The sequence below is a fragment of the Cadophora gregata genome (genome assembly GCF_030347475.1).
Source record: "Cadophora gregata isolate MNR1 chromosome Unknown scaffold_6, whole genome shotgun sequence".
NCBI lineage: Eukaryota > Fungi > Ascomycota > Leotiomycetes > Helotiales > Ploettnerulaceae > Cadophora > Cadophora gregata.
Genome location: NW_026695929.1, coordinates 12,427 through 1,044,316, shown reverse-complemented (window position 1 = coordinate 1,044,316; position 1,031,890 = coordinate 12,427). Strand labels below are relative to the sequence as shown.

Here is a 1,031,890-nt window from a genome sequence, read left to right as displayed (position 1 = left end):
TCCTTCGTCAACTGATCCTCAAAGACTCTCATCTGCCCTTTCAGATACGGAATCCCGTCACTAGGGAAGGTTGTCAGTCCAGGAGCTAAGCGACCTTCCCACCGGATCAAGAAGAGAGAATTCGCGTGCGCCATCGATGTGTCGCTGTCTTTAATGTTGCGAGAAACTCCACCCCAGAGGTCGATGAACCCAAATTTTGTCATGTCAGTGCGGTTGAATGCTATTGTTGTGGAGTTGTACAGGGCAAATGCACTTTCATATGTGAAAGGTTGATCAGTCCTCAAAACGAGTGCTTGAAGATAGAAGTTCCGTGGGGGGAACGTATCGATTTTGGAGGATATGGATGGCGTAGCGATGTTCTCCATAGCCCAGAAATCAGCCACTGCAGTTGTCAGAGTAGTTCCTGTGGGGAGCTTTGCCATCAATGGTGCAATGGCTGCTTGGAAAGTCGCAGGATCGCCGTAGAAGAACCCTGAGCCAGAATATGGAGGTGCAGTTAACTGCCACCGGAGAGACAACTCGTCCGGACATCCACCACCGAGAGCATACTCTTGAATCGCGAGCAGAGCCTTGACGCCAGTATCGATATCGACGTTCCCAACACTGACAGTGAAATTCGTCACTTGATCATAGACCGGCTTCCATGTCCTAGTCGTCAACGAAAGCAAAACACCATACGACGACCCCGCACCCTGAACCACCCAAAACAAATCAGGATTCTTCGTGCGCGAAGCAGTCACGATCGTCCCGTTAACGAGCATGTATTCCACACTCTCCAGATTATCCATCGGCGTCCCTAGGAACCGTGACGTAGGCCCAAAACCACCGCCAATTGACGATCCCGCCAGCCCAACTCGATTCGCTCTCACGTGCGGGAAATGCACGCCATACGTCTCCCACGCCCATGTCGCGACATCACCAACTATACTTCCGCCTCCATACGTCAACAGCCCAGTCGATGCGTCGAATGTCATGTTCTGGAAAGCATCCATGTACATGACCAGCGCTCCATCGTTGCCCCCAACGCCGTAGGAGCCGTAGCTGTGGCCACCGTTGCGGCAAGCTACTTTTGTTGAAGTCACCGATGCGCAGGAGAGGGCTGCTGCGATCTGGGAGTAGCTGGTGGGACGGATGACGGCTGATGGGGTGGGTGTGATGCGGAGTTGCCACGGGGAGATGTCGCTTGCCCAGGTGGCGTTGGAGGAGATGCTGTAGGGGATTGAGACAGAGTTGAGGCAGGTTACGAGGGGGGTGGGGGTGTTGCTTGGGGGTGGGGGAGAGGTAGAAGTTTCTTGGGCGTGGATTAATGTTCCCAGGAATAGGAGGCACGAGAGGAGGATGGTTGTTAAGCGAGCCATGGTGAAGGAGTGTCCTGGGAGGTGTTGAAGAACGATTGAAATGAGCGAGTGCTCCGAAAGGAAAGGGAAAAGCAAGCAGAAACCTGCGATTGTTAAATACCATGTTTCTAATTTTATGCACTTCACAGTCAACCTCCACAATTGAAGGGATACTGTAGGTAAAGTTTGTGAAATACACCATGGGTGAATTTACCCAGCTTGGCAGAAGCATCTTAGATGTGTAAAACTTGTTTCCAGAAGTATAACTTATGAAGTTATGGCTAACAATGGCAATAGAAGTGAATGTGGTATGTAAGTGGAGCGCATAACATCCTGAAATTTCAAGATAAGAGGAATTTAGATGAAAGGTGTTGATTTTAGGTTTGTCGGGATTCCTTGGCAGTGGCTTGGTGTCTGTTTCCTCCCGTACTACCAACTCACCACTTGAGCACTTCTCTGCGACGCATGAAGCGACACCTGTTCTGATAATTACATATGTTATATCTGAATCTTTAGTCGAGAAATATTTAGACGAGTTCGTCTGATGTTCAACATGTAGCCCACACAACCAATTTCGACCAATGCACTCAAGATTCAACTGCCGTGTTAGAGCTGTCTCCACAATGAACTCTATTTTGTTTCTCAACTTTAACATCATTCCATTTCCGGATCTACGGAAACTGTATTTGATCATTAGGTAATTTGTGTTCACTCTTGCTTAGGTTTTCTAGGCTTGCAGAACTCATCCGAAATGGAGGGGTATGATGCGGGGAGAAATCACTCAAAACATTTTGAACACATCATGGAATTGGGAACAAGTAGGAGAGTGCAGTGTGCCCGCCATGTAAAACAATGCAGTCTATAGACGCTAAGTCACATTGAAGCTGAATGAACGCAGACATGTCTATCGTTTATTCTCCACATTTCCAAGCGCACACTCGAGCCCAACTGCCTCGTGACATTCTTCACACATTCCTAAATTCCCTTCGCTCTCTAGGCTGTTAAAGTCGTACTCATCCTCCGTATATTCTATCCCACCACTATAATTTCCTGCAGAGTATTCATTCGGTGCTAGAATTTCATGCCCTGGACATTCTCTAAGAATATCGTCAATTGAATCGTTGTTGATATGGAAATAAGAATAAGCGAGTTCTGAGCCAGCCACGGACTTAAGCGAGTGCCCTACAGTGGTTTTCATGTAGATAATGACTGCATTCTGTCTGTATATTCAAGGGCAAGGGAAGCGCACGTGGTGGATTTGACGATATGCATAACATCCTGAAATTTCAAGAACGAATTATTTATATGAAATTGTCTACTTTAGATTCTTCGGTTTCGCTTGGTAGAGTCCACGCGAAAGTACTCTCCCGTGGATTTTCGCATACGTTCCAGTCAGTGATGCCAAGTCTCGCAGGCTGAGGTCCTGCAGCGCCTCTAGTCCTCACTCGTTTCTGCCCCCCATCTTGGCTCTAATATCGCCCTCGACACAGCTTGACGAATCACATAGCGAGCGAGTATGGACGAAGATCGGGCAGGTTTCGACAATGTTGCCTGGGACAAGAGCGATGAGGCCTGGGAAGAGTCGCAGAAATTCTTTCGGCGCGTCTCTACACTTCACAAGCTAGAATCCTTCGTGACGCGGATTTTCGGACAACCCGCAACCTGGGTAAGCCAGCCCAATGAGGATCGGGGGATACAACAATCTGTACAGGATACGAATCGAGGGAATTCAAGACGATGTTATTATTCGACTGCCTCAGCCTACCCTAGCCCAATTCCCGTGTGAAAAGACACTCGGGGAGGCAGCAATAGCGACCTTCGTTACACAGAATACTCAGGTCCCAGTTCCTCGAGTTCTCTTCCACGGAGTGTCCACAGCAGATTCTGAAGTTGGGCCTTTCATTATTATCCAACATATTGAAAATTGCGGGTCTATGTCGCATGCGCTGGCGATGCCTAACGAGCAGGACCCCAGCGAGGCTCACATGCTGAATCCCGACATATCTGAGAATGTGCTTGAGGACTTTTACAACAAAGTGGCGGTCCACCTATTACAGCTATTCAAACCCAGTTTCCCCCGCATCGGCTCTCTGGCCCAAATTAGTGAGAATGAGTTCTCAGTAAGGGGACGGCCGATAACTCAGAACATGAACAGCATGCTCCAGCTTGCGAATATTCCACGGGCCACCCTTCCTTCCAAGGACAGAACGTACAGGACCGCTGATGAATGGTATGTTGCATTGGCAGAGATGCACATAGCACAACTTGTTTTTCAACATAACGATCTTGTTACAACGGCCGACGACTGTCGGAACAAATTCGTGGCACGCCAGCTCTTTCTTAAACTGGCCAAACAGGGTCGGCTATCGACTTTCGGGTTCGAGGAGGACGATTGGTCTGCCCAATCTAAGAGCCAAGCCTTGGCGCTTTCCCCAGCTCCTAGCGGGTCAAATTCCTTTAGGATTTGGTGTGATGATCTCCGAGCAAGTAACATTCTCTTAAACGAGGCCAATGATATAGTTGCCGTTATCGATTGGGAATTTGCATATATTGCTCCCACTCAATTCTCTTTGGACCCACCCTGGTGGCTGCTACTAAATGTGCCTGAGATGTGGCACAGCAACATTGATGATTGGACTCACATCTACGACATCCGTCTGAAAACTTGGCTGCGAGCAATGGAGAAAGCCGAAGAGAGCATCAAGACAGAGACGCAAGAGTTTAAGATATCTAGATATATGCGGGAGAATTGGGAGACAGGTCGATTTTGGCTCAATTATGCTGCGAGGAAGAGCTGGGCTTTCGATACTATTTACTGGAGGTACCTAGATAATAGATTCTTCGGTGAAAGAGAAGGAGATATCCCGAAGCAGGGCCTTTGGAAGACGAGAGTTCACCTATTGAGTAAGAGGGAAAGAAGTGCAATGGAGTTCTTCGTGGAGAGAAAGATGGAAGAGTCTAAAAATCGGATCTTGGTTGATTGGGACGACGAACAAGTCAGGGTCCGCTTGGGCGAAGTGTTGTTCGATGATGATGATTAGGAACGGTCCGAGGGCTTTAGAAGTTCTATTAAGTAATTGCAAGGAAATCATCGCAGACACCAGCAGATTGTAAAATGAGCGTTGGAGCAAGCGCTCGTTACCAGACATGTGATCGTCGTCCGACCCGACCTTGCTAATGGTACATTGCATTGAAAAGGCGAGACCCTCTTCAACAACATTCATGAGAGTGCAGTGTACTATCCATGTAACGTGTGGAATTACTTAGTTATACCAAACAAGCTCTGATTGTTAGCAAACGTATCTGTCTATTAATGATCTGCTAGAATCTTCAGACACACACGAAAGATTTTACTAGCTTGTCGTGATATTATTCACAGAGTCCGCTGTCACGCTAACGCGTTCTCTAAGCCTTCGAACTAGCACTCCTGTACTCATTCCCGCTAACACCATTTTCTGTAGCGTATTAACTCAACACCGGAATTTCACGATCATGATTGTCTGCAAATATTTCGTTGATTGTGGATGCCGAAAACGACAGTAAGCGAGTTCTGAGTATTTCGGTACTTTCTGTTGCGTCCAATCACTCAAAATTTGAGTTGAACTTATATCATGAGTAGAGACGGATTGGATTAATTCTTCTCGCAATAGCAGAATATGCTATAGCCAGTGCGAGACCTCATTCCATCATACCGACCCTGGGTGAGAGATTCGGCCTGGAAAGTCCTTGCAGTTGGCAGTGCCATCCTTCGACTGGTCTTGGTTAAGTCTTTTAGCGATGTTTACTCCGAAGATCACTAAATTAGCGAGCCTGGGACACCCACCTTTCTGCTTCCACAGGAAGTCCTAGTCATGCATTGGGCTTGCACTCAATAATTCAGATTGTGTTGAGCGGTAGCTTACCTGGTAAGATCTCGGTTTTTGGGCGGCATCAACTGGACAGACCTGGTACAAAAATGATAAATTGATTCAGCAAGTCAGGTTACAGGACGCTTTGGCCCAGGTCGGTGAAGTGGTAACATAAATCCCGGATAACCTTATAACCGCCGAATATCACATGGCCCCAAAAGGTAGTTGGGATAGCAGGACAAATAATAATTGAAACCACAGTAGGTATCAAAGAAAGCCTTTAGGTGATTTTGTTGTACGAAGATGTTGCTTGGCGATGAGTGCTCCAGTCTGATATGAAGAAATTGCCAAGCATCTGAGAGTCTCAAAAGGTGCCTTGAAATAATGACCCTTGATCATGCGGTACATGGTATGGGGAGCATTCTTATATTCAGAAGAATCAGATCTTCAAGTCATTCATCAATCAAGAGCAGATTCTCAGGCTCTCAAACTGACATGCCAAGTCAATACTACTCACAGTCTGAGGCCTGTGGTGTCTTGGGCACATGAACTACTGGAAGAATGGATATATCGTACGAATTCGAAACAAAACAAAATGATTTCTGATCATTAACGAGCAAATATCGACAGACAGATGCAATAAAAGATCTGAGCCTAACGGATTACTGATCTGATGTAGTTCAGTGGATTGGTAAGTGATTAATAATCTCTTCGCGTAGTCCACTCCATGAGACCAGAACTTCGCTTCCAGTGCAACTGCTATTATGTATTCATACTCCCCAAAATGTAGGACATGTAGACTTACTTAAATACGAAGCCTCCATGCTCTAAATCTTAGACTTGTCCTTAAGCCTATGAACCTCTATCTCATTGCAGCAATCATCATTAGCTCTTGTTTCCTCTTACATCCACACACTACGATGTCGCAAAAAGCTCTAATTGTTCGCGAGTTGGGCGCACCTTTAATTCTAGGTGATCGTCTGATCCCTCGACCAGGCCCAAATCAATTATTGGTCAAAGTTCTAGTAGCTGGACGTAAGTTTACGACTATTCAAATGGAATTACATGATTAACAGGTTTTCTCAATTAGTAAACCCCCACGATCAGAGAACTCGCGACGCAGGTCTTTTTGTTACAACTTATCCATATGTACTCGCCAGTGACCTAGTTGGGGAAGTTATTGCAATTGGTGAAGGAGAGCATTCAACTAGATTCATCGTGGGCGATCATGTCTTCGGACATACATTCGTCAATGAAGGTGATGCCAGTGACTTTGGTGCTCTTCAGCAATACGCTCTTGCGGACGCGCGATTTGTTGCCAAAGTTTCAGATACCGGTTTGACGGATGATGAAGCATCAACGATACCAGTCATCGTATTGGCTGGATTCATTGCTCTTTTTTCCAAGTCCGGTCTCAATCTTCCTCCGCCATTCTCCCCAGACGCAAGTTCTTTCGACTTCCCATCCGCTACGATTCTAGTCATTGGTGGTGGCTCCAACACTGGGAAGGCCACAATTGAAATTGCAAAATTGGCAGGATTTGGACGAATTATTGCAGTTGCAGGGAGTCAAAATAAGGACCAGCTTGAAGCTCGAGGAGCAACACACGTGATAGACCGACATGCCACCAATGCTTTGGAACAGGTCCGCGCCATCGTAGGGGATGACTTAGTATACGCAGTTGACACAGTGAATACTGGTCATAATCAACACTTCGGAATTGCTGCACTCTCAAATTCGAAAAGAGGGACACTTATCACCCTTCGTCGACCTGAAGGTGACTTCGGACCTGATCGTATTGGCATAAAGACGGCAGGGTACGAGCGTAGACTCGTGCTGGGAGTCTCACCAGGACATCCGGAAGTGACGATTGGATTCTGGAAGGAGCTCCCTGCCTGGCTTAAAGGTGGGAAGATTCGCCCGAGCAACTACACGGTTGTGCAAGGTCTAGATCCGGTTGCGGTGAACAAAGCTCTCGATGACTACTTGGTGCGGAATGTAGTCAAGACTAATACCCATCCATGGGAGGAAGTGTGCCAGCAGTAGTCCATGACCTCGTGTATTTCCATTACTTATTAAAACATTGAGCAATCAACCAAGTCGCGCTTTATCCCGATTTGTCGACGCTCCGGCTGTGAGAAACCTCTTTTCATTTCATACATACTAATATTACCACATTTTCGCTTCCCTCAAGATGCGTTGATCCAGCCCCAGGGGCAACCCAAATCTCTCTTGAAACGCCCCAGCGCCATAAATGCACCATTTCTTTTCCAGTTCCCCTGCATACTATGCCAACTCCCTAGACTTCAGAATAGCCTCGTTCAATTTGTGATTTCCAATCGATACAACTCTGCTCCCAATAATCGTGCCCAAATAATCCTCAATCAGCTGGTCCTCCGCCGCATTACCATTGGTGCCATTCGTAGCCGGTGTTGGCGATGCCGTGTTATCAACCAGACTCAATACGCCTTTCATGATAGCAGCGATCAACATGATGACCCTGTCATCTGTAGCACCAAATTCATTCTGTGCTTTGACCAGGACGTATTCGTAGGCTTTGAGGTTAGGGAGCACTAGTGCTGAGATGGCGGTTGGGCCACCGATCGTGGTGATGCCGTTGATAGCTCCGTAATGCATATCCAATGTCCGTGAAGGATCAAGGAAGTTCTTGAGGAAGGTTCGGGCAAGACGTGCTTGAAGCTCTGCGCTCGAATTGGAGAACTTGCCGCTGATGTGTCCAATGAGTGACACAGCTAGATCGCGCAGTTGGTACTGTTCTTTCAGAGTGACAGGGCCATCGCCGCCAAGGTTGCGACCGATGATGCAGGTGATGATTGGGGGGACTAGGGCTGCGACGTATGGGTCGACGAACAGTGATTTGTTCTCGATCATGGCTTGGGTAAGTTCCATCATCTGTTGGAGAACGAAGAGATTGCCTGTCGAGTGGGTGACCTTCTCGGCGACAAATTGTACGAAGTATGGTACGAGTTGATGCAAGCCAGGATCTGATCGAACGCTTTCTAATGCAGATTTCCGTAATATGACAACTTCTTGCTCGGGACTATCGTCGAGAAGTGCCGTCTTGATCTTGTCGAAGAAGAGGATCAATTCTCTTGAAACAACGTGCTTGACCGCAGGCTTGAAAGCGGAATTATCGTTCCCAGCCACGGCTCCCAGCGCGGGGTTCGCGCCAGGTCCTTTCGGTACCAACTCATTGGCTCGAGCTTCTGCTGTCGTAGGATTCTGTGGTATTGAAGGTTGAACACCTTCGACTGCTAACCAATGTGCTGGATCTCGTCAATTATTGTCTTTTCCCAGCGTGAATGAACATACCAGTAAAAGAGACATCCCTTGGGACTTTTGGCAACGGCGCATTGATCAACTTCTCAAAGTCTACCTCCTCATCCTCGATATAGAAAAGCGGTTGTCCAGGTCCAAGGGAAGCCTCTCCAAACCTCAGCGGTCTTGTAGATTCGTAACCGTAAAGCGGCTCCACGTCCAGCACTTTCAGCGCCTGCGAGATATCTTGTGTACCTAGGACCGTCCTCTTCCCCGCATGCATAAATCGCATAGCCTCCACGATGACCTGCCCGACTCTGTATTCGACTTCTTGTGAGAGAGTTCGGACGGCATCTTCGTTAAGTGATGATATGCCGACCGATTCTGCGACGTCGCGGACGTTGTCTGGATTCCAGACAAGCTTTTGTTCGGTCATTTTCCGCGTGTGGTGAAGTCAAGTGTATGGGTCGAAAATAGATATCAAGACTACCTCGTTGTCTGGATTGAAAGATCCTCTTTGCTAAGATGATAATTTCCGAAGCTCAAATCATCGAGGGGCGTCCTTTGAGGGTCGGGTTCGAGGCAAGTGAATTCGGTCGCATTCAACTGCGCAGCTGTCGCAAAGCTCCTTTCTCTAAAGCTCGCGTTCCTCGGCGTTTTATTCACCCTCACAATCCTTTGCTGGGCTGGCGATTATCTCCTCAATGTCGTTGTTGATTTGGAAGCCAATTCGTCGCCGTGCTTGAAGATACAGGTCCGAATAAAGTTCACAAGGCTGAAAGCCCTGGCCACTTTAGCGCGAACGCGTCCCCCTCGCCACGATATGCTTCCCCAGTTTAGATCATCCGTGACTTACTTCACTAAATATTCGGTACTAAATATTTTGCACGGAGTAACGTGTATACCTATTATTTCAAGATGGTCACAAACTCCGAAGATCCTTACCCATGGCAAGAAGTGGCAAAGCCTGTGACCAGAGGAGCTTTCATCCTGATTGAGGGGTTGGATCGAGCTGGCAAGACGACACAAGTGAAGCGGTTATGTGACAAGCTTTATGCCGAAGGTCACAATGTTAAGACTATTAGATTTCCAGGTATGTCACATACTTTTCTCCTTCATAGTTCTTTCATTGCCCCTCACATTTTCTCTTCTCAATTGCGGAATTTTAAACTGAGCTGCTCCAGACCGAACATCTCCAATTGGCAGAATGATAGACGGCTATTTACAAAGCTCCATCGAAATGGACGACCACGCAATCCACCTTCTATTCTCAGCAAATCGCTGGGAGAAAGCGTGAGTTCCTCCTCATACTCTCACTTACCATACTAAACCCCTCAGAAAATGGATCGAATCCACCCTGCTCTCAGGCTACACCATAATATGTGACCGGTACTACTACTCAGGCATGGTCTACAGCGCCGCCAAGAACAATCCTTCTCTCTCTCTCTCATGGGCCCAGACATGCGATGTAGGACTTCCCAAGCCCGATTTAGTTGTGTTTCTAGATCTGGAGACTGAAGAGGCGGAGAAGAGGGGTGGGTACGGAGAGGAGAAGTATGAGAAGAGGGAAATGCAGTTGAGGGTTAGAGAATTGTTCAAGAGTCTGTTGGATGCTGATGGAGATGAGAGGGAGATGAGGGTTGTGGATGCGGGAGTGACGGTGGATGTTGTTGGAGAGAGAGTTTGGGGCGAGGTGGAGAAAGTGGTGAAGTCAGTCAGTGAGGGGGGATTTGAGAAAGATGTTGGGAAGGTCAGAGCTTGGCCGAGTCAACCTTGATTGATTTTGAATTGTACTTATGATTGACGAACGAGTTTGAAAAGGCTGTGGGGAAAGAGAATATACCCAATGGGATTGCTATGATTGTGTGGCGTTAAGACCAGATAAAACGCCGAACCAGAGCTGGTGTTGAAGACCTTGATCGCTCAACCTTATATATCCAACGCCTTGAAATGCAAGAAAGTAACCATCAAATATAGATCATCGTCTATTGAGACCCACCAGACTGAAAAACTCATTTCTGGTCTTCTCCCTCTTTTCTATGCATCCCAACACACAACTCGTGATGGTCGTTGCGGATGTCTTTTCCACACCGCGCATCACCATACACAAATGGCTTGATTCCATCACTACTGCAACGCCTTGTGGTTTCAACACTTCCATGACTGCATGTGCCACATCTTTAGTGAGTCGTTCTTGGATTTGAAGGCGGCGGGAGAACATGTCTGCTATGCGCGGTAACTTCGAGATTCCAATAACATCTCTATCGGGAATATATCCAATATGCATCTACATGAAGTTAGCATCCTATATCACACATCTTCCATCTCTAAACATACCTTCCCGGTGAAGGGTACCATATGATGTTCGCAGAGACTGAATACCTCAATATCCTTTACGATAACCAACTCATTGTGCCCTTCGTGAAAAATCGCATCATTCACGACATCCTTCACATTCTCCTGATATCCTTTTGTGAAAAACAACATGGCTTTAGCATATCGCTCCGGTGTACCCAATAATCCCTCACGGTCGGGATCTTCGCCAACGCATTCGAGGATTGTACGGACGGCGCCAGCCAACTTTTGGAGTCTGGCTTCGGCTTGCTCAGGAGTTTCTTCCTTCCTCTCTCTGGTTCCCACACCTGGCAAATGTCAATAAAAAGTCGCAGGCCGAAGAGAGGCGGAGACGGTAGATACATACTGGGTCTACTCAAGCCATCGAAATCAATTACCGGACTTGGTGATCTCGTCCCAGCAGTCTCCTTCTGCGTCCTCGCAGGACTGGCCTCATCGCGAGGATCCCTTGCAGGCTTGCTAACACTATGTCTCCTTTTCGAATGCGATCCATTGATCTTCGCACTTTTTTCTGATTTGTGCTTCCTCATCCTCTTTTTACTACTCCCCTCTTCCGCACCACTGCCGCTCCTCAGTGTTGATCCATTGGGAATCTCTTGATCGGAGGAATTCAAGCCCGTCATCTTTACTGCATTTTCTGAATCCGAATCGTTACTTTTCGAGGGCGGATTCGCGAATTGTACCATTTCGGCGGGGGAGAAGTGGGGTGTGAGTCGGCGCTTTTTCGATTTGCTTCAGAAAATGTTTCTTTCCCCGGACTTTAGGTTTTGTCAGGCTATCCGCGGCGTATGGATACGCTAGGGACACGGAGACTTCGGCTCGTGGCCCGATTTGTTGTCATTTGATATTTATTCATGACCGTGACTGTGCCGGCTGTACCTATTCTTTGTTTGTGATCCGCAAATTGTTTGGTAGGTTATCAATCAATGGACAATACCCAGAACTAGCATACTCTTGGTACGACACTACTTCGAAACCCGCCTTGGAGAAGCCATGCATTATCAGAATACTTATTTATGGCTCGACTATCGTCCCACAAGTCAATTCAGCAGAACAGTATCGTTATCTGAGCCTTCGAAGGATCCCAAATTGGCTGACAGTTTCCTGAAAGATTTATATGAATGCTCTAAAATCGGCACTCAACAGACAGTTGCCATCTGGGACACCTCCAAACAACACGACTAGGAAGAGCTTTTGTAGATAGGCCGAAATGGAAGATAAGTCGGAAAGGGAGCTTGACATGTCTGGCACATGCAGAATGAGCAGAAAGTCTTGCTTCAAGTTGAGGTTCAACGTTCAGAGGCTGCACAAAACATGAGCAAAATATGTGGTTATTAAAAGCAGTAGAGCAGTTGTGAAATGGCAGATGGCTTAAATTCTACTTCATATCTTATGACAATGAGATTGCTATTACAGTAGTCTTTGAGTGTGACGTTGTTGTCGCGAGTCGAGGACTTGTAGTGAAGTATGGGGCATTAAGGTTCCAGTGCAGTAACTCAACGCTAAATACAGTACTGGTACAGTAATCCCTGCATTCGCGACTTCAGCCTCGCCTCGTTGAAACAACGTCCAAAAATCAACTCCAGCAAACTCAACATCGCCTTCCTTGTCAAGAGAGCCAGAAGCTTTGGGATCCAGACTATTATACTGCCAGTACGACTGTATTCCGTATTGGATACTCGACGTACAATTAGATCTTGTCGGCTGCCTGTTGTCTGATTCACCTGTAACATGGCTTCACCACCATACAACCACAGCTACCCCTCCGCTATTTCACCTCCATACCCTCCCAACGCGCAACTCCCAGCTCCTTTAAAGCGCAGACAATCGGACATGCCATCCGCCGCGCCTGCCATAAAACGCCGCAAAGCTTCCATGCTCTCTACCACATCCGCAACTTCCTCAGCACATCCCCTTCGTCAAACCTCCTTCCCACCCGAGAACAACGGCCGCACACCTACCTTCTCGCGCTCACCCAGCATGGATACCATGTCACTCGTCTCTGGCTCCGGCGCAAAGAAGAAGAAGCCTCGCAAATCGAAGGGCAAAGATGCGGACAACTCTTCGGTGGCGGGCACACGCGCAAAGTCGGTGGTGTCGAACGGGGGAAGAAGCAAGCGCCGCGCAAGTAGGGATCAGACTGCGGAGGAAGAAGATGACGACGATGGCGGTGATAATATCACGATGGATATGGCTGCGGCATCGCATGAAGACAAGGCGAAAGAGGATAAGAGGAGACATATTCTGACACAGTCATTCACGCCAGAGCAATTCGCGAGGTATGAAGCTTGGAGAAGTAGTAAGCTTCCAGATGCCGTGGTTAGGAGAGTAAGTTATCTCGGCATACATTCGTCGAGACGAGAGTTACTGACTGGTATAGATCGTCAACCAAACACTTTCTCAATCCGTACCACCTGGTGTCATTCTAGCAGTCAAATCGGCGACCAAAATATTCGCTGGTAATCTTATCGAGGGCGCGAGAAAAGTTCAGACTCAATGGATCGAGGCCACTGGAGACAGACAGATCGATCTCCCTAGCCCGCCGGCGGAGGATGATGTGCCGCCGGAAAAGGAGAAGAGGAGAGGTCCTTTACTTCCAGATCATCTACGAGAGGCTTTCCGGAGGCATATGATGGAGGCTGATGGAGGTCTGGTTGGACAGTTGGGACTGTGGCAACAGCAGCAGCATAGCGGGGTGGAGCGATTTGGGGTTAAGGTCCAGGGCAAGCGACTGCTGAAGTAAGACGGCACTGGAGGCATCATAATCTAGGGTGTTTGTGCGGCTACTCTCAGCGGACCAAACACTGTTGCTAATTCTATGCTATGCAATGGAACGGGCAAAGAGCCTTACTGTAAGTAAGGCTTACTACAAGTAAGGGATTGCCCAAAATGCTGAGCAAAACAGTCCAAATCTCCTGCATCTTTCGCAAGTTCGATAACTTCAGCTTTTTGGACAAGTATTTTCAAAATCCATAAGCAGTCAAACCTTTCTACCATGTGTTATAATCATTCGCTCATGTTCTTGATTTTCGCGGCAGATAAGTTCAATATCGTGAGCTCTTTGGTATGTTCCAAATTAAAAATGACAGGATCTGAATGTTCATAAGAGAATGTCTCCAATCAAATGTGTGCCATTCATATGGATGGAGAGTCATTGCGATGGCGAGGAGTTCCTACCATGGCTCTGTCAAGTGCATTCGTCTCACGTTTTCAATGCCAACTTTTGGAATTTGCCACCTCAGACTACAGTAGATCTGCGCCATGAGTGATGAAGCATTGACTGCTTTGAACAAAGATTTTTGAGAATATCCAGAAGCTTAGTTGCTGGACGATGCTGAGGATAAAGCACTATTGATCATTCTTGAGTGTCCCGTATGAATCATAACGTTCCAATTGTTAATTTGGATTATTTCATGGTGGCTAGGAGAGAAAAGAAGGTGCGAGTGAACTTTTAAACTCAGCAATTCCCAATTGCGGAAGTGTCGCGGGAAGTAGGCAGCTCCGACATTCATACAACTCAGGCGGTGCCGTAATGAATATGCCGCCACAAAGTACCATCTTACACGCTTATCCATGCTATTCAGAGTGACTGTCATGCTTTCTTCCGGAACTTTGGTGCTATGATGAAGAGTGCTGCTAAAAAATCGTTGGTGGAGCGGCTGGATCATACCAAGTGCACCAAGCTTAGATATGATTCCGGTGTGGAAGGATACGGTTCTAGATGCTGCATCGTATGAACCATGATAGTTCCTGCATGGGAAGAGACAAGCTCCAGCCGAACTCGCTTCTCAATGCAACCCATTGGTCCCGAGCGGGTGGTTGCAGGCTCGCACCTCGTTCCCTCAGAGGACTTCTCGACCCAGCATTACGAATTCCCGCTGCAAGGAAGGGTGCCTTTTTATTATCATCGATAGCATTACGGTACCCCAAGATCATTCGCAGTGTGACAGAGCGAAATAATGAGCCTGAAATTAACATGTATGGGCCTCACAGACATCAGCCAAGCGCTCTGAGAACCGAATCCTTGAAATGGGGGGCGCCTCGCTTAAGTGACTCGCTAAATTTAGGTTTCATTGTTGATTGGTGACATTCCATTATTACCCAGAAAGCATAAAAACAACTATCCTATCAATTATACTCATCTTCATTACTCACAGTAGGTTGTAAAACAGCCATGTATTCCCAAGTAGAATTAGAATGGCATTGTGAATAGCCGATAGATACAGACGAAATCTCCGTAGGACTCTTTCTCACCCACCAACTCAACAGAGATAGAAATAGAGATAGAGATGATAGAGATGCAGGGTCATGACAGAAGAAGCGGTTAAGCTGGTTAGCGTCAAGGCTCGAATTTCTCCTTCATTCAGTCCTTGCATTCTTTGTCTTAAAGCATAATTGTTGCTGTTATTTGAAATGCACTCGAAGTCAGAAACCCAAAGATCCCACATCATCATTCCCAAAAAGACGTAATGAACGACAGCTACTCTCCGATTTTGCCTTTTCAAAATCATAGCATCCGCTTATTGTTTATCTGTGTGTAGCACTCATTCTCTTTGTCCCCGTCAGGGTCGGAGGAAGGTCCTGCGACGGTCGTACAAACCCCTTTGTATGAAGCGCTTTGTTGATCGATTGGGACTGGTACCCCATCTGCTGTTTCCCAACCTGCATGTATGAACTCAGAGTCGAGCCTTGAAAAATGGAGATTGGGACGTGTCAGGAAAGATTAGAACAGACTTCCGATAAGTCCACATAGCCTGAGCATTGCCATCAAGGATCCAGGGTACCATGGAGCAGGCATCAACGGTAACGGCCGGGCCTGTACAGCTTGGTTATTTGGTAACTGGGATACACCCCGGACCGCAAGGCACCACAGGGTCCCGGACATATGTTCTTTTGGTGACCTTTCCACAACTTTGGATGAACTTCGGGAATACGACCCACCGGCCGTAGAATACCTGAGATGCTTCTGCTGTACGTTGGAGACCCTTGACCTTCGTGATAGTAGTAGACCCTAGATCAAATCAGTTTATGCCTTTTTAAGGACTCAGCGACTCACACTGATACGACACTCCTGCGCCAAAAACTTCTTTGAGAATACCCTCTACCCCCACAGATATCCCATTGCTGACTGAGGCCTCGTTGGCGGTGTTGAGATCATTCGCGAGGCCAGGTGGCTGGCCGTCACCCCACTCTCCGTCCGCAGGCTGCTCGATTCCTAAAAACCCTGTCCTGCTCTGTTCGCAGAACACTTGACAGTCGTTGTCTGTTGTAACTGTTCCACATGAACCATCAGGATTTAGCTTGTTCTTCCACTCACAATTGGTTTTCGGCACTCCATTAAAGGACTGGAAGCGGCATGGATCAGTGTTTCCATTCCCTTGTCGATTGCCAGATTTTTACCTGCGAAGATTCCGAAAGCGGCAAAAGTGAGATTGTTGACAATATGGACGCCGTTGAAAGAACCGCCTCCACCACAATCTTTCATCAACTGCTCAATGCCACGCTTGACCTCATCCTTGTAGACCGTTCTGTTCCGGTGGCCTCCGTTGCAGAGGCTGACAATTGTGGTGTTCACATGCTTGTAGACACAATCGTTCGTAGTCATATTCAGTCCGTTGTCAAAGGTGGCGTTCTTCCACAAGACTTCAGCTGCGGCTAGCCCATCTTTCTCAGTATAACTAACAGCTCAACACATTAGCGGAGCTCCCACATGTGTCCCAGGGATTAATCAGGGTGATTGTGTTCCACTTACCCCCGATCTGGATAGCAAGCAGATTACCGATCTTTAGTAGGCTCGCTGAAGAAAGTGGCGGATGCGGCTCCTATTGTCGACATGAGAAGGAAGAGTGACTTCATCTTTGCGAAACTGAACGACAAAGCTTGAGGATCGATACTTGTGATGCCGAAGAGTTTAGGGTGATGCACTCAATAGAAAAGAGAGTGCAGTTGTTGATGTAGAAATGTAGCAGTACATGCCAAAGTGGGAGCAGAGAGTTTATATATGGCTCCTTGGCCTTTCATTTGTTTCTCGCGAGATGGGTCCACGAAAAAGAACATGGCAGGAACTGCCGAGAACTTTGTTTGTGCAAGTATTTGAAAGCACTGCATTTATGAAATGTTGGTCTCTATAGTTCCGTGGATACCACTTTTTCCTTATCAGCCAAACGTAAGAAGGTTCGTAGAAATGGTGTCCTCACTCCAACCCACCCAGAGAAGTCTGCATTGATTCTGCAGCAGAAAAAAATGAAATTCCATGAGAGGTCCTGCCGGGAAAGACTAGGTCAGTAACTGGGTATGTATGCACATCATTAGAAGACAATATAAATGGGTTGAAGCTTGTGATCTAGAACTAGCTGCCAAGTGAAAGTTTCGTTGCCTAAGTTGAAAAGAGTCAGAAGACTCTTCCATGCACCCAATACACAAGTCACCAACGATTGGCAGTACTGCTATCTTTTGTAAAATCAATTAACAGTGTTGGAGAATCAATTGTTGCATGAAGGAAGAAGTACAAAGCCAGAACAGTTCAGAACATGTCAACTTTGATCTGAACAAACTCGCGATACTTAATGAAACATAAATAGAACCAACAATTCAATTCCGAACTTTAGGCATGACTTTTCCGCAGTATTTCAATACATGACCTGCACGTACACCCCTTACTGAATTGGAACTTCGAGAGTATTGGGTTTTGGAGAGGTAAAGACTCATGTCATGGTTTCCATTCTGGTGTGGAAAGCCGATCATCTCCATCTCTAGATATCCAAAAAAAAAATTAAAATTGCATGGATGGAATTCATCGGATCCACAATTTGAATATGTCAAATGGAAGGACTGATCCCAAGCTAGAATGAGAGAGATCACAACACCAAAGTAAACAAACAGGAGCCGCCAAGTCCATGTTTCAGGCACAACCTCAACTTCCCTGTCAACAACTGTATTGATTCGCAGCGCCTATTGATAGCTAAGCGACCACACGTTCTTCGCCGGAGCAGATTATCCGAATGTATATCGACTGGCCGTGTCGTTTACGCACAGCGGCGAGAGCGGTCGGCCCCCTTCCGCGGCGGTACTTGTGGGTATTTGACCGAGAGGCTGAGTTCAGGCTCACCTTGAGCACCGTGGAATCGTGGATGTCGCGAATCAAGTCAGAAGCCAGCCGAGTACAACGCTTTCAGATGAGCTGCACTCTTGACCATTTTCAGAAGTTCTCATAGCAAACAGGAAATCTTTCGACGGAACGAGCCATCATTGCAGTATCAACCGCGTTGGCGATTGCAGTAAATGCAATAGTTCTGCGTTGCGCAGCTGGAAAGGCATTGAGCCTAATGGTGATGCGCCATTTTCTAAAACGCATCCCATGTCATCGAATTCACGACAAGGCCATTGAAAATCTAGACGAAGGGCCGAAGCTCTGCTTGAAGACTTACGAAGAATGCAACAAATCTCTCGTCAAAAGCGGGTGTTGAAAACCAACAAAATGCAAATTAAAGGCGACATCAGGCTGCAAGGACTTGAAATTTACGCTCTCCGTGCCAACGACAAGAAAGAATACAGAAGACGGCTTGTGCGGAGACAAGCATATATGATAGTATTTGGTTTCCAAATCAAAGAAGTCTTCTCCGCCTTCCGAAACTTGCTCTCAGAAACATTCAAAACGAACAAAAATACTTGGGAAAATACTGTCCACCACATTCTTGCAGACTCGAGATGTCAGTCGACTTCAGTTTGGGCTCAGACGTCTTCACGCCAAACTTCACTTTACGCCGTGAGGTAATTCTTCTTCTAGTGTGCTTGTCAACGAAATCCTCTAACCAAGTCAGATTCGAAGATTCTGGCAGCTTTCACCAACTGCATGCGGTCGTCCAGCTGCGGACTACAGTATCTCAATATTCTGTCGCACTCTGAGCGAACCGGTCGGCAACAGTACCTGGAAACCATACATCGTTGACGCAGGTACTGACTTCATGTCGTTTGACCATTGTTGCCCGCGAGATAATGGCAACAAACCAGTGGATCATGCAGAGAGATTGCTTAACGCACCATTGCTACACCTCCGACCTGACGATAGCAGGCAACTTCAGCAAGTGCATCAATGAGACAGCGAAGGTGGCAGTCGAAGCGGCATCCAAGGCAGGAAAGCTCAACGATACAAGCAGCCCGGGCCAGTATTGGGGGAGGTGCGAATACATTGACTACAAGAAATTGAAAGAAGGGCTTCGAAATGGGGCATCACAGAAGCATGTAGGGACGACGAAGGCGTTGATGAGTGCTGTAGGCGTCGGGCTCCTGATGATTGGAAGTGGTATTATCTAAAGCTGGGGAGTCCATGATAAAGTCTAGAAATGTGATCTCGAGAATGGTGCAAGACTGGCGGATTTAATAACTTGGCGTGTCTTAATGAGAATTGTCTGAAAGAATCCGAATGCATGATGTACGAAGGTTGAAACGATGTGGTATTGGATCGAGCTTGAACAATTTGTATCCCAGTGCCTGTATCTCCAATTTCAGAATTGCATCTGTGTACCTTCAAAAGGAGGGCTTCACACACAACATAGAATTACATTTGGAGCAGCACTAAACCAGGCTACTTCTTGACATTGAAACCAGAAAGAATCAAGACAACGTTTAATTGTATTTCCGTTCGATCACTATCAAGCACGTGATGCCTCCTTCCAAAGAAATTCGTTAATCCTGGGCATCTGTCTCACCCTTGAACGCCAAATCATCTCCAAGGACTGCAGGCCTAGCTTCGTACCCAACAGCCAGCAAACCCGACCTCAACCCTCGTCGACAGCGTGAAATTGCCACTTGACGCATCCATCAGATACTGCGCGCAATGATCCGTATGCCCCGGCCCAGTAATCAGCGAATCCATAGCCACACGATCCTCAAACATCACCCAAAACTGCTTCTTCCACATCATGGCGCAATGATTGATGTGATCCCTCGCTGAAGTCCAATAATGGTCACGGTCGCCCATTTCGTCAATAGTTTTGATTGGCAGCCTCAAATCCTCATCATAAAATGCAGTCCAGCTGTTATCGTCTTGATACTCCTCGATCATCTCTTGATCCCAACATTGCGAAGGTACCCAATGGTTGAGTAGGATGTCGTATCTGCAGCCCAAAGCTTTTGCTTCTGCAGTAGAGTTACCGCATTTGATAAGTTTAGAATTGGAGGTTATATTGTGCCGATGGGCCGGAGATGAGCCATAGGTATTGCTTGTGTCTGTTGATGTCGATGGCGGGGATGTGAGATAGATGACTGCAACCCAAAGCGCTGAGGTGAAGAAGAATACCAAGCAGCATGAGAGAAGTCGACTGTAGCGCCCTTGTGGATGATGCCGTTGACTTGACTCAGACTCATTATCATCTATCGTAGCATCGTCTGAATATTTCAGGAAGGGTTGTTCTTCCTTCACCATCATGGGGGAAGACATCTTGAACACTTTTATGAGGAATCAATGTTGTGTGGGGATTGAGTAGAGGTTCGGAGCAGAATTCATAAACACAAGGAAGATGAGGGGTAGAATATGAGGCGCGTATTCTAATTGTGGTACGGACCGGTTCTGGTGACCATCCGTGAGGCTGTTTGAATGCCAATGAAATCCTCCACCACTTCTCACCGACCATTCGGGTAGCACAAAAAGGTCATGGAGACACGCACTACTTATGAACACTGGCAAGAGTTAGTGGGTTCATTTCTGAGGCCGTCGTGAGCCGTGCGATGGCTCGGCGCTTCTTTTCGGGCAAGGCTGATGCCAAAATTCCGAGGCCCCCTTGATTGTTTGTAGAAGAAGGGACGAATGAGAAGAATAGGTTCTTCAGCTGATCAGTCACGGCTGTGATTTGTTTCGCCGACATGGGGATAATGTCCGTGCTCTTACTGCGTCAAAACATTGACGGTTTTGACTAAGAAGCTTTGATTGTTTCAACCAAGAAACAAATGCTGCGCAACTGTCAAATTCCGTGATTTTGTCTTGGCGAACCCTATTATTTCTGAAGCAACTTCTGAGTCCCTGAGTTTGCTAACATTGGCAGCAAGAGAATGAAGAATCAAGCTCATGAGATAGCAAGACGAGGACTTGCGACGAACGAAATGAACAGGATGAAATCGAGGGTTGATAAAGAGAGCTTTCCAGCAGACCCCCTACAGACAAATCAGTGTGTGCCGTCGCATAAATCCACCTCCTTGCAAAACCACCCGCATAAATCCAGTAGTAACAAGAAGCAATGGCGATACCATTTGAAAACTGGTGGCAGTGCATAGTATTACTCTCGTCAAGCGAGATATATCTCAATCGCATAAAATATTATGCTACTCTATGCGCGAAATGCTCCAGGCAGCCAAGAAGAGGTAAATGGATGCAAAGCGTCCATCAAGCCCGTGTATCACGTGGTAACTCTCTCTGCGAACCCCTTCTGCTCCAGTTCATCGGCCGGCTCGGATGAGATGAGGTCGATGATCACTTCATCATCAACTCGCAGATTGCCCCATGCAGGCTTGTTTTTCTTCGCCTCGAAAGGACCTTCGCTCTTGTAGTGGTAGCCTCTGACTCTTGGTCCCTGTCCACTTTTTTCCGGGAGCTCGGGCTCATAATACTTTTCAAATGAATCACAGTCTGCCTCGAATGTTCCATTCCCTATGCTCTCCCTAATTGCTGAGAAGAACTCAGAGAGTATGTGGTGATTGTGGACTTGCAGCAGGACCCAGCCGAGCATTTCCTTGGCTGAAAGTAGATGCTGGAGAAATGCTCGATGATGATTAGTGCATGTATAGCAAGTACATGAAGTTGCAAGCGGGATAACAGAAGTTGCATGCGAAGCAGGCCACATGTCTATTCCAAGAGGTACTATTCTACCGTCGTTGGGGGCAGTCTCGTCTGGCAATGGGCGTGGGAATCGAAAACTCAACGCAATGCCAGCATCGGTTGCGAAGCCGACGAATGGTATTGTAAAAATATCCATTCCCAGAGATATTTGTCTGATAATCTGACGTGGAGAAGTGGGCTCATCAAGTGAGAGGCGTGGAAGTCGAGACACAGCGGAGGTGGCTGGAATTTCCGGAAGAACGTTGGAATCGTAAAAGGCCAATCCGGAAACCTCATCTGCTAGATCATCTGCTACAAAGTTGAGATACTCTGCTTGTTCCAAAAACTCAATGGGAAGAATGGGTGCAAATACTGCTTGGTCCTCTGTCTTCTCCTTGAGAAGCTGAGAGAGCCACTCCTGAGTTCGGTCACCCATCTTCGCGATCCTCTTCGTGCCTGGCTGAGTTCCGTGAGGAACATCAGCAAAAGCAACTGCAATATCTGGACGAAGGGTATTGATGTATGAGATGTATGCCTTATTCGAGACAACTTGAAATCCAGTAGATGTGAATGTTGAAATTGCAGAATTGCTATTACCATTTGGAGACGACACTGCAGGTGTCCGACGAGGTGCAAGGAGAGTGAATAGTTCCGATGGAAGACAAGTGAAAGCGTTGAGCGGAGAAGATCCTGGAGCATTCATTACAGGTGGTCTACCGGTTGTTGCTTTTTCTATGACTTGATAAATGTTAGGATGCCTCCATCACACGTGACCAATTTGGTGGTGACTTACAATCTTCCAATGCCATATGAACACCACTGAATTGTGTATGGGCAGAGATAACATCTGACGTGATATGCGGAACGACCCCTTTAGAACCTACAGCAAAAAAATCAGGTGTATGAACATCTCGTTTCTGAGGTAAGGAGAGTCGTCCGAGTCTCGGGCCAACCACGCTAAGATCAACGTCGCTCACGATCTCGAAGAGGAACTTGATGCTTTTCTCCGAGTTATCATTGAGTAAAGCCATCGTGGTGCTTGGGTTTTGAGAAGATTGGCTATGAAAGAGAGGGAGCCGCTGGATGTTCTGCAGGCCAGCGCCCTCAGAAGCGATCGTGGGAGTCCAAAAATTCCAGACTGATGGAAGCGAATAGCATGAACATTCCGTCAAGCCGGGGCAGTTCTGAATGCTAAGTCATGCAGCTGAGGACGTGTGTATAAATTTATCAAAATTTTGAGAGTTCGAGATCCGAATGAGGGAAAGACTGATTGGATCTGGGCGCTTTGCTATATCAAGTCTAGCTCTGTAGATAGGCTTATCGATGATCCGTTGGTGCCGCTGACAGCCTTGGCATCAGCCTTGAGATGAAACCCGGATCCTCTGTATCGTACATCGTTCACTTGAACATTCTGTGTCCATACTCTCATTATCATTGATGGCTACCTGGGCCATACCGCACCAGGTCTACTGATTTGTGTCGTCACGTTCGTTGTACCAGCACAAAGAGGAAGAGGCGCAAGTAGAGGTTCCTCCCTCGGGATCCTCGGATATACCCAGTTCGAGACAGGTCTTAAAAGTCCACGATGCGCCTCAATTCCGATGAGGAGAGAGGAGGGTATAGGCTGGTAGCAGATGAGCATCCAGACGATCCAATTGACGAGTCAACCCAAACCAATGTCTTGCATATGGACGATCTCTCCGATGACAGCTCTCCGCCTACCCCGCGATTCTTGCAAGACCAGGCATCATACCGATACCTGAAATGGGTGCCGACTCCTGTAAGACGTTTGAGCAAGTCAATAACAAAATGGGCCAAAGGACCGGATCCGCCGCATATACATACCATTGAACCAATATTACCAATTGTACAAGAATTTCCGATTCGATTGCTAGACCACTATGTACCGAAGAGAAGACATAGAATAGCCCTTCTGATCGCTTTCTACTTTATCTGGATCCTCACATTCGCGGTTGTCATGAAGCAGAGTACCATTGCTACAGAGATTGAAGGCTGGGGAGCTCCAGGAAATATAGGTTGCGGAAACACGTACTGGGTGCCAGGAAATAGGTGCGGATTGAATGGCAATGACTGCCGACCTTTCAACGGAAGCGGCTTTGCATTTAGATGTCCTGCAAACTGTGCTAATGTGATGGTGTTGAATCCCCGGGCGGTTGGTGCTCAGGAGATCAACTACCGACCCATGGTCATAGGAGGACCCTCGAAGGATGACGCGACACCAATATACCGAAGCGACTCTTTCATCTGCGGCTCAGCTATCCATGCTGGGATCATTGATAATGCAAAAGGCGGCTGTGGGGTTGTATCTTTGGTCGGCAAGCACCGCGATTATCAGAGTTCAAAGAAGCATGGCATTACAAGCATTGGATTCGATTCAGAGTTCCCGTCCTCCTTCACTTTCCACTCCGGGACGACATGCGAAGCTAAAGATCCCCGATGGCCATTACTTTTTGTGTCTTTAACGTTTACTATCTTGCTGTCATTATTTACCACATCGCCTGGCCTGTTCTTCTTCAGCATATTCACCGGAGTATTTTTCCACGTTGGTCTAGCATCGGATCCGCCTGGACATGCCACAGTCACCGACCTAATTTCAAATCTGCTTGGGAAATATTTACCGGCCGCCTTTTGTGCCTTTGTCATCTACCAATATATGGGTGTCCGAAGAGCACTCTCTGGACTCACCGCGCAGATAGAGAAGACGATTCTTTGGCTTGGAGGCTGCTGGTTTGGAGCCCTTTCCAACTACACATTGGATTGGATCCCTATACAACGTCTTAATGCCCACGATCTTAATCAACAGCCCGGCGCGAAACTGGCCCTCGCTCTTATCGTCTCATTAATTGTTCTAATAGTGATCAAGCAAGTATTCTTCTTTCGTAGAGAAGGACGTCTCATTCGCTACCTTGGTCTCTATGGAACTTTCATAGGTGCGATACTGCTCTCACTACTCCTGCCAGGTCTAAGTCTGCGCATTCATCATTACATTCTTGGCTTATTGCTTCTACCCGGGACAAGCATGCAGACACGACCTGCCCTCCTCTATCAGGGCCTTCTTGTGGGCCTTTTTATCAATGGTATCGCTCGCTGGGGTTTCGACTCTGTGCTCCAGACACCAGCGGCTCTTCAAGGCGACGCTCAGCACAACTCTAAGCTTCCGGTTATTCCAGCACCTAACATCACACTTGGAGTTTCGATATCCACGATATCGTTCTCTTGGCTTGCGCCGCCTGAGCCTTTCGACGGGATATCCGTGTTGGTGAACGACGTGGAGCGCTTCAGAGGCTACACGGATGAAGGGTTCTCAAGCGACAAGAACTTTGTCTGGGGTCGACCAGGTTTGAAAACTGGAGACAGTGACAGGAACGATTACTTTCGTTTTGGGTACATGCAGGGCTCGAGCAGTTGGGATTATACGAAGGCAGGTACTTGGAATAAGGATGGGGAGTGGGTGCCAATGAAAAAGGGCCCAAGTAAAATTAAAAGTCGTGAACTGAACGGAGAGGTCCTCGGGGTAAACTGATAGGGACACTTCCAATTCATGACGAGAATAAGGTGGAAATGGAGATCACTTCTTGGTTGTGTATATAGATGATTGGATACCCAGATGCGAGGATGTGTAATGAGACTCTCTTCAAAGATCGCTTAAAACAGGCTGTCTGTCGGACCGTGAACAAAACAAAGTCTTGCAAAGCCTCCTAATTTCGGTATACATAGACCTGATAACTCATAGACCCTTTTCCAATACTGAGAAGTTACGAACGTAGTCAAGACACCGAGACTGTTATATGCCCTCCTCGAAATGCTCATGAAGAGGTATTAATTATGCGCACACATCAGTAATGTTGAGCATGGAATGGCGAGACTATCGTGCCACATATCTAATTCATTTGGCTTCCCGTCTTCCACAGAATCATATCAGATCTCAAGCTCTCGATATCTTTTAGAGAAGTTATGGAGTAGAGAACGCTTTTGTAGGTTCGAACTACAATACGAGTCGACTCGAACTCCATGCTATGCGAGACGGAATCATGGATCCGTTCAACCTGTTTATGGAAGCTGACATGGCCCATCTATTTCAAGCTCGACCTCTGAGCTTCGGATTTCTCCATGACGATTTAAGATTTTTGACTAGCATTCGTTTACGAGGTTAAGCTCATGATAAGCCCTAAGTTATCCGCATGCCGCATTTGGCAAGGATCCTGCATGCGTAGGCACGCCGGCGTTATCAACCATCAAATCAAATGATAACTTTTCTCGCGACGCAGTTGCACCAGCGTGCCCGAGCTGTATCGACTAGGATACAGGTGGCCTGGAAGATAAGGCGAGATCACTGGCAATGTTGAGGTGCAGTGGTGTATTGTCCTACAGAAGCGGGGGATGTTGGGGGTACATCTCATAAATTGACGTGATACCCTCATTGCTTTAACACTGGACAATCTATAAAATCCTTCTTGTATTCAAAGTTCTGTTTCTTCTCGGCCGGTAGTTTCTATTTGTTATCAACTCATAATGCCTTCTCAAACAGATCGTGTCGTCAACGAACGTAGTCTCCATGTTACCTCTATCTTTCAGAGGACAGGAGAACACGCTGTCCTCGACCATGTGGCAGATAGCGATGAAAAGGTCTTGACGGCACTTGGGTATAAGCAGGAATTCAAACGGGATTTCTCTATTTGGTCCTCGTTCTCCGTGTCTTTTTCGATCCTGGGGCTTTTGCCATCGGTTGCATCAACATTGGGATACAACCTTGCCTATAGCGGTCCAGCAGGCGCAGTATGGGGATGGGTTGTGGCAGCCGTTCTGATTCAATTTGTCGCCTTGGCTATGGCAGAACTTTGCTCTTCTATGCCAACTGCAGGAGGACTGTATTATGCAAGTGCTGTCCTTGCTCCTGAAGGGTGGGGACCTCTGCTCTCTTGGGTTAGTTACCTCCTTTCTCACCATACATGTGAAGTTGTTGTTAACAGTCACTCAGATCACAGGCTGGTCCAACTTCGTTGGACTATGCACAGGACCATGTTCTGTCAATTTCGCGCTCTCAGCGATGATTCTGACAGCAGTCCAAATCGGCAACCCAAACTACATTATGGAAACCTTCCACGTATATCTGCTCATGGTAGGCTCATGGTCTTCGAAGGTTTTCTTACAATGAACTCTACCAAATTTATTGGCCAGCTCAACAAAATCGGAACGATCGTCAACCTCGTGGTCCTCGTCATTTTCATCGTTTGGATGCCTGCGGGCTCGATCAACAGACCGAAGACTAACCCCAATAATATTGTCTGGACGTCTGATGGCATTGTCAATGGCACAGAGTGGCCGACTGGATTTGCGTTCTTGATGGGCTTCCTTTCTGTGATCTGGACGATGTCTGGATATGATGCGCCATTCCACCTCTCAGAAGAATGCTCGAACGCGAACATAGCCAGCCCACGTGCAATTGTCATGACTGCTCAAATGGGCCTCTACTTTGGTTGGGCTATCATTCTCGTTATTGCATACACGGTGAAGGATGTACAGGATGTAGTTGCTGGACAATATGGCCAGCCAATGGGAAGTCTATGTCTACAGGTTCTAGGACCAAAGGCTGGCTTAGCGATGTTCTCTCTGAACATCTTCGCCCAGTTCTTTGTTGGACAAGGGTGAGACTCTCTCTCAAGTTTAGTATCACCTGCTGAAAGAATGTAGTATCACGGTCGCCTCATCAAGAGTCGTGTACGCATATTCCCGCGACGGCGCTCTTCCAGGATCTCGCTGGCTCAAGAAGGTCAACAGCCACACCAAAACACCAGTCAATGCTGTTTGGTTCGTTATTGCGATTGGATGCGTACTTGGGACACTCATGTTTGCAAGTCCTGTAGCGATTGGTGCCGTATTCTCCATTGGCGCAATCGCTCAATACACTACATTTATTATTCCCATTGGCTTGAAGCTCTTTGTTGTGGGAGACAAGTTCCGGCCAGGTTAGCGAGAATAAATCCATCGATCTCAATGTGATGATTGAAGATGCTAATTTCATGCACAGGTCCTTGGCATTTAGGTCGTTATTCGAAGCCTATCGGTGCCGTCGCCTGCTGCTGGGTTGCACTTATCATTCCAGTTCTGTGTTTCCCTTCGGTTCGCGGCCATGATCTCACGAAATTGACAATGAATTACACCTGCTTGATTTATGGTGGAACAATGTCTTTAGCGCTGCTCTGGTATGCGATCGATGCCAGGAAATGGTTCAAGGGTCCAAAGATTAATGTCGAGCACATGATGAATGTGAATACGCCGGAGGATCGGAGTGATAGTGTGGAGCAGATTCCAGAAAAGAATGGTGAAAAGATATGAGGGAGCCGATTTGGTCAGGCTGGCATGGTCAGTAGAGTACAGAATGGACCAGCGGTCACATGAGACACAATTTTTCGAGACCGAGACCAAGACCTACCCTGAGCCCATTACATCCTGAGATTGAGAGCAGGAGGCACAAGACTCTTTCAGGCGTTCGATATTGACAAAGCACTCCTGCGATAGAAGAAGCTATCTATGCGAAAGAAATATACATCAAAAGAGTACAATGCAAGGCCAGGAGACATTGGAGTGGTAGAAGCTTGCAAAAATAGCATCTCTCATTGAATCCTCTGTAGCAAGATATAATATAATTTCTCAATGCCTCATATCGAATCTGTAAGCTTCAGGGTGTTGAAGATCATGTGAGAAGTAGAACTATTCCAGCATTTGAATGGCGCTGACGGCTCTACCATTAGTTGAGTGTCTACGAAAGACCTCCATTACGTCTCACATGCCTGTTGTCTTTGCATCTGAGACGGGGAATTCCGAGGAGCTAGATTAGAATTGATGTAGATTCAATTTCCCCCTTGTTGTATCTTTATACTCTTGACACTTCACGATTCATCAAAATTGATAAGTCTGCTGGCTACCGAGAACATGTCATTATCTTCAAATCATGTTTATTGATAGGACTCTTATTGTTTCCTACCACAGTTGTTTCTCATAGCTTGACATCACAAGATTCTATAAAGTTGGTGACAAAAGTGGGCCTGCCAATTTGAATGTCTAATGTTGCTCTCCCAGATCCCGTGAGGAAAGCTCGAATCGATTGACTACGATAAAGATTTCGCCATTCGTTTCTTCGGCATCGGAGAGCTTGGGCTGGCTGCTGGCATTTTAGATTTGACTTGTGATACTTTGAAGCTCTCTTTCGTTCAATGACTACGTCATGACTGTATCCTCCATATAATTCTGTACATCGCTCATATGCTAAGATTTTGTTTGTTTGTTGCTGTTCGTCGCTTAGACCATTCCTTAAGCGAGAGTCGCACCTGAGTTCGAATGATCTCCTAACAAGTTTAATTCGTTGTCCGAACTGATCTGTACTTACTCGTAGCTGGTCACCCCCAAATTACTGGTTTAAATGCCAGTGTGTGTTTCTGTGTATATTCGCGACTCAGGGTGAGTCAAATCGCTGCGTTCCCCAGTGTCAGCTCGGCCACGCGTATTAGTCGGGCATCGGCGCTCGTGAAAGTCGGTTCCTTATGATCAGGGGTACAGCCACCTACGACACTAGCATTGTTTCTTTGAGAAGATCTTTACATTTCTTACAGTATGGATGATCAAATGATTGGCTTAAGGGATTCACAGCCGCAAATTCAAAGGATCATGTCATTAAAGAGGGAGCGCCAAGATAAGCAGAGCTGGGGCAACTGCAGCAGTGCCTTACGAGGCGATTACGAGCAAACCAACAACCGAAAGCTTCACGAGACGACTCCTAGACCTGAGTCTACTGAGACACAGACAGAATTTTTCCGAGGTGATGTATTAAATGGGGTGCTGTCCGCTCCTAAATTCTCTCTGTCATGCAATTCCGTCTGCTGCTTTTCTTCATACCCATTTCCAATGTGGTTTTCGCACCTCGAATATCAACGAATAATCGCTCAAACCTTACCATCATTTCAGCTTTTGATAAATAGATCACTTGAACATACTCGGATTGTGACTCTCTTTGAGACTCTGACTCTACGCCATGTCACCTACCTTCTTTCCTAATGGAACTTGGACTGGTGCATACCCGAACGGGACAGCCATCAACCCCGATGACTGTACACTGGACTTATGTCCTCTCTCCGAGGCCCACTTCACCTATGTTCCAGTAAGTCTTCCCTATTGATTCAAGGCTTTATCTCATGGAAACCTATAGACGCTCTATGGGAACGCCGCGCTTGCTGGAATTTTCGGAATATACGCAGGTTTTCATCTTGTTATTGGTATTCGCTTTAAAACCTGGGGTTATATGACTGTGAGAAATTCTCTTTTGAGTATTTTACGTTACTGATCATCTAGGGTATGGTGGGTGGTCTATTGCTTGAAGTTTTGGGATACGCCAACCGGATCAGGATGCATTACAATCCCTTCCCAAAAATGCCCTTCGTTCTGTAAGTGCTATACACTGAGTCCACCTCAGAATTTTGTCCTAAGCATAAACTAATGAACTTGAATCACATAGGCAACTCGTTGGTCTGACCATCGGCCCCGCTTTCCTCAGTGCAGCCATATACCTTTGTCTTGGCCGAATCATTGTTGTGTACGGTCAACACATCTCCAGGCTCAAGCCTCGATCATACACAACAATATTCATGTCCTGTGACCTTGTCAGCCTCATTTTGCAGTCTGCGGGTGGAGCGATGGCAAGTATTGCGGACACACAGAAGGATACAGATACGGGAGTGAATGTGATGATTGCAGGCCTCATTGCACAAGTCCTGAGTTTGACTGTTTTTGCACTACTCTGTGCAGACTTTGCTGTCAAATCAAGGATGATGTGGAACGATCGAGACCCTCGATACTTCGACCTACGTCAGACTAGGTTTTGGAAAGCGTTCTTAGCAGGTTCGTAGCCGCTGTTCCTATCGCAGACTTGGAATGATGCTGACATTGTTTGATCATAGGGCTCTGCGTTGCCACTGTCGCAATTTATATAAGATCAGTCTTTCGAGTTGCTGAACTCTGGGGAGGTTTTGACAGCTCTCTTGCCAATAACGAGCCTATGTTCATGGCACTGGAAGGAGGAATGCTTCTCGTTGCAACAACATGCCAGACCATTTTCCATCCACACTTCGCCTTTCGGGGTCATTGGCATAACGCTAATTTTGCCATGGGAAAAAGTAAAGCTGGAATATATTCGAGGCCCATCGAAGATGACATTGAGTTGATGAGCGGGAGAGATTGAGCTTTGGCTGATGTTTCTTTGAGGGTGTAGAAGTTGTTGCTTTGTGATGTGGACTCGTCTGAGAGTTTTTGATAAACGGGGATCTGAATTTCTTCGGATGAGTCTTCTCTCGCTCATTTTGCTTGCAATCAGCCAGCCATGACCGGCATAATCAGTAAAAGTAATCTTGTAACCTTCTTTTGCTTGGAATCACCAAATAATCAGACGCTCGATTGATAATGCTCTCTGACGCTACGCTACTGTTCTTGAAGTTGCTTTGAGCTTGCCCAGTCCTCCTTTAAAGTATAATTCCAAGATCTGAATGACCAGCATAAGACCTAAACAGGCTGCCTCAGTTACCCTTGTTCATCGCTGTAGACCATTTCGACAAACGTGTTGAGCTTCAAGGGAGAAGTTACCCTTTAGCCTGATTGCAACGTATCTTTGATAGCGTCTTTGAGCCAACGCCCCTTTTCCCTCATTCTTATTGATAGTTTTTTCTTCGGTCCAAGTTTCCTTCGTGTGGTAGCTTCGACATAAGTGACTTTCTTGAATGTCCATGTCGAAGGGTCCCGGAAACGTATAGCCCAAGGAACTCCGTCCGGATCAATGCCCTCTAATAGATGAGAGATTTAAGAATTTTACAATCGTAGTGGCACTTGTCAGTGGACTTACCGCGTTGCAATCTCCCTCTATGTTCAATCCATTGTGTTCTAATGATCTGGATCCTCCTTTCCGTTGAATCGGCGATAAGTTGCCATGTCAAATCCTTCGATTTGCTAACGTTGCATTCTTTCATCAGATAATCGAGATCTTTTCTTTTTCGAATAGCATCTTTTGGACTTTTCGTTGGCTCCACGAACCTCACGCCAGGATCGCGACAAATTATGCCTCGCCCCAAAACAAAGATCAGTTCCTCCACCCCAAAATAATTCAATCTTCTTATCTGCCCCCAGACAGAAATGTCATTTTCGAAGTTTTCGAAAGTCAACGATCTCCGATTGTACTGAAAGGCCATCCTAGGCAGCTTTGGTCTCGACCGTCGCGATCTCTTTACTTGTTCCACGAGAGTTTGGAGAGGATCAACACGGCGACCGAGACTCAGACTCATCAAGAATACAACATTATCTGTTTGTCTTATGACTTCGCGGCGCCCGTGTCCTGTACTTAGTTGTGCTTCACGCTCTAGTGTTTCCTGCCGAGACTCAGAGGAGACGTGACTGAATAAATAGGCAATGGTTGTTTGCACAAAAGTCCAGTACGGGTCCCTTAAGAACCGCCCAAGATTGCGGACAACAAGGTAACCTAATATGCGTGGTGATGACGCCAAATTCCAGACCAATAGACGTAGTTCTGGAGGAAATCTCTGGAATTGACGGAACACGCGGCTCCCTTGTTCATCCAATGACGTGCTTTCGGTCGCAGTAGCTGCGTCTTCTGCTGCTGGAGAAGTAGGCGGTACAGATTTCTTTCCGATTGGAAATCGTTCTAGTACTCGATTAGAAACAAATGTGTTGAAACGCTTCCATAATGTGCGTTTTTTGTCTTGTCCAGTCTGTGGACCAGACAGAATGTCTTCCTCCAGCTGCGCCGCATTTGATTCTTGAGCCATGGTCGAAAACTGATTGATTTGAATGTTTGGACTTGGCGTCTCAGGTCTTTGTAAGTGATCTCGTTTCAGGGAAGGATGGGCGTAGGTCTGGGGCTTGGTTCTTCTATCTTTGTTCCTGGGTAGGAGAGTGTAGTGATAGCGACACTGCAAGGTTTCGGAACCAACTGCTAGGTAGCCAACGAATTAACGAATCGTTGGTTGTATTGGGAGTTGGAGTTGGCATCCGTGCTGTTAGGATGCGGGAAGATGTTCGTGAGATGAGTAGCTGGGAGACGGCAGGGACCACAATCGAATGATGGTAAGGAGTATATTTCTATTGCAGGTGTTTCCCCATCCGATCCGAGTCGCCTTCTATGGTTGCGAGAACTCTTAATCGTGGCCTGTGTTGATTAGGTGTGAATGCGCTGGGGGCTGTGCCTTGTCACTTGGGCAATCTTGAGAAGCGAGTGTGTAAAGAAGCTGGGTGGTTGTAGTGAAGATGAAGAAATGAATATCTGAACCATGTATATATGGCTGGTGAGAAAGTGACACCTGCAATTAGACTATGTCGATGGGTTAAAAGCGAAGTTTCCCAAGAGGACTGGGATATTATTGGTGGATGTTTGGGAAGGACCAGCCCACTAGTGTGCTTTCCTTGATAGACCCTGGACAGACACTTGCTAAGCTGTGTCTCTCATAGATTAACGCAACCATCAAAGCGCATGATATTTATTGTTACACTTCCAAATTGCATTAGAGTAGTTCGGAATTGGATTTGACACTGAAAAGTAGTAGTAAAATTTCCCAAAGCCTACTCGTCGTAGGTTACTTCTGGGAGAAATGAAAGGTCTTCGAAAGGAATTTCCAGTCATATGCATGTAGCCACCTACAGCCTGGGTAGCTACTTATAGTTGAAGATCTTTCAATTAAATGCTAGTTTTCAACTATTGTATTACTCAAGCAGTGAAAGTAGAACATTTCAAGTTTGACTTGAACGAACCAAGAATGAGTGAGGTCTCAATACCACACTATTAACAATCTAAACGAAGAAGCAAAGTCAACAACAGCACACGACAACTTTACTACGAATATCGTGATGTAGGGTCATTTCAGATATATGTGCCTATACATCCATTCGTTGTAAATAGTCCTTATTTCGGGCCTGAATCTCAATCGTATGTACAATAGGTAGTGGAGATCTAGATTCCCAAACCCCAAAAATTCCCCAATACTCGCTGATGATATGAAATGATCAATCCCCGCCCAGTCTTGCCTAAAATGGCGTATACGATGCCCAACTTAATACTCTTACACTATGCGTCTATATGATAATTGCTCCTCTGTCCAGACTGCCCTAACCAAGTCCAAATATACGTGGCAACTCCCATCCACCAGTCCCCCATGCACCATCCATCCACTCATTCCTTAGGCCCGAGCAGTTACCTCTCGATAGATGATCTTGGTCACCAACCACTTTGGATCAGCCTCATACAGCTCCTTTGCATAATCCACTCGCAGAAGATCATACTTCTCCATATCCTCCCAGGTCACCTTCTCCTCCGCCTTCATCTTCAATTCATCCTTGATTTTCCTCAAAATATCCATCTCTAAGACCACTTCTGCATCCTTGACTGGAGTAGTATGGCCAATATTCACCTCCTTCACACGACATCCAGTTTCATCACCAACCACGAAAATCACCTCTTTTGTACCAAAGATCTTCAACGTGTCGAGATTCTTCAAGATCTTCCAAGCCCATACCAATGAAACAGGGTCGCCATTTGGTATGCATCGCGATCCTTGGCATATTCGCAGGGGGGTAGCAGTTGTCAATCAGCTCCGACAACATCTGCCAAAGTCCAAACTCACAATTATAGTCCTTCTCCAACAACAGGACGGTGTCTACAGCAGGAGATGCGAGAATACTCGGCCTCACAATCCAGTCCATATACGTGACCAGAGGACGCTCCAGCCTTTTTGCTTTTTCCCGCGCTTCCTTGTTGACGAATCGGATCAGGGGAGGCCGCTTCGTGGACTGGTAATACTCCCAACCTGTCAAATCCAGTCTGTTCTCTTCCAAACTGTTGATGACTCCGACAACTTCTGGTTGCCACAAAAGCGAAATCCCATACCATCAGACGCAACTCCGCGGGGAGCTTAGGGAAGTGCGTGAGCTTTTCGACAGGGTGGATGCGCTCGACTGACTTTGTGCCATCAAAAGAACGGAGGACTGCCTGCACCCTAGAAGTTCACATACAATCGGACTGATGACTTCGATGTCAACATCAGTATTCGGCGATTCCACGTAAGATGGAATAAAGAAACCCGAATTTGATGAAGATGATGACGATGATCTGGGGGTCTCAGCCATGTCGACTGCCGGGGAGGAAGAAGAAGCATTGAGGGCCGACAGTGAGCGTACGATGTAGTTGAGCTTCCAGAAGAGAGTGCTCGACGGGGCGAAATGGATCAGAAGGGTCGAGGGCTGAGAGAAAGGCACGCAGATCGAATTAGCAGCTGCTTATTACGACAAATGAGGATATGTAGGAGGATGATTCAAGCTCGACGCAGCAGCGGCTGCTATCAATGCGGCCGGTGATGGAGAAGAGTTTGAGCTCAAGGAAGTTGAAGGAAGTAGACGTTGCTCAATGAAAGAAGGTAAAGAATCTTTTCTAGATTCTTGAAGTCAGTGTTATGATTATGTTTGTATTTGATGTTCAAAAATGTATTCTTTGAAGTCATAGACTAGTTTACAAACGAAATGCTAGGCGTCAAGTTGAGCTGACTCGACTCGCCGATGACGTGAATGATTCACAGAATCGACCTTGAATTTGCCCAAATAAGACAAAAGGCCAGTCTTTCAGGCGGTGTTGCTGGTCTTCCAGGTAGCAGACAGCATGAAATTCAAATTTACGGTTCAAGATAAGGCACCACGCGACTTCAAAACACCACACCATGAAGTGTTTGCAAGCAAACAAACAACTCAGCGGAAAATGAAAAGACGCGTAACATGCAGAACACGAGGTGCATATATCGGTTGACTTACAACACCTTATCTATAATACTTTGTTATTAGTTCCATCTTGCAAATATGCACAGTTAGCGAAAAAAAAAAAAAAAAAAAAAAAAAAAAAACGCCAACAAAGAACGGACGCTATATTTTGTTATTCTTGGTTGGCCCCCCTTTTTCATCGCCAGACTACTTACCTTAAGCGAGAAGCACACAAACAAACATGGATCGCCTGGGCACAATGACCGTGACACCGACACCGACACCGGAAGATCGGTTAAGCGATAACAACAATCAGGAAAAACCGACAAAGAAAATTGTTCACCAAGAGAGAGTTTACAAAGAAGGGGGGGTTTACGCAGTGAACTGAGATGACTGAACTTTGCTATCAGGATTGGTGATTGTAAGTTGGCTACTGACTTGGATATGTTAAAGGATCAGTCGCTTACGCTTTGAAGTTTGGAAGAAGGGAGAGTGAGGTGCAGAGCGATATTCGATTATTTGTAAAACTCAAGGTGCGTGGATTTTCAAAGCCATGCCATGTGACTGGTATCAACCCCATTCGCCCCTTATCAGCACTATCTCTGATGAAGCAAATCCAATCTGATATAAAATCTTCCGATCCGTACTCTGTTACCATCTCCATAACACATACAAGTGAGCTCCTCATGGCTTCCACCTGAATCCAGGATGTCTCCAATCCAAATCCTGGATCTGCTTCACCGTCAACCCCTCCAGTGCACTATCGGTATCCTTCTTCGCCCTCCTCTTATTATCGGCATACATCCAAAACAGCAGAGCAATCGAGCAAAGCAAAATGGTACTCGAAGTCGCAAGATTCAATCCATTTCCAATATGGTAATTCGGTCCATCAAACGGCAAGAAACTCCATGTTGAGATCAGCCCTCCAATATTTCCAAACATGACGTTCGTAGCGATGGCCGACGAGCGCGCCGTGTCGGAGACGACATTAGCAGCAACTTGGGCGTTGCAGAGCGCGCCGAAGGAGTATGCTCCAGAGGCGATGATGAATGTAGCACCGTAGCGGGTTTGCCCATCTTTCGTGGCGAGGAACATGATGTAGCCGATCATCATCAATGGCGCGGAGATGATGAAGAATATATTACGCTTATCGAAGCGCCACGAGAGGAAGGGGAAGAGCACCGTGAAGAATGCACCGACAATGTAAGGTGGTACAGTGTGCAGTTGCAGGGAGACAAGGCTGTTCTTTGGGTAAATAGTCTTGACAATCGTGGGAGCGAAGAAAGCAAGACCCTGGACGGTAATGTTATCGAGGAGGAAAATGAAGGATGTGGCCAGAGTGACAGGCGAGAAGATACCACGGAGCATCTTAGGCTTGTCCATCTTATCAAGAACCTCGGTGGTTCCAACACGCTCAGATTTAACGCGAGCAATAGCCAGATCCTTTTCCTCCTGCGTGAGCCAGTTGGCGCTAGCTGGACGATCGGTCAAGGTGAAGAAGGAAATCAAGGAGAGGCCGCAGGTGATTATGCCTTCGATGGCAAAGATCATGCGCCATGAGTGCAGGCTTCCGAAACTATCCATCCTGAGGATGCCTGAGGCAAGTAACCCTCCGAATGCACCAGCGATCGGAGCCATAACTATGTACAGAGAGAGGCGGAAAGCCAGTTCGCTGCGTCTGTACCATCTGGAGAGATAGTACGCAATTCCGGGCATCATGCCGGCCTCGAAAACACCGAGAAGGAAGCGAACAGCGCAGATTTGGTGGAAATTGTGGACGAAAGCGGTACAGATGGAGCAAATACCGAACAGTAGTGAGATTATCGGGATGAACCATCCAGGACCGATCCATTTGCAGGCCATGTTGGAGGGGATCTCAAAGATGATGTATGAGATATAGAAGACGGAAAGAACCGCATTGTAGTCGTATTTCACCAGACCGAGTTCCTTTTCAAGACCGGCAAGTTTGGCATTACCTGGAATTGTGAGCAATGAGGCTAGTGGTCAAGGCGGAGGGACACACCGATATTGGCTCTGTCGATGAAGCAAAAGAGGTAGAGCAGAGCAACTGTTGGAACGATGTACAAATCGATTTTCATGCGAAGCTTAGCTTCGGCTTGGGGATCGAATGTAATCAAAGAAACTCCATGTCTTTACTTGTTTAGCTGTGCCCGCGCATTCCGAGTCGGGAGGTTTACCTGTCTGTCGCAACATGTCCCCTCTCCGCGGCGGTGTGTGCACTCTCATCATGCATGACCTCCGACCTCCCATCAACAGGGCTATCGGATGGAGGTGTCTGATTGATACCTTTCTCGTAATCCTGATCGAACGCCATATTGCTGATGTGACTGTTGATATTCGACAGTCGCAAAGAATAGGAAGATTAAATGTCGCGCAAGTGACTCCTTTGCGATGAAAATAGTAGTAGTAGAGTGAGCTGCAGCCAAGGAAAGAGGCGAACGACCTTCTTCTTGTGGGTAGCGGTGCGGTGCTGTGCGGTGCTGTGCTGTGCAGCAGTTGCAGTTGAGATAAGCTTAGTCGAGGGTTGTGTGACGATAAGCTGGGCGGGCGTAGCGAACCACTGAATGAACAGTTACAGTCGCACAAGAGGAGTACACGACAGATACAGATGCAGATACAGATACAGATATCCGTACAGATACTTTCTCGCTGATCCTGAGAAGCTGACAAGAGGAGGCAGGGCAGGGCCAGTCTATATATCACTCCCCCTGCCCTGCGGTCCCGAAACTTGTTCCGTCATTTAGTAGCTCTAGCTCTCAATTATTGGGGGACCAGACCCATCCAGCTCCAGCTCCAGCTCCAGCTCTTTTCACCAAAGAAAGTCGCGGGGGGGGGGGGGGGGGGGGGGGGGGGGGGGTGGGGGGGGGCGGGGAAACGTGCAGTGAAAAAGTTACACAGGGATAGAAGTGGATTGTATGGAAATCCCCCATCCCATGTTCATCCAATCACCATCGCATGGAGGCAACAGACAAGTGGAAGCGAAGGACGGGCTCTTCTTGGCTACCACCCGCTCCCAGTCATGGCCCGAGGTATCCCTTCGAGTCTGACAGCTGCCATTGGGCGACGATCCACCAAGATGTAGTTGACTCCGACACCCCGTGCTAGACCACATTCTCGACTGGGGGCCAGGTTGGAACTTGGTGGGCAGGAGGGCAGGAGGGCTAAAGGAGTGGTGGTGTGGAGATTTCCGAGTCGATGATTGTTACTATCTGGGGTTCTGGGCTTGGCTGGTGGAAAGCGCGTCGCTTACCTGTGTCATGGACTTGTGGCTTGAGGATAATGCGGGGGATGGGGTACGGGACCGCAGGACGGCTCTTTGAGGCTTGCAGAGGGCATGTCGAGAGCTTTGTATTGGTGGACCTGGCTGGGTACGCAAGCCAGTGTCGGCTCTCGAGATGCTTAGCTGGCCGATGCTGGCATTCTAGGATGGCAGTAGTTTGCTTGTTGGAAAGACGCCCTCTTGAACTCTTGATTGTCCCGTCCCAGACTCTTGGGATCGATCAACTAGAGGATGGGCAGGGCAGGGCAGGGCAGGGCAGGGCAGGGCAGGGCAGGGCAGTGCTTTGTTTTGTTTTGTTGGGACGTGCTAAAGATTTGGTCAGGGGAGGAGATTTGGGGGTTCGTGATATCGGATGCTGCACTACTGAAGCCATCGGAAGAGGTACCACTGATCTCGGAAGTGGGCCAGGTCTGATAAATGTCTCATCACGAGCTGCTATCATTATTACTGCCGACAGGCGGAGAGGAACTTTGACAGCCTGACATGCTTCTGCGACAGAGCATTTGGCCTCGAAACTCAATTCTGTGATAAGCTCCAGCACTATGAACCCAAATACTTCTCGTGTGCAGAGCACTCATGACTTCAGAAGACTACTCACTAGATGCTGAGGGTTCATGCGTCTTCAACTAGGTAGGTTCACTAACTGGTATCACTTAGTTCAGTTGAGGCTCGAATAATGCACCGCCAGGCACGACACAGCTCTCCCACGTACTGTCTGGGCTTGCTTGGACCTCACGAGTCATGTATGCTAGACACTTAAAGCATAGGGCCGAAAGGACCAGAACGACCCACACCCCCGGCGAGAGAGAGAGCATAAAAACCAAATACTGGCGGAACGTTTCCGTCATTCGACTCTTGATACTCAGTAGAAAATCAAAGTACAAGGCTTAATACTCATCAGGATCCAGCATCCTCTCTTCAATCTCCTCGGTTCTCGGAGAAGAATTCAACCCAAAAAGTGTAGCAGAAATGGGACGTCTGCTCCGAGGTATTTCAACTACTCTCGTACTCTTCTTATAGCCAATTGTATGATATGGAGACCCAGTATTATGCGGACCTTGCATCCTATCACGCATGGCGCCCCAAGTGAGAAGAACCCAAGTCTTCCATTTGGTCATGGCCAATTCATTATCGAAATCCTCCGAGGGATCACGCACCCAGATATTGGTGCAGAGGTCGTCGACATTCCGGCATGCGGCGAGCAACTTGCCCTTCTCTCTCTTCTTTCCCTTCTCATCCAACATTCCCTCGTACCGCTCTCGTAATTCCAATTTACCGTGTCGAAGACGGGGAATAGCTTCAGCAAGATGCACGACCTGCCATCTGTAATGCTTCTTCGGCCCCTCTCCATCACCGCCTCCAAATGTAAAGTCCATATGCCATCTCGAAGGAACAGAAGATATTGGCTTGAGATAATCGCAGTACTGCCGTTGAATCGTTGTCACATTCTCGTTGTCTTTATCCATAAAGTTCATGAAAGGGTTTCCAACGGCAAAATGCATACCCGAACTGCTATGCCACATCGCTCCAAGAACAGGAGTATCGGAATGGTTCCCAAGATGCAGCGTGAATCTATGATCCGGATCCAATCTTGTGTATCCTCCTACATCGTGGTAATAATATACCGGCTCCTCCGGATTGCTTGTCTCGCAGAGGTAGTGGTGTGTCATAGCATAATCTGTCTGCGTTTTGGAGTAGACATATTGAGTGAAGTGCCTGCGACTCACTTCTCCCGGAGTTGTGTGCCTCACTTTACCCGGGACGAAAGGATGTAGTCCTTGATATTGAGTCTCTGACTTGCCTTTTGGAGGCTTTACACTTGGCGGAGGAGAATGTGCTACAGCAAACGTTCCGTTGGGCGTGACCACCGTGATATTATTGCAAAACTCGGGCTCGCTTGGAGGCGAAACTCCGCCACTCTCATCAGGCGCTATGCTGTCGATTGGGTCCAGAAACGGATTTGCCACTGGGCGCTCTTTGATGTCGCTACCGCCATCAGTTCTAGACCCTAACGATTGGCGATGGCGCCGAGAGCTGGTGTGACTGGATTCGGAGAACTGGACCTTTCGTCTAGCTGCTCGGTCGTTTCGTATGACTTCGAGATCCCAAGGTTTCGGTCCCGAATTCTTATGTACCTCTGATCCCAATGATTCGGGAATGACAATAGTTGGACGTTCTGAGAATGTACGCCTCTGCATTTGCTGACGTTGTTCATTCACTTGCTCCGTTCTGCTACTCGCCATTGTAAAACTTAGGATGAAATCAGTCTTGAAGAACTTTCCCCTGATAGGGAACAGTCCTACTCATCGATGTGATAAAAAAAATGTGGTGTAGAACATGCAGTGGTTCTGAAGTTAGGCTACGAGGTCGAAGGCGGAATTTGTAAAGAAAACAAGTCACCATTCCAAAATGATTATTCTGACCTACGAACGAGTTGGTCAGAGGGCAGGAACGGCTTTGTCCTGCAAATGTCGCCATGATCGGTCTTCTGAGGGAAGTTACGTTCGACAGATTGGAAATACTCGAAATAAGATACCTTACTCGGATTCTTTCGAAGTTTGGTACCATACGACAGAAAAATACTGCTTGATAATAACAAAAAACGTTCGCTCATTTAAAGTGGACCATCCAAGACCGGTGCTCAATACCCTTTGTTAATACATGTATCCAACCAGTTCTCATGGATTGTGCTCCCCGCTAAAATGCATATCAAAATACCCCTATATATACCCTGCTCTTTCTCAAATAATTACTGTACACCGTCGAATCATCGAACGCTGCAATCACTTCCTTAACATGTACGATAAGTCTGGCAATCCCTTCACAACTTTTTGCACCATTCGATCCTGCTCCAGCTCTTCGCGCGATTTATGGTCTCTTCGAGGAGAAGATGGGAGCGGAGTGTTGAACTTGACACTTTTTGGCCCTGTCGCCGTTGACATGAGTATTGGTACGAGTTTTGGTGCAGAAGCAGGCGTGGTCTCAAAGAATGAAAAGTCCGCTGATGCCCATGGATCTGAAGTCGACACAGCTGCAGGACTTTCGATGCTGTTCCTAGGAGGAGAAAAGAAATCCACATTAGAGACGATGGAGGGGTTCATTAAAGCAGGGGCTGAAGGTTGTGGAACTAGAATCTCATCAAAACTGTTTGTCGGCCGGTGATTTGTTGCTTGCGGGCCGTCGATCCTCCCACTCAAAATCCCTCCTTGCGGGAAATCACCAACGGTTTCTCCACGGCTTTGAGATTGCTTGTGGTGCAACCCTTTCAACGCTGGAAGGGAAGGCAGATTTGGGGTGGCTGGTGTTGACACCATTTCGCCCCAATCATCATCATCTATCACAGCATTTGACGTTGAAAGGGCCGGAGGCGATACATTCTTCTGAGTGTGTGGAGCTTCTGACTCAACGCTAGTAGCAGCCAGGATGTTGGTTACATGTGAAGCAGAGTTGAGATTTTGAGGGGGATATGTGAAGCTGGCGTTGGGAGATCTTGACTTCTGACGAGGGGAAGCCGTATTGATATGCGGTATCGAACCAGAAAGTACGCCCGAAGTCCTTGTTCCAGAGGATGTTGAAGTGGTACTTGGCGGCTGTGCAGCTCCAGAGGTCGAGTTCCATCCAAAAGTCGCGACTGATGCAACCGGAGTATTTTTCATGTCAAAATGCATCGGCATAGACGCAGCTTTGACCGAGCTCTTTCTGCGCGGTTTGCTAGAAGGAGACCTTGTTTTCGACGTCGAGCGCTCTCGAACCAACCCTTTCGGCCATTCTCGAGGGACCTCAGGAAGTGCCTCCACGGAATTGTTAGCATTTGTCATTTTCTTGCCATGCTTCACGAATACATCTGAAAGAGGGACTGCCGGTGATTTCGGATCATTCCATCCAAAGACAGTACTCCCTTTACTGCCACCCCCTAGAACCACACGGCCACTGATTCGATCTTCCTCAATCCATCGCGAAACGATCTTCAGAGTATCGTCTCGGATTGTAGATGGTTTCCAACCCACACGGACGTAATTTTCATCATTGCCGCCGTTGTGTTTTCGCATAGTCCCATATCTTGAGATTCTGTACCAAGTCTTCCTCTGCTCAGTAGATGAGAATGAGTCAAAGGGAATGGAGTCAGGTATGAAAATAGCCCCCGAAGTGGAATCTGGAGTATCACTAGGATATAGTCCATCCAACTGGGAGGGATCGATATTGAAAACAACGACCCCGTAGTCTTTCGTCAAGGCGTTTTCCAAAGATGGAGATCGTTGATGCCGGGACGTCTCCTTGACGGAGGTTTGGGTCAAAGACTGCTCCGAACGTCGACTTTCTTCTACCTCTGGTACATCATCGTCTGATTGACCTTCTTCAAAATCTCCAAAATCATCGTCCTCCTCGGAATCTTCCTGCATATTTGTACCCTGCGCACTTGTGGCCCGGACTATAATTGGCTCAAAATCCTCTTTCTTCGCGAGTGTATCAAAATGTTGCACCAGTTCTTGGACTTTGGTTGACACTTTCCGTGGAATTTGGGGACGATTGGGCTTTGGCTCTTCATCAAATGAAGTCCTTGGTGACTCCTGCGGGAGCTCATCGTGGTGACTACGCTCTGAAGGTGACGACGATGGCCTTGATACTGGATCACTTTCTTGACTCTCTGAGCCAGGGTTTCCCTCTGAAGTCTTCTCCTTAGAATCCTTGAGATCGTGATCTTTGGTTTCGCTGGCTTCGCCAGGGATATCTCCTCCAGTTGTGACACTTTCTACATTGTCAGACTCCAGGTCAGGCATTGTTTCGATTGAGGACTGTATCGTCGGTGTTTCTGGGCCGCCAGCCGACTCGTTTTCCAGTAGTGTAACATTGATTCTTGCTTCTTCGTCGTGGGCTTCTGGGGCCTCCTTAACTTCCACATTGTGCTCTTCTGGAATCTCTTGTGCCCACGGATCTAACGAAGGTTGTCGCATAAGCTCCGGACTTCTTGGAAATGGATCTGGAGCTAGACTCGGAGACTTATCACTGTCCGTAGGATGATGAAAATCCCATTCAGTAGATAGCGCATTGTAATGTCCAGTCTTCATATCCCCAGTACGTGCGGAATGGGGATCCCAGCTATCATCTGCTCCATCAAGTGCCAAGTTCTGCCCAGAGTCCCCCGGGAGAGTAGCCCAATCCCCAAATCCATCATTATCATTGTTGTCACCCCATGGGGAGGTTATCCTGTCATCGAGTCCCAACTTTGGCGCTCGGACGGGGGTTGTAGGTCGAGGAGTACCCTCCGTATCTGCCTTGGTCTTAACGGAATCCGATAATTGTGCTTCGTCTGCCCATGGTGAAGAGCCCCAGGGATCGTCCATAGCTATAGGCGCGAGCAGAAGCTCTCATATTGATGTGTAGTGCAGAGAAGAATAAATCGTCGCCATGGTCGCCGACGATGAACGCCAATGTGTTTGGGTATGATGTTCAGCCGTGCTACATAAGCTGCCAGGGGCTTCGGAACGGGGTTTTGTTTGACCGACCCCATTCTCTTTGGTTCCTGTATGGATTGATAATCGATAAGACAAGGAATAATAAAGTGCGACATCGCAATGCTTTTGCAATGAAACAAATACACGATAAACCCGACTGAAAGGCTTCAGAGTACTACCAAGATGTCTCTCAGCAAAGTTAAACACATTGTATTGGTGCGATTTTCTACCCTCATGGCTGAATTATACTAATTGTGAAGGTCCTATCTGGCAAAGGTGGCGTAGGAAAGTCCTCAATCACAACACAACTCGCTCTCTCCCTCTCGCTCGCAGGTCATTCTGTTGGCATCCTCGATATTGACCTTACTGGACCCTCAATTCCCCGTCTCTTCGGCATCGAGTCCGCCAAAGTTACACAAGCACCGGGAGGATGGATACCTGTTCCCGTTCACCCCGCCAACCCCGCAGCAGGTATAGGCTCACTCTCTTGTATGAGTTTGGGCTTCTTGCTTCGAGAGAGAGGAGACGCAGTAGTATGGCGAGGACCTAAGAAAACTGCCATGGTACGGCAATTCTTGTCAGACGTGCTCTGGGGAGAAATCGACTATCTTCTGATTGATACCCCTCCTGGAACATCAGACGAACACATCTCGCTGGCGGAAACACTGATGAAAAACGCACTTCCGGGGCAAGTTGCAGGGGCAGTAGTTGTAACAACACCCCAAGCTGTGGCGACGGCGGACGTCAAGAAGGAATTAAACTTCTGCACAAAAACCGGAATTAATGTCATCGGGGTTGTGGAGAACATGAGTGGATTTGTATGTCCGAATTGCTCAGAATGCACAAACGTCTTCAGCGCTGGAGGAGGGAAAGTTATGGCGCAAGAGTTCGGAGTCAGATTCCTGGCAAGCGTGCCTATCGATCCTCAATTTGTCATGTTGGTTGAGACTGGACGGACACCGTTGTATCCTGTGGGAACTGAGGTCAACGGCCAGAATATCGGCACCAGCAAGAAGGGACAAGACACATCATATGTTAAGGAGCCTGGAATATTAATTGAGAAGTATAAGATCTGCTCGTTATATTCGATTTTTGAGCAAGTCACAAAAGATGTGACAGCAGCTGTGGAACAGAGGGCAATGGAAAGAACTTCTGCTTGAGCTTAGATTTCTAGGGCCAGTTCTTGGTTTCGGGATCTTTGCCCTCTGAAAATGCCAACAGAATCGCCTTACCCTCCGCGCATGACGAGAACTTCGAAGAAGAAGCGGTACGCAGTTCTCCAGGTCTCAGCCAAGGACAGGCATAAGCGGACCACCTCCCAGGATGAACGATATCTGGCAAAGAACGGAGGAGAAGCAAATGCAGACCTGGTGTGTCTGCCAATGATATGGTGAGTGAAGAGACCCATATGGGTCTGCACCTCTAAGCTGGCGCAATCTACTCGAGATACGTTCCGCAACTTCCATAATCTCGAAGGATACCAACCAATATTGATGGCTCAAATACAAGTCCGCAAAAAGTTCTTTATTTTCATGTTCATGTGCTCCCTTTGCATTGGCTCTTGCGCAGACCATATTCTTGGAGGAGAAGAGTTCGTGGGTCTCATAAGGCTGCTAGTGCGAGCACTGTACCAGATATTTCCCTTCCTAATCTACACTACAGTCTTGCGATTTTGGCTTGAGTTTCTTTTCATTGCCGGCAAGTGGAGCCTGTTAGGGGTCCAGACCTTCCCTCAGGCAGACGCTACCACTATTTCAGTGCCCATTTGCATTCACCTTTTCAAACCAAACGTTTCTCGTCATCGATACTTATTTACAAGCTCTGTCTCTCCAGGATAAAATTCCAGGTCGAGTACCATAATACGGTGACCTTGGCATGTGAATTGAGTCCGAGGAGGTTCACCACAAACCTGCTAGCGTTTGCCAGCTCTTGACTTGGATCCTTATTTTCTCTCGGTAGCCCATGATTTAGAAGCTACGTTAGACTGGTGATCTAAGGCCTACGTCACTCTTATATGGGTCCAAGTATACAATGAGCGTGAAGCTTAACGTCACACATAGCTATATCTCCCCGTTCCCCTCTCATCATCTTGATCATTGTCTTTCTCATTTGCATTTGTCATTACGAGACGACCTCAAAAGTTCAGACCTGTCAACATGGCTAACATGCCATCAGAAGCTAACATGCCATCAGAACCCGAGAAATATGGCGTCGCTCGTACCGATACGGCTCCTGATTTCAAGCAGAATGTTATCGCAGTTCAACAAGAGAACTTATCCTTTTGGACACGGATGGGCTGCACACTCGAGTCTTTCAAGAAGCGCACGTCGGTGCCAGGTCAGAATGCCCTCAATCAGACCATGAAACCTCGCCATCTGCATATGATTGCTATTGGAGGTTCCATCGGTGCTGGATTCTTCGTCGGATCAGGCTCTGCCTTGTATCGGGGAGTACGTTGGTCTATCCCGAGTCCCTCGGGCTGAGCTGCAAGAGAGCCACCTGCACATCACGACTGACAGTCTATCAGGGCCCTGGAACTCTCCTTGTTGATTTCTTGATCATGGGTTTTATGATCTTCAATGTTGGTGAGTACTTGGCCGTAAATAGCATGACGCAATATCATCACTAACAGGCTCCACAGTTTACGCTCTTGGGGAACTTGCCGTCATGTACCCAGTATCAGGTGGTTTTTACACATACTCGACACGTTTCATCGACCCTTCGTGGGGCTTTGCTATGGGGTGGAATTATGTTTTCCAGTGGGCAATTGTACTTCCGTTGGAGCTTGTCGTTGCATCGGTCACGACCCAGTACTGGAATAAGGACATTGATCCAGCTGTCTGGATTGCAATCTTCCTCGCGGCAATTATCACAATCAACGTTTTCGGTGTTCTAGGTTATGCTGAGGAGGAGTTCTGGTCCAGTATCCTGAAATTGGGTGCTATTGTTGCGTTCATGATCATCGCCCTAGTTCTCGGCAAGTCAAGACCGAGTCACTGGATGGGCCCAAATGTCAACTAACATCTCAAATAGTACTCGGTGGCGGACCATCGGGATACAAGTACGATGGCTACTGGGGGGCCAGACTTTGGCATGACCCCGGAGCCTTCAAGAACGGTTTCAAAGGAGTCTGCTCTGTTTTTGTGACTGCAGCGTTTGCCTTTTCAGGCACAGAACTCGTCGGCTTAGCAGCAGCTGAGGCCAGAAATCCCGCTACTGCGCTTCCGGGAGCGATTAAACAGGTGTTCTGGCGCATCACATGCTTCTATGTCATTGGTTTGCTCTTCATCGGGCTGCTTGTGAGGTAATAATCCGTTCCATTTCAAAAAGTTCCGCGGCTGATGAACCCCAGCTGTACCGATGAAAGACTTCTCGGATCTGGGGCCGTCATCGATGTGAATGCAAGCCCATTTGTTATCGTCGGTGAAGACGGAGGTCTCCATGGCTATAACCACTTCATGAATGCGATTATTCTCATATCCGTCATCTCAATCGGCAATTCTGGTGTTTATGGAGGCTCCCGAACGCTCTGCGCACTTTCCGAACAAGGTTACGCACCGAAGTGCTTCTCCTACATTGATAAGTCTGGACGCCCTCTCTTTGCCACTATTCTTATCTTGGCTTGTGGGGCCCTAGGCTTTATCAATGCAGCAGCAAGCGGTCCGATTATCTTCGAATGGCTTCTTGCCCTATCCGGACTTGCTGCCCTGTTCACCTGGGGTTCTATCTGTGTAGCACACATCAGATTTAGAGCTGCGTGGAAGTATCATGGCCATACATTGGATGAGATCCCATTTAAAGCAGCTTTTGGTGTGTGGGGATCATGGTGCGGACTAATTCTCATCATTCTCGTGCTTGCAGCTCAAGTAAGTACCGCTCAGGCCATAGTTCAAGGATCATACTTATGTTAACTAGTTCTACACGGCGCTTTATCCGCTCGGCAACAATGGCCAACTAGGTTCTGCTGAGGACTGGTTCAAAGCCATGCTTGCTCTCCCAGTGGTTCTCGGCTTCTGGGCTGTCGGATACCTCTGGAAGCGAACTGGATGGTTGACATTGGACAAGATTGATGTTGACACAGGACGAAGGGAAGTCAATTGGGACGTGATCATTGAGACGAGACAAAGGGTTGCTGGGTATCCAGCTTGGAGACGAGTCTTGCACGCTCTATTTTAGAGTACGAGTATCTAGGGATGAGAATACAAGTGTTGGAGGGAGTAATTGGTCAGGAAGAAATACTGCTACTCCATCTGAAATCAATGATTGGATTACATGATATGATGTGTGTCGTAGGAACATGTTATACCGTACGTCTGGCATGAAGGGTACAGGGCTGATCATCGAATTTCAAGTATATCGCCATATAGGTCCATGAACAAAACACGGATTACTTCTCAAAAGAATATGCGCTTTTCAACAATTGAGAGTTAATGAAAAGTAAAAATCATATTTTTTTGAAGTTTGTGATTCACACCATTACGTTTCGACCCACCAGCCCAATGACCCTGGTCCTGCACTCCACTCAAGTCACTCATTTACAGTGCAAAGTTTTCTCTACAATAGTTACCCAAATAAGCCAAAGTGAGCACAATCTCATGACAGGTGGTGTGGTGGTACGTTCCTCCTCACCTCCGATTCATACAATCAAATCAATTAACAGTCCTTCCAGTAATGGTAGCACGTGACGTTGTGGTATTCCTCTCGAAGGAATTTCATGCTGACCCGTTTCAATCTGGGTTCGATTCCCAGCACCGCCAGATAACAACACGTAATGTGTGTCTGGATTGAAAGTTAAGATGGTTAAATTCCATCAAACTTGTCACTCCCTTTTTGCCGTTTTTGAAAGGTACTTTGCCCGAGAGTTAAAGAGTGGATTTGTGGGCGTTAGGTTTTCTCGCTTAAAATGAAGTGCATATTCGGGACTTCATTACAACTCAGTCTGTATGTGTAGCAAATCCATTTTCGATGCCATAGCTATCTGTGATGGATTGTGCTCTCTGCCTCTTGCTGTTTTTTGCGTCGCAACTACGTCGACATTGTAATAATCCAGATTTCCAGAAGCAATGACACTCTGCCTCTAGTATTAAAGCAACAGGCCACCACATAAAGCTAGCACAACCGAAACAAAGATAACATCAGTCAAACGAACTCGCACAGATGCCACAGCATTGGAACTAGAAGACGGCTATTAGAATTCGCGTCTGATGCACATGACGGGACAACTCACGAATTACCGCCGCCACCTGAGTTACTGTTACCACCTGTCCCTGTACTCGTCGCTGCCGACCCTCCGCTATCGCTACTCGTAGTTGGGGTTGGACTGCTTCCACTGTCGCTGCCTCCACTCCCAGCAGTTGAAGTCGGACTACTCCCACTACCACTACCTCCACTGTCAGAGGTTGAAGTCGCACTGCTCCCGCTACCACTGCCGCCACTCGAATCGCCTAGTCCGACAACGGTAATCGATGACCCAGTCGGACATCCAGTATAGTCAATAATGCAGCTGCAATCTTTATAAGGGTATGAGGTCGATGTGCCGTCGCACTGCATTGTGAGCCCGTTGTAAGTCATATCGAAACCATTGGGCTCCGCGTTCATGCAATGTATCTCGACGCCGGTAGGGACGCAGCCTTCCGCGCTACAGATCTCTTGCGAGCAGGTGTAGTAGCCTGGAACGACTTGACTCGCCGGGCCACCGCGGACAACGACGATGGACATTTTGAAGCAGGTTCTAAATCCACAAGCCGCCTGGGGATGATTGTGAAGGACAGGTTTGCAACTGTGACTCGGTTGATAGAAACAAAATGCTGGAATGTGGACGGACTGACTTACTATATATCTAGACCGCCGAGATCTGCTGGTTTTACTTTCTCTGGAGCGTATCAACATGACCAACATCCTGGATGGTGAAAGACGCCAGGTGCAGCCACCTGATTCTGATTAAATGATCCTATTCGCAGATATGCGACAGTCTGCGGTTCAGGAACGGATCAGGCATTTTTCCAATCCGAGACTTGATGAGTTTGGACAGTCGCATTGTTGTGGCTGGCCTAGAATCGTCAGAAGTGACATTAAGCGAGCCGGTTATGGAAAGGTCAACACTGGACACGGCTCAGCCTCAGAGGCTAGGGATTTATCAGCAAAATGACTGGATAATACTCCCAGCATTCCCCCAGATCTTACAGTTGTCAAAAGCTTATGTGCAGAAAGGGTTGGTTAGCTAAGCGTGAAGCTGTCGATAAAGTTCCAGCTGGCTAGGACCATCAAAGCTTAACGTCCAGCCTTCAAGGCTGATTTGTTCAAAATCAAGTCAAGCTTTCAATAAAAGCTTGATCGGCTTTGGCAGACACGAATTATTACAGCCACTCGGAGTTTAATGGTTTACATGAAGCATGATGTAGCGAGGAGTCGATGCAGAACCTCCTATCTACTCTCTGGTTGACTCGCCCAAAGAGGTAAACACCCGTGTGACTAAGGTGCAGCAATGAGGCGGCTTCAATAAAAAAAATAGCACATCTCTGCTCAACTGGTGTATTGTTCTCACAGCCGAAAGCTCAAGAAAAGCTGTTGCAAGCAGCAAGGCCTCAGGGACGATGCGAGGAATCAATGGGTTTGTTGTTTGGCTACATTTACAGCCTGACGTGCTGATCTTGTCCAATCCTTCTCGAAACCTGTTCTTCGCAAGAAGTGGTATCATTAATCATTATATCTGCGTTCCGAAGCATGTTACCCTAGCACATGGCATATTTAATACTCGAACATGGACTGTAGAACATCGTGTATGTCCCGCGTCTAGCTGAATTTAGCGAGCATCGAGAAGCGGAGCAGCTGAGCTGGGCTGAATTCCTCAATAGTCGAGACCCCAAGCCACAAAGCGTATTGAAACACGCCTTGTCGAATATACAGATCCACAATGCTTTTTGATGTGGGGGGCTACCAGATGGCTGGGATGGCGGTTGTTAGTGCAGGCTTTCAGATGGGTCAGGCGCTCTTTGATGGGGCGGTCTCAAGACGCCGTGGACTTGTTACTTATCTGTGGCCGCAGCCACAGTTCAAGGTCTCATCGTATTTTAAGGAATTCTACTTCATATCTCCATTGTTCACCTGAAAGCGAGAACTCAAGCAAGCTAAATATCAGCTGAAGTTTTCCAGTGTCATTGACCTGAGAGAATAATTGTCTGGCTGTCAAGATGACTGAATACAGCGAGAAGGAACAGGAGCAGCAGCAGACGACGACGGGGGTATGCGAAGACACAGAGACAGTCTTATATGGTCCTCCTCTACCACCATTTGACAAAGCCTCCTCAACTCGGCTACTTTGTACCGTTGGAGTAGTAGTCAGCTGGGTCCTGTCCATACTCTGTCTAGGAGTTGGCGGATACGCAATCGCCGTTAATGGGACCAGAGCTGGATCCACATTCCTCCTCAACGAATGGTCATCGGCTCAGAAAGTCATTATCCCTCTGCTCCTGAATATAGTCGTGTCATTTTGTACCGATTGTCTCGGTTATGTACACTCTGCGTCTCTCCGTTGGGCGATGTACCGAGAAGGTCGATTGGCTTTCAACTCCAATCTCCGCCTCTTGACAGGATCGAAGGCCGCCGGCCCCAATCGATGGTACTCGAACTTACTCGGCTCAGCAGGACTGGTGCTCTGCTATGCATCAACATCCCAGGTATTCATTGCCGTAACCAGCTGGTCTTTCTACGGCGATGAGACGCATTATCAATATTTCACATTTGTGAACGGCGTCGCGCTTACTTGCTTGGGTGCCGGTCTACTTGTTCAAACAATCATATCAACGGCCTGTTTGATCTCCCAGTCAAAGCACATCTTGACGTGGAGTTCCAACCCTCTGAATGCGACACTGGCATATTTGCACCACGACTTGCGTCGCCGTGATGGCCGTTCCCTGATGCCTGCTTCAGACCGCAACCTGCCTCCCACTCCAAGGACGCCGCAAGAGCACCAACCTTCTGTCGCGCGTACAGAGTCATCTGTCAAGAAAATTGAATACCTCGTTTGGTTCCTTGTGGTCCTCGCTGGGGCCTGGGCTTGCAGTATGGAAGACCTCTCATATATCTTTGGTGTTGTGCGGAACGCTGCTAACCAAAATATAGTCATTCTCGGCGTCTGCAAGCATGTCTAAAGCTCTGGTGACAGTATCTGCAACGCCAGCCTCTTCTCACCAAACGTCTTCTTCCCTCTCGGCAACTCTGCCGTCCAGATACAGCATTTCTACAGCCTCCTTCTGGTCACGGTGCTTCAAGCGATTGTCACTCTCGGCACGCATTGCGTGGAGCTACTCGCCAACCGATCTCGTGATGAATACATGTGGCGGCGTAGTATGGACTTCTCCGGTAATGGAGCCAAATTCAGGACAAGTTCATTCAAAAGTGCTGTGACTAGCTGGCAGAACATTGGTCTCTTCGCGCTTAAGCCTTTGATCCACTGGATGTTCAACTTGGGTCTCTTTCAGACAGAGAATAACAGCCTCCTGATGAATATGTCCTATCTTGCACTCTTTATTGTGACTGGCATCGCCATTGTTCAGGGTGGTTTTGCGAGCTATCTGGCACGCATGTCACCAAGAGGATGCATTCCTTCGGCTTGGGGTCATTTGCAAACGATGGCCGATCTGGTGGATGACTGGGGCACAGCGGATGGTTTGTTTTGGGGTGATAAAGGGACTAACGTTGATGGTTCTAGGATGGCAGGTACAAGTGATAGGAGGGACGGGGTCCAGCCTATCATGCAAGGTGATATGTACAGCTAGATAATTTAAGATGCTTCAAGCGTTGGGCTGGCGGGGTAAATGACATGACTGTTGTTATGAACGTGAGGTTTTTACGTCTCGTGTTGCATGTGAATGAAGTCTGTAGCCATAGAGTTCTAATATCATTAACATTATAATATCGATTGTTATTAAACCCTGATAATACGACCAAATCTTGCTTATACCACAATAAGACTCAACAAACTCTCCACCGCCTTTCCAACTAGGTGTCAAAATTATCGTATTTTTAAGTTCCTCTACTCGTGCTACACAAAACGAAAGTGAAAAGGTCAACAGACGAGGGAATGGGAAAGAAAGAGACTGTATTGAAGTCAATCGTTAAGACTGCTTGTCTGCTACTGCGTTCTTGAACTAAAAGCGCCAGCGATGATGATAAGCTGCTGTCCTCAATAAGCCGTGAGCTGACGTGAATCGACCTTGTGATATCACGGCACATGTGACCCAGCTTCTCACGAGTACGGAATCGAATGCAAAGATAAGGCAGGAAACAACTGATAGAGAAATGATAGTAAATGGAGCCAACACTGCTTCCTGGATTCTGATTTATTCTGACATGGCGCTGAAGGCTGGATGACAACGTCTACGGCATGCTGGGCCATGACCGCTGACCACTTGGTCAGTCGGCACGGCTAGGCCGGACGTGAAACTTCACAGCAACGTGAAGAGGTGAACAGTTACTCTCGACCATCCTGATCTCAGCCTCACTCATGTTTTCCATCCCCTGAAACATTTCTGAAAACAACGATGGCCTCCATATATCTTGTAGTATACCTACTGTAGTCGAGTCCACTGGCCATCAACCACAAATACGACGGCACCAGAAGGCTGGCGATTCGAGATTAATGCTCTGGATGCAATGCAGGATTTGCTACGCAATGCACCGCAAATAGCCCAACTGGTCGTGACTTCTTTGGCCTGGCGTGGCCGACTTGTAGGCCTGCTAAGCCATGGATGGCATCATGATCGTGTTAGTGGAGAGAATTTTGTACGCGACGGGGTCGCTTTGTGGCCGGCTGGACGTCACAGTCTATGCAGAAGAGGAAGGAGAAACGATGGCTTGAAGTTGGTTCGGTCTGAGAAGGGTGAGATGTGGCGATGGATGGCTGATTGCGGCGTCGTGGGCTTGATGAGGGCATGGGCTGCAATGGTGAGGGAGAGCTGTATAACCAACCTCACTTCTAAGGTTTGAGTGAAGTGTGGCGAGGACCAATTGATGGACAATACCGGCTTGGTGAGCGATAATAGTGTAATATGCCCGTGAAATGTGTGATCTGGCGGTGGTCGCAGGAACACGTCCGTTTGCTGAGTGATTGGGTGGCTCGGGTGGGTGACAGTGGCACTCGGTTGGAGCGACGGAGGGGGCTCGGTTAAGGAGAAGGAGGATTTGCCGTGCGAGGGATGAGCAGAGCAGCTGGATGAGGATTGGATTGACAAAGGAAAGGATTTTCCATATTAGAACGAACAGCAGATCTTGACTGTTCAGTCTCCCAACGAGGATATCCCTTCTCTCCTCACCAGCTGGTCATTCGCTTATCCCCACTCAGTAAATAACCCTTGCGACTCAAATTCAAAGGACCAAAACCCAATCTACATATCATGAAACGAAAGAATCAAAAATACCATAGCAAGAAACATTATAACCATCGGATTATGCAGAACACGCCCTCATACTTATGAAGCCCGTCTCAGCACGAAAATCACGAAAAAGCCCGTCAATCATGCATGGACAACGCGCCCCTTTTATACTTGCGTCTGGACGCGCCACGCTAAAGTCCACATCCACTCTCCTCCAATTCCACCTCTCTCTCCTGCATACAACCGCCCTTCGATCCTCCAACCATATCCGCTCGTCGCCTTCGCATGAATCAACTTGGCCTTTTTCTGCCCTAGTCCCGACGTATTGAGTTCGCCAAGCTTGATCTCCGAGAGACACAGGTGGGATCTTTGTTGGGCTGGGGCAACGCCGGTGGGGAATCGATTGGAGGGAATCGCGAAAGGGGCACGAGAAGACGCGGTTGTGTGCAGCTGCGCTAACGTGTGTCGGAACTGAAGTGCAGGCAGTGGCAGGACAAGGCAAGGGAGCCGTATTGGATTGCGAGAAACTGGGAACTGGCATGACAGACCTGAGCTGCGCTGAGCTGTGGGTAATATATGCCGCTTTGCCCCCGACTCTTGAAGTTTGCTGATTGTTTTGTCGTGGAAGAAAGGGATCGGATCAAAATCATAACAATAAACAATCACGTCGACGATTGTTTGGATTGAAGCTTTGGGACTTGGATCAACAGACATACGAAATAACGAATTGCACGACTTAACCCTTCAATCAAATCGACCAGTGGACTTATTGTTGGATCCGGGAATTGGAATTGATTACTCGACATCGTGGTGTTGTTCAGAGCCTCATTGTCGATTCTCCCTTCCAGCATTCCACGACCTCAATTGTCCAGACGACATCTACACAATGGCAACCCAAATGGCAAGCACTCGGCAGCCCTTTGCACCGCTCAACAGCTCGCGTCTCCAGAACCTCACCAGCCTCAAGAACCGACAGAATGGTATGCATCTTCCTCCAAATCAATTCAAATCAACCCCACTACACCCCTCTCCGATTCATTGCAGTCCATATGACATCCCACTTCCTACTCGATTAAATCTCAATCATGACAACCAATCTCACAACCTCTCTAGCCATCACCACCCTAACCTCACCTACCAAACGCAAAGCGACCACCTTCGATTTCGACGACTGCGCCGACAACTCTGAAAATATCGACCCCATCATCTTCCTCTCCCCTAAACGCTCCAAGCACCCAGATGGAAGCCACTCTAAAGATGCCCTCTGCAAGCCCACACCAACCAATTTCTTCCTCACGCGTGCACCTGGCTCTCCCAAGGACGTCTCGTCCATCAAACCCACCTCTACTGCAGCAAGCAGACCAATGCTGAGTGCTCGATCACCCGCAAAGCCTAGACTGGATACTACTCGCTCCACGCCATTGAGTGCACCTGCTGGACGCAGTCCCACCAGGAAGAGGATCGGGATCTTGAACAGACGCAAGACAGGAAGTCCATTTACTCGTGTCGATCCCCCACGATTCTCCACATCCTCCTCAAGCTCTACCTCTACCTCGGGATTCAGCATCGACGCTGCCCTCTCCGGCACCATCGCCTCCTACAACGCCCCAGCCCCCAAAGTCCAACCCCAAGCTCAAGCACTACCCATCCCAGCCCTGCACCAAGATGCCCCTAAAGACAGCTGGTTCTTCGAAATCCACGAAGACACCGAGGAGGAGCTAGCTACCAACCTTATGGAACACGGTGCTTGCACTCTGGATATCAGTTCCGACGAGGAGTCCGCGGCACGAGAACGTGATGCAAGAGGGAAGGAGAACGTCCCGCCTATGGACGACGTTAGTCAGACGCGGACGGCTCTTTCTGGCTCTTCATCGTCGGGTATGACTGGCGAACTTGATGCTGAGGCCGAGATGCGTGACATCAAAGCACGATTACATCGTGCATCGCGTCGTCAGAGACAGCAAGCTGACGAGAATGCCATTGAGGTTGATCGCTCGCCGCTGGGTGATCTTGTAGCGGAGGACTTTTATGGTGAGGGCGTGGTGGCTGGGGAAGTTGTTGTTGTTGCCGATGAGTGTGAACAAGAGCAAGAGCAAGAACGGTCACGCGAGCAAAGTGTGGGTGTTGTGGGTGTTGCTCAGACCTTTAACTTCACTGCTGAGGTTGTAGGGAAGGGAAAGGGTGTTGAGGTTGAGGTTGGTGTTGGTCTTTGTGTGGAGACGTCGGTATGTGAGGGCGTGGTGGGAGGAAAGGCGCGTCTGTTGGAGCCGATTGAGAAGGTCGAGGAAGGATGGAGTGTTTGGGAGAGTGGGAGTGCGAAGGGAGATGAGTGAAGTATATGAGCTTTGTGTCTTGCCCTCTCTAGTATATTGTTCACCTTGAGTCGCTTGTTGGTTTGGCTGGCTTAAGTCCTGGTACATACTGGTTTACTGTTGGAGTTCGGTCTGGTATGATCTGGTATGGTTGGGCTTGGGTAACAAATGCGCTCGTGTACATACATGCTATGGGGTTCTTGCTGGGTTAGTCGTGCGTGCGTGCGTGCTGTCTTCTGTCTGGTTATAGCTGGTAGCGTATGTGCCGTATGCTAGGGGTGTAATGAAGTGATGGTTAACGTCCTTGTTGGCTTGGCTTCCTCTCTTATCACTTGAGTGACTTGGTTCTTCTGAATTTGTCTTGCAAATACCTCGTCAATCTTTGGGCTGAGTGTAGCAAGTGTGTTTAGCTCAATTTTGTTCGTAGCAGGCAGATCGCTGGGTGAGGCTAATTTATTTGGTGGTCTGGTTTGGGGAGTGGATAGTTGGGCGAGTGAAAGTAGAAATGAAATGAATTGAAAGGAGTATTTGTGTATTTGTGGACGTGTGGACGTGTGGACGTGTGGACGTGTAAATGATTGCACTTGAAGAGTGCGAGACTTGAAGTGATGGAGAAGTGCTGAAGTTTTGAGGTGTGAAGGTGTTGAGCTGTTGAACTGTGGCATATTCGTATCGTCAGAGTGTTAAATTGTTAACATATGGCAGTAATTCAGCACGGAGTAGTGCTCCGGATTCCTTCGCAACGCCTCCCTCCCATTTTTGTGGATAGCTTTAAATTGCACAAAGACAGGCTATTGCCTGTTACTAGCCGTCTAGATCACCTTGTTTTCACTTGTTCTTCCAGTACACATCTTTTGGAAGTATGAGAGTCGATGAATTTCGCAAAGAGCTGCTCAAAGCACACGGCCTTCTCCTCCTTCTTCCTCCACCGCTTCAGTACAAACAAGGGAAATTGCCCGTAGGTCTTCTTGAAGAGCTGAGCCAGTTGAGATTTATTTAGTGTAGTACTAAAGCCTTCACCACACTCATTGTCCACTTCTTCAATGATTCTGCTAACAGCAGAGATCATGTAATCATTCGATTCTCTTTGCGCTAACGTGGAGATCCGAAACATCCAGGCCCGGACTGCTGCCCTGCTATCAGATCCGGGCTCGAAGAGTTTGATTGGAGTGACCTCCTTGACGGCCTGCTCTGTGACGTAATTGTCTAGGAGAGTATAAAATAGAACCAACGAGTTTGAATGCTTTTCTTAGTGCGTCTTCCAGAAGTGCTCGGTGAGGTGGGGAATGTAATAGACGGACGCTCTTGGCAACTCTGGTTCGGTGAGCTGTGAGGCCTAGTAAAATTCATTCTATGCTCTATTCAACTGTTTACTGTTAGATATTTTCATATATAGATATTTTCATATATTTATTTACTGATTGTCTGTACATACCTCGGAATCGTCCACAAGTGGGGTGATATGTAACGACTCAATCTTGTGTAATAAGACGTTAAATTGGTCCTCTGGAGAGATTGCTCCAACGAAATATTTCGCGAACGACTTTAACGATAGGTTGTTAGCCGCCATCTTGCCTACTCGGAAGTCTCTGTAAAGCCTGTCGGTATATGGCTAACCGCAGGTTCAGCCACACGTGGGCCTGGCGGGTGTGCCATCAGCCCGCAACTGACACTACGAGCTGTCGTACCGCGGGACTCTCCTGCTTTTATGATTTTCACGCCAAAAAATGAGTTCCCGGTCTTGGGTGCAAATAATACAGAAGGTCTTTTAAATGAGTTCAGCTGGATTTTATATCAACTGAAGATTCTTTTCTAAGATGGAAAAGCATCTCTAACAGATACTAATGAAGATAGGGACAACTTGTTACATGTTAGTAAGATTCCGAGTTCATAAATTATAACCTGGTCTTATATATAAAAAGCTTACATTCAAAGGAGCTCTTGATTATCTGCTCTATAGACATATAAGCTCTAAACAGATACAGGCGACGAATTGTCTACTTGATGCAATAAGAAATTTTGAGGTAGATCTACTGCAGCGTAGCAGATTAAATGGGTACGTAACATATTCACTTAAATGTTGTTCCTGGTTTTCTTAGATAAATTTCCTAGGCCTAAGTTACTAGGATACGCTAACACAATCTTTCCTTATGTATCTTGTAAACAAGTGGTGTCAGTGCAACTTGGTTCTAATAAGCGGAATTTGATATGTATAGAGCGAAAACAATTAGGGAATGTGAACAGTAAAGCTCATTGAGTAACAAATCTGTCAGCCAGGACATTGGTAGACATGGCGATCAGGTGTTTTAGCCATGCGTCTCTCATGGACATGCAGAATGTCTCATACGAATACCACGACATTATGGTGAAGCTCTTTGACTATGGCCTAGCAGTCGAAGACATAAGATCTGGCTCTGCAGCCTCTGCTGGATCACCCTTTTGTGCCACAAGCTTTATTCAAAGCACCATGAAGCGCCTGACACTTGAGCAAAAGCTCGGAAGTAAGTTATATAACAGTCCGCCGGAATTTGTATAGAAAGCACCTAGTTAACTTCTTGCTCAGCTCTTGAAGTTTCAGATACCATCCATGCCATTCTTTGTCAAGATGAGAATGCTTTTCAGAAAGCAATTGAGCGTTTTTCGGATCAAATAAACCAGCAAGACAACCAGGGAATGGTATCTTTACATTTGTCTGCTACATGGCCTGAAGGCATTTTGATCTTGTTGAATGGAGGGGCGGATTTGAATGTGTGGAGCTCTACTGGGTATAAACCTTTGCTATATACATGTATATCGCAGAACTTCTCGTCGAAGTCGATTTTGCTAGATCATGACAGTCTGTTGGGAGGTCCGTGGGAACCAAATCTTTGTTTGGAGGAGGTTTCTCGGGGAAGAATCGCGCCATAAGGGAGAAGTTTATCTTTCATCTGGTTAATAGGCGTAAGCGTTTGTTGGACTTTGCTCTTGAAAGGCTTCCCCAGCCTGAAGTGGAGATTCTGAGCACTCAATATTCTTGGAACGCTCTTGAACTGCTGAAGTGGCTGAAAGACAAAGGTGTTGATGTGTATCGTCATCATCCTAAGTGCGGTGGGACAGCAATGCACGCCCTAGGAGCAGAAATTGGGCCCGTGCTCTTCTTATGGAATCAGCACATTGTAAAAACACCCACGGAAGCCCAGGCTCGTATTGCGGGTTCTTTTCTTGAAGACAATGCCAAGGATAACTGTCTGTGTGCTTGCTCAAAAGGCGGATGCCGGACCATTACTTCGGCCATGAAAGGATGCCAAAATTGGTGGACCATTGATTCTCTTCGAGTTAGGAAACCAGCTACAAGAGACATCCGACTACCCACATATATGTCAACAGTCAATCATTCATTTGGTCGAAGCAAGCCTGGTCGAATGCCCTTGGATGACGTTTAAAATCATTCGTATCATGACTTTTGAATGGTTGGAGCTCACTCATACATGCCACATAGATCCCATAGATCCCATAGATCCCAAGTTCTGGGGGTCCTGGAAACTGTTTTGTCAGCAAGAAATCAAGGAGATCCATGACGAAGAGCGATACCTCATTGACCAGCTTGAAAATCTCGTTATTCAATTTGAAACGAAGTTCACCGAACTTGGGCTCCCACTCAGAGCTTTTCTGGAAGATCACTGGTTACCAGCTATGAAGGAAATCGTAGACGGAAGTGAGGAAAGGAACGCAGAAGAGGAGCAGAAGATGAGAGAGTTAGGTATTGTGGTTGACGAGCGGGACATAGCTCAGGAGATGGAAAGTGACGAGGAGGACTGGGGAAATGGAGAGTCTTACTCTGAAGAAGAAACGGATACAGAACAGTTTCATGATTGTGAGGATACTTTGGAAGAGGGCTGAAGTACCAGTTGGCTTCGCTACTTTGGAGTCGGTATTGGTGCGGGGTTGTTTTACTTTTCTATTGGACTTGAATTTGTGTTCATTGATGCCTTTCTTATTGCTAATTGATTGTCTTTATAAAATGCTCTGAGCTATGCATGTCGCGACGTGTTCGAATCGCTGAAATAAAGTCTGGGTTTGTTTACGATCCTGTCACGCGCTCTCGCTTATTTTTTGGTGGAAGAAGGGTCTCCCGACCAGCCTAAATGGAGACAAGGAACGCCATGTCCACGAAAATCAAAATAGATTACGGATGGGATTTTAGTATGTCAAATACTTTGGGTTTCTTTCGAGGCTGTACAACTACCATTCATAATCCTTTCTTCTAGCGTCATACGCGATCTGAAACGATCCAGAGCTATGCTACTATCTTCTTTGCGACACATGGAACTGCCATCAAACGAATAGAACGCCACATTCTTGACATGAGGGACGTAACTACACATTTGAAGGGATTTGGTCGGATACCTACGAGTGCTGAGGAAGGAAAGTCATCCATCGGATGGAATACCAAACTTTTGGTTATTCTAGCTGATCCCGTAGAAGAGAGACAAGCCTGTTGGCGGTGGAGCTTAAGTTTCTTTCGGCCGAGGTGGTGACGAAGACACTGAAGGTCTGCTTGGGCAATTTAGATTCTCGAGAGAATATTTGTGAAGGTTGGTCGACGCAACGAAAATACCGCTAGAACCAGAAGTTTGGCAATTTGGGAAGACATCATGTATCTCCCAACCGATATATCTACCGCTCTACTCCCAGTGGAACGGACTTGAAATAGCATGGCTAGCAAGATATCCACTGGAAATTTGAGTGCAGTACCCGCGGGCCAAGACGAGGCTACCACTCAAATGAAGCAGCAACGCCTGTAAAATCCGGGTCCATAATTGGAACAAGTTTGGTATAGAGTGTTTCCACATATTGTACAGTAATCTACAGTCCTCCCATGATATACAGCTACAATATTCCCAATGGCTTCAGAACCTTCTCTCTTGCTACACGAGCCGCAACATCTCCTCCTTTCTGTAAGGCTATCGCACCGATTATGGCATACAATGAGGTAGTAAGGACAACGTCAATACCGGAAGCATCCAATTTTTGCTCCTAAACATCATTAGCTCTAGCTTTATGATATGTAAAAAGAGTGCTTACATTTCTCGGTGTCCATCTCATTATCTCTCGCATCCCCATTTGAGTTGCCAATTGGCCCAGTCGGTCCTTTGTCAAGATTTCGCTGATTGGTGCATCTGTCAAGTTGGGCAATCCGTCCAGCGCAGGATGTGTGAAGTGTAGTCGGTCATCAGAAGGATCTGCAAGTGACTGGGTTTGATTCGCAGTTGGTGATTGTAGTAAGGCAATGTTGGTTTGTAGATTCAATATCCGTCGACCTAAGATGGTCAGCGAGAACCCTCCACATACCTAAAATAGACATACCAAAGAATGCCAGACGGTCATTGAAGCCTCTCCTTCCCTGATCGAAACTTTTATGTGTGATCGCCAGCCATTTTACCTCCTCCGTCAGCACCTTGTCCCCCCCTCGGCCCAGCAAGTTGATATAGAAGCGATCTAATCGCACTGGATCGCTGTTGCATTCCCACTTCTTCGGAGTACTCTCTATTCTCCATCGGTATGGAGCTTTCATCTTCTCCGGAGTATATGACCATCTCGGCCGTTGCTCCCCTTCCACCTCATAGTCTGCATTTCTCTTCGATCTCGATATCGAGAATTGTCTGATGGAGCTCGTTCGAGGTTTGGCACATTCACATATCGGCCGACTCTGCCGTATAAAGGACTGAAGCGATCGTTTCGTCGAATTTGATGCCATTGTCTCCTCCTATCTCATGATTCGTGATGTCGATGTCTTGAAGAGAGCTTCTCGTCTCGGAGTCGATGTTCATAAAATATTTGACACTAGTCCATTTACAGCCAGGTGGGCCATCGCGTCTCTCAGCGCGTCCCTTACAGCATCAACCTCAGCAGCTTTACTGGTGAACAGCAGCGCAATATTTTGGTATGTTATTTGAATATGGCCGCTCACGAGAAGATTATCAACGCACCAATCTCACCATCATTGCTTCATCAACTTGCTATTGCGCTTCCGAAAAACGCCAACTTCAAGATATACCACCTCTCTACCCCTCCAACCAGAACCTCCTCCATATACTCTGCGCCCCCAGGAACTCGACCTGATCGAACGTATTGTGAAAGCCACTTTCTCACAGTATCGATTGGTGTCTCGGAAGATAGGGAAGTGCTGGTTTATGCGGTCGAGATCCTCATCTACTCGACGGCATTCGATTCTACATTCTTTGTTTCAAAGGCAGACTCAACAGGATACCTGCATCTGCTAGGTCTGGCAAAAGGCACGCCATCTCCAATTCGAGATATCACTGCTATATTCCTGCGTCATCTGGTACTGCAACATCAAAGGGAGAATATTCGAAGCGTGGTTTCGTTATTTGCGCGAGCGCAGGATCAATACCTGTTCCCTGGGAGTATTGAATACAGTGGGAAGCATGTACTGGATGATAGAGGACTGGTAAGGTGGTGGTGTCGAGTTCTGGATCCTCTGATTGGAGAGACGCCTGAGTGGGATTCGGTCAAGGGATATTTGACGGTTCCTGGACTCGATTCTCATGAAACCACCTCCTACGTACCGAACCGAAATACTTCAAAATGGACCATTGGCCACCCACTTCAAGAAATATCAAGACATTCAGACGATGTGCCTCCGAGATGCTTCGTCCCGCATTACCCAGATGATCCAAAAGCAAGATATTTAGATGAATTGGACGAGGAGATTACAAAGAGCCAAGATACGAGTGGGCAGTGGAAGAGCGTCAAATCTGTCGAGCAATTCTGGGATATGATGGCATTTCGACAAGAATGTTCGGCTGGAAGACTTGTGGGATTTATATGGATTGTGTTTTCTCCCAAAGATCAGGCGTTGCCTACGGAATCAATACTGGGAGAAAGTCAAAATAGCCTCCTGACCGTTGATAGCCAGACAGAAGTCAACTCAAGTCCCCCTTCATCATTCCTAATAACGCCAGCCACGTCGTTCAATGCTTCGAGTCAGGTTCAACCATTGAGCTCACCTGTGAAGCCCGACGACTGTGAGCAAACCTCGCCCAAGACACGGACGCCAAAAAGGAAGAAGCTCACTGGGGCCATCATACCTCGACAGCCGCGAGTCAAAACACAAAACAAAAACTATCTGCTCGACCGGCCTGAAACATCGGCATACTATGTTTGGCGGCCGGAAGGCAGAGGTCAGATCATCGTCGATGAGGCCGACTACAAACGCGTGACAGAGCTGCTCCTCCGTCTCGACTTCGCCAATCTTGAGCTTGCAACATCTAGCTCTACTCGCTGGATCAACGAGGTTCGTTCCGGTGCATGGGGAAGTACGGGCGATGCATGGGGCCAAAGCGTGACTGGGACGAACGCTGTCGAGATTCGAGCTGCGGCTGGAGTTGCAGGAGTTACGACTTTGAATATGGGATTGTTGAGGAAGAAGAGGAAAGATGCTCCTGAGCCGCAGGCAGAATCGGCACCGAAGGTCAACGTGCTCGCGACTGGAATGGTGAGGAAGAAGGCTAAAGTTTAAATTTTACTCTCAATGGCGCATTTTGGTATATGGAGTTGAGGTTAGGATTTGGGATTGGCGTTGTATAATACTTGTATACCCAGGATAAAGGATATTGAAAAGCTTTTCTTTAGGATTTCGCTGGCTCGTTCAAGCACACTCCCCTCCCGCATCTTTCCTGTATAGCCTAGGGGCGCTGGTAAGTATCCAGTCCTTTCTCTCTGGTACACCTGCCGCTGTGCTTGACACTTACACGTAGTACAGTGCAAGCCACACATCTTGCTTGTGCCATATCACTCTGTAGTGTACATGTCTTGATAAGCGAAATCGTTGACGGACAACGTCCACTCGCTTACGCGCCATTATTTACAGTTGTATGTTTGGTAGCGGGAGGGAAAAGTGCACTATTGAAAGAGGAAAATTTACGTTCCAACGGTGACGGTATATATAATGGACATGAATTCGAAGCCCTAGATAGCAGAAGAACAAAAAAGACATTTGGGAAATGTCGAAAGGTAGAACTTCACTTGCTGCGCTGACGCCAAATTGTACATTCCTTCTCTACTAGCACAGCTTTCACAAGTACAGGCGGTCATATACACGTAAAAACAGAGTTGAGTAGGTATGAACCGAGAGCCAAAATCCCGTCCACCAAGTACGGGTATGTCCCAACTCCCCTGCGCCAAAGCAAAGCAATTGGTATCATCCATCCATCGCCATCCATAATCAAAACTCTCCACCATTCCCTCCACTCAACGCCCGTGACGTCCACATGCCAACCAATCCCCACATGCCGACTCTCCATCCTCTCCAAAGACCTGGTAAGCCTTGTCCTTTCTGCGGTTTGGCCTTCGTCTTAAGAACAACAGGCGGGTCGCGTACTCCTTCTTCTCGTGCAATCATCCACATGGTTCCGACAACGCCTCGATACTCTCCAATTGGAACGAGAGTCTGAAGGTCGCTGGTCCAGATTCCTTGGGCGCGTGCTATTTCTACGTCTTCTTTCAGCACTGCGACTTGACCCCTTCTGAGGACTGTCTCGAGTGGGAGTTTGATGAAGAGTTCGGCGGTTCGGGAGAAGAATTTGGCGAGTTGGTAGGTGTTGGGTGTTAATATTGGGTCGATACCGAGGTGTGATCTTAGGAGAAGAGGCGTTGAATGTGATATTGCTGGCGTTACAAGAGAATGTAGTAGAGTAGGTAGAAGGATAGATGCTGGACATAGGTATGATGGTAAAGCTCGCACTTGGGAAGTAAGTGATCTCTTCACTGTCGAGACAGGCGTTACGATGAGTCTACAATGTTAGCACAACTCTTGATAAGGTAGGCTTTGATTTACGCACTTCGTCCGAATAAGATCTAGCGGAGCCAGTAAAATTCCTGCTGATGCAGCAGCTGCAACGGCAACAGCCAAAGAAGCCCAAGGGTACGTCGATCCTATCAATCCAGCAGATATTTCAGGATCTGGAACATTTAACAGTGCCGATATCAGACCCCTTGACCATTTCTCCAACGTCTGAAGCAGGAATCCGTAGACAAATGTCGCATTCGAGGCTTTCCAAACTCCCCATGCCCCTTCCTTTGCCCATTCCTGAGATATCACTTCCAAAATGGCATCTGATCTTTTCAGCACAAGTTGGATCGAAGCTGGTGGCGTAGCTTTCTGAGGCGGAAGAAGTCCAGGACTGCCGTCGCGCCGCCTTCGACTTCTCGAAGGAGAATATGAATGTGCCGAGGGTGCAGAAGATGTAAAGTATGCAGGCTCGTCCGGATCCGAATCATCAGAAGGATACTACGACAATTAGCGGATGCTTTCAAAAATCCTGGTTCAAACCCTACATCGCTATATGCAGATTCCTTATGCCTCGGCGGTTTCAACTCCACCAATCCATCATCCACTCCTTGACTCCTAACTTGCAGTATAGTTTTCGCAACATCAAATGGCTGCGCCAGCAAAATGCTCGTATATCTGTAAAACCAATCGTCTATCTGCTGTTTGATCGATTCAACCGTCGAAGGCGATCCGTAATCCGCATAATCGATATCTGAGAGGATATCGCGTGCAGATGACGCGTAGGAAGCTGCACTGCCATTTCTTGGTCCTAAGCCATGCGTTCCGTTGGTCGTCGCCCTCGGCAAATCCTGCGGGATGCCGATTGAAGGAGGTTTGTAGTATGGCCTCAAAGGATTTGGCCCTTCTCGTGTTGTTGACATGTTGTTGGTTTGTTGTTACATATGGAAGCGAAAGAGAAAGGGGGTTGTAGGATTGTCTGGAAGTGAAGCGCAGACCAAGATTTCGTCAGTCAAAAGCAGTTCAATACCATGCAAGCTTTATGATGCAGCGACAGGGATGTGCATGTGGTTGTGGATGTGATGACAAGGCGTGGCAGCCCGGCCCGCCAATAACTTCCTCTGAGTAAATAATTTTTAGAACGGAGAGAATCAGCGTGCATGCATGTGCCACCCAACATTCGGACAAACAACCGTCTTGAAACATTTGAAAGAACAACAATTAGGGTCGAGATAGGGTTCCCATTGCTTGATTACTGATTTGTTCATTGGAGTCTCCGAATACACCATTGCCCTTCTACTCCAAAACCAAGAACCAACACTCCAAGCGGCGCATTCAAGTTACAGCGCTATCTCCGGCGAGCTCACAGCTTCAACACAACAGCAAACATGTCGCCAGCAAAAATGGCTGTTGGGGGGGTATCCAGTGTTGGAAGAAGATCATTGCAATGCTTGCGGACGCCGTTTGGAAAGCAGTCTACCTTCCAGGGCCGCGTATCACTTTCAACAACCGCAAGACCAATAGACGGAGTTCGGAGTCAAAGTCAGAGCCAGAGGAGTTATGGATTTGGGAGCTCTATGGGGAAGTCTCTTGGACGACGAGCATTCTCTGCCACCTCCGCAGCTTCACATGGGCATTGGGAACCACCACCTCCGGGCAAAGAGTAAGAGCCCTGGATGTGCTTGTCAGAAAGAAGATGTTGACACCAACAGGCTCTATGTCACGTTTGTTGACAAGGAGGGAGACGAGCATAAGATTGCAGTGAATGAAGGAGACAATCTGTTGACGATTGCTCAGGCGAATGACATTGAGATGGAAGGCAAGTTGCTTGTTGACAAACAGCGACCAACACTAACATCTGGCAGGGGCTTGTGAAGGATCATGTATATGCTCAACATGTCATGTTATCGTCAAGGACGAAGAAATGTTCGATAAGATCCCCGAGGCAGACGACGATGAAAACGATATGTTGGACTTGGCATTTGGTCTGACGGAGACATCGAGGCTGGGCTGTCAAATCATAATGAAGCCGGAGCTGAATGGCTTGGTCGTCAACCTTCCCGCAAAGACCAGAAATATGCAGGCTAGCGATTTCGCGAAGAGGGAGTAATGAGGTGGTAATAGAGTGTTGGGGGGATTTATGATGCATTTCAGAGGAGTCGGGGAGCACATTGGATCGATAGGGCGTCCTATCTAAGGGTGATGTGAATACCCATGTACATTATCGGCGCAAGATCCGTACATAATAAGGTTTAGAGGCATTTGGGGGATGCCAAAGATCGAACGCCTAATTCCCATCTCAACGCCAGGCAATGCACGCTTTTATAGCATTCAACAGCATCTCATGCCTCCTCGATAGCACCGGCTTTCAAGTTTCCACCACCTCCAGCAATGAGATCCAAGAAACCCTTCTTGCTCATCTCGTTAACCTTCTCTTCCCTTCTTCCATGCCCTACGAGACCCTTTGTCCTCGCTTCCCGAGCAGCTTCTTCGCCTTTGACTTGCGCGGCTCTGACTGCATTGAACAGCTTCACCACACCTCTTTGTGCAGTTTTCCGTAATCTCTTCTCTAATTCCATCGTCTCCTGTACGCTGGGCCCATCTGCTACTCCATTCGCTGCGTCAAATGCCGTACTAGCTCCCAACACATCCTTCACTCTTCCTTTATCCATAGCCTCCCTCTTCTCAACTCTCAATTTGTGTCTTGCCGCCTTCTCCAACGCCAAATCTGTAATCTCTTTGCTGGCTTGAATTGCATCCACACTCCTCGACAATACTGGATCGCTGCGCTTGCTCGTAGACAATTTAGAACCCAGAATCTTCGACATCGACGTTGCAAAAGCTTCAGGATCATTGCGTTTCCGTTTTCTTATCAAATTTGGGTTGTCGTTCTCCTCATCTTCCGAACCAGATTCAGAATCTGAATTTGACGCATCTGTAACCTCGTCCTCCTCATCGTCAGCAATTTCTGGCTCGTCGTCTAGGTCTGGCTCAGATTCTTCTGCCGTGATAAGATCTGTAGTATCGAGGCCCTCCTCGTCGGAATCTTGGAGATTGACAGCTGGGAAATCTTGTTCTTCGGTGGGCTCATCTTCTGACGAGGATTGATTGTCGTAATCGGTTTGCTTCTTGAACTTCTTCTTTGGCCGGGAGACTTTGCCCTTCATCCCTTCCTCCACCTTGCGCTTCTTTGAGATCTGTCCTGCCATATTGAATTTGTCGAGTTGAATTGGTGGTGTTCTCGGCGCAGTTCCAACATCTTATCGAAAGAAAAATAATTAAGGTTCGGATCAATGTTTTGCCGCGACCTTGGCAACTACCCCGCCACAAACCCACAACCCTCGAGCGCTGCAATAGACACATCCCCCAACCCCGGACGCCATCTCTCGCATACCAGCAACAAACATGGTTCTTCAAGATCTTGGGCGGCGTATCAATGCCGCCGTCAGTGACCTGACGAGGTCTAGTAACCTGGACGAGAAGGTCAGTACTGGCCACATTACCCAGTGACACAGCTAATTCCTCAGCAGGCATTTGATGGTATGATCAAAGAGATTTGCGCAGCTCTCCTCGAAGCAGATGTAAATGTGCGACTGGTTGGAAATCTGCGAAAGTCCATCAAGGCGTCTGTGAACTTCAAAGACCAAGCGCCGGGCGTAAATAAGAAGCGACTCATCCAGAAAGCGGTTTTCGACGAACTCGTCAAACTCGTCGATCCCCATGCCGAGCCATTCAAGCCTAAGAAGGGAAAGGCCAATGTTATTATGTTCGTTGGATTGCAGGGTGCAGGAAAGACGACGACTTGTACGAAGCTGGCCAGACATTACCAATCGAGGGGTTTCAAAGCATGCTTGGTCTGCGCAGATACCTTCCGTGCTGGAGCTTTCGATCAGTTGAAGCAGAACGCTACCAAAGCGAAGATCCCATACTATGGCTCTCTGACACAAACGGATCCTGCGGTAGTTGCTAGAGAAGGTGTGGAGAAGTTCAAGAAGGAGAAATTCGAAATCATTATCGTGGATACATCCGGAAGACATCGACAAGAAGACGCCCTTTTCCAAGAAATGGTGGATATTCAGACTGCCGTGAAGCCGGATCAGACTATCATGGTTCTAGATGCTAGTATTGGACAACAAGCCGAGGCGCAAAGTAAAGCTTTCAAGGAGACTGCAGATTTTGGTGCTATTATTATTACAAAGACTGATGGACATGCAAGTGGTGGCGGAGCTATCTCAGCTGTTGCGGCGACTCATACACCTATCGTTTTCATTGGAACCGGAGAACACATGTTGGATCTTGAAAGATTTGCACCACAACAGTTCGTTTCCAAGCTGCTGGGAATGGGAGATATGCAAGGTCTGGTGGAGCACGTGCAATCACTTAAGCTGGACCAGAAGGACACCATGAAGCACATCGCAGAGGGAGTCTTCACAGTCCGTGATCTTCGAGATCAACTCTCGAACATCATGAAAATGGGACCTCTCTCCAAAATGGCAGGCATGATTCCAGGTATGAGCGGCATGATGCAAGGAATGGACGACGAAGAAGGCTCCATGAAACTCAAGCGCATGATCTACATCTGTGACTCCATGACTGTCAAAGAACTCGACAGCGATGGCAAAATGTTTATTGAGCAGCCAACTCGCATGACGCGGATAGCATACGGAAGCGGCACCAGCGTCCGCGAAGTTGAGGATCTTCTCACACAACACAAAATGATGGCTGGTATGGCGAAGAAGATGGGTGGCAACATGAAGAACATCCAACGAGCACAAGGCGCCATGGGAGGCGGTAACAAGCAGCAGCAGATGGCAGCTATGCAGAAACGTCTTGCGAGCATGGGTGGTGCGGGAGGAGCTGCGGGTGGTATGCCGGATATGGGGTCATTGATGAAAATGTTCGGTGGTGGAGGTGGTGGTATGCCAGGTGGGATGGATATGCAGGCTATGATGAAACAAATGGGAGGTATGATGGGTGGAGGCGGTGCTGGCGGTGGGAGAGGAGGCCGGAGGTAGCGTTCCCAGGCATCTATTGTTCGATTTCGGGTAAATAGGTAAAGGAAATGCATCAAGCGCGGCGTTTGGGGGAAATGAATGTTTTGGCTTTGCATACTCGAGCTCAATTGACTTCATGACTGCATCATTGTGCTTCTCTGCTCCCCTAACGTATGATAACGAGTTTCACTATCGCCTAATACTAGCGAAGGAGGCCGTGCTTGTAAAAAAAGCATTCCTTAATATGCCACTATCATGTGCGTGATGTCAGCTTTGCGATCGAAGAGGTAGTCTAAGGGGGTTCACGGTCCGAATTCGATGGCCGAAGTATCTTTCGGATTACGCTTTGCCATTGATGGATGACAAGAGCACTGCCACTGTGGATAGCCATTCAAGACTCAGAGCTGCTGCTCTACAAGTCGGACCTGAACTAGAACCCAAATACAAGCAACCTGGGCTTTCCATTCACCGCCCTCGCTTCGTACGAGTTATGATTATTCCATTCCTTCACTTGTTTACCGATCACTCGTCGCGGCTGCTTTGCTTCTGCAGGCCGTCTCTAGCATGCGGCTTTTGCTCCCGTCCTGTTTCTCACTAACACTAAAGCGATACTTATCGGTTTTCCCCTACCAGTAAGTAAAAAGGGATTTTGATTGATGATGATTTCCCTCTGAGCGTGCCTTTGTATGACTTCGAAGATGTATTGATCCACTCAGCTTTGATGTCATGCAATGGTGGCTCTTTGGCTGTGGGGTTCTGTGATCGCTTTCCATTTAATTTTGTGTTTTCTGACTCTGAGGGCTTCATTATCTCCAGGAATGGCCGTGGTATAAGTTCTCTCGCTGTACAATATGAGATTGAAGGAATGGTAGGAATTGTGGGAGGTGGAGGTGAAGTATAAGGCATGATCAAAGCGCATGTCGTCACCAGACAGTACATGAGATTTTCTTTTCGAGAGATCACACCGACATATTACAGCTAGATCCTAAAGCATATATTTCCAATACAGTAGTACACATTTGGCTTTGCATGTTCAGTCATCGGACGTTACCTAAAGTAACCAAGCCTACCCATGCTCAGTCCGGCAATGAACTCTTTCGTGACTTCCACTGTGGCACCTACAGAACCCCCCGCCAACCTCAATTTCTAAACTTGATTCACTGCCCTTCTGAGCGTTTGATTCCAGTACCTTAACGCATATGTTCTTGCATATCCTCAAGTTCCAGAATCGTCCGCAATGTGGCCATTCTGGTATGGGTGATGTTGTGTTTGCACGTCACACCTGACGATCTGAAACACATGATTGATGAATAATGACGGGCTCTGGTTCCTTGTCTTCGTTTCGTCTAATCTCATTCTGGCCAGTGCATCTCTACTATACTTGCGCGTCTACACTCTTCTCATTCAACACGTCTCTCAACTGACGACTTTCGCCAAGATTTTCTTCCAGGACCACATCGCCTGCCTTGAAGTCTCCCTCTCCCTAGTGACGCCTGACATGTAGTCAACAAAAGGCTTCATCTTTGGCGGCCTCCCCAAAAACTTCACCAGCGCATCCATACTATTTTCTGAGCGGCCACTGAGCCACAGATCCCGCTCCAATTTAGCCTCTGCACCTTCGCCATTTTTTTGCAGAAACAAATCCCGATGTGCCTGTGTTTGGAACACATCACGATGCTCTAGAAAAGTCTTTCGGAATCGAAGACCCTGCGTGCGATTCAAAGGGTCTTTTACAAAGTGCGTCTGGAATATTTCTTCGGCGCAGATCTTCGAACTAGCATCAGTTAGAATGGCTTATCAAGTAGCATAGCAGAGCAGGTTCCTCATGCGGATGTACCCGGAGTGGGTCATATAACATGAGCGAATATAACTCACTATGGGTAGCAGTATAGCGATGTGTAGTAGTACTGGTAATGCCTGTAGTGCAAGTACTCGTTATTCTTTGGTGGGCCATAATTCGAGTCATCGGTTCCGCAAATTCCTGTCCATTCGCTCAATGCCTTTTGGCACTCGACTCCCAGATCTACGGCGTCGAGCATTTCTTCCGTGAAGCTGTGGAGTATGAAATCCAATTTTGTGAACCAAAGAGTTCTCAGAAAGGGCAAAATCTGATCATGTAAATACATATCGACACCTTTCTCCAGGAGGTCAAGAGGCGCCTGCTTCGGTGGCAAGGATCTCCCAGACGTACTCCAAGCATCAAGGTAGGCTTGTTGCTCATAAACATAGTGCGATGACAACTCGCGTTGAACAGCAGGTTCGGACACTAGTCTTTCCACTAAGTGGCTTGCTATCTCGACCGAGTCCCAAGCCATGCTATCAAGGCCTCCACGGGTGAATTCTTGAATGGCGTGGCCAAGCTCGTGAGCTAAAGTGATGACATTGTAACTTGAAACCAGGACCGGCGCATCTTTCCGGGCAGGGGGGAACACAGCACGAATGTAAATAGCAGGAGACCATTTTTGACTTCCAAGGTTCTTGACTTCACACTAGACCGCGTTAGCATGAGGTACTAACGATATTGCTGATGAGCATTGATACATACTTGGCCAAAAGTACCGCATTGTGCCCCTTGTGGCTTAGACTTTTTGTCCACAAGATCCAACAGCAAGACACCCAAAAGGGCTCCGTGACTACCAGTACTGGTGTCGTGAACTTTGAAAACGAGAAGGTCTTTCGAGTCGCTCTTGGGCCACTTCTTAGTCTGAATGTATCGCTTCTTGAAATTTCCGCTCTCATCTCCCGAAAGCCTGGAGAAGGATAACCCAAACACTTGGCCGCACATATCGAGCAACTTCCGAGTCGTCAACTCCATTGGAAAATATTCCCCGATCGACCTGTGAATTTTGTGGCTCCCAGGAAATTTGCTCTGCTCTGCTTTGAGCCCATAGTATTCGACATCTCCCCAGTTCAGTCCTACATCAGCCGCGCTTGGTCTGGAATGAGCTTTTGAGCGAGATCTCATATCCACAAGTTTCAATTCTCGTAAGTTCTCGATGAAAGATTCTATAGTGGGAGCTAACTGGGCTTGCAATTCACCCATAACGCTCATTGCGGACTGTACGTCCAGCAGCTTGCGGTGTCGGTACTTACCTGCAACGGCGTAGCCAGCAGCTTCGAGCTCGAGAAAGTTCTTGAATCCACTCAATCTTGCAATTTTGGCTCGCAATTTCAGAAGAGCTTTGAAGGACCCCTCGAGATGATTGCATGTGTTCTCATTCCATCTGATCAAACTTTTGCGAACCACAGGATCGTCGATTCCGGCGCACACATTTTTGGCAATCCCTAGCTCCCTCCTCAGACCTGCTTTCTCCTGCCAGCAACTTGTGCTTGAACTAGATAGTGTCGCAGTCAAGTTATTCCAGGCTACCATATCAAGATTCTTTTTCATTACCTAGAAAATGCTGTTCTCAGCCTCTACTGCCGCATAGTGACTGTCTGTGAGAAACTTGTGCTCAGCCAATGCCGCCTCGAGCTCAGAACCGGTGGTGGCGGATTTGCTTCTCCTCTAACCTTTTCGAGCCGTGCCAATCTGACATTTGTAGGAACGTAGTCCCGAGGCTTCGTTCTGGGTGGAATGACTTTGCTGACTTGTGTCGCCGGAGTTGAGGAAGCAGGTTTGGCTTTCTGCTTTTTCGGCGGTTTCCCGTGCGCAATGGCTGTTGAGCTGAAAAGGCTTTTATGGTTGAAAAATACTCGCACATAACAAAGAAGTCGACCCTGCGGTGGGCGAAGTTTGAGGTGTTGAGAGCTAACTCCATGAAAATACCTGTGCCTGACCGCCAATTGCATAGACCGTATCTTCAATGGACCTTTGCCATCCCAAGGCCGGGTCACACTGAGTGCACTGTGAAACATATCAGACACATAAATGTTCTACAGAGTCGGCAAGACGTACTCTTGCCAGACCCTAATGGGTCTGGATGTGGTGCTGGAAAGCATCTACGGGCGAAACTCATCACAATCGTTCGGATCCTAGAGGCAGTAATCGAATTGGCAAATACATCGAGATCACAGTAATTTGTGTTGAATAGACGAGTTACACTTCGCAATGCTCAGATATCAGGCCATTTTACTCCAGACGCGTCGTGGCAGAACTCAGGAGTTGATAAACAAATCACGTGATGGACACCACCAACCATGTCTGGGCGCGCTATTCCCTACTTCTGCATGCGGAATTTAGACCAACTCATAAATCAGAAAATGGGTCTATCAATGGGGCGAGTAGCTGAGAAAACGATGACCATTTCCGGAACATTTCTATGCCTCCAATCTAGAATTTTGAAGAGCCGTCTTAGATCTACACAATTTGTCAACAGCACTACCGGGCCGCTTCCCAATGTCTACAATTACGAGAAACGTTGATACAAAGTGTGGATCGTATGGTACGATTGTTATCCTCAAGCTTGTTTCGAAACTTTTCACTCAATTATAGGAGTAATTTCTCGTGAGTTATTTCTCGTGAGTAGCTTTGTTATCATTATTAAATGTCGCTTTTTGCGCGAGAGTGATGGTCAGCTCCTGTCGTCATCAGATTTCATTGGTCATAACTTTTCTCCCACGGGCACGCTTCGAACATGACTATTTATCAAATTTGTTCTGCCACATAAAATTCTACATTAGTTCCTGAATAGTCTGAAAACAGCACAGTCTGTCCAGTCTACTTCTTTACACCTCATTCTTCGACACCCAGTCATCGACCGTCACAGGTCTCATCTCATATAATGTCTTTTCCATATAACTGATCTGAGACTCCATCCATCTAGAGAGCTTTTCAACATTGACGGTCTCAACTTTGCACGCCCCTGCCTTCCCTTCACAATCCGTGTCTTTGATCTTGGACTGGTAGTCCTTCGTCATATCAGACGCTAGAGCTCTGAATCTCTCACTCAAAAGTTCAAGTCGGTAGGTCGTCCATTGGTAATTAAGCTCTGGAAGCAAAGACTTATTCCTCACATTCATGTTGGAGCTGCTATCCTGAAGAACTGGATCTCGTGGACGGAAAGAGGTTACGATCGTGATTCGTTCCGGCATGTTGCCCGCAGGGATGGCGATGTGTGAGACTGATCGACCTTGGAGCACAACAGCATGGCCCTAAAATGACTTAGGAATAGTACGGTACTAAATGCATGGGATTTACTCACGCATTCAGGTGATCGAACTTTGATCGTCGACCCATCGCCCTTCATGAGTTCCGTCTCTCCGTCTGTCATGAAATCTGTGTTGGACAGCATGACCACGCAAACGAAAGGATGCGAGTCTCTATGCCAAGGAACAATCGGTTTAGAAACTTCTTCTTCTCGAGTACTATTCTTAGTGAACGATTTCTTCTCTTCCTCTGTCGCGGCTGGTGGCCAAATCGGCGTATTTCGGACTGCGTCCATACCACCAGGTCCGAGTTGAACATTGGTATGACAGATCTCGTAATCCATCACCGGCACCAAATCGACACCTGCTATGTTGCTGATGATACCGAGGACCTCAGATGAGTTCCAGAACTGGTGGACAAATGGTGCATAGCGTGGCGCCATTCCACGGAGCTGGACGGAGCCAGGACGAGTTGCGAAAGTGCAGTTGTCTAGGACATCTTTCGAGAAAAGCTCTTTTCTGTGTTGCTTAATTGCTTCAGCCGACAGAAGTGGAAAAGGTACAGATGACGCAACAGGAGAGATCTCAGAGTCTGGGAGGTGGATGTCGGCTAGAGAGATTATTTTGGATGGTGGCTGGAAAGCAAGGTGTTTGGACGCAACGAATTCAGACGATATAGGATCCAAATGGACTGGAGGTAGCGACGCATTGAGAATCTTTCTAGGGTATCTCTGGGAAGGAAGATCCCTTTGAGAAACATCCTCTGGTGTTGAGGTCAAGACAGCCATGATGAATCGTTCTTCTTGTTGCTCGCTTCTGAGGTCTGTATGATGAATTAGCCTGATGAGTGACGCTCGAACAGCTGAAGAGGCGATTATAAACTTCCAGAAGACAAATATGCCTCACCTTGCGACCAACCTGGGGATGCCATATCCGCGTCTAGAATTACTCAGGTAGGGAGTGGTGCTTGTAGATCACTATTGACACATAAGCGAGCGGAGCAAGTGGGGCGAGGAAGCTCGCGGGTCGAATCTCCGAATTGAGTCAAATAAAAGCGCAGGCCTATCAGCAATGTCTTCAACATGTCCTGTTGATAGCCATGACTCCAAGACAAGCCACAGGTAGCAATACAACTTTGGAAGATGATGTTCATCTTTTCCACCCGATCGGTGCATCCCATGATGCTGGTACTAGCATATCGAGCTGGACTTCCACTGTTGGACAGCGAGAACTCCTCGGATTTATTTTCGTATGAAATATTGGGGAAAGAACTAGAATGTATCCTGTCGTATGTCTCCAGCGGCTCTTGTTCTTGTGAGAGGAAGCTTCTCCTGGACTGCTCCCGAGAAGTGATCCCATCAAATTCATTGATCGACCCCTTGATGAGGATGTGGTAAGAGAGTACGACAGGTGCTTAGTTGGCCCTCCATTGTCCTCACGGACTTGCCTCACCTGCTCGCTTCTTCAGGGGCTCGGCTACAGTAGCTTCTACCCCGCACTTTGGATTGTTGACAATCAAAGTTCATTGCCCCAGAACCCATCACGTAATAGACAATGTAGGTCATGAGGCTCAGAACATCACCAAACCTAATGTAATGTCAAAGTTCGAAATGCCACCCTGCTGCAGCATCCGACTTGTACTTACCCCAGTCTCGGCTCTATGGCACGAACCATACCAGCTATGTGCTGAATCAACACGGAGAGACAGATATGCTCGCGGCTCAAATTATATCGAATAGGAAATGGCGAGCACGAGATCGTTTTCTGTCTGGCACCGTCCACACTAAGCCAGTAGAGAGATATTTGAAGCGCAAACACCAAACTCGATTTGTGACATTCGAGCCGCGGCGACCCCACTCTTGCTCTTCGCCTCTCGACACCTCTCCCAAGTCGCATCCCCCAAGCCTTGCTTATCGCTGAAATTCTGGGCATCAAATTTCATCGCCACCATATGAAGGGTCGCCGTTCCACCCCTGACATGGTGATAGGTAGCAGCCCAGCTGCCAAGAGGATAATGCAAAGCTAAACGCGGGACCAGATGAGAGGAGATAATGGCGAGAGTTGTGAGTATCTTAGTTGATAGCTCATGATACTTTCGAAGCATTCGGCACCCTCGAGTATAAAGCCTCTCCCAGTTTTCCAATATAAACATTGTCTTGGTGGTCCATCTCAGTTCTCATCAAGACACCTTGCATACCAGCGCTCCTGATTCCACCTCTTCCGCAAAAATGGCTACCGAAGTAAATAATGCACTGGAAGTGACCCGTGTAGAGAAGCTTGATGCTTCTGACACACGTCCATCCCACGGAAATGACTGTGAAGGCGAGAAGAGCAGCATGCACTATCGAAATCGTGTGGGCACCGTGATTGACACGACAACTGTGCAACCTGGTGCTGATATGGCATACGAGTTAAAAGTTGCAATCCTTAACGAAGCGATCCTTGACTTGGGGATGGGGAAATACCAATGGTGGACCTTTGTTCTCACCGGCTTTGGTTGGTTCGTCGACAATGTAAGTAGTGGAACATCGCACAGGGACACTTCCAAGCTAATAAACCTAGTTCTGGATGCAAGCGATTACTCTCATCAGTCCATTGGTCCAGCGAGAGTTTGTTGTGGCAAGAATTGCTTTTTTGACTGTTGGCAAATATGCCGGTCTGGTGCTTGGTTCAACTTTATGGCCCGTCAGTGCCGACTTCATCGGTCGCAAGCCTGCCTTCAACATCACATTGATAATGTCGTCCATCTCTGGTATTGTAGGAGCGGGCATGCCAAATTTTGTCGCGATTACCACTATTTGTGCATTCATAGGTCTTGCTACAGGAGGCAACCAACCAGTAGATAGTGCCATCTTCTTGGAGTTCATCCCAGCATCTCATCAATATCTGTTGACAATGCAATCCGCATTTTGGTCAATTGGCCAGTCAGTGGCTGTGCTCGTTGGATGGTGAGTATGCACGCAGAACATTTCTCAAGCAATTACTAATTCCATTAGGCCGCTAGTCGTCAACTACTCTTGCCCCTCTTCCACACCCACTGGGCAGTGTTTCTACCTGGACAATATGGGATGGCGGTACTGTTTCTGGACTTTCGGAGCCATCACTCTCGTAATGAGCGTCCTCCGATTCTTATTTCCCATGTCCGAAACGCCAAAGTTTCTTCTTGGCAAGAAACAGGACAGGAAAGTTGTCGCAGTTGTTCAGAAAATCGCTAAATTCAACGGAACGTCAACATGGCTCACCATTGAGCACTTCGAGCGCATTGATGCCGAACTCGCAGCTGCTGGCCATGGTTTACCGCAGGAAAGTGCCGAACAGGCTATCCTTCGAAGAAAGTTGGAGATTTTCAGGTTCGAGAAATTAGCGGGGCTTTTCAGCACTCCAAAGATGGCATACTCTACCACGCTGATGATTCTTTTATGGTGTATGATCGGGATGGCGTATCCTCTTTACAACTCATTCATTCCAATATACCTTGAGAATCGGGGTGTCGCAGCAAGTACGACTTCACTCAATGAGACTTATCGCAATTATGCCATCCAGGCTGTCTGTGGTATTCCAGCGTCAATCATCGGTGGTCTCACGGTCGACATGAAGCACATCGGCAGAAAGGGAACTGGGACAGTTGCATGCATCTGCACTGGACTCTTTCTCTTCCTCTACACCCAAGCAAAGTCCTCAGCGGCTGTTCTCGGATTTTCATGTGCCGTTGCATTCTTTCAGAATCTCGTGTACGGACTTTTGTACTCGTACACTCCTGAGCTCTTCCCAGCTCCCATAAGAGGAACTGGAAACGGGCTGGTAGCATTGTTCAATCGCTTATCTGGTCTATGTGCACCTATCATCGCAGCATATATTGGAGTTGAGACGGATGCACCAATCTGGATTTCGGCTTCACTATTTGTTGTGGCTGGATTCTTATTCTTTTTGCTGCCGTATGAGATGAGAGGGCGTGCGGCATCTTGAAGCATGAGCGGAATTGACAGATATATCGAGCTTCAGTAATCTTGCCATGATACAAGAATAGAGTAGTAAATCAGTCAAGCTACCAATTACCGTGTCTGAGAGGAGGCCAAGCATCGAATACCTGCTTGTCACTTCAACAAGACAGTCCTCACATGCTTGATTTACAAAATTTAATGAACGAAATAAATTACTCTCTTTCCGATATAAATTCGCAAAAGGAGATTTTAACTCAAAGCCATTGCAGGGGATTCCTGAGGTGAAGTGAGCGCGTTACAGGATGGCCTTCGTCTCGGCTATTTCGGAAGCATCAATGTGCTAGCTGACAAAAAAACAAGACATTAAGACATTAAGGCTTATCACAAATGATGCTGTGCCGAGCAAACATCGAGACCTAACTTAGCTTCTATGCTTGTCCCGTCTTATTGCCACCCTGTGCTCGGTGAACACAACGTTCCTGGGATTACATAACTGAAAACGGCAAGCGCGTGGTAAGGGTGGGATTGAAAAGCGCGATAATTTATGATCTACTATCCTCACGATAACATCATTTTCCAAGGCATGCTCATGATGGATAAGCCTAAGCTTGTAAAACGTACACGGGATGGTTGCTGGACGTGTCGGCGGAGGTATGCTCAGCATTTTGCATCTTGTCTAGGTTTCCTGGAATCAACATTCGCTTATCTTGGCCCCCATCAACCTCACCTATTCATAAAGTTCCTGTTCTAATTACCCAGATAGGAAGAAAAAGTGTGATGCTAGACACCCGTCATGCCAGAATTGTGAAGCGAGAGGCCTCCAGTGTGAAGGGTATGCGACAAAGTTACTTTGGCCTGAGAGCGATACTCGAATTGGCATGAGCCGACGCGGTCCTCCGAAAGGTGCTCGCAATGCACCCTCTTCAGTATCCGAAGATTCATGTCAGAGGAAGCGCAAGAGCAATAGTTCAGTGTTGAGTACACGAAGCGACGTGTTCACTAGTCCAGCATTGTCAGCGACCTCAATTACATCACCACGTCCTACTTCAGATCGGCATGAGAAGTATGATACCAAGCTTTGTGATATGGAAGAAATCTATTCTGATCAAAAGTACCGAGATCGATCAAATGATACCTGGGCTCTAACACAAACACTTTCTCCTCACCCCATCAAGCTCACACACAACCAAACAATTCTTTTCGAACACTATGTCACGGACTTCTCCACCATCTATCCAACATATATTGGCGACTCAAACCCCTTCCTCTCCGTCTTCGCAAACCTAGCAGTGAGGAATGAAACAGTACTTTGTGCTCTTTTAGCTCTTTCTGGAACTCGCATCGGACGTGTAGGTGGATCTGAGATGAAGCAAGAGATTCTCAGGCTGAAAGGCTATGCGCTGAAAGGATGCCAGAGACTTCTTATGGGGCATCCAATAGGAGGAATCAGGCTTCTCGAGGGTATCAACAGCAACAATGTCACGACTAAATCCGAAGATGATCTGGTATTGGTTGTTACAATCATGCTGTTGATCCTCCACGATAAATTGTCAGGTGAGGCACATGATAGTCTGAGGCCACATCTGGAATTCCTGAACCGATTCTTCGATACAAAGATGCGACGCAACATCTGCTTGCCAATCGCTTCCGGGGACTCCAGCTTCGAGGGTCCAATCACGGGATTTTGTGAGTCTGAAGATGAAATTACAGAGACTTGGTCGAACGAGTATCGCTTCCTGCATTCCGAGTTTCTCTATAATGATCTTCTGGTTGCTATGGCGAGTGGTCGTCCAACCCTTTCCAAATACAATGTAGCACAGGATAAGCTTTTAGGATCAAGGAGAGGGAACGAGAGGAGTTCCAAATTCTATTTCCCGAACTTGATTTCTAGAATCGTCAACTTCGACGGCGAAGTAAGTATCGACGCATTTGACAAATGGGATGGCCGGCTGGACTGGATGCCAAGTTTCTGCTACAACAGATCTGGGTACAGTAGTGGCGGTGGATCATCATCACATTCAAACAAGCAGGACTCACAGATCATGTCCGAGATCTATCGCGCTGCTGGGAAGGTATTTTTCCTTCAACGCCTACGTATATCATGACAACTTGAGAATTCACCAACCTATCTCGAAGCTCAGAACGAGGCTCAAGTCCAATTCCTTGTTTCTGATGTCCTCAAAAACCTATCATCGCTTCCTCTTATCTCGAAATATGAAAATGCCATACTTTGGCCTATCGGCATTGCGGCTCCTGAAATCTGCAAGCAAGAAGATAGAGATTTTGTTCTTTCTCGGATACGGAAACTAGAAGCGCGCTTTGGGATGGAGGTCTTTCAGAAGTTCAGGATGGGTTTGGAGGAATCTTGGGGACCAGTTCGCGTTTCAGGTGATAAAGACCTAGCAGTGGGGAATGGTACTCGGGAAATGGGTGTCAACAGTCTAGTGGGAACACGTACACTCCTTCTGGGATGAAATATGAAAACTCGGTCGTTGATAGTCAGCATTCGTACCGTAGTGCTGTAATAATCAAATCATGTTTCAATACTAGCTCAACTGGTCCAAAAATCCTCTTCTCAGGGGCGTCGTAAAATCATCACAGTACTGTATCATGGAAGATAAACACTGACATCCAATCCCCCTTGATACGGAACCGTCAAATTTCTAAACCCACTCCCTTCCGCTCTCATGTAAGTCAACAAGTCTCCATACCGATCTTTGCCACTTACAGTATTATCAGCAATAACAACCGCGCCTCTTCTCAGCTTAGGCTGCACGATCTTCAACGTGGGAAGAGCAAGTGGAGCCCAGACTATTAAAACTGATCAGTATCTCGCAGAACTCAGATTCAAGGGATTGTGCAGGGCACCACAATATTAAATCTATACAAGAGAAATCAAACAAGAAAACTCACTATCAAGCAATAACAAATCCACCCCCTCCTCCAGTCCCTCACTTAGCGTCTCCAACAAATTACCCTCTCTCAACTCGATCCACTTCTCAACCTCCTTCCCCGCCTCAGCCCAATGCCTCCTCGCCACCTCCGCTTTACTCTTCTCTTTCTCCGTAGCTACAACTTTCCCCTGCTTCCCATCTCCATCCTTAACATTCTCCCCAACCCCCAACGCCAAATAGATCGTACTAACACCAAAACTCGTCCCCGCCTCAACAACATACCGTGCATCGATCATGCGGATGATCTGGTACACGAAATGGCATTTCTCTTCTTCGAGAGCAATGAATTTATCGCGCATGAGGGTGTCGAAAGTGGAGGTGCTGGTGTCTTTGTAAGTTGACGCGGGGAGGGTGCTTTCTTGTGTCAGGGATTGGGTGTGTAGGCGTGTGAGGAGAGTGGTGAGGTGTGGTGGGAGGTGAAGTGGGTTTGCTGGGGGTGGGGGAGAGGACATTATAGTGTGGTTATTAGTTGATGGGTTTTCCTGCATATGTTTAAGTCCGTCCGCGTTGGGGTAAGTTCTGGAGTTTGGGTGTGATTGGGAATTGTGGAGAAGCGAGGAACGCGGGGTGTTGACTGAGAATTTATATTCAACTGTTAAGCGAGCTACTCCGACTTCGGGATCAAGTTTAAATCCGTAGGTCAATATTGGAGCGGAATAAATGCAGACATTTAAGTTCTGAATCGTTCTTGTCAAAACATTTTACAGGACCCGATCCGATGATATCCGTGCTGATCTTCAGTCAGCCGGATGAATTGTCCTCCATTCTTGGATATCATCGGCGCACATCACTGGATCTGATGATGTTATTGCAATTATATATTCGATATGCATTGCCACGTATTGAAAGGTACAAGCATTTTGCCAGGCTTCCTCAGCAAATTGTGTTTACATGTAACTTCGATGCTCTTCAACACCGGGCAAGATGTTGTCACATGCACGGCTTGTGATACCACCTCCAGGTGAACAATAGCATCTACCTTTAGTGACCATGGTGCACCTTTCCGTCATCGTCACTCTCCCCACGAGCACCCGGGATCTTGAATCCTCCAGGAACGAGTCTCTGAAAAACTTGACCACCATCATACTTCCTACTCGCAGCACGCAGCTTCTGAACATTGGCATGACCATACGAAGAGATTGGGTCTTGGAACTCCGATGCATAGTTGAGGTAGATGCTTCAATATATCAGCTTGCTGTCCAAATGAGCCCTGGATAGCAGGATTGGTCGATGATGGTTGATGATGCGTGGGGACTGCAGATGTTGACTTACTAAGGGTGATAAACACCAAGACGCTTTGCAGCTTGACTGACATCCGCAAAGAACTTCTTAGCAGCATTGTTTATGGCGTTGTCGAACTTGGTATCATCCCAAGAAAGGTCGATGGCAAACCATACTATATTGCCATCCTTGGCACCGAGACCCAAGCTGTATACATTCAGCAATCATTCTCTCTCTTTCAGGCTTTCCGGCCCGGTTTCTGCAAAACAGAACTTACATATTCCCGCCCATCTTCTCACTCGCCGCCAAAATAGCCCGATGGAGTGGCTGAACAAGGAAAATCTGCTGGAACCCCTTCACCTGAGCGAACGGTTCGAACGCCGCCTCGAAAATCTGCTGTGCCTCCTTCATAATCTGAACATTGTTCTTGAACGTAACTTCACCTATAATCTGACGATGACCGTTGACCCAAGAGCCAGAGACTTCCGTGATGATATCTCCAAGGCTAGTCTTTCTGAAAGTCTTGCTGAGCTGGGGGATGGAGGTGAAATTTGAGAGGATGGGTGGGGAGATCGAGCCGGTTGAGCTGGTGAGGAAGTTGCTGATAAATTTGGCCTGGGTTAAGGGATTGTTGAAGTAGAGAAGCGATGCTGTTCAAACGTAAGCGTACAATGTCGCCGTGAGTAGCATTCTTAGAAGTGTTACCAGCGCCCGAAATATCGGTAGTCAAGCCATCTCGACCAGCAACTTCGCCGAAGTTGTACAGTGCTTCAAAGCCTTGGTCGATATAGCCTGGGTCACTGATAGCTATTCCTCCCCAAATTCCATTTGGAATAGAAATGGTCTTCATGGTGAAGCTAGACACCACACCAAGATTGTTGTGTCCCTGCCATCATCAATACCAACAAGCGAGATTCATAACTAGGAAGACCTACACCCTTCAACGCCAGCCATAGATCAGAATTTCGCACACTATCAGCCAGGACAACAGTCCCATTTCCAAGCACAACTTCATATTGCAACACATAATTACACGCAAACCCCGTCGTATGCGCAAAAATGGAAAGCCCACCACCAAGCAGAAACCCTCCAACACCAACAGAGTCGACTCTACCACCAGGGACAGTCAATCCCAGCGGATCCATTTTAGCATAAACTTCAGCCCATCTCGCACCAGGTCCAATCTTGGCAACCTTTTCAGTAAGAACGACACCGTTTTCAGTCCAGCTATCAAGGACCTCAATCTGGTTGAGCGAAGTCAAGTCAATGGTGACACCATCCTTTCCCTTACCATCATAGTTGGAAGCGCCAGGAAATGGCATATGTCCGCCTGAGCGGATGGCGAATTGGCAATGATTAGAAGAGAGGATACGGACGCCGAGAGCGAGTTCGGTGGTGCTGGATGGCGTGAAGCGACATGCTGGGGAGAGGTCGCTTTCGAAGGATGACCAGTAGGATAGACTGCCAGTGGTTTGGTTGATGTAGATTTGGGAGTCGGGAAATGAGACGTAGGACTTGAGAGGGCTGAGGACGGAACACTTATTTCGTTTTGAGTTAGTTGATTACGGGGTTGAAATTCGGGGTAAGTGAACGTACACAACGAGTAACTTTGTCTTCGAGGTCTTCGTCAGCCAAGATGAGAGTAACAAGGGATCCGAGGATCGATAGAAATATGAACACTTTCATCTCTGGTGTATCGGTACAATATATTACACTATGTAGTGAGAATTTTCTAGATGACAACAGGGGAATCAACAACTCGAAAGGATCATATAAGGGATGGTGTTGGAAAGGTATCAGAGAAGTTGGCTTCGTCCATTTGATCGTCATTCACACACTCTCCCCTCTGTACATCCATCGGCGAAGCACCGGAGCTCATCTCCATTTCTCAGCACGAGGACAAGGCGACTTATCTTTTTGAAGTCCCAAAGTGGCATCAAGTGGCCGAATCAGGACCTGAGCCGTACAGCAGCAGGTAAAAGTACAATCAGAGACGGCAGGAACATCCGAGGACATCACGGGTACTTGCATTCTGCTCGCAAAGTCCACCCAAACAGGAAACACCGATATTCCATATTGATCTTCCCCAATTACCAGGTTGAATAAAAATACTGAAATGCAGGCGGGTTGCAATGTGATATCGTCCAAAGGCACAGGTTGTCCAAGCGTCGAATACGGTCTACCCAATGGACAGCCCAGAAGTGAAAACCAACAAACCAACAATGCCGTCCTCTCGTGAGGATAGACAACAACATCCAGTCAAATAAAGCTCAGGTAACACAAACGAAAGTCAGCATGACTAGTGAGCCGCATCTGAGGAGTGTGGATTGAATTGAGAAAAGCTCAAGGCTCTGTTGTGGATGTTGATGATTTCGCCGTGCTCCCTTCTAAAACACACACTCGTGGCAGTATCAATGTCAAGACAAAGAAGAGTCAGACTTCAAGAGAACGTCCCCATCGCATTATTGAGCTCGATATTGAACTCTCCGTATATCCCAGAATAACTTAAGGCGCAATATTAATTCAGTGTTTCGCTAAACTCACTCGGATAACAACACAACATTATCTTGACTTCTTACTCAAGTCGTTCTTGTGCACTGGAAATGAACAAAGTCTGTTCAATAGCAAGCCATTCATATTCATATACATATATTATCAGCTATACACCATTCATTCTAGCGCCTCCCAAAACGGACCAGCAGAAGTCTAACCCTCCAAACAATTCTACAAGTCTGACCTCCCAGCCCAGAAAAACGCCAGCAGATATCGTGTGCCATATGTTCAAACAAGCAACTCCAAATAATTACAAGGTCGTACTAATTCATCACTGTACTTCCCAGTAAGATGATGCCCGATATTTTCTGTGGGTAAGGAATACAACTCTTCGATGTGTTGAAGAGGTGCCAAATGTTCTAGCAAAAATACACCGCCTGCGCCTCGCTTACTTGATTCTGATGTGTTCCATTATGCGTTCTTCACGCCAGTGTTGTTGGTTGTTGTAGTTGTTGCAGTCATTTCCTCAGGAGGTGGAGGATTGACGCCTTCTTGAAAGAAACTCCTCCTACCCTCTGGACGCCCTCTCTTCTCGGTTGTACCATCGAAGGGGATTGGATGCCCTGGGCTGATACTCCTGGTTGCACGGCTCCATCTACCCGCAGATGTAGTGCTCGCTCTCCGGGGTCTGTTGTACCTAGAGTCAGGGCGATAAGAGGCATTCCGGTGACTGTTGGGAATCGTTGGACCAGGATGGAGGAGTGTGCCAAGAATATTCGACGCAGAGCGTTCAATGCTACGACTATTTCTGGTCTTGGCCGCGCCGCTACTGATAGGTCCGCCCATGGTTCCCACTGACGACCGTCTTCGTGCACGTATAGCCGCGTCATCTGCTTCTTTCTTTTGGAGATGTTCGCTAGGGAGCAAGATAGCTCGATCAAGCTCGTAAGGAAGACCACGATGTCTGCCACGGATCTGCATAGCTATTATGACAAGTTTGGCAATGACGCCGAATTCTGCGGAAAATGAGGCGTTGATATTGGTGTAGCCCATACTGAGGCCGACAGTACCGTATGCACTGACAATCTCGAAGAGGACTGAAAACATAGTGAAGGCTGGATCTCCACTCTGGATTCGCTTGCCCTCGGAGATGGTGATGATGAAGAATCCCAAGAATATATACCACAAATCGAATGAAAGTTGACGACGCAAATGGGCACCAATGTATGAAGGCTCGTTTTCATCGTCGTTCTCTTCAGCCGCCGAGCCATATATTCCGAGCGATTTCTCTTCGTAAACGTTGGTACGACGTACAGAAATAGCGATAGGAAGAACGGAAATGTACATCATGATGAGGTAAGAAACCTGGATTGCGGGATGGAGTGCCGCGAGGTTGACCACGCCGAATCCTGCTGTACGGGTTGAAACGGCTTGGAACCAGCCGTCTAAGACACGAATGTTGGTCGGGAGATCGGTTACAGTAGAGTTACCAAGCTACTAAGATCAGCAGAGCCATCATCATGTGGAAGTATGACTTACATCGAGGATAATGAAGAACAGCAAGTCGAGACCGTTCAAGACCACCAAAATCCAGAACAACACCCATGTTGCCTTGGAAGGAAATAACAAAGTGAAACATCGACGCGGGTGATCGAGCAAGAACTTTAGCTCCTCCCAGATACCACTCGCTTTAGGAACGTATTTCGAAGTCACCCATATGATGATTCGAAGCATGATCGGAAACCCAGTATTGCCCACGATGATCAAGAATGACATCAGAATAAGCGGCCATTGAGCTCTCTGGAAGGATATCATACTGTCTGGTGTGAGAGTAAAGCCCAAATCCGTAAAAGCAGAGTTTGCTGTAAAAAGCCCCCACCACGCGCGGCCTTGGCCAGCATTTCTGACAACATCCCCGTAGGTTCTGTCATTGTAAATCCACGGGGTGAGGGATATGACGCCAAAGATAGAGAAGCCCACAAAATATGCAGTCAGAATCATAGCAAGAGACTTCAAAGACCTGTACTCGATCCCGCCTAATTCCTCTCGCTGCTCTTCTGTCAGGTCCACGAAGGCGGAATTACGTCCTACAGTGGGCTCCCAGCTCAAGTATGGCATGGTATCGTCCTTCTCTCTGGAGAGTGCTGATTTGATTGTCTGAAGAGTGGCTGTTCTCCGGGCATGGGGTACGTGATCGTCATCTCTCTTTCCGCCGAAAATTCGGGGTCTTCGTAGTCTAAGTACACTTAGAGTGTTCTTGGCTGCTTTTGCGTCTTCCGCAACGTGTTCATGTACAGGTGATCGAACAGGTTCAGCGATCGTAATGTTCCGCCTCACAGGCTGGATATCATGGTCATCATCGTTCAGTTGAGCAGTAGGTACTTGTTCATGGTGAGGGAAGTGCCCCGAGAATCCGGACTCTCCTCGGGACATGATCTGACTGAGAGGATCCTGCTCGTCCACTGTGACGGGAGCTACGCCTGCATCGGCATCTCGAGGACCGGGAATGCGAAGTACCTTTCCTTCGTCCTGATTCCGCTGACGCTCCAAAAAAGCGATATGGTCCTCATTACTTCGTTGAGCTGGCATCCGAATTGGTTGATCTGCCAGCCCATCACTGCGTTTTACCTGTTCCGCAAACTTGATCTGGTGAGGTCGGAGATGGTCTTCCACTGTATCCAGCTTTTCATCTTCTGCAGTTTCTGAACTCTGACCCTTACTCGTGCCCTGCGATGACTGTGATGATCGAGTCCGCTCTCCTGCCATTGCCTTGTCTTTTTCGAGTTGGTCCTCAAAATCCCCAGGCGAAGCGTCTTTATTCGTCATCCCATTTGGTCTCGTACTCTCATGCATTACCACGATACTCCTGCCATTGACTCCCCTCTCTTCTTCTCCAATATCTCGCTCGTTTGTCCTTGCCTTGGAAAAGGTCTTGGCTATGCTCCTCCGGTTCTTTGTCGACTCCCTCGCAATGTGCTGGAACCGTTTCTCGAACCAGTATAGCCGTAGGAATACCACGAAGCTATTGATCGTGATCGGATTCGTCATCATGGGCACTATATATACCACGATCTGTTGCCATGTATTTAATTTGTTCAAGTCCACGGTATTTAGACCACTCTGGGTCGCAGCGCCACTGCCAAAGAACAGCGCATCGATGTATCGGAGATCTGATCGGATATAAAGGCACAAGGAACTGAATATTGTCATCCCAAGAATCCAGAAATCTATAAAAAATAGTTAGACGGGGACATTGAAAGCGAACGCGACGAGAGCTGCTCACAATGGACAGTGATGAAGTTGAAATGGGGCGTCTTGGAGATGAAGGCCGGCTTCATAGACCGCACCTGCGCCCAAATGTCTAAAAGGATGGAATACATTGCAGCGGATACTGCAGGCAGACAACTTCAAGTGTTCTGCTGCCCTGCGTTTCCCCAGATAATGAGACACTCGGGCAAGGGTCGTTGTTAGGAACTGCGACACGAAATGCGTGAGCCGGGTTCAAAGGGACGCATCTTTGTTGGTGGGCATTGGGCGGATGTTGAAGAGTTCGGACGCGATCTGCAGAGGCCTGTGGGTGATATTGCGAGGATGCTTGGTGACAATTCAATGGTGGGATATCAGGTTTGGAATCAGCGCAAGTGGTGATGTTCTGGTGGGATGGTTGTGATGTGGACTGGCTTATTGTTTAGACCGGAGGGCTGAGCAGCAGAGCTGGGACTGGCCCGTCTAGGTCGTGGGCCTTGGCAGGATCTGGCGAAGCTTGTGATGATGGGCTATTGCTGGCCGCACTAGCTAGGTATACGGTGGTGCAGACAAAGAAATGGCGGGCATTCAGATGAAAGAGAGAAGGAGGGAGAAACAAATTGAGCTGGAGAAGAAAGTCCGAAGTCTCCCTTTTTCCATTCAGATAAAAACAAGCGGACGAGGACATGGAACGTGGTCCGTGGTGAAGATTGCCCTCGAGGATGTTTTGTTATCGAACCAGGATAATCCCTTGGCAGCCGGCAGTACATTACGGTAATCCCGGTCTAAAACATTCCAGTGCATTTGGCTGCATTTGCCCCACTTGTTTGACAGCGGCCGCATTTGCACGTGGTGTGATTTATGGTTGTGGGAAGGGATAGCATTGGAAGCGTGCAGGTGCGTTGCAGCTGTTCGTAGAGGAAATTGTCCTAACATTTGCACACAATTGGAAGTTATTGAAATCATTGTGATATGATATATGATATTCAGCCTGCATTTAGCACATCATGTCGGTCGGATGGCTCGCCATCACTAAGCCAGTCAGTGCCGGGAATAATAGGTATGATAGAGGTGCAACCAAAAACTCTACATACGAAGCAATTGCCACCTCTGCCCTGCGAGCACATGCATATCCAGCTTACTTGTCAAACCACAGACCGCCAAGTAAGCAGCAATTTACCCTATCTCGTTCAACGTTGCACCACATGGAACTGTACACCGCTGTATCTTCCAACAATTCCTCAGGCGAAAGACTTTCGGATTCTGACTCGTCTTTATGCCGCATTTTAGACTTCATGGAATTTTCATGGAAGCATCCATCAGCTGAGGCTGAGACGTAGGTAGATAGACTTTCCGGGTCTCCCAGAGAGAGGAGTTGAGACGAAACGAAACAGGCTCACGTGCTAATGACCAGCAGCCTGATATGATTGGTGGGAGCGGGATTTGTCCAGATCCATAATCGTGGCTTTGGGTTCGTCTGTAACCGGCACCTCGGAAGTGTCGTTCTATTCCCCATCCGAGATGGCCATGTCTCACTCCACTACCTATATCAAGGTGTCCACTCTAATATATTGCATATGCAGCCAAGTAGGACATCATCCCCAGCTTTTGAGCTCGCAACTACTGCTACTGTCAGGACTACGATCCTCAAAGGAATCAACTCGACAGCTTTCTCTTGCTCTGGAGACAAAGGGAAGAACGATAAGCACGTGATATAAGTGTGTGCACGTTCCTGAAGTAAGAGTAGGTACCTACCTTAAGAAGGTATCCTCCCTATGGAGCTCTCGTCGGAATTTTGGAATCTAGCCAAATGTGACGCTAGGTTTCTTGCTCGATACTATTGTATGGCGTATTTCACTCTAGCTACCATATACTTCAAAGCTGGTCAACGTTTATTAAGCCCCGGGCTCACATTCGGTCCCAGATGCTTCTTCCTAGTAGCTCACTACGTAATGACAAAGAACTTGACCTGAAGGAAAGGCTAGCTTTAGTCTTAGCAAGCAGACGGTCTAATATTCCCTCTACACAATGTCCCCGAATAAATTCTCAACTATCAAAGACCCAACATACAAGAACGGCGAAATGGCTACCATTTCATATCCCAATTCTGGAACCCCACCAGTCGACGACGCATCTTTGATGCGTCATAAAGCGGTAGATATATTATTTCGAATTACAGCCACCGAACTGCGCATCCTGATTCTCGAATTCTACTTCCCCATCTTCCTGAACACCCCGAACCTCAGCATCCGTTGCCCGCTCCTCACAATCCTTCAAGAACGCTCCCAGAAATCCGATCCGGAGCTAGCAGAGCAGTACAAAATACTCTACGATAACGCCTTGGCCATCTGGGAGAAAACAGAGATCGAGGATCTCACCTTCTATGTCCCAGATCAGAAGGCCTCAAACGAATTGAACAGCATGAGTCGTGTTGAGCGGCATACAATCAAGCATCTTGTCTTCAGTCCTATGGTACCACCTCAATCTTCAAAAATCACAGTCAGCAACAGTCTCGAGACAGTTTGTATCCGTTATGACGAAGAGACGGACGCTGCATTGCGCAAGTCGTATAGCGTAAAAGAGGTGACAAGCAGGTTAGGAGAGTCCAAAAGTAAAGTGACAACGATGATTGCAGCATGCATAGCGCATCTCGTACGGCCTTTTGAAAAGACGTTGAAGAAGCTCACGTTCGAATCTCAAGAATATCGGAGCCATGAGTATACTGTGATACTTGTCATCTCGTTTGATGAAGAGTAAGAAGATGGGTTATAACATGGAAGAGTTGAGGATTTCGGGTTGTGATCTTAAAAGGTCAAAATAATCGGCCAGAGCTCAAATTCTACTCTTGGACATTCACTGGAACTTTTCCATCATTCTCAGACGCTATAATTAATCCATTTACACGGTAAACAGTGCTGCACAGTCGTAGATCGAGCTCGAGATGGGGACTGGGCCCTTGAATAAGGATACGAAGTGATAATTGGGATAAGTGACTTTACTTGTTTCTATCCCCGTTCTGAGTCCTGTTATTTCTCTTATTTCATGATGAGACAGTAAACTTTGCACTGTAGCAATAGAACATACGTGGTCACTCCAACCAATCAAAATGACTATGACTCTATTTAACACTTGAACAGTGTTCTAACAAGGGAATGGTATGAGTTCAGTACAATCCTCATCTAATTTGATCTCATAAATTAGCGTGAAGAAACAGCCTAGCAGTCTAATTTCCAAGGGTGCTTGCCCTTGTTATATCGGCTTTGTTCCTTCCTGATTTTTTTTTTTTCATAAAAGAAGGTGTGAGTGTCCTCTAAATCTTAAACATCCATCGAAAGAATGGAGTGCAAAGAAATCCCGTCTAACAAAGAAACACATTCGAGTGACCGAGTCACGATGTCTGCCAAAAGCCAGGCTGAAGAGATCGCTTCATATGCTGAGCATCCCTTGGTCGAATGCGCCAAAGGAATGGGTATTTTGAACAACAAGAATTTCCCGACCGAGCTTCGTAACCAGGTCATCAGAGATGACTTCATAGAGCACATCACTTCATCGATCAACACCCCCCGCTCGCCTCTCCACCTGGCTTTGAAAGAACTGGTAGAAGCTGGATTGCCCCAGAAAGTGCATCATGAGATGTACGCGGAGATCCTGGCCCTGTGGGAGAAGAAAAATGAAACCACTTTCAGGGTCCTGGGCTCTGCTTCTCTTCAGATCTTGGACAATTACAGCAGACCGGACCGTCTTTCAATCCGACACCTAGTCTTCGATAGATGGCCACTGGATGAGCAATCAGAGTATGGATTTCCCCCTACGATGAGAGGCCAAAAGATCACAGTCAGCAATAGCCTAAGAAGCATCCACTACTGCATACCCTCGAGCGATCTAGTCTGCCATGAACTTTTTCGAAGCTATGACATTGGAGGACGATTCAGTACGCTCATTCCCGCTGCGATAAAAACGTTGGAGAAGGTCGTGATTGAGCTGCCTATTGCTTGTAAGTACGAATCCTGCCCCGATGACCTTCTGACACATATGCGGCTTCACCTGCAAAGAATCGGTTGGTATCTTGGAACGGCCCATAAGCTAGAACAAGCTCCTAGCGGAGCCTTGTTTCTTGTCTGGAGTGCCCCCTTCATCATGCCATTCAATTGAACACGGTTTCTTAAGCTCTGCTTCACGGTACAGTACTAATTAGCATTGAATGTACGAAGTCATAACATGTTGTCGTCCCACCCGCTTACCAGATGCTCGATCGTCAACTTTTGAACAACTACTCGTCACCTACCACATTAAACAAACATTGATTCTTCATTCCTTGCAACTGTCTTGCGAGAAAAAGTCATAATGCCAATGCAAGTCTGAATACGTCATAGTGTACCGTGTATTAGCTATTTAGGTTGGCTACAGACCCTATTCAGCTTCGATGTGATAGGCGAGGGTTAGTTGGAGTCTAAGGGATACTTACCCTCTTAACTGCCATTCGGACCACACTTTTTGACAGGGCGGAAAGTCAGCGCACTAGCCCTGTAGTACAGGTCATTACCAGAATCTTAGCGCCTCGCTTTAGCACTGTGCCCTGTAAAAGTGTGTTTCTAGCAGTCAAGGGGATACACTATCTTTTTTTCGGGCAGCAACATACCATTATCTTTCTTTTTTCTCGAATCGTAGCACAATTCATTCCATCTAATCTCTGAAAATCACAAAAATGGTCGAAACCACCAACAATCATGAGGTCGTAATGGCCAGCAACTCAACTCCCGATGCACCGACTCCAGAATGCCTCAAGGCAATCTCTATCCTCATCAAACTTCCCGCGGAGCTCCGAGCCCTAGTTTTGGACGCTGATATCACAGGACACATCAGCTCTTCTTACCAAACCGTCCGATCTCCCCTCTGCATCGTACTCGCACAACTATCGACATCCACAAACAAAAGCCATCAAATCCTGTCTCAGCAATGTGTCGCTGCTTGGGAGGAAAAAGAGCGCAAGACATTTCGCATCACCGACCAGTCATGTGCTTCTGCTTTGAATGAGAAGACCAGAAAAGACCGCCTCGCTATCAAGCACCTCGTATTTGATCTAGAAGATGCCCACGGCCTGGCCGCTCGTGACAGACAGGAAGAAGAGCATTGTAAATCCTTGGTATGCCTACGAGGACATAAAGTTACTCTGAGCAATCATCTCAAAACTATCTGTTTCCGAGCTACAGTGGCTTTTTTGAAGCTTGGTTTTTCAGTAACTGGTCATGATATTGTCCCATTTTCTGATCTGCAGTCCTGGCTACAGAATCTTGTGCCGGCTGCTGGACGGGCATTGGAGCAGGTGGTAATTGAAATACCTGCACTGGGTCATCGAAATAATGTTCTTGAGCCACAAATTCTGGTTCGAAGGACAAAGTGATTGTTGATTTTAGCTGCGTGGATGGATGGCTTGGAGTGAGCCATGAGAAGGTAACGAATCCCAATGGGGACTGTTTTTTTGTTTGGAAAGCACCTTTTTACCCATTTAATAAGTCCGGTGTTCAGAAGATGAACAGGACCAGAGAATACTTATATTCGCCCGCGCTGGGCTTTGTGGAGGTCTGCAATTCGGGAGCTTCTTCAAAAGGACAGGGCTCCTGGTCAAGAAGGCAACGCAAGAAATTTCGTATACAACAAAAAAAGATATAAGCTTGCAAGAAAATTACTTTCTGTCACACTTTTCGAGTGGAATCTCTGCATCTAATTGTTAAGTGTTATGTGTTACCCGAAAGTCTTACTAGTCAGCTAGCGGCTACGTTCTCCGTCAAGCACATCTGTTAGAACCACTCCTTACAATGATTACTCCCTATTTTGGCAATATAAGTATCAGCTGGCCAGTTTCTGCACCGTTAGGATAACCCCCGAAGTGTTAATCAATACCTTCAAAGCTTCAAAATCAGTTTGTCTCGCTTAGCCACTCGCCAAGACAAAAACAACTTTTCTTCGGCAAGTTCCAAGGACCAAAAGACTGAATTTTAAAAGGAGCACCTGCGAATCCTCCAAAAACTAAGGAAACTCAAAACTTACTTGCATTGAGAAGAATGTTTTGGGGGGAAAAAAGACAAAAGATATACCCGACTGAAGCTGAACCAACGAATCAGCATCAACAACCGCAGGTATCTCTCGAAGTTCGCAAAGTCTCGGATGACTGGACAGGACCTACTACGTCTTTCGCAACCTAATTAACCAATAACTGGACGAGCCGGCTATCCATGATGTCCTTGATTGCTGTTGAAGTATCGCTTATTTAGTCATTTGACACGATTTGAGATGGGTGAATATCTGGCTTAAATGTGCCCGAGTGAAGCCAGTCTATCACCTCTACAAAAGCAACTTATCGCTGCATTGTTCCAATTTACGTAATCTCCACTCTTGAAAACACCGTAATATCAACTCCCAAACATTGTCTTCTACAACCACATGACCCTAGTCCACCTACCCAACAATAACCCCATACGAGTACGCCTCCACCGTAAACGCCTCTTCCGCCGGCTCCCCACTCCCCGCCGCCAACGCACTCCCCGACATAACCGCCGTATCTCCATTCCCCTGCTTCTCCAACCTATTAACCTGCAACACCAACCCTTGATCCGTAGGCACCAGATTCGCCGATATCTCGGGCTTGGCGCACGGAACCATCTTGTTCTGGAGATCGGTGCCAGAGCAAGTTGTCGAGAAGGCGGGTCCGACGCCTGGAGTGGAGGGTCCGCTGATTGAGAAACTGTAGGTACAGCCTGCGGGGGAACAGCCGAGTGTGAAGGAGGTGACGGACCAGGGTGTGGGGGCGCCGGGTGTGACTGTTGTTTGGGGAGCTGGCGCTGCTAAGGTTGTGGTGCTGAAGAGGAGGAGGGAGAAGATAGAGGAAGCTGCGGTGGTGGTTGTGAGACGCATCTTTGGAGATCTTTATGCGGGTGATATATTGGTGATGTTGTTGTACTTGTGATTTCTTCGGTTTTGATGTTTGCTGGACTCTGAAACATGATTCTAAGCACAGGACAGCAGTAATTTATATCCTTTCCATCATCTCACCTGACAGTCTGGTGTCAATTCTTACTAAGTTATCTTCTAACATAGACCCATACCTAATCCTAATGACCCATACTCACTCTACGTCACATTCCTTCTAAAATAGAAACATTACAATCACACGTGTGACCAAATGTAACAACTCGTATCCAGCATTCCCCATCTCTCTACCGCCACCCAGCGCTGAATATCATCAAATTAGGCATCGCACCAATAAGTTTCCCTAAATGCATGGTCCTATTTTGTGTTACAGATCGAGTGGCTAACAGCAAGGTAAGCAGTAATGCTGATGACGAGGGAAAATACGAAGTGCTGTCGATCGCTACGTAAATACCTCGCTTATGAAGTAGGGGCCTGTCAGCGAGGCGAAGTAACATCAACAAGATTCGGTCTCGTGACTGTCAAAAGATCCCAAACTGGTGTGTATCTGGCGCAAGGTTGGAGATTGGCTGGAGGTAGGTAGGTATGCTTATGAGGTGAGACCAAATGGAAACGTGAACAAAATTTCGGTGGAGCCGGCGATGCGTAGAAACCTTATATTCACGACTGAAGGGCGGAATGCGAATTGAAATCCAGAGCACCTAGTAATTTAGCTTCACATGGGCATTCAATTAGTGAAGTGAGATCGCAACATTTGTCAATACTAGGAAAAAGGTAGATATTCCCACCACCAGTTTATTGACTTCCGGACAAGTCTAAGCGAGGGAAGCCAGCCGGCACGTAGAATAAACATAACCACTTTGAGGCCATCTATTGACCTATTACCCTTAAATCGTCCTTTCTTCGCAGCTACATATATAACTACTCTCCCGTCCTCTCACCCTATCCTCCTCTCCCTTTCCACAGATTTGGAGACATTTTCGGTCGTCGTTTCAAAGCTCACTTCCAATTTCCACACACAGCCAGTAGCCTGCGCAACATACATCTTTCTTTTATCGCCTCATTTACATTTTTTTGAATCTGAGACTGTATGATATATTTGAATAACTTATTGTTATTTTGTAACTCATCTCAACATGCTGTTGCCAACTGTAAGCTTGTGGATTTTTATCGTCGGATGATCAGCCGAATATATGTATGCAAGTGACAACAGGACGGTTTTGAGCAAAGCTTAAATACTTAACACCACAGTCAGTCACGCATCCGCCTATCAGCGTGATCTTGTCGATAGAAGTTGCCTACCACAGTCAGATCTTGGATATGGGTACAACTAAACATCACGTGATGACCCGCTCGAAGATGTCACTCCTTTCCCTCTCCGAAGGCTGAGTAAAAGCACAGTCCAGGTAGGGACATCTGAGTTGCTTAATCTTTCACGATGCCAATCTGGCACGATGGTTTACGGGTGGGATATAAGGACCTAGGTAACATGTGCTTGGACGACAATGATGTCATAACGAGAACAGGGAAGGTGAACGAGGAAACAACTGTTCTTTTCCAATTCATCATCTAGCTCATCTCCTTCCCTTATCCTTTCTTCTTCTTCTTCTTCTTCATTCTCATTTTCAAAATAAGAAGCTGTCAATTTGCCATTTCGTTCTTTTCAAAGAACTTTATTTGTTAGTTCATCTAAAGTTTGTAACAGTTTTCTATTCTTTATCTCCCCAGCGAGAATATAAGAAGCACGCGCACTTAAGCTGGGTTGTATATTCTTGTGCTGTACAGTACAAGCCGCGGTTTCACTTTCAACTTTCGGTGTTTAAGAGGGGATATTCTTCTTTCATTTCATTGGATATATGCTCAAGCGTGTATTACTCTACTTTCTTTCTGTTCTCAACACATCCACAAAATCAAATCCAGTAACGAGCAACTCAAACTCCATCCTGGTATCTCAAAATACAAAGCATCTCTCTTCTTAAATCCCTTCTCTCTTCCAATGCTCTTTCCTCTTATTTCATTTCACATTACCTACTCATCCCTCCTCATATCAACCGCAACAACCGTATCCGGACTCTCAACCTCAAGCTGCATTCCATCACCCTCCCTCTCCCTCTCACTCTCACCACCCCACGCACTGAAATCCACACTATCCCTCCCCCTTTCACTCTCCTCCCCATCAACCTCAATAATCGGCTCCTCAAAAACCACAATCTCCTCCAACGGCCTCACCCTAATCCTCGGATCCACCCTCTCCACCTCCCTCGCCAGCCCCCTGATCCCCTCAACCAGGACATCGACTCTCTCCCAGACAGCGATACCAGGTCGACCAGCTACGCGTTGGGAGAACAGGACGGTGTGGTGTGGCGCTGCCCATGCGGGACAGATATACGAGGGACCGTCGCAGCTGTCGGAGGAGAAGACTGTCATGGCGACATTACTCTTACTCTTTCTTTTCCTCCCTGCCTGTTTCCTCTCCGCATTTCGTTTTCCATCTACGGCCTCAGGATCATCATCTTCAGCATCACAATCCAACGATCCCTTCTCCCACCCTTCAACCTCCTCCAACGCCACAGCCCAAAACCTCGCGCCAGCTTCAGGTCCAGGCAGCCAGGCGAGCTGTGTCACGTCGATGATTTCCGTGTGCGTGAGCATATGATTGGGACTTCTCCTCCGCAGGGCACTCAGCACGAGACTGAGTAGTCCGACGGGAGAATCGCAGAGTGCGTAGGCGAAGGTATTTGGTTCTCTGAGGCCGAGGATCCCAATTGCTCTGTGGCCAGGACCAGATCTCTTTTGGCCTGTGCGGCGACCTGCCTGAAGAAGCGGACTCTCTTCATCTGCTACGGTTCTCGAATACCTCTGTCTCGATCCGAATTTCGAATCGGAATTCTCCCTCTGCTCTCTCAACCTCCCTTCCTCCGCCCTCAACGCCAGAAAATCAGCCTCCTCATACCCAAACATCTTCGCGTGGAAAAATTTCGCAACCGCAAACCTCATCCATGCCGCCGGCTGCTCCTTGAGTGTTGGTGCCTTGACGCACGGCTCAACAACATGCACGCCTAGACAACTCTCCCGGTACCTCTCTCCTAGTATCCTCAGAAGATGGTAATCGATCCCCGCGGGACTGTCGACTCCTGACCCCGTCGCGCTGGCTAGGTAGTAGCTGTATCCCAGCCGCTTCATCAGGGCGTCGCATAGCGCGGCGGTATTTTCGAGGGAGGAGGATGAGGTTTTGGAGGAGGAGAAAGAATCGCTGAAGCCGAGGCCCGGGAGGGAGGGGACGATGAGCGTGAATGGTTGGGTAGAGGTTGGTGAGGTGGGGGAGGTGAGGGGTGTGAAGAGGGGGGTGAGAGAGAGGTTTGTTAAAGGGAAGGTGGGGATGAGGAGGAGGGGAAGGGCATGCTTGTGGGGTGACTTGATGTGTAGGAAGTGGATTCGAAGGGGAGGTGAGGAAGGAGTCGTTGGTAGAGAGAGGGCGGTGCGGTATTGGGGGACAGTGTTGTTGAGGTGGGTTTCGCGCTGGCGCCAGGTGTAGTGCTCTAGCCTGTTGCATGGATTGTCAGTAAGTGTACTTCCCAACCATTCTCGCAGACACCTCAGTTCTAGGAAGTCTAAGTCGGCCAAAATTGGTGTTGAAGGCGGAGGCGCAAACAGGAGATACCTCCGTTGCCCAGCTCACAAAGAAAGAAGACGACTCACCAAAAATCAACCAACGGCTCAATCTCACACTTCGGCGTACCCTGCTCCCATTCCCTCTCTCGCGGCAGCAAAATCTCATGTGGCAACCTCGTCAATTCGAGTTTCTTCTTCGTGAGGTCAAGGTATTTGGATGACACCTGAATAAAACGTCAGCTCTAGCTCCAGGGCATCTGCGCGCCGGGGGAAATAGCCGCACTGATTAAGGAGGGAACAAGAGACTTACATGTATCTTGTACGGTTTAATCTCCTCGCTCTCAGCAGCGTGAAGACTGGCGATGCTGTTTTCCATGTTTTCGTCTTCGAAGGGCGGCTCGTCTCAGCCTTCTCTCAGCCAGCGGAGAAAAGTCAATCTTTAAATTCTCAGCCTTCTCCCTTTATAAGTATTGACTCAGGCCGCGCTCTTCAAAGAGTATATTACTACTCGCAACAGATCTAAAAGCTGAATAATTCATATAAAGACAAACAATCGCACAAATTCAAAAGAAGCGAAATTCAAGTTCAGGACATTGGGATGAAATAAAACTAGGTAGATCAGAATTTAATACAGCACAATCCCCCCCCCCGTCCATAACAGCTTCCTCCCTTTTTCAGATCTCAGCCATGTATGTGGCTTGACCCCCCTCCCAAGGTGTGGCGTAAGCTCGTCAGCTCCCTTTACCCGTCTCCCCATCCCTGCCACCACGCTGTCCCTGCATGACCCCATCTCCACGAAGGAAAAGATCACCGCCGATCTGGAAGACTGGAAGGCCTAGAATTGCACAGCCACGATGAAATGTGACTTGGCTCGCTTGGAGAGAGGAGTGGCTTGAACTTCTGGAAAGGTGGATGATGCGGATTGGGTGAGAGAGGGAATACCGAGAAGTGATGGACATGGTGGAAACTGGAAATGGGGGAGAGGTGTATGCAGGGCCGCGAGGCCTGAAGTTGAACGAGGAAAGATCTGCTGCCCAGACCGCTCGTTCTCTCCAGCAGCAGCCCTGCGAGAGAGGTGTGGCGCTGGGAAGTGCGACTGGACTGGCTACCTCACGAAGCTCACTTGGCTGGGTCTGCAAGCATAAGTAAGAATCGCTGTCACGCTGTGGAAAGTGCAGGAAAGAACCAGTCACAATTAAGAAATTCGGGAAAGAAAAATAATTCCTATGTATGCAGAAGAGGTAGAAGTCTTGATACTCAAGTCCAGTTCAGTCCAATACTGTAGCCTGACCAATCCTAACGCCTCGCTTGTATGTATCTTTCTGTACTCGTACTTCTCTACTGATCTCCTGGCGGATGACTATTGTGACTATTGCCATATTGGCCACCTTAGATCGCGCTCATCCACTCCTCTATCCGTCCAAAAATCATATGCATATTCACATGTCTACACAATAGCCCCTCTGATCAACCCGGGCCGTTCCCCATTTCCCGTGCCCGTTCTCGCCAGCAAAGGTCTGTCTGTCCTTCCCTCGCCACCGCCACCTGCCTGCGCGTCCTGTCCCTGTCCCCCACCAGCCACACCTCTCAAATTGATGCTGCCAATGCGACTCACAATGTTGCTTCCTACCGCATCGACTGCTCCGCGGGGAGAGCTCAGGGTGGGACCACTAGGGGCGACGGTCTCGACGCGGAAAAGCTTGATTGCTGTCCCATTCCAGACGCCGACGGTTCCCTTTTGAACTTGCATCTCGCTGGTGAAAACGAAGGACCAGAGGAGGGATTCGTACCAGCCGAGGGACAGCGGTGACCATTCGAAGTACTGGATGCGGATTAGCGAGGGATCCACGCCTGTGATCTTGGCTGTTTGGATTGTGCGGATGATAGAAGTTGAGGGAGTGTCGGTGGATGCGCGTTGCGTAGGAAGGAGTGGTGCAAGCTGGTCAATGATGGTGAGAATCGTGTGAAGTGGGAGCTCGGTAAGCCATGACTCGATCCAATCCGGAGTGGGCTCAAAGGCGCCATGGAGTGAGAAGGCTGCTGTGGAGTAACTATTCAGACTTGTAGTACTATTTGCACGCGAGAAAGTTGGCATGCCAGCTGTTAAGGTTAGCGACGTGTCAACTTTGGAGATTGGCGAACTTGCCTGGCATCTTTCCTCTCGCCTTCTCCGACATGCCTCGTAACTGAGTTGGAACAGCATCGTCTACACTCGATGAGACTGATGAAGCTCGCGATGGCTGCTCCGTAGGTGTTGATTCTGCTGGGGTAGGGCGATTATCATCGTCAGTATCTTCATCGTCATCGTCTCCAATAGCAAAAGTCCCATCCTCGGGTACATCACTGAGAGTCGGTGCATGCGATTGATTGGTTGTAGGACTTCGAAGACTTTCAACGGACCCTCTTCGGCTCTCTGCTAGATCATTCGGATCCGTCTGGCGTTCTTTCCGACGTCGATTTCGGCGTTCGATCTCTTCTTGACCACTTTCGAGCGTGAATGTTCGGAGTGCTAAATCAATTAGCTACCATGAGCAAATATACTCGTTTGTTGCTTACCTTCGAATCTCTTGTGGTTCCGTAGAACAGCGTAGACAAAGTTTGGATTTTCTAAGCCGATAATTAGCATTTACTCCACCGAATACCACACATGAGCTGCCAATTGGTAGCCATTCTTACGTCGCGACTGGAACCCTTTTGGCGTCATACTAATATCTAAAGAAAAGACAATTCAGTCCAAGCTCGTTACCAGGTAGTGAGTCTTGGAGGTCAATTGTCATGGATGCATTGAATGGGAATCTACGAGATGAGAATACTCACTGATAAACTGATGCTCGATAATGGCATTCATGCTTTCAAGCAATGACTGTAGTAAGTTGTGGTTGCCCTCGTTTGCTAGAAGGAAGCTCGGCGAAGACATGGAGGAGAAAAGTTGAAGAAGTTTTGAGGAAGTGGAAGCACTCAGATTTTCCAAGTATGCAGCGATGTTGTTGATGACGGCCAATAAAGCTGGGTAGATTGCTGTGAGCTTTCCTTGGCTCGTTGTGATTATGTTGTAGATTGACTGGATGGTTAGCAGCAGGCCCTACTTGAAATTGAATAGCCTTACATGAATGAGGAAATCTGCATAAGTTCCATTGAAGTTCTGCAGTCTGATGGTAGGTGGTAGTGTTTCTTGGGCCTCAAATTTCTTGTTAAGGTTTTTCCCAAAATTTGGCTCCACGCTCAAAGTCTGTAGCAAGAAAACACACATCCGAACTACGCCTTGCTTTGAAGCATCTAGCTTGTACTCGATAGCATAGAAAAGGATCAGGACGAGGAAATCATGTGAGCGACCGGTATCAATGATAAACGAGCGAAATCGTTTGTTGCACTGAGTAATCTCCCAGAATAGCATGATCATCTCGGAGGTGCATTTCGAGGACTGCTGGTTTCCAGGTATGTACGAAGTGCTTGCGTTGAGAGGTTGGTTGAGGATTCTAGTCATTCCATCGACGATGAATTGAAAGTCTTGAGGTCTATGTAGACGGCCAAGGAAATGTCGAAAGTAATCTAGGATAGGTCAGCGTTGCTATCTACGAAAGTCCCCAATCCAGAATACGTACTCTTCTTTGCGTGTGCCGGATCTGTCTCTGGAATAGGGTAGAGAAGGATTACCAAGAGAAACTACATGGATTAGCGACCTTCGCTTCTCAAGTGGCCAGGCAAACAAACTTGAAGTGCATAAGTGACCAAGATGGCTTTTGGATCCTTGAAGACTTGAACGTTGTATGGAACCCGCCAAGAAGCCGGATTGTACTTCAGGGTCTGGAAATGTTAGCCTCTGTATTCGACTCTGTGCATCACAACCTACAGTATTGAGCAAAGAGCAAAGAACCGACAAGACTACTTGCTTATCCGGGCAAGTGACAATATAGCTGATCGCTTTGACACCCTGAACCGGTAGCAGACTCGCAGACGTATACATACTCTGACTGGTCATAGTCAAAAGCAGTCTCAAGATCTCCGTCCTATTACTCTCGAACTCCTTACTCGTCCCAATTGACGTATTGCACCCAACACCACTCTGCCATATCGCATATGTGACTTTGTTCTTCGTATTCTGCGGTCTGGGAAGTGTAAAATCTGCGAAGAAGAGTAGGTCGACAAGCGTATCTATCAGCTCCTCAGCAAGCGGCTTCACTTCCTCGAATTCTTCGCCCGCTGCCTCGATTTTCGCAAGTTCTTCCTGCGATTCGTCGAATAGAACATCTCGAGCCAGTGACGCTTTTCTAGAATCCAGTCAGTCAGTATTCCTCCCATGCTTCCTGCTCAATGCCCGCGTACCGTGTCCGCTTCCTCCTCACCCCCCAGAAGAACTTATCTTCCCATGCCTGTAGTTGTTCCGCCTCATAGATATAGGGTAGGATCCGCGTAAGGATCCGTATGCAGTTCAGCGCATCTCGCTCTGGCGCAAGCTCGGGATCTGGAAATGAAGGGTGGTGTCGGAGTATGAACAGTCGGCTTGTGATGGCAAGAAACAGCGTCTCTAGATTCTCCAGGGCCGTATCGCGCGTCCGCCGTATATCGTTCGGTGAAAAGAGACTGAATATGTCTTCAGTGGACTCAGGGAGTTCCCAGAACTGGCGCGGAGGAGAAAGTCAGTATGGTAGACGGGGAGGCAAGGTTGACTGTCTGGCTGGATGGCTGGCTTACAGATGCCCAATATGGATCATCAGCGGGGATGACTTTATCCTCCGAAAGTCTGAAGATGCCCTTCTTGAATACGAGCTTCGAGTCAGAGGCCCCCATTCTGAATTGCGCGAATCATCCAGTGTGGTGTGTGTAATAAGAGAGGAAAGGGGAGTGGTGGTGGGTGTGAGGAGCTGGAGAGCTTCACGTTCTGGATGCTTGTCGGTTGATTGATTGTCTCGGATCTAATCACCACGTGAATTACAAATAAGTGAGAACTGAGGACAACTTGACCCATACTTTGTACTCAATCATTTCTCGAAAGCGAAAACTCACAAAATGGACATCAGTGACTGGTTTGTTCTCAAATATTCATTGGCGAGCTCATTATCTCGAATTACGCAGCTTGCCAAGCCTGGCATAGGGGTATTCTGCTCAATAATACAAAACTCGATATTCCCTCTCCCTCTACGAATACAACTTCGAGCTACCCGAATTCCTACGTCCCTTATCATAAAGCCACTTGTTGTTTAATCCGAGCCCACCAGTTTTCGAAGCAGGACTTGGCGAGCCTGGAGTCTCAGATCCAACCCTTGACAATGATTGACCAAGGGGACTTGGAGAACCATATGACGCCCGTCTTGATCCATTTATTCCACCGCCCATAGCCTTCTGTAACAAAGGGCTTGAATTCGGAGAGAATGGCAACCCTGTTGTACTAGCATTCGGACTTCCCTTCGCTGATAGTGGCGATCCCGAATAATTTCCTCTAGCACCCGGCGAGCCTCCCACAGGCGTAGTCCTTGCGTATCTCGGTGGTGTAACGTATTGTGAGCCAGGCGTGGGAGGCGCAGAACTCGGTGGGAGACCCAGAAGCTGTCGCTGAGCAGGCGTGAGAGCAATGTCCGTGATGTCGTCCGTTGTTCGTACAAGTGGCATGCAGGCCATGGTGATGTTAAATACAAACACAAGCTGAATAAAATAGTATACCCAGTTTGCTTGTGGAGAGAAGACCTTGCCCGAATCGAATAGTCCAGGAAGACTGGTGGCTATTAGTAGAGGATAATCCGGCGCACTGAGGTAATACTTACAAGTACCTCAGTCCTTGACCCAGCGAGAAGATTATTGCTAGCCCTCCAGCATTCCATGCGATCTTCTTGACATTGGCTGCAGTGAAGTTCGAGGCATTCTGGCGTCTCACGATCTCGTCCAACTTAGGGTGTCTCCATGTGCCAGTGGCAGGTGTCGAGCTTGAGGGTGTGGATTGCGCGACTGGCGTTGATGGGCGATTTGGTGTGGACATTGCTGATCGTGAGAATATTGGCGTATTAGTGGCAGATGTTGAGCTGTGGTATAGTCAGCTCTATCTTGGTTGTGCTCAAAGTCAACAAAGCTCGAAGAAAGGTATATTTACATCAGGATCTCCTTTCGTGCTGTGGGTTTCGTGTCTTGTTAGTAGCTGTAGGTTAGTAGAAGAATCGTAAAGGTAGAATCGTCCTATGAAAGCATTGTCGTGAGCCCGAACCGCAGCACGGAAGTGGTCGTGGTCGTGGTCGTGGTCGTATTGTCGTGGATGTTGGTGGTTGTTTTGTTTTGAAGCCTTCCGCATTCACACAGGGCTCGGGTCGGGTCCTGTACCTTAAAATCGTGGCACTTCCATCCCTGCCAGCTCTGATGAATGGTGCCGGGTACACCTCGGCCGATCCGCCCCGCCATCTTTACGTGTCAGCCTCGACCTACTGGGCCTCACTAACAGGAGAGTACGAGTATTGAAACGAAACGAAACAAAACAAAACAATTCGACGTCTTCGCAGCGTCAACAGGATACATCTTTCGACCTGATACCTATTGTCCTACCATCATGGGCTTCGATAATCTAATGATGAAGCTGGACGAGACCGTCACAAGTGTCCTTGGTGAATGGGACATCTACTCTACAGCCCTCTTCGCAGTCGTCTTATCGGCCTTCATTTACCAAGTATTTACAGCTCGCGACCCAGACGCCCATCCTATGCTACTTGCGCGGCAGGCACAGGCTTCTCCAGTTCGACAAGAAGGAGAATCTGCCGTCTTCAGATCCCACTCTTCCCCTCATGGCATTCCGTTGAATTCCGGGCTGAATGTCAAAGACCCGGGAGACTCGAAATGGGCAAGAGGCCGAGATGGAGACCTCAGAGACGTTTGGAGAAGGGCTGTTGCCGGAGGCCTAGACCGAGATGGAAAGGAGACTGGCGAAGTCGGAAAATTGCTAACAGTGCTGGGCTCTGAGCAGGTCGTTGAACATGATCTGTGTTTGTGACCCTCTCCTTGAATATGTTCCAGGTGCTGACTATCTTCAATAGCTGATATTACCCGACAAATCAACCTCATCGGACAGAATATCAAGCAAGCTGGTGGAAGGAATGTCGCTATTTACCTCCCTAACTCGATCGAGTTTCTTGCAACTCTGTTTGCATGCGCCTTCTATGACTTAAATGTCACACTTGTACCCTACAACCAACCCATCGAAAAGATCATCTCATTACTACATAAGGCTAAGTCTGATACCGTCGTAGCTGCGGTTGGCTCATTCCCATTCGATGTCATAACTAAGAGCTACCCTGCTCTCGAGCAACTCATCTGGGTGGTCGATGACGGAAGTAGGCACATGGATTGGAATGAAGTACCAAAAGGAACCGGAGGCGCCGTCAATGTATCAACTTGGTCGGAAATAATCCAGGACCAGGAGCCGAGTACAGGATCAGAATTACCAGCCATTGACAAGAGTTCCCAGCCCAAGAAGGTTTTGGCTTTCTGGCCATCAGGAGAACTAACGGAGTTTACTCATGCCAATATCATTGCCGGAATTGCAGGTCAACTAACTTCCGTTCCTACAACCCAACGTATCACTCATGCCGACCTTTTCCTTCCAGTTGACTCATTCGCAACGATATATCCTCTTATCTTGACACTCTCCGCGCTCTACTCGAATGCCTCCGTTGCGTTGAACTCGGTGGCTGGTGATAGCCCTGACTTGGTGCTAGCAACTCAAGGCGTCGCTCCAACCATCATTGTAGCATCAGCAGATACGCTCGCCAAGACACACGCCGAAACAGCAGGCAAGTTGAATACATCTTTGTACAACATCGTTCATTGGTTCCAAACCAGAGCGTTGGTCCAAGATGGTGTTATGCCACTTGCATCGATGTTTTCTCGCATGTACGATTCTCTTCGCCCAGCTATCGGAACTACTCCAGGCAAGCTACGGTTGATCTATGTCTCTGAACAGGCCGGTGTCAAATCTACTCCCTTGAGCTCCCAGATGTTATCAGATCTGCGGATCTACACTGGATCTCGCATAATATACGCTCTCACATCTGCAAAAGTCGCTGGAGCCGTGACACAAACCGGGATGTATGATTATCGCGTCGGAAGTGATCCTGAGATACAGTCGCATCTTGGTGCTCCAGTTACCAGTATAGAATTATTCTTTAGAGATACTAAGCAGCACAAGACGACAGATACAGCTTCTGCAGGAGATGTTAGTCGATCTTTTCGTGCCAAGAATCTAGCTAACGTTATACTAGGTATTCGCGCGTGGTCCAGCTGTGGTTGGTGGAGAAGCACCATTGGGCATCAGTGGAAAAATCAGAGAAGACTATACTTTGGCCTTGTTGTAGCGATCCGGCTCATGGAGATCATAAAATTTATGACCATCCAGCAACGTTTAATGTCCTCTGCTTCATTGGCTTCGATTTTTGGCTCTAAGGCTCCTTTTCCTATGTCAAGGCTCCTGCTTCCCTTTTGCTGATCCAATAGCCTGACTAACATGACTTGAATTTTTCATACTCAGTGCAAGTGTAGCTTATGTTCTCCAGAACTCTTCATGGGCGCGCGGCCCGGCAAGGTGTTTTGAGTGGGTGGGCTTGGTTTACATTGACAATGTCGGATGATCCACACAGGGAGGGTGCAGCAACATAAAGCGTGGGGCGTCCAACTTCAAAAAGAGCCTCATCTGGAGCATCTGAAGTTCATTCTTATTTCTCATTATGAAGCGAGCCGATTGTTCGCGAAACAGCCAGGTGCAACGGTAATCTTACGCTATGTTTCTGTGACATTACTTCTTCGCCTCTCGCAGTAAGAAGCTGCTCAAAGAATTTCCTTCGCCCTCGGGCTTGGGGTGGGCGTTTTTGAAGTTGCAGCATGTATTTGAGTCCGGCTGCTCTTCTTCTCTCAGTGGGTGGTGACAGCTGAGAGTGAAACTTTGCTCGAATCCACAGTCTGAATGAGGGTAAGGATGGAGCATATCCTCACCGGTTATATATTGCCGAGCCCAGCTTTATCTCACGCTTTCATAATGTTCGGGAGTCAGATCCAAGATGCGACGATGGGCTGTACATCACAGCTAGCTTGAGCGGTGATAAGGTGGAATCAGAGGGGAAGTCCAATGATCCACGATACACTGGGAAATCTGGGGTGGATGGACCCCATATATGGAGAGACTTGCAATGCTGCTGTCCAGTGTTACAAGGGAAACGACTACTTAACATTTTGGAAAGGTCATGACACACTTCGCCATGGAGATGGTACTTACATTATGGTGAGTTTCTGCATTCCGCTCTTGAGTATATTTACTAAAGCAGGTCCAGCTTGACTCGTCTTACAAACAAGTCTACAATTTCACAGCTAGAAACCATAGACTGAGTGACTTTCCACAAGTTTACTGTTACGGACGAAGGGATAGCCCTCATCACCCAATACCGTTATGAAAAAGGTGATTGGGGTGGCGATTTCGTACTACAAAGCTACATCTGGGACTCTGTTTTCCAAGAGAACAATATCGAAACACGCGATATGCTTTTCGAATGGCACGCTTATGATCACGACGACATCAACAAAGACGATTTCTCTTCTGGTTCCACCGGCCGAGACAGACACAGCGGCTACGATTTCTTGCAGACCGACAGCATTGACAAGGACGCGCAAGGCAACTATCTCCTCCCTTCTCGCTACTACCAAAGTCTTCTGTACAATTCCGGAAAGAATGGATTCATTCTATGGGAGCTAGGCGGACGTCGAAACTCCTTCAAAGATCTGTCGAACGGCAAAGCTATGAAATTCGGCTGGCAGCACGATGCTCATTGGGTAGCTGACATTCTGGTACAACCTTGTTCGACAATGGTGCATGCTATCGTCTCAAACTAACAGTTGTTCACTAGCGCGGTTTACATATAATGCTTGATCTAGAAGCTATGACAGCTACCTTGAAGCCGACATACGTCAATCCACGTAAGATTGTCAACGGCTCCCAAGGCTCAGTGCAAACTCTTTCAAGCGGCAATCCTTCTGGATATGGATACAACGCTGCCTGGACGGAGTTTAGTGCTGAAGGAGAGGTGCTCTGTGATGTTCATATTTGGAGTCAAAAGATCTTCAATACTGGCGCAGTGCGGACATATAAGGTGCTCAAGAGCCTTTGGGTAGGCAGGCCGATTACGCGAACGAAATCTGGGAGTGTGGACGGATGGGTTTGTCTGAGTTGGAATGGAGCTAGGAAGTCGTAGAGTGGATTGTGAAGGGGTTGGGCGATACGGAAGTTGACCTTGGCAGTGGCGAGGAAATGAAAGTTTGAAAGGAGGGATTCGAGACACGGCTCAAGAATAATTCTCGGAGGTGGAAAGCTGTGAGAACACTGACTGTTGATGCGAACCGAAAGGGTTTGGCACTTCCCAGGTACATTTACATATAAACAGAGAACCAGCACTATTAGCTTCGACATGTCAGCAGCTGCAGCATATCCAAATAGAACTGACAGAAATCCCAGAGGGAAAGCGTAGACACATTAAAGCTTCAAATAAACTCAACAGCTCATTCTGCCAATGCCAGTATTATCCACGAACGAGTGAATGACGCTTTCATGTCTACGACTTGTTGAATTCCTGGTATTTGCAGATAATATGACTCTTTTCGGTAGTGTATGGTTTGAGGGCTTTCATTTTGTACATAGTTGCTTTGCTCTAATTCTCCATCGATGTCAACTGCTGTGCAATATAACACGAGCATTGCCTCTCTCGTGATTTTGGATCATCAACTGGCAGCCTGAAGTAGTTGAAGTAAAGCTTCTCAAATGCCATGAAGTTATCGGCATCGAAGTACTTGTAGACTTGATGCAAGTCAATGTTTTTCCCCATTGAGTGTGGCAACCAAAAGGAGAATGGTTGCCCATTTCCCGTAGCCAACGGATTTACCAACCCAGCTTGTTCGTCCACCTTGATCATCCTAGTCTCCGGCCACACCTTTGGCAGTCTTTCAATATCCAATGGTCCTAATTCTCCCATGCAACTCATCCTGTCAAACAAAGTCCAAAGATCCCTTACAAGAGCTCCACGCACTATCAATGTCGAAAGCCAAATGATGGGGGGCAAATAGTTGAATGTGCAGTAAGTTATGAATGAGTACTCGTTTCTGTCGGATAGGAGCTCGAAGCAAGACAAAGCATCCGAAACCTCTCGAATTTCATCATCTTGTAAGGAGCTCAAATTCATTGGTTTTTCCAGTCCTTTCATGGTGACGAAGCAATGATCCTGCAAGAACATAAAAACTGAAAAGCAAGCACTTTGCATCTTCCCCCGAAACATAATGGCTTGCAAAATCTCAGTTTTGGTTGCTTTTTCACCCGACTTTGTCTGATCCAGCACACGCTGCACTCTTGCATGCAGCTCGGCGTCATCGTGACTTAGAAAAGATTCATCGACTTTTGAGATTTCGGTGGCGAAGAAATCGAGGACATCACCCCCGAAACCCCAGTCATCAACATTATTCCCATCTGCTGCTTGCACTACCTGCATGTCGGACTCCTGTCTCAAATATCTCGCCGCCCGCTTTGGATCTGGCGGGAAATCGAAATAGTCTAAATGAATGATCTTCTGTAATGCGATCTCTGCCTCTTCCTTTTTTGCGGCTGAACCGGCAAAAGATGGTGTTGACTTCGCGGCGAAAGGCTCTGGCTTGACTTTGACTCCTTCATGAAAGTTCTGTTGCAACTCCCCCATGCTGGGTCCGAGGCGGTCGAAATTTATCCTCCCGAGAGACTTGATGATGACATCCGTGAAATAAGAACTTCGGAATCTGCCGCTTGCAGATTGACCTTTGACCCATCCGACCAATCCATTTCCAGAACTTAATTCCCCAGGGCCAGCAGCTGCAGCGATGTATCTATTAAATTGATCTTTTGTCGAAATCTCTTTGCATAGTTTCCCACTTCCGCATGCTGAAACTACCATGTTAACCTGAACGCTGTCTTGGAAATATTTCAAGATCTTGATCATCTCATCGATTGAGATAAAGTTTTTTCCAAATTGCAAATTCCCATTTTGAGCGTTGCCGTGAGTAATGAGGATGACATTGACGACGTCGCCAGGTAAAGCATCCTTCGCAGTCTTACTCATCCATTCATGAAAGGTGATCTTGATTGATGACTCGTCAATGAAGGTATAGTCGTCTTGTCTGTGTAAAGCCTTGAATCGCGAATAGACGACTTTTTCTGAAGTTTCTCCCCGAATTTTGATGTCGCTGTGAACCCCAGCCATGCAGTATTCTGCCAGATTGACAGTGGACAAAAAGAACTGCTTGTCTTCGAACCCCATGATGTTCAAGTGATATTTTATGCCAGCAAAATCCCCGATCATAAAGTCATTTGATGATCGTGTATTGGTTGTTTTGATAGCGAGAGTCACAAGAAGAAATGCTCGAGGTATTCTAGCCTGTGAGTTCTGCGATAGCAGACTTGCTTTACTTGAATCACCTTGACCTAATGGAGGGTATACTTTCTTGCCATCATTTGCTTTCTTCTTCTGTAGCTTTCGTGGGCTTTGAGGCTTCGGTGGCATATTGCTCGCTTTCACCTCTTAATGAAGATCTCTGCTGCTTGTGTTGAGGAATATTCGCAATGATCGGTGGGCAAAGGTGATCTTTGTGTGCCACAGTCCAGTGTGTGAAGGTGAAGAGACACCTTTCAAGTCGAGAGCTGAGAATCTGAGACGTCGAAGATCTTGTATGCGGTCCGTCGATAGATGAAGGTGAGGTCTAGAAGCAGAGTCGAGATAAAAAGCACACTGAGAAAAGGCAGAAAGCTGCTTGTAAGAGTGAAAGATGAAGTCGCGGCGCAAAACCGAGATCTGCGTCTAGTGTGCAGAAGTAGAAGATTTGTAGTGGACGGAGATCGAAGCGGAGATTGAGTTTCCCAGAAGAAAATCGGAAGTTTGAATTTTCAAAGGCGCAAAGTGATTGTGCGAATTTATTCAATTATTAGGTCCGACTATGACAGCTCACCAGTTCAAGTATGAATTTTAGCCAAATTTAGCTAAATCGATAAGTGACGCGCCGTAGCGCAGTGCACACCACGTCATGTGACAAAGACATAATTTTGTTATTCACCCACGCTACGTAACCTTGTGCTGTGAAAGTATGAGAAATTCACTTCAATGAAAGGAACCCAGAAGAGGAGCAGAAGATAAGAGAGGTAGGTATTGTGGTTGACGAGGTGGACGGAGTTCAGGAGGTGGCCTGTTTCACAATAGATAAATCTAATTCATCTGGACTGCCATTTCAGACACCAATACGATATACTTAATTGTCAGTTAATATTTTTCCGGAATCCTCAACGCCACACATCAGCCACGACTCGATTCGCTGCTGCGGAATCTCCGCATCTCCTTGTCAAGCAAATATTGCTCGCCCGAATCATATTAATAGTCTGCCTGTCGGTGTCAAGGGCGTCATCTGAGACTTGTTCGTCAGAATGTCCCCTACAGCGAAAGAACGCTACATTCGCGAAGCTGAGCCGATTGATGAAGGGCTAAAGTGCTCACTTCGCCCCACTTTCTTACGACTTTTCCTTTCGACCACTGTAACTTGGATAGCGAAACTAACCAATAAAAAGTCAAGAAATAAGATATTGGTCCGGATGGCAGATTCCATCTCGGTACGTCCTCAGCCACGACTGCGCAAGTGTCAACATAATATCGAACCACATATTAACGCTTAGCAGTCTAAAAACTCGTTTGAAAGGCTCTGAAGCTCTTCCAGCTTGCTAAAGCCGTTTCTCAACCAATATATATCCAAGCACGCAATTTCATCCAAGGCCGGCCGAAGAAGTCCAAACATAGTGTGCGAAGCTACGAGCTGTTACGATTAAGTCGGCAGAGACAAAGGAGCTAGAATCGGGTAGCGAAGGAGATGAGGAAAAAAGAAGTGGTGACCTTCGACGTACGCTTTCGTTGGGGCGAACCGGGAGCAAACTATGAGGAAATGGGCGAATGAAACGCCAGAACCTGAAGATGAAAATGCGCAGAAGTGGGAAAGGAGAGACGTCTCTTTGGGAAAGACTCTTGTGCTTTGACTGTTTTAGATGAGGATTGATTCTGCAGTCTGGGGCTTTTCTGAGGTTCGATATCCTTGTACTTAATGGGAAGCGAGTGTATGATTTACTTGCTGGGGTCTAATACAGTGATCTTGACAGCAGACTCCGACTTCATGTCGCTTATCATTTTGTAATTAATGATGCCGTCTTAGAAAGTGACAGCATTTGAAAGGTTGTAAGAAATTATTAGCCATCCCTACTAACCGTTGGCCTTGGACCTATGTTACACACACTGTTGATGATTGCTGTCGTGCATAAACCATTCTTCTTCTGGATCATACAACTACTTACCTCTTCTTGTAATTATTTGCCCTGATGGTGCTTTTGTACCCATAGTCTCTCTTGGCGGGTAGCACGAACTCACTCCCCGAAAACTGTGTTCACAACAATCCATGCAGAAGCATTTTAAGGAATAGCTAGCATCTTCTGTGGATGAACTGATTTCACATATTTACTGGAGAGTTTTGCTGCTGTCCCAATACCATATTTTCGAATATGAAGAAAGTCCAACGAAATCGATATCTCATGGTGTGGACCTCGTTTTGTTGCATTCTGTCGATACATTCATGCATTGGGTAGATTGTCCACTTTTTGGAAGCAGGTTCGATGCCATGTGCCATGATTATCTATCAAATCCAACACACTTGTCGAGCTCGATCCTCACGAGGGAGGAGACGATGCATTTACTCTTCGGGCCACCAGTCAGGCTTCATCATGAAGACAATACCATAAGCGGGACGCTAGTACAGGACTTCTTTCCAGAGCAACCTAGACCTGCACAACCTTCCTTATTTCTTCCATCACCGCACGAACCCAAGTCAAACTCGAAAGCTTCACTTGGTCAGAACATCCCGTATCTTCGACGTGCCCATTACGGTAACGCAATATCCAGGAGAACATGACGATATTGTACCGCTAAACTCCCCATAACACAATGGACATGATTATGATTTAATAGGTGAAGCCACATGACGGTATGGCGGTGAAATACATGGGTTTCTTTTTGATCATTTGATGCTACCAGACTCCCTTTCATTTGGCTCATGGGCTGCGGTAGGTAGCATATGGCGGGCTAGTGGCTGGTTTGCGGACACTCTTTATGCATGCACATAAAGGTTCTTGGTGCTAGGGTGGTGATTTTGTACGACGCTCTGAGTCTGAAGCAGGTTCTTCGTACTTCTTAGTACGGCCCTAAAACATTTGCTATTCATAAGAAATGCAATACTGAATCATGAATCTCATTACTGAAGCAAATAACAATGAACATACGTAATTGATAACGCCAAACAATCCCACCACCTCAGCCTGCCGTTCCATGCCCCCATATATCATGTCATCATTACACTTCCAAACCAAGAATCATACACCCGACATATCCACATCACCATCACTCAATAGCTCATCCACAAGTGAATCTCTCGTACCACTCCTCCTCTTGGGCGTGGGATTCCCAATAATAGTTCCCTCATCATCATCGTCTTCCTCCTCAACCTTCCCCAAGTCCTCTTCTCCCTCTCCCTCAATCGTACTTAGCACACTCTTCTCGTCATCCACCACACTTGGCGCAACGCTACTCTTGCGACTGGTCATACTATTCACGCTACCCCTTAGATTCAACGTAAGGCTAGCGTGCTCGTCGTCTTTCTCTTTCAGCGTGTTTACGATCTTGCCAAGCGAAACGTGGATCTTGAAGAGTGCATTACGGCCCGTAGCATCGGCAATGAGCTTCTCGTCAATGGCGAGGGATACTTCGGCGTAGATTTCGCGGAGGAGGGAGGGTGTGGAGGCGGGTGAGATGTGAAGTTTGGCGAGGAGTGGGGCAAGGGTTTTCTTTTCTTCTCCTGGTGGAGGGGTCAGTAAGGGATGCATCAAATGGTCTTGCAGAGAGGAGCACGAAAGGAGCACTTACTGCTTATTCCAGAGTCAAGACGCTCGAGGAGGTCGCGAGCGAAGTCGAGATGCACATCGCCATTTACAAACTTCTTGGCACTTTCTTCGAGCGTCATTTGATTTCCTGGGATATAGCATTTCCGGGGGTCGGTCCAGTCAATGAGATGTGCGCCGATGGTGCTGAGACTGACCATCTCAGTCTCGGCCTCGCCCTCATCGTCGAGAGTTTCTTGGACTTCGAAGAGCTTGTGAAGAGCATCAAGAGCCACTTTCTGCATGCGAGATTGGTTCTCCTTTCGGCTAAAGCTGTAGACTGGAAGGAAATAGCTCAGTGTTTGGCGAACGCCTTGATTGTGAGCTGTGCTGGGATCAAAGTAGAGCACGACCAGTGTCTTGAGTAGATCCTCAATCGCTGGCGAAGCGTCTGAAATCACACGCCCGAGCATGAGTTTCGCCACGGCAACGGTAGCCGCAGCCTGGACTTCTGGTGCCTTGGTACCGGATTTCAGGGCCTTCAAATAAACTTTCAGGAGTGCAGGATTGTTGTCCAGAAGGTGGGCACCATGTTGGTTCAAGATGTCAGTAAGGATTTGCAAGGCAGTGATTTGGAGAGCTGCGTGGCCCTTGCTGAAGAAGTGCATGAACAGAGTCAAGTTTTCTTCTGCAAGAGATTTGTCAAGTAGTGAGCAGAGACCCAGACATAGGAGACCACGCTCTCGAACTGGAGCCTCGTGACTTCGAACTGCAGGTACAACCAAGTTATTCAGCATGGCAACCAAATCAACGTTCTGCTGCAGGTTTCCCTCGACGTTTTCAAGCATACACTGAACGATGTGTAGACATTTCATGTTCACCATGATCTCGCGGATCGCCTTTTCCTGGTCCTCCTCTTCGGTCCGCTGAGAGGCTTTTCCAGATTTAGTTGGAGTACCATCGCCGCTGATTTCTGATCTTGCGGAGTGGAAGCTTTCATCTGCATCCTCGGAAGCTGGCTCGTCCATAATAGTATCGTGCACATCGGCGACAGCCTCAAGAACGACACTGCAGAATTCCCGTTCTCCAGCAGCATCTCCAGCGCAAATACCCCGAAGAACCTCAACAGTGAGTTTGGTGACCTCCTCTGGAATATCTGGAATAGACAGGGTTTGTCGCAAAAGAGCGAACATCTTTCTGCGCCCAACCTCATCCGAATAGTCAAGCGTTCGCGCGATATGCAAAAGCTGTTCAACGATAAATTCTTGCTCCACAGTATCCTCTTCGTCCTCATCTTCACTTGGCTCTTGCTCTGCAACCCTCTTCAATGCTTCTACCAGAACAGTGATGTATCGCTGGAGATAGAAAGCAAGCTTGGTGACCTCTGGCATTTTCTCCTCAATCAGTGCTTCAAATTTGCCGTTACCTTCGTTCCTGCAGAAATCATTGAAGCTTCTTGCCATGAAGACGGCTTCAGCAGTCAAGGTATCCCAAAAATTGTCGTCGAATGTGACTTCGTCTCTGTAGTCTGGACGACCTTCCCAAAAGCCCTTCATTGCTTCCAATGCAACTCCGTTCTCCACACCAGAGTTCACAACATCGATGCGCTCAAGTAATTCCAGAAGGCCTTCGAAGTTTGGTGGCTTAGCTTCACCCGTCACAGTCTCAGCTCCCTCGGCTTCAGCTTCAGCCGTATAAGCACAATCCTCAATCCAGCGCTCCCGGAAAAGCTTTCCGGCTGCCTTTCGGACATTCTCATCTCGGTCTCTCAGGCCCCAGCGAAGCAGCTTTTCACGCATAGATAAAGACAAATGTCTGAAATCTCCGAGGGCGGGCAAAAGTCGGGAGTACAAAGCACGTCGAGTCGCTGAATCCTGATCACGGGCTCTTTCCAACAAGAATGGCAGGGTATTTGGAAGGATTGGTAGATTAACCAAGAGTGATCTTCGAACATCAGCACTGGGGTCATTCTGGAGCACATCCAGCAATCGTCCAAGTAATCCGGATCCAGAGTCATCATCGTCGCTGTCCGCAGCTTCGCCCTCAACCTCGTTTCCTGCAAGGCGGCCCAGTCCCAACACAGCTTGAACACGGACCATAGCCTCTTTATCATGTATCCGTTTAAGCAGTCCGTGACGTAGGAGTTGGAAGAGATCATCGTCAATAGCCTCAAGAGAATTAATGATATGGGAGATCAGCTGTGTCGACCTGTACCTGACGAACTTCTCCTTCGCTGTCAGAAGAGGCAGTACCGAGTTCATGAGGTGCGAAGTAAGTCGTGTACTCGGCGTGTCCATCATAACTCCTTCATCGTCATCGCTCTCCGGCAGAAGCTCATTGTCCTTCTCGTTCGCATGTCGCAAGAACAATCCTGTAAATCGAATCGCACGCTCGCCCACGCTCTCACTCTTCTTCACGGGCATAATGCGTAGAACGCACCGTGTAAACTCATCTGTGAATTGTTCTTCGTCGAAATCCTCTGCGCCGGTTTGGTTCTTCTTGCTGGTCGTAGGCTCGTAACAGCAGGCTCCCTGGATCTTTCGCAGATTGATGACTAGCTTTCTGTGGCTGGCTGTTGTCCGTTGCGCATCCCGGAAAATAGATCCTATCTGTGTCCTCAGCTCGTTTTCTGGGGATTCGTCTGGTATCTCAATGTTGGGCGTGGATATCCTCGACGCTGTTGAAGCGCGAGAATTCAATGTTTGGACTGAGGATTTGTGAGAGACAGCGGATGCTCTCGTGGACCGCGCGGTTGATACCCTGCTGGGCATTTTGAATACGAATTGTATGCTCAGCTGGTATAAGTAAGATGGTAGTCTATCGCATGTGGGGGTTTTGGTCGTGGTTGTTTATGAAGTCGCGGTTTGGAGGCACTTCCAAACAGAAAACGCGACGCACAATCAACAAGCGTCTTGTTGGCCCGCCAACTATCAGATAAGCCCTTCCAAACCACTATCTCACAAAACAATACTTGAGTACTGGGGTGTTAGAAGTTGCCAGTATGATACAATCGCCAAAAGAATGTCAAAATTTTCATATGTCAGCTATGAAGAGTATTTCCTATGGAAAATTGACGATGGTTTCTTTTGGAGTACTGCAGGATAGAACCAGCAAAATACCTCGAATGCAACGTTCAAGAAGCTCACGTTCAAAGCCTTCGATTCGTAAACTCCAATACTAATCTACATAATGTACAGATTGGTCATATATACCTCTGGCTTGGTATACAGTGTCATACTACGATGATTCAGAACTCAACAGCTTCTCATACAACAATACACTTGTCGGAAGAGCCCCGTTTCTATTAGGAGTCTCTGAAATCCGGTCTTTGGCTTGTGACAAAAGCGGCTCCAATTCCTCACCCAGTGTCTTCAATCCTATCGAAAGTTCGGATGTTGCGCCGAGTACTTCTTGGGCAATTCTTAAGCCATGAAGCGTTGGAATGTTTGTGCTTAACCAGTAGTTTGGTGCCCCGCGGTTGCTTTTATGGCGAACTTCAAAATGTCGCGGCGATGCTAGGAGGTCAGACGCATACTTCTCCACCTTTCCGTCCGCGTCTTTCCCATCCTGGTGACTGCTAGCCCTGACAGCAGCAAGCTCGAGTAGTATTCCGTGGACTTCGTGAAGATCTGGCAGAGGATCGCTGCCCGCTGCTGGTTGGTGCTTTGGCTCTGCCATCATATCCTTCACCATTTCCGCCCACTGCAGTGCTTTCTTCGTCTCCTCAGCATCCCAGTCACTCTGGTACGCCTTCTGTTGCATCCAGAAAAACACTTGCACCACGAAACTCGGGCTCTTCAATGTGAAGCCCGTCTCGTCGGCTCTTCTTAAGCATTCCAGGAGAACATCCTGTCGCCCAGCCTTCGCAATTTTGCGTAACAAACCCAGACGTTCGTCCTCACGAAGTTTGAATTTGACGGTCTTTAAGCCCTGCAAAAGATTCGGCAGATTGTTCCAGTCCCTTTTATCCTGCATCAAATACAATGCCTTGTTGAGGCTCTTGTACCTCGACGGTACGTCAGCCAGTGGGTCAAGAGGTTTGAGTGTAAACTCTTCGCCTGCTACAACAGCCGTCACTGGTTCCACTTCGAGTGCCTTCTTGTTCTTCCCCTTAAATATGAGGTCTCGTTGTTGCTGTGTGATATGGGCCGGGAGGAAGACTCGCTCGCGGAGTTGGGTAAACAGATCTTGCAATTCTGGAGAGGAGACCTCGGTGAAGGTAGGAATAGCACCTACAGAGAAGTTAGATGGAAACCTGCATATGCGTGTGTTTATTCGTACCATGCTTTTGTCGTACTGGGGAGCTCGAGAGTGTTCGCTGTTGTATTGAAACACCTTTCCCTGCTATTTTGATGGTGCAGCTGCTGCAGCGGAGCACCTTCGTGAGACTTTTGCCATTCATGATCGCAGAGAAAGCTCCGAGTGAGCTTCTCGCAGTTTGACTTATATGAATTGTTTCGTTGATGATCAGGGAATTGTAGCGTGAGATTGCATTGTACGGAGGTACTGCGCTCCCAATTGTTCAGCCTTTTGGGTGCAACAAAAAAAGTGGAAGCGTGAGGAGGCTTTGACGAATCAGAGCTCGGCAGGACAATTTCAAGCCAAACCACCAAGCTTCCATCACGAACATCAACCCCTTCACGTCGCAAACCATGGCGACTCTAACACCCACATTACGGCCACTGGGCTGCTGGAAGTCAATACTGCGGCATTCAAGACAGCAGAAAGTCGCTGCGAGATCATTGACGACATACCGCAAGCCGGCGCCGTCACTTTCAAAGCGACCTTCACCACCTGCAAGTCAGGCGCCTACAAGCCATGGTACATAGCACCCTACCATCCAATTGCTTCATATTTATGCAGTGCTAACTCTGCAAAAGTCAACAGGAAGCTCAAAATCGTTCCGCCGCCAGTATCGCTTGCAAACACATGCAAAGAACCCTTAAAGGCATTCACAGAAGACCAAATAGCCATCCTCGACCCAACTGGCGCTCGCAGTCACCTCTTCTCCCGGACGAACACCGAAGCCGCCAAAGTTGGGGATATCCTCCTCGTGCGACTAAAGACAGGTGATCCTTTCGCAGGCGTATGCATCAACATCCGCCGACGGGGCGTCGATTCAGCCATTCTTCTTCGAAATGAGCTGACGAGGGTTGGCGTGGAGATGTGGTATAAGATCTACAGTCCGAATGTAGAGGGTATTGAGGTGGTGCAGAGGAGAGAGAAGAGGGCGAGAAGAGCGAGATTGACATACATGCGGAAGCCCAAGCACGACATGGGCAGTGTACAGAATATTGTGCTGGCTTATCAACGATCGAGAGGCGCACGCAAGGGGTCAGGCTTGGATCAGCAGAAAAAGGGCGGTGCAAAGAAGAAGGGCAAGGGAAGGAAGTAGGTGTATTATATGTGTTACATATCCGGCGCTTGGGAAAGATGGAGGCAAGAGTTGTACATCACTGTTTCCACAATGTATGAGTCGCGTAAGAAGCTCTCTTAGGTGATTGAACGGCCTTCACATGTGTTCATGCCAGGGTGTATTTTCAAGATGATTTAATTAGTCTTCATCCTATGTAAGGTAGAGAGCCCAGCTGGTCAGTAAAGGACGGAAAGCACTTCGGTGAGTGTTAACTGCCGTCCAGTCAGTGTCTCCTCAAGCTTCAGACGAGGTGATATAATGAGGTCATCTGCCATTGAAGCAGGACTCTACTTATTATGCAAGTCTGGCGTCCATATCGACTTTGGGGTGCGGAGGGTGGCTTCCTGGATTTGATCAGCTTATCGGATCCATAGTCCAGAGACTCCAGCTCTTGAACTTTTTGATTATATACCTTGAATTGCCCATCGGACATCTGAGCAAAAACCTTGGATTGAGAGCAAAGGGTGGCACAATCGATTTCGAAGATCGTTTCCTAGCTGCAAATTGTTGATTCTGCATATTTACCGGACTCGAAGAGTCTGTTTCACCCAAGCCATAATCACCAATTCATAAAGAAGAATCTCACCCTTCGAATGAGTCCACCAAGTCTCCCATCTTGACCCTGAGTCTCAAGCTTCCTGAACTTATATGCAGCTGGTAGAAAGAAAGATTGCAAAGAATCGAAATTTGATCAAGTTGAGGTGCATTGTGCAGAGCCTCCAACCAAGTGCAGACGGGGACTTTCGCTTGCCCAGACCCCGTATTAACGGGCTGTCGCATACTGTGGCTGATCTTGATGTGACTGATCTTCTTCATGTCAAAGGTCCAATTTGTAAAACGTCCTGACGGTACGCTTGATGGGTACCATGCAGAGTCGTTAATAGAGCCGCTACCTAGAAACACAATGATGATCATAAGAAGCTGCTGTTCACCAAGCCTGACTTTGATTGCTTTTATTGTACATTCTAGTGACCGCCAAACATTACAAACGAACAACAGGTAGCAGCTGATTTCAGACAGGAGTGTGAGATAAGTTCAGAAATCTATTGACAAGGAGGTCTAAGGATTTGATATCCCAGAGGCAACGCCCAGGTGAGCACAAAAACAAACAATGCAACAACATAGGACAGTGGTCGGATCTAATTGCCAACAATGATGTGCACTCAAGGAAAGAGTAGGTTTAAACTTGAAGCTCTAGGGATAATCGTGCAGTGTAAAAAGAGAAAATGAGACCTAGAAATGGGGCAAACCTATTCACTCCAAATGATATGTATACCTTTGCCGTTTTCTTCCTTTCTGTGCAGTCATCATGACGGGGGGCCATTATCACGTCCGGGAAATCGAGCTGCAACAGCATTAGCGAAGCCATTTCATTGAGGCGCGACCACTTTGGTCGAAATGAGGCACCTACACTCATCCCAAAGCTCTCCCACGTAAGGAATGGTAAACACATCATTATTATTTGTCACAGTCACAAACCCTGTGTACATCGGCAGCAACAGATTGACCGAATAATTGCCCCAAGTGATGGGATCCGGAACAGGAGCAACGATATCCACAAACACCAGTTTGCTCTGTCCGCCTGGAATAGAGACCTCGGAAGCAGGGAATTTTGCAGACCCGTAGAACGGATACATATTATTGTATGTCTCGTCCTGCCACCATAGATGTTGCATCATGGCAGCAGGCGTGTGGGAGAACTTGTACGTCTTGCTGCGCAAGGAGAGGTTGGAAATGGTGAAGTTCAAGCGAACGGTATTGTTCCATGTCGTGTAATCCTTGGAAACTCCAGCACTGAGCTGACTCGGCGTGATGAGCGACTCGTAGGCTAGTGCGTGCTGAACATTGAGAAGACCGCCGCCTTGATGAACAGCGGAAGACTTGATGTTATTGTTGTAATACCACGGCAATGTCTTTCCAGTATTTTGCATCAGGGAGTAGATTTGGGAGACGGTCAACTGGGGCTTCTGAGATTTAATCAAGGCATAGGCACCTGCCATATAGGGTGTTGCCATCGACGTGCCGGACATGATGGTGTAGCCGTCATATGTCAGCGGCCAAGTGGCCAGAATATTTCCACCAGGAGCACAAAGTTGTGGCTTGAGGTTCAACTGGAGGGTGGGACCTATAGACGAGAAGTTACTCATAGTCCCAGGTGTTGAGGCAGTGACACTCTTTGCAGCATACTCGGTTGTGCTGAGTGAGATCTTGTAATGGAAAGGCTTTTTGCCGAAGCTGCTTAATAGTGTCTTCGAATCCTGGACCGTAAGACTGATTGGTTCCACTGGCCACTCCGCGGGCTCATCAATGTTGTATTCTTTTCCCCAGAAGGGATCTTGATCTTCTGTAGTATACTGAAGAAAGTACTTATATCCGAAGGTCGCTGCAGCTTTCGCTTTGTCGGCAGGGCTCTTCAGAAGGCCAGTCCAAATTAGTGAATGGCCCGATAGAATGTTTTGAGCAACTTACGAAGTCACCATACAGAGTCGCAAGAATAACTGTAGCTGGATCAATTCCAAGACGAGTAAGATTGGCTGCTGCCTGTTCGTAATCTTCGACATATTTACCAGTCTGCCGGGATGGGTCTGCACCGTAGTGCATAACCTGGACTATCAATCCATCTGGTGGGGACTGCTGAGGAAGGTGAGCTGAATAGCGCAGATGGCGGCCATTAGAATCCGTGAGTTGAAAGGTCAGCGGGAATTTCTCATTGTCGACTGACCCCACCGCAAAGATACTTGAGCTGATAGCTGGAGCTGACGGACTCATGAGACCCCAAGATGCGTGGTTACCAGTAGCGGCAAATATAGCAATTCCTTTTGCGAGCAGGTTCTCAGCAATGATAGAATATGGGTTGGTCACCTCATCAGGCCAGATGTGTCCGACAGAGATGCTGATGACATCAACGCCATCCGAGGCAGCTCTGAGAAGGGCTTTTATGATAATATCATCATCGGAGCGTCCCTCGCAACCGAAAATACGATACATTCCTTACCGTTAGTTAGCAATAGCCGGCGGAATAGTGGAAGACCTCACCAAGAGTAGCTTCAGGAGCTACGCCAACCAGTCCAAAGCCGGTCCCTGGTTGGTCCAACATTGCAACAATCCCTGGAGAGATTCAGTGGCTTATTATAGATGAGTGAAGTTGCATGTTACCTGCAACGTGTGATCCATGACCGCCTGTCACGCACGTTGCCAATGGATCCGGGCTCTCTGCAGGCGGAAATCCCAGATCTGGATTATAGTCATTACCGACAAAATCGTACCCTGAGCCAGCAATCAACATGAGATTCAATATTTCAACACCCAACTTGAACTAAAACATTGTACTGAGAGAAATTCATACCGAAAGCAATTTTGCATCCTTCGCCAAAGCACCCACCAAGTGAAGGATGTCGGTAATCAACACCAGTGTCGATGATTCCGACCTTGATCCCCTTCCCTTTGATACCCGCGGCGTGTGCCTTGTCGACACCAGTCATAATATGAGGTCGATTTACATCTAGCTCGCCAGTAACATAAGGAAGAGGTTTATCTGCTCCGACTTCTTTCACTGCCTTCTTGAAGTCACGTGGCAACGCTGCCGAAGGAGCCGGGATGGTCCTATAGTACAGATATTAGATTTAGCGTTCCCTTCCTAAGGACCTTCAGATGCATCATTGTGCGAATATGGTGCCTTCGAAGAGAAGATCTATGCTATAGGGAATGTACTCACCTGACTGGCCAAACGGCAGCAACATTGTTCAGATCCTTCAAAGCTTGGACGTCACCTCCGCGAAGATTGACAGACAGACCGACGAAGACGGATTCTTCAGAGAAAGTCTGGCGGACCTCATAGTCCAGACCTGCATCTTTTCTAGCCAATAAGTGAAACTCACTGTAAATATCGGCGGCTCGCTTCGTGAGCGAGCGTTCAGTTTTGAGTTGAACTATGTAGGCACCGTCCACCACTTTCGCTTGAGGCTTGCCGGCAGATTTTTTGGAATCTGCTGATAGAGGAGCTGCGGATTCAGACTTGCGGTGAATCGGCCCTGGGAGGAACGAAGATGGATTACCGAGAACATTCTGAGCAAGCAGAACTGCTGCGAGAAGGAAGACCTTCTTGTCAACCATGCTATATAGAGGGGAATAGTTGAGAAAGTATGAAGTCGACAGGAGCCACTTCCTTTATAATGATGGGACCATTTCTTGACTTTATACAGAATTGCGAACTCGCTGGGAACATGCCAGCACCAATTTCGAGACAGCTTTTCGCGGAGCTACCCGGCTCCAAACATCGAGCTTCCTGATATGATATTCTGCAGCCTACATATCAGCACGCGTTCGGTCATTGGCAGGGGTGTGGTGTGCATCCCGGTTCACGGGGCGCCGGACGTTACATTGAATGCTTCACTGAAGAAGACATTTTCTCAATCTTAAGATATCTCCTAGTTTCAAGTTCATCAATAATCGACTTGGTCAGACGCATGGGAGCATCGTCCAAGAGAAGGAGGTCGTAGTGTTTGCTGACGCTGTCAAGTAAGACCGTTGACTCGTTGTCAAACGAGGCTGTCTAAGTGTTGGGAGGCATATCATCGTATAAGTGCTTGGCCATACCTAGGTAGGGGGAGATGTGGTGTGTCCGTGCCGTAAGAATAAAATCTGAAAACACAAGCTCTTAGAACAACGAATTTGACCCATCCCACTTTCCTCTTCGCACTTTACAAGTGAGTACAAATTTACAGAACTTGTAGATAATAAACTCATTCAATTTCTACACTGGGAGACTTAGAACTGATTGGTTTTTGTCTATTACTCTGCAGTACAAAATCGCGGCCGGGAATCCGCTTGTGACGCTTGCCCTATCCCTTCGTCCGCTGAGACACTGCCCGCGCTAGCAGGGGAAGCTGAACAAGGCCTTCTTATTCGCCGGAAGATGAGGCTCAACTATCATTCAGTGATGTGACCAATTGAAACCCCTACTCCTTATTCCCTGCTAGCTTGGGCAGTGTCTCAGCGGACGAGGGGATAAGGCCGAAATTACGCTGAAATATCGGTCTCACATATCAAAGGTTTCAAGTGAAGGTAACCAAGCTTCTTTTAGAATCTAGAAGTCAGGTAAAAAGAAGGTAAAAGAGATAAAGGGGTAATATACAGAGTTTATGCTTTCCCAATTGGGAATAGCTAACCGAGCCATCCAAGCCAGCTGGGTGCCCCTGAATCGTCACAGCGCTCTAGAGACGACAACTCGAACTTGAGAATGCGAAGGAATGTCCCTCCTTACGGGAAGCTAAATGAATCACTTGTGCGCAACGCTTAAACCTTGATTCTGACCTAATAACTTCACCACTTTCTAGTGGCATAATACCGTGTTTTTGCAGCGCGGAACAGTTTCGAAGAAACAGTTTTCTCGGCCGTGCACGACTCAACAGATTAAAGCCGCAACTGAAAAAGGGAAAGTTACGTGGAGACGTACGAGGAAACTCTTGTACACGAGTTTAAAATTACGTCTCCACAAGCTGTAGCTGTTTGTTTACATCCGGATTACTGAATTCAGTTTAACTCACGCTTAGTTATTGAGAACAAGGACTGAAAACTGTACTAGTATTATAGTATACTAAATGATTAAAACACTTTTTAAATCCCTGTACTCAAGGTGAGACTCACTAGTCTACATACAACTTAGAGCCTCCACTCAGTAGAGCTTAATCAACCTGCTCTAAGGTAATATTAGGGAAAGTACGCTAGGGATTAAAATCTGTTTTTTCGAAACTGTTCCGCGCTGCAAAAGCACTGTAATAATACTCTTGAATAATAGAGATATTATTTAAAGTACAATTAGTTTTTTGATGCATTCAAAAACAATATTAGAGGCGGTTTCGTAGTAATATAAGAGGGTTGAAAATACGACTTTAAAGGTACCGCCACAAATGCCAAATCCAATATCTTCTTCTCCCTTCTCATCCTGGCAGTGCTGTGGCCAGTGGAGAGATTTTCTTAACTCATAAATCGCAAAAGGCTCAGCCTCATATGCTTCATCGTCCTCATATCGAAATCTGCGTCCAACAAACCTTTGTGAAGATGGTGTAGTCGAAATACTTACTCTTAACATATCGACACGTAAAGGCAATTTGGTAAGAGTTGCCTCCAAGCCGGTCACTTACATGTTCAGCATAGCGTGAGGTCACGGTATAATAATTCTGGCACTTCCATTATTGCAGCGAGTATGTATCGAAAGTGTACAGTGGATCTCATCTAAGGCAGCTAGCTACCTTCTCGGTATCGCACTGGCATTCTCACCTGCGGATCCAGCCCCCTCCAAAACCGCGCCTCCTTTCTCTTTGAACCAATCCAAGAACTGGAACATACTAGCTTTCGGATACCTCTCCAGCGAAGTCTGGTTATAGTACTGTAAGCCGAACTTCGTATGGCTTCCCTCAAACCATTCGAAGTTGTCGAAGATCGCCCAGCCGAAAGCCCCCGTGACGTTGACACCTAGTTTTGGTCAGCTATTGTTGCACTAGTAACTGAGTTTTGCGACGATAAAAAAAAAAGGGTCTGGCAGAGGGGAAGTACCGTCTTCTACGATTGATGCAAGAATGTTATCCAAGTATGATTGATAGTAATCGGCTCTTCGCAAGTCCCACAAGATGGTACTCAGACTGTTCTGATCTCCCTCAAATGGCTCCGCAAATCCGAATTCAGAGACCACGACATCTCCTACCGTAGGAAAGAGCTCTTTTGTGATGACGCCTAAGAATCTCCGAACCGCGATAGGAGTGCTGTACAACCAGCTTACGTCGTTATCTGCTGTAGGACCCAGAGGAAAGCCATCTGCTGCTAAGCTCGAACTGCCTGCGCATTCTGGGAAGTCAGGATGACTCGAGTTGGAAGCACAAGCTGCTGAGCCGCCTTCAATGCTGGTGGCTAAGTATCCAGTGTATGGGTCGATAGCAAAGAAGTCACAGGAGCCTTTGATCAATTCTAACTCCTCGGCAGTGAACTCGGGAAGCATATCACCAAGCGTCTCTTTCAACATGGCGGAGTAGTCGCCGTCTCGCCAGCAACCACCGAACCACCCAAGTACGAATTCATAGTTTCGCGCTCTGGCATCGACGTCTGCTGCTGAGGATGTGTCGTTGGCTTCGTAGTAATTTCCCGAATTCTTGAATGTGATGCGACCTTTGCCTTTGAACTCCCCGTGGTACCATTTTGCTACCTTGGCGTGAGCTAAAATCGTGTAGTGGCTGCATGCAATACGCGCTTCGAGACCACCTGTTATTCCGTGGTACGCGGGGTAGTTGCCTTTTTCGTTTCCTGCTGGATAGTAACTGTATTGCCAGTTGCAATATTGTGCTTCATTAGGTTGTTAGAAATATTTTTGAAGAAAGAATGAAAGGACACTTGCGTTCATTGAATGTATACCAGATTGGAACGTGCTCATCATATCGTGAGATGACGAATTTGGCATAGGACACAAAGTCATCAACAATCCTTGGGTCTGTCCAAGCTCCGTATGAATTGAAGAGTGCCAATGGGGTATCTTACAAAACAGTTAATAATTCGCAATGGAGTATGTAGTATGTAATTGCTTACCCCAGTGAAACAATGTCACGGCAGGTTTGATTCCAAGTTCTACCATACTCGCAATCACATCATCGTAGTGAGCGACTCCCTCCTTGTTCACCGGACCATTTCCGAATGGGAAGAATCTGGGCCTAGAGAACTCCATGTCAGACCAAATCAGCTCCACTCAAGAGTGCTTGTCCATTCTCACCACGAGAAAGATGGAGAAAAATATGGAATGCCTAGATTCGCAAGACGAGCAAAGTCCTGTTTGTAAAGCCAGTAATGGCTTGCAACAATATCGCCAGTGGAATTGTCTGCAACTGCACCATAATCTCGATGTGCTATCAAGTCCCATATTGATGGACCTTTTCCTTCATCTCTCGCTGCTCCTTCGATCTGATATGCACTTGAAGCGAGACCCCAAACGAAGTCTTTTGGCAGTTTATCAGCAATAAGAGACGGTGCGTATGAGGGAACCTAAGCTTGTCAGAAACCAAGTTAACGGTACAAATCGAAACTCTGACATACCATAGGGTGCATCACTCCTGGTCTAGGATACGCGGATGGTTCTGGGGTGGGGAAAACTGTGGTCGTGATAGGCCCCACTGCAATTTTTCCTACTTGATTCCATAGCAACGCCAATTCCTCATCGGTGTACTCATATGTTAAAGTCGACGTTGCGGCGGAGACATTGTAGACTTTGGTCGAGTAACCAGGTGGGACTGCGAATGTCAGAGACGGAGCACTTGAATTCTGTCCATTCCCAGCAATTGGATGCGAAACAAGAAGCAACAGTCCTGCCAGACTCAGATGCCTGAACATTTTCAACAAATTCTGATTATACAGAAAGTGCCTTGAAAAGTCCCGAAGGCCATTATAAACTTATGAGAAATACTTGAGCTTCAAAAGACTAGCTATGAATGATCTCATTTCTGCGTTCCCATGTTACTTTCATCCCCGCACTTGCCGGGTAAATGTGTAAGATGGGGTGATCTACCTATACCAAGTCCCAAAATGAAGCCATGGGTGCATGTAAACTTCTCCATAACTATGAGAGCATACGAAAACCATTGAAGATTTATGCTGGAGTGACCCACTGCTCTGGTACTTTTCCAGGCCAGCTTCTCGGAGAATCATCCTCCGCACTCGATTTGGTAACAAGCTCACTATATGGACAAGCCTCGCTCCCTCATTAAGGTCGTCATCATAGCGATACAAATCCTTGATAAACGGGGCACTAGGATACAATGTCTCATGGCGAGCTCCCCCTCAAATCAACCCCGCACTTCCCCCAGATCGGCATTCGAGTTTTTCCGAGAAAAAGGAGCAAGTACTGAAGTATATTGCAATTTTGGTAACCCGACCACCGGGCTGGAATGATTTAGGTCGTTCCAGGATAGGTGCTTGCTGTTTGTGAGTATTGCATAAACCTTATCCCGGGCTGAATATGAAGATGTGCTAGAAGCAGAAGTAATTCCTCCATTGTTGCATCGGAAAAGAACAAGCAGCTGCCGCTCGCTTAAGCAAATGTGGTAGCCACGTGACTACTGCCTTCCAAAATGATGGCTCAATTTAGCCATGGCAACATCTCTATGAACTGAGACTGGTGTTTTGACAACGGTGTTGTCATGTCTAGGTACATAGGTCTCTACCTTATACTATAGCAGAAAACGGGTGGCGGGATGCTTTCACACAATCACGTGGAAGCTTACATCGATTAAAAGAATCTCGTTTTCATCGCGGGGCAAGCCTCTTTCTCTTCTCGCATGTCATTTATATTAACTGCAGTTTACATTCCGAAGCAACCTGCAGGATCGCTTAGGTTCGCGGGATCCTCCAGAGCCTAGCCATCTCGCAAACTCCCCTCAAAGTGTGTGGTAGTACAAGTCTTTGAGAACCAGCATCCCCCACTTGCACCATACGACTTATTCCTGTGTGTTCTTTCCCGCATTATACCTGCTGCAAGCTCTCGATATTTGCTGTATCGTAAGATTTCCTCTGCAAACATTGATCTTCAATTTCCGATTCCTGTCAGACCGCGGTCGTCAATTTCCTATCAGAAGCTTGGTCGTGGCAGAGACTCGAAGCACCCTACTGCTTCTCAGTTGGATATGCTATGTCCTTTGTTCTTTGATGTGTTGGAGCAAAATTGCCACATGAAATGTGCCCCTCGATCCCAACATCCTTTGGCGGAGACTCTCTGACTATCTCTTAGACTTGCGAAGGAAGGATTTGAAGCTGTTTTAGAAAGGGACAAGGGAGTAACGTCATTCGATCTAGGTATGTTCAGAGCGACTGTGAGGAGAATTATACCTACCGCTGTAGAAGCAACTCGAATGTTATGTCTCCAGTCTCTGACTTTGGGATCGAGTGTAACACTGTACGTCTTCCACATGCAGCCAAGAACTCGCTGAGTTGGTTTGTCCTGTTTGCTCCAATCAGTGGTCATCAAGTGTTGGTCAATGTTGGTGCGATCTCAAGCACCGCCCACCTCATCCTGCAGCTCTGGCCCCTAAGCCTTGCCATCTCGAAGGTGGAGGACAATCACATCTCGTCTAAGATCTGCGATGAGATCGCAAATCCTGGTAATTTTCGCCCGCCTTGCAAATCCTTAGCTCACTTGCCCTTTGCATCTCAAATCCTTGTTGGAATATCGATGTGGTCTATTTTTGGCTCTATCGAAACCGTCATTTGATCTTTGTGTACAAAGTTGTGCTCCACTCCTTCACTCAGTCACTCTCTTTGTTGTCAAGTTCTCCCAGTTCGTTGTGCGAGCACGTCCCAATTTCTCCACTTCTTCTGGAAACCTTTTCGAAGCTTCATGCAATAGTCTAAACGGTCACTTGCAACTAAGACCCTGTTCGAGTGAACACATTGTTGAATACATTTTCCCCCTCAGCGTGGTCTCACTATGTCCCAAGATGAAAAAGGAATCTGTCCTGTGGGTGGAGATTGGTTAGTTTTGCGGCTCACCTTTCAATTCTGTCACTGATGCATCTTCCTAGGTATACATGCACAGCTCAATCACCAACCTTCTTTGGTTGTTGTATCAGTAATCCATGCCGTGGTGACAATAGAGGATGTCCCACTTCCAACTTGCGAGCTGCTGGAATAGGAAGTGGTACCAATCCGGATACCACAGAGAATGGAACCTATTTTCCTAACACGCAATGTGCGAAAGGGCTGTGGTGGACCTGCGATGTCCCTCAACGACCTACATTCCAAGGATGTTGTGAAGTCAATCCGTGTAATGGAGTCGGTTGCCCAGCAGGTTCTCTCCAGCCAGCAGCTTTCAAAACAATTCCTTCGGAGCTTTCACCTACTGCCACAAGTGCTTCCAGCTCATCAATTCTTTCTGCAACTCAGACATCCAATTCGACTCCATTGCCAAAGAACACCAGCTCTGGTGCTAATATTGGAGCAATCGCTGGAGGGGTTGGTGGAGGTCTTGCGATACTCCTCATAGGTTTGACGATCTTGTGGTTTTGTCGAAGACGGAGGCACAAGCAGTCTGTTGCAGGAGCTTACTTGGCGGGTGCTTCCGAACATTCTCCAATCAACGAATCTAAGTCACAAAAGCCTAGTATGTCACTGCCACCTGATCAAAGCATATTATGCTACATTTAGAGAACATCAATGTGTATCTTTATACTAAGTCGCTCAATTACAGATCGCTACTCTCTTCTAGGCATGCCGATCTCGAAGAAATACATTCCAGTTTCCCTGAGCTCGCCACCATTGAGCCCTGGCCCTCCGCCTTATCAGAGCCCCCAACAATCACCAAATCCCAATGTTCACGAGATCGACTCGACCCACCTCCATGAAGTTGCAGATGACGTTCCACCTACTGCCGCAGTTCAAGCACTCCGTAGGGGCCCAATGGCACATGAACTGGATACCCCGACCGCAAAACCCATTATGCAGAGCGTCAACGAAGTAGTTGGAGTGCCAAATCCCGCTCAAGAGAGCAGATGGGCAACAAGGCCGACTGGAATGGCGATTGTTGAGATTGGAGATGGAACTCCTCAAGGTAGAGCTGCCTCGCCTGTTAGTGCAATGCAAAGTCCCAACCTGAATCAACGTGAGAGCACAGTCAGCCATGACAGTCCTCGAAGTACCTTTGTCATTGGGATGGCGCGTCCGAACGAAAATGAGATTCACCAAGAAGGCCAGCAGGGTTTTGTGGGCTGGCAGAATCTGAAGCCATGATATGTTGGATTTCCTATTTTTTTTTCATTTAACAATCGTACTACAGAAGCCTTAACACATATGGCTAATTCACAAATGTCTGCCTTCTAATATATTCCCAATTGCCAAGATGGCCTGACTTGTTTCGTTGTTCATTGACACCGCTTCATCGCTGGATCTTCGTCACCCAGGGAACAAGAGCAGTCACGGATTGATCCTAAACTCATCAGCGTGCATCGCTAAAGGTCACAAGATTGAAAAGCTTACCATCAGCCAGTCAGGAAGTAGCGACGCCGCCCAGCCCATTGCAGAAGCTCCACCACCAAACCAAGCTTTTCCAGTAGCCCCCTTCTCTACCCCGTCGACAACCTTGTTGGCACACGCCTCAGCACTAATAGCATATTTCCCCAACCTCTCATCACCAAGATCCTGAACATTCTTCGCAATTGCCGCATAGTACGAATTATCCGGTATCACTATCCCTGGCATATTCTTGAACACATTACTGCAAACGGAGCCAGTAATAACAGTCAGCATCCGCACGCCGAGGAGAGCGAGTTCGAGGCGCCAGATCTCGCTCCCGTTGATAAGAGAGGCTTTAGAGGCGCTGTATATACCTATTCTCCAATGTCAAACATCAATTCTCACTTCAAAATACACCTTATTCAAGGGACGAGAATGAGAAGAAGGCTCATACTCTGAAAATACAACGGCAACACCCCTGCCACACTCGCAACGTTGACTACATACCCTTTGGCATCAACCAAGAGTGGCGAGAACGCTTGAATCATCGCCAATGGTGCCCAAAAGTTCAGATCTTGCTCTCTTCAATCGATGCATCAAGGCCTGGCATGACGTCGAATCTCCCGCTGTTGTTGACGAGTACATCGAGTCTACCACCTGTTTTCTTGGTTACAGCGTCAACGACTGAAGCAATTGAGGATTGGGAGAGAACATCGAGGGTCACAAGAGTGATTTTGTTGAGTGTCGAAAAGTGTGAAGGCGCTTTGGAAGTGTCGCGGAGTGTGGCGAAGACGTGGTAGTCGTGCTGGAGGAAGACGCCCACGAGAGCGGCGCCAAGGCCGTTGGCTGAACAGCCTGCGATGAGGACGTGTTTTTGATGAGAAGGCATTGTACCTGCCAGTTCCAAAGATTTAGACAGTAATGTATTTGTATGGATGCTTGAACGTTGTGAAGCACCGTACGCCAAGAGTCCTTTGGACGAGGCGAATTTCTTCGTATGGTGACTCGCGACTGCTCCGACAAGAAATAAATGAGAAGGATTATTAGAAATCCAATTCCTTATCAATTTCCTGGCTGAATAGCTGTGTTTATATATGCTTTTTGCTGTGTTCTTTCACGATATCTATCTGCATCCTGCCAATTCGCTTAGCAACAGCTGGGTTCTTTTGATTGGCTCTCCTGGATACGAGCATCAAAATACCTTGGAAGGAGTGAAATTAGCAAGCCATAACTAAGAGTTCTGGCGCATGCATACATCATATTCTGGCTTGTCGCCTGAGAGCTGGTGACACAAGACGCTTGGCCGAGATTCACTAGCAAAGGGGGCAAAAGAAGATATAGTCTGCGGCGCATGATCGCCTTCGTTGTTTTCGGCCCACGGTTCAGGAGGAGAATCTTGGGATTACGAGATAGCGAGTCGGAGTCGAAACACAAACACCAGGACTATTCTGCGTCTCATCTCATGGTACTAGTAATCTGAATAAGTAACACGGTTTTGCTGAAACGAATTTCAGAGTCGAAACTCGAATTCGCAACCATCACGGCCTTGAAAAAGCTACACCGTTGAGCGACGTTGGGACAATGCCGAACTCCGCAGCATCTTATTTACTCCGTTAAAATGTGTTCCAGGCTGGCCATGGGCTATCTTAGTCCCGTGTTGAATTGAGATGCTTATCAGCTTACATTTTGACTAGCCAACGCCAGGCAACCCCGCATGAGTCAGGAATGAAAGTGGGGTGAAGATGTCCGAAGGCGTGTTAGACTAGATTGAAATTTGATACTTCACTATCTTATCCCCAACTTCATTTCTTGTCTCTCATGTCATTTCCTTGATTTAAATCTCGCATAAGTATATAATTTTCTCGGAGTTCTGGAATAATGTCGGACTCTAAGACAACCGAACCAGTTGTTTCAATCCCCCCAATTGCAGTGGCACCATCTTCCATTTCGCCTAGCAAGCATGTTTCCCCAGACATTGAGCTTGTACCAGTCAATGCAGTCCTACCAATCCCATCAGAAGACGAGATTGATTCGTCAAGAAGCAAATTCCGCATAACAGCTATCATGACAGCTCTCTACGTCCGTCCCCAACCCACGCGATCCCTTTTCCCCTCATATCCCACACTCATACGTTACTCTCGCTCACACCCAATCTAGCTTTCTATGTTCATAACCGCTCTCGACCAAACCATAGTCGCAACAGCTGTTCCAACTATAACGCACGACCTGTCCAGCTCCTCAGGCTACGTCTGGATCGGTGGGGCATATCTGCTCTCCAGTGCTGCAGCCGGTCCCATATGGGCGAAAATCTCTGATATCTTTGGCCGGAAACTGGTAATCTTGATTGCGGATGGTTTATTCTTTGTGGCTAGTATTGGGTGTGCAGAGGCGAAGAGTATGAAGGGGTTGATTGTTAGTAGGACGTTTCAGGGGTGCGCGGCAGGTGGAATGATTCCCATGGTGATTATTACGATTAGTGATTTATTTAGCGTGAGGTTTGTTACCGCTTCTCTTCTGTATCCTTCCAGAGACTTCCCTTTTCATGTCATTTGAAAAGTCGCATACTTTGGAGAGGGAAGTTCGCTTAGCTTGGTCGGGCGTTGTTGACATGACCAAACAGGAGCCGAAGTCTATATATCGGCTTGATGGAGCTCGTCTGGATCGTCGCCGGCGGTATCGGACCAATCCTCGGCGGTGCTTTCACGGAGAAACTCACGTGGCGATGGGCTTTCTGGATCAATCTGCCTCTCTCCGGTGCCGCATTTATCATTCTATTCTTCTATCTCGACGTGCACAACCCTCGTACTCCACTCCTGGAGGGCTTCAAAGCAATAGACTGGTTCGGTAGTCTCTCGATCATCGGACTGGTCCTGATGTTACTTCTTGGCTTGGAATTTGGTGGATCCACTGTACCGTGGGATTCGCCCAAGGTAATTTGTCTGATTGTGTTTGGTGCTTTGATGAGTGGGGTATTCGTATATTGCGAGAGAAAATTGGCAAAGTATCCGTTGATGCCAATGAGTTTGTTTACGAATAAGTCGAACGTGGCGTGTTTGTTGCTGACGTTGTGGCATGGCATGGTACGAAACCTCTCCATCTCATTTATTTTTCTTCGAAGCTGTTTCCTTTTGTAGCGTGCTACCTTTAGCTCGTCAAGTTAACTCACTCAAATCACAGGTCTACATCGCAGCAGAATATTACCTGCCCTTGTATTTCCAATCTGTACACCTCTCCTCTCCCCTCGCCTCCGGAATCCTCGTGATGCCCATCACCGTAACCGAAGCCATCGCTGGCGTCCTAGTCGGCCTCATTATCCACCGCACCGGTACCTACCTCCCCCTCATCTACGCCGGCGTTCTGTTAATGACTCTGGGCAATGGTTTGTACATCCTCTACGCCGTCCACACACCCCTGGCCCAGATCATTGGTTTCCAGATCATCGCAGGTATCGGCGCTGGTCTGCTTTTCCAAGCTCCTTTGATAGCTTTGCAGGCTTGTTCTAAACAAGAGGATGTTGCGACAGCCACCGCGACGTTTGGATTTGTGCGGAGTCTCGCTACAGCTATTTCAGTCGTCATCGGCGGTGTGATCTTCCAGAGTTCAATGGATATCAAAGTTCCCAGTCTGAGCAAAGCACCGACCAATCTCCCTCTGAACATCACGGATATGCTATCAAACGGAGGAGCAGGTGCTAATGTGTATCTTGTGAAGGGGCTGCAAAACGAAGTGCAGCAGTTGGCGGTCAGAGGAGCATATGCGTGGAGCATGCGGAATATGTGGATCTTCTATACGGGGATCTCAGGGTTGGCGGTACTAGCGAGTGGGTTTATTAAGGGTCATTATTTGAGGAGTGATCATGTGGAGACGAAGACTGGGATCAAAAAAGAGGAGGGTTTGTGATGTTTTTCATTTCTTGTTCAGGCTGCCATGAGTGCCCTCGGACAGCCAGAAAGCCTTGCTGTGAAGAGTTTGGTTTCTTTTACAGTATTTTGGACAATCTCTTCAACAGATTGTATCCGAAGAGAATAAGACAGAATAGGTTCTCCAATGAGCTTTTGACTTGAAGGTCGTAAGACAAGACTTTCAGTCCACAACTCCCTGCGGCCTCCATGCCAGTGGAGACTGAGTACCACCTACTATCAAGTGATCTGAACTCGTACCGATCCTCATCCTGGACCACAAGCTCAGGACCAACACGACCCTTGGACGCATCAACATAGTAGACCTTCATATCAGGGAATTTCTTGAACTTCTCCTTGTCAACTTTCTTCCCCCAATATGGACCATTTCCTCCCTTCCCCAACTGGCTGTATGCGTATAAACGAATAGAAACGAGTAACAGACACGTTATTCGTTGATATGGTACCGTTTGAGAGACATGGGCGGTTCAAGAGAGAGCCAAGGTCAGGCGAGGAGTTCTCTTGCCTCGTAACCACGGGCGGGCTCCTTGTCTGGGCTGTTCATATAGTGGCTGGGGAAGGTGTGTTTGGGAAAGTGGAGCAAGATGATTTGTCCGAGGCCAGTCAAGGCTTGCAGTATGACATCGTACGGCTCGGAGTCGACGCTAATGATTTCATTGTAGATTTTGTGCGGTATCATAACTCGCTTGATCGAGGCAAGTGGGATAGGGCTTCTGCGCTCGAGATCTGCGAGATACCCAATGCCATTGGTGAGGTAGAAGACATCATCGTCGTAACTAATGTGCTGGCTTGCCATGGATGGTCTTGCTTCTTTCTTGAAATTGACCACCTCCGGAGCTTCAACATTTTCGGCGATATTGTTGATTTTGGCTGCGAATTTGACGGAAGCAAAGCACACCTCATATAAAACTTCCTTGAACTCCTTGCAGGTGATCATCAGATCGAGAGCAGGATGGGGGCGATACGTGATGGTCGGTGGGCCGTGTGCGTTTCTTATTCCGGGACTGTCCAGTCTGTTCTCAACAGTAATAATCCGATGTGGAAAGAGAGGGACTGCTCTCTTCCTAAATAGATATCTTGGATTACCATTTATTTTTGCTTCATAGAATCAAAGAGAGACACTGCCCAAAAGGCATCCACTCAGCTCTAGGTTCTCGCAACTCTGGTATCTTTGAAAACCCACCAAATCATTCTCCTCAACTCCAACGGCAACTTAGGAAACAACTTAAACTCCTTCTTATATTTCACCTCACCCGTCTTAGAGACCTCTCTACCCTTTTCTCCTCTGATACCACAACGAAGGCGAATCAGTTTAGCCAGATCGCTGCCGGCCAGGGAGAGGCTTCGCTTGTTCAGCTCGATGTCGACATTACTGGCCTTCTCGAATAAGAGCGCTAGCAGGGTCGGAGGCGCCATTGTGAGTGTAGTCTGCTATTCAAGGGATGCATAGTAGGTGGTGATCGGAATGAGTGGGGGAGTGTGATGGCGGGTTGTACCTGGCGTATGATCAAACGTATCGTAGATCCGAGTGAACATAGAAGCCTGTTTATTGTTTTCTGCTTTTCGGTCCAGGGAAGTAACGCGAGATGGCTCGGAGGAAAGTCGGATATGAGGCTACCAACCAGCTATGCTCTTTCACGTAGTGGTGCTCGAGAAGATTATGCGGGTGAATTGCAGTCTAAAGAGGTGAGGGCTGGTGGTGAATAGAGTAGATATCTCTTTTCTAAAAAACGAACATTGACATCAAGTGAGATGGTACACTGGAACAAAAATTGCACGAACTCTATCAATACATATGCAGGTGGCGAGAGAGATGAAATTGAAAAGAAGTACAATGTCCTTTCCAAGTCAAACAAGGATTCGATATGTGCATTATAGACTTTTGCTTACTTGGTGATACACTGTTGCCTGTGTTGCCAACGTTGAGGTGAGGAGCTCAAATTTCCCTCCGCTAACAAACCTCTTCACCCCATCCCCAAAACAAGGGTTCATGTCCATGAGTTTAGAATCATATCACACTCCAAACTCCCCAGGTATCTTGTACAAATCGCTCAATTCCAAAACCATCCCGATTTTCCATTTTGATTTACTTTCTCAATCTCGTTCCCCCCCTTTTCTAACACTTTCGGGGAGGTCTCAACCTCGTCCGGCCTACTTTCTGTAGTAGCTGGATCTTCACAGTGATGCGTAGTAGTTGACGTCTCTCGCCCACTGTTGAATTTCTTCCAGACTGTAACACAAGTTTCAACTGTCCCATCTTCATGTACAGTCTGTTCAGTTGTTGTACTCGAGGACACGACTCGGTCTGGAGACTCGGCAGTCCTGACATCCTGTGTAGTCCTGTCGGACTGTTGGGCGTCAGAGGAGCTGTGCTGAGGTTCGGAGAGCTCTCGGAATGCTTTCGTGACCTCGAAGATTTCTCTCATGAGCGATGGAGGCCGGGGAAAACCACCATCTTGCTCTCTTCTCCTCCCTGAGGGGTCGTCGTTCTCTAGCGATGCTAGGAAAGCTTCGCCGGCCTGAAACACTTCCTTGATAGCTTGCGGTGATGAAGCCCATTTCAGGAAATGGTCATACATTTCCTGCTCAGTCCTTGGACTCTTCGTCGCTTCGAGGTCTTGATCGGCGGCTCTCGTATCTCGTGCTAGACCAGTAACAGAGGGCTTACCCGACGAAGTTTCATCATCAGTGTCAACCCACTCTTTGTCCTTCTGTGATCCATATAGCATTATCGACAGCTGGTGATCCAGTGCTTCATGGTCATCGTCGCTGATGCACTTTTTCTCCTGAAGATAACCAAGGGCTTTAAGCTTCGAGATCCAGTGCAAGTTACCCTCGGGCGAAACTGCTGGTGTTGCAGGTAATGTAGCCGCTATAAACTGCCACGCGGAAAGCTTTTTTGGTGGTTGGCTCGTCGCGATCAAATCTTCGAATGCAGCCCTCCAGCGAAAGTATGAGCGGTGAAAATCGTTCTCAAGCTTGAGGGGCGAGTATGGTGAAAAGAGTAGGTATGGCAGAAGCGAATATTCCGAGCGCAGGGAACTGGAGCTGTTGAGGTCATTGTATACCAAGCAGTGGGTCATGGTCATGCAATCCCTGTCAAAGAAGGAGGATCTTTGATGAGGTAGGACTTTTAAAGGGTAGTATTGGACTAGAAAGCCATTCTCTCCCCAGGCTGGAGTTTTGTTGAGGTCGTTCCAGTCAGCTTCATCAAAATCTGGGATTTGAAGATGAGTGAAAAGAGACTTCCTGACGGCCGAGTATAGCGGTAGATCCTTTGTTGGCATTTCGGATTTGTTTTCCTGTTCTCCCAACGGCTGGTATCCCTCGCCAAGTGCATCTGTCCTGTCCATGGTTCTGGTAAATGGGTGCTCTTCGTCCGCTGTTTGGCGCTGCAGTTTCCTAGCTTCTGACTCCTTCAATTCCTTCTGCCGAGCCTGCAGCTCATCTCGCCTCCGCAGACCGTCGTCTATGCCAGCCCAGCGCGGATCGTCGGAGGGCCTTTTCGAGAAGGCAGACGGGAGGCCAATAATGCCTTGAAGGAGTGAGCTGATTTGGGTATCCGCAAATTGTCTGAACTTGATGAATGGATTGTCGGGGTTTGATTGCTTGTCGTCTGGATTCGTATCTTTATCTCGGTCTGCCGACGACGCCATGCTCGACGCGGCTTTCTGCAAAGGAGTTTGTGGTGTGGTGTTGATGTTGATGTTGATGTTAATGTTTGCAGTGTGTGTTCTGGTGAGGTCCGGATGTGGTCCTGGTGGTCCACCAGAGCTTGTGAGGGGTCGGGTCGGGCAGTCGGGGTGGTCCATAAGCGCTGCCGCCAAGGTGGTACACCTTCCCCGTTTCGGTCTAGCCGACCGCGCCAAATCCGGGGAAGCCAGCCAGCCAACAGGGGATCGGCCCATGCGGGATGAAGTGGCAGCAGAGCACCGGGCCAGTGAGGAGGCATCCAGGCAAAATTGATCCGCAGCTCTCCTCTCGCGGATGCAGACCAGACACAGCAACAGAACTTTTCATCAGGGCATCGACACGACCACGCACCGCATTCTTCCCCACTGTCTACGGCCCACGCACAGCAATTGCTTGAATATTGCAGAAATATGTCGGTGCATCCGCTCTGAGCTCCACACAATGGCCGCCGATGCCAATACCATCCCGAACGCTTCGACGCCCCGAGCGTTGCCAGCGTTTATCTCAAATCACCCCTCAATGCACGGCCAGCAACACAAGCCAAAAACTCCTCAATCGGCCCCAGATTCCCACCGTCGACATTCTTTACCTCTCCACTTCCTCCCACCTAGCCTCTGGAGTGCAAATACATCCACTGCCAGTCTCGTCGTCGAGTCCGAACAAGCTGCCCGTGGCGAACATATCCTTGACGAAGCAACTGTTGCCTTTCGAATCTCCGCATTGAGACAGCTGAATGGTGCGACACACTCCCGTCATCGATATGCCAAGTCAACTGGTGCACGAAATAGTACTTTTAGTCAGCCGGTAATTGTGAGGACATACTCTGGAGCTGCCAGGCCTCCCTCAAAACAACGAGATATCGTCACTGCGAAGAAAGAGAATGGATGGTCAGCTATGGCAGCCGGAAAAGCAGAATTGAAGATGCCGCCTGTTGAGGCTTTCACTTTCAAAGGAATCATGGAGGAGATCAAACACGGCGTAGCAGAAGATTTGGAAAGAATTGCCGAGATATGTGCAAGAAGTAAGTACAGTCTCAGTAACCAGTACGAGGTACATATGCCACCCCATGGTCGCGGGGAAGCTATTCTACAGAATGTTGGCCTTGGTGTTGGCCCCTATGCTGCTGGAGGCCCTACACTTCAGGCCATCGGCTCAGACGACGAGCAGACTCGGCCAGTTGGAAGAGGCTCTCGTGGTGGCCGAAGAACGAAATCCGTGGCATATGGAACGCTGGAAACAATCATGTCTTCCTCAAGGTCTTCAGATGAGGACAAGTCAAAGAAGAAGCCCGCAGCCGTAATAGCAGAGGAAGTTCGTGGAAGAGCGGCCCGGAAAGAACTCCAAGCGGCATCCAAGAAAGCATCTGAGGAAGCAATCGAAGTTGGGCCAGCTGCTGAACGCCCTTCAAAACATGTTCGGTCGAAATCAGCTTCCTTTGCATCGATGATTATTGACAATGCTCAAGTATCCAAGCATGACGCAGGTGCCCAGGTTCTCTCGCCGACGTCTTTGATCAGTGAGCCTGCTCGTCCCCAGACCTCAACGGCCACAGATCTGGAAACAATCACTGTCTTTGAGGCAGGTCAATACACTTCTCCAGCTTTAAGTTCTTTTACAGCACCGAAGTTGATTCGAAATGAGTCTATTGCTTCTACGCTAAGACCAGAACCAGACGGACGACCATCGATCCTGGGAAGCCTTGGTTCCTGGCTACCATGGACTAAGAATAGTGGATCGTTCAGCGATATATCTCAAGGACGAAACAGAAGTACATCGCATGCCGAAGGGAGCTTGAGAGATTTGTTGAAGTCAAAAGACTTTGACAGAAAAGGGAAAGCAATTGATCGCAATGGCTGATACTAAAGCCTGAGACGTGTGTCCACAAACATCTCCTTCCAAGCGTCAGCTGGAAGTTTCTATGCCTTTGATTGCTTTTGGATCGGGCTTTACTACAGAACTTTGGCATGGTCTGGAAGAGGCAATGTTTTGCCAACCGTGGCTTTCGCCTCGCTCCATGGTGGTGAGAACAAAGTCTATATGAATACCAGGACCCCGGTGCGACAATTCTGTTATCACAGCATCAGCAGGTCAATAGAATTATTACGATGGCTTCAATCACAGCAGAGTATGTCTACCAATAGTTTCATTTTCGTCGAATACTGACCACCTGACAGGATGTTCTCCACCGGGAAGTACTCAGATCTTCTGATCAAGTGCCAAGGCAGGGCCTTCAAAGTTCATCGTACTGTTGTCTGTCTTCAATCTAAGCCTCTGGCTGCTGCGATTGATGGCAAGTTCATGGTGAAGTTCTCGTTCTACCAAAGGGTATTTAATATGCTGACTGGCCTCCACAGGAAGCATTCTCAGGTGAAATTGACCTCGATGGCAACGAACCCGACATCGTCTATTGCATGCTCAAGTTCATGTACGAATCAAATCACTCTGATGGCCGCGATAGCGACACCACATCCTCAACCCAATCGCCTGCCAAGAAAGCAGAGGCAACTGGATCATCGCTCACATTTGCCGCCGATACATCCACAACCAAGTGCCTGCTGCTCACCAATACCAAAGTCTACATCATCGGCGACCAACTTCAGATTCCGGACCTGAAGACTCTGGCAAAGAAGAAGTACGAGGAAGTAATGTTAGCTGCGTGGGACAGTGTGTCGTTCGCTGCCAACCTCAAGTTACTCTACGAGGAGAGTATGGAGAACGACAGGTCGTTGAAAGATGTGGCTATCCATACTGCGGGGGATCATGCGAAGGAATTGTGCGACCGAGGAGAATTCGCTACTCTTTGCAGGGAAAATGGTGAGATCGCTTTTGATATTCTCAAGGCTTCCTTGACAGCGGACCCTCTAGTGAAGACGTGTCCCTTCCGCCACCAAAGCAACTATGTGCAGCACCACTGTCGTGGGCTTACTTACTGCCAGTCTTGTGGAAACTACTTCAATTAGGATCAGGCTGGGAATGAGCGATAGATAGCTTGACACGGTTGTCTGAATGAATACTTAATGTTCTCGTCACCGAGTTAAAAGATCATGTGTGGCTAGGACAAACAATTCGACATTTAATCTCGCTCCTTGGGTTATCATGGATTCAGTGCTCGAAAGTACTCTCACTACTAATGTCCCGCTCGCTCCCAACCTAATAACTCCCCAAAGTCATATTCTCTGCCTGCCTCTAGCAGACCTAATGATGACAGAGATCCATTCCAAATTCTCCCAGAATACTCCCGAGTTTCATTCCAGACAGGTACACAAGTAATTAAGAAACCCGCCCACTCCTTCTCAGCACATCACTGACCCTTACTCAAAGTCCTTACAAGTAGCCTCGCACAAATACCTCTTACTCATAGAGCTACCTAGCTGAATGAAATCGGTTCGACAGCCACACCACCAGTGCCTTTCTCGTCACAGACCAGATATCTTAGGTACCTTCACTAGACCACTGGCACACGTGCTGTGCCTCATTCACGCTATCGTTTCAACATCTGGCTAAGCGAGTGGCCATGAAAACCGCTAAAGCTGTAGCAATATTACTTTGGTAACCACTGATAAATTGGTCTTCTCAAACGAGTATTGGAATTGGAATCTTCAAATTATCACGAAGTATTCTATTTCTCATCTTATCCTATGCTATGACTTCAAATCGCCAGCAACAATAATTCATAGTCCCGAAGGGGCAAAGGAGATGCACGTAACGTTCTGCAGTCATCGACTTGAACTTCCCATTGTAGGATTCCCAGTCAGATCGCCAACGCTTAAATTAAGACCGCAAACGCCCCGGCAACAATAGCCAACGGTCCCAACACACCCGTCAGCCTCTCCGTCCTCGAAGCCATCGACACCAGCCCCGGACACGTAGCTCCAGCACACTCAGTACCAGCAGTTGGTGCTACAGTCTCCGCCGGAACGCCATCTGCAGTTTTTGTTACGATGATCTTGGTCGTGACGTCTGGAATGTTGGTTTTGGGTGCTGGTGGGGTGGATGAGAGGGTGGTGTTGAGGAGTGGGTATGTGGCTGAGGTTGGGTAGGACGGTGTTGGGAGGGAGCAAGGTGGGAAGGTGCAGGATAGGCAGTGTGTGAAGGTTGTGTTTGTGGGTGGTGATGATGAGAGGGATGTGGGGAGTGTGCTTGTGGAGTTTGTAGTCTGCGAGAGGTTAGTATTGAGCTAGGTGATTCATGGGCGGAACTGGGTCAGGCGTACTTGGGTTATGGAGGGGAATGGCCCTGCGGTACTGCTTTGTGCAGATGCAGTGTTTAGCAAAGCAAAGGCCAGTGTTGCGATACTTAGGATAGATTTAAATGACATGTTGTGTTTAAATGACCAGTTGTGTTTAGTGTTTTGAGGTAGGAAGCGTATGGATACCAAGCAGTTTATCGTGTTTGAGGTGATTTGCCATTGTCAATATTCTCAAGGGCAATTTACCATCTTTATCTCGCATGTAAAAAGGAGGCTGAAGCCAAAGATGCATCTAAGATCTTCACCGATACCACTCATCAAAGATGGTTGGCCAGCATGCCAAGGCCGGCAAGTTCAACCATCGCTGAAAATGTGCGATGAGACAAGGTCTCAGATGCACATTTCGAGGAATGCCATCCTTGACTGAGGCTTGCCTGGCGCCAACATTCTTTAGCTGATACGAGTATGACAAGCTATTTCGATCTTCTTTGGACATGCTTGAGGCATGCTTGAGACATGTTGTTTCATGGTCTTTATCGGCCCAACTTGTGGCTGGTAACCGGCGCTGATGGCGTTCGCTCAACAATGCGATAGAGCCATAGGGAGGCCAGAACATGTAAGTCAATATAACATCTTGAATATGAATTCGAAGAAGCTCATCGTTTATGTAGGAGTTAGAAAGACAACACGTATCCATGTCTGGAATATTTGATGTGATATAGGTCTAGTCCGCTCAATGGAGGATTGGCAGATTGGTCGGTCATAAGGATTTTCTTCTCAATGACACGATGATTCGTTTTGGGGACGCTCTTATACCAATTGATGTCTTTTGGACGGTTTGTTTCTATGTCTGTAGTGGGAAAGAATAATAGCATTTCTTGCCAGTTGCCGGTTCAGATAACGAGACTGTGGATAGAGACCGAGCCTCCCAATCTTGTTCATGATGCGGAATTTTAAGCGAAGAGGGGCTGTTGATTGGAATGTAAGCACCATCTTCTGATGGCTGATACCCTGACTTCCAATCAAACAACTGAAAACTACCAGGTTCAACTCGGAATTATTGTGTTAGGATATAGGTACCCGAGAGAAAGAATTTGTGGGACTTTGAGATGGTAGAAATAATTGCCGTCCTGAATCCTTGGTGTTGAGTTTGCCAAGATTACAGTGGCTGAGCAACGCGAGCCTCGGCTTTTCGAGATGCAGATGTAATGACACAAAGAGCGAAGGCAGTAGTCTCATCTTCCTGAAATCCTTGAGATTGTGTTGCTATATTTTCCAGGGCTACTTTCGAGTCGGGCGCAGGCTTCAGTAAGAAAAAGTCCTGACTGCAAGATTCCTGATAACCGCTCTCTAAAGTACAACGCAAGATCATCCTTTTTCGGCATACGCAATTGCAATTGATCCCCCACTATCGTTTGCTCCAGCTTGTTTTCTCTCATTCCGGGGAAACATCCTGAATGCATGATATTGCAATTGATGATCTCGGTGATAACGATCCTTCGGCTTGCAGATCAACAAGGGTGCACGAGGTGCGGTACGGATCGAGTCAATGTTCCGCTGCAAGGTCTGGGAATGTTTGAGTAGCCTAGTGCGGGGTAGAGCCAGCTTGTTCGGATGTTGGAGGCGGATTTGTTTTGCTGTCAGATCGCCCCGAAGGATAGTAATAGGAAGAAATTAATTGTTTATTATATTCATATATTTGAATCAAGGAACAGTACTTTCGCAATCTTCATCAAGCCTTTCGTTGTTCTTTCCATTGTTGACAAACAGTGGATTGACAGAAGCGAGAGCCTAATTCCAAAGCTCGCTTGGGCTGGGGTTAAAAGTAACTAGTTTCTTGGTCAGCATGCCATCAGAAAGTCAAATAAATGAATCCAACACTTATTCCCAATAATCCTACAAGACGCATGTCTTAAAGTTCAACAAACGTGATTGCCACGTTTCTGCAACATGCCACATTTACCGGAAAGCCGGTTCCCCGAATGCGATAGAATTCCCCCCTATTGCGTCCAGGCTGGATACTTTCAATAATTCCAGGTTTTCGAGAAAGCCAAGGAAAGTCTGAGCAATCTTCCAGTCGGTTGGAATATTGACGTATTTAGAGCTTCCAAAATCACGCCCTCCTCTGTTCTTTCCTTGGAAAGCCGTACCTGCAGCTGCTCAGGGTCTTTCGAGTAGCGATTGGCCGGCTCAAGTGAGATACCAGGTGCGCCGGCGCTGGACCTCAAATCAGGTAAGTCAGTATGCAATGCAGGCTGGGTATGGATAAAGCAGGAGTCATGTATACCCCAATTTTAGTGTGAAGTAACTTCACGTCCTGGAGCTGCCTATAAGTACTCGAACCTTCCCTGAGGTCTGCCACTTGCTTTTAAATCTCCTCCACCAAAATTCGTCGAATGTGCCTTCACTTCGGATCAATCTACGCGCTCATCCCTAGCTGAGCTGAATCGACATCATGGGGAAATTCATGTTTCTTCCTTTCTTGGCTCTGCTAGCCACCGCAACAGCAGATGTTGCAGCAAAGGCTATCTACGAGTGGGTCTATCATCGCATATTCTCTTTAAGCTTCCAAAAAGTACTAACTATATCTTCAAAGTTACATTGTGGTAGGCTCTGGGCCTGCTGGTGGACCTCTCGCTGCAGAATTGTAGGTTTGATGAAATACCATATCTTCCCTCAAAGTGTTGACTTGCTGCTGACTCGACCCTTGTCCAGGGCGAAAAAGGGTGCTTCGGTACTCCTCCTAGAAGCAGGCGATGATCAAGGCGAAAACCTACATGTCCAGGTTAGTTGCTCAACAGAGGCGAGGAAGCAGAATCTAGAATGCATACTGACACGCCAACACAGGTTGCACAATGGGGCTCATTGGCGAACAACGACCCGCTTCTGCGCTGGGACTTTTTCGTCAAGGTAAACATGAACATGCATTTTTCAAGGAATTAAGAGGCACAGTGCTTATAATCTGAATTAGTACCATACGGATGACAGCATTACCAACAAATATGAACATCTAGTCTGGAATACAACCGATGGACAATTCTATGTTGGAACCCAGCCACCTGCTGGTGCGAAGCGACTCGGAGTGTATTACCCTCGAGCCGGTACATTGGGAGGCTGCTCTACCCACAATGTACAATGTGCCGTTCTGCCTGCGGAAAGAGACTGGAATGAGATTGCAAATATTACGGGGGATAGTTCTTGGAGGTAAGCTATATTTCGACTTGCGATAGCAGACAACGAGCTAATAAACAAAGTGCCGACAAGATGCGCAAGTATTTCATCCAGCTCGAGAACGATCATACTGTACCCAAAGGCACTCCTGGTCATGGATTCAATGGCTTTCTCGATATCAGCTTGAACGACGGCGAATCGCTCAGAAACCAAACGGAAGCACAAGAAGTTCTGAAAGCCGCCGCGAAAGTTATGGGACAAGATCCAAACAAAGTCTTCGAGCTGTTGCAAACTGATATGAACAACGCAAGTCCAGATAGAGATCAGCAAGTTGGACTTCGTGGATTCCCATCCCACAGAAACCCCATGGGACGTCGTGTCTCAGCTCGCGATGCTGTCGTGCAGGTAATGAACGCCAAGAACAAAAATGGGAAGCCCAAGTATAACTTCACTGTGGGAATGGAGTCATTCGTTACAAAGATCCTGTTCGATACTTCCGCCAAAACATATGGAACTCCTCGAGCAATTGGCGTCGAGTACCTTGCTGGAAAGAGCATGTACCAGGCCGACCCGCGATACAATCCATCAGTCGCAGGAGTCAAGAAGCAAGTCTATGCAAAACGTGAAGTCATCGTTGCAGGTGGAACGTTCAACTCACCTCAGATTCTTAAGCTCAGCGGTATCGGCCCCAAGGCAGAGCTGAAGAAGTTCAACATTCCAGTTCTCGTGGACCTTCCCGGTGTGGGGAAGAATCTCCAGGACAACACCGAAATGGGCGTTGTTGCTGAAGCTTCAACAAATTTCACGAACAAGGCTTCTGCTTGCACCTACGGAGCACCTGGTGATCCGTGTCTCGAGGAGTGGTTTCAGGGAAAAGGACCATATGCTATTGGTCCGCTCGACGCACTCATGTTCAAGTCCAGCGTTGCGGCATTCAATGAGCGAGACATATTCTTCTTTGGACTCCCAGGAGCTGTATTCCAAGGTTACTGGCCTGACAAGACCGTCAATGTGGTTCCAGGGTTCAAGCCTAGCTCGTTCGATTGGTCTATGGTCAAGATCCACCCGAATGGTCGTCTAGGGACGGTTGAGCTCGTGTCCGGCAATCCCCGAGAGGTTCCGGATATCAACTTCCGATTTTTTGAAGAACCCGGGGCGGATAAGGATCTTCAAGCTTTGGCCGAGGGAATTGAGTTGGGCCGTAAGATCTTTGATTCCATGGGTGCACCTTTTAAGCCATGGACCGAGCAACTTCCCTGCAAGGGCAACCGCAATTGCAACGTCAAGGAAGAGATCAAGGCCCAAGCATGGTCTCATCATGCAACCAGTACATGTTCCATTGGAGCTGATAGTGATCCAATGGCAGTTTTGGACAGCTCATTCAGAGTGAGAGGAGTCAACGGACTAAGAGTTGTTGATGCATCTTCGTTCCCAAGAACGCCAGGAGCTTTCCCAGTTATACCAGTCTTCATGATCGGGCTCAAAGCTGCGGATGTGATATTTGCTAATCCTGCTGCGGCATGGCAGTAAAATTTGGTATAGATACACATATTGGAAACAGAGAATGTACAGGAAAAGTTACTAGCGCTCGCAAATACACTGATGAGTGAGATTGAAATTCAAATCCTTCATAGGTTCTTCTAAGTGACAATCCAGCAAAGATGAGACCCTTAGCACCTTCCCTTAACAGCTTCCTAGCAGGATGGTCGACAGATACCCAAATCACCAGTGAGACCGCATCGGAAACCAGTAGACGAGCTTTTGTCTCCTTTAATACCATTTTGTCAGAAGTGTACCCATTTTCGAGAAGTGACGTGAAGCTTACGATAACACCCCAGCTGGCGATGAGTGCCAGGATCGCACGCGCAACAGTCTGTTTGTAACCTGCATTCTCCTACACAATGTCTTGGCATAGTAGCTGCGCATACAAGTTGGCTATCTATAGCGAGGACAAGAAGTACCTCTGTTGCCTTTGGCTCCTAGAACGCTTGGGAGCATGAAAGCGAAGATAGCGGCGAGTTTGATGAGGGCGACCATTTTGGGCGATGATGAGGTTGATGGAAGAATTAGTTGATGGAAGTATTAGTTGATGGATATTTGATGAAGTAGAGAGCTGTTGTGATGATTGAATCTGACTTGAAGGGTATATGATGGTCAATTATATAGATTCCAGACTCTAGTGTTTGCCACACTCCCCCCCCCTAAACAAACGTTAAAGGCGTACTTTTGTGAATCAAAGGCCTAGTAAGACTATTGTTACCAGTTTAATTGCCTGGAGATACTCGAAGCACGATTCAGATTGTGGTCAATTGTAGAGGCAAGTGTGGCTGTAGAAGGTTCGAGATACACTTGAAGCCCTGCTCGAGGCTGAGAAACAGCTGATTGATTGGATCAACATCATACCTAGTTGATTATCCACAGGGGGTCCAAATTTCATGAGATTTAACGTTTGTTTTGTGGGGGGATGGAGTAGCTTTCGGAAAGCGGTCATTCCCGTGGTTCTGGAAGTCTTGTTTCTATCGGTCATTCCCGTGGTTCTGGAAGGAAGTCTTGTTCCTGGAACTTTCCGTAGAACTATCGTGTTCAGCTGAAGAACCTGTTTAGGACTCTTGATACAACGATGAAGCTTGCTAAATGAATCATTGCGCAATACGAGAGCTGAATAGAATAAACTTTCCGCTAAGCTTGTTGACTAGATTGTCGTAAAGCTTGGCTAAAACCCATCATCCCCCTTTTGTATCATCCCAACAAGTCTAATTGTCCGGATCGAAACTGATCGACTCTCAGCTCCCCTGGCTATCAATCGGACTCGGGAATATTGTTTCAGCGCAGAGAAAGAGTTTTCAGAGCCCGCTTGAGAAACCAGTATCACCAGAATGAAAGCACAAATAGGCAGTTTTTTGTAAACGAGTATGATTAGGCACACTATGCACTCACACCAGTCGCCAATCGCATAGAAACAATAATCCTTCTAGAACAAAGTCAAAACGCCATCTGACACCGGCCCATGCCATGCGGTACAATGTAAGTCAATCAGCACGAGCTCTCAAAGTTGCTACTTCGGCCGTCTAAGCGGATGAGCCTCCGTGTTCCTACCCAACATTAGCCAAAACTTTCTCTTCCTTCGCGTACCGATACGAGGGCGGATAGACTCACAGCACATATTCATCTAAGCTCACAACGCTATTCTCACTGAATAGCAAGTAGAAATACTTTAGCGTCTCCGCCAGCCAGAAGCTCTCCATCTCATCAACCTGCCCCGGCGCGCCTTTCAAGACATCGTTGATAGCTGAGTGAGCTAGTGGTGTCACGGTATGTGCTTGGATGGCTTTGAACATATTCCAACCTGATTCGCGCCAATGTGGATTATTAGTGATGCGGTGCATTATGAAAACTGATTCGATGGCTTCGGGTCTATGGATGTTAGCAAAATCGGGAGCACAGAGGCGAAAATGAACATTACCTCAGAAGATATCGCGCATCCCTCACATGCGAAAACCCAGGGGACAACTTCTCATGCTCGATTCTCTGCCTCGTCAACGCCTCCTCGGCATTCGGATCAATAGCCTTGAACCATTTCTGCGAGTCCCACGTGCAGCTGGTCCTGTTTGCGCAAGGCACGGCTGTGAATGTCTCGGGCATGATGCCCGTGACAGTGTTCTTATATCCCCAAACGCATCCATCTGCCAATTTACCGCCGTCAATGACATCTTCGGGACGGTCGAAGATTTTCCCCGCTATTGCCAGCATTCCTCCTGTGAAACACGTCAGATGTTGAAGCTCTGGGGTAAACCGAGGCGCGCCGCCGGCTGCGATGTCGACAGTTCCGGAAATGAGAATATCTTCGTCATTGACTGTCATGGGCCTGAAGAAAAGATATTTCTTGGCGACTGGAATAAACTTCTCGTACATGCTTTGGTAGGATTTCATCTGTCCGCCGAGAAGCATGTATTGCTTTGGCAGATACTCGTATGTGGAATCTGCCAAAGCACCCAGAGTGTACTGCTCCTCTCCTCCAACATATGGCGAGCCTAGAAGAACACTGTGGTTGTATCTCGCCGAATCAGCCATTGTTGGCCACATTCCTGGGAGCACAGTATGATCCTGCCATTTCTCGAGCTCGTTCATGATCTTCTGGATGCCGTCGAAATACTTGTCGTTCCCCGTGATTTGGGACAGTCGAGTAAATTCGAGGGAGAGAGTACCTAGTACTGCGAGTTCAATTGAACTACTGGCTGAATGGACTCGGATATTTGGGTCGGTTCTGAGAGAATTAGCGGAAAGTCTTGGGAAGGTTCAGAGTCTCCTTACGCAGACCAAATATAATGAGGCGTGGGCATGCGATTGGGTGTATCAAAAGCCGTATACAGCACTTCAGCAAGCTCCACCGCCTTCTCTATCAAAATAACATATTTTCCACCACTCAAATCATACGCTGAGAGAAGACCCCCCAGATGTCTAATCGTCGTCTCAAAAAGATTGATATTGCACCCCTCCTTATGCGTAAAGTCGACATTTCGTAATTCTTTCAATGCCAGTTCGAATTCATCTTTCAATCCCATAATCCACAACGTGTCCAGACTATCCACCATTGTGGCAGCCCATCCGCAGAATGGCGTCTTGTACCCTCCAGCAATTGGTTTCAATTCATCCTGTCCCCATGCTTGGTCCTTATAGCCCTTCCACGAGTGCAGAAACGCGTCACGAACTTCTTTCAGCCTACTCTCCCGCACCTGCTTTTCCTTCGCCGTCTCTGGCACCAGCTCATGCTGTATCTTTGGTATCTTCTTCGCTCGTCTTCGCGGTAGTGGTATTATTGAACTGGGAGGGAACTTCTCAGGGCGGATTGGGATTGACACATAGTTGAACTCGAATCTTTGTGGGCCTAGTCCGCTGTGTCGAAGGAGAAGGAGGAGGCAGAATACGAGACCGGTGAGAACTAGCCCACGGGTTACTTTTCTTGTTGGTAGGTGTGATGCTAGGGATCGAGAGGAGTCTTCATCTAGGGCATCAGTTTTCTCTTTGCGTTTGAGAGAGGGCATGGTAGGATTGAGCTGCTGCAGAGCTCAACATATTTCTTTGGGGGAAGTTTGAAGAGAAAGTGGAAGGAGAAAAGGAGACAAGGGAAAGAGAAAGAGAAAGAGAAGAAGCAGAGCAAGAAAAGAACACCTTCACATTCCAATAGAAGAGAGAGACACCATGCTAACTTAATATCTGAGTTCTCCGTGGCTTGATCGTCGCCAAGACGCCTGCAAACTGTTTCTTCGCAGCCGTGCCAAACAGGTCAATTGTTGCCCTGGCTCGCCTGGAACGTCGTTGGTCTCACTGCGGATCGGCGGGCGGCTGAAAGCCCCGAGCGCCAATAGAGCACCCATGGCGTTTAGCCAGTTGGAAGATATACTTTCCTTCCTCGGCAGATGGAAATGGGAGTCTCTGGCAGTGGTCGTCTGACAGGGAATATCATATATTTATTGATTAGACTGCGATATTTTGCTTGAGTCGGACGACAAGTTGCTGTGTTGTGTTTTGCTTGGGCGGCGCGGGGTGATGATCGCCATGGTCCTTCCCCTGACTGGAAGGACTAGCCCTGATTCTGGAACTGTTCCACTACCTGCCCGAGCTACCCGTACGGAGTCGATCTCAACTGAGTCAGGGGTTCGGTTGTTTTTCGACCTCACCTCTTTGTTTTCGACGGGCTCATGTCATCGTGGAGCATAGAATTCTACTTGCAACAAGGAAAGGCAAGCTCGGCAATATACTTTGAAGACCTCTTGTTAGAAATAATTCATTCGGTTCATACCTATTATTGGAATTTTTCAGGATGTCGACACGTGTCTCGACTGTTATCCTTTTCTTTCGCTCCAATCACAGCTAAGATTCGAACTCTGTTAAATCAATCATGACCCTTTCGTAGCACCAATTTGGTAAAGATAAAACTAAAAGCGAAAATGCACAGGGTAGTAAAGTTTTGTTCCCTCTTCTGTGGCAATTTACAGTACTGTAATGTAGCTTCCATCCTGCAGTCGCAGAGAACTCCGAAATGTTTCCTTTTTATTCATGTCCCGTCACATCAAGGTTCGATTAGACATTATGAACGAAACGTCCCAGCTTCCCATCAACGCCACAATCTACAAGGCAGGCCTTCAAGCACATCGAAATATTGACATCACTTCGGAAACCCCGCAGTCCGATCTTTCGGGTGACTGGCAGAAAATGGGCTGAATGAGGAGGATGAATCCGCAGATAAGTGTTAACCAATCACAGCGCCTCCTCCCTCGCCCATCCTTCACCTTTCGAACCTTCAAGGTTCTTACTCGGATGCGGCTTCGACTCATCCTTGAACACACTCGCAAAGGGATTCGGATCAGTGTTCTGATCCAAATTTCCCAACGTATGATTGACCTCTATATGCTTCGCCTCATCCGCGCGAATGTACATCAGCGGCTCCCTCATACCCCTCTTCCCTTCAGGCATATTCCAATACCCAATGGCAATCTCAGGTGCTTGGACACGGCCGCTATTCCACAAAGGGAGTTTACCGGCATCTAGATCACAGATAGCGCGTGTGTAAGTCCGGACGGCTTCTTCTTCGAGGTAGCCGACGAAACGGTGACAGGTCCGAGGTGAGAGGAGGTAGCAGATGAAGAAGCCGTTGAAGAAGACGCCCTGAGCACCGAGGATCATAGTGCGCATGAAAATGCCCGGCGTGTGTAGTTTGAGGAAAGTGAGGAGGTGCATGCGCTCGTTAAAGGATTCTTCGATGAGAGTTTCGATCCTGTCTGTCTCAGAGTCTGGAATCAGGGGAGTATTGGGAGACAGAGAACTTACCAACCATTATCTCGCTTCATCCTCCGCAAACTGTGTAAATGCCGTAACATGCCACCAACCATGCCCGGGACACCAGCCACGCTTTCGAGAAATATAAATCGAACAAGCCATTTTGATTCGGTCATCTCGAATCGTTTGGATGCTTGTCCTCCACCTGGAAGCTCTTCCGGATGTTTGTACCCGGTTGCGGTATCCATTCCCCAGCGTAGAAAACGAATAGCACTGAGTGCAACTCTGTCAGAGAAGGTGTGTTTCGCGATGGGAGATATTGATCTTCTCCACATCTTTCTCGGTGAAGAGGGGTGCTTCCAGGCGGTTTCTGTCCGCTGGATATGGGGCGCTGTTGATGGAGACACGGTAGGGAATATGTCTTTTTTTTCAATACGACTCGCTCTAGACCATGAGAAATCCCGAGCAGATACTCTCTGACCGTAAATTACTGAAGAACTACATTGTAGTCCTAATTGAGGACTGTACCTGTGGAAGGTGGTCGGCCGGATGAATATCGACTTCTTTGTCGAGCTGCTTCTTGCTATTGGTCTTGATAACATTGCATGGAAGTTCTCTAGAACTTTTCGAAAATGACAGAGGAGGCCACAAAGTGGAAGAAGTGGCGCTGTTTGGGAAAGATATAGTCCCTGGGCCAAGGGCACAGTAGTTAAATCTCGCGTTGCACCTTGCCATCTGGACAGTGATTAGTATTAAATAAACCCCTAACGAACGTCCAATGTCCAATAATCAAAGTCAACCTTATCATTGGAGGATCAGATGTTGACAACCGCGGTTTATACGAAAAGTGGTATGATATTTGAGGTGCAAGTAAGCATCGCGCATAGCCGCAGCCAGGAACAGCAGAGTTACCTCGGTGAAGCTGCCAGCAGCGGAGTACTAATACCACTCATGTCGGCACAACGCTAGGCGAGACGGTGAACATATGATAGTCTCTCTGTTGACTGGAGAAGATGGCCCTAGAGAGCATTGCACGGCATGCATGACTAATAAACGATATTTTGTAAGCAAAGTGGCTGAATGGTGGTGACATGAAGGATTGCGAGAATGAATATTGAATGTGATATGGCGCTGCTGATAGGATACCGAAAATTGATACTGCGGCGGCACAGGATCTGTTGATGCAGTGTAACTGGCCCGTTGAGGGTAATGATGCACGGCATTTCCAGCACCTTGAACCTACTCGTACCCACTGGGGAGAAGTACCTGGAGATGACAAGCAGGGGCTGAACCATTCTTGCAAGTTCTTGCGTGATTCAGTTACAAGTTAAGATCAGAAGGTCGCATAGTAGAGACTGCGAAATATGGAGAGCACAAAAGTATTGTGAGATATCAAAGGTGGAAGATATCTCAACACTGTATATTTGATGGAGCAAGATGATGTAGAAGTTGGGATACAAATACTCTCCGTACAAGCACAAATACCGCTGGTGCTGGGCGGGGCGAGGCGCTAAGCTTGCCGACGAACCGAGCTTCAGGGGCTCATCAAGCACTGCCGATCGCTGTAAGATGTCGACATCACCAACATCAACCACCTCGCCTCCTTGTACCTACAACAACAACACCGCAACCTCCAGTGCACAAGAAGAGTATGCGACAGCAATGATACCTCGAGCGGCCAACATCAGTCGATCTGGGAGACGTTCTTGGAGCAGCATCACCAGTTCCAGTATTCTGGCCATCTGGTCTTGACAACCTTTGTTCAACAATGATTAAGACCGCCAAAGAAATACGATTGCGAACCACACGATCCAGCTTTACAATGTACCCATCTCGCATTTTTTCTTACGTACAGGATGTCATCGTCCAGGTGCTAGTTGGGAAATCAATGGATGCATTTGAGGGAGGATATGAAGCTGGACCCCGATGACCTACACCGAGAGCGTTGTGGTTCTGTTGATCCCATCATCGTATATAATTCACTACACAAGGCATCGGCGCGGGAGGAGCTGGGATCATCATCCTTTCGTGTGGTTGATTCGAAGATGCTTCGGTGTCGTGCCAGATGTCTTGTGGGAATGGCTCTGGGTAACAGGAGATTGTGAATCATTGCCAGGTCGACCGTTCGTCTAACCGGATCAAAAACGCGAAGCCAGATTGCAGCCTCTGGTGAAAGCTGTACCTTATTCTTTCGATGGGTGCCGCTGCAACATGTGCCACTGAGATTCGATTTCGGATTCAGCAAATGAAATGGATCTGAGGACCCCGAATGATCCGCGCTTCCATATCGAACTTGCAGTCAAATCTGTCTTGAACGGTCCTTGCTGTAGGATGCGTCACTGCAGGTTTGTTCAAGCTCTAGGTTTCTCGGAACCATGACTTCAGCTGGGTGTGATCAGTCCACGAAACCGTCGTGAAGAGTGGCTGAGTCGACTTGTGTAGTCGCGAGCTGCAATGCTGTGAATTTTAGATCCAGAAGATGATCGACTCCCTCTCCAATGCGAAGGCGGACTGCTTGAGAGCGGATCTGCGACTTCATAGCACGGCGGACGGCTGGTGACGAGGTGGTGGCGAAGGGTGTCACTATTCCCAAAGCACGAGTCAACACATGGAAGAACTGTGCCCCAAAATCAGCCTCTTTGTGAGTGAGCATGAGTTTGAGCACTCACTTAGGAGCGCCGGGAACTTTGCCGAAGGCAATCCTGTGCTCATACTGTTTGGTTTTCATCATAGCCGCACATACGAGGTCATACTATCTCGCATTCCCCACGCGAGCATTGTGGAGTGTATGGGGCAGTTCGGCAGCTGCGATGATGCTATTCTCGCCAATCGAATACGATGTGAAGGATGGATATTAGGGAGGGTCATTAAGCGCTCAGATGGATCGTCTGTACCATCCAATTTCTCTCCCAGCAGTAGTCCAAGGAACCTGCGATAATAGGGTGCGAACCTGAGGTATTACCAGCCCATTGTTCGGCATCCAGGGTCCGTCTGAGTAATCACATCTCTTTCTTTAGCTTCGACGGCTCGTCTCCATCTCCCATGTTCATCATGGAGAATTCCCCCGATACCCCTTCTCGCTTATTGCTACGCAAGTTCCCGGCAGGGGCAGCCGTCGCCTTTTTTTTTTTGCGTCCAATGTTGGCTATCAAAATCTTGATTTCTACGCTCACAACACGCTCATGTGACAGGAAAACCTGGGAAGTAACTAGGTCTCCCGCAAAATGCACCTGGCAATCTCCACAGGCACAACCCTACTGGGGTAGCAAGCGTACCTAAGGGTGTGGAGGCAAGGCAGAGGGTCAGAATGATGTTAATCCGTGGAAGCCGCTACTGTGGAGTATGTGTATCCATTTTAGGTCTTGTCCGCGGAGGGCTCGCCGAAAGCCCTAAATGGATAATCTGCTGTCTGGTGGCAGTGGAGTTTCCCCTGGGCAAGGACCCTCTGAAAAGCTAGATCTCCCAATCTCGCATGGCAATCCAGTCTTGTGGTCTCCTGACGGTATGTCTTGCTCCGGAGACACTATTTCCCCGGCATTGTTGCGCCACTCACAGCCCCTGTTTGTGTTGTCGTTGATTTTACCCGGGTCTCAGGCGAACCTTATCCCCGCAATCAAGACCCTCGTGAGATGTTAGGGCGGTTCGGGCCTCGGCAGACTCGACCCTTTGAGAGCTTTGGTAGGAAGACCCCGCGATGATAACGTTAATATATTTCTGCGATTTACACTTTAAACAGTACTATACAGAAAGCTTTGTTCTCTGTCTAGAGGCTCGCGTAGTACCGGTACCAAGTTCTCCCTACTGTCTTGTTGTCTGTGCTTCTGTATCATGAAATTGCAGGTCCTTCTTACTCAAACGTTCATCAAATTTGTTTTTTTCGAGACTTGAGTAATTGAACAGCCGGTTAAAACTTTCTCCTGAAGTTGCCCAAGCATGGGAATCCGGTCTAAATGAGGCAAGGGGCCCGGAGAGAACTCAAAGTCCCTCGAATTGGTTTGCCCCTGGATACCCAAGCTAGCTCCGATATTTATATTAATTTTCGGTTCAACTGATCCGGTGGTCACCGTGACCGCATCGTGCGGTCTTGAGAGGCGTCCAGAATAGTGAATTCGATGTACCTCGCGAGCCCGTTCAAGTTGACCCTTGCATCGCATCAACGTTTCTCCACTCTCTTTGATACTATGGAATTTGAGAGACACCAGCTGAGCAGCTAGTCATGGCCAACTCCTTCACCCTCCAATCTCTCCACTCCGGTCCGCCTTTAGCGAAGAGTTTCGTCTCCCTGGCTTCTTCACTGTTGACTCCGAAGGGACCGTCGAGCCGCTGATCCATGATCGATTTGAGATGGCCTGTAGGTAGTTCGACTTCAGGAGATCCACGTGCGAAGAACCTTGCGCCACGATCACTCCAGCTATGAGCTTGGCTTCTTAGGAAACAAAAGGTTATATAAACCGGGATTTCTCTGATCTAGAATTTTCTCTTCACGCCTCTTCTCAAGATCATCATCAGTCCTCAAACATGTCTTCCAGAATCGCCCTCGCCTCGCTCTTGCTGTCTGTTGCTTCCGGTCAGGGAATCGGTACTTTGACTCCTGAAGTCCACCCTCCTCTCACATGGCAAACTTGCACAGCCTACGGCTCTTGCACAACCATTGCTGGCAAGGTCGTCCTCGATTCTAACTGGCGTTGGTTGCACTCATCCACTGGTACCAACTGCTATACTGGTAACACCTGGAACCCAACTTTCTGCCCCGACAACACGGCTTGCGCTAAAAACTGCCAACTTGATGGTGCTGACTACTCCGGAACTTATGGAGCTACCACCACTGGTAATGCCTTGAGACTCAACTTTGTCACTAACGGCGCCAATCGAAACGTCGGATCTCGCATGTTCCTCATGGCCGATGACTCCAACTACCAAATGCTCAGCCTCTTGAACAAAGAATTCACATTCGATGTAGATGTGTCTCATCTTCCTTGTGGCCTGAATGGTGCTCTTTACCTTGTCAGCATGGCCAAGGATGGTGGTGCCTCTCTGTACCCCAACAACAAGGCTGGTGCTAAATATGGTAAATTTCTGTACCACCCAAAGAGAGCGTTGATGGGGACTAACAGCTTCAGGTGTCGGATACTGCGATGCCCAGTGCCCACGTGATCTTAAGTTTATCAACGGAATGGTAATTTCCCAAAGTTTCTGCTGCGATTGGGCGACCATACTGACTGTAATCTAAGGCAAACGTCGAAGGCTGGGTCCCAGCTTCCAATAACGCCAACACTGGTTTCGGAACCCACGGTTCGTGCTGTGCCGAGATGGATATTTGGGAAGCCAACTCCATCTCTACGGCATACACTCCTCACTCTGCCGACCCTACCGGACAGACCATGTGCTCTGGAGACGCGTGTGGAGGCACTTACTCTGCCGACAGATATGCTGGTGTCACTGATCCCGACGGATGTGATTTCAACTCTTACCGCCAAGGCAACAAGGAGTTCTACGGCCCAGGCAAGACTGTCAACACCAACTCTGTTTTCACTGTCGTCACTCAATTCCTCACCAACACCGGCACCGATGCCGGAACCCTGAGCGAGATCAAGAGATTCTACGTCCAGAACGGTGTTGTCATCCCCAACTCTCAATCTACTATCGCTGGAAACCCAGGCAACTCTCTCACCGACTCCTTCTGCAAGGCTCAGAAGACTGCTTTCGGAGACCAAGATATCTACAACAAACATGGTGGATTTGCTTCCATGTCCAAGGCTCTCAAGGACGGCATGGTTCTCTCCCTCTCCCTCTGGGACGATTACGCCGCGAACATGCTCTGGCTCGACAGCACTTACCCAGTTGATGGCAACCCAGCCACACCAGGTATTGGCCGTGGAACGTGCCCAACCACCAGTGGTGTCCCAGCTGAGGTCGAAGCTGCCAGCCCTGACTCCTACGTCATCTACTCCAACATCAAGGTCGGAGCTATCAACTCCACCTTCAACGCGGGATCTGTCGTCAACCCACCAAGTGGAGGCTCCTCCAGCTCCACTAAAGCCGGCACTTCGTCCACCAAGGCCACTTCATCTACCACTCTCCGTACCTCGACCAAAACCTCCACTTCTGCTGCCGCTACTTCTTCCGCAGCTTCAGGTGGTGCTCAACGATGGGGACAATGCGGTGGCCAGCCTCCTTATGCCGGTCCATTCACCTGCCAATCCCCATGGGTCTGCACATACTCCTCCCCATACTACTCCCAGTGCTTGTAGGCATCTCGTCTACATCGCTGCCGTCATCACGCAAATACTTGCGCAGATGACGAAATGGAGTGGATTGAACACTTCCTCCAAGTTCCCGGTGTTCAGATAGAAGGTGGAACGGATAGAAATGAAAAGAGATGACATGGATAAGCATACGCATAAGAACAGCATGGAGAAAATCGATCGGATCGGAATGGAAATGGCGAGAAAAAGACGGATGATGTTACCGAACCGACTGATCTCCTTGCTTGAGACAAGACGCAAATACTGTCATTTCTGACCTCTTTGGAGGATGTGCATATGTGCGAGACAATCTTCCTTTTCTGTACATAGTCTTAGCTCATCTTGTTTATATGAAAATTTCATTCGTTACTGTTGAGAATTTGGCCGCTTGATACAATTTAACACCATGACTCTTGTGAGTGACAACCTCCTCAATAGCGGCCCTTTGGATTTGTCCGAAGTTTTACTTTCCGTCCGGATCCTTCAACAACAACAGCATTATCGTCAGCTTCCGTTGTACCATCGATTCCAAGAGATACTAGGTCCAAGTGTATTTTTCTATGCTGAGTTTCGTGCTTATCTCGTCCGGTACAGTATCTAACTGTATCTCATGATTATCAAAGTCATGTTCGTTGACTACCCTAATGCCTAGTGCTTGCCACGAAGAGTTCGCCATATTAGTCTTTCGCCTGGATATATGTTTGGATTTTTCGTCTATTCACTTGGAGGGGATCAGGCAAGTGGTTTGGTGTGTTCAGCGGTTGAGCCTCAGCCTTGTGGGAGTTCATGACGTGGCATACTCTTGGCTTATCACTGGCAGTGAATCGAGAGATTTACGTACTTTGATCGCTTACTATGGTAGAATGTATCTGAAGCTCTGTCAATAATTTTATCCATTACCAGGAATCTGTTTGCAAAAAGGGGAATCACATGATAAGTTCCGCATTGTTAACGGGTACAGGTATTTTGCCTCTAGAGCGTTTACCACGGGTCAGTCTCGACGAACCAATATCTCATGGTTTTGAGAGCTTTTATGACACAAAACAGTTAGGTGGGTTGCAAACCCGAGTGGATTTACCCAGATCGGTCATCACCTGTCAGGTCACGTTCATCGTCACATGGCCGCGTAAAATCTTCGGAACCTGGAAATGAGTAAGATGTCCAACATCTTTCTCTCCTACTTCTCCTCTAACCAGCAAGACTAAGACCACGCTCATTACCGCAGACTTCGCGTTTGCACAAACGCGAAGGCATGTGATGCAGACACTTATTCCAACAATTCGGGGCGCCGAGGAATGGATATTGATAACACGTTGGCGCTGGCGATTGGTAAGCTTGGGTTTTCTGGTTAAAGCTCCTTGAACGCAAGAAGGACCAAGTGGTCGAAGGACGTGACGCCCTAAAGAGACTATTCTGGGTGAGCTTTTCTTGGAGGACCACTCCTAACGAGGGAAGTTCGGAAGGACGAATTGGAAATTGAAGTTCGCCGTATGGAAGCCTGAAGACTCATTTCTTTAAATTATGGTATATATCGGCAATACCGTAGAAAAATGATGGTCAGTAATACTCACAGGGTTTACATATAGTATAAATGCTCATCATAACCTGTCGTTCATTTTCAACCTGGACATATTACAAGTTATTATTGACTAGAACCTGGTTAGTCAGTTTATTGGGAAGGTTTTATTACTGCTTACCGGCCGCTGCCACCAAGGTGATTAATCTGTTGGTGTCTTCACCAGGCTTTATGACGGTTGAGTCTTTCACTATCCTTCGCGATGGATTGTCATCAAGCGATCGATGGTTGTTGAGCGATAACTCTGTCTGGGCCAGATCTATTGATCAGATCATTAGATCACCAATCAGATCCACACATTTCAGTTCGAGGGGTGAGGAGATCCGGGAATCAGCTAGGCAGTAATGGTGCCCAAACCCCAACTCTCGTCATTTTCTAGCCAACTACAGCAGCGCCGTGGCATCTTACTTTTTGTTATCCTGATCTGTAACTCCGAATGTTATGCGTTGTCGAGCCGCCCTGGGATCACCCCACACAACTCACCCCAACTGCTGGGCGCCCCTTGAATAAGCGAGAAATTCTCCCCGCCATCCATGCAAGCATGAACATCGATCGCATGTTCATTCCCACATCAACAATGCGTCTCATAATGACGTCTTGTGTAGCTGGACTCGGGGGCGAGTTATATACCGCGCATTGGACGTGCCACGATTAGCTAATTTCCATCCGAAAGATTACGAGAACTAAGAAGCTCTAGACCATTTCTCAATTTCGTCTGTCGTGATCGAGCTTGGAAGCCCCTTTTAAGCTCTTAAGATCTGAGCATTAAGGGGTCAGAGCAGACTTGATAAGATGTGGAGGACTGACGGCAGTAAAGCTTATCCATTTCGTCACAAACATCCGAATCACTTCCCACCCTCACCACGAGGAACAGACACCCATCTTTCTACTTGCTTCGAAGACCATGAAGCCAATGAAGAGTTTCCAATTGTCTTCATGATGCCTGAATATCATCCTAGAGCTCATAATAATTCTTCTTCGTCGTCGAGTTTTGATATTGTACTCACAACACCAACGCCGACGGAACGGAAGCAGCGGGATACAATGCTCACCTCTATGCCTCGGCCGAACATGCCGTCCGTCACAGGCTATTTTGCTTCAAAGTACCTGGATGGGGAAGAAGATATATCGACGCCACCAATTCCAATGCGGAGAAGACCGAGTCTCAATCTAAGACCTTTGTCAATCCCACCTCGCGGTCCAATACCAACAAGTCGGAGTTCTCCACAGACAAAATATCACTCATCCTCATCTTCATCTTCATCCTCAACTCCAACAATAGCCACGCCTATCCGATCTCGACGTCGGCGAAAAGATGCGCCACCAACTCCTTCCTCTCAGGCTCCTGAGAAGATGACGGATCTTCTTACGGAAGTCCTGAATATCATGAACACAGTAATGGAACAACAGCATTCTGCTCAGGAAGAAGATGCGATACTTGGAGACCTGACAGAACTTGTTGTAATTATGCAGGAAGAAGCAGAAGCGTTGTTACATTTGGCGGATGTGGTGGAGGAGTATGTGGAGGAAGTGGATCTTGCCAAAGAAGCGGCGGAAATCGAAGACTGGGTCGAGGAGTTGGGTCTTGATGAGATGCCAGAGGTCAGTGATGGAAGTGGAAGTTCGACTGAAACTGAGCTGGATGTCGCACCCATCCTTGTCGATCCAGAAAAGCAGTCGCGGAATAAAAGCCACGCGAGGGACGACTCTTATGACTCAGCGCTCGGTTTGGAAGATGAGGGAACATTAGGGCATACGAGGAATCCGAGCGAGATCATTCACCAAGCGGCAGTTGTGCAGATAGCTCAGGTACGAAAAACGGAAAGCGAGGCGCGGAGAGGAAATCTGGTGGAGATTGGGAGGAGAGCAATGGAGAGATCAGAAGGCATGGCTTCAGCACCACAGACACCAAGAACACCCAAAACACCACAGATCTCGCGGACGCCCTTGTCTCCAAGAGCATTCTATGTGCCCTACCGCAAGCCTTCTATTGGATTGATTAAGGTGGATAAGGCTGAGTTGTGGAGTATGGGGAAGGGAACGTCCAAAGGCAAAGGCAAATCGAGGAAAGCCCCACCGCCGCCACTTTCGCCTTTCAGGGACTCGGGGCTGGTCATGAGTCCGAACAGTAGTTTGAGGAGTAGACCACTGGGGAGAAATGATAGGGGAATTGTGTTGAGTCCGAGATGGATATAATATATGTATTACTTATGATCAAAAAGGGACACCATGTATTAAAAGTTCTGTAGCAACAAAGAGAGACGAGGGTTGGCGACCTCAATCGCTAGTAAGTAGCCAAGTATTCCACTGAACGCTTATTCGGAATAAGGACATTTTTATTTACAACATTTTCAAGTTACATGACAAATCATGCTTCTTCGAGTGAGTTCAATTGACACAACGAGTCGTGCTGCTCCACAAGGAAGAACGCCGCACTACGTGTACCTACCATATTCGATAACGATCATGTGCAAAGCCTTGTCATGAAAGGATCGGACACAAGTGGTTATTTGACTACATTCTGTTTCATATCCTATACTATCAATAACATTGAGAAAGTCTAGTAGGTGGGTAGATAATAATCCCGGGGAAGTATTTCAAGAGGTCCATTCGGTGGAAAGTTGAACCGTCTTCAGCGCGCAACCGCCATAAAATTTGAGTGTCAGTCATTCAACAATGAAGAAATTGAACTTATTGGCGACTGGTGGCATTCCTGGGGAATTGACGAGAGGTCTGCTTGCCAGAAAGTGTGGTTCCTCGGCAGACGATATGGGCTCACCTTGTAACCGGAAAGCCGCCGCAAACGTCAAAGTGAAGAGCGAGAAAATCGGAACTTAAACACCGGTCTGACTGGTTGCCTTTGACTTTGACAGGTTCATGGCGATAAGAAAAGAGGTCTGGTGCGTTATTTGAGTTCAGTAGTAGGTGTCGCATCCCGTGGGAACATGTTCATGGCAAAATAGCTTAAGAAAATAGCGCGAAACAGTGGGGATTGGGCTCGCTTACTTTGTTGTTTCATTCGACTCGCTTACGAAACTGTCCAAGCCGTGCATCCCACTAAAGATGAATCTAAGAGGCTTGAGTGTTCCTACATTTGAGAGATGCTGGCTCGCTGGATGGTCCGATTTGGTGAGCGGGACATTTCTGAGTTGGAAAGTGCCCTACAAGATTTGTGCTCTTGGACTACATGGCTCATTCAAAGTTCACGATTAACACCGGGATCCTTCAGTGGTATTGCTCATACGCGATTTTTGGTCAACCTTTACCCATGAACTCTTTCACAAGAACTCACGGCCGTATTCTCGGACAATCTCCTTGCAGATATTCCGGAGAGCTCGGCACTGTCAAATAAAATCTCAGGCAATGACAGGAGTATCAAGCCAAGATAATCGTCCATGGACCCCCTTCTCTGGTCCAATGTTATTCAAAGGAGACTCTCTGTCTATGTCTTAGAATCATAACAGAAGGAGATGGAGCCGATCTGAAAAGTAGTAAGAGGGTAGAGTAAAAGACTTAAAAATGTTTACTCAGCAACCGTAACAGGAACTGTTGCTAGCTTTGTTAAAGGAGCTACTTAGAGGCTACCGGCGATTTAACCTTGGGACGGGGATTAATGTTTGAAGAATCTTAAAGAGACCAACCGAAGATTCCGACTTCGTCTGGTTAAGTTCAGCCTCAAACAATTTGACAATTTGAAACAAAGGTTGCCATTCAGACATGTCAAAGGAGAGGTCTAGAATGTGACATCATTGGGATGGTAGAAAAGCCACCAATCGCATGTTAGAACAGCCCCGCTAGCTTGCAACATTTCGTTCGCAGTGCCTGAGGCGAACCGGGTATTATCTAACATGAGAGTTTTCGAGAGCTATACAAGATTGAGAGTTCATCGGGCTAGCAATGAGGCAATTATCGTAAGTCTAGACATGACCGAGCCCTTTCACTTTGCTTGGATCGCTGTGCATCGACATGGTTAGATCCAATCATTGGATGCGTGAGATAACATTAGGCTTCTGTTCGTAAACCCGAGCATTTCGTACTCATGATCACAACATCAAGAAAATGGTTGATAATTCAGGCCGATAGAGTCAAAAAATTTGAAAACCAGAGCAACTTTGCCAAGTTTTTGGGCTTCAGAAACTCTGTCTACAATGTCTTGCTGATGACCCTGACTCCGGAGGACTTGGTCGGTGGGTATATATACAGATCGTTGAGCCTGGGTGTCTTTCTATTTTGTAAATGCAGCAAATTTCTCCCTTCCATCTTTCATTTTTGTCGCAGCCTCCCGAAATATTCAATTAAATAAACATACTTGAGTGTCAATTCATAAACATGCAACCTCAACTTCTCATCCTATATGTGGCAGTGGCCACCAATATCGCGGCATTTCCAGTACCTTACTCGAGTTCTGTATTAGATGATGACTGACAAGTATCCAGATTGGCTCTCACACCATCAGTTTTCCTGTTCTCTTGAACCGAGCACTTGCCAGCTACTCCCCACAGCTGAAATCTCGGATCATGGAAGTAGAGCAAAGAAGTAGCACCGACCCCGAGAAGCACGAGGCCGACGAGCAGAAGGACAGGGCATCGGCTGAAGAGAAAGAAAAGAAGGAGCAGGAAGCCAAGAAAAAGGCAGAGGCCGCCGAAAAGAAGGGAGATAGTGAGGAAGCGGCAGTCAGTAATTTGCTTTCCCAATTCCAGCTATTTGATAGAATTTCCTCTTTTCGAACGATTCACAAACAGAAATTCATGATGAGCGTATCAGAATGGTACTGATCATCGAACAGAAGCAGGAGCAGAAAGCGGAAGAGGAGGAAGGGAGAGAACAGACTGCCAAGAAGCATGCTGAGGCAGCTGAGAAGAAAGAGCAAGCTGCGAAGGCAAACGAGGAAAAAAAGGCAAATGAGGAGAAAAAGGCAAAAGAAAAGGAGAAGGAGGAGGAGGAGGAGGATTATTGAATACGAAAGAAAGCGGGACTTGATTGGGATGTGTACAGAGAGATAGATCGATTCATGGCTTTCACCGGGACTCGTCTTCCCTGGGAAGCAACGGATGCAAATATGTAGCAAAAGTTTGGCGGGGCAGATAGACTGATCAAGTTTCAAATATATCTCCGAACTGCAGCCATGAGCCAAGGCAGTGTTCGCTTGTTGGTAGTGAAAAAACGAGTGACCGTTCCATTCTCTCGGCCCGCCATCCTCTCTCTCCTCGAGCACTTGTTATGACCACCCCTACTGGCTGAGACTGATCTTATCAGACTGTTGAAGAAGGCCCGAGAACCCCATAATCTATCCTTAGACTCTCAACCATGACTCCGGCATTCTCAAATTGGAATACATCTGCAGCTGCCAGCGTTCCGAGCCATTTCGCATTAGTTTTGTTGGCGCAGTAGTCCGCCATGACATCCAAATACACCTTGAACGGAGCCCAACCATTTCCCTTGTTCTTGGCAGTGACCGGACCAAAGACGGCTGCGGCTCCGATGTCAGGGTCGTTGGTCGCACTTGTGTTGATCGCGTACTCGCAATTCCTCTTCAGGTCGAGGACGTATTCAAGCTGCGTGAGAACATCGGCGCGAGTACCGGATCGGCCAAGATGGCCACCAATGATATGCTTGAAGTCGTACTCCAGAATCTGATAATGCGAGCGAATGTATCCTGGAACATTTTTCGTCTGCCCTAGTAGTGCGAAGGGCGTCCAGCCCGGGTAGATGACATCCACCAGCATCAACACCTTCTGAACAGGAGCATAGATGAAGATGTTACCGATCAGGTGGTTCTCACCCTTGTAGGTAAGCTCCAGTGTTTGGTTTCCGACACAAAGAGTGTACGAGTTCTTGAAGGTGACTTTTGGGACTGGGCGATTTGGATCTGGCGTCAGGGTCAGGTATCGAGCAGTCTCATAATGTGAGATTGTGGTGACCTTATCACCAAACAGAGTGACTCCTCCGATATGGTCTGCATGAGCGTGGCTGTAGATCACATGTGTTATTGGAATTGAAGTCACATTTCCGATGGCCCAGAGAAGCATGTGGCCGATGGTAGGAGGGCAGTCAACAACGATGACCCCTTTGTTGGAGACAAGAAAGATAGCTTCTTGAGGATTAGCGTATATCATATATTGTTTGTGGAGCAGCGTACCTTGATAGTTGCCTTCGGTCACCATGTATGCGCCCTTCCCAAATGATTCTATGCCATATCCTCCTGGTCCAATGGGCAGACCTTTCGCCGAATCTGGAATTGGCGCAAATTGAGGAGCTCTATCAATGCCGCACCCCAGTAAGGTTGTAGCAAGATTCAAAAAAGACAGAATACCAAGTGACCAATTCATTTTGAGGTTGAGAGGAACTTTGCGAGGTCGCAAGAACAACTAGCCGTGAGTTGATTGCTCAAAGGTTGTGAGCTCCCGAGCTACTTTATATATCAATAGACGGTACACGGAATCCTCGGTTTTTTCCTACCATGACCTGTAGCCTACCATGACCTGTAGGTATTCCATGTCATGATGATTGAGCAAAAGCTGCATTCAATGCCTACTTGAAGTTGCACACGACCCACAAGTATCTGAAAGTAGAAAACGCTCTCTTGCTCATTACTGCAACTTTCAGCCCAAGCTCGGAGCTTCTGTCCACTCGATATCGGCACTTGCATATTTCGTGCAGCCCACTGTTGTTCTCGAGACATAATTCGTGGTGCTTGATTACCAATCCGCGAGCGTCAGGTTCAACGGCTGGTAGTTCCAAATCAGAATCTCGCTGTCAGATATATGTGTCAAGGGACCTGTGAGTATGAGTTGACTTCATATGGATAGAGAAGGAGACCTATGGTTGATTTTCTACTTCGGATGACGTTTGAAGGAGGGGAGCAAGGAGGACTTTAAGTTTCCGCCTTTCCGCCTTTCCGCCTTTCCGCCCAGAGATGGTAGTGTCAGCTCGTCACGTGGTAAACATTGGTTTCCTTCTCATTCTTTGAAATTTCCCTTTCCATTAAAACACATCGCAATTCTAGAGAAAATCCTAATACAGAACTCTGGCTACACGCTCAGGACCTCGAGAAAGTGGGGCTCAATGCTGTTTTTGCATCTTCATGACATCTTCAACTCGGTATCCGCAAGACATGGTGGACTGTCATTAACCAGTGATCAGACTATGCTGAAAATGGTTGCCCCATGCAAATGTATTAGCAGCTGAGTTGAACACTATAATGCCCAGTTTTAATCGCAGGACTCTGATAGTATCCAGAATGGAGCAAGGGTGACGCACACTACGTGAACAAGGTTGTGGAAAATCTATTGTACCTTTGAGCCAATGCCATCTAATAACTAAATATGGGCTACTGAGATTCTTGATATTCCAAGCACAGCGTCTCCATATCAGCAATGACACCGAAATAAGTCTCTCACAAGCGAGCCCTCGCTCTCGTCTCCTCTTCAAGAGCTTTCCGACTCTCCTCCATAACATCATAACTACACAGGTCAGCCTCAGCTGCACACACACAAACGATAAGATACGTTCGGAACTTACTCATACAAGAACTTCACATGCTCTTCTCCACTCCTAATACCCGTCTCCCATATCGGATGATTCCTTCCCCTTCTCTCCGCAAACTCCGCTTCCCGTCCAAACACAATCCCGCTCATGCTCATGACAGTGGCAGCCCTTTCCTTCCTCACCTTCTCATACAACCGCATTCTCTCATCCAAAGTTGAGAGCTTAAAGATGTCTTTGAAAAATACGGAAAGTGCGCCAACATCTTCGATCGTTTGAGAGCCACCTTGCCCGGTAGTGGGAAACATTGAGTGGGCGGCATCTCCTATGAGGAGGGCGCGATGACATATGAGATGCGGATGAGGTGTTGGGAAGTAAGAGAGTGTCAATTCGGAGATACTGCTGGCTTTCCTGTTCAGCGTTAGTTGAATTCTATGAGGATATGGAAGAATGGAAAGTTACTGTAGGGACGAGACAATGTTGGGATGATAATCTTTGAAGATGCTGAGCATCTTCGTTTTAGCCTTGTCAGGACCGAGTTCTGCCCTTTTAAGTCTCCCTCTTGATCTCGTAAAATTGAACGCAGCTTATTACCTGGAAATTTGTTGTCTTTATCAGGTACATATCCTCCCTCTAGATCCTGTAGCAGACCGCTGTTTATCCTGTCAGCTCGTATTCATCGACAAGAATCGATACCTTACTCTCTTCCCTCAAACCAGAACAGCGTTTTATTATCCTTTGTGAAAGTCGAAAAGGTATTCTTCGTCATCGACAGCATCTCCCGTCCTGGTTCGTCTAGCAAACGTTCAGTGGGGACAAGACAGCGGAATATTCTGTATCTGGCCTTGCGAAGTGTGTCCGCTTCTTCAAAAGCTGCTTTCACGACTGACTAGGAATTAATTTTTAGTAGAGTAGTTAGACGATGTAGGCGTCGAATTGGTACATACTCGCTCGCCGTCTGCTCCGACGATTAAATTGCACGAGTGAGACGATCCATCTGCTAGGTAGACTACGCCGAGTTCGACATCCTGTACTTTTATGTGAGAGTCACGGCCTAAGGATGGTAGAAGAGCTGAGGCTTACGACTGAAACTACTTCGCCCAGTAGCAGCGTTGCAGGTGCGCCTCCCGGGTTGTTCAGAGCCAAATGCTTCAGCTCCGTATGTATGTCAGGTCGATAGAAAGTCCTTGTTTGCGATCCCTCTACCTGAAATGTTTTTAATAACAAGTCTTTCTGTTTCATATTGGAGGAGCTCACATCATTGATTTTCGTCGTCAAGCTCGCTTTCTTCTCAAGTGTCGCGCCGTCGAAGGTCTCAATCTAGGAACTCGTCAGAATCTCATTGAAAGCTATACCTCGAGTATATGAACTCACGAACTCGCTGTCAACGCTCCGAGCCTTGCTGAAGTCAAAGTCTACCGTGATCAGGTTGGATCTACAGGTTCAGTTGGTCAGATGCGTACCGAAGGACTCGAGAACTCGTGTTGCATTCCACCCCATGATAATTATAAACCCCGCTTCTTGCTTGAGTTGAGATTTCTCGAAGACCTGAGATACAATCAGTGCTTCTGCCTCTTACTTGAGATATCTGAGAACTTTACAGTTACATTGTGACCAGCACGGCTCATGACAGTGGCGGCTGATAACCCTGCAATGCCAGCTCCAACCACAATAACGTTCAACTTAAGCGGTTCCATCTTGAACAAATAGCTCTTCGCAAAGAAACGATATGCAAGAAGCTATTACATAGAGCATGACCGAACAAAGCATTGAGGGAATTAGTTGAGTTAAGCATATTCTTGCTTGGCAATATTTCTTCTCAGCTCCGACCCGTTAAAGCACTCTGACTCAGCATACCCTGCCGAGACAAGGGCGCAGGTACGAAAGCTTAGATATACCAAAACACCAAAACAAATAACAGATGATTCATCGTTCGCCCTCCTGATCGAGATGCGAAGATCTGTGACTGATATTCCTGGTCACGGTTGTCGACCCGACCCCATCATTGCCCACGCGATGCAGATGTGCTGAGTAAGGTACAAGTGTGTTATGTAATATGGGGATTGAGGTGCTCAGATTAAGCTTGATTCCCGATCTGCTTACTCCACATTGTGCAGCTTAAGCTTGTTGTTTGGACGATAGGCGTTGTTTCCTGCCTCACGGTCGTCTGAGAATATGCGTAGTCAGCGAGGAGCCTCGACTAGGCCCCTGAAAGGTTATGTTCAGCAATGGGAAAGTCAGAAACAGGAACTGGCTTTACATTGAGATATGGGGACTAGGATTTTCTGCATGAATCTCACTTCAGGAACCAAGCAGAGGTAAGGAATCAGAACAAGACATAGGTATTGTACAGAGAGCGCAGAATCTGGGGGAAAAAGACAACGATATGCTATTGTAGCTGAGGTAGCTTGTTATAACTGTGGTAAATGTCCTAGGCCTTTTTGGTAGACCTCAACTTTGAGTTAGCCGTGTTCTGACGGCAAAGATCTTTTCATGAACAGTTTATCAAGGAAGGCGTTTGATCCCCAAATATGATTATTGCAATTTTGAAACCCTCTATGCTCAGTCTAAGATGGCTAACGTGAATAATGAGAATGGTCATTAACATGGCTTAGAGCTTGGCTTTCGATGCCGGAGCGGCCATCAGATGCTTATTGACTGGGGTGAGAGGTTCCTTGCCCTTAAGAACCGCATCGATATTCCTCATTGCGAGAGTTTCGAAACCAATATGCCTGATCATGTCAGTATAAGATCTTAGTTTGGAGGGAATAACGTACGTCTCTAGAGTTCCTCCAGCATTGTGAGATGTCAGGGTGACAAGCTTGGAAGCTTTGAGTCTCTCGTTGACTCTGGGCTCATTCTCATGCACATCCATCCCGACACCCACGAGACGTCCTTCGTCGACAGCATCGGCCACCGCCTCATCATCAACCAGCGACCCACGGGCAATATTGACAAGTCTAGACCCCATTTTGAAATGAGACAACCTTTCTTTCCCAATGAGTTTCTTCCCGTCGGGACTCGCAGGCGTTGCAATCACCACACAGTCACTGACGGCCAGCATGGCATTGAGGTCTGTAAAGAACTCTGCCTCAATCTCTGCCTCCTTTGCAGCATCTTTTCGAACAACATCATAGTACTTGATCTTCATGCCGAATGCGCGGTACGCTTTACGTGCAATCTCGTACCCGATATTACCGAGCCCGATAAGGCCAAGAACGTTGCCTCGAGGATTGTGAGAAAGAACTGCAGCATTCTCATGACAATTTTTGAACTCTTCGGGTGAGGCACGAGCGGCTGTCGTGCACCAAGTGAGATTCCGGAAAGTCGCTAGGATGAGAAAGGTGGCGAAGTCGGCAACAGATTCTGCTGATGCGGCGGCACTGGGCATGTTAGAGAGACATTTCGTATCTCCAAGCTGCTTACCTGTTACAGTAGAACATTCCTAATACAACTGTCAATATGATGATTTCAGTATAGGTGTCAGTTGCTTACCCCTTTCAGCCATAAGATCAACATCAGCCCAGTCGAAGCCCGCACCAGCTGAAGCAAATATCTTGCAAGATGATGGCACCAATGGCAATAGCTCTTTATCCCATCTTCCCATCTCGCCCCCTGTGTTCCAGAAAGGCCTAAAGATGGCAGAGAAATTACCCCATCGGTTTTCCTTCAGACCCTTCATGAACTCATCTCGCTGACGCTCCTCTGTTGAGGGTCGAACAACGACGAAATCTTTTGAAAAGGTATCGAAGAAATCTGTGTTCCACTTGACAGGATCTCCAATGTGAAGCACAATGGGCTTATTGCCAGTCTGCTGTGTTCGAGATGCCATGATGCAGTGTGGAGTGACTTCTGTACAAGAGCGGTGAGAAATGTTAATAATCAAAGCACGCAGTTGCGAGACTCTCGAGTCGCTGGGATGTTACCGAAATTTATATGGAAGGGCGAGAAGAACGTCGAAGAGAAGTTGGTGCAATAAATGGATTGCAGTATGCTTCTCACACGACATGTTAAGGCGTTTGACGGCTGAGAACGAGAGACGGTTGCCGTCACTTGGTTGGTCGCAATCTCGGAGATAGTTCGCGATAGTGAGATAGAACTGCAACTAAATACCTTTACAGTAATTCCATGGCGCTCAGGATGCGGGGATAATTGCCAACTTTGGAGATCGCTTGGTAGCGGCCGCCCCGCCGCCCCGCCGCTCCGCCTCCCCACATCCCCCGGGACCCTCTTGCCCTGACTCCTGAGTCCTGAGGAAGACTGGATCGATGCCGAGGCTGGGGATGTCATGAACTGACGATGAAGCACTCGTTGCCATTGCCATTGCCATTGCCATTGCCACAAGCAAAGCTTCGCTTCGCACTCAACGTCAGCAACTTGACAGCATTCAATCAAGACTTAAGCCTCAGTAACGATGTCTGCCGCCGAGGCAGTGAAGACAGGAGTTCCAACTCTCCATCACCTGAATGTTGGTCAGCCTTGCTGTTTGGGAACCCAGCTAACTGAATGCCTCCAGAACTCCCAATCGCAACGCATCCTCTGGCTTCTCGAAGAGCTCGCAATCGAATACAAGCTCGAGTACAAAGTAGTTCTGTACTCCCGTGGTGCCAAGGATAAGAGAGCTCCGAAAGAACTGGAGTCCATCCACCCACTCGGTCGATCACCAACACTCGTAACTGCGGACGGGCGAATTCTGATCGAGAGCTTGACAATAACAACCTACCTTCTGAAGACATACGATGCGCGTGGGAGATTTGCAGCAGATGATTGGATACGGGACGACACATTACGGTCTTTCGCTGGTGCGACTTTATTTCCTCTCGCGAGTTTGGAGATGCTGTTTGACATCGCGGAGAAGAACACACCATGGCCATTCAGCTTTATCATGAAACGTGTGAAGAAGGGCTTTGATAACTTCTTCTCGAATGCGGAATTCAAGAAGAATCTGGTATATTTGGAGGGCGAGCTGGGAGATGCCGAATGGTTTAATGGAAAAGAACTTGGCGGCGCGGATTTCGTAATGAGCTGGCCCATGGACGTCATTGTTATTAGGAAATATGCCAATCTGGAAAAGGACTATCCGAAGCTACATGCGTGGAGGAATAGGGTGCATGAAAGACCGGCTTGGAAGCAGGCATTGGAGAAGGGTAGCGGGTATGATATAGAGCAGCTGGGTTGAAGGACAAGTGGATGACAGCAGATTCTATGTCATGGGAATCCCACATTCCCAGCTGCAACAAAACGACGATTTACGAGACGATCCAATCTCGATACATGTCTCAGAATACCACAGAGATGGGAAACTCTCAGCAGGAGAAACAATCGTTCAGCTGGCAGCGGTACATACTGTTCAATGTGGATATATTTATGGATATGATACGAACCTGGCGGGTGAAAATGTTCTTCGATCTTCCATCGTCACCCAACTCAAATAGTACAACCTTCACAGCGCTTTATCTCTTCCCATTCTGTTCGCCATCACAACGATCCGTTTGCTTCCCATTTACGTCACAATTACATTGCCCATATCTACACAACCCTTAACATGAGTTCAAGATCATTCTCCACCCCTGACGGAGTCTGTATCGACCATCTTATGGCATTCATCTTCTATTCATAGAGGTGAGGTGGGGTGTTTCTTCCCCACCACTGCGCTGACAAACTCTTGGCACATTTGATAATCGCCTCGAATTCGAGAAGAGTAATCCTGAACAACTCTTGACCGAATTTAATTTTATCTTACTATATTTTCGAGTTATGAGTTCTCTTCATGGTCGCTGTTTGATACCCCTCATCGACATTTCACCATTCCTATCATCAACATCCCTTGGCGAATCAAGGGAACATGTCATCCAAGAAGTCCGTTCTGCTTGTCAACAATTCGGATTTTTCGAGTTGGTTGGACATGGAATCCCTGTGGCACTCCAAAGAAAAGTTCTTCTCTGTGCCGAACGACTTTTCGACCTCCCACTCGAACAGAAACAAGCCATGTCAATGAGCAACAGTCCCGGCCTGAGCAAACGTGGTTATGAAGCCATGGGCGGACAAGTGCTCGATAAGAAACCCGACTCAAAAGAAGGCTTCTATGTTGGTGTCGAGATTCCAACTGATGATCCGAGATGCGGTGACTTCAGTATGGGACCCAATTTCTGGCCAGACACATTAAGTGATGAGGATTTAAGGGAGCCAGTGATGCGGTATCATGCCGAAGGCGTGAGGGTCCACGAGACCTTGTTACGAATCATGGCTATGGCATTGCCGTATGGAGACGATGTCTTTGATGCTCTCATGACTGATCCGGTGGCCAATATCAAGTTGTTACATTATCCTCCTAATCCAATTTCATCTGCCGAGGATGCACCTATTGGAGGTCAGTACAATCGTCAAATTCTCTATTATTGAAGCTAAGTACGCCACAGCTGGCACACACTCAGATTTTGGAAGCATTACGATCCTCCTCCAACAACCAAATCATCACGGTCTCGAAGCTTTGCATCCCACCACCAAAACTTGGATCCGCATCCCCGCTCAGGAAGATGTGCTCATAGTAAACATCGGCGACTTGCTTCAAATATGGACGAAAGGCTTTTTCAAGAGTCCGTTACACAGAGCTATTAACGCCAGTCCCCATCATCGATACAGTGTCCCATTCTTCTATCATGGAAACCTGGGTACGAAGCTGAGCCCACTGGATGGCAGCGGAGATGGGACAGAAGAGACGGCTGGTGAGCATATTGCCGGAAAGCTCTTGAGAAGTTTTGGGGATCTCAAAGATTGAATTCCAATTCGGTTTCCATTGTCTCAAAGCTTGGTATCATATGTTTGCCTTCCACGTCACTTTTCTCTTATTACAGCTACAACGCATTTTACGACCTGTTGAGAAACGAACCCAACATCTTGTCTTAGCAACTAGGGTCATGACCCGGCCCTTCTACCAGTTGACCATGTTCCACACCAGTGAGGCGCTAGATCAACTACGTCCGCAGTCCTTCAGTTTCATCCAGTCTATCACTCAACTGCTCCATTGTAAATCAGACGCGATGTTCGTACATACCAACTGGCTGTCTCCCATCTCAAGATTGTCGACTATGGTGAATGTTTTGGAGAGACTGTGGGGTACGGAAGAGAAGTCTCGGGGGTCTTCATTCACGGGATATTGAGGCTAGTGCTTGGGGATCTCTTAATATTACCTTATGCAATGTAGAGACAAGATTTTATGATTGGGATATATGCTTCCAAGCCAGGATGATAGTAGGCTATATTTTAGAAGCTCGCAGATTGAGGGCTACGGGACCAACGAGAGCCATTCAATTGTGGCGAGTTGTGCTGTCAGTTGTATAGTTGAAGGTATCTTAGACTGGTGCAATTGGATTCGAGCGTTTTGAGAAACAACGTCCATATCATATGCCTTTCAATATAATGTCTAGGTAAGATAATGTGAATACGACGTCACGCCAAGCTGAGCTTGGTTGAGGACTAGCGCGAGTTGCAAGCGAGCATCATTACTTCCACGACACAACCTGACAGCTAACCACAAACTTACCTCTTTCAAAACGACCAACTGTACCTCACCGCCTCTATCCTCCCAGTATCATGCCTCCTACTTGTCGTTCCATTCCACCGATCTCGTGAGCTTGCGGCTGGCTCTGCAAGTCCGTTCTTGGAGCTTCCACAATTAATTGACCATGCCCTTTACGAGCACTGACGTGTAACAAGTCATTCGAGGGGGTGGGGACAGCTTATAGATCTCCTCGATAGCCTCTTTCGATACTTCCCACGTGGAATGTAACTGTCTATTCGGCACTTCCCTGGGACGAACACAGGGTTGCTGTATGTCACGTGGACCAACCACCACGATCGACGGATTGTCGAGTGAAAAGAGCCAGGGTGCCTCTTGGAGCCAGCTGTATGAATTCGATACATCACGGATATACTGTTCCTTGTCTCCAGTGGTAGAACTCCTTCCGCTGACCTGCCTCTCACTTTTCCCACTATTGACTTCTGAAAACATGCAGCTTCCGCGACTGTATTGGCTGCAGGCTTTATCAAGACGTCCCGCAAAAACCTCCTCAGTTTTGCTCTCGCGCAATCTCCAAACGCCACTTCCCTCTCCGAAGATGCCTCGTCCGAAAGCCAGCTCTGAGAGGGTACCACAACTCATTGTCTGTCCTGTCAAGATGTCTTCAGACACCTCTAGGCAAAACCGATCGAAAGTCGGGCGTGTTGCGAAGTCATGCCGAGGTTATCGTTTGCATATCTGGCCATCTGATCCAATCGTATGGCATAGACCTTCCTGCCGTATCTTGGTTTGATATCTGCCTAGGGTATGCTATCGCCGCCACCAGTAGACGCCAACTACCAGCAACTCGCCGACTCAAGTGAGAGTGACTATCTCAGGTACGGCAAGAGGTATACTGAATTGTTTCCGGATACTTCTTGTCAATGGAGAGGTTCTCCTCGACCTGTATCATGTTCAGTCGGTGCGCGTGCAGACTGAAGAGGATGCTGGCTGTTGAGTTTCCCTTGATCAGTGGGGACCAGTGTACTCGTCACAATTGAGGCTATGGGACTTATTACGCCCATCATCTGTCAAAAGGTAGCTAGAGGCTGGCTCCATGACCTTGAGGGAAGGAATTGATGTGGCCTGAACTGAAGGTGATCTTCGATCGATCGCTTGCAGTAATAAGCGCAGCATTGATAGTATCGTATTGGTCTGACATGGGAGTGCACCTCTCTTAAGCTCAATTTGATACCTGACCCAACTGGTGAGAAGCTGCAAGGCCCTTGAGCTATGTTTATGTCGGCCAACATGAAGATGTCCCAGCCAAGTGGACGAGGTGATGAGAAACCCTGTCGCTGACAGACGAAGTCCCAAACGATACTTCTGGCAGGTATCACCTGCAGATTATCCTCAAACAACCTGCTTAGATGATCAGAGCCTGAAGAAGCTTGGTAGCCCCGAAAGATGTGGTTGGGCTTTTCACGTTTGCCAGGGTGTCTCATCTATCATGCCCGGCTAATCAGCATCACACGCTCCTCGATGTGGAAGGAGCGACTGCACTAAATATTGTCATCGTATACTCTCCCTATCTTGTTGATTGTCGTTCATGTCATTAACATTTACATTTATTTCTAGCCCTGTTTTACTATTGTTCAATTCCTGTTGCGATTCTTCTTTCAATCCTCCATCAACAGCATACAGAGCAGTTTTCACATGGCAGAGACCATTCAGTCCTTGTCAAACCTGTTTTTCAGTGCCAGAGCTTCGATTCAGTCTCTGCAGGTTGCCTGCACAACGGTGCCGAAGATATGCTCGCAAGAGCTTCCTTGACACTTACACATTCTACTTAAGTCGTCCCTATACACTGTTCCCTAACGCATCTTGGTACACAAGTGCTTCAACGTGCTATTTATTGTTCATCTTACCTGATACTTTCGTTTTATGCGCTGCTAGTATTCCCCATTACCGAACCAAGATGGTATTTTAATACTTGCTAGCATTCAAACACTGTCAGTAGATGTACTGCTCATCCTAAACGAGCATGCAGTCTCCAATGCTGATCTTCTGGTAGTAGACATTGGGCTGCCTTTGATTTGGTGTTTATTAGCAAGAGTGACGGCGGTTTCCGCTGAGCACATGCCAGGCCGGACCCCATTTGACTAAACAACACCGCAACCAAAAGTCACGATGCCCTCCGACCAATAATACATGAGATTTTGCTTCCTCCGTCATCCAACCTCATTCAAGAATAGCTATGCTACATCTGACTTTGGTACCGCACTAACAAGTAGCGTCCTTCTCGCATACAAGAAGGCTGCTGGCCCCCCAGATTCTGCGAATCTCTCCTTCTCCTCTTCTCATCTTTTTATCATGTCTTCTTGCCTTGGTATGAAGCTCATCCGAGTTGCTCCTGGTTTAGCCACCCAGGCATCTCAATTTATTTCTTCAAACAGAGCTCTTCGCCCAGAGCCAATCCGGACTCGCTCGACGAGATCTCGGATACCTGTTCTCTCACAAAGGAACAAATCTTCATCGACTGTCGCCCTCCCAGCGACGTCGCCCACTCTTTCTCGGAAACCAATTTCGGTTCCAGCCTCTGCTTCTCGCAAGACAGAGGACTCAATCTTGAAACATGTTGAGCGTGTAAGTCTCTCTCTGATTCTGATCGCTCGAATCGACGCAATCCCAATTATTGAGGTCGCTGTCGCCGATTTGTTGTCATCGTCGCCCCGGTCGCAGAATTCTGGCTGATTGCGACCGTACAGCTTCGAAAGGTTCAGGCCGCCAAGTCCACCTACAAGACCTCAACATTCAAGACAGCGTCGAAGGTTGCCCAACCAAGACCTGTCTCTCGACCAGCTTCTCGTGTTCCTTCTTCCACTCATTCAACTGTGTCATCATCATCGTCGGTCGCCCGGACTGACTCTTCTATCGATGCACACATCCAAAGGGTAAGTTCTCTATTCTGTCTACTCCTACTACATCTTGCAACACAGCAGATCCTATAAGTACTGCATAGGATCGCAAATGGCTTGAACGAGATATTGCGATGAGTCTCTCCAGCTCACCGTCGCTCTTTCCTCATCCCTTAACCATCATGAACAATCACGTGTAGCAAAATGTCACATGATGAACCACGTGTGACAACAACCACTTATCAATTCAAGGCTAATTCAGTATCTCTAGATCACCAAAGCAAGAGAGAGTCGCCCAAACTCTTCTCGGTCATCACCTGCGACATCACGGAGAGTGACACCCACTCAGCCTCTTCTTATCACAAAGAAGATGGTTTCGGCGAACGTCGACCTCACCACGGTTGACTCCAAACTCGCTGAACTCTCTGTCGCACCTTCACCAGCCCAGGCCAGAAAGCCCTCGGTGCCTGGAAAGCCTTCTTGCCTGAAGAAAGCTACAGCTGGGAAGTCAACAAAGTCTGTTCACTTTGTTGAATATGGCGGATGGCTCAACCATTACATTCGGGTCTTTATCTCGGACTCAGCTCCGAATTCATTCATTCCTGACCCTCGAAGCCTTGATTACACATCGCTTCGGCCACCGCCAAAAACGGAGGATAGTTGTACCAATTACAAACTCCAGTCATCATCCTTAGAGATATGCTGGCCTCCGGAACATAGGGAACCCTCTTTCATCGGGTATCCTGGTGCACCCCCATCATCCTGCCTCGCTTGTCGAGACGCAGCATCCAAGGGAACACCACACACTCGTTCGCATGCCAACATGCAATCACTCTTTTGCAAGGACTGCATGGATACGCCAGCCCGGCGGCCATTCTTCACTCCAGCAATTGAAATCGGAGACGACGATGACGGGTGCTCCAACTGCCAAGGACCCCACCATCGCTCTCCAGAAACCTGCCAGATCTTCACTTCGGCCTACAAGTCGAATGTGAACTGGCTCTACAGTCATTACCCAGAACGATGGCCCGAACTTGACGCAATCCTGGAGTCTTAGCACTTCTGTCAAAACTTATTGCGATCTCATCATCGGCCAACCACACTCTTTCATCCACAATCATACATCTACATTCGCTATATATTGTCACTCCTTTGACAATGCCGCTCATTACCTCACATTCTCTCCTCGTGTCTCCTGACACCCACATTCACTTCATCGCCTACGTGACGGCATCCAATCATTCAGGCTTCCATTTTGTCCATCTGCAGCTCCTCAGGTAAGCATTTCTCGCACCTTCAATTCCCAAAAGAAATTCACAAGCTGATATATTGATAGGTGGGTGGCCTCCGGCGTGGGGTAGCTTATCAGAGGGCACCAGTCAGATGTTGACCTTCGACTTCTTCCCAGTTACGTCTGCAGCTCCTCAGGTAAGCTGTGTCCTTTCCTTGGAAGTCGGGAAGACCTTATACTGATGTTCATAGGTGGGTGGCCTCCGGCGTGGGGTAGCCTATCAGAGGGCCTTGGTCAGGCGTCGACATTCGACGGGACCTCACACCTTTCTACCACATTCATTTACACACCTCACACTCGCTCTCCCCTTTACACTCGCTCTCCCCTTACACTCGCTTTCACCTCACACTCGCTTTCCAAATCCGGGCAGTCATTCAGTCTTTACCAATACTTTCATGGTAACTTCCAACCTGACACTCTGTGTCACTTACATTCATTTTCTTGGGTTCGATGGCAAGATCCCACTTTGGCACTCCGTGTCAACCACATTCTTTACTCGTTTCTATGGTACCTCGTGTATCGTTCCACTCATTACACCTTCCACTCTTTCGGGAGTTGGTCCTTAGGCAAGACCTTCTTCATCAATCTCGATCATTACCTCAACAATCTTTTTCCAGCAGGGGCTTCTCTTGGTTTCCCGGCGTTCACACTGGTTCCACTCATTTTCATCCAAAAGTCTTATGGGCAAGACTTAGGATCCAACCTTGACTTTACGTCAACCACATTCGCTTTCGACGTTCTTTACCTTCAACTGTCTTTACCTTTCGACGGTCTTTACTTCACCGGTCTTTACCTCTCGACGTTCGTTCCCTCAACATTCTCTATCGTCGACATTTGTCAACTTCCATCTGGTCTTGGGCATGGCCAGTTCTATTCTCATCACCTGACTTTGCGGTCAATTTCGATCTCTACACCCACATTCCTTTCATCACTTGGCATCACAGTCATTTCTCTCACACACACCTCCCTTTCTTTTACTGGTCTGGGTGAGCAGACCACTCTTGTGTACCACATTCATTACCCTACTATCCTTACGGTATCACATACTGGATTTGCTTCGGCTTTCCGTTCTTTCCAATATCTCTCACGGCTTCTCGAAGCCTATTCATTCATTTATTTCTTGGCACAACCACTCTCTTTCGCAGTACTCCTTGGGAAAGGGTCTGCATCCTTCGATGTCCGACAACCACAATCACAATCATCAACCTCATGATCCAATTTCCGTCGGCTATCCGGGGGATTTGGCAAGTTTCCTAGGTCTTATACCTTGGGGGAATTGGAGGATTGGGGGGCTTAGGAGGGGAGGTCTTGTTTTGCTGGTGGACAGGTAAGGTGGATTACCGGCCGTTGGCCTAAGGGTATCCCCTTCATCTGCGACATTCACTGTAGCAGAGTCTCCCAAGTAAGCATGATGTTGTTTTTGTGGTTGTCTGCTAATTTTAGTGCTTTTGGAATGGATATATGCTGATAACAGGGCTTTTGACTTTTGTATGCTGGCTAACATTCTATAGAATGCCTACCTGAGAACTGCCTTCCCGTTGGCGGTGGGCGTGAGTAGCTGTGATTGACTTTTTCTCCAGTGAAACTAAAGTTCTCATTCCTAATTTTTCCCCGGTGGTGTCGTAAGAGATTGGTCACAGTTGGGCATCGAATTGAAGGGGTTAGGTGTCATTGCCGTCTTCCTTTGAGCCGCAACATGTACATAGTCCATCTCTAATTGATAACCGTTGATGCGATTTCTCAATTTTCATTCCTGCGTAAACATTGCAGATGCTGTCGCTACATTCTATCAACCGCCAACACGCCCCAGGACCAGGATCCCCAGAATCATAGCCATATTTGATCCCATGAAAATCGTAGTGTAACGTTGAATCGAGACAAGAGTCTTCTATAATGACAGCTGCGACATGGATAAACGCTTGTCTTCAACATGCCATGATATCGAAATCACATGGTTTGGGACACGTGACAGTGTATTCTGCCATTGCTTTCCAGGCAAGAGGAAGGACATTTCTCCGCAGTTTATAGTTCATATATCTTCCTGACTTGAGTATTCGATACTAGACCAAATGCACGCAATCGGTGCAAGCTCACAAAGACAACAAGAATGCCGAACAGTGCCTCGGGCTCAGTGCATGGCATCCGCGCAGTAGGACAAGGCTATCGAAATTCATCAGGAAGGCTATACATCCGAGGTCTCGGTGAAGCAATGCTATCACGGTGCAACTCTGCCTTGCTGGTAGCCTCGTTCCACAGCCATAAGACAGAGTCACAATGACTGTCACATGAAGGGCATGGATTACAAAACGGCCTCTCCGATTGCCTTTTTTTGCGTAAGGCAATAGATGTAATTAACGGGATAAAGATGTAAGAGCTGGGTGAAATAGCTGTTCACTTTGTTGGCCCTCGGTGAGTGAGGTCCAAAGTGATGGTTGTGTAACCCACCTTCTGAGCTGTGATCCTTGCGCACAACCCAGGCATCGAAACTGATGTGGTGGTCACTGGAGCCCCGAGATGCCCAATTGCAAGAGATAAAAAAGTAGAGAATAATCAGACCGCAGGAGAGCTGAAAAGCAAACGCATGTAAGATGAAAAATGAACCAACAAGGACTGTACGAAACAAATCCCGGAAAGTAAGAAGTCAAACTTTGCATCGGACTCTCACGTCAGCCTTTGATATGTGGAGAAGCTCTTCCCTTTCAAGACACCGGCGGACTGACATTTGATAGAAGGAAAGTTTAAGGGTCTCTAAAATTTCCACACAGTACTACATCCTCTCCAAGTGGATACCACTGGACATGCCTCAGTCTTGTACTAGTAATTGCTCTGCCCTCCTCAACCCTTCTAGGAGGCGAAACAACAACACCTCCTACTCCTAGCCATGTTGGTGCAATAGTAACAATAACTGAGTTGACGATTGAGGAGTTTCCAGGAACAAGGAGGTCGTTTATAACAGCCGCGCCGCCTTCAATCATAACACTCTGCAACCCTTCTACTTTTAAAGCTCGGAGAATATCTCTCCATTCTAGCTTCCCACTGCACAGTGGCAGTTTAATAAACTTACCGCCAGCTTTCTCCAAAGTCTCAGCTTGTCTAACAGGCGGGTTTGACAGCGTAGTAATAATATACGGCGCTCTCCCTTTACCCTCTCTTGCTAGCTGGAATATTTTGCTGGTTTCTGTAAAGTCCCAGCGCGCATGCGGATCGATGATAATAGGCTGCGGCTGTCCGACTAAACCCTCACTTCCATACCCACCGACGCCCTCTATACGACAGTTCAGTCCAGGATTATCTGCCACAGCTGTACCAACACCAACAAGTATTGCATCGTGTTGTGAACGAAGGTAATGGGTCATTGCCTTTGATTGAGGGCCGGAGAGTACAGTCTGGGCTCCTGGGGAGAGAGCGAGCTGGGAGTCAAGAGATGTTGCGAATGTGACTGTCGTGAAAGGGTATAGACAGTCGCCTGGCTGTGCTTGGTCGGCAGATGGGAGATATGATGCGAGGAATGTCCTGCTTGCTGCTGGGAAGTGCAAGACGTCCTGATGGACATCAGACATGGCAGCGTTGTCTGCGGATGGAGATTTGAGGTATAAGTATTGTATTGCGATGCGATGCGATGCTGTGTCGACTCTTGCGCGCCTTTATTATTTTCTGTTCCTAGGCTGACGAGAGGGATTCAGCGTCGTCGACCCTGGAGCCTGGGCGGTCGTGTCGTTCCTGGCGCCAGCTGAAAATGCCCCTCCATGCCCCTCCATGCCCTTCCATGCCCCCTCCATGCCCCTCCATGCCCTCCCGCACGCCTCCCTTCCGCTTCTCCTGCTACCTTACAGTAGCCCACGCACGCTTCACCGTCTCCGCCTCTGCCTCTCACAACACCATCCTCCATCGATTATCGTGCCACCGTGCCACCGTTGCATTGTACCCAGCATCCACCGTTCATCCGGGCTTGCATAAGTCGCATTCATCCACTCAGACTCGCAATGCAGCTTCACTGATCCGGGGCGCCCTTGACCATCCCCAGCCCCGTGATTGGGTGCTGGCGTATGCAGCCGCGGGCCAGCTACAGTACTGCGGGAGATCTATCCAGAACCGCTCAGCCTTAGCCTCAGCCCGCCTCGTTGCTTTTGGTGAAGGCCCTCCTGCTCACAGTTTCGCGCCTAGTGGCATGCATATAAGATCTGTGGCTCTCGCTCTCCCCTCTGTCTTCATACGTCTGTTTTGCTCTGATACTCCTTCCTCCTCCCACTTTGTCTTTGCCGTTGTCGGAAATCTGTTTACCTTGCTGTCCTGCGTCACATCCATACCTCACCACAGTGCTTCTCCATTGAGCTGTGCCTGCCTTGTTGATTGAGCGATTATTATTACGGCCTCATTGACTTCCTAGATCGGCTTCATTTACGAAGTCTGGGACTGCCGAAGTCGGTCGATCAGTACACGTGTGATCAATCTGCTGAATTCACCCCTCTACGAGCGTCCATAGACTTCTACCCTGTTACACTCTCTCCCCATCAACTTCATCTCCAAGAAGAAGATACCCCCAAAGGTAACGTCAGAGGCCATCAATCATCATGGCATCAAACAAAACCACCGTCGATACCTCAAGTACCGAGCATGGAACATGGCGAAAGGAGCTAGAAGCCAACCTTGAGACCGCCAGACAACTCATCAGCAAATCCTTCTCACCCCTCTCGGAAACTCCATACGTCCCATCCAATGACCCAGATAAGAAGACAATGACTTCCCTTCTGACCGATCTCAGCAAAATTGGCTTCAAGGATGTCGAGACCCTGCTCACATTGTTCAGCTCCGAGGTCAAGGGCCAGCAAGATGATGACAAGCTCATTCTCGAACATCTGGTGGCTCTTTTGGCAAAGTTGAATGACAACTCAAAGATTTCGACGCAACTTACCGGAAACTTCATCAGTGGTCTTTGGAATGCTCTTCCTCATCCTCCCATGACCAGTCTTGGCACCAAATACAAGTACCGAGCGGCCGATGGATCTCACAACAATATTCACAATCCTCAACTTGGAGCGGCAAATACACCATATGCCAGAAGTGCAAAACCCTCCATTCTCCAGAATATCGCCCTCCCTGATCCTGCAGCCATCTTTGACAGTTTGATGGTCCGCGGAGACACTTTCACACCCCACCCAAACAAGATCTCTAGCATGCTCTTCTACCTGGCCACCATCATCATTCACGACATTTTCCGAACTGTACGTTCGCAGTCTTCTATTTCTTCTTCTATATATAATTCTGATCTTCCCCCCAATACTAACACATCGAAGGATCATGATGATTTCAATAATTCCATGACCAGTTCGTATCTTGATCTTGCTCCACTGTATGGAAGCAATCAAGATGAGCAAAACACCGTCCGAACATTCAAGAATGGACTCCTCAAGCCTGACTGTTTCTCTGAGAAGAGACTTTTGGGGTTTCCTCCCGGAGTTGGTGTCATGGTGATTATGTTCAATAGGTTCCACAATTATGTCGTCACTCAGCTTGCTGCGTAAGTCTCCCAAATCACTTAATTTCATAGTCTTACGAATGAAAGTATCAATGAGAACGGCCGTTTCGCAAAACCGAAGGACGATGATCCAAAGAAGAAGTGGGATGATTATGACAACGATCTGTTCCAGACAGGTCGCCTCATTACTTGTGGTCTCTACGTCAACTGCATTCTCAAGGATTATGTCAGAACCATTCTGAGCTTGAATCGCACTGACACGAAATGGGATCTTGATCCGAGAACGGAGGAGGGTAAGACTTTGTTCAAGACGCCTACAGCCGAGGGATGTGGCAACCAGGTATCGGCAGAGTTCAATCTGAGTAAGTTTTGTGACCCCATGAGTTGAGATAGCTACTGACAATTCCTAGTTTACAGATGGCATTCGGCTGTCTCCGAAAAGGATGACAAATGGACTCAAGATATCTACACCAAGATGTTCCCCGGAAAGAAGCCAGAAGATGTCAGCCTTGGCCAACTGCTCGGTGCTCTTCGTGCCATGGAAGCAAACACCCCAAAGGATCCATTTGAACGACCATTCGCAGGTCTGAAGCGCCAAGCCGACGGCACGTTCAATGATGACGAGCTGGTCAAGATCCTGCAGTCTTCTGTAGAAGACGTTGCGGGATCCTTCGGTGCTAACCGTGTACCCAAGATTCTGAAGTCTGTGGAAATCCTCGGCATAATTCAAGCACGATCCTGGAATATTGCGTCCTTGAACGAGTTCAGAGAGTTCGCTGGACTCAAGAAGCATGCTACATTCGAGGACATCAACCCCGATCCTAAGGTAGCTGAAAAGTTGAAGAATCTTTACGATCATCCAGACTACGTTGAGCTGTATCCTGGTCTTGTTGCAGAGAAGGCCAAGCCGCCCATGAGCCCAGGCTCGGGTCTATGCGTTAACTTCACGACCTCGTACGCAATTCTATCGGATGCTGTAGGTTTGGTGAGAGGTGATCGATTCTACACAACTGATTACACGCCGCGAAATCTGACCAATTGGGGGTAACGTGTTCTCCCATTGACTCGTTATTGATATTCTAACCATGACAGATACAATGAAGTACAATTCGATCGTGCTGTTGATGATGGTTGTGTATTCTACAAGCTCATCCTCCGCGCTTTCCCTAAGCATTTCAAGGGAGACTCTATCTATGCGCACTACCCGCTCGTCATTCCAGAAGAAAACTTGGTTATCATGAAATCACTCAACCGAGCCGACAAATACAACTGGGAAAAACCATCCCGAGCTCCAGAGACAGTCGTTGTCAAGTCGTACACCGCGGCGAAAAATATTCTTGGTGATAAAGTAAACTGGAAGGTAACCGCCGGTGATGGTATACAATACATGACCAGCCAGCCGAAGAAGGCCAATGGGGCCGACTTTGCCTTGTCAGGCGACAGTCCTGTTAACGAGTCGTCCCGAAACCTCATCAAGAAAGGTCTTTATCCCAAAGATTGGCAATCGGAAGTCAAGAAGTTCTACGAGCAGACCACTACTGAACTTCTCGAGGAGTACAGCTTCAAAGTACCCGGCAAGAACGCGTACCAAGTTGATATCGTCCGTGATATTGCGAACCTCGTCAGTGCTAGATTTGCAGCATCAGTCTTCAGCTTGCCTATCAAAACTGAGGAGTCGCCAAGAGGCATCTACACGGAACAGGAGCTGTACCAAGTTCTGGCTTTGTGCTCAATCAACATTTCTCACAATAGTGATGTAACCAAGAGTTTCCAGATTAGAGAGGCAGCACATCTGCTTGCGCAACAGTTGGGCGACTTGGTACTGCTCAACGCGGAAGCCATCTCCGCTACCGGTTTCCTCGCTGACGTACTCGCGAAGCTCCATCAACATACTGCTCTGACCGATTATGGAACTCACATGATCCAACGATTGTTGGATAGCAAGATCTCCATCAAAGATGTGGTATGGTCACACATGTAAGCTTTATCCTGCTCCTACTCCGAATTATCATACTGACGTTCTCAGTCTCCCAACGGCAGCATCCATGACCGCAAACCAATCCCAAATCTTCTCTGAAGCACTTGACTACTACCTTGGTGAAGGCGCCGAATACATTCCCAAGATCTATAAACTCTCCAAAGCCAACACCAAAGAAGCTGACGACCTCATCACCCGCTACTTCCTCGAAGGTGCTCGCCTCCGCTCCACAGTTCGTCTCTCCCGAAACTTCAAGCCCGCCTATCCCGCAACCACAAAAGTCGACATCGCAGACGGCTCATCAACCATCAATATCCCTGCCAACGGTCGTGTCTTAGTAGATATCAAATTTGCCTCCCAAGACGCATCTGCCTTCCCCGATCCCACAGCTGTCCGTCTCGACCGCCCTCTCGAGTCATACTTGGCCTACGGATATGGGCCTCACCAATGCGTAGGCATGGATGCCAGTCTCACGGCTATGACTGCTATGTTCAAGATTGTGTTTGGCTTGAAAGGATTGGGACGTGTAGTTGGTAGTGCGCCGGGTGGTGCGTGGTATAGAGGTGCTGAGAGTCGGGGAGAGCTGAAGAGAGTTCCGGGTCCGTATGGAGCAACGTTGTACATGACGCCTGATCAGACGAGTTTCTTCCCGTTCCCGACGACGATGAAGGTCCAGTGGGATGCAGAGTAGATGGGTGTAAGTTGTACATTTGTGGATATTTGTGGTGGCTTTGACTTGCTTCTTTGAAGATTGGTATAAGTGGGGTGGAAGGAAAGGATGGATATGAAAGTTTATGGAGGTTTGAATTTTGACTTTGCGAAATTAGCCAGTCGGCTTGGAACGCAATTGCTGTTCGAAACTGTCTATCCCTCATCAACATCACTCACAATTATCACCTGTCAATCCTTCTTCTCAACCTCTCCAATCCCCTCACCGCTAAGTATCTCTTCTTCCAAGTCTAGTAAATCACCAACTCTGGCTATAGAATCCCCATTCTTTGACCCAGCTTACTAACCCACAACACAACCGTTTCTCCACCATCGCGTACCTGTCTCGCCTGTCCAAACAAACCTATCCCAATCAGGAAGGTGGGGTCAAACTCCCAGGGTCCAAAGTCTTGGACAGTCTTGTCGCCAAGCGATTTCTCACGTCGACCCCTCCCGATCTCCATATTTGCAGTACGGTTAAAGAAGGAGGCAAGACATTTCGCGATCTCTCTAAACTTTTCCGCCCACCCATGGCGAGAGTGATAAGAAGTCGGCAATGGATGGATAAGGTAGGTCGCTAGGCAAGAAGATGGAGTCGTGCATATGATGACGACCCTGTGGCGGGGAGGAGGTGTCAGTAGAGGTATTTAAGCTGCCTTCCAGGGCTTGCAGTTTTAATTTTCTGACCTACTCTTGTTCCTGCTTTCGCTGGTACTATTGTCATTATTCTATTCAGTTCAGATTGGAATTCAATTGATCTGTCAAGATGAAGGTCCTCAATTCTCTCCTTGTGAGCTTGTTTGCCGCTGGTGCTTGTGTAGATGCATCCAGTATCCAAGAGCGGACAGGGCCTAAGCCCGTGACGAGCAAGTTGTTGCAGAATTCTATCACGGAGAAAGCGTACGTACCATCTCTTTCAATCTATTGAGCCCGAGAGAGCAAGTCATCAGCTTAATTTCATACACCCCCGTAACCTCCGAGTCTCTCTGACTAAACACAACCAGCTTAATGAAGAATCTCATGAACCTCCAAAAGATTGCCTCACGAAACAACAACAACCGCGCCTTCGGCTACCCAGGGTTCGCCGAATCCGTGGAGTTCATCTCCAAGCAAGTTGCCAAACAATCCAAAACCAGCTCCTTCTACATCCAGGACTTCCCCGCCCTCTGGACAAACGTCACATCCATCTCTCTCTCCATCGACGGCGTCGACACTTTCGTCTTCGGCCTGCAATATTCACCCTCCACATCCCCTGAGGGCGTGACCCTCCCTCTAGTCCTCGGCCCAACTGGTGCCGCGGGGTGTACTGTTGATGGGTATGCGGGGTTCGACGTCGTGGGTAAGGCGGTGCTTCTGGAGAGGGGGACGTGTCCGACTGGTGGGACTTTGGCGGGAAGATTGAGACCAGCTGCGGCGGCGGGGGCGGCCGTGGTGATTATCTATAATAATGTAAATGCGCATGTCACTGGGGGTACACTGAGTGCACCTGATCCGGAGAAGTTCGTTCCTGGAGGCTTCATTGATAGGGTTGATGGGTTGGCGGTTGTGGAGAGGTTGAAGGCGGGGGAGAGTGTGGAGATTAAGTTTCAGCAGACGCAGGTTAGTTTATGTTTATCCCTTTCCGATTTTAGGGTTTTGGTGGATGTTGGAGTGGAAAGCTTGGAAAGTTTGGGAGAAGTGGGATGAGGGAGAAGTTCCAATTAAGGGGGATATTCGGATGACAGGCAGCTAACGGTTTCCACTCCAGTTGATCGAGACGAAGATCACGCAAAATATCATCGCTGAAACCAAGGGTGGAGATCCAAACAATGTTATCATGCTCGGTGCTCATCTCGACAGTGTCGTTGCTGGTCCTGGTATTAACGACGATGGTATGTTAAACTTCCCCTCCGACCCCAAGCGAGAACAACAGATAGCAACCGGTCAGAACTTAACTTAAACCCCAGGCTCCGGAACATCCCTCATCCTCGAACTCTTCACTGCCCTCAACAGCTTCCAACACAACCTCAAAGTCCGCTTTGCCTGGTGGGGCGCCGAAGAAAATGGTCTCCTCGGCTCCCGCTACTACACCTCGCACCTCTCCCCCGCGAACGCCTCCTCGCTCCTCACCTACTTGAACTTCGACATGGTCTCCAAGGGCTACTTCGGCGTCTTCGACGGCGATGGATCCTCGTTCAACCTCACTGGTCCAGCAGGTTCAGATGTGATCGAAAAGCTGTTTGTCGATGATCTGACAAGCAAAGGCTTGAATGTCACGCCGGCTGTGTTTAGTGGTGGCAGCGACTATCAGAGTTTCTTTGAGTTGGGATTCCCTGTTGGTGGATTGCACACTGGAACTGGGGAGGCGCAGGATCCGTGTTATCATCAGGCGTGTGATACGTATGCGAATCCGAACTCGACGGTTTTGACGGTTAATGCGAAGGTTGGTTCCCTCATGTTACCCTTAATCACTATCCCCTTTGTGCTCCTTTAGAAAATCTGACTGACTGACTGGAATCGATTAGACTGCTGCTCATGTCCTGAGCATCCTTGCCACGAACGGTGATAAGTTGATCCCTAAGCGAGTCTCGAAACGTACCCCTGCTCTGGGTGAGATGGAGTATCCGAGGAGTATTGCGTGGGGTGTTGAGGAGGGCCAGCATGGACACAGTATTACTTGTGGACAGGAGGACTAGAACTCGTCATCTGCTTGTTAACAAAAGTTTTGTGGTTGTATATAGGAAGAATTTGAGAGGTTGGAAGTTGGGTTGCAAAAAAGGAAAGGAAACCAAAGTAAGCTTGTGTGCACAGACTGGTTTTATTGATTCCGCCAGTGTCGCTTATTTGTTTAGCGATGTGTACGCCAAAGGTGAACGAGCAATGTGTCGTGAGATGTGCAGAAATTTTGCAAGTCTATTATACCTCAAGCAACGGAATCTGTAGATCTTTAACTCGAAAAGCTGGTCTAATGGCGAGAAAGAACCGCCATTTCTTTCCTCTAAGGTCCACTTCTCACCCGGCTCGATCACGTGAACTCTCTCGGCGCCTTGTTGGAGTTCAGCATGGGAATAATTCTATGAACAGAGTACTTTGTCGCAAGTCTAATTTGTTGGATCTATCTATTTCATTGATACAGACTTCAAACTGTCCCGTGGCTCTTCTCCGATAGTTTTCACGTGAGTGGCTTGCTTGATTAGCTAACAACTTGGAAGGTGGTGAGGCTGAGGGTGGATGGACAACAGCACTTGGTTCTTCTACATATTTCGTCCGTTTTTCAACGCATACGAATGAGGTCCACTGAAGAAGGTTCGTCAGATACACCGATGGCATGAATACCTGTGCGGGGCGGATTTCATTTCTTCGGCGTAGCCATTCCCTAACTGGGTCGACACAAGGCTGGAGCCGTCAGCGACCTCAATTGTAGTCAAAGATGTCCCTTTCCCACGACCGTCACGATTTCAAGCTGGAAACATCATTCGAGACGAATCCAAGATGTATCGTTCATACAGCCCACGAGTCAGATCCTGAGTTGGAGATCCGCAAAGTTGTGGTGCAAGAGCGATGGGTGCCGCGAAAACCAGAATCGGGATTTGGTCTATTCGGTCCAGTTCGTCTTGAGGAACAATTGGATCCGTCTCCAGACTGTGCCAGAGTGCAGAGAGCCGTGAAAGTTTTACACAAGCAACGGATGAAGAGACGGAATTTTGATTATAGGAAAGAACTGCTTGCTCTGGCCAAGTTCTCGCGGTCGAAGGTATGGCACTCCCACCTTACTGGAGCTGACGTCTGTGAAGGATGCTTACTTTATAGTTTGTTTTGTACTATGTTGAATTTCTGGGATGGTTCGAGGATGATAATCGTATTTATCTTGCCATGGAAAACTTGCACCTCGGAACATTGAAGACATTCATCAACGACGATTTGAAGGAATGTGATGCTCAAGTCATCTCTGTGCAATTGCTGGAAGGGCTCAAGATTATGCATGAAGAAGGCTTTACGCATCGAGACTTGAAACCGGAGGTATGCATCCGCCATTCACAATTCATTCGAGTGCATAGATTAGACGCTCGTCGACCCTCGCCAGCTAATGTCGGTCTTTGCCACAGAACATCTTTGTCGTCCAAAGTGCACAAAAGTGGTGGGTTAAAATTGGAGGCTTCGAATCAGTAAACGAACCTCGAACCACGATACCGCGCTGCTCACAGCAACAGGGACACCATCATATTGGGCACCGGAAGTTGTCCACTTCATCATCGAGGGACATGAGGATACTGACGAATATACTAATGCGGTGGATATATGGTCCGTCCGGTGTTTGATATATGAGATGCTGGCTTTGCAAGTCCCGTTTCCGAATTACCCTCGAGAGCTTACTGCGTTCTGTAGAGGGGAGCCGTTCCCTGAGGCTCCGTTGGCATTGAGGGCAAGTGTCGAAGCGATTGGGTTTTTGCAAGGTGTTCTCGTACCACGTCCAACGTTGCGACCTTCAGCCATGGATATATTGGCAATGAAGTGGCTTCAATTTCCTGTCTCTGACTGCAGCCAAATAGCGCCTCTGGAAGAACCCCGGGTATTGGACGGTTTGGACCTGGATAGATCAATCCCGTATCATGCAAAGGATTATCACGGAATTACATCAGTCATGCAACAGGAGACTGACGACACAGAAATTGCCGCCAAACCTTTTATGAAGAAGCCCGAGCATTCGGACGGCTTGTATGGGCTCAGGATCTTAACGATTGCGTACCTGCCTCCGAGGACAATGGCGACTCAAATAAAGAGCTGCCATTGTCATCTGCTATCTCGGAGTGTGAAGATGGACAGAGTGACTGGTCCATGGACTACCTCGACAGCGACTCCTACTCTTCCGAAGGCAGTCTTGATATATGGAATATAGAAGTATCCGTTCCCTTCAGAACGACGGATAGCCCAAATTCAGTATATACCAGCCGCGACCCAGTTGAGGACGATGGGAGCTATTTACCACACGTCTCTGCGCTTTTGGAACAACAGGAAAGCTCCAAAGTTATTATCCAAATTCGGCAGGGTCTAGCAAAATTACGCGAGCTCCACCATAGCCTGGCTGTGTTGAGAAAGTTTCGACCTATTGATTCTCCTCACATCCGTACCTTGGAAGCCCATTTGAAGGTGTTAGAACGACAGTTTCTGGAGAGTGTTTCAGAGACGTTCTCCGTCAATGCCTACCTTGATTTATCTGGTTCTCCAGGAGAGACAAATTTGCAGCTTATGAGCCGACTGATGGCCGAAGAAGATGCGGCTTGTGGGTTGAAGGGATCTGGCCTCGAAGTGTGAGATGGATTTGCTGACTCAGGACCCTCGTAAATGACTTGCCGGAACATGAAAGTTTCAGTGGTATGGTACACTCGATTCAGTGAGAGGTAAACTACGACGAAATGTCTCCGACGCGATTACTTAAGCGAGTCTAGTTTGTCTCCGATCTTTCGTCGGTCTCACCAGCCAATCACAGAATCAAATCCTTCAAATGGAAACAAGCGGTCCAATAGGAATCTTTTTTAACACTCACGTACAATATGAAGTCTTGGAAGGCTGATGAGAACTGAAAAGTCTCCAGAACAACGATATAAGCTGCGATGGGCTCCTGCAATTCGAACCAAAATCATCATTCCACAAACACATCAAAAAAGACCAAAGACCATACGAAGATTACACCTTTGAATAATTGCAGCACACTCACCACATGCTGAAAAATATCGCACGATCAATGTCAACAATGCTGCCCGAGACTTCCCGAGACTCACCTGTTGATGTACTCATCATTGGTGCTGGGCCGGCTGGCCTTTCTTGCTCTTCGTCCCTCGCAAGACTTCTACACACCTGCATCGTCTTCTCATCAGAGAATTTCCGCAATCAGAAATCCAAGCATATGCACGGCGTCCTGACTTGGGAACACCGTGATGCTGCTGAGTTTCGAGCTGCGGCTAGGAAAGACATCCTCGCGAATTACAGTACAACATCTTTCCAGGACAGCACAATCATGAGGCTGGAAAAATTAGCGAGAAACGATGGCACGAGCCTTTTCAAAGCTACCGATGAGACTGGAAAGGAATGGTGGGGAAGAAAAGTTGTTATTGCCACTGGTATCAAGGATATCATGCCGGAGATCGAAGGATACGAAGAGTGCTGGGGTACCGGAATGTAAGCTGACACTTGCCAACATGTTGTCTGACACTCGGCTAACTCTTGGAACAGCTTCCACTGCCTTTTCTGTCACGGGTATGAAGAGCGGGGATCAAAATCTGCGGGTGTGTTAGCCATTGATGACTGCGCACCTGCAGGTGCCGCGCTCCATATGGCGCGATATGCCAATCGTCTTGCCGAGAAAGTCACTATTTACACTAATGGCAACGAATCCGTGACCAAGGACATTGAGAAAGCCTTGTCTCAGTGCAAACCTGAGTCTAAGACTCGAAAGAATGTGACTGTCGATTCCAGGAGTATTTTGAAAATGGTGAAGGGTGCAAAAGGTGGCGAGGTTGAAGTTCACCTTGAAGGAGGAGAGAAGACACTTCAGGGATTCTTGGCTCACAAGCCAAAGGGAAAGGTAAACGGACCTTTCGTGGAACAATTGGGATTGGAGCTCACGCCGCAAGGCGACATCAAGACAAGCCTTCCGTTTAACGAGACAAGCGTTCATGGTGTGTTTGCTGGAGGAGATTCTGCGACGCCTCTGAAGGCCGTCACGGTAGCATTATCAGCGGGAGGGTTCCTAGCAGCAGGAGTCGCTGCGCAGTTGGAAGTAGAAGACTGATCTCAATGTTTTATTGTTTGAAGAGAATGAACTTGATTTTGTACAAATCTGGAGGTTACCAAAGTTGAGTAGTTCATCTGGTCCGTGACTCGGGCCGGGATCGATCGAAATGACGACGCCAATTCTTGTCCATCGGGTCATCGGGTCGGAGGGGCAGAATTCGCCAAGCGAGTCCCAACATCAACAACAATCCAGCAAATCTTCCATTTCGACAAGAATCTGCAAGCTTTCAATCCTCCTTCCGCCCTTAGCGGGTCCCATTTCAGGACCAATACTAATGTACGTAATCCGCCACAACCGATCCAGATTTCCGCCAAGTGGAGCGGAGCTCCGCCAATACCTTAAACCAACGCCAAGTGGCCAGGCATAGGACATAAAGGCTCAGCCTTTCGCCATCTTTGCGGCGAGTCTGAGAACTCCGCTATCGCCAACTTCGAACAAATTAACAATGATAGTAAATAGTGGTATAGGTTTATAAAGTTTTTATTTTAACAAAATACTTTGATTATTAATAAAAGTAATAATTAAATAATGCTAGAGGGAACCCCTTTGATTATGGTGTATTATGCTTTTACAAGATGAAATTTAATGAGTCTTTTTGGTTATATTATTAGCGTGATTACTACATGGATAATTTTAAATCTTAGTATAAATAATGATATAATTCTAGTTTTTAATTATTAAACATGTGCGTATAAAGACATCTTTTATTTAACCACCCAGATCTAACCTATACAAAATTTTATTGTTTGTTTTATTTAATTTTATTCGCTATTATTTTTAGATTAGCTTATAAAGTCTAATGTTTCTGGATGTATATATTATGTTGATTAATTCCGTATTAGTCTATATAATATATACAATAGGTATATGCGGTAAATGGTTTTACCTTTTGATCTTAGATCTTAAACCAGAGGTTCGATCCCTTCGTATTCCTATATTTTAGGGCATCGTTTGCTTTTTACGAAGCAAAACAAAAAACTATTATAACAAAAATTTTTATTTAAGATATTTAAATTAAATTCTATTAACATGGATATAATAGAAACTATATATGCTTCAAATTTTATATTATATTTTTAACAAGCAACTTAAACTTATAGATATTTTCTCTATAAAAAAAAAACATAAAAGGTGATACAAGCAGCAAAAATTATTGGAACAGGTTTAGCAACCACAGGCCTTATAGGTGCCGGTGTAGGTATTGGTGTAGTTTTCGGTGCATTAATATTAGGTGTTGCTAGAAATCCTTCTTTAAGAGGTCAATTGTTTTCTTACGCTATATTAGGTTTTGCATTTGCAGAAGCCACTGGTTTATTCGCTTTAATGATGGCTTTTTTATTATTATATGTTGCTTAAGTGCAATCATAATAATATTATATTATACAATTTATATGAATTCGTATATTATATTCATGTTATTAAATATAACATAAACTCTTATTAGCTTAATGGTAAAGCAGGATATTCCTAATATCTTGATCTAAGTTCAAGTCTTAGATAAGAATTTTATTATAAAGTTGCTTATTACAATTTTTATGAGGTAGCAAAACGAAACCTTATTAGTAATGGTCGAGTAATGTACATTCGAAAATAGTAAAATTAAGTTGTATTAGTAATGGTTGAGTAATGTAATTTCGAAAATAGTAAAAAATACATTATTAGACCATTACACTTAAAAAAAGATGAAAACAAAATTATATCTAATGGTACAAAATACAACGGCAACTTTTACATTAGCAAAATTTTGTGGAGCTATTTTAACTGTTACATTTATAGCGGCGATTAAATATTTAATTTCGGGTAGTTTTCATATAGAATATTGTGATTTTTTCAACAATATAGCTATAGGATTATTAGGTTGAACCTTTAACACAGGTATAATAGGTTTATTGTCGGAATATTTAGGTATAAAAGGTATTAATTTCAACTTAAAACAGTTTTTATTTGGCATGGATACTATGGATTTAGGTGAGAGATCTTCTGTCGAAGTTATTAAACCTAAGTTATACAATGCTATGGAAGTTGACTCAGATTCGGGTTCAGGTCTAAAGCCTGATAAAGGTAAAGGTGTAGATAGAGAATTACATCCCAATTACGATAGAAATAGGGGTGGAAGTTCTGGAATCTTTAGAAGTGATATAGGATCTATGGTATTTCCTATTTCTGTATACACACCTAATAAAACTATTGTTCCGCCTGGGTTTAACGTTCCTGGTGGTGAAGTACCGTGAGTTCGCTTGCTTGTCACACTCCAATGGCTGCAGCATTACATCTGCCAATTTATTCGCTAGGGAACGCCGCTGATGATGAACGTAAACATTACCTCTTCTCGAGAAATGGACATCGGGCCAAGAGATCTCAGCCGTGCATTCGTTCCGATTGTGGATTAATGCTCACCTTTTTAATGATACTTGGATGCTTATTGCGTGCGCCAGTGTGCCGAGCATTGTCATGTTTTGTTTGCGAACACTTCACATTTTCGCAACAATGTCTTTGATGAAAAATACAGCGACGAACGTCAAAAAAAAGTGTTTGAGAAACTAAAGTGCTTGGGAAGTTCTAAATCTTAGGTTCAGACCCCATAGCCAAGCTGGAGATATGTTAGCTCCCGATTCTAGCTCGCAAGCCTTTGACGTTGAGCTCAACAGCAGACTATCCTTGCGTCACAAGCCCTCCGCGTGAAAACACAAGACAAGTGTATCCATAATTTTTCCAACGCCAAGTTATAGATGGCGGGGACACAAGAGATGGAGACTGCGGGGGAGGATATTGCTTCTACTACATAAGATGACAGCATTCCCTCATCATGTCGAAAAGCCGCAAGACATTAACACGCCTTCTTCTGGGCTGCAACTCTCTCCAGAAAATAACACCAAGTACCCCAGACTTTGTAAGAAGCTAGTGAACCATCATGGCGGACGCCGCGCCTCACAGCTCCGACGATGAGAAGACCGTCCACAACGAAAATGAGTCAAGAGACACGAGAAGTGCCTCCCTCATCGCAAAGGAAGGACCTCTCGACGAACACGGCATGGTCGCCGTCAGCGCCAAACTGAAGAATCCTCTCTCTGGAATGACCAAGGACGAACTTCTTACGGATGTTGAGGCTTTCGCTAAAGAGAAAGACCTCGAGAACATCTTGCCCCTCCTGCAAAGAGGTGCACTAGTTGCGCAGAACTCGAGGAATTTCGAAAATGTTTCAGACCTCACTGAGAATGAGAAGGTATGGCTTAGGAAGGAGACTACCAATCGTTGGCAGCAGCCGAAGATGATGTTTTACATGACAAGTGAGTCACCTGATCACGTGCGGCGTCTATAGAACTTACTGACTTTCAACTTCTCAGTTCTCTGTGCTGGCTCTGCAATCGTGCAGGGCATGGATCAGACTGCAGTTAACGGTGCTCAGATCTTCTACTTCGAAGAGTTTGGCATTGGTACCGAGCAAGTATGGTTGAGAGGTCTTCTCAATGGCGCTCCTTACCTCTGCTCTGCTCTCATTGGTTGCTGGACTACAAAACCTCTCAACTACTACTTTGGACGTAGAGGTTGTATCTTTATCTCATGTGTCGTCTCTTTCATCACGGTATGTGTAAAATCTATCTACTGAGACGTAGATTTCTAATTCAAGTCAGGGAATCTGGATGGCAGCCGCCAACTCTTGGGTAAACCTCTTGATCGCTCGCTTCGCACTTGGTCTGGCCGTTGGAGCCAAATCTTCGACCACTCCAGTCTACGCAGCAGAATGTGCACCAACAGCCATCCGTGGTGCTCTGACTATGATGTGGCAAATGTGGACAGCTTTCGGTATTATGCTCGGCTTCGTCGTCTCTGTGGCTTTCGAGAAAGTCCGATACACCCCGGGGGTGTTCCCATATTGGAACTGGCGTCTCATGCTTGCCAGTACATCCATCCCGCCTTTCTTCGTCTGTATGCAGGTTTACTTTGTTCCTGAGTCACCGCGTTGGTACATGACCAAGAATAAGTACCGCAAAGCGTATGATGCACTTTGCAGATTCAGAAATTGCGAGATGATGGCGGCGCGAGATCTGTACTACATCCATAAGTCGTTGATGATTGAGGAGAAGCTACGTGAGGGAAAGAACCTCTGGAGAGAGTTTTTCTTGGTTCCGAGAAATCGTCGTGCGGCGCAGTCGTCTTTCTTCGTCATGTTCATGCAACAAGTGAGTCCTCCCTCCAGCCAGAAAAAAAGTGATCCAGACTAATTATGAGCCAGTTTTGCGGAGTCAATGTTATCGCCTACTACTCAACAGAAATCTTCATTTCTGCAAACTTCACACGTTCCAACGCTCTTCTTGTGTCGCTTGGAACGGGTATTGTCAATTGGCTCTGTAAGTTCCGCATCTGAGTTGCAGTGCTTCCAAACACACTCGCTTACAAATTCCAGTCGCCATCCCAGCCGTCAAAACAATCGACACATTCGGAAGACGAAATTTGCTTCTCACTACCTTCCCTCTGATGGGTATCTGCCTCCTCTTTACCGGATTCAGTTTCTTCATTCCTGAAGGCCAAGCTCGTCTCGGCTGCATCGCAACTGGTATCTATCTCTTCATGGCCGTCTACTCGCCCGGCGAAGGTCCCGTTCCTTTCACATACAGCGCAGAAGCGTTTCCATTGTATATAAGAGAGATCGGGATGGCCTTCGCCACGGCGACGTGTTGGGGATTCAACTTCATTCTTAGTTTGACCTGGCCGGCTCTTGTGAAGGCGTTTACTGAGCAGGGTGTAAGTTTTCCAATCTTTTACCTATGTCTTTATCCATGCATAAGTGACCGATTGCTGATAACTGCATAGGCTTTCGGATGGTACGCAGCATGGAACTTCTTTGGATGGACGTACGCATACTTCTGTCTCCAAGAGACGAAGGGTCTGTCGTTGGAGGAACTCGACACGATCTTCAGTGTCCGGGTTCGCGACCACGCGAGATATTACCGTACCATGCTGCCATGGTACTTCAAAAAGTGGATATTGAGGAAGGATGTTGAGCCCAGAGGTATACTCTATGAAATGGATTAGGAGGGGTACTATTGAATTTTGGAGCTTTAGAGATTAGCTTGGTAGCAGGATGATGTGTCGCAGAACAAAGGCGTTACGTCTGTCTTTTAGGTGTGGAGAGTGTATTTTTTGATGATACCCAGTGCTGGGCGTGGCACTGTCAGACCTTAGCTTCATGATTCTGGAAATTCAATGTCAAAAGTTTTCACTGTTAATTTCTCTCGTCAGATGTGTATGTTGACTAAGTCTGGTCTGTTGAGTGGAATATGCATAGCGTATTGTTGTAGTACGGCCTCAGAACCTTCTTCTGTAAATGCACTCGTAGCTTGGGTACTCTGGCCCTTGTATCTGTAGCCGAGGGACTAGAGACTGCGCTCCGGACCCGGCCCTGGGTGATTGTTGACACTTAGCCGAAGCGAGAACTACCCCGCGATTTTGGCCCCCAATCCAAGATGAAAAGTAGAAGGTCAGTCAAATCAGCTCACACTCTCCAATTCCTACAAGACATGAAATGTATAAGAATGGTTATAGAATATAGAACTCTGTGGGTCCCACTCCTTTGCCAGTCGCTGCTCGCTCATAACGCACTCGCCTCCTTAAAAGGTACAAGTATGGAGTGGGGCCACTTTCTCCACATCCATTTCCCAAAACACTAAAACATCAAAAAATAAATGGGTACATACAACAGTGGGGATTCGCTGGTGGTCACCCACCCAACTACTAGTCCACCGGTTTCAAGCTTGTGTATGGCAGAGCGGACGGGATGCCCAATACTCTTGAACCTATGGTCGTATGTGACTGTTAATCGTCTTTCTAGCTAGTTATACTCTATAAAAGTATGTTGGAAGATAGAGCTAGGGGTTGGTGGGGCTGGAGTGATATTGATGAGTTTGAAAGGAAAATCGGCGGTGTCATTAGAATACGTGGAGGGGATTTGTACCAAAAAGTCGTTAGGAGCTTGATCTCCCGATTCGGCAAGCTAAGTAGACCGTCCAATTCTTCCCTGTCTATAGTCGTATATGGCAGCTATGGCTTTATGTTATTGTATATACCAATTAAAAGTTTGAATCCTTATGTTCTCCACCTTCAATTAAACTCCATGATATAATGAACTAAACGTAAAGGGTCTGAGTAGCAACGAGTTCCCTTTCGGAGATCGTCTACTTCGACCAGGATGGAGCTAGAAGTTGTAGTCGTAAGCCCTGTCGACGGCCAGCAATAGACTTTGACATCTCCTCCAAATAGATAACAATTTGAAATACTACTGGTACCGATATCGTTGAGCTGTCTGCTCGTATTCGGACTGTTGAAAGATAATTCCGTATTGAGGTTGCTTGGGGTAAAATTGGTAGTTTAAGGTAGGGGCCTCATTATGGTCCAATTAGGAAATGTTGACCTTTTATCAACTTCAGCAAGTATTAACGATGAATTTATTATTCTTAGCAAATTAATTGTAGTCCACATCGTGACTACCAGATCTTCAAAACTGAGCGGAATAGAGAAAGAATATCAAGGCTCGGGAGATAATTATGCACTTTGGCAATTCCATCCCTATCAGTCCATGTTCGCTTAGTCTGCTGAGGCTGAATATCCATGGCTTGTTTTTCTTCGTGCCACAGGTCAGGTATGACAAGCAGAGATCTTCTTGATTACTGCTACACTTCACCCACCTTTCTCCTTCCTACAAGGTCTTAGAGGTACTATTTACAGCCGCGACACTCCTCTTCTTCGGAGCCTTTCTGCCTACGCAGCCAATCTCTAGCGAACACCCACCATGCTCACTTTGTACTGGCCCAAAACTGTTCCTGCGTCGTGATATGTGGCGAATCGCTACGCTTTTTAAACGACACGTGACAATAGTCGGTATACTTATACACGATGTTAGGCATATGTAGCCTGCGCTGAAGGCTGTGATCTTTTGGTCCAGCTGGCGTAGTTGGTGAAAGCCTAATCTCAGCTATCTTAACAGCACAATTTCCAATACATTCTTTCAGTCACATGGGCTTCGCTCTGAGTATCGTGTGCATCGTACTGACGCTCGCAGCGTACGACGATGGGCGGTGATATTCCACTGAATTCTCAATCTGTGGGGTGGCAGGTTCATATCTAGGGTCCTAGTGATTGGCTCTTGGATCTGGAACTGAGACCCCAACAGTTCTCACCGAGTACGAAGATCCTGATTCGACGCTTCAAGTTCCTAGCTTGCAAATCTCGCTTGCTGGGCTGTCTTGATCGAATGCATTGGAGTACGCCTGCGCTACGTCGATGAGGCGGCAGTAGTGCATTTCAACTCTTGCCAATACAGTACTCCACCATCTTCTTGTGTCAAAATCAATATTTCTCTCGAGGTCACCATACAAGGCCACTCACGACCAAATTGGACAACACATACCCGAGGCTTCAAACAGCTTACAATGGTGGATCCGGCCACTCTTGGATGGGGTCTTGCTGGGCTGGCAACAAGTGGCTTGACCGCAGCACAAGCAGCCTGCTACAATCGGAACGGGAGCAAAAGGAGACAGCAAGATGAAGAGATGCGGCGCCACCAACAAGGACAACAAAATCATTACATGGGTGAGGTTATTAGAGGTAATGCTCAGCGTGCGGAGTTTGAGAAGGAGGCAAGAGAAGCGCAGGGCCGCCGTGAAGCTTTTGAGAAGCAGGTAATGGAAGCACAACGACGCCGTGAGGCTTTTGAGAAGCAAGCAATAGACACACACAAACAAGCGATGGCTGCTTATTATCAAGGTCGAAGGGACGAAGAAATAGCTCATGGCAGAACGCGGGAAGGCCTGGGTTTTGTCATGCACCAGAATCATCAAATTCTCCAACAGCTGAACAATGCTGGACCCCGTCAGCGACCAGGGCCAATTCCCGTTAATAGACATCCTCATGGATCTAGAAGAGATCCGTTTCCTATCGGTGCTCCTCAACCTCCCAGAAGACTTCTTGGTGGCCCTGGTGGAAGAGACAGGTATTAGGCTTTGGATCCTGTTCTTCGGTGCGTGCAGTACTCCTATCATTTGATCGCTTCTCCTTACTCACCTGCGTTCCAAGTGGTCACAGTCCTAGGCAAACCCTTCGCTTCTAAAGATGGGACTCCATATAGTGTTGTTTGGCGATTTGATAGCGGCGGAGAAATCCAGTCTACTGAGGAGTTTGGGATTTTCTCGTCAAGGCAAGGGAGCAAATCGTTGAGTCAGTGCGAAATGGATTTTCAAGATTACGTCTCGATTGCAATAGTGTTCTGTCTCGGATGGAAATACACGATCGTTCTTTTTAAGACTTCACTTCATTTCTACCAGAGCGTCATCCCATGTTCAAACAGAAATCCTCAGACCCAAATGTTACTCTGCTCACTTCCAGCCTGGGAAAGTAGGGACTCCACGTGCCCGATAATCCGCCTAGCGCTCCACTTCAGCTCTGCAATCATATGCAGAACAACATTTGCGAGAGCTCTTCTTGTAATGCTCAGGCGTAAGTTTGTTAATCAGATACTCCTTAAGCGACACACCCTTTCCCTTGTACTTCCTTGCCGGGGCAGATATTGTTCCCCAAAAGTCTCCGGTTCCTGGAGCCAATATTTAGTACTGTCACTTTCACGTCGCCACCTCTGCCACTCTCTTGCTTTTTGTTGACGTTGCTCCTCGGCTTGCTCCTCCATTCGCAGTTACACCTCTTGCCGACGCTGGTTCTCGCGTCGCTGTACTTCACGTTCTTTTTTCTGCCCTTGCTTTTCTTCTCGATCTTGCTGCAGACGCTGCTCCTCTACTTGTTTTTCTACTCGTCGTGTTTCATCAACTTGACGGTGGAGTTCGACTTGCTCATTGTCATGTTGCTTTTTCAGCTGCTTGCGCAGTTCTTCCCGCTCTTGCTGCATTCGCTGTCGTTCTCTGTCTTCTTCACGTATTTCGTTTTCTGCAGCTTGTCGTTGCCTCTTCTGCTCTTCTCGCTGATCCCGCTGTGCCTTTACTTGGAGCTCGTCCATCTCCCTCCGATGACTATCTTTATTCAGCTGCAAGTGTCGCTACATTTACCTCCTCTGTTCATCTCTTTCCCGCTTAAGCTCAGCTGCATATTCCAGAATCTTGGTATCCTCGTCCAACTCAAAGCAGGGATAGATTGTGAAGTCTTCGTCATTTCATTTAATTGTGACACACTTGATGGACAATGATCCATCTATTTCCAGCAACTCTTTTACCCAATACTCTTGAACCTATCGTCGTATGTGATGGACAAGAGGTTTCTGTGGTTGCATGTTTAGCAGGTTGATGAGGAGGGAGAAGTTTGGAGGGAGCTGCGTTGAAGTGGAAGTCTGTCCTGTGGTACATTATTCAAGGGTGAGACATGGAAGAAGAGAGTCGATTGGACGACTCCATTTTGGATCTGGTTGGGAAAATGAAAGTTCAGAAACTTATGCCGTATGATTACTGAAGGAACGCTTACTAAAAAGATAGCCGATGTTGACATTCGAAAGATTCTGGTTGTCAGTTACTCGCATAAGCTCCAACCTCGATTCTGATACCGGGGGTCTCAAAAATAAGAGACGTGAGTAATACAAGGGCGACATAAAATAATAAAACCAGGATCAGGATTGTTTATTGTATATTTCCCGTCTGTAGCTGTCATAATATCCCGCTCCACCCTCCTAAGTCGGTTATCCTCGCACTTTCGGCAATTGATGTATGAACCGTGCATGTATCCCCTTTCTTCAATTGGACCGCCTCACAAATATTCAAACTGAATCGTAATAATCATATACTTACTCGCAAGCACCCAATCATGCAACAATTCCAAGACTCCAAGAATCACGAAAGTGGAAAGCGATCCCCATGTTCCGAGATCGCACGGGTTATCCGGTGCCATGTCGTGCAGCCCGATGCTTACCCGCCGGTTAGTGGCGGGAACAAAAGGTTATGCTTCCCCTCATATTGACCGATTGCAACCAGCAAGCACATTTCTAAAAGACCAGAACAATACAGCTACATCAATTGATAATCTATTCAAGAAAAACAGAAAACAAACAGCAACATGGCACCAGTCACTCTCCCAGAACCATTCGCCAGCATCCCGAAATCCGACTTCCTGTTCGGTCCTTCGCCAGTCCATCACTTGCCTAGAATATCAGAGGCTCTAGGTGGAAAAGTAGCTATTTGGGCCAAGAGAGAAGATTGCAACTCTGGAATTGCATTTGGTGGGAATAAGACCCGGAAATTGGAGTTAGTATCCCATTCTTGAAATCTATAGAGTTGAAACTGACAATGGCCAGATACCTCGTACCAGAAGCACTGGAGCAAGGATGCGATACTCTGATCAGTATCGGAGGCGTGCAAAGTAACCACACCAGACAAGTCGCCGGCGTAGCTGCAAAGTTGGGTCTCAAGGTATGCACATCTGTTGTCTGGGTTGTCATGTGACGAAATCCCACTTTCCAGCACAAATAGTATAATGTTAATTACAACATACTTACTCATTTAACAGGCCAAACTCGTTCAAGAGCACTGGGTCGACTGGACAGACCCGGGCTACGAGAAAGTCGGCAACATCCAGCTCTCCCGGCTCATGGGCGCCGCACCGCGGCTCGACCCCTCAGAATTCGGCATCGGCCACAAACAGACCCTCGCAAACCTCACCAAGGAAGTCATCGAGTCCGGCGGAAAGCCGTACTACATCCCTGCCGGAGCATCGGACCATCCACTCGGCGGCCTGGGCTTCGCGAGATGGGCCTTCGAGGTTGCGGAGCAGGAGAAGGAGTTGGGTGTTTTCTTCGATACGGTTATTGTTTGTGCTGTTACGGGGAGTACGTTTGCGGGGATGATTGCGGGGTTTAAACTTCTGGAGAAGAATGGGGGGAGGAAGAGGAGGGTGGTTGGGATTGATGCTTCTGCTAAGCCGAAGGAGACGCGGGATCAGGTGTTGAGGATTGCGAAGTTTACGGGTGTGAAGATTGGGTTGGCGGAGGGAGATATTACGGAGGGGGATGTGGAGTTGGATGAGAGGTATCATGATGGGTGTTATGGGATTCCGGGGGAGATGACGAAGAGTGCGATGAGGTTTGGGGCGGAGACGGAGGGGTTTATTACGGATCCTGTGTATGAGGGGAAGAGCTTGGCAGGGATGATGGATTTGGTGAAGAAGGGGGAGATTAAGGATGGGAGTACTGTGTTGTATGCTCATCTTGGTGGGCAGTTGGCGCTGAATGCTTACTCTGGCTTGTTTGAATAGTGGTATCAAAGTGGTACGTTGTTGGAAAGCCTGTTAATAAATGGAAATTTCAATCACGCAAAAATTGATACTTGACAGCTTCTGCTGTTCCACAAGGCGAAAGGTAAATGCCCATGTATTTATATCGATAGGATGAGCATCTGACGAGTGGAGTGGCGATCTACCTCAACCCCCGCGGTAGCAATTCGTCACTTCGTCGGCCCGAAGTTATCGGCGTCTGCGAAATGCAACAAACCCCATAAGCATAGATTCATAATTGGGAACCAAAAACTCGACTCTCACTACAAAAATGTCATTAAACATCAACTTCATGTAAGCTCGTCGAGTTTTACATTCGTAGTCCTAGATACTCAGTTTCTAGTATGACGTTGACGTCGTCTCCCACACAAAAACCATCACCTTCATCAAGTCCGCTTGGACTCCTTTCCAGTTTCAGATAGAGCAATAACCGAGCTGGGATATACCCTTTATTCAGTATCCACTGCGATGTACAACAAAACCATATGAGAGCACGGTTGTGGTGGTGGCTTGAGAGAGTGAATCAAATAAGCGGAAAGGGGAGCGTGGAGAGAACTCCTTTGTTTACGTGGCTTGCTATGTGCAATAAAGGTTTTTTGTGGTAAGCGAGAGATAGGGAGTAAGGCAGGGAGGGAGTACCTCGTTTGTTGGGGGTGGTGGTGATTGGGAGCTGTGATGGTGTTGAGGGAAGTTGTGTGGAGTTGGAGGGGTTGCATTTGGGAGGCTTGAATTACAGTTGATATTGATGTGATGTGAAGGTAGTAATTTGGCAATGCTAGATCGAGGGGTAGCTGACGGATGATATTTTATGTATGCTGAAGTTACCGATTTGAAGTCAGTCGAAGCAGGTACTGCAGAAGCATGCCGAAAGTGAGCTGAAATACCTATGTATGAGCTATTAAGAGAAAGGTACGTGAAGCACGTAAATTTCCCCGGCGAGTCGAGCAATGCACTTCTACAGGTCAGAGAAGTAACTTTGAGTTCAAGATTGACATAGCTAGTCGTATCAATGATTTCCAGATAGGAGACGCTAAAACTTGCCAGCAAGTGATTACAGCGAGATGTGTTCTGCTCAAGCCGATTATCCTTACACTGTGAAACGAAGAAGTCGTAAAGTGATTCATGCATGACCTCCGTTGGCCTCCTAATGGAAGTCTATATGTAAATTGAACATGAGGTAGGACGAAGTTTCGTTGATTTGGTGGTGGTGGTGGTGGTGGTGTTGTAGACATCAGTAAGCGAAGCCTGTGGCGCAAACCAAGCTGGGGACCTGGGACGCCAGAAGTCTAAGATTTTGGGATGTTTAGATGCGAGGATCAATGTCACTTACACCAGAAAGTGTCAACGGGGAAGTTTTGCTTATTGTAGCAAATCAAGTTGATTAGAAATTTCGAAAACTGTTGTTCTGCATTACCGATCGAGGTTTCCTGACAGCGCGAAAGGAAAGAAAGCCGAGGTGAGGAGCCAACGATGCGCTCGCTTTGCTATTGGTGGGCGGAGGCGGATCAAAATGGAATCAACAGGGGAGTTGCTGGACGTCAGGAACTGCAGGTACCCGATTACGTCCGGTCTTTAAGACGAGTCACTTTCAAGCCAAACGGGTATATGCATGCACATATATGTGTACATACGCTTGAAGTTTAAGTGGTGTATTTTGAGTGTGGTGCATTTTTCTTTGCTGCTAGATATCATGATAACTCGCTACAAAAACGTGATATGGTGTGTTGTGGTACAAGTAGAAGAAGTCTTCCTTCTGGAGCTTTCTTGGTAGGATGGGTGAGGATAGAGATGCGCTGACATAGATAGTTTTTAGTCGATGATATCCGCATCGTCCCAGTCGCTATCTTCGATTACGGTCTTGACTTTCTTGGTTTGCGTTGAGCTCGCTTGAATGGTAGAGGTAGGCTTGTTCCGGGTATGAGAGATAGTGCTTGTGATCGATCCTGTGTCAGAATCTGAGGATTCAGAGAGCGCATGCCATGTATCGCCGAGTTCTTTTCCTGCCTTGGCTTTGCCTTTGCCTTTGCCTTTTCTCGTTTTCAACTGGTGCAACTCGATTTCTTCGTCAACGTCGTCGTCGTCCAGGTCGTCATCTTCTTCCTCTGAATCCTCGACGATGGCCTGCGAAGACGTGCCCTTTCCCTTCCTAGACCTCCTGACTTTCAATAAATTCTCTACTTCTTTCTGTCCTCTCATCCTTAGACTTAGTTCCTTGACCACATCCACCCATCGCAATTCCTCGTTGCAGCTTGGGCATGTGCCTTTGATTGGCAGTAGAAAGTCGTCTTCGGTGTCTTTCAGGAAGTGCTTGCTCAGACATGTAATATGGGTGACAGATTGGCATCCAGGAGTGGGGCAGATAGTGTAAACACCCGCGTCGTGCTCGAGATGATCATGACAGATTGCGCATGAACCTTCTTGTTCGAAGTCGAATACATTCTTTGCCTTCTCAACGTGTGCTTTCGAAGTCTCGTATCCGACTTCTAGAGCTTCTATGCCATGGCTCAATTTTTGTCTTTTGGATCGTGGACTTCCTTTCTCTGCAGGAAATCGAGGTTCTTGATCGGGAGAAGTGGGTGGGAAGTCTTGGATGATATGTATGGTCGGTTGGATTGGTTCAGCGGCGGATTTGCACCATTTTGTCCAGGCTTTGTAGACGTCTGGGGAGAAGAAGTGGAGAGAGAGTGGCCAGCGGGCGAAGGAGGATACACGGAGGAGGAGTTGGAGGTTTGAAAGGAGGGAGGAGACGGTGTGACGGGGTCGTTTGGGCTGCCCGGACCTCTTCTTACCAACGGCGTGTTGTATTCGAGAGTCGGACGGGATGTGAGTTGTTATGTGGGGGTTTTGCCATGCCCATCTGGAGATGTTAGCTGACAATTTGGAGAATATAGAAACTCAGACGATATGATAAGTATTTGACGACTCCCCCAGGGGCACGAGGCCGCGGTAAGGGAGAAAAAACAACATAGTAGTCACGTGAGGATGATCACATGGTGTCAACAAGACCAGGAACTCACTCGAACTGCAGCGCGGCTATATGGCTTGGGAAGCCAGTCACAATACAAGTCATCTCCCAAGGTCTCATACTCGGTCTACTCGTTCTGGCAGCACCTCCTTTCGCGAGGCCATTATGTTGACGAAGTCTCCTCACTACAGTCGCGTCAATGATGAATCTCGCTCTTCCTCGGTCGCAAGTCCTTACCGGGATTTGGTGTCGAACCCACGTATACACTACTACCGCGAATGGTCGACCGGAGGAGATAGCAACAATAGAAAGCGGGTATAGGGCGGTCGATAGCCATTCTTATGGTTATGATCGTTGGTGGATCGGATTGTATTGGGCGTGACGTTGATTAAGTCGAGCAATGATGGAAGTTAGCGGCGCCGGGCAGATATCGGATGAAGCTAGCGAATGTCCAGCGAAATGTCCAGCAAGGACCCAGGACTTCGGTCGCAAACAATAATTTCGATACAAATATCGCCGCACACAGTACTCATTCAGAAAGCCAGTTCACATCAATATGAGCCGCAACTACCGGGCCATACAGTTCCAATGGAGCAGCTCAGTTGCTGTCAAGTGTTGTCGTCCTGGTCGACCTTCGATGACTTGCTGACTCGGGAGTTCCGATAGCCGTCTGTCTGCAAGATGCCCAGCTGGGTCGTCGGGTCATTGGATCATTGGGTCGGGTGCGATCTAAGGGGTGGGGCGTGGCTCTTTTCCAACCTCGAAGTTCCTGGTGGCCCGATGATTGGCTTAGGAGGTAAAGGGATGTCGCATTTTGACCATGTGAGGCGTGCACCCATCCCTGTCAATATAAATCGGAGCGCAAAAGCACAAATCCGGGAGCCAGGTGCATTGTGGCCCATCACAGCAAGATAGGGGAAAAAAAAAAGAAAGAATACTCACCTGCATGTACTGTACTGTATCATAATTGCTAGAAGATAATGAGGGACACGACTGAGGATATGCGCGAAGATAAAGGAAGGTGATGAAGAATTCCTCGCCCCCCATGTTCTGACAATTCGTTCGGTGCAGGGATTGGCGGCTTGGCTGAGGAGAGGAGAGGCACCGTTTCTGGGAGTCAGGCCAGGTCGAGGGCTCTGAGGGTCAGTCCCGCGAGTCCCGTCAGTTTTCTGTCGGCGCTGCCCCAGGCCAGACGAGCCAGGTTAGGATCGCTAAGTTACTTAGCCTTTGCCCCATACGCACTTTGGTGCCGAGCCCAAGTCGCAGCGCAGGGTACTGAAGTGCAGGGCAGGGCAGGGCAGGGCAGGGCAGGGCAGGGCAGGGCAGGGCAGGGCAGGGCAGGGCAGGGCAGGGCAGGGCAGGGCAGGTGCGGTACGGTGCAGCAGCCAGACCTACCGACCGACCGAGCTGTCTCTCTTTTGCCCATTGTTCTGTGAGGTGTGAGTTGTGTGCCAGACCCAAACCACACCCACTTCCACTTCCACTTCCACTTCCACTTCCACTTCCACTTCCACTTCCACTTCCACTTCCACTTCCACTTCCACTTCCACTTCCACTTCCACTTCCACTTCCACTTCCGCTTCTCCCTCCACCTGGGCACTCAGATATCGAAACCCCTTCAACATCCTCCCTCCTTCCGACGCATATCCCGACTATCAACACCACTCTTTCGGAATCATCCCTCCCCAACGTCGAATCGATCAACAAATAAATACCTCTGCGAGTTCTGTAGAATGCACTAAGCGGGTTTGATACTGCGCGTCTAGTCATCGTTGTGGGCAGAGGGAGAGGTAGGGCAGGTCCATTACGAGGGGAAAGTAGGACGGAGTCGCCAACATATCGCTCTGGCTCGACCATCACTCTCGAGATACGCCTCTTCGATGTCGATACCATAGATATTCGACCTGCGAAAACCCTCACGTAATCCGAAAACCACCCCATATACCGCCATCATGGTGCAGGTACCAACAGCCACCACGGCGTCCAGCTCGACCATGCGAGCCTCGCCGGCAAGTGGAACGAACAGCAGTACACCCTCTGGTCGAACCAAACCAGGACCAAATGGCAATGCGATCAATCCCGCCGCTGCTCCACTGCCTCTCAGTGCCATGAAGAGCTTGCCTCTTGACTTGTCCAGCGTAGAGAGGAGGGGACAACCAACTGCTAGCCGAGAGGCCACCAAGAAGATACGCCCGCATCAATTGCAAGAGGCTCCCACATACAGACCGACGGAGGAAGAATTCAAGGATCCTTTCGCTTATATGAAGAAGATTTCACCGGAGGCCAGTCAGTATGGGATTTGCAAGATCATTCCGCCAGATTCGTGGAAGCCAGACTTTGCGATCGACACAGAGGTACGGACACATGCCATACTTTGATACAACCCCGGGCGAAAGACGGTGTTTCTTGCCTATCAATGTCTTTATTGTGGAAGGGGTTTCAGGATGCCACAGTTTACTAATTGTTTACAGCGCTTTCATTTCCGCACCCGAAAGCAGGAGCTTAATTCTGTTGAAGGAAGTGAGTACATTTCAGAACAGCCACACCACCGAAGACACAATTAACAGGGAATAAGGCACTCGCGCAAATCTGACATATCTTGACCAACTCGCCAAATTCCACAAGCAATATGGAACCAACCTCAATCGATTTCCTAGTGTTGATAAGCGCCCCCTCGACTTGTACAAACTCAAGAAGGCCGTCGAGACCAGAGGTGGATTTGAAAAGGTATGCAAGCTGAAGAAATGGGCTGAAATTGGAAGAGATTTGGGCTACAGTGGCAAGATTATGTCTTCTTTGTCGACCTCTTTGAAGAACTCTTACCAGAGATGGCTTTTCCCTTATGAGGAGTATCTACGACTGGCAAAGCCTGGTGTTCATCAACAGTTGGAGTATGAATATGGGGGACCTCTCACTCCTTCTCCGGCAAATTCTCCTCTGAAGAAATCACATCAACATACACCTTCGAGCCTCAGAGCAGAGTCCCCAGCCATTCGCGCCTCAGATGCCCTCAATGCTTCGATGAAAGACGAATTTGAGAAGGGCTTGAAGAACATTCCAAGACTAGATTCTCCAGCCCCTGCACAGGCACAGCCCACACAGCAGCCTATGGCCTCGGGATTTACTCCAGTCAATTCTGGTGGTTTCACGCCTGTCAATTCTGCCCCTGCGACATTTACACCGGTCAACGTCCGGAGAGAACGTGAAGAAAGCAGCTTTACTCCGAATAGGCGCCCGTTCGACAGCCCTCTGTCCTCTGCCAAGGGTACGCCTGAGTACAGGCCATCTGCCCTGAGCTCAGCACCAGTTGTAAACGGATTTACGTCCAACCCAGTCTTGAAGAGACAAATGAGTGTCGACAGCCTAGACTCGCGAGGAAAGGGCAGCAGTCAGCCAGAAGACAGCGAAAATGGCGGACGACGAAGTAAGCGCCTGAAGAAAGGTACGTTAAACTCTCTTTGTTATCTGATATGATCTGATGTGATCTGGCTTCCCGGAACATTATTTCCTACGATGATGTGGTGTCAAGGATGTCACTCAATGCGCACCGCAATCTTCCTTCCCTGGGTTTCAATTGGCGATCGTCCATCCCTGCTAATGCCAACCTTGCAGATGCCGTACCAACTGTGGCTGGATCTCACATGACTTTGTTCCGCCCTACCCCGCCAAGAATTCCGGGCGAACATGGTTCATCCGCTCCGGGTGAGGTAAGCACATCTACTACTACTATTTATCCCCAAGATCTAAGCTTAGACCCTGTCCAGAAGTGTGAGCATTGTGGAAAGAATGATGATCTGGGAAATCTATTGATCTGCGAATCATGTGATCATGGTTATCACATGTACTGCCTTGATCCGCAGGTAACCCACAAGCCGGACTATGATTGGCACTGCCCCAGATGTCTTGTTGGCGACGGACAATTTGGCTTTGAGGAAGGTGGAATATACTCTCTCAAGGGATTCCAGGAGAAAGCTGCAGACTTCAAGGAGGGTTACTTTCACAGCAAGATGCCTTTTGACCCTGTTTTAAACTGTCCAAGACCGGTCACCGAGGACGACATTGAAAGAGAATTTTGGCGGCTTGTTGCTAGTCTGGAGGAGACGGTCGAAGTAGAGTACGGTGCCGACATTCATTCCACTACTCACGGAAGCGGATTTCCAACGATCGAGAAGAATCCCCAGGACCCATATTCAACGGACCCTTGGAATCTGAACATCCTGCCAATCCATGCCGACTCCCTGTTCCGCCACATCAAATCCGATATCTCTGGCATGACTGTTCCTTGGTTGTATGTTGGCATGATCTTCTCTACCTTCTGTTGGCACAACGAGGACCACTATGCGTACTCGGCAAACTATCAGCATTTCGGTTCCACGAAGACTTGGTATGGGATTCCTGGAGAGGATGCCGAGAAATTTGAGCAGGCCATGCGTGACGCTGTACCTGAGCTCTTCGAGACTCAACCTGACCTGCTCTTCCAGCTTGTTACACTCCTTACCCCTGAGCAACTGAACAAGGCTGGTGTTCGGGTCTACGCTCTCGATCAAAGAGCTGGTCAATTTGTTGTCACATTTCCCCAGGCCTATCATGCAGGTTTCAACCACGGTTTCAACTTCAATGAAGCTGTAAACTTTGCACCAAATGATTGGGAGCCCTCAGGCGATGCTGGTATCGAGCGATTGCAACAATTCAGACGTCAACCTTGTTTCTCTCACGACGAGCTTCTTTGGACTGCCGCAGAAGGTGCTGCTACTGGTGGTGTTACCATTTCTACTGCCAAATGGCTTTCTCCGGCACTGGAGCGAATGCGAGAGCGCGAAACTGCTCGTCGGAAGCAGTTTGTCGACAAGCACAAGGAGCATCATGAAGGTCCATGCGTCATCATGGACGAAATTGAAGGTGCTGGCCCCCGCTGTCAGATAGGCTTCACCATTGACGAAGAGGATGTTCCGGAAGAGGAATATCAATGTGTGTATTGCAAGGCATACGCATATATCACGAGATTCAAGTGCAATACAAGCGGCAAGGTCATGTGTGTTCTTCATGCTGGAAATTACGAATGCTGTGACCAACTAGAGGAGCTACGGTACGCTGGGAATAACCACACGCTTCACTACCGACGCACTGCGGAAGCCATCGATGCAATCTGCAAAAAGGTCGCTGACAAAGCTCAAGTACCTGAATTGTGGGAAGCCAAAGTCGAAAGGGCACTCGAAGAAAGTGCTCAGCCGTCTTTGAAAGTCATGCGCACCTTGGTCAATGAGGGCGAGAAGATTCCTTACGAGCTAGATCGCTTGCCAGGTCTCAAAGCGTTTGTAGAGCGCTGCAATGAATGGGTTGACGAGGCTACGAACTACATCGTGCGCAAGCAACAGAATCGACGAAAGAACGAAAAGGCCTGGCGCAAGGGTAGCAAAGCTGCTGAAATGGAGGAACGCGATCGCGAATTTCGAAAAGTTGACAACATCATGAAGCTCCTCGACCAAGCCGAAAAGATTGGTTTCGAATGCTCCGAGATCACGCAATTGACGGAACGCGCTGCTGCCATCAAGCAGTTCCGCCAAGATGCTCAAGAAGCAACCAAGAATGTCATTCTGCGGAAGACACAAGAGTTCGAAGAACTCTTGGAGCTTGGCCGCTCTTTCAATGTCGACATGCCTGAGGTTGAGGAGCTTGACAAGATTGTTCAGCAGATGAAATGGAATGACCGTGCTCGGGCCAATCGTGGCGTTCCTCTCAGTCTCAATGAGGTCCAAGAGATCATTGAGGAAGGCGAGAAGCTCGAGATTCCTGAATACAACGACTACTTGAATCATTACAAGGAGCAAAGATCTGCTGGTTTGGCATGGGAAACTAAGGCCAAAGAACTTGTCAATGCTGAGCTTGTCCACTATCCCCAGCTGGAAGCCCTTTCCGCTCAAGCCCAAGCCGCGGCGCTCCCAGTGTCTGCCGAGACTCTAGCTGCCGTTGATCAAATCCTGAACAAGCAACGCGAGGCTCATCGGCAGATTGTATCACTATACGAGCGAAGCCGCAATGAGGACTTCTCCAAGCGCCCCAAGTATTCGGAGGTTCGGGAGACCATGGAACACCTCGCCGAGCTGAATAGCAAGCCTAATGGTACATTGGATCTAGAAAAAGAACAAAAGCGCCACGAAGATTGGATGCGAAAGGGCAAGAAGCTGTTTGGCAAAGCAAACGCGCCATTGCACATTTTGAAGTCACATATGGAGTATGTCCTGGAACGAAATGTTGACTGCTTCGACATCAATTCAGACAAGCCACGCATGCCTGCCGAGCCAGCATCACGAGAGCCAAGTCCAGCGGATGCCAAGCTACACAGCTGGGAGGATCCAAGATTCCGTGAAGTTTTTTGTATATGCCGTCGAATTGAAGCTGGAATGATGATTGAGTGTGAATTATGTCACGAATGGTAACCCAACTCTACGCAAAATTCTCTGCTTCCTTGGCTAATCAATTTAGGTACCATGGTAAATGTTTGAAGATTGCTCGTGGAAAGGTCAAGGACGATGAGAAATACACCTGCCCTATTTGCGATTGGCGTGTTCGCATTCCTCGTGATGCTGCTCGACCAAAGCTTGAAGATTTACAAGCTTGGCAAGATGAGATTGCTGGCCTTCCCTTCCAGCCCGACGAGGAGGAGATTCTTTCCAAGATTATCGACAATGCCCAGGAGTTCCGCACTCATGTGGCACCGTTTTGCAATCCTGTCATGGCAACAGCTGATGAATGTGAAACACAGCGATTCTATCTCCGCAAGATTGAAGGTGCCGAAATTCTTCTGGCATTCGAGACCAATTTCTTCCGACAAGAGCTTCACAGATGGTCTCCTGTTGCTCCAGAGGCACCGCCGATCCTTGATGCTTCTAAGTCAACTCGAAAGCCACGCCCTACCAAGCTACAAAAGCTGATGGCTCAACATGGTGTCGATGATCCAGAAGCTCTCCCGCCAGCTTACAGAACTAAGGCGCATAATTTCAAGAACCGAAAGTCTAGCGAACCTTCATCTTCACGTCCTCCACCACTTCAACCCGCACCTGGTCGTTCAGACTCTGGTACACCGACGTCTCATTCCTTCCCTCCATCGGCAACGATGCACCCTCATGGCGGCCCAACTCTGTCTGGCCTGCCATCTGGCCACGATCATGCTCATCCAAGTCACTATGGAGGTTTTCCTGGTATGCAAGACTCTCACTTCAGCATGAGTCCGCAGAACAATGCATCTCCGGCATTTGCGCCTCATGCATTCTTACATGGCGGATTGCAAAGTCCTGGATTTTCCGGAGGCAGGCAGCCAGGCATCTTCAACGATTCAGCTTTCGGCAGACTAGATTCCGTCGCACTCGGAGCGTCTGGAAGCGACAGTCCACTACGCGATAACATTGTCGGAAGCAGTCAAGGCGTTTCCCGCATGTTCGATGAGCTCACCAACCAAGAGGATGGAGACGAAGGGCCCAAGGGAGAGAAGAGATCTCTGGACAAGGATATGTCTACCGCCAAGTGGGAGATGGATGAAGATATGGACATGTTCCTGGACGGGCCTTGAATATGCGAGCTCTGATGACATATACAGTGGAGTTCTGGCATGGCGTAAAATGGCGTTCTTCCTTGCATCACGCATGGAATGGAAATGTGTGGGATATCTGCTTCTGGCGTTGGTACGATCCCCACTGCTGGCGTTTAGAGGATTTGCTTCTTCTTTTTGCTTCTGCTGCGCGCGTTGTTTTCATTTCTCGCATTCTTTCATCCTCCTGGGAGCTAGACCAAGACTATGATCGACAACTGGAATTCGCCGGATGGTGGTTTTGGTCTGTTCTCCTGGCTGGACGTGTACGTGTACGCTTCTTACACTTGTTTGTACTATGATTTACTACCCGGCAAAAGAACATCTCACTACTTAGCATCACTGAGCTGCTTGCATTTTATGGACGGAAGGGATTGTCGGATGGAACTTTAGAGATGGGGGAGTACTGTTGCATGCTTGTTCATGTGTGCTGTGGATAAGCTGTTTCATGTTTGTTTGTTGATAGTTGTTCAGTGACGGATGGATTGCTTTGCTTGTTGGCTTGCTAGATCGGTTGTCTGGGCACAGTGTATGACAATAAGAGATGTTTTGTTGCTGGTTGTTTGTGCTGGACTTGCATCGAATGTGGTGGATTATAGTGGGGATGGGAACAGTCAACCAGTCAATCAATCAAGAGCTTCAAGTAATAAAATCATATGGCAAGAAAGATGCCAGCCAGTATCATAAGTGCTTTAGTGAATAGGACCCGTGCCATTTGCCTCTCGAAATGGTAGGTCCCAATAGCCCGTGTGAATTGGTGGATACATACCCGGGTAGTCATGCCCATCTCGTATAACGACACATGATCGAATAGGTACATAGGTAGCTACCTACCCCTTGAGACTACAAGTATCAAGAAACAAAGAGAGTAGCAGCGCTCTCACAGCTTCTGGATATTATATAAAAGATAAAGACATAGTTTATTGTCAAGGTCTTGGCGGGGAGCCTATGATGGGATGGATTACTTTCGTAGGAGTTGAGATATTAAGGCGTGGAAAGAATTGGTTGGTATATGTAGAAACTTCTGGGTATTTGTCAATCTGGTTGGTAGGAAGGTGAGAAAAAGGGAGAGGGGTGAGGTATGTAGTGGAATGAGAGGGAACCTTTTACGAGAGAGTTTCGGTGATTGGTAGAGAGTCCTTGCTTGAGTGGGAGTGTGAGTGAGAGTTGTAGCCGTCCTAGGGAAGGAGCACCATGCGATGCGTCTGCACTGTCTACACCCTAGTTTGTGGCTAGTGAGCGATTCATTTACCTATGAACGTGAAGTGGCTTTCATGTGGAGGCATTCGTTGCATCTATTTGAGAAGGGGAGGTGGATTTGGACTCGGACTGTGAAGAAAGCTAGCTATGTCAAGTCCCTAGCTAGCTGAGAGAGAACAAGATAATCAATCTTATAGGTTGATCAAATATCTTGTCACTGTTCAACGACAAGATGAAGTGTGTTGATTTAAATTGAGCGACACACGACAGAAACTAAGCTGTTTTGGAAATGTCACTTGGTGTAGTAGAGAAGGAGCAGAAGGACGACGCGAGGGGAGGGAGTGGATATTTTATATGTATATAGGGATCAGGAACGAGAAAGCTGTGCTTTGAGGTTTTTTTGATATCTTTGATAATAACTCGTGGAGAACGTATTAAATTTCAAGCGCTTCCAGTATTCTACATACGACACACTTGCAATCTTCTACAATCTGCGAAGAAGCACAATCTACTACACAACACCAAAGCGCTTTTAAACACTTCACAACTCTACATATTCAATTAGTCCCTTTGCAACAACAAACAAGAAAATGTCTCTCACCAACAAGACTATTGACGTCTTCTCCCACGCGGAAGATCAGCAGGTTCTAGTTCCACTCGAATGTGGATGTGGAAACAATGGTCTAGATGGTCTAGATGGCCTCGAATCCGGCACCCGAATGGCCCCGGAGGAGACAGATGAATCTGACTACTACAACCCAAAGGGCAACCCAGCAATAAAGTCCTGTCTCGATAAGGAAACCATTCTAGATTTGCACTCTTCATTGGTAGAGACGAAGGTGTGCCAGCTGTAAGTTTTTGCACTTGAGGGGAGATTGCCTTGCCAAGGTACTGACTTTCTCGGTGGGGATATAGGTAATGCGACTCGTGTGATCGCTGGTACAAGCACTGTATGTTCAGTAAGACGGAAAGAAAAGGCTGTCATGGGTATACCGTAAGTCCTCCTACTTCTCTCACTCTTCCCTCTTCCATATCCCTCTCCCTCCCCCTGCTTCAAAACATGGAGATCAGGTTTCCTGTCATCGACGAATCAACTAGCATAAACTCCCAAACAGGCCTGCCGTTGGTGTCAACTCGACAAGGGCATGTCCACTGAAATCGACCAATTCAGCATACACATCCATATCCATTTACTGCAATCGCGGGGGAAAGAAGGAGTGCGGTCGAGGATCTATGTCACTCGTTCGGCAGGAACCTGCTCCCAAGAAAGTAGTCAAAGAGACGGGTCTGAACGGTATCGCGGCTCCGGAGGTGGAGTTCAAGGTTGTAGAGAATAAGATGAGTCAGAAGGAGAGGAAGAAGGCGAATGCTGAGGAAAGAGCCAGAGCTGAGTATTGAGTATGATTAGTGTTGAGTTTTATGGATTTGGAGGCTTGGACTTTTGTGGAGTGAGAAATACATGATGAAACAGGTCATTTTGGTAATTTTGGAGATTTGGTGAACTCGGAGAGGACTTTGGTGATGCAGAACTAGAGTATCCTGGGTACTTTGAATACGTACAGGATGTGATATGAGAGTTTCCCGAGTATTTCTTCTATCTTTCGACCCGTCTAACTCGGTGCCTTGTGAGCCTGTACCAAGTACTCATGCTCTGCAACGAAGCGTAGCGAGGCAGCGAGGAGTGAACTTCTTCACTCGTCAACTTTGTAAGGCAGAAGCTAGTCTGTTTTAGTGCCTCTTAGCGAGGACAATCAATTTGGGTCAAAACACAGACTTCTGCCTACTATTCCGCGAGCTCAGACCCTATTGAATCATCTCAATATTGCTACCACACTTACTTGATCACCTCAATCTTTTTACGATTTCGTTCTTTATGCACAACAAAACCACGAACAAATTTTCACCCACCTTTGCTTCAGGAACAGACCATTGATGTGGGGTCACTTTTACACATATCGATTGCTTCTCATTTCTACAATCTCACACCCAGACTCGTCAAAATGACTTGGGCTTCAATCGTTGCTGCCCCGCCCCCTCCTTCTCCAACCAAGAAATCTAAGTTTGGAGTCAAGACGAACCCCGCCATTCCTCCACCTTTAATCCCTGAAATCGCCGATTCACTCCTTGAGGTTCAAGATCTTTCACTCGATGGCCCTATTGAGCCAGAAGGATTCGTCGACTCACATGTCTCAACCCACGCCGAAAATTCTAACCCTACTGAAAGTAGAGAGAAAACCAAGCCGGCTGACGTCGAAATCGCGATAGAGACTGGCGAGAGTTGCGATGAGAATGGCACAGTTGAGAAGACTGAGGAAGAGACCTTGAATGAATATCTCAACCCGAGAGGTGATAAGACGATACAGTGGTGCATTGATCATAAAGATGAGATCTTGGATTTACATTCATCGGTTGCTTGGACGAAGGTCTTTCAAAAGTGAGTCCCAAGCCTAAGTCCTCTAAGCTTGACTCAAATGCTCTTCTGTGGGGAATTTGGTATTGCTGACTTTGCCTCATCAGGGAATGTGATGGATGCGGTAGATTCTTCAAGCATTGCATGTTCAGCAACTCTGAACGTAGGGCTCGACTCGGCTACAGCGTAAGCAATCCCTCCCTCCCCAAACTCTAATTTCACATGCCCCACGGAAGCAAATCTCACTCATACATCTCAGAACTGTCGCTGGTGCAATATTGACAAAGAAGTCTGTAATGAAGCCGAGTCCTTCACCATCCACCATCATCTCCACTGCAACCGAGGCGGTAAAAAAGAATGCGGTACGCACTGGGGTTTGAACATAGTTCGGCCAAAGAAAAAGGTTGAGAGTATTATGCAAGGAAATGGGTTGAGGGATGTTGAGAGCCCGAACGTTGTGATGAGGGTTGATCGGGGGGTGAGTCAGAAGGAGAAGAAGCGGAGAGAGAAGCGGGCGAGGGAGATGAGTGGACTTTGAGCTGATCTGATTTATATCAATAATTTCTCCGGATGTTCTTGGGGAGGATGATGGCTTGTTTTTATGATGTGTGGAGAGTGGTCATGGCAGGCGCCGTGGGTTAACGGACCAGCATAAATGAGGTATGAGGCTGGAACTCGAAAATTTTGAAGGCACGCTCTCACAAGCTGCTATGCATGCATTAAAAACGATTAAATGATTTATAAACCATATTTCATACTCACACGGATATTTCAGAGCACGTTGACGTCTTAGAGCAATAATCTCAGATCCTTGCCAAGTCTCGCTTATCCCGATGTCAACATTTCTCACTTCCCTCTTTACTTGAACAGTTTTCCCATTCTTGATGATCTTCAATATAATCTATTGGCTTAGTAACTGCTAGAGGTTCGATCGCTGCCCTTTAGGGTACTGACAGGTAAGAAAGAGTATTGAGCTACTAATTCGGCTCTCGGTTAAGCTCGCGTCCTTTGTTGACCTCGCCAAGACGCTTTGCTGGAACAAAGGTATGCCTGGCAAGGCATTAGAGGATGGATCTTTCTCCCAGGAAGAAATCGAAATTTTAACCATTCTAAAGTCAGAGCATCATTCAGTACCAAAAATAAACCAATCAATTTAATTTTATCTCGAGACACCATGGACAGTGGACTGAGGTTCTGGTTCCTGTCGAGTGGAAAACCACCATTTCAAGCCCAGGATGCTCTGGGAGAAACGAAGTACGTCCAAAAAGCAGCTTTGAGACTTGGTGCTTTGGAAAATTATGATGGGAAGAAAGATGCACGGGATAGATACTGCGACGAGATCGCTCTGGCGGAACTGACAAGGAGAAATACGCTTGCGAACAGCAAATGATCATAGCTCGAGATTTGTGTGCCCATCATCGTGAATCTTGAGGATTTGGAGTTTACTATTCCAAGTACAGGTTCATAGCGGACTAAGCTGTCAACTGTTCAATTTCTGGACCGGACGTACCTTCCATTGAGTCATCCCACCAACCTGTCTTGGCGTCCCTGAGACTCTCCTCCAGTCAACCTAGGATAGCAACTGCGCCTGAGTCTCTCAAATACCAGATTATCTCACAGCTTTATCCGACTCCTGGTGCATCTACTAGAAATCGTCCTGATTATTGAACGGTATTTTGCTGATTTCTCTTTCAATGGGCCAAAAACCTGGGCCGTGGAGCGGGTGTTGGTGGGTGTCAGATGTTCGAGATCAAGGGCATCTGTAGAGGTGCAAAATCAAGCTGTCTAGATATATAGATCTTTTCGAGCTACTAGACATTTCTTGGGATCAGTTATATTTGACAGGCGTCTAAATAAATGGCATGGCTTCGGGAGCAGTTACCCGGAGACTCGCAACCACAGTGAATCTTAGTTGACCTTACAATTCCAACTTTGTGCTTCATGTAAAGCAGGCCCTTCCACATCCAGCAAGGATCGAGAAATTTGGTGCAAGAGAAGCACGAGATTATTGAGATAAGACTTTGCAGTTAGTGAAAAAGAGTATATATATATATCGCTCAGCAGGTGATATTACTTCGTTTCTTATTAAAGTACTGGCCATATTTTCTCTTCAAATAGCCTTTCCGTTTCATTTGAGTAGCTCTAAATGAGAAATAATTTTGTTTCACTTGGTCATTTCATCACAAAAGTGAATGTAAAGGGCACAGCGAAGCAAATATTGTGGGCAGGGTAGCAACATGACCTGTGGCTATTCTTTTCTCTGCCGTGTATTCACTCCTTTAATTGGAACATTATTCTACGTCTCGCCAGTATATAATCCTCAAGCAGACCCTCCTCGGCCAACTTTCAACCACGGTCGCTCCAAACCTCAACATCAACGCCCCAACTGGTACTTCGCAGAATCGTCCTCGACTCCTCCTCCAAAACAAGACTATCTTTATTCAAGCACACAATCCTTACCTATTCTGGCAAATGTCTTTTTACAACTCCATAAGATTGCTTTCACTTTGCTAGCGCTCCAAACATATTACCATTTCCAACTTTTTTAAACTGTTGGATACTTGAACTACTCATTCTTGCTCATCCAAACACTTTACCACTTTATCAATCTCATCCCGTCGAACCCATTTTTGAAAATTCGGTCTTGATAGATCTGTTCCCAACTTATTGGTCGAAGATTCACTTCCACCCTCGAGCGAGGTATACAAGCTCTTCATTTCTTCATGAATCAACATCCGAATTCAGTTTTCAACAAACAGCTTAACATGATTCGCCTGGAAATTAATTTCTTTCATTTTCATAGATCATCAAGCAGTCCCAATCAACTTTGAGCACAACACATCCGGTTTCCTGCATACATCGGACAAACTCACACCCCAATAAGCCATGGCCCAAACACCACAAACACCTGTCCACTTCACCCCTGACAGCGATAGGGATGACGATACTCCAATGATTTCTGAGGAAATAAAATCTCCAATCACCATCAAGCCTCCACGGAGGGGGAGCACGCGTTTGTCGAATAAACAGAAATTGCAGATTGCGTTTGCTTGCCTCTACGATGAGAAGAATCAAATTGACCTCCAATCTCCAAGTCAGGCTTGGTCCCCTGGACACATAGTCCACAGCATCTCTGATCTGACTATGGAGGATGTCAGCAGCGACGATATGAATACTTTCGATGTGAAAGCTAGTAGAAATGGAGGCCCAGAGGTAGAAGTTTCTGCCAACAGTGACACTGTCAAGGACACTGCAGAGTGTGATGTTCGGGCTGAATGGCTGGGTACGAGCCAATTCTACTTGGAGCCTCTATTGGAGCTACAAAGAACTGTAAGGCTCGTTTTCACCCCACAAGAAATTGTGACTAACTGCATAGGGTGGTCTGGACCAAGTCATCGCGTACCGAGACGCTGTTGCTCAGGGCACGACTTACTCTCCCTACGACCCAGTGCCACTTCTTCTTCTAAGCGGCGTACATGGAAAACTTGGATTCTCGGATATTGCCGTTGGAAATGCTCACCGTGCCATCCTCCTCATAGAGGCAGCCATGAGAATCACCGGCTCATCTCTTCCAACCTCTAGCAACAACATCGCAGGCACACAAGGATCTTCAGCCTTCCAAGAGCTCGACATCTTCACACGACGTATGATTTCTACAAAGTTCAATGGACTTGGACTCTACTCCATCCAAGACGAGCTGCAACAACTTCATCGCCAAGCTTATCATATGCTGCTCGCCGGTATGCTTGGAACTGGTGCCAATTGGGAAGGTCTGAGGATTGCCAAAACTGCTCAAAAGCTATACCCCGAAGACTTGGAGCTCAGACAACTTGAACACGAGTTGAAAGGAGCATTCAAAGACCGAAGGCAAGCGTACGTGGAAGTTCAGGATGAGGAAGAATTGAAGAAAGCAGACATGATCGAAGCTTCAAGAATGGGTAAGATCTACCAGAAGAAGTATCCTTGGATGGATCAAGACTTGTACAAACGGACACCAAAAGTTCTACGACAATCCAACAAAACGTTTGAGGGCATTAGCTCTGAAGTCAGACCGGTCAGTTTTGGAGACGCCAAGCCACGTGTCATCAAAGAAGGACAAGACGTTGGTCCTCTTGGAATCTTCGCCACTCAAGATATTGAAGCAGGCAAGTTGGTGATGTTGGATAAGACTGTCACAGGTGTATCCAGTGTGCCTTCTAGCAGACTCGAACATTGTGATGCCTGCCAAGGCAGTCTAAAGCCACCTTACGGACTCGTTCATGAAATGGAAAAGCCTTCATGCTGTGGCAAGGTTGTCTACTGCTCTCACGAATGCTATGAGAGCGCTGCCAAGGGATATCACAAGGTGCTCTGTGGTCATGACTTTGATTGGCTCTACGAAGTGATCAAAGTAGGCAAGACTTCAGGAGCTCCCACACATTGGAAGTCTGTCAACTTCCTCAGAATCGTCGCGGTGGTTCTCGCGGACATTCGTACATCCAAAGTCCACCCTCTTCAACATCCTCTAATCGCTCGAATGTCTGCCAATTATCCCCCCGAGGGCAAGATACTGAGCCAGTACGACGCAGGTCACCAATGGCTGTACTTCACGAATGTTGTTGCACCTACTCGGATACTACTTCAGCTAGGGGTTGACATATATACAGATCCTCACTGGAGTCAGGAAGTGATTCAAACGATCTTTTGGCGGATCGAGAATAATGCCAACATGGCTACGACGGAGCTTGCTGGCACAAAAGCGCACCTGGTTTGCATCAACCCTAACTATCTCTTCTTCAATCATTCATGCCAACCAAATGTCTCCTGGCACGGTGCTGTCCCAGATGGCAAGGTAGGTATTAGTTGGCTTGAGACTCCAGAGGGAGGATATCTGCAACCCGGATGCAGCGCAGTCTGGTGTTTCGCTGCTCGCAACATCAAGAAAGGAGAGCAGTTGACGATTTCTTATATCGGAAATCCACGAGGAGATAATACCGTTGAGGGAGGCAGAGAAGCCAAGCGTGCGTGGCTTAGTAAATGGTTCGACAATGGCTGTGGTTGTCCTCGGTGCGAGGAGGAGAACCGCATCGAGGCAGATAGAGCCAGCAAGAAAGAAGTTGCTCATGAAATTCCTAATATTGTCGAGACTCAGACCGAGATGGAGGGTATTGTGGAGAGTTGAAATGGCCAACGAGTTACAAAATTGGCTTTTGGTGATTGGAATGGAATGATTGCGGAGAGTTCGGGGGTTGGCATTGACTTGGATATAATACCATGCTATGGGATGAGATGACTTGATACGATTATGGGACTGCGATGACTTTCTTGGCCATAGACTGAAGGACAAGTGTGGTTGGATTTACCTGTCAGCAACCCCTGTTCGTTTTACATTGCGATGGATCTTTCGTTGGATATCTGATAGATTTTGAGCCTAGAATCTAAAGAGAATTGCGTTGTTGAAAACTTTAAGATCATTTATTGGACATTCAATCTAGACGAATGTCTTTTAGTGAGATCATAGCATTTAAGTCTCCAGAAAATCTTTGTTTACCTCACTCAGGGAAGCGAGTCTTGGCAGATACGGGTTGTGGACCCCGCATTTACCCCGCGATGGTGACCTCTCGAAACGCCACCACTGGGAAATGGGTAGATTTCCAATCGATATAACAAATTCTCGCCTCACAGATATTCTCAATATATGACAATACGTACAGTACGAGTTGAAGTCTGTGAATCTGGCACTTTGGCCCATATGAGCTGAGGGGTTCCTGCTTTAATGTTGGCTTCTACTACATTGCCATGCAACAGACTACCTGAGAAGTATCTATAATGTAACCAAATAGAATATCCCCCTTCACCAGAAAATTCCGTTCCACACCACTTCACCGTAACTTCCTCAAGAGGATCTCTCAACCCCGGTTTCCTTGATCAGTTTCTTCCTTCCCCACTCATCTCCATCCTCCTCTATCTCATACATATGCTTTTTGATACCTCTTGGCTCAAGCATCCCTTCTGGGTCCGCTATGGCGTCTGTAGATTGCTCTGTCTCGGAGTTTTCAGTCGCGTCTGAGATTTCAGGTGCAGCTTTCGCCTGGCAAGCCTCGAACAAATCCACCTTCTCCAGATCCAAATCGTCATCAAGAATGTACTTCATACATTCCGGGGCACCATAATCGACCCAGAATAGGACCTCTCCGTGCTCGTCAGTTGCTGTAGGAACTGCTGTATCGTTGACAGAATTGAAGTTCTGGATAGGTTCGTCTTGGCTGTTGGATTCTCGCTTATTGAGACCTTCCTGCACGGTCTCGGAGACTTTGTCTGGGAGATCCTCACCAGGGACTTTAAAACCGGATTTGATCGGATTCTGAATGGGTGCCACTACCGAAGCTGGAAAGTTGACTAGCTTCTTCTGTATCATGGTTCTCGCCGCCTTCTCGATTGCCTTGAGTTGCAGTTCGCAGAACTCGGAATCTTTATCTGACATACTGGGAGTGTTCTTGATCATCTGGCGAGCTTGTCCAATACTGAGACTGCCAAGTCTTTCAGTGAGTTTGTGAGATTTGGCGAGAAGTACAATCTTCTCCTGGAGTCCCTCAAGAATGTAGTGTGCGTGCAGATTGGCCAAGAGGGCATCTTGATCTGCTTGCTGCGTCTCATTCAACGGATCATTGATATTAGGGTCTTGAGCTCGAGTCTTGATCTCAGAGATGACGTGATTCTGGAGAGTAGAAAGCATCTCATCAAATGCTGGGGGATTGGTGACAAAATTAATCCTAAGGCGAGCGGCAATGACTTTGGAAAGATTATCGATTTCTTTATTCGCCCGGTCGACGGTAAGATGACCACTTTTGTTCAGGTAGTCAAGCTTGTCTTGGAGTTCGGAGATACTGTTCTTGATGTCGATCTTGACACCTTCATGATAGTTGTCTATCTCTGTCGGCTTCCACATGGCTGCGCGAGAAGACAGCATTTTTAATGAAGGCTTCTCGTCCAGTTTTAGATCAGTTATATTTGGAAAGCTTACTCTGCCTTGGTGGTCGCTTGATGGAAGACCATTTGGAGGAATCACAGGGCCGTGACCGCCCAGATTGATAGGGTGGTATTTAGGATACTCGGCGCTGTCTTTTGGAGCGTCGCCTGTCGAAGATGACGCCCCAAAGTCATATTCAGGTCTCAAAAATCCATTGAAAGTGACGACGACTGGAACTGGGCCAATTCCTACCACTGTTGCAGTGCGCTCCGTCTGATTACTTCTGGTGTTATTGGAATTGTGGATCATAGGTTGCTTGATTGGTACTGCTCTGGCACTGGAAAGCATGATCAGCATATATTGAGCTCAAAGGTTCATGTAATGACACTTACGTGTATGCCAGAATGGCCGCTGCGATGACCGGCGTGAGCTTCATTGTGATGGCTTAGAAGATTTATGAGTGAAACTTTGTGGGATAGCGAGAGTAGGTGGAGAAATGTGAAATGAATGGATTTGAAAGAACAAATTCGTAGCCCATACTAACCACGTATTAATCGGAACATATGAGAAAGCATTGCAATTTGGACTGTGTGGGAACACTATTTCGACCGCACGCCGCCGAAGCTAGACGTTTTGGCGGTTCGCAGACAGACTATCGCGCACAGAGAATCGAAACTATGACAAAATTTGGCTCGGAACCATTCTTGGACTGGGGAGCTAATGGCATGACAGTTCATGATGAAATAGGCACTAGTTAGTTCAAGGAGAGGACCAGCAATAATACAATTTACAGTCGGAAAGCAAAGATTTCCGGAACAAGTGATGCGCAAAGTAAGACTTTGATCCTTTGCTGCAATGACGCGGCTAAAGTGAAGAAAAAAGCGCTTCGAATTTATGTTGTGAGCACACTCAATCATGGGCACGGAGACAGATGGCTTCATGATTACATACTGGTACAGTTTCTCTTCCTCCCCATGCTACTCCGGCTAAAGCAGACCTTGCTTCTGCAAGTCGAGGTATACCTTTTCGGGCATGACGTTACCCTCCGCGTCCTCCATCTGAACCACACTTCCTTCGTCCTTCTTGCCCTTAGTCTTATCTCTTTGGATCTTGTCCCACAGCTTCACAGCATCCGCAATATCGGTAATCTCGCGGAACAGTGTGGTGTTGGTAATTCCCAAACACTTCAATCCGTAGATGTGCCGAGTCTCATTGAAATGCTTATCGAAAGCTCTCCGGCCCATGTAGACGTAATTCCCACAAATCTCACACTTGAATTCCACGCCCAGGCCGTGCAGCTTATACAGCCAGAAAGGAATTGGCTTTCCATCCCAAGCAAGCGGTAGCTTCAATGGGTTGTAGATCTTCTCGTCACTGTCTGACTCGCTGTCCGAGTCGCCTCCCTGTGGTGCTGCGGATGAGGTCTCCGCGAATAGAGCGTCCAACTCCATCTGTCGCTCTCTTTCAGTCATGCCTTGTCTTCGCTCAACGTTGACTCTGGTATCGCTTCGTTCCCCTGACATAGCTGCTGCTAACCGCTTGACTCGATATTCTCGCTCCGCAATTGCTCGTTCTTTCAGTCGCAATGTGCTCGTCCCTCGCTTTCCAGTCCCAGCCTCTCCAGTACCTCCTGACTCAGCCTGTCGTGTTGCCCTGGCTTCAGCTGCACGGATATGCTTCTTACCAGTCAAATGGGCCTTGTAGACATTGTCGTTTTTGAATTCTTTCTCGCAATCGGCGCAATATAACGCATCGCTACTGGGTCCGTTCACTGGTCCTTGTGGCTCTGGCTTCCAGGCTGGGATCTCATCATTGTTCCACGCCTTGTCGAAATCCTCGTCAAAACTTGTGAACAGACTCTCTAGGTTCTCAAGAGGCCGCGTTCGTCGCAAGAAGCTCTCAAGGTAACTAGCAAGTTCCCCAACGTAGTTGAAGTACTGATCGGTCATCTTGTCAGGACGCTTGACTGAGCATTGTGGGGGTGTGAAGGTGTCGAATGCCTCTAGGTATTGTAGGTATGTGAGACGTTTGATATTAGGTAGGTTGAGGAACATTTCGTGTATTGTGGTAAGGTCCAGGTATCTTCCAAATGCTTCTTCTCCAGTGAACATATTGTCGATTTCGTAGGTAGGGACCTCTCCTTCACTCGTCACCTTTTTCTTATAGGCCCTCTCCAGATTCTCGACAGGTTCATTTGGGTATCGTTGATGGAATGATTTGATATCCGAAAGCTGTTTATAGAATTCTTCTAATGGCTCTCCTGTAGATATCGATTGAATCTCTTTTGAGCGAGCACCCTCGGCATCTTTGTAGATTTCCAGTAACCGCTTCGATTGGTCCTGGATCCGGTCGAGAAAGCCTGCAATCTGATGATCTCGATTCAACCGCTCGCGGACCTTCTGTGTATTAGCGGTATCCAATTGCTCTCTGGAGCCCGGTTCTTACCAGTCGTGGTTCCTCGGCGACACGGTCACTGATGCCTTGCTCGAGTCTCTCGAGATCCTCATGGAGGAATCTCTGCTCCTCCAAAAGCATACTGGGCGGTGGTCGCTATCGTATAAAGTGGTAAAGAGCTCGAAACAAAGATGTGGGATCGGATTTCGATATCAATCTCAGGCGGCAAACTGGGGACATATGAGGCTCATTCAAGTTGACGTTTGGGTGAATCTTGGAGTTGAGAAATATTAGTTTGCGACAGCCAATCAGGACGCGGCTGCCAGTAAAATGGCGCTAGGGAATTTAAGCCTCGCCTGTAAATCTGAAGTCGCGCATCGTCTACTTCCCCAGATAAAGCCCTGCAAAACAACCACAACAAACTAATACAACCGCAATCATGGCAGACGGTATTGATCGCAAGGCGGATGAGAGGATGGAGTTCACCACGTCCGCGGACGTCAGCGTGGCACCGACTTTCACGGACAGCACGTTTCCCCTCTCAGAATCTTCAAATCTCCTCTAACTGATGGCACAGTGCATCTCAAGGAGAACCTTCTTCGAGGCATCTACGCATATGGATATGAATCTCCTTCGGCCGTTCAATCTCGTGCAATTGTCCAAATCTGTAAGGGTCGCGACACAATTGCTCAGGCGCAATCCGGTACTGGTAAAACTGCTACCTTCTCCATCAGTATGCTCCAGGTTATCGACACAGCCGTCCGCGAAACCCAAGCTCTCGTTCTCTCTCCTACCCGCGAACTTGCGACACAGATTCAATCCGTTGTGATGGCGCTAGGAGATTATATGAACGTTCAGTGCCATGCCTGTATTGGAGGCACCAACGTCGGAGAGGACATTCGCAAGCTCGATTACGGACAGCACATCGTTTCTGGAACCCCAGGTCGAGTTGCTGATATGATCCGCCGTCGAAATCTGCGAACCCGCCATATCAAGATGCTGGTTCTTGACGAGGCTGACGAACTGCTGAACCGCGGCTTCAGAGAGCAGATTTACGACGTCTACCGCTACCTCCCTCCTGCGACTCAGGTCGTAGTGGTTTCTGCCACTCTTCCATACGATGTTCTCGACATGACTACCAAGTTCATGACTGATCCAGTTCGTATTTTGGTTAAGCGTGATGAGTTGACATTGGAGGGTCTTAAGCAATACTTTATTGCTGTTGAGAAGGAGGAGTGGAAATTCGATACTCTCTGCGATCTCTACGATACCCTTACGATTACCCAGGCAGTCATCTTCTGCAATACCCGGAGAAAGGTCGATTGGTTGACAGATAAGATGCGTGAGGCCAACTTCACAGTTTCCTCGATGCACGGAGAGATGCCACAGAAGGAGAGAGATAGCATCATGCAGGACTTCCGTCAGGGCAATTCTAGAGTTCTCATTTCTACAGATGTGTGGGCTCGCGGTATCGACGTTCAGCAGGTATCATTGGTCATCAATTACGATCTGCCTAGCAATCGTGAGAACTACATCCACAGAATCGGTCGTAGCGGTAGATTTGGACGCAAGGGTGTTGCGATCAACTTCGTGACTAGTGAGGATGTCAGAATTTTGAGAGATATCGAATGTAAGTCTTCTTTCCAATCCCTTCCTGATCGATCCGCTAAAGAGAAACAGTGTATTATTCAACCCAAATCGACGAGATGCCCATGAATGTTGCGGATCTATTGACTTAGGTAGTTTCATGGAAGGAGTTTATTGGAGGCATGATTTGCGTCAGGACCGGGCACATGCATGGGCATGCCAGGCCAGATGGTTCCGTGGGAGGAAAGGGCAATGTCCACAAAAGTAATGAGTTCTCTGCATTCTTTCTCGGGGAGTTACTGACATTCGGGATATCAAGGTGCAAATGCAAATCTTCAAATTGAATGAAACAGACCTTGTGTTTTCTGAATACCTTTAGAAGGATCTGGAGCAGTTCTTTCGATTATGCTAGGCAACGTCAGAACCAATACCCCATGTTTTGTGCCTCTTTTATGAAGTCATCATTGGATACTGATATGACGCAACCCAAGCAGAGTTCTACCAGTCTCTCGTGACAGATACAACCACCAAGTGATCCAGTATATTCCTTAACCCCTGTACCAACCCAACAAGCCCATCTCCATCACCTTACGAATGCCCCCAATGTCCTTAATCCACGGCGAAAGAGGACTTGCCATAGATCATAGACCATCTCTGAAGGATCGACCATCGCCAGACTGACTTTTAAGTCTCTGGAGTTCGGGTATTCGGTCTCCGTAGAAGCTGGACGAAATTGTCCGGATGATGGTCGGCCAGAGTGACGTTAGGCTCCTAGATTCCGCTTGTAACTAGCGAGCTAGCGTTACATTGCTATTGTGAGCTATTTAGTCTTGAACGGGCTTAAATTATGTACGAGTTCTTGGACACTGACGTATTTTTGGGGTACATAACAAAAGCTATATCGGTCACGGCAAAGAACGCTCTCACAAATACAGAGATTTTATCGGTCACTATACTGCTATCATATTACGATCATCTGTCCCATGAGTTGCTCTCCCAAAGGTGTCCGCCATATCCAACCCTGCGGATGCTCTTCTTTTTTATCTTGGTTTTAATTTAGTTACATATTAATCGCACAAGTCCCGCATGTCGTTCAATCCAGCCCAAATCAATGTCCCAGATCCCCATCGCAGCCTTTCACTATCGTGGCTGGCAGTTGCCGGAGTTCCGGGCCCAGGTAAAGCCATATAGGTTTAGTTGTGAGAGTATTTGCTGTCGTGGCCATAAATGCAGTAGTCGTCAGTGCAATACCCATCGGTCTTCATCTTCTTGCAGTACCCCAACCTAGCAAGAAACCACAATGCATCATATTCTCTTGCTGATAGTGGGCGAGGGTAGCCTTCATGCTTGCGCTTGCATTGGGGAATATTGTGGTCCGATCTGAGGTAGTGCCAGGAGCAGATGTTCTTGTCCTTCATCTTGGCGATCAAGTCAGAGTCTACGCGAGGATCGATAATTAATTTGTTATCCTTAATACGATATCCTTCATCGTCCTTCTCCGGAATCAATCGTCCGGCATTGGCGACGAAATATTCGCCGGTAAAGTCGATTTGCTCGGGATTGAATGGGTATTCCTGTTTTGTGCCTTTCTTTTGCACTGGCGATTGGTTTCGGGTAACCTGTGCGGAGGATACAGCCTCAGTGGTAGTTGATAGCTTAGCTTTAGTTGTCCCTAAGATGGAGTTAGTACTTGCCATACCAGGGATTTTTAATGGAGAATGCGTTTCGAAGGAAATTTTGAAGTACTGAAAAGCGAAAGTGGGCTTTGCCAATACTTACACGTGAATGGCGCTGGAGCTTCGCTCGGAATCACCACAGGGGCAGTAGAAGTACGAGGTGGAGGTGCTTCGACTGTCTTAGTATTTGACTTGGCCCACTCGACAACGCGTTGAGATTCGCTCTGACTGAAAAGTGGCTTAAAAATGTCTGTCTCGCGGAATCCTAGATCTGCAATCAAAGGGTGAACAGAGCCCGGACCCGATGACACCAAAGTAATTCGTAGCTTTGATCCCGAAGCCCGTCCTGCATGAGGACTCAATACAGGGACATAACCTCCGTCGTGCGAGCATGCCAGGAAGATGTGCTCGCACTGTGGACTATCAATGTTGAATCTGAGGACTTCTGAAAATATATTTAGCATCCGTCTTGAACTGGCTTGAAAGCTTGGGATTGGCAAGAAGCAATTGAGAACGGCAAGGGACATAGTTTGATACCGTACCTCTAATCTTATTATCAGCCGCTTCCTTGCCGGATCCCACATCCACAAAATCAATAAATGGACTTCTCTGTGAGAAGCCGATCCAGAATTGGACTATCTCTTTAGGACTAGCGATATCTCGTAGGTGTGACGTCAATCCACCCAAGTTGGCATAAGCTTTGACCATGATGGGGATAGTCATGGCATCTTTAAATGATGGCCCGAGGGATACCAAATGCTCTCTGGCCTTCTCTATGAGCATATCTGCGGCGAGTTGGCCACCTTTGAGCCCCTGAGACAAGAGGTTATTGGTGAAATAGTATATATCGGCGTCTGCATCGATCAACACAGATACGAAGCGAGCCTTGTCCTATGTATGAATCAGTGCATGGTAAAATGTAAAATTGCTTAGGTAGTAAACTGAGGCAGGTCGGGTGCTTAGGACCTCCGAAGGAAATCGTGTACTAAACATACTACACTTAAAGGGAAGAAATTACCGCGATGCCGTACACCAGGAAGGATGGGAACATCAAAAAAAGTAACATGTGTACGTACCATGGTAGAGAGCTTGTAATCAATTTGATCCTCCAACTGCTGCGATTTAGCCTGGTAACGCCGACGACTATCTTTCTGATCCTGAAGATCAACTTTGAGTTCATGGATCTGGGCAAGGAAGTGAGCTTCCTGCTCAGGCATCTGAACAGTCGTCACATAGTCCAATTGCCTGGTAGCCTGCTCTAACTTTTCAATTGCTTCCTATATGACAGTATTAGAATTGTTGAGGGGTTGAGAAGAGGTTCCGGTCTGAGATGGTACGAACCTCAAATAGTCTATTTCTTTCCTCGTCCAGACTGCGAAATCGCTCGAAGCGGCTACGATAATTAAACATATCGTTGCCGTTAGGGCTTGTAGAGTTTCGAGGTACCAAAGACATCATGATAAAGCTTAGAGTTGCACAGTTTTAAACTTGTTGAGCACAGCGGTGCGAGTTTGACGATAGAAAGAAACGTTCGAGGCTGCTGGCTTTATGCTGCCTGCCGCGTCGTGGCGTGTTGCTTGGCGAATGCCAGGTTCCGTGGCCAGCTATTGGGCGCGAGAGCCTTTACGTAGAAGAAGAAAGAAGAGCGTCGCACCTAAAATCGTGTCAACAGCAAGTGTCCTCTGCATAGGTCAGGTGCCAGTAGACTTGATGATAAGGTAGCTAAATTGTCAAGGACTCCAGGCTTGTGGGGTGGGGTGGAGTGGAGTAGGTAGTTGGTTTAGTGTTGGACACGTGACAGAGCGCTGAAGTCTGTTGTCACGGCAAATCAATAGGGAGCGAAACGAGAAAAGGAGAAGGTTCTTTTAGGACACGACACAGTTTCTTAGATATCCAGAAATTATTTATCCTGAACCGAATAGAATTAATCCATGAGTCATACTGAAATTGGTACTGAGCTGACTGTCAAGTTCGGATTTCTGACAGTCGCCGATGCTACCAGTAGCCTGAATATCAATTAGAACGATCAAATTGGAAAATGTAATTGCCCCTTGAATTTCATTTGTGTTTCATTCTTCTCTGTACAAAACATTTGCTGTTGAGCTCCTAGACCTGCGCTTTCCACTTTCTTTTTATATTTGTTGTTGTTGGTGCTGGTGCTGGGATTCGCTTAAATCAGTGCTTGGCAATTTGGGCAACTACCTTTCTTCCCAGCTTCTTGTAAAAGTCATCTGGAAATCAAATGCAAAAATTTGATGTCGAATAAGTAGCATGTATGATTAAGTTATCATATATCCCAAGTGATATGAGCTCAGTTCAAAACTCAAGTAGTAGAAGAAACTTATATGCTGCCAAGTGTCGAAAATTTACCAGGAAGCAGTCGAGTCAGATGAAAGAAATTTGATAAGAAGCACAGAGGAAGCTTTCTTCAGTTCAACAGTTCCTTACGTCTGCTTATGTTTATTCTTAGATAGAATCCCATAGCGCACATTCATCCCTGACAAAACTTCTCAGGGAGATATGGGTATCAAGTCTCATAGTTTGGTAGGCCATCATCTCCAACATCGCCGAAAGTGATTGACATGAATTAAAACTTGCTGTGAGCCCCACTAAACAATCCTTCCATCATGGTTAGGAGTGGGGTGGACTAATCAGGATAAATCATATTAGCATGAAGTTTTGCTGTGTTGTGGTACCCGAGGTTTGAATTACCGAGCCTTTGCCCGAAGCCCATTAATAAAGCGATGAATAGCAGTAGATTGAGAGACACCATGAAAAATATCATCTGCCGGAATAGAGGTGGGGCTCATATTGAATGTTCTCGAGAAAATCTGGGAGCTCAACTATTAAGTGTACAAAAACATGTGGTCGAGACTGCCAATTGCTTCCCTTGCAACAAAAGTTTCTTCTCCGCGCTGACTGAAAACTACCTCAAAAATGCAGTGGAAGCTCACCATAGTAGCACTACTAGTGCAACATGTTTCTAGCCAGGCGATAGCACCTATGCTACGATTCAGCTGTTCGCAACTCGTCGTGGATCGGTTAGACCCCCTCGTAAATCCAGGCGTCGTCCCATCACCACACCTCCATCAAATCGTCGGCGGGAACTCCTTCCAGCCATCCATGGACCACGCAACTCACGATCTTGTCGCAGATTCCACTTGCACCAGCTGCACATTTTCGGAAGATTTCTCCAATTACTGGACTGCCGTTCTCTACTTTCGAGCTCGTAACGGAACGTTCAAGCGAGTACCTCAACTCGCTGAAGAGGGTCTGCGAGCAAATGGTGGTATTACGGTATATTATATACCGTCGACAAACAGCAACTTGACAGTCACTGCTTTCAGACCTGGGTTTCGGATGCTTGTTGGAGACGCCTCGCTGAAAACGCCAGGTACCGCGCACAAGGTGTGCCATCGCTGCATGCCACTTACAGGAGACAATAGCAATATCAATTGCGGAGCTCCAGATGCTCAGACACTTCCAGATAAGCCCTGCGTCGGAGGCATACGGTCAATCATCACCTTCCCTACTTGCTGGGATGGTAAGAATTTGGACAGTCCAGACCACGAGAGCCATGTCACGTACGGAATAGGATCAAAGGCGAACGATGTAGGTCCGACTGGAACTTGTCCGGACACTCATCCTGTGGTCTTACCGCAGTTGATGTATGAAGTATTGTGGGATGTAAGTCTGGTCTTCGAAGCTCATGTCTCTAGCATGGTTTCCGTTGCACCTGTACTAAACGGTCGTACTTGCAGACTCGATCGTTCACCAAGGACCTCTGGCCTGAAGATGGCTCCCAGCCGTTTGTGTGGAGCACTGGCGATAGGTGAGTTTCAATCCGCTCCTTATCTACACTAACAGTCGAGAGCCTTGGTGCTGACTCTCATCAGCAAGGGGTATTCACAGCACGGAGACTACGTCTTTGGCTGGAAAGATGATTCTCTTCAACGTGCAATGGACACCAGATGTACGGGTGATGTTTGCACAGTTCTGAAAAGTCAAACGTCGGATGACGCAATGAAATGCACCAAGACGCAGGTGGTGCATGATGAAATTGATGGATGTAAGTTGAGCAGTTCTTGAATGAGAACATTTGGAAACTCAACCATGCTAATTTCACAGGGTTGACTACACTTCCGGGCAATCGAATGATATCTTAAGATAGCTTCCTGCGCTGGCGATATGATAATGCTGTGAAGAGGAATGTATACATTTTAATGTATCCCTCTGAGCCTGTTCTCGTAAAGATCATGTTTTATGCCCGGGAGATATCATGGGTAGTTAGATGGGATGGCCAAATAGGGTAGAAGCTAGTCAATGTGTCCAGGAGAGGTGGAGGGAATCCATTGCAAGTCTCTCTTCCAGAATCAACCAGCAAAACTCGTGGCTCAAAACATACGAGAACTGTCAGATATTTAGCCCCTCCATGGCTAGGATGAATCTCTTGGAGAACCAAAGTGTAGTAGTTCTGCGGGGCTAACTTCATCGTCACTGGCGCATCACTTTCGCAGGACAAATATCGGGTGATGAATTGTTTCGTAGACTCACAAGACAGGCTTATGGCCTTTACGAGGCAGCTTCAAGACTAGTACCACAGAACAACTAAGTAGATAATGACGAGCACTACGTCTGTTCTTCTTGTCCATCAGTAGCAGGCACCCGAGTACCTGCTTCGCCCATCTGCTTAATGCTGCGCTCGATTTTGCTGTATGCCCATTGAAATGAGGGGTACAGGAAAGGTCCTATGAATAGATATTAGCAAATTCAGACTCGGCTACGTATTTTCAGAAAAACTGAAGGCCGCGGAGTAATCGATTCCCCTCAAACCAGAATGACAGGAAATTAGACTTACGCTGATCGAATCTGTTATCATCTACGCCCTTTATCACAGTTAATTGGCAAGTCTAAGATAAAGTATTTCAGATTTGTACATACGTAAGCTTCCATATGGTAAGCTGGGCTAGAGATGGGAAAATTTTCGTCAGCTTGCTTCATCGTTGGTGAGAGGGGGCAAAAATGAAGATTTGTTGATCTCAAGGACGTGTTTGAGCCGTAATCGGCTTTTAACCAAGCGCTGGTGAAAGCATTTAAGAACAACTCACGTAATGGTAGTCATTTTATGTCTGTTGATGGCGTAGTTCCAGCTGAAGAATCGAACTTTCTCGTAGATCTGTTGCGGTGACAGCTTGTTGCCCCAGAGATGTAGCAGCTTCTCCCACATGCCATAAGGGCCGAGTTTGCTACATTTTGTCATCAGCTATTAAATTTTGAAGAGGGAAGCGGTTACGCACTTGATCTTTCTCAGTCGACCGTACACGCTTAGGTCGTTGCTGTTTAGGATCTCGGAGTTAGTACAGCTATTCTAGGTTTAAAGAAGAAATATTTTCTGAAACTTAGATAGGATGTTTAGGGAAGGACAAATGGTGGCACTGTCCGCTATTATCCCGGAACAATTGGTAAAGGGAAGAAAGAACACAGAGAAGACTCACTATGTCATTCCCATGTCAGCCTCATCGGACTGAATATAGTCCTCCGTCAGTGGCTCTAATTCTGCAGTTGGTGGCGCATCCAGAAAACCTTGGAGCAGAGACAGTCCGAAATTCTCCTTCCGAGAAGCCCAACGAATGACTGGAAATAGTCAGCTTTTAGTATTCCCTTTCCACACCGCTCAGGGAACGCTTTTGGGATCCGGAGAAAGCTGGGCTCAGCAATGGACTTGGGCAGCTTACAGCTCTTGAGGTCTGTCTTCGATATACCACCGAGGGGGTTGATGCTGAGAGTGGTTAGAAAGGCCATAGACGGGTGGCTTGGAGGCTACGTACTCGGCTGACGAGCAGTCGTACTTGCTGTGAGATCCTGTCAGTATCTGAAACCCTGAGTTGGAAAGCATTTGTGTGATACATACGTTAAGTATCCTCTGAGACTTTCATCGACATTGGCGCTACCAAGCACCAAGAGAGATCCAGATGCTCCTGCACGGCGGCCTCTGCTCTGAGGGAGAAGTTGAGCTAGAGCGTACGCATTGACCATTCTGAGTCGCTTTATACCAGAGGAGTCAGCAGTTGCTACGTGGGAGTACTTTTGGGGCAGGCTAAGCTCTGTCTGTGAGGCATCCCAAGGAGGCAGTCGTGGGCCTCTCAATACTTACTGCTTGTATATTCTGTAGAACGAGGTTCTCGACCTTGGTCCCCCCTACGTACAGATGATTGACTCAGCAGGACTTCTTTAATAGTGTTTTGGTGGCATTGGCGTGCTCAAGACTAGGCTGAGGGGGAGAAAGCTCGCTTAGGAAAACATACCTGACGTCTTGAATTTCGGGTCAGTGCCAGTATTTTCAGCAAGGAGCTTGACCTGTGCTTCATAAACAGGGTCAAGATTGAAGGATATGTGATGAGCACCAATCTCGGCAGCAAGAGATTCCGCACGAGAGCGAGTCTCAGAAGATGACATTTTCTCCATGCCCATGTATGCAGTCTGAAAAATCAAGTCAGCAGGTCTGTGGCTACGCAAGGATAGACGCTGTCAGATAGATGCTTACACAAAATATGCGATTGGCGATTTCTTGAGTGGTTTTTGGAACCCAGTTGCTGTCCAGTTCTTCTCCGGCAATTCGACGCAGATCCGCGATAACCTGACGGTTTCCTGATCTGATTGACTGTAGTACCAACCGTGTCATGGAATGGACTATGACGGCAGTAGCACAGGAGTCGATGCCGCCACTTAAAGGCAGGAAGAAACCTGCTTGATTCGACCGGCGCAGATAGTCCCAGAGATAGCAAGCCGGGCCAAAGGCAATTTCCTGTTCTGGAAGGAGATATGTGACCGCACGGGGTGTCGTAGGGTGAAGCGAGAGGTCGATTTCATCTCCTTCTCTGGAGAGGTTGAAAGACACCTCCATTCTCTCATACTTCGGCTGGGACAGAGCTTGCATTGCACGACTTTTCTGATCACGGTATGCTCTGACGTCTTCCAAATCAATAGTTGCAGTGATGACTTCCACGTCGTCCAGGGAGAACTGGCTGCCTTGGGCAAGAACTTTCCCATTGAGGACGATGAGCGCGCAACCGTCGTAATACAAGCGGTCTCCATCGCATCCTTGTTGGTTTGCATACAAGTAGAGACCACCGCATTTCAAGGTGGCGGAGGCGATAAGATCTACTCTTGTGTGAAGCTTGCGCAATTCATGATGGCTTCCAGAGGAATTTGTGAATATTTCACAGCCATCTAAGCCCATACCAATGCTACGGTAACCGGGGAGTTAGCAGTTGCCATGTGGAGAGCTTCCAAGAAACGAAAAAGAAGATCATCCAAGAGTATCTTGAGATAGTAAAAGAAAAAGTCTGGGGCTCTCCCTAACACATACTGAGGAGAGTTTGGAGTGAATAGTTCTTCGCATGTTTCGCATCCAAACACGGTGTCCAGAGTAGAAATCAGAGCGTCACCGAATGTCACAGTCTTCTGCCCATTGATCTTAGAGATGAGACGAGGTAAGTGATGAGTCTCTGTGATTCTTGGGCCTCTCCACGGACTGAAGTACCGTCCTTCGTAATAATTACCATCATTGGCTAGCGACAGCTTAGGTCGAATGAGTAGCTAGTAACAATTAGCATCGAGATAAGACACTAGTCCATGGGGGCACACATACAATTTGCTTGTTGTAGATAATGACTCTACAATTATATCTAACAGACTAGGTGGGCCATGTGGTCAGAAAATCACAAAAGGGTGAAACGTGAGAAACAAACCTTATGCTTCACGGGCATGCCAACGTCGATGAGCAAGTCTTGGCATTCGGGTCGCTGCATGAGCTGGGAAAGGCACTCCCACGAATGTAGGATCGTATCATCCTCAAGGAAGTGATCTAAGTGATTATCAGCTCTGAGTATGCCCAAGGAACGGAAGGGGGAATGACTCACCTAAGCATCCATAGCCGGGGATCTCGAGTTCCGGGCCAACTTTATCATGTTATTAGCACTGTAAATTGCTCAACGCCGAGAGGGACTTCAGAGAATGAGAGTGGTTCAAAAAGCTTTTTGTTGACTTTGTACAGCTCCCGGGACTGGGATCTCTTCACTTCAGAGCCTCAGCGTAGAAAGAAGCGTACCTCTGAGACTGGCGCCAGCCCGCTTTGCCTGGACGATGCTCTCGATGATTCGCGCAAGATTGCCTTCAAAGTCTAGAGCCCATTGATTCAAACTACATGTAGCAACGGTAATGAGGTGGCCCATATTGATCGGTTGCGAATTAGTGGTGCAGGTGGGAATACTCGTACGGCCAGTGGTGCATGAGGTCTGGTAGGTCAGGATAGGAATGCAGTGATTGAGCGCCTGCATAAGTCGGCGGGGGCCGCGCCCTTAGAAATACACTAAGGTCAAACAGGCTTAGCCCCTTGGTTTGTCTGCTTAGGTAACATGTATCAAACCACCTCAAACCAGAACGTCACCTCACCTAACCGACATCAACATATCACCATCTCAACTGCTCATCATGAAAAGTCTATCTATCCCTTCTCAGTTACACACTTCGCTTGGCTATTGCATTGTAATATGCCAAGTTTGCGTTGCAGGTCCCAATTTCTTGCATGTTTCACTGCTTTGATTGACTTGGTATTCTTAAGATTCACATCAACACACATCTCTCATATTACTTTCTCTCAAGTTCCTAGTCTAAATCGGCGGTCCCCAGACCTTGAAAGGATGAGCCTCAGTATTAAACACCCATTCGTTCTTTCCATTATGTTCCACCTGCCAAACATTCTCCTGCGAACCCATATCAGCATCAAAAATGGACACAAGTAGAAGAAGAAAATTACTTACCGGAGCATGAATCAGATACGCATACTTCATCACCTCCGCAAACAAAAAGCTTTCCTGGAAATCACTATAGCCGCCTCCCTTGGGTTTATTCACATCGTTCAGCTCCGCAAACCCACTCCCAACCATACAGTTATCTCTGATAGCCACAAACGCATTCCACGTCCAATCACGATACTTCTGGTCGTCCGTGGCGCGGTAAGCGTAGTAGAAGCTCTCGATGACTTCCGGCCGGAGATTGTATTGTCCGTTGGTGATGAAGAAGCCTGCTTTCTCGTAGAAAGCCGTTTGGTTGGTTGGTGGTAGAGGGTTGTCGGTGTCGTTTGAGGAGGTTGATGTCTCGACCCAGCGGAAGACTTCGGGCCCGATGCCGGTCAAGGTGCTGGTGTAGGTGTCGTGGCAGCCATTAACGAGGGCGAGGCCGAAATCGATGTATTTCTGCTCTTTAAGGACGAGGCCCCCGAGAATGAAAGAGCCACCATCGAAGCATGCGACTGGCTTTTGTTAGTATGCGATGAGAAGTAGGAAATGAGTTAGAACTCACGATGTTGGGATACGAGTCTTTTCTTCTGGCCATTGTATGCGGCGAGAAATGTCAAATCGGGTCTCGTGGATGGCTTACTAGCAAGATGCGCTATTGAAGAGTCCGCTGCAAGCACCCAGCGATCTTTGTAATGTCCATACCTTGTTGAGTCGTAGACGTACATCTTCAGTAGATACTCATAGAAGCTGTCAGCTCCGCCTACCCAGCCTCCTCTTGCGTCCTGGAATAGACCAGTATTGATGTCTATAAAGGTACCGATGAGTCCCGGCCATGGTTCTGAGGATGCAGGTTTGGGAGCGAGGAGGTACGATTCTCCTTTCTCTGCTAGCTCGCCGTATGTTTTGTTGCCGCTTAGATCAGAGAGGTGGACCCATTCCAGCACCAGAGTTCCAATCGTGGCGATTCCGTTTGTGGTTGCTCCATCTGTTCCTTGTGGACTGAAAATGAGATTATTGCTAGGGATCCCAGTTGGTGTATCAAATGCAAATGCAAGGTTGTTGGCAAGGCGCTCTGCTTGCTTGAGAACCAGATCAGTGGCAGTATCGTTCGAGTTTAGGTTCGACAAGGGTCCTTTCAAGAAGTCGTAGCCTGTTTCGTCAGAAATCGCAGGCTTCAGCACATACCACTACTCACCAGATAGCATCCCTCCCAGGTAACGGATGGTCGTCTCAAAGAGCGAAACTTCATCAGTGGTCTTATCGAAGTTGATCGTAGGAATGAATTCCAGGATCGTATCTACGATCTCTGGTATCTGCATAACCAAAGCAGTGCTGAAAGCGTCTACTGCACTTGCACCCCACCCATTTCTTTGCAACTGTCAGCTAGATCTTCTCCTCGGAATTATCGGCAACGTACCTAGAGTTACTGAATCCGTTGGAGACCGGATGCAACTCATCGTTAGGAAATGCATATTTCTTGTACCCATCCCACGCAAACTTGAACGAAGCTTTGACAGCATCAGCTCTCTCGCGATTGAGGGTATGGTTGTCCGGCCGGCTCTGTCTTGCAAGGAGATCTCCAGTGGGAATGGCTTGGGTGGTTCCAGACAATAAAGCTACTGCTGGAAGGACAATCCGAGAGAAGAGCATGATGAGGATCGGTATCCGTCTCACGAGGGGAGGTGCGTTCCACGAACAGCGGGGTGGAATGGAATCATCACTTCTAGACTTGACGTGGGATTACGATTATATACCCACGAAGAAAGCCTACCCCTCATTAACGGTCACATTGTGCTTGATGTCAAGGTTCTATTTCAGTTGAACACCTGCTCCACACCGTCTTGTCCCAGTGCATATTTATCGTCAAGATAAACTTTCAGTCGGTCCGGGCGATCTTCTTATGTCCACCTCCCCAGGGCCCCAGCACATTAGCCAGCCATTCCCGAGCAGCCGACACCCCAGATTGGCTGCTTCCCCTGACGAGCCCTCTACAAAGTGATCACGGCAGCCACCCGCGTGCGGCTTTTAGTTGACGCCTTCCTCAATTGGAGGCCGTTGGAGGCGCTGTGATCGAATTCCAGTGCGGGGTGGGATGACGATGTTCCTGGTGGGCTGCCGATCAGCATTGTGATCATCGTCCGGCTTCCCCATATGTTCTAGAGTTTAGGAAGTCTGCATGGACGATGCATGTACACCACGCTTAACCACGCTTTAACTGGCCACTCATCTCAGTCATCCCCAAGTAACGTTGTAGGGTCTCAATGCATCTGCATCTTGCATGGACTTTTCGATAGTTCCAAATCTTGTGTTGTTGGTAACTGCTCCAAATGGCTCGGTTATTTGCAGGAGCGTCATGGAGAGGCAGAGAGCACAGAACTACAATGAAGGATTTTGATGACTGCTTAATTATTGAGTCGACGTCAGGGAAGATATCAACGCATCCGATTCCCACCCACTGCGTTCTGACGGCACAAGAAACCCATTATTTCCAAGAAGCCATTTCCTCCGCTGCATCTTGACCAATCGACCATCGCCAGAGCCTGGTAGACTCCAATGGTGTCCCCAAGATACCCAAGCATGCGAATACACCACTGATGCATGGACTCAGGGACATCCATTGCGCTGCCTGCGACGGAATGGACAGGAGGAGCAGAAACACGCTGGACATGGGCGGAATCTGTCTTCTGCCATTTTCCATGTCGTCGGTTCGTGTGAGTTGGCAGGAGATGCTCGCACAGATGTCGTGGGCCAGCTCAGAGATGATACGCAGAATTTCTTCTTGTTGCACCGTCTCGTCGGTAGCAAACATTGCGAGATTGGCTTGGTGTTCTAGCAGAACCTGGCTCAGCATGCAGTAATCGGTATACATTCTGGCCCGCCAGATATCCTCAAAGAGGTGGATGTGTCCTTCGTATATGAACTCCGATGTGTTGGCGGTCGGCACGGTTTTGTGTCTCCAACCCTCTGGTAACTGTGCATCCCATTCTCGAAGCTCTGTGTCGAACTCCACCGCCTCAAGGTATGTTGACATCGAGTCGACTAGGGATGCACTCTTGATTGTGGAGATGAAGTTCACGCAGCGTATCATAATGTCTGCGAGGACTGTGGAATGGGCGTCGATGGGATCCATGGACTTCTTACTGGATCTTGTCCAGTCATGAATACTCGATGGCACCTGTTCCCCTCTGCTCAGAGCCTTGAAACACTGTTCCAAGTCAGAAGTTGCGATATGCTTTGGTTTCAACCAACTTACTACTCATAACACAAAAATCATTTGTAATATCGTGGCGGGGAGACTTTGAGGCCGTTTCGACATAATCAACTTTAAAATTGCAGCTGCGCCATCGATATATACTCTTCAAAATCCTCCATTCGAAGTACCACGATCTAGAGAAGTCAGAGTGACTCTTAGAGTGATCAAGTATCTTACCTCGAAAGCAGCAAGGACCATCACCGACTTGAAAGTGGCATCCAAGTTAGACCTCGAAGTATCCTGTAACGCAAGAGTGATAATTTTTAAACTTGCAGCATATTGCTTCCGTGCAGCTATCGAATGTTCCGGATCGTTCGTCACGTTGGAAAGACCGGCAAACCCAACAGAAGATACAGCATTGTTGAATGAGGGATCAACACTCACTCAACAACGACCACTGCGGCGAAGGCTTGGTAAAATTCACCTCTCCAATCCGAAGCTTAGCACCAGACGATATGTAGTGCGTGAAGAAGAACCGAATTCCTTCATCTTGTAAGGGTGCCGACAAGGCTGGGGAAACGGAGCGATTCTGCGCTGATATCTTTTCATCCTCGTCGCAACTACGCTGCTGGTTCTAGACGAGGATCCCGACTCGTCGGTACTGTACTGTAACTTAGTGTCTTTCCTCGATTTACAGTAGTGCCCGTCCGTTTTGTAGGGTCGCTTAGGTAGCTGCCTGGGAGCACGAGCTTTCGTCAGCTCTTCCCCGGCTCGCCCGGCTTAGGCTGCGCAGCGTCGTCTACACCAAAGCTTTACAATGTCAACAGTTCTGCGATTCAACAGATACAGTCATTAGAGAGCCTCACTCTATGCACGAGTTCCAAGTCAGACGTCGCAATTACCTACTGCACAAATTTCCGTACCTTTGGGGTTTTCTTGGCATAAACTCAGTGGAACCCGCATGATGGCAAGCACCTGAAAGAGACTCATGTCGGACGGATTGCTCCCAGCTATCCTATCTGGTCTTTCCGCGGCTTGACCTCCTTTCCTCGTCGCTCTTTTCCTCCTTTCAAATTTTCAAAACAGCTGTATCAAGCAATCATGTTTCCTTCCTTATCGCCAAAAATAGGCATTTGTGATTCTGAAGAAGATCAATCATGTGCTGAGACAGAGCAGCAGATCGCCCAATCGAATAAGCTTTCAACATCACCATTTCCCAGTTCTTGGAACTCCCGTGCGTGCATGAAAGGATTCAAAACTGGGTCTGTTGAGAGCTCCCGGCTATTTGCAACCTGGTCGCGCATGTATGAAGATGGAAATCATGCTGATTATTGTTTGAAGTGTGGACTCTGGAGCCGAGTTTGTTTGAGCTTCTGTTTGGTCGAGGACCCCTTGTCCACTCCCGCATGGGGATCCTCCACCCAAAGCGAAGAGCCTCACCCACTTCCAAGGTGCATCACAGCAGATCATTACAATTCGCTGAAAATCCTCCGTTTCGAAGTACCGCCCAGCCTGGAACGTTTAGTGCTTCTCCATCCTGGATCGCTCTACCGGGTCAACCCCTTTCCCTCGATGGAGCCTCATCGGAGGCCAAGGGATGTCACTGACACGATCGCTCGATCAACTTCTTACCAAGCTCTCTCACAGACCCTGCTCTAGAATATTGTCCGATCATTCATGCTCTATTCTCCGCTGTTATTCGTCTGGTAGTTTGACAACAGATATCGGAGAAAGTATATTTCTTATTTCAGATGTAGATCAGACGAGTCTGGACTAGATTGGTTGATATCACGGATTCTCTTCGTTTCATCAGTCTTTGCACAGCGAGGCTTGGGCTTGCGTAATTGAGAAGATTATCTTGGCTATAAGACTCCAAGACTCTCCACAATGGGTATCTTCCTTCCCATCCCCTTAACCCTTCATTACTACTTGCAGGCCATTTGTATATTTCAAAGAGGTATGTTTCATTCTTCTCAAGACTTAAAATTACTGACTTCTTATAGCTGTGCTCACTATCCTTTACATTACATAACATATTCCACCTGCTGGACGCTGCCATTATCATTTCTATTTTCCAAACACAATCATGAAGAATTTCGGCTCCATTCTCACATTCATTGCCATTTCGGCTTCTATTGTTTCTGCTCGTGTTTTGCCTGAGAATAGCAATCAGATCGAGGCCAGGACATCGTACGACTATGGCAAGTAATTCATAGTTCTTGACAGACACCATCGCTGATATCCGGTAGTAAATGATATCATCGCTCGCTCGCCAGAGAAGAACAAGGCAAAGGGTCAGTATGAGTTCCCACTATTATAATGACATTCTAATAAGTTCTAGAAACCGCCACCGCCACTGAAGATGCTGCTCTCGCTGAGGGAGGAGCAGCAAAGAAGGGAAAGGGAGAAGGAGCAAATCTCGCTTCAAACGCCAAAAATGCTACGGCTCCCGCTACAGGGAAGAAAGGGAAGGGGGCAGAAGCCGCTGATCTAGATGCCGATGGCGCAGGTGCGGCGGTTGAACAGAAAGGGAAGGGAGCCAAAGGTGCCGGTGCCGGTGCCGGTGCCGGTGCCGGTGCCAAAGGGGCTGGTGCCATAAACAATGCTAAAAATGGTACCGAGGCGGCGACTAGAAAGAAAGGAAAGGGTGCTCAAGGTCCCGGTGCCCAAGGTCCCGGTGCCCAAGGTGCTGGTGCCAAAGGGGCCGGTGCCAAAGGGGCTGGTGCCATAAACAATGCTAAAAATGGTACCGAGGCGGCGACTGGAAAGAAAGGAAAGGTTAGTTTATCGTAATATATTCGGCTCCGACTTGAACTAACAATATTTATAGGCATCCGCAGCAGGCGGCCAGTCAGCCCAAAAGGCAGATCTCACGCAAGACGAGCAACTCGCCAGCATCGTCAAGGGTCTTACAGGAATAGACTTGTCTTCCATCGGTCTCAGAGATCTTCCTGTTCTTGAGACAAGAAAGAAGAAGAACGGGACTGCGACAGCTGGTGCTGGTACAGTAAGTTGCATTTCCGTCCAGGATTCTGCACCATCTTGGAAACATGTTGAGCGAGTCTCCATTTCTCATCCGCTATATGATCTTGAATCTTGCTGAGACCAAATTACAGGCACAAGCAAGTGGAAAAGCAGCCACGAAAGCAGATAAAAAAGCAGTAGGTTCCTCCGTCTATTCCATCTCAACTAGGCTAACAATCCGCAGGCAAAGGCAGCTGCCAAAGCCGCGAAGGTTCGTCGATTTACCAGTACAGCGAGAATCTATTCGATGAGACTAACTTGAATTGAATATAGGCGTCCGCCGCCGCTTCTGCTAACAATGAGGATGGTGCTGGTGCTGGAGCTGCTGATGTCGCCGTAAGTTTCACGACACTCCCTCATCAAATTCTCAAGACGAGCTATCCAGATCTACGCCATTCTCCAACATCCTACCTACCCTCAAACAATTCAGACAGCTCGAAGTACCTAAACTAATGCGATAAATAGGCCGGAGGCTCAACTGGAGCTAAAAACGCCACCGAGCCTGCTGCAGGTGGAAAAGCCGTAAGAAGTCCCCATCCCATCCTTTTCAGGACTCCGACTAACATCCACCTCAACAGAACAAAGCTGGAAAGGCTGGAAAAGCCGGCAAAGCCGCAGCACCCGTTGCAGTAGGAGTTGGTGCCGCTGACGCCGCGACCAATTGCACGTAAATTTTTATCCTTTCGACTCTTTTCTATGGTGATGGATTGGGCTTGATAGATAGATGGACTTGGTCGAAAGGCTGGACTGGAAAGGTGGTATACCCATGGGGATATTTACATATATAATGTATGCTCTCATGAATGTTTACATCAATCAGACTATTTGGGAGGCAATGATTGTATTGTGTTGTAGTTTCCATGCGTTTTGTGCTCCCTACCGGACGTATAAAGAGCAAGGAGCCCTACCACTTGAATATGGTGAGGTAACTTGACCTTTTCCTTGCCTATACCAACCTAATAGTGTGTCCGAGACAGGTGAAGTTTGTTCTCCAAAGCGATATGAGAGCAGTATTGACGTTTCGGTCATGTTTCGATCGGCAAGATGGGGGTTGTGATGGTGCTCTCGCTAAAGGTTCGTCAAGCATCACCATCACTTAGATTTTGTCTGCCTTAAGAGTCAGCATTTCATCATACAGTAAAGTACTTAAATTACTATTGTGACTTTCGACAGTAATAGGAATATCGCTAATATAATTGGTAGGTGACAATTGGTGAACGTAAGTAGCAGTGAAGTCGCTATTGACAGTCACGTGAGTATCAAATCAGATAGCGCCCAGATACCTGGGCAGGGTAATGTCTATCTTACGGCATGGTCACTTATCAACACGAGTTTTCCTTCTGGGTACTCAGACCTGGCACGGCTTCGAAAAAGAACCAGGAAGTCAACAAGGGGACAGCCGAAGCTTGCTTTCGGTAATAAGGTTACAAGGCACGCTTCTCATTGGTCAGAAATGCTATACATGGTATGTGATTGGCCCGTTCACCAACAAATTTACCCAGCACTTCTCGCTTCTCCCTTGCCAAACAACGGGTTGACGTGTATGCGCCACTGACTGACTCCATACCTCGCATCTCTTATGATACCAGTCTAATTTAGTCTATAGATACCGAAAGATCTTAGTCTTGGAGCTCCTTACAGTTATCTTTGGCTTAAAATATTGGTCCATTGTACGAGGCAGGGTTCCTGAAAGGGGGTGGTGAGGTGTCAGCAGTAAGTAAATTGCGCAACGCGACAGCGAGAGGCAATGAATGCTGAGGACTTCTTCTATATATAGATAGATATGCAATTCTTCTCTCAAAATTTCTAAATCTAGTCCTGCATTTCACTTTTGTATTCTTCGTGTTTTTGATTTTCGGCTGATTGTTTTAGACTATGGCTACATCATTTCTGCAGAGCCTCTCCACGGTATTCGGATTCCTGTCTATATTTGCCGTGTTCTATTTTGTTGCTTTAGGAATTTGGCGATTATACTTCAGTCCCATATCTCATTTCCCGGGACCAAAACTCGCTGCTTTGACATACTGGTGAGTCAGCCCTCTTCGAGGCCCCCTCCTTTTCTTACGTGAATTCCTTTCTAACCTGGACAGGTACGAGTTTTACTACGATCTCATCCAACGAGGACAGTTTGTCTACAAGATTAAGGAGCTTCATGATCAATATGGACCGATCATACGAATCAATCCACACGAATTACATGTCTCGGATCCGGATTTCTACCACACTATCTATGCAGGCGGTTCGCAAAAACGGGAACGAGATCCTTACCATACTGGTGTGTGCTTCGAACCCCTCCGCCTTGTTACAAGTTGTCTTCAGATCTGTTACGAAGGCTCAAAGCACTTTGCTAACCACTGTGCATTTCCAGCATTCATGACCCTCCCTGGTAGTGTTCTGACAAGCCCCGCACACGACCTCCATCGAAAACGAAGAGCGGCTTTGAACCCATTCTTCTCCCAGCAGAGCGCTCGAAGATTATTACCTCTCCTCCAAGAGAGAATTGATGTTCTTGTTGCGAAACTTGAGGAATTGAAGGATACTGGCAAGGTTGTCAATCTGCTACATGCATTTTCCGCATTTTCCAATGGTAAACCCCCTTCATCCAAATCTGATCTGCCAACCTGGCTGATTGATCAATATTTTAGACGTAATCTCGCAATACCTATTCGGCACCAGCGAACATCGCCTTGAAGCAGACGATTTCGACCCCTCCTATCATCACAAGATCCTTGGCTCAGCTGGTGCACTTGTTGTCATCAAACACTTCCCATTCATTCCGTTCATCGTAAACAACCTGCCCGAAATCGTCACCGATCATGTTGGAGCTCTAGCTGATCAGAAGAAGATGAAGAAGGTACGTTTGCCCAACCGTCCGGGTAAACCCGTTCTTCCAATCGTTGTGGGAAACTGACAACACGATGCGTCAGATTCTCTCAGGTTTAATTGAAAATGTTCGTGGCTACGGATCAAAACCTGACCCAACCACCTCCGCAACAATTTTCCACACCCTGCTAGAAAGCGATCTCCCACCAAGTGAGAAAACCACAACCCGCCTCACCGAAGAAGGAATCACCCTCGTTGGCGCAGGAAGCCACACCGTGGCTTGGACACTTACCGTTGGCTCATTCCACATCCTCTCCAACCCACAAATCTTGTCCACCCTGAGAGCGGAACTCTCAACAGTCAAGCGCGAAGGCGAAACCCTAAACTCGATCCTGACTCAATTAGAGAAACTCCCTTTCCTCACAGGCGTGGTCAAAGAATCCCTCCGCCTGTCCTACGGCGTCTCCCTCCGCCTCCCACGTATCGACCCCGAAAAACCAATGCACTTTCATGATTGGGTTATCCCAGCCGGTACAGCCGTCTCCATGTCCACCGTACTCATTCATCAAGATGAAAACATCTTCCCTGACTCGAAAGAGTTCAAGCCGGAGAGATGGCTAGGTGCTGATAAAGGGCTGGATAGGTATATGACAGCTTTTTCAGGGGGCAGTAGAGCGTGTTTAGGGATTACGCTGGCGTGGGCGGAGTTGTATTTGGGGTTTGCGGGAGTGTTTGGGAGGATTGGTGGGGTGGGGGACAAAGGGGACAGGGGCGTAATGAGATTAGTGGGGACTGATAAAGGGGATGTGGAGATGGTTGGAGATGGTTTCTTCCCGCTTGTGAAGGAAGGGAGTCAAGGTGTTAGAGTGTTGATTACGAGTTGAGTATGGGACTAGACACTGCAGTGTTTAGAGTCTCTTCTTTGGTATAATAAATCTGGGAGAGTGATGGTTGGACCTAGAGAGCAAACATAATGAGAATTTAAGCGAGCCCCTGAAAATGAGCTTTGGCGTTCAGTTTCGATTGTCAAGTCGAGCCGAGCATCTTCAACAGAGTGACCCCAGATGGGGATCATTTGGCAAATCTCCTTGTTTATTGTTTATCGTTCGTCTATCATGGCTCGCCGATTCTAAGAGCCTTTGATTTAATTAGACACAGCCACGTATCAAAATTCTGGCCATGGCCACTCCCATATTTGAGAAGCGAGGGAGAAACGCCAAAGACATCGCGTTCGTTGTGTTGGATATCTTCAACCACCTCCACCCAGCTGGAGCTCAGATGCTCAATTGTGACTGGGGGCGTCAAACTGAGCCGACATCGTTGCTGGGCAAACATGGCAGCAGCATCCCAGCCCTTGTCGATCAACTTCTCTAGGTGGTCTCCTTTCGCCAACGCCGAATGAAGTTGAGGGTCTCGAGAAGCAAATCTTGACAGGAAAGATGCAGTCATCTCCTTCACGATCTCATCCTTCCTTGAATGTGTGATCTCGCTAAGCATCTCTATTGTGGTGATGCTTCTCCATCTTTCCGAAGCCTCAGTCGGTTGAGGAAAGGTCCCGAGACCTATAATTCTGTTAGCTCTTGCAGAACATGATTTAAAATAAGTTCTTACCATGACTGAAAACTAAACACCAGACTTGGTATATCATAGTAGAGTCAGGGCCCAACAGAGCGAATGGCGTTTGAAAACATTCGATGTAAACCTGCCGCCAGAGAAAGCTCTCGAAAATGTACTTTAACGGGATGGTTGTGGTAGGGCATAAACTCATCATATAACCACTGAGAACAGTAGATATATCTTTGGACTTTGACAGACTACTTCTGAGCTGTCTAGAGAGCGATGAGACTTGACGTTGCAGCCTCGAAAATGCCTCTTTCAGATCTGAATCACTGCATGGCTGGAAGTCGTCCAATGCGCTCAACCTCTCTCTTTGAGTATTTCGCAATTGGGCCTTCAAAAGTTCGTTCTCGCCCCTAAGAATTTCCTCAGCTCGACTGTCGCTTTTTGCAGCCTGTACGCTCACTGATACTGGAGGTGACAATGATTTTGGCTTGCTTTGAGAATCTGAGCTGCTCCTCCCTGTGGAAGGTCGATATTTCTGTTTATGTGGAGCTCCCGAGCCTATGATGGTTGGAGAGACTGCTTTTTGTGAGCCTGACATCAAATTAGCCTCAGCTCATGCTGGTCTGCCTAGGACCTTCAATATCTTTGACCGGAGTTTTGCAGCAAATTTGGCATGTGGATGTCCATCGCCAGTATTGCAACCAGGTTAAGAACGGAGATCATTCTCATAATCTTGAAATGCTTTTCTCGGTGGTATCGGCGTGCTCTGATAAATTGGGTGCCTTTGGCCCTTGCCACTTGAAAGAGACGATGAACTTGCCTTGAAAAGTATGAGACACCGATGACTGACGATTCATATTGTCCGCTACATACACTCCCGGCCGATCATCTTCGCCGTATGTGTATTCGTCTGTCGTTCTGCTTGGAGCATACTTTGTATAATGATACGGATCGGCAGCGGAGGCAGCTTCTTCCTCTTCGTGATCCAAGTCCTCTTCTTGCTCCTCCGGGTCCTCATCTTCGTTCTCTTCATCAGGGAACATATTTTGACCACCACGAAACTGATCCCAATCTCCTCTCGAAGGTGTATTCATTTTGAAACTACGGATGTCGCGTTATCTTCAAATTTCAACTACATTTCTGCAGTACTCGAGCGAAAGGCATTCTATGTTGGGGACAATCACCGATCTCGTGTTGGGAGGTGAGGCAGTAAGAATGATGTGTGTGCCCGGCAAAGCCACCATGTTGGGATTGGCTCGTGTTATATGCAACCTCTGAGCTGCCACATCATCGGAGACCAGTCAAGCAGCTGCACGTACGCCAAAAGGTGTCACCGGATTATTCCACCTGAAGATTATGCAGCCGCTACCAATCAGCCATCAATATTTGCAAAGTTGGGCAGTATTGCAGATCTGAACGAGGCTGCAGGCAGCACAGTGGTGAAGACTGCAGGTTACACATTCTAGAGATCATTCGGAAGTCGGGACAGGGCAGAAACTTCAGCGTGAGATTTGCTCTAGGTTTTAGTCCAGCTATCCATGATCAACTTGTAGAGGTCGTCGTACCAGACCATCACTTTTTCCGACAATCAACTTCTCAAAAGTGAAGTGGCCTCTGGCGCTATTGACCAATGGCTGAGGAGTCAAGTGAGGTTCTTGTGATAGCTATTGACTATGGCACAACCTATACTGGTTCGTGAGCTCTTACTGCTGAGTGTGGAGACTCCGATGACTGAGAAAGATTGCACAATCTAGGTGTTGCATACGGCCACAGCAATGGGCTTCGTAAACGAACACGTCCAAACATTCAGTGCATCGATGACTGGCCCGGACAGCCAAGGAATACAAGCAACCAGAAAGTTCCCAGCGAAGTTGCCTACTCCAATGGATTTTTGGAGTGGGGAAACAAAATACAACCAAAAAGTCAGCGAATAGCCTGGACGAAGCTTCTTTTGGATGAAACCGAGAAGGAGAAGCGATCGGTGCTGATGCGGGACCTCGAGATGGAAAAAAGTACGGCTTCAAATGAAAACTCCCAAAGCGAGGCTGTCAAAGAACCGCTTGAAATTGTTTCGGATTTCCTGAGAGAAGTCAGGATGCACTTGGAGACTGCCCTCGAGATCCGATTTGGTAGTATGCTGCACGACCTTAGGAGAGAAGTAGTCATCACAGTTCCGGCCGTGTGGTCAGATAAAGCCAAAACTCAGACGTATAAAGCAGTCTGCAATGCTGGTTTCAATACTGAAAGTACGAAAATATCTATGATTACCGAACCGGAAGCAGCGGCTATATATGCAATGAGGGACTTGGAGGATGGCCCTTTTACTAACATCAAGGTATACAAAGTGCTTTTAAGATTATCACCAGGGGCTAACTATTATACGAAAGAGTGGTGATCATTTCGTGGTTTGTGATGCAGGTGGCGGTACTGTTGTAGGTATTAATAGATCAGGAACGACACTGGAAACCGACTGATTATGAATCCAGGACCTTATTACATATCGGGTCGATTCGGCACCACCTGCTTTTGTGATAAAAGAGGCTGTCGTGGGGACTGGTGAGTAGATTGCCCTCCCCGACGCTGCTGTCGTTAACTAGCGAGTAGGGGCGAAGTGTGGAGCTATATTCATTGATCGAGAATTCAGGTCGTGGCTGCGTAGAAAATTAGGCCAGGAAAAGTTCGGTATGATCAGGAAAGAGTGGCTCAGGCCCGGAAGCAGAATGATGAGGACATTCGAGGATGCGAAGATGTCATTCGAAGACGACAATATCATGGCTTATGTGCAGATGCCACCAGAAATTGGACGTGAGGATGACGCGTCTTTGGACATTGAAGACGGAGAGATGCGTCTAGATCCGTAAGTGGATACCAAGTTACCCTGTGTCTACCATGATCTAGCTAATATAGGTATTCAGGGAGGATATGCGGCAAATCTTCGATCCATGTGTCAATGAAGTGTTGACTCTGATCGACAGTCAAATTAATGCGGTTTCTACCCAAAATGCCGCCGTTAAGGTTTGTTACACAGGTTGTCCTGTATTCCCCGGAACTCGCAAGAATTAGAATTATTCTGACTTCTGAGTCGTTTCATAGTATATATTGGTTGTTGGAGGATTCGGAAAATCGATGTATTTGCTGAGGAGAATCAAGGAAAAGTACTTGAGCAAGAGAATCGAGGTTATTCGGCCAAGCAACCCGTAAGCCAATTACCTTGAATGTCCTCTACCAAACACTAAGAAAATGGAAGCTGGTCAGCAGTCGTACGAGGAGCAGTTATGGAAAAACTTGATCCATTGGGAAATTCTCTTGTCCAACTTCGGTTGTGTCGTCGGCATTATGGGGCAAGTTTACCACAACCTTTCGATGAATCGAAACATGCAACACTTCCCGATGAGGATATTTTCCGGATTGATAAGGCGGGAGATCGCTTTGTGAAAGGTACGTGCCCCCGAACTCTTTGAAAAAAAGCTCTACTTTAGAGACCCTTGGTATGCAGCTGTGGTTGACATTAACGCAGGATGCATGGCGTGGATACTATCGAAAGGCGACCATCTACAGAGCTCAAAACCGAAGACTGTTGAGTTCAAGATCCCTCAAATGCTCATTGATGGACCTAAAAGGTCACTTGAATTGAAGATATTTGCATGGAATGAGTGCGATCTACCGACCAGAGAGAATGAGGCGATGGAGCAGGTGTGTCTACTGAACCTTAATCTGACTGATATCCCGCCCAATGTGCTTCGAAGCACAGCTAGTTTGGATGAAAAATCCATCAACTTGATTTCATGTAAAATTGAGATCAAGATCGAAGGCTCAATGCTTGAATTTAGAGTACTAGTAGCTCAACGGGAATGTTGTAAAGTTCTGGCAAGGGATGCCTGACATACTTCAAGATGCTTTGAATGCTGAAGGTGGAAGCAGGCAGAGAAAAATGTAGGCTCAAGTAACGAGGAGCGTAGAGGAAGTAGGAGTTTTAATACCTGTTTGATCCGAAAAAGGTCTTGAATAGATATACTCATAGATGCAAGCCTGTTAATTGAAAGGCTGCAGGATGGCTGTCACCCATTGTTGATAACAACATGGACTAGTAGAGTCCAAATCATAGAATAAAGTACAATTATTGAGGTATCTCGAGTTGTGACAGTCTTCAGGATCTTCTTCCAGTGCCCCTGAAAGAACAGATTGAGGATGTAAGATGCCCCAACGTCAGACCGATGGGCGCCTTGGTGACTTGCGACTTCACGATACCATTGGCTCCATAGCCAGTACCAGAGCATGTACCGCCCCTGGCCATGTCATCCTGCATGAGTGCCCAACCGATATTCTGCGCGTTTGGTGTCTGGACAATATCCCTTTCGATCTTTTAGTCACTCAGCAGCATCTGACGGGTTTTCCAAACTTGATAATTTCTCCACTTGGCGGCCTGAACCAAGTCTGTTCATATTCATTTGGCCAACGTTACGATTATCAGAATCGTCGAATTGACCAAGTCCAGCCTTGCCAACCATGCGTCTCATCCACACCAGTACCCGTGAATTGCAAGAATTCTATAATGATATTCCAGAATACGCTATACTATCACACACCTGGGATGAAAAAGAACTATTGTTTGAGGATTTCAAAAGTTCAGCTGCAAAAGATCTCCTCCGACTCCCTGGCTTTGAGAAAGTGGATAATTGCTGCAAGCTAGCCGCAAGTCGAGATTTTCAATATGTCTGGATTGACACATGCTGCATCGACAAGAACAGCAGTTCAGAGCTGCAAGAGGCCATTAATTCCATGTATCGTTGGTACAAGAATGCCGAGGTGTGCTTTGCATTCTTGAGTGACGTTCCGAGCAACGGAGATCCAACCAAGAGCCCTACAGCCTTCAAGGCAAGCCTATGGTTCACCCGAGGGTGGACACTTCAAGAGCTCCTTGCCCCTCGAACCGTCGAGTTTTATGGCAAAAATGAGGAGGGCAGTGAGTGGGGCGAAATTGGTACAAAATCATCACTACGAACAACAATTGCACAGATCACAGGAATACCGCATGATGTGCTCAAAACAGGCGACTTCAAAGATATAAGCATCGCTACACGGATGTCCTGGGCTTCAAGGAGGCAGACGAAGAGGGTAGAAGACCAGGCATATTCTTTGATGGGTATTTTCAATGTGCATATGCCAATGGTCTATGGAGAAGGTAAACGAGCATTTGAGAGATTGCAAGAGGAAATCATGAAGGTATCGGATGACCAGTAAGTGTCCTTTGAGACCCAAGCCTTCCAATCATAGCAACAATTTAGCTCTATCAATTGTCGCAGACTTCTCATGCCTCTCTTGGAATCAATTTCTCATCCCTTTGTAGCAAATTTATTGATTGGATGTCCCACTGACTTGCGAGTTACGCCAGTTCACTGTTCGCCTGGAGATTATCGACGCGGTCTTTGAGACATTGGACAGGACAAGGACTTCTTGCAGACTCGCCAGCAGACTTCTTAAATTCTGGCCATTACAGATGCTCAAATAACAATGCGAGTAGCGCTGCGTACCAGATTACGAACTTGGGACTTCGAATCCAATTACCTCTGCTCCGGGTCTCCCCAAATCAGGCCACTGTAGAGTCCGGCGATGACGATAATGATGATGAAGATGTCGCAACAACACCTGGATTTCACGAATATTACGGTGTGTTGAACTGCTGCAGCAGTTCTAGGGACTTGGATCGACTTGGCATCATTTTGAGACTTACTGAGAATGAGGATAGTGAGGAGAGGGGTCTGAAGGGATCGAGGTGCCGCACAAGAGAAATTGTCTCTGTATCACCAGCCGAGGTTGCACTGGCAGAGACAAGGGTGATATACATCACGAGGAACCAAACAGAAACTCCTTCGGTGCAAGAGAGTCCCTACGTCGACTGTCACATTTCATTCGTCATCAATTCGAAAGGGACGGTAAAATTTGTGGATGCATGGCCAACTTTCGAAGCCGATGGTGCTGTAAAGGCTAAAGGACGGAGAAGAAAGGCAATCTTGGCTGCTATCTCTCTAAAGTATACCTTGGGGCTTAGCGAAGGAATATTCACTGTTGTTCTGGGTCTTTTCGACGGTGAGGCATGGTGTGACATTGTTGCGGATGAAAAAGAACGGAACGCTAAGGCGATATGGAAGAGTCACAGATACCTCAACCAGACCGATCGAAGTGGCTTTTATTCGGACGGAAAGAAAGTCCTATCAGTTGCCATTCGGAAAAGAGGGAAGCAAGGGTCAAACTCACCAGGGAAGGTGTTCACGCTGTCTATTGAAGATCATCCAGGCGATACTTAAGATCAGTCTTCGGGAAAGGATTGCTGTTCAATACAACCAAACGCCCAGGTATCGAGATGCATTTGGAAAGTGTAGACCTGATTTATAGTAATTTCGTGCCTCGCTGCTCTGCCACCGATCGATTTCGTGCCGCCGATTAGCGCTGTTTACTTCGCTTCATGCAAGCGAGGAACGCTAGTAGTAAGAGACTTCTGCCGTGTCGCAATGCTTTTCGCAAAAGGCTTGAACGCTTTGATGAGATAAATAAGCCCGAGGAAATTCCTACTCTTCACTGTCTGAGTTTGTCCAGCTAAGCAAGTGGTGGGAAGCCCGCCTTAGGCTCCTGTGCGCATGTAGACGAACTGCGGATCTGGGTGTCAGCGTTGAGACCTGGAGATTTGACAGTCACTAGAAGCATGGCAATGGCAATGCTTTGGTAACAAGAAAACAAAACAACAATCCTTGTCCACCCAGTTTACCCACATGCAAAGAATCTGGGTTGGAGGGAACACACTTTATACGCGATGGGCAGGCATGAGAAAGCAGTGATCTCACTTCCACTTTAAGCCCATCTGTGCAGTTTCCAACAGGCTCCCAATCATTAGACAATTGACCAAAGTATTAGCCTGATTTCATGTTGTTCCTGTCAAACAGACTCTATAGACGAAAGACTCTCTTACTAGCTACTTCACCTCACCGGACTTTCAAAAGGTAGGAAATTCTTGACAATTCATTATTATTGCTCAGAAGAAGCTCGGCTTAACTGGTCATCAGCGACCAACAACCTCCCTTCGATCTCAAATCTTCTCCACATTTTCTGTATCGGGCAAGAGCCAATAATCTATTCCCCTTCACACCAAACTTAAAAGCCACTCAGGCTCCTTCCTGAAAGGTTCGTTGATGAAGAAACCAGGCCAGTACCTCAGACCATGGGCAAGAGCTAAACAATTCTGTTTTCTACGAAACTATCATTTCTTCCCCCAAAATATCACTCATCACCCAGCCTGGCGCATCTCAAGGAAAATGAACTCATCTATCCTGACATAACATTCTCAAGAGGCGATCGCGCCCACGACTCACAGTAAGCCACAGCATCGACAATCAACAATCGACACCGAAACGAAATCGACAACAACATCAGCATCTATTACAAGAGCGCTCAAGAATGACAGCGCGACGCCTCCTCCCACCCCAGTGCGCAGCAGTCACTTCAAGCACTCTACTTACACATACGTGACGCGCCATAGCTCAAATCAATTCAACTCATCAAATCCCAGCCAATCTTCACATCCTCAATCAACGCGAAAACAGATCAGCATTCAAGCCGCCAAGTGGAGCTCAAGACCTCCTCTTCACCTTACATTTCGAGCTCGTTCAGGTCTTGCAACTTCTGTGATTCGTGGTCACGTGCTGTGATGCGCGTATTGCCACCACCCGCCGCTTGGTTCAAGGAGGCAAAAATGAATCGAGTACAGTACGCCATCATAAGATTAGTGCTCGGAAGAGCCGGCAAGAGAATGTTTACCAGTATCCCAAGTGGTGTCGACCTTCTTATGACCTTCTTCAGGCGTCTAGCAGATATCAAGATCAGCAGCGACACGTACAATAATAGTAAAGAGCCTCAGATACAAACAAGTAGGAACTGTCCCCAGATCGTCAGAAACACGCGTGCGAAATCAAAAAGCAGTGCAGACAACAAGAAGAAGAAAAGACGTGGAGATGTGTTCCATTTATTTCTCGGGTATCTCTTATCGAGTAGAGTCTCGTCTCCAAAACTCACACGCCCGCTATGCGCCAGTTGCCGACTCCTCTCGTTCTCACTCCCTTTCATGCTCATGCCCGCCTTGCATGATCATCCATCGCTCTTCGTATATATACATCGTACAAGCTCACCAATCAAAAATTGGTTCCAAACAAGTCAAAACTCGCTCCATAAACGCCTGGCCCACAAGCTAGCCTACCAAATGGATAGGTATGCTAAAAGAAAAGAAATCGCAAGTAAGATACGAGGAAATGGAGATATCTGCGTATCCATCTACTTTTGCCTTTCCGTCTTTACTTTTCTTTGAAGTTGAACTTTTGATCTTCCGTTTCCATCTCTTCATTTCCTCTCAACTTCTTCTCGTCTAGATCGTACAATTTTCAAAGCTCAACCGAACAAGCCCGCTGTCTCCTCAACGGGAAAGACACGAAAGGTGATGGCCGTGAAATGGTGAAAGACTGCGCAGAGGCGCAGGAATGAGTAGAGGTAAAATGCATGTACAGCGAATCGAAAACTCTCAGGACGTCTCGTCACTCGTCTCGTGTCGTCGCAAAATCAGAAGTCGTCAAACATGCCGTCCAATTCCTCCAATTCAACATTCTCAGGACTGCGCATATCCCACTCGGTTGAGGCCTCGGTCCAGACCTCGTGCGAGTCCTCGAAGGGGCGCTTCATCATGCTGAAAGACAATGCAGTCATTGTCGGCTTCATGGCAGGACTGCTCGTGAAGACCGAGGAATTCAAGACGTTCAAATTCCGAGCTTCGCCGAACAGGGAGTCGGCTTCCAGGCTTTTCGTCGGGTGGTCCGTCATTTCCGATGGAACTCCACTCATCTGTATGTCCGCGCTCAACTTTCGCTTCTGCATCCCTCTAGCCGTTTGTGTGAATTCCTTCTCATCTTTCTCTAAAGGTGGCGACGACGCACGGTGATTCCGCGGTGCTTCGGTTGGTCGGCCTGAGAAAGAGCCTGTAGGTGTTGGTGGCGTCGACATATCATCGTCTTCGAATTCAGGGGATGAGAGGTCCACTTCAGGGGATGGCGAGAGCTCTCTTCTTCGTTCTGCATCAGCTTCGTCGGATCTGGAAGCTGCGCTTGATATGGACGGCGAAATGATTGCTCTTGACGGGAAGTGTACGGTCGATGTGTCAGGAATAGGTTGATGGGGATATGTCGTCAGGTAAAAATAGGTTCTTCGGGGATGTACGGTTTCTAGTTCTTTTGCCACGGGGCAAGGCGCAAGTGCTGTCCATGGTCGCTTCAAGTATGAGGAAAGTCGGGAAGATATGATCGCAGAAGGGTTCGCAGATCTGCTACAGTTAGCTCTAGGTCTTGACTTCGAAAGGAGAGACATACTGTTCGACGATTTTGACGCTCTGCGAAAGTATCGCAGCAAGTTCCTTCACTAGATGAGGCCTATTACCAGTCTTCTGCAGCAGAACAATAACCCCTTCAACAATCTCGTCGTTGATTCCTTCCAAATCAATCTCTCTTGGCTTGACCTCATCCAAGTCGTCTGTCTCGGCTTCTGGCGACGGCGGTGGAGTATTTTCGTACTTCAACGGCGCTCGTTTGGGAGGAGGCGACATGGACGGCGACTCCTCATGCGACCTCTTTAATTTTTTTGAGGGAGGATTCTCAGAATTTGGGCCGGCAGAAGGCGGTGAGACGCGGGCGGCCGCTCTGGAAGCATGAGTTACTGGAAGATGTATGCCTAGAGAAGGCAACGAGAGCGACTTTCTTCGAGTATTGTATGGCATGTTTGTTTTCTGATCGGAAGTCATAGTGTATTATAAGTTGATGGTGTTGCGACAAGAGACTTGGGAATATCGTGTGTTGCTCGGGAGGATGCGTTTGTTTGCGACAAAGTAGAGGTTGGTAGGTAGGTAGGTAGGTAGGTAGGTAGGTAGGCAGGAGGTGGTGCAGTGGACGACGGTTTGTTTGTGTTCCTGCACGGTGATCGTTTGTAGCGTAAGGGAGCGACGGGGTAATTCCTGGAGGCTGCGTCTATTGGATCACAGGGGCTGCGTCGGAATGGATGCAGGCGGCGTGGTAGTGATACAGGGCTGGGGCAATTAATGTCCAGGATGCTGATGCACTGAAAAAGCGATGTGAGCGATATGATGTGATGTGATGTGAGTAGGTGAGTGAAGAGGAGGGAGAAGCCCGCAGATTTCTTTTCTTCTCCTGTAAGTGACTGAGTGATGGATGGTCGAATGGTCGAAGTTCGGGTGGTTGACTAGACCTGGGAGCAAACGGGGCGGGCGTTTGGAGGCGGTAAGGGATGCAAGGTTGATGCAAATGCAGCTGCAATGCACCACAACACCGCTATTTCAGGAGCTGGGTATGGGTATGGTTGCTATGATGTGGTATGGTAGGCTCGGTAGGGTGTGGTCTCGCAGGCAGACAGGAATGCCGTTCTCTGCGATTGTGATACAAGACGAATAGGCGGAGAGCAGCCGGTCGTGACGGCGATACGGGATCCTGTTTATCTGCTACAGGAAGGGAAGGATTGGATGGCTGGACGGGCAGAAAAGTCGTTGCCTGCACGACAGATATCTGGGGCAATATACTCGAAATCGAGGATGATGGCGATATTCCTGGTGGGCAGATGAAAGCGAGAAGTGCGTGAGTTGTGATGGTAGCAAGCAGTTCATCAGTTGCTGATGGAGGGATGAATGGGCAGTTCTATGTGAGGTCCGAGGGCGAGTTTCAAGGCGTTGAAGGTTGTATGGCGGCGAATGGGGGTGCGACCAGCGAGTCAAGAGCAAGGGGAAGGGATGACAAGTCGACGGGGGCGCAAAATAAATTATTTTAGCGGACAGCTTGCTGACCAGAGTCTCAAAAGGGAACCATTAGTTGGCTTTTAGCAGGCTCTAGGGGGGCCGGACAAGTGCCTGGCGGGCCTGAGAGCGCCATGGCAGAGAGTACTGCAGGGGTGAGGAACACTGGATTTGCTGGAACCGAAGGCATTCTGCCGTTAGGGCCCTGCAGTCAAGGTTCCTCAGTCTTATGGGGTGGAGCAACGTCTGTGAACTTCGGATCTTGAGGAAGAGGATGTCATGCCATGAAATCTTGCCCCATATTCTAATGGGGCGACGTGGGAAGCCGTCTGTGTTGTTCTGGTTAAAGATACGTTCCCTAGGCAATGAAATTGATAGACGACATGTTATATTTATCTGAGTCTCATGGACACACAGCATCACCTATCCATCTCTTGAGCGAACACAGATTTGAGAAAGTGTGTATCGCATCTAAGCAACCCAAGGATCAGAAAACGTCAGGTCCTAGCGACCAAGACTCATATATCTGATTGGCTAGGAGCTGAGGGATGGACGACTGCATGCGTAAGGGGGGTGGAAAGAAGCTATTTTGGAGGGAGGAAGCTGAGATGTGATGAAGTGACGCCAGAGAGTGGTCCGAAAAAGTATCAAGCCAGAAATGGGGAGAGAAACGAGTAATGAATAGTTGATTAAGAGCTCAAGCTCTTCTTCTCTTTCTCAAGATTAGAAGCCCAAAAATACGACAGCTGATTTCACGACAGGCGCTGAACTCAAAATGAGTGAGTGTAAAAGGCAACCAGCCACGAGTAATGTGTCCGGCTCCCCGACTGGTAAATTTTACCGAGCGAGAGTTCAAAGGAAACAAAACAAGCGAATTCTAGAAAGAGGCATCTTGCGATGGCATACGATAAAGTTCAAGGGGTCATATATTAAACTATGCATGTATGAGTATGTTCAAAGGCCAAAGAAGATATCTTCAACAGCTCATTTGTTGGTTGGTTCGATGTTGGCGACGCAGCTGCACGGGGCACGAGGAGGCACAACGGTACTTGGTACTTCCGTCATCTTTCGGGAAGGCTATCAAAAAAGGGATATCCAAATGCGCATCTCCAGAACCAAATCTCCACCCTGAAGTCATCGTCCTTCATGATCATCAGATCTTGCATCTTGCAGATAATTGTCATCTATTCAAAGCGACGGCGACAATACTCTCCTTCCTTTCGCCTTTCGGAGTTTAGTAAATTTAACTACTGAGGTCACTCATTTCCTCCCGCTCCCAAATCATGTCCTCGTGTTGCCTCTCCATTCCCAGCAAATGGATAACGTCAAGCTTCAACACCATCGCGTAGTTCACCCCCTTAGCCTCCTCTCTTAGTCTCTCTGAAAACAAAAAAGTCCACTTCTCCCGAAACTTGGCCTCCGGGCCCACATCCCTCGTCACATCGGGGAAACTATTCCCCATTAATGGCTAGTCTCATACTTCCCATGTGTTTTTCTGCTCCACCCAAGCTTTCAAGTCTGGGATACGCCTGCTTGACCCCTACAGCCCCCCTGCTCACCGAACAAATTTATTGCGTTCGGCCGACACGGTTTTTTCATATTTTTCCTTCACTTTTCAAAGCTTTGCCGTAAATGTCACAAGTGCCGTGCTATTACGGAAGAAGTAAATCGGATCCACTATCAATCTTCCCCGCTGCTAGATGTGATGAGTCGGCAGATCTTGGTGGTGATGGTGGGCGTGGTGTTGTTGTTGTTGGAGGCAACGACATTACGAGTTTGATGAAGGTTTGCTATCAACCTCGTCGTCTTGGTAGCGACACAGTCTCAAGCTTTACGAATCTTATTCGCAAACACAACACGTGTAAATCAAACGCAATGGATGGAAAACAATGCGATGCATACCAAAGAGAGATCCGTTATCTGCATCTCTTCTGCATCTGCTTACCTCGCCAAGCATCCTCCACACACCCAACAAGACGCAAACGGAATCCGGATCGTCAAAAAGTCAATTTGAGCTCAGACGGAATTTGGGTTGAGCCTCCTGACTCGTGCCCTGTCTGCGTTTCTATCTTCGTGTACAGAATGTTGCGCAGTAGTAGTAGAGTCTTTCAGTTCACACTTTCACTTGCGCAACACTTTCAGTTTTCAAAGCTGCAGCACACGAGACATGCAAACCTTTCCTTCCTCCCCTTCAAGTTTGATAAGAGAAAAGATAATGATGATATCCATTCTCGGCACGAGCACAGTACAACTACCTTTTCCATCCTCCCTCCCCTCCATCGCATCTTGCCTCCTGAACCAGAAAATCAAGCCGGTGGTTGTCACCCTAGAGTTGCGAACTTGTCCTGTCAGCCATCAGCCGAGCATAACGGCTACATAAGCTAGGGATCAGATGCGTCATGCATAAGTCTTGCAGCGACGACACCACCATCAAATATTTCAAGTACATCCTTATCTGAAAACGAACTGGAATGCAAAGCCATCTCAGACCAGACCAAATACAACGCAATAACGGATCAAAGTACCGTTCAAAAGATTGGGACTTTCTTTGCCCCGCTCATTACATTCCCCTAAAATATTTGTCTCACCGCTGGGCAGAATAGTCGCATACCCCGCATTGAAGCTCCGAACCAACCAGTCCAGGCCACAGCAGTAGCCGACAATTACCTTCAGCGAAGCCAGTATAAGAGTAAAGAGATAGTAAGCTTATATAAGAAATCTAGGCTTATTATTTAATACTTTAATAATAAGAGTAAATAAGAGATTTTAACTTAATCGCTAACGATCTAATAGATTAGTTAAAGACTTATTATATACTTAGCTGTAGCACTCAGCTATCCGGAATATATCCGGAATAACCTCGAATCGAAGCTAGTAATACAGGATATTACTTAAGCTTATACCTAGGCGGTAATAAAGCTTCTTCGTGAGATATTTACATAGCCACTAGAAGAGATTACTAACGAGTTTCCACCTAGAATAATATTCATAGTAGTACTTCTATTATATAGTATACCTAAGTCTAGAAACTACTAGTTTAATATATATTATAAGTATTATATAAGGAGCCTTTAAATAGAGATATTAACCTACGACCTGTGCCTTTTAATAAGTACTAAAGGAACTAATAAGTTCAGAATCGTAGGAATATAAATAGATAATACTCTTATTTTAGGAGATAAGATATTTCTAGTAAGGGAATAAGAAGCGATTAATTAAGCCGGATTTATAACTAAGCTGATATAAGTCCTAAACTAATCTAAATCGCTAATATTTAATAGGTGTATTATCCGTATAGAAGAGGGTAGCTTTTATATATCTTAGAAGAGTTAAGGTGTAAGGCTTAAGTAAGTTAATATTACTAAGGGAGATTATAAGAAGGCTTACGTAGAGTAACGAGCTCGCGGAGCCTACTTTACGACGATCTATTAGCTAGAAGCTATATTTAACCTATTAGTAGTAGTATAGTACTAGGACTTAATACTTAATAATATTAAGGCTCTAAATCTACGTCTTAAGTAGCAGATAAAGAACCTAGGGAGAAGTCTATAGTATATTCTTATAAACCTAAGTTCTATAAAGATCTACGCCTTTATTAATAGATCTTTTGCGAATAATAAAGACCTTAGCTCTTAGATTAGTTTCGTACTAGTAATCGGAACTAAATCGAAGGAGTTTCAGGGGTTCTCTCTTTCTAATAACCTGATATATATAAGTTCTATAAAGTATAAGAGAGTTACTTAAGCTATACTCGCTTCGGAATTATATGCTATAGTAGTAGGGATTAATATATTAATATCTCTAGTAACTACAGTTAATATAGTAACTAATAAGCTAGGCCTCCTAAGGCTTCCTACTATAGTTTATACTAATTCTCTGTCTCTTTACAAATATATTATTAAACTCGGTACTACAAAGGAGAAACGTTTAATAATTAATATTATAGTAATTCATTAATTATACGAGCGTAAGAAACTAACAGAGATACAATAGATCGATAGAGTAAGTAACCCTACTAACGCTATAACGAAGGCTAGTTTAAATAAAGCTCTTTAAGAGTTTATTAATACTAACTAGTTAACGGTAAAAGTAGAGAGATAGGTGGAGAGATTAGACAGGGTCGATTCGGACCTGTAGTAGAGGCGTTCTAACGCGTTTACTTATTTTTCTTATATTAATTTCCTTATAACTCTCTTTTATCACTTGTTTATTTCTTTATAATTAAGTAAGATATCGCAATAGGAACAACTTTTATTTTAAGATAATTACCCTTTAATTTAAAGTACTAATAGGCGGCCTTATAATAATACCCTAATAGGGACTAATTGCCGGTTTCGCTATAGAGAGTTACTCCTATGTAAAAGTATAAAGAAAATACTACTATAAAGAACTAACTACGAAACTAATCCGAAACAGGGCCGGAAACCCCCTATCTTTACACGCTATTCTCTCTAAGATTACTATTAGTAGTTTCTCCCTCCCCTTAAGGAGAAGGAAGTAAAGAGGTCGGGTTAGGTGCCGGAGTATTATTACTACCTTCCCCTACCTCAGGGGGCTAATTAATTATAGTAAAGCTAGAAGAGTAAGTACTTAAGCTACTTTTATTACTAGAACTAGAACTACTAGGACTACTAGCTAAATTCTCCTCTAAATCGCCTCTGGGATTCCTCTGAGTACTTATCCTTATACGACGCTTTAATAGACCCGGACTATCTAGTAGAGCCTTTTACTTCCTTAATATAGTTCCTAATTTCTGTAATACTATAAGTATCGCTTATAACGTAGGGTGTTAGATCACGCCTTATAGAGAGAGGTAAGGGGAGTTAATTAAGGAAGGGAAATACTTATAGTATTCTATTCTATAATTCTAGCTATCTTATTACGTATAGTATAGACCTCCGCTAATATAACCTCTGTAGCTAATAGTATATCTCTTAGTATATTAGCCTTAGTAATAGAGATAATATTCTAGAGGGCGGTGCTAGCTTTAAGAAGTTCAGTTATATCTCTACTAGTAAGAGTATTAGTAAAAGTATAATACTTAAGGGCTGTATATACTAGGATCTACTTCCGTTAGTTATAAAAGATTATTATCAGAGGAGTTATAGAAGGGCCTTAGATCAAGGGATACTTATAAGTTCGTATTTATCTTTATTCTTAGTGTAATACTAGTATTTCAAGCTTACGGAACTCTGGAATTCGTATAGTTTTAGATCACTCTTCTTCTAACGATTAATATATCTATAGTACTATATACAGAACGTAGCCGGGAGAGCACCGGGAGAGTAGGGAATTAGCACTAATTAGTATTAGTAAAGAGCTCTACTACTACGCTAGCTCTTAGGATAAGATATATTTACTCTTGAATTACTTGATTTATTTAATATCTTTTAAAGAAATCTCCTAGTTAGCGAGAATCTCTAAGGTAAATACTATCGATTCTGAACTTATAGTTATTATTATTATTATTATTTAATAGAGAAAAGAAAAGATTTTAAAGAGGAGGTTATTTTTATATAAATAGATATATACGATTCAGGCCTAATTCAGATATAATATAATATTATTTACTATTATCGCTTAGCTATTACTATTGTTTTCTACCTCTGTATTATTAACTACTACTAAACAGAATATTAACCCTCCGACTCCCTAGAACCTTATATTAACTTAATAATAATATTATTTAATTCTCTACAAGTTTATACGTGTTCTTTATACTCTAAGATATAGTTTAGTTATAGATTACGATTTATTTATATCCCTGTATAATAGGAGAGGTGCTTTCAGATAGTAACCGGAGACATTCTAGCTACTAATATATATAAGTCAGATATTTATTACTTTGTTATATCTTTAGTTCCTATTATTATATCTATATTCTCTTTTTATTTTCTTTATAGTTATTAGAAACTTTTTATTTCTAAAAGAAGTTTTACTGGTGTTAGTCCGTAGACCTTTACTATAGAGGTATAAGGGGAAATCAAGGGGTATAGGTAATCCCGGTTAGGGAATAGATCTCTTTTAGATACGAACCGAGGGTTATTTAGAAGGTAGTATATATTCTGACTTATAGATACTCTTTATAATATACACTTTTAAATACCTTTGAACTAAACTTTAGATTTTAACGTATATCAATATACACTTATTATTTGTTTACCGGTACAATACTAACATAAGCTTAAAAGCGTAATAAAATAATTAAAAATACAAAGTAGAAGTGATTATTACACATTAGAGATAAAAAACAAGTAAAAACAAGTATAAAATCAAAGTTAAAGCAAATGAAACAAAGTACTTTTTTGACACTAGCAGTCTTATAACTACAAATAGTACATATTCACTAGATATTCCTAGACCGCTTGTTCCTTATTAGGATTAGCCTTTCGCTAAGCCTTTTCTATCCGTATTATAATACAGGCGATTTCAACGAGTTTTCGGTTCTAGGCTCGTATATAGGTTATAATACGCTCTCTATCAGGTTTTAAGCCTTATAGCTTATAATTCGACTTATAAGCGTCTAGCGTTAAGAGCTTTTCATTAAATACCTGATAAAAGGGGTTCGCTATAGTATCTAGCTTAGCGAAGAATCAAGCTATAAGCTTAGCGAGATAAAGCAAATACACCAGTAATAAAGAAGCTAATTCGCTAGCTTCTAAAGCTTATTACGGCGTAAGCTCCAGAGCAGGGAATCTAGGCTCTAGTTCGTCGATATTAGTCGACTCGGAATCGTCGACTAGGGTTATAGCTATAATAGACTATTCTAGCCAATCCTTAGCTTCTGATTCGCTCATAAGACTATTACTTATAAAAGTAAAATCATCGTTTTATAATAGAGCATCAAAGGCGAGCTTTAATTAGCTAAGAGGTCTTCCGCCGTTGATTTTATAATAGTCGTATATAGCTTTAGCTAAGTTACTAAAGCCGTTTACGTTATACCACGTGTTATCAAGGGGATAGTCTCTCTACTCCACTTAATATTATATCATATCGTTATAATAACAATAAGCTAGTATACGAACTAGCTCGTATTCGTCTTCGTCGTATTCTACGTCATCTATAGCGTTAGTGATATTTGATTCGTCGTCAGCTCGCTTATACGCTTTCCGTAATTAAGAGGAGTTAATAATAAGGTAGATTTTTATCAAAGGAGGTAATTCTAACTCGTAAGTGTAGCCTACTTGCCGTATAACCTTATAAGGACCTCGCGCAATAAAGTCTAGCTTCTTTAAGGGCCGTATCAACTTAAGGTTTTCCGTATATAATTACACGTGATCTCCTATAGTAAAATCAATATCTTATCTCGAACGATTTATATACTCTCTTTAAGAGGCCTGCGCTTTACCTATATACACCTTCGCACGCTCTATTATATCATATATACGCTATAAGGTATTTATTACATCACTTCTTTAAGTACATTCGTATTACGTAACTATATTATTATCTTTAGTACGCTATGTATTAGCGTCGAACAGTAGTAGAGCTAAGCAAGGTTCATCGTTAGATCCGGATCTTAGAATTAACACGGGAATTACCGTGTTTTAGTATGGAATTAACGTCTAGGTGGAATCCGGTAACCTAATATCGCTCCCGTTATATAGCGTAGAGCTATTTTCCCCCACACTTCGGTTACCCTTTTACACGGTAGAGCTACCCTTTAGCTCCCGCACCGGCGTATAACTGGTCCCACTTAGCGTAGAATCTGGTCTAGATATTTGTTTACCTTAATATTCCTCGCTTAAGTATTAAGTAGTTAACCTTAACACTTAACGATTATTCAAGCTAGTGTTATTACTAGCGTCTGAATTTAAGGACTTTAATAGAGTTTTAGATCTAGTTATAGCAGCTATATTATTTTTTCCGATATTATTAGCGGCTTCACTAGATAATTACTCTCAATTAAAGGACGTCTTAAGCTTATAGCTATTAAGTACTTCAAAAGGACTTAGCTACCCTAAGCTAGCGTGTAATAATATTAACTACGCGTAGTCTAATAAGAGTAGTATTTCAGACTAGTTATCTTAATAGTAGTTTAAGAACGCTTATAGTCGCTGTTTTAAGTAGCGATTATAGTTCTCTATTTAACTATCAGTTTACGAGTAATACGCTATAGAAAGCTTTAATTTAGTTCCTAATAAGCGATATAGTTCTTACTAATATTTAAAAACGAATTAAGAGCCTCTATCACTTATAATTATATCAAGGGCGCCGTAGTATTAATAGATGTATTTTATAAATAACACAGCTATTTACTTAGTGTTTATTCGTCTATTACAAGTAATAGAAATCGATTACTTTATAAAACGGTCTATAACTACTATTACGTAGTCGTAGCTATATCGATCCTTTAGTAGCTCCGTAAAATCTATACTAATATCGCGCCAAGGCTTCTTAGGAATCAGTAAAGGTTATAATAACCCCGGCGTTTTACCCGTCGATTTCTTAGTCCTTTAATAATTGTAGTACCTATTAATATAGTTAGCGATATCGACTAGTATATTAGACTAATAATATCGAGCCTTTATAAGCTAATAGGTCTTATCTCTACCAGGGTAAGCTATAGAGATCTAATTATAAGCCTCCTTAATTAGCTAATATCATAAATTAGTAATATTAGGGACTAATAGTCTTCCTTTATATAATAACAGCTCGTTTTTAAGCGAGAAGTTACTATTAGGCTTTTCTTTTACTTCTATCCTTGGAGGCTTATAGGACTTTTCTTATCTATTAGCTCTTAAAAGCTTATCAACGAAGTAGGAGTTATCTATAATAGTACTTATAGGAGCTAGCTATAAATCCTCTTTTATAGCCTATTTAATTTAATCAGGTTATAATAACGATTTTAGACGATACTTTACTTTTATAGCGTCTTGATTTTTAGTATTATTTTCATCCCTTATAAGAATATCAGCTTTAGCGTTTTCAGAACCTCTATAATAGCTAATAATAAAGTAATAATCAGCTAGTACTTCGGCCTAACACGCTTATCTACCGGTTAAAGCTTTAGTTATTATAAAATACTCTAGCGCCTTATAATCAATATAGATCTTTATACGCTAGTAAGTACGCTTTAAGTCGGATCTCCAGTTTTTAAGCGATTTTATAATCACTAATAACTCTTTATTATATATCTCGTAATTATACTTAGTAAGGGCTATAGTCTTAAAGTAGAATACTACAGAGTAAAATTCACTATCTAGGTGTTTTTAAGATAATATCCCTGCTATTACGCCGTCGCTAGCGTTAGTTTCGATCATAGTCTCTAATTCAGGGTCGTAATAACGTAGTATAAGTGCCGTAATTAGGCTCTTTTTAAGCTTCTCGAACGTATCTTTATAGCTATTATCGAACTTAAACTATACCTCTTTTTTTATAAGATTAATAAGCGGCTTAGCAATTTTACTATAGTCCGCTATAAATCGTTAATAGAAGTTACAGAAGCCTAAAAAGCTTTATATTCCGCGTACCGAGCTAGGGTCTTTCTAATCTCTTATTATAGAGATTTTATCTTAATCGACTTCTATTTCTTCAGTTATAATTATAAAGCCTAAGTATTTAGTTCATATAACTAAAAACTCGCTCTTTTTAACGTCAATTTATAAGTCGGCGTCTTTTAGCCTTTTAACAACCTTTCGCATATAATCTTTATACTTGTTAATATTTTCAGAATATATAAAAATATTAATAAGGTAGGTAGTATAAAAATTATCTAAATAATCTAATAAGATATTATTTATATACCTTTGAAAAGTAGCAGGTCTATTTATAAGACTAAAAGGTAGCACTTTACACTTATACGCTCTATAACGCGTTCTAAATATAGTTAGCTCCTCGCTATTAAGGTCTATTCTAATTCGATAGAAAGCTTATCGAATATCTAGCTTTATAAATATCTTAGCTTTACTAATACAAGCTAGCGTCTCGTCAATTAAAGGAATCAGGTAGCGATCTTTTCATGTAATCTCGTTTAGCTTCCTAAAATCGATATAAAAGCGTAGGCTACCCCCTAGTTTTTTAACGAATAAGACCGGCGAAGCGAAGGGAGCGTTCAAAGGCTCTATAAAGCCTTTATATAAATTATCCTCTAAGTACTCCTTAGTTAAAACTAGCTCCTCCCGTGATATATTATACAAAGGACTGTATTTTAAGTTATAAGGTTTATCAAGAACTATCTTATAATCGTAGTCTCTATACAGAGGTAGCTTATTAGACTCTTGTTTACTAAAAGTGTCGTATAAGTCCTTTAAAAACTTAGGTACTTTCGCTATTATTTCACTTTAATCCTCAGGGGAAAGCTTAGCTATTAGCCGATCGATTTCATATAAGCTAGTTATAAATAGCTCAGTTCCCTGCCCTTTATCTCTATTTATTATTCAACTAAAAGCAGTAGCGCTAATAGCAAAAATATCTAGAGAAGAGCTAGTAGGATTTCTCGATTTTAGCAGGGTAAGTGAATTATAACATAGGGTAACTAGTTTATAAGAGCTAGAACTAGAAAATCCTAATAACTCTCTTTCCATAGTTTTAAGCTATTCGCGTAGCTCGCTTTTAAACAAATTTTTAGCTACTAATTTAGGGCGATTCGCTTTTCGCTTCCTTTTCTTACTTATAGCAATAAGTGCTAGCTTAAGCTCTTTAGCCTCTTAAGCCTCTAGACGTCGATTGACGTCATCTTAATAATTTTTATCAATTAGCTTCTTTTTAAGTTACTCTCATTCAATCGATATTTCCTTATAAAAAGGTCTAACGCTCTTAGAAAGCTCGCTATAACGGCATAACAAAGGTTTATTAGTAGCTATAATATAAAGTAGAAAAGATAGCGAGAGGAAGAGGTTCTTAAGGAGCCTTAAGAATAAATAGGGAGGATATAGCTACTAGTAAACTAAGCTAGTCCTAGGTTCGCTATATAACTCTAGCCTCGTAGCCTTACAACGTTAGCCTTACTTACATGACTCGCTTATTATAATTAGTTTATTATATTACTCTCTTCTCTAAGGAAGGCTTATCCCTAAGCTATGAAAAAATTTCCTATAATTTACCTTAGATATAATAGTATTATTTATAAGTCTATTATATATATTATTATCCTTTGCCTCCTAAGTAGTTAGCTATTCGGGGAGTAGCTTAAGCAGTTCTAGTTCTGTAGGGTAAGCTTGATGAAAATCCTAAAGTTTATATAGATAAGTTATAAAGTCTCTAGTAAAGTAGAATTTAGGGTTAGGATTAAGTCCCTTCTATTTAGCTTAGTATTATAGAGTCCTATCTTATTTAAAGCGAACCTTTAAGATATCCTAGACCTCTTATTCTTATTTAATATCAACTTAGATAAGTTCTTATTCTTATAGTATTTATCTAAGTAATAAGTTATTATTATACTACTGAAGCTTATTTATAGAGAATACAGGGTGGACCTTAATCGAGGCTAAGAGGTCTAATTAGAATAAGTAGCTTTCTTTTCTAAGGACTTTAAATAAGCTTACTTATTAATTATCTAGCTTTTTCTTTAGGTAGTATATCTTCTAGTTTCTTATTATTACTTATATAAAATCACCTACCTCCTAGTTAACTTCCTAGTGTAACTTATTTATATTATATTACTTCTTTTCCTGTTAGTTACAGAAGAACTCTTAGGCTTTTCTCTAGACTTATTTGTAATAATAGGTAAACGCCTATATATTAGCGATATTTAGCTTCTTAGTAACTATTTATTCGACCTCTAGCTAGAGCTTATCCTAATCCTAACTAGTTCTTAGCTTATACTTATATTTTAACTAGTATAGGGATATTCCTAGAGACTTATATAAGAGGGTTAGCTAAGTATAGTCTATTATTAGTAGGAGTTCAGACTAGTTATCTTAGTAATAGTTAATAAAAGGCTAGAGACGCTAGTCTAAGTATTAATTTATAATCTCTATCTAACTATCTATCTAAGCATAGTAGGTAATAAAGAGCTTGACCTTAATACTAAGGATATAATAGAACTTATTCTAGAAGAAGAAGATAAACTATAAGCCTCTATTTAATACTACTATTTCCGAGGGCTTATTAAACTTCTAGTAGTTAGAGATAAACAGTTATATTAAGTCGCGAGCTATATAAGTAGAGAAATAAGGGATTAATATTATTTCTTTAGAGAAATAGTCTATTTTCTTAGAAGGTATATTATAAATCGAGTTCCTTTGATTCTTCCTATTAAACTATTAGAGCTTCGTGTATTCGATTAATATAGATAAGCTCTATAACTAGGTTAGTTTCGTTATCTAGCTTAAACTCGACTAGGGCTAAGTAGTACACGTCTAGGAGCTTCTCTAGTTCCTTTAGAATATATAAGTCTAGCTAGCTTAGGTAGATCAGGGTCCAAGTATATAATTTATCCTTTATCTTAATTTATCTATTAATATCTTATTCCCTTCGTGATAATATATCTGCTATAGCGTTCTAGTTTCCCGGGCGATATATAATAGTAAAGTAGAAGTCTACTAGGATCTCTAACTAATAAGCTTATTATCCTATAAGCTTCTTAGTAGTTATAAAGTATTCTAATACTTTATAATCTAAGAACACCTGGAAACATTAGTGTCTTATTTATAACACTAGCTCTACTCTCTAGTAGGTAAGAGAACATATAATAGTATGTATTTCCTTATTATAAATATCGTAATTAAGTTTAGTAAGGTTTATTATCTTCGATAGGAATATAACTAGGTACTAACTATCACTATACTTCTATAATAGCACTCCTAAGATTACCTTATCTAAGGTATTAGTCTCGATCTATATTTCATATAATATATTATAATACTTAAAGTAGGTAGGGAATAGAATAGCTTCTTTTAAAGCTTAGAATATAACTAGCTAGGCAGGTATTATCTTAAATAGAACTAAGGCCTTAGTAAGTTCTACTAGTAGTTTAGTAACCTTACTATAATTAAGGATAAATTTCTAGTAGAAGTTATAGAACCCTAAGAACGACTAAGTACTTCGGACTATTATAAGGGGTTCCTAATTATTCATATATACTATCGCCTCTAGGTTAATTTTAATTCCTTTAGTAGTAATATAGAAGCTAAGGAACTTGATCTTCTTAATATAGAATTCGCTCTTTCAAATATTAGTAGGGAGCCTATACTATTATAAGCGTTATAAGACTTTCTTAATATATACCTTATATTCTAGGAGGTTATTTAAGTAGATAATAATATCGTCTAAGTACGTGGTATAGAAATTATCTAAGTAGTTAAAGAGTATATTATTTATATACTACTGGAATATAGCTAGGCTATTTATTAAACTAAATAGTATTACCTTACACTTATAGCTCCTATATTAAGTACGAAAGGTAATATATTCCTTAGATATAGGGTTTATTCGGATCCAGTGAAATACACTCTAGATATTAATCTTAGTGAAGATCTTAGCTTATCCTAACTAAGTAAATACCTTATTAATAAAAGGTAAGGGATACTTATCCTTTTAAGTAATCTTATTTAATCTTTAGTAATTAATATAAAATCGTAAGCTCTTATTAGGCTTCTTTATAAAGAGAGTCAGATAAGTAAATAAGGCGTAGCTTAAGATAATAAAGCCTTTATCTAGATTCTCCTTTAAGTATTTCTTTATTACTTAGAGCTCCGCTTCGCTCTACTAGTACAAGGGACTATACCTATAGTTAATATCCTTTTCTAGTTTAATCTTATAGTCTAAGCCTGGGATAAGGTCTAGCAGAGAGTTAGTAGTTATTTTTAAGAAGGCGCTAGTGAACTCTTTATACTAGCGAGAGAGCTTCTTATCTAGGATATTCTTATATAATTCCTTAGATTCAGAGGAACTCTATAACTTAGCTTTCTAAGCTACTTAGTCGATTACTTTATTAATTTCGTTTAGTATTACTATAAAGAATTCCGATCTAGGGAGCTATAGGATATAATAGAATATCATAGTATTAATCTCAGCGATATCTACTTTTAGAGGGGTCTTCCTTTTCTTAGTAAGATACTAATAAGGGGATATTATATTCTTCAGAACTATAGTAGGAAGTTTATATAAAGTAAAGTTATATAATTCTTTTTCTATTTATCTAATCGAGTCCTATACTTAGTTATTATAGGTTAAAGTAAGGGGCTTTTAGATAGTTCTCTAATTTTCCTAGTATTATTAGTCTTATTCCTTTTCTAACTAATAGTATTTCTTCTAATCCTCTCGCTTTATTATATAATATCTTTAAAAAGAAAGAGATAAGTATTAAGATTTAGTAGATAATATATTTATAAAAGCGGATTCTCCTACGTTCCTTACTATTTAGACTACTATTTAGTAAAGGGAAGGTCTTAGAGCGTTCTCTGTATCTATAGCTACTTAGCGTCGGAATATATTTTATTAGTTAGTTACTTATATCTACAATAGGTCTAATAGTCGTAAGGTATCCCGGGAGAGGGGAATTAAATAAGGGAGGACTATAAAGATATCCTTATTATATAGCTAGATAAGATAATAGTCCTTTACATTTAACTAAATATTAAAGTAAGCTATTTAAGTCTATCCTAAAATAATCTCGTAATTCCTAAGATCTAAGAGAATAAATAAGATCTCCTTCTAAATATATTAGTTAATTAGAACGTTTAGAAGGATCGCGTAAGAAGCGATATTATTAGCTTATCTATTATAGCTTTTCACTTATATAAAGTTAAGTAGAGAGGTAAGTTTTATACTGAATTTCCTTATAAGATCTTTAGTAAGATAAGTATTAATAAAAGTGAAACTACTTACTCTAGAGTTAGAAAGTATAGGTAATATAATTCTAATACTATTATAAAATAGTATATAAGAGATAATAAAACTTTTACTACTTATTAACTAACGTATATTAATCTCCTTAAGATTAAGTATCTACTTTAAGAAGGAGTTTTCTCTTAAGGTTCTGAGTTTTCTAAGTCTAAGGGAATTTCCTCTAAGTTATTAACTTTCTTATTAGAGAAGAGACTAGTACTAAAGTACTTCTCTAGTACCTTAACTTCTATAACTATTATTATATAAGGCTCCGAGTAATTCTTAGTAATATAGCCTGTTTTCTTGTAATTATAGCACGTAACTACTTTAAGAGAAGAAAGGATTACCTTTAAAGTAGCTACTACTAAAGTTAGAGTAGTAAGAATAGGAACACTATTAAAAGGCAGAAAGATAACTAGGCCTCTTTTTAGGAAAGTAGAAGTTAAGAGGCGAACTACTAGCGCAGGGGCTTAAGTAGTTACTATAATCTACTAATATTATTCCTAAGTTTAATATACTTCCTTATCTAAGAAATCTATTATAAAAATAAAGTCCTAGAAACTTCTATTAGAAGTAAACTTATAAACTACCTGATCCTTAAGAGCTAGGTATAAGGAGTTATAAAAGCGAGTAGTAAGGCTCTTAGTAAATAGAATATAAGTATCCTAAATAAGCTTTAAGAACTTCAGGTAGTACTTAGTAAATAACTTACTAGCTACTATTTAGAGCTTATTTAAAGCTATCTTAGCGTCTTATTACTTAAAGGTATTACTATAGATACTACTAAAGTAGCTAAGTATTTCCTTAGTATTTATAAAAGGGTCTATAGTACTAACTTCGAAGTAAGAGAGTAAGTAACTCTAGGTATCGCTCTTAATATAGTTATATACTATAGCTTATTAGGCCTTCTCACTTAGGTAGTAGTTAGTATTAATATCTAGCTTACTTATTATAAAAGCGGACTAAGTATACTATTCTAAGCTATTAAGAGTGCCGGAGAACTTTTTAATACGCAGTTTAAGTAAGAGTCTCTTATAGCGTCTTTAATAAGTAAGGGCAGGCTCTACTAGTACCTAAGAGGTATTATCTTAGTTATCTCCGGATAATTTACTATTATTAGAGTTATCGCTATCCCCTAGGTTAGAAGCTTACTATTAAGAGCTTAATAACTTAGACTTCTTAGACTTAGAAGTTAAGTTCTTAAGTATCTCTAATATCTTACGAAAGCTTTTATCTTACTTCTCTTAGTACTTAGCTAGTCTCTGAAGTTCCTTAGAGCTTTTTATAACTTTAACTATTAGTATAAGAATAGCACGTTCCTCTTAAGAGTAGTTCTATTAGTCCTAGGGATTATTCTCCTTAAGAGATATAGTATTACTATAAGAGGTTAAGAGAATAATATTATTCTTCTCTCTATTATTATATTTATAAAAGGTAATATATAAGAGAGAAGAGGTTAAAGGCGGATTTCTTTCCCTTAGTATTAATAAAGTAGTAAGTTTAATAGTAAAAGGAATACTATATTATATTCTATTACTTTTCTAGAAAAGATTAAGACTGCTTATAAGGAAGTATAAATATAAAAGTAAAAAGTAAGAGGTAGTACTTAAGTTATAAATACGACTTAGTTACACCTAGAAAGTACTTAAGGAAATAATAAGGTATAAGAGGTAAAGTAGAAAAGAGAGAGCTAAAGATACAACTTAACTACGCCTAAAAGGTACTTAAGGAATTTAGTAAAAGTAGATATTAAGACTTTTATAAGTAAGGTTAGTTTTTTCTAATATAATAATATAACAAAGGTTTATTAGTAGCTATAATATAAAGTAGAAAAGATAGTAAGAGGAAGAGGTTCTTAAAGAGCCTTAAGAATAAGTAGGGAGGATATAGCTACTAGCGAACTAAGCTAGTCCTAGGTTCACTATATAACTCTAGCCTCGCAGCCTTATAACGTCAGCCTTACCTACGTGACTCGCCTATCGTAATCAGTCTATTACACTCGCTAAGCTAAATCAAGGCTTTTCCTGCTACATCTAGTAATACTTTAAAGTAATCTAACTAAATACGACCTAGAATAAAGTTATAATTACCTAATTCTAGTAAAAAGAAAGGCATATTAACCATTCTACGCTTATCAATTATAAAAAAGAGAGAGAGATAAGACATAATCTGATTATTAGCGATTCCGTCGTAGCCTTTTATTATAATAAGCTATAATAACCGTTAAGGTATAACGCCAAAGAGATATTATAATTTCTTAGTAAAAGGCTTATTTAGGAAGGCGAAGCCATTAGCGCCTGTATCAATTAAAGAGAGTAATTAGATAGAATATCCGTTTTTACTAAGGCGACAAGGGTAGGTAAAGTGTAGACCGCCTATTAGCATCGATAGGTCTAAGTTAGTTAGATCTATTACACCGCTATATTCACCTAAAAGAGGGTCTTATTTTAAGTCTCTTCTTTTAAATCAGCTTCACTCTCTAATTAGCTAATTTCATCGATTTCCTCTTGATCTAGTTCTTTAAGATCACCTAATTTAGGCTCAGGGCATTAAGGTAATAAATACCCTACCTTACTACACCTATAACAGTATACTTCCTAATTAGGCTTTATAGCTGTAATAACTATAGTTTTTTCAGTAGTCTTTTTTACATAATTATTATTATAACGATTTTATATTCTTTACTCTCTACGAGCTGATCCAGAGGCTCTAGAGCCGCTAGTTGTAATAACAGACTCTTTTCTTCTTTAATTAGCTATTAGCCTTTCTTATTCGTGCGATTTTAGCGCAGCTTAATAAAACTCGTCGAATCTATTAATAAAGTTTACTACAGGTTTCATAGTAGCTCTAAGATTAGGATATAACTTTATATAGAAGTAGTCTTTTAAGCGATCCCTAGGCTTTCTAGCCTTATTAGTAAGGCGTAGGAATTTAGCTTTGAAATCGCTAAAATCGTCGGTAGACGATATACGTAAGCTATCGTATTCGGCTTTATACGTCGATATTTGCTTTATAACAAAGATCTTATATAAATCGGCTATTAGCTCTATATAGTGCGTATAAGGATCCCTGCTATACGTATCGTGCCTTATAAATAAGGCTTCTTATACTTTACCCTCTGTTATATTATATACGTAGGTTATACGAGCGAACTCGTTATCGAAGTAATCCTAATTTACTTTTAGCTTAGAAATAATCGATAATTCCTATCGCTCGAACGTAGAGTCTACACCGTCTATAAGCAGCTTCAGATCACGTATTTTTCCAGTTTTACGCCGCTCGTCGTTATATCTAGGAAACCTATTAAGGGCCCCTATAATAGTAGCTCCAATTATCTCTAATAAAAGAGGAATTTACAGGGGAAATTAGAGGTAGAGACGCTCTAGGAAGCTCTCTTTAAATTTGAGTTATAAAGCGAGTCGTAGCGTTCGCTTCTCTAATTAGTCGATTAGGCGACAGAGTTATAATACATATTATAGGCGTTTTTTCCTTATCTCTTTACCTACCCCTAGTATATTCTATAATATTTATTCTAAGCGTATTTTCACGAATATACCTTAAGGGGCTTTTATCTCTTACCTAATTAGAGTTAGAGTTAGAGCTTTTTAGCTCTTATAGTTCTCGCTATAATAAGCGATTCTCTTCAGCTTACTCTCGTATCATACTACATAGTTCAGCGATTTAGTCTACTAAACTCTCATTAGCTAAATCTCTCTGTTATAAGTAAGACTTAGGTCTAGCTATAGAAGCTTCTTCTACCTCTAATTAGTCTATATTACTAGCGCTAGGTATTTGCACTCTAGCAGAGGTACCTTAAACCGAGGAGAATAACTCAGCTTTGTCGTCGACTCTTAATTAGTTCGATTCGTCTTAATTTTCCGTAGAAGTCGTATTTCTACTCAGAGAGCTATTATTACGACTACCCCGAGTATCGTATTAAGAACTCATAGTTCATACTATCAATTAGCCGCTAAAATCGCGGAAATCGATTAACGTTTAACCGAGATATCGTCAAGTGATAATATAGGGTTTTTTTAAAAGGTAAGTCGATTATATAAACGACCCCTTCAGCGTATAAGCCTAATAAAAGCTCTTTTCACTATCACAACATAGAATAATAACCTTTACATTACGTACTAGCGTATCTCATCCTATTACAGAATAATAACCGTTATAATAAGTACTAAAATAACTCTTTTTAGCGTTTTATACGTATAAGTTAAATATATATTCAAACTCAAGGATTTAATTAGTTCTTTCAGGGAGCCGCGTGTATTAAAGAATAAAGGCTATAAAAACAGTCTTTTCTACTGCTGCTAGGAGCACGCTAGTGGGCTCGCTTAGCTCTCTAAAGTAGCTCTTATTCACCGTCGTAATGTAACAACGTTTCTAAGAGGGATATTAGCTCTCGTAATAGCTAATAGCGAATAAGACGCTAGTCCGAGTTAGAAGTGTTCTTAACAACTAGCACGACGCTTAATAGTCAGATTATATAGCTAAGTCCCGTGACTTAGTTAGATATTCAGGGTTAATATAAGAGTATTAAGTAATAACAATATTACAGACCCTTAGCGCTACAGTTCAGTTGGCACCCATATAATAATAAAACCATCAGTAGTACTATAAGGGCATTAGTACCAATAAGGGAGCGGTACTATCGATAGGGTAGTACCAGCCAGGGAATAATATAAGACAGCGAGTAGTACTACTGTACACTCACGCTTCGGTAGTAATAGTTACTTAGATCACAGTAGATAATAGGTCACGTAATAGATCCCTAGATCCCTAGATCCCTGGATCCCCTTATAGGAAAACAGATCCAAGGATCTAAGGATCTAGTATCCCAAGGGATCTAAGGCGAACGAAGGTTCTATATAAGACTAGCACATCTACTATTAGATAAGAGCTTTATACTTAACTTCAAATAGTATTCTAATACTTCGTAACTATCTTCCGTCTACGTAATACACCTACCTCTCAATCATCAGAGATTAACTATAGCCTTCTATATTTATAGCGAGTAAATACCGGACCGTTACACTTTAAGCACCTTCTCGTCAGAGGTACTAACTCACGAAGATAACATATCCTCCGTTAAAGGATCATCGAATAACCACTCAGCTCCCGCTAAGGTCTTCGACCTAAAGAGTATACCCAAGATCGCCGCCCCGGATCTCTACAGCGGAGACCGATCTAAGCTCAGAGTATACCTCACGCAAGTTAAGCTCTATACGAGCTTCAACAGTTACTAGTTCGCTACGGAGACTAATAAAGTCCTTTAAGCTTCGTCCTTCCTCCGGGGATCTGCCTTCAACTAGATCGAGACCTTCCTCTCAGACTATATTCAGAACCGGACCAAGGATAAGAGAGTCTCCACAGCAATAACCAAGGAATCCCAGAAGATCTTTATAACCTTCGAGGGTTTCAAGCATAGGATTAACCGCGTCTTCAGCGACATCGATCAGAACCGTACCGCCGAACAGAACATCCAGAACCTAAAGCAAGTCGGGTCAGCAACTACGTATACTACCGCCTTCCAGCAATTCGCGAATCAGACCAGCTAGAATAACAACGCCCTTCGGGCATAGTACTACAAAGGATTAAAAGACGGAGTGAAAGATAAGATAGCAAGATCGGACACGCCTACCGACTTACAAGAACTCATCGAAATAGCTATTAAGATTAATAACCGAAACTACGAGAGGGCACTCGAGAAGAAAGGCTAATACCGCTCCGGAACGCACATACACTAAGGAAGAGGGGGCAATAACAAGAAACCATCCTACCCTCGGGAAATGGAACTCGATACGATATTCCGGAAGCCAAGTTATTAAGGAAAGCCACGCAGCAGCGGGCTATCTAAGAAAGTCATAAGCGAGCGACGAGAAAAGAAGCTATACTTCGAGTATAGCCTTCCTAGTCATATAGCCAGCTCTTATCAACAAAAGAAGTCGTAGACAGATAAGAAACATACTAACGCAATAGGACATGGCTCTTATAATAAACTAACACAACAACTCGCCGCGACGTATTAATACATAACTACAGACGAGCTCGAGGAGAATCATATCTACACCTAGTTAGGCGATTCTAACAATAGTAAGCGAGATTCCGCGAGTATCGTGGATCAGCTCAAGTAAACCGTCGTCAGCACGCCTCCTGAGGACTATATATATCGAGATAACGACAGCTCTGGGCCAGACGACAACACAGAGCTAATGCCAAGTGACAGCGAGGAGGAGGCCCAGGAACCCGAGTAGACTCCAGAACCAGGGCCACCTCAACCTAAACTCTCAGGACCAAGAGTAGGTGAAACTTAGGAAGTTACCCAAAGAGAAGAGAGCCTATATCAGGTTAGCTGTAATACTCGCCACTAGACTAATATAGCCACCGGGGTTACTTATCAAGAACTAGGCCTTATCAGCTTAGGGGGTCCACCGTAGGGGGCAAGGTACGAAGTAGTCTACCGGGACTATAAGCGTATCGGATAGAGAATAGCCGGCAGCTAGGAAGGACTAACGACCTTTATACAGCACTTGCCACTCCAGAATACCGTCATTCTTAACACTAACGCGCTACCAGAGGTAGGCGAGGAATAGGAAATCATAGCTAAGAACTAATATAATAGGACATAGGTCCACGTCAATAATAACAGCCGGTACTATTACGAGATATACAACCCAGTAATATACACCGAACTCGGAATAGGGCTCATATACAAGGTCAGCCTAAGCTATAGCAATCGAAGGGTATAGGAAAGTATCCTCGACTATAGCGTACATTAGGAATATTTCTATATACAGCAACTTGCCGCTATTAGAGATAAATATCTCACGTTAGAGGTTAAAATCAAGGGAGTTAAGCTTCAGGCGATAGTAGACTCTAGGGCATAAGGGAACTTCATATCTCCTACTATTATACTCAAGCACTACCTATCAACCGAAGTAAAGAATAAGGGATACTACTTAGTACTAGCGGATAGCAAGGTTACCTCCGATAGACTAATCGAGGTCCAGACTGCTCCAGTCTATATAAGTATCGCCGGATACTCCGAAATAATCTAATTCAACGTCGTCAGGATTAGAAGGTACGATATCATCCTAGGGTTACTATAGATAGAAAAGCATAATCCTGTTATCGATTAGCAGATAGGAAAACTTAAGTTTAGTCGTTACTAAGACTACTATTATCTACCAGGAATAGAAGCAGTAAGCATTCGAGAAGTTAGCGCTACCTCCAAGGAAGAGCTTAGACACTAAGACAAGGGTCCACTAATAAAGAATATACTATCAGCATACAAGAAGTTTACAGCACTGTTCAAGAAGAAACGAGGCATCGAGGCCTTACCAAAACACTAGGACTACGATTATCAGATCGAGTTAGAACCAGGTACTAAACCGATATTCCAACTACTTAGGGAGTATTCAGCGACAGACTTAATAACAATCAAGCAATATATCAATAAAAACCTAGCGAAGGGATTTATCCGGGAGTCCAAATCTCCGTAGGGGAGTAACGTCTTATTCGCAGAAAAGAAAGACAGTAGACAACAAATATGTATCGACTACCGTCGATTGAACGACGCCACAAAGAAGGATCGTTATACACTACTATTAGCTAAGGAGCTACGGGATAGACTCGTTAGAGCCAAGATTTTCACTCAGCTTAACCTCCGAGGAGCGTATAACCTCATTAGGATAGCTAAAGGAGAAGAAGAAAAGACAGTATTTCGCACTCGTTTCAGTCACTACGAGTACACAGTTATACCCTTCAGCTTAACTAACGCACTAGCTATATTTCAGCGTCTAATCAACAATATTTTACGGCCTTACTTAAACGTAACGTATATATACTATTTAGACAATATACTAATCTACTCCAAATCAGAGGAGCAACATATAAAGGACATCATAGCCATTCTCCAGAGGCTGGAGGACGCCTACCTATTACTTAAACTAGAGAAGTACAACTTCCACGTGGACGAGGTTATCTTCCTAGGCTATATAGTTACTACCGCAGGATTAGCTATAGATCCCAAAAAGATTAAAGCAATCATTAAGTAGACAAGGCCCACGAATATCAAAGAAGTATAATTATTCCTCGGGTTTACTAACTTCTACAGGCGATTTATCAAGGACTACTCGAAAATCGCCGGGCTACTCACAGAGTTAACCTATAAGAACAAGGAATTCCACTAGTCCGATAGCGCACGAAGGGCGTTTAAGGCACTCAAAGCAGCTTTTATCGCGGAACCAGTACTCACTTCCTTCACCCCCGATAAAGAAATACACATAGAGACAGATTCTTCAGACTACACTATTAGAGCCGTGCTCAGCTAGCCGGGCGAGGACAAAAGATAGCAACTAGTCGCTTACTATTCGCGGAAACTATCACTAGCAGAACTTAACTATAACATATACAACAAAGAGTTACTAGCAATTATGGACATAGTACGCAAATAGAAGGTCTACCTCAAGGGCGCCGCCCACGAAGTACAGATCCTAACAGACTATAAGAATCTCATTTACTTTACAACTACTAAGGAACTGAACCGACGCCAGGTTCAATAGTATGAAATACTCTCTACTATAAAACTTCGAATTTCTTATATCAAGGGAACGGAAAACGCCAGGGCTAACGCCCTAAGCAGGAAACCGGAATATCTCGCAAACAAAACTCACGAATCCTATACCGTACTACAGAAGGATAGCGATTCGCTAATAGTTAATCACCGACAGCTAGCCTCAACAGGCCAAGTCGCTGAGAAAATCTGGAAGGGCTATACTAACGACCCGGTTATAGCCGAACAGAAGAAGTAGCTAGGCGAAGGATTCTCCTTCACCACAGGTAGCACGCTCCTATACTAAGGATAAATCTATATACCTACTAAGGACAGGATTAAATTCGTCACGCACTAGCATAGGCTACCCGCTCATAGACACTAGGGGGTAGCTAAGACGCTATCTAAGCTATCCAGGGAATACTACTTCCCAGGAATAAGGAAAGTAGTTAAAGACGTGGTAGCGTCGTGCGATATATACATCCGGAACAAGGCATCACACTATGCTCCGTATAAGCTTATAAAGTTACTAATAATACCACCTCGCCTATAGAAATTAATCGCTTTGGATTTCATGGTCGAGCTACTACCCTCGAAAGACCCAGTCACGGGAATCGTATACGACTCGATCTATGTGATAACAGATAGGTTTATAAAGTACATATATATAATACTAGTACTTAGAACATAGAACGCGCCCATAATAGCGCAGGTATTCCTTAGAATAATCTTCGTAAGCCACGGAATACCAGATAAGATTATCTTAGATAGAGATAAGCTCTTCACCTCGAAGTTCTGGAAAACTCTTATCGCGCTCTTAGGAATAAAGCAGAAAATATTAACCGCATTCTATCCTTAGACTGATGTACAGATAGAACGAATTAACTAGATAATAGAGACTTATCTTCAGTATTATATAAACTATAAGCAAGACGACTAGGTGCAACTACTCCCACTTGCCCAGTTTACATATAACAGCGCGAATCAAGAGACTATTAGAGTATCGCCGTTCTACGCGAATTATAAGCACAATCCTACGGTATACAACCCACTAATAGCCGGTCAGGGTACCGCGCAAGAAGCTATACTATAAGCAGGTGAGCTTAAATAGCTCCATAAAGAATTATTAGCTAATATTCTCTTTATCGCGCAGAGATCTACGATCTACTACAACAGAAAGCGTAGCATAGGACTAACGCTTAAGGAGGGGGATAAAGTCTACTTACTCAGAAAGAATATCACAACTAAAAGACTAAGTTATAAATTAGATTATAAAAAGCTAGGACTATTCAGGATTACCAAAGTCAAGGGACTAGTTAATTATTAACTAGCTCTACTAAAGACAATGAACATCTACCCGGTATTCCATATATCTCTCCTCGAACTAGCACCGCTAGGAGCACCGCCTGCTCCTGTTACTAAAATATAACCGATTAATCCGAACGCCGAATACAAAGTAGAGACTATTCTCAACTATTAGTATTTCTATAGTAAACTAAAATATTTAATCAAATAGAAAGAGTACCTATAATCAGAAAACACTTAGGAACTCAAATCTAACCTCCACTGCCCTAGGCTTCTACGGGAATTCTATCAAAGAAATCCAGGTTTACCTAGAAGAAAGGGGACCTAAGGTCAGGGACCGGGTCCTCGAAGAAGGACACTAAGTAGGTGTTAGGTTCGAAGGTAGGGAACTAAGAAGTAGGATTATCCTCGACAGGCTTAGAGGGAAGCGTCGGAGGACGAGCAGGAGTCGCGGTTTTTCCTATCTTAAACCAGCACATAGGTCGTTTAGGAGTAAACCTCTTAATATAACCCGAGGTATTGCAATCGCAACGCTTTAAGCGAACACACTCGGAGTATCGTTTCGAAATAGACAAATCTAAGAAGCAGGTACAGGAAAAGCTACGGTAGAAGGAACAAGGCTTTACGAGTTACGCGGCACGCTCAATACGGAGCACGAGCTAGATACTCTATCTTTTCTTTATCTAAGCGATACTCGATTTCTTTATAACACTAGATATAATAGATAAGGAAGATAGTCGTTAGTAACCATCGACGTTTCTCAAGGTCATACTTAAGCGTGGGGACCACACTAGGCTAAGAGGGGGATAGTGTTACAGACCCTTGGCGCTACGGTTCAATTAGCACCCATATGATAATAAAACCATCAGTAGTACTATAGGGGCATTAGTACTAATAAGGGAGCAGTACTATCGATAGGGTAGTACCAGCTAGGGAATGATATAGGACAGCGAGTAGTACTACTATACACTCACGCTTCAGTAGTAATAGTTACTTAGATTACAGTAGATAATAAGTCACGTGATAGATCCCTAGATCCCTGGATCCCTGGATCCCCTTATAGGAAAACGGATCCAAGGATCTAAGGATCTAGTATCCTAAGGGATCTAAGGCGAACAAAGGTTCTATATAAGACTGGCACGTCTGCTATTAGATAAGAGCTTCGTGCTTAACTTCAAATAGTATTCTGATACTTCGTAACTATCTTCTATCTACGTGATACACTTACCTCTCGATCATTAGAGATCAACTATAGCCTTCTGTATTTATAGCGAGTAAATACCGGACTGTTACAAATAAGTACTTATCTGCTTTTAGCTAGCCTCGCAATTCTAACTAATAGTAAAGCTAAGCGATTCCAGCTTTTAAATAACACTAGGCTAAGTATAGTCTTATAACTTCGTATAAGTTATTTATTATCATATAACTAAGTAAGTAGCGCTAGTAAAGTAGTAATAATAAGAGTCGAAAAACAAAAGCTCGCTTAAGGTAATAAGTATAAGTCGTTAGGATATTATTACGCCGTCACCGGCAATATAATTTAAGCTTAATATAATATAATAGCATAGTTTAGCGTTAGCTAGCACGTGAGCGAAATAACTATAGATCAGGTAATAACCTCTCTATTAGCGCGAATATTAAGCTGAGGAGCCCTCGATTCCGTAGAGGGCGCTCGAGCTTATATAGACAAATTCCCTAGGCTATTCCCGATTAGGCCTAATTACACTTAACGTAAAACTTGACGTAAACTCCTATAGTAGCGTAGAGCTATTTCCCTTTACGTATAACTAAATAGGTAACTATCGGTAAACCCCTTCAGAGTTAACCGAGCTCTACCGAGTCTTACCGAGCTTTGCCGAGCTCTAGACTCTTCCTAATCGGGTATAGTAAAGAAGTGGTTACTACTACCTTTACGAGATTATCCTTAGTGCTCTGCTGTAGAGGCTATATGTATATTTGATATTAAGGATAGACTACGATAGTTATAGCGCCAGAGAAAGAACCCTTATATGGGACGGGCTGTATTCTAGCTAGGGAGAGAACTATACCTTGATTCTACGGAAATTAAAGCTATTTGGTATTATATTCGTAATTAATATCGTACTAGATTATCTGCTAATTGATAGATAATTCAGGAGATCGTTTTTATAATACTGAGGGCATATGATCTACCTTAAAGTTGTTCTGAATTATATATTAGAAAGCTTATAAAAACAAAGCTTATAGGTGTGAAGAGTAGGAAAACAAAAACCCTGGATATGAAGAGGAAATATACTTAAAAGCTGAAGGAAATCGTCTCCTGGTTTCGTAGTTATTAAGAGTATATCATCTCTTATAGTATTACTATAGACCGTATATAGAACTTTGATAAGAGTGGTTTCTGTATTAGAATATCTAAAAGAGAGATAGTTTATGTTCTAGAAGACGCTGAAGATGTTTTTTACTAAGATTCGCCTGAAAATAGGAAGTAAGTGATGTTAGTTAAAAGTATCTATGCTAATAGGCGTGAGATTCCTCCTTATGTTATTATTAAAGGTCAGGAGTATATAGAGAAGTGGTTTAATTCTAACTAAAAGGGTAACAAGAGAATTAAAGTCTCTAATACTAGTTATACTAATAAAGAGATTGCTCTAGAATAGCTAGACTATTTTATCTAGCACGCTAAAATTTAGCTTAGGGGCTTAGAAACTCTTCTTTTAATAGACGGTTACATATCTTATGATTCTAACGACTTTAGAATCAAGTGCTTTAAATATAATATTACGCTATATACCTTTCTACCTTATATAACATATGTTATATAACCTCTTAATGTCGGGCTATTTTAACCCTATAAGCACTGGCACGTTAAAGCTATATAAAAGGCTATACGATTAGGTAAGATTATCTATTTAATTGAAGATTTCCTATTTAACTTACCTGAAATACGACTGTAAACCTTTACTCCGGTAAATATTAAAGCTAGCTTTGTTAATTCCGGGTTATAGCCTATAGACGAGGTGAAACTTAAAAATAAGATAAGGGTAAGGAACTGTCTATTTGTTATAGTGTGTTTTACTTATATTTTAATAGGTCTACAGTGTTCTATTGATTTCTAATAAGCTATAGATCGTAACTGAAGAGCTATGTGTTTTATTAGATGATAAAACCCCTTCTCTAGTTCAGGAGACTATGCTTCCTCTTACGCGGGGAGAGCTACTAAAGATACTAGAAACCTTCCGCGAGGCTATAAATATATTATATTACTAGTAAAAGAAGATATAACCTCTTGTGGATACTGTGTTAAGTAGTCCTTCTAAGGCTATTTATACCGATTCTTTTGATACTATAAGAGGGATTATATATACCAGCGTAGTCGCGGCTTACGAATATACGACTATATAAGCTGAAATCGCCAAACGTAATAAATAGAAGCTTGAATTTGTAGCTTATAGTAATAAGAGAATTAAGACTAGTAGTAGAGCTATAGATATAGCTTTAAGCTTTATATAAAAGAAGAAAAAGAGGTTTAAGGAAGAGGCAGATCGCTAGCGCGTGTAGTATTATTAGAATAAAGTTAAGAGTAATAAAATCAAGAAGTGTAATACTACTATTAGAATTACGGAACGAAAGCTTTAAAACCTATAATATTTAAGAGACTAGGAGGAGATTAAGCTAAATATCGTTAAGTTAAACGAAGAGAGAGATTCGTATATCATCTATTATAAGGAGTAGCTTACAACTAAAGGGGCTACTCCTATAGAGAAAGCTCTAGTTGACTTACAATTTGATAATGACCCCTTAGCGTTTATTTTGCCTCTTAATAGCGACGACGACGATAACAACGATATTTAAGCTTTAGTTGATAGAGATTTATATATTGCGTAGGAGTTAGCTTTATAGAGTGAGAGGGAGGCTCTATAAGTAGAGGTAGATTATACCGCAATTCCGCGGGAGGTATACTCGTCTCTAGACTACCGACCGCTGATTTATAATCCTGTATATTTCCGATGATCTTTAGTGTAAATATAGCCTTAATTAGCTATTAATTTGAGTAGATTTCTATCAAGTTACATTTTGGTGATACGGGATATCACGTGAAAACGACTTAACTATTTCCAAACGACTAACTATTTCCACCGACTACCAGAGGGGGGGTTAGTAGGTAGGTGGGGTCTCTGGGGGGGCTACGCCGACGATTACAGCTACTCTTTCGTAATGTTGCCTCACCTACCCTGGTACTTACTTTGTTAATGAATAATTTTGCCTGCTCACAAGCTCAAAAGTATAAACCCTCACGTGTCCACAGCCAGTACCGGGTACCGAAATTCCCGAAAGTGGATTAGCTGCACCCAGGTCGTCGGACAAGGCTGCATCTGGAATCCCCCGTAAATTACCTTCTATATTCGAATAATCACTCATTTTATGATTGGGTGCTGTATCACGATGTGGGGTGGTGGAGGTGTCCAGGTGGAGATGGAGAAATTTTCTTCCTTTCCATGATTTTCAGGGTCTTTTCGTCTTCAGGGGTCCGTATCCCATTCTTATCCACATCCCATTTATGAAGTGAAATGAAAATGGATCCCGTTGCCGAAACAACAGAAAAGGGATGAATCAACAAGAGTTAAGGTTCAATCCCGGGGTAGGAAAGGAACAGCTAACAGAATAAACAAAGTCCAGGGGTTTGTAGAATGGGGGTCGGTTCTCGCGTCAACGTGGCATCTCATACAGATCTTGGGGTCTCATCGTATCATATTCCGAAAAGAAGGTGTATGTCACAAAAAGAGAACTTGGGATGAGATCATGAAAAATATGGCAGGAAAGTGCTGTAATGGGATGATCGGATCGGCTGTATAATCAGGTGAGAAAGCCAATCATTGAGCGCGCTCGAAAGGAGAAGCCATACAGAGCCCTGCAAGGTACATCAATCAGCATATTGCTGCTGATAATACTTGATTTTCATCCCTGCAATTGTCCAATGGATGCTGGAAACGGTAACGTACCTCGCTCTCCTTATCGTACTTTCGCTTTTGATTCCCGCATGAGAATCAGCTCAGGTGTTGGGGTTCCTCAGAGTATTTGTTTCGTTTGTTTACTTTTGTCTTGCTCGCTGCTGTCATTCAGAGATGCGTTACACGTGTGACTATCTTTACTTTTCATATGGGTATACTTTGGGCCTTCTTGTACAGCCAGCAATCCTTCCAGCCTGACATTGAATTCACTTGCTTCATACTTTGTTGTTTAACTATCCAGCCGTAATTCAATCAGCGCCGGGTATCTCGTCTATCCATTTATTTGGTAGGTAGGCACCAAGCTGCAAACAGCGACGACGGCTATCCCAACCGCGTCACCACCTCATCTCTCTCGTCAATCTACGATTCTCCAGACTTCTCCTTATGATCACCAATAGCCTCTTCACTATTCAAGCTCTAAAGTATTCTCTCATCGATTATCTCACAGGCTTTTTACATCTGATGTCACCAGATTCCTTGCTCCGTTTCAACTAGTTCTTAGTACCGCTGATCAGTCCACGCTTCGTCCACTCCGGCCCATACATCTCGACGATCTTTTTTAACTTCCTCTTCGCTGTCAGCGACCGATTAGGCAAATTTAATTTTGACCGCTATTCGCAATGCAAGATAAATCCCTATTCTACATCATACCACGTGATGAATTCTCAAGTTTGTTGGTTCATGTCTCCCCTTTCTCTTTTCTTTTCTCCTGTTTAAATTGAATATGTACCATGTGTATTTTGCTGGAAAGAACGTTTGAAGTTGATTAATCGATGCTGTTTTGAAGATGTATCAGAGTTGTAAGGAACACAAGTCGTGTGCCCGACTTAGCTCTATCTAGGTACATTGGACTGTAAAGGCGTAAACAATCCACAAATATATCCAAATGCTCAGCTACTTAAACCAGAATGCAACCAAATCATCGAAATCCCTATCAGTCAGATCTTCCGCCTTACTTTTTACCGTCCTCTTCTTACCTGTCACAGCGACTCTCTCAACGACCTGTTCCTCGTACACTTGAAAGCACTTCCTCAGCTCTTTACCCGCGTCTTCAAACCTTCCAAGACCTTTCAGAGCCTGAGATCGCTTAAAGGAAACTCGTGCTCTCTCAGACAGGTAACTCTTGGACATGGAATATACTTTGAATGCGTGGTCCAGCAGAGCTACAGCGGTGTCATATTGACACACGCGAATGTTGTGCTCCGCGACTTTGACGAACACCGATGCAGTGAGATGGTGGTTGTTTCCCAGCGTGGCTTTGTAGTGAAGAAGGGCTTTATGGTGATAGCTGAGACTTTCTTCGGCGGACCCTTGATCGTACATTACATTGCCAAGGGCATGGTAAAATCTCCCTGAGCTATGTAGCCTCCTGTCAGCATCGAAAATGGCAAGAAATCTGACGAATATGTTGACTTACATGAACGATATCCGATCTTGAATGCCATATTTCTCCTCGCGGTCGCTTACGCCCTTCTCCAAGACGTCTGCGGCGTCGCTCAACCTGCCTTGTAGCCAATACGCGTACCCTAGATTAACCATCGGAAGCGATATTAAGACCGGCTCATACTCGTCAAGTTGTTGAAGTAGCTCGATGGACCGCTGAAAGTATACTTCCCCTTGAGCCCAGTCCTCTTTAAGCATGTATGCAAACCCGAGTTCATTACAAGCAAGGCCAAGCCGCATATCAGTGCGCGGAGTCTCTTTATTAAACTGTTTCTCCATCATGTCGTGGAAGATTTTGAGATTTCTCAGTCCTTCCATAGAGTCACTCGAACCACACGCAATGACCCCTCTATTGTGATAAAGTTCGGCGCTATGGTCAGAGAACTTAGCAGACGCCGATTAAAATGCCACAATAGACGGAGAATACGTACAGTGTATAGTCAAGCTCAGCATGTGTCACCCCGTGAGAGGGACCAACATCTGAAGGCACATCAAGTTGACACTTGAGAGACTCACAAATTGACTGGGCCATGTTGTTATACAGGTTAGTGTCAACCAACCTTCCACGCTCATGCAAATACCTCATATGTCAGCTTTACTTAGAGTGTGGGATTCTGATCTTACCAGCCAGTATCAGTAAGTAGTCTGGCAAAATGATAATCATCAGACGTCTCCGCTGAAGGGTGAATCGCTGGGAAGATATCTTTGAGCCTGGAGATATGTGGAAAGACTTCCTCGCAAATGGGCCAACGTGCAACACCATGGCGCCAAGTAAAGTCCTCAAAGGGCCATATTGACGCAACTAGTTTAACACAAGCAACGAAAGTTTGTCGAAATTCTGACTGTCCCATTTCTGCTCTCGCAACATCTTGTACCAGTCTATGAATGAAAAGCTTGCTTTCCTGTTTGTTCCCAGTCACCAGAGAACAAGCTAAAAGCTCCCTTTTAGCATGCTCGTATTCATTGGCTGTTGTAGGATATCCCGGAAGGTTGATCCCACTAATAGCATTGGTAAGCAAACGCTCTGGTATACTATCTGGATCAAGCATCGATAGCACATTCAGGAGTTTCCTGCCGTATTTGAGATTCTCGAATGCCCAGACCGAGGCTACGGTGTGCTCATGGCTCAGTGACAGGTTATCTTTAAATCTTAAGAGTTCACGTTGGCTTTCCCGCTCGTTGTAAGAGTCGAAGAATTGGGAGAAGCTGAGCTGTTTTGTGACAATGATACTAGCCATCTGTGTCAAAGCCAAAGGGAGTCCACCCAATCGGGAGCTGACATTGCTGACGCTTTTCCGGTCCACATTCGATAGTTCCCTGTTTGTTAACCTCAAAAGAAAAGCAACAGCCTCTTCCGCAGTAAATTGTTTCAGTGGTAACGACTTTGTCCAGGAGAACGGATTTCGGCTTGTGATGAGGACAGAGCCTGGCCCATCATATGGCCAGAAGTCGTTCAGGATGTCCGGGTCTTGTACGCCATCGTAAATTAGTAGCCAAGATATCTGTTGCTGAGAAATATCATAGCTATCACGGAGTGATGGCTTTACAAGCCACCGTTTGACAAGTTCTCGGGTATGTACGAGGTCGTTGGCATCAATCGAACCTTCTGGGATGAGGCCAAGAACACGAGCAATTTTTTGAAACCCCTGAGCCATCTCGTTGGCACTGTCTGCATTGACCCATAGAATAACATCAAAAGCATCTTGGTACTTCCGTGCAAACTGTATCGCAACTTGCGTCTTACCCATTCCTCCTGGCGCACATATTGCAAACGACAGGGGATACGTGATTGCTTTACCATCGGCAGGAATAGTGTTGGTTTCTGGTATCAGTTCTGTCGCAATTGCTTTGAGCGTGTTTTTACGCCCGAAAAAATTCTTGTTGAGTGGTGTTGGTGGCATCATGTAAACAGGAAGGACGAGATCTGAATGTGGTTCTGTGGTGGAGGAAGAATCGAGATAAAGTCTTCTGAGCAGCTTCTGTAAGATAGGATCCCTATCATGGCCGTAGTACTCTGCTTGGGGCATAAATCCCCATTCAGCTTGATAGCTTTCGTACGTAGCACATGGTTTCAAAATAATTCCACAATCAGCTGCCGCAGGATCGACAAATTGCCATGCGATGTCGTGGACAGCGTCGGATTCATCATTGTGAACAGCCAGTGTAATCAAATCGCCAGCCAAATGAGATTCAAGATCATCGTTGCTTTTATGACCTTCGTCGGCATGCTTCGATGCCTCTTTCTCGCTTGACTCTTCTTCAACATCCTCCTGCCAGGGCAGCGCTTTCATTGAGATGGCTTGCAAATGTCTTGCCAAGTGTTTACCAACATCCTCTGAGACAATTTTGCTTCGGTTTTGTTTCTGACTACTATGAGAACCGGTATTATTCAGTAAAGAGTCTATCTGTTCTTCAGTAGGTGCATAGCCACAAAGAGGACATTCAGAAAACAGGCTTGAGGCCGGACCTTGGCTACGCTTCTTGTACCATGGTAATTGACTTTCTTTGAAGCCATTGGCATGATCAAGTCGTATGTGATCTTCAAACCCGTCTTCGGTCTCGAAAATGATAACTTTATGGCCTGGTGCTCGACACGTCCACTGTCTTGTGTGGGTGTCTTGCATATGCGAGAGCCACGCAGCACGGTCCCAAAACAATCTGTGCGCATCACTGCAATCTTCAAAAACACACACATAAGGTTCGAGGTCGTTTAAAACGTGACGCCTAGCACAATATTTAGTGAGACTGGTGGGGTACAGATGAAATGTGACGAAGACCTACACCCAATTGGACCGCATGGCTTCCTTCATTGGAAGCATCATACAACAGTAAGGGCATTCAAACTCTTTGCTACCGGCAACCGCTTTTGGAGGATCAGAAATACCGATTGCTTCTTGTTGAACAATAGTACCGGAAAACTCTGTGGGTGCTCGTGATGTCGTCGGACGAAACACATCCTCCGTCCTGAACTTCCCATGAACCCTAGAAGCAGAAGTCTGCGAAGCCAGAGCTGGCTTGAGTAAGGACTTTTGCTTAAACTCCACTTTTTGAATAGAAGTATCGACAATAGTTCTTGCCACAGCTGTGGATTCCGTATCGAGATCAACGCAAGCTGGCCTTTCAGGTCGAGCTGGCGGGTTCAGAACAGCTTTGATACCCAATTTCTTTTGGTGATGTTGACGGAACATGAAACGCCTTCTGCGAAGAGTTATCGATCTCGCAAGTCGTTCTCGAAGGAAAACGGACGCCTCTTGAAAGGTGTGCGTGATCCAAGCGAGCGCGAATTCCTCAAACTGTCTACTGACATCGTTACCCTCCTCGTCTCTGATGAGAAAAGTTGCGGCTTTTGTGTTTTGATTGATGATTGATGGCTTTCGAATAGCTACGGAAAGTCTATACAGGCGATCAATCGTCTGCTCAACTCCATGCAGACGCTGTTCGAAAGGAGTTCGGTCTTGATCGACCGAAATTGAAATAGAATCATCTGTTACTGAAGCCTGATATGACGAGGTAAGGATGGAAGAAGCAGAAAGAATTTGCTGAGACCCAGTGTTTATCGTCTCCTGGCTTCTCGCCGAGGGGTTCAACAAACCGTCAGCGTCATCAGAGTCCCTGACGGTGTCCGTTGCTGTGATTCATGATCAACATTCATCTGTGCATTTTTGGTTCAAGTCCGATATATACCTCGACGAAGATAGTTCTTTAGACTTCCCAGGAGATCAAGCATCAATTTTTTGGCTTCCCAGCTATCCCTTAGTCTATAGTCCAGAGATGCATGGCCGTCTGCGAAAATCCCGATGTTTGCTGCCCAAATTGAGAAGCGGGCAAGTTGCTCTTCGCTAGTCAGATCGTCACCATTGTGATGAATTCCGACAGGGGGCTCGACCATTAGCAATGCATTGAAATCAGAGACACATTCACTAGCCCGCGCGTGAAGCTCTACAGATTCCATCTTACTTAGACGCTCTAGCTTCGGGGGCGAAGGGGAGCCAGAAGTGGTAGAGATTGAAGAAGTCAAGACACTGGAAGCAACAGTAATGTTGGAGCAGTCGGGGCTTAGAGCTGAGGGAGAGTATTTGGTAGCCTCATGCACTACATGGATGTAGTGTCCATGTAGTGCATGCATGCAGGAGGGTGTGATGATGTGGGTGTTGGCGAGTAGGATCATTGTGTTCATCTGCATCTCGATCCAATATCGCATAACTCTCCATACATTGTGAGCAAAGTAAGTCATGCAAGAATCAATAACCCTGGATAGGAAGCTCCATATCCAGTCAGCTTGGGTATGAACCTCAACCTGTGGTCGAGAAACCAATGTCAATGAGGCTCCCTGCCGGGCTCCCAGAACAGCTACCACGGCTGGGCGAAGCTTGTGTAACGACGGCTGCCTGAAATAAGCAGTTCCATTCCCCCATAGAATAATCTTGGCTCTGCTCTTCAGCACAGAAAATCGTGCTTTACTGAGCTTTTCTTGCGAATATGACCACTGGTCTCGAATTAGCCTTGGCTTTGGTGCCGCTCGTAATTACAGCAACTGAACATCACAAAAAAGCTTTTCGCAAAGCTAAGATGATCGCATCACCAAAAACTAGAGATGAAAATCTCCTCGACTTTCTCCTAGAACTTCACGATGAGGTAGCTTTGCTAGGACATACCTTGCGACGGCTGATTTCTGACCTGACAACGCTGACAGAAAAGCAAAGAGAGCTACTTTTGGTTCTCGATCGAGAACAATGGAAGCAGGATGACATCAACGTAGCTCTAAGGACAAGGCTAGGGAATGATGCAGAAAATGCGTTTACAAGTATTCTCGATCGCTTGCTGAAGGCTTTGGACGACGTCGTCAGCGAGAAGTCTCTACAGTTCATCAGCTCTGAAAAGGCAAGAGATGCTTTTCTAATCCTATGACACAAACGACCTTGATTTGTAATGCTGATATTTGTAGGCATCTTCTGTCGGACTTTTCAAGAAATTAGAAGGCTTCCGTGAGGAGATGAAGCACGGTACAACAGTACAAGACCTTCGGACCCGATTTCAGTTCACCACCAAAGAAGAGCGGCGCAACAAGAACCTGAAGAAAATCCGAAAATGTAACGAAAAGCTGGAACGTTTTGTTCACGGCCGCTCTTCCAGCGTCACTTCCGAAAGACATAAATCCATTATGAGCAGAAAGACACGACCGCCAACGAACAGGTCTCGTAGACTTTCCCAAGATGCACACAAGAAGATTTCTCGATGCTGGTCCTGTCCTTGCTCATCGCCCCATGAGGCGAAGCTGAGTCTCTTGAAGTGTTTGGCGCAAAACGAAGGTTCTGATTCTGCTATCAATCTCGACTTGTTAGTGTCTATGATGAGTGGGGAGCAACCAAAGGAAATCTGGCTGGAAAGTAGAATTCGGATTCTTTCTGGAAAGTGAGCGATTTTAGAAATTCGTGTACAAAGATTCATGCTGAGCAGCATCAAATAGGCACGAAAAGAATGGCCAGACCATCGTCAGATTCACAGATGATCCAGATCCTGCTCAATCAGTACCAGTCTTCAAGGATCCCCGGCGGTTCCTCGACACGGACTCGGTCTGCACTTTCATCAAAGAAGCGCACAAGAACAACAGCAGTTTGGAACTTGTGTTCGATGGCGAAAAGCTCTGGCAAGGGCGGCCAACTGGAAGTCGCGTGCATTACAAACCTGAGATTGGTATACCACTCGACACCCTTCTAGGTGATGCGCAGACTCGGTTGAAACTGAAAGAAAGTAGAGTCCTGGCAGTCGTTCTCGCTCATGCCATCCTACATTATTGCGAAAGTCCATGGGTTTCCAATAGCTGGAACAAGCAGCATGTGAGCTTCTTCGCTACCCTCAATGGACCTGATCTCATGAGACCTTACCTTGAGACGCAATTCGAGGCTAGAACTGCGCCTTCAGATGGCGTGGTGGACGATTTGTACAGTCATCCAAGTCCAGCACTACTGTCTCTTGGTATATTGTTGCTCGAACTCTACCTATCAAAGCCAATTGAGTCTTTGTGGGAGGCTGACGATACCGAGGATGGTATGGAAGGCGTCAACACGAACTGGATCACAGCCGAAAAGCAACTAGAGAAGATGGGTGACGATCTGTATGAAGGGTACAGAAATGCTATACAAGCATGTCTTAAAGTCGATTATGTCGATAGTGAGGACTTCAGTCTGGACAATGAGAGTTTCAGAAAACTCATCTATGAGCGGGTTGTTATTCCATTAGAAGATGAGCTGGATAATGGTTTCCATATTCGCCCAGAGCAGCTCGGAGTATTATGAACTTTATTATAGTTGATGTTTGCTCGGAGGATCAGGGTTCTATACGCACAGGCAAGGTATCGTGCTTCAAAGTACACAAAGATCAGTATTAGTCATGAGAATATAAGCATCTTTGAGCAGTTGCTAAGGTACCTGAGAATGTGCTTAAGCGAGCCGAGCCAAACATCCAATAGAAGGTAGAGTATGATTCTCGAGAGCCCGCTTTTGTCTTCATCTTATATAATGTTGGCTCGGTCCACATTCCGTGAGAATTCTTTGGATAGTCAATTTCTCGTCTACTCCGGCAGATTAAAATCGTCAGAATGCATGTGAAGATGCAGCTGCAAGGATTTCTGCGAGCCGGCGTCAGCCCCGACAGCCTCACTCTCCGGGTAATCTCAAGGCATTCAGTCACCTATTCGTACTCGGTCAAAAGCTCTAAAGAAGCGGGGTAGTGTCTCGATCAAAGGATGTACCAGTTTTAAAAGGAGTGAACGGCCAGAAGCCAACAGTACGACATCCACAACATTCTTCGCCGCCAGTCGTTATTTGCCTGCTGATCAGCTGGACAACGCGATAACCAAGGGTGCACACTTGGGAAGGGTTTTACCCTCCAGCGAGATATTGCCTAAACTCTCAGAATCTCACGCTTCAAGGCAGCCTTATTCCTTCAATCCCATCCTTCAGCGGCTCAGCCCACCAAATTGAGGCCCCAATCCCGTACAGATCACAAAGCGTACATTCTGCAGGCCAAACGACCGAAACCAATCCAGATGTAATTTAACATGCCCATAGCCCGATGATTGGACTCTGCTGACACATCTTTGTACTTCTAAGATGGACCCTCCAAGCGCGCCAGAAAAGATTCAGCCTTGGAAGGCTCAATGGCTCGCAAAACAATCCGCGAAGAAGTCTGAGAATAGCGAGAAAGACATGGCTCTCCGTGAAGGTACTAGTCATGGATTTTCGAAGGGACAAGAGGTCATTCTCGATGGATCGACGACTGGAATGGCGTCCCGACTACTGCACAAAAACAAAGCGGAAAGTCTGAAGGAGTCATGAAAGTTAGGATTGTGTGGGAATACTCTGAAAGACATCTTCGACCACTGGCGGATAGTCTGGTAAATCGATGTAGAACACAAATGCTCTACAGTTGATACTTTCACGTGGCAGCTCTTCTGGTGCCACCTTCGGGTTATGAAAGGCAGCATGAGGAGAAGCTTTCTCAATCAGCATTGTGTACATCAAAGGAAACTTCGGCCACCCAGGGTAAATATTATTGGACTGACCGGGCGCTTCTGAATGATCACTGTCTGCACTCTTGAATATCAAGACTTCAGTTGTCGTTTGATCTGGAAGATAAAACCATTTCTGGTCTACATTATGCATAATTTGCAAGTTCTCGGTCGCGAAATTCTCGTAGACGAGGTCCCCAGCCATGATGTCGTTGCGATAGTCAACAGATTGTGCGTCACAAACTGCCAGTGGCCAGTCATTCAATGGTCCTCGGAGAGGCCTCCAAATACTAAAAGAGTGTCAGAAATAGTCTCGTCGGCACTATCAATAATAGAATTTCACTTGAAAATGATGCCTACTTAATGATCTGCCAATGACCACTCAGTAACTCAACTGCACGCTCTCCATACATCACTTCTATGAGACGCTCTCCTTCTCGCACTGTGAAGTCTATTCATTGTTAAGGAAGTCATAAAAGGCAATATATATCACTGACCAACGTGTGCCAGTGCCGCGGGTTGTAGCGTTTCGATCTCTGTCCCAGTCGAGATTGGGAACTGGGAATGCCTTCTCCGAACCTGACGCGGTGAGTACTCTGAACAGATAAGGGAAGTAATCGCTAGACACATACGGCAAAGTCTATTACGTGAACATGTCTACCATCGAGTTCTTTTAGTAGAGCAGTCTGTATCTCTGGCAGGTACACATCCCTGATCATTTCGTCGTCGGCAAAATCCTCATATTGCATGGCAGAATGCAAATGCATGACCTGAAATCCCTTCTTCTCCAATAGGGGTGCCTCGCCCTTTCGTATATCTTTTATAGTTACTTTGAACTTGTCTCGTCTTATATTTGATTGTGGTAAATCTCCATCGGGACGATATCGAAGACTGTATGGTTTCTCGGTTTTATAAAGTTCGTCCCTCGCAAGAAAATACAGAGTCGTATGGATGGAAGTATCATCATCTTGAACGATCAACATCAGAGGGAGATAATATAGAGAGGTGTAAGTATATGCTTACCTTCATCTCCTTTGATGGACATCGTTGCCAGACTCATAATATGTTGCTGCTAACAGTTAATGAAGAGCTCGGCCACAAAAGCTTCACCTGGTTCGAAGCGGGCAGCAAAACTTAGGTAATCCGGGAAAATACCGTGGCTCCTGTCAATCTCGCATGATGACCTCAGAAACGGTAGGGAAACAGTGTTATCCAGTGAACCTCTCAGTACACGACATACAACGATTCCTCCGTCAGATTTCTGGATGATGCTCTTTGACGGCTATGTCCGCTCATTTGCCAGCACAGATGAAGCAATCCTACTTTCTCCCCTTGGTAATATTACTCTTTCATTTCTGAATTACGAAATGTCAGATACAATCTTCTCTATTGAAATTGTAAATACCTTGTTCTCTCGTTTGCGGGGCAAGTGCGGGGTAAATCGCTCCATGGTGGTTTGAAAGTCTTGCCTCCAACATTTTAGATTATTCTGCAACCCTGGAATTGTGTGTCAAGTGATCCTATCAAGCTGACAGGTTTCGCAATCTTTTATTATGGACGGTGACCGCTCTCAGAAAGCAAGACCAAGAGGACAATTTGATCAATTTTCATGTGCATTCCTTCAATTCCAGTTCGAATTTCGAAGCATACGAGTATCACAGAGTAAGGCAACAATCCAAACGGATCTATGTCATCTTGAAGTATTGCAAGAAACGTTCAGTAAACAGAAAGTTCAAGAATGAATAAAGCATCATACATATATCAGAGACTAGACTCGTATTATGCATAGGATTGGCATACTTCCTTCTCAAACATGGATGCCAGAAAAATCCAAGCCAAAATCATGGACCGCAGGATGAGCGTCACTACAAGAACACTGTTATGCCGCCTCACTCCAAGAACACGCTCGTATTTCAATTCTCCTTCTCTCATATCTAGGCATCGTCAGCCTGTACGGCCGACAGCTGTTCCATTGCGTGCTCGGCTTCCTGCCTGAAGATCCGAGATTGGCTTCCAGGATTTGAATTCGAGCTTATTGCGTTACTATTTTCCTCGTTCCATTTATCCCACAGTGTCGCTTCAAGCCGCTTCATGAATGTCGAGTTTTCAGCCAGAAGTTCCTTCTTATACGTCTTCTTGACTCGAAATTCATGAAGTTCGAGGAGTTGTGGAAGCAGCATGAGTTGACCCGTGACATGGTCAATGACGCCTGGTGTTTCTCCAGTTTCAGTGATGTTCTCAGGCACGTTTCCAACCGCGATTCCCAAAGCTCGCCGATTCAGGTACTCAAAGTCTGCTTTGGTGCGTTGCTCTACTGTTGTGAAATGGTCGCCGATGTAGAATTCGAAGAATGAATCAATCCGAGGTCCACTCTTGTCTTTTGAGTAGGAGTATCTGGTCTCTGGCTCGTATGATTTCAGGAAAATTCCACATGCGATGACGCCAGAGTCCTCAGGTCCATCTTTCTGCTAAGGTTCGGCCCAGAGTCTGAGGGACTCTTGGTCCTGATGAGCAGAAATCTTGCACATGAACTTCTTCTCTCCACTGGGGCTATGTATTGCTTCTTGGTTGTTGGACAGAAAACATAATGAGCAATCTCCTTCGAGAAGCTTGCGCCGTGGAAGTGGTGGCTTTCGTCAAACGCTGCAGGTGTGACTTGAAATGCTGTGCTCTCTTTGGGGTCAGTTGAAGTTGAGACTCTTTGGCAATTTGAAGATCTGCTGCGCGAAACTATGTTTCCATCCTCCCTTGGATCTATGTTATCGTTGTATGAAGTGGATCTGGATGTATTGGATTCTTGCATCTTTGAACTCGACGGTGAAGCCATTGCTGGACCATTGTCGGCGGTTTGGTCGTATATACCAGGTTTGACTGTGTTCTGATCTTCTCTAGAGGTGTTCGCTAGGGTAGGGTTTTGTGCTGCAAGAACAAATCCCTTTTTTACGAAGCTCACAAAGCTGAAGCCTCCATCTTTGCTACGACGTCCGATGCTGTCATTCCGGCTCATGATTTGTTGTAGCTCCGCCTTCACAATCTTTCGGAGATTTTTCCACCATGATGGCAGTCGTGGCTCTTTTATGGGGTATGGCTCGTGGGTAGGTGCTACATAGACAGGTCAGCAATCTCTGTGTCGCCATCAAGAAGTCGATTTTGGATCTCTTTGCCAAAAGCTCTCCAAATTTGGCACTCAGCCTCAAACACAACCCATCGTCTGTCCTTTCCGACAAGATCTTCGTCAAGTTCGATTGACACATCTACTTTGCAAGCGTTTCTGATACATTCGGGGATGGCATGATCGGCGATGTCAACCAATTCCTTGACCTCCTGCCATGTATACTCGAAGCCAACAGCTATAGCATAGCCTTCGAGCCGATGCCGCCTTAACTCGTCGTCAATCATCCTGTATGATGAGGGTGCGGGGATCTCTGATTTCATCTAAGGTGAAGATAAAGATGAAGAAGGCGGTTGGCGAGGAGAATTCAAGTCAAAATCAAAGGGAGAACGGTAGCTAAACATACGCGAGGGCGGTGACAACAATTGTGAGCTCTGATACTCAGTATCGACACTAAAACTCCATGGTACTGATCAAAAACCACCACGTTTAACTTATACTAGGCTCTTGACTCTTATTGAGATGAAAGGTCAATTCACGACCGCAAGTGCCTGCAAGATCACGATCCCACTCGCTGAAAAGCCGAACCTGTGATGTTTGACGACCCCGCATTCATAATTCCTACATGCCATTCATCATGCTACCTTGAAATGAGTCCGGCAGTTATCATCAAGTAGGTTATGCAGTATCCATCTTCACAACCCTCAAATCAGCTAGCCAAGCTAGCAGGGAATGCACAATGGACACAGGAGAGGATTAATGTCTCGCTTCACGCAAACATTCCAGTTTGACCGCAAATTTGCTGATCTGAACGACATATATTTCTAGGATCGCCAATGGTGAAATTTATGAGTGATCTACACTACTTTCTCCAGGTCAGCTGTTGTGTTGGATGGCTTCCGTTATCTACCCACAAGCCAGCATTGTCTTTGATACTACTGCTGTCGAGTACTACTTTTTACCAGTGATATCATGGTCAAGCAAGAAGTACAAAAGGTCATTCGTGTCTATATCGCTATTCAATTCCAGTCTGTTCATTTTGCACTTATGATTATGGGGAGAAAGCCAGGACCGTTAGGCTATCCTTTGTTCTGACACATACAGGAAACAGCTGTACTTTCACTTCTGAGCCCCGTTTTACTAACTACTTTTTCCCATCGTGAAATGTGTGACCTACTTAAGTAAGATAAGGGAAGCAATCGGCGTGTCTGCTTTCGGAGTCAACACTCCCACCATCGCTAAGCGAGCCGCTTTCTTCTCACACGGTCCAGAGGAGTTTCTGGAACAGGACTGCTCACTCACATAATATCGAGTTGAAAAATCATTCTAAGGTTTGAAACACCAAGTTCTGGGGATGAAAATTAGTTTCAGGTCTTCTCAATCTTACGCTGTCTATCATTTGCGTGTGGTCCTCTTGATGTCCTGCACAATCCTGTGTTTGTGGAACGTACCTCTAGCGCTCGTCACCAAGGTGCACATGGTCCAGCTGATATTGCCATTCGATAGCAATTTGATTGACACTTTTCTTCTGTGGAACAAACAAGATGCAAGTTTTTGGATGCTCCAATGGGAGCAACCGAATGATTTCAATGTACTTTGGGGCAAGTGCTCCCCTCATTATGCAACTTTGCTGTCATCAGGTAATTTTGACTGGCAATGAAAATATTGTCCAAGCGTTAATTCAAACAATGAGATTTCAATCATGGATCAAATAGCCAAGTATAGAAGGCTTCTTTCAAGATGCACTTGCTGATCTGTTGTCGGTATTCGCACCTAACTTATCCTTATCCCCGAACACCCTGTTTGGTGGGGCACCAGGGGGAGCACCCGGCTGACATCATCATCACTCTGCCCCGCTGGAGGGAGCTTTGAAATGAAACTTCAGCCCACCATCTACAATGTGTCCAAGCCTGCCCTTGATTATCAAGCATTGCAATTGGCCAGCATTCAGTCCACATTAAGTCCGATCTCTTGACTAGAGTACATGTTTCCTTGAGAAAAGTACAAATAGCCTCGTCTGCTCATGCGCCTGCTGTTCCGCTTCATCCTCATCTCCCTCACACTCTTCATGTTTAACTCTCCACTCCGAAGAATATATCAAACCTCCAAACATTTCATCCAGGTACCCGCCACTGCACTCCGCACCATGTCTTCCTCTTCAGAGAGACCAACAGGCCTGATTGGCAAATCGGGCATTGAACTCCTCACGTTCGGCACCCCCAATGGCCATAAAGCATCTATCATCCTCGAGGAATTGAAGGCGGCCTATGGAAAGGAGTACATCTACCAAAGCATCAATATTATGGAGAACATCCAAAAGGAGCCCTGGTTCACCAAAATTTCTCCCAATGGACGCATTCCAGCAATTGTCGATCACGATCGCAACGACTTCACTGTTTTTGAGGGTGCAGCCATCCTGTCATATCTTACAAGACATTATGACCCGGAGCATAAACTTAGCTTTACCGACCCAGATGATTTGAGCCGATGTGAGCAGTGGGTGGCTTGGCAGCACGGCGGCTTGGTAAAACTTCCATTTCATTGATTTTACTCTGATCCTATTCTGGTATCCATATCGTGACCTGTTCTCTTACTGACAGACTCAGGGCCCAATGCAAGGACAAGCCAACCACTTCTACCGGCTAGCCAAGGAGCGCATCCCATACCCCACTCAGCGCTACGTCGGGGAAAGCGAGCGTCTCTACGGCATCCTCGACATTCAGCTCGCTGACCGCGACTATCTCGTAGGTCCCGGCAGAGGCAAGTACTCCATTGCGGACATCGCCAGCTTTTCCTGGGTCAACGTCGCGTATTTCGCTGGTGTGGATCTCGCGAAGTTCCCCAATGTTGAGAGGTGGTGGAAGAGTATTGTCGCAAGACCCGCTGTAAAGAAAGGATTGGCAGTTCCTGGTGAGAGTAAGCTGGTGAATGAGGCGTATCAACGGAGGTTGAAGGAGGAGGACGGATTTAAGGAGGCGGAGGATAAGTTGAAGGATTTGGCTGATAAGGCTAAAGAGCAGTATGGTTATAAGTTTGCCTCTCCTTAGAGATGGCAGGAGAGGCGATGAATAGAGAATGTATTATCTAGGAGCCATGCTTGCTACAGGTTGGAAGATGAATTGTTCAAAAAACAATGAGTTTGCACGTTAATCGTCTCAAATCAAGTACTTGATCTCTCTAACCAGTACCACCCAACTTTTGCAGGCACCTTTTTTGTGCACCACTTAATCGACGTTTGGATCATTTCCATCTGTGCATGCATCGGTAAGTCATCAATGGCGCGGAGGCTTCCCTGGGATCAAAATCAAATAAATTTCACAGTACTTCTCGCACAGAACGGCATTTTGGAGCGTCTGAAAGTCAAGGTATTTGTATTTCTCGCTCATTGTCCATTCGGCTGGCAAACAGGCTACCAAATATACTCAAAGGTGACCGATCATCAAATCTCCAAACTCGCATATCAGGTAGCCTTCGCCCGCTCTCTCAGAAAGCATGTTTTCGATTTAACAGCTCGTGTCTCGATAGACGTTGACGTTGTACCCATCCGTATCCCATGCCTGTCCTCCGACGAGTCTCATAAGGCCGACTTCGTAGGTGCATCTCTTGAGAATATCTTGTGCGTATGAGGCCACTGCAAAAAGATGACAAATCAGTGATTTTCTTTTCCCCCTGATGAATGACGCCACTAATATAGTTGTTGAGTGGCCAGTGATGAAATGGACTTACTGTAAGCACACGAAAGACCCTTTCTCTGAGGCGTCTAAGAAACTCGTCAGTAATCCATACGATTTGAGCAATGCCTCAACTCCTCTAGCTAATGCAATCACAATATCTAGGGATTAAACTCACAACATTACAGAGAGTGATAGCTGATTTATAAGAGCAGCTGATTCTCGAGCAAGCATGGCCCTCAACCCAGCAAGGGTTAGTGACTCTCTGCAAGTGGGCGATGCCGTCTCGGATGTAGCGAGTTTCGACGGCTCTCCAGGCGGACTGGCCAGGGACAGGGAGGCATGCGAGGTCGGACTTGGTTTGCTAGAGGGTTGTTAGCAGCTTTGCCTTTGTGTGGTCTTTGGGGTTTTGGGGTCTGGGGTGTGGCGGGGGTTTGTTTACATCCTCGCGAGCGGCGATCATGCTTGTGATGTTCAAGCCGACGATCTCATTGTCCACCTCAAAGCTCTTAGTCTCGACTTGAGATGATTGGATATCGTCAGCTGGTGCGGCGAGTGTTGTATTGAGGGTGATGAGGAAAGTAAAGGCAAGGAGGAGGAGGTATTTGAAGGCGAGAGAGTGTGATTTGAGGAAGTACATGTTTGACGTTAGTTGTAGGTAGGTTTATGTGTGTCTTATGTGTGTTTCGAGGTATTTCTTGAAGGGGAGAGTCTGTAGCTGGGATATACGGAGGTGCCTAGTTATAGGTGTCGCGATGAATCTGAGTGCGAGGGGCTCCTATGTCGCTTCACCATACTGGAAGAGACGACTCGGTAGCTTTAGCCTACACAAACCGCGCTCGTAAAGATGACGCTCAATATCAATTGGTTCTTTTACTGTGGAGAATGAGACTGATTCGACTGATTCGGTTTCAGAGCAGAATGAATGCCCACCCAGCTCAGAGGACAAGGTGATGTGGGTTAAGATGCCGAAGAGTCTAAGTCCTCTATAGGTGAAGCAAACAACTCACGAAATGAAGAAGCAACGATTCACCAAGACTAAACAGTATATGTTGTAGCAAGTTCTTCAAAAGCAACGCATGTCTATTTTGAGGTCTCCGTTCAGTATTCACTATCCCAAGATACAGCGCTCCCAATCCCACCACTACGTACCCAAGTGATCAGATCAGCACTTGTCATTGAAGACATTGATATTGTAGCCCTCAGTGTCCCAGAATTGCCCTCCACATCTGTCTGGTTGCTTTCTCTCCCTAATGGTACATCTATCCTTGATCTCTTGAGCGTACGAAGCCACTGTAGAGTCGAACATTAGCATGGATCTTGTGAGTAGTCGGAAGCTGCCTTTATTCATTGGAATACAACCAGGAAATGGGATGGAAATAGAGATGGCCTACTGTAACCGCAGGATAGACCTTTAGTGACAGGTGTCTAAATTTCACAATCAGCTTTTGCCTTCCTCAACGCTGCCACACTTGAGTAGAAAGAGAAAGCTCACCACATTGCACAAACTAATAGCACTTCCCCACGAACAGCTGATTCTAGAGCACTTATGCCCATCAACCCAGCAAAGACCCTGGACACGCTTCAGATACGCGATGCCCTCAGAGATATACTTGTTCACAGCTGGTCTCCAAGTTGGTTGGCCATCAAATGGCCAGCAGTAGAAGTCGGATTTGGTTCGCTACATTATGACACCATCAGCTCAGTACTGGTAATGGGCACTTCTATCACTTGAAGCTGGTGTACTGCATACCTTGTCTAGCATATCAAGAGTTTCAACATCGGCTCCAGCTGCAGTGAGAATATCCTCAGCCTTGAAACCGGGGTTCTCAGCTGCGACTTTGGCCAGGATTTCTTCGATGGTACCGGTATGTTTCAGTGCGATATCGCCGATTGAGCCGGTCATGCGAAGAGGAGCGTATTCGAAGCCTTGGGGGAGTAGCTCTCCTTTGACGACGTTGAAGTCTTCGGCTGTGGCAGCGATTACGGAACTGCTTACGATGAAGAAGACGGCAAGCGTGAGGAGGATCAAGTGCTTGATTGTAGCTGTGAGGTTCATATTGGAGGTGGGTTGGGTGTCAAGATAGTGGGTGGTGCTTCTCGGAGGATGGATCTCGAAGCTTCACACTGTAGCTGGAGCTGTCGAGGATAAGGGGGATTGTTGAAAGAGATTATTGATACTTGTAGGCTAGAAGATTCTAAGGATGATTTTATGTCGAGTGTCGACGAGGCTGCGGTATTATCCTTAGGTGAATACGCAAGTCAAATTGTCGCGTGATTTTCGCGAGTGAACAGGACATTGCGAACATGATAGGCTGACCTTGCAACAGCGATCCCAAAGCAACAGAGGTAAGAACTCTAGTTGAGAATCTAGAGTTTTTTTGTCCACATTCTTTCCTCTCCTAGCCACCAGGTTATTGCATTGGTAAATATTCAACCAAGGAGGCTCATTCAACGACAGAGAAAACCTCCGTCGGTACTCCGTCATAGAGACATGAGGAGGCTGACAACGGCTTTGGCATTTTGATGGTTGACACAAATCTCGGACTTGAATGTGAAGTGAGAAGTTGGACTTTCTGGTCTTGTATTGTTTATCGATTGTGGATTTGTTGACAGCGGCCCAATACTGCCTCAGAGCGAGTCTCGCTAAGCGTAATCCCTGGTTCCCAGGCAGGCAACATCTCAGCGAGCGCTTCACGGGCCGCCGTCTGCCCTCAAAAGACCAAAAAGCCCTTGAGTAAAGAGCAGAGATGGGTGCAAGAAAGGAGAAGAATCAAAACAAGCCATTTTTGTTTTAGGTTGTAGCTGCCAAGTGTCTGTGTCCCTTGTGGCAACTGCCATTGTTGACCCGATGAGGGTGATGACGTCCAGATAGGGGGGACTATAATTCGATCTAATGAGCGATGTGCGAGGTGGTGGTTACTGATGATGAAGGAGCTTTGCATGGTAGTATTCAATACGTGGATACAATTCCTCTATCAGACCAGGTATTAAGGAGAATTTGGTGTTGACTGGAGCTTGGACTGGAGGATGAAAGGACATCCTAGCTGTTTAGTCAAGGAATGATCCACAGCTAGTGCAACAGGTGGAAACCTTGCAAGTCAAGAACTGCGAGTGACAAGCAGTTACTAAACATAAATCCAGTAGTGGAAGCACTTACAGTTTTGAGACGCCATTTGCCACCATATTCCCTTCTAGATGATTGGCCGCTTGATCGAACACCCATCATGACTCGCCGAGAGCACTGACTCTCGCATACCCCTTGGTGACACCTTACCGACTTACCTGAGGTCTGATGGAGGGGTAAATATTTCCGTCCGTGTAAAGCTGCACTGTTTTCTTTGCATGCACATATTTCCGGGCCAGACAGGGGAGTGTATTTTCTAATGTGGGATCAATTCCGGGCTAGACTACCATGAACCTCCATCTACCGCAAGCTTTTATACCATGCTGAAACACACAAGATTGCACCGGTAGAGGTAGGAAAGTCGAAAGGCCGAAAAAAAAGGGACACCGCGCGCGCAAAAATAAAGGGAAGAACGAGCCCTGCAATTTCCTCCGGGGCTAAATGTGATGCAAAAGCCAGGGAAACTCAGCAGCTTGATTCATCGTACAAAGACCACCCTTGCGCCTCTTATGGAAGTGGAAGAGAAGAGACCTGAATGATTCGTGATGGAGAGCACCATTGACCGAGAGATGGGAAGGTGTATGGACGTTTGTTCGATTGTATTTTTGGGAGCTCGTGAAGACAATCGAATGATGGAAGAGATGACGCCAAATTTACTGGTGTCCAGCCTTTCGGAGGGACTGCGCGAGCCACTCCAATCCTTCGTAAAGACCATCTCCGGAGGTAGCACAGGTGGATTGAATGTACTGCGGAAGTTAGGAATTGGTATGTCTCGAGCAAATATTAAACTTACCCAGGCACGTTGTCTCAAGCTGTGGAGGCCCAGCTTATCTGTGATCTCGGCAGCGTTCATGGCATTCTGTTGGTTGATTAGTCAGGTCTTTGTTGATCTGGATTTCTGTGACATACTGGCAAATCTTGCTTGTTAGCGAAGACCAAAAGAATGGCATCCCTCAGCTCGTCCTCGTTCAACATGCGTTGCAACTCCTCCCGAGCCTCAACAACACGATCACGATCGTTGGAATCAACAACGAAGATGATACCCTGGGTGTTCTGGAAGTAATGTCTCCACAGAGGTCGGATTTTGTCCTGTCCACCGACATCCCATACGGTGAATTGAATGTTCTTGTACTCGACAGTCTCGACGTTGAAACCTGGGTATGGTCAGCGGTAGGTCGCAGATGATGGCCTTGTATGTATCGTAGAGATAACGTACCAATCGTGGGAATAGTTGTGACGATTTCACCAAGTTTCAGCTTGTATAGAATTGTGGTCTTTCCGGCTGCATCCAAACCAACCATCAAGATTCTCATCTCCTTCTTTCCCCAGAGCTTATCGAACAACTTTGAGAATGTAAGACCCATGATTGCGGTTTGTGTGGAGAGTTAAGGGGTATGTATCTGGTTCGCTCTTGCGTAGACTCGATTCTGTTGGGGAAGAAGGACGTTAGCACTGGATTTGCGATAAAGGCAGTCCTGAGATAAGATATATATAGCGAGTCGAATAAAGGACAGATGCCACGCTACGATAGGTTGCGGCGGTGAATCGTAGGGCGAGAGATAGGCTGCCATGGATGGGTCTGGTAGAGAGCGGTATCTGTATCCTGACCACCCTGACCGTCGGCCGGGCACATGCGCAGGCAGCGCATTTGAAGATCCACCGGCATCGTAGGGAGGCGGCAAAAGAGGCAGAAAGGACAGAGAGGGCAGCTTACAGTTCCGTAAGGTCGACGATGACCAGGTGGAGATAGATGTGAGGGTATTAGCGAGTTGTTGATTGTCGGTAAGATGGGGTGGGAGCAGGACTGGGAGGTGAGGACACGCAAAGTGCGAAGGCGCTTTCTTGAGAATTATGCGCTAACCGCCTTGGGCCCGTCGATTTGGCGTCAACGCGAAATAAAGTTGACGGACACTCAAGGCTCTCCTGGATTGCATCTTGGGTCTGGATATTTGGCAGCTCGGGCTTCACTTCTGCAATCGCACTGCACGCCTCGAAATCACCAATAGACATCCGCTCGGTCCTATCAGTTCTAGAGATCATATCCCAACCACAACAGTACTCGAAGGTTGCATTCGTTTGCCCCTTTCTAAGTCTGCCAGTACCAGATAGCCGCACGGGAGTTACCACGTTTCCATAGCGCGATCTCCTAGATCTTTCACAACTCCACCACTCTTCTCTGTTCGGAACCCGACCACATTCATTATGCGATTCTCGACTTCTTCGATACTGTTGGCGGCGATCAGCCTGCTAGGGACCGCTGTCGCGCATAATATCCAGCTTGCGGCCCACGGCAGAGAATGTTTTCACGAAATGCTGCACAAGGACGATAAGATGACGGTCACATTCCAAGTTGGCGACAGAGAATTTGGAAGCGCAGGAAACTTGCATGTGGACTTCTGGGTATGGTGTTTCGTCCCTCTTTGGAAGCGCTTGCTAATTTTGGCAGATTCAAAATCCTACTGGAGGTTACGAAACACATCAACGATCTGTTTCCAATGGAGATCACTCATTTGATGCTAAGCATGATGGCAAGTATCTCTACTGCTTCAGTAATGAGCATTGGTCTGCATCAAGCAAAGACGTTTCTTTCAATGTCCACGGCATAGTCTACGTTCCAGAAGCAGAAGCCCCATCAGACCCATTGGAGGCTGAAGGTAAGCACATATCCTCCTCGTCATTGTGACCAATACTAAGAATGCCCAGTCCGCCAACTCTCCGAACTTCTTGCCCAAGTCAAGGACGAACAATCCTATATCGTCGTCCGCGAAAGAACACACAGAAACACCGCAGAAAGCACAAACTCAAGAGTCAAGTGGTGGAGCATGTTCCAGATGGGCGTCTTGGTCGGCGAAGGTATCTTCCAAGTCTGGTGGTTGAAACGCTTCTTCGAGGTAGGCAAGAACAGTTCCGAGCGCTATGGCGTGTTGAGTCGGTAACTGATGACTTTCAAAGGTCAAGCGAGTTGTATAGAAGGAAAGCGGTTGGGTTTCAAAACATTTTGGGCGGCGCAATCAGCATACCGGTGCAATGGAATGATTCAGCATGATGTACGACCAGTTGTGGTAAGCTGGGCACTTGACCTGTAATTTACCTCGACAAAAACAACATACCATTCTGAGAGGAAAATATGAGGCACGATTCAAACCGAGGTTGTGATGGACCATGCTGGACTTCTAAGTGAAGCAAGCAATCGAATGGGCGCCAGGTGACAATTCGCGGTATAGCTGTGCATGCTTCACGTTCTGTGGCTGCACACAATGTGCTTGCTCTAAGTGGAACTGTGACTATTCCCATGCAGATTCTTGGACCCCAGCGGATCCACAAAGACAGCTAGCGCTTGGCGCGAGAAAGTCAATATGGGAGTGACTACATGTGCCATAACTAGCAGTCTTATCAGTTTGCTCTTCTACTGTACATCCTCGAGTCAGGTGCCTTTGTTGTAGATCGCTTTGTCAGCAGTATAGGCGGTACCAAGTATATCTCGCACTTCTCGCACAGCTGTCTGTGGTCATTGCTTCATCCTTGCCAGAGGTCAGCCAGTTCTGAGAAGTCTGATATTTCTTGTCGAGTTACAAGGATCATGCTCTAAAGCCTTTTCTTTTCATCTTATCCTAAAGCCGTCCTCAAACAAAGAATAATTGACAAAGTCAAATGTAGAAAATAGGCATGTCGGACAGCCGTCTCCCGAAATTGCAACAGCAGCTGTGAGTAGCTCTCATATAGTAAGCAAGTCCCTGGCTTGCTCGCGTGCTCAAGTTGTGCTATCTTGTAGGTAATATTCCAGCAATACTTGGGTGCCTTACAAAATTCCCTTGCAAGCGTAGCCTCATGATCGGATGGCACCTTCTTCATCGCTGTGTTCAGGTCCAGGTCCAGGTCCAGGTCCACGGTATCGGAGCATATACTCTTTCTTGACTATGCGCTCCAAGGGTTCCTCAGGCTATTTAGCCTTCAAAGTAACCCTTGACCTGTCAACGGTTTTCACATCCCATCAACGTGCCAATCACCAAATGAAAAGCACCTCCCTCGGCTGCAGAAGCGTTGCGGTTCTAGCCTTCCAAAGAAACATGGTCGTAAGCCTTGCAAGCAATTGCAACCGAGATCATTGGGCAAACAAGCAGACAGGCCACCAGGCCAGTCAAGCCTTGCGAGGGATGCCGCCGCCGTCTTCAGCGTATTCGGGTCTGTATTGCGCCCGTCTATTGGTCCAGTCGGGTGAACAACGCTCAAAGATCTGCCCGGAAGAACGCCATTCCGTTTCGTACTCGTGAAGGCAAAAGGGAAAAAGGAGGGAAACAAGTGTTCACGCCCTGCCTTCCCTCTCCTTCTCGTTATGTTTCCATTTCTTCTTCATCCCATCACAGAGAACCGACTTACAAGCGTGCGACAATAAACATCGCACGCGTACGTACACAACGATATCTCCCTCTCCCCCGCATTTTCGCCAAAAGCTTCTGTCACTGCGCCGACGGGGGTTCAGAGGGTCCCCCAAGGGCTTGATCCGCCCACTGAGATCCAATCACAGCCCCGCGCTCCCCGACACTCCCGCCCAGATCATGGCAAGTTCCGACGCTGCACCGCCCAACACGTCTGGTACGACTGCGACCAACCCAGTCAACGAGAAGCATAAGCCAACGACATTTCATGAGGGCGGCCATGCTCCTTCGTCTGCGGTTCCTGAGAATGTACCGGTGTTAGGCGCGACTGGGTTTGTGGGTGAGCCGTCTGAGAAGGCGGAGGAGGCTGCGGCTTCGTCTAAACATCATCCGAGGGACCCACCGCTGGATCATGAAGATAAACATGAGCGTGATGCGGAGAAGAGATCTCTTCAAGATGAAAAGGGTGCACATGTTCTTGAGGATGGGAAGGAGATCCCGGTAGGTGGAGATGGACATGCAAGTACAAGCAATGAGAACACGGATGGTGAGGAGGAAGATGGGGTTGTGTATCCCGGGAAATATCAATTGGGATTGTTGACTTTGGGACTATGTTTAGCGACTTTTACAGTTGCATTGGGTAAGTCACTTCTCATTGATTCGAGCTATGATTTTTTCAATTATTTCATGTTTGGTCAATCAACGACACGCAGTTGAGACTACTGAGTTTGACAGCAACTTGACGACTCTAAAATTTGAAATTCCTTTGCGTGATAATATGATGGACTGACTGACTGTTCTAACTTTGAATAGACAACACCATCATCGCGACTGCAATTCCAAAGATCACATCAGTCTTTGACTCACTAAATGATGTCGGATGGTAAGTTTTCTATCCGTTATCTTCTCAACACCCTCAACATGATTCCCGAACAATCGGCACTCGCTCGTGATCAAAGAAGACATCATCCACATTTCTCCACCAAGATAGATTCTATTCAAGTATATACTAACAAAGCCAGGTATGGCTCATCCTATCTCCTCACAACCACCGCATTACAACCCTCGTTCGGTCGAGTCTACACCTACTTCAACGTAAAATACACCTACATAGCCGCTCTCGTCGTCTTCGAACTCGGCTCAGTCCTATGTGCCGCAGCAAAAGATTCCGTCATGCTCATCGTAGGTCGTGCCGTAGCGGGTGCTGGAGCAAGTGCTCTTTTTTCAGGAGGCATGACGATCGTCGGCTTTAGTGTTCCGTTGAAGAAGCGACCAATATTTATCGCGGCACTGTCGAGTATGTTTGGTATTTCCTCCGTTGTGGGACCGCTACTGGGAGGAGCTTTGACCGATAAAGTGTCTTGGAGGTGGTGTTTCTGGGTATGTTCTTCCCATCGTTTCGTGTGGGAACCTGCTAAACGTTTTAGATCAACCTGCCATTCGGTGCAGTCTCTATTGTAGCAGTCTGGTTCTTCTTCAAGCCACCAGTGCGCAAAGACTCCGGACTGACAGTCAAGCAAAAGATCTTGGAGATTGATCTCCTCGGTGCTCTATTCCTCATCTGTGCAATCGTCTGCTTGCTCCTGGCGCTGCAATGGGGAGGCACAACGTATCCATGGAAAAGCTCGAAGGTATGGGGTTGTCTTTTGGGTTTTGGACTGTTAATTATCATCTTCATTGTGCAGCAATTTCGGCGAGGAGACAGAGCTACCATTCCGCCAAGGATCTTCGGCCAGAGGACAGTGCTATTTGCGAGCCTGTACTCTTGTTTCTTGTCTATGGGACTCTATGTAAGTTCTGTAAGAAGGTTTCGCCACTACAGAAGCTGATGATTCTCAGGCACATATCTTCTACGTACCTTTTTACTTCCAAGCAGTGAAAGGCACCACTGCTGAAGAATCCGGCATCCGCACGATCCCTTACCTGGGATCAGTTATCTTTGCTTCCATCCTCGTCGGTGGCGCAATTACTATGCTAGGATGGTATAAGCCATTCATGATCGGCGGAGCTGCCATATTCACCGTCGGCGCTGGACTGATCTACACCTTCCAAGTCAATTCCTCGACAGGAGTTTGGGTTGGCTATCGTAAGTTCCAGCCAGTTCAATCACTCCAATACAGCAAAACTGACATGATCTAGAACTTCTCTCCGGTTTCGGTGCCGGTGCTGGTGTACAGAGTAAGTCTTCTGGTACCAATCTCTGTGACTCCTTGCTAACAACCCCCCCAGTCCCATTCATAGCCGTACAAGTCGTCCTCGACACTAAAGACATGCCGACCGGCAACGCCATCGCCATCTTCTTCAACTCCCTCGGCGGCGCCATCGCCATCTCGATCGCGCAAAACATCTTCTCCAACGGCCTGAGCGCCAACCTCCCCAAGTACGCGCCGGGCGTCGACCCAAAACTAGTCATCAAGGCCGGAGCGACGTACCTGAAGAACGTGGTGGCGCCGGATGATCTGCCCGGCGTGTTGCGCGCGTATATGATGGCCTTGCAGCAGGCTTATGTTATTCCTATTGCGGTGGGTGGCATTGCGGTTATTTGTGCGTGTTTTGTTGAGTGGAAGAATGTTAAGGGGAAGAAGATTGTGGCGGCTGCTGGGGCGTAGGAGGATGGGATGGATGGGTTGGAGGGGAGGAAAGGGGGGGTTCGTTTCGGCTGTATATCCTTGGGATGGATTTGGTATGTTGACTAGAAGGTAGAAATATATCGAGCTTCTTTCCTGTTACTTAGCTTATGAATAAAGTGTACGAGTGCCAATATATCGAGATTCCCTATGGTATAATATGCAGACGGCAGGGTCGAGAGGTGTTGTCGCTCGCCTGGATAATGTTCTCTTTCCTTTCCTCTGTTCGAGTGGAATGAATCAGCACGCTACTGGAGTGAATCTTGAAATTGTCGTATCGTATGAGGCAATGACTGCCAAGGTGTAAATTTAGCATGGGAAAGGAGAGACTACTATGCTTTTACTACCAGGTACGCTCACACTTCCACAAACGGATCTCTTTGAAAGCATATTCTTGGATATGGCGCTTGCCATTTCTTAGATCAGAGAAAGATCATAAACCCTTGATTAAGCGAGGACAGTAAACAGCACTTTTCGAGTCGCCTATTGTAAAGAATGGAACAGTAGCAATTGAGATTCAGACGTCCAAATAGTTTTTTGATTCATGATTCGCTAAATACATATCAATTACCATGCCACCGCCATCCCTCTCATCAGATCATCCACCAACCCAAACCGCAATATCCTATCCTACCCTAAATGAATTCATACGAGAGCACGCACGCCAGTGCTTTTAAATCTTCAACTAGGCCGCCGGTGCTTGCTTGCTAGCTTGGAAAACGAGAATGCCTTCCTTTCCAGATCAGATAAATCGCCCCAAAAAGCACAAGAGGTAACAAAAGCTGTATCTTCCAAGCCTGATAGCCCAAAACGCCGAATGCAAAGCCGAACAAAGCTGTACATTTTATCCCAATCCAAACGCCGACCAGACACCAGAGAAACCAAGACGGACAGAAAGTGTAACACTATAATATGCCAGCTTTTCATGTCCATAACCATACACAGCCACAGGATACTGAGTCGAGATCCCGTGTGCTTATCCCGGACTCTTGATCAAGGTAAGCGCGCTTCGATTCCATCTCGGAGGCGACGGAGGAATCCGTCTCGTTGAGGTAGATTATTACGGGCTGCCCGGTGCTGTTTGTTGCGACTGTTGCTGCTCCGTAGTCATCAATGATGTGCTGGACGCCTGTTTGAATGTTAGCTTGACTTGATTTATATTGGAAAGGCTTATGAAGGAGGTCATGCTAGAATGGGGCTTACAGTATGGCGGGATTTCTTGCGGGCCTGGGATTCGACGCTCCTCAATCTTTAGAACATTTGGGTACGCAGGAGGGAATCTGAATTGCTGGGTGGTGCCAGATCCAGACGAGCCGGACGACGGGGCGGCTGTTGCAGATGGTACTGAACCGTCATAGGAGCTGGTGAGAGAAGCTACAGCAGAGGCTGGAGATGTGGAGGCCAATCGACCTGCACTGCTGGTCAGGTTGACCTACAGAGATGTTAGTGGGTCGAAGAAAACAAAATACTGATAACCCCAAAAGGCAGAGCAATGTGCTCAGGTCTGATGCGCTTAGAGAGGACGGGAACTTACGTATATAAACGCCTCGAGTAAAGTACCATTCCAGAAGCAGAACCAAGGCCTGTCTCCAGGCTGTGCAACATTCTTTCGCATGAAGCCCCCTGAAGATTTACCGTCTTCTTTCGCTTCGTACCCCCGCTTACTGACTGCGCCAGGGGCAGTAAGAGCAATTTCTGGCAAGATAACAACCTTGTTGTAGGGCATCTCAAAGAACCAGGCAGGACCTTTCCCGGGCTCTTGGGAATCAGTTACTAGATTCAGGACTTGGTCCTGGTTTAGGATCGGGGGCTGTGTGCCAAAGGCGTAATAGTCACCGAATGTGTTGTTGCCAAGGCTCAAACTGACTTCGTTATTCGCGAGTTCACCGGCGCCAACCAATGGAGTCACCACGATAGTGTACGGTGTCAAGGGTATCGAGCAGCTCCATGCTGCACTCTGTTCTGTGTTGGATAAGCAACTGTTTTGAATAGCCGAAGGAGCTGAGATGGGTAACGCGAACGTTCCAGTGGGGAGATCTGGCAAGCCTGTGGGCGCGGCAGTAAGAGGTGTGGCATCAAAGGTAGTAGTCATAGTTGTTACGATAATACTTTGTCTATTGGGGTCAGTTCGTATCAAAATGGTGGTTTTAGACAACTCACGGGCTTTTGCCTGGAGGGCGTTTGTTGTTCGGATGCTTGGGCTTCAATACTGCGAGCACAGTTCCCAGAATGATTCCGAACATGATGAAAACCAGTACAACGAGGATCATTACCCACAAAGGAACGATACCACAGATCTTCTTCCGTGCTGTCCTTTGCCATTTCTTCAATTCCGGCTTCTCTGACATTTGAATAGCAGCCATGTTTACTTGATGTTCGCTAACCGCGGAGTTCAAGGTACGTGTAGACTGTCGGGAGGGAGAGTTGAGATCCTCCCGGGAAGCGAATTCCGGATTTCGCGTGGCAAGACCCATTCCTCCAGCGCCAGCGACCGGAATTGCTACAGTCGGCCGTGTTTTCCTGGCAAATGCTTCGTCCGGATATTTGGTATATGGAGGAAGCTGCTCGGTGTGTCCATCTGGTCCTATCATGTCGGCAATCTCTTCGCCCTCCGGACCTAGTCGACGTTGATAATTATTATTTAAACCAGGGAACCCGACTGGAACAGGCGCCAATGGACTAGGTTCATCCGCTGCTTCTGCTTCAGGTACTGTATTTTGAGGGTACATTCCGTACGGATGCGTCGGGCCACCAGGGCCGTTGTATGGCCTGTCTGGAACTGGTACCGTCGAAGTCGTTGCTATGCTAGCTGTCCTAGCCAAGCGTGACTCTTGCGGGTACATTTGATATGGGTGAGATGGACCAGAAGGTCCGCGATAGGGACTTTCTGGCCTGATATACGGCATGTCTGTGGACACACTTGATGATCTGGTCGGGGCTGGAGCGTTGAAATTCGTTGCAGCCGTTGAACTCCTCCTGACGCTGGCCCCCATTCCCCCATCGTGACGCAAAGCAAATGTATCCATTGCCTGGGGCTTTGTCGTACTCGAGGGTCGAGGCGGGGGTGTTCTCCGTCCGTTTGTGAGATGTTGTGAGGCATGAGACGACATTCGACTGTGACCTGTCATTGCACCGTGCGGACGGAAGCCATCCGATATTCCCATCGCCTGTAAATCATAATCGTCATCAATCTCGTTGTCATCGAATTGCATCGACGTCCTCTGTTGAGGCAGGATGGAAGAGCGTGTCGATATTCTCCTGTCGACTCCCGTCGACGACCGACGATCAGGACCAGCCATTTCCACTCTTCTCCCGCAATGCCGAGACTTTAGTTGCTCCTTTTGTTGTGACGCCCAATCCACCAGCTGAGGACCTGGGACTCGGAGGTCAAGTACTACTCATCAATGGCGTGGACTAGGTGCGGCCGAAGCGATGGAGTCGTGATGAGGGCGTGGATGGGTGGTGGTTGAGTGGTGGTCGTCGTGGCAGTGAGGAGGTCGTGGATGTTTGAAGTTGTTCACCAAGAATCAAAGAGGAGCGGAGCACCAGAGCCATTCAGGGCCAAAAGGGACGAGGCACGGCACTCCTGCCTTGGCTGCTTGGCGCTATTTGCCAGACTGAGACGCTCTCTGACTGGCTGCAGCGCAACCTAGTCGAGGGGGCGAGGGGGGTGGAGTCACTGGAGTGGCCTGCTGCAGAGTAGTGGAGCGTGTGGGTGGATATTTTGGGATGGGCACGGAGACGGCTGAGACAGTTGGCTGGAAGAGGACAAGTGAGAGCACCAAGAGAACCAAGAGAAGGTAGAACACGAACTGGAAATGCTGACTGTTGTCTTGTGCATCTGGTGCAGATAACTGACGACGACAACTCTACAACACACTCATACAACAGCTTGGAATCAGTCAGTATCATGGATTCTGCGATCTGGCTTTGGCTGCACTGCACTTGCAACCATTCTCCCATGCACTTTGACCTCCCCAACCACATCTCCAAAGGCCCCTGGTCCTTGTCCGGAAGCACATCTCTGCCCTGCTTTTGTCCACGTTAACGGCGGTTCTCTACAGTATCGCCCTCCACCTTACTGTATGTCCCCTTGCCTCACCAGCTCTCACATCACAGAGTCACAGGTACCTTAACTTGAATCAAGCCCACAGTGCCACACTACTGTAGGTGCAAGGCTTCCTATTCCAGCCTTTCCCGCGATGTGGAGGCAAGTCTGCCCACCACCAGACAAAATCAAACCTCAGAAACACAAAGATCGCCCCTCCCGCTGTTGCTCTGCTGCTCTGCTGCTTTACCTCGCATCATTTGTTTGGCCGAGCTTGCAGTCCGAGGCTCGTCCCGAACTGCCCCTTTTCAAGTTGGCAGAGGCTTCCAGTCGACATGAGAGCATTTTAACTTTTCCGCATCTCAGATTCGACTGTTTGAGGCTATTGATATCTTGGCATTTGCCGGCTTGTTCCATCTCTTCTGCCCTGTACCTGTACCCTCTGCACGTAACTCGCGGAGTACCTTTTCCCAAAGTGCTCGCCCACCAACTTTTGAGTATCCTTTTGACCATGTGGATGAGGTCGATTTAGCCTGACCACTCAGCTGTTTGCAACACTGCGAACGCATTTCGATGCCAAATTTTGTTGTGCGACGCATTTCTCCGAAGTCACAACTGGACAGCTACTATTAATCTACCTCTGGCCAGCCTCGTTACATCTCTGGTCGATCTCATTAAGCTTTCCACATTCCAGTCGTTCGATCAGAGTGGCCATGTGATTGAAAGTCTTTGGCACTTGCTGCTATTAATAATGGCTCTCTCGATATCACAAGGGAGTGACATGATTTTCAGACGACGGCGGCTGTTATCGTCGGATTGGTTGGAGATCTGGGTATTAGCCTCATTTGCTCAACTTTCAAAGACCGGACGGAATAATGCAAGAATTCCGGGAAAATCATCCGGAGGGAGAGAAAGGACGGACGATGTGTTGTTTGTGAAATCGTCCAATAGTGCATCTGCTTGAGGTTTGGCTGTCTCATCTGTATTGTGCTGATACTTCAGATGTGTCTTAGCCTGGGCACCGACCGATGCTTCGGTACCGAATTGGAAATACTGAGGCAGATGTCTTCAGTGCCGAAAGCTTAGCTTCGACATTTCCACATACCTTACAAATCAAGCTGATATCACATGACCATAACGTGAGTGAAAGTGATTCCTGTGGTTGACGAGACAGCTCAGAATTTTCGAAAGTCCTTGAACAAAACCAGCCCAAAAACAGTGAAGATTTGAAAGAAAAGTCAAGATTGACGCGTTTGCCATTTTTTGGATGGATGAGTTGCTGATACTTAAACTCAGCAGAAGGACCTGAATTGACATGGCCAGGCTAGGATTGAGCAATATCTTTTACTGCGTTGAAACCACAACACCCAAGACCAAGAGCCGCTTCTCATTATCTAGTTAGAGCTCCCGTTATCTTGAGTCTTGAAAGAGCCCTATAATTGTCGTGGTTGTGCTACCTTCCCAACTTTTAAAAATCATGAACACATAATTAATGAGAAGAGAATAAAGTACTTGGAGAAAAAGTAACGGCTCCGATCAAGGAAATATCTCGTAATGGAATGAGAATATGTCCACGTCAACCCATCGTAGCCAACCAAATCCATCAACGGACGTCCGCTACAGTGCATGCAATGGCGGGACGATTTATACTTCGGCACATGTCATGCTTGATCTAATCTAATCAGATCGCTCATGAAGCAGAATCTGACTGGATGCCATGCTTTAGCGGATGATATTTCTTTTGAAAAGCGGTTCCTGATGCATATCAACCAAGCGAAAATCACAGTCGATATTGTTGGTTGAATTTCAGTCCTGTATCGAAGCCCAAGGTAACGTTGAAAGTCTCGTATCATAGGCAGACGATATTGAGGACTCGTACGAAGATTGTGGCTTATCCATCAGTCTACCATTCCGCGAGGCACGCAATTCCCGATCAGGCATCTTTGCACTGGCTGACTTTCTGAATCCGGTCGATGCGACACGATGTTCCTGTTCCTGCGTCATGTTGCCATGAGACTATGGCATACTTCTGGTGTTGGTGCTCGGTGGCCCGACGTCGGCGGCAACTTGCAGAGCAAGTGGCGTGGCAGTGCATTGCATTGCATTGCAGACTCTTGAGTCTTTGCCTTTCTTCGCTATCACAAGAATCCGAAACTCTTGTCTGGACACTAGATAGACAGGCCACAGGTTCCATCTGTATGCATAGTCCCATAGGGGTCCTCTCTGCTGGTGTGTGGTGACTGGTTGTAACAGGTTGCTGTGATGCAGAGCTGCTGGCTGGTACGATAATACATGTGCTGTCCTGACTCCTGCCCCGTCCCGTCCAAATAAGGCAAGGCACGTTCATACAGTAGCGGGCAAGATTGCGTCCCTCCCCTGTCAACACCCCCATGGCAGATCCTGGAAAGTTCTTTGTTGCGGCGTAAACAGATAAAAGCCTCCGCTCCCCTTCTTTTCCCCTCTACTCGTCTCCTTTCCCACTCGCCGCGCCCTGTTATTGAAGAATTTGCCAGGTTCAAGATAAACTTTCTGGTACGTGAGTCTCTCCTTCTTCTGCCGACCGTTAGCTTTTGTTGGGGTTTGCGTTAGTGGCGGAAGCTACTGTAAACCCCCCAAAATTAATTATCTTTTGTTGACGCGATAAAACCCCCTTTCCTGCCACTTGCCACTCTCTCTGCAGAACCTCCGAACTGACACCCCTCACAGTCAAGATTGCTTTTTTGAAACATCCTCAATTTGGTACCATACGTCCCTGCAGATTTCCAATTTGCAAGCCCTAATCGTGCAAAGTACCCCGCTTCACCGCCTCACGATGTCGGCACGCCCCCAAAACATTGGCATTAAGGCCATTGAGATTTACTTCCCAAACCAGGTACGTTGGAACATCCTGAGCATTGGTCTTTGGGACTGTGAGAGTCCACGCGCGTTTGCTAATTGCGTCTTTTGAGTAGTGTGTTGCTCAAGTTGAGCTCGAGAAGTTCGATGGCGTTAGCACTGGGAAATACACAATTGGTCTCGGCCAGACCAATATGAGCTTCTGCGATGACAGAGAAGGTAGAAATGCATGCAGGTGCTCCTGCGGAAACAACCACTGATTTCTACAGACATCTACTCCTTCGCCCTGACCGCCGTTTCAAACCTCCTCAGCAAATACAAGATCGATACCAACTCTATTGGTCGCCTGGAAGTCGGTACCGAGACGCTCTTGGACAAGTCAAAGTCTGTCAAGTCAGTTCTGATGCAATTGTTCGGAGACAACACCAACATCGAGGGTGTAGACAACGTTAATGCATGCTACGGAGGAACCAACGCTGTATTCAACGCTGTCAACTGGGTCGAGTCTTCTGGCTGGGATGGACGAGATGCGATTGTGGTAGCAGGTGATATTGCGTTGTACGCAAAGGGTGCTGCACGCCCAACTGGAGGTGCTGGTGCCGTTGCCATGTTGATCGGACCTGATGCCCCTGTGGCTTTCGAGGCTGGCCTTCGCGGAAGTTATATGCAACACACCTACGACTTCTACAAGCCAGATTTGACCAGCGAATACCCAATTGTTGACGGTCACTTCTCCAACAGATGCTACACCGAGGCCGTGGATGCGTGTTACAAGGCATACAACAAGAGAGAACAGACTCTCAAGTCCATTCCCAATGGTGTCATAAACGGCACTAATGGCCACACCAACGGTGAGGCCACCGACTCCAAGACTCCTATCGATAGATTCGATTATATGACTTTCCACGCACCAAACTGCAAGCTTGTCGCCAAGTCCTACGCACGCCTGCTCTACAACGATTTCCTCACCAACCCCGCATCCTCCACCTTCGCTGAAGTCCCAGCCGAGCTCCGTGATTTGGACTATGAAAAGTCACTGGCTGACAAAGTGCTCGAGAAGACCTTCATGGGTTTGACGAAGAAGCGCTTCGCCGAACGAGTGTCACCTAGCATCCTCGCCCCAACAAACTGCGGAAACATGTACTCTGCCAGTGTATACAGCGGTCTCGTCAGTCTGCTGAGCACCGTCGACAGTGCAAGTCTGCAAGGCAAGAGAGTAGGAGTTTTCAGTTACGGAAGTGGTTTGGCGTCGAGTTTGTTCTCTCTCAAGATTGTCGGATCAACAGAGACAATCGCGAAGACATTAAACCTCAAAGAGAGACTAGACGCCAGAACAGTCGTTGCACCAGAAGTCTACGACTCGGTAAGCACTAACCGTCCCCATTCATCCAAATCATATGTCACTAACCATGTGCCATAGATGTGCGAACTCCGAAAGAAGGCCCATTTGCAAAAGAGCTACACACCCACCGGTAACCCAGACACCATTGCCTCCGGTGTCTACTACCTCGAGAAGGTCGACGATCTCTTCCGCCGCGAATACAAGATCAAGGCATAAGCGAAACCAAACCATCCAGCCATCCATCTTCTTTCTTGCTTGACGGCATAGACGGTGTTTAGGGTTAGGGGGGTGCTCCACTTCATTTGCTTGATCTGCATTCTAGAATTGCCCACCGAAATTTTATTCCTTCGATAGACCATTGGCGACGACCTAGTAACGCGCCATACATATGGGTTTTAATAGGTTCCGAACTGCTTCTTCATTGCTGGTTTTGTTTCGTCCGTCCGTCTGGGATGGCGTTCAGCAGTTAGATTAGCATGATTCGGACTGCATATAGCATGGGGAACAATAAAAGATTCTCATTTATGATCTGTTAATTGAACACTAGACTGCCTGGTTGGTGCTGATCATAACTTCAGGTGAATTTGTTGGTTGATGCTGATTAGCGAGATAGTGAGCTGAGGTACGACAGTGTTGACCTGGGACTTCGCGTAATATGTGTTACCATGCAATTACTAACTCTATATGCCAATATAGACCTCTAGATCTATTTATAATGCGAACATGCACCTAGCTTTCTTTTACTCTACAATTTCGCCATCGGATCCGGCATCTCCCCACTCATGAACTTCACCCTCTCCCTCATCCCCTTCCTCACCTCCTCCCCACTCCTCTCACTCAACCCCTTAACATCCACCACCTTCACCTCCAACGTCTTCGGCTTCACCACCCTCCCCTTCCCCTCCACACCATCCGGCCTGTCCACAACCCCACGAATAAACCCGGCCCAGCTCTCAAAAAACATCCTACTCGCCGGCAACGTCTCCAGCACCATCGCAAAACAATGCGGCATCGTCTCATACTCCTCATACACCACCTTGACACCCTGCCTCGCCGCAACCATAGCTACATACCTATCCTCGTCCGTAAGCAATTCCTGCCCCGTCTCAATGAACATCGGACATGACCCCGTCCAGTCTTTCGCCGCGAGGGGCGACACCAGCGGATGGCAGAGGATGGCGTCTTCCGCGTAGAGGTTCTTGCGGGGAGGATTCGCAGGCCAGATCGAGTCGGGAGGGTACCGCGTTGAGGCGTTGGTTTCTGCCAACGAGGGGAGGTAGTCGAATTTGCGGTTTGTGGAACACGAGGGAGAGGAGTGCGTTATGTCTGTCCAAGGGGAGCAGACGGCTACACCGGCGGCGAGGGGGATAGACTGCTCAGTGCCGTTCCAGGTTATGGTGAGGTTTTGGCGCTGGAGTTCGAGGAGCGTTTGGAGGAGGACGAGAGAGAGATTGCCGCCTGCGGAGTCGCCGGCGAAGACTATGTGGGACGGGGAGACGGGGGCGTGGAATGAGCCTAGGGGTGGGTAGAGGAGGGTGAGGTAGGAGACGAGGGCGTCGAGGAGGGCGGCGGGGAAGGGGTTTTGAGGAGCGAGACGGTAGCGGACTGAGAGACAGCGGCCTTTGGTGAGTTTTGCGAGTTTCTTTGTTGTTGGGCGGTGGGTTGCTGGATCCACTGGATTGAGGTTAGTATTGATTTCAAGCGAAATATACATTAGAGAACGTAAACAATGACTTGTACAGAAGCCGGGAAGATATACTTACTGAGATAATAAGCACCTCCATGAAAGTACAGTACCGTGGTAGGCGATTGCACCTCTTTCATCAACTCCTCATATTTCTGCTTTTCCGGAATTTTCAATTCTACATTCGCCTTTGTAGCACCAGCTCTATACCCAACCCACTCGGCCTCCACAGCCCTCAGCTCCGGCTCTGTATATCCTCCCTCGCCATCACCCTCCTCCCTCAGCCCCTGCATAGCTTTAAACAGCTTCTGTCTAACATCATCTTCCTGCGGCTTCGGCATCGTGATCCTGCTCACCCACATCCTACCCTTGACCTCTGGTCCCTTGAGAGACATGCGTTGTAGCTGAGAGAGAGGCCGTGGCGGCGAGTCGTTGATGAAGGAGCGGAGGACATTGATTATAAGTTCGGTGCGGAGATCCCAGTATTGGGAGTGTTCTGAGAAGCCTAATGTGTGCGAGATGGCGGTTTTGCCTATGAGGGGGACTTTGGGGAGGATGGCTTTGATCATGGGTAGTGGTGACGTATCCATGTTACCGTTCCGCTCTCAGCGAGAGGATTAATTGCAGGAAGTGCAGACGGAGATGACTGTCTAAATGCAATATATGCGAACTACGTGAAGCCAAGAGAGAAAACTTGTGTAGAGGAAGAGAAATAGAGAACGAGGAGATGTACCCACAATGTTGGAAGTTCCTAGCTTGGGCATCACCAGCACGGTTTCTCGAGATGCCGAGGCATGCTTCCTAGCCTCGTGGACTTATCGAAAGCTCGAAAATGGTCGCGTGGCCTATACTAAATATCATGTTTCAGATGCTGAAAAGAGTTGTTGGTTTTGCCTCGGGTTGGATGCGATATCCTGGGCTGGAGGTGAAAATGGCTGTTTGGAGACTGGTTCAGATGTTGTCCCCGGATTTGTGTTGCTTTGAGTTTCAAGCATCTTGCGAAGGGGGAACCTGGGAATTGTGGAACCTTGCAAGGCTGACTTAATGCACGGCCTCCACCACGTTTCTGGAAAATGGTACTTTTCTGGAACGAACGTTTGCTTGGGACAGATGACATGTATTTGTTTCACTGCGACTGGCTCGTTATTATGGCTATATTTGGCCCTGAGAAGTAATACATTGAATATATAATCATCGTAAATTCAGCCACCCTTTGACGCCATCACATGCATTTCGTCCCAGACCCGAGATTCCTTTATCCCTTTACGCAGATCCGCTAGCCTCCTGAGATCCACTACCGGTAATAGTTGTGTTGCCCGCGTTGAGACTCTTGTTTGCAGCAGCCATTTGCCAGGCGGGGATTGCTGCCTTTCCAGCTGGTGCACCGGTGTTGAAGGGACTGCTTCGACCTGTAACGGTACTTTGACCGGATGCAACAGATTCGCTGCCAGTTCCGTTGCTGACGGAAGCTGGCTTTGGTGTGACTGCTTCTGTTGTTGAAGATCCGCCGATAGATGATGTGGTTGTTGTTGGAACATTCGAAGATACACTCGAGGCTCCAATTCCCGAAGGACGACCATAGGAGTTGGTTGTGCTTACTGACGTTGTAGGGTTCATTCTTTGGCCCATCAAAGTTTTGAGACTCTTCAACTCAGTGTTGAGCTCCCTTAATCTGGTATCTGTAGTCTCCTTTTGTCCTTCCATTGCTCTGGGTATCAGATCCTTAAGTCCTCGGACTTCGTCGCCTATTCTTCTCGACTCTTCCTCGCGTCGTCTGCTTGCGGTCTTCAATTCGCTGATAACCGTTTCCACTTCCGTAAGAGCCGCATCAAGTCGTTCGGTTCGCGCCTTTTCGGAGGACTTGAGAGTCTCGGTATCCTTTGCAAGTTGGTCCAGAAGTGAGAATGCTTTCTCAAAGGACTCGTCGATGGCCTGCTTGTCTTGTTCGAGCTGTGGTGGAGTAGGAGGCGCAATCATCGGATAGACATAGCGCTGAAGAGTTGTCAGTGACCTATGATATTTTTATGAAATACGCAAAAGTACCTTTGCTACGAAATATAGCCCATAGCCAACCCCGCCCATGACCGTTGCCATGATAAACCAGTCTCTCCAGTCCCTCTTTGGTATCTCTGGAGGTGGCTGTTGCCATGGAGGCTGCTGATATCCGCCATATCCTGGCTGTGGTTGACGTATTACTTGCTGTTGTTGGGGAGCATAGTTTGAATAGTTTGCTGGTGCCGACTCGCCTCCAGCCCTTGCCAGTGCGATATCAATCTCCTCCTGGGTCAAGTTCTTCGATTGCAGAAAGGCTATTCGGTTCTCAATCGGAGATCCTGCGACACTGGGATCCTGCAGAACTGATGAAGTCAGTAAGCTGAAAGGTTATTCGTCTCTTGGTCTCTCACATGTAACCTTTGACTTGATCAGCAATCGTCGAGTTGGGAGGGAAATGTTGGTACTTACTGCAGACGCAACGATGTCTTCGCGAATCGCCATGGTGACAACGCCGACTTCTGCGCCAGTTCACTTTCGCTCGAGATGTCCAACAATGCGATGCGATGGTTGGAATAAATCCGGGGAAGCATCAAGTCAAGCGCGGGTCTGGTAAAGACAGTGGCCGGAACCGAGGCTTGTCAGTCGGGGCTTGGCGTAATTTTGCGCTAAGTGCATTGTTTACTTTGCAACGGGCTTTTGTTGATATATCCCTGGTCGCATCCAAAACCACCACCTACTACCGCGTGCATCCTCAACACAACTCATACACCAAAAGTCACATACTTTCCAGTCCTGCGCATTCGACTCAAATACTGTCATCTGGTAAATTCTCTACTACAAAATGTCGCAAGACACGGGTCTCTTCTCCGTGCGACGGCCCCGAGAGGTATGTTGCGCATGCAGAACTTGCGCGGTTCTCCTCTCGGAGCGCACTCATTTACTGATACATCTATAGACCCTCGGTGGCATCAATCATAACTCTAGCATTCCGCAACCTGCTTCTGCGATGAAGCGCTCGAACTCCATGTCTGGGCCTAACATGAACGCGCCGTTCACCATAAGTCACGTACGATCAATTTCTGGATCTCGCGCATCATTGGCACCACCTCGTCCGAGCCAGCCTCAGTTCCAGAGATCTTCTTCTGGTACCAATCTGGCAGAAATGGGAACATCGTCAGTGAAGCGCACATCGTTCCAGAATACCAGTGGCAGGAAGAGTTTTGCGCCAGGCACTACAGGACGATCGTCTGCAGAAAGCGTGGAGCGCAGGAGCAGTTCATATCATAGGTCAAGAAGTTCGACGAACGGAGCTATGGGACATCAAAGTTTCTTCCAACAAGCACCACAACCAGCAGGCGTCCCCAAGGATCCTCGACCACTCAGAGACCGTACATACCAAGCCAAAATTGGTCAGGAGCTTCTGGACTACATGGCCGCAAACAACTTCGAGATGGAAATGAAGCATCCACTTACACAAAACATCATCAAATCGCCAACCCAAAAAGACTTCAATTTCATGTTTCAGTGGCTTTACCATCGTATTGATCCTAGCTATCGATTCCAGAAGGCCATGGATCAGGAAGTGCTCCCTATCTTGATCCAGCTGAGGTATCCCTATCATAAGACCATTACAAAAAGTTCCCTAACGGCTTGTGGATCGGCAAATTCATGGCACATCTTCCTCGGCCTACTTCACTGGATGATGCAGCTCTCTCAGATGCTGGATGGCTATGCCGCGAATCAGTATGATGATGCCTGTGCTGAGATGGGCGTGGATGTTAGTGGCGACAGGATCATCTTTGGCTTCCTGAGTGGCGCCTATCGAGCTTGGCTATCTATGGATGAGGAAGCTGGAGACGAGGATCAGGACAAGGTCCTTGCCCCACATATCGAAGCCATGGCCCAGGAATTCGACAGATCAAACTCGAAATATCTCGACGAATTGCAGATTCTGGAAGGGGAGCATGTGCGTCTTCAGAAGGAGATTGAGCTACTTGAGAGATCTGGATCCGATGTTGCTATCCTGGACCGGAATTTCAAGATTATGGAGGAGGACAAGGTCAAATTCGAGGAGTTTGATAGTCGCATGAATCAAAAGTCTGAGAAATACGAATCCCGGATCGAATTCCTCCAAGGAGAGCTGGACAAGGTCCTGGCTGAGCTTAAGGAAGCTGATGAGGAACGAGCGAATCTTCAGAAAGCTGTCGATGATCAAGGAATCAGCATGGCTGATATCGATCGCATGACGGCCGAGAGAGAACGTCTTCAGAAGGGCATCGAATCAACGTCACAACGACTGGAAGACGCAAAGAAAAAAGTGTCAGAAAAAGAAGGCGAAGCAAGCCGAAAACTTGAAGATCTTGAACGCATGGTCGACAAGTATAACAGCCTTGGTTACCAAATTGGCCTCATCCCTGCAACAGCTGCAAACGCCAAGGGGAAGAATTATGAACTCCAAGTCACAGCCAACGAGGGACCAAACTTCTCTTCTTCGCAAATGGCCGCATCTGGAAGTGGCAATGCCGACAGTGACAGACTTCTCGCGGATCCGGTTACCGGGTACCAACCAGCACATATTCTCAACCTGGATCTCCGTGGTCAGGTTAGGGCTAGCTTCTTAAGCTTGCGAAAGGAGATTTCGGAAAGACGTACTGTGGCAATGGATGAAATGATGAAGCACCACGATCTACTTGATGGGATCAAGGAGGCTATTGAAGACAAGCGCGGTGAAGTTGAGGCTCTTGAGCATCGTGTTCGGGCAGCAGAGGAAGAGTATGAGAAGACAAAAGAGGTAAAGCGAAATGGATTTCAGTGGAACACCCATGAGCTAACTCTTCTCTAGGTCACTACCACTCAAAAGATTGCTTCTGATACGCAGATCGAGAAGATGGAGAAGGAACTGGCAAAGATGCGAGCCGGACTCACCGAGTCCGTCCAGCTCATGGAACAGCGTGAGATGAACACCAATATTGAGTAAGTACCATTGAAATCAGCGGGAGAATTATCCTAACACAAACCAGATATGAGCAACTCACTCTGAAAGCAAATGCTCTTCGCGAAGAACTGCATACAGAAATTGAGAAGATGCTGAACGACATCATCAAATTCAAGGTTCATATCCAAAAAAATCTGGAAGACTACGAGGGTTTTGTCGTAGATGAGGTGGAGCACGAACTTGGAGGTGATGATGAGGGACGAGAAGATACCCAGGATGTTGAGATGAGCTGAGTGCGACTAATCAGTGCTTTGTTTCTGCTTTGGGGAAGGTTTCGGGATTGTGCACATAAGTCCTGACTGTTGGAAATATGGGTGCGTGGTAAGGGGCGTTTGTGATCAAGATACCGTAGGTGATTGAGGATGGAGGGAGTTTGGTTGTTGGCTGGCGGAGTTGGGTAATGAATAGGAACGAATTGAATGCCACACAGGATAATCTTATAACTTTGAGACCTCTTTTGCGTCGTTGTATGATATGACCAGTTAATATGTATTATTTCAGAGATCATCAATGTATTTCGAACCAAGATCTGCCGCAGTTTCCAGAGGCAAAAATGAGATGGGAAAACAAAGCGTCAAGGCCACGTGATGAGTAATCTGAGTGGCTTGGTTGCTCCGGCCAATCGATCTCTACACCCTCCGCCTCGTCTGTGTTGCGGTCTCTTCTCCTCAACGCCCGTCTTCAGTGCTCCCATCTGCGCATCGCACATCGTCTCATCGCATATCGCAGCAAACACACTTGCCGCCCTTAGTTCGCGCGACGGCGACCTTCTCAATTGTATCTGCTAGCGCCGACAAAGCGATAGATACCTTGCTCTACCCCGTCGCGCTCCTGTTCCTTCTCGCCACCTCCAGCTTTCGTTAACCCCACAACAATAGCCTCACGATGACTGAAGTATCATCCACCAGGTTGTACCTGGGCAATCTCCCTCGCAGTGGTCAGTACCATCGGCGCGACTCTTCCCTGATCTATTCCAGCCTATACGCCGCGCCCGGTTGAACCTTTACTTACATCCTCACAGCTACAAAGGCCGATGTCGAAGCGCATTTCAATACTCATGGCACTGGAGAGATCACCGAGATTAAGCTCATGAATGGCTTCGGATTCATTGAATACAAGGATGCGATGGATGCCCGCGATGTGGTTCCCGGTATGGCCGCATCAACAACTCCTAGGCTCGATCATATAACTTACTCCTCGTGTAGCCTTCCATGGCTCGGACTTCATGGGGGAGCGCTTGACCGTTCAGTTTGCTCGCGGTACGCGCAACCGTGATACCTTTGCGAACACCGAGCGTACTGCTCCACGTCCAAGACGTACTCCTCATCGCATGCAAATCTCTGGACTTCCAGGTGAGACCAGCTGGCAGGTCTGTTACCCCCGTTCCTTCATCCGGACTCTTGGATCTCAAAGAATAATGCTATTTGGACTCTGCGCAACATGAAATTGATATTTGGACGCCTGCATTGTACAAACAGACCTTCAGCAGCAGAGTTATTGGTCAGTCAGTCCTGGCCAGCATCACGCCCTGCGTTGGTGATCAGAACCATGTAGCGTGCTAGTGCATTTGCCTGAGCAGCTTCGGACTTGATCGACTTCTCTCTCCCTCTTCTGGCCTTTCTTATCCTGTTTCGACTTCTTTCTGCTATTGTATGTTGCTGCCCATTGCATAACTGGATAGCGATCACTTTGCGCAGAATGGAACTCAACCGTTGGACCATGTACCTATCTCGGGAACTGTTTGGATGGCAACAACTACTACTACCTTGGCGTTTGTACACCAACCTGCCTGGATGTCGACTTACATGGATCTGGATATAGGACCTGAAAGACTTCGCCCGTCAATCCAGCCTCGATGTTGTTTACTCCGAAACTGGTCGCGACCGGGATGGCAAGGGGTAAGCTACTTTATCTTTTTTTTGGCGTGGGCTTTGCTGACATCTTATGACAGGAGCTTTGTCGAGTTTGAGACTGCTGCGGACCTCAAGACTGCTGTAGAGAAGCTTGACGGTCGCGAGTTCAAGGGAGTTCGCGTCACTTGTATCGCTGATGTACTGGCTCCATCTTGTCCTCCTACGAGTTTATCTAATTTCTCACAGACTCAACCGGATATTCCACGCGACTCCCGCGCTCGATCCCGATCCCCAATTCCCCGCCGAGCTCACCCTGGTGATGAGTACGATCGTCGTGGCCCATCCCGTGGATACAGCCCTCGACGTGATGGTGGTTACCGTGACAGGAGCCCCCCTCGTCGTGGCTACTATGATGATGACCGCCGTGGATACCGCTCTCCCCCAAGAGCTCGTGGACCCGTTGATGACTACCCACCTCCACGTGGTCGATTCGAGGATCCGTACCGTCGTGATTACCCACCCGACCCATATGTCAATGGCAGAGCTCCTTACGACCGTCCTCCTCCAAGAGACTATCCCCCAAGAGATGCTCCTTACGATTATGAGAGACCTCCTCGCCGTTACTGGTAAGCATGAATCATGTGTTCTGTTTTTATTGTGCTAACACTAGTCAGATTCCAACTTCAGGAGCGGACGATACGTTTTGAATGAAGAAAGACGGCTCAACCTAACTTCTAAGCATTTAAATCGTATTTGGAACGACTGCGATGTGGACAAACGAATTTTCTCACACTAACGTCTCGTCTCTTTCCCTCTTCAAAAGTAATCGTTCTCTTTATGGATCTTCCAAGGTGGGATGGACATTGTACAACACCATGATGAGGTCAACTTTGTGATCGATTCATCAAGATGTACTCCATAGGAATAGGGAAATTTGCCAATAGCTCTTGCAAAATGAAATTCATGATTTGTGATTAATGTTATACAATGCCTGGTGATCAAGCTCTGTGCCATTACAGTTCTCCTACCATTACGATATCTCAAAATTCTCTACTCTCCCCAATGTCACAAACATCAAAGACTCCCGTCTCCGGTAAGCCCTTCCATTTCATAGCCTGCTTCAGAAGTTGAGGCGGCTCTAGCACATCCTCCGAAGTCAGCACCCATGTGCCCCAATGGATGCCCATAGCTTTCTTGCACTTCGTATCGAGAAATATATTCACACTGTCGAAGGGATTCGCGTGCATGGAGCTCATAATAAACCGCGGATCATAAGCACCAATCGGAATAAGACCCAAATCGAACGGTCCCCTCAAATCACCTATCTGCTTGAACGCCGGACAATGCGGAAGATCCTTATACTCCTCTCCATAGTCGTCCACGCCCTTAGGCAGTTCAGGAACATGACGATATCCAGTATCGCCTCCAAACCATACGCTCTTCCCGCCAGACTCGACGGCCCAGGAACACCATAACGTAACGCCTTTATCGAATGCCGTTCTCGCGGAGGTATGCTGGCAGGGCAGACATGATATCCTAGCCTTTATATCCTCCCCTCCTGATTTTGGATTTGTGTTGTCTGAAGCTGTAGAGATGCGCTTCTCGCCTGTGCTGGGCGAGAGCGTGATATCAACATCGTTCCACCAATCCATCTCCTCCACATTGGTGATCCCACACTCGTGGAACCACTTCTTCAGGCCCAGTCCGACCAGGAAATGCGCATTTGGGTGCGCCTCATGGATTTTCATGACGGATGGATGCGAAAGGTGGTCATAATGGCTGTGAGATATTACGACGAGGTCAACTACGGGTAGGTCTTTGATATGGCATGGTGGTTCGGTGTAGCGTTTTGGGCCCATGAAGGAGAAGGGACTGCAGCGGTCTTCGAAGACGGGGTCGAAGAGGACGCGGAGACCGCTGGGGAATTCAACGTAGTAGCAGGCGTGACCTAGCCATGTTGCGCGGAGGGAGGAGGATGCTGTGCGGGAGGGGAGGAAAGTCGGTTCGATTACGGGGACCGTTGGAGGGGTTGTGTCGGGGAACTTCCATTTGCCTGTTATTCTGCGCCTGAAATCCGCATTAGAGTTTTCTTCCTTGATACATGTTTGTTTTTAGTCTTTTTAAGAGAAATTTGGCTGGAGGGCAGGAAAGAGGATTGAGAACCATATCATAGTCCCTCCGATAGTAACCGGATTGAAATCCACCCAACTCGGCCAGGGATTGACGAAACCCTTCCCATCTTTTGCATGATGCGCTTTCGTCGCAGAATCCTCAGGTACAGCTCCCAAAGCTTTGGGACTGCTCACAGAGGCAGCATAAATTACCGCAGCCGTCATGCCACCAGACATAGCTCTCGTCACGATCGGGTTCTGAGGCGGAGGAGTAGATCCGGTTGTTGTTTTCAGTGGACGACGCCTTAGAATTGATCGGAAGAAGGAGCGCATTTGTGAATTGAGGAATGAGGAGAAGAACGGGAGGCAAACTGAAAACTATATACTGTACAGAGTGAGGCTTGCGTTGCGCGTGGTTGCGACAAGCTTGTAGGTTGATGTGTATCCCTAGCTCGCAGCTGATGCACGGAGATAGGAGTTTGGCTGTCCTTTGCAAGGGCCGGAGCTGCAGCACAGCGGTGGAGGACCGGCTGTCGGGCTAATCTGAAGAACCGTTTCTTCTGTACCTCTTGGTTTTTGGGTGTATATTGAAGGGTTTAGAACATGTCTTACGATTTATTGGGTGAGTGTTCGAGAGGCTGATGTATGGTTGTCAGCCAGCTGCAGGGCCAAGGTCAACAAGGTCTAGTCGTCATACAAGGAGCCTGGGGAATTTTGGCGAAACCGAACCCGAAGCTATGGATGCTAGGGTCCTGGATCTGCGTACTAGCCACACGACTTAGACACCTAGAACAATGAAGTCAAGAACGAAAAGGCTAAGAAAAAAGATAAGTCAGAGAGCGAGAAAATATACCTACCTATCCATTCTAGTGGATGAAGGGGAGGGGTCTCCACCCAGGGTCTCCTGCTAAAAGCAACCCCACTTGCATCAAAATTCAACCCAACCCACGATGACCAGCACATGAGTCATGAATTTGCACGACCCGTAGCCCGTATGATGGCACAAATCCCTAGTCCAAGTATGTATTCAAATAAGAAAATTTACACCATCTTGATCCTTGTTTACAAGGCACAAACTTCTCAACTTCCTTTGTTGAGGTCGGTTGCTTGGTGTAATGGTCAGCACATCAGATTCTGACAGGAGATTCTGGGGATATTGGTTCGATTCCTATAGCGACCTTCATGGTCTTGTGCATTTTTGTTTTGCTGGCGTTCTAGTGCTACTGGTGCTTTTTGGTTTTTGACTGGTGTGGAGCCGACAATCTGTGGAGGTTTTTTGGGGGCGCAGTAAGCGAGGTTCTAGGCGAAAGCAAACAACCCCCCTTTCTTCACTGTGCCTCTTTTGTAGGTGCATAATAGTCCGTTCCCTTTCTGTCTCCGCTTAGCCGCTGACAGAGTGCCCGCAGCCTCACACAGGGGAACCGACTATTAACCGTGAAGGCTTTATTTATACGAAAGGTTGGGCATTATTTTTCAAATATGGACAATACAGATATGAAGGCTATGATTATAATACAAACAGGAAAGAGCTTGTAGCAAAAGAATACTACTATGGCGGTATGAAGAAACGGATGCGATGATAAAGTCCGCTGGTGGGTGAAGGATACTTGGGCATACGTCCAGAAAAGGCGTAACTAAGCTCATGCTGGATGTATAGCTGGATAATTTCGATCAACTTAACTATCAAGCGTATCCGAGGATGTACAAGCGAGTTGAAGAGGCTATGAGGCACCAGCATGGAAGAAGAGTGCCCAACACAAAACACGGGGTGTCTGTCACCAAGAGGCAGCAGAAGCCCCATGAGAAAGCAGTGATAAAGAAAAATTCGCAGATCATATGAATAAGGGGTACCAACTTTCCAAGATTAGTTAAGATGATTTTCTGTGTGTATGGTACTGCATCGTTAATATAGTTTGAAAGGCACCCAGAGGGGTAGCGAGCGGTTACTTCATTTCCAACCAAGCTTAACGTCAAGTGTACACAGATGACAATCTGAGTTCTGCCTTACTACAGCACCACACTTTTGAATCATCTAACTCTTGAAAAGCTTTTGATTAGTATTTTCTAGCGTGCTTAGATTTCTAGCTACAATTATTGTATTACTTCTTCTAAGCATGCGTATGAAAAGTCGTGCAATCGCACCAGGGAAGGAAAGAGGCTCGCTTCGCTTCCCGGACTTGAAAGACAAAACAACAAAAAAGACAAAACTTGATATGCATTTCACACATCCTTTGTACTCAAAGTGTACACATCAAAGGGCTTGAAAGCGAAATTCATTAATATAACACAGCAAAACTCCGAGACCGATCGCGATGAGGCGGATAAATCCGACCGAGAAGCGACCAGTCTATTAGAAACCATAAATGTGTTCTGATTTTGAAGAGGCATCACCGTGACGTAGAACGTGGGTGTTTTTAGTAGTGGTTTAATATTCTCTTATTTAGCTACATTACTTGAGTAGAACTTTGTAAGGAAGTTCGTTGTGTTGGGTTGGCAATTCACTTTATGCTCGCCTTATTTGTTAAGCTGTATTTGTATGCAGGGAACAAGCGAGGTGAGTGTACAGAATGATTCTATTAAGGATGATAAGGTCAGTATCCGCAGCTTCTGATTGCTGTTGGATACGAGAATTCCAAGCGAGTTTCTTTGATTATAAAGGACCGACCTCAATGGAGGGTCATTCCATGCAAGGTTATGATCGAGCGTACCCAATACAGAGCGTATCTGGGGGAAACCAAATCCTAGACATAGATAGCAACATCATCAGAAGCTTCCAGGAGATATCAGCCGACCGGACCTGTTTCAGAGGCTGACCATGAACTAAACAAGGTCATACAGAGATCATCAGCCAAGTTAACAGACAGGTCACAACAAAAGCCTTTAAAGAGAAAGCAGCGCAAGAGGTCACGAACGAATCATTTCAGGATATACCAAGCCTAACGAAAGTCTTCCAAATGGAAGTATATTAGTACCTATATTTACCGGGATTAACTATCTATCTACAGCTCCAATTGAGGCAACTAAGAAAACGCCGTGATATGCATGTATGCCTTCAGCTCAACCAGTGTCCCAAACGCCTACGCCAATGCTAATTCGCAATGCATAATCAAACCCTCCCATCACCAAACAGTACATCGACAATCTCGTCTAGCAGCGTAAAAGCAAGATGGGCACTGTTCTCATTAGTACTAACTCTAACGGAAGCTCGCTGAACTGGGAGGATGGGAACACGTACTTCAATCGAGGATTATTAAACGTCGCAAAGATCCTCCTACTTGCTGCCTGCGCATTCACTCTTCCCACAACACTGGCCGCTAGGTCCGGCACAAGAGTAGCAAGCATCAAACTAGCTTCTGTTCTGCTCTTTGATTTCTCGAGCAGCGTACGAGGTTTTCCGTCCTTCTTCTGCTGACCTCCTGGCCACATGGAATCCCTCAGCAGCGTGATGTATTTGACGATCGCTTCTTCGGAGACAATACCCTTCACATTCTCGCGGACTTTGCGCTCGATGGTTCCACCAAGGAGTTGGTGGAGTACCACAACCACGGCACGACCACGTAACCAGTTGTTGCCGCGATTCAGCTCAAAGACTTCGAGGAAGATGTCACAAATGGGTTTGACGAAGGGTTCAAGCTCGCGGTCTTCGAAAGCGTTAAGCTCAGCTTCTGCTTCAGCAACAGTTATTGGATCTTCGCTGATCGTGGTTGGCATTGTGATTAGTTGACTCGTGGCCGCCGAGAGGAGATTCTGACCAGCAACCGAGAGTTGGTCGAGGACCGGGATATTGCCCAGGATGTCTTCCATTCCGTCTGTGACGGAATTATAGAAACGGGTCATGATATCCTTCTTGTCGTCTCCGTCGAAGGGTCCGTCCATACTTGGTGCTATAGTACTCTGTGACAAAAACGCACGCAGATCTCGACTGCGGCAAACATCTGGTAGGAGCAGAATCTCATGAAGGTACTTCTCAAGAGCCAATCGTCGTTTGTGTAAGAAGTCGCTCTGCAATTTCATGACCATCCGTCTGCGAGGGAAGTCAAGGTTCCGGACCGATGGATATTTCATCCTGAGCCGTTGATGGAGATCGTGGAATTCGCTATAGCGGCGAGTGATTGTCCACGTAGCTGCTGGCATCTGCTCGCCCGCTTTTCGTTGAACCTCTACGACATACAAAGCATATTCTCGCCCATCATCTTCTTTACCTACCATAATAGATTTGATCTTGATAGTTGATCGGCCGTACAGACTATTGTCGCTTTCTTGAATGACGTACTGCTGTCGTTGCAGCTCCTTCCGGCGAATCTCTCGCTGCAAACTGGCCTTGGACTTTTTCAAAATGCGTAACTCGGCGGTATTGTTTGTGAGCTCAGCTTTCCGTGTCAGGGAGTCAACTACTGCGTCTTGAGCGACCAGTCGATCGATGTCTGTGGTAAGTGCAGTGATGGCTTCGGCAAGACCCAGGTCTCCTGGTGCAGCTTCATGAACCTCGTCATCGTCGTCTTTATCCTTGTCATCTTCAGGGTCCTCGTGCTCATCTGAAATAAACTTCTCTTCGTCTGGAAACAGGTCATCGTCTGTAAAGACGCCAATACGAGACGATGTATTGACGAGACCTAGCGACGCAATACTGGGCCTCTCAACTCGCTCTGATTTATTGAGCTTTTCTCCAAATAGATCTGTTTTGTCTGCCTTCTCTGGCTTATCTCCAAATAAGTCTGCTCTCTTGTGGTCAATAGAGCTTCTTGTTGATGCATTTCCCGGAGACAGTAAACTCGGGTTGGGAGATTCCAAAGGATAGTCATCACCAAATAGAGATTTCCGTAAATCGTCAACATCAGGCTTGTCTTCCATGATATTATTCAATGCTGCCTCCATAGCTTCGACAACATTGTTGTCCGGCACGTTATTCTCTGTTTCCTGATCTAGGCTATGAGTGGAGTTGACCATTGCCTCACTATCGAAATCTTCATCGTCGAACAAGGGTGACGAGCCTTCGTCAATCGAACCTCGAGATGAAGTCATCGGTTCGTTTCCTTCTCTTGCAGCATGTAGGTCAACAGAAGAAGCGGCTTGTCGACGTAGATCGGCGCGCTTGGGGACGAGTTTAGCAGATATTCTATGGAGAGGTGCGGGTGCGGGTTTGATTGGCAGAGCCTGGGCTGAAGCCGATCGAGTTGGTTGATTTGGCTTATGCATCATATCAAGCCTCGAGGGAGCAATTGGAGACGCAGGAGGCGCAATATTCTTCATCGCTTCTTGGGATGTGAGGCATTTGTAAAACAAATCGGACTTTTTGAAGTTCCGGAAATGTTTGTCCTGCATCAACTCAAGGGCAGAGGTTTGAGCTCGCAATATAGCTCGGCGGGCCAAAAAGTATTGCTGGGGAGATGCTTCTTTTCCCGCTTTGAGGAAGTTCTGCACGAATCGCTTCGAAGCTTCGGACACCTTCAATTCTGGCTTTGACAGATACGCCTCGTTGATCTGAGCAAGGTCATTTCTATCAGCTTCGGTCCAGGGGGCAATTGTGGTCGGTATCTCATCGTCCTCAGCGACATCATCCTCAAGAGGGTTGCGGAATCCGTCTACAACTATCCAGAATTGAACCATAGGCATGAGCTTCTGTCTATCCATATACTCCATGAAGTATGAGAGTCCAGACGGATCATGAAGAAGGTCCACCAGAGAAGCATTCTCAAGTTTTGACACTTGGGTCCCATTAGCAGCAGAACTTAGAGGCATATGTTGTCGCTCTCCACCTGCGGCAAGTTGGTGAACTTTCTGATCTAGAATCTTTTTTCCAATATCCAAACGCCGGAGATACACAGGATCCATGCCTTCTTGCAGGGCATCTCTTTTTAGTTGACTTGAAACCTCGCTTCGAAATCGTCGAGCATCCGAAAGGTTGTTTACTTTTCGTATAGCACGAATGAATTTCTCAAACCTCCGTTCATGGTCTCCGGGAGATAGGCGTGGGAAGGGGGTTGCTCGCTTTGACCTCGGAGCTGGAGATGCATGCTCATCAAGAGCAGCTCGAAGCTTTCGAACCGTAGATCTGTCTTGTAACATGGACCGTCCCTTGATATTTATTAGAACGTAACCATCAAGCTGTAATGCCACTACCTACATAGCCTTCCATAACTTGATTCCATGTATCGGGATCAGACACTAGTTGCATGACGGGTGTGAGCACAGCACATGCAACCAGTTCATTGATAAGAACCCCCACTGCTCCACTCCCCATAACTGATTCTGGCAACAACCGTGGGAGCAAAACCTTTGTCAACTTTCGCAAATAATCCTGCTGCACGAGTTTCGTATCTGAATATGCCAAAGAAGCTGCCGGGTGTAGTTTTCCATCTCTGTATTTCGCAGCAATAGCCAGGTCTAACTCCTCCGACTCCGTAACACTGCGATTTAAATGCTTCCCTCTAATAGCCCTCTCTGCATCGTAGAAGTCCTTGAAATGCGCCGTCAATATCGGAACAAAACGTGTCGTCACCACCTCCGTTATATCCACAGCCAGAAGCTCATCTCGCAGACTGACAAGAGCTAGTCTGATCGTCTTGTCGACCTCATTCGTAAAGGCAGGATTCTTGCTGATATTCGAGTACCAGGACTTCACGAAATCCCTTATTATCAGCTCCAAGAGCCCGTCCAAAGCGCCAGACACTGTCGCAGATTCCGGATAGAGGGGCTGCTTCTCGTAGGCTTGTCGTGTTCGCAGGGCGGCAGTCTCTTTCTTCCACCTTGTCGGGGCCAGGAACGCTGCTCCATGCGGGCGTCGTATAGCCTTCCTTTCCCCATATCTGCTCCCTCTCGATGTGAGCACAAGCAATGCGATCAAACCCAGGACGGGGAGCACGAGGCCAACGACGAAGGCATATCCGGCCCAGCGCAACGTTGGAACCCAGTTGACAGCATAACCCCACGCGACGAAGCTTGCGACACCGGCTAGGATCACATTTTGTCGTCTGAGAGCCATATCAATCTGTGACGAGAGAAAGCGCCGGGCAGCATGATTGAGTGCTAGTAAACAAACGAGGTGTTGTTCCTAGCGACCCTCCGCAAGCTCCGGGGCTTCTTCACCTTTAGCGATTCCTCACACTGAGCCTCAGCCCTGAAGGTTAAATCTAGAGTACGAGGGTACTTGCGCCCTGTCACGTCTTTACAGCGTATGTGCACCCCTGTACGCAGGTCCACGGGTGAGCTCTGAACCCACTAAATTACTGCAGCGTCGGGTAGGTAGGCGCGCTCGCCTCTGTACCACTCGCCCTGATTCGCCCGGTGGGTGGCGTGCCCCGCGAGCACACATCATACATTTTTGTCCTCCAGGCGACCGAGATGGAAATCGATGACCACACGCTTTGATATCACAGCTTCGACGATTGAGTCTGAGGAGCGGCTCTCGTCATTTGCGAAGACATATTACGCTTCGAAACAACATGTCATGATTACTCTGAGAGGGACAGGAGGACGATACAAGGCAAAGTAGTAAAGAAGATATGCGGTGACCTGCACAACAACCATCCAGCTCATCAGCCATGAAGTAACGCTACAACCTGAAAATCCATGATAAACCCAGCCAGCTGGCGCCTGAGCCATGCGTCTCCCTTGCCCATCATGCGGTTCTGTCTGGGACAAAATAACCGGCCCCTTTGTCGCCTGTCACACTTTTTCCCGCCATCTTCTCCCCATCTTGGAATTATAGGCCCGGGCATCAGATGGACGTCCTCGGTACATTACTGTATGGTATTTTCCAACAGCGGACGAGTATTGAATACTTCGTAGCTTCCACCACGCTCGGATGTTACAGCCTTCCACCTTCTAAACATTTCAAGACTCCGAGACCCAGGCATGCGAGAACGCCTCGTAGGAGTTGAGTCGCTCTTCTGGAAGCCAGTGGAGCAATCCTCGAACAAGATCGAGAAACTCGTCTCTATCTTTACCTTTTTCCAATGATGTTGCGAGGGACTCAAAATCCCTCCCCGTGGGTATAGGAACGATGCCTCTCCAATTGCCTAAGAGAAGATAAGTTATCGGCTTCGTATATAGCGACATAAAGTGTATTGGCCTTACCATTCTTGTCCCAGTATTCGTGTGATTTTGAGCTCCTCTGTAGGAATTCCACTGGCGGGGGACCAAGGAGGGCAATCATATTGGCCAGATGATGCGCTTCATTCCGTGCTGGGTCATTAGCATCATAGAGATGGAATAGACTTTCCCGTTCGAGGAGATCCCAGGCCTGATAAAAGGCAATACGTTAATTATTAGAAGTCAAAATTGAGGAGCAGAAGAAGGGGGGGGGGGATATACGAGGAGTCCAACACTCCACATGTCTACTGAGTGCCCCCAGGACATGCCGAGAATGATCTCTGGCGCTCGATACTGAGTAGGCATAGCAATTCCCTCATGCTGGTTCCCAATACGAGCCTCGCCAAAGTCGCAAAGGTAGAGTGGACCAAAGCTTTCTAATAAGAATTGAGAAACATGAATTGTGATACCGTCGATCATTTTTCTCGATGATGGTCTAACGAGTTCAGCCTCCTCAAATTCAGCAAGCTGCGACATATCGTCAATACTGATGAGGAGATTGCCCGCATGGATATCTTTGATTCAAGTTTAGTCGAGACCAGGTGGAGAAAACATAATTCGATCAGAGTGTCTTACCAGTATGGGTAAGATTTGCAGGGCCGTGAAGGAAGTCGAGAGCAGCCAGGACTCGCTGAAGGGCTATCACTACGATTGGCTGAGCGAAGATATGGCCCGGCATCATGTCTTGGAAAGCCCTGAGACTCAGACCAAGTGGAGGCAAGATAAAGGTTTCATGCGCTCCGTATGGACCTTGGAGCTTGAAATGATCCTCGAGCATTCGAATCATCTCACGGCCTGGGTGATCTGACTCGACGCCGTTCAGAAACTGATAGATCTCCAGCTCTCGGTTCGACGTTAGAGCATTAATATGCACCTTTGATGTCACATATCTTTGATCCCTTGAAAAATGACTGTCAGAACAATTTTTTCTCTCCAGGTGGAGGTTGGGGCATACAAGAGATCATGGCAAAGCCACGTTGTCGAGGTTGTGCCATAACCAAGCTTCGCAACGACCTGATATCGGTTGCCGAAGACTTCGCCAATACGGACGGGATAGAACAGCCTCGGATTATAGAATGGCAACGTTTCCTCTTCAATCTTGACCGACACGTCAATGATCTCGAACCCGCTGGATAGAAATTTACGCGGCTCCAGTGGCCGTCTCGGTGCCGAGGAGGCAGCGCGGTCCTGGGTTGCCATCTTGTTGATTTGAACCGATGCTGGTGCAGTAGAGCGAAGAAAAGATGCTCGATAGATTGAAGAGAGCCGAAGCAGTCGCTTCGAAATCATAATTCCAAGTAACGAGGAGCAGTAACGAAAAATCGTCCATTCATACGAAAATGCTAAGCGCCTTGCAAGTTGAAGGTTGAACGCAGCAAATCAAGCAAAATGTTTGGACGGTATCCATTGGCAGCCTGGCGAATGGTCTGATGAGCAGCAGCAGTGGACTGCTTACCACAACAAGTTTTGGCACGGATGGATGTAGACATTAAAAGAAAAGTTTGAGTGTAGACGACAAAGACACTTGATTCAGTGTCTACGAACAAGGTGTGCTAAAATATGTCAAGAAGAGGATATAAACGGGTTGGCGTGCCAACGCCGCGGAATACGTCCTAGTAAATATAACGCATTGGATTCGCACTGAAAAGTTATTGAAATTTACGCAAAGTTTTAGCTCAGCTCGGCAGGTTTGGACCAGGCCATACAGCTCTAGTAGATTCGCGTAATCTTGCCTTGTTGAATCACCTGCGCTGAAGAATGAAAAGCATATTTAAGACAGTTCAGAGAACCAGTTTGGCTGTTTTACTTTTGATCCTGGTGCAAATATCATTGGGTATCTTGTCTACCAAGGAGGATTCTCCAGACGCCGGAATAATGCTACAAATTTCTGACCTTGATTTCGCTCTACTTTCTTCCCCTCCTCCGTCTCAACTCTCATAATCTTCACACATGGATCTGCCTCCTGCTCCTCTTCTGAAACACGCTCAAAGGACAAATGTGCTTCGAAGTGTTGTACCATCCAATTGTGTAGATCCTCCACATCGGTAATTGTGTAGATGATGCCTCCTGGCCGTACCACATAGGCATATTCGGAGTTCAGTGTTGTGGAGACAATGCGAGCTTTGTGCTTCCGAGCCTTGAAGTGTGGATCTGGGAAGCAAAGGAAAATCTTGGAGAGTTGGTGCTTCTTAAAGAAGTTTGGGAGGAATTTCATTGTGTTGGCCCGGACGCATGCCGCATTTTGATATAGACCTTCCTCGGGATGTTGCGCTCTCAAAGCCTTGATTCTTTCTTGAACGTATTCTGTGACTTGTGTGCGAATTTCCATACCTATGCAAGATATCAGCCCATAATTCTTGAGTAGTCTGGACTTTACTAACCCAGTATTAGAGTGTCTGGCATGATGGGAGCGAGTGCAACTGTCAAACCTCCGAAGCCGCAGCCAATATCTGCGACTTCAATATCTTTCCTCAAAGGCTTCACAGTAGGCTTGTTGTCGTCCTCGATATGCACTTCAGCCATACTTTGAACAGGCTCTGTGGCTGCGACGAAGGCAGGGTAGTAGGTCGACCAGTCCATGTGCGCAGGACTTATTGGGCTTCGTATTTTTAGCCCTGCTTGAGGATATATGAGATTTCTGGACGACGTACTAGGTCAATTGGTGGTCAGAAAAGGGATTCGCATGAGCTCTTTGCCGATAGAATTTCTTCTTTGGAGCTTCTGTTGACGGTCTTTCATTTTGTGCTTTTTTGTAATCTTCCCTCTTCTGTCTTTTATTCGCAGCTCCGGCCATAGTGAAGAGGTGTGGAGAGAATTTACCCGGTTTGCGCGCAACAATCGTGGTGTGAGCGATGGTTGTCTTGAAGTCGGAGAGGTCGAGGAAGGCTGAACATTTTTGCTCCACGGCAGCCGATCGGGCCTGAAATTAGCGTCCTTTCCCCTGTCAATCCACCACTGTTCCTCAGCCTGACGAAGCTGCAGCCCACGCATTTCCGCGCGAACGTCTAAAAAACATCTCCCATCCAACAGCATGGCTTCAGAAACTGGAAATCTCTACGGCATTCGCCCACCTAAAAAGCAACCGAAGGATCTTGCGTCTTCCAGCAGTCTAGCTTTCACATCCAGCATCTCCAGCCTCCTCTCATCCACAGCATCCTCGTCTCGAACTGCTGGTCGCCCCCGCCCCTCTAAGAACAAGTCGGATATATTCACATCACATAACAAGAATGCTAAGAAACGAGCAGCGAAAGACCTAGAAGATGACGAGTTCAGAGGACGCACAGGAAGGCAGGATATCGGAGGCGTGGACGACAATGTGCTGCATCGCTCGAAGAGGAAAATGGAGGAGAAAGCTAAGATTTATGCGAGGATGAAGAGGGGAGAATATGAGGGAAAGGATGGGGAGGATGGGCTGATTGACTTTGACAGAAAATGGGCAGAGCGGGAAAGGGAAGGGAGGAAGGAAGACTCGTCAGACGACGTTGAGAGCGATGATGGACAGGGCGAGATGGTAGATTATGAGGATGATTATGGACGTCAGCGGAGAGGGACTCGAGCAGATGCAGAAAGGATGGAACGCAAGAAACGGAACAAGATTCTTGGAGCCGAGGAACTGGATAGAATGAGTGCCCGTCCTGCAATGCCTGGGAAAGTTATCTATGGCGATACTGTACAGGTTATGGCATTCAATCCCGATGAAGAGAGCGCGGAGAAGATGGAGGAGATTGCAAGGAAGAGAGACAGGAGTTTGACACCGCCAGATGCACAGCACTATGAGGCCGACAAGGAGATTAGGAGCAAAGGCGTTGGTTTTTACAGCTTCTCAAAAGATGAGTCAACCAGGATGAAGGAGATGGAGGCTTTGGAGAAGGAAAGGGAGCAAACTGAAAAAGTACGGAAGGAGAGAGAGGAGAAGAAAGAGGAGAGAAAACGGGAAATTGAGGAAAGGAGAAAACTCATTGGAGAAAAAAGGGCAAAGAAGCAAGCAGATTCATTCTTGGATGGACTTATGGCGGATATGGAGTCTTCCAAGAAAGAGGGCGAATGATACTTGGAGTCGAATGCGATTTAGCGAGGCGTTGGTAGGCTGGTCTGGAGAGCTGCTGGGCGATCTGAGACAGATGTTTCTTGGAGCCCATTAAATAATCGAATTATGATTTATGGAGATCTTGAGCCCTTAGATACATAGGTCATGCAATCTTGATTGCCAAAGGTCACTTTCAAATCTCTCAAAGTTCTTACGGTATGGTCCGAAGGAGCGAGCTTATTGAAGTATAAATAATTCAACAACCATCAAGTTTTCAATACGTTCCTCTCCTACGTCACAATTGGCCTCATTCCAACTGAGAATCTAATATATCTGATTGGCTTATCTCAATAAATGAAACTGTACTTGCTATTCGCTATCAGATAGTATCCTCGCCCCCAAATCACAGAATCCAAGCCTCGTGCGGCCGTGCACGCAAGGCTGATGATGTCCATGAACCCCACCAAGGCACAACATCTGAACATCCTCAATCTTCTATTGCTTCACTCTCAGAACTTCGCGATCGGCAAACCATGACATCAAATTACACACCTTCCTACAGCCCCTCAACCGCACCCTCCTACTCAATACCACCCCCTCCATCATCCTTCACTCCAAATACCACTACAACAACAACCTTCCCCTTCCCCCGCCACTACTCCTTCCCACCCTTCTTCACCGCCCAAAAGAACCTCACAACCCACCATGCCCAACTAACAAAATGGTCATCCCTAATCCTCTCCTACTGCCGACACCACAAGATCTTCAAGCTCTCCCTCTCCGAAGCCCTCGACAGCGAATTGTTCTATAATAAAGCGATAGGGAAACGGTTGAGTCGCGAGGATGCGAAGGAAGTGGTCGAGTTCATGCGGAAGGAGGGGAGGGCGGAGTGGATTGTTGATGGGAAGGGGGGAGGGAGGGGGACGGGAGAGGGAAGTGTGTTCTGGGTTTGGTGGAGGGATGTGGAGGAGTGGGCGGGGTTGATTGCGGAGTGGGTGAGTTATAGCTTCAGTGTGTCGTATGGGTGGGTGAGATGGAGTGCTGATATGGTTTTCAGGTTGACGAAACGGCTCAGAAGAATACAGTGTTGACGCTGTATGAGTTGACGGAAAGTGAGGCGACGATATCTCAAGGTAGTTAAATTCAGCGCTGGTGGATTGTAACTCGCTGACACGAAACTCAGATTTCCATGGTATGGATCCAGACTTATTACAAAAGGCTTTAGGTGTGCTGGTCAGGCGAGGAAAGGCACAGGTATTCGGACAGGAGGATCAACAAGGTGTCAAATTTTTCTAGGGATTTGGTTGGTGAATTCATTACCATGTACGAGATGCATCGGGAAGGAGTTTATGATTTGAGACGCATGATTCTATTGTTACTAGAATACCCGATGTCCCTTAGGACCTTCATGACCCGTTCCAAATACAGGGTATTACCATACAAAAGCCGTGACTGCGTGGGCTCCAAGAACAAGTACAATACAGCAATCATTGATAGCCTGAAGTCAACTACTTCCTCGTGACCAAGAAATTGTCACTCCACTTATGTTGTTGGGCCATGGCAACATCCAAGAGCCATTCCACTGGCACAATTCTCGGGATCATATTTCCATCTCTGGCCATCGCTTCAAACTTGGGCCAGAGCTTTCGTTCCTCTGGATGCTCGCCAGTGAGCAGGTAGACTGGCTCTGCCGGGCCATCATCTTTCTCAGCAGATATCTTCTTGATCATAGGTCGTCCGCGATACTCTGCGAATGTGCCTCCATTTGCTTCTACGATTGACTGGTATATTCCAGGGTTATCGATGTTCTGAGTGCAGTAAATAGGAACACGGAGTAGAAGTTTGCGTTTGTTCTTGTTCGCTCTGGCAATAACATCCTTCAACTTTACTCCGAATCTCTTCTCACTCTCCACATCTTTCAGCAGGAAATCCTCAGCTTTCGGGACCTTGTGAGTCTTCACACATTGATTGATGTAATTCGAGTTGACAATCGTTGGTCCTGTGGCAAGAGCGCATAGAAACTTTTGCGTTCTGACGATATGTGGAGCTGCGAGATGTGTACATTTGAGAGGGTCTGTTACTACGAGGATTCCGAGCTCTCTCATCTTTTTCTGAGAAGCTGTTAGTATTGCATACTTCAATATATGTCAAACCTGGTTACCTTGTCACTTTCTTCTTTGCTAATGTTGCCAATCCAGTCTTTGTAACCGGTGATTAGTAGACGAATAGTCGGTGGCGGGAGTCCTGTCCGTTGGCGTTTGGGATTTCGAGTCTCTTCCTCCACCTCCTCGTCTTCAGAAAATTCATCTTGCACGTTCTTCTGCACCGGACTGGAGCTGCGTTCCGCTGATTTCTGCTTCTCGTAGTTATTGGCAGCTCGCTCTCCTCCCCAGACAGAGCCCTTTCGCTTCTTCTCCTTTTCATACAAAGCAATATCTGGAGCGATTTCATTCAACCTTGACATGGCCCTATTCTTTGCGCTTCGGCTGCCTGTGGATATCGGGGTATCATTCTCCTTGCCTGCACTTGCTCTCCGCTTTGTTGCTGGGGTCTCTGGTGGGACTGCTCCTAACGACTTGGCTTTTCTGGGGGCTGGACCCTTTCTTGCAGGCTTGACAGGGCTTTCATCGGTCCCTTTTCCTGCCACAGCAGTGTCACCGTTGGACTTCCTTGCGCTTGCGTTTCGATCTTTCTCGTGCATGATCGGACGTCTAAGTGGCTTAGGATCACCTGGACTTGGTGTTGGATCTCTGGGATAGTATTTCTCTTCCAGAATGTAGGATTCGAATTGCGTACGCCCAATGATCTCCCCTAGGTTTGTCCTTGGGGGGAAGTGAGTGTATTTTGGCTCGGTGAGCTTCTGGATAGCACACTGTGCGTAGCTTTCCTCGATCCACAAATGGTTTATCATCTCAATGTTCCATTCCTTCGCTGCATCGCACTTTTCACTTCCGTTTCTGGCTGTAATAAGATGCGTGTTGTCTTGCTTCATGCTCTTAGTGAACTCAGCACCACAGGCTGTGACAAGGTTTTCCAAGTATGTTCGTGCTTCGCCGCCATAGTTCGAGAGTGTGATTCGAAGGTCTTTGAACCCGGGAATACCATCCTTGGGAAGAGGATAATGAAGTAGTCTTTTGAGTGGCGAAGTCCATTCGTTGTTGGCTATTAGATAATAGAGCCAAGAGAGGTTGCCAACATCGATCCCAGCACGGGAGGCGAAAACATACTCTCTACCTTCGCGCCAGTGACATATATACATGTCAGCATTGTGAACAGAAGTCGTGATACTTCCACCACCATTGACAATAAGGTCCTCGATGACTTTCAAAATCCGGTTGCTAAGATCGAGCTCTCCAGCAATCATCACCTTCTTGTCCTTGAAAATAGTGAGGGGTCGGACTGGCGAATTGGTTGAAAGCAACAAGGATTCAGGGAGGGCTGTAGTAGCTCCATGGATGCTCGCAGATGACTGCATGGGAAGATCTGCCTCTGGTTTCAACGTGAAAATTTCTGGATCAGGAAGCAAATATGGCTTTTCGTCGATGCGCTTGCCAAGTTTCAGGCAGTCATCAAACCTACACGTTATCAGCAATGTCGAGACCGATCTTGGGAAGCGTTTACATACCAGTGAGGCAGCACAACCATGCACTTTAGGTTTTTCTCTCTGGCTGACTGACACTTTGGGTGATCGACAGACAACGCGCAAATATGGGTAGTCGCCTTCGTAAGGTTGTTTGTTTCCATGCCACCCATGGCCAAAACCGCGCCTATAATGGCATCTTTGTCGCCGGTGGGAATATCGGCGCACGAGATCGTCACACCAGCAAATATGTTTTTGGGATCTGGCGTATACGAACGCATAGGCGCCTCTTTGCCCTTCAAGAGGGATTGCGAAACCCAAGCAGGTACAACGACCGGAATCATGTGTTGTCGAGAGTCCGCATATTGAGGAAAGTCGCTCGTCGCGGAAATGATATGCGTAACATTTTCAACTAGAAACTTGTCATCGAGATCCGCAACCTCGCCGCTGTGGCTTTCAATGATTTCCGTCAACTGGCTCGTCAATCAGCGCGACTCGAACTCGAGAATATACATGGAAGAGCCTTACCTCCAAGGCTTGAGAGCGCGGAAGTTCTCTGTTGACAACGATTCCAAACCGGCAGTTCTCAAAGAGCTTATCAGAAGCACCTTCAGGCATTGTGATTTTTGTTGCGGATTGGTTGCATGTATGTGGCGGGCGAAGGCGTGCAGTTATGTCGAGCGATGATGATGGTTTCTGCCTCGCGTCGCGAGATCAACAGGGAGTCGCGTCTGGAGCTAAATTGATTCTGAGAACGAGATCACGTGACACTGTGATAATTGACCCTGGCCAGCGTCAATTTAACCTGAATCTGACCTAGAACGTTGCGAACATGTCTGCTGTGTCTTATTGCATTGTTATTGATCACCCCCATCTTATTTCTTGAAAATATATGGGGTGGCGCCGTCGTCGCGTCCACATCTGTGTTTGAAGTCCTCCCCGAGATATCTCGTCGGCTTGGGCCTCGGCTTGCCGAGAACAATAGCCGTCGAACGAAGATAGCTGAAGTTAATCTGAACATCAAAACCCAGACAAACATTTCTTCCATCTACCAGTATTTCTCCTTACTTATTTGATTCCTTTGTATTGTGATCTGTACATTGATTGCAGTGTCATCGTCAGCTTCGTTGAAGAAGTGGTTCGTTCGAGGTTTCTCTGAAGCATCGTCCAGTCATGACCTCGTCCGTCTTCCAGATAAAAGAGCATGTCTTAGAATGTCAGCATATCCGGGAATATGCCCGCGCTACATCTGCATCACAAGAAGCCGTCTTACATCTCTCCATCAAACAGTATACGCCATTAGACAATCTTGAACCACAAGAGGGCGATGTGACCATTATTGGAGCTCATGCCAATGGATTTCCGAAGGTAAGGCTATCGAATTATGATCGAATGCTTTGACTTATGTGAATTAGGAACTGTATGAGCCCCTATGGGAAGACTTGCAGGCTCGTTCAAAGGGCAGTGGATTTAGGATACGAAGTATCTGGATCGCAGATGTCGCCCAGCAAGGTCAAAGTGGAGTGTTGAATGAGGAACTTCTAGGGAACGATCGTAAGTGCTACATCACAAAAACTTTTCAAAATCTAAAGCTTTAACAGCTGCCTGGAGTGACCATCCCCGCGATCTACTCCACATGATCAACCAATTCCGCTCAGAGATGCCCCTTCCCATAGTCGGAATAGGTCACTCATTCGGTGCCAACACCCTCTGCAACCTCTCTTTCATCCACCCACGTCTCTTCACCACTCTCGTTCTCCTCGATCCTGTGGTGCAACAAGAAGCCTCGGCGCCCGTAGGACCAAGTCCTGCCCAGGCCTCGACTTTCCGTCGAGATCTCTGGCCATCTCGAGCTGAAGCTGAAGCCGCTTTCCGCAAGCAGAAATTCTACCAAACCTGGGACCCTAGAGCACTAGACCTGTGGTGCAAGTATGGAATCAGAGAGACGCCTACAGCGTTGTATCCTGATGAGACAGGATCCGTGACGCTATTGACTACGAAACATCAAGAATGCTTCACGTTTTTGAGACCGAGCTGGGAGGCTATGAGTGAGGATGGGTCGAAGATCATAAACCGAGACCTTGTGCCAGATATGCGTGATGATAGTCCCATCAAGTTCCCATTCTATAGAGCGGAACCGCCTAATACGCTTGCCAGACTAGGCGAGTTGCGACCCAGTGCTCTGTATGTATTCGGCTCAGAAAGTGCAATGTCTGGACCTGCTGCTCGCAAATACAAGTTAGATGTTACGGGAGCCGGACCTGGGGGCAGTGGTGGTGCCAAGGAGGGGAGAGTTCAAGAGGTGCTGCTGGAAGGTATTGGGCATTTAGTTGCTATGGAGGCAAGCCACAAGTGTGCCGATTCGTCAGCTGCTTGGTTAGGAAAAGAATTGAAGCGATTTGAAGAAGAGAAGAGGAAGTATGTGGAATGGACCAAGCAGAGTCTGGCAGCGAAAACTACGCTCTCAGAGGAATGGCAGAAGAGAATTGGTGGTCCTATGAAACGGCCAAAGAGCAAAATGTAGAAGCCATAGAAGATCTCAGGCTCGAGTTTTGAAGTGGTCTAGAATTTAATTCCTCTATTTATCTTATCATCATGAGGGTGAACTCCCATGGCTTGCTGGCAAAGCATGTCTGGGTGTACAAGTTCTCAGAACTCATCATCCGCAGGTACCCAAACGAGGATTCCCTCTTTCTCGACCTTCATTCCCTCGGTAGGTGCTATCTTGAGTACCTTCTGGAAATATCTGTCTCGAATGACGCAATGGATAGGTCCAATCCACTCTCCACGCACTGTTGGCAGCAGTCGAAACCTCATTGTCCTTCTCGATAAAGGGACAAGTTGTAATGTTGATGACTTGACGCCAGAAAAGGCGAACTTCTCGCTAGGCTCCATTGTCAAGCCGAATGTCAAGAAGTGATTGGAAGGATTTTCGATTGTGACGTCGAAGTGAATCATAGATGGCAACTTGGTGGAATAGGATACGGATGCAAGGACTCGTGGCTCACTACTAGACACAAGCAGTCGAGGAACTGCCAAAACTGTCGTGTTCACTGGGAACCCCTCTCCATCGCGCCGCCACTTGATGGCTAGAGAAACATCCAGCGTTGCCGTACCTCGATCATCGAGCGAGAATTTTTGGGTAAAAGTATCGAATAGGGCCTCTTCCAGGCTCTTAGGGGAAACGCGGAGACCGGTGTCCGGAATTTTCGTCAGCTTTTCTGTGTAGCATGTTATCCCTCCATTGGAACCGATAACCTTCACATCGATATCTTCTACAATAAGATCTTCTACGGCAAAAGACGCATATCTGGCTGTCAAGCACCATTTCTGTGCTAGGCCTTGAGCCCGGACCTCTTGATCGGCTGCCGAGTCTTCACCTTCATCATGAGAGAAAAGGCTAGGCCACGGATCAGGATGGACTCTTGGCGAGAAGTCGTAATTAGCCTCAAACGGATTGATGATTTCCAGCTGTATTGACATGGACTGATATACTGGTGTGTCCATGTCAGACACAAGATTGTATGCCGCCTTCATTGCTAGCTCGTAAACCGCTGGCAAGTCCAGTGGGGGAATGACAATGTCCACAATAGTGGATGCTGTACTTCCAATCCGGCCAATCGGAGATCCAGCAAGTGAAGAATTGTCGCTGTCTTCTGCTGGACGCACGTCGGCACCATCAAGTTTTATCATTATAGCCGGTGCCTCTTCTCCGAGGAGGCTTACTTCGAGATTAACGACAGTGTCAACTTCTTCTGCATTCGTGATTTCGACCTGTAGCACGATCTGTTCGTTCATATAGTACTGGTCTTGGATTCCAACAAGTCGGAGTTGGATTTTCGGCGGTTTTGGAAGGATGATGATCGATGCTGCATTGGCGCGAACAATCCTCCTCTGGACAGATTTTTCGCCCCACCAGACATCAGGCGTGATTGTCTGCGAGAATTTGTTGATATATTCGAGATCAAAGAGGTCAGTAGACATGGAGAAGGTAGCAGATACAGCAACTGCATCCCCAGCTTCCCTCAGAATGCTGTTGAACTCGAAGATCTTCGTCTCACCGGGTCGAAATATGAGGCTGGCTTCTCCGATCAGAGTAGGCTGGCTCTCATTAGCTGATTCTGTCAATGAGACGGTGCGAAGCGATATTTGGCTCAAATCTCCCGCCCCATCGTCGCTATGTTGATGCGATATCACTACAAGCTTCATTGACCCTTCGAAAGCGATTGTGATTCCCGAGATAGTGACAGGAGCAGCTGATGGAACAGCGGATGAGCTGACCGCAAGCTGAGAGAAGCATGGTTCTCCCACTTTGCCCTCCGAGTGCTCAAAAGTGTAGGTCGCAGACAGAAAGGAATTAATTTCGTGGTCATGTAAAACGACGGCAGGTTTAGTTTTGACCGTGTCTAAGCCTTCTAAAGATTTTGACAAATCATAAGGCCAACTGGAATGATGCGTGAAACCTACTTCTGTTAGCACTGAGAATTGTGCAGAAGGCATGCACATACTTCTATTCATTAATTCCCAATCCACGGCGACGACCGATCCACCATCACCAGCGCATACAGCAGCTTTTCTTAAAGCCCAGCTAACTTCTTCGACTGCATCCCACCATCCCTCACGTCTATAGGACATCTTTTGCCATAGAGGGCGTAGGACATGCACGGCATCTTCCCACGCTTCCTTTTTCATACTCTCCTTGGCAGAGAGAAGCTGCAGCTCTTGGCAAATGCGAGACTGGTTTCTTTTCTGAAATTCGTATATTGCTTTAGCTAGAGTATCAATGATGAGTGCCGAATGGTCAATACCAGGACGCCCAGGAAGCGGGTTTTCTTCGTGTGGCTCTGGGCAGAGATACGTGTCATACGTATAGGCTTTACTAGCAATATGGGATGCTGGAGAGGACCCTGGGGGAGAGCGATCTTCCTGCGGTATAACCAGTGCTAAGGCGCGGCGTGCCATGAGATGCGTTACGGCAGTACGGAACCAGTATCCAGGATGGTGAAGGTATTCCCAAGGCTGTATTCGCTCGCCGATCGCAATGGTCTTCTCCGCTTGTAAGAAGATTGCCTGCCCTGAAAGATCAACGAACGAGACTCTCTTGATCATTTCAGCCATGACCGTGGCCCACCGAGCTTCCCATGCTTCCCATCCATATGTCGATGAACCTTTGCCTCTGCGATCCACAAAATCTCGAATTCTCTCCCGGTGCGACTGCCACCTCCGTACAGCTGCTGTGCTATTACCATTCCATAGCAAGCAGCGTATGATCCGAAAAGCAAGAATGTCCGCCAAGAGACGGGCTTCATTCCATCTTGGGCTCCAACTTGCTATTGCTTCAAGAACATCAGGCCCAAGGAGACCCTCATAGCCGCTTTCAAATGAGCGAACAGCCGAGTCCATTTCCTGTCGAAACTCGGCAAAGATGCCCAACTTAAAATCATATCTGACGTTCCAGCCTTGACTTGACAGCGTCTGAGAAGTTCCTGACGTGGGAGGGGCTGTCGGAGGGGGAACTACTCCTCTGTTCCGTTTCCGTCTAGAATGTTTGCTTAGATCCCGGTAGTATTCGATACATATGGGATATATGGTCGTGATTATGGTTTCCACAAATGCTTGAAGCTCAACAACAGAGCTTTGTGGAGGTAGGAAAAAGAATGAGGTTTTGGAATCTAAGCCAGTGGCTTTGCGAATATTGGCAAGACGTTCTTCAACATCCGGGGATTGCACGATAGATTTCTCGCTGAGCAGCGCCACTACCAAGCGACTTTTGTATCCAGATTGGCTCAATATGCTCTTGGTACTGTTTATATCCGTCTTCAACTGATTATCATGCAAGGTAGACAGGTTCGGGTCTGAGGTGAATGTGTAGAACATTACGAATGCGCTGGGTATTTGGTCTTGATGCTTCTCAATCCACGCGTAGTCTAGCAAGCCGTCGGGGAACAGTCTCGAACCTGGACTTAGCGGTGACAGCACAGAATGTAAAACAGGTTTCGATGTTGGGCTGGTATGTGTCTCAGCAGGTAATTGGGCGCTGCGTAGTGGTAAAATGTATTCCTATTGAGGTTCAGTGACTATACAACTATACACTGATTCGGCTTGACTACCCTTCCCACAGTCTTCACTCTGAACTTGTTTCTACCACTATGCTCTCGAGAATTCCATGCCAGATTAGAAGCATCTCCATCTTTGAAGATCTTCAATAAGGCCAATGCGTCGTCAGACTCAACTGTCGGTACTTCAGAAGATATCCGTGTCCCTTCCTTCAGCTGAACATCGTCCTCTCTACCCGGGCCGAGGCCAGAGACAACCAGCAGCGGGATGTTATGTGCCACATAGGCTGGTGCGTAGCCGTCCATGACGTCCAAGTGGTATATCCTCCATAAGCAAAGGTCGCGACTCTCGTGGACGAGCTTTCTCGGTGCTCGAGCTTCAATTTGCGCAACGGACTCCCTCTCACTTGTCCAATCATGCAAGAGTAACAGCCATATTCCGCGCCTTGCATTCGCAGAAAAATCAAGATCCGACTGTCCCAAGAATTGTGGTTGTGCCGGAATTCGTTGTCATAAGGCTTAGTTCTTGCTGGAGTTGTCACGTTCGAGCGACTGCAGTTGGTGGCTGGCCTTGTCCCCTGGACTCCACCAAAGTTTTAGCGCGTCATTCGGCTCCAGCCTTGCCCGTCCTCCCAAGTTCATCCATGCTTCACACTTCACACTGGCCGTCACTCTTTACTCTCACTCTACTCTCTGATCCTCCAAATATTTCCGCCACAACCCCAACTGAGATTACGACTCGACGAAAACTCATTGCTACTCCATGCCAATCTACCGGATCCTCGACTCTTAATACTGCCTCCTTCTTTTCGTTGCGCTCGTCAGAGTGCTTCTGGAACCCCTCACGGCAGTTTGCAGATGAGCGCGAATCTAGTCATAATCGACCTCTTCGAGTTGGGCAAGCAATAGAAACGACTGCCAAATACCTCTGCGAACCGGCGCAATGGCATCCCAAGCTGCGATATTCGCAGAGACCATTGCTGGCATGAAAAGAGCTGTGAAGAGAAAAGCTTACGGTAGGCTCCCTCATTCGCAGCAGGTATTCTTATCAATACTCATGAATTCAATGTGCAGATTCGGATTCGGATAGTTCAATCGAAAACCTCACAAACCGTGGGAATAAGTTGAGAAAGAAAGCAAGATTTATCCACGAAGGTCAATTGGCGCCCCCAAGCGGTCCTCAAGTGTACAAGAGGGTGCGTTATCAGCTTCCAAAAATACCCACGGTCTAGAGTCTAATGCGCAGCAGAGAATAGAGCATGCAGGGTACCAAAGAGACATTATAAGTCGTAATCCTCCTCTAGTTGACGATGATGGTTTCGAGGTCGATAGCGATGATGACGACGAAAGGGTTGGAGCCGCTTTAGCTGCTGCCGCAGAACTAGACCCCTACGCCGATGTAAAGATTGAACGTAGGATCATTCATTCACTATGTTCAAAGGATTTCAAGCTAACATACCCAAAATAGATCTCCTTGTTCCATTAACAGCAGCTTCCGACCTGCCTAACCATCCTACCTTATCGAAACCGTTCACCTCGAAGACATTGACCGAATTGACACGGAGCGCTGGCGAGATGGTCCAGAAAGAAAAGGCGTCACTCTGGAGAATCAAGCATTTATTGACAAGGCTGAGCGGCGACGACACGTGGTACCCTTGCGCAAGCGTTGAGGCCGAGAATGACTATACTCTGTTCATGGATGAGAGAGATACGAGTCATGGAAATATGCAAACAAAGGCTATTGCAAGAGTAGAGGGCGATCAGGTCTCTACTGGCACCCTCGCTTCGGAGGAGGTCGACCAAGGACTAACGATCGATGACGATACTGTTCTCCCGGATGCCATACAGACCACCGAAGGAGCCGCAATCGAAGACGTTACCACGGCTTCAGCGACGAATACAGAAACTCCAGGCAAAGATGTTGCTGGAAAGCTGAACGAATCTGGTGCTAATGCTACACCTCCTCTACAAAATGGCCAGAATGGGGTTTCTGGGGACGGGCCTGCTAGCACCGAGATGGATGTGGACGAACCGGGCAAAGAGCAAGGGGATGGAGCGCCTGAAGACCAGGCACATTCTACAGAGGAAGCTGACATGATCGATGGTGAACTTGGTGAAGATCAAGATGGACCAGCTACGCACCGAATGAGGACACGAGCTCAAGCGCAAGCAGCATCGGACAACAATACAACAAGAACTAGGTCAGCAAGCCCAGACTCTGGGAGCGACATGTTTATCCACCCCATATTCTTGGCACCAGCATCATCTCGCCCAGACCGAAATGTTGGACTACCGCCACCAGAAGCAGACGAGACTCGAAGGTTACTGCAACTGTATATCCAGAAGCAAGAAGAAGTATGCCGAGGTGCCCAGAAAGTATACGACGGCTTGCTAAAAGCAGATCGTTACCGGAAACTTGTCATGAAATGGGCCAAAGCCGAGGACCATGTGGGCTTGAATCGGGATATGTCCGACGGTGAAGACTGGTACGATAAAGAAGAATGGGGTCTGGAGGAAGATCTGAAAAAGGGACAGGACGAAGAAGAAGAGGATGCTGCAACGACGGCGAAAAAGACTCGGACTCGTCGGCAATAGCCATGTTTAGCAGACTTCTCATTTGTTTGTGGATGGCGGCTCGGGGCGTTTTTGGGTTGGGACACTCTGCGTAACGATATCCAGGGTTTTAGCGCTTGAATCAACGATGCATTTACATCATTAGATATTCGTATGTATAGGTTGGTTGTAGGTAGGTTGGTTGTAGGTACAACTTGAGAACAACTTTCTGCTCGGTTTCAGTGTTCAAATTTCAGAGAACGAGCTGCCCCTCTGCCACCCCGGATTCTCGCTTCGACGTCATCTGTAAATTTGCTCGTGATCGCCGTCCGCCCAGCTCCACTTGCAGTGTCTGGCGAACTTCACTTCCGTCAACAAAACCCACAACCTTTGCTGAGGACACAAATTGCCTTCTACGAACATTAATTTGTAGATAGTGTAGCTTCCCATCCATCATGACAAGCTTCGTAGGTCAAAATAAAGGTCTGGTCGACTTTGACCAGAAGAGTCTGGCAGGTATGATTGTCTTTACAACACATTGAAATTTAGAAGCTCACAGATGCCACAGTTGCTGCAGCAGCAATTGCCTTCAACCCAGTCTTCTGGAAGTAAGCTCTCACCCCCAATATTCTAATACCAGATACCTGCTAACATCGAACACAGCACTGTAGCTCGTCAAGGTAGCTCTTCCTTCCATGTCACACCTCTCCCAATCTTAACCAATTTCCTCAGAATACCACAATAAGATTTTGACCAAGCTCGCCGGCGGCAATTCTCGAATGGCATGCTACGGACTCGCCGTGACCATTTTCTCCCTAGGCATCTTCCGCGACTTCCTGTACGAACGAGCCCTGCGCGCCCAACCCAGCCATCCCCTCCTCCAGACCGCCCTTGCAACCTACGTCGCGTACGGCCTCCTCGCCGTCGGCAATATCCTCGTCTTGTCCTCCATGTGGGCGCTCGGCGTCACTGGCACATATCTTGGTGATTACTTTGGCATTTTGATGGATGATATCGTGACTGGGTTCCCGTTCAACGTTGTGGCTTCGCCCATGTATTATGGCTCTACGATGAGCTTTCTGGGAACGGCTATTTTGTTTGGCAAGCCTGCCGGTATCCTGTTGACTGCTGAGGTTTTGATTGTCTACTTGATTGCATTGAGGTTCGAGGACCCGTTCACATCTGCTATCTATGCAAAGAGGGAGAAGGCGCAGAGCAAGAGTGGATTGAAGAAAGCCAAGAAAGAGCTGTAGATGTGGTCGCCGGTGTGGAGGGAGTGGGAGCCACTGGTTGATATGGAGTCGACAGCATGATATCGAATGAAACCATTCGAGGTGAGTAGGGTTGAGTTGAGTTGTGCATGGTCGTGGATCGCATTCATTGGGAAGGTATATCAAAAGTGATTCAACATTAGCGGGGCGTTGCATAGATATCAACTACTTTGCATCGTGGGCGTTTGGGAGAGAAAAGTCATTTTTAGACTTCTTTTGATAATCAAGAGCTTTATAAGTCATTCTATCTGCAAGATATCTATGCTGTGAGCTTTCTAGTGTTTCCAGCGCTTGGAGGAAGTGCCTATATCTCAGGATAGACATCCCTATTACAAGTCAGCATCATACCAATCGCATTCTTATACTTAGTTGTTACTCACGTTCTTCTTAACAACGGCATGGACTCCTTGATCTTCTCCCTATACTCCAAATCGATATCCACGATCGCAATTTCAGCTTCATTCCCCTCGCCTGTCATGTCCAGCAACACCTGGCCCCAAGGATCGACTACCATTGAGTGTCCATAGCTCGTCCTCTTCTCATTATGTGCCCCAATCTGCGCTGCCGCAATGACATATGCTTGAGTCTCTATAGCTCGAGCCTTCAATAACGTCTCCCAGTGTGCCTTACCTGTTGGGACAGTAAATGCTGAAGGGTAGGTCAGGATCTGAGCGTTGTGGCGTTTGTGTGCCAAGCTGATTTCTGGGAAGCGGAGCTAGAGAGTTGTAAGCTACATATTACTCTGTGATCTATTCGGTCATTCTTATGAGTATTAAATTCGACGAGGGCTATTGCCAATACAGTAGTAAAACAAGCGAACTCACATCAAAACAAATCATCAGTCCAACCCTCCCAATAACAGTATCAAGCGGCTTCACAATCTCTTTCCCCCCATCTACACTATTGCTCTCCCTCAAAGCACCATAATCGAATAGATGCAATTTGTCGTAATACGATTCTATCTCGCCTTTCTCATTTACCCAGCAGCTCCGATTTGCCATTTTACCGCTGGATGTGGGAACATGGATGCCTACGTTGATGGCTAGATTAGATTCTTTGGCACATTTTTGAAGGCCGAGGACGAATGGACTGCTTTCCATGGGTTGGGCGAGGGAGAGTGATTCTTGAGGGCTGGAAGCGATATAGTCCTGGATTGATGTTAACCTCTGTACTCAGGTGTGTGGAACTTCTGCGAGATTTGGAGAGAAGTGCTTACTGTTGCTTCTGGTAGGAAGAGTGCCTATGAGTAAGTTAGAGATACTGTTTCATATTCGAAAGTATTGTTTACTTACCTTTGCTCCAGCCGCTACAGCTTTCTTGACGAGAACTTGACAGAGTGCCAAGTTATGGCTCACAGATGCTGTTGAGCATAATTGTCCAATAGCCTGATAGTAATCAGAATTTATTCAGTAAGATAAGATTAGAGACCTTACAGCTATTGCCATAGCTATTTACGTATTCAACAAGAGTCTCTTGTGATATAACTAGGACTTGTAATGCTATGTGATGGGAGAACAACGAATAGTCTCAAGCACGACTAACAGAAAGAGAGTGGTCTTTGCGTCCACTTCAAGTAATGCATAAAGTGTAGGGAAGAAGGAAGGCAGAGTGGAAAGATCAATGAAAGAAGCTTCAGCTAGACTAGATGTCTCAGAGTCTCTTCGCATGATCAGCTGAAGGCATTCCCAATACAAATCAGCAATGAAACATCGGAAAAAGCAAATAAATCTGATAGACGACGGACTGATTTCAATTTTACCTCAACCCTCGAAATATCAATTATAACTTTCCTCCATCAATTATCTCCCACAGGAGTTGCTTACTATTCAGTAGCACGTGGATGTGGGTCATGACGTCTGCAAGCCTCCCCAAACAAAAGCTTACTCCGAATATTCTCAGCCTCTCCCTAATACTTCTCGTCCGCGACTCACCGAGCAACATCTCTAGCTATATCTAAGGACCACGGTCCCCCAAATTGTTACAGAGAGTAGAAGCCGCGAGTTCATCTCTTTTATATCAAACGATGTCCTTGTAACATTAGTACGAAATGTCCAATGGCGGCCAAGCCGGGAAATCGTCAACTTGTAAGTGCCAGCTCTTTGATTTCACGATCCTAACACTGTTACTAATTCTATATAGCATTCCAGTAAGTCTTTATCTCAATTCAAATTCCAACCTACAAAGCATATGCTCGGCATGCGTGTAATTGGTCGAGTGGTTTACATACTTTCTGTGCTACATATCCAGACGGCAAGGGCAACCACTAACACCCAAAAAGCTTTGTAGCTGGTCTGGGGTCTGGCATCCTTTCCGCAGTCCTCCTTCAACCCGCCGATCTCCTCAAGACTCGAGTCCAGCAGTCGGGGCACAGCTCACTGCTGGCCACCATCCGCGAGATCTCCAAGTCACCCAACTCGATCCGCTCATTCTGGCGAGGAACCCTCCCCTCAGCCCTACGAACAGGCTTCGGATCCGCCATCTACTTCACGAGTCTGAATGCCCTCCGTCAGAATGTTGCGCGCTCAAATCTCCTCCGAAGCATAGGAGCCATCGACAAGAAAGCCCTCCCTAGCCACTCCTCCGCGCTCCCGAAACTCTCCAATCTAGCGAATCTTACGACCGGCGCGATTGCAAGAGCTGGGGCTGGATTCATATTGATGCCGATGACTGTTATCAAGGTCAGGTATGAGTCGAGTTACTATGCGTACAATTCAATCGCTGGGGCTGGGAGGGATATCTTGAAGACGGAAGGCTTGAAAGGTTTCTTCGCAGGCTTTGGAGCAACAGCGATACGAGACGCGCCGTATGCAGGACTGTATGTGGTGTTCTACGAGCAATCGAAAAAGCGGCTCAGTCTACTCGTACACAAGGTCCCAATAGCAGGAGAGTTGTCCAAAGGCATGAAAGGGTCGACTTCAGCATCGATCAATTTCGGGTCTGGGATACTGGCCGCAGGACTAGCTACAGCGCTCACGAACCCTTTCGATGCGATCAAGACCAGGATCCAGCTTCAGCCGAGGAAATACCATAATATTGTCCATGCAGGACGGAAGATGGTGAGGGAAGATGGCTTCAAGTCTCTGTTTGATGGCTTGGGGATACGGATGGGTAGGAAAGCTGTCAGTTCCGCATTGGCGTGGACGCTCTATGAGGAGCTTATTAGAAGAGCTGAGCATGTTTGGACACATACGGAAGTCTCAGCTCGCGCGCTGTAAAATCACCACTTTGTATAACAACACAGAAGATACTGCTCAAACGAAGTCCCGCATGGCCTCCAGTGGGGACCTGATACCACAAACCTCAGGTGTACAACGCATCAGAAATGTACAACGCATCAGGGCATCAGATATCACGGTCTCATCTTCTTTCCTCGGCAGGATTTGTTTGAACGAATTTCCATTTCATATTGAGTGGGTATTTCAAAGACCAGGAAGAAAAAACAAACAAGAAGCAATTTCTCGCGAAGCCAAAAATTCAAAACACAACTCCAAATCCAATCCAACTCCACCGATGTTCCAAGAATTCATTAATCAGGCACGTATATTATTTCTTTCTTTCTTGCTTTCTTTCTTTCCAGCAAAAGTCTACCGTTTTCCGCCAGCCAAGAAAGTCAACAGTGGAGATGGCGAAGGCTTTCTCTCGTGCTTCTTCTTGCGTACGAACTCGAACTCAGTCTCGTGATGGTGGTGTTTCTTGCCCTCGATAGACAGCAGCACAGGCTGTCTGCGCTCTCTGATCTCCCTAGTATGAGACCACAAGAAATCCTGCTCGTATTCAGGCACCCAGCGCTTGATCAGGACATAATCAGGATCCTGGTTTGCAATGTTAGGATTTGGTCTCGTGAGCAGGCCACGGGAGACATTTCTTACCTGGTCAAATTCGTAGTCGATTCTGTACCGGTTGAGCGTCTCGATGGAGAGATGGCGGCGCGACATTCGTGTGTATGTTGGTCTGTTTGGGTCGACACCCTTGTCTTTCTTGAGAACCACCGCAATCTGCCTCTCATCCATTCCAGACTTGCGCAAATCTTCCTGGAGCCGTCTCTGGTACTCCTCTTCCCTCTCCGCCTTCTCCTTCTTGGCCTTAGCAGCCTTTTCGGCCTCTTCAATCTTATATTTCTCAATTGCAGCATCCGCCTCCTTCTTAAGCCTTTTCTTCTCCTCCTCAGCTTTCTTCTCGTCTTTAAGACGCTGTAATTCCATCTCTTTCTTCACGCGCTTCTCTTCAGCCTCCTTCTCCTTCTGCGCCTTATACTCTTGGAGTTCCTTTCGGGTCTTCTCCAGCTCGATATCCTCCTTCGTGGCAGCGACCTGCTTCCTCAGGCGGTCTTCCTCCTTCTGGCGCTCCTTGTCAATCTTATACAGTTCTAGCTCCCGACGAGTCTTCTCCATCTCATACTCATCGCGCGTGTGCACCGCTCTGTACGCCTCGAGTTCCCGGCGCACTTTATCTTTCTCTTGCTGGTCCCTAGCGAGGCGGTAGGCTTCGAGCTCGCGCCGAGACCTGTCCATCTCATACTCGTCTCGGGTGTGCACTGCTCGGTAAGACTCGAGCTCTCTGCGCGCTCGCTCCAATTCATATTGATCTCTCGGGTCTTGAACGAAAGAGTTTGGTCTGGATCGAGAGCGAGAGCGGGAGCGCTGTGGTGGAGCGAGGCCCAGGTAATCATCGTCCTCATAATCATTGTAGATGCGATTGTTGATCACGATGGGAGCTTGGGGTGCCGCGGCTGGAGGAGAGGTTCGGCGATGGCCGGTTGATCGTGATCTATGGACGCCGCCTGCCCCTATGCTGACGGCTGGTACCAGATATGAGCTCCCGTGGCTTTCGTAGAATGGGCGGGGTGCTGGGCGGTAGCGATGTTCGGGGTAAACAACGGGTTGGGGAGATGCTCTCCCGCGACGGACTCGGATGTCGAGCTCGTCCTCCTCGTCGTAATGGCCGTGGTAACTCATTTTGGTAAGGCTGGATTTTTCAAAATTGAAAGCCTTGTTTATGATTTTTTTCAATTTTTTTTTTCCGTTGGCGCAAGGCTGCGGTTCCTATCTCCGTAGAAATTCGTACTGCTTTCGGGCGTGGAGCAAGGCTGTCCTGAGCTGTCAAAAGACGGTAGACCCCGCACCGTGGGTGTTGGGGTGGGCTTGGACGGACGATCTCGATAGGCGAACTGGTGGTGTCTCGAACTTTATATTATCCTGCGCAACGAACGTCCCTCGATATGAAAAGTATTGTTTCGTTGGGATTGCGATATCTACGCACGCTCGCACTCGGATGGGAAGATGTGTAAGTCGACACAGAGTAGAGATGAGTGAGAAGGAAAGGAAGAAGGGAAGGAGAAAGTCGGTGTCAGCAGGAGTGGGCATGGGCTGATTTAAGGTGAGACTACTGGGCATGGGAGAGCATGGAGGTATGGAGGGGTACGGTACGGTACGGTACGGTATGGGCATCGGTACACATTTATTATTGCTAACACAAGACTGTAACCATCCCTCCCTACCTGGCCCTACCTGGCCCTACCTGGCCCTACCTGGCCTAACCGGACGCAGGAGCTGATCTGGCCTGGGTCTGGTCTGGCTGAGGTGCAAGCAAGTGGTCTGGCGCCTCCGATCCATGCTGGTGGACACCTCTTATTAAGTATTATTATTGATCCGTCTTTCGGGCTTTAGGTGCAGTTGGTGGTGCATTGCGAGTGAGCACTTGACCAGCCACCAGCAGCCAGAAGCATGCTCACAGGGTATTGTAGGGCAGGGGACCACCAAGACAATGTCAAGACCTAGCTACAGTGGACAGGCGGGCGGGACCTTCCTCTGACAAGCCAGACCCGGCCTCATGCCGCTGTATGGAGATAAGTCTTCAGGCGCAATTCCAGCCAGCAGAATGTGGAAAGTAAAAAACGCATGGATAGGATGAGATAGAACGCCACGACCAAAACCCGAAACTTCTATTCTGTTGCCGCTGCCGCGCGCGGGCTCTGGATGTGGATGTGGATGTGGATTTTTTGTTTGTGTTTGTGTTTGGGATTTGGGATTTGGGATTTGGGTTTGTATGTGGCACAGCTGCATGTCTATTCCAGGTCCTTCTTCATGATCCGCGCCCGCAATAGGACAGCCCTAAGAAGATACATCCACCTCTCTGCAGTTCCTTGCCTCAAGCGCTCGCCAGCCTCCAACTTGGCTCGCAGTAGTGCCGTTTTCGCCTTCTCCCTTAAGTTACAGCAATTTACAGAGGGAGGTCGAGACGGGTTAAGATAGACCATAGCGGGGGGTGCAACAGAGCGACTACTGCAGCTCCTAGACGGCTAGAGCCAGTGGTCCTTCGACTCTCGTAAAGCGAACCTCACATATCGTCTCGCTCCGAGAAACGCACAATTCATCCAGCTGTTGAATGCCCCGGTAGGTATTCTAGATTTTAAGGTACTAATGCAGTCAGAGAAATGTAGTAACCAACTCGTGCGTCTGCATGCCTACATTTAAAGCATTCGGCTGCCCCGCTCCCCAAGGACAGTCAAGATGTGCGTCCCTGTGTGATTGAATTGAATGCGCGGGGCACCCGAACAAGCTTACCTTCGTTACCTACTGCTCACGGAATAGTGATGAGAATCAACAGCAACGAAAGATATTTGAAAAACGGAAATCTAATCTACGGCGCCTATCAATTCCCGCGATACGCTTGCTCACCTCTTACACGGGGATCGGGCCGCATGAAGGGTTTCTTCTCAAACTTGCTGGTCCCAAGACCGGCCGGCGGATGAACTTTGAGAACTGGGCAATAGGTAATAACGAGGTAGCTAGCACAGTCAGGATTATCGTTCCTACCTTATCTACCCCTCCATCCTTTTCTGGGGCATGTGGGTCGGTCTTGAGAAACGGCCCCCAAACTTCTGGAGCTGCCCAATGCAGATTTGATTTAACATTTTGGAGGGTTTCTAGGCGGAGGATTTGAAAGGGGGTCTTGGAGAGCTTTTCGAGCTCGTTTTCGGCATCCTTTTTGGTCGGGGTATGGTGGACATCGTTATTTTGCCTCTGGGTGACTTGGTGATGACCGGAGCTGAAGCTGAGGTGAAAATGACCAGACATGCTACAGTATGCAGGAGGGGTTGGTTAGGCGAGCCCAGCAAAGAAACGCGCGCCTGTAACGGGGTCGGGGCCTGCCTGTCTGGCTGCTGGTGGGTATTACAGTAATTGCCCCCTTCACCGAGTAGGTAAACGGTCTCGGGCTGTGGATGATGAATAAGATGAATTGCTTTGCCTCGTTTGCTTGTATTCCGTTGGGTATCGCGACGACGAAAATTCTCCTGCTTTTTGCCTCCGAGAGGATCTTCTGGGGCTTTCTATTAGCATTACGATATTTACCGTGATATCCTAACGAAACCGGCAGCCAGTAACAATCTCGCTGTCGCAAAGCTGAACAATCCTTACACCACCTTTTTCAGCCCCCAAACCTTACAGAGGGAATCTAAATTACGGAACGAAACGAGACACTACTTGATTGAAGGGTACTGTAGAAAATTTCTATTTTTGGTATCATTTGCTTGGTGATATTTTCTTCGTGCTGCTTTTGAGTTTGAGAATAAAGGACATTATTCCTTCAACTCCTCCAACCGCCGTTGGTATGGGCTATGCTTCGGGCGACCCAAACCATCGGTGCACTCCTATCCCCACATTGCGGATATGCCATTGCCCACGATCGAGGTCTGGCGCTGGCGCTGGCCCTGACCGACCCAGGCCCAAGAAACAAAATCGACAGAAATAGGTAATTCTCCTTGTTGGGCATGGACGAAGCAAGTGAGGCGATAGCATGCACGGCGGCTCCTCCTTTCCCCTGCCACTTCGCCTTTCGCTCCCTTCTTCCCCCCTCATGCACGCCCTCCGCTCTTGAAAATCTGGTCCATGTGCTCCCGGCTATTCTTGAACGTCGTCTCGAGATACTGGAGGCGTTTGCCTAGATTCTCGACTTCTGAAGAGAGTGTGCGTGTCTCGGTCGTCAGGCGGGAGTTTACCTCGCTCGTAGGGCTGAAGACAAACCTAGGTGTAGCCAATCAGCTTTCCATTCTAAGATGCGTATGCGTACTCGTTGCTTTTTTTTTCTGGCTTGAAATCTGGGATGGTCTCGTGATCGTGACTCTTGAGTTGGGATCTGGCGGTGTGCCTGCCTAAGTGTGGAGGGAAGGACTGATGAGAGATAAAGAGGGGAGGTAGAGGCTATGATAGATGTTAGAAGTTGTGTGAGCTTACATCTTCCCTACTCCTTCGTACATGCTGGTATCAGATGGTAGCTCTGATACCTCTTTGGCTGTCAATTCAAGCTTGCGAATTTCGCGTTGCTTGATAGCGATTTGCGATCTGACTATGCCGATTTGTTGTTGGGACTGAATGGCTTGATTCTCAATCTCTTGGACCAGCTAGAACAAAATCCTGTTAGCCCGAGCTCGACAAGAAGGAGAAGTTGCACATTTCCATATCGAGACATGCTTGAGGCAGGAAGGGTGAGGTTGTCATGTAGACTGGTGCCAGATATACCTTTTGAAGAGCTTCATTTGAGATAGACATGTTGGACGACTTGGTGCTCTGAGACCAGAGCAGGAGGTGGCTCAAATCGATATGCTGTTGCCTCAATCTCCCGGGCTCGCTTGATGAGATCTCGCGATGGCGTCTTGAGTTCGGTACGTGGTCATGTGAAGGCTGGCACGTGTTGGTTGGTACCTTTCGTACAGAATTTGGTCAGCTTCCGAAAGGTCCTTACGTTATCAGTGTGATGCTCCGCTGGATCGTGAAAGCTCGTGGTGGTTTTGGTTTCTGCAATTGCTGAAAGCAGACTGGCCAATCAATGTCAGCAGACTCCCCACAGTTAACATGATTGGTCATCGTACAGCGGGGATTTGCTCCGGACTTTGAGCTTGAGATCCCACCAGAACGGTGAAGCTTTTTGCTTGTGATAGTAGCAGTATCAGACTTGGTTTATTAGCATAGTTGATTAAGCTTGATACAAGAGATATGAAATTCACACTGGAGATTCCGGCGATCAGTCTGGCCATTTGCTCACTTCCGACTGTGAATTTGCACAATTTCTTCACCGTCGTTCCGTCAGCAGAAGGATGTTCGGCTTCGCCAAGCCGGGCACATCCTTGTTAGGGACTTGAGGCACATCTTGATAACACACTCTAGCGCCCGAGGATTCCGTGTACCTACCGAGGATGGCTTCCCTGTGGAATAATGGAGAAAGCGATTTCGAAGCAGCCATCCGCCGCTCGAGCTGCTTTCTTCGAAAGTCAATCACGCATTTGAATGACTGAGGATATCTTGAAAAGCACCATGATTTGAAGCGCATTTGACGAAGGTGCGGGATCCTGGACAATGAATGTATTCAGGACCAGCTGCCACTCACAAAGTCACCAGCATTGGAGGGGTCGTCTGGAGGGGCTTCGTCTTGAGTCGAGCGACTCGAGCTTGAAGGTCCACGGATGCATGACGTTGCAGGTCTAGTGCAGGGGTTCTTTCACGGTCTTTCCATGTCGGGTCAGCCAGTCAGTTGGTGGTGTGGTCCAGGCTCCATCGCATTCGAGGGAAGCAAGACCAGGGTAGGCAAGGTCGCATTCCAATTCCGGTCAAGTAAAGATCAGTTAAGTACGAAGCTCTTCCCTTCCTCGTCCTCTCGTCCTGCCTTTCCTTGTCTTGTACCCAAACATGTGGCCGCGCCCTTTCCATTCCAACAACTCATCTTCAAACGCTAGCCTCCGAATCATCTGTGTGTAACTTTCTACGCCCAGCTCTTCCAAGATTCCAAGGCCGTTTGAAGGAGTTCCCCAAGTACTTCCTACACTCTCGCTCCTGGGAAGAGAAACAACATTTAGTTCTTCAAATAAGTTTTAACTTTTTGGAATTCTTCCCATCTCATCTTCACACCATTTCGCAATGGGCTTCTTTTTGCCGTCGATCAAGTATCCACCAGCACGACCAGATGAGGGTTACTGGAACCCGGTCACTTCAACAATCAACTGGTGTGAAGGTAAGAACTTCTGCCCTGTACAGATTTACCAATTCTTACTTATACCGCCAGAGGACTATTACGCTACAATATACTCGGCTGAAATTGTCAATACCCTAACCAATTTGTTATTCATTGCTCTGGGAGTCAAAGGAATCCGGAATTGTTTGAAGTATGGCCATGACAGCATCTTTGTGGTGTCTTTCTGTGGATGTAAGGAATCGTGGTTCTGTAGATGTGGGCGAATTACTAATGTTTGTAGATTTGCTTGTTGGGAGTGGTTCTTTTGCCTTTCACAGCACATTGAAGTGTAAGTCACTCAGTGTGGTGAAATTCCAGTTGCTAACTTGAGTACAGATCCGATGCAATTGCTGGATGAGCTTTCAATGATCTACACGGCGACCATTATGTGTTATGCGACTTTCTCGTTTTCTCAGTCCAGACCTGTCCGCCAGTTGTTAGGTGCAGGATTGCTTTCCTTGGCAGTATTCATTACGGTATGCTCGCATTCTCCCTAAGGAACTGACATATATGCTAACTGCTGCTACTAGCTCTACTACCATTATCTCCAAGACCCCGACTTCCACCAAAACGCCTTTGCCCTTCTCCTGATTGTTATAATGGCTCGAAGTACATATGTGATGGAAGTCAACATCAGACCTTCTCTGAAAGAAAAATATGGCACAAAGTCTCCAACAGGAGTTGATTCTGGCTCTGTCACGCCAGAGGAGCGTTTGGAGAATGACGATAGGGATAGAGCTATACTCAAAAATATGTGGATAATGGTCGTTCTTGGGTTGGCGATCTTCTTGGGCGGTTTTGGAATATGGACGTTGGACAACCAGTACTGCTCGAAGATCCGCCATTGGAGACATCAGGTTGGACTGCCATGGGGGATACTCCTTGAAGGACATGGATGGTGGTAAGTTTTCTCTCGTACCGATCTACAAATTGTTGATTGACTAATTGTAACAGGCACTTAATGACCGGAGTTGGCGCATACTATTACATCGTTTGGGCTGTTTGGCTACGACATTGCCTCAACGAACGACAAGACGAGTTTGTATTGAATTGGCCCTCTGTCTTTGCTCTTCCAGAGGTAATTTCCTCAGAAGACCTTGAAAAGAAGAGGTGCCAGAGAGGGACAAATGCTTCCTCCAATGGACACGTCCAAGCCAACGGGAAGAAGCAGCCTAATGGGAATGGCAATGGCTACGGCCATGGGACAAGAGAAGACCGAAAATCCGTGTAGGGAGTAGGGATGTTTGACAGACGTTTTGGATGATGATAGACCGAAGACTTGTGCATAGAATTATACCCCTTCTCTTTGGTTCCTTCGATGATCCTTGGAGATAATAATAGAATGCATTTCTTACAAGAAGCAGATATGGTGATTTTGGCCGTTGTTCAACCACAGATTTAACAGAACATCTATTGTTTCATTTAGTCTAGAATTCAACGTGGATTTCGAAATAGATCTTTACATAAATTCTAGTAACTAACAAGGCCAAATCTCGGCCTCGTCATAGCCTCGTGGGGTGGGCTTGGTTGACGAACCCTGGATCTGCAGCCAATTTAGCGCATTCGTGGCATCTCCAGATATGCATGCTACTGCACTGCTTCGACACGCAATAGGAAACATACCGACCAACCTCGTGTTCCCAACACCTGCTTTTTGCTGCGCCGCTCTTCCAAGCTCCATGTTGTCCTCATGTCACCAGAGCCCTAGAATGATAACCTTTGAGTGAATCCGACAGTGCGAACGTGGAATTGGGCAAGCTTCGAAGCTCAAATGTCCGCACGATAACCAGACCCGAACGGCCGGATAGAAAAGTGACAGGCATTCTTCAACGCGACTGCACGCGATTGATTCCTTGAAGATCCGCGGAATAAAGACGGCATTGGGAGGAGAGTGGGGTACAGAGCACTGTACCTAGGCAGAGATACAAATACAAAATACCAATAACAAATGGCAGCTCCTGCGAAACAGACATCCAGATGGGGGAACTTCCTCCAACAAGCTGTAGCCGGGGTGGAATCGAGGCTGGATAATATTTTGGCTGAGGGCGTCGAGGAACAAGCTGCTGCAGCTGGGCAGAAGAAACCTGGAACTCCTACACTGCCTGCTTCTCCTTCGAAATCAGATTCAGGTGCGTATCAAACTAATTACAATGATTGCAAGGGAGCTACGCTGACGTATTGGTACTATAGGTGTTTCTAGGACGGCTTCTACGAACAGAGCGAATGATCGATTACAAGAAAGACTTGCCCGAGCTATAGCTGCGAAGAACTCGCAGAAACCTGACAGGCCAGATTCCCTTGCCCTCTCTTCTGGAGTTCCTTCTCGAACAGGCAGTCCTGCTACCGTCAGCAGTAGTCCCAGACAAAGTATTGATGCGCCAGCGCCGAAGGTAGAAGAATCGAAGGTGGAGGAGTCGAAGGGGGAGGAGTTGAAGGTAGAAGCCAAGGATGCTGGGCCGGAGACGGCTTCGCGGCCATCGCAAGATGAGGGTAGTGAGCAGAAACGTATACAATCCGAAGCACCATCAATTGCTGTGCAGCCTGGCAGTCCGGTCATTGAACCTACGCCGGAAGCTCAACAAGAACCCAATGGACTTGTGCTTAAGTCTGAAGCGGAAGCTTCTCCTAGACCTTCGGTAGAATCAGCGAGATCAAGCATACCTCGAGATTCGATCGACTCCGTCCGTCAGCCTAGCCTACGCCCTTCTATGGAGATACCATCTGGCGAACGGCCGGAGTTGGGATTGTTGACGGCTAAAACACCTGCAGAATACGAAGCTCTACTAAAGAAATTGCAGTCAGACAATGAGACGTCAGAGTTACAGAGACAGGAAGAGGTGCACGGGTATATAGAGAGGATCGATGCCCTCCAGTCAAAATTACAGTATCTAGCCAAAGAGGGTGCTGAGGCAGCGCGGAAAGCCAGTGGATCTGCCCCAAGCGGTAGTCTAGAGAAGAAACTCGCAGACAAGGAAGAACAAGTTGCCCTTCTGATGGAAGAAGGTCAGAAGCTCTCTAAGAAGGAACTCAACCAGCTCACGACGATCAAGAAATTACGAGCAAAGATTCAGGAAGATAGTAAGTTGATCGAAGAGGCGAAAAAGAAACAGGAAGTGGCTGAGCGAGATGTCACAATTGTTACTGAACGATGGAAGAGAGCCGAGACTTTCGAGAAGCGGTTGAAAGAGAAGCAGAAAGAGGTACAGCAAATACAGAAGGACGTTGAGACTCTTAAGGCTGCAAACGAGCTTAAAGACTCAGCTATCATGGAACTGGAAGCTGAGCTGGACGAAGCTGTTGCTCAAGGAAAGCAAGCCGAAATCAAAGTAGCGAATGAAGCTCTGGAGGCAGAGAAGAAGCGGGTCGCAGACCTTGAAGATGACATTGCGAACCTCAAGATCGAAAAGAACTTGGTTGCTGATAGAGCACAAGCGCAAATCAAGGAGTTGAGAGAGAAAATGGACAAGGACGTTGAAAAGGCTCGTATGACGGAACTGGAGATGAAATCCGAGCAGCAGATGTTGGAGAGCAAGCTAGAAGTCATGAGAGCAAGGGCTGAGGAGGTCTCTTCAGGAGCTACAGGTGATGCTCAGGCGAAATTGCTGCGACAGATTGAGACTCTGCAGACGCAGTATGCTGTTGCTAGTGAGAATTGGCAGGGCATTGAAGCATCTCTCATTGCACGGGCTACGAATCTGGAGAAAGAGAGGGATGAGGCTACGAGGAGAGAAGCCGATATCAGGAGGAAAGCTCGAGAAGTGGTATGTCTCCTTGCTCGATCTCATAACTTTACTAACAGTCTAAAGACACTCAAAGCCAAGCGTAATGAAGACGAGCTTGAAGAGTCAAGGTCCAAGATGCCTAGCTTCCAGCAAGAGCTAGCAGAGCATAAAGCGAAGCTAGACGCTCTACAGCAGAGAGCCGAAGCTGCGGAATCAGCTTTGGTCGAAGCTAAAGCTTCTTTCGAGCAAGAAAAACAAGCTTGGAAATCAGAAATGCAGAACCGTATTGATGAAGAAAGACAGAAGCTCCAGGAAGAGACACAGTACAACAGAGCAGAGTCGCCTGTAGCGTCAACAAGGCGAGGTCTAACATCCGAATACCTCGGACTGCAGAACCTCCAAATTAGGCGAGCGTCAGCACGCTCAATAAACAATGATATAACGCCGGTAGCAGGCTTCCTTGGCCGCCGTCCATCCACCCAACCGCTTGGCAAGTCTTCAGGAAATGGAACACCAAGCCGACAAGACTCCATGCAGTCCCTCAAAGAATCCCACAACGGAGAAAGGGAGAACCACGCCTCCTCCCCATCTATCCACACCGACGCCGACGACTTCTTCGAACAGACCACCTCCCCCTCTTCCCCTCACCAAACAATCAACGACCTCGTCTCCGTCTCCACCGCTGGGGCCGGACCTTCCGTCCAACTCGTCGAACGCATGTCTTCGGCAGTCCGACGTCTCGAAAGCGAGAAAGTCGCTACGAAAGAAGATCTTGCTCGCCTCTCAGCTCAACGAGATGAAGCGCGCGCGGAGATCGTGTCATTGATGCGTGAGGTCTCACAGAAGCGCGCTGTTGAGGAGCGGAAGAAGGAGCTAGAGGAAGAGGTGGCGGTGTTGAATGAAAGGTATCAGACGACGCTGGAGATGCTGGGGGAGAAAAGTGAGATGGTCGATGAGTTGAAGAGTGATATCGAGGATATTAAGGCGATGTATCGGGAGTTGGTGGAGAGGACTGTGAAATAGAGGAACTGGTATGCAAAGCATTCTTCCGTTTTGGACAGCGGGTATGCCTCTTTGGTGATCTTCATGTGGCACCGAAGAGACACTTCAAACCTTCGCATTTCTATAGAAGCTACACTCTAGAAACTTATTTACGCCTGCCACGATATGAAGGGATGTATTGGCGTTGGGTTTTTGGTGGAAATCTTCAAATGGATGCTGCTTTTGCTTTCCACTTTGCACTTTTGACTCTTCTATAGTAACATTACTCATGCATGTCATGTAAGATCATGGTATAAAATAGAATGGCAGGCAGGTTTTTGGGATATTACAGTATTATATACAATGGATTTCGACATTCCGTGCCATTCCATTCTTTCGACGATCATACTTCCGTCCTTGTCTCTTTTCATGCTTCAGTGTCAAAAACTCCACGTCGAATCAATCCTGGGATCATCTGATCCACTTGAAGTGAGTCAAATTAGGGCCCATTACAAGGGAAGCAAACATCAAATTTCAAATTTCAAATGGGAAATGGGCACGGAGACCATGCGAGAACCCAGAACAGAACAAGAGAAACGCTTCTTAGAAGACAGGCAGGGAGTGGAGCTCAGACTAAGATGCAAGCTCAATACCCTCCATCTCCGCAGCTTTCAGAATGTACTTCTTGACTTGCGAGTCCGGCGCAAGTTCTAAAGCGAGAAACCCATCATTGTCTTTCTTATCAGTATCAGCACCAGCTTTGAGCAGTGCTACTGCTGTGTCGCCTGTGCTCTCATGTTAGTATCAGTACAGTACAGTATTATACTCACGGGATGGAAGAAAAAACTCGACGAGATTAAAATCGTACCATGACCCTCAGCAATAGCGTGATGCAGCGGCGTCTGGCCGGCAATATCGCTCGCGTTCACAGGACTCTTGTTCTTGAGTAGAAGCTCGACGATGGGGACTGAGCCGACGGCTGCGGCGCGGTGGATGGCGTATTGGCCGCGCTTGTCTTTGACGCGTGCGGAGGCGGGTGGGTTGTGGTCTAAGAGACGACGGGCGAGGTCGATGTTCTTTTTGGAGGAGACGAAGTGGAGTGCTGTCTGGGGGTGGGTGTTAGGATGGGTGAGAGAGTGGAGAGAAATGAGGGGGGAGAATTGTATCTGTGATTTTAGGATGGAAGGAACATACTTGGCCGGTGAAATCTAGTGGTATGTCAGTACTGCTTCTTCCATGGCTTGACATGATATGAAGCGAATGTGAAGGAGACGGCGTTGACTTACTCTTTGCATTGACATCGGCGTCTTTTCTCAACAGCAGATCAACGAGTTCTTCGCCATCTTTCAAGCTGACAGCAATCATTAATGGTGTCCATCCTGAGCCGTCCTAGACATCATCATCCAATCAGCCTCATACTACCTCTAAACAATCATCTCATCCTAGGCTTGAGGTCATAGTCTGGAGTTTCGAGCCCTCCTTTTCCATACTCATAATTCCATACTCATAACAGAAAGAATACCAGGTCATAATCACATACCTGAACATCAGCATCGAAGTCTTTCGTTGCAGCTAACAGCTTTGCAATATCGAGATGGTTGTAAGACACAGCCCAATGCAATGGCAAACGACCATCATCGTCAACTCGCTGAGCTAGTTTCGGATTGGCCTATTTCATATTTCAGCACAATACTGCTTCTGTACGTCTTATGAAATACGAGATGGCTTACAGCTAACAGCGATTCTACGACTTGAGCTGTGAGGATGTCAGTATTTGTCCTTACATGGCGGGGTACTGAGGAGGGGTAGCTGGTGTTTATGAGAGAACTTACTTCTACCATCTCGAGCCGCTTCATGGATCTCGAATTTAGAGGGTTCTGGCTCGGCCATTTTTGAGTTTCTGGAAGAAATGTTGATTTTGGGCTTGAGTTGAGAAGTACTGGGAGTTTTTGTTTTGGTTTGGGAGTCGTCGTCTGCATGTAGCCTGATCTCTGGGCCTTAGGCTAGCGAAGTGGGGTGTTGTAGAAAACCGACAGACTTAAGTGAACTAAAGCGAAGAAGTGTATTGGACTCAAAGTGGACGAAAGTGCGGTATCTTGTGTTATTAGGATGTACTTATGTTCTACATGAATAGGTAGATTTGACGTTATGGTTCAGCTCGTAAACAGTTGGCATAGCCAAGAAGGCATTGAATATCAGAAGCTTTCAACCTTCAAATTTCAACTTTCGCAGCTTGCAGTGAACTGATAATGGCAGTGGACTCAAAAATCCAGAACGTGCCAAAACTTAGGACTTGCTGTAACATTGAATTAAATATCAACTTAAAATTGCTCGCTTTAACCATTCATGATTTTCAGCTCGTTTTCCAAGAGTTCCATTCAGCTTGAGGTAGCGTATCGAGCAGGGGGCTTGCAAGATTCACTAGCTGCACGAGGCAGCGTCGCCAAAAAATCGCGAATCAGCCTCGCATGTCAACTTCAACAAACCATCTACGCCGCCATCAAATATCCCAGCCATGGCTACCACCACCATCACACCTGTTGCCTCGGCTGAAATATCAGAACCACCATCTCTCGAAAACCTTCTACTCGAAAACAGGAAACGATCAAGAGCCCAATTCGAAGCCGGCGCATTGACCGATGAATTCGACGCCGGAGCAAGCAAGAATGCCCTCGCAGCTCGAGTCTTCTCAGAATACGCCTCGATAGTGCCAGCGCCCATTCCGGAACCGAAATCAAAATCAAAAGCGCCGCAGAATGGATCCTCGACAGCTCTTGTACGGACTGGAAAGGCCAAACCTCCTACAACAACTCCTCAGAATGGCTCTTCCACAAGTTTGATTCATAGGCCATTACCGCAGAAGAATCTCCCTGGATCTAGCATGGTACGAAAGCAGAATATCGTCCAGCAGAAACCAGAATGGCACGCGCCGTGGAAGTTGATGCGGGTTATCTCTGGACATCTGGGATGGGTTCGCGCATTGGCTGTTGAGCCGGAGAACAAGTGGTTTGCGAGTGGAGCTGGGGACCGAACTATCAAGATCTGGGATCTTGCGACAGGAAACTTGAAGCTTACGTTGACGGGACACATTTCGACTGTGAGAGGTCTTGCAGTTTCGCCTCGACATCCATACCTTTTCTCTTGTGGTGAGGATAAGATGGTCAAGTGCTGGGATCTGGAGACGAATAAGGTTATCAGACATTACCATGGACATTTGAGTGGAGTGTACACACTGGCTCTTCACCCTACCTTGGACGTGTTGGTTACTGGTGGACGAGATGGTGTGGCTCGAGTTTGGGATATGCGGACGAGAAGCAACATCCACGTTCTTGCAGGACACAAGGGCACGGTTTCAGATCTCAAGTGTCAAGAAGCAGATCCGCAAGTTATAACTGCTTCGCTCGACTCGACTGTACGGCTGTGGGATCTGGCAGCAGGGAAGACGATGGGAGTCTTGACGCATCACAAGAAGGGTGTTCGAGCATTGGCTGTGCATCCAAAGGAGTTCACGTTTGCTACTGGAAGTACGGGCAGCATCAAGCAATGGAAGTGTCCCGAGGGAGCATTCATGCAGAATTTCGATGGACAAAATTCGATCATAAACACTATGTCTGTTAACGAGGACAATGTGCTGTTTTCAGGTGGTGAGTAGACCTATTATTGCACTCAGAGACAAGTTAACGAGAATCAGGTGACAACGGATCGATGAGCTTCTGGGACTGGAAGACTGGCCACAGGTTCCAAGCGCTGGATACTACTGCTCAACCTGGTTCTCTCGATGCTGAAGCAGGTCTCATGAGCTCGACATTCGACAAGACCGGCCTCCGTTTGATCTGTGGAGAGGCAGATAAGACCAGTAAGTGTCCTTCTCACAACTTTTTTACATCGCTAACTCCCATCACAGTCAAAGTATGGAAGCAGGACGAATCAGCAACTCCAGAAACCCATCCACTAGAGTGGAAGCAAACATTGGGTAGACAAAAGTTTTAGTGTAATGATTTGAGAGTGTGTTTGGGACGCATTGCGCGGCGAACGGCGTACAAAGGACATGGTGTTTTCATTCAAAAGAATGAAAAATGTGTATGATATCTATCTATTTCTCATTCAGAGTCTTAAAATCCAAGATTCTTGACCTCTGGATCATCCTTGAAAGCTTGCTTGACATCCTCCTCTCCAATACTCAATCGGATCTTCCCCGTACGATCCGCTCTTCTAGCTTCCAAGCCAATAATACCAGCTTCCATGAGATCCACAGCTGAAGACCCCATCGCTAGTAATCGTGGCGTCTTCTGAGGTTGTTTAGACAGTTGCATGCCCATTCCTTTAGTCGAAACGTGATTATCCCTCAATAGGAATTCAATCATCTGACTTCCTGTGTCCATCTTCGCCATCCTCTTCGCCTCATCCATGACCTCCCCCAAAATACTCTCCGCAATGCCTGTTCTCCTCGTCTTTGCCAACAGAGCTGCAAGTAAAACTTTCGCGGCTAAAGGCAGGCCTCTCAAGTACTGCTGTAGAGGACTCGTAGTCGCCTCATTGATGGCTCTCTTCACAGTCGCTATTGTGACTTTCCCGAAGCCCCTTGGGATTTTCTCGTTCTTGCCACTTTTGCTAGGAGTGTTAGGCGCAGGTTGAGAAAGCACGTCTGATTCAGCGAGCTCGACTGCGCGCCGGCAGATATCGAGGGCTCGACGAGCATCTCCGCTCACAGCTGCTACTTTTCGGCTGGCGAATTGTACGGCATCGGATTCGACGATGTCGCCTGGTACGCCTTCAAGGCGGGATTGGATGATCTTCATGAGTTGTTCGTGGGTATAGCCTGGGAAAGTGATTCTGGTTAAGCCTAGAGGCTGTTAGCTTAGGTAGCGGGGGCAGAGCAGGAGACGTCTTACCAAGTCGACTGCTGATCTTATTACTCAGCGTACGCTCTGGCAAATCCATGGTGTTTGCAACAGCAAGCACAATTAATCTGCTATGCCGTAGACCTGGCCAATTAAAGAAGTTGTACATGACACTTTGATTCTTGGTGACAAGTTGATCAAGCTCATCCATTAATACCACACAGGGTACTCTTCGAGGACTGGGGTGATTGAACTCTCTCTCGAGAAGATCCAGTGCATGTGTAGGACTGACACGGTCTCCTTTCAGTGCCTCCCATAATAGAGAATATGACTGGTGGGGATCCGTGACTTTCATACCATTAATCTCAACAAATATGAAATCGTCAAGCTCATCGGCCATAACCGATGCATTGAGCTGTGCCACAACTTCTCGAACAGTTGCTGTCTTACCAGTCCCGGGGGTTCCCGAAATGTAAATACAAGCTCCTGTGCCCTCGACAATGGCAGCTTCGAGATGTGAGTATACTGAAGCAAACTCGTCCTCTCGACAAGGTAGACTGGTAGGAACAGATGAAACGTGCAGTCTTGAACGAGCGGTCTGAAAAGGAGAAGACTCGACATGTTCAGGGTCCAGCATTCGAGTACCAAGTGGTGTGAACTCAAGTGGTTTCTTCACGACAACCCTACAATCTGTTAGCTAAATTCATACCCTGAACTTCTAGAATTTGTACCTTTTATGGCTTGGTGTCAGCAGCTTTGACGGAGTGCGTGGTTTCTTCGGCGTAGTCACATTCGAGAACTTCTGCTTCTTCCTTGGCGTATGTGTCTCCATTTCATCGTCATCAATAACGCCTCCCTTGAAATCATCATCACCCTTCGTGCGCCTCTGATATTTTCTTTTCTTCGTTGACTTGGTCTCTGATTCGATCCGAGTCAACAGCTCCGTAACCTCATCCTCGGTACCATGTGAAATATCTTCCCAAATAAACTCTTCCGTGTATTTGACTGCCCGAGTATCGCAGCCTCTCCGACAAATGAATGTCTTACCATGCTCTCGAGCTTTTTTGGGGATTTTGCCAGTGGGGTACTTTTTGTTGAAGACTTTCTCGGACATGATATATGCAGTGCCGTTGATCGATTCCAGAGGATTGATATCGGTATCCGGGGTGAGGTACAGCTCATTCTACCTCCATTAGCTGTATTCTTCGTCACCCTCAAGTAGTCTTACAGTAAGAAAGTCGGATCTCTTCTTCTCCTTCAATTGTGGTCGGATTTCCTTCTCGTTAGCAAACCCTAGGCGCATTAGCCAATTGTTATAGAAATTGTCAGACACAAGTCCTACATAAGAAGTTCGCAGATTTCTCTCCATCCTCTTCTTCCAAGAATTGCTGTATAATTCCCACCCAAGACTGATTTTGGCCCTCCGCCTTCAACAAAACCGTATCTCCAACCTTGCACTTGAAGGCTCCCATCTTGGCCCCTATAATTCCACCTTGCGATCGCGCAGCATTACGAGCCTTTCTCTTCCTCGGCGTCAAAGCAGATTTCTCATCATCCGCAGAATCATCCTCCTCGTCATCTTGCGCCTGCTTCCCCTTCTTCTCATAGATCCATTCCCAAGGGTACTCATCTGTGCCCAGCTCGTCATCAGAGTCCTCCCTCCTAAGTGTCGCACCTGAGAGAAGTTTCCGCGCTCGTTCTGCCTTGTCCTCGCGCTTCTGCCGTGGAGTCAAGGCGTTTGACTGAGGTGCCATCTTGTGCTGATGCCGTGGCGTTGGTCAATGGCTTTTGCGTCGACGTCGAGGAATCTTGACGTTGCTAAAGTGCTTGCATTAGCGAACTTCAAGGGGACGCGTTCCGCGACTTTTCGTGTTGAGCGGTTTCAGGGGCTCGCTTGGCACTTTCGTCAACATGCATTGCTTCATTGAGTTTCCTACCTCGAACGATCACACTAGAGAGAGAGTTTTCTCAAAGTCTTCTTGAGGGTGTCTTTCACTGATGGTTACTAGCAGGATAGGACAACATGGAAGGAGCAATGCAAGCCTGATTTTTCTCTTCTTACAATTCTGAAATTGCGCTGGTACGCCACTTGCCGAAAACAATACTATGAATGAACACCGACAACCCTTATGAGGCCTTGCGCAGGTCACATTCCAGTTTCAAGAGACATGTGTAATTGGTAATGTGTAAAATTGGGAAAGTAAACAAAGCAGTCAGCAAAGCTCTGTCCCCAGCTTTGCCCCGCCCTGTCTAGCTCGGCATGATCCCGGCAAATCCCACCACACCAGCCGATTAGATTTCAAGCTCTCACCAGGCGACCTCCTCCACAGCTCCTCGAGACAGACAAAAACAACTCCCTCTTTAATCGCAAACATGTCTTCTCCAAAAGGACAACAAGGTCAGACAGTCCGTTCCAATATATCCTATATCTAATACAGAAGCAAAAAGAAAGGTCTGCAGAGAAAGAATAACAAAAAGCTAACTGCAAACCAAAACAGTTGACCTCGCAAGCCTCACAACCCAACAGCTCAGCGCCGTCAAAAAGCAACTCGACGACGAGATAGAGCACCTCACAAACTCCCACGCACAGCTACGCGCTGCTCAAGCCAAGTTCCGAGAATGCATTCGCTCCATCGCTGGTGGCGTCAACCCGAAGCTTGATGGTAGGACCCCACTGTACTGTTTATATTCGCTTCTATTCGCATACCCTTTAATGGACTTGTGGCTGATACCTGGTGGACTAGGCAAGCCGATTTTGGTACCTCTCACAACCTCCTTGTATGTGCCTGGAACTCTGGCGGACCCGGAAAATGTCATTGTGGATGTCGGTACTGGATTCTACGTGGAGAAGGTTTGCCGAATATGTCTTTCTGGATGGGCGCGATATTGATTCAAATTAGACCACGAAGGATGCTACAAAATTCTACGAAGCGAAGGTTGAAGAGCTGGGTACCAATTTGAAGGGCTTAGAAGCCATAGTACAGGGGAAGTCGAAGAATCTGTCAGTTGTGGAAGACGGTAAGTGATATTTCCAGGAGCGCTAAAGTTTCACTTAATCATATTTTCTAGTTCTAAGGGAGAAGGTGCTGAGTAGCCCTGCTCCTTCTACGTCGGCATCTGCGGCTTGATCATTTCAATAATCTACAATAAGCGAACACATCAATACTCAAATACCCCCCCGATGACACATGTCAGAAGGATCAAATGATCTCAGCATTTTCAAGATGCGCAAAACATTCAGCACCACGCCATGAGCATTCAAAGGTGTGATCTGCGGGGGAATATGAAGGGAGAGATTGAAGGAAATAGAAAATTGGCGGCCTGTGTCGATATGTACCCTTTTTCTGCTTCTGGTGCATATTTCGGGTTATAAACTCAAATGTGTCATCGATGACTGAAAAGCTACATCAAAGTCAGAAATTGAAACTCAGTGGATTCGAGAAAGCTGTCTACGTACCTTCAACAAGTTGAATTTCACGAGATCTCTTCTTAAGTTGTAGCAGAAGTCTGGGCAGCCACATGCTGAGCCGTCTTTGCTGCATCTGCCAAGGCCTTAGTAGCAGCAGCCTCAGCCCTTGTAGCTTCCTCGACTTTGATAGCCTTCACTACATCAACTAAGAGACCTTGTGTGAATGCTACCTCGTCAAGGAACGGTACAAGCCATGCCGCTCGGCCATTAAATAAATGGATCAAGCCTGGACCAAAGTCGCGAACTCGAGTAGTACCCTCGATGGACTCCATCTGTGTATCCCATCCGGGATGAAACATAGATACACTGGTCTTCATGGTTGGTTCTCCTTTCATGCGATCTCCGATCCATTCTCGAAAGATGGAAGCCTCAACGAAGAAGCCAGAGTCCATTAACTTGTATTGGATAACACCTCGGACCACAATACTTGTGATTCTGAAGTCTCTATTGAATTCGTATGGCTCTTCCGGGGCGGTTCTCAATTCTGGGTACTCCAAGCCGTGGCGGTCCCTAAATACTCTGGACTTGACCGAGATAGACTTCTTAATGAGGTCTTCCAATTGAGACGGCACTACAAGTTGCTCGCTGTCTGTGATGACCTCCAGTTGCCAATCCAACTCTCTAGAACCAATCTGTGAGCAGGACTTCCGACAATCGAGCGTTTCTACAACATACCTCTCAACATCGATGCAGGTTATATTCAATCTCTTGTGCGTCTTATCCTTGACGAAAAGCCTAACGGAGCCAGCCTGGAACTCGCTGTTCTCCTGTTCGTAGAAGCGATCGATCTCGGCCTCAAGTCGAAGTTCTTCCCCTGTGTTCGTCAGGATGAAGAGGATAGCGGTGTCTTTAAATTTGACATCGCTCAGTGATACTGTACGGCCGCTGGCTGGTACGAATTTGTCTGGCCAACTAACAATCTTTTGGGACAACTTGATAGCAGTTTCGGATCCCCCAATCCTGTGTCATTGTTAGAATAGGGACAACCGCGATTGCTTCTGGGCACTGGGATGTGCTTACTTCTTTTCAAAGCTGCCAACTTGACGTGGGTTCTTGACCATCTCGACAAACTCTTCAAATGAGTACTCGTTTTCGATAAATGGCTTTCGGAAGTTGCGAATTGCGACATGTCCAAATGTGACTCGCATTCTCATCCAACCTTTCAGCGGCTCGAGGCATTTCAGACCTGCCATTAATGTTGCCTGGAATTCTCGCTGGTTTTGTGTCACCATGCCAGGGCGTCTCGATTTCCATTCCAATCTGTCATCTTCAGTCAAGGGCTCACCAAAAAGCACGAAGCCCGTCGCTCTCATGGGCGCCAATACTTGATACACTTCAGGCTTTACAATTTTTCGCATGGCTTCTGCGGTCGGAGGAACAAATATGTAAGAAGGAGTCGCCGATATTTCTCTCGCCTTTGCATCCTGCACAGCTCGGCGAATACCATCAAATACCGGCGTGAAATCGGCTTTGCCATCTCTTGAACTGACACGCAAGTACTGAGTATTGTCGGTGGTGGTGACACACTCAATGAAAACCTTGTGCTCTTTTCGGACTGCAATTAAGGGTACAAGCTTGGGGCCAAACAAATCGATGGGTGTCTTCGTACGATACGGCCAGAAATATGTTCCCTACGAGCGCAATATGTCAGCGGGTGCTCATCGACTATTTTCTTGTATGGCGCTCACAACTGAAGGGAAGCCTTCATCTATAGGCGGAGCCCTTAAGTATTGTTCACTCTCTTGTGTCGTTCTTGCCATGTGTTCGTTGTAGGCCGCTCGCTTTTCAGTTACCAATCCCGCTGGGTCAGCCCAGATGTCTTTGGCAGAAGATCGATTTGTCGAACTCCGTGCTTGAGCATTTCCTCGTAAGGTGCCACCTTGGGTCGCTGAGCGGTTGCGTCCTAGACTGTGAGTCAATACCTTTCACGTGTTTAATGATTGCCGGTGCTGCACAAACCAGTCTTCTTATCACCAGACGATTGCCAACGACTGCTAGGAGGGACATTCTCGCCAGAGCCTGCGGAACTTTCGTTACTGCCCGTGCCCGTGCCCGTATTGGCCCGATCTCGTCCGTTCTTCAGTCCATTCGATCTGAGGAACGAGCTGGACTGGCCACCAGGAGGAAGATGGGAGCGGCCAGCAACGCCAACATTAGGAAGTGTGCCATTGATGGGCGGTCCTCGACGAGCTGCACTATTATGAGGGAGAGGGTTCCGCGCTGCGTGTGTTCCATTGAGAACCTGATGCACAATCGGTGAAGGACGAGGTTGAGTCGATCCTGAGGCTTGCGATTGCACCATGGAGATCAATGTACCTTCAACGGCAGAATGCCCTGAAGATTGGCCATTGTCACTTTGAGCGGAGGAGACCACGGATTCCGTGTCGTTCTCCCAGTCTAGACACATCTTGTTAGCAACAATGAGGTGCTGCCCGAGATGACAACATACCTCGCGCATTTCTGGTTTCCCAGCTGTTGAATGTCAGCAATTCCACTCACAACTTGGGGAACAGGCTGGTCACTTACTCCTTCATCTTGTTGCAGAGCTGTGTGGAGATACAAGAGCACTGTCGTGGCTCTGGTATCAACTGACAGTGTTCTGGTGTCAATAGGAATCTCGTTGAGAGAAATGGTTGTGGGCCAGCGGGGAAAATTGATCTCGTTTATTTGTTGACACCGCGGTAACGATATCAGGACAACAACGGTCACGCCCCGCTAGTGATTCACAGCTTTCGCTTCTAGATGGACATGGATGAGATAGCCATTTGAATGAATTCAGAGATTCAGGACTCTCTTTTGATTACCTACTAGTTGCGCTTGCCCCAGCTGCGTGCAGGAAGTAGAGGCAGGCAAGGCCGCCAACTAGGAAAGAGCGTTTTGTTGGCTCTGTTGAATCTGCTATGAAGCTTTCAGGCTCTCTGGCTTCTTTGTGACGTTGAATATCCCTTTTATGAGGGAGTGAGCATCACCTTCGCCTATCACTGCGACTTCGTGGACTGCTTTATCCTTGTAGACGTAGTCACCTTTGACCAGGCCTTTGACCAAGTCTTCTTGGTGGTCTTCCTTCGGCCTGGCGTCACATTGGGGTATAGAAAGGCATGTTCCTCCAGTGTTTCCACTACCAGTAGCTTCTTCCGCTTGAACAAATCTGCGAGAGAAAGTGTGTGAAGATCCTCCTAAAAAGTCTCTTTAGATCTTGCCTAGAATGAGAATATGTAGTTATCTTGCTAAGATCGAGGAGCGCTACTGCTAGTCTGTAGGTTTATAAAGCAAGATGGTGTAAAATTTGGATTATAATCCTTCGAAGATTGAATTTGATATTGTGTTTCACAGAGTGTGTTTTCCTTGAATCTGATAGGTTTAAACTCTTGTTAGCACAACATTCTAAAGACAAGTTGAAATTTAGCTTGCAAGATGTCTCTGTTAGCGTGCGTATTACATAAAGGTGAGTCAAATAGCTCTATGCCTGTTTACCTTACTCACTGATTATTATAATCATGCGCCGGCTTTTGCTGCTTAATAGAGGATATTGGAGATTGGAGATTGGGAGTTGGGATTAGGTTCTGACGGCAAAAGCCTCAATTGTTTTTTAACTTTGATGTAAGCTTATTTTCTTGTACAAGCACAGCTATGAAGTCATTGAGTACAATTCCACTCAGATATGTGTATATAGTGAGAAGACCCCTCTGACTTCTCTTCGGCTCATTTGGATGGCATGCTAAGACCCACCACACACGAGCTGTTATAGCTTACTCCAGGCAAGAACACTCAAGGAGACTAGCCTTTCAGCTTTCTTAATCGAATAGCATATCAATGATTGTTCTATAGTCAAGCTATTACGGACATGACAGCAGACGCTGCTAACTACTTTACTGGACATTTTATAGTTCCTGGTAAGTCTACTACATACGAGAATCGAAAGACTGGAAGCATCTCTCTAGATTTCATCTGCCATATCTATTGTCATCTAATACAGTTTCACCATGAACTGAACCTGCAGTACACTTTTCCCAGCCATGACCTAATCTCCAATTCTCCATTTAATACAAACCAGGAAGTCACGCTAAATAGCACATCATACAATCGACACCCTTTCCCCTCACAAGACAGAATGTCCTTGAGGCCCCCCTCTCCGCCAATCCCTCTCCGCCTTGTCACTCGCACTGTCCGTCGTGACCCTCGACGCCACCCTCAAATCCCCTGGCTTGGCAACCTCATACGTCTCTTGGATATCCCACTCGGTAGTCTGCCGAATAATCATAGTATCACTCTCAATTGAACTCCTCGCCTGGTTCTCCTCCGGCGTCGCGCGACCAATCCGTATGAAATGCGTTCCCTTATCCGGTCTCAGCGGACCCAGATCATCTGCCCTCTGTCCCTGGAATCCGAAGTGGAAGTCGTCGTCTGTGGAGCCGCCGCGGGTACCCTCTGCTGTCTCTTTGGGCGTGCGAGAACGTGTGGAGCTGTTGGGAATTGTGGTTCGTGATTCGCTGAGGCTTTCGAGCTTGATGCTGCCTTTTGGCTTGGATGCTTTGCGGCTTGTGTCTCCAGAGCGCGAACCGAGCTTGCTTCCCGCGCCGTATGTTGAATCCATATTCGCTGCAGAGGCAATGTAGGAGCCTGAGTTCATGCTTTCCATGAAGGGCTTTAGGAATGGTATGCAGGCTGCGACGATGGCAAAGTTGAGCTGGACGGTCGTGGCTAGGTATGTGTGGTAGGATGCGAGGGTTTGGTCTGGGATTGATGGTCGAGCATCGACGTTGATAACTTCCAACCGCCAGATTGTGAGGGGGATAATGCTACTCTTGTTAGATACGTTCTCAGTATGAAGATCCGATGGGAAAGACTTACAACATCCTCGCGCCGAATACCAGGATCACCAGTGCTTTTTTGGATTTAGGCATCTTTACGCCCCATACGAGGTAAGCGGGGAGGATGGTGATGGCCATATCTGTGAGAATGTCGAAGATGCCTGTGACATTCCAAAAGGTAACCTGTGTATCTTCAGCGTCTTGACTGGCCGCGAAGACTGTTTTTGGCTTACCGTATTGAAGCACTTTGATGTGAGAATAGCATAAGGTGTTGGAAGAGCACACTGAAACGCGATTGCGAATTCTGAAGCAATTGCCCATACTATCACAAATGCCTCAATTGCTTGATTGACGATGGCAAAACGCGCCACAGGTGAAAGAGCTCGGAGGTATACAACAGTCGAGAGTTTGGCTAAAGCCAGCGCTGGTATATAGAGTAATTGGGACGTGTACCCGAACTGGTGATTCCATTGTCAACATTGGCCATATAAGCTTCAATGGGGAAGCTCCAGCTCACTTTCTCAATCTCTATAATCTCGTTGTTGGAGACTGTCGACTGTGGCGTCCCGAGTCCGTTCGCCACCATAGAAGATAACATGACTGTATGTAGAGTCGCAAATACCTATTTCACGAGTTAGCTGATACAGCCAAAGAAAATATGGAGGTATCTACCATTGTCGCTAAGATCAAGCCATCATCAACTGTTGCTCGCCGAACAATCGTATACTTAGAGATGACTCTAGTAAGTACACACAGTACCATGATCGTCATTCCTATCCACTTCAAGAGCGTTAGCGCTATCAAAGTCAAAATCCGAGGATCCGGATCTCAGATCTTCAGACGTAATCCACAATACATGTCTGTAGTCGAGGTCCGAGATCTTGGAGAATACCAGGTCGTAAAACACGTACTGCTGCAATGTTGACAATCGGCCCTTGATTATCATCCGATATGATAACTTGTCGAGCCAGAAGAGTAGCTAAAGGCTGATTCATCTTGAAAGTAAGCTTTGAAGCAAGTCAGGGCCTTCACATTGACCGTGATGTTCTTCGCTCTACACATTCCATCAGGGAAGCAGTGAAGTATAAACCGTTTTCACACCATCTCTCTGTCGGTGGGCGTTTGGAATGCTAGCAAGCCTCCTGCAAGATTGGCGTTCTATGGGAACAGGAGCATGCCCCTGATATCTAGTTCGATAACGTTCTAACTAAGCTTCTGTTGGAGAATCAACGTCAAGTCAACGTGAACAGGGGGAATAGCACCAGAACTAAAATGTTTTCGATCGGGATAAAGATTCTGGGAAATTGCTTTTGCAGGTCCAGGTGGGCGAGTTCCCAAGTCCAGAGTACGAATATCCGGAAGAAAGTATCCTGGCGCAGAACTTGGAAGCATGGAAAGTATCAAACCCATCGAAGGAATTGAGGCCGGCTGCGTGCACAATGCAGGGTCACTTTTGATGCTACTACTCTTCGGGACAAGTTGCGATGAGCTCATGGAAGTGAAGCCACTCGTGGAGCTGATAGCGGACCAATAGCCTGCTCCATACCAACATCCTCACAAATAAGACATGGTTGCTCAGGCCGATTCACCCCCACGGACCCACGTTTCCCTGGAATTAGCAGCGATGGGTATGTATGGGATTGCGACTTTTGGCACCTGCCACAGAAATCCAGTCCATTGTTGAAACCCAGATCAGGGAGTATTGAACCAGGCAAGGTGCTTGCATGATTCACATCAGCACACAAAGCTGGGTAACGGTTTTCCACGCCAAGGCTCTGAGGTTGAGAAATCTCGCCCAAGATAACGCACTTCACTTCCCCGACCAGTCTGAGATGTGCTTGCGACGAAACGACTTGCCCATGACGGTGAAGTGATCCAGAGACCAATCATTCGAATCCCTTGAGTTCCTCGAATCAGCTTTCATACAGTATCTCGCCAAAGCAGGGCCCAGCTCGGCATTAGAGTTTCCGGAATCGGTTTTCTCCCAGTATGCTGGGGGAAGGCGTAACTTGCATATTTCAAAATAACAAAGCATGCAATATACCCTGGTCTGAAGGCATCGCTTAATTCTTCCTTCAAGCGTCACGACTTCCAACAGCGCTGAGCTGTCGGAGATTCTTTTTCGCGCCACTACGAACTGCTATGGACGACTGTTGTGTACACACGGTACAGAGGTACCGCACCCTTGTTTGAATTTACTGCAGATTACCCAGAAAGTAATGATTGGAGCGGATGCAAGCCTCATACTAGAATTGGAACGGTGGTGACTTAGGGCGGAGCGTCTAATCTTGCCTGCGCGCGGCACTGCTGTTGAATGTATAATAAAGTGGCGGTAGACGCAAAGAAGTTTTGTTTGGACGGGTGGACAACCAACATCGTTTGAACAGGGCTACGAGTAGCTGGCTGGTCCATTCGATTCCCCCTGGTCTGGTCTAGGGTGGCAGGAGGCAGGTGGCTACTGTAATGCTGTATTCGCTTGCTGGCCAATCATGAGCAATTACCCCCAGTGGATGTTTCGGTACGGCTCAGGGCCGCCTTCCGGGCGGGAAGAGCCTTTTCGTCGTCTGCCGTGGTGGGCTGGCTACCTTAGGCGGGCGAGGCGGGCAACCAGAATACTCCTCTTCCCCACGCTTGCACCCTCCCTCACAAGTCACAATAATGGAATAATGGAGCTGGATCCCACCCACGCTCCACGCTCCACGCTCCACGCTCCACGCTCCACGCTCCATGCCCCTCCCTTTCCGTCGGTACCTTAGCGATGAAGCAAGAAGAGGGTCGAGGGGGTCTCAAACATCTCTTAGTTCACCTTCAACTCTCGATGCCTGCCACTAAACGCCACTGTCACATGTACACAGCTAAGACTTCTCCTTCTCCTCCTCCTTCTCCTTCTACCAGGTGCTTTCGTCTGGAGAAAATCCCGTCCTTTGTAAACCTGTTGTAATCAGCTTAGATCGCTTTGTTTTATCTTTCGGCTTATTCCCATTCTCGCCCACCGGACATTCGCAATATCGCATTCCTTCTTAGTGATAGTTGCATGCACGGAGCAGCATGGGGGCTGCACCGATACCAGACATGGACTAACTGGCCCTGGCTGCCTGGGCCGGCCACTTGCTAACATGCTTGCTTCGGTTCGCTACCAACCTCACCCACCTGCACTCCGTAGTCCAGAAGGATGAGATGCCTGTAAGTGCTGCACCACCGCTGCAGACACGGCATGTGAGATTGTGTTCAACGTGTACTCGGCCATAGCTTGATTGGGATAAAGACCCTTGCTTCATCAGTTGGTGCAGATAGGCTCTAGATGTGTACTCATCTGATGGCAGGAGCTAACAGAAATGGCCTGCAGCAGGCCATTAGTGACAGAGCACTATCCAAAGTTACTTCTGCAGATCTGAACCCTCCCATCTTTCCTTCTGCACTATCCCCTCATTCTTTGGCGTTCTTGGAGCTTCAGCTGGAACAGAGTCAACGAAGTTTACAAGATGGAGGACAAAAACATTGAGATGAAATCATATGTCGTGCAGGATGACTCCGATCAAAGTCACCAGCATGTGAGCGAAGGTACTGCTACCAGAGGACGACGCGGTGGAACAGCCCGAGATGAGGAGGAAATGGCATACTTTGGCAAAGAACAGCAATTGAAGGTACGGCACATTCTATCTCTGAGCATTGGCATGAGCAATGGGCTTGACAGTGTCATGGATTTCGTCTCAATTGCTTTATGAAAGTCTCAACTGGCGTTGAGAATCTCTTACGCTCAAAGACTTTGATTTGAGGCTCTGGTGATAACTGCATTTTGAACTGACTGTCGTAGCGAAACTTTGGATTTTGGTCCATCGCGGGTTTCGTCTGCAGTTTGTTATCAACATGGGAAGGATTGTTTGCAGCTTTTCTTTATGGTTTTCAAAACGGTGGTCCAGGTAAGCAGAACCCAACGAAGTAATCCAGAAAACCCTTCTAACTTCTTGGTTTCCTAGCCGGCCTCGTGTACGGCTTCCTCTTCGCCTGGATTGGATCTTTGGCTGTTGTTGCCTCACTCGCCGAAATGGCATCAATGTAAGTGGAGCGAAATAACTCACGGCGATGTAAATCTAAATGCAACAACAGGATGCCACTGTCGGGTGGTCAGTACCATTGGGTGTCAATCCTAGCTCCAGGGCGATGGGCAAAATTCCTAAGCTACACCACAGGTAAGAATCTTCCATGATATAACAAAGCTTGGGCTAATCAGAACATGAAGGATGGCTCACGGTCATCGCATGGCAGGCAGGCCAAGCGAGTGTTGCATTTCTCGCGGCTTCCATAATACAAGGAATGGTCGTTCTCAATAACGACAGCTATGTTCCAACAAGATGGCAAGGGACCCTCATATTCTACGCGCTCATATTCGTCATCGTTTTCATCAACACTTTCTTGGCGAGATGGCTGCCGAAAATCGAAGGCTTGATTCTGATCTTCCATGTTCTGGGATTTTTTGCTATCCTGATACCTCTGGTCTATCTTGCTCCTCACGGTTCACCAAAGGATGTCTTTGTGACATTCGTCAATGGTGGCGGATGGTCTTCTGATGGACTTTCTTGGTTCGTTGGAATTGTCACTGGTGTATTTGCTTTCCTAGGTGCCGATTCTGCATGCCACATGAGCGAGGAAATCCACAATGCTTCGACTGTGGTCCCGAACGTTATGATGTTCTCATTGGTTTTGAACGGAGTGCTCGGATTTGCAATGCTGGTATGTACATCTTCTTCGTATTTAATTTCTCTGCCTAACAGAACTTTAGATTGCCGTTCTTTTCTGCCTTGGCAGCATTGACGATGCTCTCGCAACTCCTACCGGATTCCCATTCATCGAGATCTTTCTCCAAGCCACGAACAGCACAGCAGGTGCTACGGCAATGACATGCATTGTTATGCTTCTCATGGCAGCAGCTGCCATTGGAGTCATGGCTACCGCATCTCGAATGCTCTGGGCTTTTGCTCGTGACAATGGTGTTCCATTCAGCAATCAACTCGGAAGAGTGAGTAATAAGACACCATTTTAGACAGATAATTTGACTAACACTTTCCAGGTCCACGAGCCTTCTGCTCTTCCATTGTATTCAATTCTCGTCTGCACCGCCACATCACTCTTGCTTGTCCTCATCAATATTGGCAGTAGTGCCGCTTTCAACGCCATCGTGTCAATCACAACCGCCTCGTTCTTCACATCTTACGCGATCCCCACTGCACTCCTACTTCACAAGCGTCTACGAAATGATCCCGTCAAAGACAATATCCACTGGGGTCCTTGGAAGATGGGTCCGATCCTAGGCCCCATCGTTAATGTCTGTGCCTTGATCTACTCTGCCATTGCCATGTTCTTCTCCTTCTGGCCATCCACGTCCACAGTTACCCCACAGAGCATGAACTGGTCTGCACTTATCTGGGGAGGTGTGATTATTTTCAGTGTGGTATTTTACATCTTCCGAGGAAGACACAACTACAAATGGTACGTCCTAGGCGATCCTGCCTCCTTCTATTTTATAAGCAATCACTGACTTGCCATCGCGCGCAGGCCAATTGTCGACCCAATTCGTCGAAATCAGTAAAGACGGAAAGGAGTGGTGGTCGGCACGCGGACTGTACTTCTGGCGCGTATCTTTTTGGCATATCGCAAGAAATTTGAGTTGACATGAACTCAAGCTTTGATTGTTATTGAGAGATAATGAATACGAGGCCTTTGGGTCATTGTATACTATCAGTAAATTTTTTGTGTACATTTCCGTGAAGCTTTTAACATCATCCCTGTCCAGTGAAATACCATCATCTCAGAATCCAAAAGCCAATTCTGCAATCACCGGTAATTCCACTTTAAACTCCACCAGCTCTCACATCAAGCATTTGCGGACCTTTCCCAAGAGTTCCACCCAAGGAGGCCACAACTCCACCCCACAGCGGTTTTCCAGGTCTCACAACACGGTCCAAGTCCATGGTTGCTGACGGCGGGATATTCTTCAATTGGCACGCTTGTTCAAGCCACGCCGGCTGGGGAGGAGCTCGACCCACCTCCAGCGACCGACCCCCACGCAATCCGACACAACCGTCTTGCAAGCCACTATTCGCATCAAAAAGATAACAAAAGCAAATAAACAAGACTGGTCTCCACCCGGATTCAGACCGCAAATGGAAACCAGCCGATGAGGATCAGCGGCACGGCAAAAGAAATGTCGCCCCTTACTGAACTGCTCGTACTGTAGTGTTGCTGCAGGATATATTGTTGACGATGATAAGCAGGGATGTTTCGAGTCTTTCTCACCTCCCCAGCTCCGGAGTCTTGATCCCGTTCAACGCTTCAGAAACTATCCCTTGCATAGTGTTGACCCGGTCCTGATCTTTAGCATAGAAAACACGCCATTTGACAGCTGCAGTAGTAATAGATGGGCTCTTTGCTAGATTTTATTGCTTCCGCAGCTACCTACCTGAATCTACCTAGCCAGCGACTCAGCAGTGGTCCATCGCCAGAATAGAGTTTAGCTGGTGCTTGTTCTTGTTCTTGTTCTTGTTCTTGTTCTTGCTGGCCTCGCGTAGACGATAGTTTCGGGATCACTTCCCCGTCTGTGGCAGTTGGAAAGCGTGCATTCGAGTCGGACCCGTGCCGTGTGGGATGCGACCCTGTTGCAAGAGACTAGCACTACCTTAGCGATAGCCCGGGCTGCCTGTCTAACCTGCTGCACAATTTTATCTCGCCCACAAGCTGCAGGTGTCAACTAACTAACCCTGTTTTTGAGAAGGATCGCAATTGAATTTCTTTTTGACAGCCTGTCGAATCGGATTCTTGGGACGGAACACACATTGCACAATGCAGCGCAAGCGAAGCAAGTTCCAACCAAAGGGCTGGGCTGGAGATTCGGTTCCGCACCACGGGTACACGCCAGAATATAATTCGTGGGCCTTCAGCAATGGCGTTGTTTCGATTTATGCACTTACAGACTGCTACTGATAGATTGTGAAGATCCCAAGACTTGTCTGTTACTGAACAGCTTCACAGACCGTCCAAAAGACCAACCAGTCATCTCATCTTGGAGTTACTAAATCCAGAAAGCAAGACTATTAGAAACAGCTCTTCAGCTTGAGAATTGGCAACACAGCATTAAGCACGAACTCTAGCAATGGGGAAGCTACTCCTCCTTCCTGCCGAGGTGGCTGATCTACCCAAGATCCTCGAGGGCCAACGATTGGCATTCAGCGATCCTGTCGAGCCTTTCTTTTTCGCTCTCTTCCCTGAAACAGAGAGGAAGGCGAACTTCGAGCAACAGGTCAAGAGGACAGAGGCTTGGTGGACTGGCGACCCGAGTGCGAAGTACATGAAGGTTGTCGATGAAGAGACTGGTGAGTCGCTGCTATGATGGAGGCTTGCTTAATTCAACATATGGTCTTGGAAGAAAGCATTGCCTTCTGACGTATGCGAATAGGACAGATTATCAGCGCTGCAAAATGGTGTATTTATGAAACACCCCTCACGGAGGAGCAGATGAATGAGGAGTTGGTCGTAGATTGGCATTCTGATGCAGAATCCAACGAGTGGGCACAGCACATCATCCATGGTGTCCATTCGCACCGCCTCCGCCGTACCAAAGGCGGAGTATGCTGTGGTACGTCTCTCTCCATCCCTCCCTACTCTCAGCCCAGCTTACCACAGGCAGTTCTCGACATGATGTCCACCCACCCTGACCATCACCGACGCGGAGCTGCAAAAATGCTCGTACAGTGGGGCTGTGATATTGCGGATAAGATTGGAGCTGAGGCTTTCATTGAGGGAACTGCCATTGCGAGACGGCTGTATGAGAGTTGTGGATTTGTGGCTACGCCTACTGACTGGATATTTGTGGATGTGCCTGAGAAGTTCAAAGATAAGCCGCGGATTAAGTACTATTTCTTTGAAAGACAACCCAGGGCTAAGGTCGTAGAGAGTGCGAAAGGTGTGGTCAGTGTTAATGTTAGAGAGGCTGTCGTGGAGGAGGTTTTATGAACGCAGAGTTTGTGCAACTTCGAGGATTGAAACTAGAAATGGTAGAAATTGAGACTCCAATTTGATCAGCGCCAGGTACTTCATAAGTAGCAAGTATACGATCTGATGAGCGTGGAGAATTTAAGAATCATCGTGAGCATGAGAACCTACTGCACGCCAAGTACCCCTCTGCGCCCAAACGACTCGCGAGATCTCGCTTAAGGCTTCACTTTGTAAACAAACACCACTCTGAATGCTGCGAACGATGAGTTCTCAGAACATGATTGGATATTGGACAAGTACATATTCAATCATAATTCGACTCTAAAGCTTTGGAATATTCAGGCCATCTGCCTGGAAGCCAACGTGGCAACAGTACTGTATTTGTTCGTGGGTGGGAGAAGGAACATTCACTTCCATCCAGACAACGTCGTATCTTTGCCACTGAAACCCTTCGTCTATCTGCCATATGTATGAGCGTATAGTAATGTTTGACAAAGAGATAAATCGACTTGCAGGTACATAAATGCACTGTGCTCCAGAAGCTATTACCTCCAGCATTAAAACAATGGAGACAATGTTCTTTCGAGGTGTTCGAACTTTCGGCGGACACAGGAATATGCTCAAAGACTTTATTAGCTAATGAGGATGACTACGAGTAAAACCAAGTACAGTTGACCCTCGAATATGGTATGTTTATTGTGAGGAATACGAGCTGGAATGAAATTGTTGATAGAGAACAGTTATGAACGGACGCTGGTATGGCGGGAATATCTCTAATCGACTCGTGAAGTTGTCAAGCCGGTAATGACAGTACGATACAAATACCACGACTTAGAGAGCCTTTCTAGCCAGATTTATACATAGGTTCAGGAGTATAGATAGGGTTTCCCTAAGTCTAGTATCCTCTCTTGCAAGTGGGAATAATGGAATGTAAGTGATCGGGAAACGACTTGATTCGGATGCAAAAATATTGTGCATGACGCAATAGAAGCTTTTATCCATTCTGTTGATGAGATGGCTCTGAACGAGCTATCTTTTGAAGATAGATGGCTCAATGTCTCATGCTCAGATGCATAGCTCGAGTTCATGCTTTACTGAAGAAGAAACAAGATGCAATAGTGGCGCTGAGCCTCCATGACTGTATTTCTGGGAAGTGCTTGATGCTTCTCAGGCTGACCATCGAATTGCATGACAAATCCAAAACTTAAAACACAGTGATGTGCAAATGATGCAGCGTTTATGTGTACCTTTTCAACCAACGCCAGGAGTTTCATTCTATAAACCTCCGTAAAGTTACTTCCCCCGTCGAAAAACTTCACTTGCTCCCCATTTCCACCTTCTTGACGTCAAAATTTGTTGTTAAGCCGACTTTTGGTTCTCACGGCGCATCAGCACCAGTCCCAGAGTTACGTCTCGTCTGTATATCGTCCCATCCGCGATCTAAGCTTCGGTAGGCTCGCGTGAAGATAGCGAGGAGCTGCCATGTGCGACCATTGCTGCTAGGTCTGCGTTGCCTCCCTGATCATATGTCAGCATTGAAAGTATTAGTGGAAGAGTAAGTGAAGATTTACGTTGAATCTTTTATCCACACCCTCTACTGCAGTAGGGAGACCACAGACGAGTTGGGCCGCAAGCACCAGCCCGAGAATGAAGGATGTAGCGCGCATTTTGAGTGAATAGGAAAAGACTGGCCAGCAGAGAAGTTGAAAGTCTCACGGAGCTACAGAGTAAGGAAATTAGAATTCGCTATGATGAGAGAGTGAGCAAGCGAACAGGAAATAGAGGCAAAAGTGTGGGCACAGAGAGCGCATTTATCTACACTGTCGCAACAGGGGCTTCGTCTTGACCAGTACGTGGATCTCCCCGAGCATGACGATCTAGAAGATCAACCAGTTCGAAGTCCCAGCAATCCCCAGCGAGGATGAAACAAACTCAGAGGTGATGACCACCATTTCTGGCAAGAATAGGCTTCTGATAGGATATCGGCTCCACTTTGGTCCTGTGATCGCGGGACAGTCTGAAACAATTAATGCTTGATTGCTGAACCAAGACACGGAGCCGTACATCAGTCAACGAACTACATCCTGGGCGCTTCTGATGTTTCCTCATGTATGGCGAGTGCAACAGGTGCCATGTTCGATCTGAACCTTGAAGAGAGAGAAGTCAAGGCAAATTTTCGCTGCCATCAATCCTTTACCACATTCACTACTCGATTGATGGAAAGGGAATATTTCGCCCGAGCTAATCTCGTGTTTCGGGTACTTTTGGGTCGTTTTATCTTCATTATCCAAAGTTACGACCACCATGCTCGGTCCCAGCGCCATCTTTCTCTTGACGAGTAACTGTCTCACAGCATCTCCCGATCAGACCGTCCAATATCTGAATCATTTCATCCGAATGTCAAAATATCCTCAAGCTTGGTTCGCTTTCATTGAATCAGACATCGATGATGTGATTGGCCACAGTGAAGGTACCGTTCAACATGGTTGGTTCTCAGGATGAATCAAACTGTTTCATCGTCGACACACGGAATAATACAACCTTGTGTACTTGGATGGGCCAACCTAAATCTCGCAACTCTATCTTCATGGTCGATGTTGTCTGTTATGTGAGCATGAAAGATTAGTCCAACAGCAGAAGAACTAGATGTGTCTGGCAGCGTAAGGTGGAGGAGCCAAGCACGTGATCGAATGTCACATGCCGTGACCGCTATTTCTGTCCACCCTTTCTGTTTTTGTCCTTGTTATATTATTGCAGTATTTGATTTCTTCTCATCTCATATTCAAGTCATCAAATCGTTGTCATGTTTTCAGAGGACGTCCTTCATGCCAACTTGCCGTAAACCCCCTCGGCTCGGCTGGCTCGCTTCAATGCAAACATCATCATCAGCTTTAATTCACTTACCAGTCAACTCCGAAAGCCCTAAGATATTGAAATCATAGCCGCTCAATAGGCTCGAGATTTTGCCCAAGAAGCGGATGCAAGACCAATCTGCTCTCTTATGTCCTACGTGCGACGAACTTTCCACTCGAGCGTGTTCTACCCCGCTTAACCCCACCTTCAACCTCCCGGTCTATTCCCGAGCTGTTTTGACATTACAGGTTTGCTTCACTTTCAACTTTTCATGATTCTTCAAAACATTCGTCGAATATCTAAAATAAAATACTACTCATACTCGAGATCTCGGACTTTCGCAATAATGTCCAGCAAGCTCCCATTTCAGGTAAATCGGAGAGATATTGAGCTTTTCGTGCGTTTGAAATTCTAGATGAGGCTGATATCTGCAGATCAAAAACCCTGCCATCTTCAAGGATAAGTCTCTTGTAAACGGAGACTGGGTTGAAGCCAAGTCCGGAAAGAGATTTGATGTTGTAGGCAAGTCTCTTTCAGCTTCTCGTCAAACAAAACTCAATCTGACACATCTTCAGATCCCGGAAGCGGCAAAGTCTGGGCCTCAGCACCAGACAACAATGCCAATGATGTCGATGCCGCAGTCAAAGGAGCTCACGAAGCGTTCAAGACCTACAGCAAAGTCAACCCTAGAACCAGAGCACAATGGCTTCTAAAGTGGGATGCTCTCATCCGGGAGAACAGGGACGACATCGCCAATATTGTTACCTACGAAACAGGAAAACCGCTTTTTGAATCTCAAGGCGAGTTGGACTATGCTCTAGGGTTTACGTGGTGGTTCGCCGGTGAGGCCGAGAGAATCACAGGAACGATCCAAACTCCTTCAGCACCAGGACGGAGAGTCTTCACAGTGAAGCAACCGATTGGAGTCACAGCAGCTTTGGTACCATGGAACTTTCCAATTGCTATGATTCTGCGAAAGGCCAGCGCGGCTTTTGCTGCTGGATGTACGATGATTGTTAAGCCTTCTCCAGAAACCCCTCTCTCAGTCCTGGCATTGGCAAATCTTGCTCAGCAAGCTGGGTTCCCAAAAGGTGTTTTCAGCGTTCTGACGACAAGCTTGGAAAATACCCCACCTTTGAGCGAGGCTCTTTGTCGTCACCCACTTGTCAAGAAAGTGACTTTCACAGGATCTGTAAGTGGGGGAGATCCGATAGTGGGAACTCCGAACTGACAAAATCATTAGACCAGGGTTGGAAAGTTGGTTGCCAAACACTGTGCAGATGGTCTGAAGAAGGTCACACTTGAGTTGGGTGGAAATTGTCCATTCTTGATCTTCGATGATGCAGACCTGGACCAGGCATCAGATGGTGAGAAATATTGCTTCTGAAAAACTATTCTTGAACTGGTGCTTATCAATTCATCTAGCGCTCATGGCCTTGAAATGGCGCCACGCTGGTCAAGCATGTATCACCGCCAATCGTGTTTACGTTCAAGCGGGCGTTTACGACAAGTTTGCCGAGATCTTCAAGCAGAAGACATCCAAGATAGTGGTAGGACATGGTGCAGAAAAAGGAACGACGATGGGTCCAGTCACCACTCCTAGGTCTCTCGATAAGGCTCTCAACCAAGTTGAAGATGCTAAAAAGCATGGAGGTAAAATCGTTCTTGGTGGTGGTAAGGTCTCTGGTACTTCTGGATACTTCTTCGAACCAACTATCATTCTGGGAGCAAAGAAGGAGATGTTGATCACGGAGGAGGAGACATTCGCCCCTGTGCTTGCTCTTTATTCTTTTGAGACTGAGCAGGAAGCTGTTGATGCAGCAAACAATACTAGTGTAAGTATTACCGCGTTCTCAAGTCTTGCAACACAGCTCGCTAACCTGAAAAAACAACAGATGGGTCTGGCTTCGTACTTCTTTACAAAGAATGTCGACCGTACTTGGAGGCTCCTTGAGAATCTGGAGGCAGGAATGATCGGCATGAACACAGGTAAATATCCTAGTTTGCGTAATCTCTCTGAGTCTTGGTACTAACAAATCTTACAGGTAACTCCTCGGCTGCTGAATCACCGTTCGGAGGTATCAAAGAGTCTGGATACGGAAAGGAGTCCGGAAAAGATGTTGCTGTGAACGAATATCTGATCACGAAGACTGGTACTCTGACGTTGGATGGTCATTTCTAAGCCAAAATTTGCTGTAAGGAGAGCATGCTAGGGAGTTGTTCCTTCTGTTACTTCTTGATAGCCATAGCTTCTGTAGTATGAATGCCTTCGCTTCTTCAGGAAATATCAAGGACGCGTGTTATTCTTGCGAGTTTCCCATGTGAAAGAATGCTCGGTTACGTGTCCACCTCATGCTGTTTGGTTTGGAAACTCGAGAGTGTGGAAATGCCTCGGCTCGTCTGGAATCTCAAGTCTCATTGGCTGAAATGTTCCAGGACGAAGAGCTTAAACTCGCAAGGGAAGCTACCCCGTCTCCCCGCGTTTCCACTCTTTTTCAAACCGCGGCAGATCCGTGACGCTTGACTCTATTCAGTAAATCTGATGTCAGCTCCACCTTCATGTCCAAATTTCTATAATATTATCCATATCTCACCACCTATTCCGTGTTGTTCTGTTTTCTACTTCATTTCATATATCCTTTTTTGAAAATGGCCACATCAACGCTCAAGGCAGCGCGAGTCGTCACTGCGCCCCTCCGATTCTCACTCTTCGATCCCCGAGGAACAGCAGCAATTCTCATCGCCGCCATCTATTATCCCGACAAGCTTCGGAGCATGCTTCCCGCATACTTCCACTCATGGATCGACTCACCGGGCTTCATCAAGACACTGACGGCTCTGCTCGGACTCGGTGTCGCGCGCGGACTGAATAGAAAGCTATCTCAGTACATGGCGAATAACTGGAAGGGCGATGCGAAGTTTATCAAGAGTCAGGAAGTGGTGTTGATTACCGGCGGCGCGAGTGGGATCGGAGAACTGATGGCACATGATTTCGCTAAGAGAGGAGTTAAAGTTGTGGTCATGGATCTTCGACCTCCAAAGAAGCCTTTTCGTGAGTTTGCGGCCTGTTGGATTTGACCGGATAGAGAACCCTTGCTAATCGGTATGTCAATTAAGCTTCCGGCATTCATTTCTATCAATGCGATGTCACGTCTTCTTCTGAGATTAAGTCGACCGCTGCGGAGATCAGAAAGGCTCACGGAGAACCTACCGTGCTCATCAATAACGCCGGCATCGGCACGGGTCACTCCATCCTGGACGAGTCGGAGGAGAGGATCAGATTGACTTTCGAGATTAACACTATGGCCCATTTCTGGATGACTAAGGAGTTTGTCCCTGCGATGATCAAGAAGAACCGTGGTCATGTTGTGACCATCGCGTCAATGGCTAGTAAGTAATCTTCCACCCATCAAGACAGAGCCAGCCCTATGGCATGGACCCGGCGGTCTTCGCCAGGCTTGTCTTCTGCACAGTTGCTTACTTGGACGCCTATTAGGTTATCTTGTCCATGCTCTGAACGTCGATTACTCGTGCACGAAAGCAAGCGCTCTCGCCTTCCATGAAGGTCTTGCATCTGAGCTGCGATCTCGCTACAACGCACCAAACGTGCGAACCACGTAAGTTATCCGGCCCCATCCACCCCAGCCGACCGTTGTCTGACAGAGTCCAGCGTTGTAAACCCAGCTTGGATCCGGACACCGCTCATCGAGAAGTTAACCTCCAATCCCAAATTCAGCGACCCTGTCCTGGAGGCGGAAGACGTCTCGAGCGCGATTGTAGCTCAGGTTGTCAGTGGCCGCTCTGGGCAGCTGGTGCTTCCGCGAAGTATGAACGCCGCAACTACTATTCGTGGATGGCCTTCGTGGCTGCAGATACTGGTCAGGAATATTCTTGCCGATCGTCTGATGGATGAAGATTTCAAGGGTATCTAGTAATAGTATAGTATAATGAGGCGAATGTTGGGTTGACTTGCAGCTTGCTGAAGGGACACAAGTTTGGAGTAAAAGTTACCTGTTCATGTACTTTTATTGGCCTTTTTAGTCATTTTCGTAATGATAATGATAGGTGTGGAGGAGACTTGCCCGAGTGTGTCAAGCCAGTCTGAGATCCGAGCTCCTGATGTCTGTGTGTTGCAAACGAAATGGTCCGACTGGATGTGTACAAATATGTTGAGCAAAGCTTGACGTAAGTCTGATGTTTGTCTAGAGTCCGTCAAAGGACGAGTCGCGATCTGGCTTCTTCATTGGCAGATGATTATGAGGCCACAATCCGCTTGGCACGAGCGGTGCAGTGCAACAGAAGTCTATATCCTCCCAGTACAGTAGACCGAACTCCGGAACATATTCATGCAGACCCGAATGCACGCGTACGTCCCAAGCTTGCCAAGACAGGGACTCCAAGTAGGGAGAGCGGGGTTTGTCGGGAGTTCGTCTTCATAAATTTACATTTGCTGCAGAAAGTTAGATCGAATAATGCACATGCACAGTGGAGGAGGTGTCTCCAGACTGGTAGACTACCTACTGTGCCTAGCTCGCATCAAGTTGCCCCAAGAGCACCACACCACTCCACACCACAGCCAAATATTAATAAATGTTGTTTCGGGGTCGCCAAGCGACGATGAGATCCTGCAGGTGCGCACAGTCTCTCTTTTTTTTTTCTTTCACCGAGACAGATCTCCGGGTCGACGTATCATTGTCCATATCTCCATAGCTAAGCTCAAACTTTCTTCAGTAGCTTCAGCCCGGACGATGTCATTGCACCGTGCTCTGCAGCTCATGGTTCGCTAAGCTGACAGGCGCTGGGGCCGAGCAGGGTTCCGTCCTCAGCCTCAACTCCTGATATTGCGCGTTTGCCGCGAATTTATATATTGAAACCCGGCGCACCTTGTCCAGTCCACAAACTCTCGACTCCCGTCGTTGTATCTTTCAGTGTCATATCCATACTGAGTTTGGAGTTCCTGTCAATTAGCATTACAGTGGCTTTTTCGGGGCATGTTTTCCTCTATTTTCGTCTGCCGCGAATAATGCAAAGTCGTCTCTCCATTCCTTAGCCTCGCCACAGAGAGGAGGCAAGCTTACAAGCGTGAGCCGCGATATGCAGGAACCTCGTATGAGCGCTGCCGGACACGACGCCCAGATCGTTCCACCGGGTCTGCGTGAACTGCTCATCCTTGCTGATCAGTGATCCCATCACGCCGTTTGGGTGCAAGCTCCACATTGGCGTCGCTATCCTCTCCTCTTTCGCACCTGTATCGTTGTATCGTGGGATCGTGGGCTGCCAGTCGGAATCGTTTCCTGTGTAGTCAGGAACTCTGACCACGATGGAACCTGAGCATGACTGTCCCAACGTTCTGGGAACTGGCAGCCGGGCGTGTGATGTGATAAGCCGCGTGAAAACGAGCCGGCTCATAAGAGGGAGTACCCCGAAGGTCGCCGTCGGCCTATGGTAAGAGATGCGGAGTTACTTCTTTTCTCATACACGCCAAATTGGTTCAAGAGGCGGAAACTTTATTTTTAGTTATCACCTTTCTGGCATGCATCCGATATGAACTCTGAACTCTTTTCCTCTCGTCAGCCATTATGAATAACTACTCGGGCACCAACCTGCTTGATCCTCTACAACAGCAAGTTGTTAACAAGGACCTGCAATCTCATCTTAAGAACTTCACCATGGCCAGCAGAGCTATTTCCAACGTCCAAGATCATCTTCCTCTTCACACCACTCTCCAGGCCAACAACATGATGATCGTCGCCGCAATCTTCCTCCTCATGCTGGCTCTAGCCTTCCTCCTCGCTACCCAACATGTCACCTCCCTCCACCCATGGACCCGATGCTGGCAGCAAACATGTCTCCGTACAACCAGACAACCACCATCTGACGCCGAAACCAAGATTCTCCAAGACGTCAAGCCCTATCAATTCCCACCCATGAAGGAACGCACCTCCTCACGCATGGCAATGGGACTTAAGCGTCTCGATGAATCAAACTGGCTCACTCTTGATTCCAACTACCTCCCCGAGCATGCCGAACGTCTCAACCTCCTCGCAACCCGCCGTTCGAACGTCATTGAGTGCCTGCCAGGTTCCGATGCAGCTTGCCAGGAAGTCCTCAATATCGTCACTTCCTTCTTGTCTACAAGATTCCCGCAACACTTCGCAATCATCTCCTCACCATCAGGACCAAAGATCATCAACCACCTAACAGATGAAGTATACCCTATCGGACCGTCATGTCCAAATCCCCTAGAAGTTGCCGCCAAGCTCTCCATGGAAGACTTCAACATCCTGTTGCGCCATCCAGAGACAGGTGAATATCACCTCCAAGCTTCGGCAACCCTGTTTCCCGCTGGATGGAAGTTACAGGAGAGAATCGGGACGAGCATGGCGAATTTGCACAGGCCTGTTCCGGGGTGGAAAGCCAAGCTTGGAAGTAGTGTGAATAGGTTCGTCCATTATCGTGTTCACTTGCCCAACACTTTTTGTTAACAAGAAACCAGATATTTCGACCACCTCTCCCACAAAACCGCCATGGAGCGTACCAATGTCTTCATCCAAACCACGCCGAATCTCTTCCAAGATGCACCCGACAGTGCACCGGAAACCATCCTCACTCTTGACGATCTCAAGATCCGTCGCGAACGACAGACGTTCACGCGACTTGAGCACAGTGGTGCTGTCTTGTTCACCGTAAGGACGTTTATAGAGCCATTGACGCAGTTGGGTGATGATGAATTGAGGGCTTTGAGAAGTATGGTGTTGGGATGGGAGGAGGAAGTTAGGGTGTACAAAGGAGGTGATATCTGGGGCCCGCTGCTGATGGAGTGGTGCGAGGAGAGATTGGGTGCGGTTGAGGTCAAGACCGGGATTTAATCTTCAAGACGGGACAATGGATGGGGCGTTCTGGAAAACGGGTGGAATTTTCTCAAATCGGAGTTCATGGGTACCACAGGCCCAGGATATGATACCAGCGTCACTTTCGAACTTGGGGGTCCAAAAAAAACATGGGAAGACCAAAAATTGGGGAAATGGGATAATCGAAAAAGAAAAAAATCTTTAGATAGAGCAAAGATTTAGATGTAATCCAACACTGGTTTAATTCATTACACCAAAATGACACATGCATTTCCAACTCGAACCTCAAATAGCAGGTGAGAAAGCGATCTGGCCTACTCAAATCGCCCGAATCTCGTGTTGCAAGACGGTAACTCACATCCCCACCCCCCGAACTCAATTCCCATCTAGCTCGCTAAGTTACTCTTGCTCATGCATGAAACTCAAAACGAGCATACTGTTCTGGACGTAAACTCACGCGAGCATGAACCTCTCTCCTGAAACCAGCCAGCTCTCCACACCCCAGGATAAAGCTCTCAACTCTCAGCACTTGCAGCATTCCTCCCAGCGGCGACAGCTCCGAGAGCGACCCCTGCATACTGTTCTGTTCGCACACATCGAACAGGTTCCCCGCCCACCGCAGCAGCCCGACCCCTCCTTTACGAACTCGAAGCGAGGAGCGAGCAGCGAGCAGCCGAGGGAAGCCGACAGACGAGCACGACGACATCTCACCAGTCCCTTCTCTCTCGTCTGGGGAAAGTTTAAACTTTAACAACCAACACCAATACCAACACCATCATGCTCCTTGCTTACAGTACTTATACTTCCGAGACACTACACTACTTGTTACTGTATTAAATAGTTTTTGTTGCAGTACTGTACTAGAGTTGGAGTTGGAGTTGTAGCCGACAGGTCAGATAATCTTCTCAGTTTTGAGGAAGTTTATCTTGCATACTGACTGCATCGGCGCGGCGCGGCGCGGCACGGCTATTGTGTGTTTTCCTTTTTCTTTTCTTTTTTTGCCTTGAAGTTTATTTGGGTTTGTGGCTGGCTACTTTGGTGCGATACTGTAAAGCTTTGGAATAAGGTTTGGTGGGGCTGGGTTAGGAATAGGTAGGGACTTTGGGATTTTGGGATTTTGAGAGAGGAAGAGCTGGTAGACGGCTGGCTGCTGACGGCTGATGACTGATGTCTGGACGAAGTATTGTGAGTGAGATGGAGCAGATGCGAGATCGAACGCGAGGTCGAGGGAGGGCTGTGAGGATTGCAGGTTTGTGATGTTTTCATTGTACGGATATTCAAGCAAGCTACTGTTGGGCGATGTGTTGAGAATTCGACGGATGTCGTACACGTCTCTTGCATTAGGATCTTAAGCGTCACTCTCATGGACTTTCTTCAAGCGATGTTCTCAAAGATATTATTACTGACAACCCCAATAAAGGAGCATCAGGAAGTGCCTCCGACCGCCGTCATGCCTTCGCCTCTCTAGCAGCGAACCACCCCTCCGACCCAATAGATGTGATAATTGGCGACGCAAGTCTTCTCTTTTCCTTTTATCTCATCTCAGCCCATCTTGTCCCACCCCTTTCCTGCCCTTCCCTCCTGAATAGCCAAGCAAACAACCAACTAACCTCCCCCAGTGGATGTCCGAAGCAAACATGACATCCCTAGTCCTCAAGTCCTCTTCAAAATCAACCCAAACAGGCGAAGTAGCCTACGAGCGCACATTCCTCTCCTCCCTCTCCCCTGCTCTCCCAGACATCGCTCGCTACGGCATCAAAGTCGCCGTCAACGCCGGCGGCTCAGATACCCAAGGCTTATTTCGAGAGGTATGTAAGATGGTGCGGAAGAAAGGCTTAGAGAGCAGGGTCAAAGTAGCGTGGATCGAGGGCGATGATGTTCTTCGTGTTGTGAAAGAGAAGCTGAGAGATTCTGAGAATAGGAAAGAAAGAGATGGGAAGGGGAGTAAGTGGCAGAGAATGAGGAATGTGGAGATTAAGGAGGGGAGGTTGAAGGGTTGGAAGGTCTTTGATGCGTGGATGGAGGGTGCGGATGTTGGGGATGAGGTGAGAGCTTTCCTGGATGAGGAGAAAGGGGGTGAGAAAGAGGGAAGTGAGGAGGAAGGGGAGCGAGGAATCGAAGACTTCGAGAATCTTTGCACGGGAGAGAAACTCCGTGACTGGGCATTTAAAGATGACATTATAGGTGCACAAGCCTATCTTGGTGGAATGGGCATTGCGAAAGCTTTTACAGAAGGCGCAGATATTGTGATTTGTGGGAGAGTATCTGATGCGAGTCCGGTTATAGGGGCTGCTGCTTGGTGGCATGGATGGGAGGCGGATGATTTCGACGTCCTTGCGAAAGCGTTCGTTGCTGGCCACATGATCGAATGCTCGACATACGTATGCGGTGGGAATTTCAGCGGATTCAAAGACTTTGAAGCCAATGGCAACGGAGGATGGTTGGACATTGGTTTCCCGATTGCTGAAATTGGGGAGAAGGGGGAAGTGGTTATCACGAAGCAGAAAGGAACGGGAGGGGTTGTCAGCGTGGACACATGCAAAGCTCAGTTGCTGTATGAGATACAAGGACCCTGGTACTTCAACAGCGATGTCACGGCTGTGCTGGACGAGATCAATTTTGAACAGCTAAGTACAGATCGTGTTGCCGTTACAGGCGTAAAAGCTCAACCTCCTCCGCCGACGACTAAAATCGGCATTACTGCGAGAGGTGGATTCCAGGCTGAGGTCCACTATTTTCTTGTCGGACTAGACATTACAACCAAAGCGAAGATGTTGGAAAGACAGATACGGCATGCCTTGGGTGATACGAGCAGGTTCCACGTCCTGAATTTCACATTGAATGGTACGGCGGCGGAGAACCCTTCGGATCAGAATGCGGCAACAGTCGATTTCAGAGTCTTTGCGCAGGCGAGGAATATCAGAGACATTTCGACTGAAAGTTTCCTCAGGCCGGTGATCGACCTGATTATGAGCACGTACCCTGGAGCAACGTTCCATCTCGATATCCGACAAGGTTTTCCAAAACCGGTCCAAGAGTATTATGTAGCTCTATTGCCGCAGTCTGACATTCGCCAGGTTGTGCATATGCAGGACGGAAAGAAACATATGATAGAGCCTCCGAGAAAGACTAATGTTTTTCCCCGGCAGCAGCCGAGTGAGGGATTGACTGCCGTAGCAATGAGGACTTGTAGCGAGACGGTTCGCGGACCTCTAGGCTGGCTCGTTCACGCCAGATCTGGTGATAAAGGGTCTAATGCGAATGTCGGATTTTGGGTAAGACATCAAGATGAGTACGACTGGCTCCGTCTGTTGTTAAGTACGGATACCATGAAGGAGCTCCTTGCGAAAGAATACAACGGGAAGAAAATCGTACGTCGTTTCGAACTTGTAATGTAACCGTATTGACCATTCCAGGACCGTTTTGAGCTACCAAATATTTTGGCCGTCCATTTCCTACTCCATGATCACCTCGATCGAGGAGTTAGTTGCTCAAGCACTTATGACTTTTTGGCGAAGAATGTTGCAGAGTTCCTGAGAAGTCGATATGTCGATCTACCAAAACGATTCTTGAATCGCGGAAAGCTATGACTACGATTGATTGCGAACAGGCTCCAAAGTAATAGCTTTCGTAATTATTTCACTACTGCTTTTCTGATACAAGTGTTGCCTGGTCGCTATCTGCTGGGCTCTCCGCATACGGGTTGTCGAGATCGCTTTTGGCGAGGCCTACCACGAAATCTTGGATGCCCACAGCAATTCGGTATCCAGCCAGTCCCAGTAAGGCGACTATGACTAGGATGAGGTTGATGATAGCCAAGAGGACCAAAGGGATCGTATGCCATAGCTGAACACGCCTGAGAGGACAGCCTTTTGGTTTGGTGCTCTCAGCATCCCCATCAATTTCGAACATGCCAGTCATTATGAACCGGAGAGGGCATTTCTTCGGGCCGGGAGGAGGAACAACAACGGTGTCAGCCGAAGAGGGGCTGGATGAGGAAACCGATTCAGAATCCGTGTCTTTATCTTTCTTGCTCTTCTTGCCTTGCGAAATAATGACATCTGAGTGCCTTCGGGCACGCGAGTTAGCATAGTGCTTTTCTTTTTTAGACGCTGCCATGCTTGGAGTTAGAGGAGCGAACATCTAACGAGCTGCTCAAACATAGGTCATGGCCGTAATATACGTCGAGGAGAGCTCTCCGGTTCGGCATAGACATGACTGCGGGGTTGTCGGGTGATACCACCAGGCGCAATATATAAGACCCGAACTATCAAAAAGTCGCAGTCTGATGATGCCTGAGACAAAGAAAGTCTAACCTAGTGACAACCACAGTTCCGTAAGGCTGTCACACTTTCGCAAGCTTGTTTCAGAGATAAGCCCGTAGTCAAGCAGGCCTTGAATATGCAACCGGGGAAGAAGTATGCGACGTGGCAGCAATTGGCCAATTGTCCACCCACCATTAGAACATTACGAACTCATATATGTTTCAATAGCAGTTCCATCAAGTTCCAGATCTTGAAAGTTGGCACCCCACAATCCGTAGGCTTGCAGCGACCAATGATCGGAATGATATTGTAGAGGTGGTGAGCACTGCTGCAAGCCTTCGATTGGGCTCTCCAACAATAGATGCCCAACCATATGCCTCGCTATTAGTTCAAGGCACAACAGCATCGTTATTTGACAATGGATGATGGTGGATATGAGCTATTGTTCAGTCGGGCCAAATCCCACCTTTCTGCAGGATAACAATTGGCTTGTAGAGCCGAAGCGCTAGTAAGGAAGAAGAGAAAGTGGCTTCATTGCTGATTGACCAGACTATGGAATACGCGCAAGCTTTCAAAATGTGAGTAATGCCTGTAAGTAGCTCCTGGAGCTGGGCAAGCTCTGAATGTGACCAGCTTGGTCATCATTGTCAAGAAAGCACTCGGCCATAGTCAGCGGGACAGTCTCATAATGACAACATGTCATGGCTCAACTATGAAAGCAGAAATACAATAGCTTTGCACAGATTTGAAGGATAGTGTTGATAACCTGAATGTGGTAACAAGATACTAGGTAAGAAGGAGAAGCGGAAGATTGTTTTGTTTTTGCTTGCGGGGGGATGCGATGGAGCTCAGACCAGCAGCAGGTCCTTGCTTCGACATGTCAGGGACGTCAGGACGTCACTGAGAGCTTCCGCTTGCTCCAGCTTCAACAACCCCTCACGAGCACCAATATTCTCCACGGTCGCAGACGGTACACGACAACGCATTCAACTTAAGGCTCGCTCCCGACTGGAGCATCTGTAGCTTGTAATGGTACTTCAAAATGCCTCGGACTCGGCCGGGCAGGATACGTTCCAGGACAGCGCACCTTCATCAGACAACGACCCCTACGCCAGCTTGAACTCGAGCCCGAATTCCGACGAGCAGAGTTTAGCCTCGACATATCACGTCGACGTGAGCAAGCTCCCTAAACCTCTGCCATGGATTGGCTCACTGGCCGGGTATAATGAGCAGCTGCTATCGAAGGCTCTTACCAAGAAGATCGCGCATAGCTCACAAATACTTCAACGGCCACTTTCACAAGAGGAAGTCGACGCATTTGCGTTTTGGACTGCGAAGCAAGTGTCGATACTATCTTATGGGGTTCCATTTGGGGTCGGGGGAGGGCTATGGAGATGTTGGAGCACCGCGGACACTTTTCGCATGCCGTTCTACAGACCGAATGCGGAGACATTCAATCCGCAAGTCTTCCCTCCAAGAATTGCTATATTGAAGGGCAACAACGCGGTCATGGCGTGGCATGCTTGCAGGGCTGTCTTGTATGGTGGAATGGGAAATATGCTTGGACAACTGTTCTTCGGTTCATATTCTATGAGCGTTGCAACTGTCGGGGAGATGGGAGACAAGAGACTAAAGCCGTTTATTGACGCAGTTAAGGCACAGGCAGCTAAGCAGAGAGGCTCGCTACCCCAAACATCAGGCCAGCCTGGAATAGGACAGCAGCCCGATTTTGGCACTCAAAGTAGAGACGATGCAAGCCCAGGAACCATACCAATGGGAGAGCGAAGTCCGGATGCAAGCTGGGAAAGCATGAGCGAAAAGAAGCAGCCAGAAGTACAAGCACAGCCAAAACGATGGCCCCAAGCAAGACCTATGCCAACACCGCCGCCCGTGGAGGAGAGCTCTGATCAACCTTTCGGCATATTTGACGATGCCTCACCAACAGGCGGACAAGGCGTACAAGCAGATATAAGAGCTGCTCCAGTTACATCACAAGGTGGCTCGGCGTGGGATAGGATACGGAGAGGCGAACAGTCTAGTGGCCAGAGATCTCCCAATTCTGGTTCTCAGCAAGCACAGAATCAGAATGCATGGTCGAGGTTGCAGAAGGATAGTACAACCACCAGTGACGGTTATTCGTACTCTAAGACAGAGGAGACGAACTTAGCGAAGGGGGAGGCACAGAAAGACTTTGATGCCAGAGTCGAGCGTGAGCGAAGTGGTGGAGATTTCGCGAAAGGGAATGGAGATCAAAGGCGATGGTAGTTCGGAGTATGTACATTACATGTCGATATTTAAGTGAATGGCATATGGCTGGCGTCTAGGGTCTGGCAATGAAAATTCAGTGGTCTGTTCCCTCTCCAAGTCTCTCCCCTGCGCATGACAGTTTTGATTGCTTTTCGTTCCAGCTTAGAGCCAGCAAACCCACCAATCGACATCAAACATCCTAACCTTCCAATCTTTCCAAACATAATCCTCAGCTCTTTCACCAGTAGAGAGCTCAAGCACCTACACGACAGCCACAGCAACACCGACTAACAACATCTGTACGAGCACCCAGCCCGGCGATCAGATGGACTGTCAGGACGAGAGTCGACTGTCGTTTAGATTTCGTGAGTGGGGGATTGAAGTTTCCTGGTCACCGATAAAAGCCAACTTCAATGTGAAAGGGAGAGGAACACCTCAGTTCTCGGTGCCGATAGATCATCGAGGCATTTTGAAACGGTGCAAGGTCTGGCTGTCCAAGCCAACTTGTCACTAGTAGTGAGTTGATGGACAGTGGCTCGCTTAGAGTCTACTAAAATTGTGAGCAACGTGCAAGGCAGTGCTTCTCTTACGAGAACTTATAATACTTGAGGCCATTGAATATAAGCCGACTCAGACAAGAAGAGAAAATCGATGCTGCCTGGAGGAGGACAGCTGATTAATTATATCGTCTCATTCTTCAACGAGCAGGCTCAACTAGAGTTGTAGTCTTCTTTCGTTTCTCACATTTTATTGGCTGAAGAGGTGCGGCTGAGATACAGTACTCACAAGAGAGAAGTCCAGCTTCTCTTTCCTTTAAGCAACGCATCCAACAATCATTTCCGACACAGGTCATCTTAGTATCATTTTCGATAGTCGAGTCAGACCTCACAGGGGCAAGATGGATCCTATTAGTATAGCCTCGTCTGCTTCAACGTTAGCAGCGTTCGCCTTCCGCACTTCAAAGGATATCTACCAGGCTGTAGATAGCATCAAGAATGCCGACGCTACGCTGTTGCAGTGAGTACATTCTAGTATTGGGGCATGGTTATTCATTTTGTTGGTTTTCATCTCCATGACTCGACGTTGACATGTTCAGGCTGCAGAGCGAAGTGGATGCGTTGCAGGCTGGTCTTGAGGGTATCTCGACGACATTTCAAAGCAGTGAGGTCGTTCAAACGTTTGCAAGGTAAGTGTTTGGGAAGAATCATCAAACATGGGATGGTGATGTATGGGAAATTTCGCTTAGAGACTTTGGTGGTACAAGATACAGACCGAGACACCACCAAGGGCCACTAATTGAGGGACTTATAAATCGCAACTACACTACGTTTAGGAACCAATATTGACACTTGCTGTAAAACAGCCAAAACAGCTCAAATTCTCAATCCACGAAGCTTTTGACAAGTATGAAACCACTTCTAAGCGATTGCGAAGCAACACTCAAGAGATTGCATTGCATGCTCGCACGGATGGACAAACCAGGGTGGTTTCGAAAACCAATCAAGGCACTAAATATTTCACTGAAGACTGGGGACATTGATTCAATACGGCACCAAGTACGGAGTTACAGCAGCGCCATGCAGATGACTCTACAAATGGTTGCCATGTGAGTACAATCCAAGGAATCTGCTTCCAATATTATCCATCTCTTGCCAATCGTCGGGACTGGGCTTCAATCTGAGCACAGTCAATGCCTTAGTCTTTACATGTATGCTGACGGTTTCACAGTTGCCTCTCGATTGATGGGAATAATCAAGTAGACATCCTAGGAGATAGACTAGGTCAGCAGCTAGAAGATCTCGCTGTTCAAATCACAGATATCCAAGTAAAGGTGTCAAAATCGAACCAAGATCTCAGCGGGGGCACCACTGCGGCCGAAGATATTAACGGTAAAAGTCACATGAAGCACATTGAAGAGCACATTCAGACTGCCGAGATCATATTATCAAATGCCAGTGCATATTCTAAAAGTGTTTCTGCAACTGTCGTTGGACATGGTGCTGACGTTGCTAATCTTACTGGGGCGTTCGGATCCGTCTTGGGAATGGACGATGTGCAGAGACATAGAGTAAAGGATTGGTTACCAAGAGAAGGGGTACCTAGTGGTAGGCTTCTGACCTCGACATCTGATCAGCTGAAGCTCACTGAGGAATTCTGCAGATGACGATTCAGACGATGACGACACGGACAAGGATCTGTTTCTTGCAAGAGTAAAGGTAGCGCAAAAGAGGCTTGTGGCTAAAGAATACGAAGCAGCACAGTCCCAGTTCGAAGCATGTCTATCTAATAAGCCAATCATCGAATCACTGCCCCTCCATGAACTGGTAGAGCTCAGACTTGATCTGGCTGAAGCTTGCCGAGGAGCTGGAAACGCCAAGAAACAACAAGACATAATCAACCAGTTACTGACTCTAGAGCTGCCGAAGTTTCAAGAATTACACATCAAACACACTCTGGCCGTAGCCTATTTTGGTGATTTTCGGCTGGAGGAAGCACGAGAGTCTGCGGAAGAGGCTAGGAAAGGACGAAAAAAGCATCTAGGACGACAGCACGAGTCGTATTTAGAGACACTGGCTCTTCTTGTTACTATATGTAAAGCACAAGGTGACAACGATACTGCCGATGTGTACCAGGATCTGCTCCCTCCAGATTATCATAACATAATTGTAAGTCTGTTAAACAAGCCCTTGTTATGCCTTTGACCCGAGTTGCTCCATCGCAGGCTCGATGTTTTCTATGATTGTGGGATTCTTGAACTTCTTGCATCTGCTTTAGATTGAGCTGAAAGCTGGGTGACGCGACCTTCTGAACTAACTCGGCGATTCTTTAGGAAGCCCAGCCAAAGGTACTGAGAGAGGCTGATCGTCCAGTCCCTGATCAAAATAACCACGAAATAAGATGGCTGTCTGACAAGGAATACGATATCAAGAACAAGAAGACATATTTCGAAGCTCTGCAATACGCTAAGAATGAACGAAAACTGCCCATCGTCCGTTTCCTGCTGCAGTATAGCACGGACTTCACCGCAAAAGACAAGGACGGTAAGACAATGCTCACTTATGCCTGCGAGAACGGATTCGCCGATATCGCTGAAAAACTGCTCAACCAAGGAGCCGATATCAAGGTTCTTAGTGGCGAGGGAAGGAGTCTGTTATTTTATGCCCTGGACCACAAAGCAGTTCTCAAATTGCTGTTTGATCGCGGGGCAGGAATAGACTGGGCGGACTCCCTTGACTTCCTTCTCTTCGTCGGCGTGCTACACAGAGCTGTCGAATCTGTGGAATTCTTACTTGATAATGGAGCCGACTTTAACTACCGCGGAACTCACTTTGAGACCCCTCTTCAGTCGGCGGCGAGGATAGGTCACTTTGCTCTTGTGCGTCTGGTGCTGGATAGAGGAGCGCAGATAGACCTTACAACTCGATTAGCCATCTACACACCTCTGATGTATGCTACACGAGAAGGTCATGTGGAGGTTATGCGGTTACTCCTGAGTCGAGGTGCTGATACGACGATTAAGACCAGCGGCGCGAATACGACTGCGTTCGATTTGGCACAACTGTGGAAAATCAGGAATCCTGAAGTCCCTAAATTGCTGAAAGAGGCGCAAAATTGAGTATTCACCCCCTGATAGGCACTAAGATATCAGCGGATTTAAATATGGATTAGCTCCGTATTCCAACTCCGTGATCAATTGCTAACATGCCCATCTCTTGAGAGGGTTTGGTGAACATTGTGACCTATCGTGTTTCAAGGGGGCTTTTGGGATTGCCTTGTTATGAAAGCGAGTACTTGGGCAGCCGGGATCGAGTGGCATAATTGAACCAGTATACTTCAACTGTGCTGTGTACTCAAGGGCCGTCTGTACAATTTCTCGCAAGCCCTCATCTGATCTTGAAGCTTTGCTCGACTATGTTCTGGCTGTCAAGTGCCTCACCATACATAATCCCATTCATGAAGCATTCTCCCACGAGTCGATAGTATTCCCCGTCTTCTCTTAGAAGGAATGGTACTATGCCACCTTTGAGTATACAAACCAGGTCTCCAGGTCGAGTTCCAAACGGCACCTGGCCAAGATCACCTCCCGCAGTCGCACAAATGCTCCTCCCTGAACAGAACGAAGCAAATGAATTCATGATCTCCTCCATCCTAACCCCGACCGGCTTCGACTTCTCTAGCTCTAGCTGGAGAGCTCGAAGCTCGTCAGGGTCCTCTGGTATGGGCTGTAGCACATATGTCTGCATCGTTTTTATCGTCCACTGGTGAACTTGATGAGCACGATCAATGTTGGCTCTCTCGTCTGTCATGAGGAGGTCACAACACATAGTCCTTGCCAACTCTTTCTCTCGGGCGAGCCCGTCTGGGTATTTGTGTGCAGACTTGGCAATCTCAAGGCAGTCCATGAGTACAGCCGCCTGCCATACTGCGCGTTCTTGGTCTTCGTTTTTGGTCAACCAGATGAGAGGCCCAGTCTGAGATCTGACTGCCTTTGGTATGGCTGGTGGGACTTCTGGCGCTATAATAGCAATACTGTCCACAATGTATCCTTCTACTGTGAGCACCTTTTTGTCATCAGATACAGTGATCAGTGCCTGCGTGTTCCCTGATGCTCTGAAGTGGTCTTGTCCGTGAAGTGCTAAACAGGCACTGCCAATATCTTGGTAATCTGCAACCCAAGATTGCGACTGACCAGTCGAAGCTCTAATACCTGCGTTAGACAGACATAGAAGATTTAGGCGCACAGTCAGATTGTACAAAGCAAGAGTCTCCCAGACTCTGAATGGCTGATCTTCTAGGGAGTAATCGACCCGAACTCCCACATCTTCAGAATCCGATGCCAAATTCATAAGCGCAAAGACCTTGTCCACCTCTTTCGTCGCCTTGTAACCGCTTGTCTTGACGAGAAGCTGAATAAGATCGATGCCCTTCCCTTCTTTGAGATCTGCCATGGCGTTGATAGAAACAATCCCAGGCGCCGACATAGTAAATTCCAAATTTCCAATACAGCCACCTTTCTGTACACTCCGTGCGAAATTCCTAACAATTTCCCAATCTACGGTTGCTGAACCGCATGCCAATATAGCTTTCCTTGCCTTAACGACCTCCTGAATTATCCAAATTCTCTCGAAGTATGGCTTGGCAAAAACTCGTGATAGCCGAATCCAATCCACTGTTTGAGTGTACGGTAGTCCATAACCTGGGCATGGGAAGCCGGTAGGCCCGGTAAGCTGGAAGTCCAGCTCCACGAGGCCGTGCTCATCAAAAACTTCTTGGATCTGCTTGAGAAGGGCGAAAGCTGCACTTTCAGTGGATATCCCATCGATACTGATTTCCTCTCCAAGCCACATGATCACCAAGTCGGCGTTTCGATAGATGTCAGCCATCATATTGACCTGAGTCGTACGTTCTTTGGAATCTCTTTGATTTATACAAATAGCATCAATCCATACTATTCGTGCCGTTTCACTATTGTGTCGAAGGTGCTTCAGGGCGCCATGAAGGTTCGCTGTGACAGGATAAGACTCATAACTGATTATGATATCAAATTCAAAGTCTTGACTGCCCCAAGTATAAGAAAGTGCCTCGTACTTTTCCGCACAAGACGTCAGTGTTACAACTTGAAGTTCGCATACGATATCTCGTCCTGTTCCTGGCAGGATGTTAAGAAGTCGAATTTGCCCTTGATCAAGTGGTTCGAACATGTTGAAGCTCAAATATGAATTGTACCTAGCACACAATACAGCTTCCGAACTGTTTCAGATCTCGGTTTGGGCAGCAGCCCGGCGGATAAGTAGACGTCTTTGTGGAGCTTGGCGCTAATGGTCTTGGAAATTTCGCAAAACATGCTTGACAACCACAAGGCTGACTTTTCATGCAAGGCTGCGAATATAGCATCTGTGTTGCAAGCTTTAATACTCAGCAGCATTCTCGAAGAAAAAAAATGGTTTTGCTATTCTCACAGGTAACGAGTATTGACGACAACGTGAAAGGAAATCCCGGAAATCATCGGAACCCGAAACCCACACTCATTGAACATTGAAAGTACCAACAAAGAATGGGAGGAAGGCAAATGTCACATTTAGGTGTCGTTTGCATGACTGGGTTCAGATAGAGGAAAGAAGGTGCTTCCGTGAAATACATTACATCGGGAGAAATAGATTCATACGCGCGAATAGGAGAATACTAGCGAGGAGACTGAACATTGCGGCCTTCATACGTACCTGAGAGAACAAGGGCCGAGTCAGAGGGGCCAGATTTGCACAGTCTTATATGTATCAAATTCTGTCTTGGCTGGGAGGAGATAACGAAGATATCTGATATAACTTAATCTCATCGACTCGTTAGCAATGGTATATCGAGAGAGGAATGACCAATGAGAAAGTTTATCAAATTCGCCCACTCATCCAAGGAAAGTCAGTTATGCTCATTGCTACCTAATAATAAAGGGTAATTTCGCGACAGCTTGTATGGAAACTGCGTAGTGGAAGGTGCTTGCAACTGCTTGGAGTGAATGCACGAGGAGGCCAGCTTACCTGCCGTGCGCTAATGACATAGTCTTGGTGGCATCCAATTCAATTAGATAGCCCCTTGTAATACAAAGATGTACCTGGATCATGAATGGTGGTTCATGGAGTTCGAGAGGCCCTCTGATACGAAATTTGGTGGAGGATGAAGTGTAAGATTGGAATTCTGGCTCAGATGTCACTGTTGGATGGATCGAAGTTCTCGTAGCGCTAGCAAACGATTGGTCGCATAGCTTAAGTGGGGCCGCGTTTGGCGTGTCTGCGTTCTTACAGTTGAGTTGAGCTTCTTGTGCTTCTTCAACAGCGTCGTCTTATCCTTAGCAAAATGGCCGATAGCAGCAGGACTTATCGAGACAGCGATCGCGGACGAGATGAGAGATCTCGTTCACCCCGGAGACATCATTCGCATTCGCACCGTGCACGTTCTCCTCATAGGCATCATCACAAGCGCAAACGCTCGCCAGATGCGCGACCTAAAGAGCTCCCATTCAACTCTAGAGAGTTAGGAAAACGAGATTACGATGCGTTTAGACCGATGTTTGCGACATATCTCGACATACAAAAGCAGAAGATATTGGAGGATATGGACGAAACTGAAGTGAGGGGTAGATGGAAGTCCTTCATAGGCAAATGGTAATGATTCCCTGGGATCCAGCCTCAAAAGAGAGAGTACCTTGACTAACTTGTGGAGGAATCGTGGGGAGCTATCAGAGGGGTGGTATGATCCTTCTACATTCCAAAGAGCTGTCGAATCAGCTGCCGAGTATGAATCGAAGCGCCGCGCGGAGCGACCAAAACCCAAAAGAGTATCAGTCGAAAGGCAAAGCTCTAAACAATCTGCGACAGAAGTTGTAGAAGAAGACAGCGATAGCGACGATTCCATAGGACCTGCGTTACCGGGACAAGAGAGCAGGTCGAGAGGAAGGAGGAAGGGCCCAAGTATACCCAACATACAAGACTTAGAGCTCAAAAGAGGTAAGATCTTACGACCATCTTGCGATTCGACTTTGATTTAACACGACTACAGAAATGGACGCCGAAGATGGCCTTGCTCGAAGAGATGATATAAGGTTTGCTCGCAAGGTCGACCGAAAGGAGCAGAAGGCAGCTCTAGATGAGCTTGTGCCACGAGCCGAAGCAGGCACGCGGGAGCGTCAATTGGAGAAGAAGAAAGAAGTCAATGAGAAAATGAAATCGTTCAGGGAAAAGTCCCCAGGCGCGGCCGAAGTTCCGGATACTGAATTAATGGGTGGAGGGGATGGGATCGAGAGCTTCAAGCAGGAGAAGGAGAAATATGAGCGGAAGAAGAATGAGAGAGAGTTACGAAAGGAAGAAATGCTGAGAGCAAGGATGGCGGAAAGAGAGGAGAGGCTGCAAGAATACCGGACTAAGGAAGAAGGTACCATGGCTATGCTGAAAGCATTAGCCAAACAGAATTTTGGATGAAGCTCTTTTTAGGATATTAAGTTATGAACGATATATAGTAGCCTTGGGGTGCCATGGCACTACATCTTTTCCATAACGGGTTGCTCGATATCTAGCGACGAATCTGGAAAACGACTTCTTGCCTGGAATGATGAAGCCATTCTTTAATACAGTTAAAGGAAGGAGTATTCGCTTCAGTTGATCAGATGTGAGTGAGCTATGGGCCAATATATCTTGATCAACATTGTGACGTGCCTAAACCGTGGTCTTCAGCCTCGCCTCGTAGCCTTGCATGAAAGTGTGGGACTAAATTTCACTCCCAAGCACCCTCCATCAGCAGCGATTTCCCAGATAGTTGATTTCGAATGGTCCCAAAGCCGCAAGTTTTGTTACAAAATTGATGACACAATTTATGCTGGGATGAATTGAGCAGAATCTTCCTTGAGCTGAGGAAGCTTGGAGTCAGTAACTTACATCGCAGCGGGGAGTAAATATGGAATCGTTACGGCAAAGGGCCCTCTGGGGCAGCACGAGGGTATATGTGTGTTCAACACGACAGTCTTTGGGAGGCTATGCATGCCGGAGGAATCTCAGCCAAAGCACAACTCTGAAAGCCGCGAAATTGTCGAAAGGAAAGCCAAAGCCTCCAAAGCCTCAGAAGCCTCAGAAGCCCTCTCCCGCGACAACACCCAAGAAGCATAATGAATACAAGTCAGAAAAGCTCTCTTACATTAATGCTATCAAGTAGCTAATGTTATCAAAGGCCGCACACTCCCAAGTCTGCCATTTCGAAGCCCAGTCCTCAAACCTCGGCCGTCAAGCCCAATACGAATCCGAACCCTTTCAAGCACCGGATTATCCCCATGTTCTTCGGGGGAATCGCTCTAGCATGTTTCTCAGGTGGATTAGCATATCTGTATATCATGTTCAACCAGGAAGGAGATGGGCCGAGCAAGACAACACCTGATGAGCAAGAAGATGTCTCGAAACGGTACGATCAAATCGCGAGGACATTCGACGACACAGTAGACTCTACTGAGTCAATGATGGGCATATCTTCTCTGCGACAGAAACTAGTATCGCAGGCTGTAGGCGACGTCCTTGAAGTATCCATAGGGACAGGCCGGAATTTAGAATTCTACTCGTTCGATTTCAAGGGCTATCAAGGCGTGGGGAAGGTTGATGAAAAGGGACTTATCAAGAAAGGAAAGGTTAGGAGTCTCACGGCCGTGGATAAGAGTGGAGAGATGCTGGAGATTGCTCATGAGAAATTTGGGAAGATGTTTCCTGGCATTCTTGGGGTGAGATGGGTCATAGCCGATGCGGCTGAGAAAGGAGCGATTCCTGGACCGCCGAGAAGTGCTAGTGAGCGGAGTGGGAATCTGGAGAAGAAATACGATACTGTGGTGCAGACTATGGGTCTGTGCTCTGTGAGTGATCCGGTCGCGCTGTTGAGGAACCTAGGGGAGTGTGTGAAAGAGGATGAGGGGAGGATATTGCTTTTAGAGCATGGGAGAGGAAAGTGGGAATGGCTGAACAAGTACCTGGATAGGTCCGCTGAGGGTCATGCAAAGCTGTATGGATGTTGGTGGAATAGAGACATGCGGACAATTGTCGAGGAGAGCGGATTGGAGGTCGTCAAGATCGAGACGCCAAAATGGTGGCATGGCGGCACCACTTGGTGGATCGAATTGAAAAAGCCAAAGACTAAAGCAAGTCCCTCGGCCTCCCAAGCAAATGAGAAGACGAAGTCGGCTTTGCCAGAAGTTGAAGCAAACAGGAAGGAAGAGCCGGTGGCCAAATCAAAGAAGGGCTGGTGGTAGACCTTTCTAGCTGTAAAACAAGCGTATTCTAATGAATTGGTTCTTAGAAAAGCTTGTCAGCCAATAATATGTATTCATCGTAGAACTCTTCGTTCTGCTGTCCAATCCATGAGGCTATCTCACCACTAAGGTACGTATAAGTCACCAGTGCCGTCAAGTTACTACCATAACAATCTCTGTCAGGGCGAATTGCCAATTCATGAATAGATGCGAGTGTTCAACGAGCATAAAGGTGGTAAACAAGCGAGGGTGGATCGACCTCAGGTAAACAAAGCTCGCTTGCATGGTTTACGCCAAATTCCAAGGTGTTGGAAAAGCCACGACTTCGAAAAAGATGGAATTTAACAGCATTTACGAAGGAATCAAATCAAATGCTGGTGACTAAATAATGAACGCGAAAGAGAGTTGACCGCCTGAGTAACTCATTCCTCCTCCTCAGCCGCGTTCGCTGAGAGTGACTTTTTTTTTCCAATCGATTGCAGAGTTTGCAAGGAGCGAAGATTTGTTCAATTCAGCCGCTGAACTTAGTAGATCGAGCGGGTCAATTAGAATATATTCCTGAAGTCTTATACAACCTCTAGGGATCCTACAAAAGCGAGCTAGACAACCTAACACGATACTTGAGAGGGAATTCTGGATTACTCTAAAGTGTTGTATCCCAGTGTTTTACTAAAGTTTGCTCCCCTTCCTCAACTCATCCTCCAGTATCAAGCCAGGCACTCCCCCTCGACTCCCATCCATAGTAACACAATCATCGACGCACTCCGCCGGCCATTTCCACTTCTCCTTGAACTCCTCAGGACACTTGCCCTCCACGCAATCCACAATCCGATCGCCAATAACAGGCAGGAATTTATACCCATGGCCACTCCCTCCTGTTGCTAAGAATAGCCCTTCATAGTCAGGGTGATACGTGATGATGAAATCTCCATTCGGTGTATCCGTGTACCAGCAAATCTTGCTCTTGGTAAATGGCCGTTCGGCGAGTGAGGGGATCATTTCTCGCAGGGCTTTGCGACATGCTCTCTCGCCTTCTTGAGGAACCCAGAGGTTTGGGTCGTCGTGGGTAGTTTTAGGTAGCGAAACAGAGATTTTCTCAGATGGGTCATCTGGAGATGGTATTGACTTAGGATTCGAAAGCCCATACCCGTGCCGCGCTACTTTGAGAACCCGGTTTGAAGGAGGAATGATGAACATGCCTGTACTCATATTGAGTAATACAGGACACTTGGAGAGCTTCTCCTGCTCTTCTGCGGTGAGGTCAAGGTAGCAAAGTACTTGTCCAGTAGCCTGAGCGCGTCCTCGGAGATCAACCAGTTTCCCAGACCAAGCTCCTGTCGCTAGAATAACCAAATCCGCACTCTCTACCTTCCCAGATGCCAATTTGGCACCTGTAACTCTCCTGCCATCTTTGACAAGGGAGACTACCTCGCCCTGTTTGAAAACCACTCTCCCGGTAGCTTCGACTTTCTTCCTAAGCCAGAGCATACCAGCTTCGGCATCTGCCCATCCACTCCTCCGATTGATATATCCCCAATCCCCACTTCCTCCCCCGGCCCCAACAGCCTCTTCGATCTCAGCTCTTCGCTTGAATTCCTGCACGGCACCTTCATCACCAAGATCTTTCGCTATCCTAGCAACGTTATCCAGACTCCCCCTCACATACTCCTCTCCCTGCTCGCCCTTATTCGCTACTAACACCAATCCACTTTCCGTGTATCTGCCCTCCCCGCCGAGATCATTCGGTCCTTGCTGTCGCCAGATCTTCTGCGCTTCTTCTGCGAGAGCTGCGTATGCGGCGTCGTGGTAGTCGGCTCGGATTATGCGGGATGAGTCGATGGAGGAGCCGTCGGGAGAGGGGAAGGGAGAACGGTCGAGGAGGGTGATGCTTGTGTTTGCGAAGGAGGGACGGAGAGAGAGTGCGTATGCTGTGGATAGTCCGAATACACCGTGGCCTAGGATAAGGATAGATTTGGGGTGAGGAGATGCAGCCATTGTATGGAAATGTGCCAAGTGGAAGTAGAGAGATCACTTATGCAAGACTACCTGAGCCCAGGCTCAAAGAGGGGAGAGAATATTTAGACAGAGGGGAAAGAACAATGTCTGCGATGAATATCCAGAGAAAGGGGAAGAAACTTGCGAATATGACTCAAACCACAGATGTACCAAAGAAAATGAGCTGATGCCGATGGCAAAATACTTACCGTGCATGGTGGGTTGAGGGGTGGGGGAGTTGATATTCCGTTTGTGAGATAGCGGGCTGTTGGAAGTCGAGGAAAAGCGCCCCGAAAGATCTTGGCGCCAGGATGTCAAGCCCCGAATATGGTCCCGTGCCGGCGAAGAGCCGAACAACAACAACATTCGGTCGGGTATCGTTGAGACTCAAGATAGAGTCGGCCCTTGGGTAGCGAGTTTGGTTTCTCTGTCAAGAGGCTTGGATGTCACTTTCTGAAATCTGCAGATCTGGCAGTGTAGCGCTGTTCTCCTCCGATTTTTCTTTCTGTAGCAGGCTCACTTTCACGGCATCAGACTCGCCTAACCTGACCTCTTGTCACGAAGTAAACACGACACTGTGAAAACACAGATGAATCTCGGGAGCAAAGTAAAGTGAGCCGTTGCCATCTTCGATTTGATGGAGTTTGGGTAGAAACTCAATCAGCCAATTCTAGTTTCTACTACCACGAAGACCAAGCTTCGAATCGAGACAGTCTGAGGATAAGCCCTGAATTTCTCACCAATTTGTTGATTCTCTGAGCATGGAAGCTAATTATTCAACCGTTCCCTCAACATGTAATTATAGCCTGATCAACACTTAGTCATTACACGAATGTCTCTTCATATTCTTGATCTTACGACCTAATATGTCATGTAGATCTAACACACTCCCTGCCCTTTTTCCGTGGTCGCCTCCACCGCATAATCAAACAGCCCAAGTCATCATGACCTATCGAGCTTTCTGCTTTATCCTAGCTCGATTGTATCCTCGCTTCCCCTCCAGCAAGACAATCTTTTGAACGACATCCTGCGCTTAACATTGGAGACTCTCCATGAGCATTCGAGAGTGCTACTTCTGGATGGGATTTTCTGCCTCCGCTTCAGACGCAGGATGTTGGGATAGTAAGAGACGAGGCGGTCCATCCATTAACCTATACTGTATTTGCGGCAACGAAGTGGCCAGTTTAACTTCGATATATAGGGCGGCGAAGACAATGATTTTAAGGGCAAAAGGACCGAGGTTTTGCTGGTGGAGAGGGTGAGGGACCGAATGAGAAATGCGGAGTTAGTTGATGACGACGGGGGTTAGAAATGCTAAAGACATTTTTGACTTGGCTGGGGCTGGTAGAAAATATTGTGAAGTGAATGGTGAGTAGCAATTCCGGATTAGGAAAGACTCTTGAAAATCAGACTCTGGCTGTTTTCAATGTAACATATCCAATATGAACATTGAAACAAGTACACAGAGCTATAGGTAGGGTCCGACAGGATAGGACATAGGGGACTCCATCCAGAGCGATTAAGGACGTGGAGACTTGATGTCAGAAAGAGCATGTAAGCCTCAGATTTGTGCCAAGGAATAGGCTACAAACCGCAAAGAAATCTAAGAAGACGACCATGAAAAACGGTTAAAAGTAAGAAATTTCCCAAAGTTTTGTAGTTGAAGGTCTCCTGAAGGCAAGTAAGGATCCACACCGACTGAGGAGTTTCCTACGTGTACAGCCAGAAGACGAAGGATGTTCAAAGTAGAGGGCTTCTGCTAACTACGCATGGAGCTAAATAGCACTTGCTCTTGTGGTATTTCTAGAGTCGGGCTTCTGTGGTGTCAAGTTCAAGAGAAGGGGAATCTCGACGAAGAGAGCTTTGTCTGTTGACTGCGCTTATAGCTGAATCTCAGCTCTGCCTACTCTGGCGCAGCCTTGAAACTCTCACTTGATGTCCCGTACATGATTAGCTGAGCTTGCCATGACCATAAGGATCTGGTTTAGCAGTGGAAAGTAGTCTCATGCAGCGTTGTCTTCCAGAAAATATTTGATCGAGAGTCCTGATCTGCGATTAGGAGCTGAAAATTCTGCGAGCCGCCATGAATCTGGACGAAGCCGACCTCGGACGTGTAAATCATGATGAGTCCATCCTAACAGCTGTGAAAAATCAGGCTGTCATCGTCTCCACTTGGAGTCGAGTCGCTGATTTCAATGCAGAAGGCTGCAATTCGGACCATTCGATCAGCCTTGACTAACCCCACCGAGGGGTTGTTCTCGCATAATGGCGCAGCCTGGGGTGCCGTGACAACCAGGCTTTGAATATGCAAGCGGAGCCGGAATCGTGATTCCATCTCTCTGAGGTAGTACAGCCTCGTGAAAAGAAGACGTGGCTTTTGCAACCGTACTCAGCTGAGCCGAGGGTACTTCAAAGTCGTCAGACTCGGCCAAGACACTCAAAATGGCGCATAGAAGAAAAGGACGATCATAGTAGCCATTTCCCTTCGGATCCCAATCTCAAAGGCCAGCCTCATCTCATTGTGGATGTACTCGGTAACCAGGATGGCCAGAGCCTGACATGTGATGACGGCTAGCCGGTGAGCCAGCGCTTGTGGGCGGCCTACTGTAGCAGCCACCAGTTGAAGCGGACAATGGAATGGCCTCATCGCAACTTCATTGGCGTCACCACCTGCACCTCGAAACACATCCATTTTCAATCCAGACGGCGGGGTGTTGTAAAAAAATGTTGCCGTTAGGAACGATAAAGTGAGGGGTATTTATGGCATGACCTCGGAAGAGAGATAGAGTCTGCAATTGGATTTTCTTTGGTGGGGTAGGATGTCGCGATCTGGGCGACTAGTGGGTACCAATTTGGAGCCGCTGGATCGAAGATAAAGATGGGGTGGTGCAGGTGGTGGTGGTGGTGTTTTGCTGACACTCGGCGGTGGTTGGAGTTTCCGTTAGTGGATAGTGGAGAGTCGTCGCAATCTGTGGCCACGATATTAATAAGATGCCGTAAATAATAACACGATAAGTAAGAACAGCAAGAAAGGCCCGGATGAAAATCGGAATGGCCTCATGAAAGTTTCCCTCCTTCCGTATCCCTGGCCTCGTATCGTATCGCATCGCATATCGAGTCGAGTCAAGGAATGAATGGGTATTCTTCGTTTGCTGTTGCTGTTGCTGTGGCGCACTGCTGTTTTAGGCAACGCAGCCTTGAGGCTTTAGACTTTCGATAAAGTCTTCTTTGGTCTCGCTTTGGCGTTGGTTCGTCGGTATCGGGCTTGTCTCGCTGGGCCGGCAGGAAGCAGGGGAGGCAGGGGAGGCAGGGGAGGCAGGCAGGCAGGCTGGGGGATGAAAATGCTTGGGTTTGTGGTATCCCTGTCCATGTCTCATCAGCTCCTCCTTTCCTCCTTTCCTCCTTGCATCGGCATTATTATTGGGCATTGGATACGGAGTCCTGTCGCGGGCAGGCAGGCCAGGCATGGAGTTTGGGAGTGCAGCACTGTGAGTCATTATTCCCACCGCCTGTTCTCCTGCCCTCCCACAGGCTCTTACAGGCTCTCACAGCCCTGCCGCTCGCTACGCCTAGAAGTATGCGCTGCAATGCATAACATGCGCGGACTTATGCAGCCCGCTCGGCGCGCGCATTCTGTCATATCGTCCCCAGTCCATCCATACTTCTCAGCCTTCTCTTCATGCGTAGGTCAAAGAGTGATACTGTATGATACGGTATGGGATGATGTGTAGTGAGTTATCTTGACTTATCGCATCCGCAGTGTCGTGTTGCGAATCGAGTCAGGCACTCAGGCCGGCAAGCGCCTGGTTTGTCGCTACGGCCGTGGTCGGAATAAGGAATGTTCGAAGGCGAAGGCGAAAGCGTCGTAAAGGGGGTTCGATGTCGATGACAGGTGTTCTCTTTGTTCGAGAACGGAGGGAAGAGGGAAGAGGGGAGCATGAGCTTGACGGAGCACTTTCTCCCTCTTTTTCTTCGTGTTGTTTGTTGTCTGTAATCTCCCAGCCACAGGCACTGGGTATGGCAACATTCACGCTGTGTACAAGTATTGTTATCGAGGAGCGGTGGGAGTGAGTCGACATCGCACCGACATCATTGAATAACAAGATAAGGTTGGTGATCAGAGTTTGCCGTCATCGTCCTTCTTTCGCAGAGAAGTCGCGATGGTTTCTGGAAGATCTGGTCTTGTTTCTCGTTCCCCCCTTTTCTCCCCTATCGTTGCGCACTGGCACTGGCACTGGCACTGGTAATGCACTGCACTGCACTGCAACACCCTACCCTGCAAAGCTGTCCTGGTAATAACCCTGACGCGTTATCGCTCCTGCCGTTGGGATGCGACCGGGATCAGAGGGTTTCAGCGGCCTGATCCGGCACGCTGATTGGCCCAGGTGAATGCCAATTCGCACGCTAAGCACCCCGGCTCCAGAAAAGAAAGTGGCGCTAGGAGCAGGCTTGGCGGCCTGCACGCAACTGCCCTCCGCTTATAAAAAGAGCGCTTTCCCCCGAAGATTAGAGAGCCTTTTCGCGCGCGTTATCTGGGAAGTCGTCTATTTCGCAACAACCCCACCCCACCACAGTTTCTCCATCCCCATTTCCATCGCATCGCATCGCAACGAACAGCGCACAGTCTGCAGTGCCCTGCTCAATACATTCATTGATCTAGGCGATTCGATTCGAAATCCGAATTCCGCATCAAAGTACTGCGCTTGCGCCCGTTCGCGATCTCGAAATAGGAGATCCTCCGCAGCTACATTTCTCAGCCGCAAGAACAGGACAGGACAGGACCGGACGTCATCACATCCTCCCCTCCTCTCCACAATACTATACATAACCTTCCTCCTCTTAATATTGTTGTCGGTCGCAATCAATAGCGATCCGATCATCTCGTCGAGCAGCGCACTGTAGGGGAGACATTGATTTGTTCTTCTCCTCAAACGGTACGACTTCACCTTCCGACGTCAAGAACACAATCACCCCGCCCCTCCTTTGTCACCTCCTCCTCCTCCTCCTTTCATACTTCATCATCTCCTCACTCTCGACTTCGAGTCGCCATAAAACGATCTCGAACGTCATCGCTCCCCCACACTCTCGATCTGACATTTTCCTCTTCAGACCTGCTCCTCACTCTCGATCTATCAAATACAGAAGCGCATACCTTCAAGATGGATCAGATTCAGACACATCCTTCGAACGCCGCACAGGCCAAAACCTTCATCGCTCCGGGCTCTCTGTCATTCCCAGGTGGTGCTGGTGAACTGACTCCTCCATCCTCCGAGGCAGACAAGCAAAATGTTCAGAGACCAGGACAGATGAATGGTGGTGTACAGCAGGGTGCCCAAGGCCAGAACGGTAACGGGGTGACTCCTGCGACGCCTGCTGCGACCCCTGGTGCGACGACGACTGGCGTCAGTGGTATCGTTCCTACACTACAGTATGTATACCCCTTAAGCCTCGTCTTGAATACATGAGGCTTATCTTGCATGAAAAGAAACATCGTTGCCACGGTTAATCTCGATTGCCGACTGGACCTCAAGACGATCGCCCTTCATGCCAGAAACGCTGAATACAACCCAAAGGTACTTGCTGACTCTAGGCTTGCTATACCCTTTGTTCTTACTAACCTTCCCAGCGTTTCGCCGCCGTTATCATGCGTATTCGTGAGCCAAAGACAACTGCTTTGATCTTCGCATCGGGCAAGATGGTCGTCACCGGAGCCAAGTCTGAGGACGATTCCAAGCTTGCATCTCGCAAGTATGCTCGCATCATCCAAAAGCTTGGTTTCAACGCAAAGTTCACGGACTTCAAAATCCAGAACATCGTTGGCTCCTGCGACATCAAGTTCCCCATTCGTTTGGAAGGTCTTGCATCGCGCCATCACAATTTCAGCTCCTACGAGCCTGAGTTGTTCCCTGGTCTCATCTATCGTATGATCAAGCCGAAGATTGTGCTCCTCATCTTCGTTAGTGGCAAGATTGTCCTCACTGGTGCGAAAGTCCGTGAAGAGATTTATCAAGCCTTCGAGATGATCTACCCTGTGCTTCAAGGTTTGTTCTCTCACGCCGTATTTGGGCGGCTCAAACTAACCCTCTACAGATTTCAAGAAAGTCTGATCTGGCTATGCCACGATCTGCATCAGTGGTACGATCACTTGGCCTACACCCACCGCCATGTACCAACACCTCCCTCCCCAATACCAATTGTACAAGTATTGCCGATTTACGATATTACGAAACCATCCCCAAAAGCTTGCGCACTGGTGACAAGCACTGTCATTAAACACACACAGTCTTGCTTGATTCATCAGTTGCCAAAACAACTCACTGCATTGCACCGGCGTCTGGGGAAAAGAGTCGAGAAAGGCTCTCCATATTTGATTTTACTTTTAGCATGCTGCTTGTTTCTTGCAAAGAACATAGATTGCACACCCATAGGCGATGGCATGTGCGCCGGACGAAGATGCCGTCATAATTGCTCCTGGCCTTCACCGGTCCAGACATTTTTCTTCTCCTGAGCAGGCTGTTGTTGCATCAGGGGGATCTCAGGCGGGAAGCCTTCGCGCAGGGCAGCAACTCCGACTTACTTTTTGACGTCGTGCTGACCCCTTTTTTTCTTTTTTTTTTTTTTTTATATACACATCGTGTTGGCAGACCCTAGTGACCTCTTTTCCAAGGCGTACATGCGTGGCTTTAGGTAGCTGGCTTGTGCTGATGGTTTTGGGCTGTCGTCGAGGAAGTCGGCGAGTCTGCAATAGATAGACTAATTCACACGATAGATAATATTCTCTGCCTTCTCATTTGATGTGATGTGACTTGCCTCGAAACGATGAAATGTGCTAAATGTCTGCCTGTAAAGCACCTCGTGCTCATGGTGCAGCCATCCAGCCTTGCATGTACCAGTACCTAGCATCCTGAAAATATATGATCGTGTTCCAAGTCTCGCTGTCAGTACGGCTCCTTGTTGATATGCATGTCCTCTTGCTTACCTTGACTTACCTGATATAAGTAGTCTTGATCCAGAGCCCAACTCCACAATCCATTCCTTCCTCCCCGCTCACCAAAGTCCAAAACGAGGGAAAGCCTCGCATATTTATGTTCATCGCTCATGTGAAAAGTCGGTCTGCCCTCGTGGGCAGCTCCTCCGTTTTGAGTTGATATTGGGAGACTGGACGGACGGCTCCTCAAGCTTCTGATTGACTTATGGAAGACTGAATGGAAAATAAGGACTTAAACTTGAACTTGAAATTTAGAATGAACAGTGCGTTCTGCGAATACTACTTACTTTTCTCCTTCTTCTCCCTAGCGTTGGGAATCGAAAGATTGGTTGGTAGGTGAGTTAGTAATAGGAGGGTTCGGCGGCGAAGATTCACGAGTTGGGTTGAGCTGAGCGGGAAGAGGGTCGGACGGATGGATGATGATGGCAAGGGGGGCCAGTGAATGATTGGGTGCGTGGATGATTGAAGATGGTCAATCTTAAGTTAAGTGATGCTGGTTGGTTTATGATGTAGAGTGCGAGAGGGCGGGCAAGGTCAGTCAGTCATCGAGCAATGGGGAGCTGGAAGGGTACGAGCATGAGCATGAGCATGAGCATGAGCAGCGAGCGTCACAACAAAAGATTTCAGAGTTTCATGAGTGCAGTAAGAATAGTCATATGATAGTTCATAAGTGCTGATTTTGATTGTAAGGTTACATATATCTACATGATGAATCTTTCTGTTTGCTGCTGAAGATTGCTTGCTTGTTAGCTTGTTTGCTTGCTTGACATGTGAAAAGTGGTCAGTCATCATCATCAGAATCAGCAAACATATCCACAGCCCTAGGTCGCGCTCTCCTCTGCGGCCCTTGCCCCTGCGCCTGCGCCTGTTCCTGCGTTGTCTTGTCGGGCACTTGTTTCTTCTCATCTCGCTCACTGGCTACCGGTGCAGGATCAGGAGGTGGAGATGGCTCTGCTGGAGCAGAGTCTTCAATCATAGGTTCCCCATCAAGATCTTCCTCCATCGGCACGCCGTCAACGTCTTCATCGTCTTCTAGCATAGGCTCACCATCGACATCTTCATCTTTGTCCATGGGCTCCCCATCAACATCGTCGTCGTATGCAGTCCCACCATTTTCATCCCCCGCAGAATCAGAAAGAGTCTTAGCCTGTACCTCAACAGCCTTCCACTTCTTCGTTCCTTCCCTCCTCTCCCCCTCCTTTTCTTCCTCCTCCCTCTTCTTCGCTTCTATCTCCTCCTCCTTCGTCCTCGGCGGCTCATTAAACGCCTTGACAAACCCCTCCTGACTCTCAACAGGGAACACACACCATCCCTCCCAAAGACTGAGCACCATCCCCACACTCCTCTTCCATTTCTCGGCTTTCAACTTCCCCCATGACATCTTGCGCTCCATGCGTCCCAACTCTTCGAATGTGTGCCGAGACTTCAATGCGTTCTCGAAGAGTGAGCGGTACCGCCAGGCGTGGCGTACACCGGAGGTGGAGGAGGATGAAAGGATATCAGAGATGAGGTACAGACCAATGAGGGATGCAGCACTGGTGTCTTCCTCGTCATCTTCACCAGCTCCTTCTTTCTCGGCATCCCGCTCGGCTTTGTCTTTCCGTGACGTTGGATTCGCGGACGTGTATGCGAAAGGTTTGGAGATGTTAGATAAGATCATAGATACGACTTCGTCTGCGCCGCGACCAGCGTGAGATATGGCGAACGCTGTAACTCGCGCAACGTCGCCTTTGCGGAGCTTGCCAGTGCTTGTTGGGAGGCGTGAGAGAAGGTGTGTGAATTTGGCTTTCTCCAGGGGATTCAAGTAAGCTTTTCCATCATCCACAAGAGAACTTGGATCTGGCGGACCACCAGCGCCGTGATTCTGGTTCTGGCGTCTCGCTCCGCCTTCATCTCCGGATTCGTCGTCGTCCGAAGAGTTGTATTCAGAGTCTGAGACAAATTCGGAGAGTTGGGTAGTGTACTCGAAGGCCAGTGGCTGGTCTGGTGACTTCCATGCTGAGGATCCTTCGAAGAGCGGTAGGTATTTGCCTTGCCCACGTTTGGTCGTTGAGCCTGTGAGGACTTCCCACAGTCGCCAGCGGTACCATACACCACCCGTACTTCTGGGGTCCCAAATCCATGCCCACTTCTCATCCCGCTGCACATCAGGTCTACTCATCAGAAGAGCCTCGAATTCCGGGCCATGAGTGAGCAAATTCTCAATCACTTTGTGAATGAGCTTTAGCTCTTTAATATCTCGTGGAGCCTGAACTGGGACATGAAGTAAAGGGCCTCGGTTCATTTGCGGGGCTGGAGGTCCGTATGAAGTTGGAGGTGCAAATCCTCTTTGATGTGGAGGTGGAGCATGGCCTCTTCCCGCGGATGCAACATCTACTGCCTTTGCGCCGAATGGCTGTGAAGCTCCGGAACTTCCTAGAGCGGGAACACTTGTGGAGCTAGAGATTGCCGCTGAAGAGAGATGGCGATGGAGATTGAGATAGTACCCGTAGCCCAGATATCTGTTCTGCAGCCCATTGACAGCCGTATCAATATCATTTGCAGCTGTATCCTTCGCAAGCGTGACAATAGCAGACATGCTCTTTCTTTCTGTGTATACCACCGGTCCTGAAGGAGGCAGAATCCTAACAGAATCGACTTTCAGGTTCGCAGGCAATAATGCCTTAATAACAGCAGGAGATGTTCCAGGAGGGAGGGAAGCCAGTCTCAGGGTCGGCTTTGGAACAGCTCTCTCCTCCTCCCTTTCTGCCTCTCTCGCATCCTCGTAATCATCGTCATTGTTCAATGCCCTTTTCGGCGCCCTGTCGTCATTCTCATAATCATCAAAAGCCAACAATCCTCTATCGTCCCTCCTCTCCCCGCGTTGAAAGCCCTCATAAGTTCTCTTCTTTGCCAGACTCGGCGGTGGCGGTCCCAAACTCCCTACTCCACTCGGCGGCCCACCTCCTCTCTCCCTCTCTCCATATCCCCTTCCCATTGCAGGTCCACTCGGCGCGAAATGTCTCTTGGGCGCGCCCCCGCTGAACCCTCCTACTCCTCCTCCATATCTCTGCCCCTCATCGCGCCCGTATCCCGCCGCGCCTGCGGATGGCTCATCCTCGTCATCAAAGCTCTTTACGAAGTCCTCGTATACTGCTTTGGTCTCGGCTTCTTCTCGTAGACGTTTCGCTTCTTGCTCGGCTTTCTGGCGCTCGAAGAGAGACTTTTTGGAGGGGGCTTGGAGTTTGTTCTCTGCATGGTGGAACTCGACGATTTTCTTTTCGGAAGACATCGTTACATCGTCGCTGGGTACCGGGTCAGGACAGCTTCCATTCGAATAGAGCCTGGGGAATGTTCGTGTCTTTTGAAAGGTTGGTGATGGCCTGGTGTCTTAAGCTGGCAGTTGAGCACTGATGCGAAGAGCAGCGAATCGGCGCTGATTGGATGGTCGAAACAATGGGTCCAGGCACTGAGAAGCGAGCTCCATAACAACAAACTTCCATAGCGATCCATGTTCAATGTGCACCTAGGTACTTGGAAAATAGATTCCAGTACATCTTTGCAGTAGTACAGCTTTGCCCGGTAATTTCTGATCTCAAGAAAATTAGGGACGACATGTGACAGAAGACAACCTCAACAGGCTCAGTACTCTGAAAGGGCGTGAGCAAGAAGAATCGTTGGCCTCCAGATGGAAAGGCAAATACACACGATTGTCTGCAAAGTTTATTGTACCTACGAAAATCCTTGAGAATTGAAATTATATACATCTTGTATCAACATGAATCACAATAGAATCGTCAAGAGACAGATGCTAATTCAGTAAAGATGTACCTGGGCCCAGGCAAAGCATGCATTTACTAACTAATGAGCGACTTCATACGACATATATCCTTGGGGGCATTCAAATAGTGCATAATATAATTAGAAAAGAAGCAATTCTCGTGGTTTGTACGTGTGTCGACCTTGCCCAAGCCAGTAGCCTCTGATGAAGGACCCAGGGAGCCTAAATCCAGACACACCCAGTACTAGCTTGACCACAAACCATCTATGCATCAAAAGAAGTATTAGCAGATAATCTTGATTACCCTCCAGACGATCAACCATACTACAGAATTTCACAACGAAAGGATTGAACAGAGAAAGGGGATCTTACGACATTGGGACCTCCACCAGGGCAGAGCCAGAGGTCACAGGTCTCCTTCTGACCAGGGCAGCGACAGTCCGTCTGGCCCTTGATTGACCCACCGTTACAAGCGGGCACTGATTAATGGTAGATTCAGTAACCTGTTTCAATAAATTGGGGAAATAACTCATGAAAGCCTCATCACTCACGGATTCTGGTACAGTCGGCGCGGGCTTCGATGACCAAATCGCGAGACTCCAATGCGTTGGGCATGGCAAGAACACCGGCGGCGAGTAGAGCGAAAACTTCAATGGTAGTGATGAACTTCATTGTGGTAGGATACAGTATAGTCTGTGTTTGTAGTTATGGTTGTTTGATAAGGTTCGAAGTATAGGATAGAAGCGTTGATTTGATACTGCAAATAGAAGAGTTCAACTTGGGTTTTGCGCATGCTTTATATTTTTCGTCTGCTATTGAAAGCTCTCATGCATCACCTAGTATCACTTCATGATGATAAATGCCGTAATGATGGACACATTCACATCCTTGTGGCATAAGGAGGACGAGTATCTCTCGGGCTGTCCAGTTATTAACCAGACCTCGAGAGTTACACGAGCTTCAATCGTCATAAGCACAACTTAGATAAAGGAGCAGATGTCATTTCATGGTAGAAAGTAGCAGTTGCTGACATAGGTAACACAGTTTCGTACAGACTCGTCAAGACTTACGGTCCCCTGTGAAACCACGTTTGCTCGTATGCCGTGTACGTTGGTAACACACATATTTGATTTGTCTTTAGGGCTATTTGAAATCGGTTGAGTGCCTAGCTATATTTTGGTTACAATGACTTAAGCTGCCTATCATGCTATTTACGTCAGGACCTAAAGCTTCGAAGACGACTTCGGCTGCCAACTCTTCAACGACAGATAATTTGATTGTAGTAAGAGGTTTTGACCACTTCCATGGCGATTTTTCCAAAGTAGTTTTGTTTAGAGGAGGAAGTGACCATGTCCGGGTAGATGACTTCATGTGCTATCGGCTTTGCAGAATTTTAGCGAATGTCATCGGTGAGATGGAGTAAGTAGACAGCATAACATTCCATTGACTGAGGCTTGACAAAAGAAAATGGCTATGACGACAGTTAGAGTACAGGAAGAGGATACCTCGAAGTTCATTGCTCCTCTTAAGCGAGCCAATTTTGATTCCCCCACAATCACTTCGAGTTCGCCATAGGTATTGGAATGGGTTTGTAACACAATCAAGAAGCACAGAGTATCAGATGATGGCAGTCTAAGATCCGTGTTACTTTTCCCGTAAATGCTGCGCAGAACTCAAAACGTAGGCAACATGCAAGTGAACATCGAAAGCCTTTTGATAGAAATAGAGTACTAGGGTAAAACAAGCTATTTTACAGTTATATACAAATCCTAGTCGAGAGTACTTGAGGAATTCCACCTCCGACCATTACTCGAAAAACTTGAAGCTGTAGCCCTCGTTGTTGTTGTCACCGGGCACACTCTTTCTGCTGTAGGTCGTCTTGCTCCACCAGACGAAGCTACCAGTAAGCCAAGCACGATTTTCCCACTTATACTCAGTACCCTTCTGAACCCCATGAAACACAAAAGGAATGGCTGTCGTTCCGCCAGGGCTCTGGTTGACAGCGCCGTCAGTGAGAGCAAAGGTATGGTGGCCTGGTCCATCAATGTAAAGTGTCGCGTCCCAGCCGTTCATCATTCTGTCTTGGTGAGAGCCAAAGAGGCAGCCGTTGGACTTGTACCAGTCCCAAACGTACGTGGGATCGCCTCCTTTCCGAAGACGGAGATCGGCGAGGCAGTACTTGTTGTTCCAGCTTCCATTGGCAGAGTAGACGATGTGCAATTGCCCGTTGGGGTCGACAATGGCTTCAGGTCCTTCGTTTACAGCTGGACTGTCTCCTTTCTCCCAGCCCTCACGGGGTTGGGAGATGATGAATCGTGGACCGATAGGCTTCGAGGGACTGTCCATACGGCAGATGTACAGGTTTTGCTCGCCATTCTCGCTCTCGCTCGCCCAACCGGACCAGACAAACCAGCCAAGACCCTCAAAAACAAAGAAAGTACCATCAATCGCCCACTAGAAAATGCTTTAGCTTTGGTTCGAATTGTCGTGGAGGAGTTCCGTGGTATGATCTCATAGAGAGTATACATACCTGATCATCTGGCAAAGCCAACTTCTCCGCAGCCGAGTACGTGCCCAAAGGCGAGTCAGCGCTGATAACATACATACGGTGAGCAGCATCTTTTCCCGCCGAAAAGTGGATGAAGGTCCTGCCCAAGTCGGTTGTAATTTCAGGAGCCCAAACATCGCCGATATCATCGTTCCAAACTTTCTCTCGTCGAACGTCTGCAGCACCGAGACCTTCGAGCGATGATGCTGCACGAACATAGATTCCGCCGGCAGACTCAGCGGAGTAATAGGTATCTCCAACCTTCATTATGGTTGGATCGGCTCCATCTCTGATCTTGACGGCTGAGGTGGAACCGACAAGGCAAAGAATCATGGCACCGAGTACCAATAAAAGGGAAGCAGACCGCCGATGGAAAGACATTATGGGCGAGTAAGTGTTTTCAAAATGTGACTGACAATAGTAATTGAGATATAAGTTATCTCATCAAGAACCTGAGATAGCCAGCTACTCTTATATTCCCAACAATCGGCTCCCCCTGAACGACGACTTGAACTGTGCCTCTTTGCATCTTTAAAAATACTACTCTCCTAGAACACTTTCGTTTGCTGCAATCCTGCGATAACGTCACAACTGACAGGAATAGTTAGCATTTACATGCTCGACATGCACGTACAGGCGAACCTGGGTTGAGCCTGGGGTTGTGATGTAGAATTTGCCAAGACAACCGCTATTCTGAAGGTGACCTTCCTCCTCGGGTTGGAAATTCAGACGATCGCATACGTTCTGAAGTACTTGATTGGCAAGATTTAGCCTTTCCAGGGGCGCAAGTCCTGTAAGGTCGAGAGAGGTCAGCTTATGGAGGCACAGCATGCAAATTGCAGCATCAGCCTCCGTAGGAATGGGTAGCTCGCCTTGGCGGTGAGACAAGAATACATCATAGCCCTCGCCAAATCTCGCCTACTGTACTGTAATGTAACCAAGATGTGAAAATTGTCCTCCGATCTGAAAGGAGCTGCTCGCCGCAATTCAGAGGGGGAACGTCCATTATGACGTATACTTCAGCGACTAGTTCAGAACTCTCGCCGGAGTGAGAGTAATATCGGAAGTACTCAATGGGGCGCGGAGGGCTTCAATTTTGTCTAGGTTGACTGACAAATGGTGACAAGTCCGTCCTCCGCCAAAGAAGAACACAAATCCAAATTGAAGCCTAAAGGGTGCTGCTACCTGTTGGAACTCAGAATATGGTTATGATTATGGGTAAGGGTAATTGTAGATATTTCGGTGCCACTCCAGCCCTTGAAGTGCATAAGAAAACGCGAGCTCTCTGGGATAATTTTCTTTAGGAAAGGACAATCGCCTCAATTCATATTCACAGCGCAATTAGAGAACGTTGGATTTTAAAGGATTTTTTCAATTCATTCTCCAAATCCTCTTTCTCTCTCTTGAAATGTACATATCCTATCGAGCTTCTACAGAACTCTGACAAATGGAACGCTACCAAATTCACCATCCATAACCAAAGCAAGCAAATTCCCAAGCCCGGAGTCATCATATATAGACAGTCACAAATTAACCTCTCATGTTCCCCTCTCACCTCGCCTCCAATGCAAAATATGCGTCATTTAGCAGTTCTGGAGATAATTGCTTGGTACCAGACCTGGCCTGCCGTTCTTTCCTGCTACTTCGGCTTCCCACCATCCGTCATCTTGAAGTCTCAAGACAGCGAGGATGTCGCCTTTTGCGAAACTTAGTTCCTCTGGAATGGCGGCTTGATACATGTACATTGCACGAGCTAGCAGGAGGTCAGTATGATGTATAATTTCGAAGGGGAGGGAGACTTACCAAAATGAAGGATTGGACGTCCTTCTCTGTTGAATTGTCTAACATCTGCAACGCTCTTGCTACGCTGTCGAGAAGCTAGTTGTTGGCCTCCCTGGCTGCCTGCTTGACTGCCCCCATAGTAGCTCATTGTTCTCGAATTGGTGGATCCACCTGATCTACCACCTCGTTGAGAGCCATAGCCATCCTCCAGAGCAGGGGCAAGTTGCATCTGCATAGACATATCGTTATTTATATGACTGCTACTTGGCCTCTCTTGTTCACGAAATGGAGCTGGAGAGACGGCCCGCGCAACGTCGTTGGGTGAGTTGTGGCGGTAATAACCCTGATCAGAACCACGCTTTTGAGGTGTGGAAGATTGAGCACGATTACGTTGACTTCCAGCATATGGATTTGGAGAAGCGGATCGGTAGGACTGCCTTGCGTCTGGTTGCATGACTGGACGAGGGGAAACGCTGCGAGGTGGTGCTGGGGAAGTAGCTCGTGGCATGTCGCTGCCTCGGGTACCAGGACGTGATTGCGATTGCGATACTCCATATCCGCTCTGAGAATCAGGCCTCGACTGGGCACTGAACATGGTTTGGGTCTGGTCAACATACTTTTGGCGAGTCTGCTGCATGGCCTTCGAAGTAAAGGCAGGTTGTGGGAGCCCTAGTCGTTGTACCGGCTGGTCGTAGGAGGGCGGTGGAGTTCCCCTCATGCCCGCCATCAACGCACCGTTCGTCATCTGCGACCCAACAGGTCGAGAGCTGGGTGTTGCTCCTGGTGCAGGGGTTGGGATTCCATGGTAATTGTCTGCAGATACCCGAGTCGATGAAGCCTTTGTCACACCCTTCAATTCTGCCAGTGCTTGAGCAATTGGATCCAGATCCTCTTCCTCTTGTGGCGGCTTGTTCTGGGAGACCTTGCCTCTTCTCTCGGGTGTTGCAACATCAAAGACATTGTTTCCGACATTGAGCTGGAAACTGGCACGAGGATCAATTGGCTCTGGGCTGCCACTGGGTCTGTCACTAATCATGTTCTGCGAGTCATGGCTGTAGGCCTGAGGCCTTTTGGTTGGACTGTTTTGGCCACTGGTCGTAGTTCTTGCAGACCAAGTGTTGCGATTCGAAGGTGTCATAGCTGTGTGGTCTTTATCCTTATTACTTTTGCGTCTGAAGGGACTGTGGCTTTGAAAGAATCCGCTTTTCTTTTTCAAGACCTGCTTCTCAGCTGGAGGGCCGACGACTTGTTTGACTGGAGACGTCTTGCCGCTCACGGGATCGCGGCTTGAGAATGAAGTTGGGTTAGAGTACTCGCTGTTGGAGTCTCGACTGGACGGTCTAGCTCCACTGTGAGCAGAGCTTAGCTCAGATGGTGGGCCTGTCCGGCATAACATAGTCATTCCATCCATCGGATAAGGATCATGAGGTACAGCAGCAAGCGGGCCATGTTGGGATTGTTCATAAGTCAACATGTTTTGTTGTGGTTCCTGTTGTTGCCTGGACTGAGGTTGATAATCAAGCTGCTGTCTGGATGCCTGCCTTGCATGTGGTGGTTGTTCAAGCTGTCGGGTCTGCTTGGGTTGATACTCGGGCTGTGGTTGTCTGACCGGTGCGGGCTGGTAGTCTTCGACGTGTGCTTGCCTGGATCTATCTCCTAACGCCTTTTGTGGAGTTAAAGTAGCCTCGCGACTTTGTGTCTCGGGTTCATGACCCATATCCTTAGCCAGAGCAGATTGAGGGTCATGATGTGACTCGAAAACAGATGGTTGGGGCGAAGAACTTCGGTAAGCGGGATTAATGGTCCGTGGAAATTGTGCAACCGAGTAATTGTCATCCTCAGAGGCTTCGGATTGTGTATCGCTGACATCTCCTCGGCAAAAATTGATGTATTTCGGTGGATCTGGTATCTCTTGCCCTGTTCCGCGCTCCTTAATGAATGAAGCAATGTCTTTCTCCACCTCACAGTTCTCCAAGGACAGTCGGACCTTTTCGCACGAAGCGTCATCACTAACACAAACGGTCGATGCGATGTTGGCGAAGCTCCACAGACTGCTCTTCATGAAGTCCAAGCGTTCTTCTTCCAAGTCTTGGAACTTGTCTGCGGCAGCCTTCCAATCTCTGTTCCATCTCCCTGTTGTCTCCTCAAGTGCCTTCACAGCATTCTCGTACTCGGTGTTCGATGTGGCGAGGTTTATTTGAGTCTTCTCCAGCTTGGCCTTGTTTTTCCTTTCTTCTTGACCCATAACCATATGCCCTTGTGCCAGATAACCCTTAATCTTTAGACATTCTTGCTCGTACCTGTCTCGGGTCTGGAAAGTGTTAGGGGGGAAGCTGCGCGGGCGATGAAGTACTTGCCTTATTTACTAGCTGTGTTTGCTGAATTTTAACCTTCAGTACTTTCTCGATTCCGCCTTGCACAATCTTTCTTCGCTCTTTCATAGCACCTGCAAAGGCCGCCAGCGGTTCCTCTAGTTCTGTCTTCATCTGACTAGCAATGTTTTGGTGTGACTTTCCCATCGCCTCAACCTCTCCTCGTAACACATCCAGGGATGCCCGAAGAGTTCCAGCCTCCTGGGATCCAAGTGGCTTCCGTGATAATGAGAGTAGCTTGCGTGCATATTCGTCCTCGAGAGCTGCCCGAGCTGAGGAGTGTCAGTGGCAGATATGTAAACATACGGTCGAGTACTACGTACCTGTGTAGAATGACTTTAACTCGTCGCATGTTTGCTTCGCATTATGCATCCGCTGCAATAAAGGGTCGACCCCAGCATCATCTTTACCCCAGAAGTTGTTGGCAAAGCTCATTGACACCGACGGTCCTTCTGACACGACTGAAGGCATCTCGCCCAGCCTGTTTCGGTATGTTGAGTTTGGGAAGTCGCGTTACTGTGCTCCAGTCTTGAAGTACAGTAGCTCCTGCTGTCTCGGAAAGGAATGGATAATTAGGAGTGGAGGGCAAACGACGAAGTTGTTCGAGTGAGCGAAGATGGGAAAGGCTGGAATGCATGCCCTGATAATGGCCAGGGTATCATATCTGAAAAGCGGAGGCGCATATAAACATCCGAGCCGCACGACGTTGGCAGGGCAGCGGGGCACAAACGATCTTCGCCCCGCCACACTATTCCTGATACGGGCCCCTCACTCATGGATTCCAATCTCCATCAAGAGCCCCCATCATATCATGATCTTGAAGTTCGGAAGATGGAGTTTCAAATTGGCTCATTGTAAGACCGAGCTATGTGATTGCACGTTTGATCAATTGCCAGGCGCAAGGACTTATTCCTGACATATCACAGTCTGCAAGCCCTTTTCATCCCCACAGGATTGGCTCCCAAGGCAGGCATGGATCCGACTGATATCGAAGGACTTGCGGAACTTCTATCCTCGATAAGTATGACCAAGGAGATCCGTTTTTGACATGTCGAAAAGGATCATTTTGTTATGTGCCTGTTTCACATAGCTCCTGGAATGCTGCGGATACATTGTACGTGTCTGGCAGGCTAAGTTCTGGTTTTATTCACAACATTAGAGATATCGCGCAAGGTAATTAACCGTCAAGTTCAACAAATCCTTGACGTCCAAGTAAAGAGGTTTCCAGTCGTTAGATGGAGCTCTGTAACTGCTCTCAGCTTCGGAGGAATGGCCGAGGTTGTGACAAAACCGAATCTCGCGAAGTTATACGACGTTCTCATGACAATGTGCCAAATCAAGCTTGTGTCTTTCTTACTACAAGCTTATCAATCCTTTTGATACAATACGCAGTGGTTCATTACCGAAATGCCAAACAAATTCTTTGCCAGGTCGCCAGATCTCGCGTCAGCCGCTATCAAGGGGCGAGCTTCATAACCCCTGGCTTCTCCCGTACCTGCAGTGGAAGACGGCTCTCCAACATCTCTGCTTGTAACACAACGGATGCAGAAAAACGAAGCCAATAGATTATGAATATTACTGAAATAGAAGGACTCATGTTGTACCCATGTTAACCTGAGGCACAAAAGAGCGCAAACTCCAGCTTCTTCTTTACCGGAGCTTCTCGTCCATTTTGGGTTAGCGCGGAGCCTCACAGCTGGCTGCCGAGAGCGCGACCTCATCTTTCGTTCAACCTACTTCATCACGACCTTACAACCCACACCGACTCCATCACCATACCCCTCCTCTTGCAACTCTGCACTCCATACAGCCAATGCTCATACCACCCCGATAGATCTTCTTTCGTCCTCCGAGATCGAGAGATAGCTCTGCGGAGTGGGTCTGCGCAAGAACATCAACGTCTTCGATGGTCAACTCAAGAGGGGGGACTTTCACACCTTCGCAACAAACCATCGTCACAGGTGTTAGTCATTCACCGCACGGCTCTCATCATAGCACTTTCAGTGCCGGCGCCAGTCCTAGTACAAATAGTCCTACGGGGTCCAACTCGCTCACAAAAATTGTCGTCGCCCAAGTCTACCTCCTTCTCAGTACGATCAAGGAGGATACTAAGGATCGCACAAAGTGGGAACAACAAGCTGAGCAGCTCAGAAAGGTAGGATGGAAACTCGTCGTCGTGGTGGGCCAATGCTAATACCGCTGTGTAGCTGATCGATGAACACGGCATGGAAGTATTCCAAAAATACTTCAGCCGTCTTGTGGTTGGCAATGCTCCTACAATCTTTCCAGGTATCAACCGTCCGGTAGCAAATCCTGCCACCTATCCTGTTCTCCATGACGAGGTTCACAAGATATCGCATAATGTGGATCAGGCGCGTAGGATTGCAGAGTCAATAGAGACGGCAAATGAGGACATATTCCGGGACTTTGATCTTTCAACATTCATGGATCATTTCAAGCTAGACGCACTCGAGAAGACAATTCTAGCTCTTGCTTTCAAGACAGGTTCAAGATCGGATCTGAAAACAAAGGGTGAGTCGCTTGGTGTGATGAAAGCTTACTGTTGCTAATGGATAGCAGCCGATGCCATTATATCTGCGAATTTCGCTCAATTCCTTTCCGCTCTCGTTCACCCTACCTCAAACCATGACGACATGTCAACCGATTTCCTTGCCCTCATAATCGATCGCTTCATTCAAGAACAGCCTCCGAACTTTGACGAGTCTGCGCAGCGAGATTTGATAATGGCACTTCAATTCCGATATCAAAATCAGAGTCAGGAGAAGGACACAGTTCCAACAACGATTCTTGCAGCATTATATCTGATGTACGCGTTGAACAGTGGAAATCCCTTGACGGAATTTCTACAAAGAGTCGGCTCAGCATTCACAGCTGATGAAGATTCCTGCCGAGGATACTTGAGAAACGGAAACATTGGTCTTAATGAGGAATTAGTCGCTGGTGGACTAATCTACACAGCGCTCAGTCGAAGCATCCCGTTCTCCACCACCGTCCTGGTCAACAGTTTGCGGATGGAAGTCTCGCCCAACTTCAACTGGCAACGAGTGGTTGGATTCTTTGACCAGGATCAGCTGCGCATATCGAAAGACCAATTTTTGGCCCTGTACGAAGCATTCCGACCTCTGGCAGTTGACGGCTTGATCGATGTACAGTCACTTTGGGGAGGCACCTGGCAAAACTCGGAGACACAGCTGTCGTTCATCAGCGCATATGCATCTCTGTACGACAACGAGCTTGACGCAACTACTATCCCTGGTCTGGAGCCAGCTTTCACACTAGAGGACTTTGAGGGCGCAGAGGATGACGTCCGTGAACGTGCTGCCCAAGCTATAAAGCATCCTCTGGTATCTGTGGTTGCTTTATCATCCATGTTCCACGTCGCCCTACACACCACGGCCGCATCTGATACCGTCGAGGCCAAAAGACTCTTTCAGGAGGTTGTTGTACCAAATTTGGATGTATTCTTGGTTTCCGCATTTGGCGTCCCAAAGCCATGGCCAGAATTGGCAACAGACACAATCAATAATCTCTTTGATCGATTTTTATTCAAGTACGACCGCAATTACGACTTCGTTCTGGAAGGATTGTGGCGCAAGGACAAACAATGGGTAGCGCAGAGACTTGTTGAAGCGCATGCCAAGGTTCCCATGGAGCTCCCTACCATTCTGGACCATGCTCTGAGACACCAATGGCTTGACGATTTAGCCTCCATCCCGAATGGCTTCGGACTTGATCTCGTGGCAGTTGCTAGTGCTCGAGGCTTCCTAGACCTAGATCGATGGGCAGCTAGCAATCTCGCGAGAATTCCAGACCTTCCGCATTCACTTCTCACATTTCTTAACATCAAAGCAGAGCATGAGCTTGCATACCAGCGGCAAAAACACTTACACAGTGTTATGCTTCCAGTCAAGACAATAGCCAAATTACTGCAAGCGCTAGAGGATGCCATGCCCAGGGTGCCGTCAAACGACTTGATACTCGTCCAGCGAGCATGCATCACTGCATACCCTCGATTGATCAACTACGGCGAGGGTTTCGACGACATCATCGATGCCAATGGCGCAGAGAGTAACTCATTACCTAAGGAAGCCAATGAGAAAATGGAAGCCCACTACAAGCAGATGTACAGTGACGAAGTGCAGGTCCGCAGCATCGTAGAAGCGCTTGAGAGATACAAGCACTCCCGTGACCCAGCCGACCAGGATGTTTTTGCTTGCATGATCCATGGACTCTTCGATGAGTACGCTTTGTACCAGACATATCCCTTGGAAGCCTTGGCTACAACCGCTGTGTTGTTTGGAGGTATCATTTCGCAGAAGCTGATATCTGAGCTTCCTCTGAAGATTGGTCTTGGTATGATCCTTGAGGCAGTCAAGGATTATTCTCCGTCGGATTCTATGTACAAGTTTGGCCTCCAGGCTCTCATGCAACTTTTCAGCCGATTACGCGAGTGGCCTGGATTCTGCAAAAGATTGCTGGAAGTACCAGGGCTCCAAAACACCGAGGCTTGGAGCAAGGCAGAAGATGTTGTGCGTGCCGAGCAGGACGCGCGTGTTTTTTCCCCTGTCAACGGTATGAACGGAGGAGACTTGAAGACACCACCTCCGCCAGCATTCAATGCTCTCCGAGTAGACCCGCCTGCCTACCAGTTCCCTACCCCTGATGAGGATGTTACAGGCAAAATACAGTTTGTTCTTAATAATATCAGCATGGAGAATATTGAGAGCAAGTTCATCGAGCTACAAGAACTAGTCAGTGACGAAGGTCAACAATGGTTTGCTACTCACTTGGTGCAAGAGAGAGCGAGAATGCAGCCGAACTACCACAATGTGTATCTCAACACGATCAAGCTTTTTGGAAGGAAATCTTTATGGGCAGACGTATTGCGAGAGACTTATGTCAGCACATTCAAAACCCTTAACGCAGAATCAACAATGCAAAATGCCCTCGAGCGGACACATCTCAAGAATCTGGCTACTTGGCTTGGATCTCTTACCCTAGCTCGAGATAAGCCAATCAAACATCGGAATATTGCTTTCAAGCAACTTTTGATAGAGGGCTATGAGTCTCACCGGCTGCTTGTGGTAATTCCCTTCATCTGTAAGGTTTTGGCTCAAGGCAAATACTCCACTGTGTTCAAACCCCCCAATCCGTGGGTCATGGACATCATCAAAGCTTTAATGGAGCTGTACACAAAGGCCGACCTCAAACTTAATCTTCGATTTGAGATCGAAGTTCTCTGCGGAGAATTGGATCTTGATCATAAGAGCATCGAGCCTTCTGACGAGATCATGAATCGCATCTCGCTTATCGAGGAAGCAACGGAAGTGATGGCACCGGAAGTCATGGATAGATTTGACAATTTATCATTGAATGGAATGGCTGGTGGAGTTGGAGGTGGGAGATTCTCTCCTCACGAAATCACAGCCTCTATTCCAGACCTTGGTCCGCTTTTGCAGTATCCTCCAGTCAACGACATGGTCAATCAGGGTCGCTTGCAGGACATCATGAAAGCAGCAATCACCCGTGCTGTCCATGAAATTATTTCTCCAGTTGTTGAACGCTCAGTTACCATTGCTGCTATATCGACTGCTCAGATGATCCACAAAGATTTTGCGACAGAGCCAAACGAAGCAAGAGTGCGGGCAGCCGCCATCAATATGGTCAAGAAAACCGCTGGCGCTCTGGCTTTGGTCACATCAAAAGAGCCATTGCGAGCAAGCATGACAAATTACATCCGAGCTTTGTCTGGTGAGCTCCCACAGGGACTGCCCGAAGGAACTATCATCATGTGTGTCACATCGAACCTCGATCTGGCTTGTAGTCAAGTTGAGAAGAAAGCAGAAGAGCGTGCAGTTCCTGAGATTGAGGAGATGATCGAGCCGGAGCTAGAAGCTCGCCGTCACCACAAGATGACCAGACCAGACGACCCATACGTCGATCCTGGATTAAGCCGCTGGTCTTGGACCATTCCGGATCCATTCAAGTTGTCGCCAGCTCTTGGTGGCCTCAATCAGTCACAAATGGCTATTTACGACGAATTTGCCCGGCAGCCACGTGCGCAAGCAACCCTTCCAGGACCAACCCATATCCCATCGTCATCAGACGCTACGAGAACGATGGCGAACGAAATTTTGCAAGATTCCTACCCACCAGTTCCGAATCTACCGACTCCTGCGGAACCACCAGCAATGTCACACCTCCCAGCTCAACAGCCTGCTTATGCCCAGCAAAATAATTCAGTGGTCAACGGGAGAGTGGCTACAATGCAGATGGATCCCAGAATGCTGGCAGAAAGAGTAGAGAAGGCATTGGTAGAGCTCGAGCGGGTTGCAGCCGATACACCCGAGCAGCATGTCGCAGATCTCCCCCGGCCTCATGCAGTGCTCGACACACTGGACGCATTGTATGGCTTGATATTCAGAAGCTCGCAAGGGCCTGATCATTACGACTATTATATCGTAGACCACATATGCAACATGTTGTTCAGTGGTCCGGAGCAAGATCTTGTTATGGAGTGCCTGGTTCAAGTATTGGAGAACATCTGCAGAATGGCAGGTCGAACCGCGAACCGCGTGTTCGATGTCATTTCCCAACGACCGGGCGAATCTTTCTTCCGAGTTCCTCTCATTGTCTGCCTGACAAAGGCTCATCTACTGGAATGGGGTCGTATCGACTTGGAGATCTCTAGGGTCATCTCACAACGCAAGGATGGGTCACTACAATTTTTTCTATCACTCTTGGAGACCGTCCTTCTGAATGACCGCCCTGTTGCACTTTACGCCGACTTCGTGAAAAGTTTGGAAGTTGCCTGGGCATGGATCACAGAAGAACCTGACATGGAAGTTGGTCAGCAGCTCAAACAAAAGCTAACGAGCTCTGGTCTTCCAGAACCTCGCTCTCAAATCACGAATGATCGCAAGCAAGACCAATTGTTATATATCTTCGAGGAGTGGGTTCGCCTCTGCAGCAATCCCAATGCGTCCGAGAATGCGCCTGCGCATTTCATTGCTCAGATGTACAATAGGCAGCAGATCAACAACAGGGAGGACCTGCACATGTTCCTCCGACTGGCCATTGACAACTCTGTTGATCGATTTGAGCAACTCATTCAGACCGAGAGTCCTATCAACGAGGCGTACATTGCGACAGACTCCTTAGCCAAGCTCATTGCCTTACTAGTCAAGGGCCACGAACAGGACGGCGCGGTCAAGACTGACAAAGCTGCGTACCTCAACTCCATCCTGTCTTTGACTATCCTGGTACTGAATCACCACCACGTCCTTCGTGGTGAAAGTTTCAATCAGAAACCCTTTTACAGATTGTATTCTACCATCCTTTGTGAGCTGGATGCATTCGAAGAGGGCTTGTCTGAAGATGAACGCCAGGACATCACCCTTGTTTTTGCTAGAATCTTCCTCAAAATTCCACCGACCCATTTCCCTGGTTTCATGACTAGTTGGATGAGCCTGATCTCGCACCGAAAGTTCTTGCCTGTGGTTCTAGGGCTACCTAAGCAAGTTGGATGGGGATTGTTCGCTGATCTCATGGAGAAGCTACTTTTCTACCTCGGAGAATTGCTCAAGCCAGTTATACATCTCGATCCAACCACAAGCCAGATATACCGAGGGGTTATTAAGCTGGTTATCATACTTCACCACGATTTCCCAGAGTTCCTATCAGCAAATCACTCCAAGCTTTCTGTTCATGTTCCCAGCTATTCAACTCAGCTCAACAACTTGATCTTGAGTGCAACTCCGCCTCAAAACGCAGATATGCCAAATCCAATGCAGCCGGGGCTCAAGCTTGACCGTGTGGGCGAGATCCGGCAATCACCAGAGAGTATGAATGACGTCGAGGGGCCACTGCGAGACTCTGGGTTGTTCGACCTTGTAGAGCAAGCCTTAGAGCATGGCCCTTCGGAGGATGCCATTGCGCACATTGCCCATGAAATACAACGAAAGAAGACACGCCAAAATGGGCTAGGCTCACTGCTAGTTGATGCGGACCGAAAGCTGATTGATTCTTTGGTTCTCTATGTTGGCACAAACGCTATTGCCAGATCCGAACACAAGGGAGCTCCAATATTCACACCTGGAACTCCGGACATCAAATTGCTATCCATGCTTGTTCATGAGCTCCGCCCCGCCACAAGATTCGTCTTCCTTGGTAGCATTGTTAATCAACTTCGATTCCCTAACACTCAAACTCACTACTTCAATCAAGCTCTTCTCGATCTTTTTGGTAGTGATGCCAACGATCAAGAAGAGCTGGAAATTCGTGAGCAGATCACCCGAATTCTGCTAGAGAGGTCAATTGGCCAGTGGCCACAACCCTGGGGTCTTCTTGTTGTGATTCAGGAATTGGTCAAGAACAAAAAGTACATGTTCTTCGATCTGCCATTCATCAAGTCTGCGCCTGAGGCAAGTTACCAGCTTTCTATATCTTCTCGAGTCTATACTAACATCCCAGCAGGTTGGTGAGCGCTTTCTTGCTCTGGTACAAGCCGGGCCTGTTCAATAATTGAACCTAACTGATCGGACGAAATCTGAACGATTACTGTCCACTACTCTTATCCCACACAAACTCCTAACACGCATCCCTGAGCCGGATATGTCACCAAGATCCGGTTTCTAATTGTTACATAATCTATCAGTCACAAACGGCGTTCTTTATACCTCAGCATCATTGAGGATCTGTTCTCTGCATAGCGAGCGATGGTTGGGTTTTCACGGTTTTGCAACACTCGGGTGGGGCAAGGCGCGAAGAGGTTTTCCTACTTAATGCATCCGAAATGATAATGTTTCGGCCCTGCCGTCAGAGGGAGGGCAAAAGATGACATGGGAGGCTTTGGGAAAACAGACATATGGCGTGGAAATGGTTTTGCTTATGCTGTCAACCGGAAGACGGCCACTTTGTATCATAGAATGGAGTCTTGTGTTTACTAGGACGTGGTTCACTGAATAAATTCCGTGCCTCTGGATTCTGACAGCTCAATTCCAGCTGTGAAATCATCTGGCAACTTTCCTTGATTCGAGATCTTCTTTCTCAGCGTCATCGCTGCCCCGCAAGCTAAGTAGTCCCAAGCCGAGGGACAAAATGGGCAAGTTCCCGCCATTTCGAATCAAGCGCTGGTGATTAGCCAGTGACCGCTTTGGAGATTGACGGCGGAGAGAGATCTACGAGTCTAAAAATTACACTCTCAAAGTCAAGAGACTAGGAGCGGTATTTGATGATCCGCTCCATGAAGTCAAATCCACGCCGAGGCGGTCGGCATGGAAGGAGGGGACGAGAACATTTGCACGCTACAAGTATGAGCAGGAACCTTTGGGAAAACATATTTACTGCGTTTGCACTTCTTCATCTGAGCTCTTGTTGATGAGTCAAGATGTTGCCTTCTTCGCTAATCCTCCTCTCACTGCTTACTCTCGCTTCCTCCCAAAGCTTCACAACCTGGACGCCGCCAGGCCCAAATGACCTCCGCTCACCCTGTCCTGGCCTAAACAGTCTCGCAAATCATGGCTTCATCCCTCACAATGGCCAAGGTCTCACAATACCTATCCTCATAAAAGGACTCAAAGATGGGCTTAACGTAGGAGCCGATTTCTCAACTGCTATTGGTGGTGCAGGGCTGCTCTCTGTGCCGAGTAATCCTCTGGCTACATCGTTCACTCTCAAGGACATTCGGAAACATAATTTCCCTATCGAGCATGATGCTAGTCTGAGTCGAGCAGATTTCAATTTGGATAACGGGGACAACTGGATGTTCAATCAGAGTATTTTTGATACTGTCTTAAGGTATTATGACGGCATGACGACGACGAGTATCCCCGTTGCTTCGGCTGCGAAGTAAGTGTATTTTCTGCTTCTGCTGTGAGTCGGGTGAGAATATCCTGGCTAATGATGTTCAGATATAATCGTGTCAAGACTGAGCAGGCAAGAGATCCGAAGTTCACCTATACTCCCCAACAGTTCGTTCTGTCGTACGGCGAGACGGCTCTGTATCTCTCCACGATGGGTGATCCCATCACGGGTGTTGCACCGGTTGAATGGGTCAAGATTTTCTTTGGTATGTTCCCTTGACTTTTCGATCCTAGCCTTAAATATGCTGACCAGTTCATCTCAGAGCAAGAGAGGTTGCCGTACAATGAAGGCTGGAGACCAACGACTCTCGAAACGAACTTGCCTTCATTGGGTGCCATGGTTCTACAGCTGAATGCGGCGAACAAGGAGGCAGTGCCTGAGGGCTTGCTGATCACAACGAATACGCTGAAGCTGGCGTTTGGGGGTTACAATCCTATCACTGGATTATTGGATCATATTCTCTGATGGTAAATGGTTGCGGGAGAGAAAATCTTGGGATTGGGAGCTTGGAAAGTGTACTTGTATTTATGACTAATGAGCTCCGCAATTTGTACATTGGGACGATCATGGAGAGACGGCGGAATGTCCTCTGTCTGCCAGAATTTCAGTGTTTTGTTTCACTCCAACGCGTGCAATGATCTGTTCTTACTGTGTTATTTTATACTAGAGATAAAGGAAAGGGAAGTGAAACTGACGAGATCGGAATACACTATAGCAGAGCAATCTGTGTGCAACCGAACTCGTATTCAAATACCTATTATCCAACTCAACCAGAATACAACGACTCCAGCTTCGGATATCACATAAATCTCTGGCCAAAATTTGTCTCTACGGAGCAAACCCAGCATCTGCTTGTCCTACTCCTTCTCAGACCTCACGTTGGTTCTCTCCACACTCACGCTGTCTTCTACAGAAGCCATTCCACTACTCGTCGCATACTTCTTTCCCGTGACATCATGCACACTATCCCACTCAGGAAGTTTCGCCAAGGGCACATTGATCAAGCTATGTGTTGTCTCGCCAGTCTCCAAGACAATGAGTTCCTGTCGAATAGCATAACCGCAACGTTTTGGCAGGACCTTGATCCAAAAGTAGTAGTACAAAGCACAGAGAAGGAGCCTACGCCAATGAGCAAGAGTCAGGCAGACGTGAATAGGGAAATGAAGGAGACGTACAAGCTAAGACCGGTGAGAATGGCGGTTGCGTAGAAGAACGAGACGTTTCCTGCATAAATTCCTCCTTTTGGAGGGAGCCATGGCATGACGAGCAAAAAGACTTGGACGGCGATATAGAAAGCGACGACAATGTCCCAGGCGCGAAACTCTGATGGGCCGACGTTGATTCGCTTTCGTTGACGACGGATGGTGTAGATTCCAATTGCCATGAGCAGAGAGAACACGGCACTTGGATATGATGACAGATCGACAGCTAGGCGGAACTATCAACTTGGGGACTTGGAAGGAGGCATGGAGAGAACATACCAAAGTTGAAGGCGTCACCAAAGGGCGGCGCAAGAATCATGATGACAGTCATTGCATACTTGAGGGCATACGGGCCTAGAGGAGTTCCGAAGGGTTGAGTGGATGCCCAGAATCGTGGGAAAGGTAGAACACCTTGTCTGCGGAAAGATCAATATTGATATGTGATTATTGGCATTAGTACGTACCTTCCACATTCGCGAATCATCCGGGACTGTCCAATAAGTACGCTGACCTAAGTAGAGAGGACAGCAATTAGCTTATTATTCTTGCTTAATCGGCGTAGCGTTGATTTTTGCGAATGTCAAAACACAACACATGAAGATAGACTTACAAGGTTGCCGAAAGCACTCAAAAGGATGAGAATATTCAGACTTCGTGCAGCGCTTCCGCTTCCGAAAACTTTGGCAAAGAAAAGACTGGCCGCAATTGTATTTGCCCCCTGGATTTCCTGGTTTGGAACTAGATGCAAATGCATTAGCATGTGGCTGCGCCTCAACAGTACCTTTCAAATGACTTACGAGCTGCAAAGTACGCGAGGTTAACAAACATGTAAAGAACTGCAATAATAGCAAGCGAAGCCGGACCAGCCCATCTGACGGTCCTGATAGGTTTCTTTGGCAAGTCAGCTTGCATCCAGTATTGGTTTGGGGAATTGGCCAACCTTGATCTCGGCAACGACATTGAAGCAATTCTCCCATCCAGCATACGCGAAGTTGATTCTCACAAGTGCGTTAGTAATTCCATATGCGTCGCTGGTGGTTCCCGCGAAAGAATCGCGGAAATTGAATCCTGGGTCTGGGACTGCAGAGATACCGCCAGCCAAAACAACAAAACCTGTTATACTGATGAAAACCAGTGTGAGGAGCTTTACAACTGATATTCCATTGGCGAACCAGAGCGAGTATTTATTGGAGATAATGACAACTGTAATAGTCAGGAGCTGAGACTTGGTTTGGTTCCTTGTAACGTACTTGCGGTTGCAACGGTGTATCCTGCAATTGCTACGCCTTTAGACTGCCATTCTGTTGGCGTCTTACCTGCTGTGCGATACAGATAGGTAGAAAGTACTGTAAAACTATCAATGAAAGAGCCAAATCATGGATGTAGAAGCAATCGTACCAATAGCATTACTACTGCTGAAAGAGAACAGCACTTTGAAAGCAGCAAAAGCCGTTGGAAGAAAGTATTTTGGTCTCGGCCATCCCTGCTCAAGGTATACGACCTCCGCACCCGATCGATTGGGGAAATACGATGCAAGCTCGAGGTAGACTGAGAGACCAGATATGGCAATTACCAGACCTAAAACCCAGTACAACAGACTCAGGCCAACGGAGCCAAGATTCTTCAGGATAGAGCCAGCTATATATATGGGATTAGTTCTGTCTAAACACACGAGCTAAACACACGAGCGATGGTAGACCTGAACTTACGAGTAGAGAATACTCCAGTACCAACCATCTGTCCGACATTCAGGAGGATGACGGTGAGCCACGAGACTTCATATCCGAGCGGAGACTCCCTTTCGACTGGAGCACCAGATGCCTCTGCTCAATGTTAGACATGTCCCAAACATATATGGGCAAAACAATAGGTACATGCCTTGATAAGACGGCAATGAATCATTGCCTCCCTTCTCCTGGGTATAATTCAAACTCCCTTCGTGGATGACATTCTCGGTCGAAGTACTTTCAGGCACATGCACAGTTGCAACCTTAGCCGGGCCATTCAGATTAGCGAGAAAAGACTGGAAACCCATGATTGCAACTCCCGCTTAGGCGTCTGGATACCGGTAGTAGTCGTAGTAGCGCAGAGAGTGGAAAGCTACATAATCGACCCAGTGAGCGGATCAATAATGGGTGCATAGCACTATATAAATGAAGTAAGACGGGCCATCTCGCCCCCATACTGTATGGTGTTATAATCGCCATGCATAGCGAATATTTGGCCTGCAAGAGATCTAAGATACTGCGATGCGGGACAATGCATCAAATCGAATTCAGATGAATGGATTTCGCGTTCAAACAAGGTGTATAGTGGTTGGGACTGAAAACCGACAATGGCGTCACCGGCTGTATGTAGCACGACCAAATCTTGGGAGCTGTCGCAAAAGCCTGGGTTTATGTTGACATTCGGCTATCCCTCCAACGAGATTGGCCGGGACCACAACGTTAGATAATAAAGTACCCAGCCGAGAGGATAACCGATCATTATACTGGAGAATGGGAGATTTTGACCTGCTCCTTTGAGATATCACGGCTTTCGAAACTGTTATCTCCAGTGGGGCTTTCCCGTGTCTTTGTTGAAGATGTTCGTGGTTTGGAGAAGGACAACGCTTTCGGACTCCCCGTCCCTCGGGACTCCACGCGGCTTTCACGAGGCCCCGTAAATCTTAATATTTTCGGGTCTTCTCCGGATCTCCAAGTATGGAGTACGGCCATATGTGTACAGTATCTACCTGTCCCTGCAGTGCTCCGCCACAGCTCGATTCATGCCGAGGTGGACTGCGCAGTTGTCATTTGAAGGAGAATAGCTACAAGTTTACTCGTGGTGAAATCTGACGTGATTCGGTGGCTTGCGCCGAGGGTTTCTATCACAAGTTCCGAATTATGATGAACCTCCGGGAGCTCAGTATCAACCTCTCCTTTGACTGAGTTATGCACTTTCACCGGGAAGAGGCTGCACCATTTGCTCCGCGGAACAGAAGATCTCGGAGCGGAGCACAAGATGACAAAGCCTTCTGGGCGCTCCCTGATAGCCATCACCAGTATGAGTGGCATGTGAGGTGAATGAGAACTGACCTGTAATAGAAGCTTAGGGTAGAACCATACATCCATCGAGATGCATTGAGTTACTTACTATATAGGATGTACTGTATTGTACACTTTGCTCAGTCTTTCCTCCTCAACTTTAAAATATCACTCAGTTTCACCTCTCCTTTCCCACCCCAGCCGGCCACTCCACCAGCAACATCAGGTCTCACCTGAACATACCACCCCCAAGCCTTCCTATCCAGCTCTTCTCTCGAAACATGGCCATCCCAAGACTTAAACAGCATGTCCAACGCTCCCAGCAGCAAGCCCAAATTCTCCTCTCTCTCCCTATCTATCGCGACTCCTGATTTCTTCTTCCTATTCCCACCTTCAGCTTCAGGCGATCCAAATGCCCTCAAGATATAAGCCCTCGCACCCTCAGGCCTATGAATCGGCATTCCACTTCCAGTAACAGAAGAATTCGCTTTCTTCATGCCTTCTAGATCAAGGCCCCACAGTGCATCCTGGCCAACAACACCAGCGATCCTAAGACGTTGAGATAGGGCATCTCGTGAGACCATGCTCATGAGTCGCCATCTGTCTGTGCCGAGCAGGATGCCTCCATACCATCTCGTAACTACGAGAAGCACGCCTACGATATTGTCTGCTTGCAAAAGACCTAGAATGTGGCGACCGCCTCCGGACTCGCCGTCATCGTTGCTGGATTCTAGAATACCGTGGGAACCCTGAACGCGCCAGGCGGAGATATTGTGGCTTGCTTCTCGGAGGTCCTTATTCTCTGATAGCAGGGTTTGGAGAGCGGAAGTCGCGTCTGCTGGGCTCGTGATGGTAATGGAGCGAGCGACGAATGTTGAGCTCTTGACTGTCACTGGGGATGAGACCGTCCAGCCATTAGAAGTCGCGGCTTGACTTCCACCTTCCAGACCAACAGCACCAGAATTCGGCTCCTCTTTCAAGGTCTGCTCACTCCCCGCCGTACTCTGCTCTCCAACTTCTCCAGCAGGATCCGAGACCTTCTCCTGCTCCTCTTTCCACTCATACCCACTCCTTTTCAAGACACTAATCTCCCTCCCCAATATCCTCACCTTCGGCTGCCCCATTCCCCATCCTTCCTCCTCAGCCCCTTTCCCCTTCTCAATTCCAATACTAACAGCCTTACTCCTCGAATTGGCACTCACCACCGCTTGCGCAAGACTCAGCATCCCACTCAGCGGCTGCTCCGGCATCGTATACTTCAACAACTGTACTGCGAACGCCAGAACCAGCGGCGCACGATTCGTGACGACGACACATTTCGAGATCGCCTCCTCGTCTGCGGAGGGTTGGGGAAGTGATAGGGAGGCTTCGAGCTCAGCGGGAGTTTGTGGTTCTTGTGAGAGTTCATAGGCGGATTTGGTGCGCTTGGAGGGTCCGTTGGTGGGTGAGAGAGTGTCTGCGGCGGAGCGTTTGCCTGGTGTGGAGGAGCCGGATTTGAGGTAGGCTTTACAGGCTGCGAGGAGGGATTTGGCGGTCTTTTCGTCGGAGGATAGAGCTGTAGTTAGGGCTGGTAAATCGATTGCTGCTATGTCCGATATACTGCGAGCTGTTAGTAAGGGTGTAGGAGCTGGGGAGCGAGGGGAGGAGGGAGGACCTGCGTAGGTTGGCGGATTGAAGAGCTTTGACGCGTTGCATTGCTGCGAGCATGGGGATTTTGTTCCGGCCTGTTGTTAGCAAGCGGAGCAGGTCTTGCATATCCTTTTGGGCGGCCATTTTTTTGACGTGTTTGGTCTGTGGTTGTGCTGCATGCGTTGATTGAGTGAGCTCTCCTGAGGAAGGGGCTTCAGCGTGGTTGACGTGAGGCGGGATCAAGCGAAATCCGGGGTTGGATGCCTCAACGTCATTTCTCCAGGCACCAGCCAGCCAGTGGAATCTCAATCAGTGTGCCTGGTACGTTCCCGTCATTTCTTACAGTGTAACAACATGAATTGGAGAGAACAAGCTGGTATTCCCGTACTGTAATGGAACTTTCGGAGAGAAGTTAATCTGTCCATGACAGCAAGGTGGAGAATATCTGGGGTAAACATCTCCACTTCAACCGACATCTATGTCCATCTCTAAACTTCAAGTTCAAGAGTACCGATATTCATTTCCTTACTTCCCCTCCAAAATAACCCTCTTCAATCCCCCCTCCTACTCCATCCCGCCTTCCCCATCATCTCCCCACTCGCCCTCTCCAGCTCCATCATATCAGCACCCATAACCGTCTTCGCCCACAACATCCCCATCCCCCCACCCTCCGCACTCTCCATACACATCAACGTCAAAACCGGTAACTGGTTCTCCGCAAACTTAAAGAGCATGCATATCTCGGACGTGAAATTCATTTGAGCGAATGTGATCTAGCCTTTTTTCTTCTGCTTCGTTTCATTCTCAGTGCTTGGGTTGGAAGTGGAAAAGTTTTGCCTACACCGAGCAGCTAGCTCTTCGTACTGGGGCGTGGGAGCTTTACAAGCTGGGGGTGAGGATTAAAAACGTAGAGGACTGTGCCAGATACTTCGTGGGATTTGGTGAAGTGGGCGTGAGGGGTTGCGTTGGTGAGGTGGATAATAGGTGGCATCTTGCACCGCAAGTTATCTTAACGTGGATCTATTATGAAACTGTAGATGTCTTTGGAGAGTCAAAAGACGGCTGATAAGTGATGCAGCATGAAGGATTGTAGTGTAGATGCAAGGTCAGACAGGCATCCCGAAGTCGAATACACAGCAGCCATTCGACCGAGCCCTCCCCTCGTGTGGCACCTTTAGCTAGCGGCTGGTGTCAGCAATAGGATTTTCGGAGCACAGTAGACTAGATAGACATGATCAGCAGCTGAGGAACGACTGGATTCATCTATAGACGTATATCTCTCCCGCGTCAAAACAAAGACTGCGTCTCGCTTCCGACAATGCGGAACGGAGCCAAGTAAACAAATTAAACGAACACAGCCGAAAAATACGCCAATCAACTTTCCCGTTCCCTTGTTTCTGGTTCCCCATTTACTCTACAATCTCCTTCACAGGCTCCTTTTCTAGACCCTCCTTCTCACTCGGCTTCAACGTAGCTGTTGAAGCAGACAAGTCCTCATCCTCCGGTGCCGCCAAAGGCGCCTTCGTCTCGCTCTCCTGCACAACAGGTGGCTCATCACTACCCTTCACAGGCTGGACTTCGCTGCTACTCTCCTTGGCTTGTGCAATCAAGAGGGCCTTCTCAGTCTCCTCTGCTTGCGAGGCATGATAGTCCTCAATGGCGGATTGTGGAGCCGAGGCATTCTCTGCCTCTGGAGCGATTTCAGCTGGCTCGTGGACAGGAATACCAGCGGTGTTCGTCGCTAGCGTTGGTGTTTCCGACTCGGCGGCTTTAGTATCTAAGGAACCTGAAACAGCAGGCTCCTCGTAGGAGGCAACAAAAACATAGTCTTCGTCCGGGTCAATCTGCCATAAAGTGGCTGGCATGGAGAAAGCTAGAGTGCTGGTTGTTTCTGAGACGGCCGCCGCAGGAGCTGGGCTCTTTGCCGGTGCTCTACGAGCGGGACCACGTGCTCTGCCCTTGCGGGCATCAACAAGAGGAGCCTTCTCTTTAACTTCTTCCTCCTCCGGTGCAGGCTCCTCCTTCTTGGGTGCTTGAGCGCCAAGCTGCAAACGCTTATTCAAATCGGCCATAAAACCTCCTTGCAAAGCGGCAATCTTGCTTCCTAGAGGTCTGGAAGGGACAGGTGGCTTAGGCTTAGCGGCTGCAGCAGCTCCTTGATCCGAACCCACAGATTTGGCTGATGAGTTTGACGGAGTGGTGGTGAGAGGGACATTTTCTGTGGACTCTCGAGTGATTGGCTTCGCAGGTCTGGCGGGTACATGGGGCTTTGCCTTCACGGGAACTGGGGGCGAAGTTGCATCCACTTGTTTGGGACGAGGCCTTTCTGGAATGGCTGGCTGCGCCGTTTCTGGCGATTCGGACAACTTGGATTTATTTGGACGGGCTGGGATCTGAGGCTTCGCGACCGCAGCGATGTTGACTGGTGATGTTACTGGTTGCTCGTCTGGTGGGCTCGTGATATCCTTGTCTTCTACCTGGGGGCTAGCGACAGTAGTTTGCAGTTGCAAACTATCAGGAGTGTCCTCCCAGATATCTCGAGAAGGAAAGCGTTGCTTCGGATTTGGTCTGGTCTCAGCCGCGAGATGAGGCTTGTGAGCCCATGGCTTCTTCTCCTGATGCAAGAAACTGTCTTGAGGTCTGGACTCTCTCTCCGCGAGTTCTTCCTGTCTCCTGGCAAATGCATGGGCCGAGTTTACTTCCTCTGGGCTATCTTTTGATTCTGCTTCTTCCTCTTCAGGTAATTGAGGCGTCGAGACAGTAGCGGTATATTGTAAGCTATTGGGTGTATCCTCCCCTGCGAAGAAAAATTATTAGTAAATCATTGGACTGCGGCTTCTTTTCAAGAGTGTATGTAGGGGCTTGGCCCTGCCATTCAGTTTGGTGACGTCTCGTCATTACTTACAGATATCTTGCGATGGAAACTTGCGATTTTTAAGCTCCGGGCGCTTAAGTCTATCAGCAGCAGTCAAAGGCTTCTCTTTGCCTGCAGCACTTTTCTCCTCTTCGGGGAACAAAGGTTCATATTCATCCAGATCTTCGAGATGAGCACCAGGTAAGCGAAGACCGGGCATAACTCCGTGAATACTCCCAGGTCGACTTGAAGGTCTGCTGTTGTTGGCGCTCGACGCGCTTCCAGATCTGTAATGGAAAGCACCATCTTCGTAGCCCCTGCGTTCGTTCAAGGGCGATACTGCAGGCTCAAGATTATACCCAAATGGCTCTTTAGCAACCTCGTCTGATGCAAGAATGGGAGCGCTGTATTCATCGTCGACGCCGTGGCTTATTTGCCGCTCAAGCTCTTCCGTGGATTCTGCATAATCTGCGCCGTAGATTCTGCTTGAACGGCGTCCCGGGTTGTCCACATGAATTACATCATCCTCGGCTTCACTCTCTAGAGTTGTATCCGAAGGAGCTTGGAGACTCCTGGAAAGAGTCTTCTCAAACTCAGCCTTGTTTGATGATTCTGCAGCAGAGGATTCCTTCCTCAATGGCGAATCCACGTGTGTATCCGAAATATTCGAGTGCGAAACATGATACCCAGATTGTGGGCGAGGAGAGGACATTCTCGAGGCATATTCCTCGCTAGCTTGAAATCCGACTTGTTCGGAAGGAGTTCCAATGAGGTTATGTGAGCCTAGATTATATTAGATTGCTCGGTGATTCATGTGCAAAGCACACAACTGTATTCCTTACCAGATCCAGCTCCACGGCTGGCGGTATCTCGAACAATCTTGTTCAGATCATCACTGCTCATGGCCCACTCTGGTCTGCCTTCTCCGTATTGTCCAAGCTCCTTCTTGAAAAGTTCTGGATGCTTTTCGTAGTATGCCTTCTCGAATCGATCGTGGGGGATGACTCCGTGTCCGTAACGACCACTAAGTAGCAGTTAGAGAATTTCCAACAAATGTGGTCTGCTAGCAGACTCTGCTAAAATCAATGCGGGGTTCTTACTATGCATCGGGTGGAATATCATGACCACGCGAGCTAGTTTTTCGGCCATGATGTCTGGGTTTCGACCCATCGTTATGGAACCCAATGCCAGGAGCAAATGGCTGAGCAAATGGCGCAGGCGATGGAGCTTGCACATCACCAGCATTCGGATACATTGGCACACGTTGTCCAATCTCAGGAATGCCATGGTCGCTCTCAGCGCTCGAAGGAGGGCGTTCGGTGCCACCAACGGAAGTTTGACTAGCAAAACTCGCCTTTGCCTTCAATGATCTTGTGTGAGGCTCCTTATCATCTCCTGAGGGCTTGCCAATGCCGTATGCCGCAGCCTGACCAGAATCCGTACGAGTAACTGTCGAAACTCTGGCCTTGGCGCTGGAAACTGGCAGAGATGGTTTCGGAGCATGTAGCTTGAGATCATTGGCTATATTGCGAGTTTGTGTAGGAGATGATCCCAGTTGTTCCTCGGAGGGATTTGAGAATTCGGCATATTCGTTTCCCTCCTGCCCAAGGGATGGCAGGGTGACGCTGGGTGGACGGCGAGGTAGATCTGACACAGAGAGGCTCTCGCTGGATTGTAAAGACGACTTGCTGTGGTTGCCGTGGTTTGCGAGGAAGGGGGTTTCGTTGAGAGGGGATCGAGCAAAGCTCTCTCTGGCGGGCGAGATGGAGCGGTCAACACGTCGATGAGCCGGGCGTGGAGGTATTTTGGGAAGGTCGCTGCCAAGAGAGCTGCCACTTCCAGCAGACTGGTCTTGCTGTGTGGTCCTAGTAGGACGAGGAGGGACTTGTGGAATGGCGGTCGACATTGTACAGAATGTTCAGTTGCACGATTTTCAGTTAAGAAGTTTCGATGGTTTCTGACGTTGAGATTAGTACTAAAATCTGGCTGGGCCCGAATCTGAAGCGAGCAGCAGCAGTAAGTGAGTAGATAGGACGAGGACGGGCTGGCTTAGCAGCGATGCCGGCTCAGGCTGTGCAGATAAAGATAATAAAGTTTGGGGCTGGCAGCTGCAGCTTTGGCTTTGCTTAGGAGGGTGGACTGTTTTATCCAATTCGATTGCTTGAGCTGTGCAGCCTGCCTGCTCACTACCCGGTGGTCTGTTGAGAGCGTGGTGCAATGACTGACGAGAGCCACCTTGCTGGATGCAGCTGTGGTATTGTGATACCAGACCGCTGCTCGGCTGGAGGTCTTTGTGACCCAGCACGTCTCGAGAATTTGCGTGGCAAATGCAGGGGATGGAGAATCGAAGCATAGATAAAGCAGACTGACTTACTTGTAATGCTTTAGCAATCGATGACTGGCTGGCTGGCTGACTATTCAGAGCTCAATCATTGAAGCTGGATAGAGCTCCAAAGGTGCATATGCAAAAGTGTGTAAAGAAAACTGGATATCTTGATATTTGAATCAGAGATGCAAAGGAAGAGAGATAGAGGAAAGCTGGGGAACGGTCGTGTCATATGGTTCAGCTCTACTCTAAAAACAGCTACGGATCAAGTAAGGCAAGGCAATTGGAAGGTACTAGTAAGAGCAGAACCTGGATGTTCCTTCCCCAGGCGCAACAGGCCCAGAAGACGGTCCACTTTCTTGGTTCACGATCCCATCCACCTCAGGTCTTCCATTCCGCCCATGACGACGGGAGCTTAGCGGCATCATCAAAGACAACAGTTGGCCAGCCAAATCCAAAGCACGACATGGCCACCACTACGCTCATTTTTGAAAACACCGGCTTTTCCAATTGCAAACTTGACTCGTACCACAGATAAATACCACAGCTTTTCCTCCTTCTTCTTCTTCTCTTTCTCACCTCTTCACTTCTTACTCCGACAGCTCCACCAGATGCAATGCAATGCACACGATCACTCCAACCAGGGCCCGCGCAGCTATCCAATCCTGTTCTTTTGATTGGAGATCTCTCCAATGCCAAAGCCATCGAAAGCCGGCCGCTATGGCGCAGTCTGATTCGCCTTCCACCGCCTGCCCCCCTGACCTGACCCGGCTTTTAGAGCCTGCAAGTCTGTAAAAGTTCTTTCCCCTCCATGCCCCGCTAGATGCCGAACTAGAACTTCCAGAACAAAACGAACGCAGCTGTCTCACCCCTTTGAAAGGAAAGAAAAGAAAATCTTGAAGCACGATATTTGAAGTGGATGTATGCGGTCTAACATTGATTAGTTCTTGCAAGAGCTTTGTTTACGATCTTGATGTTTTCCATTCAAGTTTCAGCTGTTGATAAAGAGCTAGATACAAACCTAGCAGGGAATTGCGTTATTTCTCCATCTTTTATCCCTCTCGAAAATGATCAGCGGCGTCCAGACCTCCACCCCCTTCCACTTCCAAGCTTTCCATCAACGGCCCCTCAACCATGACCGAAACCGCTACTTCATTCCTCATCACATCACATCATCTCGGATTCTCGGGCACTCCGTAAAATTTTACAACAAAACACAAAAGACCTACCTACTGTATAACAGAAGACCAAGAGTGACGCGCCAAAAAAGGACTGAACGCTCCTGCTGAAAGTCTCAAAGAGGCAAAACTCTTCAACACCACCTGACACCGCCAAAACCCATCCGTGCCTTGCGCCATCCCGCTTCCATCTCCTGTAACTCCCTCCCTACCTACCTAGTCCCAGCTCCAGTCCGTCCTATCCTCAGCTCGACCTAAGCTACCTTTCCCCGCATCGAGCGTGTCATGCGTAGCTAGAGATCTGTACCTGCTGCCAATCATACTTTTTTTTCTTCATCACTTTCTTCACTTACATGCCGCTTTCGTTGCATCTTCTTCATTTCCTTGTAGTCACAGTTATTGAAGTTGAGCAAATTGACGAGGCGGGATGGATGTGTGTGACCGAACCGTCGGGCTTCAATGCAGATGGAGAGAGGCTCGTGACCTTTATCTACCGTGGTTTTGATATTTATCCATGGGGAGGAATGCAGTAGGTGAGCTTTGGCGGTGAGCAGGATATAGCTCCGTCTTTAAAGGGCCGTATTGGCTTGTATGATTAGAGCTTGTTGTACAGACTTTGTGGCATCTTCTTTTGCCAGAGTATCACCTTGCATGCTCAAGTTGTACAAAAGCTTTGAAGTTGCCAGTCGTCTAATCAATGAGCCCATACACATGCTCCTTCATGTCGGCCAAGGTCTTGCCCTCTTGCTTACTCCATCTGCCATCATGTTGGTTGTCTCCTGACTTCGTCATTCTGACTTCGTCTATACAGACATTATAGTAGGTTTTGATCGTCTATATCTACACAATTCGTGAAGAGACCTCTAACTTCACAAAGAACCAGTTGGAAGGAGGGGATCAATTAAGCCGTTGAAAAAAAAATCCAAACGTCATAGGCTCGAAGGCAAGGAATCAAATGAACGACGTTTTGGGAACCGGGTGATGGAATCCTAACTTGAAGCAAGATCTTCACAGCCCATGTTGCGAGAGCATTTAACACCATGGAAATTCAAAAGCCAGCGCTGGAATTGTCAAACTAAGAAGTCCATCATGCCACATCACTGTCACATTTCGCTTTCTTTCTAGAAGTCGGTATAATGCGTCGAAACAGACCAAATCATCCATCCATCCATCAATCGTTCATGCCTATCCCTCCAGACCTCATATGTACCCAACGTCCTTAGCCTACCACTTAACCGAAAACCAACTTGAAGACGTCGTTGAAGATGAAGTAGCTTCCATTGCCATCTGGGAGAAGTTGGAAAGCCTGGCTGTAGTTCATCGGTCTCTGCTCATCGTCCACCTGGAGGTATGCAAGTCAGCCAATCATTCACCAGCAGTGTTGTCCATGTAACCATACCAAGAGAGCCCCAGTGACGAGGATCAAAATTCCACCATGATCTCCGGAAGGTTGTGCGTCGAGTGTTGAGACGGCGTGCTTCACTTTCTCGAATGGGAGGCTCTGCTCGCAGAGTCTAGTTAGCGGGCTGAATCAACTTTGGAGTGCTGGAGCCTTACATCGAGCTTCTCCACGATGCCCGCAGCACCAGCAACAGATGCCGACTCGAAAGTCAACATGGAGTTGTCACGCTATATTGTATTAAACCTTTGTGTTCGTAAGGTGGACCGGGCCGGGCACTAACATAGAGAGCAGCCAACTGCTTCCTGTCTTGATCAAACTGGTTGTAGTAGAACTCAACGAACTGCTCTGTAAACCAAAAGTGTTAGCTTTGCAGCTGAAGTATGCAGACCCTTCGCCTCGTTGTTTTCCGATGTGCGGGTATTGCCGACTTGTCCAGCGAAGCCTTCGTCATGAAATTGCGGTCAACTTACTTGCGATATCTGCGAAGTCTATCACAACATGTTAGCAAAACACCCCTCATCTGGCGCGACAAGCTCCAAATGAGCTGCACAACAATTTCTCTGGATAAAATCCACGGATTAGAATGTGGTACTCACTTGACATCTTGCCGGTTTTTCAGGTACGATGTTTTGATGGTGTTTTTGGTCTGCTGTTGAGGGGTCTCTGTGTTGTTTCTCGCGGGTTGGTGGGGTAATTTTTGTGATGCATGCGCGGCGAGCTCGGTCACCTGATGAAGCTAAAGACTTTAGCGCCCTTTGAGAGGTCTCGCAAATTTATAAATTCGACCCGAACTTTCTTCTGTCTGTAAGAACCAACAAGCACGAACGGTCCGCACAGGTCCACAGGTCTCTGTGCTTCACCAGCAACAAATGTCTGTTATACATGTCTCTTGCAAGTTTACTAATTCTAGGTCCCTGGTCTTCTAGCTTCTTCTGGTACGTTCATTCTCCTACATGTTTCGCCTGCACTTCCCGTTACTATGATGACTACACTTCTGCCCTTAAGAACGGCCAACTGAACTCCCATGTTGATTCAATCAATTATCAAGCTCAACAGTCTGAGAACTTATCTACGAAATGCTCTTATACTTCTAGCTCTGCCAGATATCTTTTAGCAGTCGCTAATTCGTATAACAGATCAAGCCAGAGCGAATGTAGAATCATCAGCAAGCTGGGCGGTTCTGGGAGAGCACAAGGATACACCCGGGGATGCGGCAAGAGTTTCAGGTGCAAGTTGACAGCCAGTGAGACACTTGATCCGTCGGTTGGCAGAAGGCTGAAGCTGGCTCTTTGTCGTGTTGTCTGCTCAAAGGAAAGTTAGGCAGTCTCGCTATTGAGGCAGGATATTGGATAGAGATAACTTTGATGAATGATATGCATCGCTGCCCATGAATGGTTAAAAATGCAGGTGACGTGTCAGTCAATTATGTTGTGAATGAATGAATGTCCTCAAACTGTTCCAGCACATCTTCTTCACTTCTGGGTGTTACCCGAATTCCCTATCCTTGGGTCGTCCGTGCCCGAGCCGCGCTCAAGCTCACGGCAGGCGAAAGCGAGCCCTGACGAACCGCTCTGGAACATCGATTCAAGCGTTCCCCGACTTTTGGACATCACCTTCGCTCTCGCAGAATCACTCGCACAATCACTTGAGAAGCTGCGCGTGAAGCATCCTCGCTTGAGCAGATGCACTAACGCTGCAGCATATCATTTTTGTCGACATTCTCGCTGCACCTACAGTCTCCACTACCTTCAGCCTCTTCCTCGTCACCCACCTCCGCCTCTCCACCTCTGAGCACCCCAAACACGTTGCTAAAGTCACAGCCTTTTTCGGGGACTTTGCAGAGTCAACAAAATACCTGCGCGCAGCTTCGGTTGCCCCTCGATCCATCATGCCATGCTTTAAGGGCATAGCAGTTAGCGTACACGCTGAAGGCGCTCCTCTGCCTGAATATTCGGTACAGAAGCAGTCCAGGGTTTCGCGCGTCAATACGTATATTCCGGTACCAAAGCCTAAAATTCCAAAAGATGCTTCCTCCGACAAGGCAGAACCATCCAAGTTCGCCATCTCCATCACCCTCCTCGTTCCTGGTCTCTCCGTTCCATATTCCACCCCAAAACCAACTGCCGACAATCCACACCCCCGAGCCCAAATCGTGGGAGGTCTGCCTGGCGCAGCTGGTTCACGCGGAAGCTACAGTGGAAGTATAGGTCCATACATACCCATCACAAAGTCCGAAAATGAAACTATTGCTGCGTACATCTATTTTGATGGCCGGGCTAAGGAGGAGGTTGCTACACTGCTACGACCGGGCGAGGAGACTTGGGTAAACTCACGATGGGTCCAAGTTCCTGCTTCTGAGGGTGGTGGTCTAGCCGAGAGAGAGTTTTTGTTCCGTGAGGTCGGACTTGAGAGATGGCTGAATGGTCTGGATTTAGATGGGAACGATGCGGCGGCAAAGATTGAGAAGCGCAGACAGAAGTTCGAGAAGCGTCGCAGACGTCGGAGAGAGACAAACGGAAGTGACGAGGATCTTGACCTGACCGGAAATAACTCAGCCGCACCCAAGTTCGGAGGGCGAGAAGTACTCAGATATGGTGATGATGCACAATCTCCGGTCGAGAAGTTGGCAGATTTCGACGACGATGACCTCAGCTCAGACTCCGACGATGACTTACCAGAGGCTGCTGGGCAGATCAAAGTCGCAATGTTCCGTGTACTGGCATCTGGGGAGATCAAGAGAGGCGAATATTCTCCACAATTTGATGCTCATGATGACGACGAGGACAAGGGAAACGGCGAAGAGGCGGATATTGATCACACTACCAGTTTTGCAAAGCCAAAAACCCTGGATCCCAAGTCAATCAGCACTCAGACAGTCACGGGCATTGATGGACCAGACAAGCCTTTTGCAGTTTTCACATTCTTCTATCGCGGAGAGAGTAAGTATATCAGTATCATTTCCGAAATCTGCTAACCATCTTACACCAGAGCAACTGCAAAAGATGGGAATTCTACATCCGAAGCCAGCAAAGGGTGCTGTAGCTCCTACCAAGCGACGTTCTACACAGCTCGACTTCTCGAATCTAGCTCCATTGAAGCAAGGTGGAACTGTTGGATTTTCTTCTTTTAGAGATAATGAACCTTCCGCAGGCCGCAACAAGAATAGAAAGAAGAGCAACGGTAGTGTTGGAGCATCTGCGACCCTAGAAGATAGCGACGAAGATGATGACGATGCCGAGATTGTAGGAAAGATGGAGGATGTTGAGGACAAGGATGTGAAGACTATGTTGAGTCCTGAAGACGCAAAATTTACAGGCGAATTGGCAGACGGGGTCAACAGAATCAAAGTAAGCTATGGTTTCCGTAACATCTAATTGTGTATCTACTAATGTCAAAACAGCTCAAGCGCCAGCATTCTGCCGAACCTCTTAACGCCAATTCCCGCAAATCACCTGCATCAGCATCTACTTCGGTTGGAGCAACTCCTCCTGCTGAAGCCGCATCTGCCACTGCTCAGCCTCAACTACTCCCAAACAACGTGTTTGGTGGCGTACCAGATGAGTCTGTCGTTGGCAGTCCCCTCAAGAAGCACAGGGCAAGCTTATATGACATCGACAATGAGACTATGCAGAAGCGACTCGGTACAGGCTTCTCATCGTCAGGTGGGGACGTTGTAGCTGCAGCGGAAGCTGCTCAGAAACCCCTTCCACCAGTCGACAACAATATGGAGGATGAGGAGCTATGAGGGGGAAAGAGGATTCAGGCAGTAGCATCGGATCAACATCCTGGTCATTTCTTGCTTGGTTAGATACACAGGCGGAGAGATTGGAAAGCACATATTTAGGTGCAATGTTGAATTCCTACTATGGAGAAGAGAACTGGACTGTGGCGAGCGAGTTAGCGATATGAGCGAACAAATTCTTGTGGCTATGGAATCTGCACTCAAAGAATGAGATGCACATATACGGCCCCTTTGTAACGAAGCCTATTTTACAATACCCAGGAGCAAAGCATCCGCTTGGGGATGACATTTAGCGTCCAGGGGGCACTGGCACTTGATAACGGGGAAACCACTCTTGAATGAAAGTCCTGTGTTTTGCTCGTGACATATATGTATCTTCCTTCGTGTATTCACTCGATATCCAGATCCGACTCCGAATACACAACACGTAATATTAGTGAATGTAACAAGTCAAGCCCACAACATTCAAGCCGCACAGGCTTTGGGTACTTTTGCACTGTAAGCTTGAGTCCAAATAAGGTTCTGGAGCCTCTCGAACATGCGGGGATGCGGCGGAGGGGCGGGGCGTCGGATCAAATGCTTCTTCTGAACATCACTCCCTTGGGTAAGATGACGGCACGGAGTTAAACGCCGTTTCTTCAAGTCACCCCGTAGGCTGTTGCATCTCTGACATTTTAGTTCCTTGACTCGTACTTCTCACTAGGCAGCTACATGCTCAAATAGCTTTCAGGGTCCAGCAGAGCTACGCATTTCAGGAACGCCTTGCTGTTGATTGAGCTTTGCTTACGTTGCTTACATTGCGTGGCTCTTTGAGTATACAAATACCTAGCCGCACTTTTAAATCACATTCGTTTTTGAGTTTTAAAAATTCAGGAAAGATGATCATTCAATTATTGCCTTGTTTATGTTTGCTTCAATACCTTCCTTCTTCGTTCGCGCTTGAGCAGAAAGTGCTGAAGAATGGTTCTGGGAAGAAGAATCCGCTTGATTCGAAAGTGGAGGAATTGGTGAAGAGTTCGTTGGACAAATGGCATGTGCCTGGGATCTCGATTGGTGTTGTTGATGGGGATGATATGTGGGCGGAGGTGAGCTATATCTCATTTTAGGTTCTTGTTTGTTCTCAAAAGGTAACATGTTGAGCAACGATTCAAGCATGTCTTTCCTCTTTAAGATCCTGAAAATACGTACCAAGACTCACAATCATCCAGGGCTACGGCATGGCCACGCTTCCTTCCACACCAGTCACGCCCTCAACACTATTCTACGGCGCCAGCACCACCAAAGCCTTCGTAGCAGCCGGCATGTCACTTCTCGTCACGGACCCCTTAAACTTCACATCTCTAAACTGGAAAACGCCTATCTCGTCCATCATCCCCGATGACTTTGTTCTCGAGGACTCGTGGGCAACGGACCATATCACTATCGAGGATATCTTGTCCCATCGGACGGGTATGCCGAGACATGATATGAATTATGGGGGGACGTATGAGGGGAGGAATTCTACGCCGAGAGACGTGGTGAGAGCGTTAAGGTATTTGCCGTTGACGGAGGAGCCTAGGGTTAGATTCCAGTGAGTGGTCTTCTCGTTTAGATTCAGATTTATTAGCCTCTTTCCTTGGTCTGATAGGGTTTGGGATGGTCCCGTGCTGACACTGGTAGGTACTGTAATATGATGTATGTCGTTGCTGGACATGTGATCTCGACTTTAACTGGAAAGTCCTTGGAAGCATTCTTGAAGGAGAGGATTTGGAGACCTCTGGGAATGAAATCTACCGTGAGTCGAAAGTTTTCATAGTCTCAAAACTGGTATCGGAAAAGTAAATATTTCGTGGCCATGTGGAGAGACTTTTCTGCTCAAGAACCTGGGACTCAAAACTCCAAAAATTGTATGTCAATTTCGGAACTGATCCCTGAACTGACACCAAATCAGTCATTCTCCAATGAAGACGCCATCTCCGGCCCTGACCACTTCGCCCAAGGCTATGTCTACTACGAAGACAAGTATCTCCCCGTTCCCTACGAAGAGGACCTTGTCACCAACGCTGCTGCCGGGTCCATCATATCCAACGTCCTCGACTACTCCAAATGGCTTCATGCACTCATCCACAGATCATCACCTATCTCAAAAGACGGCTACCAAGCTCTCTTCACACCACGCATGCTTCACGATGCAGACGATGTACCATCTACCGGTCCAATGTCCTATGCTCTTGGTTGGGAGACTTCGACTTACAAGGGCTACCAATTCTACGAGCACAGTGGTGGTGTTGAAGCATTCGGTTCGCACGTCATTTTCTTCCCAGAGTTGAAGTATGGAATTTGTGCCTTTGGAAATACCGGTGTATCTTCAAACATTGTGGAATTGAAAGCTATTTGGCATCTGATTGACGAGAAACTGGGCATTCCCGAAAAGGAGAGGTTTGATTGGGATGCGAAGTAAGTTTCATTGCTTTCCCATAACTGTTGAATTCCCTGCTCCAAACCGAGATCTCTTATCATATGAAACACGAGCCATATTTCAGCCTTAACACAATCTCAGATTCAACAAAGCCCTCAAGCAAAGGACAGACGAGTACGACAACGCCACCAACATATTCTACCCACACATCCCCTCTCCACCACTTCCAGCCACCCTTCCCCTCAGCAACTACACGGGCACCTATTTCCACCCCGCTTACCGCAACCTCACTCTCTACATGAAAGACGATGTGTTGCATATCGCTAGGCTGGATGCGTCCTGGCAAATCACTATAGATTTCAAGCACGTGTCTGGCGATTATTTCATGGCCTATGCGGATTCAGTAAATGCGCCGGGATTCATCTTCAAGGGAGCTCTGCCTGCGGAATTCAAGGTTGGGAGTGATGGTGTGTCGAAGAGTTTGGGGATCGCGTTCGAAGGGGAGATGGGGGAGGATGGGAGGATCTGGTTTGAGAGGATTTGAGGCGTGGAAGATTTTGGACGGTGAAATAGAAAAAACCATACTGTTATGGATGTATATGTGATCTTGTGTGAGTTGGAGCATTAAAAGCCTAACGACCATGCACAGGATAGGACACATGAGTTAAAAGAATGTTCTATTACTCAAATGTATTTCCAGCAAAGATACAGGATTTGAGTGTTTATTCCTCAAATTTGGCTTAGAGCTCTACAATTCATGTTTGATTTACCTGATATGAACTTCTAGATGTACTGAGAAGTTAGTTCGGGGCCTACCTCATAGAAGCACTAAATCAAGTACGCGCGAGACCGAACACTCACTACACAATCCCACGACATTTAAAATGACATCTTCATAATAGCCAACGCACTTGCTTGAATTTATAGAAGAATTGGAGGTCAAACCGTAGCCGGTTCTCCTCTCTGATAGTAGACTCTTTCTACACTCATACCACTCACATATTCAGCCTTACAAACTCCCTGAAACCACTTCACATCACAACGACACCACCATCCTGCTCCCTCGAAGATCAAAAAACTAAATCCACCAAAATGACTCATAACTGCACGCTCGCCTCTTTTCTCTACGACGAGTTCACCCTCGTCACGGTCTGGTTCGAGCCATTCAGGGACTACACCACCCACCCACCATACCGACCAAGCGACCCACTAGCCTACCGGCTTTTTCCAATTTTCTGGGCCATGAGCTACACTATAGTTCTCGTCATATTCATTTTAAGGGCCAAGTTCATTTTCAACGTAGGGATGGCGACGAAGATGGCGAGAATGTCCCCGAGTGAGAGAGATGCCTGGATTGGGAGGTGGAGTGAGGTTGAGTATGCCGGGACGGCAGATACAGAGAGAGCAGATGGGGAGAAGATGAATACTGAGAAGAGAGAAGATCGCGATATGGTTTAGAGTGTTGCTTGAGAGGCGGGGTTCTTCACCCTGTCGGGAGTAGGTGAACGAGCGTTCATATCGGTGTACAATAAATGCTACCTCACAATTTGTCCGTGACAACGTGTCTGCTAGAGTATAGTTAGTAACTTATTGATGAAATCGCTGAAAGGGTTTTGATATGTTATTGGACTGCGTATATGGCGCTTCCGGGAAGGATATACTAGAAGGATATCCAAGGAAAAACTTAACCGAAGTGGAAGAGTGATAAGATTGATTCACGGCCGAGGGGAATCGAACAATAGGCATCTAACAAGAAGTTCTTTTCTTCGAGATGCCTGGTCATAATGAATGCTCAAATAAACTGCTTAATGTCTATGATTTCATTTATCGGTGGCAGCTTTTTCGCATACTTTCTTGTTTTGTTGTTGCTGTGTTAAGCGAGAAGGCCTTGGCCACCTTTTCTGGGTATACACAGGTCTCAACCAAAAGTCACTGGAAGAGTCTAGATTTAAATATAGAGGTGAAGCAGACCAAGTACAACCAGAAGATAATAGCTGATTGGATTCCTTTACTCTAAGCTTACTCGCTACGAGACTGCCAAAATTTGTTGAAACCCGAATTCTTTCTCTTGATCCTGACTCTTGTCTGTCAAATCAACCCAATGCACCAAGCCGGACCGACCAAGCCAATCCAACCCAAGATCCCAGACTAAACCAAGCCTTACGCCAAACAAACACAGTGGTTTACTCCCTCACAATATCAAGATCATCATCCGAGTCATTAAAGTCATTAGCACCACCCAGCGGTGTCTTCCCGACAACCTCGCCACCAAAGCTCTCCCGCCCAGCTTCCCTGATGCCCTTCTCAGTCACGAATCTTGTCTTTTTCTTGACCGGCGGCTGGCCCTCCTTACTGACATTCTCGCCGTTCTTCATCTTGCCCAGCTGTTTCGTCAGATCAGACCCCCAGCCCACGGCCGCCGAGCTAGACACAGTATTCGTGCGTTTCCGTTTGATAGGACTGAGCGCTACATTCTCGGCTTTCCCGCCCAAGAGACCAAGTTTCCCTGCATCGGGAGGTGCTTCGGCTTGCGAGGAGCTATATATGTCGCTGCGTGACGGAGCAGAAGGATCGCGGCGTCGCATGTATTCTGCACCTTGTCCACTTCCCATGGTTCCCAACTTTCGCTCTAGTTCTTGCTCTTTCTCTTTCGCCAGAATGCGTCGCGTCATGCGCTCTTCCTTCGTGGAGCCACGGTGAAAGGCGTCGGGATCGAAATCGACGTCGTCAAGCATATTGACAGTACTTTTCTTGTCGATGAATATTTGCGTGTGACTGCCTCTATCATAACGGGTGACCTTCTCGTCTTCTTTCTCTTGCTTGCTCTTGTATCGGAAATTAGAAGCTGCATCTTGTCCAAATTTCCCGCTGCCGCCTCCTCCACCTCCACCATAGCGACCTTTGCCAAAGCCCATGGTGTTAACTTCCATACGGTTGGTGTGAGTCTTGTTGAGAGTGAGATTGACGTGAAAGTCGCAGAATTCTGTGTGCCGTTTGTCGACCCATGAATCGCAGGTTTTACCATCTTTTTTGACACTTTTACAGTAACCTAGATCTCTTGCTGTCCCTACCTCGAGAATGGTATCCGCATTTGAGTTTAACGTCAAGCTGAATTTCCCTGTTGCTTCCTTCCCCTTTGGTGGCGGCATGAACTGAGGGTTCAGAATGGCTATGATTGTGCCCGGGGTGTATTTCCAGAACTTTTCGAAAGCGGTATCAAATAGGAACAAATCAAGCTCCCATTTTAGATCAGTCAAAGCCATAACCATGAACTTCCCTCTATTCTGATTCTTGGCATTGGCATTCGGTTGATGTGCTTTTGGCTCTGTTTTCTTGGATATTATTCCAAAAACGACGATGTCCTCTTCTATGTCTGGCCCGGAAAAATCTGGACCTTTCACTGTCTTCAAAAGGTCCGGAATGAGAAATGTTTTCTTTCCCGTAAGCATTCGCGTGAGTTCGGGATGAGGGATAATGCGCTTTGAGAGATGTTGGGCTGAATATGGCTCAAATTGGGAAGCATCTGCTTCGGATTCTGTGACTTCTTGCGGATTCTTCGCCATATCCGGTCCTCTCCTCGGGGGCGGTTTTGAGGAAGACGCTGAGGCCCTTGAATCTGATCTGCTTTGGAGAGAAATTGTAGCATCTGAACTTGTACTTCTGATCGCGGGCCGGAGATTTGGAGCGCTTCTACTAGGTGTCATTCCTGGTTTGGTGCCTAAAACTTCATCCCTGGTAAATTCTGGTGCTACCCGAGAATTATCTGGTAGTTCAACAGCGTTCTCTTTGAACCTTTGCATCTTTTGGTGATCAATATCAAATCCTGCGCTCCGATTCTTCCTGATTCTTTCCTGCCTCTCCTGCCGTTCGAGATCTTCAGACCTGACAGCTGCCATCCTCTCACTGAATGTCATGGGCCGATCCTCATTCGAAAGGTTGGCTGACGGGGTAGCAGTTCCATGAGCACGACTGCTGGCCTGAGAGCCAGTTCTTTGTAAAAATGGCCCTGCCAGTCTCTCGGTCGATATCTCATCTCTCTTCTTCAGACTTGGCGCACGCTTTAGCGATATGTCACTCCCTCGTAGCCCTTTATCTATCCCCAGCAAAACCCTGCCTGGTGACCGTTGTATCGTCGGAGGCTGTACTTTTCGGATGGGAGATACTGGAACATGTACTTCGGGTTGAGCCCTCGCCTTTTCCAGCCGTTCCTCGCGCAAGCCTGCTATCCTTGACTGTGCCCGACTTGCTGCCACTGAGTTCGCCCTCTTCAGTTGTGCTGAGTCGGACCTTGCCGTTTCGTTCTCTGATTCCGATGCATGCTTGGTCTTCTTCTGTAGCTTTTTGAGCTTCAAGCGCGCCTGTATCTCCTGCAATTGAAGCTGTAGGGTTTCTTCGTCCTCGTCATCATCCTCGTTGTCCATGTCTGACTTCATGAGCTCTTTGGCCCTGTTTCGCATGGATGCCGAGCGCTTTATTGGTGAAGGCGTTGGAGAGCCGCGTTCTGCCAGACGTCGCAATCGATCGCGACCTCCGGGCGTGCTGAGGAGGACCTCGTGAGGAGATCTCGGCGGCCATTCAGGATTTGCCATGGCTGGAAGGATGCGGTCAGTCGCCAGTCTGGAGGACCTCAAAAAGGCTGTACTCACGTTGAGACATAACAGGATCTCGGTCGGGCCATCAGGTAAATATGCTACCGTCCGTATGCAAGACTTCAGATGTTATGAAGGGTGCATTTACCTCCTTACAGGGATTGAAGTATATTGATCCATGCGTTAATCTAGGACGCGATGATTCCGCGCAAAATGGATGTTCGAGATGGGACTTTCTGAGAAGTGCGCTCTTTCTAAATTGGGCATAATCAAGGCTTTGAACTTCAATCCAGGAGCGGCCCAGTCCACCTTTGGTGGGAATACTAAATCTCCAAGAATTGTCGTTGTGCAGTAGAATTTCGTCTCAATTTAGCGACGCGTTCTGACACGCTCCAAGACGCGTCGTCCAGGATCTCAATTAAACTTGTGCATCTTCAAACATCTCGCAACACCAAAACATCACCAACGCAACAATTTTTCGAAGTGAATTTTGGTAACAATGAAGACTCGAGGGAGACCGTCAACCAAAACCGCCAAAGCAGCCACCGAACCCAAGGCTCCCGATTCAACAGCTGCAAAAGTCCAGTTAAGCACCGAGTCAAGCAACCCTCCCCACCTATTCGTTCTTCCCAAAGACCTCAGCAAAGATGCCCGAATCGTCACACTTGAGAATCCGAGATACTTTAGTGACGATCGATATGTTATATGTCCGGAGCGAGGGTTTTACGAGTTTACCAAGGTTGCAGCACCCAGAACAACTCCAAGGAGTTGGTTGCTATCAGTGACGGAGGGGCCAGAAAATCGGGAAGAGATAGACGAGAAAGATGATAAACTTACGGACTCGGAAGGCTATGTGATGAAGACTGCAAGCCTTCTGGTCGCGACTCCAATGGATCCATTGTTTATGGTTCTATCAGCACTTTCTCCTCTTCCAACCACAAAATCTTCGGAACCTGCAAAGAAGTTATTCCTATCTGGCTATGACTATTTCGAGAAGATGTCAAAGGTGTCTCCACAGTTTGCGAATTTTTCTAGGATTGAATCAATACGGCAGCTGTTGGAAAGCAGGATGGCAGCTGTTTGCGATACGGTTGAGGCTGGAGACGAGACGATGTATCGATTGAATGAGGAGAAGCTCCTCGGGGAGCTAATGAAGAAGGCCCAAAAGATGATCGAAAAAGGATTACCTGCAAGTATGGAGGAGAAGCTCGTGAGGAAAGCCCTCGATCCACCAATGCTCAGTATGAAGCGAGATGACAGCTCGTTATCCGAACCAGCCAAAGAGGACGGTGCAGCAACTCCAGATACTCAAACAACAGTGTCTGATACAGCAGCGAGTTCCTTCTCAGAAACATCAACAGCAGCAACCTCATTCTCAGAAGACTCACAGTTAAGTATAACCCCAGACAAGGCGGCAGAGCCATCTCCCATTGAAGCTCCAGAGGGAGTTGCTGAGCTTCTACGTCTCCGTACAGCTCTGTTCTTCATTTGCTCGGCATACCTTGCGCCTCACATTACTGAGAGCCTCAAGAAATTGCTTTCCACTTCAATATCGACTGTCGACTTCGCTCCCCTAGATACGCATCTTGCTCATTTGGCAAAGTTACGGCAGGATGCTCTTGCTTCACGATCATTGGGTGACTTTTCACGGAAGCGTTCAATGGCAGCAGAAGATGGAGAGACCCGTGCCGAGAAGAAAAGGAAGGCGGATGAAGATGAGAAGAGGAAGAAGGCGAATCAGAGCAAAGGCGTACAGGCGCTTAAGAAGGTGAATGTGTCAGGGATGAAAAAGATGAGTGATTTCTTCAAGAAGAAATGAGATTTGCTTGGGTATAAGCATGGGTACGGCGTTCTGGGTTGAAGTAGGATACGGATTCGAATTGTGGCTACAATTCTAGGGATCTTCAGAGATGGGCTGTACAATAGTGTCTGGAATCAGCGACTAGATGCCTTTTTAGGCTGAAACGTATTCACCTTATGGTTTCGTTCGACCTTCTTTCCCAATTTGAGTTGTCGGCAATTTGACCGCTTGGTATTGTTTGAACCGCCTAAATCATTACTACCGTCACCGAAGTCCAAGGGACCAAGAGGCGTAATATTTGATGGTGTTGTATTTCTGGCAGCAATCTCATGTATTATCTCACTCCCCTTCCTCTCCCTCTTGTGCCCCCAATTCCCTTTCCTATGCCCGACGCAATCCGACCAGTTTGAGACGACCCGCGACTCGAACCTGTCAAGGAACCTCCAGCGACGTATCCAGTCCCACTAACACTGCCCCTCGCGGTCCCTCTTGCCCGACCTCTTCCCCTCGTACCCCGCACAGTCGTTCCAGCCTGCCTCTGCCTCTCCTCGTCCTCGGCTCTCCGTCTTGCTTCTTCTCTCCTTCTTTCTTCTTCTGCGGCCCTCCTCTCAGCTGCCTGTGCTTTCAGTACCGTCTCGTTTTCCATATCTGTCACATCTTGACTTGCGCCTTGCCAATTTGGATTCAAGATCAATCGTTGGTTGTGCTCTGTTTGCGACAGAATCCGGATCCAAGTATTGAGAAGCGTAGATGCCGATGTAACTGTCCTCGAGACCGTCTGGATAGATATGTTAGAAACTAATTGTTGGTCTGTGAAATATAGTAGCGCCTCACATCCATGTTTCCTTTCGCTGTCTCCAAACTTGATACCACGCCCTCTATCACTTCATTGATGCTTCTTACACTCTCCAGCTCTCTTTGCAGATTGGAATCCCTCGCCTGCTCTGTATCGTATTTGGATTCTGCGTTCCTGGGCGCGGGCGCATCACTTTCTCCTGGCTTGGTGGGGAGTTTCTGGGTGGATTTCGAAGTGCGGGAAGGGGAAGCAAAGAGATCTTCATTGTCAGAGTCGGAGAGGTCTAACTTGCCAATATCCGGCGTAGACATTTTCGCAATATGGCAGATTTGTGTCTCGTTATTGTTACTTTTCAAACAAGCCCAATTAGGAAAAAGTGACGCGTTTGGACGCGGTTCTTGAAGTGTTGACAGGAACAGCCAGCGAAGCCCAGGGCACGGTCCACGTCGGCACTACTAGCCTTGTTGTCGACTTTCCGCGCTAGAGCCCAGCCTCTTCCAAGTCAACTTCAACCTCTCGAATTTCCATCCCGCCATCATCATAACACAACCACACATTTTCGACGACATGCTGCCAAAGTAGCTCATGATATTGCAATCGCATTCCTCGCTCTGCTTCGACGTGTTTTTATTACGATTATCCAGCTGTTGATCCGCCATCTGCCCTCGTTTACCAACCACATCCCTATTAACGACTGCTTTTGTTACAGTCAGGACATCCAACAGGCACCTTGTCCAGAGACTTGGGTTCTTATTGCAATCGAAATTTCCTCCAACACCCTCTCCAGGCGTATAATCAACCCCATACATCGGCCCAATATGGCAACCGCATTCCATTCAAGGACTCCAGAACCTCCTTCCTCTATCCGTACACCTGGGACCCCTAGATTGGGAGCATTCGACGATAATTACCAACCATACACTCCTCGAAAGTCCGTACGGGTCCAGCAAAGATCTCGCGATGCGCAGACCCCACCTCCTCCTACCCGTCGTACCCATTTGTCGAACAATTCAACTACTCCAAAACTAAGTGCTGTACCTACATCTCCTCAGACCGCGTCAAAAAAGCGAACACCAAGAAATTCACTTTCCAATGGCGGACGACGCGTCTCTGGTGCGCTCACCTCCGACTCTATGACTTCAGCTGCTGCCTCGCTTGGACTTCCAACTCCTACAACCGCAAGAACAACCTCAAGAAAGACAAACGTTGAATCTTCAACTGCTCTTCGCAATAACGGTATGCTGCCAACGCCCGCCAAAACACCCAACGAGCGACCTACACAAATTGCTCCAGCTGTTCGCTCCATTGCTCGCAACCTGTTCCCCGTTCGCTCTGGCTCCGACGAAGAAATCATGCCTTCCTTGAAGAAGAAGGGTCGCAAGTACAAGGGTTTCACTTTGGATAGCTTCGAAACTGAAGAAGATTCCACCCCAATCCAAATCTTCACTGATTCCCACGATCGCGTTCCTGAAGTCGATCTGAGCTCTGACAATCCATTCTACGGCGAGTCAAGTCGATCCATCCCTGAGCCCACGAAGCGTTCTAGCAAGCGCAGAAAGGTCTCTGTTCCTGGCGAAGGTGAGCACACCGTTGAGGAGCTTGAGCAACGTGAAGATGGTCTGGTCTATGTATTGTAAGTTTTCCTCATGATCACATGTTTTTCATTGCTAATAGTTCACCGTCTAGCCGTGGCAAGAAAGTCTTTCGCAAGTTTGGTGATGGTGACGACGAACTCAAGGGCAGTCAATCACTTATTGACGAGTCTGAATCAGAGGAGGACGTTGAAGGCGATCAAAATCTCACCAGCAATCTTCGTCGTCCTTTAACTCGGTCCTCAATTAAGCCCCGTCTTCTCTTCCCCACGGCTGAGCAGTCCAGAGCTCGCGAGGCACAATCCCACAACACTGAGGACGAGGAAGCCGATACTGATATCGAAGAGCCAATGAATGATGTTTCTACTCCTTTCGATCAGGTCAATGAAGTCGCAACTACGCCGAAGGCACCCCGATTCGGTCCAGTCACCCCACCTACGACCACCCGTGCTACTCGATCCAAGAAAGTTGAGATTTACAGTTCTCCAGCAGGTCCTACTAGTGATGATGAGTCATTACCTAGATCTCCAATGATACGAAACCACCGAACCGCCAGCGGCAAAGTCAGCCCATTCGACCAATGGCAACGTGTCAAGCCAGTCAAGCCGTCCCCTAGCAAAGGAGGAAAGAAGAGAGAGGGAGAGAGTCTGGCTCGGGACAGCGACAAGAGGCTTCGGGGACGTATGTAATGGTTCTGAGGAGTGTGGGTGGTGATCTTCGACCTTGTCTTAGTAGTACATTCGGAAGCGGTATTTATCCTTCTATGGCTTAGGGGGCGTTTTTGAGTATTATCACATGTCCCCATAGGACTTCACGACATTGGGGGACAACATCACGAAATGGTGGTATTAAGGGAGGGGTAGAGGGGCTATATATGAGTAAGGTCTTTTGCCACATTGGACTTGTTACGTAGCTACAAGCCCTACCTGAGAGTCAGCACATTGAGAAATTATTATAATACCCATCTTAGATCCTCACCCTGTGAACAGGTGCCTGTCACTTGAGGCTAATGAGACATTCAAACTGGTGTGCATAATGCGTGCACAAACCTGTAATTTCAAGACAAGTCTTGGCTGATATGTCGATGATGCTTGCAACTTTAAGAAAAGCTACAACTATTACCTTTTGCGCATTGTTTAGAACTTGATTTTCTTATTCGTTGTTATCGACCGAGTAATTGCGCAATAACTGACTCCTAGAGCTTCATCAAGATGCATTAGATTCTGGCATACCCATGTCAAATGCCGCCATCGGACGCCACCCCACCAACCCCGCCAAAGAAAACATCCCGCAAGCAAGGCTATCGTTCCACAACGTCCAAACTTGATACCGCTCGTCTCAGTTCACTTTCGCAGTTACACGCCAAACTCACCATTCCCTTAGCTTCTTAACTCCCCTCGAACTTTTCCAAATTACCAAAGCTAGTCAAAATGCATATTCTCGTAAGTTTTGCAGTCTTCGCTAACTCTTCATCTGTAGAAGACATGAACTGAGAAGTCTCCAGGTAGTAAACGACGACGGACCTCCCTCCAACCAATCTTCTCCCTACGTCCACTCCCTCGTCAAATCGCTTCAGGAAGCCGGTCACGTCGTCTCCGTCGTCCTGCCACACACACAGCGGTCCTGGATCGGAAAAGCGCACATCATTGGCCAGACAGTTAAGCCAACCTACTTCCGCCCAGGAACTCTACACAAAGACGATGGCACTACACATTCACGGCCCTTGCCAGCGGGTTCAAAGGAGGAGGAAGAATGGGTTCTCGTTGATGGTACACCAGCGTCCTGCGTACAGATTGGTCTGTACCATTTCTTCCAGGATCGTGGTCCAATAGATCTTGTAGTCAGTGGACCGAACTATGGCAGGAATAGTACAGCGGTATTCAGCCTGTCCAGCGGGACGCTGGGTGGTGCGTTGGAAGCTGCGGTCTGTAAGAGGAGAGCGATTGCTCTGTCATATGCATTCTTCTCGAGGAATCATGATCCAGAGATCATTGCTGGGGCCTCGAAGTTATCAGTTAAGCTGATCGACTACTTGTATAAGAATTGGGGGGAGGGCGTTGATCTTTATAGTGTCAATGTTCCGCTAGTTGAGGGTGTGGAAGACAATAAGATCATGTGGACAGATATGCTGCAGAATTATTGGGCAGAGGGCAGTTGTTTCCAGGAAGTTGTAGACGAGGAGGGAGATGCGGATGAAGAGGAACAGAAGATCAGAGAACGTGAGGGACAGGGAGAGGATGCTGCGAACGGAGAGAGCCAGAAGATTACACGACATAAGCATAAGCATTTCAAATGGGCGCCTCGCTTCACAGATGTTTACAAAAGTGTGGAGGACGCTCCTCCAGGGAACGACGGTTGGGCTGTTAAGGAGGGATATACGAGGTAAGATTTCCTTCCCTATCCATTTATCTCAGACACTATACTGATACGGCCAGCGTCACGCCTTTGAAGGCCAATTTTATGCATGCTGCGGCGCAGACGCAGGGGGAGTTGAAGCTGTGAGTGTGGTGATGCATAGCGTTGGAGCATTTAGAAAATGTTTAGACCAATACAAGACCATTCTCCTCCAGGAGCTTGCCAGTTGAAATGTACACTTCTGACGAGGCATTCCAGACCATCTAAACTTCCAGATGTAAAACCACTCTCACTGAATGAGCCACAAACATCTCAATCATTCACATCTAAAAATCATTTCTACGCTCTCATCAACTACGAAGACGCTTACGTTCAACCACTTATTCTGGAAGCTCTCATATCTCGCCTCGACCCCGCCTCATACACCCTAATATCAAGCCTCTCCGAACTCCCCGACTCCTCCACGCCATTCCTTCAAATCAGCTCCTACGAAACCCTCCCCTTCGAACACGTCCTCTCACACCCGACCACATCCTTCATAAACGCCTACATAATCCGCAAAGCACTGATCCGGAAACACTATCTGAGCACCACAGCCTACAATTGGACGACCAAGAACCCATTGTCTATCCTTGCAACGAATGTCAAGCCAGCATGCGAATTTGAGGTCGATTACGCAGAGTTCCTGGATGATGCGTTGGTGGAGGCGTGGGAACTGCAGGAGAGTTGGAGAAAAGGAGAAGGGTTGAGTAAGGAGGAGAGAGAATGGTGGATTTTGAAGCCTGGAATGAGCGATAGAGGACAGGGTATCAGATTGTTTAGCAGTGAGGAGGAGTTACAAGGAATTTTCGATGAGTGGGAGGCTGAGCGACCAGACTCAGATGATGAGGATGAGGGTGAGGACGACGAAGGCACTGCGGACAAAGCTACTGAAGCAAAGGAAGACGCAGAAGGAGACTTCATAGTGACTTCTCACCTCCGCCACTTCATTGCTCAACCATACATTCATCCACCACTCCTCCTCCCAGGTAACCCTCGCAAGTTTCACATCAGGACTTACGTCCTTGCAATCGGCTCCCTGAAAGTCTACGTCTACAAGCAAATGCTCGCTCTCTTCGCCGCAACACCATACGTTCCTCCCTGGTCCAGCAAATCAGACGACGCTGCATCCACTGACTTGTCTCCACATCTGACAAACACATGTTTACAAGATGGTGCTCACGACGGCTCAGTCCTCTCCTTCTTTTCCATCCCCCAGTCTCAACTACCCCTAAGCAAGAGAGAAGACATCTTCAAGCAGATCTGCGACACTACAGGTGAGATCTTCGAAGCAGCAGCGAGAGGTATGAATGTGCATTTCCAGACGTTACCGAACGCATTTGAGGTCTTCGGGTTGGATTTCCTTGTGGATGAGATGGGTACGGCGTGGTTGTTGGAGTGTAATGCTTTTCCAGATTTCAAGCAGACGGGGGATGAGTTGAGGGGGTTGATTGGTGGATTATGGAAGGGTGTGGTAGATGTTGCGGTGGGAGAGTTTTTTGGTGTTGTTGGGAAGGGACAGAAAGGAAAGGAGATGGTGCTTGTTAGGGATGTTGATTTGGGGAGGAGGTAGATGGGTTTTGGGTATAGACCTAAAAGTTGACAAAGCTTGTTTCAAATGATTCCTTCTACAGCCGAACGCTTTCACAGCTGAGAAGCAGTACCCTAACATAGCCTTAACACCTCACCTCCGAGTCTGACAATGGATATGATTATACATCATTTTGAGACCGCTCCGACGTGGAAGTATTTTGACATTCAGATTTGACCTACCGCCTTGAGTAGCTTGTTCTTGACTCACCTGGTATAGCAGAGAGCAAGACAGGACCCAACATCTGCGGAACAAAACCCTCATTACGCTTTCCCTGAAAGTCCCAAAGTGCCAATAGAGATTCTAAATCAAGTAGGCCACTTAATAATGCTCAGCAAGAAATCCCACCAGTAACGTCTCCTGCTTAGAATTGCAACCAGAAGCAACGAAAGAACGTAAGTGAATAAGAATCTTGCATCGATCGTTGTCAAAACTGTATGTAAACGATCATTCAAGCTGTGCTTCAGCGGCCCTTTCTCCTCTCTATCAGATGACGAATTTGCACAGACTTCCAGTGCCAGACCCGGTACTGGCTCCTCCATCAAGCTGACACAGAAAGTCGTCATGGGAAAACTGTTCCAACTACAACAATAGAGTGCGAGTCTTGCCCGATCTGGGAAGACATGGGGGAAACAGGATGAAAGGAGAAGCAAAGTTGTCCTGAGTTGTGAAAATGGCAGATGATTGCGTTCTTAGAGACGTTGACCTTGAAAATGCTCCTTGTGTATGGAGATGTATTCAATCTCAGTTCAGGATAAGTGCATTTACTGCCGCGCTTCATTGTAGCAAAGATAAATAGAATGACCACTGCCCACTTACCGTATAATTGAGAAAGAGTCAAAGTCAAGTTCAGCCAACAAATTACAAGTCATAGCAAGCCATTCGAATTTCCAAAGCTATTACTACTTCGAGTATGGGCAAGCGACCATAGCCGAGACCTATGTGGAGCTGTAAACATTCCAAACTTTGAGCCAATGATTGGATGAATAGTCACAAGTCACGCAACTTTAGGGCGAAAAACGCAAAAGAAGTCTGGCATGTATGTAAGTACCGAGTACCAAAGAAACAATTCATAAAGCAGAAAACAAGCCAAGAGCAGCCAGCAGAAAGACACCCAGAAACATGGAACCCTGTTGCATTCCCACTCCCATGTCTCCCAAATAGCATGTACCAGTCGTGTGCATACCATTAGATCCTTCCCATACAACCCCCCATTTCCGGACAGCGAACTCCTCAAACGCCAAAGTTCTGCTTCAGCTAGCATGACATGAGACAAAGGGGTATAGGTGCGTAAGTCATTCCAGTGAAGATATTTAGACTGGTTGTGACTGCCGGTGTCTTTGTCGAATTCCGTGCTCGTGGTGCAGAGTCAATTTCGTCTGGAGTCATCTACTTCTTCTTGGTGGCCACGACTTTGGTCTTTGGTTTAGCACCATCGGTACCCTTGATCTTCTTGGTACCAGCAGCCTGCAAGACTCATGCATTAGCAATGCGAATCAGAAGTTGGGGCTGGCAGTCAAATATGAACGAAAGAGCTTGTTGTCTCATGATTTGGAAATAACAGAGCAGTGGTAAGAAAAACAAGATGCATGGAAAGCTTTCCTCGTCACTTAATAAGGATTGCATGACATTGAATATGGGTTCCGGGTGTGGCTTTGAGACACGGGTCTTGAGACGCGTCTGACGATGATCATAACAAAGGATCTTTAGAACGCACCTTCTTTGCTGGGTTGTTGGTAATAGCTCCTTCGACCTTCTTGACAACACCCTTAGCCTAAAGAATATATTAGTAATGTGTTGAAAGTATAAGGGCAATGACCTGACCTTGGTAGCAACAGAGGTCTTCTTTGCTGGTGCAGCCTTCTTCACACCCACTGGCTTGGAGGCCTTTGTAGCGGTGGCCTTCTTTGGTCCTCTCTTTGCACCTGTATTGGCTGTAGCGCGCTTTGTGGTGGTGGTCTCTGCGACCGTTGGGAAGATTCTCGGCTTGGAGTTTCCTAGATATGCGGTTCAGCGAAGCTCGAGGTGGTTACGCGCTGAGCTATATTAAGCTTCTGGCAGCAACAGCACAAGGTTTTAGTAAGAACTGACCGGTCGCTTGACGAGTTCCTTCGCGTGCCATTGTTTCCTGCAAAGACATTAGCATGAATGTTTGTGGTTGAGGTTTGCGCTGAATTGGCGCATCTCGAGGACGCGTCTCGAGAGGGCAACAATGCGGCCAGGAACTTGGAATATACTTACGGTGTGGGGTGGAATTGAGCGGGAGAGACTTTAAATTGGTAGAAGAGTTGTCGCGTGAGACGAAATGATCTTGAAATGGAGTTGATAAGTTCGTTCGAGTTTTGTTGGTGGTAGGTTGTGGTTGAGAAGGAAGGAAGAGGGCGGAGGTGTGTTGTTGTGCAGCGATCTGGGAAACGCTAAGCCGGGGCTGGGCTTTGGAGCGGATAAAATGAACAAGAACCTCCCTTTGAAAAATAATGTATGATTTGATTTTGAATTGAGCTAATCAGATATAGAATTAATAATTCAGTTCTTAGCCTACAAATATCTTGAGATATTCCTGCTTGTTGCTTTGTCTCTGTGATTCTATTTATATCACGTGTAAGGCCTCCCTTTCGGCCCCCCTTCAACCGAGTTTCATGACTGTTGTGATTGCGAACGTCCTGATAGAGTTTGGGCACTCGCTTGTCAGTTGAATCGTTCTACTGACGATCGATATTGAATGCTCTAGAAGTCTTTGTAAATTTGGAAGAGAGTGTTATAGTAAACTGAACTCTCGCTGTACTGGTATGTATTATGTGAGCGGGACAGGCATCGTTGATGGTGAGAAAGGTTCACATATGGACAAAATGAGCATGTAAACCCTGTAATATCAAGCTTGTATATACAGAAATCTGTGGAGTAGTCAAAATAGAATAGTAATGCAAGCGTTCTTGTACAGGCTCTAGGATGCCTTGTCAAGTTGATGGAGCTTTCCATACCAAGATGCCGTTGACAGATGATTACACCAGCCTGAGAAAGTAGCCACAAACATACTGGAAGCCTCTTCTGACACAGTGGTCTCTGCTTGGGAATACTATTGCAAATTTGATGTTTGAGCTGAAATAAGGAAGCACATGCTGACGGTGAAAGGTAGCACCCATCCTGGTAGGCGGTGGCAAAGTGAAATACAGTTGCAATACGCAAAGAGCACACTTCAACCTCCATTCTCAAGGCGAAGAAGCACTGTGTATTATGTTGAAATCATAGTCTTTAAGCTAAAGTGCGAAATAGAGTGTTCAAGTATAAGACAAAAATCACAGCAACTTAGAGAAGATGTCAACACAGGTAAGCGAGGCTTGTAATGTAAACGGCTCCGGACCTGCTCAGCTGTCGAATGACGAGCATTCCGGGCGGTACTGAAAAATTACCTATAATGGACGAAACGCAGAAGAAAAAGAACTGAATAAAGACATGAACTAGAGCAAAGTTCAAGTTTAATGAGCGGTAGTGAAACTTGGAAAGGACTTGCAATAGAATATATTTCTTTTACGAAGACGAGACTCTAACCCAGGCTTGTAAGCCGTCTTGATTTCCAATGCTCTAACCATGTCCACAAAATTTACAGGGGATCATCTGGAAAATCCGAAAAAAAAGGCTGCAAGTGAAAGGTCCGCATATGCATCTACTCGGCCTTCATCTTCTTGAAGAAATCCATGACTCCTGTGAAAACCACAAGGAGGATACCTCCGCCTGGACCTAATCTGAGAACCTTTGGCAAGAAACCCTTGTATAGAGCTCCGAATCCCTCTTCCTTGAAGACAGTGCCAACTGCTGGCCAGGCCCAGTTGTACTTGGGGATAGAGCCAGCGACTTTTGGACTGTTTTGAATACGGGATTTGACCACATCCATGGGTGTGTTAACGATCGTACCAATGGTTCCTCCGGTTGCACCAGAGAGCAGATCGAAGCCCATTTGTGTAGTCTTGTTCTCTGTCTTTGGTAGGAGTTCGCGAACTTGGAAGATACACCCGAAGTAGCCAGCGTTCCACAGAATGTGTCTCCACATGGTACTTTCGAGCCCGTTGTACAACGCCAGGGGTCCCTCGGTCTTCACAGTCTTGACCACGACATCCATCATTCCCTTGTATTGCGAGGTCCGGTCCTGGAGACGAATCTTGACAAGCTCGAATGGGACGACGACCAGCGCCTCGGTTGCTCCAGCAGTTGCTCCGGTAAGTACTGAGAGAGATTGGTTCATCTTGGCCACTCCGAAGGAATCGCGGTAGAACTTGCCCCAGGCATCGTTGGCAGCGAATTTGGTTGCGCGCTTGGGAGCTTCCATCAAAATAGGAGCCTCGATACCACGGTACAGCCGAGAAACACTGGATATATGTCAGCTTCACTTCCGACTTGTGGTAGAGTGACATGCCCTTCATTTCTGACAATCTTTCTGAAACAATCCACCATGCCGCTGTATGCATCTTCTCCAGTTGCTTTCCCAGATTGCAGTTGTCTGCCGATTGGTCAATTCCTTTTGGTCGTGAACTTTTCGATGGCAAGGCGCTTACATTCTGGTCTTGACGACGTCCAAAGGGTACCTGCAGGACCAAGTCAGCTATGGTCTAAAGTGTCGCATGCACAAAAATGGGGGCACTTACATGACCAAGATCTGTTGAATACGGGTGCGCTTTAGCTCTTGCTACTTTCATCACAATTCCAGTAGGGGGAACATACTTCAGAGACACCAGCGACCGCACCTGCACATCCTGTGAGTTTCAATTGGTAGATTCAGGGATCGAGGAGCTCACCTGCGGCAAACTGGTAGATGAACGGTAAAGGTTTATCTTGAGACATTGTGGCGGTGGCTCTACAGCAGATCAGTAAGTGATACTCGGAGGTCCAGCCAGAGATGGAGATAAAGAAGGAAGTTATTTCGTACCAAGAGTATGGATGTTCTGGAGGTGTAGTGGGGGAGCTCCGGAAAAGATATCAACCATGGAATCTCGAAAGCTCGGGATTCAGAGAGCCAGGGAATGGCCCCACATCAAGCTAACCCAGACCTGCCCAGTGCTCAAGCCCAGCCTCTGGACACCTCAGGGATGGGCTTGATGGGGCAGCCTCGCAGCCAAGCAGAGGTGCATGCACACGTGACGAGACCCTTCGCGATGCCAAGATAACGCGGTCGCGTTAATGGGCAGCCACGGTTCGCGTAGTGTTTACAGAGTGACAACTTCTACATCCGAGCTGTTTGGGTTCTTCATTCAATTTTGGGCCCCCACTACCGCAAAGGCAGTGAATCAAAGGATGCCTCAGCTCACTAAGTCTTTCTCCGATCAGAACCATTCAAGTAAAGCAAGAGTAAGTTCATTTTTGCTCCCTTGCCGAGGAAGTCCAGCTAAACTCTTGTGAAGCAGCACGCTAGAGGACAATTCCACAAGAACAAGAGTTTTCAAGGACCTCAAACTACAAGATCCGAGTCGAAGCCACTTCAGGAGAAGCCCCCGATCCCAGTCTCGACTGCCACCAAGAACAAGCTCAGTGCATTTCACTTCGACGGACAAGCGAACAAAGATGATACAAAGCAAGTGGTAAATCTGCAATCGGATGATGAGAAGGAGAATAAGGGGGCAAAGGGGAGGGAACCTGTGACAGAAAAGGTTATTGGGGGACCAAAGGCATCTCAAGAGCAGCCAACGCTTCCAACCTCGGCCAGAAAGCCATTCCCATCCACACCAGCAGGCAGATTGGCTTTGCCAGACTTGATTGGCATGGGCGATGTACAACGGCCTGTGCAGAGTGTGTCCCCAGATGAGCGGATAGAATGGGACCGGAAGGAGAAAGGGCTTGGGTCTGAGTCATTTGGAGTGATTCGCAGGGCAAGAAAAAGAGCACGAAGCTCCTCACCAACAGGATCTTCACCCGCTCGCGCTCTACACCCACAAGTTGACCCAGGATCCGAGTTATGGGGGCGTTACTCGTTTAGCGGACCCAATGCACCAACACCTCAAGGACCATCCGTTCCTGCCCTCGCACACCTCATGCAAACATCGTCACCTCAACCCACAAAAGAAGGAGCCACACCTCGATCAGGGAATAGTTTAAGAAGGGCCAATAGTTGTGGCAACCAATTTCCCAAGCGGAGGAGGATTGGAGGTTCCCAGAATGACGATGTCTTCACTGAATCAGCTGCTATCGGGCCCTCCAAGCTCTCTGTCTTAATTGAGAGAGTAGCGGAAGGCTTGTCACAACCACAAGGCGCGACGCCAGCAAATGACCGAACAGATTTTCAAAGCGACCGCATGTGTTCAGAAGTCGAGGACGACTCCCCAATTCAACAGAGCCGACTTCGAGAAAGCGAGTCTGCGCCGAAACACGGCTTCGAGGAGCATCCTACAGCACAGCCAGATGTAGACGCACTTCCTGCTCTACCGGACCATTCAGACTCTTCAGACTATGGGGATTTTGAGGACGACGAGTTTGATGACTGCCTACTTGACGTTTCCGACCCGAGTGCCCAGGTGAACTCAGCTCCAATTTTCGCTCCAGATCCGCCTCCACAGGCCCGCTCAGCGGTCAGATTAGAGACGAACCTGCCGGCTGTGGCTTTCTCTAGACTAGCTGAGCCTGTCCCTGCTCCTCAAGTGGAAAAGGATGAATTTGACGATTCAGACGATGATATGTTCGAGGCTGGTCTAGAGCACATTGCATCCCAATTTGATCCACAGATTTCCATTGCGAAGCGAACATCGCCTATGGTAAAGGATGGCAGTGGAAGTGCTCGGCAGATGAGAAGAGTACCGTCCAAAGCAGAATCGGAAGATGAGTTTGGTGATGGAGGTCTAAATGATGACGATTTTGAAGCTGCTGAAGTTACTGCAACACAAGCTATCCAACAGACTGGCAATAGTCTTTTACCTGTACGTGCCAGATATTCGTAGTAATATACTATTTTGCTAAGGTCCTATAGTCCACACAAAAAGCAGCCATTCAAAGGTATCTTGTTACCACTATAATTGAATCCGAGTTTGAAAATGTGAGGGGTCGCATGCAACAAGAGAAGGTAAGATAACTACACAACATCTCGACTTAATAGCTAAGTCAATAACGTAGGTTCTGATTCTCCAAGCCGAGGGCTCGAAGATACCCAGGGCAGTCCACCTGAGAGGTATCTGGGTAGAGACACCAGTGACAGTTCAAGCATTTGTTCATGTCATTGGCCTTTTCGATAATCATGGACAGTGTGTTGTTGACGACAACGTCAACTTGTTGATCCTCCATCCAGATCATCTCATCTCGTCAACGGTAGTTGCAGACTCGTTTGGCTGTACTCGCCGAGCTGTCCTTCAAGATCGAGTCAAAGCGACAAGTGACTCTAGTGCCCCCTTGGTGTATGGCACAATCTTACATGAGATTTTCCAAGCAGCCATGCTAGAGAATCGGTGGGACTCGGAGTGGCTCGGAACACTCATTGAGAAAACAGCTATCCGTCACCTAGAGGAGCTGTATAATATCAAGAAACAGGTGCCGGATGCTGTGGAGCACTTGACGAGCAAGATGCCCGAGCTACAGGGATGGGCAGAATTGTTTATTTCTTCGCAACCAAATGTCCGTCTCCCCATCCTGCTCTAATATGTCTGAACTAATGCAGTGTAGCCGGACGCAAAGGTCAAAGCTAATAATGGAGAGACAGCTACTATGTGTGTCAGCAAGCTTCTGGATGTGGAAGAACACGTATGGTCTCCTATGTATGGCCTAAAGGGTAACATCGACGCTACTGTTCAGGTGACCATGCAAGATGGCGCTGAACATCGAACGCTGACCGTCCCTTTCGAAGTGAAGACAGGAAAAAATCCGTCTGCAGCTCATCGAGCCCAGACAGCACTTTACAACCTCCTTTTATCCGATCGATATGATGTCGAAATTGCGTACGGCATCCTGTATTACATGGAAACCTCAGAGACGATCCGAATTCCTGCAATCCGACATGAACTTCGACACATGATTATGCAGCGGAATGAACTCGCTTGCTTCGTGCGAGAACGCCATGCTCAACTTCCTCCTATGTTGAAGAAAGAAAACATGTGCAATCGATGCTACGCGAAAGTTCCCTGCTTCATCTACCACAAACTCGCAGATGATGGTGATGGAGAGACAAGTGGAATGAAAGCTAAATTTGACGAGGTTGTCAAGCACCTCACGCCCAAACACAAGGAGTTCTTTCTGAAGTGGGACGACCTACTTACTAAGGAAGAGAAGGAAAGTCTTAAATTTCGCCGAGAACTTTGGACTATGCTCAGCTCTGAGCGTGAGAAGCTGGGCAGATGCTTCTCCAATGTCATCATTGAGCCTGGTTCGGCATACGAGGAAAAGGACAATCCCAAGATCAATCGATACAGATACAGTCTTGTCAAGCCAGACCCACCACCAGGATTTTCTTTCCTTGATTCCCAAATCATAGTCGGAGAACCAATCGTCATCTCTGATGAAAAAGGACATTTTGCTCTTGCAAACGGATTTGTCACTCATGTTCGGAAGAAGCGTGTCACTGTAGCTGTTGATCGCCGACTGCACAATGCTCGCATTCGTCAACCTGGATTTGATGAGATTGAGAATCAGGTCTTCGCTAGCATCATGGAAGTAGCACCTGAGGGCTCCTCACTGGAAGAGGCAGACGGGAAAATCAAGGAAGATCCTATAAGATATCGACTGGATAAGGACGAGTTCAGCAATGGCATGGCGACAGTCCGAAATAACCTCATCCAGGTCATGTCAGATGGTTCGTTTGGGTCTCGACACATCCGCGGCTTGGTCGTTGACCTCAATGAACCTCGCTTCAAGACTCAGGCTACCGCATACGTCTTGCAGGACCGTGAGAATATCAACATTGATCAGAGAAGGGCGATCCAGAAAGTGATGAGTGCTGAAGATTATGCTCTAGTCCTTGGTATGCCCGGAACCGGCAAGACCACCACGATTGCCCATATCATCCGAGCTCTGGTTTCCCAAGGCAAGACAGTGCTCCTCACATCATACACTCATACTGCGGTCGACAATATTCTGTTGAAGCTGAAAGATGACAGTATCCCGATTCTTCGCCTGGGGGCAATCGCGAAAGTTGCCATGGAAGTTCAAGAATTTGCGACAATGGCAGCGACCACCAAAACATCCTTCGAGGAGATCAGACACGCGTGGCATGACACCCCCATCGTCGCTACCACTTGTCTTGGTATAAACCATGCCATATTCAGCGAACGTACCTTCGATTATTGTATTGTCGACGAAGCCTCTCAGATCACCCTCCCTGTTTGTTTGGGACCCATTCGCCTCGCTAAGACATTCATCCTCGTTGGCGATCACAACCAGCTTCCACCACTTGTCCAAAACAAAGAAGCCCTCACAGGCGGTCTAGATATAAGTCTTTTCAAGCACCTCTCCGACATGCATCCCAGCTCGGTCGTCTACCTCGAACACCAGTACCGTATGTGCGAAGATGTCATGGCACTGAGCAACAATCTCATCTATCAGGGACGTCTCAAATGCGGTAGTCAAGAAGTAGCCAACAGCCGGATATCAATCCCCAACATCGACGCCCTCAAATCCCACCACTACACACCTTCCACTCTCTCCCTGGCTCCCAAATCATTCTGCGCAGACGGCGCCAACTCCAATTCATGCTGGATTCGCCACCTAGTTGACCCTTTGACAAAAGTCTCCTTCATCAACACCGACCCACTGCTTCCCCTCTCCCGCGAAGAAGCAAAAGGCAACCGCATCGTGAACCCGACTGAAGCAACCATCTGCACCCAACTAGTCGAGTCCCTCCTCACAGTCGGCGTCCCCGCCTCCAGCATCGGCATCATGACACACTACCGCTCTCAGCTCTCCCTCCTCAAACACAGCATGCGCTCGCACCCAGAGCTAGAAATGCACACCGCAGACCGGTTCCAAGGCCGCGACAAAGACGTCATCATCCTCTCCCTCGTGCGTAGTAATGAAGCTCGGTCGATCGGTGAGCTGTTGAAGGATTGGAGGAGGATTAATGTCGCGTTTACGAGGGCGAAGACGAAGTTGCTGGTTGTGGGAAGTAAGGAGACGCTTGGTGGGTTTGCGAATGCGGGAAAGCACGAGGGGGAAGGTGAGGAGGAGATGGAGATGGTGGGTAGGTTTGTCAAGTTGATGGATGGGAAGGGGTGGATCTTTGATTTACCGAAGGATGCGCTGACGGATCATGTCTTTGAGGTGGGAAAGACGCAGACCCAGACTCAAGGTGCTGGGAGTGGGAGGACGACGAGTGCCAGTCAAGGGGCGCCGCTTGGTGTCAAGACTGATAACTTAGGCGGCGCTGGTGGAGGAAATGCACTTACCGCTGAACTGGAGAGGAAGAGAAAGGGTCTGAATGAGAGTGGCACTTATGGCAAGGAGAACGTGGGGCTGAATCGCAGTCCGATATCGATTATGAAGAGTGCTGCTGGGAATGGCAGATCTTCACTGGGACAACTAAGACAGCCCATGAAGAGGGTAACGGGTATGAAGCCGTTCAAGCAGCCGAGTATGATGAGTACGACGATGGATATCATCAATGATGCGAGGTCTTGAAATTGAGTATCGAGATATTGGGATATGATACGGGCTAGGTTGGTTTTGAAACTGGGAATGGTGTTTGTTGGAGTACCAGCAGTGAAAAATGGGTATGCATAGGATAAGATGGGTTCGGGTAGTTTGTTTGGAGTATGGCGATTGGGTATTGAGCGAGGCGTTCTGGGTATACACTTATTAATTGGCTTTTTGAATATAGCTAGGATAGAAAGAGCAGCTCTGAGTCTGTTTGAGGCTGCCAATACTGGAGATAAAGTAGGCTACCGGGTATGGATGGATAGATATATATACAAAGTCGATGAGACTGAATTAAAGACTCGATTCGATGAAGTACATGTACAAACAATGGGTTTCCTTCATCAATGTGGGTGCGTGATATCTTCGTACAGATCTGCGTCGATGGGATTGAAGCTGTAGACAGGTTAGCGATAATATGAACAGCAAGTAAGTTTTGCACCAAGTGAAAAGAAGGGAAGAGAGTAAGAACGACCAAGGCGATTTAGGATGGATAACTTGTGCTGGCGCTGGCTATAAGAATAACACTGACAAGACTTGATTGTCAGAAGCTAACTTCCACATTGGCAAGTGACCCACCTGGTCACTTGCCAGATGCACATAAAAGACCCAGCTAAGGCCATACCAGTGCTCGATCATAGCGTTTCCTTACTTCAAAACCCCCCTATGGCAAGTATTCAAACCACACCAGATTAGGGGTCAAGCAGAAACACTCGAGGTAAACAAGCAGGAAAACTCGTAATCAAGAATAAGCGAGCCTTCAACAATGGAGACAAAAGGAAAAAATAACATACCCTCTCTCCCCCACAATCTCCTTAGTATACTTCTGCAGCTGTTCTAGTTGCTGTACACATCCTGTCAAGCTCTGACTATACGAATAGCTGTATATCTGAGACCATTTCCTGCTTTCGCGCTCGAGGGTGTCGACTTTCAGATCGGTGTTCTCCCTATTAGTGGCTGGATTCAAGGTAGTGGTATTTGTGGCCTGGAGAGCTTCGAGTTCGGCCATATGTGAGAGGAGGCGTTTCCTTGCAGCGGCTGCGTTGGGAAGATAGCGCTGGGATGGGTATTAGTAACTTTTTGGTCTTGATTGCGTTTTGATTTGGAGATGGAGTTTGAGTTTGGTAATAGATTTGGTCGGCAAACAGTAAGAACATTCCAGAGCAATCAGTGTATGAAGGAAGGGAATTGAGAACACTTACAGGCACTTTCTGATCACCTCTCAAAGCACCAGCAAGCAGATATAGATTCATCAAAATCGCAGCCACGGCATCTCTCCGATACGTAAGCAGGCTTTCGACTGCTTGCTCGTCGTCGGACATGTAATGTGGGTGGAAGAAGAGCGAGGATTGCCGGACGGAAACGAGGTACTCGAAGAAGCGCTCACAGCCGTCGATTAGTGCCGAGTAGGGCAGAGGGTTGAAGGGGCCGCGGAGACGGATTTCGTGGCGTGTTAGAGCCTTCTTGTGTTAGTGGAGAATCTAAACATGAGGTAGTGGAGAGGACGGACCATGAGCTGTCTGATACGGACGAAGCCCTCGCGGAGGCGACCTTCAAGCATTTCTAAGATCGTTAGAAGGCGTCCACGACCTTGATACCTTCAGATTGCTTACCAGATCTTGCTATGTCTTCTGTCGTAGGTTCCTCGCCCTTCTCAAAGTAGACATACTTGGCTACCACACCACGATAGATGATACTAGAATATATCATCATGGCAGCCAAAGCTTTTCTCAACTCATGCCTTGCCACAAATGGCCATAACACCCAATTAACAACCACCGCAGCAACAACGCCTATGACGAAAGCCAAGCCACGAGTCCAGGCCATGTGGACGATTGAAGGTAAACCGTCATTGGCTTTGGCGCTGAGTGAGACAACCGTGAAGGAAACACAGCCTACGATTCCGGAACGAGGATGCGAACTTTGTGTGAAACGATAGATCATGGGTAGCATGTATATAGCTGCGAAGACGGCCATCACGTAGGGATTGCCGTCGTTTGCCCCGTAAGCTAGCCCTCCCCATACTGCACCGAGGATGCAGCATAGGCAGCGGGTGACGAGATCTTGGATGTTGCCTCCAACTCGTGGATGAGACATTACCCACACGACTAGTGTTCGTCAGTATCTTCTATTAATTCAGTGTATAACGAACAAGTATGAGATATGTCGGCGACTTCTGGTAAGAAATATGAATACTGAAGGGCATAAATAGTCTTGGACTTACCAACTACAGCCCACCAACTCTCATTCTGATTCCACCACCCCCTACTCTGCTCAAGCCAAGCAGGAACTGACAGCAGAGACGTGGTTATAGCAACTTTGAGTGCAAATCTTGTTTCAAATCCTTGAAGTCTATGGAGAAGCTCCCATAACCTGTATCTAAATAGTTTCTTCTTAGACTTCTTAGACTCTTCCTTCTCTTCCTCATACTTTCCAATCGTATCAGTCCTCTTGACTGGTTGGCTTTCCTCCTTTTCATCGTGGTGCCTATGCTGTTGTGGGCCTCGAGGAAGTGGTTTGTATACATTTGCCATCCCTTGCATGGTTCTAGCAAGTTGATTCTGGCTCTGGAAATAGAAACCAGCTGTCAAGCCGCCACGATCATGGCGGACTTGGGCATTGGTACGCTGAAGTGCCTTCTTCCAAGGGTAAGAAGGTAGGTAGAGCCTCCATCCTCGCTTTCTCTGCTGCATTTCCATTACTTTCACAAGCAATGCTTCCACTGTCCGTGCAGCCTGTCGTATAGGATGCACAAAGAGAAACAGTTCTACGACCTCGGGGTGGTCGGAGTAAGTTGGCGGCAGATCCGGATTGTCCATTAGAGACTCTTCTTCGTCGTCATACTTGATCGTAGCCTTGCGAAGTTTTGTTATTGAGACCAAGATGTCAGTGGAGACGTCTTTCGCAGGACCAAAGTACTTTCGATGTCCTGACATGTCCATCAGAACAGCATCACATCGTGATAGTGAAGTTCTCATGCAGGAGAGTAGTTTCGATGTTGGATCTGCCAATCTGCTCGCCACAAGTCTGACTGCTTTCTCGCTAGTCGATGTTCGGAACATCGCGGGAAAACTTTTTGGGGTATCGATGTCAATGACTACATCATCTGCACCTCTCCCACTTGCTACTTCATTGTCGGGAACATTCACGTCTGTTCCTCCAACCTTTGACTTGGAAGATCGACCTCGACGCTCCTCGGCTGGAAAGTCTGTTCTGGGAGAATCGAAGTTATCAAACAGTTGAGTCTCCGTTTTGAGCGAGAGCAGTGATCTAATAACACCCTGCATAAGATTCCGTAACGATGCGACATCTGACGGTTGGAAACGGGTGATTGAAATATCTAATACTAGATCTCTGTGAGCTTGCGAAAGGTTTACAAACGTCCATGCTAACTGTCGGTGTAGCGTGAGATGATCCGGCTGAGGAATGTTAAGCCCATCATGCATGACTCCAAAAGCATCGTGAAGCGAAACTGCCAGTGATCGAGCTCCAGCATCGGGGAATATGGTGCAGCAAATCAGCATACACAACGCTTGTCCAAGTAGCCATGGGATTCCATAGTCGAAAAGCTTCTTCCAATTCACTTCTGCAGCCGTATCCGCCAAGCATGTATAGCTAATCGCAATGCCCGCGCAGATGACAAGCTGATAGAATCTCACCAAATAACATCTGAGTGCTGCAATTGCGCCCATAAAAACAACAAGGAAAGCAGCTAAGATGCCTCCGAAGCCACGTCGAGCAACGGAGGTAGACGAAGAGAGCCAGAGTGCAAAAGCGCCCCATCCAAGGCCGGTGGCCGAACCGAGGATTGTGAGTACTGCACCGTCAACTTGCGCTCCTATGGATCGACCAGGATGATTGATGATGACAGAAATGACCATGATGTAACTGTATCGTCCCAGCCACTCCCTTATGACTGGTACTAGACACAATATGTACGCAATGAAAAATGCCAGAAAGGACTTAATCAACTTGATACCAGCTCTAGAGGTGGTCACAGCTGTGATCACATCCTTGATCTCGTGCCATTGGCCAGGTAAGAAAGCCTTCGGAGACTGAGGATTGGTATTTTTGAATGCTGCAGGGAGCGTATATTCGGCATCTCTCATCAAATCCTCGTGATTGACTTTGGGAGGCTTGAAAAATGCTGCATCGAAAAAGCCGTCTCGAGTCTCTTCCACTCCATACGTCTCAAGATCCAGGTCTAGATCGTGCAGCAGACTTTCTAAACGACTATGGCTCATGCTCGTCCGGGGAGTAGCCGGGACAGAGCCTGCTGGACTTCTCAACGATCCTCTGGATTTCCTTGGGGTGTAGGAGCCCATATAGATACTTGACGCGGATGATCTTGGATCACCTGACGGTGCTGGAAATCGGATATGCTTTCCATGCTTGCCAGAGCCAGAGCCAGAACCCGACCCATCATGATGACTCCCGTGAGATTTTCGCCGGCGATACAGTCCAGATCCCTTGTCCTGGGCATTTACAGCGGTCGTCTGACGTCTGGGGCCGAAAGAAGGTGCTGTGAAGAGCAATTGAGGTGTCCCGCCTTCAGCAGCTTTTTTCGAAGATGCCATTGACACGCTGCATATCAGGCATATTTCAAAAGGACTTTCTTTGGCCTTGGCTTCGGGGTGTTTGTTTACTCGTCAAAGGAAAGTGAATGGCAACCGCGCGTCAAAGCCGTTGGGATTGAATAATGAGTGGCGGCTAAGAACATGGCAAAATGAGGGACGGCAAAGTAACGTACCCAGGCCCAAGCCCGAGCCCAAGTCCAAGCTAGGCAAGACAAGACTAGTCAATTCTTTTTGTAAATCTAACCGAACGCCTCCCGTGTGCATCTCTTTCTCCGATAAAATCTTAATCTTAATTACCGTAAGGTAACTGTGTATTATTGTCCATCACAGAGTCACATCACGTCCGATCTGACCAGGATTGTGAGTGTCTTTGTGGCAAGCCCAAAACCTTACCTCTCCTCTCCTCTCCTCTCCTCTCCTCTCCTCTCCTCTCCTCTCCTCTCCTCTCCTCTCCTCTCCTCTCCTCTCCTCTCCTTGCCTGCTATTTGCCGTATTCTCCCGCAAATTCCCAGGTTCCTCAACACTATTTCTTTCCAGTTCCGTCCTACTCAGAACAGGAGTGGGGAGCGAACATTGCATTGTCTCAGGTTCAACCGGAAGCCAGCACCTGCACTCCACAGCATAATCCACTTGTGCCTCACTTCACTTCACAACACAACCCACCCCATCCCAGGAGGAGGACCAGCCATGGATACCAATGGACTTGGATCTACGCCCTCAGGCAAGGCCGCTATCACCAAGGTCATTAACCTGGACTCTGACAGCGAAGTCGAAATTATGGACGCGCTCGCGCTCCAGGGGGCGCAACGTGGCACCGTGAACGGCAATCTCGTGTTAGAGCCTCCCAAAGTCGAATACGTGGAGTCAGGTGACGAGGGGGACAACGAACTCGATCTTGGACTCGATCCCGCCGCCATGAAAACTGACGACGAGGACGACGATGGTGATGCATGGGACTTGGAGTCTGTTGTCGAGATCGAGGGCGCGTTGGAGGAGGTCAGTGATGAGAATCTGGCTGGTGGTGGTGAGTGACTTTTGAAACCGCCATGGAAGCTTGCAGCATCGCTAAACTTAGATACAGATGATGAATGTACTTTGAAAGAAGCCGTTGCATACAGAAATCTTCTTAGAGACGTCGGGCCTGAGGAGTTCTGTGCTCAGACTGTTGAAGCTGGCAATGTCACAGCAAAGAAATTATTGACAGCATTCCATGTTCGGCCTCCCGCGGTACTCGAAGGATATGATGATGAATCATACTACACTCTGCTGGGTCTTGCCATCAGTCGGGAACTCTCCAAGAGAATCAAACTTCCACAATACAATACGATCGACGACGCCGTATCTCTAATCAAGAAGGCAAGAAATATCATTGTCCTAACTGGCGCTGGAATCTCAACTTCGCTTGGCATTCCTGACTTCAGATCCAAAGACACAGGACTCTACTCCAAGCTCGCACATCTCGGGCTCAACGACCCCCAAGAAGTCTTCGACATCTCCATCTTCCGCGAAGACCCTTCCGTATTCTTCTCCATCGCAAAAGACATCCTCCCCGACACCGAACGCTTCACACCCACCCACGCCTTCATCCATCTCCTCCAGCAAAAAGGCAAGCTCCTAACCAACTACTCCCAAAACATCGACAACATCGAATCCGTCGCCGGCATCCTCCCCGAGAAGCTCATTCAATGCCACGGCTCCTTCGCCACAGCAACCTGCCAGCAATGCGGCTACAAAGTAGACGGCCACCTCATCTTCCCCGACATCAGAGCCGGCCGCATCCCCCACTGCGATCGCTGCATCGCACAAGCACGTCGTCTCCGCGCTCCTACGGCGATGAAGCGCAAACGATCGAATCAAGGCCAGGACAAGAAGAAGCGCCGCTTCGATCTCGACGGTGGAGACAGTTCCGAGGACGACGACTACGATGATCCGCAGTCGGGCGTCATGAAGCCAGACATCACATTCTTCGGCGAGGCGCTCCCAGATCGCTTTTCAGACCGGCTGACAAAACACGATAAAGCGCTCGTTGATCTCGTCATCGTCATAGGCACTTCATTGAAAGTCGCTCCCGTGTCAGAAGTAGTGCCCTACCTGCCCTCGCACATCCCACAGATGTACATCTCGCGGACGCCGGTCTCGCATGTCAATTTCGATATCGACATGCTTGGTGATTGCGATGTTGTGGTTGCGGAGCTGTGTCGACGGGCCGGGTGGGAGCTAAAGCATGAGATGTTGCCGGAGGATCAGCAGGTTGATGTTACGCTTGAGGATGGATATCCTAGTCGGCATGTCTTTACCGTTAAAGAGTAATGAATGATATGACGAATCAGTGGAGGAGGATTTATTCGGGAAGCAGAAACGATTTCACGTCTTATGAGAGGCGCATACGTTACTGTCATACATTCTGGCACATACACACCAAATTTCAACTTGTTCACACGGACGACACTGGCTTCTACATCAGCATCAGAATCGACATCAGCATCAGGGAGCTCATCACCAGCTCGCTTGCACAGCTACTCATTTGTTCTCAACATCCATCTGTCCATTTTTTTCTTGCCGGAGGCATGGCTGGCGTTTAGAGAGCGTTGTCTTGCTTTCCTTCCTTCCTTCCTTCCATCCTCCATCATGGTACTCTCATATTGAGCGTTCTTGTTTTCTGTCCTGCCCTGATCTGCCATATTCGCTTTCACTCGCATGGATATTTCTCTCCTTCTGTCGGTCAAAGAGACGACAGGAGGCGGTGTCGGAGATTGCAAGATCGTTGTGCTTTTTGGTGAGCTTTTGCTTTTGCCGTTGGCTAGTAGGATCCTAGTCTTTGATTTCGCATACAATGGTTCTCATGTTGGGCTCTGCGCTGCTTTAAGTTACTGTGGGGATGGGAATTCATGGCATGGCATGGCATGAACATTGCGTTTCGTTTGTACAAATTAGATATCTTCGAGACTAAGAGAAATACAGAGACAGAAAGGTAGCATGGTAGAATGACACTCGCGACATTTTGCAACATAATTTCAGTCACGTCAATCATGAAAATGCGTTTTGTTTGAAGGGCAGGCAATGACGCTTTTATTGCATGTACTCGGATTACAGTATGAGGCCGTCAGTCTGGCCATCATCGGCTACCTAATGAACCACACGCAGCATCCCTGGCCAACCTCCAAGCAACGAGGTAACCTGGTGCGATGCAGCCTATCATTCGCCCTTTGCCCTTCCTTTCCCCTTCACTCTCCTCTGTTGTTCCGCTCCACCATCTATTATGTAAGTAGCGACAGTGAGGTATTAGACCTCTCTTCCTCTCTCCTCCCCCCATTATCAACAGATATTATGAGGGGCAGTACAAGAAAGAAATCTAAAGTGTTTCTCCTCGCCTCCCCCATTTGTTTCTTTCCCAACTCTCTCTGACCTCCAGCCACGTACCGCAACGTAGCGTTACACAAGAAGGAGAGAGACAATATGAAATAAGAGTAGCTTCATCAGCATTGTTTTCATAGCCCACCCGACGGACAAGAAGACCCAGTGGCCCTTACTGATGATGTATTGCGGGGATTTATGATAGGAAACACGCCTAGGCGCCGGAAAACGCTGTTGGCTGGCGGACTGAGTGTTCGTTCGGAAATGGATGAACGATGTGGTATTATGTACAAAGGAAAAATTCATGCAGGGCGGATAGTGGTACATTATTGACAGATCGATAGGGTGTGTTGTTCCGATGGGTCATGTAGAGAGGAGCTTAGAGAGCTCTGTGAAGAATTCGCAGATTGTGGAATACTGCTTCACGAAGTAGATTTTCGCGTTGGTGGTGAGGGTGGGTCCTGGCTGTCAGTGGCAGCGCACGGAGAGACCTCTGGGACTTGGCTAGGTGGTAGGCCAAGGTTATGAGGATTTTCTGTGATGATGGGATCGTCTTGCTTGGTGTCTGGATGGATCTCGACATCGTCTCTGGATTCCAGCTCGGAACGTCCTTGTGACCGTGAGAAACGCATAGATTCATTGTCACCATAGCCCCGCTCGATCGGAGACCAACCAGCGACACTTCCTGCAATAATACCAGCCATGACTGTAGTTGCTCCAAGCGCCGAGTTGGACCGAGATCGGTTGCTTCTGCCACGTTTACGAGATTCAGGAGTTGGTTGAGGTGGCTGGGTATTGAAGCTATCGTCCTGAACCTCTCCGTTATTCGGTGTCTGAGGAAGAGATGAATTGCTTCTTGATCGTGAACCGCTTCTTGAGCGAGGAAGCCAGTTGTCCCGAGCATCCTGCATCTTGAATTTCAAATTGTTCAAACGGCCACCTTTGACCTTCTTCAAGAAGCTTAGCTCTTCCTTGACATCTGAAAGTGGTTGAGGGAAGTGGAATTGCTGTTCCTCGTCGGATATGGTGAGCTCCGGTCCCTTTGGCTTCCGCTTGAGGTAGGCAGGTATCATTCTGATTAATAGCTCATCTGGAATGAGACGTATAGCTGCTCCGACTGGGATAGACAGAATACCAAGTACGATGGAGTAACCCCATTGAGCGCCGTTAAGACGAACGACATTGAACGCCTTTCCTCCAACGTAGATGATCATGACCTGGCCGCCAACCATAACGCAATTGATACCAATGAAGAAGTAATTCCTGGTGATACCTTCGAAGATATTGAACTTATTATCGAGACGACGATTGCTGAACTTGTTAGTACTGATACAGTCGGGGGAACTCGATAGCACTTACTTCCATTGGTTGAAAACCTGCATCCAGACAAAAGTGTTGAAAACAAGGGCACTGATCTGGGCTTGCTCACGAGGCGTGTCGTAGGATAAGATCTTCTCAGCTCCAAAGTGAAGAATCAGGGTGATCGTGAGTTGGTAAATTGATTGGCCAATGATCATCTTCCACATTGTCATCGTAATCAGAGGCGCAGACTTTGGGTCCGGTTTCCTGTCCAGAATGCTATCCGTGGGAGGATCTGTAGCGAGGGCCAAAGCTGCCATAGTGTCCATAATCAAATTCACCCACAGCAGTTGGACAGCTGTTAGTGCAGATGTTTCATTGTCGCTGGATACAGCAGTGATAAATGTGAGCAAGACAGCAGTAATGTTGACAGTAACCTGAAATTGGAGAAATTTCTTGACAGCATCATTGACAGCTCTTCCCCACATCATAGCTTTAACGATAGAGGCAAAATTATCATCCATAAGAATGATAGCAGAAGCTTCCTTCGCAACTTCAGTACCAGCAATACCCATTGAAAAGCCGACGTCGGCAGTCTTCAGTGCGGGTGCGTCGTTTGTTCCGTCACCCGTGACAGCCACAGTCTCACCAAGCTCCTTGAGGCGCTTAACAAGAATGCGCTTGTCTTCTGGACTGGATCTTGCGAGGACTTGAAGGCGTGGGATGATTTGGTCCATCTTGGTTTTGCTTAGCTTCCGGAAAGTAGGCCCTTCCATGACAATACCGCCAGCAGTGAAAATGCCGCATTCGGTTGCGATAGCCTTTGCCGTGATCATGTTGTCTCCGGTAACCATGCGCACAACGACACCGGCATTCTGGCATTTCTTGACAGCTTCGCCAACTCCGTCACGAAGTGGGTCCTGAATGCCGACAATTCCCAAGAGAATCATGTTTCTGAAAACGTCTTCAAAAACAACCTCGTTGCGGTCTCCTTCGGCGGTTCTTGCTCCCTTTGCCGGCCATCGGTCGAAGTCGCGGTAAACCATGGCAATAGTTCGAAGGGATCGGGAAGCATAGTTATCAATCAGGTTAAGCAGGGTTTGGCGGTTGTCGTCGGTCATGGGTGAACTAGATGGCTCTCTGGTAGGGTCGTGGATAACCTCCGAACACTTCTCCAGCAGAATTTCCGATGCTCCCTTGACGTAGAGTCTGTACGATCCATTTTCCAATTTGACAACCACGCCCATGCATTTCCGGCCAGAATCGAATGGAATAAGTTGGACGATGGGAACGTTGGCTCTCTCTTGACTAACCTGCCCCATAGCGAGGAAGTCTCTTGCAAAGATGAGCATAGCAGTCTCAGTTTTTGACCCAACAAAAGTTTTCTCTCCATCAACTTCACCCTCGAAGGCTGTCGAGTTGAGAACAATAGACTGCGTCAACATCTGCTTGACTGCTGGGTCCAAAGAAGAAATGACCTCCTGAGTTGGAACGTTTTCTCGTGGTTCCTGATCAGGTTGCTTGCCTTTATTACTAGCAGAATCGGAAGTATCAGGAATATCAACCGTGCCACCAAAACGGGAGCTTGTCCCAATAGTGCCAGCAACGACTAACATCTTGTTTTGTGTCAATGTGCCAGTTTTATCAGAGCATATCGAAGTGGCATTTCCCATAACTTCGCAAGCTTTAAGATGACGAACCAGATTGTTGTCTTTCAGCATTCTCGTTGTAGCGAACGCCAGAGCAAGTGTGACAGCAAGAGGCAGACCTTCAGGGACAGCCACAACAATGATAGTGACAGTAACAATGAAGATGTTGAGGAATGCCTGGCCCTTTTCAGTAGGGCTATCGGTATTGCCTTTAAGACGGACCAAGAACTCGATGAACAGAACGACAAACAGGAGAAGACCAGCAGCACCTCCGAGCTTCGCAATGTATTCGGCCAGAGTGTTCAATTTCGATTGTAGGGGGGTGACTTCTGGGTCTTCCCGCAAAGACATAAGCGTCTTTCCGTAACTAGAGTTGACGCCAGTAGAGGTAACCAGGAAAGTGCCGACACCTTCAGTGACTTGAGCGCCAGAAAGAATGAATGGATCGAGCTTTCGGAGGCTATCATGGTTTTCGATAGCAGCGTAGACCTGATCGGCAGGCTGCTTGCGGATCAAGTCAGATTCTCCAGTGGTCTGGGATTCGTCACACTTAACATTATGGCCATCAATGAATATACCATCCACAGGAATCATATCTCCAGGTTCCAAGAGCATGACATCTCCAACAAGAACGTCAAAAACGGATATTTCAAGAGTTCTGCCAGATCTGATGACATTGACATCGCGATCCTGCTTTTTCCTGTTGAGCTTGACGAATTGCCGTTCTTTTTGATAATCGTTCAGGGATCCCACGACCACCACAATAACGATAGCCACAATAATAGCAACTCCTTCCACCCATTCAATTTTGGGATGAGTAGGATCATGCTTCGTACCGAATGTCTGGTATAGACCAACAGCTAAAGAGATGGCGGCAGCAATGGATAGTAGAATGAGAACCTTGTCGTTATATGTGATCCACATAATCTGTAGCAAGCTCTTACCCTTCTTCACGGGCAAGCGATTGTCCTTGAAAATGCGCTTCCGGTCAAAGAATGCGTCTTGAGTCGCTGGAGGTCTAGCTGGCGAATCTCTTGACCCCTTCGAATCTATTCTGGTAATTGGGGTCTTGGAGTCGTCACCACAACTAATCGTCGACTTGTTTCTCGCAGCAGCCTTCGCTTCCTGGAATGAGATTGTTCCGTCCAAATCACTTTCGTCAATGCTCAATCCAGCCTTGCGGTCTGTTCTTAGACCTTTCTCCAATCCGCCCAAGCCACCTAAAGCATAGAATGCGGCCAGACTCTTGGGGTTGATGAGCTTGTTCAATTGCCCCTGGGAAAAGGCAAAATTGCTTTCGTCCGTCACGAAATCTTCCTCGTGTCCTGGGTCTGGAGTCAGAGCCTCCGGATCATTCATGATTTCGTGATTTCCAGGTGGCTTTCCGAATGCTCGGTCCTTATCCACCTGCGTACCATTTGCAAAGGTCTCTCCACTGTAGTTCGTGCTTGAATGATTGCCTTCGTCGGACTCAATAGAATTTTGTCTTGATCTCAGTCCAGGTACCGCCAGAAATCCACCAGCCGCCTTGTCACCTCCTCTCGACGTTGGTGAAGATACATTATGTGGTGAAGTAGGTCTGCTATCTCGGCTTTCGAAGGAGGTCGATGCTCGAAGTTCTGGTACGGATATCCGACTTGCGGTGCTGTTCTGACTGGAGTGCTGAGGTCGTGAAGGATGGCTCCCAGTATCGAGAGGGCTGGCTGGCTCACCCTGTAGTGTTGATGGCGAGTTAGGCATAGCTTTCAAAGCAACTGCATCACTGTCCATAGACTGCGGAGGGCTGATATTACTGACAGCTGAAGTGTCTATGGTTATTGTCGGCCTACAACATGGTATCAGCAAGGTGGAATGGTCATCTGTATATCATCTGAGAAAGCTTACGCTCTCTGTCTTCGACCACCTGATCCCGGCTCGGGCGAGACGCCCTTGGAATCTGCCATGATTCAGGAACTTGTATGTTATTGGTTTCAAAAGGTTCGGGATCGTTTGTTGGCAAAAAAAAGCTTAAGGCGCGGACCCTGGCAGGTATTTGGTTGGAATGTAAGGCTGCAGAGTCGTCGGCATCTGAGGGGCTGAGTTGAAGTCCTGAGCTGTTGGAAGAAGTTATAAGTACATGGCTTTCGCAATTGACAAAGGGTTTTGTTGAAAAGAGGCAGGAGCGGTTCGCAAATGGAAAGTGTTATGTTAAGTTGTGTTATGAGCCAAGTCCAAAATCTGCCGCAGAAGCGTTGGAAAAGCACTTGGCCCGTTGCTCATTCACAAGCAGGAATGTTTAAGGTCCCATCATTGTGCGACAAGAAACATCGCTATGGCTCCGGGGAAAAACGATTTGACAACGGGAGAAGGTTCTCTAGAATCTCACCTGTCTTTCTGCGCATCAAACAGCCGCCGTGGGAAAACCTTCTGGTCGTCTTGCGGGGGAAGAGCAGTTCGGAGGATTTCGAGTTACAGGTCCGCTGAGATCGAGCGTAGATTTCAATGCGCATTCAGCGACATGCCATTGGAGATGCTGCAGCGTCTTTCGTGCGTCGCAGGACCGAGAACGACGAATAGGACGAGGTTGAAGACAGGAAGAGGGAGGATGCTCGAATCATGAAAACACAAACAACACAAAAGAGTGCCTTGAGCAGGGAAAGGCACCGTGACCGTGCCTATTCTTCGGAGATGGAGCTCATTCGACGACGACTTGGTACTCCGGAAGCAGAAGGGTCAGACCATGGGCCCATGTCGATACAGTCGAGCGCAGACTCGAAGGCAGGGAGGAGCAGAGGTTTACTAGGTAGGCTCGGTAGGGATGTTGGTAGCGCGAAGAGGGAGGCTGTGCTGGAAAGATGTGCCCGCACGCACGGGGATGGGGATCCGACTTTTGTGTTGTTGCAGCGCCTATCGGGATGGGCACGCCACGCAAATCAAACCAGCGCGTGCTGCGAAGGTCAAACAGTGTGTGTGCATGGAAGCTCGAGGTATTTGCGCTGGCCAAGTGCTGGATGTTTAAACTCCCTTTTTGTATTTCTTTGTTCGTTCGTTCGTTTGTTTGTTTGTTTGTTTGTTTGTTTACTTACTTATTTATTTATACATGGTTGTCTTTGTGAATAAATAATTCGCTCCAATATTATTGCCGCTGGAGGATCAGAACAAGCATGCACGATATAAATGGCCTTACCGCAAATAGCTTCGTGCCCGCTGCCGGGATCTGGCCCAACCGACCGGGGCACCAAGCACCATATCGTCTGCTCATATCCGCCGCGCCCCACTGCATGGGCAAGCACCAAGAACCACCAAGACCACCAAGCTTGACCGACTCTTGACAAGGTCCAACCAGTTCAAATACGATGTATTTCAAGAAGACTAGATTTCTTCTCACGACTCGAGTGCTGTCGAGGCTTAAAACGCAAAACAAAAGTGACCAACAAAAGATAGGGAGCAGATCACACAGCCCGCAGATCTTGCACTTCTCATTGGAAGCCATGAAGCCAAATATGATTTCCTCAACTCAAGGCTTCTGCCCTCCTACACATCGGGCAACAAAAAGTCACTTCGCGTGGGCTTCGCCCGGCTGTCTGCCCTTAATACCGACCATCTTCTTTGTAGTAGGGACAACAGTCGTGAAGTCTTCAATTCTTTCAAGTCGGTGAAGTCCCATAAATTGCGGGTACATGTCCACACAAAACCTGCTGTCCTTGCATACGTCGTCGGCCATTTGTAGACCACAAGATCTCAATCGAGCGAGATGCCTCACTAATTGCTCTGCACCAGCACCCTCAGACGCAATTCCATTCCATCACCAAGCAGATTTTCTGGAGATTGCCAAGTCCCGAATGGTGTCAGTAATCCACCCTCGTGGCCCAAGAGTTTGGGAGCGACAGTCACATACTGGAGCTTCTTGATACCACGATACTTTCTCCAATTGTCGTGGCAATTGAGTCGCGGCCAATGTCCGGAAGATCTACATGCGACCACAATCTCGACCAGACAGACCACAAACATGACCATGGGCATGAATACCTGCAGATTTCAAAGCTAAAACCTGCACATGGTACCGTTCTACAGGCTAGTAGCACAACGATCTCACAAGGCGGATAGATGAGGCGAACAACCATAGTCAAACCAGACCCAAGAGATCAAATTACAGGCAATCAATTGTTCCCATGGAGTGCCTCCCACGAGGCTGAGCCTGCAGTTTATCGTCCAATCTTCCCCTTCCAGAAAGCTACAGCCAGCCTCCCGAGACACAGCATGATAACCAAATCGTCACAGCTAGATTACGACATCCTCTTCTCTCCTGTCTCCTGTCACAACATCAAAACTCTCTTTCTTCTTCTGCTATAAGCCTCTTGTCAATACGAGTCCTTATTATCTCTTGGCCTCATATCCGCAATGCCATTGTTATACACACGGTAGTTCGCAGCGGACGAGGGACATCCCTCCGATTCCAGCGGAAATCACCCATTCCGTCCGCTCCACCAGGAGATATATACCCGCCAAGGAAAATACCCCTTATATTGCCCCACAAGCAACGGAGAAGCTCCGACTCCCATGCGGACCTTGGATTATTAGCACGCGACTCAATTTCAGCTTTCGCGAAGAAAACTTACGCAAGCTCAGGAGGGACACGTAGACAACCCTAACATGGATAAATCTATGACTAACACTTCTCATCCTATCACTTCTCGAAACACGAAACATCCAATAATTCAATGTTTCTGTTTCAGCCTTGGCTGTGCGGGACAAAGCCCGTCCAAGCGCAGCGTCTCTCCACTCTTTTTAATTCTCGAATCCACATCTACCCTCCCGAATCAGTCTAGCTCAATATTATTGTCGATTAGCGAGCAACAACAGGAACAGGCATTTGGTGCTCGCTATCGGGAAGGCAAAAAGGGGCTGAGCATCTCTCAACATTCCACGAGTTAATTGTTTGCGATTCGTCACTTTCGTATCATACCATTTTCGTAAGTGTACGATAGCTGGAAGAGGGATGAGAGATCTGGTGACACCTGACCGCCGTCCTCCTCTATTCTCAGGCGGTGTTTTTCCAGCTGGATTCCTGGGGATGTGGAATCAATTCTGAGCTCGCTAAAAGAGCCCGAACAAAGCAGTGCAGTAATTCAATATTGACGAACTCAATTATTCATAGGGCGCAATGTTGGCTTACATAATCTTCGCCGAAGGTTAAAGTCCAGGCTACTTCCTTTAGCTAGCTGCTCGACTTCAGCAGTCTTCGGCACTTCTCTTTCTAAGGCTCTCAATCTCCATGAGAATGCCTTACGGTCTGTCAAGGCTTCTGTTCGTAAATTATTGAAGCGACGAGGTATTCGCTTCCGGCAGTATGCCGAATAATCCAGGTATTGGCAGCAAGAACCACAGCTCTGATAAATTCAGAATAGGTAGGTGTGTTAAGCACATCCATCATACTTTTGGCTATTCACCGCAACTCTTAACTCCAATTCTCTACGGCTTCCAATAAAAAACCTAGGTCTTTCTCTCCTTCAGCATATATCCGACCAGTCGCAGGTGGCTGAAGGTGTTACAAGGTCTCTTTATATAAGTTTAATATTTTCTGTTCATTCTTGTATCTTCGCCTTTGCACTTCATGAAAGACTTCAGAGTTGGCAGACCATCAAGCCGGAGCGTAGATGCAGGAACTTTACTTTCCCTCGATCAGTGCGCCCTGTTTCTTTACGCTGCACCGGGCTCATACAGTTTCTCTGTTCAGCCACCTTCACGCCTCGTTGCACTCCAAGCATCCATTTTAGACACCTACTGCGGCATGGTCATGGAACCTTTGGGTGAGGCTGGGGGAATGGGGGAAGTGTGACGATGGAGAGGCTGAACACGATTGTGATGATGAGGAGGAATAAGCTGGCGGAGACCGTGTAATGCCAAGGATGGTAAGTTTAACCAAGGAGAAGTATAAATTTATTGGAAATAAGAGCAGAGAGGCTGCGTGATGTGCTGAAAGTATACACTGCCAGTCCTGGGTTCGAAATGGTTTGTTTTGACTTTCTCGTCCTTGCTGAGGGGTACATCTTTCTCGTCAAAGTCTAATTTTCTTTGTTCGCAAACTCAAGGACTGATACATCATATTGCCTTTGCAGACTACTCGATTACGGAGCATCAACTCCTCAAGTAAAGTCATCCCCCCAAGGATGGAAATGGAAGTTTCTCAGTATCACCTGATGTTCTGATATCTTGGCTGGCTTTTAGGCAGTTTTAATTCTGATAACGACAGGTACACAAGAGGGAAACACAAACTTGACCTCGCGTAAGTATCTACCAGGGTAATTAGGCGGAAGTCTACATTCGCAGCTAACGATAAATATACTCTGCAGTTCATCTTGGTTTTCTGTATCACGCGCCACTTCAAAGAACAAGAATGTAACGACACGGAAACAAGAGAATAGACACAAGGGAATCCAAGAAGTGACAACTCCCTATGACATTCCTCCATAAGCCAATGGCTTCCATATACGAACCTCAATCCGAATTACTAAGGCAGAATGACGCAGCGATTATTTCTTATTTCCAAAGTCCACCAAACAGTACATACCCCTTCCTCGACAACAAGTCACCAGCGCAGACTCGGCAAACACAGGACTAGCGGTATGGCATGGCTCCAAGAGTTTTAAGGCCATGATGCGCATCTCTTGGCCGCGTCAAGGGCATCTCTCATCAAGACCACTAACTTAGGCCCGGCTCGGCCAGGGATGGACTGTTGACGATCACTTCACTGGTCTTGGCTATCGGGAGAGCTCATGGTACTTATATTTGATTTACTGCTTTCTCTCCTGAATGTCTGTTTGTATTGTAATTGCACTCCGGTCCGAGTTTATGTTCAATCAAGAGAATATTCGCATTTCTAAAAGTTACTGATCTCACGTATACACTCGACATCATGCGTTCCTTACTCTCCGTCGCCCTCCTTTCCCTCATCACATCCCTTGCAATGGCAAGCACCGTTCCAGTGGAAATCAGGCAAACAGACTGCTCTCAGTGCGTCTTTCCTTAACTCTCTTTCTTATTCAACACACCCAATCTTTTTCTAATCGATAATCGACCTATGTACCCATCGACACAGTACCGATAACAGGAAAGACTAATTCTCAACCTGACACAACAGATACGATGTGATGTTCCCAGGCCCAGTCTACACCGGCCCTTGCGAGTACGAGAACTGCGGTGCTAGAGGACAGAATTGTAAGGAGACTGGATGGTCTGGTTGTGTCATTGGTCCTGCGTGAGTTCGGTCTTCATTTTGCTTTTCAAAGATTATTTTGAGCTATCGAATAGACGAGAATATTTTTGCTGATGCGATATTGGATCGTCAGGTTTGGATGCCCGCCCAAGTTCTGTGCTTGTACGAATTACTAGGTAGGGTGGCGAAGGAGTTAGGGAACTTAAGGGAATTCGGGAAGGTGTATGGAAGGGAATACAAGGGCGTTGTAGGATGGAGATGATAAGGTCTAGATTGATGCTCAAAGGCTGTATCATCTCATTTTCGGATTGACATTAATGAGAAAACGTGAGAATGAGTACGAAAGCAGAACACCAGTACCATGAGTGAAAGTCACAAATGGGAACCAGAAATAAATGTTTTTCAACAATTATTAGGATTTATCTATACACACCGTCATTTCTCGTTAGAGTCATTACGATTCTTCTTAGCCGTCAATATCATTCCTCCCCTCACCACCATCCATCCAGTATGATTCCTCCCATCATCACCTCCGTCCCATATTATACCGATTCAAAACCTAGTTCAGATCAAGAAGCGAAAAGAAAACATCGATGATACGCATGGAAGAGACTCAAGAAAGACAACTGCTCTAACACTTGACTGCAAAGACATCGATTGTCTGGTCTGGTCTCGTTCTGTTAAAACAGGAACTGAGAACCAAGAATTGTTCTCAGGGAACAGGTTCTGACGAAGATTGAATGCGTTGCTGAAATGAGATTATTCGGATATCCCAGATACTCCCTAGTCTGTCGAGACAGGAAACGAGAATTGAGAGTTATCCATGAAGAAACTCGTCAAGGCAGAGAAAAAAATGTATGCATGCGTTGGTGGAAAGAATGAAAATGTTGAAAAGCCGGGTACTCTTTTCATATCTTGTTCTGTCGTGACAAGAAGCAAGAAGAAATCAAGAACTGCCTTCAAGTAATCCTACTCTGCCAAAGAACGAATGTATCACCGCAATGTAAGTAAGTGAGGTATCGAAGTTGTCAGTCGTCAGCCATCAGACTAGTTGTTGCGTGAGAGAGGGGGGAGTGAGGACCATTCTTAGGGGAGCTATCTAGGGAGATGTGTGGAGGCTTGCTAGGTGTCTCTGGTTTGGGCGAGGTGACTGGAGAGTTTCTGGACGTTTTCATATGAGCGCAAGTGGGCAACAGCATTATTTGCTAAAACCATATCATTTGTTAATGATTCACATCCCAGCAGAGTTAAAATCCCCTAGGACAAGTTTTTGAAAATTCATGGAGAGTGAGTTTCTGGATGTGATGAATCAGAATAGACAGAGGCTCAGTAAATTTGAGGGTTATGCGTTTGGGTATCATCTCTTGTAATGACAACATGCAACGCTTCTATGAAGAGATGAAAAGTGCAATGAAAATTATTCAGATATCACGACGCTCTCTCTTTCGGTTTTCTCTCTGGCGCATCTCCTTGGCAGCGGCCTTCTTCCTGCCAGTCCAAGCCCGCCTCACATCTCCTCTATTCTCATAGAACCATTTCTGGAAATCACTCTCGGGTTCTGTCTCCTTGTCTTTGCCTTTAACCTTGTCAGATTTTCGGATCGGAGAGCTAGCCACTGCCTCCTCGTCTTCCTCGTCCCTTTCGCTGGGCCAGACAAACTTTTTGTTCGGATGAGCTGTATCTGGTGTTGGAGCAGCGCTTCGCATGCCTCTGTATTCAAAGTCCTTCTGGGTGAAGGGCGTCAGAGGAATTTGGAGATGGGTTTCAGGCAGAGTTTCTTCATCTTCTTCATCCGCGCCAAAAAAGCTGAATGATGATTCCGCTGCTTTAGGCGCGTCCACGGCATTGGATTTTGGGCGTTTGTATAAGGCTTCTAGAGGATGTACTGAGGATGCGATAGGGATTGATGTAAGTGAGTCGGGAATTTTGATGCTAAGAGACGGGCCGCTGGATCCTTCTGATTTATGCGTGACTGCCGACTGTGGTTCTTCCAGTTCGGAATCTGCGTCAGATTCGTCCGAATCTGATTGATCAGACGAATCCGAGCTGGATGAGGATTCTGCGTCCACCAACTTTGCTTCGGACTCTGCTTCGGACTTAGATTCGTCGTCAGAAGATTCATCGCTTGAGCTACTACTTTCTTGCTTTGACGAGCCTTCAGCTGCAAGAGGACTTGGGCTCGCTCGAACTTTGTGGTCCGAGTCGTCGTCTGAACTATCATCGCTTGAGCTGTCATTCTCTTCCTCACCATCAGAGCGGGAGGAACTGGAGTCGCTTGAACTGCCCTTGGCAGCTTTTTGAAGCTCTGCATCTTGTAGAGCCCTACTCTGCTGGTCCGTTTCCGAATCTGCGGCGACCTCCACATCTGAGCTCGAGTCACTGTCTGAATCCTCACTGGAATTAGAATCGTTAGAACTTTCTTCTTCCGCACTGACGGCGGGCGCTGTATCCACCTCCATATGATCCGGCTCTGGCCGCTGATTTTCCTCTTCCAAGGCGCTCCCCACTGGAACCGATATGATCTTCCGTGACTTCTTGACCTGTTCAACTACGTTTCCCTCCTCATCGACCCATCCCTTCCCCTCAACAAACTCCACCATGACCCGCGGGCTATTTGACACTCCGCTGCCGCGTAAGAAGGTCGCATATTTTGTAGTCTTGGCAAATTCGTGCACGATGGCTTCTTTCCCAGGCTTTCTCTTTTTCTTGTCTGGCTTTGTCTCCGCAGTCTTGCCCTTCGACGCAACATTTGGCGGCAGATTCGTCTTGAAAAGACATTCCGGACCTGTAGTGTATTTCGATTTAATAACTGGCTGATCTTTCTTCACATCCTTCGCCGGTGTCGTCCACCCCCTCTTGACCTGCCTCTCTCCAATATCCACGCCTGGTAACTCGTCCCGTTTGCGCTTCGTTTTCCTCTCCTTCTTTGGGCGCTCGGGTTCTTCCTCTTCAATCACAACTTGCTTCTCCGGACGTGCTTTCTCAATGCGAACCTTCGTGCCTTTAAGTATTGTACCATTAAGCTTCTTCTTGATTTTCTCGGCGTCCATGGTAGGGAGCTCCACGTAGCCGTAGCCTTTCTCGGGGAAGGTGACAATGCTGTGGTACGAGATGTTGCGCGCGTTCGGCAGGATTGAGGGAGGGATAACGGTTTTCAGAAGGCCAGCATTGAAGGGCGTGATGTGAAGACGGGTGTATTCTGTGTCCTCCATATTACATTAATGTGCAACGTATCTGCTGTTCTGCGTTGGAGCTCTCTTTGTTGAACTCTCATTGCAGAAGAAATTTGGAGCTCTCGGCTGAGGGCCTGAGGCAGAATCCTCCTCAAAGAAAAATTGCCGCCGGCTGATGGCATGTTTTGTCTGCATTGTTTTGGTAAAGACAACTCTAGAGAGACCATTCACTTGACTAACATGTGGCGAGTGGGACGAATGCTGTCAACGTGAACACTTTCAATACCACTGCTTCCATCTCTGTCAGTACTGTGGTGGGGCTTTTCAAGGTCGAGCCAAGAGTCGCTTAATCATTTAGCTCTTCACAAGACATCGTTTTTGTGTTCCTTTGATGTAATGAAATAAGAAAATTTTCACCAATCAGCAGATTAATATGGGCGACTGGTCTAGGGGTAGTAAGTTGCCAACATTGTTCATCGTTAAAACATCACCTAACAGCTATCAGTGATTTTCGTTTCGCAGCATGTGAAAACAGCTGAATCTATGAAAGGTCAGGGGTTCAATTCCCCTGTCGTCCATTTTTTTTCATCTTTTTGGGCATTGCAAGACCTCCTTGAGCATTTTAGCCGACTTCTCCTGAAAGGGTCTTCCTAGGTACCCACTAGCTTCCCTGGATTCTAATAGGCAGCCTTCAGCGAGCGGAATCTCTATTATTTTCCCAACCTGAACTTGAAGTCGTAGACATCATATATGTTTCACCGAAGGCCAACATCACAGATACCGCGGCCTATGACAGATATCATAGAAGTCCTTATCCAGGTAAGATCTGAAAGCTTCTTTGCCGCTGCAATAGTTTGCATCTGTTCCTAGGCGCCTCCGTCCCTTCCACACCTTTGTTTTGATGCTACCGAGCCATTCTCTCCTATTCCTTGACAGAGAAGCAAACTATCAATTACGTACATGTGTCATGAACTCTGCCCTGGATCCATGTGGAGGTTGCATCGAATTGAGTGACCTAAGGAGTAGGCATATTCGGGGGAACCGTAAGGGGAATGCTTTCCCCGTTTGACAGCGGTCAACGTCTCAGTGTGGCTGTCAAAATGTCCACTGGTTATGCTCTACCATAGAGGGGAGCGCGGGACTGATTACACTATTATACCTACAGTTGTTGTGCAGTCGACAGTTAAGTTACCTACCGTCTGGGGACTGTCAATAATTTCTAGGTGACTGTTGGCAATTAATTTTGAATTGACTGTTTTAGGACAGTTGTACCCAGGGCAGCACTTTCCTTTAAGGTAATCACTCATCAATTTATCGCCTCTCCCGGCGGTTCTCAAAAGCGGCCTTTGTCGTCAAGAGAACGGTGCTCCAGGTGATAGGACGACGTCCAATGGGCTGTTGCTCTTTCCTGTTTTTCTGCGTCATGAAGTTTGCTGGGTTGGTGGCTTCCTCTCTGGACAGTGTGAGAGTCTTGATCACTGATTCATTTCCTATCATCAAACTTTCAACCAAACCTTTCCCCCTCAAAACACCGGGCATGTCTCGGAACATCTCTATGTCTCCTAGCAGTCTTATCGATCCCTAACAATGTCTTCAAGTCCGCCTACCTCACTCCCTATCATCACACCTGTTGCCGCGTCACCAACACCTCCTGATAAGCCTGCACAGAGTCCAGGTGGCGGGTATTTTTCATCCAGTTCCCAGACTACGGGACAGAGTCCATCACCAGGTAACAATATTACAAGTCCAGCACCGCTTTCAAGAACTTCCACGCTCCTCCAGACTCCACCTATCTCCGAATCACAGTCGAGACAAGACAAAGGAGGGTATTTCTCTTCCAGAAGAGCTCGATCTGCATCTAGACATACACGCACAACTTCTCCAGACAACAATTCTGTACCGAGTCTCAGTCCAGGACTTTCGTCTGGCGGGTCTTTCCATTCCTCGGACACAGGCCACAGCCCCTGCAGTTACAGCAGTGGCGAATATCTCTCGCCACCTCAGTTCCAGGGTGATGATGACAAACCGCCGTATAGACCCCGTTCGGGAAGTTCAAATAGTCTCTCGATGATGAGGAAGAAATTGCGAAGAGCGGACACCATACCAAACGATAGGAAAGTGAAGGTGAAACGGCGACACAGGAGGCACCATGGATGTCGGCACCATAAATGCAAAAAAGAGGAGCATCACGAGCAATTCGGCTGGGATCACTTAGAGTGTCAAGTTGCGCCAACAGCACCGACAGGGCAAAAGCACCTTTGCAGTGGTCATGCTGGTCATTTCGTTCCCAGGAGAACTAGGCATGGTAATACTGATACCTTTGGACGTTTGATGCCTAAGTCCACGCCAGGCCCTGCACCACGGATTGTGGCTAGACGTTGGAGCTCTGTGGAAATTGGTGCACATCAACCTCGTCTTCAGACAACCATAGAAGCGAAAACTCGTGGCTCGACAGCTGGAGATAAGATTGGTAAATCCATTGCAGAGAATCTTGGCCACCGTTATAGAAGCTCGAGCTTCACGCGAGGTGGCCTAGATCATGGCATTGTTGAGGCAATACGGGAAAAGTTGACTGTTCGCAAGCTCGCCACAGCTAAAGTCGAAAGCCCGGTGGCACCACCACTATCAATTACCCTCCGGCGAGCAAGTGGTGCTAGTGGTGTCAGTGACCACTCCATTAGAAGCCCGAATGATCAAAGTAGCTACTCGGCAGGGAATTCTGGACTTACAACACCCCTTGCTGGACGGCGACACGTCCCTCAGAATAAACCGCCTTCCGCTGCATACTTGATCACGAGCGAAGATATCGAGTCTATAACTCTTCTGATCGCCCAAAACCTGCGACAGAATGTTCATTCTTACGACCGCAACAGCATTCTTGATGACACGAGCTCGACGGCCCAGTCATCTCACAATACTCGAACGCCAACCATATCCAGCGTCGGAGCTGAGAGGCCAGACACCTCCTCTGCAAACCCGGGTGTCAACGCCGTGGATTCCCAGCCGATCAAACCTCAGCTTTCTGATCAAAGCGAATATCTGCAGGTAAATGAATCCGATATGACCATGAAACGATCGGGCTCAAATAGGAGTGTACATGAACTTTTGTGGAAAGGTTCAAGACAATCGTCTGGAAGATTCTCCTCGACCACTTACGATACATCTTCGGAGTCTGGGACTTCCCCGGAATTAATGTCCGAAAGACGTGAAATGGACCTAGTTACTGATAAAGGAAATGCATTCGATCCAAAGAATGCTCGTGAGTCTATCAATGAATGGTCTTGGAAACTACCACGGAATGATATCGCGATGGTTGTTACATCTTCAGACTCAGATTCGAACGAGGCCCATTCAAGAGAGGAAAGATTCAAAGCAAAAAATCGTCCTCCGCTGAGGTCTGCGGCATCGACACCTAAGGAGCGCATGGCGACCCGAGTTCGACCGTTCCCGAGATACGCGGCGTCCCATGAACAGCTGCAAGACGTTGTGTCCTTCCCTCCACTCTCTAATAGAAAGGCTACGAATGAGTGGATTTCACCGCTCCCTGATATGGAGATAATGTCACCATTGACAACCCCTCCATTGACCAATCTAAAGTCGCTCTATGGTATTGGTGTCGACGTAACAACGGGATCGTCAGGTGCTGCGATATCTAACCCGCCTTTGACTTCATGGATCCGCTCTGTAGAAGCATCTCCATCTCAGACACCAGGAATAGACTTTAGACAGGACTACGGCTTCGGTGGTCTGAGTGCCGAAGCAAAAATGCATGACGACAGTCGTCGGAAGAGCTCAGTGAGACCTCATCCTAAAGCGGCACCACGGACTGGCCAAACATTTACTATGGGTTCTTCCATAGGAGTCCATGCAAGTGAACGAAGAAAAAGCTCATCACCTCGCATTCAGCGCGTTCGTACGATTGACAATATCCACAAAGGCGAACGTGACGAGCCCGCAAGCCGTTGGAGACCACCGTCTGTTTGTCCACCTCGACTATCTCCAAGCCAACTATTCCCAAGTGCTGCCGATGCCGGGGAAAGTACGGGAGAGGCTCCAGAGGATCGAATTCCTGAAATGATGAGTCGGTTGCACAGGCTCAGAAGTGGATTCACAGATCGGATCAGTTTAGTAGAGGCTAGGACCCCGCCACAGCCAAAGTCTGATTGTGCAGGCATATATGGAACGATTACGGGTACACTGAGAAGAAGTATCGGAGCCTCATGTCAAGATGACGCTTCCATGCATGACTGTGATGAGTGTGCGAAGGACCCACGAAATCCTAGTGTCGACTGGATCGGTTGATTTGCCGGACGAGGGGGAAGACAGCAGTGCTGGATTTGTTGTCGCATAGAATAATGGATACCAAAATAGAATGATAACGCTGAGAGCGTCTTGGCACTTGTGACCTGCGTTGCTCATAAAAAGATCTTCACGGTTTATTCAGGAGCAGCCCTCATCCACGTAATACTGCCTGTGCTCGTTCCCGTATCTTGATACTGATGTCTTTGAGACGCCCTGGAAGCAGAATACTCTCCTTTACATGACACGTCGAGAGAAAGAAAGGGACCAACAATCCAAGAGCGATGACAGAACTGGTTGCATGATTTATAGAAGCTATTGCTGTTAATGGTTACGAACGTAACAAACCTATCCGTGGGTCACATCTAGTTAAGACCAACAGGCAAATCATTGAGCCCCATCAGAAACTCTTAAAGAAAGTCCAATTCTCGAAGACAACCAAGCAGAAACCAGACGGGCTACATTCTGCGACGCTTGATAGTCTTGCGAGTCTGGGTATCCGGGAGTTCGGCTTCTGTCCAGCCATTAGTTACTGCCTTTCCAAGACACCCTGGAGGCTAGTACTTACCATCTGAACTTAAGTCCTCAGTGCTCTCATCTTCCACGCCGGTACCTATCTTTCTCTTTCCCCTCCCAGATTGAACCACCTTAGGTCTCTTTCCTCCTGCTCTTCGCTCAAGCACAAAGCAAATAAACCATGGCCCATCATGAATATCACACCTAAACTTCAGATACCTCCAGTTCGGTGCCCACTTTGCTTTCCTTGAGCTAGCAGCCAATGTTGTGGATTGCAGCTCGATAAATGTGGTGTCGAGCTTGGGATGGGGCATAAAGTGTCGAGTTTCGTCCTTTTGGCCGTTCATCCATCGCTCGAAACGGATCACATAGCCTGATTGCTCTAGGAGTATTGGGTGGGCTTCTGGGAGGTATGTTCGGGTTGTAGGTGCGTCGACGATGTTGACCACTGGAAGAAGAGGACTGGTCAGCGTCATTTATCCCAGAAACCAATCGACACGTCGAAAAGTGAAAAGTGATTTTTATCGTCTTTAGAGATGCTAGATGACAGTTGTCGACAAAAAGGGATAGGAAATACATGCTTACTGTAGTATGCAAAATGGTAAATGGCTTGTTCATGGGGTCCCATCGGGCGTGTGAGCGGATAGAGCCTATCGCAGCAGAATAGAGCTGTACTGCATGTATGTGTGGATCTACGATCTGTCAACACCTTCCAATGACTTCGATCTTGGGTAGATCGAAACTTACCTCGACGGCGGGGTGGGTATGGAAGAAGCTGCTGAATCTGGCGGCCGTTGCTTCTGAGGAGTGATGAAGGCAGAGTCAGAGGTGACTGAAGGCATATCTTCAGTGGTGAGCTGTAATGAGCAAGTCGCAATATTTTTGTTGCTGAGATGCTCAATTGTGGAGTCGTGGAATCGGTCAGGACGTAGCCGAACTGGTGAGGTGGAGAATCAACAATACGAAGCGACAGAAGCAATCGAGCAATAAATTCACCAGGATCTCAAACTTGAAGAATCAGCATAGCGGCAACGATGGCAGTTGGCAAACAGATAGTTGCATCTATCAGAGGCATCATCTGGTACAGATTCTGCGTTTAAGATTTGATAAGGAAGTAAACAAAACATCTTTTGAGGATCAAACTCAGAGTTGCGTCAGTCAAATACCATGAGACAAAGACGCCAGCCGATTCTGACCTCTGTATACCTACTTATTACATTTTTGATTTGATTTGTCCTCCTTCAAACAATTGTATCACCTTCTCTGCAACCCCGAACGAATAGATGTATCCGGCGCCTTCCACACCGTATGCATGGATCACATCACCTTCACGCTCGACTCTCAACCCTCCCTTTCTGCCTGGGCGGAATCCAAGAACATCTGTGACTCCATTCAGATCGATACCGTCAAAGGCCCCTTTGGTCAAACGATTCACACGCCGAAGGATGTCACTCTTCAGAGTGACGTCTATCTCGGCATCAAGCCTGTCGGATTTGATACCTCCCATGATTACCCCACCTGAACCAGCTCTCGGAATGACATATGTGTACTCAGATCCCTCAAGCATCACGAGCTCGTTGAAATCTGTTTTAACAAACATCGTTTGGCCTCGGACCGGGACAACCGCTTCGTCTCCAGCCAAAACTCTTGCGCCAACACCTGATGCGTTTACGATGACCTTAGCTTTTGTGATTGAGCGTGCATCTTCAATGCTTTTGACTTCTTTCCGAATAAATTTGACACCTCTTGCGACAAGCTTGTTCTTCAGCCAAGGCAGAAAGATCAAGGGGTTGATCGCAAGCGTGGTGTACTTGGCACCTAGCTTTATCTTCGAAGGCAATTCTGATATAGGCAGAACTCTATAATCAGGCATCAATGACCGATACCAGAGATCTGCTTCTGTTGTTTCATCATCTAAATACTCAGTCATGGGATACAGCTTCACGCCATTCGATGGTTCTTGGTTGGCGATATCCCAGTAGAATTTGAAGCAGTCTCGTTGCATCTGTTGCTGAGACTTGTTGGCGTGCCGCTGAGGATGGAACACAGCTCCTGCCCTAGTTAACTGTAAGAAAATCTATTGCTTGAAGTTGAGGGGAAGTGAGCTTACCAAGGACTTGCCCAGTCAAGTCCCATGTCTCCTGGCTGATCTCGTGCCACAATCGTGATATTGTATCTAGAAGACAGGACATAGGCAGTAGCGAGACCGGTTATACCAGCGCCAATGATCCCAATTGATCCATCCATGTTTTGCGCGATCTCCAGATGGCTTCACTGCCTTCTGGTTTGACTATATATTATCAAGACTTCAGTCTACCCCCACTTTCGATCCGTTTTGACTCATTGGGTTTTGTCGCTAACACCTTGTTAGTAGAGATTTCTGTACAATGCTCTGGCCGAAGCTGTCCGCTGTTGGGTTTTTTGCCTCAACAAATTACTGTTAAAAATAGCTCTGAATGATGGAAGAAGCTTGGAGAAGCTTGTCGTACGGGAGGGCGCGATCACGTGGAGACCAAGAACCGATGATTGATCCCCCCTTTCGCCACTTTCGGCTCGTACGCGAAGATGAACAAACAAATCTTGATCTTGAGGAATACGTTCAACATTTCAATTGTCAACATTCCCAAAATCCAACTGGAATTCTAGTATAGTTATGTTCCGGTCAATCCTGTCAGCCAAATCGAAATGAGTAAAACTGAAGCTGATTTGGAAGGGTTCACCAGCACTGGTGATCTCATCGAGCATGGTGGTGGGCATTTCACAATTGGGGAGAATCTAGGAGACAACCTATTTCTCCACTAGACAATTCTACTTCTTGTCTTAATCATGGACAAGTAGACCGCCAATGGGCTGCCTATAGACTACGTGGTACGTTTGTCTTCGGCAGCTGCCCAATATTCACTCGACGGGACCAGCACTACGCTGACTGACCCTCCTTCACAAACAAAAGATTTGGAGAACAAAATAAATATTTATTATGCAAGAAAGCAGCATTCAAGATGATAGAGACGATGCACACTGTCAAAGGTTCATTTTGATGTCTTTTATTTTAAACAAGTTCTCAGTCAGGCTGCCAAAATAGATGAGATACGAGGAAGCAGCAGCATCTGAAACCGTATTTCTGCCTGTTGTGGTAGCTTCGAGTCCATCGCAAAATTCTAGCAAATTTCTAGAGCTATCGTACATACATGAAGAAAAAATCTCAGCGTGATTTCGCTAGGTCAGGAGTCTGTTTATGTTCTTAGCCTTTAGCGAGAGCGCGAAAGCTTCTTCTGGATGCCTTTCCAAGACCCTCTTAACATTTAAACGAAAATGTGCATTCATGTACTAGACTTATTGAGTTACTTAGCGCAACTCGGTTTCACAGTTTCTCATTTTTAATTGGAAATCTCTGCTGTTGATAAACTCTACAGAATTTCTTGGGCGGTCGACTGGGAACCATGGTGTGACCTCTAAGCTCCCCCTGCACCACATGTGAAGACAAGAAATCTGAAGACACATGTTTAATATGAGATCGAATCAAAGGGCTTTGCTGTGATTTATTCTGTCAAGTGTTCTGTCAGGTACTTAGATCAAGTAGTTTCCGTTATCCAAAATCAACTTAATTAGACCTGTAAAGATTGTCTTCATGGGGCAGAATACATTTTTAAGGGACATCATAGACTTCGGCGATCATTCCTCTTCATCAAAAGCCCCTCGTGCCCGCACCCTATTGAAGTTGAGTGGGAAACCTGTCATGCACGTGACAGACCTGAAAGGTGACCACCAACACTTGGCCAACATTCCAGGGGTCAATTACATGAACCTTGATTTTAAAATCAAGCACTAAGATTTTGAACCAACATTCGACAAATACTCGTTAGGCAGAGTCGTTCATTCTCACGTTGTCAGCTTGTCATGAGGATTGAAGACTTGCGGTCTTCGCAAAGAATTTCAGGTTCTAAGTGAACAATTACAGCATTGAAGTCTCGTCTTACCCCACCGAGATTTTCTGCAGATGTTCCAAAGTCATTTCATATACGATTAAATTGGTGGCTTTGATGTAAGCATGTCGCTTCCAATTTCATGCCCTGCTTGGGGCGCAGTCAAGTCAACAAGACCATCTCGTCCAATGGATCTTTGAAATCCTTCGAAACACCAACATTCTGGCTTGGCTTTCTCTCCATTCACGTGGTTGCCCCTAATTTCAAGCTCAAGAGATGTCATTACACTGGTATCTGACTGTCCCACTTGTACTGTCTTTCTTTCGTTCCCATCGACGTGAGGTTCGATTTGTGGGCTAAGTTCAGAAGCTCTGGAAAATGAGTCAAACCACGACAGCTCTGGATCCCATTGTTATCAAGGTCTGGGATCTAACTATACTCGGTAAGAATTATTCTGACTTATACAGGGGAACCAATTTGTTTACAAATCAACCGGTGCCCGATTCCTTGCTCGCGGCGTGATTCTGATTGGACAAAGTCAGAGCCTTGACAATGGAGCAGCACCTCAAGATCCTGATTCCGCGCTACTCTGGGAAGGTTTGTGTACTAAGGAAATCAAGGGCTTTCTAGCTCTCGGTGTAAACGTTGTTATGGTTATCATTGCCGATACGTCTCAAGATCGATCGAGCTGCATCAATCAACTTAGCGATGCCGGCATTTATCTTCTCGTGGTGCTTTTCAGGGAGCATGTAGACTCTACCTCTGATGCCTACGCATATCAAACTGCCGCTATCGACTCCTTGTCGCCCTATTCCAACATACTTGGATTCGCCTTACTGCTTGATACGGAGGAGCCAAATATTGACCCGATTGATTCCGAGCCTCTAACATTCATCAAAGCTCAGATACGAGACATCAAAGACTATATCACAACGAGTAATTACAGAGATATTCCGATTGGGATTTTTGCATATTGGGACACCAGCAGCTCAAATGGCACCATATCCACGGAGTACCTCAGATGTGGAAATTTGTCAGACGGAATGATCGAATTCTATCTGCCAGCTATTTGTATGAACGGCAGCATGCAAAACAATCCAACCGCCTTGCAGCATCCAACAACGGCTCTTCAAGATTTCGAAATGCCGTTAATCTTGCTAAACGACCACTCGTGTGATGTCTCAAGTTTCTCAACAAGTTCCCCTGATTATACATGGACAACTTCTCTATTCACACCTCCGCTTTCCTCGGTATGGTCAGGCGCAATATTTGATTACTGGTTTCAGCGTGAATATGGTACAGGTTTGTTCCTCATGCGTCCAAAGACAACTTCATTGATCGTTCAAGTTTAAATCTGACTTGACAAACAGGCCTGGTCAATATAACAGAGGATGAAGGATTACTATTTATCGACGAGTCTATTGCATACTCCGCACTTCACACTCAAGTTGATCTCATTACTGCCAAAATTACACCCACATCCGTATATTCGCCAACATGGAAAATATCCAGTTGCCCTACTATTGATGCAGGCTTTCGTAGGTCACTGAACTTCTCTCTTGGTAAAGGCTAACTGGTGCTCAGGCGCATCAACAAAGTTACCGCCCCGTCCAAATCCACAACTGTGTAGATGCATGATGAGCTCGCTCTCTTGTGTTGTTCCGGAAGCCATTCCAGCTGTGGCTGTCTCCGACCTTCTTGAAAAAGTTTGCCTGGAAGACCTTACAAGCTGTATTGGAGTTTCTAAGAATGGTACTTCAGCTGTATATGGTGCTTACAGTGGTTGCAATATGTACCAGCAATACTCATGGGCACTGAACCGTCTAGCGATTACTCGATCCAGCAACGGAAAACCAACGAATTGCAGTTTCTCCACTTGGGAGAGAAGCCAAAGCCCATCAATCAGTCCCACATGCTCATCGATGCTGCTGCAAGCAGGTGTCCTCGGAGACGGCACTGTCAAGCTACAGACCACATCTCCAACATCATCGTCAAGAAGCTCGGTGTTTATTGGCAACCCTGGCAACTCTGGCAACTGGGGATCGGAGGGATCTGAGCTCAGCACGGGTGGCATCGTTGGGGTAGTAGTTGGAATTGTCGTGTTGACATGTATCATCATTGGATCCATTCTGCTTTGGCACCGCAAGAAACACCCAAAGAGCTCACTCAGCCACAATCCGAGCGCTGAAGGTCTTGAAGTAGGAGAAGCACCCGCGGGAATAGGCCATCATGCGGAACTTGGAGGTGAAGATCGACGCTCAGAGATGTGGACGAAAGGGAACACGAGCGAACTCCCGACTTCGGTACCACTTCAGGAGCTGAGCGATGGTATCACGATGCCAAAACAGTCAACTCCAAGATCGCTGGGGAGAGGAGAATACGCTGCTGTGCCGAGAGTGGATATCGAAGTTGAAGAGTTGGATGGGATGAGTAGGGTCGAGGGAGATGTGGTTGCTGGAAAGGGCATCAGGCGGAAACCTTTGGCTTTAGAGATCGCGCCATCATGGGCGGGTGCGGCTTGGTTTGATCCGAATGATCCTCGACAGGTCTTGCCTGGTGATGATACAGTGTCTCGTGGTGAATAGACTTCTCTCAGGGAAAGTTTAGTGAATTCTGATATTAAATTGAAGTGGGGAGATACAAGAAGACTGGACATAATTGGAAGTTTTGAATTGTTGTTGACGTAGTGGGGCTCGCTTAACGGTAAGTTAAACATCGATCAACATATCAACAGTTCCGTTTCCGCTGCTTAAAAAGTGATTTCGCAGCATTATAGTTCTGGTGAAAACAAGAGCTCACAAAATAAAAGGAGATTTCGTCGCCAAAAATAGCAAAACTCCATTGGAAGCCCACACTCGAATGTGCGTGAGGTTCCAATCTACAACCTAATTGAATAGGTTTTCCGATTCGCGATATTATTATTCGATCCGCAGGATGTTGGTGTTCGTATACGAATCGCTTTAACCTGAACCACATCGACGTGGCCGCTCACGGCTATGGAAAACATCTGCTTATTTAGATACATGAATGGGTTGAGATTTGATTTGGGTTTGGGGAGGTGCTCACCATGTTCTGGCGCGGAATCAAGTGGACCGTCTCTCCATTACCGTGCGGGGAATCTACCCGTTACCTGTACAGGGTCTGGAAGATTTACATTTTATACTGTGGCTATCAGTGTCACGAATAGTTTAGAGAGCCGAGCAAGTAAGCCAAAGAGGCAAACCAATACTGATATCCCATTTGGGCTTAGTGCTCGGCTAAGCTAGGCAAACACCAACGTCTATCTTCCTTCTCGCTCAAATGTATCTCGCTGCACGTCTCCTCCTACGTACGTACCTAAACATACATCACTCATTTCTACAGCATTGAGCGCGCTCATGATGGCCGACCACGATTCCCAAATACAGACGTATCCTCGGCCGCAATTGACATTCTTCGACCTTTCTCGCGAGCTTCGCGACCAGTGTTACATCCTGGCCTTGACGACCCGAGAACCTCTGGTTGCATGGTCCGGTATCCAACCTTACAATTCAGAATCGGGCTATGCTGAATGCCACTTCGATAAAGAGTTATACAGCGCTAAGCAATTCAAAATTGCGACTTCTGATGAACGGGCTACAGCCATCAGTCTTTTTCGCTGTAACCAAACTATTGCAAATGAAGCAGCAACGATATTCTATGGCAAGAACAACTTCTTATTCGCAGCCGACTGGAACTGGGAGACGGTGGCTACCTGGTTTCACGGAATTGGATTGAAGAACCGCACATTCGTGACTTCGATCGAGTTGTGGCAATATCCGCCTGCTCACGCGTGGCAGCTGGCCAATGGGGAACGCATTAAAGTGAACGAGTTCAGTCATTATCCTTTGGAACCACCTTTCCCGCGAAATCGTCTCCTAGATCGCGCGCCAGGCTCGATTTCCGAGGGGTTGGTTGAGACCATCAACCCTGCCATCGAAACGTTCTTCGAGCTCGTAGGAAAGGGAAGGCCCAAGACGTTACAGATCTCGATAATTTTACGAAATAAAGCCATTCCTGGGCTGGAGATCGAATTTGACCAGGATGACCGTGCTCACGAGTATTGGTTTACCATGGACCTTCCGAATCTCATCGAGAAATTACGTACTATGCACACTGCTGGTGGCGTGGATGTGATATGGAAAGGCGAACGTTTCAAGCCAATGTTTCTAGAGGCACGAGAGGGTATTGAAGCGCACTGGGAGATTGTGGGTGTGGAAGATTATGACTTTAAACGGAATAACCGCCCTGGGACAAAAAGTTTCCCATGGGTGCGCTTCACATTGAGGGTGAAAGAGGTTCCGAAGCTTTTGTTGGCTCACGAGGCAAGCTCGCATTGGCATTGGGGATCTTACAGTATAAGGGATGATCTCGCTCTTATGCATTTTCATGTGGCATAGTCTGTATTATATACAGTCTTATCATTCTTGAGTCATTGCCCTTCCAGTAGAAGAGCTGTACTCTCACTCTATCCCTACTTGGTCTCTATCCCTACTTGGTCTCTATCCCTACTTGATATCGGTAACTTATGTGGTCTGATATGAGCTGACTCTGATACTCACGTGATGTGCCTCGTTGAGTATTGAGAGAGATTTCTGGAACATAGCACTATTCAATTGAAGCGACTGTGAAGCGAAACCCTATCAAAACTACATGAAACAAGAGCGGATCCATCAAACGACTGACCACCATCCAACCATACTTTAGAATCTAGATGCCGTGCCTGGGTGTTACTCAACCAACCCATACATTGCCAACATCTCTCTTGCGGGCAGCTGCTACTGCCACCTCCTCGGCCGCGTCGGCAGCAGCTTCAGCCGCTTCATTTTCCAAGCAAGCGTCGTCGTCTGTACCATTATCGAAACACCCAACCTCGCAGATTTGCTTGAACTCGATATCGCCGTGATCACCACAACTCCACAGAGAGTTCTTCTGGTGGTAGTCACTTCTAGTGATGTGCTTCGCCTGCAGACCAGTGTTGATTTTGGTGATGTAATTGCCTATGAAGTTTTACGAATCAGTCTTGGGTATCTTTAGATTGGCGTACAGACTCGCCAAGACCTACCTCTTTGCATCAATCCGAAACCGCAGTATATCCCGCCATTGTGGCAACTGCTAGCAGCAACTAAGGTCGAGATGACTGAAGCGAGGACAATGACGATCTTGGAGAATTGGGCCATGCTGAAGTTGAAGATAATTGATGTAATTTGTTGTAGGTGCTAGGTGTAGAACTTGAGAATGTGGGCTGCAGTTGGACAGGAGAATGAAGATAGGTAGATGTTGTTGATAAACGATATAGAAGTCTTTGAAGAGGGGGAGCTGTGGTATATATATACTTCTCCGGTCCAATGTCACTCAGCTCACAATACATGTGTCATTGAAAGTGACATGCTAAGACAAGAACGCCTCGTTCTCGATGTAGAATATGCTCAAGGCCTGATCATCGAAGAAAGGAGTGCCATGGCAGCCCGAACACGCCTGAACAGCTCGGCAGCATCATCAGAACAGATTCAACGACCAAAGCAGGTTTATCTAAGACTGTTGGACCTCTAAGATCCTAAGTGAGAGTGTTTCGGAACCTGCAGTTATTCTTTTTTTGAACATGGTACCCAGAGGCCGACCGGCAGTCATTAATGATGCTGAAAAGTGGAACCTCGTCTCTAACACCCACATCACCAGTAACTCATCTGACAACGAGGCAGAATTGTAGCTCTGAGTATAGATAAGGGCACCATATCTGGGCTCTCTCAATCTTTGCTATATTCTTCTTTTGCTGATAGGACAGCAATGTGATACGAAGGATCCCGCTGAAGATGACCAGGCTACCTACCATTTACAACTCTGGTCTCATTACTGCGGATGTTAGCATGCATTCCTGGCGCCTATTCATATACTCCAACTAACAATAGTACAGTGGCAACCTATTGACACCACAGACCTTCCAGGTCTATCTCAGTCATCCCTTCCAGCGCTCTGACACTGCGTGGATGAGCCACTGTTGGAGGTCGATTACATGGACAACACAAAATGTCACTGCTTTGTTGGAGAAGCTGAAGTGAGCCAGCGGAGGGAAGGGATTCAAGAGAGTAGTGATTGACTTTTGCAGTAGAGATTGAGTATATTTACGCGCCGAGCCTTGCTTGAATGGCCTAGAAAGGCCTCCCACCTTCCAGCCCGTGTTTGTTGGCGATGGGCTCTCCCTCAGTTGGAATGCGTGCTTGAGCAGTAGCGGCTGTAGTATGTGATTCTGGAAGTGAGATCATGAATTTAATGAGAAGCAGGCCTATACAATCTGACCAACATCGGCAGGCGACAAGGCGGAGTAAGACTTGTGTGTGCGGATCGAGCAGTAGTCGTTTCTACCCTCGTCGTTTCAGCATTTGGATCCTCCAGCCAGGATAATGGGGCACTCGAACTTGAGAGGTCTTTTTCAGGCGAGCAGCCATCGCTCTACAGATCCTCTTGAAATAGAAAAGAAAACGTATGTAAGAGCGTATAAGTTCCTCACATATTCCGCATCTTCCATAGTCTCCAGCACAAACAAGAAAAATCAGCTCTACGATACTTCGACAAACCCTCTCCGAAAATCATCAGTATTTTGCAGTCAAAAATCATCTATCCACATTCATCACTACCAAACATCAAGCACCATGATTTCCACAGTCAGAACCAGCTTTCGATCGTCGTCCAACCTCCTTGCGGCTCTATTCTGTCTTCTATCCATCTGCAGTCTTGGCATTAGTCGATCAGCTCCATATCACGGACAACCCGTTGTTGAAAGTTCCCCTCATGAGCTTCACTAACTTTCTAAGCGGGTCGTCACCTTGACGAGGATATTCGGCCCCGCCGATCCCGTCTGGGGAATTGATCTCCAAGTCGAGCCTCCAAATTCGAATTGGGGACGAGACGACATCGATCGCTGGGTTACAGAAGGTTGGAATAGTGTTCCAAACAAAAGCGACGTATTCTTGATAGCAGCCTTGTGGATCCCTGGCTACGGATACACTATGTCATCATCTCCCAATGCCTACAAGGCTTCCCGTGATATCCTTATACACAATGGCGAAGCACTTGCCCCTGCCTGGTCGCAAAAGGTGGAAGAGCGAGAAAACGCGTCTGGGGCAGATCCAGGATTTCATGCTGAAGACGGAGCATGCTTTCTCTATGAGAAAAGCTTGCAGAAGAAGCTAGGCGCAATCGACACATATCCTTCCACTGCTACGAATAAGCCATATATGGTTGTTTATGGGAGGAGGTGGGTCGGGGCTGCTCCAGGCTTTGTTGCTACCTGCGCAAAGGGTAAGAAAGGAGGCTCACAGCTCAATCCTGATTGTTCGTGGGTCATGAGTGAACTTGGAATTGATGTGAAATTATGAAGTGGCTCATGAAGGGAGCTACGGCTGAGGAGGAAGTGTCAAACGGGTCAAAAGACTTGCCAGCGTATCCTTGGGATTTCATTTGTCCATTCGTATTTACTCTCGCTATGTCATTTTGGGTACATGTGGTTACATTTCTACTTTTGATGTCAGTTTAGTTAGAGCCTGTCGGATGATGAGAGTCTTACTGGGTTTATGTTTTGGATGGGTCTGCTTTACATAGAGCAAATATTGAATGTCATTCGTTTCACTGATCAAGGAAGAAAATTGAATTGCTTCAAGCGAAAGACTCCCTGCAATTGTAGTACCAGAAGTGGGCAAATTGCAAAGTCCAACTAGCACGCGAAGTCTTAAGTGTACATGTCTCAAATTTTATGGTCGTTTGGGAACCACAGATTATGTGGACATGGGTAAGTCAGAAAGTCAACAATCCAACCTTGGCGGCTCGCTTATGTTGAAGGATCGTTGGATGACGAAGGGGTGCTTCTTCCACTTCCTTTACAGGGCCGAATGCAACAATTTGTCTGTTCACGAAACAGGAAATGATGACATATTCGATGCACGATGGTGCAATGTGGAGTGTGGTTGAGGCGCAGAACAGAAATTCCAACGCTGCGCACGAGACCTAGCAAGTGACCCGCATGAGATCGACCAACTTAGCCGCGCGGTGAGAACAATGATAGAAGGAGCCGGCCACTTCGGGTGGCAATGCTCCCAAAAAAACTATTTCTGTGCTACTTTCATCAGCCCGTTCAGATAGTTGGATTGTTTCAAAGACGCGGCATGAGTCCTAGGTTGTATACATGTGCGGCACACAGTCAACATCCTGATTCTAAGTCCCGTCCTAACAGCGACGCGCTCAGGCATAATATCAAGAAGCTGTTAGATCATGATAATTCTGCCTACGACACCTCATCAGTTGGTACCTGAAGGATTCAAGAGTTGGTCAGAATTTGCAGAATGTAGCTCGTCGAGTATGCCTTGGGTCGATAAGCAAGTCGACCTACTTTCGAAATCTGAAAGCGTGGACCTCGCATCCCGGAATATGCAAGAACGTGTTTGAAGTGCAATCCTCGAGACCTGGATGGAAACCCAGTCTCGCTGGAGCTTCGCGAGGTTGAAGGCATCCCCCGAAAATAAAGCACTGTCCTACTTGACTTCCAAATGCCCCTTTCTACGAATCTGGTCTTCATGCAAAACTTACTGAGACTTTCTCACATCATCTGTTCTTCATTGTTTGTTTGTTCATTATACCTATGTACGAGTCTGTGATCTTCAGTCGACGCAACAATCATGGTACATATACAGCTTAGTGCGACCAACTCTTTGAATCTTGTTCAAGCTCAGTGCTGATACGTGTAGCACGGAGCAAGTCTTCATATGCTTCCTCTGAGTCCACATTTGATTTTCATGAAGACTTGGGGAATCATTACTGGAAACGCTTGATCAAAGCCGGACAGAAACAAAACAAGTATTCTGAGCCATACACTCCGAAGAAACGCCTGCTCCATATTATTGTGTTGATGATTTTTCTTGGGTTCACATCCGGATTGTTAGTATTCTAGTTCCTTCTTCTCGCTTTGAGCTTCCAAGACTGATATTTGATATTCCAGCATCTGGCTGTCGTTGCTCATTACCCTTCCCCGACACCATGACCCCAAGCCACCCTCCAATCGAGTAAGCTATATCGTCGACAAGTGGAAGTCACCCTTAGACTCTAGCAGACTGCTATCAACGTGGTCCTCAGACTTTACTCGGGACATCACTCCGATGTCATGCCACTCGCACAACGACTACAAGCGTACAGTCCCTCTTTGCGAAGCCCTAGCCGCTGGGTGCACTAGTGTAGAAGCAGACATATTCCTCCCCACAAAGACAGCCAGCAGAGACTTATTAGTAGGACATAAGTCGGAGTCGCTTACACAGGACCGCACATTGCAGTCTCTATATATCGATCCTCTCATAACCACTCTCGAAAATCTCAACAACTCCACGGAAGAAGATAGAGGGCCAAATAATTGGAGTGGTGTATACCAATCGAGTCCAAATACTACACTCACTCTTCTCCTGGACTTCAAGTCGAATGGTGCCGCACTCTGGCCATACGTCGATGAGCAACTTTCGAGTCTCCGTTCCAAGAAATGGCTTACTCACTGGAGCGACACATCTGAGATGACATGGGCACCGATTATCGTCGTTGCGACAGGAAATGCGCCATTCGACATCTTGAGCAATAACAGAACCTACCGCGATATCTTCTATGATGCTCCTCTTGACGACATCTCAAACGCTATCTACAATAACACGAACTCTCATTACGCGAGTGTTTCGATGTCACGTGCCATTGGGAGACAGTGGTTTTGGAGATTCAGTTCAAAACAGCGGGATAAAATCGGAGAGCAGGTCAGTGCCGCGCGTAGCAAAGGGCTAGTGGCGCGATACTGGGATACTCCGACTTGGCCTGTGACTTTCAAAGATTATGTGTCGGAAGTCCTCATTGAGAAGGGTGTCGGAACACTAAATGTAGACCGATTTTCTTCTTCTCTTTACTTTCCGTTGTTGACTGGGTTTGGACAAAATAGACTTGCTTATTGAATGGGAGACTTCTTGTTGCCACTACAGACAGTGCATGAAGATAACGATGTGTACCAATATAAAGCAGAGGTTGGGATGTGACTCGCTAAGCGCATTGCTGCCTTTGAAGTGAGAACTGGGACACACGAGATTCGTTCTGGGGCAAACCGTGTTCCTTGTGTCCGAATTATACTTCTTATTGATCAAAGGGATAAATGGTGATGCACCGCTGCGCGTTTATAAACAATAGCCTTTATCGGCACGAAGATCACAAGTCAAGAAGGACTTTAATGCATCATCAAAGACACTCTAAACTTCACATAAGTACGAGGAAAAAAGTATAGCTCGAATAATCAATTCTCGCTACAGGAGAACACCAATAATAAGCGGTGACTACAGGATGCCATCGTTGCCCTGCTGCCGAAGGAGCCCAACATGAAAACTCTCGACACCCATTTTTGAACCCCAATATCCAATCCGTATCTTTCTCGTCCAATATACATCAGGGATAGCCAGCCGTCCCGTCTAGCTATACAGTATGCCATCGTTGCACTGCGCACGAGACCATCTCGAGCCCCACCACCTGCAATAAAATACCAAGGAATACACTTCGTCTATACGACGAAAGTGTACTATAGGATGCCATCGTTTCCCTACAGTTGACAGCCCATCATGAAAACTGCCGACCCCTTCATTCCCGCAACTGCCAAGAAGCAAAGATTTATATCTTGATACCTTCCAAGATAGGCTTTGCCTCGTCACTCTTCCACCATCCACCAGGTCCACCAGGGAAGCTGAAGAGATCCATGCTCTCTGGCTTCATCTCCACACTGTACCCGGGCTCCATAGGAGTCTGGTAGTAACCACCCTTAATGACGGAAGGGTGGTTGAAGTGCTCATGTAAATGATCAACATATTCCAAAACGCTCAACTTCCCACTGACGCAGACATAGTCAATGGTACTCAAATGCTGAGTGTATTCAGGTAGACCAACACCGCCGGAATGGGGCACAATAGGTACGTTGTACTTCTTGGCCATGAGGAGCACGGCGAGGACTTCGTTGACACCTCCCATACGGCAGGCGTCGATCTGGCAGACGTCGATGGCGCCTGAGGCGAGGAGTTGTTTGAAGATCACGCGGTTTTGGCACATTTCTCCGGTGGCAACGCCGATGCCGTGGGGGCGGAGAGCCTCGCGGATGGCCTTGTGGCCGAGGATGTCGTCGGGGGAGGTGGGCTCTTCGATGAACCAGGGCTTGAATTCTTTGAGGTGTTGCATGTACTCAATGGCTTCGGGGACGGACCAGACCTTAAAAAAAACCGTCAGTTCAGTCCTCGAAAGGCGATAATCGAAAGCGGGGGATCATACCTGGTTAGCATCAACCATCAAAATATTGCCCTTGTCGTAACCAATAACTTCTCTCGCAATAGTCAACCGCTTCCTGTCCGCCTCAACCGACGTGCCGACCTTCAACTTGAAATGTCTGTACCCCTTCGCCAGCGTCTCCTCCAGCAGACCTTTCATCTTCTCCTCTCCATATCCCAACCACCCCGCACTAGTAGTATAAGCCGGCACAGCCTTACTATCCAACGCATCCTGCAATCTCTTGGCCTTACCCCCCTCCTCAGACTTCAACATAGCAATTGCCTCCTCAGGCGTAATCGCATCAGTAATATAGCGGAAGTCAATGCAGCGGACGAACTCCTCGGGCGACATGTCCGCCACGATCCTCCAGACGGGCTTGTTCAGCGTCTTGGCCCAGAGATCCCAGATGGCGTTCACGACGGCGCCGAGAGCGAGGTGGATGACGCCTTTCTCGGGCCCGATCCAGCGGAGTTGTGAGTCGGACACTAGGTGCCGCCATGTCTCGCCCCAGTTGGCGACGAGGGAGGAGAGCGTGCGGCCCTTGATGCGGTCGGCGACGTTGTCGATGGCTTTGCAGACGATGTCGTTACCGCGGCCAATTGTGAAGGTCTGGGGGTGAGGGGTTAGTGGATCTTCTTCCTTATTTATTGGCATTTGAGGAGTGGGGGGAGGCGAGGGGTGGAAGAGGACGGAAGAGGGATTTCAAAACTTACCATGCCGTGACCGGAGAATTGGGAGTCGGTCTTCAAGATGCAGTATGCGGCAGAATAGTCTCCTGCTGCGTTCATGGCATCTGAGCCAGTTTTGTCGAGAGAGGTTGGGAATCGCACATCGCGAGTGTCCCAGCCGGTGATGGTAACTTCTGCCATCTTGATGGAGGGGTAGTGGGGTATGTGTGGATTATGCTGCTTTATGCCAGAACTGTGCAATTGCAAGTATATAGAACAGAAAACAGGTGAAAGTAGAAGGATGGCAGACGGGAGAAGAGGAGAGAATGGAAAGAAAAGAAAAGTCGGAGCAAAGCCGTGGGGTTTCTAGCAATTATATACTCCGAGTTCGCGTTGAGGAGAAAAAACAGTCTGGGGGTTCCTGCCAAGGGATAATTCAATCCGATGGCGTTGCGGTGGGGCAATGGAGGGGTTGTGAGGGGAGGCGAGCAGCACGTCTGATTGATGGAGAAATTTATCCGGATCCACGCGAGAAACATCATCCGCCGAGAGAAGGCAAGCCCCCCTGATCAAAATATTCGTCTAACTTTCCGTAATTGTCGAGAGATTCCTGGACAAGCTTCAATTTTCCTATTTTGATGCTCTAGATGCTTTGTATGGACGCCATTCAGAAATACTGCTAGCTTCTGGATGAGGTTCTCTTTTTTGCATTTAGCAAAGAGCTTGACGCTTAAGCCGAGACGACATCATAACTCACGAGATACATCTAGTGCACGCTTTTGTCAGCTCGGTCAGGTCTTGTCATCTAGACACTTGCTGACTCTTGCGGTAATGACGCTGCAATCAGCTTGATATCAGTGTCTTTTCAAACAAGAATTTCGGACACCTCGCGCAAGTTGGTTGAAGTCACTCCTATTCGTTCCTGTTCTCAGCCTTGAGAGCAGTTCGTTGGACCTATGTGTCCGGAGACAAGAAATGAAATTCTGAAATGTCAGTGGATAAAAGTCACTCGCCGACGACAGCAGCCACGTTCCTGACGAACTCAAGAGAAAGTTGAAATGCATCGCGATTCTCATGTTTCAATTGCGCTTGTGTCTATCTTCAGATATACTTATGTGTAGCCATTTCGAATTCAGCTCAAGTAAATCATGCCTCAGCTTCCATGAACACCGAGCTTCCATTGCAAGAACCCATGCTAGCATAGAGACCCATCATGTTGAACGCAAGAGCGCAAAATGTAACGAAAGCCCAGAGTCGACCACAATCACTCAAAAGGCGGGAAGAGATCAAGCACTTTCTGAGCCTCCACCATCTCCCTCTCCAACACAACTCTCCGCTCCTCATCCCTAATAACAAAATCACACTCAAAAGGTTTAGGTCTAAGAACCATACCACCCTCATACGCATCGACATCGTAGATCTCTCCCTCCGTAGGCTTGACATCAAAAGCCCAAAGCAGTTTCGCAAGAACGATGAACAAACTATTGGTCGCCAAATCCGCACCAGCACAGGCTCGTCGTCCGAATCCGAAAGATGCGTGGGGGTGACAACCTGGCGGGAATGGCCTCGCCGCAATCTTGGAACCGAATCGAGGGTCAGAAGAAGGTAGGTAACGCTCAGGAGCGAAGCTGTTAGGCGAGGGGAAGTATTCTTCATTATGGTTGAGACCCCATGCTGCTGGCCAGACGACGGTGTCTTTGGGAATGCGATAGCCATTGTAAACATCAGCTTCGCTGGTTGCGTGGGGGACTCCGAATGCGGCAGATGGGCGCCACCGAAGGATTTCCTTGATGATGGCATCGATGTAGGGCAAGTTGGCTTGGTCGGCGAAAGTTGGTGATCTGTGCTTGCCAATGACTTTGTCGATCTCAGCCTGGGCAGCTTCCTGGATGCGAGGGTGTGTGACGAAGGCTTTGACTGCTGAATGGAGGGTGGATGCTGTGGTGTCTGATCCTGCGCCGAATATGACTGCCGGAAGGGCGGCAAAGTGAGCTTCAGACAAAGTGTCTGCGCTTGCTTCTCCCTTGTTCTTGAGATCCAGCATAGTCTCCGTCAAGTTGACCTGGATAATACCTTTCTCTTTCTTCAGATCTTCCTTGACGGCATTAACCAGACTGATGTCAAAAGCCGCGAGCTCCTTTCCCATCCGAATTGGGTATTCCTTCCACCGAGAGAGGAAGTCAGGTAGGTGTAGAAGGAAAGGAAAAGTTTCCACCAGATAAGCGCCAGGTGCCATGATTTTTGCTGCAACACGGAACAAAAGCTGTCTCTTTTTCAGAGCTTTTGAGTCTAGAGAAGCAATGCGGCGTCCGTAAGCCAAGCTGAAGACCACACTGGCGGCAAATCTGTCAATACCCATGCTCCAAGAACTCGGTTTCTCTGCAATACCAGCAACGAGATTCATAGCTTCTGCTTCCTGACGGGGTTTATAGGCAGGTAATGCAGAAGATTTGAGAGAGTTATGGAGGAGCTTGCGCCGGAGAGACCATGCATTTCCATAGGGTAGAGAAGCAACTGAAGCTCCATCATTGAACAGTTCGCCAAATACGATCATTCGAGGCCGAGAAGAGTACTTGTTACCTCTGCGAGACAGAAGTTCAGAGGTGATTACAGGGTCTGTGACGATGATTCGAGGTGATCGACCGATCCAGATCGTATATATAGGGCCGTAGATATGGCTCCATTCTTTGAGCCGTACATAGAATTTGTCAGGGGTGATTGAGAGGATGTTGCCGATGAAAGGGAGAGGCAATGGTCCTCGTGGGAGATAGTACCATGTATATATGTCGGACAAGAGGAGGTAGATGGGGATTGCAACCAAGATCCACAGACCGATCAAGACGGGGTGCATGGTGATGGACGTGAAGACGTCCATAGCCTTGATCTTGCCAATGAGACAAGCTTGGATTGCGTTTTGAGCGTTTGTTGTATTGTTGTAACAAGATTAAGAGAAGGTGACTTCAATAAGAAATGAGATAAGACTGAATATCTTTGTTGAGAGTCGCTAATCGGATCAGGACCGGCCCCGGACCTTGCGAATTCACTTGTTTGGGCGGGCTGACCAAAAGAAGTAGAAGCTGTGAAATAGGAAGGCACCATGTTTATAGGTACTTCATTGTGTTACACCAGCCAAGTACATCTTACTGCATGAAGAGCATGATATTCATAGCCCACTTTGGTTCCATTGGGAAGTGTTCGTCCTCGCAGCTTCTGCCTATTTGCTTCAAGAAAAGGTCTTGGTGAAGGTGCTCGTTCAATGATAAGCGACTTGGCTCTTGGATGCGCCGCAACGTGAGCCAGTAAAATGACATACTCGGGCATCACCTTCTTGCGTTCGTGGCTGCTTCAATACCAAGGAGAGACCCAAAAAAGGGAATGAGTGGTACACACAACACAAATCGGGCCATCGCTTGTGAATTACAATGCATGAGACCGAATGCGAAAAACCAATAAATGCGATAAAGAAGTGTGTATGGTGTTCTTTCCAATTTGTCTAGACCGAGACCGCAACGCCGCTGATATGCATACAGTCTTCCCACCAACCAAAATCAAGCGCTGTTTACTCCGAACGATCGAAGACCTTGCTTCCGAACTTCCAGACTTGATCGATTATCAAAGTCTTCTTACCAAACTCATCAACCACCTCATCGATGATCACTAGATCCGCGTCGGCGTCTCCCTTCAAGTTGCCCTTTACATCACTCAATCCCAGCATTGCGGCTGGTGTTGCCGTAACTGCTTTTAATGCCTGGGGGATGCTCGCTCCGGACCAATTGAGGAAGTTGGTCACGCACTCAATGAGCGTAATGGAACTGTTATATGTTAGCCCAGGCCTTCACTTCCTCTCCGATAAATTTCCTTACCTTCCAGCAATCTTGTCGCTTCCTTCCAGTACCAGTTTTGGGCCCGTCTTTACAATTCTCTCTCCATTCGTCCACTCATAGACGCCATCTGGCAGTCCAACGAGATGCATGGCGTCCGTTACGAGGATGAATCCGTCTGGGTGTGCATTAAAGGCGATCTTGATACTGGTTGGGTGCAAGTGTATCCCATCCGCGATGATGCCAAAATACGGACGGGGTAGCGACTCGGCAATTCCAAGTACCCCATAAACATTTGGATTCCTGTGATGCAGAGGTCGCATGGCGTTGAAGAGATGTGTGATCATGGTAGCACCTGCTGCAACCGCTGCTGACGCTTCCTCGTAAGTGGCTTCCGTGTGTCCGATCGAGTACAGTATGCCTCTCGATGTAATATCTGGAATAGTTTGGGTCATGGCTGCCACTTCTGGAGCCGCAGTTATCATCTTAATTTGAGGAGGTCGAATGGCTCCATCGAAAGGAGACAGAGTAGGATTGATATTGCCTGCTCCATAGCAATCTTCCAGATCGCTGAATCCATTGATTGCGGGTATTATGTTCTCGACCTTGTGGATTCCATTTTTGCTAGGACTCAGAAACGGACCTTCACAATGGGCTCCCAGAGATTCAGCTCCATTCTCTGCATTTCGAGGAAAGCCTGACGGGCCAAGGTAGGGCAGCGCCTATTATTTCAATCAACATAGGCCAAGAGAAAATGTCAGAAATTCTTACCTGTTGGTAGACTTCCTTCCGCTCTGAAGTCATTGTTGGGAGATATGAAGTGACACCCGTCTGAACCAGCAGCTTGTTGACTTGCTTCAATGTCTTCCCATAAGTCGAGGCATCGTCAGGTATTTGCGAGAAATTGAACCCGAATGCGCCGTTCAGTTGCACATCAATTAGACCTGGCGATATGATCTTTCCCCCGAGGTTGATGGTGACGTCTGGTACCGAGTGGTCCCCATAGAATGCTTCTTGACTCCTCACGATCTTCCCCGTCTCGGAGCTGACCCACAAGTCTTGCTCTACCAACTCATCGCCCTTAACCAGCCGACAGTTCGTGAACTTCGTGATCGTCTCTCTTCCAGTGGGAATTGCAGATGGCATGATTGGAGTATGGATGGCAAACAAGATTGTGAAGTTTGAAGATGTATTTTATTGTGGCGTAGACCACAGTTTCCCTTGAGCTCTACATTATGAATGATGAAACTCCACAAAGCTACGCTACTACCTACCTGATATTATGCTTTCGAGACGTCGAATGTCCTCGGCCATTGATGATGACATGACCCATCCAGGCGCGAGGCGCTCAAAAGTGGGTGGAGCCATGATTCAAGATGGCGATGTCCATGGAATGGAATGTGAGGTGCATCGTCCGGTACGGTAGGTACAAGTTACAGAGAGAAAGTGGAGATGTAACGTCCCATTTGATTGCCTGGCCCCCGACAAAAGCCGAGTACCTAGTAAGCTGGCCAGCATGATACTCGTAGCGAACATTAAATGGGCAAATAGGGCATAGTCTTGTAAGCACGCATGAAGCTTCTACAGTAGTAGAGGCTTGCAACAATCTTTGATGAGTGATCCCATATCAAACTAAAAAAAAAAAAAATTGAGATAGGATGGCAAAGGCAAAAGAATGTTCATGACATGAAGAAAATGGCCGATGAGACTTCCATTGCCGAAGACGTTCCGTCCACGTGATTTGCCCCACTGCACCCTCACTGCGGCATTGCTCCTCCCATCCCATCGTTACACGCCTTCCACTGCTTCCCCACGAGGCTGATGATCCACGTTCCTCTCCACTCCATGGCAAAGACGTTGCACCGTTTCGTTTTCGCTGAACATGCTCAGGTGTCATGAGAGGTTGAAGAGAGGAGCGAAGTCGTGCCGTGTTCACAGATAACCCCACCAGCACCATAACCGAAGGAACTGCCACTGCCCCAGGCAGGTCTTGTGCAGTACCTGGCTTGCTTTGGGTTCGACAAGCCGTCACGGCGTGCGGCAAGGTGCAAGTTAAGATGGAGGTCGCGGAGAGTGATGAGCTGGACCCGCTATGGCAGGATCTGGATTGGTATGCATCGTATCAGATCTCGTGATAGATAACGTGCTGATGTGACTTGACAGGGCTATGGGGCAACTGTTCTTCATGGGTACTTCTCCTATTGATCTATTTTACGCTATACAGTCGGCAAATACCCATATGACCATGCCTATTATGAAGAGCGTTTTGCATTGAGCAATGCTGATGACAGTATCTTCTAGGTTGGGAAGGAACCGAAGTCACGCCTCAGATCCGCACGTTGATCGAAGATCACCATCTTGGTGCTATATTGCTAACCACCAAGAACCTGAAAAGTATTGTGCCTTTCATTCTGCCATCATATATTTTCTGCTTATGTTGGGCTCTAGTCAGGCCTTCTTGGTCAAATGCTCTTTGCAAGTGTTGAGGTGGAAGATGAGTGTTGAATAAACACATAGATCCAAGATTAGAAGTTGCCTATTCTGTTCATAGTTTTTTCAATAATCTCTTCTCTGTTTAATATCATTTACAGTCACACTGACCTCTGCAGCCGCCCAAGAAACCGCAAGACTTGTTCAAGAGCTCCAAAGTATTGCTCACCAGGCTGGCCACCCGGTCCCTCTCCTGATCGCACTTGACCAAGAAAATGGAGGTGTCAACAGTCTATTCGATGAGGACTATATCTGTCAATTCCCCAGTGCCATGGGAGTTGCTGCAGCTGGTTCTCCGGAGATGGCATATGAGATTGCCAATGCAACCGCCAAAGAAGTCTCCGCTGTTGGGGTTAATATGATTATGGGTCCTGTTCTTGATGTCTTGACCAACGCTAGATACCAGCCTCTGGGAGTTAGAGCAACTGGAGATGACCCTCAGGAAGTGTCCCAGTATGGAATTGCTGCTATGAATGGGTACAAGGATGCCGGGCTCACTACTTGTGGGAAGCATTTCCCTTCGTACGGGAACTTGGACTTCCTTGGATCGTCACTCGATATGCCTATCATCACCGAGACTCTTGAGCAATTGAGCTTAAGCGCTCTTGTTCCATTTCGGAATGCCATCCGGGATGGTTTGGATGCCATGATGGTGGGTGGATGTGCCATGGCGAACACCAGTGAGTAGATTCAAAAAGCTGGTTGCCGTTCACAGACTTAATTCTAAATAGGTATGAATGTCATGCACGCCTGCTTAAGCGATCAAGTCGTTGATGATCTGCTTCGAAATGATCTTGGCTTTAACGGAGTGACTATCTCTGAATGCTTAGAGATGGATGCGCTAAGCCACGATATTGGAGTTCGCGGCGGAACAGTCATGGCCGTGGAAGCAGGTTGTGATCTCGTCCTTTTGTGTCGCTCATTCGCTGTACAACAAGAAGCAATATCTGGTCTTAAACTCGGAGTTGAAAACGACATGATTTCTCGGGAACGAATTATGGTCTCTCTCAAGCGTGTTCTCAATTTGAAGTCAAAATGCACTAGCTGGAGCAAGGCTTTAAACCCTCCTGGCATCAGCCTGCTGGCCACATTGCACCCGAGCCATCTCGCATTATCAACGAAAGCATACGATAATTCCATCACCATTATGAGAGATAAAGGACATCTACTACCACTATCAAACACGTTGTATCCGGACGAAGAATTGCTTCTTCTCACACCTCTCGTCAAGCCTCTCCCCGCTTCTGCCGCCACGAAAGCACTTACAGAATCTACTCGGTCAGCAGCCAACGAAAATGATAAATGGCAACACCGATCATCTATCATGAGTGGCGAAGGAGTGTTCCGCGAACTCGGACGCTCTCTCGCTCGTCAAAGGCATGGCAAACTTCTGCATACATCATACACAGCGAATGGTGTACGGCCTGTACATGAGAACCTCATCAATAGAGCAGCAGCAATTATCATTATCACTGCTGATGCGAACCGAAATCTCTACCAGAATGGGTTCACGAAGCATGTCGCTATGATGTGCTCTATGTTATCGGCAGGAGGCAAGAAAAAATCCCTCATCGTCGTCTCCGTGTCTTCACCCTACGATTTCGCTATGGACAAGTCAATAGGAACTTATGTTTGCACATTCGATTTCACTGAAACAGCAATGAGCGCCCTAGTACGAGCACTCTTTGGGGAATTTGTGCCTCAAGGAACACTTCCTGGGACTCTGAGGAAAAGTAGGAAGGTGCAGAAGTCGAGACAGAACTGGTTGGTTGAGAGCTGGAACAGGGATCGTGATCACAGGGGTTTGCTAGCACTCATCAAAACTATCGAGAAGACTATGCCTCCAGGAACACAGTCAGGGCTATCGGGCGCAACGGCTGCCTCCTTCGAGATCGTAAGTCTACTACACCAATGTCGATTCTTGTATTTTTCTTAACTAATGTGACCTCCAGTCTCAAGCCCTTTCCCCACCCCACGATACAATCCAGCAGCAACACTTCGTAGTCCGTAATTCCAGTACACAAGCCCTGTTTGGATTCTGCTCAACTTACTACCACGTACCCACCTCCCACGGCATAATCTCATCCCTTTTCGTCGACCCATCTAAACGCAACCTCTCCATCGGACACTCCCTCCACCAACGAGCTCTCCGCTCCCTCCTCTCCCGGCCCTCCATCAAAACCCTCCAACTCGGCTCCTCCCTCCCAACAATCTACCCCGGCATCCCCATGTCCGACCTCACCGAAGGCGCCCGCCTCAAACGCTGGTTCGCCGCCAACGGCTGGGACATCTCCTCCCCACGCCTCCTCTACACGCTCACAATCCGCAACCTCCTCACCTGGCAAGCACCCGAAGGGCTCCTCCCCTCCATCCAACGCGTCAGTTTCAAATTCGACCTAATCGCCGGCCGCGAGAACGCCGAAACCGTCCTCGACCTCGTCAAAGCGAATGCAGGACCAGAAGTCCTCGCTCTATATCACCTCGCGCTGGCGGACGAGTCGTGCGGTATCGTGAGGGCTAAGTCACCCGTGGATGGGAGCCTTGTAGGCGCCGTCATCATCACACGTCCGAACTCGAATCTCTCAACATATATCCCAGTGCTCAAACCATCACCAGCAACCACTTCTCCCTCCCTGAATGGAAGTAGTGGAGATAACATGAACGGCGTAGGCGGTATCCTCGCACCCGTCGTGCCGAATAGTCCTCAAGCTGCTATCGTGCTGCAGGGTCTGGCGCTCCTAGGTATCAGGCAGAATAAAGCGCATCGGGCGGCGGCGTGTGTGTTGTGCTGGGTGCAGGGTGAGGAGAGGGATGTGTTGCTGGGAATGGGCTTTGATGTGCTGGATGCGTTTGAGGAGGTTAGGTGTCCTGCTGAACGGGTATGTTACCTCCTTTCCTCTTTCTTTCTTTCTTTCTTTCTTTCCTTCCTAATCTAGAAACACATAAGTGATTGAGTCATGCCATGATGAGAATATACTAACGGGATTCGACTCTAGTTCAGCGAGTTGAGTCTCGGTTGAGTGTCCATGTTTGCGAAACAGAACTCGGACTCAGGTACTCGATTCGGCTGGGTTGGGCTGGCTGGTTGGTCGGTTAGCGAACCGAGGGAACAAAGGGGAAGAGGAAAGGGGCTTGCATTATTTACATGCAGTACCCGGAAGAAGTAAATGAACTTTCACACTGGGACGCGGGGAATCTTATCGTGGCACTTTGATATTCGCAGTAGAATAAGTCAGGTTCTGGTGCTGTTGATATGATACTACTCTGATCCGTGAATTCGTTTCCATCTTGATATTCAGGATCTCACGTTCTTCTCATATCATTTAGACATTCACATCCCTGACCCTATTCCAAGTAACCATTTCAGTTAGCTGTCTGCAAATGCTCGCTCTCATTTCATTAATAATATCTTCATCTCCATCTTTATTCCATTCCATTCGTTATCATTGTTGGTATCAAAGCCTCCCATCCCATTCCATCCCTTTACTTCCCTGCCATCGTACACGGTACTTGCTCAGCTCATGAACCAACTTCCTCTTCTTACTTTGGTATCGATACTCTCATAGCTCATTCAACCATTCGCTTCCCACCTCCCAACTCCCATGCTTGTAAAAAGCCTTGATTGCATGGAACCCCCGCCTCTCTCCTGATCATGCCCGTGACGCGATGACTTCTCGCCATTCATCGAGCTCCAAGGGGAACACATCGATCATCGATATCGCGGTCTGCAGAATATCGGGCTTTATTCTCCAAAAATACTGCAAGCCTCCAATGCGCTCGCCCGAGCCCCCAAGTGTACATGAATAGCAAACAACAATTCTTTGCTATACATCTCTCATCAATCATCCGCAGAGAAATATCTCTTCGTCTTGTTCTTGACTTGTTCAGCTTTCAGGTCCGGCGGGACGATAGTGTGATGCACAACATGCGGTCTATAGATCGCGTCCACAGGCGGCATCCTATTAGAATACGAGTCAGCTTCCATCTTCAAGTTGTCTAGCAAATCTCATCTCGTGATTATTTCCTTAAAAAAAGTTGAATGTCATGGAGAAAGGAAGGGAGACAAACCAATCGTCCACACTCAACGGGAAATACTCATAGAGCAGATCCGCATTCTCAATCGGACTTCCCATACCCAGACCAACGCTCCTCCTCATCCTATCTCTTTCTAGCAATGGGCTTCCTGGTTCGGCTCCGAAACTACCTCTAGATCCTGCACGGCCATACTCGTCGTCCGCTAGCGAAAGATCTATAGGTGCGGATGCAGAGTTTAGCTTGCCAGACGATGAAGAACTTTCTGGTTTCCAGCGGGCCTTTGGGATTGGAGGTCGTGTAGAGGTGCTAGAAGAGGTTTGATGGGAAAGAGTTGGTTTCTTGGTTTGTCGGGGGAGGTCGGCGGTGGCCGTTGATGGGGACGGGGTTGGGATGGGGTTGTTCTGGTTCCATTCTGGAATATCAAGAGGGGTCTTCTCAATCATTAGCTATTGCACATAGGAGTTAAGCAAGACAGCTGTCTACATGCTGGGAACTTACCGATAAAGCATTCAGAGCATAGTGCTTATAGGAACTATACGACGCTGACGGGTCAACCTTCACCTGCGGCGCCGCTGCATCGCTCGCCGTTCTCGGCTTCGAGTCCAGCTTCCGCTCACTCAGCGATACGTCCTTCCTACTGTCGAAATTCCTAGGACTCCTTCCCCGCACGATAATCGGTCCGCTTTGGATCTCTGCCAGTTTTACACTCTCCCCTGTGGGCATTGTAGCCATAAGGTTGATCTGGATCACATAATGCTGCTGCAAGCCTTTCCGCCGTCCATTATTTGCAGTAGCGTGTTTAAATTGCAACCGCTTCCAGGCTATAGGTATAGAAACCAGTGTAGGGTCCAGTTCCGGGTTCATGCTCAAATCCAGCGGCCATTTGGGAGGCGCGGCTCCAGCTCTCTCTTCAGATGTACTTCCCGCAGCCGTTTTCCAAGGTACAGATATGATTTCAGTACTCTTGCCCTCAATGCTCTCTATTGCGGTGATGCTGGCCATCAAGTCGTACAGAGGCACTTGCTGTCCTTGCTCGTTTATCATGCCCTTAATCCCCCGACTCAGCACCACAGTTCCTGAAATCTGGAACAAGTTCCGTCGGTAGCAGGTCAATTCCATAGGTCTGCCCGCACCGGTTGGGTTATCCCCAAATACATCTTCTGCGACGAAGAACATGCCATACAGCTCTGCCGACATGGCTGGCCACGTCTGGCCTGCATCGTCAAATATAGGTGCTTTGAGAATTGGAGCCCCGAAGCTGAGGAGCTTGTTATCGAGGTCTGCAGAGTTGCTGGAGGGTTCATTGTTGGCGTTTGCGCTTGTGTCTTCGAGGAGGGAAGAGAAGTCCGTTCCAGCGGGGTACGAGAAGGGGTCTTCAAAAGTCGTGGAGAAAGCGTCGCCAAGTTCGTAGGAGGGCGTGAAGGGGGGAAGGGAGTTCATGCCGCCGGTGTGCACATCGTCTCTACTATTAAAGCTGCTGGTCAGCTTTGGTTCCAATTGCCAATTCCGCCCCAAATGTCTCATTTCTCCAAACGGTCACATTCGCTCGGAAATAGGCAGGCAGGTAAAGCAAAGTACATACAACATGCTTCCATCCCCCTCGAAATTCAAATCATGGTCGAAGCCATCCATTATGCCTCCTCCTCCACTACCAAGCAGTTGGTGCTGTCCGTTGTTGTTCGTAGCAGTCAATCGCAAGATGTCGTTGGGCGTAGCAGTTAGAGACGAGATTGTCTGACTGCCGATTTCATAACTTGCCATGGTATGATTATGGCTATGGCTTTGGTTTTGGGTTGCGCCTTCCTGTGGTTCGCCGGGGTAAGAGGAATGAAGCATGGGCCGAGGAAGGTATGCGCATTATTGAAGTCGAGTCATTTGCTGTAGTTCAGCTACTCTGCGGAAGGTAACGAGTGTTGGCAGTAGATGGAAAAGATAGAGGTTTGTAGAAATGCCACTCGTAGATACAGAACGTCGTCGGACAGGCCGTTAGATCTCGACACTAGAAGCGGCGCTGGTACTGTAATTGGAGGAGTCCAGAGCCTTGCTTTGGCGGTGGAGAGAGTTTCGCTGTGGGTGAGAAGTCAAAGTGGTAAATGGGGGTGTCCCGTGGAACACTGTCAGCCTTCCGCTGAAGCGCCATTGGCTAGGCTGCACCGCCCTGGAGGTTTAGTGGTTGGTTGGTCCTCTGCCGGCCGGTATCTCTGTTATCTCTCCTCTCTTCAATCCCAGCAGTTGCAGAAGTGGATCTGAAAGGTATAATAGCTTAAGCTAAGATAACGTTCAAAGTTCTTGAGGCCTTCCAACTTCTTCCAACATGTATTCTTGAAAATAGCCCTGTTTATTGTCATTTGCTCCAGTTCAGTAATGCCAAACTACGGAAACATCGCAGCAAAAATCTGTCTGGGGTCTCCAGCTGCTCGGTCGTACTTTGTCACTAGTCTCCTTCTCCCCGCATTTGCAGCTGGGGGTGGCACGAGATGAGATGAACATACAGACGCGGTTAGATAATGGAAATGATGCTGGAGCGGACTAGAGTCAGAATTTTCACGAAAATTACAGAGCTGCAGGTGGAATAGAGCTAGAGCGACGAAACTCTTCAAATTCCATCTCATGAGATGTTACGTGCCAGCATCGTGCTTTCTGGGCCACACTCACGTGGGAATACTTCCCCAACCTACTTGTGCAACCCCAGATGCAAGTATGAATTATGTTCATTTCGAGATATTCTCGTGAATAAGATATGCCCAGACTCCCCTATGCTTTATACACTTAATCCTGTCCCTTTGACATATCCATGTAAAACCGACTCCTCTATATACCTATTCTTCTGACGAAGCAACTGCACCAGCAATAGCAGCGCCTAACAAGCTGCTCTCTTCAGCATATATCAATTCTACAGTCCCCTTCTGAGCGCCGCTTGCTTCAACAAGACCATCCAGATGATCTTGGCAGTTCTCCTTGAAACTTGGGTAGTTCTCCATGACCGATCCATTATATGCCACCACTGTGTGTGACGATTCTGCTGCTCGAATAGCTTCCGCGTCATTGCGAAGCTGCCATAGACCATGCACACCTGCTGCAATAACACCTGATGCTCGGTATGTGACGGCTGAGGAGATTACTCGCAATGCTTGCATATCGGCATGTGTAGGAGGAGAAGTTGTGGGGTGCCGCGAGATGAATAACTGCTGCGCCTTGGTCAAACCTGGGCTTTGGTCACTGTATATCGTTAATTGATGCCTCTGTACAATGGCAGGGCTAGAATTAACTTACGATTCAATACGGGAGATGGTTTCTGTTTCCAGGGAGTAGGCTTCTTTCAAACTAAGCGGAACCACTCCACCAAATAAGCCAGCTGTTTGAATGCCATCAATCAAGACTAGCCGAACGATCTCCCCAAGATATCCACCACTGACAATATGCTCCAGAGGCTGGAAATCAGGTTTTGGATGTGCGGCGGTCAAAAGTTTGTCCCACTTTGTTGTAGGCAAAAAGCCGGCGCCGAACATGGACAATTCTGTATTGACAATAACATGTTTGGCAGAATCGTGCCACTCCGAAGGGCGGACTCCAAATTTCTGAGGCGAAAACACATGGATCGGAAGATGCACAGCAGCGTTGACACCAGTCCCATGGATGAGTCCAAATCGAGTTGTTGAGTCCAGGTAGGCTTTAGACAAGAGAGTAGCAGAAGAATCGTTCACGATAGCGTCAACCTGTACGTTGAGGCCCCTCTTCGAACATGAACTCTGGATCAGGTCCCCAAGATCTTGTCCCAGGAGTCCGTGAGCCGCAAGAAAGCCTTTGCCCATTCCTTGAAGGAGACCGCTTCGAAGCGAAGTTTGTCTAAAAGTGTCAGCTGACTTCGAAACCGATGGTAAACTTGACATACTCGATTGGAAAAGACCATGCAAGTCCCATAGACAATGGCGCTTCGGAAATTTCTAGGCTCTGCTGTTGTCCTCCCAGAGTCTGCTCGATCCTCTCCGCCATCCAGTCGAAGAAAAGGACTCCTTTAAGATTTCTCTCAGGTGGTCCAATTTTGAAAGAAGCCATCTTCAAGATCTGAGTTCCAACTTCATTCTTCTTTCCCGACAACTCGATCAACGCTACTCTGAAAGTTGAACCGCCGACGTCCAGTGCCAGGAAAGTGCCTGTCTCATTCCCAGAGGGCAGTTGGTGATTGTATGAAGGAAGCATACATAATGGATTGTCAACCAAGCTCTCGACGAACTGGCTTCTCAGCCCATCCGATAACGCAACAAGCCTCTTGCTTTCCACTGAACCGCGGAAGATCGTCTGTATCCGGTCCAGGAACTCCTGGGATCCTAGTCTTACGCTGCCATGCTCCAAGACGAGCTCCCCTTCGACAGTTTCCTTTTTGATAACCGATGGAGAAATCCATATGTTCAGGATGGTCTGTAGGAGATGCTTCGTCCTCAGCAAGCTCCTCAGAAGGGCAGCGAAGAAGGCCTGTCGTACCTTTTTCATTGCAGAAATGGCTGGCGGTTGCATGACATCGGGAGTTGATACATATAGGGGGGAATCTGTTAGGCCAACAGCGCTATAAGGCGCGGCTAAGGCAGTAGCGCTATGCTGGGGATCGACTGGTTGTTGCATCAGTCGTGAGTATGGCAGCTTGTCTTCTCCATGTTCTGGTGGAGGTTGGACGTTGCCGTTCGTGTCCGAGTTGAGGTTCACCAACTCGGTCGTAGCAGCGGGGAAAAGTCTGACACCAGCGTGAGAGCCGAAGCAACCAACCTGGGAGACGTTGAGTCCGGGTACGAGGTCGTCAGATGGGAAGTGGATTCCAGTGTTTGATGTGATGGAGCGGTGGTGGAGGCCAAGAGTAACCTTCAAAAAGCCCGCGGCTTGCTGGGTTAGGATTGGGATTGGGATTGGATGCTGTGAATTGCACTGCACTGGTGCACCACGGGAGAGCTGCTCGAATCAAGAATTGACAGGACAGGACAGGACAGGACAGAACAGAACAGGACTGAGTTTGATGAACACAAGTTGGGACAACTATGTCGCCATCAAGATCCGAAATGTGATATGGTGGAAAAGAGTGGTCTCGTCTCTTCGGCAGGTGCAATCCTAGAGAAGCTGCAAGTAACATCGGTTGATCTCAGGTAGAATGGATGAAACTAGGAGGCGAATTACCCCCTAGGTACGGGTACTTTTGAACACCACTCACTCTCTTCTCAGCTAGCTACTCCAGCGTACTGGAGACCACGTACCGTACCTCAGCATTTGTGGGTGTTTGTCCGTACTGTACTGTACTGTTCTCGCTCACTGGACTGGGTCTGGCGCGCTCTTCCAGCCGTCAAAGCCACTGTTGGCCAACACTGCTGAAAAGGATGGAGATCATGCCCCATAGTTGCGATTTCCCCTGCGCTGCGCTGGCGCGGCTTACCAGGGCTCTAGCAGGGGGACGACTGCGCTTCTCGTCCCCTCGTCTTGAGATTGACGGGCCCACGGTGGCATCGGAGCCCTGCGCTGGCGCAGGGTTGAGTGATGTGCCAGAGGTGCCATACAGTAGAATGCGTTGTGGTGGGAGGAGAGCGAGAGCGAGAGCGAGAGCGAGAGGCAACGTTACAGAGTGCTGGATACATCCAGAGGCTCCGAAGTCCTCTGGGACACGCTAGAGGAGTTTGCCCCGCGCTTGCTAGCACCACATCATCTTGACTACCTCCGCGGGGCAACTTTGTGGCACTTCAAGCACGTATTCAATGGTCCAATGGACCAAGCCGCCCAGGGTATCGCAGATGTAAATTCACTCCTCGGTCGCGATAAGGTTTCGCTTGCTTATCGTTGGCCGACATGTCCGGCTGAGATTTCCGACATTTGCCTCGACAGACGACGATGGCTCCATCCTCACCACCACCAACATTCATTCTGGGCCAGTATGAACGTCAGACCTGAGACGGTTCATGTTATGACACGTCAATTGGTCGTGCCCCAACGGTGATCATGGGCCGCCCCAGTGTCCCGGTGTCAAGTGGAAACCTCCGCAAAGCTACGCTGTGAATTCCCGAGTCTTCCAGGAGGCGTGAGAGAAAGTAAGAATGGGATGGAGTTTGGTGACGTTCCATGCCCTCCATCCAATGAATGGAGTCACGCCTGTCGGCATGCTTCTGTTGCTGTCATAGAAGGTTTGGCTTGAATCATGCAAGACTTAATTTCTCACTGTTCATATTGCTCATGGCTGCCATTTTCCTTCATTTCAGATATCACTCACTGCAAAAACCACTGCCCACAATTCACTACAATCAACAACTGAACCTCAAAACCCTCAGCATCATCATACACCATGAGACTCATCATCAGAGAAGACCCGACCTCTGCGTCGTCATACATTGCCCACTACATCATTGGTAAGTCACCATGCCTCGGGGTGTTACCTCCATAACTTACAAATTTTCAGACAGGATAAAGGCATTTGGCCCAACACCTACACATCCCTTTGTTCTCGGCCTCCCGACTGGATCCAGTCCCGTTGGAATCTACAAGATCCTCGTCCAAGAATACAAGGCCGGCAATATCTCTTTCGAAAATGTCGTCACATTCAATATGGTACGGAACATCGCATACCCGGTCCGAGCTCTACAGAAGTCTATCTGCTGACTGCGTTTGCCGTAGGACGAATACATCGGTATTCCACGCGAGCATCCCGAGTCCTACCACACATTCATGTACAAGCACTTCTTTTCACATGTCAACGTACACCCACGCAACATCCACATTCTTAATGGCAACGCTCCAGACCTAGAAGCCGAATGTGTAGCATACGAGGCTGCCATCAAGTCGCATGGTGGTATTGACCTCTTCCTTGGTGGTATTGGGCCAGATGGACATATCGCATTCAACGAGCCAGGATCGTCGCTGGCATCGAGAACTCGGGTCAAGACACTGGCATATGACACAATCATTGCCAACTCAAGATTCTTCGACAATGATTTGGAGAAAGTACCAAAGATGGCTCTTACTGTCGGTGTGCAAACCGTCCTGGAGGCTAGAGAGGTGGTGATCATCATCACTGGGGCACACAAAGCGCTGGCGCTTCAGAAGTGTATCGAAGGAGGCGTGAATCACATGTGGACGCTCTCATCCCTACAACTGCACCCACATCCCATGATCGTGGTCGACGAAGATGCCACTTTGGAGCTTCAGGTCAAGACCGTCAAGGTTCGTTCTTACTACCTAACTCTCTAAGACAATCATAACTAACCTCCCACAGTACTTCAAATCCATCGAGAAAGTCGCCGCATCCCAAGGTTTCGAACAGATCCTCCCATCGGCAGTCCGCACCGGCCCCCGCGTAAACGGACATAAGTCAATCGACCCAACCCCCGAAGTGAAAGAGGAACCCAGCATCCTCTCCCCAAAGCCAGTAACCAGCACTCTCCTTTCCGCACCAGCAACCGAGTATCCGCTCCGAAGCGTCAGCCCTGACTTGATCCCGGATCGTATGGCTGCGAGAATTGCTGCTTACTAAACAGCATTTGAGTGAGTGAGTAAGGGAGAAAGAGAGACGCATTACATAGATCGAGAAAAACGATATTTGGAGTTTAGGGTCGTTTTGATTTGGCGCTGGATTTATAATAGGCTTTTCGATGAGATTGCTACACGATGCCGGTTAGATGGTTGGATTTATTTCGTTACTGTAGTCTAGCAAGAATAAACAAATTGTATGAACAGATTTTCACTTTTTGATACTGCCTTGTGTGACCCCGACTTCACGCTGCAAACAGGCCGAAAAGTGTGTTTACAAGCCCCTGCTTTAAGCGAGTTTCGTAATTTATTCCCTTTCTTTTAGCTGTATTGTGCCTCTGCAAGGAGCCTGAGTGTTCTAACCACACGGTAATTTAGTTCCTGAACTTGAACATTTGCAAGCTTCCTGTTCAAGACTTCTAGATATAACAAACCCCAGTTTTTGGTGCCAAGGCCTGGCTAACCGCAGAAAACAGCCCAAGCCCTCCCAACTCCTCTTCTCCTTCACGTCGTTTTCCACAATACACGTTGTTTCCACTGCAATAGCAGCTATACAATGATGAAGATCGTCCTAAAGACCCATACAAGTGATGACAAGAAATCCAGTAAGCACCGAGCCAAGCCTTTCCCTTACACCAACAAAATACCACTTTAAATACCACCCACACCTTCCTAAACAGGCGATTTCAAGTTTCAACTGAACTGAGACAATTCTCGAGCATTTCGTCCTGTCTTTATGAAAGAATATCCACACGAATATGTATCAAGCATGGTAAATGTGAAGGAGAAATCACAAGAACTAATTGAGAATATCCTCTCTCTCTCTAGATCTTTCTCTACCATTACAACAGCAAACCATACAAATCACTTCAAACAATGCTATCCCCACACCTCACAACTCCCCATAGCTACCTTAACAATCCTATCCACCATACTCCCCACCTCTCTCTCCCTCTCCCTCTCCCTCTCCCTCTCCCTCTCCCTCTCCCTCTCCCTCTCCCTCTCCCTCTCCCTCTCCCTCTCCCTCTCCCTCTCCCTCTCCCTCTCCCTCGCACAAAACTCACCACCCCTCCTCGTAGCAGTCTGCACAGCAAGTAACCTCAACGAACTAATCTGGTCGACCCGGAAATAGAAAGACCAAGGCCAAGGCCATCTCTGCGGCTTCGCATTCACCACACCCTTGAGATTTCAGCTCGTGTTGTGGAGTGGGTGAGGTGGTGAGATATATTGATTCATGTGTGTGAGTTACCTACAGGAGCCTTCGTATTGTGTTGTGTTCAATACATTTGATGATAGATTATTTAATTAATTCACTGACTAGGCAACATTGTCATGTTGATGAGAGTCAGGTGTTTGGATTCCCGGAGTGTGCTTGGGATGTGGCGCAGGCTAGTAACTTGACGATGGGGAGTTCGGGGTGCTGGGAGGATGGTGCGGTGAGGAGTAGAGTTGGGAATTTGGGGGGTGTGGTGGTGGGGTTGGAAGTTGCTGCTGTTTTTGGGTTGGTGATGGTTATGTGAGATGATGAGATGTGATGCGTGTGGGTGTGAGCACGTACGTGGGAGAGAAGAGTGAAAGGGGGACTAGAGGCGGTGGTGGATATATTTTGTGAAGAGTATGATGGTAAATCTGCCATGATCTAAGGGAGGATTTGAATATGTTTTCGTACTTAGATACCACACTCAAATGACGGACTGACGAACACCGAGTCTGTCTTGACTATGTGTGCTTTCGATCGGCAATACCCCTCACGCTTCTTCTCCCGCGCTTTAGACATTCGTAAATTCAACCACTGGACCTTCCTTCTTGCACACAAATATATCTCTAACCTGATACTCCGACTTCCTCTCTCTCCCCACCCCCTCCCCTTTTCCACCCTCGCCTAAATTCCCCACGGCCCTCATATCAAACAACAACAACATCCTCGCTAACAAGATCATCATCTCCATATACGCCAGACTCCTTCCAATACAAGCTCTCGGTCCGACACTAAAAGGCGCAAAATACTTGAGGGTGTCTTCAGCTTCGGCGTCGAGAAAGCGTTCAGGTCGATACTCGAACGAGTCGGGGAAGTACGAGGAGTTGTGGTGTAGTGAATACGCTGATACGCCGACTTCGACGCCTTCAGGGATGGAGTGTCCGTGGATATCGATACCGCCGAGTAGGACGACACGCGGAAGAATTCCTGGTAATGGAGGAGTCATGCGCATGGCTTCGTCGATACAAGCTTTTAGGTATTTGCAAGATGTTAATGCTGGACCGGATCGGACATCCTCGATATCCATGCCTGCGAATGCGATCTTTAATTCCTCCTTGACCTTTTGGAGTGCAGCTTTGTTATGTGTGAGGTAGAAGACTGTGGCAGCGAGAGCTGTTGCTGTCGTGTCGGAACCGGCGATGATCAGATTGTTGGCTTCAGCAAACATTTCTCGCAGGGGAAGTCTCTCGTCGGTGTGTGGGTTCTTGTACTCCATGAAGTAATGATAGAAGTCTTTATGATCTGAGCCTGTCATCTTGGTACGCTGTTCTGCCTGTGAGATGGCAAAGTTGCGATATTTGATGCGGCTTGCGGTGAGGTGGGGAAATAGGATGCGTGGTAGTAGAGTTCTTAGAGGTTTGGCTGTTACCCCAGACTGTATAGAGACATCAACAAATGTGTCCAAGCCTTGAGAGCCATTGACTCACAATCAGTGCATATGCCGCAGATCCATTGAGAGCATCTAGGATGTATCTGTTGTTTTCCTCCACCAAAAATCCAAATGGTTTCCCAAATGCCAGCTCCCCAAGAATATCACCAGTCAAGTAGCTGAGCCAGTTCGAAACATCCATAGGCTTCGTTGTCGTGGATAGCTTCTCACAGAGACTCCGGATATGGATCAACAAGTATTCTTCCATAGACTTGAGAGCTTTGTCCGTAAATCCAGCAGCTAGAATTCGTCTCTTCTTCGCGTGTAGGTCTTTCGGAATGGCACTGACGATATTGGGACCAGCTGGCGTTGATAACATGTTGTAGAAATCTGCTTTCCTAACATTTGATTTGACCGAGTATATATCGGCCAAGGCTTCATGAGAATTGAATGACAGGCTATTTGGGCCATAACGAAACACAGAACCTGGTAAGCATCAGTACGTAAATATTTCGGTTGGTCGAATTCTGTTGCACCATATTTCTCGTGGCATCTGTGGAAATCTAAATGACGGTCTCCCGTCCAAGCAGTGTAAACAGAATAAAAGTCAGAAGATTTGGCGAAAAACGGCCCCGGATAGTGAGCGAGTGGATGAAAGAAGATTCGGTAGATGACGAGACCAGCAACCTTTGACGTTCATCAGAATCAAAACGGCCATTAGGTAATGGAGAAGGGTCACTGACATATACTGCGATTGTAATAACTCCATAAAGGACAAGAAGAGTGGCTGAATTGCCGCTATGAGCACGCATTTTTGTCCTTGCACCTACCAGACTTTCTTGCTCGAGTCTCGTTGCTGGGCAATAGGTCTATTTATTTGACCTTTCGCGATTTTGAGAGTTCTGGTAGCCATGGTGGATCTATGTACGGACCTTCGTATTCACCTTGAAGCCACTCGGTCTTCTACAAACCCCGCGAAAGATATGATGCTCACAGTGGAGACCCATAACATGGAGACGAGCAGCTAAGGTCGCACAAAGTATCGAATCAAGCACTGTGAAAAGAGAAGCGCTGGATGGAAGTAGAAATCCCTGTACGGTACTCGTACTTACTTGGAACTGATTGGTCTCTCCGTGTTAGTGGCGCATGCTGACCAGTTAGTGGCTCTGTGCTCACTTTGACCAAGCTGCAAGCCATGAAGAGAGGGCTTTCTGAACTTAGTTTCAGGGTACGTAAAAAAGCTAGTATCAGTAATCATTTCCAGAGAAATGCAAAAGTAGCCCGGGAAAGAGCCTCAGAGTGAGGGCATTTCCAAGCAGCAGAGAGGGGAAGGACAATGTGCAGTAGACTAACTCACAGATCAAAGAGATGCTAGAGTCTGAAGCCTGCTGCCAGTGACATGCAAAGGAAGATATCGAGTGCATGAGATAGGACTCACGTAGGAATCCAGGTAACGAAATGAAAATTCCTCGGAGTTGCGTTCAACTCATTTCAACACCATTTATCTGTCGCAATTGAGATAGGAGACACGTGGAGCATTTTCCGAAGGGATGAATGAGCCAGCCAGCAAATGGAGAGTGTCCTGCACCATTGTTACCCTCCATGCTTCAAATGAGGCTCGCTCTTGCACTTTTTCTGAGCTTACACCCAGCTCTGGTCTCTTGACATCCGCACAAGTGCTGAACTGTGCCCATCACCACCATTATTATCTGTTTTCTGTAAGATCTCCATTATCTGAGCGGGTTGAAAGTCACAAATTCTTTTCACGACCATGGAAGAAACTCCCATCTCAAGTTCAAGATTCATCTCCGGTATTGACATCCGCGGCGACGAAAGACAGAGACTCGATCCTCAAAGATCCGTATCCACCCCAAAAAGACATGATACAGAGAAATGGATACCACTCAATCTCAGTCCCCGCGTGATGTGAGCTTCCATATTTCCAGCTGTCACGGTATGCCGCGCTCGCAGCTGACGGGACCAGGAAAAAGTACATGTTATATGACGACAGGTGGGCCCCAAATATGCAACCTGAACGGCGCGATGGGTGCACTCGGAACTACGTGGAGAAGCTGAGGTGAGAAGTCAACTTTCAGTATGTCGCTCCCATACTGACGCCAAGAACAGATCCCAACTGTGGTCATACTTCGGAGAAAGACAACTTCCACGATGTCGATCATGCTACATGACTACGAAGCACCGAGGGGTCCTCCCGACATCCAAAGTACCGACAGGGTTGGAGAAAGTTGAACTCATGCCGTGCGGATGTCTGCCAATTGTAAGCGCAATGGCTACTATGAATATCAAGCCCATCTTAGCAAAGTTGCGGACTGGATACACGGCCTTCGAAGAACGATACTCGTTGTCCTGAATATTCCCAGACCTATTCTTACCTTCAGTAGGACGGAATGGCCGAGGAGATATTCGTGAGGAGAGGGTTGCTATCCACACTAGACAGGAAGCTGAGGTATGTATGGGATCTCGTAACGCTTCGTGGACCGACAGATCCACCAGCCGACAGAAATTCTTCCACACTTTCGTGACATTCGTGACATTCGTGACATTCGTGACATTCGTGATCCAGAACTAATGTATTCTCATTAGGCTCGCGGGCCGTCGGAAACCACACCTTGATCATGAGTCAAAATTGACACACCTGGGTCTCGTTCACAGAACGCTATTCATGCGATTCCTGGAATGGATCTTTGGCGGCAACCTTGAACCAGAATTTCTGGTGTCAAGAAGAGAGCGGGCTCTGGCAATGCTGGCAGCATCGGACCTTCATCATTTCGTTATCTTCAACAAGACAGTATGCATTTCGGATAAACTTTAAAATTTCTGGGGACATGCCTTGTTCTCTCCTCAAAAAGATTCATTTGTGCCATTTGTGGAAATTGCTAACTTCTCCGTTATCCTAGACCGAGGAAGGAATGGAAATTTGGAAGAGATTCAACGAATATCGGGAAAAGATCGATTCTGCAAACGATGGATGGAGGGCGTACTCGGTACAGGAAGTTGATGAGGAGGATGTTTACATCAAAGTCGAGCCTTAAAACTTGGAACCCCTTTTGTCCATTCGAGGCATTGGCGGAATTGTTGGCAAGGTCTGAAAGAGCCTGATATCCAGTACCTAGGATACCTGGGACGGTTGCATTCCAGTTGTCATATATGTCTTAGTAACAATTGATAGTATTGGTCATCGAGAACTGTTCTATACCGGAGTGCTACCATTTTTGCTTCAGGCTGCTTCAAATTTGAATTATCTCGACGATGACTGGTCGAATTCCTCGAATGTTTTCTTTGAGCAAAACTTGAGGGACGAGGCAAGCCCCACCTGGTCAATCGCCTCGGGGAAGCTTAAATTAGCGAGCCAATAAAACCGAGGCCATATCAAATCATCGCCTCCTTCCCGCAAGGCTGAGAACTACATAAAGACAAGGCCAGCATCGTCATCAACATTTCTTTTCCCAGATCTCTATCCCACAACATTCAAGCAGCAAAATCAAGTACAGACTTCCTAAAAGTCTCCTCAAACAATCACTCCTCGGAAACAATAACTTCAATAAATCCATCCCCCACAATGCCGACTCCATCAACCTGCTGTGGAAAGAGCGGCCAAGGCTGCGTCTGGTGAGCTCCCTCGTACTTTCTTTGGAGCTTCTCATACTAATGAACTGTTCAGTGCATCCCAAGCCAAGTGCTCATGCGGAGAGAAGTCTGCCCTTCATTGCAGCTGTGATAAGGCCGCCACTGAAAACGAAGTTGTTGGACCTCGCTGCTCATGCCGTATGTTCAAACCCCTCGATGACATCAATAGCCAGGTCTAACACAATATTCAGGCGCACGTCCAGCAGGAGCTTGCACTTGCGATCGTGCTTCAACCGAGAACACTACTCCTAGCGGCTCTCTCTGTTCATGTGGTTCCAGACCTGCTGGTACGTTGCAACGATCCTAGGCAGACATTTGAAGGACGTCTTTACTGACACTTGCGCAGATGCCTGCACTTGCGAGAAGGCATCAGACGGAGGTCTTCTCCCCACCGAGACTGACTTCACAACCTCTCACTAGATTTTGCTACCGAACAAAACGAGAATTGATGCGTTGATTGTGCAATTACGACATGAGTTTTTGGGCGGCATTGGGTGGGGCTTTTACATTGCTTTTTGAGCCTCCAATTATATCGCTCGAGTCACTTCGGAATGACAAGTGGAAGAAACATTTGACAGTCAAGAATGTCTGCTTTGGTCTGTTTTGGGGGGCAGTGTTCAATATTGCTACGAGTCATGGAGTTTGGTGGAGATTATGGGAACACTTGCTTGTCGATGCAAACACTTTCTGCGAAATTGCAGCTTGGATGTCCAATTACGAATGGTTGATTATCGCATTCCTCATAATTGTTTCTGTTTCTGGCTTCGTGGTCGCATACCTGTACGCAAAATGTCCTCACGAACGCGAGCGCCTCCACCAGGTTATCGACAGCACAGCCTGCTTCGTCAAATCAGCATGCGAAGTCAGGATCATTGCCAGGCCTGTGAAAGCACTATCAGTTTTCGGGAAACAGCTGCGTATGAATTGTTTTCTCACTCGCATGACAGATGATGATGGAGAAATCTTGATTATCGAGGGTTCGGAGGAGAAGTCTGACAGCAAGAAGTCTGACAGCAAGAAGTCAAAGACAAAGCTTGGTGTTCCGAAATCTATCAGGGACCAGGAGAAGCGAGCTATCGAGTCTGCCCAGTCAGTGGCCAGTAGACCGAATGGCAATAGCTCTTTTTAAAGCTACAGGTCAAAAATGAAAAAGAAGTAGATTTCGTGTATCAGCAATGACATTGTCCCTTTACAGTTTCTGTTCATGATCTGCTTCATCCATTGACCTCGAGGCCAAAAGTTAGACTCCATTCGCATCATCCAACATAACGCCAATAGCCCAACGCCTTTGTCCAATTCAAACCCTCATCGTCCTCAAGCCTGACCTTGCTATTCAAACACCTCCATACAACAATCATACAAATCCACACACCCTTTCTTTCTTACACACATTACTTACCCCAACGAAGTCCAAACCCCAACAACCCCACTTACAGCCAACATAACCCCCCTCCCCAAATTCAACACCCCCCACCAATCCACAAGCTGATGCGCACTCCTCTCCGCCTCCTTCATCTCCGCCTCCTCCTCGCCACTCAACTCCACCTTCCCCAGCACCTCCACCTTCCTCAACAGCTCCTTATTAGTAGGCATCAGCACCGCAAACGTATATGGCACGATGCCTATACTGAGCACGCCGGCTAGGATGTATGCTACGACTTTATTTGGGAGCGAGGAGGAGGAGGAGGCGGCGATGTTTGTGCCGTTGGAGATGCCGTCGAAGAGGGAGGGTGATACGTGGGCTTTGTACGCGAGGTAGAAGAAACTTGTGCTGGCGAGGAGGGAGACTGGGGGGCCGATTTTGGCGCCGCGTTTGCTGGGGGTGGGCAGAGGAGTTAGTGTTTCTCTTTTGGGAGATAATGAGGTATTAGGATGATGCAGGAGATGGGCCAGATTTCTGAGGATATGGAATAGAAGGCTTCTGAGGATTGAACACTTACTACATGTTTCCCCATTGCTGGAGCAGCAGAGAAGGTGGGGATTCGAGGAGGCGGGGAATAGTGGTCAGGGATGTGGAAATAGTGAGGCCAGAGAGCATAAGGGAGGATGTTATCCCCAGTGTTTGGGCGACGCGGATGGGAAGAGGTCTTTCGGAAGACATCTTGAAGGCGTGCTGTATACGTTTCGAATTCTGTGAGGTGATACTAGTGGATATGGAGTTGTAGATGTTGAGGGTTGGACGAAGGGATGGGAAGGAGCTTCTAAATTACCCCACAATGTACCCCGCGTCCAAGCGAGCAATATCACGTGTCAGAAGATTTGTTTACTTACCTAGGTAGGTAGATACCTGAGCTGAACGTAAATCAGGAGCTTAGTGATCATATTTTACCTAATATTCTGCGAAAGAGTAAATCACTGGGTGTGCTGATATTCGACAAGCAGATTAGTACTATAATGTTTGGCAAAACCCCCTACCACAACTTAGAGAGAAACACTGAACGTTGAAAAGTACTTGCGAACGAATACATGTAGTATTCTTGGGTGTGACGTTCAATTAAGACGCTCGCTTTTTCAGAAATATGTTTCCACCACTTTACCTCATTCATCACCCGAAATCTCATAACCATGATAACCATCCCCACCAAAAGCCTTCTCACCAGCCATAGTCCACCCTTCCCTCTTCTTCAACCAGTCACCTCCAAGGAACTGTCTAATACAAGTATCTGCAGGCTTCTTTTGGGGACTCTCGAGCGGAACCAGTTTGTAGAAATTCTCATCCATCCTCGTTGGTTCGCAACTACACTTTCCTTCTCGATGAGGAGGGCAGTGGTGATTGATATCATGCTGATACCCAATATCTCGAAAGAACCATACCTCGCTCTTCGGGAGGAACATTGCAACACTCAAGGTATGGACTGGGGCATCTCCAAACCTTTCATAGTAGAATCCCCCAGCTTTGTCGAGCCAGTTGAAATATGCTTCATTCGCTTCACCTCGCCAGAAATTTAGCGATCCGATTTCAAAGTTGGAGAAGAACTGGCAGTTGTTATACTCGCCATCATTTTGGGGATCGAGCAGCCAGGCAAGATCAGCATCTGGGTGGATGAGGCTCGCATGAGCTGCTGCAAAAGCTCTAGTGCGGGACCAAAGTGAAGGGAACGAGCGAGCGTCGTCGAGAATATTCATGTTGAAGCCATACTTGAGATTGTTGTCTCGCATGAAGCGGAAGACATCGTAATCTATATCACAGAAATAGTGAACCTGAAAAAACTCAGCACTGCTCAACAGATTTTGATTGCGGTCAACATACATCTGGTTCCACTCTCCAGTACCAATCGTAATTCCTGAGGAAAGGGTGCTTGTAGAAGAACCCACTGTTCCATCGACACATATGGTGGTAGCTGACCATCCATCCTTTACCAACACCGATAGTGCCCAGATACTCCAGGCTATTCATGAATCTGCTTTCATCGATCCAGCTCGGGAGAGACCAATGTTCTTTCGGAACAACCTCGTAATAGCATCTTGCAGAAGTAAGATTTCTGGTCGCTGCTTTGAACTCCTCGGTAAATGGCTCATCATTGAAAAATATCCATGGGTACTGCAACTTGTTAGAATCGTCATTCTTTCATCATAGAAAAAACATGCTTGGTATCTTCTGTTCCATCTGTATTCCAACTGTTGCATACTGTGTATCATACCCTTCAACTCCGAGTTCCTGACAAGACTGATTAGTGCCGCTTTCGGCCTTCTGTTGATTATCGAGAAATGCGGTAGATATCCTCTTGGTACAGCATATTTGTTTTCCCCGTTCTCCTCAAGCCATTGTACTGGATCTGGTAGGTTTCTCTCTGGTTGATGAATCACAGGACGTATTGGTGTATATTTCGTAATCGCATGGATATCGGGGGTGTTAGATCGAGTCTCAGACAACGATACGACTAGCAACAAAGCTATTACCACGCATAGAAAGACAGGAAGCAGCCGGCGAGAGTGAAAACTGCGAGTCTCAAGTCAACATCCTCCAAATATCAAGATCTAGTCGGCTCACTATTGACGAATGACTGTAGAACTTGGCACCGGGAACCTCCAAAACCCGCGAAATGAAGCTCTCCATGTCTTTGGTGGGGTCTTCCAAAAAGATGTAGAGTCTGTGCTAGCTGATCTTTTGGAAGACGGTACGGATCGGAAAGACCAATTACTGTTGGTTGACGCAGACCGAACTGGTGTGTAGGGAAGTGAGCGACTGCTGAATGACCGAAACCCTCGATCAGGCATGGTTGGAGTGTTCATGGTGCTGCTGACACGATGAAGCGCGAGATTTGGAATGTTTTGCTGACTTGAACTCCTTTGCTGGAAGGCGCGGGAAGATGTTCATGTTGCTGCCCGATATGGAAGGAACGGCAGAGGAAGAGATGGACCACCCAACACATAATTACGGGTAGTCATTATCTTAATGCCTCAAGTGCACCTAACACTGATAGTCCCATCTTGAAAGCATTACAGATGCAAGTTGATAGTATAGTCCATATGATCTCAAGTCACAGTCGAGTCCTTAGTCGACAACGAACTCACGGGCTTAACCGTAGCTTGAAGAAATGACGGCAGTCTTCAGCAGCAATCATCGTGCTTGGAATATCAAATCATGCTGAATATGACCCTAATCTGACAGAAGAATTTCGTTATTACTGAATGACCAGAAAACTTTCAGATGGGCACTCGAGACGTCGAATGGGAATCGATCCATCGTACGAACAATTCAAGCTTCTCGCAGCGAACAAATCCAATATCCGCTCCCAGCAAATCCTTGACTTATTTGTCTAACAAGTCAGCATCTCCTGATATCCATGTCTCGGCTGGTGTCGGAAAATAGGAGGCTTTGCACGTTGCTGGTAACACAAGGCTGGCACCTGCGCCCCAATACGAGATTTCCAAGCATCAGCCTTATCTTCGGTAATGCACGACGCTCGCGTATGATTGTGAGTGTTTTCTGTTTTTGAGGCTTATTCCATTGTGTCATACGAGCCGTGATTCTTCTAGTCAAAGCATGGGGGCTGTCGTGATGAAGGTGTGACAAACTGACACAGATTCTCCCTGTCGCCTCCAGGCTGTAGTTACGTGATACTCAGCGTCAGTTGTCAGCATGGGTTGGTAGATCCAAACAGAACTATGTTTGGCACAAGTGACGTACCTACATGTTTCAGCCCTACGCAAAGTGTTCCGTCCAATTGACGTGGTGAAATATGCTCTCATTCTCAACAACCGAAATCCTTGGACGGCTCGAGATTGAACGAGGACTTATCTTTGGGAATGAGTATCCCGGATCCTTTTGGAGTTACTTGAATATCGGCAGGTATTTCTAAGATATTTGGCAAGTGACAAAAGCGGGAGCCATTGTACATGGAGTCTCGTCTGTCATCGATCGTTTCAGCCTGACCAACAGGCTTGCTGGGAGGCGAATTGTATTGCATTTCCGACACTGGACGCGATCTTACACATACGGATTTGTGTTTTGGTCGAATCATAGAGTTGTAAGCAGGTGTGGTGTAACTTGAAGATAACAGGTGACAAGAGTTCTGGTGTCAGTAAGAGAGAAATGATGGTAAGAGGAACCCTTTCCGTTTCTAGCTTCACGAGCGTTTTGGTGGGTCTTTTTCTCCCATCAGATCTCAAACACAGTCAGTCTTTCGAGAGCAAAAACTTTATATAAAGACTCACTGTTCCCTCAATTCCAATTCCATTTTCATCATCAATCACTTTCAAATCACAATAGTTTCCTATTGCAACACTTCCACTTTCAAACCCTCCAAAGTCCCAGAACTCGATAAATCCAACAAGTCGCCAAAATGGTCGCCATCCAGTCTGTCCTCACCGTCCTCGCCATGACCGCGCTGGTGAAGGCAGCTCCTCAGCCAGGTCAATCCGTCGCCACCTACCGCTTCTTCAACCTTCCCGGCTGCGACTTCGGCGGTAACGACCAGCGAAAAACTCTCACAGCCATCGTGCCTGGCGGAAGTGCTCCTTCCCAGCCAGAACAGAGACTCGTCGGTACTTGTTTCTCTGAAGATGCCTATGCTTCGGTTACAATCTTGAACATTGAGCCAGGATGCCAATGTGAGTAATCCTTGTTTCCGCAGATGATAGATTTCTCAAGCTTATCTCTGGATAGGGGAACAACACACCGAGGGCTGCACCGGCACTCCTCTCGCAATCAAGAACAACAACAACCCACCATGCCTCACTGTTGACGGTGCCGCTCCACGAAACTTCTACAAGATCACCTGCCGCTAACTAAACTCACTTTGTCTACAACGGAGGCTAGCATAGATGATGGATACGACTAGAAGGAGACCGGCAACGGAAAAACTTAAATTTCATTGAGCAAACGTCTATGTTTCTGTTTTGTTTCCTTCACTGTGGTGGTAGATGGTTTAGTGATTCTTTCTGGCATCTTGGCAGGTAGATAGAGTGGCAGCCGCTCATTTATTTAGACGAAAATTAGGGATGAGTCAGAAAATTCAACATTTTCCCATCCTGAAAATTCGATATACAGACTTCTGTGATGTGACTAATTACGCCAAAGTTCTATACGGCCTGAGTTGCATGATGTGCTTGTGAAACATACACAATTGTCGTACAAGGAGGAATCTCGCTTAATTCGCTAACAACAAAAGGCTTTATACTGAAGACACAAAGGAGTCGAGCAGATAGACACCTGTCAAATTGCCCACTTGGGTGCAGACGATGTTGACACTACTGATTCCTCAAGCCTATCGGCCAAGAGCAAAAAAGGGAGCGGAAAATCAGCCAGTATCCCTCATATCATTCAAAACACACATCACAATGTATTTTCATACATTTCCAATCCATGCATGTAACTCTATTCAGTCTCAAGATCTCTCGCTAGCTCGACGATTTAACTCTGATTACAACATAGTAGACTTACACATTCATTGTCGCTCTCCTCCCCAGTCGGCAATAAATGGACCTCAACGCCATCTCCTGTCATGCAAAGCCAGCCCTAGCTCGGGCTGCATACCACATATCGTAGCCATACCTCAAGCAGCCCATCCACGAGAAATAATTCTTGCTAGCCAAGCCGGAACGCCATCGCAAAGTTGTATCAATCAATCCAGTCAACATCGCAGTCCACCAAAGCAAGCAAGTGCTTGGTCATCAGCTGCGATCAGATCTTGATATCTGATTCGACCAGATATCTATCCCGGTTTATGCCCCATTTTCATCATCATCCATTCCAAGGACTCTTGCATATTGCACAGTCAGCCGCTGCAAGTCGCGGAATTTACCTGTACAGCATTAGCTCTGTCCATTGCTTTTAGTGGGAGAAAAAACTTACCCAATATTAATACAACTTCCTTCAGTAGTTCTTTTCTATCCCATCCACACAATCTCTCCGTTTCTGGATCTGTGTCATCGTCTTCATGTAAGATTCCACCCATGATACTGCGTAGCAGCTCTTCGACTTTGGCTTTGAGACCTTCTGCACCGAGTCGCTTCGCATACATGAATAGGTAGATCCGGAACTCCTCCTTGGCGTCTAACTGCATAGCAGCCGCGACACGGTTCTCCAAATGGGCGATACTGACCCCTGATTCGAAGCCCTCGAAACCTTCCTTGGAGAGAAGAGTCTTGACGAGTCGCTGAAGCGTGTATGCTCTGCCTTTGAGAAGAACCTCGTTGGTGGTATGCCGCTCGAGATGAGGAATGATCCCAGCAGAGACGTTGGAAGAATCGACTTCACCATCACGCTTGGTATCTGGGCCAACTCCTGTAGACTGAAGACTGCTAATGGACGAATCGTTCGAGTTCCAATATTGGCTGCCAACAGCCCACCAAGCTTCAGAGAGTCGTTGCCAGACGTACATCTTCGGCGAGTAGAGATATCCATCACCGTTACTCAGAGTGACTATAATATGACCTGTCGAGTTGAGATGTGCTGACGTTACTCCAGGGGCGCTCGTAGTATGAACGCCGAGGGAGTGCATTGCAATCTCCAAGATGGGAGCAAGAGATACCGGCGGATGGGGCGAAGAAAGATCCTTCAGATTCCACACATAGCACATTCCCACCGCAGTAATGCACAGGAGCCACCATCCTCTGCACTCCAATATCACGGGTTGTGCTTCTAGAACAAGAGCGTTGATGACTCTCCTTCCTGCTGGGCTCCAGCTGTAAATGCTGCCATCTTCGCAAGCTGCTGCCCAGAAGTTCTTGTTTCCAGTAACAAGTATGACTGCTCTGGGAAGATAATCATGCCAAACAGTAGCACCCCTTTTCGAAGCGGAGATGCGAGAAGGGTCTCTGACTTGGCCGATCACGGTTATAGGGTTCTGAGCTTCCAAGATGATATCATCTGTCGCCTTAGCAGATTCCTCCACTCCATTCGTGCCGTTCGTTCCAGATGATTTTTTCGGGGGTAGGGTACCACGATCCAGTGATCTCAAGATATGAGTCCTGACTTTTGGGACAGCTAACCGTACTTGACTGATGGACAGTGCTGGGTTGATTACGGCTGGTCGCAGAAACTCAGGGGTTGGAACCAACCCAGTCACTGGTGGAGCTGCTGATGCCGGCTCTACGCCATTGATACCGTTGACCATAATCGAGACTGGGCCGGATCCAAGGGTTGCCCGTTTATTTGGCTGCTCCTCTTCTTCCTCCCCATCGATGGCAATGGCTTTTCTTTTATTGCCAAGAAGCATAGCAGCAAGACCGCCCCTCGGAAGACCATCGTAAGGCTTCGAAAGATCTAGTATCGCTTGTGGAGCATCATTCTGTACATTGCTCGAATTTGCAGCCACAAGCTGTGATTGGGGGAGAGATGAAAGACCAGTTCCAGATGAAGACACAAGGAGTGGCGCAACTCGCTTCTTTCCATCCTTTGTAATGGTAACTCGACTCTTCATGGCCTCGAGTTTGGCAGCATTTGGGTCAACTGCAGGAGCTGGTGCTGGTGCTGGCACGGGAGAGTCTTGTGCTGATCGACCATTGGTTACTACAGGAGCTGTAGAGGTAACACCAACCATAGGTGTTGATGTTCCTGTCCCTGAGCCGTTTCCATTCACTACTGGGACGGGGTTAGAGCCCACATCACCCATCAAAGCTCCCATTCTCCCTTCGGTCCTTTGCAATTCTCCGGCTTTGCTTTTCTCTTCCAGACGCAGTCCAGCGACATCTTCTACGACACCCACACCTCGGCGACCGACGCCAAACTTTTGTAGTGCCTTGTCATTTTCTGACCATGGTGCAATGAAACCCAGTTCACCTCTTTCAAATTCCAATGCAATTATGCTACCATCCAAACTTGTCGCGAAGATAGTAAGTCCATCAGGCGTCCAAGCCAAATCTGAAATTGACTTTCCGGCCAAATCCTGTAGGACAACCAAAGGTCTTGAAGAACTTGTATTCCAAATACTCAGAGTCTTGTCTTGTCCAGCGCAAGCAATGACTGTCACTAGAGCCTGGGTACTGTAGCCGCTGTTGTCCGTAGTTTCTGCACTGATCTCCTGCTTGCTGAACAATCTAGGAGAAAATGTGCAGACTTCTGTAGGTCCTTCGTGCCCGATCAGATTGATATCGCTATCCCATCCTCCGCGATTGATAATAGCAACTGAGCTCACAGGCCCGTTCACCGCATTCGCTGCTGCAATGTGGTTTCCATCTGGTGACCAAGAACATCTTCGGAAATACGTCGTGAGGGGCGAGGACGTGAAGGGACTAACAATGGTGTGCTCGAGAACAAAATTGTTTATCGAATCGTAGGAGGTCGCATTTGGAAGAGGTGAGGTAAATCGAAAGAGCTTGATTGTTCGGTCGTCGCTGGCCGTAGCAAAGTACTTGTTCGCAGGGTCAAAAGTGATGCCCTTGACGTGACTCTGATGCACAGATAGTGTCTTCAGCTTCTCGAACGTGTGTCCTGACCAAACCACAATCTTCGAGTCCAACCCGACAGACACCAAGATCGAAGAGTCGTAAGCCCAGCCAAGATCTTGAACATCATTATCATGCCCAATCAAACGCTTCATGATCTTCCAATTTTCCACAGGAGGGGGTTCAGTAGTTCCTAATTGGGATGTCAGCAACTCCGCAGACCGTTATAATTCTAGGAGAGCGCAAACCAAAATTGGCCTGGTGCGAGGGAGGATTCGCATCGAGGGTGTATATGCAAATGATCTTATCGTCTGCCCCAGATGCTAACCACCGCCCGTTTGGAGAAAATCTGACTGTATGTATCGTCCCGGAATGGTAGCTCATATGGCATAACTGCTTCGGCTTGGTGTAATTCACGTCTCCAGCCTGGAGGATAGCTTCGGTCGACCAAATTCGGACATGGCCATCTGCAGACACAGTCTCAGCATTATTTCCTCTTCCTTCGCATCCATTAGGTCCTTACCTCCGGCAGCTGTGGCCAGCCTACTTCCATCGGGCGACACATGGCAACTATAGACCTCGAAGTCTTTCTGCTCCCCTAGAAATTCCGGCGCAAATTAGCTTTCGTTGCGCATTGCCGGAAATCCAGACCGCAGAGCTTCGCATGTACGTACCACCATGTAACAACCAGGAAGGTTTAATTACTTTCATCGTTGTCACCAGAAGGAGGGTTGATTCGCATTGTTGAGTTGAAAGACAGCTCTGGTATGGAAATCAGGAACGCGCGACGAGACAGGACCGCGACTAGTTCGATGTGAGCACTTCGCTTCTCCGCGCGCGCTTGTTCCAAGAGCCGGGGCAAGCTCTTGGTTGAGTGGCTTCGGCTCTGTGTTGATGTGTCATAATGGGACTTGTCACGCTAGCTCCGCTAGAACATTCAAGACCAAGACTTCACTTCCCACCTGTCTGCCACAGAATATATTTGAGTTAACAGAGAGAGACGAAGCGTAAAGTTTATTAGAGACTTCAATTCATGATATAATTCACCTTTGATATTCTTTGAAGGTGCGAATTAAAATTGCAATGTTGTGATTCCAGGAGAGCAGGCCATCAATCTGGATACAAGCCAAATATCTAATTTATGTACTGGCTCTCAGCAGTCGAAGCTGCTATACCATTCTCGATGATGCCGAATCATGAGTTCGGTCCAACGCAACTTGGATTACTTGTTATCTTCAATCTTGAAGATATACTTGGTGCCGCTGTTGACACCAGTCTTCAAATTTGAGAGTCCCTTTTCAATGCCATTCAATCCACCGGGTATAACCTCATACGGATGAGCTGTGAACCAACCCTCTTGAAGACCTCGTGAAAAAAGTCTAAAGTAGGCATAGCCGAACTCTTTTCCACCGGTCTTGATGCCAGCCTTGGCCTTTTCTTCGGAGGGAGCAGCGTGAACACTCCCAACCATTGTCGTGCTATGCTCGATGTAAGAAGGAATGGCTGAATAATCTTTGCCTGGAAGGACGAGCGTAATCTTGCTACCCTCCTTTGCGAGTAGCTGGCTGATATTCTGGAAGCTGTTGTGCTCGCTAACGGCGTCAAAGGCGTACTTTACTTCGCTTGCTCCAGTCTTCTTCAAAGCATCTCTAATACCGGTAACAACGGCATCGTCTCCTTTGCGATAGTCGATTATAGTGTCGCCTTTGTCGCGGATAATAAGGGTCTCGACAAAGTCTGAGGCTCGACCTGCAACTGCAATAATGGGATGAATATTGGAAACCTGCGCTAGCTTTATTGCGTATGCACCCTGTATTTGTCAGAAAGAAATACGAGACGAGGAAAGAGCGGATCTTACAACAGCTCCAGAGGCTCCATATACTATCAGGGGTATCGGGGACGAGGCGGGCTTCCATGGTTCAGGAAGACCCAATCGGAGGTAGAGCCCAACAGCAGCTGTCATTGCAGCAAGTGGAATAGATGCACCCTGGGAGTTCAACAATAAGCGAGTACATTTAATCAAGACTTGTTAATACGAACCTCCTCAAAGGATGTCTTCTTTGGAAGATGGAAGGTGGTGTAGTCTTCGGCAATAGCATACTACAGGGGCGGCAAGGTCAGCACTTACTCACTCGAAATTTCCCGAGATCAGTCTCGACAAGAATAACCTTGACCAAAGATACGCAATGGACGAAATGTATGAGGCCGCTGGCTAGTATAACCTACCTCGGCGAAGGATCCGTGAGGTGCCATCATTTCATGAAAAGCCGCAACACGATCGCCCTTCTTGAATTCAAAAACATCTTCACCAACGGCCTCGACGATTCCTGCGATGTCATCTCCAGAGTTATGAGGCTCGCCACGCTCAGGTCTCTTCCAATCCTTTGGGTTAGATCCTGAGTACACCACCTTGACAAGGACTTGATTGGCTGATGGCTTTGGAATAGGAACTTCATTGATAGTGACCTTGGGTCCCTTGGCAACAATGGCGTTCTTCATACTCAAGTGGTAAGATACCGTGAAAGATCTCTGCAGTATGAAAGACGGTCGTTGAGAGAGGTTGACAAAGTTGCAACTGAGAGCTGCGTGTTCGAAGTGCTGTCTTGTGAGGAATTAATAGTCGGATGGGTGGTCGAAAAGATGTGGCATTCATATTATCTAATTAATTCTGGCATAGGTATGCTCTGTCCAGTCTGTTTCCCTTTATTTGTATTTGTCAGTCGATAGCCTAGTGCGGAATGATGAAATATGCCATGACGAAAGAATCGCGGGGTTAAGCTTCATCACAACCGGCAGCTAGCCAGGAACACCCGAGATACCCCACGCTATGCCCGCCCGCAAAAGAAGGAGCAAGAAGAGAAGAAATGACTACCTTTCAATTTGATGAGAACTGCAGCAAGAATCTTGGTGTGGGTCATGAAAGTCTCCATCGTCTTCGCGTGCGCTGCAACTCCTCGTCCGACGAAATTCGCTAACAACGATTTCCGATCCATGGAACCATCTCCGAGTAATTGCTTATCATTGCATAGAATTGCTGAACCTTTCGAGGTTTGTTCCTGCAAGGGATGCCATTCAAACTATTGCTTCCCTCTTCTGCAACAATTAACAGCCAGGAAGCCGGGGTGTGGTATCTGATACCTTGTGGCAATCGTATATCTCTGAAGGCCTTCCAACATTTGATCGCAGACAAAAGCCTTCATTTCTGGCGGATATTCTTCGCTTTCCGCTTCTTAAACACCACTCCTGAACAAGCTTGCTCATCTGCTTCCTGCTTGAGGCCTTCAACAGGAGGCAGGGAATCAAGGGTCTTGCTATCTACTTCAGAGAGTTCCTTTTTGATGCCAGTGGGTTCCGGAACATCCGTTGATTGTGTCTCTTCCTTTGGATCGCTGGCCTCCTCTAACTTTGGCTCACTGGTTTCTCGTTTGACTTCTTCCTTAACCTCAACTTTCGTAACTGGTTCCTTGCCTTTGCGGGTCGCATTGCTTAATAACGCGTCCAGATCATCATCTCCGTCTTCTGTCGGGTGTGTTCGATATGCAGAGCCCCATCTCCGCTTCTTTGCCTCGTTCAATTCTGCCTCGTCTTCATCGACCACCCGCTTCCGTACCCCCAAAGCCAATGCCTCTGGTTTCTTCTCGGAACCCTCAGGCTCGATGATGCGTTCTGACGTGACCTGCCATTCTCCGGGCATTGCCATTCCTGACCTCAGCTCACCGGGTATACTGATGCCCATCTCTGCTAGTTGAGCCAGCTGCTTCTTCCTCGACGCTTCTGTAGCCTGCGGCTTAGGTGCTGATGGCGTGGGTCCTCTTCCAAATGCTGAACTTGAAGAACTTGCTGCTGAGCTCGATCCGCCGCCGGATACCAGGCCCTTGAGTCGTTCCACCTCCAACTTGGATCGCTCCTTGTCCTTCTCATCCTTCTCGTGGCCTCGGTGAAGATCGCGCAGGAAACGCTTCAGGTTACCTTGATGCTTTGGCGTTGCTTCATGGTTCGTCTTCTCCAGCTTCGTGTCCCGGATATAGGTTTTGCAGTGCTTGCACCAGTATTTGGGCTGTTATACAATCAGTACAAGCTTCCACAGAGACGAAATTTACCTACCGTCGATTTCCAGTATTCGGACATCGTGTGAATATTAGGAAGGCTGTGAAGTTGTATTCAGTGCGAAAAAGCTTTTCGTATAAGTATCAAGCTTCGAGATATTTTGCAGCTGGTCTTGCGAGATTTGTGTAGAAGTTTGGTTGCGAAAGCGACAAGGCGGAGAGGCAGGCGGAATTGAAGCCTTCTTGCCTCGCCTAAAAATCTAGCCTCGACCTCGGAGCCGACAAGGCAGAGAGCTCTTGACGTCCTTCACTGCTCGCCTCCCCCAATTCAACATTCACAAACCGCAACAATGGCATTAGAGGTGGCATCACGAACGGCATTAAATGGGCCTCTGCTCAGCAAATCTGTCACATCAGCACTCGCCACTCGATCCCTCCCAGTAGCACGAGCTGCCACCCTTCCCATCCTCAGAACCCAGCAGCGAAGGCAGCTACATGTCACCCCGCGATCAAGAGCGCCGAGTAGCGGATTGATGGGAATTAGCAATTCGAGTGTACCTTCATCCTATTTCCAGAGGCCTCGCTTGCCAGCAAACACAGTTGTCAAATTCGTACCTCAGCAAACCGCATGGATTGTGGAGCGCATGGGAAAGTTCAACAGGATCCTCACACCAGGTCTCGCTGTTCTGTGGCCTTTCTTGGACAGGATAGCATACGTGAAGAGTTTGAAGGAGGCGGCTATTGAGATACCTAGCCAGAGTGCTATCACAGCAGACAATGTTACGTTGGAGCTTGATGGAGTGCTATATACTCGAGTTTTCGATGCCTACAAGGCCAGGTACGCCTAAGTCAAAGTGTTTATTGATGCTGAACTAATAACCGGTAGTTACGGTGTCGAAGATGCGGAATATGCCATCTCTCAATTGGCGCAAACAACCATGCGTTCGGAAATTGGTCAGCTAACTCTCGACCACGTCCTGAAAGAGCGTGCAGCTCTCAACACGAATATCACAACCGCAATCAACGAAGCCGCGCAAGACTGGGGTATTGTCTGCCTGCGTTACGAGATCCGGGATATCCACGCCCCAGAGGGCGTTGTAGCAGCTATGCACCGCCAGGTTACTGCGGAACGAAGCAAGCGTGCTGAGATTCTCGACTCAGAAGGTCAGAGACAGAGTGCCATCAATATCGCCGAAGGACGAAAGCAGAGTGTCATTCTCGCTTCCGAGGCCTTGAAGAGCGAGCAGATCAATATGGCAAGCGGAGAGGCAGAAGCAATCCTGTTAAAGGCAAAGGCTACGGCAGCTGGTATTGATGCTGTTGCTAAGAGTATTGCAGCTGGCAAAGAGTCAGCGCAAGGAGCTGTCAGCCTGAGCGTTGCGGAGAAATATGTCGAGGCTTTCGGCAAACTTGCCAAGGAGGGTACTGCAGTTGTTGTACCAGGCAATGTAGGAGATATTGGAAGCATGATCGCCAGCGCCATGGCGGTCTACGGAAAGGTCGGCGATGCACAAGCAAAGACCATGGCCGCGAAAGCACTCGAAGCACAAAAGTCGCAACATAGCGAAGCTGGAGAGACACATGTCGCTGAGTCTGAATCTCCTAACGAGGAGATGAAAAGGACCATGCTGGCTTCATTCGAGAATACCAGACAGCGAAAGTGAACTGTATTTACGTACGGGGAAGGCAAAATGAAAATGGAAAGGGGATAAAGTAATGTAAATTAGCAAGCGGATGTCATTTGATTTATCAGGCGAGCGCAGAGAATGATGGCGTCCATGCTAGGGGGAGAGTGATTGACGGAGCCTTTCCTCGTGTCTTACTATGGTGGAGAATCACTCCTCAGATTCAGTACCAAAGCTCTTTTGTAGCGGTATAGCAGTGTAAATGATAAGTCTCAGATCTACTAAAGAACTGCACTCGTTCTTCCCCCGATGCAAGACTTTCCGGGCCTTTGTCTGGCTTATTGGGACTTGGCAGGTGATCTTGGGCTTGCATTTCACGTTGGAAAAAAAAAATCCCATCAATATCCATTGAAAGTCATTCTTTAGCTTGATGGAACTCTTTGATGTATTATTCTGGAAGCCTTTCTAATCATAACACTATGAGACACAACTACAGTACAGCCAGCTCGCCTCCCAAAAATTGAAAGAAAAACAACATCCTTATCCACCAACACCAAACTCACCACCCACAACATCCAGCGCCCTGCCCACCCACTCCAGTACCTCCGTATCCCTTGCCGCAGCCCGAACGGCCTTTGTTAACAATGGATACAACCAAAACAGATGCTTCTTACCCTCGCTCTCAACACCTGGCGAATCAGGAATCGCTTCTGGCTCGCAGCTCAACTTGACCAGCGCCTGTAAAAGATACAATAGCTCTCTCCGCTGAGATAGCGGCTGTGGCATGCGACCCCGAAGAGGCTGATCCGCAATATAAGCACGAAGAGTGAGCCCTGCGCGAAGGATGAGGTAGGGTGCTGCTGCTTGTGCGAGCTTGATCCTAGGAGCTGAGCTGTCGTGCAGAGCGACGAGGGAAAAAAGTGTATCCATGCAGACATAACTCATTTTTGCTCTTGGAGATGGCGCAGGATCGATGGTCCGACCTTTGCGAGTTTGATAGAGTGTGGAGAGGAGCTCTTGATTCGGTTGGGGAAGCTCGTTTGGTAGTGGGGTGTGAATAAGGGATTTGTGGAAGAGTGACCTGGTATATGCCATGCGTGTTTTGTCAGGGATAGAGGGGGATCCGAGGGCAGGCGTTATGAGGTCGCGGATGGTGAGGAAGGACGCTATGTCGAAATCTTGGTCGGCTGATATGTTGACCGTTGAAGGGATGGAAGAGCAGTCTGCAGCAGTTATGCCGTTGCCAATGGTTACAATTGATATCCACAGAGAACGAGAAATTTCTTCTTTGATAGGGGCTTTCGTAAGAATAGGGAGGATAGATTTCAGGATAGCGAGAGCTGAAGTTGTCGCTTGACGCCATGGCGATATACTCCTCGTGACGAGTGGGAACGAATATTTTAGGACGATTGGACGTGCCAGTGCGTTGAGAGCAGACGCTAATGCTCCACTGGTATAGATATCATGGTCAGAAGAATGGGCGATTATTAAACTTTCAGACAGGGCCATAGAGGCCTTTGACAATGCAACATACGTTGGCCGTTGTGTGTCAGCTGCATCTCTGGGATCGAAGGCAAGGCTAACCAACTCTGCAACTTGGCCGATGAGAGCCGCTGGAACCCCTTCGATATCTGTTCTGATCATCTTGAGACATTCCAAAACCTGTGTTTGCAAGGGTGTCAGATATTCGATGTCTGCAGAGTATGTTGCAGCACTAGCTTGCTGGATGGCCTCTCTTAGTAAGACGAGCATTCTCCTAACTTTCTCATCGTTGATATCGACTTTTATCAACCGATATAGCTCTTGGAGCGCAGCTGAATAAGCAAGCAAGTAATTCTGATTGTCGAATCGTTTGTTAGAAGGATCTGGTTTGACGATTGGGAGAGAGGTCGACCAAAGGCTCCAGACTAAGTCAAGAGCAGGACCATCGAAGTTGGGTTTCGGATTTCCCTCAAGGTTACCTCGAGAGAGAATTTGCCGAAGTGATTTGAAGATAGCTGTGTTGATCTCTAGTATGTTGAAGTCTAGCAATGCTTTGAAGTGGCCGAGTAGAGCTTGCCAGGATTCGCCAAACGATGAGTGGCTGGATAGCACATCCAGATAATCTGCTAGTAGGTTGGTAATTCCAGTCAAGACAACGACTGTGGTTTCGTTCCAGCCGCTTTTGTCTTTATCTGATACACTTGAATCTTCTTCATGCGTAATCTGCAGTTGTGTTTCGATCGATGAGAGAAGCCTGAATATGACCGTTTTGAGGCACATTGCCCAAGCTTCTGGGCTTAGCTGGTCCCCATAAGCGTCAAAAATGCGAAGAAGAGTCTGGATTGCGCCTGGTACTGGTTAGATAGATCGCTTTTTGGGTATTACCGACTCACTATTCCTTAGCTCAAGTCTCTCGTCTGTTGTGACGGCGGTCAGCCGCATGAGTAAGAGCATCCAAAGCGCTGCATCGGACATTGCGAGGTCGTCCCCAGAAGCCATGCTAACAAGGGTTTCGTCGCTGACCCCTGTCATGAGATCGGGGCTCAGAGAGAAAGAACTTGTTCTACCTGAGATGAAATCTGATAGCACCCAGAAGAAGGTCACAGTCTGAGCGGAATTAGTACGCAAGTTTCGGGCATGGGAGGACAATCTTACTGTTAAAGAGATGTTCAGATCATCGTCCTGGGTACAGAAATTATAGAGAGTATCGACGAGTATTATAAAACAAGAGTTGGGTAGCGAAGACAAGAAATCGGAGCAGATGAGCTGTAGAGAATTGAACGACGATCGAATAAGCCTGGCTGATCTCGTTGTTGAAATTCTGGATCCCTTAGCAGTCCCTTCGTCTGGAGCATCGTTCTTCACAAAAACACTTCCAATGATACTGAAAGCTATATCCCAGCCAACGACGAAGGTCTCGCCGCATTGCTCCAGGATACTCTTGAGGCCTTCCAGCACAACTTTGTGGACATCAACATCGGTTGCATGGATTGCCACTGACATTGTACGTTCACTGGACTCCAATGGAAGAATTGCCTTCTTCAAGGTTTCAAGGAGACGCAGCTGGATATCGCTCCGTAGCTCGTCAGGCAGTGACAAGGTCGCAGTTGCGGCTTCAAGAACAAGTCGAACGAGGATTTCTGCAGCTCTCAGTCGTACCGATGATGGAGTGGATGGAGAGCAAGCAGCAGACGTCAATTCGGACGTCAGCATTGCCCATCCACTGGTCTCAGGGTCGTAGTTCATCAGACGACCAATATTGATGGTTGCCACATCTCCCAACTTCGCTAAAGCAAACAAGTCCTCTTGATTCTGCGTTGCAGGCGCCGTGTTAATGCTGTGTAGCCTTTGGTGTCCAAGAGAAGGACGTCGAACTTCTGGCGAGGGAGGACCGGACACGTTTGACACTTCTGCTTGATGTTTCTGTGGCCCTTCTCTGCCAAATAATGCGCACAGCGCAGCAACGACTTCTGCGAAGGCATCATTTGGGAAGTCTATGGTACTTTCAAGTAGCCGTGAAGCAGCTGTCTCCACAGCTTTGATCTCAGTCCCAAAGTTGACCAATAGTCCAGATCCGTCAGCAGAAGACTGACTTTCTGGCTTTTGGGTCGCTGTAGGAGTTCTTGCGGACTTTGAACTGGAGAACAAAACCAGATCAGCTTGCTGAAGGGTGCCCAGAATTATTGCCCATGCCGAGTCCAGTGTGGGGCCAAGGGCAATACCAAGATTCAAAAGTGCTCGTAAGCAAAGTAAGTTTCTGGTATTAAGTGAAGTTGGTCCAGCGTCGACGGACGGTTGTCGGCCACGTTCAGATGAATGACTGACCAAACTATCGACACTTAACAGGCCTTTGGCATTACTGAATATGCTCTGCTTCTCCGCGCTTGGTGTTTGTGGTGCAGGCGCCGTTGGCGTGTTCGCTGCCAACAAATTCGAGGGTACCGCCGCCTTTCCTAGTGTCGTCAAGAATGCATCCCGAGGGGTAGCAAGACGGAGAAGTCCAGCGACATGAGTGAACTTCTGAAACGATCTCACTAGACCGTGGTAGTACTCGGAGTCCAACGCTGCGTAGAGGAAAGTAGAGCATGTGGCCAGTATCGCCGGCCAGCAATTATCCACAATTCCAGCACATATCTTGACTTCCTCGTACAGAGGATGATCCTCAAGAGTCAGCGGATTTACCGGGATGGGATTCTTCTTTATCGACGTTCGCCTTTCCAACTTCATTCTAGGGTCAGGACTCCCCGGAACGGAATCCGACGATTCGAATTCTGATTGTCGTGTTTTCTTCCGAGGCCTCTCTGGTACTGTCAAAGGCAGGATGAACTTGGCAAGCCCCTCGGAGAATCCGCTGATACAAGCCAGGGTCAGGTTATAAATGTAAGACTCCGGGACTGCAGGCGGCTCAGTTTTGTCCAGCTGATCAATACACGGCACTCTCATCGTACTCCACTGAGTGCTTACTCCAACAGGCGGCTCATTTGAGCCGACAGAGGTACTTATGATTCCACTGACACCACTGGCTTCGAGCATTGCTTGATCTGAGCCAGAACTGTTGTCTTGACCAGTCGGCGGAATTGTGGATTGAGACCCTAGGCCTATGACTGACGGCTTTTCCGTACTCAGTCTGACGAATGCAGCAACTAGGTCGCGCAAAATATCTTTCCGTCCATCTTGAGCATCATACATGGCAAATATACGTCGAACAAGTGCCGCATCGGAGAATATACCCCTCAAAGCTTCCATACATAGAGAGCGTTTCCATAACGCAGTATCGTGGTCCAGCATATGTGTTAGGAGACCAAGTGACATTTCTCCTTCGGCGGTCAGGATGCTTAAATGATTCCTGAGAAGTGTGTACAGAATACGAACGATTCTGACCGTGACTGCAAAGTTGAGCTTCTCTGAAAGAGCACTGATGATGAATGGCATCACCCTGACTCGAAGGATGTTTGCTTGCTCAGGGTGGTCCAAGAAAACCGTGGCATGATTGGTCAATACCGACTCGATCAGTTCGAGGCCAAAAGTCTGCGGTAATCCAGCAGATTTCAAGAACTGAGGCTTTTGCGATTCGGTCAAAAGACACAGATCATTGAAGACCAGGTAAGCATCCAGCGCCGCAGCGCGAAGTCGCACAGTCCCATCTTCGATAGGGGCTTCACCAACAGTCGGAACTTCAAGAGCGATTTCTTCTTCCAGTCAATAAAAATTTCCAGATATCTCCTATGAAGGAATTCGACTTACTGTCCTCTGCCACAACTTTATCAAACACACTAACAACTAGCTGCTGTAGAGTTGCAGCCGCTGTATTATTCACGATAGCATTCTTGCTCGCCTGCAAAATCGTGCATATATTCAAACTTGCAGCTATCAAGTCGCCCTTCAGATCATCCGCATAATTCTGCAACAACGATGGCAGCGCCTGGAGGATCTTAAGCTGGACATCAAGTCCGGCCGAAGTAGCTTCTCTGAACGCCTCCAGCACTTCCCTCAGGCGTGATCTGGGCAGAGACCGTGATACGACGAGTCTTTGAAGACATACGACAGCTATGCCTGTGAACTTCACATTCTTGGTTCCACAGGCTATGAGGAACGGCGTTACGAAGTTGGGCCGTTGCGTGAGATCTGGCCGAGTTAATCATCTAATCATAACGATTTCTGGGCTCTGATATTTACTTACCAGCAGCAATCTGGGCTTCAGATGTGGAACGCAGTCCTTTGAGCTCCTCGAGCGACTTCTCCGCTGCCTGATATGTCCCTTAGCCACAGCTCACATTCTCGAAGTAACACGTAAGCTCACATTTCTCAGCTCCGTATGTTTTCTCTTGCTCTCCTGGATCAGATTTCCCAGCTCCGAAGCCAGTATCTGCGCCGTCATTGTTACCGTTTCAGCTTTGAAGAGGGTGCAGCCATGGTATGTAGAATGTCACGAGGGAGGTTGTTGTTGATTCTGAGACGGGACTGGTGGCCTTGAGGTGAGCTGAGGATTGGCTAGCCGAGTGAGCGGCTAGAAATCGAGTTTCAACAATGGAGAGACTATGAATATCTCAAGCAAGAAATTGAGATAGAAATCTTAGATAGCTTTATTGTCATCATCTCTTCTACATTAAAGTCAACCCAAATGCGCAGTGCCATCGTCTCAAGTGGCATCGCACAGGCATAAAGAAGTCGATGCCGACCTGATATGACCGAAGTTTACCCGGCAATCAGAGCCACAGCCCACCCCGCCAACGACCTGCATCTTGTATCACTTTCAGCCTCTCTTTCGACTCTACTTTTTTATTCACCACCCTACTCGTACACCCAGAAACGAAGCAGCATAAGAGAACGGTCTCTTCTCCTCCCCATCCACCAGAAAGCAGTTCTTCTGCCACATTTAAAGTTCCAAAAGTGAAGTCAACATGGCAGCCAAAGTTCCCCGCAACTTCAGACTTCTGGAGGAATTAGAGAAAGGCGAGAAAGGTCTCGGGGCTGGTGAGTTTCTCAGACATGCCGTTCAGTTCAAGTCTAATATGTGTGCTATCTGCAGAGGCATGTTCCTACGGTCTTGTAGACGGCGACGATCTATTAATGTCGAACTGGAACGGCACGATCCTCGGCCCACCACACGTTTGTATCCCTCGTCCTTCCTTCCAATTTCACACGGCAGCGCTTGAGCAGGGCGAAAGGAGAGACTAAGAGAGAAAGGATATGATCAAATAGCTAACAGTATGCCGCATACAGAGCGTCCATGAGAACCGCATTTACAGTCTGAACATGCACTGCGGCCCTGAGTACCCCGACAAACCGCCCACCATCCAGTTCATCAACGCCGTCAACCTTCCCTGCGTGAGCCCGCGCAATGGCGTCGTGGACCCCACAAAATTAGCTTGCCTGGCGAATTGGGATCGTAATATGACTATGGAGACCGTCTTGATTGAGCTAAGAAGGTGCGCTTTGTCGCTGCTATTCAATTCATAAAGCACGAGACAGGACTGACAAAAATGGTGATAGATTCATGGCACACCCAGCAAACAAGAAGCTTCCACAACCACCCGAGGGATCGAAGTACGAGTAAGAGCTTTCACATGGGGGTGATATGCTATGGAAGCGAGATGGTGGAAGGGTGGTGGGTGGAATGGCGGTAGAGCTTGGGCGGAGGATATATTTACGACGGAACGAGATAAATATGGAATGGGGGAGGAAGGCTGGCTTTCTTTTGGGGATCAGGATGCATCAGCGCGGCGAAACCGGTTCCTTCCTGTCCATTTCAATCCCTACGAACGACACGCGAACAGATATATGCAGAGCAGAGCAGAGCGAATGAGTTTATTGATTTTGAAATAAATAACAGACGTACTGGAAATGCCGCATATGGATCGATCGATTTGCAACATACGGCTGATCTATACTTATGCGTGATCAATACGCGTTGGAAGGTGGACGGAAATATCTACTTCTACACAATTATACATGGGTATCTTTGACAATTGAAATGGCATGTATGCCTACCAGGCTTCGACTTCTTTCTCCCAATCCTCAAGCCTCTTCTCTCCCTCCCCACCTCTCTTGGATCTCCTTTCCCCATCCCCCTTCTCGAACCTCTTCGCCTCCCTTTTCGCCTGCTTCCTCTCCCTCCTTTCCCGTTCCCAGAGCTCCCTCTCCTTCTCAACCACTCCAGCCAACTTATCGGCCAATTCCCCCGCCCTCTGAAACTCCCTCCTCGACTGTTTTTGAACAAGCCATTTAGCCCGAGCCGGTGCACTATCCCACCTCTCGTCGCCAACCTCATACTCATTCTCATTCCCACCCCCTCCACCCGCTCCCCACCCCTCCCGTTCCAAACCATCGAAAACCTCCAAATTCCCCTCCTCCGCCGCCACCTCAAGAACATTCCATTCCCACTCCTCCTCCAAAGCCCCGACCTCAGCATCCGCTTCCAAGTCGTTCAACCAATCTACCCTCTTCTGTCTCTGCCTGACCTTCTGATTCAACACCCGGCTCAGATACGGACTCTGCCCTTTCTTGAACCGTAGGAATGGCAGATACGTCGCTACAGTTAGGGTTGGCACATGTCTGTTCCCGCTGAGCTTCGGGAGGGGTAGAGGGCGGACGTCTGCGACTTTTGGTGCGTTGGGGTATGCTCGGAGACGGGCTTTCATGGCAGCTGTGGGTCGAGGAGGAGGTTGTGTACAACTCTTTTGCGCGGCGAGTCTCTGCTGGTGGAGAGTATCGAGGAGATCGTGGATTTGGGTGAGGGCTTTGGTGTTGCCTGTGCTGGCTGCGTGGAGGAGTTCCTCGGCCTAAGTATTCCGTACTATTCAGCAATTCTTCTCTACAATCTTCTACCTGGCCCTACAGGTCCATAGAAATAGGCATGAAAGATACGTAGAAACAGGACTAAAAATACAGCATAACCAGCTTTCAAAGCCGGCACGATCAGCCTCGGACTGGAATGGTGTACATTCTGCCGGAACTTCTTCTGTATAAAATGCTTAATGGGATTTACTTTCCCAAAGCCTGTCCTTCCATCTCCAGCTACCGCATCATTCAACAATTTGGCCGGGAGAGGAACCCGTAGGCTTTGCTCGAGGAGGGATCGGTAGAGAGCGATACCTATTGCTGATCGTTAGGAATGTTTCTGGGAGGGCAAAATCTTGGATAGTGTATGTGTCGCATTCTGTTGATACGAGGGACTTGAACTAACATGCTATACGGTGTGGACCCGACGCACGGGGGTAGAACTGGTTAGGAGCTGGCATTCATTTGGTTGTTTTGCAGTTGTGTCGGGCATTGGTACGCGGACGAGCTTAAGATTCGGAAGAGCGAGCTTCAAGGATCTTGGCGTCAATACATTCATCACGTGCTCTAGACGCTCAACTGTCTAAAATCCATATGTACATTGACATTACATCATATCTAGATTGCTACAGTTGAAAGGATCACATGTACGGATAACTTTAGGAACTCGGTTCTGAAACTTGGTCATTTTATTTCGCTAATGGTAGGTAATTCCAACCGCTCACTGTAGCCGAACCCAAAGTAAACACACTAAAAGGCAGATACCAGAGCCGCTTTTCCATCTAGTAATGCTCGTTCAGAAACTTTCAGGTTTCATTTTATTCAATTTCTCATATTGCTTCAGCAGAAATCTAGTTTCAAGAGCCTCCTGTCGCGTACTTAGAGTACTAAGCTAGAGTACTACAAATTGCCGTGCTAGTGACCTTGGTTCTGTAATCCTACACCTCAGCCTTCCCACATCTTGAACTCGGGATGATGATCCAGAGCTTCTTCCAAAGATCCGTAGCATTTATCCGGAAACTTGTCTTCCTCAGAAGAGGGAGTAACTCGTAATCTTCTTAACTTCATCCGTCGCCGAGGTTCCGCCCTATCTTCGTATATACAAGAATCATCGCGACAGACCTTCCGTTTCCTTTTTTTTTGGCAGTGTGCTCCAATTCTTCGCGCAGTCTATTTTTTAGCTCGAAAGTCATCCGTTCCTGGACTTCTCTCATGTCCTCAGGTGTAAAAGTCCACAATTCCCAATTCTTTGGACTTTCCGTAAGTTTGGAGAATACTCTGGCTCGCAACTTTCGTTGCTTCATGTACGTTCGGGTGCTGGGAGATTCGTAGAGGTGGTAACATTCACCAGCTGGGATGGATGTCTTAGAATCGGAAATACTGGCTGGATTCATAGATTGCACCGTGATGGTGGTTGGCGTGGTCCTCTGAGATGTTGTGGGACACCCTTCTGACTCTGACTCTGCTTCGTTGTTCAGTTGTGGTTCTACAAATCTTGGGACTGGTTCTGTGATTGCTTCATTAAGAAACAGCTCAATTGTACCGACCTGTTCGCTTGTTTTGCTTGCTGTATCTACAGTACTAGATACCATAAATGTTCGCGACTCGTCTGGTGACATTGGTTGTGTAATTACGGATCTCGCAGTAAGGACATTGGAGAGTTTCGATTGATAGTCCTCCATGGTAGCATCGTCCAATAAGCTGCTAGGAGCTGGGCCAAGTGTAGAAACATCACTCGAGTGTACTGGTGTAGGTTGGTGGTCGTGGTCTCGGCCCTGCTTTAACTTTTCACCAATGCCCACCAACGGCACCCCGTACTCATCACCGCAAGCATCCAAAAATGATATATCAGAATTGCTGCCTAGGAATGCGTCCACTGCCAGAATCAGCTGAGGTCTCTGAGAATTCATATTCAGGGACGCTGAATGTCATCATTGAATAGTAAGACGTTGAAATGACGAAAGTGGATACAATCAGAAGCAAAAGCAAGCAAAAGCAAGCAACTCACTGTTCTTCCGCCGGATGTACTCTATCTCTGACTTATCCTGCGATATATACGACGGTAGATCGAGGGACAAGGAGGGACTGCGCACATCCGTATCCAAGTCTTCTCCCCGGCATGCAATATCTTGGTTCACAGGAGGTGACCTCAGCTCCCGAGAACCTCTCTTCTCCCGAAAACTCTTCTTAATACTCATTGCCTTGTGGATTACCAACAGTAAGCTGGAGACAACACTAGAACGTCTTCTATTCCTCCCAGAAGACGGGGCTGTTGGCTCAGATGTAGAGCGCAAACTGGAGGGAGCACTTGTGCTGGCGATCGTGCTTCGTCTTGTGTAAAGTGGTTGTTTATCGTCGCTATCAATGGAGGTTCTCGTCGATGATGCTGGAGCGCTGCAAGTGCGTTTGCAGTGATTTCTGCTCGTGGAGGCTAAGAATGCAGGGTCGAATAAATATGTCTGCTGGCGTTGTGACATGTCTTCGCTCTCTCCCAATATATGAGATGCGTTTGCTGTCGAACTCGATTCCGACAACTGCAATGACATATCTCCTTCGATTTCATCGTTTGCCGCAAATCTGGAATGGTCGTAACTACTCGAAATTTACATTTCAGAACTACCGAGAATGTTTCACACATAAGGGAAGGAGCGACGAAGGAAGCTATTTCCAACGGCAAAAGCGGTGGAAGTAGAACAATAGAAAGAAAGCGCACTGTCAAGGAAAAATAGACATCATTTTTGAGAGTGTGCGTTAACCTACGAGAAATAGTCTAAGGGGACCAGACTACCTCCATCAAATGCACCACCTAAAACTTAATCCCACCAAATCTCATAGAGCGCCAGGCAATGCGACGTCATCAAAAAAGTAACACCGCACATCTCATTAGCCTTACAAAAACTCTACCAATAGAAAAACCTATGTCCACGCGCCTCTTGCGACGATAAAGGACGTTGTTGAGCTGTACTCGCTTAATCGAAGCCAGCCTTCACAGCCGCGACAATGGCGGCATTTACGTCGCTTGGTCTGAACCCAGGGGCACGACCTAGGCAGACGCCCTTTTCCAAGATTTCTGTAACACAGTCAGCCGCATTCTTGGTAGACTATCCAGTGATCGAACTTTGCTCACCATTGATCAGCGTCTGAACATTGACCGTGACAAGTCTCTTCTCTGTGAAAGGCACCTATGTGATAGATTAGCGTCAATGCAACAGAATATTCCAAGATGCGAGCAAGACATTAAGATAATTTAGGGGAAATAGAAAAGAAAATGAGAATGCTTACCTCGCCGTCCACAGATTCAGGACTCTGTCGTCTCAGGTTCTCACCAAAATTGGCATTCGGAAGCGTGCTGAAAATTGGGTCTATGTTCGCATCGGCCCCATCCTCCTGAGTCTCCCACTCCCCAAACTTCAATGGCGGGAAAGGGAAGTCTTTCGGCTCCGGATTCGTGAAATCAAACGTGTATGGAACAAAGGAAGGATCGGCAGATCTCTGTCCCAGCGGACTTTCTGGAGTCTTTGGAGGCGACGTATCGAGGCTACTGCTGCTCTTTGGAGAACCTGCTTCTGTCAAAACAGAGATATCAACTTCGGCTGTGATGAAATCTGCGGAAGGAGGGATGTCGAGACCCCGACCTCTCAAATACCCTTCCACATCATTGGAGTCGAAGAATTGGCCTTCGTAGCCAGGGAGGTTGCAACGCATATCTTCGCGAAACAGATCCCGGGCGTCAGTGGCAGCTGGGGAAAATGGACCAATGGAGAATCCAGTGCGGAGTTTAGGCCGCAAATCATCGTTTGATGGATCGGAGTCTGGATAGAACGTCCCTGAGCCGCCGATGTGTACGAAAGGATTCTTCCATTGGCTCAAGGCGTCTTTGTTGGTCTTTGTTATTGCGCGGCGGAGTCGTGCTTCCAGATTCTCTCGAGTTTCGTACATTAAAGTCAGCCCAAAGGCGCGATCAAAGACTTCTGGAGAGACGGTCTTGGATGTTATGAGTCTGAATGCTCTTTCGATAGCACCCCTTTGGATGCGCCGCGCGAAGGTGAATTCATTGTAGGCGTGCGTTCTGGGAAGTGAAGGTTGCAGCTCAGGCATGAAATTCATTGAGAAGTCTTCTATTGATGGCACTTCAACTCGGTATTGTTGCAGGTCCATGAGGTCGAATGGGAAGGATGCATTATCTTCTGTCGGCCGTGTAATAATTTCAAGGTCTGCATGGCGACCTCTGTTCTCATAGTTATGCTGAGGGAAAGTCATGGCAAGATCATCGTCCGGCGGCGTGTCGTCTTTATACATGGTATATCCACCCCATGGATTGACCGGATCCTCCATAGGTGGTTCCTCGGCGCTTCGCTTTTTAGGTGATGATTTGGAACCCTTAGTCCGTCTTTCAGATGCTACATTAGCTTGTTTCACGTCATCCTCGTGAATCTCTTCATGGCTGTCTTCATGCACTGTAGCTTTTGCCAATGCCAGGAACCTTTCCGTTGTTGACTGAAGTTGCTGTCCGAACTCTGGCTCTCGCTGTAAGAGACCCTTGCCGACTGCGAAGTCGTATAGACTAATAAATATATTGCTCATTTCCTCATTCGTCCCTCTAAGATCCTGGACCTGTTTCTCTAGAGAGGTAATGGTTGTCTCCTTCCGGTGCCGGTACGCCCTTTGGGCCATCCGAATCTGGGTCCTTCTCCTCTATACTACTGTCAAAATCTGAAAATGATGTAGAAAGAATAGAATAAAATCTTCCTCGCAAACAGAATCTACAAATCGAGATCTCGAACTCGCTTGAGTCAAAGTCTTTGATATATGGAATCAAGATCTCCGAAGATGAAAAACAAGATCTTGAGACACTGACAAAGGATAATACTAAAAGATCTAAAGGGAATTATCGACTTACATCAGCAGCAGTCTCATCCTTCGTATCAACCCTAGGCCTTCCCCTAGCTTTTTTCCTCGCCTCCTCCTCTTCATCAAACTCCTTCGAACTCGCCTGCCCAGTCGCAGTCCTCTTCTTCCTACTCGATCTCCTCCCAACCTTCTCCCCCTCCTCCTCTTGGCTCTCCCCACTAGCCTCCGTCACTCCAAACGGCATCACCTGATCACTCCTTTCCTTCGGCCTCTCCCTAAGACTCCTCGCCAACCTCCCATCATCATAGCTCTCCGCATTCAGAATCCCCAGATTCCCAATCGTCCCGGTGAAATTCGACGACGACGACGACATGTGGCTCTGTGATGTGGGAACGCCCCCGCCGAGACGTCCGTGGTTACTATACATCCCATTCATGTAGGAATGTGATTGCTGCGTGGGGTTGTATGTAAGAGTCTCCATGTCGGTATTGGTGTGATGATCGGGGGCTTGATGCCCGTACCCGTTCAAGATATCTACAGGTCTTGAATGCGACAGGTGGGCGTTCGGTTGATTAATATCTCGTTGAGTAATCACGGTCGTCGAGAGACTAGACTGGATATTGAATGGTGTGGGCGTAGTAGACACCACTCTCCTGTCAGGTCTCAGGGTCTTGGCTTGACTTGTCGAACTCAAAATACTAGTGCTGCTTGGAGTAGACGTAACCTCGGAACCATGTGTATGGGTAGCAGCAGCGTGTGTGAGGACAGCTAGAGCATAATCATCCTGAGGAAAGTTGAAAGAGTGCTCCATAACTTTCTTTCAGAGGTTAGAAATCAGGTCCTTGGACTCTTGGCCTTATATCAGAAGAACTCTCCGCGGCCGGGAGTGCTGGGGTGCTTAGGTGGTGAGATTCAGTGAGGACTTAGCCGCATTCTTTGAGATCCCGCAAGGCGTGAATCGTCATACTTTTGAGGATTAGGCCCTTGTGATGGTTTCTTGCGCACGCAAGGCAGTTGGAGATTGGTAAGCGCTTGCTCTTACTGTGCGTACAGCCCTGCCATGCAGGTGCCAGTATCTCCTTGCAGGCTGGTACTAACGGGCTTCGAGAATCGAGGTTAAGCTCAAGCGCGGGAATCTGATCTCCCCACGAGGAAACGATTAGTGATCATGTCGTCGAGCCTTTTGGTGACACCGAGACAAAGCAGCACCAGATTGTAGGCTAGGACTACCGCCAAAAACGTACCTGAATATTGAAGACTTGACATTTATCTAACTTTCTTATCCGTAACTTGCCATTCGTTCCAGTCTTTTTTACTCGTCATACTGCAGTTCCAATAAATTGTATAATACAACCCCAGAACCAAATGTCCTATTATCACGAGCTTTGAAAGTCCCAAAAAGCGGCGATGAACATCAACACTAAAATGCGGGATCAGTAATCACACCACAACAAGGTTCAGCTGCTGCTTAATCAGCCCTGTTGCGTTCCCTCCCCAGCCGTCTGGTAAACTCCGAAGATGACATTGCCAAAATCGGGTACTCAAACGACCAATCAAAGAGACAATACCGCATACAGAGCTTGCCACATACGTATCGCATTGGCCTGATGTAGTAGATTGTTAAACTCACTTGGCAATGCGGAGGGTACAACATTTTAAATTGACGCCAGAACGACATTTGCGGTCGTTCGCTTACAGAGAAGCAGTGAAAGGGGTTCGCTAGGTATCCGAGCCGAGGCCGATGCTTCAAAGTTACCCGAGCTTTGTAACAACGTACCTTATATAGGACACTTGATACCAACTTGAGAAAGAAGTAATGGTACATCACAGGACAATCAACCTATCAACGAACTCTCATACCATTGACAGCCACGAGATCATCAGGTTCCGCCAAACAAACCATACACAAATAAAAGTCCCTCCATATTCAAGTCTATAAACATAGGTATCTCACATCACAGCCGAGCCCTTACACCCTCCCTAAGCCCACCGCCCATCCATCCACCCAAGCAAACTCAAAACTCCTCCCATACGATTATCAAACTTGTATAGAAAAGGAGGCCGACCCTACCATGCTATATATACCACCCCCTTTAAGCAATTTCTAGGCAAGCAAGAACAGTCAGGGTCGAGGTCAGCATAACTTAGTATCTATGGCATACACCTACAGGTAAGTCATGGTACAGAGATCAGCGCGGGAGGTACGAGTACATATCTGTAATTCGCACTCATGTGCTTCGGGACCTTACTACGACTTATTACTTACTCTGTGGAGGAGGGTTCGTAAGCTACTTTATATATGCTCTGGCTCTATGGGAGAAGAGAGGAGCATTCCAATCCCTTTCGTGACCAAAGCCCGCCAGTACAGGACATACTGTATGCTGCTCCTCTTTTTCCTATCTCTCTATCTCAGTGACTTGACGTTAGAGTATACGTCCATTTTGCATACTTGAAGGCCTGGACATGACGCTGCTATACCTCCTCCCCGGACTTTCCAGCTCACTTGCCTCTTCTCCGCCACTTCCAAGCAGGCAGGCAGGCGCTTAAGGTATCCTCGCGTGACACCGAGGTCGACCGGAAAGTGCTAGGTAAGCAGTACTGGTCTGCACATCCGAGAAGCTGCAAGGGGGCCTTAGAAGCGTTGACCACATTACAAACCACAAAGCACACGTCAGAAACGTTTCCGGCGGGATCTCATCTCAAATACCCATAGCACGAAAAATGATGATCGATCAGAATCTATTCCCAAGCCCTAACCTACGTACATCCTTACTTTATAAAGCCAACTTCAACAACCCAGCAGGCCATCATTTCCACTCCTCTTCTCCCCGCCTCTCTCTCTCTCTCTCTCTCTCTCTCTCTCTCTCTCTCTCTCTCTCTCTCTCTCTCTCTCTCTCTCTCTCTCTCTCTCCCTCCTTCCTGTAACCGCCCGCCCAAAGCACACAAGCAAGCAAAGAAGCAAGCAAGCCAGCCAGCCAAAACAAGCAGACCCACAATCAATCAATCAATCAACCATTCACTCTTTGACGCCAAAAAATCATCAAATCACTCCACCCATTGATCCATCCCATCCATCTAGGAAATGCAAGCAAAGAAGACTCGAAGAACTAGAAACCAAAGCTGCCCCCACAGACACCAGGTAAATGGACAAAGAAAGGAAGTATGTAGCCGTCCATCAGTCATTCCTAAAGGCAGGAGAAGAAGAGATGCTCGATCGAAGTACGATCTCACTCAACTCCAGCTAGCTCAGGAAAAATCAAGTGACGCACATAGACAGTTGTTGCTCCGTAAACTCCCCCAAATCCCATGTTTCGCAATGCTTTTATGAAAAAAGACAACAATGACGGAAAAAACTAATCGTTTGTATAGCCTGGTTGGGTTTGTTTGCTTGCTTCAGAGGCAAGGGAGGTGATATGTTGGTTCCGAAATAGAAAAGAAGCCCCGGGTATCGTTACGTCTATGCAAAAGCCGAAAGATGTAAAAGTAATCCCCTACCCCATTCGCAGTTTTCATCCGTCCTGAAGCATGAGTCCCATAGCTTTTGTCGTTGTGTATTGGTACAGAGGGTGGAAAGCTGTATATGATCAGATTCCGGAGTGATTGCCAGAGATGTTTTCGACGACATTGTCGGATAGATTGATCAGTAGCTGTGTGAGGCAGCGTTTGGTCGCCGCATCATCTCGGAGGACCGAGGAAAACGTGGCATCGCGAAGTGGTTCCGGCAGGCATTGTCGTAGGGCCTCCCGAGCGCGCGCATTGTCACTAAGACTATAGAGTAGTCAGTACCTGTTCTTTGGTCTGCAAACTTGTTTTTTTACCGAAGAAAGCAGCGAACGACATGCTTAAGAAGTCTCGCGGTCTGCTGCTCCACCAACTGCGACACCATATTGCTCAAAACAGTCCCCACAGCATAGAATCGCTCGTACGTGGCACAGATGTAGTTCAGCCCATGGTCATCGAGGAGAATCTTCTGGACGATGAAGATGGCCACAGTCTTGCTGAGCTCCGACCCTGTTTCCATGATTCTGAGGCACAAAGGAATGATCTCAGTGGTCAAAAGGAAGTTGATAACATCCGAAGAATCGTTCTTGACAAGAGCACCGATGACGCCGAGGGACGTGAGTCGAAGATACTCGAAGGGTCTCGATTTCGAGGTGGTATTAAGGAACGGGTACAAGAAAAGTGGGATGTGAGCTGGAAACGTTAGTATATGGGTACATCCCGCGGGAGGCAGTACACACCGTTGAGGAAAAGCGCACGAGTCTCATTGTGCGAAGCAACACACTGCAAAAGTGCCAGGGCATTGCAGACACGATTGGAGGCCGCTGCAGTGAGTTGCGACGGGTTGAGAAGTGTGTAGACCGAGATGATCTCCTGGAGGAGAGAGGTCATGACACCTAACACATATTAGAATCAAGAGCATATTCTTAGCTTTCTATTCACATACCGAACGAGTGCCACAAGATCAAAGCCAGCTCTGGGACTTGTTCGCGCTTCTTGCTAAGCTCGAGCAGAGCCGCCTCCCTACTATCCTCATTCAACAGATCCGCAATATAGTTCAATGTCCTCCTGTTCTCCTCAGTAACGTTATCCATCATGCTTGTATCCTGTCCATGGCTCTGAATAGCAGGTCCTACGGCGTTATGATTGGCGGCGATTCGATTGTAGTGCTGTTGCTGAGCAGCGGATGCGGCAGCGGCGGCAGCTTGCTGCTGGGCATGCTGATTGTGGCTCTGCTGTTGCTGGTGATGCATCCATCCTGGCTCGCCATGCGGTGTATATTGTTGTTGGTGAGAGAATACGTGCGCCCCTTGGAGCATCTTGTTCTGTCTGAACGTAGCCAGCGAGTAGACTCGATGGCTAGGGAGATAAGGTGGAGGTTTCGAAGGTGCGATCGGTGTCGCACGGAGTATCTGACCGTGGTGAGAGCAAGTTGGTTGCTCGACACGGGCGATAGGAGATGATGGGGTAAATGTAGTGCGTTGAAGAGGGTCGTGGAGGAGTTATCTCAAGGATGAAGTCGACAGCGGTGGCAGTCCCCGCGATCTCGACCTAAGCTTAAGATCAAGCTCTTGGCACTGATCACGTGCGTAGTTTATTGGACCAGATGATTGCTCCATTTCTTTGTGGTGAAAGTCATGGCTTGAATGTCAAAGGCAGAGCAGGATGAGAAGGCTGCATAGACTACTATCAGTATTATAGCCGGTATGAGATAAATGTTTGAAATGCTTCTTCCCTCAGCGCACTTTGTTGTTTCATTGATAGATGCGGTACAATGTTTACAAGTCTTCATTTCTACCCTCCGTAGCGAAGGAGAAGCTTCCAATGAAAGCCGTTTCTCACATGCACAGGCATCATGCAGATAGGAAGTCGTCCGATGCACTCCGATTCATTAATATCTTATCACCTACAACCCACAAATCCAACCCAGCACGCTGCTAACGAATCCCTTACCCATGCAGTGCATATGCTCACTCTCGCTCTGCGGTACGCACGCCAGCCATTATGACGAAGAAAATGAGGAAAAGTCTGAATCCTACAGTGCAACTGCCTTGCTCCAACGCTCGCTCAAAAACACAAGGGAAGTTAAGATATGTGCCAGAGTGTTATGTGTACGTCCTTCCGGCCGTCCGTCCCAAGAAATTGGATACGATGCTTGCTGTTCAATGCTGTAATGTTGCTTTCGAAGAAACAAAGGAGATTCGTCCAGAGTTATTGCCCGCACCTGTTCCCCGTCACATCTGCCACCATCAAACCGTCATTACTTAGAGGCGGAGTTCCCTGAGGATCTGATCCGCCATGTTCTTGTATTGCCAAGTGCCTCCCGCCAGACGCTTGAATTGGATGCCGTGCAAGGATAGGAGTGGGACCTTGACGATGAAGATCTCGAACTCGAGGATCATGCTACCGCCAAGCTCGCTTTGCACGTGTGTGCTCGTTTCGCCAACTGCGCGAGCAGAGGAGCCTCGATGATCTCTGCTAATGCTCTCATCTGAAGCATCGGAATTGGTGTAGCTGTTGTCTCCACGACCTCTTGCTGGAGTTCTAGGGGTCTGAGGTGATCGTTCAGCTTCCCTGAAGTCCTCCCGGTCTCGCTCCGCGCTTCCACCGCCCATAAATCCACCAAAGCTGATTCTCCGCTTGTGTCCTGGAGTATGGTTTCCATGGCTACTCGGGGGCAGATCCACCACCTTCTTCAAATCAATCGATGGAGTATGTCTACAACTGAATCCACCTCTGATTTCTTTGTAGTCAACCCCTAATTGACGAAGTACCCTGATGATATCAGCGCGAATGGCCTGCACTGGCTTTGTCGATGTTGTAGATACGCTGAACAGTCCTTTGAGAAAAACAGGCTTCACATTTTCTGCATTGTCAATGCGTTCGTTTGACAAGCCACTTGCGTCGCCAAGTTCAGCATCTGTTTCCTCTGGAACATTTGCCTCTCTCGCCTCGGCTCTTCTGGCGCGTCGAGCCTGGATGCTCTCTCCTCTGGCATGGCCCAATGACTTGGCTCTCATGGAAGCAGCCGCTCTGGGATTTAAGTGGGACTTCTGTTGCTCTCCTTCTTGAGGTGGCTTTTCCTTCTCATTCACAGTAGAATGGTCCGAGCCAGAGGTAGGTGGAGGTTCTTTGTAGGTGACCCGTGGAGGTGCTGCCTCAGATGCGCCTCTTCGATTCTCCTTTCGTCGAAACTCTGCCGAATTAACACTCGTTGATCGCCCTAGGGCTTTACCACTTCGTGGGTTATCTGAGGACCGAGGTGGGTTTAGGAGATCGCTATGCTGAGGTTGGCTGCTACCTGATCGAAGCATGGATGAAGAAGCGCCTTCCGTTGATTCGCGGGTTCTCCGAACACTGAAGCTCTTCCTCAGACTGGTGTGTTCATGTGGAGATTGAACCGTCACAAGAGGAGGGTGAGATTTGTCTGACGGCTCCTTGCGTCTCCTAGTGCTGAAACGTCGTAATATGCCAGCTGCAGTACTCTCTTTGCGAGCAACGCTAGGTTGCTCAGGAGGAGGCTCCAGGATGGCTGGTGAGACGGGGCCGCTTGCACCAGGAATTTTGAGATTCTTCATGTTCTCAGTTACCTCATCCTCGCCATGTGTGCGAGCTCGAGGTCTTGATCTCCCTCCGGTAGCTTTCTCTCCAGGCATCTCGTATGCCGCAGCATTTGTATGCGCTGCTTTTGGTGGTGCAATATCGGGTAGTTGAAGAGGAGCTTCTCCTGGTGATCGAGGCATGCTTGTAGCTCCAGGATTGGCCGCAAGTCGATCCCGGTCTTGCTTTTCCCTGACCAGGTAGTAAACCGAGATCAGTGGGTGGAACGCGTTGACAGGGTCGCTACCAAGTGCCAGAGCATCTGAGCTTGGAGCCGTCAAGGTATCTCGGCTGTTCGACGAATTTCTTCTTTTGTAAAAGTCGAAACCGAATCCCCTCTTCTTCTCTGGATCTCTGGGAGGCCCTTGGTTCTCTCGTTCTTGCATAGCCAATCGAACTGCTCTTTGATATTCCTGGGACTCCACTACCTCACTCAACTGGGCCTGTATCGTTTCTGGTGAACCAAAATCAAATCCAGTCATTGCCTGGATAACCGAAGGATCGAGAGGCATTTGCAGGGGTTCGCGATTTGGGAGGTAGTTCTCCGGTGGAGCTCCAAATCCTTTAGTCATCCAAGGATGATTCATAATCTCCTGCAGACTTGCCCGTTGCTTTGGATCCGTTACCAACATTCGGGAGATAAGGTTTTTGCATTCTGGTCTTGTTAGCATTGAATTTTCAATAGAGAGGAGTGAAGGTACCTGGAGATAGCCAGTTTGGATAGTCCACAATCCCCTTCTTGATTTTTGCGTGCAAGGCTGGCATGCTCTGATCATCGAAAGGGACTTTCCCACACACTAGAACATATAGGACAATGCCGAAACTCCAGACATCCACCTCGGGGCCGGTATATGCCTTCGCTTGGAGCAACTCGGGAGCTGCGAAGTATAAACTTCCACAGAATGTCTTCAAGTGACCCCGGGGAGCAAACAGGTTACTGAGACCAAAATCAATGATCTTGATATCACCAGTCTTGCTGATCAGAATGTTCTCGATCTTCAGGTCTCTGTGGACAATACTGTTTCGGTGGCAGTAGTCCAGGGCGCTCGCGATTTGTCTGCTGAACTTCCTAGCCTGCTTCTCCTTCAATCTTCCGTGTGAGATAATGTAATCGAGCATTTGTCCCCCGTTGACATATTCAAAAAGCATATACCAATGATATGTAGTCCGAACAACATCTCGCATTGCGCATATGTATGGATGGTCCAACAGGGTAACGATCGCGGCCTCTCGAGCAGTTCGAACCTCCTTCGAGTGATCGGCACGTTCTCTATCTGCGCGACTTTGATTATGCCCTTCATCAGTAGAGCCTCGAGGTACGATCTTGACAGCAACCTTGCAAAGAATTAGTCTCTAGAATATTTGAGCGTCTGGTTCAATTCTTACCTGTTCCCCACCTTCAACTCTCCGAGCTAGCTTTACTTTGCCCATGCTCCCCGCCCCAATGGTCTTTCCCAGGACCCAATTCCCCGTAGCAGCAGGTATCGTAGTCCTCGATTTGCCCGTTCTTCCTGATTGCCTAGACTCCTGTGGAGTGACCACGGGAGCTGGTCCCCCACCATTTGCTGCGGCGCTCGTCATGTCTGATGAATATCGACTGTGGCTCGAACGACGGTGGCCTGCGCCCTTGGACGACTCCGTCCGTGGTGGAAGAGGGCGATCTTTGCTGGAGCTTCTTCTTGATGTATGCGCAACGTTCGATGTCTCATAGTTGGCTTGTGGCAGAACGTCTTCAACTGCTGCACCGTGGCGCAAAGATGACCGATGATGGTGGGTCGAATGGGTGCGGGATGGACTAGGCGGTGGGACGTTACTCTTCGTCCTTGTGGAATATGATCTTGAGGTGCCTGATGATGATTGATGGCGTCGTGAATTGCTTCGTTCTACTGTGGGCGGTCCTGAGGATGCAGTTGTTGCCATGTTCTCCTCTCGTTCCCGCAGCTCAGAAAGGTCGATTCAGCCGCCTCCGAACTTGTTTCGGCACAGGGCCGTTCAACCCCCCTGACCGTCCCCTTTGTACCGTGGCAACGTCACTGTGGAAACGTCAAGCTTTCGAGTGCCGTGATTGCGTCGCAAAAGGCTGGGAATGGAACGCGCAATAGCAGGATAATTTTTGGGGGGTACAAATGAGTTGAGAAAGGGGAAGAAGGAGAAGAAGAAGAAATGGTGTAGAGCAGGTGCAAGGTGGCTGGCTGGCTGGCTACCTTGGTTGATATGACGAGAAGGTTGGGTTGGCGCAACCACTGCAACTAACGAGCGAGGGAGGTTCGTGGCAAGCTCAACCCAGGCAGGGCAGTCAGTTGAGTTCACTTCAGCCCAGCGCGCGGGGGACGAGTCAAAATGGGTGGGACAGGACACAACAACAAAGGACTTTTGTCTCAATATCACGGCGAAAGACTTGCAGCACGAATAGTTGCAATCATATACCATGCATCGTTGTAATGCGTAAGTCAGACTCGGCGAGGCTGTTGATTAGGTATCTACTCTACTGTACGCTATCCTGCTTCCGATGATTCTGATCTCATTCTGATAAGGTAGGCAAGACAACAGAGGCCAGAACGCTGTTGCTTGGGGGCAACTACACTCTATCTGGTTAGGGGTTTTCGGGCCCGAGGATAAGGGATTGGAGTATGAAGTCTCTCCCAGGACGTTTTGAAGGCTTGCTGAAATGCAATGGCTGTATGTGCAGTGCCTCTATTGTTGTTGCCCCTTCAGGACCCTGTCCTACCGCTTATTATTAATTTTCCTTATATCAAGAAATTGATGCAATGCACTGCTGCCGGTTGTATACCGGGTTGAAGTCCAGGTAGGTGGAATCAATCCATTGGCACTGCCACCAAACCGAAGAGGACCCTGAGGTCGCTTGCAGATCTCGAAGCAACATCCATATAAAATGTCTCTTTCTATTTGTCAAATTGCCGATTTTATGTAGCTATCCATGCGAATGCACGGAACAAGCAAGTCTCCAAAGTCAGTGTTTGCTGGTAAGGTTTCGATCTCTTCGACGTCGACATGCGTCAAGTATCGCCAGGACTTGAGACTTGACCAGTCAATGGCTGTGTGTTGTCGGAGCTGAGAGATAATAACATAGAGAATCGATACAGGTCAACAAGTCTTTTGACAAGATCTGCAGTAGATGTAAGTATTTTTGAAAAATATATCTCTTCTGGAAAGACTTTTATTGACAACACGTACTGAAAATTAATGGATGTTTGGACGAACAGCTCCGCTGCCCCACCTGGATTCCAACAATCCAAGAACCTGGGGAAGAAATATCTGCGAGGGTGATGAAGATTTGTGCCCAACAAGGGCCATAGTACCTCACCCGATGCCTACACTTTAGAAGGTGGACAATGAAAACATGAGTAGATCAAATAGAAAGTCCTGTCAATTGAAGAACATTGACGTACTTTTGTTATTAGCCATTGATAGTTTGTAACTGTCTAGAGTACCCGGGACAGGGCGTACGCGGGACCGTTGGCCTAAAATAGCCCCTCGCGGCAGCAAGCCAATAGCCACGCTCCTGACTTTCTGTTTACCACGAGGCTGAAGTTCAACAGAGCTCACAGCCTTCTGTTCGGCCACCACAGAATACCTCCGCAGTGACGGTAACCCTTGCCTGGCCCTCATGTGTTCACAATGTCCGGTAAACGCTCTCGCGCCAACTTCGAGTCGGATCTCCAGGCCCAACAATCACCATTCGTAGTCTTCGGGACGCCTCTGCCTCCTCTTGACCCTGACGTTCGAGATGATGGCTCATACGTACCTGTGTGGAAGCAGGAGGTTAGAGATGAGAGAGGACTGAAACGTCTTCATGGCGCCTTTACTGGTGGGTTCAGCGCAGGGTAAGAAGTCTTTTGTGTGTACAGTTCCATGCAGCTAGACTGACAATATTCACAGGTACTACAATACAGTTGGCTCGAAGGAGGGATGGACACCCTCGACCTTCGTTTCCTCACGTACGAATCGAAAGAAAGATGAGCCCAAACCAGCTCAACAACGGCCCGAGGACTTCATGGACGAGGAGGATATTGCAGATGCTGAAGATGCAAAACGAGTCCAAACGGCTGAAGGCTTTGCGGGCCTCGGGTCAACACAAGACGATGCCATCCGTCGCGGAGGATTAATTGATCTGTTTCGGATAGAAGGGGAAACTATCGGCGTGAAGTTGTTGAAGAAGATGGGCTGGAAGGAAGGACAGGGCGTAGGACCAAAAATACGACGGAAAGCACGCCTAGATGGTGTCGAGAAGCCTAGCGACGACAACAATTCTACACACCTCTTTGCTCCAGAGAATACCCATATGATTAGCTTTATAAGGAAGAACGACCATAAGGGTCTGGGTTTTGATGGGGAAACAAAGCTATCGTCGAATTACGGGACAGGATCAATTACGCCTAAGTCTGATGATGAAGAAGATGATGATCGAGGGTTATTAGCTCCCAAAATATCGAAGAAAAAGAAGAAACCTGTTCGTGGCGGTATAGGTATCGGTATTCTAAATGATACAGGGTCAGATGATGAGGATCCATACGAAATCGGCCCCAAAATATCATACAATCGGGTCATAGGAGGAGATAAGAAAAAGAAGAAGGCAACCAAAGCCGCTATCAATCCTCTGCTTTCCTCCAAGCCTGTTTTCATTTCGAAAAAGGTCGCGATGGCAAAAGCTGCTATTGGTTTCCGTAAATGCCACGATGGCCGTTTACCGCTTGATGGCTTCATATTGAGCAGCAAAGATGAGTTCTCATTGGTTACTCAGTCTACGGGCGAGTATGAAGCACCCAAAATACCCAAAGGGTGGACATCTTCGAAAGTACCCAAAGACGGTACACAAAATAAAGCATACCTCTCCACAGCAGATGCAGCCAAAGCATCGAAGCTCGATCCGAAATCTCGCGCATCAATACTTGGAGAAGCTGCTTTACCAGGAAAATCTGTTTTTGATTTCCTCAGTCCTGCCGCTCGAGATAGACTTGTTTCTGCGTCTGGAAAGTCCAATTTACCTGCCGCTTTGGGTGAGATTCCCAAAGGGTATAGCATCACAGAAGAAGAGTGGCATAGAGATCTTCTCGCGCAGATACCTAAAGTCGACAAGTACACCGCCGATGCCGCACTCAGTCGTGGTGCGAGCGGATTCATGCCGTATGGTGAAGATGAAGCAAAAAGGAGTCGCTATCGAGCATATCTGGAAAACCAAGCCGGAAACAACCCATCTCCCCCAGAAAGGGGTCCCAGTGTGTCGAAAGATGACTGGCTGAAAGAGCTCAGGGAGTTCGCCAATTGCGCCCAGATATTCAAACCGATGTCGGGCATGATGGCAACACGATTCACATCTTCCACTACCGCACCTAAGCTTGCTTCCGATGCCCCTGATTCGACCTCTCTACTGAGTAAGCCCGTTCCGAAGGTAGAGGACCCAGCCGAACAGGCGGCTAAGCTGGGCATGTATGGCCCAATGACGAGGACCTCACAGGAATGGTATCCATCAAGACTGCTCTGTAAGAGGTTTAATGTCAAACCACCTGCCCATGTTCAACCAGGTGCTACGGATCATGGCGAGGAAAATGTAGCACCGAGGAAGTCGGCGCCAGATGTGGTCTCTCAAAGCTCTATTGATGAGATGATGAGGGAGAGTTATCAGCAGAGACATCAAGGAGCGGGGGATACAAATGCTGAGACTGTCCCAGCTCCTGTCGCAACACCAAAAGAGGTCGTCGTGGTTGACGCCGACAGAAACGATGCACTAGAGGGTCAAAGGGCTGGCGAGGCCGTCTTTAAAGCCATCTTTGGAGATGATAGCGATGATGACTGAGGCATCTTTGAATAAATAAAAGCCCTTGTAGACGAAATACCAATTTTCCATGTACAGGAGGCAATGTTTGTCTAGGTACTTATTTATCTACTTCTGCACTAGCTCTATACCACCAAGCATTCACTTCTTCAGAGTTGGCCCAATGAAGTCGCTAAATAGGAACCGATAGATCCTATTCTACATTACATGCTTACAGTGCTTGCTAGTTTTGATCTTCCCGATATTTCGATGATTCAAACTTCCAAATCTCGCTTCACTTTACTATTTTAGACCACCCGCTTGCTTCCACGGTTCGAACCAAACAACCAGCTCAACCCGTCGGCCCACTACCATCGTCCAAGGGAGCAACTGACGTATTGCCATAAATTTCTCAGAGTGATGCCACTACACCAGTCCAATGTACTAGCTCAAGGCACACACAAATTTCTCTGCTTTCCTCATCCTGTACCCTCATTCATATCTCATCTCATAGATTCCCCGATATTATGTTCATCGCCAGCCATTTTGTTTAGAGTTAAGATCGCAGAGATCTTGTAGGCAACTATGATTAACGAAAGTTCACGGTCTGGCAAAGTGGCCAGTTTCAATATCTTCAAACGGTTTGTCATCTCCTTCTTTTCAGTTAATCCCATAGAATAAGCCATAAAGAAACATCACAACTAACTCAACTCCCCAACATAGCATACATCTCCGCCGTACCTCTAGAGACAGCAAGAGCACAAGCACATGCACCAATCCCTCAACCACCAACCCAAGTCCTTTCGATTCCCACACAGATCTCAGCTCAGCAGACTCCTCCTACTCACTCACTACCGCTACCCTCATAACCGCGATACAATCCTCGCTCCTCGGAACTCCAGCCGAGGACCGCGTATCACACATCGAAGCCCTCCAGAAGCTTCTACACACCCTCACACTCCCTCTCCCTCTCCCTGAAGACGGCTCCGAATCCAAAGACAAAGCTAAAACCAAGTCCAAGTTCAAGTTCAAGTCCAAGTCCAAAATCAAACCCAACACCGATACCGATCCCCTAACAAGCGACCACCTTTCGTCCCCATCCTTCTACCAAAAAGCCTACAACTACCTCACCAGCGGTCACAAAACCGACAACCTATCCATAGCACACATCCGCGAAAGCACATGTGTATACTGCTTCATAGCCAGCAACAGGCCCGTCCACAAGCCGAACCCAAAATCAAAATCCAACAGGAAAGCTCCTTCTCAATCTCATCCAGATCCCAGAGAACAAGAACAGACAAAAGTGCTCTTCATGAGCAACATCGAATCTGATGTTGTGGATGTTGAAGGCTGGAGGAGAGGAGATGATTGCTGGTGTGGTGGTGTTGAGAGGAGGGAGAAAGAGCGGCTTGAGAGAATTGAGAGGGAGAAGATTGAGCGGGCCGAGAGCACTGAGCGGGCTGAGAGAGAAAGGGCGGAGAGACTTGAGATGAGGAGAATGCAAGCGCTTCAACAGGAGGGGATGCGGGATAGAGAGTCAAAGGAAGATGGTAGTAGAAGGAGGATGACGGAGAGGGAGATGGAGATGGAGAAGGAGAAGGAAAGGGAGAGGCAGGAAAGAGAAAAGGAGAGACAAGTTATTCGTGACTGGACTACGAACGGATCTGGGAAGCTGTATAGAACCTCAGGAACGAACAGCCAGGTGAACGAACCACACAACGAAGGCGCAAATGGAAATCAAGACCTACCACACCACACATCCCCATCACCAACACCAACAACCTCATCATCATCAACCACATCCCAAACACCAGACTCAGCATCCGATAACCCCACCACCCACCCAACACCCTTCCCCGTCCCCCGCCGCTACGCCCTCAAACCCTACGAATACGAACAGAAGCCCGGCCTCGACGGCTACAGCGCCGACGATGAGCGACAAGAACGTTTCGGCGAAGATCATAACCGATACCTGTCACAAATCCAAAAAGAGGAAGAAGCAGACGCAAAAGCAAGACGCGAGCGACACCTCGAAAAATTCAGCTCAATGCTCGGACCAGAGCACGACGTAGATCGCGGGCGCAGAAGAGAGCGGACTGGGTACGGCGTGCCATATAATAACAACCCCAACAGTCCCAGCAGGAGCGTAAACGGTACCAATACCAATACAAACCACCACCCGCGGCCGGCAGGACACAACGCAGGAACAGGATCGTATCCATCTCCTTCTCCCTCTCGCTCCCGCTACATCAACACCCACCCCTCCTCCCAAAACAGAAACAGAAATAGAAATAGAAACAGAACACCCAGGACTCTAGACCGGTATATCGGGACCGGGACAGGCTCATCGTCGTACATCTCGGCTTCGCGCTCGTCTTCGTACGCTGGTATGCGTAAGGGAACAGGGTTCCACTCCTCGTCGTATATCGCTCCGGTCCGACTCCTCCTCTTCCTCCTCCGCCAAGGAACGGTAGTACGAATGCAGAGTCGAAATGAAATGAAATGAAATGCAGACTTGACGGGAGCTTTATAAAGTCGGCCGGCTTTCAATATAAAGAAATGTCGAGGTAACGAGTCGCGTTCGCGTCCTCGAGTGATATTATTTTTTACGAAGATCGAATCAGTACCCGGTAGCCGGTCGTATCGAACGCCGCCGCCAGGAGACGAGAACAGACCATGGCGGAGCGGAGCTACCGTGCTGTACTAAATATACGGGACGGGGACGGGGACGGGCCAACAACATGCGTGGGTAGGTAAGCACTTGTGTTGAGGCATTGATTTAGTGCATGGCTGGCTGGTACCTGACCGTTATCCGTCACCTAAAAGAGAGTTTGAACTTTATTTTAGATAAGTTACCAGATAAATCTACTGCCGTGCTTACTGTACCAACCGTATTATTATTGCCGGAGCGCCGGGAAAAGGAATGTACCAATAGGAAAGTTCGGGTCGAATCCGGCAAGGGGTTTGATTGTATGTAAATTAACATACCTGCATATATTGGTAGCACAAAGCAAGAAAATCTAGAAAGAAGAAAATCGTATTCTATTGCTGGTCTGATCTCGTCTTTTCCTGTAGCTTTCCTGGTATAGTACTGTACAACATCGACAAGTTAACCCACCATCTAATAAACAAAAAAAAAGCACAAAATCGTAATTCCTATATCGCAACGCAGCACAAAAAATCATTCCCAGTGTCCATGGAGGAACTCCCCGTCATTCAAGACCCGCTCCTGACATTCCTTCATGAATCGCGCCTGTCGTCCCACCTCCTCTAATCTACTCAGAACCTTGCCATTGCACTCCACAAACCCGTACACCTCGTACTTAACACCCACCTCCTTCGACCAGACCTTGACCTCCTCGCTTGCCTGGCGCAGGTTGTGTCGGGGCAAAGTCGGGAACAGGTGATGAATAGTCTGGAACTGGAGACCGCCGTGCATCCAGTCCAGCCAAGCCGGGCAGTCGACATCCATAGTCGTGCGCAGCTGTTGCAAAGCCCATGGCTCGTTGCGACCAGGCGTGATGGTCGACATGGCGAAGTGGGAGAGTGTGAATTGAACGTGTAGTGGCATGGTGACCATGTGTGAGATCATGAGGAAGAGGAAGCGCTGCGTCCAGGTTGGGATGGAACACCACATGATTAGGTAGCCGAACCAGAACCAGAAGAATACTTGGCCGGAGAGCTCGTAGAATCGGTGCCATCTGTTGGACTTGGGTCCCTTGTCCATGAAGATGAATTCCAGAGAAAGCACGTAGAGGTTGAAGCGTCCGAAGCAGAGTAGTGGATAGTATAGGTACTTTTGGTACGGTATGACGGCTTGGGCGAAAGAGTTGTAGGCCATGATACGATCATGGTATGTGGAGTACAGGGATTTGAAGAACTCGGTTGAGACGGCCATGAATGGAAGATGCTGGATACCTTCGTCGTGAGCTGGATCGTTTGTCACGATATGGTGGATGTTGTGGGATCGTTTCCACCAACCCATTGATAGACCACCCAAGTGATTGCCGATGGTCATACCGATGAGAGTGTCGATGTGGTAGTTGTGAGTGATACCTTTATGACCAGCATCGTGGGCAATGAAGACCATTTGATGCCAAAAGCCACCCATAAAGAGCGATGAGGTGACATACCAGCCTTTGTGGAGAAGGAAAATCATGGTAGCAAAGATAATAGTCAGTCTCGTGATGTCACTCATGTAGGCCCAGTAGTTGCAGTTGTAGAGACCTCGATCCTCTAGCTTGACGATGAGATTGCGGAATGATTCAGCAATGGCGTCAAGCTTTTCTTGGTCCATTGGCGGAGCGGATTCGGTTGGTTCTGATGTCGGCTCGGGAAGCTTGGTGTCTCTCTGAATTTCAGTCTTCGGTGGAGCAGTACTTTCAGCATCCGAGACTGATGAGCGGGAAGAGATAGAACCATTCCGAGTCCGGCGGCGAGTTAGGGCTGGACTGACGAGGTCGTCGTCAAAAATATCAGAAAGGTTTGCTGAGCTGCTAAGAGATTCCGTCTCGGAGCTGTCGTCGATTTCTATCTCGACAGTTTCCTTGGTCTCTTCTCCATATCCTCTTTGCAATGGTGGAAGGACATTCTCCCATCGGTTTACAAGAACACCAATCTGATAGCGAAGCATTTGCTTCCTCACATCGGCAGGATGGAATCTTCAAGATTGACAAGTCTCAGCATCATGATTTCAAGATTGGCTGTACATAGGCAAACTTACGCAACGATTTCATCGCTTGCATCTCTACCAACCATATGTAGGATACATTTATCTCCTCCTGGATGATATTGCAACCACGAATCCAACTTCAAGACTTTCCGATCGAGAATAACGATTGCGTGACCATCGTCGATCAGCTGATTGACCTCTACAGGACACAGTACGGTCTCTCTTTTGGACGGCGCCATGTTCAAAGGAATGTGAATGGCAGCTCGGAGAGTTATGAATGCGCAAACAGGAAAAGAGCGAAGAGAAGGCGAAAATCACAAGAGAAAGCAACAAACCCACCAAGAAAAGTCAAGGCCGGCAACCTCCTCATATAAGAGCAGTTTGTACCCCTAAGCCAAGGACTGAAAAGCACGATCTTTTGAAGGAGGACCCGAATGGGGAAGGTGTTCATTGAGATTGCGCCCCAGAGAGAACCCTGCATGTTACGCGGACCCTGCCCCCGACAGGCCGAGAACACCCAAAGTTCTGGGGAATTCAGAATTTCAGGTATTTCGATATCCATGGGAAACTTGGCGTGCAGAGATCGCAAGATTGGGTGCGTCTGGATTAGACCTATTGTGGACCGCATAGTTCTGTCGAGGTGCTCGGATATGGCAATTCGTTGGACCCCTATTTGGACCCCTGGTGAGACCGACCCCATCAGCTGCCGAAAGCCAATTTGCTGGAGACTCAGCTCAGATAAAGAAAAGAGGCAATTCTTGTGTTCCAAAGCCTAAATAAGAACGGGGCTTCCCGAGGCAAGCAAGGTCTGTAAAGTTGAGACTGTTGACCCCCCCCCTGATCAACCCGAATCTTGATTTGAGTGTAACACTTGGCAACCAACTTTCTGGAAATTGCCTCGGGCGTTGATGGCACGACTTTAGCCACAGGCAACTTTTAGCATGTGTATGTGGCAGAACCCCGTCGAGCATGCGCTTCCAAGACATGATAGTCGTTTTCGATACGCCACCATGAGTTGTGTTCATGTGTAAACAGGCCGGCCGGCCTATCGCACTTGATGGTCGAAAAGGGTTTGGCGGCTATTTACATTTTCGCGAAACGAGTACGGTAATCGACGGGGGTCTGGAGAGTGGATTCAACAGATGGGCTGTGCATGGACAGGGACGAAAGAATGAACACCACGCATCGTGATTGGGTGAAAACATCGGATGAATGAGAAAATTTGTCCGTGTTGGAACTTTGAGCTTGAAGTTTCGCCGACATAGGACGCCAATAATGAGCTGACAGGCTGTGACAGCGGGAGGAATAAATTCACGAGCCTGGCCGCTCGGCGACTTCTTCACCGGATGGATTCGTCTGCTCGTATCGTTTCATCGTATGGCGAGCTCTTGCGTACTCCTTGAGGCAGGAATGGTGCCCTTTCAATCATCCTGCGTTACCTCTTGATCTCATGCAAAGACCGACATGTGTGGAGTCTCGTAAGGTGGTCGTAATGCGGCACGGGTGATTGCGTGGAAGCGAATTAGGGACGGGATCACGGAGATGGGGGTCGGTCCTAAAAATCTTGGAACGGATTGCCGTCTCAATGAAGGTTCTGGTGAGGTGATCGAAATGTTGAGACCAATTGAATATGCAGCATAATTCGCTGCTAAGTTGTAAACCTCGATCGATAGGTGCGCATCCATCCATGGTCCGCAAAGCTCCGCATTTCGATACAAATGCTCCAATCTCATCCTTCGAAGCAGGATATGAAGGCAATGAGGCGTTCACGATGTTCCTCCTTTTCTCAAGCTCTAGTCGTTGTGGCGAGTGCGACGCGCATCTTCCTGGTGGGTCTATGTCAACTGTTTATCGCGTCTTTCCCATGGAGAGAAAGTCCATGCAAAAGTGCATACTCAAAGTCCTCTAGATATGGTCCTCGCAGGCCATGAGAAAAATGTATGTCTTCTTGATCGAACTGAAAAATATATCCTGAGGCAAAACTCGACAAATGTGAGGTACTGCCATTGAAATAACACGAATAAGGTCAAGCTGGATACAAGAGAAAGTTGAACAAGTAGCTTCGGCGACTGGCACTACACCAATATTCCCACTGACGAATTCAAGTTCTAGAAAGCTAACGGTAGCTGCTTGGTTACACCAAACATAATAAGTAAAAAGATAAGCAACAACATGACTGTAGCTGGGGTAACACAGAGGCAATGGCTTTGGAAAGGTCAAAGATATGCTCAATACAGAAGAAAACATGCGTGATAATCGAGATGGAAGAACAAAATGGTCTTGAACTCGTGGCACAATGACTCTCGCCACAAATGGTCTTTGGGCTGGTGCACTAGACATGTGCCGAGATCCTCACTCGCAGACAGGAATCAAATCTAACCGTATGAAAGGGACATACTCAATGACTGACAGCTCACCTTCATCTCCGACATCAACTTTCAGAAGTTTGCATTGTATGCCTGGAAGCCCTAGATGATGTTGCGGATACATGGTCTCGGGGAAAGAGCAGGACAGGATGATCCAGGTCAACATGTCGCTTCCAGGAACATCCGCTCGATTAACGGCAGGAGCTATTAGAAATGGTGGACTGCCTTCCCATTTTGAAGGAACTCAGAATCGATTTGAACTGAGAGAAGGCCGAAAGTGTCGAGTGTTCGAGGTAGGCCAGCATCAAAGGTTCATGATGCATAGCAAGGCGGGGTGGCGATCTGGGGATTTACCGTGCAAGGAGTGACCAGGAACTGAAAGCAGGGATGTCGATCGTGGAAGGTGAAGTCTAAATCGTTCGTTACCAGTCCCAGTCCTTAGGGATCGTAATTTTGGATCTAAGACATGGAAATGCTTTTTCAGTCCATGGGGTAGTGAGATTCGAGAGAATGGAGGGGTGCCGGAAGGTAGATATGTGGGCTAGTGCTGGCATTGGCGAACGGTCTTCGGAACTCTCGGATCAAAAACACTTCGTGCCCAGGTTTTCGCGTCTTCGTTCTTTTTGAACATCTTCAAACCTCCAAAGTAAAGTCTGGGACAAAAACTTGCGCATCTCGATGTCTACTCGAAGTCAGCGCTGTCTCTCGGTCGTCCCATCAGGGGCTTCTCCTGGATCTGGAACCGAGCTGACCCTCAGGTTCTTGAATTGTCAACACAACAAACAACATCGCGTCCAAATAGGCTTTCGGAAAGCTCCCGAAGTATTTCAGGTGAATGAAGACTGGGAAATGGGGAATAAGACAATCATACCGTCAATTCATGCTCTTCCGGACTTCCCGCTGCGAAGTAGCAAAGGAACCGCTTCAGAACGACAAGTGAACCGAAAGGCGTGTTGGGTCGCGCCGGACGATGTCTGCCAAATCTGACGATGATTTCATTCCGCTGGAGTCTTTCAATGAGTATTGTGTATGGTTCTTCGAGTATCAGAAAAGTTGGGGAGAAGTCCGATATTTAATCTAGGACTTAAGATCCGATCAGGAGTCACTTAGTAATCCCCGGCACGCTTTACCGTAACAAGAAAATGCTCAGCATTAATGACAGAAGACTTGCAACTAACTCATTTGGCAAATAGAGAAACGGTCAGATAACTTCTTTGCTTCATATTTATCATGATCCTGACCATAGGACAGATATCGATTTTCCGCTCAGAGCGCACTCTATGTTCACGCTCCTCGAGCCTTTCGCTCTTTCCTTCGGATATCGGCACCGAAAAGGGGAACTTCTTTTCCGGGGTCAAGTTCTGGGGTCAAGTTCTCGGCATTTCTGAGTCGTAGCAATATTTCATGTCATGCTCTCGTTGGCTGAGCATGAAAATTGCTCTGGGGGATAATGTGTGAGTTGTTTACCTTCGTGCTGATCGCTCCCAGTCGTTCTAATGCAGGAGAACTCCTCCGTACCATATCCAAGACAGCAGTCTCACCCACATTTTCTCTCTCATTCTCCCAGCTTTCATACTCATCCCACCACCATTGGTGCGTCACCCCATCCCTTCCCAGATATCCAGCGATACCGTCACTCCCTACACGTTTGCTCCAGGGCTTGTCCACAATATAATGCAAGTTTCTGATCTCCTCATCCCTCCACATTTCCGGATGCCAGTACCGCATTGTCTTCAGCGCGTTGTATTGGTAGCCAACAGCTTGCCACTTTCCCCGAAAGAACTCAGCGAGAAAATCCTGGTCAGGGAACATGAAGTCCTTCACAAGCGGTGAGGTTTCCAGAAACTGGAGCATATCTGTCCACAGCTGCTCGTACGGAGAGCATATGAAGAGTCCACTATTGAGGAGGGTATGCGTCCTAAGACCTTCCCCACCTCTTGGAACACGAACGGGATTGTCCAGACAAGTCGGATGGGTGAGACCAGTATACGCACAGTTCTCCTTGACCCAGTCGCCAGGAGCCCATTCATCTTTATCCAGATTACACACACAGCAATGATTTGCAGCAATCCAATCTTTCCCCGGCAATTCGAGATCAAAGAGCTCATCCATGTTGCGGAAAACCAACATATCTGCATCGAGAAAAACCAGCTTGTCATAATCAAACAATTCAAAAATACGCAATTTAGTCCAGGTATCCTCGAATCTCGCTGCTATCAAGTTTCTCTGTTCTTTTGGAACCAGAGGTTCCGTTGGTCTGAGAATTGCATTGCTGAGTGATGCTTCATGGCGAAGTGCTGGGAGGCATTCCTTCGGCAAGCTCGGAGTGTAGAGAATGATGAGTGGATAGTTTGACTTGTGCTTTTGGAGGCTATGTGCAAGTAGGACTGCTCCTGCGATGTAGTTTGTCCGAGTCAAGAGAGTCACCCAAGCCCGGCTAGGAAGTTTCGCTGCAGGACTCATGGTGATAGTCTGATTGCCATATGCCACTTTCTGTAATCCGTGACAGAATCATTTTTTCTCTCATTTTATCTTGTTATACCATGAAAGCGGCTAGTGCGTAGCGGAGAAATCGACGCATCATCAATATAAAGCAGATGCCTCGCTTCGCTTACGAAACCGAAAGACGTAAAGACTCAAAAGCCGGTTTCTACCCGCAAGTGTCTCCTACTGTAGCTTGTCTGCCAAATTAGCTCAAACTATTGAACGGCATGATGAACTATTATCACCTGATAATATTCCCGCCGTGCTTGAGATAAATAAATGGATCCTTCTTGGGCAATTTTTGACAACCTCCATCGTGGAAGAAGAAAAGAGCTGTCTTGACTTACTCCCCGAAAAAGCCTCACATTGTAATTAAATTCCTCTTTTTGGTAAGCACATAAGAACCATCAGACAGCTAAGAATGTTTTGAAGAGACAGCAAGTGCTCCAATAAGGGGAACAACTTCGCAAAAGGCATTCGACGGTAAAAGTCACACGCATCTCAAGTATCGATACAAAAGTGCAATGGCTTTGGCAGCATTCTTACTCCTGAAAGTGTTTTTGGCTCAAATCGATCAGACTTCAGTATTTGCCTTCCATGAGCTCCATATGTGCATGGTAATATGTACAGGTAGAATACCACCACAAACGCATCCTTCCCGGGCAGCCGTGAAATGGAGCAGTTGGCAACTTTCACAGACTCCTCAACTCTATGCCCACATTTACACAACCTTGATAGTGTATGCGGAGGTTGTGAAGACAACATTTGAGCCTAGAAACTTCAGCATTGCAAAAGCACACGGGAACCTGAGAGAAGAACTAACCTGTGAAGGGCTCGGTACCAGACTGCAAGCTGGTGACAACAGCAGAGGTGGAAACACCCTGGCTGCTGGTCAAGTAGTTGAAGAATTGCTTGAGATCGCCGCTAAAGTTACCAATGTTGGATGGGGCAACGAAAGAGAAGACAGTGGTGTCGCCGTTTGGTCCCTTGAACAGCTTCCAGGTAGTGCCCAAAATGGTAGGGCTAGCGATGGGAACAGCATTTCCGGCAGCGTTGTAGGTCGACGAGATTGGACCAGCTCCTCCGTATGATCCTAGCCAGACCATGATCTCGTACTGGTTGTTGGCTCCGACTGAAGGGGCGAGCCAGAGGTCATAGGACACATCGGACACGACGTTGGAACCGGATTGTCTGTGGGAAATTAATATTGCTTCTCGCGGTTCGGAATACTGATGTAATCTCACCTCCATGTCCATGTTGATGGAATGGACGAGATAGCTGAGAGCTGCTTGTTCACCTTCTCGAGAGCAACGTTGGAGTAGGACTTGACCTGATTAGCTCCACCAGCCCAGGTCCAAGTAGTTGACCAGGAAACTGAGCCTAATTTTTGAATCAGTATAAGTTCTTGAATATCTAGAGGCCAATCCATGAAGGCCTGAGACCAGACTTGGAACTTGCTTACCGGCCGAGCTGATTGAGTTGAAAGTGGTGCACTGAGAACCAGAAGTGGCACTCCCAGAACCCCAAGTGTTGTGATAAACTGTAAGTCCACCAGTAGCAACTGTGCCCCAGTTTCCACACATAGTAGTAGCACGCTTCTCAAGCTCCGTTGGAGTTGGAGTTGCCACAACTGTGGCAGCCAAAAAGGCAGAGACAAGGGAGATGCTGAACTTCATGATGACGATGTAGAAATGACTTCGGTACTGAAAAGAATGTGTTTGAGAAAAGCAGGAAATGAACGAGTGTAAGTACGAAGTCAATGAAGGCAACGTAGGAGTCAACAGCTGATGGGCTGCAGAAGAATTTCCTTGGTGGGAAATAGGTACTTTTATACAAACCGGTGCCTGCGGAATAGCCTCACTTACCTGGTCAAAACAAGAAGTGCGGAGTAGCAAACGCCGTCTCAGATATATTCGAATTGGCTGAGAGCCATTGCTTCTAGAAGAAAGAGGGGTCGAATTGTTGGAGTTTTGATCCATAATTCCTCATGCGGGCAGATGCCGAAATTCAGATCGATCAGGCGAGTGATCGTCGCATGGAAAAGCTTCTTGGAATAGATGAAGGGCTCAGCTCGTTTCCGCCAATCAGGGATTTTCTGGTAACGAACCGAATATTTTTGAGTTCTGAATATCTCCACCTGTTAAATGATTGGCTTCGGAAATCGGGTCCCAGGTGTTTGAGACAAAGGCCGAGATCTCAGGGGATTGTGGATGCTGTGGTAATCTGGTGCAAGATAGAATCTGGCTTGCGGCTCTTTCTTGCTTTCAACGTTGCACTTCAAGAACTTCAAAGCTACACTTTGTGTCTCATTTATGGCGCTCGACTGCATTATGACATGCATGATACCGAAGATCTGGTTCACGAATTTGCATCGGAAAGTATTGTAGGTGGCTTCGGAATTGCCGTCTCGGCAGCGGAGGTGCTTAGCTGTTTGATCCAAGCTCCACTAAGCCACCCGGAGTCAATTAATATAGAATAGCCTCCAAAATAACGGGGCCGCTGTTTTTCGCTACCAAATTTCTTCCATACGTACGGAGGTATATCAGCTAGCTGATACCGAAGTTTGTTGACATTGTACAAAGCATCATCGAATGAATCATCAGGGTAAGCGAACCAACATTCCAATTCATAGCTCAGGTTTTCCGTTTCAGCAGCCCCTTAAAGAAGTCAAAGCTATTGCTGTCACTCTGCAGCTCCCAGATCTTGCCCGTCGGTCGATCTTCCCAGCCCAATTCTTCCGCTGTGAGCAAACCCCAGTCCCTCGTGATACCCTTCACTCGGGCCCTGACCCCACCTTCTGCCTCCAAAGTCACAATTTGATCGGTATGTAGCCAGTGCTTGTAATATGTCTCTTCCAATTTCTGGTCGAATCCTGTTCGGCAGAAACCTTTGTAAATGGTTTCAAACTTGGTGAGAATCCTCGCAAGCAATTTCTCGAGTGTGAATGGCGTCAAGCCGGGGCCTAGCAACGCGTTGAGGGATGTCGTCGGTGCCGTGTTGGTGGTATTGAGACCAATGCCTACGACAAGATCATAACTCCCAGATGAGTAAGAAGAGTTGACTAAGATGCCACCAATTTTGACGTATTCTTTCTTGCCTGGTTTCGTAGGGTCCTGCGCGTCTTTCCATCGTTGTTAGTACAATCGAACAAACACATAATTTGCGAATCAAGACTTACAAATATCGTTGGGCCACTTGAGCTTGACTGGCACATCTTGGAAACCTCGGTCATATGAATGAATACCCTCAGCAATAGCGATCGCAGCCAGATACTGGATGAACACTACAGGTGCAGTGTTACTTAATTCCATGGGATGCTTCATCGTGGTTGAGAAGATCAAACAGCCTGCTGGCGAAACCCAGACGTTGGAGCCTCGACCTCGACCGGCTACCTGAGTAGTGGCTGTGACAGTAAACCCTGGCGGTAAGGTAGAAAGAAGCTTAGGATTCCTAATCCGTATCAGCATTGAAGAGAGTACGCATACTTAGCATGACTCACTTTTCAAGCAGAGTGTTTGTACTAGTCACAACCTCACCATATATCAGATATTTTCCATACTCTTCTGCTTCGCCTCCCCTCTCTTCTTGGTACTTTTTCAGGTTCGCGTAGAATGCATGATGATTGAAATATGGCGTCTCTTTTGTGCCAGGCCATTCTGTCTCATGCGGTATAAGACGCTTCATGATGGCGTTATAGTCGACAATTCTGTCATCAGATGCACCATCGACTTGATCAGCCACAGGCTCTTGTCCTTTAAAAACACCAGGTAAAGGGAGGGCTTTGGCAATTTGGTTTAGAGACCAGCGAGACTCTTGTTTTTCCAAGTGGAATGTATCATTCTCTCCTTTGATGTACTCCTCATCATCCTCTCTTGTGATGATATCTTCCCAAGAGGCTAGTAGCTCTGGGACCAGATAGTGATACATAGATGAGAGATGTAGACGAGAAAGGGATGGTACCGAGGATGTCTCTTCGCTCACTATCAGCCCAAATTTGGCCAAACAAGCCTTCAAGAAGTTGACGCGGGACTCATCGTCCTCCGCTAAGTCTTTGACAAGCGCCGGGTAGTTTGGGACATTTGGTTTTGGATCAAGGTTGACCGCGGCAAACCTGCATATTGTTAGAGTGCGTCAATGGTCGATACACCGAGGCGCGATCAACTCACTCTGGATGGGGTCCGGTCAATATTGCTCCCCCTTCGCCAACTTTGCAGTAGACCACAGCGGCTGGGCCTCCTTCAACATCCACATCGGCTGAATAGTTGGCAAGAACCTCAACACCTTTCTCCGTAAGAGACTTTGCATCAACGAATATTCCGCCGCCATTGTAATATGACCGGAACGTTTGAGGAACCACACCAGCCTTGAAAGCTTCCTTGTCAACTTTCACTTCTACTGCTTTGGCACCAGCTTCGCTGTGATATACGAAGCCTTTGAAAGCGCATCCCCGACAAATTCCCGGGAAGAAAGCGAGTTCTCGATTGCCGATGACTTCCAAGACTTTATTTCCTACTTCGAACTCGCATTTTGAGCTTCCATAGTAACCTCCTGCACAGAATCCAAGGTACGAGCCACCTCGACGGACGAATTGTTCAATACGTCGATTGCCTTCACCATTCAGAGATCGACAGTAGCCCATATCAGCACCTCCGGGAAACACCAATAGAGCACATGAGGAGGTCCATGGCTCTTTGAGAATCACGTTGTCAGTCACGGGAATGACAGCGTAGTTGGGTGAAAGGAGACGCCGTAAAGTGTAGAGGCAATGCCTCACTGATTCAATTGTACTGCCATTGCCTAGAAACGTCAAAATGATTGCTTCAAAATTCAATTGTTCATTTACCTGAATAGACCAGGACATTCATCTTCCTCGTCGCCATCTTTGGGCTTAGTATGTAGTGCAACCGAGCTCAGCCCAAACGATATCTTAGAATCTCCTGATCCTCTCAATCACGACATCAACAATGTCGAAGTCAGAGAGCGACTCGAAAGTGGCGGCGGCGGTGGAAGATGACGATGAGCCGGATGAATGGTGAGATTCAAGCCCTCAACAGTTGGGCTTGCAACCACTGACAGAGGAATTGTAGGGACAAGCGTATCTTCAGCACTGGCTGCGCTGGTGAGTCGTGCAGTTTGAGGACTTATATCAGTACAGCTTCTCATGCAGACACAGCGGAGAACACCAAAATGACGGACTGCTATTGGGAGAAGAAGGATTGGAGACTTTGCAAAGACGAGGTGAGGAAGGAGGCTTTCTCCAATTAGCGATTCCAAGCCATATCACGTGTACATGGAAACCATTTGATGCTTTACTGACGCCGTTGGAATGATTTATAGATGGAGAACTTCAAGAAGTGTTGGAAGCAACATCAGAATGATAAGAGGACTGATTCGAAGGATGCTTAATGTGGCGGCGCAATGCCTCGGTGGCCGATGTTGAGGGAAGTTCGGCGGGTTGTCAGATCATTTGTAGTTATAGCAATACCTCTCTGCTCTATGCATGAAGAACTGAGACTAAATTATCTCCGCTCAAAATACCAATTTTCGATGCTTGATGTACAATCCAGTCATTCTCGTGACGTCGACTATGTGGCTCGGCAGATCGCGACCTCGAGGTGCATCGCGAACTTCACGTCAACCCTCACAAAGCTGCATCAACGATGGCGACCTCAATACCCAGAGCAGCACGCTCTGCCCTGACGAGGAATATCTCACCAGCTATATCTAGGCAGTCGAGCTCAACCGCATTACGGTCAAGAAACGCAGCGAGCTCTGTGCGATGCCTCTCAACAACTCCCCAATATGCAGCTGTCCCAGCATCAAGCTATACCCGTAAGACTGTCGATGCAGCAAAGCCAGCACCCCCACCACCAACAAAGCAAGACTCTATCGATGATCAATCGCCTATAAAAGACATGGCTGGTGGTCTCGCAGACGAGCCACTGATTCTCGACGAAGAAAGCAGGCAGGTAGACTGGACGAGGTCATTCCACGGCCTCTCTGCACAGCCCTTCTCGAAGGAAGCTGCAGAGATTCTGTTGGCATCGATCCCAGCAGACGATGTAGAAGTCAAGCCAGATGGAATTATATACCTACCGGAAATCAAGTACAGGCGGATATTGAACAAGGCTTTTGGTCCTGGTGGTTGGGGTCTGGCGCCTAGAGGAGAGACAATTGTTACGGGGAAGAGTATCACAAGAGAATATGCGCTCGTTGCCCATGGAAGGTAGGGAAACCTTTCAAATTTGGTACGGATAGCTACAAGTACTAATATAATTCCTCTGCAGGTTAGTATCTGTTGCGCGAGGCGAACAAGATTACTTCTCGCCCGAAGGCATTCCAACCGCCACCGAAGGTTGCAAATCGAACGCACTCATGCGCTGCTGCAAAGATCTTGGCGTAGCTAGCGAGTTGTGGGATCCTCGATATATCCGGAAGTTCATGAAGGATTATGCAAAACAGGTCTGGGTCGAGCATGTGCCAACAAAGAAGAAGAAGCAGATGTGGCTGAGAAAGGATGACGAACCCAGATACCCGTTCAAGGAATCCAAGTTTGGTGCATAGAGTACTGGGATAGCGTGGAGTTCTGGTATGTGTAGAGAGTGGGATTATATTTCAAATTATTGTACGATACATGTACAGTACATACGGAAGAGGGAATACCAATAAATCACATCTCCTTCAGGCAGCCCTATCAGCCGTACATTGCTGGACCGTTTCAAATCGAACGGTTTATGATATTCGAATTTGGGCACGGGTAGTGTGCATCAGTGCCACAGCTTCTCGGTCACCGAGCTCATGAACCAGACATTAGCATCAACCAGAAACCCGAATGTTGGTAGAAACGCCAGACATTCAGAGGAGCAGGTCTCGTTCTCGCCCTTGATAGAATGATGGAGAAAGATCCTCCGGCTTCTCATTCTTTCTGTATGTATGGTGAGCTCATGTATCCATCAGGATCCAGGTCAGTTTCAGTAAGCCTGACAAGAAACAACGACTCACAAGCACTTTCAACGACCTCTTCTCGAGCCTCAATCTATTTCCAGATCATCCCCACTCAGTGGAAGCAAGGCTTCTTCAAATCCTGTTGAAAGCTGACTGCATTTCATTGGTTCTGCGATGCGGTCGTTGCTGGACCCATGCCCCGTTGGATAGCCTTGGAGGCTGATGAGGCAAGGACCACAGCCTCACAGTACTGGGCCGCATCCCTCGTTCCACGCAAATAGCGATTCGAAGAAAGATGTGTGTTGATTTAAGTATGCCGCTCGTGGCTTCCATTGAAATTTCATGTACGTTCAGTATTTTTCCAATTTCCTTCCTTTCTTAAACTGCGTGTGCGTGTTTACATCTTACAATCTTTCCCAAAACACCACAATGCCTGCAAACGTAACAGGACTCGAGGGCACTGCATCCAATATCACATCTCTAGATCAATGTACGGTCGAATTATGCTCACTCGACCACGCCATCCTCAGATATGTTCCCAATTTTGGAGCTAATATCGCATTTGGAAGCATTTTCATTACTCTTCTCATAGCGCAGGTTATCTTATGGTTTCGCTCGCGAACACACAGCTACACGATCTCCATGTTCTGTGGCTTGATCTTAGAAATCGTTGGATATGCGTTCAGAATAGTGATGAGGAAACATATGTTTGATGATTGGCCGTTCCTCGTGTAAAGTTTTTTCCCACCAGACAGTCGCTTTTAATATACTGACTCTGTTAAAAGTCAAATCATCTCTATCACAATCGCACCAGTATTCTTCACAGCAGCATTACACCTCACTCTCCCCCGAGTACTCGTCCACTTCGGCGTCCACAATTCCCGCATCTCACCTAAAGCCTACACCATATGCTTCATCGCTGCCGATGTCCTCGCCTTAGTCCTTCAATCTGCAGGCGGTGCTCTAGCCGAAACAGCCAACGATCGAGCTACGTCTAAGACTGGAACCACCGTCATGGTTGGAGGGTTAGCTTTCCAAGTTGCCAGCCTGGTTGTGTTTATTGCTCTTGCTGCTGAGTTCTTCTGGAGAGTGAAGGCAGATAGAAAACACATCCGCGCAACGAACTGGGCGTATGGCATGCCTGAGAAACCAGCAGGTGACATTGATGGGCTGAAGACTTTCTTATATGGTTCGTAAATTTCCCACCGTCATCCATAATCTGAAATGTACTGACAGCAAAGCAGCATTCAGCATCGCAACCCTCCTAATCCTCACACGATCCTGTTTCCGCGTCGCAGAACTCGTCAACGGCTTTCGTTCCAGACTCGCTAATAACGAAGTACTATTTATGACCCTCGAAGGTGGGATGATCATCCTCGCGACGCTGATCCTTACCGTCTTTCATCCAGGGAGATATTTCGGACGGGAGATGTGGGAGGAGGATGGGTGGGGAGGAGATCTACGAAATGGGAGAAGTAGTCCGGAGCTTTGGAAAGTGGAGAGTGCTGGAAGTAGTGTGCATGCGTCATATGAGAATGTTGGTCGGCCTTGGCCGCTTCGGCTGTAAATAGGGTGCAAGCGTTGGCCGAATTGCATCTTGATGGATGTTTCAGCGGGGGTTCGGAGTCTGGAGTTCTGGATACGAGATACAGGAAATTCGCTTTCATTTCGTGGGAGTCGAGTAAGAGCAAGTTACGGGTTTCAAACGCTGGATATTACAACGTTGAGTGATAGGAAGGTCGGCTGTATGGAGTAAACGAGCTTTCGCTTACAGCAGTGCGAATCTCTCGAATTGTTGATAAAATACTTTATGTTAAGATGTTGCGGAGGCAAATCTATGTAAACCTCAGCTTACCATCGCCGAACCCTGAGAATACCATGTTCTCCCATCAAATATACGCCCCATCACTCAACCAACGAAGCAGCCAACATAACCAACCCCCCAAACCCATCCATCCCCAAACACCACTCCTCCCAATTCTCTCTCCCCCCCGCCGATCTCCTACACGACCCGAGCGCCTCATAAAGCAAAGCCGCATTCCCGCAATACTTCTGCCCTTCCATCAGCTTGACCAACTCCCCATCGCTAGCTAATCCAAACTCCTTTTGTGTCTGCGGGCTATCTAGCTCAGCTTTCCAGGCTATCTCGGTGGTGGCTTCCCAGAGTTGTTTCTTGGCTGGGAGGGGTGCGAGGATGAGATCCGATTGGAGTTCGCAGAGGCTGGAGGGCTCGAAGTAGATGAGCATGTTGAGGGCGCGGTAGATTATGGAGAGTCTATATAGAGAGAAATCAGTTAGTCAAATCTCGATTCGGATTGTTGGCTATCAGGGATGGAATGGGGTAACGACTTGCCTTCGTCTAGATTCCTCATGTAACCATGCCTCCCAGCTTGATTTGAGATCATGGCCCGAAGAGTCTAATTGATTAAAGCCAGGTGGTTTGTTCTGGGACAGTTGAATGTAAATGGCCTAAGTACGTTGTTGTCAGCTGGGTTGGATTGAGTGAAGACGGAGAGTTGCACTTACAATCACAGTGGTCACTAAAAGAGAGTCCAAGTTATTGTCGGCTGTCTCTCCTTCATCCAGTCGAATGAGCATGTAAATAGCTAACGCTTGCATGCCAGCAACGAGTTCCACACTGTCAAGTTCCCGATGCTACACCTATCTTCAGTGACTTCCTCTCAACTTTGTGAAGAACATACCTCTGCACACAAACGCTCACACTCCAACCTAACATTTTTCCAGAACAACTTCCTACTCCCCTGAATCCCACTACTAATCATATGCACCAAGCTAATACAATTAGTAAGCGGCTCAACATGCGAATAGCCCCCATCAGACGAAACCATTTTCGGGTGAATGAACGGCGGGAGCGTCCCCTGTCGCGACAACATAAGCGGAAAAGACTTCAGATTGTGGAAGAGGAGATTAGCTATTCTTTGCGTGCTGGGCTTGGGTCTTGGTCGGATGGTCAGGATTCGTATAGATGACGCTGGTGATGGTGGTATAGAGAAGTTGAATGAGTTTGTGGATTGGCGGGTTTGAAGGAGGTGGGTGATTGGACTCGAGGATCTTTGTGCTGGAGATGGTGGATCCAGGATGGGGTCTTGTTCGAAATCGTTGATGGTTTGAGTGTTTAGTAAGTCGGCGAAATTGAGGTGTGGGAGATCCCAGGGCTGGTAGATATCTCCGACGTTGAGAGAGTTGTGGTTTGATAGAATCTCATCTTGCTGAATCACCTGACCATAATGACTCTCTTCCAATTGCGTCTCAATGATGGGAGGCTCTGGAGCCAGAAACGAAGTTATATCTTGCTGTACAGTCGGGAAATTGTTTTGATGGATCTTCGGTAAGCTCTTCTCGGCGGCTTTCGTTGGGAAATGACACTCAATGCCATTGAGCATACACCTCGAGCAGGCCGGCCGCTTATTATCACAGCGTGCTTTCCTCTTGGCACACGATATACAAGACCGAACTCGGCTTGCTATTTTTTCACCTTTTCGAGACCGGCAATAGTATCCGTGTCTCTTAAGTGTAGATTCTTTTCAATAGATGTCAGCAAAGTCCAATGATGTTCAAGGAGCTGAATCTGGGATTGCTTCACCCACGCTTATCAAAGGGCTTGTTACACTGCCCGCACCTTAAAACATTTCCTTCAGACATTTTAGAATGAGAGCGGAGCAGGTTGGACTGTGTTCAAGATTGTTACTAGATGAAGTAGCGATGTCTATGTGCAAACAGGGTTGAGCTGCCACATTTGTCAGCAATACATAGGAGGCGGGCGGAACAAATTGTAAAATGCCAAGCATCCCGTCTTTGTCAATATCCTGAATTAAGCGAGGGCGGAACATTTTGTGTAGGACGTCGATTACAAAGACTTGGAATTTTTTCATCTCATGAAGATCCAAGTATGGTGACAGAATGGAGTTCATGGGATATTGCTTGTAGTTTGTAGTCAAGTAAAGATCAACAAGTATGGCTTCACAAATTGAAGAGCTCCGACAATTTCGCCTCTCAATTCAAGTATAAGTGAGAAGAGATTCCTCTCTCAAGTGTAAGTTCTTCATCAAACAGCTCAAACATTCTTCTTCCATCATCATCAAATAAGAAAAAATCCTCTTGAAATCCACACTTACATCCTCTCCCAACAATCCTCACACCATGGCCGCCCCCTTCCCATCCCCAACCCCAACCTGGCACGACAACACCTACCCATCCCTCTCCCCCAGCCGACCAGAACTCTCCGCCAAAGGGAAAACCGTCCTAATAACAGGCGGCGGCTCCGGAATCGGCGCCCGCACAGCCCTCTCCTTCGCCGAAGCAGGCGCGTCACGAATCGCCCTCCTCGGCCGCCGATCCCAACCTCTCCTCTCCACCAAATCCTCTATCCAGGAACAATACCCCCAAGTCGAAATCTCCACCTTCCCCACGGACATCACGAACCAAAAAGCAGTCCACGCCGCATTCGCCTCATTCCTCGGCAGCGATGGCAAACTCAACATCCTAATCAGCAACGCCGGCATGGTCGGGACTCAAGACCCCATAAAAGCCGTCGACGTCGACAAGTTCATGGAAGCAGTTGACCTCAACCTACGAGGGGCTCTGAACGTCGCTCAGGCTTTCCTCCAGTACGCAGCAGCAGATGCGGTAGTCGTCGAGACGAACTCGTCTGCTGCGCACGTGAATTTCAGTGACAAGTTTGGGGCGTACAGTGTTGCGAAGATGGCGTTGTTTAGGATGTGGGATTTTCTGGGGGCGGCGCATCCGGGGTTGAGGGTCTTTCATACGCAGCCTGGGGTGGTGGATACGGATATAAATAAGGAGTCGGGTGGTGTTGATGCGGTGGGGTTTCAGGATGATGGTGAGTCTCTTCGCTTTCCCTTCCCTCCTGTCTTTTGAAAGTGCAAATCAAAAATGAACGATGAACGAATAGCTGATCAAGGTTTGGTATAGTCTCTCTTCCAGCAACCTTCAATGACTGGCTCGCTAGTCCAAAAGCTCGCTTCCTGAAAGGTAAATTCCTGTGGTCGAACTGGGATGTAGATGAGCTCAAGGCCCAAAAGAAAGAGATTGAGGCGGGTAAACTTACAATGGGGCTTGTTGGGTGGCCGTTTTCACCTGAGAATGCTAGTTGGAAGGCGACTTGGAACTCTAAGGATGCTTATTAATAGAACTTGGGCTTTGATTATATTTCAAGCTGGTGGCAGCTGACTCGAGGTGTTGTTTAGGGTAATTATACAGGTTGAAATTTGAGTATTTACAACTCCTCATCCTCTTCCACTTCTGCGTAACTCATTCTCTTGCCTCGCGCTCTTCCGTTCTGTCTTGAAGACGCAGCTCGTTTCAACATCGGTTTCCGAAGCTGCTCTCCTTCACTCTCATCGTCATCAGAAAGCTCAGGCAGACTCAAGTCCTCGCTTTCCTCGTCATCCAGATTCGACACACTCGGCGTTGGGACACCCTTCGCTTTCTTCGTCGACGACTTTGTTACTGACTTCTGCTTAGGGGTAGATTTCTTGTTTGGCGTACTAATCGCTGGTACAGTCTTTGTGTTCTTAGCCTTCACAGCAGGAGTGGCATTCTCCCCCTCCGCATCTACAGCGGCACCCTCTTGCTCCTTGAGCTCATCCAGTACTTTCTTCACATCCTCTACGTTCTTAGCTTCAGCCAACTTCTCCTTGACTTCTTCACTCAGCGGCTTCCTATTACGTTTCGTAATCTCCTGCCTCGCCTTAAAATTCGCCGGCGTAGGATTACGAAACATCTCCTCTTCGTCCCCACCTTTATTCTTCTTGGCCATCTCCCTCTTCTTAGGTCTCAACCACTCTTCCATGCCAAGCGGCCAGTACACTCTATTCTCTTTACCGCCCATACCGATCTCCTCGTCTGGAATGACGTCCTTGATGACTTCATCTTCCTCTTCTATTTCCTGGCCGAACTCCTGTATTTCAGCTTCGATTTGCTTCTTCGTTTTCTTCTTCTTGGCTTTCTTCGGAAGGGGTCTATTATCGTCATCTCGTTCGAAGGGAACGATATTGTTGAATGTTTCCCAGCCAGGTAATTTGAAGGTACGCATCAGTTCGAAAACGGCCTGTTCCTTATCCTTCGCCTCGATCATGAGATCCATATCATTAGGACAAGGCGGCAGGGTAGCTGGTCGGGGATTGTGCTTTCGTCTCTGTCGGCCTGTTATGGCTTCGGGACAGGGCTCGCTGTAGTGCATTTTCTGGGTGATGTTCTTTCGTGTCCAGGTGGCTTTGATGCGTGGGTAGAGAGTGGTTATGTCTTGTGTGCCTTCGCGAAGGTGGGAAGCAGAGAAGATGATGTTATGGTGGTGGAAGTCGAGACAGAGTGGGATGTTAAGTTCTTCACAAACAGAAAGGAGATCGTGGACCGACCAGGAGACGTCATCGTTTTCTAGGACGAGGCGGGCTTTGATTGATGGAGACAGTGCACTGTAGTTGGCTCTGAAGCGTGCGAGTGTTGCGTCCTTGTCACCGAACGTCCCGCCCATGTGGAGAATCATGACGGCGTCTCGATTGGCTTGTTCGGGAAGTTTGAGAAGTGAGAGCATCTCGTCGTGGTACTCAAGGTCGCGAATTGCATTTGCAATTACCTCTGCTCGTGGAGATCCAAGTTGTGTGAATTGTCCCGGATGCGTACTGAGACGATGTCCGAGTTGGCCAGCTACACGTCCTACTTCAGCGAGTGCTTCACTTGCGAACGGAGCGAGTTTATAGCCATATTCTGCATGACTGGCGAATGGGAATATCTCAGATGACAGACGCATGAATTTGATGCCGTATTTGTCGTTCCAGCGAAGCATTTTGGGGATATCTCGGATATTGGCAAGACATAGTTCTTCTACATAACGTTGACCTCGCTCTATGGATGCGGGCTTGGTCTTGTCTGGTCGGTTTTTGGTTGCATGTTCGGGTTGAGAGGGGTCTTTGAGTGGATGGCGATGTTCTAGGATTGATGCTATGCGACAAGTTCTAGAAGTAAAGATTGGTGGATTGCAGGAGCGGAGGTAAGTGTTGAGGCAGGCCTGTTTGGATCAGCTCTCCCTCTCTATTAGTAAATTATAGAAGACACTTACATATCCTAACCTCCCTTTCCAAGGTAAAGGCAAATAATCACTATTGACCGGTGGCGGTCTCCTTGCCTCCAGCTTAATCGCATCAACATCCTCCGCAGGACCCTCCTCATCACCATCAGGATCAAGTCTCTTATCCCACTCATCAACATCATCTTCCTTCTTGACTTTCACTTCAGCTGCTTTCTTCGCAGCTTGTTCGGCTCGGAACGCTTTAATTTCATCGGAGCCTTTCTTTGCAGCTACTGAGCTTTTGGTGGGACTTCTCTTCTGTTTCTTCGCTTGTGGTGTACCATTTTGCATTTCATCTCCTGCTCCTGTCTCTTTTCTGAATACCCCATTGGGTTTCGCAGCAGGCTTTGGCATTGGTTCTGGCTCTGGTTCGACTTTCGCCAAAGATGCAGCATCAAACGCCTCTCCCTTCTCATCAGCGTCAGGGCTTGCTCTAAGTGCATATTTGCCATCGACGATATCAGCATTGTGGTCAGGATTCGTGTCAACCTGGCTGCGACGTGAGGCTCGCTTCTTCAGCGGAGGAGCTTTGGGTGTCGAATTTGGCAGGATCGGAGATTCATGTACTCCGTTAGGAACGTTCTCTGCCACGGGTGCTGTTGATCTCTTCCTCTTAGGAGGCATTTTGCTTGACTTTTGCAACGAATGGGAGGAAGATTCGAGTTGACAAAGGAATGAATATCCTCTCAAAAGTCTCGGCTGCAGTTTATTGGAAAAGAGCAATGGGATCTTGGAAGTAGGGGAAGCTCTGCTGGTACGCAGGAAGACACGAGAGAGAAAGAACATCCAACTATGATAAAAAGAATGAACGTTGTTTGAAGATAAAATAAGAAGTCAATTACTTTTGTTCCTTACCTTACACTAGATACATTAGTTTCCGTCGCGTCTCCCGTAGTCACGACGTCACGCGTCTGGACCCATCGAATTGAGCTCTGGGGATCGAGGAGGAGGTCGAGGAGGTCGAGGATGTGGAAGACGTCATGAGCATGCTAGTTAGCTCCTGTGCCACGTGAGACTGTCATAATTACAGTTGCATAAGGAGCTACTATAGAGAGAGAGAATCTCCTATATAAAGGGGTAGCGTACTTAGTAGTACAGCTTATAGTACTAAGTCTACGCTTACAATCCCTATATTTCTAATAGCCCCCCTATTCTCTATATCTGTAGTAAATAGAGCCTTCTAAAGTAGTATAGCGCTAAATATTCCTGAAGTAACGCTAGAGTATCGCTAAAGTATTACTAATAACTTATATTATATAAGGAGCCCCGATTATACCTTATTAACTCCTATAATATACTAGTATATATATAGTGCTTACGTCTCCTGTTTTCCTAGGAGTTCAGTAACTTTATAGTATTAAGGTATATAAAATAGTACAAGAGTATACCTAAATCGCTCCCTTATTAATAATCTCCTGCTCCTACTACTCTTATTTATCCTTCTTTATAACTACCTTGTACCTTCCTTTTATAGCTACTAAGATATTCCTTACTAGCCTTCTCTCTAGCCTCTAGGGTATATAAAAGTTATTCTCTTCTAGTTCTATTTCTTTTCCTTCTTCTTTTAACTACGAAATAAGATTCGTCTTAACTATTAGGTATAGTAGTTATATATTATGTTTTACTTAATTCGCAGTTATATATTATTATTAAGGAAGATATTTATTAAAGGACTAATTTTCCGCAAAGAATATTCTATTTTTTTATAAGTTCTACTACTAGAAATAGCCTTAATTTATACAAGTCTACTATTAATTAGCTAACTATTATTAATCTTAGAGTTATTATTAGAGAATCAGTTATTACTAGGTAACCCTATATATATCTTATATTATTTAAACAATTCTAAAGGTAAAGCCTTTATAAGAGTATCTACTATATTATTATTACCTAGAACGTGTTTTACTACTAACTTATTATATAAAACTATATCATCTTAAATATAGAATTAGTAGATATTAATATACTTTACCTTTAGATAGAATTTCCGTTCTTTTAAGAGAGATTTAGCTCTAGTGTTATTAAGATATAGCGTAGGAATTCGGGATAGCTTTATATTAAGGTCTTTCTATAGCTTAAGTAACTAAGCTACTTCTCTAGAGCTATTACTAGTAGCTATTATCTTAGAATCTAAGCTAGAGAGAGCTATAGACTTTTACCTATTAGTAGCTTAAAAGATTAGACTCCTTGTCACGAACCAGGCTCAGTCTTGGTACAAGTCACGGGTTGGCACCATAATACTGATGGTACTACCAAGTGGATGGCACCAGTCGGTGTTTGGTACCAAAGGGTTGATGGTACCATTGAGAGAATGGCACCAACAAGAGAATGGTACGAATTAGCGAGTAGTACCATACTCCACGCTCGTTGTCATAATAATAGTTATGTTGATCACGGTGGACATGGGTCACGTGATGTGCTAGCTTGCTAGACGGGCTTGCGGGCTTGCGCGCCCTGCAAGACGTCTTGCACGGCTTGCACAGGAAGTCGGAAGTTCTATATAACGAGTAGGTAGTTTCCTAGATAGTAGAGCTTCGTGCTCAAATCAAATAGCAAGTTTACACCTAGTTTACCACTGCTTGTAACGTCTCAATTCCTATTGAGAAACGAGCGTCTTGTTACCTTACTTCATAGCTGATACCAACCGACGAGTCTGTACTCACGACACCGACCGAGTTAGAAACGTTACACTTTGAGCACCTCACTTGAAGTATCGTCAGCAAGACACAATGGCCCCTAAGGAAGGATCCGTCGTGGGAGAAAGCTCCCAGACCAGTAAGAAGGAAGACAAGGTTACTCCACCCCGAGTCAACCTACCGGATACCTTCCATGGTCAACGATCCAAGCTAGGACAGTTCGTACTCCAGTACCAGATGTACCTAGCCTTCAACGGAGACAAGTTCGAGGCCGAATCCCTCAAGGTCTTGTGGATCGCCTCGTTCCTCCGCGACACTGCAGCACACTGGATCGAACCAGCCCTCAGCGACTACCTTCTCAACCGACATGTGACCGGAGCTTGCTCCACCACCATGACCGAGAAGAGTCGCGTCATCTTCCGCACCGTCGCAGGATTTACCACGGCTATCAAGGGAGTCTTCGGAGACCCCAACGAGAAAGAACAGTCCGAGAAACACCTGCTTGGCATCCGCCAACGAGGATCCGTTCACGAATACACTGCCGAGTTCCACCGTCACTCCATGCGACTGGACTGGACGGATAGTGGTTTGAAAGCCCAGTACTACAAGGGCCTAAAGGACCATATCAAAGACGAACTCTCCAGGGCCGACAAACCCGACAGCCTGGAGGAAATGATCAAAACGGCTACAACCATCGACGAACGGATCCAGGAACGACAGAAGGAAAAAAGAGGGTATTTTGCCCCTACTCAATACAGGAAGCCTCAGTTCCCGGAACGACATGGGAAGAGAGGAGGAAACTTCCAACCCCACCCCAACAATAAACGGAGTCATCATGACCCGATGGAAATGGATGGGGCCGAGAGAGGAGGCAAGGGCCAGGCTGAGAAGCAGAAACGACGAGAGAAGGGCTTGTGCTACACCTGTGGCAAGGCCGGCCACCTCGCCAGGGACTGCTCTCAGAACAAGAACGGAGGGAAAGCCCCTCCTAAAGACAAACGACAATTCGCTTTGGCCGAACGAAAGACCGAGCGCCGCGAAGCGGCAGTGCTCGAACGAGTCAGCGAGGACGACGGTTGGGAGGAAGTCCTGACCGAATCCCTCGAAAACCAGCGAATCAGTGATATAGAATCCCTGGACACCCAACAAGAAAGCCAGGTGACTAATGATCACTGGGCAGACCGGCTGCCCATCATCAACGAAAATTGGGCCCTCCGCTCTCACAACGGAGAACGACGAGTCTGGATGCACGTGGGAGATAAGCCAGACCTAGCGGAAAAGCGAAGGACTCACGATGCCCCAGAGCGAGGCCTTAGTTGCGTCGTTGTCTACCGAGACGCCGAGATCATCGTATTCCAAGAGAACACCGAGTATACAGACCAACGATCTAAAAGATACACGGCTAGCCTTGTGGAAGAACCCGAGCCTCGGGAATATGGCCAGCTAGACGACTATCTGGAAGTCAAAGATACGTGGGTCGTGACCGCAACGACTAGCGGAAAACGGTATTGGAAGCGAAGACAGCAAGTATGGGAACCCCTCCGATTCCAGAGGACGAGAGAGGAACCCATACAGAGCCAGGTCAACCTTGAGGAGGATGTCCCGTACACCCTCATCAGTTACAACCAAGGCTTAAGGAAGTGGATGGACGAGACAACGGGAGAAATCGTCGAGGAACAAAGGGATTTACCCGTAAAACCGCAGGAGTACCCCGATCACCTCGATTACCCCGAACTCGCCGCCACCGGAGAGATGGACCAACTAGTGGTCCAAGTAGAGCTGAATGGGAATACAGCTAAGGCCCTGATCGACTCAGGAGCCATGGGAAGGTTCATTCACCCACGACTGGTGGAACAACTGAACATACCCATTATACGCAACCCACGCCCTTACAGACTCACCCTATTGGATGGGAAAAACGCAGGGGTTGACGGGTGGGTGCGAGACAAAACGGCGAGCATCGAAATGAAGATGCCTGATGGTCACACGGAGTACTTATCGTTCGACGTTGTCCCAGTTGGACGACACGATATCGTCCTCGGAACCATGTGGATGAACAGCCACAACCCCAGCATCGACTGGAAAGCAAGAACGCTTACTTTTGATAGATGCAACTGTCGCCGCAGTTGACTATCCGGCGAAAGGGAGGCTAGCGCCGCCTCCTTAAGGATGACGCCGATTGACTCTACACGAGAGAGTCCGATTCCCAGCCAGAAGGAATCTGAAGGTCATCCCAGACAGAAGGATGACGTACGGGAACAGCTGCCCGTACCCTATAGGAAGTACGCAAAGATGTTCGAGGATCCACAGGACATGAGGGCATTGCCTGAACATCAACCCTGGGACCACGAGATCAACTTCAAAGAAGGGTTCATACCCATTGCAGAGAAGCTTCGCTACCATAATTACGCCACCACGAGGACGCTTGAGGAATGGCGGGAACAAGGAGTGAAGAAAGGATGGATTCGGAAGTCCAAATCACCATGCGCGGTCAACATGTTAGTCGCCAAGAAAGCAGGGGATCCTAAGGGAAGACCTTGTGGCGACTATCGCATGATCAACAATGGGACGATAAGGGACGTGTATCCTTTGCCCAATGCTCAGTACCTGCGGGACAGGCTGGCCAGAGCAACGGTATACACCAAATTGGACCAACGTAACGCGTTTAATTTGATCCGAATCAAAAGAGGGCACGAATGGAAGACGGCTTTCATCCTACCCTCAGGCTTGTGGGAACACACGGTGATGCCATTCGGACTTACGAATGCACCGGCCACATGCCAAAGGCAGAATAACGAGATTCTGAAGGACTTCATCGGAAAATTCGCAATATGCTACCTGGACGATATCCTGGTCTACTCGAGAACCATCGAGGAACACCAAGGACACGTCCTACAAGTCATGGAAGCCCTACACAAGGTAGATTCTAGACTGAAACTATCAAAGTGTGAATTCTCGGTCAAGCAGGTCACCTTCCTGGGATATGTCATAAACCCAGGACGGATGAGCATTGACCCAGAAAAGGTCAGAGCGGTGAAAGAGTGGGAGTCACCCAAGAACGTCAAGGATGTGCAATCCCAACTGGGATTTGCCAATTTTTGTCGACAGTTCATCCGAAACTACTCCAAAATCGCCGAACCGCTCACCAACCTGACCAGGAAGGGTGTCTCTTTCACCTGGACTAGCCAGTGCGAGGAAGCCTTCCAACGAATCAAGAAGGAATTCACCAAGGAACCAATCCTTTACAGTTTCGACGAGGAAAGGGAAAGCATAATCGAAACCGACGCTTCGGATACCTGTACTGGTGCAGCCCACCTACAGCGAGACGAGGAAGGCCGACTACACCCAGTCGCCTACTATTCCGAAAAAATGTCCCCAGCCGAACAAAATTACAACATATACGAGAAGGAGCTCATGGCTATCGTCAAAGCATGCAAACATTGGAAGATCTATCTGCAAGGAGCCAAGTATCCAATCATCGTCCACACCGACCATATGAATCTTCGAACCTTCACAACCACTAAGGTCTTAGACAATCGACGGTTGGCCAGGTGGGCCGAGGAACTTGCCTCTTTTGATCTTGTAATCAAGTACGTGCAAGGAAAAGACAACGCCAGAGCCGACGCCCTGAGCAGGCTGCCAGGGTACGAAGGAGACAAGATCTACAATGAAACCGCCTTGCTCAAGGAATTGGACAATGGGGACTTAGTCCCCCACATCAGAGAAGCAGCGGCCTTAGAACTCAAGGGACCCTGGGCAGAAACACTGAAGAAAGCTCAGGAGCTCGAAAGGTCTCTCCTGAAGACCAACAACCACACCACGGTTGAGAAAGGATACGTGCGAGTAAATGGGAAGCTGTGGCTCCCGCCCAGCCTGACCAAGGAATATGTTCAGGAACAACATGGACTACCCGCACACGGACATCAAGGGGTACGAAGAACGTACCTAAGGATTTCGCGATGCTACTGGGGCGAGGGACTTCGCGCAGTAGTCAAGGAGGTAGTTGGAAATTGTGATGCCTGCATCAGGAACAAGCCAACCAGGCACGCACCTTATGGGCAGATGATCACAGTACCCATACCACCACAACCTTGGAAATCGATATCATGGGATTTTATTGGACCATTACCCATGTCCAAAGACCCGGCCACAGGAGTTAGCTATGATATGATACTGGTCATCATGGAGAGACTTACCAAATACATGAACCTAGTACCAGTCAAATCAACGCTCACGGCCGAGGACCTAGCGCAGGTATACCTTAAAGAAGTGGTCTCCAAGCGTGGAGTACCGGAAGAAATAGTGTCCGACCGGGACAAGCTGTTTACGTCCAAATTCTGGAAGGCATTGACGAGTTTCCTCGGAACCAAACGAAAACTCTCAACAGCATTTCACCCTCAGACAAATGGAGGAAATGAACGGATGAACCAAGTCGTTGAAGCATACTTGCGATGCTACATCAACTACCAACAAGATAACTGGGTAGGACTGCTGCCACTTGCAGAGTTCGCCTACAACAGCTCGACCACGGAAACAACCAACGTAACACCATTCTTCGCCAACTACGGTTACGAACCTGTCGCATACAGAGAACCCAACCTGACGGTTGAGGATAATGATGCGGCTCGCATCCAGGTCCAGAAGATTCAGGACCTACACAAGGAATTATCCCAGGAACTCCAGTTCGTAGCAGAAAGAAACGCACACTACTACAACAAAACGCGTAGCCAGGAGCCAACGCTACAGGAGGGGGATAGGGTTTATCTTTTACGGAAAAACATCAACACGCAGCGGCCAAGCGACAAATTGGACCACAAGAAATTAGGACCGTTCAAGATCAAGCAAGTCAAAGGACCTTTGAATTACGAACTCCAACTGCCGAACACGATGAAGAAGGTATTCCCAGTATTCCATATATCCTTATTGGAAAAAGCACCACCGGGCGCACCACCAGCCCCAAAAACAATCGCAGAACCCATCAATCCGCTTGAAGAATACGAAGTAGAGGAACTGCTGGATTGTCAGTACAAGTACGGTATCATCAAATACCTAGTGAAATGGAAGGATTACCCACAATCCGAGAACACTTGGGAACCTAGGTCAAACCTTCGCTGCCCGAAGCTGCTTGCCAGTTTCCATCAACGAAACCCAGGTCTGCCCAGAGCGGGTCCTCAGGGTCGAAGGGAAGGCCGACCGTCGGGTCGTAGGGGGGGTCGACGTCGCCGGAACTAGGACGTTCCGCGCCTGCCAACTCAGCACTTTTCTGTGCCTCCTCCGCCTTCCGCTTCTCCTCAGCTTCCTTTTCCAACGCTTCGAGAGCGTCGAGCTCTTCCATTGAGTTCAGCCCGGCAGCAATCATCTTCTGCCGCCTTTCGTAGAGGAAACGTTTCTGTTTCTTCAAACGAAGGATTTTCGCCATCGCCTCCTCTTCCTCGGCATCCAACTTCTCGATCTGGGAGTCAAGGGACTCCCAATCCAACGCTGTCGGCATGCGGTTCACGGTACGCACATCGCATGTCTTGTTTAGACGGGCACATCGACCACACCGAGTCAGTTTGGGATCGCGGGGCGACACACAGTCTTTGCAATTCGCATTTTCACATCTGGTACAGGGTGCCATGATTTTTCCACTCAATTCAATCTGTCGCCCAAGCGCAATATGATCGACTCTTTTGGTTGAGCGTTCGGGTGGCATGATGAAAGAAGAAGACGGCCGTGGGCAGTCGTCGATATTTCCTTAGGCATACTTAAGCGTGAGGACACGCTAGGCTGGAAGGGGGATAGTGTCACGAACCAGGCTCAGTCTTGGTACAAGTCACGGGTTGGCACCATAATACTGATGGTACTACCAAGTGGATGGCACCAGTCGGTGTTTGGTACCAAAGGGTTGATGGTACCATTGAGAGAATGGCACCAACAAGAGAATGGTACGAATTAGCGAGTAGTACCATACTCCACGCTCGTTGTCATAATAATAGTTATGTTGATCACGGTGGACATGGGTCACGTGATGTGCTAGCTTGCTAGACGGGCTTGCGGGCTTGCGCGCCCTGCAAGACGTCTTGCACGGCTTGCACAGGAAGTCGGAAGTTCTATATAACGAGTAGGTAGTTTCCTAGATAGTAGAGCTTCGTGCTCAAATCAAATAGCAAGTTTACACCTAGTTTACCACTGCTTGTAACGTCTCAATTCCTATTGAGAAACGAGCGTCTTGTTACCTTACTTCATAGCTGATACCAACCGACGAGTCTGTACTCACGACACCGACCGAGTTAGAAACGTTACACTCCTGTAGAACCTTACTATCTATCCTTAGAATAATTTCCTATTATATTCCGTCCCCTACGTAGTATTAGTTTAAATATCGAATATATTATTATCTAACTTTCCCTTATATTCTATTCCGATTCTAAACGTTATTCTATTACCTTCTATATATTATAGATATCAGAGGAGAGGTTTCGTATCTTAGAAGTAAGATTTAAAGGGATTTAATATATACCGCGCTAGCTAGCTTATTATATAAGTAATATCAGGTCGTGTAAAGTTTAAGAGGTATATTAGAGAGCTGATAATCTACTAAAATAGTAAGATCTCTTTAGGGGAAGCTAGTATAATACCTTTATCTTTAGCTAACTCCCTTAGTACTATTCCAGCGGCTATAAGTAAGGTATTACCTCTAGCTATAACTATTCTAAACTTTTCTAGTAGCTTTTATATATAAGCTATTTAATAAATCCGTAGAGTCTTATTCTTCCTATCCCTCTTAACTTATAGGCCTATAAATATATTAATAGCTCCGAGGTCTTTACTTTTCTAAGTCTTTAAGAGCTATTTCTTAAGATATTCGTAGTTAGTAGGGTTACTTATAATTAGTATATTATTAACGAAGACTAATATATACACTCTATTCTTAAAGATAAAGAGATTAGGATTAGCTTCTAATACTTCTAGACCTAGCTTTTCTATCTTATCTTTAATAAGAAGCTACTATTCCCTAGGTACTTATTTCAAGCTATAGAGAGAGCGTAGGAGCTTTAGATATATATCTTTCCTTCTATTTAGCTCTAAGTAAAGCTTATTCTATATCTCCGGCGTCTTATTATTTAGAATTATTATATATATATCTTCTTTCAAGTATACGTTTAGGAAAGTAGTATTGATATCGATATACTCGATCTCTAGGTCTCTTTTAGCTGTAATAGCGAGTAGTGCTTATAAAGTAGAATAGTATATAATACTCGCGAAAGTATTAAAGTAGTTAAAGCTATGTTTTTACTTAAAGCCTCTTACTATAAGCCTAGCCTTTCGCCGTGCTATAGAGCTATTAAAGTTGATTTTATTACGTAGAACTAGTCTTAAAGATATTAGTTTTAAGCCGGAGGGAGGCTTACTAAAGTATACTCTATAGGTTCTAGCGCTTTATATAGCTTATAATTCCTTAAGAATAGCGGCCTTCTATTCCACTAGATTCTCCCTTAGAGCCTCTACAATAGTTATAACCTTAAGAGGTCGTATAAGTTTACCCTCTAGTACAATTAGCGCTATTTAATAGGTTAATACCTTATTAAGGATTTACTAAGAGTATAGCTTCGTAGTTATCACCTAAGTAGCTTACTCGAAGTATTATTTTCTATACTATTTCCTATTATATCTTAATAGTAGAGTATTATTAGACGCGTTTACTAGTTAAGTCTATTTAAGGAGGTGTTAATCAGACGCTCTCTTAGTATCTTTTACTATATTTTCTATAGCTAACCTTCCCTTTAAAGGATTTTCAGCTTCTATAGCTAGCCTCTCTCCTAGAGGTCTTTTAGCTTCTATAGCTAGCCTCTCTCTTAGAGGTTTTTCTAAGTCTTTAGTACCCTTAGCTAGCCTCTTAGTAAGTACTAGACTAGTAGCCGGTAATAGAGGTCTTTCTACTGCCTTATTACTACCTTTTAGTATAGTTTCCTTACTACTAGTGTATATAAAGTATATTATATACTCGTTAAAGCCGTAGTCAGCTATTTCTAGTTCCTTAAAGGTTTCTACGTTCAGAAGCTTATAAGTTAAGGTATTAGCTATACCTACTAATATAAAATACCCCGGAATTATCCTTTACTTTATTTTGCCCTAATATAGCCCTAGTAGATATAAAGGGTACACTATAGAGCTAAATACTCTTATTTTAGAGAGGTTTATAAGCTATCCTTTATACGCTTCAATTAAAGTAAGTCTAGTAGCTGTTTTATATAATAAAGCAGTAGTTAGGCGTCTATTCTTTAGCTTTACCGCCTATTTAATAGTATAGTACTATATATTCTCAGGTATCTTCGTGTTATAGAGGATTAAGCGTGTAATCTTAGCTAGTTTATATATCTATCGCTCTACGACTTTATTTAGAGAGTATTTATATAAAGAAGAGAGTTTAGGAACAATTCCACTCTCTTATAGCTAGTTAATAAACTTAGGACTAAACTCTCCTTTACTATTATTAGTCCTCTAGTAGATAATTATACGGAATTTACTTTACCTTTAAGTTTTAAGCTATAGCTTTAATTTCCAAATAACTAGTTAAATAGTTAATATAGACTTATTAACTAAGAGATCTACTTAACACGTCCTCGTAGTATTATCTATTATTAAAAGGAAGTATTTATAGCCGCGAATTAAGCGTAGTAAGATACTAGAGATATTAGTATATAGTCGACGAATAAGTATATTAGTTCTACTATCTGACTTCTTATTAAAGTGCTCTTTTATATAGCTTATAAAATAAGCCTTATAATACCTCTCTCCCTTTAGCTCCGGAACAGAAATCAGTCTTATTCTATAACTATTATAAGTAACTAGTTTCTTTAAATAGGCGTAATTTATATAGCTTAAACGCTTATAGAGTAGATCTACCTTTATTTCCTCTGTACTAAGCTAACTCTCTATTCATTCCTTTAGTAGCTTTAAGTCTAACAGAATTATATTATATATAACTTAATATTAAGGATTCGTATCTAGAATATATAAACCTCTATTTCTTATACTTATAAAGGCTAGTTCATTATTCTAGTATCTATTTACTAATATCTTAGTTAGTTCCGTATTAATTCCTTTATCTAAGAGTTAATATATTAATACTAGCTTTATAGCTCCGAAGTTAGGTATATATTATATATCTTTAAGAGTTAACTTATTAATAGTAATATCTCTATAACTTTTAGCTATTAAGTACGAATTAGTCGCTATTTTAATATATTTAGCATTACGCTAGCGCTTAAGTTACTTAAACTTAGCTAGAACTCCACTAAAGTAGTAAGTAGCGCTAGAGTCGATTTTCTAAATAAATTCTATAATAGAGATTATTAATAAAGTATATTCTATATCTTTAGTGTAGTAAATCTCTTCTAAAGAGAACACAAGATAAGTATTATTATCTTTAATTTCCTCTACTTTATTAGCGCTATCTCTTATATAAGTATTCTTAGCTTCCGTGTAATCTACGTACTAGTAGCTATAGCCTTTATACTAAGTATACTAATTTTAGCCTAATTTAGAGCGATTTCCTCTCTTTTCTACGCGCCCTTTATATCTCTATTAGCTACTACCCCTGCTATTATTATTCTGTCTTTCCTATCCTCTCCTATTCTTACGTATATTACCTCTCCCATGTGAGTAGCCTCTACCCCTTTAGCCTCTACTATCTCTATTACCTCTCTCTCTATTATAGCCTCTATTCGTGTAGTTCGCAGCGTTACTAGTAGCTACAAGTTAAAGCTATTCCTTCTATTAAATTTAATATTTATTAAGCTTTCATATAATATCTCTAAGATCTAGGTCTTACGATTCTAAGGTAAGCGCTATAATAATCTAAGCTCCGGATACTAGTAACAACTATAATAGCTTAAGATATATATCCTTATTAGTAAGAAGTTTACTATTACTACTAAGCTTTACTTTAAAGAGTAAGAGCCTTATAATATAGTTCTAAAGTATTTCCTTTCCTAGGATAAACTTTATCTTAAAGAAATCGTCTCTTATATTAGTAAAGGTAAGACTCCTTTAAACTACTTTACCTTCGTCTGTATAAATAGCTTCTTAGAGAGGCTTAGTGTTATTTAGTTTAATAATATCTCTATACTTAGGAAAGAGAAGCTTAGAGATTAAGTTAATAACTATTTTAAAAGCTTCCTTCTTTTCCTTAGCGTAAGTATTCTACTAATTAATACTATTTAGCACGCTAACTTTAGTAAGAACGTGATAAAGAACACTAGCCCTAGCTAGCTCTTATTTAGTCTTAAGCTCCTATTTAAAGAAGTTATTAAACTCTAGTAGAGTTTTACTTTTTAAGGCTCTAGCGATATAGGGAATTAGTGCTTTTAATTAGGATAATATTATAATATAGTAGTAGATATATTAAGAGTTAATAAAGTGGAGATCTTAATAAAAATAAAGTTTTAAGGTCTTTTTCGATCGATTAGAATTACTACTATATTATAATTACAGTTGTATAAGGAGCTACTACAGAGAGAGAGAATCTCCTATATAAAGGGGTAGCGTACTCAGTAGTACGGCCTATAGTACTGAGTCTACGCCTACAATCCCCATATTTCTAACAGAGACACCCCCTTTCATTGACCCACTTGGTTACCTTAGGCGAGCTCGCGAGCGCGAGCAAAAGCAACGGAAATTGCAAGCTGCTAGCGAGCAGAATCAAAACACAGAGAGGAAAATGGAGAATACAATAAATAATATGTACTTTCAATGGGTATCAATTTTGCTTGCTAGCGCTGAAGAGTGTCGTCAATCATTACATCACCCACTCAAGAATACAAATTACCATTCCTATCAAAACAAGCGTCCTCCCGCCCCTTCCCCCTCAGCGGTATCAAACTGTTTTCTCGAAATGCTCATTATGTTCTGTAACACCTTTCTCTTCACCTCTTCCCGCACCCAATGGCGCCGCAATCTTAAGTTTTCCAGCCTCGATATCCTTCTCCAGTTGGTCGAGTCGCGAACCTTTCTTGACGCCCTTCCAAGGTTTGATACCGCTGTCAAACACGTCGTCCATTTCTTCGAGCGTTTTGCCTTTTGTTTCAGGCGCGGTGAGGAACATGTGTATGAATGCCATGCCGTTGAATGTCCCGAAGATCATGTACATCTTCCAGTTGCTAGTGAGTGATTGATCAGCTTGCTTCGACTTCTGATATGGGCATGGGTGAAAGAAGAACGTACATATTCCATAACAATGGGGGCACGGCGAACGCGAGACAGCAATTGAAAAACCAATTGCTGGCCGTTGCTAGGGAAACAGCTTTGGCTCTGATCTTTGTGGGGAATATTTCAGACGGGTATGTCCAGGATGTTGGACCCCATGTTGTGGCGAATGTGCAAACGAATAGGTAAGTCATCGCTACAATGGCTTTTGAAACTGGCTTATTGTCGTGCACAATCCACGAAATGTCCGAGTTGTTGGCATCCTTAAGGTCACCTACATTTGGCTCTCCGTAGGTAGCCTGGAGCGCACCGACGATGAAAAGGAAGGTCATCATGAGGAAGGATCCGGTGAGCATGGCGGGTCGACGACCGAATCTGTCTAAGTAGAGGATAGCGGGGAGAGTGAGAGCAACGTTGAGGATGTATTGGATGGAGGCCGTGATGAGCGGGGAAGCGATGTTGGCTCCCTCCATGATGTCTGATGGTTGTCAGATCAAGAAATAAAGTGACAGGGAAAAAAAGTGTAAATACTAACAGACAATATAGTACATCATTATATTCATACCACATAGCTGAGACCAGGCCTGTATTGACATTCCTAGTAATACACGCTTCAGCATGCGCGGCTCAACCAGTTGCCTGTAAGAGCTGGTCGCCTCCTCCCTCTCGAAGCGAAGAGCCTCCTCGATTTCCTGGTATTCAGCAAGTACTTTCGGATGGTTGACATCTCCGCCTCCATGAAGATTCGCCATGATCTGAATAGCCTCTTCCCATCGATCCTGCGAAGCTAGCCATCTAGGTGATTTCGGCAAGAAGAACATGCCAAAAAATAGGATCACTGCTGGGACAATCTGAACACCCCATGGGATTCGGAATGCTGACGTCGGTTGGTTGGCATTTTGTGGGCCTCCTCCAACCCAAGAGGCACCGTATTGGATGAAATACTGGATGAGAATCCCCCATGTGATCGCCCACTGCTGCAGAGAGACAACACGACCTCTAATCTCCTTTGGTGCAATTTCCGCTTGGTAGACCGGACATATCGAACTTGCTATTCCGACACAGATACCAGCAATGACGCGACCAACGACAAGCATTCCAATATTAACAGAAAGACATTGAATTCTAGCACAAGTTTAGCCATGGACTATTATAAGTGTGAGGAGACTTGGGAGAAGGTACATTGAACCCACGATCCAGAACACAGACGCGATTTGAATACTAGTCCGACGTGAATACTTGTCCGCGATGAAAGACGATGCTAAAGCTCCAACGAGCGATCCAAATGGCATGGCACAGGTGATTCCTCCTTGGCGGTAGGATTTTGGACCGCCGAAGTATCGTTTGTATGCTTGAGTGCCTAACACACCCGACATACTAGATATATCGAACCCGAAAAGTCCGCCGCCTAGAGAACGTAAGTAAAGTTTATGATTGATTGAAGAGCGTGAGCTGAAGACTTACCGATGGCGGCGAACGAGCAAATGAAGTAGACATTCGTAGCTTGCCACATCCTGAATCTCTTCCCGGTTCTGATAGTCGAGCTCAAGGTCGTGAGTCTACAAGTCGTCGGTCTAGCTAGACCTCAAGACCCATAGCTGGAAGCACGAAGCAAGTAATGTGAAGTGAAGTCAATCCAGCATGTCACGTACAAGAACAGGAGGCAAGTATATTTCCTGCACGTCAGCGGAGACCTACCCACATATATAAACGCATGGCGCAGTGCCGCGCCGCACTTCCTCCCCCTCCTTCAGCAAGCGCAGCCCAGATATGTGCATGACCTGGCCGCTGGAAGCACCACACCCATGCAGTACAGCTTGCACCCACAATAATAATGACAAGCCATGCACGCAACCTGCCGAGCCCGTCCCCTCCCTTCCTTTGTCCCACCAAACAAGAATAGGGCTTCTAACAAGTGATTCGTGGCGTGGCTTGCCCTTGCTCAGCACCCCGGATTTGCTTACCGCAGGCACTGGACATTTGGTGGTCTGACTACTGAGATAGCGAGAGTCGTATCGTGAGTTGCTGTATTGTAACTTGTTCTAGTCGTGGCTATTGGTCGCGGGATGTTCTGGACCAGGATAGCTACAGCTTGAACGTTACGCCCCCCAGGCTCTCTTTTAGAGTCCCACGAGGAGGATGATCTTCCCCGCAAAAGGCTTATTGTGTACCCACTGAACGCGAAAAGTAGGAGCTCCTTACAGTAGATTACCTAAATTCAGATCAAGTACTGTTCCCGAAATATAGTTCAGCCTTGTTGTGATTTACTTACCTTACCTTACCTTCCCTTGTCATCGTTAATCCATCTTTAGATTATCTTGCAGGCCAACAGAAGCAAAATTACCCATCAACAGCAAAAGGTAGGCATGGTATGGTAAATTTACAGTACCACAAACCTTTCCCTCGCTTGCTGAACTCACTCATTTCCTTACCGAAAAAATCAGGAGATGCAGGAGCGGAGCAGGTTTCAATTTGCGAAGTCGTCTCCTTCGATTCTGATATGCTTCCCGTACTTCCCGTAGCCATAAGAATAACAATTATCCCGGCTGTTCGACTTGGCAGGCAGAGAGAAAAACTGAAGCCGTGATGCCGCCGAAGGAAGGCCGCCCCGTTGCCCGATTTTGCCCACCCCCGCATTCTGCTAGCGAGTGGCTTCAGGGGGCTTAGGGGGGTTTTTACGGGCTAGGTACAGCAGCGCCACCGCTGTCATGGGTCGCTTCGTGGGGCAGGAATACTTGTAGGATCTTTGAAGGTCTGGAATTTGAAGGGAAGATGAAGGTGGAAAGTTGAGCGATGGTAGAAGAAGTCCCTTATTGTGTTGATTGGAGTAGACTGAATTTGAGGATGGGTCTTGTGTTGTTCTGCACTTGCCGCGTAGGGAACGGCTTCAGGTCCCGCTGTCAATTCCAAATGATGAACCTTCTGCCGATGTGCGAGGCATCATTCCGGGAGATTGCACTCCAACATACTCCGTGTTGGCACTCTGATGATAATACGAAAAGAAAGACCAAAGTGGACCAAGCCGAAAAAAACTGCACCTTGCGCCACATGTAGATGGGGCCTTGATGCAAGCTTGAAGAACTACTTGTGGTACAACAAGATATGGGTGGCTGCCATAGCGAATGGACGGGCTTGTGACTTCGTGAGGTTGTGAGACGTGGAGAATTGCAGATGATTATGTTGCACGCGTACTCGTAGAGCCCAAGTATCGACATATGATGAATGTGAACGTAGAGGCAGGTATGATAGGGGCAGGCGTAAAAGCGCCGCTTGGAGTACGACCAGCGCCGCAAGTGTGCGAAGGATGAAGAATCTCCACGGGCAATGATATCCCTCACACATCGCTTTATCAACAAATAGAAACATGATAAGATGTTCGAAAGCCGCAAATTGCTTGATCCGTCTAATCTGATACGTATAAGTCCAGGTCCAGGCATATCTACTCTCGGCTCATTTCTTCTCATGAGGTGACAAGATCTCAACGATGTTCTCAGGATGTTTCCACGCTTGAGCAACATATCTGCGAAAGTATGCAATGATCAGCAAGTTTCTGTTGAGGTTCTCTTTGTGTATGTATCTCATGCAATAACTTGCTTTGTGTGACTTCCTCTCGCAGCTAACTGCCCCTTGCCGTTTGTGAACTCGATGGATGTGTATGCTAGGGTCTTGCCGACTTGTTTGTTGTTAGGAGAGGGGATGATGGCAATGAGCTGATAAAGGGAACTTACACTTATCGCACTTGACGACTGCTTTGAGAATGTCTCCAACCTGACCGCCGGAATTGAGGTAGGTGACTAATAAAAGTATTAGATAGATGGATGATACTGTGATGGAAAACTAACCATTGAGATCAGTGGAGACGCCAGTTGCGTATAATCCTCTCGAAGCTACAGCCAGTGATCCGCCAAGATCAACTGTTACCCATATTAGTGAGACATTCAAGACTTGAAGAGGATTGCTCACCCATGCTCGCTATTGTTCCACCATGGATGATATTGAGGCGATTCTACGATTTGTTAGAATATCAAGAATTAAGAGGTCACGAGGTCTAACCGTGTGCTCTTTCTTGATATCTAGCTCAAAGTCCACTCGCCCAGGTTCGGCGGCCGTAACTCGTATCTATAGTTTCTGGGATCAGAACTGGCAATATTACAAGCGGCTGAGATCAGAAGTCGAATTGCAATGTTAAGAAGTCCATACATTCTCTCCGAACAATCTGGTTTAACCACATTAGCATTGTAATACAACGTAGAAGGAGAGAGCCAAAAAAGCAGCTACTTCCACCTCTAATCTCTATAATCATGACAATTTAAGAACATAATCTTCGTATAAGTCCCAAAGAAATGTGTAAACCCTCTGGAGTAGAAGCTCAAAAGAATTGACTGAAATATTAAAGAAAAGTGACTACCTCGGCTCTAATCCAGACTCTGCCTGGAAAGACTTCAGAACCTGCAACTCAATTAGAATTTTCAAGCGAGTTGATATATTTCCAGTACTTACAGATCTGACAAATCTTAACGCCGCCATCTTGCAGTATATATTCACGACCTGCAGATGAAAGAAGCTCAACGAGGAGGAAGTCCGACGTCACGGGAAATTCAAGGGGGTCCGTGCACATCGTCCAAGATTCAAAGATCAGGCTGCACGCGAGGCTTCGAAAAATAAAGCACTGCATTCACGAACAATGATCAATAGGTAACAACTCGAGTCCTGAGATATAGACACCTTCAAGATGTCTGTCTCAACACTTGCTTCTTTCGAGTACCTGGAGAGACTTCCAGGTACGACCTTCCGACGACTGTATGAGCAGCCATCAACAGCTCTCGCCATCTTCAGGCGCATGTTGCCGCATTTGGGTATGGATTACATTCTGCTTAGGAGTCAGACATCTAATGAAAAGCAGCAAAGACATTCGTTATGGCTATGCTGTATATGACTAAGCCTCTGCCACTCTCAGATCTCGAGCTTTGGGTTCACCCAGGAAGCAAAAAGTACGCCACTCCAGTCCACCCGAGTCGAGCTCTGCTAACAGCCCACAGAGAACGAGATCATGCCCTTTCCCTCCTGTCTCGACTCCACGTCGTAACCATCTCAGCCCCGAGTCGAGAAGATCCCCAATCCGTCTCCCTGACGAAGAATTTCAGTGCCTCGCTACGGCTAGCTTTGACAGGAGGAGGAGAACATCAATCGTTCGGTGTGCCGTCTCACAATTCAGCTGTTGGTGGTTTGGATACGGAGTTTCTCGATGGCTTTGCGAGAGAGCAGTGGGAGGGCATATTACACTATGTGGTCAACAGTGTTGGGGATCGCGCAGGACAGGATGGTCAGGGACCCCAGGCATCTGTGAGGCAGTTGCTGGAGGCGGGAAAGCTGGTTACGGCTGGTAGGAGGGCAGGTGGAGGAATTACACAGGCTGGATTCTCGTTTTTGTTGCAGGAGGTTAATGCCCAAGTTTGGACACTCCTCTTGCTGTGGATCGAAAATGCAGAACATGTTGGTAGCCTCGTGTCCCCTTGCTACAATGGCTAACACATACAGATGGGATTGGAGTCCGTGGACGTTCTCTCGTTCCTGTTCATGCTTGGATCTCTCGAATTGAGTCGCGCTTACAGCACTTCTACACTTTCACAATCTCAACGGCAGATGCTGAAATATTTGGTCGATTTCGGTCTGGTGTATATTCCGCCCTCGGCACCTACTCAATTCTACCCTACTCGACTAGCTACCACCCTCACTTCCGATGCCAGCGCACTTCGAAGTGTCTCTGCTGGCTTTGAAGCTGCTCTCGCATCTGCTAGCGGCTCAAAGGGATTCATTATCATCGAAACCAACTATCGAGTATACGCATATACCGACTCTCCTCTACAGATAGCTGTTCTAGCACTCTTCACTCGACTCGGAGTCCGCTATCCAAACATGGTCACAGGCCGCATAACACGAAAGTCCGTCGCAAACGCCATCTCACATGGTATCACGTCCGATCAGATAATTTCCTACCTCGGCACGCACGCACATCCACAACTAGTAAAGGCCGCTGCAGTACATGGAAATCCAGTGCTTCCTCCTACAGTGGTGGATCAGATCCGACTCTGGCAGATTGAGAACGAGAGGATGAAAGCCACAGCAGGTTTCCTATTCAAGGAGTTTGACAGCAAGAAGGAGTATGAGGCTTGTGTGAAGTATGCGGATGAGAATGGCGTGTTGATATGGAAGAACGATCCGAGAATGATCTTCTTTGTTACTAGGCACGAACAGTTGAGAGACTACATCAAGAGTAGAAAGAGCAAGTAGGCCGGGCCTCTCGCGACCACAATCGAAACTCGGAAGGGAAGGTGGGGGAAGGCCGCATAAAGGGTCTATCCTCGAGTAGGCCTACTTGGCAACGGTGTCCTGGGGCGAATTTGGAAGCAAGCATAGCGCGGCGTTAAGGATTGGGCTTGGGATATGGTTACGGAAAGCCAGGATCTTTGATCCTAGGTTTTTGCTGGTCTCATCTTTGAGTTGGTGGGGTAATCACTAGAGTAGACGGAAATGCTACCGAAAGTAACGGCGAGGGGAAAATGTTACAAGCAATTCCCAGCTTGTCAGGGTATCATGGCCACGAAGACACCTGCCATCGAGCAAGTCTGCTTACCATCTTGCTTCCATCACAATCTCTGCTGTCTTCTGGCCCTGTAATCTTCCTTATTTGTCTCCATTCTTCTACGTTGCACTTGGCATCGGCCATCGTACCTTCAAGAGAATGGGTGCAGACTTACAGACCTCCACATGGGGGGTCTAGTCAACTCTCGCCCTGCATAAATCTCTCCATATCTGCAGATGCCCTGATGATCGAAATTCCCCGGTCCAAAAGAAGGCTTAGTTTGACGTTCGGCCCTTGCCTGCCTTGACAATTCTTGGGAATGCTGGGAAAGCTTCGGCCCGCTCCATTAGATCTCCATCAAAACCCAATGCACTCCATTTTCGGGCGCCAACATAGCCAGCGGCAGTGCCCGAGTAGTACAAATTTGGCATATAGTTTTGTAAAATAATAACTTTTATTTATACAGGAGGCGCAATTGGTACCGTGCGATGATAGGAGCCTGATGTTTCTTTTTCTCTGCCCCACTACTTGGTTGGGCTTGCTGGCTACGTCATCGCATGGTTGAAGCGGTCTGGACAAAGAAGGGAGCTATTTATGAGAACTTCACATGCGGAAGGATGCTTCTTATTGATAAGGTAGCACTCAGTTTTTTTCTATCTACTCACTCCAAAATAGAAACAAACCCACCTTCTCCTTCAACTATATTTATCATAGCATCCAGGAAGTATTGCCAGCGGTGGATAAGAACCGCAGCGGAATCACGTGGATATCAACAGTCTCGGATTCAGGCCGTGGCTGCCCAAGGTGCCCAATCGCAGCGTGCAGCGTTCACCCCTGCATGTTTGCATCGTCACTCAAGTCCCGGTTTCTCGACTCGACTCGACCAGACTCCAACCCTCAACACCAATCTAACACCCCACCACCACATCCCTCCCATTCTTACTGCCGACGATAAATCTCTTCCCTCACCACCAGCCTCCTCCATTTCCACCATCATCACCTCTTCGCCTTTATACAAAGTCGCAAGACATCCACGATCAGCTATCGGGTTTCCAGCCACTTCACTCGCGAGAAGCCGTAGCGGGGTACTAATCAAATCACATCTTCACCACACCCCCGAGGCACATTCAACCATCCACGCTTCGAGATAAATAACAATCTGCGAATCTACAGATCCGAAGTAGGAGAAATTCACCATGTCCCGCGATCCATACCGCTCTTCGGGACCAGACCTGCCATATGGCGGTCGTGGCGGACAACGCTGGGATAGCGAGCGTTTCGCACAGGAGCGGGAGCGCGCACGCTTCGGCGGCGGTCCTCCTGGCCCCGGATACGGAGAACGCGAACGATTCGAGGAACGAGAGTCTAGTTTCCTGCGGGCTCCCGGAGGACGAGTGCGAGAGCGGTCTGTTGACGAGATTTACGAACGTCGGGGACCGAGAGGCTTCGAGGAGGATCGATATGATAGCCGACAGTACTATGACGAACCGCCGAGACATGCGCTTGATCGACCATTCGGTCGTGAGAGGGGACAGAGCATCACGATTGAGAAGGAGAGGGAGAGGGAGCGAGAGTTCATCGATCCCGATCCACCTATTCGACGGGGAGGAAATCGACCAGCTTTCATGAGGAGACAGTCGAGTTTGGATACATTTGACCGAAAGCCTTTGACTCGGTTCGTCGAAAGGGAGGAATATGGCCCTCCTGCGAGATATAGAGAAGAAATTCGCGCTCCACTTCCTCCACCTCTGACACCTATCCCCCTGCCGAGATCAAGGGGATTGCCGCCACCAAGACGATATGCTGAGAGAGAATACGAGGATATCGAGATTGCTGAGCCGGATTACTATGGCGATGACTCTTTCAGAGGATATCCCGAGCGAGTCCGAGAAAGAGAAATCATTAGACGGAGAAGGCGAAGCAAGGATAGTCGTGCAAGTCACAGTGTTAGGGGAAGTGTGAGGAGCAGCAGCTCTAGCTCCTCCAGTAGCGAGGAGACAACAATCAGCGTGAGAAGCGAGTTCCCGAAGAAGGGTAAGACGAGGATGCCTGCCAGACTTGTGCATAAGAGGGCTATCATTGAACTGGGATATCCATTTGAAGAAGAGGTATGTGCTCTTCAATTGTTGTCATTACCAGGCTAACCAAATTAGGGCGATGTAATCATTATTCAGAAGGCTCTTGGCCGTGAGAACATTGACGAAGTGATCAAATTGAGCGAGGATTTCAGAAATGCAGAAAGTGAGTACTCCTACTTTTCTTTGGCGTGCTTTACCTCCACTGGTCCCAAAATTGCTTTGGCTTAATACCGGTCCGCTTTAGCTGTGAAAGAAAGAGAAACAACTCTAACAACCTACCTCGTTGGTCCAGAAGCGGAAATGTCCGGAGCACGCTCTGAAGCCGGTACTGTCGTTGAGGAGAGACATGAAGTTTTCACCGTTCCCCCACCACCTCCACCACCAGGAAACTTTGCTCCACCACCCCCTCCACCCGTCCAGATTGTGCAAGATACGAAGATTGTCGAACATGTTGGCCCGCCACACCACCACCATCACCCCGATCCCGTAATTATCAACACTGGACCTGGTCCTCGTGAGGAAGTTTATGAAAGAAAAGAAGTCTACGAAACGACTTCCGGCCCTGTTGGCCCTCTGGCACTCGCGGTTCGACCTCACGATCACCGAAAGGACGAGCGGGCCATTCGTGCAGAGATCAGAGCTCTAGAGGCCGAGAAAGAAGCTCTCCGAGCCGAGAAGCGAGCTGAGCGAGAACTCCGTAAAGCAGACCGCATCCGCAACCACGGCCGTTCTTCAGAGGGCGATCTAGTCCTGTACGAGCGTGAGCGTATTGAGAGACCAGGTGAAGAGGTCACTTTGGTTAGGAGGGAGAGGATCGAGGAGCCAGAAGGTGGTGTACGGATTGAAAAGGATCGAAAAGGTAGGATGGCTATCAGCGTTCCGAAGTACTATTGAAGTACTTTCGGCTACCCTCTGGTGGGTTATTTACCCTCAAGGGGACTTGTGTGAACATCAGTGCTGACTTATCTCCCTTTTTAGTACCACCGCCGAAATTGGTCAGAGCTATGCTTGCCACTCTTACTTAAGCTTCCCTTCGTACAAGTATTCTCCGATCGATCCAACGACCGAGCTGCGAAGTATGCATTCACGCGGTACGCCCGCTTATTCCACACGCGGGCGTATGGATGGGCGTGATTTTGATATATCTACGTTATCTATCTTCTCTTCTCACATTTCTCTATTGGAATAGACTGGGCATTCGATGAAATGAGATATGACAGGACAGGACAGTTCTGGACAGGTTCAGAATTTCAAAACGATCACTCACATATGGAGGTCGCCTCGTCAGCCAGGGATTGGTATTCTGAGTGCTTTTTGATTTGTGCGGGATATGGAGGTTTTGCTGGTTGCATTTGGTGGAAATTTTTTCCGTGCTGGATGGGGATAGGGCGGGGTGGGGTTTTCTATCGAATTCATCTTCAGGTTTACGTTTTTTGGGGGGGAGAGGTGGCAAGGATTAAGATTTTAGTAATGAGATACGAATTTTCTTGATATTTTCTCAGATTTCTTGGTCTTTATTTGGGCGAGTCTTGCGAGAGGTTCGACTGAACTGAGAGTGGCAAGTGCCGAAATATGAATGTAGCCTTACCTTATGTTTGCTCTTTCCTGAGTTGAGTGATGGCTAGGTAGGCAGTCTCTTCTGGAATCAGGTGATGGGTGTGGTAGGCTCAGCATTCTACACGTCCACACTGTTAGCATCAATACTCCCTTCTTAAACCGCTTCATTTGTATCACATACCTGACAAAGGCGATAGATTGTCGATGAATGGTACTCCTCTGAGGGTTTGGTTGGAGGTCCTCTCACCTACCCTTCCGTTCTCTCGTCGACGCCATGTTGCCCCCAACCACAAAGAAACACTGAATAACACGCCTCGGGACACTCTGTGCAAGTCTCAAAAGCACCAACGTCCCCCGAAACCCCTTTTCCGCCGCCATGTTGATACCGTTGTTGGCACACGGACTTGAACTGTGCATGGCTATTTGGTAGGACTGTCGCTTATTCGGACTTTATTCGGAGTGTTTTCGTCTCATGGGAACGAGATACCGTTACGTTTGGTTGCACGTCGTCTGACTATCAGAAGGATTCTGTGGAGCGAATAAGTGACAGATCTGATTAATTCTCTCAGACACCTTATTTGACTGATAGCGTTCGAGCTGCTAGTAAAGCAAGGCGACTTGTCGAACGGCTGTGCTCTGAAAGGTGGCATCGGTACAGGAAGTCCGTATCGTACACGATCTCCTGTAATCGCAGGTCGACCTTGGATCGGAGACGACTTAGAGTCATCGGTCCAGTCAACTTTTGCGTTTGGAGTCTGCTTGGAATGTTCTCGATATATCATGAGGAGTTGTTCAAAGTAAGTCGTCAGCTTTGCTGTACGAATGACGCGAATATATTGCTGCTCTGCTAATGACTCTGTGAACAGTGTTAGACTGGACATACACCTTGACATCTTTCAGATTATTGGCGTCTGTGGCGAGGTAATAACAGGTACCTAGTGGTATGCTCACGAACTATTCCGCGATAGGCGCATTTCAATTCTGTACGACGATTTGGCGAAGGAGGACTACCAGGAATTTCATGCAGAACGAGACTTCAGGATCAGAATGATACCAAATCAGACTCGCAGTCCTCTCAGCCTAGCAGTCACCATTTGGTTCCCACCGATCCGTAGGGTGTTTCTTGACACCTTTGTTGGGCTTCTGGGATCTGGTACATGTCGACTTTCCAGACTTGGTATGAATTCAGGCTGATTAGGGTCAAGGTACCAGATATGTCTCACCAGGAGCCATTAGAATGCCACGTCTTTCCGCAAAGGGTGCCGTTTGGTTGTTACCTGAAAGGAGGATTCGGTGGTCACTTCTTCGTCCGGGTGCTACGGACGGCACCGACAGAAAACTCTAAGACTAGATTCGGGTCACTACGCAGTCTTCAGATCCAAGACACTGTAACTGTCAGCTTGATACTATGGACGAAGTATTGGAATCGTCCGAACACCTAGGATATCATTTCTTACTACGAAAGCAATGGTACTAGTTATTCTTCTCTAACTCCATAACAATAGTGGTGAGAACGTTTGGAGACCGCTCATAGAATTTTCGGAACTTGTACTTTGTTATCTTGGATACTCTTCTGCAGTCTTGGAATGCTTCATTGATGTGGAAGGTTTGACCTTAGGTGATCGATACGAACATTCAACAGATCAATGTTACGTTTCCCTGCTCTGGCCAATACTATATACCCCAATTCGAATATTCGTTACGTCACCGAAGTAACTATTCTGCTCGGAGTCGCCGCTTGTGGTGAGTAAATACGAGATTTCCAAACATTGTGACAGCTCCAGTTGTGTACAACAACCATGATATACCGAGATCGTAGGGGCAAGTCAACGATCGAACCGATCGACAGCTACCCACAGCAACAAAGTCGATGAGACCCTGAAAAGCATATAAATCTCGATCTCTACCGCTTCAATCGACGACATCGATCACAGATCAGCAAGGAATCGATTCTCACCTTCTCAGAGACCAGTAAATTCATAAGAACACATCCAATCATCATGCAAATCACCTCCATTCTAACTACAGTACTCACGGTTGCTACCTTTGCCGGTGCTCTTCCCAACCCGGCTTCGACTGTTTCCGAAGGTGGTGCTGCGAGAACTGATACAGTGGCACCTTTTGCATCGAACTCGAAGAATTATGGCAGGTATGTTGTGGATCCCCCCCCCCTCATCTCCAACAAATGTGAGCCTGCTGTGGCTCTTCTGTATCTTGCACTTCACTCTTATTGCTTAGGATTAGAACTTTGGCTGATACGGTTTTATTGTCCAGTGCTCTAGCGACATTCGATGTCATCTGGTGGTGGATCGGTCTCGGTCTCCCTACCATCGAGTACTCCGCTTATGGGAAATACGAACAATGCTACAACCTCCCTGGCTTATTCGCTCACTTAACTGGTACGAATTTCGTGCTTCCACCAATCTGCTTTCTTAAACTCATCACTTTGCACTCTCTTGTCTTGACTTCAACTTCAACTTCATTCCCAAACCTCCCTTCCCCCATTTCAAACTCCAGCCACCATACACACACACAAGATCTTCTCCAAACCATTACTCTAAGTAGTGAAGCTGACTGATGCTTATCTGCTTAGGATCCATCAAGATCATCGCCCCCACCCCCGGCTGCTGGATCTACCCAGCTGCCAATTGCCAAGGGAACTTCACCGTCGTTGGGCCCAAAGGCGATGCAATCTGGGATGGCGACAGCCAGAGCTTTATCTGCGACAAACCAACCTGAACATCTCTGTCACAGGCTCAATAGTAAGTTGTCTGGGTTAGGTGGTGCGACAGTGTGGTGTGAGTAGAGGAGAGTGTCAAAAGGTGGAAGAGAGTGGGGGGTTGTTTGGTGGGTGGGGTAGAGGTGCTTGGTATTTATTATCGTTTTGTGTTCTGAGAATTCGGTCGTCTTGGAAGGATTATATGTTCTGATTAGCGTGTTCGAATCTTCTCTTACTCTTAGATGTCCTTACCGGCTCGAATTTCAAGTTTTCGTTTTTAATCGCGTGGTGTTGCATAAGTAGCCTGGCATATGCACGTTCCTTTGTTGTTTTCGCTTAATATTTGGAAGTCTTTGGAACTTTAAGTGGCATCACTGTTTCATACAGCACACCGTACCTAGGTACCGTGTTGTAATACTGGTCTAGACCTGCAAAATATGTCATCTCCGGTCCTCTCTATCCTCTCTATTTATTTCAAATCCTTTCACGTTTCCGAGGAGTATTCTCCTAACGTGGGTAGATTCCTTCTTGCCTCAAGATATTCTAGCTTCACATGGTCACAGCAGCACCCAGCCAAGCATCCATTCATTTCAATGCTTTTCATTTCATTTCATTTCTCTATTCCTACATGTCTTTATGCTGTCCTTTAGACTGGTTTGGGTATCTACTCTGCGAAAAGGAAAATATGTCGTTATGGTATCATGAATTCGTTCATTCCCATCATCCCAATGTCATCATGAGTGCCGTCAGCAATAACCGTTCCGACTTCGCTAGTATCAATCAACCTCACAATCATCATCCTCTTGTTAGGAAGATCGGGTTCGTGATTTCCATCTCTTCGTCGTTGTGGTATCGTATCATCATGGCGTATCAATCGTCATGTATCGTTGTCGTCGTAATCAGAACGGAGAAAAGGAAATATTCGTACACCACAATCAATCATACGTCGTCCTCTCCTTCTTCTTCTTCTTCTTCTTCTTCTTTTTCTTCACTCTTTTCGTCCAATGGCTCGGTTGACCCGAGACATGAAACCACCAGAGCTCTCCTTACAGCAGGCAGGCAGGAGCCACAAAGCATTGTTAGCTCTAGCCCAGGCCTCCTGGTATTTCCATAGACCTAGCGGCATATAATCAGCACTGAAAGTCGAAGAAGAAGTGAGCCTGAGAATGGATTGACTTACTCTCCTTGACTTCATCGCCCATAGCGCGACTCTCGAGCGTCATGAATATTCTCTTCCAGCGTAATTCCTCCTCAGTCAGCATATTATCAATACCGACTTCGCCACTATCCTCGTCGTCTCGAGAGGGATTTTTGCTCTTCGTCTTTTTCTTTCTGTTGCTTTCTTCACGGCTCTGGAAGCGCCGCATTGCCTCGGGGTCACGCAATATGGTTTGTGCCATCTCCTGCATGAATCTATCTGTCAATGTTGAAAACATTCCGGCCCAATTGTCGCCTGCGGGTGGAGTATAGACCATGGTCACGTTGCTGCCGGGAGTGAATATGAGAGGTGTTGCAGGGCGAGCAGGGCCGGCGATGGGTTCAGCTGTTGCTGTAGCGTTCGAGACTGATGTCGTGGGCTCGGCATGAAGGGAGGTCACTGAACCGGCGTTGAGTGAATATGTTGATTGATTACGAGCAGCTAGGTTGACGACAGATCTACTAAACGAGGATGACAGCGAAGAGAGCTTTCCGAAGGTCTTTGACTTGGGAAGTGGAAGATTGCTAGGCTTTGATTGAACACGAGCGGGGGAGATTGTACCGAGTAGACGATGAGCTTTAGCCGGGTGAAGATTCTAGGTTCCAAGTTAGGTATGTCAAAGAAAGACTCAAGCCTACATACCTCTTTCTTCATGGTTGACAATGCAGGAGCGGTGAAGTTACGGCCCTGCTTGTCCTCGGAGATCGGCGATGGGATACGAGTCGGACTAGCAGCATCACGAACTCTGATATCTTGCATTGACTGATAGCGTCGTGGGGAGATCTTGTTCGTAACATCTTTCAGGTTATTATTTCTCGCAATTGATGTACCTATGACCTCCACGAAAGCAGTGCCATCGCCGGAGACATGAACAGGGTTCAGAGGGGAGGAGATTGCAACGGCACTGGGTCCAGGTCTCTTGAAGTGGTTTGTTACTTTGGAACTTGGACGTGGCATTCGAGCATCGAAAGCTGGAGTAGCCGATCTGGTTGGTTGTGCGAACGGAGCTGGAGCAGCAGGTCGACCGCCATCTAGCAACTGACGCAAAGCAGCCTCGCCAGAGACATGGACAACGTTGAAGGGTGCTGATATTACAGAATCCTGAGTAACAACTGGTTGTGGTGGCTGCACTGGAAAAGGTGGTTGGGAATGTGCTGGGATCTTGTTCTTGATACTATGGAAAGCGGTGCCTTCTCCCGAGACGTGAATCGGATTGTAGGGATGGCCGATAATACCTCTAAATTTGTCGCCTGTGAGCTTACTCGAAGGTCTAGAGGCTGTAGTAGGAGCCGCACGCTGAGCCCATCGTCCCAAAGCAGATAGTCTGCCGTTGATTTGAGCAGAAGTCGATGATTTGGTCAATTTTGGGGTTGGACCTCGTCCACTGATCTGAGCTGAGGTAGAGGACTTGGTCAGGTTTGGTGTCACAGCTCGACCGCCGATCTTGGAAGACGTGAGCGACTTCTTCATGCCCCTAGCTGGACCTGATGTAGCTTTAGCAGAGGAAGGTGGGTTGAACATGACGAATGTAGTACCTTCAACCTCGACAATAGTCGGTGATGATTTTTCTGTATTTGAGATGGTGCATTGACCTCTGTTCTGAGCGGAAATGGCTTGAGCTACCCTTGGAGGTCGTGGTGGCATCTGTTCGGTGAAGCGAACCGTAGTCTTTGACTTGGCCATTGGTGGCGATGCCCTCTCGTTGATATGAGCAGAAGTGACAGATTTATTCAATTTAGATACTGCAGCTTGCTCATTGATAGGGACTTGTCGACTCATCACCTCTTCGAGAGCAGTACCCGATCCAGATACATGCTTCACGTCCATAGGTCCCGAGATTACGAAAGGTCGCTGAGTGGGTGACTGAGCATTTTGTCGAAGATTAAACATGGATTTGGAAGGTCTGGGACCGCTTGGGCGTGTGGGTAGTTGACAGCGACTTCCGATAACATCGCTGATATCTCCAATGGCAGGAGCGACCTTTTCGACCCCAACCTTGTGTTCTAACTTAACTGGCGATACAGAGGTATCGGAACCATCATCAAAGGTCTCGACAGAGAGATTCTTGATTGTCGACTTTTTCAAATTGAAGAACGAGTTCTGATGGCGAAGTGGTTTCCTGACGGTCTCCTTGGGTGTGATGGCGGATGAAGATGAAGTCGCAGCTTTTCCGAAGAACAACTGCTTCTTTAGAGGCTTCTTCTCGCTGTCTTTGACATATCTCGATCTACCAACCGGATCTTTAGGTCTCTCGAGGCTGTTGAAGTCAATCTTTTCAGACTCATCGTCCTCAACCATGGTGTCGATGAAGCTAGTGGGATCCTGCTCAGACTTGTCAACACTCGCAAAAGATCTGTCCAAGCTCGAAGGAGCTGTAGCCTCCGACTCATCGAAAGTAGCAGAGAAGGACCCGAGAATGCTAGGCACAGTGCTAGATCGGGCCAGAGGAGTAGGACTGTACATGCGAGGACTTCTTGTCGGATCATATGGGGGAGTTGGGACTCGTGTTGGAAGGGTAGGCCCATCTCTGGTATTGCTGAATCCATCAGGAGACGAGGCAACGCATCGGGCTCTTGGTGGAGAAGCGCCACAAAGATCGTCTTCTTCGTCAATGTTGACGGCTCGTCGATTGATGTCAGTGACTGCTTGTGCATAATAGCCGTCAAAGTCGGGGATATGGGGGTTCTCTCTATGGACGGGAGTATGGGGACGTCGGTAGTCTGGTCGAGGTACGGCCGCTCCTGGAGGACGTCCGACAGGAGGTGGACGCGCCAAGTTCTGGCTACTGTACATAGATGGAATTGGAGGTACAGGAGGAATGAAGGAGTGTCTATGACTCGATTGATTGCGCAGCTGGTCGACCCATGGCTCGTCGCTGCCGGCGACAGGCATGCTTGCGCGTCGATCTGCGAGGTTTTGACTGTAAATTGGCTACGAATATGTTAAATATAAATCATTGAGCAGGGCTACAAGCGATTGAAGGATGAGATGTATCGTACCAATGGCAATCTTGAAGCTCGATCTTCAACTGCGAGTTCAGTAACGAGCGATGGAGATGTAGCTGAAGCGAGACGCGAACGAGGAGTAGGAGAATCAGGCAAAGCAAACGCCTGAAAGCTACTTCTCGATCCTCGACCTCGAGCTATAACATCGAGCTCAAAGGAGAGCGAGAGTGAGCGAGGTGCACAGTGCAGTGGAGCTGGTGGATCGCGGCTGGAGAGTTGAGCGAATGTGTAGTGGCCTGGCCTCGACGCAGCCGGGCCATCTTCTTTGCGGGCCATGCTTAGTTAAGCAATGAACCCTCGAATTGATTGTACACCAGACGAGTTGTCGGCTTGTCAACTTCAACGTCGTTGTTGCAAACAGGAACTGATCAAGATTGAACAGGTGCGCAGGTTATGAGGGAAAGGAAGCTTAGGAAATTTGGTTTGGAGGAAAACAAAGCTGTTCGCTTCGAAAGCCAATAGGAACTCGAGAGCCGCCTGAAGCCAGTCTTCACAGTCGAGCTACGTTCTTAAGGCAGCCTTGCTAGAAGTGAAATACGCAGATACAAAGAAATTAAAGCTCACAAGTGGTGGTTCATCTGAGTGGAGCGGGCTTTTGGAAGCCATGCACGCCACAGGGCTTCTTTTAATCCACTCACAGTCTCGGGCTCTGGAGACCTCTTTCCATTCCTCCCGGAACAGACCGTAGGACCCGGCTAGACACTCCTGGAAGCTCACGCTGACCATATCTTCTATCCCTTTCCACCTCAAAACAAACGTTCATGTTTACGCGAACATCCCCAAGTCCTGAATCCCAATACGACCCTTGTTTACATCCTTCAGGCTCTCCACAGTTTCTGGTATGCTTTCCGCCCCCAAGAACTCTGGGCGTCCATTGTCCTGGTAATTTTCCACGCGGCAGCAAACTTCCTTGTCCCACCTATCAAAACGAGGAGGTTTTGCCAGATGAGTGAGTGCTAGAGCTTAGACTTGAGTTTCGGTGATCCGGGCTCTGTCACCTTGATAAAAGCTGAAAACATCCAGCTTTGTGGCGAAAGAATTCCATTGCAGCTTGTGGCAGGCATAATAGGGTGCAGCCCGACTGAATCAGATAACTGAATCACGGTCAGAGTTGTCCAGAGTATGCCAGTGGATAGCAGGAGGTGAGGATATGAGGGATAATTGAGGTTTGAATTTGAGGTGTTTTGGTACGTATGTTGACTCTGACGTATGTGGACAGGTTCTGGGTATAAGTTCGGTGAGCATGGCCCAGAGTTCTCCTATTTCTGGATGAAAGTTGTCTCTCCCACAGCGGCTTTTCTTATCCTGGACTTGACGCAATCAAATAAACTGCAGTTACTCATGAAACTCGAGTGTGTACTTGTCCGTCGCCTTGTAATGACCTTCAGCCAAAGTAATGTACGGCATAGCTAGCTTCTCTTCTTTCGCAGAAACGAAGCTTAGCTTGTATTCGAAACCCTAATATGGAGTATTTGCGAAAACCGAGCCTCTACCTCAAACACCTCAGACCAATGCCCACCACGTAGTATAAAGGACTCAATCAAAATACATGACCAGCACTGAGAAGATGGTGCTGTGAAGCCGAGAGAAGACCAGTCTAGACTTAATTGATTTTCTGAGGTCTATGATGGCAAGAGTACGGAAAAGAAAGAATGAAATGTAAACAAGTATCCTCGCGAATCTAAAGGCGTAGTTCTCCGGACGCAGTAAGTCAAATGGGAGGGAAGATCATTGCGCGCTGTAAAGCAAATCACCCTCAGCTCTAAACCAACCAGTATGCGCCACTTGACGAAACTCATGGAAGAATACGCCCTCTCTGGTCATTTGAAGACTCAGCGAACAGTAGCGCAGGATCGTTGAAAGCTCCGTGGCGTGTCCTGAGAGGTCTTGAAGTGACAAGTATCAGCCAGATCCTTATCTGAACCGGGTCGATGAGCTGCCTGGTGGCGCGGTCAGAGGCAATTTTCACGCTGGCAGTGAGCGACAGAGACCTATCGCGCCTTTGAAAGCGTGGGTAGGTAGCTGTATGTGATGGAATGCAAGTGAAAATGGGCCATTGATGGCTGAAAGGGGGTGAAAATGGCACTCGATGGGAAAGGAGACTCTTGCCAGCCTTTCACGTGATGACCCAAGTCCGCCGAGTCAGAAGCCAGCTTTCAAGTCAGCGCAGAAATTGCAACTTCGGCAGCACAAAGCATTCCACGCCAACATCTGCGTTTCCGCGTTCATGTAACTCGTAGTGAGCATGAGACGCTGGGAATAAAAAGTCGGGGTTTGACGGACGGAACCCCTACAATCTAGACGACCAGGGTGCACGTCAATGGACCCCTAAACCCGAGTCGTGTGAAGCTGCAGCTTCGATGCAACCCCTTCAACGCGCCTTGGGACGTGATACGGCCAAATAGTCCTTTTCAGCACGAGATGGTTGCCTCTCTAGGTAAGTAGGCTCTGACATCTCGTACACTTCTAGATGCTGTAGTGCGGCAAGTTGTGGCGCTGGTGCCTTCCACTTGTCACTTTGATGAGATATTCCACGGACCTCTGTATTTCTGCAATTATTTCATCCCCTGCTTGCTGTTCATGATTTATGCTTTTTGTTGGACTTGGATCATCTGGTTACCGTCGGCTCTTTACCCTTATTATCTCGCTGTATACAGGCATTCCCTGATCATACACTCTGATCAGACAAGAGAGTCCTGGGGAGATATCCCCTGCTCATGCGCCTGATATCATCCAGACACACCCCGCAATTTCTAACTTTGTTCCTTCAACTCAGTTGTGCTAGAGAGTAGCTTATCGAAGTTTCTTTTTTTTCTGCGCAGAGGTTTGTGGCTGCGGAGGCCCAGAGCTTGATATCACTGCCAAGTGATAGGGGCTTGCAGTAGTAGGGTTCTGGAAAAGATCCAGTTCTCAGTATTGCTTGTTTTGGTCGCGCCGTCTTGGGAGATGCTTCCATTGAAGCCTCAGCAACATTGGGTTCCTGGCCGAGTGGGCGCTGTTAGTGGCCGGGGCCATCCGCACATAATCCTAGGTTTTGCCCCGACCAGAAGCTATCTACGACCAATCAGATCAGATGCACAGTTCAAGGCACTATCACTTGGCAAACCATAGCTGGGAAGGCAATGCTCGAGCAGCATTAGGACAAGGGGAGCTCCTGCAGTCGGTTTACCACGGCTACGGAGCGACCGAATCTCTCTTATCTGCTTACATGTCTTGGTAAAGTTATAAGTAACATCTACGATCTTCCCACTCTTGACATTTCGATTCTGTCATCGTTCTTCAAGGGGCAAGGCTTCAATAATTTCAATTCACAATGAAGAACGAGGACCAAGTCACCATGGGAGACGACAAGTCCAGCCCAAATGATAGCAGTGAGAAGGATGGTGTCGTCAACTCCACTACCTACGACGGGGTTGGAGATGTCGAAAACCTTGAGAAGACGAAGAGAGGTCTCAAAGCCAGACATGCTCAAATGATTGCTCTTGGAGGCACGATTGGTAAGTTTCCCAGACTATTGATGTCTTGATGAGGTAGAGGAATGATCCTGACTTTGTGACCAGGCACTGGTCTTTTCGTCGGAAGTGGAAGCACCCTCGCTAGAGGCGGCCCATTGTTTATTCTTCTGGCTTATTCCATGATCGCCGCTCTCGTCCTCGGTGTCGTCACTGCTATCACCGAAGTCGCTGCATATCTCCCAGTCAGTGGTGGAACGATGGGGTTCTATGGCCACCGAAATGTCTCAGACTCTCTTGGTTTCGCTATGGGATGGCTATACTTCTACTCTTTGGGTATATTGGTGCCTTACGAAATCACCGCTGCAGGCATCGTGATCGATTACTGGGAGACGGACATCAACATTGCTGTATGGATCTCGGTCTTCATTGTTGTTATCGTAGGACTTAATACCCTCCCTGTGGCTTTCTACGGCGAGACAGAGTTCTGGTTTGCATCGCTGAAGGTTTTCATGATGATTGGGCTTCTGATCCTTTCATTTATCCTCTTCTGGGGTGGTGGACCAAAACAAGACGGAATATTGGGCTTCCATTACTGGAAGGTAAGCTCCACGTGACCCCACAATATTCTTCGAGGAAAAGCTAATCTGTACCTCAGGATCCAGGAGCGACGAACACATATCTCAAAACAGGAGACACTGGACGATTTCTTGCCTTCCTTAAGGTTTTGGTCTCCTCGGCTTTCCCCTTCACTTTCGCTCCCGAATTGCTCGTTGTGACCGGTGGTGAGATGAAGAACCCACGTCGCAATTTGCCCAAAGCAGCAAAGCGATACTTCATCCGTCTCGTTTTCTTCTATAGTGAGTGTGCTTCATTTTTTTTTCACCTTCCCGTCAATTTCTGTCAGGAAGCTCCCGTCGTTGCCACATCTCCTAATCCCCGCAAAGCGAATGCTAACCACAAGTCATCTGCAGTCGGTTCAGTCATTGCCATCGGTGTCATCTGCCCTTCTAATGACGAGCGTCTAACCAACGGTGGTGTCGGTGCCGGATCTTCAGCGTTCGTTGTTGGAATTGCAGATGCTGGTATCAAAGGACTTGACTCAGTTATCAACGCTGTGATCATCACCTCGGCTTGGTCGTCTGGAAACTCCTTCCTCTACATGTCATCGCGCTCTCTGTTCTCCCTCGCAGTCGCGGGCAATGCCCCAAAGATCTTCGCCAAGTGCACAAAGAAGGGTGTCCCATACATGGCAGTTGGAGCTTCGTCCCTCTTCTGTGCCCTTGCATACCTCAATGTGGCCAGCAGTGGATCCGTAGTCTTCAACTGGTTCGTGAATTTGACCAACACATCTGGCTTCATCTCTTGGATCTGCTGTTGCATCACCTACCTCCGCTTCCGCAAAGCATGCGATCTCCAGGGCGTCACATACCCAGACCAAATCCCATATCGATCATGGATGCAGCCGTATGGAGCTTGGGCAGCTATTGTCTTCTTCACCTTCCTGACTCTCATCAACGGTTTCGACGTCTTCTTTCCATCACTCTGGTCCGCCAGTGGCTTTCTCACAGCTTATGTCGGCATTCCAATCTTCCTTTGCATCTACTTCGGCCACCGGATATATAGTATGAGGAAGAATGAGCCCTGGGTTATCCCGTCAGCCGAAGTGGATCTGACGACCGGTCTCGATATTGTGCTTGCGAACGAGAAGCCAGAGTTGAAGGGTAACACATGGAGTAAGAAGCTCCAGGGTTGGTTTACGTGATTTGAGTTTCTAGCCATTGGCTGTATGTATATAACATGTCGGTATTGTCCTGTGTGTTGACGAAATCATTCTGTTTTTGACTTGTACAGAATCAAATTACCTCGCATCTTGTTTTGATACAAGACAAGGAAGTTATCGTCGGCCAAATTCGAAACGAGTTCGAAAGAAGGTTACTGGCGTACAGAAAGTGATCACGAGGAAATGGACAGACAGACTCAATCACGTTGCCTCGCGTCGGCTCAGAAATCCTCCTCCCCGTGCCAGATGGGGATATCCTAGCTTTTCAGCATCAGGACACTTCAACAACGCGACAAGCTACCGGCCTCTCGATCCGCAAATGTACAATCTCAATATACCCGGCATTAGCTCCCATACTCACAAGCATTTCCCGACCCGCTAGCCCGTGCAGACGAGCGAATAACACCGCCCAAGTCTGAGCACAGCATCACCATTCTTAAAGGCATTCAAAAGTCTCCACCAAACCCCATTTCTACTAATCAATGCTATTGGAGCATATACTATAGCAGCGGATAATATGTTTTCCCGCGCCTGCACATCTGTCCCCGGACTCTCGTGTCTCGTCTATCGTGAGCTTAAATCTGCTCGGAAGGTGTGCCTCCGCACTTTTTTGACGACCCCGCTGTTTGGGTGGGGACCTGGATTTTAATTTATTGTTTTCCAGAAGAGAGGATGGAGGGGAGGAACGGCGCGAGATGGAGAGATGGGGATCTGGGTAGCTCGGATTTTAATTTCTGGGTTGGTATATATGGAGATGTGTATCCGGGTGATCTCTCATTTTTCTGTTTGGGTTCTCTTGTTACTTTGAGCTTTTTTAGCAGTGTTCCTGGCATTTTTTGGGTCTTGAGTATCCCTTGTACTGCGAATATTCTTTCTTGAGTCGATACTATGCCTTCTAAAGTATTGTCTGTGTTGGCTTCGGCCGTGTATTTGACTTCCGCCGCTCAGGGAGCTACACTTCATAAGGGATGTAAAGCTACCTCGAATTGGCCCGGATGGCCTGGCATCAAGAATGCTTTCATCTTGTAATTCGAACTTGTCTACCGGTCATCCCAGATGCATGGACTGATTTCAAACAGTGGCGATTCTTACACCACAACTGGATTCAACGAGACCGGCGTCCAGCCGACCCCGACAAACCCGCTAGGAAACCCAACATATCCAGGATATACATCGGCGAACGGCCCGAACTGGGTCGACTATCTGACTGTGAAGTACAATGCCTCGACTCTTTTGACGTATAATCTGGCATATGGTGGAGCAACAATCAATTCCAAACTCGTGGCACCTTACAAACCAGAAGTATCCTCAGTCGCAGAACAAGTCCAAAATCAATGGTTCCCAACCTATGCCGGGAAGCCAGCATCCACACCCTGGACCTCGAAAAACACTCTCTTTGCCATCTTCGACGGTATCAATGATGTTGGAAACTCTTGGTGGCTAGCAGATACCGCAACACTCAACGCCAAGATCTTCGCAGTCTACCGAGGACTCGTTGACCAGCTGTACTATGCTGGAGGACGAAACTTTGCATTCTTGAACGTCCCACCGGTCGACAGATCGCCTTTGGCACTTGCCAATACAGCCGACCAACAAGCGTTAGAAAAGGCTGATATCCTCGCCTGGAATGCGCTGGTTGTCAAGATGGCGAATAGCATTAAGGACGAGAAGCCAGATGTCAATATCTTCCTTGTGGATTCATACAAGTACTTCACTGAAGTGCTCGACAAGCCAAAGAAATACAAGCAGACGGCTCTGTACAAGAACACTACTGCGTATTGTACCGACTATCAGAAGTAAGTCCTGCTCAAAGTGTTAGCGAATGGTTTTGCTGACTTCTCTCAGTGGCACTCCTGCGCCTGATACTTTCAGTCCGGCGTGCGGTGTTCCTGTCAATCAGTACTTCTGGTTGAACAGCTTGCATCCTACATACCCTATGCAAGATGTTCTTGCTGAGCAGGTTGCTCTACAGTTGAAGGCCGGACCTAATGTTTGCTAGAATTGATGAAGAACTTAAGCGAGTAATTTGCAAGGTGAGACAACAACATGCTGTTGTATATAGAATCCATAGGCACATAAAACATACCGCGTATACTTTGAAGCGGAAAATTACGAGCGAGAAAGAGGCCCTGAGGAAGTTGTCTTGCTACATTACCTAAGGAGCTAAGATAGGTACCTAGGTGGGTGCGGAATCCCCTTGGGTAGTCACGTGATACACGGACATCTGCACCCAACGAAGCCACCAGAACTTCTCATTAGCAAATGTCATAAGATTCAGTCCGACCCCGGAACCAGAACATCAACAGCTCGCATATCAAAGGATAGGAATACTTCATTTGGATCCATCTTAATTGTTGGGTTTCCGCCAGCTCGTACCCCACATCCGCTAAACTCTTCTTGGGCATGGAATCCGGCGGATATCTCTTATCAGCCCCTCATCCAACCGCGTCTCCCCAAATTGTTGTTCAAGCTTGACCATGCCGGGCTCACAGCGGCAATATGATATGTCGAGACTATCGTGGCATTGGAGGGGTGACAGCTCTGGCCATTGATCGATGCAAGAGGCACGTTTCGGGAGCTTCTTGTGCTATATTCTGTACCTACTAGATCGATTCCGTCCATCCATCCATCCCACTTGTCAATCCATCGGTATCCAGACCCAATTTGATACAGCAGATCCCGCTGGGGTTTATATATTATCCCTTCCCCTCTGATCTTCATTGTGATACTTTTGTCTATCCATACCCTTCACTGACCTGCCAGTCATTGTTTCTCATCAGTCTAGTAACCGTCCAGCAAAGGAACACACACAATGGCTCTCGATAGACTCAAGTCTGTAACCAAGCACTTCACCGGCACTTCTGATCCTCCTCACCCATTCGATCCCCTCTCAAATGCCGAGATCGAAGCCGCTGTCGCAGTTATCAGCAAGGAACATGGGAAGCTTTTTTACAATGCTGTCACTCTACGCGAACCACCGAAGAAGGAGATGTTGAGGTGGTTGGAAACTCCAAAGACTACCCCACTCCCAACCAGAATTGCTGATGTTGTGGCTCTGGCGCCTGGTGGGAAGGTTTACGATGGATTGGTGGATTTGAAGACGGGGAAGATTGTCAAGTGGGAGCAGATGGAGGGTGTTCAGCCGTTAGTGAGTACTCTTAAGAAAGCTCTCGCATATCGTTATTTACTGGTTCCAGATCACCATGGAGGATTTGCAGATAGTCGAGCATGTTGTGCGAAAAGACCCCAAGGTCATTGAACAATGTGTGATCAGTGGAATTCCAGCGGAAGATATGCACAAGGTTTACTGCGATCGTAAGTCCTCCGAGACAAGGAATATGGACTTTGCTGACCACCATAGCTTGGACAATTGGTTATGATCACAGATTTGGCAGCGATGTTCGGTTGCAACAAGCCCTTATGTACTACAGACCACACGTGGACGACAGTCAATACTCCTTCCCGCTCGACTTCTGTCCCATCTTCGACGCCGACAAGCAGGAGATTATCCACATCGACATCCCCGAGGTCCGCAGACCAGTCAACAAAGCCAAGCCCAACAATTACCACGTAGCAAGTATTGAGGCGGAGGGAGGATACAGGACAGATATCAAGCCAATCAACATCACACAACCAGAGGGCGTATCGTTCAAGATTGAAGGTCGAACCATTGACTGGCAGAACTGGAATGTCCATGTGGGATTCAACTACAAGGAAGGCATTGTTCTCAACAATATTACCTACAATGACAAGGGGACTGTGAGACCGATTTTCTACAGATTGTCTTTGGCGGAGATGGTTGTGCCATACGGAAACCCAGAACATCCTCACCAGCGAAAACATGCTTTCGATTTGGGCGAGTACGGTGGAGGATACATGACCAACAGTCTTTCCTTGGGGTGTGATTGTAAAGGCGCGATTCACTATATGGATGCAGCCTTTGTCAATCGTGCTGGAGAAAGTACCACGATCAAGAACGCGATCTGCATCCACGAAGAAGATGCTGGTATTCTGTTCAAGCACACCGATTTCCGTGACGACTCGGTCATCGTTACCCGAGGCCGCAAACTCATCATTTCCCACATCTTCACCGCGGCCAACTACGAATACTGTGTGTACTGGATCTTCCACCAAGATGGTACTGTCCAGTTAGAGATCAAGCTTACTGGCATTCTCAACACCTATGCTATGAATCCTGGCGAAGACACGAAGGGCTGGGGAACCGAGGTCTACCCAGGAGTTAACGCACATAACCATCAACATCTCTTCTGTCTTAGAATCGACCCCAATATCGATGGACCAAATAACACAGTCTTCCAAGTCGATGCTACTCAAGGGGCAGGCGAGGTTGGAAGCAAGGAAAACCCATACGGAAACGCTTTCTTCGCCAATAGAACCAAGTTTACTACAGTGAAGGAGGCTGTCAGTGATTATAACGGAGTTACTTCGAGAACATGGGACATGTGTAACACCAACAAGCCCAACCCTTACAGCCACAAGCCTGTCTCTTATAAGCTAGTCAGCAGAGAAGTTCCTAAGCTGTTACCAAAGGAGGGTTCGTTGGTTTGGAAGCGTGCTGGTTTCGCTAGACATGCCGTGCACGTCACAAGATGTAAGTTTTCTGCTCTCGAAAATGCTGATCAAGATAACAACTAACAATCTCCAGATGACGACGACCAAATCCTCCCCGCAGGCCGCCACGTTCCACAAACTTCGGGCGAGCCCTCCCGCGGCATCCCGGAATGGATCGCGAATGGCGACGCATCCATCGACAACACCGACATTGTACTCTGGCACACTTTCGGTATCACGCATTTCCCCTCACCTGAAGACTTCCCCGTCATGCCCGCCGAGCCAATGACGCTTCTCCTCCGTCCTAGAAACTTCTTCCTTCGAAATCCAGCACTCGATGTACCGCCTAGTTATTGCAGTACGCCTAGCCAAGTTGCAGGACAAGGGAAGGTGCTTGATGCGGCGGACAAGATGTCGAAGTTGGTTGTTGCTGCGGGTGACGCGAGTTGTTGTAAAAAGTAAGGTAGCAGTACAGTCATGGGGCGGATTTATGATGCGCGTGGAGTTAGGTGGCGTACATGGCTTACTGGATTTCTTGCACATGGTTCAGATAAGGGTTGAATATTATGACCAATTACTTTGTCCTACATTTTGTTTGCTTCATTTGTGTCTACCCATTCTCAGTCTGCCACGACATTCTGCTTTTTCCTCCTCCTCTCCTAATTGTCTCCTTAGCAATACATACAAGCTACGCAGGCCAATCACACTATCCTTACAGGAGTCAAAGATATTAACAGCTTTAAGACATGACACCGGAGCTCTTTTTGCATCAACATGTTGTGGCCTTTGACTCTCCATACCGAGGCATTCAACCACCGCCCTGTATTCAAAGCAGCTGATCGGACAAAAATTCGGTAAGCCATAGCTTTAGCTTCATGACCGGAACCTAACTATAATTAAGCTCAAGTCAAGACGAGAATACAAGAAGGGTTTAGCTCAAAACACTCCTAGATGACACGTCGAAGAGACTAAGAACTATAAGAAGAAAAACCAATAAGAATCCAGAGCCTGTAATTGAGGGAAGCATCCAGTTGAAAAGTGCGATACGCCCGTTGCTGTCACTCATTCAAATATAGCTTGGTTCCATTCAATAGCTTTGATAATATCACAGGCGAGCACGCCCAGACCAAGAATGAAATATAGCGGAGACTGACGATATGCAGCAGAACAATATTGGGCGAAGCTATCCAAGTGGGCATCTCAAGACGATACCTGCGGACCGAACCGAAAGAGCGAAGTCCTTCCTGAAAAATAATTCAGACTGCGATTTACAACAGAGCCATCAGCCTCGATCGACTAAACCTGTTCCTGTCGACTGGGATTGAGCTATCACAAGAAGAGTCCGAAAGCTCAGGAACAGGTCAAGCTCATGACCAAAACAGAAGGACCACAAAAAAAGATTCGATGTGCGATATGCAACAAACTTATCAGCATTGATTGACTAATCCTGTTCCTGTTGACTGAAGCGGTCAGGCTACGCCAACCGAATTTTGCAAAGACTCAGGAACAAGTCAAGACTAACAAGAAGACAGAAGGACTATGACGAAATATTGTGCTGCCGACTTGCGATATGCAACAAAATCTCCAGGGACGATTAGAAAGGATTAGTGAGGTGTTGGCGTGGCTTCGGCTCCAGAGTGTGAAGTGGATCCTAGCGGAAGTGAGCGAGATGACGGACTGAATCTAAGCTTAATTAAATATCAATAGTCATGACCGCGACATCGACGGCGTGAAAGTCTGAAATGCTACTTGCAACAGAAATCATTGTGAGTTGGTTTGACCGAGGTTGTGTATGAGACAAAGTGGAGCATTTGGGATAGATGGGCTACTAATTGGGTTGTGATTTACGACAGTGGTCGAGGCATCCCGTACTCGACGTAGCTTCATATCCTTCTCATGAGACTCACATCTTCTAATCACGATTTCAAACATTTATGTTCGTCAGCAGTATTCAACGACTCGCTTCAAAGCCAAGAATTGATACAGAAACATAGTTAACAAAGCCCAGCTATGCGTAGGGTAATAAACATCCAGAATATCCCTAACACTTACGGGTGAGTCTCTGCTTGAGGGGTGGAATCTGCAGAGAGTCGTGGATTTGGCTACCAGATCATCAATGATACTTCCTCCCATCTCCCATCAATGCAAGAAGATCTGGTGTCGTCTGCGTCTGCGACCACCACTGCTACGTCGCCTCCTGCTTTCTGGATTTCCGTCTACCGCCACCACTACCTTTCCCACCCTTGCAAAAAGCAAGTCTGTTGGTGTAATCAGCAAATGATGCTTCTTAGGCATTAGAGCTGGCTTGATCCTGTGTAGGAGTGAAAGTCCAGTGAAGGGGGCAATTGAACTTACCAGGCGATCAAGCCTATGCAGGACACAGGGTTGAGTGTAAAGCACACACTGACGAAAGCTGACATCTTGATCTATCTTTTTGAGTTTCGTAGTTTGTCAGTGGTACTTGCTGATAGTCAAGTAAGCCATTCCCGCGATTACGGTTGACTAATGTCTATTTCCGATTGCAGCTAATGTTTTCAGAGGCCGCTTTTCGTGCTTGTATATTTTGAGAGGATAGAGTTTGATGCTTTTTATTTACAGAAGTAACGGGTCTCTTTGCAGAGTATTCTGCGCCTCAACCATGTCTGATTCAAGAGTGAGTTATTGCCAGTCATCCTAAGACTCTTCATCCCGTTCTAGACCATAGCAATGTCTCTGTTCTATGCTTTGAATAGCAAGGTTTCAACAAGAAACTGCTTCATGCTCTTGAAAAAATGATGCTATGGCCCCTAATTCATAAAATAATTGAGATGCAAGAAATCTTTTTTGTTTTCGCAAGAAAGAACGCTAGCTCCGAAGCCAAAACTACGGAAAGTCCAGAAGTTTTCGACGAGACATTAACATGTGCCACACTCTGTTTTACTGCGTATACCTGGGTCACAGGGCAATACCCTCTACACGGAAGGCGTCTTAATACGTGAACCTCGCTTGCTTGTTTACTTTGACAAATAAGAAGAACTTCGCCCACTTCATGCTGGCTGAACAAAAGTAATAAAGAGTAACAGCCATTGGGAAGAGCTTATTGTCAATTTGGTATGCGTGAGTCATGTTCGAAAAAGGTATACGTATAGGTCTGTCTAATAGTTGACAATATATTTGAAAATGTACTGAGATGAGGGAGCAAGGGAATGGAACAGAATGGCGGGGTAATTGTGACCCCACCATTAGCGTGCCAAGAACATGCGCATTTCTCGTCTTCTCAATTTTGACGTCCTTTCATCATCGGCCTCTTTGTTAATTCCAGCAACAACAATTTGCATAGAGTCACAAACTTAACGTTGCTCCTCATCAAGCCCCTTCCCCTTTGATAGTCATACTTTGACTGTGATTTTCTCCCCCGTTCTCGACCCACAACTTCGACAATTCTTCTCAATCTCGCCCTCAAACCATCCTCAGCAGCCTTCGAACATAAGAACGAGGTTCAACTCTATCTTGCATAGGGAGCAGAAGGCCGAAAATTCTGGGGTTGGTTCGGGTAGAAAAAGACGAGGTATTAGGCAGCTGCCCTGAGTAACCAGCAGATCTGCGCAAAGCAAACATGCATTATATTCGGTTCTTGAAAGCACCACGGAGGAAGCAAGATTCTCGCGGCTTTCAGAGTCTGAGTGCTGTTATTACCATCACCACAGATTTGGGCGACGCCTTTCTGTGTTCCGATCTCGCATTGCTTGTCGAACTTGAGGATACACGGAGCGGGAAGCGGCTCGATGGCTGCCAGCCAAAAGATTACACGTGGAGAGGGGTTGATGGCTTCAAAGGTCTCTCGGTCGAGATACCCATCGGGAAATCAGCTCTACGTGCGGGTTTGGAGGTCAAAATGCAGATCAGAGCAAAAGATCAACAGCATATGGCGGAGGACTTTGACCATGTGCTTGGGCACAGACCAAATCAATCCGATGATGGTGGAGGCATCGTTAGCCTGCGAGGTATTCCCAATGGAAATGGCATTGTGGAACGGGTGTTCAAGTACGGCGGTGATCAAAGTGTACATATCTGGGAAGAGTCCGGCGAGAGCATCGCAAGACACATATGGGTATGCTCCAGGTACGTCCTTATTTCTTTTTCTTACTGACAAAATGTGCTAAGGATGCCGGCCTTGTTCTCTCCGCCTATCTCACGACCGTTCTCGGTGAACTGCCATCATCTAGGACCCTCCCAAAATTGCCGATCCTCCAGACTCTTTTATCCAAATCCGATCTCAATGTAATAGAGCTTGGTGCCGGATGTGGTATTGTTGGAATAACATTGCACCAACTGCTCCCCAATATTTCCCACATGATCTTAACAGACCTTCCGGAAGCAACTTCTATTCTTACGCACAATATATCTCTTTCATCTCCGTCGCCAGCCCATAGCGTGCTCGATTGGTCCCAGCCTCTTCCCCAATCAATTGCTTCCACGCAATGGAACCTTGTACTTATTGCGGACTGTACATATAACCCCGACGTCGTTCCCGATCTTGTTCAGACACTTGGTAGACTGGCCGACGGGAATAAAGATTTAATAGTGTTGCTTGCGATGAAAGTGAGGCACGCAAGTGAAGCTGTCTTCTTCACACTCATGCAAGATGAAGGTTGGATGATCAGAGAGAGAACAAAACTGCCACTGCCCGTTTTGAGTGGAGAAGAGGAGGAGATCGAGATATTTGTTTTTGGAGTGTTGACATAATCCTTTGGGTCATTTAGCGAGGAGCATAACAGAACTTAGCATCTGAATGAATGTTCGAACCCACGTTACTATCCAAAGAGACTGCTTACATGCAACTGTGAGTCTTACCAGTTCTGTTTACCGATAATGTCTTGTTGTCTCGTACTTGAACGTAGTTGTGTTTCCCTCTTACCTGCTGCACCCGTCTTTCGTTTCGTCTGTGATTATTTTTTTTGGCATCCCGAAGCACGACCCAAACTTGCTTCGTGATGGAGTTCATCATGTTTTGCGCACACGATGCTAACCAGCTGATGAATTGCTTGACAGACTAGAAATCCTGGGCGACAATACGATGTGAGACCCTAGGATCAAGAACCAAGCCATAGGAAACATAATGCAGCACAAGGCCTAGGCGGAATATTCACATTGTTTACATTCCCAAAAGGATAGCGATACTCCTTGGAACTTCTACTAACAATGAAATTAAGAGATGTCAGGTGTTTGCACAAGCCAAATGTGGTACGCATTGTCAGGCTCGGACCACCACCAGGTCTGCGCTTGAGGTCGCGTCGCGGGAAAAGCTTTGTGTTCTTCATATTGCCAAACAAGCAGATTTCTGTCACCAATGCGGTCCGAGGGCGTTGTAGTGTAAAAGCTCAACGTCATATGACGCAGGCATATGCTCGAGCGTAGCAACTCGTTGCATAGGGTCAAGGCCTTAGCTGAGGGAAGGTTGTAGGGGTAGCACCCGAACCTTTTGCCATTCAATTCTTTCATCCTTATGTATCTGATGCATCTGTTTTACTTATTCGCGCATGTGCAATCTTTTCATGTTGATCTTTTTCGTTATGATGTTTTTGCCCCTAAGCCGAGACGTGTTGTTTTCACGCCTGGATTACGCGAGCCAAAACACAGATTTCCGTCGAGCGAATTTACCAGTCCCAAACGTGAGCTCACCTGCTTCGCTCTTTCTCTGAGGGAAGCAAGCGAGCCCAATATTTGGAAACTTTTGTAATCATCAATTCCTTCAATCAAAACCATCGATTTGATCTGCGACCACACTCAACCACGATATCAAACAGAACGGGTAACTACCACCAAGCGTCACCATGTCTTGGAATAGCGTCGTGGAATTTCACCAGACAATTCGCGGCAACGTCGATCCTGAGTCAATCCGCATTGTTTGTATCTTCCACATTCTTCCTCCGACGTTCACTGAGACTTACAGGGAGCAGAGGAGTCCTGTAAGATGTCCAACGGCTGGGAGAAGGACGAAGTCAAGCCCAAAGTATGCGTCAATATTTCTTCCGTCGTCACCAGTCTGCGCAATTTGCCAATCACAGCTGACGTCTGTCATAGAAGGAAGAGCATCGAGCCACTGCTACCAAGGAGAAGGACGTTACAAGTCTCCGCAATATTGAGAAGACTACGAAGAGAGTTGGTGTGGGAGCTAGTGAAGGCAACGGAGACATTTCGAAACGCGGGGCGAAGCAGGTCAAGAACAAGAAGTTGGCAACAAATACCGAGAAGAAGAATGACCGAAGAGTAGAGGCTCGTATCAGTGAATTGGGCGGCCTCTTGAAAGACATTGGTTTGGATGGAGAATCGACCAAAGAGAATGATCCCCAGTCCACTGGGAAGGGCGGAGATGCTGAATTTGGTAACGGTTTTAGCAACGACTTGCGAGGATCGTTCAAGTGAATGTATAGGAACTATAAAGGCGCACACCGTGAATGTGCTTTGGGTGGTATATTTCTAGCAGAACACACAATGGTATGGTTGTATTTTCTGAGTGTTCGACATCTCTGCTTATGAATCCCTTCAGCTTGTTTCTTGACTGAGGAGCTAGCACCTGTGCAATAACCACAGGCCTCAAATTAAATTGATGTCAACGATAGGATTAAATTACACTACAGTAGCCTCCTCAGTCTCCACATGAAGTCTATGTCGAGCATCCTCGAGATAACGATCATGTACTGCGGTAAATGCAGAAACCCAACAAGAGTTCGAATTGGAATTACGTGGGCAGATTTTTCGACCACGTACTGGCACAACCCGAAGTATCAGTAGAAACGTAGATTCTGCTCTAGGTGTAAATCTTTGGCGGAAATCTTCGTCCGCGAAGAATTGAACATTGGCTATGACTGGTTATTTGTCTGTTAGCATTATCTTCGTGGTGCCTTGATCCGAGAAAGGAAGACCATTGATGTAGTGAACACGGAGGGGAAGTATCCACCGAACAATCACAAAGATAGAGCATTACCGAAGTGGATATCCAAGAGAGATAGTATTTTCGTATCATAATAGACTAGAGGTCTGTTAACAAAGATCCTTTCTAAGATCTTACTTATGTTTCTTTCAAGGGTTGGAGCAGAATTGGCGGATTTTTGCAACCAAGCCACCAAAATTCCCGCATAGCTGTGTCCGCCATTTTTGAAGGAGATAGAACCATCCGTTTGATAGCAGACTGAAGGAGGGAAAGATCAGAGTTTGAATAAAAACTGTCGCTCAGATAAAAGGGGCCTTCCACAAAGAACTGGCCAATGCATGAAACATTGCATGTTCATTCGTTGGTCAGAAACATATTGTTTAAGCGAAAAAGTTTGTTTATGACACGCAAGTAGGAAAGTATGATACTTTATTACATGACTCATGATGTCTTAATAATAAAAGAAACGATTGTTATATTGAGGCCTGATACAAGTTGGAAGAGAGCTTCAGGTATCACACTATCCCCTCAAGGAGCACACTTTCTTTACAAAGCCCAAAATTAGTGCATGTACTATGTAGTAAAAGCAGCCACTAGACTTTTAGCGCCTCGTCTGAGTGGCTGTGCCTAAACGCGTGAGTCTCCGGCAATGAAGAGGACAAAGGCGCTGTACTAGTGGAGAGCAACCACAAGCCAAAACAGACATACAGAGCCAGAACCGATCTGACTCCCTTTGATCTCCTTTAAAGGTTTAGTAACTGAAAATTTAGCTAACACATAACAATCAATCAGTTTGAATCATTTGAAGTACATGTTGAATGTCGTATCACATGACCCACATGTACACAGGTGATTGTAAACAACCTACCAAGGTCTCTTCCGAAGTACCTAGGGTGAAACAGCTGATAAAGACAACAAACTCGATCAACAACAAATGCGAGGAACAACGAATTCGAGAAATGATAAATTCGAGACATAATAATCTCGATCAATGATCAATTTGAGAAAGAACAAATTTCAAGGTACACCTCTGCTACCTGGAGTGTTCAAATACACAAAAATGGTTCTCTCGCACAATTCACACAGCTCTCTCTCGTTATCGCTCTCAGCGAGTGAGAATAACACAGAGTCAGAACTTGTGCACGCAGGCGTTCAGGAATCGGGTACAACTGCGCTACCTACAACTCCACGTCGGTCTACGAGTGCTCACGCTCTGGAATCAATAAAAGGAAGCCATAGATATGGCATAAACAGCGCAGACACAGATTTACCTCATTCTAGTCATGTCCTACGCCCTGTGCCATCATCGAACTCAAATCCCCCAGGCTTGGCTGAACGTCTCACGCATTGTTCATGGACAAGCCCCTTTTTGCAATATTACGACGATTTTGATGTTGAGGGTCCAGAAAACTATAAAGAGGGGGGCTTCCACGGAGTCGTGCTAGGAGAGACTTTCTGCAACGGACGGTATACAGTTGTACACAAGCTGGGTCATGGAGGATTTGCAACAGTCTGGCTGGTGTGGGATGATACCCTTCGAGAGTATGTTGCTCTGAAGATTGTACGTGCTGATCAGTCCGACAAATATCATGAGCTCGAGGTCTTGCAATACCTCGCAGGATTGGGTGTAAATCTGGAAGAGAACTTCATTTGCCCTCTCCTCAACAGCTTTTCGTTCGAAGGTCCGAATGGGAACCATCTATGTCTTGTATTTCCTTTAGCAGGTCGAACAGTCGATGCGAAGCTCTTTGGAACACGTTCAAATACAAAAGAAGACGCTATCGAGAAGGCCCGTCAATACGGACGACAACTTGCCCATGCCGTTGCTTTCCTCCATTCTGTTGGCATCGTACATGCAGGTAAACACCGACTCTTCCCAAAAGATAACAATTAGAAATGAAAGCTAACGCCACTTAGATCTTACCCAACGCAATGTGCTCACTCAAACCGAGAGCCTTAAAATCGATTCCCTTGACGAGCTGTATGAGCTCCTAGACAAGCCTGTAAGAATTTTCCCGGACCGCTGGGGAACTGGACGCCGGTTCAAGTACCTCATGTATCCAGCCAGGTTGCGGAAGCTTCCAAGTTGTGACAAACTTCTGGTGACCGACTTCGGCCAGGCTTTCTCAATTGGCCATCCCCCTACTCGAAGTTTAGGTATACCTCCCGCATTTGCGACACCAGAAGGACTCTATTTAGGTGCGGCTTCCCCAGGCTCAGATATTTGGGCGATAGGTGTTCTCTTATTCAAGTGGTGGTGTGGGCAGTCGCTTTTCCGAGGTGACTATCTGGACGAAGTCTCGTGGTACTGGACAGTTTACGCAGGCAAGCTTCCTGAGGAAATGTGGAGCCAGTACACGAACCGATACGAGAGCTTTGATGAAAATGGAAAGCTGCTTGAGAGGGAGCCTGAAGACCTAGGAAAATTGATGAGTGAATCCTGGCAATATATTCCACCGTGTGGCCCGGAAAAGCACATCGAATCCGTTCAACAGATAGACAACGTAGGACCATCTTGCCGACACAGCCTGCCGGAGGTGCCATTCTCAGTCACCGAAGCCTCCGGCCGAGATAGAATATTGATCACTCTGGATTTGCCTTGCGCTACTAGGCCACCCAATGCTGAGTCGCCAAACCAGTTGGATACCTCCCGAGGAGGCGCGAATGGTTCTAAGTCAGAACAACCGACAGAGGCAGCGCTAACCTCGTTCAGGGCTGACTCTCCTGTCACAAAGCATCAACGAAACCTACAGTCGCTCATATATTGCGCCTCTGCTACATCCCACGTCGAGTTATCGTTGCCTATTGCTGAGTTTCACTGCCTCCTCAAACAGCTATGTGCATATGAACCCAGCGCACGGCTCCCAGCTTTCATGTTGCTACAGCATCATTGGTTCTCGAAGAGCATTCGGAAGTGCGAGGACAATCGCGTCTCCGATGACCTCATATCCCACAGCTCCGCTTCTAGCAATGCAGAGCCTGAGACAACAGTCGATAATAGTCTTCTAAAAAAGCTTTCATCGAGTTCCAGTACGTCTACGTTAGAGGTCAACAGCCAGTTTACTCCTGATCCAACGCTCCCTTCTAGTGCACTCTTCGAATGCAACAATTCGAATGTCGACTTAGCGGCTAAGAACGATACGCCGAAGAGCATTTTGTCCGAAATTGATGCCCTAAAGCTGGGGAACAACGTGTTCTCGCCAAGCAGGCAGTCATTATGCTTTGACACCAAGAGCAAAACGTGGTCTTACGTTGCTGTGGATCAAGAATAGAGCATAGGAAAGTCAGATCTGTAATTCGTAAGTGAGCAGAATTTGGACAACAAAGTCTCGCGCCCAAACGGCTGAATATTCATATCGAGTTTCAGTCATTCATTTAGGAATGTTTCACGCACTCGCAACAAGTTTCTGTACGTCTAGTATGGCTGGGCAAATGAACGGATAATGGATAGTCTTACATGTATCCATTGATCCGAGTAAAACCATAAAAAATAGCAATACGGCGCTCTTCTCCCTTTATAAGCTGTTGTATTGACAGCCACATATTCTCTAGTCATTTTTTTCTTTTTTGCGTCCACTTAAAGCAAAAGCCTGCAACCCGTCTTAAAATCACAGTTTGTCCTCCCTTGTCACTAAAATCGTAATTACGTGAACTTGTAGCTACCCGGGAGACTATCATGACGGCACTGTACAGGCTGGGTACATGGTACATGGCTAAACAAAAAGTGCTTCGCTTCCTCGCTAATCCAAAATTCAGGGGCTTAAGCGAATCAAGATCCCCAGCCGTAAGATCAATGTGCCAAGACGGGTGAATGAATTAGTCAATGCGCCCGCCTGTGCGCCTCCAACGCATATCTTCCATTCTTATTGTCTCGCACTTTCTCTGCTCAACCTCATCAATTATTTCGATCTCTAATCCCGTCAAAACAATGCCTGAGCTTGAGGAAATCACGTACTCGCGTGACGAGGCAATTTCTGTCGTTCGAGATTACTACAGATTCCTTTGTCAAATGTACTTGGACGATTCGGACATTGTCGAGCCTCCAGCAGGCGGTTGGCCGAATATCACCATGGACAAACTTCAAGACTTAGACAAGACCGAAGAAGTAATCTTACTTCTCCGCCACCTGCCCTATACTCGCCCAGAAAGCTTAGATACTGAGGCAGCTCCTTTTTGCAAGTTTGCGAACTGGAATCTTAATGCGATTTATCTCTCCTCTGGTCGTGCCACAGCTGAACACCTGAAGCTGGCTTCAGAGGGGGATGATTTCTACCAAGAATCACCTTCTCATGTCATTGGACTCACGAGTGGAGGTCGAGACAACCCTGTATTCGTACTCGACACTGAACTCGGTATCATACACTGGCCGCAGTGTCCAGGCGAGATTAGACACAATCCATCCAAAGAGGACGTCGAAGATGACCCGTACGACTATGCGCCTGAAAATGAAGCGGAGTGGAGAGCGGATGCCCCAGCATGGGCCATCACAGACTTCTTCGAGCTTCTCAAAGATCAATTCCGGGAACAACATTTCATCCCTATCAGCCCGAGAAGAGTCATCAACGTTTACACTCACTTCGGCCTCGATTCAGACGGCATGATTCCAATGCTGCAAAACATCTATCGCGAACGTGGATGGCCAAACTTGGAGCGCTACCGAAAGCAAGAATGTCTGGAAGCGGTCCAAATGGCACTTGAGCAAAGGTACCCTGATCATGCCGACTTTCGCTAAGTCATATGTTTTCAGAACATTACATCTCTCCCAATTGCGTCTAGACCAGTATGGCGACCAAGTATAAAGCTCTCTACCTTGTCAAGAATGGCGATACGTGTTCAACAAGGCCTGCAAACAACAGGATTACTTTTCAAAATCCAGCTGCAGAATCTGACCTGCAGAGTTCTTTGGGTGAACACCTACGCTTATATTGCTGTTCTGTGAGAAGGAGAGGATGAGATATTAGTAAGAGGCAATGGAGATAGAGTGAGATAACTGGGCAAAGCTTTTTCGATCACTCGATGTGACAAATTTCTATCTCCCGAATCTGCCCGTTCTAATGATTCTGCTTTCCCAATCGACCACATCATTCCGAACGGACATCAACTTGAATATTTGACTGTCACGATTCAAGTCGGAAGTTATACTCCATGCTTGTCTCAGAAAATCTGTACTCATCTCAAACGTTGATAGGGAAGCTCGTTCACAGTCAGTCCAAAGAAGCTGGTGTACAATCACGCAGTTGTGTCACGTTCATATTTCGGGTCCATACCCACTGACTGGATTGAGAGAAGCTCAAGTAGCAACAACGTATTATTCTAAATCTTCTGTTCACATACAAACAACTATAAAGGCAAACCGTCCTACTGTTCGACCCTCTCCTCGAACAACCTGATCCCAGAATACACCATTCTCTATTCTCATCAGACCTTACCAAACAAATAGCATAACATTACATAAGAAGCTTTCAAGCTCACGATAGCTATCATTCCATAACATGTTCCCGTTCACTCAGAATACCGGTAGACAGATTCTCATTGTGCTACACTGCCATCTCTGCGGACACGCCAGCTTCTGTCATCCGCAAGGTTATTGGATGACACAATGTACCAACCCAGTATGCAAACGACTTCTGTCTAACGGCAAGGCGCATACTGCCTGCGATCAGTGTAAGATAGAGTGGCAGTGACGGAAACTGTCTGGACTCTGGAATGAGAAGAGCAAGTCACCTGACGATCACCAAGGGATGGGAGAGGGAATGAAGTTCGGAGAAAGGGAGGTAGTATGGCTATTGTCAGACAGGAAAACACACGCTGTGACATGATTCACAGTGGCTTAATGGAAAATGCCTTCTGTACCAATTTGAATACTTTACCGGTGAGCGGTTGATCATTCCAAAACTTTGTTGACCTTTCACACCTCTGGCCACTTCAGTGAACCAAGTGATTGCACTATCTGTACTGTACAGCTACTTAGAAAAAGCAACACCTTTTTCAATCCTTTTCATCCAAAATGAAGATCAAGCCCAAAATGAGCCTCGCTGGAATATTCAAGACTTTCGGGAATATAAGCCTGCAGCCCTCAGGTCGGAAGCGGGAAAGCAGCGCAAGGAGTACCTTGTTGTAGCATTTTTTGTATGAGATGTAACCTCCTAGTAAGCATTTTGCCATTCGATCAAAAGTCTTAAGATCATAAGGAGGGGTTGTGTGGTTTTAGATAGGTACTTCTCGTGTGGAGTGTTTACACCCTGCGATCACCTAATGCTCCTTTCCTTTACCGAGGCCACCCTTTGGAACGTGCACCCAAAAAAGGAGGATCTGCAGGCTGTGCTGGAATAGAACCCTTCCTTTTATTTCGAGTTTCAGATAGACTCTACTATTTCGTCTAACCCAAGCACGGTAACTCCGAGATCAGCTGCGCTTGGCTTCTCAAGCGCTGTCAGACGGCTATGGAGAGAGCCGGCAGTTTCCTTACCATTGGCATGGCAGTAATCTGATAATGTGTGAACAAAGACCATGGGAATTCATCCCACTTTCTTCTTCAAAATAAGCAGCCTCGCAGGTTATTCTAGCATTCAAGGTGTTTAATTCCTATACTTGCGCATCTCGAACTTGTCGCAAACCGAGAGTTCATGTCGTCATGTTCCACCAGCACCATACGGCAAAAGTACGGGATCCACATGGAAATACGGGATATATCCACAACTCCAGACTTTTCTGCCAAGATCCAATCTCGTATTCTCATGCAACCCTATTTTTGTCGAGCTAAACGGCACTTACTTACTGGGTATTCGTCTCACTCAAACCCGATTGCCGGGCTCCAGAATACCAGAGAGTAGATAAATAGAAAGACCATGGAAGCTCAGTAGAAGGCTTTTGTCACCCCACCACGCTCACTTAACCAGTCTCTCGTTTCTTCGTGTTTTCTTTCGCTCATAATGGTTTTCAGCAATTTGCGAAGCATCGCCCTATTGGCGACTGCGAGCCACACACTCGTTAATGCGGCCAAGTTTGATCTCCCAATAATTTTTGATAATTCATACGTACGTTATAATCACATCGCTAAGTTCGAAATTGACTTGCTCATGTTGGAATAATAGGCATCAGTGGTAGTCGATATTGGAACTCCAGCCGAGACTTATCGCCTGCATTTTGACACGGGCTCAGCTTCAACGTGGGTCGCAAACGAAAGATGCTCGATAGCTTGTTCGAATGGCAGCGGGTATGCTTGACCAGATGAAATTGCTAGCAGAATGAAACAGCTGACAAATTCTCAGCTATACAAGAGTCGGCTACAATGCGTCGGAATCATCGACCTCTTTAACACAAGGTCCATACGAAAGTATCGAATATGCCGGAGGATACGTAGAGGGTGATGCGTCAACCGACACGTTCGCCATCTCATCTTCCAACAGCACACTCACGTGGCAACAAACCTTCCTTGCTGTATATGAGAGCTCATGGCGGTTTATCTCTGCCGATGGCTTCCTGGGTCTTGCATTCAGCGAGATTGCCGCAACCAACACTACTACCTTCTTCGAGACTCTTATGCAGAAAGGTCTCGTCGATCTCCCACGCTTTGGGATTTACTATGGCAAGGAGTTCTTGAACACTGGCGATGTGGTCGAAGGAGAACTCACTCTCGGAGGCTCGAAAGAGGACGTCTATGTCAACAGATCCATGACATATATTCCTCTACGACAAGAAGTTGTGTACCAGGTCTGGCGCACGGAATTCAAGTCGGTGTCGGTCTCTACCAAGAACACCACCATCAAGTCATTACCCGGCAGCGGTTCTGCAGCAGTCTTCGATACGGGGGCGGGATCGATGGCGATCCCACCAGAGATGATCGACGACGTCTACAACTCCATCGGATGGAACTTTACTGCCATCATGGAAGGCCAATATATCCCACGATGCTCAGAGTTCACAGACGCCTGGTCGGTCACATTCGACTTTGGTAACTGGGATTCTGCTGATGGTCAATACGCCGTCACGTTGACTGGAGATCAGCTCGCAAGACCTGGCTTCGCCGGGAGCAATGACAATTGTTATCCACCTTTTGAGTCGAGTGATTCCTTTGGATTTGCTTTGCTTGGAACCCCGCTCCTTCACCACTTCTACACTGTTTCGGATTTCGGGGCGATGGAAGTTGAGAATTATCAGCCAAGGATTGGATTCGGACAGTTGAAGGAGGAATACAAGCCTTAAAGTATAGACAACGAATGACAATACTGGTTTTATGAAAGTAACTCTTCGTTAGCTCGTGACTCCTTATTTCGCGTTTCTTCTGTGTCGGGAGACGTTTGTGGCACGGCGATGGTCCGTTTGAGACGCGTTAATGTTCATGGCCGAATCAGTATTTCCAAAAGCTCGTATCAAACTCACCTTTCCACGTCAGACCGAGCCTCCAACGTTGGAAAAGGACTCAGTAAATGGCAGAGCAAAGATAAGAAAGCAAATGAGAACCTGAAGGATCGAGAATCAGAAATAGTAAATCGCTTATTGTTGAAGATTTGGAGGTTAAGAGAGATTTAAGACGCATCGCGTGAGTTACTCCGGCCTGCAAGCTGCGTCATTGAAGCCTTCGAACTGCGGATATCATATCTTCTCGACGCCAGCCCCGTCACAGGGACATGCGAGTGACGACGCTTTAAGCTTATCTCCATGTAACGTCATCCAAACCTATACCCAGACCTTAAAAGCACCTCGTTTGGCTTCTTCCAGTAACATGCATCCGCAACGCTTTGTGTAGAACGGATTTAGGACAGGAGCCCATCCGATCGATGTCCCGATCGCAACATAGCAGCCTCGTGGCTTGTTTGGGGACATGCATATGCGGTCATCGTCAAGCAATTCCACGGAACCAACCATGGATATTTCTTATTATTCTCATCATTCAAGAGCTTCTCTGAGTGAGGCTGTGCAAGCACAGAGATCTTAGGAAGATGAGTCGGTATGATGAAGTGAGTTTGCTTACAACCAACAGCTTACACTTGTCCTGCTTAGTCAGCGCTGCTCATAGCCGAGTCCGAAATTGACCATGCCTGGACTATGCCATGGCCAGGGGCTGGGGAAACCAGAACCACAGCTATTATGGATCACTTTACAAATCTATTCGGCCTCACAGCATTCATCTACAGGCTTTTCTTTAATTCTGAAGCACATTGGTGCCTTTAGTAAGATCTTTGACCGCATACAGAGAGCGCTAGTTGAAATATGGTCAGCTTTCGTTTACCGTATTGCATCTGCCCACTTTTAACCGTGCACCTTGACCTCAAATTCTCATCGTTAGAGCCTCAGGAACCCATGGCATAAGGATGCTACTTCTCTCGATATAGCATTTACTTTAACGACACTGCAACTTTACAGAAACAAGTCTCTAATGACTGTGACGGCAACGTTTTACAGGGCCTCGGATTCTACTTGTCACACCTCCGATTGAGGTTCATCAGCCAAGCCAAGATATCCGCGTCGACCAGTGGCGCAGCAAGCCGTCCTCTACAACCACCAAATTCCAGGCTTGCCAGGAAACAAACAGGTCTATCCAACGACGGCAGGATTTAAACGAGGGTCTCATTTTATAGACTCGGCGACGACATGTCAAATTCACATATCAAGGGCGGCGTGCCCGCTGATGCTCATCAGTCTGCTCCAACAGATCCGCTTGAACTTGTGAACACATCCAGAAGCCTTGTGCAGAATCCGACAAGTGATGTGCTTGGAACCAATTCACTAAACCTTCTATTGACGCCGGAACAAGCGGCCGCTATGTCCAAGTCCGTACTGGACGTCTTTCAGCTAGATGAGGAGCCTCAGAACGAGGATCAAGCAATGGGTGATGGTGATGATGTGGTCGACCTTGAAGATCAACAACGCAGAACCGAAAGGTTAAAGGGAGTGTTACCTATTCTGGCTCAGCTGTGGTGGGCAGATTCAGATCAGATTGACTTCGTGGCTGAGAAGCTTGCTGATGGAAGCCGAGATCGTAAGTGTAGTCATCTTCTTATCACTAAATTTATACTTTCTCCCCCTTTGTTCAAACAAGTGGTCTCACTTCAACTCGCCCATGCTCTCTTTACTTGTTCAAAAGACTGTCTACAAGAGAGAGACACCTCACTTTCACCCCCCAACAGATTTCACGTGACTCTACTAACACCTCCCAGCGAAATGGCGGATTCCTCTAGGAGATTCAGGCGTACTTAATTTCTTCCTTGAGATATTCAGTGGGCATGTTCTGCGTCATACTTTCAAGATCCATGTTCTACGGCTGATTGGCAATTCCTGTGCGGATACGGGTGAGCATGTCAAGTCAAGCTCGAGAACTGGAAGCTAACGGTCTTCAGATGAAAATCGGGCACGAGTTGTTGCTTCGAACTACTTGGGATCTGTAGTCTCGCAATTACAAGATGTTACTTTGATTGCTTTCGTGATACCCGTATTGTACAACATTTGTATTGATTATGGTATGATTTGTTATCGGTGCCCGGGCAAGCAGTGCTGACCTTAACAGAACCTGCACAGAAGCAGGCATCCGAGTCCTTCTTGACAAAAGAGCTCGTTGAGTTGATCTCCAGTCCAAGGTTTGATGACAGTCGAGCGTTCCTTGGGTACGCTTGCAAGTTATTGGACCTCATGACTGCTCTAGGTATATCTGAAACGACTGCTGTGGTGACAGAGCTCTCGCTGACAAAATTAGCTTCCGACCAGGAACTTGCACCTGATTATACAGCGATAGTCCTTCTCAGGATTGCGGCAGATAGAGAACAGCCTGTCGACATGGATGATTTCATTGGTGTTGTAAATACGGCTGTCGCCTTTCTCCAACATGAGAAATTCCAAAAAGCTCTGGTTACCCAAGGTGCTCTAGATGGCACTCTCGCGGTCTTAGTAGACTCATACACGCGCTTCGATTCCCACCCATCAATACCAACGATTGGCTCCGCCTCGCCCTCAGATCAAGACGATGCTAAAGCTCTCTCCCAAATGCGAAGCAGTTTCAACCAAGTCCTCTCCGATGTTTCCGCCCTTCCCGAATTTCAAGAAGCGTATCCCGTCACATCACCATTCAGCAGCTCACTTCGCCGCTGGCTATCAAGTCCACAGCTACAGCTCCAAGTCTGCGCTTGTATCATGCTCGGTAACCTCGCTCGCTCAGATGCCACATGTGAGGAATTCGTGCACGTCTCTCAAGTACACAAACTCCTGATCAACATCCTCGTCGACGCAACAGACTCACAACTCCTCCATGCCGCCATCGGCTTCCTGAAGAACCTCGCTCTGCCAGCTAAGAACAAAGAAGTTCTCGGAGATGCAGGCCTCTTCGATGTCCTCCCTCGTCTCTGGGCAATGGATGTTCTCCAGCCCATCCAGTTCTCCGCCATTTCACTTGTCCGTCAACTCACCATCGGGAATTTCCAGAATGTTCGTCGAGTCTGCAGACGCTTATCACAAGACCAAGACTCACCCGCTTTCACACGCACTAAACTCTCTCTGTTGATTGCCCTGTTCGAACGCACGGATGTCGAGCCCATCAAGATGGAAATCGCCCGCCTGGTAACATCAATCTGTCGAGTCTTCAACACAGGCGAAGGTCGAAGTACCGAAGAATCAGAAACGAAACGCATACAAAGCACATTCTTCACTCTCCATCCCGACATTGGCCGCCCACTGAGCTTTATGGTGAGCCAGACAAAATGGCCTGTCGTCAAAAGTGAAGGCTGGTTCGTGTTCGCGCTCATGGCGCAGACCGAAGAAGGAGCACAGTGTATTAGCGATATGCTGCAAGATGTATCTGTGTTCCGACCTTTGGTGGAGATGCTCACTGGCAAGGCTCTGGTAGATTATGAGCCATCATCATCCTCGCCTGGGTCTTTATCATCCCCGCATAGCACCTTACCCACTAGCTCATCGCCGCCAATCCCACTCATCCAGTATGAATCGCAGCCCCAGAGTCCTCAACCGCATGCTCAAGCGGCGGAGATGGCGAGGTTGGATCGCGAAAATGCAACTGTGATGGTTAGTGAGTTGTTGAAGAACCGGGGGAGCAAGATGGCGGTGTTGCGGAGGACGATGTTGGAGGATTTGCTGAAGGGTGGGACAGAGCTGGTGATGAGTTATCGCGAGGCGAGTCCAAATTGGAGATCGCCGAATACGGTCCCTACTGCACTCGAAAGTAGACATAGAGCAGGTTTGAATCTACAGGAGGCTGCGGAACAAAGTATGAGAGAGCTCTCGTAGGCTGTTGTTCTCTGAGCTCGAGCCTATGATTTGCACGTACTAGTTGGACTGGATGGCATAGATTTCTCAATGAAAATGTCCTGTGATAGCTAAACTTTACACAAAGACGAGAGTCTCAGTTGCTCGTTCGGCTTGCAATCTAATAAGTAACCGATGGATCACAAAGGTACAGGAATCAGCAGTGATCTCAGCGCTCCGCGTGTTTGGGCACCTAAGGGGATGCAGAAAGGAGTTGTAGGATATGGCATCAGCGCACATGAATGTGTGTACCAGAAGCTACCTCGCCTGCTAGTCCTCATGGTGAGTATCCACAACCCGCCATAAAATCGGCTGTCAACATCTCACATACTACTGGGAATTGGTCATGTTGATAAGACACGTCACTTCACTCACATTTTCTACATCTGAGATTCTTACATAAAATCATCTCACGGAGCCACTAGAAAAAATAACGATTCGATTGCAATTGACCGCCACCTAAAGAAAAGCACACGCTGCGCAACGCTACCATCCAATCCAATTCCATGCCCAAGCTAGAAGAAAAATCAAGAAATCAAGAAACCCATTTAACTCCTCATCTCATACCATCCCTCCCTCCCATACCCTCCTCAATAGCCGAGAAGATTAGAAGTCTTTGTTGGCTCACTTCGTGGGCTGTGTGTTCTGCTGGATATTACCATAAGTGCAGGCATCACAGGTACCGATAAAATCTTTTGCGCCACAGGTTGGGCAGACTGCGGGTGGGGTAGGCTGCGTAGGCATTGTGCCTTGATTCGGATTGTTTTTTATCTTAGAGTGGATAACTTGCTGTAGAAGAGTCCTTTTGGAAAAGTGTGGTGTGTTTGGGTTGCTCGCTTGGGTTTGTTTGTCTTGTGTTCTGTAGAAGTAGTATTCAATGCTTAGTTGAGATTCTCTCTCTCGAGGGATAAGAAGCTCTATTTAACTGACTTTAGACAAAGAGTAGCTTTCTAGTCTTAAAATAGCGTAATATCCTTCTAATTATGAACTTACTAATTATAAAATGCCCTACTAAAAATACGCATTTCAATCATCTGAGCATAAAGAGCACTTTATCCAACACTCCCCCTGGCTCTGATGCCTCAGAATATCCCTCCCTCAAACAATACTCCGAAGGTATCGTTTGATTATGTCTGAAGGTTTTGATGTGAAGTATCTGATCGTTTCTTTTTTTCTCGATACAGTGATGTTCGTTTGGTATCTGCTTGGGGTCGAGGTGCGAAGGGTTCTGCGTGAAGTTGAGTGAGTGTGCTGGAAAGTTGAGATGTTCAGTTGTTTGTGTCGAGATATGCAGGAAAGAGGTGTGGTTTTGGGGTGGAAGGAAGCTGGGATATAGAAAAGCACTCACCTCCTGGTATTTGGGGACTTGGATTGTGAATCCTAAGCGGGTCTATATCGGCTGGACGACTAAATGAATACAGGTAGTTTCTAAGCGACATTCTCTATTTTAGGATGCGATTCATTCACCATGATATGCTGATAAGGATGAGAGCGGACCGAACACATCGCTAGCTCGCATAAGAGACACTCGGCAAATGATGGAAAGGTACAAGTAAGTGTGAATGATAATGCTCCTCTTTCAATACCGCTAGGCTATAAACACATGGATGGACCAATCAATAACGCTATGCTTGCTCAAGCAGGACCGACCTCGGCATCGAGTCACCTAGAAACCCCACTCCTTGCTGGAAGTATCAAGGACCCAGAAAGCAATCTCGTAGCACGCTACAACAGACCTAATAGAAACCACACATCCATCTGCTACTCTCCAATCTCTGAGCACCACGTCTCTGAGTACAATGAACTGTTGAGAAACTTGTCCGTCGTGTGCAGATTTGGTTGGTGGGATCCAACGTGGATAATGGGGATGGGCAGGGTAGCAAAATGCTACCTTAGCGCTTTGAATCTTTGATAAAACATCAGTCAAATACACAACTGGACCATACGCTTCCAGCCTAAGCATCAACTTCATAATCCGCTCTACAATCCAATGCCTGTATTGTACGAACACTGGAGACACGCAGCCAGAAAGTCCTTTGCACCACACCTTGGACAGTTATCTGTGCGCTTTGAGCGTGCTGGGGTACCAGTTGGCGTAGGTGGTGCAATGGGCGACGGAATGGACGTTGAAGTGGGCATCGGTGTAGTCATACCGGCGGGTGACGAATTTCTGGTCGCGGTTGGCGTTGAAGTTGGTGTCGCTAATGGAGTGGGACCTTGCTTTGAGTCCATTGTTGATTTTGGCTGTGGCTTTTCAGATGGAGCCTTGGGGGATGGCGTGGATTCGATATTGGGCTCGTCTATCTTGGACATCTTGCTTGCTCTTGCTGAGTTGAGGCGTGCTTGAACTTGGACGATGATCGAGAGTCGCAGGTGCGGTAATAATGTAGTTCTGAATCAACTTTACTAGCTGGAACTAGGAAAGTCAGTAGTTTGATCCCCTTGCATTGTATATTCAACCTACCTGATTCCTTGAATGAAATGCTGATTCAACTCCAGATTGGTTGGAGTCGCAACGCTGCTCTTGACATCATCTGTGGTACTTAATTGCTCGAGGAAGTCACGAACGTTACCTTGACTCGCACCTGCACCTGCACATTCAACTCACAATCAAAATCCTTGTTGAATAACACCTTTTTGGTGCGTCCATTGCATTTCATGAAATACACCTAAGCAATTTTCAAATAACTGCCGTTGTGACCCCACCCAGCCATGCATCGCATCCAGTAAGAAAAGACCAAGACCATCTAGCAAACCGAGAAGAAACCCATTACTTCTTAGCAGCAGCGGCCTCATCAGCCTTCTCCTTCGCACGCTTATCACGCTTGCCCTGGTTTCTGTGCTCGCTTCTTGCATCTCTCAACTTTCTGTATGCACCTCCCTCGACTGGCGTTGGCAGCTCGCTCTTCTTGATCTCAGAAACACCAGCAGCGGCGTTAACAATTGGCAGACCAAGCTTGAAGCTGGAAATTGTGTTCTTGGCGGCGGAGACATCCTCCTTGGAAGCATCACCCTTCTTGTGTTGACCCAACTTGCGGGGGAAGAGGATCAAACGGGCCTGGTAGGCCTTTAGGCGTTCGACATTGACGGCGAGGGATTCGGTGGAGAGGTTTTGGCGGCGGGGGTCAACAGAGATACCGATTGTGGGTGCGAGCTTGCGGGGGATACCAGCTTCCTGTGCGATTGTTAGACTCCATTCCCAGCCCGTTCCTGTCGCAGAATATCCTACCTTCAACTCGGTGATGGTGAAACCACGTCCAGCTCGTACACGGCGGTTGTACTTGAGGGTTGGGCATCGAACGATCGGTCTCAACTTGTCAACTGGGCGAGGGGCAACAGCTGCGGCCTTTGAGAGACGAGCATTGCGGCGTCTGAGCTTGCGACCGGGCTATCCAATGTATGTTAGATCCTTCTCCTTGCGCTCTATCTCCATTGTGCGAATTTACCTGGTCGAAGTGAACTCGGACTCGTCGCTGCCAATCCTTGCGGAAATCTGGGGCGGTATTAGCATTAAATTGATCGCGAAAAAGAGGATGAGGCCGTACGGTTGTGCGGGATCTGCTGGTTGTGCTTGATCGCCATCTCGAAGTCGAATTCGTGGTTGGCGTTGGGCGTTGGTTGTTGTTGACGGTCACAAGTGTAAAATGATCCTCCAAGCGGTCCAGCTCAAAATCTTTGGCTTTGTGGGCGCTAGCGAGCAAGCGACAGGGAACTTTTGGGTGAGTAAAGTCATGTGATGCATCAATTCAATTGAAAGTTCAGACAAACATTTTTCAACGTTATCGCCTTTATGTAATAGGAATACTAAGAGAACTGCTTCAGTCTTATTATTGAGCAAGTGAGAATTAATTTTCGCTTCATTCAGTTCATTGACAGACTGTGGTCACCTCACACCTCCCGTCAGGGCACTTTCCATTCACTCAAGTCATGTGTGCCAAGCAAAGCAAACATGAGCAAACAGCCAGCCCATTTTTAGCGGCCGCTAGCGCCAAGGCACCTCTCCGACGCCTATATAAACTCCGTCTCTCCTCGACCTTCTTCCAAAATCATACTTACCTTCTTGAAAGCTGGCCGCTCATGAATGGCTTCGCTTGCGATACAAAACCTCCATTGCACATCGGGGCGTTGAGAATCGTTGACTTGTCTCCGGGCACGTCATCGGGGGAATTTTTGATTGCACTCCCTATGGGAAAACCCTTTCATTGTGATCGCTGCCTTGCGCAGTGCCATGAAGAAGAGATGAAGATATTTACATGTTGCCAACTGTGAACCTCTGTTTTCAGCAGCTTAGAACTTGGCCCGTCGACTTGCTTCTGCCTGATGATGTGCGTAGCATTCTCTTGCTCTTGTGTTGCTGTTCTCTGGCAAGTTGATTTCCCCGTCGATCGTATCTCCAGATGCGTTGTTTGCCTCCGCGTCCTACCACACCCTTTCTTCGTTCACTTTGGGTTTCTGTGACAAGGAACACTGGTAGGGGATTGAGGATCTTGTGTAAGAACGACTCTCTGGAGAACTCTAATAGATAGCCAATATCGAGCAGAACGCGTGCAATTCTTCACTCAGAGCATGAACCATAACATTCTGAAGTAATTCTCCCTCGTAGTCCTGTAGAATAAACAACTGGGTGCCATGAGCACAGAAGTCATATCGCATGGCCACACGTGATTCAGGCGCGACTCCCAATTTTGGGATTTCGCGATCAAATGGAACTGTCCTCTCATCAACTCCCTACGAGCCACACTCCTTTACAGCCACAACCAGCACCAAACCTTTCACGAAATCGCAGTAGAAGATACTACGCTACAGCAATCATGACTCGAGCCCAACAAACTGTTTCAATTGGACTTCTCGTCACTTCTGTATGCGAGCCTCCTTTTCCCATTGAAACCATGGCTAATATCAAATCAAGCTCTACCTCGCTCTCTACCTCCAACTCATTCCACTTCCAACCTTGATCTCGGAGGAGATAATACCAGTTGTATGTCGCATCTACTCTGCCGCGTCTGCCATTCATCTAGGAGTCTTTCAACCCTCCAAGCATCTACCTCCTTTCTCCACCGGTTCTGCAATTCCAAGCTCCGCAAGCGTCCTTGATACTCTTCACCGCTCTCGAATATCGATATTCTAAATGCCAAAGCCCTATTTGCTGATTCTGTTCCTAGTTGCCATTCTGGGCTCTCGTATCCTTCGGTGCCTACCTCCTATTCAAGCTTGGATACGGCGTCTTCACATTCAACGATGTCCCCCAGGCGCATGCAGAACTCATGAAGGAGATTGACATTGCGAGAGCGGACTTGAGAACTAAGGGCGTGGATGTTGACTAAGTGCGGAACCGGTATTGGTGGAATTCTACTGCATGGATTAAAGAGCGAGGCTGTAATGATTAAATGCCCTCCATGGGTAAGGGGCAAGGCTACAAAAATCTACACATGAGTTTCACAGGGTTCTGCATACTCTTGCTGTTCTTTCCTCTCCGTCTATTGGTATCATGTCGCTGGGCCTCCCTACCTACCCACCACTAGTACCCTCTCTAGCATGCTTCTCTTTCAGCCTCTTCTCCTGCTTCATAAACTCCCTGATGCCCACCGGAACACCTTTGAACAAATCCTCACTCGTAAAATCCGTCTCCAGCCCGGTCCCCCAATTAGTATCCGACCCTCCCCCATCATCATCCATACTAACCGCCCCGTTCGCATTCACATTCACCTGCGCACTCGCGTTGCCCGCGCCCAAGTCTCCCTCAACACCACCCTCACCCAGCACCATACCCGCACCTCTCCTCCTCCTCCCCTTCCCCTTCTCTAAACTCCTCTCCCTCCTCACCGCCTCATTCGCCTCCCTCCTCTTCGCCGCCCACTCCTCCAACTCCTCACCATACCGATCCCACACGCAGTTTACGCAGCCGCTCATACAGCAGTTATCCGGCTCGTCTGGTTTCGGCGGGACCCATATCCCGGCCACCAGCACGCTCTGCTTCCGTATTTCAGAGCGCCGCTCGAGTGGTGAGGAGAGTCGTGAGGAGAAGAGGATGCTGGGGCCGGGGTCGGTGGAGGCGGGGGTGGTGGGGAGTGCGGGTTTTGCTGGGGAGGTTGAGGATGAGGGTGTGGTGCCGGTGCTGGTCGGAGGCGCGCTGGTGTTGGATGGAGTGGAGAATTCGAGGATTGAAGCGTAGTAGTCTCCTATAGGGTTTGCTTGTTCTGAAGGGGGAGGTTTATAGGTGCTGTAATGGTGGCGTGTCGAGAGAGGACGAAGAGCGCGGAGAGATGGAGGGAGTTGAAGGCGCTGGGAAAGACGGAGGAGGAATCTGGTTTCCATTTTTAGGTGGGGGATATACGTTCTAGGTAGAGGAGGAGGTAGGTGATGCTATTGTTGACGCATTGAGGGGTTTGGTGGTGAGTTGCTGTGGTTTGGTGTTGGAGAGGCGTTGATTTTTGAGAAAATGGCTCGCCGAGCTCCGGACGTCATCAGAAGCTCGCTTCTCCGTACGACATGTAGAGAGCCAGACAGCTTTAACAAGCACGGGCTCGCCCTGATTGGCCCAATAGCATTGGAGTCGGTTCACGTGTCGAAGCTCTTGATTAATCCTAGGTAGATTCGTACAGTACAAGTGTTGCTACTTAATTATACTTATATATGGCTTGTATTGTTGCCCTAAAGCCAAAGATTAAGAGTAGCACGTGCGGACCAACGCAGATGGTGATTCTAGAGACCATCCTCAATGTTTTCTTCGCTCAAAACTGGTCAATCATTATTCATCAACATCCAACCCTAACGTCCAATTTGGACGTTTCACTGTTGCCATGTACCTCTTATTTGGAAAATCGATATGAGAGTCAAATCTCACCGTGTAACACGAAGCCAACACTCACTCAGCTTTCAAATCCATAGCGCGATCCAACCACGTCCTTCTCCTCACCGTCGGACATCACTACTATTACGCTCCTGGCCCATGGATACCAAGATTGGGGGGGTTGACTCTACCAAACCTTGAATATTGTGTGCTGGAAAAGCTCGACATCTTCCCTCTCCCACTCATCCAGCGATTCCAAAATAACCAACATTTTGCCTTCGCCATTCAGACGTCGACATATGCGCCAGAAATTCCGGCATATACATATGAACTGCAGTTGAGGGACCGCGTTCGCCATCTTCTCGGCCTCAATTTTGTGCAGCTGGTCTGGGATGTTATCTCTGCCGGGACTAGTTGATTGTAGGTTGATGACGATCTGTGTCAAGTTTGGTAGTTTTTGGGCCACGTCCTGGAGCAGGTCCATGTGGCCAAAGCTATCATTCCTAGTTGGATGTCTGGGTAGGTGCACTGCAAGACCTTCTAAATTTTCAGAATTGGCAGACACCAAGTTATCTAGGATATCCAATGTTTCATCCTCATCGCTCCCCTTAAGATCGAGATCCATCATTCTCACTTGCAATGGCAAGCCTGAGTATTCCCGGTGCGGAGTGAGGATCTGAGCCATTTCATAGTCTCCCGCCTCAGGATTTTCAAAAGAAATTGCAAGCTGGCGCGTCCAATTCGCATCAGTATTGTGGCATAGCGCTTTAAAAACATCTCCTCGTAGCTGATAGGCTGTGAAACGACGCAAATTGCAGCAGGCAGGCGAGAGGAATGTATCGAAGACAATACCGCTATTCTCATCTTCCTCGTATAGGAACAGGTAGACCATCTCCCGCTGTAGGCACGCATTTTCTACATGCACCACTTCCAAGTGAGAGAGATCGGTGAGCTTCTGAAAAGAGGCCACATTCTGCGGATACATGGCATAGCCACATCTAAGAATTTGGAGTTGAAGTGGTGGGGCTCCAGATGCACCATACTCGTCGCAAAGGTTGTCGAAGAAGTCGATATATGATTCAGAATTGTCGTGGTGATAGGCTCGAGCAATGGTCTCATTCGAGATAGAGAGACCGAGCTTCCGGAGTCGAGGTGAGCTTTTGAGAATCTTCACCAACATTCTTCTCCACTCAAAGAGGTCGTCATAAATATTATTGAACGTTACTTCCTCCAGATTTGCAAATGCCGAGAAGTCTTGAACTCTGAACAATCTTCGTGCTTCTTGGCTCTCGTTGTCATCCTGGTCTTCTTCATCAGCAAGGGCAAACCCAAGAAGACTTTCTTCTATTGCTTCTGGGTATTCAACATGTAGCGATTTCAGTTTCTTGGAAGACTGTTGAAGTAACTGGACTGTTCGAGTAGCTAGTGCCATGACGATCCACCTATCAATGCATTATTGTAAGCTTATTTGGAACGTCAATTAGAATGCGCACTTACCTGAACGCTTCTAAATTTCGTGTCTCCACTAGCAGTTGTTGAACAAGCTCGTTGACTGCATTTGCGATGCTCCAGTGCTGCCCACCTGGTGTGATGGTCAATCTTCTGATGCGCGTGAGATGTGGATTGCCGAGGAGACCCTTCAACTCCCTGTCGCTGCGGATATGAACATGACGATATAAACAGTTTGAGAACTCGGTATTGAATCGGTGGTTGACAAGGCACAGCTTGTAGAGGAGTCGTTGACATCGAATCTGCTCCAACGTTTAGTAGAATATCCAGTCACTTTTAACATCAGACTGTTGTCTGGATGCCAGGCTCCTATTTGGAGCAGTATGCGAAGTCCATGCAACCCACATTGTCACTGAGACATCTCAGCATGTCATCAGAGCATGCAAAAATCAATACGCTTGACGACATACTGTTATTAGTGAGCTTAGTTGGGTATCGTTTGATTTACGTCCATGCCGACGAAGTTAGGAGACTAGCTGTAGATTTAGTAGTAGGTACTGGGTAGCCATCTACTGAGCCCGTCATCTTTAGGATAATTCAGTGCTTGGGACAGTTATTCCTCGTCCTCCTACGTCCCCGCGTTCTTACCCATCCCAGCCAAAACGCAAAGCCGAAGTCGGGCCGGCCCCTCTTCCTGTGCCCAAGTCACGGTCGCGTCGTCGAGTGCCTGCGCGGTTCTTCAACACCCTTCACTAGCAACGACGACAACAACAACACCAACATCGGCATCGGCATCAGTTCCCAATTCTCAGCGCGCCAAAGACGGATGTCATATGATGAGGAGGACCATGGAAGGGCAGAAATAAATCACAAGATCTCCAATGGCAGACTCAGCAGCAAAACGGCGCAAGACATCGCCGACCACATCCATACCGATTGACGCGCCAACTACTCCAAGTCGAATACCAGATCCTCGGAAAAATGGCCCACAATCCGCTTCCCGCCGACCCTCGTTCGCGTCTCCCACAAAAGCAAGTTTGTCTCGTCATAATCCGCAATTGCTGAAGAGACCTGCATCGTCTGGAGGGTCAGGAAGTCAAGGAAAGAATCTACAAGATGTTTTCGCGAAGGCATTGGGAGAACAACAACCCGCAACTGGAGCAAATTCTGCCGTATCTGGAGACGATAGAGATGGAACCAAGTCAATGTCAACCACACAGGAGAATGACCCTTCTGCCTACGACTCTCTTCTGACGAAGACTCCTCCGAGAGCCCGAAGTAAAGGACCCATTGGAGGTGGATTGTCTTCCAAACCTAGAAGACTTTCGCTTTCCCCCAGCAAACGGACCGAAAGACAACCTGTCGCGTTTCCTGTAGCAAATTCACTGCCAGACGATTTCAACCCCTTCCAGAAGAAAGGTCTGAGGAGGTCACCTATAAGTTCGTCGGCTGAGACACCTTTACCTACTACCCAGGAACCCGCCCTTGAAGATAGCTTCAATCCTTTCAAAAAGACCGGGTTGAGGAGATCTCCAATAGCGGCACAGCCTCAACCGATGCTATCACAGCCTCTGGAAACTGCTTTCAGGGTATCTCCTACTGCACCGGATCCCCCGACTGCCAGGCCAGAAAATATCACTGAGCCATTCTCACCAACAAAGAAGCTGAGAAGGTCGCCGGTGATTCCGGCGCCTGTGCGAGGTGCTCTGGAGAATGTACCGGAACCCTTTTCGCCGACGAAAAGACTCAGAAGATCACCCGTAGTTGCAGAAGCTGTCAGAACTGGACTTGGAAGCTCACCCATACCACCACAGATCTCCGTGCAAACTGTAGAGCCGCCAAAGAGGATAACACCTGCAATGCTAGAGCCTGAAGCACCGCAGAATTTGGACGCACAATCTGGTCATGTGCCAAGGAAATCATTAGCAGAGGTACCGAACGACCAGGAGGTATCGCAGCCCCGCGAGAACGTTCCTGAAGCTAGGCAGCAAGCCTCCACTGGACCCGATCAGCCTGTCTCGCAACCCAAGTTACTATTTGCTGAGATACCGAAAGTACCCATTGAGCGAACTCAAGCTCCTATCCACGAGTCGGCCACTTCTACAAGTCCCAAAGATCCCCTCCCTCGGCGTGGTAACGTTCCAAAAAGCACGGCAAAATCTCAAACGACAGTTCAAAACGAAGATTCAATTCATGCATCAGAATCAAGTCGTAGGCCAGAGGGTTCGAGAATGTACGAAGCTGTTCACGACTTGTTTACTGGAAACCGACGGGCAGAAGAGCCCGATTTGCCTCCTACACCTACCCAGCTTGGGATACCGGATCCCGTTGTGACAACTCCACCGACTGGCATTCATGATACGCCAAGTAAAAGGGCGAGAAGAAACAAGGCTCTTGGAGCAAAATTAAAATCATCTCCGTTGAAGCCTCGGGATCCACCTCCTCAGGAACCTCCGCAGCCGGTGCCACAGCCAGAGCTAGAGTCTGAGAAGCCGAAGCGTCGAAAGTCTGCAAGATTTCTTATCCCAGAAGACCCTCATGCATCCAAGAAGAAAGAGCGAGATGATCTCTTGAAGCAACTGCAGCAGCTTCAGGCAGATGTCGCTCTCGCAAACCAGGAGAATGAACGCCTTCGACTGCGATCAGAGTCCAGAAAGAAGGGGCTTTCAGCTGCTCCGAATCCCGATGAGCTCCGGTCGATGCTGTTACGATCTACGGTGCCAGAAATATCGACCGAACCTACACCAAAACCACGCAGCGTGTTCCAATCGATGCATTCATTTCTGCCTTTTTCAGGACGACGGAGGAGAACTGCAGCTCCTCTGTCGGAGAAGCCATTGCCTTCTCATCTACCTATTGCTCTCAACGACCCACTCCCCTATCTACAAGCGTTCAGTCCTCTGACATACTCATCAACTGTCACTCTGCTTCCCTCGGTACAAACATCGAGCGACCCTTCAGTTCGAGAGGAGCAACCTATTCTCCAGAGGCATATCATAACCGCCTCTCACCCTTCTGGACTTTTTACAACTCGTCTTTCCATGACTGTTGATACTTCAGTACATACAATTGCAGCGCTGGATATCCTTCGACTCGACATGAATGCGGAGAAAGAGCTTGGGACTTTCATACGATCCCGGTCCCGATCTGATCACCCGCTAGGAAAAGATATCACAGTTGTCTGCTGGGCAATGTCACGCTGGATTGAAGTGTCCATCTCACGTGCAAGATTCTGGTGTGCCGTCGAAAGTGATTTTGGAACTCCGCAAGCCAGAGCTAAGTCTATGCAAAAGAAGAGGAAACGCAAACGAAAAGGTCCAGGCCAGGACGATGAGTCCTCGGCGGCACTTGATAAGTTATCAGACGATGCTGAGGATAGGCAGACCTGGACTCGGAGACAGTTGTTGCCGCAAATCGGACGTACCGGTTTTGAGCTGGCAAATGAGGATGTGGAATTACGATTCGAGTGGAGAATATCGTTTGACTGGACTGGAGAAGTAGAAAGTGCCATTTCGGCGAGCGCTAGGCTGCCGCGGACTTGTAAGTCTCTTATATCACCTAGCTCGTATTCCAGCATTAACAAGACACAGGGCAACAAGCAGATGACAGGAATAGTCTGGCAAAGGTTCCGGAGACCTTTGACAAGCTGGTCAAGGAACGAGGGCCGCTCGGCGCTGTACGAGCTACTGTCGGACTGTTCATGCCCGTGTCATGATTGATGGAGAATTTGAGAGGCATCAGTTAGTTGCAATGATAATGATCTTAATGAGCTGGAAATAAATTTGCTGGCAGTGTCTGTCTAGCTTTATACCCTACTATGAGTCCCTTTGATATTCTTTTTTGTTCCTTTGTGCGTGGGAATGAATAAAAAACGCCTAAGTCTCGGTCAAATCTGCCCAAATATCTTTTCACGCGCTGAATTCAACTCTCCAACGAATTTTATTACTTCTACATTAAACCCACGATCTCCAGAATTCCACTCCAGCCATCAATTTGCTCTCCACCAAGTCTTGCTCTACTTTCATCTCCAAACACAGCACCAGTCATTGACACCCTAGGAACAAGCTCTCTTCTGACTTGTACCTTGGATGTATCACATCTTCAAAAATATGATGGATGAGCGGGGAATGGGCAGCCAAGATCGCGATTTCAACTTTCTGTCGAAAAAACGTCTTCCACAATTGAGATTTCGAGAAGAATGAATGTCAACACAAGCTGTTCTTGAGGACTTAAGCGAGAATAATGACCTTACCTAGTATTCATCCGACGAAGAAAGTTTGTTTCAAGTACAACTAATCGTCGCACTACTGACTCCATACACCTTGGTGCTTTGGTTGGCTTCTAATCGACAGGTGTCGCATGTGAGAAGAGCTACCAGTAGCGGCTCTTGCAACATCTGGTGTGAGATGAAGCGATTTCCATGCCTCGGCACCGCAATTAGCTTCACCAGCTCCAGCTCTAGTGCATTCCTTACACGTACACTTCAGTACATAATGTCAGGTCTCAATGAGAAAGGATTTATCAACTCTAAAGACACATCTCATGGTTAAATGATGTCGGAAGTAAAAGTAATGGAAGATACGTTCGCGCTGCCAGATGGAGTATTAGCATACCGTAAGACATGGACTGTAAGTTTCACATCTCAAGTACTCCAAAATTAGATAGCATTTTAACTCAACATCAACCAGCCCTCACAACCACCCCTCGCAAACCTGATCCACGTGCATGGCTTCAGCGAGCACATCAACCGCTACTACGATTTCTTTCCCAATCTCGCCCGACACCGCATCCTCTGCACCGGCATCGACCAACGCGGCTGGGGCCGTACCGTAACCAAGGACTCCGAAAGAGGCGACGCCGGCACCACCGAAATCGTGCTCGCTGACCTCGCCTCCCTCTTTGAATCTTACTTCTCTTCTTCATCACTACCCGTTTTCATCATGGGCCATTCCATGGGCGGCGCCGAACTCCTCACCATGGCATCCACGCCAAAGTACCAGAACTTAATATCCCGCATCTCTGGAATCCTGCTGGTAAGCCCCTACATCGCACTCGTCCCCGCACGGGAACCATACACCCTCGTCCGACTCCTCGGAAAAGCCCTGTGTCCCATCCTCCCTAAATTCCAGATCCCAAATCGTCCACCTGTAGAGTGCGTAGTCCACGATGTAGCCGTGCAGCAGGATATCTTGAATGACCCTCTGAGCAACGGCATTGGAACCCTGGAGATGTTCGATGGGATGTTAAGCCGGGGAGCGGATCTGCAGTCCGGCAAGTTGGTGTTGAATGAAGAGGTTAGGGCGTTATGGGTTGCGCATGGGACGGGTGATGAGTTGACGAGTTGTGAAGCCAGTAGGGAGTGGTTTGAGAGGGAGGGGAGGGGGAAGGTGAGGGATGCGGAGTTTAGAGAGTATATGGGGTGGAGTCATCAGTTGCATATTGATACGATGGAGCATAGACCGGTGTTTGTGAAGGATGTTGCGGATTGGATTTTGGCGAGGTTGGGGTGAGGGGAAGTAAACAAACGATGTCTGGCAGTTGAGTATCTGTGGGAGACGCTCACTGTTTGTTGAACGCCATTTCGTCTGAGCAGCGAGCGTTCAATATGTAAGAGCGAGTGACTGGTATCGCCCGGAAGAGAAAGTCACTCTTTTCACTCCTACGATCACAGAGTAATGAAATTAATCAGTCTTGGGGTCGTCCTCGCATTTGCAAAACGAAGTGCATCTCTATTCGCATCGCAATCCCCCACTTCGCCTCTCCTGACTGTTTTGGTCCCCTGCCTCGCTTACAGTTCTTGTATCTACAATGCGCAGGACCATTATCCTCCACGTCGGTATGATGCATGCCGTAAGTCATGAATCACTTGTCTTACCTCTTTGACAGAATATAATACAAGTAAATAATCAGGCTCGACAATAGCCGCCAAAAGCAAACAATTAAGCGAGACGGCTGGAACTACATGTGAAACACGGTACGGTTGATAACACCAGATTTCAAGGAGAGCGTAAAAGATTCAAAGCTACTTGTCAGGTACAAATTGGTTCCTTCTTGGAAAAAACTGTTCAACAATCAAGCACTTGCTTTATCAATTCACTTCTTTCCCCCAATTTCCATCCCAACCTTTGTTTTGACATCCCCATTACTCCAACTGACCAAGGATCGCCACAAACAGATTGAGATTCCGTGAATATGGTCTTGATAATATGTTCAAATAGAAAGTACTGATGACAATAAGAGAAATCTTGGGTATATACACATCGCTTCCACTGTGCTCCATTCTGCTTTTCTTCAAATCCGCTCTACGGCACAAATCGTGGTAGCTAGTCTCAGACCCCTAGAAAGACAATACCGGTTCTCTATTTCCTCGTCCCTCAAGGTTGAAATTCGATTGAATGAATTCTTCTTGGGACTATTCAGTCGTTCAATAGTAATGCTGCCAGCCCATTACTTGTTCCAGAGCTTGGACTTTGCGTGTTGTTCTTGAGCCCTGTTTTTCTCGTCAGTAAAATCCCAGAACTCTGACCCTACACAGACAAGGCCTTCTGCTTCTCCAATGTCACTCCTTTACCAGCAGGGCTTACCAGACTCAACGCAAAAGAAGTACTCACAGCAATTCCCATAATTAACCGGCACATTCAACGTCAAATCACTCTTGAACGCCGCTCCCTTGCAATCCTTAGTCCCCGAATTCTTATTATAACTCGCACACGCCCTCGCACAATCGTTCAACGAGTATGCCGTCACTGCCACAATGTCGTTTTTCGCGCCGGGATAATCGCGACCACAGATGACGGTGAAGACGGAGGTTTCTACTAGGGTCATGCGCAACTCGGTGTTGTCGATGTTGGGGCAGTCGAGCGCGACGGTGCCGGCTGTGGGGACGCTGATGATGGATGAGCTAGTGCTGGAGCCGCTGGCTGAGGAGGAGGCGGAGGCGATGGTGCCGGTTGCGGGTGATGCTGTAGTTGTTATGGTTACTGTGCGTATGGATGTGCCGTTGTTGTTATTGTTTTCGCTGAACAGCGTGTTAGTGAAATGTATATCAACATTATCCGACCACAGTTTTGTAATCACATTCGACACACTCTCAAAATACACAATATCGAATGGAGTCAACAGATCGAGACCAGTAACACCGCTTACCTCTTCGCATTATTAACCGCCATCGTCCCTCCAACTCCACCCCCAATACCCGCCGCGAGAATAACCAGCACGAGGGCCAGACTCAAAAAGAACGTCGCCGGCCTCACACCACACATCGTCCTTCCCTTCTTAGCATCTCCTTCTGGCGATCCATAGAAATACTGAGGAGGCACGTTCTCCTGCTGTCGATCCGAGTAGAACTTGTCTGACATGGCAACGGTTTGCTGTCCTGGAGAGGACACTTCCAGATCAGAGTGTGGTGGTTGATGGTACACTTCAGGCGAGGAAGACATTACTCGCGAGTATGTATGCCTCTACCTCTTGAGGAAAGAGGAGGAAAGAGAAAGGAAGAGAGAACTAAGAAGAAAGCAGGGAGTAAAACAAGCGCGAGCGAGCGTACGAGCGAGACGGGCGGGTATATCAACACTCACTCACTAACAAGCACATCAGGACGAGGAAATGAGAGAAGGGGAAAAGAAAAGCACGGTGCACAGGTAATCAGGTAGATTTGAAGGAGCGCCCATCTGCCTTGCTTACTTGTGTCCAGTGGTTCAACCTGAATGAAGATCGCGCTGAGGGAGGCACAGCTCGACGTTGTAACATGGGACGATGTTCCTTGGCGTGTATATTTACAGGCCCTGCGCCCTGAAATTGGGGGCCCATCCGCCAATTTTGGTGGGCTCCTCCCGCCGCCAAGATGGTGTAGAATCCGCTAACTAGGCTCTGCTGCTGTGGGGGTGCGGCGTAGCGTTCTGCAACGGGGGTCCACTGTACAAGCATAACGCACCAACCATCTCCCCAGAAGGATATTTGGTCTTTGGTCGAGACTTTTGGCGGGATTACTTGGACCAGTGACCGTTGGATGCTCCATTTGCGCAATTAATCAATCAAACAGAATGATGGGATTGACGATAGGAAAGTCGAATATTGATTCTGGGCTGAGAATTCTGACAAGATGATAAGTAACGGGGAAAGGCACAACGCGTGCCAGTAACGTTTCACATAACTTGTGTATCTCCTCGTTTGAGTTTGTGCATACAGAATCCGATTCCTGATTGGCTGTCTCGTGTAGATATCTCTCCGCATGAGATTAGGACTTGGAAATCGGATGTCCAGACTTGAATTAAGCTCTGAACTGGAGTTTGAATTTGGATTGCCGAGTCGGATTCTTCCGGATCTCAGAATCTCAGCATGTCTAACAGGATAATGTGGCACGGTGACTGAGGCGAGTAGTGCTTGGTGGAGAGCTGTAACTAATGGATGAGGAATCAAGGATGAAGAGAATCTTGAAGTCTGATTGGTGTAAATTGCGATTGGTGATTTCAAGGAGGCTGAAGTTAAGCCTTGAATTGCTTCCAAACCATTGACCATATCTCACAGAATCCAAGACCTAGTGCTTAACAGCTTTCGCAAAGTCTTTCAAAAATAGCCATCGGCTTGTCTCAGCCCATCCTTTAGCCTTGAAATCGTTCGCATGTTTCGGGAAGAAGTCCACTGTATTCAATAGCGACTCGTCATGAGCCATAACGACAAATACCTCATCCTGAGCATCCGCCTCGATGACTTTCCCAATCGTAACTTCCGCTTCGTCAGCATCATGTGCGATGCCTGATCCATCTTCCGACCTGGCAATTGCATAAAATGGCTTGTGCTTGTCGCCATCTCGGTACAGATCATCAAACATTGACCCTGGGCAGGGAGTCGTGCTTCTAAGATCCAGAGGATTGGGAGAGATTGATTCAGGTACTGGACGGTATTGAGAGGGTCTGAATTCTCCGTTGTGATGGCAAGCGTCTCCACCCATGAATATAAAGGAATTTGGATTGGATGTCACTCTTGCGAGTCCACAGATATGTCCAATAGCATGTCCTGGGCTATCTAGAATATAGAATGACCCGTCGCCAAAATAGTCGAAGGCACTGAATCGTCCGATCTTGATGCCTTGATTGAAAGCAACCTCCCGAAGCTCCCGGCCCTCATAATCGCTTTCCAGAACTGGAGAGTCCTTGTTCGTGGGATATCCGGGCGTGAATGCGTCTTTGAATCCAGGACCGACGATCAACGCTGTATTGCGATCGAATGTCGATACATCGCCTGTGTGGTCCCAATGCCAATGGCTCCAAATGATGGCTTCAATGCTCTTCCCATCTACTCCATTGGCTTCAAGGATTTCTCGGACGCCTTGCTCAACTTTTGCTGACAAGCCGCCTTTCTTGATCCGGTCAACGATCCTGGGTGCGTAGTTCTCGACGTCTTTGCGTACTCCTAGGTCGAACAGAAGAGATCTGTTGGAGGAATGCTCGATCAAGAAAGAATATGCTGGACAAGAAAGGTGAGTGAAGCCTGTGATTTGAGGTGTAAAAAATGGCTCAAGAGGAATGCCGTCAACTTGTGAAGTGGTGTCAATGATTCTGACCTTGACTGTGGCACTGGACGTGGGGATTTTGAAATCTGGTGCTGGTTGAGTCATCTTCTTCTAAGTTGGGGGATATATGACTGTAGACACAAAAACTGATAGAGGATGTATGGAAGAATGAAGGGTCTATATTGTTCCCCTCATCTGGGGCTATGCTTATATATCAAGCTAACTCAACTGGGAGAGCTCCAGGGACAAGGACTTGACGTCACCCATCTGCTGCTGAAGGACGAGGAGGTCTATTGCTAAGGCAGTATATTCTCGGGAGCTCGGGAGCTCGGGAAACAATCAGAAAGTAATAACCGTCTGATGACATCCGACTGGCATGTAGGACAGAATACGATGATTGTGGCAATGTGTCAGAATGAGGTGTAAAGAATCCGACGAGGCTGACAACAGAAGAACATTGTATGAGGTGCCTGGGTGCATACCGTAGAGTAGTGGGGTAGGAAAGCTCTTTGCACACCACAAATTCTCTCCACGGACCTCGGCTTGCCCAGAGGAGCTCGCTAAAGGCTTGACTCTGGCGTGTGGCTCCAGTGAATTTGCTAGGCGACTCCCGCTAGTCTGCCTTCCCGTTTAGCCCCTCAGGGTCATAAATTTTTGAGATTCTTCTTCTTCCTCCTCTTTGGATTTATCCCGTCAGAATTTCGCACCTTTGAGGGCACTTGCATAATCTTCTCTCCCTGGAATTCACCTGCATCATATTCAAGATGGTTGTCAAGGAGTACGTGACCTACAACGATGTAAGTCGCATAAACCTTGCCCCTCCAAGGCAACGAGCGCAAAGACTGACAGCCGCGCCCGCAGGTCCACAAGCTGTGCCAGGAGGCAGCACCTCGCATTCTTGAGGACTTCAAGCCCCAGCTTATGATCGCCATCGGAGGAGGAGGATATGTGCCTGCACGAATTTTGCGATCTTTCCTCAAGCAGCCAGGCTCACCCAATATTCCCATCCAAGCCATCGGACTGTCTCTCTACGAAGCCCTGCCTCCCTCCCACGCCTCTGGTGCGAACACCCCAGGCGATGTCGAGCAACTCGGTACCAAAGTAACAAGAACACAATGGTTGGACTTGACGAGTCTGGGAGAGATGGAGAACTTGGTCGGCAAGCGCATCTTGATCGTTGATGAGGTTGACGACACCAGAACAACTCTGGAGTATGCCGTCAAGGAGTTGGAGAAGGATGTCGAGCTCGCAAGACAAAAGTTGGGTGGCCAGGGAGAGAAGACTGTGTTTTCGATCTTTGTTCTGCATGTAAGATTCATCCAACTCTTTTGGTTACCAAGGACAAAATACTAAGACATTGAACAGAACAAGAATAAGGACAAGAAGGGTCAACTGCCAGAGGATATGCTCAACGAAAACAGATACTTGGCCGCCAGGACTGTGCCAGATGTTTGGATTTGCTACCCATGGGAGGCTACCGACATCGATGCCCATGACAAGATGGCGAGAGAGCAGCCCGCGATTTAGGTACAGAGAATATTCGGATCTAGGCCTCCATAAATGCATCGATCGTTGTTTTCTTGGAAGCCAACTACTTTTCGCTTTCCTTCTTATATGTGAAGCCATGAAGAGTAAACCACAGCCTCGCTGTACCCAGGTGCGACAGACCAGAATTAGTGAGGGGTCAAAAAAGTTTAGCCTATCGCTCCACGTTATCTTAGCGTGGAATGATCCCTTCAAGCATATCGATAGGCCAAAAGTGCGAGAGTGGGGGACACTGCACCGCGGGACAGCAGATGATGTACGACATTCGCGCCACATATCGCGAGTCCCTTTGATGCGCCGTCTTTCGGTCTGATTTCCTATCGAATTCCAAAGTCCGACTACATGCTTATGTAACGTTGAAACTGCTTTGCTGACTGACAACGTATATATTGCTGTGCTGAAACTTTGAGTTTCCAGATTCTAACTTTAAACCCCCACTTTAAGATCGCAACTCTTTCTACGATCAACAATTCTATCTACATTCGAAGTCATGGGTGAAGCACCACCTCAGGAGAAGGAATATATCCTCGTTCTCCTTCCGTATGCTCATGATGACAAGGTGACAAGCATCATTGACAGCATTCGACGCAAACACCACCATGTCGAAATCGAATACCACAACATTGCCTTCACAGGCATGACTGCTCCTGATTTGACCTCCATTCCTGAAAGTATGGATCCATCTCAATCCCTAGTCCATTGATGCTCACAAACGTTCACTAGACTCATGGAAGAAGTCTACGATCCTCGTGACTTTCAACTCCCTTCCACCCTCGCTCAAACTCATCCCGAACCTCAAACTCCTACACCTCTTCAGCGCTGGCGCAAACCACATTTTCCAAACTCCCATCTGGAAAGACACAGAGATAACCATCACCAACTCCTCTGGCGTTCACAGCCCCCAGATAGCAGAATGGGTCATGCTGCAAATCCTCTCGCACTCCCACCAGGAGAAGATCCTGCTTCAGTGGCAGAAAGAGCATAAGTGGGGAGCCCACTCTGAGCTCAACTTCGTCCGAGACGGTGTCGGTCAGCGGTTGGGTGTCCTTGGATATGGAGCTATTGGACGTCAAAGTACGTGGCCATGACATGCTCACTAATACATTCTTGTTCAAGGAAAAACCTAATTGCTGACTGCGATCCTCACCTCCAGCCGCACGAATCTGTAGCGCCCTAGGAATGGACGTAATAGCCTATACGGCCTCACCACGACCCACTCCAGACAGTAAGAAAGACCGCGGATATATCGTCCCAGGCACAGGCGATGAATATGGCCGCATCCCAAGCGAGTGGTACTCTGGCTTGGACAAAGCCTCCCTTCACAACTTCCTCAAGCAAGATATCGATATCCTGCTCATCGCCGTGCCCCTCACGCCTGCAACGACGCATTTCCTCGGCGCGGAGGAACTCGCTATCCTAGGCAAGCGCAATGCATTTGTCGTGAATATTGCACGTGGCGCTATCCTTAAACAGGATGACTTGATTGCTGCGTTGAAGAAACCGGTTGAGAAGGGCGGGCTGAGAGGTGCTGCGCTGGATGTTACGGATCCGGAGCCTTTGCCGAAGGATAGTGAGTTGTGGGATTTGGAGAATGTAGTTATTACTCCGCATATTAGCGGAGGATTGGGGACTATGTATATAGATAGGAGCTTTGCCATCTTGGAGAGGAATTTGGGGAATTTGGAGCGGGGGAAGAAGTTATTGAATGTGGTTAACAGGGGAAAGGGGTATTGAGAATGGGTTTATGGGAGTGGGAATGGAAACAATGAGTTTTTTGAAGGGAAAGGCGGCTTGGGGAATATAAAAATAGAAGTGAATGATACATTGGAAATTTGGCACTTTAACTATGCTATTGAACTGCCTAAGACTTGAGAACTTGCTGACCTGGTAGGGAAGGTAATAGAGCGAAGAAACTGCGCCATGTACCTGGGTATGCGCTGGATATCAAAGGTAAACATGAAACACGATAAACTAACGATTTACATTCTCGATCATCTAAAGCTATATACAACACTTCAGCACCAATTGAAAAGATATATGTGAGGAAAAGTAGGAGACGGAACACGGAGCCTGGTGCTGACCAAAAATCCTGAGAGATTCAACCTTGCTTATGGATATTGGAAACTTTTGACTTGTTTCAAACCTTCAGACAAACTAAGTAGATATGCGAATATAAAAATCCACTATCGAGGCTTTTCGGGCTTTTGAGATCTTGTTTGTTTTGTTACTCTTCTCACTCGAACAGGGGGATAAGCGAATCGCCAGCCTCGGGTGCCAAGAATGACGGACCACTGACGGACCACTGATGAAACAGCTGAGCTATGTAAACCTCGCCAGGGTGGCATCTTCAAGCTCCAAGCTGTTCCCTGACTTCTACTTACCTCCCATTCCTTTACACTACATCACAACCTACAACCATGAGGAGAGTAAACGCCCTAATTGTGCTGAGCACGCTTTCTACTGCTGCTTTTGCAGCAGAATCGTCACGTCCTAGAGGTGTCAGTCCTGAATGTATGTCCTGTCTCCAGAAATCCCCCTCGGCTGGCGGTGCAACTGGCCATTGGGAATATATTTACTGACATACCAAATAGTTGCAAAATACTATAAATCTACAGACTCGTTTACATGTATCTCGAATCCTGAAATCAAACTTTCGCCCTCACAAGTCAACGACGAATACTGCGACTGTCCAGATGGTTCTGACGAACCTGGCACAGCGGCCTGCACATACATCTCCGACCTCTCACCACCTCAGCCCGTTGCCGGAAAAGTAAACACATCATTCGCCCTCCCGGGGTATTACTGCAAGAACAAGGGGCACATTCCAGGCTATATACCACACATGTATGTCAATGACGGCGTATGTGATTACGAGCTCTGCTGCGACGGCAGCGACGAGTATGCGGGTGTTGGGGGAGTCAAATGCGAAGACAAATGCAAGGAGATTGGCAAGGAATGGAAGAAAGCTGATGAGATACGGCGGAAGAGCGAGAGGGCGGCGTTGAAGAGGAGGGTGGAGCTCGTGAGTGAGGCACAGGCTCTGAGAGCTGGTGTGGAGATCAGTATTGGGAGATTGGAGAGCGAGATTGCTGCGCAGGAGAAGAAAGCTGCGGCTTTGAAGACGGCGTATGAGGAGATTGAGAGGAGGGAGAGGGGGAAAGTGGTGGGTAGTGCTGGGGGGAAGGGTAGTAAAGTTACTATTCTTGCTGGGTTGGCGAAGAATAGAGTTGATGAGTTGAGGGAGACGCTGTTAGGGGTTGTGGCTAAGAGGGATAAGCTGAAGGAGAGGGTTGGGGAGCTGGAGGGTATTTTGGCTGCTTTCAAGGAGGATTATAATCCTAACTTCAACGATGAGGGTGTCAAGCGAGCTGTTAAGGCTTGGGACGATTACGCTGCTCAGAAACTCGCTGCTGGTGAGACAGATGAGTCTGCTGAGGATAGAGATCTTGCCGAGGTCGTCAAAGAGGATTCTGAGACTGAAGGTATCAATTGGGCTGAATGGGAGACTGAGGAGGAGAGTGATGTCGAAGCTCGTACGTATAACTAAGTCCCATTGAAATGCTCTAACACAATTCAGTCTACAAATTCGAAGAGTATCTCCCAGGACCCGTCCGCGACTGGGTGCACCAGAAGCTCATCGATCTCCGCATCATGCTTGTTGAGAACGGTATCCTCGCAGACAACGCCAACTCCGGCTCCGAATCCAAAGTTGTCACAGACGCCCGATCCGCGTACCAAAGCGCCAACGACGAAGTCTCAACTAAATCAGCCACTCTTGGTGACCTACGCAACGATCTCACCAAAGACTACGGCACCGATGATATCTTTCGCGCCCTCAAAGACAAGTGCATCTCCAAGGATTCAGGCGAGTACGAGTATGAGCTCTGCTGGATGGGCAGCACGAAGCAGAAGAGCAAGAAAGGGGGTGGCCATACCGGCATGGGCAATTTCGTGCGCTTCGACAAGATGACTGTTGATGAGGAGGTCAGCGCTGATGGCAAGGGACTGGGCAAGGGCGAGCGATTGGTGCTGAGGTATGAGAATGGTCAGAATTGCTGGAATGGACCGAATAGGCAGACGACGGTTGTGCTGGCTTGTGCGGAGACGGATGAGATCTGGAAAATTGCGGAGGAGGAGAAGTGTTTGTATAAGATGGAGGTTGGTACGCCGGCTGTCTGCGAGGGGAGAACGGAGGAGAAGAAAGAGGGTGGGAAGGATGAGTTGTGATTTTCTTATTTTTTTGATAGCTTTGGGTCGGGCGAAACTAAAATATGTAGAATTATAGGCACTGGGTTTGATTGGTATTGTATCAGTCTTTGTTCTAGATAGCAATTGCCATGTGGTTGCCTTTAGCCCTTGGATTTGACTTTTGAAGTAAATGTACAAGTCTTGTAGAATGAGTAACCCTTCATAAAGAATCCGATAAGATGCCCCTCTCCAAACGCCGTTGCTCCATGCCCAATGCCGTTTTTCCTGACCTAGTTTTTCTTGGGTATCGAGTATCCTCTCGTCATAAAATCTCCCGACTTGTGCGTCTGAGCACTGTATCCTGTATTTGAGAATAAGCTCTTGAGGTTGTCGTTCAGGCCGAGCTTTCTTCTTTTATTCCGTTCTTCTTGCTCGTCCAGGACTTTGGCTGTTAAGGAAGCTGTTGCTGAGTTTTTGATCCCTGATGAGGGAACTGGTGTTGCCGTTCCACTCTTCGTATGTCCATTGGACGTCCAATTTTCCGTAGACTTCTTCTTGACATCCACTTTCGACGCCTCAACAGAATTTCCATTTGTGGTTTCTTTGTTCTCAGCAGCAGCCTCTCCCTTCTTCCGCTTCTTACTTCCTGGAGCCTTCTTCAGCGAATGTGTTAACCCCGCCTCCCTCAACCTAGCTATCCTCTCAGCCAGCTTCGCAATATCCTCTTTGGCAAGTGGCACAATGGGTATGATATCCCCCTCCTTGTACGCCTCATTGCACTCCACGCAAACATCGCCCTTCACCTCCCTGATCGCCGCTTCAGAGAACGCATGTCCACATGGCACCAGGTACACACTCTTCGTGTTTGGGCCTAGCTCCTTACTCGTAACAGGACACACCCACTTTTCGCTCTTGTCCTCCTTCAAAACTGTGAACTTGACCTCAACCGCATCTCTCAAACCCTTGACTCGTCCCTGCAGCACATCTTCTTTCTCTTTCAGTACGGAGGCGGGGGTGTCTAGGTCTTTGGGGAGGAGCTGTTCAATGATCGCGTCTTTGTTGTATAGTGTTCCTGCGCAGTCTGATACTATAGGCGTGGTGAGAGGTCGATTTGATAGAGGGCACCAGGTCCAGGCGTGGGTTTGCGCTTCTTGTTGGGTAGCTTTTAGTTCGGTTGTATTGAGTGCGCGGGCGGCGTTCTTGACGAGTTCGCGCCGGGTGGGGATTGATCCGCCGTCATTACCCATGGCTACGAATTCGTGTAATCGTTATGGGGGTGATCGGTAGGGAAATGGGCTTGGATTGTGGTTCTGGTTTCGCAGAGGTGTAGTGTGATGAGGGTTGGTATGCAAGGCGTAAGAATAGAGGCGGCTGATAAGCTTATCGAGGAACCGGTCCAGTCACGCTAAGCTATTTTGGGGACCGAACGAGGTCCTTCGGCTCAGCTTTGGTAGAGAGGTAGAGCTTCCGTCACACTTCAATACGGGGACGATATCCTCGAAGCAACGGACCTCACTCGAGACATCAACACGCCCCGCCTCAAGCTTGAGAAGCCACTCCTTCGAAATACACCTTCACGGCGACTCCTAAAGACTTACTTACATACATGTGTACCGGCCAAGATGGCCCGCGTTTAGAGAGAAGAAGAGCAGAGCAAGATGTCGCAGCCAGCCCATGATGCACTAGCCCGCATCGTGAACGACTTGCGCTCACGGTACGAACAAGCAGTTCTCAACAATAGGGAACTGTTGCTAATAGTTTGACCAAACAGAAACAGCGATGAGACTAGAAAGCGTGCGGCGGCGGAGTTGAGAGAGTTGGTAGCTGTGACATACAGAGGTGCGCTCAACACTCCCTACAGTAGGCTTCGAGGAGTACATAAGCTGACCAACATGGACCGCAGACCTTCCTAATGAGCGGTTCACAGAATTTTACAGCGTGGTTAATAGCAGGGTCAACCAACTCATCACTCACGCGAGCGACCCAGCAGACAAGATAGGAGGAATCCATGCGCTAGATGCGCTGATCGACTTTGACGGCACAGACAATGGCACAAAGACTACGCGATTTACGCAGTCCCTACGGACGGTGTTGAGAGGCAAGGACTTGGTTCCCATGCAACCTGCCGCGGCAGCTCTAGGAAAGATATGCAGACCTGGAGGAGCGCTGATCTCAGAACTGGTGGAAAGTGAAGTGAAGACCGCACTCGAATGGCTACAGTCTGATCGTGTGGAGGAACGACGATACAGTGCTGTACTTGTCCTGCGCGAATTGGCTCGAAATGCCCCGACGTTGATGTATGCGTTTGTGGGGCTCATCTTCGATCAGATATGGGTCGGCTTAAGGGATATCAGACTCCTAATTAGACAGACAGCGTCAGAGGCTATCAGTGCCTGCTTTCAGATCATCAGAGAAAGAGATCAGGCTATACGACAGACATGGCAAGCGAAGATCTACGACGAGGCTGTTCAGGGCGTCCGACAAGGCTCGCTAGAATATATCCATGGCTCTTTGCTGGTCATCAAAGACCTGCTTCAACAAGGAGGAATGTTTATGCATGAGCACTACCAAGAGGCATGCGAGATTGTTTTCCGACAAAAAGATCACCGCGACGTGCAGGTTCGGAAGACGGTTGTGCTCTTGATCCCTGAGTTGGCAAACTACTCTCCAACCGAGTTTGCTCAGAGTTACTTACACAAGTTTATGGTGTTCTTGTCTGGTATGTTGAAGAAGGATAAAGATCGGAATGACGCATTCTTGGCGATTGGGAATATTGCCAATGCGGTCAAGAGCGCTATTGCACCTTACTTAGATGGTGTTTTGATATATGTCCGTGAGGGATTGAGTCTGAAATCGTAAGTTCACTAAGTGCTGCGTCGTGAGACTTAGTCACTAATAACAGTCAGGAGACGAAGTGGCACAGTTGATCCTGTATTTGACTGTATTAGCCGACTCGCAGTAGCAGTTGGCCAGACTTTGAGCAAGTATATGGAGGCACTCCTGGACCCCATATTTGCTTGCGAGCTTACACCTAAACTTACCCAAGCCTTGGTTGACATGGCATTCTACATTCCTCCCGTCAAATCCACCATTCAGGAGCGATTACTGGATATGTTGAGCAAAGTCCTCTGTGGCGAACCCTTCAAGCCTCTTGGAGCACCCACACCAAATAGAATCGCTGCCGCGCCAACAGTGCCCAAAGACTCGAAGGATCCGCTTGCATTCGAGCACCGCCAAACCGAAATCAAGCTCGCCTTGAACACCCTGGGAAGTTTCGACTTTTCTGGCCATGTTCTGAATGAGTTCGTTCGGGATGTTGCGATCAAATACGTCGAAGATGACAATGCTGAGATCAGAGAAGCAGCGGCGTTAACCTGCTGCCAACTATACGTTCGAGATCCGATCGTCAACCAAACAAGCTACCATGCCATCCAGGTCGTGAGCGAGGTCATCGAGAAGCTTCTCACTGTAGGAGTGGCTGATCCTGATCCCAACATTCGCCGAACTGTCCTTGCGGCTTTGGACGAGCGGTTCGACAGACATTTGGCAAAGGCAGAGAATATCCGCACACTGTTTTTTGCACTGAACGATGAGGTTTTCAGCATTAGAGAAGTGGCAATTGCGATCATTGGTCGCTTGACACATGTCAATCCCGCCTACGTTATTCCTTCTCTCCGAAAGGTGCTCATTCAGATGCTCACTGAGCTTGAGTTTTCAGACGTTGCAAGAAACAAGGAGGAGAGCGCGAAGCTACTGAGTCTTCTTGTTCAGAACTCGCAACGCTTGATTAAGCCATACGTCGATCCCATGATCACCGTTTTGCTTCCTAAAGCTTCGGACCCCAATCCAGCTGTTGCAGGCACGATTCTTAAGGCCATTGGTGACCTCGCAACCGTTGGTGGAGAGGACATGATTCCATACCTTGGCCAACTCATGCCGATTATCATTGATGCGCTACAAGACCAGAGCTCTGTCATCAAGCGAGAATCTGCTCTGAGGACTTTGGGACAGCTGGCAAGCAACTCTGGTTATGTTATCAAGCCATATATGGATTATCCACCACTTCTCGAGATTCTCCAGACTATCATCAGATCCGAGCCTCATCGAGGTCCTCTTCGCCAAGAAACTATTAAGCTGATGGGTATTCTCGGAGCTTTAGATCCATATAAAAATCAGCAGGTCGAAGAGAAATCGCCGGAAACTCAATTGCGCCTGGAATCGACTCAGATGACTGATATCTCACTCATGATGACCGGACTAACACCATCGAATAAGGAATACTTTCCGACGGTCGTGATCAATGCTTTACTGCAGATTCTTAAGGATCAGTCTCTTTCGCAGCACCACGCATTGGTGGTTGAAGCCATCATGAACATATTCCGCACATTGCAACTGGAGTGTGTTACCTTCCTCGATAAAGTCATCCCGGCTTTCATTGGCGTTATTAGAAGCGCCTCGCCATCTCGCCTGGAGTCGTACTTCAGTCAGTTGAGCATTCTGGTCACAATTGTTCGACAGCACATTCGAAACTTCTTGCCCGAGATCGTCGCTCTACTACAGGAGTTCTGGGAGAAGAGCCCAACCCTCCAAGCCAACATACTCCAACTCGTGGAAGCGATCTCACGCTCGTTAGAAGGAGAGTTCAAGATCTATCTTGCTGGCATTCTGCCGCTCATGCTTGGTATCCTGCAAAAAGACACGTCCACACGCCGTCTCCCTTCTGAGCGAGTCTTGCACGCATTCCTCGTGTTTGGACCCAGTTCTGAGGAGTATATGCATTTGATAGTTCCTGTCGTTGTTGGTGTGTTTGAAAAGGCTCAACAGCCTGCTTTCATCCGCAAATCAGCGATCGAGACGATCGGCAAGATTTCTAGACAGGTCAATCTCAACGACTTTGCTTCGAAAATCATCCATCCTCTTGCGAGAGTACTCAACGGCAACGATATCACTCTGAGATTAGCTGCCTTAGACACACTGTGTGCCTTGATCTTCCAGCTCGGCAAAGACTATCTCCATTTTGTTGGAACCATTAACAAAGTGCTCGCCGCAAACCAAATATCACATCAGAACTATGAACTTCTGGTCAGTAAGCTTCAGAAGGGAGAAGTCTTGCCCCAAGATCTCAACGCGGATGATCGATTCCGTAGTTCGGTCGATGAGACATCTTCGTCGGAAGTACAGAATAAGAAACTCGACTCGAATGCTTCCCATCTGAAGGCTGCCTGGGACGCGACCGGCAAGTCAACCAAGGAGGATTGGCACGAGTGGATGCGTAGATTCAGTGTTACAGTCTTGACAGAATCTCCAAATCAAGCTCTTCGAGCCTGTGCTGCTCTAGCGGCCATCTACCCACCCTTGGCTCGAGAACTGTTCAACTCGGCATTTGTGTCTTGCTGGGGCGATCTGTTTGAACCGTATCAGGATGATCTAATCCAGAACATCGAGACGGCCATTCGCTCGCCTCATGTTACACCTGATCTACTCGGTATCCTACTCAACCTTGCCGAGTTCATGGAGCACGATGATAAGGCTCTCCCTATCGATATTCGGGTGCTCGGTCGCGAGGCTGGCAGATGTCATGCTTGGGCAAAGGCACTACATTACAAGGAGCTCGAATTCCTTCAAGACCAGTCCAGTGGCGCTGTAGAAGCGCTCATCCAGATCAACAACCAGCTGCAACAATACGACGCTGCTATTGGTATTCTGCGAAAGGCTCAGCTGTACAAGGATGGCATCCAGTTACGAGAGACTTGGTTCGAGAAGCTTGAGCGATGGGAGGAGGCACTTGAGTTCTATCAGAAGCGTGAGCAAGAATTCCCTGAACAGGCCGACAGCTTCGATGTCATCATGGGAAAGATGAGATGTTTGCACGCTCTGGGCGAATGGGACTCGCTCTCAGCACTTGCACAAGATAAGTGGCACACATCTGGTCTGGAAATCCGCCGAGCCGTTGCTCCTCTCGCTACTGCAGCTGCATGGGGTCTAGGACAGTGGGATCTGATGGACGACTATTTGAGCGTCATGAAAGCCAACACACCAGATCGCTCATTCTTTGGGGCCATTCTTGCTCTTCACCGCAACCAGTTCCGAGAGACTGCCATGTACGTGCAAAAGGCCAGAGAGGGTCTCGATACCGAGTTGAGTGCCTTGGTGAGCGAGTCCTACAACCGAGCCTACACTGTCGTTGTTCGTGTGCAGATGTTAGCAGAGTTGGAGGAACTTGTCGTCTATAAACAGAGCACTGGCAATCCGGCGAAACAAGAGGTCATGCGACAGACTTGGGAGAAGCGTCTTCTTGGTTGTCAAAGAAATGTCGAAGTCTGGCAGAGAATGTTAAAGTTGCGTGCTTTGGTCATCTCCCCAACCGAAAATATGCCGATGATGATCAAATTCTCTAATCTTTGCAGAAAGTCGGGTCGGATGGGTCTTGCAGAGAAGCATCTGCAGATGCTACTTGGTAGCGACGAGAGTTTGGACAATCTGCTTCCTTACACCCCTCAGAATGGGCAGAATGGCGATCTAGTCCGCAATGGTGATCGACCATTGAGGGTGGTACCACCTCCTGTGCAATATGCTGTTCTCAAATACCACTGGGCTGCTGGCAAGCAAGATGCCGCTCTGGATGCTCTCAAGAGCTTTACCGCAGATCTTGCGGAGAGACTCCAGATGGTTGAAGCCGCTGCACAGGGTGTGAACGGCATCGACATAAACAGCCTGAGTTTGAACGGCGGAGCGCCACTCCAAGCCAATAACAGCTATATGACCAATGGCATGAGTCCACCACAGCCTCACAACCCAGCTCTAATATCCAAGCATATTGCAGATCACACAAAGTTACTTGCTCGATGCTGCCTTAAGCAGGGCGAGTGGCAGGTTGCACAAAAGAAAGGCGACTGGAAACATGACCGTGTTCATGATATTTTGACTTCCTATCGCGCCGCTACTCACTACAATCCAACTTGGTACAAGGCGTGGCATGCTTGGGCTTTGGCGAACTTCGAGATTGTCCAGGGTCTAGGTCACCGAACTGACAGAGACCGCGATATGGTTGTACCTCCCGATGTGCTCGTTAACTACGTGGTACCTGCTGTCCGTGGCTTCTTCAAGTCTATCGCATTGTCTAAGGGAAGCTCACTGCAAGACACTCTTCGCCTTCTTACCTTATGGTTTGCCCATGGTGGAAGTCCAGAAGTCAACGCGGCTGTGACTGAAGGATTTGCTTCTGTCAGTGTTGATACCTGGTTGGAGGTCATTCCTCAGCTCATTGCCAGAATCAATCAACCAAACCAGCGTGTTCGACAATCGATCCACAACTTGCTCGCTGATGTCGGTAGGGCTCATCCACAGGCTCTCGTCTATCCTTTGACTGTAGCAATGAAGTCTGCGCCAAACACCCGAAGGTCCAGATCAGCTATGCAGATTATGGACAGTATGCGTCAACACAGTGCCAGACTTGTTGAGCAAGCAGATCTCGTCAGTCATGAGCTCATTCGTGTTGCGGTTCTGTGGCACGAGCTTTGGCACGAAGGTCTTGAGGAGGCTTCCCGCCTCTACTTCGGTGATCGCAATATCGAAGGGATGTTTGCTACTTTGGCGCCTCTGCATGACATGCTCGACCAAGGACCAGAGACTCTTCGTGAGATCTCCTTTGCTCAGACATTCGGTCGTGATCTGCAAGAAGCACGCGAATGGTGCTTTACATACAGACAATCTGGGGATGTTGGCGATATTAACCAAGCTTGGGATCTCTACTACCAAGTATTCCGAAGAATTGCCCGTCAATTACCGCAACTTAACAACTTGGAGCTTGCCTATGTCTCACCGAAGCTCTTAAGCGCTAGGGATCTCGACTTGGCTGTGCCCGGAACGTACGTGAGTGGCAGACCCATCACTCGTATCATCCAGTTCGACACCACCTTCACAGTCATTTCGTCCAAGCAACGCCCTCGAAAGCTCAGTCTTCAAGGTAGCGATGGTGTCGCATATGCTTTCGTTCTCAAGGGTCACGAGGATATTCGTCAAGATGAACGCGTCATGCAACTGTTTGGTCTCTGCAATACCCTGATGGTCAACGACACCGAGTCGTACAAGCGACATCTGAACATTCAACGATACCCTGCTATTCCTTTGTCGCAGAACTCTGGTCTTCTTGGCTGGGTGCCAAACAGTGATACTCTACATGTCCTCATCCGCGAGTACAGAGAGTCTCGTAAGATTCTTCTCAATATTGAGCACCGCATTATGCTTCAAATGGCTCCCGATTACGACAACCTCACTCTCATGCAGAAGGTTGAGGTCTTTGGCTATGCTCTTGACAATACCACTGGTCAAGATCTCTACAGAGTTCTCTGGCTGAAGAGCAAGAGTTCCGAATCATGGCTAGAGCGTCGTACAAACTACACTCGATCCCTTGGAGTCATGTCGATGGTTGGATATATCCTCGGTCTTGGTGATAGACATCCTTCCAACTTGATGCTTGACAAAATCACTGGCAAGATCATTCACATCGATTTCGGGGACTGTTTCGAGGTTGCTATGCACCGCGAGAAGTATCCTGAACGAGTGCCATTCCGTCTGACGAGAATGTTGACATATGCCATGGAAGTCAGCAATATCGAAGGTAGTTTCAGAATCACCTGCGAGAACGTTATGAGAGTTTTGCGTGACAATAAGGAGTCACTGATGGCGGTTCTCGAAGCTGTAGGTATTCTCCTCTCCAATCGCAAGTATCTTGCTAATAAGTATAGTTCATTCACGACCCACTTCTAAACTGGCGTCTTACCGGCGATACATCTCCAGCAGGACCTAATTTCCCGTCTCAGCGTCGCGACTCGCTGATGGCAGCAAACAACCGTCGACCATCAATGATGGAAGCTGACATGCCTCCCTCAGCACTGATGGCTCAGGATCCAACCGCAGCCCCTGGCGGTCCACCAGCACCTCGACCTCGAGCACGTACAAACTCGACATCTCAAGGACCGGCTGGCATGGATGGCGTTGACGTGCAAGAGACGCAGAACGAGCGTGCCATGCAGGTCTTGAACAGAGTGAAGGAGAAGCTCACTGGTCATGATTTCAAGCCCGACGAGGAGTTGACGTATATCCTGCAGGTAGACAAGCTGCTCATTGAGGCTACGAAATTGGAGAATCTGTGCCAGCATTACATCGGATGGTGTAGTTTCTGGTAGTGAGTAGGAGAAGTATGGCATAGAAGTGCATAGAGGCACTTGGTTTGGTGATACATTTCCATAAGGGTTTCTTGGAGTTGGCGTTTAGAAATGAGCGAGCGAGCCTGTGAGGGATCTCTTCCTTGCTTGCATGAGGGTTGATATGGTTGGCGTCCGAAGTTTCCTTGCCTTTTTGAAAATGCCCTTTTGCGTGCATACACGGTGACTGGATGGATGGGTGGGTCGGGCATGGATGAGCATGGGTGTGTTGTTTGTAATACTTTTTGTATATGTATGAATGGGGCGCCGGCGTGCAGTTTACATGGTTTATGAACCGGTCATCACATACCTTCAAGTGTCTTTGAGCAAGTGACCTAAATATTGCTTCGTCGTGACCCTTCCAAGCTACCCACTCAGCTGAGTTGGGTGTGTTACACAGGTGTGTTACCTACTAACGTTGATAATGTTGACTTTCACGATACCGTGGTTGCAATGTTAAAGTCAAGGAATTCTTTCTAGGAGCAATGAATTCACTGGCAAGATACTCACAGCATGAGAGAAAGAGATTCAAACACGCTGAATCAAAAGCTGCCAATGCTCCCCATGAAACAGCACATACAGCAACACAACACAACATAAAACAATACATTCTACTACAAATTCTTCCCCTTCATCTCTTCATCTCCCCTCATCTTCTCAATTCTTCCCTTCCCACTCTCTCCAACCTACCCAAACCTCCCAGCTCCCTCTTCCACTCGAGATCCTCTCTCACGAGAAAAGCACCGCCGCAACAGCCGCCAAAGCGGGCACGCCCTGCACGAACAAAATCTTCTTGTTCGCAGTGGCTCCACCGTAGATACCAGCTACCAGCACACAGCTGGAGAAGAAGAGGCTGAGTTGCCTGCTCACTTCTGGGACGGGGTGGATGAGGCCCCAGAAGAGACCGGCGGCTAGGAAGCCGTTGTACTGTTTTGGGGTGTTAGCTGGGGTTTGGGTTTGGGTTTGGGTTTGGGATTGGGAGTTAGATTTAGATTGAGAAGTATAAGTACATGGGGGGGGAAATGGTAAGATGGGTGGGGTGTATTTTCATGAGACTTAGATATTAGATAGGTAGGTGCAGTCGGCAGGCTAAGGTAGGTAGGTATGTGTGCAAATGGGCACGTGAGAGTCAAAGAAAGCTAGGGTAGGTAAATCAATCAACATACCAGACCCTGATTGGCAGCCAACGTCTTCGTCTTCTCCGCAAACTCCTTCTTCATTCCGAAAGCTTTCATTCCACGCGGTGTAGTCCAGAGGAACATCTCTAGCACCATGATGTAGACATGTTCGGCTGCTAGGACGGAGACAGCGAGGTGGGAGAGGAGGGGCATGGTGGGGTGTTTTGGGTGTTGGGTTGAGGGGGTGGTTGATGGACGATTCTGGGAGTGAGAGCTTGAGTTGAGAAGTTACGGGGAGAGGATTGGAGACTAGAGAGGATTTTGAAGCGTTTAGAAGAGGTAGGTCGAGATAGAGCTGAAGGTTTGGATGCGACGTTTCGAGGGTTGAACTTTGGAGGTGCTGAGTCAGCGGGCTTGGTTCGGGAGATACACGTGATTGTGAAGACTATCAAGGGAGGGAGGGAGGCAATTCAGCTTGAAAAACCTAGGTAAGTAGTATTGGTGGCTTGTCCAGCCGGAAGTATGAGGCTTTTACTTATCATTGCGACGGAAAATTCGGTGGAGTATATAGATTCGACCATGGAAGTGGAGAAATGGCCTGGAAGTAAACAAATGCCAATCGATGCAACCGTGCCTAGACCTCGGCTATCTTTTCTCGCTTCCGGAACGGCATGTTGATATTGATCTTAATGGCGATGAATTGCGAAGAAGTGAGAAGAAATTGAACTTTCAGAGAGAAAACATTTTCTAGAGATGTGGAGGTTGTGCTATTAAGAACATTCGTTGGGTGATATACAAGTTCAAAGTGGTAGATTCTCACCACTGATTTCTTTTCCCAGGAACAGACGATTCACGTCAGTTTCACAGCTCAAGTTCATCTCACGGTCTTTATTTGATCAAGTGCAGAGTTCAAATGTAACGATACTGGAGACTCTGTCTGAGATTGACCATGTCTACTTGAGCAGATTTGGGATATAGTCTTAGCGAAGCGAATTGGAAAATAAACAGCGAAAGCTACCAGCGGTCCACTCAGGTTTTCAATATACTTCACATTTTCTTCGCTACTCGAACTAGAGATAAGCTTCATATTAAGCTTTTTGGGATCTGACATATATCGGAATCGCATCAAATCTCAGAGGCCCGGTGAAAAGTATACAATTTTACTCACCTTACTTGAGTCAAATCGTCTCCCAAAACGAAACGGGTAAAGAGAGAGCACTCTGGGATTTTGACACTCTACAGACTGAAGTCTAAACACGTTACTGGTGACACGACACTGTCACTGAGGGGCTGGTAAGCCTGCCGTCTCATTCAATAAGAGGGTTCAGACTTCAGCGGCTGGTTGTGCCATGATCCCTCCGCAAGACGCTTAACGATACCTTACACCTTTTTCAGATAGACAAGTAGTAGAGTCTATTGTGCCGCTTGTCTCCCTCTCATAGAAAATTCAAAACGGTAAAGAAGAAATAGAATTTTAGAGGTGAAACAAGCAAAGACGTGCTAACCAACAGATCCGACGATATTTCCAAAAGATATCCAGCCTTCCGTCTCAAACCATGTATTTTCCTATTCAGGACATTGCAAATGAAACACATAATTCTCTGTGGCGTTAATGCTATCTTCATACCCTTGTTTGTAGGACTTTACACGAAGTCAGAAACGTAGCAATGTAGAGTTTCACTGTCTCGGCAGCATGATACCTAGCCTTGCTGAAGATATCGGGGAGCGAGTGGTAGAGCCAGAGAGAGAGTATTGGCATATCGAGAGAGAAAAGAACGTAAGAGAGAGAGAGAGAGAGAGAGAGAGAGAGAGAGAGAGAGAGAGAGAGAGAGAGAGAGAGAGAAGGGAATTGTCTGGATATCACAGGTCACTAGTTCAACAGAAGCAGATATCGCGAATGAAGCAATGTCGAGGGACTGGAATATACCGTAATCCCTAGGTAAAGAGCAGAAGAGAACTGCACTAACAGCACTGTACGAGGTCTGCAAATCCTCTAATTGGGGTATGACTTTCTGAGAGTAGACTTGCATGCATACTCCTCTTTCTTCCCCGCACTGGCGAGATACCAAGTAGTGTTTGTAGTCGCATTTTCCTCATTTGTAGAGAGAAAATATACTCGAAACCCTGGTGTTGTTGATGGAAAGTATAAAGTTTACTACTGTCGTTTTGTAGCAAGCTTCCCGCTCTGCTATAATAGACAGCGATATAGGCATACCTGGGGAAAGGTTGGACCTCTAAATGGATGGATGGATGGATGGATGGATGGATGGAGGGATGGAGGGATGGAGGGATGGAGAATATCTCGTAGATATAGACTGTTTGATCGTCTTTAAAGTTCCGACGGAAGTTTTGGATGGTTGTAGATGCAGATGCAGATCTAGATGTGATGGATGGGCGAGATGTAGAACTTGGATTCCCTACTTGGATGTACTTGCGTTCTTTCCTTCCTTAAGTAAGCTTATTTCGTTCTTCCTTGCGAGGCTGTGACCATACCACGGCACAGTACAGTGCATCCTGACCTTCCGCAAAGTTTACTTACCTAGGTAGGTAGACAGACAGCGTCGCATCCATTCCTGGACTCCTCTTACCCACTGCAAGTCCTACTACTTCCGTACATAGTCCGTAGCCAGCCCCGACATGTCATCCACCATCCACGATCCCCCCAACCCACAAGCTCAACCACAACGGATCTATCTCCGTAACGCCCCCATCCCCTAAAAATAAAATAACAAAAAGTAAACAATCACAGATCGACCTTCCTTCCCCCGCATCACATCACGACGATCCTACCTCAACCCCTCATCCGAAGTCAAACCAAACGCGAAGATACTACCTACCTACTTAACCCCCGGAGCGCAGCCCAGCCCAGCGCTCTGGTGCAGTGGTGGTGGTGGGACTAAAAGTACGATCATACAGTACAGTCCCTGAACCCCGCTCCGGATCCGAATGGAACGAAAAGTCCTGTCCTGGGGGAAGAACGCGAAAATACTACCTTACCTTGCGCTGGCGCACTGGCTTGCTATTCCGTTCCTAGTGTACGGAGGGTAGCACATCCACATCCCACCTAATTCATCTGTTCAAGTGTACTACTGCGTACAGACCATGCCTACATCCGCTCCGTTCCCTCGGCAGGGCGTAGCATGTTCGGAGCGCGAGGATGGGGGATGGGGGATGGGGATGGATTGGTGGGACGCGTCGTGGTCGCGATCAGTACCTAGGTAATTATCTCACCAAGAAGGGAAGCAAGGAAGGAAGGAAGGAAGGAAGGAAGGAAGGAAGGAAGGAAGGAAGGAAGGAAGGAAGGAAGGAAGGAAAAGCTTCCCGAAATCCACCCATCTAGACTGTCCGAATATTCGGGATAGCGATTTGTGAAATTATTCATATTTTACCTGTCTTTATGAATGAGATGAGATGAGATGAGATAAGATAGGACCAGATGTGGATAAAGAAGAGATACGCGTGTGCCACGAGGATAAGGATATGGATGAGATGAAGGACGGGAGGAGATGAGCGAGCGAGACAGACGAACGAGCGAGACAGACGAGACGAGACGACTCAGACGAGACGGGAGAAGTGGAAGGACGGACAGGGATGCGCGTTTCTGGAAGTACGAAGGGGAGGCCGGGGGGGAGGGAACCGGGGAACCGGGGAGCTGGTTTTTGGTGGGGTGTTTTGGCGTGGTGTCGTGGTGTGGTGAGGTTTGCGAGGCTGGGTAAGGTAAGGTAAGCTAAGATGAATGAACTTTACTCTAAGTAGGTACTGTAGTAAATTACTGTTGCGCAGGGGAGGGAGGCTTATCTAAGATAGAGAGAGGGGGGAGGGTGGGGGGGTAAGGAAGTTTGGTGAGGATTGTGGGAATGGGGTTGGTGAGGAGGAGAGGGGAGGAGGAATGGTGGAATGGTGGAGGTTTTAGATGGGATTGATGGGATTGATAGGTTGAAGAAGGCGATTCCATCATGGTGTGGTGGGATGAGGATGGAAATACAGTAATGGAGATGGGAATGGAGATGGGGATGGGGATGGGAATGAGCTAAGAGGTTAGGGTTTAAGCTTCAACCAAAGCTCTGATTTTTTTTTGGCTTTTGGATTAGATTCTTCGATTGGTATTGTTATTGTCAATTATGTATAAAAGCGATAAGGTAAGAAGCTAAGGTAAGGAACGCAGGAATGAGTAATCCGTGAGAGGGTGAGAAAAGTAGGTAGGTAAATTGTTTCGCATGTGAGATTTGGATATTTGCAGCTGGTGAGAAAGAACGGGGAAGTATTATTGGCAGGAGAGATGGATGGGTGGATGGATGGATGGAAATTACATGTGTTTCTCACGCACGGTTTATTGTGGGTTTGGTGTTCCATTGTGACGGGCGTGACGGGAGAGGAGAAGAGTGAGAAGAGAGGTGGAGATGTACTGTAAGAGATAGATTATGGTAAAATTTAATATGGTATCGGACGTTCTGATGTCATTCATGGAGTGTTCGGGAGTTATTCTTAGGAGAATACGCATCGATCGATTCGCAGGGGGAAAAAAAAAGAGGAGATGAAAAAAAAAAACAAAAAAAAAACAGAGGTTTTGCGTATAGGGAATCTAGATCTAAGTGATGTTGTTCTCTTCTCTTCTCTTCATCTCTTTCAGTGTCTGAGATTTGATGTCATAGGGACGAGACTACTTGAATTTACTTACCTACCTACAGTAGAGGTGTGCACTTTCAAACCAGCCAGCCAGCCTGGACCAGACCAGCCTTACATAAGCCTTCGTAAGTTCCAATCCTCGACTCATCTCAACTGCTCCGGCACAGGCAGACAGGAACGTAGGTAAACTCAACTCTGGCATTGGCATTGGCATTGACCCTGCCGCCCGCCCCCCAATGTATAGGTACCAAGTATATGTTCGGCCTCCACGGCAGTGGCCCCCGGAGGGCCAGCGGAGCGTCACCACTCACCACACCATACCTTAACATCCTGACTGACCATATCCATATACTTGATACTTATTATTAATGACGCTCCGCTGGCCCTCCGGGGGCCACTGCCGTGGAGGCTGTGGGGGCTGTCATTGTTTGGCACGTAAACTCAATTCAAGATTACCTCAAAATCCAGACACTACACACATACTAGTACTGTACACATCGATGACCTAAACATCGAAACAACATCAGGAAGACGCGTCTCTACGCGTCCCTTTGTTTTCCTTTTTCCTCGAACGAGTATCATTTTTTTCTTTTTGTGCTTGTGCATCTGCATCTGCAGCTGCATGGTATGTGCGTGCGTGCGTGCGTGCGTGCGTGGTGGCATCGTGGCTTTAGTGCATCATGCTAACTTACCTCCTACCTTAGCCAGCTAGCCTAAGGTACCCACCCACCCACCTGGATTATCATCCATCAGCTTTTGATTCTGGAATACTACAGTACTACAGTACTACATACAGTACGGAGGTGTTTTTATCTTGGGTGCCCACTACTGGACACTGTGCAGGTGTGTGGCTTGTATTGTAAATTAGCTTGTCAGAGGTGCAGTGCAGTAGTAGTATGCGTATTGGATGTGGATGCAGGGTGAGGATGAGGATGAAGCTGGTGGTTAGCGCTTCATGAGTGATGAGTTGATGAGTTGATGAGTTGATGAGTTGATGAGTTGGCCGTTTTTTGTTTTGGATGGAGGGGAGGGGAGGGGAGGGGATGAGATGATGAGGTGGGGTGGAGTTAATTAATTAAATTTGCTCCGATTTGTGTGTTTTGTAGAAAAGACCTCCAAAAAATTCTTCTTCTTCTCCTTCTTCTCCTTCTTCTTCTTCTTCTTCTTGTTTCCTCTCTGACTGAGTAAAATTCGCAGTGGGGAATTCTTCCGATAAAGATGCAGATGGTGAGGTGAGGTGAAAAGAGGGGTGGAGTTAAGAAGGATTCCATTCCCATGGATTGGGGTTTGTGATTGATTCACTGGATATAGGTAGGGAGGTACCTAGTGTTGTTTCCGTTTTGTCTGGTGAGGAAGTTTATAGGTCGTGTCTCAATAATAGCATGTTTCTCGTCGGTTGTTAGGGCTGTTAGCTAGATTGACGGTTCGCTCCCATTACTAGGTAAATTAGGAGGAAACCTTGGTCATAATAGTGCAGACGATAGATAGATAAGTAAAACTATGTAAATTTGCAGTAAATTAGTTGACGCAAACGGTGTTGCATGCTGCATAGCATGGATTGCATAGCATGGCATGGGCAGGGCATTAGTAAATCATAAGTTTATCTGCTAAGGTGGAGGTACATTAGTTACCTACGGAAGTAGGTAGCTGAAGTTAGATATGTATCCGCTCGAGGAAAGTAAACTAAAGTAAAGTACCTGGCTATCGCTTTTATCAGATGAACGGTATGTAAGATCGGTAAATAGATCAGGTAGCATTATCGATTAGTTCGGTCGTCCAGTTTGCCGATCTTACCTACCTACCTACCGACCTAGCCAACGTCGGGTTGTGAAATAAATAGCAGAGCATATGCATCTCGAGCCGCGACTCGGACTCGGGATTCCCGAATAATCAATCAAACTCGGGAGCGGACCAGCAGGGAGGGAGGCCAAATTGTGTGTGGATGGATAGATGGAAATCAATTGCCGGCAGCGAAGGAGACGGAAGTGGAGGAGGTGGAGAAGGAAATAACCCACCCAAATAAATGTTTGCGGCGAGCTTGAGACATCTTGTGAACCGTGATGTGATGTGTCAAAGAACGCCCCAGTGTTTATATTGAATAATGATGACGTTTGGGTTTTTTTTTTCTTTGACTGATTATTGATGGAGCAGGCCAATTTCACAGTGATGAGACCCCAGGCATGCCATGTTGGGCAAGCAAGCAAGCAAGCAAGCTAGGTTTTTGACTTTTTTTCCCCTCTTGATGGGGGAGACGGGCTGTGATGTGATGTGATGGGATGGGATGGGATGGGATGGGATGGGCAAACGAGGCTGAACCTCGAACCTCGAACCTCGAACCCTCTAACCACGGTTCATCCTTCCATTTTATGTACCTACTCGTACTGTAAAATTGCCACGCGGTCGGTCGGTCGGTCGGTGGGGTGGTGTACAGTCCCTACCTACCTAGTCTCCATGTTTGCAATTTTGCAACGAACTTCTGGGGAGTTAGTCGAAACAGCTATTGAGATTTGGATGGATTGAAGGAAGTTGAGCCTGCGTTTGACGATATCTTTAGTTTGAGTCTTGGATCTGAAATGGCCTACCGGTCCTGCTGGTCCTTCCGCTTGTAAGTTATCCCGATTCTTCCGATTTTCCGATCGTGTTCTTTCTCTCGTTTTTATGTTTGTTTGTAGTGTGCCAGTCAGCACATAGTAAGGTTTGCACGTCTTGCGAGGGATTTCCATGATAAAAGAGCGAGGCCAAACTTCGATTTCCGATTTTCCGATTCGCATCCCCCTGATGTGAAGTGGAGTGGAGTGGAGTTCGTGATTTTCAACTGGCCTCCTCTGAGAAGAGGAGAACGGGAATAATGAGAAACTCTGAACAGTGGGGAGTCCATCCCAGGACGCGGAGGGGGGAGGGCATGGCCTCATTTTAAGTCTGCGCTACCTCTTACGGAGGTAAAGAAGCTGGACTGAATACGGATAAGTGTCAGGTACGGAGACGATGTGACTGGTTCGCGGCAGCTGGCCGGTTCCGCGGGTGTGGATGGGGAGGGGGGGAAGGGAGGCTAAAGGGTGTATCCTTGTTGCGGAATGGGATGTGGATGTGGGTGGGGTGGCTTGCAGGGGTGGGATATGGGATGAGGACGGGATAGGGGAGGGCAGCTATTCCATTTTGAGAGCCACGTGACAAATGGCCGAAAGGAGGGATTTCCGATTTGTGTGTGAAGGAAGATATTTGGTAGGTGGGTGGATAGCTCTTCTTCTGAAACGAACAGTAGGTTAGGGTCGAGTTATCGTTGGCTTCTGGTGCAGTGCAGTAATTTTCTTTTCAGCAGCGCTGAAGCACAGCGTAGTGGAGCAGCTGAAAATCGTAACAGTGGCAAACCTGTTTTCTGGAACGGGAAAGACAATCAGAGGCTCTATCGAGATTCTGAAACGTTTGGATGGTTCCCGTGGGGTGCGATGGGGCCTGGTATTGGATCGGGGAAGCCTTTGCTGAAGATGTGCTTGGACTTCGTTCTGTGCCTGTGGCAGCTTTTTCACGAAACAAAAAAAAGCAAGTTCTGTACAGTACTATTTTGCGACCCTATCGCTTGGGGAGAATATATCACCTCAGACTGGATTGGGTAGGTTTGAACCCCACAGTTTTGTTACCTTTTGGACTGGACTAAGATGCGATGCGATAACTGAGAGTTCGACGTTGCAGTTTGTTTGGAACCTTGAGAGCCGAGGACCGAGACATCATCGCGTTGTGATAGACTTGGCTGGTTGGATGAGGAGAGTTGACTTTGCCAAGCGGGGAGCTGTCAGAAACGAGGGAAACAAGACAAACGAGCGTGGAGAAAAACAAACATTTTGATGTCTGATGTGATGTATGATGCATCTGTGCAGCGTTTTTGATATCGTTTCTACTACTGCACTGCTGCAGAGTGGATAGAAACGTTTGATTGTATCGAGGGTTGAAGATTGATAGTGTGTGCGCGTGGCGTTTGCCGCTGGGCTCTAATCCAACGATGGTGCAGCATGCCAGTGCCAGTATCGTCACAATCCTTCAGGGGCACACAGTGTAAAAACTCTGGTAATTTAGGAGCGCGCTTGGGGATAGACAAGGGGTTAGGGGTACCTGTCAGAACTGAATCTTGACAACGAGAACAAGACATACTTCAATATACTTTTGATCAGGGCTTCAGGAGGCGGGGTAGGATAACTCGGCGACACAAAAAGGAACTCAATTTGGGATTTCAAAGTGACTGTTTGAAGGAGTTGAGATATCTGAAGTCGTACCGAAGTATGGACGGACTTGCTTCGAGGTTCAGCAGTGTTTGACGAACAGAGCTGGATAGAAGGACAGAGACACGCAGGTACGGTACGGTACGGTACGGTACAGGTACAAGGGAACACAGCTGTGCGCTGCAATTACGCACGCCTGAACGTAATCTTGCCGTGTAAGTTACCGGTTCTGTTGTGTATTTTGTACCTGCCGAATTCAGGTGCTCGACACTTTGCGTCGCTTTGCTTCTCCTTGCGCAGAGGGATTACTGTGCCCAGTGCTGAGTGCTCAGATGATGAGAAGGTGCTCACATATTAGATATGGTTTCTCCGAGAAAGCTACTTTGGGAAGTGAAGTGTACTGGTACTGGTTGGAGTGCCTAGTCGTAGTGTTCCCCTGGTGTTTTCGTCTTGCCTTGCTTCGTTACGTAGCCTCCAGAGTTGACCCGATAGTCGGTAAATTACCTCTGTACCTCTGTCCGCAGAATCAAATGTCACTTTCAGCGCTTCCCGATAAGCCTTTTGCAGCTTCTCAGGGCTCAAGTCCACTGGATTCCAGCGTAGCATCCCCTAAGAAGCACCCTACAGTAACATTCCGCGCGCCTTTTCCCGTGTCAGCCTACCTATCGGTCCCAATTCCAGGGGCGGGCGGCAGTCACCACACCATCCCTCAGCGCCAAATAATATTGCCCATCGGGTTAAGGCCAGGAACCAGCGACCGGTGGCTTTTGGCTCTTGGCTCTTGGCTCTTGGCTCTGCATAAGCACCGTCACCGTCGTTGTCGTTACCCCTGAATGCAGCCGGAAGGACCAGACGATCCAGAGATCACGACCAGGGGGGGAGGGGAGGGCTTGAGGGCTTGAGGGCTTGAGGGCTTCCAGGGCCAGACCGGATCCTTGATCTCGCTTGACCTCCACCACTTTTTCGCCCATTCCCTGACCCTGAGCCATGCCCACCCCATGCCCACCCCATGCCCACCCCGTGCCCGTTGGGCTCCCGTCCAATCCCGTCTCTTCTATCCTCCCTTTCCCTGCTCCAACAGCCTCCAAGCCGTACGCTTCTGCTTCTGCTTCTGCTTTTGCTTCCTTCGTGCATTGCATTGCATTGCATCGCATTGTTCACCTTCGTTTTTCTCCTGCCGGCCTGCTCCTGCTCCTGCTCCTGCAACGCACATCCTCGTTCACCCACACCTCTTCCACCACTCTCCACGCCATCCCGCAGAGCAAAGACGAGCAGAGGAAACATCTATCTCGCGTCGAAACACCAGAATCGCCGAGTCCTGTGCTTTTGTGCGAAGACCAGGAACGAGAGCCACCCTCCGAACATATACTCCTCGAACCGCTCCAGCATTCACTTCCAGCACTCCGTCACCCATTAATGCATTGTCACGCGAATCTCCGAACCAGCACAGCAATCTGCACTCAGCTTCTGCACTGATCCGCCCAGGGTAGCGTCGAACGCGCCGCATTCCTCACTCCTGTTGTAATTACATCCAGCTTCAACAACGACGCGCGAGGAATCCTCGACATATTGCAGCTACCCACCATACAATTGCCTCTGACGTCTGCAGAGAAGGGAGAATCCCGGCTGGAGCTCAAATAAACCTTCTGCACCTCAATCAATATATGTGCCTAGCCATCGATTCGACACCCCATCCTCCGAGAGCCCAAGGATACCGAAACAAGCCCGTGACAGTCGGTCCCAACTCTGAAGCACAACACCCGTTTACCCCTGCGCGAACACTCCCATTCAGCCATTGCATTTCGACCGTTCATTATCGATTGCCTCTTCCGCTATCTATTTCGAAACGATCGTCCTGATAGTACGTGCTGTTATTCAGACGGGGATTAGGGACAAACCCTATCTCTATCCCGTGTCTAATCCCATAGAACCCGCTCATTCGTCTTATATTTATATCTTCAGGGCTGATGCTTGTACCCCGGAATAGGTTCTTCTCCACTCCTCACGCTTTGGACTAGTCATCCCTTCATTTTGATTCGAATTTGCTTCACGAAGAAATCCCCCTCTCGATCGTCTACAAGCTGGAGAGGTTCATATCCAGTTCGTGAGCGTGCTCACCCACAACACTCGTTGTCAGTCCTCCTCATTCGAAGCTGCTGCAGTGCACCGCCGGATCTCAGGGGCTAATTCTTTCCAGACGGCGGTAATACGTACAATTAATCACCATGAATCGATTCCGCACAAAGAAGAAGGTCAAGGACGCCCCAGATGGAGTGGTCAGGGCATCAACAGATTCAGAGGCACCGTCAGTGCCAGCAATCAAGTCGTCGAAAACATTTAGATTAGGGAAGAAGACCCCGGAACCAGAGCCGAAGCCAGAAATCGATCTTTCGACAGCGTTACCGTCTTCGGACGACTTTCGAACGAGTTTACTGATGAGCGGACTTTCTGCTCGATTTTCTATGCTTCGAGAACAGGACGATCCGAAATCGAAGATTGGAAAAGCAAGTGACGACAGCGTTCTGTTTCCCAAACGACAATCGAGGTTAAATGACTTTGGATTCATGGCACAAGGACTCTCGGATATTGCGGAGGTTTCGTCAATTAATGGATCGATACGACCTCCGTTCGCGTTTGGCCGGTCCGACTCTTTTGCAGGCTCAGAAGGCTACGGGACCGACGATGATTCCACGCACGGTAGCATAATGAATCGAGCGAAGCCAGGGGAAGGGAACAACTTATTCGGTGGCCGACAGAAGATAATGATGGGAAATAGAGCTTTATATGACAACGATGTCAGTCAATCGGCTTTCCAGAAGATCCGGGAACGGGAGAGAGAGCAGAAGGAACAGGAACGTCAACGAGAGGAAGAAGCTCAATCTTCACGGCCGAGTTCACCACCACTTTCAGGGTATAACCGAAACAGGGAAACATCTTCAACAACCTCTTCTGGCGGCCCTTCAATAACCCGGAGCTCAACAGCTGCAACGTCCGTCACATCCCAAAGGACGCCATCTCTGAATGGAGGTCACACTCCAATCACACCAAACATCCCAGGTGCCAATGCACCTTTGGAGAGATCAGGGACGAAGAATCGAAGATTGTACGAAACTGGACTTGACAATCATCTCCATGAGCAACAGTTCTCTGCAATGAGTAGGATTGACACTCTTACTAGGCAGCGGACTCTCGGAGCGAACACACCACCACCGGGAGTGTCTCCTACATATGGAGTAGCGCCTGGTGACAGATGGGATCGGCCGATTCTTGGGAAGCAGAGCATGCCAAATTTACGAGCAGCAAGCCCTCCACCTACCGGTGCTGCAATGGGCACTTTCGACTTTACTGTCCGTAAGAACAGCAATGCTGGAGCTAAGCCCTTCGGCATGGCTTCTCCTCCTCTGAGCCCACCAATGAGCGAGTACGACGAGCAAGGAATATTACCAGTACAGCCGAATGACCGAGGGAAGGCTACGGCTTTGGGTGCTTTTTCGAAACCAGCTCCATATGATGAGAATAAGTACTCTCAGAGACAGCTTCAGATGCAGCAAGAGCGGGAAACACAGCCCCAGAGGAAGCCTTCACCACCACGAGCTTTTGTTCCGCAAAATCAGCAGCAGCAACAGAGCTCATCTCGGTCTCGTACTGAATCCAATGCTACCTACGCTTCGGAAAGGTCGAGGTCAAACTCGTCAGCACAAAGAGCATTCCTTCCCCATGATCGAATCCCAGAGGCACCAATGAGCAACATTACGGTTCCAGAAACCCAAGCGATGTCTTCGGGTACCTTCCTCGCATCTCCAGACAGTACATCCTCCCCGGCATCACCTAATGATGTGGCACCAGAACAGAGCAAGTTCAAGAACCACCCAAAGCCACTCGACCTGTCTCATCTGTACCGTCCAGAACAGCGAGTGCAGCTTGATCGGCCAGACGAATCACAACACCCAGCACATCGCTTACAACCAGAGTCGAGCCCGTCACTTACCAGCCCAGACGTCTCAAATTTGCCCTTACAGCCGACCTCTGCCATATCAACGCAACCCCCAGCCGACTCACCTACACTCGGACCCGGATTGGGTAGCATCCGTCAGCATTTGAGATCTGACAGCAATTCTTCGTCGATCTATGGAGGTGTTCCATCTGCCCACTTCACTTCTCGATTCCCTGTTGACTCTCACGAGTCAATGCCGCAGAACGAGTATACCTCAAAGAATACTCCTTGGGACAATGACTGGGATCATGAGAGTAATTACGCGGAGGACAGTTCCGCTAACCTTATGAATGGTGGTCGCTCTCAACCACCAGCACTTTCTATTCGTTCACCGAATATTGAAACAGCGCCAAAAGAACCACAGAGTGCGTCATGGGAAAGAGAAATGGAGAGCCGGCACATTCGAGAAGGCAGTACAGAAACTCAGAAAGAGCAGCAAGCATTCCAGGAGGAGCTTGCTACTCGACGACGGAGAGTTCAGGAGAAGATGAAGAGCATGGTTGAGAGCGACAGCAGGTCAACTAGTCCACTCCCACCTCATCCAGCTGATTGGCCAAAGGACGCTCACCAGGTGAAGAACAATGCACTGGGGCTACTGAAGACCAAGACTAGTAGAGGCTCTTTGGTAGGGAGGCCGAAGGAAACCCCACCATCCAAAGCCATGAAGATGCTAGGCATCGGAAATGCAACTATCACGAGTGGGACACCATCACCAGGAAAGTCAAGGTTCGACGACAGTCCTTGGAATCAAGAGGAAGAGGAGAGGGAACCAGTTCGTGCACCAGGCGCTACACCTCCCCAGACTAGAGCTTTCCGAGAAGCGCGTCGAGCAGCCCAACGAGACCGAGAACGTGAACTTGCGAGCAGACATCAGCAAAGGTTCGGTCCTGAGAGCGACCAGGAGAGGCCAGTACAACGGAGAGAGAGAGAAAGACCTAGGATGGGTAATCAGCGAATGGATAACTCCTGGGTGGACAACTCTCGCGGCAATTCCCGTATGGACAACTATCGGATGGATCAGCCCAGGGACCACCGGATGGATAATCGAATGGATCGGATGAACAATCGGATGGATAACCGAATGGATAATCGAATGGATCGAATGGACAATAGAATTGAGAGCCCAAGGAGAGATAACTTTTACCGTAATCAAGAACAGAATGAGAGAATCCCACCTCATATGAGGCCTCGACATCGGACTCCGAGCAGAGAAAGGAAACCACCGCCAGTTACTTATACTCATCGAAATGGTAGCAGTAGCCAGGAGAGCAAGGATAGCAATGGAACCAGCCAGTCTGAGTCCAGGCCGCCATCCAATGCCTCTCGGGACAGATCAGGATCTGAAACCTCTGGTGGCCGATCCAAGAGTCGTACTGGCACGTACAGAGATGACCTGGCAAAGGCCATGGCTGAAGGCACGTCCAGCACTAGTCAAGTTCACGAGGAGCGCCCGGCTCGCCTAATGCCACGATCTCCTGTTCCACCTGGAATGGGTCTACCAGCATCACCATCTCCAATTCCCTCGCCAATGATGCCTCCAAATCGCTCTCGAAGTAATAGCAAGACAATGCCAGCAGGTTACTTTGAAAAATTACCAAGTCTTCAGACTGGCAATGAGGGTGTTGAAATTGGTTCAGCACCAAGACCTTCTCCAACAGCTCCCTTTGTTGTTAACCCAACTCCCGCATTAGTGCAGCCCTCACCTGCTGGCTCTGGAGCAACCACGCCCATCGGCCAAGGAGCACCGATAGGAGGAATTCCTACTATGCGAAAGAAGTCAATCAACAAGTCCGACATTTCAGAGCCAAAGCTGATCTCATCCACCTCAAGAATCACCACTGTCAACCTACCTCCGGGATCATCTCTTGCCAATGGTAGCGAGATCAACGCACCACCGATTCCTCCTGTTAACCCCAAACGTCGCCAAACCCGTACAATGTTCGGCGGGTTCATGGGCCGAAGAGATGACGATGAGATCCATTCGATGCCAGCCGCCACACAATCAACCGAAGAAATGTCCACCTTTTCCGCAGACGAAGGCGATTCCAAACCCAAGATCCGACATAAGCTCCGCAAGAGCTCCAGCGAAGGTGGTAACCTCAACGCTCGAGCCCGACAGGCTGCCAATGCAGCACCCAGCCCGGCAATGCCCGGCACATTCCCACCAGGCTCAGGCAGCCCTCCTCGCCGCCCCATAGAGGGCGGTATGTTCTAATCAGATTTTGGTCTCTGTCACTGGTTGTGTTATCGGGATGGAAAAGGCACACAAAAGATGTTTACATGACGCATATACCCTTTGCCATCTATGGTGTTTTTTCTTTTCTTTCTTCTCTCTCCTCTGCATACATGAAATGCATGGATTGTATTTTATGTACTGTATTGTACTGTACTGCTACATGTTTTACCTCCCGCAAAAAACAAAAAACGGGGTTCAATGAAAGATAATGTTTACATGACGTCCTGCTGCTCGCCTCTTTTTTTTTCTTTCTTCTGACGACATGTGCTTTATTTTGATTTTTGATTTTTTTTTGTTCGCTTCGCTTCTTTCGTTTCGTTTCTTTTAATTGGCTTGATTGGCTGATCTGCTGATCTGCTGATCTGCAATTTCTTTCTCTTTGGGAGAGAGTTAATGGAATGGAATGGAATGGGAATGCAGATTTTGTATTGTACAGACAGACAGACAGACAGACTGTTGCCTCAAGGCAAGGCGACGGAACGTGACGTGACGTGAACGCCAACTTTATATATATAAAAGAACGGAAAAAGGAAGGGATATTAATCTGGCGTTTAATGGTTTCTGGTTTCTGGTTTCTGTGTGTGCGTGTGTGCGTGTGTGTGTGTGTGTGTGTGTGCGCACGCTCTTCCCTTCTTTTTTTTTCTTTATTCTTTTCTTTTGTAAAAGGGGGGGAAGGGGATATTTCAAAACAATGTGATTTGATGGATGGATGTATGGACTGATGGATGGATGGATGGCATGTGTTTATGTCTCTCCTATTTTTTTTTTCTTTTTTCTTTTTCTCTGAATCTCTGAATCTCTCTGAGGATCTGATGGTATGGTGTGGTATGGGATGGTGTGGGATGGGATGGGATTGTGGTTCGTTTTTCTTCTTTTCGACTTCTTTTCTTCGACTTCTTTTTTTCTTCGAGTTCTTTCTTGGGGGTTGAGGATTTTTTTTTTTTTTTTTTTTTTATGTTGATGTTGATGTTGATGATGAGATTGATGTTGAAATTGGGATTGATATGGGGTTTACTGGTTTTGAAAGGGATGGGAAAAGAAGGGATAACTGGTATGTGCTGCCTGGGCGGGCTCAGCTGGCCTGTGCTTGTGCTTGTGCTTGTGGCGGCGCTGCATTTTTGGGAGGGTGGGATATCTGATTTCAGCGTGTGAGTAAGAGAGTGAGAGAGTGTGTGGGTTGGGGGGAGGGGGGGGGGGGGGGGATGGGATTGGGAGGGAAGGTGGAGAGGGAAGAGGTACAGCTAGCTCGTGATTTTGTATGGGTGGTGAATCATTTGAGCATAAGCTTGAGCATATGCATGTGTTGGTGTGCATGGGACATACTATACTGTACTGTAGCTACCACAGGGGAGGGAGAGGGAGTAATATGAATGATTGAATGATTGATTGATTGATTGATTGATACCTACAAAATTGGCCTACCTGCCTGCTTGCCTACCCATGTGCCTCGGGTTGATTGAGTGTGATGGTAATTGTGCTCTAGCCTGTGCTCTTGAAGTGTGCTCTTGTAAGCTAGAGAGAACTAACTACGCTGTGGTAAGTAAATGTACAGGTTAAGGTAAAGATAAAGGTAAAAGGTAAAACGGTAAAGAAAGGTAAGCACAAATGGCTCAGGACGTAGGTAGGTAGGTAGCTTGATTTGTTTGTTTGTTTGGTGCTGAGGTAGGGTAGGTAAGTAGGTAGCTAGGTAGGTAGGTAGGTAGGGTGATATTAAAGGGGTGGGATGTGCGATTTATAGGCTTGACTGGATTGGGAAGGGGAACGGTAAAGAAGGGGGTATAAATAAATTCTATTGGTAGAAACTGTTGGTGCCTTTCCCTGTTTTTTTTGGTTGTTTTCTTAATTGCTTGCTTGCTTGCTTGCTTGCTTACTTTATTGCCTACCTGCTAAGACTGGAGTCTGCGATTTCTGTCGAGTCAAAGTCTGGGCTGGGCTGCATGGAGGACACATTGAAAAAAAGTCTGGCAGGCAGGCAGGAAGGCTGGGAATTGAATCCGAGTCTGAGTCTGAGTCTGAGTCTGAGTTTGCGGACTACGGAGGATAGATTCTTAAAAAGAAGACTTGAAAAGCAAAGTAGTAATAAAACGTAGAAGACTTTTTAGTTGACTATTCTTATTATTAACTAAATTCATTCTTGAATTTAGGTTACTGTAGGGTTCAGGTAAGTAGATAGGCGCTAAGGGACATGTCGGAATTTTTATGTCGGAATTTTTAGGTTTTATCAAAGTTAAGTAAGTATTTTACTTACAATTTCACATTGCGTAATGTAATGCGTAAGTAAGTCTTACTTACAAATTGTGGGGGGGGGGCGCGGCGCGGGGGTTGGATATGGTTATTTTTTGATTTGTATTTGTATTTGGGTCTGTTTGTGTTTTACCTACTCTGGTTGTGGTTGGTGTTGGTGTTGGTTTGGTTTGGTTTGGTTGGGTTGGGTTGGGTAAGTTAGCTTGCTTGCACTTCCGCTTCTATGGGGCGATGGATAATTCTGATGTAGTTACTTGTAGGTGCTCGGGTTTGGTGCGGGGATTTGATGCGGGAATTCAAGAGAGTAAGTAATTGATTCCTTATGTAGTAGGTAGTAGGTTGTAGGTTATAGGAAGTATATCTCTAGTTTTATCTTCTTTTTCTTCTTCTTCTTCTATTTATCTCTATTTAAGTTATCTGTCCGCCTACTAATATATCTTCGCGAGAAAGATAAACTTATCAATCTCTTAAGTAATAAGATATAAAAATGAGGTAATGTGAGATAATCTAGGTGAGGCTTGCCTGCGTACGTTCTTCATTTTGAAGGGTATTAATCGCGTTTAAGTGACTAGAAGAAGTTTGCGATTATTGAGCTAGATGATTTACTAAAACCTCTGTCTGTTCATTACTTGGCTAGCAGTGGTCTGGTTTATACATACTTAGGTGTTTCTCAGATGAGGGGGTGAGGTGGAAAATGGATGGGATAGAGAATAAATGGGACTACAAGGGATGACACTGAGGGGAAGCTGTCCAGAAAGGTTGAGATTTAGTGAGTGAGAAATGTATGTATTAGAAAAGAGAGGGGAGGAGAGGAGAAGAATTATCCGTAGATCGTGGGATGGAGAGATCAAGTGGAGGAAGGGACTATGGGGCGTTGGGTTTGAGGTGACTAAGTGTGTATGTGTATTTGAGTAATCTTCCCCGGTATCCTGCCTCGTTACTTGCCCACAAATGGAATGCGTGTTTTGAACGTAAGAATGAATCGACGTAAAGATGATGCTCAACTCAGTGTAAAACATTATATCCCACTCATCTCCAGTCAACTTCTCTGACATAGTGTCTGGTTGGTGTGATATCTCTTTCATTTATGTAACTCAACTGAATCAAATTTGAAGGTCCTCAAATTTTGACCGTGAATTTGTATAAATTTGTAAGTTTTTCATAATACTACTGCTAGCATCTTTCATGATTCAAGAATGAATTCACCTGGACGGTATTTCTTCACATCTGTTCTGAGTCTTGGGGGGGACTTCCTTCGGCAAGGCAAGACGGGAAGATGATGCCTAATTGACTGGAATATCATATTTGCTAAAGAACTTCTTTCATCATTAGAAATGGTCTGCAAATATGTTTTTCATGTCAATGTCAAGGAGAAAGGAGAGGCAGAGAAAGGGCTTGATTAGCATGTGGAATGTAATTATGAAAGCAAGAACAGTTTATGAATCAAAACAACCGAACGGAGTGTGCCTATTTCCTGCACTCATTGCAATTCTTTATCTATTATTGAGAGAATGAAAGAGATTCATGTTCAAGAGACAGACAAATTGCCAGAAAAGTGTGTTCCCCTTCACCTACCTCTCTTGTCTCTCTTTGTGGGAACTTCCCGCGGTAAATTAGAGAAGAAACTCATAGCCAAGCTCAAATGCCTCGGTTGACTTTGATGAGTAAATGATTTTGTTTTTCACATTCTCAATCTTTTCCACGAGGTAGCAAAGGTCATCTATCAGCATGAGATAAGATAGATTGGGGTTTGGGGGGATAGTTATTTTATTAATTCAGTGGATCACTGGTGGAGCCTTCGCTTCTTGACGTGACGACTTATATTCCCTGTATCGCATTTCTAAAACCTTAACTCTCCACACGATTTTGCAGTTGCCGATTTGAGGACATGCTCAGTAGCGCCACATGAAATGCACATTTCGAAAGTAACGACATAAGGCCATGGACCAAGAGGACTCTTCACTTGCAACTATCTTTGCGAGTATTGAAGCTAACATCTAACCTTTTCTTTTCTATGAGTGATTCGGGTTCCCAATTGAGAAACACACCAACCCCTACTGTGGTGACCACTGAATATACCTAAGCCGCCTCACAATCGACAGGTTGGATTTCACAGGTACGAATTTTCTGCCCGGCATGTTCCCTACGAAGAGCACAACATTGCTCTCGGAAGACTTACTTCGTTATTCAATCAACAGACTGCGGGGGATAATCCAACCCGAGAATAATTAATGAGCCCTTGGCCAAGCAAAACTGGTTCTTTTCATCTGGTTATGAATAGATAGGTTTGACTTCCAGTCAAAAAACATTAAGCGTCACCAGTCCATGCCCATCCGTAATTTTGCAGTACTCCACAGAAATTCTGCGTGACAATTGCCTTCGCGTGGCACTTACTCTCTCACCTCACCGACAGTATGCCAGTGCCCACAACCTTACTCAGGGGACCGACACTCAGCATGTGTAGCAATACCCTCCTACCCTCCATATGTACCTCGCTCCTCGACGACTTAAATACCCTGTATCGCTTTTCCCAAGGCTTAGCTAGCTTGTTCCCCATGTACAACTCTCTTATTTAGGAATAGACCCCGCGGCGGAAGCTGGTGGACCAGACCAGACCTTTGCCACGCCTAGGGACGAATCTTGGCTGTGGATAAGAAATTCCTTAGTCGCTACCGAGGTCTTGGACGTCCACCTTTTGACAGGGAGGGAGGTAGCGCTGACAGGCGGGCCGCAATAACCTTAATTTAGTCCTGAGATTTGCCGGAGGCTTTTTTGCTTGCTTGTACGAGTATGCTTTTCTTGGGACTGTACTGTAGGGCACTTTGTTCTCGTGGTCATTAATAGTACTTCTCCAATGGTTGAAATAAAGGCCATTGACGTTTTTAGCACAGGGCCTACTTTTGCACTTGTTGATGAGGCACAGTATTGTCTGAAAGGATTTCTTCGGACCTGGACCTCCTGGTTGGAGAATTGCAGCATTACCGGGCTGCGAGATCTCGGGTAACCGTGCATGGTACTTAATATTGTGGATTTCAGTATCCACCGACACGATTATTCCTATCATAGAAGCTATCTAGGCGTTCTTTGCTTGCCTTGGAGACGGCTTGGAGGGCCGACCTTGTCGATCTAGAAGCACTTTCGGCAGAGACCGAAACTGGAAGGTCGAATGTACGATTATGGGCTCGTGATGGCAGGCATTTGCTCTCCGTACGGCAAAGTCAAACGTTTCGAAAGGAGTATTTGGAGACTAGGCTAAGTACACCTGAGGCACAGTTGCGCGAGGCATGTCCTATATTGAGCCCAGGAGCCACGGGATGGGGCAGTTGAGAATGATTGGCTATAGATTCATCGAACAGTGCCATGCCAGGACTCCTTCACCTGCTCAATCAGTCTCAAGGATTGACCTAGATCACTTGGCGCACAATCCTGGGAATTAGATGAACTGACTTGACTATGGTTCTTCAAATTTCTCCATTGTGGAGGACCTACGATCTTGGCTTGAAGATGAGGAACAGCGACATTTCCTTATAAAAGTCCAGCTGTCTCCCACAATAATGCTTTCTCACCCACCCTTCGCAACAGAGACTCAACTGTCTATTCTAGGATAGTTAACATGAGGTTCCTCACGGCTCTCGTGGTTTTGCTTGGTGCCTCTCAGGTCCAGGCAAAGGCAGTATTCGCTCACTACATGGTACTTATCCTCCTCTACTATTCTAGCTTTTCGCCGTGCTAACACCGTTGCAAAGGTCTCGAACACAGCCGAGTTCGCTATTGAAGATTGGGCTAAAGACATGCAGCTTGCTCAACAAGCAGGTATCGATGCATTTGTACTGAACATGGCCGCGAAAGAAGAGACCAACACATACTCTTTGTCGATAGCCTTCAGCGCTGCCAGAAGGGTTTCTTTCAAACTCTTCTTTTCTTTTGACTATGCTGGAAATGGACCTGTAAGTCATGTCTCAAGCTCTTCCATGCTTTCACCCCTCAATATCGGGCTTCTTCTATTTTGTTCTTAGCTAACAGTAACAACCAAAGTGGGCAAAAAATGATGTGATTGATCTCATCAAGAAATACGGAGACTTCGACGAATACTATCACTACAATGGCAAACCTATGGTATCTACTTTCGAAGGTCCAGAGAATGCTCCTGATTGGGCCGATATCAAAGCTCAAACTGGTGGCCTTTTCTTCATACCCGATTGGAGTTCTAAGGGAGCTGTAAGTCCTGAATACTTGCTTGACATTAGAAGCTCTGACTAATTCTTTGATCAGAAAGGTGCTATGCAGCTTCCCAATAAAGATGGCTTGTTCAGTTGGGCTGCTTGGCCGTACGGCCCCAACGATATCAACACTTACATTGATGCATCTTATCGGGAATTCCTCAATGGACTACCCTACATGATGCCAGTCTCGCCTTGGTTCTATACCAACATGCCAGGCTTCAACAAGAACTGGATGTGGCGTGGCGACGACTTGTGGTACGACCGCTGGGAAGAGGTCATGTACGTCCAGCCCGAATTCGTCCAGATCATCTCATGGAACGACTTCGGAGAGTCTCATTACATCGGACCTTTGGACAGCAGGGAGTACGTTGCGTTCGGAAAGGAGTTTGGAAACTCGCCATTCAACTATGTTGAGAATATGCCTCACGACGGTTGGCGCAAGTTTCTTCCATACGTGATTTCCATGTACAAGAATGGCAAGGGAACGATCTCAAAGGAAGGCCTCACTGCTTGGTACAGATTGACCAATGGACTGGCCTGCGACTACGGAGGAACATCTGGCAACACAGCAAGTCAACTTCAAGCCGAATACCATCCATCGAAAGTCGCCCAAGAGAAAGTTTTCTATTCGGCGTTGCTGGGCTCGGACGCATCTGTATCCGTTACTATTGGGGGCACATCTGTCGGTGGAGCGTGGACCAACAAACCCTATGGAGGAGTTGGTGTATATCACGGCAGCGTTGACACCAAAGGACTCACTGGTAAAGTCGTGGTTACCGTCTCTCGAGGCGGCGCAATCATGACTATGAATGGAAACAGTATTACTGGTTCGTGCAACATTGAGAATTGGAACGCCTGGGTCGGATCTGCAGACGGACCATCAGTAAGTACTTTCTTTTATTCACTAGCCCTCTTGTACCCAAGATGGCGACCCTTGTTCAGGAGAACTATGCAGCAGAACGTTCCGTGCTGACCACCCTTCACAGATTTCTGCATCAACAGCTCTGAGCGTCGCCGACCAGGTTTGCACTGCTGGTTCTGGCGCAGGCAATTTTGCAGGTCTCTGCTCATTCGTCTGCTCTTACGGATACTGCCCAATCGGAGCATGCTACTGCACAGCTATGGGCGCTCAGAAGACGCTTCCAAAAAGCTTGGGTATAGTTGGATATCCTGTCGCAGGCCTCAGCCCAAGTTACGACGGCCTTTGTGCCTTCGCTTGCAATTATGGATACTGCCCCAAAGGAGTTTGTGGATTGACTGACGAGCCGACTGTTATCCCAACTTCATCACCCTTCGCACCGGATACTTGCACCTCGGGGTATGGTGTTGGTAATCTCGCCGGTCTCTGCGACTATTCCTGCAATTTTGGGTTCTGCCCTCTCGGGTCATGTGTCTGTATGTGCAATCCAATGGGAGTTCATTGGCACAGTAGGAAGCTAACAGGCAAAATCTAGGCACTACACTTGGTCCTCTGAATGAGCCACCTGCTCAGATTACATCTGGTTGCGCTCTAGCTGGTGTCGACCAGAAACTCTACAAGGACTTGTGCAAGTTTACTTGCAGTCGTGGATACTGCCCAGAAAGTGTTTGCACAAAATCATGTGGTTCGAGTGCTGAGCCTTCCACTAAAGGAGTATGTATACAGTTATCTCTCTTACGTGCTTGACTCCTTGCATCTCAAAGAGCCAAAGAACATCTAGCTGACCAGTGTATAGTGGTACGATGTCAAGTGTTCGGACGGCTCTCTTAGCTCGGATCTCAACCCCGGCCCGCAGAGATGGGCAGATGCCAAAGCAGATGATGCTTGGGCTGATGCTTTACAAGCTTTCAAGAACTATCGGTCGAAAAATCCTGGAATACTGGGCGGCGGGTTCCAATTTTCTGAAATCATTGCAGATCACGTTCACGGTAAGTAGAGATTCTCGACTCGGCTCCCTCATAAGCTGACAAAACCTAGGAACATCTGGCAGACAATGCATCAACGTTCCAAACTCAGCATGTGATGCCTTTGTTCCTTGTGATGATAAATCTGTTGGTGGTGCTACGGGAGTCGACTCACCAGCCGGGTAAGTCTGCTCGGCCATTTCATTTTTTGGTCCCAACTGACACTCGCAGATATATGATCATCAACTCTATGGCAGCTCTACACAACATCATTGATGATCTGGATACAGCCCTGAAAGCTGCTCTTCAAGACTTCACCGGTACCGCTAACATCATTGCCAAAGACTTTGCAGACTTTTCAAAGACCACCAGTATGAAGATCGCCTTGGATGTCCTCGGACTTGTCATTGCGCTTATCTCTGCTCCTGTTTGGAACTCCTGTACGTCTATCCTCAAAGATCAATAAATAATACTGACTTTGAAACAGGGATCAAGAAGCTCAGCAACGCCAAGGATATGGCAAACTCCATGGGAACTGCCAAAGACTCCATTGCAGGGATAGTTGCCTTTTCTATCAACATCGCTAAGGATACCATGCCAGCGTAAGTCTTCTTACAGATCTTTTAGTAATTATATTAACAGTCTTGCAGGAACAGCGACATAGTCCTCGGTGCAAATTTCCAATCGCTTGGAACGGCTCTCGTCAAAGGTGACATAGATCTCATTCCTCTCCACATGACTCAGAGACTGACGTGCTACAGCAATGCGAACCATGAACGCGAACACCGCCCTCGAAATCTTCGGCGGCGAAGACCTCTCCATCATCGACGGCCTCATGAAAGGCGGTGCTTCCGCTGGCGTATACGGCGACAGTCCCATCTCGATGGAAGACCAGATCTACAAGGCCATGGTCGCACAGATGATCCCCATCGCATGGAACGCCAACTCTGACGGCTCACCATTCCTCATGACTAGCGAGGACTTTGGCGGGAAAGGCTGTGATGGTATTGATCCTTCCAAGGTCATCAGCAAGGATATCAACCATGCGAGTTTCGTGTGTATTGATGGCCAGGGCTACTGGCTTCTCATGGCTTTCGTACAGAGCTCTTGTGATACTGGAAACTGTCAGCCGGATTTGGCATTGAACAAGGTGCCTGGTGTTGCTAAACTAGATGGTTCGAGGTTCGGTGGGCTGTCGTTGACTGATCTCGCTACCAGGTATGTCGACCACAAACTCTCCCAACCCCAGCTTAGCCAGAAGATTGCTTGAGGACCCATTTGCTAACTTCTCTCTCACAACATAGCTCGGTCAATTCTTTCAAGGCTAACGGCAACAAAAACGGCTGGAAGATTCCCGATCCAGCTACGGATACAGACTCGATGTGGGATATTGCCGAGAATGGCGTCCGCGCCAAGGGCATGTTCAATGTTCCCATCTGCTCGGGTTACGAAGCGCTTTCGAATCTCATTGACAGGATTGGAGAGAAGAAGGGTAACTGGCCTTGCAACTAGTGCTTTTATCTATGAAGTGGTGGTATTCTTTTGGCAATAGATTGCGCTCATAAAGGGGTAGAGTTGAAGGACAAGCCTTTCTCATGAGAGTGCATTGATTCTCTATGAGGAGGTCAGCGGTATTATTTAAGCTGACAGAGATTTGTGTACATAGACTTCTTGGAAATCTGTTGCGCCTCATGTTCGCATTCAATGACTACATATCTAAACACAAAAACTTGACAAAAACTGTCTGTCTGTAGTTGATTGCTTTACTTCCAAATAACTCCAAACCATAGCTTCAGTCTTCCCGCCGCCTGACCTACTCTCGACAGAATTGTTGATATCCCAGTCCCTGACAAGAGATACGCTGTGAATGCTGAGCAAAAAGCCATCTAAATAAAAGATACATCTTTGCTTGCCTACTTCTCTTTATGCAGCTGTGACGGTGAATGACCGAGGTTTAAGATTTTCGGTCGTCGCAAACAAACGTATTAGAAGCTCAGCTCAGCTTATTTACCTTATTCATTCCTCTTCCCTCCCCCCCTCTTTGGAAAATCTATCCTCACATTATCGTTCTGTAAAAAGACACACATAAGTGCCACTGCGAGCTCAATATTTACCCAGCATGACTAAGGGTGATCAATCATTCTCGCTTAACACCTCCTAGCTCTGCTCTCTCCACTCTCCCATCCGTCCACATCCAATCCACTCCACTCACACATATCCACATTAAAAATAAACCCCCCCCCCCCCCCCACCTCATCCACACACAACTTTTCCTACCCCTACCCTATCCTTTTTTCTCACCCACTATCTACCCAAATAAGCACTTCCCCTCCATCCAATCATCTCTTCGATTTCTCACTCGATTAGATCAGAACAAACTCAACTCATCCGCTATGGTGTAACGGTCAGCATACTGCCTTTTCAAAAACGATTGTTCTCTTCGAGCAATCCAATTGATGATAAACGGCGGAGACCGGGGTTCGATTCCCCGTAGCGGAGTACAATTGATCATTATCTTTTTTGGTGTTTTTCGTTTTATGGTGCTTGCTGAATGAACGAATTCTTTTGTGCTTTCAATAATTATTTTTTTCTTCTCTTTCTCTGGGCTGCGGTCTGGGGAGAATGAATGAATGCAGTGCAGTGCATGCACCCCGTGACCCCACTGCTGAGGTGGCAGGCGAGGATGTCACCACGGGTCACGGGAGGGAGGGAGTAAGCTCCTTAAAGAACGCCAGCCAAGCCAGCTTCAATGTAATGTTGGAACCAAAGGGAGCGAGATCTCGCCTATTTCTCAGGTACTGTACTGCGTAGTTGATGTTTTTTCTCCTTGAAACAGGCAAATAACACTACTCACTCATCACCTACCTTACCTTACCTTGCTTTCCTTTGCTTTTTTTTCTTCAATTTCTTATAGCCAGCCGCTCTTGCAACTTTCAAATCTGATGGTAAGTAAGGTCTAACGTGAGATACCAAACGAGAGAGAGAGAGAGGGGTGTAGCTCACTGGCTGACCAACTTTTAAAATTGTCAAGTCCGTTTTTTCCATATGAGAAGGTACTTGTTCCTAACTTGGTTAGTAATTTGAAACTTTGGATTTTGTAAAGAAGACTGGAAGATTGGAAGAATGTGTCTGAATCTATATATAAAGATGAGTGTCAACCCCAGCTGGGGTGTAATAAAATGACTTTCTCTTCTCTCCTCTCCTCTCCTCTCCTTTCTTCCACTGTATTTCATTCAACAAACCGGATTTACAAATCCCAACTCACAACCACAAATCCCAAATCCCAACTCACAATCACAATCACAATCACAATCACAATCACAATCATAATCACAAAACACCAAACCCATCTCAAGTCCCAAAACATCAAGATATTCAACCCAATTTTCTTTCGTTCGTGACTATGTTCTAAATGCATTGTCTAATTTGCGAGGAGAGAAAGCCTGCAGACACAGCGACAGATTGGAAATGGAAAGGGAAAGGGAAAGCGAAGTTTCAAACCGGAGAAAAGAAAGATCTCCTGCCTGCTATTTGCCATTTGCTATTTGCCATTTCCTCGTTTTCCAGAGGTGTGCCAACCTAAACCCAAGAACAAGTTCCAGAGGGGAACGCCTGGTAAGGAAGTGTATCGTATCTTATCATAAAGTCGTCTCGTCTCATCTCATCTCGTCTCGTCTCGTGCTTTCACCGGTAGCTGTAACTATGAACACGATCTTTTCCTTCGTTCTTCGATCTTTGCCGTTTGCCTTTTGATATCCCAAGTAAGGAAATAGAGAGAGCATACGTGAAGCCCTAATATTCCATCTCTCCTACAAACCCGCACTCCTAGCACTCTCACCAACCTGCACTTCCCTCTCCTCATTCTCATTCTTATTCTCATTCTCCTCCTCCTGCTTCGCACTCTCCCTCCCCCTAACACCGGCAAGACTCACGCCTCCACCTCCAGCACCACCACCTCCTCCGCCTCCAACCCCACCATCCCTAACACTAGCCGTCGTACTAACACTCTCACTCCTCAACCTCGCGTCTTCTCCTCCCCCTCCACCCATTCCCCCACCATCAACATCACTCTCCCTCCTCTCCCCCATCTCCCTCCTCCTCACCCTCACCGCCCTCTCCAACTCCCTAATCCTCCTCTTCAACACCTCATTCTCCCTCTTCACAGCCTCCAGCTCATGCCGATGAAACGCAGCTTCCTCATACCGCCCCGTAGTCTGAACACTAGTTATACTATCGGCGCGATGCATTTCTGCTCCTCCACCACCTCCTCCGCTCATAGCTAGACTGCTTGAACTAGGATCTCGGTGTGGGATTGGTCGGGAGGTGTAGTATGATGGGAAGGACTCGCCTGCTAGAGATTGGTAGGATCCTGAGCCTGGTGTTGGGAGAGGAGAGGAAGTTCCGCTTCGTGCTGTGCCTGGACCAGGACCGGTAGTTGAATTCTGGCGACTGAGGGAGATGGCTTGTGTTGATTGGGAGGGATTTGAGGGGCCGCGGGTTCGATCTGCGGTTGTAGAAGGGATGGAAGATAAGGATGCTAGGGCGGAGGCGCTGCGTGAGGATGTCGCTGAGGAGGAGCGGTGGTGTCGTCTCTGGGAGGGAGTGGGGTGAGATGGCCCGCTGAGGAGGTGGTTTGCGTTGTGGTCGTAGGTGTCTGGAAGACCGGCGGAGGTGGAGGATGTGTTTGATACGACCGAGGCGTTTTGGGCGGCGCGGAGCATGGAGAGTTCGCGGGTAAGACGGTTGACCTGGGATTGTTAGTCTGTTTTATTATACAGAATTGTATTATGGTCGAACAGCTCATCGTGAGATTTGGGGGAATGAAGAGGAGAGAAACACTCACAACAGCTTCCTGCTCCTTCTCCAACTGTAAATGCAAATCCGCCGCCGTCAAAGGCCTAGGATGTCTCAATGGCCCAGGTCCAGTTCCCACGCCCGTATTATCACCCCCCAACACACCCGTACTCGTCATCCCCGACGCCATCGTCGTCATTGTCTGTCCCTGATTGACAGCGCTCTGATTTGAGGGGAGGATATTCAACGCCGCGGCGTTGGCATTCGCTGGAGGAGATGTGTGTTGTGAGGTTGGAGGTTGAATTTGGGTTTGGGATGAGGATGTCGTGGTGGACGTGGAGGAGGCTATATGTGATTGTGAAGTCGACGACGGTGGAGGAGGAGGAGCCATCTGGAGCTGCTGCGACGTTCGTCGACTGGATGTTGTGGATGTGAGACGGGGAGAGGAAGCTAGAGGGCGCGGCGAGGGAGGCACAGAGTTGAGATCTGGTGCCATGGTGTTTCGGGTGTTGCTATTTGTAGATAGATTGAGGTGATAGGAGACAGGATGACCTGTTGGTCTGGCGTTTCTTGACGTGCGGCTGTTCCTTGCGAGACGGGAGCGAAGCGCTGGACGAAGACGGAGAGGGGATGAGGTCCAGGAATGGAATATTGCAGCTATTGATGCGAAGCTGAGGTGATTTTTAAGTTGAGCTTGAATACGCTTTCGCTTTATAACGATGTTGTATCGCTTCAGTTCAGTTCAGTTCACAATGCTGCCGTCAGGAGATGTGCACCAAAACAAAAACAAAGGTCTGGTCTGGTATGGTCTGGTCTGGTGTTGCTGTTATTTCAAAAACAAGAAGCCATCTATCTATCATCTCTCAGCCTTCCTTCCCCTCCCCTCACCAAGCTGTCCTGTCTGCCTGTCCACACCGTTTCGCATGAACATCTCATCTCGCCAGCCCACCAATCACACTCCCGTCCCCTTCAGCCTTGCAATCCCCCTGCCCCCTGCCCCCTGCCCCCGCCCCGTCCAACCCCTCGCCAGCCTTGCCTTATTATACACAGTAAGCCGCTTCGGGTAATTGTTTTGATGGAGATCATTCGTATCGAAAGGGGTATGACGTCGAGGGTTTTGAGGGACAGGGTGGCGGGGTTAAAACAGCTTTTTGGTCTTTTTGGTTGAGGGGTATTTCGTCTTTCTTTCTCGTTTAAAGCTCGATCGATATATTCAGAAATTGAATTAGATTAAATTCAGATCATTTATCTTGAGATTTTGCAAAGAAACAAAAAGGTCAGTACTTGAATCAATTCCCCTTTCAATTCTTTGAGGAAGCGAGAGCCAAGTCAACAATTTGATGGATTGCTCTCTCGCTTTAGAGCTTCACGAAGCTGTTTCCCCCTCAAAAGCTACCCCTCTATCATCATCCCTCACTCAATTCTTCACAACAAAAAATCAATCATCCTCACTCGCTCACTGCGATCCCTCATCTCTACTCATCCCCCTTTGACAACAACAGACTAACACCTCCTCATCTCAGACTCACCCCCAATCCCCCAACTCAACCTCAATACCCCAAACCCTGAAAATGTCCGCCCCAAACCAAGGCCGCCAATCCCCCTCCCCAGAGGAATCCTCCGGAAAGCAACAATCTGCTCCCTCTGACGGACAGGGAATCAACAAAGATACCAACAATAAGGAGGATAGTAAGAAGGATCTTGAGGTTTGTCTTATTTTTCTCTTCTCTCTCCCAGTTACCCCCCCCCTTTTTCATCTCGTTTCAATTGCTTTTGTTTGGTTTTTTGTTTGGGACGTTCGAGATCATTTTATCCAAACAAACGGGCTTTGGACCTCCATCATTCTTTTCACCATGAATTGCATCCCATCTCATTCCAATCCGCCTCCCCCCGCCTCTCATTTCCACCTCCCTATTTCAGCCTCCCTATTTCAACCTCCCTACTTCCACCTCCCTATTTCCACCTCCATACCTCAATCTACTACCAACTCCTACTAACATACCCCCCCTCAAACAGAACCTCCCCTCCAACCCCGCCGGCCCACTAGACGCCCACCTCAAGGAGACGATGAAGAAGACCGAGACTCCGGACGTGAAGTAGTGAAGTGATGTGATGTGATGTGATGGTTTTTCACTCACTCCCTGACACTTCACGGGATGGGATGTATGATCAATTATTGGTGGATGGATCACTGGTTGGGAGGAGGGGATTGTGCTATGGGATGAGAAAGATGCGTAGACTGGAGGGGCATTGCATTGCATTGCTTGATTGATTGCCAGCTTGAGCACGATATATGGATGGACGGATATATGGTTGCGAGTATGCATTCATGCATGCATGCATAATAGTCACATCCATACATACATATATAAAAAAAAAACGAAACAGTAAAACCATCAAGCCTCAAAACCATTCATTATCCCACAGAACCACTCAAAACCACACCACACCACTTCAATCAACCACACTCCCACTTCCCCTTCTCAGCACAATCCCTCCACCTAACCCAACCTCTCCCTCCACCTAAACCAACCTCTCCCAAGTCCAAGCCCAAGCCCCACACAATAAAATACCTACCTTACCTACCTTACCTACCCAAATGCTCACCCATATGATCCTCATCCATCCATCCATCCATCTATACCTACCCCTACCCCTACCCCTACCCCTACCCCTACCTCAAAATCAACTCATCTAAAGGAGTCCGGTCCGGTCTGGCCTGGTCCGGTCTGGTCCGGTCTGGTCTCTCCCTTCGAGGATGGATGTGAAGACCCGGTCGGTCGGTAGGTAGGTACCTGCTTCGTAGGAGAAATTTCTTCTATAAAAGGAACTTGGGGATTTCCTTTCTGACTGTAAGACGTAGGTAGAGAGTAGAAAGTAGAAAAAATGTGCTAAGAGTAGAAGGTAGGTAGATACATAAAAATCAGTCAGGGATTACAGACACCCCCTCCACTTGATATCCTCATGTTTTCCTCGCTTCCTACCTACCTGCCTACCTACCTACCTACCTACCTATCTTTAAACCTCATCATCTGTGTCATAGTATATTCATATCTAACTTCAAATGCAAACTAATCTATTTCACTTCGGAAAGTATATTCAGACTGTGAGCATATTGGAAGGAAATTGATTGATTGATTGGTTGATGATGCATTCCATTCATAAAACATAATCTGGTTTCGTAGAAATCTTAGCATTTGCAAGCAAGCATGCTTCTCCCCTTCTTTTCATCCATCCACCAGTCCATCAACCCATCCCTGAGGTACCCCTCTCTCGAAAACCAGGTATCTCGGCACCAATTCCCATTCCCATTCCCACATCTCGCACCACACGCCAACCCAACCCAACCCCCCTCAACTTTCAAATCAATTAACAACCGCCCAAACCGCACGCACGCATCGCATTGCAAGATAACAACGGCAACGGCAACGACAAAGCGCAAACCAAACCAATCAATCAAGCATAAGTAATCTTCTCAGGCTCCAAAGGTGCAACCTTTGTGCTCTCAACAACACCCGTTCCCTCGGAAGCGACAGCAGATGCAGAAGGGGTGGATGTGCTAGGGGCTGAAAAGTAAACACGCGAGCAACTTGTCAGCGAAAACACCCATCTAAAAATAAATAGAAATACAAGTTTTTTGTTGAAATTCGGCCCAAGGAAACTAGCGAATTAAAGAGAATGTGTTGATCCGGTGACGTTTACTTGGAGCAGCCGATGCAAGCACATTTGCCAGACTCGCCTGTAATGAAAGTGTCAGCAATTGTTATTTTGGTCATGTCTCGGAGGTATAAAGTACTCCGAGACACACGATCGGGGAAGTGGAACTTACAAGGACAGTTCTTGTCATCTCCTCCACATTTGCAGGTCGTCTTGTCGGTACCAGCAACAGGTTCGGTCGTTGCCTTAGGACAATCGCTGCATGAACACTTTCCTGGTGCGCAACCGCATACTTTGGTGTCGCCACCACACTTGCAAGTTGTCTTCTCCGTCTCGGCAACCTTCTTGACATCTGACTTCTCACATCCAACACAAGAACATTTGCCCGCCTCACATGGGCAGTTCTTAGAATCTGAAGCACACTTACAAGTAGTCTTCTCGGTACCGGGAACCTTTGTGACACCAGCATCCTGCTTCTTCAAATCGGCGAGACGGCGAGCCTCGGCATGGATATCCTGGACTTGCTTGGATCCTTGGGTATAGAAGTTGACGAGCTTCTGGCCAGTGGGAGTTCCAGCGGCCTTCTCGAAGTAGGAGGTCAAGCCAGTGAGAAGGTTGTTGGCCTTTTCGGTGACGCCGTAGGATTGATCGACAGACTTGGCCTTATCGGTAGCATGGTACTTCTGGTCTAGGCTGGTGAGGGTGGACAAGAAGCGGTTGGAAACTCCGTGCTTGGTGTCAAGGTCGATGGCCTTCTGGATAGCCTGGTCGCCGAGAACGTAACCGTGGGCAATGTACTCAGCAGCGATACGGGCACGGGGCTTCTCCTCCTGAGTGATCTCATCGCTGTCTCTCTCAGTGTTTTGTGTGAAGTGGCTTCCATCGTCGTTGTTTGATCCAGTGGCGCTGGTGACTTGGACATGTGTGGCACCGAGCTGGGTGTTGTCGAGGAGGAGGGCAGTCTTCGCAGCTGTCTCCTTTTCGAAAGTTACGGTGGCATTTTGCGACTCTCCGGATTTGGTGACCTCGATGGAGCTGATCTTACCACTGTAGAAGTTAGCAGGTGGCACAACAACACAAGGAGAGTTGAGAAGAGACTTACCAGAAGGAAAAGAAATCCTTGATCTCCTTCTCGCTGGTGGCAGAACTGATGTTCTTGACGTGGACTGTGCTAGCAGACATGATGAAGGTAGTTGATCTGATCTGATCTGATCTGTTTGCTTATTTGTTTGTATTGTGAGAGATGCTTGTAGTAGTAGTAGAGTACTCAAGATGTATCTTGTGAATGTGTTCTTTCAAGAAGGAAGAAAGTGTTGGCACCAAGGAAGTTTTCTTTTGTAGTTAGTGGTACGTAGCGTGCTTTTTGTGTGTCGCAGATGTAGGCAGAAGAGGCAGAATGTTGACGTTGAGGGCGGACGATCAGCAAGAAGAGGGGGAGCAACAGCAGGGAGAGCAGCAGTTGGAGCAGTTGACTGGGTGCGGGGCAGTGTGGCGCAGGCGCGAACGACCAAGATGACGTATCTAGCGTGGCTTTCGAGGCAGGAACGGTGGGGGGCACGGACACAAGGCGAAAGTAGGTAAGCAGGCAAGGCATGTAGCACAGGCGAGAATGGGAGGGAAAGGAATGGATGTCACCAGAATTGCATAGCACTTTCCACCAAGCAGATCTGCAAATGGTCCCTTTAGCATGTGAGAGGGGCGAAAAAATATTCGATCGACAACAGGGTTTACCTTTGACGTCTTCGACGGGGATCTTGTTCGTTGATGCCAAGATTAGGGACCAGCTCTGTTTTGATACTTATAGAAGTATTACTTGGAAAGCCATACCTAATGAGCTAATCTGAAATAAGCTAAATGTATGGTATGGTCTTCGAAGCATGATAAAGACAATGTCACTTTCTATTTTTCTCTTTACCTTTCTACCGTAACTCAACCATACAAGCACGTTAATGTTTTTAAAAGCAAAATAAGGGTGCCATGTTTTGATCGCGAACCTCGCGTAACATATCTACTTGCCACTTACCTCCCTCGCCAGAGAACCGAAAGCTGTCGTCATCCCTTCTATAAATGCAGTACGAACAACAGGCAACAGGGAGTACAAATTCCCGGCAAGAAATATTACTTTGTATTTCCTTCCATGTGAAGTCACATGCAATCTATCGAAGTCCAATGCCTTACCTGAATGTATGGACAGATGGCTTGGCTGTAACATAGATCAGCCAGAGCAACTTAGATTATAGCTACCTTAGCTCTCAATACCTGCCGACGTGCGCGTAAGACTCAAAAGCATATCTGAAGGAAGCACTGAACAAAATACAGCTCTGAAAAGATTCAATTTCAATTTCTAAACTAGAAGCTAGGTAGGCTTGCTTCCACATGAATTGAATTGAAATGAGTAGATTAAGTAGACTAAGTAAGCTAAGCTAAGCTGACTTGCCAGTTAACTGACTGAACAGAGTAGAAAAGCACCTAAGCTAAACTAAGCTGAGCTGAGCTGGGGGAGCACCTTCCAAAACTATGATACAGCTGTGTTGTTAATAAAAAAAATCCATGAATGATTTGATCCCTTGCTTGCTTGCTTGCATGCTTGCCATATCAGGAGACTTCTCAAACTTGTGTCGAACTCCATCGAGATATTCACCTATCATCAATCTTATCATACAATCATTCCATTGAATTCCAGATAATCACAAACGACCGGTGTCAAACCCAATTCCCAGACCTACACCCTCTATACGCATCTTCTTGATAGGTTCGTTGTGATCGTGGTCCAGCTTGCGCTTGGTGACGGGAGCGTACAACTTAGCTTGGTGGAAGTGCTTGTCGGCTGGGATAGGAGTATGGGTACGAGAAGCAGCAACCTCAAAAGACTCGCGAGGGTCGGCACGCAACATCTCCGTAGCACTCTGGCTAGCTTGACTCTCTTGGACTTCCTCGCTCTCCTCTCGATAATTGGCTCCGGAATGGGCGACATCCTCGTTATCGGAGACGGAGATGGTGCTATCACGGGACTTGCGACGACGCTCACGGGAGTGTTGCGAAACATGTTGACTTAGGTTCGAGGCAACGCGGGCTTCGGCGTGAGGAGAGAATTGAGCTGAAGGGAGGAGACCGGAAGGGTGGGCTACTGGTCTGGCTGATCCAGGAGTAGTGGGGAAGGAGGAGAGCGATTGGACGCCTCTGTTATGTCTGTTTGGGGTGCGAGGGTCAGGACGGCGAGCAACAGTGGGAGTAGATGGCGCACTGTTATTCTCCTGGCTAAGGACAGATCCTGCAAGAAGGAGTGCGTTGAACTTCTCTTGGTTATCTTGCGAAGGACCCGGACCATAACGAATGGATCGGTTGGTGTTGGGTGTGTACTTGGGAGTTCCACGATATTGGTGAGGAGTGGCTGGAGTCGTCTTTGGGGTAGAGATATGTAGAGGGCCACCTGGGCTGCGAAGAATATTGATGTGTTCACGGTTTTGGCGGATACGTTGCTGTAGGCGTACGATCTCGTCCTTGGCATCCAGGATCTCCTCCTCTTTCGTCTCGAGGAGTCGCTTAGCTTTCTCCAAGCGACGGCGGTGAAGAAGGTTGTCTTCCTCAACCATCTTGCAGTGAGCCTTCAATTTTTGAGTGTAGTCGCTGGTGGTAGTATCCCGTCCATTGACCTGAAGGACCTGAACTTCTCGTCTAGTAATATCATGTTCTACTTCCATGCGTTTCAACGCCTCTTCACTCTCGATCGTGAGAAGGTTATGTTGGAGCTTGTAGTGTGCTGCCGACATTCTCGCTTCACTCACTGCCATGTCCAACTTCTCATTCTCAGCCACAACTTTTAGCAGCATCGCCTTCAGCTCTTCAGGACTGGCATCCGCGATTTGATCGGGAGTTGGACGAGCAGGTACAGACTTTTTCGCTGTATCGCGTCTCGTGCCATTTGTGATAGTAGGAGGAGGAGATGAGAGAACTGTTGGCTCGGGAGTGGCAGTTCGAGGAGCTGAGGCCGGACGTCTGACAGGCGGTTGCGATGAGGGAGGTGGAGTAATAGATGAGGCAGAGCCAGCGACTATCATAGACGTAGTCGGAGAGATTCCTCGAGGTATATCATCCTTGGAAGGGATATCGACACCGATTGGCTGCGGGGTAGAAGGGTTGTCTGCTGGTGTAGCAACCCCAGAGTAGGAGGATTGGGATGCCATTGTGGCAAGCTGTCACAGGTTAGCCGTGTACAAACATAGATTGCGACATCCATACAGATGGAGATGCAAGATGTGAATCAAGTCTCTATGTCCAGTACTCGGTATGTGTATGCGACCGAGTCTGTCAAGTGGATGAGGTCTGAGACCCGTGGGATTGAAGGTTAGAGTTATGCGACGCGGTTAAGATGGATTGGAGTGCAGTCGCGTAGCTCTCGCGATGATGTGTACTGCGCTATACAATGATTGATCTACTGTGACAAACAGTATCCACCGTTGCACATTCACAGTTGCCAGAGATGGTCGCTCAAGATAGAGTGTGGGGAGGGTAAGGTAGCTTTGCGACAGGATGGATGGGGATGCGGATGCGTTGCGCTGGATGGTTTCAAACCTAAGGTGGCCGGGAGCGCAGCTAAGGAAGAATGGTTAATCCGACTATTTAGGTGGGGGGCTGGTTGTGAAGGGCAACGGGCCAGGGTCGTGGTCGTGCTTTAAAAGCGGCGGCTGGGCTGGACTTGACTTCAGATATCCAGAGGCTGGGAGGGATTGAGGCCAGCTTCAATTAATAAATTAAAAAGTAGCCATGATGAATTGAATATGTATTGACTGAAATGATCAGTGACTCGCCATTTCCTCAGTATAAGGATTGGAAGCCTACGCAGCTCAGTTGTAGCTCTGCATGAGTGACTGAGCAGTGGTGTATCTTTTCAATTCAGGGGGTTCGCTTCTCTCTGCCGTGCCGCATGCTCAAGAGTCAAGAGTCAAGAGTCAAGAGTCAAGACTCAACCAGAGGCTCAACCTTAACCTTATTGACAGAGTCAGAGTCAGAGTCAGAACTGCTCAAGCACAGCTCTGCTCCACAAGGCGGAATCATAATACTGTACAATGCTGTAGGCACACGCCGCGGCGTTCCCAAGCTCTATTTCCAGCAAAATGCACAACGCTTTGGCCCTTGTGCACTGGCATGGCCATTATTGAGGTATTGACTCAGCATCCACAACTTTTCCAATGCCGGGTCATTCACAATCCACCCCTCCACCAAGCCCTTCAGGTTTGGGACCTGGAAATGCTCCGTGAGTACCTACCTAGCAGGGCCCCTCGGCACGCGGCTGTGATAGTGCAAAGTGGCTGGCTTGGGAAGGAACTCCGTGTCGTTTCTCTCCAATACGAGTATTGGCCGAATATCCAAGCGCGCACTGCCATTGGCCCATACGCGCCTAGTCAGGGACCACCAGGACCAAGACCTCATTTTGTTCCTCGGAACTTTTTGGTAGGCGAGGCTCGATTTGGCAGCGACCGACCTTCCACCGTTGCTTCCTGGGCGTCAGTGGCCTTCTGGTTAATTAAGACTGCGCTGCACTCCGGAGATACAATACTGTAGTCAATTTAGTATGGACTGGTGAGCGACGGCATGCTTTGCTTTGCTTCTAAATCCCCTCTTCTCCTGAATTCCTTCGTGTCCCGGTTTCAGCTTCGCTTTTTTGTTCCTGTTCCTGTTTACCTCTGCCGTTCGACTTAGTCAATAATACACACAGACAACATCTTCAACTTTCAGTCCATAGCACTATGCGCTATCTCTAGACACAGACATCCACTTGCCGCGAGCACATTCGCACACTCACACTCACACTTTCCAGTCAATTACAGCCAGTCAGTCAACCATGGAACAATCACCAAGTGCAAGACCGTCTGGTCTCCCGAGACCATCGAGACTACCTGTACCCAGCCTACGTGCTACTCCGTCAAAAGATAACCTACAAGCATCCAGACAAAGTAGCATTGTCAATCCGCGACTTCGAAGCTCTGCCTCGCACAACACCCTGTCCACACAATTTTCGAAGCCTCGTGTCCCGTCGACCTCCAATCGCCAATCTATCCTAGCTTCCCGCGATCGAGACGTCTCAACTGGTACCGTTATACATACTCCTGCTGTCCAACAGCCCCGAAGGAAAGCTAGTCAGGATGTTCTGTTCAGGAAGCCGTCAAGGCCTGCCATGAGAGTAGACCCCGTCCAGGTCGAGGCAAGAGATGATCATGATGTGATCGAAAAAGATGATAGTCCAGTACTGGAGGACACACAAACATATGATCTACCTCGGAGTTCCAGGCCACGACCATCTCTGTCCGAACGAACAATGGAAACACTGCAGAATATACCCTCTTCACCAGCAGTACGGAAGCGAGGTTCAAGTTTCTACAGGAACGATAGTCCCATGAGACCTCCATCTCGGTCTGTAAGCTCAAGGCCAACCTCGAGTGCTGGATCCGGAACCAGCTCTGGAAATTCGATACCAATCGACTTTCGAGCTTCGACAAATACCTTCAGGCCACCACAATCAGTATTCCATGGGCAAACCCCACAGAAGCGTCCTGGTACTGGGCAGTCTTCGAAGACGCCATCCACGAGTCAGAGTATGGCTCCTCCAGAAGTCTCGAGGCTTCCATCGCCAAGTTTCTCAGCCTCTCTTCACAGATCACCAAGCCCAGTCAAGGGAACAAATCTACCAAATATCAAAGCTGGCAGCAAGACGCTTTCCGCACGGCCACTGAAACCTCGAGCCTCAATCAATGGCTTGTTCCGGAAACCTTCCACACAGAACCTGGATCAAGCGAACGATTTAGACAGAATTGGGTTCGTTCCTAAGAAACAATCGACAACTTTCTCAAATAGCTCGTCCGAAGCTGCGTCAACCACTTCCAAGACCTCCAAAGCCACAAGCACATTTTCAGGTGGCTCTGTGGATGATCAGACTACAACTCCAAGAAAGTCGTCTCTTGCTCTACGTGATCAAATCGCTAAAGCTAAGGCTGCGAAGCGTGCTGCTGCATCCAAACAGTCGTCCACCGTTGAATCGGAATCCTCTGACGCAACAGTCATCCCTGCTGTCACTTTTGATTTTGGGCTTGCCGACGATCCATTCAATCAGCAAGTGCGACAGGATGGTGCAAAAGGCCTGCTTCGGAAACGCATTGACGCAGCGAGGACGGATGGAAGGCTCAATATTGCAGCAATGGGCTTCAAGCAGATCCCAGATGAAGTCATGGACATGTACAATTTGGACTCGATAACTTCTCAAGGTGGTGCTTGGGCTGAATCTGTTGATTTGACAAGATTTATTGCTGCCAATAACGAACTTGAATTGCTTTCAGACGACGTTTTTCCCGATGTGGATCCCAGAGAAAGTGCAGATGACGATGATGCAAAAGGCAATCAGTTTGGAGGACTGGAGACACTTGATTTGCATGGCAATGTTTTGATAGCTCTACCTCTGGGACTTCGTAGACTAGAGCTACTAACTACTCTGAATCTCGTAAGTGACGTATGTATCCATGTACCCGGTTTTATGCTGACCCCTGTAGTCGAACAACAAGCTTGGCAATGAAGTATTTCAGGTTATATCTCAGGTACCCTCGTTGCGCGAGTTGAAGATTGCCAGCAACGGATTGACTGGCCCATTGGACCCAAGCATAACGGCCCTCACAAACCTTGAGCTGTTAGACATGCAGAGCAACGCACTTACCTCCTTACCCGAAGGTTTGGCAGAGCTAGTGAGATTGCGGGTCCTCAACATCACAGAGAATAAGTTCAAGTCTCTACCTTTCGAAAAACTCCGCCATCTGCCTTTGATTGAGCTTCTTGCCGCCAAGAATCAGCTCACAGGGACTTTGATTTATTCAGAAGTAGACGAGCTGCGTCACCTCCAAATCTTGGACATCACTGCAAACGCTCTCACTAATCTGGATGTCTCGGGGACTCTGAGGCTTCCAGCTCTTCACCAGCTCAGCTGTTCCGCAAATCGGTTAACCGAGCTTCCAGACTTGGAATCATGGGTTTCACTTCTTACCCTGGCTGCGGAGGATAATAATCTGGGATCCATACCCGACGGCTTCGTGAAGCTGCCAAAGATCAAGAATGTAAACTTTAGTGGGAACAATCTCAAGACCTTGGACGACAGGATAGGAGCAATGGAGAGTCTCGACATATTCAGAGTAAGCGGTAATCCATTAAGGGAGAAGAAATTCTCAAGCATGACGACCAAGGACTTGAAGCGAACCCTGAAAGCACGAATGGAACCTGAAGAACCAGAAATGAACACGGGCGCCGATGGAGACTTCTATTCAGCTTCAGGTACACCACCTGCATCACCTCGTCCCGGTTCGTCAGATTGGCCAGTCAAAGCAGGCGGCGTGTTGGATCGATCAAACACCCAGTCTCACTCTCTAAATCCCGTTGCCGCCGCGGATATCGCCTCCGCCAACTCGATATACGTCGTAGAACTGCACCACAACATATTCAAAGAGATCCCAGCCTCAATCGCATTCTTCGCCGCAACTCTAACAACACTAAACCTCAACCACAACGAGCTAACAAGCGACTCCTTCCTCAAAGACGACCTCGACCTCCCCACCCTCAAAGACCTCAACCTCAGCTCCAACACCTTCAACTCCCTCCAACCGCTCATCCAGCGCCTCAAAGCCCCCCACCTCTCCAGACTCGACATCAGCTTCAATCGCCTGACCTCCCTGCCCCCTCTCAAACCCCACTTCCCCAGCCTCGTCACCCTCCTCGCCTCCCACAACACCATCCGCGAACTCTCACCCGATGCCGTCAAGGGTCTCCGCGTCCTAGACTGCAGTAGCAACGACATCAATAGTCTTAATGCCCGTATTGGACTCCTTGGTGGGCCCGGGGGATTGCAGACTCTCGATGTGAGTGGGAATCGGTTTAGGGTGCCGAAGTATACGGTGTTGGAGAAGGGGACGGAGGCGACGCTTGCGTGGTTGAGGGATAGGATTCCGGTTGGGGAGATGGGTTTGGGGGAGGTTGATTAGTGGATTGGTGGAATTGGCTTTTGATTCGGTTCTTGAGCTGTGTTTGGACATGGGATGGAATGAGTGAGTGTGGTGTTTTTTGTAAATTAAGTTCTTTTTCGCTACACTGGGGATTGGAGTTTGAGGTGTCTTGATCGTTCTTGGACTTATTGTTTGCCGCTGCTACTGCTTCTGCTGCTCTTGTTATTAGTGGAGAGAGGGCTGGCGTCCACTATCAACTGGTTAGATGCCGATCCGATCCACCTGCAAAGACACAGGGAAGGATCGAGGAAAGAAGGGAAGGGAAAGGGAGAAGGGATTCTTAAAAATTCATTCTGTGAAGGCAGGCCGGTCTTCATTTCTTCCATGCCTGGTAGGATAGGGTAGCGTAGGGTAGGGTAGGATGGAGTGGGGGAAGGCACATAGATTACTTACTTACTTCGGTGGTACATTGTAATACCCAATACCAATACCAATACCAATACCAATCAATTATTGTTTGTATAATCATTTACATAATCTGACCTCACTCATTCTCTCGATTATTCGATTAATTAATTAATTAATCAATCAATCTGGATGATGCCGTGGCCGATCAATTCATTATTTGCTTCACCTATTAACAATCCGCAACAACATCCCTTTCTTTCCATTCTCTCATCTCATCTTCTCATCTTCTCATCCACTCATCTTCTCATCTCATCCGCCCCGAAGCAGAAGCAGAAGCAGAACAGACCTCTTAACAGAACAGAACATAACACCTCAATCACCTTAATCACCTCATAACACTTCATAAATATAACATAATATTGAATTTGTATTTGTATTACTATCTACATTCGCAATCACGCGTCCGTCCGTCTCTCGTAATAAGACATAAGACATAAGACATAAGTAAAGCCGTGAAAACATATAATCATCAATGCGGTGAATGCTCATGCTCATGCTCATGCTCAAAGCAAATCAAATCAAATTAATACCAACCCTTCGTGACGCGACGTGATACGCTAATGCCCAGCTCGCCTGGATGAGGTGCATGGGAGGTCTTCTTGTCAGCTAGGCGTGATGTCCAAGTCCTGAGACTCTGAGGATAAGGTGGTGCGGTGATCTCAGGGCTGATGCAGCTTCTCGATCGCACTTTCGAGCTTCTTGCTAGTCGTTGGACCTAGAAACAGGCTCGTCTCCTCCGATGCGATCAACCCAACCCAACCCAACTTCAACCTCAAGCTCTCCCCTTTCCCTTACTCTCCTCCCCCCTCCTCTCCTCCTCCCTCCTCCTCTCCCTCTCCTTCTCCTCCTCCCCAACCCTATCCCTCACGCCCTCCCCCCTAAGAAACCCCACGCCCCTCCTCACAACCCCCTCACTAACCGCCCTCCCCTCCCTCTCAAAAACCACATTAACAACCATCAACCCAACCACAAAGATCCAAACATCCCCACCCCTCACACCCCTCCACCACCCCCTCTTCCTTCCCACCTTCCACAAACTATCCAAACTCGCCCTCACCGCATAGAGGAACTCCCCCCTCGCCTCCCTCCTCACCGCAAACCCCCACATCCCGCCCAGAAACCCACCAAGGAAGAATCTCTGCGTAGCAAGCAGCTTAGCCGGTAAGTACGACTGGAAAAGACATATCGCCGCCCAGGAGGTGCCGATAGAGCCGGACGTGAAGAGCGTGTAGCGGAGGATTTTGGCGGCGAGGGAGTTGAGGGTGCTGAGGGGCGAGGCGTAGAATTTGGAGTATGAGGGGAGAGAGAGGATGGTGAAGATGAGGGTGAAGAAGCGGGTTAGAGGCGGGATGGTGGTCAGGTAGTGGGAGAGGTAGGTGCGTGTGCAGGAGGGGTCGGAAGGGTGCAGGACGGCGCAGGTTAGGGATGTGAGGAGGGGGTGGGCGGGGGAGGTTATGGGGGAGATTTTTTGGAGGGTTGGTGGGAGGGTGGTGGTGTTGGGGAAGAGGATGGGGGAGACGAATTTTCTGGGGGGTTGTTAGTTTTTAGCTTTATACTTACTTTGAACAGGGTAGTGGAATAGACTTACGGGTATTTCAGACGAGCCATCTCTGCTAGCGAATCAACTTGTTCGTAAGCACCTGGCCAAGGGAGGTGGGTTGGGTAGTCTTCCGGCCGAGACTGGACATAAGTAGGCGAGTATTTCAGTATGAAATCTCCATATGCCTAATAAGGTCAGCATAAACTATTCCTACCTCATAGAGAAGCCAAAGAACGTACCTTAGGAAAACAATCCCTATCAAACACAAAAGCATGCAGCAACTGTCCACTCGTAAACGGGAAAAGTAGCCAACTTCCCCACCACCAAGGTTTCTCTCCTTTCGACCAAAGCCAGCCCTCTTCCTCTGCAAGGTTATACGCGAACTCCGCAGCTCTACTTAACGCGTATATCGAAATCGTAACTCTCAATTGATCAGCGGGGTTGATAGCCAATGCGAAACCTGCCAGACTGGCTCCAATAGCTGGTGCCAGGGATGAAGTGAGCGTCTTGGAAGTCCGTTTATTGCGCTGTCTGAAAGGTCGTGCTTCTGGCGTGAGAAGGTGAGCGCGTAGACGCGTGAAGAAGCGGAAGAGGATGCGGTGGAGGAGAAGGATGGTGGATAATGATAGCGAAAGTCTGAAATTCGCATTCCGCCAAAGAGGGACTTTCTTGGTCCTGGATCCATCTCATTATTAGCAATTGCTCTCTACTAATTGGTTTGGCATTTCAAGAGATAAAAACTCACCTCACGTTTCCCCTCCCAAGAAATCTCTCACTGATCAACTCCCAAACCTTCAAAGCCGCACTCGTTGCGACAAACACCCTCACACTAGCCCTCACAGCAGCAGCATTATAATCATCTCTCCCCGGCCTCTCAACCAATTTCTCAACTCTCGATACAGACGGCGTGTTCCTCTTCAGCACTTTCGAGCGCGACAAGATATACCGATGCAGCGTCTCGTACTCCTTTGCAGAGATGGTATATCGCAGCGCATTGCGGAGGATAGGGTCCGCAGTTGATTTCGCGGAGATTCGCGGTGGTGATTTCGCGTTGGGATCTGTCGAGGAAGACATTCTGGAGATGGGCGTTATCCGGGCATAGGTCGTGTGTCGTGTTTTTGTTGTTTTTGTGCGGGTTATTCTTATTATGAGTTGTCGGTGTTGAGATCTTTGATTCGGGGTTTCCCTTGTTTGCAAGCAAGCAGGCAAGCATGTGGAAATGCCTCGGCAGCGGGTTGAATCACGTGTGGCTGGAAAGGGGTTAAATCTGGGGAAACACATGGTCCTGCAGCACGCGTCACATTCCTTTCGAAGGCTGAATAGATATCGATTGTTCATGTAAACACGGGTATTGTTATTATGTGTATTACATTAATCGCCGCAGTAAGCTTATAGTGGACTGTGGGAGGCTTTTTATAATTTTCGATCGATCTCCCGAACTTTCTCAACCCAGCATCAAGAAACCATCAATCAGAACTCAGATATCGTGAGAACCGAATCAAAGTGTCTCAATCCCCACAACCTTGGTCAAGCACTTAAACACACTCAATGACCTCTCCAGACTTGATGCTGCAGCAGTCTCCATCGGCCTAGCACAAGAATCAGCATCATCGCTCGATCCAAACCCTCAGGAACACGCAGGTGCCCAAGCTGTTTTCGTCAGGAATGAAAGTTTAACTTACACATTCAACACCAAAGTTCTCGCACTGAGCGAAGATGAAGTCACGAGTGTGGCACGAGCTGGAATCATCTCCATTCTCCTGCTCACAAGCCGTGAGATCAGCCCAGCAGCAGTCCTCTCCCTGGGAGCACTGTCTATTATCAGCAATTACTCCTCCACCCCCGATTATGACGAAGTCCAATCACTGGGTATCTTCAAATGGAAAACCAAAAAAAATCGAATAACTCACAGCAAGAGCAGCAGTGGCAAAAGCCAAAAGAGCAACGAACGAGATTTGCATTTTGAAGTAGGTTAAGGTACGTAGCTTAAACCGAGAGATCGAGCGACGTAGGTGGAATTGAATGTAAAGGATAATCGTGATAGGAAAGGTAAAGACTGTTGAGGTGATCCTGTATTGATATCGCGAAATCAAAAGATGAGACGCAAAGGGATCTTGTACTCTACTCCTTTCCCTCCTTTCTCCCAACCATCCAGCTAAGACACGACAATCTCTCTTCCAGGTTCGCGACCCCGTCGCCAAGGTCAAAGTGGATGCGCATGTTCATCATCCAAGCATCAAGCGAGGAACCAAGTATCCGTGTTCAAGAATGAGTTTTCTTGGCGGTCTTGTTCATCCCGTTGTTTATTATTTTTGAATACCCGGATATCATCAAGATTAACTCTACATTCTGGAGGAATTGTCGATTTTTGCTCAGAAGATAGCGATAATCAATTGTATTTGTTGACAAACATGAGCATGGAAGATGTTTACCGCCAAGTGCCAAGTACAAACATCTAATTTCCGTGTCCCCCGATGTGCCCCTATCAACAACCTCTTGGTTATTGGCGCTTGGAAGCTAAATTGCACCTCTCCCTGTGAATGCTATTCGTTCTTTAGGCGCGTATAAGTTACTGGGCGTATGTCAGATTGATGATTCTGGCTCTGTTCATGATGATGGAGAGCGAGAGGAAATAGAACATAGGGGCTTCTAAGCGAGGATGCTTTGTTTTGTTTTGCTTGGGGAGTTAAACTCGAGCAGGAGTGGGACGGAACCACTTCATGATTTCTTCGTATTGTACAGGACAAACTTAATGAACAAATTCTATATTTAAGATAATCGGCGCAGAAGAGGCCGTTTCACTCTCAGTGTCATTGGAGAAATGGGACTTTCTTATGAGGACTTGGGAGGCCCAGTGGGATACACAGAACGTGCGGAAAATAAAGCATTTCGTAGAAAGGCTCGCATGTATTCAATGCTACCACTCCAGCTAACTAGCTATAGACTTGTGGGCATTACAGAATAGGGTAGGATACCTACTGTTCATCCATTCCCTTCAGACTCCCCCAACCTCAGTAGCACTCCCGCAAAGTCATAAATGCTAGAATGCTCATGGTATTATTTTTTGAGTTTCTTCCCCCTCCCTCCACCCGTGCATCTCTCCATCCATCCGTTCGTGAGTGAAGTAGCAACTCCGCGCATATCAATCGCAAACAATGCAATGCATCGCAGAACAGCTCCCCGAAGCAAGCCGGGAAACCAGACTAGAACGGTACCAGAAAACTAGGGAGTTTGAACCACCCAACCCCAATATAGAGCTGTTCGAATACTGCCGCCAGTCAAACCCCCATTTTGTATTCGCAAAGGCGGAAATGCCGTTGCAAGACTTTTGTGCATCGGTCTGGAAAAACACGTTCGTTTCTGTCCGATCGCTCAAGCAATAATCGACCCCTGTGCAACGCCTGTGCGCCGATAATCAAACATTGGAAAAAATGTGTCGCTGCACAGGTCGTTTAATTCATTCGGTCATGAGATGCTCTAATCGAGACTTGGGAGCGTAAAGTCGACCCAGCTTCGAGTAATGGCAGGAACGGCATCCTTGCCGAGGAGCTTGTCAACTTTTTCCATCCAACCTACGACTTCCCAGTCCCGACCGTTGGCTTTGCGTTCCTCATTCGATACAAGAGGGGTTTCGAGGACTTTGATGCGGCGTTTCTCACGTTCATCAATAACGGCATTGATGACGTTCTGTCGTAGCGCTGTGGTTGCCCAGCCTTGAACATTACCTAGACGGGGAGAGTCGAGAATGTACTTCAGGAGATCCCAAGGTAGGTTAAGCAAGAGCTTGGACAAAGCGACCGTGGCAGGGTTCTCAGCGACGGTTCGAGAGCTGTCTTCTGAAGGATGATCTCCAAACTTAATTGCGCTGAGACGAGGGTTGTGGCCGGCTTGTGGGATAGTGGGAAGTCGACGATTGTGGGCTGGTTCTCCAACAGTAGGATCAAGAACGAATCCAGCAGGGAAATTGGAAATGATGAACTGCAAAGAGTGATGGACGAGAATGTTGGCTGCTGGACTGTAGGTTGGAACTTTGTGCTGAGAAGCTGCACGAAGTCCAGGAGGTCCAGCAAACCATTGCGAATCCAGCCCACCGTCCAAAGCAAAGTCGAAAGCCTTCTCAATAGTATTCCAACTGAGCAACTGGCTTGCGACTTCCATTCCTCGTGTAATGACTGGAGGGATATTCAACAGCTTGCCAGCTGCTGCATAGCCTAACGCAAGATCGAAGCGGGCAGCGGGAGGACCGACAGATTCAGCGTTCGCAACCATAGTCGGGGCTCCATGAATACCGACTTCCATCAGCGCAGCTCCGTATAGTCTGTGAGCGGCCATCCAGAATCCATCCGAGCATAGGAAGCGATCACTTGACTCGATTAAAAGAGTTCGAACCGTCTGGCCGTCGTTATTGCTCTCTCGAGCTTGAGCAGTCATGAGACTCTTCAATGTCGAACTACGGGCAAACATCAGGTTGTGGCCGGGGATGCGAACGGGTTCAGCCCGATCATCAGAGTAGCGGAGTTCAAGAGTATAATCCGCGAATGTAGGGTCTGCGAATTGTTGTTGGAGGTAGTAGAGTAAGCCGTCGAAGTTATCCAGAGAAGGAGGTCCTTGTGGCACGAAAGTACCTGGCGCTGGGCCAACGGCATGAGTACCAATTGCTTTTGGGACCGACGAATAGACGCGAACTTGATCAATGTGACCGTTGCTTCCGTTGGAGATGACTGCAGTAGGGTACTGGCTGTAGAATGCTGGCGCCTCGGGGTCATTGGCAACTGAGGATTGAGAACCATGGAAGCTGTGTGGGGTGGAGGGATCAAAGTTCATTCGTGGATCACCGGTGACAGGAGTGCCGCTTGGAGAGTATCCTTCAGGTGGACCAAACGAGACCATTTGTCTTCTAGCATGATTGTCATAAAGCTCGGGGCGTGGGTAGAATCCCGGGGGAAACTGAGGGGTCATCTGGTACGCATTGGCAGGATTGTAGCCATTGGGTGGCGGCTGCGAGTGAGGGGGAGCATATCCACTGAGGGCATGATTTTGTGGGTACTCGTATCGTGGAGGATTATTCGTGAACGAAGGTGGTGCGGGAGATGATCGTTCTGAATCCGGGAACCCTCCAAAGACAACATTGCCACCGCTAGGGTGTGGTTGGTGCATAGCATGTTGCGCGTTGAACACAGTATTGGAAGAGGTTGTGTTGTTACCGTTGGGTTGGCTTTGTGCGGGGACGAAGGCAGGAGGCATTTGATAAGTCGACCGAGACGCAGAGGATTGTCCTTCGGAAGGTGCAGACTTTGGCGTTTCTTGCGTTTCTGCTGCATGCCGAGTCAGCTGTGATCTTGCATGAAAGAGAAGGGCGTATGCCTTGTGCTTACCAAGTACTTCCTCTTGAACAGAGACCTCTGACTCTTCAACAGCAGCTTCCTCCTCTTCAGCGGGGATCGAAGGAGTATCTGACATTGAAGGCGAAGCTGGCTCAGCTATCTCCTCTACCTTCTCCGAGACCTGTCCATCAGAAGAGCCATTGGTTATGGATGGAGTGGTCTCCTCGACTGCAGGTGGCGGTGGTGTTGGAGTGCGCACATCGTCAACGACCGGTGGAGGTGCAGCAGCTTCTTCCTTTGCCTTGGCGCGCGCGGCCTCCTGCTGTTGACGCTTCTGCACATATGGCAGTGGGATCACAGGCACAACCTTCCTCGGACGAGGCCGATTCTGGATCTGCTGCAGAGGCTTTGAAGCGGTAGCCGGGGCCATTGCGGTGAAAGTTGAGATAGTCAACAGTGGAGTTTTGCTGTGCCGATACCGATAGAGATTGCTGCTGGTTTTCGTTACTTGGTCCGAGAGACTTCCCCAAGATTAACATGGACCAACGAGCTGGACATGTAGCCTCTGGGGGAGTCGCACGTCTTTGGCAGAGCAGAGCAGTCGGGGAGAATTGCTGGACTGCGTTTGCAAGAAGGTGAAGCTCGACCGGGGAGCTGGAGCTGCTTCTGCTATGACCGAGCAGATTTAATTCCACCCCGCCTCTTCGCTTCGGAGGGAGGCTAAACTGGATTCGGTCTGGCACCGACTTACCTCGTTTGCAGGGAAATAAAAACAAACCTCACGTCCAGAAAAACATCGGTTTGGAAAGTGATTTCTTGCTTATAGTGGTAAGCAAATAAGCATTAAACTTTTGAGTTCAAAGTGAATGTAAGCGTCATTTTAAATATAAACAAAAGAACTGGTTTTAAGGAGCCTGTCTGGTCTGCAATTCCATAGGACATGGTTACATAGAAAACTCCCTTACCTCGAGTATTTGACCTCCAGGCGGCCCGGGCATTGTTCATCATAGCGCACATCTTGACTCGACTTCAGATGGTGGCTGACAGAAGCAGATTCTCGAGTTTGATGAACCACAAACTGCGAAGGTTTCCATTCCTGGGGGACACAAAGACGCGGCAAGCCCCACTTCCCTTGGACAAGGACTTTTTCTCTTCGTAGCATGGGCGTGACAATGAAAATCGTTTACTCCTTTGGCCTTTTTGCTTCTCGGCATGAGGAATGCTTGGAGCTACTAGGGAAACTCTGTGCTGAAAGGCGCACCGGGTTTAACTTGTGCGAAGGGATGTAGCCCTCGATAACTTTCCTGACGCGAGGAGTGCTTTTCGATCAAGTGACAAGGTAATTGAGCATAGTGCTGTTTTGCCCAGGTACATTCTACGTCTACACTGAATATGGCGGAACTACCGTTCATCTTTTGTATTATTGGCGTTCATGTGACCATGTCTTCTTTCTGAATCAAGCACCTACCTACCTCTATACTGGCAAGGAACTGCAAGTGCATGCAATCGAAACTTGCGGTTGTTGCTAGACAAAGATTACTTGTACTGTTTTGAATCTTTGAAAAGTGATACTGAGATCATTTATCACTCCTCATTTCTCGCCGCAGAAAGTACCAAGAATCAAATTACTTTGTGTAGTCCTCGATGCAATACATGAGCCATACCATTCTCAAGTAAATTGTCAGCATGTTCAGGTTCGACAATTCATTGAATGTTCCGCTATCATGTTTTCAAGCGAGGGAACGTATAGTGTCCAGACTCCATACTTGGCATTCAAGCTCGCCTGAGCAGGTAGAGTATGCGTTGGCGTCTGTGACCGGGATAATTTCGAGACTTAGCTGAGGTTTAGATGCTAGGCCATTGGAGAATAGTTTTAATTAAGATCCTCCAGTGTTACCTTGTGATCTTATAGTTATACTCAACACGATTTACAAGCCACCAGCCATTTTCATACATTGTAGCGAAATCTAGAGTCGAAATGCCTACCCTGTAAGACACTTCACCATGTTATCTCTGTAGCACCTTGAAAGATTTCACTACTCTTTCCTCAAGTCATCATATGGTATCTGTCCCCAAGATAGGGACAGGCACGTAAAGCAGATGACTCTAAGTATCGTTCTTGACGAAAACTTTGGAGCACGGCTTTCTTCACCATACAACAAGTCTTACCCTCACCTTTCGTCTTGCATGCTTGAAGCTCCATTCGTGACTTTGCAAAAGTGTACGATCTATTTCAAATCAGGCCTACGTATCAACTGACAAGCCCGTTGTATATCTTAATCTTTACCCAACACCTGCACCAATACCCCCATCCTTGCGCATGATTCATTCAGTTCAGATTATTATCCCCCTTTCATTCCTTTTCTTGCAAGGAAATAAAGATATTGCGCTAAGCCTCAGACCAGGATCGCTGACTGCAATGTGATGGAACTCGAAGTCAAGTCTGAATAACTCAACTAGCCCTCACAACCAATCAATCCTCGCTGCCTTCTTTTTGGAAAACTACGCTGATTACTCGGTGACGCTTCGTATGCAATGCAAGGTAGATCAGCTGCTTTTCCCTGACCTGGTGGCTACGGGCTTCCTATCCCATGAGACGGATTAAATTGACCTCGAGCTATGAACACTAGTCAGAAATTGAGCTGGGATCGGGAAAATGCATGAACAGTGGATAACTCGTAATATGATGGCTCCATTTGATCAGGAGAACATTCCGTAGGGTTCAGTCCTTGTCCTAAGCAGAAGTTACCGACTACATATTGCTTTCTGCAGTGTTTGTTTTGTTTCAAGGCCTTGATATACTTGGTGAGGGGGTGTAAACACAGCAATCTGGAAGAAGCTCGGAATGCGATGTTTACAACACCGAGTAGAACCTACTCGGCGATCATTGATGATGGTCTTTTAGTTCAACTCAATGTAACCCAACGCACCGCACTGCAAACCAATGTCCCATATTGAAACCGCAATTCAAATACCTCACTCAACATGAACACCTCCTGTCGGGCCCCGCGGGAAATGGCCGATTTGAGGGCAAAGGCCACCACCAAAATATCAAAAGGTCCTTGGTGATAAAGTAGTATTATCTGCACGACTAATGTTTTATTTTCTTTCAAAAATAAAGCATTAAACAGATTCAAGGTCTCTAGTAAAGCTATTGAAGTTATAGTAACTTAATATCAAGTTTTGTTGTAGAGAATCCAACTGTTAGCAAGTGTCCCCAAATCTGCCACTTCCCGCGGGGGTGTAGAGCACCTCTTCACGATCCACCAGGGATAACAGAGTTCCCTGCTAATGCTGACATCAATGTTGTACCTGGATCTCACCACATGGATCATCCCATCCATGTCCTCTTTACTAGAACAGTCAGATTTTCTCGAAGCATGCATATCCTCTTTCCAGAACTCTTCCATCCCTTCATCCGACATCATTACCTGGTTCACGCCTTCCCAAACGCAGGGTCTTCGCCGCACTCTGTCTCACTAACGCATGCATCTCGTCAACCCAATTATTCCAACCCTCATCTCGTAACAAAAACTTGAATAACAATCTCGAGATCCCAAACCTCAAATCTTCAAACGGCAAAAGAATACTCTCCTGTAAGCCCAAGGCTCTGAAGCTAAGCCAATTAAGCGACGTCAAAACAGGCACCCCGTATGACAGGATCTCAAGATAGACGAAGCATCGAATAAGAAACGCCCAAAGTCTTAACTGTTTCTTGGAACGGATGCAGAGGCGTTCATCCGGCATACCTAATACGGCCCGCGGCTGCACCCTGATCGGGCCTTTCCACGGACGAGTCGGTCATTCATCCGTCTTGGCAGCTTGCATTTGGTAGCCGAGCAGCAGAAGATTCTCTTCGTACTACATCAACCAGTCAGTGCCTGCAGTGGCGATCTTGGCTTCTCTTTATCTCCGCTTTCTTTCCCGTATTCTGGGGTGTGGAGAGTTGAGATGGGAGGTCGGATTGGTTTGTTTGTTTAGATGTGGGTACACGTGGGGAGGTGAACGTTTCCCCAGATGTGCGTGGGCGGCCGGGAGTGAAAGTAAGCTTGAATAATGAAGGGCACGGCAGGGGCTCTTGCATTTAGCCTAAGTGTCACAATGCTCCGGGTAATATGTCCTTGATTGATGATCGCCTCAACGTCCGTACTTGGATGGCTGGCTATTGCACCGGCTACTGCTATGAACCTGGATTGAAGATGTGGTTGGATTCATGGATCTTTTGAGGTAGAGAGGGACGAGGATGTTGGAAATCCTACATATGTCCGGTGATGTCCTGCTGCTTTGTTGCAGCTTGCTTCTCCTCTTCTCTTTATCTTCAAGGACTTTCTGTGTGAGAAATACTTCAGACAGTCGGAGGTGACACCTTGATCTGGTGCAGTCTGTTTCGACTTCGATCAAACATCACCGACGACAAAGGATCCACCGAAGAAACCGCCAGTATGGTTCAGATCGTCGAAGCTTCCAAGGTGTCGGAGGGGACATTAGGTTTCTCTGACCCCGTCGTCACCCAGATCGCCAATGAGGATACAGTGAAATGGTACAAGAAGCCAAATCTCAGAATTATGTATCTTTACCTGTTCTTCTGCTGCATGGGCGTTGAGATGACCTCTGGATTCGACTCTACACTCATTGGGACACTTCAATTCTCCGATCCATGGAATAAGTGTACGTCGACAAGCGGGCTTCCTCTTGCTGCATCTCACAAAACTGTGACGTTGTTCAGATCTTTGCTAACGAAGAAAACAGACTTCAGTGATGGTGCGAAAGATTCTAAGGGCAAGCCGGTCTTGTCAGCTCCTCTCCTCGGTTTCGTCTCGGCTTGCTATCAACTCGGGTCCATCATTGGAGTGCCCATTGCACCTTGGTTCAATCAACGATTCGGTCGCAGATGGTCAATTATGTTTGGATCGATCATCATGGTTATTGGAGCTATCATCCAGGGCTTCGCACAAAATCGTGAGTTAGCGCCCTTTCCCTTCCAGGATTCTTTTGGTCAAGAGTGTCAGAATTGAAGCTTACACTACCAAGTTGGGATGTATATTTTCTCTCGAATGGTCCTTGGATTTGGTATTGTCTTTGCCATCATTTCAGGGTCTTCTTTGATTGGAGAGTTGGGTCACCCGAAGGACAGATCAACATTGACTTCACTCTTCAATGCCTCCTACTACATTGGACAGATTACCGCCGCAGCTATCGCTCTTGGTACTACCAATATCCCCAGCAACTGGAGTTGGCGTCTTCCATCTCTTTTGCAAATGTGCCCGTCCTTCTTGCAGATCGGATTCGTCTTGTGAGTACCTTTCCTTTGCAGGGATGATAAGAATATGTTTCCCTTCATGCATCCATAGACTGTCTATATTTCAAAGGCTAACAAGAATCAACCAGCCTCCTCCCAGAGTCCCCCAGATGGCTCATCAGTCGAGACCGATACGACGAAGCCCACGCGATTCTCATCAAATACCATGCTGAAGGCGACCCTTCCTCAGTCCTCGTCACAGCCGAAATCGCCCAAATCAAAGAAACCATCCAAATCGAAATCGGCAACAGCAAACAGTCCTGGCTCGACATGATCCGCACCTCCGGTATGCGCCGCCGTGTCCTCATCTCCGCCTTCCTCGGACTCTTCACGCAAATGTCCGGCAACTCACTCCTCTCATATTACCAAAACCTACTCTACGAGATGATGGGATATACAACCAAGTATGCCAAGACGCGCATCAATCTTGCCAATGCCTGCTGGAGTTTGCTCGTTTCTACTATTGCTGCCTTTGCGGTTGCCAGATTCAAGCGTAGACATATGTTCATGCTCAGCGCGGCTAGTATGTGTACTGTGTTCACGGCGATGACCATTTCATTCCAGCAGTTGCGGAAAGCTAAGGATGCTGGAGTACGTAATAAAGCAGCAGGTGTTGCAGCGCTGTTCTTCTACTTTGCGTATGCGCCTTGTTACAGCATCGGTAACAATGCTTTAACTTACAGTACGTACCTTTCCCATCCCTCATGAACCATTTCCAGTCGCCACAATAAAGATCTAACTGATATCCCCCCAGCCTACCTCATCGAACTCTTCCCCTACTCCGTCCGCACACGCGGTATCGGAATCGAGCAAATCTTCGGCAAAATCGGCCTCTTCTTCTCCAACAACGTCAACCCCATCGCGCTCAAAGCCATCGACTGGAAATACCTCGCCATCTACTGCGGCTGGATCGCCTTCGAGTTCCTTTTCATCTACTTCATGTATCCCGAGACGAGCGGTCGTACGCTTGAAGAGTTAGCGTTCTTGTTTGAGGATAAGGCCCTGGCTGAGCAGGCTGTGGTGGCGGTCGAGAAGCAGATCCATCAGGAGGATATGGATCCGTCGAAGCAAGTTATTGTGCATTCGGAGAATGTGCAACCGTCTAGGGTTTGATTTGTAAATCTTGGGATGTGCCCGCTTGGGAGCAAGAGACTGGTCTCGAAATACGGTGGGATGAGATTGAGCGTGTATCGATGTGCAGCGTGATATTGAAATGAAATCATTTCCAACTCGTGTTTCTTTTTATTCCAATTCGAACCACCTCTGCGTGAGATCATCCTTGAATCATATCCTCGCCGAGATAAATTGCTTGTAGTACAGAATCGGGGAATGGGCGACGAGCAAACGGCAGCTCGCTCATCGCATCAAACAATTCTCACAAAACGTCTTGTAGGTCCTGTTTATATAGTAGATGGACCCTTCCTTGATCTTTACTTCTTCATTGTCTCGTGTCAAACCATTTCCTGTCCACAGTCAAGCGCCCAGCTTTCTATACGTTGTTAACTTCCCGGTCATCTCAGCTACTAATCCTCTTCTTCTCGACTGTCCATCCTCCCCTTAGTGTCCAAATCAACCATGACTACTACCCCATGAATTTTCAGATCGTGAAGTATCGTTGCTTCCGGTGGTCCTGCTAAGCGTTCCGAGAACAACAGAGCCTCATTTCGGAAGTTGCTTAGCAAACAAAGTAAGCGAGAAAACAATACCAACGAGCGCCAGAGACTCCAGCCTGTATCTTGTTACGGGATTGCGGGTTTTCACACAAAAGCTTCAAAGACTCAATGCTGATTGGTGGATTTGAAGGAGGGTTTTCATACCGAAGCTAAAAAGTTGCTTTTGTATTGGAGCGGAAACCCTGCTATGTTAGTCGCCTTGAGAAAGGCTTCATACTTTTGGAGGCCCAGCGTGTTAATATGTGTGCATTGAGTCTGAGTACGGGGGTGTACTACTTGGCGTACTCAGCACGACCGGTCTCTGTACGATAACCCATAAGAACTCGCTTTAAGATTTTGTAATCTTTGGTTCACTTCAGTATCTCACCTACCCGTACCTGGTACTAGGGTAGGTAATCCAGACTCAAGCACTTATTTTGGGCATATTAAAAATAGAGGATTCCTACCCAGAATATTCTCAGTATAATTCAATCGTACTTATCGAAGTAGAACCGGTGTGGTGTACTCAAATACATTGAGTACTCTTTGCTCACACATAACAGTCACCAATGTCCAGTGGGGCCGCACCCCTGAAATTGCCTCCGGCGCCCCGCCACCCACAATCTATTTCGAGACGCCACGCAGCCAGGGGATCGCATCAGCACCACCTCTTTATTTCAACCTCTGCCCTCCAACAACATATAACAATCATTTCCATTCAATCTGTATCTAGCTCTGTTTCTGTTGGACCGGCCCTTGACCACATCATGGCGTTCTATACGCCCATCGCACCTCCAACACCGCGTATTATCGTGACCGATCACGCCGACAACATCAACACCGTCCACGTGCCATGGAACCGCAACCTCTTAGCCGCGCTATGGATCTCGCAGTTGCTCTTCCTATTATTCGGACTAGCTGTCTTGCCGTATGAATTTTACGGTATCATATCAATTCAAGAAATGTACGTTCTCTTTTTCTCACCCCTTTCTGCTCAACCCATACCCCTTTCCCATGCCGTCCTCTCCTTTCTATCAATCTCGAAAAGCCGGGTATTAAACAACACTCTCTACAGTCTCATTGGCATAATGGCACTAGGAAACGTCGTCCTGATGTCCACGCCTCTGATTGAAGCCCATCACTACGCAACCGGTAACTTGGCTCCGCAATTCTTCCACAAGTTGCAGGGGTACAAGGCCAAATGGGTTGCGGGGAGCTTGGTTGTTATCGTGCTTACCCAGGCGGGGAATAAGTATAAGAGTGTTTGGGGTGTGCTTTGGGCTATTGTTGCTGATGTGCTTTATTCGTGAGTTTGACTATTCTTTCTCGTTGTCTTTGTTTCTTGGATTTCGACTTTGGCAAGGGTTGGGTTTCTTCACGGAAGTAGAAGTGGTCAGGATTGTTGGGGACATGAGAAGAGATATTGTTAAGGATTGGAGCCGACGGAATCATCAGATTACCGTTCGTGGCTGGTATGTTGTACGCCAAGGAGATGTTGAAGGAACCGATTGCGAGTAAAGATGGAGCTGAAGATGTGGAGAGCGGAAGTGTACGACTGGGATAAAGGCATATCTTGCTTCTCCAGAAATTCGAGAGAAGTTTTGTCTGAAATGTACTACTCACCCAGAATATAGAATGCTCAGTCGCAGATAGAAATAGATGCTTTGAATCCATCGTGCTCATATCGAGACACAATCAAAGTTATGTCCCTGCTCGCTTCGCGGGACTGCTAGAGCAGCGATGGAAACCATGATAGAGTTCTTTGCAAAGTTTTCCTCTCCTGACCGACTTCATATATCGGTCATGTGGTGTTAGAACTCAACTTCCCTCGTTGTATTTAAATCTTACTGTGCGACAATTGCGATTTAATGCGAGACTCCAATCCCGAACTATCTCACAGTGCCGTCTAGTACTGTAGACAACTTCCAACCCCACGCATCGATTCTCAAGACGAACATGGATATGGCTTGCCCTGTTTGCAACTCAATCCGATACCAGCAGCCTTTTGCCTTTGTATGGAGCAATGGAATAGATCTATCTGAACAAAGTCTCGACGCACGTCCAGGCCGTAAATCATCTCGAGCCAAGAGAAAGTCAATCTCAACACAAACAGTACATCTACTGGTCCAGGACTGATGTCACAAAAACCCACCCCAGACACTGGTCAACAGGTCCGAGTCAATGCATGAAAGTCAAACTAGTGAAGCCAGCCCTGCGGCGTGGAATTCCAGAGAGGAGACTAGGATTGGACGATGAGCATGCGGGCGGTGTTGAGGGGTTGCAGACTACGGCCGGCGCCCGAGGTCGATCTGGGGTGCTTGTAGTGCGGGGTGGGTGAACTGAAAGCTTGAGGGGAGGGAACGTCACTGCTTTAAAAGGTTGCATGTGCTTGCTACTCTCATGGTTTTTGAAACTTCTGGATCTTTGACAGTAATTACCAATTGAGAGAAATTTTGAGCGAAATGGCTGCGTTTGGACCAGAAAGGTATGTTTTCAATCCTAGAGGAGCGCTAGATGGGATGAGCTAATGGGCGCCTCTTAGTGTTGCGTTCGTAACCGGTATTTACAACTTCTTAATCCTCGTTTGAATTGCTGTGAAAAAGAAAATCAAATATCGCCGGTGTCTTTCTCACATCTCATTTGAGCAGGAAGAATATAAGAAATCATAAACTGAACCCAAAGCTCATACAACACCAGGTGCTGCATCCGGAATCGGGCTCGCCGTCGCCCGCCAACTCCTGCTCGACGGCGTCACCCAAATAGCCGTCGTCGACATTTCCAATGAAAGTCTCACCACCGCTGCCACCGATCTCCAATCCTCATCTCCCAAAGCCCAAATCCTACAAATTGCAGCAGACTGCAGTTCCGAAAGCGAGGTCGACGGCGCGGTGCAGAAGACTGTTGAGAAATTCGGAAGACTGGATGTGTGTTTCAATGCGGCCGGAATGGCAGGAGGGTTCAGTGGGATCGCGGATATGGATGTTGCTGACATGGATAAAGTTTTGGGGTTGAATCTTAGGGGTGTTTGGTTGTGTGAGAGGGCGCAGATCAGGCAGTTTTTGAAGCAGGATGAGAGGGATGTGAAGTGAGTACTTTCCCCGACTGTCTTTCCTTCGATCTGCACCTACCACTAGGCAATTGAAGTTGCAGCTTCCAAAGCTTTACATACCTGGCAAAGACGTCGTTGGACTGACAAACATAGTACCGGATTACCGCTCAAAACTCGAGGCAGTATCGTCAATGTCGGATCCCTCTGCTCTCATTTCGCCATTCCAACGCTCACTCCGTACATCATGGCCAAACACGGTGTTCTGGGCTTGACTAGAGCGGACGCCATGGACTATGCTACGCATGGTGTTCGCGTAAATTGCATCTGTCCAGGCTGGATCGCGACCAAGATGACAAGTGCGCTTGTAGACGGCGAGATGATTGATGTAAGTAGCTGAGACCTATCCGAGCCCTTCGATGAGCCTTCGCCGTTCTGCGTAATACAGATGCTGATGAAACACAGATGGGCAATAAGGTAATCTCAAGAGCTCCAATTAGTAGATGGGGTTATCCGCAGGAGGTAGCTTTCATGGCCTGTTTCTTGCTTAGCGACAGAGCGAGTTTTGTGACGGGTTCGTCCATTACTGTTGATGGCGGGTATAACGCTGTTTGAGTCGTTTGGTAACGTTTCAGCGTGGCTACTGTACCTGTGAAATTGATAACAAAGTATGATAACCAACCATGCTGAAAACTTACCCCATATCACTTTCGTGCCACTCGCAGATGCGCTGCTCATGAAACTTCAGACTTGAAATCGTTGCTCTCAATTCCAAGACTCTATCGTACACATATAAAACAAGACCTCCAGGTCCATGCAAATGCTGAATGACCATGCCCAATATACATTACAGCCCCAAAAACGCCTGGCTATGTCGAATACAGAGGGAAGATTTCTTCTTTCGTATGGCATCGGGGGTCGGTAGTGTCGTTGGTCTCCAGTTTGATCCATCTGCCTTCAACAACTTGAATCGTCCCCTGACTCGCCCCCGACCACCAACCGTCATCCGGCACCTAACCATCACCGCCGAAAGTCATTTCACCGATCTTTGAACACCTTCGGTTTCCACCCCTCTTTCAACTCCGCTTCCCTCCCCGCCAACTCCTCCTTCATCCTAACCTCGGCCTCGATCCTCTCCCTCGCCCTCAACACCTTACTCTGCAGATAAAAGCTCCCCCCCTTCGCAGGATCATTGACATCAAACAGCTTCTTAAACCTGTCCATCACATCCTCCATATTCGCCTGGCCATTCTGCGGCGGCTTGACATTCAGAATCTTGCATGCTTCTTCGAGGGTGAGGCCGTTCGAGGAGAAGGACCCGGAGCCTCCTGGGTTGCCGGCTTTGGCTTGGGCTTTGGCGTATTGTGAGGATGCGGACGCTTGCTTGTAGGCTTCGGCGAAGGCGCGCCCTACGACGCGGGTGCCGGTGAAGATTACTTGGGTTATTATGCGGTGCGCCTGGTGAGTATTAGCATGGCCATTTTCGAGTCGAACGAAATCAACAGTGGCGCTGATTGCTGTCCATTGAACTCCCGCCCATAATTGAGGATTTGATGGATAGGAAGTAAGAGGCATACCATGATGTGATAAAGCGCAGGCTCACAAAGTCCAGTCGCCGGATTGAAGAAGGGTAGAATACAGAAGCAGAAGTGTGAAGATCAGCCACTCTCAATCAATCATCCAAAGTTCAAGTCGGGCAACATTTTCTGTCCCGGCCCGAATCGGAACGGAAAAACATTTACTGTCAGGATTTCCCAAAAACTTGTTTCTGCCTCAGGCCGATATCAACACCTTCCACCCAAGAACACCTCTCCAAAAAAGGCAACCTAGCATCAAGACCACATTGCCATTGCCATTCCACACCCACCTCTCCCATCAATTACGCCAGAACTAATTCCAAACTCTCGAGACATCCACCACACAGCTTCAAAATGGCACAATTTTTCCAGCAGCCCCCCCAACCCAACACCTCTCCCTACGGCGCATCAGCATCCTCCGCGCAAAACCTCCAGTTCTACCCATCTTCATACACGCCTGGTCCGGTGTCAGGACACGCCACGCCGTCGCAAGCTGCATATGGGTATGGTGCGCCGGCGGGTAGTCCTGGGTATGGAGTCCCTGGCGGCGGGGGAGGGTACGGTGCTGGATTTGGGGCGCCGCCTGGTGTGAGTGGGAGGATGGGGGAGCAGGGTGGGTTGAGGACGGGGTGGTTGGCTGCGTTTGGGACGGAGGGGTATGATGGGGAGCCACCGTTGTTGGTAGAGCTTGGAGTGAATTTTGGGCATATTAGAGGGAAGGTATGTTGACTTATTCTTTCTTTTCCCATCTTTCACTTCCTTTCACTATGATCCAAAATCAACAATGAAAGCATATCAAGAAGATTTGAAGTATGGATTGGATTTGGACATGAAATTCGAATTTGGATTCGCTAACACACTTTCCGTCCCTTAGACCCTCGCAGTCCTCAACCCCCTCGCACACATCGACCAGCACATAATGGACGACTCCGACCTCGCCGGCCCCATCCTCTTCTTCCTCCTCTTCGGCACCTTCCTCCTCTTCTCCGGCAAAGTCCACTTCGGCTACATCTACGGCCTCGCCCTCCTAGGCTCCTGCTCCCTCCACACCATCCTCTCCCTCATGTCTCCCCCCTCCGAACCCACCACCCCTTCCCCAGGCCGCCAATCCTCCTCACACCTGTCCTCCAGCCTGACATTCCCGCGCTCGGCCTCCGTCCTGGGATACTGTTTATTACCCCTCGTGTTGACTAGTATGATTGGGGTGCTTTTGCCGATGGATGGCATGTTGGGGTATGTTTTGACGAGTATGGCGGTGGGGTGGTGCACGTATAGTTCTAGTGGGATGTTTTGCGTGGTGGGGAGGATGAGGGGCATGAGGGGGTTGGTGGCGTATCCGTTGGCGTTGTTTTATGTTGGCTTTGGGATTATGGGTATTTTTTCGAGTAGGGGGAGTAAGGGACTTGGTGGTAAGGTTGCGGGCCTGTGATGGGTAGGAGGGGAGAGCTTATGATTGAGCAGAATGTATGATCGACTGGTTTTTTGGTGAAGGCTTGCATGGTTTGCGGAAAGTGAAATGCGGCATGGCATGGATGGAGACTCGCTTGTGTATTGTAGACATGGGCTTGAGCGTGGATAGATATGCATAAGCAATTGACTTGCAGATGTCCATACCGTGGATTCATTTGAGGACGTGAAGCGAGAGTAAGTGGGAATCATCAAGCAGCATTCAATGTTGGTATTCGCTAAAGTACACGCCAAACCCAAGACCCCACACATCCAGTAGGGATGGCATCCAATTCATACAGTCCTCAGCCCAGCGCAACCCATCAGAAATAACTTTCCCATAATTCAATGCTCTCGAGCTTAGCCTCTAATCAATTCACTGATCCAGTCCCATCCTAATATCATCACTAACACCCCACGTATCGACATCTCTCGGCCTCGTCCCCCCAGGGCCCTCATCATCACTCTCCCCCCTCTTACTATGCATACTCATCGTCGTACTCCTTTCACTACTGGCCGTCCCCCTCCTCCTCAACGTCCCACTCCTAAACGCCGCACCAACACTCCCCTTCAAACTCTCCTTATCGCTCTTACTAGCGCCATCGGAGCCTTTACTGCGGATACTGTCTTTGATGCTGAGGTTGTCGCGGTCTTTGTCTTTGTCTTTGTCGGTGAGGCTGTACTCTGGTGGTGGGCTGGTGAAGGTTGACGAGAGGGAGGTGGACACTGAGGCGGGGTTGGAGGTGGTGGGTGTGCGTGTTGTTTGAGGGCTGCTGTTGCGGGTGGGTGTTGGGGAGGGTGTGATTTCCGTGGAGGGGGACACTTCGACGAGTTCGGCGTCGCGGTACCATTTGCGGCGGCGGGTGTAACGTCCCCAGCCGTCTACGCCTCTGCGTCCGTTTTGCCACTGTGGGTGAGTATTAGTATTGGTCGAGAATAGAAGAATCCCAAGATTGGGAGGATAATAAGCATACCTTGTTGTCGTAGTATATCCAACCCTGGCCTCCGTCAACAGTATCTGACTTTGCCTTTGTGCCGCCCTCATCACTTTCCGCAGCTCCTTCTACAAGCCACTGACTACCCTCTGCCCATCTCCATCTAGCGGCACCACCTTCCACGTCCGGCAACTCGAATTCCTCTTTTGCTGGTGCGGAGTTCAGATGTTCGTCTGTCCAGGCAGCTCGCTCATAAGCGAATAAAGACGTGGTCCATCCCAATCCAACCCATCGTCGTTGATTCTCGTAAAGTATGAAGGTAAATCTAACACCAGGTGCGTCTGGCCTTCTCTTGGCAGCTGCTGCCGCTGCGAGTGTAGCCTTTTCTTGGATTTCGGACTTGCTTCTCGGAGGCAGTGGTGGTTTGTCGGAACTAATGGGTGGTGGGATGGGGACGTCGTTAAAATGGAGGCCTGTTATTACAGCGCATACTCGGCGGACTGAAGCTGATCTCCATAGAATTGTTCGCGTGACTCTGTTTGGTCGTGAATGCCAGGTAAAGAATATAGTTCCTGTGAGAAGAACGATTCGTTTGGTGGTGATGATTTGTATGGGACTTAGTGTTAGAAGGATCCATAGCGGGGTAACTAAGAGAATTCTGATCAGGAGGGTGGTAAGAGCTGGTCTTGTTGTCGCGGATGTAGCTGTTCTTTGGGTGGAAAGGAAGTCGGTAAGTTCGAGCAGAGGATCCAAGAGTACGTTGCAACGAGATGTAAACACCTTCAGCGTTTCCACAATCTCGTCTAATGTCTTCTGGTGCTTGATATTCGTAGCTTCCGAGTCCACCTTCTTGTGTCCTTTCTTCTGCTTCTCTCCTGTCCAACCAGTCGATGACAGTGGCGAGTACCGTCTTGAGTACATCCCCAGTATTAAGCCCATCACAACTACTACTGGTCCCGCATATCGCATCACAACATCTCCGTACAGTACCACGCCCCAGAAACTGGCCACGAGCAAGAAGCTCTCCCAAGGATCACCACTTGTCCATGTCAACAACCCCACAAACTGGTTGAGCGGCAGAAGAAAAGGATGCGAATATGCCAGAGCTCGTGTAATCTGTGGCGGAGTAGCGATCAACAATGGCGATTTCTGGTGTACAAGTATAGTCGACCGTTGCTTATTTGCACTCGGCGCATGCGACAGGGTGACTGGTGAGAAGGCTGCGATAGTTGGCGGATTCGGATCATTGCTGGCCATCGACGCGCCATCGTCTTCTCTCCGTGACGAGCTTGGAGTGGAAGACATCATCCAAGGGGTATCCTGTGGAGTGGTCAGTTCATGATGAGGTTGAAGTGAGGATGGGTGAGCGAAGATATAAAATCCGGGGTAATACAAATGCAGCCATTAAAGCTCAAGACCCAACGTCATTGCCGCCAAGGCAGAGACCAGGCACGCGAGAGATGTGCAAGCAAGAGGATTGCGCCAAAACATCTCAGTCCATGGCAAACAGGCAGAGAGTGATAATTATCAAATCAATAATTCAAAGGTAAGAATAATTTGTCACATGCGTGTGAATGGAAGAAGCGAAAGGGAATTGTTCCAGCAAAGAATGCACGCCGGAATGCCGCAGCGCTCGGCTCCCCATCTTGGTCTCTTGGGACAATCACATGCCTGAAAGAAACTTCAGCCTTGCCCGTCGCTGGTCGTAATACCTAGCAAGCAATGTATATCTCTGGAGCATTGTCTCAGGAAGGAGGTTTTTGAGGATTCTCTGGATCGATCTCACTATAAGTCTTCTGCCAAAATATATTGAACAGAAACATAGTTACGAAGCTCGATAAGTATACCGAGTTCTTGCACGGAAAGCGCTGTGTCTCAGCCTCGCCCGTCTCTTTGTCTTATCATCACGTGGTAGAACACGCTAACACCATAGCGCCAAATTTTCGCAAAGCGAAAGAGAACGACAACTTCAAGATACTTACTTGATTTCGCGATTGCTTGCTTCAACTCAAAATGGTACGAACCAAAAAAGCAGCAGGCAAGAACAACAAGATGCCGGCACAACAACCGCCACTTCCACCAGGTTCGCCTCCTAGGCAGTCTGGCTACGATTCGTACTCGCGCAACGGAGATTCATACAGCGGTGATACGTATCGCCCCTCTCAAGGTGGTGGTGACAATTACCAACCTCGCGGCGCGCCGCCTATGTACCAGTTCGGCGCGGGAGGCAGAGGGGATGGATACAACAACTACAGGCCCAATTATGACTACGAACCCCGACGCCGTTCCCTATCGCCACCTCATCGCAATAGAGATACATTCAGCGGATCATCCTACCGGCCATCACATCAAAATGACAGGGCAATGGCAAATGGCTCGGCATATCGTCAAAATACTGGTGGTCACAGCAGCTTTGACTTCCGTTATGATGCGCCTGCAGGTCTAGACTACAATGCTGCCGAGTCGCGTCGTCGTTCTCCGCCACGACACAACTATGATAACAACCGTAGACAAGCCACCAACGCCTATCGCGGTGGTGCGCGTGGTGGTTACCGTGGCCGCGGAGGGCCAAGGCTGGCGTCAGAGCGTGAATTCCTAAAAACTAACCGTGCTCCCACTCCCGAGCTGATGCCTGGAATGGACGAGGATGTCGAGACAGGTGCCAAGTACAAAGCAGTCGATGACATGTCTGATAGTGATGAAGTTGAGATGGACATGTCCGATGATGGTGACGAGGATCAAGAAGCCAAGAAGAAGGCTCGCACCGATGCAAAGGCTGCTGATGGTGACAGTGTTCCCCGCTGGTCAAACCCCGATCCATACACTGCCTTACCTCCCCCGGATGAGACTCGTGCGAAGAAGAAAGATGTGGTCAAGTTGATCAGGAAGGCTCGTGTCACGTCCAGTAGTGAGCATACAACCAAGCCTGCAGCAGCTGATGATTTCATTTCTTTCGACTTTGGCGATGATGAAGAGCAAGCGGATGATGATATGGCCCATGGTTTCAATGCCCCAAGTCCTCCTAAGGGTCCAAGAGAGATTGCCGGCTCCGTCAATGACTTTGACCCTCCTCGCGGCCCTGCCATTCAGCAAATGCAGCAACCACGATTACCTCTACCTAAGAAACCTGAATTCACTAACCAGGGCCGGAGTAATGATACTAGCTTCACAATCAAGCAGAATGGAAAGGCTCCAGCTGTTAGTAAGAAGAATGCTATTGATTTGACCTCTGACCCCGCTCTGGGAAGTAGGAAACGCGACTTCAGAGATGAGATCAAGCCTGCTCCAATTCTCCACCAGCCATCGAAAGGCAAGCCTGGCAGAGTCAGTGGCCAGATTCTGAAGGACTGGGTTGCACGATCAGATCTTCCAGCAGCCCCATGGCTTGGTATGGATCATTCCGATTCTGCTGGTGTAGGTGTTTGGTAAGTGCTTATCAAATCGTTGGTTTCTCGAAGTGCCTAACAATACCAGTAGGCTTCACAAGGAAATCATGGACTTCTATGAATATGTCAGACCAAGAGACTTCGAGCAGGTAATTCGCCAACGTTTGATCGATGATCTTCAAGCCAGACTTACGCAACACTTCGACCGGAATTGTGAAGTTCGCCCGTTTGGCTCATTCCCTGCTGGCTTGTTTCTGCCGACCGCTGATATGGATTTGGTCTGTGTTTCAAGAGATTTCTTGGATCGCGGAAAGAAAGTACTTGGTCAAGGCCTCCGGGGCTTGTTTCGGTTCAGGGACTTCATCCAACAACAAGGTCTTGCTCTGAACAGACAAATCGAGTTGATATCTGGAGCCAAGGTGCCTCTTGTCAAATACGTCGATAAACTCACGGGCCTTAAGGTCGACATATCTTTCGAAAACGACACTGGACTGATTGCCAATAACACGTTCCAAGTCTGGAAGAGAGAATTTCCAGCTATGCCTATTCTGGTCACCCTGATCAAGCATCTTTTGGCAATGCGAGGTTTGAATGAGCCTGTCAATGGTGGCATTGGTGGCTTTTCCGTTACTTGTCTCGTCGTAAGTCTTCTCCAGCATCTGCCCCAGGTTCAAAGCAGGAGCATGATTCCGGAACACCATCTCGGCGAGGTACTCATGGAGTTCCTCGATCTATACGGCAACGAATTCAACACAACCACTACGGCAATCTCAGTCAACCCTCCAGCATATATCCGAAAGGTAAGTTGTTACCATTTGTTCATACAGGCTGATACTAACCTGACCCAGGATCACGCAAACATTCCCTACAAAGGCATCAAGTCAAAGTTTATGATCATTGATCCAAATAGATCGGATAACGACATTGCCGGAGGTTCCAGTAATACAGAAGGAATCCGCAGATGCTTCTCCGATGCATTCAAACAGCTTTCGAGGCGCTCAGCAGAATTGCAACGTTCCGATGATCGCAGTAACAAGAGTCTTCTGGAGTGCATCATCGGTGGAAATTACCGATCATTCGAGCTTCAGCGTGCCCATCTAGAACATGTGCATGAGAAGCTCATTCTTCAGAAGTAGCTGGGCCTGAAGTCTGCTGATTTCCCACACCTCATTTTGATCCGACATTATCACACCACTGAATTGCTCTCTTTTGCTCTAATCGACAGATATCATGGTACAGTAGCTGAGTACGAAGTTTATGAAGGGGTTTGCTGCATATATATGGCGCATGGAACATCATGGAATTGATACCCAATGGCGTTCAAGGGTCATGGACTTGTACTATAGAACATTTTCCCGAGTCTGGCAGATGACGGCCTTCTCATTTTTCAATTTTCTTCTGGTTCTTCACAAAGAGGTTAGTGACTGACATGGCAATAGTGATCGCATCGCAATCGAATCGAATCGAGTCCCAGTCCTGAAGAAGCAGACGAGATGAGACGAGACGATCGATCGGTCACTCCTTCCTTTTTCCTTCTGAATGAAAGCAATTTTACAACCACCCTACCTATTTCGGCATAATCTTCTATTTGGAGGAAATGCAGTTCGTTTTTGGAAGTCGCCCAGCTTTGGGACTTCAACACGGTACTAACTGCCTTCACCTCTTCGCAAGCCCCCTCACCTGCCAGATTGGCGTCTCTGCTAACCACACCACACCACATCTTCTCTGACCTCCTCCCCTCTCATCTCATCTTCTCATCTAGGTTTACCACACCAGCAAAACAACATTCCAACCAACCATATCTGATTCTCTCGCCCAATCATTTATGCATGCCACCAAACAATTAACACCAGACAACAAACAAAACAACAAACAAAACAACAATTCTCACACAGCTGATGTCCGGGCTTCACGCTCGGCTTCGGACTGAGGTGTGATCTTTTTTCGTCGCCTCTTTTTTCCCTTCTCACTGTAGTCAGCGCTTTCGCGTAGCTATGGAGAGGGAGGGGTGTGGTGTGGGTGACACATTCACAAGGTGACGCTACACTCGTCCTCCGGGGGCAGCTTCATGAAGCGGATGCGACGGAATGGGATGAGAGGGGAGGGGCGGAGCTGGATGCAGTACCTGGCTTTGAAAGTTAAGTCAGTCACGTCCGTAGGTATGGGTAATGATGTTAGATGTATGTAAGTAAGTAAGTGATTGAGTGCCTGTGTATACCTTAGCTTTCTGATCAAGGGACTTGGCCTAAGGTAGAATAGATCGATGGCATTTTCCCGTTTTTCTTCTCTGTTCTCTTCTCATTAGAACAAGCAAGCTCCTCATATCGGCTCTGCACGGCGTTTGGATGCCAGGTGGTGGTGCATTTTACGATCTAATGTCAGATGGAATTTTCCTTTCTTGGCGATGATTTTGGATGTGGAGATAAGATAGATAGATATACACCGTGGTTGTTGTTGCTGGAGCCGGTCTAAGACACAAATCGAGTGAGGGGGGGTATATTGGATTAGAGGTCTGTTATTGTGACCATGATGATGATGATGATTATGATGATGACGATTCCTCTCGAAAGGAAAATCAGAGAGGAACGGTCAGAGGTTCTTGCCTGCCTGCTGTGAAGCACGTGACGAGGAAACATTTCAAGGGATTATCGTTACTTTTACCTCTCGTCAGGACGTACGTGAATTCCAATGATATTCAACATAGAATCTATCTAGCTATTAAGATCAAAGATAGCCATTTGGTCAGCTTTAGGAAGCTGGCTCGTGAGCTGATCCACTCGCACTGGGCGGAGGGCATGGCAGTCGTCGGCTACAGCTACTCGATTCGGGTGTCGGGGAAAACAATCTGGAGACACTAGAGTACTGTATAGTAGTAATGTTTACTTCTGCTAGTCTTGTTGAGTCTAGAAGCATCCTCATTCCGAGTTCTGTTTATGGAGAGCCATGCAAGCAAGCATCGAGAGTACTCCAACAGTCACGATATCGTGTACCTTAAAAAAAGATGCTGCCGAAACCCAGGGACAATACAGCTCTAAGTTAATGTTAACGGCACCCCCTCGCTTGATACTCGGTAAACTCTCCATTGAAAACGCCCTAAGGATTTGACGAACGCTAGACCTAGCCGTGCGACTATCCACTTGGAGAAGCGTTGTATTGTCCCTGGGTTTTGGCCTGTGCTTGAGAACGAAGTGCTCAATGCGGCAGGTAGCCATTTTACATGCTGGAGAGGCAGGAATATCGACCTTTCATTTTATAGGTTTGCCGCAGTTAAGAAGTGAAGGATCTTGCTTTTCAACCAGTCAGCCCTCATTCCGGAGGGCTCGTCGCTAAGTTTCCTCCTAAATCTCGCTTAACGTGTATAAATTCAGATCGCGATCCGCTTTAGATTGTTTACCATTCATCGCTTATGCATCACCTCAATGTGTCTGTGGCACTTGGAATTCAATCTCCCCTCTTTGGAAATGCGAGGTAGGGATGATTCTTCACGAATCCGATGTAGCTGTCCATGGCGTGCCTCTCAGCTCCGACAATTACTTCATTTACCCCGCAATGGGTACGTAAAATGTTGTCTTGGTCCACAATATTGACACCACTACCGGAAAAATCGCTGACGGTTAGTAATTGGCTTTGATACTGGATAAATACCCGTTCTAAAGTCGCATGTTCTTTCGCTTGTGTTTTATTTGAAGCGTTTGACCAAATTGGGGTCGACACCAGGGACAACATATGGCAGACCTGGTATACACAAACCCAAGATTTTATTGGCTCCAAGAGGTAAACATTTGAAGTTATGCTGTGTCGAGAGCGCGAACAGTGGCGGGTCTGGCAACTCGGTGCTTTCGCGGAAGAGCACTTCGCGCCGACAGACAGTGCGAGGAATCATCTTGAAGTTTGGAAGACCACTGAGATTTGCATTATTACCGACACCGGCAGGCCGTTGCACATTTCGTTACAGGGACCTGTCCATTGAATGCCCACGCCGCTTTGCACTCTGGGTGAGCTTCTACACTTGAGTCACCAATATCTCATAACTCACGAATTTCTAAACAATAGATCTGTTTGTTCCCGGGGAATCTCGCTTGTTAATTATGATGATCTCACGCCACTGGATTACCATATCGAAGTGCAATGACTACTTCATTTATCTATCAAATACTCCAGTTGTCTCGTAACAATAACCAAAAATCTCTGTGCATCCAATTTAGATTGAATTTCTCCCCTCCTTCCAAGCCGAACTTTCTTTTCTACATTTTCTGCACCTTTCGTTTCTCAATGATTACCCTTCCGCTCTTGTTGCCAATCTGATTTCTGCTTAAATTCAATACCAAATCAAAAACATTCAGTAACTGGGATCCGCTGTACGCCTGCATTCCCTCACAGGGCATCATTTCCAGAGTCGTCTTTCCGTGGAGGTAACGGAACTTCAGGAATCATTTCGCCGTCAGCAGAAAAGGCAGACTTGAGGTCTGAGTACATTTTTCGATGTGATTTGAGATGCTTTCCACGGTTTCTCAAGCCCAGAAAATAAGTCGCTATTCTCGGTTCCATGAGCGATGTGTTCACCGGTTCGTACTTGTCCGCATACATCAGAATCTCAGCCACCATGATATCCGCGAAGTCACCATGAGATTCGTTTTTAGCCGTAACAGAGTCCCGGATCCAAGCTTCAGTCAAAATGTGTAAACTCGGAATGTAGATAGAAATCGGAATACCCTGTAACCGGCCCGTGGGCCCGCCTTCACTTGTGAATAAGGGAATGCTCGGATCGGAAGCCTCAATAATGTCTGGCACCTCCTTCTCAGACTGGGGCTGGAACACAAGACTTGGAATAAAACCAAGTGTAGTGGACTTCAGGTGAAGGTCAAGAGTTAAGCCGGTACCACGATCTTCATCAAGATGAAAATGTGCTGCTGGGGGTCGCGAACCGCGGTCTTCAGGAAGCATATCGCAGTTGGGGTCTGAGCACCGTGGGAGGCCGCTGCTGGTAGAAATTTTGCCTGCGGCGGCCTCGATCGACTCATCTGGAACGACGAACTCAACACACTGTGTGAATAAATCAGAAAACATCTATCCCACTTTGTCAGGCTGGGGCTTCTTCATGACGTACGTTCGAACCACCATTTACTCCGTGGATACTCATCAGCCAGTTTCCCCATAGTACACACGGGATACCTGCTTCCAGCAAGCAGTTGGAAACAGCTGTGGCCATCCTCAGGTCGAGGCGATTATTCTTCAAGGGGAAAATCCATTCTGTTTTATCCATGACGTTGACCGATGTTTGAAAGCTTTGATACAGTAGAAATAGAAGCTGCAGGACTTGGGTTGATGTAACAGATAATCATGATCTTTTATAGAAGGGGTTTGAATTGTCACAAAGGTGCTGAGGGGATCCGCGTGCGGGGTATGTTTGGTGCTGGAGAATGCAATATTACAACCACAGAGTACGCAACTGGCTTAGAGGATCTCTCATTCAGCCAATCGATGTTGAATTATTGAAGAAGCTGGGTAACACTATGTAAAGAAACGTCACAAGGTTAAAGCTAGAATGTCCAAGTAATTAGACAACGAGGAGCTACCCCTCGCAATCAGCCATAATTCTATCATACATTAGTAACATTAATTTCTTTTTATCACGATGATGCAAAGCATTTCAATTTGGGAGCTAGTAGCAGTATATATCTAAGTCGATAATTTCGGGACCCTCGTGATGAATAATAACTCGCGGCTCAGATTTGAATACAGCGTAATTCCAAGCTTAACCTTCTGAGAACAAAGAAGCAGAGTTTCCTGCGACCAATTTTCACCCGGAAAGCATACAGACGACGAAAAAGAGGCACGTGGAAATGATCAGTGTCTTGCAGTACGAAATAGAAGGATTTTTCTCTTTGGTTGGAAGCCGTATTGCAGCTCTTTACTTCATATATGAGACTCACACCGTGTAACTCTTGACCGTGTCCTCAACCTGAAACGAAGGATTCTTACATTGGTGGCTGGGGGCTGCGCTAGAACAAAGACGAGCATTGCAGCACATAGTGGATGTCAGCTCATGTTTGTGAAAGTATCCAGCATCGATCAATAACTATCCAGTATCGATCAATGAGGTCGTCGTGGGCTGTGACTGTAAGTCGAAGGCACTGGTTTGCTGAGACACAGAAACGCACTGTATGATGTCTTGAGCCGCTCCAAGACAGCCAGCAACCGAGACATGAAAGAATTTCGGGCTTTCTGCTACCCCTAGACCTTTCTTCTCGAAAAAGAACTTCCATTGGATGCCTAGATTCTTTTGGAATATATATGAATGGACCCCAGCGGCCCATTTTCTGGAGAAAACTTAAACCTCTCGCCAGTCAAAACACCGACCTCCATCATGGCATCAGCAGCTGGTAATCCACCTCCCACCCGGGATCCCACACTTCAAGAGCTTCAGGCTGCGGCTTCAGAGGTGGTCGAGATCTTGAAGACTGTACCAGGCATTGCAGGATGCAGAATTGCTGTCAATGGTGGTTTGGCACTGTGGAGCAACTTACCTCAAGGTCGAAATACTAAGGTATGATACAGTTCAGGTCTCTCACTCTCATTGATCTGTAGCAACTGACCGGAATAGGATGTTGATTTCGTCATCAGCCTTGACACGGCCCCGTATGCTGTCAAGAAGACACTTCTCAGTCTACACCCAGCTCGATTTGAACAAGAGGCACATGTATTCTACTACCAACTGCCCAATGCTCCACTGATACAAGTTGATATGTGTCCTAGCTGGATGGTGAGTACAACTCTGTACCGAATCATTTGGCCTAACAGATAACTGACACAAGAAAGTTGCGATATCCCCCTGTATTCTTCCCGATCATCAACCAAATCCCGGCTGGCGTAGTATCGTATATCTCTCCCACCGAGCTGTTGACATACAAAATCTACTCATGCGGTTTGCGGGCCGACAATGCCAAGCGCGGTGTCGATGCAGTTGACGCTCTGACTCTCTCCCAGTGCATCACTCCGGCCAGAATGCCTATCTGGTGAACGGTGCAGAGACAGGCAATGCTACTGGGACTGAGTGCTGCTGTCTCAGTTACAAACTCGCAACGTGTTGTGGCGTGGTGGAGGGGCCAGCTTGGCATATGATGGAATAGTGGGTTCGAGGAAATCATCTCTTGAAAGCTTGGAACCTTGGAACCGAGAGGGTTTGATTTTCACAGTTCTCCCGTCACTTGTACTTAGATGAGATTAGATGAGGTTTCCCTAGACTGGCTTGTTGGAATATGAGGTCACTGTTCAATCAGAACAATACAATGACACTTCATTGCACTCGTGACTTGAAAGCTGTAAATGAGCTTATGATTGTACTGTGAAAACGATGAAAGATCAGTAGAACCGTCTGTAAGATTCTTTGATCAGCAGACAACTTCTGTTTGGGATGAGATGGAGAACCATCTTTCATTACTGTTTGTCTCCCTTTCATAAAACAAAGAGAGCCACACTATACTGCATTTGGTCTAGTGCAAATGGGTAATGCCAATCGACCAACCTCGAAGATTATTCTCCAAGCCACCCTTTTCCGAAATTAAACTTCCAATCTAAATAGAGAACAATGCCACGCATTCAGATCCTCTCCGATCTCCATCTTGAGTCGCCAAAAGGCTACAATGTGTTTGAAGTCCCTCACTTGGCACCATACCTCGCTCTGATAGGCGATATCGGAGAGGTCAAAGACGCAGAATACTTCACCTTCATCGAGAAGCAGCTACCTAATTTTGAAATCGTTTTTGTGCTCTTCGGTAACCACGAACCGTACTCTTCCGACTGGACCACAGCTAAGCACAAGATGAAGCAATTTGAGACGGACATGGCGGTGAAAGCTGTAAATGGCAGCCTGGGAAAACTCGTCTTCCTCGATCAAACTCGGTGCGACTTGTCGCCGGAGGTAACGATCTTGGGATGTACCCTGCATTCAAAAATCCTCCCAGAACAGATGGACCATGTCAGTTTTGGTCTCAACGACTTCTATTACATCGCTGATTGGACGGTGGAGCACCATAATCAAGCTCACACCGCGGATCTCGCATGGCTAAACCAACAAGTTATCGCCATCTCTCCGGAGGAACCAAGTCGTAAGATCATGATCCTCACACACCACAGTCCAACTACATCGCCTCGAGCTTCTGACCCGAAACATGGACAGAGCAACATTTCGTCTGGTTTTGCGAGTGACTTGTCTGATGAGACTTGCTGGACAAATAGCGCTGTAAAACTTTGGGCCTTTGGTCATACGCACTTTAACACCGACTACTCGGAAAATGGGAAAAGAGTGGTTGCGAACCAGCGAGGCTATTTCTTCAGCCAAGCGGACGGATTTGATGCAGAGAAGTGTATCGAGCTCTGAGACTCGGCGGATGCTGCGTAAATGCAAGCAAGAAAGCTATAGCAGCAAGCTTACTGAATCTAATGCCGGATAGCCCGAAGTGTTTGTTGACATCAGATCCATTGCGGACTTGACATCCTATTCCATTTCCTGTCTTCTAGAAATCCAGGTCCCTTTATTTCACTTTCTCTTCTACACCGAGTCCAAACATCACAACCAATTCAGTAAATAAAAGGCAAAACTCAACTCCAAAAGCAATCAAAAAAATAGGCAATTTTGTTGAATGAACCACCGATCTAGCATTGCAAAGGGAAATCATGTGACAAGCTGTTATACCTTGAAAGCAGAGGCTGGCTTTGAGAATGGCTCGAACTACGCTTCAAGTTCTGAGCGGTCCACAGACAATCAGCCAAGGTAAATTACTTGATAGTGATTGAAATAGATCGAGGTTGCGAGATTATCATTCAGGAAGTGCCACTCCCACGGTGAGGAAAATTGGTATTCTCCTTTAAGATATCCTCAGAACACAAAACTACTAGACCAGGGCGCAGATTTTCTCCACTTGAGGATTCTCGCTAGCTTGAAAATGAATCTGAGAAGCAAAGCTACTAACCCTATCGAGACAGTTCAAGATACCCCGCATCAAAAACGCGGGGAAAAACCTCATCACCCTCCCATCCCTCGACCATGTCGATGGCCATGTTCTTGGTCTTCCAACACCCTCGAAATACCGAGAAGCTCATAGTCCACTTCAAAAAAGAACCTAGTGTCGGTGTTACTGCGGCTCCTTTACCAAGTCTCTCCTCAAAGCTACTGCAGGTGAAGTCTTTAAGCAAGGAACGGGCCGGGTGTATCGACCCGTCAGCCGCTAGAACAAGCATGAGATTATTAGCGTCGGGGAAACCTGGAGAGACCTTTGAATATGCGGGGTAGGCAGAATATGAGATGTGCCAAGTGTGTGTGCATCGAGCTTAAGCTTGCGTATGGCTCCGGAGGCAAGGCTTGACTGGAACTGGCGCGACTGACGAGACGTGTTGACGTGATGATTTCCAATTCCTAGTGACGACTTCAAAGGTGGGATTGTGACTGGTCTGTATATTATTTAAGATACGACTCGACGACTCGGACAAAAATTGTGAAGTTCCTAAGACTGATTAGTGAAGGGCATACCTGCATCTGGAGTTCATCATGAGGGTCGCATCCATAACAATATCGCCACTGCGCATCCTCGCTTCTCTCGCCCTCCTCGTCCTTCCCGTCCACCCCCAAAACACCACCAGCAACATAACATCAGACTCCTACTTCTACGGGCAGTCACCTCTTGTACCACCCGCTGCTCTCCCCTCAGGGACAACTTCCTCCTGGTCCTCAGCCTACTCCAAAGCTGCCGCCTTCGTCTCTCAGCTCAGTCAAGAAGAAAAGAGCAACTTGACCTTTGGAGCTAGAGCCACGACGAGCGGATGCGTAGGCTTCATTCCACCGATTGAGAGATTAGGCTTCAAGGGACTTTGTTTGCAGGATGCTGGAAATGGTGTCAGGTTGGCCGATGGTGTAAATGCTTATGACAGTGGACTGCATGTTGGGGCGACGTGAGTACTCTTTATTTCGGCTATCAATTTATCAAATGCTCAAACTTACTTGAATGCCGATGGCGATACAGGTGGAACAAGGACTTAGCATATCAGCGTGCTCTCCATATGGGCGCAGAGTTTAAAGCCAAGGGTGTCAATATTGCACTCGGACCAGTCGTCGGTCCCATTGGGCGAATTGCTGAGGGTGGTCGTAATTGGGAAGGGATCTCAAATGATCCGTACCTTTGTGGAGCGCTTGCTGCTGAAACGGTGCGTGGTATTCAGCAAAACGGTGTCGTGACAAGCACCAAGCATTTCATCGGAAATGAGCAAGGTATTTTCTGCCCTGGTTTAAGCCTCTTAGCACTGAGACTGATCACGACAGAACTCAATCGCAATCCAAGCACTAACAACCAAAGGCAGCATGTAGAGGCTGTATCAAGTAACATCGATGATAAAACCTTGCATGAATTGTATCTTTGGCCTTTCCAAGACGCAGTGCATGCTGGAAGCGGGAATATCATGTGTTCCTACAACCGAATCAACAATTCATATGGATGCCAAAACAGCAAAATGCTCAACGGAGTCCTCAAGGACAAATTGGGATTTCAAGGCTTTGTTGTCAGTGACTGGGGAGCCTTGCACGCTGGATATGCCGCTGCTGAAGCTGGTCTGGATATGGTAATGCCAAGCGGTGGTGTGTTTTGGGGTCCGAACTTGACGGCTGCAATTGATAATGGAACAATGGAGGCTTCTGTGTTGGACAATATGGCTACTAGGTATGGACCCAATACCTGAACACCTGATTCAGCTAACACATGTGACAAGGATTATCGCTACTTGGTACCAGTTCGGGCAAGACAGAGAGGACTATCCTTCGCCTGGAGTGGGACTTCCACGAAGTTCAACAGCCCAACATGTTCTCCTCGATGCAAAAGTCCCATCTGCGAAACAAGTACTTCTAGACTCAGCGATAGAAGGCCACGTACTCGTCAAGAACACTAACGGATCCCTCGGTCTTCCGCTCCAGAAGCCCAAACTCGTATCGGTATTCGGCTATGATGCAGCTACTCCCAACAAGAATCCTTCTTTCGAAGGCCCTCCCAGTCATCTTTCTCAAATCATCAATAGTAAGCCACATATCGTCCTCTTTGCGTATTAGTGGTACAAGATTGATAACCCCTTGCAGATACCATGATTGTTGGTGGCGGTTCCGGTGTCAATAATCCAGCCTACATCTCCTCCCCACTGGATGCACTCAACCAACGCGCCTACGAGGATAGCTCCCAACTCCTCTGGGACATCATAAATGTCAACTCTACCGCCCAAGTCGACGCCGCCTCCGACGCCTGTCTTGTCTTCATCAATGCCTGGGCCTCAGAAGGCTACGATCGCTCGTGTGTGCACGACGATTACTCCGATGCTCTCGTCAACAACATCGCAGATCAATGCAACAACACAATTGTAGTGATCCACAATGCTGGCGTGAGATTAGTTGACGTTTTCATTGACCATCCGAACGTCACGGCTTTGATCTTTGCGCATTTGCCGGGTCAGGACTCGGGAAGAGCGCTGGTGAGTTTGTTGTATGGTGAGAGTAACCCCAGCGGAAAGTTGCCATATTCGGTCCCAAGAAATGAGTCCGATTATGGACCACTGTTGAGCCCGACGCCGCCCGAAGATGTTTATTGGCTCTTCCCTCAGGATGATTTCACAGAAGGCGTGTATATCGATTATCGCGCATTCGACGCCAAGAACATCACGCCCAGATATGAGTTCGGCTTTGGACTCTCATATACCACATTTGAGTACTCTTCTCTGGAAGTCAATAAAGTAGACGGTCCATCGACTGCCGAGTATCCCATGGGCCGGATTCTCGAAGGTGGACAAAGCGACCTTTGGGACGTTCTGTTCCATGTCACTGCGTCTCTATCCAATTCAGGCGACTTAGACGGTGCGGAAGTTGCTCAGCTGTATGTTGGAATACCAGGAGGTCCTGTCCGGCAACTGAGAGGATTCTCGAAAGTCGATGTTGAGCCTGGGAAGTCGTTTGGTTTGAACTTTGACCTCATGAGGCGAGATCTGAGTGTCTGGGATGTTGTGGCGCAGAAGTGGCAGCTGCAGAAGGGAGAGTACAAGGTGTATGTTGGTGGCAGCTCGAGAAATCTGCCATTGGAGGGCAGCTTGAAGATTTGAGAAATTCTAGCTCAGTGCAAAAGATTCAAGCGGAGTGATTTGGAATGATAATGTTTGAGACTTGTCAATAACAAGGGAACTTTCAAAGGTTCCCGCCATTTCACCGACTATTTCACGATTCCGGGCAGTGATTTGAGGATCTGATTGTTTCTGTCTCGTAATGGTGTAAGTAGTGGAAGGTATCGAGTGACATCCTCACAGTAACAATGGCCATCGAGCTGAATGGTAGACCTGGAGCAGGTTATCGCACCTAATTTGTGGTTTAGATGTACTGGAGAAGCTAGCGTTTCTGAGCATTCAACGAGATGTCCGGGCTTGTCAGCGTTCAGTCTGATCCTGCAGCCGCCAATGAACAGTGGCTCGTTCAATGTCCGTGAAGGTGCTGGAGATTTGCGTCGAGTGATGAAATGCGTCACGGCTGGATACGTCTGAACACGTGACTTTCCTGGCTTCCTCGGCTAGGTTGTTTACATAAATGAAAAGGGTCCAGCGCGGTGAGTTGGTCTTTTCAGGCTTGATCACAATAGTCTAATCTATTGCTAAATGAGTCGCCACATTGATCATCTAGGCTGATATTGCACTGAAGAGTTTATCGATCAGTCTAGGCCTAGAAATGACCATTTGATTATCCCCTCAGCTGCTGAAAACACACTTTCCAGGGGGCATCGCTAAAGCGTGTCACTAAATCTGCAGGCACGGGCGCCCTTCAAGTGTTTCTCGCTTAATTACAGGGCATTATTTCAGGCGTTCCACCCCCTGTAAAATATGTGTTCCTTTTTGGCAGTGGAGGGAATAGGAATTTGCTAGCTTAGCTTCCCTGTCTTTAGAGGATTTGATAGGACTCTTAAGTTAAAAACAGTGAGAGTCAATCCAGTTCTCAAGGATCAGGCCTTGGAGAAAGAACTGAGAGATACATGAGATCTGCTTCTCTAAGGGCGAACAGCTTATCGTGCCAAGCACTCTTGTTTTGATTGCAAGTGGTTCGTGAGAAGGGACTTCGACTTCAATGATGAAAACTAGAGCCACCAATTCTCGTCGAAAGGGATACTGATGTTTGCATGACTGAAACCGTGACAGAAGCCCGGGATGGTGGTGTAACGAAGCCTGGGGAAAAAAAGATTGTGCAATGGGCATCGAGTTTCAGGGAAGTGCGGGGTGATTTTTTTAGCGACCATGACCCCGCACTTACTGTGCTATGTAAAAGATGTCCAATATTCCATTTAGTGTAAATCCTGGGTGCGGTACAGGAACTTATGTTTGTTCAAATCCACTACGATACATGCACTTTTCGCAGTTCTTAATTCAAGTCGCATGCCGCATTGTGTCTGAGCAGGGACAGCAGCTCGTTTGTGGCTAAGATGCCCCGAGAATCAAAAGAATGGATGACAGCCATCCCAAATTCAACAATTCTTCTGAATTGCCTCGACATAAAAGTTATTTGGATAGAAAGTTGCGAAATTGGTCAAGATGCTACCGAAAGCCACACGCACATCCCCCGGCATATGTGCCGGATGCAGACGCAACTTTAGTAGCTCTTAACCCTCCAAAAAACATTCACGAGCGTGAAAGTTGGATTGGGATATATCTCGTACATCAGTGCAGTGTGCTAATTGTCGTATCATTCCGTCACGATTACAATGTGCTGCATAGGTCAGATAATCACAATTCATACAAGTCTCCCAATGTGGTTTGATTGCCGGTTTGATGTGAGAAACTTATACTTGTATTTCGTTACTTGAGATAGTCTTATTATTATCGGCAGCACAGTAGTAGTAAATGGAAAGGTTATTTCTAGTCGTATGACCATAATAAATACCCTTCTGAAGATCAGGTTGGATTTTAACTAATCGTTATCCGACTTCCCGGTGTGTAAGCTAGGCGCCTAAGCGGGAACGCGACAGACGAGTATCGAGTTCTCCTTTCAAGGTCCACACTATACATCAAAGGAGGGTGTCCAGTTCGTGAAGATGACATGATTGGGCGAAAACGTGCTGGCCGGGAGGCTGCCTTGCTATCCACAAACAAAGACTTTTCGCAAACAGCCTCAGCATCGAATAAGTCCGGTGCGATGTGATATAGTGAAGAATGGACCTAAGATTATAATACCTTTGTTCACGGCGTGCCGTTTCTCGAACCCCAGCTTCCGAAAATCGAGGGCCTCGCTCTTGCTGTGTTGACGGAAATGCCTCCCAAAAGAGCAAATGGCTCGAAGAGCGCTACCAAGAAAGTCAAAATAGCATCGTCGAAGACTACACTTAGTAAGGCTTCGAGAAAATCTCCAAGAAAGCACACGAAACTCAAAATTGGACTTACACCAAAACTCATTGTGAAGAAACTAGCTCAGAAGAAGGAACTTCAAACGCGGAACCATACGCCTCCTCGCACACGGAGGCAGGAGGCTGTCGCAAGACTGAAGACAGTAGCAACCGTTCTGGATGCAGATGGAATCGCAGACATCAAATTCGACGATCATGCGGAATCGATTGCTATATTAGAACCACCGCTTCACACACTTCCCAACCATGCTGCCAAAACCGAGGGTGACACGAGGCAATTTGGGCAAGTTATGGAACCTCAACAATTCAAGCCTGGGCAGATCATTTCCGTTGCATCTCACGAAGAGGTGTATCAAGACCCAAAGAACAAAGTCAAACTCCAAGCTACACGCGAACAAACACTGACGCATTTGGGGTGGGTGTACTCCAAAGCTCGGAAAATCGTTGTCATATCCCGCTTCGCTCAGCACGTCGTCGGCCTTCCCATATTCTCCCATGGTGGAAAGGGTCTCGAGAAGAAGGAAAAGTCGGAGTTTGTGGGAATTAGAGATGTACAACATTTCAAAAGCACTCCTACCGATTCAGTACACCCCAGTTTATTGAGCCATCGAATTGAACCGTTTACTCAGGTCAACAAGAGTCATTGGTCGGTCATCAATGGCGACTCTTACGTCCAGTTTACACGTCCCATGTCCTTCGCGTATAACACTCGATGTACGGTGGAAGGACATCTACAGGATCAAGATCTAAACAACTTGATCTTCCTTGCCAACAGCAAGAAACCATCATTTCCAGCAAACATGGCTACGAGAGCAGCACCAAAGGAACGGTTGAAAGCCAGCGGCGGTTGATGCTTGGAATGCCTCGTGTATCATCAGCGAATGATTGTAGAGCAATTTTAGATGCACCCAGATTTTCCCGGTGGAGTAAAAGCCTTCAGTAAAGTACGTATTTCACTCACATGATCACGTAGTGAAGTTTTAGAATTGGAATGGGCACATACCAGAAAATCAGGAACGGAACGGCGTCTGCTTAAACATCCAAAAAGTGCCCGGAAATAGTCAATAGAAAATAAATATACTTATACTGTATTCCTGTTTGACGCTAATAAATCCCCAGGTAGGATTTATCGCTCAAGTGAAATATGATGCCGAAAATGTGAGCTTGTTCACAAATACTCGGATTTGAATTGCATTCCAAACTGTGTTAAAGATAGGAGATACAAATGCTCCATTTACCATGCTTCCAACTCCTGTAGCCAAAACAATCAAATACCATCAGCTTCAGTCAATGAGGCCCTGGCTGATCACAGACAACCCAAGACCGGCATGATAGCCACTGAGTTCAGTCGTCCGTGTCAGACCCATGAGTTGGGGTGGCAACCTCCATGTCATTCCCACCAGCAGTCCCTTTCATCCCACTCCTCACGGCTATCTTAGATTCCAGAACGAGTTCTTTGAGCTCTTCAAAATTGGGTCTTTTCCGAAAACCTAGGTTGTGATTTTTGAGAACCTTCCACATATATTTCTCCATATAGTCACGAGCCTCGTTGAGTATTTTCGACTCTTCCTCCCAGATGAGTTGGAACGTGCTATTTCTCCATTCAGAATCTTTCAGAGCCTTGTCGATTTCAGCTTCCGAAACACCTTCAGGAAAGTTCTGAGTCACATTGATTTCGGTAAGGTTCAGTTCTCCGAGCATTTCTTGGAATGTGACTTCCTCTTCATATCGCGGTCCTATCAAATCGAACACTGTTGTTGCCGCAAAGGCATTATTCAGAGCATCGATCATCGTTTCGGTCATGATCATGGCCTTGTAACTTTTTCCAGCGACAGATACAGGTAACATATCCGTGGTGTTGCCCAGCCAAGTTATCGGTGGAGAATTTGGACCGAGCTGATGGCCGTTATGGTATTCGTGAGATTTTGTCGGCTTCTGCGATGTTTCTCCTTCTAGTGCCTTTTGCAAGTCATCGATTGTTCGTTGTTGGTCTCGTATTAGATTGCCCATAGTCTTGTTCGTTTTCTGTTGCTCTCTAAGCAAGTGAGTCCACCATGCTTCTTCATGTTGTCGTTCTGTAGCCGCCATACGGGATACTGTACTGAAACTTTGTCGTCGTTGAGTTTGTATTGCAGCTAGCAGTTGAAATTGCAGTTCCAGAAACAATTATTTCTGGCAAGGACGGCAAGCAATGTACCTTGACCATCATGTCCAGAGAACAAAGAGCACTTGGGAAACCATGTCCTGAGTACAATAGAACAGACTCAAAGGATGGAAATGACCCAAGACGTACCGGTTGCGATCAACCGTGTGCATGTCTTCACAAAGTATCAAAGAACTAACAAGCCTTGACGCAATTCTTAGTCCCCCACTCCAGGCACAACTTCGAAGTCTAAGAAATAAAGCCAGCTCCTTTGATGGTTTTGGTGATGAAAGCAATTATTTTACCTTAATACCCTGGATGAACACAGCCGCTGCGACAAGTAAGCAGGAAGTGTACTTTAATATTGCCTTGAAATCGCTTGAAACATGAGCGAAAAAGACGATATAGGGGATAATGGTCAAGATAATCGGGTGAAAAGTGATGAAGGGGAGAAAAAGTCACAATGGGCACCTGCATCTCCTTACCGTATTGGTCAACTTAAAAATAAGAGTGAAAGACGGGGACGAGAGGCCACAAAAGGCAACAAGGCGCAAAATACACTGGCGTGGAGAGCAACAGCGAAGCCGCTTCCTGAACTTCCTAGTCGGAAGCGAGAAATTCAATCGTCAAGTAGATCATTTCAAGACCCAACACTTCCCTTACAACAGCCACACTCAACTTCGAATGAGAGAATCTTGGATCGCGTCCCAAGTCTTGGGACTGGTATTAGAACGTATCAGCCTTATGGAGTACGACGGACGAACGACTTCTACCTCCCAGGGGTTGTGATCAGTGCATATCATCATATGACGCCGAACATCACAGCTGGTATGAAGGAGAGTGGAGATCTACTCCTCACACCACGATTACAATGGATTTTAAGTAAAAGGCGGAAGTTTATTGTTGTTGAACGACACGTCAATCATTGCATTACCATCCCCATATACACTTATGGGAAGAAAGGCCTCGCAGAAAAGTACAGTCTCACAAACGAGTATATCGGAGTGTTTGACTCGGCCGAAACTGGTGACCATAGAAGCCAAAGCCCTGAGAACGGGTATGTTTTGGGAGTTCGAGCGACGGAATTCAGCGACGCTCAGAGAGGCGAATTTCATTACTTTGATGGCTTGAGTTACGCCCACCTCACAAGTCCAGTGTGTTTTGACTACGCCTCACCTTCACTACATGAGGGAAATATAGCTGTTAAGGATATCGAGAGATTACTTGCTAAGTATTATGGTTGTATGCCCAAAGATAGAGTATCCCCACCGAAAGAGAAGTGGCTTGGGGAGATGGAAGTGGCATCTTTTGAAAAAGAACGTAAAGTCTGAAACTGCACGCTCAAGAATGGAATAGCACAATTGAAAGAAAGCTTCGAACATAAGCTGAAGATATGAGGGAACTTTATTATACTACATCAAAGGTGACATTGAGTTTGACGTGCAGCTCCGCGGGATAATCTGGTCGACAGATTTTGTGACATTGAACACCGCAGAGATCGAAAATAAAGGAACTTGCTAGCTTGGGAGGAATAAGATGGCTTACGCTGGCAGTCGCTGTAGGACAACGGCCACCGGTTGGGTTGATCTGATTGCAATGGGTGTTCGAGATTGATATTCCATCATCAATATTGTGGAAAGAATGTCTCTGCCCAGTTTATCTAACAATGATGAAGCACGGTGTCAGAAATGACTTGCTAGATAGTCTCTGCGTCTATATCCCTCAAATTCAGCTCACACATCGCACGCCAGCGATCAATGCGCTTTCGATGCTTTCCAGTTGCAATGTGAGCTCCAACGATGCTGATACTGTCGTAAAGACCAATGGATTTACATTCCCAATCATCAAAGTCTCCAGAAGTCTCAACCGCTTCATTTTGGTCTGACATCCATCTCTCAACCCGTGCTTTGTCAACAGTGTAAACTTTCGTGGGGTCCATTGATTCGATATGACCGTCCTCAACATGACTAATGAAACCAGATTCTTGGTCGAAATGTTCGAAGTCGACCTTCAGTATCCTGGCGTATTCTATGGCATCATCCAAATCCTCCTCTGCCTCAATACAAGCTCTCGTCGCCGCTTGGCCTTGCCGAACCATCTCGGTGTCGAAGTCAGTCTTAGTTGCGCCGAGTATCCCCTCCGGCGGTAAGTGGAGGAACTTGTTGTATTCTGCCTCGTAGTAATCATTCCAATGATCAACCCTCTCTTGGGTTTCTTGTAAGCGCAATCGCCGCTCATGGAGAATGTCTCGAGCCATTTGCTTCTCAGTTTCGAGCTCCTCTCGAGCGATGTCGCTTGGAGATGGCGATGACACACTACTCGCGTCATATCGACCAGTCTCAGAATTCTCGAAGTCGACTTCACTCTCAGGTGGAGTTTCCTCCAAGAGATTGTTGGACCCCAGGACTACGTTGAGGTTTTGCAGCATTTGTTTGAGAGGTATTCCCTTTTCCGCTGTCCAGTATTGATATCTCTCCACCAAATGTAGTCTCTTCTCCTCATTCATCATCACCATTTTTTCAGCATCGTGGAGACTCTTGAGAAGACCATTCCGATCATCGTCGTCGGCAGCCCTTTCAATGAGCTCCGGGAGCTCGGAGGCCAAGGAACCCCAGTCTGCTAGGTTTCTATCTATTTCGTGGATCGCTTCTTCATACTCGTTGGCTTTGTTCTCAGATCGGTATACGGCGTTTAATTGCCAAACAAGATTCTTCGTGAGCGCGAGTCCAGTCCCCACTTCGCCAAACTCTCCTTGGAATGTGAATATTTTCAAATATCGCGAAGTGAGTGGAGGATATTTAGCATCGAGATCTGGCGAATGGTGGGACTGTGAAAAAGAACTTCGACTTTCGTGAAATTCGTCTTGAAAAGTTTCCGAGCCATAATCTAGATGTGGGCGGGATTGGCAATGTTCGATGTCCATAATACTCGTGGTTGGACTAACAGAAGTGCAGTTGGCTTCTGAGGCTCGTCTTTCCCTGGTTTGGCTGACCAACTCTGCACCGTCTCTTATGGATGTTGTCCTTGAGCTTCTTGGCTCTGAAGGCTTTCCGTAGTTTGCAGTCCATGAGCGATCAGCAGCCTCTTTTAAATTCCGACTGTCTCCTCGAACGAATGAGGCGAAATTCTTGAAGATTCTTCCATTGACCACGCGATCAACAAGGACATCCATACTGGTGTAGACGTTGAGAAGATCAAGTATTCTACACTGAGTCAAACTTCAAACTGTAGTCTTTGGCTGAGTTGAGAGCGTCTGGCATGAATGGCCTAACAGCTTTCCGCCTAAAATGAATTGATAATGAAATGCTACTCAAATGGACTTGGTGTATTTCCTCTTGTGGCAATCATACAAAGAAAAGCCAAACGGAGGCGCTTCTGTTTGCGGAAGTCTCGTTCGATAATTTGCAATAAAGTGCGTGCTCAACGGAAAAATATCTTCTGCAGAACTGTTCAGAAGAGAACAAACAAAGAACAGAAGAGTCTGAAAATCCCTCAAAGTTATGCCGGAACGAGTAAGTTCTCATAAGCTTCCAAAGAATCAAGACGAGATGAGTCTTTGTGGTGAGGTCGCTTAGCTCAAACGGGTGTCCAGTGCGTTCTCTGAATCTCTTTGTGCATACCTACAGAAGTAATCGCAGGGAAAGTGAGGACAGGACGAAGAAATAGATGAATCATTGTTTTTCTCCTAGCCTACCTCGCACTTGCAAGTCTGCTGGAACCACATATAGATCAGAAAACATAGTGCAGATACCGGCTACAATATGGGTGAACTTGAGGAGCAGATGCTAGCTGAAGTACGAGCACGCGTCCTGGCCGCACGCCAGGTAGCGCAACGTGCGGCAACCCAACGCAGCTCGGCTTCAACAAGTAACTCGATGTGGGCACAAGACATGGGTACTGAATATGTCCAGGAAATACCTTTGGCACAACGAATGGCGCCAACAAGCCATCCCGTAGATGATTTAGGAACTACGCAGGCATATGTCGCTGCTCGGAGTACTACATCTTCCATCGGTATCAGCAAGATGTCTGTCAACGAAAAAATACCAGCGCTACAAGGTGCCATGCACTCCGCGTACGGTCAGTCAGTGAATTCTCAACATAATCATGGCCAGAGACCAACAGATGGTAAGGTTGTCTTGCATGGCTTTGAAGCAGGTACTTACAAAATCCAGTGTTTCACCACAAGACAGAGTTCGAGCCGGGAGTGGTATTCAGTACTGTAACCCATGAGCACCATTACAGACAGGATAGAATTGACCGCAGCAATGTGAATCAAACTGAGACGAATTTCGGCATAACGAACTCGAAGTTCAGAAAATTCATTGTACTATCGCGATTTGAGCATCACGTCATAGCATTGCCGATATTGACTCACGAGGGGCGTGGATTGAGTTCGAAGCGCCACAAGGATGAGTTTGTTTCTGTAAGAGATAGAATGGCACAGTCATCTGCTGCACCTGCAGAGAGTAGACATAAGACCTTGTGGGCTGAAACATATCCTGAATTCCAATACGCAAGTGCATGGCACAGGATGAGCAACACTTGTTGCTTGCACATCACAAAGCCATATTCTCATAACATGGCTCACAAGTGTACTATATCTGGTCGACTCGAGGATGAGTCGTTCATGAGGCTTCAGGAGCTGTTCAGAAAAGCAGTCCTTATGGAAGGTTCGACCAAAACATCGCAGGTTGCGCCTCAGGGGGATGGATCAGCTTTGGAGGAAAGTCCCAGTACGTGGATGGGACATTCATTCTCGCGCAACAGGACATCAGTTGCTGGCCAGGGACCTCGACAAGTCTACCCATTGTCTTCAAGTAGATCAAACCTGAGTCAATTTTCTATAAGGGCACGTTAGGGAGTGTAAGGACAAGGCAGAATTAGGTGGTATATCGAGAGAGAAAGTCGAACACTGACAGACTTGGGAAATGTGGTGGACGGATATAGGAAATTAATGACACTGAAATATCGCCCCGAATTGCTACTCTTAATTGAAGCCAGGGTATTTCAATCACGATTTGTACATTGATGCAAGTGGTGCGTCAGGAGTGTATTTTGTCTATGCGGGGAGACATCTGGTGAGGGAAGGACTTGGAAGAACTAAGAGCCTCAAAGTATAAAGGAGGTGTTTGAGAATGAGAAATAAACAGGCGTACAGTCTATAGATCCTAACTGTTCTTTGACCAAAGATAAATAGTATTGTTAGCCCTTTGTTAAGATAAGTCAACGCATAACTAGGCAGCTAGCCTTTCAGTGACAATTCCATTGTTCTGTTCTCTGGACCTCAGAACAACGTTTTTCAGCGATTATATAGAGAATCAGGGATTTCCCCGAAGAGCCGTAGAGCGACCCTTCACGGCTGGTTGAATTGTTCTTCAAGCTCGCAATTTCCAATTATATAGTAGCAAGTCTACACAGGAAACAAGACTTCTTTGGATATGTGTGCTACTGAGATCACTTTTGCACGGGCATGCGGGCATGTAGAGCACTCTATTATGAGATGCCCCCAAAACAATGTTGCTAGTTGCGAGCACACATCGCAAAGGGCAGTTCGGTTTGGCTTTTGCACCAGATGTGTAGTAGATCCTACTTCCGCCCTTCATTACGAACAGAGAGAGTCTAGGTACCGCGAGTTTGAGACAAGAACTCAACTAGATGCGGTTCGAGACTTTAGAGAGGAGTTCAACGCGGATCTCTCAGAGAGCCATCTCCTGGCAAGTATACACCCCGACATGATTTCACATGAAGAAGCTCGGTCACTTACTCGAGAGCACTCTCTCGTCATGCAGCGACTGCAAGATAGAGCCAGCAATGAGGCGGAAGATTTTGTTTGGCCAATCGAAAGACGAGATCCATTTCACGACGATAACAACAGATATCACGTCCTGAGTGCTGCTCTTTTCAGAATTCCAGAACACATTCTGAGAGAATACACGTCCAATCAACTTATGGAGCATGTCAATCGCCTAAGTGAAGACCTCGAAGCTAGAAGACACGAGATGAGAGCAGATACAATTGCACTTCGACTCGCAAGGCGAATTCTGGTGACTTCCACACCTCGTGACCCAACAGGTAGAAGCTTATCGGAGAGAGCAGCCGAGGCACTGGTAAGAAGAGCTCGCAATATACCGTCACTTCTCACAGCCATAGACATTAGCGGCCTCGTCGATAGCGAAGTAGACCGCGAGTGCATCATATGTACCAACGCCTTCGGCAGTGTTGCAGAAGGTCACGCTGCTGAGGAGCCATGTGGGCTCCCTTGTGGTCACGTTTTCGGTCGAACATGTATCTCCCTATGGCTGAAAGAACATACCTCTTGTCCGTACTGCCGACGGAACTTCTCAGCCGAACTTAGTCGGACACCAGCTAGTCCAGCTCTCATCCAGGGTCCGTCAGTGGCTATCGAGCCGTCACGCGAAATCTCAGCCGACACGCGACGTGAGGCACAACAGGCGCAATCCGAAAGACGAAGAGAACTTCGACAAAGGAACACAGCGGAAGATCTTTTTCAGCATAATGCAGTCCGGACCAATAGTACCATCGCCGAACCACATAACACCGAAGATCCTGAAGCACCAGCTGGCGATTCCACCTTTCAATCCGAGTTAGCGGCTGCTGTCCGTGTAAGTGTGGCGCAAATCCATCAGGAACAGCTCGAAGCCAGAGAAGCAGCACATACGGCAATGATCGCACCCATCAGAGGTGCAGTAAGGACCACAATGCAAATGACCCAGTCCGGGAGCGATGTTCGGAGACGTATCCGAAGTTGGAGGATCCAAGAGCTCGAAAGCCAACTTGCAGATGATCGTATGTCTGAGAACGCCATTCTTATCGGTCAAATCTACTACCAAGATCACATGGACTGCCTTGATCGGTACCTAGTCAACCTGAACAATGAGCGCGAGGTAATCCTGAACGACATGCAAGGAAATCGTGGCGAGAATCCAATCCTCCGCCGTCACGATCGCCTCCTCGATGACACTTACCGACTGCGATCCCTACTTCAACAAGCGGAACAACAAGCAGAGCTCGAGATCCAACGGTTGCGCGTTGACATCGAACAAGCCCACATCAGTATTGATGATGCGTATATCCACAGCGCATTTCAAGACGACGCTGAAACACATGAGGATCTGGATGCAATCTTTAATGAAGACGTTGTCGAGATAACCCTCGACTACGGAGACGATGACAGGGAACCCCGAGTCCCAAACAATTCCCCCAATCTTGAGGACGGGGAAGTTGTTCAAAACGAGACAGAACAGCTCCCGGAGATACTCTTGTGAGTTATTTCATGACATTTCCACTAAATTGCAAAACAGCCAAAAAAAGAGACATAAACCCCCAAAAATTGTTATGAGTCCGGTGTTCCATTTCGTAGAAATAGCGTAAATATTGTATTTTAGTTTGATAGTCAATAATTCACAGGAGAATGGCACCAAGTTATCTACAATGTGACATGATATGTTGGAGTGAAGGAATATATTTTGCGTTTGAACATTCGTCCTTGCATAAATGCAGTCAAGTGCGCCCCGTTGCGCCGTTTTGTATTGATGCTCTCAATTTAGCTAGTACAAATTTCCTGCCACAACCCGAATTGCCTGACTATGGGCTACATGTTACAGGAACATTCTGGGACATTGACTCTTCTATAAAATCTCTCAAACACCTAGCCAAGGATACCACCGCTCTCCTACTTCTTCGTGATTGTGAGGATAATCCGGCATTTCTTAACCGGCGGTTTGTTCTCCGTAACCGCCTCGCAGCATGTCCTGGTACGCTTTCCACACTTTACAGGTCGGTCACCTGATTTGTTGGTGGAAGTTTCCTTTGCAGAGTCTTTGTCGCGGCGAGTTGAGCTACCGACCTTGAGAACAATTTTAATCCTTCTTGATGATTGAGATAGCGGCTTGGTGGTGCTTTTGGTCTCGCTATGTTCTAACTTGGAGGTGGAGACTTCCACTTGGTGATGAGGAGAGGCTCTCCTAGCAGAGCTCGTAGCTTTCCTGGTTCTCGTCGATACTGGTGTAGATTTGTCGATGTCTTCGATTGCATTCGATTCAGTAGCGGTAGTAGGAGCAGGGAGAATCTCTTCATTTTCACTGTCATCTACAACCGACAGACTTCTGCTCCTTTCTAGTAGGACCGCAGCGACCCTGACCTCTAACCAAACCACGAGTTAGCACATGTATGATGGGTCTTCTGCTAATGGAGTAACGATAGATATAGCGAGAAGATCCAAGTATCCTAACACGGAAGCAAGATAAGAGGGATACTTACGGGCTTGATCATGCCATTGAATTGGGAACAATGGGATAGCAAAGTACCCAATGGCCTCTCGGGCCTCCTCCGCTGTCTGAAAACAGTGTCTGGCAGCCCGCTTGATTATTGCCTGATTTTTGACGGGCATGGTGGGGGGGAGACTTGGTGGTACTGTATGGATGCGTACGGGTATATTGTGTTGATCTGTGGATCGAAGGAGAGCTAGGGCCGTGCCGATTTCACGTATGAAGTTCTCGAGAAATTCGGAGATTGTGGCAGGGAATAGAGTTGGTGACAACGTGCTGATGACAGGAGTCTTTTCGGATGCAGGATATGACTGGTATTCTGTGAGACTTGAGAAGAGTTGTGATTGAGAAAAAATGATGGAATATCAGATTTGGAAAATAATGTGGGTTCGGTGACTGGATAGTCTAGTGCAAAACGGATTAGTGCAGGCACTCCGAGTTTGGTACCGATGGCTACCAAACTAACGATAGCATTATCTACGATGGTGAGAAGCAATTTAGTAGTGTGTATTCGCACTCTGCTACCTTCTCATTGTGAGCCGACGGAAGGTCGGCTTCTCCAAGACTCCGACTCTCAGAAGCGGTGGCGGTAGGGATCGCTTGAATTAACATCCCATGCTATATACCATCAACAGATGAGATACTGTAAAATATCAATACTTAGCGACATACGATTGCGCTTTTGATTTTCTAATCCTGCCCAGCACACCAAAGGGGCATGCCCCACGCATGCGCACAAGCGAGTGTTCCGCCATAGGTCATCGCCCAGGAAAGTTTGAAGACTGTATATTATCAACGATTATCAATGAGAGACATCAATATCTGTGCAGTCAAGATGCTTGTAACCTACATTCTTTGGTTGTTCTCCTCGAGTTCCCACTGTCGCGAAGCTTTTCGTGTGGCAGAGATGTTGAGTGTTGCTGTCGTCATATCCTGCAATGCCAAGCCTCGCTAAAAGACTTTTGTTTGTTTACTTCGCATGAGCAGTGTGGTTTCTTCAAGTGGTTAATTTACAAAGCTTTAATTGTGACGGACTATTTCATTGACTTCGAAAAGGTATTATGTGGCGGCAATACTACTGTGATTGAAGGTTAATTTACCCGCCGAGCTAGACGCGCATTTCGGAGTGCGTCCCTTCGCGGAATTCTCAGCTAACCCTACCGAGAGCGGTGTATACAAGAGGCGAGGCAGAATTGCCTGTGAATTACTAAAGCAATACAATAACGAACCTAGTCTTGCTGTATTGACCAAAATTTGGATTCGCTCCACGCTTACTTGGATAGCTGTCCCTCAATACCACATCCTATCAATTGCACCAAGGATCAAGGAACAATTAGCTGTATTCGAATGAAATCAATGCCATATGACATGCACCATACCATTTTAAAGGTATTGCCTCGTGGTAGGCATCTATGAGTCATGATGTCGACGTAGGAGCCAATTTTGGAAGTTGATATCGCAGTCATAGATTTCCACGAGTCTTCAGGGCTTATCGTAAGCTGCCTTGAACCACCACCCTCGGATCTTTAGGGTGAATCTCTTTTAATCTCTATGACTGTATCTCTCAAATATCTCGCGTCATCAGCATCTGTGTCATTGGTGGTGGTAAAAATGGATTGAACGCCCGGGCCCTCACCAGCTCCAATATTATCGACGCGTGCGCAGCAAAAACGACTGTCTTGTTTCCGAGGCAACACTCAAGCATTACCGTACGGTGTACTAGCCCGTTTGAAAAGGGCAAACAGATAGATTGTCAGTCCTCAAGACTGACCAAGATTTAGAGACCTTCCTCTTCAATTGGTGTTGATCTCGTTCTGCGCTTTTCTTCAGCTCTATTTCGATATCACCTTCACATCATGAGTGAAGTACAGTCTTCTCGCCTGGCATAAACAAAAGTCCGTCGAAAATTGACTCAACTCCGAGACTTTGGTGCGAAATCAAACAAGCACAGTGAATCTCCAAGAAACTAGATTCTGCTCGACAGATATCTTACTCACATCAATCTCCGACTGCCCTAGAACTTGCGAGCATATTTTTTCATCCACATACAGCTCTAGCCTCGGCTTCGAACACCAAACGAAAAACGCCAAGTCGACACATACACTGCCAGAGCTGCATAAATTATACACCACTCCCCAACACCTACAAGCTTTGTTGTAGTACTTGCATACAGCCACAACAGGAAGACATGATCCAAGCCACCACTGCACTCGGAATTGCTCCAAGCTTCTGCACAGATTTGAGACAACCATAAGACTATCCACGCCAATTGCACAGGATACCTTTCTCAAAAGCCCAAAAGATCGTAGAATTCGCTCACCCTCGTCGCAGTAACACACGCTGAAGATCTTTGCCACTTATTGGGACCTACAAAACTTCAGTAGCGCCTTGTCTACCAAATAGTCTCTACCTCCGATACGCAGACAGCTGGGAGGTAGTTTCGTTGTCGCTCATCCTTACCATAGCCTTGGGATCTCGAACCAGAACCACCTACTACGCACACCATCACAGGCGGTACAACGTCTCAAGACACCACCACCATGTCTGACTCGGCGATTCTGATGGACTGGCCTTCTGCTGTGGGGGGTCCGTCCTCTAAGTACAGTATCGTCTACAGATCTCCGAAGCATTTGGTATGTGTAGAACAAATGTTGAAGGAGCAAATGGAGCCTACGCTGACCACTCTCAAGGGTTTGGACCTACAGAAGGAGTTGGAGATGCTGAAAGAGAGGAACAGAGAAGACAACAGACTCAAGGAGAAGTTCCCACTTATCAATGGTACGTTTGCGCAGAATGACTGTTATGTTAGATCTTGTTACAGGTCTGGTAATACTGTCAATCCTCTCGCCTTCACCGTTCTGCCATCTTGTCAAGCTTTGGCAGATACAAAAAGCGGATTGTTCAGATCTTGGATAAATTCCCTACAACTAATCTCTTGGGTTTTCACTTGAATGGCACGCTCGGGGACGACAATTTTTGCTCTTAGAATGGCTAACCGCTTTTCTTTTCACATCATCTTTCGATTGGTGCGCTGACATCAATGAAACCTTGAGCTAACACGACCGTAGGAGAAGCGACCTGGCTCCTTCGCCACATTGAGCTGCTTCAGGAAGCTTATGCTAGAAATGGCTGGGAGTACGAAATTCAGATTCCTGGGGAGTGCCAGCACCGCATCCGCCCCAGCATAATTGGCTCCTATTTGATCTTCACCAGAGACAAGAGTAAGTTGGACCACGAGTACTTTCCTTGGCTATGCTAACGCTGTCCGCACCAGAAGGTCACAAAAGCAAAGTTACCAAGGAGTATATCCCGGTTCCACTCTCCAACGGCGCCTCTTGGGGTACTTGGAAGCCTATGGACAATGACGCTCGCCTCCAATCTGATGGTCGCCTTCCCTACCTCCCTGCGCTGACTTCAGCGGAAGCAAAACTTGGCCACGGCCTTCTCGACCACGAGATCGATGCATACCTAAGCGCTGGCGAGAACCCAGAAGATTATGAGGAGTATACCATCAATGAGATGGGTGTTCTCCCCGAAGACCGACCTCGGCGTCGCATTGTGTCAAAGGACTTGGGCAGTTCAGCCTCCAGTGGAAAGAAAGAGAATCGACCTCGCCGTCGTGTCATATCCAAGGGACCGAGTAGTTCATCTTCTAGTGGAAAGGTGTTTACGTACAGCAGCCGTTCTTTCAATACCCCTCAGGCCTCGGCTCCTAGCCAGAGTATAATGAGCTCCTTTGCCAACTACGCACACGACAGATCGCTTCGCTCCACGCGCAAGGTCTCCAACAAATCGATCTCCTCAGACTCTACCAACATCAGCTCCACTTCTAGCGCGAGTGTCATGACTAATTGTATGCCTATCCCTGGATCCATCCGCATGCCAATATATGGAAAACAAAGTGACTCTGAGGAGATAGAGGGTGAATCTGATGGTGGCGAGGAGCGCGATCTCGATAGGGACCATGACGATGAAGAGGGTGACGAAGAGCACGAGCACATGGGCGTTCAGGAGCCTCTTCACAGATACCACGGCCACTACCAAGTCATCCAAAATTCCGATGATGAGGATGAGGCTGCGGACGAAGACGAGGGGAAGGAAGAAGATGAATTTTCCGTAAAACCAATCAGCAGAAGCAAGGGTCTTCGCGACGCTACTGACTCTTTGCATTCAGACCGCATGGACAATGGCAGAGGTGTCTCATTAAAATCTGCCCCCAAGCTCAATAATCTCTCAAATGAGACAGTTGACATCAGCCCTTACGTCGAAAATGAGTATGAGGAGTACGATGACGAAGATGGCTTTGATGAGGATGAGGGCGATGCCGAGATCGAACATGAAGAGGGAAACACGGCAGGCGGCGACGAACTGCTGGCTTATGGTGGAGAAGAAGGCGGTGAGGAGGAATATGCCGAGGATTTAGATGGGGAAGATGGATATGGCGAAGCCGTTGAGGACGATGAGTGGTTCGACGAGTCAGGCTATTGCAAGTTCTGCGATTTGCACCAGCATGAGTGTGAGTGTATCCGTGGAGATGATAATGACCCGATGGAGCTTGGGGAGGACGACGATGACGATTACAAGAACTAATTCTTACTGGTGCTTCATTACACCTACTTGCTCCAGCACCTGGCTGTTGGGTTGTGTGCAGCATAGGCTGAAAGGATCCAGAGGCGGGTTTGACGATAATTGTCTGTAGCGGAACGGGTTGCGTATTATTTCTCCACGCGAAGACGGCATCTCGTCGGAAAGGAGCCTGTTGCTAGGCTGGTAGGGTCTCAGGAGGCAAACTTTGCAGGTGGCCGTTCAGGCTCCCGGTGTGACTCGTTATTACTCATACTCATAGACAGTCTCCGCACAAAATAACAGCGTTGTTTTCTCCAAAATTCCCACAAATTCTACCTATAGTGAAAAAAATCGCAACGTCCTTGCCCGAGTCCATACATTTTCAATGTCAGTAAATCAAATTTGTAACAAAAGTCAAATAAATGTGCCGCAGGCACCGGCAAATCAAATTCCAAAGAATAATCTCGTTCAGCAACCAGAGTCAAGCCAGAAGTAAGTTATATTTCTACGTTACTATGAAGGATGATGGTCTCATCGTGACCTATGATTAAGCACGCTTCCTTCGCCAGAACATATTTACAAGTTGAACTGCAGTACCGTGATAGAATATGCCCTGAATTTCGTCAGCTCAAATCTCATTCCGGACTTATACTCGCGACTTACGGAACACTCCAAGTCCAGGTTCGATTACCCACTGGTGAGGAGTTAGTGAGATTCAGCGGTCTCGGTACGATGGCCGTGGCGTTGTTTTTGAAATTGAAGCCGTTGGGATCCGGGTTCGACATGCTCGTTCCATTGACAGAGGTCCAACTCGACTCCAAGTCCACCTTCAACGGCACCTCCGTCCCATTCACATTTCTAACACTCGTCAGTACATCATGCTCCACTTGACACCGAGGTAAATACTCACATAACTTTCAAAAACACCTTCCCTTCCTCAGCCGAACTCGCCCAATACAAATCCCCAAAGTCTCCCTCAGTATTCTTCACCGTCACACTCTCCGTCCCACGATACGCATTAAACAGCTTCTGTAACCAATAACTCGTACTCAGCACCGTATGCGCAGGATCAGCATCAAACCCAATCAGATTCGGCGTCCAGTTATACCAATTCCAATTCTGGAGACTCGGCGCATAACTGCTGAGCTTCACCACATTCGGGTTTCTCTCTGCCCCAAGCAGATACACTCCTTCTGCTAGAGCAGAAATCATGCGCGGATACGAGACATGTAGGTCTGGTGGGTTGGAGAAGTTGACGGCGCCGGAGGGTGTGTCGACTTGGTAGACGGAGTACTCGCCGATCATGATTGTTACGTTGGTGTTGTTGGTGCGCTCTTGCCAGTTGTCGAAAAAATCGAATTGGTTGATGAAGAATTTGGGTTCTTCGTAGTGGTGTGTGTCCCACATTGATCCTGGGGGGAGGTCGATTGTGTAGGTGGGGTTTTCGTTGTATGCTGAGCTGATGAGGATGATGTCTGGATAGGCGGCTTTGAGTCCGTCGTAGAGGTACTTGAAGCGGAAGGGATACGCTTTGGAGAACCAGTCTTCGTTGCCGATCTCTATGTATTGGATCTTGAAAGGCTCAGGATGGCCGTACTCAGCACGCTTGGCTCCCCAATAGGTATCGGTGGAGCCCATGCAGAACTCAAGCTCATCGAGAGCTTCTTTGAGGACGGGATACATAGCTTCTTCTGTGAGGGGATACTCGGCTGAGTTGCCTCCATTGCCGTCAATGAGGGAGTAGCCGCTGAAGATCCCGAGGACATTTTCTGCTTCCATTGCCTCTGTCCACTCCAGAAACTCAAGAAGACCCATTCCGTTGGTATTGTAATACTCTGATTTCATGTCAGCCCTCTTCCTCTTCAGTGTTTTGAAAGGATCAAAATACTCACGCCAATTTCCAGGCCTTGGCCATCTGTCTTCCAGCGGTCCAATCGTCTCCCACCATTTCCACCGTCTCTGAAACGAATAGCCCTCCAAATTATTCCCACCCGGCCACCTCAAAAACTTTGGCCCCAAATCATAAATATGCTCCGCCAAATCCTTTCTCAGCCCATTTCTATACCCTTTAAACGTCTCTCCAAACAAACTAATCTGATCAAAATAATACGTCTGACCAGCTGCTTCCTTGGGATCAAACGTAATAGCAAGAGTGTTGTTCGTATTCGGGGCCTGAACATCACAAACTATTTGCGCAGTGACATGTGTGTAGTTCACGACATTCCAAGACTGAGCGGGGATTACTGTGGAAGCGAAGATCTCACCTGTCAGGTTTGACTGGAGCGATACTGTGATTTCTGTCTTCAGATTGTTTTGGTTCCGGAATTGATTCGGGTAGATGAAAAATGAGACGTTGTAAGTCTGTGGCGAAACTGGAATCCCCCACCATCCCATGTTGGCGAATCCGACAGGTGTAGTGGAGGTGTTAACTGTGGTAGGGATGTCGAGGGCCAGGACTGTTTGGTGAGAGTGTGACAATGGACGATAATTGTCCAGTCTGATGGTGGCATTTCCCAACGGTTTGTATCCAGTGATTACAGGACCTGGAATTATCAGTCATGAATTTTGGGCTCACAGTATGGATTGAAGGTACCAGTCGGATTGCACTCGTTTTCTTGCCAGACGATGCTATTTCCCGTGAATCCTGGAAATGACCCGAAGGTAATATCGGAACCCTCAAAGGCTCGATTCGTCAACAGTTCCCCGTATAATCCTCCATCCCCAGAGTGGTTGATATCCTCGAACATCCATCCGTAAAGATTTGGTGCCGTTGCGTTTCTCACACCAGTCTTAGTCAAGATTGAGAGCGAAACGCCACTTGAATTCGTCAGTGCACGAGAGTGTATTGGTTCAAATCTCGGTTGTTTTTGTCCTGCTTCTGCGCTCGAAAGAAGAGCTGTAACAGCCAAGACACAAAAATTGAGAGATACCATCTTGAATAGTACCATGAGGCTCGCCGCTACTCAGGAACATTTCTGACAAGCAGAGTCCGTCTGATCTATCCGCCACCAATTCAGAGTTCAAGCTAGTCATTGACATCATCCCGTCTTATTCTATCCACCCCAGAACGGAATAATTACAGCAATACACTAGAGATGCGGGGGATATGGAGTCCTGGGGAACAAGCTCCCAGGGACGTGATCATCGCGACCATTGTATGCGCACCAATGAGCACTTGGCATCGTTCTTAAGCGAGATAGAGTACCCCTCCTCACCCCTCTGTGACAAGGGAAGTTCGTTTATCCGCAAATGTACCGATGCAGATTCATTGATTTGAAAGTGTACTTGCCGGACGGATTTCCGAAAAGAAATTGGAGATGACTATAGAGGCTTCAGAAATGTGCCATCTGTGAAATTCAGAACCATATAATAAGGCTCTTGGATGACAGCATTGACTTTTACATTTTCCTAGACCAAATGACGGAGCTTCAGTGGAACCTTGTCTTCTCCCGTGCCTCAGCAGATTGGACGAGAAAATACCAGTTCTCAATGATAGCCAATCGGTCCTCTTCACTGCACTTCCTGCTTTCAGTCTTACCGTTTCCCAGCTGCGTGGACTTCAAGAAGTCGTCTCGCTTATTCTGGACCTCCTCATAGACTCCTTTGAAAGTATATGCAGTCAATCCAACAGCTCCTAAAAACCCCATCAACATGTTACTCGAAGAACCGGGGCGACGATACATACCAGCAGCAGGCTTACACACCACCCCTCCAAGACCTTTTCCTACTCCTGCGAAGAACCCTCCAAGCCCGCCCTTCTTGGCACCATTCATAGGCTGAGTAACAAGCCCTGTAATCCCATCATACAACCCAAGCCCAAGTCCCTAAAACCAGTCAGAACATTTGCAGTCGACAAGACCCTGTACCCACCTTCCCAGCAGCACCAAGTCCACTCGTAATTCCCGTAACTCTCTCCTCCTTCCTCACCGTCTCATCACCATACAACTTCGGCAAATTCCCAAAGCCCCTGGATATGTTCAACGTCATATCCATCGGAGCCTTCAAGCCCGTGCCCACAATCCTCGAGACTCCCTTGCCGCTGTCGAGCGCAAAGTCTGTAGCGAGACCAGCTGCGACGTCGCGGTTCGCTTTCGCCATCTTGGTTATCTCAATGGGATAATCTGCGACGCCCATGATGACGCCGCCAAGTGTACCGTGAGCGGCGGAGAGCACGCCTGAGATCGGGTCTGTGGGTCCGGGTGGTGGAGTGTGAGAGCGGGGTGGGTATCTGAGAATTTATAAATATTGTGTTTAAAGGAAGAGAAAGTATATCGGAATGAGTTGTTCAGAGCTCCACTTACAGGGAAAGATTGTCTGGAGTCAAAATAGCTGCATCGATCAGAGCGGCAGCAGCAAGAGGAGAGAGCTTGATTCTACTCTCCCTCTCCATCCAGCCTGCAAGACGCTGAGGAAGAATAGCACAAAACGGAGACCCAGCATCATTCTCGCGGGCCTGATCTCTGGCCGGATGATCTTGCTCTTCAGCTTCATATTGAGGTAGGTGCTCGTTGAAGTAGTCTTCTTCTAGTGTGGTATGATCGAATGCACGATCATGTTCATGTTCGAGGGTATCTGGAGTTGATGCCCCGCTTGTTCGTGGGGTAAGGCTTGGATGCTGGGTGGAACTTTCTGAGGCAGAGTCGTTGTCTTGCATGTGTATGCCGGTGCCTTTCATTGTGAACGGGCGTTGAGGGGGCAAATTCTGCTTTGCTGGTTACGACCAGATTGTGAAGATGAGAATATTAACAATCAGCTACCTTCAGAGCTGTTATCGTAAAGCTCTTATTTGGGAGATATTCACTCTTTCAAACAATGATAATGGTACGTTTTTGAACACTTAGATGCTGACGAGGCTTGTAGGCACCGAGAATATGTTTGGCTTATGCGGGATGAGAAATACACCCGGTCGCAGATATTGGCACCGGCAAGGCGGCAGACATGGATATACGTCCCACTAATCTTTCTCAGGACTACCTATAAATGTTATTCTCAATTCAGAACTTATTTCGCTTCTTTTAAGACTTGGAATTCTTCAGCCCTGCGTAGAACCCTGTTTTGATGGTATTTCGAGCCAATATCATTGCTGCCATTTCTATCTAGAATATTTTATACAAAAGGGCTAGTTACATTCTGGTCATGTTCATGGCAGCGACACTTTGCAGTGAGTCCTACGCTCGATGTCATCTATCAGATCTTTTATCGGCGTTGCAATCCCCTCCCTTTCCTGGCCATTGGCATTCCCAATGAGCATACCGACCAACTCAAATCTCTCATTCACGATCCAGGATCCGGAATCCCCAGCGCCACAGAAATCAGCATTATTAAGGGGTAAGATTTCTATCTCGTTCGAGTGTGCGTGTTTTTCCCGGTCCTCCCACCTAACAACTCTTTGGACCTTGTTCACAAATCCTTGTCTCACCGACGTCCTCCCGGCTCGAACAACCCAGTCCTCTCTCTTCCAATCCGAGCCAAAGTTCCGTACGTAATCATTGGCCTTTGGAGCGTACGTGCCTTCGATGTAACGGCTGCTCTCAATGATTACTTGAGGCGGGCGATTGAGCTGTGACGTATTTGGGGAAGGAACAAGGGCCCAATCGAGACGTCCATTACTAGGTGTTCGAGTGGCGTGACCAGATGCATATCGGATTTTTCCAATAGTTCTTCCAGAGCCTCTTAATTGATTGAGAACTGAGAGTGCGGTTGCAAATTCTGGATTCTTAGAGCCTTGAGCTACTTTCTTCTCACAGACAGATCTGGTGTATTGCTCATCGAGGTTCGATGGCCAAACTACTTCAATGTCTGGTACCAAATGAGCTCCATAGAAGCCGATACCGCTGACAGCATTGTCAAGTTCTCCCTCTTCATCGGCGTTCTCGAAAACGTGATATGCCGACATCATGCAGTCAAGAGTTTGGCTCGGATCAGACTTGCGTGTCAATCTGATCCAACCACCAAGACTGCCTGTCTGATCGACCAGATTGCTGGCGCCAATAGATACGCCCTTGTAGGGCATCGTACTGGTGATGTGAGACAAGGATTTGGGGTCCGAGTCCATGTCGATAGCACCTGAGATCGTCCCTGGCAGAATCTCCAGATGCATTTGCATGGCTGGAAAGGTTGATGTGGTTAATGCTTGAATAAATTTGGCCTCGACTTCTTCAAAAAAAATAGCTAGTACCAGGCTTGACAAACACGAGGACAGTGGGTTTTGGTGCGGCTTGTCCTGAGGTCCTGGATCCTCTCATGTGATACGCGATGCTTGTCCAGCTCGAAGGGAGCTTTTCCTGAACTACTTCTAAGAGTCTAGGTTGAATGTCTTCGATGTACTGGAGAAGGTTTTTGTCATCTGGCAAGCATGAGGATACGTCGGAGTACATTTTCAATGAGTTTCTGACTTCCACCTTGAACATCTCCTGGTTCCGAGGTCTCGTTTTCTGAACGAGGTCGTGAAGATCAGTAGCAGCTTCCTGCCAACGACGAGTATCGGTATCATTCGTGTCGATGATCAGACATGGTGTTCCCTTGTGTTCGAAATCTTTCCTCATTAGTGTATCGACTCTGACATCTCGAATTGTGATGAAGTGTTCGTCGCATATCTTCTCACAGTCGTGCATGATCTTCACAAAGAGATCTTCGGCTTCTTGTGTCACAAGACACTTGACATAAGGCCACGGAGTGGGTATCTCATTGGGAGGGGCGACTCTGTAGGGGTCTTTGCCGGCAAGGTATTTCTCAATTGTTACTGCGCCGCTTTCTATAACTCTATTAGAACACTGAGGAGGTCCTCACTTGGAAGGCTTTTAACTTACGACCTGGATCAGATGGGTCTGATCGATATCGTCTCTTGACACCTTGAACCATAGTGTAGTAATTCAGATGTCTGATGTTGATCTTCAGAGAGAGCCAGGGACAGCTGCGGAACTTGTGGTGCTTAGTGAGAGGCTTTCGTGACGATGATACGTTTGACTTGATGGGGGTAGGTAGCTGAAGTAAGATAGCTGAGTGAGGTTACTATGAGACTGCAGCTCGGGAAATGTGAGCAAAACTGGCGGATAATTTATAGAAAAAGAGGCTGGGGAAGACGGAGCGAAAAGGCTGTGGCTAAGACGTCGTGTATGACTCCTTTCATTAGGCGCGAAACTGTGAATCATCCATGGAAACAGAGTTAACTTTGCTGTGAATAATCCACAGAGATAAATTCACTTTTGTATCATAAATCACAAGCCCTGAGGTGCTAGTATTGGAATATGGACTGCGCAAAAGTTTGGTTCGCTAATAAAAGCTTGGTTCGATGGTCACGGCACCCCTCTTCTAATTCCGAAACACTTGACTAAATTCGTAATCACACCAATACCTAGGACTTGCCTTAAAACAAACGCTAAACTGCTCTACTGAAAACTAATGAGGTAGGGCGCAGCAGTCTGTGTACCTGTTCACGGCAACTGGTTCCCAGTGTAGAGCTTATATCGCCTCTTTTAAAACTCGGTATCTTTCAGCCCTGTAGCGAACCCTGTTTTGATGCTATTTTGAGCTTGGCATTCCCTCCTTACGGTTAGCGCATTATGTCATCCTCCAAGCGAGACATCTTCTTTCAACAGCTGATGCTCCTCCTCAGCTCCTTGAACCTGTTATTATAAGATTCTGAGAACAACAGCTAAGGCCATATATATTGTGTACATTTCAGAGTTTACACAAACCACGATCACTTTATATCTGAATTTTGAGACGCACCTTTAGATCTGTTCGACAGACTCGCTTTCTCTGCTCAGACAACCCCGCATTCCTGTAGCCAGTGTCAAAACTGCCCTTCAAAATCTCAAACTATGGCGGAGTGGACGAAAAACATCACAGCCCGCTTGGGTGACATGGACTTCAGCTCCAAGGCAAAGCCTAAGAAGTCAGACGACGATAACGAGCAAGGAGAAGAAACAACCTCGGCAAGTGTCGCAGGTGGTGGACATTCAGCTCGTCAGTCCGGCATCACGAAGAATCAACTCACTGCGAGCCCTGCCTTACGGTCGTTTCTTGTGGCTCAAAATATGCTTTCAAAAGAGGATGCCGGCGTGGATGGCTCTGACCAACCCACTGGGGCGCTCAAGGACCTCCTGGAGAAGCCCCATATTGATGTCCCAGCTGCTCTCACAGACAGGTCACATCCGCTACCTGAATACTTCATCAGCTCAAGTCATAACACCTACTTGATGGCTCACCAACTTTTTGGTAGTTCGTCGGCTGAGGCATATGAAGTTGCGCTGCATGCTGGCTCTCGCTGTGTTGAGATTGATGCCTGGGATGGCGATGACAATCCGGATGAGCCTAAAGTTACCCACGGATACACTCTTGTCTCCAATATCAGCTTTCGCTCCGTGTGTGAGACCATTAGAGACGTCCACGACAAGGAATCTGCTGAGGCCGTTGACGAACAAGGCTACCGAGCTGCTCCAATTCTCATTTCTCTCGAGAATCACTGCGGTGCTCATGGCCAGCTACGTCTCGTGCAAATAATGACCGAAGTCTGGGGTGACCGTCTTTTGAGTAAAGCAATCAGAGATGAAGGTCATGATGAACAGAACGGTGGTCAACATGTCCGCCTGGAAGAGCTAGGATCCAAGATCGTCGTCATCGTTGAGCACCACATACCCGGAGAGGTCGAGGACGACGACGACGACGACTCAAGCTCATCAGACGAAGACGAGGCAGAGAAACAAGAGAAGCAAGCCTACAAGGATAAGAAAAAGGCTGCACCAGCAACAATCATCATCCCCGAACTCGCCGAGCTCGGCGTATACGCTCAATCCGTCAAACCGAGCGACAACTCCTGGTATGCCTCCGGAACCCTCACCAATGGCCCCCATCACCACCTCATCAACGTCTCCGAATCCGGTCTCTCCACACACATGGCAGTCCCCGAAGCCAGCCCCAAAATCGGCTCCCACAATGCCCACCACCTCATGCGTGTCTTCCCAAAGGGAACCCGCATCTCTTCCAAAAACCTCCAGCCCATCCCCTTCTGGGGTATCGGGGCCCAAATCTGCGCTCTGAACTGGCAGACTTTCGGCGCAGGAATGCAAGTCAACGAAGCGCTATTCAGCGGCTCGGACGGCTATGTCCTCAAACCACCTGCCCTCCGCCACGGCGGAACCGGCAAGCTCAGTACAGGCCGCATGAAGAAACTCAGTCTCCACGTCGCCGGCGCATCGCAACTTCCTCTCCCGGAAGGCAGAGAAGCAGACGAGATCAAACCATATGTAACATGTATGCTCATGCACCCCGACAACATCAAAAGCTCTCCACCGAAGCGGAAAACTGCGCCATACAAGAAGCATAAGCTGGGGTTTCTGCACAAAGGCGAGAATAGTCCGACTACAGACCCCGTGTGGGATGAGACGCTGGAGTGGGAGTATGAGGAGAATGAGATGGTGTTCTTGCGGATCCTGATTAAGAGCGATGATAGTTTTGCGACGAATCCTGTTTTTGCTGTTGCGGCTGTGAGGTTGCTTTATGCGGTGCAAGATTGGAGGTTCATTCGGATGTTGGATTTGAAGGGGAGGGAGACAAAGTGTTCTTTGCTGGTAAAGTTTTCTATTACGGATGCTTAGATTCTTGTTACGTCTTTAATTGAACGATCTACTTCCGAGAGGGAATACTGTAGCTCTTGCCGTTGACCTGGGTTTAAGTACATATGTAGTAGATACCTCTGCTGAAGCTGATCATATCACGTGAGAAACCAATGACTTAATTTATTCATGTAAACAAGCTTGAACATTTCCACCTTCTGGTCAAATATGCTTTCATTATCTTCCTCTCTTCATTTGACTTATACAATCAAACCATTGGAACGACGACTCTAATTGATTGAGTCCACCAGACGCCCAATTACAACTCCCACCGCCCAATACCGTCAATTTCTGAACGGGAACACATCGGTATGCTGTCAGACCTCAGTCCAAGACCAGCTCACCAAAAACTTTCTGTCCTTGTGGAGCAAATGTCCAGCTCTGCAAGGCTATCAATACTATGCTTCCTCCAATTTGTCTCAAACTGAAGAACTCCCATCCACCTCACTTACCTTAGTATTCACTATCCCCTCAAATTCCTTTCCATCCTCTCCCTACTCACTTCAAACACGTCCGGAAACCACTCCAGCACTCCCTCTTTATCCGTCCCCCTTAGAATGTCGACCAAAGATTTCATGCCCCCGCACAAAGCCAGCAAAGCAACATCCTATGCCCCTAAAACCTGGCGCAACCAAACAACCCGTCATTTTGTCCACCCTATGGATTCAAACCCAGCATCAGCACTTTATCTTGAATTTCATCAACGAGTAACTGATAACCAAATACCGCGAAGTACAATTGCTAAAATCTTCACCTGGGTTTGTTTACTTTTAGTGAAACCTCTCATAAACTTCTCGCTTCCCATCCACCAGAGCCGGCAAACACCCCACTCTACTTACCCCTCCATGACCCCTTGCAAGCCCATCCCATCGTCACCTCATGACGCAAGAGAATGTTGAATGGCATCAACCCGATTTATCCACAAGGGTCTCCAATTTATCCACAGCTTCCCTGCATACTCGTACACCTGCATAGAAGCTTTCCAACAAGCCAATTAGATGTTCGCAAAACCGGTTCGGAGTTAATGCCCCACCGCCGGGGGATTATCAAATTGTCGCTCTCACCGCCCGCAGTCTTGGCGGCAATTCTTTTAACCTCAAAGCTTGGAGCTCCAGCTTCCCCTCATCTGCAAAAGCCACCAACCACTCAAGAGTAAGTGGGTGATGCAATCAACGCGGGAGCGGTGTTATGACTTTAACCCCGCGATTCCCCCCCAGTTGAAACTCAAAGCTTGGCCGAGTGGAAAAGGTATAAGAGGAAGACCTGCGCTACGGGCTTTGCGGATCTTTGCTATACAATATTTCCTCCTAACTAATATTTTTGAACTTACCACAGCACAGCAGGCGATTATAGCACATCCTAATAGAACGAAAGCGGCAAACAATTGAAACAAAAACACCACAATATACGAAATCATGCAAGCACCACCACTTCCCGATGCTCTCAAGGCCAGCGTCGAGGCCAGTAAGGTTGAATATGTCAACTTGGGCAAGAGTGGATTGCGCGTCTCAGTGCCCATCCTCGGTGCAATGAGTATCGGAGATCCAAAATGGGCACCTTGGGTTGCTGGCGAAGAAGAGGTATGTCCTGCTCCAATGTCCCTACTCCCAGCACCCAATCAGTTAAAAATCCCCATCCGCATACCTCCTACCACACTCTCCCGCAATGTCCCGCCATCCTGCAATTGAGTCAATACTAACAATACACCGTAGTCCCTACCCCTCCTCAAAGCTGCGTACGATCGCGGTCTCAATACCTGGGATACAGCCAATGTGTACAGCAATGGAGCTTCAGAAATTATCATTGGCAAGGCGATCAAGAAGTACAATATCCCGAGACATAAGTTGGTTATTTTGACGAAGTGTCATGGGTCGGTGGGTGAGACACCGGAGGTTAGAGGGTTCTTCTTTCCTAAGGAGATTAGAGCCAGCAAGGACTATGTGAATCAGGGTGGTAAGTTGTCTTTCTTTTCACATTCGTAGTGCTATTTGTAGCAGAAGCTGGAGGCAGAGGAATACACCGTATCAGTGGCGCAAGTGGGCGACGGAAGGAGATAGAAACATAAACTAACACAACCCAGGACTCTCCCGTCAAGCAATCTTCAACCAAGTCAACGCCTCCCTCGCACGTCTCGACATCGACTACATCGACCTCCTCCAAATCCACCGCTTCGACCCCAACACCCCCATCGAAGAAACAATGCAAGCCCTCCACGACCTGATCCGCAGCGGCAAGGTCCGATATATCGGCGCAAGCAGCATGTGGGCTACACAATTCGCCCGCATGCAGTTCGTTGCTGAGCAGAGAGGATGGACCAAATTCGTTAGTATGCAGAATCAGTACAGCCTGTTGTACCGCGAAGAGGAGAGGGAGATGAATAGATTCTGTAATGATACAGGTGTTGGCTTGATCCCGGTATTTTAGCATATCTTTTCCCCCTGGCTCCCTTTCCGAGATATCGAACCTCTCTTCCTTCGCACCCACTCCACCATCAAACCTACTAACTCCCAACCCATCCAGTGGGCACCCCTCTGCCGCGGACACCTCGCCCGACCCCTCTCCGCCCTCGGCAGCACCACCCGGTCCGCACCCGAGAAAGAAAAGGGCCTCACCCCTGAAGACAACAAGACCATCGAGCGCGTACAAGAACTCGCCGACAAGAAGGGCTGGAAGATGAGCCACGTGGCGCTAGCGTGGATCAATAAACGTGTCACGAGCCCGATTATTGGGTTCAGTAGTCTGGATAGGTTGGAGGAGTTGATTGATATTAGGGGGAAGACTTTGACGGATGAGGAGGAGAAATATCTTGAGGAGTCGTACGTTCCGAAGGCTATTAGTGGGCATTCGTAGATGAGATGGTTTGTCAGGGGAGATGGAGAGGGGAGATGGAGAGGGGAGAAGATGAATGTCGTTATGGAGAAGACGAACAAGCGGCTGGAAAAAGAAAGTTCAAAATGGAAGACTTGTTAGATAATCTCGCCAGAAGAGCAGATCAGCATTCTCTCGTCCCCCTCTCTTCATTCCTGACGAAATGCACAATCTTTCTCTCTCATCATCTCTCTCTCATCCTATCAGCTAGCTCATTTATAATAGCCCACCCGCCTCTCCTCCATCCAACTATAAACATTATCTCACCTTATCAATCTGCTTACATCACAGTTACTCTTGAACCTGAAAACCCCCAGAACGAAGCAACCAAGCAACCAAGCAACCAAGCAACCAAGCAACCAAGCAACCAAGCAACCAAGCAACCAACCACCCAACTATGCACCACCCACCCTGCCCTTCAACTACATACCTACCATCAGATACCTTTACCTCCCTCCATCAAAAAAATCACATCAACCACATCAACCTCATTTCGGCTCAACCCAGTTCAGCTTACTACATACATACCAAATCTCCAACCAACCAACCAACCAATGACGTCTACGGAGTAGTAGTAGTCTAGATATAGAGATATCACAGTTCGGATTCGCTTCACTCACGTGTGTCCCAGGTGGGGGCTGCTTCTCTACTACTCGCCTGCTCGCTTGTGCAAAAGCACCTAACTTATTCAAGCATACCTACTACTCCATCCCAAGCAACCTACTCCATCTCAAGCATTCTAATTATTTCCCGAGATGCCGCTGCTGCTTACATACATTACCAGGACTCGACCCGACCCTGTTACCGAGACGAGGTGAGGTGACGTGAGGTTCGCCGCTTTCATACATAGATATGTCATAAAGAGTAGAATGGACCTTCTTATTTGGGAAGAAGAAGAATGAGTATTGGTATGATTATCTATGAGTAGCTAGCTAGCTTGGTTCTACTGTATTATTGAGTTCTGTTCTGCTGGGTCGAGTCAGGTTGGGTTGGGTTGAGTCGGGGTGGTGCTTTGTGTGGTGCTTTGTGGTTGTTCGTTTGGGCTGTTAATTTAATTCAGTCAGATGGTGTTGGTTTGGGATGGTTTGGAGTCATTGGCCTGAATTGGTTTCGATGGTTCATTCAGGTAGCACAAGTCCGAGAAGGTGTGGATGGATATTGGTATATGACTGAATGGAAGTGGGTTTAGACGTGAAATCAAAGTCGGATGTGGACGGCAGGTTGGATGGATGATGTGTGGATCTATCCCGTCTTGGACAACGTTGGAAAGTGTGAGGATTGACGCACAGACGACCCCCCCTGTAGTCGGACGAATCAGAAGCTTCAAAAACCACGAACAATTGAAGGCACAAAGGTATTAAAATCACATTCTCGCACGCTTTGGTTAGCAAACCCCCAGAGGGGACCCCGTGCTATACTTACGCTCTAACCCTAACTAATCTACTAACCCTAACCGTTTGTAACCTTTGGAAATCTGCTCAGGAGTAGTACAAGTGTGAATGTGCTAAGTAGTGTTAATAGCAGTCCTCTATTGGCTGCAAGGGGGGGGTCGTGTGGGGGAAGGGGTCGTCTGTGTATCATTCCTCGAAAGTGTGCAGTGTGGGTCTATGTGGGGAACAGTAAGGTAAAATGGAATGCTGGGACCTCGGTGCCAGGGTGGAAGGGGCTTGTAGCTTCGAGAAGAATTAATGTGGTGCCAGGATGGTGCGGCGAATGATGACGCAGGGAGAAATAAACTTGCAGGTATAGAGTATACAGATCGTGGTTTTTGATCCGGTTCGGGGAGCACACTGGAATTTCGGACTTTGTACCTCTGGAGTTTGGACTTTACCATTCCATCTCCTCTTTTTTCTATTCATGATATTTCTGCTACTTCCATAGCAAATCGAGATCGAACTTATGTCGTATCAAGACCAAACCAGAGAAAATGAGGTTGGAAATGAAAAAGAAGAACCCTACACGGCACGGTAAGTTATCTCAATTCTCCTCCATGACACCCTGTGTTCCACAAGCTCTCAACCAACCAACACTCCACATCAATACTTCCACCATCAACCCATCATCAAACCCTCGGATATCTCGGGTCCTTCAAACAAAACTTATACGTAGTATACCAGCTCGCATCAAACCGCATCAAGAAGGTCAACAGAACAGTAGCTTCCTTCCAAGTCACCCCTCCACTAGCTCTTCCGGAGTAAAATCAAACATGCGGCGCAGCGGGAACTACTGTAGATACGATAATCCCGCGTATCACTAGGTAATCCCGAACCAACAGTAGTACAATTCCTTCTTTACCCTTTACCCAATATGGGTAAAGAAGCCTGTTTAGTGAGTGCCTCTCCCGTACATTACAGTATAGTAGTCAGCATTACAGTAGTCCCTTCCGAGCTCCCGGGAAGCGAAGCGAAGCCACCCACCAACAACAGTAGACGTCAGATCAGGCCAGGTCGGGTCCGCTACTCGCACTACCTACACCATACAAAATACAATACGCGAAACCGAGCTCACCACTCTGCCTACCTAAGTGTGGTACGGAGCAAAACCACCTACCTATCCATGCGAGATGGAGATATGCACACGAGCAGGACCACAAGCACGAACTCTCCCCGCCCCCTAGCTCGCACCCCCGCTTAGAGACATGAATCCACATTTGACAATGACACATTATTGACACATCGACACCTTCCCATCTAAGCCTGGCGTCGACGATCTCCCTTGGTATATCTTATCAGGAGCTTGTTCGTGATTGGCAAAGTCTTGATCTAAAGCTTGGTTTGGGATATGCGGATCATCTAGGTAATCATTTTTTTGAGATTATGTTAATAATGAATTACGGGCTTGGCTGCTTTTGCAGCTGCCGTTTTTGGGAGAGTGAGAATGAGAATGAGAGATGAGGGTGAGATTGAGATTGAGAGTCTGACTGTTTGAGGAGGGGAGGTAGGCGCTGTGTTTACGCCGCAATGGGGACTTGGCGGGCGAGAATGAGAGGGGTGATTGGAGGATGATTGGATTGGGTATGGGCGAGAGAGGGTGATGAGAGGGTCTGAGGGCTTTGGGGATTAGGATCTGGGAGGCGAGACTGAAGGGAAGGGTTGGAGGTCGTGATTGTCCTAAAGGAGTTAGTGCATTGTGGATACAGATTGAAGAGTGGATATAATATGGACTAGATAATTGGGGAAGAATACGGACGAGAGGCCGACAATGAAGCCGAGGCTGCACCTAGCTGGAACACGAAGGTCTGCATGGGCATTGAGCGGGTTGTTGTTGTTGGTAATTCGGAAGTGATTTTGCTTGATTTGATCAACTGGGTCGCAGGTATGCACAATTGGTAAGTACAGTACGCGATCTCATACACTCCACTGCGTTATCTACCTCCCCATCTATTCCCACATATATAACACTCTCCCTTGACTGCCCCCCTCTCTTCTCTCCTCTCTTCCTCTCCTCGTCCTCTCCCCCTCCTCACCACGCATCAGGGCACACTCCAGCCCAGCCGTCCCAATCCAACCATGTCCAACCTAGCCAACCTCGCCCTCGACGGCGGCGACCCCCGCCAAGGCGAGAAGAAAAACCCCAACCAATACGCCCTCGACAACGGCCACGAAGCCGGTCTCGCAAAAGGCTTCACCATCGAAGCAGCTCAAGTCCACAACGACCCTGACATCCTGTTCGAAGAGTACTTGCACTATGCGAAGATCACGCGAGCCGAGGAGCGTGCGTATGAGAAGAACAATATCAAGAGGGATGAGCCGTTCTCGCTTGGGGGGATTATTAAGAATCGGTTTTCGAAGGGGCATAAGCATGAGATTAATGCGGTTGTTGAGGGGGGTCAGATTACGACTACGCATAATGATTGGTGAGTATTTTCTCTGCTTTGGTTTCTGAGGTTGTGTTTATATTAATCAATGGATGGATGGACGATTGAGAATTGTAGAAGAGATGAGAGAGATGGTGCTAATGCTCTATGTTTCACAGGTCTACCGTGACTGATCTGGAATGGAGACAAGCCTCACGTGCTACGCGAACTGCATCTTGGGGATCTATCTTCTTCCTCATCACAACCGATATTCTCGGTCCTTCTAGTGCTCCGTAAGTTCTCCGTCCAGCAGAACCTACCATATCATTCTGACAAGATATCAGCTGGGCTTTCTCAAACACTGGATATGGACCTGGAGTCGCACTCTACACTGTTTTCGGTCTCATGGCTTCGGTCTCAGGGTGGTATGTCTGGGGTGTTTACATGCACAGTAAGTACCACCAACCCACACAACATTCCTAAAATCTTCCCCACAGAGATAAACAAGTCTAACACCTCCCCCCCAGCCGACTCCGACCGCCACCCCCTCCGCGACTTCGGCCAAGCCTTCTTCCGCGTCTACGGCCCCTCCATGCGCCACCTAATCAACGTCCTCCAATCCCTCCAAATGATCATGCTCGTCGCGGTCCTCATCCTCTCCGAAGGCGGCAAAGCCTCCCAAGTCTCCATCGGCCGCAACGGCGAGCACGGCAACGGCCTCTGCTTCGTCATCTGCCTGCTCATCATCGCCCTCCTCGGCATGGTCCTCGGCCAGATCAGAACCCTCCAGCGGTTCGGCTGGCTCGCTAACTTCTCGGTTCTGACGACTGTCGTGACGAGTTTTCTGGCTATTGGTGTGGCGGCGACGAGTGAGCCGAATTATGCGGCGATGTTTAGCTCGTTTGGGGCGACGACTGCGGTGCCGTTTGGGGAGGTGAATTTCCCCAATGGGACGGTGGGGAGCCATATTCCGATTAGGAAGTTTGCGGGGACTCCGGATTATGGGTATGCGTCTGGGGGTGTGGGGTTCTTGGGTTCTTTCCAGGGAATCAACAATATTATTTACGCTTATGGAGGAGCTATGCTTTTCTTCAATCTGCTGGCTGAGATGAGGAATCCTTGTAAGTTGTCTCCTTGTGTTAATGTTTGAGCGAGAAATTGGGATCTGAGTGCTGACTTATGCCTATCGTAGGGGATTTCTGGAAGGGAATGATTGTTGCAGATCTCTTCATCTATTTCGTTTACATGTTCTTCGGTATCTTTCAATATTCGTACCAGGGACAATATACTTTCAGTTCGGCTATTCAGAGTATCACGCCTTTCAACTACCGAACTGCTGGTAACATCTTGGCTATTATGGGTGTGTCAAATTCCAATCCCGCTTCCGCCACCATATATATTACATGATTTCACTTCTCCTTTGGAGTCTTAATGCTAACTTTACAAACAGGTGGTCTCATTGCAGCGGCCTTGTATGGTAACATCGGCATCAAAGTCATCTACAACAACGTCCTCATGGAGCTTTTCAGTAAGTTCTTTCCCACCACCATTTCACAACTACGTATCTAACACTGACCAACAGACTTCCCCCCTCTAACCTCCAAACGCGGCAAAATCGCCTGGGTGTTCGTCGTCCCCGTCTACTGGGGAGTCGCAGTAAGTCTTTCTCCATTCCAGTATCCTTCAACTTTAAAAAGTTCCACCCCCCTTCCTCTCCAGGCCCCCTACTAGACCTCCTGCCAACCACCCTTACTAACTCCCCCTCCACCCCCACAGTACGTAATCGCCACCGCCGTCCCCAACATCGGCGACATCTCCTCCCTCGTCGGCGCCTTCTGCATCGGCAACTTCACCTACACCTTCCCCGCACTCCTCAAACTCGGCTTCGACATCAAACTCCACGCCATGCTCCCCGAAGAAACCTTCGATCCCACGACACGCAAGTACACGCGCTTAGATGGCGGCTTGAAACGCTGGTGGAGAGGCTATAGGAAGAGTTTCTGGATGAGTACCTTTAATGTGGTGTATTTTTTGGGGAGTCTGGTTGTGTGTGGACTGGGTTGTTATGCGGCGATTGAGGCGCTGATTAGTGCGTTTGGGGATGGGGGGACGACGGCGACGCATTTTAGTTGTACGAGTCCTTTTGCCGGGTAGCGGGGGGTTTTGAGGAGGTGGTATGTTGCGCAGGAGATGAGTGAGATGGTGATTATGATTGTGATTAGGGTACGGGAAGGAAGTGGAGATGGTGGGAGGGTGAGGACGCAGGAGAGTTGTACGCATGTGCTGTTTGGTCTGTCCCTTTGGTGCACCGAAGTGTAGAAATACATGCTCAGGATAGATGAATACGTAGACAAGACTAGACGAGGTTGAAATGTTCGCTCGCTAATTGAATACCTGATCTTTCTTAGTCAAAACTGAAGAATCGACCTGCCCAGCCGACCTGGCAGTCGCAGGATAATCCAGAACAAGAGTGTTTGAAGGCACAAGGATAAGATCGAATCAGAGGTACATCGTTGGCTGCCATATTGTGACGATAGTTTGATCAAACTTGAAATTTAGATTATCCTAATATTCTTTGATCAAATACACTAGAATATTGTTCGTCTTCAAACGAAAACAGACACTCACCGAGCACTTTTCGCCTCTCCCACAGTCCCCATTCCTCCACCCCACCCTCTTAAACCCCCGCCTCACAAGTCCGCCTCATCCAAATTCCTCACAAACAACATAAACCACCTCACAGCATTAACATGCCCCCTCACACTAACCCTCTCATTAACCGTATGTATATTCCCCAATCCCTCCTCCTCACCATCCCACCCCGGCGCAAATCTAAAAATATGCCTCGTCAAATCCCAGAAAAACCGCGTATCCGTATTCCCCGTCATGATCCCGGGCGTAGTGATGATCTTCGGTCCGTATATCGCTCGGTTGGTACCTGCGAGGACGGAGTACGGGGTTTGGAGTCGGGGATTGGATGGGTTGTGTGGGTGGGAGGGGGTCACTGGCGCGGGGGCGAGGACGTCGTTGTGCGTTAGGGTTAGGGAGGAGGGGGCTTCGATTCCGTCGAAGGCGTGGAGGGTTAGGTTGTGCTTGGTGGCAATGTGGGAGGCGATTTGGGTGAGGTGGATGAATACTGCTTGGGCGGTTTCGCCGACTAGAAGGGGCATGATTGTCAGCTGATGCCTGGGGAGCATGGGCAGAGAATGATTGAGATGTGCTGGAAGAAGAGAACATAGATCGATTAGATGAAAGGAAGTGGCAGTCAGAAGCTTTGAACATGTGAAGAGAGAGGAATGGGGAGACACTGACCATTAACACGATGATTGACAATCGCCTGAGCTCGTTCTGGCAAAGCATTGACTTTCACTCCACCGGAAATGATATCCACAGCCTGTGAAGTCTGTAACAGATACTTGATCTCAGGCCCCTGTTTGGCAGCTTCCAAAGCAAGAGCATCACTCTTCTTCGCACACGTGTTTCTATTCTCCCCACTCTCCAGCTCCAGCAACCTCTGATCAAGCAATTTCTTCAGTTTCGGATCAAACTCCGGCGAATAAGCGGCACCGCACTGTAATTGCGTGAAGTACGGGTTCTCATCATACAGCCTGGTAGGATATTGTGTGCTCTCAATCAGGTAGATAAACTCGCTCAAAATACCAATACTGGTATGGTCCCTCGGAATCGACGAATGGCCACCCGGCGAACGGACAGTAATCTCAACATTCGTCGACCCTTTCTCAGCAGCACCAGGCTTTGCAAAGAGAGTTCCCCACGCTGATTCGAAACTTGCACCTTCGTCAACGATAACAGCAAGTCCATCGTCGCCGTAGCGTGAATGCAGTACGGCTGATAAGTTGCCTGCCCCGTGATACCCGAAGGTCTCTTCGTCGAAGCCATAAGCGAGGATGAGGGTACGTTTTGGGGCGAAGTTGGCTGAGATGAGGAGTTCGACGGTCTCGAGCGTCGCGATCAGTTGGTTCTTGCAGTCGGATGAGCCGCGGCCCCAGATGTACTTGCCGTCATAGAAGCCGCTCCAGGGTGGGTGGTCCCATGCGGGGATCTACAGAGTGGGGTTAATCAACTTTTTCCTTCTTTTCAATTGAGGTACTTAGAAAGAAACCTACCGTATCAACAGGCACAGGAACCGTATCTTGATGAGCAAGCAAAGTCGTAGGCCTCAGATCGGGATTGCTTCCCTCCCAGGTATACAGCAAGCCATGCGTGTTCACTTTCTCCACTTTCAGCTTCGAATGCACGAGTGGGAAAATCTTCTCGAGATATTCGTGAAAGCCGTAGAAGACATCCCATCTCTTATCCTTGCCAATGGCGCCAAGATCATCGAAAGTCTCGGTCTTGATCTTGACGGCACCGGAAAGCCGCTTGATGCTGGCGTTGCGGAATGTGGGAGAGGAGATGAACTCATACGCTTTGATCAATTCTGGAGTGTCCTTGGGAAATAAAGCATCGGGCTGGAGACATTGGGCTGTATAATTGAGAGCCGGTGAGTTTGTCCAGCTGTTTCGCCAGGTGCCGTGGAAATAAGTGAGATAGATGAAGGCGAAGGGTATGAATGCCCAGATGAGCGTGCGGCGGACACCGTGAGCTCTGCTCTTTGCTTTTGAGCTGGGATCTTTATCAACAATTGATGGCAACGCCGAATCTAATTTCAGCTTCTCCATTGTGTAATTGATTCTCAGAGATGTTGTGTCTTGAAATTGTCAATGATGGGATGACGCCCAAAAGAAGAAGGTCGTTGATGGCTTAGTCATCCACGCTTCATCCCACTCTTGGCAGGTGAGGAGACTGCACTGGGATGTTTTGAAAGGGGCGGTCTTTAAGCGAACATAAACAGAAACAAGTGTCATCTTTCTGGCAATGCAATGCATCTGATATTAAGACAGTTGGACAACGACGACGAAGGTCCATGGAGAACTTGACTGCCCCGCTTAATCATCTACCACTTTTAGCCTCCCACCTTCCTTTCAATCTTTGTCCTTTGAACTGGAAGGGTCTCTGTTTGCATCTTCCCTTGGCTTTCTCTGCTCGAAGTGCATTTCTGGTGTCTCTCCTCTCTCTCTTCAATCTCTTCTGTTCCCGCTTCCACTCTTTATTTCTCCTCTCATTCTCCACATCAGCCACTACCCAATCCACCTCCTCTTCATCATTTGCCGCCACATGAGCATCATCATGCAGAACTCCACGATTCAAATCGTCTCGTTGTGCTAACGATTTTGCCAGCAGATAATTTAAAAAACTCAAAAAATCATCAAACCGCAACCGTCTCCTAAAACACAGGCTCCCACATGCTTGCCATTTTACCACTTCCTTCCTGTCCTCGCCACTCAAAAGGTTCCAATCATTGTCGAGGTGAATGTCCCAAACTGCTCTTCTTAGGACTGGAATAATCTTCCACTTCCCTCTCCCACACCTTCGGTTCGGTACCTGCCACCTCACCACCGGCCATCGCTCTTCGCACCCACCCCTTTCACAGTCACAACGTCCCCAACACAATCCCATAGCTTCACTTAAGGTTTCAATTATTTTGTACTTTGAATCGTCGCTAGGTGGCAGATCGCAGCGTATATCGAATCTCTTAAGAGAGCTCATGTGTCGGAATTGAGAAATTGTGGGAGAAATTGTGTCAGAGATTGTGTAGGACACGGGTTCGCTCTGGAATAATTTGTGGGTAGTAGTAGTAACTAGAATGTGCTGTACCGTTTCGCGAAATATCGTATCATTCATCGCGAACATCAGTTTTCGATGTGTAGGGGTTCTAGTATGTGTCACGTAGATAGCGGTGTCTCTGTCGAAGTGTCCTGCCCAGGGTATGTGGCTTACTGAAGGTGCTGCTTGTAACCAGTATTCCACTTGTTCTCTGAGCTTTTTGTTGACTAGACTGAGATAGAAGAGTGCACCTCTGCTGTTGTCGGATCTCGAGCACCTTGAATGGCATATATCACCCACTGAAGATACATCTATCGATCCTTCTGGATTGTGACCGATTGGACCGTGCTCTACATTTATTATTCGATCCTTGACTGCGTAGTTGAATATATTGAATCTGACCTCGAGTGGGATGTCGTTAAAGGTGATCCTTCTCCGGACATGCTTCTTTGCTGTATCAGCTGTCGAGGTTGCTATGTCGCCTATTGTGGCCGAGTCGCATTCGCACTTGGAGTCCATTGTGGTTTCGACTTTGGAGATATTGCTGAAAATGGGTCCACGAAAATGAAGATATTATGATTGTATTCTTGACGAGTCCAGGTTGCGGATAATATCAAGGTCGGGTGGCAAGTTCAGAGTGGGGAAAATCAGAATTAAAAATAAAAATAAATGGAGGTAAGAGACCTCTAGTTGTGCGGTCATGCGTGATACTAATTTCTAGCTTACCGTTGTATCAATTATATGATTTAGTCTCGGTCTGCGACTACAACGCATCTGCACTAACACCTAGGTCCACAGCACCCATACTAATAGTCTCCCGTAATAAGTGCGTAATTTACGAGGCATTTTGGGGTTCTGCCCATTTCATTCACTAGCAGCACCACCAAGACGGATTTTCTGAAAATATTCCTGCCAGTGCTTTCTGAAACTACTCTCAGAATCGTCTCGCTTAATCTAACCCTTCGACCACCACCAGAATTCTTGACGTTAGACTGTCGAGTGGGGCAGCACAGCTAATGTCATTGATGAACATGAACTTGCAAAAGTCATGAGAGGTGTAAAATAAAACTCTCTTGCATTTTCAGTGGTTTCTCCGACAAGTATGGGAAGAGAAGCCTCGAGGCGCAAATGAAGGGTTGAAATGATATTCTTATGAATCTTTCATACCGAAGAGCCATTCAGAATCGGTTTCTCTGTGTGTTCAGCCACCAAGACCCCCCTATAGCTAGTCGAACGAAGTTTGTATATTGTGATCTGGTGCAACACCACCTTTCATCTTGCATACATACTTCTAAATAGCCCATCCTCCTTCGCAACCGTTTTCCACCCATAAGCGCAGCCAGTAAGGCATGAAACCCAAGAATACTGCGTATAAGCTTAATGGAACAGATAAAAAGGATGAGTGGTCTCCATTAAATTGCTCCGAAGTAGTAACCTGTGAAGCTCAGCGACAACTCAATACTTAGAAACGCGCCACGTTACCCACAGCAATAATGACGGGCAGTGTCAAGAAATCACACAATTTCTTCGCTAGTACCAGTAGTCCGAAATGTATGACATCACAGAAGATTGATGAAGCAAGAAAGATTGTTATCAGCGTCGAAGGTGTGACGGAACGCCCGTGATCGAAAAACGATAATGGGCAGAGTGCAGCAAATGCGGCTAGAGATATGACAGCTGCACCTTTTGTGGCTTTTGCATCAATACAGACAGCAACAAGCTGTAAAGTAGATAGAGTCGCTCAGGCAAGCTGAGAACTGATCAATATTCTCTTTTGGTCTGCCTAGACCATTGACTCACAAGTTTGACGAGGCCTCTCGAATATGGCTCTGTCACAAGTTTTTCGTTGTACAGTCGATGGACCCTGAACGGCAAAGAGAGTAGCAGATAAATCTGTGGACCAAACAGTAGAATACCGTGCAGAAGAGCGTCGACACGCTTTTCTTGAGCAAGATAGCCGCGACAATCAGAGGGGCCCAGATGTAGGCGTTGGGCTGCAGGCAAGCACAAAAATTTATTTCGCGTAGAGTGCTGGACTTCCAGATTTAAAAGCATGAGATATAATTATATGAGCCCAAGAAGGAACGCCACGAAGATAACAAAAGATCAACGACTCCCCGGGTATTATGTGAACCCCTTGGGCTAGTCCATATGTGAACGGCACCCCTGTGAACCAACAGAAAACCAACGTACGAATCAGTTGGGGACGTCGTAGAAAACGTACATTTAAAAACTACAGTAAGAGCAATAAAACAAAGCCACATAGCAAGATAGAACAACTTGACGTCTAACTCCACTACGTTCTATTAAATCAGAAGCAAAATTATCTTAAGCTGGGGAATGCTCAAATTGATCCAAGAGCACGTGCTTGTGGAATTGCACTTATGGATAGACACACAGAAGAGAGAAACTTTGAAAATCGATGAGCTTAGTATATCTGATAGACCAATGAGTAAATTCTTGCTCGAGTTTATACTCGGACTCTTCGCTTAAAAGTCAACAAAAGCGCGAGTCATGGCAGCCGTAACAAGGTTTCAAGGTGGGGTAGGCCACTAGCATTCCTGTGCAGCTACACCGAACTTCAGACATGGCCCAATCTGCCACACTGTACAATTTTGATTTCTATGGACTTTCTTCGTTGTCCTCTGATCGGGCAGCAATGTTCGTCCTCCTCTTGTAGCTTTGAAAGCCCGCCAAGAGTCCAATGTCATATCCCGCTTTCAGCAAACCCGCCACCAGAAAAGTGACCCAGAATTTTCCAGACTGAGCAAGAATACCTGTAATGACAGGTCCACCGCTCTGGCTGAAAGTGCGAACCACAGAGATGAGTCCCATTACCGCTGTTCTTTCGCCTGGCAAGACCACCATGGAAAGGAAGGCTGCCTTGGGTGCGATATCCATCGATGCGAGCGAAGATCGAAGGATGAGGAACACGAGAGCACCTGCAAGTGAGGGTGGTACTGGTATCAACATGAGGAAAATTGTCGATGGCAAATGTGTGAATACCATAGTTCGGATGAGACCAATCCGTTTTGAGAGCGATGCAGCGACTAAGGAAGATATGGCTGAGAGGAATGCCATGACGGAAAATATTGTTCCCAGCGACCCTTCCTCGAGCGAGAACTTACCATAGAAGAAATACGTCATCCATGATCTACGTCGAGTTTAGCTCATTCTGTAAGTCTTGAAAGCAGAAAGTACTTACGCTGGCACGAGTCCAGATGCTAAAGAATCTACCGCAAAAAGACAACAAAGCTTGAACACGATTATTCGACTTTCTTTACTGATATTGGGTAGCAGCGATCGCTTTTCTTTCACTGTTTGCTCTCCATCCTCACCATCTTCCATCTCCGACATCAGAGGTTCCTCATCTTCGCTTCCGTTATCTGATCGTTGCTCCTCACGTCCATACAATTCCACTTCATCGCTCAAGGCGAAAGTGATGAGGAAATTGACACCACCCAGGACCGCGTATGCGAAAAACACAGCTTGGTACGACTTGATCTGGTTCCAGCCATCAAGAGTCTGTAAGTGCTGCACGATAAAACCAGTGGCGAGCTTGCCCGCCGCATTACCAGCTGATCCGAACACAGTGTACCACGCGAAGATATCACTCCGGATATCTAGAGGTGTGAGATGCGCGAGTGTCGATTCTTCGATGGCACTGAACGGCCCAATCTCTCGACCGCTGTTACCCCGCAATGTCAGCATCTCTTGAAACCATCATGACGACAGCATACTTTGGACTGATAATCCCAACAACACCTGCTGCTAGCAAAACCCAAAAATTCCCGCTAAATGTAAACACCGCTCCACTAAACACCATCAACAATGCTCCGAGCCCAAGAACAACCTTCCGCCCTACTCCATCAGCCAGCAAGGCAAGCCCGAAGCTGATCACATCGCCCACGAGCGCCAAACTCATAAATATTCCAACCTTTGAGTCAGGGAGCTGCTGAGCATGAAGGTAGAGTGCGAGCACAATTGTTGAGCCTCCGAAGGCGAAGAAACGAATGAAGCGCTGCAGAATAATCAGTTTGGTGTCACGGGGCGCACGAACTAAAGATACGAGTCCTAGCTCCGCAACAAATTTTTGAAGAAGTCGCATCTTAATTACGATTCTGATAGAAAGATGTTGGTACGGCGTTGGACATTTGTTTTGATCTTGAATTCGAGGTGAAGGAGCTCGACGGAGTGGGATGCGGCGAAGGCTGAGATGACAACTCAAGTTCGGTCGCACCGCAGATGTGAAAGATATTCCCTGTCTTCAAAAGAAATTATACCCGGGACAGCCACCCAGTTATGTCGACCAACGCAATTGTCCCACTCTTGGACACACCAGACAGCTAGCAGAAAGTAAAAGTGTTCACGACGTTTTGTAAACTCTAAATGTAAACAAAGCTTCCTAAGCGATCTCAATGTTTATACTGCGATTTCTACTCCAGTCATCCAGCCATTGATCACGAAGCTATCAACTGTGAGGTCTATCGCTCGAAGAATACACATCCATCGCCAGCTCTAGCCTTGCTTCCAAGAGCTCTCATATGCGCCAAGTTCAACCCCTCCAATTGTCCCCTCCTTTAAGCGAGGGAAAAGATCCGCCCCTGGTTCTTACCACAATTCCAGGCATTGACACACGGTGAGCATGGTTGCAACAAATACACGGAAGATAATTCAAAGCTACTACACAAGCCTAAGCAGTTGATCAGATAATTATGTGGTCATCCCACGTATTCTAGTACCTTCGAGGCAAACTCGTATATGTTAATTTTAAGCAACACACGCAGATGTCCGTCAAAGGAATCAAAATAATGCATTTTAAATACACACAGATCGGAGAAGAACTTTAATTACGTCTTGCTCCCATCCCAATACTTTGTCAAGTACTTTTCCACGCTCACTGCTTGCACGCCTGAACACATTTCATTGACCACAGGGTTCAAGACCGCAGATCCGATTTCATCGTCCAACATCATGAGCTTCAACTGAACCCACATTGCCTTCAAAAGATCATTTCCACTCCTTAGCGTCTCGACCTGTTGCTCCAATTCCTTCTTTCCAAGCCTTTTTACGTCAAACTTCCTCCCCGTCAATCGTTCCGCAATCTCAACCACCTCTTGAAGCGTCACTGTGTCCCCAGCGATGTCCATATTCCTTTCCCACTTCTCCAATCCCAAAGCCCTTGCCACAAATCTTCCTACATCACCAATCTCCGTCATCGTAATCCTCGGAGTCGTCCCATCATCTTTGATCAACAATTCCACCGTACCAGAACCCATCGAAATGAGAAATGACCCAGAACCATCGGGCATATCGCCTTCGCGATCCACCCCCGCACAAGCTTCTTCCTCATTCTCACCACACCCAATGCCGAAATAATTCATGAAAGCACCAACATTAAAACGCGACCATTCGATCCCACTCTTTTCGCATGCTTCCCAAACAGGAGTTTTTGCAGAAGCAAGTAAGTCTACTTTCAAGACCCCTTTTGGTCCGCACGCCCACTCACTAGGTACAAATCGTTTGCATCCAGCTTGAACTGCTGCATCTAACAAGGCGATTTGACTCGATGCGTGAGTTCCGTCAACTGCGAGGATCACGGAGATGACGGTATGTACACCCTCGAGTGCGGAGATCAGAGATGAAGAGTCTTTGTAGTCGACTGCTTTAATCTCTGGCTTCTTATGGAGAGTGGAAAACCAAGCCGGTTGCTTTTGTGAGCGAGACAAAATAAGCGGAGTCCATTCTCCATTTGGATAGGTGTGTAGGATTGCTTGGACGATGGAGCGGCCGAGGCCAATGGATGTTCCTCCTGCGATGGCAACAACAGACATTCCGATTAATTTGATTGAGTATTTTCTGATATATTGTTCAGAACTGGGGAGAGACTGGGTGGCAACTTTTATACTGATCGGGTATATTTCAAGCCTTTGCTGTCTTGGCGAATCGGAGGGGTTTGACCGAAGATGACAAAAATGATGTGCGGATCAACACCACTAGCTCCGATCCATATGACTCCAATGAAAAAGCCGTCACTGATGGTTCCAGAGTCTTGATCTAATAGTAGACAGAGACCTAGCTCAGATGTATCGTTAGCTTTCGTCTTATTGCTTTGAGCCAACTCGACTTTTCTCGGTCAAGAAAAGTGGCACGCATCCCGTCTACAACACCTTTCAAGGATGCTGTTGATCTTAGGGATAATTATGTTAGGGAAGGAGCTACTCGAGGTTTCCTCTGTATATAACCGCGGCTTCAGCTTACCTTTAACAATCAAGCTTGATACACCCAACACTCTGTCTCCCAACATGGGTTCAATGCCAACCCCTGGATTTTCAGGAGACATCACAATCTGACTTAGCATAGACCAGATTGCCGCGTTTTGTCGAAACTATGGATCGTGGGGCAGAGGGAGAATTCCTTACACTGAGTGGAATGTGGATCTCATCATACCCATGGTCGATGCTATGACCATATGCTGGGACGACCATGCAGAACGAACTGCAACATCCATGGATGAGTTGGAGCGACAAATATTGAGATCATTAAATAGCCTTTTGTCTCAAGTGAGTGGTATGTTGATAAGCTCTCAGTCTCGTATATAAAATCGGATGACACTGACATTGATTAGATTTCAGCGGGGCCCCGTTGTTTGCTGAAGCACTGGAGACCAAAATTGACTCTATCAAATATGCCTTTGAGGTCACAATGGCAGACCTTGATTCATAATTAGAGTAATTATCACGCCATTTGATATTAGTTTCCTGGAGCTTCAGCAGACGTTGATCTCTAGAGACGTCAAGAGAGATGCAAGCTTTTATCACAAAAGCAGCTACACCTACCAAATCATGCTACCAGCATACCGAGATTGCAACATGGACAAAGGTAAGCCAATCTCCTCTAATGGTAATGTTCATATACTAATGCGATATATTAAGAGATGGTGTAACAGCTCGACGACTCACTCGAATGCGTCAAGCGATTGGCTCGTCTAGATCACCAGTCCTATTCACAGCCATCCGATCTCGCTTGCAGAATGCCGTTAATCCACTCATCAAAGACACACTGAAAGATCTCCATTGTGAGATAAACGAGACATTGAGGCAGATCAGCAGCATGTTGAGATGCTGCGAGGGTCGGAAGCGCGTATCCGGGCAGCGAATGGGGATTTCTTGGATAGATTGGAGGTTGTTTTGAGGGGTGTGACGGATGAGATGGAGAGGATTGGGGAGGTTGCGGCCAGGGTTAAGAAAGAGGCGGAGGAGAACCAAGAGTGAGGAGGCCATGTCTTTAATCGAAGTGTAGTAGTACATAGAACCAGTTTCATTCATTTTGTTAAGCTTCCTGCTTCTAGAATATCTCATTTCTGTTGATGCTACCACTGTGCATGTAGACTTTCAGGTACTCTGCATGTAGCCTTTCAGGTAATGCTCTGGAAACCGGCCTACTCATGCGCCCGCCGCCAGGCAGGCTGAACGACAGCTGAGGATAGATCTGGTCATTCACTCAGGCATGCCAGGTGATATTGAATGAAATGGGGTCTTCGATCAACCAGAGTTCACCAGGCCAGGCCAATTTGGACATGTAGACCCTACCTATTTGAGGCTTGGCGACAGTTCCAAGTGATGTAAGTCGGATCTCGAGGTTGGCAACGCGAGGAGCCTGATAGAATTCTAAAAATCAATCTGCTTTCTCTGTCCCACTTTCGGCCATCCTTTCTCCCACTGCCTTCTCTACCTTCTCTGTCACTTCCGCCTGGCCTAATCTCCTCTTCGCCCAGAGCTGGACGAACTCGATATCCCTATCATGCTGAGAAGCAGGCATGTACCTCCATTCCGAAAATTCAGCATTCCACCCGCGATTGGGTAAGTATGCCTCCAGCATATAGTAGTTGTCCCGATGGAACGGGAAGTCTAGAGAAGGTGGCCCGCTCCGCTCCAGAAATAAATCTGTCTCCGCTTTTGCATCATCCGCCGACATCAAGAATCTACGACGCTTGTTTCCCTTGTTATTGCCATGACGCCGGATAGATCCTATAGTTGACTTCAGGTGGCACTCCAGAATCCGCGCGTGCCACAAGGAGCTACGCAAAGCCTTCTCCACTACCTCCGCATTTGTCGCGGTCAGCTTCTGGTTCCACCTCGGGCTCTTCCCACGGGCAATCATAGGGATTGGCTCTCCTTCTTCCAAGTTCTTTTGCCAATGTGAAAAGTCCACGACAAGATTCAGGTTGTTCCACGCCAGCATGCAGGTTAGGCACGTGCAGATAAGATACTGGTCTGGGGGTTGGATATGTTGGTATGGCCGTTTGTGGATATTCATCGCAGCTTGTCTTTCATCACTGAGCATTGCTGGATGAATCTCCTCGTCCACATTTTCGAGGAGAACTGGAAGAGGGAAGCATTGTGATAAAACGGCATAGCGTTTCGCCACAATCTTCCGGCAAAGTCTGCCTTCTTCGTCTTGAATGAAGCCCCGCAAAGGACGGTTGACCCTTGATAGTCTGAATATATCACTTGGTTTGAGGAGGGTCAGAATGTCTGTGATAAGTTCAGAGGGGAGGTCCCATAGTGTTGCATGTTGTTTGGACGACTTTTCTTTGAGGTGGCGTTTCTTCTGACGTCGTTCGGTTCGCTTCGAATGGAGCGGTATTGCCGCAGTGGTATCGACGAGAGGCTCTTCAAGGCCGTACAGAGTGTCAAGTGCACTAGCCTTGATGTCTTTAGACATCGTGAGAATGTATATTGAGGCTGTAGTAGAACCGCAAAGCAGGACGATGTCAAAACTTGAAGGATGAACTAAAGTTTGCCAGCGATCGGAGTTAAGGTTAGTTCCCGGCTGACTCAGCCCCCGCAATACTTCCCCTCATCACATAGTGGAGCTCTTCAGACAGTGTCCACTAACTACCTATATTGCCCCCGACGCTCAAGTCAAGATACTAAGAGTAGTTGCACATTGCGACGTTTTTCACTGAGACCGTCTTCTTTGGAAGGTTTGATACTGCAGCAAGGGTATAGCAAGGGAAAACAAACAGTATCGTTGTCAATCTTCGATAGTAAACGCAAGATCCTGCTCACTTATCACCTAGCGTTCTTGGAGGTGCCTGAGCCTGCTCAGATTTGCTTGTCGTAAAGATCGATATCGATTAAGAAAACGGTAAAGGGAGGATCACAAGCCGAGCAAAGGACCAGTGAACAATGGCCACCTTCTCATGAATCCAAAACCGAGTCCGTGATCGTCGAATGTAAGTAGGTGGTTTCGAGATTCTACGAATCTGCTTCCTATTCTCGGCCAGATTTCAAACAAGGGGGCAAAGGAAGTGAACAGCCGGACTGGCACGAATCACGCAGTAACACATTTTTCATATCAAGATGAATTAATCTGTGGTATTCGAGAAGTAAAAATGGTCCAGTGACATATCCAAGATTTGGCCACGTGTACCTGGGTTGTACTCCTCTTCGAGTCGAAAACTCAACCCTTCACTGCTTTCTGGTATTCTTCCTGCATGTTGATGTGTCGAGCAATGAATTTGTCCAATCTCGGTTTCGAGTATCTCGCGGTTGGCACTCCTCCATCACCAAATGCATCGAGGATCTCACTCACATAGTCGGTAATGGCGGAAAGGACTGGCACACTCAGTGGCTTGCCATCTGCTGCGGCCACTACGACCGTACCGATTCCTCCCTGCCAATTATCTGGCGCGAAGCCAGTCGTAGGATTGATGTTTAACCAGGTGGCATGCTAGCAGAAACCAACCAGTCAGCATATGTCACGGAAGAGCCTCGATTTCGTAGCTTTCATAGACATACTTGATTATCTGTCCCCGAGCCCCGTGACAGACCTTCCACCTCTCTGAACATAACAAGCGGGTATCCGAACTTCGCCGTGACTGGTAGAGCCTTGGTCTTGAACACAGGATGATCGGAAGGTATCTCGACAGCTTCGTAGCGCGTGCGGGGAGAGTGAATCTTAACGCAGGATATTTTCTGGGGCTCGCTGCTAGGTGGGTGGTTTTGCAGGAATTTGCAGCGGGTCTTGTGGACAGGCCAGTCTTGCTTCTGGCAGTCTGCGCCGCAGTAATAGGTTGACTTGCAGGCATTACATTTCTTGTCTTCAGAGGGCTTCTCGCAGATTGTGCAGAGGTTTTGGGAGGTACTCATTGTCATGATGTTGAATGCTCAACAAGCTCGGCGCGTGGAGGGATAGAATAAATGACGAACGACTAGTCGTATGGCAAATTTTCTTTCCGAAATGGAATTGGATTTGGGTGGTTCGGCCGTTGAACTCTCGTCGTGTATGTCTTGGGAAATGTGCCAGTCTTATCGCGAGATTTTTTTAAAGAAGTTGTCAGAGGTGAGGTTCAAAAAGACTACGCGTCCGCTACTACGCGAACGCATGTGACACGATTTCCAAGCCAATCTGTTATAATTGCAGTTGCATAAGAAGCTACTATAGAGAGAGAGAATCTCCTATATAAAGGGGTAGCGTACTTAGTAGTACGGCCTATAGTACTGAGTCTACGCCTACAATCCCTATATTTCTAATAGTCCCCCTATTCTCTATATCTGTAGTAAATAGAGCCTTCTAAAGTAGTATAGCGCTGAATATTCTCGAAGCGACGCTAGAGTATCGCCGAAGTATTACTGATAACTTATATTATATAAGGAGCCTCGATTATGCCTTATTAACTCCTGTAATATACTAGTATATATATAGTGCTTACGTCTCCTGTTTTCCTAGGAGTTCAGCAACTTTGCAGTATTAAGGTATATAAAACGGTACAAGAGTGTACCTAAATCGCTTTCTTATTGATGATCTCTTGCTCCTGCTGCTCTTATTTACTCTTCTTTATAGCTACCTCGCACCTTCCTTTTGTAGCTACTAAGATATTTCTTACTAGCCTTCTCTCTAGCCTCTAGGGTATATAAAGGTCGTCCTCTTCTAGTTCTGTTTCCTTTCCTTCTTCTTTTAACTGCGGAACAAGATTTGTCTTAACTATTAGGTATAGTAGTTATATGTCGTGTTTTACTTGATTCGTAGTTATATATTATCGTTAAGGAAGATGTTTATTAAAGGACTGATTTTCCGCGAAGAATATTCTATTTTTTTGTAAGTTCTACTACTAGAAATAGCTTTAATTTATATAGGTCTACTGTTAATTAGCTAACTGTTATCAATCTTAGAGTTGTTATCAGAGAATTAGTTATTACTAGGTAACCCTATATATATCTTGTATCGTTTAAACGATTCTAAAGGTAAAGCTTTCGTAAGAGTATCTACTATGTTATTATTGCCTGGAACGTGTTTTACTACTAACTTATTATATGAAACTATATCGTCTCGAATGTAGAACTAGCGGATATTAATATGCTTTGCCTTTAGATAGAATTTCTGTTCTTTTAAGAGAGATTCGGCTTTAGCGTTATTAAGATATAGCGTAGGAATTCGGGATAGCTTTATATCAAGGTCTTTCTATAGCTTAAGTAACTAGGCTGCTTCTCTGGAGCTATCACTAGTAGCTATTATCTCAGAATCTAAGCTAGAGAGAGCTGTAGACCTTTGCTTATTAGTAGCTCAAGAGATTAGACCCTTGTAGAACCTTACTATCCATCCTTAGAACGATTTCCTGTTGTATTCCGTCCCCTACGTAGCGTCAGTCCAAATATTAAATATATCGTCATCTAGCTTTCCCCTGTATTCTATTCCGATTCTAAACGTTATTCCGTTACCTTCTATACGTCGTAGATATCAGAGGAGAGGTTTCGTGTCTTAGAGGTGAGATTTAAGGGGATTTAATATATGCTACGCTAGCTGGCCTGTTATATAGGTAATATCAGGTCGTATAAGGTTCGAGAGGTATATTAGAGAGCTAATAATCTGCTGAAACAGTAAGATCTCTTCAGGGGAGGCTAGTACAACACCTTTATCTTTAGCTAACTCCCTTAGTACTATTCCAGCGGCTACAGGTAAGGTATTGCCTCTAGCTACGGCTATTCTAAACCTTTCTAGTAGCTTTTGTATATAAGCTATTTAATAAATCCGTAGAGTCTTATTCTTCCTGTCTCTCTTAACTTATAGGCTTATAAACGTATTAATAGCTCCGAGGTCTTTACCTTTCCAGGTCTTTAAGAGCTGTTTCTTAAGATATTTATAGTCGGCAGGGTTACTTATAATTAGTATATTATCGATAAAGACTAATACGTACGCTCTATTCTTAAAGATAAAGAGATTAGGGTTAGCCTCTAACGCTTCTAGACCTAGCTTTTTTATCTCATCTTTAACAAGGAGCTACTATTCCCTAGGTGCTTGTTTTAAGCTATAGAGAGAGCGTAGGAGCTTTAGATATACGTCTTTCCTTCTATTTAGCTCTAGGTGAAGCTTATTCTATATCTCCGGCGTCTTGTTATTCGGAATCGTTATATATATATCTTCTTTTAGGTATACGTTCAGGAAGGTAGTGTTAATATTAATATACTTAATCTCCAGGTCTCTTTTAGCTGTAATAGCGAGTAGTGCTCGTAAGGTAGAATAGCGTACGACGCTCGCGAAGGTGTTAAAGTAGTTAAGGCTGTGTTTTTACTTAAAGCCTCTTACTACAAGCCTAGCTTTTCACTGTGCTATAGAGCTATCGGAGTTGATTTTATTGCGTAGAACTAGTCTTAAAGATATCAGTTTCAAGCTAGAGGGAGGCTTACTAAAGCATACTCTGTAGGTTCTAGCGCTTTATATAGCTTATAATTCCTTGAGAATAGCGGCCTTCTATTCTACTAGATTATCTCTTAGAGCCTCTACGATAGTTATAACCTTAAGAGGTCGTATAAGTTCACCCTCCAGCGTAATTAGCGCTATTTGATAGGTTAGTGCCTTATTAAGGATTTACTAAGAGTATAGCTTCGTAGTTATTACCTAAGCGGCTTACTCGAAGTGTTGTTTTCTACGCTGTTTCTTACCATATCTTAACAGTGGAGTATTATTAGACGCGTTTACTAGTTGAGTCTATTTAGGGAGGCGTTGATTAGACGCTCTCTTAGTGTCTCCCACTATGTTTTCTGTAGCTGACCTTCCCCTTGAAGGATTTTCAGCTTCTATAGCTAGCCTCTCTCCTGGAGGTCTTTCAGCTTCTATAGCTGGCCTCTCTCTTAGAGGTCTTTCTAAGCCTTTAGTACCCTTAGCTAGCCTCTCAGTAAGTACTGGACCGGTAGCCGGTAGCAGAGGTCTTTTCACTGCCTTATCACTGCCTTTTAGTGTAGTTTCCTTACTACTAGTATGTATAGAGTATGTTATATACTCGTTGAAGCTGCAGTCGGCTGTTTCCAGTTCCTTGAAGGTTTCTATGTTCAGGAGCTTATAGGTTGAGGTGTTAGCTATACCTACTAATACGAAACACCCCGGAATTATCCTTTGCTTTATTTTGCCCTGATGTAGCTCTGGTGGATGCAAAGGGTACGCTATAGAGCTAAATACTCTTATTTTGGAGAGGTTTACAGGCTGTCCTCTATACGCTTCGATTAGAGTAAGTCCAGTAGCTGTTTTGTATAGCAAAGCAGTAGTTAGGCGTCTGTTCTTTAGCTTTGCCGCTTACTTAATAGCGTAGCACTATATATTCTCGGGTATCTTCGCGTCGTAGAGGATTAAGCGTGTAATCTTAACTAGTTCATATATCCATCGCTCTATAACTCTATTCAGAGAGTGTTTATATGAAGGAGAAGGTTCAGGAACGATTCTACTCTCTTACAGCTAGTTGACAAACTTAGGACCGAACTCTCCCTTGCCATTATTAGTCCTCTAGTAGATAATTGTACGGAATTTACTTTACCCTTGAGTTTCAAGCTATAGCTTTAATTTCCGAATAACTAGTTGAATAGTTAACGTAGACTTGTTAACTAAGAGATCTACCTAATACGTCCTTATAGTATTATCTACTACTAAAAGGAAGTATTTATAGCCGCGAATTAAGCGTGGTAAGATGCTAGAGATATCAGCGTATAGTCGACGAATAGGTACGTTAGTTCTACTATCTGACTTCTTATTAAAGTGCTCTTTTATACGGCTTATAAGGTAAGCCTTGTAACACTTCTCTCCCTTTAGCTCCGGAATAGAAATCGGTCTTATTCTGTAACCGCTATAAGCAACTAGTTTCTTTAAATAGGCGTAATTTATATGGCCTAAACGCCTGTGGAGTAGATCTGCCTTTGTTTCCTCTATGCTAGGCTAACTCTCTATTCGTTCCTTTAGTAGCTTTAAGTCTAACGGAATTACGTTATACGTAACTTAACATCGAGGATTCGTATCTAGAATATATAAACCTCTGTTTCTTATGCCTATAAAGGCTAGTTCACTATTCCGGTATCTATTTGCTAATATCTTAGTCAGTTCCGTATTAATTCCTTCGTCTGAGAGTTGATATATTAATACTAGCTTTGTAGCTCCGAAGTTAGGTACATACTATATATCTTTAAGGGTTAACCTATTAACGGTAATATCTCTATAACCTTCAGCTATTAAGTACGAATTAGTCGCTGTTTTAACGTATTTGACGTTGCGCTAGCGCTTAAGTTACTTGAACTCAGCTAGAACTCCACTGAAGTGGCGAGTGGCGCTAGAGTCGATTTTCTAGATAGATTCTATAATAGAGATTATTAATAAAGTATATTCTATATCTTCAGCGTAGTAAATCTCTTCCGAAGGGAACACAGGATAAGTATTATCGTCTTTAATTTCCTCTACTTTGTTAGCGCTATCTCTCGCGTGAGTATTCTTAGCTTCTGTGTAGTCTGCGTACTAGTGGCTATAGCCTTTACACCGGGCACACTGATTTCGGCCTAATTTAGGGCGATTTCCTCTCTTTTCCACGCGCTCTCTATATCTCTATTAGCCACTACTCTTGCTGTTGTTATTCCGTCTTTCCTGTTCTCTCCTGTTCTTACGTATATTACCTCTCCTACGTGAGTGGCCTCTACCTCTCTGGCCTCTACTGTCTCTACTACCTCTCCCTCTATTGTAGCTTCTATTCGCGTAGTTCGCGGCGTTACTAGTAGCTATAGGTCGAAGCTGTTCCCTCTATTAAATTTGATATTCGTTAAGCTTTCGTATAGTATCTCTAAGATCTAGGTCTTGCGATTCTAGGGTAAGCGCTATAGTAATCTAAGCTCCGGACGCTGGCAACGACTGTAACAGCTTGAGACGTATATCCTTATTAGTGAGAGGTTTACTATCGCCGCTGAGCTTTACTTTAAAGAGTAAGAGCCTTATGATATAGTTCTGAAGTGTTTCCTCCCCCGGGATAAACTTTATCTTAAAGAAATCGTCTCTTATATTAGTAAAAGTAAGACTCCCTTGAACTACTTTACCTTTGTCTACGTGAATAGCTTCCTAGAGAGGCTTAGCGTCGTTTAGTTTAATAATATCTCTATACTTGGGAAAGAGAAGCTTAGAGATTAAGTTAACGATTATTTTAAAAGCTTCCTTCTTTTCCTTAGCGTGAGTATTCTGCTGATTAACACTATTCGGTACGCTAACTTTAGTAAGAACGTGATGAAGAACACTAGCCTTAGCTAGCTCTTATTTAGTCTCAAGCTCCTATTTAAAGAAGTTATCGAACTCTAGTAGAGTTTTACCTTTTAAGGCTCCAGCGACGTAGGGAATTAGTACTTTTGATTAGGATAATATCGTGGCGTAGTGGCAGATATACTAAGAGTTAATGAAGTAGAGATCTTAATAAAAATGAAGTTTTGAGGTCTTTTTCGATCGATTAGAATTGCTACTATGTTATAATTGTAGTTGTATAAGAAGCTACTATAGAGAGAGAGAATCTCTTATATAAAGGGGTAGCGTACTTAGTAGTACGGCCTACAGTACTGAGTCTACGCTTACAATCCCCATATTTCTAACACAATCAAAAGGAGATTTTACCTTGATTTTGATCTCTCACTAACATAATGAATACTGCGAGTATATACTTCCTCTTTGACATTTTTAAAATTCAAACCACTGAATCAATACGACATTTCAAAGGAGCAAATTGCGAATCAAGAGGTGATCCGGCCTCACCCAGCAGTGGTCTTTCTCTCTTTCCTTCGCTCCCGGCAATGCAATTAATCCCTCAACTTTATATCAAGCCAAAAATCAACACAGCTTGGACGATGATGTCAATCAAGGTTGGATCAGCATGGAAAGCATGAACCTCGCCCAATCATCCATGGTTTCTTTGCACAATTGCTTTGGCTCATAGCCGGAGTACATGCTGCACCAATCTCATCCAGGTCCTTGGAAAACGAAGGACTGAATCTGATCTGTTTCTCAGCAAAGAGTGAGTGTAGATGTACCTAGCTCGAAGGAAAGATGTCTACGAAGATTCTCTCACTCGGCTCAGTCTGTGACAAACAAGACCGAAAGCAGATTACCTGTACGACGGTAAGCAGTCATTCTCCAGGTGAGAGACCTTCTATCTGGCGGCAAGTCAACACCTATGACGACTGGAATGCTAGCTAACCCTCTTTACCTTAACAGAGCTGCCGAAAGACCAATTGGCACTATGTACATTGAGCTACTCATTGACGCTTACTGTCCTCAAATACAATAAGCGCTCATTCCTGCCCTGCTTGAACGCGCAACGCGTTGCGAGACCATACTTGAGAAATTCTCCATCTCCCCCCTCTTTGAGTCTTTCTCAACAATTAACCACATAATCATTCAATCCACATCAAGCGAAAAAAAATCAACCTCAATCATGGCTTGCGTTGAATCAGCTGTTATGTTCGACAGCGAGTGTGTTGCTCTGGCGCTTCAACTCGAAGAAATCGAAGCTCAGCGCGAGCTCCAATCCGGGAAATGGCCTGAAGATAATCCTCCGGACTTTGTTCTGGCATTTGATAACTTCGAGGCCGAGATGAGGAATATGCTTTTCCTGATTGAGGACTTGAGATTCGCTCACAGCATTGCCATAGCTGTCGATTCTGACGCAGTAGCCATTGAAGAGCTCAGGGTCGAGGAATTACAGTCGGCTCGGGATCGAGAGCTCGCCATAAGCCTGAATCCAGACGGAAGTCTGCCATCTCAGGATATCATCTCTATTCCAGAGATGCCTACAATTGAAGAGGAGTCGGTCAGCTGGGATCATGTCTTGCGAGCTACAGAAGCTTCGACTTTCAGCGACCAGTCCAGTACCATCATTGCCGGCCCATCGACCCATTACACTCACCGCCAGAACATAGTCCTTGAGCACATGTCCCAACTCAAAGTGGAGTGCAGTGTCTGTGGGGACGCCTTCCATCCTCATGCCACAATGCGTTTGGCTTGCACTGATATATACTGCAAGCCATGTCTCAAATCTTTCTTCCTGCGCGTTACCAAGGACGAAAGCCTCTTTCCTCCAACATGTCACCGTGAGGCGATTGACTTCTCGCTCATCGAGACAAGCTTCACAGTCGAAGAGTTGACTGCCTATCGAAATGCTGAACTGGAATTCACCAGCACGAATAGAGTCTACTGCGCTAGCTCAGAGTGTGCCAAGTTCATTCCACTGTCGCACCGAACGACTGATCGGGCGTCCTGTGAGGCCTGTGGTGCTGGGACTTGTATGCATTGCAAAGGCCTAGCACATGATGGGTCATGCCCATCAGAGGAGTCAAGGCAGAGCCTTATAGATTTTGCCGCCGACCGAGGTTGGCAATCTTGCTTTGGATGCGGCGAAATGGTTGCTCGGGATGATGGTTGTGACCACATGACGTGAGTGATACACACTGCTACATGGTTTTCAACTAGGTGCTAAATAAAATGACAGTTGTAGATGTTGTGCAGAGTTCTGCTACAGATGTGGCGTGAAGTGGAAAGAATGCCAGTGTGATGATTGGGTTCCGGATCTGATCGATCGAAGAGCACAGCAGATTGTTGACAGAGAGGCAATATTGCCCTTGGCACCTGCTGTTCGTCAGCAGCGTGTGGTAGCTATGACACAGGAGCTACGAGCAAATCACGAATGCAACCACAGTGGCAAATTCACCAAGCTAGCTGGGTCACGCCGTGGAAAGGTGTGCGAGATGTGCGGTGACAGACATTGGAAGTACATCTTGTCTTGTAAGCGGTGCCATATGCTGGCGTGCGAAGACTGCCGACGCTACAGAGTTAGGGGCTGAAGTTTGTCACATTGAGAAGCAATGTCGGATTTCACATCTAATTTATAGAGGGAAATGGCCGACACGGTGATGAACGCAAAAGTTACTGGTTGCGCACTTGATATTCATTCATTCAACTTCATACACGAAAATCTTTAGATTTCAGTTGCCAGAGATCTTTCTTCATCTCCTGGGGAAATGGGAAACAGCAACAATTAGTGTTTCATAACAACTACAACATTATCAACATATGTTTTTTTCTTTTTCTAGTATCGATTGAGACAATGCAATTTTGATTGTTGTCATATTCATGGATAATCTTGGACAAGAACCTGGAGAGATATACTAATTGACTAATTTCCCATATAATTCATCTCTAAATACCCATTTCTAGTCTACCCCATCATTCTATAAATTCTCTAAACAGATTTGCAGCGTCTAGTGTCATCAGACAAAAAAGTGACAACAAATAGCCAGTCCGAGGGAGCAAGGCCACCATTTCGGCTCTACAAATTGCCCATTTGCAGACGCAACTGCCATCCGCTCCCTACGCAACCCTATAACTCACCCGACTAACCCCCTTACTCCTCGCAATCTTCCTAACCTCCACCTTCCCCACCAAATCACACCTCGCCACATGCGTCCCCCCACAAGGATACGCCCCCAACCCCTCCATCTCCACCACCCTCCCCTCCGTCTCCCCCTCCGGCAACTCAAACTCCTCACCCACACCCAGACACTCCCTCCTCAACCTCTCCATCGACCACCAATGAATCGACACCTTCCTCTTACTCGCCACAAACTCATCCGTCTTCTCCTGAATAGCAGGCAAATGCTTGGAGTCGATCAGCCCGACGAACTCCACGGCTGCTGAATCCGGGTAGTGAGATGCTTTGGACTCGATCAGCGTTGAGGGGAGAGTCCCGTCTTGCATTAGGGCGTTGATGGCGAGGCCGAGGATGTGTCCTGCTGTGTGGAGGCGGGAGTAGTGGTCTCTTTTGGGGCCGTCGATGGTTTGTTGGATTGAGTCGCCTGGTTGGAGGGTTGGGTGGCTGGTGAGGGGGTTGAAGCGTCCGAAGTGGAGGATTGCGCCGCCGGCTGCTGGGTGTCGGACTGCGGTGACCTCGAATGTAGATTTTGCTGGGGCTTCTGAATCTGGTGATGATGAGGTTGAGGAGGCTGGAGTGCTGATTGAGCCGGTGTCTGAGGGTTGACCCCCACCTTGGACGTAGAATATCGTCTCATCTGTGACTAGTGCGTAGTCATCTTCTGAGGCGTTCTTCAGGAGAGATTGATCTGATGGCGGGAGAGCTGAGACTGGTGAGATGGAGAGGACTTTGCTGAGGTGTTGGCGGAATTCTTGGTGGTGTTGATAGATGAGTTTGGTACGTGCTGCCATATTGACTGGAGACCTATTGGTCTGGAATACTCTTATATTGGTGCTCCAAAATCCAGTTGATTTATGGGAGTCTTGCTTAGAAGGATCTCAGTGTTGAGTCTCGAATTTCGATGAAGGATCTCCTGGATTTTATATGGAATATGAGTCGAAGAGTGGTAGTGATGAAGTAGATACATTGGAAGTGGACAGAGTAGGCGGTGAGCTGATAGCGCGCCTTTTAAGTGACAAGCGAGGGCAGAATTGCCCACCCGTGAATGAAAACAGTCATCTCGAAGAAATGCGAAGAAGGCTGAGGAAAGCAGACGAAGGTTGAGAACTTTGACTACGATCTTTCTATGAGGTCATGTATGGTTCATGTATGGTTTACATCTTGAATGGGGATGCTAAAATTCATTCGCGCCCCGATGATCCTGATAATCATCCCTATCTCGTTCTCGCTATCGCTTCAAGGATGGTGACAGGGTAGACAGGGTATTATGAAAGTCAACAAAGAATAAATTTCACTTCCGAGTACAGCCAAAACCCTATAGGCAGACTGTTGTGTTTTTTTCTTGTATTTCAGGCCAAGACTTTGGTACTGTATCGTCAGTTGAGCTTCTGGCCGAAAGAATAGCACTTTTTATCTAATCGCTACAGTATTTCTTATTTTTGGCTGCCCAGATGATTGGGTCATTTTTCAAGGCTATGTCCCTGACTCGCTTTCTCCTCCATCCAGAACAGGACACCACCTGGTGGATGTTTAACACAGTGTCAAGTTGAGCCGATTCTCTATTCCTCATTTTGTCTTTCAATAACTTAGATGACTGACCCCTTTTGAAAATCTGATTAGACGCAGCCTTTGTTTCCAGATTGGTCTTGATCCAAGATGCATCACGTGCAGCATTAGTAACACACCGACTCCAGGTTTACGGCTGGGACATTTCCGCTAGCCGCAACCCCGCAATGTCTGGAATTCAACGTGGAATTCTCTCTAACTACACTGTCTTTCCTCTCGCCGTTTGTCGCCTCACGCGTGGACCAGAACTTCGTATGTGACTATGAACATTCTTGAAAGCCAGGTTGCAGATATCAACTACCTCGTGGACTCGCCCATCACGCCCATCTCGCCTGTCGCAATTCCGCGCATTATGAACAGCCAACGCCAGTCGTCGAGTGCGGAAAGCCCTGCGGAAACAGGCAATGGGAGCGGAAACAAGAGGAAGAACGACGAGACTAGCACCAGTGCGAATGGAAATACACATACAAGGGCGAAGAGGAATAGATATATCTCCATTGCGTGGTACGTCTACCAGTTTTTACTGCGGGAGCGGGTCTGGATGCCGCGGCGCATCAAATTCAACAGAAAACAACAGCCATATCAGATTACTGACCTCGGATCTCCAGCAACGAGTGTAAGCGGCGCAAGATCAAATGTAATGGAAACACGCCCTGCCAACGATGCGGCAACCTCAATCTAGATTGCCAGTATGCGCCGAACTGTTGCTCGAATGGCTTCAAGGAGTCTGAAGAGTTCCGCCAAATGAACGCACATCTCGCCCAACTCCAGGAACAAGTAGATAATTTATACGCGAATCTCAATGCTCTGCGAGCTGCCGGAGATGGAGTCTCGTATGTGCCGCCCTCGGAGACCTCGATGTCAGTTCCGCCGCCCTTATCTCCTTCTAACAGGTTCCGATCTACACCGAAACACCCCTCCTTCCGCGGCCCGACCAGCTCTGCGTTCAGTCTAGATGTCGCAAAGAATACACTGCATAATATGGGATACCAGGGGCTTGGAGACGAGGGTGCAATCACATCCGATGCTACCCCGATTGGATCTCCTCCACGAAGACAGAGTCAAGTTCCGACTATCAGCAATGGCAACCCAACCAAAGATCCAATATGGTCACTGAGTAAAGAGGAGATGAGCCGGCTGTGTAGGGTGTACGAAGAAGAAATGGGCTTGATGTATCCGGTTGTGAACATTGAGCAGGTTATAATCCATGGGACGAATCTGTACGACTTTATCGAGGCGGCAGTAAGGAGCGGTCTAGTCAACCCTACACTCCCAGGACAGGGGATACACGATGAACAGTCTTTGGTATTGAAAATGGTTCTTGCATGCGCCACGGTCACCGAGGGAAATGGACATAGTGAAATCGGATCCCGGCTCTTCGAAAGTGTCAGGGAGGCTGCAGACCGGGTCTTGCACAGTGAGACAATTGAGGTCAAAAATCTACCGTTTGTTGTACTTGTGGTGAGTTGAACTTTCACCTTTGAGTTTACTTTTTACGTTGCACATTTCTTTTGGCTCAAGGAAGGAGAGTTTTTGGTTTCCACCCCTTCCGACAAAAGAAATTCGAAATCGCAGCTTTGGAAGGTTGTGGTTTGCGACCAGAGCGACAAGGAAATCGTGGATATTGGGCCTCAGCAAGGATCGAACTTGCGTCTCCTCGCGTGGCAAATTTATGCGAGACGTGCGACCACTACACCATGAGACCTTGACTTGAATGGATAGATAACGTCTTATTTGACAACAAGTCCATGGACGAACCCGATTTGGCACTTGATTGGAGAGAAGTGGCAGCCTGGCTCTTTCAGCTGGTCTCAAGCGAGCGCCACCCTCACTTTCTCGATCCTGAGGCATAACTAACAAGAGCCTTTGATCTTTCTTGGTCCTATATTTTGATTATTTATTTGTAAAGACACAAGCTGACGATCAGATAGTCGATATATCACTTCCATTGCGATGAAGAGGCACTTGCTTGGAGAATCATTGGCCAAGTGTAAGTGATCGCGACAACTGTGTTCGATATCCATTGCCGTGATCATGGTACTAATATGTCTTGCAGTGCTCGCATGTGTATCGAGCTTGGTCTACATCGGCGCGAGTCGTTCTTCAAAGTGATCACTGACGAGGAGGAGAGAGCAAACGCCATCAAACTGTTTTGGTCAATTTATGTACTGGATAGGAGGTGGAGTTTCGGGACAGGCATGCCGTTTGCATTACAAGATGCAGACATCGATCCAAGCTTGCCCGAGCCTGTACGTTGACCTGACCCCTTTCCCAGCATCAGAGAGCTGACAGACGAGCAGGAACTCAGCATCCCTTACCTGAACGTCATGATCTCCTATTCTCGCATCGGATCCAAAGTCTGGAAATCCGTTTGCAGCTTCTCACCAGCACATGGTCCAACCCTGAACTTAGACGATGTCGGATATCTTGATTATCAAATCCTCCAATGGCAAAAGACCATCCCACCAGAACTCCAACTCCCCACAGCCTCATCAACGCAAACCTCCTCCCGCGCCATCCACCGTCTCCAAATCCTCCTCTACCTGCGCGCAAACCAAATGCGCATCCTTATCTATCGCCCTGTCCTCCACTCCGCCTCCTCCATACAAGACCATCCCCACTACGCCGATACGGTCGTCGAGCTCGCCAAAGACACCATCCGCGCACTCACGCACCTCAACCAAACCTCCGACATCTACCGCGTGCAACAAGTCTGCTTCAACTACTTCCTCATCTCCGCCCTTGCCGTCATCTTCCTCGCCAGCTGCCACGCCCCAGTACAATTCAGCGCCCTCTGCCGCGACGAATTCTATATGGCTCTCGACCTCGTCAAAGGCTTCAGCACTAAATCATTCGTCAGCAAACGTCTCTGGAAAACTATTAAAGGTCTTAAAGAAGTCGGTCCCAAGCTTGGCCTGAACCCGGATATTCGCAATGGTCTCCATCATAATGGTATTCATGAGGATGATGCGCATTCATCGGCTGCGTTGGCGATGGCTGGTCTTGCGGGACACGAAATCTCGGGGATGGGTGTTGGTGTTGGGACATACGGAGGGGACATCGTGGCGAATGGGAATAGTCCTATGAATGGATTTCAGATGAGTACTGAGATGACGAATCTGTTTGAAGCGGCGCTAGGGAGCGTTGGTATGAATGGCGGAGGGAATTCTGGGACGCCATCAGCGGGCGGAGCGGGTGGGAGTTATGTCCCGCTTGAAGATGGCCTTGGTGGCGTTGGGAGTAATGTGTTTGGTGGCGACGAGGAGTTGTATCGCCAATTGAGGGACTTGTTCTAGTTGAATTGCGTGGAGGTTTTGCCTGTCCCATGTGAGAGCAGGGAAAGAGTGCTTGCTATGTTTATGGATATATGCTATCATTATTAGCGACGCGATATAGAAAGTGCGACGTTTATGAAATATACCAATACCAAAGTATATCTCAAATCAATATAGACAAGCCAAAACAAACATCATCCCATATATTCACCCCCGAGTCAATGCATATAAAACGCGCGCGTTGTTGCAATCCACGTACAGTCTCTAAATCGCTCAAAAATACACCTTACAACAGGGCCAGATGGAAGCGCTTCTCCTACATGACGAGCTCTAGAGTATGCTTTGTGGTTTCTCATATTGATGCCCTGTTTTCTTTCACCTCCCCAGCATGTCGTATTGCTTACTTTTGCTTGAATAGAGCAGCTGGTCATGAGAGAATATTGGAGAACCAGGTTGAATGACAATAGTGAAGAGAGTGACAATATTCCGTGCGAATATTTATTTTTACAATAATTACTAATACCCAGCCTATATTTTCCGTAGAATTCGAGATCTATATACAGCGCATGAGGTACTTCAAGCAGCTCTTGGCGTCCGGCAGTTTGCGGACATTAAGATGTGTGGTGGAAGCTTGACTGAACAGTGGCAACGCAGAGTGAATGGGTTGATCTCCATATTTGATGTGTTTGGTGGAAGAGTAGGGTAGTGGCAGATGGGAGTTTATATAGGTGGATGAGTAGGCAGAGGGGTTTGGAGGTGGGGAAATGGATGGAAGTGAAAGTACTGTGAATAAGTCGAGTGAGAGGAGGAGAAGAGGAGAAGAGGTAAGTGAATAGCTAGTTCACATCACAGAGCTCACTCACTTTTAGACATGTCTTCGTCTTGTTGTTTGCTTGAGGGTATATAAATTCTCCTCCTCTTCTTCCACTCAAGAGTATCGTACATGAACAGCACATGCCGGTCAAACCACTTGGTGGGTGTGCTCAGCCCGCTGAGCCCGTGGGGATGGAAGGACTTGTACCAGCATTACCAGGGCCTTATATTTAAAACAGATAGTTTTTCTGGCAATGGTTTGTTGTAGAGGGGGATTCAAGGGCTTTCCAAGGATAGAAAGAATTCATTTCTGTGTAGTGCTTCGATGTTTGCAGCGAGCGCGAAAGTTTAAAATGACAGCAAGACCTAATTTGGCAGCGAGGAGCTGATTTCGATGATCACCAATTCACCACCTGTAAACTCTGAATTCAAAGACAACTCGTAAGATTGGGAAGTGGTTTTGTTGGGGATTAGACTTTCGGATCACTTCTACTCGTAGTGGTACAGTTTCAGTTAACCGAATAGGCCACGCGAGGCAGGACGCCAAGTTCTCTCGCCGCCATTGTGATGCGTGAGGGTTGGAGGTCTCCCTTCTTGGGGTTTGCTTTGTTATAAAATGAAAATCGGCATATAGCTGTGATTCACTGTGTTTTCCCTTCTGCCAGACTTTTGGGGATCGTGGCTTAGCTTAGTCCAGAATTGTCGTGACAGGCCAGAGATTTATGCCAAACCTCCTGGGCTTTGTCACCTCTTAGGCGGTGAATGATATTCTTGATAGGGGTGAGTATATAAACATCCCCATTGCTCTGTCGTGCTTGCTCCCTCAAAACAAGAGAAGAAATCACCAAACGCCTAGTTCATGGTCTGGGATCTCTGTAGGTACGTCTATTGCATCATTGTCAACTGTGTATCGTTGCGAGATTCCTGAATTGGCAATGCTTTGACCGAAGATGGAGGCTCTTTTGACACCTCTTAGAATCATGATCGCCAGTTACCCTGGGTATTTTCAACTAAAATCAGAAGCACGAAGAAATTGAATGTAGATGAAGGTGTTCTCGACTGAGAATCCGGAAATGACCGCAATGACAGATGTCACAGCGCCTTGGGAAATCTAAAGCTTCTTGACTGTGAATACAATAATTGCTTGGGAATTAGTTTAGAGTGATATTCCGAAGCTTAGAGCTATATTTTGATTGATCTTGCAATCCAACAGTTCGCGTGTACGCTTGTACAGGAAACGTTTGGTCATGCGTATCTGCCTGTAGGTGAGTTTGACTTGCAATATTCCAGAAGTGATACATCTTTCTATATATTGTGACTTGCAGTCGGCGTCGAAATAGATCTTTATACTGTTACCATTTTCTATCATGCAAGAAATACCGATTTCTTCACCTATTGATGTAGAAACCCGTCAGCCTTTCCTCGCTAGAACTAACACAAAGCCTCGAAGAAGTGTCGTGTGGAGTCATTATATTCGGAATTAGATTGCAGAGCAACTTTGTCTGAGGCTTTTGATATCTTGTGCTCTTTCATCAATCCTTCCCACTTTTTAAATTACATGAACGGGACAGCGGTCAAGCTAATCAATATTTTCCACATTCCCCGCACAACTGAAGTGGATATTGCCTGCAAGTGCGGGCTGCAGTTCAGCCATATCTTGGCAGGCAGAGGCAGACAATGGAAAGCGGGAGGATCGTCCTGTCCAGCTGCAAGTCTTCGTCACAGAATGTTACTGGTCAGAAATCATGCAAAGTGCACGTCAGCTCAGGTGGCACAAAACAGCAAAGGCCGTCCCGCAGATAGTGATTAAATAAGACCCCGCTGCGCCTGCCTAACGATATGCAGATTCATTTGGACGATGTTGTACAATTGCAGACAAACCAAACCATAATCAGTGAACGGATCATCCGTCATCTAGACAAAATAGGATGCACGCTGCAGGAGTCGTGAGATCATGTTTAATGTTTCTCCTGCCCTTTCTCATCCTCGTGCAAAGCATGTACCTAGAGCATTCGCAGGGACCAGGTACGAGATGAACTATCCTAGCCACCCATGATCATCTGTCTGAACCGATTGAAGCAGTCAAATATCCTTCCTTACTTGATGCCAGCCTTGAAACACTTTCTGATGGCTTGCAGAAGAAGGTATTCACCAGTGTCGACTTGGTCAAGGTGAGCCACTGACGACGTTTGACCTGGACGTGAGAGTGCTAAATCATTACAGGCATATATCTTGAGGATAGCAGAAGTCCAAGATGATTTTCATGCTGTGCTTGAACTCAATCCTGATGCCGTGAGCATTGCTTCCAGCCTCGACCTAGAAAGGGCTCGAGGACATATTCGTGGGTAAGGATAAGTCATCGAGAGCCGAGATCAAAGTCTTACTCTTCTAGACCATTGCACGGCATTCCGGTCTTACTGAAAGATCTGATCGGGACCAGCGACAACATGAACACTACAGCGGGATCCTACGCTCTTCTTGGCGCAAAACTTCCTCGAGACTCAACCATTGCAAGAAAACTTCGCGAGGCAGGTGTGATCTTGCTAGGAAAGACTAGTGTCTCGGAGTGGGCTAATTTCAGGGCATTTAATTCCAGTAATGGATGGTCTGCAAGATCTGGTCAGGCATATGGGCCGTATTATCCTGGCCAAGATCCATGGGGAAGCTCGACTGGAAGTGCTATTGGTGCTGCGTAGGTCACAACCACAACCTTGTCGGATGACTTTGGACATTATCTATCACTTAAGTGTGTGCATTCGAAAAGCTCCCCCTACTGACGATAATTTAGTCTTGGTCTAGCCTGGGCAAGCATTGGCACGGAAACAGATGGCTCTATTGTGAGGCCAGCTTCTGCGAACAACGTTGTGGGAATCAAGCCCAGTAGGCTCCTCTTCCAAATGAGAACGTTGTGATCGCTAACATATTTGTAGCCTCCGGTCTTACTTCAAGAAACTTGGTGATCCCTGTTAGCTCTCACTTGGACACCATTGGGACTTTTGCAAGAACTGTTAAAGATGCCGCCTATCTTCTCCAAGCCATTGCTGGCAAAGACGTGGAGGACAACTACACCTTAGCCATCCCAAATATCCCCAATTATGTGAAGGCATGTCAAATCTCTGCACTCAGAGGCGTTCGTATTGGTGTTCCCAGAAATGCAATAGTTCTGGGATCAACCCCAACCTTCGAGCCCGCCCAGTCGGTAGCATTCGAGAACGCACTGGATATTTTGCGTGACGCTGGCGCAACTATCGTCGACAATACAAACTTTACAGCTGCCGAAGAATTCTGGACCTCGTCTATTCCAGGGCAACTCGTATCAGCAGACTTCATTGTCGAATTACCCAAGTACCTTAGCAAGTTGACGAGGAACCCAAACAATATTACAGACCTTTCATCCCTGCGAGCTTTCGTGCAACAATTTCCCCTGGAGGAATATCCCGACCGAGACACAGGGATCTGGGACGTAACGCTACTAGGCTTCAACTCCACGTCTCCTGAATTTTGGGCAACTTACCAGAAAAATGTCTTTTATGGAAGTGAAGGTGGATTACTTGGTGCATTAGATCGACATAACCTTGACGCAGTGGTCATGCCAGCAGATTACGCAGCTCATCACTTCGCCGCACCGGTTGGAGCGCCAGTTGTGACTGTACCCATGGGAGAGTATCCTGCTGGATCTACCGTTGTGAAGGATTCAAGAGGTCTGGTAGAAAGAGCTGAAGGAATTCCGTAAGTTGGTTTGATGTTGGGGAGAAGATCTTGATTGTTGACTTTCGCTTAGCTTTGGTCTGAGCTTTCTAGGGAGACGATGGTCAGAGAAGAGGTTAATTGGGATGGCTTACGCCTTTGAACAAAGGACCAACTTTAGGGCGAAGCTGAAGCCGTTTAAAGTTCCTAGTAAAGAAATTGCGGACGTGATCGGGAGTTACAGAAGATTGCCGGCTTCGCTGGTTACGGGATAGACTATCTGAGGCGCTACCTTCCATGTCCCCGTCCCACCTCAAAAGAATGATTTCAACCGGAAACCTCTCTCAGAAATGTACATAAGATTAGAACACCTGTATGAACTATCTATGCATAAATCCATGCTCATGTTCTTGTGTCCAAAGTAGCCAAGCCAGAAGTGCTCTGCTCAGGCGCTTTTCTCGTTTGAGCATCACAGTCTGACCACAGATAGGCTCTGGAATTCAGAAGAGAGTCTGCAATAATTCAAGATTATTTGCACTTCTGGTGAGTCCGTAGCATGTCCGTACGGAATGAAGAGTGTTTGACTGCAAGCAGACCAGATCTGTTCCTTACTGTTGACTTAAACATCGATTCACCATTCAGTACTTTCCCAGTCTCGATCTGATCCAAACCAATTCTTCGCATACCTTTATCTATCAGGATGTTGGTTTCAATTTGGATACATTCAGGAGATCCATACCTTGTACCGATGGTCCAGACAGTTTCGAGCTTCAAGCCATCCATTCCAGTCCATGTGATATCCCGTCAAATATGCTTTGGTGAGTCCCTTGGCTTGATCTATACCTACATTGGCTTCGCTCTCTGTAGCAAGCCGGTAAGAAATTTGATCTATCCTCAGACTAATGTACGTGGGCGCAGGGAAATACGGATAGGTCCGAGGCGTTGAACGATTCTTTGTCTCATATGATGGAGCACATCACATGGTCACAGCCACCATCTCCACACTTTTCAAGTGAACCCTCTTGTTCGGACTTGCTTACTATCTAGTGACTGAACATGCCGCATCAGGTAGTGGCTTCCGTTGAGTGCTCATCCATGCATTCCAGTAATGAGAAGATAGTTTTCACTGTGCATTCTTCGACCCGGACTGCGTTTTCTGGGCTCATGTATCACTATTTAACTCACGCCTTAATCAGGCGCGAGACATTGAAGACGAGTATGAAGACTGCTTTACAGCTAGAATTGTCTAGATTGACTTGATTCTCTGGGTGGCATGGAATGTCTTTCGGTGGACAGGATTCATTGGTGTGGCGACGATATGTCCCAGAGCTTATGGCCGCAATAGGTGATAACTTATGAGAAGTATCGTCAACAACACATTCCTGTATTCTTGAAGTGCTTAGAGAGTCTTGTCATTCTTACGATAGGTTCACTTTGAATATCAAGGAAACGATGTTCTACGCGGTAAAACTTGCCAAATGATCGACATTGGCGCTAAGGAACGAGCATCTGATACATTACACCCAGAAAGTCTGAGAATCTTGAGACATCTCGCATAGGCCCGCCTCGTGGCACGAACTAAAAACATCCACAGCAGACAGTGATTCAGCAGAGTTCACGATGGTGTTCTTCCACTCGCATTCCTTGATCATACCATTCGACTATAAAAGCTGCCTTCTTCCCTTCTGTTCTGCTCAAATCATCCATCTCTACTACTCAAATTAATTCACACACTCTTACTACACATATCCTATCTACTCAAGCGACTTCTAAAATGCCTCAGCCCTTACAATTGATAATCTACATCGACCCACGACTGTTACAAGACAGTTCCGACCTTGGAAACCTTTGCTTCGCTCGCAAGGTGAATGGGTCCTACAATGTTGTCTTCCAGGGGACAGAGAATACCGACCTCACCGCGCAGAATAACTTCTCGTGGGTCGAAAATTATGCCATGGGAGCGGTCCTGACCCTGGCCGATGGTGCGCACGTAAGTCTACAAGCTCAGCACATCACAGTGCGGTGGTTCTAATACTCTCGACAGGTCGGAGGAGCAACTTCAGTTCAACCCATTCAAGCTGGTCAGGCATGCACCTGGGGACCAAAGTCGGCAGACATGCCGATTGCTGGGCCAGCTCCACCACCACCTGACTTCCCCGCGGGTAGTTTTGGGACCGTTGGGATGCCGTACAGGTATCATGGCGCAGTCTACAGTCAGACGGGCACTAATCCAGCGTGGACCTGCATCTATGTTGATGCAAACCCAAAGCCTGGACTTGACAAGATTTCATATATCCCGAAGAACGAGTATTCTGTTCGTATATTCCATCAATAACCCTGACACTGAAGCTCATTTGGTCCAGCTTTTCTTTGACGCGGAACTGCAGACCTCAAGTCTTTTCACGCGCGCTGTTAGCAACGCCTTGCAGTTCTCCATTCCTACCAACTCGTACTCATACTATGTAGGCTGGGTAAGCAAGCAGACTACCCAAATAGAGATCAGTAGGCTAAAATGATGCAGGGGCTAAGCTCAGACGGAAAGACAGCGACCTGGAGTGTAAGTGTACGCTGAAGCTTTTTCTAGCTACAGAGCTAAATATTTGAAGGACTACGGGATCAATGACCCAGGACACTGGAAGCCCATAACATCTTTGGCTGCATTTGGCGCCATCACTTCATTGGGTGTCACTATTTATCCTGATGGTTCAACAAATGAACTTGAGCCTGCTTATATCAAGCGCTCCCGGGCAATTCGAGGCACTGACGCTAGTTACGGAGCTGCTGGTTCTGAAGCTCTCTTCGCTTTCCGCTTGGGATGGGAAACAGAACACTTTCCAAGCGACGAAGAGAAAGCATACTATGCAAAAACTGTCGCGTCTTTCTTGTCACTGAACTGTCCCAGCTCGATGTGAGTTAGCAATCATTATATTGATGAATCAACTGCTGATGGACTTTCAAAGTCGCCTTCGACTGCAGACTGTGAGCACTTTCTGCGTAGGATACGCATTCTTGAACAGCATCGGACCAGACTGGTTGATATTAGAAGGGGAAGATGATGCGATGAAGGCGAAAAATATGCTCCAAAATCTTTTGGCAGATATCAGAACGGACTTTGCTCCCGTTCAGGTGGACTGGAATTACAAAATTCTACGTAGGTCAAATTCATTACCTGATATACTAAATGACTTACAAATTTTAGCCTCGAAAGCCGTAGGTTCAGGTGAGCTTGTTGAAGGCGGTGAATGGGTTCAGATGGTGATGCAGATGGGTTGGCCAGCTGCTGTTGGAATTACCGCTGCCAGTGTCGCTGCAGGCTACGTTGCGACAAAAGTTCTGGATGTTCTCAAAAACAGTCAGATCAAATTCGAGAAGGCAACCATTAGCCCCAGTGGTGAGATGCTCGTCGTCAAGGGCTCATACCGAGCAAACCAAGCTCAAGTGCCTACTACAATCCAGCAAGTCAACAACGTGGTAGCACAGGAAGCACTTCGGACTGCACCATCACCCGTTCCCGGACTACCAACGCCAGATCAAGTGTTCCTTATCGAAAATATGCCAGCTCCGAACAGTAGCCTCAAGAGAACGAACTCAATCAGAACTACGCCTAAGCGACTGGACTTCAATGGGAACAGGACCGCCAATGGATACACCAATGGCAATGGGTTCTCCAATGGAGTTAATGGATATTCCAATGGCGTGAAGGCGATCTATGCTTGAGCAATTGTTTCTTTTTGTACTTTCCTTTGCTATCAGAGAGTTGAGTTTTTTTTTTCTGGAATTCTGGGGTTGTACTGGCTGCTCAAGAAGAAAAGCATAGGTATATTTACATCTATAGCAAGTTTAATAGAAGTGGTTTCTATTCTAAAGTTGTTTTACAAAAGGTTGATCGTCATGAAAATAAAAATCTGATAACTGCATACTCACGACTAGGTAAATGTTGTGAAAGGTACAATGAGTAAACTGCTGTTGATCTTTTTCCCTCAGAGACTTTATGCAAGGACTGTACCTTGAAACAAAGTAGGAGATAGACTCTCAACAAATGCTATATCCTTGTCAGGTCCGTGCTTATCTGTTACATTCTCTTCAAGTCTCCTTAAGAATATTGAGAGCAATAGCGGTACTATACTCTAATCGACTTTAGATATAAAAATGTTTTTATTACGGATATAAATTTTTTGCGTCAATATTGTCGTCCGGTGTCGGAGACACCTTCCCCGCATGTCTGACCTTACCCCACAATTCAAGATCAACACAGACCACATTCATATCAACAAACTTCACTTTGAAAACATCTTCGACACTTCAATTGTTCTTAAATCCTTATTACACGCAGTCAATATTTTCATTATGGCAGTCAAAGATTCTGGCGCCTCTTTGGCGACAAACCTGGTGTCTCGAACGACCGCCACCAAGCTACATTCTATTCTTCTTCTCCCAGGCGATGGGGTCGGACCCGAGATAGCTGAAGAGGCTCTCAAAGTACTATCGACTATCACAAAGACATCTGGTGTTCAATTCAGAATCCGCAAAGCAATAACTGGTGGCTGCAGTATAGATGCACATGGCACTCCTTTGACAGACGATGTTTTACAGCTTGCCAAAGACAGTGATGCAATTCTCTTTGGTGCTGTTGGAGGACCAAAGTGGTGAGTACAACACCATGCTTTGAGATGAGTTGTGCGATACTGAATTTGATAGGGGAGCTGGCGCTATTAGGCCAGAAGCAGGTCTTCTTACTCTCCGAAAGGAACTTTCTCTATTCGCCAATCTCCGTCCTTGCAATCTCCCCTCAGCATCACTCACCAACCTCTCACCTCTTCGTCCAGAAATCATAGCCGGAACGGATTTCGTTATTGTCCGTGAGAACTGTGGAGGTGCTTATTTCGGCACGAAAGTCGAAGAAGCTGATTTCGCGAGTGATCCATGGGCGTACTCTAGATCTGAGATTGAGCGAGTAGCTCGAGTTGCAGCTAAGCTTGCTTATGCAATGGGAAAGGAAAATCCAAATTTGAGCTCTGATGGAAACGGTGGACCGACTCAAGTTATCAGTTGTGACAAAGCGAACGTGCTGGCTAGTTCCAGACTCTGGAGAAAGGTTGTGACGGAAGTCTACCAGGAAGAGTTTCCAGATATCAAAATCAGCCATCAACTTGCTGATAGCGCGGCTATGCTAATGATGAAAGCGCCGACGAGTTTTAACGGAGTTGTGGTTATGGACAACACTTTCGGAGACATCCTCAGCGATGTTGCGAGTGTAGTTCCTGGTAGTTTGGGACTATTACCAAGTGCCAGCTTGAGTGGGTGGCTGGGAGAAGACGAAGAGGGCAAGTTGAGGGGTCTGTATGAGCCCGTTCACGGAAGTGCCCCAGACATTGCGGGTAAAGGGATTGTGAACCCAGCTGCGATGATACTCTCGGTTGCCATGATGCTGAAGTACTCATTTGGCATGACCAAGGAGGCGAAAGACATCGAAAAAGCGGTAGCAAAAGTACTCGACTCTAAGGATGCTGGAGGACTGGAAATCCGCACCGGGTAAGTAATCCTTCTCTTTCGGCTTTCGGCGCGGCCTTTCACTAATTGGCTCTTCAGCGATCTCGGAGGAAAGGCAAGCACAAACCAAATAGGAGACGCAATATGTGAAGTACTCTTAGATAACAACAAGTAGAGATAATCAAATATATACATGGCTCTTTTTTCACTTCGATAGATAATGTTTTCTTGTAGAAAAAAAGTGATTGAGATGCAGTAAAATTCAATGGACAAGGGTTGTGAGGATCCCTGCGTCATCCTGCATCCTTGAGGCTCAGCTGTCAGACATCCTCCGCGTCTGACGTTGTCCATATATTATCTATCATCACTTCGATTTTGCAATATGCTCACAAGTTTGCAAAGTTGAGAACCATGGGCTCAAACGCTTCGAAAAGCCGGACCAAAAAGAATGCAACCAACCTGGAGAAGCCACGAGAGATTTGGTGATGGTTCCAGAAGGCAGCAGCTTATCTGACGCTTTACTCATTCTCTTGAAACAGTCCAAAGGGCATGAGTTGATGATGTGGTTAGCAACTCGGATTATCGTATCACGGGATATAAATAGATGGATGGAAGACATCGAAAACATCATCAAACGCGATGTGAGTTTGGGCTCTATGATACGGACTTTCCTGGACATCATCGTGCAAATGAGCGGCGATAAAGACGAGGACTATCGGTATTCTGCCATTATGAATGCTTTACAGCGCCGGATCGCATTATGGATATACAGGAGCCTAAACCAATCAAATAACGAGATCAGACTGCTTAGAATTCATCCAGTCTCACAACAGCCCTCGAATGTCAAGGACACCAAGGTTGTCTCATGTTCTCTGGAAGTTCGGTCACTCGACGATGCCAGCCTCGAGTTTGACGCCCTTTCCTATGTATGGGGAGACGCAATGCAAGCTATGCCAATATTCATTGACAACAAAGTCCTCCTGGTATCACGAAACCTGTACGAGGCATTGGAATCTTTCAGGGATAACGGGAAGATACCTGGCCTGCTATGGGTCGATGCAATTTGCATCAATCAGCAGGATAGCTTGGAGCGAAATCATCAGGTGACACTCATGGCTAGACTGTATCGTCAAGCGGAGAAAGTACATATCTGGATGGGTCCCGAGATGAAGTACACCGCGGCTTTGTTCGACAAGCTGGAAGATTGCGGCGGAGATGTGCTGCGGCCAGGTTGGAGCATAATGAATGCAATTCATCTCACAGACGTCGAGAGCGGCAGCCTTCACGGCTTATTGCATCTGCTAGCCAGCCCGTGGTGGTCAAGACTTTGGGTTGTCCAAGAGGCTGAGCTGGCTCAAAATCCTCGTGTGCATTGCGGCAGCCAAGAATTCGAATTTCGTCGTCTGGCTGAAGTGCTGGTGAATCTGGCCACTATGATTTCCAACGAGCTGGATGAAAAGTCGCCAGTTTATCAAGCAATTACCAAGTCTAAACTTTCACAGATACAGCAACTGTTCTTCTTCTTGGATTATTCTCGCGACAATGCAATCAACCCAGCGAAGCTGCTGGCCAACACAGCTCATTGTGAATCCACCGTGCCCCATGATCGTATTTACGCTTTGCTCGGTTTACTTCCCAATACCTTGGACATTACTCCGAGATACGAACATAGCATCGAACACGTCTTCGAGGAGGCAGCTTTCAAGATTTCAAAACTGGCAGGCAATCTCGAACTTCTACAAATCACAGCTCTGGTTGACAACAGAAAGTTGAAACTACCATCTTGGGTCCCAGAATTCGGCAATACAATTGATGGACTGCATTTTTATGCAGCAAGTCCATGCTTTAAGGCAGACTTAAGAGCCACCTGCCTCATCATCCAAGATCATCCCCGTGAGCTGAAAGTTCGAGGCATGATTTTCGACCATATTCTGGGTTTTACGAGACCTCTCAATCATGGCCTGCCTGATCCAAGCCTTATGGATGATATTCGTAAAAATCTGAAATCTTGCCACGACTTTGTTCAAGCTACACTTCCTTCAGGTACCATAAACGATCTCGACTTTTGCCGAACCATCACGACGGAGAGATTGATAGGCTCTGGGTCCGGTACCCAGCGGTGGGCCGAAAACGAACGATATGTCGGCATAGCCGCACAATGGACACATTTCTTGACGGACGATCAATATGTCCTGGAAGAAAGCGTGAAGACTCTCTTCAAACACTCCGTCTGGGCTATGCATGCTGAATCCAGGCTTTTCGTCACAACAGGCAATCGTATTGGACTTGCCGATAGAGCACCAATGGAAGAGGGGGATGTATTAGCTATCTTGGCCGGATCTGACGATCCTGCTATTCTGCGTCCTGCTCCGGAGCGAGGCATTGGAGCTTTCACGTTTGTGCAGAACTGCTACTGTCATGGTATGTACTTCGCAAGTCTAGCCTCCTCGTTTCAAGCCATACTAAACTGCTCTAGGTGTAATGGATGGTGAGGCTGTTGTCGAGGCATTCAAAAATCAGAGTGGTTCGGACCCTGTTTTCGGCGAAAAGATGCATGAGGCCGCGCTTGCAAACAAAAGCATGCACACAAGGTACAAGTTCCGAGATGCCCAACCGAAAGACTTTCAGGTCAAGTTACGGGAAGCTATTGATCCCTTGTTTGAAGAGATAGTACTTGTCTAATTTGAAATACTCATATTCTTTCACTTCAAGGCTGAATCAGCGTCTTTGACTCCTCATGCCCCTTGGGTTGTATAGTCCCTATAACAACTTATCATTCCGAATGCGGACACATACACCTTCCTTGTTTGCTCTTTCAGCTGCAGTGTTCCCCGAGCTTGAGACCATTCGAATACCTTAGCTTCCTTTATAAACTTCAGACAATTTCATTCTTCGATCAGCAAAAGGGTATCTAGCAATGGCATCTCCGGCGCCGGGTATGGCGGCGAAGCAATCCGGGGACAAACAGGAGAGAGCGGCAGAGAGAGCATTTGTCCTTGGCTCTGTGTTACATTATGTTACGGAGCAGGCAACGACGTAAAATCTCTTGTTTTTAATCCAGGATTCCAGAAGGCTTATTTCATTACACAGTGATGTTGATTCGTGAGCAGGCCAACGGCAAAGAATATTTCAGGATGATGGAGCCACCAAGTCCTCTTTAATAAGAGCCTTATTTTGAAGACGAACCCCTTGCAGAACTTGGGGTCTCGTTAGGCGAAATGGGAAGCGAAGCAAACGGAGAAGTCCTCAAAATTGGAACATGATTGATCGTACTATTCGGTGATTTCTGTAACTAGCTTATGTATGATCTCTTTGGAGTGCAATCGATCCTTTCTTGACACTAGTCTATCGACGTCTTTTCACAAGTTCTCTCTCAAAATCTGAGTGTGACTTTTTAGAAACCCCATCAACATTACCTTGGGCCAGGTAGGTGAAGATGAAAGCTCCTCATGCGACGTCTGATGTAGAGTTTGCACCCGGTACTTCCGTGCCACGAGTTTTATCTCTGATTTCATACCATCTCTTCCCTATGACGCTATCTGGAGTGAATCCCGTCATTGAGGAAGAGCCCGTCCAAGTCAAGGCTTCCTCGGGCTTCATGCTAACGAATGCTTGGTTACGACTAATCTGTGCTGCCTTCCAGATTTGGTCCATGCCAATCTTGTCAGCCTTTAGTCTCAACTCATAGAAGTTATAAGCCAGTTGATCAAGTCGAATCCAGGAGAATCCTTCATAACCATCAATGTATTTGCGACTTGTGATAGGATAGTCGGCTTCGAAAGCAAGGATGTGCATATCATCGTAGGGCGCAGAAGCTTCATCAGGTCGGAGAAATTCAATACACTTGGCATCAATCATGAGGAAAGTGTTGGTGAGAATACCAGACTCAGGAATCTGATCGGTGAATGGTGACCAATCCCAGGGTAGAAGGCCGTGAGCGTTCTGGTATTCTTGAGGGTCGCGTAAGAGATCTTGAAAAGCGCCGCGCAGGATAGTGCCGTGGTCCTGAGCAGCGCCTCCGGTGGATGCAGAAGTATCGGGTGCGTAGAAGTGAAGTAAATCCCATCTCCTAGCTATGAGATCCTGTGTCCCATTGTACCTGTATTGTTTAAGACTTTAGCATATATTCTACTCAAATTCTTTGTTTCCTGGGGATCGATAAACAAACAAGCTCTCCGATCCCGAGATCCTAGATAGTAGACGTTTGATTTTCAAGGCCACCTGGCTGGGATTAAATTACTGACCTGCATGCATCTTCCAAAACTGCCCCCAAGGTCTCCATGGCGTCTTCCAGCCATTCTGGATCTGAATCTTTCCAAGCCGCATCCCATAGGCAAACGAAGCCCCAGCGCCCTTTGCCCTCTCGATATAATTGTTGGATCCATTCCAGAGCATTAGGAAATGCTATGTCAGCAGCATCCTGTACCTTCTCGTCAGCTGCATGTTTCTCGCGGCGATGGAATTCGTAGCTGCCAATGCTGAATGCCTTATTCTCATCAGAAGCCAGAGGAATATTTCGACCCTCGTAGAATTCTATTTGCGCTTCTTCACTTGTCGTAAGTAGCGCATTAAAAACTGGTGTATTCTCTTCGTATGTAATGGGGGTCCAGAATCGGGAGAGTAATAGTACTGCCTCTTTTGTTGTGAGTTGGTCTTGATGGGAAAGTGCTTTCTCGATAAGTTGTGAGCGCGAGAGGCTTGTTGCTTCACTGATATTTAAATCTTCCATATTTTTATCAGGGAGATCGAAGTACAGCCGTCGCTCGTGATCTGTCAATGTAGGCGGAGAAGAGAGACTCTTCTCCTTGAGCTATAGATAGCGAGGGAATCAGCAATTGCCAAATCAGAAATGTACGCCGCACAGGAAAAGGCATGTCGAGTAAACTATGAAATAATCAAAATAGAAGAGAAGTCGCTGTCTCGGAACCTACCAGTGGCCATGCAGTAATGAGGTCTTCAGCTGTAGAGACTTTGCGCAATACTCGCATGGTAGTAGCGATTAAGGGATCGATTGAATTTATCGTGACCGGGGAGGACGCCATCACGACAGTCGAGACTATGGGTCACGCAGGGCGACGCTGAAAACCGGACTGCAGCGGCCGAAAGTTGAAACTTCTGTGTTATGTTTGCTAGCAATCTGAGTGTGGTTGAGATCTAGTGTCCTGCTCTCCGTCGAGTTAGACCAAAGAATTGCTGGTCCGGGTGTTTGCTGGGAGAAAGTCTTTACCAACATTATTTGGCGGAACACTCAGTACCCCGTCATGTGATGCCAATATTCACTTCCAAGATTCTGCTGCGGTAATTATGCATGATGATGCTTGAGTGTGGCACATGGTGAGCGCTCTTGAGCTTCAAGGAAGTTTGGCTCGGGTCATCATGGTTGATGGCGTCTAGAAGGATTGAGATCAAGTTCTAGACGATACTGTATCTTGCTACAATTTTCTCAAGAACGTCTTGAAACTTGAGAGATGGAGAACAGCAATTGAACTAATGAATGAGACTAATCAGAGGGCGTGCAGCTGATGCTCGAGAGCGAGATCATGTTAATAATGCGTGGGGTGAGGACGACACCCGCCTTTCTTCTCAAAAGTGAGCGTTCCTCTCCAGTGGAGACACGACAACCTTCGGAACCCCAGCGATTACATGAGAATTTCGGGGAGCTCGATAGGCTTTTCTAGCGAGTGATGCCCTGCACTACGAAGGGGGTGAAGCCCTCCATAGTACCTAACCCCTGTAATCCCTGGACTTTTGAGACAAACCTCCGTATAGGCAAAATGATAACCACGTCAAAGATTGCTTTCCCAGCAAAGACTTCATTCATAGGCTCATTGATAAGAGCATCAAGAATAGAATAAACACGAATTGTTTGCATCGAAAAACACTACGTCACAAAGTAATCTTCAAGCTGCCGCCAGGAACTTAAAACACTGATTTACATCCAACGCTGTCATGACAAAGCGTTACTGCTCAATTCTATAAGAACAATTCAATTTGGCACACTGTCTTGCTGGATAGAGGAATTGGTAGCTCCGGACCCACGCTGCCACACTCGCCACGGGCCGTATGTTCCGGACAAATAGAGTAGCGAGCTCGCTTGGATGCATCTTCGGCTATCACCACCCTGCCAAATCTTAGTGAGGCTGTGATTGGCGTCGATGCACTTTTACCCTTGGTGCAACTATCCCAAGTAATCATTTCTCGATCAAAAGCATCACCACTGCCACAGCTTGGTTCCACGACTTTATACTGGTAAAGCCTCAATATATTATCAAGTCTCTACTCGTTTTGCGCAGAACATACACACCTCACCCATCTCTTGTAAATAACGTTGACAGGAGTAGCTCGGCTTTGTTGACCTTCGCTTATTCACTGCCCAGCTTGCACACCGCTGCAAGTACAGGTGCGGGAACGGAGTCGCTGCTGAAAACAAGAATTTGAAAGACTGAAGGATGCGTGATATATATATATATGTATCGTATCCTCTTCTAGATTTACCCAGTATCTCAAGTGGAACCGGAATGATGGCAAAGTGGCGTGATGTTGCTAGTGTCTCTCAAGTGGCACCACTGACTTGGAATCTAGAAATTAAGACAAGGAGAGATTGCGTTCGCCACATTTCGTATCATTACGTTTTCTATAACTCAGTCACAAAATCAACGTCTGACTTCGGTTGATCAAGAGCTAACGACAACAGAAGCTCATAATGACAAAAAACAATAGTTTGACAGCTGGCAGCACGTGCTCACGAATCCAGCCCTCCCACTATCATTCAAAGTGTGTGAGGGAATACCCCATAAAACGCATCTATTCCTCTGTACTCTATTATACTCTTATGATAATTGTGATGATATCATTTGCAGACATCTGTTCATGCTCCGTGTCCACTTCGTTTATTCTGAGGAGCTACTCGCGAGTTACAGCAACGATTTTATATCACACCATTGATATCCCCACGTCCTGGTACCACAAGATAACAATCACAAGAACAACTTTTGCCGCGGCATTTAATCAAACTTCTATGACCGGTATTAGGGACACATCCTCCATTCAATCCGTGATTCACGCTGGTCGAGTTGAGAAACTCTCGTCCTTCGCTCGGGTCGTATTCCAGAACAATATTTATATTTCTGTATATGCTTTCGCGGAATTCGTATCACGCTATTCACTATTGCCACACATTCCAAAAAGCTCAAGGAAAGCGTCAGAATAATGACGTTTAAGTACCCCTCATTTCATATTCAAGTGACTTAACAGTAAAACATTAAAGTTCCGCGGGGCGAACACATGGATCGTTGATAAACTGTCCATTAGTCAATTTTCAACGCCATGTTCACTCATGAGACACGAGCAGGATTGCATCTAAGGATGTTAAGAGCTGCAAGACGGGACGAAGTAAGATGTACAGGATCAGTATGAGGCTTGAACGACAGCACTTCAGTGTGGCAATGACAGGGAATATGACAATGGGAGCCGAGAAATAGAAACTCTATGACGAAATTTTGACTATCTACGAGTCCACATAACGTCCTGGCCATGAAGATTTTATAGAATTCAGCCTCATGTTCTGAACATTTCTCTGCTATTTGCTATCAAAAGGCTTCCTAATGACTCGCCAGGGTTCATTTGATTATGGTGTATGAATTTCCTTATCATACCACAAGTAGACCATCATATATATGCATGTGCCCCTGACAAAATATCTCTATCCCTGATTCCAAGGCATCAAGTCCTCCCTCTGTTCTAAAAGAACTATTCACTACTCAATTCCTACCACCCGCGACAGAATCGTCTTCTTCACTCTCTAGAAGTTCACTTCAGCTCAAGTTCGCAATGCTCACACAGAATTCTCAGCGGGAAAGTATAAATGACTCCCAAACTCGCAGCGATAACTCTTGTCCAAAATGCATCGTCCCCATCAAAGCAGTTAAGTACTAAGCAGCTGTCGTTTTGAGCAGAGAAGGGTGTCTATCTTGCCCCAGAGACTGATAAATATGCTTTCCACGATGCAGAGCCCGATTTCAAGGTTGAATCTTGACACATAGAAGCAATGAGCTTCCTCTATCAAGCGGAGTAAGGTGGTACAAAAAAGCCAGTTATATGACAACAAGATGGCAGTCGACAACGGAAGACACTTGACCCTGTCAGTATGTGCCGCTGACTCACTTCAATATGCTAGAAGTCGGAAAGACGAATTTGCTTTGTTACTCCTCATCTTAACACATTAAGTACTAAAGCCTGTAACAGACACCAACCTCATCAAAGTGTCACCCACGCCCACTAACCTCAAAGTTCATCGCGAACATTCATTTGTTAATCATTGCGGTTTGAAGACGCTAATGATCCCTGCCCAGATTCCAGCGAGGTCTTTATATCGTCAGCTCTCGTAAGCTGTCTTGAGTCGAGCCTTGCATCATTTCTCCATTCAATATTCTTCGTCACGCCATTTTACACTACCGAGTACATACCTTGAACACAAAACGTGTCATTTAGGGACAAGGAGGAGTAGGGTATATAAGTCACACCTCTTGATTGCAGAGTCGACGTGAAGTATTAAATAAAGCAAAAAGCCAGCCGTTACAGTTGGAAAAAAGCCGTAGAGTTACATTGACATGTTATGATGGCATGGCGCTCCCTTGGCTTAGATAGACATGTTGAGTCGGTATCAGGAGCTAGAGAGAGGAACATTCTCGGGCTGCAGTCTTGATAGATCTCTCAACCGGAGGGCTGAGTCCTAGGGCGAGAGGTAAGACATCGATGGCAGCACCCAAGAACTCGATAACGCCAACTAGAAGGACAACAACCCTGAACCGTTCAACAATATCTACTTCCCTCCCAGAACCTGCAAGAAATGCCTTGAACTTACCATTCGCTCCTTTCATGTACCCTGAAAAGACCATTCATTTCCTAATAAAATGTAAATTTCCCGGAAATATTAAGTTCTCCACACCTGGATAGTTCGTCGCAGACTCAAGGACTCTCGTCCTTACAAGTACCCAATGAGAGGAGGTTTACATATATGGCTGCCTTCCCCTTTACTAAGGGCCTGTCTTTTTCCTTCCAACTTCCAAATTCAATATTCCAGTCACTCTTACCTCGTACCCAGCCTAAGTCTCTGTAGACAATTCATCTAGTCTATTCTATTCACAACTTATTCATCACAGTAGAGTGAAAACTTGACCATACTTCCCTCCCGCTGCACCACAGCTGCACTTTACGTCATCTCTCCCATCCGTCCACCTCCTAGATATATAAATACCACACATACCTATATACTCTTCCCAGCTTTAAGAGAACGGATGGATGGATATCTTGAAACTCTTGAAACAGTCCCAGAGAGGCAAAGTATGGTATTCATTCCACGGCTCTTACTCAATATCTAGCCTGTGTATGAGGAGAAACCACACACACTCGAGCAAGGATAGCATATACGCATAACCACACAAAAAAAATAAGAAAAATACTATTATCCAAATTCAGATAGTAAGTCAGCGAATGGTATTAGCAAGCCATTGAATTGAAATGACAACAGTTTCAGGCATGACAACAAACAAAATAGCAGGCCATTTTTTTGGTATCAGAACATTCTTCTATCCTCAACAGCCCCTTCTGTACCGGGAATCCCCCCTTTCCATTTCCTATCCTCTAACCTAACCTAGTCCTCAGTTCTGGTGAGATCCAAATCCAGCTCACACTGACGCACCGCTTGCGGGCGCGCAACACAAAGACAGACAAGCCTGCTGTACGTGAACAGCAGGACAAAGCCTTTTTCCAGTTTTGAAATTTCTAGCTCTGGAGATAGTGGAGCGGGCTGATATAGGTAGGTACTTCTCGCCTCATCTCACCTCACCTCACTTTACCACTGTCACGTTTATTGATTGATCTTGTATGTGAATGTGTATGTGTATATGTATGTACGCGACTTGAATACTCGATTCAAGATGTGCTGATATCATGATTGGTTCAGCACCGGATTTATTTAACTTTGTAACTTTATAAGTCACAATATCCACGAGATACACCTTTAATTTCAGACGTCAGACAGACAAAGTTATTCAAATTACCCCCCCTCCCCCTTTCTCTCTCTAATATTACATTTTTGTGATACCTGCCTGCCTGCCTGCCTGCCTAACTAATCGAAGACCAGAGCTGCAGCTGCAGCTGCAGCTGCCTACACTCAATCCATCCATCCCGTATGCGTATCCCCAAATATCCTTAAATGCAAGAACGAATAATGAAGACAAAGAAAGACAAACCACCAACGCCGCGCGCGCCCTGCGCAAGGATGTGTATCTACTGAATGCCAAAAAGAAAAAGAAAAAAATTGGGAGGAAACGACGAGGTGAAACAAAGCCTAAATATGAAGAGCGCGAATCTCCACCCAAACCCAACCAAACACAAGATGGTCTGTATTTCCCCCTGGTTCCTTCCACCCATCCTAAATCGTTTTGATTTTGGCCTCAGCCGCTGGCCCACTGAAAATTCGTCCCCCAATTCAGACCTTGAACGCAAGGTACCATCCTCCCAACTCAACCACGCCTCATCATCCACCTTACTCATCCACATGCACACCTCCCAAAACCCCAAACTGTCCACCAATCCCCCCATAAACAATTTTCTTCCCCCTCACAGCCGAATTATCCACCCAAGTGGCCTCAACCACATCCTCGGCCGTTCCCTGCCCAGTCTGATAATTGCTGCTGAATCCCCATGTATAAGCCTTCCCGTCCTTGTCGACAGCCAAGCAGGTATCAGGACCAGTGGCGACGTAGACAGCCTCGATGTCGGGGACGACGTTGGGCTTGATCAGGTATCTGGGCTTGCCGTGCTCGTCCAAGAAGAGATGTTCCTGGTTGAGATCCTCCATCTCGACACCAGCTTGATCACCATCGATACGACCCCAGACGAGGACTTGGCCGGTGGAAGTGCAAGCTAGAGTGTGGTGAGCTCCGCCGGCGATTTGCTTGATATCGAAATCAGATAGAGACTTGACGACGGTGGGTGTAGCGATGGCATTCTCGACGGTCTCTTCGTCCTTTGGTACGCCCGTCTGGCCGAATGAGTTCAATCCCCATGAGTAGACAGCTCCCTTGTTATCGACGGCGAAACTGTGATAGTCACCACAGCCAATATGAACGATCTTCTTGCGCTGAAGGCCAAACTCTCGTGGGATGAGAGCGCCAATAGCGGTACGTGAAACGACGCGACGAGCGAGTTGACTCTGCTCGCCAGCGCCCCAGGTGAAAACCTTGCCCTTGGTGTTAAGAGCGAGAACGTGGTTTGTGCCGACGGCAATGTTTGTGATGTCTTTGAGTTCGGGGATGAGGATGGGTGTGGATTGGGTGTGGACGCCGCTGCGGAAACCAATGATACCATCGTTTCCCTAGCACACTTAGCAGATGATCATAAGAGCACTCAGGGGAGACTTACTCGGAACGTACCCCAGCCGTAGACCAAGCCAGTGTTGGTAAGAGCGAATGTAGTAGAATCTCCAGCATGAACAGACGCAAAGAGAGTACCTTCAGGGAAGTGAGAAGGATCAATTTGTCTTGGTTCAGCCTCAGATGGGTTCAAACCAGAATCATCATCATCAGAATCAGAATCCGAATCGTCTTCTTTTCCTGCCTCGGGCAGATCAACCATCTTACCCTCATTAGGAGTGGCACGACCTAGAGCACCTTGATCATTGACACCCCAAGTCAAGATCTTATTATCGCGTGTGAGAGCAACGCTGTGCATGCCACCAACAGCAATGCACACGACACCAACATCCTTTGCAGAGAGGAGAGGGTTGAGACGAGGACGAGTAACATCAATGACCTTCTTGCCATCTGCTCCCTTTCTCGCGCCGAGTCCAAGTTCACCTGAACCGCCTTCACCAAAGACAAAGACATCCAGGACTTGTGTAGGGACTTTGTTGATGGTGGGGAGTGCCTTGACTGGCTTGGGAGGGGCGACCTTCTTTGGTTTGGGAGCGGCTTTAACCTTGGGGGCGGGTTTCTAGCTCGAATCAGCAATTATGCTCGCAGAAGTGGAATTTGAACTTACCGCATCTTCATCATCGGTTTGTTCAGCTTTCTTGCTTTCAGTCTTCTTTGGAGCAGTCTTAGCCTTTGGGGCGGCCTTCTGTAGATCGATCAGTAAAAAGTCTACGACGCGCAAAAGTGAACTCACAGTGACCTTCTTCGCAGCAGCCTTTGGAGCGGCCTTGGCAACCTTTGCCTTCTTCGGAGCAGGTTCTACTTCACTCTCCTCACTCTCCTCAGCTTCAGATTGTCTCTTCTTAGCTGCAACCTTCTCGGGAGCAGCAGCTTTCGCCGTCTTCTTCGCGGGGACCTTGGACGCGGCTTTGGCAGCTGGAGCTTTCTTTGTAGCAGTCTTTGCAGCTTTAGGTTCGACGGTTGGAGTAGCTTTCGACTTCTTGGCATTGGGTACGGATGCGTCGTCCTCGATCTCGGAAGCCTTTCTCTTTGTTGCCTTGATCGTGGTAGTTGTTTTGGTGACCGTGGTCGAAACAACAGAAGCACTGCCCTTGCTTGGAGCTCGAGTAGCTTTGGTATTAGCAGACTTGGGCGCAACCTTCGTCTTTGGAGCTGCCTTTGCAGCGGCGGCGGTGGTTGTGGCCTTCTTTGGAGGCATAGTGATTGATCTCGCGCGTGGCGGATGGATGGAATGGGTTTGTTGAAGCCTGAAAACAGGTAGTCAACGGGCAGATTGGTGTTTTATTGACACAAGATGTTGCTGGGAATCCAATGTATGGAACTGAACGTTTCGATGCACAATACAGATCGAAGTATTGAGGAATTTTTGGTGTTGTGTCGAGATGTTGATGCGGAAAGGAAGAAGAGGAGGAGAAAGAGATCAGATCAGAGCTCAAATAATTTGTGTCGCGATCGCGTCGACTTACAATCCCTGCATCCCTGTCCACAATAGCAGCAGGGGTCGAGCAGCTAACCGAGTCCGGATCGCCGTGCACGTGCTATCTAGCACTGGGCCCGTAGAAGAGCCGCAAGTACGGGGAATTGTGGGTTTTGATTGGAGGAGGGGCACACGGCTTTGTTCAACCCCTGGCTAGAGAGACAATGTGTGGTTGAAGAGGCGAGATGAAAGCAGAACATTGTCCAACGTCACACTAACAGCAGTATAACACGAGAGCTTTAGTCACCAAGAATAACACTCAATCCGAACTATTCAGATGAGTACCTTGCCGTATGAATCACAGTTCACCCTCAAGAACTCGTAAGACACCTGTCATAAAGATACGTAAGTGCGTTTATCAAGCAAACGTTAAGTAGAAATAGACCAGGAGGCGAGCAAAGGATTTCTGAGTTTGGTCTAGATAAAGCGTCACATAGTATCATCATGTACATCAACCATACAATCATCTACCTCATCTTCATCGCTAGATTTCTATCTTTCCAAGACTCTGTCAGATCCCTCAATCCTCTCTCTTCCTCCAACTCTGCTCAGCTACCTCCACCTCTACTCTCTCTGTCTTCCTCTTTCCACTAGCACAAGCACCCCCTTCCAAACTCCACTTCTCCAACTCCCCTCTTCCATGCAAACCACTAACCCACATCGGCCACTCCATCAACTTCCTCCAGTCCACATCCCTTTCAATACCACCCTCAATTCCACTCCCACTCCCAAAGCCCTGGACCTCTCCCCTTCCCAACTCATTCCAAATCCCTGGGATCCAAGTACTCATCCTAATCCCATAAAATGACACCGTATACTGTCTGCGCTCTCTACAAGAGATAGGACGCATAACAAGGTGTAGGGCAGTTAGGTAGGCGAGAAGGATTTGGTTCGTGCGGATGGAAGGGTCGAGGAGTTCGGTTAAAGAGGCGGAGGGGAGAGAGGAGAGGAATGTGTCGAGGGAGATGTAAGCGTCGTAGCCTGTATTCAACTCGTCAGAAAGGTTCGCCGTCACCCTCTACACCAATCCCGTCAAGTAACATAACCGAAAATCAACTCTTCGAAATGGATCTTGGAGATTCAGAACGGACTTACAAGCCACAGCACCAACCCTCAACATCTCAAACGCCCCCCTCAACACCCCATACAACCCCCTCTGATACCCCTCCCCCTCACACAACCCCTCCAACCCCCCCAAAGCCCCCACCGCACCATCGACAAACCCGCCCTCAAACCCCGGCGCACCCCTCAACCTCCCCTTCATACCCGCCCTCCTCGTCCCCTCATCATCACACGCCAACAAACTCCTCACTCTCTGCTCCCTCACCCATTTGGTCGTACTATTCACACTCCTAGTCAGGATAATCGATGCTGATAAGCCATCGTCCATGTACCAGCTCTGCATGAGGAGAGCATAGCATGTTGCTATTGCGGCGTCGCCGTCGGTGCTGGATGGTAGGAGCCGGGAGAGGGCGGTGTTGAGCCCGGAGATGGCGAGGAGGCGGTGGGATTGGGCGGTGCTGGTTAGGTGGGAGGGGGTGAGGCGTTCGAGGTGGGAGGCGGAGAGGGCGAGCATGGCGTGCATGAGGTATTCGCACTGGATGGGATGATTAGCCTTATTCTTGCCTATGTCATTCCAATAGACAGGAGAATTTCGGCAGGGAAAGATTACATCTGCACTGAGAAGAGAGTGGATAACGATAGGAACGACAAAGTAGAAACGATGATGAGAAGTCAAAACATTGAGTGGAAGTAGAAATATGTGCGGAAAGCTCCAAAGAGAACAAGCAATATTCGTCGAATGAATGAAAGCTCCCTCAATACATATAAAAGTAGAGGAACAACCCCAACTCCTCACCCCCAACAAAACAAAACAAACACAAAAAGAACTAACCTGATGCCCAATAGGCAACACATACTCCAACCACACATTATCCGCCCTAACCGGCAGATGCGGCCACGCAGCCACCAGGAAGTGATGAAACAGCCTCATATCCGTCATACTAAACACATTCGCTACCTGCAGTGCCGAGAACGGCTGCAGCAGTGGCGTGCTGCGTGTTACTATCGAGGCTGAGTCTGGGAGGTATCGACATCGGAGGGAGAGACGGCTGCAGTTTTGGCAGGTGGGGCGGGTTTCTTGACACTGTTTATGTTTATGAGAAAAGGGTTGGTGTGTGAGCTTGGAGTTGTTTGGAGGGCTGAGAGGAAGGAGGGGAGTATGTTTACGAGGAAAAGTAAACGCAGATGAGATGAGAGGAGAATAAAGTCCAGTACAGCAAAACACGGAACAGTACAGAACAGAATAGAACATACCTTTATCTTCCTCCTCTTACACTCATAACACCCCCTCCTCGATTTCTTATGTCCCTTTCTAGGCTGCCTATCTCTCTCGCGATGAAAACACCCCCCACCCACACCCACACCCACACTCAAACTCGCAGATGGATACCCAAATCCTGCGTCATTGAGCGGAAGGAGATCCAGTGCGTCGGGATATGCCATGTTGAACAGATGAGAGGCCTATTCTCTATTCTCGATGGATGTTGATATTCGATCTCGTGATGAGTAGGTTGGAGAGTTGAGGTCGGGGAAGCGAGGTGGCGACTGATGATCAGGAGAGCCTGGCCAGTGAAGCCCTGGAATTGGGAACTTGAAGAGCGGTTGGAAAGCGTGGGATGTAAGGGAAAGGCCCAAGAGGACATGGACACCTGTAGCTATCGAAGAAACTCCGGAGATATCGTTATTCAAATTGAAATCCGGGGGAAGTATGCCGTAGGCACACTTCTTAATCCCCCACTTCTGCCGATCTTTCTGGATCTCCCAGGGATAATCAATAATGTCTTCCTTTGTAATCAAAATTTAAATCTCAAGTAACAATCCGCCTTCAACAAACACCGAACTGACATCACAGAAAGGAAAATATTTCCTAACGGCGGGGGATATCTTTTCCGCTGGGCCACCAGCTGTCGTCAAGTCACAGACCCCGCCCCCGCCAAGCTCGGGTTCAACCCGACCAATCTAATCACCCCATTGGCGGCCCGGCAGGGTTTTGCCCCGATTTTTATGTCAAGCGAGATCTCGGCTCACTTTCCCTTTCGAGCCGTGTCTGACTTCCTTCATATCAACATTGATTCTGATGTCCTTTTTCCTACCGCCAAAGTGTCGGTCTTACTTTCTTACTTAAGTTCTCCCTCCGACTTTAAAAAGTCGACCATTTATGTAATGGGGGTGCGGTTTCGCTGAATGGAGAAACATCGCTTAGAATACATACCTAGGTAAACTAACCACGTTGTAATATCGATTAGTATTAGGGACATTTCTTTTCACCACCCTTCGTCAACCTTATCTTCACTTTCCATTACCCAGGTGGATGTACAGTATCCTTCTAGAGTATGACTCAACTTAACCCAAACCTACTCAGGCTAGTTCTACCCCAAGTTTAATAATAATAAACCAGCTCTTACAAAGACCATGCACCGCGGTACTTGCTCGGGTTCAAAGCGCTCGGTATCGACCCGATATGGCAGATCAAAACATTGTCCGTCACTACATGGTATGTTGTTTGCTGAGGTTAGGTGCCATTGTACCTTCCGAGCTGTGAAATACTTTCATTTGGCGTCAGTGTGCTTAGAAATAGATCAGTTGATGAGGTGTGATCTTTTCCTTGGTTAGTTGAATGAGGCGTGACATTCTCCCCTGCTGTATCTTGTTCTGGATTTTTTGATGAGGAGGGTGGATTGAAATATAAATATCCAGCTTGTGCCCCGATCGCTCGATCTGATTTCTTCTCTTCTATCACACGTTGAATTTTATAGAATTTCGAACTCTCGAATGAAATTACAACCAGAGACCCATCAAATGTTATTCTTGGTTTGATTGACCAATTCTTTCATTCGAAAAATTTACTTCACACCTGCCCTCTCATCAAGTCAACCAGTCCCTAATTGGGAATTCCAACAGCAAAATGTGCATCAAACCCCCTTCAGCACACAAATCCTGCAACGAGGTAGAGGCAAGACCAAAAAGATTTTATCGCCAACATTCTCTCGACCTCACTTCCAACCACAAGACACCAGCCTCAACCTCAACAGCAGGCAAGAAACCACTCAAGGCCCACCATAAAACTACGAGTATGGCTGTTTTGACGGCATCACGTCCATGTACTCCTCTCTCGATGTTCAACAAAGCAGTCCGTGTCTATATCTCGCATTTCAGTGAGAAAAAGATGAGGAAGGCATTGAAGGAAGCCACTTCACAAGGTACTTCAATCCCCTTGCCCCTCTCCCTCCCGCTCACACTCCCTCACCACCCTCACAACCATCACACTAACCCACCTCCTCCCCCTAGAAGAAACTCCCCCCTCACCCACCACCATCCAAACCCTCCAAACCCTCAACACACCCACCTCCTCTCCCCTCTCCCTCCCTCTCCCTCCCTCTCATAAAAGCCCTCCAAAAACTCCCACTGGAATATAGACCCAGCTACCTCAAAACCACAGCTTCGATCTATAGTGGAATGGGGAATAGCATTCACAACGCATCGAGTGTAGCGAGGAGGAAGGTGGATTTATATGGGTTGAGGGTTTGGAAAGGGGTGTGTGTTGTGCATTGTTTGGTGAGGGGTGCTGTGGAAAGGGGAGGAGGGGAGCAGAGTGCGATGGCAACGGGAGTTGATGAAGGTGTAAGGGAGGAGTTGGGGTGGTGGTTTGAGGTTCTAAGTCATGATTTGGGAAGGGAGGGGGGTGGGAGAGGTGAGTCCGCTTGTCTGATTCTCCATTTTCCCTTGAACTTCTGAGACATACAGACGGCGTGGTCTCTAGCATGGCGCAGAGGGAGATCAGAGCTAACATAATAGAAACAGGATACGGACCCCTCCTCAAATTCTACATCACATACTTAAAAGCCCTCCTCGCGTCACTCTCCACTGCTTCATCTATCCAATCAACACCAGCCCGAATCCAAGCCCAGATTCACAACCACCTCACCCTCTCGCTCGCGTCGCACACCCTCCGTGAAGTTCTTCTGAAGTCAATCACCTCCTGCCCAGCATCCACAAGAGGCGCCAAACTCGCGGTTCTCCGCCTCGTTATCCTCGATGCGCTGGCGCTTCCGACTGTCCATCAGAAATTGGTCGCAACGATGAGGGACGAGGGTGTAGGTGAAAGTGTTGTAATGGAGAGGGAGTGTGTGTTTGAGAGGAGAAGAGAGGAGGTTGTGGGGTTTGTGGAGAGGTGTGAGGAGTTGGAGTTGGGCTTGGATTTGGAAGACTGGGGAGACGGAAAACGGGGAGGGGACGAGGTGGTAAAGTTGGAGAGGGCAGTTGAGGTGATGAGGATCTGGGCCGAGATGCGAACTCGCGTTGGTCTTGGATCGTGCCTTAAGGGAGCAACGTATTAGTCATAAAATGTATCTAATGAGATGTATCAAGGCTTGAGTGGGCTGCACTTACTTCTCGAGCCATCACGATGTGAATTGATCCATCGTTCGGGGAGTGGAATATCAGCTTCCACCCGAATTTCTTGTCGTCTGGTTATGCCACAAAGGTTACGGTTCAACCTTGCCAGGCGCAGGGAAACGTGCCGTGAAAGTGCCCAAAGCTTTTCCAAAACCCAAGAATCGTTATCAATCAAACGTACGCCACTACTAATGAATACTAGAGCACCCCCAAGACACAAAACGGACAACTGGTCAAGATCTAGCACAGATGTCGACGTAAGGGGCGGCGACGGATAGAGCCAGAAGTATACGGGGAACATGTATGCCAGGTACATGAATAACATAAAAAGGCAGAGGTCGGCCCCATAGAGTGCAATGGTCACGCCAAGTGTCAATAACGGTGTTCGCCAACTCAGTCTGGATTTGGAGAAGAGACGAACAAGACCGGCAAGTCCTACTACTGGGTACAATACCACTCCCAGATCTGTCACACAGGAGTTGTCAAAGATCGAGGTGGGAGCCAAAAGACATCCAAAGTAGGAAACTATCTGCGCGTGTTTCGAGTGCTGGAATAGTCGAATGAGCTCATTTCTCCTGTGTGTTCGATGGGCTAATCTAGGCAGCAAGAAGAAGCCTAGTGCAAGGTCTGTCGGCGAACATCCGAGGAGCCAGCAATCGAATACCGAGTACATGAGGATGAAGGTACAAGTTGCCAATGCGCCAATAAAAACAGCCGCAAGTTCCGTTCCGTACAGGTACCATCGTCGAAAACAAATGCTAGTGAGAAGAATGCCAAGTCCAGTGCCTACGTGAAGAACTGTAGAGGGAGCAGCAAGACAGGAAACTTGCATCATTGGATACTGAAAATAGTGTTTCGACCTTGTGAGGAGGTCAAAGCCTGCGACCATGGGGTAGCTGTAGACTCCGATGATGTTGAGGTCGATGCCAGTAAAGTATCGATGACTCAATTTTCCAGCCTGGTAGGGTTCTGGTTTACGAAATAGTCTATCTAGGCAGCAGGCAGCAGTAGTAAAGAGCCATGATGCCCAGCTTCCAGGGCCATAGTAGCTGGATACTTTGTCGATCCCATACATCCCTATGTCTATTGTTGATATTGCTGCCCGATAGCGAAGACCCTTGCCTATGGCATAAAGGATGCTGATCGAATAAATGACGAGGGTGATCTCGACGATGTCCCAGCGAAGAAGGAGCTTCCCCACGAATCGGAAACAGATCATCTTCAAACTGTATTGGTGATTGCCCAGTTTCGAGCCGATTGAACCAGTAAAGCTATGTGACCAAGCTGATTGTGCTTCTTAGGCACAGCCTCGTCTTGCTGAGTGCAAAATACCGGGTGCTGTAGATTCAAAGTAGTTTCAAAAGCGATTATGAGAGGTATCGGTGTAGTAGCCCAGCAGACAGTGGCTGTAAAAGGGAGTTTGCTTTACCAGTCAGGCTGGAATCGTCAGGTGGAAGATGAGGTTTGAAGACTCAGGTGAGCGTGGCCGCTACATTGAGCCTGGCCAATCAACAATCAAGCCACAAAACCTTAGAACCTCTCTTGCGAAATATCAGCAATTAAAAAAGAAGTACTGAACTTATCCTTAAAATACCAATGCATCAAGTTTCAGAACATCAGAAATAGAGCAATCAGGGCTTTAGGTCTAGTACTCCTAATACCGTTCGAGGTCATTCTCACACCACGTCAGAACTGGCTGTTTGAAGACTGGACACTGGATAACTATCCCACGGTTCGAGGTTAGGGACGAGAACAGCAAACGTAAGCAACTATCTTCATCATCGTAAGCAAATTGGGCGGCAACCTGCACACTCAGCATGCACCGTCCCAACAAGCCGGATCCGGATACTTCCAGGTTGAGATCTGCAGACTGTGCAGAATCTCGTAACATTTCGTCATCAGTTAAGTATCAATACAGGGAGTACAAATTCTATGAAATTGCAATTGAGACGAAACGAAATTTAATATGAAAATACGAAAATATAAAAGAACAATTGATCAGAAATTTCTGGAGTTTTGCTATCAGGAGAGAGATTTCAGGGCGGAAGGAAGCAAAACAAACCCCACAGCGCAAGCTCGGCGCGCTAACCACTAGCGCCACTCCAAACTGAACGTTCCGGCTCAAGCGACTTCACCAACGACGACATCTCAGTCATAGCAGCTTGAAGCTCCTCCACCTGTAACCTCACCTCTCCTCCACACCTCACCAAGAGCACAACGGTCAACATGCCCCCTCTCCAACCCTCACGCGCCGTCCTGCGCGCCGCTCGCAACATCCACATCTCCTCCACCCGCACAACCGCCATCCGTAGCTTCACCAGCACACCCTCCCGCGCGGCAGACACCACGGTAGACCCCAACGCCGCAGCAGAACACGCAGAAGAGGAGGCACACGAAGAACACGCACATGAAGACCACTATGATCCACCTACTGGATGGCTGTTTGGTGTTAAGCCCGGAGAGAAAGCGGAGAAGGAGGGGTGGGAGAATGTTTGGATGTATGGGTTTTTTGGGAGTTTGGCAGCGGGAACGGTTGCTTATGCGTTTAAGCCGGATACTTCGTGAGTGCATATTTCTTTGTTGAGGTCTTGGGGTCTGGGATGCGGTGGGGGAACCGAGGAGTTGGGGATGGGGTGAAGGGGGACTGAGGACGAGTGATGTATGGATGGATGGGTGTAAAGAGATGGCAAAGGAGATGGATTTTAAGAGCGAAAATCGAGGATTAAGAAAGAGAGAGGGGAGCTGGATGGTGGATGATCGATGGATGGGAAGCCGAGTTTCGAGATGGGCAATTCTGGGATTGAGTCTTCGACAGACGCCTCAATTCAGGTCCAATTGATGGTCATAGAGCGAAGGAAATGCCCTGATGATCCGCGAACTACCACAAGCAGAGATTCAGCCATACCTCAAGCTCCGCAACCACTCAGCTCCCCACCAAGATCCATCCAGCCATCCATCCACCTGCCCTCCAGCCTATCTCTCAACTTCCATCCAACACCAACAATTCACCAACCATCCACAAAGTAGATAACGAGGCATTTCTGGCAGAATATAAGCTAATCACCATCTTTTGTAGGATACAAACCTGGGCCCTAGAAGAAGCACGTCGCCGGTTAGAAGTGGAGGGGATCCTCAAGGAGCCAGAAAGTAAATCATAAGACGATTCAACATGTCACCTATCGCATCCTACATTCATTCTCGACCCAGCACTGCAATCGAAATACCCAGCAGTATTAGAATTGATATCGGCTTTGAGTTGGGGAGATACATGTTAGTGGATGGATGGTTGATGGGTGACGGGTGATAGATGCTGCAGAGAGGATGGGATTGTACATATGCGTCATTGAAATCTGAATTTTGAAACCGGCTCTTCGCATGGCTGGGATGTGGGCAAGTGGTAGATGGGATGGCTGGCTTACGGGTCATGTCAGCTGGGAGAAGGGGTTTCCTAACGTACGTATAGAATGGATGCTTTAAGGCGAAATGTCAATTGTTGTTTTGTTTTTCCTGTCCTTTGCTTGACTCGTGGAGGAAATCTTTCGGTTTGAATCGTGCTGTGAAGTTGGTAGTGACGTGTGATGTGATGTATTTGCTTTGTGAGAAGGTCAAGTGAGCTAGCTATTCATCGAGTGGGTTATGAATATTTTTAGGCGTGAATCTGGCTGAGGAAAGGAATGGAATAAGTTGAGACGCAGCATGGATGAGAAGAATCGAGATGACATCCAACGACTTGCTTGATCCCAGTGTTTCCATACCAAAATTAAGAGGTGGGGGGCTCGCCCTTGCCAGGTTTCGATATGTATGGAAGGTTCAGAGGACAGGACTGCATCAAAAGGATCTTAGAACAGATCTCCAGCCAAGCAAATCAACGCTCGCCGCACCGCATTCTCATTTCATTTCAGCAAAAAGCCATATCAGATCTTATCTTATCTACCTCGCCAGGCTTTTCGTTTGTTTATTTTCTTTGAACGACCACCCCATCTATTTTGGTACAACATAACTCCACTCATGCTCCTCATCCCCATACTGCCTCGCCTCAATCCAGTCCTTCATCCTCAACGCAATCTCGCCCGCCTCCTGCTCCGGCCTCAACCCACATTCCACCAACTGTCCTTTCCAGCTAATATTCCGTACTGGACTCACAATCGCCGCCGTGCCCGCTCCAAACGCCTCGAGGAGTCTACCTTCCTTCGCTGCCTCAGCCAGTTCAGGCATTGTGTATTTCCGCTCACTGATCACCCACCCCTCAGGAGCAAGTTTCTCCCTCGCAAGACTCAGCACCGAATCTCTCGTCACACCCTCAAGAATCGTCCCATCTAGAGGAGCAGTAAGCAACTCCTTCTGTCCCGTCTCCTTGTTCTTAACCGCCACAAACATATTCATCGTCCCCACCTCAGTAACGTACTCCTCCTCACCAAACAGCCACAAATTCTGATGAAACCCCCTCTTCGCAGCCTCCAATTGCGGCACAATACACGGCGCATAGTTCGCTCCCAGCTTCTTATCACCCACACCCCCAGGCCACGCCCTAACCGCATAATCCGTCGCCTCTAAACTGACAGCCTTGAATCCTGTAGGGTAGTACGGCCCCACAGGGCTGGCAATCACATACAGGAGCGCACTCCCGGGTGGTCCAACGCCCAGTGTTCGCTGCGTGCCAATCATAGTCGGGCGCAAGTACAGCGAGTATCCTCTCGCGTCGGGGATGAATCGCTCTTCTAGCTGGGCGAACTTCGCGATGAGGTTGATCATTGCGGCGGAGTCGAAGGTCGGGAGGGCGATGCGCGCGGAGGATTTGTTCATGCGTGCCATGTTTTGCGTTGGACGGAAGAGTCGCACGCGTCCCTGGCTGTCTTTGTAGGCTTTCATGCCTTCGAAGCATTCGAATGCGTAGTGGAAGACGCAGGAGGCGGGGTCGAGGGAGAGGTTTTGGTAGGGTGTTATGCGTGGGGGGAGCCAGCCGTCCGAGGCGGTCCATTCGAGGGAGAGCATGTGGTCTGGAGGAGGGTTAGCATATTTATGTTGATGTAGGTTGAGATATGTAGAGAGAAGTTGGGGGTTGGGCAATGGGAGGAGGGTAACAGCGAGAGTGACAGGCATACCAGTGAACGTCCTTCCAAACACCAATTCATTTGACGGCAGCAACTCCTTCGGTGTCGTCGTCTTCGTAATAGTCAATTTCGACGCATCAATATCCTGCACCTTCACATCTGACGCCGCAGTCGCCTTGATACTATATAACCTCGATTGCTGACTTGCTGCAGCAGCTATCAGCCTCGAGGGTTGCTGGAACAGCGAAGCTCGCGGTCGTAATTGACGGAGCATTGTGAGCGATTGAATTGAGGGAGAGGAGAGAAGAGGTTGAATTCGTGTTCTCCAGCCCGCTTTATAGCTTGAGGAACTCAATTGCGGGGTGGGGAATTGTCTAAGGGTTGAGTCAGAGAGGCTTTGGTATGGTTGAAGTATGAATGTAAATATCTCGCCCTCCTAACATCGGAGCTGTGTCTTATTTCTGCCAAGCTTTCTGCCCGCTGATTGCCGATCCAATGCGTGCGCCTTTTTGGTCAGCTTTCACCTCCGCTCCACTCCACTACTCCGCTGAACAACGCTGCTGGAGTGGACTGTGAATAGTCTTGGCATGTACAGGGGGCAGTGAGTGAGTTGAGCTGACCAAAGCCAGAGCCTCGTCCGAAAGGCCACCACTGTGTTCCTTTCAACATCAGCAAGCTGACAAGGCTCGAGAACTTAATTGGCTTGAACTGCACCAATCCTTGCTGAGGAAATATATCTTCAATATCTAGACTCTTTCGACAATTCTGCTTCTTGCCCACTCCACGACAACGCATCAATTTCACCCTGCTGCCCTGACAGTCAACACGTTTCCTTCCTCATGCGACCATAGTCCCCCCGCCGCTGCGCAAAGCATAGCTCCCAGGAGCTCCCATCAACATGTTCAGCTCGGCCCTGAAATCCTTCTCCTCGAATATCAATTCCAATTATTCAATAGCATCAACACCTAGCTCTACATCCGGTCCTTGGAAGATCTACGATGCGAAGAAGAAGTTCACTGGGAAGGCCGTCTCGGTATTTGTGTTCGATCGCAAATCTCTAGACTCGCATTCTGGCTCCCTGGGAAGGTCGAGTGCTTCGTCATTGAAAAGAGCTACGGAGGAGGTGGTGGAGAGGTTGAAGAAGGAGGCTTCGTTGCTGGCTAGGTTGCGGCATCCAAATATCCTGGAATTGGTTGAGCCGGTGGAAGATACGAGGAATGGCGGGTTACAATTTGCGACTGAGACGGTGACTGCTTCGCTATCTGGATTGCTGCTGGAGAAAGACGAGCAGGAGAGGGCTGGTGGTGTAGGAGGGAGGTCGAGTCGATACGTTACGGAAGATGGAGAAGGTGGGAGACGGAGAAGGGAATTGGAAATCGATGAGTTGGAAATACAAAAAGGCTTGGAGCAGATCAGCAAGGCGTTGGAATTCTTGCACGATAATGCCGGTCTTGTGCATGGCAACTTGACACCGGACGCCGTTTTTGTGAATGCAAAGGTTGGAATGCCCTCCAAGATCCTTAGACCAGCGCTGATGATTGCAGTCCGATTGGAAGATTAGTGGACTGAGCTTCTCAAGTCCACCAGATGGATCAACCAAACCCAGCTCAGTAATACCCATAAGCCTGTCCGAAACCCTGAACCTCGACCCTCGATTACCTCGCTCTGTACAAATGAACCTCGACTATGCCTCTCCTGATTTCGTGCTGGATTCGAATCTGAACATAGCTGCGGATATGTTTTCCCTTGGATTGTTAATAATCGCCCTATACAACTCACCACATACTTCACCACTACAGAGTAATGCGAGTGTCTCGACGTACAAGAGACTGTTTGCATCGTCTTCGTCAATACCCTCTGCTAGCAATGGCTTTCTTTCCTCTCGACCAATCCCGAAAGATCTTACCGCCTCAGTGCTTCCCCGTCTGATAACTAGGAGACCCGCCCAGAGGATGACGGCAAAGGAGTTCCAGCAAAGTGCATATTTCGACAATATTTTGATCTCGACCATACGTTTTCTGGATTCATTACCAGCCAAGACGCCGAATGAGAAAGCACAATTCATGCGGGGACTCTCGAGGGTATTGCCATCTTTCCCCAAGTCTGTGCTTGAGAAGAAAGTGCTTCCTGCACTTCTTGAGGAGATGAAAGATCGGGAATTACTATCTCTGATCCTGAAGAATATCTTTACGATCGTGGAACTGCTACCTTCAGGACGGAGAGCTTTCGCAGAGAAGATTATACCAAGATTGAACGAGATCTTCATCCCTGTCGGTAATAGCAAAACACCTCCTGAGAGGGATCCTGCAAAGGAAGCGGGCTTGATGGTTCTATTGGAGCATATTCGGGCCGTTACGAACAATTGCTCTGGGAAGGAGTTCAAAGATAGTAAGTCTGACAGTATAGTTTCTTGACGCAACTAACAATTACAGACATTCTTCCCATTATCCATCTTGCAATCGAATCTCCAACACATACCATCGTGGACGCCGCACTACGGAGCTTACCAATCATCCTTCCAGTCTTGGATTTCTCTACCATCAAAAACGAGCTATTCCCTGTGATCGCTTCGGTCTTCACCAAAACCAGTAGTCTTGGAATCAAAGTACGAGGCTTGGAAGCATTTGTGATTCTGTGTGGAGGATCAAATGACCCGGCATCAAGCAATGATGGCCTCGATGGTATCAACAATTCTAATGCGAGCAAGAAAAGTTCATCGACTGCTCTGGACAAATATACCATGCAGGAGAAGATCGTGCCTCTGATCAAGGGCATTAAGACTAAGGAACCAGCCGTCGGGATTGCCGCACTGAACGTGCTACGCCAGGTGGGAGGTGTTGCAGACGCTGACTTCGTCGCGATGGATATCCTGCCTGTCCTCTGGAGCATGAGCTTGGGTCCATTATTGGATCTGAAACAATTTCAACTGTTCATGGATCTTATCAAGAGCCTATCAGCGCGAGTGGAGGCTGAGCAAACGAAGAAGCTCCAAGAGCTCTCTGGGGCAAACGGTACTCAAACCAAGGCAAATGATGACTTCATGTCTTTTGGTGCCACGAATGCTTTCAGTACCAACGGCGCATCAGACGATCCGGAAATCGATTTCGAGCGCCTAGTCAAAGGTAATGCCGGTCCAGCATCACCGTCAAATCCTCTCGACGGTGGTTGGGATTCTGGACCTGCACTAGCATCGCCGAGAAATGTCTCGAACCCATCAACCACCGCTTCTTTCGCGTGGTCGACCCCGAATTCTGCGACGACACCGATGTCAGGAAACTCAATGACCGTCCCCATGAGACCTCAGCAGCCCACATCTCGCACGATCACCCCAGACTTATCTCGCTTCGACACCCTGAGCCCAACAACAACACAATACTCACAACCCCTCCAACCTCAAAACACATTCAACGCACCAATGCAACCTCAACAACAAAACTCCTACTCCACTCCTCTTCAACCTCAAACACCCTCTTACCAAGCACCTCAATCCCAGACATCCGTCAACTGGGGCGCCGCAGCGTCAAACCCCTGGGCCAGCAACACTACCACCACCTCAAACTCTCTAAATAACATGTCCATCAACCAACAACGACCAGCAGCCACAAACCCCATGAACGCATTCTCGCTCCCACCGCCAGGCGGTCACACTCAACAACGTCCACAGATGGGCAGCGCTTCGAATTCCTTTTCTTTGCCGCCACCGCCGGGAGCGAATTCGTATCAGACAAACTCGAATGTGGGGGGATTCAAACCGCCGCCGCAGAGTAATGCGTTTGGTGCTCCTCCGCAGCAGCAGCAGATGGGATTTGGTGCTCAGCCGCAGAGTACGCAGCAGGGACAGAAGAAGTCGGGTTTGGATGCTTGGGAGAGTTTGCTATGAGTGGATGTTCTGCTTTTGAGTGGACAAGATGTTCGCCAGGGGTTTAGTTCGGCAGTTAGCTAGGATTTGGGAAGCAGTCATCGTGCTGGAATTTTGATTTTTTAGCGTGGGAAGGAAAACAGACTTGGATTCGTTGAGTTCCAAAAGATTGAGCGAGCGACTGAGTGAAGGGATGATAGATAGATATATGAGATACCTGTGATTATGCATATAGAATATCACAATGATGATTCAGGATGGGTGCGGAATCCCCCCACTTTTCTTGGATTGGTGTCTTGCTCTCGGCACTATATTTTGATATAAAGCTGATTTCGTTCACCACCCGAATCAAGCTTATTTCATGTCAGTGGCATCTACTTGTTGTTATTCAACTTCATTTGTCTAGTGATCTGACACCACTCGCGCGCATAATGCTTTTGTATTTATTTTGCTTGGCAATATGAACCCGCACCATTAGATGGACTATTGTTCTCTAATCCCAATGCAGCTTAGTCAGGAGAATTAAACGAACCGAAAAGTGACTCAAAGTTCCCTTCACATATAAACAAAATCCCCTCGTCAAGTTCCAGCTGCATTTATGTTCCGACCTCACAATTTTTTTAAAATCCCACGCTCCCTAGTCGTTTAAGAGCAACATGGCATCTTCAATTTCCACTCCCCAACCTCCAAAAGTCGTCTTGGTAACTGGCTCCTCAGGCCATCTCGGCACAGCTCTCATGCTCACCCTCCCCTCCCTCGGCTACACCCCCATCGGCATCGACATCCTCCCCTCACCAACAACAACCCATACCGGCTCCATCACTTCCCCCTCCTTCCTCACCTCCATCTTCCAAAAATACAACAACTCCCAATCCCAAATCCACTCCATCCTCCACACCGCCACCCTACACAAACCCCACGTAGGCTCCCACACCAAACCCGACTTCATCTCCACCAACATAACCGGCACCACCCTCCTCCTCGAGCACGCCGTCGCAGCAAACTGCACCTCCTTCATCTTCACCAGCAGCACCACCACATTCGGTCGGGCCCTCTCCCCAGCCCCAGGAAAACCAGCTGCGTGGATAACCGAGTCGGTAACTCCACAGCCTAAGAACATCTATGGCGTGACCAAAGTCGCTGCTGAAGAGATCTGCGAGCTTATTCAGGCTCAGACAAAACTCCCTGTCGTCATCCTTCGCACTTCGCGCTTCTTCCCTGAACAGGATGATGTGGAGGAGAGACGAATGGGGTGGAGCGATGAGAATCTTAAGGTTAATGAGCTTTGTTATCGGAGGGTTGATCTGGAGGATGTAGTTTCTGCGCATGTGTGCGCTATGGAAAAAGCTGCGGCTGGGGATGTCACTTGGGGGAAATATATCATCAGTGCACCGAGTCCGTTTTCTTCTGACCCCGAGACTCTCAAACTTTTAGATTCCAATGCTGCGGAAGCGATGAGGGGTGTGGTGCAAGGATATGAGAGCGTGTATGAGAAGTTGGGGTGGAGGTTTTTGGATAGAGTGGATAGGGTGTATGATTCTAGTTTGGCAGTGAAGGAGTTGGGGTGGAGACCGGTGTGGACTTTTGAGAAGGCTGTGGAGTGTGTAGGCAAAGGAGAAGAGTGGAGGAGTGAGGTTACGAGGAGGGTTGGGAAGAGGGGGTATCATGCTGTGCCGACCGGGGTGTATACTACTGCCGTTAGTGGTGGTGGTGGTGATGTTGTGAGTGGAACAAGCTGAGATGGATGAAGACTATTAAGATGCCTCAGGATTGGCTCATAGCAAGTTCAATGCTTATCTAGAGAGGTTCACTCGTATTGATAGTCGATTACCTGCCAGGTGGTAGCACGGACCGGGTCTCGGAGTCAAAATGAAATTCAGGGGCAATTACGCGAGTTTCTCGCCTACCAAGTCAACACAACACCATGTTACATCACGTACAAAATAATGTAAATTCGAATTTCCCGTCACCTAAACTCACTCTCCACTTATTTCCCACAATGAAGAACTTCTACCTGGCCAAAAACAATCGTCCAATCAGCATGGTTACACCGATCACGTGGCGTCTTACATGCATCAATTTTGATGTTTTACAGATCAGCCCCCAAGGCCAAGAAGCTAAAGAAACCCCGCATGAGATGAGACATTTCGACTCATGTCTTTGAGGTCCCTTTCGCATTCTGACAATTAAAAGCGAGAGATCGTACTTATTTCCTTTTTTGGTACCAAAACCGGGAGACACCGTATTAATTGCTTTTCTCGGTGTAGTAACAAGTTTGGCATTTCATATAATATTGATGTCCAACGAACCCCGCTATTGTTGCCTTCGATTCTCAGGATATTATTCTTCCTCATCGCATCTCATCAAGTACGGAACATAATCTAAAAATCTTTGTTACCCTCCAAGTTCCACAGCACCAGACCACAATCTTTACTACCGCATCCCTTCAAAATTCCTTCCTTACCCACGACAACGACCTTTTCCATCATCAGCAACCATGGCCGCCGAAGTTCAAGGAACATGCGACCCCAAATTCTCCACCGTCCGCACCCTCCTCCAAGACGCCCTCACCTCCGGATCCGAACTCGGCCTCTCCTTCACCCTCAACATCCACGGCAAAACCCTCATCGACCTCCACGGCGGCCAAACCTCCCCCAACAAATCCAAATCCCAACCCTGGACCTCCCATACCCTCTCCCCCGTCTTCTCGTCCACCAAAAACATCGTCTCCCTCTCCCTCCTCCACCTCGCCTCCAGCGGTAAAATCTCCCTCGACGACAAAGTCTCCAAACACTGGCCCGAATTCGCATCCCACGGAAAAGAGAATGTGAAGATTAAATCCCTGATCAGCCATACGAGCGGTGTCCCAGGCTGGGTGGACGACATGACGCTTGAGGATATATGTGACACGCCTACCGCGACGGCGAAACTAGCTAATCAGAAACCATCCTGGGATCTTGACAACGGCGCGAAGAGCGGGTATCACTGCTGGTCGCACGGCCATCTCGCTGGAGAAATAATCCGCCGCGTCACAGGACTCTCTCTCAAGGAGTACATCGCGCAAGAGATTGCCGCTAAGAGAGGAAATGCGGATTTCCAAATCGGTTGTAAGGAGGAGGATTGGGACAGGATTGCGGAATTGGTGCCTCCTCCCGTGTTTACTAGTACGGAGTGGAAAGTCCCTGAGAAGGGGAGTGTCGGTTTCATGATAATGAATCCTCTTGCCAGTGCGGAAATGGCGAATAGCGAGACTTGGAGGAGGGGCGAGGTTGGTGCTGTGAATGGGTTTACGAATGCAAGGGGACTCGTGGATGTCCTTTCTGCTGTCACACTTGCTTCTTCTCCTGACGAGGATCCTTTGCCGTCTTTACTCAGCCCTGAGATCAGAGATCGGATTTTCGAGGAGCAGTTTAAAGGTGTAGATCTTTTGCTTAATATTCCGGTTCGGTTTGGGATTGGCTTCGCGCTGAGAGGTGCGGATGTGCAGTGGGATGCGAGTGTGGAGAGGGTTGTTCCCGAGGGGAGAGTGGCGTATTGGGGAGGTTGGGGTGGGAGTATGGTTGTTATGGATGTGGAGAGGGGAGTTACGTGTGCGTTTGTGGGGAATAAGATGACGAATGAGGGAGTGGGGTGGGTGCCGTTTGTGAGGGAGGTTTATAGGATTTTGGGAGAAGGGGATGGAGATGTGAAGTGAAGTGAATCTTGACAAACAATTGGACGTTGAAGTAGATTCATTGTTCCCAGAGGTTTCTAGAATCAGTACAAAACCAAAAAGATCCTCAGCGCAATATTGTTGAAAGAAGGTGTGGATTATCATTTCTCATCGTTCTTCAAAGTATCGTTGTTGATATGGATAACAGAAGCCACAAGGCTCGCAACTGTGAGACGGTCTATTTTTAGACCATCATCAGCTGAGCCTCACACTTGCGAGGCTACCATCTCAGTCCTACAGGACATCATACAGACCAGGGCTTACCTTATCATTCAGTGTTTTCAATTTCCGTTCCCCGAAGTTCGACCAAATCTCAGATGTCAGGTGAATATGAGAAACTAGGCCGCTCAACCGCGAAGTCGGCAAACTCCATCGAACTCCGCCTCGCCCAACGGCTCTCTATCTACACATTCGGCATTTTCTACATCCTCTGCTCTGGTCTAATCAACTTCCACGCACCATCGGAGGAGTTGATAGCTGAGTATGGTATCGACAAAGTATCTGGTTTTTACGGACCAGGCAGCTGGGCGGCATGGCTCCTCACCACCATGGCCTGCTGTATAGACCAACTATTTAATCGTCGGCCAAGAGTTGACCTGCCACAAGGTCGTCTCTTGAATTCAAAATCCGGCATGAACATCAACCTCATTGCCGTGTACAGCTATCCTCTCATCGCCGGCGTCGACCTTCTCTGGCGCTCCAGTCAACACGATTTCTCCAAGGAAGCCTCATCTATAGAGATCGGCTGTATCGCAGCCTCCCTCACCGTCCTTCGGATGGGAGCCGGTCTCGGGACTCTCCTCTCAATCTTCTGTATCCGACGACAAGTGATCCATCCAACGTCCCTCGTTTCCGTCATCCTCACCATCGCCGCATCATCCACACTATTTATCATGTCCCTCACATTCGACATCATCTTGATAGGTTTCCGAGCCAAGGATTTCGCACTCAACCTGTTCGGCTTGCCAGGTCCAAACTTTCAACTCGAAACCCCTAATTCCGGCTTAGCTGCCCTTCTCCAAACCTCAAACCTGGTCGGTGAGCAAGCGAGACTCCCCCGCCTTGCTCTGTACTTCATCGGAGGAGACATGGCGATCGCACCTAGGATTATCCTTTCTTTTCTCTCAATATTCACTCCCGTGTCTCTGTTATTCACGTACGGTGCAAGCTGGGGTCTGGTTCCTCGCACGCTAGTCACGGTCTTCATAGTGTATCTTGGAATGGCGCTACTCTTCACGTTGAGTACGTTCTTCGTGACGTTCTTCGGGTGGTATTTCTGGACGGGTACGGATATACCAATTACGATTGCGAGATTGGGGGATCTGGATCAGCTTTCGGTTTTGTGTCTCAGTGGGGTTTTGATTGTGGTTAGTACTTTGATGAAGCTGGTGCCTGGGTGTGGGAGGATGAAGAGGTAGGTGGTGTTTGTGGAGGAACATTGGAGAGGCTGGCTTGGATCGGGACAAAGAGGTTACGGTGGGGAGGGACATGCCCCGATTCTGGAGTATGACACGGTGCAGGTTACTTCCGTATGATATAAAAGACTTGTCACCATTGGGCAATTGAAAGTTTCTACAAGGCCAACTGCAGCGTTATACACTTGTGAGTCTGATAGAAATTGCGAGAGCCAGTCTTCGAGGGATGGTTGCGTACTGTTAAAGCGAAGAATTGACCTTCTCAACCTTCACCTCCGCGGAGGGTTCATAAATACTCTGTTTACGACCATTACGATCTTTCATCATATCATTGTCTTTCAGTCACAGATCTTTATTACCACGTTTCTTTAGTCAGGGAGGGAAATAGATTATTACTTCGAAGAAACGAAGAAAAAAGCAAAATCAAGATGAATCTAACATTTAGCAGATATCATCCCCGGTAGATTATTCAGTGACATTACATTCTCTAGAAATGACTCCATTGACGACAAATTCGCCCAAGATCAAATTTACAACTCCATCCTGCCAGATATCAAGCTCGCGATGTCTTGCAATATTAAACACATTTCATTATTCATAACACGGACCTAGACAGCATCCCTACGTTCACTCATGACTCACACATAAGTTGGTGCAAAAATCACCCCATTTGACTCCGCTGGAGGCTCAACCATCATCGGGCCAGCCAGAATGGGCGCGAAAACAAAAGGTTCCATGGGCTCCTCTGGTGGAGGAGGAGGTAACACTGGTGGAGCAATAGGTTCCATAGGCAAGCACGGTGGTTCAGCCGGAGGAGGAGGAGGCAGCACTGCAGGAACAACAGGTTCGACGAAAGATGGCTCGACTGGAGCACAAGGAGGGGGATCAACGGGCATTTCTTGCTGTATCACGGTATCGGTTTCGGTGAAAGCTGTGATTTCCATAGTATCGACCTCCGTCGTAACAAAAGTTGTGGTTGTCTCTTCGCCAGTAGCACATAAAGTGTCGGTCGCCACGATTGTTGTTTCTTGGATGGTCGTCTGCTCAATTGTTGTTTCCTGAATGGTTGTTTCTTGCACGGTTGTATCTTCAGTCCACAAACTTTCTCCACTGAATGCTCCGGAATAGGCTGCTTGTTGCTCGACTGTCAACTGTTCTTCCATAGTCGTTTCTTGGAATGTTGTTTGCTCCACTGTGATGACTTGTTCGGTTGTAGTCTCCTGAGTGACGATCTCCTCACCGCCGCATCCTACGTCTGCTGTCTCCATCTGGACCATGGAAGTTGTTGTTTCTTCAGTGATTATGGTCGCCTGTGTAGTCTCCGTAGTCACTTCGGTAGATTGCATGTCCTGACATCCAGGATCTTCGGCCACGAGCCCATCGACATAAACATCATCCGTCGTCTCGCACTCAACAGTACTATAGTTAACCACGACTTCTTCTTCTTCTTCCTCTCCCTCCTTCTCTACTTCACCGCCTTCATCCTCGGCCTCAACCTCCTCCACTTCCTCACCCTCATCCTCAACTTCAACCTCCTCAACATCCTCACCCACCTCAATCTCCCCCACATCTCCACCACCCTCTAAAAACCCCTCTAACCCACCCATATCAATCCCGGTCGTATTCTTCAACACCAAATTCGCCACCTTCAGTGTCAACCCAATAACCTTCCTATTATCCTTGATCGCCTTCCCAGTGACTTTCACTCCCTTCATCCCCACCTTAGCCACACTCTTCGTCCCTTTCACCGTGCCTTTGACCATCGCATTCGAGGACGCAGATGTCGGGAGTTTGATCTTTGACATTGTCTTCGAGGATGCAGAGCCAAGTGATGAAAGGGAGAAGTTGCTGCGTCGACGGGATGATCGCGGGCTGTTGTAGTCCGATGCCTCCCACTCGATACCTGGGGAGAGAGGCGAGATAGGGGTTTGGACGAAGGTCGAATTTGTGGAGGCCGAGGAGAGTTGGCGTTCCAATACCAAAGGCTGAACTGATTTCGGTAACATCTTGGACATGGGTATCGGCTCCGGGGCTGATGGTCGCTCCCATGTTGTGAGCTGGCTGGTGAAGTGGAAATAGTATACTTTCCCGTCTGGAGTTGTGCGTTCTTCCCAACCTGAAGGTAGTGGCGTGGGTTTACTTTGGGGTCTGTTCCATGAACTAGTCTTGGTGATGTGGTTCATGTAAAAAATTCTTCCATCTGGATCGTACGCAGCTGTCCATCCTGCTGGCAGCTCCTGGCCAGTGGGTTCGGCAAGGCTGGATGGAAAGTATCCTGCTAGTCTTCTGACATTGGGGTCTGTTGTAGTGGGTGAACTTGGACTTTGAGCTGGCTTGCTAACCTCATTGGTACTTTTTGTAGCTTGTTGAGGCTGAGTAGCTGCCTCTGTCGCCTGTGTTGGACTTGCTGGCGACGCTGGTCCTTGCCCAACAGGTTTGCGAGTTGGGACCGCTTTTCTTGCAACAGGGACTCGCTGGACAGGCTTTGAAAGAGATATTGGGACGAAAGAGTTCAAAGGATGAGCAGTTGCTGGGCCATTGGTTGCCATCGTTCATAGATCGCCTTCAAGTGTAGCGATTATTAGAGTGCCAAGACTAGGGATGGACGTTTGGCAAACGACACTTCTGCACCGAAAGATCACTTCAGCAATTGCGAGAGAATGGAGACAATGGAGACAATGGAATTCTTTGTATAGATGAAAATATGCGTGAGAGGAGAGGTGGGGTTTATTCTTGAGGCCATTATGATAGTTTGTCGTTCACGAGGCTGGAGCTGAAGAGGGTGGCTTGATGTGGCTTGGTCTAGATGGCTTCGGGACGGTACGAGGCAGCCTGAAGCAGAATAAACTGTAGAGCCCTCCCACTTCGTCTTCAAAAGCCTGATGTGACAATGCGCTTTGGCGATCGCCTTTCAGCTGCTCGTGCAGTTCCTTCGGTAGTCGCATGCCTCTTCCGCTTCTAAATAGGTCACCCGCAGCCTCTTGGTAACTGACCTGATATCACGAATTGATTGATCATGCCATCAATCAATTGAGAGTGTTGCTACACTATCTTCATACTGATTCAGGTTGTCCTTGAATTTCGACAGAACCCTTGAGGATATGTGTTAATTCCTTCGTCTTTTCGTCGATCAGCGTATGCTCCGAGGTTTCACGTGGTTTTCCTCGGTATTTCACAAACTCTTGTGATATTCATGTTCAGTTGAACCTTTGTCACCAAAACTGAAGACCTTGGATAAAACCTTGAAACTGCACGGCTTGGGCCACAGCACTGGCAGATACAAGTCTCATCTTAGCTTGGTGGTATAAATCAGGTGACTTTTAGTTTCTGGTACAGGTACCTTAGGAGCCGCCACAGCATATATTTTTAGCCAGACTCATTTCTTTGGTGGTAAGCGAGTTGTCAACATTGGGAAAAAGAGCTCGTAATTCTCAATATGGAATCCTTCTAGAATAACCTTAATTGACCGTCCTTAAATGGTAGATGATTCTCGTCTCACTATTGGACGATCCCCAGTTTTGATCTACTGAGTCCAAGAAATGCTCTCTACTTGAAACTCGCATAATCTCAAATAACATCCGCTCTGACCAGGAGACCCATGCGGGGAAAATTCGGTTCCCCTTTGTAGAATGAAAAGAGGCTGAGCGCACTGTTTTGCAGAGAGACACCTCCTGAGGGTGATGTTCGGTGGTGTTTTCATCTGAATAATTTCGGATTCATCTGTGCCTCAAGGCTGATACCGAGAGCTGACCTGCTTTTACTACCCCACCGTCATCTTCATCCAAGACCGTGCCTAGGTCAAGCTTTGACAACCGTGGTTATGCCTCGAGAATGTCAGCACATCCGGTTTCAACGACTTGAGATCCTCGATGGGTTCTGAGCAAGTGCATCCCGGCATGAGAACTATAAGACTGGTCGGCACCCTCACCCTTTTTCAATCCTCATCCTCATCGATCTCACAGTCCTTTGGTCTCTAATCCATAATTCTTTCTTCTTTTTTCTTTACAACACTCTCTTTTCCATTCATTTGGTGCTCCCCACTTTCGTTACAAGATGCATTCATTTTTCAGCACCGTTGCCTTTACGGCACTTGTTCTGTCTTCGCTCGTCTCTGCAGCTCCTGCTCCAGCTGTCGCCTCCATCGATCCAGCCACGAAATTAAACCCCGCTACCCCAAAAATCATACTTGGACCTGTTCGTTCTTCCAAATCTCCTGCGATTGCTTCTCTTTCTTCGGCTCAGGATGCTGCCTCTGTACCTGCGTCCAAGGTTCAACCCATCGCCCCTCAAACAAACATCACCCTTGGATACTCTTCCATCAACGTTACCGACCAGATGACCGCGACGATTCGAGCCACCATGAAGATGCCATCAGTCCTCCTCGAAGACATTGACTCGATTGCTTCCGTCGACTGCTCCGCAACTTCCGTCGCTGTCAAATTCGGCAACAAAGCCGACTTCGAGGAGAGCTTCGCTGACTGGCCGGCTTCCAATTTTATTCTGTTCACAAACCATTTGGGCGATTGCGACACCGACAATACCCGTGGTCTATATGTCGTCAGCTCGGTCGCCTTCGACAATGCCACTTTCACTGTCACCGCATCTTCTAAGAAGTCAAACTTTGACGAGCAGACTGATGAGATGACTGTAGAATACACCAAGCCTGCTGAAGCCAAGCGAGAAGTCACAACGACCTTCTTCGGAGACTTCCCCGGTAACCTCAACTTGAATACTGACCCTCTCAAGAAGACTCTGTCAGTCTCTGTCCACGAGCCAAAGCTTGGCGGCAGCCTTGCCGTCAGCGGTCACATCCACTTCTCTTGGCTCAAACTCAAGGCTACTTCTTTCTACGTCGATGTCGATCTTGGACTATCTGCTTCAGCCAACGTCAAGGTTGCTGCTACCGCCTCGTACGGAAGTGAAGTCTACAGCTTCTCACCTACAGGCATCACCATTGCCGCATTCAGCATCCCCGGCATACTCGATGTTGGCCCAGCTCTTGCGTTCAAGATGGGTGTCGAGGTTGCTGCTTCAGGAACAGTTGAAATCTCCGCAGATCTTTCCGCAACCATCACCAACGGCAAGGCCCACATTGATTTCCTCGACAGCAAGAATACCGTCACTTCCGGCTGGGACCCAGTTTACACACACGCCGTCAATGTCTCCGCCGCAATCGAGGCTCAAGTCAACCCATTCGTTGAGCTCACCGCTGAGATGGCTGTCAACTTCCTTGGTGGCGTTCTAGATCTCTCTTCAGGTATCAGAGCAAAGCCTACTTTGATCAACGTCTTCAGTCTCCAAGCTCAATTCAACATCGACAACGCCAACAACGTCACCATCCCAGCTTCCACTGACGAGACTTGTGTCAATGGAATTTGGTTCTCGAATGCATTCGACTTCATTGTCACTGCTTTCGTTACTCAGTTTTACGACATTGAGGTTTTCAGACTCGATGTTCCTATCTACAAGTCTGGATGCTGGACCTGGGCTCCTGATGTCATTAATGGAACTGCAAAGGCAACTGCATAGGTTTTCTGGTTGGGATTGGACTCGGTATTTGGGGTGGGAAAAACTTAGGATAGACGGGGTATAGATCGACGGCTGGGAAAAGGGGACTGGTATAGACGGAGACTTGGCGTCGGCGTTTATAGATATCATTTACACACCTTCACCTGGTGGAATACAATTGTTTGATTGTTATACAAGTTCTATTTTCAATCCTGACCAGTGTGATTCTGAAAAGACTTCGTACCTTGCTTCTGGAGGTACGATCGTTACCCTGCTGCATGGCTGTCAGAACCTGAAACGTCGGAACTTCGCAATAGAAGATTATGAAAACAGCAGTGAGAAAAACGAGTAAGTGTGTCTCTTTATTTTGCAAAGATGTTCTCGACGCACTAGCAGTGGTGTGCAGTTCAGGTTATCGCTTGAGGTCAGCCTCTAACAATCAATTCTTCACCCTGGCATGGCCACCCGTTGGCAACATGAAGATACGTGTGGTTCTATCAGCCCATGCCACGGTGTAAGCCCTCGTGTTGAAGCAGCAGCCATACTGTAAGCCCCCGCGGATTGACCCAAAATGGTAGGCGACTGACCAGAGGGGGGGGCGGGAAGGCGGGAATGACTTGTGGAAACCAAGTATATATTATCGTTGGCACTGTGGAAATGTAGATTCGGACTAAAATCATGACTTGCAGCAGGAACTTCTGTTTACATTTCTTGCTATATTGCTCGTACAACCGTTTTCCTACGCACTGAAACTCTCTCTCCTTCGATCCACGCCCTGTGTTTCGGCCCCTAGCAATGCACTCTCCTCATCAATTATCGCCGTCTTCGCATTCTCATCAGATGCAGCTTGAGGTTTGTGCAGAGCAGACCACAAGGTACTACCAATAACAATCGATCCACCAAGAATACTCAAACCGCCAGGAATTACTCCCCAAATAGCCCAATCGAAGCACAGCGCAAACAGTACTTGGGTATATAGCATACTGGTGGCCTTACTGCTTCTGTCCAACTGTAACCCAGCCGTCAAGAGAAATTGCAGAATGAAACCAAAAACACCCAGAAGCGTGAGGAGAATCCACTCGCGAGCACCATGTGGCATAGTGAACCCGATCCCTGGAACCACGAGCAGCGCAATAGCTGAAATGGCGGTTCCTAGGAAAGCAAAATAGTTGACTGACATCAGTGTATGAGCTCGATCTCCGACGACGCGAATCATGGTGTATGCGCCTGAAGCGCCAATGACACCAAGTAGCGACGCGGCAATGGCAATGAGGCGCTGAGTAGGAGTCACATCGTCAACTGTCCCGGTTTTGCTGGCTTTGATGACATCGTCCACCTTCCCGAATATACTTTCTGGGTGAGCGATGAAAATCACTCCAATCATGGCTACGAGTCCAGCGATGAGATCTTTTCTGAAGAAGGTCGAGCCAAGGAATACGGAGCATGCCCAGGCTGTGACGATGGGGACCAAGAATCTGAACACTGTTGATTCGGCGAGTGGAAGGTAATGAACGGAGTCTGAAAATGCGTGTAAGTATCCAAAATGCTGGCCAGGCTTATATAGTCACTTACAGTATAAACAGAAGAGCCCACCAAACCCGAAAAAAGCACGTAGGACCAGCCATATCCGGACCTTCGGATCTCCAAATGGGAAATCCGGCACCTTTGTCCACCACATGTACAAACTGCTCAGTACACAAGTGATGCCCATACGAGCGACTATAATCTAGAATTTTGGTCAGCGACAATTCAGATGAGTGCGGGGTCATTCCCGTTGCAGCAAAGATTTACACACCTGGAAAGGATGCATCCTATTTCCTCCTTGCTGAAGGAACCGAACCGTAGCATCCATCGAAGAACCAAACACCTGAGCCAGAACAACATAAATTGCACCTCGATTGGACCTCCATACTGTCTTCAATACGCTTGGCGTTGGCTCGATGCCAGCAGACTCATAGTCTCCAACACTGTTATTCCGACGAGCCATCTTGATTGGTGAGGTCTTTTGAGTCAACGGCGGGGAGGACGGGTCACGGATGGGAAATATATACGTTGTTTTGAAGTCCAATTATTAAAGAAGAAAAAGTGGCGATCCCTCGGTGCAAAATTATAACCCGACTTTTCCAACCCCACTTCTGACACTCGGGCCGGGGCCAGCTGACAGCACGACATGACCGTATATTTTACGTCATTGTTATGCCTTGTCTCGAGGATTAAAACAAGTTTTATTTTGCCCCGGAAAGTACTGTCACAAGTAAGAAAAACATTACTAGAGCGATGAATAACAGTGTCGCGAAAGAAAATAAACAAAGTCGTTTAGAAAAGGGGCTCGCTAGTTGAGCGCGGTGAGCCGGAAAAAGTCGGGCCGGGTGGCAGAATTGATTTTTGATTTCATGATCCAGCGAGTTGCCTCAACTTGATTCCAACACATCCCATATCATCTCTCTCCACGACGATACACAATTCTTCACTTGTATTCTTCTGCCTTTACGATCATATAGTTCTTCTAATACTCCCTAATACAATTTCTATTTTTGCGACGTTATCATGGGTTGGTTCTGGGCAGATTCCGATGTCTCTGTTGTCAATGCCAGAGGCGCGCCACATCCTATGCCAGCTGACAGCAATGCCTCACCACCAGTATGTATGCCGCAAACCACTAATTGCATATTCTGACAGATTCTAGCCGCAATGCCCGATGCACCAGAGCAATGCAGTGATAGCCAAATTCCCAACGCCTCCAGCAGAATCAGCATGCCCCTACACACCACCTTCCGATCCGTCTGCAGAGACCAAGACATCCTCGAAATACTCCAAATACAACCCACTGAACTACATGTTCTCAGACTTATCGCAGGATCGAGCGAAGGACCAAAAGATAGCTCTACCGACTGAGCGCGAACCATCTACGATTCCCAAAGGCAGCGGAGAAGGCAACTGGGAATATCCCTCACCACAACAAATGTATAATGCGCTTTTGCGGAAGGGTTATACAGATACCGATGCGACAGCGGTGGAGAGTATGGTCTCAGTGCACAATTTCTTGAACGAGGGCGCCTGGGCAGAGATCGTGGAATGGGAGCGCAGATTTGCAGGTGGCTTGAAGCAGGGATGGGAGATGTGTAAGAGAGGAGAGCAAGGATCGATGGCCGGCGCAAATCATGCGGAAGGCGCAAATTTCGATGGTGTTTCGCAGCCCAGTCTGATTCGGTTTATGGGGAGGCCGAAGGAGATGACACCCAAGGCTGCTATGATTCAGGTTATGGGGTGGATATATCCTAGTGCTTTTGCGTAGGTGTCTTTTATATGCTGATGGGAGATTATTGCTGACTGGATATAGTACGGAACCCCCATTTGACCGACACGATTGGTTTGTACAGAGGGAAGTCGCGGGCCAGAAGAAGGAAATCAGATATGTCATCGACTACTACTCCGGACCAGACGACCCAAGCGGCGAGCCGGTTTTCTACCTCGATGTCCGACCTGCAGTTACACCTACCGCTGCTGTTGAGAGAATGATGAGGTGGGGAGGAGATGTATGGTATAGAGCTTCTGGGGCACAACTCCGGGAGAAGGGAACCAACTGAGTGGAATCTACATGGCCGTATAATACTTGTGTCGTTTTTGAGCGCTGGATTTTGGGAGTAATAAGGGCATGGATCTGTCTTTCAGGGCTGTACTTTCTCTGGATGGGTCGGTCAAGCGTGTATTAGTTCTCCTTGTCTTACTTCTGATGTCTTGATGGTAATGCCTCCCTGTCGTTCGATTCTCCCCTCTTTTTGTACTATAGTTTGATACCAGGGATCCATAGGTCGTCCAAGCAAAGATACGCTTCTAATGACTAACACCATATATTGGCATTCTTTGTGAGCCGTGCTTCTCTGCTCAGCTGCTTTCAATGCTTTTGATATATTAAGACAATCGAGGTCGCTTCTTCCCTTGCGTTGTCTCTTCTCCCGCTTGCACCACACCAAGCCAGGACTATGGGCTCCCCCTGGTTGTCTACTCAATCAAATTCCCCCATCCTTGTCCAGATTTATGTGGTACACATGAAGTAAACAACGTCAGAGAACTGCATTGCTCTGATTGGGTGGCGAGAGTCCCTGAATCTGTAGAAGTATTGTCACGTGCTGATAAGATAAGAGCTTCACCTCAGTTCGACTTCACTCGATCCCCTTGTTATGATTGCTGGCATATATCGACCTCAAAATCTCTATCATGGCTCACATATCAACCCGTAAATTCATTAAATGGGGTGTAAGTCCCCCATAATCCTCCTACAAACTCAATTGACACAAAAACAAGGACAACCCCGCAGGCGAAAACACCGAGTTAGCCTCCTACCCCCACCTCTCCCCCTCCCCAACTGTGTGATATCTCCCTCTGATACACCACCAATAGCACCCTCGTCCTCACCACAGCCGGCAAACACTTCGTCGACATCCGGATCTACCTCCCCACCTCACCAAGCGAGCCCTCCCTCCCCAGCCTCGCACCTCTCCCCCTCTCACGACTAGAATGGGGCTTCGCAGGCACCGCGTCCCCCACCCCAGCTACATACTCTTCTGTGCCCGGCCATGAAAAGGAGATTGTCAAACCGGCACATACAGTATGGACGCATTGGGTGGATAACAAGACGACGGAAGAGGTTAGGGATGAGGGGGATATGGTTCCATCTGGATCTGGAGACGGAGGGGAGGTGAGTCGAGAGGTCATGGAGTATGGCAGGATGGAGAATCCTGCGACGGGGAAAGTGGAAGCGTATGAAGAGTGTTGGGTCGATTTGGAGATTGGGAAGGTGGATGGAGAGGAGGAGTTTAGGAGTTGGGTTCTGAGGGCGGAGGATGAGGAGGGTGGTGTGAGGGGAGTAATTGCCCGGGTGGGGGTTTATATTCAGGGTGTCTTGAGGAGGGGCGAGGAGTTTAGTGTCGGGAGGTGGATGTGGGATTCTGAGAGGGGGTGGCAGCCTGTTGTGGAGGCTGGGAGGGCGCTTGTTCCGAGGGGTATGTTTTCACAAGAGGAGTTTGTGTTGGGGCAGAAGCTGGTTGGTGGTGATGGGGTGGAGTGGGCTTGTGTAGAGAGCTTTTCTTGGAAGTGAATGCAGCCCTTTTCCCAGAGCTATTTTCCATATCTGTGACTTTTCCTACGTGAGACCTTTGCAGTAGTGTGATTCAAATTCACAGATCTAAGTAGCGCTGACAATCGCCCCCAGGCGAATTCTCGCTTAGTTCTGAAAGTAAACAATCTGCCACCTTGTAACAGCAAATCCATCAACCTCCCTACAAATAGAAGCTCAGCTTGTGTTCTCCTTTTGAATGTAGTCAGCAATTTGGTCTTCGCTGCATTCATTTGTTTATCGACAACGTACTGGCTTTCCCTCCTTCCCTCACTGCTGCCTGTTCCATCAAGCTCTCCACCAGGAACATCGAAAGTCCCAGCTGTTATCTGTGTCTTGCCCGCATGAGAATTGTTTTGCCACCTTTCTAGTCACCAATCACATGTCTCTATCAGTCTCCAATAGCCGTTTGAGAGATCTTCTCTTCCAGCAGCCGTTTCTCTCTCGCTGTCTTCGATTCCTTCCTCAAACTTCGAATTCTTCTTGCCTCTTCATGTTTGCCCAAGTCTTGCAAACAGTCTGCCATCCATCCGAGAAACTTGATAGATTGTGGGTGTTGCCAGCCGACGATGCTCTCATACAAAGTATAAGCGCGCCGGAAGAGCTCTTCCGATTCTATAAGCTTCCGTTGACCGCAAAGATTAAAAGCCAGATCATGTATCGACTTAAGTATTCGTGGATGATCCGGTCCATGGTCTTCCTCCTCCGAGCTCAAAACTTCCCGAAAAATAGTTTCGGCTTCTCCGAGTTCCCCCATTTTCTCCAGACAACGCGCAAGATTATTCATGACTTTCAAGGTTGTCTGGTGTTTAATCCCAAGCGCCCTTATGGAAATTTCTAGATTCTCTTTCAATATGGGCTCTGCGTCGCTGTGTTTTCCAAGTTTTCTAAGAATACGAGCCTTATTTATTATGATGCGTATTGTCTGGTCGTGGTCTCTACCCAGTACTCTCATCGACACCTCCATTACTTCCTCTAAAATTCCGTCGGCCTCCTTGTACCTGTTCTGGCAGACAAGCAAATCGGCCAAGCTGTTCATGCTTCCCAGTGTTGCGATATCTTCTTTCCCATGGTTTTTAAAATCAGCTGCAACGCACTTACGTAGCAGCGGCTCTGCTTCATCATATTTCCCTCGATTTAAGAGATATGTGGCGAGCTCGTACATGAGTGTGACACTTTTAGGGTGTTCTTCTCGAAACTGATTGGTTGTCCTAGGAAGTACGACTTTACACAATTCTTCGGCTCTTTGGTAGTGGCCTTGACGACCAAGGATCTTGTAGTAAGCAGATGCGCTATCTAGCAGGTCTGTCCCCTGCACAAAGTTCCAGGAATCGTGGAACTCTTGCGTTGTCGCAATTGAAGCATCGACGTGTGCGAACATGAGTTGTTTGGTCTGGAGGTTCAAATTAACCCATTGACGTCTTGAACTATAGCTAACTACGTATTTGGACAGAATCAGCATAGATTCATTGAGGTACTGCTTCGCTCTTTGAGTTCCAAGTCGTGCTTTGAGCCAGTCCTGGATAAGTGGGTGGATAGTGAAGGATGCTTCCGAAGAATCGATATTCAGACTTTGCAGTAGTGAGAGATTATGCAGTTCAATTAAGATGTCTCGGAGTGTTTCATTGTTCCAGCCGTCTGCGCCTTGGCATATTGGCAACCAGCTCCGAGTTGCCGATCCATGAGGGGCAAAGAGGGCGTCGGTGAGTTTGTTGATATCGAAAAATGCCATCAATGTCAGTATATGTTGTTTATTTTCTCGCTCGCACCTCTTTCCTGATAGTGACTTGAGGGACAACTCAAGTGTGGCAAACACGGTACAATTTCTTGCACCTTCATCACTGACTTTAGAAATTTTCGTGTAGTCCCAAATCTCCGGCGCTTCATTGAGAACCTTCTTTCTTTGTTGATTGTAGGATTCAAGGTAGGCTGCGAATGCCATGCCTCGTTTCAGAACATAAGCACCTGCTTGGTCTACTGCTAGAGCGTGGTAACCTAGTCGCTCGATGATTTTGGTTGCATCTGTAACATCTTGCTCAGGCGAGTTCCGTCTTGTCCGACGAAGAAGAACCTCAAGAGCCTCAGCTTTCGAAAGCCGAGTCACTTCAAGTGAATGATTTCCCATGGATCTGACTTCCGCTTGTCGACTAGTGATGAGGATTGAACCCGGTCCGACGGAAGGATAGTAGTCTTTGAGACGCTTGGTACGAAAGGAACTTGGCCCATCGAAATTGTCAAATACAAGAAGCCATCGGTGATTTTCTTTATCGAGGGTCCTTATGACATAACGGAAGTTCGCTTCAGAATCCGTTGCTTCATAAGCGGGCTTTGATAAAGCCTCGGCAACTTTCGAGAAGCTTTGCAGAGCAGTTTCGGGGGAAGTGGCATCGATCCAGAAGATCATTTCATACTTTCGGTGGCGACGCGCTCTTTCGCAGTACTTTAGTGCCAATTGAGATTTTCCACAGCCACCCATGCCTTGCAGCACCACAATTTTGGGAGCTTGAACACCTATCACATCATCTGCGGGACCGAAGTATCTTTCGAGTTTTTTCAAAGCTCTGGCTCGGTCGACGAAGTGCGTAACGGCAAATGAAGGGTACATGAACTTCGTAGAAGTAGTTATGAGATTAGACGAGGTATCGAAAAGAGGAATCCGTGGTGGTATCACATCTCGGGAAGATCCATCTAAAAGACATAAGCGTTGACCAATAGCCGAGTATTGAACTCACCTAAGGTCGCTAAAGGGTAAATGTGATGAGATTTGCCGAGGAGGCATTCGACGATGTCATCTATCTTTGCGTCTACCTCAGAGAGGCTCAAATATGCTAACGTGTGGGTTTTTACTTCTGCGAGTCTTTCCCATTCGCCAAGAGCAATCTCAGTGAGTCCTCTTTGAACGTTCAGTCGATGATACAACCCAGCACAATGGCGATACCGATCTTTGAGGGTCCTTGAAGCCACCTCTGACGACGTTGCCATCGTCGCTAGAGCCTTGATGAGATCTACTGGAATGACTCTTTGAAACAAGCCCGGCTTTTTGAATCGGGCGAGCCTCGTCTTTCCCGTCCCTATGCTGACAATACAAGCGACCTTGGTTTCTGGATCGAAATTATCAATGGCTTCTTGAACGGCAAGCTGTACAGGATTGTTGTAGCCAAGGGCTCCGTCGACAAAATCTTCCTGCACGCCAGGCTCGCCAATAGAAATCCGTTTGAAGAAGCCTGGGGCTGCCGATGTTGCGCGGGCAGCTTCCCATATCTTTGGATTGAAGCTTGATCTCTTGTGACATATGATCGAAAGAGTCTTGGACTGCTATTGACGTGATGAGCAGGTACCGCACACACGAATCTAGAGGAAGTTTAGCCACGTAACTGTTGTCTGGCTGTAGGGACGATGCTCACGTTTTACAGCCACTAGTGTCTACATCGAGCATCCTCTCTTCATCCCGATCCGGACCCAGAGTATCAACCAACACCTTTCGAATGGCTCCTTCCAGTCTCGATGCTTTGAACTTCCCGTCCTGCCAGCCTCGTTTCTGTTCAGAGAACACGTGCTTCGATAGCTCGCCGTACTTTTGGATTGCCTGCGGCACAGACAATCTCAAACGCCCGAGAAGGATGGCGATGAGACTGAATTGTCAGAATGCAATGATTCACCCTTCATCGTTGGTCGAAGAAGTAGAAGTCGATCAGGCTGTGAACCTACCCGCCAGTACTTGTACCGCAAATCAGGTCGAAATAATCAGCCGGTAGTGCAACCTCAGTCGAATTTGTAGCAAGCTGCACTCTATGCATGATGACTTCCAATATGTAGAGCTCTGAGAGCCCCCGGATACCTCCTCCATCTATGCCTATCAGTCAGGTACACCCGTAATTAAGGTCAGGGCAACAAGGCTACGCACCAAGTGACAGCAGCCTCAACGGAGGGCGAGCTACAGACCTCCGCTCCATAATCGAGATCTGACGAACGATGATGTAGTGTAGCAATATATATGTGGGACTATTCGAGGATGAGGATGAGGATGAGGATGGTCAAGGGACATCATGAGGTCAGGTTGTGGTTCAGCTGTGATGTTCATAGACTGCTTGGCGCTAGTGATGTTGGCTGTGCAGCTCGGGTGTTGGTCCAATGATGACTTTGTGTCACATCGAGGCAATTCTCAGCCTCAATGGAATGTCTCACATGCCTCTACAGTCTCGTCCATTCCCATTGGAGTAGATGGACTCTAGATCCGGGCAGGAAAGGAAGTACTCGAGAACTTCTGAAGCAGTTTCAAATCGAAAGAAGTCACTGGTTGGCTCTTTCATTCTTCTAGGATTAAAGGGGGCTTAGAAAGCAACCGCTTGTGTGTATCTTCCGTGAATACGAATCTCTGATATGAAGATGGTTTGATGTGAGGCAAGAATATATCTCAACGTCACCATAGCTAATGATAGCAAGTACATCCTCTCCTGTAAGCGAGCTATAGACCAGTAATTGCTTTCAGAGCCTGCGTTACCAATACAACAAGGATTAACTCCATTTCAAGTCCCAGCGGGCACAAGACATGATACTTCCATGTCTCGTTCGCCAATTGATTTCGAGCCACAAAACAAATGAACGCATGCCCTGCGAGAATGATCCCAGCCGAGCGAAAATCATGAAAAAAGCAATATACAAGTAGTACATACTGCTCCTGATTCATGATCACCGCCAACCAGACCCGCAACAGTTTGGGAACAAGTTGTTCTTTCTGCCGACGCATCGTCCCATACCCACGACTAGCCAAAGCCTCCTCCCAAGCAGGGAATATTTCTGCTCGCCGCACGAACTTTTCTCTTGCTGCGACATTGAATACAAAAATAAACAAAACGTACCACCACCATCGATCGGGCCGTACTGAGATGGCAAAATAGACAGCAGTGCAGAGGATGAAGAAAATCAGCCAGCTGGCCCGTTGAGGGGTGAGAAATACACCGTTGAGATCAAAGTCTCGGTAATCTGGACAGCGTGATTTGTGCCAGTGGAAACAACGCGGCGAAAGTTGATACCACGGGAAGAATTCGGAAAGTTTGCGCGGGAGGATATACCAGGGTGATAGCTCTGAAACGTCCGCAGGATCCTCTCCGTTGCGAGGTTTGATGATCTGGATATCCGGGAGATTTGGATGAGATTCAAGTTGATTGATGCCTCGAAGATCGAAGTCTGGCTCTAAGTGGAATTGAACGGTTCCGAGAATCTGGGCATAATAGTGTGGACCAAACGTGTGAAACGAAGGCAACGTACTAGACCTCCGCGACTGAATGATGCGCCTGAGAGTTTGATTTCGACCATGATGTCGCTTGGGTCTGTGATGGTGACTTTCCCGAAGTTGAAATTGTACAAATAGTTGGTCTGAGACATGAGAGATCCGAGAGTTTCTCTAACGTAGAGAAGTCTCTCCGGCGTTGCTTTGGTGTGTTCTACCAGATTGCGCAACTTTGGTACGTGGCGTTTCCATGAGTAAACAGAGATCTCCAGATCAGCCTCATTCCATTTATCATGAAATTTAGCTACTGAGATGGTGAGGTAGTACCCGAACAGAGGAGATACCGGCAACACATCAAGAAACCAGATTCGAGCCGAAGTGTTTGTCATTAGGACTTGGCCTGGATGGGTGGACAGCCTGGTGATGTCAATACAGAAGATCCGTTTGTACCAAGATAGAATAGTCACCACGATAGAGGACTCGTCCATGGACGTCTGTATGGAAAAGAAGAATATCACGGCGTAAACGGCGTCATCGACCCCGCCACAGAATTACTGCTGAAGGTATCTCCAGGCTGAACTTTCAATGTAATCAGCATGTTCAGATAAGCACTAATCTTAGCATCGCATCCCTCTATGTTAACGGATTTCGGATCAGCACCAGCCTGGAGCAGCAGTTCAACAACTTCTAGAGGACGAAGATGATCCAAGCTCGATATTAATGCCGAGCGTTGGACCACGACTTTCAACGCCGGGTCATGAAGTTTCTCGGGAAAGTACTCGGAGCAAATCTTAACCAAGTCCAAGGAAGAAAACCATGCTGTATGCAGCGGGTTCGATTTGTTGACATCTATGGCATTTGGATCGGCTCCTGCGCGAAGCAATGCTTTTACGGAAGCGATATCTCCACTTCCGGCAGCGTGATGCAGAGGTGTTCTTTGGTGCGAGTTCTTTGCAAGTGCTAGTCGAGGATCTTGCTTCAGGAGCAATTCCAGACAAGCTGCGCTGCCTGGTACTGCACCATTGGCGGCAGTATGTGCAGCGGTGTTTTGCATGCTGTCCAGAATTCGATGCCAGATATTCGCACCATGTTTTATGAGAGCCTCTGACATCTTCGCATCGCCATTCGAAGCGGCAAAGACCAGAGCAGTATAATGGTTCGACATTGGTGAAGACATCAGTGCTTCTGTATCCGCACCTGCAGCCAGGATAAGTTGCGCACATTCGTGATGGCTGTGTACCACAGCTGCGTGGAGCGGGGTATGGCCGTCATTGCTCTTCTCATTCGGATTTGCGCCGATCGCTAAGAGTGCCTTCACAACAGTTGCGTTTCCAATCCGACAGGCAGCTGTCAAGTAGCCAAAACCTCTTGTACTCTTGTAAGCTTTCATTTCAAGCAGTGTCTGTGGAGCCCACAACGTGGAAGCCTTCAGTGTGAGAAGCACGAACTCTTTCAAGTCAGACTTCGTCATCCCTGACCAATCATGGTTCAACGGCCAGGGATCATCATTTGCTGAAGCATTCCCATTCCTACTATCCGTCATGTTTGATAGCGCTTGATGTGATTGAAACAAGAGCTTCGAGAAGTCACTGTCGTTCTGCTCCAGGGACGGATCGGTTCCCTTCACTGCCGCCAAATCTGGCCGCATGGTCCTCAATGTTCGATATATTGCAAGCATGCGATGCGATGAGATTTTATCATTTTTCAAAGCCTCCTGAACTTGTTTGATCAGGTTTTCTTGGATAATGCTCGGCAGACTGGGAAATACACGGCGAATGAAAGATGCGTTGTGAAGCGAGAAGTTTATTATTTTGGACTCGTCAACCTGAAAGCAGTTAGTAAATAGACGCTTACTAAGTAGACGGCAGTACCTCATGTGATAGATCTCTTCGGAAAGGGTTGATGGCAATTTCCCATAGATTGTTGTGGGGCTCATTGTTTTGCTTTCTGTCCACTGATCATCAATGACAGTTCCGAATTCTAGACAGGACAACACTCACAAGATCGATTCTCTGACTTTTGCTAACGACTTTCTCCTTTTGGAAGGCTCATATTGTAAGCATTCTTCAAGAATGGGAATAAACTTTTCCAGCCACGGATACTCAGGCGTCAGCGGCTTCAGATCCGAGACCATGGTCTTCGATGTTTCCGAATCTCTGTCCATGGTCGGTAGTCTGCCAAGTATGACGAACATGACGACCAAAGCAAACGAGTAGATATCCTGTGGTGATTCTTTCCTGTACTCCTGGAATGATTCAGGTACATTGTATTGAAGTTCAGGCGCTGCCCACGCGGGTGTACTTCCTCGAGGCGAATCCTCACTAAACAGACTACCACTAAATCCAAAGTCACATATCTTGGCTTTTAGTCCATGGACACGATCAGTGGTTTTGAATATGAGGATATTGTCGGGCTTGATGTCTCCATGAATCACACCGTAGACATGAAGTACTGAAATTCCATCCGCGATATCACCGATGATATCTGCGACCTGGTCGGAGGGCAGCTTTGCCGGACTGAAGCGAGTGAGGCGTGTCAAGTCCGGATACTGTTCGCAAGCAGGTTCGACTATGAGAAATGGATATAGATCGTCACTTGTCTCGTCAAAAGATATTCCTTTGCGCTGCACGATGTTTGGGTGTTCGCAGAGTGGCTGGTGTGACATGATTTGGAGCTCGAAATACAGATCATTCAACCACTTATCACTGACACCTTCAACATGACCTTGGCCTCGAGGGTTTCTGTTTGCATCTCGGCTCTGAACTTGTTTCACAGCAACGAGTTCGTTCTTCAAGGTGGCCATGCATACCTGCATGGCGGCCCCTGACCCGATAGACTTGCTTTGACTAATCGTAAAGTCCAGGTCTTCATAATTGATGATCGGTATGCTCCTGAGAGCGATGAACTTGACAAAATGGACATAGTCAAATGAAGAATCGATAACTTCTCCGTTAATTACTGGCGACTCAGCGGGCAGAGGGATTTCCGAATCATTGAAGTTGAGGGCCGGTCGGCGCTGCCAGTAGTCGGAAGCGAAGTTGTCTTCGGCGTTTCCGTCAGCCATCGCTTCCGCACATATCGGGCCTCAGAGTTGAAAAGAAAAACCGTAGAGCACGGAAAGATAGCTTGCGAACGTCATGGTGAGAATGATCAGTTGGTGTGGTCCAAGGAGAAGCTTTTCAGCTGAAGTTGCTAGACCTGAATAGGCTAGCTGTGGGCTTATTGTTATGCGCCAAGTTCTCGACATATCCTGACCTCGCGTTGACAACGATACACCTTCAGCTTCGATATTCCAGCGATCATAGGGATTGCTCGTTGATACGTGGGTGTACGCGTCGCTGCCTTCAGAAGTTACACAAGCAGAGCGTTCAGAGAACAAGATCAAAATGTCGGACCATATGATGAGCATCGTGTCCCTCACGGCAGGTTTGCCTGGGCTGATCGAGACATGTATTCATGGAGGAGAGTTCTTCGTCTCCAGACTTGACACCTACCGCCAAGCCGATCAGCGTATTGCCGAGTTCCTCCAAATGTTTTCTCTTCACTGGGATTTTCAACGAGATGCCCTTAAGAAGCTAGCGAGTCTCGAGCCAAGGCTGGATGAGGACGTGAAGCAGAGATTCATACAAGTTCTTGAGAGCCTTCGACGCCTGCTTGAGAAAGCATCAAGCACCATATCAAAATACACTATACCGACATCGGTCGCGGCTGGCCCGTCAGCTGTCCAGAAACTCCGATATGCACTACTTGAAGAGAAGGTCCTGGCAACTCTCGAAAAAGAGATCACAGCGTGGGAGAATCGATTCTTGATGCGCTTGACTGTCCTTGTTGATATGGGATCCGTGGATTCAACCACAACACTGGCAAGTGGATCCAAGAACGCAAAGGTAAACATGCGGGTGCCGCTTCTACGATTGAAGGATGGATCGTCCGTGGAGGTGCTCCAGAGCCCTGGGGAGCTACGTTCTTTCGAAAAGGAAAATACCACTTCCGGGATTTATCAAACGAGTGATCCTACTGTCTTAGTGGAATTGTACGAAGCTCAATACTCGGACGACCCGAAACAGCGAGTCGAAGACCTAGCTGGATCTTTATGTGCTGCCGAGCCAGACCTGATGCACATAATGCCTTGCATGGGATACATGAAGTCTGGTTTCGGAGTTTCTAAACCTGGACTGCTGTTCAGATATCCTGTATCCACGCAAGGAATGAAGCCGAGGTCACTCCGTAGTCTCTTGTTAGAGCCAAGTATCAAGCATCCACTGGAAGATAGGGTACGCATGGCACTGGAGTTGGCGACTGCTGTCTGGTATATACACTCTGGCGGATTCGTACACAAATGCATACGGCCGGAAACGATCTTGGTATTCGTTGAAGAAGCAGACTCCTCTCTGCCACCGGACTCATCGTATTCAAAATACCCCTGGAAACTCGGTCCTTCATTCCTCGCTGGCTTCACCCGTTTCCGAAGTGATGATCGAGCCTTCGAGTCTGGTCGCAATGAAGACAGCGAAGTATCACGCTATTGCTACCGGCACCCACGGCGATGGGGAATCGTTGCCCAGGAAAAATTCTCGATGTTACACGATATCTACAGCTTAGGGGTTATACTACTTGAGATTGGTTTGTGGAACTCTCTCCTGGAGTGGAAAAACTCACAGGATAAATTACCGCTTGGTCTAGCTGCACTGCTAAGAGGATATACCCTGGAGCAAGTGACAACAGACCCATCGTTAGTCAGAACAAGACTCATTGATACGGCAAAGAGGCAGCTCCCAAGGGTCATGGGAAGTAAATATACGGCTGTGGTAGTTTCATGCTTGTCATGCGTTGAGGGTGGTTTGACGACTTCCTCAAAAGGGCTTGCTGATCGAAACCCCGCACTTGCATACATGGAAGCTGTTGTGGAAAGGTTGGAAGAGATTGAATTATGAATCAGATATCCTCGCGTATACGTTTTCCTCAATCATACTAAATAGCATTGGCATAGCATCCCCCATCACCAATTTCGACTTTCGCCACTGGTCGTCCCACGACTCCCTCCATTTCCGTGAGGTTCATGACCTGCCAGATCTCAACATATCCCCTCGGGAAATCCGACAAAGCCATCCATTCATCACTGAACGGTGCTGGAGATACTTGATTTGCAATGCCGCCTGTTGTAGTTGTCGGCTCCATAAACAGCAACTCCCCGATCTTTCCGTCGGAGCGAAGCTCAAAACAAGATATGTAACCCACATAATCAGTGCCGCTGTTGGCCCTCGCGGATGCCCAGAGTAGTCTGTTCCTATGTGATAACACCACTTCTGCAGACCAGTAGCCCGAAGAATTCTTGCCTGGAATAATTTGTCAATACTCTGCGCTCTAGTGGATGAGCTTTTCAGACATGCCTTCCGGGAGCAGTGAGAATACCTGGACTTCCTTGCGCGGGGCACCAGCAGATATTCGAAATTGCAACTGATCCACTTCCATCGAAGCTTATTCTTGATCAAGAAGCTTGCCCCACGATTTGTATCCTTGGACCCTGAATATCAGATCTCGCTTAACTATAAATAACCTCGGCACTGAGAATCTATGCCTGCCAAGTCGACAGCTCAACTTCTGCCCCTGTTTAAAATTCTTCGTTGTCTAGCCATGACGTTGGATCGCCGGCAGAACAACAACATCGGATGAAAATACAGGATGGAAAACCGGGCCAAAAGAAAAATTAATGTGGTGCTATGGAGAGGGTGAAGTATACATCTCCATTGTCTTTCCTTCGTCGTGTCTCCTTTTTCTCGTTACACAGCTTTTCTACTCTTCTGTGAACCCCCCTCAATCTATCGTGGCTTTCATCAACACATTCGTTATATACCATACCCCTAATCATGAAGTCGATTTCACTCGCTCTAGCTCTCGCAGCCTTCCTCTCCACAGTCAATGCATACTGGTCTGGATTCAACGTTCAAGCAACCCTCGATAATGGCGCTTGCAAAACCCAAGCCGACTGGGAGAAAGACTTCAACACCATGAGATCACTACCTGGCGGATACACCAGCATGCGGGTCTACGCCTCATCAGACTGCAACACTCTCGCCAATGCCGTGCCCGCTGCCATTAAGACTGGTGGCACAATTCTCGTCGGCGTCTGGACGGAAGACACCGCCCATTTCGAAGCCGAGAAGGCAGCCCTGCTTAAGGCAGTACAAACATATGGATTCGGATGGATTGTCGCTGTTAGTGTTGGTAGCGAGGATCTATACAGAGGAGATACATCTGCCAGCACGCTGGCCCATCAAATCTACGATGTGAGGGGTATGCTGTCGACTGTCAAAGGATACAGCACAGCCGTGCAGGTTGGACATGTCGATACGTGGACGGCGTGGGTCAACGGCGCCAATGCAGATGTTATCCGAGCCTGCGATTTCGTCGGTACGGATGGTTATCCATACTTTGAGAATACCAAGACCAACGGTATCGATCAGAGCTACAACCTGTTCTGGAACTCTGTTCAACAGGTCCGGGAAGTCGTCAATACTGTCAAATCCGGAACATGGGTTTGGGTTGCGGAGAGCGGATGGCCTACTTCTGGACCTACGGAGAACAAGGCTGTGGCAAATGTTGCGAATGCTCAGCAGTATTGGAGGACGGTTGCGTGCTCTGCCTTCAAGTCTGGGCATACTTTCTGGTACTCGCTGCAAGACTTTGCTGCTAGTCCTTCGTTTGGTGTTGTTGATGCCAATTACAAGCCTCTTTACAACTTGGCCTGTTAGGACAGGTCGATGATGCTGAAGGCCACGCTGGCGATGTGGGGTGCTCACCAGGGACGATTATGAGATGTTAATGATAATGTTAATTCACGAGGCGCCCACTTTTGCTCGCTTCTGTTCATTTGCGAGATTTGTGCTTACTTAGTTGAAGCAATGCCCTCATTATTGTTATTATCCGCTCAACCGTCGCTCAAGCGGGTATATGTTAGTGGATTCAACGGATATATATGAATCACCAAGTGGTTGATCAATCTGTGACTGGTCCATTGCCACAACTGGGCAGATCAGCAGATTCCATTCAAAAGAAGAGGTTAAATGTCGTCAAGATACCTGAAATTATTTCTGCCAGCTGGTACAGAAGGGTCAGACGATTAATCATGCTAGTGCGGAGTGTGAGATGGCATTTAGCTGAGCTGAAAGGGATGAGGATCAACGATGGAGGTCCTAAACAACATGATCTCCCATTCAACGCATAGGTACTGTGATTGTCTTTCATATCCTTCTCGAACCTCTGCTAACCAGAGTATCCGTCTCCGAAATAGCATCCGGATGACCGCCAGCTTGTGACTGCGTCCATCTCCCAACAAACGCTCTTTTTTCAGGTGCCATATCTCCAGCAACGCTTCCAGCCACTGTATCCAAGTACGGGATCCCAGCGGGGCTATGTGCAACACCTCCTCCGGCAGGTAGAGCAGGTTTGACCTTTCGCGAACGTCTCCAATGACATAATATGACGACTAGTAGCACCAAGATCACAATCACTACTCCTACTCCGATCACCGCGTATTTCCAAGCATTCCCCTTGAAGATGCCCGAAGATTCCGTTCCCTTTGAAGTTCCGGGCGATCCAGGATCTGCACCGCTTGTGGGGCCTGATGCAGCACCCTGAGTCTTTGTGGCAGCCACATTCTGCTGGGTGATGGATGTCTTCGGGGCTGTTGGAGATGGGTCTTCAGTCTGAACAGCAGCTTCATTAGTTGGCGTAACAAATACAGTCACGTCATCGGACGCCGTTCCACAGCGATGGACGTAAGCAGGATTTAGATCTTGTGCGTCTGTGATTCGCATGTACCGAAAACATGATGGTGCTGGAGACTTGCTGTAACCCACTGTGTTAGTAGGAGCCGTAAATCAAAGCTGAAGATTTGACGTACCAGTGGAGTACGCTTATAGACGACAACGCACACATGTCACTATATGCGCCAGAGCAAATATCCAGACCACCATTCTTGTCAACGCAGGTCGCGATTATGCTCGTGCAGTCGACCTGGTTACAGCAAAGCCCGAGCTCTCCATCTGTAGTGAATTGAAAGCCTGCACCACAAGCGAGCGGAGAGTCTGGAAAAGAGGTAAGTCATTTTTCAAATGAAGTTTGAAGATGAGTACCTACTGATGTCGCCTCCTATGTAGCCATACGGGTTGGGTCCAGTATCATCTTGTCTGTATGCTAGCTGGGCAGCTGTCGGCGCCCTTGGCTTAGGAGTAATGAGTGGGTGGTCTGGTGCTGCGAATGCCAAATTCGTAAAACATAAAACGACAAGTTCCAACAGTATTGTTCGAACGAACATCATCTTCTCGTCTTTGTATAATATTTTGTGAGCTTGATCATGGAAGAAATGGTCAAGTGGGGCATATCTATGTGATCTTCTGATTCTTCTCTCCTAGCGGGAATGTCCCATCCCCTCGTCAGAGCCGCAGGGGCAAGCCACAACATCCTCTACGCTTTGAATTCACGCAAAGTTGGATTTGCCAAAGCGGAGGCGGTGCTCGAAACATGAGCTGAACTTCGAACAGCCACCAATGCACATAAAGGGGCGCATATTTATGCTTGGCATCGCTAAGCTTCTGCTGATATCTGGATGCGTTTCAGCCCCATCCGGCACAATATGGTTACACAGCATTCAGGATGGAGAAGCAATCAAATAATTGGCTGTGATAGCGCTACACTTTGTGCTCAATTGCGCATGGTGGACGTCAACAAAAAGACGCCTTGAGTTGCATCCCTTATTTTGATACCAAAAGGATCCGTGGGCGGAGGTGCTTCCTGAGGATTGGGCATACTGCCGGCTCAAACAGTGAAACCCAGAGGATCGAAGTGCAAAAAGCAATATGCTTCAGGTAGCGACAAATCTTGCAGCGGACCTGACGGCTTGCATTAATCTTCCGCATGTCATGTATAGCATTCGCGTTTCTTCGACCCCTTACCCCTCCACACAATTGTCCAAAAAAGAAAGAAAGAAAAAGGGTCTCACGTAGCTTCGTCTGGGCATACCAGCTGGGCAGAACTCCTCAATTATTCAACAAACCTCTTTCAAGACGGAAATTTGTATCCACAACAAACTCCAGAATTTAGTTCTTATCCAATTTTACTTTGGTTGAGAAATCGAACATGGCGCAAGAGCTCGAAGGAACAATGCCCAAGCGAGGACTACGACTCCTCTGCCTGGATGGCGGCGGGGTTCGCGGGCTCGCTTCGCTTTTCATGTTGAAGCAAATTCTATCTCATGTCGGGAATCCGAATCCTTACGAGTTCTTCGACATGATAGCTGGAACCAGCACTGGTGGGTAAGAGTTTCCACCTTCCAGAATTACCCAAAGATGCTGAATAAGAAGTCTGATTGCAATCATGCTTGGTCGTTTGCATATGAGCGTCGATGAATGCATCATGCATTACGCGAATATCATGGATGACATCTTCAAGAAGAAGCGACTTCTTCCGTTCAGTGTGCGCACAGGGCAGATTTCCTCTCGATATGCGACAGATGTCCTCGAGGAACACATCAAAAAGATCATAGAAAAGTCTGGTAAGCCAAGGGAGGAGAGAATGAAAGAGTCAAACCCAAGATGCAAAGTGTAAGATGGAGTCCATACCTTCAGTCTCTAACTCTCACTGACATTTGTAGCTTCGTCGTTGCTTTAGGTAGCGAAAGTAACACTGTATCCCACTTCACCAACTATGCAAAACCGCATGAGCAGAGTCAACTCCTCGTAGATGTCAAGATATGGGAAGCCGCTCGGGCAACAGCCTCGGCGCCAACATTCTTCGACCCTATCAAGATCTCATGTAATGGCTTCACCGAAACCTTCGTCGACGGTGCACTCGGCCACAACAATCCCGTCAACCAGCTCTGGATGGAAGCCGCAGAAGAATTCGGAGATCCGCTAGAGCCCAAAATCCAGTGCATTGTCTCTCTTGGAACTGGGAGGCCTGCCTTGAAAGAGATCGGGACTTCTATGAAAAGCTTTGGAGAAACGCTCCTGGCGATTGCGGTCCAGACTCAGCGGACAGCAATCATTTTCCACAGAATGCACAAGACTCTTGCCGATAATGGAGGCTACTTTCGCTTTAATCTTCCAGATTTGCAAGAAGTGGGATTGTATGAGGCGAAGAAAAGAGGCCTGATACAACAGAGATGTCGTGATCATGGGCAAGACCCAGATGTGGAGGATGCGATGAAGAGATTCAAGAAATCTGTTACGGTTGGAAGATGTTAGTTTGCTCTACTGAATTTCATCAAAATGATCCCGTTCATATGTTTCTAGCATGTTTACTTGTATTGTGTTTCCTTGTCACTGAAGAGACCAACATTTATGCCACGTTCTGTGGATTTTGCTGACTGTTTGAAGCTTCCGTCAAGCCCAAACAATACGATGCGCCCACACTAGAGAGCGGTATCACATTTTCAGCCCTGGACAGAACCCCTCGTCACATGAATCCCGGTGCTACAAGTTACTGGAATCACTTGACTCTCGAGGGCTATCAAATATATGAGAAAATATACGAGCAATGCAGACTGCCGAAGAAAACCGAAGGAATGGTGCACAGTACGAAATCACTCATCGGAAGCCAATTTAGCTATAGCTAACGGACGAGCAGTCAAATCTTTCCTTCATCAAATCGCCAGATCAAAAGTCATACCAGAATTCACCGCAATCGAGACCTGGCGACGGCTTCTGGGCCCAGAACAACGCTCCGGACCAGACATCCTTGGAACAGCACACCCCAAGGCCTTCGTCATGGCAGTCCTCTACATGCTTCACGTTGAGCATTCATTCAATTCCATGAAGCCTAATCTTCCCGATGGAGAAATTGGTGTTGACAAGAACAGAAGAGAGGCACTGAAGAGGTTTACCAAGTGGATACCTTGTAAGTGTCAGGAGCTGTGTGGGAATGAATGGAACTTTGCGAATGATGTCGGATTACCGAGGGGTAATGATGAGAAGTGTAAGATTGTGAAATTTCTTGCGCAGTGAGTGCTACAGAATTTGTTCAGATCGAAGGAGCTCGCGTGGTTGAACGCAATGCATGATAGCTGGAAGCGTGTCTGAATGAGAATCAGATGATAGAAATAGTGAGAAGTCTTGAAGAAATGATTCTTGTTGCTGGAGATCAACATCTGACCTTGATGCTCAGAGTCTAGCTTCTAGCTCCTGACGTAAGAGTGGCCCACTGACGGTTGAGTGAGCCTCCTCATTAGTATCTCGCTACTGTAGTAGTGGACCCCATAAACTCCACTGCCGAGGTGTTTTCGAACCGACCTCCCTCATATTCACAACATGATATTTTGGTTAGACATCTCAAATCGAGGTTACACTCATCATTAACTTTCTCTCCTGTGTGTAACACAAATACTCGTCGCATCCGTTCTATTCATCCTCGCTCCTGGCGCATGTTTGTTTTCAAGTCTGTCTGATTGTTGAACACAGATTAGTCTCAGACAAGAATACTTAGTTCGACAGTCAAATTGCTATTTACAAAGTTGAAATCTTCTGGATTCTCCCAAAGATATTGTTATACTGGTTATCATGGATCCGTGCTTGTTAGGTGGATTTGTTGACTCGCTAAGAAAAGTGGGGAGACTGTGGGGAAGGCGATCACATGGTTGTTTGCCACTCTCTGATCTCCAATTCCACGCCTCCAACATATACGCTAAGCTCTCTCTGCTGACGGCTACAAAAATCTTAATGTTTCATAAAATACGACTTTTCATGTGTTTCTGGTTTCTTGCATGCTCTTATCCTACTCCACTCTTAGCGCCGGACAATCAGGGTTCAAACGAGCCGAGGCTTTATTTTAGCGAAACTTAGCATGCTACTATTATCCAATACAGCGTCACTGCGTCACTGCGAGATATAATCTGTACTTATCTTCTCCCTTCAAAACTCAGCCGTTAGAGGGAAATCTTCTGATTTTTATCGACATTTGCGGCAACAGACAAAAACAAGATGACCACGAACGTTCCCGAGCCTAGGCACCAGCCAGCGCAAAATTACAAATACGGTTAGTCTATGATGAGTCATGATCACTACGAACCTGGTAACACAATGATATAAATATATAAATACACATTCATTTATCGCAGCTTCAGATAATGCAACATGGCGACCAATGAGGTGAAGATGTCTTCCCGTCCAAGCACCCAACTGAAGACTCCCAAGGGCACTCGTGACTGGACTAGCTCAGATCTGATTCTGCGTGACCATGTATTGTGAGTAGGAGACGAGGTGGTCGTCTTGGTCGAAAGTTCTGTCTAACTCATCAACAGTCAGACAGCCAGCGAAGTCTTCAAACGCCACGGTGGCACCCCCTTAGATACGCCCGTCTTCGAGCTTAAAGCAATTCTCGCGGAAAAGTACGGCGAGGATGCGCGCCTCATGTACGATCTGGCTGACCAAGGTGGTGAAATCTGCTCTCTGCGATTCGACCTAACGGTCCCATTTGCTCGATGGCTGGCTATGAACAACGTGTCGCAGATCAAGCGCTACCAGATCGCCAAAGTCTACCGGCGAGACCAGCCAGCGATAGCCCGAGGCAGATTGCGCGAGTTCTACCAATGCGATTTCGACATTGCGGGACTCTACGACCCTATGATCGCTGACGCCGAAGTCCTACGCGTCGTTGTTGAGGTTTTTGAGGCGCTTCATCTAGACATAACTATAAAGGTCAACCACAGACGGATTCTGGACGGCTTGTTTGCAGTTGCAGGAGTTCCGGACGAAAAGATACGCTCCATCAGCTCCTCAGTTGACAAATTAGACAAGATACCATGGGCCGACGTCAAGAAAGAGATGGTTGATGAGAAAAGCATATCGGATGAAATCGCGGACAAGATCGGGGAATACGTGACACACAGCGGTGATATACGCGAGATGTTACAATTTCTGAAGTCGGACGCGAAACTGAGCGCAAATGAGAATGTGAAGGCTGGCATCGATGACATGAGTCTTCTTATCACCTATCTGGAGGCATTTGGCGTTGTCAGTGATGTCTCTTTTGACCTTTCGCTCGCTCGCGGGCTAGACTACTACACAGGTCTGATATTCGAGGTCATCAACAAACCACAAAAAAGCAATGGAGGCGGTGTTCCTGACAGGAGCGACAGCCAGTCCATCCAGGTTGGTAGCATTGCCGCAGGCGGGCGCTACGACACCCTGGTTGGTATGTACGCGAAGAACCCTATCCCGTGTGTCGGCATATCGTTTGGAGTGGATCGAATCTTCACAGTCCTGAACTCACAGCCCAAGGAAAACCTTACCCACAAGGTCGATGTTTATGTCATGGCGTTTGGCAGCAAGAATTCTGATGGACTGCTGCTTGAACGCATGTCGGTGGCTCGCCAACTCTGGAACGCTGGCATATCAGCTGAATTTGCTGCAAAGGTGAAACCCAGATTTGACAAGCAGGTCACAGCGGCGAAGGATCTACGCCTTGCTGTAATTCTCGGCGAGGACGAACTAGCAGCTGGTCAAGTCCGGTTGAAGGCGTTGAAAGGAAGCGACGATGATACAGCCTCGAAGGACCGCGGGCAGCTTGTGTCCAGAGGGGATTTAGTTGAAGAAGTCAAGAAGTTACTCGCATAAAAATACGATTGTCATTGGCTTCCAGCACGGAGACTCTGTGGTGATATCTACTCAGTTACCTGATGATATACTTCGTGTTGTCCTGGATAATAACCCCATGATAGCTCTCTGCTTGCCACCCACTCACCAATATCGATGAATCGGGCAACTCAATGGTAATTCAACGAGCCAATACAATTCACAGTCTATTCTCTGACAATGCAATAATGGCCGAATTGTGTTTCAACCACAATACTGAGCCACTACGGTAAGAATGGCCTGGAGCTGGCGAGATAGGCTGTTATCAAGGGTGAAGCAATAATTGTACATTCGGTTGATCATCGTGAATCTCAACAATCAAGCCAATAATTATAGCGTAAGATTATCAAGATTGAGGGTTACATGCGTTTAGTTTACTTCCAAGAAGAAGGGTAGAATAGGTGGGTATTGACCCACGAACAATGTTCTTTGATCCTTTTTGTACAGTTATTAGTAATGAAGCAATCGCGTAGTATTACCTGGTAACAGGTCATGTCAAGGATCTTGCTCTGAGTATCGCTCGTTACGAGCTATAGGATAAGGGCTCGAAGAGAGCTGCCAGATTTCTGCTACCTTATTTCAAGATTACACCCTCGGAATGAAACACGAGTTGCTGTTGAGGTTACAAGAAATGCCGGCAAAGGCGCTTGGACCTGCTCCGGAATAAGTTCCAGTGAAACTCGTGAAGACTGGTGGAGTAACAGATTTGAGGTTTAGCTGAAGTAGATTAGGTAAAACTGAGAGAAATCACAACATATGATGATAGGGTTACTCATGCTTGAGATAATCTAAACGTTCAGGCCAACTGCTCAGTGTGATCAGCTAGATTACTCAGACTAAGACAAGAGTGAATGGCGCCTGCACAGAGGGGCAACCGTATGACCCTAAAGTGAGGCACAATAGAGAGATGTAGAATAAATTGATGATATTCGTGTACATATTGATTGCTACTCAGCAATATATCTCGATTCAACAGTCACCAACTCCCTCCCCTTCCTTACAGCAAACTCACAAGACCCACTACTTCGTTTCAGACCCGTATCAGCACCCTCCGAGAAATCATTTAATTCGACCACAACTATCCCTTCTGGCAAAAGCTCGTTCTCATGAAGCCATTTGAATATCTTTTTGCATCTTTTTGCGCAGGATAAGCGCTTATTTGGCTTCCACGTTTCGAAATTCGTGAACGAGGGCGAGCTGAAAGGTGGTGCTTTATGGTTGGCAAAGTCGAACGTGAGATGGATTCGCGACGCAAGGATTCCGTTTGTAGGATGGGTTTGTGAAAGTGTGAACAGTGAAAGTTGCTGAGGCTCCGCGAGGGCGAGGGATGGAGAGCTATGAGAGAAGTATTGTGGATCCGGGAGAAGGAGATACTGGGTGCGTTGATAACTCGGCGACAGGCTGTGGTGTTTGGATTTGGTTCTTTCTTTGGCTAGGTTCAGACTCGATGATATCTTGTGACATGGGGTCCATAGAGGAGTCGGTATCTGTCTTATCGGATGATGAAGATATGGATACTCCTCTGGTTTCTCTTCGACGTCGTACCCTGAATCAAAAAGGTTTGCAGCTCCAGTTAACGAAGTAAATTTCTAGATTGCTTCAGAAGGTTGGCTATCCTGGCTGGTGCAGCCAACGTTACACCTGTATCACTCGTTTTTATTACCCCAGTCAGACTGCTGTCTACGATTATGGAACTTCATGGGCTCTACAAAAGATCTTGATGCCGGAACTGTGGATCCGCGGTACTTGTTTTATTGACTCGCTTAGAGAAAGGCGAGCTGCGCACGATTCTCTACCATTTTTGGGGACCCCACTTCATTTATTGGATGCGCAGGTTCAGGCCCGTCGGTTGATGCTTGTGGGATTCGGAATGTTTTTGCATTCTCCTTTCATATGTTTCCGGGGTTTTGCCTGCTCTCTCTACTTCGTGCTTAGCGCCGGAGTTGGATCAGCGTTCCAACGAGCCGAGGTTTAATTTTAGCGGATCCTAGCATGCCACTACTATCTAATACGGCGTCACTGTACGACGGTATCTTGATTCATATTCTTACTTGGAATCTCAGCTGATAAATTCAAATTTCAAAGTTAATATCGAGATTTGTGACATCAAACAGGATCTTTCCCCAGGTCATTCATACTTCCCAAAGCAAGATGACCACGAACATGCCGGAGACCAAGGCTCCAGCGGCAGCCATCCCAAAAGAAACATCATTTGACACCATACCTTACGATGCTCCACTAGATAATCTGAATACCGTCCTTCAAAAGCGAGGATTGACAACCGCAACCCTCCCAGCCTGGGCCAAGAAGAAATCCCAAGCAGGCTCCAATTCCAAGCATCTCACTGTCCCCACAGCGGATCTCCGAGGGAAGCGCGTGATCATCACCGGCAGTAACAGTGGTATCGGTCGCGAAGCTGCTCTACAAATGGCAGCATGGGGTGCAAATCTAGTTCTAGGATGTCGCCCAAATCCTCCTCCTCATGAATTGCACCCTGATGTGGTGGTCGAGGAGTGTATGCAAGCTGCCAAGAAAGCTGGAAACGTGATTGAAGCCGAATGGTGGCCCATCGACCATGCGGATTTGAAGACTGTGGATGCGTTTGCGCAGAGATGGTTGGCTACTGGTCATGAACTCGATATTTTATGCAGCAACATAGGAATGGGTGCGAAACGTCCTGTGCCAGAGGAACAGGCGAAGAAGGGCGAGAAGTATCGCAAGACGGTAGATGGATTTGAGGAGGTTCATTCGGTTCGTGATCTAGCTTTTCAGTACCAATGTCTTTGACAACTATGAACATTGTCTCTAGGTTAACTTCCTTGGACATGTCGAACTCATCTTAAATCTTCTCCCAGCCTTGGCTCGCGCGTCTGAGCCTCGCGTTGTCTGCACCACGTCATGCTTCCATTATCTCGGCAAGTTCGACATCCAAAACTGGAACGGCGAAAATGACGACGCTGGGATTGGCGGCGTTCAATTCTACCAGAATAGCAAATTGAGGTACCAGATCTGGCTTACCGAGCTGCAGCGTCGCCTACTTCTCCATCCGGAGTATCGTCACATCACCGTCATTGGGTGTCATCCGGGCTTTGTCAATTCTGGAATTTGGTATATGCCTGGAAAATCATGGGTGTCTTGGATTCAAGAGAAGGCCACGCAGTTCCTGGCATCGAGGGTGGGCATCAACTCTCAGCAGGGGAGCTTGGCTATACTTCACGTTGCGACAAGTCCGGAAGCTGGACCAGATCCTAAGGTACAGATTGTTGGCAAGGAGGGAGGAGGTGGTGGTGGTAGGTATTTCAATCGAATTTGGGAGGATGAGGCTATGCCACATTGTGAGGATGCTGACTGTCGGTCGAGAGTATGGCGGAAGGTGAATGACGAGTTGAAGCTAAGCGAGAAGGGTCTTCTAGACGTGCTTGGAGTTCTTGGGACCCTATGAATGTTTTGTTCGTAATTTGTGTGACATTTCGCTGTCGTGTTTCTGTATATAGTAATAATGATTTGGCCGTTCAGCAACCTGTCAAACTGTCATAAATATCATCTCACCTTCCCTCTGCTGGCTTAAGTCCACCACAAGCCATCAATAAGCGAGATCCCCCTAATAGTATACTTCTGTTCATTCTCCATGAACTCACGATAGCTTGACATCTTCCAACTTTCATACCTGGTCAACATTCATTGTTCTTCACTCCTGTTCGCTCAAAGGCTTCCGTCCATACACAACAACATACGGGTAATACGCATGCTGTTTCCTATTCTTAATATCCTTCCTCACACCCGCAAAGAAAACCGTCGACTCCTCCACCGACCACCCTAACCCCTTCTGAAATACCCTCGTACTAATCCCCTCCAAATTTGACGTGAGGTTCTCCTGCTCAAAAGCTCCCACCAACCTCAGCCTCGGATCTTTCGCCCACGGACTAGTCGGCATCTTGAAAATGGTCTCGGTGACGCCTTCGAATCCGGCTTCTTCGAACCATCTCTTGTAGTGGATGGGGTCTTCCAGGGGAGTGCCGAATGCGGTTGCGGCGGCGCGGAGGAGGCGATCGTATTCTTTGAACTGGCTGGTTTCCGGCATGGTGCCGTCGTCGCAGTGGATTGTGCCGTTGATGTTTTGGAATTCGAGCCATCCGCCTGGCTTCAGATGTCTGCACTGGACGTAAGTGTGATGAGTCTTGTAGTGGTGAGGGTGGAGACCTACTTGTAACATTGCTTGATCAAGCGTGGAAAGTCTCGTATACAGAGGAGAAGATCTCGGGAGAAGATGTAGTCGAAACTGTTTAGCTGCCAAGTCCATGTTTGCTCGATGTCATCGATTTCGAAATGACAATTTGGAGCAGTCCTAGTATCCAAGTCAACGCTCTGAAGGTGTATCTTGTTCAATAGACTCACCATTTGGGCTGAATTGGTGCAATATCGACACCGGTCACCTGCTCCTTGTCAGAACTGTCTCAATAAGAAAAGTAGATAACTTGCATCTGCTGATGGGTTTGCATCGGCAAAGTCAATACTCCAGATTCCTAGAAGAGAGGTCAGCCCGGATCGTCCGCTGTTGACGACTTGGTGGATTTACCTGTACCGCATGCTAGGTCCAGCACTTTGTGTGGATTCTCTGGGATTGGCGCAATCCATCGTTTCTTGTCTAGCAGAATGAAGTATTTCGCATGCGCCATATCAATTCTGTCCATTTCTTGTTCATCCATGGGTGCGCCATATTCTTGTCAAAGCACATGTAAGCCTATTTTCATCTCCATATCAAAAATATCATTTGTCTAACCTTCTTTGCCGTATGATGCATACGTCCTTCCATTTTCTTCGACTCCTTGTATGATACTCGAAGAAAGAGAAGCTAAGGAGCTTTCTCCGCCCGTGTCGGCTCCCTAGATGAAAGTCAAAAACAGGTCGTAAGCCGAAGCACATGTCAGCTCCGTACCTCATCACTGAACTCATCATCATCTACTGCCTCGATAACATCAGTCGGCTGCTCGACCGCTTCCGTGTTCTCTTCAGCAGTCATTTGAAACCGGACAAGCACTTAATATATTTCAAGATGTCCTAAATATCGAAAACGTGGCGCATCAGCTAGATCAGGGAGGAAGAAGATGCGACTTTAAATGTGCCGTTTAATTAAGTGGAGGGATGTGCCTGCGGGGCGGAGTGACGGCACGGCATTCTCTGCAAGCAAGGGTATGTCCGAATCGATACAGGCCACGATATATCAGCGATTGGTGAAGGTGCACGACAAAAAGCAGTAAGTGGACTGCCGTCCCTGGTTGCGTCCGGATCAGACCGCTGCCATTTTCCTAGTGGTTCTGTCACAACGTGGCGTGACGAACCGTAAGCTTCGGAGAACTTCAATTGGCGGTTCGAGGACAATGTTCAACGCTATCCACTTGGCAGTCTTAGATTGCTTTTGATAGACATGCATGCTTGTCTTATACATCCTCATTGGGACAAGAGGCCTCGGTTGGTGGGTTGGGCCGGAAACATATCCACAAACATCCAAGTGCGATTATGATCCACCCCAGTACATGACGCTCCCTTGCTCATGTGGATGACGCTGCATCACATTTCGAACTTTCTCGGTAATGTTTCAACATCGCATCGTACTCCCACCTTGTATCACCCGAGAAACGACAAACGACTATGGCCGCTCCCCAACCTGGTCCGAATGCAGAGCTTATTGCAGCTGCGAGTGAGTTCGCTGCAGCTGTCAAGGATTTCAATGGCGATCCGGTTAAGCAACGTCAGCTGTTGAAGGAGGCTGACCGCCTCCGCCTATTGCTGGAAACCCCAATGGATGTGCTTATGAGGCAATGGGAAATGAGCCAATGCATCGCGGCTATGAACTTGCTGATCGAGCTCGACGTTTTGGAGGCCATACCAAAGGAAGGATCAATCAGCTCGAAAGACTTGGCCCAAGCTGTGAATGTCGACGAGTCCGCCATAGGTGGGGGTATTATTTAAATTCATTGAACTCTGTTAATAAACCTTGTATAGCTAGGGCGTTGAAGCTTGTGGTAATTAATGGCATCTGTGTCGAGCCGACACCAAATACATTCGCCCTCAACGCCAATGCCTTTGTCTTTCTAAAAGGCGCGGCCAGAGAATTCTTCCAATTCATGATCGACCAGACAGGACCGTTTTACAAATTACCCGAGTACTTCCGCACACACAAGCAAGAAGATCTTTATGACTTGAAGAAGTCGCCGTATGCCTGGGCAGTTGGCCTGGAAGGCAAGGATTACTATGAAGCCATCTCAAGCGACCCCAAGAAATTGCACAATTTCAACTTCACCATGGCCACATCGGAAGCTGTCACGCCTATCTTAGGGATGTTCCCATGGGCTAGCATGAAAGAGGCGGTTGAGGCTGATCCATCTCGCGCATTCGCGGTTGATATCGGAGGTGGCAGAGGTCAACTCCTGAAAGCCATCCAGCAAGAAGCTCCTAATGGGTTTGGCGCCAAGATGGTTCTCCAGGATCGCCCAGACGTTCTTGCTTCTTTAACAGATGAGGACATCCCTGGTATTGAGAAGATGCCATATGATTTCTACACGCCGCAGCCAGTCAAGAGTAATATCTCCGAAGTGTAGCTCATTGGCCTTGCTGACTGAACTTAGATGCGCATTTATATGTGATGCGCCGCATCCTCCATGACTTCTACATCCCAGTGTGCAAAGATCTTGTGAAGAATGTTGCAAGTGCCATGGGACCGACATCTCGATTCATTATCGCAGATATGATCATGCCTGACAAGGTTGAGATGGGAACGGAGGTAACGCCCTACTGGATGGACTTCAACTGTAAGTCGTATCTGGCCGTGTGAGTGTAGTGCTCCAGCTAATGTTATCAGTGATGATGTTGAATGGAACAGAGAAATCGAAGGCGCAATTTGAAGAGATTTTGGATGCAGCAGGATTGGAAATTGTCAAGATTCACCCGTTTGCGTTTGGATGCCATGCAAACATTGAATGTCGGCTGAAGACCACGACTTCTTCATGATGCTATTGAAAGCTTAGGGGCCAGAATCAAGACTACTCAACACAGAGATTTAATCAACTGATAGTCGAACTACGATACGATTGGGAAGATAAGGCCCGACTGAATCTCGACTGCAAAGAATAAGTCCCCTCTCTCATTTGAAATCTTCAAACAGCTTCCTTTCTAAATCCTCCATCGCTTCTTGCATAAGGTCAAGTCTCCTGTTTTCGATCATCTAGACTTTCATGTTCCATTAGGTTGTGATGTGAATATGAATCCTGGCATGTCGCACGTTGACCCATCGACTGGCGTATTTCTGACTCCTCGGTCGCACCCTACTTTCTTTGACACTAGTTTTCTCGTTCATTTGAGGTGATTTCTTGAATATGGTAATTCGACAGTCTCGACTCAGAAACATCGTTCTCGAATAAGCCAAGCAGCCTTGGTATGTATACTTCATTTCTTTTCTTGGTCTCCAACACATGAACCCCACTGACCTCCTCGAAGCTTTCATTTCAAGTCCACACACGAAGTAGCTATCCCACCACGCAAATCTAGCCCCACTACCAGAGCGCGGATCCCCATTTTCGATCTAGTCAAATCTGCCACCAACGGCCGCTACAACATGCCCGCACTAACGTCGCCCCAACATCAACAGCCAGACATCGACCTATCTGATGATTCATCGTCAGATATCCAGGTGCCAGAAGAAGAAGGAGAAGAAATCCGGCGGCGTCTTCGGCCTCTTCGGAGTAGAAGCCCAATCATTGATTTACGTCCTCCACCACCCCCTAGATTCTATTTCAGCTCTCTGGATCCTCAGAATCCTCGACTCAGACAGCGCTCAAGCGATACCCCTGATGATAGTACAACAGCACGGGCCGGTGATTTTACATGGTGGCGACAGGGGTATGGGGACGTTGGTGGTCCTGGTGAGCGAGAGACTGGTGTAAGTCAGAGAGGTGGTACTCCAGCACTAGTCAGTGGAAATCCGAGGCCACGACAGGCAATTGAGAACGTTGATAGTCACGGTCAGCAAGAGATTAGGGGGAATCAGAGACGACCAGTTTCAGTTCAGCCACCTCCTAATGTCAACAAGCCTACGAAGACTCAGCGAAAAGTGGCTAAGGAGGTGGTTCAATACCCGGTGTTTCCACTGTCGCTTCACACAGGTAAGTTGCCTCTTCCTGCTTAAGTGTGTAGAGACTAATCAACAATCAGAACCTATTCCTCATCCTCGTCGTGGAACTCCTCCCGGGCATCTGTCTTGGACAGCCTATTTCAGCCAATTCCGCAACGAATTACAGTTTCAGCAAGTTCGGCTTTGTAACAAGCCTTGTTGCAATGGTGATACGTTTCGCTTTTAATAAATTGCGATTGTCATTGCTGTGGTGTCGCTGGGGGAACACGTGGTGAAAGGACGTTTAAGCTTTTCGGAGCACGGTGAGCTTTTTTTGGAGTCGGCTTTTGAGGGCATCTTTATGTACCTAGAAGTTGGCGTGGCTTCCAATTGGTGGATCAATTGGAGAAAGGCGGGACAATAAATTTTTGGAAGAAGCAATTAACGTTATAATGGTATGTCAGGAAGTATTTATGAGACGTCGAACGTCACAAAAGCTATGCTGTGTTTACATGGAAATTCACCCAAGATTTCGAATGACCATGACATGTGCATACGAGTCGTAGTCGTATCTTTTAACCAGAGATCCATGAACAAAGAGCTGGAGGACAAAGGATAAACTGATATCATTCTGCAATTGAATCAGAAGTATAGCACTGCGGAAAGCAGAGGTCGCCTGGGGTTCAGCTTCTTTCTAGCTTTAGAAAACATCCACAATAGTCTATAGAAGTCACTAAGCAACCTAGGCTCTCGTACAAGACTTTTATCATGAATGACCATTGCCTGCTCTAATGAAGTACTAATAGCAACCGCAGCCTTCAAGTTCTCCTTGGCTTTGACAAACCCTCATGGGTTTGCGGCAACAATTTAGTTCTCGCTTATTCAAAAACTAAACAACGCTGAGGATATCCGCTACCCGATTGTTTACTTTATGTCACAACATCGTCGATAACTCAACACAGAGCAGAAATATCGACCGAGATCGACAGCTACCATGGGTCTTCCATTGTTCAAGACTCCAACGGCCGGAGAAGTCTCTGCCAAGGCGTAAGTTTTCCCTAGTTGCCCCGCTCTGCTCCACATGATGGCCTTGATCTCGATTTCGAGCTCCGCTGATAATCGTGAAGGGACATAGCCATAGCTGTCCACGAAGATGGCGTTCCTAATTCCTTAGAGTTGGCAGAGCAAGTGGCCCGTTCTGTAAACGAACATTTCGTGCGGCAGAGTGCAATGCAAAGTGAACTTCATAATGCATATTGGTCTCTTTCTCGAAGCAACACAAGCAACCAAAGGACGCAATCCGTGTCAGCTATTCAACCATACTCACCATCAATAGAGTCAATCAGTTCAAATGGAGATCCGTACGCCCAAGATGAAATCGCACGTCAAGAAAGTTCTCAAACACAAAACACCTGGCGCCCCATCGCGGTACGACCCACAAATACAATGACGGGTTCTGAATATGTGGAGAGAAGACTCAGAGATGCTGTTGGGCAGGAGGTTGAGCGTTTCGCAGAAAGTGTTCACCCGCGAGCTAGGAACAGTCCGGCCGACGAAGATAGACAAACGCTTGCAGAAGTTGAGGCGATGATCAATGCGGTGCACTTAGAGATGACACATTTGGTTAATGCACGGATGGGATCAATGCTTAGGCCAGGCTGGGCCACCGAGACAAGCTCTGCTTCAAGGGCACCTCGATGGGTTCTTCCTCAACTTGCTCCTCGTCAACTTGCCTCATCTGCAGCAGCAGAGTCTGGAGCTAGACCTGAAATGCCAACGACTGCCAATCATACCCGTCGTCGCTCGATTGGGTTTCTTCGTCGTAAGTCCAGCTGTTGTATTCCAGTCATTTCAGTGTAATACTGACTTCGGTTTTCTAGCTTCTCCGGCTTCTATTTCACAAGTCGTACCGCATATTGACCCACTGTCAATGGTAACCGCAGCAGAATCTACTCCGATACCACACCATGTTGATCGTGCAGCAACACCACCGATCCGAAGTGCCGCTCCGAGCCCGCCTGCCATTGCTGGACATGTTCGTGGTCGACACAGTCCCAACTCTGGAGTTTGGACAGATTGTTGAATGCTATAGAGCAGTCAGGGGGATTGGGAATGGATATGTTATGATCACAAAGCTTGGAGAGTTTATTTGAGAATTTTGACTGTTGAAAGAGCTGAGGGCAATTTGGCACTGTCAGTGTGCTAGTACAAAGTCTTGATTTCTCTACATCATTGTGGAGCCTACTCAAGTTGGAGATGGCACTTGTGGGCTTTGCAAGACAATAATGTGCTGATAGATGAGGATCTAGGGCTCTCCTGTTACATGAATGGCATGCTTCAAGGATAGATTCATGAGACTCAGAGACCACCATGGTGGAATAACATTCATAGCTGTTAATGGATGCTACTCATCTAACTTTAAATGTGCTTCATATTTCTTTAGTCTTCCAGTTCCTGATTCAGGATGACATTTAACTTTGCCAGAAGACAGCAATTCCCATACCGCACACCGGCAGCATTACAAAGAGAAGTTTATCAGTTCTTCTGTTCTCAAGAAATGTCATAAGTGCGACCAGAAGCTGAACTCCATGTAGTCTTCGTGAATATCTGCCCCAAGGATGATGTCATGGCAGCCACTTCAATTTTCTTCTCTGTGTTTGCTGCCTGCCTCGCTACTCTCCTGCCAGTAAACAAAAAAAAAATCACTGTAGCACAACGTCTCCACTCCATTCTCACCTCCACCTCACAACCTCGTCATCATCGTCGATCTTTCAACATTGCACCTCTTGCTCATTGCGCAACCACCAGAATGTCAGATCCATTGCCTCAGCAACAAACTTTCGTACGTCCAGCGCCTTTGGGCGAGGCCTGGCACCTCAGCTACAACATACCCAATCCCAATGCCAATGGTTCAGGCCTATCTATTACTGGGAGAGGACAGGTCGAAGTTTATGTCTATCCAGGAGCTACCAACTTCCAACTCGTGAATACGGGAGAAATTGTGTTACGACCTCTTTCACCTCGTCAACCTGACGTTCCAGTCCGCGAATGGCCAACAGTTCCACCACAAGGTTCAGTCCAGCACGTTGCTGTCACCAATAGATGGAGCAGATTCTCTGTATCTAATTCTGATTCGGCTATGCCAACGCGGCCTGCGCGTCCTGCGCGTCGTGCTGCATTCACTGTATCCTTTGAACCAGAAGATGATACCGAGAATAGCAATCAAAATGTGCCAGCGAGCGAAGTGTCAGTGGAAGGCCCAACAACGGGTGGCAGTCTATCATATCGACAGTTCCTTGCCCGTATTGCAGCAGCCGAACAGAATGCAGCATCTTCTGCCACGACCCGTCGTCATGGCCGACCAGAAATCCCTCGTCAGCATGAAACCCGTCTTCCATTCGTCGTCGACACAGGACGTCTCCGGCTAGGCCGCCCATTAGGTCTTGCACAGGAAAGAGGTGAAGGATTTATTCGACTTCATGATAGTGGCATAAATATCAGAGATGGTGGCACGAGCAATAGTGGTAGAATGAACAGATCGTCGAGCACACCCCAAGCTACAGTCTCACAGCGTACAGAAGATAACAATCTCAATGATACAGATGGACCAGACAAAGTTGCTGATTTGTCGCTCGATCATGATTCAAGAGATATGGCTACTGCTAATCCGGGGTATGATCGACAACCATTGATTCGTCAACGGACACACAGCACCCTCGAAAATACACACGTTGAAATCGAAGCACGAGAAGAATACCCCCAGAGCCTCCAATAACCCAGTGATGATATTTCATCCATACGAGCAGCAGCCCCAACGGCGACTGAGCGCTCAGAAGAAGAGCAGAATAGGCAGCACCTACGAGAAGAAAGCTCCTTCCTACCCAGCATTTTCGAATCTACCTCACGCCATGGCTCATCCTTCACACTCCTCAATATGCTCCCCCAAGAAACGCTCATCCAAATCGCCGCTGACCCCAACGTCGAGACTCGCTCGTTCGCCGCAGACATGGCAAGGATCGGCTACCCTGAAGCCCATCGTCTCCACGAATATCGATATCATCTTCGACCAGATGGAACAATCGGTGTTCGCATACCTCCTGAAAACGCTCAGGCTGCCTGGGAGGCTGAACTAGCCGAGTACGTACAGAGTGCCATGGTTATGAGAGCAACACAGAACGCTTCAACCCAAGTGCCTGTTGCAATTGTTTCCCCTGATACACAACCTCTTCCAGAAGATTTTGAGCCCCCTTCACCTCAAGATATCTCTCAATATTTATCTACGATGCTACCACCGAGCAATGACTACAATGCAGACACAGAACTCAGTTCTACTCCCAGTAAGTTATCCCCCGAATCCCTCTCATCACATCAGGTTTCTTCTATGCCACTATCTGGCTTCGCCTTAAGATGAAATGAATGATAATTAACCTTCCCTTAGCAAACAACCCAGACATCCAGGACCCGCCCCCTCCCACTTTAGATCCCGAGTCTGACCACTCCGAGCTTTCCGAACTTTCAGACGATCCTAGGTCCTTCTCTTCTGGTTCCCTTTCAGTCACAGAAAGCGATTACATTGATGGTATTATGGATGTTCCGAGGGGTAGGATGGGATGCTCGTGTCCAGAGTGTAATGGGAGGTTTTCATTCTTGTGAGCTGAAGTTGGGCCTGGGACTCTTGTGGTCTGATGTCGTCCTGAGAACCACCATGGTATGCAGCGTGGAATAGGAAGATTTGGTCTGTTGATCGGACGGATATAGTGATGAAGGGAGAGAGGATTAGCAGCAGAAGACTCCATGGGATGATTTCTACTCGGCATGGGAAGTGAATCCCTGGGACTGAGAAGGGAAGCTGTAGCTGTAGAGTATAGATGATAGAGAAGAGGCAGACGTAACTAAATGAAAGGCAAAAACAACTTCAACACAACCGTCTTCACCTAGCTCTCCCTTCTAACACCGTGAAACTATGTCACTTATTCCACCAATATGTTTGATTACCAGCAACAAGTTCCTCCATATTGCGCTTGCTTCGGTACCGTCTGATCTTCGTTATTCTTAACATAGCGATTTTCCAATTTCTATCCACTTTTGTTTTCCTATCGGATTATAAGATGTTTCACTCTTCGTAAAGTACTACTCAGCAGCGCAGCAAAAACTAGCATGTCCTCGCTGTTTCAATTCCACATCACGGCTCGTATCCGGACTTTCCAGACACTTCAGAACCCCGAGAATTACCCCCAATCATCAATTGACCAGTTCTAGACCTCTGTTCAAGCCCAAGATTAACTTATCGGTGTGACAATATAAGCCGAAGGGTCGAGTTACAGTGAGATATATCTAAGGTACCGCATATCTATTTCCACGCCGAAAATACAGGCTTCTTAACGCTAGACTGAGACTTAGTGACAACAACTGTCTCCGGAATTCTTTTGTTGCACATCGCAATCGTATCTCCGTACAACCCGACGCTCTCGCATTGTTTATCCGCGGAGTTTACTTCCCATACCCTTGATATCCGGTTAGCGAGACGCGGATTGTCTCCCGATCTGGATCTGATCTGGCTCCCCGATCTCTTTTCAGGCTTTTGACAGATCTGGTATGTCCAATGGTTGTTGAATAATTGGAAATCAAAACATGCCCTCTGATTGTTAATTGGTATGTTTGATAGTAAAACAGCAGGAATGTGCGTACCTAGGTAAAGTCCGAGACCTCATACCACGGGATTGAAGCCTGGCCGACTTACCTCTCACTCAAGACAGCATATTCTAATCCTACTCCACCATTCTGCAAGTAAATCACCCCCCTTTGTTGCACATCGCACCCATAACTCCGTCGCGCCATCTCCCTCCTGTATCTACACAAATTGCGCACCAACACACCTATCTCCATGCTCTTTTACCTGGGCCCGCCCCGCGCTTTCCGAGCCGGATCCTCGGGTCCAACCTACCTACGCCACAACCACATTTCACGTCAGTAAACCAATCGCAAGATTTGTTTACTAATCCTTTCTTTCGAATCGATTCAATGAAGTCTTTTGTTGCACATCAGAGTATAAACCCCGTCGCCGAGGGCGGCCGATGGACGGAGATGCGAGCCGATGCGTGGAGATCGATGGCGGTTAAAGCCGATGGCTTGCGGGAGGGTGAGCTAGCGAGACGGCGTTAATAGTTGTGGAGGACCTAGTGGTAGTGTTACGGAGCGGAGTGGAGAAGAAGCGGAGAATACGGCTGGGTGAGAAATATGAGATGAGATGGGACTTCGGGCGAGAAAAAGGTGGATTGGATCTGGATTTGCGATATTTGGAGGATGATGTGAGATGAGATACGGAATTCCGGAGTGTGTCCGCGGCGGAGATATGAAAGAGACTGGCGCGGGGTTTCTGTGAGCCCGTGGAAAGCGAGTCGGCGACGGCGAAGAGCTCCGATGAGAGTAAGATCATATTTTGTAGCTAATTTATCTAGACATACTGGTCGAAAATGGATCTCCCAGAATTTAGGAAAGATCCCCTTTCCCCGCGGTTGGGTGCGGAGCGGAAGAAATAAACACCCTTAACCGAGCTTTCTCGGCCGAACCAGTAAACATTCCACCGCCTCGTCAACGGATGAATTCTTCGCGCGGTGGAACAATAAAAGCTCATATTGAATCTAAACCAACAAAATCATGAGTCTCAACGATCTAACTCGCAGGCAGAAAGAAAACCCTCCGAAGCCCGACTTTCGGGCTCGGTCTCATGATCCCGACGGAGAGACAGTTACCACTGGGCGCGAGTCGGCCGTATGTGGAGGATCTATGGTAAGGGAGAGAATGATCGTGAGAGCGGGAAAGACCGCATTTACAGTACTGAGAGTCTTTGATTTTACGATTGGGTCAAATATGAGGGGTAAGTAAATGAAGTAGGGAAGAGGGTGAGCAGTGGTCTCGAACATGGGAAGATGTCCGATGGAATCTTGCGGAGTCTGTGTATGAAATCAGCCCGTCAAGGACGATAGGATTTCTAGCAACGATGAGAAGAAAGAGGGTTTAGAAACAATACCCGTGAATACAAAACCCTTAAAGAAGAATGTGGCAAGCATTCAGAAGGCTCAACCCGAAGCTATCATCCCCACACCCGAACCAAACTCAATCCCCACCCAATACAGCAAGTTTCACACACCCATCTACCAGTACCAGACACCCAGCATCATCGAGACTATCCTCTCCAAAACTCTTCCTCCCTCTTTAAACCACACGAAACCATCCCTACCCTCATTCCTCCCCAACATCAATTCTACATTCAGCATTTCGGAGTCCGACCCACTCCATCTGATTGGCCAATCCACGGAGCTTCGGGGGTTTGGCGCGCCCGCTCGGAAACCGAGCGAAATATGCGATGTGCAACAAAACTTCATCTCAAGCGTACTTACCATGGTAGAATGAATGAGTAGATTGCGATTGGATGGTACGATGTTGGGGAAATATGGCTGGAGGAAGGTGAGTGGTTTATTGTGCGAGGATGGTGGGGGGGAGAGGGGAGGATATCGCCGATGCGGCCGAAAGGCGTGGTGGTGGAGAGTGCGGGGGCGGGGTAGGATGGATAGATAGATGCCCGACATATGTGAAGAGCTGAAAAGAGAAGCTTTGTTTGTATTCGCTAGTAATCGGTAATCTGAATCTGGGAAACTGTGATTTGTCGATCGCAAATACTGTAGGGCTTGGTGTAAACTTTATCGAAAAGAGTGCCCTTAAATCTAGACTTATGGACAAGCTTTTCCTATCCGTTATGCCTCCTCGTTCCTGATAAGCATAACAACCTCCCGCACGTCTCATTACCCCCTTCTCTACCTAAGCGAAAACATCACTACCTCCAGATGTAGCCAAACAATAACCACTTCCCATCCAACCGGAAGTCGGAAGCTGCTCGTGCCGAGCATGGCTATCACGGCACCGATGGGAACGGCACGAGGCGCAACTTACAGATAAATCGTTCCTGTTCAGTCTTTGGAATATCCCAACTTGGCGTGAAATCATTCAATCGACATGGCAAAGAGATATTATTGGCTGGATGCGGGTAGGACGGGCGTTAGTGAGCCACAAAGGTATGGCTAGGCTGTGTTCGCGAGCTGGAAAGGACGGATGTTCGGATATTGGAGTGCCGTTGGATTCTGCGATGTGCAACAGAGTGAAATGCAGAGAAATAGGGCCGAAGGTATGTTATTAGATGACCCATCATTTTTTTTGTTGGTGTAGCCCCACTTCTCGTGATGGTTAGATATCGGGCGAGTGGCTGAAGATGGGTGATAATTCCAAGTCACATCTATCACGTGTGGACTGTACATCCTATTGGACTAATTCTGTGTTCTCTTGGTCCTACCTTGGTAGAAGTTGTTTTCTTCCGCATTGAAAGAAATCATAATAGCTTTCGATTGCAAGCGAATGAGCTCGCCTCTTGTGCTCTGCGCGGGACTGGGGATGAACTCGATTTGACTTTTGGTGGCATGGCTTAAAAAGTGACAAATTCTCCCTTCTTGGAACGTAATAAGGTAAGTTGGATATTCTCTACGCTTTTGTAATAAAATTTCATTCCTGTGCTTCATCCTTATCAACTTCTGTCACTCATTCGTCTCGGCAACGATACGCTAGACCATTCTCAGCACAAAAACATCTCAGCTTCTTGACCCAGGAAGACAACAGCGGATGCATACCAAGACGTTATTCATGAGCGAACTAAGCACAGATTGCTTCTTGATGTAAACCACATGCCTGACAGGCCTTGAAAGATGGATAATCGCTGAGCCTTTTCGAAACTAAGCTTCTTTTGGAGAAATAGTGCGACGATAAGCGAGTTCCAAGGAGGGGCACAGCTAGCGTGGGACCGTGGGGTACTTTCAACAACCTACCTCCATCATTTACATCTCATGAGCGATTGCAGGCTTCAAGCATACATATCAGTATTTCACGAGTCTGCCCAGATATATGCATCCAACGATATAGCCAGTCTTATCTCATAACCGCTGAAATGTCGGAAGCTCGGCGCCACAAGTCCCGTGCCGGATGCCAACAATGCAAGCGCCGGAAGGTGAGTTTATGTCAACAGTGAAAAGCTTTCATTCATCTTCTTTGCTGATACTCACGCAGTATAGGTAAAATGCGATTTGGGTATCCCGAACTGTAACCAATGCCGTCGTCAAAAGCTCCAATGCCCAGGCTACCAGAAGCCACTCAAATGGGTCAGCGATGAAGTTTCCTCATCACGGCCACAAGCCCAAACCCACCCATCACGGACTTCCAAGTCGCCAACAACTTCCCAAACATCACGATCATCCTCAAGCAGCGGCTCTTATATCCCAGGCTCCTGCCTCGGAGAACCTCTCTACGACGACACCACCACCCTCATCCACCACTACTTCACCCGAGTCTGCCGCATAGCCGGCTGCTTCGACTCCCCCTTCTCTCCCTTCCGCATCATCCCCCCTCTCATCCTCAGCACCTCCAAACCCATCTTCCTCCTCCTGCAAGCCTCCTCCGCTGCGCAACTCAGCCGCCAGCACCCCACCATGCGCATCAAAGCCCTGCGTCTGCAAACTGAAGCATTTTCTGCTGTGCGTGACGACATAGGCATGTTGATGAGTGGTGGTGGCGGGTTCGCCGTCTCGGATGAGTTGATGTTGGCGTCTATTTTTGCGGGCTTGACGAGTGCTTGGTATGATGTTAATGATACAGGGCTGAGCCATGTGCTTGGCAGTCAGATTTTGCTGTCGTTGTGGTTGATGGGGAGGGTGGGGCAGAGGTTGAATTATCAGCAGACGTTCATTTTGGGTGCGTATGTGTACTGGTTTATGATATCGTCGTTTGCGGTGGGTGATCCGTGGCAGTCATTTTGTTATCAGGAGGCGTTGCAAAGTACGTTGGCGAAGCTGGACATGTGTCGTGATGTTGTGGACGATACGGATGTGCCGGAGGAGCAGAGGAAAGTGTATCCACATCCACTTACGGGTTTCTCGAATGAAGTGTGCTTGGCTGTTGGCAAGGTTGGGTCGCTATGCCGTCTTCATTACATCTCAAAAGGGCAGATGAGAGACTTCTTGGAGGAGAAGGCAGGTATCGCCGAGGAGGAATTGTTAGATCTGGAGCAGTTTGACAGTCGGAATTTCCAGGATCCACAAGACCCAAAGACGAACGTTGAGGAGATCTTAAGTGTGAGGGAAGCGTACAGATTGGCGGGCTTACTACAACTCTACGACACTTTTCCACATCTTCTCCATCGACATACTGAGCCCCAGGATTACTCGCCAGAATGCGAGATTGAAGAAGAGCCACATACCCCAGCTCAGCATAACTTCCTCCTCGCCCTATCTATCCACATCCTCCGCATCCTCGCCACCATCCCCCCATCTTCAGGAACCCGCGTCCTCCAAGGTCTACCCGCTCTCATCGCAGCAACTTGGCTCGTAGATCCCCATCCTTCAACATCCGACATATTCAACCACCCTCGTCTCCCCCTCACACCTTCTGTTCTCCAACCATCACCAACATCTCTTCCCTCGTCCAGCCAAGCCCACCCAACATATCAACCCCATCTCGACCAACTGCATTCACCGTCATCCTCCTCTTTATCTCAGAAACAATACTGGCGCGACCGCGTCCGCGACGGGCTCCGCAAACACGACGAGTATGTTGGTCTTCAACAGGTTTCTAGAGTATTGGATATTGTGGAGGAGGTATGGAGGCTTGATGATCGAGCGGGGTATGGGAATTGGAAGCTGGGACGGAGAAGTGGAGAGAAGTGTAAGTGGATGGTTGTTGTTGCGAGGAAGGGGTTGCAGACTTTGTATGGGTAGGAGTGGTGTGTGAGGAGATAGAAAGAGATATTGGGGATCGATTACGATATATGGAGGGGAATTCGGAGGATTTCATCAAAGATTCGCCCAGTTCTTGAGACAGAGTATCGTGTAAGCATTCTCGATATGAGGGGTCTGCTCACTTCGTTGACGGCTTCTCTCAGTTGTTCTTTTATGAGCGCTTAGTATCATGTGGTTCAAACAAGCAGCTACCTATATCACGACATTTTCTAAAAGGGTCAGAATGCTTGGGAGATGAACGGTAGGAAGTGATAATCTTGTGGAGGAGAAGCAATAGATACTTTCAGGCGGTGTGGGCCGGTTCACCGCTGGGGTACTCACTACTGGAATCTACTACCGTTGACGTTCCAATAAACCTCTTGTAACGCACGTGGATTAGCGTAGCATACGTAATCAGGCCCTATTAAAAGGGTAGCCCGAGTGTTACAGGCTGTTCTCTCCTTAGCAATTAGCTTCTGTCTGTCAATCCAGTATCACCAGCGAGCCTTCAGCTATTCTCTAGTGATCTCTTTTGCCTTGAAGGCACCTCAGCGTGCTAGTGATCATTGCACCTGCCCACATGGCATGTTCACCGAAAGTAGCCTTTCCAAATAAACTGTTCAACAAGATCTTCCTCATTATCTAACGTGCCATTCCCAAGTACTACTACAGTCCCTCCCACATCGTTACTTCAACACATTTCTCACACATGACTCATATTGTACATCCCAATGGCTCTCAATTGTCAACGTCCGGATTCTCGTTGTCAACATCCAGATCTTCATCTTCGAGGTATAGATCCTCACCGTAGACCCACAACTTGAAATCCATAGCATCAACTCGCCGTTTATTGCACATATACCTGTTCCGAACTTTCACAATTTGTAGATCTTGCAACATGCGATATATAAGATGTCGCTGGTACCACCCTCGCGAATTATTGAATCTCCAAACATCCTTGAGCTTCTCAACGGCATAGGCTACGGGAACTTGCTCCGCAGAAGCAAGTCCCCTCACACGCCTCATCATCTCGTCCCAGCTCTTCTTGCGGGAAGCCCGCTTCCGCTTCATCTCCTGCTCCTCTTTCTTCTGTCTGCGTTGCTCGTCTTCCCAACACTGCTCGCAGAAAGAGGTAGAACTATAACCCGAGATACCCTTGCGATCGCGAGACCATTCGTACGATTGCTCCACAGCAGGTCGGATGTCGCAAATGTCACAGATAGATCTCCTCCTATCCGCGCGACACTCGCTGCAGTCACAGGGGCCGCCGAAATCGCAACTGCTGCGGTATGGCGGGATGACATGGAACTGCCTGGCAACAATGCTGGGCTTCAGCGAGAACACATGTCTCGTCACCTTGTGGATATTCTTTGTCCCAATCAAGCTGATGACGATACATCTGAGCATATTTGAAGGACTGGCGATGGTTGGTACCAGAAACAGTGATGCTATTGTATATCGTGGGAGGGATACTTGGGAAGTTGAAAGGTTTGAAGAACGACGAGGCTTCGATGTGAGATAAAACCCGCCATCTCGACGCGTCTAAGTTATGGCTATACTGTTTTGGACGGAAGATAAACTCTCGAGTGCTCCTAGGCGTGTTTTGAGTTCTTTCTTCAATCTCGCTAAAATATTTCGATTGGAGATGATAATCTCCCACCCGCAAAATACTTAAGCGACTTTGGGTCTCACATTGTTAGCTATTTTGACTGAGCCGCCGCGCTGAAGCTGCATAAAGCAAATTATAAATCTACAAGCCGTTAACCAATACACTACCTAGTCAGCCCCGGGAGCGGGGATACCGGTATGGATACCCAACATCTCTCTCACCACTGTTGAGGTGAAAATTCGAATTTCTGCTTCTCGCCCCTGACTCTACGATCTAAAGACAACTTCATAAATTGTAGGAACGTTAATTCCTTGATAGACAGGAGAGTTTCGTGGTCAATGTTTGGTAAGCTGTCTGTCACTCATGCATGCTCTTACCATCGACATCTTATACGATCTGACATGGTTGACCCTTTCGTCACTTTAAGGCTGCTATTCCTTGGGTTCTCATAGTACCATTCCCAGACTTTATTGGCTCCCCAAGACCCTATTCATACGTTGGAATAGCCCTCGCTTCAATGATCACAATTGGTCCCCCTTACCGTTTAATGTACGGATCCTATTCTTCAGTATGTAGAGCGAGGTGATCATAGCAAGCTGGCGTGTATATATATACATGAGCATATATGAGCGATGGATCTCATTTCACCTAGAGGAGTGAAGAAAAGAGGAGCAACATAATCACTAAACTAGGTGAATTCATGTGTTTCCGCTACCAAGAAGAACCCGGGATATAGCTAGTTATGTACTCGTAGGCACTTGCTGGAAGATGGGACTTGACAGTCATCAGTATATAAGACGCAATGGCTTCCCTAAGCTGATAGTTGGTGGACGCTGTACACAACCATCAGAACATGGAGTTCATGGGAATTGGAGGACGGAATCCAGCCCCATATATGATGCTACAGCCAATTGCGTTCTGTTGTTGGGACATCGGAGTGCGTGAGAACTTTGGGCTATAAACGAGCGTCTTACTTCTTTGCTCATGTCTGACTATGCGGCGGCATAAGGAGCTGCTACCAAGCCATTTGTCGCTGTCAATACTCAATCTGTCATGTTTACATCCAGTGTGTGGCAGACACTGTCATTGACTGGAAGAAAATGTTTCAATTAACCTCAATATCCGAAATTTCGCATCTGTTCAAGGAAGACATAACTTCCCTCGAGGCACAACCCACCCCCCGGCCTTGAAGTCGTCATTTCCCTTCATGATCACTGATATCAAGATAACTTTGAGACTAGAAGCAGCTCTTTATATATATTTCTGGTCCCATGATCTAGGTACAGGGACACGCTTGATGAGATGACGGATTAGATATGAAAACTCGGACATACTCTAAATTACTACACAGAACGCGATATGAAAGGCTGTGAATAAAGTCACAGGTCGTCGGAAATTCACGCTGTGGAAACGATAAATATGATTTTGTGCCTCTCTTCACATACCACACGTGCGAGGGGTGAAGAAGATTTCAGGCTCTTTGGCTCCGATGCCTAGAAGGTCTCTACTCAGTGCAATATTCGTGCTCAAGCCAATATGGCGATGAAGGGAGCATCTAACCTGTTTCTGCATAGATTGTATGATGAGCTTATGTTAGCTGTTGGGCAGACTGTTTATTGCTGTCATCTGCCCTGCTGCTATCATTCTCATGAAACTCAACTTTCAATTAATTCATCTGTCTGGACAGTTGTCTTGTGTATCCAATCTTTGGCAAGAGAGCAGCCTATTACATTGTCTAAGACCTTCAAGGCTTTTTGTAAGGTACGAATCCAGGGTCACGAGATGTCCCTCGAGCTCCGCGGTCTGGTGCACCTTGAACGGTAGTTGCTGGAGTTTGGTGAGATAATGGAATGCTTCCAAAGGTTCAATTTTATAATCGAAATCTTGGCCTGGCTCAGGGTCAAGATTCAACTTTGGCAGCGTATGTGTTGTAGTAGTAATTCACCTTCACAATAATTCAGTTTCTCAAGTTATTCAAACCTCGGAGTGCAAATGCAAACACTTCACTCCACTTGCCAGCCTATGCTATGTCATGTATATATATCTCCTAATCTAGCTTCCACAATCTTCAACAATCGGGGATCCACCACGTAAGAGAGTGAAGGGTGTGGCAGCTTCTGGAAAAGAGGAATATAGCTGCATCTCATGCTCCTCTTTCCCCTTCCTTCGTTGAAGCGAAATATATGAAGGTAAGAGCGATTGTCTTCCATAAAGTATGGCATCAGAATGAAATCTACTGCGAAGAGAAATACTGCCAAGCTCAGGATTTCCGTCGTGTTGTGTTTGTTGTCATCGGTAATAACAAGGACCAAAGACTGACAGGAAACATAAAAGGAGCAAGTGCAGACTTTGATACTTGAGCAAAGCATGGAGGGCTATCCACAAACGTTGATCGATATGGGAGCCCATTGTAAATGAGGTTGACTGGATAAGCGCCTTTTGTGTCTGTGTGGCGCTACATTTGGTCTTGTGTACTTTGATCTTAGAGATGTGCCGGATAACCATATATACTACTTTTGGTGAACTCCTTTGTAACTGCGATTGGGCTATTGGATGGGACATTGACATGTTGTGCCTGCAGTTGGAATCTTTGCATTCCCATCTTCGCTGACTAGGGACTGAATATGATTTCAACCTCTTCTCATTATTCTGGAATGCCTTAATGCCAGCAACACAAGGAGCGATGAGGTGAAGCTCGGGAAGGTCAGGGACTGCGCTAGACCTTGTTTGTTTCGAACGTGATTTCAACACTTGGTATTCACGAGGAAATAATTCTCACGAGCTGTAGTCTCTCTTCCAAGACAGAATGTTCACTCATGTACTATGACATGATGAGCCAACTTTCTCTTTACTTCACAAAGTATTGGAATTTCGGAAGGGAAAAACATTGGTCACGTTACTCCAAGCGAGCGCCAAGAAACAGGCCAATCCTGAACTCACATCTCTTCCCAGCTCATAACTTACCTCACATTAACATCATCCGAATGGCTTCATCTCAACGCTCCTCACCGCAGCGATCCCCTTGCTCTCACCGCCAGTATGTCACGAATCTTGTCTCCTTTCATAACAAAACGAAGCCCGAGCGCGCCCTCCTTTCCCTTCCCCAGTTAGTCAAACCGTCAGACGCAGCGGCCCGGACCCGGACCCGCTGCGTGCCAGCACACATCACACGTGCGGAGATGAATCAACAAATCGATCACACCGCCAGGAACAACGATGGAGACATCGGAGATTCTGATGCATTTGTATGTCTAGAAAAACGCCATCAAACATTTCGCTAAGCAGCACGAAGATTATTCTACGGGCCAAGTTTCACTCTATTCTCATTCGTCCTCGTTACAGATGGACTTGTCTTCTCTGGCGGATATCTATTGGATGATGAGAGGCACATGTCCTGAAGGCTGCAACTCAAATGCGCCCGCTTCTGCGCCCCGGCGAGGATCCCCCTTTCCGTTGCCCTTTCGGGTTTCAGCTCTGCTGTCACGAGCAGATTGGCGAGATGTGGACGAGTTGTGTGCGAGTATGAAAGACGCAGAAAGGTTATCTCGTCTTCACATGTCAATGGAACCGAGGGGAATAGATGCGCACAAGCCCAAGTTAGACTGTACAGTACGAGTACAGCTTGTATCAAATGATGCATTTGATCAACGTACGTAAATGACGCTTCTTCTCCTGTCCCGTTTTCTCTTCTTTCCTTACATCCAATATTTCTCCCAGCATAGCCTCGATGGCGACAACCACAACAACAACAACACACCAAACCGGGCCATAAATACACTGTTGCTGCAGACCATCCATCCACCGCCTTTTCCTCGGGATACCTTCTCGCTATCACTGGATGCACAGGCGACATCGGATGACGGTCCCAGCAAGTCATCCCCACTACTGCAGCGCCTGCATCCCAACTGCAGAAGTGCATCTGTGGCGGTCAAGAAAGGGTTGAAAGCCCTGCTGCAGCCAATAATTTTTATGCAGCTGGACCTGTCAGGCTTCTTGATTAAGAACCTTATCCGACTCTAACGCAGGGCAGTGTTTCCATCATTTCGATATCCGATCTCAACTGCTTCGAACTTCTTTACTTTTGTTGCTCATGTACAAGACATCCATATCTTCAAGTCACTTTATCGCTCCGGAACAACCCCTCATTTTAGCTCTGGCGAGAGTGGGGGAAAAGTCCAGACTTGTTCAGGGTCCTTAGCCCACTCAAGTCCCCAGTCCTGGCCTATCCCTGTCCCTATCGGTGATTAGAGCCAGACACCAACAACCCCAACTCGCCCAACACACCCCACTATCTGCAAGGACTCTCACCAAAGCGTAGTCACCACTTAAAAGACGCTGAGATCCAACCAGAACATTAAGAAGTCTGGTGATGGGCCCAGATTGCCGCCTTGGCGACACAGGACAGTCATCGGAAGCGATTTACTGGGGTTTATCCCCGGTGTTTGATGGCCTGGCCTTGTCTTTGAAAGGGAACTGCACGACTCCAGTACCGGGGTTGAGAGGAGATTTATAACCTCCATACCAGCCCCACCGCCGTCCTCTTGACAACGCACGAAACGACATTCCTCCTTCACCCACAAGAATATTTTCCAAATAAACAGCTGGAAGAATTTTGATCAAGCATTACTCAAAGTATGAGTCGAAGAAATAGGAAATCATCAGGTCCTGGAAACGCACTCAATAATCAATCATCAACAACCTCATAATAACGTCCAGCCGCTGCTGTACCCGCTCACAAAAATGGTCACTCAATCTCAAATTCCGAAACATCATCTTAATCCAATCAATACACACTGGCATAATCGATCCCTATCCAGTCTCTCAGCCACGTCAGATGCAGCAACTTTTCATTCTGCACACGCTCATCTGTCAAATATGGAATTACGGCAGCTTTCCCTCACTCAACGACATCACCCCTCAGTCCTGACATCTCTACCTCTGTCAGGCACAACTCAAGCTCTCCCATCTCCTCAACTTACAGCAATAAAAATGGACCGTCAAGACTCGGGATATGCAGAATCACAGTCACATTCAACACCCCAATCACCAACATCCACCTCCCACTCCAGACGAACATCTGCCTCATCATCAGTCAAAAGACGAAACTCTCCATCCAGCAGCCAAAACATGTCATCCCGCCCCAAGAAGCGAACCGCACACTCATCCTCCTCTTCGAACACCACTCGCCCGCCCACAAAACGAACCACAACAAGCCAAGGCCGAATCTCAAACTCTGGATCCAGACCTTCCCTATCATCCCGCCATACTACTCCATTCGCTCACCAACAACAACAACAACCCTACCAATTCTTCCAATTCCCCTCGCTAGCGGACCCCTCCTCCCCTCCGCCCACCTCCCGCACCTCCAACATCTCCCCATTAAACACCCTAAACTCAAATTCACCTTCAAATCCCCACCTAACCACCGTCTCCCCACCGCCGCCCCCACCACCAACCACAATCCAATACTGGACCTCCGACTCCACCCGCCGCCTCGAATATGCCGCTATCGACGCAGCATCCAAGGGCATCCGTGGATTCTTTATCAAGCTCCTCCCGGACTGTATCCTTCCTGCTTCGAGTCGACGCACCAAGTTCCATTGTGAGGATGATGAGGGAGGAAGTGATGCGGGGAGTGTGAGGAGGTATAGGTTGGTGTTGCCGGAGGAGGGGGAGAAGGAGATGAAGGGGAGGGGAGTGGAGAGGGGAACTGGGAGTGGCAGGAGGGGATTGCTGAGGAGGTGGACGAGTTTTGGGAGGAGGGGTGGGAGGATGGATTGAGTAGGTCGAGGATACGACGGACGGCTGTGGGCAGGATCACAGCACACCAACACCACGAATTGAAACGAGCAGGAATACACACACGATGGCAGACGGAAATCAAACAGACGGACGGATACACAGAACGGACAACGTACAAACGACAGAATGAACAAACGAACCAACCAGCGAGCATTGATTTAGCGATGAACAAACATACATATACATGGGAGGGGTATGGAGCTTGCATTGCATGATACCCAGGAGCGAGATGGAATTGATGACAGAATGCAGCGGAAGCGGAAATGGGATGGAGTGGTGCATTGTATTGCATATTATTGCGGGAGTATGAGCGCGTGTGGGATGATACCATTTTTGATGCGTTGATTTTTATATTGGTGTTTTGTGTTTGTGTTATGGAAGGGGGTTGAGAGGGCTTTCATTACGGAAACACTTTTTTTTGGAGAGGCTCGCAGAGGAGGGAAAGGGTTGGGTTGGGTGGATTTGGAGGCAAAGGGAGCCGTGGGGGGAGACATATTGGAAATGACATCTGATCTGGTGTCGGAGTTTCGTTTGTTTCTTGGTGATACTGACTTTATGGAATTATGGATCGTGTCCCTGTGAGATGTCGAGTCTGGTAGACTATCGGCATCTAGACCTGTGGTCTGGAGCGCGAGTGGAGGCTGGCATGGAATACAGAACATACCTATTTTAGTTGAGGGCAGACAGAGAGGAGATCAGTCAGATAGGGTGCATGCAAGCAGCTACCTTACCATAGTAACACAATCAATCAATCAAACAAGCAAATAAAAAACACCCTGAATCCCTTCCTCCCCAGAGCCTTGCGGAGTACATTCACCATTCCAGACCAAACTTCGCTTTAGCCCTGTAACTGCTCATCTATAAATACCCTCCTCAACCAACACACTGAAAGCGTTTTGTCCCCAAACAAAAAAGAAAGAGCGCCGAGCCGTCGGAGTAGTTGGGGGACTTGTCGTAAGACAAAGACTCCTATGGCGCCTCAGTATTTTTCCCGTTAATACTTGGCACTTCTTCCTCAGCCTTGTTTATCTACCTATTTCTGTACGAGTTCCTATAGTCTGTCAACTGCAGGAACTGCATTTGCAGAGGTGGGGAGTGACAGTCAGATAGACATCGACAGTGCCTCATTTATTGGCAACAATAGATCTCCGCTTATCAAACTTGCAGATCCCTACCGAACTGTTTATTCTCACCCATCACACAACCAGCACATACTTCCTCTCTTTTAATCTATCGTGCTTATAAACAAATTTTCTGGAAGCTTCATGCACTAGGTAGCTCACCATGCTGATCCCCAGACAGCTCATGGGTTACTTGTTGCGATGATTTTGGAAGGAATGAGGGTTCCAAAGATGCGATGGGTTGTAGTGTTTATATACTACATTGCTGTCGACTAACAGGAGGGAATTCTATACCGAGATTTACGCAAGCATGCTCTGAGAGGATATCTGGGTAGTGTATGCGTGGTGAGTGGCTTATTAAACAGGGTGGCTCTTGGAGGAGTGAATTCTTAACTTGTAGCTTAGCTCCGATCATTATGACTGGACTCGTGGCTGGGGTTTTGGGTAGGGTGATATAAACTCTATACTCTCCGAAACACAATCGACCAGAAACGACCGCGGACTTTGGGCCGATCACACGGGAGGGTGTGCGGCTTGCTGTCCAGAGTCCCTGAATTTACGTTCGAGAATCAGTCAGTGGAAGTGGTAGAGTGGAGGTTACGGCTTTCAGAATTTTCGTCATCCATAGTGAGCTTGCTGCAATCTGGAGTGCTCGTATGGAGGTAGCGAGTGGGGATGCTGACAGCGATTGGCGAGATGACAACAAAAAGACATCTTAACACAAACAGCTCAGAAGAACTAGAGCCAGGGAAAAGCTCAACAGGAATAACGTTTCGAAACTTCTCGACGCTTGTTTACTAACGAAGATTTACTTGTTTCGATTTGTGGGTAGTGAGGCCTACCGTATCTATTGGTCAGCGGACGTGCTTATCATAACGTGCTACGTGAGCCATTGATCATGCATGCTCATTTTTTCTCAAGGGAGTTTAAATACACAACTGATTCTGTTAGATAATCTTGAATCAAGGCAGGGAGGAAGTAACTCAGTAACTCGACTCATCATTCACTTCACCACATACCGCCCACCGCGTGTCGAGGTGATACTTCTGGGGCAATTTCAACTGGCTAGTGCCCGTACCCTCCCATGCCGTATAAATTGCTTCTCATTGCCTTCATAGCTCTAGCAATATAGTAGAGAACCAAGCTTACCAGCAGCAAAGCGAAGTCTGTTGCACGGTGTGCACTCAAAGTATATTCGACGAACCACTAACCTACGCCTGTAGCCTCCTTCAGCAACCATGTTGGTTTGTCTCTTGCTCAGCTCCACAATACATACTTGAAACGGTAGTTGGCCTCCAACAACCTGATGTCACTACGGTGGCAACAGCTCTCCATTCCAATGGAAATATTCTCTATAAATATAGAGGTATTTTATGGAAAATCTTTCCATAAGAATGGAGAGTCGTCACCCACAATTATAGAGAATATTTCCATGATCATGGATTTTATACTATACAAAATAAAACATGGAAATATCTATAAATTATAAATCTATAAATCCATAATTATGGATTTTCCTCTATTTTTATATATTCAGTTCTATAGATAATATTTATAGTTTCCTACTCCCTACCCACCCCCCCCCCCCCACCTTCTTACCTTAGCCTCCCACCTTCTTACCATAAAGAGACCTACCGTGGAGAAACCTACTGTGAGACCTACTGTGAGAGACCTACCGTAGAGAGACCTATCGTAGAGAGACCTACTATAAAGAGAGATAAAGAGAGAAAGAAAAGAGGGGGGGGGGAGGGGATAATATGGAAGGATTAAAGTTTGAGTATAAAACACGCTTTAACAGAGAAAGTAGGTTATATAGGTATAGAAAGAATCTCCATGGGTATGGAAAGAAACTCTACAAGGATAGAAATTATCCTTAGGTATAAAGGGAATCTCCATAATTATGGAATAATCTCCATAGGGATAGAGATTCTTTCCATGCCAATGGAGCTGTTGCCACCGTAGTGTGCAAAAGTCTGTAAATGGCAATGTGTTGGGATTTGACAATAAGTCTTCACTTAGTTGACAGTATCAATCTGACACATGCTCCAAATAACACCAGACGGCTGCCTAGCTTGACTGTCTACTAGAGGAGGCAGTTTCTCGCGCGTCAAATATTGTAGCAAGGCTATCTCATTAACTGCTGAGAACACACTTTTCCAAGGGGCATCGCTGAAGCGGGGCACTAACGCAGCCTATCCTTCAAATCGCGGGGGTATTTTAAGGGTGCCTCGCTTAATTACAGGGCTTTATTTCAGGCTATCTGACCTCGGATCCAGGTGCCATCCCTCACCGAGCGCTTCGGGCCGCCGACCTGGTTGAAGGGTGGCTTTTCGCTTGCCCAGGCCGGCTTTCAAACATTTATCTGCAAATCCACCAATCTTAACTCTATCGCTTCTTTCTGCATTGATCCGCAGCCATACTTTGCTGCACTGTACGTCGCAGACTGTTGCCGAAGCACGGGAAGCCCTCTGGCGTGGCTGTGAGAAATAAGCGAGACCCTCAGCCATTAACTGGCGGGGGAAAGTTGCTCGTCCCCTGCGGACACCAAATATTCTTTGCTTGGAAGGAGGGGCTGATACGTTTATGACCAACATTTCGAGGCTGTGATATGTTGGTATCTATTTCTGATATCCTCAATGTTGCATATATGAAATGGGGGTGGTACGAGGAGGTACTACAACAGCTCTCATTGAATATCGCTCCAATCTAGAATTGATTTGGTTCTTACACTGCAGATTATTTACTTGATCCTTACTTCTCGCAATGGACCGGTTCAGCACCTCCCGCACCTCTCCGAAAATTTGGGACCCAATCAAGATCCTTGGTATCATCAATACCGACCCAGGATACCAGCACATCACCTGCGTCGGCTACGCTCCCTCCAAAAGACGTCGCTGCCGAATCAGAATCAATCAATACAATCGGCAACGCATAACCAACACACTTGACGAGATTTCTTTCCTCCAGCCCAACGATCCAGCCGTCCTGTCTCGGTTGAAAAGTATCGCTGGAGCAGCTCTCTGTGTTCGTTTCCACCAGGATCAAGCTTCAGATATCCTTGAGCAATGGCGCAGCAAACTTCCAAAGGTGAAAAAGATTAGCAGTGGTACGGGGAATAGAACGTCTGGTGCAAAGGAACATAGCCAGACAATGAAGGATTTGCAGGAGCAGCTGAGGAAGTTGAGGGAGTTGATGGACGAAGTTGAAGAGAATATACATTCTCAACAGTTTGAAAGCTCGTCGGACGAAGTGTCCGAAGACTCTACTTCAGATTAAGAGTACAGTCCTTGTACTTCCGACGAGGATTCAGAGGATGACTTGACTGCCAGGACTCGTCGCAGGAGACAGGAAGCCCAGAGGAAGGAGAGAGAACGGCTGGAGCGTGATCGTCTAGACAAAGAGCGGAAAGACCAAGAAGACAAACAGCGCCGTGATGAACGACGACGAGCAAAAGAGAAGCGCGAAAAAGAAGAACGTGAGCGAACAGAGAGAGAAGCAAAAGTAGCCAGGGGGACCGATCGGGCAGCTGCATCCGAACGAGATCGCCGGCGACAAGCCGCCGCCCAAGAAGGCGCCAACAAAGCTGCTCGCGACAGACGTGAGAAAGAAGAACAGGAGAAAAAACGCATCGAAAAAGAACGCGCCGAGAAGGAACGCAAGGACCAGGAGGAAGCCAAGCGGAACCGCGATGCTGAATATGCAGCCAGCAACGAGAGGATTCGTCAGAGAGCAAGAGAGCGAGCTGAGCAGACAGCTCGAGAGAAGCGCGAGAAAGAAGAGAAAGAGCAAGCTGAGTTGGACCAAGCCTGGGTGAGATATCAGGATCAATGGAAGGTATTCCGTGCTTCTGGATCTCAGGGTGTTGATCTAAGGGAAGCTATTCCTTGGCCCGTGAAATCCGGACTGTTGAGAGATGTTGGTGCTTCGAATGTTAAGGATTTCTTGGATAAGTCATTGCCAAAGGGAAGCGAGAGGGTCAAGATGCTGAGGAAAGAGTGCCAGAAGTGGCATCCGGATAGTGTTTGTCGCTGGTCGAGGGTAGGAGAATTGACGGACGTGTGTAAGATGAGTACGGATATGATTTGTAGGGTGGTGACTGACATGCTGAATTCTTGTTCTGGGAGGTCATCGGAATTTTTATGATGATTTGGAAGGATTTGTATATATAGGTAGTCACGATTGTCTGAGAGATGGACAATTTTCATCCCATCGAACCAAGTGAAGCTTCAACTTAGAATTGGCCCATCACGTGCCCTGCCTCGAAGCGAACATGGTGATGTTTCGAAACAAATCCCTGCCAAGACCATCCGATCTATTGACTTCCTGCCCCTGAATCAAGGAGCCCCATTCCAGACAGGAACGAGAAACAAACATCGAACAAGAATATCCGAACTGCTTATCTCCATGGCAAAAGTTTATCTATGAGCTCGTGGGCGATATACTTCATTGAGATCTCGAGTTCGTTTCAAAACATGAAGCGAGCTCCTAATTATCAAGAGACGCCTCTTGTAGAGAATTTTCCCTTAAACGGAATTTTTTTTTATCTTTTACCGTATCTTGATTTACTGTCTCTTAGACGACAGTGTTTCCAATGCAACATGGTCTGGCAAGGCGGATCCAGGACTTTGTTAGTGCTCAGCGAGCTGCTTCCCTTGCGGGGATCTTCCTCGCTTATTATTGATAGCTAGCTGATGAAGCATAAATATCTAGTCGTTGCGGGCCGCTCATCATACGCATGCTATTATGCATCTCTGGGATGAACATTTCAACCACGATTACCATTTCGCTCGCTCGCCCAATAACGGTCAAATTTCAGAAAATCCCATCTGCAACTCCAACCTATGTATACCTTGAACTCCCAGAAATTCCATGCCCTGCGGTCTCATGGCATACAAATATTACTCCACATTAAGAAGATATCCCATTTACCAATTGACCTTGAAATGCTGCAGCAGCAACCAAAGCATCCAGCGCCGAGCTCTGCGTACTCGCATTCGCCGGCGCCACAAACGGCCCATCCCAATCCACACTCAGCTCATTCCCAGCTTTACTCCTATCCTTACTCCAGATACTGGCCGTATTCGATGCAAAGAATTCCAGATACGCATTGTCCGGACTTGCCGTCTGTAGGATCTGTAGATTCCGCATGAAAATCCCCTTGAACTGGTTTCCATCTGCTCCACAATTCGGCTCGCATGGATCATGCAACACGCCGTTGATGGAAAGTGCTTTAATGGCTGCTTTGGCGATGACGTTTGCTTTGGTAAGATATGAGAGGTTTGGCGCTGCTTTGTTGAGCTCGACGAGGCCGCCGAGGATGACGCCTTGGTTGTAGGACCAGACTGTGCCGTTGTTGTTTTTGCATTTGTTGTTGAGGCCGTCGTTGATGAGGTTTTGAGAGTTGATCATCCCGGTCTTTTGGAACCAGTCCCATTGTTTGGTGGCGATGTCGAGATATGTTTGCTTTTGATAGGGAACTCGATTTGCCAGGTGTGATGCTACACTGAGGTACAGCTCGTTGGCAATGGCGTTCACGTATGTGTTGGCCTTGTCCCACCAAATACCTCCACCACAATCAGGCTCCGATCCGTTTTTCATGTCCTTGAAGATGTCAACTGCTGTGTTGAGGTAGTCTTGGTTTCCCGTGACGTCGTAAGCTTGAATCCAGCCCAGAGCCCACCACCCCTCATCATCGTAATAACCATTCAGAAATCCCTTTGGATTGGCGGCAGCAGCAGTTTGTAGAAGATTGGCTGGCATATTTGGCCCTTCGAACGTTTGTATGTTGAAGTCAGGCGTGATGACTTTGGTCTGCTGAAGATTATACTTTTGTGCCTGGACAAGCGTGTTCGAGAATACTTTCCCAGCTGCCGACCTCACATTCCCGTCCACAGCAGCCAGATCACCTATCGTCGTCAGACAGTTGGCACTATTCCACCATCCTGTGGTATTCCAAAGTCCAGTATTAGTATTATACCATTTCTGGAGCGTCGTTAAAGCCGCTTCAGCATTGGCCCGATGATCATTTGCTGCTGCATTTGAGAGCTGCACAGCAGACGAGAGGAGAAAGAATGACCTCAAAGTACTAAACAACATATCGATAAACGCAAAAATTCCATTATGTTGCGAAAGGACTTCATCTAGAGCTGGCAGCAGGGTCGTCCAGTTATACGAAAAGGGAGTGAAACCGATCTGGTGGGGCAAGTCGCACAGCCCTTCCACCACACCGCCAACCACGAAACGGACAATGCTTGACATGACAGCGCACAGTCTTACAGGAAGCTGGTGTATCCGAAGAAGCAACTACAAACAGACGAACTTTTCTCTCGTTTGTTCTGGAGTTGTTTCGAGGAAGCGTCTGATTAGAGTTGCACGCGAGCGATCCTTGGCGGTCAGCCGGACTCTGGATGGGGATGTCGGCTGACTCGTGCGTTCGTATTGAGCAACCTAGCTGTACATCAGATGCCGTTTTTTTATCATTATAATCAATTTTTCTTACTATGCATGACTTTCAAACGATTCTTGGAGATGGCTAAGTATTGAAGATGGTGCCGTAGAGGATGAAACCAAATCAGCATCACTATTCGGCTATTTTAATCTTCATTCAGCGATGCTACTATGGACTCATCGTTCTTCTTCTGCTGACGTTTTAAGCGATCAGTTTTAACCTGTTATTGTATTTACTTCCTACTTCGTTAAATCCAGGCCCAGATGTAGACGACCTATAGCCGACTGCGCCCTCCTAGTCGAACTGGTCCTTTTTCTTCCAAAACTTCTTGCATAAGGATGAGCACAGATAGCCCAGAGTGTCAGGCGATCTTTCAGATCGATACTTGATTCCGTTTCACCGCAAGCTGGAAAATGTGTCGATCCTTGACTGACATACCTGTCACATACTGCAAAGATGGTCATTTTCCGTACCTTGCACCAATGTTTGGCCGGAGACATTCCCTACAGTAAAGATACATGGTCCTTACCAACATTGATCGCATCTATGAAGTAGTAGCTCTCGAAACAAGTAAACGTTGATTCCTCGTGGGGCAGCGCTTGCCAGGGGTCAAGGTTAGTTCAGAATAAAGGACAAAAAGCCAAAGATTGTTCGTATAAAATTCTCTAGCTCTCGTCCCAAGACTATGCATCCCAAGAGCCAAAGCCATGGTCATCGTCATCCCAGTACCCTGATTCGTACGAGTACGGACCTCTCCGAAATATGAGATCGCCAGAGTGTTTGCATCGAACCTCACGATACCCATCTAACATACATTCCTTCACCACATCCCCTGTCTCTGTTTTCCCGTCAAAATCCACTTCCAATAACTTGCCTTTCATCAAATCATGAAAGCATTTCAGGTAAGCTCGCAGGAACTTGAACCAGATCTCCATTTCCTTCTCAAGTGGAGCAGCATTCCAGTATGTCGCTTGTTCAGGCTGCTTCGCGACAAGGCGTAAAACATTCAACTTTGGGATCATAGAAGACCACTTCTGAACATCGGGGACAATCTCCCCGACTCAGCTCCCGTGTTCTGCTGTAAGGAGCAACATTCGCATTCGACGTCGGTTTCTGTCGGTAAAGTTGAGCTTGAGCGGAACGTCGCCCTCGATATGGAGACAATGCCTAAAGACATTCTCTCCATACATAACATCCAATGCTTCATCGGAGATTTGTTTGCACACCAGAAGAATGCAATTCCTCTTTTTGTCGATACCCCAAGATGGGGTAATTTCGTCCGATTCCATTTCGTATGCTGCGTTTGCACTGTCATCCAAACCCGTGACGTCTTTCTTTTGATTCATTTTAGGTAGTCCAGATTCGAAATCGTCACCCTCCGTTTTCAATGGAAACGGATCATCGTCTGGCGTTCCTATGTCTGAGTGTACGGTTTCGCTGTGCTCTGCAGGAGAACTTCCCAAATCGGAGATATCATCGACCATATCTAAGCCCTGGGAATCCAGTCCTGGACTTTCTCTATTCGAGAACATGTAAGGGAACCGAGGATTGTGTACATCTATTATTCGCTTCGTCGGGATCAAGTAACGATAAATCTCCCTCCGTAGCTCGAGTGCCACGCGAAGAAGAGCTGGCCTTTGTACATCACCCGCCCTTGATACCGACTGGACTTCCATAGTTGGTGAGACTGATTTATTCGTTACATGGACTAGATTCGTCGCACGCAAGCGACGAGAGAATTGAGGGGTAGCTGTCATGCAGAGGCGTTTCCCTGAGAAGTACGGCACACCATACAGGTAAGGTGTGCAGCCTCTGCTATGTGGAGTTCCTCCCAAATTATAATCAACATTGCACCAGACCAATATCCTTATATGGTCGGAACCAAAGAAGGGGAAAGGATCGAAGTAGGCAGCATTGCTCATACAGTTATTTTAACTTCCTAACATGTCTGCTGTGTTAAAGTTAGTTGGGCTCGAACTTCCTATTATGGTTTGTGTTGTCATGGAGTGCGTCTCTGCACGTGGATGTACACGACGTCACTCCTAGTTGAATTAGAGGACCATAACTTAAGCCGTAAAAAAACAAAAACTTGGCGATAATGTAGATTACCAGTTGCATATTAGTGTTGAGGTACATCATACATATATTCTTCTAGAAGTTGAATCACTTTGAAAATAGTCTAGCGTTGGTTAACAAGCGGAGGATTAATTTATTATTCTCTGTTGGCGCGGTTGTGGCCATGATATTCAGAAGCTTATTGTTTTATTTTCTGGGTATTTACATTCCGTATGTTTGAAAAGAACTCTACATGAGGTCCTCACCGAAACGAGGAACGGTAAGACATCCAACAGCTCCACAGTGAAACTCGAAGGGCAGAAACTCGGCTTCAGATGCTGTAGTCGTCCTTTATTACCCACTTTGCAGGATTGTGGGGATATTTGAGCTGCTTGCCGATAAGATGCAGTTCCTGGAGGATAGGCTTGTGTTTTTCAGTGTATTCATGCCACCGCAAGACAATAATTGCTGCTTGTTTCTCAACCCGCTTGTGGACGTCTTCGCAATCGTCGTCTTGGTTTGCGACTGAAGTGACCCATTCAATGTTGGTCTTAACAAAATATCTCTCCCAGGCGACGTCCTGAGGGTCTCCTTCTTCATTGAGGACTGGGAGGTATACAAACCAATTTGCAAATCCGAATAGTTTCCTCCAACGATCGCACTGGAAGTTGATATTGAGGGCGGCCGCTGCGGAGAAGGGGCGTTCCCCGGCACTGGACCGCAATTTCTCATATGCTTCTTCAAATATTTCACAGAATTCTTCGCGCTCTTTCTGCTCTCGTTTCCCCCAGGCCCGGCATGCGACCCCATAGTGATGCCGACGACGAGTGGGCTCACCTTTAGACTCTGCCATTCCATCCTCGTCGTATTCCGGATCGCTAAACTCATTATCATTGGAATCGCTCCGATCATAGAACTCTCTGTACAACCCATTGTATCTCTCTAAGAGAGTCCCAGAGGGTGGGGCCTCGGGACCTCGACATGGAAGTTCGGGTTCTGGGCCATCCTTGTCGTCTTCTTCTTTACCATAACCTGGGTTAGGAAGTCGTTTGAAGAATTCCCAAGCAGCTGCCTTTCTGTTGCTGGCTTCGTTACGGTATTCAGCTACGAATTCAACAGTGTAAAGAGGTAGCTGCGAAAACCCATCAACTTTGAATATGTTCTGTAGCTGGAGAAGGAAAAGATCGCGGAGGCCCCAATGAGTGGTACGCCGTAAATCGCGGCGGTCCCGGCGAGTGTTAAGTCGTAAGTCTTGTAGTCTCAAGCCTTCTGTGATGGAGGGACGAGAGTCACTTCCTGGATGAGGAGCTTCGTCTTCTCGAAGAGTATCGACTCCGGGAATCGAAGAATGAATGCCGGTAAATACGTTCTTGATCAACCAGTCGAGACCTTGTCGCTGTGGGTGATCTGCCATGGGTATGGCGAGACGCTGGATATTCTCGAATCCAATCAACTTCAGTTCTCTGGTGGGCTCAGGAGGTCCATGACCATAACGCTGGCCACCAACACCGGGCTCGCCTATTGGAGTGGCGTAGTCACTGAGTGCAAAAAGGGACGAGATATCCATGGCGATTGTGTCACGATTTGCATCGAATCTGACGACCTCGGATTTCGGATCATCTCGCAATTCCAAACGATGTGGAAATCTTCTCTGGTACTCTTCCCACGTGTTGCGACTGATGAAATCCAGTTTACAGGGAGCTTCGGAAGTCCTTAGTCTCCATCTATACTCATAACGCCCTGGTGGAACAGGCTTTCGACCCGCGATTGGAGCGTCAGGAATGGGCTGGAAGTATGGCGACTGAGTGATGTATACTCGGATTGTGCGGCCTTCCCCATGATCTGGGATGTTGACTCCATTGGAGATTGTGACACAAGGTTTTTTCTTAGCATTTTTCCAGACCATGTTCTGGACATCAACAGGTAAGGCACCGAACAATGGGAAAGATTGTGCCAAGTCGGAATTTTGATTGCCTTGCGAGTTAGCATGTCCCTGGTCAGCTTGATGCTGTTCAGAGGGGGGGGCCAAGGTGTACTACCTCTGCTGCCTGTACCAGCTGGACAAGCCGGACTGAATGGTCTGACATCCTTAAATTTGGTGTGTAGTGTTTTAAGGTTCTGATTCGTGTGATGCATCTTCATTATCTCGGAAGCCTCAGCCGTCTTTATACTTTGACATAATTACCATAACTACTGTGATTTACCAAGAAGCTCCAGAGGTGCTGTTCCAACCATCCTAGTGAGTTAAGTCTAGCTTTGTCTCACAGCAACTGCAACTCATAGAATAAAGAAACCTTTCGAGGAATCGATGGCTTGTCTCAATGGCTTGTCCAAATCTGAGGGATGATACAGAGACGACCCCCTGATGATATGGAGACGACCCCTCCCCACTTGAGTAAGCTATGAACATCGGCGGTGAGTGTCGAGCTCAGTGCGTGTGTTCTATTACAAACGCCTGGTTAGGTGGTTAGTTTGTAACTGCAAGCCTACGAGTAGTTACAGCGTAAGGATTAGGGGTTACCAGGTTTATATTCTAATATAGCCTAGATACACGCTTTACATCCTTTGATCTGAGACCCTGCGTCTGCTGTGTCTCTCTCTATAGACCTCGACCTCCTACAAGCCTTAATTATAAACTTTCGCCCTAGCAGCCTCAGGGCTAGGATTAGGGCTAGGATTAGGGTTAAGGATAGGATTAGGTGTTAGAGTAGGAGTTAGTAGGATACCTTTGAAATTCGGGCTACTCAAGGAGGCAGATCAATTGCAACAATAGATTCTGAGGATTCTGCCGCATTTAATGTGGGGGGGTCGTCCCCATATCGTTAGGGGCTCGTCTGTGTATCATCCCTCCCAAATCTCTTGAAAGAGGCGTGAGGAATGCTAAGTGATAAAACAAGCTTCACCCCGCAAAACGAACCCTACGGCAACCCGTTACGGCCAAAGGCTAAGGAACAGGGTCAGAGAGTTCTTTCATGACGCATCTGTACCTCTCTCATTCTTTCTTTCCATGATTGTAGTCTATGACTTCAACACCCACGTAGTCTCACCTACCTCCCTCGAGCCCCAAATTTAGTACCTCGGTACCAGCTTAGTACTTTTGCCAGCTTTTCACCGCATAAAGTCACTATCCATATCGGTTTCTCCACCATACTAGACTTTTTATCTTATGGATGAGTTTATTCAACGCTAAGTCTTGTCTGCTTGACCCTCATACAAACGTCGGCAACACGCCCGCAACTGTCAATCTCATGCCCCGTATGCAAACTCAACTGCCTCACAAGTCTTTTTAAGAGAAGCTGTGTCTCCAAGGACCAAACCGCGCAATACTGTCTCCACCAAATCGTCCTTCATTGTAAGCATTACCGCGGTATAGCTTACATCCATGTATCGAGACTTGTGAGATTTGGTGCAGGTGTGCCGTCGACTACATATGCCTATATTTACAGGCATTTCTCTATCTCTACATCTGTTATCGTCTATTTGTGGGAGGCAAACCTTCTGCCAATTTCATCCTGGAGTTCCAAGGTGATGCTCGAGTCTTGTATCCACACATTCACCCGGGCTTTTCAGCATATTCCCACGGACTATAGAGCAGAAAAGTTCAATATATATATATATATATATCGATGTCTTTCACACTTTCTCTCTACTCTCCAAAGAAAAATCTGTCACTGGCAAAAGAGGCTGCTGGCGGAAAGTAAGTTTACCTCGTAGCTTCCTTTCTTCGCCATCATTTATATCGTACAAAGACTAGCGAGTATTACAAATGCAACTATCGTCAGAGACTCACCAGTGTGTACCTTTCTATGTCTGATTGACAAGAGTCCAGATTGTATCACAGGCTTGACGGCACAGGCGAGGATGACAGCGAAATATTTTGACAGCCAAATCCCCAGAGTATTGAACGCCGTGGAGCTTTGAGGGATCTGATTAGCTAGCAGCTTGTCAATGACTAGATCCGGCGAATGATGTACCAAATGTGAAGTAGAAGCTGAAGATGCTGTTCGGCTCAGCTCTTGATAGACCAATCAAACTCCATGACGAATTGCGAGTGTGGATAATTAGCGTGGCTCTTTCCTCGTAATTAGGAGTATCCTTTATACAGGCAGGAAACCGAAGTCCAAATCTGAGGATTGGATGTGGGTTTTCACCTGGAATTTCACAATCTGATTGTCTTTCCGCAGCTAAAACCAATCATCGAAAAGTCGGTTCTGCTGAGCAGTAGGCTCGTTCTTTGCTGGTTTATTAAATGCAAAGACAGACAACAAGCCTTTTTACATACCGACTTAACAACAACTCTCTGCTCTTGACTATACGGAACAATGACTGTACGAAATAACGATCATCGCCAGCCTTAATGGCAAGAAGACGATGGACTCACAAACGAGCTAGGAGTGTATACTCAGAAGTACAGGAGTCAACCTTCAATATGTGCTCACAATATCAGTTACAAAGGGACGGAACTCACTTCCAAGATTTCTATGCGCTTTTATTTTGCCTCTTCAGCATTCTCATGTCACTATGAACCAAAGTTTCGGCATCGAGTTGTTTATAAGAAACAACAACTAGCAGTCTACGATCAATATATGAAGCACTCACTCTATTCCGTTTAACCCCTACCGCCGGAATCATTGCGACTACCCATCAGGCACACATTTTCAGACACATGTTTCGTCCTAGCTCGCAAAGCAAACACAGGGATAGCATACCAAGAAAGCTCACCGTAATGTGATGAAGCGTGTTACAAACTCCTGGAATCTTCGTCGAACATACTCGCTCCTCAGGCCGAGGAACAGAGTCATGATACAGAATACTCTCCGAGCTGAGTATCACTGTGCTTAGCCGTAGATAGCAACTGAGGATTTAAATATGTGTCTGGCAGTCCAAGCCGAGAATTTGAGTAAACTTCTTTCATAGAGTGATAGGGAATATGCCCTTGGCTTGTAGTTTCGAGTTTCAATATTCACCAAGGCTCTCAACGTGGTAAATCATTCTGTTATATAAGCACCATATCTTGCTGTTCCCTAAAAATTGCAGGTCTAGAGATCGTCTTACGGTGACCCTCTGGCGGTAGAGGGAAGTTATAGTAGAGAGTGTATAGTACCTTTACTACTGCTTAGGTACAGACAATATCGAAACGTAAAAGTGGGTGTGCATGTCGACAGTTGGGGTAACAGAGGCTAGCATAAGAGCTCAGGGTGGGAGGTTCAGTTGCTAGATATGGGTTTGATGGCAATGGCGATGATGGCAGTGACAAAGAAATTCCCGATTCGCAGTCCCTGTGACTGGTCATGTTGTACGCGGCGGTCAAAGTCGGCCAAACCGAGAAGATTTGAATATATATTGAATACAAGTGTTTTGATGTTGCACATCACCGCGAATAGGAATGGTGAGCTCAACAGAAGCAAGACCAAACATAGTTCTCTTTGAAACAGATTTGGACTTTTGCTTATGCAGTTGGATGTTTGGGTAGGATTGGGACTTTTATGGGAAATAGCTTCGCCTACTCGTCGAAACTAAATACCGTAAAGCAGCCAAGCCTCGTACAGGGATAATCAATCACAACTATGGTTGAAAGAAGGGCGGAGAAAGGGTTGGGGAATACATATTTTTTGGATGGTCTCCTATTCTATCGCTTCCTTCCAGACGCCATGCTACACTACAAAAGAACAAACGAACGACCGTGATACTCAAACAAGCCACCGCGTGGGTTCTTGATAGCCACCATCTATATCATCTTGTTGGAAATGTTGTTCCTTTAGTTACCTGGTCCCTCTCCGAGCAACCTAGCAATCAAAACATAAGTGAATATCACCCCACCAATAACCAACAACTTATTCCTCCTAACCCAACTCCTCCCCTCCACACCCACCGCTCTCCCCCCCTCAACCACCGCCCCAACCACAGCCTGACTCCCACTCGGCCTCCTCAGCCCTCCCATCCCCGGCCCACAATTCGTACCACCACCACTCCCCGCCGCCGCCGCACCCGCACTACTCAAATCCGGCGCCTGATTCCCCGTCGCAATATCCACCCGGTTCTCACGCATCCACTTCCAATTCTCCGCATCCAGCTCCGGCCACTCGCTAGCAAACTTCGCGCCTCCATCCCCGGCCTTGATATTCCCCTTCTGTCCAGCCTTGCCAGTGATATCCTTGTGTGTTCCCCCACCCGTCGAGTTCCACCAGCGGGAGCGCTGCGCTGCCCACCGACGCTCGGCTTCGGTACCGCCAACGCTGCCGGTTGTCATCTCCTCGCTGGTCATGAATGATAAGAGCCCGATCAGGATCGTGCTTACTTCCCAGGCGGGGTTGAAGGATTTGGGGTGGAAGTCGGAGATCGAGAGGCAGAGGCGCGTGGAGGGTTGGAAGCGTCCGGAGGGGGTGTGCATTCGGATGGCGGGGGGTGCGAAGGGGTAGTTGGTGGGGAAGATGAGGGTTCCCCAGTATTGGCCGTTGTGGTAGGGTGTGTCTGGTGGGCCGGTGAGGATGTAATGCCATCTGAGGAGGAAAGGGATTAGTATGTGAAGGCTTGATGGAGGGGAGGAGGGGAGTGAAGAGGGGATGTACTCAAGAATGTTTGATTCCGAGGGGTGAGCGACGATGAATGGTGGGGGATTGGCAGATATGGTTTTGTATTCCCGGGTTAACTAGTCAATCAATTAGTATTCTGTGCCACTATTCGCATATTTGGAAGTCCTTACCCGGTTGTTGGCTGCTCGACTGGCCATCTCCGTTTGTAGCCCAAGGCTGAAGATCTGGAAATGCGGGAAGAGAGGAGTTTATTATTTAGATGTTGAAGGTTTCTATGCGTGTAGATGTATCCAGTATGTAGTCGAGATGTTTCTTGTCGAAGGAATTGGAATTGTTGAATTGTAGTTTTGATGGAGGTCGAAGTTGTCGTGTGCTGTTTGTGTGGTTGTCTGTTCTTTCTTTGCTTGTGACGTTCAATGCGATGCGGCCGCCGGCCAGTTCGTTTCCCAAGGCTGAGATCACGTGTGCTCGGGTTCTTCAGCCGAGCTGCCCTCGGGACAAAACAAAACAAACACCACGTCAATTCGGAAGTCAATACTGACAAGATGGCCAATCCTGCGGACTCGGGAGACGATGTAAGCTTGTGTGTGTTTTGTTTGGAGTTCTACGTGGTAGCAGAACCAATGGCTGATTGGATATCGACCAGCTCTTCGAGAGTCTCCGAAAACAGGATCCCAAGGCAGAGGAGAAAGCCAGACTGGTGGCAGAGAGAGAAGCTGCCCAGAATGCAAAGGCACAGCAGAGATTGATGGAGTTGGTATGCGTACAAACCCAACTACAATTGCAGGAGCTTACATTCGCAGATTGCCAGCAATTCCTCACTCCCAGTCACTGTCTCCTCCATCCGAGTCATTGGGTTGAATCATACCCGCCGCTCGTTCCTCGACCGAATCTTTGATCCGCTACTCAGCGCGAATAGAGATGCTCCATATACATTAGCTGAAGCTCTACAAGAAGTTGGGACAGCGGCAGACAAGCTACGACGATTTGGTATGTTGCTCTACCCCGCTGCACCAGCTCGTCTGACTGTCTAGAAATCTTCCACCCATCCCTACACACCTTTATCGATCGCCCCTCGCCCATCGATCCGTCAAGTACACCTACAGATATCGACATATACCTCAAGGCTGAAGAGCGGAGTAGGATAACTCTCAAGACAGGCACGGATCTTGGAAATGTGGAGGGCTCAGCATATGGAAACCTCACATGGAGGAATATCTTCGGCGGCGCAGAGTCTCTCAACCTCAACGCCTCAGCTGGAACACGAACTCGGTCCGCGTACCAAGCCATATTCGAGACCCCCTTCCTCAGCGACCCAGACAAGAGATTCACAATCGATGCCCTTCAGAGCAGCACGTTAAAGCCATGGTGTAGTCACGAGGAAGCCCTGAAAGGCATGGGCTTGAAATACAGCTGGGCTACAGAATCCGGAACAAGACATCAAGTAGGCTATACAGGCGTCTGGCGCCAAATCACTGGTCTGGCAGCAAATGCTAGCCCTACGGTGCGCCATGACGCAGGAGATAGCGTCAAGAGCAGCATATCTCACACCTGGCTGTCCGACCAACGCAACCACCCCTTCCTCCCCACCAAAGGCTACCTCCTCAAAACTGTGTCTGAAATAGCTGGCTGGGGCCCCCTCCAAGGCGACATCGCTTTCTGGAAGTCAGAGCTCGAAACTTCCGCCGCACTCGCTGTACCTATTCCAGGAATCAAAGGCGACAGCGGCGTCTCCCTCACAGGCGGCTTCAGAGCAGGCATGCTGTATCCTCTCCCCGTCGGATTCGGATCCACTTCCCAACCCAGCAGAATTAACGACCGTTTTCAACTCGGCGGCCCAACTGATGTCCGCGGGTTCAAGATCTCTGGCCTCGGCCCGAGAGACGGCCCTGATGCGGTCGGAGGCGATATTTACGCTGCTGGGTCCGCTAATCTCCTCGTCCCATTCCCGAGAGTGGGCAAGGACTCACCGTTACGATTGCAATTCTTTGCAAATGCGGGCCGGTTGCTGGCGTTGAGGGAATCGGGCGATCAGGGGAGCAAGAGTACGCAGAAGAGCGTGTATGGGACTGCGGCGCAGCTGTTCGATGGGGCACCGAGTCTGGCGGCTGGTGTCGGGGTTGTGTATGCGCATCCTGTGGCGAGGTTCGAGATGAATTTTAGCTTGCCGTTGATTTTGAGGAGGGGCGAGGAAGGGAGGAAGGGCTTGCAGTTTGGGGTTGGGATTAATTTCCTATGACTTGGTGGCGGGGATTGGATCGGATGGAGAACATGTACATATGTAAGTTTAGAGCAGCTGTACTATACCTGTGTGTGCCAGATGAGATGATAAGACCCAACTTCAGATCCAAACTCCCCGCTCAGCTTGCCTGCACTCGAATATCCAGGTAATCCATCAAGGTAGCTGGTCCACCATTCCTTGTCGCCGAATCATCTTCCTTTGTCCTGATGTACTGCCGCACCCGCGATTTCGAGCCAAGTCATTCGTCATTTTAGCCTCATGTAGCTCACAAGGTCCTCTTGACACACCTCCCAATCTCTAAGATATATATCTCCCTCTCTCCCTCCCTCTCTAACACCTCGTCTCTTCACCTGCTCTTCTCCTTAGAAGCTCGCTAGTGTACTCCAACCACCGCCAACCCTCCTCCCTTTTCTTTCAAATCTCCACCTCATTCACTTACAGTCTTGAACCTTTTGGTCTTCGGACCCCGGACCCAAACCAAGAGAAGAGTATAAAAGCATCACGCAGCATCGCATGGCATAGAGATACGCCAAACATCACGTGTGGAATGATATCAAAGGACGAGGGTTCGGTTTGGAACGACTGGGCGCGTGATGCTATCTCTTCGATATTCCTCCCATTACTCCTGCGAGAGGATTATGAGCGGTCATTGATGACTACTAGGGTAAAAATCAGTCTGCTGTTTGGGGTAGAAGGACTGCCGATAGCAAGATGGTCGTTGACAATAATTTTGAGTATAGGATTCGCAAGTTTTCAGACTTCCCACGATGGCACACTGAACAACATACCACCTCCAGATCCAGACAATCCGACCTTCCTAGAGAAGAAATCCCGATTACGCACCCAAGAACTATACTGCTATGCTATAAAAAGCTGGGGAAACGAATCTAGAACTCATAACCTTGCAACCTTTGCCTTGTTTCGCGCAACCCGTGCACTGGTTCGCAGTACCGAACGAATTGTGCGAGTGGTGTGTATTGAGAGGTTATATACCTAGTGGTTGACTCAAACTTTATCCTCTCGTGGTAAGTGAGTGAGTTCTGGTGATTCACTGACGTCGAAACTAGAACTCTCTATTTATTCACCAAAGGATATTCACTGTTCTTAAACTTGATTTTCTTATGTCGAGTCAAGTGGAGAGTCGAGGTCTACACCAAGAGAATATTCAGATATAAAAGCTGGACGATAAAACGATACGGAGATCACTGTAGCGCAAAGCCTGCCATCTACCATTTGACGAAGGGTTGCATCTGCTCCAGTGGCCGCTGTGGGCCAAATGTTAGAAGAAGATGGGGTCACCCACCGATGCCAAGCGGGGAGTTTTGTCAGTGAAGGAGAGAAATTGAACTCAAGAAGCATGGTGAGAGTCGAGAGTTCTGGCTAGCGATTAAAGAACGACAGCGACGAGGGACGTGATAACAACACCCCATACCGTCTTGAATAAAATTCGACTGGCTGGGAGAAGAAAAGCATGTTCTAAGTTTTTTGGAACATCTGCCCACGTCAATGAAACCGGGAAGCAGTATGGTTCTCGGATGAAAGTCTTCCGGCACCACGCATGCTACCCTGTCTCATCAAGTCGGCGGATTTGAAAGCTTGATGGTTTGACTTTCTCAAGGTCGTCAAGAGTTGCTTTTATATGCGCTGACCCCTTACGTCGGCTCGGCGTTAACCAGGTGGTCTATTTCACCGGGGCGTGAAATTCACGCGGAAGGAACTTCCTTTCACGATCCAATTCTTGGAAAATTAATCGAAAAACGGATCAATATACTCGGTATGGTTGTCGAAAAGAAGATCTCTCATGTCCTCTCTTGGACAGGCAACACAATGCTACCATGCAACGATCGTACTGGCACGGAACGGGATATCCACTGCGATAACTCTTTGCTATTGTGAGTATCGTCTTTCTTTCCATGGTACTCGTAATGCTGCATCTTGCTCTTCGTAAGTCTCGGCGAAGCCGATCATCCGTACACTAGCAGGGGGAAATTGGATGCGTTGACAGTCGTAGGTTTTGTGACAGCGAAAAGTACCGCATTTTGAGGCATACCTTGACGAGAGCCGCCTTAACGTCGGGATTGGAGGGGGGAAATGTACCAGTGCTTTTCTGTCAAGATATTTGGGCACAGGGAGATGGTACTCCGACTTTCCTTGCAGTCTCATACACATGGCTGTGGAAGTGTTTCTTTCAGTGGTGCTTCAAGTTGTGTTAAGCTACAGATTTTCGTCTCTTTCTTCGCCTGACCAGATCCGAAATCTCGGATTCGGAATCATCCGAGCAATCCCATTTGCTTTCTACATTCACTGTTGTTCCTAGTTATGAACAGCTACATGCATTTGTTACGCCTACACTAGGTATTTTGTGTGTGGTCGTTGGAAGTTGAGTTTTCCTTCTCTTGAATATGTATAAATGCTTGCCGCATTACGGTTTAATGTCAAGAATAATACACTGGTAAAAAGAAACTCATCAGAAAGAACCTTGTGTAAGAGCTCGCAATGACCTTGGCATGTGTTCAACCTACCGACTGATAGATGGGGGTTGCTCTGATGTACTAAAATACGATACTCGCGAGGATTCCCGTGCATATAAAGGCTTCTTTCATATGAAGCTTCTGGGCGAAACCTGGAAACTAGTGACAGCACTAGAGAGCTTGACAGTAAGCTCTGACTGTCACCGAAGGCGGTTTGAGCCATGTATGTCTTACATCATAGTACGAATAAAGAAGACAAGAACGGGAGTCAGACCGAGAGATCACGTCCTTTACTCAAGAACTTTTAAACATGGCCAATAACGGCCAGATTTCCGATTTTGACTGTCCAGTCTCAAAATTTCTGTTTTGGGGTGGATCGTTCTGTTCAAGTCACTTGTTTCGGAGAATATTATATTAAGTGCTATCGGGAGTCATCCTTGGCAGCCATTATCAGGGGAAATCAGACTTTACTACGAAATAAACTCATCGACTAATAGGATAAAAAAGCACAAGTATGTCCAAGAGACTGATATCATTCACTATCGGACATTGCTGATCCCAACCATTTATTCCCATCCCTCATTGCCCACCATCCAGCTCACAAGTAAACCATCGAAATCACAACGGTAATCGATATCTTCCAAGCAAGGGTTTCGATGAAGTGGCGAGCCGAGCAAGGAGGAAGTGAGGGTCGTTTAGTGCTACTCAAGCCATTAGCATCCAGCTCAACAACAAACTTTACTCTGCCCTGAAGTAATGCAATAGAGGGTGACGAACAGTGCAGCAGGAGCAGCTCTCGCAAGAGGAGCAGCCGGAGCAGGAAGTGCAGGAACAGTTGTCTCCCATGTTTGCGGTTGGTGTTGGACTTGAAAGTAGGTTTGTGTTTGATTTGAGCTGAGATATGGATTGTGAGTGTGTTCTGAGATGATGGAGAAAGAAGAAAGATCACGGAAATGTGAGTGGTATTTATACTTGGAGGAGAACTGGTTTACTGGAGATTTGAGCTCGTATGTGAGCGGCGCGGGCGGATGTGTAACACCCCCATCTCATATCTACATGATGCCGCTCGAATGAGGGCTGCGCAAAGCGTGGGATATAGGACTCTCAATGTATCACGAGGGGGTTGGCCAAGCGCCAATTTGATAGCTCCCTTTCTTAGTATGCGGTAACACCCATTTCCCATACCATGAGCCAGTTAGCTGGAGATTCTTGTGTTCATCTTTAACGAGATAGGAAGGTAGAAAGTTAAACTTATCAATAAGATAGGGCCGCTGTGCAATGAAAGCATCCGGTTCTGAAAAACGTTACGTTTAGCAGCACACTTTCTCTGCCAACTTGGGATTGAAAAGAAATATATAAAACTAAGCTTCCAGCTAGATTTATCCTGGCCAATGAGTCTAGACACCCACTCCATCAACATGATAAGATAACGAAAAACCATCGTCTAGTGATGCACACTTATGCAACCTCAACACCATGTCCAGTGATCTTCAGTTCACGAAGTTGGGGTTGAGTATCAAATCGGGTAAGCGGAAGTACGTGGCATGGCATCTCTGGCGTGGGGGAGACAAAGAAGGTTCAACGGCGTCCAGCGGATGCGGATGTATGAAACGAGATGAAGATACAGGCGTGATGCTACTGGATGTTGGTTGCAGCCGCTGCATGTGACGTGCGGAAAAACCCAAACATTCGAGCTTCGTACTTGGTAATCTTACAAGAACTTGGGTGTGGGGAAAACATTCATTTGATAATGAGACATCAGGGACAATATTCAACTTTCAACCAATGATGCACTCCGATTAGGTCACAATAAGTTTGATTAAATGAAATCAAGGGTAGGTCTTGGAGCGAATTTCAGTTGCTTTTGATAGATACCTTTGCTCAGTTTTACAATTTATCATCCTTCATGTAAACCCGCCATCCTCCCAATCCATTCAAAAAATCATCAACCCGACATGAAATCCATATCCCTATGCCCAAACAAAACCCGTGCCGAAGAAGTGAAGATCCACGAATGACTGAAATGAAGACGTGTAGAGATCGAGGGAATTTATTTTCCACAGCTGGTGCAAGAGCAGCTGGAGCCGCAGTTGCCTGTCATAAAGATGTCAGTCACACTCTCATACATGTGCTTCTCTCAAGACGTTGAAGTGTTGTTGGTAGTGAGGGGTTGAGAGTGGGGTGGAGAGGGGTCGTGTTGCCAAGACGGCCTGGTAGGCATGTGTGACTTACAGCTAGAGGTACCAGTGCATCCGCAGTCGCCCTTCATGATGACTGATGTCTTAGTGGTCGTTTGGTGTTGTTGGATATAAGTGAATGAGGGTTCTGTTGATGACTTGAAGTTCTTGGTGATTGCTGTGAGTGAGGGAGGAAGTGTTGAAGGCGGGAAAGAGGCCTCTTTTATGTTTCTCTCCACCTCCTACCCAGTCCCAAGTCCCGATCAGACCGGCCCACTCTCACATGGTTGAACCAGTCAAACTTCTTTGTTCTGCGCAGTTTGTGCGCGAACTTTCGTCGATCCTGTCTGTGCTGTGCGCTTTGTGCGCTTTTGCCCCCAGGACGTGGGGCTGGCGTTGTCTGCCTGGTCTCGCTGGGCTGGGGATCTGCTTCGGCTAAAGAGAGGGCTGAGATGTGCTTATGAGAGGACAGAAGATGTTACAGATGATGCTTTTTGCTTTTGTAAACTTTACGCCCATGACTCAACATCAACCCTTGTTCGTCATGTGTTGATAAGACTCTGCTTTCATCATTTGCTGGCCGAATTTTTGAGTTTTGCAGTGGAATGTTTCAATCTTTTGTTGTTTCCAGCATGTTCTAAAACCTTGGCATGTGTTGACAGTTTTTGGTCCATCAAGTTTTTTCAATCCTTTGCGGCACCGGTCTGTACTCAAGATTTTCTTTTAGTAGTAGATCAGATCGGACGATTCAATCTCACAGCGCATATGTACAATGAACGAAGTTCCCATCATGATTCGCTGAAGTCTCGCGGTTCCAGCCAGTGGAAACATGCTCATGAAGCAACATCACACGATAGCTTTCTTAACTGCCTCATTATAACTCCAAAATGCAGTGCAATAGGCACACGGATGGCTACAACTCCCCCTCTGCTCGACCTTCCGACTTTGCAATGTGCAGCTCCAATTTCGGGCGTATTTCATATCCAGATCCTGCACCAAGTTACGATTCGATCCACTTGCATGGAACACGAAGCATGTCGCTTATTGATTCTTGCGTGGGGTTAAAGTATGGAAAGCCACGGTCGACCTGCACCGACATCGCTGTGCATTGGTCGTATCCAATTTACTCAAGTAATGAGAGTTGGGACGATGATGTTTTCAAGGGATCGATACGTGCCTAGACCTAAGCCGCGCATCCCACGGCTTTGAGTCAGCACCTAGGCTGGGTGTGAGAGCTTTGATTAGAAGATCAGCGACGACTGTTTGATCATGAGCTCGAAAGCCTTACTATTATGGGCTGGGGGTGGCGATAAAGCTGTTTCTTTTTGCTGTGACATTCTCAGTACGGACAACCAACATTTCGTAATGGTTACCAAATGTCCACCTTATTCCTCAACAAGAGTTTCACAAGCACGATTTTATCACCATCTGACATTTAACACGCTGTAGACGGGCTGAAAGGGTTCCAGAGTTCTTGCGCAACAAAACGACGTCACCCGCAAGGCTTTCTTCAAGACCAGCAACGAGATGCCAGTAAACAACGTGACGATCATGAAAAGATACGGAAGCCTTCAAAGTCTTATGATGGTGATACATGATCACAAGTGTCACGAACAGTGCCTGAAATGCTGTTTAGTCGCCTGGACGACTCCATTGACCGGTATCCTCGTTGTCACCTAGCGACAGCTCGCTTCGGCTCGCTAAATAGAAAACATCAGCAAATAAGACAGGTGTACGTGAACAGATTTCGGTCGTACCTTGACTTCGCCCTACGTGTTTGCAGAAGTTTAGAGTCCTCTTGCTAAATATCGATTGATTATCATGTCTGTATTTCTACTCTCACAGAGTCCTGTATATCCGCAGCTATCACACTTCTTGTAAGGTATTTATACATTACTTACACTAAGAGACAGGGGCATTTGGAAGCATTAATGTGCTGCGTTTATAGCTTCGAACCGAGCAAGATGTTTCAAGTGTGCTTCCCATTGGTAGCGTGGTTGGAAAAACGATATCTGAAGGATTCGTGAAAACTTCGGTTCAAGCATCAATCATACCCTGTCTGTGTCAAACATGAATATCTAATCAGGATCCACTCACTCCATAATTATGTCCAGACATAAATTCAGACATTAAACAATTCGTCATCGGTGTTTCCTCTTATAGTTACCAAGCAAAAACGGATGCAAGCCTCGGTTCGGCATCCTTCGGTATTGGTGATGCCCTGTTCACGCATAGACACAGCCACTTCTAGAGCCCTTCCCAGGACCCGTTATGTACTGCATACGATGCCGAAAAGGTGAAACGATACATGACCAATCACATGTTGTTCATTGCATGGAATTGTAAGCGGTCATTTCCGATTATGTGGAATTGAGGACGAGCTCCTGGGACTCGCTTAACTAGAATGGGTACTCTAAAGGAGTCGACTAGGAAGAGATGCCGAGAAGTTTATCTATTGATAGACATGAAGAACTTTATAACAGCTTTCGCAGTACTCTTTTCAAGCCAAGATCTAGTATTCTGTGTCTGTCTTCATTCCTGTCCACCAGATCTGCCCAGCCTTTCATTCCTTCCATCCGCAATGAAGTTCATCACTCTCGTCGCCATTTTCGGCACTACTGGACTCTGCTGCAGTGATTATGAATGGATTGCTCCTACGGTAAATGATCGTAGGTTTCCATTCTCAACACAACCCCGAATAAACATTGCTAACATTTCAAAAGGCCGAAGTCCCTGCCCAATGGTCAACACCCTTGCCAACCACGGCTTCCTCCCACGTGACGGTTTGAACATCTCCCTTGCAGATCTCGTCGTTGCGTTCAATGCGTCTGTCAACCTTGCCCCTGCAGCCACCACACTAGTGGGTCAGAAAGCCCTGCTCGCTTCGACCACAGGAAACAATGCCACTTTCGACCTCAATGATATCAATAAACATGGCAGTAAGTGCTGCACCTTCCAACATTCAAAAGTTTAAGACTGATTGAGATTCACGTAGTCATCGAACACGACGGATCACTTTCACGTAACGACATCCTTTTTGGTGATAACCACTCCTTCAACTCTACGATCTGGAACTCGGTCGCAGCATCCTTCACAAACACCACCATTTCTCTCTCAACGGCAAAATCTGCCCGGGCGGCGAGATTGGCAGCTGCGGCTGCCGTTAATCCAGAGTTCAATATGACTGCTGGTGATGCGAAATTCAGCGGGATTGAGACGGCTCTGTACATGACAGTCTTTGCTGACCCTGATGTCGTCGACGAGGCGAGAACAGAATGGGTCGGTGTTCTGTTTGGTAGGTTCTTATGTTTTCCCTGATGATGAAAGCCCCCGCTGACAAAATTCTAGCTGAAGAGAGATTGCCTTATGAGGAGGGGTGGAAAAGATCAGAACAGGAACTGACAGCTGCTGGAATATCAGCCCTTGCAGCACAAGTTCTCACGACATAGAGCAAGCGAAATTGAAGAAAGTTGAATTATTCATTATCAATTTTGCGTTCGTGGATATCATGATGGTGCATCTCTTAAATCAGACTCCCCAACCCAGGTTCATCATCTGATCTAGTATCCCTCAGGCCATGCGGTAGCCAACCACTCATATGGCTGCTCTGGCACATACTGGTTGGTGACCTTCCCATCAAACGGCACGATATGATCTCTCGTCAAGTTATACAAGGCGTACTTTTGATCTGGGCCCGTGCCGATCGTGTATGGGACTGTCTGAACGTTGTTTGCGATTTCCTTGTCCACCATGACTGTCACGTTGGAGATTTGAGCATTGACGATTCGGATCTCGTCACCGTAGTTGGGGTTGATCTGGTTGCCAATTAGTGCTGTCAATGAGTCGCAGAGGTTGGAGACTTACTATGCCCATGCGGTTCCCGTACACAGCAACGATGTTTTGAATGGTAGCATTGCGCTTGGCTTGGTTCAAGCAGTTGCCACATGATTGGTAGAATGTTCCGAAGTTCTCTGCATAGAAGCCAGTAATGTTGTATTTGCCTCCGAGGGAGTTGTCTTGGAAGATCTGGTTGAGTTCGGAATTAAAGTTTTGCTCTGCGTGAAGGAAGGTTTGAGTGGATCCCGGGACGAACCTTGTCTGTTGCATTTCTGGCTCCACCCCCAATGACGCGCAGCTGGGTATTCAATCCCTTGGATGTAAGTGCGTCTTCGCAGACGTCTTCCCACCAAACTAAAAGCTCGGTTAGATTCTATCATGAATATATCTTGTCTGGTGTATGGAAGGAAACGAACCATTCTCAACCCAAGCGTCACCCAAAGCATGGATTCCTTCCGACTGGTGTTTACCGATGATCACGTTCCTAATTGTGCTTCCTGGTAGCAGATTGAAGACTGCATCTGCATCCGTACCTTCAGCCTGCTCATTACAGCTTCCCTTGGGACGTTCATATCTCTTCATGCCGCCGTCAAAGATCTGGCCGGGCATGATGTACATGGCGTCTTGGAGAACGACCGTCTCGGTTGTGACTGGAAATGTGGTAACTGGGAAAGGGAATCGTGGAGGAGGGCGAGCTGCGAGATCGCCTTGAGTGGCATCTGCGTCTCCTTGTGCTCCATCTCCTTGACTTTGTCGTGGGACAACGGCGGCTTGAAGCAGTGCTGGGAGGAAGGCCAGCGAGGCTGTCGTAGAGAACTTCATCTTGCTGGAGCTATACGAACTCAATTGAATACGTCGGAGTTGCTGGGATGATTGAGTTCAAATAATTGAAAGTTTCAACAGGTAAGGGTGTCTAAAAACTAGCTGCAGAGCTGTCAAATAACTTTTCTGAAGGACGAGCTTGTATTTTATACTGCCAGCGATCTGCTCGATCCCCAGCCTCGCCATGTACCCCTCCATAGCTCTGGAGCTCCCCTGCAGTTCCCCAGGGCTTTGGATAAATTTCTCTCCAGCTTCCAGGTACCAAAGATGACGATGATTACGACGGAGTATCTCCTCTGGATATTCCACGAATGACTTTCTCCGTGATGGTTGGCGCCAAGTTTTGCCAATGCCTTGGAGACAGCTCTTCTCCGCTCACTTGGCTGCAAGCCAAGGCTGAAGGGATTTACCCCATGGGAAAAGCGAGCGTAGCCTTGCATGCTCGCCGTCATGTCTACTTGACAGCGGCTTTGAATAATTCCGTATTCACGGACGGAGTGTACACTTCATCGTGTTGGATTCTTGGAAGTCGATGTTGGCTTGTTCTTGACTCGGTAAAATCGGTACATCTATTGTCCATTGGGAAGCTGGGAAGCGGCATAGAAATGGTGGCGTGAGCGGTGACAAAAAATCCGATTCTTCGTCTCGGGTCCAGCTGTGTCACCTGCGAGTCAATGTCTCTGAGAAATGGCTGTCCCAAGAAGCATAGCCGAATGATGGTGATCATGACCATATGCGCGGGGGTTTATATTTTCGGGGCATGAGGCACCTCGGGGTGAGAAAACCAGCTGTGACGGTGGGATTCTCTCATCTGCTGATTCTCCCCAGTCAAACATTTAGTTGATACCAGGTGACTTCAACCAGTTCAATTGTCCAAAAGAATAGTTCTCTGACGCTGCCTAGTTTATTCATGACCAAAAGAAGAGTATCTACAGGTTTTGGAGGCCAATGGAGTACAAAGCTAGAAAGTACGCAGAGAAGAAGCGCCACTCTATTGTCAAACGAAGAAAGCGCGCTGTCAAGTAAATAATCTCACTGGAGAACTTGGATGATAGGCAGCATGAAACAGAGCACTTGGGTCCTCACTGAGAGGACTATCCATATCCTAGCGTCCCAAAGATGATTCAAATGAACGAGGATGGATACTCAAAACTCGCCAGTCAGCTTCAAGGGTGCGATGGAAAAAGTAAATGAAGCTTGAGAGCTGAGAGCACCGAAGTTTCTATATAAGATTCTTTGTTGGTGTTTAGAAAGAAAAGCTTCTCTAAAAGTAGTCAAGATTCTAACGAAAATATATTATACAATTTGAAGAATAAGAATCCATCCCTAGGAATTTGCTGGGAATACCTTCAGCTCACCAACGCTTTTGACTCCCGTGACCTGCCGCCTGTTGAAAATTCTGCCGGGCGGTAACACCAGCAAAATGCAGTGTGATTCTAGATTTCAAATCATGCAGAATCTTAACAGTGTTGCTTTCCTTCGCTTCGAATTTCTTTTGGCTGTCTTCATCTTCCTCATATCGCCCTTCCTTTGCCTTTAGTTTGGATTTTTGAAATTCGACGATAGCTCGATATCAAAGTCAATCTTGTGTACTCGCTTAACGTATGGAGCCGCAAGCAGTCTATCTCAAATATGCCAGTGCCAAAAAGCTTACCGATCTACTGGATAGGCCTTTTGGTACCGAGGGCACGTATAAGATAAGTCTTCCTCGGACTGGTTTATCCTGAACCTGACTGCCAACTCTGGTATTGGGCATATTCGGGTTGGAAAACATATCATCACAGCACCACAGCACCACGACATCTGACTCCGGTCTGCATACACAATTGGAAATCCTCTGTAAAATGGGGCTATCGATCTTTCATACTCTTCAGCCTCAACTTTCAGTTAGAAGAGATTGATTCTTGTCGATAACTCCCTGGTCTGATTTTCGTGGCCAGCAGAGCTGGGTATGGTGGCGAAGCAGTCAGAGCCTCGCCCCAAATCAGTCGGCACATTTGAGGCTCCCATGAGCTGAAATCTGTCCTTTCACTGTTTCTTTTCAGCCTTTAGTCAACGCGTATTGATTTGGCTTTCATTGGCTGTGTAATTCTCTTTCGTTTGAGACCGGGACACCACCTGGCCGGATGGACATCGCCGCCCCCAAAATAGGGTGATTCAAAAATAAACCTTGTAGGGCTACAGAATTACTCAAAGACCAGCTATCAAACGTTTAGCCAGGGGATGCACGTTTTTTTGTTTATTTGTCTCAGAAAACGGTTCCAGGCCTAGAAGGCCATGCCGTGGCTATATACAGAAATACAGCGTTCCGGTCCCACCTGCGAGTACACCTCTTTGTGTCATCAGAGTCGATTGTGCCCCCGTGAAATTCCACGTCACGCTGCCTCTGGCGTCCTTTGTCCCTGTCCTTTGTCCTGTCCCGTTGGGGTGTCCTGCCCGCCATCATCCATGAACCATTCATATCTCGCGGTGCCAAGACTTTTCTATTTACAAACTAAGATGGATCGCCTTGCTCGAGGATACAGGAGCCAAAAGAAACCTCAAACTCCCCTGTCCCCATACACAGGAAATAGATCGTAGAAATAAAAAGAGCTTCAACCTGGTACTCTTCCCAGAAAGGGCATACATGGATGAGTACTCTATCACCCGTGGCAGCTAAGTGCTAATTTGCATGGGACGGTGAAGTCTTTTGTTCGGCGTCTATCGATTCTTATGATTAGCTTCGAACTTGCCACACCTTTCCAAGTAATTTTATACGACCGGATACCTCGACAACCCAGATATTATTTACAATCAGCGCTCATATATTTCTGTCGCTTGAGCAACTGCCCTCAATTGGCTTGTCACATTCCTCTTTTTCTTTTGCCTCTCTTCCGTTGTCCGGATATCTTATCATATCACTATACAGACAATTCGATCTTTTCCACACCACAGGTGATCGACGGCCAGTATTTGGATCAGATGAAGCTTATGAACCTTCTCCAACAGGTCTATGGTACGTCGGAAGGAAAGAACAACTTTTTGGTCGAGGTAAATTTCACCTGTCATGCTTGATTTCCAATGGCTTCGATGCTGAGTCTGCTGAATTGCCTTGGATCACTTCGGAACTGGAGCATCCAATAGGCGCAGAAGTCCAAAGACAATGACATGAAAAAGAAACTGATAAAGACAATGTCGAACAGGATATAAGAAAGAATGCTTTCTTGCGACAGAGGCCTGTGTTTACTAACCCTACTCTAGGAAGTGGAGCAATCGATTGTCGGGCCAAAGTCAGCATCAGTAGTAACCACAACCCGTCAAGCTTCACAAACTCAACGAGTCGACGAGCCAGAAGTTGAAATATCTGAAGTCAGAGACCCAGAAGCACAACAATTATCACGAACTCCTGTCCCAGAAATCCAACTCCGACAAGCAACAATGAATCAAAATGCTGCTGCACAAACTTTTTCCCTTCCCCAGTCTCTAGTTTCAACGGAGAACCGAAGACGTGATTCGGAAGCTTTTTACGACAGCCGATCGAATAGTAAAGCATCATCGATGCCAGGACCTTCGCTGAGAGATCGATTGCACGATGCGCGGATCGAATGCCCGCAGCGAGCACATACCTTCTTCGTCCCTCGCTCGATTCTGGAAGACCTTATCAACGTCAGTTCAGTCGCACAGGATCTCCGATCACACAATTCCGAGATCAACGAAAACGATGCCACCAAGTACGCCAGTAAGGCATGCGAATCGGCACGACGCCTGTACGCGACACTGGCATATATAGAGAAGGGTGCTGATATTTGTTTATTCTTGAATGAAGGCATCACGGACGAGCACTTGCCGCTTGTTCGACAGTGCAGTGCTCGAAGCAAATTTGCACTATTTCGAACGAGTGGAGAGTCTATCAAGGCTTTGGAAGCATGGCAGGAGGAAGACCTGGGGAAGTTTGGTCGATCTCAGTGGTGGATGATCTCTCCTGTATTCCACCTGGGACAAGACCTGTATGATTTGGATGCCAACATGTTACTGCCATTCGTCCCATTCGACACCACCAGAGATGAGCTGGCCCATAAACAAGGAGGATATAGTGAGGTTTATCCAGTACGCATCCATCCTGCACACCATACATTTTGGCATCCCCATGAGAAATCTGTACGTGCACGCTGGGAGGCTATCCAAACCTAATACTAACTCGAAAACAGGAAGAGGAGCCTCTTGTTGCTGTGAAGAAGCTCTTCAGTACTGACGAGGATGACTTCACCAAGGAAGAAACTATACTCAGGGCCGTTGCCCCGAGACATCATCCGCATCTGATCAAACTCCTGGCAACCTACAAGCATGAAGGAAAATACCATTTGATGTTTCCATACGCAAACGCAAATCTCAAAAAATACTGGGATGATCGACCTAATCCAGCTTTTGATCGTGTCACTGTCCTGTGGACAGTTCGACAGATGGCTGGCATTGCTAATGGACTGTGTGCCATTCACAGCTTCAGGCTTTCCAAGCCATTGGTCGTGAAAACTGGAGATGGGAAGATGCGCGTCGCGAAGGGTATTCCGCTCAAAGTTCGTGACGGAGAAGAATGGTATGGACGTCACGGAGATATCAAACCAGAGAATGTACTTTGGTTCCGAAGAGACCAAAGAAAGAATGAGCCGAATGAAATCTTACAAATTGCTGATTTCGGACTTGGCCGGTTTCACGGACGTGATTCGAGGTCCGCGCAGAACCCCCGCACAATCCAAGGCTCTCCGACTTATGAGCCACCCGAATACAGGCTTCGACAGCCTGTTTCACGAGCCTATGATATCTGGAGCTTGGGCTGTGTATACCTTGAGTTTGTCACCTGGCTTTTACAAGGATCTCAAGCATTAGCAACCTTCTCCAGTCTCCGTGGACGCGTAGCAACCCGAAGCAGCCTTGACGACGACAATTTTTTCACAATTGTGAACGATGGTCAAGAGCCAAATGCAGTTGTTCGTGACAAAGTTGTTGATTGGGAGAATCAACTTCACCATCATGAGCGATGCTCAGATCTCATTCACGACCTCCTCGAGCTCATTATGAAGGGTCTTCTCGTTATCGACGCCAAGCAACGCTACCCAGCTGACTGGATCTTTCAACAACTGAAAGCGATTATGATACGAGCGGAGAAGGATGAAGCATACTGGTTGAAGCCCAATCCAGATCCCGTGGAGCCAGCAAACGACAGGTCAATTTCGACTCCGGCTGTTTTAACGGTCCCTACAGCGAAATCGAAGCGAAAGACCGTCACGTACACAGAAGACACAAAAGGCCCAGCAGCGAAGGGTTAAGCTCAAAAGGAGTTACCCACGTACTTGGTGCTGAGAGGCGAAGGGGCCCGCAGTTCCCTTTCGACCAATCGTGTCGTGCAGCATTCATGGACCTGGCCCTCCATGGGTGCAGCGGCTGAAGACGAATTTTGGCGAACACAATAAACCATTCGAGCAAACAATAGAAGAATTTAAAGCTGATTTCAAGTCATTTCCTGACTACCAGCCGTACAGAACGGAAAACAGCATATCGTAAGTGTTATCGCCAACCGCGAGTTGGACCTACAACTTACAAATATGACGAATATGGGCCCGAAGAGAGTGTTACAAGGACTTGTGGGAAGGACTGAAGTACATCGAGTCAAGGCTAAGTCGGGTGTAGACTGAAAGCGGTGTTGAAGTCCACGAAAACGGCCTGTATATCTTGACAAGTTCATTAACATCCCAGCCTTGCACGGGATCATGATAGATCTGTTGCAAGAAGCAACCGTTGTAGACGTCCTACCAATTGCTTCAAAAACACCTGCACGAACTATGTCGTCGTCGTTATAAGCTTCACCCGTCCCACTAGTTCATTTCCTCGTTGTCTCTGCGAGCCTAACTCTTTACAAACCTTAGCGCTTCGTAATTTGCACTGTTGTGATGGCCTATCCACAGCTTACCCAAAAATGCTTGGTGCTGTATCATCGTTGTGCCAAACGCAAATGCTAGTAGAATTATTCGCGCGGGCTGCAGTAAGCATCTCGACTGATTACTGCGATGCAATTTTTGCCTTTTCATTTTGGGATTATGAAAGTGCATGTGAGAAGTCACATTTCACAGCGAAGCCACATCTCGGAATGGGTCATCGCTACTTCCTGGCCCCTTGCCTGATGCATTTCATCCGGTGGCAGTACATGACGCTATCAAATATATCCGTTGGAGCCTATTGCTCGCTGTCCAACCATTCTCTTCGGCTGTACTTCCTCCCCAATCAAATCTGGTACTGTCCAGCGGGTTGTTACGTTCATCGGTGTAACCCCACATTCTTGTCCTAGGCTGATCAGCGACCGCAAGGATGTAACGAGCATGGAATTATGGATAAGAGGAGTGGATATCTCACAAGCGGTCGCGATTTCGAACGTAATTTGTGGCTGAATAGTGATAATAACAATGCAAGGAGAGTCTAAGGTGCCGGGAAGCGCAGGTAGTGATCATGACGGAGAAGCTCTCACAACGACTTCTAGTACCACTTTTTCTGAAGCGATAAATATACTCGTGCCAAGTTCTTATGCAGGAAGCGCGGCCTCCTCAAGCATTGCGGCGTCGAGCATCAGCAACCCAGAACTCGAGGTTGATACTCAGGCAAGTTCTCGCTTCGCACCTCTATTTCCATCCCTGACTCGCGTTTGCAGAGCGAAAGTCGTAGTGATTCAGATTCCGCATTTTCTAGCATCAGAGACTCGTGAGCGACACCAAGATAGCCTTTCAGAGGATATGGCTTATCAAAGTTCACAGAACCACGTCTTTACGAGCGAGTGTTTACGACTATGTTGAGGAGAATGGTCGGACTTTTCACAAGTACAAGGAAGGCAGTATGGGTACACAAAATTTCATGTATGAGAACTGTGCTGACTGAGAATCCCAAGAATATGTATTACCAAACGATGCGGTACGTCCCACTTGTTTGATGGGGGAACTTAGCTGATTAAATTGTTCAGATCGAGCAAGATAGATTAGGTAGCAACTGCTGTCTCCAACTGACAAGTCTACTGACCAAAGTGGATAGACCTCCAACATCAGATGTGCCTTATACTGCTGGAAGGTAGACTTCATTTGGCTCCGATCGGCTCAAATCCGCAGAATGTCCTTGACGTGGGCACAGGAACGGGAATATGGGCAATCGATTTTGGTTCGTTCATGTACTCAGGTCTCTCATATCGTGACTAAGTTAACAAAGTCGATCGCCAGCAACCAAATACCCGTCCGCCAAAGTGATCGGGACAGACCTAAGTCCAATCCAGCCTGAATTGTAGGAACTCGCTCTTACCTTACCCATTTGCCTTGCTGAAATGTGCAGCGTCCCAGCAAACTGCCAATTTGAAGTCGACGACGCAGAAGACGAGTGGGCATTCTCCACTTTCTTCGACTTCATCCACATGCGCGGCATGATGACATGTTTCTCCGACCCGCGATCCATACTCGCCAAAGCCTACGATGCCACAGCCCCAGGTGGTTACCTTGAGATGCAAGACTCCGTCTTTCCAATGCACTGTCACGACGACACGCTCGAAGGCACAGCCCTCGATATCTGGGGCAAAGCTTGTGTAGAAGGAGCAGCTAAGATTGGCAGACCGTGGACTAACACCCCGAATTACAGAGACTGGATGGTCGAGCTGGGCTTTGAGGACGTCAAAGAGAAGATATTTGAGGTACCCATTAACACTTGGCCGAAGGGAAGAAAGCAGAAGGAGCTGGGGTTGTGGTGGCAGGCCGACTTGATGGATGCACTAGGAGCTAGTATGGCTATTTTGACGAGGGCGATGGGTTGGACACCTGAGCAGGTGGAGTTGCATTTAGTACAGGTGAGGAAGGATATTAAGAATAGGGGTGTTCATGGATATATGCCAATGTGAGTAAGAACTTGTGATATGAAATGTCAGCTAACTGCTAACTTCGATAGACATGTGGTCTGGGGAAGGAAACCGAAGTCTGCGCTGGAAGACGGACTCACGACTGGTAGCACCTAAACTTGATTTCTATAGATTTGGACCCTGTTAGCGGATTGAATGAGTGCTGCCAGCTAATAACACAAATCCTTTCCATTTAGATCGTATCAAGCGATTAGTATATGGTCCAGAACATCTTCGCTGATGTTAGACGCGGGAACTATGCTTTCTTTATTGCTACTATTTGGCATACAATGGCTCACCAACGGCTATTTCTGAGCGTGTATATCGCGTCTCTGTGCTAAACAATCCGTTCTGCACGGATTCAGATTTGTAGGCAAGTACTGAGGTGCACCGGAACGGCGATGGGCCTGCTGTGCCCACAGGCTCGTATATTTTTTTTCGGTCTATATCTAGCTTGGATCGATAAACTACTTTGCTGTTATTCTGCGAAGCACTATGGATGGTTCAAGTTCGTTCATGGTGCGCTTTAGTAGCTCAGTCCCCGAACCATGGTTGGTGTGGATTAGCTCCTCGCTTAATTTATTTATGATGCGAGACCACCAGGACTTTTCATCACAAAACTAACCAACATCATTCAGTCCAATTGATAATTTATCTTTCCGTCGTGTGTATATAATCTTTCCGTGAAACGAATTTCCTTTCTTCTGACATCAAACATAAACCTCATCACATCATGATAAACGACACAAATCCACAGCTCAAACCGCAGCCACCAAAAAATGCACCCACTGGCCCGCGAGCAGACAGAAGGCAAGGTCGCACAATGCCTGGGGTAATATCAAATATGACACATCGAAATGGAAGACCAGTAAATGAATCGAGAGAAGTTCCCACACGACTGCGGCCGGAGACAAATGAAGCGCTACCCTCAGGACAGCGAACACAGACAAGAAACACTGTTCCGGGCTGCAACTCAAATAATATGCCTCTCCATGGGCGGAACCAGGCTTGGATTCAAGGAGCCCACAATCATGGTAGAGAAAGATCTAACGCAGTATCGGGTGCTGAAAATGATTCTGATGCTCAGGATGATGAAACAGGTTGTTCTAATGCAACTATAAAAAGAGCAACAAATTTGCAGAAGAATCCATTTCCGAACAGAGTGCAGCATCGTTCGAAAAGTCGCCACGGGAAAAGAAGCATCTCCCGGCCTACACTGTCAAATGTTTTAAATCAGAATGATGGGGGGAACAGAACGATGAAACCGCGGTCCAACTCTCACATGAAGCAAGACCCACAGGTAGAAAGTTTTACCAACACAGATACTTATAGTAGAAGCAACACTCCCTTGGCTGCTAGACCACCAATACATCGAAGGATCGAATCACAGAATGATAGTGAATCCCTGCCTGACGGGCCCTCGAGTGGTGGTGTGAACTTTCACGAACGAAATCATGCGAATCGATACCCAAGACATCCAATATCAAATGCAGGACACAGGGACAGCAACGGGTCTCCCCAGCAAAAGCCAGTTTCTGGAACAATTGAGAACAATGAACGCCTTTACCGTCCGCGACACTCAAACAGGCTAGAAAATGAATATGAGAAGATGCGCACAGAGATGCAGAACGGCGAGGGACATCAATTCTCTACCCAGAGCATAAATATTTCTCAGATCATTCTCGAATCTCGAGACCTCCCAAACTTTTACACCTCCAGCTGGCTCTATACGCCCGCCTATGAGCGAATCCAATCTCAAATCACCCGCCCAGGGTTCGACTCTGCCAGGCAGCTTGAAGGAGAGCCACTCTGGAAGATGGAGAAACCAGATAGGGAGGGAGCCCTGGAAAGGATCAGGGAGATAGAGTCCGGGCCACCCAAGGACATCGATCTCAAGGGCGTGCCGCGTAAGAAATGGAAGAATATATTTCATTTCGAGGAGAGGGAGTATCAAGGGATTGATCTTAGTAAGATGCGCAAGGTGTATCGCCCGGCTTTGTTGCATCTTTATAAGAACTGGCGGCCTTACACGGAGAGTCGAAAGGCGCCGAGCCATGACTTGAAAGGTTATATACGATCTAATCGAGGTGTGGATAGCGAACAGCCGCTTGAAATAAAGAGAGGTCGCGTACCCAGAAATCTTGAGGCGAAATTACGTCGATCGTTGGGGAGGAATTTGTCCTTGCTAGCAGCAGATGAAACCCAGTCTCCTCATGGGGAGGAGCAAACAGACATGGAGACTGGAGTCGCAGATACTGAACGGGTAGATCGTGGAACTGCAGAGACTGAGCTGGCAGAAACCGACAATGCAGAGACTGAAAATGCAGGGGCTGAGTTTGCAGAGGCTGAAGTAGCAGAGACTGCAGAGACAGATAATGCCCAGGTAGACACAGAGCTTTCAGAGTCGAACAACTATATCCTAGTAGCGAATCCAGAAACGGGAATTTTGCGCAAGGACGGCAGTGGAAGGCCTAGAGGGGAGCAGTAAAATCCTAGCTACAAAATTTGCTTTTAAAGGTTCGGCAACAAGGAGGGCATCTTCAGGGCCGTCTTCCAAATGGGAAGATCAGGTCCATAAGAATAAGACTAGCTAGTAGTAATCACCGAAATAGTTACTGTACCTTCGTCCAGAAGCAAGCAGGTGCTTGCTCTGTAGATTTATTGGGTGTTTTGTCTATCATCTGTGATTCTCTTCTCTTCTCGCTTAAGCCAAAGCGCTCCTTTCTCTAACAATACAGGTTACCGTTTCTGGTGTCTTTCCTTTCACATTAAATACCAACTCATCCATGCCAAGAGAAATAATGGACGACTTCCTCTGTTTTGATAAGCTTCGCTTACCGAATGAGGAAAGCCGATCTAGTTTGTGGCTGAGGTGGGGGACTAGCGCTCAGCCTCACTACTGCCTGATTGTATAACCTCCCTATCACTCCTCCTCCTGAATTGTGAGAGAAGGTCTATATTCTCTGTGTTCGTACAATTAATTCAACAATGATGGATTCAATTGCCCTCGTAATCACAATCTCGACACTGACCGGTGTCACCCTGAGAACGGCAACATCACTTGATGCCTTGCAAGCGAACTTCACAAAACAAGAACGGAGTATCAAGTCCATGTACATAGAATGCTCAGCAATAAGCGTATCTCTGACCAAAATCCAATCATGCGTCCTGCAAGATATAAGTCCTCTGAACTATTATCAACTCAAAGAGATCTTCGATACCATCATCACTGGATGCCGTGTGCTGTTCGCATGTCTCGAACAAGATATTGAGAAGCTGGCAGATGAAACACCGAGGTCTAAACCATGGAAGCCCTGGGGCACTTTCAAGAAATTCGAGGTCGAATGGGACCAGAAGAAGATGAATGGATATCTCGCGGATTTGAGAATGCAACAGGGTGCATTGATATTGCTCAATGAACTGCTCTTGATGTAGGTTTTCACTTTGAATGGCTTGGGAGATGGCTGACAAGGCTGCAGCAAGGACACGGGACAATTTCATAAGAAGCCACGGGATAATTCTTCTACTGTGATGCAGCAAGAACTTGCGACGCGGCAATTGAGAGAAGCAAATCCAGGGATCAATATTCCTACCACGGTTTATGAGACATCAGCTCCAAGAAGACAAACAGTGAAGCCAGGGCCTGCGACGACATATGATCAATCGTTTGCTTTCGACAATATGCTTGTCAATTCCGAATCTTACCGTCGAAGCGTGGGGATCCCGCCATCAGCTGCTTCTCGCAATCAGCCACAGCCCGATACGGGTCCATCAACCTCATCTACCGTAAAGCAGGAGAAAGACGAACTTGCAAGAAGGGATGCAAAGGAGCGGCATTCACCAGACGACGAAGAACTCCCAGAGTACACACCCTACCCGGGAAATCCAAATACAGCACCAGTCAGCGAATACATACCTAACCCCCGAGCCGTATTCCAAAGCTGCAGTCCTCCAAAAACCGTATCTCCGGATCGCATCCCACCACTCCATGTTCCTGACGGCCCATCCTCCTCCTCCAGCCTCCCAATCACCACAACCCCCTCTCAACTAACCTACACCATCCCAGTCAAAAACGAGCAACATATCCTCGTGTAAATGCATAACCCGAATGCAAGCCCCGTTCAGTACCGCATTAAGACCACAGCGCCAAAACGATACTGCGTTCGACCGAATCGCGGGACGATTGCGGCTGGAGAGAATGTAAATGTGGATTTTATTGCTATGCCTTGGGAAAAGGAGTGGAAGAAGCCGGAGCGGACAGAGAAGTTCCGTGTTGAGTCGATGGTCGTGGTTCTGGGTGAGAACTTTGAGTGGAGTAGGGATGGGGAGAGCAGGGCTGGGGAAGTGCAGAGAGTTAAGATTAGGGTTGCGCTTGAGGGGGAGCCGTAGGTGTAATGGGGAGTGGAAGGACAGGTAGTTGAATGAATGGATGAGGATTCCTAGTATATTGCTAGATGATCAGCTTCATATTGCTTTGGAGGTAGTGTGCAATCCTCTTGTCTGGGCAACTATCGAGTGGAGAGCAATGGGTTTCTGATTTGCTCGGGGGCAGGCATACAAGGGCAACTATTCTTTCGAGAACGGACATAGAAGTTCAATGAAATGAATAGAAATGTGACATTGAAGAATGATAGGTTAGATTTGTCCTTCAATAATGTGCAAACATGTGAAGGAGAAGAGAAATGCCGTCGTTCTTACCCACGGAGAAGCTCATCCTGCTGAGTCAGCAAAGAAACTTTAACACCTCCACAACACTGCAAGCTTGTTCTTCTTCTTTTCCCAAGATCATCGAAACACGATTCTACGGGAAGAAGACCACTATCCCACTCTCTGTGGAATATATCTGACAGGTAAGCGACGGTAAGTGTGGTCATGTCTTTTCTTCTTGTGCACTACTGCACGTCGCTGCAGGTTGAGGCTGAGGCTGAACGGCCCCCAATACTGTACACCATCATGCAGGTCTCTGTTCTGTGAGGCGGAACATCGATCCTTCTTGTTGATGCTCTCCAAAGCTCACCAGTGTTACCTAAACAGCTACAATGTTTGGGTTGAAGAAAAAGCCTGCTCCCGAGTCTTACCTAGATGCGGTTTCTGTGGTGCGACAAGCGCAACTAAACAATCCCATTGCCCGAGGCACTGCAGCTGTAGTATCCGCTGTAATGCAACAACCACCACCACCACCAGTCCCAGACGGATGGTATGCCCCGTGCTTCACTCTTAGAGGTGAGATGACTGACTAGCACAAGGAGAGCGACTTGGCTCCCTCACGATAAGCAGTACTCCTACCTCCACATCGCGAGCGACTATGTCCAGTTCGGATATCCAGATGGGCAGACCATTGCGAAGTATGCCTCGCAGCCGCTGAGGACGCCTCCAATCGTATCTCCACCCATTCCCCCGCCTTCACAAATCCTGTCACCGCCATTGTCTGAAGGACCGCGAGGGACGCCTATCCCTCCCCTTGTTACGACCACTACAGGAGGAAGCAATGGCGTAAACCTCAGTACCGACAATGAGAACCCCACTGGAGCCTCAATACTCGCCTTGTTTGATGTAGCGGGCAATTGGTCGGGGAAAGGGCAGCATGTCGAGTTTGCGCGGAACGAACACATACCACTAGAAGAAGGGGCTTCCCTAGGTCGAGGTGCGAGTGCAGATGTCCACGAGGTTGTCTGTCGAGGGGTAAAGATTGCAAGGAAACAAATATTCTGCAGTCGTCGAATGAAGATCGAGGATGTGAAGCGAGAGCTGGAGATATTAAGGAAGCTCGACCACAAACATGTTGTTACACTGCTCGGGTCTTACACGCAGAGAATGGTCCTGGGCATATTACTATATCCGGCGGCTGTGTGTGACCTGGGCGTATACCTGGATGAGTTAGACGAGGACCTCCGATCAGGCAATTCGGAATTGGGGGAAGCTATGTCCAAGATATGCGAGCGTTTGGGTATACCGGAAAATCTATATCATGCAAAGGAGCGCTTGAGTCGAATTTACGGATGTCTTGCGAATGCGGTCCAATACCTTCATGACAGCGATGTCCGACACAAGGATCTCAAACCACGAAATATCCTCCTTGATCGTAATGATGGCCTTTTCGTTACAGATTTTGGGCTTAGCAGAGACACTACTGACGCTTCTACAAGCGTGACGAATGGAATCGAACGTGGAACATACAAATATTGCGCCCCCGAAGTTGCTCGGTATGAGCCTCGAGGTAGAGCCGCTGATATTTATTCCCTTGGATGTGTATTTCTTGAGATCAATACTGTGTATCGAAAGCTGTCACTCGTGGAGTTTGACACTTTCAGAACCAAGGACGAGGACCACTCCTTCCAAAACAGTCCGGAAAAGTTGAAAGAATGGATGACGAGATTAAGAGCGGTCCCAACATTGAATGATCAGGGTATTTTTGACTTGATGGACTTGGTCGAGAAGATGGTGGCAGATACGCCGACTGATAGACCCGTCATAGCTAAGGTTATCGCGACATTGAAAACTCTCGGCAGCGATATTTACTTTGCAAGTTGCTGTAGCGTACCTCCAACCATCGAAAAGGAGTTCCGTGACCTAGGTATGGCTCCACAGACCCGCTTTGATCTCCCTGAGCTCACCTCTATTTAGTAATGAAGTACAGAAAAGTGAAGGTTTTATATTTCGACAGGGTTACGGAAGTTGAGAGGCTCGAGGCGGCCTTGAAAGAAGAGAGAATGCAGATGGACGATATGGCAGAGGAGATAGTAGCCCTCAAGCTCAATGCAAGTTTCCACCGCTCCCAATACCATTGTTGAATATGGCGCAGCACGTGTCTATAAAGGCAATGCCAGTGACTCGGCCATCAATCCCTCCAATCCATCAGATCCTGACGACGTCTTTAGCTTCTTGAATCTTAGATAAAGCCTCTCGCAGCAACGGCTTTCTTACTCAGCTCGATATCACAAGCTTCGCGAAACCTACTTCATACCAGCTCCCAAAGACCAGATCTGGACACTTGCTGACGTGGATGGTGATGGCTGTTTGAACCGAGAAGAGTTCGACATCATGCTGCGCTTCCTACCCAGATGGGGCCAAAATACCAAAATTGGTGACTTGCCGGCTACCCTACCACCAGAACCTGTTCCACTATCTACGAGGAACCCTGACCGTGGTATCTTGTCTCGAACCAGTACCAGTCGCCACAACACCAAGAGATAGAAAGAGGTTAACACTACCAAATATGATCGAGATTACTGGGGTATCGATAGTGATGATGATTATTGGTTACAACCTCCCTCCTCCGACTTCAAATCAGTCGAGCTGCGACAGAGGCCTGGCATGAAAAATGACCAGGGACAAGATACGGGCAGGGACGTAGACAAATACTAGGGACCCTGGCACTCAGGTGGTAGGACATTGGTCACCATAGTTTCGCTAAGCAGCGGTGGGGAGGAAAATACGGTTAAGGAGAGACTGGGAAGCATTGGAGGTTCTCACGTGGTTGACAGACTTCGCGCGATTAAGAAGTGAAAAGCATGTGTTTAGAAGAACGAAAAGCACTCGGACTGTTATGTCAATCACTATATGATCTCGGCCAGATTGCTTGGCCGTCTCGTGAAGAGGTAAAGGTTATGGACACAGCTGGGCTTCACTTTCAGGTGGTTGAGCTTGAAGCTGTCAGCTCATACCACATTGTGAGTCCTTGATAATCCTAACGAGCGGTCACAAAAGTCTCACTAGCCACAATCTGAAATAGGTTTGATGATTATCTCATTTACATCACCTCAATTGTCTTAAAATTCTATAGAGAAGGTAAATCGCTATGCAAGTACCACCTGGCAATGCAGTTGTGTCTATCCACGAGCCTTTCACTCAACCCAAGCTCATTCCATAAATCCACGTCACCACCAATCACACCCTCTTCGGCGCCCAATTGCCCAACCAAGTCCTCGCACCATCCAACCCACCCCCTTCCGCCTCAAGAGCAGCAACACACCACTCAAGCTCATAAACCCCCTCCGCAGCCAACATCTCTGCCATTCCCCTCCTCCTCTGACTCCCCTCATCAACACAGAAATAACACGGCTTACTCTTATCCCCAATCTCATCCACCAACGGCTTCACAATCGGTAACGCCAGCTGAGTTGTCAAAATCTCAACCACCTTTCCCCCTTTCACGTTCCCTTTCGCCCTAGCCGTCTTGCAATACTCGTTCTTACACCACGCCTTCCCGCACCCTGAGATGAGTTGCGAGAGATATCGTCGCTCGATACGTCGCCGCATCGCCTTTCCCTCAGGGTCGTGCATACTAACATACAATGGCCCATAACATATACTACACACCCCCAGCCCATTCCCAGGCCCCTGACCGACCCTACTCCCCGCCCCAATCTCCCCATTCCTCCCCACGCCGCCGAGCGTCCGCCCACAATTCACAACACGGCATATCTCCGGCTTGGCTTTCGTGATCTTCTCTAATTCATGGTGTTTTAAATGCGTGGACATGTCCCGAAGCCGGATTATCCGACTGCAGAGATGGCAGTCTGTTGTGCGTGCTCCGTCGGCGAGCTCGTGTGGTGTGAGGCCTGAGAGGAGCGTTTCGGCGGATGGGGTGGGTGAAAATGGGTCGCCTTCTTGCGGGACTTCCAGGTGGCAGAATTGGCAGAGGATGAGCTTGCTGGGGCAGGTGGTTGTGCGGTGGGTGGCGAGTAGGGGGAGGTTAGACGCGGTGTAGGGACAGGAGGGGCAGGGATGGGGAGTGTGGAATATGATATCGTGGGTAAGGCGGGAAGAAGGACTGTTGCCGTGGGAGGTGTCGTGCGGACAGTGCCAGTGGGATGTCCATTCGGGGGAGGTCTTCTTGTAGACTAGGGAGCAGTGCGGGCAGAGGATGTTGTTCCGCAGGCAGAAGTTTTCGTGGAGCATCATTGTTCGGGAGGGGACCCATTGTAAGCAGTTTTTGCATTGTTGTTCCTCGGGACTGTGCATTTCTGTGTCTTTGTCTTCGGCGTCGAGGATGATGGGAGATTTGGTCGTGCCGTTGACTGCTTTGGGTAGAGATTTGAAGGCCAGGGAGAACTTTCGAGGACTCGAAGATTCGTTTTCTGAAGGCCGGGCGTAGATAGAGATGTAGAGAGCTTCGGCATTCTCAAGCTCGATGTTCGTTGCTGAGATTTTAATCCTCTTCACTGGATCGCTGCTGAAGTCTCCGAATACATACTCATCTTCCCGCGGTCTTGCTCTCTGACGAGGCGAGTAAGGGCTGACAAATAACTCCAAGTCCCCATCTTCTGTCGTCAACTCAATCTCAATTCCTTGCGTTCGGTCCCAAGAAGGTAACTGGTAATCCACGTAGTCTCCGCTCAGAACCTGTCCTGCCGAGGGTTTCCAGATGCTTAAATCTCCACCAACAGAACTCCCTTCAGCTGTTCCAGGTGCTTTTTGTGCTTTGGCCATGATCTGCTTCATTGTTTCTCTAGCTTGCTCTTCGTTCAAAGCCTCGATATCGACTTCCAGATCCGTGTCAACCACACATATTCCATCTCCCTCCGGCGCAAACTTGTCGATCAGGAACCTGAATTCTTCTGATTTGGATCCCCGCACAGTCAATATCTCCCCATTTGTCAAGGTCGTGAAATTCTCTCGCAAATGTCTCTCCAATAAAGATTTCCAATCTTCGGGATTGTAGCCAGCTTCTAGAGGCCGTAACCGTACGTACGTTCCCTTGGGCAACTGCTTTGCATGGACTGTAATCCTCGGTGGTTCTATTTTCTTAAGATCCTCGTCCTCATTATCGTCCGTCAAGTCGATCGGCGCGTCCGGCGATCCTTCGTCATCCGAATGTATTGACACAGCTTTCTTAATCCTACCCTCAGGCTGCACCACACCCAACGCCTCCAGCAAAAACGGACTCAACCCCACCTCTCCCTCTTCTGCAGAGAACTCCCTGATCCCCGCATATACTACATTTCCATTCACAGAATTTACTAGGCGGAATGTAAGAGGATGCGGTAACTGCTGTTGTGTGTCTCGCCATTGCACCTGCTCTGCGCGCGCCGCGGCAAGGGAGTATGGGTTGAAGGGATCGAAAGAGAGGGGGTTTACGCGATTCGAGGAGGGGACTGTGACGGTAGAGGCGGAGAGGAGCTGCTCGAGTGCGGATTGCGGGAGGAGGATTTTATCTCCTGGGAGGATCTTAGTCTTGGTGCTTTCGGGGGCGACATTGAATACGCTGGACCAGGAGAGCGATATGCCGGTGTCAGGTGGCGTTGCCATGGTTTAGTGGGGAGCAATTGAGGATTCGAGGTATCATATGGTTGATAGAAGGTTTATAGGAAGACGGTATATGGAGTTGGAGGAGTCGGTAATATGTGGTTGCTGAGCGTGGTCCTGTAGTTTTGAGTTTGTCAGAAATTCAAAGTTCTCGAAGTTACCAGCGGTAAAGGCATCAAGCGCCACATCATCACATCACCGATAAGCTGATAAGAAATAAGCTTAATTCCCTAGCGTTCAATCACGTGGCTATACTTATCAGTAATCCATCCCAACAGCCTTGCGAATCTCGGTCCCGAATCCAGTGGGTTCATCATATATCTCGCGTCCGCCCGCCATCTACCTACGTCGTCTTCTCACAATTCCCACTTCTTTTCATGCTATGGAGGACGCGGTTCAAACACCTTCAAACGATATCCCCTTACCATTAACACTGCTCCAGCTTCTCTCCAATACGCTTGTTCTGAGCCAAACAACACCGTACCTACCGCCTTCCAGCCTCCTCGCACTTGGCGCAACTTGCAAGGCTTTCCAATCTCTTGTTAAGAATACATCGAGTGTCTTCAGACATCTTGACCTGACAAGTGTCAAGTCTGCGCAGTTCGAGTTACCTGCGATCGATCATGGTGGCGAGGTGTGGAGGAATGTACAGCTAGGTGAGTTAGAGATGCGCTCGCGTACTACAAGACGGACTTACTTACCAGGAATGCGAAATAGATGAAAACGTGACAGAAGACGAGTGTGTATTTCCTCTCATACTCTACGGAATCCATGCTAACACTATTGCAGCTTTTATGGTGGCCCTCTACAAGGCATATTTAATACTCTTCGCCGGCGGCAGATCCTCCAACATGTCCAAACCCTTATCCTCGACGGCCTATCAGTGACTTCGGATCTGCTGTCGGATATAATCATCCAAGATCACTTCAATGTGCGGATACTGTCTGTACGAGATGTCCAGAATCTGAACGAGAGGAAGCTCCAGCAGGCCTTGCTCTATGCTGTCAGGCCTTCTCGTCCAGAGAATACCCCAAAGCTCCGAGGGCTGTATATATTCGGGCCAAAGGACGCCGCGCTTCCTCCTCGCTACCCACAACTTGCGGACGACCGTCATCGACTTATGGTGCCGAGTGATTTCTGGTCTTCGGATGGTGGGGTGGTGTTTAGTCCTGGAGCGCAGATAGGAGCTCAATGGAACCAGAAGTCTGGCGATACACTCGCGGATGAATTGGCATCTGGGGCTGATAAATGGTATCAGGCTGGTGGAAAGGTCTTGAGCAAGCCTCCCTCACTTGAGTGGGCAAACACCATGTATGCATGCCAGGGAATCATCAGTTTTGATGCCGTTCTCTGCAATGGGCCGCGCCACTCCTCACTCGGTAGAGATGATGGAAAGTCGCCTAGTCCATGGTATCAAAGCTCCGGTGCCCATCTTTCTTCTCGTGTGGCCACCCATTCGGTTGGGGGCTGCGCTGGCTGCAAGAAAGGACCCGAGAGTATCGCGAGGTTCAATCAAGCACCGCTGGGACGATTCCCGCTACTTGCTCCTCCACCTCTTCATTCATCGACTTTGAAGGCTGCAAAGATGCCGTTCCCTGGATTCGAAGATAAGCTGTTGCTGAGATGCGCAGATTGTCTTCGAAGTCGATTCTGCGAGAACTGTCACAAGTGGTGGTGTGAAGATTGCTACGAGATTTCAGATCAAGGCGGTTTCTTCGTTCCAGGCCCGGCTTCATCGCTGGGAGCTGCTGAATCTGTAATTTCGGGGAAGCGCCCCGACCAAAATGTCAAGGTACATATGGGTCTCTGTGTTGAAGACTGTCTTGTTGGCGAAATGATGTCTGGAGCTGGCAGTAATGGCATGTGGGGTTGATTCTTCAAGGACTCGACTTCACGCGGATATGTATGGGAAAGCTTCGATTTTCATTTGGTTTTGATGATCTGGACATCGGCTGACCTGCCAACAGCCCGGAGTCTTTCGAAGTTGCTTCGAATGCGGTCAGAACGTGAGTTACTCATCACTCGTACGGCAAATCACACATCGCTAATATCGGCAGTGCGATTCGTGTATCGCGCGAACCCAGAGAATGTGCAAGATATGTGGAGGCGGATATTGCACGATCCACAACGAAGGATCAACACTTTCCACTGCAGGTCGCCACGCAATCAACGGATGTAGATGCTGAAGCTGACTAGCCCTAGTGCGATTGTATGAGGTGTCCAGTTGCAAATTTGATATCCTGGACTTCAAGCTAATCATTTTCACAGGGTGTGCAAGAAGTGGTCGACGGACGAGGGAGATGTACTGAAAGCCACCCATGGGAGACCTTCGATAGTCAATGTCGACATTCCACTCAATTCGCCGGCCTCATCAACTTACACTCTTCTCAAACAGTGCTTTGCATGTTCGGTAAACTTCTCTCGAGCAAGTAAAAACATCCGGCCAAGTTCTCTCCTCGACCCAAATCTCATCGCCCCGACGTTTCAGGAGAAGCCGTGGTCCACGAATCTCATCTCACAAGGCTTGCATGACGACGAAGCTTTAGAAGCCACACAAGCATCTGACGACTGGTTGGAATATCTTGGCAATTGCTTGCGGTCGCTTCTTTCATGTCAGACACAGGGATGCAAACTTTCGTGGCTAACCAGGAGCCCACGACGTCAGCCACTTCGAGCTCTATTTGTGTCTAACGATCAATATAGGAAACATCTCCGCACTGAAACAAAGATTTATCATCCAATACAATTATTCTCATTGGTCAATCCATTTTTTCATGTCTTGCGCGGTGTTTTGATTGGGTGTCCACATTGTTGTACCTCGCCAAGACCCCGTCCACTCACAACACGCGTCGTCTGCTCCCCCTTCGCCCGCTTAACAGCCACAATAACAACTTAAGCGTCGGGAGATGCACACCATGCAAAACTTTCTTGCCGCTGGCCGCCGAACTATATGCGAAGTGTCTTTTCAGTATAGTGGACCAATTGGATGTCCTCAAATGGTCAAAAATATACATTGTGGGTCCTCGAAGAGCCTCAACGCTCCAGCTCATTACTTTTGGGCGAAGCCTTTCGCCTCAGCCTTCCCCGTGGAACCCCCTCATTCGCAGGGTTTATGTTTAAGCTTCATCGTCGATGTACGTATGCTTGACGAATACTCACAGAAGTCATATCTTGGCAATATGAATTCATAGTGATGACTATGTCAGGTCGAATTATATATACTCCTGTGCCACTATCAATGTAGGTTCTCTCTCACCCTCATCACCATCTTCATTCTCTACCTCTTTCCTTCCTCGTCTTTCAGTGCTTGATTCAGCATTTCCTCGTCTGCATATCTCATTTCCAGTCTATCTCAACCTTCAATATGCAACTCATCACTCCTCTCATCGCCGCATCGGTTCTCGCAACCAAGGTATTCGCTCATCCCGGGCATGACATGCAAGCTGAGATCGCTGAGCGTGCTGCCTTCATGGCTACCGCTCCTCGTGATCTCAGTCATTGCGCCGAGAAGTTGAAGAAGCGTGGTCTGGACAAGAAGAACGTCGCTCGCAGAGCTGCAATGGCAAAGGATGCCCGCAAGAAGAGGGCTATCTCAGAAGGTCCGTTCTGTCTTGCATTCTCCAAATGCCTAAATTAACAACCACAGATTCCCCATACCTCAGAGTTCGAGACACCGACAGCGTGCTTGCTACCTCCCACTTGTCAAGCGAGGCATACACCAACGCCACCGAAGAATCCATCCTCTTTTCCGGCAACAGCTCCTGCATCCTCTCTCCAGAAGTCACTCAAGGCCCATACTACGTCACAGGCGAATACGTCCGCGAAGACATTCGTGAAGACCAAGCCGGCATTGACCTCATCCTCGACACCCAAGTCATCGATGTCGCCACCTGTGATCCCGTCCCCGATGCGATGATCGAAATCTGGCACTGCAACTCTACCGGCGTCTACTCTGGCGTGGTATCCTCCGGCAACGGCGACAGCTCCGACACCACCAACCTCGACGCTACCTTCCTCCGCGGTCTACAGCCTACCGACGACGAGGGCGTCGCTCAGTTCATGACTCTCTTCCCCGGCCACTACACTTCCCGCGCGACGCACATCCACGTCCTGGCTCACTTCAACGGCACACAGTACGAAAACGGCACTTATGCAGGCGGCTACGTCTCACATGTGGGCCAACTCTTCTTCGACCAGGATCTCATCACACAAGTCGAAGCCGTATCCCCTTACTCAACCAACACTCAAGCCATCACCGACAACTCAGACGACGCTATCTTCGCCGAGGAAGCTGCTACCACCGACCCAGTAATCGAGTACTCTCTTCTCGGCTCAGATATCTCATCCGGCGTTTTCGGCTGGGTGGCGTTCGGCATCGATCTCACTTCTGAGCAGACTGTCACTGGTGCCGCGTCGCTTACCGCTGATGGCGGTGTGGCTAGTGAGAACTCTGGTATGGGCGGTGGTGGATCTGGATCTGGTGGACCAGGTGGAAATGGAACGGCGCCTACGGGAGCTGCTCCTAGCGGTGCGATGTTGTCGAACGCTACGGCTTCTGCTTCGAGTGCTACTACTCTTGTGACCAGCACGAGCGCGAGCACTTCTGGTGCGGCTTCTGCGGCTACGGCTGTCATTGAGGTGTGTGATTCTTAGAATCTCCGATTTTACTTGATAGAGTGTGGTGTTGATGTGGTGTGATTTAGATTGGCTTGCTATTTTGGGCTGGGGCTTGGATGGTTTTGGCGGTGTGATTGAGCGGGGTGGGATGCGGGAAGAGTAAGAAGGTAGATGTCGTTCATTGCTTCGGTGACTGTCTGGCGTTGAGAGTCTTGTAAAATATACATACCAGAGAATTCACTGCAGTCGCTCGTTTTCACAAGCATTGTTCTCCTTTATTCACATGATTTTTTTTTTTTTTTTTTTTTTTTTTTTAGTATAAGGATGCGAATTTTTGAGCGAGTGATTTGATAGTGACATTTTGGCTAGAATGATAAGATTTTTGAGAGAAGTCCAGGTTGTTTGGCGATGCCTTGCCTTCGGCCTCCCACGCCAGATATAAATAGCAAAATCAAATTACAGCCATATCAGATCATGCTGAACAACTTCTGTGAATGCTTAGATCCGCAAAGATAAGATAAAGCCTCCTTGGATCACGGTATCGATATATCAAGTCAAAATTGATTTATTTTTTAATTAATTAATTAATTAATTAAACATCAGCAAAAAGATCTGGCTCCAGGCAGCCGCCGGCTGACCGCCGTAGGCGCTATTTTCGCTATTTCAGCCTAAGTTGCATATCGATTAATTTAACAGCTAGCGACCCCTAAAGCGGTATATACTAATTTGAATTAACGACGTAGGCGCCTAAGGCGACTAAGGCGCTATAGGTGCTTATAAGCCTAATTAGGACTAGCGTATAAAATAAAAGTGAGTCCGATTTTTTATTTATTATATAAGATATATTAGTAAGCTTAGAAAGCTTAATAATACCAATCCTAAGGATATTAAAGGTACTTATAAAGGTATACCTTATAAGGGGGCATTATTAGGTTTATATCGCCCGATTAGGCAAGGCGGCGACTTACCCCTGTGTAGAATTTACCCGAATCGAATTATAAGCTTATTAGCGATTTTTTAGCGTGGATATTCATAGCGTTAAAGGCTTAGCGAGACTAGTTTTAAGGACGTGCGTAGAAAGTGCAGGTCTTTTTAAATTCTCGGTTAAAATCCACGCTAGTCTAACTGTTTTTAATTAGTTTAAAATCTAAAAATAAACTTAACTTTTAATTTTTAATTCCAATTAAAAATATTATATCTTTCCTAATTAGGTCTAGCTTATATATAAAAGTGGGTCTTATAAAGGGCGCGTAGAGCGTATAAGGCGGCCTTTTATTATTTAAGGCCGACGTACGACGGCCTCTTATATTTTAAGGCGCCTTAAGCGTAAAAAGCGACTATTCGGCGAAAACAGCGAAAATAGCGGGTGGCACATGCACCCGGCGTCAGAATTTTTTGCTGATGAAATGATTTAGAATAAGAATTTTGAAATAAACGATTAATTATCTTAGCGATTAATTTTCTTAGCGATTTATAAATTGAATAATTAATTAGATAAATCAAAAGTATTTGAATTATACACGTGATAAAATTATATTAGAAATCTAGATTTTTTATAATAATTTAAGTTAAAATATTAGCTTATAAGTATATTTAGCAGTGTTTTATATAATCATAATAATAAAGTTTAAATTCTATAGTTTTAAATAAGAATTATAAATGTTTATTTTATTAAATATATCACGTTATTTTTTAATTTCTTTTAATTTATTTTTAATATATTTCTATTCTAATAATATCGTATACTATAGGGAGGAGCTTTATATAGTATAAAAGTCTTAATTTATTAAGGTATTCTAAAGCTCCCTTATAGAGGGAAGCTCCAGGAGTTCTAATTATATAAGTAGCCTCTAGTTAGCTAAAGCGCCTTAGGGAGTGCCTTAAGTACGCTAAGTGTATAATATACCCTCTCGCTTAGCTTTATAATAGTAAGCGAAGTAATATAAATAGTATAGATAATACTACCTGAATTATAATAAGAGTTAATACTAACTAATAGCGTTAGGTCTTAAGCGCCTAGTAGCTCTAAGTATATAAAGTAAGTAAGTTCCCCTGAATACTCTTTCCTTAAATAATAACTTTAATATAATATTAGTAAATATAGCTAAAAGCTCTTATACTTCCTATACCTCGCGTGCCTCTAACCTCACTGTTACTTATATAATAAAGAAGAAGACTATAAGTTATTTATTTAAAGATTCCGATGTAGTTAGCGTTATAAGGAATCATTAGAACTACACTAATACCTTGTAAAATAGGCCTGTAGCTACTACACCTCCCCCGCTGCTACCTCCCTACTACTACTACTACTACTACTATTACTACTACTACTAACTCCCGCCTACTACCCTGCTATAGTAAAAGCTATCCGTACTATACCTTATAGCTACTATATTCGTAGTAGTTTATAAGGTACGCTAGGCGACCCTTATCGCGATAAAGAGATAGCTTCGCGCTATTTTTATTATTATAAAAATAATAAATCGGGTTATATCGCCGCTCTTACTCGCGCTACTAAACTCTTCGCTAGCTACTTAGTAGCCCGGGCCCTCCTAAAGAGCACACACGTAAGTATTTCCTTATATTATAGTATTAAAATAATAAAGTATTAAGGTATTAATATTAAAGTATTAAGTAAAGCTAACTCTATAATATATATAAGCTCTTATAGTCCGCTAGGCCGCTATTCGGAAGGCCTTAGAAGCTAAGGAAAATAAGGATAAGGATAAGGATAAGATTTATACCGCTATCTATAAGTTATAATAGTAGTCTTATAGATTTTAGATATTATCTAACTATTAATATTAGCTACTACCCCTACTCTTACCTCTACTTTCCGTAGAAAGACTACTATTCCCCTCCCTTGCCTTATTTTTAGCGCTATAAGAATAAGCTCCTACTCTATAAGAGCTACTATTATTACTCCCGCGGCGCGTTTAGCCTTATATACTTCTACTTTAGCAGAGGTTAATATTATAGCTAGCGCTACCCGGCAGTTAATTAACCTTCTTTTCCCTCTTTAGTAAGTAGTATAAGCTTTATAACTTTTAAGTAATAGCTTAGGAATATTACTTTTTTATTATTATAGTTTAAGCTAGCGTATTAGTATAGCTTTATAACCTTGAAGTTATAGCTTAGGATTAAGTCCCTTACTCTTTATATTATTTTAGCGCGGCTTTATAATCCTAAAGTAGTAGCTTAGGATCAAATCTTATAATTCCACCTCTTCTCTCCTCTCTAATAGCGTTTAAGAACTATAAATATAAAGTAAAGAAAACGTAATAAAAGAAAGTATCTATATAAACTATATAGCTTAAGCGAGCTTCTTAATATTAGCTTAAGAGTTTTAAAAGTTTAAAAGAGTAATAAATACTTTAAACTTCTGCCTTAGTGTAATAGCACGGTTTAGCGTTAGCTAGCACGTGAGCGAAATAACTACGGATTAGGTGATAACCTCTCTATTAGCGCGAATATCAAGCTGAGGAGCCCTTGATTCCGTGGAGGGCGCTTAAGCCTATATAGATAAATTCCCCGGGCTATTCCCGATTAGGCCTAATTACACTTGATGTAAAACTTAACGTAAACTCCTATAGTACTGTAGAGCTATTTCCCTTTGTGTATAACTAAGTGGGTAACTGTCGGTAAACCCCTTTAGAGTTAACCGAGCTCTACCGAGTCTTACCGAGCTTTGCCGAGCTCTAGACTCTTCCTAATCGGGTATAGTAAAGAAGTAGTTACTACTACCTTTATATCACCCCCCCCCCTTTGAAAAAATCGAGTTATAAGCCTAAAAGTGTAATAAAACGATTAAAAAAACAAAGTAGAAGTGATTATTATATATTATAAAGAAGTGGGGTAGTGCCGTCAAAGTGTATAGTAAGCAGGGATATAGAGGACTACTAACTAAACAGGTAGTAAGAGTAGGAGAGAGAAGATAATATATTTGTTACGCGCTATTACGCCTATCTATATAACCTTATAGAATAGGCTAACTATCTTCCGACCCAGAACTACACTACCTCACCATATATATCCCCCCTTAACTAAGCAGTCGCCCCCTAACTATATCCCCTGATATATTATATAAATAAAAGAAACACATAGATACTCCTCCTAACCGTCTACCTCTATTATATTACCTACACCCGCCGCTAAGTACTCCTTAGCCTCCTCTGTAAATAATAGGCTCTCTTTTAACGTGATCTCTATTACTTCCTTACTTAGCTAGTCAGCGTTAGCCTCCACCTCTCTTATTAGAACACTTATAGCCTCTAATACCTCCTTCAGGTAATAAAAGGACTTCTCTCTAAATACCTCCTTCTCTACCCTCCTTACTATCTTAAAAGCCTCTATAGCTGTAACTAGTGCCTTAGCTTTCCACCTGTTAATAAAGCTATAAGCTACTACTCGATCCCCTCCTAATAGAACGTTTCTCTAAGCTATTACTACTAGTAAACTCTATCGTTATTATACAACTAGAGTATCAGATAGAGCACTTAACCCGGAAAGCTTAACTATAGTAGCGAACTAAAAGAGAATAGCTCCGTACCGATTTATAAGGCCTAACAGGGTAGCTAAGAGTATAGTGAAATCTCGATAGGAGTTAGCTAGATCTCTCTAAGTTCCCCTTTCTATAACCTCTAAGGTTTCCTTATTATCCTAAATTATAATAAACTATAGTAAGATAGTCCGACGAACCTTTATCGCGGGCCTAGTTAACTTATATAGGATCTTCAGTAATATAATCCGTATATCTCTAGAGCTACAAGGAGTCCTAACCTAATCCACTCCTAGGACCTCCGTATCCTCTCAAGTAAACGTTTAGTCTATAATTTAGTAAACGTAGTAGTTAGTATCCTATCCTCACTCACGAATACGCGCCTACTACTCGCCTAGCTTATATTATATCCCCGGACAATAGAAAGTGCAATTATCCTTATCCTCCTAATCTAGTGAGATACTACCTTAAATTATAATAGCCCCTCGATTAGTAACAAGCATATCATTAATATTTAAATTAATATAACAGAAAAAGGTTCTATCTCCTAGCATAGTATATTTAGCGTAGTAGGAGTAACTAACTAATCTCTACTTCTTATCGGGACAAAGAGCCGTATATAACATATAGTAGGCGGGGTCTTGGCGTATAAGCTACTAAGTTACCGAAAAAAATATATTCCGCAGCTATCTGATATTCTTACACCTATTAATCTCTCGCAAGTAATACTAGTATATATCTAATTTATTATAGATTTACTTTCTAAGAGAGGAACTAAACTACTATTTAAAGAAGGAGTAAATAACTTATCCGTTCTCTTCCTACTATAGTAAGATCATCAGATCCTAGCTATCTAGAATCAGTTTCTAATTATAATCGAATAATTTAAGCCCCTCCTTCTTATGAAATTTATAAGGTCCGAGCCTATCTAATAAGCAGGGAGAGCGATTAGCTATACGAAACTAAATATAAGTCTCCAGGTCCGTCTTTAGCTTTCCGATTTCTAACCTCCTATCGTATATAATACATAGTCTCTTAATAGCTAAACCTTCCGGGAGCTGCTTTATATAAAGACCTATACGCCCTGCTATTAATCGTAAGTGACTATAGTAAACTCGCTGAAATCCTAGTATCCTACCTAAGAGCTTTATTATTACTATAATTAGTAGAACTTTCTTTCCTCCTATTATAGTTTTCTAGCTAGTAGTTATGTCCTTCCTATAGCTACACTTCTACTTATCTCCGCCCTTCTTATTAACCTCCTACTTTTCCTATTCCTCTAGTTCCTCCTTAACTAGATTAACCTCTTCCTTATTAATCTCAGCCTCTTCCCTATATATAAACCTAAACTCTTTTATAGTCTCGCTTATTTCCTCCTAGCGCTAGGACTAATATAATTAAGGAGCCAGGGCTATTATAGCACTTATAATAATTTCCCTCGCTAAGTGAGCTAAATTATTAATATTACTAGAGCTCCCTTCCTCCTTACTCGTAGCTATAGGCGTATCTTCCAATTCCTCTATAAATACCCCTTTTTCTATAAAGCCTCTTACACCGACCTATATTCTAATACTCCTCTATTCCCCCCTTAATAACTTCCTTGCCTCCTCTTCTCTTACTTTCACGCCTATTATATAAGTTATATCTATTATAGTAACTTCCTTTACCTTAGATATCCCTTAATAAGGTAGCCCTGAGACTTATCTCTAGACTTCTAAGTTAACCTGTAATTTAGCTTCCTTAACAGATATCTTCGTAGAGGCTTATTAGCAGCGACTTACGAATTCCCCTAACCTAATTACTAGCTAAGCTAGTACTTCCAAGTCTATCTAGTTCTTTACTATACCCTTGTAAGCTTCACCTTATTTATTTCTCTTCTTTATATTATTAATAATCATAACTTGAACTTCTATCTAAGACTAGCGAAACTCGTCCTCTAATATATAAATCCGGAATACTCCCGACTTTTCCACGTGCTTATATACTTACTTAATAAGTTCCCTAGCCCTATTATAGTATACTATTATAGTCTCCAGGACCCTTAACTAGGTATCGTACTAGTCTTATAGTAGGATCCCGTCTAAGTATATAACTACCTTATTAAAATTAGTAAAAGCTAGTAATTTATCTTCCGCGGGCACTTCAACTAGGCCTATACTTATATCTCCCCTATTATCTATAGCGAACTATTATATCTATATAATAATTTAGTCATCATAGCGCGGAACGTAGGGAAGTTATTATTTTTTTTTTAAAGAAAGTTAAAAGTTTTAAATTAGAAAAAATCCCCGGCGCCTTAAATCCCCCTCTAAAGGCTCCTATACCTCGCTTAGCAGCTTATAGCCTACTATTCCTCTAATCGTATCGTCGCGCTACCCGCTAGTAGCTAATATATAACAAATAACTAATAACTTCTCTGCCCTTTTCACTTTTCCCCCTTAAAATTCACCTTTTTATTCACTATCCTACGCTTCTTCTCACTAAATTCACTTTTTCTATAGCTTCGCCGCTACTATTCACTTAATATAAAACCCCCCCCGCGCTCTTATTTTTTTAAATTTTCCTTTTTTCTTTAATAACTATTTTTCTATAATTACCTCCCTCTCCTACGCTATTATTATTATCCTTATACTCTACTACTTTCCTTATGCTTTCTATACTCTTAACTTACACTTCTATTACTTCTATTATTATAGTATTACTTCTAAAGACTATCTCCGCCTAGTATATCTCAAAGCGTTCTCTATATAGCCTAACCCCCGGTATAATCTATATCTAGAATATTATAATAGCTATCTGAGCTAATAGGACTATATATTTATCAGATTATATAATTAGCCTCCTAGTCCTTACTTTTAATAAGTAAGTCCTTACTAAGATAGAAGTATCTGATAAGTAAAGGATCGATTTTCTCCTATATCTTTATATACGTTCTAGTCGGAAGTTTATAAGTCACGCTTTCCTTAGTCCGGATAACCTTATTATAGAGTTTAATAACGTACCTCTCCGTGGTAATATTACTATAAGATCTAATATAGATACTTCGGACCTAACCTTTATCTCTATAAAAGAGTATAATAGTTATAAGTAGTAGTATAATAAGCACTTATTTAGTAGTAGTAACCCTCTCGATAACTACAAGAAGAAAGAATTATAGAAGTATATTAAGTCTAAGCCCTTAACTAACTCACTTATAAAGACTCCTAGCTTATCTTCTAAAGACCCTTCTACCCCTAGTACTATCCGCGTTAAGAACACTATTAAGAAGGAGAAGCCTACTAAGAAGGAGACCCCCCCTACAAAAAAGTCGAAAGACACTAATAAGTACATAGATAATACCCTAGATTAGGATAATTCTAACGAAGGTAATACCCCTACTATTAAATATAAGCTCGCATCTATTACCGCTACTTCTACTCCTATAACCTCTAAGAAAATCTTATTCCGAGTTACTTAGTCCTTTAAGACCGCTCTCTCTCTAGAGAAAGCTATTAATAGTAATAAGAATACTAAGGTTCACGCTAATATTAATAATATTAAGGACAAGGATAATAATAACTATTCCGAGAAGAAGAAGAAGAAAAGATCCACTAAGTGTCAGGCTCCTAAGACTACTTCCGGAACTACTACTAGACTATATTAAGCTCGCCCCTATTATAAGGCCGCTATAACTACCGCTACCTTTATCACTAGCTGTCCTCCCGAGATTAAGTTACTCCTTAATAAGTACCTCTAGTAATACCCCTATAATAAGAGTACTTCCGACCCTACTAATATTTAGTCTTACCCTATTACTTATCAGATATACTTTAATCTCAAGTATATCAGTTATATTAGTAGCGCCCCCGCCTAAGATATTAATAGTAAATATTATTACATAACCTGCCTTAAAGGATATATTTATCGAATTATTACTAAGGCTATTCTTACTAAGCGCGGCGTATTAGGTAGTTCTTCCTTAGCTTACCCAGCTACTATAAGTAAGCACTTTCCTCTCCCAGCTAGCTATAGTACTAATAATAATAGTAATAGTAAAGGTAATAAAGAAATAGACACTAATAATAATAAAATAGCCGAGGACACTGCCCCCCTAGTCTAATAGGTCCCCCCTACTACTATATTTATTATTTATATAGATTTATTTAATCGTATAATTAGTGTTTAAGGCGATTGTTTTCTTTGATTTCTTTATATAATAACTGCTCCGAGTACTACTTATAATATTACTTGTTTCCTCTTCTCCTAGTTTAACTCTAATATTATTATAAGTAGTTAATAGATAGGATTTAATAATATTTAACTTTACTTATTCCTTTACCTAGTAAGTGAATACAACTTATATCCCCTACTTAAAATTCCTAGCTCCCTTAGGAACTCCTATTACCCTATTTCCCCCGCTAGGCGAGTTAAATTATCCCGCGGCCTAGCGGCCTAATTATAACAGCTATACGCCTACTTTCCGGAATTACTACCCGCCTTTCTTCCAGTTCTTAGAAGTCTCTCTCTACTTTAGCTTACCCCCTTATTACTAGCGTAGTACTTAGGACGTTACTTCCTAAGTCGCTCTTTATATCACTAGCTGCTATACCCTCCCTTTTACTTAGATCTTCAGGTTCAGAATTATTAAACCCCTTACTAACTTTAACTAGTTCTTAGATAAAGTCCCTTTTTTAAAAGACCTTAAGTTAATTCCCTAAAAATATACCACTAAGTCAAGTACTATAGAGTTCCGAGAGTATATACGTTCCTTTCTCCGCGATAGCTATATTAATCCTATATAAGCTAAGCTATTAGTAGCCAAGCTTTAGTTTAGAAGATATATCAACTTCCTATTTAGTATTATACAGTAGAATAATATCACTAACTTTAATTTCCACCTAACGAATCCGCCGACTAGTATTAAACCTATCCTTACCTATTACTTATATCCTATACTACTTCATAGTTATCTCCTTTAAATCTTTATCCCTAATCTGAATTTATCTTATATAGAGAGCTAGAGTCTCTGCCTCTATTTAAGTATTCTCCTAATCTATAACTCTCTAAGTAGGGACTCCTATTTTAACTAGTAGAACTGCCTCTAACTTATACTATATCTAAAATAGTATATACCTAGTTATTCCTTTTATTATATAGCGGTCCGCTAAAAGTACCGCGTGCAGATTTCTAACCTAATCGCCTATCCCCTTATCCGTTATCTTTACTAAGGTATCTATAATAGGTTTATAATCCCGCTCTATTATTCCGTTTACTAGGGTATAATAAGCTGATACTACTACCCTTCGGATCCTGTATTTCCGAGCGAGCTCTTTTACCTACTTCTTATTTTCCGGCCCCCTATCTATAACTAGCTTTCTAAAGATCTTATAATAATATATTATATCTTCCTAGAGAAAATCTATAATAGCTACTAAAGTTACATTTACTAGGGCTCTAGCTTTAACCTACCTAGATAGATTATCCTACGCTATAACTAAGTAGTACTTTCCTTACTTTAGTAGTAAATATACTATATCTATTCCTACTTTAGCCTATAGAGCGCTAGTTCATATAGGATAAAGCGCTTCCTTTATCCTAGTAGAATCCTAAAGTTAATAAGCTTCATATATCACTATATAAGCTTTCACGTCTAGGTATAATAAGTCCTAGAAATACCTTTTCGTAACTTTCTAGTAGGTACTCTCTTATCCTTTATAGCCTATATCCTCGTAAAGGGATTTAAGGATTATTTACCGCTCTCTTTTACTATCTACGACCCTTCTTATTAGAAGACCCTTATTAGCACAGCGATATAGAACTCCGTCTTAAATCATATAATTCAGGGCTTACTACTTAAATCCCTTAAAGTCCTCAGGGTTAACCCTACCTAGCCGCCTTAGTATAAGAAGATACTCTATAATAAGCCTAGAATCTAAACTCTATACCCCTTATAAGTAAGAAGTCGCCTTCCTAGTCCAGATACTAACTTTAACTCAGCTAAACTAAGTATCTATAAAGTTATTAATATCCTCTTCTAGAGCCTTAGTATCTAACTCCTTCTAAGTAGCTAGCTACTTAGATAGCTTATCTGCTATAATATACTTAGTTCCTAGTATATAGCATACTTCGAAATCGAAAAAGCGTATCTAAGTAATCTATCTTATAACTAGAGCCCTAAGTAAGTCCGACACCTCTTAATTAAGCTATATAACTAGAACTATAGCGTCTGTTTCTAGGACAAAGTAGTAGCTAATCAGGACCCCGTGAACTTTCTTTAATACCTTTAAAACCCCGCGATACTCCCTCTTAGTAATATTATAGTTTCTTTCCGCAGCTATCTATACTCCGTTATTATACCTAATAAGATAACGCTTAAGGTTATAATCTAGCTATATTAAGACTATCCCCTATCCCTATAAGCTTATATCTACCGCTAGAATTACTTTACCGCTTCCTTTAAAGATATTCAGCCTTACTAGCGCTAGAGCTATTATTAGAGCTAACTTCAGCGTATCTATCGCGAACCTTTCGATATCCTTAAATTTCTACTCTACCCTCTTTCAGAGTAAAAAGTATAGTAACTTAGCTTTTCTAGCGTAGTCGATAATCTAGATATAATAATAGCTATAGACTCTAAGAAACGCCTTGACTTCAGTTATATTTTAATATTCCTACTAGTTAAGTATCTTTATTACTTTTTCATTATCTAGTAACCTACTTTCTATAATATAAATATAACTTACTAACTTCAGGCTATTAACCCCGAACTACGACTTAGAGCTAATTATAGCCCCCGCTCTCTTTATATTAGCTAGGACTATATCTAAATTAATAAAGTACTCTAAGACGTATCTTCAAATACTAAGCTTAACCTCCTTATTATTATATTTCAAGTAGGGGCCTAGAATAAGAATATTATTAATAAATATCCTAGCTCTCTTAAGCTCATAGTCCTTTAGAATTACTTTTCTAACCCTATAAAATTATATAACAGAGTTAGTTGCCCCCTGAACTAAGGTAGTATAGCAGAGAAGACTAAGTAGTGTTTAGAACATAGTTAGGTCTCTGCTATTTAAGTATAAGGTAACCTAATTATACCCGGAAAAGAAGTCTATTAAAGAGGTAATTATATACCCCGTAAAATCTTCTGATATTTCCTTAATATTAAGTAGTAAGTTAGCGTCCCGAATTATTACTATATTATACTTTATCACAGTATCTATTATCTAATACGCTCTACTCTTTTTCTTAACTAAAAACTACTAATTCCTATATAATCTATAGCTATATTCCAAGGTACTAGCCTCAAGCCTCTCTATAAGTATATTCTTAATATATTCACGTAGATATTTTAGTACTAGGAATCCAGGCGCTTACCAGGCTTTATACAGAACCGTGTGAATTTCCTACGGTAAGCAGATATCTTCATATATCCTTTTGTATTTAAAGAAGTTAAATACTATTACAGCCTCGCGCCTATATAATATTTCCTCTAAAAGCTCACGTTCTTATAGCTATAATCCTCCTCTAATTATTATCCCTTTTATTCTTTCTAGCGTTAACTTTATCTCGTATAATAACTCCGAGAACTTTAAAGTTATCTACTTATTAAATTTATAAAGTAATTTAACAAGTCCCTTAACTCTCTCTTATTCTAATCGCCTCTACTTCTAGTTCAGCTTCCCTCCTAGCTTTAACCTATCTGAAATTCCTTCTTAAATCAGAATAACTTTATTAGCTTTCTTCTTATAAGTACCCTAAACTCTAATAGTAGGAAAAACCCTTTTTACTTATAAAAGCGTAACTAAATCCATACTCCTTAAAAGAATCATATCCTTATCCCCTTCCCTATTAAGCTTAGTAAATACTATAGCTGAAAATACTTTTACTTTTCCCCTGCCGGGCGAGTTAAATACGCTAGTTAACTCGCTCCTCCCCTTAGTAGATCTATCGCTAGAACTGCTTACTACTATAGCCCTAGCTAGGCGTTTTCCGGGAAAATATCTAATTTAGTGCGAGACCTTGTTAAATCCGCGACCTTTACTATAACCTACTTAGTTTAGTTATTATTTATAACTATAGTAAACTAACAACCTCCGCTATAAGAAAACGATAAGAGACTCGCTATAATAAAGGGTTATCCCAGGACTATATTATTCTCCGCCTACGCTAAAGTAAAAAAACTCCCTACTATTAAGATACTTCTGATCTTCATAGTAACTCCCTTATATAACCCCTTAAACTTCTCCTGCTCCCTTAAGTAGCCTATTATTCCAAGATTAGGGTTAGGTCGAACAAGGAGCCTGGCCTTTAAGATAATCGTAGAAGTTATTAGATTAGCCTCCGATTTATAATTAATAAGCGCTATTATAGTTAGAGAGCCTAGTCGGACTCTAACCTTCGGGCTCCTAATTACTAAGACTTAGGAGTCCTCTGATATCTCCTCTACCCCCGCCGACTTTATTAATACTAGGTTAGTCTAATTACCTTTAACTCCCCCCTTAGAGGTCCGAAGTAACTTCACTATAGCTATATTTTTAAAAAGTAGTTTCTATAGGAGCTCAGAGTACGCGAGTACTTCCCTACTAGTAATACCCTTCAGTTCGTTATCTAGGACCTTATTTAATAGCTCTAGAGACTACGCCCCCTGCTTTAGGATATCTAAGTACCGCTCTACTTTCCTAGTAACTCTCAGACTAACTTTCTTTAACTTCTTAGTCTACTCCTTATCTATCTCTATTTCTTCGATAATCTCTCCTTACTATACTCCCTCCCTTAATACTCTTTTAATCAGATCCTTTTACTTCTACTTTCTAAGTTATAGAACTTTTAAAGCTACTAAGTCTTTTTCTTTCTTAACTTACTCTTTTAATACTTTCCTAGGGTTTACTTATTTATTATTCTTTCCGCTCTTCGGTTTTTCACTTCTAGCCCCTAATATTCCTATAGCTTCCTAGTCCCCCTTATCTTCTTTAATATCCGATTTATCTTAAGTTACTACCCCTGCTATTATTACCTTTGCAGGTTTAGCCTTATTCATAGGGTACTATAGCACTTATATCAGCTATACTATCGAACTACTCCCCCTAGCTTATCTCTTACTAGTTCCCTGTATTAAGGTTCCCTTCTAACTAGCTCGTATACTCTCTATTACTAGGACCCCCCTACACTACCTAACTAACTACCTCCTACTACCCGCGCGTCTATAATATATCTAGCCCTAATAGTTATACACGAGCCCCTTTTCTATATCTATTAGGAAGTCTAAATAGTCCCTACGGAAATACCTATTTTCTAAACAGTAGAAACATTAGTTCTAGTAATCCTTATAAGTACCTCCCGTATATACTCTAATTAGTAAGTTATTCAGACGCCAGGGTTAGCCTAAGTAAGCTCCCTGCAGCAGTTTAGATAAATTAACTCAACTACCGGGTCCTACTAAATAAGCTCCTAACTAATTTCCCCCGCTAAGTAAGCTAAATCTCGATCTTCCCCCGGGTGCCTACAGAGCCCGCGACACTCTTATAGCTAGCGCTAGCGCATTAAATACCTAGGTTATCTCCTCTACTATTTCTACAGATATAATCTTTAAGCTAATAATAAGGGGAACTAGCTAACCCTCTACCTTAAGGGTAATAAGTACTTAGTTAAGCGAATCCACTAATTCACTAAGGCTCTCCTATTTCACGCGACTATTAGAAAACTCCCGGACTATCTTATTAAACGTATAAATCTTAGTAGCTATCTTAACTAAGTTATTAAACTTAATTATACCCGGCTTATTAATATCAACCTTATTCTTATATATCACCTTCCTACGAACGTCCCCTAGTAGCCTGTTTAAGAACTATACTCCCTGAGTGTAATTTTCTAACTAGCCCCTTTTTACTAAGGTAGCTAATATTACAGTGAATTATCAAATAAACTACTTTATATCACTTTCTATAGTTCGCGGTTTTAACTTCAGAGCCTTAAGGAACAATCGGGAGTTTATTTATTAAAAAGTATCCTGATCCTTATACTCCTCTAAAAGAGAGACTACTAGCTCTTCTTAATTCTTACTTATCTACTCTAGTAGTGTCTTAATATACTAACTAATAGTAAGATTATAATATTAGGGAAGCTGTTTAATTCGGTCTGTATCCTTTAATTAGGTGTTATTATACTAATCGGTATACTATTCTAAGAACTTTGTAATATTAGCTCCCTTAAAGTATAGCGCGCCTAGTATACCTAGGGCCGGTATAACTAAAATATACCTAACTTCCGCTATCCTAGAATTCGTAGTCCTTGATTCTTAATAGCTTTCCTCCCGGACTTAAATATATTCTACTGTATTACTTTCCTTCGTGCCTAGCGTTCTCTAGTTCTTAGGATCTCCTAGAAATATAGTTATATCAGGGAATTTAGTAAATAATTTAAACCTTTAGTACCTGCTTATAAGGTATAGTATACCTGATATTACTAGAGTTAAAAGTACTAGAGTTACTAGTAGGAGTATAATAATTATACTCCTTATAACCTCCAGACTTAGCTCCCCTAACTGCTCCGACCTCCCTAACCCTTTTTCCTTATATCCCTTTTTCGCCTTACTTTAGGCCCCTTTTTTATATTAAACCCGCTTTCTTTTCGTGTTTATCTATTCCCTACTTGTTTTCCTTATATAAACTTTCTCTATTACTATAGTAACCTCGTCTTCTAAGCCTATCGCGATAACTTTCCCTTCTATACTTCCTTAGCTCTCTTCACTTGTATTCCGCTATTTCCTAATATCCTATCCGCTGAATAGGAGCTCCCTAAGCCTCTTTTTTCTAGCTGTTTCCTACGTGTTTATCTGTTATTATAACTAAGTTACTAAGTGATAAAATTCTAACTCCTACTTTTACTACTAGCTTAGCTATATCCTAACTATTCCTCTACTTTACTTCTAGTTCCCTGCGTAAGTTACTAATATAAAGAAGTAGGGTAGTGCTATTAAAGTGTATAGTAAGTAGGGACGTAGAGGACTACTAACTAAACAAGTAGTAAAAGTAGGAGAGAGAAGATAATATATTTATTACGTGCTATCGCGCCTATCTATATAACCTTACAGAATAGGCCAATTATCTTCCGACCCAGAACCACACTACCTTACCATAATAGTAGCTTAAATAAGCGAATATAGCTCTTAACTATTATATACTATAAGGAGGAGCTTTATATAGTATAAAAGTCTTAATTTATTAAAGTATTCTAGAGCTCCCCTATAAAGGGAAGCTCTAGGAGTTCTAGTTATATAAGTAGCCTCTAGTTAGCTAGAGCGCCTTAAGGAGTACCTCAGGTGCGCCAGGTGCACGACAAATAATTAGCTAGTAATAAGATTATGATTAGTTTAAAACCTTTTAAAACCTCTTTTAATAAGGCTAAAGACCTTAAAGGTGTTTTTTTAATTAAATATTATAAGTTACTTTTTTATTTATTAATTTTATATTATAAATCAAATTATAAATCAAAATAATTTAAATAATAATTCTAAATCATGATTTAGAATTATCTTTGTGAAAATAAATAATTAATCGCTAAGATAATTAATTTTCTTAGCGATTTATTAATTCTCTTAGCAATTATTCAAACTCAAGCTTGAATAACGATACCGTGCCTTGGATAGTGTCTTGCGGAGGCTTTTAGGCACACCGGTAACATGATGTTACTAGAATGTAGCCATCTCTGTCTACGATCTATTCCATTAAAGCTTTCCTTTTGGATCCTCTGGATCCGCTGCCGCATACAGATGAATTACAGAGAAATCGAATGCATGAATGAATTAAAATGTGAACTTTGGCTAACTCCTGATCTTAGTACCTCTCTTAACTTGTTTGCTAAAAGACTTCAGTACAGCTAGGATCTATGTGAGTAGAAATGTATAGCTCTGCTGAGGTAAGGAAAGTTTAGGAAGCTGCGGTCAGAGAAGCATGCACATTCAACTGTTTGTTAAGCTTAAAACCTCGGCGAATACTTTAATCTAGCGCAAACAGGCTCTAATCGAGAACAATATTGTCCAAAGTCCATCAGCAATTCCATCCTCGGTTCCAATTTTACCCTTCTGGTGTAACAACAACCCCTCACCAGATCCCTGGCAAGAACTTCCATCTCACCTTCTGAGTAACAACCTCCCACTGCTTCCCATATTTCCCCTTCATATACCTCTCCAGAATAGGTATCGATGTAACATAGAAGAGGTATATAAATCCCAACAACATGCTCCCTCCGAAAGCCCACCCTCCAGCTGCTGTCGCAAACCCAGTTCTCCAAATCGAGAATCCCAGAAAATTTGGATGCCGAATCACACCCCAGGGACCGCTGGTATATACCTTCCCTTTATTCCTCGAATCTTTGCGGAAGAGATACTTGCTGTGGTCTGACCAGACATGGAGGATCAATCCGAAGACGAACGGGACTGGCATCCATCGAAATAGTGATGCAGACCATGTAGGGTTGTTGGAAACGAGGTAGACAAAGAGGATCGAGTGCATGATGTCGACGAGATTTACTTGTGTTGTGACTTGAAGAGAACCTCCTTGTCCGGTCATGGGGAATCGCTCTCGTCGCCAGAGGGATGAGTAGGCGATGAAGGAGAATGTGGGTAGAGTGGCGCCGAGAAAGATTATCACTGGGTATGGTTGAAGACCGAAAGCCTGGTGGAGGAAACTCAGAAGTGTATTTGGAACAAATGGGAGATCGAAAGAGCCGCTTGGGGCTGCTGTCGATGGAAGCAGGAATGGGAAGCGACGGAAAGCTGAAAGTGCGGTTGTAGGTGGAGCGAGGAGGGAGTACGAGATGACGGGAACTGCTAGGCGGACCATTACGAAGAAGACCGTGCCAATAGAATCTCCTCCGTATTGCCCACGGAAGGGGAAAAAGTCCATAGGATCTAGAGGCGGGTTTGGTTGTTTGGACGTCATGGTTTCAGTAGACAAACCTTGTGAGACAAAGTATGAACTGAAGGGATCAGAGAGAATTTAGGGAGGGCATCTCCATAGTTTTTATATCTGAAGGGGGTTTCTCGCTGACTCTGGCGCTGAGGAAGTCTGCCTGGAGAGTGAGAAAAAGAAAATGACAGGGGAGGGAGTTAGAGGCGGCTGCAAAGGCGGATGCAGAGCGGGTGGATTTGACCTAGTCACTTAGTGCTTACAGCACATGCTTATGTTCCGACAGTCAGTCCATGATGAAGAACGACATGTCATTGGGCGCCCCCCTTCCCTATTGGGTAGTGAGAATGAAGTGAGAATGGATATTGACATCGAATTTACTTCGATAAATAGATGCAGTAATATTGTAGCTGAGAAGAGCAATCGCTAGGTAGGACGTAACGCGATATACAGAACAGAAGGTAAGTGAATCATGACAGATATACAAATAAGCAAGGCAACATACACAATCTTACACTGTATACAAATTACACAAAAAAGTCTCCCCAAGAACACCAAGCTCCCACAAATTGCCCCCTACCCAAGCGAAGAAAGTATTGCATAAGTGTTAAGAACTCGGCCCCGAAACACCAAAACTAAAGACAACAGACGGCAAGTTCTGGAAAAAGATTTGGTTAGAATAGCAAACCGGAATATCCAGGAGTGAGGAAGAAGCCAGGAATCTTTCAACGACCCTCGAAGTGGATTTGGCCAAGTCTGTCCTCGTATGGCCTCTCCCCAGGCAAACACCAGACGTGGTCCCGTCGACGCTTGGTATCCAATCCCCTACTACCGTGCACCCTCTCCATATCAAGCCGATGCTTTGATTTTGGCTTT

The 1,031,890-nt window shown here is 47.4% G+C and overlaps 367 protein-coding genes and 3 non-coding genes across 391 annotated transcripts in view; 193 read left to right on the top strand and 177 right to left on the bottom strand.

Annotated features, from left to right (window-relative positions):
- Positions 1-1,358, bottom strand: part of ONS95_012192 (uncharacterized protein) — a gene marked incomplete at both ends in the record, with an annotated part of 1,557 nt that extends 199 nt beyond the window's left edge. Inside the window, one exon of the mRNA XM_058505808.1 lies at positions 1-1,358. This exon is cut by the window's left edge and continues 199 nt beyond it. Within this exon, the coding sequence (XP_058358331.1) occupies positions 1-1,358 (1,358 nt within the window).
- A 1,658-nt stretch (positions 1,359-3,016) lies between these two features.
- On the top strand, positions 3,017-4,378 carry ONS95_012191 (uncharacterized protein; the record flags this gene model as incomplete). The annotated part of the gene is made up of 1 exon (XM_058505807.1): positions 3,017-4,378. One exon carries the CDS (start codon positions 3,017-3,019, stop codon positions 4,376-4,378), a length of 1,362 nt encoding a protein of 453 aa, XP_058358330.1.
- A 1,404-nt stretch (positions 4,379-5,782) lies between these two features.
- On the bottom strand, positions 5,783-9,218 carry ONS95_012189 (uncharacterized protein). Its single transcript, XM_058505805.1, has 2 exons — positions 8,519-9,218; positions 5,783-8,472 (listed from the first exon to the last, which is right to left on the bottom strand). Exons 1-2 carry the CDS (start codon positions 8,898-8,900, stop codon positions 7,472-7,474), a joined length of 1,383 nt encoding a protein of 460 aa, XP_058358328.1. The 5' UTR covers positions 8,901-9,218; the 3' UTR covers positions 5,783-7,471.
- ONS95_012190 (uncharacterized protein) lies at positions 6,106-7,231 on the top strand (the record flags this gene model as incomplete). The annotated part of the gene is made up of 2 exons (XM_058505806.1): positions 6,106-6,220; positions 6,276-7,231. The coding sequence occupies 2 exons, from the start codon at positions 6,106-6,108 to the stop codon at positions 7,229-7,231; spliced, it is 1,071 nt and encodes a 356-aa protein (XP_058358329.1).
- Positions 9,219-9,324: 106 nt separating the features above from the next.
- CDC8 (Thymidylate kinase) lies at positions 9,325-10,241 on the top strand (the record flags this gene model as incomplete). The annotated part of the gene is made up of 3 exons (XM_058505804.1): positions 9,325-9,557; positions 9,649-9,757; positions 9,803-10,241. The coding sequence occupies exons 1-3, from the start codon at positions 9,383-9,385 to the stop codon at positions 10,239-10,241; spliced, it is 723 nt and encodes a 240-aa protein (XP_058358327.1). The 5' UTR covers positions 9,325-9,382.
- GCH1_2 (GTP cyclohydrolase 1) lies at positions 9,325-11,630 on the bottom strand. Of its 2 annotated transcripts, XM_058505803.1 has the most exons (3): positions 11,166-11,630; positions 10,802-11,106; positions 9,325-10,751 (listed from the first exon to the last, which is right to left on the bottom strand). In XM_058505803.1, the coding sequence occupies exons 1-3, from the start codon at positions 11,503-11,505 to the stop codon at positions 10,443-10,445; spliced, it is 954 nt and encodes a 317-aa protein (XP_058358326.1). In that variant the 5' UTR covers positions 11,506-11,630; the 3' UTR covers positions 9,325-10,442. The 2 variants fall into 2 exon arrangements, with proteins under 2 accessions (XP_058358326.1, XP_058358325.1); XM_058505802.1 differs by having other exon boundaries at positions 10,731-11,106.
- Positions 11,631-12,348: 718 nt separating this feature from the next.
- ONS95_012186 (uncharacterized protein) lies at positions 12,349-14,481 on the top strand. The gene is made up of 3 exons (XM_058505801.1): positions 12,349-13,147; positions 13,200-13,671; positions 13,725-14,481. Exons 1-2 carry the CDS (start codon positions 12,551-12,553, stop codon positions 13,560-13,562), a joined length of 960 nt encoding a protein of 319 aa, XP_058358324.1. The 5' UTR covers positions 12,349-12,550; the 3' UTR covers positions 13,563-13,671; positions 13,725-14,481.
- An 823-nt stretch (positions 14,482-15,304) lies between these two features.
- Positions 15,305-16,675, bottom strand: ONS95_012185 (uncharacterized protein; the record flags this gene model as incomplete). The annotated part of the gene is made up of 4 exons (XM_058505800.1): positions 15,305-15,830; positions 15,876-16,091; positions 16,166-16,497; positions 16,599-16,675. The coding sequence occupies 4 exons, from the start codon at positions 16,673-16,675 to the stop codon at positions 15,649-15,651; spliced, it is 807 nt and encodes a 268-aa protein (XP_058358323.1). The 3' UTR covers positions 15,305-15,648.
- A 2,139-nt stretch (positions 16,676-18,814) lies between these two features.
- On the top strand, positions 18,815-19,132 carry ONS95_012184 (uncharacterized protein; the record flags this gene model as incomplete). The annotated part of the gene is made up of 1 exon (XM_058505799.1): positions 18,815-19,132. One exon carries the CDS (start codon positions 18,815-18,817, stop codon positions 19,130-19,132), a length of 318 nt encoding a protein of 105 aa, XP_058358322.1.
- A 430-nt stretch (positions 19,133-19,562) lies between these two features.
- On the bottom strand, positions 19,563-20,258 carry ONS95_012183 (uncharacterized protein; the record flags this gene model as incomplete). Its single annotated transcript, XM_058505798.1, has 1 exon — positions 19,563-20,258. The coding sequence occupies one exon, from the start codon at positions 20,256-20,258 to the stop codon at positions 19,563-19,565; it is 696 nt and encodes a 231-aa protein (XP_058358321.1).
- Positions 20,259-21,210: 952 nt separating this feature from the next.
- Positions 21,211-22,660, bottom strand: ONS95_012182 (uncharacterized protein; the record flags this gene model as incomplete). The annotated part of the gene is made up of 2 exons (XM_058505797.1): positions 21,211-22,367; positions 22,423-22,660. The coding sequence occupies 2 exons, from the start codon at positions 22,658-22,660 to the stop codon at positions 21,211-21,213; spliced, it is 1,395 nt and encodes a 464-aa protein (XP_058358320.1).
- Positions 22,661-23,214: 554 nt separating this feature from the next.
- Positions 23,215-25,173, top strand: ONS95_012181 (uncharacterized protein; the record flags this gene model as incomplete). The annotated part of the gene is made up of 1 exon (XM_058505796.1): positions 23,215-25,173. One exon carries the CDS (start codon positions 23,215-23,217, stop codon positions 25,171-25,173), a length of 1,959 nt encoding a protein of 652 aa, XP_058358319.1.
- Positions 25,174-25,347: 174 nt separating this feature from the next.
- ONS95_012180 (uncharacterized protein) lies at positions 25,348-28,282 on the top strand. The gene is made up of 4 exons (XM_058505795.1): positions 25,348-26,573; positions 26,629-27,295; positions 27,342-27,616; positions 27,679-28,282. The coding sequence occupies exons 2-4, from the start codon at positions 26,658-26,660 to the stop codon at positions 27,984-27,986; spliced, it is 1,221 nt and encodes a 406-aa protein (XP_058358318.1). The 5' UTR covers positions 25,348-26,573; positions 26,629-26,657; the 3' UTR covers positions 27,987-28,282.
- A 989-nt stretch (positions 28,283-29,271) lies between these two features.
- Positions 29,272-31,093, top strand: ONS95_012179 (uncharacterized protein). The gene is made up of 5 exons (XM_058505794.1): positions 29,272-29,805; positions 29,854-29,952; positions 29,997-30,088; positions 30,160-30,542; positions 30,602-31,093. Exons 1-5 carry the CDS (start codon positions 29,680-29,682, stop codon positions 30,880-30,882), a joined length of 981 nt encoding a protein of 326 aa, XP_058358317.1. The 5' UTR covers positions 29,272-29,679; the 3' UTR covers positions 30,883-31,093.
- A 190-nt stretch (positions 31,094-31,283) lies between these two features.
- ONS95_012178 (uncharacterized protein) lies at positions 31,284-32,473 on the bottom strand (the record flags this gene model as incomplete). Its single annotated transcript, XM_058505793.1, has 2 exons — positions 31,284-31,477; positions 31,537-32,473. The coding sequence occupies 2 exons, from the start codon at positions 32,471-32,473 to the stop codon at positions 31,284-31,286; spliced, it is 1,131 nt and encodes a 376-aa protein (XP_058358316.1).
- Positions 32,474-33,877: 1,404 nt separating this feature from the next.
- ONS95_012177 (uncharacterized protein) lies at positions 33,878-34,823 on the bottom strand (the record flags this gene model as incomplete). The annotated part of the gene is made up of 3 exons (XM_058505792.1): positions 33,878-34,251; positions 34,410-34,656; positions 34,710-34,823. 3 exons carry the CDS (start codon positions 34,821-34,823, stop codon positions 33,878-33,880), a joined length of 735 nt encoding a protein of 244 aa, XP_058358315.1.
- An 824-nt stretch (positions 34,824-35,647) lies between these two features.
- ONS95_012176 (uncharacterized protein) lies at positions 35,648-38,297 on the bottom strand. The gene is made up of 3 exons (XM_058505791.1): positions 37,643-38,297; positions 37,468-37,595; positions 35,648-37,420 (listed from the first exon to the last, which is right to left on the bottom strand). The coding sequence occupies exons 1-3, from the start codon at positions 37,777-37,779 to the stop codon at positions 36,129-36,131; spliced, it is 1,557 nt and encodes a 518-aa protein (XP_058358314.1). The 5' UTR covers positions 37,780-38,297; the 3' UTR covers positions 35,648-36,128.
- Positions 38,298-39,632: 1,335 nt separating this feature from the next.
- ONS95_012175 (uncharacterized protein) lies at positions 39,633-40,988 on the bottom strand (the record flags this gene model as incomplete). The annotated part of the gene is made up of 1 exon (XM_058505790.1): positions 39,633-40,988. The coding sequence occupies one exon, from the start codon at positions 40,986-40,988 to the stop codon at positions 39,633-39,635; it is 1,356 nt and encodes a 451-aa protein (XP_058358313.1).
- A 540-nt stretch (positions 40,989-41,528) lies between these two features.
- On the bottom strand, positions 41,529-44,087 carry ONS95_012174 (uncharacterized protein; the record flags this gene model as incomplete). The annotated part of the gene is made up of 1 exon (XM_058505789.1): positions 41,529-44,087. One exon carries the CDS (start codon positions 44,085-44,087, stop codon positions 41,529-41,531), a length of 2,559 nt encoding a protein of 852 aa, XP_058358312.1.
- A 294-nt stretch (positions 44,088-44,381) lies between these two features.
- On the top strand, positions 44,382-45,358 carry CFD1_2 (cytosolic Fe-S cluster assembly factor cfd1; the record flags this gene model as incomplete). The annotated part of the gene is made up of 2 exons (XM_058505788.1): positions 44,382-44,414; positions 44,459-45,358. The coding sequence occupies 2 exons, from the start codon at positions 44,382-44,384 to the stop codon at positions 45,356-45,358; spliced, it is 933 nt and encodes a 310-aa protein (XP_058358311.1).
- Positions 45,359-46,354: 996 nt separating this feature from the next.
- Positions 46,355-48,374, top strand: INDA1_2 (Amino-acid permease inda1; the record flags this gene model as incomplete). The annotated part of the gene is made up of 6 exons (XM_058505787.1): positions 46,355-46,648; positions 46,726-46,783; positions 46,840-47,175; positions 47,232-47,502; positions 47,551-48,064; positions 48,114-48,374. The coding sequence occupies 6 exons, from the start codon at positions 46,355-46,357 to the stop codon at positions 48,372-48,374; spliced, it is 1,734 nt and encodes a 577-aa protein (XP_058358310.1).
- A 907-nt stretch (positions 48,375-49,281) lies between these two features.
- ONS95_012171 (uncharacterized protein) lies at positions 49,282-49,916 on the bottom strand (the record flags this gene model as incomplete). The annotated part of the gene is made up of 2 exons (XM_058505786.1): positions 49,282-49,372; positions 49,426-49,916. The coding sequence occupies 2 exons, from the start codon at positions 49,914-49,916 to the stop codon at positions 49,282-49,284; spliced, it is 582 nt and encodes a 193-aa protein (XP_058358309.1).
- A 1,472-nt stretch (positions 49,917-51,388) lies between these two features.
- ONS95_012170 (uncharacterized protein) lies at positions 51,389-53,010 on the top strand (the record flags this gene model as incomplete). The annotated part of the gene is made up of 2 exons (XM_058505785.1): positions 51,389-52,259; positions 52,320-53,010. The coding sequence occupies 2 exons, from the start codon at positions 51,389-51,391 to the stop codon at positions 52,346-52,348; spliced, it is 900 nt and encodes a 299-aa protein (XP_058358308.1). The 3' UTR covers positions 52,349-53,010.
- A 1,695-nt stretch (positions 53,011-54,705) lies between these two features.
- ONS95_012169 (uncharacterized protein) lies at positions 54,706-57,479 on the top strand. Of its 2 annotated transcripts, none has more exons than XM_058505784.1 (2): positions 54,706-55,140; positions 55,200-57,479. In XM_058505784.1, exon 2 carries the CDS (start codon positions 55,657-55,659, stop codon positions 56,902-56,904), a length of 1,248 nt encoding a protein of 415 aa, XP_058358307.1. In that variant the 5' UTR covers positions 54,706-55,140; positions 55,200-55,656; the 3' UTR covers positions 56,905-57,479. The 2 variants fall into 2 exon arrangements, with proteins under 2 accessions (XP_058358307.1, XP_058358306.1); XM_058505783.1 differs by having other exon boundaries at positions 54,706-55,551; positions 55,685-57,479.
- A 1,677-nt stretch (positions 57,480-59,156) lies between these two features.
- ONS95_012168 (uncharacterized protein) lies at positions 59,157-59,840 on the top strand. The gene is made up of 2 exons (XM_058505782.1): positions 59,157-59,384; positions 59,447-59,840. The coding sequence occupies exons 1-2, from the start codon at positions 59,174-59,176 to the stop codon at positions 59,788-59,790; spliced, it is 555 nt and encodes a 184-aa protein (XP_058358305.1). The 5' UTR covers positions 59,157-59,173; the 3' UTR covers positions 59,791-59,840.
- Positions 59,841-60,318: 478 nt separating this feature from the next.
- ONS95_012167 (uncharacterized protein) lies at positions 60,319-60,762 on the top strand (the record flags this gene model as incomplete). The annotated part of the gene is made up of 1 exon (XM_058505781.1): positions 60,319-60,762. The coding sequence occupies one exon, from the start codon at positions 60,319-60,321 to the stop codon at positions 60,760-60,762; it is 444 nt and encodes a 147-aa protein (XP_058358304.1).
- Positions 60,763-60,993: 231 nt separating this feature from the next.
- Positions 60,994-62,652, bottom strand: ONS95_012166 (uncharacterized protein). Its single transcript, XM_058505780.1, has 3 exons — positions 62,230-62,652; positions 61,948-62,183; positions 60,994-61,899 (listed from the first exon to the last, which is right to left on the bottom strand). The coding sequence occupies exons 1-3, from the start codon at positions 62,618-62,620 to the stop codon at positions 61,753-61,755; spliced, it is 774 nt and encodes a 257-aa protein (XP_058358303.1). The 5' UTR covers positions 62,621-62,652; the 3' UTR covers positions 60,994-61,752.
- Positions 62,653-62,781: 129 nt separating this feature from the next.
- On the top strand, positions 62,782-65,151 carry ONS95_012165 (uncharacterized protein). The gene is made up of 2 exons (XM_058505779.1): positions 62,782-64,583; positions 64,649-65,151. The coding sequence occupies exon 1, from the start codon at positions 62,822-62,824 to the stop codon at positions 64,403-64,405; it is 1,584 nt and encodes a 527-aa protein (XP_058358302.1). The 5' UTR covers positions 62,782-62,821; the 3' UTR covers positions 64,406-64,583; positions 64,649-65,151.
- On the bottom strand, positions 62,782-66,750 carry UGO1 (mitochondrial fusion and transport protein ugo1). The gene is made up of 3 exons (XM_058505778.1): positions 66,223-66,750; positions 65,727-66,175; positions 62,782-65,678 (listed from the first exon to the last, which is right to left on the bottom strand). The coding sequence occupies exons 1-3, from the start codon at positions 66,595-66,597 to the stop codon at positions 65,111-65,113; spliced, it is 1,392 nt and encodes a 463-aa protein (XP_058358301.1). The 5' UTR covers positions 66,598-66,750; the 3' UTR covers positions 62,782-65,110.
- A 327-nt stretch (positions 66,751-67,077) lies between these two features.
- ONS95_012163 (uncharacterized protein) lies at positions 67,078-67,784 on the top strand (the record flags this gene model as incomplete). The annotated part of the gene is made up of 3 exons (XM_058505777.1): positions 67,078-67,337; positions 67,387-67,493; positions 67,540-67,784. The coding sequence occupies 3 exons, from the start codon at positions 67,078-67,080 to the stop codon at positions 67,782-67,784; spliced, it is 612 nt and encodes a 203-aa protein (XP_058358300.1).
- Positions 67,785-68,016: 232 nt separating this feature from the next.
- ONS95_012162 (uncharacterized protein) lies at positions 68,017-68,883 on the bottom strand (the record flags this gene model as incomplete). The annotated part of the gene is made up of 1 exon (XM_058505776.1): positions 68,017-68,883. One exon carries the CDS (start codon positions 68,881-68,883, stop codon positions 68,017-68,019), a length of 867 nt encoding a protein of 288 aa, XP_058358299.1.
- Positions 68,884-69,079: 196 nt separating this feature from the next.
- SRP54 (Signal recognition particle) lies at positions 69,080-70,689 on the top strand (the record flags this gene model as incomplete). The annotated part of the gene is made up of 2 exons (XM_058505775.1): positions 69,080-69,157; positions 69,205-70,689. The coding sequence occupies 2 exons, from the start codon at positions 69,080-69,082 to the stop codon at positions 70,687-70,689; spliced, it is 1,563 nt and encodes a 520-aa protein (XP_058358298.1).
- Positions 70,690-71,981: 1,292 nt separating this feature from the next.
- ONS95_012160 (uncharacterized protein) lies at positions 71,982-74,732 on the bottom strand. The gene is made up of 5 exons (XM_058505774.1): positions 74,567-74,732; positions 74,063-74,515; positions 73,214-74,003; positions 72,544-73,157; positions 71,982-72,442 (listed from the first exon to the last, which is right to left on the bottom strand). Exons 3-5 carry the CDS (start codon positions 73,718-73,720, stop codon positions 72,085-72,087), a joined length of 1,479 nt encoding a protein of 492 aa, XP_058358297.1. The 5' UTR covers positions 73,721-74,003; positions 74,063-74,515; positions 74,567-74,732; the 3' UTR covers positions 71,982-72,084.
- A 491-nt stretch (positions 74,733-75,223) lies between these two features.
- ONS95_012159 (uncharacterized protein) lies at positions 75,224-77,613 on the bottom strand. 2 transcript variants are annotated; one of them, XM_058505773.1, is made up of 4 exons: positions 77,402-77,613; positions 76,663-77,343; positions 75,813-76,579; positions 75,224-75,762 (listed from the first exon to the last, which is right to left on the bottom strand). In XM_058505773.1, the coding sequence occupies exons 2-4, from the start codon at positions 76,685-76,687 to the stop codon at positions 75,337-75,339; spliced, it is 1,218 nt and encodes a 405-aa protein (XP_058358296.1). In that variant the 5' UTR covers positions 76,688-77,343; positions 77,402-77,613; the 3' UTR covers positions 75,224-75,336. The 2 variants fall into 2 exon arrangements, with proteins under 2 accessions (XP_058358296.1, XP_058358295.1); XM_058505772.1 differs by lacking the exon at positions 77,402-77,613 and having other exon boundaries at positions 75,224-76,579; positions 76,663-77,221.
- A 371-nt stretch (positions 77,614-77,984) lies between these two features.
- On the top strand, positions 77,985-79,722 carry ONS95_012158 (uncharacterized protein; the record flags this gene model as incomplete). Its single annotated transcript, XM_058505771.1, has 3 exons — positions 77,985-78,269; positions 78,319-78,704; positions 78,753-79,722. 3 exons carry the CDS (start codon positions 77,985-77,987, stop codon positions 79,720-79,722), a joined length of 1,641 nt encoding a protein of 546 aa, XP_058358294.1.
- A 480-nt stretch (positions 79,723-80,202) lies between these two features.
- ONS95_012157 (uncharacterized protein) lies at positions 80,203-82,216 on the top strand. Its single transcript, XM_058505770.1, has 2 exons — positions 80,203-80,348; positions 80,461-82,216. The coding sequence occupies exons 1-2, from the start codon at positions 80,242-80,244 to the stop codon at positions 81,800-81,802; spliced, it is 1,449 nt and encodes a 482-aa protein (XP_058358293.1). The 5' UTR covers positions 80,203-80,241; the 3' UTR covers positions 81,803-82,216.
- On the bottom strand, positions 82,217-83,297 carry ONS95_012156 (uncharacterized protein). Of its 2 annotated transcripts, XM_058505769.1 has the most exons (3): positions 82,611-83,297; positions 82,426-82,508; positions 82,217-82,373 (listed from the first exon to the last, which is right to left on the bottom strand). In XM_058505769.1, exons 1-3 carry the CDS (start codon positions 83,137-83,139, stop codon positions 82,353-82,355), a joined length of 633 nt encoding a protein of 210 aa, XP_058358292.1. In that variant the 5' UTR covers positions 83,140-83,297; the 3' UTR covers positions 82,217-82,352. The 2 variants fall into 2 exon arrangements, with proteins under 2 accessions (XP_058358292.1, XP_058358291.1); XM_058505768.1 differs by having other exon boundaries at positions 82,217-82,508.
- A 335-nt stretch (positions 83,298-83,632) lies between these two features.
- Positions 83,633-85,558, bottom strand: ONS95_012155 (uncharacterized protein; the record flags this gene model as incomplete). Its single annotated transcript, XM_058505767.1, has 6 exons — positions 83,633-83,828; positions 83,924-84,079; positions 84,150-84,522; positions 84,578-84,758; positions 84,808-85,410; positions 85,469-85,558. 6 exons carry the CDS (start codon positions 85,556-85,558, stop codon positions 83,633-83,635), a joined length of 1,599 nt encoding a protein of 532 aa, XP_058358290.1.
- A 930-nt stretch (positions 85,559-86,488) lies between these two features.
- On the bottom strand, positions 86,489-90,391 carry TRK1_3 (low affinity potassium transporter). Its single transcript, XM_058505766.1, has 3 exons — positions 89,649-90,391; positions 87,905-89,592; positions 86,489-87,859 (listed from the first exon to the last, which is right to left on the bottom strand). The coding sequence occupies exons 1-3, from the start codon at positions 89,743-89,745 to the stop codon at positions 86,837-86,839; spliced, it is 2,808 nt and encodes a 935-aa protein (XP_058358289.1). The 5' UTR covers positions 89,746-90,391; the 3' UTR covers positions 86,489-86,836.
- A 523-nt stretch (positions 90,392-90,914) lies between these two features.
- ONS95_012153 (uncharacterized protein) lies at positions 90,915-92,738 on the top strand. Its single transcript, XM_058505765.1, has 2 exons — positions 90,915-91,082; positions 91,195-92,738. Exon 2 carries the CDS (start codon positions 91,640-91,642, stop codon positions 92,366-92,368), a length of 729 nt encoding a protein of 242 aa, XP_058358288.1. The 5' UTR covers positions 90,915-91,082; positions 91,195-91,639; the 3' UTR covers positions 92,369-92,738.
- A 266-nt stretch (positions 92,739-93,004) lies between these two features.
- ONS95_012152 (uncharacterized protein) lies at positions 93,005-93,763 on the top strand (the record flags this gene model as incomplete). The annotated part of the gene is made up of 1 exon (XM_058505764.1): positions 93,005-93,763. The coding sequence occupies one exon, from the start codon at positions 93,005-93,007 to the stop codon at positions 93,761-93,763; it is 759 nt and encodes a 252-aa protein (XP_058358287.1).
- A 553-nt stretch (positions 93,764-94,316) lies between these two features.
- On the top strand, positions 94,317-95,012 carry ONS95_012151 (uncharacterized protein; the record flags this gene model as incomplete). Its single annotated transcript, XM_058505763.1, has 1 exon — positions 94,317-95,012. One exon carries the CDS (start codon positions 94,317-94,319, stop codon positions 95,010-95,012), a length of 696 nt encoding a protein of 231 aa, XP_058358286.1.
- Positions 95,013-95,835: 823 nt separating this feature from the next.
- Positions 95,836-96,596, bottom strand: ONS95_012150 (uncharacterized protein). Its single transcript, XM_058505762.1, has one exon. The coding sequence runs from the start codon at positions 96,521-96,523 to the stop codon at positions 96,068-96,070; it is 456 nt and encodes a 151-aa protein (XP_058358285.1). The 5' UTR covers positions 96,524-96,596; the 3' UTR covers positions 95,836-96,067.
- Positions 96,597-98,222: 1,626 nt separating this feature from the next.
- Positions 98,223-100,787, bottom strand: ONS95_012149 (uncharacterized protein). Its single transcript, XM_058505761.1, has 3 exons — positions 100,461-100,787; positions 100,238-100,374; positions 98,223-100,082 (listed from the first exon to the last, which is right to left on the bottom strand). Exons 1-3 carry the CDS (start codon positions 100,524-100,526, stop codon positions 98,567-98,569), a joined length of 1,719 nt encoding a protein of 572 aa, XP_058358284.1. The 5' UTR covers positions 100,527-100,787; the 3' UTR covers positions 98,223-98,566.
- Positions 100,788-100,910: 123 nt separating this feature from the next.
- Positions 100,911-105,135, bottom strand: ONS95_012148 (uncharacterized protein). Of its 2 annotated transcripts, XM_058505759.1 has the most exons (10): positions 104,843-105,135; positions 104,474-104,769; positions 104,001-104,418; positions 103,862-103,954; positions 103,753-103,813; positions 103,257-103,699; positions 102,968-103,211; positions 102,707-102,757; positions 102,297-102,659; positions 100,911-102,250 (listed from the first exon to the last, which is right to left on the bottom strand). In XM_058505759.1, exons 1-10 carry the CDS (start codon positions 104,936-104,938, stop codon positions 101,598-101,600), a joined length of 2,718 nt encoding a protein of 905 aa, XP_058358282.1. In that variant the 5' UTR covers positions 104,939-105,135; the 3' UTR covers positions 100,911-101,597. The 2 variants fall into 2 exon arrangements, with proteins under 2 accessions (XP_058358282.1, XP_058358283.1); XM_058505760.1 differs by having other exon boundaries at positions 101,354-102,659.
- A 43-nt stretch (positions 105,136-105,178) lies between these two features.
- ONS95_012147 (uncharacterized protein) lies at positions 105,179-106,423 on the bottom strand. Its single transcript, XM_058505758.1, has 3 exons — positions 106,233-106,423; positions 105,910-106,164; positions 105,179-105,860 (listed from the first exon to the last, which is right to left on the bottom strand). Exons 2-3 carry the CDS (start codon positions 106,119-106,121, stop codon positions 105,287-105,289), a joined length of 786 nt encoding a protein of 261 aa, XP_058358281.1. The 5' UTR covers positions 106,122-106,164; positions 106,233-106,423; the 3' UTR covers positions 105,179-105,286.
- Positions 106,424-106,679: 256 nt separating this feature from the next.
- ONS95_012146 (uncharacterized protein) lies at positions 106,680-108,477 on the top strand (the record flags this gene model as incomplete). Its single annotated transcript, XM_058505757.1, has 3 exons — positions 106,680-107,109; positions 107,161-108,338; positions 108,385-108,477. The coding sequence occupies 3 exons, from the start codon at positions 106,680-106,682 to the stop codon at positions 108,475-108,477; spliced, it is 1,701 nt and encodes a 566-aa protein (XP_058358280.1).
- A 2,337-nt stretch (positions 108,478-110,814) lies between these two features.
- On the bottom strand, positions 110,815-112,686 carry ONS95_012145 (uncharacterized protein; the record flags this gene model as incomplete). Its single annotated transcript, XM_058505756.1, has 1 exon — positions 110,815-112,686. The coding sequence occupies one exon, from the start codon at positions 112,684-112,686 to the stop codon at positions 110,815-110,817; it is 1,872 nt and encodes a 623-aa protein (XP_058358279.1).
- Positions 112,687-114,750: 2,064 nt separating this feature from the next.
- ONS95_012144 (uncharacterized protein) lies at positions 114,751-118,942 on the bottom strand. The gene is made up of 3 exons (XM_058505755.1): positions 116,128-118,942; positions 115,488-116,059; positions 114,751-115,387 (listed from the first exon to the last, which is right to left on the bottom strand). The coding sequence occupies exons 1-2, from the start codon at positions 118,850-118,852 to the stop codon at positions 115,578-115,580; spliced, it is 3,207 nt and encodes a 1,068-aa protein (XP_058358278.1). The 5' UTR covers positions 118,853-118,942; the 3' UTR covers positions 114,751-115,387; positions 115,488-115,577.
- Positions 118,943-119,093: 151 nt separating this feature from the next.
- Positions 119,094-120,602, bottom strand: ONS95_012143 (uncharacterized protein). Its single transcript, XM_058505754.1, has 2 exons — positions 120,363-120,602; positions 119,094-120,313 (listed from the first exon to the last, which is right to left on the bottom strand). The coding sequence occupies exons 1-2, from the start codon at positions 120,481-120,483 to the stop codon at positions 119,319-119,321; spliced, it is 1,116 nt and encodes a 371-aa protein (XP_058358277.1). The 5' UTR covers positions 120,484-120,602; the 3' UTR covers positions 119,094-119,318.
- A 120-nt stretch (positions 120,603-120,722) lies between these two features.
- Positions 120,723-122,058, top strand: ONS95_012142 (uncharacterized protein). Its single transcript, XM_058505753.1, has 2 exons — positions 120,723-120,902; positions 120,962-122,058. Exons 1-2 carry the CDS (start codon positions 120,734-120,736, stop codon positions 121,474-121,476), a joined length of 684 nt encoding a protein of 227 aa, XP_058358276.1. The 5' UTR covers positions 120,723-120,733; the 3' UTR covers positions 121,477-122,058.
- A 324-nt stretch (positions 122,059-122,382) lies between these two features.
- ONS95_012141 (uncharacterized protein) lies at positions 122,383-126,288 on the bottom strand. The gene is made up of 7 exons (XM_058505752.1): positions 125,213-126,288; positions 124,844-125,100; positions 124,654-124,764; positions 124,534-124,605; positions 123,967-124,487; positions 122,909-123,908; positions 122,383-122,842 (listed from the first exon to the last, which is right to left on the bottom strand). The coding sequence occupies exons 1-7, from the start codon at positions 125,608-125,610 to the stop codon at positions 122,805-122,807; spliced, it is 2,397 nt and encodes a 798-aa protein (XP_058358275.1). The 5' UTR covers positions 125,611-126,288; the 3' UTR covers positions 122,383-122,804.
- A 992-nt stretch (positions 126,289-127,280) lies between these two features.
- ONS95_012140 (uncharacterized protein) lies at positions 127,281-131,031 on the bottom strand. Its single transcript, XM_058505751.1, has 7 exons — positions 130,043-131,031; positions 129,574-129,767; positions 129,254-129,522; positions 129,073-129,194; positions 128,885-129,019; positions 128,053-128,832; positions 127,281-127,971 (listed from the first exon to the last, which is right to left on the bottom strand). The coding sequence occupies exons 1-7, from the start codon at positions 130,089-130,091 to the stop codon at positions 127,745-127,747; spliced, it is 1,776 nt and encodes a 591-aa protein (XP_058358274.1). The 5' UTR covers positions 130,092-131,031; the 3' UTR covers positions 127,281-127,744.
- A 925-nt stretch (positions 131,032-131,956) lies between these two features.
- On the top strand, positions 131,957-133,254 carry ONS95_012139 (uncharacterized protein; the record flags this gene model as incomplete). Its single annotated transcript, XM_058505750.1, has 3 exons — positions 131,957-132,000; positions 132,051-132,628; positions 132,716-133,254. 3 exons carry the CDS (start codon positions 131,957-131,959, stop codon positions 133,252-133,254), a joined length of 1,161 nt encoding a protein of 386 aa, XP_058358273.1.
- Positions 133,255-133,399: 145 nt separating this feature from the next.
- Positions 133,400-133,722, bottom strand: ONS95_012138 (uncharacterized protein; the record flags this gene model as incomplete). Its single annotated transcript, XM_058505749.1, has 2 exons — positions 133,400-133,450; positions 133,501-133,722. 2 exons carry the CDS (start codon positions 133,720-133,722, stop codon positions 133,400-133,402), a joined length of 273 nt encoding a protein of 90 aa, XP_058358272.1.
- Positions 133,723-134,044: 322 nt separating this feature from the next.
- Positions 134,045-134,365, bottom strand: ONS95_012137 (uncharacterized protein; the record flags this gene model as incomplete). Its single annotated transcript, XM_058505748.1, has 1 exon — positions 134,045-134,365. One exon carries the CDS (start codon positions 134,363-134,365, stop codon positions 134,045-134,047), a length of 321 nt encoding a protein of 106 aa, XP_058358271.1.
- A 906-nt stretch (positions 134,366-135,271) lies between these two features.
- On the top strand, positions 135,272-141,145 carry ONS95_012136 (uncharacterized protein). Its single transcript, XM_058505747.1, has 4 exons — positions 135,272-135,555; positions 135,634-135,971; positions 136,097-136,556; positions 136,654-141,145. Exons 1-4 carry the CDS (start codon positions 135,355-135,357, stop codon positions 137,374-137,376), a joined length of 1,722 nt encoding a protein of 573 aa, XP_058358268.1. The 5' UTR covers positions 135,272-135,354; the 3' UTR covers positions 137,377-141,145.
- Positions 137,881-138,333, bottom strand: ONS95_012135 (uncharacterized protein; the record flags this gene model as incomplete). Its single annotated transcript, XM_058505746.1, has 1 exon — positions 137,881-138,333. One exon carries the CDS (start codon positions 138,331-138,333, stop codon positions 137,881-137,883), a length of 453 nt encoding a protein of 150 aa, XP_058358270.1.
- ONS95_012134 (uncharacterized protein) lies at positions 138,543-138,812 on the bottom strand (the record flags this gene model as incomplete). Its single annotated transcript, XM_058505745.1, has 1 exon — positions 138,543-138,812. One exon carries the CDS (start codon positions 138,810-138,812, stop codon positions 138,543-138,545), a length of 270 nt encoding a protein of 89 aa, XP_058358269.1.
- ONS95_012133 (uncharacterized protein) lies at positions 139,448-141,304 on the bottom strand (the record flags this gene model as incomplete). The annotated part of the gene is made up of 1 exon (XM_058505744.1): positions 139,448-141,304. One exon carries the CDS (start codon positions 141,302-141,304, stop codon positions 139,448-139,450), a length of 1,857 nt encoding a protein of 618 aa, XP_058358267.1.
- A 79-nt stretch (positions 141,305-141,383) lies between these two features.
- On the top strand, positions 141,384-142,946 carry ONS95_012132 (uncharacterized protein; the record flags this gene model as incomplete). Its single annotated transcript, XM_058505743.1, has 1 exon — positions 141,384-142,946. One exon carries the CDS (start codon positions 141,384-141,386, stop codon positions 142,944-142,946), a length of 1,563 nt encoding a protein of 520 aa, XP_058358266.1.
- A 248-nt stretch (positions 142,947-143,194) lies between these two features.
- On the top strand, positions 143,195-144,049 carry ONS95_012131 (uncharacterized protein; the record flags this gene model as incomplete). The annotated part of the gene is made up of 3 exons (XM_058505742.1): positions 143,195-143,214; positions 143,264-143,390; positions 143,444-144,049. 3 exons carry the CDS (start codon positions 143,195-143,197, stop codon positions 144,047-144,049), a joined length of 753 nt encoding a protein of 250 aa, XP_058358265.1.
- Positions 144,050-144,277: 228 nt separating this feature from the next.
- Positions 144,278-145,503, bottom strand: ONS95_012130 (uncharacterized protein). The gene is made up of 2 exons (XM_058505741.1): positions 145,303-145,503; positions 144,278-145,245 (listed from the first exon to the last, which is right to left on the bottom strand). The coding sequence occupies exons 1-2, from the start codon at positions 145,405-145,407 to the stop codon at positions 144,856-144,858; spliced, it is 495 nt and encodes a 164-aa protein (XP_058358264.1). The 5' UTR covers positions 145,408-145,503; the 3' UTR covers positions 144,278-144,855.
- Positions 145,504-146,621: 1,118 nt separating this feature from the next.
- Positions 146,622-150,710, top strand: ONS95_012129 (uncharacterized protein). The gene is made up of 7 exons (XM_058505740.1): positions 146,622-147,118; positions 147,182-147,813; positions 147,875-147,925; positions 147,994-148,063; positions 148,126-148,188; positions 148,250-148,482; positions 148,533-150,710. Exons 2-7 carry the CDS (start codon positions 147,734-147,736, stop codon positions 149,977-149,979), a joined length of 1,944 nt encoding a protein of 647 aa, XP_058358263.1. The 5' UTR covers positions 146,622-147,118; positions 147,182-147,733; the 3' UTR covers positions 149,980-150,710.
- Positions 150,711-150,864: 154 nt separating this feature from the next.
- On the bottom strand, positions 150,865-154,163 carry ONS95_012128 (uncharacterized protein). The gene is made up of 3 exons (XM_058505739.1): positions 152,761-154,163; positions 151,606-152,713; positions 150,865-151,541 (listed from the first exon to the last, which is right to left on the bottom strand). The coding sequence occupies exons 1-2, from the start codon at positions 153,489-153,491 to the stop codon at positions 151,909-151,911; spliced, it is 1,536 nt and encodes a 511-aa protein (XP_058358262.1). The 5' UTR covers positions 153,492-154,163; the 3' UTR covers positions 150,865-151,541; positions 151,606-151,908.
- A 544-nt stretch (positions 154,164-154,707) lies between these two features.
- On the bottom strand, positions 154,708-155,474 carry AOX1_4 (Alternative oxidase, mitochondrial precursor; the record flags this gene model as incomplete). The annotated part of the gene is made up of 2 exons (XM_058505738.1): positions 154,708-155,224; positions 155,278-155,474. The coding sequence occupies 2 exons, from the start codon at positions 155,472-155,474 to the stop codon at positions 154,708-154,710; spliced, it is 714 nt and encodes a 237-aa protein (XP_058358261.1).
- A 4,270-nt stretch (positions 155,475-159,744) lies between these two features.
- On the top strand, positions 159,745-161,477 carry ONS95_012126 (uncharacterized protein; the record flags this gene model as incomplete). Its single annotated transcript, XM_058505737.1, has 3 exons — positions 159,745-160,294; positions 160,347-160,402; positions 160,458-161,477. 3 exons carry the CDS (start codon positions 159,745-159,747, stop codon positions 161,475-161,477), a joined length of 1,626 nt encoding a protein of 541 aa, XP_058358260.1.
- Positions 161,478-163,839: 2,362 nt separating this feature from the next.
- ONS95_012125 (uncharacterized protein) lies at positions 163,840-165,243 on the top strand (the record flags this gene model as incomplete). Its single annotated transcript, XM_058505736.1, has 1 exon — positions 163,840-165,243. The coding sequence occupies one exon, from the start codon at positions 163,840-163,842 to the stop codon at positions 165,241-165,243; it is 1,404 nt and encodes a 467-aa protein (XP_058358259.1).
- A 2,133-nt stretch (positions 165,244-167,376) lies between these two features.
- Positions 167,377-168,004, top strand: ONS95_012124 (uncharacterized protein; the record flags this gene model as incomplete). The annotated part of the gene is made up of 3 exons (XM_058505735.1): positions 167,377-167,436; positions 167,484-167,720; positions 167,834-168,004. 3 exons carry the CDS (start codon positions 167,377-167,379, stop codon positions 168,002-168,004), a joined length of 468 nt encoding a protein of 155 aa, XP_058358258.1.
- A 295-nt stretch (positions 168,005-168,299) lies between these two features.
- Positions 168,300-169,376, bottom strand: ONS95_012123 (uncharacterized protein; the record flags this gene model as incomplete). The annotated part of the gene is made up of 2 exons (XM_058505734.1): positions 168,300-169,138; positions 169,187-169,376. The coding sequence occupies 2 exons, from the start codon at positions 169,374-169,376 to the stop codon at positions 168,300-168,302; spliced, it is 1,029 nt and encodes a 342-aa protein (XP_058358257.1).
- A 590-nt stretch (positions 169,377-169,966) lies between these two features.
- ONS95_012122 (uncharacterized protein) lies at positions 169,967-172,482 on the bottom strand. The gene is made up of 8 exons (XM_058505733.1): positions 172,134-172,482; positions 171,996-172,080; positions 171,907-171,947; positions 171,790-171,852; positions 171,616-171,738; positions 171,480-171,560; positions 171,234-171,421; positions 169,967-171,185 (listed from the first exon to the last, which is right to left on the bottom strand). Exons 1-8 carry the CDS (start codon positions 172,227-172,229, stop codon positions 170,954-170,956), a joined length of 909 nt encoding a protein of 302 aa, XP_058358256.1. The 5' UTR covers positions 172,230-172,482; the 3' UTR covers positions 169,967-170,953.
- Positions 172,483-172,524: 42 nt separating this feature from the next.
- ONS95_012121 (uncharacterized protein) lies at positions 172,525-174,652 on the bottom strand. 2 transcript variants are annotated; one of them, XM_058505732.1, is made up of 5 exons: positions 174,459-174,652; positions 174,028-174,384; positions 173,959-173,977; positions 173,310-173,915; positions 172,525-173,264 (listed from the first exon to the last, which is right to left on the bottom strand). In XM_058505732.1, exons 2-5 carry the CDS (start codon positions 174,362-174,364, stop codon positions 173,144-173,146), a joined length of 1,083 nt encoding a protein of 360 aa, XP_058358255.1. In that variant the 5' UTR covers positions 174,365-174,384; positions 174,459-174,652; the 3' UTR covers positions 172,525-173,143. The 2 variants fall into 2 exon arrangements, with proteins under 2 accessions (XP_058358255.1, XP_058358254.1); XM_058505731.1 differs by having other exon boundaries at positions 172,777-173,264; positions 173,310-173,977; positions 174,028-174,652.
- Positions 174,653-174,946: 294 nt separating this feature from the next.
- On the top strand, positions 174,947-175,711 carry ONS95_012120 (uncharacterized protein; the record flags this gene model as incomplete). The annotated part of the gene is made up of 2 exons (XM_058505730.1): positions 174,947-175,000; positions 175,049-175,711. The coding sequence occupies 2 exons, from the start codon at positions 174,947-174,949 to the stop codon at positions 175,709-175,711; spliced, it is 717 nt and encodes a 238-aa protein (XP_058358253.1).
- A 578-nt stretch (positions 175,712-176,289) lies between these two features.
- On the top strand, positions 176,290-177,310 carry ONS95_012119 (uncharacterized protein; the record flags this gene model as incomplete). Its single annotated transcript, XM_058505729.1, has 2 exons — positions 176,290-176,902; positions 176,952-177,310. 2 exons carry the CDS (start codon positions 176,290-176,292, stop codon positions 177,308-177,310), a joined length of 972 nt encoding a protein of 323 aa, XP_058358252.1.
- Positions 177,311-178,207: 897 nt separating this feature from the next.
- ONS95_012118 (uncharacterized protein) lies at positions 178,208-178,693 on the bottom strand (the record flags this gene model as incomplete). Its single annotated transcript, XM_058505728.1, has 1 exon — positions 178,208-178,693. The coding sequence occupies one exon, from the start codon at positions 178,691-178,693 to the stop codon at positions 178,208-178,210; it is 486 nt and encodes a 161-aa protein (XP_058358251.1).
- Positions 178,694-180,241: 1,548 nt separating this feature from the next.
- On the top strand, positions 180,242-182,005 carry ONS95_012117 (uncharacterized protein; the record flags this gene model as incomplete). The annotated part of the gene is made up of 3 exons (XM_058505727.1): positions 180,242-180,676; positions 180,799-180,984; positions 181,220-182,005. The coding sequence occupies 3 exons, from the start codon at positions 180,242-180,244 to the stop codon at positions 182,003-182,005; spliced, it is 1,407 nt and encodes a 468-aa protein (XP_058358250.1).
- Positions 182,006-184,977: 2,972 nt separating this feature from the next.
- RIB7 (2,5-diamino-6-(ribosylamino)-4(3H)-pyrimidinone 5'-phosphate reductase) lies at positions 184,978-185,799 on the bottom strand (the record flags this gene model as incomplete). Its single annotated transcript, XM_058505726.1, has 1 exon — positions 184,978-185,799. The coding sequence occupies one exon, from the start codon at positions 185,797-185,799 to the stop codon at positions 184,978-184,980; it is 822 nt and encodes a 273-aa protein (XP_058358249.1).
- A 1,011-nt stretch (positions 185,800-186,810) lies between these two features.
- On the top strand, positions 186,811-190,384 carry ONS95_012115 (uncharacterized protein; the record flags this gene model as incomplete). Its single annotated transcript, XM_058505725.1, has 6 exons — positions 186,811-187,461; positions 187,534-187,757; positions 187,803-188,077; positions 188,126-188,759; positions 188,808-189,692; positions 189,742-190,384. The coding sequence occupies 6 exons, from the start codon at positions 186,811-186,813 to the stop codon at positions 190,382-190,384; spliced, it is 3,312 nt and encodes a 1,103-aa protein (XP_058358248.1).
- A 3,426-nt stretch (positions 190,385-193,810) lies between these two features.
- On the top strand, positions 193,811-194,699 carry ONS95_012114 (uncharacterized protein; the record flags this gene model as incomplete). Its single annotated transcript, XM_058505724.1, has 3 exons — positions 193,811-194,134; positions 194,191-194,400; positions 194,487-194,699. The coding sequence occupies 3 exons, from the start codon at positions 193,811-193,813 to the stop codon at positions 194,697-194,699; spliced, it is 747 nt and encodes a 248-aa protein (XP_058358247.1).
- A 517-nt stretch (positions 194,700-195,216) lies between these two features.
- Positions 195,217-195,693, top strand: ONS95_012113 (uncharacterized protein; the record flags this gene model as incomplete). The annotated part of the gene is made up of 1 exon (XM_058505723.1): positions 195,217-195,693. The coding sequence occupies one exon, from the start codon at positions 195,217-195,219 to the stop codon at positions 195,691-195,693; it is 477 nt and encodes a 158-aa protein (XP_058358246.1).
- A 406-nt stretch (positions 195,694-196,099) lies between these two features.
- Positions 196,100-197,170, top strand: ONS95_012112 (uncharacterized protein; the record flags this gene model as incomplete). The annotated part of the gene is made up of 2 exons (XM_058505722.1): positions 196,100-196,557; positions 196,612-197,170. The coding sequence occupies 2 exons, from the start codon at positions 196,100-196,102 to the stop codon at positions 197,168-197,170; spliced, it is 1,017 nt and encodes a 338-aa protein (XP_058358245.1).
- Positions 197,171-198,607: 1,437 nt separating this feature from the next.
- Positions 198,608-198,678, top strand: ONS95_012111. Its single transcript has one exon. It is a non-coding gene; the product is annotated as a tRNA-Arg (tRNA).
- Positions 198,679-199,400: 722 nt separating this feature from the next.
- ONS95_012110 (uncharacterized protein) lies at positions 199,401-202,973 on the top strand. Its single transcript, XM_058505721.1, has 7 exons — positions 199,401-199,773; positions 199,822-200,460; positions 200,518-200,756; positions 200,806-201,354; positions 201,408-201,522; positions 201,579-201,916; positions 201,986-202,973. The coding sequence occupies exons 2-7, from the start codon at positions 200,085-200,087 to the stop codon at positions 202,205-202,207; spliced, it is 1,839 nt and encodes a 612-aa protein (XP_058358244.1). The 5' UTR covers positions 199,401-199,773; positions 199,822-200,084; the 3' UTR covers positions 202,208-202,973.
- A 1,566-nt stretch (positions 202,974-204,539) lies between these two features.
- Positions 204,540-205,393, top strand: ONS95_012109 (uncharacterized protein). The gene is made up of 2 exons (XM_058505720.1): positions 204,540-205,187; positions 205,244-205,393. The coding sequence occupies exon 1, from the start codon at positions 204,601-204,603 to the stop codon at positions 205,165-205,167; it is 567 nt and encodes a 188-aa protein (XP_058358243.1). The 5' UTR covers positions 204,540-204,600; the 3' UTR covers positions 205,168-205,187; positions 205,244-205,393.
- A 1,755-nt stretch (positions 205,394-207,148) lies between these two features.
- On the top strand, positions 207,149-208,543 carry ONS95_012108 (uncharacterized protein). Its single transcript, XM_058505719.1, has 4 exons — positions 207,149-207,405; positions 207,456-207,570; positions 207,668-208,424; positions 208,490-208,543. The coding sequence occupies exons 1-3, from the start codon at positions 207,218-207,220 to the stop codon at positions 208,409-208,411; spliced, it is 1,047 nt and encodes a 348-aa protein (XP_058358242.1). The 5' UTR covers positions 207,149-207,217; the 3' UTR covers positions 208,412-208,424; positions 208,490-208,543.
- A 632-nt stretch (positions 208,544-209,175) lies between these two features.
- Positions 209,176-212,615, bottom strand: SLX1 (Slx4p interacting protein). The gene is made up of 5 exons (XM_058505718.1): positions 211,632-212,615; positions 211,447-211,579; positions 209,760-211,286; positions 209,471-209,699; positions 209,176-209,381 (listed from the first exon to the last, which is right to left on the bottom strand). Exons 1-3 carry the CDS (start codon positions 211,729-211,731, stop codon positions 210,239-210,241), a joined length of 1,281 nt encoding a protein of 426 aa, XP_058358241.1. The 5' UTR covers positions 211,732-212,615; the 3' UTR covers positions 209,176-209,381; positions 209,471-209,699; positions 209,760-210,238.
- Positions 212,616-213,969: 1,354 nt separating this feature from the next.
- ONS95_012106 (uncharacterized protein) lies at positions 213,970-219,727 on the top strand. Its single transcript, XM_058505717.1, has 3 exons — positions 213,970-215,101; positions 215,159-217,827; positions 217,878-219,727. The coding sequence occupies exons 1-3, from the start codon at positions 214,925-214,927 to the stop codon at positions 218,959-218,961; spliced, it is 3,930 nt and encodes a 1,309-aa protein (XP_058358240.1). The 5' UTR covers positions 213,970-214,924; the 3' UTR covers positions 218,962-219,727.
- Positions 219,728-220,769: 1,042 nt separating this feature from the next.
- Positions 220,770-221,114, top strand: ONS95_012105 (uncharacterized protein; the record flags this gene model as incomplete). The annotated part of the gene is made up of 1 exon (XM_058505716.1): positions 220,770-221,114. One exon carries the CDS (start codon positions 220,770-220,772, stop codon positions 221,031-221,033), a length of 264 nt encoding a protein of 87 aa, XP_058358239.1. The 3' UTR covers positions 221,034-221,114.
- A 48-nt stretch (positions 221,115-221,162) lies between these two features.
- On the top strand, positions 221,163-221,577 carry ONS95_012104 (uncharacterized protein; the record flags this gene model as incomplete). The annotated part of the gene is made up of 2 exons (XM_058505715.1): positions 221,163-221,173; positions 221,295-221,577. The coding sequence occupies 2 exons, from the start codon at positions 221,163-221,165 to the stop codon at positions 221,575-221,577; spliced, it is 294 nt and encodes a 97-aa protein (XP_058358238.1).
- Positions 221,578-222,179: 602 nt separating this feature from the next.
- Positions 222,180-223,127, top strand: ONS95_012103 (uncharacterized protein; the record flags this gene model as incomplete). The annotated part of the gene is made up of 3 exons (XM_058505714.1): positions 222,180-222,613; positions 222,697-222,775; positions 222,849-223,127. 3 exons carry the CDS (start codon positions 222,180-222,182, stop codon positions 223,125-223,127), a joined length of 792 nt encoding a protein of 263 aa, XP_058358237.1.
- Positions 223,128-225,475: 2,348 nt separating this feature from the next.
- On the top strand, positions 225,476-227,750 carry ONS95_012102 (uncharacterized protein; the record flags this gene model as incomplete). Its single annotated transcript, XM_058505713.1, has 2 exons — positions 225,476-225,919; positions 225,966-227,750. The coding sequence occupies 2 exons, from the start codon at positions 225,476-225,478 to the stop codon at positions 227,748-227,750; spliced, it is 2,229 nt and encodes a 742-aa protein (XP_058358236.1).
- Positions 227,751-228,296: 546 nt separating this feature from the next.
- ONS95_012101 (uncharacterized protein) lies at positions 228,297-230,020 on the bottom strand. Its single transcript, XM_058505712.1, has 2 exons — positions 229,931-230,020; positions 228,297-229,875 (listed from the first exon to the last, which is right to left on the bottom strand). Exons 1-2 carry the CDS (start codon positions 229,972-229,974, stop codon positions 228,465-228,467), a joined length of 1,455 nt encoding a protein of 484 aa, XP_058358235.1. The 5' UTR covers positions 229,975-230,020; the 3' UTR covers positions 228,297-228,464.
- Positions 230,021-230,201: 181 nt separating this feature from the next.
- On the bottom strand, positions 230,202-232,193 carry ONS95_012100 (uncharacterized protein). Its single transcript, XM_058505711.1, has 3 exons — positions 231,984-232,193; positions 230,490-231,934; positions 230,202-230,422 (listed from the first exon to the last, which is right to left on the bottom strand). The coding sequence occupies exons 1-2, from the start codon at positions 232,071-232,073 to the stop codon at positions 230,525-230,527; spliced, it is 1,500 nt and encodes a 499-aa protein (XP_058358234.1). The 5' UTR covers positions 232,074-232,193; the 3' UTR covers positions 230,202-230,422; positions 230,490-230,524.
- Positions 232,194-232,330: 137 nt separating this feature from the next.
- Positions 232,331-234,148, top strand: FAL1 (RNA helicase). Its single transcript, XM_058505710.1, has 5 exons — positions 232,331-232,459; positions 232,510-233,562; positions 233,613-233,783; positions 233,839-233,936; positions 234,014-234,148. Exons 1-3 carry the CDS (start codon positions 232,372-232,374, stop codon positions 233,669-233,671), a joined length of 1,200 nt encoding a protein of 399 aa, XP_058358233.1. The 5' UTR covers positions 232,331-232,371; the 3' UTR covers positions 233,672-233,783; positions 233,839-233,936; positions 234,014-234,148.
- Positions 234,149-234,712: 564 nt separating this feature from the next.
- ONS95_012098 (uncharacterized protein) lies at positions 234,713-236,933 on the bottom strand (the record flags this gene model as incomplete). The annotated part of the gene is made up of 5 exons (XM_058505709.1): positions 236,537-236,933; positions 236,272-236,472; positions 235,738-236,086; positions 235,299-235,640; positions 234,713-235,191 (listed from the first exon to the last, which is right to left on the bottom strand). Exons 1-5 carry the CDS (start codon positions 236,651-236,653, stop codon positions 234,713-234,715), a joined length of 1,488 nt encoding a protein of 495 aa, XP_058358232.1. The 5' UTR covers positions 236,654-236,933.
- Positions 236,934-238,132: 1,199 nt separating this feature from the next.
- ONS95_012097 (uncharacterized protein) lies at positions 238,133-239,361 on the top strand (the record flags this gene model as incomplete). The annotated part of the gene is made up of 4 exons (XM_058505708.1): positions 238,133-238,882; positions 238,957-239,027; positions 239,092-239,264; positions 239,324-239,361. The coding sequence occupies 4 exons, from the start codon at positions 238,133-238,135 to the stop codon at positions 239,359-239,361; spliced, it is 1,032 nt and encodes a 343-aa protein (XP_058358231.1).
- Positions 239,362-239,439: 78 nt separating this feature from the next.
- On the bottom strand, positions 239,440-243,485 carry QNS1 (glutamine-dependent NAD(+) synthetase). Its single transcript, XM_058505707.1, has 17 exons — positions 243,306-243,485; positions 243,118-243,156; positions 242,947-243,062; positions 242,847-242,891; positions 242,565-242,794; positions 241,740-242,442; positions 241,501-241,675; positions 241,350-241,393; positions 241,107-241,240; positions 241,024-241,047; positions 240,931-240,974; positions 240,691-240,829; positions 240,493-240,531; positions 240,304-240,441; positions 240,137-240,161; positions 240,054-240,081; positions 239,440-239,943 (listed from the first exon to the last, which is right to left on the bottom strand). Exons 1-17 carry the CDS (start codon positions 243,427-243,429, stop codon positions 239,825-239,827), a joined length of 2,166 nt encoding a protein of 721 aa, XP_058358230.1. The 5' UTR covers positions 243,430-243,485; the 3' UTR covers positions 239,440-239,824.
- A 382-nt stretch (positions 243,486-243,867) lies between these two features.
- MNS1B_1 (maturation of Asn-linked oligosaccharides protein) lies at positions 243,868-245,646 on the bottom strand (the record flags this gene model as incomplete). The annotated part of the gene is made up of 5 exons (XM_058505706.1): positions 243,868-243,960; positions 244,018-244,508; positions 244,559-245,146; positions 245,192-245,364; positions 245,414-245,646. The coding sequence occupies 5 exons, from the start codon at positions 245,644-245,646 to the stop codon at positions 243,868-243,870; spliced, it is 1,578 nt and encodes a 525-aa protein (XP_058358229.1).
- Positions 245,647-246,478: 832 nt separating this feature from the next.
- Positions 246,479-247,126, bottom strand: ONS95_012094 (uncharacterized protein; the record flags this gene model as incomplete). Its single annotated transcript, XM_058505705.1, has 1 exon — positions 246,479-247,126. One exon carries the CDS (start codon positions 247,124-247,126, stop codon positions 246,479-246,481), a length of 648 nt encoding a protein of 215 aa, XP_058358228.1.
- An 881-nt stretch (positions 247,127-248,007) lies between these two features.
- On the top strand, positions 248,008-250,963 carry ONS95_012093 (uncharacterized protein). Its single transcript, XM_058505704.1, has 11 exons — positions 248,008-248,451; positions 248,531-249,146; positions 249,193-249,390; positions 249,439-249,483; positions 249,531-249,967; positions 250,020-250,196; positions 250,306-250,350; positions 250,398-250,424; positions 250,487-250,549; positions 250,679-250,735; positions 250,792-250,963. Exons 3-11 carry the CDS (start codon positions 249,276-249,278, stop codon positions 250,882-250,884), a joined length of 1,059 nt encoding a protein of 352 aa, XP_058358227.1. The 5' UTR covers positions 248,008-248,451; positions 248,531-249,146; positions 249,193-249,275; the 3' UTR covers positions 250,885-250,963.
- Positions 250,964-251,595: 632 nt separating this feature from the next.
- ONS95_012092 (uncharacterized protein) lies at positions 251,596-254,550 on the top strand. 2 transcript variants are annotated; one of them, XM_058505703.1, is made up of 7 exons: positions 251,596-251,678; positions 251,820-251,926; positions 251,991-252,240; positions 252,304-252,488; positions 252,582-252,800; positions 252,859-253,067; positions 253,141-254,550. In XM_058505703.1, the coding sequence occupies exons 3-7, from the start codon at positions 252,089-252,091 to the stop codon at positions 253,918-253,920; spliced, it is 1,545 nt and encodes a 514-aa protein (XP_058358226.1). In that variant the 5' UTR covers positions 251,596-251,678; positions 251,820-251,926; positions 251,991-252,088; the 3' UTR covers positions 253,921-254,550. The 2 variants fall into 2 exon arrangements, with proteins under 2 accessions (XP_058358226.1, XP_058358225.1); XM_058505702.1 differs by lacking the exons at positions 251,596-251,678; positions 251,820-251,926; positions 251,991-252,240; positions 252,304-252,488 and having other exon boundaries at positions 252,522-252,800.
- Positions 253,756-255,817, bottom strand: ONS95_012091 (uncharacterized protein). Its single transcript, XM_058505701.1, has 3 exons — positions 255,420-255,817; positions 254,648-255,190; positions 253,756-254,598 (listed from the first exon to the last, which is right to left on the bottom strand). Exons 1-3 carry the CDS (start codon positions 255,691-255,693, stop codon positions 254,150-254,152), a joined length of 1,266 nt encoding a protein of 421 aa, XP_058358224.1. The 5' UTR covers positions 255,694-255,817; the 3' UTR covers positions 253,756-254,149.
- A 272-nt stretch (positions 255,818-256,089) lies between these two features.
- Positions 256,090-258,724, top strand: ONS95_012090 (uncharacterized protein). Its single transcript, XM_058505700.1, has 9 exons — positions 256,090-256,290; positions 256,354-256,934; positions 256,987-257,031; positions 257,086-257,155; positions 257,204-257,456; positions 257,515-257,614; positions 257,693-257,796; positions 257,847-258,037; positions 258,117-258,724. The coding sequence occupies exons 1-9, from the start codon at positions 256,230-256,232 to the stop codon at positions 258,479-258,481; spliced, it is 1,770 nt and encodes a 589-aa protein (XP_058358223.1). The 5' UTR covers positions 256,090-256,229; the 3' UTR covers positions 258,482-258,724.
- A 245-nt stretch (positions 258,725-258,969) lies between these two features.
- ONS95_012089 (uncharacterized protein) lies at positions 258,970-261,051 on the top strand. Its single transcript, XM_058505699.1, has 2 exons — positions 258,970-259,836; positions 259,992-261,051. The coding sequence occupies exons 1-2, from the start codon at positions 259,106-259,108 to the stop codon at positions 260,902-260,904; spliced, it is 1,644 nt and encodes a 547-aa protein (XP_058358222.1). The 5' UTR covers positions 258,970-259,105; the 3' UTR covers positions 260,905-261,051.
- Positions 261,052-263,200: 2,149 nt separating this feature from the next.
- Positions 263,201-264,428, bottom strand: ONS95_012088 (uncharacterized protein; the record flags this gene model as incomplete). Its single annotated transcript, XM_058505698.1, has 2 exons — positions 263,201-263,954; positions 264,001-264,428. 2 exons carry the CDS (start codon positions 264,426-264,428, stop codon positions 263,201-263,203), a joined length of 1,182 nt encoding a protein of 393 aa, XP_058358221.1.
- Positions 264,429-266,745: 2,317 nt separating this feature from the next.
- ONS95_012087 (uncharacterized protein) lies at positions 266,746-268,413 on the top strand. The gene is made up of 2 exons (XM_058505697.1): positions 266,746-268,127; positions 268,221-268,413. Exon 1 carries the CDS (start codon positions 267,060-267,062, stop codon positions 267,810-267,812), a length of 753 nt encoding a protein of 250 aa, XP_058358220.1. The 5' UTR covers positions 266,746-267,059; the 3' UTR covers positions 267,813-268,127; positions 268,221-268,413.
- A 26,841-nt stretch (positions 268,414-295,254) lies between these two features.
- Positions 295,255-300,769, bottom strand: ONS95_012086 (uncharacterized protein). The gene is made up of 6 exons (XM_058505696.1): positions 300,183-300,769; positions 299,280-300,126; positions 297,123-299,222; positions 296,930-297,079; positions 296,473-296,868; positions 295,255-296,412 (listed from the first exon to the last, which is right to left on the bottom strand). Exons 1-6 carry the CDS (start codon positions 300,730-300,732, stop codon positions 295,950-295,952), a joined length of 4,506 nt encoding a protein of 1,501 aa, XP_058358219.1. The 5' UTR covers positions 300,733-300,769; the 3' UTR covers positions 295,255-295,949.
- Positions 300,770-300,890: 121 nt separating this feature from the next.
- Positions 300,891-304,391, top strand: ONS95_012085 (uncharacterized protein). Its single transcript, XM_058505695.1, has 4 exons — positions 300,891-301,379; positions 301,444-301,910; positions 301,966-303,548; positions 303,611-304,391. The coding sequence occupies exons 1-3, from the start codon at positions 300,978-300,980 to the stop codon at positions 302,792-302,794; spliced, it is 1,698 nt and encodes a 565-aa protein (XP_058358218.1). The 5' UTR covers positions 300,891-300,977; the 3' UTR covers positions 302,795-303,548; positions 303,611-304,391.
- Positions 302,937-305,763, bottom strand: ONS95_012084 (uncharacterized protein). The gene is made up of 6 exons (XM_058505694.1): positions 305,032-305,763; positions 304,641-304,975; positions 304,506-304,587; positions 304,369-304,459; positions 303,189-304,298; positions 302,937-303,126 (listed from the first exon to the last, which is right to left on the bottom strand). Exons 1-5 carry the CDS (start codon positions 305,066-305,068, stop codon positions 303,839-303,841), a joined length of 1,005 nt encoding a protein of 334 aa, XP_058358217.1. The 5' UTR covers positions 305,069-305,763; the 3' UTR covers positions 302,937-303,126; positions 303,189-303,838.
- Positions 305,764-305,942: 179 nt separating this feature from the next.
- Positions 305,943-307,015, bottom strand: ONS95_012083 (uncharacterized protein; the record flags this gene model as incomplete). The annotated part of the gene is made up of 2 exons (XM_058505693.1): positions 305,943-306,473; positions 306,593-307,015. 2 exons carry the CDS (start codon positions 307,013-307,015, stop codon positions 305,943-305,945), a joined length of 954 nt encoding a protein of 317 aa, XP_058358216.1.
- Positions 307,016-309,010: 1,995 nt separating this feature from the next.
- Positions 309,011-310,315, top strand: ONS95_012082 (uncharacterized protein). The gene is made up of 2 exons (XM_058505692.1): positions 309,011-309,644; positions 309,727-310,315. The coding sequence occupies exons 1-2, from the start codon at positions 309,144-309,146 to the stop codon at positions 310,165-310,167; spliced, it is 942 nt and encodes a 313-aa protein (XP_058358215.1). The 5' UTR covers positions 309,011-309,143; the 3' UTR covers positions 310,168-310,315.
- A 308-nt stretch (positions 310,316-310,623) lies between these two features.
- On the bottom strand, positions 310,624-311,431 carry ONS95_012081 (uncharacterized protein; the record flags this gene model as incomplete). Its single annotated transcript, XM_058505691.1, has 4 exons — positions 310,624-310,751; positions 310,847-310,880; positions 310,970-311,155; positions 311,234-311,431. 4 exons carry the CDS (start codon positions 311,429-311,431, stop codon positions 310,624-310,626), a joined length of 546 nt encoding a protein of 181 aa, XP_058358214.1.
- A 525-nt stretch (positions 311,432-311,956) lies between these two features.
- ONS95_012080 (uncharacterized protein) lies at positions 311,957-312,850 on the bottom strand (the record flags this gene model as incomplete). Its single annotated transcript, XM_058505690.1, has 4 exons — positions 311,957-312,084; positions 312,186-312,219; positions 312,287-312,472; positions 312,545-312,850. 4 exons carry the CDS (start codon positions 312,848-312,850, stop codon positions 311,957-311,959), a joined length of 654 nt encoding a protein of 217 aa, XP_058358213.1.
- A 1,302-nt stretch (positions 312,851-314,152) lies between these two features.
- Positions 314,153-315,282, bottom strand: ONS95_012079 (uncharacterized protein; the record flags this gene model as incomplete). The annotated part of the gene is made up of 3 exons (XM_058505689.1): positions 314,153-314,777; positions 314,828-315,072; positions 315,135-315,282. The coding sequence occupies 3 exons, from the start codon at positions 315,280-315,282 to the stop codon at positions 314,397-314,399; spliced, it is 774 nt and encodes a 257-aa protein (XP_058358212.1). The 3' UTR covers positions 314,153-314,396.
- Positions 315,283-316,120: 838 nt separating this feature from the next.
- EMP24 (p24 complex component) lies at positions 316,121-316,854 on the top strand (the record flags this gene model as incomplete). Its single annotated transcript, XM_058505688.1, has 3 exons — positions 316,121-316,318; positions 316,365-316,572; positions 316,622-316,854. 3 exons carry the CDS (start codon positions 316,121-316,123, stop codon positions 316,852-316,854), a joined length of 639 nt encoding a protein of 212 aa, XP_058358211.1.
- Positions 316,855-317,680: 826 nt separating this feature from the next.
- ONS95_012077 (uncharacterized protein) lies at positions 317,681-320,903 on the top strand (the record flags this gene model as incomplete). The annotated part of the gene is made up of 6 exons (XM_058505687.1): positions 317,681-318,934; positions 319,108-319,674; positions 319,722-320,084; positions 320,134-320,380; positions 320,434-320,472; positions 320,524-320,903. Exons 2-6 carry the CDS (start codon positions 319,165-319,167, stop codon positions 320,901-320,903), a joined length of 1,539 nt encoding a protein of 512 aa, XP_058358210.1. The 5' UTR covers positions 317,681-318,934; positions 319,108-319,164.
- Positions 320,904-321,439: 536 nt separating this feature from the next.
- Positions 321,440-324,425, bottom strand: ONS95_012076 (uncharacterized protein). Its single transcript, XM_058505686.1, has 4 exons — positions 323,082-324,425; positions 322,456-323,035; positions 322,125-322,353; positions 321,440-322,050 (listed from the first exon to the last, which is right to left on the bottom strand). Exons 1-4 carry the CDS (start codon positions 324,218-324,220, stop codon positions 321,845-321,847), a joined length of 2,154 nt encoding a protein of 717 aa, XP_058358209.1. The 5' UTR covers positions 324,221-324,425; the 3' UTR covers positions 321,440-321,844.
- Positions 324,426-326,128: 1,703 nt separating this feature from the next.
- ERG13 (3-hydroxy-3-methylglutaryl coenzyme A synthase) lies at positions 326,129-329,693 on the top strand. The gene is made up of 5 exons (XM_058505685.1): positions 326,129-327,501; positions 327,676-327,708; positions 327,760-327,841; positions 327,921-328,023; positions 328,074-329,693. The coding sequence occupies exons 3-5, from the start codon at positions 327,782-327,784 to the stop codon at positions 329,222-329,224; spliced, it is 1,314 nt and encodes a 437-aa protein (XP_058358208.1). The 5' UTR covers positions 326,129-327,501; positions 327,676-327,708; positions 327,760-327,781; the 3' UTR covers positions 329,225-329,693.
- A 95-nt stretch (positions 329,694-329,788) lies between these two features.
- ONS95_012074 (uncharacterized protein) lies at positions 329,789-331,420 on the bottom strand (the record flags this gene model as incomplete). The annotated part of the gene is made up of 2 exons (XM_058505684.1): positions 329,789-330,820; positions 330,910-331,420. 2 exons carry the CDS (start codon positions 331,418-331,420, stop codon positions 329,892-329,894), a joined length of 1,440 nt encoding a protein of 479 aa, XP_058358207.1. The 3' UTR covers positions 329,789-329,891.
- A 539-nt stretch (positions 331,421-331,959) lies between these two features.
- Positions 331,960-333,440, bottom strand: PEX14 (peroxisomal membrane protein pex14). The gene is made up of 4 exons (XM_058505683.1): positions 333,294-333,440; positions 333,236-333,242; positions 332,874-333,187; positions 331,960-332,822 (listed from the first exon to the last, which is right to left on the bottom strand). Exons 1-4 carry the CDS (start codon positions 333,324-333,326, stop codon positions 332,094-332,096), a joined length of 1,083 nt encoding a protein of 360 aa, XP_058358206.1. The 5' UTR covers positions 333,327-333,440; the 3' UTR covers positions 331,960-332,093.
- Positions 333,441-333,478: 38 nt separating this feature from the next.
- On the top strand, positions 333,479-336,350 carry NDC80 (kinetochore-associated Ndc80 complex subunit ndc80). Its single transcript, XM_058505682.1, has 4 exons — positions 333,479-333,711; positions 333,781-335,616; positions 335,668-335,798; positions 335,846-336,350. Exons 1-4 carry the CDS (start codon positions 333,667-333,669, stop codon positions 336,051-336,053), a joined length of 2,220 nt encoding a protein of 739 aa, XP_058358205.1. The 5' UTR covers positions 333,479-333,666; the 3' UTR covers positions 336,054-336,350.
- Positions 336,351-336,499: 149 nt separating this feature from the next.
- Positions 336,500-338,634, top strand: ONS95_012071 (uncharacterized protein). 2 transcript variants are annotated; one of them, XM_058505680.1, is made up of 6 exons: positions 336,500-336,757; positions 336,842-336,970; positions 337,026-337,189; positions 337,642-337,718; positions 337,772-338,299; positions 338,348-338,634. In XM_058505680.1, coding segments are annotated over exons 1-6 (951 nt in total). In that variant the 5' UTR covers positions 336,500-336,705; the 3' UTR covers positions 338,349-338,634. The 2 variants fall into 2 exon arrangements, with proteins under 2 accessions (XP_058358203.1, XP_058358204.1); XM_058505681.1 differs by having other exon boundaries at positions 336,500-336,970; positions 337,772-337,871; positions 337,920-338,299.
- On the bottom strand, positions 338,635-340,821 carry ONS95_012070 (uncharacterized protein). Its single transcript, XM_058505679.1, has 2 exons — positions 339,837-340,821; positions 338,635-339,740 (listed from the first exon to the last, which is right to left on the bottom strand). The coding sequence occupies exons 1-2, from the start codon at positions 340,115-340,117 to the stop codon at positions 338,714-338,716; spliced, it is 1,308 nt and encodes a 435-aa protein (XP_058358202.1). The 5' UTR covers positions 340,118-340,821; the 3' UTR covers positions 338,635-338,713.
- A 64-nt stretch (positions 340,822-340,885) lies between these two features.
- Positions 340,886-340,964, top strand: ONS95_012069. The gene has a single exon. It is a non-coding gene; the product is annotated as a tRNA-Gln (tRNA).
- A 1,770-nt stretch (positions 340,965-342,734) lies between these two features.
- MDM1 (Intermediate filament protein) lies at positions 342,735-346,959 on the bottom strand. Its single transcript, XM_058505678.1, has 3 exons — positions 345,909-346,959; positions 343,020-345,859; positions 342,735-342,957 (listed from the first exon to the last, which is right to left on the bottom strand). Exons 1-3 carry the CDS (start codon positions 346,764-346,766, stop codon positions 342,891-342,893), a joined length of 3,765 nt encoding a protein of 1,254 aa, XP_058358201.1. The 5' UTR covers positions 346,767-346,959; the 3' UTR covers positions 342,735-342,890.
- Positions 346,960-347,120: 161 nt separating this feature from the next.
- Positions 347,121-349,526, bottom strand: ONS95_012067 (uncharacterized protein). Of its 2 annotated transcripts, XM_058505676.1 has the most exons (5): positions 348,831-349,526; positions 348,452-348,774; positions 348,098-348,390; positions 347,861-348,026; positions 347,121-347,802 (listed from the first exon to the last, which is right to left on the bottom strand). In XM_058505676.1, the coding sequence occupies exons 1-5, from the start codon at positions 349,163-349,165 to the stop codon at positions 347,618-347,620; spliced, it is 1,302 nt and encodes a 433-aa protein (XP_058358199.1). In that variant the 5' UTR covers positions 349,166-349,526; the 3' UTR covers positions 347,121-347,617. The 2 variants fall into 2 exon arrangements, with proteins under 2 accessions (XP_058358199.1, XP_058358200.1); XM_058505677.1 differs by having other exon boundaries at positions 347,121-348,026.
- A 45-nt stretch (positions 349,527-349,571) lies between these two features.
- On the bottom strand, positions 349,572-350,727 carry TRM8 (tRNA (guanine-N(7)-)-methyltransferase (tRNA(m7G46)-methyltransferase)). Of its 2 annotated transcripts, XM_058505674.1 has the most exons (3): positions 350,527-350,727; positions 350,257-350,474; positions 349,572-350,206 (listed from the first exon to the last, which is right to left on the bottom strand). In XM_058505674.1, the coding sequence occupies exons 1-3, from the start codon at positions 350,667-350,669 to the stop codon at positions 349,719-349,721; spliced, it is 849 nt and encodes a 282-aa protein (XP_058358197.1). In that variant the 5' UTR covers positions 350,670-350,727; the 3' UTR covers positions 349,572-349,718. The 2 variants fall into 2 exon arrangements, with proteins under 2 accessions (XP_058358197.1, XP_058358198.1); XM_058505675.1 differs by having other exon boundaries at positions 350,257-350,727.
- A 179-nt stretch (positions 350,728-350,906) lies between these two features.
- ONS95_012065 (uncharacterized protein) lies at positions 350,907-351,923 on the top strand (the record flags this gene model as incomplete). Its single annotated transcript, XM_058505673.1, has 1 exon — positions 350,907-351,923. One exon carries the CDS (start codon positions 350,907-350,909, stop codon positions 351,921-351,923), a length of 1,017 nt encoding a protein of 338 aa, XP_058358196.1.
- A 315-nt stretch (positions 351,924-352,238) lies between these two features.
- On the top strand, positions 352,239-353,484 carry ONS95_012064 (uncharacterized protein). The gene is made up of 3 exons (XM_058505672.1): positions 352,239-352,897; positions 352,960-353,035; positions 353,086-353,484. The coding sequence occupies exons 1-3, from the start codon at positions 352,436-352,438 to the stop codon at positions 353,196-353,198; spliced, it is 651 nt and encodes a 216-aa protein (XP_058358195.1). The 5' UTR covers positions 352,239-352,435; the 3' UTR covers positions 353,199-353,484.
- On the bottom strand, positions 352,338-356,235 carry ONS95_012063 (uncharacterized protein). The gene is made up of 4 exons (XM_058505671.1): positions 356,011-356,235; positions 355,528-355,955; positions 354,064-355,477; positions 352,338-354,013 (listed from the first exon to the last, which is right to left on the bottom strand). The coding sequence occupies exons 1-4, from the start codon at positions 356,098-356,100 to the stop codon at positions 353,411-353,413; spliced, it is 2,535 nt and encodes an 844-aa protein (XP_058358194.1). The 5' UTR covers positions 356,101-356,235; the 3' UTR covers positions 352,338-353,410.
- Positions 356,236-356,322: 87 nt separating this feature from the next.
- On the top strand, positions 356,323-358,022 carry ONS95_012062 (uncharacterized protein). Its single transcript, XM_058505670.1, has 3 exons — positions 356,323-356,850; positions 356,898-357,036; positions 357,084-358,022. Exons 1-3 carry the CDS (start codon positions 356,656-356,658, stop codon positions 358,004-358,006), a joined length of 1,257 nt encoding a protein of 418 aa, XP_058358193.1. The 5' UTR covers positions 356,323-356,655; the 3' UTR covers positions 358,007-358,022.
- A 109-nt stretch (positions 358,023-358,131) lies between these two features.
- On the bottom strand, positions 358,132-362,087 carry ONS95_012061 (uncharacterized protein; the record flags this gene model as incomplete). The annotated part of the gene is made up of 3 exons (XM_058505669.1): positions 361,593-362,087; positions 359,991-361,542; positions 358,132-359,945 (listed from the first exon to the last, which is right to left on the bottom strand). Exons 1-3 carry the CDS (start codon positions 361,842-361,844, stop codon positions 358,132-358,134), a joined length of 3,618 nt encoding a protein of 1,205 aa, XP_058358192.1. The 5' UTR covers positions 361,845-362,087.
- Positions 362,088-362,185: 98 nt separating this feature from the next.
- On the top strand, positions 362,186-364,365 carry ONS95_012060 (uncharacterized protein). The gene is made up of 4 exons (XM_058505668.1): positions 362,186-362,554; positions 362,613-362,734; positions 362,788-362,950; positions 363,007-364,365. Exons 1-4 carry the CDS (start codon positions 362,482-362,484, stop codon positions 364,131-364,133), a joined length of 1,485 nt encoding a protein of 494 aa, XP_058358191.1. The 5' UTR covers positions 362,186-362,481; the 3' UTR covers positions 364,134-364,365.
- Positions 364,366-364,457: 92 nt separating this feature from the next.
- On the top strand, positions 364,458-365,344 carry OPI3 (Phosphatidyl-N-methylethanolamine N-methyltransferase; the record flags this gene model as incomplete). The annotated part of the gene is made up of 4 exons (XM_058505667.1): positions 364,458-364,607; positions 364,660-364,699; positions 364,755-364,771; positions 364,824-365,344. The coding sequence occupies exons 1-4, from the start codon at positions 364,547-364,549 to the stop codon at positions 365,342-365,344; spliced, it is 639 nt and encodes a 212-aa protein (XP_058358190.1). The 5' UTR covers positions 364,458-364,546.
- Positions 365,345-365,666: 322 nt separating this feature from the next.
- On the bottom strand, positions 365,667-366,807 carry NIT2_1 (Carbon-nitrogen hydrolase; the record flags this gene model as incomplete). Its single annotated transcript, XM_058505666.1, has 6 exons — positions 365,667-365,688; positions 365,743-366,077; positions 366,187-366,510; positions 366,579-366,602; positions 366,655-366,747; positions 366,796-366,807. The coding sequence occupies 6 exons, from the start codon at positions 366,805-366,807 to the stop codon at positions 365,667-365,669; spliced, it is 810 nt and encodes a 269-aa protein (XP_058358189.1).
- Positions 366,808-367,409: 602 nt separating this feature from the next.
- Positions 367,410-368,577, top strand: ONS95_012057 (uncharacterized protein; the record flags this gene model as incomplete). The annotated part of the gene is made up of 3 exons (XM_058505665.1): positions 367,410-367,446; positions 367,502-367,508; positions 367,641-368,577. 3 exons carry the CDS (start codon positions 367,410-367,412, stop codon positions 368,575-368,577), a joined length of 981 nt encoding a protein of 326 aa, XP_058358188.1.
- A 369-nt stretch (positions 368,578-368,946) lies between these two features.
- Positions 368,947-370,317, bottom strand: ONS95_012056 (uncharacterized protein; the record flags this gene model as incomplete). The annotated part of the gene is made up of 2 exons (XM_058505664.1): positions 368,947-369,174; positions 369,232-370,317. The coding sequence occupies 2 exons, from the start codon at positions 370,315-370,317 to the stop codon at positions 368,947-368,949; spliced, it is 1,314 nt and encodes a 437-aa protein (XP_058358187.1).
- A 2,900-nt stretch (positions 370,318-373,217) lies between these two features.
- ONS95_012055 (uncharacterized protein) lies at positions 373,218-373,911 on the bottom strand (the record flags this gene model as incomplete). The annotated part of the gene is made up of 3 exons (XM_058505663.1): positions 373,218-373,386; positions 373,597-373,763; positions 373,882-373,911. The coding sequence occupies 3 exons, from the start codon at positions 373,909-373,911 to the stop codon at positions 373,218-373,220; spliced, it is 366 nt and encodes a 121-aa protein (XP_058358186.1).
- Positions 373,912-375,009: 1,098 nt separating this feature from the next.
- Positions 375,010-376,822, top strand: ONS95_012054 (uncharacterized protein). The gene is made up of 6 exons (XM_058505662.1): positions 375,010-375,367; positions 375,419-375,559; positions 375,609-375,656; positions 375,704-375,843; positions 375,898-376,268; positions 376,322-376,822. Exons 1-6 carry the CDS (start codon positions 375,274-375,276, stop codon positions 376,596-376,598), a joined length of 1,071 nt encoding a protein of 356 aa, XP_058358185.1. The 5' UTR covers positions 375,010-375,273; the 3' UTR covers positions 376,599-376,822.
- Positions 376,823-376,950: 128 nt separating this feature from the next.
- ONS95_012053 (uncharacterized protein) lies at positions 376,951-380,392 on the top strand. The gene is made up of 2 exons (XM_058505661.1): positions 376,951-377,496; positions 377,558-380,392. Exons 1-2 carry the CDS (start codon positions 377,316-377,318, stop codon positions 380,110-380,112), a joined length of 2,736 nt encoding a protein of 911 aa, XP_058358184.1. The 5' UTR covers positions 376,951-377,315; the 3' UTR covers positions 380,113-380,392.
- On the bottom strand, positions 380,393-382,447 carry ONS95_012052 (uncharacterized protein). The gene is made up of 7 exons (XM_058505660.1): positions 381,903-382,447; positions 381,801-381,826; positions 381,611-381,739; positions 381,357-381,459; positions 381,265-381,278; positions 380,939-381,176; positions 380,393-380,855 (listed from the first exon to the last, which is right to left on the bottom strand). The coding sequence occupies exons 1-7, from the start codon at positions 381,958-381,960 to the stop codon at positions 380,704-380,706; spliced, it is 720 nt and encodes a 239-aa protein (XP_058358183.1). The 5' UTR covers positions 381,961-382,447; the 3' UTR covers positions 380,393-380,703.
- Positions 382,448-382,552: 105 nt separating this feature from the next.
- PRP46 (pre-mRNA-splicing factor prp46) lies at positions 382,553-384,427 on the top strand. Its single transcript, XM_058505659.1, has 3 exons — positions 382,553-383,714; positions 383,762-383,926; positions 383,975-384,427. Exons 1-3 carry the CDS (start codon positions 382,586-382,588, stop codon positions 384,058-384,060), a joined length of 1,380 nt encoding a protein of 459 aa, XP_058358182.1. The 5' UTR covers positions 382,553-382,585; the 3' UTR covers positions 384,061-384,427.
- ORC1 (Origin recognition complex, subunit 1) lies at positions 384,183-386,740 on the bottom strand (the record flags this gene model as incomplete). Its single annotated transcript, XM_058505658.1, has 5 exons — positions 386,254-386,740; positions 386,140-386,204; positions 385,643-386,094; positions 384,963-385,594; positions 384,183-384,913 (listed from the first exon to the last, which is right to left on the bottom strand). The coding sequence occupies exons 1-5, from the start codon at positions 386,663-386,665 to the stop codon at positions 384,183-384,185; spliced, it is 2,292 nt and encodes a 763-aa protein (XP_058358181.1). The 5' UTR covers positions 386,666-386,740.
- Positions 386,741-387,210: 470 nt separating this feature from the next.
- GIM5 (subunit of tubulin prefoldin) lies at positions 387,211-391,756 on the top strand. The gene is made up of 3 exons (XM_058505657.1): positions 387,211-387,309; positions 387,410-387,574; positions 387,656-391,756. The coding sequence occupies exons 1-3, from the start codon at positions 387,285-387,287 to the stop codon at positions 387,799-387,801; spliced, it is 336 nt and encodes a 111-aa protein (XP_058358178.1). The 5' UTR covers positions 387,211-387,284; the 3' UTR covers positions 387,802-391,756.
- ONS95_012048 (uncharacterized protein) lies at positions 388,401-390,140 on the bottom strand (the record flags this gene model as incomplete). Its single annotated transcript, XM_058505656.1, has 3 exons — positions 388,401-389,340; positions 389,401-390,011; positions 390,069-390,140. 3 exons carry the CDS (start codon positions 390,138-390,140, stop codon positions 388,401-388,403), a joined length of 1,623 nt encoding a protein of 540 aa, XP_058358180.1.
- ONS95_012047 (uncharacterized protein) lies at positions 390,314-390,787 on the bottom strand (the record flags this gene model as incomplete). Its single annotated transcript, XM_058505655.1, has 1 exon — positions 390,314-390,787. The coding sequence occupies one exon, from the start codon at positions 390,785-390,787 to the stop codon at positions 390,314-390,316; it is 474 nt and encodes a 157-aa protein (XP_058358179.1).
- Positions 391,757-392,271: 515 nt separating the features above from the next.
- Positions 392,272-395,606, bottom strand: ONS95_012046 (uncharacterized protein). The gene is made up of 7 exons (XM_058505654.1): positions 395,205-395,606; positions 394,103-395,089; positions 393,864-393,971; positions 393,709-393,813; positions 393,425-393,649; positions 393,232-393,374; positions 392,272-393,179 (listed from the first exon to the last, which is right to left on the bottom strand). The coding sequence occupies exons 2-7, from the start codon at positions 394,184-394,186 to the stop codon at positions 392,480-392,482; spliced, it is 1,365 nt and encodes a 454-aa protein (XP_058358177.1). The 5' UTR covers positions 394,187-395,089; positions 395,205-395,606; the 3' UTR covers positions 392,272-392,479.
- Positions 395,607-395,611: 5 nt separating this feature from the next.
- On the top strand, positions 395,612-399,245 carry ONS95_015062 (uncharacterized protein). Its single transcript, XM_058508747.1, has 8 exons — positions 395,612-396,835; positions 397,006-397,111; positions 397,169-397,247; positions 397,299-397,381; positions 397,432-397,922; positions 397,972-398,208; positions 398,260-398,678; positions 398,745-399,245. The coding sequence occupies exons 1-8, from the start codon at positions 396,674-396,676 to the stop codon at positions 398,776-398,778; spliced, it is 1,611 nt and encodes a 536-aa protein (XP_058358176.1). The 5' UTR covers positions 395,612-396,673; the 3' UTR covers positions 398,779-399,245.
- Positions 399,246-399,904: 659 nt separating this feature from the next.
- ONS95_012045 (uncharacterized protein) lies at positions 399,905-401,311 on the top strand. The gene is made up of 3 exons (XM_058505653.1): positions 399,905-400,558; positions 400,642-400,821; positions 400,873-401,311. The coding sequence occupies exons 1-3, from the start codon at positions 400,339-400,341 to the stop codon at positions 401,196-401,198; spliced, it is 726 nt and encodes a 241-aa protein (XP_058358175.1). The 5' UTR covers positions 399,905-400,338; the 3' UTR covers positions 401,199-401,311.
- Positions 401,312-402,620: 1,309 nt separating this feature from the next.
- ONS95_012044 (uncharacterized protein) lies at positions 402,621-402,847 on the bottom strand (the record flags this gene model as incomplete). Its single annotated transcript, XM_058505652.1, has 2 exons — positions 402,621-402,698; positions 402,752-402,847. The coding sequence occupies 2 exons, from the start codon at positions 402,845-402,847 to the stop codon at positions 402,621-402,623; spliced, it is 174 nt and encodes a 57-aa protein (XP_058358174.1).
- A 1,457-nt stretch (positions 402,848-404,304) lies between these two features.
- Positions 404,305-406,215, top strand: ONS95_012043 (uncharacterized protein; the record flags this gene model as incomplete). The annotated part of the gene is made up of 7 exons (XM_058505651.1): positions 404,305-404,403; positions 404,468-404,555; positions 404,609-405,225; positions 405,277-405,400; positions 405,459-405,868; positions 405,929-406,022; positions 406,079-406,215. The coding sequence occupies 7 exons, from the start codon at positions 404,305-404,307 to the stop codon at positions 406,213-406,215; spliced, it is 1,569 nt and encodes a 522-aa protein (XP_058358173.1).
- Positions 406,216-406,682: 467 nt separating this feature from the next.
- ONS95_012042 (uncharacterized protein) lies at positions 406,683-407,965 on the top strand (the record flags this gene model as incomplete). The annotated part of the gene is made up of 4 exons (XM_058505650.1): positions 406,683-407,085; positions 407,151-407,423; positions 407,530-407,650; positions 407,704-407,965. The coding sequence occupies 4 exons, from the start codon at positions 406,683-406,685 to the stop codon at positions 407,963-407,965; spliced, it is 1,059 nt and encodes a 352-aa protein (XP_058358172.1).
- A 1,647-nt stretch (positions 407,966-409,612) lies between these two features.
- Positions 409,613-410,902, top strand: ONS95_012041 (uncharacterized protein; the record flags this gene model as incomplete). Its single annotated transcript, XM_058505649.1, has 2 exons — positions 409,613-410,475; positions 410,530-410,902. The coding sequence occupies 2 exons, from the start codon at positions 409,613-409,615 to the stop codon at positions 410,900-410,902; spliced, it is 1,236 nt and encodes a 411-aa protein (XP_058358171.1).
- Positions 410,903-412,078: 1,176 nt separating this feature from the next.
- ONS95_012040 (uncharacterized protein) lies at positions 412,079-414,474 on the top strand (the record flags this gene model as incomplete). Its single annotated transcript, XM_058505648.1, has 4 exons — positions 412,079-412,133; positions 412,305-412,396; positions 412,504-414,255; positions 414,301-414,474. 4 exons carry the CDS (start codon positions 412,079-412,081, stop codon positions 414,472-414,474), a joined length of 2,073 nt encoding a protein of 690 aa, XP_058358170.1.
- A 52-nt stretch (positions 414,475-414,526) lies between these two features.
- Positions 414,527-415,100, bottom strand: ONS95_012039 (uncharacterized protein; the record flags this gene model as incomplete). The annotated part of the gene is made up of 2 exons (XM_058505647.1): positions 414,527-414,953; positions 415,033-415,100. 2 exons carry the CDS (start codon positions 415,098-415,100, stop codon positions 414,527-414,529), a joined length of 495 nt encoding a protein of 164 aa, XP_058358169.1.
- Positions 415,101-416,178: 1,078 nt separating this feature from the next.
- Positions 416,179-417,414, top strand: ONS95_012038 (uncharacterized protein; the record flags this gene model as incomplete). The annotated part of the gene is made up of 1 exon (XM_058505646.1): positions 416,179-417,414. The coding sequence occupies one exon, from the start codon at positions 416,179-416,181 to the stop codon at positions 417,412-417,414; it is 1,236 nt and encodes a 411-aa protein (XP_058358168.1).
- An 880-nt stretch (positions 417,415-418,294) lies between these two features.
- On the top strand, positions 418,295-418,586 carry ONS95_012037 (uncharacterized protein; the record flags this gene model as incomplete). Its single annotated transcript, XM_058505645.1, has 2 exons — positions 418,295-418,413; positions 418,493-418,586. The coding sequence occupies 2 exons, from the start codon at positions 418,295-418,297 to the stop codon at positions 418,584-418,586; spliced, it is 213 nt and encodes a 70-aa protein (XP_058358167.1).
- A 279-nt stretch (positions 418,587-418,865) lies between these two features.
- ONS95_012036 (uncharacterized protein) lies at positions 418,866-421,012 on the top strand (the record flags this gene model as incomplete). Its single annotated transcript, XM_058505644.1, has 4 exons — positions 418,866-419,002; positions 419,125-419,501; positions 419,557-420,062; positions 420,227-421,012. The coding sequence occupies 4 exons, from the start codon at positions 418,866-418,868 to the stop codon at positions 421,010-421,012; spliced, it is 1,806 nt and encodes a 601-aa protein (XP_058358166.1).
- A 268-nt stretch (positions 421,013-421,280) lies between these two features.
- ONS95_012035 (uncharacterized protein) lies at positions 421,281-424,159 on the bottom strand (the record flags this gene model as incomplete). The annotated part of the gene is made up of 2 exons (XM_058505643.1): positions 423,618-424,159; positions 421,281-423,303 (listed from the first exon to the last, which is right to left on the bottom strand). The coding sequence occupies exon 2, from the start codon at positions 423,096-423,098 to the stop codon at positions 421,281-421,283; it is 1,818 nt and encodes a 605-aa protein (XP_058358165.1). The 5' UTR covers positions 423,099-423,303; positions 423,618-424,159.
- A 69-nt stretch (positions 424,160-424,228) lies between these two features.
- ONS95_012034 (uncharacterized protein) lies at positions 424,229-425,571 on the top strand. The gene is made up of 3 exons (XM_058505642.1): positions 424,229-424,553; positions 424,612-424,895; positions 424,948-425,571. The coding sequence occupies exons 1-3, from the start codon at positions 424,246-424,248 to the stop codon at positions 425,364-425,366; spliced, it is 1,011 nt and encodes a 336-aa protein (XP_058358164.1). The 5' UTR covers positions 424,229-424,245; the 3' UTR covers positions 425,367-425,571.
- Positions 425,572-425,584: 13 nt separating this feature from the next.
- Positions 425,585-428,393, top strand: ONS95_012033 (uncharacterized protein). Its single transcript, XM_058505641.1, has 3 exons — positions 425,585-426,056; positions 426,109-427,298; positions 427,376-428,393. Exons 1-2 carry the CDS (start codon positions 425,839-425,841, stop codon positions 427,166-427,168), a joined length of 1,278 nt encoding a protein of 425 aa, XP_058358163.1. The 5' UTR covers positions 425,585-425,838; the 3' UTR covers positions 427,169-427,298; positions 427,376-428,393.
- On the bottom strand, positions 427,838-429,416 carry ONS95_012032 (uncharacterized protein; the record flags this gene model as incomplete). The annotated part of the gene is made up of 1 exon (XM_058505640.1): positions 427,838-429,416. Exon 1 carries the CDS (start codon positions 429,161-429,163, stop codon positions 427,838-427,840), a length of 1,326 nt encoding a protein of 441 aa, XP_058358162.1. The 5' UTR covers positions 429,164-429,416.
- A 2,929-nt stretch (positions 429,417-432,345) lies between these two features.
- Positions 432,346-432,660, bottom strand: ONS95_012031 (uncharacterized protein; the record flags this gene model as incomplete). Its single annotated transcript, XM_058505639.1, has 1 exon — positions 432,346-432,660. The coding sequence occupies one exon, from the start codon at positions 432,658-432,660 to the stop codon at positions 432,346-432,348; it is 315 nt and encodes a 104-aa protein (XP_058358161.1).
- Positions 432,661-433,676: 1,016 nt separating this feature from the next.
- On the top strand, positions 433,677-435,917 carry SPT15 (TATA-box-binding protein). The gene is made up of 3 exons (XM_058505638.1): positions 433,677-434,591; positions 434,649-434,736; positions 434,790-435,917. Exons 1-3 carry the CDS (start codon positions 434,323-434,325, stop codon positions 435,669-435,671), a joined length of 1,239 nt encoding a protein of 412 aa, XP_058358160.1. The 5' UTR covers positions 433,677-434,322; the 3' UTR covers positions 435,672-435,917.
- An 889-nt stretch (positions 435,918-436,806) lies between these two features.
- Positions 436,807-439,682, bottom strand: ONS95_012029 (uncharacterized protein). Its single transcript, XM_058505637.1, has one exon. It carries the CDS (start codon positions 439,420-439,422, stop codon positions 436,933-436,935), a length of 2,490 nt encoding a protein of 829 aa, XP_058358159.1. The 5' UTR covers positions 439,423-439,682; the 3' UTR covers positions 436,807-436,932.
- Positions 439,683-440,133: 451 nt separating this feature from the next.
- On the bottom strand, positions 440,134-440,583 carry ONS95_012028 (uncharacterized protein; the record flags this gene model as incomplete). Its single annotated transcript, XM_058505636.1, has 3 exons — positions 440,134-440,175; positions 440,284-440,390; positions 440,463-440,583. The coding sequence occupies 3 exons, from the start codon at positions 440,581-440,583 to the stop codon at positions 440,134-440,136; spliced, it is 270 nt and encodes an 89-aa protein (XP_058358158.1).
- A 1,134-nt stretch (positions 440,584-441,717) lies between these two features.
- Positions 441,718-442,840, bottom strand: ONS95_012027 (uncharacterized protein; the record flags this gene model as incomplete). The annotated part of the gene is made up of 2 exons (XM_058505635.1): positions 441,718-442,365; positions 442,442-442,840. 2 exons carry the CDS (start codon positions 442,838-442,840, stop codon positions 441,718-441,720), a joined length of 1,047 nt encoding a protein of 348 aa, XP_058358157.1.
- A 1,202-nt stretch (positions 442,841-444,042) lies between these two features.
- ONS95_012026 (uncharacterized protein) lies at positions 444,043-447,084 on the bottom strand (the record flags this gene model as incomplete). The annotated part of the gene is made up of 4 exons (XM_058505634.1): positions 444,043-444,212; positions 444,263-446,552; positions 446,599-446,885; positions 446,937-447,084. The coding sequence occupies 4 exons, from the start codon at positions 447,082-447,084 to the stop codon at positions 444,043-444,045; spliced, it is 2,895 nt and encodes a 964-aa protein (XP_058358156.1).
- Positions 447,085-448,519: 1,435 nt separating this feature from the next.
- Positions 448,520-455,117, top strand: ONS95_012025 (uncharacterized protein; the record flags this gene model as incomplete). Its single annotated transcript, XM_058505633.1, has 3 exons — positions 448,520-448,768; positions 448,821-449,145; positions 449,194-455,117. The coding sequence occupies 3 exons, from the start codon at positions 448,520-448,522 to the stop codon at positions 455,115-455,117; spliced, it is 6,498 nt and encodes a 2,165-aa protein (XP_058358155.1).
- A 905-nt stretch (positions 455,118-456,022) lies between these two features.
- ONS95_012024 (uncharacterized protein) lies at positions 456,023-456,963 on the top strand (the record flags this gene model as incomplete). The annotated part of the gene is made up of 3 exons (XM_058505632.1): positions 456,023-456,483; positions 456,546-456,703; positions 456,761-456,963. The coding sequence occupies 3 exons, from the start codon at positions 456,023-456,025 to the stop codon at positions 456,961-456,963; spliced, it is 822 nt and encodes a 273-aa protein (XP_058358154.1).
- A 392-nt stretch (positions 456,964-457,355) lies between these two features.
- On the bottom strand, positions 457,356-459,735 carry ONS95_012023 (uncharacterized protein; the record flags this gene model as incomplete). The annotated part of the gene is made up of 11 exons (XM_058505631.1): positions 457,356-457,617; positions 457,674-457,926; positions 457,980-458,116; positions 458,165-458,211; positions 458,311-458,438; positions 458,498-458,591; positions 458,641-458,903; positions 458,951-459,046; positions 459,099-459,338; positions 459,410-459,523; positions 459,579-459,735. The coding sequence occupies 11 exons, from the start codon at positions 459,733-459,735 to the stop codon at positions 457,356-457,358; spliced, it is 1,791 nt and encodes a 596-aa protein (XP_058358153.1).
- Positions 459,736-460,866: 1,131 nt separating this feature from the next.
- Positions 460,867-462,499, bottom strand: ONS95_012022 (uncharacterized protein; the record flags this gene model as incomplete). The annotated part of the gene is made up of 2 exons (XM_058505630.1): positions 460,867-462,325; positions 462,381-462,499. The coding sequence occupies 2 exons, from the start codon at positions 462,497-462,499 to the stop codon at positions 460,867-460,869; spliced, it is 1,578 nt and encodes a 525-aa protein (XP_058358152.1).
- A 1,265-nt stretch (positions 462,500-463,764) lies between these two features.
- ONS95_012021 (uncharacterized protein) lies at positions 463,765-467,115 on the bottom strand (the record flags this gene model as incomplete). Its single annotated transcript, XM_058505629.1, has 4 exons — positions 463,765-465,152; positions 465,261-465,992; positions 466,052-466,233; positions 466,310-467,115. The coding sequence occupies 4 exons, from the start codon at positions 467,113-467,115 to the stop codon at positions 463,765-463,767; spliced, it is 3,108 nt and encodes a 1,035-aa protein (XP_058358151.1).
- Positions 467,116-469,944: 2,829 nt separating this feature from the next.
- NTF2 (Nuclear transport factor 2) lies at positions 469,945-470,718 on the bottom strand (the record flags this gene model as incomplete). The annotated part of the gene is made up of 6 exons (XM_058505628.1): positions 469,945-470,055; positions 470,113-470,214; positions 470,271-470,342; positions 470,396-470,460; positions 470,586-470,603; positions 470,712-470,718. The coding sequence occupies 6 exons, from the start codon at positions 470,716-470,718 to the stop codon at positions 469,945-469,947; spliced, it is 375 nt and encodes a 124-aa protein (XP_058358150.1).
- A 212-nt stretch (positions 470,719-470,930) lies between these two features.
- On the top strand, positions 470,931-473,860 carry ONS95_012019 (uncharacterized protein; the record flags this gene model as incomplete). Its single annotated transcript, XM_058505627.1, has 4 exons — positions 470,931-471,050; positions 471,164-473,054; positions 473,104-473,462; positions 473,516-473,860. The coding sequence occupies exons 2-4, from the start codon at positions 472,004-472,006 to the stop codon at positions 473,858-473,860; spliced, it is 1,755 nt and encodes a 584-aa protein (XP_058358149.1). The 5' UTR covers positions 470,931-471,050; positions 471,164-472,003.
- Positions 473,861-474,931: 1,071 nt separating this feature from the next.
- ONS95_012018 (uncharacterized protein) lies at positions 474,932-477,108 on the top strand. Its single transcript, XM_058505626.1, has 4 exons — positions 474,932-475,427; positions 475,517-475,631; positions 475,788-476,293; positions 476,397-477,108. The coding sequence occupies exons 1-4, from the start codon at positions 475,075-475,077 to the stop codon at positions 476,797-476,799; spliced, it is 1,377 nt and encodes a 458-aa protein (XP_058358148.1). The 5' UTR covers positions 474,932-475,074; the 3' UTR covers positions 476,800-477,108.
- A 239-nt stretch (positions 477,109-477,347) lies between these two features.
- On the top strand, positions 477,348-477,713 carry ONS95_012017 (uncharacterized protein; the record flags this gene model as incomplete). The annotated part of the gene is made up of 1 exon (XM_058505625.1): positions 477,348-477,713. One exon carries the CDS (start codon positions 477,348-477,350, stop codon positions 477,711-477,713), a length of 366 nt encoding a protein of 121 aa, XP_058358147.1.
- A 725-nt stretch (positions 477,714-478,438) lies between these two features.
- On the bottom strand, positions 478,439-480,911 carry ONS95_012016 (uncharacterized protein; the record flags this gene model as incomplete). The annotated part of the gene is made up of 2 exons (XM_058505624.1): positions 478,439-480,846; positions 480,902-480,911. 2 exons carry the CDS (start codon positions 480,909-480,911, stop codon positions 478,439-478,441), a joined length of 2,418 nt encoding a protein of 805 aa, XP_058358146.1.
- A 432-nt stretch (positions 480,912-481,343) lies between these two features.
- On the top strand, positions 481,344-482,663 carry ONS95_012015 (uncharacterized protein; the record flags this gene model as incomplete). The annotated part of the gene is made up of 1 exon (XM_058505623.1): positions 481,344-482,663. One exon carries the CDS (start codon positions 481,344-481,346, stop codon positions 482,661-482,663), a length of 1,320 nt encoding a protein of 439 aa, XP_058358145.1.
- Positions 482,664-482,979: 316 nt separating this feature from the next.
- ONS95_012014 (uncharacterized protein) lies at positions 482,980-483,752 on the bottom strand (the record flags this gene model as incomplete). Its single annotated transcript, XM_058505622.1, has 2 exons — positions 482,980-483,423; positions 483,480-483,752. The coding sequence occupies 2 exons, from the start codon at positions 483,750-483,752 to the stop codon at positions 482,980-482,982; spliced, it is 717 nt and encodes a 238-aa protein (XP_058358144.1).
- Positions 483,753-484,259: 507 nt separating this feature from the next.
- Positions 484,260-485,722, top strand: ONS95_012013 (uncharacterized protein; the record flags this gene model as incomplete). The annotated part of the gene is made up of 2 exons (XM_058505621.1): positions 484,260-485,074; positions 485,128-485,722. 2 exons carry the CDS (start codon positions 484,260-484,262, stop codon positions 485,720-485,722), a joined length of 1,410 nt encoding a protein of 469 aa, XP_058358143.1.
- A 741-nt stretch (positions 485,723-486,463) lies between these two features.
- ONS95_012012 (uncharacterized protein) lies at positions 486,464-489,000 on the top strand (the record flags this gene model as incomplete). Its single annotated transcript, XM_058505620.1, has 4 exons — positions 486,464-486,475; positions 486,538-487,415; positions 487,469-487,531; positions 487,647-489,000. 4 exons carry the CDS (start codon positions 486,464-486,466, stop codon positions 488,998-489,000), a joined length of 2,307 nt encoding a protein of 768 aa, XP_058358142.1.
- Positions 489,001-490,407: 1,407 nt separating this feature from the next.
- Positions 490,408-491,140, bottom strand: ONS95_012011 (uncharacterized protein; the record flags this gene model as incomplete). The annotated part of the gene is made up of 4 exons (XM_058505619.1): positions 490,408-490,485; positions 490,736-490,792; positions 490,843-491,015; positions 491,110-491,140. 4 exons carry the CDS (start codon positions 491,138-491,140, stop codon positions 490,408-490,410), a joined length of 339 nt encoding a protein of 112 aa, XP_058358141.1.
- Positions 491,141-492,004: 864 nt separating this feature from the next.
- ONS95_012010 (uncharacterized protein) lies at positions 492,005-494,103 on the bottom strand. Its single transcript, XM_058505618.1, has 7 exons — positions 493,940-494,103; positions 493,809-493,867; positions 493,735-493,757; positions 493,659-493,669; positions 493,569-493,598; positions 493,430-493,513; positions 492,005-493,382 (listed from the first exon to the last, which is right to left on the bottom strand). The coding sequence occupies exons 2-7, from the start codon at positions 493,852-493,854 to the stop codon at positions 492,683-492,685; spliced, it is 894 nt and encodes a 297-aa protein (XP_058358140.1). The 5' UTR covers positions 493,855-493,867; positions 493,940-494,103; the 3' UTR covers positions 492,005-492,682.
- A 127-nt stretch (positions 494,104-494,230) lies between these two features.
- Positions 494,231-499,596, top strand: DNA2 (Tripartite DNA replication factor; the record flags this gene model as incomplete). The annotated part of the gene is made up of 5 exons (XM_058505617.1): positions 494,231-494,358; positions 494,412-495,917; positions 495,968-496,060; positions 496,111-496,605; positions 496,654-499,596. The coding sequence occupies exons 1-5, from the start codon at positions 494,305-494,307 to the stop codon at positions 499,594-499,596; spliced, it is 5,091 nt and encodes a 1,696-aa protein (XP_058358139.1). The 5' UTR covers positions 494,231-494,304.
- Positions 499,597-499,667: 71 nt separating this feature from the next.
- On the bottom strand, positions 499,668-504,343 carry ONS95_012008 (uncharacterized protein). The gene is made up of 6 exons (XM_058505616.1): positions 501,836-504,343; positions 501,225-501,719; positions 501,122-501,174; positions 500,814-501,071; positions 500,406-500,668; positions 499,668-500,007 (listed from the first exon to the last, which is right to left on the bottom strand). Exons 1-6 carry the CDS (start codon positions 504,186-504,188, stop codon positions 499,956-499,958), a joined length of 3,474 nt encoding a protein of 1,157 aa, XP_058358138.1. The 5' UTR covers positions 504,189-504,343; the 3' UTR covers positions 499,668-499,955.
- Positions 504,344-504,580: 237 nt separating this feature from the next.
- On the top strand, positions 504,581-507,196 carry SIR2 (NAD-dependent histone deacetylase sir2). The gene is made up of 2 exons (XM_058505615.1): positions 504,581-505,212; positions 505,270-507,196. Exons 1-2 carry the CDS (start codon positions 504,876-504,878, stop codon positions 506,496-506,498), a joined length of 1,566 nt encoding a protein of 521 aa, XP_058358137.1. The 5' UTR covers positions 504,581-504,875; the 3' UTR covers positions 506,499-507,196.
- Positions 507,197-507,240: 44 nt separating this feature from the next.
- Positions 507,241-513,621, bottom strand: ONS95_012006 (uncharacterized protein). Its single transcript, XM_058505614.1, has 3 exons — positions 512,856-513,621; positions 512,375-512,583; positions 507,241-512,315 (listed from the first exon to the last, which is right to left on the bottom strand). The coding sequence occupies exons 2-3, from the start codon at positions 512,431-512,433 to the stop codon at positions 508,898-508,900; spliced, it is 3,477 nt and encodes a 1,158-aa protein (XP_058358136.1). The 5' UTR covers positions 512,434-512,583; positions 512,856-513,621; the 3' UTR covers positions 507,241-508,897.
- A 3,764-nt stretch (positions 513,622-517,385) lies between these two features.
- ONS95_012005 (uncharacterized protein) lies at positions 517,386-517,731 on the top strand (the record flags this gene model as incomplete). The annotated part of the gene is made up of 2 exons (XM_058505613.1): positions 517,386-517,483; positions 517,611-517,731. 2 exons carry the CDS (start codon positions 517,386-517,388, stop codon positions 517,729-517,731), a joined length of 219 nt encoding a protein of 72 aa, XP_058358135.1.
- Positions 517,732-518,095: 364 nt separating this feature from the next.
- ONS95_012004 (uncharacterized protein) lies at positions 518,096-521,200 on the bottom strand. The gene has a single exon (XM_058505612.1). It carries the CDS (start codon positions 520,895-520,897, stop codon positions 519,107-519,109), a length of 1,791 nt encoding a protein of 596 aa, XP_058358134.1. The 5' UTR covers positions 520,898-521,200; the 3' UTR covers positions 518,096-519,106.
- Positions 521,201-521,284: 84 nt separating this feature from the next.
- On the top strand, positions 521,285-525,265 carry ONS95_012002 (uncharacterized protein). Of its 2 annotated transcripts, none has more exons than XM_058505611.1 (3): positions 521,285-521,313; positions 521,364-521,677; positions 522,457-525,265. In XM_058505611.1, the coding sequence occupies exon 3, from the start codon at positions 522,926-522,928 to the stop codon at positions 525,158-525,160; it is 2,235 nt and encodes a 744-aa protein (XP_058358133.1). In that variant the 5' UTR covers positions 521,285-521,313; positions 521,364-521,677; positions 522,457-522,925; the 3' UTR covers positions 525,161-525,265. The 2 variants fall into 2 exon arrangements, with proteins under 2 accessions (XP_058358133.1, XP_058358132.1); XM_058505610.1 differs by having other exon boundaries at positions 521,885-525,265.
- A 350-nt stretch (positions 525,266-525,615) lies between these two features.
- On the bottom strand, positions 525,616-526,515 carry ONS95_012001 (uncharacterized protein; the record flags this gene model as incomplete). The annotated part of the gene is made up of 4 exons (XM_058505609.1): positions 525,616-525,671; positions 525,726-526,121; positions 526,259-526,365; positions 526,421-526,515. 4 exons carry the CDS (start codon positions 526,513-526,515, stop codon positions 525,616-525,618), a joined length of 654 nt encoding a protein of 217 aa, XP_058358131.1.
- Positions 526,516-526,886: 371 nt separating this feature from the next.
- ONS95_012000 (uncharacterized protein) lies at positions 526,887-527,920 on the bottom strand (the record flags this gene model as incomplete). The annotated part of the gene is made up of 2 exons (XM_058505608.1): positions 526,887-527,730; positions 527,784-527,920. The coding sequence occupies 2 exons, from the start codon at positions 527,918-527,920 to the stop codon at positions 526,887-526,889; spliced, it is 981 nt and encodes a 326-aa protein (XP_058358130.1).
- A 1,953-nt stretch (positions 527,921-529,873) lies between these two features.
- GAS1_2 (1,3-beta-glucanosyltransferase gas1) lies at positions 529,874-532,794 on the top strand. The gene is made up of 5 exons (XM_058505607.1): positions 529,874-530,016; positions 530,064-530,898; positions 530,967-531,134; positions 531,181-532,299; positions 532,406-532,794. Exons 1-4 carry the CDS (start codon positions 529,975-529,977, stop codon positions 532,179-532,181), a joined length of 2,046 nt encoding a protein of 681 aa, XP_058358129.1. The 5' UTR covers positions 529,874-529,974; the 3' UTR covers positions 532,182-532,299; positions 532,406-532,794.
- Positions 532,795-532,976: 182 nt separating this feature from the next.
- ONS95_011998 (uncharacterized protein) lies at positions 532,977-534,014 on the top strand (the record flags this gene model as incomplete). Its single annotated transcript, XM_058505606.1, has 1 exon — positions 532,977-534,014. One exon carries the CDS (start codon positions 532,977-532,979, stop codon positions 534,012-534,014), a length of 1,038 nt encoding a protein of 345 aa, XP_058358128.1.
- Positions 534,015-534,348: 334 nt separating this feature from the next.
- Positions 534,349-534,794, bottom strand: ONS95_011997 (uncharacterized protein; the record flags this gene model as incomplete). Its single annotated transcript, XM_058505605.1, has 2 exons — positions 534,349-534,614; positions 534,680-534,794. 2 exons carry the CDS (start codon positions 534,792-534,794, stop codon positions 534,349-534,351), a joined length of 381 nt encoding a protein of 126 aa, XP_058358127.1.
- Positions 534,795-536,264: 1,470 nt separating this feature from the next.
- On the top strand, positions 536,265-536,990 carry ONS95_011996 (uncharacterized protein; the record flags this gene model as incomplete). The annotated part of the gene is made up of 2 exons (XM_058505604.1): positions 536,265-536,276; positions 536,427-536,990. The coding sequence occupies 2 exons, from the start codon at positions 536,265-536,267 to the stop codon at positions 536,988-536,990; spliced, it is 576 nt and encodes a 191-aa protein (XP_058358126.1).
- Positions 536,991-538,283: 1,293 nt separating this feature from the next.
- Positions 538,284-539,643, top strand: AIM6_2 (Altered inheritance of mitochondria protein 6; the record flags this gene model as incomplete). The annotated part of the gene is made up of 3 exons (XM_058505603.1): positions 538,284-538,302; positions 538,353-538,542; positions 538,604-539,643. The coding sequence occupies 3 exons, from the start codon at positions 538,284-538,286 to the stop codon at positions 539,583-539,585; spliced, it is 1,191 nt and encodes a 396-aa protein (XP_058358125.1). The 3' UTR covers positions 539,586-539,643.
- A 262-nt stretch (positions 539,644-539,905) lies between these two features.
- Positions 539,906-542,032, bottom strand: LGD1 (L-galactonate dehydratase). Its single transcript, XM_058505602.1, has 3 exons — positions 541,644-542,032; positions 540,934-541,539; positions 539,906-540,873 (listed from the first exon to the last, which is right to left on the bottom strand). Exons 1-3 carry the CDS (start codon positions 541,797-541,799, stop codon positions 540,286-540,288), a joined length of 1,350 nt encoding a protein of 449 aa, XP_058358124.1. The 5' UTR covers positions 541,800-542,032; the 3' UTR covers positions 539,906-540,285.
- A 631-nt stretch (positions 542,033-542,663) lies between these two features.
- ONS95_011993 (uncharacterized protein) lies at positions 542,664-544,585 on the bottom strand. The gene has a single exon (XM_058505601.1). The coding sequence runs from the start codon at positions 544,471-544,473 to the stop codon at positions 542,863-542,865; it is 1,611 nt and encodes a 536-aa protein (XP_058358123.1). The 5' UTR covers positions 544,474-544,585; the 3' UTR covers positions 542,664-542,862.
- A 494-nt stretch (positions 544,586-545,079) lies between these two features.
- On the bottom strand, positions 545,080-546,992 carry ONS95_011992 (uncharacterized protein). The gene is made up of 4 exons (XM_058505600.1): positions 546,694-546,992; positions 546,191-546,647; positions 545,462-546,141; positions 545,080-545,410 (listed from the first exon to the last, which is right to left on the bottom strand). Exons 2-4 carry the CDS (start codon positions 546,563-546,565, stop codon positions 545,158-545,160), a joined length of 1,308 nt encoding a protein of 435 aa, XP_058358122.1. The 5' UTR covers positions 546,566-546,647; positions 546,694-546,992; the 3' UTR covers positions 545,080-545,157.
- A 238-nt stretch (positions 546,993-547,230) lies between these two features.
- On the top strand, positions 547,231-551,076 carry ONS95_011991 (uncharacterized protein). Its single transcript, XM_058505599.1, has 7 exons — positions 547,231-547,529; positions 547,583-547,608; positions 547,721-547,813; positions 548,029-548,589; positions 548,641-549,803; positions 549,862-550,788; positions 550,906-551,076. The coding sequence occupies exons 1-7, from the start codon at positions 547,477-547,479 to the stop codon at positions 550,927-550,929; spliced, it is 2,847 nt and encodes a 948-aa protein (XP_058358121.1). The 5' UTR covers positions 547,231-547,476; the 3' UTR covers positions 550,930-551,076.
- A 671-nt stretch (positions 551,077-551,747) lies between these two features.
- ONS95_011990 (uncharacterized protein) lies at positions 551,748-553,705 on the bottom strand (the record flags this gene model as incomplete). Its single annotated transcript, XM_058505598.1, has 4 exons — positions 551,748-551,868; positions 551,978-552,375; positions 552,443-553,409; positions 553,527-553,705. 4 exons carry the CDS (start codon positions 553,703-553,705, stop codon positions 551,748-551,750), a joined length of 1,665 nt encoding a protein of 554 aa, XP_058358120.1.
- A 3,965-nt stretch (positions 553,706-557,670) lies between these two features.
- Positions 557,671-559,643, top strand: GNPDA1 (Glucosamine-6-phosphate isomerase 1). 4 transcript variants are annotated; one of them, XM_058505594.1, is made up of 5 exons: positions 557,671-558,099; positions 558,175-558,321; positions 558,372-558,520; positions 558,587-559,132; positions 559,185-559,643. In XM_058505594.1, exons 2-5 carry the CDS (start codon positions 558,258-558,260, stop codon positions 559,440-559,442), a joined length of 1,017 nt encoding a protein of 338 aa, XP_058358116.1. In that variant the 5' UTR covers positions 557,671-558,099; positions 558,175-558,257; the 3' UTR covers positions 559,443-559,643. The 4 variants fall into 4 exon arrangements, with proteins under 4 accessions (XP_058358116.1, XP_058358119.1, XP_058358118.1 ...); XM_058505597.1 differs by having other exon boundaries at positions 557,671-558,321; positions 558,587-559,643; XM_058505596.1 differs by having other exon boundaries at positions 557,671-558,321; positions 558,372-559,132.
- Positions 559,644-560,317: 674 nt separating this feature from the next.
- On the bottom strand, positions 560,318-561,074 carry ONS95_011988 (uncharacterized protein; the record flags this gene model as incomplete). Its single annotated transcript, XM_058505593.1, has 2 exons — positions 560,318-560,617; positions 560,997-561,074. 2 exons carry the CDS (start codon positions 561,072-561,074, stop codon positions 560,318-560,320), a joined length of 378 nt encoding a protein of 125 aa, XP_058358115.1.
- A 133-nt stretch (positions 561,075-561,207) lies between these two features.
- Positions 561,208-562,877, bottom strand: ONS95_011987 (uncharacterized protein; the record flags this gene model as incomplete). The annotated part of the gene is made up of 4 exons (XM_058505592.1): positions 561,208-562,071; positions 562,124-562,551; positions 562,602-562,752; positions 562,809-562,877. 4 exons carry the CDS (start codon positions 562,875-562,877, stop codon positions 561,208-561,210), a joined length of 1,512 nt encoding a protein of 503 aa, XP_058358114.1.
- Positions 562,878-563,836: 959 nt separating this feature from the next.
- ONS95_011986 (uncharacterized protein) lies at positions 563,837-565,118 on the top strand (the record flags this gene model as incomplete). Its single annotated transcript, XM_058505591.1, has 6 exons — positions 563,837-563,991; positions 564,050-564,142; positions 564,193-564,343; positions 564,468-564,532; positions 564,670-564,874; positions 564,984-565,118. 6 exons carry the CDS (start codon positions 563,837-563,839, stop codon positions 565,116-565,118), a joined length of 804 nt encoding a protein of 267 aa, XP_058358113.1.
- Positions 565,119-565,645: 527 nt separating this feature from the next.
- On the top strand, positions 565,646-566,133 carry ONS95_011985 (uncharacterized protein; the record flags this gene model as incomplete). Its single annotated transcript, XM_058505590.1, has 4 exons — positions 565,646-565,695; positions 565,748-565,851; positions 565,905-566,000; positions 566,060-566,133. 4 exons carry the CDS (start codon positions 565,646-565,648, stop codon positions 566,131-566,133), a joined length of 324 nt encoding a protein of 107 aa, XP_058358112.1.
- A 52-nt stretch (positions 566,134-566,185) lies between these two features.
- ONS95_011984 (uncharacterized protein) lies at positions 566,186-566,842 on the top strand (the record flags this gene model as incomplete). The annotated part of the gene is made up of 1 exon (XM_058505589.1): positions 566,186-566,842. The coding sequence occupies one exon, from the start codon at positions 566,186-566,188 to the stop codon at positions 566,840-566,842; it is 657 nt and encodes a 218-aa protein (XP_058358111.1).
- Positions 566,843-566,873: 31 nt separating this feature from the next.
- Positions 566,874-568,175, bottom strand: ONS95_011983 (uncharacterized protein). Its single transcript, XM_058505588.1, has 2 exons — positions 567,654-568,175; positions 566,874-567,529 (listed from the first exon to the last, which is right to left on the bottom strand). Exons 1-2 carry the CDS (start codon positions 567,812-567,814, stop codon positions 567,109-567,111), a joined length of 582 nt encoding a protein of 193 aa, XP_058358110.1. The 5' UTR covers positions 567,815-568,175; the 3' UTR covers positions 566,874-567,108.
- A 76-nt stretch (positions 568,176-568,251) lies between these two features.
- On the bottom strand, positions 568,252-569,946 carry ONS95_011982 (uncharacterized protein; the record flags this gene model as incomplete). The annotated part of the gene is made up of 4 exons (XM_058505587.1): positions 568,252-568,914; positions 568,964-569,254; positions 569,302-569,653; positions 569,705-569,946. The coding sequence occupies 4 exons, from the start codon at positions 569,944-569,946 to the stop codon at positions 568,252-568,254; spliced, it is 1,548 nt and encodes a 515-aa protein (XP_058358109.1).
- Positions 569,947-571,374: 1,428 nt separating this feature from the next.
- Positions 571,375-572,272, top strand: ONS95_011981 (uncharacterized protein). The gene is made up of 2 exons (XM_058505586.1): positions 571,375-571,767; positions 571,823-572,272. The coding sequence occupies exons 1-2, from the start codon at positions 571,500-571,502 to the stop codon at positions 571,942-571,944; spliced, it is 390 nt and encodes a 129-aa protein (XP_058358108.1). The 5' UTR covers positions 571,375-571,499; the 3' UTR covers positions 571,945-572,272.
- A 218-nt stretch (positions 572,273-572,490) lies between these two features.
- HIR1 (HIR complex subunit) lies at positions 572,491-576,402 on the bottom strand. Its single transcript, XM_058505585.1, has 5 exons — positions 576,219-576,402; positions 576,068-576,142; positions 575,793-576,011; positions 573,011-575,737; positions 572,491-572,960 (listed from the first exon to the last, which is right to left on the bottom strand). The coding sequence occupies exons 1-5, from the start codon at positions 576,253-576,255 to the stop codon at positions 572,881-572,883; spliced, it is 3,138 nt and encodes a 1,045-aa protein (XP_058358107.1). The 5' UTR covers positions 576,256-576,402; the 3' UTR covers positions 572,491-572,880.
- Positions 576,403-576,766: 364 nt separating this feature from the next.
- ONS95_011979 (uncharacterized protein) lies at positions 576,767-578,043 on the bottom strand (the record flags this gene model as incomplete). Its single annotated transcript, XM_058505584.1, has 4 exons — positions 576,767-577,354; positions 577,403-577,531; positions 577,585-577,644; positions 577,771-578,043. 4 exons carry the CDS (start codon positions 578,041-578,043, stop codon positions 576,767-576,769), a joined length of 1,050 nt encoding a protein of 349 aa, XP_058358106.1.
- Positions 578,044-578,740: 697 nt separating this feature from the next.
- ONS95_011978 (uncharacterized protein) lies at positions 578,741-579,672 on the bottom strand (the record flags this gene model as incomplete). Its single annotated transcript, XM_058505583.1, has 2 exons — positions 578,741-579,601; positions 579,649-579,672. 2 exons carry the CDS (start codon positions 579,670-579,672, stop codon positions 578,741-578,743), a joined length of 885 nt encoding a protein of 294 aa, XP_058358105.1.
- Positions 579,673-579,784: 112 nt separating this feature from the next.
- ONS95_011977 (uncharacterized protein) lies at positions 579,785-581,598 on the top strand. The gene is made up of 2 exons (XM_058505582.1): positions 579,785-580,428; positions 580,477-581,598. Exons 1-2 carry the CDS (start codon positions 579,941-579,943, stop codon positions 581,252-581,254), a joined length of 1,266 nt encoding a protein of 421 aa, XP_058358104.1. The 5' UTR covers positions 579,785-579,940; the 3' UTR covers positions 581,255-581,598.
- Positions 581,599-581,755: 157 nt separating this feature from the next.
- Positions 581,756-587,075, bottom strand: ONS95_011976 (uncharacterized protein; the record flags this gene model as incomplete). Its single annotated transcript, XM_058505581.1, has 6 exons — positions 581,756-583,545; positions 583,591-583,804; positions 583,853-586,386; positions 586,442-586,822; positions 586,878-586,944; positions 586,998-587,075. The coding sequence occupies 6 exons, from the start codon at positions 587,073-587,075 to the stop codon at positions 581,756-581,758; spliced, it is 5,064 nt and encodes a 1,687-aa protein (XP_058358103.1).
- A 393-nt stretch (positions 587,076-587,468) lies between these two features.
- On the top strand, positions 587,469-588,986 carry MMS2 (E2 ubiquitin-conjugating protein mms2). The gene is made up of 3 exons (XM_058505580.1): positions 587,469-587,671; positions 587,727-587,806; positions 587,921-588,986. Exons 1-3 carry the CDS (start codon positions 587,599-587,601, stop codon positions 588,155-588,157), a joined length of 390 nt encoding a protein of 129 aa, XP_058358102.1. The 5' UTR covers positions 587,469-587,598; the 3' UTR covers positions 588,158-588,986.
- ONS95_011974 (uncharacterized protein) lies at positions 588,685-589,938 on the bottom strand (the record flags this gene model as incomplete). Its single annotated transcript, XM_058505579.1, has 3 exons — positions 588,685-589,479; positions 589,587-589,792; positions 589,884-589,938. The coding sequence occupies 3 exons, from the start codon at positions 589,936-589,938 to the stop codon at positions 588,685-588,687; spliced, it is 1,056 nt and encodes a 351-aa protein (XP_058358101.1).
- Positions 589,939-590,270: 332 nt separating this feature from the next.
- ONS95_011973 (uncharacterized protein) lies at positions 590,271-591,847 on the bottom strand. The gene is made up of 3 exons (XM_058505578.1): positions 591,486-591,847; positions 591,025-591,353; positions 590,271-590,939 (listed from the first exon to the last, which is right to left on the bottom strand). Exons 1-3 carry the CDS (start codon positions 591,673-591,675, stop codon positions 590,868-590,870), a joined length of 591 nt encoding a protein of 196 aa, XP_058358100.1. The 5' UTR covers positions 591,676-591,847; the 3' UTR covers positions 590,271-590,867.
- Positions 591,848-592,192: 345 nt separating this feature from the next.
- Positions 592,193-596,942, bottom strand: ONS95_011972 (uncharacterized protein). The gene is made up of 6 exons (XM_058505577.1): positions 596,778-596,942; positions 595,573-596,724; positions 594,378-595,464; positions 592,760-594,172; positions 592,605-592,659; positions 592,193-592,547 (listed from the first exon to the last, which is right to left on the bottom strand). The coding sequence occupies exons 3-6, from the start codon at positions 595,137-595,139 to the stop codon at positions 592,447-592,449; spliced, it is 2,331 nt and encodes a 776-aa protein (XP_058358099.1). The 5' UTR covers positions 595,140-595,464; positions 595,573-596,724; positions 596,778-596,942; the 3' UTR covers positions 592,193-592,446.
- A 970-nt stretch (positions 596,943-597,912) lies between these two features.
- On the bottom strand, positions 597,913-599,148 carry RCD1 (Cell differentiation protein rcd1; the record flags this gene model as incomplete). Its single annotated transcript, XM_058505576.1, has 4 exons — positions 597,913-598,096; positions 598,147-598,522; positions 598,570-598,725; positions 598,776-599,148. The coding sequence occupies 4 exons, from the start codon at positions 599,146-599,148 to the stop codon at positions 597,913-597,915; spliced, it is 1,089 nt and encodes a 362-aa protein (XP_058358098.1).
- Positions 599,149-600,093: 945 nt separating this feature from the next.
- On the bottom strand, positions 600,094-603,349 carry KIN1 (serine/threonine-protein kinase KIN2; the record flags this gene model as incomplete). Its single annotated transcript, XM_058505575.1, has 3 exons — positions 600,094-602,084; positions 602,131-602,764; positions 602,816-603,349. The coding sequence occupies 3 exons, from the start codon at positions 603,347-603,349 to the stop codon at positions 600,094-600,096; spliced, it is 3,159 nt and encodes a 1,052-aa protein (XP_058358097.1).
- Positions 603,350-605,068: 1,719 nt separating this feature from the next.
- Positions 605,069-607,244, top strand: ONS95_011969 (uncharacterized protein; the record flags this gene model as incomplete). Its single annotated transcript, XM_058505574.1, has 2 exons — positions 605,069-605,274; positions 605,330-607,244. 2 exons carry the CDS (start codon positions 605,069-605,071, stop codon positions 607,242-607,244), a joined length of 2,121 nt encoding a protein of 706 aa, XP_058358096.1.
- A 543-nt stretch (positions 607,245-607,787) lies between these two features.
- Positions 607,788-610,234, top strand: ONS95_011968 (uncharacterized protein; the record flags this gene model as incomplete). Its single annotated transcript, XM_058505573.1, has 2 exons — positions 607,788-607,843; positions 607,926-610,234. 2 exons carry the CDS (start codon positions 607,788-607,790, stop codon positions 609,706-609,708), a joined length of 1,839 nt encoding a protein of 612 aa, XP_058358095.1. The 3' UTR covers positions 609,709-610,234.
- Positions 610,235-610,383: 149 nt separating this feature from the next.
- ONS95_011967 (uncharacterized protein) lies at positions 610,384-612,113 on the bottom strand (the record flags this gene model as incomplete). Its single annotated transcript, XM_058505572.1, has 2 exons — positions 610,384-611,863; positions 611,926-612,113. The coding sequence occupies 2 exons, from the start codon at positions 612,111-612,113 to the stop codon at positions 610,384-610,386; spliced, it is 1,668 nt and encodes a 555-aa protein (XP_058358094.1).
- A 3,534-nt stretch (positions 612,114-615,647) lies between these two features.
- On the bottom strand, positions 615,648-616,703 carry ONS95_011966 (uncharacterized protein; the record flags this gene model as incomplete). The annotated part of the gene is made up of 1 exon (XM_058505571.1): positions 615,648-616,703. One exon carries the CDS (start codon positions 616,701-616,703, stop codon positions 615,648-615,650), a length of 1,056 nt encoding a protein of 351 aa, XP_058358093.1.
- A 742-nt stretch (positions 616,704-617,445) lies between these two features.
- On the bottom strand, positions 617,446-618,400 carry ONS95_011965 (uncharacterized protein; the record flags this gene model as incomplete). Its single annotated transcript, XM_058505570.1, has 4 exons — positions 617,446-617,495; positions 617,548-617,915; positions 617,969-618,104; positions 618,187-618,400. The coding sequence occupies 4 exons, from the start codon at positions 618,398-618,400 to the stop codon at positions 617,446-617,448; spliced, it is 768 nt and encodes a 255-aa protein (XP_058358092.1).
- Positions 618,401-619,357: 957 nt separating this feature from the next.
- On the bottom strand, positions 619,358-621,604 carry BPL1 (biotin holocarboxylase synthetase; the record flags this gene model as incomplete). Its single annotated transcript, XM_058505569.1, has 5 exons — positions 619,358-619,845; positions 619,903-620,174; positions 620,224-620,835; positions 620,891-621,521; positions 621,568-621,604. The coding sequence occupies 5 exons, from the start codon at positions 621,602-621,604 to the stop codon at positions 619,358-619,360; spliced, it is 2,040 nt and encodes a 679-aa protein (XP_058358091.1).
- An 84-nt stretch (positions 621,605-621,688) lies between these two features.
- ONS95_011963 (uncharacterized protein) lies at positions 621,689-621,989 on the top strand (the record flags this gene model as incomplete). Its single annotated transcript, XM_058505568.1, has 2 exons — positions 621,689-621,756; positions 621,812-621,989. The coding sequence occupies 2 exons, from the start codon at positions 621,689-621,691 to the stop codon at positions 621,987-621,989; spliced, it is 246 nt and encodes an 81-aa protein (XP_058358090.1).
- Positions 621,990-622,384: 395 nt separating this feature from the next.
- ONS95_011962 (uncharacterized protein) lies at positions 622,385-623,288 on the top strand (the record flags this gene model as incomplete). The annotated part of the gene is made up of 2 exons (XM_058505567.1): positions 622,385-622,950; positions 623,012-623,288. The coding sequence occupies 2 exons, from the start codon at positions 622,385-622,387 to the stop codon at positions 623,286-623,288; spliced, it is 843 nt and encodes a 280-aa protein (XP_058358089.1).
- Positions 623,289-624,098: 810 nt separating this feature from the next.
- ONS95_011961 (uncharacterized protein) lies at positions 624,099-625,236 on the top strand (the record flags this gene model as incomplete). The annotated part of the gene is made up of 3 exons (XM_058505566.1): positions 624,099-624,400; positions 624,455-624,858; positions 624,914-625,236. 3 exons carry the CDS (start codon positions 624,099-624,101, stop codon positions 625,234-625,236), a joined length of 1,029 nt encoding a protein of 342 aa, XP_058358088.1.
- Positions 625,237-625,574: 338 nt separating this feature from the next.
- ONS95_011960 (uncharacterized protein) lies at positions 625,575-627,414 on the bottom strand (the record flags this gene model as incomplete). Its single annotated transcript, XM_058505565.1, has 5 exons — positions 627,278-627,414; positions 626,372-627,210; positions 626,196-626,324; positions 626,023-626,138; positions 625,575-625,944 (listed from the first exon to the last, which is right to left on the bottom strand). Exons 1-5 carry the CDS (start codon positions 627,330-627,332, stop codon positions 625,575-625,577), a joined length of 1,509 nt encoding a protein of 502 aa, XP_058358087.1. The 5' UTR covers positions 627,333-627,414.
- A 192-nt stretch (positions 627,415-627,606) lies between these two features.
- On the top strand, positions 627,607-628,921 carry ONS95_011959 (uncharacterized protein). The gene is made up of 2 exons (XM_058505564.1): positions 627,607-628,530; positions 628,623-628,921. The coding sequence occupies exons 1-2, from the start codon at positions 627,831-627,833 to the stop codon at positions 628,835-628,837; spliced, it is 915 nt and encodes a 304-aa protein (XP_058358086.1). The 5' UTR covers positions 627,607-627,830; the 3' UTR covers positions 628,838-628,921.
- On the bottom strand, positions 628,663-631,793 carry MUS18 (UV-damage endonuclease). Of its 2 annotated transcripts, XM_058505563.1 has the most exons (4): positions 631,633-631,793; positions 630,769-631,381; positions 628,759-630,717; positions 628,663-628,701 (listed from the first exon to the last, which is right to left on the bottom strand). In XM_058505563.1, exons 2-3 carry the CDS (start codon positions 631,129-631,131, stop codon positions 628,927-628,929), a joined length of 2,154 nt encoding a protein of 717 aa, XP_058358085.1. In that variant the 5' UTR covers positions 631,132-631,381; positions 631,633-631,793; the 3' UTR covers positions 628,663-628,701; positions 628,759-628,926. The 2 variants fall into 2 exon arrangements, with proteins under 2 accessions (XP_058358085.1, XP_058358084.1); XM_058505562.1 differs by having other exon boundaries at positions 630,769-631,793.
- A 6,715-nt stretch (positions 631,794-638,508) lies between these two features.
- ONS95_011957 (uncharacterized protein) lies at positions 638,509-639,108 on the bottom strand (the record flags this gene model as incomplete). The annotated part of the gene is made up of 1 exon (XM_058505561.1): positions 638,509-639,108. The coding sequence occupies one exon, from the start codon at positions 639,106-639,108 to the stop codon at positions 638,509-638,511; it is 600 nt and encodes a 199-aa protein (XP_058358083.1).
- A 5,034-nt stretch (positions 639,109-644,142) lies between these two features.
- On the bottom strand, positions 644,143-646,264 carry MFS1 (MFS sugar transporter). 2 transcript variants are annotated; one of them, XM_058505559.1, is made up of 4 exons: positions 646,068-646,264; positions 645,139-646,011; positions 644,622-645,081; positions 644,143-644,557 (listed from the first exon to the last, which is right to left on the bottom strand). In XM_058505559.1, the coding sequence occupies exons 2-4, from the start codon at positions 645,698-645,700 to the stop codon at positions 644,275-644,277; spliced, it is 1,305 nt and encodes a 434-aa protein (XP_058358081.1). In that variant the 5' UTR covers positions 645,701-646,011; positions 646,068-646,264; the 3' UTR covers positions 644,143-644,274. The 2 variants fall into 2 exon arrangements, with proteins under 2 accessions (XP_058358081.1, XP_058358082.1); XM_058505560.1 differs by having other exon boundaries at positions 644,143-645,081; positions 645,139-645,728; positions 645,786-646,011.
- A 1,789-nt stretch (positions 646,265-648,053) lies between these two features.
- On the bottom strand, positions 648,054-649,130 carry ONS95_011955 (uncharacterized protein; the record flags this gene model as incomplete). The annotated part of the gene is made up of 9 exons (XM_058505558.1): positions 648,054-648,123; positions 648,198-648,276; positions 648,332-648,397; positions 648,446-648,517; positions 648,567-648,609; positions 648,657-648,722; positions 648,804-648,819; positions 649,012-649,052; positions 649,104-649,130. The coding sequence occupies 9 exons, from the start codon at positions 649,128-649,130 to the stop codon at positions 648,054-648,056; spliced, it is 480 nt and encodes a 159-aa protein (XP_058358080.1).
- A 205-nt stretch (positions 649,131-649,335) lies between these two features.
- TFB2 (RNA polymerase II transcription factor B 52 kDa subunit) lies at positions 649,336-650,894 on the top strand (the record flags this gene model as incomplete). Its single annotated transcript, XM_058505557.1, has 4 exons — positions 649,336-649,459; positions 649,507-649,594; positions 649,643-650,096; positions 650,142-650,894. The coding sequence occupies 4 exons, from the start codon at positions 649,336-649,338 to the stop codon at positions 650,892-650,894; spliced, it is 1,419 nt and encodes a 472-aa protein (XP_058358079.1).
- Positions 650,895-652,382: 1,488 nt separating this feature from the next.
- On the top strand, positions 652,383-654,289 carry ONS95_011953 (uncharacterized protein; the record flags this gene model as incomplete). The annotated part of the gene is made up of 4 exons (XM_058505556.1): positions 652,383-653,294; positions 653,340-653,427; positions 653,509-654,123; positions 654,243-654,289. 4 exons carry the CDS (start codon positions 652,383-652,385, stop codon positions 654,287-654,289), a joined length of 1,662 nt encoding a protein of 553 aa, XP_058358078.1.
- A 2,532-nt stretch (positions 654,290-656,821) lies between these two features.
- On the top strand, positions 656,822-657,560 carry ONS95_011952 (uncharacterized protein; the record flags this gene model as incomplete). The annotated part of the gene is made up of 3 exons (XM_058505555.1): positions 656,822-656,970; positions 657,096-657,220; positions 657,415-657,560. 3 exons carry the CDS (start codon positions 656,822-656,824, stop codon positions 657,558-657,560), a joined length of 420 nt encoding a protein of 139 aa, XP_058358077.1.
- A 95-nt stretch (positions 657,561-657,655) lies between these two features.
- Positions 657,656-663,160, bottom strand: ONS95_011951 (uncharacterized protein). 2 transcript variants are annotated; one of them, XM_058505554.1, is made up of 5 exons: positions 661,738-663,160; positions 660,274-661,669; positions 659,381-660,222; positions 658,721-659,333; positions 657,656-658,656 (listed from the first exon to the last, which is right to left on the bottom strand). In XM_058505554.1, the coding sequence occupies exons 1-5, from the start codon at positions 662,017-662,019 to the stop codon at positions 658,529-658,531; spliced, it is 3,261 nt and encodes a 1,086-aa protein (XP_058358076.1). In that variant the 5' UTR covers positions 662,020-663,160; the 3' UTR covers positions 657,656-658,528. The 2 variants fall into 2 exon arrangements, with proteins under 2 accessions (XP_058358076.1, XP_058358075.1); XM_058505553.1 differs by lacking the exon at positions 661,738-663,160 and having other exon boundaries at positions 658,721-660,222; positions 660,274-661,223.
- Positions 663,161-665,056: 1,896 nt separating this feature from the next.
- On the top strand, positions 665,057-666,960 carry ONS95_011950 (uncharacterized protein; the record flags this gene model as incomplete). The annotated part of the gene is made up of 4 exons (XM_058505552.1): positions 665,057-665,240; positions 665,304-665,797; positions 665,854-666,055; positions 666,170-666,960. 4 exons carry the CDS (start codon positions 665,057-665,059, stop codon positions 666,958-666,960), a joined length of 1,671 nt encoding a protein of 556 aa, XP_058358074.1.
- Positions 666,961-667,866: 906 nt separating this feature from the next.
- ONS95_011949 (uncharacterized protein) lies at positions 667,867-668,977 on the top strand (the record flags this gene model as incomplete). Its single annotated transcript, XM_058505551.1, has 3 exons — positions 667,867-668,003; positions 668,058-668,774; positions 668,824-668,977. The coding sequence occupies 3 exons, from the start codon at positions 667,867-667,869 to the stop codon at positions 668,975-668,977; spliced, it is 1,008 nt and encodes a 335-aa protein (XP_058358073.1).
- Positions 668,978-669,263: 286 nt separating this feature from the next.
- CAO1 (Copper amine oxidase) lies at positions 669,264-672,285 on the top strand. The gene is made up of 4 exons (XM_058505550.1): positions 669,264-670,126; positions 670,176-670,293; positions 670,340-671,590; positions 671,645-672,285. Exons 1-4 carry the CDS (start codon positions 669,791-669,793, stop codon positions 672,010-672,012), a joined length of 2,073 nt encoding a protein of 690 aa, XP_058358072.1. The 5' UTR covers positions 669,264-669,790; the 3' UTR covers positions 672,013-672,285.
- A 2,860-nt stretch (positions 672,286-675,145) lies between these two features.
- ONS95_011947 (uncharacterized protein) lies at positions 675,146-676,275 on the top strand (the record flags this gene model as incomplete). Its single annotated transcript, XM_058505549.1, has 2 exons — positions 675,146-675,640; positions 675,694-676,275. 2 exons carry the CDS (start codon positions 675,146-675,148, stop codon positions 676,273-676,275), a joined length of 1,077 nt encoding a protein of 358 aa, XP_058358071.1.
- Positions 676,276-677,363: 1,088 nt separating this feature from the next.
- ONS95_011946 (uncharacterized protein) lies at positions 677,364-677,955 on the top strand (the record flags this gene model as incomplete). Its single annotated transcript, XM_058505548.1, has 3 exons — positions 677,364-677,435; positions 677,483-677,542; positions 677,614-677,955. 3 exons carry the CDS (start codon positions 677,364-677,366, stop codon positions 677,953-677,955), a joined length of 474 nt encoding a protein of 157 aa, XP_058358070.1.
- A 1,568-nt stretch (positions 677,956-679,523) lies between these two features.
- Positions 679,524-681,902, top strand: ONS95_011945 (uncharacterized protein; the record flags this gene model as incomplete). Its single annotated transcript, XM_058505547.1, has 2 exons — positions 679,524-680,322; positions 680,381-681,902. 2 exons carry the CDS (start codon positions 679,524-679,526, stop codon positions 681,733-681,735), a joined length of 2,154 nt encoding a protein of 717 aa, XP_058358069.1. The 3' UTR covers positions 681,736-681,902.
- A 489-nt stretch (positions 681,903-682,391) lies between these two features.
- Positions 682,392-683,195, top strand: ONS95_011944 (uncharacterized protein; the record flags this gene model as incomplete). Its single annotated transcript, XM_058505546.1, has 1 exon — positions 682,392-683,195. The coding sequence occupies one exon, from the start codon at positions 682,392-682,394 to the stop codon at positions 683,193-683,195; it is 804 nt and encodes a 267-aa protein (XP_058358068.1).
- Positions 683,196-684,863: 1,668 nt separating this feature from the next.
- ONS95_011943 (uncharacterized protein) lies at positions 684,864-687,371 on the top strand. Its single transcript, XM_058505545.1, has 3 exons — positions 684,864-685,500; positions 685,558-685,679; positions 685,735-687,371. Exons 1-3 carry the CDS (start codon positions 685,396-685,398, stop codon positions 686,666-686,668), a joined length of 1,161 nt encoding a protein of 386 aa, XP_058358067.1. The 5' UTR covers positions 684,864-685,395; the 3' UTR covers positions 686,669-687,371.
- A 96-nt stretch (positions 687,372-687,467) lies between these two features.
- ONS95_011942 (uncharacterized protein) lies at positions 687,468-691,323 on the top strand. The gene is made up of 5 exons (XM_058505544.1): positions 687,468-688,445; positions 688,624-688,755; positions 688,804-688,923; positions 688,971-689,105; positions 689,157-691,323. Exons 1-5 carry the CDS (start codon positions 688,058-688,060, stop codon positions 690,695-690,697), a joined length of 2,316 nt encoding a protein of 771 aa, XP_058358066.1. The 5' UTR covers positions 687,468-688,057; the 3' UTR covers positions 690,698-691,323.
- A 1,372-nt stretch (positions 691,324-692,695) lies between these two features.
- On the bottom strand, positions 692,696-693,028 carry ONS95_011941 (uncharacterized protein; the record flags this gene model as incomplete). The annotated part of the gene is made up of 1 exon (XM_058505543.1): positions 692,696-693,028. The coding sequence occupies one exon, from the start codon at positions 693,026-693,028 to the stop codon at positions 692,696-692,698; it is 333 nt and encodes a 110-aa protein (XP_058358065.1).
- A 307-nt stretch (positions 693,029-693,335) lies between these two features.
- Positions 693,336-694,346, bottom strand: RPL13 (60S ribosomal protein L13). The gene is made up of 3 exons (XM_058505542.1): positions 694,261-694,346; positions 694,162-694,208; positions 693,336-694,103 (listed from the first exon to the last, which is right to left on the bottom strand). The coding sequence occupies exons 1-3, from the start codon at positions 694,295-694,297 to the stop codon at positions 693,486-693,488; spliced, it is 702 nt and encodes a 233-aa protein (XP_058358064.1). The 5' UTR covers positions 694,298-694,346; the 3' UTR covers positions 693,336-693,485.
- Positions 694,347-695,526: 1,180 nt separating this feature from the next.
- ONS95_011939 (uncharacterized protein) lies at positions 695,527-696,039 on the top strand (the record flags this gene model as incomplete). Its single annotated transcript, XM_058505541.1, has 3 exons — positions 695,527-695,574; positions 695,625-695,693; positions 695,878-696,039. 3 exons carry the CDS (start codon positions 695,527-695,529, stop codon positions 696,037-696,039), a joined length of 279 nt encoding a protein of 92 aa, XP_058358063.1.
- Positions 696,040-696,158: 119 nt separating this feature from the next.
- Positions 696,159-697,292, bottom strand: ONS95_011938 (uncharacterized protein). The gene has a single exon (XM_058505540.1). It carries the CDS (start codon positions 697,028-697,030, stop codon positions 696,224-696,226), a length of 807 nt encoding a protein of 268 aa, XP_058358062.1. The 5' UTR covers positions 697,031-697,292; the 3' UTR covers positions 696,159-696,223.
- Positions 697,282-699,587, bottom strand: ONS95_011937 (uncharacterized protein). Of its 2 annotated transcripts, XM_058505538.1 has the most exons (3): positions 699,360-699,587; positions 699,003-699,256; positions 697,282-698,947 (listed from the first exon to the last, which is right to left on the bottom strand). In XM_058505538.1, exons 1-3 carry the CDS (start codon positions 699,420-699,422, stop codon positions 697,693-697,695), a joined length of 1,572 nt encoding a protein of 523 aa, XP_058358060.1. In that variant the 5' UTR covers positions 699,423-699,587; the 3' UTR covers positions 697,282-697,692. The 2 variants fall into 2 exon arrangements, with proteins under 2 accessions (XP_058358060.1, XP_058358061.1); XM_058505539.1 differs by having other exon boundaries at positions 699,003-699,587.
- Positions 699,588-699,835: 248 nt separating this feature from the next.
- ONS95_011936 (uncharacterized protein) lies at positions 699,836-702,669 on the top strand (the record flags this gene model as incomplete). Its single annotated transcript, XM_058505537.1, has 2 exons — positions 699,836-702,494; positions 702,545-702,669. The coding sequence occupies 2 exons, from the start codon at positions 699,836-699,838 to the stop codon at positions 702,667-702,669; spliced, it is 2,784 nt and encodes a 927-aa protein (XP_058358059.1).
- Positions 702,670-703,473: 804 nt separating this feature from the next.
- On the top strand, positions 703,474-704,831 carry ONS95_011935 (uncharacterized protein). Its single transcript, XM_058505536.1, has 2 exons — positions 703,474-703,582; positions 703,643-704,831. Exons 1-2 carry the CDS (start codon positions 703,505-703,507, stop codon positions 704,462-704,464), a joined length of 900 nt encoding a protein of 299 aa, XP_058358058.1. The 5' UTR covers positions 703,474-703,504; the 3' UTR covers positions 704,465-704,831.
- A 539-nt stretch (positions 704,832-705,370) lies between these two features.
- Positions 705,371-706,393, bottom strand: ONS95_011934 (uncharacterized protein; the record flags this gene model as incomplete). Its single annotated transcript, XM_058505535.1, has 3 exons — positions 705,371-705,444; positions 705,566-705,972; positions 706,101-706,393. The coding sequence occupies 3 exons, from the start codon at positions 706,391-706,393 to the stop codon at positions 705,371-705,373; spliced, it is 774 nt and encodes a 257-aa protein (XP_058358057.1).
- A 2,836-nt stretch (positions 706,394-709,229) lies between these two features.
- Positions 709,230-709,992, top strand: HPT1 (hypoxanthine-guanine phosphoribosyltransferase; the record flags this gene model as incomplete). The annotated part of the gene is made up of 3 exons (XM_058505534.1): positions 709,230-709,262; positions 709,327-709,773; positions 709,831-709,992. The coding sequence occupies 3 exons, from the start codon at positions 709,230-709,232 to the stop codon at positions 709,990-709,992; spliced, it is 642 nt and encodes a 213-aa protein (XP_058358056.1).
- A 508-nt stretch (positions 709,993-710,500) lies between these two features.
- Positions 710,501-711,744, top strand: ONS95_011932 (uncharacterized protein; the record flags this gene model as incomplete). The annotated part of the gene is made up of 3 exons (XM_058505533.1): positions 710,501-710,681; positions 710,734-711,084; positions 711,164-711,744. 3 exons carry the CDS (start codon positions 710,501-710,503, stop codon positions 711,742-711,744), a joined length of 1,113 nt encoding a protein of 370 aa, XP_058358055.1.
- A 568-nt stretch (positions 711,745-712,312) lies between these two features.
- ONS95_011931 (uncharacterized protein) lies at positions 712,313-715,533 on the top strand. The gene is made up of 3 exons (XM_058505532.1): positions 712,313-712,521; positions 712,602-713,543; positions 713,588-715,533. Exons 1-3 carry the CDS (start codon positions 712,428-712,430, stop codon positions 714,235-714,237), a joined length of 1,686 nt encoding a protein of 561 aa, XP_058358053.1. The 5' UTR covers positions 712,313-712,427; the 3' UTR covers positions 714,238-715,533.
- On the bottom strand, positions 714,489-715,445 carry ONS95_011930 (uncharacterized protein; the record flags this gene model as incomplete). Its single annotated transcript, XM_058505531.1, has 1 exon — positions 714,489-715,445. The coding sequence occupies one exon, from the start codon at positions 715,443-715,445 to the stop codon at positions 714,489-714,491; it is 957 nt and encodes a 318-aa protein (XP_058358054.1).
- A 138-nt stretch (positions 715,534-715,671) lies between the features above and the next one.
- Positions 715,672-723,703, top strand: TOR1 (phosphatidylinositol kinase- protein kinase tor1). The gene is made up of 5 exons (XM_058505530.1): positions 715,672-715,912; positions 715,970-716,037; positions 716,102-717,053; positions 717,105-722,898; positions 722,946-723,703. The coding sequence occupies exons 1-5, from the start codon at positions 715,857-715,859 to the stop codon at positions 723,384-723,386; spliced, it is 7,311 nt and encodes a 2,436-aa protein (XP_058358052.1). The 5' UTR covers positions 715,672-715,856; the 3' UTR covers positions 723,387-723,703.
- Positions 723,704-724,133: 430 nt separating this feature from the next.
- Positions 724,134-724,735, bottom strand: ONS95_011928 (uncharacterized protein; the record flags this gene model as incomplete). Its single annotated transcript, XM_058505529.1, has 2 exons — positions 724,134-724,331; positions 724,571-724,735. 2 exons carry the CDS (start codon positions 724,733-724,735, stop codon positions 724,134-724,136), a joined length of 363 nt encoding a protein of 120 aa, XP_058358051.1.
- Positions 724,736-734,099: 9,364 nt separating this feature from the next.
- On the bottom strand, positions 734,100-734,501 carry ONS95_011927 (uncharacterized protein; the record flags this gene model as incomplete). The annotated part of the gene is made up of 1 exon (XM_058505528.1): positions 734,100-734,501. The coding sequence occupies one exon, from the start codon at positions 734,499-734,501 to the stop codon at positions 734,100-734,102; it is 402 nt and encodes a 133-aa protein (XP_058358050.1).
- On the top strand, positions 734,369-740,970 carry ONS95_011926 (uncharacterized protein). Its single transcript, XM_058505527.1, has 2 exons — positions 734,369-735,223; positions 735,350-740,970. The coding sequence occupies exon 2, from the start codon at positions 735,588-735,590 to the stop codon at positions 739,569-739,571; it is 3,984 nt and encodes a 1,327-aa protein (XP_058358049.1). The 5' UTR covers positions 734,369-735,223; positions 735,350-735,587; the 3' UTR covers positions 739,572-740,970.
- Positions 740,971-744,646: 3,676 nt separating this feature from the next.
- ONS95_011925 (uncharacterized protein) lies at positions 744,647-749,961 on the top strand. The gene is made up of 13 exons (XM_058505526.1): positions 744,647-745,527; positions 745,583-745,783; positions 745,872-746,054; positions 746,109-746,942; positions 747,046-747,454; positions 747,514-747,692; positions 747,775-747,967; positions 748,017-748,125; positions 748,175-748,383; positions 748,431-748,545; positions 748,594-748,652; positions 748,705-749,161; positions 749,248-749,961. Exons 1-13 carry the CDS (start codon positions 745,450-745,452, stop codon positions 749,453-749,455), a joined length of 3,234 nt encoding a protein of 1,077 aa, XP_058358048.1. The 5' UTR covers positions 744,647-745,449; the 3' UTR covers positions 749,456-749,961.
- A 369-nt stretch (positions 749,962-750,330) lies between these two features.
- ONS95_011924 lies at positions 750,331-750,442 on the top strand. Its single transcript has one exon. It is a non-coding gene; the product is annotated as a tRNA-Glu (tRNA).
- A 162-nt stretch (positions 750,443-750,604) lies between these two features.
- Positions 750,605-753,643, bottom strand: ONS95_011923 (uncharacterized protein). Its single transcript, XM_058505525.1, has 2 exons — positions 752,787-753,643; positions 750,605-752,691 (listed from the first exon to the last, which is right to left on the bottom strand). The coding sequence occupies exons 1-2, from the start codon at positions 753,231-753,233 to the stop codon at positions 751,753-751,755; spliced, it is 1,386 nt and encodes a 461-aa protein (XP_058358047.1). The 5' UTR covers positions 753,234-753,643; the 3' UTR covers positions 750,605-751,752.
- Positions 753,644-753,730: 87 nt separating this feature from the next.
- ONS95_011922 (uncharacterized protein) lies at positions 753,731-755,057 on the top strand. The gene is made up of 3 exons (XM_058505524.1): positions 753,731-754,013; positions 754,261-754,443; positions 754,754-755,057. The coding sequence occupies exons 2-3, from the start codon at positions 754,309-754,311 to the stop codon at positions 754,835-754,837; spliced, it is 219 nt and encodes a 72-aa protein (XP_058358046.1). The 5' UTR covers positions 753,731-754,013; positions 754,261-754,308; the 3' UTR covers positions 754,838-755,057.
- Positions 755,058-755,435: 378 nt separating this feature from the next.
- Positions 755,436-757,799, bottom strand: ONS95_011921 (uncharacterized protein). The gene is made up of 3 exons (XM_058505523.1): positions 757,497-757,799; positions 756,567-757,441; positions 755,436-756,476 (listed from the first exon to the last, which is right to left on the bottom strand). Exons 1-3 carry the CDS (start codon positions 757,574-757,576, stop codon positions 756,436-756,438), a joined length of 996 nt encoding a protein of 331 aa, XP_058358045.1. The 5' UTR covers positions 757,577-757,799; the 3' UTR covers positions 755,436-756,435.
- A 545-nt stretch (positions 757,800-758,344) lies between these two features.
- On the bottom strand, positions 758,345-761,346 carry ONS95_011920 (uncharacterized protein). Its single transcript, XM_058505522.1, has one exon. The coding sequence runs from the start codon at positions 760,576-760,578 to the stop codon at positions 759,082-759,084; it is 1,497 nt and encodes a 498-aa protein (XP_058358044.1). The 5' UTR covers positions 760,579-761,346; the 3' UTR covers positions 758,345-759,081.
- On the top strand, positions 761,333-766,648 carry ONS95_011919 (uncharacterized protein). Its single transcript, XM_058505521.1, has 2 exons — positions 761,333-763,886; positions 763,936-766,648. Exons 1-2 carry the CDS (start codon positions 762,237-762,239, stop codon positions 765,406-765,408), a joined length of 3,123 nt encoding a protein of 1,040 aa, XP_058358043.1. The 5' UTR covers positions 761,333-762,236; the 3' UTR covers positions 765,409-766,648.
- Positions 766,221-768,451, bottom strand: ONS95_011918 (uncharacterized protein; the record flags this gene model as incomplete). The annotated part of the gene is made up of 4 exons (XM_058505520.1): positions 766,221-767,363; positions 767,426-767,562; positions 767,617-768,052; positions 768,123-768,451. 4 exons carry the CDS (start codon positions 768,449-768,451, stop codon positions 766,610-766,612), a joined length of 1,656 nt encoding a protein of 551 aa, XP_058358042.1. The 3' UTR covers positions 766,221-766,609.
- Positions 768,452-768,912: 461 nt separating this feature from the next.
- ONS95_011917 (uncharacterized protein) lies at positions 768,913-769,338 on the bottom strand (the record flags this gene model as incomplete). The annotated part of the gene is made up of 3 exons (XM_058505519.1): positions 768,913-768,966; positions 769,060-769,188; positions 769,288-769,338. 3 exons carry the CDS (start codon positions 769,336-769,338, stop codon positions 768,913-768,915), a joined length of 234 nt encoding a protein of 77 aa, XP_058358041.1.
- A 1,516-nt stretch (positions 769,339-770,854) lies between these two features.
- On the bottom strand, positions 770,855-773,131 carry ONS95_011916 (uncharacterized protein; the record flags this gene model as incomplete). Its single annotated transcript, XM_058505518.1, has 2 exons — positions 770,855-772,689; positions 772,753-773,131. 2 exons carry the CDS (start codon positions 773,129-773,131, stop codon positions 770,855-770,857), a joined length of 2,214 nt encoding a protein of 737 aa, XP_058358040.1.
- Positions 773,132-775,661: 2,530 nt separating this feature from the next.
- Positions 775,662-779,233, top strand: ONS95_011915 (uncharacterized protein). The gene is made up of 5 exons (XM_058505517.1): positions 775,662-777,369; positions 777,451-777,660; positions 777,733-777,994; positions 778,090-778,682; positions 778,755-779,233. The coding sequence occupies exons 1-5, from the start codon at positions 777,144-777,146 to the stop codon at positions 779,111-779,113; spliced, it is 1,650 nt and encodes a 549-aa protein (XP_058358039.1). The 5' UTR covers positions 775,662-777,143; the 3' UTR covers positions 779,114-779,233.
- Positions 779,234-780,419: 1,186 nt separating this feature from the next.
- Positions 780,420-781,216, top strand: ONS95_011914 (uncharacterized protein; the record flags this gene model as incomplete). The annotated part of the gene is made up of 3 exons (XM_058505516.1): positions 780,420-780,616; positions 780,728-780,958; positions 781,108-781,216. 3 exons carry the CDS (start codon positions 780,420-780,422, stop codon positions 781,214-781,216), a joined length of 537 nt encoding a protein of 178 aa, XP_058358038.1.
- An 898-nt stretch (positions 781,217-782,114) lies between these two features.
- ONS95_011913 (uncharacterized protein) lies at positions 782,115-783,313 on the top strand (the record flags this gene model as incomplete). Its single annotated transcript, XM_058505515.1, has 5 exons — positions 782,115-782,137; positions 782,195-782,211; positions 782,350-782,737; positions 782,855-783,086; positions 783,164-783,313. The coding sequence occupies 5 exons, from the start codon at positions 782,115-782,117 to the stop codon at positions 783,311-783,313; spliced, it is 810 nt and encodes a 269-aa protein (XP_058358037.1).
- PAM16 (mitochondrial import inner membrane translocase subunit TIM16) lies at positions 783,200-784,362 on the bottom strand. Of its 2 annotated transcripts, none has more exons than XM_058505514.1 (3): positions 783,397-784,362; positions 783,286-783,338; positions 783,200-783,234 (listed from the first exon to the last, which is right to left on the bottom strand). In XM_058505514.1, exon 1 carries the CDS (start codon positions 784,271-784,273, stop codon positions 783,737-783,739), a length of 537 nt encoding a protein of 178 aa, XP_058358036.1. In that variant the 5' UTR covers positions 784,274-784,362; the 3' UTR covers positions 783,200-783,234; positions 783,286-783,338; positions 783,397-783,736. The 2 variants fall into 2 exon arrangements, with proteins under 2 accessions (XP_058358036.1, XP_058358035.1); XM_058505513.1 differs by lacking the exon at positions 783,200-783,234 and having other exon boundaries at positions 783,253-783,341; positions 783,397-784,156; positions 784,276-784,362.
- Positions 784,363-784,531: 169 nt separating this feature from the next.
- On the top strand, positions 784,532-785,888 carry ONS95_011911 (uncharacterized protein). Its single transcript, XM_058505512.1, has 2 exons — positions 784,532-784,995; positions 785,150-785,888. The coding sequence occupies exons 1-2, from the start codon at positions 784,630-784,632 to the stop codon at positions 785,702-785,704; spliced, it is 921 nt and encodes a 306-aa protein (XP_058358034.1). The 5' UTR covers positions 784,532-784,629; the 3' UTR covers positions 785,705-785,888.
- A 50-nt stretch (positions 785,889-785,938) lies between these two features.
- On the bottom strand, positions 785,939-788,381 carry PEX30 (peroxisome- protein). The gene is made up of 2 exons (XM_058505511.1): positions 786,696-788,381; positions 785,939-786,628 (listed from the first exon to the last, which is right to left on the bottom strand). Exons 1-2 carry the CDS (start codon positions 787,962-787,964, stop codon positions 786,098-786,100), a joined length of 1,800 nt encoding a protein of 599 aa, XP_058358033.1. The 5' UTR covers positions 787,965-788,381; the 3' UTR covers positions 785,939-786,097.
- A 250-nt stretch (positions 788,382-788,631) lies between these two features.
- Positions 788,632-792,842, top strand: ONS95_011909 (uncharacterized protein). Its single transcript, XM_058505510.1, has 3 exons — positions 788,632-790,081; positions 790,134-790,842; positions 790,891-792,842. The coding sequence occupies exons 1-3, from the start codon at positions 788,670-788,672 to the stop codon at positions 791,176-791,178; spliced, it is 2,409 nt and encodes an 802-aa protein (XP_058358032.1). The 5' UTR covers positions 788,632-788,669; the 3' UTR covers positions 791,179-792,842.
- A 1,574-nt stretch (positions 792,843-794,416) lies between these two features.
- ONS95_011908 (uncharacterized protein) lies at positions 794,417-795,305 on the bottom strand (the record flags this gene model as incomplete). Its single annotated transcript, XM_058505509.1, has 2 exons — positions 794,417-795,085; positions 795,150-795,305. The coding sequence occupies 2 exons, from the start codon at positions 795,303-795,305 to the stop codon at positions 794,417-794,419; spliced, it is 825 nt and encodes a 274-aa protein (XP_058358031.1).
- A 969-nt stretch (positions 795,306-796,274) lies between these two features.
- ONS95_011907 (uncharacterized protein) lies at positions 796,275-797,450 on the top strand. The gene is made up of 3 exons (XM_058505508.1): positions 796,275-796,589; positions 796,647-796,805; positions 796,862-797,450. The coding sequence occupies exons 1-3, from the start codon at positions 796,341-796,343 to the stop codon at positions 797,060-797,062; spliced, it is 609 nt and encodes a 202-aa protein (XP_058358030.1). The 5' UTR covers positions 796,275-796,340; the 3' UTR covers positions 797,063-797,450.
- Positions 797,451-797,630: 180 nt separating this feature from the next.
- Positions 797,631-798,422, top strand: ONS95_011906 (uncharacterized protein; the record flags this gene model as incomplete). The annotated part of the gene is made up of 1 exon (XM_058505507.1): positions 797,631-798,422. The coding sequence occupies one exon, from the start codon at positions 797,631-797,633 to the stop codon at positions 798,420-798,422; it is 792 nt and encodes a 263-aa protein (XP_058358029.1).
- Positions 798,423-799,070: 648 nt separating this feature from the next.
- On the top strand, positions 799,071-802,418 carry ONS95_011905 (uncharacterized protein). The gene is made up of 5 exons (XM_058505506.1): positions 799,071-799,990; positions 800,062-800,306; positions 800,358-800,751; positions 800,801-801,102; positions 801,162-802,418. Exons 1-5 carry the CDS (start codon positions 799,590-799,592, stop codon positions 802,166-802,168), a joined length of 2,349 nt encoding a protein of 782 aa, XP_058358028.1. The 5' UTR covers positions 799,071-799,589; the 3' UTR covers positions 802,169-802,418.
- A 1,932-nt stretch (positions 802,419-804,350) lies between these two features.
- ONS95_011904 (uncharacterized protein) lies at positions 804,351-805,295 on the top strand (the record flags this gene model as incomplete). Its single annotated transcript, XM_058505505.1, has 1 exon — positions 804,351-805,295. One exon carries the CDS (start codon positions 804,351-804,353, stop codon positions 805,293-805,295), a length of 945 nt encoding a protein of 314 aa, XP_058358027.1.
- Positions 805,296-805,788: 493 nt separating this feature from the next.
- Positions 805,789-806,454, bottom strand: ONS95_011903 (uncharacterized protein; the record flags this gene model as incomplete). The annotated part of the gene is made up of 1 exon (XM_058505504.1): positions 805,789-806,454. The coding sequence occupies one exon, from the start codon at positions 806,452-806,454 to the stop codon at positions 805,789-805,791; it is 666 nt and encodes a 221-aa protein (XP_058358026.1).
- A 519-nt stretch (positions 806,455-806,973) lies between these two features.
- ONS95_011902 (uncharacterized protein) lies at positions 806,974-807,918 on the top strand (the record flags this gene model as incomplete). The annotated part of the gene is made up of 1 exon (XM_058505503.1): positions 806,974-807,918. The coding sequence occupies one exon, from the start codon at positions 806,974-806,976 to the stop codon at positions 807,916-807,918; it is 945 nt and encodes a 314-aa protein (XP_058358025.1).
- A 365-nt stretch (positions 807,919-808,283) lies between these two features.
- ONS95_011901 (uncharacterized protein) lies at positions 808,284-809,759 on the bottom strand (the record flags this gene model as incomplete). The annotated part of the gene is made up of 1 exon (XM_058505502.1): positions 808,284-809,759. One exon carries the CDS (start codon positions 809,757-809,759, stop codon positions 808,284-808,286), a length of 1,476 nt encoding a protein of 491 aa, XP_058358024.1.
- A 589-nt stretch (positions 809,760-810,348) lies between these two features.
- On the top strand, positions 810,349-811,448 carry ONS95_011900 (uncharacterized protein; the record flags this gene model as incomplete). The annotated part of the gene is made up of 2 exons (XM_058505501.1): positions 810,349-810,715; positions 810,763-811,448. The coding sequence occupies 2 exons, from the start codon at positions 810,349-810,351 to the stop codon at positions 811,446-811,448; spliced, it is 1,053 nt and encodes a 350-aa protein (XP_058358023.1).
- Positions 811,449-812,373: 925 nt separating this feature from the next.
- Positions 812,374-813,876, top strand: ONS95_011899 (uncharacterized protein; the record flags this gene model as incomplete). Its single annotated transcript, XM_058505500.1, has 1 exon — positions 812,374-813,876. The coding sequence occupies one exon, from the start codon at positions 812,374-812,376 to the stop codon at positions 813,874-813,876; it is 1,503 nt and encodes a 500-aa protein (XP_058358022.1).
- A 407-nt stretch (positions 813,877-814,283) lies between these two features.
- Positions 814,284-815,000, bottom strand: ONS95_011898 (uncharacterized protein; the record flags this gene model as incomplete). The annotated part of the gene is made up of 2 exons (XM_058505499.1): positions 814,284-814,753; positions 814,871-815,000. The coding sequence occupies 2 exons, from the start codon at positions 814,998-815,000 to the stop codon at positions 814,284-814,286; spliced, it is 600 nt and encodes a 199-aa protein (XP_058358021.1).
- A 2,013-nt stretch (positions 815,001-817,013) lies between these two features.
- Positions 817,014-819,696, top strand: ONS95_011897 (uncharacterized protein). Of its 2 annotated transcripts, XM_058505498.1 has the most exons (3): positions 817,014-817,656; positions 817,947-818,099; positions 818,153-819,696. In XM_058505498.1, exons 1-3 carry the CDS (start codon positions 817,419-817,421, stop codon positions 819,466-819,468), a joined length of 1,707 nt encoding a protein of 568 aa, XP_058358020.1. In that variant the 5' UTR covers positions 817,014-817,418; the 3' UTR covers positions 819,469-819,696. The 2 variants fall into 2 exon arrangements, with proteins under 2 accessions (XP_058358020.1, XP_058358019.1); XM_058505497.1 differs by lacking the exon at positions 817,014-817,656 and having other exon boundaries at positions 817,875-818,099.
- Positions 819,697-819,789: 93 nt separating this feature from the next.
- ONS95_011896 (uncharacterized protein) lies at positions 819,790-822,377 on the bottom strand (the record flags this gene model as incomplete). The annotated part of the gene is made up of 4 exons (XM_058505496.1): positions 819,790-820,057; positions 820,108-821,279; positions 821,337-821,987; positions 822,038-822,377. The coding sequence occupies 3 exons, from the start codon at positions 822,375-822,377 to the stop codon at positions 820,351-820,353; spliced, it is 1,920 nt and encodes a 639-aa protein (XP_058358018.1). The 3' UTR covers positions 819,790-820,057; positions 820,108-820,350.
- Positions 822,378-822,394: 17 nt separating this feature from the next.
- On the bottom strand, positions 822,395-824,274 carry ONS95_011895 (uncharacterized protein). The gene is made up of 4 exons (XM_058505495.1): positions 823,746-824,274; positions 823,315-823,672; positions 823,130-823,268; positions 822,395-823,078 (listed from the first exon to the last, which is right to left on the bottom strand). Exons 1-4 carry the CDS (start codon positions 824,117-824,119, stop codon positions 822,873-822,875), a joined length of 1,077 nt encoding a protein of 358 aa, XP_058358017.1. The 5' UTR covers positions 824,120-824,274; the 3' UTR covers positions 822,395-822,872.
- Positions 824,275-824,584: 310 nt separating this feature from the next.
- ONS95_011894 (uncharacterized protein) lies at positions 824,585-825,550 on the bottom strand (the record flags this gene model as incomplete). The annotated part of the gene is made up of 1 exon (XM_058505494.1): positions 824,585-825,550. The coding sequence occupies one exon, from the start codon at positions 825,548-825,550 to the stop codon at positions 824,585-824,587; it is 966 nt and encodes a 321-aa protein (XP_058358016.1).
- A 52-nt stretch (positions 825,551-825,602) lies between these two features.
- ONS95_011893 (uncharacterized protein) lies at positions 825,603-826,305 on the bottom strand (the record flags this gene model as incomplete). Its single annotated transcript, XM_058505493.1, has 2 exons — positions 825,603-826,198; positions 826,254-826,305. The coding sequence occupies 2 exons, from the start codon at positions 826,303-826,305 to the stop codon at positions 825,603-825,605; spliced, it is 648 nt and encodes a 215-aa protein (XP_058358015.1).
- A 425-nt stretch (positions 826,306-826,730) lies between these two features.
- On the top strand, positions 826,731-829,043 carry ONS95_011892 (uncharacterized protein; the record flags this gene model as incomplete). The annotated part of the gene is made up of 2 exons (XM_058505492.1): positions 826,731-826,995; positions 827,060-829,043. Exon 2 carries the CDS (start codon positions 827,268-827,270, stop codon positions 829,041-829,043), a length of 1,776 nt encoding a protein of 591 aa, XP_058358014.1. The 5' UTR covers positions 826,731-826,995; positions 827,060-827,267.
- A 1,279-nt stretch (positions 829,044-830,322) lies between these two features.
- Positions 830,323-833,243, top strand: ONS95_011891 (uncharacterized protein). The gene is made up of 4 exons (XM_058505491.1): positions 830,323-830,641; positions 830,774-831,014; positions 831,142-831,476; positions 831,582-833,243. Exons 1-4 carry the CDS (start codon positions 830,477-830,479, stop codon positions 831,909-831,911), a joined length of 1,071 nt encoding a protein of 356 aa, XP_058358013.1. The 5' UTR covers positions 830,323-830,476; the 3' UTR covers positions 831,912-833,243.
- A 353-nt stretch (positions 833,244-833,596) lies between these two features.
- ONS95_015061 (uncharacterized protein) lies at positions 833,597-838,070 on the top strand. Its single transcript, XM_058508746.1, has 9 exons — positions 833,597-835,257; positions 835,406-835,785; positions 835,905-836,018; positions 836,070-836,176; positions 836,253-836,846; positions 836,918-837,085; positions 837,176-837,253; positions 837,308-837,381; positions 837,502-838,070. Exons 2-9 carry the CDS (start codon positions 835,439-835,441, stop codon positions 837,877-837,879), a joined length of 1,860 nt encoding a protein of 619 aa, XP_058358012.1. The 5' UTR covers positions 833,597-835,257; positions 835,406-835,438; the 3' UTR covers positions 837,880-838,070.
- A 345-nt stretch (positions 838,071-838,415) lies between these two features.
- ONS95_011890 (uncharacterized protein) lies at positions 838,416-840,427 on the bottom strand (the record flags this gene model as incomplete). Its single annotated transcript, XM_058505490.1, has 3 exons — positions 839,853-840,427; positions 839,038-839,788; positions 838,416-838,882 (listed from the first exon to the last, which is right to left on the bottom strand). The coding sequence occupies exons 1-3, from the start codon at positions 840,405-840,407 to the stop codon at positions 838,416-838,418; spliced, it is 1,773 nt and encodes a 590-aa protein (XP_058358011.1). The 5' UTR covers positions 840,408-840,427.
- A 3,258-nt stretch (positions 840,428-843,685) lies between these two features.
- ONS95_011889 (uncharacterized protein) lies at positions 843,686-845,717 on the bottom strand. The gene is made up of 3 exons (XM_058505489.1): positions 845,133-845,717; positions 844,598-845,080; positions 843,686-844,546 (listed from the first exon to the last, which is right to left on the bottom strand). The coding sequence occupies exons 1-3, from the start codon at positions 845,498-845,500 to the stop codon at positions 844,015-844,017; spliced, it is 1,383 nt and encodes a 460-aa protein (XP_058358010.1). The 5' UTR covers positions 845,501-845,717; the 3' UTR covers positions 843,686-844,014.
- Positions 845,718-846,205: 488 nt separating this feature from the next.
- On the bottom strand, positions 846,206-847,893 carry ONS95_011888 (uncharacterized protein). Its single transcript, XM_058505488.1, has 2 exons — positions 847,654-847,893; positions 846,206-847,467 (listed from the first exon to the last, which is right to left on the bottom strand). The coding sequence occupies exon 2, from the start codon at positions 847,224-847,226 to the stop codon at positions 846,243-846,245; it is 984 nt and encodes a 327-aa protein (XP_058358009.1). The 5' UTR covers positions 847,227-847,467; positions 847,654-847,893; the 3' UTR covers positions 846,206-846,242.
- A 480-nt stretch (positions 847,894-848,373) lies between these two features.
- ONS95_011887 (uncharacterized protein) lies at positions 848,374-848,727 on the top strand. The gene has a single exon (XM_058505487.1). The coding sequence runs from the start codon at positions 848,514-848,516 to the stop codon at positions 848,664-848,666; it is 153 nt and encodes a 50-aa protein (XP_058358008.1). The 5' UTR covers positions 848,374-848,513; the 3' UTR covers positions 848,667-848,727.
- On the bottom strand, positions 848,728-850,169 carry ONS95_011886 (uncharacterized protein). Its single transcript, XM_058505486.1, has one exon. It carries the CDS (start codon positions 850,117-850,119, stop codon positions 849,070-849,072), a length of 1,050 nt encoding a protein of 349 aa, XP_058358007.1. The 5' UTR covers positions 850,120-850,169; the 3' UTR covers positions 848,728-849,069.
- Positions 850,170-850,753: 584 nt separating this feature from the next.
- Positions 850,754-851,859, bottom strand: ONS95_011885 (uncharacterized protein). Its single transcript, XM_058505485.1, has 2 exons — positions 851,199-851,859; positions 850,754-851,130 (listed from the first exon to the last, which is right to left on the bottom strand). Exons 1-2 carry the CDS (start codon positions 851,553-851,555, stop codon positions 850,861-850,863), a joined length of 627 nt encoding a protein of 208 aa, XP_058358006.1. The 5' UTR covers positions 851,556-851,859; the 3' UTR covers positions 850,754-850,860.
- A 5,698-nt stretch (positions 851,860-857,557) lies between these two features.
- ONS95_011884 (uncharacterized protein) lies at positions 857,558-859,694 on the top strand. Its single transcript, XM_058505484.1, has 2 exons — positions 857,558-857,821; positions 857,899-859,694. Exon 2 carries the CDS (start codon positions 858,119-858,121, stop codon positions 859,118-859,120), a length of 1,002 nt encoding a protein of 333 aa, XP_058358005.1. The 5' UTR covers positions 857,558-857,821; positions 857,899-858,118; the 3' UTR covers positions 859,121-859,694.
- Positions 859,695-859,803: 109 nt separating this feature from the next.
- On the bottom strand, positions 859,804-861,057 carry ONS95_011883 (uncharacterized protein). The gene has a single exon (XM_058505483.1). It carries the CDS (start codon positions 860,899-860,901, stop codon positions 860,050-860,052), a length of 852 nt encoding a protein of 283 aa, XP_058358004.1. The 5' UTR covers positions 860,902-861,057; the 3' UTR covers positions 859,804-860,049.
- On the top strand, positions 861,058-865,210 carry ONS95_011882 (uncharacterized protein). Its single transcript, XM_058505482.1, has 4 exons — positions 861,058-863,137; positions 863,608-863,666; positions 863,733-863,925; positions 863,977-865,210. Exons 1-4 carry the CDS (start codon positions 862,421-862,423, stop codon positions 864,970-864,972), a joined length of 1,965 nt encoding a protein of 654 aa, XP_058358003.1. The 5' UTR covers positions 861,058-862,420; the 3' UTR covers positions 864,973-865,210.
- A 2,407-nt stretch (positions 865,211-867,617) lies between these two features.
- On the top strand, positions 867,618-869,852 carry ONS95_011881 (uncharacterized protein). 2 transcript variants are annotated; one of them, XM_058505480.1, is made up of 7 exons: positions 867,618-867,789; positions 867,847-867,935; positions 867,988-868,109; positions 868,157-868,456; positions 868,553-868,644; positions 868,695-869,493; positions 869,546-869,852. In XM_058505480.1, exons 1-7 carry the CDS (start codon positions 867,693-867,695, stop codon positions 869,724-869,726), a joined length of 1,680 nt encoding a protein of 559 aa, XP_058358001.1. In that variant the 5' UTR covers positions 867,618-867,692; the 3' UTR covers positions 869,727-869,852. The 2 variants fall into 2 exon arrangements, with proteins under 2 accessions (XP_058358001.1, XP_058358002.1); XM_058505481.1 differs by having other exon boundaries at positions 867,844-867,935; positions 868,695-869,843.
- Positions 869,853-871,128: 1,276 nt separating this feature from the next.
- ONS95_011880 (uncharacterized protein) lies at positions 871,129-873,579 on the top strand. The gene is made up of 7 exons (XM_058505479.1): positions 871,129-871,441; positions 871,496-871,765; positions 871,815-871,922; positions 871,973-872,008; positions 872,058-872,359; positions 872,412-872,602; positions 872,651-873,579. Exons 1-7 carry the CDS (start codon positions 871,226-871,228, stop codon positions 873,166-873,168), a joined length of 1,641 nt encoding a protein of 546 aa, XP_058358000.1. The 5' UTR covers positions 871,129-871,225; the 3' UTR covers positions 873,169-873,579.
- Positions 873,580-873,727: 148 nt separating this feature from the next.
- Positions 873,728-875,149, top strand: ONS95_011879 (uncharacterized protein). The gene is made up of 3 exons (XM_058505478.1): positions 873,728-874,097; positions 874,150-874,983; positions 875,041-875,149. The coding sequence occupies exons 1-3, from the start codon at positions 873,799-873,801 to the stop codon at positions 875,114-875,116; spliced, it is 1,209 nt and encodes a 402-aa protein (XP_058357999.1). The 5' UTR covers positions 873,728-873,798; the 3' UTR covers positions 875,117-875,149.
- A 143-nt stretch (positions 875,150-875,292) lies between these two features.
- On the top strand, positions 875,293-877,901 carry ONS95_011878 (uncharacterized protein). Its single transcript, XM_058505477.1, has 2 exons — positions 875,293-877,362; positions 877,418-877,901. The coding sequence occupies exons 1-2, from the start codon at positions 875,427-875,429 to the stop codon at positions 877,621-877,623; spliced, it is 2,142 nt and encodes a 713-aa protein (XP_058357998.1). The 5' UTR covers positions 875,293-875,426; the 3' UTR covers positions 877,624-877,901.
- Positions 877,902-878,196: 295 nt separating this feature from the next.
- ONS95_011877 (uncharacterized protein) lies at positions 878,197-880,485 on the bottom strand. The gene is made up of 4 exons (XM_058505476.1): positions 880,173-880,485; positions 879,873-880,108; positions 879,186-879,751; positions 878,197-879,040 (listed from the first exon to the last, which is right to left on the bottom strand). Exons 2-4 carry the CDS (start codon positions 879,981-879,983, stop codon positions 878,389-878,391), a joined length of 1,329 nt encoding a protein of 442 aa, XP_058357997.1. The 5' UTR covers positions 879,984-880,108; positions 880,173-880,485; the 3' UTR covers positions 878,197-878,388.
- Positions 880,486-884,949: 4,464 nt separating this feature from the next.
- ONS95_011876 (uncharacterized protein) lies at positions 884,950-887,783 on the bottom strand. Its single transcript, XM_058505475.1, has 4 exons — positions 887,113-887,783; positions 886,987-887,064; positions 886,369-886,938; positions 884,950-886,321 (listed from the first exon to the last, which is right to left on the bottom strand). Exons 1-4 carry the CDS (start codon positions 887,575-887,577, stop codon positions 885,491-885,493), a joined length of 1,944 nt encoding a protein of 647 aa, XP_058357996.1. The 5' UTR covers positions 887,578-887,783; the 3' UTR covers positions 884,950-885,490.
- Positions 887,784-888,064: 281 nt separating this feature from the next.
- ONS95_011875 (uncharacterized protein) lies at positions 888,065-890,837 on the bottom strand. The gene is made up of 3 exons (XM_058505474.1): positions 890,173-890,837; positions 888,952-890,002; positions 888,065-888,837 (listed from the first exon to the last, which is right to left on the bottom strand). Exons 1-3 carry the CDS (start codon positions 890,359-890,361, stop codon positions 888,377-888,379), a joined length of 1,701 nt encoding a protein of 566 aa, XP_058357995.1. The 5' UTR covers positions 890,362-890,837; the 3' UTR covers positions 888,065-888,376.
- Positions 890,838-892,599: 1,762 nt separating this feature from the next.
- On the bottom strand, positions 892,600-895,268 carry ONS95_015060 (uncharacterized protein). The gene is made up of 2 exons (XM_058508745.1): positions 893,308-895,268; positions 892,600-893,234 (listed from the first exon to the last, which is right to left on the bottom strand). Exons 1-2 carry the CDS (start codon positions 894,530-894,532, stop codon positions 892,945-892,947), a joined length of 1,515 nt encoding a protein of 504 aa, XP_058357994.1. The 5' UTR covers positions 894,533-895,268; the 3' UTR covers positions 892,600-892,944.
- A 271-nt stretch (positions 895,269-895,539) lies between these two features.
- Positions 895,540-896,471, top strand: ONS95_011874 (uncharacterized protein; the record flags this gene model as incomplete). Its single annotated transcript, XM_058505473.1, has 2 exons — positions 895,540-895,874; positions 896,390-896,471. The coding sequence occupies 2 exons, from the start codon at positions 895,540-895,542 to the stop codon at positions 896,469-896,471; spliced, it is 417 nt and encodes a 138-aa protein (XP_058357993.1).
- A 581-nt stretch (positions 896,472-897,052) lies between these two features.
- Positions 897,053-898,767, bottom strand: BAT1 (Mitochondrial branched-chain amino acid (BCAA) aminotransferase). The gene is made up of 2 exons (XM_058505472.1): positions 898,416-898,767; positions 897,053-898,310 (listed from the first exon to the last, which is right to left on the bottom strand). Exons 1-2 carry the CDS (start codon positions 898,636-898,638, stop codon positions 897,295-897,297), a joined length of 1,239 nt encoding a protein of 412 aa, XP_058357992.1. The 5' UTR covers positions 898,639-898,767; the 3' UTR covers positions 897,053-897,294.
- A 495-nt stretch (positions 898,768-899,262) lies between these two features.
- ONS95_011872 (uncharacterized protein) lies at positions 899,263-902,244 on the top strand (the record flags this gene model as incomplete). The annotated part of the gene is made up of 3 exons (XM_058505471.1): positions 899,263-899,862; positions 899,909-900,752; positions 900,797-902,244. The coding sequence occupies 3 exons, from the start codon at positions 899,263-899,265 to the stop codon at positions 902,242-902,244; spliced, it is 2,892 nt and encodes a 963-aa protein (XP_058357991.1).
- Positions 902,245-902,879: 635 nt separating this feature from the next.
- Positions 902,880-903,962, top strand: ONS95_011871 (uncharacterized protein; the record flags this gene model as incomplete). The annotated part of the gene is made up of 1 exon (XM_058505470.1): positions 902,880-903,962. The coding sequence occupies one exon, from the start codon at positions 902,880-902,882 to the stop codon at positions 903,960-903,962; it is 1,083 nt and encodes a 360-aa protein (XP_058357990.1).
- Positions 903,963-904,414: 452 nt separating this feature from the next.
- ONS95_011870 (uncharacterized protein) lies at positions 904,415-905,917 on the top strand (the record flags this gene model as incomplete). Its single annotated transcript, XM_058505469.1, has 1 exon — positions 904,415-905,917. The coding sequence occupies exon 1, from the start codon at positions 904,721-904,723 to the stop codon at positions 905,915-905,917; it is 1,197 nt and encodes a 398-aa protein (XP_058357989.1). The 5' UTR covers positions 904,415-904,720.
- A 335-nt stretch (positions 905,918-906,252) lies between these two features.
- On the top strand, positions 906,253-907,353 carry ONS95_011869 (uncharacterized protein; the record flags this gene model as incomplete). Its single annotated transcript, XM_058505468.1, has 1 exon — positions 906,253-907,353. The coding sequence occupies one exon, from the start codon at positions 906,253-906,255 to the stop codon at positions 907,351-907,353; it is 1,101 nt and encodes a 366-aa protein (XP_058357988.1).
- Positions 907,354-907,782: 429 nt separating this feature from the next.
- Positions 907,783-910,208, bottom strand: ONS95_011868 (uncharacterized protein). The gene has a single exon (XM_058505467.1). It carries the CDS (start codon positions 909,897-909,899, stop codon positions 907,989-907,991), a length of 1,911 nt encoding a protein of 636 aa, XP_058357987.1. The 5' UTR covers positions 909,900-910,208; the 3' UTR covers positions 907,783-907,988.
- Positions 910,209-911,032: 824 nt separating this feature from the next.
- On the top strand, positions 911,033-913,027 carry ONS95_011867 (uncharacterized protein). The gene is made up of 2 exons (XM_058505466.1): positions 911,033-911,264; positions 911,313-913,027. Exon 2 carries the CDS (start codon positions 911,404-911,406, stop codon positions 912,877-912,879), a length of 1,476 nt encoding a protein of 491 aa, XP_058357986.1. The 5' UTR covers positions 911,033-911,264; positions 911,313-911,403; the 3' UTR covers positions 912,880-913,027.
- Positions 913,028-913,509: 482 nt separating this feature from the next.
- On the bottom strand, positions 913,510-915,315 carry ONS95_011866 (uncharacterized protein). Its single transcript, XM_058505465.1, has 3 exons — positions 914,654-915,315; positions 914,431-914,584; positions 913,510-914,376 (listed from the first exon to the last, which is right to left on the bottom strand). Exons 1-3 carry the CDS (start codon positions 914,843-914,845, stop codon positions 913,598-913,600), a joined length of 1,125 nt encoding a protein of 374 aa, XP_058357985.1. The 5' UTR covers positions 914,846-915,315; the 3' UTR covers positions 913,510-913,597.
- CYC3_2 (holocytochrome c synthase) lies at positions 915,132-916,777 on the top strand. The gene is made up of 3 exons (XM_058505464.1): positions 915,132-915,498; positions 915,545-916,149; positions 916,199-916,777. Exons 1-3 carry the CDS (start codon positions 915,406-915,408, stop codon positions 916,443-916,445), a joined length of 945 nt encoding a protein of 314 aa, XP_058357984.1. The 5' UTR covers positions 915,132-915,405; the 3' UTR covers positions 916,446-916,777.
- A 78-nt stretch (positions 916,778-916,855) lies between these two features.
- CYC3_1 (holocytochrome c synthase) lies at positions 916,856-917,982 on the top strand. Its single transcript, XM_058505463.1, has 3 exons — positions 916,856-917,115; positions 917,164-917,189; positions 917,260-917,982. Exons 1-3 carry the CDS (start codon positions 917,077-917,079, stop codon positions 917,954-917,956), a joined length of 762 nt encoding a protein of 253 aa, XP_058357983.1. The 5' UTR covers positions 916,856-917,076; the 3' UTR covers positions 917,957-917,982.
- Positions 917,983-918,365: 383 nt separating this feature from the next.
- ONS95_011863 (uncharacterized protein) lies at positions 918,366-920,956 on the bottom strand (the record flags this gene model as incomplete). Its single annotated transcript, XM_058505462.1, has 2 exons — positions 918,366-920,662; positions 920,707-920,956. The coding sequence occupies 2 exons, from the start codon at positions 920,954-920,956 to the stop codon at positions 918,366-918,368; spliced, it is 2,547 nt and encodes an 848-aa protein (XP_058357982.1).
- A 418-nt stretch (positions 920,957-921,374) lies between these two features.
- On the bottom strand, positions 921,375-921,771 carry ONS95_011862 (uncharacterized protein; the record flags this gene model as incomplete). Its single annotated transcript, XM_058505461.1, has 2 exons — positions 921,375-921,606; positions 921,683-921,771. The coding sequence occupies 2 exons, from the start codon at positions 921,769-921,771 to the stop codon at positions 921,375-921,377; spliced, it is 321 nt and encodes a 106-aa protein (XP_058357981.1).
- A 668-nt stretch (positions 921,772-922,439) lies between these two features.
- Positions 922,440-923,692, bottom strand: ONS95_011861 (uncharacterized protein; the record flags this gene model as incomplete). Its single annotated transcript, XM_058505460.1, has 2 exons — positions 922,440-923,195; positions 923,243-923,692. The coding sequence occupies 2 exons, from the start codon at positions 923,690-923,692 to the stop codon at positions 922,440-922,442; spliced, it is 1,206 nt and encodes a 401-aa protein (XP_058357980.1).
- Positions 923,693-923,718: 26 nt separating this feature from the next.
- Positions 923,719-926,268, bottom strand: ONS95_011860 (uncharacterized protein; the record flags this gene model as incomplete). Its single annotated transcript, XM_058505459.1, has 3 exons — positions 923,719-925,029; positions 925,076-925,151; positions 925,205-926,268. 3 exons carry the CDS (start codon positions 926,266-926,268, stop codon positions 923,719-923,721), a joined length of 2,451 nt encoding a protein of 816 aa, XP_058357979.1.
- A 322-nt stretch (positions 926,269-926,590) lies between these two features.
- ONS95_011859 (uncharacterized protein) lies at positions 926,591-928,138 on the top strand (the record flags this gene model as incomplete). Its single annotated transcript, XM_058505458.1, has 1 exon — positions 926,591-928,138. One exon carries the CDS (start codon positions 926,591-926,593, stop codon positions 928,136-928,138), a length of 1,548 nt encoding a protein of 515 aa, XP_058357978.1.
- Positions 928,139-928,175: 37 nt separating this feature from the next.
- Positions 928,176-928,676, bottom strand: ONS95_011858 (uncharacterized protein; the record flags this gene model as incomplete). Its single annotated transcript, XM_058505457.1, has 2 exons — positions 928,176-928,540; positions 928,595-928,676. The coding sequence occupies 2 exons, from the start codon at positions 928,674-928,676 to the stop codon at positions 928,176-928,178; spliced, it is 447 nt and encodes a 148-aa protein (XP_058357977.1).
- A 395-nt stretch (positions 928,677-929,071) lies between these two features.
- Positions 929,072-929,956, top strand: ONS95_011857 (uncharacterized protein; the record flags this gene model as incomplete). Its single annotated transcript, XM_058505456.1, has 1 exon — positions 929,072-929,956. The coding sequence occupies one exon, from the start codon at positions 929,072-929,074 to the stop codon at positions 929,954-929,956; it is 885 nt and encodes a 294-aa protein (XP_058357976.1).
- A 489-nt stretch (positions 929,957-930,445) lies between these two features.
- On the bottom strand, positions 930,446-931,524 carry ONS95_011856 (uncharacterized protein; the record flags this gene model as incomplete). The annotated part of the gene is made up of 3 exons (XM_058505455.1): positions 930,446-931,052; positions 931,108-931,291; positions 931,344-931,524. The coding sequence occupies 3 exons, from the start codon at positions 931,522-931,524 to the stop codon at positions 930,446-930,448; spliced, it is 972 nt and encodes a 323-aa protein (XP_058357975.1).
- Positions 931,525-932,579: 1,055 nt separating this feature from the next.
- ONS95_011855 (uncharacterized protein) lies at positions 932,580-934,207 on the top strand (the record flags this gene model as incomplete). Its single annotated transcript, XM_058505454.1, has 4 exons — positions 932,580-932,806; positions 932,857-933,443; positions 933,581-933,778; positions 933,831-934,207. 4 exons carry the CDS (start codon positions 932,580-932,582, stop codon positions 934,205-934,207), a joined length of 1,389 nt encoding a protein of 462 aa, XP_058357974.1.
- Positions 934,208-934,597: 390 nt separating this feature from the next.
- HTS1_2 (Cytoplasmic and mitochondrial histidine tRNA synthetase) lies at positions 934,598-937,305 on the top strand. Its single transcript, XM_058505453.1, has 4 exons — positions 934,598-935,093; positions 935,169-935,270; positions 935,323-935,442; positions 935,500-937,305. Exons 3-4 carry the CDS (start codon positions 935,333-935,335, stop codon positions 936,812-936,814), a joined length of 1,425 nt encoding a protein of 474 aa, XP_058357973.1. The 5' UTR covers positions 934,598-935,093; positions 935,169-935,270; positions 935,323-935,332; the 3' UTR covers positions 936,815-937,305.
- Positions 937,306-938,774: 1,469 nt separating this feature from the next.
- Positions 938,775-940,274, top strand: ONS95_011853 (uncharacterized protein; the record flags this gene model as incomplete). The annotated part of the gene is made up of 3 exons (XM_058505452.1): positions 938,775-938,861; positions 938,918-939,583; positions 939,642-940,274. The coding sequence occupies exons 2-3, from the start codon at positions 938,984-938,986 to the stop codon at positions 940,272-940,274; spliced, it is 1,233 nt and encodes a 410-aa protein (XP_058357972.1). The 5' UTR covers positions 938,775-938,861; positions 938,918-938,983.
- Positions 940,275-940,520: 246 nt separating this feature from the next.
- ONS95_011852 (uncharacterized protein) lies at positions 940,521-941,852 on the bottom strand (the record flags this gene model as incomplete). Its single annotated transcript, XM_058505451.1, has 7 exons — positions 940,521-940,983; positions 941,037-941,177; positions 941,228-941,265; positions 941,312-941,355; positions 941,409-941,552; positions 941,613-941,715; positions 941,769-941,852. The coding sequence occupies 7 exons, from the start codon at positions 941,850-941,852 to the stop codon at positions 940,521-940,523; spliced, it is 1,017 nt and encodes a 338-aa protein (XP_058357971.1).
- A 629-nt stretch (positions 941,853-942,481) lies between these two features.
- On the top strand, positions 942,482-943,840 carry ONS95_011851 (uncharacterized protein; the record flags this gene model as incomplete). Its single annotated transcript, XM_058505450.1, has 4 exons — positions 942,482-942,785; positions 942,836-943,411; positions 943,459-943,641; positions 943,692-943,840. The coding sequence occupies 4 exons, from the start codon at positions 942,482-942,484 to the stop codon at positions 943,838-943,840; spliced, it is 1,212 nt and encodes a 403-aa protein (XP_058357970.1).
- Positions 943,841-944,444: 604 nt separating this feature from the next.
- Positions 944,445-945,186, top strand: ONS95_011850 (uncharacterized protein; the record flags this gene model as incomplete). The annotated part of the gene is made up of 2 exons (XM_058505449.1): positions 944,445-944,991; positions 945,041-945,186. 2 exons carry the CDS (start codon positions 944,445-944,447, stop codon positions 945,184-945,186), a joined length of 693 nt encoding a protein of 230 aa, XP_058357969.1.
- A 747-nt stretch (positions 945,187-945,933) lies between these two features.
- On the top strand, positions 945,934-947,022 carry ONS95_011849 (uncharacterized protein; the record flags this gene model as incomplete). The annotated part of the gene is made up of 3 exons (XM_058505448.1): positions 945,934-945,986; positions 946,067-946,761; positions 946,820-947,022. 3 exons carry the CDS (start codon positions 945,934-945,936, stop codon positions 947,020-947,022), a joined length of 951 nt encoding a protein of 316 aa, XP_058357968.1.
- Positions 947,023-947,748: 726 nt separating this feature from the next.
- On the top strand, positions 947,749-948,714 carry ONS95_011848 (uncharacterized protein; the record flags this gene model as incomplete). The annotated part of the gene is made up of 1 exon (XM_058505447.1): positions 947,749-948,714. The coding sequence occupies one exon, from the start codon at positions 947,749-947,751 to the stop codon at positions 948,712-948,714; it is 966 nt and encodes a 321-aa protein (XP_058357967.1).
- A 159-nt stretch (positions 948,715-948,873) lies between these two features.
- Positions 948,874-949,592, top strand: ONS95_011847 (uncharacterized protein; the record flags this gene model as incomplete). Its single annotated transcript, XM_058505446.1, has 2 exons — positions 948,874-949,276; positions 949,378-949,592. The coding sequence occupies 2 exons, from the start codon at positions 948,874-948,876 to the stop codon at positions 949,590-949,592; spliced, it is 618 nt and encodes a 205-aa protein (XP_058357966.1).
- Positions 949,593-953,931: 4,339 nt separating this feature from the next.
- Positions 953,932-955,753, top strand: ONS95_011846 (uncharacterized protein; the record flags this gene model as incomplete). The annotated part of the gene is made up of 2 exons (XM_058505445.1): positions 953,932-953,991; positions 954,056-955,753. 2 exons carry the CDS (start codon positions 953,932-953,934, stop codon positions 955,751-955,753), a joined length of 1,758 nt encoding a protein of 585 aa, XP_058357965.1.
- Positions 955,754-956,345: 592 nt separating this feature from the next.
- Positions 956,346-957,160, bottom strand: ONS95_011845 (uncharacterized protein; the record flags this gene model as incomplete). The annotated part of the gene is made up of 1 exon (XM_058505444.1): positions 956,346-957,160. The coding sequence occupies one exon, from the start codon at positions 957,158-957,160 to the stop codon at positions 956,492-956,494; it is 669 nt and encodes a 222-aa protein (XP_058357964.1). The 3' UTR covers positions 956,346-956,491.
- A 3,010-nt stretch (positions 957,161-960,170) lies between these two features.
- On the top strand, positions 960,171-963,938 carry ONS95_011844 (uncharacterized protein). Its single transcript, XM_058505443.1, has 2 exons — positions 960,171-961,011; positions 961,393-963,938. The coding sequence occupies exon 2, from the start codon at positions 962,103-962,105 to the stop codon at positions 963,141-963,143; it is 1,041 nt and encodes a 346-aa protein (XP_058357963.1). The 5' UTR covers positions 960,171-961,011; positions 961,393-962,102; the 3' UTR covers positions 963,144-963,938.
- A 3,110-nt stretch (positions 963,939-967,048) lies between these two features.
- ONS95_011843 (uncharacterized protein) lies at positions 967,049-968,428 on the top strand (the record flags this gene model as incomplete). The annotated part of the gene is made up of 2 exons (XM_058505442.1): positions 967,049-967,512; positions 967,570-968,428. The coding sequence occupies 2 exons, from the start codon at positions 967,049-967,051 to the stop codon at positions 968,426-968,428; spliced, it is 1,323 nt and encodes a 440-aa protein (XP_058357962.1).
- A 765-nt stretch (positions 968,429-969,193) lies between these two features.
- ONS95_011842 (uncharacterized protein) lies at positions 969,194-970,543 on the bottom strand (the record flags this gene model as incomplete). Its single annotated transcript, XM_058505441.1, has 1 exon — positions 969,194-970,543. One exon carries the CDS (start codon positions 970,541-970,543, stop codon positions 969,194-969,196), a length of 1,350 nt encoding a protein of 449 aa, XP_058357961.1.
- A 750-nt stretch (positions 970,544-971,293) lies between these two features.
- On the bottom strand, positions 971,294-972,863 carry ONS95_011841 (uncharacterized protein). Its single transcript, XM_058505440.1, has one exon. The coding sequence runs from the start codon at positions 972,653-972,655 to the stop codon at positions 971,795-971,797; it is 861 nt and encodes a 286-aa protein (XP_058357960.1). The 5' UTR covers positions 972,656-972,863; the 3' UTR covers positions 971,294-971,794.
- Positions 972,864-972,930: 67 nt separating this feature from the next.
- Positions 972,931-975,641, bottom strand: ONS95_011840 (uncharacterized protein). The gene is made up of 2 exons (XM_058505439.1): positions 974,828-975,641; positions 972,931-974,762 (listed from the first exon to the last, which is right to left on the bottom strand). The coding sequence occupies exons 1-2, from the start codon at positions 974,928-974,930 to the stop codon at positions 973,120-973,122; spliced, it is 1,746 nt and encodes a 581-aa protein (XP_058357959.1). The 5' UTR covers positions 974,931-975,641; the 3' UTR covers positions 972,931-973,119.
- Positions 975,642-978,384: 2,743 nt separating this feature from the next.
- On the bottom strand, positions 978,385-979,715 carry UBC6 (Ubiquitin-conjugating enzyme E2 6). Its single transcript, XM_058505438.1, has 3 exons — positions 979,492-979,715; positions 979,358-979,437; positions 978,385-979,288 (listed from the first exon to the last, which is right to left on the bottom strand). Exons 1-3 carry the CDS (start codon positions 979,516-979,518, stop codon positions 978,547-978,549), a joined length of 849 nt encoding a protein of 282 aa, XP_058357958.1. The 5' UTR covers positions 979,519-979,715; the 3' UTR covers positions 978,385-978,546.
- ONS95_011838 (uncharacterized protein) lies at positions 978,785-982,459 on the top strand. Its single transcript, XM_058505437.1, has 5 exons — positions 978,785-979,896; positions 979,968-980,078; positions 980,125-980,311; positions 980,356-982,227; positions 982,304-982,459. The coding sequence occupies exons 1-4, from the start codon at positions 979,738-979,740 to the stop codon at positions 981,558-981,560; spliced, it is 1,662 nt and encodes a 553-aa protein (XP_058357957.1). The 5' UTR covers positions 978,785-979,737; the 3' UTR covers positions 981,561-982,227; positions 982,304-982,459.
- Positions 982,460-988,792: 6,333 nt separating this feature from the next.
- Positions 988,793-989,660, top strand: ONS95_011837 (uncharacterized protein; the record flags this gene model as incomplete). Its single annotated transcript, XM_058505436.1, has 4 exons — positions 988,793-988,880; positions 988,935-989,150; positions 989,207-989,506; positions 989,560-989,660. The coding sequence occupies 4 exons, from the start codon at positions 988,793-988,795 to the stop codon at positions 989,658-989,660; spliced, it is 705 nt and encodes a 234-aa protein (XP_058357956.1).
- Positions 989,661-989,771: 111 nt separating this feature from the next.
- ONS95_011836 (uncharacterized protein) lies at positions 989,772-990,870 on the bottom strand (the record flags this gene model as incomplete). Its single annotated transcript, XM_058505435.1, has 4 exons — positions 989,772-990,026; positions 990,076-990,237; positions 990,305-990,402; positions 990,465-990,870. 4 exons carry the CDS (start codon positions 990,868-990,870, stop codon positions 989,772-989,774), a joined length of 921 nt encoding a protein of 306 aa, XP_058357955.1.
- Positions 990,871-993,831: 2,961 nt separating this feature from the next.
- On the top strand, positions 993,832-994,208 carry ONS95_011835 (uncharacterized protein; the record flags this gene model as incomplete). The annotated part of the gene is made up of 2 exons (XM_058505434.1): positions 993,832-993,900; positions 994,053-994,208. 2 exons carry the CDS (start codon positions 993,832-993,834, stop codon positions 994,206-994,208), a joined length of 225 nt encoding a protein of 74 aa, XP_058357954.1.
- Positions 994,209-994,287: 79 nt separating this feature from the next.
- Positions 994,288-996,173, top strand: ONS95_011834 (uncharacterized protein; the record flags this gene model as incomplete). Its single annotated transcript, XM_058505433.1, has 2 exons — positions 994,288-994,956; positions 995,121-996,173. The coding sequence occupies 2 exons, from the start codon at positions 994,288-994,290 to the stop codon at positions 996,171-996,173; spliced, it is 1,722 nt and encodes a 573-aa protein (XP_058357953.1).
- Positions 996,174-997,162: 989 nt separating this feature from the next.
- ONS95_011833 (uncharacterized protein) lies at positions 997,163-999,191 on the top strand. Its single transcript, XM_058505432.1, has 9 exons — positions 997,163-997,496; positions 997,547-997,596; positions 997,650-997,726; positions 997,781-997,803; positions 997,853-997,871; positions 997,921-998,043; positions 998,103-998,163; positions 998,212-998,763; positions 998,815-999,191. The coding sequence occupies exons 1-9, from the start codon at positions 997,305-997,307 to the stop codon at positions 998,879-998,881; spliced, it is 1,164 nt and encodes a 387-aa protein (XP_058357952.1). The 5' UTR covers positions 997,163-997,304; the 3' UTR covers positions 998,882-999,191.
- An 831-nt stretch (positions 999,192-1,000,022) lies between these two features.
- ONS95_011832 (uncharacterized protein) lies at positions 1,000,023-1,001,252 on the top strand (the record flags this gene model as incomplete). The annotated part of the gene is made up of 1 exon (XM_058505431.1): positions 1,000,023-1,001,252. One exon carries the CDS (start codon positions 1,000,023-1,000,025, stop codon positions 1,001,250-1,001,252), a length of 1,230 nt encoding a protein of 409 aa, XP_058357951.1.
- A 500-nt stretch (positions 1,001,253-1,001,752) lies between these two features.
- Positions 1,001,753-1,002,859, top strand: ONS95_011831 (uncharacterized protein; the record flags this gene model as incomplete). The annotated part of the gene is made up of 2 exons (XM_058505430.1): positions 1,001,753-1,002,195; positions 1,002,244-1,002,859. 2 exons carry the CDS (start codon positions 1,001,753-1,001,755, stop codon positions 1,002,857-1,002,859), a joined length of 1,059 nt encoding a protein of 352 aa, XP_058357950.1.
- Positions 1,002,860-1,003,803: 944 nt separating this feature from the next.
- ONS95_011830 (uncharacterized protein) lies at positions 1,003,804-1,005,555 on the top strand (the record flags this gene model as incomplete). The annotated part of the gene is made up of 3 exons (XM_058505429.1): positions 1,003,804-1,003,961; positions 1,004,011-1,005,338; positions 1,005,389-1,005,555. The coding sequence occupies 3 exons, from the start codon at positions 1,003,804-1,003,806 to the stop codon at positions 1,005,553-1,005,555; spliced, it is 1,653 nt and encodes a 550-aa protein (XP_058357949.1).
- A 949-nt stretch (positions 1,005,556-1,006,504) lies between these two features.
- ONS95_011829 (uncharacterized protein) lies at positions 1,006,505-1,009,169 on the bottom strand. The gene has a single exon (XM_058505428.1). The coding sequence runs from the start codon at positions 1,009,013-1,009,015 to the stop codon at positions 1,006,652-1,006,654; it is 2,364 nt and encodes a 787-aa protein (XP_058357948.1). The 5' UTR covers positions 1,009,016-1,009,169; the 3' UTR covers positions 1,006,505-1,006,651.
- A 225-nt stretch (positions 1,009,170-1,009,394) lies between these two features.
- On the top strand, positions 1,009,395-1,011,198 carry ONS95_011828 (uncharacterized protein; the record flags this gene model as incomplete). Its single annotated transcript, XM_058505427.1, has 5 exons — positions 1,009,395-1,009,668; positions 1,009,730-1,009,751; positions 1,009,802-1,010,804; positions 1,010,980-1,011,018; positions 1,011,070-1,011,198. The coding sequence occupies 5 exons, from the start codon at positions 1,009,395-1,009,397 to the stop codon at positions 1,011,196-1,011,198; spliced, it is 1,467 nt and encodes a 488-aa protein (XP_058357947.1).
- A 1,178-nt stretch (positions 1,011,199-1,012,376) lies between these two features.
- On the top strand, positions 1,012,377-1,013,763 carry ONS95_011827 (uncharacterized protein; the record flags this gene model as incomplete). The annotated part of the gene is made up of 3 exons (XM_058505426.1): positions 1,012,377-1,012,611; positions 1,012,659-1,013,650; positions 1,013,716-1,013,763. 3 exons carry the CDS (start codon positions 1,012,377-1,012,379, stop codon positions 1,013,761-1,013,763), a joined length of 1,275 nt encoding a protein of 424 aa, XP_058357946.1.
- A 16,444-nt stretch (positions 1,013,764-1,030,207) lies between these two features.
- On the bottom strand, positions 1,030,208-1,031,047 carry ONS95_011826 (uncharacterized protein; the record flags this gene model as incomplete). Its single annotated transcript, XM_058505425.1, has 1 exon — positions 1,030,208-1,031,047. The coding sequence occupies one exon, from the start codon at positions 1,031,045-1,031,047 to the stop codon at positions 1,030,208-1,030,210; it is 840 nt and encodes a 279-aa protein (XP_058357945.1).
- A 692-nt stretch (positions 1,031,048-1,031,739) lies between these two features.
- ONS95_011825 (uncharacterized protein) overlaps positions 1,031,740-1,031,890 on the bottom strand; it is a gene marked incomplete at both ends in the record, with an annotated part of 967 nt that continues 816 nt past the window's right edge. The window contains one exon of the mRNA XM_058505424.1: positions 1,031,740-1,031,890. This exon is cut by the window's right edge and continues 629 nt beyond it. Within this exon, the coding sequence (XP_058357944.1) occupies positions 1,031,740-1,031,890 (151 nt within the window).

Excerpts from the sequence above, each read along its gene's own strand:
- ONS95_012189 (XM_058505805.1), bottom strand. The coding sequence starts at position 8,900 with ATGACCGAACAAAAGCTTGTCTGGAATCCAGACAACGTCCGCGACGTC. Across the intron at positions 8,473-8,518 it reads AAGGGATGTCTCTTTTACTG|CACATTGGTTAGCAGTCGAA; the intron begins GTATGTTCATTC and ends GACGAGATCCAG.
- GCH1_2 (XM_058505803.1), bottom strand. The coding sequence starts at position 11,505 with ATGGTACAATTCGCGAATCCGCCCTCGAAAAGTAACGATTCGGATTCA. Across the intron at positions 11,107-11,165 it reads CGATGGCTTGAGTAGACCCA|GTGTGGGAACCAGAGAGAGG; the intron begins GTATGTATCTAC and ends GACATTTGCCAG. Across the intron at positions 10,752-10,801 it reads TGGTACCCTTCACCGGGAAG|ATGCATATTGGATATATTCC; the intron begins GTATGTTTAGAG and ends AACTTCATGTAG.
- ONS95_012186 (XM_058505801.1), top strand. The coding sequence starts at position 12,551 with ATGGCTTCACCACCATACAACCACAGCTACCCCTCCGCTATTTCACCT. Across the intron at positions 13,148-13,199 it reads CAGATGCCGTGGTTAGGAGA|ATCGTCAACCAAACACTTTC; the intron begins GTAAGTTATCTC and ends TGACTGGTATAG.
- ONS95_012180 (XM_058505795.1), top strand. The coding sequence starts at position 26,658 with ATGCACAGGACCATGTTCTGTCAATTTCGCGCTCTCAGCGATGATTCT. Across the intron at positions 27,296-27,341 it reads CAGTTCTTTGTTGGACAAGG|TATCACGGTCGCCTCATCAA; the intron begins GTGAGACTCTCT and ends GAAAGAATGTAG. Across the intron at positions 27,617-27,678 it reads GGGAGACAAGTTCCGGCCAG|GTCCTTGGCATTTAGGTCGT; the intron begins GTTAGCGAGAAT and ends TTTCATGCACAG.
- ONS95_012179 (XM_058505794.1), top strand. The coding sequence starts at position 29,680 with ATGTCACCTACCTTCTTTCCTAATGGAACTTGGACTGGTGCATACCCG. Across the intron at positions 29,806-29,853 it reads CCCACTTCACCTATGTTCCA|ACGCTCTATGGGAACGCCGC; the intron begins GTAAGTCTTCCC and ends GGAAACCTATAG. Across the intron at positions 30,543-30,601 it reads TTGGAAAGCGTTCTTAGCAG|GGCTCTGCGTTGCCACTGTC; the intron begins GTTCGTAGCCGC and ends GTTTGATCATAG.
- ONS95_012176 (XM_058505791.1), bottom strand. The coding sequence starts at position 37,779 with ATGGCGTTCGATCAGGATTACGAGAAAGGTATCAATCAGACACCTCCA. Across the intron at positions 37,596-37,642 it reads GGACATGTTGCGACAGACAG|ACATGGAGTTTCTTTGATTA; the intron begins GTAAACCTCCCG and ends AAACAAGTAAAG. Across the intron at positions 37,421-37,467 it reads CATCGACAGAGCCAATATCG|GTAATGCCAAACTTGCCGGT; the intron begins GTGTGTCCCTCC and ends TCACAATTCCAG.
- ONS95_012169 (XM_058505783.1), top strand. The coding sequence starts at position 55,458 with ATGGCAACCCAAATGGCAAGCACTCGGCAGCCCTTTGCACCGCTCAAC. Across the intron at positions 55,552-55,684 it reads CCTCAAGAACCGACAGAATG|CCATCACCACCCTAACCTCA; the intron begins GTATGCATCTTC and ends CAACCTCTCTAG.
- ONS95_012168 (XM_058505782.1), top strand. The coding sequence starts at position 59,174 with ATGGCGATCAGGTGTTTTAGCCATGCGTCTCTCATGGACATGCAGAAT. Across the intron at positions 59,385-59,446 it reads ACTTGAGCAAAAGCTCGGAA|CTCTTGAAGTTTCAGATACC; the intron begins GTAAGTTATATA and ends CTTCTTGCTCAG.
- ONS95_012166 (XM_058505780.1), bottom strand. The coding sequence starts at position 62,620 with ATGGCATCAAATTCGACGAAACGATCGCTTCAGTCCTTTATACGGCAG. Across the intron at positions 62,184-62,229 it reads TGACCGTCTGGCATTCTTTG|GTCGACGGATATTGAATCTA; the intron begins GTATGTCTATTT and ends TGACCATCTTAG. Across the intron at positions 61,900-61,947 it reads TGAGATGGACACCGAGAAAT|GAGCAAAAATTGGATGCTTC; the intron begins GTAAGCACTCTT and ends AATGATGTTTAG.
- ONS95_012165 (XM_058505779.1), top strand. The coding sequence starts at position 62,822 with ATGGCCGCTCACGAGAAGATTATCAACGCACCAATCTCACCATCATTG.
- UGO1 (XM_058505778.1), bottom strand. The coding sequence starts at position 66,597 with ATGTCAACAACACGAGAAGGGCCAAATCCTTTGAGGCCATACTACAAA. Across the intron at positions 66,176-66,222 it reads AGGAATCTGCATATAGCGAT|TATCCTTCTGATGATTCGGA; the intron begins GTAGGGTTTGAA and ends TAATTGTCGTAG. Across the intron at positions 65,679-65,726 it reads CTAGATCTTATTCGGACGAA|ACTCATCGTAACGCCTGTCT; the intron begins GTGCGTAAATCA and ends CTAACATTGTAG.
- ONS95_012160 (XM_058505774.1), bottom strand. The coding sequence starts at position 73,720 with ATGAGCGTTATGGGTGAATTGCAAGCCCAGTTAGCTCCCACTATAGAA. Across the intron at positions 73,158-73,213 it reads AATGCGGTACTTTTGGCCAA|TGTGAAGTCAAGAACCTTGG; the intron begins GTATGTATCAAT and ends AACGCGGTCTAG. Across the intron at positions 72,443-72,543 it reads TCGCTATACTGCTACCCATA|TTCGAAGATCTGCGCCGAAG; the intron begins GTGAGTTATATT and ends AACTGATGCTAG.
- ONS95_012159 (XM_058505773.1), bottom strand. The coding sequence starts at position 76,687 with ATGGCATCCCCAGGTTGGTCGCAAG. Across the intron at positions 76,580-76,662 it reads ATCCCCAGGTTGGTCGCAAG|ACCTCAGAAGCGAGCAACAA; the intron begins GTGAGGCATATT and ends TTCATCATACAG. Across the intron at positions 75,763-75,812 it reads AAGTTCGATCACCTGAATGC|GGCCATGCTGTTGTGCTCCA; the intron begins GTGAGTAAATCC and ends AAGTCATTTTAG.
- ONS95_012157 (XM_058505770.1), top strand. The coding sequence starts at position 80,242 with ATGATCTACTATCCTCACGATAACATCATTTTCCAAGGCATGCTCATG. Across the intron at positions 80,349-80,460 it reads TGCTGGACGTGTCGGCGGAG|GAAGAAAAAGTGTGATGCTA; the intron begins GTATGCTCAGCA and ends TTACCCAGATAG.
- ONS95_012156 (XM_058505768.1), bottom strand. The coding sequence starts at position 83,139 with ATGCAGGAAAACCCATCAACTAATAACCACACTATAATGTCCTCTCCC. Across the intron at positions 82,509-82,610 it reads GGATTTGTTATTGCTTGATA|TCTGGGCTCCACTTGCTCTT; the intron begins GTGAGTTTTCTT and ends CAGTTTTAATAG.
- TRK1_3 (XM_058505766.1), bottom strand. The coding sequence starts at position 89,745 with ATGTATTCCATCCTTTTAGACATTTGGGCGCAGGTGCGGTCTATGAAG. Across the intron at positions 89,593-89,648 it reads CAACTTCATCACTGTCCATT|ATTTCTGGATTCTTGGGATG; the intron begins GTGAGCAGCTCT and ends TATTTTTTATAG. Across the intron at positions 87,860-87,904 it reads TGTTCTTCATTATCCTCGAT|CTTGGTAACTCTACTGTAAC; the intron begins GTAAGTCATACT and ends TGATCTTAGTAG.
- ONS95_012153 (XM_058505765.1), top strand. The coding sequence starts at position 91,640 with ATGTCCCCGAATAAATTCTCAACTATCAAAGACCCAACATACAAGAAC.
- ONS95_012150 (XM_058505762.1), bottom strand. The coding sequence starts at position 96,523 with ATGCGTCTCACAACCACCACCGCAGCTTCCTCTATCTTCTCCCTCCTC.
- ONS95_012149 (XM_058505761.1), bottom strand. The coding sequence starts at position 100,526 with ATGGAAAACAGCATCGCCAGTCTTCACGCTGCTGAGAGCGAGGAGATT. Across the intron at positions 100,375-100,460 it reads TTAAACCGTACAAGATACAT|GTGTCATCCAAATACCTTGA; the intron begins GTAAGTCTCTTG and ends CGTTTTATTCAG. Across the intron at positions 100,083-100,237 it reads GAGCCGTTGGTTGATTTTTG|GCTAGAGCACTACACCTGGC; the intron begins GTGAGTCGTCTT and ends TCCATGCAACAG.
- ONS95_012148 (XM_058505759.1), bottom strand. The coding sequence starts at position 104,938 with ATGGGGGCCTCTGACTCGAAGCTCGTATTCAAGAAGGGCATCTTCAGA. Across the intron at positions 104,419-104,473 it reads GTGAGGAGGAAGCGGACACG|AAAAGCGTCACTGGCTCGAG; the intron begins GTACGCGGGCAT and ends ACTGGATTCTAG. Across the intron at positions 102,660-102,706 it reads GAACCACAAGAGATTCGAAG|CACTCCGAACATTCACGCTC; the intron begins GTAAGCAACAAA and ends TAATTGATTTAG.
- ONS95_012147 (XM_058505758.1), bottom strand. The coding sequence starts at position 106,121 with ATGTCCACACCAAATCGCCCATCAACGCCAGTCGCGCAATCCACACCC. Across the intron at positions 105,861-105,909 it reads GGTCAAGGACTGAGGTACTT|TCTTCCTGGACTATTCGATT; the intron begins GTAAGTATTACC and ends AATAGCCACCAG.
- ONS95_012144 (XM_058505755.1), bottom strand. The coding sequence starts at position 118,852 with ATGCCCAGCAGGGTATCAACCGCGCGGTCCACGAGAGCATCCGCTGTC. Across the intron at positions 116,060-116,127 it reads TCTTGACTCTGGAATAAGCA|GAGAAGAAAAGAAAACCCTT; the intron begins GTAAGTGCTCCT and ends CCCCTCCACCAG.
- ONS95_012143 (XM_058505754.1), bottom strand. The coding sequence starts at position 120,483 with ATGAATGGCAAAAGTCTCACGAAGGTGCTCCGCTGCAGCAGCTGCACC. Across the intron at positions 120,314-120,362 it reads CCCAGTACGACAAAAGCATG|GTGCTATTCCTACCTTCACC; the intron begins GTACGAATAAAC and ends ACTTCTCTGTAG.
- ONS95_012142 (XM_058505753.1), top strand. The coding sequence starts at position 120,734 with ATGGCGACTCTAACACCCACATTACGGCCACTGGGCTGCTGGAAGTCA. Across the intron at positions 120,903-120,961 it reads TCAGGCGCCTACAAGCCATG|TCAACAGGAAGCTCAAAATC; the intron begins GTACATAGCACC and ends ACTCTGCAAAAG.
- ONS95_012141 (XM_058505752.1), bottom strand. The coding sequence starts at position 125,610 with ATGGTTGACAAGAAGGTCTTCCTTCTCGCAGCAGTTCTGCTTGCTCAG. Across the intron at positions 124,606-124,653 it reads TCATGGATCACACGTTGCAG|GGATTGTTGCAATGTTGGAC; the intron begins GTAACATGCAAC and ends GAATCTCTCCAG. Across the intron at positions 122,843-122,908 it reads GGGAGAGCTTTGGGATGAGT|CTCGATTTCCCGGACGTGAT; the intron begins GTAGGTGCCTCA and ends ATGCTGTTGCAG.
- ONS95_012140 (XM_058505751.1), bottom strand. The coding sequence starts at position 130,091 with ATGGAGAAGTTTACATGCACCCATGGCTTCATTTTGGGACTTGGTATA. Across the intron at positions 129,768-130,042 it reads CATTTTGGGACTTGGTATAG|TCCCACCTGGTTACTCGACC; the intron begins GTAGATCACCCC and ends TGACATTCGCAG. Across the intron at positions 129,523-129,573 it reads CAGGAGTGATGCACCCTATG|GTTCCCTCATACGCACCGTC; the intron begins GTATGTCAGAGT and ends TGACAAGCTTAG.
- ONS95_012136 (XM_058505747.1), top strand. The coding sequence starts at position 135,355 with ATGTCGGACTCTAAGACAACCGAACCAGTTGTTTCAATCCCCCCAATT. Across the intron at positions 135,556-135,633 it reads CTATCATGACAGCTCTCTAC|CTTTCTATGTTCATAACCGC; the intron begins GTCCGTCCCCAA and ends CACCCAATCTAG. Across the intron at positions 135,972-136,096 it reads AGTGATTTATTTAGCGTGAG|GAGCCGAAGTCTATATATCG; the intron begins GTTTGTTACCGC and ends ATGACCAAACAG.
- ONS95_012130 (XM_058505741.1), bottom strand. The coding sequence starts at position 145,407 with ATGTCATTTAAATCTATCCTAAGTATCGCAACACTGGCCTTTGCTTTG. Across the intron at positions 145,246-145,302 it reads CATTCCCCTCCATAACCCAA|ACTACAAACTCCACAAGCAC; the intron begins GTACGCCTGACC and ends AACCTCTCGCAG.
- ONS95_012129 (XM_058505740.1), top strand. The coding sequence starts at position 147,734 with ATGGGGAAATTCATGTTTCTTCCTTTCTTGGCTCTGCTAGCCACCGCA. Across the intron at positions 147,926-147,993 it reads GGACCTCTCGCTGCAGAATT|GGCGAAAAAGGGTGCTTCGG; the intron begins GTAGGTTTGATG and ends ACCCTTGTCCAG. Across the intron at positions 148,483-148,532 it reads ACGGGGGATAGTTCTTGGAG|TGCCGACAAGATGCGCAAGT; the intron begins GTAAGCTATATT and ends TAATAAACAAAG.
- ONS95_012128 (XM_058505739.1), bottom strand. The coding sequence starts at position 153,491 with ATGCCCTCTCTCAAACGCAAAGAGAAAACTGATGCCCTAGATGAAGAC. Across the intron at positions 152,714-152,760 it reads CCTCATTATATTTGGTCTGC|AACCGACCCAAATATCCGAG; the intron begins GTAAGGAGACTC and ends TAATTCTCTCAG.
- ONS95_012122 (XM_058505733.1), bottom strand. The coding sequence starts at position 172,229 with ATGGAACCGCTTAAGTTGAACGTTATTGTGGTTGGAGCTGGCATTGCA. Across the intron at positions 171,853-171,906 it reads GGAGCGTTGACAGCGAGTTC|ATTGAGACCTTCGACGGCGC; the intron begins GTGAGTTCATAT and ends ACGAGTTCCTAG. Across the intron at positions 171,422-171,479 it reads TCGGAGCAGACGGCGAGCGA|TCAGTCGTGAAAGCAGCTTT; the intron begins GTATGTACCAAT and ends ATTAATTCCTAG.
- ONS95_012121 (XM_058505732.1), bottom strand. The coding sequence starts at position 174,364 with ATGGCATCTCGAACACAGCAGACTGGCAATAAGCCCATTGTGCTTCAC. Across the intron at positions 173,265-173,309 it reads GCTGGAGGAACTCTAGAGAC|GCATATTGGTTTCGAAACTC; the intron begins GTACGTTATTCC and ends TGACATGATCAG.
- ONS95_012110 (XM_058505721.1), top strand. The coding sequence starts at position 200,085 with ATGGCGGACGCCGCGCCTCACAGCTCCGACGATGAGAAGACCGTCCAC. Across the intron at positions 200,461-200,517 it reads GATGATGTTTTACATGACAA|TTCTCTGTGCTGGCTCTGCA; the intron begins GTGAGTCACCTG and ends TCAACTTCTCAG. Across the intron at positions 201,917-201,985 it reads AGGCGTTTACTGAGCAGGGT|GCTTTCGGATGGTACGCAGC; the intron begins GTAAGTTTTCCA and ends ATAACTGCATAG.
- ONS95_012109 (XM_058505720.1), top strand. The coding sequence starts at position 204,601 with ATGGTGGATCCGGCCACTCTTGGATGGGGTCTTGCTGGGCTGGCAACA.
- ONS95_012108 (XM_058505719.1), top strand. The coding sequence starts at position 207,218 with ATGGCACCAGTCACTCTCCCAGAACCATTCGCCAGCATCCCGAAATCC. Across the intron at positions 207,406-207,455 it reads AATAAGACCCGGAAATTGGA|ATACCTCGTACCAGAAGCAC; the intron begins GTTAGTATCCCA and ends GACAATGGCCAG. Across the intron at positions 207,571-207,667 it reads CTGCAAAGTTGGGTCTCAAG|GCCAAACTCGTTCAAGAGCA; the intron begins GTATGCACATCT and ends CTCATTTAACAG.
- SLX1 (XM_058505718.1), bottom strand. The coding sequence starts at position 211,731 with ATGGCTATCGACCGCCCTATACCCGCTTTCTATTGTTGCTATCTCCTC. Across the intron at positions 211,580-211,631 it reads GGGTTCGACACCAAATCCCG|TGAGGAGACTTCGTCAACAT; the intron begins GTAAGGACTTGC and ends ACGCGACTGTAG. Across the intron at positions 211,287-211,446 it reads ATAGCCGCGCTGCAGTTCGA|ATGGGCATGGCAAAACCCCC; the intron begins GTGAGTTCCTGG and ends TAACATCTCCAG.
- ONS95_012106 (XM_058505717.1), top strand. The coding sequence starts at position 214,925 with ATGTCACTCAATGCGCACCGCAATCTTCCTTCCCTGGGTTTCAATTGG. Across the intron at positions 215,102-215,158 it reads GTTCATCCGCTCCGGGTGAG|AAGTGTGAGCATTGTGGAAA; the intron begins GTAAGCACATCT and ends GACCCTGTCCAG. Across the intron at positions 217,828-217,877 it reads TGTGAATTATGTCACGAATG|GTACCATGGTAAATGTTTGA; the intron begins GTAACCCAACTC and ends TAATCAATTTAG.
- ONS95_012101 (XM_058505712.1), bottom strand. The coding sequence starts at position 229,974 with ATGAAGCTCACGCCGGTCATCGCAGCGGCCATTCTGGCATACAC. Across the intron at positions 229,876-229,930 it reads GCGGCCATTCTGGCATACAC|TGCCAGAGCAGTACCAATCA; the intron begins GTAAGTGTCATT and ends CATGCTTTCCAG.
- ONS95_012100 (XM_058505711.1), bottom strand. The coding sequence starts at position 232,073 with ATGCTTTTGGAGGAGCAGAGATTCCTCCATGAGGATCTCGAGAGACTC. Across the intron at positions 231,935-231,983 it reads TCGCCGAGGAACCACGACTG|GTCCGCGAGCGGTTGAATCG; the intron begins GTAAGAACCGGG and ends AATACACAGAAG.
- FAL1 (XM_058505710.1), top strand. The coding sequence starts at position 232,372 with ATGGCAGACGGTATTGATCGCAAGGCGGATGAGAGGATGGAGTTCACC. Across the intron at positions 232,460-232,509 it reads GGCACCGACTTTCACGGACA|TGCATCTCAAGGAGAACCTT; the intron begins GCACGTTTCCCC and ends CTGATGGCACAG. Across the intron at positions 233,563-233,612 it reads AATTTTGAGAGATATCGAAT|TGTATTATTCAACCCAAATC; the intron begins GTAAGTCTTCTT and ends AAAGAGAAACAG.
- QNS1 (XM_058505707.1), bottom strand. The coding sequence starts at position 243,429 with ATGGGCCACCTCATTACCGTTGCTACATGTAGTTTGAATCAATGGGCT. Across the intron at positions 242,795-242,846 it reads TTATCTACAACAAGCAAATT|CTACTCATTCGACCTAAGCT; the intron begins GTATGTGTGCCC and ends AATTGTTACTAG. Across the intron at positions 240,532-240,690 it reads GCTGACATGGGAATGACATA|CAACGACCTAAGCGTGTACG; the intron begins GTGAGTCTTCTC and ends GATCCTAAACAG.
- ONS95_012093 (XM_058505704.1), top strand. The coding sequence starts at position 249,276 with ATGAAGAATTTCGGCTCCATTCTCACATTCATTGCCATTTCGGCTTCT. Across the intron at positions 249,968-250,019 it reads CGACTGGAAAGAAAGGAAAG|GCATCCGCAGCAGGCGGCCA; the intron begins GTTAGTTTATCG and ends CAATATTTATAG. Across the intron at positions 250,425-250,486 it reads CAGCTGCCAAAGCCGCGAAG|GCGTCCGCCGCCGCTTCTGC; the intron begins GTTCGTCGATTT and ends AATTGAATATAG.
- ONS95_012092 (XM_058505703.1), top strand. The coding sequence starts at position 252,089 with ATGGCTACATCATTTCTGCAGAGCCTCTCCACGGTATTCGGATTCCTG. Across the intron at positions 252,241-252,303 it reads CTCGCTGCTTTGACATACTG|GTACGAGTTTTACTACGATC; the intron begins GTGAGTCAGCCC and ends TAACCTGGACAG. Across the intron at positions 253,068-253,140 it reads ATCAGAAGAAGATGAAGAAG|ATTCTCTCAGGTTTAATTGA; the intron begins GTACGTTTGCCC and ends ACGATGCGTCAG.
- ONS95_012091 (XM_058505701.1), bottom strand. The coding sequence starts at position 255,693 with ATGAATACACCTTCGAGAGGAGATTGGGATCAGTTTCGTGGTGGTCAA. Across the intron at positions 255,191-255,419 it reads GGTGTCTCATACTTTTCAAG|GCTCACAAAAAGCAGTCTCT; the intron begins GCAAGTTCATCG and ends ATTTGATGTCAG. Across the intron at positions 254,599-254,647 it reads GTGTTTAGTTTTCAGTCATG|GTCTCGGGACCTTTCCTCAA; the intron begins GTAAGAACTTAT and ends ACAGAATTATAG.
- ONS95_012090 (XM_058505700.1), top strand. The coding sequence starts at position 256,230 with ATGGCTGAGGAGTCAAGTGAGGTTCTTGTGATAGCTATTGACTATGGC. Across the intron at positions 257,797-257,846 it reads GTTATTCGGCCAAGCAACCC|CTGGTCAGCAGTCGTACGAG; the intron begins GTAAGCCAATTA and ends AGAAAATGGAAG. Across the intron at positions 258,038-258,116 it reads GGGAGATCGCTTTGTGAAAG|GATGCATGGCGTGGATACTA; the intron begins GTACGTGCCCCC and ends ACATTAACGCAG.
- ONS95_012089 (XM_058505699.1), top strand. The coding sequence starts at position 259,106 with ATGCGTCTCATCCACACCAGTACCCGTGAATTGCAAGAATTCTATAAT. Across the intron at positions 259,837-259,991 it reads ATGAAGGTATCGGATGACCA|TTCACTGTTCGCCTGGAGAT; the intron begins GTAAGTGTCCTT and ends GAGTTACGCCAG.
- ONS95_012087 (XM_058505697.1), top strand. The coding sequence starts at position 267,060 with ATGTCACAAGTGCCGTGCTATTACGGAAGAAGTAAATCGGATCCACTA.
- ONS95_012086 (XM_058505696.1), bottom strand. The coding sequence starts at position 300,732 with ATGACTTACTTTGCTCACAATGTATGGAGAGTTATGCGATATTGGATC. Across the intron at positions 296,869-296,929 it reads GCTGAGCTTGACTATACACT|CGCCGAACTTTATCACAATA; the intron begins GTACGTATTCTC and ends CTCTGACCATAG. Across the intron at positions 296,413-296,472 it reads CAAGATCGGATATCGTTCAT|CTCAGGGAGATTTTACCATG; the intron begins GTAAGTCAACAT and ends GAGGCTACATAG.
- ONS95_012085 (XM_058505695.1), top strand. The coding sequence starts at position 300,978 with ATGACCACTGGTCTCGAATTAGCCTTGGCTTTGGTGCCGCTCGTAATT. Across the intron at positions 301,380-301,443 it reads AGTTCATCAGCTCTGAAAAG|GCATCTTCTGTCGGACTTTT; the intron begins GCAAGAGATGCT and ends TGATATTTGTAG. Across the intron at positions 301,911-301,965 it reads ATTCGGATTCTTTCTGGAAA|GCACGAAAAGAATGGCCAGA; the intron begins GTGAGCGATTTT and ends AGCATCAAATAG.
- ONS95_012084 (XM_058505694.1), bottom strand. The coding sequence starts at position 305,068 with ATGAGTCTGGCAACGATGTCCATCAAAGGAGATGAAG. Across the intron at positions 304,588-304,640 it reads TTCACGTAATAGACTTTGCC|GTTCGGAGAAGGCATTCCCA; the intron begins GTATGTGTCTAG and ends TCACCGCGTCAG. Across the intron at positions 304,460-304,505 it reads CGCGGCACTGGCACACGTTG|ACTTCACAGTGCGAGAAGGA; the intron begins GTCAGTGATATA and ends AACAATGAATAG.
- ONS95_012082 (XM_058505692.1), top strand. The coding sequence starts at position 309,144 with ATGCGCCTGCTGTTCCGCTTCATCCTCATCTCCCTCACACTCTTCATG. Across the intron at positions 309,645-309,726 it reads CTTGGCAGCACGGCGGCTTG|GGCCCAATGCAAGGACAAGC; the intron begins GTAAAACTTCCA and ends TGACAGACTCAG.
- ONS95_012076 (XM_058505686.1), bottom strand. The coding sequence starts at position 324,220 with ATGGCTGGTCCTGATCGTCGGTCGTCGACGGGAGTCGACAGGAGAATA. Across the intron at positions 322,354-322,455 it reads TACTCGAGGCGTTTATATAC|GTCAACCTGACCAGCAGTGC; the intron begins GTAAGTTCCCGT and ends ACATCTCTGTAG. Across the intron at positions 322,051-322,124 it reads GCAAGAAATCCCGCCATACT|GCGTCCAGCACATCATTGAT; the intron begins GTAAGCCCCATT and ends ACATTCAAACAG.
- ERG13 (XM_058505685.1), top strand. The coding sequence starts at position 327,782 with ATGTCGGCACGCCCCCAAAACATTGGCATTAAGGCCATTGAGATTTAC. Across the intron at positions 327,842-327,920 it reads AGATTTACTTCCCAAACCAG|TGTGTTGCTCAAGTTGAGCT; the intron begins GTACGTTGGAAC and ends TCTTTTGAGTAG. Across the intron at positions 328,024-328,073 it reads CTTCTGCGATGACAGAGAAG|ACATCTACTCCTTCGCCCTG; the intron begins GTAGAAATGCAT and ends TGATTTCTACAG.
- PEX14 (XM_058505683.1), bottom strand. The coding sequence starts at position 333,326 with ATGGCGATTCGCGAAGACATCGTTGCGTCTGCA. Across the intron at positions 332,823-332,873 it reads GGCTATATTTCGTAGCAAAG|CGCTATGTCTATCCGATGAT; the intron begins GTACTTTTGCGT and ends ACAACTCTTCAG.
- NDC80 (XM_058505682.1), top strand. The coding sequence starts at position 333,667 with ATGTCGCAAGACACGGGTCTCTTCTCCGTGCGACGGCCCCGAGAG. Across the intron at positions 335,617-335,667 it reads AGTATGAGAAGACAAAAGAG|GTCACTACCACTCAAAAGAT; the intron begins GTAAAGCGAAAT and ends ACTCTTCTCTAG. Across the intron at positions 335,799-335,845 it reads GAGATGAACACCAATATTGA|ATATGAGCAACTCACTCTGA; the intron begins GTAAGTACCATT and ends AACACAAACCAG.
- ONS95_012071 (XM_058505680.1), top strand. The coding sequence starts at position 336,706 with ATGACTGAAGTATCATCCACCAGGTTGTACCTGGGCAATCTCCCTCGC. Across the intron at positions 336,758-336,841 it reads GGGCAATCTCCCTCGCAGTG|CTACAAAGGCCGATGTCGAA; the intron begins GTCAGTACCATC and ends ACATCCTCACAG. Across the intron at positions 336,971-337,025 it reads TGCCCGCGATGTGGTTCCCG|CCTTCCATGGCTCGGACTTC; the intron begins GTATGGCCGCAT and ends CTCCTCGTGTAG.
- ONS95_012070 (XM_058505679.1), bottom strand. The coding sequence starts at position 340,117 with ATGCGCTCCTTCTTCCGATCAATTCTAAGGCGTCGTCCACTGAAAACA. Across the intron at positions 339,741-339,836 it reads ATCGGAGGGACTATGATATG|GCGCAGAATAACAGGCAAAT; the intron begins GTTCTCAATCCT and ends TGCGGATTTCAG.
- MDM1 (XM_058505678.1), bottom strand. The coding sequence starts at position 346,766 with ATGGCTCTCAGACGACAAAATGTGATCCTAGCCGGTGTCGCAAGCTTC. Across the intron at positions 345,860-345,908 it reads ATCAAGTTATGGAAGGCTAT|GGACGGTCCATGTTACAAGA; the intron begins GTAGGTAGTGGC and ends ATAAATATCAAG. Across the intron at positions 342,958-343,019 it reads TTTAATAATCCTCGATTGAA|TGCCCATCTTGCTTTTACGC; the intron begins GTACGTGTTCCC and ends TAATGAGAACAG.
- ONS95_012067 (XM_058505676.1), bottom strand. The coding sequence starts at position 349,165 with ATGATTTCGAAGCGACTGCTTCGGCTCTCTTCAATCTATCGAGCATCT. Across the intron at positions 348,391-348,451 it reads TGCAAATCTTACCCATACTG|ATATCCATGCGGGCAATCTC; the intron begins GTAAGACACTCT and ends CTTGAATCAAAG. Across the intron at positions 347,803-347,860 it reads CGAATACTGGGACAAGAATG|GCAATTGGAGAGGCATCGTT; the intron begins GTAAGGCCAATA and ends ATCTTCTCTTAG.
- TRM8 (XM_058505674.1), bottom strand. The coding sequence starts at position 350,669 with ATGGCCGGAGCTGCGAATAAAAGACAGAAGAGGGAAGATTACAAAAAA. Across the intron at positions 350,475-350,526 it reads TCTGACCACCAATTGACCTA|CCCAATAAGTCCTGCGCACA; the intron begins GTACGTCGTCCA and ends AAAAATACGAAG. Across the intron at positions 350,207-350,256 it reads GCCAGACACTCTAATACTGG|GTATGGAAATTCGCACACAA; the intron begins GTTAGTAAAGTC and ends TATCTTGCATAG.
- ONS95_012064 (XM_058505672.1), top strand. The coding sequence starts at position 352,436 with ATGACATCAAATTACACACCTTCCTACAGCCCCTCAACCGCACCCTCC. Across the intron at positions 352,898-352,959 it reads CGGGGTTGATTGCGGAGTGG|GTTGACGAAACGGCTCAGAA; the intron begins GTGAGTTATAGC and ends TATGGTTTTCAG. Across the intron at positions 353,036-353,085 it reads TGAGGCGACGATATCTCAAG|ATTTCCATGGTATGGATCCA; the intron begins GTAGTTAAATTC and ends CACGAAACTCAG.
- ONS95_012063 (XM_058505671.1), bottom strand. The coding sequence starts at position 356,100 with ATGCCTGAAGGTGCTTCTGATAAGCTCTTTGAGAACTGCCGGTTTGGA. Across the intron at positions 355,956-356,010 it reads CGCGCTCTCAAGCCTTGGAG|TTGACGGAAATCATTGAAAG; the intron begins GTAAGGCTCTTC and ends TTGACGAGCCAG. Across the intron at positions 354,014-354,063 it reads GCAAAGAAGAAAGTGACAAG|AAAAAGATGAGAGAGCTCGG; the intron begins GTAACCAGGTTT and ends ACAGCTTCTCAG.
- ONS95_012062 (XM_058505670.1), top strand. The coding sequence starts at position 356,656 with ATGACCTCGTCCGTCTTCCAGATAAAAGAGCATGTCTTAGAATGTCAG. Across the intron at positions 356,851-356,897 it reads ATGCCAATGGATTTCCGAAG|GAACTGTATGAGCCCCTATG; the intron begins GTAAGGCTATCG and ends TATGTGAATTAG. Across the intron at positions 357,037-357,083 it reads GGAACTTCTAGGGAACGATC|CTGCCTGGAGTGACCATCCC; the intron begins GTAAGTGCTACA and ends AAGCTTTAACAG.
- ONS95_012060 (XM_058505668.1), top strand. The coding sequence starts at position 362,482 with ATGGCATCCCAAGCTGCGATATTCGCAGAGACCATTGCTGGCATGAAA. Across the intron at positions 362,555-362,612 it reads TGTGAAGAGAAAAGCTTACG|ATTCGGATTCGGATAGTTCA; the intron begins GTAGGCTCCCTC and ends TTCAATGTGCAG. Across the intron at positions 362,735-362,787 it reads GTCCTCAAGTGTACAAGAGG|AGAATAGAGCATGCAGGGTA; the intron begins GTGCGTTATCAG and ends AATGCGCAGCAG.
- ONS95_012054 (XM_058505662.1), top strand. The coding sequence starts at position 375,274 with ATGGGCTTCTTTTTGCCGTCGATCAAGTATCCACCAGCACGACCAGAT. Across the intron at positions 375,560-375,608 it reads TGTGGTGTCTTTCTGTGGAT|ATTTGCTTGTTGGGAGTGGT; the intron begins GTAAGGAATCGT and ends TAATGTTTGTAG. Across the intron at positions 375,844-375,897 it reads CCTTGGCAGTATTCATTACG|CTCTACTACCATTATCTCCA; the intron begins GTATGCTCGCAT and ends TGCTGCTACTAG.
- ONS95_012053 (XM_058505661.1), top strand. The coding sequence starts at position 377,316 with ATGGCAGCTCCTGCGAAACAGACATCCAGATGGGGGAACTTCCTCCAA. Across the intron at positions 377,497-377,557 it reads TCCTTCGAAATCAGATTCAG|GTGTTTCTAGGACGGCTTCT; the intron begins GTGCGTATCAAA and ends TTGGTACTATAG.
- ONS95_012052 (XM_058505660.1), bottom strand. The coding sequence starts at position 381,960 with ATGGCCGAGCCAGAACCCTCTAAATTCGAGATCCATGAAGCGGCTCGA. Across the intron at positions 381,740-381,800 it reads TCGTAGAATCGCTGTTAGCT|GCCAATCCGAAACTAGCTCA; the intron begins GTAAGCCATCTC and ends AATATGAAATAG. Across the intron at positions 380,856-380,938 it reads CGCTATTGCTGAGGGTCATG|GCGACACAGCAGTAGCACTG; the intron begins GTACGATTTTAA and ends ATGAGAGCACAG.
- PRP46 (XM_058505659.1), top strand. The coding sequence starts at position 382,586 with ATGGCTACCACCACCATCACACCTGTTGCCTCGGCTGAAATATCAGAA. Across the intron at positions 383,715-383,761 it reads CAATGTGCTGTTTTCAGGTG|GTGACAACGGATCGATGAGC; the intron begins GTGAGTAGACCT and ends AACGAGAATCAG. Across the intron at positions 383,927-383,974 it reads TGGAGAGGCAGATAAGACCA|TCAAAGTATGGAAGCAGGAC; the intron begins GTAAGTGTCCTT and ends CTCCCATCACAG.
- GIM5 (XM_058505657.1), top strand. The coding sequence starts at position 387,285 with ATGTCTTCTCCAAAAGGACAACAAG. Across the intron at positions 387,310-387,409 it reads TTCTCCAAAAGGACAACAAG|TTGACCTCGCAAGCCTCACA; the intron begins GTCAGACAGTCC and ends AAACCAAAACAG. Across the intron at positions 387,575-387,655 it reads CGTCAACCCGAAGCTTGATG|GCAAGCCGATTTTGGTACCT; the intron begins GTAGGACCCCAC and ends CTGGTGGACTAG.
- ONS95_012046 (XM_058505654.1), bottom strand. The coding sequence starts at position 394,186 with ATGAATCAGCCTTTAGCTACTCTTCTGGCTCGACAAGTTATCATATCG. Across the intron at positions 393,650-393,708 it reads AGATTATAGAGATTGAGAAA|TTCGGGTACACGTCCCAATT; the intron begins GTGAGCTGGAGC and ends TGGAATCACCAG. Across the intron at positions 393,180-393,231 it reads GTATTCGGCGCGAGGATGTT|CATTATCCCCCTCACAATCT; the intron begins GTAAGTCTTTCC and ends TAACAAGAGTAG.
- ONS95_015062 (XM_058508747.1), top strand. The coding sequence starts at position 396,674 with ATGGAGGACAAAAACATTGAGATGAAATCATATGTCGTGCAGGATGAC. Across the intron at positions 397,112-397,168 it reads TTTTCAAAACGGTGGTCCAG|CCGGCCTCGTGTACGGCTTC; the intron begins GTAAGCAGAACC and ends TTGGTTTCCTAG. Across the intron at positions 397,923-397,971 it reads TGCTCGGATTTGCAATGCTG|ATTGCCGTTCTTTTCTGCCT; the intron begins GTATGTACATCT and ends ACAGAACTTTAG.
- ONS95_012045 (XM_058505653.1), top strand. The coding sequence starts at position 400,339 with ATGGGGAAGCTACTCCTCCTTCCTGCCGAGGTGGCTGATCTACCCAAG. Across the intron at positions 400,559-400,641 it reads GGTTGTCGATGAAGAGACTG|GACAGATTATCAGCGCTGCA; the intron begins GTGAGTCGCTGC and ends GTATGCGAATAG. Across the intron at positions 400,822-400,872 it reads CAAAGGCGGAGTATGCTGTG|TTCTCGACATGATGTCCACC; the intron begins GTACGTCTCTCT and ends TACCACAGGCAG.
- ONS95_012034 (XM_058505642.1), top strand. The coding sequence starts at position 424,246 with ATGGCCGATAGCAGCAGGACTTATCGAGACAGCGATCGCGGACGAGAT. Across the intron at positions 424,554-424,611 it reads AAGTCCTTCATAGGCAAATG|GAATCGTGGGGAGCTATCAG; the intron begins GTAATGATTCCC and ends TAACTTGTGGAG. Across the intron at positions 424,896-424,947 it reads AGACTTAGAGCTCAAAAGAG|AAATGGACGCCGAAGATGGC; the intron begins GTAAGATCTTAC and ends ACACGACTACAG.
- ONS95_012033 (XM_058505641.1), top strand. The coding sequence starts at position 425,839 with ATGGAATCGTTACGGCAAAGGGCCCTCTGGGGCAGCACGAGGGTATAT. Across the intron at positions 426,057-426,108 it reads AAGAAGCATAATGAATACAA|GCCGCACACTCCCAAGTCTG; the intron begins GTCAGAAAAGCT and ends ATGTTATCAAAG.
- SPT15 (XM_058505638.1), top strand. The coding sequence starts at position 434,323 with ATGGATCAGATTCAGACACATCCTTCGAACGCCGCACAGGCCAAAACC. Across the intron at positions 434,592-434,648 it reads GGTATCGTTCCTACACTACA|AAACATCGTTGCCACGGTTA; the intron begins GTATGTATACCC and ends TTGCATGAAAAG. Across the intron at positions 434,737-434,789 it reads ACGCTGAATACAACCCAAAG|CGTTTCGCCGCCGTTATCAT; the intron begins GTACTTGCTGAC and ends TAACCTTCCCAG.
- ONS95_012029 (XM_058505637.1), bottom strand. The coding sequence starts at position 439,422 with ATGTCTTCCGAAAAGAAAATCGTCGAGTTCCACCATGCAGAGAACAAA.
- ONS95_012018 (XM_058505626.1), top strand. The coding sequence starts at position 475,075 with ATGGCCACGCTTCCTTCCACACCAGTCACGCCCTCAACACTATTCTAC. Across the intron at positions 475,428-475,516 it reads GAGCCTAGGGTTAGATTCCA|GTACTGTAATATGATGTATG; the intron begins GTGAGTGGTCTT and ends TGACACTGGTAG. Across the intron at positions 475,632-475,787 it reads CTCTGGGAATGAAATCTACC|TCATTCTCCAATGAAGACGC; the intron begins GTGAGTCGAAAG and ends ACACCAAATCAG.
- ONS95_012010 (XM_058505618.1), bottom strand. The coding sequence starts at position 493,854 with ATGTCTCAAGATAAACCTTTACCGTTCATCTACCAGTTTGCCGCAG. Across the intron at positions 493,514-493,568 it reads GACGTCGTCAAGACCAGAAT|ACAACTGCAATCTGGGAAAG; the intron begins GTAAGCGCCTTG and ends ACCAATCGGCAG. Across the intron at positions 493,383-493,429 it reads AAGATTGTCAGAAATGAAGG|TGTTTCTCGGCTGTACCGTG; the intron begins GCATGTCACTCT and ends ACATATATCCAG.
- ONS95_012008 (XM_058505616.1), bottom strand. The coding sequence starts at position 504,188 with ATGGCATCTTCGAAAAAAGCTGCTGAAGGCGGGACACCTCAATTGCTC. Across the intron at positions 501,720-501,835 it reads GAGTTGGTGGGCTGTAGTTG|TCGTGTGGGTAATGTCTCAT; the intron begins GTAAGTCCAAGA and ends GACGAACACTAG. Across the intron at positions 501,072-501,121 it reads TCCGTATCAGACAGCTCATG|GCTCTAACACGCCACGAAAT; the intron begins GTCCGTCCTCTC and ends TAACACAAGAAG.
- SIR2 (XM_058505615.1), top strand. The coding sequence starts at position 504,876 with ATGGATACCAATGGACTTGGATCTACGCCCTCAGGCAAGGCCGCTATC. Across the intron at positions 505,213-505,269 it reads TGAGAATCTGGCTGGTGGTG|ATGATGAATGTACTTTGAAA; the intron begins GTGAGTGACTTT and ends ACTTAGATACAG.
- ONS95_012006 (XM_058505614.1), bottom strand. The coding sequence starts at position 512,433 with ATGGCAGATTCCAAGGGCGTCTCGCCCGAGCCGGGATCAGGTGGTCGA. Across the intron at positions 512,316-512,374 it reads GGTGGTCGAAGACAGAGAGC|GCCGACAATAACCATAGACA; the intron begins GTAAGCTTTCTC and ends ACCATGTTGTAG.
- ONS95_012004 (XM_058505612.1), bottom strand. The coding sequence starts at position 520,897 with ATGGAGGACACAGAATACACCCGTCTTCACATCACGCCCTTCAATGCT.
- ONS95_012002 (XM_058505610.1), top strand. The coding sequence starts at position 522,446 with ATGTCTTCAAGTCCGCCTACCTCACTCCCTATCATCACACCTGTTGCC.
- GAS1_2 (XM_058505607.1), top strand. The coding sequence starts at position 529,975 with ATGAGTCAAACCACGACAGCTCTGGATCCCATTGTTATCAAG. Across the intron at positions 530,017-530,063 it reads TGGATCCCATTGTTATCAAG|GGGAACCAATTTGTTTACAA; the intron begins GTCTGGGATCTA and ends TGACTTATACAG. Across the intron at positions 531,135-531,180 it reads TACTATTGATGCAGGCTTTC|GCGCATCAACAAAGTTACCG; the intron begins GTAGGTCACTGA and ends ACTGGTGCTCAG.
- LGD1 (XM_058505602.1), bottom strand. The coding sequence starts at position 541,799 with ATGGCAGAAGTTACCATCACCGGCTGGGACACTCGCGATGTGCGATTC. Across the intron at positions 541,540-541,643 it reads AATTCTCCGGTCACGGCATG|ACCTTCACAATTGGCCGCGG; the intron begins GTAAGTTTTGAA and ends CCTCACCCCCAG. Across the intron at positions 540,874-540,933 it reads TGATGGTTGATGCTAACCAG|GTCTGGTCCGTCCCCGAAGC; the intron begins GTATGATCCCCC and ends GTTTTTTTTAAG.
- ONS95_011993 (XM_058505601.1), bottom strand. The coding sequence starts at position 544,473 with ATGGACGTCTTCACGTCCATCACCATGCACCCCGTCTTGATCGGTCTG.
- ONS95_011992 (XM_058505600.1), bottom strand. The coding sequence starts at position 546,565 with ATGCCATCTGCAATTCCCACTGGAAGAGAGACGATCACGAAGTTCACG. Across the intron at positions 546,142-546,190 it reads GGAAGGAAGTCTACCAACAG|GCGCTGCCCTACCTTGGCCC; the intron begins GTAAGAATTTCT and ends TTGAAATAATAG. Across the intron at positions 545,411-545,461 it reads AGCGACAAGATTGCTGGAAG|TTCCATTACGCTCATTGAGT; the intron begins GTAAGGAAATTT and ends AACATATAACAG.
- ONS95_011991 (XM_058505599.1), top strand. The coding sequence starts at position 547,477 with ATGGAGGTCGCGGAGAGTGATGAGCTGGACCCGCTATGGCAGGATCTG. Across the intron at positions 547,814-548,028 it reads AACCACCAAGAACCTGAAAA|CCGCCCAAGAAACCGCAAGA; the intron begins GTATTGTGCCTT and ends TGACCTCTGCAG. Across the intron at positions 550,789-550,905 it reads TTAGGTGTCCTGCTGAACGG|TTCAGCGAGTTGAGTCTCGG; the intron begins GTATGTTACCTC and ends ATTCGACTCTAG.
- GNPDA1 (XM_058505594.1), top strand. The coding sequence starts at position 558,258 with ATGAGACTCATCATCAGAGAAGACCCGACCTCTGCGTCGTCATACATT. Across the intron at positions 558,322-558,371 it reads CATTGCCCACTACATCATTG|ACAGGATAAAGGCATTTGGC; the intron begins GTAAGTCACCAT and ends ACAAATTTTCAG. Across the intron at positions 559,133-559,184 it reads TTCAGGTCAAGACCGTCAAG|TACTTCAAATCCATCGAGAA; the intron begins GTTCGTTCTTAC and ends AACCTCCCACAG.
- ONS95_011983 (XM_058505588.1), bottom strand. The coding sequence starts at position 567,814 with ATGTCTTCCGAAAGACCTCTTCCCATCCGCGTCGCCCAAACACTGGGG. Across the intron at positions 567,530-567,653 it reads CAGCAATGGGGAAACATGTA|CAAACGCGGCGCCAAAATCG; the intron begins GTAAGTGTTCAA and ends GCCCACCCCCAG.
- ONS95_011981 (XM_058505586.1), top strand. The coding sequence starts at position 571,500 with ATGGTCGCCATCCAGTCTGTCCTCACCGTCCTCGCCATGACCGCGCTG. Across the intron at positions 571,768-571,822 it reads CATTGAGCCAGGATGCCAAT|GGGAACAACACACCGAGGGC; the intron begins GTGAGTAATCCT and ends ATCTCTGGATAG.
- HIR1 (XM_058505585.1), bottom strand. The coding sequence starts at position 576,255 with ATGAAAGTAATTAAACCTTCCTGGTTGTTACATGGTG. Across the intron at positions 576,143-576,218 it reads TTCCTGGTTGTTACATGGTG|GGGAGCAGAAAGACTTCGAG; the intron begins GTACGTACATGC and ends CGGAATTTCTAG. Across the intron at positions 575,738-575,792 it reads CTCGCACCAGGCCAATTTTG|GAACTACTGAACCCCCTCCT; the intron begins GTTTGCGCTCTC and ends CATCCCAATTAG.
- ONS95_011977 (XM_058505582.1), top strand. The coding sequence starts at position 579,941 with ATGGCATTAGAGGTGGCATCACGAACGGCATTAAATGGGCCTCTGCTC. Across the intron at positions 580,429-580,476 it reads TTCGATGCCTACAAGGCCAG|TTACGGTGTCGAAGATGCGG; the intron begins GTACGCCTAAGT and ends AATAACCGGTAG.
- MMS2 (XM_058505580.1), top strand. The coding sequence starts at position 587,599 with ATGGCAGCCAAAGTTCCCCGCAACTTCAGACTTCTGGAGGAATTAGAG. Across the intron at positions 587,672-587,726 it reads CGAGAAAGGTCTCGGGGCTG|AGGCATGTTCCTACGGTCTT; the intron begins GTGAGTTTCTCA and ends TGCTATCTGCAG. Across the intron at positions 587,807-587,920 it reads CGATCCTCGGCCCACCACAC|AGCGTCCATGAGAACCGCAT; the intron begins GTTTGTATCCCT and ends TGCCGCATACAG.
- ONS95_011973 (XM_058505578.1), bottom strand. The coding sequence starts at position 591,675 with ATGAGTATTAAGAAGAGTTTTCGGGAGAAGAGAGGTTCTCGGGAGCTG. Across the intron at positions 591,354-591,485 it reads GTACATCCGGCGGAAGAACA|TGGACGCATTCCTAGGCAGC; the intron begins GTGAGTTGCTTG and ends TGATTCTGGCAG. Across the intron at positions 590,940-591,024 it reads CAAGCAAAACAAGCGAACAG|AGTCAGAGTCAGAAGGGTGT; the intron begins GTCGGTACAATT and ends ACAACGAAGCAG.
- ONS95_011972 (XM_058505577.1), bottom strand. The coding sequence starts at position 595,139 with ATGGAGCACTCTTTCAACTTTCCTCAGGATGATTATGCTCTAGCTGTC. Across the intron at positions 594,173-594,377 it reads AGGATGAGACTGCTGCTGAT|AGGAGAAGGACCCAGATTCG; the intron begins GTAAGTCGATAA and ends ACAGTAGTATAG. Across the intron at positions 592,660-592,759 it reads CTGAATCTGTGGACGGCGAG|GTGCCTTTCACAGAGAAGAG; the intron begins GTAAGCATTCTC and ends TCTATCACATAG.
- ONS95_011959 (XM_058505564.1), top strand. The coding sequence starts at position 627,831 with ATGGCCGCCCCCTTCCCATCCCCAACCCCAACCTGGCACGACAACACC. Across the intron at positions 628,531-628,622 it reads GGTGGGGTTTCAGGATGATG|TCTCTCTTCCAGCAACCTTC; the intron begins GTGAGTCTCTTC and ends GGTTTGGTATAG.
- MUS18 (XM_058505562.1), bottom strand. The coding sequence starts at position 631,563 with ATGTTCTTTCTCTCTCGTGTCTTCCTGCGTACCAGCAGAGCTTCCCCT. Across the intron at positions 630,718-630,768 it reads GGAAAGGGAGGTTAGGATAT|GCCTGCCTCAACACTTACCT; the intron begins GTAAGTGTCTTC and ends TGATCCAAACAG.
- MFS1 (XM_058505560.1), bottom strand. The coding sequence starts at position 646,116 with ATGTGGCAAGCTACGAATGTCTACTTCATTTGCTCGTTCGCCGCCATC. Across the intron at positions 646,012-646,067 it reads TTGCTCGTTCGCCGCCATCG|GCGGCGGACTTTTCGGGTTC; the intron begins GTAAGTCTTCAG and ends TACGTTCTCTAG. Across the intron at positions 645,729-645,785 it reads TTCTGGATCGTGGGTTCAAT|AATTCAATGTCTTTCTGTTA; the intron begins GTACCTTCTCCC and ends AACTTGTGCTAG.
- ONS95_011951 (XM_058505554.1), bottom strand. The coding sequence starts at position 662,019 with ATGGCCCGCAAAGAAGATGGCCCGGCTGCGTCGAGGCCAGGCCACTAC. Across the intron at positions 660,223-660,273 it reads GACTATTGTCGAGGTTGAAG|GTCCAGCTAGGGGCATGAAG; the intron begins GTACTACATTCG and ends AAGCTACATCAG. Across the intron at positions 658,657-658,720 it reads GGGCGATGAAGTCAAGGAGA|GTCTATGGAAATACCAGGAG; the intron begins GTAAGTCAATCC and ends ATATGCCGCTAG.
- CAO1 (XM_058505550.1), top strand. The coding sequence starts at position 669,791 with ATGGCTCTCGATAGACTCAAGTCTGTAACCAAGCACTTCACCGGCACT. Across the intron at positions 670,127-670,175 it reads TGGAGGGTGTTCAGCCGTTA|ATCACCATGGAGGATTTGCA; the intron begins GTGAGTACTCTT and ends TACTGGTTCCAG. Across the intron at positions 670,294-670,339 it reads GCACAAGGTTTACTGCGATC|CTTGGACAATTGGTTATGAT; the intron begins GTAAGTCCTCCG and ends TGACCACCATAG.
- ONS95_011943 (XM_058505545.1), top strand. The coding sequence starts at position 685,396 with ATGGTTTTCAGCAATTTGCGAAGCATCGCCCTATTGGCGACTGCGAGC. Across the intron at positions 685,501-685,557 it reads TAATTTTTGATAATTCATAC|GCATCAGTGGTAGTCGATAT; the intron begins GTACGTTATAAT and ends TTGGAATAATAG. Across the intron at positions 685,680-685,734 it reads GCTTGTTCGAATGGCAGCGG|CTATACAAGAGTCGGCTACA; the intron begins GTATGCTTGACC and ends ACAAATTCTCAG.
- ONS95_011942 (XM_058505544.1), top strand. The coding sequence starts at position 688,058 with ATGTCAAATTCACATATCAAGGGCGGCGTGCCCGCTGATGCTCATCAG. Across the intron at positions 688,756-688,803 it reads CAATTCCTGTGCGGATACGG|ATGAAAATCGGGCACGAGTT; the intron begins GTGAGCATGTCA and ends AACGGTCTTCAG. Across the intron at positions 688,924-688,970 it reads CAACATTTGTATTGATTATG|AACCTGCACAGAAGCAGGCA; the intron begins GTATGATTTGTT and ends TGACCTTAACAG.
- RPL13 (XM_058505542.1), bottom strand. The coding sequence starts at position 694,297 with ATGGCGATCAAGCACAACCAGCAGATCCCGCACAACC. Across the intron at positions 694,209-694,260 it reads CCAGCAGATCCCGCACAACC|ATTTCCGCAAGGATTGGCAG; the intron begins GTACGGCCTCAT and ends ATACCGCCCCAG. Across the intron at positions 694,104-694,161 it reads TCCGAGTTCACTTCGACCAG|CCCGGTCGCAAGCTCAGACG; the intron begins GTAAATTCGCAC and ends TACATTGGATAG.
- ONS95_011938 (XM_058505540.1), bottom strand. The coding sequence starts at position 697,030 with ATGGAAACCAGATTCCTCCTCCGTCTTTCCCAGCGCCTTCAACTCCCT.
- ONS95_011937 (XM_058505538.1), bottom strand. The coding sequence starts at position 699,422 with ATGTCGTCAAGCGTATTGATTTTTGCATGCTCTGATGACATGCTGAGA. Across the intron at positions 699,257-699,359 it reads TGAGATGTCTCAGTGACAAT|ATTCGATGTCAACGACTCCT; the intron begins GTGGGTTGCATG and ends ACGTTGGAGCAG. Across the intron at positions 698,948-699,002 it reads CGAAATTTAGAAGCGTTCAG|GTGGATCGTCATGGCACTAG; the intron begins GTAAGTGCGCAT and ends ATGCATTGATAG.
- ONS95_011935 (XM_058505536.1), top strand. The coding sequence starts at position 703,505 with ATGATGTCGGAAGTAAAAGTAATGGAAGATACGTTCGCGCTGCCAGAT. Across the intron at positions 703,583-703,642 it reads CATACCGTAAGACATGGACT|CCCTCACAACCACCCCTCGC; the intron begins GTAAGTTTCACA and ends AACATCAACCAG.
- ONS95_011931 (XM_058505532.1), top strand. The coding sequence starts at position 712,428 with ATGAGGAGAGTAAACGCCCTAATTGTGCTGAGCACGCTTTCTACTGCT. Across the intron at positions 712,522-712,601 it reads TAGAGGTGTCAGTCCTGAAT|TTGCAAAATACTATAAATCT; the intron begins GTATGTCCTGTC and ends CATACCAAATAG. Across the intron at positions 713,544-713,587 it reads GGAGAGTGATGTCGAAGCTC|TCTACAAATTCGAAGAGTAT; the intron begins GTACGTATAACT and ends AACACAATTCAG.
- TOR1 (XM_058505530.1), top strand. The coding sequence starts at position 715,857 with ATGTCGCAGCCAGCCCATGATGCACTAGCCCGCATCGTGAACGACTTG. Across the intron at positions 715,913-715,969 it reads GTGAACGACTTGCGCTCACG|AAACAGCGATGAGACTAGAA; the intron begins GTACGAACAAGC and ends TTGACCAAACAG. Across the intron at positions 716,038-716,101 it reads GGTAGCTGTGACATACAGAG|ACCTTCCTAATGAGCGGTTC; the intron begins GTGCGCTCAACA and ends CATGGACCGCAG.
- ONS95_011926 (XM_058505527.1), top strand. The coding sequence starts at position 735,588 with ATGAATCGATTCCGCACAAAGAAGAAGGTCAAGGACGCCCCAGATGGA.
- ONS95_011925 (XM_058505526.1), top strand. The coding sequence starts at position 745,450 with ATGAGGTTCCTCACGGCTCTCGTGGTTTTGCTTGGTGCCTCTCAGGTC. Across the intron at positions 747,455-747,513 it reads CCCTCTCGGGTCATGTGTCT|GCACTACACTTGGTCCTCTG; the intron begins GTATGTGCAATC and ends GGCAAAATCTAG. Across the intron at positions 749,162-749,247 it reads TTGACTGATCTCGCTACCAG|CTCGGTCAATTCTTTCAAGG; the intron begins GTATGTCGACCA and ends CTCACAACATAG.
- ONS95_011923 (XM_058505525.1), bottom strand. The coding sequence starts at position 753,233 with ATGGCACCAGATCTCAACTCTGTGCCTCCCTCGCCGCGCCCTCTAGCT. Across the intron at positions 752,692-752,786 it reads AGAAGGAGCAGGAAGCTGTT|GTCAACCGTCTTACCCGCGA; the intron begins GTGAGTGTTTCT and ends TAACAATCCCAG.
- ONS95_011922 (XM_058505524.1), top strand. The coding sequence starts at position 754,309 with ATGTCCGCCCCAAACCAAGGCCGCCAATCCCCCTCCCCAGAGGAATCC. Across the intron at positions 754,444-754,753 it reads ATAGTAAGAAGGATCTTGAG|AACCTCCCCTCCAACCCCGC; the intron begins GTTTGTCTTATT and ends CCCCTCAAACAG.
- ONS95_011921 (XM_058505523.1), bottom strand. The coding sequence starts at position 757,576 with ATGTCTGCTAGCACAGTCCACGTCAAGAACATCAGTTCTGCCACCAGC. Across the intron at positions 757,442-757,496 it reads AAGGATTTCTTTTCCTTCTG|TGGTAAGATCAGCTCCATCG; the intron begins GTAAGTCTCTTC and ends TAACTTCTACAG. Across the intron at positions 756,477-756,566 it reads AGATGACAAGAACTGTCCTT|GCGAGTCTGGCAAATGTGCT; the intron begins GTAAGTTCCACT and ends CTTTCATTACAG.
- ONS95_011920 (XM_058505522.1), bottom strand. The coding sequence starts at position 760,578 with ATGGCATCCCAATCCTCCTACTCTGGGGTTGCTACACCAGCAGACAAC.
- ONS95_011919 (XM_058505521.1), top strand. The coding sequence starts at position 762,237 with ATGGAACAATCACCAAGTGCAAGACCGTCTGGTCTCCCGAGACCATCG. Across the intron at positions 763,887-763,935 it reads TACTAACTACTCTGAATCTC|TCGAACAACAAGCTTGGCAA; the intron begins GTAAGTGACGTA and ends TGACCCCTGTAG.
- ONS95_011915 (XM_058505517.1), top strand. The coding sequence starts at position 777,144 with ATGGTTCAGATCGTCGAAGCTTCCAAGGTGTCGGAGGGGACATTAGGT. Across the intron at positions 777,661-777,732 it reads CCAGGGCTTCGCACAAAATC|TTGGGATGTATATTTTCTCT; the intron begins GTGAGTTAGCGC and ends TACACTACCAAG. Across the intron at positions 777,995-778,089 it reads TTGCAGATCGGATTCGTCTT|CCTCCTCCCAGAGTCCCCCA; the intron begins GTGAGTACCTTT and ends AGAATCAACCAG.
- PAM16 (XM_058505514.1), bottom strand. The coding sequence starts at position 784,273 with ATGCCTCTTACTTCCTATCCATCAAATCCTCAATTATGGGCGGGAGTT.
- ONS95_011911 (XM_058505512.1), top strand. The coding sequence starts at position 784,630 with ATGGCACAATTTTTCCAGCAGCCCCCCCAACCCAACACCTCTCCCTAC. Across the intron at positions 784,996-785,149 it reads TTGGGCATATTAGAGGGAAG|ACCCTCGCAGTCCTCAACCC; the intron begins GTATGTTGACTT and ends TCCGTCCCTTAG.
- PEX30 (XM_058505511.1), bottom strand. The coding sequence starts at position 787,964 with ATGATGTCTTCCACTCCAAGCTCGTCACGGAGAGAAGACGATGGCGCG. Across the intron at positions 786,629-786,695 it reads GGATATACTACGACAACAAG|TGGCAAAACGGACGCAGAGG; the intron begins GTATGCTTATTA and ends ACTCACCCACAG.
- ONS95_011909 (XM_058505510.1), top strand. The coding sequence starts at position 788,670 with ATGGTACGAACCAAAAAAGCAGCAGGCAAGAACAACAAGATGCCGGCA. Across the intron at positions 790,082-790,133 it reads TCTGCTGGTGTAGGTGTTTG|GCTTCACAAGGAAATCATGG; the intron begins GTAAGTGCTTAT and ends CAATACCAGTAG. Across the intron at positions 790,843-790,890 it reads CTCCAGCATATATCCGAAAG|GATCACGCAAACATTCCCTA; the intron begins GTAAGTTGTTAC and ends AACCTGACCCAG.
- ONS95_011907 (XM_058505508.1), top strand. The coding sequence starts at position 796,341 with ATGGACCCCAGCGGCCCATTTTCTGGAGAAAACTTAAACCTCTCGCCA. Across the intron at positions 796,590-796,646 it reads CTCAAGGTCGAAATACTAAG|GATGTTGATTTCGTCATCAG; the intron begins GTATGATACAGT and ends TGACCGGAATAG. Across the intron at positions 796,806-796,861 it reads ATATGTGTCCTAGCTGGATG|TTGCGATATCCCCCTGTATT; the intron begins GTGAGTACAACT and ends GACACAAGAAAG.
- ONS95_011905 (XM_058505506.1), top strand. The coding sequence starts at position 799,590 with ATGAGGGTCGCATCCATAACAATATCGCCACTGCGCATCCTCGCTTCT. Across the intron at positions 800,307-800,357 it reads TTTCATCGGAAATGAGCAAG|AACTCAATCGCAATCCAAGC; the intron begins GTATTTTCTGCC and ends TGATCACGACAG. Across the intron at positions 800,752-800,800 it reads TTGGACAATATGGCTACTAG|GATTATCGCTACTTGGTACC; the intron begins GTATGGACCCAA and ends ACATGTGACAAG.
- ONS95_011897 (XM_058505498.1), top strand. The coding sequence starts at position 817,419 with ATGTCTGACTCGGCGATTCTGATGGACTGGCCTTCTGCTGTGGGGGGT. Across the intron at positions 817,657-817,946 it reads GAAGTTCCCACTTATCAATG|GAGAAGCGACCTGGCTCCTT; the intron begins GTACGTTTGCGC and ends ACACGACCGTAG. Across the intron at positions 818,100-818,152 it reads GATCTTCACCAGAGACAAGA|AAGGTCACAAAAGCAAAGTT; the intron begins GTAAGTTGGACC and ends TGTCCGCACCAG.
- ONS95_011895 (XM_058505495.1), bottom strand. The coding sequence starts at position 824,119 with ATGAAAGGCACCGGCATACACATGCAAGACAACGACTCTGCCTCAGAA. Across the intron at positions 823,269-823,314 it reads GACTTGGTGCTGCTGGGAAG|GGACTTGGGCTTGGGTTGTA; the intron begins GTGGGTACAGGG and ends GACTGGTTTTAG. Across the intron at positions 823,079-823,129 it reads GGTGTGTAAGCCTGCTGCTG|GAGCTGTTGGATTGACTGCA; the intron begins GTATGTATCGTC and ends TGGGGTTTTTAG.
- ONS95_011891 (XM_058505491.1), top strand. The coding sequence starts at position 830,477 with ATGCAAGCACCACCACTTCCCGATGCTCTCAAGGCCAGCGTCGAGGCC. Across the intron at positions 831,015-831,141 it reads GGACTATGTGAATCAGGGTG|GACTCTCCCGTCAAGCAATC; the intron begins GTAAGTTGTCTT and ends AACACAACCCAG. Across the intron at positions 831,477-831,581 it reads CAGGTGTTGGCTTGATCCCG|TGGGCACCCCTCTGCCGCGG; the intron begins GTATTTTAGCAT and ends CAACCCATCCAG.
- ONS95_015061 (XM_058508746.1), top strand. The coding sequence starts at position 835,439 with ATGTCCAACCTAGCCAACCTCGCCCTCGACGGCGGCGACCCCCGCCAA. Across the intron at positions 835,786-835,904 it reads ACGACTACGCATAATGATTG|GTCTACCGTGACTGATCTGG; the intron begins GTGAGTATTTTC and ends TATGTTTCACAG. Across the intron at positions 836,177-836,252 it reads CTGGGGTGTTTACATGCACA|CCGACTCCGACCGCCACCCC; the intron begins GTAAGTACCACC and ends CCTCCCCCCCAG.
- ONS95_011889 (XM_058505489.1), bottom strand. The coding sequence starts at position 845,500 with ATGCGACTTCTTCAAAAATTTGTTGCGGAGCTAGGACTCGTATCTTTA. Across the intron at positions 845,081-845,132 it reads GTTGGGATTATCAGTCCAAA|CGGTCGAGAGATTGGGCCGT; the intron begins GTATGCTGTCGT and ends GCGGGGTAACAG. Across the intron at positions 844,547-844,597 it reads GCATCTGGACTCGTGCCAGC|ATCATGGATGACGTATTTCT; the intron begins GTAAGTACTTTC and ends AACTCGACGTAG.
- ONS95_011888 (XM_058505488.1), bottom strand. The coding sequence starts at position 847,226 with ATGTCTGTTGTTGCCATCGCAGGAGGAACATCCATTGGCCTCGGCCGC.
- ONS95_011887 (XM_058505487.1), top strand. The coding sequence starts at position 848,514 with ATGCTGCGAGGGTCGGAAGCGCGTATCCGGGCAGCGAATGGGGATTTC.
- ONS95_011886 (XM_058505486.1), bottom strand. The coding sequence starts at position 850,119 with ATGTCTAAAGACATCAAGGCTAGTGCACTTGACACTCTGTACGGCCTT.
- ONS95_011885 (XM_058505485.1), bottom strand. The coding sequence starts at position 851,555 with ATGACAATGAGTACCTCCCAAAACCTCTGCACAATCTGCGAGAAGCCC. Across the intron at positions 851,131-851,198 it reads GCTCGGGGACAGATAATCAA|CATGCCACCTGGTTAAACAT; the intron begins GTATGTCTATGA and ends GGTTTCTGCTAG.
- ONS95_011884 (XM_058505484.1), top strand. The coding sequence starts at position 858,119 with ATGGCTTGCGTTGAATCAGCTGTTATGTTCGACAGCGAGTGTGTTGCT.
- ONS95_011883 (XM_058505483.1), bottom strand. The coding sequence starts at position 860,901 with ATGGCAGCACGTACCAAACTCATCTATCAACACCACCAAGAATTCCGC.
- ONS95_011882 (XM_058505482.1), top strand. The coding sequence starts at position 862,421 with ATGAACGCACATCTCGCCCAACTCCAGGAACAAGTAGATAATTTATAC. Across the intron at positions 863,138-863,607 it reads TACCGTTTGTTGTACTTGTG|TCGATATATCACTTCCATTG; the intron begins GTGAGTTGAACT and ends ACGATCAGATAG. Across the intron at positions 863,667-863,732 it reads TGGAGAATCATTGGCCAAGT|TGCTCGCATGTGTATCGAGC; the intron begins GTAAGTGATCGC and ends TATGTCTTGCAG.
- ONS95_011881 (XM_058505480.1), top strand. The coding sequence starts at position 867,693 with ATGCACGCTGCAGGAGTCGTGAGATCATGTTTAATGTTTCTCCTGCCC. Across the intron at positions 868,457-868,552 it reads GGAAGTGCTATTGGTGCTGC|TCTTGGTCTAGCCTGGGCAA; the intron begins GTAGGTCACAAC and ends ACGATAATTTAG. Across the intron at positions 868,645-868,694 it reads CGTTGTGGGAATCAAGCCCA|CCTCCGGTCTTACTTCAAGA; the intron begins GTAGGCTCCTCT and ends ACATATTTGTAG.
- ONS95_011880 (XM_058505479.1), top strand. The coding sequence starts at position 871,226 with ATGCCTCAGCCCTTACAATTGATAATCTACATCGACCCACGACTGTTA. Across the intron at positions 871,766-871,814 it reads TCCCGAAGAACGAGTATTCT|CTTTTCTTTGACGCGGAACT; the intron begins GTTCGTATATTC and ends CATTTGGTCCAG. Across the intron at positions 871,923-871,972 it reads ACTCATACTATGTAGGCTGG|GGGCTAAGCTCAGACGGAAA; the intron begins GTAAGCAAGCAG and ends AAAATGATGCAG.
- ONS95_011879 (XM_058505478.1), top strand. The coding sequence starts at position 873,799 with ATGGCAGTCAAAGATTCTGGCGCCTCTTTGGCGACAAACCTGGTGTCT. Across the intron at positions 874,098-874,149 it reads GCTGTTGGAGGACCAAAGTG|GGGAGCTGGCGCTATTAGGC; the intron begins GTGAGTACAACA and ends TGAATTTGATAG. Across the intron at positions 874,984-875,040 it reads GGACTGGAAATCCGCACCGG|CGATCTCGGAGGAAAGGCAA; the intron begins GTAAGTAATCCT and ends TTGGCTCTTCAG.
- ONS95_011878 (XM_058505477.1), top strand. The coding sequence starts at position 875,427 with ATGGTTCCAGAAGGCAGCAGCTTATCTGACGCTTTACTCATTCTCTTG. Across the intron at positions 877,363-877,417 it reads GCAGAACTGCTACTGTCATG|GTGTAATGGATGGTGAGGCT; the intron begins GTATGTACTTCG and ends AAACTGCTCTAG.
- ONS95_011877 (XM_058505476.1), bottom strand. The coding sequence starts at position 879,983 with ATGGCGTCCTCCCCGGTCACGATAAATTCAATCGATCCCTTAATCGCT. Across the intron at positions 879,752-879,872 it reads TCATTACTGCATGGCCACTG|CTCAAGGAGAAGAGTCTCTC; the intron begins GTAGGTTCCGAG and ends CGCTATCTATAG. Across the intron at positions 879,041-879,185 it reads GTTTTGGAAGATGCATGCAG|GTACAATGGGACACAGGATC; the intron begins GTCAGTAATTTA and ends TAAACAATACAG.
- ONS95_011876 (XM_058505475.1), bottom strand. The coding sequence starts at position 887,577 with ATGCCTCCAAAGAAGGCCACAACCACCGCCGCCGCTGCAAAGGCAGCT. Across the intron at positions 886,939-886,986 it reads AAACCGATGATGAAGATGCG|AAACCCGCCCCCAAGGTTAA; the intron begins GTAAGTTCAAAT and ends GATTCGAGCTAG. Across the intron at positions 886,322-886,368 it reads ACGGCTGGGGTACGTTCCGA|GGAAACGATGGTATCATTGG; the intron begins GTAAGTCTCCCC and ends TAAGTGTGCTAG.
- ONS95_011875 (XM_058505474.1), bottom strand. The coding sequence starts at position 890,361 with ATGGCATATCCCGACGCACTGGATCTCCTTCCGCTCAATGACGCAGGA. Across the intron at positions 890,003-890,172 it reads GTAAGAGGAGGAAGATAAAG|TGTCAAGAAACCCGCCCCAC; the intron begins GTATGTTCTATT and ends AAACATAAACAG. Across the intron at positions 888,838-888,951 it reads GAGGGTTGGTGCTGTGGCTT|GCTACGACGCTTACATCTCC; the intron begins GTAAGTCCGTTC and ends AGTTGAATACAG.
- ONS95_015060 (XM_058508745.1), bottom strand. The coding sequence starts at position 894,532 with ATGATCTGTTTCCGATTCGTGGGGAAGCTCCTTCTTCGCTGGGACATC. Across the intron at positions 893,235-893,307 it reads ACATCGTGATGGCTCGAGAA|GCACGATCCAAGACCAACGC; the intron begins GTAAGTGCAGCC and ends TGCTCCCTTAAG.
- BAT1 (XM_058505472.1), bottom strand. The coding sequence starts at position 898,638 with ATGCTCCGTCAATTACGACCGCGAGCTTCGCTGTTCCAGCAACCCTCG. Across the intron at positions 898,311-898,415 it reads GTTTGGAAGGACGTTCACTG|ACCACATGCTCTCCCTCGAA; the intron begins GTATGCCTGTCA and ends ACCCTCCTCCAG.
- ONS95_011868 (XM_058505467.1), bottom strand. The coding sequence starts at position 909,899 with ATGGCAACCAATGGCCCAGCAACTGCTCATCCTTTGAACTCTTTCGTC.
- ONS95_011867 (XM_058505466.1), top strand. The coding sequence starts at position 911,404 with ATGCATTCATTTTTCAGCACCGTTGCCTTTACGGCACTTGTTCTGTCT.
- ONS95_011866 (XM_058505465.1), bottom strand. The coding sequence starts at position 914,845 with ATGGCTCGTCGGAATAACAGTGTTGGAGACTATGAGTCTGCTGGCATC. Across the intron at positions 914,585-914,653 it reads ATAGGATGCATCCTTTCCAG|ATTATAGTCGCTCGTATGGG; the intron begins GTGTGTAAATCT and ends CCAAAATTCTAG. Across the intron at positions 914,377-914,430 it reads TGGGCTCTTCTGTTTATACT|ACTCCGTTCATTACCTTCCA; the intron begins GTAAGTGACTAT and ends ACGCATTTTCAG.
- CYC3_2 (XM_058505464.1), top strand. The coding sequence starts at position 915,406 with ATGGGTTGGTTCTGGGCAGATTCCGATGTCTCTGTTGTCAATGCCAGA. Across the intron at positions 915,499-915,544 it reads ACAGCAATGCCTCACCACCA|CCGCAATGCCCGATGCACCA; the intron begins GTATGTATGCCG and ends GACAGATTCTAG. Across the intron at positions 916,150-916,198 it reads ATATATCCTAGTGCTTTTGC|TACGGAACCCCCATTTGACC; the intron begins GTAGGTGTCTTT and ends GACTGGATATAG.
- CYC3_1 (XM_058505463.1), top strand. The coding sequence starts at position 917,077 with ATGGCTCACATATCAACCCGTAAATTCATTAAATGGGGT. Across the intron at positions 917,116-917,163 it reads GTAAATTCATTAAATGGGGT|GACAACCCCGCAGGCGAAAA; the intron begins GTAAGTCCCCCA and ends CACAAAAACAAG. Across the intron at positions 917,190-917,259 it reads CCCGCAGGCGAAAACACCGA|CACCCTCGTCCTCACCACAG; the intron begins GTTAGCCTCCTA and ends CACCACCAATAG.
- HTS1_2 (XM_058505453.1), top strand. The coding sequence starts at position 935,333 with ATGGCGACCAATGAGGTGAAGATGTCTTCCCGTCCAAGCACCCAACTG. Across the intron at positions 935,443-935,499 it reads ATTCTGCGTGACCATGTATT|TCAGACAGCCAGCGAAGTCT; the intron begins GTGAGTAGGAGA and ends ACTCATCAACAG.
- ONS95_011844 (XM_058505443.1), top strand. The coding sequence starts at position 962,103 with ATGGTCACTCAATCTCAAATTCCGAAACATCATCTTAATCCAATCAAT.
- ONS95_011841 (XM_058505440.1), bottom strand. The coding sequence starts at position 972,655 with ATGAGCAATGCTGCCTACTTCGATCCTTTCCCCTTCTTTGGTTCCGAC.
- ONS95_011840 (XM_058505439.1), bottom strand. The coding sequence starts at position 974,930 with ATGAAGATGCATCACACGAATCAGAACCTTAAAACACTACACACCAAA. Across the intron at positions 974,763-974,827 it reads AGCTGGTACAGGCAGCAGAG|GCAATCAAAATTCCGACTTG; the intron begins GTAGTACACCTT and ends CTAACTCGCAAG.
- UBC6 (XM_058505438.1), bottom strand. The coding sequence starts at position 979,518 with ATGGCCAGTCGAGCAGCCAACAACCGG. Across the intron at positions 979,438-979,491 it reads GTCGAGCAGCCAACAACCGG|TTAACCCGGGAATACAAAAC; the intron begins GTAAGGACTTCC and ends TTGATTGACTAG. Across the intron at positions 979,289-979,357 it reads TCGGAATCAAACATTCTTGA|ATGGCATTACATCCTCACCG; the intron begins GTACATCCCCTC and ends TTTCCTCCTCAG.
- ONS95_011838 (XM_058505437.1), top strand. The coding sequence starts at position 979,738 with ATGCGATGCGGCCGCCGGCCAGTTCGTTTCCCAAGGCTGAGATCACGT. Across the intron at positions 980,079-980,124 it reads AGCAGAGATTGATGGAGTTG|ATTGCCAGCAATTCCTCACT; the intron begins GTATGCGTACAA and ends TTACATTCGCAG. Across the intron at positions 980,312-980,355 it reads AGACAAGCTACGACGATTTG|AAATCTTCCACCCATCCCTA; the intron begins GTATGTTGCTCT and ends CTGACTGTCTAG.
- ONS95_011833 (XM_058505432.1), top strand. The coding sequence starts at position 997,305 with ATGCAAGGAGAGTCTAAGGTGCCGGGAAGCGCAGGTAGTGATCATGAC. Across the intron at positions 997,497-997,546 it reads AACTCGAGGTTGATACTCAG|AGCGAAAGTCGTAGTGATTC; the intron begins GCAAGTTCTCGC and ends TCGCGTTTGCAG. Across the intron at positions 998,164-998,211 it reads AGTCCAATCCAGCCTGAATT|CGTCCCAGCAAACTGCCAAT; the intron begins GTAGGAACTCGC and ends TGAAATGTGCAG.
- ONS95_011829 (XM_058505428.1), bottom strand. The coding sequence starts at position 1,009,015 with ATGGCAACGCCACCTGACACCGGCATATCGCTCTCCTGGTCCAGCGTA.